Source organism: Pleurodeles waltl, chromosome 4_1 (genome assembly GCF_031143425.1).
Source record: "Pleurodeles waltl isolate 20211129_DDA chromosome 4_1, aPleWal1.hap1.20221129, whole genome shotgun sequence".
Classification (NCBI taxonomy): domain Eukaryota; kingdom Metazoa; phylum Chordata; class Amphibia; order Caudata; family Salamandridae; genus Pleurodeles; species Pleurodeles waltl.
The window spans coordinates 785545762-786699194 of NC_090442.1; the positions used below are offsets into that span (position 1 = coordinate 785545762).

At 46.1% G+C, this 1153433-nt stretch overlaps 2 protein-coding genes across 3 annotated transcripts; one reads left to right on the forward strand and one right to left on the reverse strand.

The window, feature by feature from the left end:
• Positions 1-46998: 46998 nt before the first annotated feature.
• Positions 46999-68477, reverse strand: LOC138288175 (myb-related transcription factor, partner of profilin-like). The gene is made up of 3 exons (XM_069229498.1): positions 67944-68477; positions 55436-55555; positions 46999-52575 (listed from the first exon to the last, which is right to left on the reverse strand). The coding sequence occupies exons 1-3, from the start codon at positions 68356-68358 to the stop codon at positions 51776-51778; spliced, it is 1335 nt and encodes a 444-aa protein (XP_069085599.1). The 5' UTR covers positions 68359-68477; the 3' UTR covers positions 46999-51775.
• Positions 68478-69821: 1344 nt separating this feature from the next.
• On the forward strand, positions 69822-759575 carry LOC138288176 (zinc finger protein 546-like). 2 transcript variants are annotated; one of them, XM_069229499.1, is made up of 26 exons: positions 69822-70096; positions 138246-138338; positions 145943-146035; positions 147219-147296; positions 156779-156868; positions 173920-174012; positions 202400-202489; positions 203981-204064; positions 204247-204339; positions 226787-226867; positions 227198-227284; positions 253343-253474; positions 268505-268594; positions 294042-294125; positions 380542-380634; positions 405014-405106; positions 445829-445906; positions 468352-468435; positions 512681-512773; positions 512877-512960; positions 547336-547428; positions 547565-547648; positions 618107-618199; positions 682592-682706; positions 710982-712070; positions 757458-759575. In XM_069229499.1, the coding sequence occupies exons 1-26, from the start codon at positions 70073-70075 to the stop codon at positions 758462-758464; spliced, it is 4218 nt and encodes a 1405-aa protein (XP_069085600.1). In that variant the 5' UTR covers positions 69822-70072; the 3' UTR covers positions 758465-759575. The 2 variants fall into 2 exon arrangements, with proteins under 2 accessions (XP_069085600.1, XP_069085601.1); XM_069229500.1 differs by lacking the exon at positions 710982-712070.
• Positions 759576-1153433: the final 393858 nt, after the last annotated feature.

Here is a 1153433-nt window from a genome sequence, read left to right on the forward strand (position 1 = left end):
TCCGGTGACCTGACGTGTGCCTAGTGACCCAGATTTTCTCCCTGGGCACCCCATGACAGACTATCTTATTGTGTAGGCTTCGAACGGTAGAGTGAAACATAACTTGTTTCTAACTGCTTCTTGGAGCAGATATCCAAGAGGATTGGGGCTTTTGGCAAGAGCATGTTTTCTTCCCACAGCCTAGCATAGTGATGCATAAATGCTGATTGTTTGCTGGGTTGTTACACACCTGCCCTGTGCGACATGGCAAGCAAGATCTTGCTGGCAGTCTTGGAAGACCTGAGGGCTTCTTTTGCCCAGATGATTCATGATGGACAGGACACAACCAAATATGTTATCTGTGCAAATCTAGAAATTACAGATGGCCTAGATAGGGCAGTTGGTACTAGTGTTGTACTTCAACATGCATGGATGTGTACCACAGGATTCTCCTGGAGTGTAGGTACCTCCTTCATGGATACACCCTTTGATGGGTCCAAAGGCTAAGCAACAGTAGGGAATGCGTTGGACTTCGAAGGGGTTACATTTACTATTCCCACTCCAGTCTAAGCAATAGTTAAGAAAGTGTTGGGTTTCAAAGGGATTACACGTACTATTCTCAGTCCGCTCTAAGCAACAGTAGGGAAAGTATTGGTCTTGGAGGGATTAGATTTACTATTCCCCCTCTAGTCCAAGCAACAGTATGGAATGTGTTTGACTTCAAAAGTATTACATATATGAATACAAGTCTTGATATAGTACATTATTAAACTACAATATATAGAAATATATTTATCAATTAATAGATTACATATATCACTTTATATTTACAAAAATAAATGTTATGTTCTCAACGTACTCACTTAAATGTAACAGCATTAAATATAAATGTGTAATAAACATAAAAAACAAAAATACATATTAAAAAAACTGTACAATTACACAATTATTAAATTACGTAATTTACACAATTAATAATAAAATGTTATTTAACGAAAAAGTAACATTAAATTGAAATTCATTTAATTTTATTTAACTTCCCTCCCTTATAAACACAACAACCCACAATGAAAATATAACTTAAATTAATCATTAATAAACTACGTACCCAAGTAACAATCAGTTTAATTAACAAAACCTAATTACAATCCTAACAACCTGCCACTAAAACTTAGTTTTAGAAGTAAAGTAAAATAAAAGTAACATTTCAATTTTAAATTCAATTTAGCACTTAAACAAGGTACATATTTACTAATCAATTTAAAAGTTCATCAATAAAAAACATATTAACATTAAATTAAAAATACTTCTAATTTAAATAACATCTCATACTATTTCCCTACAAGCCCAATCCGCTATGACCCTATAAATTGCTAATAATATTTTATATCAAAATATTCAATCTCTTAAAATTACAAGATGGATTTTTTTTAAATTAATCATTATACAAATAATAATATCAGCACCTAAAGTTAATATATGAAATAAAACACTTTAAATAATTAACAATATTTTTACTGAAAACAATATCAAAAACAATATTTTTGAAAACTATATTATTTACCAGGAATATGTGACGATATTCTATACCATGATATTTGTTAAAAACAATATCCTTCTCTGATATTTGTTCACTGATATTTTTAACTAGATATTTCGTCCTAACACCCACATTCTCTTGCTCATTTTTCCTCTATCACATTGCTAAGTGCTGCAACTCAAAATACAATATGAGCACCATTATGATTGCTCATGCACAACACCAATATGCTTCCCACATAAGCACACAGCAAGCAAAACGTTCTTCAACTGAGCACTTCCCCACAGGGTAGCATATTACTTATCTGATAATATTCTTTGGCACAAACTAGTGGGGTTAGTAGCACTATATAAATGCAATTACTGCTACTAGTACATTCGGATATGGCATTACCATGGCATGCATAGCGGTCTGCCACTCATGTGTTTTGAAAATGACTGAAAATAAGAAATTGAACCTGGCAGAAAATTAAAAGCACCCACTTCTTGAAGTTGCGGAAAACAGAAACAAAGTGGGCAACAGAATTAGGGCCTGTTAATGAGGCTGGCGAACTTGAGACCGCCAGCCTTGCAGTGAAGGTCAGGACCACCACTGCTGTGGTGGTCTGACTGCCACATTACGACCCTAGTGGTCAGACTGCCAGGATACAGCTGTCTTCGCCAGGATCGGTGATCCCGACAGGGTGACAGTGGTGGAGATCAGAATCAGCCAGGTCGGTGCTGCATGCAGCGCCACCTTGCTGATTACGACCTCGTTCTTAGTCAGCCTTTTCATGGCGGTATCACTGCCGTGAAAAGGCTGGCAGAGAACAGGTGCAGGGGATCACAGGGGGCCTTTGCACTGCCCATGCTATGCTCTGCAGACAGTGAGCACTGCGAGGGTGCAGGAACACCCTGCAGCGGCTCCACTGCCGCTGGCTCGATTATGAGCCGGCGACAATGCTGCAGCCACTTTTCCGCTGGGCTGACGGGCAGAAACCTTGGTTTCCGCCAGTCAGCCCAGTGGGAAAGTCGTAGTGGGCCCGGCTGGGAGGTAGCCTCAGCTTTTATGAAAGAAAAATATTTAGCTAAATCTTCCTCACACTGTCAACCCAGGGAATATGTTAATGCGGTGGAGAGCCCTTGGAATGTGTGTTGGAAAGATTGTGGCCCAAATGGCTGCTACAGTACAAAACGTAAGGTAAGTCAATAATAAAACTGTTACTAAAACATATATTTCCTGAAAGTGGAAATGTAGTAAGATATGTTTTGTTTGCATGCAAACAATAAATGTAGGATAATGCAAAACATTCATCACGCTTTAGTTATTATAAACATTTCACATGTTTAATCATTTTCCCCAGCAAACACTGACATTTAATAAGTCTCACATTTACTTAATATTTAATAAAATGCAAATTGGTGTACGATGTGTACACCTCCTTTAAATATTTTAAAGGCTCACCAAACAAACATTCATATAAAGTAGCCTACTGTTTTAAAATATTAGGCAAGATGGAAAATGTACAGATTTCAAATTATCTAATATTAACCACCAAGAGTTTGTCTTCTTTTTCTCAATATTACACATGAATTTTTCTTTTCATGTTTATATGTTTGATATGCACGGATAATACACTTCTATTACCGCAATTAATCACAATACTAATTTTCAGTTCAGGAAATTACAATGGTTAAAACTGTCATTTTATGTACCTTACAAATAAAATATATAACAAAGTATATTACTCTATAATTTCCAAAATAACGAAACACAGGTATATTCATTCAGCATTATAACAAGTGCTATGGTGTTATTGTACTTGTAGTGTGGAATATATGAAATCCAAATGCTGGTGACAAAGTATCCTGTCTGTCAAACATTAAAGAAATACTAATATCACTTATGTATTTTTTGTCCGGTGCTTAATGCTCTATGATAGGACCAGTGGTCCTAGTAGAAACATGTCCAAATAATTAAAGTCTGTTCCTGCATAATGGATGTCTCATTGCTGTTGATGACGGCGCACCCAGGATATATCCTTTTGTCAAAGTTATGGTTTTAGGTATTCAGCTTATTTATCGTAGGCTATATTTGTAATTGTTTCACAACTGCTAGTAAACAATTTTCGAAGTGTCTAAAAAATAAACAAGTGAATAAGGATAAATATAACTATGTATGTTTATTGGTAAAATATGTATTTATCTCCAAGTTGCATGCGGACTGCATTAGAAACAAGCTTTCAACACTATCTATCGATGGTGTTTAAATCATATTTCCAAGTTAGAAGGAACCTCATTTGTTATAACTGCTACAACTAAACCTAGCTAAAAGTAGTTTACATGCCTGCTTGATTTTCAATGAATGTCATACTATTTACATTTTTATTAGTTTAATTGTTAAAATAATTATTTTGTTTAAAGGGTGGAAAACCAAATTTAAATATATTGTTTTGGAAATAACTTTTTGTCAAATATACTTTGGAAACATTTGCTCAAGTACCATGAACTTTCTTTAATCTTTATATGCATATGAAGTGGAAAAATGTGAATTTTTAATTTTGCCGTGTTTGATACACACTCCTTTGCCAGGCCTGCAGCTGCTCCACTATGTCAAGGTAGGCTCCCTCAAATATGCGGCTCAATGTGGGACCACTGTGTGCCACATCTTCTGCTGGGCTGACCTTCTCAGCTGCTGCAATACAGTCAGTCTGCTCCACCAGATGTTCAATGAGTGCACCATTTTCTGCTGTACTCATAGAACCCCTGGATGGGCTCACTTTTTTAAATGGCCTGTGAGAATTTCTTGGCATGGCCACTGACCTAAATCATGGAAATCAAAACAAAACATGAAAATGTAAATAAATATCCAAATAAAAAAAAAAGATCAATACTTTTAAATATGTATGGGGGTGATATTTACAGTTTGATGGGCTGGGTAATTCTTCACAAACATAGCAAGTACCCTGTTAACCAGACTGATGGTCTGTCAGTTCTATTAGGATTGTGATGTTTCCACCAGTAAGAGTTCCTGCTAGCACCACTGGTGGAACATTTACAACAATCCCAGTGATACCAGGCAGTCAATATAAGTACTTCAAACTGCATGAACTGCTTAGCGTGCAAGTTCTGATTTGTTTTTTTTTTTTGTTTTTTTTAACTTCAATTGGGTGCCACTAGGAAAAGCCTGCCAGTCCAAAACATAAACATTAAAATGCCAAACACACCCAGGGTGTTAATATTAATATTTTGAGGATTTTTTCTTAAACCAAACTCCATCTCTGGGAGTATATTTTGGATAAATGTTAAGGTTTGATTATGGAAGCTGCTCAGCAAACGTATGTCTTCAATGTAGCCACCATGCCAGTGCCTCTTCTGAAGGCATAGAGATATCTACCAGGCAGGTGTTGAGCTCTAAACTGTGGCTAACATTAGCCTGCAATGGCAGTGGAGTGCCACTGCACTTGCAGAATGAAGTACAGCCTTCCAAACACTTGTTGACCCAATGAGTGTCTTATTAATAGTTTGGCAGATGTGTATGTTTGGTTTGTCATTTTACAAAAGCATTATAGCCTTTGGTACTTGTTATATGGTGGACTGGATATGCACAGGTGTTATCCTGTCCTTCAAAGTTTGCATAAGATTCTAAATGTATAAAATATTGTAAATTAAAATGTAAATATAACAGATTTCCCTAATTCATTTTCTAATATATATTTGTTTGAAAGTTTAATGGGTGGGCCACAATCCCACTTGGTTGGTATATGCTTTATCTTATGTCATTTTGACAGTGTATAACATTCTGATGTGTAATATCTCTGCCTGCCTAGAGGATATTTCTATGCTTTAAGAGTGTGTGTGTACATGGATCCTTTGAAGGCATAGACATCTGTGCTAGGCAGACAGACACAAGCAGGGCTAAAAAATAAATAAAAAAAAACACGCTTGTATTGGTGAGTCTTATTTGATCAGGTCGAGCTATTTTTAATACTTACTCATCCCTTCTTGCGAGTTGACACTGAACAGGTGTTCTCCTCAGTTGATAAGTGGAGGGGCAATAAAAGATGCCTTAAATCTTGTTCTTATGTCACATTTGCTCTGTGTTCACAGACAAAGGTCAAAAATCAGTTTTTCTTACAATTAATTTTCCTTCTGGCTGCAGAGCTCCAGGACTTTGTAAGGTGAACTGTGTGACCTGCTGCTTAAAATGTAAAATAAAAGGATATAAGGGGTCAGGTTTTTCCTAACACACAACATTTAAATGACTAAGTCAACTGTGCAAACATTTCAAAATATATTTCAGTAGTTGTGAAAGCCCTTTTTTATATTTCTGTGTGATGAAAAAATATTTTAATAGGATAACAACAAATCAGAATACCTTACATGTCGGTGTGCAAAGGATATGTTTTCTGAAACCCAATTTTCACAGATTGTTAATATACTATATAGTTTTATCAGTAACGCTGCAAGTTAGTGGAGAGGTTTTTGGACATGTCTTGGAAAGTTACTGTGTGTAGATGACAATGTGTTACCACATCGTGGGTTAGTGATATTTTTATTACAATTGAGTGTTTAAACAAACTGAGAAACACTCCTGCCCTGATGGTAATGTTGTTAGGAAACTAAAAGAAGTCCTAGGTTATGTGGGCTAGACCTCATGGGTATGAGGGCTAGATTATTGTGATGCATGCAGCAAACCTTAGTCTACTTAATCAAACAAAAGAGGGTTTTTTGTACTGCTCAAATGCTGAGTTCACATATTTGAAGGTGCAGTCATATGTGAGAATTAAGAAAAAGGGGACTCTGCAAACTATTTGCCTAGGATCACACAATTTGAGACCAGTTTACGGGTCAAGTACATTACACTTAGGTCGAATGGATTATTAAAGTTACTTAACCTGCAGGTCTAGTAACATTTTTATGATTTTTTGAGCCCTGATAAGTAAATGAGGCAGTCATTAATCTGCAAGGATGCCAGAGGTAAACAGCTGTGAGAATGGTGCAGTCACATGGTACAACATACCTTTAAGCCAAGAACACTTTGTAAAGCTTTGTAAAAATAGTGCAACGTTATTATTTAACTGAACTATGTTGGTATGCTAGTATTCACTATAATCTATTAATGTATTTAAAATTATATATAGAATGTAAGGTTAAACAAAATCACCTAAAGTACTTACTATATTCAAGTCTACACAACAATTATTTAAATAAATACAGATTTTATACCCTAAATGATTACAAATGTTAACATTTTCAAATTAGATTTATTTTAATCCTAATACGACCAATATGTTAGTCCTAATTTACATTTGAATTTGGATTTCCAGAGACCTATTTTCTGGGTCATACAACTGAGGATACTTGGATGTGGAACCCTTTGCCAGAATTTCTAGATTTTCTGGTGTGTAGCTAGATGTCCTGTCACTGGATCCTTCAGACATGTTTTTATCCCCATAGATCTGTCTGTCAGCAATGCATAGTCAGTGGTGGGAAGGCAAAGAATTTTTGAAGAAGGATGGTCGATGTGATGGATTTCTACTGTTAGATGAACCATGGCGTACTTCCAGCAATCTAAAAGTAAGGCCACCAATGACAATGCTTCCCCACCAGATGAGGATTGCACTTCATAGACTAAGGGCCTCATTAAGAGTTTGGCGGTTGGACGAACAAACTGCCAAACTTGCGGGAAGAATGCCACCCTCATACTGGTGGCGCCCACCCAAGCATTTTACAATGTTCCCGCCAGGCTGACCCGTGGGAACATTGTATTACACGTATCTGCCAGGCTGACTGGCAGGAACAGTCCTACAATATTGGCCTCTGCTCCTTTAAGGGAGCCGAGGCCAATACCGTAGCACACCAGCACCATCAGAATGCGCACTGTCTACAAAGCAGACTGCGCATTCTGATGGTGCTGGGCAGGGGGGGGGCTGCACTACCCATGCAGTGCACAGTGCAGGGGCACCCTGTGGCCACCTACCCTGGCTTTCTGCCAGCCTTTCCATAGCAGGCTCCCCATTATGGAAAGCTGTGTTGTAATCAGCCTGGTGTCCCTGCCAGGAACACAGTTCCTTACGGGCTGACGGCAGTCCCCTGGCGGCTCCACCCACCAGGGTTGTAATGAGGCAGTCGGACTGCCAGGAGTGCAGCGTTCCGATCTTCACAGCAAGTGTGGCACTCCTTGTAATGAGGCCCTAAGACTGCCTGCATCCATGGAGGACAGGTAGCTCAACAACCATGATGCCTCTGCTCTGTAATTCATGTATTGTCAAAAAGATTAATTCTGCATTGTGTCCATCATGTTTGACAGTCATGTTCACCATGTTGCCCTTCATATACATTGTTGATAGTAATCATAATAAGCAACAGACCTACCATAGAGGATAGGAGTCAACCAAATCAAAGACTGTCAAACAAGAATCTTTATGTTGTCTTTTGTTGATGTGTCCATCATCTGTGAGCGCCTAACTTACATTGTCTGCAGCGGTGTCTCTATCAGAAAACAGTGGACAGAAAAAGGAAAAAAAAAGTAACAAAATGACCCATCCAATGTAATTTTTTTAAATACTAAAAATACTGCTATTAAAAAAATCTAATATTGAAATCATATTGCAGAATTCCTCTACCTGGTGCCCGCTAATAGCTGTATATTAACAATCTATGTTTGATGATGTCTCCAACATGATAGGCCAGACTATCTGACCCTTGAACAAATTAGTGATGCCCAGATATGTATTGGTACCCAGGAAGAAGTTAGAAAATAAACATCGCTTTCCTTCAAGCAAAAAAAAAACAGGTTGCTATGCACTGGGGACACGGTCCAGGCAGATTGAGATATATGGTCCATTATAATGAGCAATTGGAAACTTAGTAATCAATGCTCCTGTATGCATCCAACTGAAAGACATTTGGGAGCTTCTCAGATCATTCCTGAGGCAATCCAGCGATCACCTGACTCCACTCCCTTCAAGGTGACTTGGGCATGGCAGAACTGCAAGCAACAACTTCTCCAAAAGCTTGTGATAAGTGTACCACTTCACGTGGGATGTGGCAGGTGATTTTGCAAATTGTATATTGAACTGGACCAGGCTGCACACTGGGATCCTCGTTGTGCCTATGGTTCATATCTCTATCTACACTGATGCATTATCATGTGGCACGGTTATATCTGTTGAATATGATAAGATGTGTGAGGTCTTGACTGTATATGAACTGCCCTTTCTGTTCTGTCCTTCACACTGATAAATACATTAAAAAATAAAACATTGATTAAAAGAAAATGTTTGTAATATTGCACACTGCATAATTAAATCTCATTACTATTATCATTTATTTTTAAATTGTTAAAATGGCATTTTATAAATAACATCTTGCCCATGTTTTTATTTTTGCTAAATATCGTACTTTAAAAACAATCTCCATTTAATTACAGCTGATATACACAGCATCTTCCTAACCAATGGAGAAGGATAGTAATTAGGATACATCAAGGCCCTGCATACAGGCCACATCCATATCTCCATAACACCTGAGGAAGGCAAATGATGCAGAATAATGCCTTTGGAAAATGTATTGACACTAGAGCTGAATTCAGACATTAATATTGTAACTACAATCCAACCACTTGCTAAGATCAGGGCAGTCTTACATTTATGTGCACATGGTTCATTTCAAGATAGTGTTGCTGAACCTAATGGAATGTCTCTGCTAATATTTTCTACTGTCCTCACACAGCTTTTAAAAGTGATGCTTCTGCACTTGGAAGAACTAGTCTACTGCCCTAATAATCCTACAATCATTAAGGCAGAATTGTCTGCTTTAGGAAAGGTTTCACACAGGTTTGGAGCCAATGGATGTACACATGTAGGCATTATTCCACCTCAAGGACAGAGGCAGGTTTAGCATACAGAACTCACTCATTTGATGTGCAGATAGTCTACTTAGGAGACCTATTCATTGCCAGTTTGTGTGCAAGGTTTCCTGGAGCAACCCAAGACTGGATGATACTTTGCAACAGCAGGATACTACAACAGATGCCAGCCCTGGCTCCAAGGAGAACCTTGATTGTTGGTAAGCGAATGCATGTTGTTTTGAAAGATAAAACATTTATAAATATATATGTTCTCTTTTGTACTAATGCAGTGATCTACAATTATTTTCTTTAGGTTGTTCAGCCTATCCACCATAACACTATAGCTCTATTGAGGGACCCAACACTACCAGAGGAGGCGTGGTATAATGAAGCTCTTAAGAAGGGCCCAAAAATGTATTTCCGGTCTCCTAAAAGCCTACTTCAGATGTCTAGATGTGACAGCTTTATTGTACTGTTCTGGAAAGGACTGTAAACGTGTGGTGCTTAGCAGTATGATACACTGTGCCCTAAGGAGAAGCATAGCAGTCATCTCTGATGATCATTACAAGCCACTGCCCTAAAGTGATATTTTTTGATAGTAGCATGATGACAAAGATTGCATTTGTGTTTTGGTACAACTTATTTTTGACTAATAATAAATCCATCCATTTATTTATTCAATGTATACATTTGTTTTAAATGAAACAATCAATGTTTAAAAATTGTGTTTCATACTAGACATTAGTCACATCATGGTCAAAAGTACGTAAATGTCCTTTTAAAAATGCATTTATTCTACATCCTTAATTTTTTCATTAACGTGTGCTGTAATGCTCAAGAAAATATATTTTTTTTAAGTGTATTCATGTATATTTAAAAAGTATTAAATTGTATATTTAAAAAAAAATACTGTTTTTTCATACGCCATTTTTTTTTGTAATTTGCTAAAAGATTGAGTCATGCATGGATCCACTAAATCTTTAACATTCATGAAATGAAGATATATCAAGGTTTAAGTGATTGCACGTTAACTGACTAAAATTGCTTTTGGGGGCAATAATCATAAACTTGGTCATGCTGTGATGTCTACTGAACATGTTAAAGAATTGACATGCAGTCCTTCTGTAAACTTAGAAATTGTGATAATCCAACTCTATTACATTAGAAAGCAATCTTGTAAATGCATGTGTATTGACCCAACTTTTAAGAATTATGCGGGCATTATGATTTCGGAAAAGGCCGCCTGCCAAACTCCCACGGTCAGGTTACCGCATGTGCAGTCCCTTTCCCCCAGACCCTATTAAGAGTTTCCTGCTCGGTCAGGGGGCTTAAACAGAGTTCCGCCCGCCGGCCCAGTGGGAAATGGCCTACAACATTGATGTTGGTTCATAATAGAGCCAGCAGCAATGCTGTAGTAAGTAGGGTGCACCAAGCATGTCACGATTTTCATACTTTGCAAAGTAGACAGTGAAAATCGCAGCTGGGCTTGCCAAAGGCATGGGCAGTACAGGGCCCCCCCGGGGCACCCTGCACCCCATCTCCACCAACCTTTACATGGCGGGGCTAATGCCGTGTAATTTCTGGTGAGAGGGGACTCTTAATCCACAGGGCAGTCTTGCTGGAAGCGCTGTACTGGCAGTCCAACTGTGGCGCAACCGCCACAGTCGTAATGAGGCTGTTGCCCATTGGTTGCAGTCCGACTGCCACCGCGGTCCTGTAATGAGGCCCTAAGTGAGGACATCAGCTAATGTTATTTTGGAGAAAAAAATGACAAAAACATATTCAAACTAATTAGTTGCTTAGAATTGCAACAAATTAGTTAACATTTGTTGCGAAATATAATTTCTTAACATTTTTCTTTATGTGTCATTATTATATCACTTTAGTGTTGTACAATTTGTACTTCTAGAACAATGTATCATTTCTGTATGAGTTAAACATTTGCTGGCCTATACTAGTCACAGCAATCAAAAAAATAAACACATTGCTGATAAGGATGAAGGTTTATATATTTATTTATAGTTATAAACATATGTAGATCAATCAAAAATGTTATTTTTCCTAAATTAAACAGTGCATGCCTTTAAATGTATTTGTTGCACCTAACGATATTCGGTTTATTTTTATTTGCGTTTATAAAATATTTTGATTTTTAAAAGTTACAAATATTTTGAGTATGTTAGGTCTACATGAACAACAAACCTTTTTAAGGTAATAAGTTGAAAAATATATTAACCGCGCAAACTTCCATTTTTATTTTTTCTTTGCTTTATCAGTCTTATCATATTAGATGTTTCTTAAATAATTTCCAATATATATTTCTATTTTGTATGCGTTTGTTAGAAAATGCATCTGTGCATGATTAAGGTTGTGTAATTCGATAAAATATCTACTTGTCCATGGGACAGGTTGCTTCATAAATCTACTTGTCATGTAAAAAAATCTACTTGTCCGTTTGGTGCTATGTAGTGTGTCGACACATTATGGCAGCATTCTCATAATAGAGCTCTGCTAATAGCCTCTCTGATTATGCGACAGCTTTTAATATAGTAGAGCTTGAATATTACCAATTTTTTTTTTTTTTGCCACCTTTCCACAGTTTTACATAATGGGGGGGAGGTAGCGGTAAGCAGTTGTTTCAAGGTTGAGATGCCTTTTTTACTCTGTGCAAATCTATTAACTTGTATGTTTTAAGAGTTTTCACTCGCTCTTCTCTAATCATTTGCCCTACTGAGGAAGGTTGGAAATTTACTCCTGACAAGGGTCAGAACTAAAACCTCTCCCACGGTTGGGGAAAAAGTGATTAAAAGGAAAGTTAACTTGTAAAAGTTCAACAGATATTCACATGAGAGCAAATCTACACCTGCATATTTGCTTGTGCTAATATACAGTTTTACAAATATTTTCTAGGACTACAATTTCCTGGTCTACTTCTGTAAATTCTTGTGAATTAATGAAATCCGCAAATCCGCACTAATGCAAAGACATACAATGGGTGCTCTTCTTTGACATTCTTTAAGAACTGGGCCCCTAACTAGGTCTGGTATTAACCAAGAACTTTTGTTTTATTAAAAATATATCTCTGTCCATCTATCGGCTGGCCACACTGTGACTGATCCTACTTGCAGAACCTGCTCCTACTCATTGCCTGGATACACTCACATGTGACAAGTTCCATGGTCTACAAATTCATGTTACATTACAATAAATTAATCATAATCTGCTCTTTCACATGGAGCATACCGGCACACAAAGTAGTTTTGTTCAGTGCCAAGAACTACTGTGGCAATGTGTGCTTATTGAGACTCGAAAATATTTTTACTTTTTGCTAATATTTGTTACAATGGTGGGGGCCCAGCAGCTCCCACAACAATAAAGTTTTGCAAAAGCCATGTCAAAGCTGACACTTTGACAAAACCAAAAGACCGACCACCAATGTTGGACCTATTTGGCTTTGCCAATACTTGTTTTTATTCATGTTCCCATAATCTTGTTGAAACTGGTTACACAGACTTTCCATTATGAATATTTTTTGCATGCATAAACCCATTTTAGTAATGATGCTTCAAAGAAATGGTACCCACGTTTCACTGTAGCTTAGCAAAATGCTTTTTTCCTAGCTGCATTCTTTGTGAACCTTTTATTTTGAAAGCAAAAAATTATCAATCTTGCTTTCAAGCTGCTGCACAAATATTCATTTACTCAGAGAGCATTCTGTGAGCATTATACGTAGCCTATTTTAATCTTTGCAAATGTGTGTATTTTTTTTTTTTTTAAACTAGAACCACTGTCGGTAGTGCAGTCCTAGCTTACCACATTTATTTAGAAAGCTCACCCGGATTATTAAGGCTCTGTATTAATGAACCTTAAATACTATTTCGAACAGCATTAACAAATGGACACATATTATCTCAACTGCAGACAATTCTTTTATCTGCTCTTTAATGTGGTACTGTAAACTGGCAGTCAAAGGCTTTGTGCTGCAGGGGGTTAGGCCTACTTGTCCCAAGGACAAAATAAACTAGAAAGCTTGTTGTCTTTGACCCTAAAAAAAATATGTCCATGGCGTCGGACTATCGGAATTCAACACCCCTGTGCATGTTATAAAGGATATTGTTTTTTTTTATTTTTTTTTATTAGATTTTAAAAGGTTGAAAACCTATTTACAAATAAATATTTATTATAATATATATTACGTTTTACTCATAACATGAAATTCATTGAAGATCTGTTAAGGTTCTTAAAGAAATGGTAAAATAACATATTCAGATGCATGTTATGTAAGACAAGTTTATCTGTTTATTTTTGATTTATAATCCTCAAAAACATTTCTATTCGTATGATTAAAAAAAAAATCTTCACATTATTTTGAGGAGTTACCTGAAAAGGTTAAGACATTAGAATTAAATCAATGTTTTGTTAGCAGAATTAGATTCATGTATTAAATCTTTCTTTAGAAGTGCTGTTAATGAGTATGTTGCATAATCGTTTTGCTATCTTTCTGAAATATTGCCATTGTCTATATGAATAAGCAGAAAGCATATCAGTGGAAGCATGCACGCTGTCAAGTACAAGGTATTAAACACAGGCTTCAGCAAAACACTTGTTGCACCAGTTCTCTGTGTTTTATTTCTCCTTGGGATCACTGTTTGAGATGTAACTTCCGTTTTTAAGTTCCATGCTGATTGTCATCATTCAGCACAATTCATCAGCAGAAGGAGCTTTTGGCCGAGAACAAGAGGTTACCCATACAAATGCCAACTGACACTACTCCGACAAGTGGTTTTAAGTAACTTTAAGCCTCATTACTCTCACTCACGATTAAGACAAAATTAGCAAATAGCACCCCTACCTCAATTACTTCTCCATGTACACTTAGAGATTCACATGTTGTGAATAGATCACCAACATATTCATGCTGCATAAGTAAAACAAGTTATCCAATTTTTAATCAAAGTTTTGCAGCTTGATATGTAACAGATGTAATGTTAACTCATATAACCTTTTGAAAAGGGAAGGGGTTAGAAAGTAACACCACTCATAGCTATAAACAATAAACCCAATCCAACAATGGGCGCTGAGGCATAGTGCATTGTGGGGATTCCAGGGGACATCCTTATAAGGGGTCGGTGACAAGGGGAACTACCCAGAGGTGGATTGCAAAAGAAAGTGACAGCTAGAGAACATTTATCTTCTTGGATACAGAATACTTGCCTGCTAACCCCCAAGACTGGGAGTGACATCACCCAATTAGCTGGTATGGTCTGCAAAGATGGAGAACCCTTTATGACATGACTGCAAAAGATAAGAGAACAGAGTGTGCTTGTGGTTGAAGAAGGAGTAGAGAAACTACTCTGAGGACTAGACAAAGATGAGTAGAGAGTATAGAGGGAAGGTTAAGAGGCTGAAAAGCAGACAAGGCATGTAAGTGGAGAGAGCAGTTGCAGAATGGAAACATATTGAAGCAGAGCGACCTAACTGATACAGGCGTCACTTGGAGAGGGGTGCAGAGTGCCTGTCAAACACGGTTCTGATGGTTATCAAGAAGTGACTGACACATAATGAAGCAATCAAGAGATTGGAACCTTTCACCCACCCACCTTAATGTTGGCATTGAGCTCATTCTGCCCCAAACGCTCATCCTATCTGCTAATGCACCAAATTATAAAAGCAGCATTTTACAAGGAGGGCAGGTGTCCTCCCTTTGTCTCCAATTGCCTAATTGCTAAGGCTTTCTGGCAGCAAGACATTGGGGATCTGGGGGCATGTCAAAGCAACAATGAAGTGAGGAGTGGCGATTCAGGGCTCCCACTGACATCCTGGTGTAAGTGAAGGGCCTGAGGGGTTGCTAAAGGTAGCTTGTGGAACCCTGTTTACCTCTCTACCAACAGCGCCTGTATCAGGGGGTGGGGACCCCTCCCCTGCTACATATGGACCATTTACATGAGGCTCTCAGCGCTGGATGCAACTGATAAAGTGGCCCACTGGTGCATGAGTAGAGGCCCCGTGGGCTGAAGACAGCATGCAAAGGACAATGTGTGCCTGTTGTAAACTGGGCTGCACTATTGAGTGGACACAGCAATGACATACTGGGCAAGGATTCCACAGATGCGCAGGAGCTGGCGCGCCAGCCTATGGTGATCATGCATATGCTGTTGCCATAGCCTGAGGAGTTTGCACTGGTGATGTGGAAATAACAGTTCATTTTCCCCAGGGTTAAGTAAGCTTGGTGACTGGCATAGTATTTAATCAGCTTGAAGTGGGCATTTCGCAATACCCTGGGTACCCTCTCAAAAATGTTGGCCCAGTCTTAATCAGGTATGGGACTCCCTCGGTCAGCCTCCCACTTAGTTTGGAGACCATACAAAGGCCCGTCTACCCTCCCCAATCAATCTATACAAACAAGTGGAGGATGTAAAAATATATTGACAAGTCTTATGATGTGGAGGCTCCACTAGTCCCGTTCCCCAGTGCTTCCCTAATGCAGCCGTCACTGCTCCGTATAATAAAAACTGGCCTCCAGGTAGGCCATAGTCAGTCCTGGATTCTTCAAATGGGAGGAGAGCTTCCTCTCTAACCAGGCCCCCAATAGTTGACATCCCCACCTTTTCCCAAGTCTCTTTTTGCCTTCTGGTTCCCTCTATGAGGTAGCACGTTCAGGTGTCTCAATGGTATGGCTGGTGAGTACAGTATCTTCATACAGGTCTTCAGCAGCACCCTTTTCCAACAACAGTGCAGTACCCAAAACTCCTTTGTGTCCCTCCCACTGAGGCGCCGGATCCTTAGTATTGTGCAAAGCAGTGTGCGAGTATCCAGTGCCCTAGGGAATAATACGCGTCCGTGTGTCAGTCAGCTCACCCCCCTTTGTAGCTGAGCCGACAGATAGTAATTTTCAAAGTCTGACACAGCTAAAACACCGGCAGCGCTTGCTAGTTTTAAAGTGTTCAGTGCTACTCTCCTTCAGCCCGATCCCCACAGAAAGGCCACCACAAGGGAATCCAGCTCTTTAAATATGGTCCCGGGATCCACTCCGGCAGAACTCCAAAATAATAAAGTAAGTGTAACAAAGCCACCATTTTTAGCAATGCCACTCTACCCACTACTGATAGGGGGAGTGTGCCCCTGAACTCCACAGACCTCTTTAGGTTCCTAGTCACTTTCCATATGTTCACTTCCAGCAAGTCAACAGAATCATGATAGATTTGAAGGACCAGGTACCAGAAGCTATTTGGTTCCCATTGATCCCCTTCTAAAGTGGGCAGTAGGAGACCGTTTGCCTGTGTGGGGAACAATTGGAATTTTTGCCAGTTGACTCATAGGCCAGAGTAGCGCCCGAATCATTCCAGCAGTGCCCCAGCATTTGCCAGCTCCATTGAGGCGTCATTAAGGAAAATCAGAAGATCATCAACGTATATCGCTGTGTGGTGGGTGCGCCCCTCGCTCAGGATTCTCTGGTAAATAGTCAAGGTCCTAGCATATATGGCTAGAGGTTCTATTGCCAGGACGAGTTATAACCGTGAGAAAGGACAACCCTGTATGGTACCCCTTTCCACCCAATAGCAGTCTGATACAAGGCCCCCGGTGCGCACTCTGGCTGTAGGAGCTGTACAAAGGAATCTAGTCTGTGTAAGATAAATCCACTCAAGGCTATCTCAATATCTACAGTAAACACCGCCACCTTTACACAGTCAGAAGTATTGGACTCCAATGTGGCCAGCAGCTTTTAAATGTTATTAGCTGTGTTATGACCGGGGATGAAACCAACTTGATCCGGGTGCACTAGGGCGGACATATCGGAGAGAAGTCTTCGTACTGAGAATCCTGCTAAGTATCTTGTAATCAGTGTTCAGCAACAATAAAGGGTGATATGCTCTTTTATTGTGTGCTGGTTTCCCAGGCTTTAACAGGGGAACCACCAATGCCTTCCTGGTGGTCTCTGGGAGATTTCCTGTGTGTATAGAGGTTGTAAAGGTCAGCTAGCTTAGGGACCAGGGTCTCACTGTAAATAGCATAGAACTCAGCAGGAGTCCGTCAGTGCCTGGCGCTTTACCCCTTGCCAATCTCTAATTGCTGCTTGGACCTCTAGCAGCGCTATGTCTCCGCCCAGGCTTTCTGCAGCTCCAGGTGCTAAGGTCGGGAGAACTATGGGCCCTAAAAACTCTACTAAGTCCACGGCAGAGTCACAGAGCAAGCTAGTGTATTATGTAGATTAGGAATCCCGAAATCCCCTATTAATGTTCATTTGGCAGAACAATCTGCCTGTTTCAGCCTTGACTTCCAAAATCACCAAACCCCATTTAGCTAGGTTCACCCGCCACGCCAGCAGCGGTCCAGCGCTGTCTCGCTCTGCATGGGCCTTAATCATGTAAGTCCTATAGTCAAAGCTCCGAAGGCATTCTACTTGCTCTCCTACTCTTCCTTTTGTTTCTAGCAACTCAGTCTGTGTCTCTGGGTGATCCGGCCGCTGTAACTCAACGTTTCCATGGATGTTGTAACTTCCGCCAATATAACACGTCGCACCCCCAGCGCTTCCGAGTTACACCTACCACTGATGACAACTTTGAGGGCGTCCCATTCAATTTGGGGAGAAGAAGCAGTTTCCTCATTGTCAGAGATATATTGACGAATGCCTTCTCCCACTGTCTGACGAAATAAAGAGTCCTCCAAGGACTCCGGTTTCAGTTTTCAGTTCGGTAGTTGCGGCCTCCCCTTCTCCCACGCCAAGGTCATTAGTAGTGGATTATGGTCTGAGTGCGTGATAAGTATTCCATTGACCAGATATCACTATGCAGTGTTGTTGTGCATAAGAAGGTATATAGCCCCACATGGAGGTTGTGTAATGCTAAAAAGTAGGAGTAATCTGCAGGTGTAATCTCCTCCTATAGAGTCAACTAGGGTCCATTCTGTTTGCCAATTTGCAAACATGTGGGCCACTCTGACTGAGAGGGAATCATCAAATTGGGGATGAGGACTATCTAGTTCAGGGTCTGATACACAATTAAAATCCCCCTTATCAGCACCATGCCTACGAGGTAGTTGGCTAGCACTCAGGAAATTGTAGCAAAGAACGCCCTTTTGATCCATGTTTGGCATGTATACATTAACCAGCGTTATATCTCTACCATTCAGCGGGCCCGTAATCCCTGTGTACCTCCCCTCCGGATGAAGGACACCCCTAATGTGTTCAAAGGGAATACCTGGCCTAATCCAGGCAAAGGCCAAGTACGTAGTGCAATACACCTGTCCCCTTCACCTTTGTTAGAGGCTGCTCCCTTTTTTAGATGTCAAGTGCATATCTTTATGAAATGCTATGTGGACTCCCCTCCTCTGCAAATATGAGAAAAGCTTGTATCTCTTAGACTTACTGTGCACATTTCTTATGTTCCAAGTCATTGTGTGCTGTCATCAGTACCATAACCTCACCCAGTTCTCCTCATTTCGAACTCGACACAGCTTCACTCCAACAATCACTAGAGGTTGTTTCAGGACAAGAGGCACTAGTGGTTCCCCCCAGCCAAGATCAATTACAATTATTGAACAATTAACACCCCAATTCCCCCTCCCCAGGATAAGCAGACATTGTCCCCCCTCCAAACAGCCTAACCAATGTGGCACGCACACCTGTGCAAACAAACAATAAACAGTTGAGGGTGTGGCTTGCAATGTCTCCTCTACTAACCACCCTGATTCTACAAATATTTCTCCAACTGATAGCCTGCAGAGCCCCTGAACAGTAACCTCCCCACAAACGAAAATCGTGTATACGTCACCACAGCTATCTCAGATCAGTTAGTCAGCTGTGCCAGGCATCACCGTGGGCATTGGAGGTTCAGTTTCTGTAAGTGCCTCACACCCACTCCTTGAGTCCGACTGATTGTCTAGTGTAAAGAAATGGCTCCCTGTTGCAGTTACCCCCCACTTTTTGCCTGATACTGATGCTGACTTGACTGAGAAGTGTGCTGGGACCCTGCTAACCAGGCCCCAGCACCAGGGTTCTTTCACCTAAAATGTACCATTGTTTCCACAATTGGCACAACCCTGGCACCTAGGTAAGTCCCTTGTAACTGGTACCCCTGGTACCAAGGGCCCTGATGCCAGGGAAGGTCTCTAAGGGCTGCAGCATGTCTTATGCCACCCTAGGGACCCCTCCCTCAGCACAGACTCACTGCTTGCCAGCTTGTGTGTGCTGATGGGGAGAAAATGACTAAGTCGACATGGCACTCCCCTCAGGGTGCCATGCCAACCTCCCACTGCCTGTGGCATAGGTAAGTCACCCCTCTAGTAGGCCTTACAGCCCTAAGGCAGGGTGCACTATACCACAGGTGAGGGCATATGTGCATGAGCACTATGCCCCTACAGTGTCTAAGCAAAACCTTAGACATTGTAAGTGCAGGGTAGCCATACGAGTATATGGCCTGGGAGTCTGTCAAAAACGAACTCCACAGCTCCATAATGGCTACACTGAATACTGGGAAGTTTAGTATCAAACTTCTCAGAATAATAAACCCACACTGATGCCAGTGTTGGATTTATTAAAAAATACACACAGAGGGCATCTTAGAGATACCCCCTGTATTTTACCCAATTGTTCAGTGCAGGACTGACTGGTCTGTGCCAGCCTGCTGCTGAGAGACGAGTGTCTGACCTCATGCGGTGAGAGCCTTTGTGCTCTCTGAGGACAGAAACAAAGCCTGCTCTGGGTGGAGGTGCTTCACACCTCCCCCCTGCAGGAACTGTAACACCTAGCAGTGAGCTTCAAAGGCTCAAGCTTCGTGTTACAATGCCCCAGGGCACTCCAGCTAGTGGAGATGCCCGCCTCCTGGACCCAGCCCCCACTTTTGGCGGCAAGTCCAGGAGAGATAATGAGAAAAACAAGGAGGAGTCACTGGCCAGTCAGGACAGCCCCTAAGGTGTCCTGAGCTGAGGTGACTCTGACTTTTAGAAATCCTCCATCTTGTAGAAGGAGGATTCCCCCAATAGGGATAGGAATGTGACCCCCTCCCCTTGGGAGGAGGCACAAAGAGGGTGTACCCACCCTCAGGGCTAGTAGCCATTGGCTACTAACCCCCCAGACCTAAACACGCCCTTAATTTAGTATTTAAGGGCTCCCCTGAACCTAAGAATTTAGATTCCTGCAACAACAAGAAGAAAGACTGCCTAGCTGAAAACCCCTGCAGAGGAAGACCAGAAGACAACAACTGCCTTGGCTCCAGAAACTCACCGGCCTGTCTCCTGCCTTCCAAAGAACTCTGCTCCAGCGACGCCTTCCAAAGGGACCAGCGACCTCTGAATCCTCTGAGGACTGCCCTGCTTCGACGACGACAAGAAACTCCCGAGGACAGCGGACCTGCTCCAAAAAGACTGCAACTTTATCCAAAGGAGCAGCTTTAAAGAACCCTGCAATCTCCCCGCAAGAAGCGTGAGACTTGCAACACTGCACCCGGCGACCCCGACTCGGCTGGTGGAGAACCAACACCTCAGGGAGGACCCCCGGACTACTCTACGATTGTGAGTACCAAAACCTGTCCCCCCTGAGCCCCCACCGCGCCGCCTGCAGAGGGAATCCCGAGGCTTCCCCTGACCGCGACTCTCTGAAAACCTAAGTCCCGACGCCCGGAAAGGACCCTGCACCCGCAGCCCCCAGGACCTGAAGGACCGGACTTTCACTGCAGAAGTGACCCCCAGGAGTCCCTCTCCCTTGCCCAAGTGGAAGTTTCCCCGAGGAAGCCCCCCCTTGCCTGCCTGCAGCGCGGAAGAGATCCCTTGATCTCTCATTGACTTCCATTGCGAACCCGACGCTTGTTCTAACACTGCACCCGGCCGCCCCCGCGCCGCTGAGGGTGAAATTTCTGTGTGGGCTTGTGTCCCCCCCGGTGCCCTACAAAACCCCCCTGGTCTGCCCTCCGAGGACGCGGGTACTTACCTGCTGGCAGACTGGAACCGGGGCACCCCCTTCTCTCCATTGAAGCCTATGCGTTTTGGGCACCACTTTGAACTCTGCACCTGACCGGCCCTGAGCAGCTGGTGTAGTAACTTTGGGGTTGCTCTGAACCCCCAACGGTGGGCTACCTTGGACCAAGAACTGAACCCTGTAAGTGTCGTACTTACCTGGTAAAACTAACAAAAACTTACCTCCCCCAGGAACTGTGAAAATTGCACTGTGTCCACTTTTAAAATAGCTATTTGTGAATAACTTGAAAAGTATACATGCAATTGACATGATTCAAAGTTCCTAATGTACTTACCTGCAATACCTTTCAAACAAGATATTACATGTTAAATTTGAACCTGTGGTTCTTAAAATAAACTAAGAAAAGATATTTTTCTATACAAAACCTATTGGCTGGATTTGTCTCGGAGTGTGTGTACCTCATTTATTGTCTATGTGTATGTACAACAAATGCTTAACACTACTCCTTGGATAAGCCTACTGCTCGACCACACTACCACAAAATAGAGCATTAGTATTATCTATTTTTACCACTATTTTACCTCGAAGGGGAACCCTTGGACTCTGTGCATGCTATTCCTTACTTTGAAATAGCACATACAGAGCCAACTTCCTACATTGGTGGATCAGCGGTGGGGTACAAGACTTTGCATTTGCTGGACTACTCAGCCAATACCTGATCACACGACAAATTCCAAAATTGTCATTAGAAATTGATTTTTGCAATTTGAAAAGTTTTCTAAATTCTTTAAAGTCCTGCTAGGGCCTTGTGTTAGTCCCTGTTAGCATTTCTTTTAGAGTTTAAAAGTTTGTAAAAGTTTGAATTAGATTCTAGAACTAGTTTTAGATTCTTAAAAGCATTCCAACTTTTAGAAGAATAATGTCTAGTACAGAGATGAATGTGGTGGAACTCGACACCACACCTTACCTCCATCTCCAGATGAAAGAGCTAAGGTCACTCTGTAACATAAGAAAAATAACAATGGGCTCCAGACCTACCAAAGTACAGCTCCAGGAGCTGTTGGCAGAGTATGATAGAGCCAACCCCTCTGTGGATAACACAGAGGAGGATGATAGTGAACTGGAGGAAGAATCCCCTCCACCAGTCCTATCTAGGGAGAACAGGGCTTCTCAAGCCCTGACTCCAAAAATAATAGTCAGAGATGCTGGCTCCCTCACAGGAGGGTCCAGCCTCTCTGAAATCACTGAGGATAACCCCAGTGAAGAGGACATCCAGTTAGCCAGGATGGCCAAAAGATTGGCTTTGGAAAAACAGATCCTAGCCATAGAAAGGGAAAGACAAGAGATGGGCCTAGGACCCATCAATGGTGGCAGCAACATAACTAGGGTCAGAGATTCTCCTGACATGTTGAAAATCCCCAAAGGGATTGTAACTAAATATGAAGATGGTGATGACATCACCAAGTGGTTCACAGCTTTTGAGAGGGCTTGTGAAACCAGAAAAGTGAACAAATCTCACTGGGGTGCTCTCCTTTGGTAAATGTTCACAGGAAAGTGTAGGGATAGACTCCTCACACTCTCTAAAAAAAGATGCAGAATCTTATGACCTCATGAAGGGTACCCTGATTGAGGGCTTTGGATTCTCCACTGAGGAGTATAGGATTAGATTCAGGGGGGCTCAAAAATCCTCGAGCCAGACCTGGGTTGATTTTGTAGACTACTCAGTGAAAACACTGGATGGTTGGGTAGCTGGAAATGAAGTGCATGACTATGTTGGGCTTTATAATTTGTTTATGAAAGAACACATTTTAAGTAACTGCTTCAATGAAAAGTTGCATCAGTATCTGGTAGACCTAGGTCCAATTTCTCCCCAAGAATTGGGAAAGAAGGCAGACCACTGGGTCAAGACTAGGGTAACCAAAACTTCCACTGGGGGTGACCAAAAGAAAGGAGTTACAAAACCTCCTCAGGAGAAAGTGGGTGACACTAGAAATAAAGAAAAAGAGTCCTCTGTAGGCCCCCAAAAACCAGACCAGGTGGGTGGGCCGCGAGACACAACCCAAAACAAAGGTGGGTACCAGGGTAAGAACTGGGATGCCACTAAGGCATGGTGCCATAACTGTAAACAGACAGGGCACCACACCAAGGACACTTCTTGTCCCAAAAACAACCCCCCTAGCAAAATCCCAGGGGTGACCAGTGTAGCCATTGGGGATGACTCCTCAGATGAGGAGGTCTTCATAGCCTTCAACTGGAAAAAGGGCCCAACAGGTGAGTTGGAGATTCCAGAGGGAAGTAGACACTTCCACCACCTACTGGTGAATGGAATCCCAGCCACTGCCCTGAGAGACACTTGTGCCAGTCACACTATTGTGCATGACAGGCTGGTGTTCTCAAACCAGTACATCCCAGGTGAGATGGTCAGAGTAAGAGTTAGCCCAGACAGGGTCACTGATAGGCCTGTGGCTTTTGTGCCCATAGAAGTGGGTGGGACTTTTAGCTGGAGAAGGGTGGTAGTCAGTACAGACCTCCCCCTTGATTGTCTCCTTGGAAATGACTACCCAGAGGTTAGTCAGAGCACAAGAGAGGAACTGGTCCAGGGCCAGTCCTCTCCCAAGGACTCTGGAGGTGCTACCCCTTCAGTAACTGCAAGTAGGCCCCAGAAGAAAAAAAAAGGAAAACAGAGTAGGAAAGGTGGACAACCTTTAGCCAAGGTTCCAGCAAGCCAGGGAGATTCTGCTCCAGTAGGGGAGAACTCCAAAAATGGCACTGTTAAAGTCCAACCTGACCCACAAGAAGTCCTGGCTAGTCAGGCAACTGTTAAGCCTGAGTGGGTGGCTCCTCAGCTAACAGAAGAAAGAGTGGAAGAAGGGTGTTTACTACAAGATGTGGTAACCCCCACTCTAATACAGCAGACAGGCACCCTGAACCCAAAGAAGCCTGCAACTTAGCCCCCTCCCTTGTAGGTGAAGAGCTAAAGGTGTGGTTCTGGGCACTGACAGCTGTCAGTGGCCTCTGCTGGGTGTTAGCCTTTATGGCTGCACTATCCTTGGCATGGTGGTCTGACCCCATGCCAAATAGCAAGTTAGGCCCCCTGACCCTGTTGGTCATGGTGGGGTTACTCCAGCTCTGGGTAACCTCTTTGGGTAAGCTAGGGGTGACCCTGGCTAAAATAAGATTAGCAGAGGTGGATACCTCTAACCCCAAAATAGAGAGAATGGGTGAAGACATAAAAAGCCCAGACAAGAGGCAGTTCAGACTAGGTCCTATCACTGTGGAAGTGGGTCAGTTCCCCAGAGGGAATGACCTGAACAGGAGGATGTAAGGCAGAGTAGGCCCTGCAACAAACCAGCCTATTTCCTCTACTCTTCCTCGCCTGACAGACTAGGAAGACTCTCCCAGCTTTGGCTGAGTCTCCTGGCCTGTGGGCTGGGGGGGGCTTGTGTAAAGAAATGGCTCCCTGTTGCAGTTACCCCCCCACTTTTTGCCTGATACTGATGCTGACTTGACTGAGAAGTGTGCTGGGACCCTGCTAACCAGGCCCCAGCACCAGTGTTCTTTCACCTAAAATGTACCATTGTTTCCACAATTGGCACAACCCTGGCACCTAGGTAAGTCCCTTGTAACTGGTACCCCTGGTACCAAGGGCCCTGATGCCAGGGAAGGTCTCTAAGGGCTGCAGCATGTCTTATGCCACCCTAGGGACCCCTCACTCAGCACAGACTCACTGCTTGCCAGTTTGTGTGTGCTGATGGGGAGAAAATGACTAAGTCGACATGGCACTCCCCTCAGGGTGCCATGCCAACCTCCCACTGCCTGTGGCATAGGTAAGTCACCCCTCTAGTAGGCCTTACAGCCCTAAGGCAGGGTGCACTATACCACAGGTGAGGGCATATGTGCATGAGCACTATGCCCCTACAGTGTCTAAGCAAAACCTTAGACATTGTAAGTGCAGGGTAGCCATACGAGTATATGGCCTGGGAGTCTGTCAAAAACGAACTCCACAGCTCCATAATGGCTACACTGAATACTGGGAAGTTTAGTATCAAACTTCTCAGAATAATAAACCCACACTGATGCCAGTGTTGGATTTATTAAAAAATACACACAGAGGGCATCTTAGAGATAACCCCTGTATTTTACCCAATTGTTCAGTGCAGGACTGACTGGTCTGTGCCAGCCTGCTGCTGAGAGACGAGTGTCTGACCTCATGCGGTGAGAGCCTTTGTGCTCTCTGAGGACAGAAACAAAGCCTGCTCTGGGTGGAGGTGCTTCACACCTCCCCCTGCAGGAACTGTAACACCTAGCAGTGAGCTTCAAAGGCCCAAGCTTCGTGTTACAATGCCCCAGGGCACTCCAGCTAGTGGAGATGCCCGCCTCCTGGACCCAGCCCCCACTTTTGGCGGCAAGTCCAGGAGAGATAATGAGAAAAACAAGGAGGAGTCACTGGCCAGTCAGGACAGCCCCTAAGGTGTCCTGAGCTGAGGTGACTCTGACTTTTAGAAATCCTCCATCTTGTAGAAGGAGGATTCCCCCAATAGGGATAGGAATGTGACCCCCTCCCCTTGGGAGGAGGCACAAAGAGGGTGTACCCACCCTCAGGGCTAGTAGCCATTGGCTACTAACCCCCCAGACCTAAACACGCCCTTAAATTTAGTATTTAAGGGCTCCCCTGAACCTAAGAATTTAGATTCCTGCAACAACAAGAAGAAAGACTGCCTAGCTGAAAACCCCTGCAGAGGAAGACCAGAAGACAACAACTGCCTTGGCTCCAGAAACTCACCGGCCTGTCTCCTGCCTTCCAAAGAACTCTGCTCCAGCGACGCCTTCCAAAGGGACCAGCGACCTCTGAATCCTCTGAGGACTGCCCTGCTTCGACGACGACAAGAAACTCCCGAGGACAGCGGACCTGCTCCAAAAAGACTGCAACTTTATCCAAAGGAGCAGCTTTAAAGAACCCTGCAATCTCCCCGCAAGAAGCGTGAGACTTGCAACACTGCACCCGGCGACCCCGACTCGGCTGGTGGAGAACCAACACCTCAGGGAGGACCCCCGGACTACTCTACGATTGTGAGTACCAAAACCTGTCCCCCCCTGAGGCCCCACCGCGCCGCCTGCAGAGGGAATCCCGAGGCTTCCCCTGACAGCGACTCTCTGAAAACCTAAGTCCCGACGCCCGGAAAGGACCCTGCACCCGCAGCCCCCAGGACCTGAAGGACCGGACTTTCACTGCAGAAGTGACCCCCAGGAGTCCCTCTCCCTTGCCCAAGTGGAGGTTTCCCCGAGGAAGCCCCCCCTTGCCTGCCTGCAGCGCGGAAGAGATCCCTTGATCTCTCATTGACTTCCATTGCGAACCCGACGCTTGTTCTAACACTGCACCCGGCCGCCCCCGCGCCGCTGAGGGTGAAATTTCTGTGTGGGCTTGTGTCCCCCCCGGTGCCCTACAAAACCCCCTGGTCTGCCCTCCGAAGACGCGGGTACTTACCTGCTGGCAGACTGGAACCGGGGCACCCCCTTCTCTCCATTGAAGCCTATGCGTTTTGGGCACCACTTTGAACTCTGCACCTGACCGGCCCTGAGCTGCTGGTGTGGTAACTTTGGGGTTGCTCTGAACCCCCAACGGTGGGCTACCTTGGACCAAGAACTGAACCCTGTAAGTGTCGTACTTACCTGGTAAAACTAACAAAAACTTACCTCCCCCAGGAACTGTGAAAATTGCACTGTGTCCACTTTTAAAATAGCTATTTGTGAATAACTTGAAAAGTATACATGCAATTGACATGATTCAAAGTTCCTAATGTACTTACCTGCAATACCTTTCAAACAAGATATTACATGTTAAATTTGAACCTGTGGTTCTTAAAATAAACTAAGAAAATATATTTTTCTATACAAAACCTATTGGCTGGATTTGTCTCGGAGTGTGTGTACCTCATTTATTGTCTATGTGTATGTACAACAAATGCTTAACACTACTCCTTGGATAAGCCTACTACTCAACCACACTACCACAAAATAGAGCATTAGTATTATCTATTTTTACCACTATTTTACCTCTAAGGGGAACCCTTGGACTCTGTGCATGCTATTCCTTACTTTGAAATAGCACATACAGAGCCAACTTCCTACATCTAGTTTGTCCCTATCTGCAGAAGCCGAAACTCTATCCCCTGCTGATCCAAGCCACCACCGCTATTATCACCTTCTGATGGTGTCTGCATTTGACAGGATTCTGCCGCAGGTGCTACGATGCCCGACACGTTTATTCAATCTGGTTTGATCATGCTAGTGCATGCTCCGGCTGGGACCCAACTGCGGCTGCTGGTTGATCCAGTCCCATACTGCTTGTGGCATTCCAAAGAACTGCACTTCGAAGTCAGACAGGGATCAACATGGCGTAGGGGATGTCCATCTGCCTGAGGAACTTCTTGGCCCCTAAGAATATTGCTCGCTGTTTTTGGACATCTCTCATGAAATCTGAAAAAATCATTATTTTACTGTTTTCCACAGTAAATTTCCCTTCTTCCTGGCTTGTGCTAGTATATGATCCCTGCCCCAAAAGTGTAGGAGTTTACAGATTATTGGTCGCTGTGCTGCTCCAGGTGCTGGGTCCCTGTGGGTTCGTGCCAGGGTGTAGAATTGGGAAAGGCCATTTGCTGCCACCTCCTCCCTTAGCCACTTCTCCAGGTATGTCAGCATGTCCGTTCCTTCAGTCCTCTCCGGCATACCCAGGATGCAAATATTATTTCTCCCAAGCCTGTTTTCTGCATCTTCTGCTCTTAACTCGAGTGTGTGGACCTTTCCTCTAATTGTAGTGAGGTGCTCAATAAGGGTCAACATGTCAGTAGGAAACCCCATGATTGTTCTTTCAGACACTGTAACCCTTTCTGCTAGACGCTGGTGAACATCCTTGAGGAGGCTCATTTCCATACCGAGGGGGTTGATTTTGGCTTCTAGGACCTCTCGGGAGGTTGTGATCGACTTGAGTATGTCCTGCAAGGTGGGTCCTTCCATGGATCCACCACTGTGTGAGGGTAGATCATCACTTCTATTTGGCATCTGTATGCCTTGGCATGATATGCTAGAGGTATCAGGGTCATTCCGTTTGGCAGTTTTCCCCATGTTTCCTGTGGATGATAAATGAATTGGTTTTGTTAGGGTCGGCTTTAGGATTATCCCTCTAGAGGCCTGCATAGTTCCTCCTAAGTTAACAATGGCAACATTGCAGTAGCAGTGAGTGCACGTCGCCCAGCCAGCACCCCAGGTGCAGCCCGCCGTCTGTCTACTTATTTACCTCTCCTGCTCAGGGTTCAGTCCCAGGCACCTCTTTCCGGGGTCCCAATGGGCAAGCAGTGCAACCCCCCCCGCACTGGCTGTTGTTCACTCACTGTATCTCACCAGGACAAACACAAGTCACCCAAGTGATTCCAGCTGTCTCATGTGTACCTGGTGCCGCGAGGCAGGGGCTCAGAGAGGCCGCTAGTTTCAGCTGGGGGGCAGTCCCAAGTTCATCTGAAATTCGCTCAGCTCCTGCTGTCCTGCTCTTGAGCATGAGTGTTTCTGCTGCAGTTCACCACCTCCACGTGTCCCCTAGGTGGACAACTTCGACTGTGTTCCTTTCTAGTCACTCAGGGCAAAGACTAACCCAGTCCAGTTTTCGGTATAGTCCCCCACTCGGGGCACAACTGCAGGTTAAGGCTTCTGATTAGCTCTTCAAGCTATGCCAAAACATATGCGTGATTACCGTAGGCTGATATGCCAGCCTCTGCACATCTGTGGAATCCTTGCCTAGTATGTCATTGCTATGTCCACTCTAGATTTGCAGCCTATATATATATATATATATATATATATATATATATATATATATATACACACACACACACACACACACACACACACACACACACACACAATGGAACGCAGCCTGTTTTTCTTACTTGAAAACCAGATGCAGACCATCATGATATATATATGGGCTGGTGGGAGGAGCAGGTGCTCATGGTTGAATATGAGCGCAAGACTGCAGCCAACACTGCCTTATGGAAGCGCTTCATTGATGATGTTTTTGTCATTTGGAAGGGGTCCGTGCAGTCAGCCCATGAAATTGCGGAGCAAATTAATCAGAATAATTTGAACTTACATTTTCCCGCACATGTGCCCCAACACACTGTATGCTTTTTAGACCTCACGATCTTTGTCAAGCATGGGAGGTTGCATACCAAAACCTATTGTAAAGTAACAGCAGGGAATACCATTCTACTTGCTAGCAGTTCACACCCAAATAAATTAAAGTACAGTATTCCGTACACTGAAAATGTACACATGCATAGGAACTGCAGTGATGAGGAGCAACTCCAGACTGCCCAGGATGAGTTGGCCTGTAGATTTACTGAGAGGCTACAAAGACACAGTGCAGCAACAAAATTGAAAGTGAATCAAAAATTGAGGGACGAGTTCCTGTTCAGTAGGAGACAAAGATGAGATAGTAACCAACCAGTATGGATGATTACAGGGTACAGCGTACTCTATAACTAAGTAGGATCCATTCTCAATCGTAATTGGTATTTGATTAAAAATGATCCAGTAATAGTAGAAGTGATATCTGAAAAACCCTTGGTTATATTTTGTAAAGCCAAGTCCATGAGACCGGACATAGTAGTAAGTAGCCCTGAACATTTTAGAGAGGATACATGGCTTGCATCTAGTCCCAGGTTTAGGAAATACCATAAATGTAAAGCATGTGAATTTTATGTTGATACAATGTCTGTGTTCTCGTCAATTTTCAACCTCCCTATTCAGATCAACAAGAATTTGTATTACAAAACTAAATTTGCCATCTATGTTCTTAGATGCCCTTGTCCCAAGCTCTACGTAGGGTGTACGGTGGTAAAAGTTCCTCTATGTATCCTCCAGCACATTAAAGCAATTAGGAATAGGGATCCTAGCTATCCTGTAGCATGAAATTTCTATAAGCCCACACTGTGCTTGAAAATGAACTAAGGTATTTTGTACTTGACTCTGTCCCCAAGAGAAGGCGAGGGGGTAATAGACAACAACAACTGAAAAGGTTGGAGTCTTGGTATATTATTATGCTGGATACCAAAGCCCCGAGGGGACTTAATATAGATGAAGATTTGCATATCCATCTGTAACATAGATTTGAATATGTATTTTCCTTATACATTGCTAGATGTATTTAAGAAGTAGTTTTTTAGGCATTGCTGTGTCACAGTATGATGCTGAGAGTATAAAGCCTCTTCCAGTTACAGTAATTTCTCATTTGGGTATGACTCAAAGTTTTTTAAATTAAATTAATTTATTTTATTATTTGCGATGTGAGATGTTGTCCACCAGTGCATTGATTTTTAGTTATAGGGTTTGTCAGGTGCTAGGTATTGATGAATTGTATAGGATATACAGAGCTTTTCATATCAATATTTGCTTATATAATGCAGTACCCCAGGTAATTAATTTAGTGCACAACATCCAGTGGGTTGTTGAAAGATGATTGTTTTTGTGATACCATTGCTGAAAATGTGATTTGTTTTGGATCTTTGAAATTGGGATGTTTATTCTTATTTAATTTTGTTATATTTAAAATGATAGTTTAGGGTGTGCTACACATCATTTATGATAATTAACGTGTTTAATGCTGCTGTATGAAATTCACAGTAGTTGGGACTACGTGGCTCTATTTGTGTATACAGAGTCGACAATGTTGTTTATTTCTGTTAGTCAGGTGGAAGTCAGGCAATGTGTCATCAGCAAGGGACATGGTTGCTGTATAAAAGAATTTTAGTAAGTATTGCAGTGTTTTTGAAAAAGGCTGCTTTACCAGCTGAAACACGTTAAAACTGTTACAAGTTTATTTTGCGTGAATGGATTGGAATACAGGCCCACCTTGATTGACCCCGAGCATGCCAGTGCTCATTTTTCGATTTTGACGAACGTAATATGTGTGGGTGGGTGTGTGTGTATATATATATATATATATTTTTTTTTTTTAACGCAGCCTGTTTTTCTTAAAGGAAAACTGGATGTGTTAAAATAAGATAATAATATTACACAAATATTTGTTTACCTGACAGTAGTCTCATAAACCACTGCCTGCACATAAAAAAAAAAAAAAACATTTTTGTAAACATTCACAAGGGGAAGGGTTCCCATAGAGGCCCCTTCCTATTTGCGAGAGATTACCACCTGGGAGGAGGTGGTAAAATAATAATGTATTGCAATCAGATTTCAGCCGGAAAACATTAATACATGCCTTAAAGATTGGGTATCTGGAAGTGAGGCCCTTTGCACTCCACTTCCAAATACTGAATTGTTATTTATTCCCAAAGCCAATTAGTGATTCAGTAACATCTTACAGAATCACCATTTGGCTTTGGTGAATTTAAAAATGACATTTTGTGGTTGGAAAGGCTCCGATTTTTCAAATCGGAGCCTTACTGACGTTAATTGGCATAATACATGAGGGCCTTTGTTTGCTGGGTCACTTAGGCAAAAAACACCTATGTTTGCATGTCAAGCGCAGATCCCATCATTCTTCTTTCTTAGGGATGTTGGCTATCTTTGGTCTCACCCTGGCACTTACTGTTTTTCATAACAGCAATTAGGCAGAGGGGCTTGCTACAGAGATATCCAGCCACCTACACTTAAGAACACTCTTGACCAACTGATGCACTTGGAAGGCTGTTATAAACTATTTTGGGGTTTTTAATACTAATGGATTATCTGAAAATTCCACATGTGAACAGTGAGCTTAATCAGTGTTTTCACACAATAAGGGGGAAGTCTGTGTCTGTTACTCTACTTAACAGTATCTTTTCTGTAGCTGCTTCGAGTTTAAACATGTAACAGCCTTTCAGTTTCAAGCAATCCTATCCATAGATCCTATATACAGGTACTGAAGAGTGGTGGTTCATCCATTATGAGACTCATTTCAGCTTTATCTTTTGTTACTACTTGTGAAAATCTAATAATTATGTTTGGATCTTTCTTAATGGTATGAGAAATGTAACATAGGTCCAGATGATTCAGTTGTTAGTGTTTTCTTTTAATAATAAATCAAATAAAAGAGAATGTTTTCATTTTTGCCTACCTCCTCCAGCTTTCTGATCTGCTAACTAGTGCTAAAGTGCATGTGCTCTCTGCCTAAAACATGGTAACATTGGCTCATACTCAATTGGCACATCAAATTTACTTACAAATCCCTAGTACAGTGCACTACATTTGCCCAGGGACTGTAAATTAAATGCTACTAGTGGACCTTCAGCACTGGTTGTGCCACCCACTACGAGGCTAGGTGGATCTAAGGAGAAGGTGACCATAGGCACACCCATTTAGCTGGACAGTGTCTGTTCTGGTTCAGGCCCCTTAAAAAACCAGGCATTGAATTTACTAATGGTTACTGCAATATATTAATTGCGTCTTGTTATATTTTCAAGTTGATGGATGTTTACAAACATTTTTTATACTATATTATTTATGGTGCACATAATTTGCATGAACTCCAATACTTTTATAGTATTTAATATGGTGTAGTGGGTATATAAAAATATGCTCTTATTTGTCACACTGTGCTTCCTTTTTTATTGTGAGAAGTATCTTTAAATAAAACTCTTTCAACAGGTTTACACCCACAAATTCCACTCTTAAAATTCTCAACCTGTTGTAACCCTTAAACTCCTGCATGAAAAACTGACCATCCAATCACCTATGTTTTTTCAAATCAACCTCTGCTTCTTTCTCCCTTCTGTCTCCCTCATTTGTGTACAAGTTACTCTAAAAATCTCATAACTATCTGCCTTGAAGCTCTTTTGAAACCATAACAATATTAATTCCAGCTGGTAATTGTGCCTCATGTAGCCCCTCTAATGATCACAACAAATGAAGCAAGCCCCCAAACAGAATGCAAAATAATCCCAATAACCAATTGAATGACAACTATATAGGCTCTGAGTAGCCTGCTACTCATCTTAAAGCGCATCAATGCCTCATTGGGGGTAGTAAGTGCTATACAAATACAGTATATAACAATATTTATATATAAGAAGCCCCTTAACAATATCTCAGGCCTGCCATTGCACAGCCTGTGTGTGCAGTTTACACTGCCATTTCGACCTGGCAAGGTAAACCTCTTGCAAAGCCTAAATCTTCCATTTTTATACATATAAGACACCCCTTAAGGTAGGCCCTGCACAACCCAGAGGACAGTGTGCAACGTACATAAAAGATAGGACATGTACTTTTAAGCTTAACATGTTTTGGTAGTGAAAACCTCTCCAATTTGTTTTTCACTACTGCAATGCCTATCTCTCCCATAGGTTAGCATTGGGATAATCTTACATAACCTCATTACATTTTAGAAGTGTAATTTCCAGTTACGATAAGATATGTCAAGTTTAGTGTTCCTAGACTCACAAGGTAAATCCACAACTTATGGTGAAGTTGGATTTTAAGTTGCAAGTCTAAAAATGCTACTTTTAGAAAGTGGGCATTTTCCTTACCTAAACTATTCTGTGCCTTCTGCCGGTCTCCAATACACATAATTAATCTAAAGGGCCCTGTCTTTACATATCAATATGAATCATCCTCCTTTGATTAATTATGTTACACTTTAGGAAGCTGAGTGAACACTCTCTAGGCTTCTACCTACCCGTTTGTTTTTTAATGTCTCCAATACATGTCTGGGGGTGAGTGACAGCTTGGCTTTTTGTATTGCCTCCAGACAGCCAGCAACACACAAAGGGAGCTTAGGTGTGCCTAATGGGCCATTCACTTCCCGATGTCCCAACACCAGGGTGATGGGTCTTCCTGGGTGGATGGGAGGGACACATGCACCTGGAAAGGCTGGGCCTGTCCCCACACAAAATCTGCGTACCCCATGTATTGAGTTTGGAGCCAGGTCAGGAAAAACGGGGACCTTGTGCATATCAAAGCTTTTCCTTGAGATCGTCCTCACTTCAAAGACACAACTGGGTAGGAGTACTGGACCCCTGACACCACCAACTCAGTACACTTCTGGACCTGCGAGTACTCCAGGAAGAAGAACTGCTGTGCTGAAAGTACTGCTACTCTGCTGGACTACTGCTTTGCTGAATTCTGCCTTACTGTGCCCCTGCCCTGCCTGGGTGAGAAGGAATGGACCTGCATCACTTGACCTCAGTGTCTCAAATGACTTGCTGGATTGCCTCCTATTGCCTAAGTCTTGAGGACAAAAAAAAGACTTAGAACCCTCCTGTTCCAACCATTGGGCTCATCTGCTTGGGAGTCCTGCCTGCCAACTAGTGCCACCCCAGTCCTAGACCCCCTGGAAGTGGGCCTTGGGGTTTGCTCCAGTGGAACCTACGCAATCTCTGCGGCAAGAGCAGAATTAACACATCGCCGCTGTTGCGGGAACCGGATCACCGCATTATACTCAATCACTAGATTGCACTCTGAACCATCACTCCAGAACCAGTTCTGTGGTAAGGAACTTGCTTGTGTTACCCCTGAACCTCCAAGCATATGTCTTATAAAATAACACCTTGTTATAGACCTGTACCACTGACAATATATTCCTACCACTTCTGCTTAATGCATCTTTTAGTTTACATCTTTTGTGTCAGATTGTCTAGAATTAGGTTAATGTATCTATTCTTATAAGATTTGTACTACAGTTATTTTTGATTCATCTTTGATCGCGTTCTCTCTCTCCTTACCACTTTCTATGAGATATGTGGCCTCCAGAAACTGAAATTTTTTGGTGAGGCTTCACAAATGGTACCACCGGTGTTGCATGCCGTTTCACAATGCCTTATTGAATTATTTGGAAAAAAGTACAAAAAAGTGGTTTAATAACCCCAACATCCTTCTTCAGTGGGATTTTCTCCAACTAGCTGTGCGTATTCAACATGCCCAAGGGGTTTGCATTTTAAATGCAGACATTTTAAAAGTAGCTAGGCACCCATGTATTGTGGGCAGGCTTACAGCACAAGATGCACAACGTGGAGCTGAGCAAGGTGATAAATATAGGGGATGCGAACAGACTATATGCAAAGTAAATGGATGATAATTTATAAATGGAGAACTGGATTTGAATATGGTCACCGACAGAAAATAGGAGTTCACAACTCCAATGGGTCATGGTCAAGGGGTTTAGATGTCTACTTAGGGCCGGAAGATCTAACTTCTAATGTCATCTTGTCCACATTACCACAGTTGTGTTACCCTGGATAAATTACCTCATCTCTAAGTGTCTTTATGTGACTAGCTGTCACAATTGCAAAAAGGGATACATGTTCTCTTTGGAAAACATAATTCACAAACTGAAAAAGACAGGCCACCAGCGGAAAGTGAAAGTTTAAAATACATAAACACTGACGTGATCCAGCTTTCAATAAACAAAACAGATGGAGCCACAATCCAATAAGGCAGCAAGAAACTTGTTTTAATCACTATTAGTCACAATTATTTTTACATTGTGAACACTTAAAGGTGGCACTAATGACTTCAGTGAATGTTTATAAAAACTGAACTCGTAGAGATCAGTGAGTGTCTGCTCTTACTGCGATAGGAAACAGTGTTTGCCTGCATTTGTAACTGGTCTGAACAAAGTTCTGATCAGTCCATTTCATCTTAAGAATTATTAGGATACAATTGTACAGATGTATTAATCAGATAAGACTGCGTACTAGCCACCCCGTTTGCTGGAAAATAGCTTCTGGCCAGGGTCGGAACTTGATTTAAAACTACGTAGTGAGCTGTAGACCTTAAGAGACAGATTTTTGTGGCCAAACTATGCTAGACAAGTGTGGTTTCTCACACTGCTGTCAGCTGAATGTTCTTTTATATAGTGACAAATGTATCTATAAAGAAGGTCAACTTATCCTGTGAAGGCCTCATCTTGACGTTACGTAACGTCAAACCACAAGCTGAAAATGTCTTCCATTAGATTCAGATAATTACCTATCGGTGAAAAAGCAGAACCCCAAAGGCCTTCACTGCGGACAAAGATCATGATCTCTGTATTGCTCGAGTTTGGCTTGAGCCACTAGTACTGCAGCAGTTCCAGATGTACCTTTGCCAGCTAATGGCCTTTGATAGTTTTTTAATCATTTATTGTAATAGTAAATATTACCTCTGATAGCGTAATAGTAACACTTCTTATTTACACCGCTGCAAAAAAGTAAATCTGTTGTGGCAAATACTATATAAAAGGCGAGCTATCATCTTAATGTCCCCACTAGTTCTTGTATGACTGAAACAAATAGCAAAATTTAATTTGTTTCAGTACTTTGTACCTCCAAACCATTAAAGGATGCATCTTGTAAGTCAAGCACAGCTGTCAAATCCCTTTCGTGCAGCAGGACATGTCTGCCTCACACAGAGCAAGAGTGACATAGCTACTATGGAGTGTGCGTCACACTGCCTTCAGGCAACATAAATGTGTTCCTGCAAACAGAGACTATGGATACGACATGGCACATTCAGACCTTGGTTCCTGTAATTTGTTAAAAGTTGCCACTTGGCTGAAGTAAAGAATTCGGAACTGTAAACAGAAATACTAACAAGCACTGGCAAAGCCATTAGGTCACGCTTTTGAGAGAGTTAGAGCTAATGGCATTGTAAATGGCAATGTCTTTTACCCATATATGGAGTGTAATGGAATTATGTGGGTTTAATTGGAATTGTTAGTTGTGGAATTGCATTGTGTGGAGTGGAGTTGTGAAGTTATGTTGTAGTAATCATTGGTATTGACTGTACTGGAATTATGTGGAGTGGGATTGTGTGTCATGGAGTGTAATTATGTTAAGTGGTATTTTGGGTTGTGGAGTGATATGTAGTGGAGTTTAATTATGTGGTGTGCTGTTGAATTTTGTGGCATGATGTGGAATTCTGTGGTGTGGATTGGATGTATGTGGTTTATTGTTGAATGTGTGAGTTGAGCTGTGTGGCGTGGAACTGTGTGGCATTGAGTGAAATGATGCTGATTGGAATTATGAGGCATGGTGTAGAGTGTGTTTATGTGGATTGTTGCTATCTGGCAGTCTTTTTTTGTATGGTATATTTATGTGGTATTGAGTAGAGTGCAATTATGTGGAGTTGAATAATGTTGAATTGTGTGGTATTATGTGGATTGTAATTATGATGGGTGGTGCGGAGTTGTGTGGCAGTGAAATTTGTGGTGTGTAGAAATAGGTTTCAATTTCCAGATTTCTCAACTCCCTGAGTTTGCTGCTAAATAAAGGAGTATCATTAGGAGTAAAAAAAAAAAAGAAGAAGCAGCACATGGAAACAAAATCCATGTTATGTCTGCAATTAAGAACATACACTTTAACACTGACTGCCTCTGCAGCAATGCTTCAGTGATCATCTCTCCTATACCTCCCCCTGCCCATCAAAGGATAAAGAAAAGATACATTCCAAAATTACTCACTGATGTATGACAGAGTACACATTGGCAGCCAATAATAAAGCTAATAATGCAAAACCATTGCAAAATGGCTGATGTATTCCCTAATGTGCCATTGTCATGAAGAGGATGCAATTTTTGGCATATTGTTTGTAAATTGTATTTGCATTTCAAAAATGGCTGACTGGTATTTGAGAATGATAAATTAAAAAAGTTTGCACAGTACCGCATAAAGACTGGCCTGGTAGTAATGCTGGGTCCTCACTGAAATAAAGAAAATGGGGAGGGGAGAAGAGGACAGGGAGTAATGACAAGTGGGGAAGTGAGCAGTCCAGTAGCAGTGTGAAGCTGCTGGGCTATCACATATGTATTTAATATAATAAAAAATATATATATATTTTTTTTAAAACAAAACACAAAAGAGGAGGAGGAAGAGGGAGCAAAGGATAAGCGGCACGGGTTGGATAATTTGACCACTTTATGCTTAAATACACGGACAGTTCCTTGTTATTACAGTGCTTGGAGCTCACCAAGGCAGCTAAGGCAGCATTGGCGCTTCAAAGTGAGAAACACTATGGTGAAGAACGCTCACCCGAGGAGAGGTCACTGATCAAGACTTGTGGGAACGGACTCAGAGTTTAGAGATGAATAAACAGAAAGAAGACATGTTCACCCCAAGTATTAAACAACCAATGGAAATGTGCTTAAAAAGGCAAAACAAAATTGTATAACATTTCCTATTCACTTTTTTACTTTCTGTTATCGAACTAATAAAGAAGAACGCCTGTATGCTGCATTGAATCTAAGCAACTATTGCCCCTCTGTTGTTTAGGAAGAGAGAGGTGTTTGTGTAAGAAGCCTCAAAAAAGCTTGCCAGCTAGAGCAGAGTACATAGCAGAACGATCTGCAGCTGTAAAAACGCCCATAAAGCATGTGCTAGCATTTCATAGGTCTCGCACAGCAAACTAAAAAGTAATACAACTTTGAACTTACCACAGAGGATTCCAGAGCTAAGACACAAGCCGTGGCAAGCTGGCAAAAATGAATGAAGGGGAAGGAATGCTCTCAGCTCTTCCTACTTGCAAGGCAATTAGTTGGTGCAGCTCAAGCTGCTGGGAGAGGAAATGTGGGATGGGAGGATATATAGTGAAGAAATACATATGGAATGACAAAGGAAATTATTTGGGTTGAAATAAAAAGGAAAAGAGTCCGAGCCCTTTTTCCAGACTTGATATGCCTTTAAAATCTTGCCATTTCTGTCAGAAGTTAGTTGATGAAAATATTGTAATGATCTATGAAATAAACCCCTCGTCCTCCACAATCCTCTAATGAAATCAGGTAAGCTTGTCCTTTGGTTGAAGTGCCTTCAATTGCTGATCACAGCACTTCAGCATCTGCCCCATGCTATGTGAATGAGGCGAGGAAAGGCAGCACAGCAGGGAATGCCTTAAAACAATGTCCTGTCCATGGTGTGCTTTATGTTTTGGGAGGGAAATGTGAGCATGCACAATATTTTAACCGATGTGTCTTTTCATTGAAAGTGCTAGTGTGCCTGGATGGAACTGAAAAGCAGTAAGTGTCTGGGACATTTGGTCACTCTAGTGCAGGCTAATGCATGAGCCGCTTCTCCCACGCCCCAAGTGCCTCTAGCTCTTACCATGCAGTTGAAGTAAGCTGCCATCTCGTCGCCAGGGGTCTTGTACAGCATGCCGCTAACTGGGGTCTGCTCTCGCTGGTGGCAGAAGCCACAGTCATCCTTTACTTTTTGCGTTTGTGGCCATGGTTCTAGCTCAGGAGCACGACAGAGGCAGGTCTGCAGCCAGGTACTGAAAACAAATGTGAGGGAGCTGATACCTCAATGAACAGCCACCTGCGCTCTAAGTATTTGTTACGCTATTTCTGTTAAAAACTCTTAAGTGTTTAGCTGCAGGCATAGTTTTGTTTGGAAGAGTGAGTTGAAAACAGCTGAGCAGGGAATGCCTAGCCCAGTCCGTGAATTTTAGGTTTGGAGCAGACGGGATGAAGGCACTGCATATTTGTGTCTGGCCAACAAAGAGGTCTGTGTGCCCTTCAGTGAGTCATTATGGCACTCAAAATCTGAGTAGGCTTATGGACGTAACTTTACTTGTTGGTTTTTATTTAGATGTTGCTTTAAATTTGAACATTCGCTCTGTGCCCCTGCTTCTCATATCAGTTAAATTGGGGCCATTCATTCCATTAAAAAGTAACTCTGCAATGATACACACAATATAGCTACCAAGTAACTCACAGAGTCTGTCTATCCTAGCATACCACGCATATCACATATCAACATCGTCATTTAATATGTGTAGGTCAATTTTGTCTAGTTCCCCTTTTTTTTCTTCACTTTACGCAGCACAGGTTGATGATTAGTTTTTGTCGAACTACTAAAAGAGTTTGTGAATGATACTTGTGACTTTAAATAAATGCTATGATAAACCAGCAGAAGCAACAGAAGTCGGCCTGAACCCTGCGCATACAAGGGGCAGTCAGCAGCAGCACAGGGTGGGGAATAGCAGTTCTCCGGTGCAACAGGAGAGAGGGTCGGGCCACAGGAGGTGACGCGTATGTGATGCAAGCGCAGGCTGGGTGACTCTCGGCAGTGGAAGGTGTTCACAAAACAGTATGGTCAGAGCTAAAAAAAAAAATATATAACCGGGAAACAGCTTTAGCCGTTAAAAGCCTCAAATAAAAACAAAAGAGGAGGTGGAGTGGAGAGCAGAAAACCAGAGAGCCCAAGTTCCACCAGATTTAAAGCCCTGTTTACAGAAACTGCAGTCAGAGCTCGGAGCAACTGAAAACATTGAGCGCTAATGCAGAGAGCTCTTTACACAAACAGAAAAGTTGTCCCTTTTCCATTTGCTAATATGGGACAGGTGGAAGGGTAAAGGTAATGTGGTGCTGCTCGGTGGAAGTAAATAACCCATAAAAAGTTGGGACAAATAGGAACATTTAACCACTTGGAAACAAGGATTTTTAAAGGACATAAACAAATGAAAAGTAATAGGTGGGCTTGAAGCCCATAAAGTATATACAACATGTCTCAAAGGAACTAAAAAAAAATAAAAAAAAATTGTGAAGTTCTAGTTGTCTGTCATATTGCACTTTGTTGCGGAGCGAGTATAGGTATTTAAAGAAATAGCAGGTGTGTCATTTAGTGGCAGCAATTGATTTCTCCAAGCTGCTATGTGCACACAGTCAACAGACCTGCAACTTTTTATCTAAGCTGTCAACTCAATAAATATGTCTTCTGCCTTTGTGACCTGTAACAACTGCTTGTTTTTAAAATCACTGTTTAACAGTGAACAGCTCTTTCAGAGTACTTAAAAATGTTACTGTTAAAAAAAGCTAAAGTAAAATGGGCCGTGATCAGGGTCAGAGGGAGTGGAATGCCACTGGAGCAAGTGTATGTGATTTAACTTCCACTTTCCTGTTCATTTTCATAAAATAAGGCTGCAGAGGGGCGTGGCTAAGGGCGCCAAGATGGCGGTCGCACTCTGAGTGCTCCGGACCTCTCCGTCATCCGCCCTGCTAGGCCCAGCTGCCCCGAGACGTTCCTGGGTCCCTGCCGGCTCCCTGTGAGTCGGGGGAGCGGCGGGGGCGATCTGCTGGCCGGGGCCTGTGTGGGAGGTCCGGGAGTGTGTCCGGCCCCCGCAGCCTGGAACCAGCACTCGGAGCCTGCGGGCCGCTACGTTCCCGCCCGGGGGGCTGCTGCCTCCCGGGCAGCGCAGAAGCTTTCTGGATCGGCACCCCGTGTCTGAGGGGTGCCATGAGAAGGAGCTGAGACCGGGTGGTGAATTGTCGCCTCCCCCGACCCTCCCGAAGCAGCGCGGAGCCGCTTGAGCCGCGGCCGGGAGGCGTAGGTCCCAACGGCGGAGGGTCGGAGGCATGTGCCACGTGTGCGGTTGGGCCTCTAAGCGCGTCTCACCGGACCTGATCGCCGCGCCCGGTAAGTCGAGTCGGCGGCCCCCTGGGAGTGGGGGACTCTTTAAGCCTACCGGCCCGGGGGAGGGGGGGGGAGTGGTGGTCCGTGCCCGCCTCCGGGTGTCCTTTTGTCCCCTCGGGAGCCGGGGTTGAGGACCACAGATGAACTGGTGAGCGGTCTGGCCCTTGCCGTTTGGAGGGCCCCACCAGAGCACCGGTGGAGGGCTGGTGGAGTGTGGAGCTGTTGACCACTGGTCTGGGCCAGGATCGGGGGTTCTTGGGCCCACCACCGAGAGGCAAGAACGGTGCTGTGGTGGCGCACTCGGGCAGCGGTTCGGTTGCAGCGCCTTGAAGAAGTAGGAGTGTACTGAGGCACAGGACTGTGCGGGGCGGCTGGTGCCGTAAGAGGAGTGTCGTGGCTGTCGGCCAGGACCCACGCAGGGACCTCCGCCAGTTGGCTTGCTACAAGTGAGGGGAGGAGCGGCCCGAGAGATCTGCGGCCGCTTGGACCAATCCGGAGTGGTCCCCTGGCCCCCCCAGAGGGGGGCCGCCCTCAGCCCTGGTGGGCATCTTCCGTGGACCTTGGTGAGCCGGGCGGGGCTCGGTGGTGACCCCCTGGGGCTCTGACCCAGGGCCTGGGAGGAGAACGGTGCGTGTCCCAGTTACTGGTCCAGAGACAGCGATGGGGAAGGACAAGGCAAGCAAGCAACCTCCGGCGTCCCAGCAGCGCATTGACTAATTCGCCAAGCAGGTGCCCGCGTGGGAGGTGGGCGCCGCGACCCCTAAGGCGACGTCGGCTGATGGGGTCCACACCATTCTACAAGCCATTCAATCCTCGCAGTTGGCTGTCGAGAACAAAGTCGGGGAGGTGCATGAGGATGTGGGCCTTCTGTGGCAGGACCTGCGGTCCGCGGTGGGTCGTATCAAGGAGGTGGAGGACTGCGTTTCCCAGGCCAAAGATGAGATTGCTGATCTTAAGGTCAAGGTGGCGCAGTTACAGACGCGTACTGGTGAGCTACATCACAGAGCGGAGGACGCAGAAAACTGCGCCAGACGAAATAACTTGCACTTTGTGGGGTTCCCCAAATACGCAGAGGGCGGACGTGCAACTCTCGCGGGCTGGTCGGGGGAGGCGGGCGCCTGCCCCCGGCAGCTCCCCTGGGGCCCGGGGGAGGCGCGGGTGGACCCAGTCCCCCAGGAGGAGGCGGAGCGGCCGGCGTGATGGCTCTACCGGACGGGGCCGAGCTAGCCCGTGAACGGGGTGATGTCGGGGGGCACTGGCAGTGAGAGTCCGGAGATGGCGGGGGAGAGGGGGGGGGGGGGGGGAACGCCTCAGCCACTCCCCTCAGATCTCTTGTGGCTGATCCCTCGGGAGCTCTGCGCAGCAGGAGAAAGGGGCAGCGTTGATGTCTGCGAGTCTTTGAACATGGGGCGGCCGAGGGCCAGACTGCAATTCTCCGACATACAGGAGAGGTCCACCACTCCACACTTAATGTTGTTGACACACTGTATTCACAGTTTTGGGCGACAGATGCTTCGAGGTTGGAAGTATGGTGAGGGGGGGCAGTTGGGGGGTTAGGTGGGAATGTTTAAACATTGTTGCCCATGGTTGGGCGTGTTCTCTGTTTTTCTATGTTTGGTCCACTGGTCACAAAGGGAGGCTAAAGTAGGGGCACTACACGGGATGTTATCACACAAGTACCTATGCTGGAGCAACCTCAACGGGTCCTTCTTGTGGAATGTAAATGGGCTCCTAGGTAAAATTAAACGGTCTGCGGTCTTCTCTTCTATCCGTAGGTCTACCCTGTCCGTGGTTCTGCTCCAGGAAACCCATCTGTTGGGCACCAGATGCCCGGTGCTTATGAGGGGGTGGTACAGCAGAATCTATCACGCTGGGTTCTAAAGGGGCTCGAGAGGAGTGGTGATTTTGCTGCACCATTCCTTGCCACTGGTGGTAGCAGATTCCCAGTCTGACCCGCAGGGGCGTTACGTGGTGGTGTTCGGCTCACTGGGAGGGCGCCAGATTAATCTCCTGAATGTTTACGCCCCTCCGGGGGCGCGCAAGCAGCTCTTGGCGTCCCTGGGGGCGGTAGTAGCTGGTCTTCCCCCGGGGCTGACGGTGCTAGGTGGAGACTTTAACGCGGTTGTGGACCCTGAGGATGACGTCGCTGGGCCCCTGTCCTAGAGTAGTAGGGTGGGGGCATCCGGTTTGCGAAGATGGATGTACGGTCTGGGTCTTTGTGACGTGTTTGGCACCCCCGCTTGCGGCAATACACCCACACGTCAGCGGCGCACCACACACACACACACGCGCAAATTGATTTCTTTCTTGCACCTGCCGTCAACGTACCCCGTTTCACGGGTGCAGAGATCCTCCCTCATGGGGTATCGGATCACGCTCCACTTCTCCTTGGTTTGGACGGAGAGAGCCCCAGCTGACGACCGGTGTGGTGGCTCAACGTCTGGTGTCTGCAGGACGGCAAGTACGCCCAGGAACTGGGCGATCAGGTCTATGAGGTTTTTTTAAGCTTAACGTGGGATCCGTGGCATCGCCAGGCATCCTTTGGGGGCCTGTAAGGCCACAGTCAGGGGGCACAACCGACTGCTGCCTATTACCGGAGATTCTACGAGGAACGGCCCAGGCCCCTTGCTGAGCTTGAGGCCCTGTTGCTGATGGAAGTGACCCTCCCTACTGTTACCAAGGTGGAGAGGTGTGAGCTTGACGAGCCGCTCAGTTTAGAGGATGTTGAGGCAGCAATGGCGGAGTTGGCGGCGGGGAAGACGCTCGGCCCGGACGGGTTTCCCGCTGAGTTCTATACGAAGTTCCGAGATATGTTGGCCCCTCACCTTCTGGCAATGTATGAGAAAGCCGAAAGTATCGGGGCCTTCCCTTCCAATTTGGATCAGGCCACTATTGTGGTGATCCCAAAGACGGAGCCCCCCTCGAGGGACCTCTCCGCTTATCGCCCCATATCGCTCCTTAATATGGAGCTAAAAAATTTCGCCACGGTATTGGCCTGGAGACTGAAGAGGGTGCTGTCCACTTTGGTTTATCAGGACCAGTGCGGTTTCATGCCCGTCAGAAGTACCCAACACTGTATTAGGCGCCTGCATGTGGCTCTGGCCCACAGGGTCCTGCTTGCCCCTCCATTGGCACTTCTGTTGGTGGATTTTGAAAAAGCATTCAACACAGTGGATTGGTCGTACCTATGCCGTGTCCTTGAGAGGATGGGGCTCGGGCCGCGGTTCCGTGGTTTAGTGGGCATCCTTTATTCTACTCCGTCGACCCGGGTGCAGGTCAACGGGGCGGTCTCTGATCTGTTCCCCATTCGCAGGGGTACCCACCAGGGTTGTCCCCTCTCCCCGCTCCTATTCGGTCTGGTGATGGAGCTGCTGGCGAAACTAATTCGGGAGGACCCTCTGGTTGAGTGATGGTCGTGGCCCACCGGAAGGGAGGACTGTATAGCGTTGTATGACGACGATGTCCTTCTGTACCTGGCTAAACCGGCCAGCAGTAGTCCCAGGGTGCTTCAGCTTTTGGGACTGTTCGCTGAAGCGTCAGGCCTGGTGGTTAATCCTAGTAAATCTTTACTGGTCCCGCTCAATCACTCCAGGGACAGTTACGACTGGCAGCACAACATTCCCATAAAATGAAACAGCTTCCGATACCTGGGGATCCACATAGCTTTGTTGCCGGAGCTGGCATGGGCCTTAAATGTCAAGCCTCTAACTAGGCAGGTCAAGGATGACCTCCAAAGATGGAGATCCCTTCCATTGAATATCCTCGGACGGATTGCTCTATGTAAGATGATGGTTCTCCCCCGGTTCATCTACTTACTTCAAAACTTCCCCTGTCATGTTCTCACATGGTGGTTCGCCGATATGGAGGCAGCAGGGCGACAGTTTCTGTGGCATGGATCCCGCCCACGCCTAGCGCTTCGGGTCTGTCAGCGGGATGTTTACGAGGGTGGGCTGGGGATGTCGAATCTGCGCCTTTATCACCTGGCAATGCACCTGTTGGTAATTAACGACTGGTTGGGGGGTGGTTGGTCGGACCCTGCCTAGCAGCTGGAGCTCTGGACTATTGGTTTCTCTGGCTTGTCCGGGATGCTCTACGGTGACCCTGTACCACGTGGGATTCCTGAAGTGACATGGGTGGTGTTTACAGAATGGCACAGCAATCGTCGGGTGGTGGCGTCGGCTTACCCAACAAACCCCACTGTGGCAGGGTACTTGGCTGAAGGTCTCGACGCTCCGGGGTTCCATAGGTGGGATCTCATTGGGATATTGTCACTCTGAGACGTCTGGGTGGGCATACACATGCGGTCCTTTCAGGAACTTCAATAGCAGTTATCGCTCAGCCAGACCCAGTTCCACAAGTACTTACAGCTCCGTCATGCCCTTCAGGTGCACCTCCGGGTGGGGTCAGTGCTCCAAGAATTGAGCCCCGTGGAAACCAAGACAATTATGGGTCACCTAGGCAAGGGGGGGGGGGGGGGGGGTTCGCGCATATACCACATGTTGATCGCCAATACATTGCAGCCACTTGACAAGCTTCGAGCAAGATTGGAGCACTGGGTGGGTCCGATGATGGAGGCGGACTGGAGGGACGCCCTTATGGCCCCACGAATGTTGTCTATGGCTTTGTGACTGGGACTGGTGCAGACCTACTTTCTTCATGCAGCGTATCTCTTCCCCCAGAAGGATGCACACAGCCGGCATAAGGCGGCAAGTGGAGTGCCCACAGTGTGCGTGTCCGTCTGCAGACTTTTTCCATACGGTATGGACATGGCCTGATATCACTGCTTACTGGCATGCGGTGCTAGCGGAGGTGTCCGGGGTTCTGCGAGGGAGGACTGAGCCCGCCCCCCTGCCTGTCCTGTTGGGAGTTCTCGAGGGAGTGGGCTCCAGCAGGGCCGAACGCACCTTTGTTGGAAAGGCTTGTTTGGTGGCAAAGAGGGACATTGCCTCAGGCTGGAGAGCGGAGTCGGCCCCTGCGCTGGCGTCACGGAATGGACTGGTGTGCCTCCCAAGAGAAACTGGTTTATGAAGCGTGGGGTTTTCCGGCTAAATACAAGCGGGTGTGGTGGGAGATGGACGGGATCCTGGGGGAAGGGCACGGGATGTGATCCCTTGGTGTGAGCAGGGATGTGCACCAAAGATCTTACGGAGACTATATGGGGATCAGCAGTCCAGTGAACTTGATTCAATTGTGTAGTGTTCAGTCAAAGGAAGTAATTTGTGACCAGTGGTGTTATGCAATACCGTGTTGTTTTTCTTGTTCTGCAATAAAAATCAATAAAGCTGTTTTATAAAAAAAATATACATAAGGCTGCAGAGGAACTAATTAGTTTTACACAGCATTGGTTATTTCCAAAGAAAAATGGATTCCAGGGAAAAGTTTTATTACCCGCAACTTCTAGTTTGCCTGGGACGTACAATAAAATGGAGTGGATCGTCCTATTTAGGCGAGTGTAGGGCCAGCAGCAGCATGATGAAATTGCCCACTTCCTGTCATCCGAGACACTGGTCCATGCTAGCTCTATTCACGTCTCAAAGGTTCCAAGTATTTAAGGTCCTCATTCCGAGCAGCATAGAGTAGTATTCCCTCAAAGCCATTCCAGGCCTGGCACCTCTGGGTCTTAAAACACTGGTCACTGTAATCCCAGGCCCAGAAAAGTGAACCCGACCCTCTGCGCAGTGCTGCTTCTGCAACCAATACCCATCCTACCTCCTCTTGCACAATAGGGAAAGCAACAAATGCTGATCACCTCCAGTTCTTCCCTCACTATAAGATTTGCACACCCAAGTGTCCCCATACTTAAATCCAGGGAACTCGTAAAGTAAGCCTAAGTAGTACTACAGTTGCAACATTAGCATTTTTCTTGTGTTTTTTGTCCACAGTTGATTTCTGGATAGCTATCTGATACAGTCTGCTGTATACTGGAACCAAGGCATGCCTTTTGACACCACACTTATGTTTTTAAGGAATCTGCTGCTATTCGTTGTCTCACATGGGTACTGAAAAAGAGGTTATGTAGGTGGTGATGGGGGGGAAAAGGGGTCACGTTCCCTAGAGATCTCCAAGGGAGATGATACAGCAGGAAATGTTTTAGGTTTAGTGTCTGGGAATGGGCATAACCACAATAGTTTTATTTGGGTGGTCTCAGTAGCTGCTGTTTTAGTCAGATTTCTGCAATAATTTGTTGTTAACCCTGAAGAGGTTGCATGCCAGTTGTTTTATTGGTGCAAAACTCATTAAGTTAAGGAGAAGAACAATTATTTATGATTAGGCAAGGCATTTGAAATGAGAGGGTATAATGGTTAACCTTTAGTTTAATGCAAAAAGACATATGACATTACATGGCCTTACATACGATTGAAAGGCCCATCAAGGGCACTTTATTTATGAATGTTTTTGCATGTTAACATTCTGTAGGTTGGCCATCAGGTCGAAGTCTACCATAAAAATTAGCGTCTCAGATAAAAGTCCTCAGCCCACTGTTCAACTATCCTATCCCATCGTTTTTAGGTCTGGGCTTTTGATTTCTCTATACAATTATTAATTACAATTATTGAGATATATTTATATACGGGACAGCACACTTCAGCCAATGGTTAACTTAACTGTGAGTGATGTCATTTTTCTGTTTTACAAAGAGCACACACACAAAGTACTGCCAGGGACTACTAGCTAGCCCAAAACATATTTGCTTTCAGCCAACATATTTTGTTATATTGTTGAGCGCCTGGCAAATCCACAAAAAAAATGTTTTACAACACACAATGAAAGAAGTATTGTCAACACCAGGCCTATTGGCTTTGCCAATGCTTGTTTGTTTGTTTTATCCCTTAGAGTTCACTGCAATGTTCTTTTTTGGTGAGCCACAAAATCCTATGGAATCCCACTGACTGCAACTGCAGCTTAGGAAAATCCTTGGTGTACCCAGGACACGGGAGACCACGTATCGTTCTCTCCATTTGTCAGTCTTTAATCCTTACCACGGTCCAGGCTGAAGGCATATTTTTTGCAGTTTTGAGGCGACATAGCCGCACTCACTGGATATGCCTGGATAAGTCCAGAGCCATCTTTTAAACATGGCTCCTTCGTAACTGTTATTTTATTAACCATGAATTAGTTTGCAATGGCAATAGCAAAACTAATAACAAGTATTTGCAATGCAATAAGTCTCACATTTGTGAGTGTTAGAGCCATTTGTGTTGTAAATGACAATGTCTTTTACTTATGTGTTTTGGTTTGGATTATAGTGGATGTATGTTAGGTGCCACAGCAATCCTCCCAGGCCTGTAGCTGCAGGAGAGAGGACACAACAAGGCCACCATCTTGGGAGTGTTTTGCCTTAGTCCTACAGACTGGCTGTGATACCCTACAGATGCAACCCTTTCTAATGCGTCTATCTAAACTTTTATAGCACCAAACAAGCCACAATCAGGCACCTTTGTGACATTTAACCCAGAGAATTAGGGGGTCAAAAAAGTTAGGCGCCAAGGAAAGGGAACAGCCATATATTTCTGTGTTAAACTTTTAAAGTAATTATTCCTCTACATTGTATACAGTCAAGGTTTTTAAAAGCTAGTCTGGTATTGCCAAAGAGAACAACAGAAGAGGCAGCTTAACTGCAAATGAATTATAGTGCTTTTGTTAAGAATGGCACCTGCTTTGCAGCGCTATGAAATAGCAGAACCTGAATTACCAAGCACTATATTTATAAAAAAAACAAAAAAACTTTATTCCCAGACCGCTCCAACACACGCCAGACAAAGAACCCTAGGGGAGAGGATGTGGCATAATGGCCAGAGCTGCCAACTTTGGAGCTGGGGAACAACAGCTCAACATCATGTGATTCTGGGCAAATCACTTAATCTCCCATTGCTACCACAAATGAATGTGTTCTTGTGTAATGTAACCGGTGCTCATGTAAAGTGCTGGAATAGCTTTGTATCAGGTTTCTGCTACATAAAACTGAAAAAAATAAAAAAATAAAAAGCCCCCGCAGACATCGGAAAGAAAACAGCAAGGTACCCGAAACCAAGGAAGATGAAGAAACAACATACCACCATGAGCAAGGCAAAAGAAAAAAAAATAGCGTGCCACTTTCAGGTACCTACCCAATAGTACAACAGGGTCAGTCTCCAAGGCGGCATCAAAACAGCCTCAAGGTGGGACAAACGTAAAGCATTTACTAATGACATCAAGGGATTTTTGAAAGGCAGGCCCAATATCTTAGAAATGGGTGTCCATGGAAGGCTAGTATCACCTTCACAGGTATTTTTAGATCACAGTCTAGGTTCCGGCCTAAGTAAAAGGACTGAGAATATAAGCTAGAGACCTGCTCCAACATCAAGAGGTCTCCTTAGAAACACAGACCTGTGCAGACATGGCTGTGATGTGTTCTAAGCGTGCATACCTATGTTTGCCATTTTCACAACGCTAAACTAAGCCTGACCCCGGCTGAAGCTGTGCTAGCTGTCCTGCTTCTTACCTGCCTTCGTATATGCCTCCAACCAGCCCAAGGACTTGAGAGACATGGACACAATGTGCCAAGAATTCATCTTCCTACCTCATCAGAGGCCAAAAGACTCTGCCCAAGAACAATCTACTTAAAAGTGCTAGTGAACGGAGCAGTGACTGACTGGTGAGGACACTCCTTCCTTTTGCCAGTGTTTTGTTTTCTTATTCAACACTGTGGGGTTTTACTTCCCTAGCCCCTCATTTGCCTTTTGCCAGTACCTGCTATGCTCAATATTTCATCTCCTGTGTAGTCTGGGGGCCAGAAGATGAGCTTCCTGATCAGGCCGTGCTCCACAGTGTTCTAGCTCTCCCCTCCCCCACGACTAGTCTGAGCACTGGCCCAATTCAAAAGCTGAAAATAAGTTCCAAGTGGTCCGTGTGTTTGCTCTTTGTCTGCAGTTGGGCCACGCTGCGATATTCTCTGGGAATCAGACACCCTCATACCTCCCATGTCATTCCTTACCTCGCCTACTTCAATTCCAATATCTGTCCTTCCTGGGTGCAGAGCTGCTGATACAGTTTCATAGCCTCTTGGTATAGTAAAATATCCAAGTTTTATGGTACTGCCAATCCTAAACTGGGAGATAAACTACGGTTTCTGGGTCACTATAACTGTTTACCATACATACTAAAACACTACATGTTTTCTTCCCCATGGTTTGCATACCATTGTTGCTTGTAAATCTCCTCGTGCTCCCTGACATTTAAGAAGTTACAGTTTCAGTGGGAGGATCATAATCATTCTTATTCTAAGTTATTTATTCTCAGCTAGTGATTGGGAATTATAAGTACTTAGTGTAAAAAGGATGTGCAGTGTTGTAACTATTGCTTGTATGTTAATTTGTAGTTTTATGATTTGTATGATTAATATTGTTGGGCTTCTTGTAGAAATAAATTCTGTCTGGACATTCTACCTTTATTCCAAAATGTGATAACTGGATCTTATAACAAACTTCACTTTCCCTTCTTTGAGTTAAACCTTACTGCTTGACTAAGGTACCCTGAAGAACCTGACAGGGTTGGGAGATCAAATGTTCCTTTACATACCAAGTACCAATATTTTATTTACTAGGAAGCACGTGCCACCTCAGATTTGATAGTGCTACTTTGTATCTGTATCTGCAAGGATCGTACGAAAAAAGCATAACCTTTAAGGTCTGAATGTTATCTTGATGGCACTTAATGTCCCCTTTGGTCTGTTTTCTCAGAAGACAGAATAAGTTTTTGGAACCAAGTCTGATAGAATAGGATAAGGAGTCTTATACAAGCTATGTCTCATTCAGGAAAAAATAGGTTAAAGCTGTGCTCTTAATAAGTTTTGTGGCTGTCATAGCAGTGTTTCGCTGCATCCATGAGTGTGCAAAATATTGTAGTTAGGGACACTAGATTTGAGGCAAACAGGTGAAATGGCCTGTAGAAAACAGACTATTGAAGTAAGTTAAAGTCTGCTTGAGGCAAACTACTTTATGCGGAACATCTGAAAAGTGCCTAATGTTGGGATCATTTTTGTGATTACTTTGTCTAGCCTCTAAAACACCCCTGCCTAACATTGACACCAGAGTGTCAAAGTAGCGTTTTCGGCAACTGCCGACCGATGACAATAAGTTGTGCATAGAACATACACCAGTCAGATCATGACTTCTTGCTCTTTGCCCCTCTTGGACGCCCTCTACCTCTCCGGCCTCGTCCTCGTCTTGCAGCACTAACTTTTTGTGCAGTCTCTAAAGTCTCCTGTGGGAAAACATGAGTAGCCACATTTGGTGTTTCTTTTTCTAATGAAGCTGTGCTCAGCTGTCCCTTATGTGCACCTTGGTGAGGGGGACTGGATACTATGGTAATCTTGGATGAGGTACCAGGAGTCCGAGGCCCAGGCAGCTTGGCACACCCTGAAGGGCTGGCAACACCTGTGGTGGTGTGCTGACTCCGTAGGATGCTCAGTAAGTCCTGGTGGTGTCTCTCTTGCTGCTCAACCTGCAGCTGCATACAGCTTTGAATAGTCTGCAAGATTGCCTTCTGCTGCTCGAGAATATCTTGTTGCAGTTGCACATGCTGCTTTTGCATCTGCATTTGCTGTTGGTGCCGGAGCTCTCGCCGCTCCTCCAGTTCGTACAGTCGCCGCAGGGTCAGCCGCCAGGATGCATGTTCTGTGGGCTGTGACTGGCTCCAACCACGGCTAACGTCTGCATCAGAAACAGTGCTAGTGGAAGCAGGAGTGGTTGGAGCTGCTCTGGCAGCATCCTCAGGGTCTCTAGAGACACAATCTATGCCTGAATCTACAGGTTTTCCATCGGGCTGAGTTCTCTTCTTATCAAGCATCGAGTCTGACAAGTCAACGGATGTGTCCTGTGCATCTTGCCCCATTGTTGGGACTCTTTCGTAATCCAGGAACCATGATGGTGGTGCAAGCAGTCTTGATTCCTCATCTTGCACATCTGCGAATATAATAAAACACAGCAAGTTTATGTATGGTTATTTGTTAATATTGTATGCGTTTGTTGTGCCATATTTTTGTGTTTATAAAATATAACTAGACAACCACATTCCTGATCATAAAGATGCATATGCTTTAAGTACTCTGTCCTCTGCTAGTCTTGCTCGAGATGCTTTGTGCCACACTTGTTGCTGGTTTGATTTTAACAAGGAAGGGGGTATATTGCAGCCTATTTACAGTTAATGCTTTCTTTTTCCTCGTCATTCCACGGCCAAGCTAAAATTACAGGTTTCCATCCAGGTATTTCTTAATGTATGGCCATGTGCTCCTGCATGATGCCACAAAACTCTTTTCATCGCCTTCCCTACCCCATCATCTCTGCTACATCTGAGCCTCCATCTAACAGGCCGGGAACTTTAATTCTGCAGCAGCTTGAGATAATCATCCACAAAATAATAAATCAGTAAATCTTTACTGCAGGCCAAACAAAAATTAATAATATTAATCATATAATGAACGGACAGTGTACTATGTGATTTTACCCTTGCGCCACAACAGAAGCTAACATCGATTTAATCACAAGGAGAGCATATGAGAAGCATTACAAGTTCAAGATGCATAATATGTCCTTATTACTGGTATGCTAAACCAACCCTGGAATAAATTTAAAAATAGTAATAAAGTAAATTTTACTTATCACCTAAAATAAGGTGTTCAAAACAATGACTAAGTAAAAATATTAAATACCAGCCAGCTTTACAGAATTACTTTACACATCAGTTGGCTACTACATGGGAAAATTTAACGTGAGCCAACTGGCCTCATATTTTTGCAACCATAACATTATAGAACAGCCTTGTATGAGTGAATCCCAGTCCCGGATATTCAAAGTTAAATCCATTTCTTATTTGGATCGATAAAATGAAGACAAACAACTAATGTGTTGAACGCCGACAGCCACCAGCTTCCACCTCTTCTACATCCACAGGGTCCAATCACACCTCTCCTTTATTCAACTAAAGCCTCTCCAGTTTGGTCTTGAAAAAATCTACTATTATAAATTTCCTTGCTGGCCGGACATTGTTCTCCATTACCACCCTGAAAAAAGTCAGAGACTTCATCACATGCACCCTATTTAACCGATAAACTTCTGTTGTGCCAAACATGCAGGCTTTCTCTCGCAACAAGGCAGAGTCATTTTTAAATTACCCACTGTGGTATCCAAAGCAGTGCATTACTTATTATCTCTCTACCTTGCCAGTGAAATATGCACTCTCCATTGGTCACCTATGTGCTTGATCCATATAATCTACCTATATGTTCTTGTGTCCCCTGCACTGACTGTACTACTAATGACAATAGCTCACTGACCATTCTCTATCAAACAAGGCCTTGGAAGTCCAGCTCATCCTACAAGAAGACCCTCGACAAAGACCTGGGGCCTTATTACATATAGTGCCCCAGGGCACAACAGGCGTGTGTGCCCCGGGCACTATGATATTACAGAAGGGGCTTCAGATGCTTATGCAGCCCTTTCTGTGATACTTATAGCGGTACTGCACATATAGCCCTGGTGCTCTCTTTAAAAAGTGTGCAGTCAGTTGCATGCGCCGTGACCCCATGCAAATAAAATAATCACTTTTCCTGCGCCGCATTATCTATGCAGGGAGTGTGCCACCTTAGGCCAGCCCTCTGGAAAGGTGGTCCCAATGGACACCCTCCAGATATTCACCTGCACACAGGAGCAGTCACTAACTGCACCTGCTTTTAAGTGGGATCTCTCGCTCCTGTTTAAAGTGTAGATGGCATACCATTTCCACTGTGAAACAGCTGCTACATATTTCACTGAATGCCTAACCAACTATTTACTCTCCAGTTCCTATGTACTTGACTTGTTATTTCATGCACGCAGATATAGATCTTTACCTTGCAATCCATTACCGAGAAGTAACACCCGTTCAACACTTTTACCTCAACATACTAATACATCAATATTTCTACAAACCCAAAACTAATATGAAAAAGTCTGATGACATTCCTTTGAAAGAGCACCACATCCCTCAATAACACTAATCCTCACCCATAGTTAGATGAAAAATATTTTACAGTAACACTAATGCTAAACCAAACTCCACCAAAATTTATGTTGAGTTCAATATGAAAAAACGAAGTAACTTCACTCTAATCCTAACCCTAGACCTTACATTTAAGAGCAAATCATAATAATTAAATGTCAAATGTTACCTTATCCTAGCCCGAATTCTTAAATATATTGAATATATTGCCTTGTTTAAAATAATATTAAAAATATTAGTAACATTTCATTGATCCCAATGCTAATCCTAGTTCTATCCCTAATTTAAGTGTAATTAAATAATTTCATGAAGTAATATTACCCTAATCCCAATTTAAATTAAATAAAATTAAGTAAAAAATATTAATAGCATTGAAGTGGCAGTTTGTGATGCTAAGTTTGTTGAAGTAGTAATATGCCACAGAAATGTTGAAGTAAAAATGGTGCTCCCCCATGCAGTTGTTTACTTTTGTTATGCACTTTTAAAAAAATAGAACTTCCATAAAACTGGGCAAACCACTTTCAGTAAATTGCCAATGCTTAAGACCAGTCTTGAATAGCGGGCCTAACTGTTATATTTACATAAACCCTAGATGGTACAAAACTGGAAGATGCTCTGAAGCAACCAGCATAATGTATGAAATGCAGTAAATAAATTAAGGCGCTCTCAGGTCAACTTGCGATATACACGGATGAAGGAGTAGTAATTTGATTACAGGGCAAATAGTAACTCAAACATGCTCTCCATTCTAGAATACACATAATGCAGGGCACAGTGGTAGCATACCTTGAGAAGTATTTTCCTCAAACTCCTCCTCTTTGACGATTCCTCCTTCGATCTCAAGCCCAGGTGTGCTGGCTGACCCCTCCACCCTGTCTGCTTGTTCAGACTGTGGTTTGTGCTCTCCTGTATGGGTGAGAAGTGACAGTAGGACACAAGGGATACGGATGCTCCTCATGGATTAAGGTTTTCGGTGTAGTTAACCTACATCAGAGAACCTTAGAATAATTCTTTGACATGTGAACCACCAAATATTTTTTTATTTATAGTTTTTGAGTAGTAACATACACATCAAAACAGAAGGAGTACAATCAACAAAATAATAAAAAAATTGACGTCTTCTGATGGCAAATTTAGGTGGTTGCATCTTAGGGTACAATATATTATGCACAATACAAAACTAAGGCCAGCGCATTAAATAAGACAACAATAAGTTTGCGAGTGTCCCTTGGATCTCACTGTCAGAGATGATAATGAACAGAAGGGGGATGTAAGGAAGGAACTGCCCTAGTTGAAGAGCTGAGTATGGCCCCATCCGGAGCTGTTACATGAATGCCTAAGGGATAATCTGGGCCTACCAGGCCTCCCCCCCAGGGGTCAAATGTCTATCATCGGTCATGTTGTTAGTGAGTGGCGAGGCCAGAGTTCCAATGCTGGGGTAGGATAGGAGGGGTTCCCATAAATCTCTGGGTCGGAAGTGTGGTGGCATTACTTTCCAGAATGCAGACAGTTGTTTCTGGCAGTATACCGCGTCGCATCTTCAGGCTCTAACAGCAGGGACAGGCCTCTTGCCCCATTGTATGGCCACTCTTCATTTGGCTAGCAGAAGTGACAGGGCAGTGAGGCGCCAGCTGTCACTGGGCACCTCTTTGACGTAGCCTAATAGAGCCACCAGCGGAGTCGGGGTGGGCGTGGCAAGTATTCTGTGATAGCATGTAAGGTCTGGAAGACTTCCTCCTAAAAGGACATTATCCACAGACACTGCCACACCAAATGAATGAAGGAGGCCTATGTATAGTGGCATCTGATGCAGTGTGCATCGGGGGCCAGACCCATTTTAAGTAATTGTAGGGGGTGGCGGTAGAGGCGGTGGAGGAATTTAAAATGAATGAGGCTAAGTCTGTAGCTGGGAGAAAAGCATCACAGTTGTCTGCAACAGTAGAGCTGTTGAGTATCAGTGAGGGCAGGGGATAGGTCCTTATCCCATTGCGTACGTGCCCTGGGTGTGAAGATTGGAGCGGATGCTTGTTTGGAGGAGTAGGGCTATGTTATTAAGCATCAAGGAGATGTGGCTGTAAGTTGTGCTCAAGGGGCAGAAGAAGTGTTGGTGTGGATGGGAAGGTGGGGTGGAGGGTGCAGCAAATGCTTCACAGTGGAGAATACAAAAATGTATCCTGACATCTCATCTGGCAGTGCAGGGAGAAAATGGTCATCAGGGTACAGGTCCAAAAAGAGGGAGAGGCTGTATTTATCTGCCTTTGTTCTAGTGCCCGGTTCTTAAGGGGGGGTGGGGGAGCAGGGGAGGAGGGGGAAGAATCATTGGGTTATTAGCCATGGGGATGGATGGAGCATACAGTATAGGCAGTCCTGCTCTCCTCCTTAAGCCTTCCCATGCCCAGCGCACACACTCGACTTTATTAATGTCTGTCCGAGTCTTTGACAAGTGGCATGGCGCAGCTCAGTCCACCTCGATGGTCGTGTGTGGTTGAAACAGGACAGAATACAACCAGAAATGTAGATATTGGACTTGGGCACACAAGGCACATGTGGGCATGTCCAGTGCTTCCAGTCCTCCTTGAGTGAGCGGCAAGGTGAAGAGTTCCCAAAACATTTGCGGTTGCCTGCAAGCCCATAAGAGGGTGATCAAGTTAGATTTCAGACGTTCAAAGAAAAAGGCAGTCAGGGGTAGGGAAAAAGTTAAGAAAAAAAACGTAAAGGAATTCAGGGAGGACCACCATCTTCGCAATTGCAATGCGGTTGGTGTGGGAAAGGGGTAGTCGAGTCCACAGCAGTATCCTATCTTCTAGCCAGGGCATAGCTCTGTCATAATTCCCTTGCCAAAGTTCGGTGTTATCATGGCTTACCCGGATGCCGAGGTAATGTACTGGCTCCTTGGCCCATTGAAGAGGGAATTCTGAAGGGAACGGCTGGGTACTGTTGGTGAGGGGGCATAAAATGGATTTGGCCCAATTCACCTGAATTCTGGAGTGGCCTCCGAACCATATCACTTCTCGTATCAGTAGGGGTAAGTTCACGTGTTGATTACAAGCATATAGGGCTATGTCGTCCACATACATCGAGACTACCAAGGGTCTAGAGGTAAGGCACATGCCCCTGTGCGCATGATGCTGCCAAAGGGGTGCTGCCAAGGGTTCCATCGCGATGGCAAATAATATAGGTGACAGTGGGCATCACTGCCTTTTGCCATAGTAGATCGGAAAGGGATCAAAAATGAGCCCATTAGTCCATACTCTGGTTGAGGGGCGAGTGTATAGGAGTCGAATTTGGTTTATACATTTTTAGCTGAGGTCTATGCAGGCTAAAAGGGGGAAAAAGTCTGACCACTCCAGTGTGTCAATACTTTTTTGCGTCCAGTAGGGCTGCAGTAGCTGAGACCTGGTGATCAAGATGGTGCATGATTGTGAAAATGGTACGGAGATTTTATGAGGTGGAACATCTAGGTATGAAACCTGCTTGGTCAGGGCGTATTATCCTTGGGAGAAGTGGTAATAGACGATTGGCCAGCACCTTTGTGTAAATTTTATTGTCTACGTTAATGAGAGAGAGAGAGGGGGGTCTGTAGGAGTCGCATTGATTCGCTGGTTTACCCAGTTTTAGTAGAGTCCCTATAATGGCTTCCCATAGGGAAGCGGGTAGATGGCTCATGTTGAGGGAGTGCAGATACATTGCCAGGAGTTGTGCGGCTAGGAGGGACACGTATTCCTTGTAAAAGGCGGTTGGGAGGCCGTCGTCACCAGGTGTCTTATCGCCGGGGAGGCTTGCATTGACCTGTATGATCTCCTCGGTTGTGATGGGAGTGTTGATGCAAGCACGATGAGCACGATCGAGCCACACCAGCTGTGTTGTCTTGAGCTATTCAGAGAGTTCATGACCTGCGAGTGTCCCCATAAACCTGTTTCCTCTCCAACCTACCTTGGCCCATTGAGTGAGACTGATCATGTCATTGGCTGACATTAACAACGATGCCTTTGGTGCCCATTCAGCCAGAGGGTCTACATATATGTAGCCCTTTCTGTGCAGGGCCAGGTTTACACAATATTCTCAGATCTGCAGATTGGTCAAATGTCAACACTTTTAGAACCTTTTATTGTAAGCCAATTGCACACCCATCTAATTTTGTTATATCGCTGCCTTAAACAAACATAATGAGCCTCCGGTCATGTGATAAAATTGAGATTTTCCTAGCCTTGGAGTTAGAAAAGCTAGATTTTATTAAAGACACGGAGGTGAGTAATATCCCACTGCTACTGTATTAACCCTCCCTGACTTTATTTTCCTACATTTCCATTGTCTTCAACCAGAACTGCTGCCTCAAGCTAGCTCATCCAGTGCTTCTTCTATTATGGATTACTCCTTATGGTTTTCTTCCTACACAACAGCATTTCGGAACTGGTTTCCCCTGTTCCTCCTAGATATTGTCAAAGATTTGGTGACCGTGGTTCTAAATTTGGTTTCCGATTTGTTTTTTTTTACTCTGGACCTCATCTTGATTAACTCTCACAAGAGAGTTTGTTGCTCTCAGTTGTTGTGATGGAACTCGTGAGGTGCGTGTATAGCCATCCTGCTGCACGAGCAAGATACCACACGAAAGGAATGTTGGTAGAGTTGGAATGTTGCGGGTTGGTGGTCGGTTGGGAGGAGCGACGATACAGACGAGGAGGCGTATGTCTTCCCTGCATGGTGTGTCGTTTGTACATGTAATGTTTACTAAAAAATAAACCTAGAAGATTCCAACTTTGGATGAAAAGTCTTCATTACAAATTGGCGACGAGTTGAGCGACACACTTTGAGAACCACATGCACAGCAAGGGAAGTGGACGCTCATTGTGAAATGACGGGTATATACGTGGGACTCGCGTGTGGAGACCAGTGAGAACAAATGCCGCAAGTATACATAAATATATTTGGGATGGTCAGTTTTGCACATTGCATTTAATAACCACGTCGTTCAGCGGCTGCCGTATCTCCTAGCAATCGTTTTGCTTCTCCGGCTGCGCAAGTCTTTCAGGTGTAAGGTCGCCTAGCAATCGGTCTGCTTCAGGATTGGTTGTATTGCTGGGTGGGAGCACGATGTCTCGGAACAGCTGACGGGTGCCGAAATATCCTGGAAGAGAAATTGCTCCTCTTCTTAACTATAGCAACAGCACTTATGATTGTATTTACTTAGGATCTAATGACAGTGAGCAAAAAAACACAGAAGAAAGCATGCTGAAAATATTAGCAGTTTGCTAATGTGTTTATATCTGATTTAGTTTTATGGGCAAAGTTGTCTGGCTCTAAGAACTTTAGGCTTACAAAACATTAAGCAAATATTTGTACAGGAACTAGAATATTTGCGGTAAACCACAGTACCAACCAGATTTCAAAATAAAAGGAGAAAATGGCTTCTGGGAATATATATAATTTGTCACCTCCACCAGCGTTCATTCCAGGTTCTGGAGAACCTACGTTAAAATGGGAAAAATGGTGAGAGTATTTTATTAATTATATTTCCACATTGGATGATGAAGAGGAGTTATCGCCAGAAAAGAAAAAGGAAATTCTACTGCATTGTCTGGGTGCAGGTGGCTTAAAGGTGTACAATGGCATAAATAAAATGTTGAGACTTGAAGAGGATGGAGATGTCTACAGGAATGCATTGGATGATTTGGATAATTATTATAAACCGACTGTATGTGTTGCAGTAGACAGTTTTTTTTTTTTTTATAGGAAACAGGCTAAGGATGAACCTATTGAAGACTACGTCTCGTCACTGAAGAAGTTAGATGTCACATGTCATTTAGAATGTTACAGGATGAACTGATGAGAGATCAAATTGTGATGAGGGCGTCTAATGAACACATTTAGGAACAGTTATGGGCGAAAGGGGAAAAACCTGTCCAGGAGGTAATTGATATTGTGAAAAGAGCTGAATTGACAGGAAGGTGTGCAAAGGCTGTTTTGAAGGATGGAAACAATAGAGTTACAGAACAGATAGCAAAAGTGAGTGTTAATAAGCAGCCAACTCATATTCAAAACAAGAAACAATACAGAGATCAATCTGCATTTGAAAGGGGAAGTAAACAATTCAATCCTAACAGAAAGAAATGCTATAGCTGTGGTAGTGCAAATCATTTGGCGGATGATAAAAGATGCCCAGAAAGGAACTTGAAGTGTATAAAAAGTGGTGTGATGGGACACTTTCAAAAAGTTTGCCAGAAAAAAAAAAAAAAAAACACTTGTAAACCAAGAAGAAGATTATCACACTAGCTCCTCAGATGACACAGATCTGAATGTGTCTGTTTTAGGTATAAATGATGAATGCTTATTAAACGTTGATGCTAGTATTAATAAGGGAAAAAAGAAACCAACATGTAATGTGAGTATAGGTGGTATTGATATCTCGTTTATGGCACATTTGGGATCACCTTATACCATCAGTAACAAAAGAGTATGGGAGAAAAAATTGGAACTTAGTGTGAAGGGAAATTTGGAGCAGCCAGATGTATCCCTCAGAACATTTACAGGTGAACCGATTGAAATGATAGGTTACAAAATACTCTATTTTTAATTTAAAGATAGGATGAACCAAGGAAAATTATATGTTTCAGCAACTGGACTAACAGTGTTGGGGTAGATTGATCAGGGCAAACTGGGTATAACTTTGAACCCTAATAGTTCAGAGACAGTTATAGCAATACATTGCGAGGAATGATGGGAAGAACGTGTTCAAAAAGGAATTTCCCACAATTTTTACATGTGGTATAGGAAAACTAAAAGGTTTTTGTCATAAGATACAGCTGAAAAAGGATGCCACACCACGTGTGCACAAAGTAAGGAATATACCTTTTGCACTAAAAGAAGATTTCAGAAAACAGAAGAGTTATTAAGGGATGACATCATTGAGAGGGTGGAGTCATCAGAGTGGGTATCACCTTTGGTCTTGGTGAGGAAACCAAAGGGGATACTGAGATTGTGTGTTAATTTGCGTGAGCTTAATAACAATATACTAATTGACCAGTTTCCGTTACCTAGAATAAAAGAAATGCTGGCACTCACAAAAGGTGTAAAGTGGTTTTTTAACTATTGACCTTACAGCCGCCTACTATTACGTTTGTTTACACCCTGATAGCAGGAAGTATACTACATTCATTACACCTTTTGGGTGCTATAGATACAAAAGAGTACCTTTTGTTTTGGCATCGGCAGCAGCGATGTTTCAAAGACTATTGTATGAATTGTTTAAAGGTATAGATAATTTGTTGATATTTCAAGATGACATATTAGTGATGGGAAAAATGGAGTTGAGCATGAAAGAAAATGTTACAGGTGATGTGTACTTTAAAAGAGAAGGGTTCAACAGCAGAGTTGAGCAAGTGTAAATTTGCACAGGAGCAAGTAACCTACTTAGGGCATGTTATTACCAGAGAAGGGATTAAACCGAAAAGAGAATTATTAAAAGCAATCAAGGATGCACCTACTCTGAAAAACAAGGATGAAGTGAGGGCCTTTTTAGGTTTGGTGGTGAAGGTTACCCCAAGTCTTTGAAAGATTTTTAATCTCAAACTTATGAACTGAGACAGCTACTTAAAACACAAAACAAGTTTGAACGGTCTACACGTCATTACAAGAGTTCAGAATTTCTCAAAAATAAAGTCTGTGATGCTCCTCCCTTACAGAGTTTTGATCCAAACTTAATGAGCATAGTCACTACGGACGCCGGTTGTAGAGGTTTGGGTGCAGTACTTACACATAGTGAGGAGTGTAGCAAGGAAGTGACCATTGCTTTTGCTTCTCGTTCCTTAACAGCTGCAGAAAAAAGTATTCGGTCATAGAACGAGAAACATTACCATATATATGGTGTCTAGAACATTTTAGCCATTACGTGTGGGGGGAAAAAAGTGATTTTGTGTAGTGACCACAAACCGTTAACAAAGGTTTTATCTACTAAGGGTCTATATAATGCCTCACCAAGATTAGCTTGTATGTCAGTAAGGTTGTTTGATTTTAATTACCAAGTACAGTACGTTCCTGGGGTGAAAAATGTGGTTCCAGATATTTTAAGTAGGTTACCTTTGTCATCTAATGTATCAGGAGAGGACACGTGTGATGAGTTTTGTGTGGCAAACGTGATGGAAGAATTTCCAAGCATAACAAAGGAAGAGTGGGATGTTTCCCAAAGAAATGATGAGTTGCAGAGTAAACTTGGTAAATTGGTGTTGGATGGTTAGCCTCCCAAGAAGAATATTGGGGTAGATATATTGCCTTATTGGGAGATGAGGAATTAATTATCGATAGAAGATGTGTCAATTCTAAGGAATGGCAGAATGATTCCACCTGAGACTTTGCGAGAAGAACTCCTAGATGTGTGTCACGAAGGGCATTTAAGCATATGTAAGACTAAACGGAGAGTCAACAACTGGTATTGGTGGCCAAGGTGTGACTTGGAGACAGAGTAAATTCAGGAATTGTATGGAATGTGAAAATTCTGACAAAACGCAAATCACCCTTAGATCCGTCCCCCCCCACCCCACTTCATCCATTGAAATGCCCGGGGATGCCATGGGAAAGACTATGTGTAGATATTGTGGGGCCCATTCAGGAACATGAGGAACCAGTGTATGCTATTGTACTGATGGATCATTTCACTAAATGGCCAGAATGGGAGATTATACAGAATGCCAACACTAACAGTATTATAAAGTTCTTGGATAGAATTTTCATTAGATAGGGTTTACCTAAATGTATTGTAAGCGACAATGGACCACAATTTACAGCTGATAAATGTAAAGACTATTTAAGAAGAAATGGTATCACACATAAGACCACATCAGTATACCATCCAGCAGGGAATGGTGCGGTTGAGCGTTTTAATCGGGTTGTCAAAGGCATTATTCAATTGGCGAATAATAACAATCCAGCGTGGGAAAAGGATTTGTATAAGATGATATGGGCGTACAGAATTACATCTCTAGAGAGTACAGGGTAAAGTCAGTTTGAACCTTTGAGGGGTAGAACAGCTATGTCCGAAGATAATATTGGGTGGATGAGAACACAGGGGAGAATTGATTGGTCACCTGATACAGTTAAAGAAAAATTAATTAAGTCACAGACTGTATATAAGAAATATCATGGTGTAAAACATAATTGTAAACCATTGCATCTAGAAAATGGTGAATTGGTGAAGGTAAAGAAAAACAGGTTATTAGGTAAAGAACAGAGTTGTTTTTCTCAACCCATGACTGTACAGAAAATATTTTGTAACTCTGTAATGTTGAGTGTAGGAAGTTGGCTCTGTATGTGCTATTTCAAAGTAAGGAATAGCATGCACAGAGTCCAAGGGTTCCCCTTAGAGGTAAAATAGTGGTAAAAATAGATAATACTAATGCTCTATTTTGTGGTAGTGTGGTCGAGCAGTAGGCTTATCCAAGGAGTAGTGTTAAGCATTTGTTGTACATACACCTAGACAATAAATGAGGTACACACACTCAGAGACAAATCCAGCCAATAGGTTTTTGTATAGAAAAATATCTTTTCTTAGTTTATTTTAAGAACCACAGGTTCAAATTCTACATGTAATATCTCATTCGAAAGGTATTGCAGGTAAGTACTTTAGGAACTTTAAAGCATAAAAATTGCATGTATACTTTACAAGTTATTGACAAATAGCTGTTTTAAAAGTGGACACTTAGTGCAATTTTTCACAGTTCCTAGGGGAGGTAAGTATTTGTTAGTTTTACCAGGTAAGTAAGACACTTACAGGGTTCAGTTCTTGGTCCAAGGTAGCCCACCGTTGGGGGTTCAGAGCAACCCCAAAGTCACCACACCAGCAGCTCAGGGCCGGTCAGGTGCAGAGTTCCAAGTGGGGCCCAAAACACATAGGCTAGAATGGAGAGAAGGGGGTGCCCCGGTTCCGGTCTGCTTGCAGGTAAGTACCCGCGTCTTCGGAGGGCAGACCAGGGGGGTTTTGTAGGGCACCGGGGGGGACACAAGTCCACACAGAAATTTCACCCTCAGCAGCGCGGGGGCGGCCGGGTGCAGTGTAGAAACAAGCGTCGGGTTTTCAATGTTAGTCTAGGAGAGATCTCGGGATCTCTTCAGCGCTGCAGGCAGGCAAGGGGGGGATTCCTCGGGGAAACCTCCACTTGGGCAAGGGAGAGGGACTCCTGGGGGTCACTTCTCCAGTGAAAGTCCGGTCCTTCAGGTCCTGGGGGCTGCGGGTGCAGGGTCTCTCCCAGGCGTCGGGACTTTAGGTTCAAAGAGTCGCGGTCAGGGGAAGCCTCGGGATTCCCTCTGCAGGCGGCGCTGTGGGGGCTCAGGGGGGACAGGTTTTGGTACTCACAGTATCAGAGTAGTCCTGGGGTCCCTCCTGAGGTGTTGGATCGCCACCAGCCGAGTCGGGGTCGCCGGGTGCAGTGTTGCAAGTCTCACGCTTCTTGCGGGGAGCTTGCAGGGTTCTTTAAAGCTGCTGGAAACAAAGTTGCAGCTTTTCTTGGAGCAGGTCCGCTGTCCTCGGGAGTTTCTTGTCTTTTCGAAGCAGGGGCAGTCCTCAGAGGATGTCGAGGTCGCTGGTCCCTTTGGAAGGCGTCGCTGGAGCAGGATCTTTGGAAGGCAGGAGACAGGCCGGTGAGTTTCTGGAGCCAAGGCAGTTGTCGTCTTCTGGTCTTCCGCTGCAGGGGTTTTCAGCTAGGCAGTCCTTCTTCTTGTAGTTGCAGGAATCTAATTTTCTAGGGTTCAGGGTAGCCCTTAAATACTAAATTTAAGGGCGTGTTTAGGTCTGGGGGGTTAGTAGCCAATGGCTACTAGCCCTGAGGGTGGGTACACCCTCTTTGTGCCTCCTCCCAAGGGGAGGGGGTCACAATCCTAACCCTATTGGGGGAATCCTCCATCTGCAAGATGGAGGATTTCTAAAAGTTAGAGTCACCTCAGCTCAGGACACCTTAGGGGCTGTCCTGACTGGCCAGTGACTCCTCCTTGTTTTTCTCATTATTTTCTCCGGCCTTGCCGCCAAAAGTGGGGCCTGGCCGGAGGGGGCGGGCAACTCCACTAGCTGGAGTGTCCTGCTGGGTTGGCACAAAGGAGGTGAGCCTTTGAGGCTCACCGCCAGGTGTGACAATTCCTGCCTGGGGGAGGTGTGAGCATCTCCACCCAGTGCAGGCTTTGTTACTGGCCTCAGAGTGACAAAGGCACTCTCCCCATGGGGCCAGCAACATGTCTCGGTTTGTGGCAGGCTGCTAAAACTAGTCAGCCTACACAGATAGTCGGTTAAGTTTCAGGGGGCACCTCTAAGGTGCCCTCTGTGGTGTATTTTACAATAAAATGTACACTGGCATCAGTGTGCATTTATTGTGCTGAGAAGTTTGATACCAAACTTCCCAGTTTTCAGTGTAGCCATTATGGTGCTGTGGAGTTCGTGTAAAACAGACTCCCAGACCATACACTCTTATGGCTACCCTGCACTTACAATGTCTAAGGTTTTGCTTAGACACTGTAGGGGCACAGTGCTCATGCACTGGTACCCTCACCTATGGTATAGTGCACCCTGCCTTAGGGCTGTAAGGCCTGCTAGAGGGGTGTCTTACCTATACTGCATAGGCAGTGAGAGGCTGGCATGGCACCCTGAGGGGAGTGCCATGTCGACTTACTCATTTTGTTCTCACCAGCACACACAGGCTTGTAAGCAGTGTGTCTGTGCTGAGTGAGGGGTCTCTAGGGTGGCATAATACATGCTACAGCCCTTAGAGACCTTCCCTGGCATCAGGGCCCTTGGTACCAGAGGTACCAGTTACAAGGGACTTATCTGAATGCCAGGGTGTGCCAATTGTGGAAACAATGGTACATTTTAGGTGAAAGAACACTGGTGCTGGGGCCTGGTTAGCAGGGTCCTAGCACACTTCTCAGTCAAGTCAGCATCAGTATCAGGCAAAAAGTGGGGGGTAACTGCAACAGGGAGCCATTTCTTTACATTGAGTGATGGGAAGGTTTGGCATTTATCGTCTTTATTGTTGTGTAAAAAAAAAAAATAGGGTGTGAACGGCAACAAACGAGAGAATGTTGAACTGGAAAAAAATATTGGGAGACGGGAGTATGAATGGTTGGATGAGGAGAACAAGTCACAAGAGAAGCTGTCTGATAGTTCCATCAGAAACCCTAGAATTGGAACATCAGGAGGTGGAAGTGAGGATGTTGTTTGTGGAGAAAACCATGTGGTTCGCGAAATCTTCACGGTAGGAGAGGGCCAGGAGGGGAAGATGTTGGAAATGGTCCACTAATAAACAAAACAAGTAGAGTGGGACGGTTTGTGAAAAGACCCAAGAAAGGTAATGATTACATTTGTGAATGATGATATTGGGAGTATAAAACTTTTGTTTTCCACTAAAAAGTTGTATAATAATAGATGATTTAAATGTTCTAGCTAAAACTGTGTAATGTACATTTTAGTCTTTTAGCAGGATAGGAAATGTTGTGTATTAGATTAATAAATATTATGGTTATTGTTTATTATGTTATAGGAAGGGGGGGCAGTGATGTAACTCGTGAGGTGCGTATGTAGCCATTCCGCTGCACGAGCAAGATACCTCACAAAAGGAATGTAGGTGGGGATGGAATGTTGCGGTTGGTGGTCGGTTGGGAGGAGCGACGATACAGACGAGAAGGCGTATGTCTTTCATGCATGGTGTGTCGTTTGTACATGTAATGTTTACTAAAAAGTACACCTAGAAGAATACAACTTCACATCAGTCAAGACAATTATGTGGGTGTTACACTTTCTATTGGTTGTTCTACTGTGATGTAAGTTACTATTTTTTTCCTCAGAGATTCTGGGTAATAACATTTTCATTTATTGCCTGCAATTAAATCATTGCAACAAAAGTTTAGGCATAATACTCGCCTCCGTGTATTTAATAAAACCTGGCCTTTCATACACCAAGGTTAGGAAAATCTCAGTTAGCTATCTAAATAGCATGTTCAATAGTGTTGTGTGTTCATGCGGATTTATTTGTGCACGCTTGCCAGAAAGTTGGGGGGTGTACATTGGCCATTTTCGTAAAAGCCAGCAAAAACCCTAGGCCCGCCGCTCCGCTAGGGGAAATGCGTAACGCCTGATCCTATGCAGTGCGCTTACTTTACCTAAAGTTAGTGCCTTGAAACCGATAGATGGTGTTGTATTTATACGCGCCTTTAGACAGCGTTAACTCTCTTCAACCTCGATGAGGAGAAGAAAATGTGAAATATCTAACTCAAAGTTTACTTTCAGCAGAGGCACGTCAACCCATCCGCTCACTACGCTTACCGGGAAGGGAGCAGTGCAGCTGCTGGAAGCCACGGTTGATGTTGGCAGCAATGAGCTTCTCCAGCAAGGTCAGGGACACTGAGATTGGCATTCCATCGCCACCCCCTTGCGACTGTCGCTGAATCTCGTGCAACTTCTTCTTCACCTCGGCCCGCAAGTCACGGTACTTGTGCTGCAGTTCGTCCTTGGTGCGCACCACCACGCCCTGGCCATTGATGGACTCCACCAGGCGGTGCCAGACCTCCTTGCGCCGCTGGTCGTTCTTCCTCTGACCCTCCCCGTACAACAGGTCGTAGTTGTGGTGCACCGTGTGGATCAGCAGCTGCAGCTCCTCGTACGTGTAGTTCGGCTTCCTTGGCCTCTTTCCCGTCTTCCTGTTACCTACAGAATCCCCTAGCTCTTGTGAAGAGGACATAGTCAGCGCCCCCTTTTTTCACACAAGTCCCGGAAGAGCACGTGCTGTTCTGCAGTAGGGGGCACGACTGAAATGGAAAGAAACCTACTTTCGGTTACCGAGATAAGCCCACATAATAGGAAAGTCACTATCCCTTCCCTTAACCAATCAGGGTGCTGGGAAAGGCCATAGCAACCAACCGCAGGAGAGAACAATTGCATAGCAACCAGTAACATAGCCAAAATAGCCTCAAATCCAATCAAACGAGAAACAAAAAGTATCTGTTGAAACTTGGCTTCCAATCACGAGCTAGGCATAACACTCATGACCTTCCGAAACCCCAAAAAACTTGCTACATGTTACCGATCTGAATCGTTAAGAAACAGTACTCAGCTGTCAATGGTGGCTCCCCCCCCCCACTCTCGAGCCATTTGGATAACGTGGCGGGTCTTAACCATTTAAAGTAAGTGCCATTTGGTTAGCTCTCTGGCAATAACCAAGCACCTGTACGAAGGACTGACAAGTGCCCATCCTCTCTGCGGGAACTATGTAATGTCAATTTTAATACTACTGTTATTCGAAAAGATGGCCCATAAAAAAAGAGAAACGCCAGTAATTGCCCAAAAAGTTCCAGTAAAGCATTTGGCAAACAAAGCAACGTGTACAGTTAATCGAATTACATATTTGCCGGGCTTTGCATGAATAGTTGGCACAAATAATGTACTGCTTCTGTGAACTTTGCACACCCAAGCATTATTGCTTTTTGGTTCGATTCTCCAACGAAAACATCACCATAAGCCTATAGGCTGTCTTGAAGCATCATGGGAATGCTTACCTTCTGATTTTCAACTTTATTTCACCCTCCCTAAAGTGACAGCTGCAATTCGCGTTCATGGCCCGGACACCTTTGCTTTATTATATGTCAGCTTTATAAGGGTAGTAGCGTTTATCTCTACTTGGCTTCTACAGATAGTGTTACTCACAAAAACACGTTTTCACCTCGGATTTCCTAATTTAAAACTCCAGTTATCTGCACGTTCTCCTCACTGAGACGACTGCTGCGCGCTCTCGTCTTTGTCGCCTTAGATAACTGCTGGGCTGAAATTAACCCTTCGCCTCCTACTTTACTAACATAATTTTAAATCTTGTCGACTGTGTATGAGCCCTGGCCATATTACAATAACGGATGCTAATTTATAACGAATAGGAAATAGTATACTTTATTCTCAGTATTCTTGGGGGGAAACTGTAAATTAACTTCTCTCCTCGTCAGACCGGGGCACTCAATTAGAGTAAAATACGTTCCTGTACAACAGGAAGCGTGGCAACTTCATCGGTGCAGGTTATGGTGGTGAAAATAGAATCAAGCCGCCATATTTGTAGGGGGAGCGAGAGGTTCGTCGACCCCAGAGTACTCCTGGAACTCTGTCAGTAAGAGAAAGGAGTCGCTTCCGAGTAACCCGGAAGTAGAATTGTCAGTGCGGGCCATAATGCAGCCGGCCCCTTGGTAGATAGAATACGGAGGCCATGTCATTGAGTGGCATTGGTCGGATTACCATTTCAGGGAAAGTTAGGGGCCATTTTGTGAGAGTTGCATGAGGCCGTAGTGCCTTGATCTACAACCTGTGAGTTCAGTGAAAAGAGAAGAGCTGTGCTCAGGGTGCGCGCTCCTCCGTCCCTCAGTACACAGCTCCGACAGTTCCACCACTACCGCTTGGGGAGATACCTACAGGACATGTCTGCGCCGCATCCTGTTCCGGTAAGAATCAATAGTGTCGTACAGTGGCTAATGCCCAGTATATAGTGCTGACCTCTGACACTGCTCAGGTGGTTGACCTTTGCTACCTTTCCTGGACCAGGGTCTCTCCCGCTGCGTAGAGGGACGTGGTCTGTCAACGTGCATGCGTGAACGTGCTCAGGGCTGACTTTTCCTCCCTCGCAGTGGAGCGGTCCATGGGAGAATAAGTAGTTACATCTACACATGGGATATATTTTTTTCCAAATTTGAAGCTGACTTTACGGTGCCATGGGCAGACTTTCTGGGGGTTCCGCTTTGATCGGGAAGTTTACTTGGGGATAGAGTTGACAGGTAGGCACCTGTCATTCATTATTTCCTTTTGACATCTAGGGACTACTTCTAGCTTGTTCTTGCAGTTTTGTCATACTTCTTCTCAGTACAGGTTAACAAAACTTTAGGTTTTCTACTTTAAACATTGTATTTTACTCCAGACCAAGTGCTTGCATACTTTAAATTCCGTATATATGATGCAAAACAGCAGCTACAAAACCCTGATTAAATTGCTTGTCTTTTCATCTACATCACCACAAACATGCTATATCTGAACACCTCTAAGGTTTGTTTTTCTAGGAGAATTTACCCCCCAAGGTTGCAACTTTAGGAGCAAGCTGATGGGTTGTAGGAGATTTGATAATCTGTGACCGTAGATCTTTCCAGGGAGATTGACTTGATATATGTCTCTTGATGTACCCCCTTGTGGGACATAAGCTAATATCTGACCTTAGAGATAATGCCTCTCGTGTGGCAAGGCGTGTGCTTTGATCTTGGCCATGGCGCAGCAGTTGGAAGAAGGTGTTTAACATGTTACCCTGGAGCAGTGTACATGGTTGGGGCGATGGGAGGTTTGAGTTCTCACCCTGCTTTTGACATAATACAGCTAAGATATGATTCTGGAGCTGCTCATGATGGTTGTCCGTCTTGTCATTCAGTCTTCCAATTTTGATGTGTTGAACCCTTTATATTAGACTGATAAAGGTGGATATTGTTAAGAATACTCTGAAGTCATACTTCTTCAAGTATGAGCTTTATTGTAGAATTAAACCCTGACACGGCAAACGGGCACTGCTAAACCAATCCGTCCAGCAATCCTCCTTTAACTGCCATCTCATCTTCAACCACCCTCCAAGATTCTTAAAAATAATTTTCTGACCTTATAATGCACCCACAAATATACAGCGTATGTGAATGTTATGTATGCTATGTACATTCCTAACTCATCCCCTTGCTTTCAATCATCTACACCTTTAACTTGCGTTGTATTTGATGTACCTCATACATGACGAATGGAAGTACACCCACTAATAGAATTACATACACTAATGATATACTTTAAATAAACAATACAAAACAACATTTCTATTGCATAACGTAATCTAAGTGTTAGGCAAGAAACAAAACAATGTGTATAGCAGGATCTTAATTACATATGTAATTGCTCAGTTTGATAGGTTTTCTTATAAAACATCCGTATTTACTCACTTTATTCTCAACTTGCGGGCATGTGTTTCTAACTATGCTTTCACCGATTTAACTTTTGTGTATAGCAGGATCTTAATTACATATCTAGCCTCTTAATTTGATAGGTTTCCTTACAGCACGCCCATGTTTACTCACTTTCTTCTCAACTTGTGGACATGTGTTTCTAACCATACTTTCACCGGTGTTAACATTTTGTGACAAGGATCGCTCTTCAACTTCCATACCATAGTCAGAAGTATGACCACTTCTACCCACATCTAATATCTAATTTGAATTGTCTCTTTCCTGCCTAGTAAGAGTTTGTTCTCTTCATTCCCCAACTCCTTTATCTTGTGATTCTTTCACATTCTTCCAGCCAGTCAATTGTTTTCCTGTCCTGTGTTAGATGAGAAGGTGTGAATTCTTGTTTACCTTGTTCTTGCATTGGTTGTTTAGATAAAGTTGCCACACTTTCCCATCTTGTAACCAAACTGAATTACAGTATATTTTTTCTGCTGTTAAGAGTTCTGAGAAGTGGCTTTGACCCTTCTTTAGGAAGCCAGTTCTTGGTATTCTTACTTTGTCTCCTATTTGATATGTACATATTTGCTTCTGTGTTTAGCATCAAAATATTTCTTGCCTACATCTTGGGCCATTCCAGATTCTATTTGACCTCAGCTGGTGACTGATTAGCTGTGATCATCCACCCAACACTATCTTTAGGGATAGGAGTTCTTCCTCTCATTAACACGAATGGGGAAAGTCCAGTGTACTCACAAGGAGTCGTTCTATAAACCCATATATGTTTTGTACTAAATCTTTCATCCATTCTAGTTTATTGTTGTTAGCTTGTTATTATAATATATTGTTAATTACACAATTAAATCTTTCTGCTGCACAATTACCAGCTGGATGGTACAATGAAGTGGTTTTGCGTAAAATACCATTTGGTTTTGTGTTAAATAACATTTCTTACTAGTAACTTCCTGAAGCGGGGAAAGAATTAGAGAAATTACTAAATGCAGGTATTTTTGAACCTATTAAATCAACAGAATGAGTCGCATTCTTAGTAGTTGCTAAAAAAGCCTGTGGAACAATCAGATTATGTGTAGACCTCCATGATCTCAACATCTTAATTGATCAGTTCCCACTACCTAAAATCAGTGAGATGCTTTCACTTATCAGATGTATCAAATGGTTTTCCACTATAGAACTCACTGCAGCATACCATCAACCACCATTGCAACCAAAGAGAAAAAGTCTCACTACTTTTGTTACACCCTTCAGATGCTTTAGATTCAAAAGGGTACCCTTTGAATTGGTCTCTGCAGCAGCTATGTTCCAAAGGTTAATGCACAACATTTTCAAAGACATGCAAGATTTTTTAATATTCCAAGATGATATTCTGGTGATGGTAAAATAGACAAGAACATGACCTAAAGCTCACAAAAGTATTGAAGATACTAGATGAAAAGGGCCTAACAGCAGAGTTAAGTAAGTGGAAAAAATGGTTATTTAAGTCATGAAATCTCAGGAGAAGGAATAAAACAGAATAAAGAGTTTTTAGAAGCCACTAAGTATGCCCATGCACCAAAAACAGAGACAGCATACAGGCATTTCTAGGCTTAACAGAATTCTATGCCAAATTTGTGTAGATTTTTTTTTTAAAAACAAAAACATATAGTTTACTTAAATCGAACAATACCTTCAATTGGTCTGAGCAATGTGAAAATGCATTTGTGGATATTAAAAGAGAAATTTCTGAAGCTCCACCACTGCATGGTTTTGAACCTACATGGCATAGCATAATAACTGTAGATGCCAGTGGTAAAGGTATTGGTGCAGTGTTGACACAGATAGATGTCAATGGTACAGAAAGAACAATTGTTCTTGCTTCTCCTTCAATTACCCCAACTGAAGAAAGGTATTCAGTATTTGAACGAGAAGCATTAGCTTGCGTTTGGGATCGGGAACATTTCAGCCTATACATTTGGGGGTACAAAATTAGATTGAGAAGTGATCATAAACAGCTCACTAAAATTTTAACCACTAAGGAGCTACAGTCTGCTTCACCCTACCTAGCACATATGTCTGTACGATTAATGGGCTACAGCTATGATGTACAATATGTACCTGGGTTGTCAAATGTAGTAGCAGATTTTTTAAGTAGGATGCCGTTACCTTTAAAAAAGGAGATGAGACTGATCTAGAAACATCTTGTGTAGCTAACGTTCTTCAAGAACACCTGGCATTTCTAAAAAAGAATGGGAACAGGCTCAGCACTCAGATGAAACTTTAAGTGCATTAAGTAAAAAGATCAAGGAGGGTCGGTCTGAAAAAAGATTTGTAGAAAACAGACTTTGTGCATATCAGGAGTAAATGAGAAATGGCTGACAGCTAATGTCCTGCAAAAATCGCTTCCCAAGCGTTTAGGCATATGAAACTGGTGCCCATGTATGTCTGATGTATACTCTATAATGCATTTCAATGACGCCACATTCCAATGATGTAGGGAAAGACAACGCTGTACCACATGGCCAATAATCCAGACGGTAAATAATGACATTTTTTTTTAACTTACCAGTGTTTTTCAGGTTGCGCTTAAACATCACTTGCGCTGTCTGTTCGAGACGTGTTCTATTTAGAATATGGGTTTTAAGTTCCACTCATCTTTGTTTTTGGGTCTGTTGATTGTCTTTCCTAAATGTTTGCTTTTGAGTGGTGCAAATGCTTGTTACTCCCTCCTTGTGCAATTTTGTAACTTCCTGTGAGGACTGCCCGTGTTACATGTGGGCTAACTCTTTTTTTAATGTAGGTTCCTTTGTGTGTACTATTTTTTTTTAGTTTGCCTCTGCTCGTGTGTCAGAATGGCAGCCACTTCACGCATGCCATGCTTAATGTTGAACGCTTTTGTTTGTTCACGCTCATGGCAGTATTTTATTTTTTGGCACTTTTACAGAACGCCAACTTGACACAAAGATATTACAGCTCTTTATATGATTACCAGTTACATACACAAGGACAATTTTATTTTTGGTAGCAAGGGGAGATTAAGTAATTTGCCCAGAATCATAGGATGTTGAGCTGGCACCAAGATTCGAACCGTGTTCCCCAGCTCCAAAGTCAGAAGCTGGCCATTAGGTCACATCCTCTCCCTTTATGGTTCTTTTTCTGGTTCATACTTTATTTAAATGTAGCAATATTTTAGGATAATGTTACTCTGGTTTACTAATAACCTAGTTGTACTGTCCTAGTTGTACATACTTCTTTTATGAGCACGGTGCCCTCTTCATGGACGTCGTGCTTCATGTTTTCATTTTTTTTGCTGCCAGTAGCTCATGTGAAGTTTGCTGTCATTAAAGGAGCACAGCTGTGCTGGTGTCGGAGGCCTGGGCCTGGCACAAGGAGCCGATGGAGCATCAAAACAGCATGTGAGACCCTCCCCGCCCTTCTGCCTCCGCCACCTGCGATGACCCTGCAACCAACATGTGCTGCTTTTCATCCCCAGGATCCACACTGTCAATGCCCAGGCCGCACCCCGGCCCTTCCTGCACCCCCTCCCTTCAGAGGCTTCATAGAAAGCTCTGTGAGCAGGAAGGGGGCAGGTCACGCCGCTCCTGCAGTAGAATGATAGCTCTCTGTCTCTTCTCATGCTTTCCAGTACTGACTCACCATCCCCATTCCCCCCTTTCCCTTCAGCCACAGGCAACTCAGTGTCGGTATTAAGCGTGACATAAAGGCACATTTCAGACATGCAAATATAACAACATCAGATTTAACTTGAGGCACCCTTTTGCTAGAATCCAAGATATGGAAAAGGCAGTCGCATCAAAAAGTGTCTACCTTCATGTTTCCCTCTGTGGGTTTGGGTGCAATGGGTCTTATGCCTCTTAGGTAACCCAGGTTAATAGCGCCATCTTTTACTTACTGGGCTAATAAATAGCATACGTACATTCTGAAATGATATGAAAAAAACAAGTTATCATTATTATTTGTAAAACAAGCCCCCCCTTTTTTTAAGATTGGATCCTGCTCTTTGAAAGACACTTAGCAATCCCATGCCTATTCAGCCCCTTTGTTGTATTTTTAATATTGCTGTTTTAGCTGTCTGCTGTTGAAGATCTATTGTCTACATTGCAATACATTGTGGGATATTTCTCAGCTGTTTGCTCATAACTGACTACTGTTCATGTCTATTTCAGTTCAGTGGGATTAAATTGATGATCTTCCTCCTTTTTCTTGATTTTAACCCATTCCTGGAGCATAGCTTTTTGACCATTATTTCAACTGGATGCAGACCTGGCAACTTTTTAAAAGATGCCACTGTGTGAGAGTGGGTGAGCTGCCAAGCAGGCCCTAGTGAAAAGCTGCAGCCATTCACTGCCTAGCAGCTTTATACAGGTGGGGGCAGAGAAAGGGAGGTGTTTTTTTTTCTTCTTTCAGGCACTGTCTCAACACCTATTCCTGCTCACTCTCCTAAAACACAAACAAACGTCTCCGAGGCAGCCTTGCATACCCCAGGCACATGGGTGGCTGCATCAGAAGCCTTAATGGATTGTGTCTGTGCAGCACCTTCACAAAGGAGCTGGAGAACCCCCACCCTTTAGAATGGTTTCCACATAGGCCTTTGTTCACTCTATATCATCAGCTCTTTGTCTGTATGAAGAGCTCAGAAACCGTGTGGAAGAAAAGTGTAAGTTGGCAAATCTGTGAATGACCTATATCCTTCTAACAGACATCAGTGCAACTTTCTTTTTCACTGCTGCTGCCTGTGCAGTATCTGTTGTGTGTGAGGGAAGCTTGCAAAGCTGATGTGCTGTATCTGCCCTGTGTGTGAGGGTAGCTTGCAAAGCTGATGTGCTGTATCTGCCCTGTCTGTGAAGGTAGCTTGCAAAGCTGATGTGCTGTATCTGCCCTGTGTGTGAGGGTAGCTTGCACTGCTGCTGTGCTGTATCTGTTGTGTATGAGGGAAGCTTGCAGTGCTGCTGCCAGCACAGTATCTGCTCTGTGTGAAGGGAGCTTGCACAGCTGCCTGTGCTGTATCTGCTGTGTGTGAGGGGAAACTTGCACTGCTGCTATGCTATATTTGATGTGTGTGAGGGGAACTTGCACTGCTGCTATGCTGTATCTGCTGTGTGTGAGGGAAGCTTACACTGCTGCTGCCTGTGCTGCATCTGCTTGCTCTGTGTCTGAGGGAAGCTTGCACTGCTGGTTTGCTGTATCTGTTGTGTGTGAGGGAAGCTTGCATTGTACCTTCCCTGTTATGGAAGCTTGCATTGTACCTTCCATGTGAGGGAAGCTTGCACCAGTTCCTAAATAAATGATCTGTCCCTCTCTATCTTTCTATCTATTCTATGCAGCTCCCTCACTCACTCTCTCTCACACACACACACATTCACCATACCACATAATTTCACGACATAAATAAATTCACTCCGTACCACACAATTCCACACTGCACAATTCCACATGTAACAATTAAAATACAAGCCACACATTTCCACTCCACTCCACATACATCACCTACACTCCAAACCAAAATACATAAATAAGACATTGTCATTTACAATGCCAATAGCTATAACTCTTGCAAATTGCATTGCAAATGCTTGTTTCTATTGTAGAAGTGCATGAGCATTATTATAATATCAGTGTGGCACAAGAGTCTGTGATACCGCTAAGTAAACAGTTCTGGAAATAGCTTGCAGCGATGCCTAGTAGGTTGCGTGGTTTCTTGAGTGTCAGGGTTGCTGAAGCTCGTCATCAACTTTCAGAATACTCCGTCGTACTTCAAGTATGAGTTTTATTGTAGAATTAAAACCCTGATATGCAAATGAGCACTGCTAAACCGATCCATCCAGCAATCCGCCCTTCAACCACCCTCCAAGATTCTAAACAGAATTCTATGACCTCATAATACAACCACACGAATATACAGCATCCGTGAAAGCTATATATGCTATGTACATTCCTAACTGATATTTCATGCAGTTCTTGTTGTGTATCACAGTGGGTCCCCAAGGATAAATGCTTCACTTCCACTGTGCTTATCTGCAAATGGAATGTAATATTCTGTCATCTTGCTGTGTGGTTTCTCTGACACAGTGATTGTAAACATGGTGATTTCAGCCTATTACACTGTAAGATACAAAAAACACGATTCATTGAATATTGAAAATTACTGGGAACCATTCAGGGTATTTATTATATCTCTGGCTGACTTTTCAGGGGGAGGCATAAGAAGGTTGTATTGGTTTGCCCATATGACCATATGTAGTGTTAAGGTTTCGTTTGATAATTAAGGTATATAAACATTTAGTTGTGATTCATGGCCTGTATGATGAAATAGATCAGGTGCCTCATCAGAAGCCAATTTTCTTGAACACTCCTGGAGGGCTAATTTTTGATCAATAGTTAGTGTTATTTATCTATTGAGAACGGTGCAGAATACCTGAGTTTTTGTTCTGTGTGACCAAGGGCAACATTTAAACATCTGACTAATTTACAAAGAGTAAAATAGTAGAAATGAAAGTCCAGGGATGTTATATCCTGGTGTGCTTTATTGATATGTTTGTGTGTGTAAAAATATGTATATACGTAGTATACGTTGGCAGTTGCTCCTGTGTAGTTACAGTGAGAACCTGGTTTGAATAGGAAAAGGATTATTTGGTTTGGTTTGGTAACTTTGGTGCAGTTTGACAAATCTTCATGAATGTTTCCACAAAAGAGGTTTAAGCCAACTCCGCTACTTACTGCAGAGTTCCAAGGGTGATCTGTGAAGCGGGGACAGAGGTAAAAAGGGAGAGGCAAAGCATTTTCTCCATTCAATTTTCCTATTGAAAATTGAAGAGCGATATAGGACAAATTGCTCAATGTAAACACATCTAGGTTTCTAACAAATTTGATCTTTCCCCAGAAATCTTGTGTAGGAAAGTGTCTTTTGGCATGGTTACCCCACCTCCCCCCCCCCACACACACACACATTTTGCCTGATATTGATTGTGACTTGACTAAGAGTTTGCTAGGATTCTGCTAACCAGGCTCCAGCACCAGTGTTCTTTCCCTAAAAATGTACCATTGCTTCTACAATTGGCACACCGCTGGCGCACACTTATGTCCCTTATAAAAGGTGCCCATGGTACCAAGGGCCTGTGGCCAGGGAAGGTCCTCAAGGGCTGCAGCATGTATTATGCCACCCTGGGGGACCCCCACCAAGCACATGCACACTGCCATTGCAGCTTTTGTGTGCTGGTGGGGAGAAAAAGACAAAGTCAACATGAAACCCCTCTCAGTGTGCCATGCCCACATACCACTGTCTGTGGCATTGGTAAGCCACCCCTCTAGAAGGCCTTAAAGCCCTAAGGCAGAATGCACTATACCACAGGTGAGGGCATAGTTGCATGAGCACTGTGCCCCTACAGTGTCTAAGTCCATTCTTAACAAAGAACAAGGAGGAGGGACCGGGAGATTAATGGTCCAGTGTACGGTCTTCCATACCAATGATGTACACCTGTTGTATTTGTATAAGTCCATTCTTAGACATTGTAAGTGCAGTGTGGCCATACTGAGTATATGGGCTGGAAGCTGGTCATTACGAACTCCACAGCTCCATAATGGCTTCACTGAATACTGGGAAGTTTGGTATCAAACTTCTCAGCACAATAAACTCACACTGATGCCAGTGTGGGATTGATTGGAAAATGCACACAGAGGGCATCTTGAAGATGCCCCCTGTATGTTAGCCCAACTGCTAGTGTAGGACCGACCAGTCTGTGCAAGCCTGCCACTTTCAGACAAGTTTCTAACTACATGGAGTGAGGGCCTTTGTGCAGTCTCCGGTCAGAAACAAAGCCTGTCCTGGGTGGGGGTGCTTCAAACCTCCCCCTGCAGGAACGGTATGTAACACCTGGTGGTGAGCCTCAAAGCCTCAAGCCTCGGGTTACAGTGCCCCCCCCCCCACCATTCATCCCCCCCGGACATAGCTCCTCTTTTGGTGGCAAGTCCAGTGGAAACATTAAGGAAAGCAGGGAGGTGTGACCACCACAGCCAGGATCACCCCTAAGGTGTTCAGAGCTGAGGTGACCCCCTCCCTGCAGAATCCTCCAGACAGAACACTGCAGCACCTGATCTCCTGTTATCCTCTCATAGAGTACCAACTTGACTTCTTCCAGTGAATGCTGATGGTTGTCCAACTGTTTAGCTTGGGACTGAGTGGTTGTGCTAGGGGCTGGCTGGTAATCCATGCCCCAGATTGCCTTTTCTTTAATTGTTGTTTTAGTTTTTGTGGGTTGGGGGCAGTTAGGGGGGTAGAGCTGTGACTCGTTGGGTACTGTCCCTGATTGCAACACAACAGGTGCTTCTTGTTGGCTAAGTATAGTGATGGGTGTTCGGTTGAGGTATGGTAGGGTTCTTTCCTTTTCCCTTTCATGTTCATGCTTAGTTCTGACACACTCATCCAGGTTTAGTACGTTGTTGCACGATACAAGCACACTTGAATCTAGGGCATTGCCAAAGATACGACCACCCCCCAGGCCTGGTGACTGACTAAGCATGGAGGCTCGTTGGTCTATCATGGGACATCAGTGGTCTCCTGGACAAGATAAAGAGGGAGGCAGTTAAGATGGCGGCATATAACCCAAACATACTGCTCTTGAAGGGGACACATCTAATGGATAATGATGTTCCCTTTCTGGAGGTCAAAGGGTGTTTTGCGCAGGGTTTCATTGCGGCTTGAGAGGAGTTGCCATACTGCTGCGGAGGCACGTCGTGGCATCAAGGGAATGGAATGATGGGCTGGCATGCTGTGGTGGTGGTATCTGGGACACTGCATGTGTGCCCGCTGTACCTGGTTTGTGTTTATGCCCCTCCACCATTGACGTTGAAGTACATTGTCACACTCAACTGGCTGCTGGTGGAGCTTCTGGCAACCCTAGAGGTCTTGGGTGGAGTCCTCAACGGGGTTGATGACCCTGGACTAGAGCGTTCTTCGGAGGTCACCATAGTGGTTACACTACAACCACCCTAGTCACGTTTCTGAGCAGTATGTCTCTTCTGGAGGTGTGGTGGGTGCACCATGCAGCGGAGTGGCGCAATGCATTCTTTACTAATGCACATAAAACTTTCTTTTGCGTTGATTATATCTTACTCCCTAAAACTGAGAGCCACAGGGTTCTCAATGCACGAATCCTAGCATGAGGCCTATCTTATCACTCACCTATATAGGGAGGGGCCTCTGTGTCAATGAAGGATGAAGTTACACCAGAGGAGTTAGGGAGGCCCTGGCACGTCTTCAACCGGGTAAGGCACTGGGCCCAAACGGGTACCCAGCAGAGTTCTGGAAGCTCCTGTGGCCTCAGGTGGGCACATTTGTGATGCAAATATTCCAGGAGGCTCTGAAGAGGGGCCACCTACATCGAGACCTCTGGACAGCTGACATAGCGGTGATCCCAAAGTCAGGGCACATAGGCACACACTGTACGGAATATTGCCTGATCTCACTATTGAACATAGATATTAAGATCTCAGCTAAGGTGTTGGCCAATAGCCTGTTGGGGGTTATGGGGAAAACGTGTCCATCCAGAAACTGTCGGGATTTATGTCCTAGAGGGCTACTAGGCATAACCTTAGAAGAGTCACCAATGCTATTGAGTTGAGTGCTGGCCTAGTGGACTATCGGGCTTTACTCATGGTTGACTTTCAGAAAGCGTTTGACTCCGTGGACTGGGGACTACCTCTTCACACTGTTAGCACACATACGGTTTGGGCCCAAATTAATTGAATCCATTAGGCTGCTTTACACCCACGTCAAGGCCAGAGTGCGGATTGGCCACGTCATCTGGCCCTGGTTCCCTATAAGGAGGGGTACTCGGGAGGGATCCCTGTCCTCTACCCGGCTCTTCACCTTGGCGATAGAGCCCCTGGCAGCATGGGCATGGGTGGATACTCCGCGGCTTCTAATGGTCTTTTACGGTGTGTGACACAATCTCTTTATACTCAGACTTTGTCCTACTCTTCCAGGACGATCTTTCCAGCTCAGAACCGCAGGTCTTGCAAATCCTATCCATATTTGGGGTTTACTTGGCCCTGCGGATTAATAAAGTGAAATTGTCAATCTATCACTCAGCTTGTTGCCCGAAGGCCATGACCTGGGCGTCAAAATTGAGAGTACTATCACAGACGTTCAAATTACATTGGAGTATGTATCCATGCAGATAAACTTCTGTTCTGTTCTCAGCTAGAGAGACTGGCTGGAGACATTACATTCTGGAACTCCCTCCTGCTATCTGCTTGGGCATTAGGCCATCTTCAAGATGGTCTTACTGCAGAGACTATTGTATCAACTCCAGAACTTCCCCTTCCCGGTGAAACAAATCTTCTTTGCTCGGGTCAGTGTTCTTATTACGTGAGCACTTGTGGAATGGAGGGTTGCCCCACATTGCCCTAGCAAAATGCTGTAGGCCCACCTTTGAGGGGGATATTGCCACCCCGGACCTGCTGCAATACTACAGAGCAGGATATTTCCTGGAACTTAATGAATGGTGGTTCGAGGATTTTGAGGAACCAGCGTACGCAGCGGAGGGTTGGATCTTGTGTCACAACAGCTATGCTCCTCTCCACGCGGGTAGTACTGACTGGATGGAAAGAGGCTTTGAAGGCAGCGGGGTGGGCTAACTGACTGTCATCGGAGACCCTGTTGTGGAGGGGACCAGATTACCCCAGATATAGGCACTACATGGTTTTGCCATGTGGGATGCCATTGGCATCACAACACTTGGAGACAATCTCCCAAATGGATCCCTTAAGGCTTTCTCAGAGCTAAAGGTGGAATACCAAATGCACTAATCCCAGTTTTTTATTGTTTCCAGCTGCGGCATGCTCTAACCCCCTATTTGCCCATAGACAACCAAATTCCACCTTATTCACCCCTGAGGTTAGAATGTTAATCACATTAAAACATACACGCTGTTGATGTTATATCAAGCACTGTTATGCCAGAAACCACATCCTGTTCCGATGGTGGGGGAAGGCATGGACACGGGATCTGGTCCAACTTGAGGACGAGGTCTGGAGGGAGGCAGTACCAGCCCCAAGGGAGGCAGTGATGGCTGCCCACTTCCCTCTTAACTAACTCATAATACTGCACTGCATGTACCTCATGAGGGAGCAGCCATTCAAAATGGGGCTGGTGGGCTCACGGAGTTACCTGCGCTGCATTGCTACTAATGGAGACTTAACACACTTTCTGGAGCTATAACTTTTCTGACATCCCTTCTTGAGCGTCATGCCCACAAACCACTGCCGGTGGCATAGGTAAGTCACCCCTCTAACAGGCCATACAGCCCTGAGGCAGGGTGCACTATACCACAGGTTAGGGCATAGCTGCATGAGCAATATTCCCCTACAGTGTCTAAGTCCATTCTTAGACACTGTAAGTGCAGTGTGGCCATATTAAGTACAAGGTCTGGGAGTTAGTCATTACAAACTCCACAGCCCCACAATGGCTTCACTTGAGGCTCAGAAGTTTTGTATCAAACTTCTCAGCACAGTAAACCCACACTGATGCCAGTGTTGGATTTATTGTAAAATGCACACAGAGGTCATCTTAGAGATGCCCCCTGTACCCTAACCAACCCTTTAGTGTTAGGCTGACCAGTCTGTGCCAGCCTGCCTCTAACAGACAAGTTTCTGATCCCATGGGGTGAGGGCCTTTTGTGCTCTCTGGGGTCAGAAACAAAACCTGCTCAGGGTGGAGGTGGTTCACACCTCCTCCTGCAGGAACTGTAACACTTGGCAGTGAGCCTCAAAGACTCTGACCTCCTGTTACAGTGCCCCAGGGCACTCCAGATAGTTGATATGCTCGTTCCCCGGACGAAGCCCCACTTTTGGCAGCAAGTCCAGTGGGAAAATGAGGTAAAACAGTGAGGAGTGACCACCCCTGCTAGGACCACCCTCAGGGTGTCAAGAGCTGAAGTGTCCCCCCCCCCCGCAGAATCCTCCATCTTAGTTTGGAGGACATGGACTAATAGAATTAGGAATGTGCCCCCCCCTCCCCAAAGGGAGTGGGCACAGGAAGGGTGTAGCCACCTCGGTAACGCCCCTAAATCTAGGATTTAAGGGCAACCCTGAACCCAGCTCAGAAATAGGCTCAGCACCCATTAATGGTGGCAGCAATACAACAGCTAGGAACAGAGAGCACTCTGATGCCCGTAAAATCCCCAAAGGGATTGTCTCCAAGTATGAGGAAGGTGATGACCTCATCAAGTGGTTCACAGCCTTTGAGAGGGCTTGTGGAACCAGAAAATTGAAAAAGTCTCATAAGGGAGCTCTGGTTTGGGAACTGTTCACTGGTCAGTGTAAGAATCGGCTCCTCACACTCACTGGTGCAGATGCTGAATCTTATGACCACATGAAGGCTACCACATTGAGAGCTCTGGATTCACCACTGAGGACTATAGAATTAGGTTCGGGTGGGGGGGGCGCTCACAAATCCTTGAGCAAGTCCTGTATTTAATTTATAGGCTACTCAGTGAAAACACTAGATGGTTGGATAACTGGCAGTGGAGTGCATGACAATGATGGGCTTTATAATGTATTTGTGAAAGAATATCTTTTAAGTAACTGTTTCAGTGACAAGTTGCATCGGTATCTGGGAATATTGGGAAAGAAGGCAGACCATTTGGCCAGGCTAGGGTGACCAAAAGAAAGGAGTTACAAAGCCTCCCTCAGGTAAGGGTGGTAAGATACTTAAAGATAAAAGTAAAGAGTCTTCTTAAGGGCCCCAAAAACCTGCACAGGTGAGTGACCTGAGCCTCTTCACAATCTTCACATGGGTACAAGGGTAAAAACTTTGATTCTAAAAAGGCCTGGTCAGCTGTAAACAGCTTGGACACCAAAGTGGAGACTTGGCTTGTCCCAAAACGAATCTACCTAGCACTGTACCACTTAGCACTGGTATAACCAGTCTCCAGGTGGGGTCAGCAGTGTACCAACAGCAAATCAGGGTTCACACTGAAGCTACTTTAGTTTCTGAGGGTGGGGTAGGTGTTGCCACTTTTGCTGTCTGCCTCACTAATATTAACAAATACAGGCAGCATCCCTTGATTGATGGGACTATGGTAGAAGCCCTGAGGGATACATGTGCTAGTGTAACCATGATGACAGAAAAACTGGGTTCCCCTATGACAGTACTTGGCTGAACAATCCTATCCAGTTACTAAGGCTGACAATGTGACTAAGGTCCATCCCATGGCTATAATGACCTTAGAATGGGGAGGAGTTACTGGCCTGAAACAGATAGTGGTATCTTCTGCAATCCCAGTGGAGAGTCTGCTAGGGAATGATCTGGAGTCCTCCGCTTGGGCTGAGGTAGAACTCAAAACCCATGCAGCCATGCTGGGAATCCCTGAGATGGTGTGTGTGAAACACTAGAGCATAATGCGAATCCCTGGGTGAGCAAGAAGTGTTGGAGCCTGGAATAATTGCCCAGCCTTCCAAGAGAAAAGGCAGAACGACTGGGGGAACCAGCTTCTGAACAGCAAAATCGGATCGACATCCTCTGAGGGAGCTGAACCCATGGAGCTTGATCCTTATCAGGTACAGCTCTTGGGCCCAGGGGGACCCTATAGGGACCTGTTGTGCCAGGGACAGAGGACCTGTCCCACTCTCGAAGGCCTGTGGCAGCAAGCAGCTACACAGGAAAAGGGTGATGTCAGATTCTATTGCGAGGGAGGGGTCCTTTACACTGAAGCCAGAGACCCCAAACCTGGTGCAACCATTAGACTAGTGCCTCAGCAGGTTAGGGAATTCATCCTCACTTTAGCACATGACATGCCCCTAGCTGGGCATCGGGGCCAAATTAAAACGTTGAACAGGCTTGTCAGCCATTTCTACTGGCCCAATATGTCCCAAAAGATGAAGGAGTTTTGCAGCTCCTGTGTCACCTGCCAAGCCAGTGGTAAGGCAGGTGGACCCCCAAAGGCCCCGCTAATTCTATTACCAGTAGTTGGGGATCCCTTTGAAAGGGTTGGTGTGGACATAGTTGGTCCACTTGAACCGCCCACAGCCTCAGAAAACCAATGTATGCTGGTAGTAGTGGGTCATGCTACCACCTATCCTGAAACATTTCCTCTTAGGTCTGCTACAGCTCCTTCAGTAGCCAAAGCCCTTATTGATATCTTTACCAGGGTAGGGTTTCCTAAGGAGGTGGTTTCTGTCATAGGTGTCAACTTCATGTCAGCTTACCTAAAACACATTGTAACGCTATCTGTTTTTAACCACTTGGCCACTAACTCCATTATATGCTTAGGTTAGCTTCAAATGCATTGGTGACACAGGTATTTATCCGCGCACACCTGGTTAACGTGTTTTTGCTTTTTCTCACGAGCGAAGGGAACAGAACATGGGGGAGGAATACAGATGATGTACCAGGCTTAGAATGTTTATGATAGAGCAGGGTACAGCTCGGTCTTGGAAATACACTGTGAGATCTGGCCAGTCTCTTGTGTTTTTTTTCAGCACTGACCTGGTACGGTCAGCACTTGAATTTCACAACTTACTCAAAGGGAGGGTGGTTTCTAGAACCTTCCTCTTAAGTTTGTTTAAAGTATATAAGGTGGGGAAGCTTGACAACTGGGAGAAGAAGGAACTCATCTTTGGGAATTGGCTCATTGCCCAGAGAGTAATCCCATCAGGATTGTTCTCTTTGTCTCAGTTGTCCAGGGTTCCACAACCTGAACAGGCAAGGGATGATGTCGGAGTCAAGCCCTATGGTGATGCATTTTTATTTCTTAATTTCTAGCTTTGCGGTGTGCATGCATGAATAGTCACTATATTATTATTATTATATATATATATATATATATATATATATATATATATATATATATACTGGAAGATGCAGGACCACAAGAAAACAACAGCCAGCCAGGGCAAAAATCTGGATTCCAAAGGATACAAAGAGCCACAAGAAAATGTAATATCCAAGAAAGAAGTGACTCAAACAGATGATCTCACTAAAGAACAAAAATATATTTCTACTACAACGTTTCAGCTTCCGCCTTCCTCAGGTAGTACAAGATGGTTTGTTCAGTGGCTGCACAGCTGATAATATATATATTATCTTCATTGTTGATGCATTTCTTTGATCATTGTTATTCTACGACTGTGATTATATTAAGAGTTGTGTTTCCCACGTTATCTTCTTGTAACTTGGGAAATACCTTAATAAATTTATTAATCAGACTAAGAGTGGTGCATTCTTTGCATTTTTTTAACTTCGTTCCCTCTCGATGTTTAGCAAGAAGTCAAAAGCAGCTTCACAGGTTTCACCTGAGATTCCCGGGTGGAAGAAAGAACTTTATAATGTTCTTGCGAACAAATGGTCTTCTGGTGCTGGTTTATGCGAGAGCTGGGTCGGATGTCTTAGCAATGCTGACCTAAAAATGTTTTACTATGTTTACAGAAAGTACCTCTTAAACAGGGTTGTGATCTATCTATTTTAGGCAGAAGAGGCTGGATCCTGTTATCTGCTTATAGAAAAATGCAAGGAAAATGTAGGCAGCTGGAACATAAAACAGCAATTAGAGATGCAACTAGTTGAAGTTAAAACGAATGTAACAATGCTGTCTTGTCAGAATAAGTTATTGCAAGATGAGGCCAGTATCAGTCTATTGGCGAAAAATCAGCTGTCAAAGTCGCTCAACACAGTATCGGAAGCTAAGGGGTAAAATCAATCAAAATAAAGTTAATTTAGCTATGGCTAAAGCAGAGTTAGACTTAATATTTGGTAATCTACTGATTTTTCAAATTCCAGTGATGAAGAAATTAAAAAAGGTGGGGGCCAGTTTGAGCCAGATGAGCCGAAAGTGGTTCGTGCACAGCCAATATTTAGACAAAAAATACAGGGCACTCCACACAATCTTGCAGGAATCGAGATGCATTCCCTAGAAGATTACACCCAGCAAGAAGTTAATGATATTATAGACAGTTTCAAGCAGAGAACCGAGGAAACATTACTCACATGGATGGTGCGATAATTTGATACAGGATCCTCTGGAGTAATGTTAGCTATAGGAGACGCTCCTTGTACTCTTAGCACTGACCCTATAATACAGGAGCAGTTCAGGGGTTATCCGGGTAACCAACAGATAACTCTACTGCAACTAGCAGTCGTGGGATGCAACCATAAGTATCCTAGAGAATCTGATTGGCCACAAAATGACAAGCCCTGGTACAACTTGGGAGATGCAATGCAGAAAATTAAGCATTAGGGAATGAACTGCTTTTTTTCTTGGGTGATGCTCACCATCTGTTAGGCAGACTGCTCTCTGTATCAGTGTGAAATAAAATGATTTGCCTTGCTCCTCCAGCTAACTGTTTTGCCTGCTTCAGACAGAGAGAAGACAAAATGAAAGAAATGCCAAGAATTCAGCATACTTAGTCTGAGTAATAGATTTATTGAGGCACTTCCCAAAAGGTTTGTACAGGGAAAGAATAAAGGGAACGTTTATGTTGAATGCAGCAACACAAGTGCACTTCTGAAAAAAATCACATCAGTAGAATAATAATGGTCATAGAAACAAAGACGATTTGCCACTTCAACCATGGATAATATATCTATATATAGTGATTATTTATTCATGCACAACACAAAAATAAGAATTAAAAATGCATCACCTTGGGACGAGACATAGACATCCTCTCTTTGCCAGTTTCAAGCCGTGAACCCAAACGACCGTGAAAAGAGAGAACTACCTGCAATGGGATCCGAGCAAGGCGTCCCCTCCCGGAAATGAGTTCTGTCTAACCCTGGTCATCAGACTTCCCTCTTATATACTTTAAACAAGCTGGAGAGGAAAATTCTAGAAATTCCCCCTCCCATTCAGTAAGTTGTTCAAATTCTGGCTGTACCAGGTCAGTGTTGAAAGAGCACATTTAGAGATGGGCCACATCCCAAGGTGCGCTGTCAAGACTGAACTGTTCCCTGCTGTACCATAGATATTCTCTGGTACATCCTTATCTCTCCCTCACTCCTCCATGTTATGTCCCTGTCTTGGTGAGAAAGAGCGAGAGAAGGGAAAAACATGTTGCACAAGTTGTGCGCTGAAAAATACCTGCACCACCAATATGACAGTGTTTGAAGCTAAGCTAAGCACAACATGGAGTCAGTGGTCAAGATGGAGCCTGGAGTAAAATACAGATAGCATTACATGCCACCCTTTGACCAGTGACTCATAATATACTCTGTAAAATTAACTCTTTGGTTTAAACATTGTAAGCAAATTAGGTATGCATTGTATACAGCAACATATCAGAATTGGTGCACAAATCGCCTTAAGCATCCTTCCTAAAACTTGGCGTAATTGATCAAAATCGGGCAATCACTGAAAAAACCAATCCCACCACCCTTTATCCACATCTTGTTTTACTCCTTTCACCAATTCATGTAAAGTGTTTATATGGGATTGAATAGATTTAGAATGATTTAACAAATTAAAACTGCACATGCCCTCAAATTCAGAGCAACCAGGATCATGCTTTAGCAATAGTCAATAGCGGCTCTGTTTTACAATACAGATTATATGAGTACTACTTGTATCTAGTAAAAATTCAGATAAAACAATAGAAGTATGATTAATATTTGTAACTATTAAACATGCTAGCTTATTGATCATTTGAGTATTATAAACAGATAGTCCGGGCATGCCTACAATAAAAAGACTCGAGCGTATAGATTCTGATTGGGATAATAATTGAATTTCAGAGTCACAGTCCTTACTTAATTGAACCGCTTCCCCGAGATAGCGAGTATGTACAGAATGAAATGGAAACATCATGAGTCCTAATCGTGTAAAGGTACATGGTCCACCGGTTATATTGGCAGGAATGTATGTAAATGTGACATTTCCACAGGAAAACAACCATTCCACTGGTAGTTTGACATGCTTGATGTGAGTGGCAATCGTCACCATGTGAAGACAAGACATTGAATTATCCATACTTTTGCAATGTTTATCTGGTCGGAAATGGCACAGTATTTGTTGTTCGCACTGTATCTCTTGAGGAGATCCCCTTGTCAAAAAGCACAGTTGAGCTCATTTTCCAATTTGATGTGATTTGCAGGTGAAATTAAAACACACATCACCGGGGGTGATGTTGTAGGTAATTATTTGTGTAAGTTTATCCCACTTTTCATCCATTGTTTCTTGGCACAACCTACAATATTCATAGGGGGTGAACTGGGATAACACGTCACTCTGTTGCACATTTCTATCTTTGTTGATGACATTAAAAATAGTTAGTACAACTGTTGCAGGCATGGGGCTAGCCACCAGACAGGTGGATATAAAGACCACCGTACTTTGCATGGCTCCCATGCAAATGTCTGACCTGTTGAGCACGACTCGTGCCAGGTGGGTCCAAACATTTTCAGTCAAGAGAAGTAAAGGTGTTGCTCGATGTGGTCGATCAATTAGTTCAGAGCTGGGGCTTTTTGGTCTCTCCTGTCCCCACATGCACACACCTGAAAGAAGACCACACAGCACAGTCAATGCATAGACACCTCGTAGTATGACCTGTAAAAGATACAAGTATGATCATTCTTGCAAATAACATTTGTCAGCTGGTATGTATTCCCACCTCTCTCTACTGGGCTTCATAAACATAAGGATATTGACCTTACCTTTGGCAATGATTTCTTATGCTTCAGAAGGAAGATTTGGGGACTCTACCCATACCTGAGCACCAGGGTTTTTGTCAGTGGAACCAAAACCTCCCTCCCTATGCAGGGGTGTGGAATTTATTAAAATATCTACTTGTCCAGGGGACAGGTTGATTCTCAAATCTGCTTGTCCTGTAAAAAGATCTACTTGTCCCTTTGGTGCCATGTAGTGTGGCGACAAATTATGGCAGCAATTAATAGCCTCTCTGATTATGCCAGGGCTACTACCATAGTAGGGCTTGAATACTTGGAGTTTCAATCCCTACTGTAGCAATTTCCTTATTTTGCCACCTTTCTGCAGATCTGCATACTGGGGCTGGAGGAAGCAGTAAGCAATAGTTCCAGGGCTGGAATGCCTTTGAGTCTGCAAACCTACTAACCTGCATGTTTTAAAGATTTTTACCAGCTTCTCTCTAATATTTTCCCATAATAAGAAAGGTTGGACATTTACTCCTGACAATGGCAGAATTATAACTTCTTCCAGGGTTGGGAAGAAAGTGGCTGGAGGGAAAATGAACTTGCAAATGCTCAATAGATTTTCACATGAGCAAATCTACACATCGTATTTACCCATGCTAAAATACAGTTCACAAATATTTTATAGGGGTACGACATATACCATGGGTGCACTTTTGTGACTTTCTTTAAGAATTTGGGGCCACATGAAGGTAGGTTCAGATTTGTGACCTGCAAATTGCGAGTCGCAAATCGGAATGTAGGATGGTGTCCTTGACACTATCTGTGATTCACAAGGGCTTCGCAAATGCCCACCTCATGAATAATCATGAGGTGGGTCGCAATTTGCGATCCCCTCGTGTATGGTGGCCTGCTGGAGACAGCAGACCACCATGTCTGTGACTGCTTTTCAATAAAGCAGTTTTTTTTTGTTTTTTTTTGTAATGCAGCCCGTTTTCCTTAAAGGAAAACGAGATGCATAACAAAAACAAAAAATGAAACATTTTCGTTTCATTTTTTCAGAGCAGGCAGTGGTCCGCAGGACCACTGCCTGCTCTGAAAAAATGTTTACAGTGACATTCACAATGGGGAAGGGGTCCCATGGGGATCCCTTCCCTTTTGCGAAAGTGTTAGCACCCATTTGAAATGGGTGCAAACTGCGATTGGTTTGCGCCCGCGTTCGCGGTCACAAAACAATCCTACATTGCACTGCGAGTTGCAATTAGGAAGGGAACACCCCTTACTAATTGCGAGTCTCAAACCCGTTTTGTGATTCGGTAACCAGGTTACTGAATCGCAAAACTGGGTTTGTGCATTGCAATGTGCTTTTTGCACGTAGCAAAGAGCGAAAGTCGCTGTTTGCGACATGCAAAAAGCTACCTACATGTGGGTCTTGGTCCCTAATTAGGTCTGGTGTTAACAAAGACATTTTGTTTTTATTAAACTTCTATTTCTCTCTCTTTCGGCTGGCTTTACTGTGAGTGATCGCATTCTCCGCTTCCACAAGGAGCATATTGCCACACAAAGTAGTTTTGTTCAGTGTCAGGAACTACAGTGGCAATCAGTGACGTAACGAAATTGGAGGGTGCCCCTTTGGAAAGAACATGGAGGAGCCCCCTCTCCAGACTCACTCAGGGCAGGTGCTGTGCTGAAGGGGCCCTCTGGAGGGCGGCTGCGGGGCCTTTGTTATGCCGCTGGTGGCAACGTGTGCTTTAAGAGTTCAAAAACTTTTTTGGGGGGGGTTTGCCAATGTTTGTTACAATGTTGAGGGCCTGGTAGCTCCCACAACAATAAAGTGTTATAAAAGCCATGTCAAAACAAGACACGCATTGATGAAACTAAAAGACTTATAAAAATATGTCAGATCAGTTGGCTTTGTCAGTGTTTGTTTATTTTCATGCTTCCCATAATCGTGTTGAAAATGGTTACACTGATTTTCCATTAGAAATATTTTTGGGAAATACTAGCATGCATCAACACATTTTACTAAATGACACTTCATTTGCATATAATCAGAGAGCATTCTGGGAGCATTATACTTAGCCTCTTAGCCTAAACTTTTCAAACATGTGTGTACACGTTTTTTTTTTTTTGTACTGGAACCAACGTCAGTAGTGAAGTGTGACTTTAAAACATTTATTTACAGCACTCACCCTAATAATGAAGGCTTTCAAATAATGAACCATAAATACAAGTTCGGACAGCATTATCTTTTGGAAACACATTACCTCAACTGCAGAGAATTCCACTCTCTGTAAACAGGCAGCCAAAGGGTTTGTGCTGCAAGGGGGTTGGGCCCACTTGTCCCAAGGACAAAGTAAACATAAAAACTTGTTGCCCTTGACCCCAAACAAGATGTCCCAGGCGTCGGGCGATAGGAATTCCACATCCCTGCTATGTACTGTAAGAAGGGCTGGGGCAGTCCCCTTTCTCACTATTCCTCCATACAATGGGATGATTAACATTTGAGCAATTCTATATCCTGCTTGTATCATCAAATCAGTGTGTCCACTATTCAAGAGGATAATCTTAATTTCTTCCTGGCAATCTGCATATGTCACACCCCCCAAAGACCTGATTACCTTTGCGTGCCAACCCAGATCTGGGAGCAGTCAATCCGAAATGCTCCGGGGGAATCTGTATTCCAACACCTGTTTCACAGAGTGCCAAGTCTCTCAGTTTCAATCAAGACCTTTAGATTCTGGTGTGGCTCTGTAAGGAGCTAGGGCTCCTTGTTTTATTTCCCAATACATGATGTTGTTGGTTGCCACGTGAGGTTGTATCTGTAATGTGGGGGTTAACAACCTCATCAGGGGAGTCGCATCATTTGTTAGTAGTCTGTTATTCAAAATTTGGAGGACTTAATTTAAATACTCTCTCCAGTCTTTCAAAGTTCCATCTGACAATTTTCGTAATTGGGCTTTCAACAAGCCATTCATTCCCAGTCAGTCCTGAGGCTTGTGGATAATATGGAAAGTATTAAATTAATTGAATGTTGTGTTGTACACCGTAATCTTGTACCAATTTTCCTTTGAAGTGTGACCCATTATCTCTCTCATTAGTACTCCATATATAAAATTAACAGGTCCAGAGTTTTGAAACTATTGTACAGAGTGGCACGTTTACAGGGGACAACAATCAGGTAACCAGAATCGGTGTCAACTACTGTGCAAACGTATTGACACCCGCAACTAATCAGTAATGGCCCAATGTAATCAATTTGCCATATCTGTCCTGTTAACTTCCCTCTTACCAACTGACCTTTGACAGTTTGCGAGACCGATCTCTGTTGTATCTGTTGACAAATAGGACATTGCAAGATCGCAGTTTTTATCAAATCTAGGGGAATGTGCATTCCTCTAATCTCTGACCACCTGTAAGTGGCCTTTTTGCCAGGTGTCCATATTTTTGGTGCATCCAACTAGCCATCCCCACCAATTCAGAATCCTGTGTTGCCACTTCTACCTCTGAGATTTTAGCTTTGTCATCTGCAAGGGAATTGAACCAGAATAATGGACCGAGAACAGGGATTATCTACTAAGGTATTTAAAAAAAATGGTTTAAAACAAGGTTGCATACTGGCCCCATTACTTTTCTCACTCTATATCCATGATCTACCTCTAAGTCTCAAGAACTCCTCTGGTGATGCCCCTGTGGTGGGGGGCAGGCCGATTGTGTGTCTGATGTATGCCAATGACATAGTAGTGTATGACCTTACCCCAAAAGGCCTAAACCATCGTATGGTGGCTTTGAAAAGTTACTCGGAGATGCACTACCTGAAAATTAATACAGCTAAGTCACAGGTGGTTTGCTTCTCCTAGAAGATTCGTAAAAGAAAAATCTAGTTTCCCAGGGTAATAGGTCAACATAAACTGGAACAGCAAACAGCATACCAGTTTTTAGGCAAGATCTTTTCGGCTTCTATAAAAGACGCTGATCACATACGTCAGAATACAAATAAGGCATTGTCATTAGCCCAAGGCCTCGCAGCCTTTTATAAAGCAAATGGTAAGCGCCATTTTGCCCATTTACTATCAGCCTACCAGGTAAAGATCCCAGCGACTCTATTATATGCGATAGAGTGTAGTGATTCAACTAAATGGGATTTGTTTGGATAAGACGGAAGGCTGTATTCTGAAACGCATGGTCTGTTGTAATCATGCAGTCTCAGAGGCTGCATTATGCCTTGAATTTGGCGTTAGGAATATCTCTGTGCAAGGCCTTATGGCAGTAATAAGAAGGGCGCACAACTTTATGCACAGTGAAGATTGTACATTGAGAAAATTGGCATGTAGTGAGATTTTTAGCAGTCTGAGGGAAAAATCTCTTTTTTTTTTTTTTAGAAATTACATCAAAGCTACTCAATTCCTAGAGTTAGACCTGGAGCTCTGTCCTTCAATTCCCTATGTATAATTAAAAAAAATTCTGAAGGAAGCGTCATGGTCTAAAGGCTTTCTGATGGACACTGAGGCGTGTCGCAAAAGAAGAGGTTTAGACAAATTAATTTCCTATGTAACTATGAAAATTATGCAACCCTACTTGACTTGGAATTTAAACCATGGGGTGAGGCAATTGTGTATGTTGCCTAGACTAAATAGTTTGCCATTGAAAGATCTCACCTCACGGTGGGATGGTTCTAGTAGCAATTGTGATCTATGTGAAGGAGGGGTACAGTCTCTTACACATGTCTTATTTGTTTGCCCGGCTCTCGCTATTCCAAGGAAATTTTGGTTGAAACCCCTTTTCTTGCAGCTTAAGATTAGATCTCATAGAGAGGCATTGGATTTATGTTACTCCCCCCACAATGAAAGATTTTGTTATAAGATTTATAAATTCTTTCAATCATTCTTGCAGGTATTCTGAATTTGGTGTTTTTTATTAATGAACTATTGTATTATGTATTTATCTATTTTTTTATATTGCTCCTTATTTAAATATGTATTTTAATATGGGGAATTTTTAGGGTTTTGCAGTTGTATTCATGTGGATCTCTTAGGAGTTCCATAACATGATAATAAAAAATAAAAAAAAAATTGAAATAAATTTGGGAATTGAACCAGTCTTCTAGTGAATCAATGCGATGGTGAGCATCTACATGATACACAGTAACAGTACTTTGCTGTAGCATTTCCCAACTTTCCTGACACAATTCTTTGCCCCACACCTCCTTGAAATTAATTTGCAAGTTATGTGCATGCCAAGTCGGAAGCCAGGTGGCTAACCTATTGGCAGTGGACCAAGAATCAGTGTAAATATGACAAGTTCCAGGTAATTCCTGTTTCAGTGCTTGATACACAGCGTACAATTCTGCATATTGACTACTCTTCCCTTCTCCCGTAGTAGTTAACAACGTTTTGGTGATTAGGTTATATGAAACTGCTTTCCAATGTCTTTTGGCCCCCACATATTTGGCTGAACAATCGGTAAACCAAACCTGCTGCCTGTCCTCAGGGGACAAGGTTTCAAATGACTCACCCCATCTCACTGGTGACTCTTTTGTTTGCGGTACTTCCTGCACCCTCTTCTCATCCTGCACAGGGGCTAGTGACACCTTCTCATGTAGAGCTGCTGTGCCTGCTGATCCCACTCGGGCCCTGTCCTGTATGTACCATTTCCAACATATGATACTAGCTTCTTGTGTATGTCCTATTTGGTGAGTTTTAGGTGAACTCATCACCCACTGCATTATTGAAATCTCAGGTCTCAAAATCACATTATGACCAAGGGTCATTTGCTCAGTATGCATTAGAGCCCAGTAGCATGCAAGTAACTGTTTCTCAAAGGGGTTATAGTGTTCCCTAGCATCAGGTGATATTTTAGTCCAAAAACCCGGGGGCACCCTCGCTCTTCCCTGTTTTTGCCACATGCTCCAATTTGCATTTTGCCCCTGAACAGTTACATGCAACTCCGTGTCTCCTTCCTGTGCTGGCCACAAGTCTAATGCCTGTTGAATCTCCTCCTTTGCCAAATCAAACCCTGACTGTTGCTGTTCACCCCATTCAAACACATGCCTCTTTCTTGTTACCATGTACAAAGATGCCAGAATTAGACTCAAATGAGGAACATGCTGTGTCTCCTGCTTAGTGCGAGGAGTGGTAAACGCTAAAATCTTTTGTTTTGCCTGCGGCAACACCTCTCTATGTCCCTGATTCCACTGAATTCCCAGAACCTTTACGTTTCGGGTTTTCCCTGTGTCTTATCTGGATTAATCATCCATCCACTCTTTACTCTGCATGAGTTCCACAAGTCGCTCGAAACTGAGTCTGAACCTGTTCTTGTGACTCTCTCAGAATCATCACATCATCAGTGTAATGGGTCAGTTGCACTACTGGAATAACCGATACTTCATCCAGGTGCTCCGCCACCAGCCGGTGACAGATGGTGGGACTATATATATACCCCATAGGCAAGGATAACTTTCGGAATTGTCTGCCGGAATGTGAAAAAACTAATTGTGCTTGACATTGACGGGCCAATGGTATGGAAAAGAAAGCATTAGCAGTATCAATGGTAGCAAACCAGATCCCTTTATGTTTCTGTATTCTTTCAATCAAAGTGATGGTGTCGGGGACCGCAGCTGTCAATCGGGGAGTGTTTAGTCAGTTAGCAGTAATCAGTGGTCATTCTATAGCGCCCATAAGGTCGGCGCACGGGCCACCAAGGATTGTTCCATTCAGTGGTGGTTGGAGCTATTGTACCAGTGCCCTCCAGGAATGCGATACTGCTTCAGGCAATTTACCTTGGTTCCGTGGGCACTTTTACTGGTGGTATCTTTAGGTGGCCCACTCTCATGGCTGCCACTGAAATTTATCTCTTTGAGCTAACCTGATAACAACCATATTCCAAATACAAAGTCATGCCCTTTCAAATGTCAATTCCCAGTATATATTCCGGAAGGGGCACAATCAAAACAGGGGTTTGTTTTCCACCCAACCCTGTGATGGTGTATTGCTGAGCAGTGAACTTTTGGGGATTTCCATAAATTAAAGAGGCCTCCGCTCCGGGGTCCTCTAATGCTCTGACTCTTTGCACATTTGTTTTTGTTTCCAGTGTATTTCTAAATCAACATGGGGTCGTTATCTTTACAAGCCCATCCCTGTACCAGAGCTTGGCCAGTTTCCTAGTCTGATTTAAACCTGTCAACTTTTGCCCAAGTCAGGTCTGGATATATGCTTTCATATCTGCGAGCAGGCTTTCCTCCTTCCCTGCTTTCAATATTTAACTACTCACTGTCCAAATCTTCCTCCTCTTTCCCTCGTGAAGATTTTTTTTTCTTCTTTTCCTTTCTATCCTCCTGCAGCTGTGGCTGACTCTGAGATGCATGTTTATTATCTTGCTTGTTAACTTGCCTGCAACCTTCTTTCTGGTCTAGGCCTCTTTTACAGTACATCTCCCACTGGTTTTTGGCATCTATTCCCTCAATCTGCTCCATACTGGCACCATCCTTCAGTAATGCCATGAATATATCTCTGCTAGATACTCGGTTGTTATCTGTGCGACCCTCAGACCTCGAAGCTCACTCTGGTTTACTCCATTCTCCTAAGTCGCAAACTGCATCCAGCACCTCATTTATTCTCTGCCCTGTCTGATTAATTAGGAGAATCATTATTACTTGCTTGTAAGCTGGAGGAGCAAGACAAATGACAGGGGTGTAGAATTTATTAAAATATCTACTTGTCCATGGGGCAGGTTGCTTCTTAAATCTACCTATCCTGAAAAAAAATCTACTTGTCCCTTTGGTGCCTTGTAGTGTTGCGACAAATTATGGCAGCAATCTCATTATGTAAGAGCTCTGATAATAGCTTCTCTGATTATGACAGAGCTAAAACTATAGTAGGACTTGAATACTTGGCAATTTCAATCCCTATTATAGCAATTTCCTTATTTTGCCACCTTACCGTAGATCTACATACTAGGCCTTGAGGAAGCAGTAAGCAATAGTTCCAGGGCCGGAATGCCTTTGAGTCAACCTACTAACTTGCATGTTTTAAGGAATTTGGGAAAGGGCACTTGTAAGCGCTCAATAGATTATATTGCATGAGTAAATCTACACATCAATATTTGCTCATGCTAAAATACAATTCACAAATATTTTCTAGGAGTAAGATTTCATAGTCTACTTCTGTATGTTATTGTGAATTCATGAAAGCCACTACTTCAATTACATATACCATAGGTGCACTTTTGTGACTTTCTTTAAGAATTGTTTCCCTAATTAGGTCCAGCATTAACAAAGCCATTTTGGGGGTCATTCTGACCCCGGCCGGCGGCGGATGCCGCCGGCCTGGCTGGGACCGCCAGAATACCGCTGCGCGGTCAAAAGACCGCCGCGGTTATTCTGGGTTTCCCGCTGGGCTGGCGGGCGACCGCCAAAAGGCCACCTGCCAGCCCAGCGGGAAACACCCTTCCACGAGGAAGCCGGCTCCGAATGGAGCCGGCGGAGTGGAAGGGGTGCGACGGGTGCAGTAGCACCCGTTGCGAATTTCAGTGTCTGCTAAGCAGACACTGAAATTCAAAGTGGGGCTCTCTTACGGGGGCCCCACGACACCCCATACCGCCATCCTGTTCCTGGCGGCCGAAACCGCCAGGAACAGAATGGCGGTCAGAATCCCCATGGCGGCGCAGCAAGCTGCGCCGCCATGGAGGATTCCCCTGGGCAGCGGAAAGTCGGCGGTACACCGCCGACTTTCCGTTTCTGGCCGCGGCTGTACCGCCGCGGTCAGAATGCCCAAAGGAGCACCGCCAGCCTGTTGGCGGTGCTCCCGCGGACCACGGCCCTGGCGGTTTTTACCGCCAGGGTCGGAATCAGGCCCTTTGTTTTTATTAAACTTATATTTCTCTTCCTATCTATTGTCTGGCTTCACTGTGAGTGATCCCATTCTGCTCTTCCGCAAGGAGCATATTGGCACATAAAGTAGTTTTGTTCAGTTCTATGAACTACTGTGGCAATCAGTGGCGTAACAAAACTGGAGGGGGCCCCCCTGCAAAGAACATGGAGGCTTCCCTGCTTCCAGACTCACTCAGGGCAGGTGCTCTGCTGACAGGGCCACTTGGAGAGTCCCCCTGCACCGCAGGGGCTGCAGTTACGCCACTGGTGGCAGGGTCTGCTTTTTGAGACCAAAAACTTTTTTTTTTTTTTTTTAATTGTTGCCAGTGTTCGTTACAATGGTGAGGGCCTGGCAGCTCCCACAACAATAAAGTGTTAAAAAAGCCATGTCAAAATGAGACACGCATTGACGAATCCAAAAGACTCACAACAAATGTTGGATTGGTTGCCTTTGCTAGTGCTTGTTGATTTTCATCCTTCCCATAATATTGTTGAAAATGGTTACACTGATTTTCCATTAGGAATATTTTTTGGATATACAAGCATGCGTTAACACATTTTACTAAAATGATGCTTTAAAGAAATAGCACCAAAAATTTTATAGTAGCGAAAATTTATTTTTTCCCACTTGCTTTCTTTTTCTGAACTTTTTATTTTGAAAGCAAAGAATCATCACTTTTGCTCACAAGCTCCTGCAAACATTTGCATCTAATCGGAGAGCATTCTGGGCGCATTTTACTTAGCCTCATATTGTTAAACTTTTCAAACCTTTCTTTTTTTTTTTTTTTATTTATTTTTTTTAGTTTTTTTTTTTTTACTGGAACTGATGTTAATTTACAGCACTCACTTTAATAATGAAAGCTTTTCATTAATGAACCATAACTACAAGTTCAAACAGCATTAATGTATGTACACACATATTACCTCAACCAAAGACAGTTCCCCTCTCTGTAAACTGGCAGCCAAAGGGTTTGTGCTGCAGAGGGTTGGGCCGGCTTGTCCCAAGGACAAAATAAACATGAAAACGTGTTGCCCTTGACCCCAAACAGTATGTCCTGGACATTGGTCTATAGGAATTCCACATCCATGGAATGATTTTATTTCGTACTGAAATGGTCAGTGGAGCCTCTAACAAATTGTGAGCTTCATCTGATAGAACAGCAGCTTTAATACTTTCTTCCTTAATTCTTTGCATCACATCTCTGTGTGTACCAAGGCTTATCATTTGGTGGCCAATCTGATTCACTATGGTATTTTTGATTACATCCCATGACTGCCAATTCTAATACATTGGTCGCTCCTTGTAGGAAGTTGGCTCTGTATGCACTATTTCAAAGTAAGGAATAGTATGCACAGAGTCCAAGGGTTCCCCTTAGAGGTAAGATAGTGGCAAAAAGAGATAGTACTAATGCTCTATTTTGTGGTAGTGTGGTCGAGCAGTAGGCTTATCAAAGGAGTAGTGTTAAACATTTGTTGTACATACACAAGCAATAAATGAGGAACACACACTCAAAGACAATTCCAGGCCAATAGGTTTTTGTAAAGAAAAATATATTTTCTTAGTTTATTTTAAGAACCACGGGTTCAAATTTTACATGTAATACTTCAAATGAAAGGTATTACAGGTGGGTACTTTAGGAACTTTGAATAATCAAAATAGCATACACAGTTTTCAAATAAATCACATATAGCTATTTTAAAACTAGACACTGCAATTTTCAACAGTTCCTGGGGGGAGTAAGAGTTAGTTAGTTTTTGCAGGTAAGTAAACCACCTACGGGGTTCAAGTTTGGGTCCAAGGTAGCCCACCGTTGGGGGTTCAGAGCAACCCCAAAGTTACCACACCAGCAGCTCAGGGCCGGTCAGGTGCAGAGGTCAAAGTGGTGCCCAAAACGCATAGGCTTCAATGGAGAAGGGGGTGCCCCGGTTCCCGTCTGCCAGCAGGTAAGTACCCGCGTCTTCGGAGGGCAGACCAAGGGGGTTTTGTAGGGCACCGGGGGGGGACACAAGTCAGCACAGAAAGTACACCCTCAGCAGCATGGGGGCGGCCGGGTGCAGTGTACAAACACGCGTCGGGTTTCCAATAGGAATCAATGGGAGACCAAGGGGTCTCTTCAGCGATGCAGGCAGGCAAGGGGGGGGGGCTCCTCGGTGTAGCCCCACCTGGGCAAGGGAGAGGGCCTCCTGGGGGTCACTCCTGCACTGGAGTTCCGATCTTTCAGGTCCTGGGGGCTGCGGGTGCAGAGTCTTTACCAGGCGTCGGGAACTGGGAAGCAGGCAGTCGCGGTCAGGGGGAGCCTCGGGATTCCCTCTGCAGGCGTCGCTGTGAGGGATCGGGGGGGGCACCTCTGGCTACTCGCCGGGGAGTCCTCCCTGAAGTGTTGTTTCTCCACAAGTCGAGCCGGGGGCGTCGGGTGCAGAGTAGCAAGTAACACGCTTCCGGCGGGAAACGCAAGTTGGTATCTCCGTCTTCTCTGCAGGGTTTTTCAGCTTAGCAGTCCTCTTCTTCTTAGGTTGCAGGAATCTGAGTTCCTAGGTTCTGGGGAGCCCTTAATTAAAGAATTTAGGGGTGTGTTTAGGTCTGGGAGGGCAGTAGCCAATGGCTACTAGCCCTGAGGGTGGCTACACCCTCTTTGTGCCTCCTCCCAAGGGAAGGGGGTCACATTCCTATCCCTATTGGGGGAATCCTCCATCTGCAAGATGGAGGATTTCTAAAAGTCAGTCACCTCAGCTCAGGTTGCCTTAGGGACTGTCCTGACTGGCCCGTGACTCCTCCTTGTTTTTCTCATTATCTCCTCCGGCCTTGCCACCAAAAGTGGGGCCGTGGCCGGAGGGGGCGGGCAACTCCACTAGCTGGAATGCCCTGGGGTGCTGTAACAAAGGGGGTGAGCCTTTGAGGCTCACCGCCAGGTGTTACAGTTCCTGCAAGGGGGAGGTGATAAGCATCTCCACCCAGTACAGGCTTTGTTACTAGCCACAGAGTGACAAAGGCACTCTCCCCATGTGGCCAGCAACATGTCTCGAGTGTGGCAGGCTGCTAAAACCAGTCAGCCTACACGGGTAGTTGGTTAAAGTTTCAGGGGGCACCTCTAAGGTGCCCTCTGGGGTGTATGTTACAATAAAATGTACACTGGCATCAGTGTGCATTTATTGTGCTGAGAAGTTTGATACCAAACTTCCCAGTTTTCAGTGTAGCCATTATGGTGCTGTGGAGTTTGGGCATGACAGACTCCCAGACCATATACTCTTATGGCTACCCTGCACTTACAATGTCTAAGGTTTTGCTTAGACACTGTAGGGGCACAGTGCTCATGCACTGGTGCCCTCACCTATGGTATAGTGCACCCTGCCTTAGGGCTGTAAGGCCTGCTAGAGGGGTGACTTATCTATACTGCATAGGCAGTGTGAGGTTGGCATGGCACCCTGAGGGGAGTGCCATGTCGACTTACTCGTTTTGTCCTCACCAGCACACACAAGCTGGCAAGCAGTGTGTCTGTGCTGAGTGAGGGGTCCCCAGGGTGGCATAAGACATGCTGCATCCCTTAGAGACCTTCCCTGGCATCAGGGCCCTTGGTACCAGGGGTACCAGTTACAAGGGACTTACCTGGATGCCAGGGTGTGCCAATTGTGGGAACAAAAGTACAGGTTAGGGAAAGAACACTGGTGCTGGGGCCTGGTTATCAGGCCTCAGCACACTTTCAAATCAAAACTTAGCATCAGCAAAGGCAAAAAGTTAGGGGGTAACCATGCCAAGGAGGCATTTCCTTACACTCCTTCATTCCCATAACTCCTGGATTGCTCTTGTAGTAGGGGATCAGTGCTAAGAGTACAAAACTTCCTTTAATCTCCCAAACCTAATGTCACCCCTGAAGCACCTGTGTCAAATAACCTCACCATCCACCTAAGTAGTGCTTCCACACTTTTCTGTTTAAATCTGCCCATAATAGCATTAACTCCTTGCTGAGTGTAATCTTCTAAAGAATGCACTTCAATTCCACCCGGGTTCTGTGGCGTGCCCTCTATTTTTCGTCTAAGTATTTGTTGGGTGCGAACCACTCTTGGCTCATCTAGTTCACACTGACCCCAACTTTTTAACCTCTTCATCAATGGATTTGAAAAATCAGTAATTTCCCATATGTTTGTGTCCTATAAATCCAGGCTTCCACTGTAATCCTGCTTTGGCAATTGCTAAATGAACTTTCTTTTGATTTGTTTTACCTCTGCGTTTTCTAAATTTTTTGTGCGCAACTTTGACAGTGGCTTTCTCTGCCACAGACTGATAGGTGTCAGCCTTATTTTGCAATAGTTTATTCTGACAAGAAAGCATAGTTAGAGTATTTGCAATTGTCATAAGTGCACTTGTGTTGCTGTATTTGACATAAACGTTCAGTTTATTCTTTCCCTGCACAACCTTTTGGGAAGTGCCTTAATAAATCTATTACTCAGGCTAAGAGTGCTGAATTCTTGGCATTACTTTCATTTTGTCTTCTCTTAGTATGAGGCAGTTAAAACACTTACAAGCATGTAATAATGACTCTCTTAATTAATCAGACCGGGCAGGCAATGAAAGATGTGTTGGAGGCAGTGTGCGAGTTTGGAGACTGGAATAAACCAGAGAGAGCCTAGAGACCGGAGGGTCACACAGATAATAACAGATTATCTGAAGAGACATGTTTATGACATTACTGAAGGATGGTGTCAACAAGGACCAGATTGATGGGATAGATACTAAAAGCTTGTGGTAGATGTACCACTCTAGAGAAGGCTGGACAGAAAGGAAGATAGCAGGAAAGTTAACAAGCAAGATAATAAACAAGTGAATCAGGGCCAGCCACTGATGCAGGAGGACGGGAAAGAAAGCTTTCTTCATGAGGGAAAGAGGAGGACAATTTGGGCAGCGAGTGGTTAACTACTGAGAGCAGGGAAAGAGAGAAATCTATTTGCAGATATGAAAACGTATATACCAGACCTTACTTGGACAAAAGTTAACAAGTGTATATCAGATTAGGAAACATGCCAAGCTCCGGTACAGAGATGGAAGCGTAAAGATAACAGACCCCATGTTGATTTAGAAATACTTTGGAAGCACAAAAATGTTCAAACAGTCGGTGATGGTTATCAGTTTGGATCAAAGAGATGCATTTCAGTGCCAGCAATGAGGATGGGTCATCTGAAGATATACCCCCTGTAAGGAAATGCGTCCTTGGCATGGTTACCCCCTGACTTTTTGCCCTTGCTGATGCTATGTTTTGAATTGAAAGTGTGCTGAGGCCTGCTAACCAGGCCCCAGCACCAGTGTTCTTTCCCTAACCTGTACTTTTGTATCCACAATTGGCACACCCTGGCATCCAGGTAAGTCCCTTGTAACTGGTACCTCTGGTACCAAGGGCCCTGATGCCAGGGAAGGTCTCTAAGGGCTGCAGCATGTCTTATGCCACCCTGGAGACCCCTCACTCAGCACAGACACACTGCTTGCCAGCTTGTGTGTGCTGGTGAGAACAAAATGAGTAAGTCGACATGGCACTCCCCTCAGGGTGCCATGCCAGCCTCTCACTGCCTATGCAAGTATAGATAAGTCACCCCTCTAGCAGGCCTTACAGCCCTAAGGCAGGGTGCACTATACCATAGGTGAGGGCACCAGTGCATGAGCACTGTGCCCCTACAGTGTCTAAGCCAAACCTTAGTCATTGTAAGTGCAGGGTAGCCATAAGAGTATATGGTCTGGGAGTTTGTCAAACACGAACTCCACAGCACCATAATGGCTACACTGAAAACTGGGAAGTTTGGTATCAAACTTCTCAGCACAATAAATGCACACTGATGCCAGTGCACATTTGATTGTGAAATACACCCCAGAGGGCACCTTAGAGGTGCCCCCTGAAACCTAAACCGACTATCTGTGTAGGTTGACTGGTTCCAGCAGCCTGCCACACTAGAGACATGTTGCTGGCCCCACGGGGAGAGTGCCTTTGTCACTCTGAGGCCAGTAACAAAGCCTGCACTGGGTGGAGATGCTAACCCCTCCCCCAGGCAGGAGCTGTAACACCTGGCGGTGAGCCTCAAAGGCTCACCCCTTTGTTCCAGCACCGCAGGACACTCCAGCTAGTGGAGTTGCCCGCCCCCTCCGGCCACGGCCCCCACTTTTGGCGGCAAGGCCGGAGAAAAGAATTAGAAAAACAAGGAGGAGTCACTGGCCAGTCAAGACAGCCCCTAAGGTGTCCTGAGCTGAAGTGACTCTAACTTTTAGAAATCCTCCATCTTGCAGATGGAGGATTCCCCCAATAGGATTAGGGATGTGACCCCCTCACCTTGGGAGGAGGCACAAAGAGGGTGTACTCACCCTCAGGGCTAGTAGCCATTGGCTACTAACCCCCCAGACCTAAACACGCCCTTAAATTTAGTATTTAAGGGCTTCCCTGAACCTAAAACTTTAGATTCCTGAAACTACAAGAAGAAGAGGACTGCTGAGCTGAAAAACCCCTGCAGAGGAAGAACAGAAGACACCAACTGCTTTGGCCCCAGACTTACCGGCCTGTCTCCTGCCTTCCAAAGAAACCTGCTCCAGCGACGCTTTCCAAGGGACCAGCGACCTCTGAATCCTCTGAGGACTGCCCTGCTTCACGAAAAGACAAGAAACTCCCGAGGACAGCGGCACTGCTCCAAAAGAACTGCAACTTTGTTACAGAGGAGCAGATTTAAAGACCCCTGCAAATCCCCGCAAGAAGCGTGAGACTTGCAACACTGCACCCAGCGATCCCGACTCAACTGGTGGAGAACCAACACCTCAGGGAGGACCCTCCGGCAACTCCGAGACCGTGAGTAACCAAAGTTGTCCCCCCTGAGCCCCCACAGCGACGCCTGCAGAGGGAATCCCGAGGCCCCCCCTGACCGCGACTGCCTGAACCTAAAGTCCCGACGGCTGGAAAAGACCCTGCACCCGCAGCCCCCAGCACCTGAAGGAATTGAACTTCTGTGCAGGAGTGACCCCCAGGAGGCCCTCTCCCTTGCCCAGGTGGTGGCTACCCCGAGGAGCCCCCCCCTTGCCTGCCTGCACCGCTGAAGAGACCCCTTGGTCTCCCATTGAAATCAACAGAGAACCCGACGCTTGTTTGCACACTGCACCCGGCCGCCCCCTCGCTGCTGAGGGTGTACTTTCTGTGTGGACTTGTGTCCCCCCCCCCCCCGGTGCCCTACAAAACCCCCCTGGTCTGCCCTCCGAAGACGCGGGTACTTACCTGCTGGCAGACTGGAACCGGGGCACCCCCTTCTCTCCATTGAAGCCTATGTGTTTTGGGCACCTCTTTGACCTCTGCACCTGACCGGCTCCGAGCTGCTGGTGTGATGACTTTGGGGTTGCTCTGAACCCCCAACGGTGGGCTACCTTGGACCCAAAACTGAAACCTGTAAGTGACTTACTTACCTGTTAAAACTAACAATACTTTACCTCCCCCAGGAACTGTGAAAATTGCCACTTTTAAAACAGCTATTTGTGTTTTATGCAAAAAGTATATATGCTACTGTAATTGTTCAAAGTTCCTAAAGTACTTACCTGCAATACCTTTCAAATGAGATATTACATGTAGAATTTGAACCTGTGGTTCTTAAAATAAACTAAGAAAATATATTTTTCTATAACAAAACCTATTGGCTGGATTTGTCTCCGAGTGTGTGTTCCTCATTTATTGCCTGTGTGTATGTACAACAAATGCTTAACACTACTCCTTTGATAAGCCTACTGCTCGACCACACTACCACAAAATAGAGCATTAGTATTATCTCTTTTTGCCACTATCTTACCTCTAAGGGGAACCCTTGGACTCTGTGCATGCTATTCCTTACTTTGAAATACCACATACAGAGCCAACTACCTACACCCCCAGTGAAGGTCCCCCCAGCAACCAAGGTAATACATTTGAAACAGTACCTTATTCCAGGAGGGCAGCAAATAAGTAAGACTATTCAGCAGGTGATTGAGGCTGGTGTGATAGCTCCAGTCACCAATGAATGGAATAATCCTCTCTGGCACGTGCGCAAACCAGACAGGCGCTATAGGATGATAGTTGATTACCGCGAGTTGAATAAATATACACCCGTTTAACTGCTGCAGTCCCCAGCACCATCACTTTGATTGAAAGAACACAAAAACATAAAGGAACCTGTTATGCAACCATTGATATTGGCAGTGCTATCTTTTCTAGAACATTGGCCTCTGGGAATCCGGAGCAATTTTCTTTCTCCCATTGTGCAGGCAATTCCGCATGCTATGACTCCCTCAAGGTTATGCACATAACCCTACTATCTCTCACCAGCTAGTGGTGGACCACCTGGATGAAGTATCTGTCATTCCAGGGGTGTAAGTAACCCATTACATTTGTGATGTAATGATTGAGGGATAGATACAAGAACAGGTGCAGACTCAGTTGGATTGGGTTGTGGAACTCTTGCAGAGCAAAGGGTGGATGATTAATCCAGATAGTACAGAGGGACCCTCTCAAAATATGAAGTTCCTAGGAATTCAGGGGTATCGGTCATAGAGAGGTGTTGCCGCAGGCAAAGCAAAAGATCTTAGAATTTGCCACTCCCGCACTAAGCAGGAGACACAGCGATTCATTCGATTGTTTGGTTTTTGGAGGCCGCATATCCCTCACTTCAGTCAGATTTTGGTCCCTTAGTACAAAGTGACAAAAAAGAAACATACTTTGAATGGGGTGAACAGCAGCAGTGTGCGTTTGACTTAGCAAAGGAGGCGATTCAACAGGCTTTAGATTCCTGGCCAGTATACAAAGGAGACATTGAGTTGCATGTGTTCAGGGGCAATATGCAAATTGAAGCATGTGGCAAAAGCAGGGAAGAATGAAGACCAAAAGTCTATTTAATGCTGGAGAGCGATATACTCTCTTTGAGAAACAGTTACTTGCTTGTTACTGGGCACTAGCGGATACTGAGCAAATGACTCTAGGTCATAATGTGATTCTGAGACCTGAGATTCCAATAATGCAGTGGGTGCTGAGTTCACCTAAAATGCCGCATAGGACATGCACAAGAAGTTAGTATCGTGCATTGGAAATGGTACATATAGGACAGGGCCTGAGTGGAACCAGCAGGGACAGCAGCTCTACATGAACAGGTGTCACAAGTCCCTTTGCAGGATGATGAGAGGGTGTAGGAGGTGCCACGGCTAAGAGTCATCAGTGAGATGGGATGAGCCATTTGAATCCTTGTCCCCTGATGATAGAACTTGTATGGTTTACTGCTGGTTCAGCCAAGTATGTGGGGGTGAAAAGACCTTGGAAAGCAGTGTCATATAACCAAGTCACAGGAGAAGGGAAGAGTAGTCAATATGCAGAATTGTATGCTGTGTATCATGCACTGAAACAAGAATTACCTGGGACTTGTCATACTTATACTGATTCTTGGTCTCTTGCCGATGGGTTAGCCACCTGGCTTTCCACATGGCATGCACATAACTGGAAAATACACTCAATGGAGGTGTGGGGCAAAGAGTTGTGGCACAAAATGTCAGAAATGCTAGAGCAAAGTACCATTACTGTGTATCATGTAGATGCCCACTGTCCCGCCGATTCACTAGAACGATGGTTCAGTTCCCTTGCAGATGACAAAGCCAAAACCTCAAAGGCAGAAGTGTTGACACAAGATTCTGACTTGGTGGGGATGGCTAAGTGGGCACACCAGGACATCTCAGAGAGAAAGCTATTTGGAGGTGGGCAGAGATTAGAGCAATGTACATTCCCAAAACTTGATAAAAACCGTGATCATGCAATATCCTATTTGTTAACGCACACAACAGAGATCTGCCCCGCGAATAGTCAAAGGTCAGTTGGGGAGAAGAAAATTGCCGGGGAAGATATGGCAAATTGATCACATTGGGCCACTTCCCATTAGTTGTGGGTATCAATACGCTTTTACAGTAGTGGACGCGTATTCTCATTACCTGATTGCCGTCCCTTGCAAACGTGCCACCCAGTACAACACTATCAAGACTCTGGACTTGTTAATGTTATATTACAGAGTCCCACTCCAAGTCCAGAGTGACAACGGATCACATTTGAAAGGAAAATCGATACAAGACTATTGTTTACAAATCAATATTGAGTGGATTTATCACATTCTATACAATCCACAAGCTGCAGGACTGATTGAGAGAATGAACGGCTTGCTGAAAGCCCAATTACGAAAACTATCAGATGGAACTTTGGACAAACTGGAGAGAGCATTTAAATGAAGCCCTCCAAATTTTGAATAACAGAGCACTGACAAATGCAGAGACTCCGCTAATGAGAATGTTCACCCCAGCATTACAGATGCAACCCATGTAGCGACCATCGCTATCATGTACTGGGAAATAAAACTTACTGAGCCACACCAGAATCTGAAGGTCTTGATCCACATGCCTTAAAATCTTACACATTGAAACCAATTGACAATGCACTCTCTGAAACAAGTGTTGGAATACAGACCCCCCGGAGCATTTCAGATTTATAGCTTCCAGATCTGGGTTAGCACTCAAAGGTCTTCAGATCTTGGGGGGAGTAATTGATGCAGACTACCAAGGAGAATCAAAACTACTCTCCTGCATACTGGAGACACTGACTTGATAATACAATCTGGAGACAGAATTACACAGATTGTGATTATCCCAGTGTATGGAGAAATAGTGACAAAGGGGGAATGCCCCAGCCCTTCTTACAGTGCGTGCAAAGGGAGGTTTTGCCTCAACTGACAAAAACCCTGGTGCTAAGGTGTGGGTAGAATCCCCAAATCATCCTCCAGAACCACCAGAAATCGTAGTTAAAGACAATGATAATGTGCTATTGGTCATGCAACCCGGGAAGGAGAGTTGGGAGCATATATCAGCTGACTAATGTTATTTGCAAGAATGATCATACTTGTCTCTTTTACAGATCATACTATGAGGTTTCTGTGTGCTAGCTGTGCTACGTGGTCTCCCTTCGGGTTGTGTGTGTGTTGGGTCGGGAGGGACCGAAAGCCTCCAGCTCTGAAATGATTGATTGACCACGCCAAATGACACCTTTACTGCAATTGACCAAAAATGTCTGAACACATTTGGCACGAGTCGTACTGAACAGGTCGGATTTCTTTATGGCCGCCATGCAAAGTACAGTGGATGTTATATCCACCTGTCAGGTGGCCATTCCTACTCCTGCAAAAGCTTTACTACACATTTTTAATGCCACTAACAAAGATGGAGACTTTAAAGAAAGCGATGTGTTATCCCATTTGAGTCCTTACGAGTACTGTAGATCTTGCCAAGAAGTAATGGATGAAAAGTGGGACAACTTTACCCAAGTGATTACTTAAAATATTACCACGGGTGGTGTATGTTACGACATGACCTGTGATTCTCACAAAATTGGAAAATGTGCTCAACCTCGCCTACAGACAACAACAGCGTCTCCTTGAGATTCCATGGGAACAACTAACTCTATTAAACTACTGAACCGATAGATGTTGCAAACGTATGAATAATGACATGTCTTATCTTCACATTGTGACTGCTACTAGTCACATTAAGCAGGGATGTGAAATTCCTATCGTCCGACGCCCGGGACATATTGTTTGGGGTCCAGGACAACAAGTTTTCTTATTTATTTTGTCCTTGGGAATAGTAGGCCCAAACCCCTGCAGCACAAACCCTTTGGCTGCCAGTTTACAAAGAAGGGAACTGTCTGCAGTGTAGTTAATATTTGTCTCCATATGTTAATTCTGTTCACACTTGTATTTATGGTTCATTAATGAAAAGCTTTCATTATTAGGGTGAGTGCTGTAAATAAACGTTATAAGTTCACGCTGCACTAATGACAGTGGTTCCAGTAACAAAATGTGTGCACACATGTTTGAAAAGTTTAATAATATGAGGCTAAGTATAAATCTCCCAGAATGCTCTCTGATTATATGCAAAATGTTGGCAGAAGCTTGTAAGCAAGAGTGAAGATTCTTTGCTTTCAAAATAAAATGTTTGGAAAAAATGCAAGTAGGGAAAAAAACGCTTCTCTACAATGAAACTTCAGGTGTTATTTCTTTGAAGCGCCGTTTAGTAAAATGTGTTGATGACGCTAGTATTTCAAAAAAACATTCCTAATAGAAAATCAGTGTAACAATTTTCAACTAAATTTTGGGAAGCATGAAAATAAACAAGCACTGGCAAAGTCAACCGATCTGACACTTTTTGTGAGTCTTTTGGTTTCGTCAATGCGTGGCTTTTTTTACATGCCTTTTGTAACACTTTATTGTTGTGGGAGCTGCCGGGCCCTCACCATTGTAAAAACAGTGGCAAACAGGAAGAAAAAGGTTTTTGGTCTCAAAAAGCACACATTGAACCAGTGGTGTAACAAAGGCCCTGCAGCCCCACTCCAGGGGACCCCCTCAGCACAGCGCCTGCCCTGAGTGAGTCTGGAAGGTGGGGGGCCCTCCATGTTCTTTGCAGCAGAGCCCCTTCCAGTTTTGTTACCCCACTGATTACCACAGTAGTTTCTGGCACTGAATAAAACTACTTTGTGTGCCAATATGCTTTTTTGGAAGAGCAGAATTTGATCACTCACAGTAAAGCCGTCTGAAAGAGAGAGAAATTGAATTTTAATTAAAACAAAATGTCTTTGTTAACGCCAGACCTAATTAGGGACCCAATTATTAATTGAAGTCACAAAAGTGCACCCATGGTATACGTCTTTGAATTTGTGGCTTTCATGAATTCACAAGAGCTGACCGAAGTAGACAAGGAAATCATACTCCTAGAAAATATTTGTGAACTGTATTTCAGCATGATCAAATATACATGTGTAGATTTGCTCATGTGAAAATCTATTGAGCGTTTACGAGTTCACTTTCCCTCCATCTATTTTTTTCCCAAACCTCGAAGAACTTCTACTTTTGCCATTGTCAGGAGTAAATGTCCAACCTTTCTCATTATGGGAAAAGATTAGTGAAGAGCTGGTGAAAATACTTAAAAACATGCAAGTTAGTAGGTTTGCAGACTCAAAGGCATTCCAGCCCTGGAACTATTGCTTACTGCTTCCTCCAGCTCCAGTATGTAGATCTGTTGAGAGGTGGCAAAATAAGGAAATTGCTATAGTAGGGATCGAAGTTGCAAGTATTGATGCCCTACTATAGAAGTAGCCCTAGCATAATTATCAGAGCTCTTACATAATGAGATTGCTGCCATAATTTTTCGCCGCACTACATGGCACCAAAGGGACAAGTAGATGTTTTTATAGGGTAAGTAGATTTAAGAAGCAACCTGCCCCATGGACAAGTAGATATTTTATTAAATTCCACTGATTAAGGTTGTCAAACTACCTGTGGGATGGTTATTCTCTTGTGGAAATACCACCTTAACATACATTCCTGCTAATATAACTGGAGGACCTTGTACCTTTACACGATTAAGACTCATGATGTTTCCATTTCGTTCTGTACATACTCACTAGCCAAAGGAAATAGTTCACTTAAGCAAGGATTGTGATTCTGAAATTCAGTTATTATCTTAATTAGAATATATGAGTTTATCTTTCTATTGTAGGAGTTCCAGGATTAACTGTTTATAATACTCGTTGTATTAACAAGTTAGCATGTTTAATGGTTAAGAACATCAACCATGCTTCCATTGCTTTAGCTGAATTATTGCTAGATACATGTGGTACTAGAAAAGCTGCATTGCAGCACAGGGCCACTATTGATTATTGTTAAAACACGATCAAGGTTGCTCAGAATCTGAAGGCCTCTGCTGTTTTAAGCTATCAGACCACTATAAATCCATTCAGTCCCCATATTGACACTTTACATGAATTGGTGAAAGGAGTAAAACATGATGTGGACAATGGGTGGCGGGACTGGTTATTTAATTGGTTGCCTGATTTTGGACAATAACGCAATATTCTAGACAGGATACTTCAGTGATTTGTATTATACTAATGCTATGTTGCTGTGTTTAATGCATACCTAATCTACTTACAATGATTAAACCAAAAAGGGTTCATTTTAGACCAGTATGTTATGAAAGTCACTGGTCAAAAGGTGGAGTGTAATGCTATCTCTATTTAACAACCGGCTCCATCTTGATTGTTTCAATTTTGTGCTTAGCTTAGCTTCTAACACCGTCACATTGGTGGCGCACGTATTTTTCCACGCACAGCTTGTTAATGTGTTTTTGCTTTTCCTTACTAGGGAAGGGAACATAATATGAGGTAGGGTAAGAAAAGGATGTACCAGGCTGAGAATGTTTATGGTAGAGCAGGGTACAGCTCGGTCTTGGAAATACACTGTTGGATCTGGCCAGTCTCTGTTGTGTGTTTTTCAACACTGACCTGGTACGGTCAGCACTTGACTTTCACAACTTACTCGAAGGGAGGGTGGTTTCTAGATCCTTCCTCTTAAGTTTGTTTAAAGTATATAAGGTGGGGAAGCTTGACATCTGGGAGAAGAAGGAACTTATCTCTGGGAATGGGTGCATTACCCAGCGAGTAATCCCATCAGGGTTGTTATCTTTTGTCTCGGTTGTCCAGGATTCCACAACCTGAAGTTGGCACACAAGGGATGATGTTGGAGTCAAGCCCCATGGTGATCCATTTTTAATTCTTATTTCTAGCTTTGCTGTGTGCATGCATGAATACTTAGACTATATATATATAAGCAGAACACATGTGGAATGAGTGTGAGGTGACATACAAGTTCACCACACTATACAATCCACACACCAATGGACTTGTTGAAAGGTTCAACAAGACATTGAAGGGCATGATCATGGAGCTCCCTGAAAAACTCAAACTGAGATGGAATGTCCTCCTGCCATGCTTGCTTTTTGCCTACAGGTATGTGCCTCAGAAGGGAGTAGGGTTTTCCACCTTTGAACATCTGTTTGGCCACCCTCTTGGGGGACCACTTGCCCTTGTGAAGGAAGGTTGGGAGAGACCTCTCCTTGAGCCTAAGCAAGATGTGGCTGAGTACATGGAAAATGCGTCCAAAAACCTTGAGACCAGCCAACTGCTCCAGAAGAAGTGGTATGACAAAAAGGCTGCAATGGTGGAGTTCCAACCAGGGCAGAAAGTATGGGTTCTGGAGCCTCTGGCTCCCAGGGCACTCCTGGACAAATGGACTTGGCCTTACCCAATCCTAGAGATAAAGAGTGAGGCCACGTGTTTTGTAGATCTGGGTACTAGCAGGACACCCAAAAGAGTGATCCATGTGAACCGCCTCAAACTCTACTGTGGCTGATGTAACCATGCTGATGATTATTGATGAGGATCAAGAAGTGGAGAATGAACCTTCTCCTGACCTCCTCTCACACAACCTGTCTACTCAGACACTCTCTCTGCCCAACAACAGGCTGACTGCATGCAAGTCCTGCAGCACTATGCTAAGCTCCTCTCCTTAACCCCTGGACAGAGACACCTATGTACCCATGATGTTGGCACAGGAGACAGCTTGCCTGTCAAACATAAAACCTATAGACAGTCTGACCAAGTTAAGAAGAACATCAAAGTTGAAGTCAACAGGAAGGTGGAGTTAGGGGATATTGAATCCTCTGACAGTCCCTGGGCTAGCCCAGTGGTCTTGGTACCCAAACCTCATTCCAAGGATGGAAAGAAAGAGATGAGATTCTGTGTGGCCTAAAGAGATCCCCGCTCTGAAACCAAAACAGATGCTCATCTTATTCCAAGGGCAGATGAGCTGATAGATAAATGAGGTGCAGCCAGATCCCTCAGTCCCTTTGACTTAACTGCAGGGTACTGGCAAATTCGCATGGCACCACAAGCAAAAGGAAATACTACATTCTCCACACCTGATGGGCATTATCAGTTCACTGTTATGCCCTTTTGTTTAAAGAATACCCCTGCCACCTTCCAAAGGTTGGTGAATCATGTCCTTGCTGGCTTGGAGTCCTTAAGTGCAGCATACCTAGGTGCTATTGCGGTCTTTTGCTCCTCCTGGCAGGATCACCTGATCCACCTGCGGAAGGTTTTGCAGACTCTGCAATCAGCAGGACTCACTATCAAGGCATCAAAATGCCAAAGAGGACCGGGCACTGTTTTATACTTGGGCCACTGTGTAGGTGGAGGACAAGTGCAACTTTTACAGCCCAAGATCCAGACAAGTAGAAAGTGTTCTTCCACTGAAAAGACCTGTGATCTATGCAAAAATGCATTAGTTCCAGAATACAAAATCTTCTTAGTTGGTAAATCTTCTTGGTCTAATAAAGACCGCTCCACCGCTTCAATACCCTCATTGTGTGGGATGGAGGTATACCATAATGTCACATCAATGGAACACAACCAACACGTATCAGGATCATAAGATTGGTTGGTGGATAATAGTTTAAAACATTTGGTGGTGTATTGAATGTACGAGTACCAATTCTGAACTATAGGATGAAGAAAAGAGTCTTAGTAATTGCCCAGTGGTTCATGTAAAGACCCACAGCCAGACACAATTGGTCTAAAAGGAGGACCAACAGGATGTTTATGCATTTTAGGTAGCTTATGTAAGCGAGAATGGTGAGGATGTTCTGTCCACAGAAAACGCTTAGTGTTCTTTGAGATCAGCCATGTTCCAATGCTTTGTTGAGTATCTCACTCAGAGTTGCGTCGAACTGCAATGTTTGATCCCCATCTAATGGAATATAAGTGTTATCATCCTCCACGTGTGCCAGAAATACTCCAACTTTTTTCGTCATCATCTGCACAGTTTTTTGTTCAGGAGCACCAGTGGTAGCAGTGTGGGGTGCCGAAGATTGTGGGTCTGCTGTTCTGACTCTGATTACGGCACTGTATTTCTCACTATCGTAATTTTGTATTTTTGGTGTTTATATACTCGTATTCAACTCACGGCGTGTCTCTACGGGAGTCATTCATTCTGTTGGAGCGGCGCACGTACGTGTTGTTGTTGGTCTGTTTGTCTCTGCAGTAAATATGTTGACATTGTTCGCAGGTTATGCAAACTTTGGTTTCTCTTTCTAGGTCACTTCTGTTTTCTTTATTCTTGTTGTCGGCACATCGGTTGCTGTTGCAGTATTGCGTGGCATCCATCCACAGTATTGAATTCTTGTGAGTGTTTTCTGGAGTTAGGTTTTCTGTTGGGTGTACTCCGTGCACAGAGTTTTTACCAAACATTGTTTGGGTTTACTTTCTGATGTAGTGGGCCGTACATTTTGTTTCCTGAGAGAGGGATTAACCTGCATGTTACTCATAGCACCTTTGTTTGGTGTATCCCACATTGTATGTTGGCAATTCAGCTGTTGCATCATTAATATTCACAGCATGTAACACTGTGGTTAGCACTATAATGTGGAATTGAGAACAATTGTTTATAGTGAATTGATGACAGTCCTTGTCTGATTTATTTTTATGATATATTTTTTACAGTCCCCGATGAAGGGTTAACACCCAAAATGCATTGGGATTTAACATCAGTGTTTTCAAGATATCATGGTTTATTTCACAATGTGAAGAACATTTGATGAATGAACTGCATATTCAGTGAAGCATAATAACTGAATAATTTCAGACTTTTTCATTGGAGAGACTGTTGAATCCGTAAATTGTCTTTAAACAAGTTTGATCGGTTTGAGCCTTTGGGCCTCATTGTGTGCGTGCTTGGGCTAGCACACATTGATTGCCTCTAGCTGATTTTCACAATACTAGTGGGATCAGGGTAGGATTCCATCCAGCAGAGCACCTTTAACATTCATAAGTACTGTTCAAACAAGAGGAAGTGTGTTGAAAAATTAATTATGTGCAATTTCAATCCCTCTCAGGGTGCTATGCCCACCAACCATGCCTGTGGCATAGGTAAGTCACCTGTCTAGCAGGCTTTAAAGCCCTAAGACAGGATGCACTATACCAAAGGTGAGGGCATAGCTGCATGAAATGTAATCCCCTACAGTGTTTAAGTCTATTCTTAAGATACTGTAAGTGCAGTGTGGCCATTTAAGTACATGGGCTGGGAGTTTGTCGTTACGAACTCCACAGCTCCATGATGGCTTTGCTGAAGGCTGAGAAGGTTGGTATCAAACTTCTCAGCACAATAAACCCACACTGTTGCTAGTGTTGGATTTATTGTAAATTGAAGACAGAGGGCATCTTAGGGATGGCCCCTGTATCCTAACCAACCCTTTAGTATTAAGCTGACCAGTGTGTGCCAGCCTGCCACAAACAGACGAGTTTCTGACCCCATGTGTTGAGGGTTTTTGTGCTCTTTGGGGTCAGAAACGAAGCCTGCTCTGGGTGAAGGTGCTTCACACCTCCCCCCTGCAGGAACTGTAACACTTGGCAATGAGCCTCAAAGGCTCAGGCCTCCTGTTACAGTGCCTGAGGGCACTCCAGCTAGTGGAGATGCCCGTATGTGACCCCACTTTTGGCGACAAGTCTGGTGGGAAAATGAGGTAAAACAGAGAGATGTGACCACCTCCAAATAGGACCACCCCTAAGGTGTCCAGAGCAGAAGTGACTCCCTCCCTGCAGAATTCTCCATCTTAGTTTGGTGGACATGGACCAGAAGGGTTAGGAATGTGCCCACTCCAAAGGGAGTGGGCACAGGAAGGGTGTAGCCACCCTCAGGGACAGTAACCATTGGCTACTGCCCTCTGACCCCTGTTGTGCCCCTAAATCTAGGATTTAAGGCCACCCCTGAACCTAGCTCACCAGATTCCTGGCGACCTCAGCAAGAAGAAGGAAGTAGAACTGCTAAGCAGACCCCCAGTAGAGAAGATTCCAGACATCAACAGACTTGGCCCCAGCCCTACTGGCCTGTCTGCAGCTTTGGAAGAACTGCTACAACAAGGTGACACATCCTCCAGGATAGGGACCTCTACAAACCCCCGAGTACTGCCTGCGTACCAGAGGGCCAAGAACTCCAGAGGACAGCAGCCCTGTCCAAAAGAAACTCCCAAGAAGGACTCCAGAACTGCCCTGGATCCGCGAGTCCTGCCCACTGTGCACCCTACTCCCACGGCCCGTGTTCAGGTGGCCCACTGGTCACCCAGGCGATTCCGATACTTGACACCTCTTGTCCAAGATGATGACACCTGCAGCCTAAATTTAGAGAACCCCCCTGACTGTAAGAGAACCAGAGGAAGATACCCGATGCCCAAAGGTACCCCTGAACCTGCAGCCCCCTGGCCTTGGGTAATCCCACAGACAGTCCAGCAACGTTCAGCAGGCAGCCCTTCTCCTTGTCCAGCCTGTAGTTTTCCAGAACGGACCTCCTAGACCCAGCCTGCAGCATCTTTGTGAACCCTGGGATCCCCCTATTGAAAAGCATTGGGAGCCCGACGCTGTGTTTGCACCCTACACCTGGCTGTGGCGCTGAGGGTGTGTGTTTGGTGCTAAACTGTGGTTCCCCTCGGTGCTCACCTAAACCCCTGAAGGTCTGCCCTCCAAATTAGTGGGTACTTACCTGTCAGCAGATCTGTTTGAGTGCACTCATTCTAAATCCAGCACCAAAATCCTAACCCCTGGAGACTGGAACTGTACGTTGAGTACTTACCTCAAAACAGCACGAACACTCCTCCGTACAACCCCCATCCCCCCAGACAGTTCTTATGATTTCACTGTCAACGTTTGAAAGTGAAAAGTGTTACTTGTCTGTAAACTGTTTTATTTGCCAAACTTAAAGTACATTTGATGCATATGCTTGATACATACTTACAACTGTGCTTACATGTAAGAGAATATTTTGATTCTAGAAATAAAGTAATAAAAATGTTTGTCCCATCTAAATACGTTGGCCTGCAGTTAGTCATTGAGTGTGTGCCTCATTTCTTGACTGTATGTGTACAACATATGGTTTGCAATACCCTCTGATAAGGCTAACTGCTCAACCACACTACCACAAAGGAAAGCATTAGTATTATCTACTTACCCTCTGTTTAGTATCTTGGGAACCCCTGGACTCTATGTACACTATATCTCATTTTGTTATAATATATACAGAGCCAGCTTCCTACATGGGTGCCCCCGTAAATATCTCAGAAACCCTGAGTGATTTATATTGAACCTTACCCACCCAGGCCTTGGACCAGGGCTCTCCTTTGAGGCCACACCACATTGAGACCTGGAGGGGGGATATTCTTTGCCCCATGGCCCACTGGCTTTTACTGTAGTATGGTAAATGGGGTCATGGCTATCTGTATTTTGGAGGTATAGGCACAGTGCTTAGAGTGGAATCGTGTGGGGATCACAACTGGTTTGTTTATTTTGTATGTCATGTGCCAGATCTGGCTTTTGTTTTGGCTAAAACTGTACAAAAAAAGTGGGATATGAAAGGGATGTCTTGCGGGACACTGCATGTAAGGCAGATCACGTTAGAAAAGACATGTTCATAACAGGTAGACAGATGTTTCAATGAGATGTAGTTGTTGTTGGAGCCTTTATTGTCAGGGATTGAAAAGTATAGTGTGACCTTGTTAAATACTATAAGAGAAAGTATTTTGTGTGATGGGACTTTGTTGGATGTAGAAGACGGATTATCCATTTTTTCTTGAGCAGTGATATTTAAATCGTTCTAAACTCTGCAGAGGAGAGGGTGAATGAAAAGTACAAATTCATTGAAATATCCTGACTGATATGTGGGATATCCTCTTGTCTTCCCTGTCACCCCAAGATCAAACCTACAAATCACATTCCCCAAGAGGCGAAAACCACCCTCTCCTGATATTGCCTCTCTCAATTTCAGTAATCATGCAGTCACACTCACATGGCACTCACTTCCGCAGTCTCATGCCCACACTCCTGTGCACCCCAAGTCACCGACATCCACTGTAATCTCAGCACCTTTTCACAGACAATTATATTTCCCTCCAAATATTGCCCCCGCTTCTCCCCCTTACACATAGAGACTGGTATTCTGCTATGACCCTGCCCCTGCAGTCTATATTCCATTCTTACTGGACATTACCCCTGTCCCCCACTGTCTCTCTCCACACCCTGTCACTTCCTGCCCACACCACCTATCCACAGTTTGACCACTAAATACCTCCTCACTTCCTCATCTTGATCCAACACTACTCTTTCAGTCTCTTACTCCTCCCATCCCTCTGTACCACTCAATGCCTTTCATACATCACAACCCTATCTACATCCTTATAGCCTCACTTTTCTTACAATCCTATCTCATACCTCGCCCTTTTCATGACCTTACTTCCTGTCATAGCAGTACCTCCTGCCATCTATTCCTGCTGGGATCATCACCTATAGCACTGATGAACCCTACCACTTCACTTCTCAAACTCCCACACTCCTTTCCATCACCAATCTCAAGCTATAAAATCAATGTCAACATCAGAAAGAACACCCAACCCACAACAGCTTTCGCATTTTCTGAAACAGTCGATACCTATGACACACAATGTGCAATACCAGAGTATCTTGTCTGACACAGCAACACCTTGCAAGATCCAAACTTCTGCCTGCAATCTTACTAAACAGTACTCCTGCGTGCCCTTTCATCCCGACCTACACCCTCCACACACCTCTCATCCTTCACACTTTCACTCTACACCACACCCCAACCATATGGTGCTCTACTACATAGTTTACTTTGCAGAAATGAAGCAAGCATACTGATTAAGACATACAGTGGATAATCTTAGAACAAATGCAATTTAGCACTACAAATATTCCTAAAGGATTTTCAGTTAAAGAACAATATTTGGTATAATGATTTCACACCCATAAGAACTATCTTAATGGTCATATTTCCTGGACCTCAATTTGTATGTGAGATAGTTTCCCTCTGTATAGTTGTTTGTCCCAATTTCTTATGCTTTTGCAGTACACAGAAAAGTAATACATGCTTTTTTTCCTCTAGCAAAACTAAGCCAACATCTAGGGTTTTCCTGATAAAAATCATTAGTTTGCCAATTACAAATTTATTTTGGCAATTGTGATAAATATTGCAAATGTCTATAGAGAAGTGCCCTTTTCACTGTGGTCACCCCCACTTTTTCCCCACTGAGGTTTTTCAACTGAAGGTGCACTGGGTTCCTGCTAACCAGGTCCCAAGTCCCTGTGCTCTTTCCCTAAATCAAGGAAAACGTCTAATTGTGTACAGTTGGCACACACTTTAGCACCCTGTAAATCCCTATTATGTGGTACACTTGGTACCTAGGGCATGGGTACTAAAGAGAGTCCCTAAGGGCTGAAACCTGCATTATGCCACCCTACGGGACCCACCCTCCCCCTTTTCAAATTACATGCAGACTGCGTGCCATGGTGCACGTAATGAGTAAAAACATGACATGGCACACTCATTGTGTCACTACATTTAATATATGCAAGTCACCCCTATAAGCAGGCCTTACAGCCTTAAGGCAGGGTGCATTGTATTTTATGTAAGGACAAATCTGCATGAGTGGGTATGCCCTGTGATGTCTAGTTCAATTACTAGATATTACAAGTGAACAGGGAAGTCATCTTGAGGTATGTACTGGCCAATGGTCAATAAGAGTTCCCCAGCTACTTAATGGCTTCACTGAAACCTATGATGTTTGGTATCAGACACCTCATCTTAATAAATCCATATTAATGCCAGTATTGGATTTATTATCACTTGAAAACCTACTAGTCCTCTAGTGTGCTGGCTGACTAATATCAACCAGTGTGCCACCACAGATGAGTTTCTGACCCCCTGGAGGAGAGAGCCTGCACTCTTAGATGCCAGCAACAATGCCTGCTCCGGAGGAAGGTGTTATCTCCTCCAGCAGGATGGCTAGTGAATCTGCATGCCAAGGCCAGGGACTTGAAAGACCCTGCCGCCTTTGATATGCAACCCCAGCTTTCCCTTATCTGTGAGATGCCACCCCCTGCCCTGAGGCTAATTTAGCACCAGGACAGGCGGGAAAGTAGTTATACAGTAGGCATGTTGCACTGTAAGGCTAGACACACCCCTAAGGTGGACTACCTGATGTGCTCCATGAAGAAAGGGTTCCACTATTATTTTTGGTGGTATTAGGAATTCTGGGACATGTTCATATAGGAGGGTATAGTCACCCCAGGGGTAAGTAGCCCATTGGCTACTGCCCTCCACTCCCCTAAAACCCCCTAAGTTGAGCATTTAGGTGGCCCCCTGACACCAAGAACTTAGACAGAAGAAAAAGGAGAACAAAGAGCCTACCAACGTGAGAACTGGATCTTTGGCTCCAAAACATGCTTACCTGCTGCTGCCAGTCAGATTTTATCAGGTCAAGTTATTTTTAGCACCTTCTGGTCGAAACTGGCAAGTAAACTTAAACTGGAAGGAACATGTGTCCTGTTCAGTTAGAAAGTGAATGGACAATAAAGACCCTTTTAAATCTTGTAATTCTTGATACATTGGCTGTCTGTTCAGGGACAGAGGTCAAATGACAGTTTTCCTTTTTGCTAATTGTTTCTTATCTTACCCTGGAAAATGGTGTTTACACTTATTTCTCTTATTGCAGTCAGCATACGGGTATTTAATTAGTGATGTGCAAATTAAAAAATATTTGCAGAAACACACTGTATAGTTTTATCAGTAAAACTACGTCAGTGGAAAATGTTGTGGCCATTTCAATGGAAAATCTGCTGACTGTAAATAAGTGTGCTACCACTTCATGCTTCAGGTGTTTATTAAAAGTGATAGATTTTAAACAGGATTTGAGAAACATTCTTGCCCCTGCCCTGATGACAATGTGGTTAATAAACTAAGAGGCAAGTCAGCTTTCATGCATGTCCTATATGTGGCTAGATTTGTATTGTATATTAAGCAAACATTTAGTTTATGAAATCAAACAAAAGTATTTTTTATACAGCAGGCATGCTGTAGTTGCATATTTGGAGGTGCTCTCCTATGTGATAAATAAGAAAATGGCAGATCATTGAACTAAAACATTTGCCAAAGATCGCATAATTTGAAACCAGTTTAAGGATCAAGAGCATTATAATTAGGGTGAGCAGAATATTTAAGTCACTAGACCTGCAGGTGTAGTAACGGTTCAATGATTTTTCGAGACCAGGTGTGTGCTTGTTGAGCGTTACATTACCAAGGAGTTTGGGTACAGTGTTAGATAGGATACAATTCTGATGTAGATCTGAGTCTTGTGGAAAGACAGCCATTTTGGGGGCCTTGAAAGATGGCTGAAACATGAAAACGTACCTGATGCTGGAATAATTAACATTCCTGGGCATCAACTATTACATTTAAATCTTATCATAGATGTTCCTAATTAATTTTTGAATCTTCTACTAGATCATTTTATTCTTTTACTGTTTCGGTCCTGTCCCATCTATGATTTCATATTAAAGAGCTCCCAAAAATAGTTGTGCCCACAAGAATCTTTTCATTGTCTGAGTGGGACCACAACCCAGTCATGAAGCATTGCACACTCAATGGTTAATTTGAGCTGGTGGTTGTTGGTGGGACCCAACAGAACTCCTTTTTGGGACCAGCATTTATTTTGCTACATTAGACTTTGACCTCTAAGGAGGGAGAGAAAAACGAAGGAAGAGAAAAACAGTCACAAAGGAAGAAAGGGAAGAAACCAGAACATGCATGAGTGAAGTAAAAGTTCAGGGAGTGTTTGGTTGAGGCATTCTATGGAATCAAGACTACACAGCCTTGGTAGTCAACTACCTTGATATTTTGTCGCCCTGGCCGTAGGTTTTTGGGAAAACTTTGGGCACCAGCACTTTATTATTTTACAAATGAAGCCTTCGCCACGCATTGTAGGTAAGAGTTCCTTTTATAAGACGTCGATTGTTTTCCACAATAATGTTGTCTCATTTACGATGGTGGAATTTTCATTCCGTCTGTGTCCTTCAGTGTGCTGTATTTTGTTTGTTTCAAATGTATTCTCTGCTACATAGCACAACAACATGCATGATTGCAGACCATCAAATGATGAATGAAGAGCTTCTCCTCCTCTTACATACAACATGCACATCTAACAAATGCAAAACAATCACAAATACTGTCACATCCTCTGACTGTGCATCCTTTCAGTTACAAAAGACACAACTGGGAGTACGGGGTTCTGGTAACGGGGGCGGATTAATAGTGTATCAATTAGAACACTAAGCCCTTCGTGATCCTCAGCTAGAGGCGAGACGTGTGGACTGCGGTACATGGTGTAGGAGGGGAACATTTCCTTACTGTACTAGGTGGTCTCACGCACTCAATGGTGTCATGCTTCATCATATGACCACCTAGCCCGACCCACGTAGGACAATGCCACCTGGGCGGACTCAACCTCACTGTTAGAAGAACAGGAGGGAGTGCGTAAATCAATTCTGGTTCTGGAAAAGGGATCCAGCTAGACTAAGAAATAAAAACACCTAAACAGATACCCACGAAAGTATTTAATAGAGGTTCTGTTTGATGTGATTAAAAAGAGGACTGGGACACCAATGTGAGAACAATGACTCACTGGGTCTCCTATCTAAGAAGAAGAAGCCAACATGTTTCTGCCCTCAAAAATGAGCTCTGGAAGGTCTCGGGGCATTCATCAGGGCGAAGGATCCCTGCTATTCATGCTCAGTGAGCGTTGAATCAAATAACAACCATACAGTGGGAATAATAAATGAGTGATGCCCGGGTGGGCGATGGGGCCTACCTTGCCAGGGAACTACCTGGGGAGGACCTAAAGGAAATAAAACCGATCAGACCGATGCTAAGGGTGACACGGTGACACAGCAATCCACAACACACGTGAAAGAGTTCATGCAAGACACAGCTATACTGGGTGCATAAGGCATAAATCACGTAAGTAATGATATGGCACGTCCTTGCGTGAAGGACAAAAAGAAGGGGGAGAATTTCTTACCCTATCACAAGAGGCTACTAGCCTCGGTTGTCCAGGAGAGGGAGCGTCCCCTTATAGTCAGACTCTAAGGTTCAGTGAAAAGAAGACAAGGAAAGAAGCCAGATGAGAGGGCAAGGGGGTAAGCGAGGAAGAGGGCCCCTAGGGATACGGGAGCCAAGCTCAGAAAAGTTTAGACAGGACAGGAAGAAAAGGAAGAATTAATAAAGAGAAGGGATATTGGGGGGGGGGGACTTAAAGGAAAAGGAGGGGGAAGAGAAAGAGACCAAAGGAAAGGGTGAGGGAACCATTAAGATTCATGAAAAATAAAACAATTACAAAACACAATACCACAAAGGGCGAAGGTAAGAGAAAGATAGAGTGGGGACAAATTCATTAAGGCAGCCTAAGGAGGGGAAAAAAAGCAGGTGAGGTAAAAGAGGGAGAGAAGAAAGTTCTTATATGTGCGTCCAATGGTGGTCAGCTCACTCACTGCATCAAAGGCGGGCGCTCTCCTATGCGCCTAAACCGACCTCTCTTGGGACCGCTTGGATAAAGTGGCCCGAGAGAGACAGGTTGATATAGTGTCATCCGGGCTGTGGTTGGCTGCGGCGCAAGGAGGTGTATCTGGTTGGCCCACGGCCAAACATGGTGAGGACAGGTGCCCGGAAAGGGAGAGGCCTGCCCCGGTGGAGCTTACACACGGGGCGGCCGAACAGCTAGAGGAGACGCCCTCGCGTGGGATCGCGTTGCGAGTGACTTGGTCGCCGCGGGGGCAGCCGGGAATTGTAGTTCCTGGCGTAGGATGTGCGGGGACTGTCCCCGAAAGCCTCTCGCCTGAAGGCCAGGCGGAGGCCAGAACAAGGAGGAGATGGGAAGAGAAGAAAGGAAGAGGGGAGGGGGAAAGGGGGGTGTGTGGCAGGGGAGGTAAGAGGAGGTGACGGGGGAGAGGAGGAGAAGCAAACAAGGGTAAGGTGGGGAATCTGAGGGTAAAAGGAAAAAGCGTAGTCTGTTTTATACGGAGCTTATCTTTAGGTCTTGTATGGACCACAATGTCGCGTATATTGGTTGCTCTTTTATACGCATGTAGTGGCAGTTCAAAGGGTAGGCCACCAGATGTAAGAATCTTCCAGTTGTCTTTTATGATCTTCTGAATTGTGTTGGATAGAGGGTTGAACGTGGTGACGCACACAATCTTCCCAAGATCTGGTTTTGGTGCTCGGGGTTGCAATAACTGGTCCCTGTTATTGTTGCGTGCTCTTTTTCGAGCTCTACTGACCAAGTGTGGGGGGTAATCCTTTGTGTGTAACTTGGAGGATAATTTATCAGCGTGTTTTCGGTAATCAGCTACGGATGTGCAGTACCGTCTTAGGCGTAGAAACTGGCCAACTGGGAGGTTATCTCTTAGGGCTCGTAGATGGAAGCTCTGGTATTGTAGCAAATTGTTACAGTCAGTCGGTTTATAGTACACTTCAGTGGACAACCCACCCTCGTGCTCATATATGAGTAGGTCAAGGAACGGGAGTTTTTTATCACCTATGTTCATGGTGAAGGTGAGGAAGGGATTAGCGCAGTTGAGCCAAATGGCGAACGCGAGGGCCTCCTCCTTACTGCCAGTCCATATCAGCAGTACGTCATCAATGTATCGCTTCCAGAGTTTTATCTGGTCTTGGTAGGGATTATCATCGTTGAGGACCACAGGTTTCTCAAAATTGTCGACGTACAAGCAAGCCAAACTAGGGGCAAAAGTGCTGCCCATAGATGTCCCTTGTGTCTGTAGGAAGAAGCTCTCTTCAAATTTGAAGTAGTTTCTTGTTAGCGCAAGGTGCGCCAGATCCAGTATAAAATCCGGGGGGGTTTTGGATTCATCCAAATTTGCTTCTAGAAGGTTGCTTATTACTTCCAGGGTGGCCTCTTGGGGAATGTTTGTATATAGTGATTCCACGTCAAGGGTGATCAGGAGTTCCTTTGTCTTGTCAAAGGATAAGGATTCTAGTAGCAGTAGGACCTGGGCGGTGTCCTTGAGGTAGGTCGGGATTCTTTTGACCAACGGTTGCAGGAAGAAATCCACAAACTTAGACAGGGGCTCCAACACTGAGCCTATCCCAGATGCTATAGGTCTACCGGGGGGTGGAATCTTTTCTTTATGCACTTTTGGCAAGATATAGAAGTACAGGATTTTCGGATTAGTTTGTATTAGGAAGGCTGCCTCATGTTCTGTGAGCCAGTTATTCTCCGTCCCTTTGGTCACTAGGAAGGCAATTTCTTCTTGGATGTCTGGTGTAGGGTCACGGGTCAAGCGTTTGTAGTGTTTGGTATTGCCCAAAAGTCGCTCACATTCATCTTTGTACATTTTTTGTGGGAGAATCATCGTGGCCCCACCCTTATCCGCTGGTTTGATAATAATACTAGGGTCGGCTGTCAAGCTCTTGAGTGCCTCTTGCTCCACCTTACTCATGTTATGAAATACTTTGTTAGATGTCTCAGTGAGCCCGTTGATCTTAAGGGACACTGACTTCTCGAATGCCAGTACCTCAGAGGGCATTTGCCCTGCTGTGGGACAGAAGGTTGACTTAGGCCGTAGTCCTGTATTTTGTTCAGGAGTCTCATATTCCTTACCAAGGAAAAAGGTTTTTAGGCGAATCTTGCGGAACAAGCCCGCTAATTCTGTTCTGGTTTTAAACAGATCGATTTGCGGGGTAGGCACAAAGTTCAGACCTTTACTTAAAGCTCGAGTCTCGGCTTTGCTTAGTGACCGGTTGCTTAGATTAATGATGTTGATTGTTTTGTTTGCATCTAATTTGTCTGTGTCTTGCTAGTCCCTGGAGTGGCTTCCCTGTGTGTTATGTTTTCCATGGCATCCTCTTTTTGGGCGCCACTGCACTTCTTTTTTCCTCCCTTTGCCCCTCCTGTGACCTCTGTCTAAAAAAGGAGGCAAGGGGTCAGAGTAGGACCATTGGGTAGGGTGCTGCAGGAAGGGTGCTTGGTATTGTGAGGGGGGACCATACTGGTTAGGCCAGCCCCATTGTTGGTTGAAATATGGGGGGCAAGGGGGTGGCATGGATGGATAAGTCCCTCTGCCGCGGCGTTGCCGCGTGATCCCTGAGGAGTTGCTATCACTATCTGAGCTCATATTACTGCCTGAGGAAGTCTAGGACGTATTGTTGGCAATTTTGGCTACATAATCCGATTTGGTGTAGGGGTATACCCTTTCTAAGGAAAACCGGTTTAGATCTTTTTGAAATTTTGCTATTTTCTGCTGGGTCAGGTACTCTTTATATTTATTCATATTCCTGTTCACCTCCTCCAGTTTCTTTTTGAAGGAGAGGATACTCACACCTGATTTAAGATTATTTTTGCTAGATTTTATCTGGACTAGTAGGGTTTCAGATAATCTGGTGGTGGTTTTTATAATTAGTATCAGCCAGTCACGTGTCATTTCCACGCTATGAGGGCCCAGTCCTTACAAAACTCGAGATCGTCTAAGAATATACGTGGTTCATTAGTGACAAGCAGCCCATTGGGTGCCGAGTTGCTACGGAGGTATTCCGTAAGGACAGCTCCATGTAGGATGGTCTTGATCTGGGAACGTTTCAACTCTACTAGAGTATCCCAGTCTCCAAGTTGAGATAAACTCTTAGATAGAGCTGTGTCCCCAAGGAGGGATGGGGCTGCGAGGATAGCTGATACTTCCTCGTCGCTAAAAGACAGGCCTTCTGCCATGGTGAGAGAGGGGGTAGTACGGGGAGGGAGAGAACCTTAGAACTGGAGGGGACGGAGCAAGCCCGATGCGCATGCTAGGGAAAGGAGGGAAAGGGGGCGGGGGACTCTCGCAGCCAGGAGGCTGATCTACTATCAGAACACACAGAGAGAGAAGAGGTGGGAGTAGGGGGGTTAAGCGAAGAACGCAGCCGTACTCTGCTCCCAACGACCAATACAAAAGACACAACTGGGAGTACGGGGTTCTGGTAAGGGGGGCAGATTAATAGTGTATCAATTAGAACACTAAGCCCTTCATGATCCTCAGCTAGAGGTGAGACATGTGTGGACTGCGGTACATGGTGTAGGAGGGGAACATTTCCTTTACGGACTAAGTGGTCTCACACACTCAATGGTGTCATGCTTCATCATATGACCACCTAGCCCCACCCAGGTAGGACAATGCCACCTGGGCGGACTCAACCTCACTGTTAGAATAACAGGAGGGAGTGCGTAAATCAATTCTGGTTCTGGAAAAGGAATCCAGCTAGACTAAGAAAGAAAAACACCTAAACAGATACCCACGAAAGTATTTAATAGAGGTTCTGTTTGATGTGATTAAAAAGAGGACTGGGACACCAATGTGAGAACAATGACTCACTGGGTCTCCTATCTAAGAAGAAGAAGCCAACATGTTTCTGCCCTCAAAAATGAGCTCTGGAAGGTCTCGGGGCATTCATCAGGGCGAAGGATCCCTGCTATTCATGCTCAGTGAGCGTTGAATCAAATAACAACCATACAGTGGGAATAATAAATGAGTGATGCCCGGGTGGGTGATGGGGCCTACCTTGCCAGGGAACTACCTGGGGAGGACCTAAAGGAAATAAAACAGATCAGACCGATGCTAAGGGTGACACAGCAATACACAGCAATCCACAACACACGTGAAAGAGTTCATGCAAGACACAGCTATACTGGGTGCATAAGGCATAAATCACGTAAGTAATGATATGGCACGTCTTTGCGTGAAGGACAAACACAACCGAACTAAGAATCAACACATCACCAAAATACAATCACTCACCCACCCTAGGATTATATAGACAAACTGTGCCTCTCTCACCATCCCACTGAAGCCTCACAAAACGTTTCAGAGTTTGTTCAAACAGGACCATACTTGTAAGAAAAACTAGGATGTCAAAACCTCTACATCTTCCATGTACCCCACAGCACCACAGGGTAAAAAACACAAGAAAAAAGACTGGGTCAACAACTGTGACATACAGACAAAGAAACCAACAGAAGAGACCAGACATTTTTTTAATGAATTAGCCTTGCTGAATATATATGACGTGATATTGAGTTGCAGCCACCTCTCTACATATTTCATGGATCATTTAATTTTATTATCACTTCACCTTGGGCACTGCATCATTGTCACTCTTATAATTGTAGGTACCTGTTGTGGAGAATATAATTTGGGTTTTTGCATTGAGAAGCCTTAGCTAATTATGGTTATTATAAAACAAGGATGGATTTATTGTTAAACAGGTTTGATACATGTGGCACTTACCTGCTAAGTGAATGAAACCACTGTGTTTGTGTTGTTACATTCACTTAAGTATGTCCTTGAGTACAGGCCCACTGAGTTTAAATTTATTGCTGAACCTCCTAGTCCCACATTTACTATAGTTGAGTGACTGTAGGTAGCTGGGTTCTGGTTGCAGTACCCCCTCCCCATACACCTTTTGCCTCGGTTTTAGGTGCAATTTTGACTGAAGTGCACTGAGTTCCTGCTAACCAGGTACCCAGTGCCGGTGTTCCTTCCCTAAAACAAGACACCTGATCACTTGATCACCAAGTGACCAGGCCCTTCAGCACCTCTGTAAGTCCCTAGAAATTGGTATGCCTTGTATGTAGGACATGAGTACTGAAGAGGGCCCCTCCGAGCTGCAGCACAACTTGTGCCACTCTGAAGGACCCAACACTAACCTTATGCAGACTCCCATTGCAGGCTGCGTGACGAGGTCCTCGCAAAATTGAAAACAAGACATGGCATACACTTGTGTGCCATGTCTCCTAAAACACAGATTACAATATCTGTAGTTGTCCCTAGAGCAGGCCTTCAGCCCTAAGGCAAGGTACATTATATTACAAGGGAGGGCATATAAGCATGAGCAAATATATCCCTACTATTGTTTTGTCGATTCTCAGACATAGTAAGTGAACAGAGAAGCCATTTTAAAACTCATGTGCTCAACACTGGTCACTACGTGTTCCCCAGCTACGTGATGGCTTCTCTGAAACTCTGCATGTTTGGTATCAAACATCTCATATTAATAAACCCTCACTGATTCCAGTGATGGATCTATTAATACATTCACCCAGAGGTGCCATATGAAGAGCCTACCAGCTGCTGGTGAGCTCACTGATCGGTTCTGGCCAGCCTGCCACCAGCAGACGAGAATCTGACCTCCCAGGGGGAGAGCCTGCACTCTAGAGAGCTCAGAAACAAAAGCCCGCCCAGGCTAGGTTGTCACTCACCCCTTCCTGCAGGATGACCTGCATTCAAGGCAGGTGCTTCAAGAAGATCACCACCCATGGTATGCAGATCTGGCCTTCCTCAGAGGAAGTTGTCAAACCCCCTGCCCAGGGCTCATCTGACACCTGGACCAGTGGGAAAATTAGCTATGCAAGAGTTTTGTCACCCTTCCAGACTGGAAACACCCTTAGGGTGACCATCCTGAAGTGAACACAACTTAGGAAATTCCACCATCTTGCATTTGGTGGAATTTAGGGACTCTGGACAGGGTGATGCCCACTCCCCACCAGAAGTGATTGTCTAAGGGGTGTACTGACCCTGAGGGTAAGTAGCCCATTGGCTACTATCCTTCACTCATCTGAACGCCCACTAAATTGAGTATTTAGGGGACCCCCTGATATTACATCTTCAGATCTTTGCAGTACACAAAAGGAGAAGAGGACAAGAAGGCTGCTGAACCCGAGAACCGAGGAGCACGACTGACTTGGCACCAACCCTGCAGGCCTGCCTACTGCACCCGATCCTTGAGGAGCAACTGACCTGCCCTGGTGCTGCAGCCTTCAAGTAACCGGTAGAGCTGCCAGTACTCCACAAATTGCCAAGAAGAACGCTCTTGGACTGGAGGAGCTGCTCCCCTGTATCTGCAGGCCCCCAAGAAAGAACTGAGGGAATTGGGAGTGCCGAAAACCCAAAGCCGGACCTTACCACTGCACCTGAGCCACCCAGCCCGTATTGAAGTGAGCCAACGGTGTCAGCAATGTCCCCAGGCCCTTCAGAAGAGAAGCCCACCCTGTGAAAAGCCACTGTGGACTTCACAACGGCGTCGGCAGACTGTTTCTGCAGAACCCCCCCAGCAACTGCGAGTGACCAGGAAGCAAAGACCTAACGCCCTAGGCCAACTCTACCCCCGTCCACCCCAGACCCAGGAGAAGAGAATGAAGTGTGTTCCCACGTCTCTCCACCTCGTGAGCCGGCTTGTTGGCTTGGTCGGACTGTACCCCCAGTCCACACTTGCACAGTGTTTCTGTGGGCCCCCCCGCAACCACGAGAAACTCCAGTGCTGGACCTGACAGCAGAAGATACCCATGCACTCGCAACCTACAGCCTGAGGAGGAGTCAGTTGACTTACAGTATCCCTGTTAGACTTGGCATCATTGGCATGGTCTCCCCTAACTTTTTTCCTCTACTTCCCAAGTTGCTTCTGTGTGCTGAACTCCCTAGTAAAGTGCACTAGAAGTGCCCAGGGCCTGTAAATCAAATGCTATTAGTGGGCCTGCAGCACTGGTTGTGCCACTCACTTTAGTAACCCTGTAAACATGGCTCAGACCTGCCACTGCAGTGTCTGTGTGTGCAGTTTTAAACTGCCAATTCGACTTGCCAAGTTTACCCACTTGCCAGGCCTAAACCGTCCCTTTTTATACATGTGAAACACCCCTAAGGTAGACCCTAGGTAGCTCCATGGGCAGGGTGCAGAGTATGTTAAAGGTGGGACATGTACTTATGTGTTTTACATGTCCTGACAGTGAAATACTGCCAAATTTGTTTTTTACTGTTGCAAGGCCTATCTCTCTCATAGGTTAACATGGGGGCTGACTTTAGATATCATTAAAGTGCAGGCTCCCTTTGGGAGCAGATAGAAATTTGGAGTTTAGGGTCTCTTAACTCACAATTTATAAATACATGTTTTAGGGAAGTTGGTTTTTAGATTGTGTGTTTGAAAATGGCACTTTTAGAAAGTAGGCATTTTCTTGCCTAAACCATTCTTTGACTCTGCTGGTTTCTGGATTCCCTGCCTGGGTCAGTTTGACAGGTGGGCAGTTTGCACCTCTCCTTTAGACAGTGACAGAAAGGGAGCTGGGGTTTAGCCTGCATATCCTTATGGGCCATCTGGGTGGGGGAAGGGGAGGAGTGGTCACTTACACCTGAAAAGCCTGTGCCTGCCATCACACAATGCAGTCTCCAACCCCTTGGTGTGTGTCTGGGGCCTGGCCTGGGAAAGGCAGTATCTTGAAAACAACAGAGACTTCTCTTTGAAGTAGGCCTACTTCAAAGGCAGAAAGGGGTATAAAAAGAGCACCCAAAACCCCTGAAAATCAGATTACTTCTGTAACCAAGGAACCTCTACCCAGGAGAAAAACTTGAGGAGGAGTACTGCCCCTTTGACTGTGACTGTGCTTTGCTGGGTTGGCCTGCAGTAGCTGCTTCTACCTGAGAGGGGACCAAGACCACAGGACTGGCCCAACGGCTTGAACTGTGCTTGCCTCTTGTTGAGGTGCCAGGGACAACAAAGACCAGCACCTGGCCTCTCTGCTGAGAGTCCTGCCAGCCAGGTGGCGCCCTAACCTTGTTTATACATTCTTTATTTGGCTTAAAACCGTAAAAGTGTAAGACACATTAAAGAGTACAATAATTAAATAAAATGATCTATTACATAATGCATTTCCATACAATATTCTTGGTTCATTACAGTTCACATTTACCATACCCTCCTTACATAGTACAATTCATTATTCTAACCTCAAATACAAGTTTCATTTTCCTACTAATTTTACAAAGTGCATTGTGCAAACTCAGTTTCCCACTTATAATTCTGCTAAGCCTTTACTTCTCATAATTTCCATGAGGGCAAATTCTAAATAAAGTGACACCGCGTTTTGAACCTCATTATAACAAAACAAATGTCCTATATTACGATCAATCCATATAATTTTTAAAACAATCAATTTATAGACTCTTTGTTCATCTAAAAAATGCCCCCTCTTGTTCCACTTCACTTCTTCCATTTTACAGGACCCTAGAAGACCACTTAAAACCTCTCATAATCCAATTAAAAATGGGCCTAGCGCACACGTTACATCAAAAATCTCATGTCTACTTGTAACTTAAGCGCTTGATCCCGATTTATAATATTATATTCCTTACAAATTGGTTTTTAAAACTTCTTACGCACTTCTAAAAATCACTGGCAATCCAAAAGTATATGTTGAGTGCTGCATTTCTGTAGTAAGCCACATGTGCAGAGGCCCTGTACATCCTTAAGAATAGTTTTTGCTTTACTGTCCCTATACCCTGGGTTTAACCCGATTCTAAATCGTAGCACTGCATCCCTTAATCTTGGGTTGGGTAGAGCCTCTATAGAAGGGAAACTATTTGGATGCCTCCGTCCACCTACCATAAACTGGGTGGAGATTTTACATTCCAAGTACTTCAGATCTGCTTCTCTTGCCCTCTCCTTTACCATTATACGTAAAGTTTGCTTCGGAATTTGATCTCCACACCACTGGTTACCAGATAAACCTAAGAGGAGGCAACTCTTTTCTAATCGTCCTCTCACTTGTAATGCCCAGTGTAATTCATTTGTTATTATTTCTTTTTTACACATTCATGTGATTCTCTCATCTCTTATGCTTAACCAAAATTTCAACCAGACTTGCAGTCCCTGGTAGGTCCATGCCGTCATTTGACATTCTGCTGTTATAGCTTGTATCATGCTTGAAGGAGGTAATGATAGCATACGCTTTACACATGTGCTTTCTTCTGTCTCAGAATTTAATATCCGATAGAATGGTAAAACTTCAACCCCATATTGAAATTGAGGACGTACCATAGCGTAGGCAGAGACAACTGGCTGAAGGGAAGGTACCCCATATTTACAGCTAAACTCTTTCAATCCCCAGACCGATGTTAGAGCTCTATTTTTTAGAACTTCAATATGATCTTGCCATCTCAGTTCCGAATCAGACCACATGCCTAAATATTTATATTTTTTTACCTTCTCTACTTTTTCTCCTCCAAAATAGTAGGAAAATACTCTTATTTTTCCCTATTTACATTATTTTTGTTTTATCCATATTTACTACCATTTTTTGTCTTTGGCAATAAGAATTAAACACATCAAATTTTCTTTGTAGCCCTAGCTCCGTCATATACATTATCACTAGATTGTGCGCATATAATAAGCAGGAAATATGTGCTCTCAACAGCCCTGGTAAGTCTGACAAAAATATAGTAAATAATAATGGAGCCAGAACCACACCCTTGGCGTAAGCCATTCCTTATGGGGATCTTCTTTGAAAGTGAAACCCTCTTGTCTAAAATTACATAGGCCCAGTTTTGTTAGTGCAAACCCTGAAGGAGAAATAATAAATCCGAATCATTCCCTAACTGTTTTAGCATGTCGCATAGTAATTTTCTATCTACCAAATTAAATGCAGCGTGAAAGTCAGCAAAACAGACTTCCTCGCATTTCAGTAGATTTTTTTTGCTAAAGAACACAGTCTGAAACAGTGGTTGATTGTCGAGCGGCCTTCTTTGAAACCACCTTGCTCTATTGGTATCAAATCCTTTTCCTCTGCCCATATTTAAATTAACCCCAGTAATAACTTTGTAAATACTTTTTCGCCTACGTCCAATAAACTTATTAGGCGATAGTTTTTTGCAGTGCTTGAAATGGAAAAATTAAAGTGCAGATACTCTGTGCCAGAGTACCTGCTTGTTTCTGAGAAGTGCCGGTTCTCTCCAATTCAAAGTATTATGTTTTTCTTGAGATGTGCCGGTACTCTCCCGCTCAAAATAAAAAAAGTGCCGGTACTCAGTACCAGAGAGTACCGGCCCATTTAAAGCACTGTTTTTTTGGTTGTGTAGGGTCATCCTTTTTATGAATTGGTCTTATAATGGCACCCTTCCAGTTCTTATTGAAATGGCCATAATCAAGGATTTTATGAAATGTAGCGTTAAAGTATTTAGTCCACCAATCAGTATTATTTTTTATTATTATTGCTGGAAGATTATCTAGGCCCACAGCTTTGGTTAATTTAAGTGCTACAATAGTTTATTCGATCTTTTGTAGGGCAAAAGCTGATCTCACATCACTACCTAGCTTCTTAGTAACTCCGTATTCTTCCTCTGCCTCTCCAAGGGCTTGATCTGAGCTTGCCTCCTGTTGTTGAAGTCTCAGGGACAACATAGACTTCTCCCTGCCAGCACTTAGGCTTTCTGCTGACAGTCCTGCCTGCAAAGTGGTGCCCTATGCTGTATCTGGGCCCTTGAAAGGTGCAGCTGGTGGAAAAGGGCAGAAATCCATGCAAAGACCGCTGTGTGGGGAAACTTTTGACATCCTGCCGGCCTCGTGGCTAAAATCGAAGCTCCACCTGCATCGCAGCTTGGAGAGCGACGCAACGCAGCTGGAGAAACGACGCACAACACCCGCAGCGGCTGCTGTTAACGACGCAAGCCCCCCCGGCAGCGCAGTTTCTTGACACCACATGACTGGATTTCAACGCAACATTGCGGGGTGTGGAAAATCAACGCAAAGCCTGCCCGAACCCGAGGTGCCCATCCAGGATCTATGCATTACTCTCTTGTGGAAGAAATGAAACGACGCACGCCGACCTGACCAGAGGAATGACGTAAGGTCTCTCCTGTGAGTGAGAAATTGACGCATCACTGGCCTTTTCCAACACACTCGCCCGTGCGGCTTTTTTTTTTACGCTACCCATATACTTTTGTACAATGACAGCGTTCTCAGAGCCTTCTAAGGATTAAGACTTATTCTTTTTCAAATTCATAACTTGACTTATGAATGTCAGATTTGTGTCCTTTTGGTCTTGTCTTGTTTAGAAAATATTACCTATTTTTCTAAACCTGTGTTATCATTTGATAGTGTTTTCACTGGGTTACTTTGTGTGTTGGTTCAAATACTTTACACATTGCTTCTGAAGTTAAACCTGCCTGCTCGTGTCAAGCTACGAAGGGGGTGAACGTGGGTTAACTGAGGGTGATTCTCCTTTACCCTGACTAGAGTGAGGGTCCTTGCTTGGACACAGGGGTAACCTGACTGCCAACCAAAGACCCCTTTTCTAACAGTCCCACATGCCCGTAAGACCTCAAGGGTCAAGCCCACTGTATGTGTTTTGATAAATTGGTTCTGATATCTTTGAGTGTGTGTCTCACTTACTATATAAGTGTGTGCCTTACATGCTTAGAACTACCTTCTGATATGCATAACAGCTCGACCGCACTACTCAAAAAGATAGCATTTGGGACGTCATTTGTGCCTGTGTGAGACCTCTAGGAAATGTTTGTACTCTTTGCACAGTGTCTTTGCTCGTTTTGGTCCACTGTATAAAGAGCCAGCTTCCTTCAGTAACATTGTCAAATGTGAAGACCAGTGGACTTTTGTCAAACATGATGCTATCTGTATCTTTATCTGTGATAAACATAACATTGTTCTAATGAATGTACTAAAAGTATGTGGTTGGGAAACATCAGAGGTCCTTTGAAATAAGCGTTTATCTTGGAGTGGTCTTGGGACCTGCTAGTCAAAAAAAAAGAGTCCAGATGGAAGAATGAGCATCACTATCATTTTGCATCATTGCTGGTTGTGCGAGAAGTAACTGTCCCAAAATGCTCTGGAACTGTTGGTCCAGCAAATTAGTAGACAACACAGCCTCTAACGTTCTTTATACAAGAACTGCCATTGCTGCAGGTTATCACTCATCAAACCGTAGTCATATGTGTTGTAGCACAACTTGTGATCCCGTATCTGTTATGTGTCCTGGCCAAACGTTTTCATACTTCGCTTGCCAATAATGTTTCCGAATCTGGTGCCAACATCATTAGGGAAAATTCCACTTGGGCCCTTGTGCATGCAGTTCTTATCCATACTTTCCTCTTATTATGCCGGTGTCGCAGAAGGGACGCTTGGCCACGAAACACAGACTTATCACCCCAGTAAGTGGGACAGCTGTCTTTGAGAGCAGTGAACAACGCCTGCAGTCTTTACTCCCATGTCAGTAAGGGACAATGGGTTTCTGCTCTTTCGCCTCATTTACACTTTGTCCCTCAGCCCCCTGTATCTCTTCCGTTTTGTACTTCATTTACACAAAAATGAATTGCCTTAACTAAGCCGTCATGGTGGAGGACTGGCATAAAACTGACACCTGTGCCAAGTCTCCAGAGGTACTTGTTTGTCCTGGACATATACAAGCTTCATCACTCCAGATGGTCCCATTTTTTTGTGTTTTCTTCTTCACTTTGGCCACGTCTTGGCTGTGGCGCCAACATATTAATTGTTAACTTATAAATAAGTACAATGCTATTAACAGAGCATATTCTTTGTTTCAGGAGCATATTAAACTGGATGATCCTCTGACCCATGACTCTGAAGAAGGTACACAGTATTTAGAAGAACATCAGGAAATGATAGGTGAGAAAACGGTGAGTAAATAATGTAATGAATTGAAATTGTTTAAATTGTAAATGTCAATAGTCTATATGCAATTGAGAGTAATATCATTACCCTCATATCAGCGCTCAGAACCTATAAAATTGATGCATTTGAACCCACTGCCAATGTTTAGTTTAGATACTGAAAGCCTATAGAGAGAGCCTAATGATTGGTGTGGTTTATAATTAAATGTGCTTCTTTGTCCGTTGTGGGAAGTAAGAGGCTTATTCCTATCTTCATGATTTGAAAATGCTCACTCTTGGTCATTGTATAAAAGCAGTGCAGGAACATTTTCTTCTTAGTTGCGTTAGAAGGGAGCCTGTTATCCAAGAGATGTAGATCATGGTAATAACAATTAACCAAATGTTAACCTACCTCCTTCCTTCAGTAGAATTGTAATTAATGTAATTCAGAATAAACCTGTTAGGAGCACAGAAAAGTTGTGGAACAAACTAGTCAGAATCTATTTGGAAACCCAATCTAGTTTGCAAACTAATCTTAAATTTCAGATTTGAATGACCTTAATGGGTTCTTGCCCTGAAGGAACAGATGATGAGATGTAGATAATGGTTAAAAGGGATTTTGCAACCATCCAAGCATAGGTAACCAATCTCGGTTGTTTATTTGCTCAGTTTACTAAGCAAAGTGTTTCATGCAGCGAGGTGGATCCTAGTGTGGTGGTTAGCGTCATTTGGACTCTCAGGTTATCAAAAGTTGTATTGGCAAATGGATGCACGCATTCACTGTTCCTACACTTATCAAAAACTCCAGCTTAAATAATTTGCAAAGAATATATCATTGTGCCCCACAAGGCTAAATAACATCTTCCCAAAACATTAAACTTCTGGCTACTAAGCCTACTAAGAATGTTTGGCTGTGGCACAGCCTTCTAACCACTGCAAGAGTAAATACCATGCAGGCTTGTAGTTGGGCCACTGTAGTGCAGGTTTGTTCAAGGTTTTCTGTAATGAAACGTTCTTATGCTAAATGAAAATCATCCTGAGCTACTAGTATTATTAGTGTTATAATAGTCACCATGCCAGTCAAAATCACGAGTACCCACCCCGTATAAGACTGTCAGCAGAGATAAATTGAGTGCATCAGGCAGGAATGCCTGCAGTAATGTAAATGGCTTTATCAGTTTGGAATGAATTTGCGTGAGTCATAGATAACAATCATAGCAGCAAAGCCCATGGCACCCAACAATGCATAATTTATCACTCAAATATATTTTATAAATTCAACAATTTTTCTCTAAACTTAACCTTGTGACTTAAGAACAACAAATATTTTCATCTCAAATTCACATATTTCAATTTTTGTTTACATATGTTCATTCAACCAAGAAAAAGCTCATAATTTAAAAGGCTGGTCTCCACAGAGGAGAGATACTTTCTGGCAGCTGAAGAGCTACCAGTAGTTCATGATTTACTCGTTGGAGATACCTGTGGAGTGTGTCATTGAAATGTAGACATAGATGAAAACTTCCCAACTATATAATCTCCTAAATTAGTCAGTGACAATTAACAAGGTAGCAGAAGATTACTTTTAAGCACAATATGCACGATCACCAGAGACTCCTACTCATTCATGATGAAGTGTTAAAATATTTGTGCAGAAAGCTAACTGGAAGCCTTATCATGAGTTGTTTCAATATACTGTGTTACAACATACAAGAGCAGCCCATATACCAGTGGAAACCTGGTTGTACACTTATATATAGGAACAGTGGTTCACCTGGACCCAATTTTATATTATATTATTTGACGGTGAAATTGCTGCACACAGTCAACCATGTGTTAATAAAATGTTGTCTAACCGTCATCACTCTGAGAAATAAAAAGGGCTTTAGTGCATATGAGCAAAAGAGAAAATATTTTTTACATATAATTATCAACATCTTAGGTGCAGATATAGACAAGGATAAGTGAAGAGTGTATTGTGTCCCTAGAGATAACACACAAACAAGAGAGCATGTAGTAGATTATTATTGTGTGTTTATTCAGAGCACAGAACTTTAGTATCATTCATTGATTAGGGCTTATAAATGCCAAATACTTAGTTAAATGCAGCCAGTCATAAACTTTGTGTGCAGCAATTTGCCGATATGTAAACCTCCTTTGCAGTATTTTCACCTGGACAGGCAAATGGTGGGACACCTTAAGATGTTAGAGCACCCACACACTCAATACAGAGGTCTCAGACAGGCTGAATATGTAGTCTTGTGAAACCATTGTGGAACCATGGGTGAGAGGCATAAGGATATTACTTATTCATTGGTTTAGTTACTGAATTACCCATAGAGTACATATGTCACACAAGGCAAAGTGGAAGACTTGTTATGGGCAGTATGTTGGTATTGGTACTGTTTGTTGGCCTTTTGTAGATAGTGCACCTGACACAGTCTCTGAGGCTGAATCCTGTGCACGTTGGTCGGGTTGTGATGGCTGCTGCACAAGGACCCAGTCGCTTTAAGGGGAATTTTGTCTGTTTGTCTGTCCGCAGAAACACACTTCTTGAGCCAGTGGGGCAGTTACAGGAAGAGCCCTTTTGTAGCTTGTGTCACCCTGTAACTTCAATAGGAGGTCCTCCTTATGACCCTTGGAGATCACTTCTTTGTCCTGGATTCGGTGGGTAGCAGGTCCAGTCCTTTAGGACTCCTCTTGTGTCACAGACAGCAGGTTCAGTCCTCTTCTGATCTTACGCAGTTCCAGAAGCATTGTGAAGTGGGTGTATTGAGGTGCCACGGTTATGCCTGGGAAAAGCTAGTAGGCGGAATGACTGTTGGGCATGCCCTAACCAATGATATAACGTTCCCGTGGCCTATCCCACCCTCTTTGTGCTTTTTTTAAATGGTAAAAGCCTTTGCTAAACTTAGGCTCTGAGGGTTGGGGGTAAGTGTGGGGAGTTTTCTATGATAATCCTAGTGTCCTCCCACATTTAACTTAAAATCCTATTGAGATAGGCACTGTACCCACAATAAACCCAGAGACAAGTCTAGTAGGACAAAAGTGGAGTCCTTCCACAGCCTGTTAGTAGATTCACAAGTATGTTTTTAGCATCCTGGTGTTACCCCTTAAAAGCATATCCAAATTGTTTTATGTGACTCCAGAAGACCAGCCAATCGGGATTTGTCACTCAAACTGAAGTTGACTTGGTAATGTCAAAAAGAATGCCCACACCCCCTACCATGCGTGTTCTGTGAGGTTCAGAGCAGTCCTCTCTGCCCATTAGGTGAGGCTATTGTATGCTTCTGGGAGGCATTTGACACTTCTTCAAGGCTGATTACTGCCTGGGAGCTGGCAGAAGCTTATGTAGAGTGGCCTTCTGACAGGAAAAGGGCAACTTTCTAAAAGTTAATTTCCTTTAATAGTTATTAAAGTCCAACTTCATTATTGAATTGGACTTTCAAAAACTATTAAAAAATAGTTGTTATATTGTTTTTCTAGTGGGTCCCATTTGTGAGATACAGTTTTAGAATTTTAATGTATGCTGTTGTTTTCTACATAGAATAGCTCAGCCTGCCACAGTAAAATATATTTTTGGTACTAATCACTATAAGGACTTGTTAACATTAAGGGCCCAATTTATTCTTTGGTGGATGGCCTATTTTCCACAAGGGCAATGGAGTAAATTACCCTGTCGCCCTGACAGACCTACCTCCTGCCAAAGTTTGATATGTCTGCTGATCCAGGAGACATTCCAGCATTGACAGGAACCACCGACAAGGTGGTTCCCGCCAATGCATTTTAACTTGGTGGATGACTCTGTCAAACATGATGGAGCCATACACCAAAGATACAAATAATTGTATTTTCAAAAAGAAAATCCCAAAATAGAATTTTCTTTAAAAAAAAAAAATAAGTGCCTCTGTCACCATGGGAGGGTCCTCCTTTGGTGGGGGTGGTATTGAGCACTGTTCAGTGCTGCTTACCGTCAGGTTTTTCCTGGCTGTGATAAGGATTGAAAAACAGGCATATGTTTGCCCATCTAAATTGGTCCTTACTCCGTAAAACCGTCGGAGAAGTTTGACCACGGTGGAAATGGAGTAGCCGCCGCCAACGTCAGACTATGGTCTGCCTGTGTTTAAATTGAATGGACGGATCATAGGCTTGGCGGAGAGTGAACTCCGTTGCCAGGGCCAATATATGAATCCGGCCCTAAATGTCCAATTTTAAAATACCATGCCTCCTGCCTCGTGAGCTATAAGGCTTATGTAGGGATGACTTGTTACTATTTGAAAGGGAGCTTTTGACCTGTCAAAATGATTTATTTTGATAGGTCGAATTGTAGTTTTTCCACTGTTACAATGGAAGGCCTGAAGACGTGTGTGCATTTTCATTCTAGTGGATGGCACAGTAAATGCTCAGTGATATTTAATTACCAAGCCCTGGGTACACTTTGTACCATGTACTAGAGACTTTCAGGCAAATTTCATATGCCAGTTAAGAATTTGCCAATGTACCATGTTTAAATGGGGGAGAACAGGCAATTTACTCCTGATTAGCCATCAAAATATTTTGGCCAATGAAAGGTGAAAACTCTGTGGTGTCCACTTGAAAATTCTGATTTCCTCAAACTAAGTAAAGGAGAAACTTGCAACCAGATTGTTAGTCCATGCACAGCATAAATTCAGTGCAGTCTCTGAAGGAGGGGTCAGGGAACCAGCAGGAAGAGGGCTGTGCAGCATTGGAATTGTATAAGTAACTTTGTTTACGACAGGTGGGAGCTGGTGTTTTAACACAAGGAATGCCTCTCTCATAGTTGTGAATCTATTCCTTCTCATTGTTGTGTATCGAGTTTTGTAAGAGAAAGAATAAAAGAAACAGTAATCTTTGAAACTATTCTAATTAAACCGCTTGCCATTGTAATAGTCCATTCCACGAGTATCATCCGAGATGGTTGTTTGAGGTTGATTGGTTGTGAGTGCTGTGTTCATTTGTTTCCTGTAGGGTATAGCTGGGAGTCTGTAATAGGTGATCATTGGAGGAATGAGAAGCAGGCTGCTTTCGCTCGTTGCTGCTCCTTTTGAAATGAAGAGATGAAATGTCTTATATGTACCAGTTTCATTCTTTGCTTATCATCTACTGTCTCAGTTTTAACTAGACAGAGCCTGCTGGTTCATAATATTGTGTGTGGCCTTTTTCAACCCATCTGAGGTGTTTAAATCTTTGTATGAAACTAGTTGGTGAATTTAGTGTTTAGCATAAGTTGTCTGTTATCAGTCTGTGAATGACAGAGATATATCTTGGGATTAATCTGGCAGGTGTCTTCAGTTGCTCATCTTGTGCATTAGTGATATTGAGGGTTGGGAAAGTTAGTATTTTCTGCATCCTAATCCAGTTGAGGTGCAAAACCTTTATTGGTAATGCATTTGGGGTGGTTGGGACGTGTTAAAAACCAGGGGGCACTTGGGCTCTAGGTAGCTCACTTTTTCTGATGAGGGAGCCCAATCCTTGTGGGCCGACACTTGCCGTCTCTTCCTTGCAGATCGCCTAACAATATGTTGTTTGCATGTATTTAGGGCCAACCACAATAATTATGGCAGCATACCATATTCTTTATCCAAGAATACTTTTGTGCAGATCTGGGAAGGCCATCGATCAGACTGGAGGAACTTTGTGTGTTAGTAACTTGATTGTGCAGTTTTTAGGTTCCTGTTAATTTGTGTCGATCTAGGAAGAACTTTGTGGTGTTTTATATGTATTAGTGGGTTTGTTGAAGGACTTTCCATTTTTCTCTCCATTGGGGGATGATCATTAATCTTTGGGTGATCAAACTATAGTGCTTTTTATGCATACTGATTTGATACTGATTTTGTTGATTTGGCCAACCTTTGCCCACTGTGTTGCTTTGGTGCCCTGTTATGTGTGTGTGTGTGTGTGTTGAACTGTTCTGTATAGTATGTGCTGTTTGAGTATGGCTATTTGTAGATAAGATTGGAAAAATGGTCTGTGGTGTTTTTGTTGCCAAATGAGTGCTTTCGGATGTCTAATGAAAACAAAAACCCAAACATGGGCTATCTATAATATATTGAATGTAGTTGTATGTTACCTTTCGATTTGGTGTGTGACCGTTTTTAGGTGAAAAGTAGCTATTGTGCAAAACCTGCATCAGTTTTACGCATTTTGGTGTTTTGGGGAGTGCTTTTTATTTCTGTTGTTAGCCAAGATCGTTTGATTTTATGAACTTTATTTATGTATAATATACTTATAGGGGTTTTGAGCCAGTCCTCTTCGTCCATTGATGTGTTGTTGTTGTTCACATTTTCCTTCTGCCCCCTACAGCAAACAGCAATGGTCCATTCCATTTATGTTGATGGCGAACTTCACTGATGAGTGAAAACATTTTTCTCTTTCACCAGGAACGCTTCCACACAAAATGTAGTTCCCTTCAGTGCCAGGGACTACTAAGACAACATGCATATTGGTGGACCCCCAACAGCTCCCTCAATAATAAAATGATATAAAAACCACACAAAAAAACTCATCTACAAGCCCAGACCAATTGGCTTTGCCACTGTTTATTGATTGTAACTAGTCAGCCTTGGTTATACATTTATATAGCATCCTCAGCCTCTAGTATATAACTTAAGAACTTTCACAACCTGGGTGACTTTTATAGAATTGGTATCTCGATGTTTGTAAAGAGGACATATGGAGAAAGAGAGAGAGGCTGTGTTGGAGCCACAGGGGATATTTGTTTCTGCCTGTCTAATTGCCAAATTTGGCCCTGTCAGAGGATAACAATAAAAGCAGTCTATTTGAGGCATCTTAGCCTGGAAGAGGCTGAGAAAAGCAGGTGACCATACTTCCTACCCATCTGACAGCAACTCCACTCAGACCACATGCTCCCACATCTCTCTGATTCATACATTTACTTGTAGTGCCCACAAGCTGAATAACGAGACGGTGGGTGTTGGAAATGAAGTTAATTGTACTCTCCTCATCATTTCTCTAAGTGCTGCGACTTCTGGGAGATTGCTAAAGGACCTTAATTAACACTTACCAAGTTTAAGATAGGGACAGGTAGGCTACAAGAATGTAGAGCCTCAGCCTGAGTTACCTAGGTCTCTGTAGTAGTGGAGCCCCAGTGTTCCTGGCCTGAGTAGGTCTTAGCTTGATTTTGGGAGTTATCAGGATATGTGATGGAACTACGTTCTCCATTCCTGTGCGATAGTGCTCGTTATACTCTCTTCATGCAGTATTAGTATACTTTGAAAAGCTAATTCTAGATTGATGTGGTACAATTCTAGATACTTTCTTTTTCTCCAGATATAAAATGGAAGCAAAAAAATAACTTCATAGAGCTTCCCTCCTAGGGAGCAAGAGAGTGGAATAACTCACCTTGCGTCTCATGGATAGGATCTGATTTTATTATTGCTTAGTAAGTATTGTGAATCATTATTGTTAACAAATGTCTCCACAATAATGTTAGTGACCTTTCTATGTACTTGCTTGTCTATGATAATCAGGAGTTTAATTCGGTGTGTGTTTATTTGTGCAACCCAAGTCTTGGGTCTTGTTGGCAGTCAATAAAACACACTTTGTAAACAAGCAGCAAAATAGTAAACATACTGTGTTCTTATATTCAGGAACATATTACACTGCACTATCCATCATTCCATGACTATACTGAACACCGGCAATATTTACAAGAACATCATGAAGTGCTGATCGAGGAAACGGTGAGTGCAATACTGATAAGGTTAGTTCACATTAATTTCTAGAATCATCCCGTTCTATTGAAATGCTTAATCTCAGTTATGGAACCATTGCCTCAGATGAAGGTCCTTTCCATTAATGCTTGAATATAAGCCGAATGACAGGATGTTTGCTTGGCCATGGTGGTGTCTAGATTGTTCCTCTATAGTAAGGTGGATCTGAGTAACTGCATACTTTTGCAAATTTTACATCGTAAGGAGTAATTATGTGTGCAGGTAGACACACACAGAACATTGCTTTCTCCTGTAACAAAAAGTGGAGAAAAAAACATATTTTGCCTCTGCTACAGAAACATTTGCTGGACCCCACCAGACTCAGAAACTATAGTCTATGTAGTAGTATTTCCTATGGAAAAGTGGTGTATCCAAACATAGCCCTCAATCACTGAGGCAGCAAACGTCCCTGAAGCAGTGGGGTTGATGTTATAGCAAGTGCAAGTGAACAGTCCCTAACATACTCATTATTTACTACTGTCAGTCTTTTGACACAGTCCTGTAGAGTGTGCTCTGAGAGAAAGACAAGACAATGCTATGGGCTACTTCAGTCCACCTACATTAATTTTATGTCCCCATTTAAGCAGTGAAGTTTGGAGCCTTCATTCTCAGAGCCAGCTGTGAACACTTCCCTCATCCCCACAATCGCCCTTTTCGTCACCACCACTCTTAACCATTCACATGTTAACCACTATCCTCACTACTCGAGTGTCACAAACATTCCTTCCAGTTCTATGCCGACAGATGGGGACAAAAGAGGAGAGAGTACTCTTACGAAGGGACACGACTTTTGTGAAGGCGCAAGACTCTTGGGGAAGCAAAAGAGCATTGGTCTCTGGTGGAGCAGAGATCATTGAACCCCGAGAAACAGAGTTACTATTCAAAAGTACTGCTTGAACCAAGAAAGGAAGTGAAATAATCCACTTCCTAACAAACTGTATTCTTGTTTAGAAAGTAACCTTAGCCAGGTCTATCCACAATAAATAACTAAATAAAATAAAGCTGTTTACCACCAATCTCTTTAGTTTTTTTCTTTTCGTAATATCAGTATATTCACAGTGTTAATGGACCAACTCATGTTGCTGTATCCAGACAAGTGGTAGCTCACTTAGAATGTATGTTTATAGCACTTAATTTATTTACTATCTTTTAGGGTGATCGTAGATGCCAAGACTCTGAAGACCATATGGCGTGTTTAGAAGAAGATCAGGAAATGTTGATTGAGGAAACAGTGAGTGCTTCAATGGCATACTTATCAGTTTTATTTACTTAAGATTTATTTTATTTTTTTAAACAATTTTTTTTATTTTTTTACTTTGTGATGCTGTATGAGGACTGGATCTTCTGGCATGGGTCAAGCGTACAATTTAATCAGACAAGAGCAGCACAGTTCTCTTTGTATCCATCCACTAAGAGCTGAGAAGAGTTGTTGGTGTAGGCAACCTTTGGCAGAGGCTGCCAGGAGACATTTTGGAAAAGGCTGAAATATTCTGAGAGGTTTAAGTGGACATTGACTGTATCAGTGCAATTAACTAGCTGAGGCTTGAAACTGCCCCTCAGCTAGTCTTTTCAATCCCTTATTTGGTTTTGTAGATGTATTTTTATGTGGTTTGTGTGGAATTATTGGCTGGAGCATATTCTGTTAACGTTTCAGTAATTTCAGTTGTGGAGGATATTCTGCGCCACTTGTAAGTGAGCTAGTGATGGAAAAGTAGTAATATAGATGTTTCTGTAAATCTGTAATGTAAGGTATTTTATACCAGAAGCTGCCCAGGAAATTTTCCATCTTGGTGTCCTTGTTTGAGGGAGCTTGAAACTGATAATCCTAGAGATGGAAATCATGGTAATGACTATTCTTCCAAATTTCACACTAGTACCATCCTTAACAGCCTATTCATAATTTAGTTGTGACTGGAAAATTGAAATGACTAAAACTTCAATAACACATACTTCAGTCGGGAATTCTGCTTCCCCCATTGATTTAGTTAAAAAAAGACAGGATCTGCAGCAAAGGTGGATTGAATCACCTTCATCCATTCTAACATACATGTTGAAATTGTCTGTTTTTGAAATTATACATTTCTTTATTCTGGAGCATTGCAGTTCTTCAGACAATAGACAGAAGCACTGTAATGTTAACATCAGTGGTTCACTTGGAGCCTGAATATGCCAATTGTTGTCCCAGATACAACAATGATGGTGGGTTGCAGTCATCGTCTGAATTTGTTTCTCTGATTTTGAACTTTGTAGGGAAGAGAGAAAGTGACCCTGTTTGAAACTTATAGTGTTGTGGAGCCCTAGACTCCTTGGCTTCTGATTAATGAATTGATAGACCCACTGAAGGCCGAATCATGTATTAGAGATGATACTTCACGTCAATGTACAGTTGTGAACTTCTGAACTACTTAAGTTCTAAGGTATTGCACAAGTAAAAAATCTAATCAACCACGGATCACATGGGCACAGAAAATTATTTTTATCAGAAGACCTTTTTAAACCAATGGTGCTATCCCTCCTTAACTACACTTAATCAGGAAAGATCCTCAGCCAATATTATATGTTATTAATGATATGTTGAAAAATGTGTTAAATATAATATCCTCCCTTAAATTCTCATACAGAATTCATGCATTCTGCTACAAATTGATCTTATTAAAAACTTTGAACATGTTGTAAATTATTAGATTAACAATTTTTAAAGAGCGGATTCTCATTTTATATCCTCAAATTTTTTTTTTTTTTACTCCATACTTTGTGTAGACGGAAAAAGGGAGCTTGATTTAACTGCTCCTTGCAGACACTGCTTTAATTGGGCAGCAGTCCCTCATGGATAATCTCTTGTGAAACCCTGTTACCACTTTGTGCATATGGACTACTGTGTTTATTCTGTCCAGTGGCCTGGAATTATAATATATATTTGCATATGTCTATCAGAGTGATAGATAGGCTCTTTTAGAACTGTGATACACCTAAAGTCTCTCACCAGCAGGAAAGCAGTAGGTAGGCATACTTTGTTAGCAGCTGCCTGTTTTGCCTTGACTAGGTCCTTTTACCTGTAACTTAAGCAGGGGTGTATGACCATCTTAGTCAAACCATTGTCTTACCCCTATAACTGTCATCCTAAACAAATCCTACAAGATGATTCTTCCCTGGATTAAAATTGAAGGCATTCTAGCTCACTTTCCTTGGAACAACCTGGAAGTCCTGAGGCCTGAATCTAGGAGGCCCTGTAATGTAATGACCCATTGTCCACTTTGAGCCATGACAGAGTACATTGGTCAGAATTTGTTTTGCTGCTAGAGCAGCACCCATATCAAATCTTCACAGAAGCCTTACCAGATAACTGATCCTACATCAGAATAGTGTTAAGGGATTATCAGAGACACATACGGACTGCTTCTGCAGGCTGACCAACCCTCCGATGTCGACCAGCCAACTGTTAAAATACTCACTGTCTATTGTGATAGCCCAATAGCAAAAAAATCCAAGCTCAGTGGTGGACAGAAACTTTACATGGAGCATCTTGTGCAAGTTTGTGGGAGCCTGTAATCACCCTTCACTGATCACCCCTTTCATTTTAAACCCCAAGGTCATGGTTTAGTGTGTTTCACTGATCTCAGAGTTCTTGTTGTTCCAAGGGTATCCTGTTGCGACAGCCTAGTTGCACTTTAACCATGAACCCAGGTTCCTATAGTCTCAAATGCGTGCCAAACAATCCCATGTGCGCCCCTACAGTTAAAATATCTTAATTATGAGCCACAAGTACTTATGTTTTGAGAATCCCATTTGCTACCAGGCACAAGGTACTGCTCCATCACCAGTTCTACTTTGCCTCATGAACACTGATTCAGTTAAATGCAAGCCCTTATTTAGCCATCTAAACTGTCTGTTAATCCCCTTTACCACCACGGACGATAGAGCTCTTCTACACTAGGCTTCATTGAACTCACCACCTTTACATTTCTCTTTTTGTCAACCAGCAGAACCACCTTTCGAAATCATTGGGACTGAGTTCCTCTGTTGGTTGGTCAGCTATTGATATTTTGACACAATCCCCGCAATACTGCGTAGAGACTACTGAGCTTTTTCTCTTAGGACCTTGTCTGCAGGGAAACTATAACAAAAGGCATACAGGTATCACTTTAGTTACTGTCCACTGACTGAGCCACCAGTTGCAATCAGTGTAAAACATATCACTTGGGATGCTATTTCAGGTTGTTAGAACTTCTAGCTTTTTAGAGTGGTGTTTGAAGTTGTATACTAGCCCCAGGATGTATTAGCACTTTCTGGGCACAATTTTTCTTCGACTGTCCTACTATTTGGGGTTATAAATAAAAATGATCGTTTTTAAAAGAGATCAACTCTAACTGGATATTGACTTTTATTTAGTGTTATTACATTATGCCACACTTTGCTCGAGTACCAAACATTTGTTACCTTCTACCTATACCCACAGCTGCTTGTCTCCTTGGCACTTTAAAGACACAAGACCCTTATAGAAATATTTAACATCCATTGAACAGCACAGTAGTGCTGAGAGCATGAGGCAAACGTGATAAACAATAATCACTCACAAGGACAAGCATTGGTAAGGCTAATAGGTCTCTTGGCTCTTTCAGTGTGTTTTTGCTACGCTGTACAGTATAACTAAAGAAAAAGGTGGTGCCGCTGTGTTATTTTGTAGATGTCTATTGTTTTACTTTTTAAATTACTGAACCAAGAGGGATCTGTAAATTAACAAAATATAGTGCTAAAGCACCTTTAAAAAATAATAATAATAATTGTCTAAACGGAGAGCAGGTTGGGGGAGTGGATGGGTGAGTGCCATGGTGGAAGTTGCAGTAAGATGGAACAGGTGAAAGCTGCAACATGGTAGTACCTTGGGGATAGGGAGAAAGGCATGCAAGCCAGCACATAAGGCACATGGACAAGACAGAGTAGCGTGAGTGGGGGAGAGGAGCACATGGAACGAAAGAAGAACACAATAGCGCAGGGTGGGAACAGAAGCATACAGGCAAGAGAGGGCAATCAACGGCATGGGGTAAGAGAAGCACATGGGCAAGAAAGATCAACATGGACAGGAGTTGTGAAACATGAATGAAAGGGAGGAACATGAGGGACTAGCATAAGGGAGTGAGAGAGCATCGCAGGACGTGGTGGGCAAGAGAGTAATAATGAGCGCTGCAGGAGGGGAAGCACAAGAATGAGACGGCTAGAAAATACATGCACATTGCACTAAGAGAAAAAGTAGTTCATTAAAGGTGACAGTAGAAGGTATAAATGCCAGCTACTGAGAGAGCTGATAGTCTGTGCTCCAGGGACAACCACAAGATTGAGAAGCTGTAAAACAAAGCCACCGAATAAGCAAGCAAATGAGAGTGACCGTAAAGCCACTCAATGGTATGCAATAGGTAGGCTGTAAGCCCAGGTAAGGTTTATGTAAACAATAGGTCCTTTGCTGCAATGTCTAGTAGGCTGAACCTAAAAAGACCCAGGGTGTGGAATGGAAGGCTTCACACCCAGCAACACGTAACATAGCACTTTTTTCTTTCTCGTGAGAGATGGACTTAATTACAATGGTGAGAAAGATTTTTTTCTTTCTATTGCTAGCCCAATTCAGGCCATATATATAAAAACAAAGTACGGCCCTTCTCATCATCACATGTGGCCCCCTGCTGAATAATAGCACACTGGGCTGCAGTTTACTTGAGAGAGCACTAACATGAAGACAGATATTAAATAAAGGGCAGGTATTTATTTACATAAGAAATTAAGCAAAAGAAAATAGCCAAATAAGGTGTCTTGCACCACTTAAATTTAGGCACACATTAATTTATAAGACATTTCGCAACAAACGTATACAAATATAATAAAGTCTCATCACATGTGTTTAGGGGGCGTTAAGGGGAGTGAATGGTAGTAGCCAATGGGCTGCCTACCCTCTGGGTCACTACACCCCAAAGATGACCGCCTCCTTTGTGGATTGGGCATCACCCTGTCCCAGAATTCCTAATTCCCCCACACACAAGATGGCAAATTCCAAAGGCTGTGTTCGTTTCAGGCTGGTAACCATAGGGATGTGTCCATCCTGGAAATGCAACACACCTCCTGCATAGCTAAATTCTGTCCCGTGCCAGATGGGCTCTGGGGTGGGGGGGTCGACATCTTCCTCTGCGGAAGGTCAGATTTGTTTACCAAAGGCAGTGCACTTCTTTGAAGCCTTCTGCCTTGAAATGCAGATTTGCAGGCCATCCTCTTGGGAAGGGTGTGTAACACTACTGTGAGAGCAGACGTTGTTTCTGACCTCCAGAGAGCAAAGGCTCTCACCCTTGGGGGTCAGAACCTCATCTTTCAACAAAGACATAGCAGAGGTATTTCTGCTGTTGCAGATGTATGCCCAGAGATGTAATATAATGCACCCTGCTTTAGGGCTGTAAGGCCTAAGGCCTCCTGTAGGGGTCACTTACAAACATTACATGCAGTGTTTTAGGGGAAATGGCATACAGGCTGTGTGCCATGTTGTGTTTCACTTTTGGGAGAACCTTGTCACGCAGCCTACTATGACACTCTTCATGTGGTTGGTCCCGTAGAGCAGTGAATCCCAACCTTTTTATCGCCGCGGACCGGTAAATGTTTGATAATTTTTCCGTGGCCCGCTTGTTTTGATTTAATAATTTAAATTTAATTGTATTTAAACATGCCTTCAATATTTGAAGACCTCGGGCGGCCCGGTGCCGATTGATCCGTGGACCGGCACCGGTCCGCGGCCTGGGGTTTGGGGAACACTGCCGTAGAGTGCCACAAGTTATGCTACAGCTCCTAGGGACCCTCTTGAGTACCTAAGCCCTAGGTACTCAAGGCACCATTTACTAGGGACTTACAGAGGTGCTAAAGGGCAAGGCCACTTGGGGATCAAGTGACCAGGTGTCTTTTTTTTGGGGAAGGAACACTGGCACTGGGGACCTGTTTAGCAGGAATATTTGGTGTAATGTTATATAATTGTAATATTTGGTGTAATGCTTTATAATTCTCCGCAACAGACCGAGTAACCTGCTGATTTATCTTGGTCACAGATTTTTCAGTCTGTGATATACTGCCCCAACCTTCTTCTCACATACTGTACTATAAAACAGTATACACAGCCATTCTTGGTGCACAACCTTTCACAATAACTAGAGTGGATTTATTGCTTTTGTCAATGCTCTTTTATAAGGTTAGTGTCCGTCATCTCATTTTTAACAAATTTCTGTAATGTTTCCTGACATGTTTCTAAGGTGAAATAAGATTACATTGTTTATATATCTTCAGTATATCACCCTTGCTAATTTACTGCGTTGTGTGCAGTTCACCTGCTACAAGAATTTCTCACCTGGAGACCATTAAGTGGACAATCAGTTAACATGTGCAGCTGTGGTTACAATTTTTACTTTTAGTTTTAAATTGTCCTTTTCATAAACATTTATAAATTGAATTCCTGACCAGTTTGACGTTTCTGTAGTACTTTATTTGATTTTACCATTGTTGTGGTTTGGATGCATCATTTTGCCTTTTCTTTTGGTTCAGTTTCCAAAATATTTTTGTGCTTTTGTTAACTTTTCCTTATGGGATATTGCTAGACATCCATTTGACCGTGCAAAAGAATTTTCAATATTTGGCTTTGTGATCCTCATAATGGGGGTACGACTGTGCCTTTTAATATTTTGAAGTTTCTGGAGTCTGGTTTTGAGGTTGCTATGGGAGGCATTGTAGGTGGCTGCCCGAGAGGTCGAGCAGGATGAGAGCAGCTGTTTCCCCACTGTCCATGATGGACTGGATGTCTTCTGTTGCTGCCACAAGGGCGGTTTCCATACTGTGGTTGCTGCAGAACCCAGACTGGGTGTATTTCAGGAGGTGGTGCTATTCAGAGTGGGCAAAGAGCTGTTCTTCCTCAAGGACTTTGGGCGGGAAAGGAAGGAGATAGATTGGTCTGTAGTTTCTGAGATCTTTAGGGTTAGTCGAGGGGATAGCGAGGGTAACTTCTGCAGGTTTCCAGCTATCCAGGAAGTTTCAGCTGAAGATGAAGTTGACGATGGTGGTGAGCATGGTGCTGATCAGTGTGCTTCCCAGGTTGTATGCATGGTGAGGGCAGAGGTCTGTGGGAGCCCCGCAGTGGACAGTCTGCATAATTCTGGCAAAGCCTTTTGTGGTGAGAGGGCTCCAGTTCATTAGAAGGTGGGTGCTCCTGGTGGTGGTATGGGGTTGCTTGATAATGTCTTCTCCAGTGGGTTGGAGTGCAAAGTTGGTGTATATCTTGAGTATTTTGTTGTGGAAAAATCAGAAAGGGCATCAAAGAGGACCTTTGAGAGGGTGATGGTGTTGGTGGCTGCTGTTGGATTAGTGAGTTATTTAACGATGTTGAAGAGTTCTTTGCTGGGGTTGAAGCAGAATTCTAGTCTGAGCATGAGGGCAGCTTTCCTGGCTTTTTTGATCTGGGTGTGGTCCTTCTAAATGCAGATTTGTAGGTGTCTCTAGATTTTGTCTCTGCTGGTTCTCCGTCTTCTCTCTTGTTGTTTGCAATAGCTTTGGAGTCTCTTAGACCTTCCGTGTACCATCGTGCTTGAGTGTGAGTTTATGTCTGCCTGATCTTCTTCATGGGAGCCAAGGTGTTGGTGTAGTCTGAGATCCAGTTGTTGAAGGTGGGTAGGTCGTTCTGTAGGTTGCTTTTAAGGATTGGCTTGTTGGATCCGAGGGTGTGAGTCCAGTCTGCTTCTGTTATGGTGTTCCAGTTGTGGCTGAAGTTGATAGCTGGCTTTAGTTTGCTGTTGTGGGGTGTATGATGGGGTTGTCCGTCCATGTGAGTGTGGTGAAGTGACGGAAGTTAATCTTGTTGCTGGCTGTGAAGACTTGGTACTGTGTGTGTCCGGCGACGATTCTGGCCTTGTACAAGCTGTATAAGTCCCATGTTGTCGAGGCTCCCTAGGATGGCTGTGGCGTTACAGATGGCCTCTGCGATGGCAGGCTGAACCAGGTTTCAGTGAGAAAGAGAATGTGTAGATGAGATCCCAGACCTCGGTGGCGTGTTTGCAGAGAGATCTAGTGTTGAGAAGTGTTCGCGTAGCGTGGCATAGGGGTGATGCTTCAAGAGAAGTAACAGTGAGACTGGTCAAAAGTGCCCGAGACAGAATGGCAGCACCAGTCTAAGTTAAGTGGGAGCTGGAACCTACTGATGCATCATTTAGCGTGAAGTGAAAATGAAACCCTACCCCCTCCTTTCACTTCAGTTCATTTGTGTGCTTTACGAAAGGATTTTAGAACTATGTATTATTTATAGCACAACTCCCTTTGGATCAGTACACCTCCTTATTGTATTTAAAATATTTTTTACACACATGGGGAGACTGGAATAAGAATACTTCTTCATTCTGAGTATGGGAAGGTAATGTTTATCACTGTGGTTGTTTTGTCCAGTAGACATCTCACAGTCTTTGTTGTCTCAAAGATAGGTGTGCTTTTTGCATGGATGCTAAGTTGCTGTCCTATTCTTTCAGAAGATTGAACTAGTTTGCTTCATACATGGATAGCCTGTTTTTTTAGGAGTAGCTCTGCCTCCTGTTGGTTTCTTTTGTTAATACTGTAGACTGTTTATTCTTAACCATCTTGATTGTGTCTGAAACACTTTCACAGTTCCAGTAAATTCATCACAATTTGTTCCTCTGTGTACATTTAAAGGTTTACTATCTTAATCTAGTAACCTAAGTATTGTTGTCTTCTATCCTTTAGCCCTTCTAGAAAAGGAAATACAAAGTCATCTATTTCACGGCATCATTGAGCATAAGTGTGTTCACACATGAATCAGGGCAGATTAGGAGTGGTGGAGGCTTGAGAAAATAAATACGACATGCGAAGGTGGAAAGACCCAATCTCTTATCTGTGCAACTGGCTGGCTATAGCCATTGTTCAAACCCTTTTCTTCAGAGTCTAACAAAACCTGGTCTTTGGAAAATGTATCTTTAGCAGTTTGGTAGACCAATTGACTTCAAAAGATGATGTCCACCTGGTCCACTGATAACTGTGGATTTTGCAAGATGATGATTTCTGCTCTTTTCAGAAAGCAGCCTGCTGTGCTGTTTTGTTCACAGTATTGGGTACCTGGTATGCTAGGTGGTAGGTATTTCCTAGCATTCTCTGTGTTGCACTTTCGGTCTTTTTTGCACAGCATCATCAAGAATCTGTAGAGAGCATAAAACTCCTGCAGTCACTGCTCTGGGGTCATCTTGGTGATTCCACCTTCCCAGTTAGGGAAGAAGGGTAGGTTGGATTCTGAGAACTCTCAGGCAGGCGCACACGAAGCAGCATATTCTCAAAACATTGTGGGTCCTCTGAAATACCTTTTATTTCTTTACACATGTGTTTTCATTTATTCTCTGTGACCAGAAACATTTTTGTAGCTTCTTCTGCTGCATTTTATGTTTAGAAGTTTGACTTTCGAAAATGTCAATACACACTGCTATCTACTCATCACCTAGCGGTTACTCTGTTGAAATGTATTTAAACTAGTTTATGCCACAATATAAAGAGCCTAAATGGCTGAAGTGCAAACCAAATTAACATTGAAACAGATACACAACAATATTTTCACTATATATTGCTTTTAATGCAGCTAATATGTAGAAGTTACTTTGTTTTAGTGGATTCTTCACAATAGGCACTCTGATTGCATTCTCTGTTTTTCAGGTTCCACTTACATTGAATGATGGTGCGGTCTGCAGTTCTGAGGAGCAGATGGAATGTTTAGACCATCAAGAGGAATTTGTGGAAGAAACAGTGAGTTGAAATTCTAAAAGTGAATGCATGGAAACAATTAATGTTGGCTTTATATGTTGGAAACGGTGTACCAGTAATTCAGAGGGACCCAGTTTCATGTTTGGCCTCTCACAGAAGCTTTAGGCTACGCCACAGAGCATTTCCTTCCTATAGACCACTGACTCCCAAATTTGAAACAAAATCGGTTATATACCAAAACTAAAGGTCACTTTAAGAAGAGATTGATAGAGCCACAAGTTAGAAAGTTCTGAACGTTATCTAAAGCTGGTTATACTTTAATTACTGGTTTTAAAAAACAGTCCAGTCATTCTCCTATATTTTATACTCCTACTTTAGAGACTTAAGTTCAGGTCTATAGTAAAGAAAATTTTATGTGTATTTGTATAGCTCACAACTTACCCAGAAGGCCAGATCGGGCTCTGTGTATTCAGGGAGTGTGTGCTAGTAGTAGTAAGGTTGAGCGGAAGTGTCTGATAAGTTTGTGGAAATGTATGTGGTTGTTGAGGTAAATGGGACCAATGTTGTGTAAGACTTTGTGTGTGCACGCGTAAGGAGTTTAAAGAGAACTAGTTTGAGGATTGGGAACTAATGGAGCTTTTTGAGATCCAGGGTGATGTCAGTGTGAGGTGGGAGGTTGAGAGTGAACCCTTCGGCTGAGTTTTGTATGATCGTGCATCTTTTGGTTAGTTAAGTGTTGATTCCAGCATAGGGCGTGTTTGTTTCAGTTGTCCAGCTTGCTGGTGATGAGGGTTTTGGTGACTGTTCTGCAGGTGTTAGTGAGCAGCCGTTTCAAATTATTCTTGAGCATCTTGTGGAAGCAGGAGATGGAGAGACTGTTCACTATGCTGTTCATGGTGAGTTTGCTGTTGATTACTATTCTGAGATTTTTTGCATTGATTGGGTGGGTCCAAGTTTGGCAGACAACCAGGTGGAGTCTCATATCAAGGACTCTTTGCCAATGATTACTAATTTTGCCTTGTCTGGTTCCAGCTTAAGGCAGTTCTTTTTCATCCATCTGGTGACTTTGGTCATGCAGGTGGAGAAATTGGTTCTGGTGTTTGGTGTCTTGTCTGAAAGAAAAGTGTATAAGCTAGATGTCATCAGTGTAGGCTATGATGTTGATTCAGTGGGCTCAGATATTGCTGGCAAATTAGGTCATGTAGGTGCTGAACATGGAGATCTTGAGTGAGGATAGTTGTGGAACTACACAGATGAGGTTGATGGTGCCTGGGATGATAAGGGTCAGGCTGACTGACTGGGTTTTGGCCTGTAAGAGAGGAGAAATTCCAGCAATGTAGACAGATGGTGTGGGTTTCTGTGTTGAAGCCTGGTGAAAGGTCCAGTTAGTTGAGGGCCACAGTGTCACCTCTTTTCATGATCATCCAGATGTTTTCTGTGGCTGCAATGAGTGGGTCTCTGTACTGTAGTTTGGCCTGAATCCGAATCAAGTGGTATTGAGGAGGGGTTGTTGTTGAGGTTGGTGGCTAAGCGTTTGTTTATCATCTTTTCCTCTACTTATGCTAGGTAGCTTAACAGGGAGGTAGACTGGTGGGTGGCATCTTTGTGTCTGCTGAAGGTTTGTTGAAGAGTGGGAGTACTGTCGCATGTTTCCAAGCATCTAGGGAGGTGGTTGTGATGATTAAGTCATTTAGGATCAGGACGAAGATTGTGCTTAAATGAAGATGTGGTGAGGACAGGGGTCCGGGGGTACTCTGGAGTGTATGAACTGCACGGTCAATGTAGTTTTTAAAGTGGTAATGGTGAGACAGATGGACAGAGTGGTTCTCTATGTGTTGGTTGAGATGGACAAGAGGGCTGCGAGGGTTGAACAGTCCGGTTGGGGTTAAAAGTTGTCATAGATGCTGGTGATCTTGTCACTGCAGAATAGGGACAGCTGGATACAGACGTCCTGAGAGGTGGAGCGTGCTACTGGAGAGGTTAAGTCCTTCACTATGGCAAAGATTTCCTTGGACCTGTTTGTGCTGCTTTTGATGCGCTCAGAGACGGTGGAGCATTTGGTAGCTCTCATTTGCTGATGGTAAGGTCTGAGGTGGGTTTGTAGGTGCTCTTGTCTGTGTCGTCCTGACTTTTTCTCCATCTGCGTTCAAGTTGCTTTCCGTGGCATTTAGTGAGCATGAGCTCTTCCGTGTACCAGCTTGCTTGCAGCCTAGTTACCCTGGCTTTGAGAGTTGCCAGGGTGTAATGATCCAGGCGTTGAAGTTGGAGGTGGATTCAGGGAGGTTGGTGTGTGTTGAGGCTGATGGTTTAGGCATTTGGAAGACCAGGATGCTTCTGAGATCTCATTCCAGTCCCATTGTGAACATTTGGTGATTTGATGGTGTTTGTGCACTGGTGTGGGGATGAGTAGGGTGATGTTGATGTGAGTGTGGTTGGACCAATTCACCCTGGAGCTGGTGGGGCACAGACAGGCACAGAATGTCTTGCTATGTTTGCAGATTTGCCTTTTGTTAAGTGATGACTGTTTTGGCTGGAAATCAGATGGGTGATGGGAAAATATTTAGGACCTTGAATTAGATCCCTATATCCAATGAGGCTGCTCCAAACTTTGTGCAATTTAGAAAACATTCAAATGTACACCTCTTTAAAGAATATTACATTGTGAGAAAGAGTCCAACTCCTCTCAGAACCTAGCACCCCCTTCTCAAATCAGTCTTCATATTTTTCTGTCTTCGACCCTCTACAATGCATCCACTGCCTTTCAGATATGTTCATACTATATAAATATCACATACATACATACACCTTGACAGGACATGCACATGTTCTAATGTGTATGTGAAAACACTGATAACACTGACCTCCAACTGGCAAAATTTATGCCATCCCATTTGTATCCACCTAAACAGACATAACCATGTTTCTCAGTCCAGTTGAAAGTGTGTTGGCCTACATCAGGTATGCTTGCTTTTGAGGAAACTATGCTCTGTGCAAGACATGCTCTCACGAAGGAGAAGTTTTGAAGACAGTTGTTTGGTGATGCCTCTCACATCAGCTGCATGAATATCTGCACTGAACAATACTGGAAACCTTTTAAGAAAAGTGGGAGTAAGTTGTGTAATGCTGATGCAGATTCAGCTGTGCTTCTAAACACGAGTACCAAGGATCTGAACAAAATATTTTATTTAAATAGACACAAATAGCTTTTATAACAGTGGAGGTTTGCATAGCTCATACTTGAAAGTTGATCGCACATTCTGACATACATTTAAGAGACCTTTCTGGCAAATTCCTGTTCATATTTGTTTGTTGTTTTTTTTAGATATGCAGGGATCATATAGAGTCCATATTAGGGAACAGAAGTAAGAGCACTCTGTTATATAACAATCTATATATGTACTACCCAATTGTGATATGTTGGCAATTGAAATCATGACTTAATTGAAATTGTGTTCTGTGCTCTTGAATTCGGTAAGGATTACATTTCGTGGCCTAATATAGATCTCTTGCGACTTCTGCAAGCTATTGAAACTGTTGTAGAGGTGTGATTTTCTTTTGATGTTGCTGAGCTTGGAAAGGTTAATGTAAGGAAATGCCTCCTTGGTACCCCCCTAACTGTTTGCCTTTGCTGATGCTAAGTTACGATTTGAAAGTGTGCTGGGACCCTGCTAACCAGGCCCCAGCACCAGTGTTCTTTCCCTAAACTGTACCTTTGTCTCCACAATTGGCACACCCTGGCACTCAGGTAAGTCCCTTGTAACTGGTACCCCTGGTACCAAGGGCCCTGATGCCAGGGAAGGTCTCTAAGGGCTGCAGCATGTCTTAAGCCACCCTGGGGAATTTCACACAGCACATGCACACTGCCTCACAGCTTGTGTGTGCTGGTGGGGAGAAAATGACTAAGTCGACATGGCACTCCCCTCAGAGTGCCATGCCAACCTCACACTGCCTGTGGCATAGGTAAGTCACCCCTCTAGCAGGCCTTACAGCCCTAAGGCAGGGTGCACTATACCACAGGGGAGGGCATATGTGCATGAGCACTATGCCCCTACAGTGTCTAAGCAAAACCTTAGACATTGTAAGTGCAGGGTAGCCATAAGAGTATACGGTCTGGGAGTTTGTCAAACACGAACTCCACAGTTCCATAATGGCTACACTGAAATCTGGGAAGTTTGGTATCAAACCTCTCAGCACAGTAAATGCACACTGATGCCAGTGTGCAATTTATTGTAACGTGCACCCAGAGGGCATTTTAGAGGTGCCCCCTGAATACCAATCTGACTTATAGTGTGAACTGTTTAGTTTTTGCCAGCCTGCCACACACAAGACATGTTGCTGGCCACATGGGGAGAGTGCCTTTGTCACTGTGTGGCCAGGAACAAAGCCTGTACTGGGTGGAGGTGCTTCTCACCTCCCCCTGCAGGAACTGTATCACCTTGCGGTGAACCTCAAAGGCTCACCCCCTTTGTTACAGCGCCCCAGGGCATCCCAGCTAGTGGAGATGCCCGCCCCTCCGGCCACTGCCCCCACTTTTGGCGGCAAGGCTGGAGGAAATAATGAGAAAAACAAGGAGGAGTCACCCACCAGTCAGGACAGCCCCTAAGGTGTCCTGAGCTGAGGTGACCCCTACCTTTAGAAATCCTCCTTCTTGAGTTTGGAGGATTCCCCCAATAGATTAGGGATGTGCCCCCTCCCCAGAGGGAGGAGGCACCAAGAGGGTGTAGCCACCCTCAAGGACAGTAGCCATTGGCTACTGCCCTCCCAGACCTAAACACACCCCTAAATTCAGTATTTAGGGGCTCCTCAGATCCCAGAAAATCAGATTCCTGCAACCTGAAGAAACCAGAAGGACTGCTGACCTACAAGCCTGAAGAGAAGGAGGAAGAGGACAACTGCTTTGGCCCCAGCCCTACCGGCCTGTCTCCAACTTCGAAAACCAGCTCCAGTGACGCATCCGACCGGGACCAGCGACCTCTGAAGCCTCAGAGGACTGCCCTGGACTAAAGGACCAAGAAACTCCTGTGAACAGCGGCCCTGTTCAAAACCAGCTACTTCTTTGCAACAAATAAGTAACTTTCAAAGACTGCACGTTTCCCGCCGGAAGCGTGAGACTTCACACTCTGCACCCGCCCCCCCACCCCCCGGCTCGAGATCCAGAGAACAAACACCTCAGGGAGGACTCCCCGGCGACTGCGAGCCCGTGAGTAGCCAGAGACGACCCCTCTGAGCCCCGACAGCGACGCCTGCAGAGAGAATCCAGAGGCTCCCCCTGACCGGGACTGCCTGTAACAAGGGACCCGACGCCTGGAACCAACACTGCACTCGCAGCCTCCAGGACCTGAAGGAACCGAACCTCAGCGCAGGAGTGACCCCCAGGCAACCCTCTGCCTTGCCCAGGTGGTGGCTGTCCTGAGAAGCCCCCACTGTGCCTGCCTGCACCGCTAGAGTGACCCCCGGGTCCCTCCATTGTTTTCTACCTGAAACCCGACGCCTGCTTTGCACACTGTACCTGGCCACCCCTGTGCCGCTGAGGGTGTATTTTGTGTGCCTACTTGTGTCCCTCCCCCAGTGCTCTACAAAACCCCCCTGGTCTGCCCCCTGAGGACGCAGGTACTTACCTGCTGGCAGACTGGAACCAGAGCACCCCTGTTCTTCACAGGCGCCTATGTGTTTTGGGCACCTCTTTGACCACTGCACCTGACCGGCCCTGAGCTGCTGGTGTGGTAACTTTGGGGTTGCCTTGAACCCCCAACGGTGGGCTGCCAATGCCCCAGAACTGAGACTTGTAAGTGTTTTACTTACCTCCTAATCTAACCTTTACTTACCTCCCCCAGGAACTGTTGATTTTTGCACTGTGTCCATTTTGAAAATAGCTTATTGCCATTTTTACAAAAGCTGTATATGATATTGCTTTTTTTCAAAGTTCCTAAAGTATCTAAGTGAAGTACCTTGCATTTAAAGTTTTTAATGTAAATCTTGAATCTGTGATTCTTAAAATAAACTAAGAAAATATATTTTTCAATATAAAAACCTATAGGCCTGGAGTAAGTCTTTGAGTGTGTGTTCCTCATTTATTGCCTGTGTGTGTACAACAAATGCTTAACACTACCCTCTGATAAGCCTACTGCTCGACCACACTACCACAAAATAGAGCATTAGAATTATCTACTTTTGCCACTATCTTACCTCTAAGGGGAACCCTTGCATTCTGTGCACACTATTTCTTACTTTGAAATAGTATACACAGAGACAACATCCCACAGTTAACTGTTCTCATTTTAATATTGAGACATCAGAACTGGTCTTGCTCTCGAGAGGGCACCAAAAGTGCACCACTTTTCTGGTGTGACTATTGTCCCCGCTACTCATTCTGTGTGGGGACTCACATGCATGATTATTCTAGGGTATAACGTCTTTATACATGTTCCCCTATTAAGGAATTACCTTCTGGCTTGCTCAGGATAAAGCCTCTACTTCCTTTGTATTTTAAGGGCAGTGATTTTCATGAGGTCTAGAAAATGCATGGTCACCTTTGTGTGAGTACATTTTAACTTGTGTGTCTGATGAGTGTGAGGGACAGCAAGGCTACATGATCTGGAAATGAAATGATCGTGCCTGGACCAGCCTCTTTAGGATTAAATGTATCCATCTGTATCCAAAAGGTGTAGGCCACATAATGAGCCAAGCCTTACCACGGGGTACAACAGCTACTCCTCATTTGACCATTATATTAACTGTATGATTCAGCTGAATGCATGTGCATTATTGCAGGAGTGAGAAAAGTAAAAGTGGGACTGCTTTGCCATTCTTCTTTTCTGAAAATACCTAAGTCTGGAAAAGTCTGAGATTTAAGCTGTTATCAGAGAAAAAGCCTTACCTACCAGCACAAATGCTTTAAGTACCTTACCAGGATGATGTGGTTTGCCCTGCAGACAGCTGTCAAAGAGTGTCTTTATATAGCCTCTGTAGAATATCACAAAGTTACCTCATCCAGTTGCTCAGGAACAGAATACAACAATATTTTGGTATGGGGAGTTTCTGGGCAAGATGGCCGCTTAGACAAGTCTCCCCGGGAGCTCCTGCTGTCACACTAGAAATCTGCCTTAATCCAGGGGGGTTCAGTAAGGCGCTGCTGCCCCAGTCCTAATCAACCCTGAGTACGGGGGGTGAGGCCCTGAATGCAGATGGCAGGCACGGCTGCTGGGCCAGGTGCCCGAGGGGGCTGATAAGATTGTAGCCAGTGGTCCTGCCCCGAAGAGCGGGATGCGCACATGGGGCTAGTTCAATGGTTGAAACCTAGAAGATCCTGCACAGTTCCCTGTAGGCCTACGTACATCGGGGCGAGTGGCTGAGGGTCCTGAAATAGAGGGTGAGGGTGTGTGTGTGTGTGTGTGTGTGTGTGTGTGTGTGTGTGTGTGTGTGGGGGCGGGGGGGGGGTGCCCCTCCACTACCTGATGGCACTGCAGGGAAACATACAGCTGGATGTGGGTCCCCCTAGACCCACACCATTTGAGAGCAGCCACAAGAGACTCCTGGCTCTAGACTTGTTTGTTATCTGAGCTGTAGCAGAGGGGGAGAGCTTGAATTTTCGCTGGTGTTAGAGGGGAGAGTGTCCCCTGAGGGTGCCAGTGGAGTACCTATTAAGCAGGTTGGACGTAGTGGTGGTGGACCGGCCATCTAAGTGTCACCCATACTCTATGCTGGGCAGAGACTGTTGGTCTTGTACTTTTACATACTAGATGAGGGAGCTACTCCTGCCTTTAGGGGTCTAAGGTGAGCCGTTGGAGGCAGAGCGACTGGCCCAGGGCAGATTGTACCAGAACGTTGTCAGGCTTTGAGGGACACAATGGTGAAGGATAAGCCAGAAAGTCCGTTCAGGCCAACAAAATTGATAGTTATGCCCACCGCTAACCCTGAAGGGCACTGTGGAGAAGCAGTTGAAACCAGCTCCTCAGGTGGAACTAAGGGCCCATACGATAGCAGACATCATAGCGGAAATTAAAGGCTCCTGTGAGGCCATGTTGGTGAAAATAGACACAGTGGCCCTTGAGGTGGGTTTGCTCTGCGCAGACTTCCTTAAAATTTCGGAAAGGGCCTCCGAAGCTGAGCACAGTGTCACGGTGCTTCAAGAGGAAGTGGCGGCCCTAAAAAAGACAGTGTCTGCGCATCAAACAATCTTGACGTGTGGAAGACAGAATTGAAGAGAGGGAAGAGTGCTCCAGAAGAAACAACCTCCGATTTGTAGGCTTCCCCGAGTGGGCAGAAGGACAATCTGTAGAGTTGCTTCTAGAAGAATGCATCACAACGACCCTTAAACCAAGACGTCTCTCCAAATTTTTCACTATAGGATGGTCTCATCGTGCGTTGGTGCTGATGCATCATCCAGCGGCACCGCCACGTGCCATTATCGCCAGGCTGTTTAACTTTATGGATAGAGACGGGATCCTGCAACATATCAGGGTCCATGAAGCACCTCAGTTCGAAGGTAGGAACATCATGCTTTTTCCAGACTACACTTGAAATGTGCAGTCCCTCCTTAGGGTCTTTTATACCTACCAAGAAACTTCTGAAGAAGAGGGACCTTTGCTGCAGCCTCATGTTTCCTGCGAAACTCAGGGTGCAATACGAGGGGAAGGTGTATTTCTTTGTCATTCCAGAGGAAGCAAATGACTGGCTGGATGCCACGATCTGGTGTCTTCCAAACTGGGAAAATCCTTGTATGCCCTGATGGAACTTTGAAGGATTCTAACTGCATGCCTGATACTTGTGAGTCATTCCAGACACACGGGGGAGGTTGAGCCAGAGACCTCTGGAATGACTGCACGTATCAGGGACTAGAGTGGCCTTGAGAGAGTTGTGGGTCCGCAGTTCCTGCCTATGTTGGTTGTTCATGTACAATAACGTTTACTGTACTTTGCAGCTCTGCTCCCGAGAGTTTTACTCTGAACTCTACGTAAAAGTGTGCTATTGTCGGGGTAATGACTGATGTTATTAGTTTTATTATTGTGTTCTTTGATAATAACTGGTGGGCAGCAAAATGATTGCTGGCAGGAGGCCCTAGCGGGCCACAGTCCTGTTAGGGTGGTTTGAGCGCCTTTGGCCTTCGCACCCTGATGGCTTACTAGGCTCTCAGCTCAATGCATCTAGCAGAGTTGAAGCTGTTGTCTTGGGGGAGGGGGATTCAGTGTTGGCCTCGCTGTTTAGGGCCGTTGTTGTTTGGACTCCCTGCCTGTGAGTGGGGGGGAGTTACAAGTCGTCTTTTTTTTTTTAGAGAGGTTGTATTGGTAGTTGAGGGGACCTCGCTTTACAATACTAGATCCACATATGTGGGGCGCTGTATGTCTGAGGAGAGAGCAGAGTGTGTGTGGAGCACAGTGGGACGGGGGTGTTTTCGAAGGGCTATGTCTACTGCTTCGAAGTTTTCAGCATGTAATTTTCAGGATCTGGGTCATCCCAGTAAAAGACAGTTTACTGCTACCTCAAGCGCTATGGTGTCTTTGTGGCATTTTTGCTGGAGACTCAAACTTGGGCGGCATGCATTAAACAACTTCGACATAGGTGGCGGGGTCAAATTTTGCAACCTCCTACTCCAGATATGCCAGAGGGGCCCTAATCTCGGTTGCACCTGGGGTTCCCTTTGTAGTTAGAGTAGTGAAACTTGACCCTGAGGGACGCTATGTGATTGTCTCATGAGCGTTAGATGCTAGAGATCTATGCTTGGTGAGTGTGTATTCTCCTAACGTCGATGCTGCTGAATTCTTTGGGTCGGTTTTGAGTGCAGCCGCAGAACGTGTTTACCTTGAGGTACTGATGGCTGGAGATCTGAATTATGTGCTTAGATGGTGGTGTGGACCGATTCCCCCAAGGCTAGATACCAAGCCTGCAATGATGAGAGCTCTCAGGGAGATTATGGTGAGTTTGGGATTGCAAAATATATGGAGGGGAGGGTATGTTTCAGGCATGGCAGAGTATATTCTTGCTTTGTGTCTGCTACGGAGACTCATAGTATCCTAGATATTGTTAAGTGTCAGGTGCTGTGATTCAGTTTGTGGAGGATGCATCCTATCTGGTGAATTACCTACCCAGGCCTTGAAAAATCATAAAAATATTACTAGTCCTGCAGGTTGATTAACTTGAATAATCTACTCGACCTAACTGTAATGTACTTGACCTGGAAACAGGTCTCAAATTGTGTGATCCTAGCCAAATATTTTATTTTACAATCTCCTTTTTCTTCATTCTCTCATATGAGTGCACCTTTAAACATGTGAGTTCAGCATTTCTGCTGTAAAGACCCTCTTCTGTTTGATTAAATAAACTAAACCTTTGCTCCATGTATAATAAATCTAGCCCACATATAGGGTATCCATGAACCATGACTTGCCTCCTAGTTTACTAATAGCTTTGCCATCAGGACAGGAGTGTTTTTCTGTTTGTTTAAACAGTCACTTTTATTAAATATATTACTAAAGCATGATGTGGTAGTGCACTGTCGTTTATAGACAGTAAAGTTCCAAGAAATGTCCAAAAATCTTCCCATGAACTCGCAGCTTCACTGATAAAACTATATAGTTTATTAACAATAATCTGTGAAAATTGGGTTTCAGAAAACATATTTATCATTTGCACATTACCAAGTAAAGTGTTCTGATTTGTTTTCATCCTATTGAAATATTTATTTCATCACACAGAAGTAAAACAAATAGTCTATCTCGACTACTCAAATATATTTTGAAATGTTTGTACAGTTGACTTTGTTATTTAAATATTGTGTGTTAGTAAAAACCTGATACCCTACAGCCTTTTATTTCACACTTTGTACAGCAGGTCAGACAGTTCACTAACAAAATCCTGGAACTCAGCGGTCAGAAGGAAAAGTAATTGCAAGAAGACAAACTTACTTTTGACCTATGTCTGTGAACACAAATGTGACAAGAACAAGATTTAAAAACGTCTTTATTGCTCCTTTATTTTCTGACTGAACAGAAAACATGTTCTTTGTCAACTTGCCAGAAGGGGTGAGTAGGTTCTAAAAAAAAAACAGCTCAACCTGATAAAATATGACTCACCATAGTGAATGGGCAAGTAGATTTTTTTAGGCCTGCCTACCAGACCATCCACCTCTCCTGGTCTCTTTCTGAGTGAGTAGGGAGGCCTTAGGGTGCCTTTGTGGAGGGTGTGAGTTGAGACATTATTGGACCCAGTGTTTGCAAATGCAGTGACTGAGGTACTTGATCACTGTTTAATGAGAATTGGGGCAGTGGGACGGTAAGAGCCGTGGAATGGGGTGCTGTACAGGTAGTGCTGCGTAGAGAGTGCTTAAAACTATTATATTGTGTGAAGCAACAACTAACCAGGTCCTTGCACGTACTGGAAAAGCAACTTAGCATCCTGGAGAATAGCGTAGTTGAGCAATCACTGCGATTACCTGAATGGAAGGAGTGTAAGCGTGAGTTGCTAGACACGTGGGAATGATTAGATAAGTTTACCCGCTTCAGTTATGGACAGCGACTCTTCATGGAAGGTGACAAGGCTAGTAGAGTGCTTGCCATGCTCTTCCGTAGTGAAACACAATGCTTTCCCATGGTAGGGATACGTCACGTCCGGGGTGGATCATAAATACGCAACAGGGCATAAAGGCGGCCGTTGCACTGCACCTGCAAAAGGTTTATGCAGCACCGCCTGACTCCGCACCGCTGGCAGGTGATAACTGCCTGGCTGCTTTGCAGATGGCCTCCTTGTCTAATGAGGAGAGTGAGAGCTTGGATGCTGCCATAAATAGGGAAATAGTAATGGTAGCAATACAGACATTGAAGACTGCTAAAGCCAGGGAGGGAACTGCCTGCCAGACCAATTTTACCAACGTATGGCAGGGAGGATGGGAACCTCTTGCTGGAGGTTTATAATGAAGCATACGGGACGGTATTGCTTCCATCCTCTATGAGGGAGGCGCTTATTTTTTTAATGCTACTTAAACCTGATAAAGATGTTATGGATGTGGCATCCTGCTGCCCCCTGCCAATGCTCAATGTCGATGTGAAATTCCACAGTAAGGTATTGTCATCTTGACTGCTGGAGCACTTCCCACAGTTGGTACACGTAGACTAAAGTGGATTTATACAGTGTAGAAATTCTGTTTGAAATTTATGGAGGTTGTCCTGGGTCATGCACTCAACCGTTTTGGAGGAGAACTAGTATATGCTAGCGTTCGATTAATTGTTGTGGGAATTCTTCTGGAGGGACCTGCGGAAAGTAGGCATAGGTGAGAAATACATGGGTGCAGCTGTTATATAGTTCCCCCTTGGTAAGAGTGAGGGTGGAAGGAACAGTGTCTCGGTGGTTTTCGCTACACCGAAGGACCAGGCAGGCCTTCCTATTGTCGCCCTTGTCTCGCACTGGTAATGGAGCTTCTGGCTTGCTGCCGTCAAAATGTGTTAGTGTTGGGGGATATAGAGAAGGGAGAATACCAACGTGGTTTCCCTGTATGTGGGTGATGCTTTACTCTATCTGCGCCAGCTGACATACTCCGTCCCCATTATGCTTGCAGTCCTCCCTGAGTTTGGTTGAGTGTCTGGGTTACACGTTATCCAAATTCTAACTGTTCCCAATGGAAGAGTTAGCTGGTAAACAATTGCAGGGCCTACCGTGGTTGAATTTTCCCTGGGAAACAAAGGGAGTCTGATATCTTGGGATAAGACTTACTCACGGAGCAGCAGAGTTTGAGGCTGCAAATATAGGTAGGGTACTAGAAGGGTTAAAACCAATGGTGAAATTCTGCAACATCTTCCACTTCCCTTTGATGGGGGAAGCTGGTGTTGGTGAAAATGATAATACTGCCAGAAGCCTATATGTTTTTCAAGGGACCCTGTTTGAGATCCAAAGGAAATACTTTGGGGAATTAGATAAGCTGATAGTTGAATGTTTCTAGGCCTGTGGGAGAAAAAGGGTTGGCCTGGCCACTCTAAGTGCCACGGGCGGTAGGAAGGTCTAGAATTACCATGCCTAGAGCTTTACCCTCTGGCAAATAAGCTGCAACACAGTGTGTTGTATGGACAACATCGAGAACTGGGAGCATAGACCGCTGAGAGGCACTTGCCGCAGTGTTCTATTGTCTGAGCTATTAATGATGGGGGCAAGGGTTCCGGCTTCCATGCTATATGTGGCCAGACTGGTTTGCGGGGCCTGGGAAACGGAGGTCAGGCTTGTATTGCGAAGGGGCCCTTATGCACACAATGAACACTTGGGCATTGCGCCCTTTTAAACTGTTGTGCGGACAGTATCATTAGATAGATGACATTCTGGTGTATGCAAGACATTGCAGGACTTGTACCAAAATGACCGGTTTGTTACGATTGCTGATGCCATAGAAACATTTCATTTGGGGATGAGCCAGTTCCTACAGTTGACGAAAATTGCGGCAACGGCCCGGGTGATATGGCCGTAATTCAATGAAATCTCCAGGTCATCCCACACATTGGGAACACTGTTGAACATGACTGGTGCCTGGAGACTGATCTCGCACATATATAGGGCACTTATGGAGGATATGCCGCTGGAAGATTTACCGGTGCACACCAGGTGGCATAAGGTATTGGAAGTGCAACTCTCGGCTAAAGACTGGGAAGGTATTCATGAGAAGCTGAAGGCTACTTCTACGAATGCAAGGTTTAAGTTACTCCAGTATAATGTGGTGCATGAGGTTTATCTCACCCCAGGTACACTACATGCAATATACCCAGTGCTGCCCACATCGTGCTCCCTTTGCGCAGGGAGCAGATTTCCTTCACATGTTTTGGGAGTGTCCTAAGTTAGATGATTATTGGGAGGCGATTTTAAAAACCCTGAAGTGGCCACAGGGTGGTCTATGCCCAGGGAAATAGGGCAGTGTCTGTTAGGATGGATCCCAGCAAAACAAAGGAAGAAACTGATTAGGAGGTTCCTTCTTCTGGGCCTTGTACTAGCCAAGCATAGGATAGCTACTCAATGGTTGTCCCCACTTGCACCGAGGACAGAGGATTGGCTGAGGGATATGGATGAATGGGCGAATGCAGAGGAGAACCGTATGCATAAAACTGGTAGGGATAATAAACTCACAGATGACTTGCAGGCCTGGGTGACAATGCTTACTAAGCTTTTAGTTCACTTGGATAAAGTGCCCCCTTGAGGATGAATGATAAAGGTTGGAGCGATTGTGTTGCCTAAATGGATAATACTATAGTGCACCCCACTGATTATTCCTCGGAATTATATAAAATTGTCACCGACAAGTTTCTCACGATGTGCCAGGTTCATTATACAGTGCTTATTAAGGAAATTAGATTATATTATAGCCTAAAGGGGAGTGCGGGAGGGCTTTCAGTAGGAACCCATCATTGAACCGCATTATGTTATCTCATTTGTAAACGTTGATATATTGATTATGAAAATGGCACTAAATATGTATACATAGAAACAACATTTTGTGATGTCAGGCCGTGAAAAATTATAAAAATTTTACCAGATCTGCAGTTCTAGTGACTTGAATAATCTACGTGACCTAAATGTATTTGACCTGGAAACTGGTCTCGAATTGTATGACTCCAGACTATTTTTTTTTATTTAAAAAAGAAGGCCATCTTTTTCTTCTTTATCACATGAGACCACCTTCAAGTATGCAAGTTTGACATTTTTGTCGTGTTTAATTTAATAGGTTCAACTTTTGCTCCATGTATTATAATAGGTTCAACTTTTGCTCCATGTATTATAAGACTTTAGTTCACATACAGGGTACATATGAACCCTGGCTTGCCTCTTAGGTCACTAGTAGCATTGTCATCATGGTGGGGGAAAGAATGTTTCTTAGTTCATGTCTGAAAACGTATTATATTAAAAAAAATATTATTAAAGCTTGATGTGATAGTGCTCTGTCATTTGCAAACAGCACATTATACACTGAAATGGCCACAAAGTTTCCCACTAACATTTCAGTTTTACTGATCAAACTATATAGCGTATAGGTAGTAAACTATGGCATTTGGGTTACAGCAAAAATATCTCATTTGGACATCACCAAGTAAATTGTTCTGATTTGTTTTCATCCTATTAAAATCTTTACTTCCATTACACAGAATATTAAAAACGTGCTTTCATAACTACTGACATGTATTTTGAAATGTTTTACAGTTCATTTAAAAGCTATTTAAATGTTGTGTTAGAAAAAAACTGGCATTGTACAGCCTTTGATTTCACACTCTTTATACAGCACATTTGTAAGACAGTTCACTTTACAAAATCCTCTAACTTTGCAGCTAGAGAAATACAAGTAAACACCAACCTCCAGGATAAAATAAGCAGCAAATATTAATAAGACACAAGCTGACATTTGACCCATGTCTCTGAATGTAGTCAAATATGAGGAGATGAAAATAAGATTTAAAGGCATCTTTATTGCTCATATACTGCTCTTTGGACAGAACACGGGTTCTTTGTCGGCTTGCCAGAATCGGCCAGTAGGCCCTATAAGTAGTTCGCCCTGAAAAAAATCTAGCTTTCCATAGCGAGTGGGCGAGTAGATTTCTTGAGGCGTGAGTGTTAGTTCTCTGGCCCAGAAGGTGCTAGGCACTTTAGGTTTTCCCCGTATAATTTTGTATAGTGTGTAGAATCTTTAACTCACCTGTAACAAAGCTCCATTCATTTTGAAAATAAGAAGCTGCCTCGGCATTCAAGTTAAGTGGTTTTACAGGTTTTTCACGGTTTCAACGTTTTTCACCACACCATCTATTTGAGTCGGTGTGACAGCTTGACCCTGCTTTCCTGAGAAGTGCTAAAATGGGACACCTGCCCTTTTGCTTTGAGTGTAACAGTATTGTGGCCGGTAGACTCCTGTGAAAAACATCAATACTTTTTACAGTCTGTGCCCAGTAACCTGTAGCTGTCTTAAGGCCCTAAAAAAAGGCCTCACAGCCTACATCACGCTAAAACGCCATATCATTGATCCTGTTTCAGAAACGCCATGCCTGCTGCTTGCCAAAGATTACATTATTACATCATTGCATCTCTTAGGTGATTAAAATGTGATTGTCACTTTCTTCAGGACATCCCCCTATTTAAATTCTCTATGGTCATCAGTCAGAACACTTGCTGAGAGTTACTCAGAAATATCACATCTATTGTGTAATTATATTTGTATGTGAAAAGTACTGGTGAGTCGCCATAACAAAACATGTGCGAGCGGAAAGCTTTTTTGTAATGGGTGGAGAGGATGCTGCAGGAGCTAAACAGCATAGACTTCACATTTGTATTGTATCTTCACTAATTTATAGTTAAAGTGTTTAAGTATAAAATGAGGAAATATGGCATATGCTGTATTTATCATTCTTACTGGACCAATCACTCTCTTAAAACGTATCTTTTGTTAACATAATCAAGAAAGGGATGACAGGCTACTTTGTTCATTAGTGGTATATGGAGATATATATATCACAGCCCTTCCGCATGGACATAGCCAGGGCAGATTTATAAAGAAGAAATTGACTATCATTTGTGAGGCTGGTGGTAGCATCAGCTGTTCCAATGCCTACATGTAAAGGCTGTTAGTTATAAGTGAATGCAATGAAACAAGTTATCTTAGTCATCTTGGAATGATAACCTAAACATGTTACTTCCTCAACCCTTTCTTCTGATTTAGCAGCCATCAAGCATTAATCATTATTTCCCCTCGCTTATCCAGTGAGGGTGATACTGGAGCCCAATTTCCTGTGTTCAAGTCTTTGTTCACACTTGTTTACTAATTTCCACTGTAAGTTGAGTAGTTTAGAAGATTTTAATTCCGGGTCCACCTAGGAACCAGACGGGGAAACACTTGGGGAACAGTTCTTCATTCTCTTTTAGGCAAGAACAATAAGAGGAACAAATGGAGAACGAGGAAGGAAATCTTTTGGAAAGATTGTGAGTCTAGAAAGCTCTAGTTTATAACTGTTATTTACCTGCCACCTGTCATTGAACATTCTAAGCTGTTGTTCTTGTACATTGATAGACCATTTTGTAATATCTTGTTACCAGTTGTTTCTTGTGTAATAGATAACCAAAGTTAAGAATTCTTCTTGTCATTTAAGGTATCGTTTACATCGACTGTTACAACAGTAGTTCATGTATCTGAAGAACAGATGGCTTATTTAGAAAAACATCAAGAGGAGTTTGAGGAAGCGGTGAGTGAACTGATACACTTTCACAGATGAGGAGTGAAGAACAGAAGTGACTGAGTGCTCAAACCTAAGGTTCAGGATTTTCTTTTTCTGATGCAATATACATACGTCTGTTATACTTTTTTATGTACTCGTTCAGACTATAAACATCCTAGAACGCTGAAGTATGAAAAGGTCACAGCAGGCAGTAAGGCGAAAAGACTAATAGCTCCAATCTTCTTGATATCAGTTGCCACTGAACTGATCAGAAGGAGGCCAGTGTGCAGTGAAGCTGAATAATTGCGCCCTTTCCCTTGTGAAACCTGCCCCCGCATCCACGCCTCCAAAAAAGAATTGCAAAAGTTAAAACTGGGGCTATGGTATAGAATACAGCCCTTTTTCCCTATTTCTGCTTAACCCACTCAAAGCAACCCCTCCCACTCTCCCTTGGAAAACCAACTGTGAAGAAAACATTTTTCAGTAGGGTTCAGTAGAAAAAAATCATACGCCAGTTCTTGCCATCCCAATCTGAATTGTTCTTCCCAAAAGGTGAAAAAGGAAGTTTGATGTCTAATGTAAATCCAGACTGCCCAGGGTGACCTTTTTATTGGTGTCACTCAAAATGTGGCAGATTCTTCCGTGCAAAAGCAGGTAATGGAGTGTATTATAAAAAGAGTTCTAGCTGAGAAATCGTATGTAGTTATATCAGTATTATTGAGTATTAGGGGTAACATTAGCAGAAGAGTGGTAAATAACTAGACAGTGTCCTTTGATCTCTGAGACAATTGCATCAGCTTTCTTGCTGCTTGACAATTGAGGTTAAGGTTCACTAATCATTGCTGAATAAAATAATCATGAAATCGAATTGTGTTTATTTTATTGATTATTGCTACCATTAGGCTTGTAAGCCATATTACAAAAAAAATCACTGTGAAGCAAATGCAATCAGGCTTGGGTAGTGATTTATATTTAGATACACTGCTGGGTTCTATTTATTAACACCTATTGCAGTAGTAGAAAATTCAGTTTTGAAACCATTACATTTCCAGTATTCTTAGCCTGGCAGGGTTTATTTTCTTGCAGATCCTGGCCTGCAGTCACAGGGCTCTTACGGGTGCTACTCACATCAGGAAACACTGTACAGGCATTGTTTTTTTCTCTAGTTTGCACACATGGAACTTCCAGATCATTATTATGAAGCTATGCGCATAAATAACACCGTGGGATGGCTTGTAGACCTGAAGGTAAATGCCAACCGTTCGACCCCATTGGGTCTCCTGCTCGTGAAGGGTTCTTGAAGAAGCAATCTGCTCAGATTTTGGAGTCCTTTATCACCCATAGTCTGACACTTTTTAAAGAGGCTATTGCTTAGCCAGTGTCAGTTTTGATCGTATTCAGGACACGCCCCAGTGTTGCTTAGGTGGATCTTTGGCTTAGCCATTCAGGCTTCATAAGGTGCAATTTAGCATAGCCATTTTTCGTTAGCCTTCTTCACTGATGTGTTTTTGAGGATGATGTTCACTGTGAGCCTTGTTCAGGCTTGCCCCAGTATCCTTAGCTTTGTCTGTGTTCCATTGTTTCGTAAAAGCTGCGTTAAGGGCCTTATTATGACCTTGACTGAGGGGTTTCCTCCATCACAAATGTGGCAGATATCCCTTCCGTCTTATTATGATCCCATTATATTCAATGAAGATCGTAATAAGATGGACAGGATATACGTCACATTTGTGATGGAGGAAGCTCCTCCGTTAAGGTCGTAATAAGGCCCTAAATGTTCTGAGCTCCATAAAAAACACATTTTCCTTTAGCTTTGGCTTCTTTTGCTGTCCTAACTTTCCGATCTCTGTGTGTTGTTCTTGTTACTCTTGTTCCTTAGCGGACTTCTTTAGGTACGTCTGTGACAATGATCCGATTTCTGACATGGATGAGCCACTTGGTGTCATTTGTAGTTCCTCTTTTGGTGCCATGGTTTTAAGGGACCTTTTCAGCTGAGATGCTCATTCGGGTTTTCTCAAGCATCACCCCTTGAGCCTCTTTGGTAGGGCTTTCATTTTCTGGATTTACATGTTTCTTCTCCCATTCAGGCCTTGTTCCTTACTTCAAAGAGAAGAGAGACCCATTGAATAATGTGCTAAAACCAGCCACACTGTTAAAAGCTTTCTAGGTTGCTTGGGATAAGGAACTCTTCCCAGGGTCTCCTGTCAGACCTTGCTTTCTAAATAAAAGCAGAACTGTCTCAGTAATGTCTCCTGAAGTTACATTAAAAAAGAAATAAACTTTCTAACTAAAGGGCAATTCATAAAAGACAAAGCAACACACCAGAGAACTGTTTGGCAACCCGGAGGCTGCAAGGGCTACTTGTGCCAAACTGCCCTACTTTAAGGATGAGGCAGGGCATTGTAACTGTGTGCTACATATCGCATCCCATTATTTCTTGCTTTGTAGCACACAGGAGGTTTGTTTAGGTGTCAGGGAACTGCAAGGACTATTGTGCCCAGATTGCCCTACTGTAGGGAGTAGGCGGGGCATTGTAACTGTGCCACATTGTGCACTCCTTTTTCCTGCACCACAAGATGAACCTCAGGACTGTTTGGGTGCCAGGGGCTAAAAGGACTACTGTGCCAGACTGCCAAGGTGTAAGGAGGCATTGTAACTGCGCTACATAGTGTGCATCCTTCTCCTGCACCAGAGGGCTGTTTGGGCGTTAGGGTATTGCATGGACAACCGTGCCCAGACTGCTGTGCTCTAAGGAGAAGGTGGGGCATTGTAACTGTGCACTACATAGAATGAACCCTTCTCCTGCACCCAGGACGCACCAGAGGACAGTTGGGGCACCAAGTACTTCAAGGATTACTGTGCCCAGACTTCCCTGTTGTGAAGAGGAGGTGGGACATTGTAACTCTGCACTAGAACGCACTCTCCAATTTCCTGCCTTGTGGAATGCGCCATAGGACTGTTTTTGCACCAGGGGGCAACAGGGACATCTGTGCCTAGACTGCCCTAGTATAAAGAGAAGGCAGGGCACTGTAACTCCGCTGCATACCACGCGCCCCTTGCTGCACTGCGGTACACAGCATATAACTGTTTGGGTGCCAAGGGACTGCAAGGACAACCATGTCCAGAGAGCCTTTACTGTGAGGAGGGAGCAGGGAGTTGTAACTGGACTTAAAAGGGTGCGCCCTTCCCCTTTACCTTAGGATGCTAAAGAGGACTGTTTGATCTCCGTCTTTAGGCAGAAATAACAATTATACTACAAACCAAGTGATACAACTAGTTCCTATATTAAAATTAGGTATGTATGTATTTAAGATTTTTTTTGGTTCCAGAGAAAGGCCCCGCGCATGTAAGAATTCAGACCGATTCTAGACCTGAGGCAAACCAGCAAATTCACAAAAAAGGATACATTCTGAACACTAGCACTACATCAGATCTATCCACAACTCAAGGAGGGAGATGGATGTGCTCTGTGGATCTTTGGGATGCATATTTTCACATTTCAATAGAGAAAAAGCGCAGAAAATGTCTCCACTTTGCTTGCAAATCTCACTACAAAGCCAAGGTGCTATGATTCTGCCTCAAGTCAGCACCAAGAAGATTCTCCAAATGTACAGCGATAGTTGCAGTATAACTTCACAAAAACAAACATTTTGCCTACCCATATTTACACGACTGTGAGTTGATAAAAGCTCAGACTGCTTGTCAAATACAGTAGGATTTCGACTTCACTGTCACATTATTAGACAACTAAGTCTTTGTGTGAATTTCAAAAAAATTGACCACGTTTCCAATTCAGCTTCTGAATTGCCTAGGAGCATCTCTGAACACCATCATAGGAGAAATCTATCCCTCAAGACAAATTATGTACCAATTACAAAACGCCACAAAGCCATCAATGGGACAAGCTTCCCCTCTCCTAGAATCCATTGCCTCTTGCATTTTTGTAGTTCCTAATGCTCACCTCTTCATAGCCCATTACAGCATTGCTTGGAAGACCAGTGGTCACAACATAACAGTGATTGTGATGACAGAATACCCTTGAGTGAACAAGCTTAACAGTCCTTTCACTGGTGGCTCAACAAGCAGAATCTACTCAAAGGAGTCCTTTCACCAAAATCTCCTTACCTAGACCACTGTGACCCACACTTCCCTCACCTTATATGAGCACAACGCTGCAGTTTTAGAATTTAGGGTTCGTGTTCTCCCAAACAACAACTATATCAACCTTCTCCAGCTCAAACCATTCCCCTTAGATATTGGTGTCTTTCTTTCAGCTCTATCCACAAATTGAGTTCTAGTGCAAACTGACAAAACCACCACCACCATGTACTCTTTAAACAAATACGGAAGAACAAGATAGAAAATAACTCAAGATCGACAATGACTCTCAATAGAAGCCCGAGCGATCTGGCAGTTACTAGCAAAACATTTATCGCTTCAGGCACCTACCAGGTCTACAAAGCCAGCAGGAGGATCTACTCAGCATATACTTGTATAAAACTTACGAGTGGGAGCTCGACAACAACGTCTTAGATTCCATCTTTCTAGAATGCGGTTATACAGAAATAAACTTATTTACCACTGAACAAAACTCGAAACACCCAAATTACGGATCCTGACTGTGCAACCCTTAGTCGATGAGTGACTCTCTTTCGATGACTTAGCACCCGCTACAGGCTATACTATTCTGGTGCTACCTGCACCCTGCAATCCCAGTATGGCACCCAAAACAGGCGATCCTACAGGTTGTGGCATTCTGCAGTACCCTGCGGGGCATGATATTTGAATACATTGCACTCAATAAGGGAACTGCCTCCACCGCACTTATAGAATGGGAGATATTTAAGGTGTCAGTATGTGGTCACTGCATTGGCAAGACAGTGGGTGCAAGGTGCATTATACAGGTGCTACTTATGGAAGTTGACATCACATTCCTCCAATAGGAACATAAACAGGCGTCCTGCAGCTCTTTAAACTGTCCCCTGGCAGAGGCTTGCACCTCGGCCCGCGGTACTTCTCGAGCGTTTGCATGCCTTAACTTAGTAACACACAGGGTGCATACACACACTGAGACAGGCAAACCAGGGGACCTCCTAGCATGGATAGTGTGACAGGATCACACCTAACAACCATCACTTCCATAAAGGCCAGTCCAGACACCTTACTCCACAAACAACATGAAATACATGAAGCCATTATACAGTTATCAAACACTTTATGACTCAGTCATATACTTAAATAATGTTATCTCTGCACCCAGATGATCTGCTCCTGTACATTCGGGATGTATTAGATGGTTGCCAAAATGTTCTGGATGTCCTTGGAGAGTGGTATGCTGCATCTTGTTTGGGGGTGAATTGGCTGAAGTGTTGTGTGTTTCTTCTCAAACACGCACTTGAGCTTTTCCTAACAATCGAGGAGACCACCCTCTGCTTGCAGCACCACACATTTAAATACTTAGGAATTCTTAAATACCATTCCAACAGTGAACTACTTGACTTGAGTTTAACGAGGAGTGTTGCGAAACTTTGAAGGCAAGTAGCATTCTGGCATAGTCTACCACTCTCAGTGATGGGCAGGATAGCTTTCTTGAAAATGATTATGGTACCACGCCTGCTCTACTATGTTGCCAACCTGCCAGCTGCATTCTATTAAGCTATGGAGTAAAAGCAGACACAGAGTGAAACTGCAAAGTTCCGTTGCCTACCCGAAGGTGGTGGCCTGGGAGTGTCTAATTTTAAGCACTACTATCTTGGCTCCCAGCTCCAGTGGCTGTGTCTATGGTTTGCGGGTATTGATCTACATCAGTGGTTCCCGACCTTTTGACTTCTGTGAACCTCCACGTTATCAGTACTGGAACCCGTGGACCCCCACTGAATCATTATTGGAATCTGGGGACTCCCCAGTGAGTCATTACTGAAAGCTGGGTACCTAATCTGTTAATAATATTACATTTTCTAAGGAGCCGGTGATCTCCTGGGGAGGCTTCACGGACTCCCAGGGGTCCCCAGACCACAGGTTGGGAACCACTGATTTAGGGGACACTGCGACAATACTCCCAACCTCCACATTACCCGAAGTGCTCCAGCAGTTTTTCCTGATTTTGTTTGAATCTTTTTATTAGTGTTTCACATGCGTAATCGTATTATACATTACAGTTATGCTGCTGTCTGACTAGGCATTTAGTAACCGACAATACATAGCAGCGCAATTGACTTACTCTCAATATGCAGGTTTATATATTCATGTAACTAACAAGTGTGTCATGATTAAGAGCAACACAAAAACAGTCAACTTTAGAGACCATAAAGCTCAATTAGCTGCACTCTCTTTTCTCAAGTGAGCTCCCAAAAATTGTAATGTAATACCCAATTCAGAATGAAGAGACTAAAATCGACACACATGGTTGGAGTGCAATATCAGTTGTTGCCTATATTGCTTGGCTAGCATCCCGCATTAGATGCGTGGCGTGGAGGCCCTTGATCTCTCATGCTCCTCCGGAACATGTGTGGGGTAGTTTTGCAATTACATAAGTATGTTGTCCCGGTATGTGGCTATGGGGTATTAATGAAGTGCCAAAGTGTCCTCTCTATGCAACGCTACACCCTCTGCCAGTGACCTGTAAAGCATTGAGCATTTCCAAGCTGTAACGCTCAGAGGGTTAGTCAGTTTCCACCTACCCATGATGAGCCATTTGGCCACAATAAACCCTAAGTCAATAAAGCGGGAAGTCGCTCTTTGTGTTTTTTTTTCTACTGTGTAGCCCAAGTAAGCATGCATTTCAATTATGGAGATTTCTGTGTCCTGTACACGCTGACAAGGTGGACACTATAGTAAGCCAATAGTCATAAAGATTGGGACAGGCCCATAATGTATGTAACAGGTCAGCGTCCACCCTTTTGCATTGTGGACAAGCAGCGTCGGTTTTATGATAGAACCGGTTTATATTAGCAGGAGTGAGGAATGCCCTATTGTTGGAAATGGGGTCTCTAGTTGGCAGTCGGTTTGCACCCTGTCCAAGTAGGGACCCTTATTGTAGTCAGGATAAGGGAGATAACCGCTCAGATAACCCCTGCTCACCTCCTTGGTAGCTTGGCACAAGCAATCAGGCTTATCTCAGTAGCAGTCTGTAAAGCATTTGCACATAAAACACAGTAACACAGTGAAAACACGACAAAAGGACACCACAACAGTTTTAGAAAAATAGGCAATATTTATCTATATAAAACAAGACCAGAACGAGAAAAATCCAACATACAGTAATAAAGATATGAATTTTGCAAGAATTACTTAAAAATACAGTTCCTTGAAGTCAATAGCTCGACCTGGGGCTATCATGGCGTCGTGATCAACAAAACCAACTGTTTAGACCGGCTGCGGCGTCTCGGGCCAGCAACGGTGTCTGGAAGGCCAGCAAACAGCACCTTGGAAATGAAGGGCGTCGTGATCCTTGTGATGAGATCTGGAGAGCGGCATTGCAGGCATCGGTTCTGAAGGTCGGTACGAGGGTCATCAGGCCCTTGAAGTCAAACGCGTTGCGGATCGAACTCCAGGTTGATGAAGTCAGGAGCGCTGGCGTGGATGGCGTCAGGGCTTCGGTGCGAGGCGATGCGATTTGCGGTGCCCACACAGGTCACGGTGCAGGCAGCAGCTCTGTGACTGAGTCCAGCGGCTTCAATGAGACCAGAGCTGCGGTGTGAAGCGGGGCGATGTGTGGTGTCTCCAGGTCGTGTGCAGGCAGCGGTGTCGTCGTTGCTGAAGTGCTGTTGTCGAAAGGCCCAAGTCGGTGGTGGGGGCGACACAGGACGGGCTCTATTCGGCGTCCATGGGCCGTGGTGCAGACAGGGATGCCTGGTGACGACACTGGAGTCGATGGTGCTGTCATCGGTGGACCGGGGCTGTGGTGCGGGATGGGACGGTGCTTCGTGTACTTCACAAGCGGTGTCAACAGGCCATTGTGCAGGTAGCGGTGCCTGTGTCAGCAGGAGCATCGTCGTCGGGGATGCCCAGGCTGCGATGTGAACAAGTCGATGCTGAAGTGCCACGCCCACAGGTCACGGTGCAAGCAGTGGCTCGTTGGTGCGAAGCGGGGATGTGTGGCTCCGTGCGGAATCAGCAGGTCGCGTTGCAGGCCAGCGGCGTTGTTAGCGGCATCATGGTGATTTTTCTTCTTGAACAGCACAAAACACATAGGCTCTCATTAGGACCTTGGCTGTAAAAAACGCCTACCGCCTTAGCGACGGACGGCAAAAGACCATTGCTGTGGCTACCAGCCATCCGCCGTATTATGACCACAGCCAGATTTCCGACAGAAGGATGGCGGAAATCCAGCTGTGGTCATGCCGGCGGATGGCGGTAAGCATGCCAGCAGCAGCACCACACCAGCAGACCACCGCCGGCTGTATTATGACAATAATACGGCCTGGCAGTGTTCTGCTGGAGGATGCTGCTGCTAGCAGCAGTGCCCAGTCCTGTCTCCTGCGGGAGGACCCCCTGCACACAGGTAAGTTGGGTGCTCCGACAGGGGTTGGGGATGTGGGGTGTTGTGTATGTGGGTGTGTTGGTGTGTGTCTGTGCGTGCATGTATGCAGGTGTGTGGTGTGTGTTGTGTGCGGATGTATGGATGTGTGAGTGCGTGTATGTTGAGTTGGGTGAATGCGTGTATATATGTAAGTGTGTGCAGGTGTGTGTGTGTGTGAATGGATGCATGCATGCATGGATGAATGTTGGAATGGGTGTGTGTATGCGTGTGTGAAGGGAGGGGCATTTGTGGGGGGAAACCTGGGGAGTGGGGGTGGTGAAGACCCCTATCAGTGACAGGGAAGGTATTCCCTGTCACTGATGGTGCCTACAGCCATGGTTTTTGTGGCAGTAAGGAAGCCACGAAAACCATGGCGGTAGGCGGGGTCATAATCCCACAGGCGGGCAAGTGACGGCCACCGTGCTGAAGAGTGAAGTCTCCACCCAGCGGTTGTTACCACCTTGGGGTCGGAGTGGTACATTGTGGGGAAAAGTACTGCCAGCCTGTTGTCAGTACCATCCTCCATATTAACGCCGACCCCCGGGGTCATAATGACCCATAGTTCCCAGTGCTGTTGGCAGATGAAACTGAAGTCTTTGGTGTCCCTGAGTCTTCTAACAGGAGGCCAGCTCTACTCCAAGCCCTTGGAGAACTCTCTCAAGCAGGATTGTCCTGGTATTGTTGGTAGGCACCCAGGATCTTGGTGAGTGCCTCCTGGAGAGTGTTCCCTGGGCCTGTCCGTCCCCTGGCGCACAGCGGTCATCCCAGTGTCCCTGTTGCCCTGTGCCCCTGTCCCCTGAACGATGTGCCCACTGCCCCTGACCCCAGGTCCCTGATTGTCTTGGGTGTGAGGTGTGACCTGGGGTTCCTCTACCAGTGCGCACACTTCTCATTGACGTGTCCTGGGGATGGAGGTGGGTGCTGTGGTGTTGGAATCTGATAGAAGTTATGGGACATTTTAACAAGAATGAGGGTCGAACCAACAATAGTCCATTTTATAAGGGATTTGTATACTGGGTGCAGACCAAGAGTAAGGTATGGGATGAGAGGGGAATGTACTAGGCCCTTTGGAATATACAGAGGGGTGCGTCAAGGCTGCGTTCTTGCCCCACTTCTATTTTCATTATACATAAATAACTTAGAAAGTGAACTGATAAGCAAATGTAAAGACCTTCCACAAATAGGCAATCGCCCCGTCCCTGCACTCCTTTACGCAGATGATGCAGTACTCATGGCCAGGACACCGCTAGCCCTCCAGAAACTCCTAACCACTTGTATAAACTATATGACAGACTTGGGCCTCACAGTCAACCGTTCGAAAACTTTCATAATGAACTGTGGCAGGAAATTGAGCAAGTCCTATAATATCACGAGGATAAGGTGAAGATAGCTCCCACCTTCTCATATCTGGGCATAATGTTTGACAAACAGGCCACTTGGGCACATTGCGAAAAAAAAAAAAAATCAGATTATTAAAACAACGGCGGCTTTGAAGATCTTTTCCAAAAAGATAGGGGGGATTTCCCTGTTAAACATGGTAAAGTTCTACAAAGCCAAATGTATCCCGGCGGCCACTTATGGAGCATGTATTTGGGGGTATACCAACATGTGATTCAGTCAGCGGAAACTGACTTCCTTAGACATCTGCTAATGGCACCAAACAGCACACCATCATATATTAGCCACGCGGAACTAGGGGTCCACTTTGTAATTGATCTGATTAAGATACAGCCTCTATTATTATGGCACAAAGTGTGGACCTCTGAGTACACCGGACTAAACAAGGCCATTCTATCCGACTGCATAAGGCTAACACACTCGCTTAGAGTTCCCTGGCTGAGATACATCATGACCTTTTTCAAAAATATGGTTTGCAAAGACTATTACCAAAACCCACAATCACTGGAAAAAATAACCAGGAGAGAATTGAGGGCTCTGGCACTGAAGCACTTGGAAGAACAGAGATGGGAAGCGGAATAAAAAAAAAACACAGTAATGTCTAACCAACTAATTCTGTCTACGGATGCCGTCCAGCCTTACCTAGTAAGCGTGGTAAATCCTCAACATTGATTTGTTCTCACAAGATTCCGCTTAAATATCTTCCATCGGCTAGTAACTTTTCCGACCATGAATGACTGGAGTACAATTTTAAGAGCATGTCCTTGTGATGCGAAAGCTCCCCAATCCACAATGCATGCGGTCCTCTTTTGTAAATTTTATGATATACCTAGAAAACGTCTCTTATTGCCTTTTTTAAGATCTATTAATTTGCGTCAGTGCCGTGACGCGTATTTTAGCTTACAGATTTTATCTTCTATTGAAATGTGTGGAATTTTAGCAAACTTTTTATGTACGGTACTCTCTGTAAGGAAGTCTATGGGTGTACTGGATTAATTTTATTTGAACATTTGGAATCTCCGGCAAACTCCTTACTTTTTGGAAAATACTGTAAGGAAATTCGATTTTGCACCGATGTAAATTCACTAAGTTTTATATATCTGTTCTTGAACGAATTAAGGATGTGCTCTATTCTCTTCCTTATTTATTATTTATTATTTTACTTATACTTATTTATTACTAAATATGTTACTATTTGATACTTTTATGGCTTGTTGAAAGTCGAATAAAGTTTGTTTGATGATGATGATGATGATGATGATGGAATCTGAAAGAGGAGGTTCAATGATGGTCACCCCAGCCCATTCACAGTCCGACTGTCCAGTGGTCCCTGATGGGCCAGGTTGTTGATCCAGATCCTGAAGTCCAGAGTTATTGTCATCACTGGGGGCATCTTCCGTTGGGGGACTGGTTTGTCGTGGCACCTCCTCTCAACTGACATTGGCTGGAGCACCTGCAGGGATGTAAGTGATGTATTATGATTCATGCCTGTGACATATTGTACATCCCTAGGTTCCCCTCTATCGTTGCTGTTTCCCTGCCACCTTTGTTTGTGTATGGTGATGTATTGTGGGATTGTAGGTTCCCTGTGCTGTGCATGCTTTTGTGATGGGTGTCCATGCAGGGCTGGGAGGGCTGTACATGCATTGGTATTGCATGCAGGGCTGGGCATTGTGGTTAGTCATATGTGTAGGTGCAGTGTATGGGATGTAGTGGAGTGATGGGAGTGAGGGTGATGGGAAGTGATGGCATTCAGGTATGGGGTTGATAAGTAGTAAATGTTGACTCACCAGTGTCCAGTCCTCCGACAACTCCAGTTAGTCCCTCAGGATGCAGGATTGGCAAGACTTACTCCTCCCAGGCTGTGAGCTATGGGCGTCCACCTCCAATCCTCTGTATGGCGAACAGGTGCCTTGCTTGCATGGAACGTACCTTCCCCCGTAGGTCGTTCCACCTCTTCCTGATGCCGTCCCTTGTTCTTGGATGCTGTCCCACCACGTTCACTCTGTCTACGATCCTCCGACATAGCTCCATCTTCCTGGCAATGGAAATCTGCTGTACCTGTGCTCCAAACAGCTGTGGCTCTACCCTGACTATTTCCTTCACCATGACCCTCAACTCCTCATCATCTGTGAAACAGGGGTGCCTTTGTGGGGTACATAGGTGTTGTGTGATGTGTGTGGGTATTGGGTAGTGTGGTTGGGTGTGCGTAGTGGTGTGCGTGAGGGATGTATTGGTGTATATGTTGTATGTGTCTAGTTGTGTCAGTGGTCTTGGTGACAGTCTGGTGGCAATGATTTGTATTCGTAAAGGGTTGTGGGTAGTGTGGGTGTGTGTTTTATAGTGCTGTTGGGTATGTGTGGTGTGTGTATGAGTGCCAGGTGTGTTTTTTTGGTATTGGCCAATGTTGTGCAGTTTAGTATTTGTGTGTCCATTCTAAGCGCGCTGGTGTGTACCACCAATGGTTTACCGCCATTGAATGTCTGCCGTGGTGATTTGTGGGTCATGATATATAGGGCGTTGTTTTGTTGGCGTAACTGCGCTATGGATGTTGGTACCGCCACTTTAGCACTGACCTTTGGACTGGCGGATTTGTGTATGTGGCAGTATTCTGTCGGATTGGTGTGTGTATGTCATAATTTGGAGAACGGATATTCGCCACTGTGGTGGTATGTTGGCAGCCGTCACCGTGGCGGTAAGCGGGATTTACCACCAATGTTATAATGAGGGCCATAGTGTCCATAGGAGGAACAGGGGAAAACCAGGTCCTGTGTTGGAACATTTCAACATGATATACATTCTCTATGGTAGAGTTTCATACAGCAGTGATCCTATATCGTAATGCCCTGTAAAAAAAACTCTCTCTAGTGACAGCTCAACAGAGAGCTAATGCTTTGCGTAGAAGATCTTGGCATATTAATAACTCCTGTGGCATATAGCTTTGTAAACAGCAAGCTCTATACTGATGTTTCTAAACATAGTAAAAGGTGTGTGTAAAAAGCCTCGGTCTAACACTAGCCCTTGTTCTACTAAACTTTATCAGAGGAAAAATGAGGAATAGTAAAGTTGTATGTAAAATAAGAGGTTTGTAATACAGTTCTTTATAGATTAAATGGCTCACTTCTATCAGAACATACTAATAGGTCTATACAGGTTAAAGTTTGGGTGTAAAAGGCTTTAATGAGTAATTTACCCTGTACCAAGGTATCTCCTCTGAGAGATCATGCTGTAAAAAGTAGTTCACAGATAGCTGTCTTCTATTATCTCTGAACAGAGTAAAGCGTTAGTGTACACGTTTGTAGACAAAAACTAGGCCCCCTTCTATCAGATTTAAACAAGGTACAGTTTGACCGGGTCGTGTTTAAAGAAAGAGTTACTGCTTGTTATACAAGTCTATACAGAGTGCTGGCTCAAGCTTATAACTGCACACCATCTCTCCTGATACTTCTCTACAGGTCAAACGGTGGATGTGAAAGGTTTTAGTAATGAAGCTATCTGTGTCAACAGACCTTTTCGCAGAGAGAAAAGGGTGTTTGATTCAGGTCACAAAGAACTGTCTGTATACTGACTCTTCTGAAGAGGATAAATGATCTATTTTAAAGTATCCCTGCAAATACTAGGCCTCCTATAATCACAGTTTAACAGGCCATAGATTCTGTATGGTTCAGTTTCGGGGGAGAGGGGCTCCTTTTCTTTTAAGTGTATACAGCTAAATGTTTCTTTTTTAGACTCACTGTTGAGACATCTCTTCACAGTGAGAGCTGGGTGTGAAAGGCTTTACTCAGAAAGTCATCCTTCTGTAAAGATGTTTGATGGCATGTGTGGCTGTAGATACACATGCTCTCCATACTCGTGCCATCTAGTGTTGGATCTGGACATCTGCAAGTTGTTTTTCTTCAAAGAAGCTTCTTGAATCAAGTGGTAAAGTGACTACTTCTCTTGGTGATATCATCAACTCTATTTTTAGATTGTTTTCTTTCCACCATCAGGTTCGGACGTGTTCTTCGGTGCTCCAGTTCAAGACCGTTTTCGGGCTCCCTTCAATCCATTGTCAACCTCTATACCCATCAGTATTGTTTTGTTTGCCCTTCAGAAATGGAAAAAAATCGCCACCTGTCGATTCAGCGTCCTCCCCTCGCACCCTTCGGACCGCGCCCATTTGGTCCTTTTTTTTTCCTCATCTTGTTGGGTACGAGCAACAATGCGCTGCTTATGGAACAGACTCTATCTTGGTTCTGTTCTCACACACCTACCTCCATCAGGTTTACAACATGTGTCCATCTCCGAACCGCAACAAGGAAAACTGAGGCCTGTCGAACTTTTCGGTCGAAGAAAACCTTGCAGGATTGTAGGGCGCATTAGAAAGAAATGCAGCTCAAACACCTGGAGGAGACACACGTCATCTTCGGTAATCACCGTGTCGAACAAGAGGGAAGAACTGCACAAGGCCTCGGCAGCAGAGGAAGAGGCCTTTTTCATACTGAAATCCGACTCTGACTTAGATGTAGATCTAGGCATGCAAATACAAGATCTTCCTTCAGGACAGCATGCAGTGAGTACCCATGTCCATCCCACCAAGAGACACTCGGTTCTGACTGAAATTATGGCTCCTGGGCCACCACTTCCAACAGGCCATGATAGACACTGGCCATTAGCTACGGATGCCACGCCCTCGGGCCCTGCACCAAAAGCCATGCTGAATCCTCTTGCTACAGTACCGAGTCGATCTGACTCTGCTCTGAGCACCCTGGCTTCCACCACTTCAGCTTCGACCACTTTGGCACCGAAACACAGACCTAGTTCGGCACCACCAAGACCTTCCACGTTGTCACAGGAACGGTTCCTAGAGACTATGAGGAAGAGGTTTGATCCAAAGCAAAAGAAAATTCACATTCAGCCTTCTGCCGGTCGAATTTTGGCAAAGACAGCGAAGTTGACGCCTACTCCATCGAAGCGCCAGCTTTCATTGGATGAAGCCATTGATCTACCTGCACCTCCTAAAAGGAAGAAAGACATTGCCACTAGTCCTCTTCAGCCACCTTTTTATGCTTTTCCTCCCCCTCTACCACCTCCTCTACCTCCCTCACCACCACCACCTCCTTAACCACAACAATCATTTAGTGATATAGGTGATGTTACTCCGCACGGCTCCCCGCAATCTTACACAGGGAATCAGAGAGGGGAAATGACATAGATCAGCCCCCCACAGATCCATGGGATGCATATGGGATGCATATGACCTTGATGCCCCCTCTTACTCCTCACCCCGCCGGAGATACCGATCCAGACCTCTACCCAGCTGAGCCATCACCCACAGATGATGCAACATCATTTCAGGAACTATTAGCTAGGGCTGCTGCATACCACCAGGCTCCTTAAACAAAGACCCAATAGAGGATGATTTTCTCTTCGAGACGCTTTCTTCCAATACTAGGGCATGCCAGTATCTGCCCATGATGAGATCTTTAGAGACCCAGTAAGCACTGTATTATTACACCAAGGATGGATATAAAATATAAAATACAAAGCTGCGCCCTCAGACCCTCCTCACAGCAAGGGCCAACCTTCTCCAGACTCCCTTGTAGTATCTAATGCCCAAAGGATGGCTAATTCTCAAACAACAGCAGATGTCCCTCCAGCTGATAAGGAGCCTAAACTCATTGATACATCAGGTAAAAAGGTGGCAGTACAGGCAGCCAACTATTAGTGAATTGCCAACACTCAAGGACTGCTGGCAAGATACGACAGAGCACACTGGGATGAAATGAAGGAACTCCTTCAACAGCTCCCTGAGCAGTACAGGAAAAAGGCCACCAAATTGTTCAAGAGGGTAAACTGATCTCAATCAGCTCAATCAGATGTCCTCTTAATGCAGCAGACATAGCTGCCAGGGGTATAAATACAAGCATACTATTGAGAAGGCACATCTGGCTAGGCATATCTGGCTTTACGCCAGAAGTACTGCAAAGACTTTTGAAAACCCCTTTTGACCAGTAACATCTTTTGGTCCCGAGGTAGATGAAACTTTAGAAAAAATGAAGAAAGATAGAAAAGTTGGCAAATCCATGGGGTCACTTCAAACTCCCAATCCTTGTGGCTCTTTTTGGTGTCCAACATATAAACATGGCACCAAAACAGCATCATCAGATGCCTCTTTCTACTCTTATAGGTAACAGCATCAAACTTCCCCTTCAAGGGGATATTACAGAGGCTCATATAGGAGAAACAACTCAAAAGGTCGTTGGAGGACGTCCACTACATTTCTTCCCCACTTGGAAAGCCATAACAGAACAGTGGGTGTTGGACATTATGCAGCATGGTTATCATCTGGAGCTCATCAAAATACCTGCAAACATCCCACCTTCTAAACACAAATCTCTTTAGAACATTTAAATTTGGCAAAACAGGAGATATAGGATCTCCTTCACAAAGGGGTCATTGAGCCAGTCCCCCTTGATCAGCAAGACACAGGAGTATACTCCCTATACTTTCTCATTCCCATAAAAGACGGATCACTTCGGCCTATTTTAGATCTCAGGACACTAAATTATTACACCCTATCAGAACACTTAAATATGGTAACTCTCCAGGATGTGAGTCTTCTGTTACAACAAAAAAGAAGTGTCTGGCGGTAGTCGAAGCCCATCTGCGCTGACAGAGCATTCATGTCTTTTCATATCTTGATGACTGGCTCATCAAAGCCAGAGTGCTTCCATTGTGCCTGCAAGACACTAAGACCACTCTACATCTTCATCAACTTGGGGTTACCATCAACATACAGAAATTGCACAGTCAACTTTCAGATTCAGCCGTATCTAAGGGCTATCCTCAACACACAGCTAGGATTAGCCTACTGAATGCAGTCAGGATTCAAAACATCAAAGTTCTGCTGAAACGGGTTCACCCCAATCTGCGCATAACAGTCAGAACAGTTAAGCGTCTTTTGATCATGTTGACGACTTGCATTGCAATAGTGCCACATGCAAGACTACACATGCTCCTGGTGCAGGAATGTCTGGCGAGTCAATGGTCTCAGCCACAGGGTCAAATACAAGATCTAGTGTTAATAGACAGCCACACTTATCATTCTCCGCAATGGTGGAACACACAAAACTTATCAAAAGAGTGGCTGTTCCTTGACCCTGTTCCCCAGATCATTCTTACAGCAGACATGTCCTTTATAAGATGGGGTGATCATCTACAGAACCTCACAATACAGTGGCTCTGGGACTCCAAACACTGAGGCCTGCACATCAACTACCTAGAGCTTCCTTCAAGCCATTCCTCTGGTGCTGAAAGCCTTTCTAGTTCACCCAACAGGTAAAGTTGTCCTGGCCCAAACGGACAGCACAACAGCTATGTTTTCTCTACAGCAACAGGGGGGGGAACCACACGCTACAGTTATCATGCCTATCTGAGACCATTTGGCGTTGGGCAGTGGCTCACCACACTCACCCGTTTGTGGAACACCTCCTAGGGAATGACCGCAACTTTGCTGACCTTCTCAGCAGGATGTGGCAACAAGTCCACGAATGAGAACTCCACCCTGAGTCCTCCTCCCATACTTCCAAAGATGGGGATTTCCCCAAATAAATCTGTTCGCAACTGAAAGCAAACGCAAAATGCTAAAACTTCGTCTCCATGCTCCCCTATCCAAAGGCAATGCTTAATGGATGAAGTGCTCAGGGATATTTGCCTACGGTTTTCCACCTCTCCCTCTTCTTTCATTTGTGATTCGGAAGCTCAGCCAGACGTCTCTCACCCTCATTCTAGTAGCTCCCACTTGGGCACTACAGCCATGGTTCACCACACTGAAGTCATAGAATTTGCATACTTGAATCTCCCCCCCTCCAGAATGCATGACCATTCTCAAGGAGGCACATAAGCCCACAACCAGAAGTGTGTGTTATGCTGTTAAGTGGAAAAGATTTGCTTTCTACTGCTGTGACGAACACATTGATCCCTTCAATGCAACTGTTCAAAATATTGTCTGCTATTTACTTAATTTGCAGACCTGTGGCCTACTGTGCACATCAATATGTCTGCATCTATCCGCAGTTGCTGCCTACCTGCAAAACAGACAACATGAGGGTTTCGGCTTTAAGGTTCGCGGACAGCATTCTACTTCCATCTAAATCGCCCATGGGCATACAGAAAATCCTGGATGTTTTCAGTAGTTTCTGTTTGCAGAGGGTTGGAAATAAATGTTTATAAAACGAAGTTCATGGTTTTTAAGTTGTCGTACAACACATGCGAAGCCCACCTTAAATGGGTCCCCACTAGAGCAGGTCCATCTGTTTTTGTATCTGGGAATCACTCTTAATGAGAAGTTATATCTTGAAGCGAAGGCTTAAACTGGTGCAACACATTGGTAGGTTGCTGAAGGTTCTCTGCAGTGGTGCAGATTTACACTTATCAAGCACTGGGCGCGGCTCTTTATATTGCCACGCTCTGGGGATGCAAGGCCACTAACCCCCTATAATTAGTTAAGAATTGGTCCCTGAGGCAAGTGCTGAGCCTTCCGGTTAGCACTTCCCTTGTCCCATTAAGGTTAGGCTTAGGGCTTAGGCCAATCTCGGAAAGAATGACAGACCACTAATGTACTGGAGAAAACTCTGGGCTACTCTTGAACTGCTTCACTACCGCAGCAATACTTTGTTTCCCAGGGGCTGGCAATCTTTCCTGGATTAAGGATGTTAGAGACACACTGTTAAACATGGGGTTAGTTAAACTCTGGGAAGATACAGTAATGCTACGATTTCATTTCTAAAACTCCAACAACCAGCCAGTCGCTCTGTTGCTCCTGCTAGAGCATGAAGACTCGCAGGAAAAACTGCTAAGCACAGGGCTCCATTATTGAATTTGGACTCTTGTTAACAGTCCAGATTTCTATATTTTTTTAAGCCTTAATATCTCAAAAACTACTGAACGGACTTACACCAAATCACTAAAAGCACAATCTGCAGACCAAAGTCTAGCTTTCTACCGAATCAGATGAAATTCCGTTCAGCAGCTTTTGCTGTAGCCCGTCTTAAGTCTTTGGAAAATGCATGAGTATTTTAAGTTTTGGGACCCCCTGTTTTCTCAGCCCCCACTTGACAGATTAGCCTACAACGTGCAGTGCACAAATTAGTCAAACAGTAGCACCTTTTTGAACATTTTCACAGCAATTCGTTAAACGGTGCCAAAGTCACTAGCAACACAAAATACTCTTTTCCTATGGAATAGCTGAATCAACTATATTGTGTGTGTCAGCCCGCCCCCCTCTGTGTCCAAAGCAAAACAGTCTAAAAAGCAACGTGCACTTACTGCAGGTGCTCACGTGAGGTTGAGGCCACAACCTTTTAAATTATATTCAACTAAAAATACTGCACTCCCGGAGGGTTCACTTTGCAGATTCCATTTATTGAACAAACATCATTTCCTCAGACACCATGATTCTTTTCAGATCTACTTCTTTATGAAGAGGTTTCAGTCTGTGAATACTCAGCACAGTTCCTGCTTGTCTTGCTCTCATTCAAACTTTTATGGGTGACTGTAATTCTGGTTTTGTTACTTTGCTGCGTGCAAGAGAACCTGAGGTGCTTCTCAAATAATTTGCCACCACTCTCATAAAGTTATTAGTCAGCAGGCCGTGCATTTCTGATTTTCAGTCGTCAGTCCCTTTTCAGCAATAAGATGGTTAAAATGTCATGTTCACAAATCCTCATACGCTTTATAGTTTGACAATGGGCTACTGCTGCTTGCTTCCAGTCCCTTTCCCCAAATAATTATTCAGTTCAGGGCTGCATCGGTATCATGCAAGATGCTGTTGGAGTTATCCATCTGTGTAGTACACACTCAGGAAATTAGTATCTCCTCACTAAACCTATGTACAATCATGATGTCTCCACTCAGTCCACAAATACCGGGTGCTACCGCTTATATTAAATCTATGTATGTATGTATGTATGTATGTATGTATGTATGTATGTATGTATGTATACACACACACTAAAACAACAAAGGTTACAGGGACGTATTCATCTGTTCATATTATTTAATTTTCTAAGCAGTCGCGTACCCCCTGAAGAGGCGTTGCGGACCCCCAGGGTCCCCCGACCCCTCGTTGGGAACCACTGCCTTAAGGCAACTATAACTCACGCCCTCGCTGTGCAAAGTTTTCTCATGAATTATTTTACTGTAGATGTTACAGTGATATTATCAAGGATGTCATAGAAGATGTCATGAGTGACTGCATGGCGAGGGCTCAGATTTTAGTTACCTTAGGACACGAGTTAGAGTTACTTGAAATAAGTCTATTACAGCTGGATTTCTATGGTTTTGTGCATGCAAAACCTGAACCTAATTATAATGTCCCTGTAACCTTTTTCCATTGAATTTCTAGGTATTTTTAAAAAATGTTAATTAAGATGCCCATTGCAATGCATGATGGGGAAGGTGGTGTGGACGCAGAGCTTGGCCTGGCATTGTGCTGCCCCCATCCATGTTTGCTCTTCCTTGCCATCCGTTGTCCAAGTCCACGCCCCTGCTCCCTCATTACAGCCCTGTGTGGCTGTGGTTCTGCCACTGCCCTTCCCACCTACCCTGAACGGTTAGCTTGCTCCCCCACCCACCTCCTCCCTAACCTCTGTTGTCCGAGTCCATGCACCAGCCCCCCTCCTTCTTGCATGGTCCGAAATGCTGCCACTGCCCGCCATTTAGCTTGATGTCCCTGCCCCCTCCTTCTGCCCTCCGTTACCTGTTTCTATGTCCCATCATTGCCCTCCTGCTTAGCCTCTGTGCTTAGCTTGCTGCCCTTCCCCCTCCTTCCCCTTGTTCTCCGATGTCTGTGTGCATGCCCCTGCTCCCTTCCTTTTAGCCATCATGTTTCATAGACTTTCTGCTGCCCCTCCTGTCTACTCTGGGTGTTCTGTTGAGATGCCAGTGCCCCTCCCACCTGTCCAGCATGGTCAGATGGCTGGAGCCTGTCCCTGCCACCTCTGCCCTGCTTGTCTGAGATCCATGCCACTACCCCCACCCTCTTGGACCCCTATTGTCCAATTTTCTGCCACTCCCTTCTACCCTCCGTGCTCTTTTGTGCTGCTACTACTGCCTGCCCTGCATGGTATGTTGTGAAACACCTTCCCCTGCGCTCTCTTGTCTTTGTCCAGCCCCTACCCCTCCCTTTAGTCCTCCATGGTCCTTTGTGCATGGCTCTGCCCCCTCCCTCTTGCGGACCATGGCTGTTATGCTGCCACTAACCCTCCCGCTTGCAATGCATGGTCTTTTGTACAGCCATCCTACCTGCCCTGTGTGGTCAGTTTGCTGCCCCTGACCCCCTCCCGACTTCGCTCCATTGTCGGTGTATATGCCATCATAATGTCACAGTTGCCCTCTGTGGTGTGTTGTGCTTCCAGTGCCTATCCTGCCTTTCATACATGGTCAGCTTGCTGCTTCTGCCCTGCCCACTTGCCCTCTGCCCTCCGTTTTCCATATGCAGGTCCCTGTCCCCACTCTCCTGCCTTGTCTGGTCCGTTGTCGTGTCCCTGCCCCCTCCCATCTGCCCTTCATGGCCCGTTATGCTGCAACTGTCCCTTCTGTCTGACCTGTATGGTCAGCTTGCTGCCCTTGCCTCACCATGATATTTGTGCTTAGGCTGTTCCCAGATATCTATATTTCTTTTTTGTTTAATATTTCAAAAACTACTGAACGCATTTACACCAAATGACAAAAAAGGTGCTTTCTGAATGTAAAGCTACCTTTCTGTCACATTTGGTGTAATTCTATCCAGTGGTTCAGGCTGTAGTCGTGTCTAAAAATCCTTATGGAAATCGACTCCCTGAAACTTTTAACACAGCAGCTGATCTGGCTGTCATCCTAGTTTTGAAGATTTTGTGAAGATTCGTCAAACGGCACCAAAGTTATTGCTAAAACAAACTATGGAAGCTAGATCCTAGCTATACAGGGAGTGCAGAATTATTAGGCAAGTTGTATTTTTGAGGATTAATTTTATTATTGAACAACAACCATGTTCTCAATGAACCCAAAAAACTCATTAATATCAAAGCTGAATATTTTTGGAAGTAGTTTTTAGTTTGTTTTTAGTTTTAGCTATGTTAGGGGGATATCTGTGTGTGCAGGTGACTATTACTGTGCATAATTATTAGGCAACTTAACAAAAAAAAATATATACCCATTTCAATTATTTATTATTACCAGTGAAACCAATATAACATCTCAACATTCACAAATATACATTTCTGACATTCAAAAACAAAACAAAAACAAATCAGTGACCAATATAGCCACCTTTCTTTGCAAGGACACTCAAAAGCCTGCCATCCATGGATTCTGTCAGTGTTTTGATCTGTTCACCATCAACATTGCGTGCAGCAGCAACCACAGCCTCCCAGACACTGTTCAGAGAGGTGTACTGTTTTCCCTCCTTGTAAATCTCACATTTGATGATGGACCACAGGTTCTCAATGGGGTTCAGATCAGGTGAACAAGGAGGCCATGTCATTAGATTTCCTTCTTTTATACCCTTTCTTGCCAGCCACGCTGTGGAGTACTTGGACGCGTGTGATGGAGCATTGTCCTGCATGAAAATCATGTTTTTCTTGAAGGATGCAGACTTCTTCCTGTACCACTGCTTGAAGAAGGTGTCTTCCAGGAACTGGCAGTAGGACTGGGAGTTGAGCTTGACTCCATCCTCAACCCGAAAAGGCCCCACAAGCTCATCTTTGATGATACCAGCCCAAACCAGTACTCCACCTCCACCTTGCTGGCGTCTGAGTCGGACTGGAGCTCTCTGCCCTTTACCAATCCAGCCACGGGCCCATCCATCTGGCCCATCAAGACTCACTCTCATTTCATCAGTCCATAAAACCTTAGAAAAATTAGTCTTCAGATATTTCTTGGCCCAGTCTTGACGTTTCAGCTTGTGTGTCTTGTTCAGTGGTGGTCGTCTTTCAGACTTTCTTACCTTGGCCATGTCTCTGAGTATTGCACACCTTGTGCTTTTGGGCACTCCAGTGATGTTGCAGCTCTGAAATATGGCCAAACTGGTGGCAAGTGGCATCGTGGCAGCTGCACGCTTGACTTTTCTCAGTTCATGGGCAGTTATTTTGCGCCTTGGTTTTTCCACACGCTTCTTGCGACCCTGTTGACTATTTTGAATGAAACGCTTGATTGTTCGATGATCACGCTTCAGAAGCTTTGCAATTTTAAGAGTGCTGCATCCCTCTGCAAGATATCTCACTATTTTTGACTTTTCTGAGCCTGTCAAGTCCTTCTTTTGACCCATTTTGCCAAAGGAAAGGAAGTTGCCTAATAATTATGCACACCTGATATAGGGTGTTGATGTCATTAGACCACACCCCTTCTCATTACAGAGATGCACATCACCTAATATGCTTAATTGGTAGTAGGCTTTCGAGCCTATACAGCTTGGAGTAAGACAACATGCATAAAGAGGATGATGTGGTCAAAATACTCATTTGCCTAATAATTCTGCACTCCCTGTATATATGGTGGAGACGACATATCCATATATAGGTAGTTATAGCTAGGACCTAGTTACCATAGGAAGAGCGTTTTTTGTTTTGCCAATAACTTTTGTGCTGCATGACGAATCTTCATGAAATTATTAAAACGTATTCCTCAGGTGCTTCAGCTGCTGTCTTGAAAGTTTTGGTGGGATCCATCAAGCAGAGGTTGAGTAAAAGAAAGTGTCTCAAAACATGTTTTCCCCATTCATTTTCTCATACGGATTTTGAACACGTCTACAGCCCGAACCGCTGGACGGAATTACACCAAACTTGGTAGAAAGCCTTGGTCCAAAAAGCGTACTTTTGAGATTTGGCGTAAATCTTTTCAGTAGTTTCTGAGATATTCGAGTTTACAAAATATAGATATCTAGAGATGCAGATCCTCCATGGATCCAACTGTCCCTCGGATGATATCTGATTGGATGCAAACACTTCAACAAGGAAGTGTTGGAAGTCATCTTGGGACTCAACTTTAGCTGAGTCCCACAAAAAAAGATTTAAAAAAAGGGGCCAGAGTAGGGTCAACCTGAGCCTTGATCTGGGGGTCCCCCAGGAACCCGGCCAGGTCTAAAAAAGCATGTTTTTAAATCTCTGAAAAATCTGTGGATAGTCTGCGGATAGATACACAGATTTTTCAGAGATTTAAAAAATAAAAAACAAAAGAAAGGTCTACTGCGCTTTGCTTTTTTTATTTTTTTTTGCATCCGAGTGGGCCCGTTCACAGGGGCATTGGGGGCTTAAAAAACGAGGGGGGCCCATGAGGCCTTCCTCCTAGGGTTTATAATAACCCTGGCGACCACCACCTCCCCAGAGTAAATTGCTTTTGAAATAGTAGGGATGTCCTGTGCCCCTGGCCCTGGGAACTGCCCCTCCCTGGGGGTAAGTTCCTATGATACGTTGGGGGGGGGGGGGGGGGGGGATTGCACATCCGCCTGCGACCACCACCTTCCTGGGGCAAAATGCTTTTAAAATAGTAGAGGGCGTCCTGTGGACCCCCAGTCTCTGGGGACTGTCACCTCCCCAGGGCTACTTTATGTTTATGACTTCATTGCGAATACCTATGATGCAGTTCCAGGATTACAAGTAAAATAACATTTTCTTTTTGTGGTTTTCAGAAGCAAGCTCTCGCTTTGGGACTTTGTTTCTGAAGAACAAAAAATTGAAAAGGTTGTGTGGACAGCCACAAATTGTTTTTGTACAATGAAAGGTTCCACTAAGACAGCAGTTCCTTTGAGTGCACAGGGAAGTCCACTGGACTGGTGGTCATCTCTAAATTTGGTGAAAGATAGTCCATAAGGGAGTTGGAGGTAATGTCCTAATGGACTCCACTCCTTCTGTCACACCATAAATGAAACCTTTAGTTCCTTTCTTCTATTAGTTGGTAGAAGATTTCCTTCTCAAAGAATCCTCAACAAATTTGTAGCAGGCTACAAGACCAGATTCCTTTGACATCCTTTGATATTTTCCCTCGTTTTGAATGTGACTCGTAAGGTTTTGAGACTTTGGTGATGGGAAACATCCTGTATCAGCTTCACACCATATACAAGCCCAGTCAAGATATAAATTTGTTCCCCTGCTCTCCTCTCCAGTGCTCTGTAGGCTAGACTGTTTGTATGCTAGTGAGCTCATTTTCTAGTAGTACAACCCTATGTCTTTCTCACTTCTCAATTATGTTCCATATTTAACAGGCATAGAAGAAATTGACATTGTTAAACATGGTTGAAGTTTAAGTCTCTCATGAAAGAAACCAGCTGAATCTTGTCTGCCAGCATCACCTTACATTCACTGGGTTGGGCACCTTAAGCACAACTCGGTTCCTAGTCACAAAGACATACCTATCTATTTGTTATTAGGCCTTTAGCTTGGTTGTTTATTATTCAGGAGGGACCAATAGAAAACTGCTTCACAAATGCACATAGAGGGTTGACCACAGGGCTTGGAGACCAATCCCTGCTGTGTAAAGCCTTTGACTGTGTGCAACAGGGTTCGGCTCCAGGGCCTGGCCTATGGCAACCCAAGCAGATTTGTAAGCCCTTGTTGGCTCTACCTTTGGGTCTTTTGACCCAGTATTGATCTCAACATGGGTTAAGGAGCCCTTACTGGTGTTTGAATACCCCGAGGCAGGATTTCCAGACCTTGGACCTGAGAACCCTGCTTTGGAGTCTGTGAATTCTGCTGCAAATTTTACTTTTTTTTACTTTAAGGGAGGATCTACTTAGGGAACCATCCCCTCAACTACAGCCAGTGTGCCGGTGATGCTACCCTTGCCCCAGTGACTCCTTTCCTTTTTCAGGACCCGGGACTGAACCCTGTGTACTGTAGTGATTGCAAATGATTTTCCTTTTGCTGCAGCCAGCTAATCAGAATCTTTGAGACTGTTGACCCTGCTTGGTTGGACCTGAAGTGGAGGATTAGGAACAAAAGTTCCGTCATCCATTGAGAATTGTTTATTAATTCAAATTTAGACCACAGAGAAAAGTCCAGTTCCTCGCTAAACCTTTTACCTTTTGAAGCCCACCTCAAAGTATTCTGAAGGATATATAGTAGTTTTAATTTTTCCAGATGAAATTTACAGCATTCCATTAAAAATGAGCTGACCTATGGCTAGCCTGGATATTATATACAGTTCTGTCAATGTATATAAAACCCTTCTCACCCACACTATTACAACACGTAGCAGCCAATTGTAGCTCATACAGGCTCTATGATAACTCTCATATACTGCTTACTGTTTTTGCACTCGCATAGGAAAGATCTTGCCTATCACTAAGTACTGTACCAGCACATACTGAGGTGATGTGGCAGGCAAAATAACGATGGATTAAACCCAGATCTGTGACTGGGGGTGAGTTTTTGAAAAGTTTCAGTACTCTGTCCATCATTTTATTTTGTGATGTTGCACAGCACATAAACCGCCCATCACCAACTAAACAGGCATGGAATAACTAACAGGATCTGCCATGTGCTGCTGGCCAATCCTGGTAGACTCTATTTTAGTCTGTCACTGCAGGTCCTAATTAGCTGCATACAATGACTACTTGTTTAGATCTTTAAATTTCGGAATCACTTCTCCAGCCAGGCCCACACACGACCATAAACTTTAAACAGAATATCAAGTTGAAGAATCCTGTGCAGGAGACAGCTAAGTAGATTTTCATCATAAAAAATAACTTAAAGGGACTATCAGAGCTACTCTAACTTACTGGAGTACTGAAAACCATAAGCTGCATGTCTCTTTTCGTACACCTCTTCATCAGCTACATTGCTAAGCACTGCGTCATGTAACTTGATAAACATACCTTGCTGGTCTTCATGCATGACATAGAAACACTTTCCACATAGGATCAAAAACAAAGACAGCAACTGCACACCGTGCTCTGAATGTAGGCAAGCATTTTTAGGGACCCACATAGGGATATGATACAATAAAATACAATGTCATCACCGAGGGGCTGGAGGATGGGTGGAATGCTGCTGGCATATGGGCATATGCTCCCTGTTGCATTGTGGTGTTTGCAGTACATCGTATCTTAAGTATTTCAAAATGAAAGTATTCACTAGCAGTTGGTACACCCAGTGCTTGATCTCCTATTCATGCCTGGACTCATTTTTCCGGCTGATTGCCTGTCTTCAAAAATATGTAGCATTTCAAACCGAGGTGCTTGCAGTGCTGCAGGTAGCACTCCATAGCACGCAGTTGCATACTAAGGCTTGTCAGCCTAATCACTTTTGGAGAAATATATGGTAAAGAATGTACAGTAATACGAGCATTGGCTGAACCTATTGATGGTCAAAACTTCTTTACCGCAGTTGCCTCAGTATAATGGGGGAACAAGCGCTGCTATCCCACCAGTGTTCTAGTGTTCTTCCTTTTGGCCTCCAATAATGTAAAATCACAACCCTAGTTGTTTTATTAAATACTAATTGATATTTTGTATCTACATCGAGGCCCCACATTCATCCCTGTAGTAGACCACGTCCCAAATTCGTATGCGCTTACATTTGTACCCCTCATTATTGCTACTTACTTGTGTTCTGATGTCTTAAACAGTATTGCACCAATATCAGATAACTGTGATCAACATTAAAACTGATTTAGTTTTTACTCTCTTACAGTCCATGATTATTCATTCACGTATCACTCCAAACCTGTGAAAAAACAACTGATACATTTAACCATTGCTGGCACTGCCCAACTACATAAAAAAAAAGTGAACATCTTATTCTTCACCCCTAGATCAATTACCTGTCACACGTAAAGTGTAGTGTATGATATCATAAAAAATAGGCTTGCATACCCCTTCCGGAGTGGACAAAAAAAAGAGTTTCTACTCCCTTACTCTTTAAATTGGAGAGTCACGTTCCTTAGGCACCATACTCCAGATTATTGTTAACATGAATTCCTCTTGGTCTCAAAAGTTGTATGGTTCCTGCTGGTTAGAACCCTTTTGTGTATAGAGGTACAGCAATCCCATCCTTGCAATACTCAGTCCATTCATACACATATTATAAACTCATATTTCGTGCAATACTTCTCCCTTTTTTAGGCTTCTCTCATACATTGCATGGTCTGTATTTCTGTTCATTGAGTTTGCTTCTATGACGCTTAGTTGATTCACGCTGGGTAGATTTCCTATCCTTTTACCACCATTTGGAAAGAAAACCCTCCTAAATAGCCACAACACATACTTCAGAGTCCGCACATTTCTCTTGCCTCAGCTCCGGCACAGTTGCTTCCTGAAAATGTGGTCATTTTATGTTTGTGCGATACACCATCAATATTATTGTTGTGAATATTTGCATCCCTGACGATCAGTGAATTATCTAGCACTAAGTAGTTAGTTGGGTCGGCAAAGAAACCTAGCCTAGCACTCAGACCATAAAGGTCAAATTGACATTGATATTTCAACTAATAACTTACTGTCTATCCTTAAGACTAAATGTGCAATTGTTTTTGCTGTAGGTGGCGGTTGCATTGGATCATCCAACAGTTCATCCCTTTGAACATGAAGGATGCTTGGAAGAACATGAGACTGTACTTATAGAGGAAACAGTGAGTTTATATACAGCTTGACCAAAAAGTAAAGATCCTGTACTGGTGGAAAGGGAGTATGATGTATATGTGATGATCATCAAATGCATTACATAGGGACAGAGTGTGCTGTACTAGGAATGAGGCATGTTGTTAACTGAATTGATAGAGGAAAAACTACTGTGGCATCCATTAACAGAGGGGGTTGAAAGCAGTGGGACTACTAAGTAGTGCTGAAAATCAAGGCTGCAGTTACTAGATGTGATTGAAGGCTAGGACATTGACTGTGAAGTGCTGAGGAGCACAGCTCTGTTACCAATTGGTATGAATTGCAGTTGTTCTGACTGTGCAGTGTTCATGATCATGGCTCCCTTAATGGTTGGGATTGAGGGCAAAGAGGGCAAGAACTAGGGATCCTGTTTCCGAGTGATTTATAATGAGTCACACCAGTTCTAGTGTAACTAGTCCCACATGATTGAAGGGTCACAGTATAATAGATGTATTGATATGCCAGTAAGCTACACACGTTTTATATAACAAAATATTATCCACAGTCAGGAAGGGGCTTTCTCCCAGTCATATCCCTGTGGGAGTTTCGCACCCAGGGATGTTGGTGTTTGTCCTGCTAGGGTTGATTTTGAAGCAGTTGTTCACTGGTTTTAGTCCCTCCAATGAGTTTGGTCTATAGCCCCTGAAACAGAATACCACATGCCATGGGCTAGAGCTAGTACCTGCATGCATTATTAGTAGTGAAACCATAGTATTGACAAGGGGGCCATCTGTAGGACAATGTATTTTAGAAAGACTGGTTCAATTTCAAATATACTGTGCTTTTATGTGTAACATGCATCCGCTGCCCTACTCTGCTTTGCATAACTAATGCAGTGTTGCACTGTGCAGCATAGTGTAGTGTGGCACTGAACATCACATTGTATGTGCTGCACTGAAATATCTATTATGGGCTGCCCCGCTGCATACATATTACACTGCTCTGTAGAGCACCCTGTATACCTTTTTTGTTCAATTAAGTAGGGTCATGTGGTCAAGCAACTTAGACCAGGAAAATTAATGTAAGAATTTTTACTTGGCATTGGGAGTGCAGGTCACCTTATACTCTCGGTTAAATCAGTGAAATATCAGTTTTTGCAAGCACAATGAAAATAAATGCCTGAGGCTATAAGTAAACAGAAAACATATTTACAAGTAACATAAAGTTTACACGAGTACCTGCTTGGCAAGAGCCAGGATGAACCTTACCTGGCACTTTGATTTGGACTGTAGATACCTCATGGTATTTTTGGAGGAGAAGGGACAAAGTTTGCACTTATGAGAAACTGGCCTGTTACCTAATGGAATTGAATGAAAGGAGGTTAGAAGGTCAGTGCAGTGAAACAGTATTGTAGTTGTCTGATGGGATTAAGGAAAGGAAGCTTGGCACACAATGCTAGTGAACTGGTGCAAACCTGACTGCATTTGTGAAAAGTATTGAATGCACAGTTTTTGTTGTCCCAGGTGCCTCTCACGTGGACAGTTCATATTCCTGAAGGTCATAGCAAACACTTGGAAGAACATCAAAATATGCTTAAAGAAGAAACGGTGAGTGAAGATGGGTAAGCTTAGCACAAAGGAGTGTTTTTTAAGTGTGCGAGTGGGTTGGGTGTGTTTGAGATTCATGGCCTCTACTACTTTGATGGCAAGCGACTAAATGAGCAGGTGTACAAAGCTAAGAAGTCACTGTGAAATATGTGAGTATTAAAAAACGTGTGTTGTCATTTTAGGATTCTGTTGCATTGGATAGTGCTACAGTCCATGTGTCTCCGGAAGAGAAGGAGTGTTTTGTAGAACATCAAAAGAAAATCATTGAAGAAGTGGTAAGTAGTAAGAATGGTTAAAATCTAAATGTTTTGTAGCAGAACAGTAAGCTATCCTTTATCACTAAGGCTGTTAGTGTTGTAAATACTTTTTAACCCTTTGGTTGCTCTGTTTAAACATGTGCGTCATAAGTGGGTGTTTCCAGAAGAGTCACCCTTATGGCATATATATATATGCCATTAATGTCCCCCAACAGCGCATGGCAGTTTATATATGTATTTATTTTGTTCTCCAGCATTGAATCTTTATTATATTTACATGCTTCGGTCCTTCCCTGTCTCCAGACAGGGCATCCCCATTAACTTTAACAGTAAACAGTGTTAAAATGACATATGCCTCAAAAACATTATTTGCTTAGTAGCATATTGACTTAATTTAAAATACCCTGAACGTCGGCCAATGAGGTGGAGGTTGTAAGCTCTCCTACAACCTCCCAGAGGCTCCACATACTTCAGATTTCTACTGTACTGCAATGTGACGGAGTTCTTGAGAAGCTTTTTTCTGACCTTTCACTGGCCTCAACTTGCTACTTCCTGGTTTACCCTGGAGCTTAGCCAGCCCCATCTTCAGCTTTGTGTACTGCAAGTTGTTTTGGGGATAAGGTTCTGCTAATTCTCTCTTTTTTTTTAATGAATGATGGAGAGTTTCTGGATGAGAGAGACTTTCACTCTATCACCAACTATCATCACGACTGACAGAAACAAATCTCTTCTCAGATCCTTTCTCTTTCTGTTGTCAGAAGATGATCTACAATAATGACCCATATGTGCATATGTATTTACTGTCTTTATCCAGCGCACAAGGCCTCACGCTCTGACATGTGTAGAACATTTCCTTCAAACACTCTTAACGATAAAGAGAGAGGATGTTGGCCTTTTGTGTATTTGAAAGTAAAAACTACCATTGTAATGGAGAGGTTTCCTTATCCGGGTATGATTCTACAAAGTCAGTGCAAAACCTGTATTATGGATTTTCTGGAGTTGGCCTTGAATCTAAAACGCCATCCTCTGGAAAAATCAGCTTGGAAATCCAGCTTCCTGGATGTCCTGACTGTACTCCAGGCCTCACCAGGGACTTTATTTTAACCATCATCGACCAAGTGACGGCAAGCCTTCCCAACTAAGTTTTGGATTCTGAGCTGGAACAGGATCTCAGCGACTAGGACATCTCTGAGACTGCTTATAGTCCTAGGCAGTTGGAAGTTCCTTACATTTCAATGTTTGAGGAGGACACCTTGGACAATGCGTATGCTTACGAGGAGTAGGACTACCAGCCATAGACATTTGCAGCTGATCACACTCCTCAAACCTATGTACCTTCTTTTAGTTATACAGGCTACAGGGTTTTGCAGGTGCCTGTGTTATTTTTGTCAACCTTGCAACAGATGATGGGCAGATTGTAAAGATTGCTCCCGTCAAGCTGTGTCCACCCTGTCTCCATCTCTGCCACCACAGCCACCTCAACTTCCAGCTGCTCCTATGCCTCCTTCACCTCTTGCAGACCAGCCTCAGTTGACAGTCACCAGTACTGGTCCTGCCGTCTCCTAAGGATATGGGCGATGTGGATTCTTGAGATTCTGTGTATTTTGATTCAGAGGATGAGGGCGTACTATACCAGCCTTGGGTAATTTGCCTGGCAAATTGTTCAAGCATTCAATTCTGGACAACATAGCCCATTTCTATGTACACATGGAGAGAGTAACTGACTTTAGGGAGCAGCCTCGTGAAGCTACTTATAATGGATTTTGTCTGGTCATAAGGCCTAACGTTGATGAAAATGACAGCCACTGTATCAGCAGTGGTCCATCTTTTAGAGAAAATGTTTAGGGCCCCAGTCACATCCCCAGCCTGCTTACAGCCCATCCCACACAAGATTTTATCATGTCTGCAGCCCAGGCTGGAATCAGATAAGCTTTTCATGCCTTTGTCTGCACACCCCATTGGAATGGCAGATGCATAGATAATTTGGTCCATAGGGTTGGTTCCTTGGCGTCTGCATCAGTCAATAAGTCAATCCTGCAAACTCTTTGGCAATTTTATGCCATTACTATCGCCAGATGTGGCTTGACATTTCACCAGTAATTGGCCTCATATTGGGGAATAAGAGATCAATTGCTAAAGCAATCGTCAAAGATGATAATTTCGGTGGCCATCATTGATATCACAGTGGATGTTTCAGACACAGGCTTTCCCTTCTCCTTCTTTTGCAGGTCCTATTCCGTCAGGATCCACCTTTGGTATTTTCCAGTCTTGTCAGGGTCTTGCACAGTACTTTTCTAAAGTTCTCCTGTGGGTTTGGGGAAAAAACAGGTACTAACCTTTTCTCTCCTGGTCTCTGGGGGCACCCTGGTACTTACCTTCTGGGGTTCCTAGTTCCTCCAGCTCCCCTCTACAGATTCCACTTCCTTGGGTGGGGGACTGCCTTTCACATTCCACTTATATAGTATATGGTTTTGTCTCTCCCTAGAACCTTTATTATTTACTATTTTTGTTAACTATTTGCTATTGCTTTCTATGCTAATCACTGACTTCTGATGTGCTCCTAATAGTTTGTTTACTTACCTCCTAGTGGAGTATTGCCTATACATTATTTTAGTATTTGTGTTACAATAATAAAGTACCTTTACTTTTGCAACACTGTGTGGTCCTTTCATGTGTGTAAGTGCTGTGTGACTGTAGTGGTATTGTATTAGCTTTGCATGCCTCCTAGATAAGTCTTGGCTGCTCATCCTCAGCTACCTCTAGAGAGCCCTGGCTTCCTAGACACTGTCTACACTTCACTAATAGGGGATACCTGGACCTGGTATAAGGTGGTAACACCATAGGTGTTCACCACATACCAGGCCAGCTTCCTACACCAAACATCCCTATCTTCAGTGATGCCATGATGTAGCTGGGAACTCGTATAGACCAGTGTCCAGCACATGCATTTAAAATGGCTTCCCTGCCCACTTACCTTGTCTGGGAATTGCCAAAAACATTGCAGGGGCATATCTTCTCTTGCAAATATGCCCTCACATGTAATATAACGCACCCTGCCTTAGGGCTGTAAGGCTTGCTGGAGGGGTGACTTACATATATTGCATGCAGTGTTAGGGGACATGGCACACGCGCTGTGTGCCATGTCATGTTTTCACTTTTGTCTGCACCAAGACACGCTTCCTACAATGGCAGCCTGTCATATGGTTGGTGAGGGGGTCCCTTAAGGTGGCACAATCCATGCTGCAGCTCTTAGGGACCCTCTTTAGCACCTCAGGCCCTAGGTACCAGGGGCACTATTTACTGGGGACTTCGAGATGGTTCTAAAGGATTTGCTAATTGGGGAAGCAATTGTATAGTTTAGGTAATGAGATCTGGCACTGGGGAACTGGTTAGCAGAAACCCATTGCACTTTCAGTTGAAATCATATCAGATACTAGGCAAAACGTGAGGGATAGCTATGTGTGAAGAATTCCCATATCCCCCTTCTCTGTACCTGATGTGACCTCCGATCCTGCCTCAGAAATCCTATCCAAGTTACACTGAAAACCTGGAAAAGAAAGCACCATTCACATAAGCAACAAAATAAAAGTCAACAAGATTTCTTCTTTAATAATTTTGAAAGAATGGCACAGACTGCTGCCTAGCCTGTTGACAAGTGGGGTCCATGTTTGGGGCCACTTCTCACAGGAGACCTAGGAACAGCATATCAGGCAGCCAACCCCTGTGGAACTACACCCTATGCAGAGATAAAAAAAAATATCCTGGAGCGGCTTGGAGTTTAATGAAACCTATAGGGTATGATTGCAACAAATTAAAGAGGGCCCTCAGGAAACTCCTAGGGCTGTATATTATTGCATCAAGGATATGGGCGACTGGTGGCTGAACCCAGAGTGTAGGAAGTTGGCTCTGTATGTGCTATTTCAAAGTAAGGAATAGCATGCACAGAGTCCAAGGGTTCCCCTTAGAGGTAAAATAGTGGTAAAAATAGATAATACTAATGCTCTATTTTGTGGTAGTGTGGTTGAGCAGTAGGCTTATCCAAGGAGTAGTGTTAAGCATTTGTTGTACATACACATAGACAATAAATGAGATACACACACTCAGAGACAAATCCAGCCAATAGGTTTTTATATAGAAAAATATCTTTTCTTAGTTTATTTTAAGAACCACAGGTTCAAATTCTACATGTAATATCTCATTCGAAAGGTATTGCAGGTAAGTACTTTAGGAACTTCAAATCATCAAAATTGCATGTATACTTTTCAAGTTATTCACAAATAGCTGTTTTAAAAGTGGACACTTAGTGCAATTCTCACAGTTCCTAGGGGAGGTAAGTATTTGTTAGGTTAACCAGGTAAGTAAGACACTTACAGGGCTTAGTTCTTGGTCCAAGGTAGCCCACCGTTGGGGGTTCAGAGCAACCCCAAAGTCACCACACCAGCAGCTCAGGGCCGGTCAGGTGCAGAGTTCAAAGTGGTGCCCAAAACACATAGGCTAGAATGGAGAGAAGGGGGTGCCCCGGTTCCGGTCTGTTTGCAGGTAAGTACCCGCGTCTTCGGAGGGCAGACCAGGGGGGTTTTGTAGGGCACCGGGGGGGACACAAGTCCACACAGAAATTTCACCCTCAGCAGCGCGGGGGCGGCCGGGTGCAGTGTAGGAACAGGCGTCGGGTTCGCAATGTTAGTCTATGAGAGATCTCGGGATCTCTTCAGCGCTGCAGGCAGGCAAGGGGGGGATTCCTCGGGGAAACCTCCACTTGGGCAAGGGAGAGGGACTCCTGGGGGTCACTTCTCCAGTGAAAGTCCGGTCCTTCAGGTCCTGGGGGCTGCGGGTGCAGGGTCTCTCCCAGGCGTCGGGACTTTAGGTTCAAAGAGTCGCGGTCAGGGGAAGCCTCGGGATTCCCTCTGCAGGCGGCGCTGTGGGGGTTCAGGGGGGACAGGTTTTTGTACTCACAGTCTTAGAGTAGTCCTGGGGTCCCTCCTGAGGTGTTGGATCGCCACCAGCCGAGTCGGGGTCGCCGGGTGCAGTGTCGCAAGTCTCACGCTTCTTGCGGGGAGCTGGCAGGGTTCTTTAAAGCTGCTGGAAACAAAGTTGCAGCTTTTCTTGGAGCAGGTCCGCTGTCCTCGGGAGTTTCTTGTCTTTTCGAAGCAGGGGCAGTCCTCAGAGGATGTCGAGGTCGCTGGTCCCTTTGGAAGGCGTCGCTGGAGCAGGATCTTTGGAAGGCAGGAGACAGGCCGGTGAGTTTCTGGAGCCAAGGCAGTTGTCGTCTTCTGGTCTTCCTCTGCAGGGGTTTTTCAGCTAGGCAGTCCTTCTTCTTGTAGTTGCAGGAATCTAATTTTCTAGGGTTCAGGGTAGCCCTTAAATACTAAATTTAAGGGCGTGTTTAGGTCTGGGGGGTTAGTAGCCAATGGCTACTAGCCCTGAGGGTGGGTACACCCTCTTTGTGCCTCCTCCCAAGGGGAGGGGGTCACAATCCTAACCCTATTGGGGGAATCCTCCATCTGCAAGATGGAGGATTTCTAAAAGTTAGAGTCACTTCAGCTCAGGACACCTTAGGGGCTGTCCTGACTGGCCAGTGACTCCTCCTTGTTGCTTTCTTTGTTCCCTCCAGCCTTGCCGCCAAAAGTGGGGGCCGTGGCCGGAGGGGGCGGGCAACTCCACTAAGCTGGAGTGCCCTGCTGGGCTGTGACAAAGGGGGGGAGCCTTTGAGGCTCACCGCCAGGTGTCACAGTTCCTGCCTGGGGGAGGTGTTAGCATCTCCACCCAGTGCAGGCTTTGTTACTGGCCTCAGAGTGACAAAGGCACTCTCCCCATGGGGCCAGCAACATGTCTCTAGTGTGGCAGGCTGCTGGAACCAGTCAGCCTACACAGATAGTTGGTTAAGTTTCAGGGGGCACCTCTAAGGTGCCCTCTGTGGTGTATTTTACAATAAAATGTACACTGGCATCAGTGTGCATTTATTGTGCTGAGAAGTTTGATACCAAACTTCCCAGTTTTCAGTGTAGCCATTATGGTGCTGTGGAGTTCGTGTTTGACAGACTCCCAGACCATATACTCTTATGGCTACCCTGCACTTACAATGTCTAAGGTTTTGTTTAGACACTGTAGGGGTACCATGCTCATGCACTGGTACCCTCACCTATGGTATAGTGCACCCTGCCTTAGGGCTGTAAGGCCTGCTAGAGGGGTGTCTTACCTATACTGCATAGGCAGTGAGAGGCTGGCATGGCACCCTGAGGGGAGTGCCATGTCGACTTACTCGTTTTGTCCTCACTAGCACACACAAGCTGGCAAGCAGTGTGTCTGTGCTGAGTGAGAGGTCTCCAGGGTGGCATAAGACATGCTGCAGCCCTTAGAGACCTTCCTTGGCATCAGGGCCCTTGGTACTAGAAGTACCAGTTACAAGGGACTTATCTGAATGCCAGGGTGTGCCAATTGTGGATACAATGGTACATTTTAGGTGAAGGAACACTGGTGCTGGGGCCTGGTTAGCAGGGTCCCAGCACACTTCTCAGTCAAGTCAGCATCAGTATCAGGCAAAAAGTGGGGGGTAACTGCAACAGGGAGCCATTTCTTTACACAAGCCCCCCCCAGCCCACAGGCCAGGAGACTCAGCCCAAGCTGGGAGAGTCTTCCTAGTCTGTCAGGCGAGGAAGAGTAGGAGAAATAGGCTGGTTAGTTGCAGGGCCTACTCTGCCTTACATCCTTCTGTTCAGGTCATCCCCTTTGGGGAACTGACCCACTTCCACAGTGATAGGACCTAGTCTGAATTGCCTCTTGTCTGCCTCTTCAATGTCTCCACCCATTCTTTCTATTTTGGTCTTAGAGGTATCCACCTCTGCTAACCTTATCTTGGCCAGGGTTACCCCTAGCTTACCCAGAGAGGTTACCCAGAGCTGGAGTAACCCCACCATGACCAATAGGGTCAGGGGGCCTAACTTGCTATTTGGCATGGGGTCAGACCACCATGCTAAGGATAGTGCAGCCATAAAGGCTAACACCCAGCAGAGGCCACTGACAGCTGTCAGTGCCCAGAACCACACCTTTAGCTCTTCACCTAAAAGGGAAGGGGCTAAGTTACAGGCCTCTTTGGGTTCAGGTTGCCTGTCTGCTGTATTAGAGTGGGGGGTTACCACATCTTGTAGTAAACACCCTTCTTCCACTCTTTCTTCTGTTAGCTGAGGAGCCACCCACTCAGGTTTAACAGTTGCCTGACTAGCCAGGACTTCTTGTGGGTCAGGTTGGACTTTATCAGGGCCATTTTTGGAGTTCTCCCCTACTGGAGCAGAATCTCCTTGGCTTGCTGTAACCTTGGCTAAAGGTTGTCCACCCTTCCTACTCTGTTTTCTTTTCTTCTTCTTCTGGGGCCTGCTTGCATTTACTGCAGAGGCAGGACTTCCAGAATCCTTGGGAGAGGACTGGCACTGGACCAGTTCCTCTCTTGGGCTCTGACTAACCTCTGGGTAGTCATTTCCAAGGAGACAATCAAGGGGGAGGTCTGTACTGACTACTACCCTTCTCCAGCTAAGAGTGCCACCCACTTCTATGGGCACTAAAGCCACAGGCCTCTTAGTGACCCTGTCTAGGCTAACTCTTACCCTGGCAGTCTCACCTGGGATGTACTGGTTTGAGAGCACCAGCCTGTCATGCACAATAGTGTGACTGGCACAAGTGTCTCTCAGGGCAGTGGTTGGGATTCCATTCACCAGTAGGTGGTGGAAGTGTCTACTTCCCTCTGGAATCTCCAACTCACCTGTTGGGCCCTGTTTCCAGTTGAAGGCTAGGAAGACCTCCTCATCTGAGGAGTCATCTCCCATGGCTACACTGGTTACCCCTGGAATTTTGTTCTGGGGTTTGTTTTTGGGACAAGAAGTGTCCTTGGTGTGGTGCCCAGACTGTTTACAGTTGTGGCACCATGCCTTAGTGGCATCCCAGTTCTTACCCTGGTACCCACCTTTGTTTTGGGTTGTGTCTTGGGGCCCACCCACCTGTTCTGGTTTTTGGGGGCCTACAGAGGACTCTTTTTCTTTGTTTCTAGTGTCACCCACTTTCTCCTGGGGAGTTTTTGTAACCCCTTTCTTTTGGTCACCCCCAGTGGAAGTTTTGGTTACCCTAGTCTTGACCCAGTGGTCTGCCTTCTTTCCCAATTCTTGGGGAGAAATTGGACCTAGGTCTACCAGATACTGATGCAACTTTTCATTGAAGCAGTTACTTAAAATGTGTTCTTTCATAAACAAATTATAAAGCCCAACATAGTCACACACTTCATTTCCAGTTAACCAACCATCTAGTGTTTTTACTGAGTAGTCTACAAAATCAACCCAGGTCTGGCTCGAGGATTTTTGAGCCCCCCTGAATCTAATTCTATACTCCTCAGTGGGGAATCCAAAGCCCTCAATCAGGGTACCCTTCATGAGGTCATAAGATTCTGCATCTTTTCCAGAGAGTGTGAGGAGTCTATCCCTACACTTTCCAGTGAACATTTCCCAAAGGAGAGCACCCCAGTGAGATCTGTTTACTTTTCTGGTTACACAAGCCCTCTCAAAAGCTGTGAACCATTTGGTGATGTCATCACCATCTTCATATTTTGTTACAATCCCTTTGGGGATTTTTAGGATGTCAGGAGAATCTCTGACCCTATTTAAGTTGCTGCCACCATCGATGGGACCTAGGCCCATCTCTTTTCTTTCCCTTTCTATGGCTAGGAGCTGCTTTTCCAAAGCCAATCTTTTGACCATCCTGGCTAACAGGGGGTCATCTTCACTGGAGTTATCCTCAGTGATTTCAGAGGTGTTGGTCTCTCCTGTGAGGGAACCAGCACCTCTGACTATTATTTTTGGAGTCAGGGTTTGAGGGACCCTGTTCTCCCTAGATAGGACTGGTAGGGGGGAATTTTCCTCCAAGTCACTATCCTCTTCCTCTGAGTTGCCACCCTCAGAGGGGTTGGCCTTTTCAAACTCTGCCAAAAGCTCCTGGAGCTGTATTTTGGTAGGTTTGGGGCCCATTGTTATTTTCTTTATTTTACAGAGTGACCTTAGCTCCCTCATCTTAAGATGGAGGTAAGGTGTGGTGTCGAGTTCCACCACAGTCACATCTGTGCTAGACATTTTGCTTCTAAAAGTTGGAATACTTTTTAAGAATCTACAACTAGTTCTAGGTTCTAATTCAAACTTTTACAAACTTTTAAACTCTAAAAGAAATGCTAAACAGGATCTAACACAAGGCCCTAGCAGGACTTTTAAGAATTTAGAAAACTTTTCAAATTGCAAAAATCAATTTCTAATGACAATTTTGGAATTTGTCGTGTGATCAGGTATTGGCTGAGTAGTCCAGCAAATGCAAAGTCTTGTACCCCACCGCTGATCCACCAATGTAGGAAGTTGGCTCTGTATGTGCTATTTCAAAGTAAGGAATAGCATGCACAGAGTCCAAGGGTTCCCCTTAGAGGTAAAATAGTGGTAAAAATAGATAATACTAATGCTCTATTTTGTGGTAGTGTGGTCGAGCAGTAGGCTTATCCAAGGAGTAGTGTTAAGCATTTGTTGTACATACACATAGACAATAAATGAGATACACACACTCGGAGACAAATCCAGCCAATAGGTTTTTATATAGAAAAATATCTTTTCTTAGTTTATTTTAAGAACCACAGGTTCAAATTCTACATGTAATATCTCATTCGAAAGGTATTGCGGGTAAGTACTTTAGGAACTTCAAATCATCAAAATTGCATGTATACTTTTCAAGTTATTCACAAATAGCTGTTTTAAAAGTGGACACTTAGTGCAATTCTCACAGTTCCTAGGGGAGGTAAGTATTTGTTAGGTTAACCAGGTAAGTAAGACACTTACAGGGCTTAGTTCTTGGTCCAAGGTAGCCCACCGTTGGGGGTTCAGAGCAACCCCAAAGTCACCACACCAGCAGCTCAGGGCCGGTCAGGTGCAGAGTTCAAAGTGGTGCCCAAAACACATAGGCTAGAATGGAGAGAAGGGGGTGCCCCGGTTCCGGTCTGTTTGCAGGTAAGTACCCGCGTCTTCGGAGGGCAGACCAGGGGGGTTTTGTAGGGCACCGGGGGGGACACAAGTCCACACAGAAATTTCACCCTCAGCAGCGCGGGGGCGGCCGGGTGCAGTGTAGGAACAGGCGTCGGGTTAGCAATGTTAGTCTATGAGAGATCTCGGGATCTCTTCAGCGCTGCAGGCAGGCAAGGGGGGGATTCCTCGGGGAAACCTCCACTTGGGCAAGGGAGAGGGACTCCTGGGGGTCACTTCTCCAGTGAAAGTCCGGTCCTTCAGGTCCTGGGGGCTGCGGGTGCAGGGTCTCTCCCAGGCGTCGGGACTTTAGGTTCAAAGAGTCGCGGTCAGGGGAAGCCTCGGGATTCCCTCTGCAGGCGGCGCTGTGGGGGTTCAGGGGGGACAGGTTTTTGTACTCACAGTCTTAGAGTAGTCCTGGGGTCCCTCCTGAGGTGTTGGATCGCCACCAGCCGAGTCGGGGTCGCCGGGTGCAGTGTCGCAAGTCTCACGCTTCTTGCGGGGAGCTGGCAGGGTTCTTTAAAGCTGCTGGAAACAAAGTTGCAGCTTTTCTTGGAGCAGGTCCGCTGTCCTCGGGAGTTTCTTGTCTTTTCGAAGCAGGGGCAGTCCTCAGAGGATGTCGAGGTCGCTGGTCCCTTTGGAAGGCGTCGCTGGAGCAGGATCTTTGGAAGGCAGGAGACAGGCCGGTGAGTTTCTGGAGCCAAGGCAGTTGTCGTCTTCTGGTCTTCCTCTGCAGGGGTTTTTCAGCTAGGCAGTCCTTCTTCTTGTAGTTGCAGGAATCTAATTTTCTAGGGTTCAGGGTAGCCCTTAAATACTAAATTTAAGGGCGTGTTTAGGTCTGGGGGGTTAGTAGCCAATGGCTACTAGCCCTGAGGGTGGGTACACCCTCTTTGTGCCTCCTCCCAAGGGGAGGGGGTCACAATCCTAACCCTATTGGGGGAATCCTCCATCTGCAAGATGGAGGATTTCTAAAAGTTAGAGTCACTTCAGCTCAGGACACCTTAGGGGCTGTCCTGACTGGCCAGTGACTCCTCCTTGTTGCTTTCTTTGTTCCCTCCAGCCTTGCCGCCAAAAGTGGGGGCCGTGGCCGGAGGGGGCGGGCAACTCCACTAAGCTGGAGTGCCCTGCTGGGCTGTGACAAAGGGGGGGAGCCTTTGAGGCTCACCGCCAGGTGTCACAGTTCCTGCCTGGCGGAGGTGTTAGCATCTCCACCCAGTGCAGGCTTTGTTACTGGCCTCAGAGTGACAAAGGCACTCTCCCCATGGGGCCAGCAACATGTCTCTAGTGTGGCAGGCTGCTGGAACCAGTCAGCCTACACAGATAGTTGGTTAAGTTTCAGGGGGCACCTCTAAGGTGCCCTCTGTGGTGTATTTTACAATAAAATGTACACTGGCATCAGTGTGCATTTATTGTGCTGAGAAGTTTGATACCAAACTTCCCAGTTTTCAGTGTAGCCATTATGGTGCTGTGGAGTTCGTGTTTGACAGACTCCCAGACCATATACTCTTATGGCTACCCTGCACTTACAATGTCTAAGGTTTTGTTTAGACACTGTAGGGGTACCATGCTCATGCACTGGTACCCTCACCTATGGTATAGTGCACCCTGCCTTAGGGCTGTAAGGCCTGCTAGAGGGGTGTCTTACCTATACTGCATAGGCAGTGAGAGGCTGGCATGGCACCCTGAGGGGAGTGCCATGTCGACTTACTCGTTTTGTCCTCACTAGCACACACAAGCTGGCAAGCAGTGTGTCTGTGCTGAGTGAGAGGTCTCCAGGGTGGCATAAGACATGCTGCAGCCCTTAGAGACCTTCCTTGGCATCAGGGCCCTTGGTACTAGAAGTACCAGTTACAAGGGACTTATCTGAATGCCAGGGTGTGCCAATTGTGGATACAATGGTACATTTTAGGTGAAGGAACACTGGTGCTGGGGCCTGGTTAGCAGGGTCCCAGCACACTTCTCAGTCAAGTCAGCATCAGTATCAGGCAAAAAGTGGGGGGTAACTGCAACAGGGAGCCATTTCTTTACACAGAGGTTTATCACTAAAGAAGAAATCATGGAAAAGATACATTTGGAACAATATCTGAATTCACTACACTTACCATTCAACATTGGGTTTGCCCACAAAGCCAACTGCTCTAGAGACGGTTGTGATAATAGCTACTGCCTTCCCCAGGGCCCAAGAGTCCTACAAAGTAATAGAGGATGGGGAATGGAGAGGAAGGAATACCCATCCACAGAAAAGCAGGAAACTCCGATTTCTAAGAAAACTGAAACAGAGTCTGTGCCCCCTTGGCCAAGGCCCCAAGAGCCCACCACAAAACCCCATATGTTTCCACTGTGGGAAAGCAAAGCAGGACATATTGCACAACAGTGTCGGCAGAAAGAGGAGCCCATGGACATAGTGGTGATTAAGTCATTGTTTTATGCCCCAACTAAAAGCAAGCCTCCTTACCACTGTCATATGAAAGTCAAGGGGAACAATGTCCTGGCCCTTCTTTATGTGGGGTGGCACTAAAGTGTTTTAATACCCCAAGACATTCCTTGTGGGGTCTCTCCAACAGCAGGATGAGTAACTATACAGTGTTTTCATTGAGATAAGAAAACCTACCCCCTCGCCAAGGTCAACCTACAGAAAGGAAATGGACCCGTGGTACCCATCTGTGTGCAAATCATACCTCAACTTCCGGAATCCCTGATGGTGGGGACGGACCACCTAGACTTAGAGAAGGTGGTGCAAGATTCATGGAAGGATAACAAGACCTAGCTGGAAACTGCCCCTTTTCTCAAGTAGAGGAAGAGTGATCCCTTCTGAAAGTCAGCAGAAGCCTGCAGAGAAAAGGGAAACAGGCAGTATCAAAAACCCTACCTGTCCAAAAAGAGGAATATGTATGGGAGGCAGGTTAAAGCTTCTGGGCCTCTCAGAGGGAAAAACACCAATTCCAGGAGCCTTGGAAGGGGCCTAGAGATAAAAAAGACTCCCTAGTGGTAGGCCCCTCCTTTCTTTGTCAGCAGGGTTTATTGTATAGAAAGAATGATAAAGAGGGAACAAAGCAGTTTCTTTCAGAGAAAAAGTACTCTATCTAGCGCACAGCCACCTTTTAGGAGGTCACTTTGGCCCAGAAACAAAAAGGAGAAGGCTATATTAGAACAATTCTATTGGCCAGGAGTATACAGTCAGGACAGGAAGTACTTTAGGGAATGTCCAATATGTCAGAAAGATAGTTTGAGGTTACCATAGAAAGCTCCTCTAAGACACCTATTATAGAAGTACCCTTTTTGAGAATAGGCATGGGTATAATAGGCCCTTTGCTTCCTACTAAAAATGGTAATTGGTATGTTTTAGTGGTTGTTGACTATGCAACCCGATATCCGGAAGTCGTACCTTTGTGTTGACCCACCACTACCCTTATAGCCAAGGCTAAGATACACATCTTCCCAAGGGTGGCTTCCACAGGAAATATTAACAGGCCAAGGTACTCTTTTTACTTTTAAGCTCATGAAACAAATTTACGAATAACTTGGTATTAAACAAATACGTACTGACGCCTGTCACCCTCAAACAGATGGCTCTGTAGAGCGGTCTAATGCTACCATAAAGACTACTTTAAAAAAAGTTTGATTTAGAAAATGGGACCAAATGTTACTGAACTGGATTGCAGTTGGATGCTTGGATTAAAGTAATACTAGATATTCTCCCTTTGAATTGTTTTTTGGCCATAAGCCACATACTCTATTGGACATGGCAAGAGTAATATGGGAAGAAGAGAAAGACCGCTCTACGCCATTGCTAGAATATGTGGCCCGGTTTAAGAACGCGCCAAAGTCAAAGGCGAGAGATCGCTTGTCAAAACCTAGAGGAATCCCAACAAGTACAAAAGACCCAGTATGACAAGCACACCTTCAGGAGACAGTTTGATATGGGTGATTTAGTTTTGCTAATGATGCCCTCTTCTGCTAATAAACTGTTGTCATGGCAGTGACCCTATAAGATATTAGAGAAAGTAACTCCTGTGACCTACAAAGTGAAGTTAAATAGGGAAAAGAAAAAAAGTCAAATCTTTCGGGTCAGTCCATTAAAAAAATGGAAGGGTCTTGCCTCTTTCCTTATGTAATGTAAAAAAAAAAATGTAATGTAAATTTGTACTTGTAAAGCGCACTCCGACCCTAAGGTATCGAGGTGCTGAACGCATACCGCTGTGGAACCCCTCCTGGCTTTTCCCTGTGAGGTGCTTACTCCTGGGCAACCCCCAAGGGGAAGCCAGGCATCCCAGCGCTCTTGGGGCCATTGTGGAGATTAAGCAAGCTATTGCCCAGAGTTGCAGAGTGAGACCCATGAATTAGATTAGGCACCGAGGCGAGAAATATCCTGTCCAGGGAAATTGAGCTCAAGAACCGCCGAGGCGGGAACTGAACCCTGGTCCCGGGCTAGATCTCTGCATCAAGGTCTGCCTCTGAAGGCATGTAGTCTCTGAAGGCAAACCCTGCCTGTAGGAAGTTGGCTCTGTATGTGCTATTTCAAAGTAAGGAATAGCATGCACAGAGTCCAAGGGTTCCCCTTAGAGGTAAAATAGTGGTAAAAAGAGATAATACTAATGCTCTTTTTTGTGGTAGTGTGGTCGAGCAGTAGGCTTATCCAAGGAGTAGTGTTAAGCATTTGTTGTACATACACATAGACAATAAATGAGGTACACACACTCAGAGACAAATCCAGCCAATAGGTTTTGTTATAGAAAAATATCTTTTCTTAGTTTATTTTAAGAACCACGGGTTCAAATTTAACATGTAATATCTTGTTTGAAAGGTATTGCAGGTAAGTACATTAGGAACTTTGAATCATTTCAATTGCATGTATACTTTTCAAGTTATTCACAAATAGCTACTTTAAAAGTGGACACTTAGTGCAATTTTCACAGTTCCTGGGGGAGGTAAGTTTTTGTTAGTTTTACCAGGTAAGTAAGACACTTACAGGGTTCAGTTCTTGGTCCAAGGTAGCCCACCGTTGGGGGTTCAGAGCAACCCCAAAGTTACCACACCAGCAGCTCAGGGCCGGTCAGATGCAGAGTTCAAAGCGGTGCCCAAAACGCATAGGCTTCAATGGAGAGAAGGGGGTGCCCCGGTTCCGGTCTGCTTGCAGGTAAGTACCCGCGTCTTCGGAGGGCAGACCAGGGGGGTTTTGTAGGGCACCGGGGGGGACACAAGCCCACACAGAAAGTTCACCCTCAGCAGCACGGGGGCGGCCGGGTGCAGTGTGCTAACACGCGTCAGGTTTGTAATAGGAATCAATGGGAGACCAAGGGATCTCTTCAGCGATGCAGGCAGGCAAGGGGGGGGGCTCCTCGGGGTAGCCACCACCTGGGCAAGGGAGAGGGCCTCCTGGGGGGTCACCCCTGCACTGGAGTTCGGATCCTTCAGGTCCTGGGGGCTGCGGGTGCAGAGTCTTTACCAGGCGTCGGGATCTGAGGAGCAGGCAGTCGCGGTCAGGGGGAGCCTCGGGATTCCCTCTGCAGGCGTCGCTGTGGGGGCTCGGGGGGGGGCAACTCTGGCTACTCACGGTCTCGCAGTTGCCGGGGAGTCCTCCCTGAAGTGATTGTTCTCCACAAGTCGAGCCGGGGGCGTCGGGTGCAGAGTAGCAAGTCTCACGCTTCCGGCGGGAAACGCAAGTTGTTTTAAAGTACTGCTTTGTTTCAAAGTTGCAGTCTTTGGTGAACAGGGTCTCTGTCCTCTGGAGTTCTTGGTCCTTCTAGAGCAGGGCAGTCCTCTGAGGATTCAGAGGTCGCTGGTCCCTGGGGAAAGCGTTGCTGGAGCAGTGTCTTTAGAAGGGGGAGACAGACCGGTAGAGCTGGGGCCAAAGCAGTTGGTGTCTCCGTCTTCTCTGCAGGGTTTTTCAGCTTAGCAGTCCTCTTCTTCTTAGGTTGCAGGAATCTGAGTTCCTAGGTTCTGGGGAGCCCTTAAATACTAAATTTAAGGGCGTGTTTAGGTCCCGGGGGTTAGTAGCCAATGGCTACTAGCCCTGAGGGTGGGTACACCCTCTTTGTGCCTCCTCCCAAGGGGAGGGGGGCACTTTCCTATCCCTATTGGGGGAATCCTCCATCTGCAAGACGGAGGATTTCTAAAAGTCAGTCACCTCAGCTCAGGACACCTTAGGGGCTGTCCTGACTGGCCAGTGACTCCTCCTTGGTTTTCTCATTATCTCCTCCGGCCTTGCCGCCAAAAGTGGGGCTGTGGCCGGAGGGGGCGGGCAACTCCACTAGCTGGAGTTCCCTGTGGTGCTGTAACCAAGGGGGTGAGCCTTTGAGGCTCACCCCCAGGTGTTACAGTTCCTGCAGGGGGAGGTGTGAAGCACCTCCACCCAGTACAGGCTTTGTTACTAGCCACAGAGTGACAAAGGCACTCTCCCCATGTGGCCAGCAACATGTCTGCTGTGTGGCAGGCTGCTAGAACTAGTCAGCCTACACGGATAGTCGGTTAAGGTTTCAGGGGGCACCTCTAAGGTGCCCTCTGGGGTGTATTTTACAATAAAATGTACACTGGCATCAGTGTGCATTTATTGTGCTGAGAAGTTTGATACCAAACTTCCCAGTTTTCAGTGTAGCCATTATGGTGCTGTGGAGTTCGTGTAAAACAGGCTCCCAGACCATATACTCTTATGGCTACCCTGCACTTACAATGTCTAAGGTTTTGCTTAGACACTGTAGGGGCACAGTGCTCATGCACTTGTGCCCTCACCTATGGTATAGTGCACCCTGCCTTAGGGCTGTAAGGCCTGCTGGGGGTGACTTATCTAAACTGCATAGGCAGTGTGAGGTTGGCATGGCACCCTGAGGGGAGTGCCATGTCTACTTACTCATTTTGTCCTCACTAGCACACACAAGCTGGCAAGCAGTGTTTCTGTGCTGAGTGAGGGGTCCCCAGGGTGGCATAAGATATGCTGCAGCCCTTAGAGACCTTCCCTGGCATCAGGGCCCTTGGTACCAGGGGTACCAGTTACAAGGGACTTACCTGGATGCCAGGGTGTGCCAATTGTGGAAACAAAAGTACAGGTTAGGGAAAGAACACTGGTGCTGGGGCCTGGTTAGCAGGCCTCAGCACACTTTCAAATCAAAACTTAGCATCAGCAAAGGCAAAATGTCAGGGGGTAACCATGCCAAGGAGGCATTTCCTTACACAAGGCAACAGTCTATCAGAAAATAAGTCTAAACAGAGCTGGAGATGGGAGTCATAGAGCCCTCCGTAAGTGAGTGGAACTCGTCCATTGTGTTAATACCCAAATCGGATGGGTCTATATGATTTTGTATTGATTTCCAGGAAGTAAATTACATTTCTCAGCTGATCCCTATCCCTTGCCCAGAGTGGATGTGATGATTGAGAACTTGTGGGATTGCTGTTACATTAGTATGTTAGATCTCTGTAAGGATTACTGGCAGGTCCCACCTTCGCCTGCTGATAAAGAGAAAAACACCTTTTCTACACCTGAGGGTCTTTTCCGGTTTACTGTCCTGCCTTTTGGTATCCATGGGGCGCCGGCTACGTTTCTACAAATGATGAATACCATATTCGCACGTCATAAGGCATATGCAGCCACTTATTCCGATGACACTATTATTTACAGCTCCCTGTTGGGTAGACCATTTACAACATTTAGGAAAGGTATTGCAGATATCTGATAGAGACTTCTAGTTGCAGATTTCTTACCTTCGAATTTTCACCCTGGCGTCAGACTGGATCTGTAGATTTTGTCTTCTAGCAATACCCTTGCACGTCATTAGATGGCGTCGGTTGACTCCACCGGGGGTCATTGGTGTCATAGTCGAGGGATAATTGAACCCATCCATGCTAAGCCCACATCAAAAGTTACATTTCCTTAGAACCACTGCAGGTGCTGTTAAATTTCATATGTATTTCTTTGGATACATAAGGAACATATGTGGCAGAAGCTGCTGCTTGTTTGTGTTCCTTGAATTCGCCTTGTACATTAACTGCAAGAACATTAATGAGTGAAATATTTCTGTTGGATTGACTGGATTAATTTTTGGTCTGTACTTATCCAATATTAAACGGTATTTCCTTTTCTTAGCTAAACTTGAATTAGCCTATCTGTAGGAGGCAAAGAACATGTGATGTTTGACCGAAGTGGGGTATTTTCAAGCACACTAGTTGGATTTCCCCACCTCTGGGTTAGTTCTGTCTATCTTTTCTATTGCTGCTCTTGGGAGCCTGTTTTGTAGTGGTCAAAGGTCTGTCACTACTAAAGTCTAATGTTACCTTCAATCAACTACATAACCTCTGACCACTAAGCATACACAACCCTCAGATGATTGAGCAAATAGCATAACTTCCTCAGTGTGTTGGGCCTAGAGACTAAATATCCTCCGTATACGGAGCATGTAAGCAACTATCATGAAGGTGCCTAAGCATTTCACAAAAGGCCGAGGCAAAGGGGTTAACTTAAAGAATTTATGTATCTGTGAAGTAGTAATCCTGTAGTACTCCTGCATGTACTTATAAATGCCTTTGTGAATTGAAATCAATGCAAAAACGGTTAGAGGGTTAATGGCAGAAAAGAACAGGGACTTGGGGTCACCAAATACAGGTCTCTTCATGGTGCTAAAAGAACGTGTTGCATAGTAATTGTTGAGTACGCAAGTCTGTAATTGTATGTGATTGAGACCTCAGTGTGGCATTTGCATGCTTCCATCGACCAGGAAAAGGGATCGGTCACGGAGCAATCATAAATGAGCCACAACTGAAAGCAGTTCACCTAGTGATTTAATTTGCTTTATCCTCCATGTTATCAGACTATTGTCTTGCAGCAGCCAGACAGTGCTCACATGAGATCTGAATATTCTGGGAGGGAATAAATCAAGGGTTGGCTTGAGGGATGCTCACCCCCCTCACCAATCCCCCTCTGGGTACTATGGGGTGGATACCGGGGTAACAATGGCAAAGGTAGAGGTACGGGTGCATCCACAAAGGGAGCCACCCCCTCAAAGCAGTTACACCCTTCAGCTTCCCCCCCAGTCACAAAACACCTGTTGAGGAAAGATTGCATGTGTTTCTGCTCTGCTGGTCAGAAATCATCTTAGAACGTTGGGTTCTAGATATCATACAAGAGGGATATTGTCTAGAACTCACACAAACACCACCAAACATTCCCCTTCGCTAACACACATTGTCTATAAAACATCTCCACCTCCTTCACAAGGAGATACAGGCCCTCCTGGACGAAGGGGCCGTAGAGCCCATTTCATCTCAATACCCCGGAAAGCGTGTATACTCGCTCTTTTTTCGTATTCTAAACAAAGACAGCTCCTTCAGGAACATCCTCAATCTCGAGCCTCTAAACAAATATATTCTGTCGAAGCACTTCCACATAGTGACTCTACAGGACGTCATACCACTCTTGCAGAAAGGAAGCATCATTATTGCTGTGGATCTATAGGATGCCTACTTACACATACAGATCCTCCCAGCACATTACAGATATCTGAGGTTTATGGTAAGTGGACACCATTATCCATTCATTGTGCTCCCCTTTGGGGTTACCACTGCGCCAATAGTCTTCACCAAATGTCTGAGCACGGTGGCCACTCATCCCAGGAGGAGCATCTTCCATGTGTTTCCTTACCTATACGACTGGCTGATCAAGAGTGCCAGGCAACAACTCTGTTTAGCGCATTTCCAGACCACAATTCAATCCCTGCACACTCTGGGTTTCACTGTCAATCACACAATTTCCACCTTCAAATACAGTCCTTTCTTGGGGCTGTCCTAGATGCGGCGTGGGAAAAGCTCATCCCAGCCCATCCAGAGGCTTCCAAAACATGCTGCCTGTTTTTCAACCAGATTGGCAGGTAACAGTCCAAACTGTGATGCACCTATTAGGCATAATGAAGTTTTGTATCGCTATAGTCCTCATGCCAAGCAAGGAGATCTAGTTTTGGTTAGGAGCCTTACACTTTGCTCTCCACAGTGTTGGAATACAAACAACCTGTTTCAGGGGCGGCCCTTCCTGGACCCAGTTCTGCAAGAGACCATCACTAGGGACACCTCGAATACAGGTTGGGGAGTGCCTCTCAGTCATCTCACTGTTCACGGTAAGTCGACCCTTGACCTGCAAATTCTTTGCATCAGTCTCATGGAGCTGCGAGCCATCCAGCTTGCTCTCCGAGCTTTCTACTCTCTCATTCAAAACAAGGGAGTCCTGATATGGACAGATAACATGACTGTCAAGTTTCACTTACAAAAATAAGGTGGTACACATTTAACGCAGTTGTCCAGTGTAGCCCAAAGCCTCTGGCAGTGGGCAATCCATCAGAAGTCTATCTACTCATTCAGCACATTCCCGGGGTGGACAAGGATCTAGTGGGCTTCCTTCACAGGATGCATCAAGTCCACGAACTGGAACTTCACCCCCTACACATATACTTTTACCATTGGGGTTCTTACAGATAGAACTGTTTGCCATTACTGAAAATGCAAAATGCCCAAAACTCACAGCCAAACCACCACACCCACAGTCCCTGGGCAATATTGTATGGATGGGATTGTCTAGAATAGTTGCTTATGCTTTTCTGCCTCTCCCACTCCTACTGTTTGTGGTCAGGACGCTGAGGCAGACATCCCTAACACTCATCCTATAGCACCAACCTGAGCACACCAGCCTGAGCACACCAACCATGGCACTCCATACTACTTGAACTCTCTCTAATGCCACACAAGAACTCCCAATCAGGCCAGATCTTGTCACACAAAACCACAGCACTATCAGACACCCCAACCTTGAGGCACGGAATCTTGCGATCTGATTTCTGAGGTCTTGATATTTGGTTATCTTAATCTACCTGAAAGAGTGTGTGTCTAATCTTGAAGAGGCACTGCAGCCTACTATCAGGGCCTGAAAGGCAGCCGAATTGAAATGCTTTGTGCACTATGGTCATGCCAAACACATCAATCCGCTCACCGTCTCTGCAAAATATCATATGCTACCTGCTTCACCTGCAGAAGTCAGGACTTCCCTATTCATCAATTTGTTTACATCTGGCTGCTATAGCTGCCTATTTGCAGAACAGGCAACATATTTCACTATTTGGAATTCCTGTCATGAAGGCATTCAAGGAAGGCCTCAAAAAGATTATTCCTCCATGGACGCTCCCTGCTCCTATTTGGAACCTTAACAATGTCCTCACAAGACTAATGGGCCTCCCTTTTGAACCACTTAACTCTTGTCCACTTCAGTTCTTGTCCTGGAAAGTGGCCTTCCATATAGCCATCACTTCAGTCAGAAGAGTCAGTGAAACACATGCTCTTACCTTAGAAGATCTGTTTGCCAAGTACATCAAGATAGTGTGGTTCTCAGAACCAATCTAAAATTCCTGCCTAAGGAGGTTTCCAGTTTCCACCTTGAATCAGACAGTTGAGCTGCCCATCTTTTTTCCACACTCAGAGACTGTAGTAGAATGATCTCTGCACACTCTTGATGTCAATAGAGCACTAATGTACTATATTGACAGGACAAAGCCCTTCCGGAAGACACAACAGAAATGTGTTTCTTGATGCAAGCCCTACAAAGGACATGCTCTTTCTAAGGCAGGAGTTGCATGATGGTTGGTCAAGTGTATACAGACTTGTTATGCCAAAGCTAAAGTAACTGCCTGTCCCTCCCAGACCCCGTTCCACTCGTAAGAAAGGGGCTTCTGTGGCTTTCTTAGCTAATATACTGTTAGCTGACATCTGTAAAGCAGCTACCTGTCTACCCCCCCATACCTTTACCATGCACTCTTGCATGGATGTCCTGGCCAGACAACAAGCTAGAGTAGACCAGGCTGTCTTAAACACACTTTTTCAGTCCACTACAACATCTATAGGCTAAGGCACTGTTATTGGGAGGATTGTTTTACAGCCTTTACACAGCAGGTGTATTTACAGATATACATGCCACAAACGCAAAATGGTACTTACCATATAAGCATCTGTTCGTGGTGTAATGTGCTGTAAATTCACATGCACCCTCCCTCCACCCTGGTCACCTAAGGTTGTTGCAGGTATTTCCTGTTTTTCATTACCTTTTATTTCTCTGCTTTGCAAGGTCATATTTTTCCTATTTTCACTGTGCTCTTCAAATGACCCCTGGATATTTTTAAGTTGAATCTACTACTTGTCAATGGATGTGCATTTTAATCCCCTCATGAAAACAGGTAATGGCCTTTGGGCCTCCATATATTGGGCAGACACAGTAGTTACATACATAGTGCATTTGCCCAATGTGTGGTAGAAGATAGAAGCAGGCCTGGGGCTTTGAAAGTGTACTGTGTTCATTTATATATAAATGTCCTGCCTCTTGTTTTCCTTTTAACATTTTTTCTTACTTGGGGCCACAAACCCCTTAATCAAATGCAGAAACATACCTAGTTATGCACATATTCTTGTTACAGGTGCCTCGTCCCTGGGCAGTTCACATCCCTGTTGAACAGAATGAATGTTTGGGCCAACAAATTGTGCTTCAAGAGGACACGGTGAGTGACCATGAAGTTGACCTTCAAGAAGTTAGTTATGTGTGACTGAAAATGAAACACTCGGAGCCAGGGCTCCTGCCTGTCTCGTGTGCAGTGCTGATCGATAGGGGATAGTCTGACATAGCCTGATCAAATGTTAGATTTTTCCACTTCTATACAGTTACTTGTTAACTCTGGTGGTGGGATCCCAGGCAGCTTGTCATAGAATAAGCCCTGAACATTCATTTTATTGAGCTGAAGGGATAGAAATGCGAGATGATTACTGCTGAAACTGCAGCTTTTTTTTGTCACTGAGGTACTGAGATGTAGTGTGCAACTGTGATTTTTCAGGAGCCACTGGAGGATCCTGCAGTTCATACATCTGAAGAACAGCGGCAATGCTTAGAAGAAGATCATGCAGCACTTATTGGGGAAACCGTGAGTGAACATAATAAAAGAGTGCATATTGTAAATGTTTGCAGTTCATCATAAAGGAATCAGTAGCCAAAGGTAACTGAGAGGCAGGTTTGCAGTATATGTGTCAGTGCTGTGAATATTGACTCCAGTGAGACCGGTGAGTTTCTGATGTGATTAAAAATGGACTGTTTGTGCCCTCCTTGCTGTTTTAGCAACTGCTTGCATTGGCTGAGCATGCATTCCTTGTGCTTGAAGAACAGAATCAGAGTTTAGAAGATCTGGAAGAGTTTAAGGAAACTGTGAGTGAACATAATGAAGCAAGCACAGTATGAAGGATTTGAGGCTAGTTGCACGTACTGCATGAACAGGGCTGATCTGAAAGCAGATTCATGTGGAACAGGACAGTGGGTACCTAATGGAATTGAGGAGAAAGGGAAACATTTTCACTGCTGGCAGTCTTGCCTGCTGGAGCCTGTTGCAATTGAAGTGGCAGAGCAGACAGTGCATTTCTGTGAAACAAGACTGCAGTTGCTGATCTGTTTAAAGAGAAGGTATAGAACATCCAGTGCTGAAAATAATAGTTGTAGTTAACTATTGTGATTAAGACTGCACTCTGAGTACAATTGTGTTACACACACCTTCCACATAAACAATTCATTATTACAATGAACAGGGAGAATATTAAAAGCAAACATATAAATAAATGTGATTAAAAAGAAATGAGTGAATTATAGGCTTTTTAATTATATACATTTATTGCAAACATATGAATTAAAGGAGGGAACCCGCTGTAGGATCCTGGCCTGGTGTGTGGTGAACACATATGGTGTTATCACCTTATACCAGGTCCAGGTATCCCCTATTAGTGAAGTGTAGACAGTGTCTAGGACGCCAGGGCTTTCTAGAGTTAGCTGTGGATGAGCAGCCAAGACTTATCTAAGAGACATGCAAAGCTTATGCAATACCACTACAGTCTCACAGCACTTACACACATGAAAGAACCACACAGTGTTGCAAAAGTAAAGGTACTTTATTATGGTAACACAAATACTAAAATACTATGTATGCAATACCCAAACTGGAGGTAAGTAAACACACTATTATATACACAACAGCAATCAGTAAATAGCATAGAGAGCAATAGGCATTGGTAAAAGCAATAGCACACAGTGAGCGCCCTAGGGGAGGGCCAAACTATATACTAGAAAAGTTGAATGTGAAAAGCAGTCTTCCGTCCAAGGAAGTAGAGCGGAGCTGGAGGAACTAGGAAACCCAAGTACCAGGGTGACCCCCAGCGACAAGGAGATAAGAGTTAAGTACCTGGTTTGCCCCAAAACCAACAGGAGGACTTTGGAAAAGGACTGTGCAAGACCCAGACAAGACTGGAAGAAACCAACAATGTCTCCTGACAGAAGAGGACCTGCAAAGGCAAGGGACCAAGTCCAATTTGTGATGGAGTGTCTGGTTGTGGCAGGAGCCACTGCCTACCTTTCTGTGGATGCAGGACCAGGTCGATGGTGGATGAAGAAAGTCAGCAGTGCAGCACAGGAGCAGAAGAGGAGTTCTAGAAGTGATACAAGTGATGTCGGCTGTCGTGATGCAGTCGATCAGAGGTGCTTGAAAACCACCAACAAGCCTTGGCAAATGCAAGAGTCGTAGAAGAAGGTTTTGCAAGGCTGAAAAGGGCCAGCAAGGTCCAGGGGACTCTACCCAAGGAGGGGAGTCCGAGGTGACCCTCAGCAGGTGGGAGAGTCACAAGAAGAGGAGGCAATCCCCACAGGAGACCCATGGGCAGCAGGCACAGGAGTCTCAGTGATGCCCACTCATCTCACCTGAAGAGGAGTCCCAGGTCGCTGGAGCAGCAGACAGGAGACTGCTTTGCGGGAAGGAGTGCTGGGGGTCGGGCTATACGGAGCCTGGAGATCCCTTGAAGGAGGAACAAGCAAGCCTTTATAGCTGGCCACTGAGATGCTTCCAGGGGCCTCTGCCCACTTGGATTCCAGATGGAAGAATCAAGTGGCCAACTAGAGGAGCTCTGGGCACCACCACAGGGGAGTGGTCACTCCTATTTCTATGGTCCAGTTTCGCACTAGAGCAGGGACTGGGAGTCCATAGAATGGTGTGGACTGGTTTATGTTAGGAGGGCACCAAATGTGCCCTTCAAAGCATACCAGTGGCTTGGGTAGGCTACCCCTCCCACAACATGTAACGCCTATTTCCAAGGGAGAAGGTGTTTCCTCCATCTCCCACAAGAAATCCTTTGTTCTGCCTGCTCTGGTCAAGCAGCAGGAGGGCAGATACCTGTCTGAGGGGTGGCAGCAGTGCAGGCTGCCCCGAAAACCCCAGAAGACTGGTAGGAGCAATGATGGTGAGCCTCCTAGGAGCCCCCTGAGTGCATGGAATCATACAAACAACACTGGCAACAGTATTGGGGTATGATTCCGACATGTTTGATACCATACATGCCCAGGATTGGAGTTACCATTATGTAGCTGGACATAGGTAGTGACCCGTTGTAGGAAGTTGGCTCTGTATGTGCTATTTCAAAGTAAGGAATAGCATGCACAGAGTCCAAGGGTTCCCCTTAGAGGTAAGATAGTGGCAAAAAGAGATAATACTAATGCTCTATTTTGTGGTAGTGTGGTCGAGCAGTAGGCTTATCCAAGGAGTAGTGTTAAGCATTTGTTGTACATACACATAGACAATAAATGAGGTACACACACTCAGAGACAAATCCAGCCAATAGGTTTTTATATAGAAAAATATCTTTTCTTAGTTTATTTTAAGAACCACAGGTTCAAATTCTACATGTAATATCTCATTCGAAAGGTATTGCAGGTAAGTACTTTAGGAACTTCAAATCATCAAAATTGCATGTATACTTTTCAAGTTATTCACAAATAGCTGTTTTAAAAGTGGACACTTAGTGCAATTTTCACAGTTCCTAGGGGAGGTAAGTATTTGTTAGGTTAACCAGGTAAGTAAGACACTTACAGGGCTCAGTTCTTGGTCCAAGGTAGCCCACCGTTGGGGGTTCCGAGCAACCCCAAAGTCACCACACCAGCAGCTCAGGGCCGGTCAGGTGCAGAGTTCAAAGTGGTGCCCAAAACACATAGGCTAGAATGGAGAGAAGGGGGTGCCCCGGTTCCGGTCTGCTTGCAGGTAAGTACCCGCGTCTTCGGAGGGCAGACCAGGGGGGTTTTGTAGGGCACCGGGGGGGACACAAGCCCACACAGAAATTTCACCCTCAGCAGCGTGGGGGCGGCCGGGTGCAGTGTAGAAACAAGCGTCGGGTTTGTATTGGAAGTCAATGGGAGATCTCGGGATCTCTTCAGCGCTGCAGGCAGGCAAGGGGGGGGTTCCTCGGGGAAACCTCCACTTGGGCAAGGGAGAGGGACTCCTGGGGGTCACTCCTCCAGTGAAAGTCCGGTCCTTCAGGTCCTGGGGGCTGCGGGTGCAGGGTCTCTCCCAGGTGTCGGGACTTTGGATTCAAAGGGTCGCGGTCAGGGGAAGCCTCGGGATTCCCTCTGCAGGCGGCGCTGTGGGGGCTCAGGGGGGACAGGTTTTTGTACTCACAGTCTCAGAGTAGTCCTGGGGTCCCTCCTGAGGTGTTGGATCGCCACCAGCCGAGTCGGGGTCGCCGGGTGCAGTGTTGCAAGTCTCACGCTTCTTGCGGGGAGCTTGCAGGGTTCTTTAAAGCTGCTGGAAACAAAGTTGCAGCTTTTCTTGGAGCAGGTCCGCTGTCCTCGGGAGTTTCTTGTCTTTTCGAAGCAGGGGCAGTCCTCAGAGGATGTCGAGGTCGCTGGTCCCTTTGGAAGGCGTCGCTGGAGCAGGATCTTTGGAAGGCAGGAGACAGGCCGGTGAGTTTCTGGAGCCAAGGCAGTTGTCGTCTTCTGGTCTTCCTCTGCAGGGGTTTCAGCTAGGCAGTCCTTCTTCTTGTAGTTGCAGGAATCTAATTTTTTTAGGGTTCAGGGTAGCCCTTAAATACTAAATTTAAGGGCGTGTTTAGGTCTGGGGGGTTAGTAGCCAATGGCTACTAGCCCTGAGGGTGGGTACACCCTCTTTGTGCCTCCTCCCAAGGGGAGGGGGTCACAATCCTAACCCTATTGGGGGAATCCTCCATCTGCAAGATGGAGGATTTCTAAAAGTTAGAGTCACTTCAGCTCAGGACACCTTAGGGGCTGTCCTGACTGGCCAGTGACTCCTCCTTGTTGCTTTCTTTGTTCCCTCCAGCCTTGCCGCCAAAAGTGGGGGCCGTGGCCGGAGGGGGCGGGCAACTCCACTAAGCTGGAGTGCCCTGCTGGGCTGTGACAAAGGGGTGAGCCTTTGAGGCTCACCGCCAGGTGTCACAGCTCCTGCCTGGGGGAGGTGTTAGCATCTCCACCCAGTGCAGGCTTTGTTACTGGCCTCAGAGTGACAAAGGCACTCTCCCCATGGGGCCAGCAACATGTCTCTAGTGTGGCAGGCTGCTGGAACCAGTCAGCCTACACAGATAGTTGGTTAAGTTTCAGGGGGCACCTCTAAGGTGCCCTCTGTGGTGTATTTTACAATAAAATGTACACTGGCATCAGTGTGCATTTATTGTGCTGAGAAGTTTGATACCAAACTTCCCAGTTTTCAGTGTAGCCATTATGGTGCTGTGGAGTTCGTGTAAAACAGACTCCCAGACCATATACTCTTATGGCTACCCTGCACTTACAATGTCTAAGGTTTTGCTTAGACACTGTAGGGGCACAGTGCTCATGCACTGGTACCCTCTCCTATGGTATAGTGCACCCTGCCTTAGGGCTGTAAGGCCTGCTAGAGGGGTGTCTTACCTATACTGCATAGGCAGTGAGAGGCTGGCATGGCACCCTGAGGGGAGTGCCATGTCGACTTACTCATTTTGTTCTCACTAGCACACACAGGCTTGTAAGCAGTGTGTCTGTGCTGAGTGAGGGGTCTCTAGGGTGGCATAAGACATGCTGCAGCCCTTAGAGACCTTCCTTGGCATCAGGGCCCTTGGTACTAGAAGTACCAGTTACAAGGGACTTATCTGAATGCCAGGGTGTGCCAATTGTGGATACAATGGTACATTTTAGGTGAAGGAACACTGGTGCTGGGGCCTGGTTAGCAGGGTCCCAGCACACTTCTCAGTCAAGTCAGCATCAGTATCAGGCAAAAAGTGGGGGGTAACTGCAACAGGGAGCCATTTCTTTACACAAGCCCCCCCCAGCCCACAGGCCAGAAGACTCAGCCCAAGCTGGGAGAGTCTTCCTAGTCTGTCAGGCGAGGAAGAGTAGGAGAAATAGGCTGGTTAGTTGCAGGGCCTACTCTGCCTTACATCCTTCTGTTCAGGTCATTCCCTTTGGGGAACTGACCCACTTCCACAGTGATAGGACCTAGTCTGAATTGCCTCTTGTCTGCCTCTTCAATGTCTCCACCCATCCTTTCTATTTTGGTCTTAGAGGTATCCACCTCTGCTAATCTTATCTTGGCCAGGGTTACCCCTAGCTTACCCAGAGAGGTTACCCAGAGCTGGAGTAACCCCACCATGACCAATAGGGTCAGGGGGCCTAACTTGCTATTTGGCATGGGGTCAGACCACCATGCTAAGGATAGTGCAGCCATAAAGGCTAACACCCAGCAGAGGCCACTGACAGCTGTCAGTGCCCAGAACCACACCTTTAGCTCTTCACCTAAAAGGGAAGGGGCTAAGTTACAGGCTTCTTTGGGTTCAGGTTGCCTGTCTGCTGTATTAGAGTGGGGGGTTACCACATCTTGTAGTAAACACCCTTCTTCCACTCTTTCTTCTGTTAGCTGAGGAGCCATCCACTCAGGTTTAACAGTTGCCTGACTAGCCAGGACTTCTTGTGGGTCAGGTTGGACTTTATCAGGGCCATTTCTGGAGTTCTCCCCTACTGGAGCAGAATCTCCTTGGCTTGCTGTAACCTTGGCTAGAGGTTGTCCACCCTTCCTACTCTGTTTTCTTTTCTTCTTCTTCTGGGGCCTGCTTGCATTTACTGCAGAGGCAGGACTTCCAGAATCCTTGGGAGAGGACTGGCACTGGACCAGTTCCTCTCTTGGGCTCTGACTAACCTCTGGGTAGTCATTTCCAAGGAGACAATCAAGGGGGAGGTCTGTACTGACTACTACCCTTCTCCAGCTAAGAGTGCCACCCACTTCTATGGGCACTAAAGCCACAGGCCTCTTAGTGACCCTGTCTAGGCTAACTCTTACCCTGGCAGTCTCACCTGGGATGTACTGGTTTGAGAGCACCAGCCTGTCATGCACAATAGTGTGACTGGCACAAGTGTCTCTCAGGGCAGTGGTTGGGATTCCATTCACCAGTAGGTGGTGGAAGTGTCTACTTCCCTCTGGAATCTCCAACTCACCTGTTGGGCCCTGTTTCCAGTTGAAGGCTAGGAAGACCTCCTCATCTGAGGAGTCATCTCCCATGGCTACACTGGTTACCCCAGGAATTTTGTTCTGGGGTTTGTTTTTGGGACAAGAAGTGTCCTTGGTGTGGTGCCCAGACTGTTTACAGTTGTGGCACCAGGCCTTAGTGGCATCCCAGTTCTTACCCTGGTACCCACCTTTGTTTTGGGTTGTGTCTTGGGGCCCACCCACCTGTTCTGGTTTTTGGGGGCCTACAGAGGACTCTTTTTCTTTGTTTCTAGTGTCACCCACTTTCTCCTGGGGAGTTTTTGTAACCCCTTTCTTCTGGTCACCCCCAGTGGAAGTTTTGGTTACCCTAGTCTTGACCCAGTGGTCTGCCTTCTTTCCCAATTCTTGGGGAGAAATTGGACCTAGGTCTACCAGATACTGATGCAACTTTTCATTGAAGCAGTTACTTAAAATGTGTTCTTTCATAAACAAATTATAAAGCCCAACATAGTCACACACTTCATTTCCAGTTAACCAACCATCTAGTGTTTTTACTGAGTAGTCTACAAAATCAACCCAGGTCTGGCTCGAGGATTTTTGAGCCCCCCTGAATCTAATTCTATACTCCTCAGTGGAGAATCCAAAGCCCTCAATCAGGGTACCCTTCATGAGGTCATAAGATTCTGCATCTTTTCCAGAGAGTGTGAGGAGTCTATCCCTACACTTTCCAGTGAACATTTCCCAAAGGAGAGCACCCCAGTGAGATCTGTTCACTTTTCTGGTTACACAAGCCCTCTCAAAAGCTGTGAACCATTTGGCGATGTCATCACCATTTTCATATTTTGTTACAATCCCTTTGGGGATTTTTAGGATGTCAGGAGAATCTCTGACCCTATTTAAGTTGCTGCCACCATTGATGGGACCTAGGCCCATCTCTTTTCTTTCCCTTTCTATGGCTAGGAGCTGCTTTTCCAAAGCCAATCTTTTGACCATCCTGGCTAACAGGGGGTCATCTTCACTGAGAGCATCCTCAGTGATTTCAGAAATGCTGGACCCTCCTGTGAGGGAAGCAACATTTCTGACTATCATTTTTGGAGACAGGGCTTGAGAGGCCCTGGTCTCCCTATTTAGGACTGGAAGGGGGGAATTGCCCTCCAAGTCACTAATTTCTTCCTCTGTGAAGTCATCCTCAGAGGGGTTGGCTTTTTCAAACTCTGCCAACAGCTCCTGGAGCTGAATTTTGGTAGGTCTGGAGCCAATGGTTATTTTCTTTATATTACAGAGAGACCTTAGCTCCCTCATCTTAAGATGGAGGTAAGGTGTGGTGTCGAGTTCCACCACATTCATCTCTGTATCAGACATTATTTTGCTAAAAGTTGGAAGACTTTTTAAAGAATCTAAAACTGTTTCTAGAATCTAATTTCAAACCTTTAACAAACTTTTAAACTCTAAAAGACAATGCTAAACAGGGACTTAACACACAAGTCCCTAGCAGGACTTTTAAGAATTTAGAAAAATTTCAAATTGCAAAAATCAATTTCTAATGACAATTTTGGAATTTGTCGTGTGATCAGGTATTGGCTGAGTAGTCCAGCAAATGCAAAGTCTTGTACCCCACCGCTGATCCACCAATGTAGGACGTTGGCTCTGTATGTGCTATTTCAAAGTAAGGAATAGCATGCACAGAGTCCAAGGGTTCCCCTTAGAGGTAAGATAGTGGCAAAAAGAGATAATACTAATGCTCTATTTTGTGGTAGTGTGGTCGAGCAGTAGGCTTATCCAAGGAGTAGTGTTAAGCATTTGTTGTACATACACATAGACAATAAATGAGGTACACACACTCAGAGACAAATCCAGCCAATAGGTTTTTATATAGAAAAATATCTTTTCTTAGTTTATTTTAAGAACCACAGGTTCAAATTCTACATGTAATATCTCATTCGAAAGGTATTGCAGGTAAGTACTTTAGGAACTTCAAATCATCAAAATTGCATGTATACTTTTCAAGTTATTCACAAATAGCTGTTTTAAAAGTGGACACTTAGTGCAATTTTCACAGTTCCTAGGGGAGGTAAGTATTTGTTAGGTTAACCAGGTAAGTAAGACACTTACAGGGCTCAGTTCTTGGTCCAAGGTAGCCCACCGTTGGGGGTTCCGAGCAACCCCAAAGTCACCACACCAGCAGCTCAGGGCCGGTCAGGTGCAGAGTTCAAAGTGGTGCCCAAAACACATAGGCTAGAATGGAGAGAAGGGGGTGCCCCGGTTCCGGTCTGCTTGCAGGTAAGTACCCGCGTCTTCGGAGGGCAGACCAGGGGGGTTTTGTAGGGCACCGGGGGGGACACAAGCCCACACAGAAATTTCACCCTCAGCAGCGTGGGGGCGGCCGGGTGCAGTGTAGAAACAAGCGTCGGGTTTGTATTGGAAGTCAATGGGAGATCTCGGGATCTCTTCAGCGCTGCAGGCAGGCAAGGGGGGGGTTCCTCGGGGAAACCTCCACTTGGGCAAGGGAGAGGGACTCCTGGGGGTCACTCCTCCAGTGAAAGTCCGGTCCTTCAGGTCCTGGGGGCTGCGGGTGCAGGGTCTCTCCCAGGTGTCGGGACTTTGGATTCAAAGGGTCGCGGTCAGGGGAAGCCTCGGGATTCCCTCTGCAGGCGGCGCTGTGGGGGCTCAGGGGGGACAGGTTTTTGTACTCACAGTCTCAGAGTAGTCCTGGGGTCCCTCCTGAGGTGTTGGATCGCCACCAGCCGAGTCGGGGTCGCCGGGTGCAGTGTTGCAAGTCTCACGCTTCTTGCGGGGAGCTTGCAGGGTTCTTTAAAGCTGCTGGAAACAAAGTTGCAGCTTTTCTTGGAGCAGGTCCGCTGTCCTCGGGAGTTTCTTGTCTTTTCGAAGCAGGGGCAGTCCTCAGAGGATGTCGAGGTCGCTGGTCCCTTTGGAAGGCGTCGCTGGAGCAGGATCTTTGGAAGGCAGGAGACAGGCCGGTGAGTTTCTGGAGCCAAGGCAGTTGTCGTCTTCTGGTCTTCCTCTGCAGGGGTTTCAGCTAGGCAGTCCTTCTTCTTGTAGTTGCAGGAATCTAATTTTTTTAGGGTTCAGGGTAGCCCTTAAATACTAAATTTAAGGGCGTGTTTAGGTCTGGGGGGTTAGTAGCCAATGGCTACTAGCCCTGAGGGTGGGTACACCCTCTTTGTGCCTCCTCCCAAGGGGAGGGGGTCACAATCCTAACCCTATTGGGGGAATCCTCCATCTGCAAGATGGAGGATTTCTAAAAGTTAGAGTCACTTCAGCTCAGGACACCTTAGGGGCTGTCCTGACTGGCCAGTGACTCCTCCTTGTTGCTTTCTTTGTTCCCTCCAGCCTTGCCGCCAAAAGTGGGGGCCGTGGCCGGAGGGGGCGGGCAACTCCACTAAGCTGGAGTGCCCTGCTGGGCTGTGACAAAGGGGTGAGCCTTTGAGGCTCACCGCCAGGTGTCACAGCTCCTGCCTGGGGGAGGTGTTAGCATCTCCACCCAGTGCAGGCTTTGTTACTGGCCTCAGAGTGACAAAGGCACTCTCCCCATGGGGCCAGCAACATGTCTCTAGTGTGGCAGGCTGCTGGAACCAGTCAGCCTACACAGATAGTTGGTTAAGTTTCAGGGGGCACCTCTAAGGTGCCCTCTGTGGTGTATTTTACAATAAAATGTACACTGGCATCAGTGTGCATTTATTGTGCTGAGAAGTTTGATACCAAACTTCCCAGTTTTCAGTGTAGCCATTATGGTGCTGTGGAGTTCGTGTAAAACAGACTCCCAGACCATATACTCTTATGGCTACCCTGCACTTACAATGTCTAAGGTTTTGCTTAGACACTGTAGGGGCACAGTGCTCATGCACTGGTACCCTCTCCTATGGTATAGTGCACCCTGCCTTAGGGCTGTAAGGCCTGCTAGAGGGGTGTCTTACCTATACTGCATAGGCAGTGAGAGGCTGGCATGGCACCCTGAGGGGAGTGCCATGTCGACTTACTCATTTTGTTCTCACTAGCACACACAGGCTTGTAAGCAGTGTGTCTGTGCTGAGTGAGGGGTCTCTAGGGTGGCATAAGACATGCTGCAGCCCTTAGAGACCTTCCTTGGCATCAGGGCCCTTGGTACTAGAAGTACCAGTTACAAGGGACTTATCTGAATGCCAGGGTGTGCCAATTGTGGATACAATGGTACATTTTAGGTGAAGGAACACTGGTGCTGGGGCCTGGTTAGCAGGGTCCCAGCACACTTCTCAGTCAAGTCAGCATCAGTATCAGGCAAAAAGTGGGGGGTAACTGCAACAGGGAGCCATTTCTTTACACCCGTGTCCAGTATATGGGTAAAATGGCTCCCACACTTACGAAGTCCATTGCAATGGAGCTGGAGTTTGTAGGGGCACCTCTGCTGATGCAGGGGTGCCCTCACACACAGGTACCTGCACCCTGCCATCTGGGCTATGAAGGGCCTACCACAGGGGGAACTTACAGTGACCTGGTACTGTGACCTGTAGTGAAAGGGTGCATACACCTTTTCAGGCAGGCTGCAATGGCAGTCCTGTAGACACATTTTGCATGGGCTTCCATAGGTGGCACATTTCCTGGGTACCTAAGTACCATATACTAGGGATTAGCCTGCCTGATGGGGGTGATACCCCGAAACCGGTCCCAGGATGCTTGTTTCCAGTCCAGGGATGATTTGGCTTGGCAGTTCAGGCTGGACTGTTTCTAAGGGGAGCAGGGTCAAGGCTGATTTGCATATGGCTGGGGCCACACTAGGGTGACGTGGGAAGCGAAATAACAATGGATTAAACTCAAATTTGTGACTGGGGATGAGTGTTTGAAATGTTTCAACACTCTGTACACCGTTTTATTTTGGTTTTGCTGTAAGTTAGTAATAGCCTATGTGTGTAGTTGTTCTTTTGCTTTGCGTAGGGCTAGCTTATTAGCACAGTGGTGCAATATTTTCTTAAGGTAAGGGAGTAGGCGTGCTGGGTAGCTTGGTTAGTGTACTCAAATCCTTCCTCTTTACTGAAAAGTAGAATGCCTGTACCTGTGTTCCCTTTTTGACTCCCGGGTTCTACAGTATTTTCTCATATCCTGTTGCATTGTGTTTGCAATGGGAGAGAGACAAGATAAGCATGACAGACAAACAAGGTACAGCATTGGAGTTCTACAAAAAAATATGTGCAGCGTGTTTAGAAGACTAAAGCAAAAAGAACAAATGATGGAGGGAATGCTGAACAAGGTCAAACATTCACCCCTAGTCACAGATCTGGGCCTAACTCCATTGTGTTTTTTTGTTCGCCGCGCCATTCCAGTTTGGAAACAGCGGTATGTAAATCTGTCTTGACTCTGCTCCCCGTTGGAACTTCACAGCCTGAATTAACACCAGCTTAAGATGTCCCTTTTGGACCATAATATTGTACATTTAGGTATTAAAAGAAAACAAACTCTAAACTGTTCATGGAGCTCCAGTCCAAAATGTTTACCTAACTCTACCTTAACAAATGTGACGTCAATCAGTTTGCAGAGTATAGACAACCTCTGCTGAAAATAAAAGGTGGGGGAAGTCAACAGGCTCATTTAACACATGTTTATAGCAGTTTTGAATTATGAAATATTGTTTGACTAAACTCCTCCACAGTATATTCATAAGACTTACACATTTCTGCTGTGGAGCTGGTTCTTGATACTTGCTGTTCAATTTTAAGTATTTGTTTCCCCTACAGTTTTACTAATTTTCTTCTCAATACATCTCAACAATAAACGTTGAATATCACATTTGTAATTAGGTTGTTTATGTTCAGATCTTTAGTCATAAATTCAGAACTGTGTTCCAATGCCGGTCCCCCTTCTGATGATCTCTGGTCTTGGGGGGTGGGGTGGCGGGTTAAACTCATTATAAGCCACCTCCTACTCGTAGTGACCTCAACATTTAAGGGTAGTTCAACATGTCTTGAGGTATTCTGTCTCATGTGTTGCCTGAGTCCTTCCAAGGTCCAATAATATTGTCAAATTGCTTGGTGCAGCTGCAGACAGCATACACCACTCATTGCACAGGAGTCTAAGCTCCAACGTGGTGCATTTCTAGTAAGCCATGTGCATCCTCCCAGAGTGCCACAATAGCCCTACTTCATGGCCATATCACACAACAACTTGCACTAGATTAAGTATAATGATGTGCATCCAGATGCCACCCATTAACTTCACTACCTTGAAAGGCAGTCTCTTATTCGATTTCAAATGAGATGGATGTGTGGGTAGTCTCATAGAGTGTGTGTATAAACATCCAATCTGAGTCGCATTCCTCTGGACAGTTTGCATCAGTGTCAAATCTAGCCAGTTGGGTTTATGTGTAGTAAACTCAGTGTAAGATTTTCAACTTAACCAGTCAGAAGCCAAGTCTTACTGCCACTTTCTGCTGATACTTACAAGCTTCTTCCCAGTCACTATTATCTTACTTCTGTCTAACCTACTGACTTGGATCTGGAGTTGTGCTCACAATTTCTTTGGTATTTCGACGACCCCTAAAACTTCAGTGTCCCAGGGTACAATTTGCAATTCAAAGAGTATCGGTTTCAAACCACAACTGTAGAAAACAGATGTCCGTAACAAATTCACAAGAGGGTTGTGTCTGGTGCTTGGGACACAACTTGAAGCGGTGCAACAAGTGTGCCCCTATGCAACCGAAGGCGACCCACAGCTGCGAGCTGAAGCTATATGTTGCCAGTTACGAGACTTTGTTGTGGGCCTCTTGTAAGACCCACTCCAAATCAAGAAAACGGACTCTGGCACTCTTTAAGGCCTGTCCCATGAGAAGTCCTCCAGTAAATCAAAATTGAAATCCAAACGCAAGCACAAGAAATCGTAGCAGGACTCAACCACATCCTACCACTCTCTAACCAAAGAAAAGATGCCAGGACATCACTGTTAGTGGACCTCCCTTCAGTCCTCCAGTTGCATAGTTGTTTCCACAGTTGATCCCAGGGTGCCCCGAATGTTCTGGGCAATCAGTGATGCTGTGGTAAATTGACACCTTTAATGTGGCTATGCTGCACATATTTGGTAATCTTCCAGCTCTCTTTGGGCCCCAAAGACCCCCCCATTGACCATTTATGGGGCTCTTACATACTCTAGTACACACTTCCACCCCGGGATCACGACTGACCCTGTTCCTATCGTTGTCAATGCTGGTATCGGTGTCAGCAGTGCTGGAAAAGGCTCTGGTGCCGATTTTCAATGTCTGATCCGGAACTGACTTCAGCCTGATATCAACAGGTGTTGCACTACTAAATCACTAATGAACAACTGTAGGAAGTTGGCTCTGTATGCACTATTTCAAAGTAAGGAATAGTATGCACAGAGTCCAAGGGTTCCCCTTAGAGGTAAGATAGTGGCAAAAAGAGGTAATACTAATGCTCTATTTTTGGTAGTGTGGTCGAGCAGTAGGCTTATCAAAGGAGTAGTGTTAAGCATTTGTTGTACATACACACAGGCAATAAATGAGGAACACACACTCAGAGACAAATCCAGCCAATAGGTTTTGTTATAGAAAAATATATTTTCTTAGTTTATTTTAAGAACCACAGGTTCATATTCTACATGTAATATCTCATTTGAAAGGTATTGCAGGTAAGTACTTTAGGAACTTTAAACAATTACACTAGCATTTATACTTTTTACATAAAACCCAATAAGCTGTTTTAAAAGTGGACACAGTGCAATTTTCACAGTTCCTGGGGGAGGTAAAGTAATGTTAGTTTTAACAGGTAAGTAAGTCACTTACAGGTTTCAGTTTTGGGTCCAAGGTAGCCCACCGTTGGGGGTTCAGAGCAACCCCAAAGTTATCACACCAGCAGCTCAGGGCCGGTCAGGTGCAAAGGTCAAAGAGGTGCCCAAAACACATAGGCTTCAATGGAGAGAAGGGGGTGCCCCGGTTCCAGTCTGCCAGCAGGTAAGTACCCGCGTCTTCGGAGGGCAGACCAGGGGGGTTTTGTAGGGCACCGGCTGGGACACAAGTCAGCACAAAAAGTACACCCTCAGCAGCGCGGGGGCGGCCGGGTGCAGTGTGCAAACACGCGTCGGGTTTTCAATGGTTTTCAATGAGAGATCAAGGGATCTCTTCAGCGTTGCAGGCAGGCAAGGGGGGGGGGCTCCTCGGGGTAGCCACCACCTGGGCAAGGGAGAGGGCCTCCTGGGGGTCACTCCTGCACAGGAGTTCCGTTCCTTTAGGTGCTGGGGGCTGCGGGTGCAGGGTCTTTTCCAGCCGTCGGGAAATGGAGTTCAGGCAGTCGCGGTCAGGGGGAGCCTCGGGATTCCCTCTGCAGGCGTCGCTGTGGGGGCTCAGGGGGGACAACTTTGGTTACTCACAGTCTTGGAGTCGCCGGAGGGTCCTCCCTGAGGTGTTGGTTCTCCACCAGTCGAGTCGGGGTCGCCGGGTGCAGTGTTGCAAGTCTCACACTTCTTGCGGGGAGTTGCAGGGGTCTTTAAATCTGCTACTTGAAACAAAGTTGCAGTTCTTTTGGAGCAGGGCCGCTGTCCTCGGGAGTTTCTTGTCTTTCTCGAAGTCGGGCAGTCCTCAGAGGATTCAGAGGTCGCTGGTCCCTTGGAAAGCGTCGCTGGAGCAGGTTTCTTTTGGCAGGCAGGAGACAGGCCGGTAAGTCTGGGGCCAAAGCAGTTGGTGTCTTCTGTTCTTCCTCTGCAGGGGTTTTTCAGCTCAGCAGTCTTCTTCTTGTAGTTTCAGGAATCTAAATTCTTAGGTTCAGGGGAGCCCTTAAATACTAAATTTAAGGGCGTGTTTAGGTCTGGGGGGTTAGTAGCCAATGGCTACTAGCCCTGAGGGTGAGTACACCCTCTTTGTGACTCCTCCCAAGGGGAGGGGGTCACATCCCTAATCCTATTGGGGGAATCCTCCATCTGCAAGATGGAGGATTTCTAAAAGTTAGAGTTACTTCAGCTCAGGACACCTTAGGGGCTGTCCTGACTGGCCAGTGACTCCTCCTTGTTGTTCTCATTATTTTCTCCGGCCTTGCCGCCAAAAGTGGGGGCCGTGGCCGGAGGGGGCGGGCAACTCCACTAGCTGGAGTGTCCTGCGGTGCTGGCACAAAGGGGTGAGCCTTTGAGGCTCACCGCCAGGTGTGACAGCTTCTGCCTGGGGGAGGTGTTAGCATCTCCACCCAGTGCAGGCTTTGTTACTGGCCTCAGAGTGACAAAGGCACTCTCCCCATGGGGCCAGCAACATGTCTCTAGCGTGGCAGGCTGCTGGAACCAGTCAGCCTACACAGATAGTTGGTTAAGGTTTCAGGGGGCACCTCTAAGGTGCCCTCTGGGGTGTATTTTACAATAAAATGTACACTGGCATCAGTGTGCATTTATTGTGCTGAGAAGTTTGATACCAAACTTCCCAGTTTTCAGTGTAGCCATTATGGTGCTGTGGAGTTCGTGTAAAACAGGCTCCCAGACCATATACTCTTATGGCTACCCTGCACTTACAATGTCTAAAGTATTGCTTAGACACTGTAGGGGCACAGTGCTCATGCACTGGTGCCCTCACCTATGGTATAGTGCACCCTGCCTTAGGGCTGTAAGGCCTACTAGAGGGCTGACTTATCTATACCTGCATAGGCAGTGAGAGGCTGGCATGGCACCCTGAGGGGAGTGCCATGTCGACTTACTCGTTTTGTTCTCACCAGCACACACAAGCTGGCAAGCAGTGTGTCTGTGCTGAGTGAGGGGTCTCCAGGGTGGCATAAGACATGCTGCAGCCCTTAGAGACCTTCCTTGGCATCAGGGCCCTTGGTACCAGGGGTACCACTTACAAGGGACTTATCTGGATGCCAGGGTGTGCCAATTGTGGATACAAAAGTACAGGTTAGGGAAAGAACACTGGTGCTGGGGCCTCGTTAGCAGGCCTCAGCACACTTTCAATTCAAAACATAGCATCAGCAAAGGCAAAAAGTCAGGGGGTAACCATGCCAAGGAGGCATTTCCTTACAACAACCATTCGCGGTACAGCCTGACTGAACAATGTCTTTGTGAGGGCAAACGCTCCATCAGAGTTTCCACTATCTTTTTCGCTGTGGTTCTGACCAAGGCTTACCACAGCTGAAAGCTAATAATGGTGTGGAGGAGGTTAATCTACCCCCTCATTGTGATAATCAACATTCTTACACAACGCCATTGGGCTTGATACTTCCTATGATACAGGGGTAAATTTGTCACTTGCGCCACCAATGGAGTGCATCATTTGCACCAGTAGTCCAACGACTAGCTGAGATTTTAGACATATAGCTTGCCTCTATTGAGATTAAGAGATCCTTACTGATACCTTAATGGGCACATTATCAAAGCCCTATTGTTGCCGCCAGTGAGAAGACAATTGGTCAGATGTCAGACCGGAGTCTGTTGACCTTGATTTTGTCACTAAGCATCCTATTCCTGAAAGTCAGGTGGTTCAGGCTTCAACTACCAACCAAGGAGCAAGGTGCAGGTCCCTGTGTGTGTGGGCACCCTCACATGAGCAGAGGTGCCCCTGTGAAATCCAGTTCCAATCCCCTGGACTTCGTAAGTGCAGGGAATACATTTTAGCTATGTACTGGCCACATAATGGTAACTTCGAACCTAGGCATGTTTGGTATCAAACATGTCGGAATCCTACCCCAACAATGATGTCAGTATTGGTGGCATGATTCCATTCACTCTGGGGGCCCCTTAGAAGTCTCCCTAGTACTGCTTCAATTAGTCTTTCAGGGTCTGCGAACAGCCCATGCTGCTGAAGCCTCTCAGACAGGATTCTGCCTTTCTGCTGCTTGACCAGCTCAAGCAGGAAAAGGCAGAACAAAGGATTTCCTGTGGAAGAGGGGTGCAACCTCCTCTCCTTTTGGAAATAGGTGTCACAAGACCTGGGGAGGGGTAGCCTCCCAATGCCACTTGTTTGCTTTGAAGGGCACATTTGGTCCCCTCTTTGCAAAATCCAGTTTGGACCAGTCTGGCCCCCCCGGTCCCTGCTCTGGCACTAACCTGCACAATGGAAAGGGGAGTGACCACTCCCCTGTCCATCACCACCCCAGGGGTGCTGCCCAGAGCTTCTCCAGGAGGCCACTTGATTCTGCCATCTTACAAACAAGATGTGCAGATGCCCCTGGGAGCATCTGATTGGTCAGGGTAGGTAGCTGACGTCAGTGACCCCCCATCTCATAGATGGTTGCCTCAGACGGTGACTAGGCCCCCTTTAGGGCTATTTAGGGACTGCCTCACCAGTGGGTCCCCAGATTTGTCGTGCAAGATTCCATCAGGGCTCCTCTGCAAAGACCTCTTCTGCTCCTGGCCATCCAAATAAGACTGCAACCCAGAGACAACCTCTCCTTGTAACATTGTTTCACACTGCTCCTAGATACGTCTTGGCTGCTCACCACAGCTGCCACTAGAGCTTTGGCTGTATGGACACTATAACACTATCTAATAAGGGTTGCCTGGACCCCGTATAAGATGTAGCACCACAGGTGTTCACCACACACTGGGTCAGCCTCCTACATTGGTGGTGCAGCGGTGGGATAAGACACTTGCAATTGGTTTACTACTCTGTCACCAGTGACTTTCCACAGGAAAGGCCACTACTAGGCTTTAGGACACACTACACTTGGTAGTAGGGATTTCTCGACTTTCATTTTATGTAAGTTGGGGGCCTAGCATTGCCCTTTATTTAAACATTTAGAAAATCTAGACCCTTAGAGGAGGTAGGTGTACCAACACTACTGTAGGTAATATGTCTTCAGCAGAAGACACAGCTCAGGCCCAAGACTCTCAGTATGAGGGCCTCACTTCCAGGAACTGAGGAAGTTATGGGCCTCTAGAAAGCTGAAGACAGGGAGAAATCCCAACAAAACTATAATCCAGGGATTGCTCCTCCAGTCTGATGTCTAGTACTCAGAGAGCCAGGAAGGGCAGGAAATAGAGACGGACCCTCCGGTGTTAGCTAGGATAGACTTCAATCCTACTGGGGAGGGTCAGGAAGAATTGGGAGGACTCATGTTAGTGAAAAAGGGAGACACACAAGTAGGATTTGTTTTTTCTCATAGGGTGTTGAGGCAAAGGGTCCCCAGGAGGAGGGATAGATCCTCCACATCAGTCCACACCCATGTCTCAGCAGTGTCTGATGAGACAAACCACTCTAGCTCAGGGGGTGGGATCCCTAGAAAGGAAATTCAGTCAGCTGAGACTAGAGAAGGCCAGACTGAGGCGACAGCAAGTTAGCCCTAGGTCGGGAGGCCTTGGCAGTGGAGAAGAAAGACAGAATTTGGGGATGACACCGCATGGTGGAAGCAGCAGGTAATGAGAGGCCACGGTCAGGGAGGACTCCTATGATTCCAGGAATCTCAGCATAGTAGTCACACCTTACAAGGCTGGGGACGACATCCACATGTGGATCACTGCCTTAGAGAGGGACTGTAGAGTACAGAAGGTCCCTCAGAGACAGTGGGCAGTCATCTTGCGGCTTTCTTTACTGACAAAGGGTAACAATAGGCTGATCTGCCCCCGGGGGCAGAAATGGCCTAAGGGGTCGCTCCCCTTGCATGACATTGGCACAAAAAAAAGATCCCCGGTGCCTAGTGGTTTCTGCCCCCCACCAAGGGGGGTCGAAATGGTCTAAATACAATTTGCCCCCCAGGGGAGTGACCCTTGCCTAAGGGGTCGCTCCCCATTCCTAAAAAAAAAAAAAAACACACAAATAAAATAGCCTTTGCGTCTAGAGGTTTCTGCGCCCTCCCCCCCCCGGGGGCAGATCGGCCTAATAACAAATAGGCCGATTTTCCCCCTGTTATGGGGGGGGGCAGAAATGGCCTAAAATACCCCCCCCCAAACAGGGAACGACCCTTGCCTAAGGGGTCGCTCCCCTTCCGTAAATTTGGCGTAAAAAAAACCACCCTGGTGTCTAGTTGTTTCTGCCCCCCCTTGGGTGCAGACTGGTCTCATAAAAATAGGCCAATCTGCCCCTGGGGGGTGGGGGGGGGGGGCAGAAATGGCTTAAATAAAATTTGCCTCCTAGGGAGCGACCCTTGCCTAAGGGGTCACTCCACTTATGCCAATTTCAAATAATAAATAAAAAAAGATCCCTGGTGCCTACTGGATTCGGCCTAACAATAGGCCGATCTGCCCCCGGGGGGGCAGAAAGGGCCTTGAAAAATATTACATCCCCTGGGGAGCGACCCTTGCCCAAAGGGTCGCTCCCCTTATGCCAATTTCAAATAATAAATAAATCTCTGGTGTCTAGTGGGCATTTCAAAAGCCGGATTGCTTTACCATCCGGCTTTGGAAATTCTCTGAGAGATTTCAAAGGGAAGGAAATTCCTTTCCTTCCCTTTGAAGCCTCTCAGGCCCCCATCACATGATCGGAAGAGAAATGCTTTGCATTTCTCTTCCGATCGCGCTGGAAGGATGGGGAAGTGGCCTTTGACGAGGTCAGCGCGCATTTGCGCACTTACGTCATCAGACGTCACTGGGGGGTTCAGGGGTGCCTTGTCTGCCTTGAGGGGGTGGGAGGGAAGCCCACCGAGGGAGCTCTAGCGCTCCCTCTGAGTTCAGTGCCCAGGACGTAATGGTTACGTCCTCGGCACATGAGCACTGTGCCGCAGGACGTAACAATTACGTCCGCGGCACAGAAGGGGTTAAGGGGTAATTTCTTTCCTTTCCTGTTCTGGACCACTTTGTTTTCCTTGGTGGTCCAGACCAGGAGGAAAGTAGTTTAGAATGCCAGCCCTAAATGAGGGGGCAATCTAAGGTAGTTTGACATGCCCCTATAAAGATTTCCACCAGCATAGTTTCTACTGTCTCAAACATGACTGTTTCTCCGACTCCCAAGTAGTGGAGAGGCAGTGCAGTTTTGGCAGACTAGATATCCACCACATTTTTTTAGTATCCCATTTGCCAATCTCTCAATAAAGGGCTTAGTTTTGGTTTGCTTCTTTTGTATTTATTTTACATTTAGGTCTGTGTTCTCTTGTTTGATCTTATGCAAGTTCTTCAGGGACAGTCACAATCCCATTATGTAAAGGAAAGGCGATTATTTAATATTAATATCTTCATTGTACAATGTGAAATCCTTGTGTGTCACTGCTTTACCTTGTTGTGCTGATCAGCAGTGTTTCAAGAGCCACAACTGGCCAGGCACAGGAATCTCACTGAGCCATGTCAGCCATACGTCTTTTGGGGTGCACATCCTCCTCTTCCACATCACCAAGATTTTTCTGAGCTTATGCCTCTCTTTTCAGAAAGATGGCCAGATCCTTAGAGGTTTTGTCTGCTTTCCTTGCTTTATTTATTGGCTCTTAGTTAGCAATGCAGTTACTTTGGTGGCAATCTTTGGGGCCTTCTCCCATAAAGGTTTGATGCAGTCATTTTGAGTCAAGGTTGTTATCTTCCCAGTCTGATGTGTGTGTCATTTACAATCTTCTAATGGGGTTTAGGAAAGTTTACTTTTACAAACTATTAAGTACAAGTTACCCCCATAAAGATTATGAAACTGCAAGACCTTCAAACCCATTGCTCCAAATGACACACCAGCATTGCATGCACTATGTTCACTTTGTTTTGTTTCCTGTTTAATAGCGAATGAGAGAAGGCCTTTGTAATTCTGGCAGGCAGGTCTTTGCATAGCAAAGCTGAAGCTCCTTTTCAGCTTAATTGTTTCTGGGATAATACACAAAAGATTTTTAACTGTTGTGGTTTGTCAGCCACACCAGCATCATCAAGAAGGGGTACTATGGACTTCTGTTAAAAGAGCATATTTAGTGATTTAAATTATGTTGCGTTTATTGCAGTGTAGTCTTGATTTGGCAGCATTTGTTTCCTAAGTAGTAGTCAGTGGAGGAGCAGTTATCAGAGATTCCCTATGTGTGGTAAGGGAGTTGAAGAAGTGTCCAAGTCCACACAGGTGATGATTATAGAACCATTTATTCCAGGAAAGTTCACAGGTAAAATAACAGGAACTCCAGCCTACAGTAAAACCTCCAGCTCCATCAACTGTCCAGCACGGAATGCTGTCAGCTGCGGGAGAAACTAAATGCTGAAGGAGGGACCAGAAGATACCAAATGAAAACTACACAAAACAAATAACCTTAAAACATAACATATAAACATACCCTTATATACTATAAAAACATTACCTACAATGTTGATACAGATATCAATACAATACCACACTATGCAAAATTGCTATTCTGTAATTGTCCCTAAAGTTAAAGTGTAAGCATACGAATTAAAAGTTAGTAGGCAACTGATTGTGGTGTACAGTGTGAATAATAAAGTCGCCTTATCTCAGCTATCAGTTTCCTTAAAACAAGTATTTTTTCAGAACACTTTCTTCTTTCTGCATAAATTTGTGGCATTGCTTTAAATTGTATTCATGGTGTAGGTGATATGGCAAAGATCCAAATACTCAGGGAATTTACTTTTATGTGATGATAGATTTCAGTATTGTTTATTCTCATCACTAACCATACATGACTCCTTGTTACATGGGAATTGTGTGTGTGTGTGATTTTTTGCTCAAAGCTTTGAACTTAAGTAGTACCCTAAAAAAGTGCACAACCTTTTTGAGGGTCTTTCGCTGTGAATTGCACTGCATGTAGGGGCTGTTCAGCTCCAGAGTCTTGCAGTGTATGGGGAAAGCGAGGTGGATGGGGTGTTGGATCTCTTTCTATTTCTAAAAGGGTTTTTATTTATTAGGAGTTTTGCATTTCTTCTAGCTTGTGTTGTGTAACTTGAGACTCTGGCCCAGGTCTCCAAGATTTGGCACTCCCACCAATGGGTGCCTTGACTGAGTTCAGTGCACCATTGCTTGACCCAGGACGTCCACAACCCCTACTGATCATTCCTGCTGATGTGGTATCCATGATTTCTGGATTACTAACAGTCCCTTTAAGGGGTCAGGGATGCAGTGGTAGTTCAAGCCCTATTTGTTTTTTTAGAATAGCAAACTCAAGCACTGCGCTATATATGTTTAAAATTGTTTATTTGAACAGTCTCATCCTGTTGTTTAGTACATAAGTAATAACCACAAAATATATAATTGAAACATCACCTAGGCATGTTATGGATAGAATACACACTGCTAACATAATTTGATTGTTCCTAGCAGCCTAGCTCATTAGAGGCTACTTCTGTATGCTACACTATGAGAGCATGTAGTAGCTAACTTGCCTCTAGAGTTTCTTGGGTCTCAGCATGCTGCATACCTTTTCACAGTGGATCAGCTTTTGTCATCAAATTTCAGCCAGGGTAGTGTGCGCGCCCTGAAGGATAACCCACATCAGCTAGGCTAGTTTCCTCTCCTCTCTTTGACTCTCAGCATGAAAGTGGATGCTGCAGCAGTCTGCCTGGACCTTTCATGATAACCTGGTGCAAAGGCTTCACTGCCTTGGTGGCCACTTCATGGGGTTTTTATAGGGTTGACCACTGTCATTTACCTTACATTGGGGGACTTTCTGCTAATCCATGCTGTTATGAACCAGCATGATGAAAATATGTCAACTCGGGCCACATGTTTACGCATCCACTGTCAGATCGTGAACTGTAGTTGTCATGTAGCTTTTAGCTGACTTATGTCACCTTATGCATTAGCAAAGGCATTGTTGAGATGAATTGATAGTTTCACAAGGTCTGCAAAAGATACTGACTTGCTGTAAGGAAATGCCTCCTTGGCATGGTTGCCCCCTGACTTTTTGCCTTTGCTGATGCTATGTTTACAATTGAAAGTGTGCTGAGGCCTGCTAACCAGGCCCCAGCACCAGTGTTCTTTCCCTAACCTGTACTTTTGTATCCACAATTGGCAGACCCTGGCACCCAGATAAGTCCCTTGTAACTGGTACTTCTAGTACCAAGGGCCCTGATGCCAAGGAAGGTCTCTAAGGGCTGCAGCATGTCTTATGCCACCCTGGAGACCTCTCACTCAGCACAGACACACTGCTTGCCAGCTTGTGTGTGCTAGTGAGGACAAAACGAGTAAGTCGACATGACACTCCCCTCAGGGTGCCATGCCAGCCTCTCACTGCCTATGCAGTATAGGTAAGACACCCCTCTAGCAGGCCTTACAGCCCTAAGGCAGGGTGCACTATACCATAGGTGAGGGTACCAGTGCATGAGCATGGTACCCCTACAGTGTCTAAACAAAACCTTAGACATTGTAAGTGCAGGGTAGCCATAAGAGTATATGGTCTGGGAGTTTGTCAAACACGAACTCCACAGCACCATAAGGGCTACACTGAAAACTGGGAAGTTTGGTATCAAACTTCTCAGCACAATAAATGCACACTGATGCCAGTGTACATTTTATTGTAAAATACACCCCAGAGGGCACCTTAGAGGTGCCCCCTGAAACTTAACCGACTATCTGTGTAGGCTGACTAGTTTTAGCAGCCTGCCACAAACCGAGACATGTTGCTGGCCCCATGGGGAGAGTGCCTTTGTCACTCTGAGGCCAGTAACAAAGCCTGCACTGGGTGGAGATGCTAACACCTCCCCCAGGCAGGAATTGTCACACCTGGCGGTGAGCCTCAAAGGCTCACCTCCTTTGTGCCAACCCAGCAGGACACTCCAGCTAGTGGAGTTGCCCGCCCCCTCCGGCCAGGCCCCACTTTTTGGCGGCAAGGCCGGAGAAAATAATGAGAAAAACAAGGAGGAGTCACTGGCCAGTCAGGACAGCCCCTAAGGTGTCCTGAGCTGAAGTGACTCTAACTTTTAGAAATCCTCCATCTTGCAGATGGGGGATTCCCCCAATAGGGTTAGGATTGTGACCCCCTCCCCTTGGGAGGAGGCACAAAGAGGGTGTACCCACCCTCAGGGCTAGTAGCCATTGGCTACTAACCCCCCAGACCTAAACACGCCCTTAAATTTAGTATTTAAGGGCTACCCTGAACCCTAGAAAATTAGATTCCTGCAACTACAAGAAGAAGGACTGCCCAGCTGAAAACCCCTGCAGTGGAAGACCAGAAGACGACAACTGCCTTGGCTCCAGAAACTCACCGGCCTGTCTCCTGCCTTCCAAAGATCCTGCTCCAGCGACGCCTTCCAAAGGGACCAGCGACCTCGACATCCTCTGAGGACTGCCCCTGCTTCGAAAAGACAAGAAACTCCCGAGGACAGCGGACCTGCTCCAAGAAAAGCTGCAACTTTGTTTCCAGCCGCTTTAAAGAACCCTGCAAGCTCCCCGCAAGAAGCGTGAGACTTGCAACACTGCACCCGGCGACCCCGACTCGGCTGGTGGAGATCCGACACCTCAGGCGGGACCCCAGGACTACTCTGATACTGTGAGTACCAAAACCTGTCCCCCCTGAGCCCCCACAGCGCCGCCTGCAGAGGGAATCCCGAGGCTTCCCCTGACCGCGACTCTTTGAACCTAAAGTCCCGACGCCTGGGAGAGACCCTGCACCCGCAGCCCCCAGGACCTAAAGGACCGGACTTTCACTGGAGAAGTGACCCCCAGGAGTCCCTCTCCCTTGTCCAAGTGGAGGTTTCCCCGAGGAATCCCCCCCTTGCCTGCCTGCAGCGCTGAAGAGATCCCGAGATCTCCCATAGACTAACACTACAAACCCGACGCTTGTTTCTACACTGCACCCGGCCGCCCCCGCGCTGCTGAGGGTGAAATTTCTGTGTGGGCTTGTGTCCCCCCCGGTGCCCTACAAAACCCCCCTGGTCTGCCCTCCGAAGACGCGGGTACTTACCTGCAAGCAGACCGGAACCGGGGCACCCCCTTCTCTCCATTCTAGCCTATGCGTTTTGGGCACCACTTTGAACTCTGCACCTGACCGGCCCTGAGCTGCTGGTGTGGTGACTTTGGGGTTGCTCTGAACCCCCAACGGTGGGCTACCTTGGACCAAGAACTAAGCCCTGTAAGTGTCTTACTTACCTGGTTAACCTAACAAATACTTACCTCCCCTAGGAACTGTGAAAATTGCACTGTGTCCACTTTTAAAACAGCTATTTGTGAATAACTTGAAAAGTATACATGCAATTTTGATGATTTGAAGTTCCTAAAGTACTTACCTGCAATACCTTTCGAATGAGATATTACATGTAGAATTTGAACCTGTGGTTCTTAAAATAAACTAAGAAAATATATTTTTCTATACAAAGACCTATTGGCTGGATTTGTCTCTGAGTGTGTGTACCTCATTTATTGTCTATGTGTATGTACAACAAATGCTTAACACTACTCCTTGGATAAGCCTACTGCTCGACCACACTACCACAAAATAGAGCATTAGTATTATCTCTTTTTGCCACTATCTTACCTCTAAGGGGAACCCTTGGACTCTGTGCATGCTATTCCTTACTTTGAAATAGCACATACAGAGCCAACTTCCTACACTTGCTGAATGTGGACCAAAGGCAGATGGGCTAATTTAACATGCTCAAAATGGCTTTGGGAGTTTCTATCACTTGTAGGAGAAGTTAGGTTATGAATATGAGAAACTTATCTGTGATTGGAAAGAAAAGTAGTGGAATGTTCTTTTCCATTTCTACTGCTCATTCCTTATTAAAATTTAGCGATTTTATGAAAGGTCTCAGTTTTACCGCTGAATCTAAACTACGTTTTCTGAAGACATTTGGCATGCACAACTGAGAATCAGCACTTCGATTAAACTGGTGGGTTTTCTGAAAAAAAGGAAGTAAAACAGATGGGATAGTGAATGAACTGAGTTAGTTTTTTTCTTTTTGCAGGAGCATGTTCAGTTTGATGATCCTGCCCTCCGTGTCATTGATGAGCAGATGCAGTGCATACAAGAACAGATGAAGTGCTTACAAAAACAGATGGATTCCTTACATGAACGTCAAAAGCAATTTGAGAAAAGGGTGAGTGACATGAAAATGATCCCAAATTACTTTGGGAATGTGGTGGATATCAACCAACCAGAAAGTTGTATATAGTGGACTGAAAGGAATGATAAGGGATTGACTGGATTGTACTGAAACCCAGGTAAAATATAAAGCACAATATGTCCTTTGTTTACCTATTGATAATGACATGTTCCCTCTCGCACCGGTAGATTCTGGTTCGGTACTATCTGAATTTCTCTATCTTTTTCTACAATGTCGGTATCATTTTCGAACGCGTTTCTGACTACACTTGATCCGATTGTAGTGTTGGGAATGATTAAACGCCCTTTTGGGCGCCCACGTCCTTCTTGAGCCTTCTCGGGCCTACTGCGTCACAGGCTCATGGATCGGACTCCATTTTGATTCTGTCCTCCGTGCCACGCCAAGTTCCCCTACACCAACCAGAATTCAGTGTGTGACCTCTGCCTCTCTCTGGACCACAAAGAAGAGACTTGCGAGGCGTGTCAATCCTTCAGATCCAAGAAAACCTTACGGGATCGAAGAGCAAGACAGGCACAGCCTGCAATCCTCATCCGAGACTCTGATTCAGACCGTGATTCAGATGAGGACTGCCATAGATTTCCTGCGGCGCAGTACGTGAGTACACCAGTCTCTTCCCATCAAAAACAAATTAAAAAATAAAGAAAGGCCTTGGTTCAATCACTCTCCTATAACAAAGAGGAAATTAGCATTCCAACAAGACTGGGAAACTGGCCCTTCACCAGTGAAGATTTTTAAACACAAGCAGAAGCCAAAGACTGTACAACAGCCTTCTCCACCACATTCGCCTTCTCCACCATCACCACCATCTTCACCGACACAATTTACCACACATTCCCCATTTTCTTCACACGGGGATTATATGAGTGACAATATTTACAACATGGATGCATGGATATATATGATTCTGACCCAATTCCATCCAACAACCCTGATTTGTATCCCCCAAGGCCGTCTCCACTTGAGGATACAACAGCCTATAAGCAGGTCTTTCCAGAGCAGCCCCTTATCATAACGTACAAATGCACTCTGAGCCTATAGAAGACGATTTCCTATTTAACACTCTTTCCTCAACTCACAAACAATATCAATGTTTGCCAATGTCACCAGGTATGTTAAAACATGCAGATTACATTTTTAAAGAACCGGTAAAGGCTAGGGTATTAACACCTAGAGTAGATAAAAATGTTAAAGCTGCACCATCTGATCCAGTCCTTATCACAGCAATTGCCACTCGATTCCATTGTGGTCAGTGCTGCCAGGAAAAGGGCAAATAGCTAGTCCACAGAGGATGCTCCTCCCCTGATAGAGAGCCGCAAATTCGATGCAGCAGGGAAAAGAGTGGCAACTCAAGCTGCAAATCAGTGGAGAATTGCCAACTCCCAAGCTTGTTTAGCCAGGTATGATAGGGCACATTGGGATGAGATGCAGGAGTTCCTTCGGTACCTTCCAAAGGAACACCAAAAAAGAGCACAGTAAGTAGTGGCAGAAGGACAGGCCATTGCCAATAATCAAACTAGATCAGCACTAGATGCCGTTGACACAGCAGCTAGGGGAATTAACACTAGCATTATGATTAAAAGGCATGCTTGGTTGAGATCCTCAGGATTTAAACCAGAAATACAACAAGCGGTCCTTAATATGCCTTTTAATAAACAGCAACTTGTTGGACCCGAGGTGGATACAACTATTGACAAATTAAAAAAGGACTCTGAAACAGCAAAAGACATAGGAGCCCTTTACCCAACACCTTTTTGGGGCTCATTTGGTAAACCTCAATTTAAAGGAGGGTTTAAGCCACAAACGTCAGAGGCCTCTACGCCCCAACAAAAACAGGCACAACAATATTATCCCAGGGGAACTTTCAGGGGCACTTATAGAGGACACACTTTCAGATCTAGAGGCAAATCTGCTGCCGCAAGAGGTGCCTCCACCTCATCAAAGCAGTGACTTTCCCTGCATCCCCACACAGCATACATCTCCTGTGGGAGGAAGGCTGCAATATTTCCATCTTCACTGGCAACAAATTACAACAGATCACTGGGTTCTGTCAATTATCTGCAATGGTTATTGCTTAGAACTTATCTCCACTCCACCAAACATAACTCACCGTTCACACAGACTTACTCTCGAACACATTGGTCTGTTAAAACAAGAAGTAGAATCTTTTCTACTCAAAGGTGCAATAGAGATGGTTCCCATCAACAAGGGACCAAGGTATATTCTCTATACTTCATCATACCAAAAAAAGATGGCACTCTTAGACCAATTCTCGATCTCAAACCTCTAAATCCTGTCTGAGCATTTCCAAATGGAATATATACAGGATGTAATTCCCTTGTTACAAAAACAAGACTACATGACAGCATTAGATTTCTAAGATGCTAACTTCCACATTCCCATACAGCGGGCAAGCACTATCAATTCAAAGTAGTACCCTTTTGGGGTAACAACAGCACAAACGGTATTCACAAAATGCCGATCAGTAGTTGCGGCATAACTCAGAAGACAGTACATACATGTCTTCCCATATCTAGACGACTCGCTAATAAAAGCCAGTACCATTCAAAACACACATGCAATACACAATAGACACCCTACACAGGCTAGGGTTCACAATCAATTACCAGAAATCTCACCTTCAGCCATCACATATTCAACTATATCTAGGAGCAATTTTGAACACTCAGTCAGCATTAGCCTACCTAAATTCACAACGAATTCAAGCGTTTCTCACTCTCATATCCCAATTACAAGTCATTCAAACCTACACAGTAAGGTTTGTCATGAGGCTATTGGGAATGATGGCATCTTGCATAGCAATAGTGCCCAATGCACGTCTAAACATGAGACCACAGCAACAGTGTCACTCGCAACAATAGTCTCAGGCACAGGGTCAACTACAAGATCTAGTGTTGTTGGACCGCCAAAACTTACATAATCACAACAGATGCATCAATGACAGGTTGGGAAGCCCATCTCAACAGTCTTACTATACAGGGAGAATGGGACTCAATACAAAAAAACTTACCACATAAACCACTTAGAATTGCTAGCAGTGTTTTTAGCACTCCAAGCATTCCAGACACAGATCACTCACAAAACAGTGCTAATGAGAACAGACAACATGACAACAATGTATTATCCGCAAAAACAGGGAGACACATTAATCTCAATTGTCCCTTCTAACGCAGAAAATTTGGAAATGGGCAATTCACAATCAAGTTCAATTAGTGGCAGAGTATATCCCAGGGATACACAATCAACTAGGGGACCTCTTAAGCAGGATCCAGCAACACGCACACGAATTGGAGATTCACCCAAGGGTGATTCAAAAATACTTCCAAATGTGGGGAACTCCAAACATAGACCTTTTCGTCACAAGAGAAAACGCAAAATGCCAAAACCTTACATCCAGGTACCCACACCCTCAATCCAATGGCAATGCTCTATGGATCAACTGGTCAGGGATATTGGCTTACGCTTTTCCATCTCTCCCCAAAAAAATAAAACAAACTTTGCTCACCATGATACTCACAGCTCCTACCTGGGCACGTCAACATTGGTACACAACACTGGTGGATCTGTCTGTAGTACCACATTAAAAACTACCAAACAGACCAGATCTGTTGACTCAAAGAAAAGGGCAAATCAGACATCCAAATCTCAGCCTGGTGATTTGGCTCCTGAGGTCATAGAATTTGGCTACTTAAAACTTCCATCTTAATATATGGATATTCTAAAAGAAGCACGCAAACCCACAACTAGACAGTGTTATGCAGCTAAATGGAAGCATTTTGTCTACTATTATCAACCTAAGAACATTGACCCACTTAAAGCTTCAGTTCAGGATACTGTTTGCTATTTGCTACATTTACAAAAAGCAAACCTTTCATACACCTCTATTAGGATACATTTAACAGCGATAGCTGCTTACCTCCAAAACAGACAGCATACTTCCCTATTTAGGATTCCTGTTATAAAAGCCTTTATGGAAGGTCTTAAGAGTTATTCTACCTAGAGCACCACCAGTCCCTGTATGGAATCTTAACATAGTACTCACGAGCCTTATGTGACCACCATTTGAACCCACGCATTCTTGCCCTCTTTAGTTTTTATCATGGAAGGTTGCCTTCTTAGTAGCAATTGCTTCTTTAAGAAGGGTTAGTGAAATCCAAGCATTCACTTTAGAAGAACCTTTCTTTGAAATTCACAAAAACAAAATAGTTCTTGGGATAAATCCAAAATTTCTACCAAAGGTGGTTTCACATCAGTCAGTCAGTGGAATTATCAGTCTTCTTTCCAAAGTCCTATTCAGTTGCTGAAAGAGCTTTTCACACCCTTGATGTTAGAAGAGCTCTCATGTATTATATAGACAGAACAAAAGACTTCAGAAAACCCAAACTTTCAACAGCCTTAAAAAGGTAATCCTATTCCAAAAACTGGAATAGCACGATGGATAGTCAAATGTATACAAACAGGCTATCTTAAAGCCAAAAGACAGCTACCAGTAACTCCAAAAGCTCATTCCACTAGGAAAAAAGGGGCTTCAATGGCATTCTTAAGCAATATATCAATGGCAGACATATGTAAAGCAACCACATGGCCTACACCACACACATTTACTAATCACTACTGTGTGGATGTATTATCTCGGCAACAAGCAAATGTTGGACAGGCAGTGCTTAAAACACTATTTCAAACTACTACAACTCCTACAGGTAGCCACCGCGTATTTCTTAGGAGGGAATGCTTTTCAGTCTATGGACAGCATGTGTATCTACAGCTACACATGCCATCGAACAGAAAATGTTACTTACCCAATAGACATCTGTTCGTGGCATGTAGTGCTGTAGATTCACATGTGCACTCCCTCCTCCCCAGAAGCCTGTGGCCGTTGTAGTAATATTATATTGTAAATATGTATATACATTGCATGGACATTTCATTTCTTTATTATATATGTACATATACACTTGTACACTCTTTACTTCACTCTCCTGCGGGAAAACAATCTAACAAAGGACTCGATGCCCATGTGCATTATCACAGAGAGAAGGAGTCATACGATCTTGTGACTCAAAAACTTTCTTAAAAAAAAAAAAAAACTCTTGTAACTCTCCGAGCCCAACACTAGATGGCGGACTTATGCTCAGCATGTAAATCTACAGCACCACATGCCACGGACAGATGTCTAATGGTTAAGTAACATTTTCCATATATATTACTTGGTGGCGGTCGGCACTAGGTAGTTATAGTTAGAGCCATGTTTCCATAGGAAAAGCGTTTTTTGACTTGTTGGGTGATAAGGGCTTGGCTGCAAGGCCTGGCCTTGCGACCAAACTCCGCAACACAGGGCTAAAAGCTGTGCGTGGAGGGGGTTAGAATAACAAATAGTAATTAAAAGTTCGATGGCATGTGTAGCTGCAGATACACATGCTGTGCACATCCCGCCATCTGGTGTTGGGCTCGGAGTGTTACATGTTGTTTTTCTTCGAAGAAGTCTTTTCGAGTCACGAGACCGAGGGACTCCTCCCATTTCGACTCAATTGCGCATGGGCGTCGACTCCATCTTAGATTGTTTTTTTTCCGCCATCGGGTTCGGACGTGTTCCTTTTCGCTCCGTGTTTCGGGTCGGAAAGTTAGTTAGAATCTCGGAAAAATCGTCGGTATTGTTTGCGTTCGGTATCGGGTTAGTTACAACAGATCGACACTGAATTGAGAAGAGCTCCGGTGGCCCGTCGGGGTTTTTCGATTCCCGTCGGGGCCTGGTCGGCCCGGCCACGTGTCTCTTTAAGGCTGATGGAACGGACCCCATTCCGCTTCTGTCCAAAATGCCATAACAAGTATCCATATACAGATCAACACCTGGTCTGTAACTTGTGTTTGTCACCAGAACACAAGGAGGATACTTGTGAGGCCTGTCAAGCGTTTCGGTCGAGGAAGACACTCGGGGACCGAAGAGCAAGAAGACTGCAAATGGCGTCGGCGCCGACAGGACAAGGGTGTTTCGAGGAGGAGGAAGAAACATTCTCCATCCAGGATTCGGACTCGGAGGAGGTCGATCCCGAAGAAACGCCGAAAACCGTGAGTAAGACGTTGAAACAAAAAACTCACAAAAAGACTGCCAAAGCCCAGGGGACGCCACCGCCAACAGGCCATGGCTTAACCCGAAAAGTAGGTGACCGTCCATCGGCACCGAAAAAGGGCGAGCTGGTGCCGAAGTCATCCGACTCCGGTCGAGATACAGGCATGCAGCAATCTCGGGCCCGAGAGAGTGGCTCCGAAAAGATTCGGCACCGAGACAGCGGCCCCGAAATTGGTCGGCACCGAGAGGGCACTATGCCGAAAAGCAAAAAGATTTTGTCAGAGCCGAAAAAAGCAGCAGAAAAGTTTTCGGTGCCGAAACATCCGGCCTACGAACTGAAAATTAGTTCCTATTCGGAGGAACAAGGACTGTCCTCTCAAATGAAGACACACAGATTTGAAGAAGAATTACAGACAATAGAGCCAGATCACACGCAAAGGCGGCTCTTTATTCAGAAAGATACAGGGAAGATCAGCACTCTTCCCCCAATCAGAATGAAACGAAAACTTGCCTTCCAAGACAAGGACAAGGACAAACAGCCACAAGCAAAAGTGGCTAAACAAATAACACCACCACCATCCCCACATCACTCTCCGCAACTATCACCGGTAGCCACTCCACCGGTAGCCACTCCACCAATGATGCAATCCCCAACACATACGGGGATGAGTCAAGATGACCCTGACGCATGGGACCTTTACGACGCACCAGTGTCAGACAATAGTCCTCAATGCTATCCAGCAAGACCCTCGCCACCTGAGGATAGTACAGGCTACATTCAAGTGGTATCAAGGGCAGCAGTATTTCACAATGTCAGCCTTCACTCAGAACCCATTGAAGATGACTTCCTTTTTAATACACTGTTGTCTACGCACAGTCAATATCAAAGTCTGCCAATGTTGCCCGGAATGCTAAAACACTCCAAACAAGTGTTTGAAGAGCCTGTCGAAGGGAGAGCCATTACTCCAAGAGTAGATAAAAAATATAAACCGCCACCAACAGACCCAGTGTACATCACACAACAGCTATCACCAGACTCTGTTGTAGTTGGAGCAGCGCGCAAAAGAGCCAACTCTCATACTTCAGGAGACGCGCCACCTCCAGATAAAGAGAGTAGAAAATTCGACGCGGCAAGCAAAAGGGTGGCGGCACAGGCAGCAAACCAGTGGCGTATTGCAAATTCGCAAGCTTTGCTAGCCAGATATGATAGGGCCCATTGGGACGAGATACAACACCTTTTTGAACACTTGCCAAAGGAGTTTAAAAAAGAGCGCAGCAAGTGGTCGAAGAGGGACAAAATATCTCCAATAATCAAATTCGATCAGCAATGGATTCTGCAGACACAGCTGCTAGAACTGTCAACACAGCAGTAACGATAAGGAGGCATGCATGGCTGCGTACATCAGGATTTAAACCAGAGATACAGCAAGCTGTGCTGAATATGCCATTCAACGGACAGCAGTTGTTTGGGCCGGAGGTGGACACTGCAATTGAAAAACTTAAAAAAGACACTGACACGGCCAAAGCCATGGGCGCGCTCTACTCCCCGCAGAGCAGAGGCACATTTCGAAAAACACAATTTCGAGGGGGGTTTCGAGGGCAAACCACAGAAGCCACAACCTCACAAACAAAGCCCACTTACCAGAGCTAGTATCAGCGGGGAGGTTTTCGGGGACAATATAGAGGAGGACAGTTTCAAAGAAACAGAGGAAAGTTCCAAAGTCCCAAAACTCCTCAAAACAAACAGTGACTTCAAGGTCACAAATCCCCAACACATAACACCTGTGGGGGGGAGACTAACCAAGTTTTACACACATTGGGAGGAAATAACAACAGACACTTGGGTCTTAGCAATTATCCAGCATGGTTATTGCATAGAATTTCTCAAATTCCCTCCAAACGTCCCACCGAAAACACACAATATGTCAAAACAACATATAGATCTTCTAGGACTAGAAGTTCAGGCATTGCTACAGAAAGAAGCAATAGAATTAGTACCAAAAGATCAATTAAACACAGGAGTTTACTCGCTGTACTTCCTGATACCCAAAAAGGACAAGAGCCTGAGACCGATACTAGATCTCAGAACATTAAATACCTACATCAAATCAGACCATTTTCACATGGTTACTCTACAAGACGTAATCCCACTGCTCAAACAACAAGACTACATGACAACACTAGACCTAAAGGATGCATATTTCCATGTACCAATACATCCTTCACACAGACAGTACCTAAGGTTTGTATTCCAAGGGATACATTACCAATTCAAAGTGTTGCCATTCGGAATAACAACTGCGCCAAGAGTTTTTACAAAATGCCTGGCAGTAGTAGCTGCACATATCAGAAGGCAGCAAATACATGTGTTCCCATACCTAGACGATTGGTTAATCAAAACCAATACGCTAAAACGGTGTTCACAACACACAAAATATGTCATAGAAACCCTACACAAACTAGGTTTCTCAATCAACTACGCAAAGTCACACCTGCAGCAGTGCCAAACACAGCAATACTTAGGAGCAACAATCAACACAGCAAAAGGGATTGCTACTCCAAGTCCACAAAGAGTACAAACATTTCACAATGTAATACAAACCTTGTATCCAAAACAAAAAGTACAAGTCAAAATAATACTGAAACTACTAGGCATGATGTCCTCATGCATAGCCATTGTCCCAAATGCAAGGTTACACATGCAGCCCTTACAACAGTGCCTAGCATCACAATGGTCACAAGCACAGGGTCAGCTTCTAGATCTGGTGTTGATAGACCGCCAAACATACATCTCGCTTCAATGGAGGAACAGTATAAATTTAAACCAAGGGCGGCCTTTCCAAGACCCAGTGCCACAATACGTGATAACAACAGATGCTTCCATGACAGGGTGGGGAGCACACCTCAATCAACACAGCATCCAAGGACAATGGAACATACAGCAAAAACAGTTACACATAAATCACCTAGAACTGTTAGCGGTATTTCTAGCGCTGAAAGCATTTCAACCCATGATAACCCACAAATACATTCTTGTCAAAACAGACAACATGACAACAATGTACTACCTAAACAAACAAGGAGGGACACACTCAACACAGTTGTGTCTCCTAACACAGAAAATATGGCATTGGGCGATTCACAACCACATTCGCCTAATAGCACAATTTATTCCAGGAATTCAAAATCAGTTAGCAGACAATCTCTCAAGGGATCACCAACAGATCCACGAATAGGAGATTCACCCACAAATACTGAACACTTACTTCCAAATTTGGGGAACACCACAAATAGATCTATTTGCAACGAAGGAAAACTCAAAATGCCAAAACTTTGCATCCAGGTACCCACAACATCAGTCTCAGGGCAATGCGCTATGGATGAACTGGTCAGGGATATTTGCTTACGCTTTTCCCCCTCTCCCACTCCTTCCATATCTAGTAAACAAGTTGAGTCAAAACAAACTCAAACTAATAGCACCAACATGGGCAAGGCAACCTTGGTACACAACACTACTAGACCTGTCAGTAGTACCTCATGTCAAACTACCAAACAGACCAGATCTGTTAACACAACACAAACAACAGATCAGGCATCCAAATCCAGCATCGCTGAATCTAGCAATTTGGCTCCTGAAATCCTAGAATTCGGACACTTAGACCTCACACAAGAATGTATGGAGGTCCTAAAACAGGCTAGAAAGCCTACCACTAGACACTGCTATGCAAATAAATGGAAAATATTTGTCTATTACTGCCATAATAATCAAATTCAACCCTTACACGCATCTACAAAAGATATAGTAGGATACTTACTACATTTGCAAAAAGCAAAACTAGCTTTCTCTTCCATAAAAATACATCTTGCTGCAATTTCAGCTTACCTGCAAATTACGCACTCAACTTCATTATTTAGGATACCAGTCATAAAAGCGTTTATGGAAGGCCTAAAGAGAATTATACCACCAAGAACGCCACCAGTTCCTTCATGGAACCTCAACATTGTCTTAACACGACTCATGGGCCCATCTTTTGAGCCCATGCACTCTTGTGAAATGCAATACTTAACGTGAAAAGTTGCATTTTTAATTGCCATCACATCTCTAAGAAGAGTGAGTGAAATTCAAGCGTTTACCATTCAAGAACCATTTATTCAAATACACAAAAATAAAGTTGTTCTACGAACAAATCCCAAATTTTTACCAAAAGTAATCTCACCGTTCCACTTGAATCAAACGGTAGAATTACCAGTGTTCTTCCCACAGCCAGATTCTGTAGCTGAAAGAGCACTACATACATTAGACATCAAAAGAGCACTAATTTACTACATTGACAGAACAAAACTAATTCGAAAGACAAAACAACTATTTATCGCCTTTCAAAAACCTCATACAGGAAATCCAATTTCAAAACAAGGCATTGCTAGATGGATAGTTAGGTGCATTCAAACCTGCTATCTTAAAGCTAAAAGAGAACTGCCGATTACACCAAAGGCACACTCAACCAGAAAGAAAGGTGCTACCATGGCCTTTCTAGGAAATATTCCAATGAACGAAATATGTAAGGCAGCAACATGGTCTACGCCTCATACATTTACCAAGCACTACTGTGTAGATGTGCTAATTGCACAACAAGCAACAGTAGGTCAAGCTGTACTAAGAACATTATTCCAAACTACTTCAACTCCTACAGGCTGAACCACCGCTTTTGGGGAGATAACTGCTTACTAATCTATGCACAGCATGTGTATCTGCAGCTACACATGCCATCGAACGGAAAATGTCACTTACCCAGTGTACATCTGTTCGTGGCATTAGGCGCTGCATATTCACATGCGCCCACCCGCCTCCCCGGGAGCCTGTAGCCTTTTAGAAGTAGATCTTAAACATTTGTACATTTGTAAATAGATTACTTGAAACTTTATTATGTACATACGCATTCACTCCATTGCATGGGCACTATTACTAGCATACACAACTCCTACCTCACCCTCTGCGGGGAAAACAATCTAAGATGGAGTCGACGCCCATGCGCAATGGAGTCGAAATGGGAGGAGTCCCTCGGTCTCGTGACTCGAAAAGACTTCTTCGAAGAAAAACAACTTGTAACACTCCGAGCCCAACACCAGATGGCGGGATGTGCACAGCATGTGAATCTGCAGCGACTAATGCCACGAACAGATGTACACTGGGTAAGTGACATTTTCCTTACTTTACGTTAAAAAACCATAGAAATTCACTGAAAAAACACAGGTTACAGGGACGTTATAGTTAGTTTCTGAAGTTACTCATACAAAACCATAGAAATTCAGCAGTTATAATTAGAGTTCTTTCAAGTAACCATAACTCGCGCCCTAGGGTAACTATAACTCGCGCCTTCGCCATTCACAGCTAATTACTTCTCATATATTGTCATTGATGAGATCTTGTATGGCATCTTTGATATTACTGCAACATTTGCAATAACATAATTGATTAGAAAACTGTGCAGTGCATGGGTGCAAGTTTTAGTTGAAATAATTTTATATATATATATAGAAAACAATTGAACGAGATCAGATATGCTTATGCAAGGTGCTTAGTATTTATTGCTATTCCTGAGTTTTGAGAGCAGCCATGGCTGCCTGAAGGAGAACCTTGAGAGAATATGCAGCCCATGCTCTCCCTTATCGCAATTATACAATGCTGCTATGCTGAAAAGTAAAAAGTCCACACAGTCTTTAGATCTTGTTTTTGAGTGGATGTAAGAGCCAAAACAAATAGGGGAAATTGTGCAATTTGAGTGCATCATATACTGTTTGAGGACTGACACTGCTCCTTTAAAGAAACTGAAAATGGCTAGTTGTGCTATGGTAAGAATTGGGTCTGATTCATAAGTTACCACACTATATACTTGAGCCATGCACTATCAAGTTATATGTTAGAGCCACAATTATAAAAAGGGATGCATTTTTTTTGCATTCTTCTTTGAAAAAGTGTGACTGGTTGAGCTGTACAGTTTCTCTTTGTAATATCACTCTTGCTTGTGTCAAGATCACTGGTATTGATTTATAACCAAGAGCACAGTTTTGCCTTCACGAGAGGCAGCTATTAATACATCCCTGGTGTTTTGTTTTGTTTACTAATCCTTTATTAAATAAGTTAGCATACGTTAGTACAATAGGAATTATATAGAATTGAATTACATACTTAAAAAAAAAAAAAAAAAAAGTGCATTGAACTAGAGAAATATAAAGATAATCGTACCTACTAAAACACTTTATGTACACAACAGGAATATAATATTGTACTGTAAAAAATACTTCCGGAATACCATATATGCAGAGGTTATTCCACCTATTGCAGTTTCCTAAATCTTCTGTCTGTTTTTTAAGCAGTATAATTTTTTTAGTCAAATTGTCGACTTTGACAGTAGTATCTTGTACATCACTAATCCTCTGTTCCACCTCAGTAAGTCTAGAGTCCAGAAGTGACCTCTTCTCTTCAATTCGTTGTAATGCTAAATTCATCTCCATAACAAAATACTTCATTAACTTTAGTTCATCCATAATATCTTCCAATGTAAGGGGTAATTCAGACTTAGTAGGGGAGGATGGGTCTTTTTTAACTCTTTAATTGCCCCTGGAGTCCTTACGACCATAAGTATTGGAAACAGAGGGTATAGAGACTTTTGAAGTATGTTGAACTTGCATTTTGACAATACTCTGAATATTTAATACAGTAGTACAGTTAATGCTCCTGTTCTCCAGAACAAAAAAAGATGAATATATGCCTATCCATGCAGCCGATTGAGGTCACCTCAAGGGACAAGTACTCCAAATTAGATCAGAATGCTCAGAATAAATTGTTTAAAATAACATCAGACGCAACAGAGAATGTCAGATAATTATAGGATTCCCCATTTGGTTAGGATACTAGTATTTAAAGTGTAGAGAAAAACAAAGTAAGTAAGGAGAAAAATGCTCAAAGTGGCATCCATAATACTGTGAGAGTGGGAGCAGCAGGTAGAAAGAGTTAAACTCTGTGAAATACCAGGGTTAAAAATATATTTTTTTTAAATCACCATCCTGCTCCCTACTAGCTCACACACCATTTCCAGGCAAGTAGAAATAGCCAGCTGTCAAAAATCTGCTCCTCCGGGGAAAGGTCTCCTCAGCGGCTTGGGAGCGACGGTATGGAGCGGCCATCTTGTTTGTTCCTGCACATTATCCCCCCCCCCCCCCCTCCCCTACCCCCCCTTTCCTTGGTCTTTTTAAGTGCCAGAAGTTTGGAGGAATAGACTACCATTTTGTTTTAGTCTTGTGGAATGAACACTGAAAACATGTACTCTAAGCTGCTTAATTCTTCTACAGTATAGCTGCTTAAGCTCATAATGCTTAAAAACTGGATTGTTTTCTTCACATTGAAGAGTGGATTATATGAAAGCTAAAAGCTCTGCATATTTACTCCTGAATATCGAGCCCTGTAAACCGTCCCTATCATCTTTGTTTTTCCTAGAATTAAAGCTTTTCATGCGCCCTTTATGGTTCACTTGATCCTAAGCAGTCATGTCTCCCTTGTGTTGCTTGGCATTTAGCTCTACTTCTAAAAAATCAATGCATACTGCCCTATATGGGTGTCCAATTTAAAGGTTGTTGCAAGGGGCATTTTGTTTTCTGCATCTTGTGGTCTTTATTATCATAGAAGAAACATTTTTGTTCTGACATTTCATTACTTGGAAGCATCTTTTCTCCTCTTAAATCAACTTGTATAATGATTATCACATTCACTTTTCAATGCAAGTGTATTTTTAGACTCAAATCTTTTTGCTCACCTGCCTTGCTCCAGTGGTCTGTACCATGGCCCGCTTCTTTCTGATTGTAGCACAAATTGATTTTTCAGTACAAAATTAGCTTTACATTGGAGGAGGGTTATCTTACCTACATTCCCATCACTCAAATGGTACAGAGTCTATATTTGTTTAGGTAAGCAACTTAAATCTTCAAGATTTTGAAGATATTGCTCTATAGGTTTCTTTATCCTGCACCCATGGCCACTTTCTTAGGAGCATCCCCCACAGGACCTGTTAGATCGTCAGTTTTTACAAATACATTTTTCCCCAATCAATAGCTGACCTACGTTGTGGGTCGGACACACTATTACCTTTCATTAACGTACAACTTCTGTTCATAGTTTCATCCCATAGAGACAGTTTCCTTTTAACAAACACTTTATGCATATAATGTTCCCAGTAATGCCACTGTTGTTGAACCTGAAATCCTGTCAAACCTGTAACAGAACAAACATTATTACCACTTAGGTATTGCAACTGCTGTAATAAATGCTTACAAAATGAATCATCTATCCCCACAATCATATCTCTACTCCTTTGTGTAAATTTAATAACCTGCAGTGGGGTAACAGTGAAATATGTTGATCCATTCTGGAGTTATGAGTGAAAAACTCTATTACAAGTGCTATTTTCCAGTATCGTGGCTTGTGGCATTTGATGCTAGTGGCAACAATGCCTAATTTTACAATCTGGGTATAAAAACAAAGTCTGCAAGTTTCATGCTTTTAGATAAAAACTTCACATTTTTAGACACATTATTTGGACTATATAGACAGGCTGCAAGTAGTTGTTCTTTAAACGTTTTCCTGCCTTCCCATTAGTAACATGGGTATTGCATGACACTAGAAAGCATATGTATTTTTAAAGTAGACAAAACTGTGGTAGAGGGGCTGGCTGATCTTATCACTCATTATATTATGTCTCTGTTCAGTTGTCCATTAACATGCTAAGCTGAGAAAAAGCATGATCAAAAAATGCTGGCTATAAAAGCGTTGGATGTGGCTAGGAACTCCTAAACAAGATGAGTCACTTCAGAAGAAGTGCTTAAAAGTATTATGGCACTGATTTTGTAGTTTTTTTGTATTCCAGCGGTCTGCCGCTTCTGATGACTCAGCTGCCCATGTTTCTGAAGGACATATGGAGTGCATAGAAGAACCACAGAATGTGTTTCAGGAAACGGTGAGTGATCAGTAGTTAATTATAGAGCAAGTGTTAGCACTTCAGTGTTTGGTCAGGAGATCATTGAGGATAAGCACCCAACAGTGACTTACTGCGTATCTACGCACTTGGATATCTTGGTCTCCCATAACATATAGGTTTTGGAAAAGGAAAGCACTAGTGCCTCTAGGGTAGAGAATATGGACCGATTTATGAGGTAACCTGAGCATCTGTGAAGAACGAGGGAGTTGTGTTTTGCAGCCAGCAGAAGAAATAGCTAAGTGATCAGACATATTTCAAGAAAGCATTTAGTTTAGCTGCCAATGAAGGTGGTGATACTTGTGAGGAGGACTGAGCATAGACTAGAAATGAAGAGCATCCTGAAATGACCAGATACATTTTTCAAAGTGATGTGACACTGCTGGTAAGATGGGCAAACATGGGATTTGTATCACAATAAACTGAAGCCTAAAAAACGAAAGTTTAAAATAATTGACTGCATTTTTTTTAAAGCTTTGAGTTTTTGTATAGCAATCAAAATACAAATACAGTTATAATGTAGGACTGCTGCTAAGTAGAGTGCAACATGAAGTAAGTTTCAGTTTTTACGTATGTGGGTTGGTAATGTAGCATGTAACAAGTATGGCTGTTAGAGACAGGAGCATGTGTATTGGGGGGAGAAATGAGTGGGGAATCTGGGTGGGCCTTAAGGAGTAGGTAATTAGGAAGCAGATGCCAAATGTTTTTGGGATGGGAAGCAGGGGGTTGAAGCGTGGCATATAATTCTCTTGTGGTGTCACAACAGGCCAAGTTTTCAGGTCATGCTTTGGCAGTCAGGGGATGTTGAGAGGTCCAATGAAGGACAACTTCCTGCTTTGCCAACAAGAAGGCAGTAGCAGTGAACCAGAGTACTAGTTTGGGAATATCCTGCACATAGCCAAGTAGTGCTTTGAGGGGGTTGGGAGTGATAGGTATCTCTATCATTTGGGGCAGTAGATCATAAATGGATTGCCAATAAGCTGCAATCGACAGACCTGTCCAGGATAGATGGGCAAAGTAGGCAATGGGAGTGGAACGACGAGGGCAAGTAGGGGATCTGGATGGATCTAGGCATGAGAGGAAGCTAGACATGACATACATCCTGCAAAGGAATTAAAGTGCAAAGGTTTGTGGCTGTAGTTAAGAGACATAAGACTTGCCTGTGTACAGTAGGCTGCCCACACTTTATCACTGAGTGTATGGCCCAAGTCCAGTTCCTAAGCCTGTCGAAGTTTAACGTTACAGGGGGGGCAATGCACATATGGTAAAGCTTGGATGCTAGTCTGCGCCCGTTCTCATCAGTGATGAGTAAAGTCAGTAGGAGGAACTCAAGTAGTGCTAATGGGTAAGCTGGTAAAGTAGCACGAGTTGCACTTAGGATACGTGCATTATGAAGCAATCCATCTGGGTGATTGCGGGAAAACAGGTCTTATCCCTTATGTCCACTATATGACCTTAAGGGACTATATTTTTCAAGGTGTGGAAAGAGTGTTTTTGAAGGGTACGATGAACTATCAGTTTGTTAGTTATGGGCAGCTAAGGGCTGGGAGAGAGTGGCAACTTTCGTGAATACAAAAAGGGACTCCCCAGCAGTCGGAGTAGTTTTTTCCAGGCCTGGCTAAAGGATCTAGGGATGTCCAGTAGGAAAGATAGATGCAAGTGGGGTGGGGAATGCTGGATCAATTTCAGGTTTCATGTGAGGCATCCGGATGGAACCAGTGATTGGCGTACTGGCATTGGGCTACCAGATAGTAGAGTTGCATGTGAGGCACCCCGAACGCCCCACGTTCGTGAGGTTGCATCAGTGCATCCCAGCCCTCCCCGTGACGTCCACCTGCCCAGAATAGTTTTAGGAGAAGGCCATGTAGCATGGCAGAGAATGTGTTGGTGAGTAGAATGGGGATATTAAGAAACCGTCTAAAGCCAGGGGTCTTGGAGTCATCCAGTGAGTCAATGGACTGGGTGATTTAATTGTAGTAGATGGGTTCTGCCAGGAATTGCTGATGGGTCCTAGTGTTCCATCCCATGGCTACTTACTCAAGATAAGAGGACAGTGAAGCAGTGTTACTCGAGAACCTGATGGTGTATAAATTTGAGTGGCATTTTAAAAGAGGGGCCATTATGTTCTCGCTATCTGTGACATGTGCGACATCTGGTGCTAGATGCTCGGGAATATGTGAGGAGCCTCGGGGGGGGGGGTGTTCAGCAGGGTGTGTATATATATGTGTGTGTGTGTGTGTGTGTGTGTGTGTGTAAGCAGGGGTACTGGAATAAAATGGACTTCATGGGTCTTGAAGCGAAAAGATTTGCAGATTTTGTGGGCTATTTGCACCGATTTGGGTTTGTTTGCCGGAGCGGTGGAATTGGAATCCAAATGGAGGTCTAGAAGAAGGTTAAAGTCCCCCCAAAGTATGATGTGGTCACTGTCCATGCTGCCAAAGTGGGCCACGAGAGTACAAAATAAAATCATGGCTGTCAACATTGGGAGCGTATATACTGGACAAGAGGGCCCAGTGGCCTGCCAAGATCCCTGTTATCAGAACATATTTGCCGTCGTCTGTGAGAGTCAACAATAAGTGAAAGGGAAGGCTCTTGTGTATAAGGATGCTGACCCCTCGAGAATAAGCAGTGTAACAGGAGAAGTAGTAGTGGGGTCCCCACATGGATGTAAAGAAGTGGGATTTACCCCGGGAAAGGTGGGTCTCTTGTAGAAATGCTACCTTGACTTTGTCTGGTGAAAAAGTTGAGTACTTGCTTACTCTTGCCACGATAATTGAGATGTGCATATTCCAAGAAAGGAGTGTGACGTCTATGAACAGGATGCTATGGTCATGTTGCGTGGACATATGCAGGTTGGTACAGAGCATAAGGCGTACACCATGAGGAGTAATGTATGCAACAGCAGATAAACAGTAACTAGAAGTACGGATTGGCCACACACCTCATAATTACTACACTTAATAAGTAAACAAGTAAAAAAAAAATTTAAAAAAATGTTCGACCTCTATAGCTATTTTCAAAGCGAACTCAGTGCAAGAATCAACAGTTCCTGGGGGAGGTAAGTATTGGTTAGATTATGAGGTAAGTAAAACACTTACAAGTCTCAGTTCCTGGGCATAAGCAGCCCACCGTTGGGGGTTCAAGGCAACCCCAAAATTACCACACCAGCAGCTCAGGGCCGGTTAGGTGCAGAAGTCAAAGAGGTGCCTAAAACACATAGGCACCTATGGAAAACAGGGGTGCTCCGGTTCCAGTCTGCCAGCAGGTAAGTACCCTCATAATTACTACACTTAATAAGTAAACAAGTGAAAAAAAAAAAAAACTGTTCGACCTCTAGACCTGCGATTGAGAGGTGCGGTTACCTGCACTTTATTTTTTTTTTTTTATTTTTTTTTTCAGTTTGAACAGACGGAGGAAACATGGACTAACTGTAAGGAAATGCCTCCTTGGCATGGTTACCCCCTGATTTTTTGCCTTTGCTGATGCTAAGTTTTGATTTGAAAGTGTGCTGAGGCCTGCTAACCAGGCCCCAGCACCAGTGTTCTTTCGCTAACCTGTACTTTTGTTTACACAATTGGCACACCCTGGCATCCAGGTAAGTCCCTTGTAACGGGTACCCCTGGTACCAAGGGCCCTGATGCCAGGGAAGGTCTCTAAGGGCTGCAGCATATCTTATGCCACCCTGGGGAACCCTCACACAGCACAGACACACTGCTTGCCAGCTTGTGTGTGCTGGTGAGGACAAAACGAGTAAGTCGACATGGCACTCCCCTCAGGGTGCCATGCCAACCTCACACTGCCTATGCAGTATAGATAAGTCACCCCTCTAGCAGGCCTTACAGGCCTAAGGCAGGGTGCACTATACCATAGGTGAGGGCACCAGTGCATGAGCACTGTGCCCCTACAGTGTCTAAGCAAAACCTTAGACATTGTAAGTGCAGGGTAGCCATAAGAGTATATGGTCTGGGAGTCTGTCAAACACGAACTCCACAGCACCATAATGGCTACACTGAAAACTGGGAAGTTTGGTATCAAACTTCTCAGCACAATAAATGCACACTGATGCCAGTGTACATTTTATGGTAACATACACCCCAGAGGGCACCTTAGAGGTGCCCCCTGAAACCTAAACCGACTATCTGTGTAGGCTGACTAGTTCAAGCAGCCTGCCACACCAGACATGTTGCTGGCCACATGTGGAGAGTGCCTTTGTGTAAAGAAATGGCTCCCTGTTGCAGTTACCCCCCACTTTTTGCCTGATACTGATGCTGACTTGACTGAGAAGTGTGCTGGGACCCTGCTAACCAGGCCCCAGCACCAGTGTTCTTTCACCTAAAATGTACCATTGTTTCCACAATTGGCACACCCTGGCATCCAGATAAGTCCCTTGTAACTGGTACCTCTGGTACCAAGGGCCCTGATGCCAGGGAAGGTCTCTAAGGGCTGTAGCATGTATTATGCCACCCTAGAGACCCCTCACTCAGCACAGACACACTGCTTACAAGCCTGTGTGTGCTGGTGAGAACAAAATGAGTAAGTCGACATGGCACTCCCCTCAGGGTGCCATGCCAGCCTCTCACTGCCTATGCAGTATAGGTAAGACACCCCTCTAGCAGGCCTTACAGCCCTAAGGCAGGGTGCACTATACCATAGGTGTGGGTACCAGTGCATGAGCATGGTACCCCTACAGTGTCTAAACAAAACCTTAGACATTGTAAGTGCAGGGTAGCCATAAGAGTATATGGTCTGGGAGTCTGTCAAACACGAACTCCACAGCACCATAATGGCTACACTGAAAACTGGGAAGTTTGGTATCAAACTTCTCAGCACAATAAATGCACACTGATGCCAGTGTACATTTTATTGTAAAATACACCACAGAGGGCACCTTAGAGGTGCCCCCTGAAACTTAACCGACTATCTGTGTAGGCTGACTAGTTTTAGCAGCCTGCCACAAACCGAGACATGTTGCTGGCCCCATGGGGAGAGTGCCTTTGTCACTCTGAGGCCAGTAACAAAGCCTGCACTGGGTGGAGATGCTAACACCTCCCCCAGGCAGGAATTGTCACACCTGGCGGTGAGCCTCAAAGGCTCACCTCCTTTGTGCCAACCCAGCAGGACACTCCAGCTAGTGGAGTTGCCCGCCCCCTCCGGCCAGGCCCCACTTTTGGCGGCAAGGCCGGAGAAAATAATGAGAAAAACAAGGAGGAGTCACTGGCCAATCAGGACAGCCCCTAAGGTGTCCTGAGCTGAAGTGACTCTAACTTTTAGAAATCCTCCATCTTGCAGATGGAGGATTCCCCCAATAGGGTTAGGATTGTGACCCCCTCCCCTTGGGAGGAGGCACAAAGAGGGTCTACCCACCCTCAGGGCTAGTAGCCATTGGCTACTAACCCCCCAGACCTAAACACGCCCTTAAATTTAGTATTTAAGGGCTACCCTGAACCCTAGAAAATCAGATTCCTGCAACTACAAGAAGAAGGACTGCCCAGCTGAAAACCCCTGCAGCGGAAGACCAGAAGACGACAACTGCCTTGGCTCCAGAAACTCACCGGCCTGTCTCCTGCCTTCCAAAGATCCTGCTCCAGCGACGCCTTCCAAAGGGACCAGCGACCTCGACATCCTCTGAGGACTGCCCCTGCTTCGAAAAGACAAGAAACTCCCGAGGACAGCGGACCTGCTCCAAGAAAAGCTGCAACTTTGTTTCCAGCAGCTTTAAAGATCCCTGCAAGCTCCCCGCAAGAAGCGTGAGACTTGCAACACTGCACCCGGCGACCCCGACTCGGCTGGTGGCGATCCAACACCTCAGGAGGGACCCCAGGACTACTCTGATACTGTGAGTACCAAAACCTGTCCCCCCTGAGCCCCCACAGCGCCGCCTGCAGAGGGAATCCCGAGGCTTCCCCTGACCGCGACTCTTTGAACCTAAAGTCCCGACGCCTGGGAGAGACCCTGCACCCGCAGCCCCCAGGACCTGAAGGACCGGACTTTCACTGGAGAAGTGACCCCCAGGAGTCCCTCTCCCTTGCCCAAGTGGAGGTTTCCCCGAGGAATCCCCCCCTTGCCTGCCTGCAGCGCTGAAGAGATCCCGAGATCTCTCATAGACTAACATTGCGAACCCGACGCTTGTTTCTACACTGCACCCGGCCGCCCCCGCGCCGCTGAGGGTGAAATTTCTGTGTGGACCTGTGTCCCCCCCGGTGCCCTACAAAACCCCCCTGGTCTGCCCTCCGAAGACGCGGGTACTTACCTGCAAGCAGACCGGAACCGGGGCACCCCCTTCTCTCCATTCTAGCCTATGTGTTTTGGGCACCACTTTGGACTCTGCACCTGACCGGCCCTGAGCTGCTGGTGTGGTGACTTTGGGGTTGCTCTGAACCCCCAACGGTGGGCTACCTTGGACCAAGAACTACGCCCTGTAAGTGTCTTGCTTACCTGGTTAACCTAACAAATACTTACCTCCCCTAGGAACTGTGAAAATTGCACTAAGTGTCCACTTTTAAAACAGCTATTTGTGAATAACTTGAAAAGTATACATGCAATTTTGATGATTTGAAGTTCCTAAAGTACTTACCTGCAATACCTTTCGAATGAGATATTACATGTAGAATTTGAACCTGTGGTTCTTAAAATAAACTAAGAAAAGATATTTTTCTATACAAAAACCTATTGGCTGGATTTGTCTCTGAGTGTGTGTACCTCATTTATTGTATTGTCTATGTGTATGTACAACAAATGCTTAACACTACTCCTTGGATAAGCCTACTGCTCGACCACACTACCACAAAATAGAGCATTAGTATTATCTATTTTTACCACTATTTTACCTCTAAGGGGAACCCTTGGACTCTGTGCATGCTATTCCTTACTTTGAAATAGCACATACAGAGCCAACTTCCTACACTTTGTCACTCTGTGGCTAGTAACAAAGCCTGTACTGGGTGGAGGTGCTTCACACCTCCCCCTGCAGGAACTGTAACACCAGGCGGTGAGCCTCAAAGGCTCACCCCCTTTGTTACAGCACCACAGGGCACTCCAGCTAGTGGAGTTGCCTGCCCCCTCCGGCCACGGCCCCACTTTTGGCGGCAAGGCCGGAGGAGATAATGAGAATAACAAGGAGGAGCCACTGGCCAGTCAGGACAGCCCCTAAGGTGTCCTGAGCTGAGGTGACTCTGACTTTTAGAAATCCTCCATCTTGCAGATGGAGGATTCCCCCAATAGGGATAGGAATTTGACCCCCTCCCCTTGGGAGGAGGCACAAAGAGGGTGTATCCACCCTCAGGGCTAGTAGCCATTGGCTACTAACCCCCCAGACCTAAACACTCCCTTAAATTTAGTATTTAAGGGCTCCCCTGAACCTAGGAACTCCGATTCCTGCAACCTAAGAAGAAGAGGACTGCTAAGCTGAAAAACCCTGCAGAAAAGACGGAGACACCAACTGCTTTGGCCCCAGCTCTACCGGCCTGTCTCCCCACTTCGAAAAGACACTGCTCCAGCGATGCTTTCCCCAGGACCAGCGACCTCTGAATCCTCAGAGGACTGCCCTGCTCTAGAAGGACCAAGAAACTCCCGAGGACAGCGGCTCTGTTCACCCAAGACTGCAACTTTGATTCCAAAGAAGCAACTTCAAGACAACTGCGTTCCCCGCCGGAAGCGTGAGACTTGCTACTCTGCACCCGACGCCCCCGGCTCGACTTGTGGAGAAACAACACTTCAGGGAGGACTCCCCGGCGACTATGAGACCGTGAGTAGCCAGAGTTGCCCCCCCTGACCCCCCACAGCGACGCCTGCAGAGGGAATCCCGAGGCTCCCCCTGACCGTGACTGCCTGACTCCCAGATCCCGACGCCTGGAAAAGACTCTGCACCCGCAGCCCCCAGGACCTGAAAGATCGGAACTCCAGTGCAGGAGTGACCCCCAGGAGGCCCTCTCCCTTGCCTAGGTGGTGGCTACCCCGAAGAGCCCCCCCCCCCCCCTTGCCTGCCTGCATCGCTGAAGAGACCCCTTGGTCTCCCATTGATTTACATTGGAAACCCGACGTGTGTTTGCACATTGCACCCGGCCGCCCCTGTGCTGCTGAGGGTGTACTTCCTGTGCTAACTTGTGTCCCCCCCGGTGCCCTACAAAACCCCCCTGGTCTGCCCTCCGAAGACGCGGGTACTTACCTGCTGGCAGACTGGAACCGGGGCACCCCTTCTCCATTGAAGCCTATGCGTTTTGGGCACCACTTTGAACTCTGCACCTGACCGGCCCTGAGCTGCTGGTGTGGTAACTTTGGGGTTGCTCTGAACCCCCAACGGTGGGCTACCTTGGACCCAAACTTGAACCCCGTAGGTGGTTTACTTACCTGCAAAAACTAACCAACTCTTACTCCCCCCAGGAACTGTTGAAAATTGCACTGTCTACTTTTAAAATAGCTATATGTGATTTATGTGAAGACTGTATATGCTATTTTGATTATTCAAAGTTCCTAAAGTACCTACCTGCAATACCTTTCATTTAAAGTATTACATGTAAAATTTGAACCTGTGGTTCTTAAAATAAACTAAGAAAATATATTTTTCTATACAAAAACCTATTGGCCTGGAATTGTCTTTGAGTGTGTGTTCCTCATTTATTGCCTGTGTATGTACAACAAATGCTTAACACTACTCCTTTGATAAGCCTGCTGCTCGACCACACTACCACAAAATAGCGCATTAGTATTATCTCTTTTTACCACTATCTTACCTCTAAGGGGAACCCTTGGACTCTGTGCATACTATTCCTTACTTTGAAATAGTGCATACAGAGCCAACTTGCTACACTAACCTTGGTTGATTTGTGTCTGTGTACTGCTGTTGTTCACCTTTCTAGGTTCAACGAAGAAAGCAGTTGACCTCCATGTTTTAGACTGACTACACTGGCTCATTAAGCACCACCATTATTTATCTACAGTTCTCTCTTTCCATCAGCAGTTTTAGAATCAATCACACCAATTCTGCAAATGGTCGTTGGAAAGGAGGCCTCTCATAGAAGATTCCAGATATACATTTTAAAATTAGGGCAAGTGACGGAGTGTTACTGTAGGAAGTTGTCTCTGTATATACTATCACAAAGTAAGAGATAGTGTGCTCAGTCTAAGGGTTCCCCTTAGAGGTAAGATAGTGGCAAAATTCGATAATTCTAATACTCTATTTTGTGGTAGTGTGGTCAAGCAGCAGGCTTATCAGAGGGTAGTGTTAAGCATGTGTTGTACACACACACAGGCAATAAATGAGGAACACACACTCAAAGACTTACTCCAGGCCAATAGGTTTTTATATAGAAAAATATATTTTCTTAGTTTATTTCAAGAACCACAGGTTCAAGATTTGAAATAAACACATAAAATGCAAGGTGCTTCAGACAGGTAACTTAGGAACTTTGAATAAAAGCAATATCATATACAGTCTTTGTTAAAATGGCAATAAACTATTTTCAAAGCGAACACAGTGCAAGAATCAACAGTTCCTGGGGGAGGTAAATATTGGTTAGATTGTGAGGTAAGTAAAACAGTTACAAGTCTCAGTTTCTGGGCATAGGCAGTCCACCGATGGGGGTTCAAGGCAACCCCAAAATTACCACACCAGCAGCTCAGGGCCGTTCAGGTGCAGAAGTCAAAGAGGTGCTCAAAACACATCGGCACCTATGGAGAACAGGGGTGCTCCGGTTCCAGTCTGCCAGCAGGTAAGTACCTGCGTCCTCGGGGGAAGACCAGGGGGGGGTTTGTAGAGCACTGGGGGGGGGGGCACAAGTAGGCACACAAAACACACCCTCAGCTGCACAGGGCCGGCCGGGTGCAGTGTGCAGAATGGAGGGACCCGGGGGTCATTCTAGCAGTGCAGGCAGGCACAGGGGGGGGCTTCTCGGGACAGCCACCACCTGGGCTAGGCAGAGGGTAGCCTGGGGGTCACTCCTGCGCTGAGGTTTGGTTCCTTCAGCTCCTGGGGGCTGCGGGTGCAGTGCTGGTTCCAGGCATCGGGTCCCTTGTTAAAGGCTCTCGCGGTCAGGGGGAGCCTCTGGATTCTCTCTGCAGGCGTCGCTGTGGGGGCTCCGGATGGTCGTCTCTGGCTACTCACGGGCTCGCAGTCGCCGGGGAGTCTTCCCTGTGGTGTTTGTTTTCTGGATCTCGAGCCGGGGGCATCGGGTGCAGAGTGTGAAGTTTCACGCTTCCGGCAGGAATCGTGAAGTCTTTGGAAGTTGCTTCTTTGTTGCAAAGAAGTTGCTGTTTTTGAGCAGAGCCGCTGCTCACTGGAGTTTGTTGGTCCTTTAGTCCAGGGCAGTCCTCTGAGGCTTCAGAGGTCGCTGGTCCCTCTCGGATGCGTCGCTGGTTGCAGGTTTTTGAAGTTGGAGACAGGCCGGTAGGGCTGGGGCCAAAGCAGTCGTCGTCGTCCGTCTTCTCTGCAGGCTTGTAGGTCAGCAGTCCTTCTTGTTTCTTCAGGTTGCAGGAATCTAGTTTCCTAGGTTCTGGGGTGCCACTAAATACTGAATTTAGGGGTGTGTTTAGGTCTGGGAGGGCAGGAGCCAATGGCTACTGTCCTTGAGGGTGGCTACACCCTCTTTGTACCTCCTCCCGGTGGGGAGGGGGGGCACAATCCCTAATCCTATTGGGGGAATCCTCCAAAACTAAGATGGAGGATGTCTAAAGGCAGGGGACCACCTCAGCTCAGGACACCTTGGGGGCTGTCCTGACTGGGGGGTGACTCCTCCTTGTTTTTCTCATTATCTCCTCCAGCCTTGCCGCTAAAAGTGAGGGCAGTGGTCGGAGGAGCGGGCACCTCCACCAGCTGGGATGCCCCGGGGCGCTGTAACAAAAGGGGGGAGCCTTTGAGGCTCACCGCCAGGTGTTACAGTTCCTGCGGGGGGAGGTAAGAAGCACCTCCACCCAGTACAGGCTTTGTTCCTGGCCACAGAGTGACAAAGGCACTTTCCCCATGTTACCAGCAAAATGTCTGGTGTGTGGCAGGCTGGCAGAAACTGGTCAGCCTACACAAGAAGTCTGATAGGTATTCAGGGGCATCTCTAAGATGCCCTCTGGGTGTATGTTACAATAAATTGCACACTGGCATCAGTGTGCATTTATTGTGCTGAGAAGTTTGATACTAAACTTCCCAGATTTCAGTGTAGTCATTATGAAACTGTGGAGTTCGTGTTTTACAAACTCCGAGACCATATACTCTTATGGCTACCCTACACTTACAATGTCTAAGGTTTTGCTTAGACACTGTAGGGGCATAGTGCTCATGCACATATGCCCTCACCTGTGGTATAGTGCACCCTGCCTTACGGCTGTAAGGCCTGCTAGAGGGGGGACGTACCTATGCCACAGGCAGTGTGAGTTTGGCATGGCACTCTGTGGGAAGTGCCATGTCTACTTAGTCTTTTTCTCCCCACCTGCACACACAAGCTGTGAGGCAGTGTGCATGTGCTGAGCGATGGGGCGCCCAGGGTGGCATAAGAAATGCTGCAGCCCTTAGAGACCTTCCCTGTCATCAGGGCCCTTGGTACTAGGGGTACCACTTACAAGGGACTTATCTGAGTGCAAGGGCTGTGCCAATTGTGGAAGCAAAGGTACAGTTTAGGGGAAGAACACTGGTCCTGGGGCCTGGTTAGCAGGGTCCCAGCACACTTTCAATCAAAACCTAGCATCAACAAAGGCAAAAGGTTAGGGGGTAACCATGCCAAGGAGGCATTTCCTTACAGTTACATTCTAGGTAAGCTAGTCAAGTCTTCATTGTGGAAAACCAAGGTATTGTGAGGTAAAATAACAATTCACATCATGAACAGCTTTAGTCTCAAATATGGGGTTTGCTCAACTTAGCATTGGTTAGAAAATAGAATGCTATAATCATTAGCGAACTGATATATGTTGCACCCGGTTGGTGATCACAGAAGGATTAATAATTCACCACCGCCAAAGAAATGTTCCTCAGGAGCACAATTCCAATGTAATACATCAGATTGGAAATGGGATTCAATCCTTTTAGCAGATGGATCCGTCAGGCTGGTATACTAGACCGCGATATATTTAATGCTGATAAGGACAGCCTTTTGGTTGTAGTCCAGAAGAACTAGAATTTTGGCTAAATAGTTGACAGAGATAAAAATGTTTTGAATTAATGGCTCTAGTCAAGTAATACATTGTGCTGGGGTAATAAATACAATACGACCTGGGAGAATCCAGCAGTGTTGTGGATTATGATTATTTGGGGAACTAGGAACCTTATGCTTTTTTCATATTGGTATTCTGAAACTTCGTCTAGGCCAGTTCCTTGGATAGTTACCCTTGGCGCTAACAGGAGACTGACAGATTCTCCACGAGTGAGCCAGGCTTTGCAACTTCTGACATGTTTAATTTTAATCTTTAAAAGCTGCTTCTACCTGCTGAATCCTTACTATTTGAGCTGGAGATTTTTTGACACAGCTTTCCTTTGCTGGTCGGTGATGCTGGCTCCCAGTAGGTGATAGAAGCAGGTGTGATATGACGGAAGCTATATAACTCCACCACCTCGTACCGACATGAGTTACCCCTTTCTGCACCTGTCAACACAGATCCAGTGGTGCTATTCGTGATTTCTTTATGTCTCTGAGTATTTTCATACAACATTTCAACATGTTTCTCCCCAAGAAGGGCTCAGGCCTTGCTGCTCCTTGCTAGGACATATGTTTGTTTCCAACTCCACATCCGACCCCACCCTCCTCCCCCAACTAAACACCCCTCGTGAAGTTTGCCTCTCGTGCCTGGCCCAGAGCACAACTCAAGATTGTGACATGTGCCACCTTATGAACGCTAAGGCCATTAGGGAAAGTGAGGCAAAACTCTTTAAAGCTCACAAGCGCATGACAAGTGTCGGCTTAATTCTGGTTGGGGTCAAACTCAGCCTCGCCATCTTGTTCCTCTCCATTCTCCTTGTCCTCAAGAAAAAGTTGAGGAAATACAAGAAGAGAAGGAAAAGGGATGACAACTGTCCTCAAATCCAGTCAGTTTCCCGCGGTAGATCAACTAGTTCCCCTCCTCCGCCACCCCCTACCATCCTGTTGACTCTTCTTCGGATAACTGAAATAAGATGCACTGTTTACATTTATTTGTTGGTAGGGAACCAGATCATTGTTTTCTGTACTTTCCTCTTTTTTGTTTTTAACTTTGGAAGGAGTGCTAGGTTGTATTAAAGATAGTTTTCTTGGGCACCTTTAGCCAATTTTAGCAGTTTTCCCAGCCCCTATCACATCCACTCACTACCGGCATTTTTTCTTAAAAAGAGCTCTGTCAAAGAGTCCTCTAGTAGAGCCCGTCAGGCAGTTCACTCTAGAGCACCTCTGCACTCCATGGAACCATTTGGACTCTAGCTGGAGTACCGCCAGCTTCTTCATCCTCTACACCATTCAGTCCCAAAGGACTACCTTATGGGGATTTTTCTAGGGCTAGCTGGTACAACTCTGGCACCAAGCTCCGTACCTGTTGCCCCCCTAACTCTGGTGGACCAGCAATGCCAGTTCCACCACAGGAACAGTTGTCAAAGGCAGAGAGCATCTCAATGCGCTTTAGAAGGAAGGCCCACAAGTTAGCTGAGAAAGCCAGTTAAAGGGAAGACTCCCACCCAGGACCCCAAGCAGTGACATAAGTATTGGCAAACTATACAGAATCTCTTTTGGTCTGGTTCAAATCCCATCCAAATGATGGAGATAGTTCCTCATGACGATGACAACAGCTGCCTCCCAACACTGCTGACTAACTTAAAAAAAAGGTGAATGAGTTAGATATATCTGTAGTAACAGAGATGGAGTGCACTGCATAGCTGGCTCCTCAACACGTTACCTCATTTGATGTTATAATCTGGATCTGGAAAGCAGCATATGTGTTTGAACCGCCCAACCAACAGTCTAAATCAGGCCTAGATCGGGTCCATAATCCTCATGTTTGTATGCCCGCGACGAAAGGACCCAGTCTTCCATTTAATGAGGCTCTGCTGGGCTCTCTTTAATGCAGTTCGGGACAAACAAACTTCCACCCCGGCTGTGAACTGGTTGATTTCAGTGCAATATATGCCAGTCCCTGGGAATCTCACCTTGTCTATGCTCATGCCTTTGAATCATGACACCACATTTCACTGCATTCCTTACAATGCCACCCTACAATAACAAACAGAAATAAATCATCTTTCCCAATCAGCAACCATAGCGCTTGTATGGCCAAACATTGTTGCTGAAGCACCCTGGCCCCCGACCCCTCCTTTCATCTTCGTGCCTCCCCTCATTCCTCATCGTCCAAACCCAGGTCCGGTACCCACCTCTCTCACAACCCCGTCAAGCGGTCCGGTGAGTTATTGACCAATTTCTTATAGATAACCGAAACCCCTTTTTCAAGTATGGGCTCTGTTAACACCCGGTCCTCCAGGGGGAAGGATCAGGCAGGAGGTCTCCTTTCATGATGTGTCTCCTAAGTGCATGGCTCAGCTGGAGGTACTGAAATCGCTCGGTCTCCCATATATCTAAGTCCCTATGGAGCTCTTCGAAACTAACAAATACCAGCCCCCTCCATACATACCCCAGGTGGTTAATACCTATGAATTCCCACTTTTTGAACCCCTGTAAAGCCCTTTCTTCAGGCAACATATCCTTATACCAAAGTGGGGTATGTTCAGTTAATCTCCCCCTCCACCCGAGAAACGCATTTGGCTCCTTCCATGCCCTTATTACTGATCGGGTGTCATGTGGAAGTGATCCCTTCCATTGTGCATTGCCCAAAAATGCCTCAGGGCCACCCATACCCATCATGTCCCTATCCAGCCTGTGAGCCGAGTCCTTTTGATCTACATTAATCCATTCATTAATTATCAGTAGGTGTGCCAGTAGTATTTTCTGACATTGGGAATCGCCAAACTCCCACTGTTCCGTAGCCTGGCCAGTAAAATCCTAGGTGCCCCCTCCAGCCCTCCAACTCCAAAGCAAGCCTCAAACCTCTCTCTCAGTCCTCTGAAAGAGCTCTCGACAGACCCTATATGGCGTGTTCTGCAGTATATACAGAAATCGGGGCAGGCTAATCATTTTATACAAAGCTGCTCACCCTATTAAGGTCAAAGGGAGCCCCTGCTAATGGGCTACATCTCCCTGGAATCTCTCCACCTGGGGATCTATGTTTCTATGCTGAAACTCCCTAGGGTCCCACGTGATGTATATGCCCAAATATTTTTAAGCCCTCGGTGGCAACCAGCGCAGTGCAATCTCGTAACAGTCTGGACCTTTCGCCCAAAAGAGGATATACAATTGACTTGGACCAGTTAATGGTATATCCCGAGTGGTCTCTGAAAATTCCCAAGATCTGCATTAGCCTGTCAATTGTGCGACACATAGAGCAGAATGTCATCTGCATAAAAGGATTTGTGCATCTCCCACCCCCCTTTGCCGGAATTCGTCTCATTAGTGGGTCACAGTGGACCCATGTAGCGAGCAGCTTTAATGCCAGGGTGAAAAGCATGGTAGACAAAGGGCAGCCCTGTCTGGTACACCTATGCAACCCAGATCTCCTAGATACCATTCTGTTCAACCGCACCCTGGCCCTGGGCGCGTTGACAGGAGCCCCACCCAGGTACGGAAACAGGGCCCAAGCCCAGTCTCTCTAGGGTGGCAAACAAGTGATTCCACTCCAGGGAGTCAAAAGCCATCCTTGCATCTAGTGCCATTACTACCTCCTGTCTGGTACACCTATGCAACCCAGATCTCCTAGATACCATTCTGTTCAACCGCACCCTGGCCCTGGGCGCGTTGACAGGAGCCCCACCCAGGTACGGAAACAGGGCCCAAGCCCAGTCTCTCTAGGGTGGCAAACAAGTGATTCCACTCCAGGGAGTCAAAAGCCATCCTTGCATCTAGTGCCATTACTACCTCCGGCTCTGTTGTTGCCTCCCCTGTATGGAGCACACCGTGTAAATGGCGCAGGTTAAGCCTTGTGTTCCGATTTGGCATGAAGCCTGACTGGTCTGGATGAATAAATGAAGTAACCACCCTGAAATCTGAACGCCAGAGCTTTGGCAAACACTTTGACCTCCACATTTAGTAACTAGATCGGTCGATAGGAGCTACACTGCAGCCATAGCTTGCCCTCCTTGTGGAGAATCGCTTTTGTTGCGGTCCTCAGATCTTCTGACAGGCATCCTTTGTCATAGGATTTCTACAACCTGGCCACCATTGATTTTACTATTGCACTGGCCAATCCCTTATGCATTTCTATTGGGAGACCATTGGGGCTGTGCCTTCCCCGACTGCACTCCCCGTAGGGCCGCAACCAGTTCCTTCTCAGTTCTGCCTCAAGGAACTCCCTCTCTTCACCCAAGAGCTGTTACAAGGGAGCATCCTTTAGAAAATCGGCACAATCCTCCAACATCATCTTCGTTTTGGAGGCATGTAGGCCCTCATAGTATATTGCAAACGTGTCGGCAATGCCCGCTCGAAGTCTGCAACACTCCCTCCCCAGAGGTAATCCTGAGTACCCCTGAGCCCTCCCTATCCCTATGCTCCAGCCAGGCCAATAATCTACTAGCCTTCCCCCCAACATTTCTCTTGGAACTCCCTGTCTCACAAGTTCCATGCATCTAACCGAGGCAGGAGCTTGAAGTCTTGGGAGGGGGCGCTCAGCAGGAGCTCAACTGGGGAGTGGTCGGAGATGCCTCTGGCATGGTGGAACGCAGGTCCAAACAGTGAGGTCTATGCACACAGTGTGAATATATATAATCTATACAAGAGAAACTCCCATGAGCTGCTGAGTAGTACGTATAGTGGCGCTTTAAAGGATTGCCTTCTCGCCACAGGTCCACCAGACCGAAGGCTCTTGCAAATTGAGGCAGCGGGCTCTCCCCTTTCTAGTGCTCCTGCTCTATCCAGTGTTTCGTCCATATGTGAATTCATGTCTCCTCCCATTAAAAGAGTGTAGGGAGAGACCCACCGGCCACTCCCCACCTCAGTGAAATTTATCACCCTGGAGTCTCTGTGGGACATAAAGGAAGCAAAGGTTCAGGTCTATGCCCTCCCAAGTGCCTGACAATGCCACAAAGCACCCCACCACATCCTGCCACACCCAATGTGGGGTAAAAGCTACAGTTTTTTAAATCAGAATTCCCACACCCCTTGAGTCTGTAGTATAACCAGCATGTGCCCTCAATATGTAGCCAAACCTATCCAGAGCCTTATAATAGTTCCCTTTTAGATGAGTTTCCTCATCAGGTATTTGTTCCCTTTGCCCGACATGGATACTGGCCTAAGCTTAGAATTGGATATCTCAATCACCTACTATTTCCCGAACTTCCGCCATGTAACTGTCTGTGCAGTGTCTCAGTACTACAAAAGTCCCCCCCGATTCAAACATGAACTAGCATATAACAGAATATCAAAATACACAACCCAAAAAAAGCCCCTCAAGCTCCCCCCTCCCTGCTACGTAAATTTCATCCTTCCCACCTCTCCAACTTTCAGAGTGCCTGTTACCCCAAACCAACCATTTTGCAATGAGGGTGAGCCTTCACCTGCTCAATATGGCCAGGATCTTGTTACCTATATTAGTCAATTCAGCCCCCTTACCTGCAGCGAACCACAGAGCCTACTGTCCATTTCAAAGCCCTATGTACCCAGCATAACTGCCCCCCTCTGTGTCTACCTCTGAGATCAGCTCCCCAGAGTGAGCAGTCCTTGTTTTGTTTGCTGCTGAGTTCCACTGCCCCCCAGTGATCCGACTCACTGACCCAGCGGAAAGTGGTTCATCTAGTGCTTTCCTTTCAGATTCATAGGTCCCCTTTCGTCCTTGTCAGCAGGTTGGGCCGTTGCCTTTCCTCCAGGATGTTTCTTGCCCACGGCCTACCATCCCTCAAGCCATTCCCATGCCTCCTCCGGAGACACAAAATAACACAACATCCCATCCGCCACCACGCACAACTTAGCCAGAAATAGCTTCATATACTTCACCTCTTTATCCCACAGTGCTTTTTTAACATCGTCAAACTCTTCCTTTGACGCTGCACCGGAAGGGTGAAATCGGGAAAGAAGTGGATCACCGCATTGTCCATTAACAAGTCCCCATGGGATCTGGCAGGCTGTAGTATTGCGTCCCTATCTCTGTAATTCAGGATTCTGGCAATAATCGTGTGGGGCAGAGCCCCCGGCTTGGGAGGACTGCCAGGCATCCTATGTGCGCGCTCAACCGTGAAGTAGTTTGACAGCCTCCTTAGTTTTAGTTTATTGAGGACCAAATCCTCAATGAAGAGGTCCACACTCTCTCCTTCCATGCCCTCCGGCACCCCCACTATTCTGATGTTGTTCAGTCTGGCCCTTCCTTCCTGGTCCTCAAGTCTGGCCGCTGTTGCCATACTTTGTTTGGTGGGAGACCAAACCTGTTCCTCCAGCTTCTTGGTGACTGACAATAGTCCCTCAATGTCGGTCTCCTTCACCTTCTCAAAGATTTTCTCATAGTCGGCCCGCAGCAGATCTAGTTTTGGTTCGATCAGTGATATCGATCCACGAAGGTCCCGAATGGCTGCCATGATAGATCCCATAGACAGTTCACGCTCTTGTGCCACTTTTTCTTCTGTGGCCCGCTGCCTCCCGGGTGCAGCCATCCTTACTGTGCATCTGTCCAAGCTGTTGACCTGTGCTGGCTTTGGTTTCCTGCCTTTGACCATGGCCCTGCACCACACTTACTGCCTTCTTCTGTCACAAGGCCTCCTGGACCGGGATTCTCCATCTCCTTAACCCCAGTCCTGGCACCTCTCTCCTCAGCGTCCCATGGATACCGATCCCCGCTCCTCAAAGGATACTGTTCGACTGGCCGGGGGGAGGGGGAACCTCTCTTCCCTACCGCCCCCCCCCCCCCCCCAGGCCTCCGGATGCAGGTCCTTGGCCCCCCAGCACCACCAGACAACAATCTGCCCCTGTCAATCCACCACTGTTGGAGGAGGACTTCTGGGGTCCTTTGCCACTGGAAAAGGACTTTGGGGGCCTCAGGACAGATGCACCTTTCCTCCGAACCCTACTGCTCCAAGGGGGCCCTCGCTTCACGGCCCACGCAAGACAGCTCTCCTCCCCCGGCCAAGGTCCCCAAGACGCCCGGCCGACACCAGCACACCCCAGTCCCCACTAGGATCTCGGGTCAGACCGGAACCCAATCTCAGGAGAGTGGGCGGTGAAGACCGCTTCTCCACTCACCTCACTCCCCCTCCGACAGTCAGACCACAGGTCCTCTGCCCGGGCTCGACCTCCCTGTACCGAATCACCTCTTTCTCTGGGTCTCCTCAGCTGCCACCAGTCCAGACCCTACTCCGCGCCGTCCACTCTTCTTGGATCTGCTTTGGGCGCGGGCAAACCTTGTTCCTGCTGCTATTTCTCTCTGCCTTACGCTGCTCTCCAGCTGCCTCACCTCGCTCCGGTCGCCATCTTGTCTGTGGCCCGCAAGAGGGCCGGCTCACCTCTCTCCCGGATTTGCATGTCCCCCGTCTCCACAACCAGTGCTGTAAACATGCCAGGCCGGCCTGGCCCATCTGTGGTTCCTCTGCACGCTATTATTTCAGGATAATTGCGGGATCTAGGGGGATGAGAGCAAGCTGGAATGAAGCTCTCTTAGCCTGCAGGTATCTTCGCAGGCGGCTGACCAAATCTGAAAAATGTGAGCATTGGGAAGGGTGGTGTTCTTGACAGGAATTTTGGTCCTGAGGCCTATGAAAGCCACATGACTGCATGCCAGGTATACCCATTCCTAGTGGGATATAGCAAGGTTGGTGGACCTAAGCTATTAGTCCATTTGAAGGACAACTTTGCTGTGATGGTGAGGGATGATTAAGACGCCTCCAGGCAAATCATCTTGGCAGGCTAGATACTGGGACTCTGTGGCTGTGGCCAAGGGTTCTTCCGTGGTCCTGAGAAGGCACGCATGACTGAGATGTACTGGTTTTACTATAATGTGCAGTCACTGCTCATGGATCGGGCACACCTGTTCTCAGATAAAGCCAAAACAATTGTGAGTTTATGGTAGGGGGAGCTAGCACCCGATCTTTAGAACTAGAGTACCCAGCAAGTGATTACAGATCGTTTCATAGGTTTTAGGAGCTTCTGCAAGTGATTTACTTTGACTGTGCCGGCCCTCATTGACCACCCAGCAGCGAAACCAACTTATGAAGCAGAGGTAAAGGCAGACAGGCCCAGCAGCCTTCCTTCTCCTCCGTGTCCTCCACGTACTACCTGGAAAGCTGCTTTAGCTTCCCTTAAGGCAGCATGTATGGACAGTTGAAGGTAAGGTGTCATCCTTTCTAAAGACCATAACGTCAAACCACTGAGTCCTAAAGGTCATAAAAAGGGGATAGGCCCTTCCCTTCTAACGAGCACTTTCGCAGATTCCTCCCCTTCAGTCCGGGGTCACCTTCGGATCTTGTAGCGGGATGCAGTGGCCCTTTGGCAGAAAAAGCAGTGTGGAGTTTGTCCCCTAGCAGGAAATTGGGCAGGGGTTATTACTCACAATCCCTATTAGAACTGGAACTCAAGCAAGACAGCAATCTTCAACCATTTTTAAACTTCAGGTTCCTAAACGTTTCTTTGCAAAGAAAAGTTCATAATGCTGACCCTGGCTCTGGTTCTTTTGGCACTAGAAGGTGTACCTTGGGTGTTTCCAGTTACCAATACTGCAGTCACACAGAAAGTACCTGTGATTCGTGGTAGGTTTTACCCACTACCATCAGTGATCCTTTCTTTTGGGTTGACATTAGTACCCTGAGTTTTAATGAAGGTGATGTTAGTGGTTGCAGCACTTCTGTGCTTCTTAATTGGTTACAATACACAACACCTCAATGGTCAGCTACTGAAGGCAAACTCGCAGCAGCTGGAGTCTGAACACTTATGGACAATTGCAAGCATCCCTTTTTATTTGACCCAACTTGGTCTTTTGAGTCAACTTGCCCAAGTCGCACATAGAGCCCTCTTGGCACACCCTATTCCAAGGGGCAGAACTGGATACAACATCTTTGAGAGCTTTCTCTCCTCTGCAGAGGATCCGGAACATTTGTGATATGAATTTGATGTTTCAAGGGGGAGCGCTAGTTCTAGTCCTGATGGTTCTTTTCCTGCTAGGTCAGTTGGCTTCCTGTATTCTGCTGGTTACACATGCACAGTGGCATATGAGGGCTCTCCTGTGGTGCCTTTGTCAGCAGTGATTCCAGCATGAGGGAATCTGTCAACCCCATTGAATGTCCCCTGAACACTGCAACAGACTACTAGTGATTGGCATAGGAGAACCTTACAGAAGGGGTAGATATATTTCTGGGTACCTAATTCCCTCCAGCAGCGGACACAGTAGTAACAGACACATCCCCCTTGAAGTGGAAGCCACATGTGGAGATCAGTGGCCTTTGGCCTCCAAAACAACAGATCCTGCATATCAGCCTGCTCGAATTGTGGCCAAAATGCCTGGCCCTGAAGACCTTCCTGCCCAAACTTTGTGGCTGATCTTCCAGATCTTGACTGACAATATGACTGCAAAATGGTTTATCCACTAGCAGGGATAAGTGGCGTCTCACCTTCTTTTCTGGAAAGCTCTGAGACTTTCGGCGTGGGTGCACATGCATGGGATCTGACAGGTTGCCAAGAACCTTGCAAGCCCTGCGAACACCAGAGCCCGAAAGTTTAAGCCGGCATCTTCTAGCAGCCCATGATAGACGCCTTCGCCTGCAGGTGGTCCAAAACTTCTTTGCCCTATAGGGCTTCATCAGATGGACTTCTTTGTCACTTGAGAGAATGCACACTGCTCACAGCTCTATGCCCTCCAGAATCTGTTGCAGCGAGTCTAAAGGGGGGCTTGGGGTAGGACACGTTTTGCTTGAGATGGAGTTTTCCACTTCACTACGTGTTTCCTCACATACCCTTAAATTATCAGCTCTTAAGGGAGCTGTGCTGGGACGTGGTCCCAAGCCATTTTGATTGCTTTGGCCTGCCAAGGAGTGTGTGGTATATACAGACCTCCTGAGGCTCTCCTTGAGTTGGTCGATTCATCTGCCTCTCAAAGTGGACTTCTCTGAGTCGAAGGATGATGTTCTGCACCACAACATCCGGAGTTTTAACCTTAATGCCTCGAGATTGATGAGGGACATTTGAGCTTCTTCCACTTCTGCTGGAGGTGGTTAATGTTATATTGTGAGGTTGTCACCCACTCCACAAAATCTGTCTATTCAGAAAGGTATAATCTCTTTGTAACATGGTATGTGGAGCGACACGAGAACACACTGGGGTGCATCTATCTGATGTTCTGCATGTCGCCCTTTCACTAGCCCAGAAAGGTTGTGCAGTGGGAACTGTTGTTGCTGCCCTTTTGACATTTGTCATGCCGACTAGACTTCCTTTTTCGAGTACCCCATTATTCTCATATTTTTGAAGGGGCTCACATGTATGTTCTCCCTTAAACCTTTTTGTTATACCCCAGTGGGATTTGATTGTTTTCTTGACTTTTCTATGGGGCTCTGTTTGCATCCCTTTATAGTTGTCAGCTATGTTTGTTGACCTTAAAAACTGTTTTTCTTGTGGCCACAACTTTGGTGCAGCGCATCAGCAAGCTGCAAGTGTTGTGTGGATTTGCATCTTTCAGATATTTTTATCAAGACATACTGGTCTGAAGAACTAAAGCAGCTTTTCTTCCTCCAGAGTTTGAGCCTCTTCTATTCTGGACAATCTATTACTCTTTCCAGCTTCTTTCTTCTACTCTCTTCCACCAGAGTGAAAGTTATACATCCGTTACAGTTGTTAGGGTAAGCATGAGAACCAGCTCTTTCGCTATATGGCTGTAGTGACATCATAACTGTGCCACTTTCAGCGCTGAGACTGAGCCATCACCACCTACCAGAAAAGGCGAGCTATGTCAAAAGTATGTGGATCCAGATGGTTGGGAAGGATCTGCAAGTAGAATATCCACCAGGAAGATTATTACAGAAATTAAGTAACTTTTTCAGTGTGAATGTTTCCTGGATCCACATGCTGTGCATTAGTCCATCATCTAGTGGTTGAGTCCAGAATACTTAACTCACTCTGTGATTTCAGACATGCACCCTGGACGGTCGCCATTTTTAGATTCTTTTTTCCATTGGGTCTAGTAACCAAATGACAGTTTGTACTAATGCAAAACCAATTACTGCAGTGTCAAGAACATTCTTAGCTTTTGTTGCAATTCATTAAACTGTTGATTGATTGTTTTAATGCCATTTTGAGAGCCAGTCTGCCAAGCATTCTAGAAAGACTGCTTCACGGGGGTGGATCGAGGTTTTGGGGGACAATGGGAGGCTAGTGAGTATTTTTTCTATGGTGAGACCACAGAGGTCATGTGGAATGATTTCAAGAGAGTACTGGTTTTTGTATTGTTTGTGTAACAAGAGAGATCCAAGTCATTGTTCATTTCCGTTTAGTGTAAATGAGTCATGATGTGGTGTGTTTATATTACATGTACTCTGTTGGTTGCTCTAACAGAAAGAAAATGGAAGCCAGCACATGGTGATGTGAGAATATTAACCACCTTATTGTTTCCTAAAGTCTGAAATTGAAGAATAAAAAGCTTCTGCATACTGGAGCCTTTTTGTTAAAATCCATTGCTGGATTGGGGATAATCTTGGAGTTTTGAGGGTCAGTTTGGTACTTAGTTACAGGTAGTAGAGATAGGTGTAGTCTAGGTTCTGAGGGACTCAGTCAGTTTGTTGAGTGGTTGAGGAATATCTATACTGGTCTGCAGAATAAGTAAAAATATTGTTCCGTTAATTTTGACACTTAAAGAATTTTTCTCTGGGTCACTTTCACAGTGTAGTTTATTAAACAGTACACTCTCTTAAGTTATACTCTCCTTCAGCCAACATTTCTTTCCATCATTCTATTCAGTATATTTTTTACAGTAAACCAAGGTAAAGATACATCTCCCAGTGGTATGTCATCTTTCTTTCTGATATTTCTCTGAATCCCACAACCATACTCTGCATCTTTTCTTGTATGTTGAAAGGCACAGGCCTTTTCATCTGTCACATTAGTCAATATTCTACTTGTATTCGGTCTGTAACAAGTATATAATATACATTGTAACTCTCTTCTGTAATATAGTTTGAACCTTCATAAATTACTTTTCTGCTTAGATTTCTACAGTGCCATCTTCTACACCGTAACACCACCACCCACCCAAACATGTGCCTTCCTCTACACACTTTTCTTTGGATTAAGATTCAGAGTAAAACATAAATGTATGGAAATGAGCTGTAAACCCCCTTGCCTCAACCACCGTATTTCCGGCTGAGGCTTGCCTCACATCGGAAAAATGAGCAGCATTGACAGAGGTGTGCTGCTCTGATGCCTTCACAGCCATTGAAGGGAAGGGTGCATGCAGTAAGTTATTGGGCATTTACATTATTCTTTCCTCCCCAGCCTTTCCCGCTCTCTGCAAACGCCTCTCTCTCCTCTCAGGTGTCAATACCAACCAAAGCCAACAATATGACAGATGACCTTTAAAGACACTGTAGTTCGTCATTATGTATGCAGCAGGCGGGCACATAGTATTTCCGATATAGTCCTAGTTGTACCTCTGGTGGATGAAAACAAAAACTTTGAAAAACATTACAGCATCAGTAGATTGTAATTCAGTCCAAAGAGGGTTTAATTTATGCAATTTTATATGTTCAGCAACAGGATGGATATCTGTTAAGGAACAAGGTAACATACATTTCTTAGGCATTTGTGATATGGTGTGAGTGCCTGGATATGGAGGAGAAAGTAATTGATTGAAGTTTCTGATGACCACTGGATTTAGAGAGTGGTTAACAAGAAGTATAGTATGAAAAAGAATGTTTTAAAATGTTTTCTGAGGTATTGAAAAAAAGATAAAAGGAGTGATGGTAGGGCTTTCCAGATGAAGATGTGTCACTTTTCAATTGTGGGACCTTCTCTTTGACAACTCCATGACCTTATGGTGCTGGTTCACTCTAAACCTTTTCACATTGTGACTGCTGTTGATCTGGTTGGGTGCAGTAGCCGCATCTGTAAGTGTGCGACAGTGGCATGGTGTGTTTGCAAACTTTGTTATGTAATGCTTTGATATTTTTTTTTTAATTCTCCATACTGAGTAAGGGTAAAAAAAGGCAACTTGCAATTTGCAATCACTGTATTCTGACAGTGTGAGAAAATTGGTTTAACATTTCATCATTTTAATTGTTTACTGTACCAATATGGTGTCCTACAACAACATTATTGAAAAGGAGAATGGAAGATAGAAATCTTTCATGAGCTTGCTAATATTATGCTTTTTGTAATTGGACATTAAGCATAGCGCTAGCTTCAGAGTCAGTGTGCAACAGTATGTGTTCATAATATGCAGTGTCATTAAGAGTTTTTAAAAGCACAGAGTTATTGTTGTTTTGTTCCAGGAGCCAGTTGGACTTGATGAACCATCAGTCTGTCCTCCTGAAGCACAGATGGAATATCTAGAAGAATCGCACAAGGACCTTGAGGTGAGTGAAAGAACATTCCACACACAATATGGGCCTCTTATCAGTACGAGACAACTGAGCGTAAAGGTTGCCAAACGTGCGAGAGACTAGGTTCATCATTGTTTAGTGGCCAATTACTCGCATGGTGTATTTCAGACTTTTTTTTCAGTTTAAATATAGCGCAAACCGACCAAAAGTATTGGAGCACCAATTATATTGCACAAAGTCACATTATTTTTTTCTTTTTTGGGGGGACCCGGGTAGATTCAGTGATTTGCTCAGAATTACAGAATGTTGAGCCTATGCTGAGACTCAAACCTGGTTCCTCAATTCCAAAGTCGGCAGATCTGGTCGTAACACCGCATCCTCTCCCCAAAACATTGTACAGGAGTATCTGAGGAAGGAAAAAAATGTTGATCACCTAAGCAAAAAGGTGTTACTGGCTGGCTGGACAAGGGGATGTGGGCAGGCTTGTTGGACAATGGGGCTGCCAGCGGGCTGGTTGGGCAGATGAGCTGCCAGCAGACCTTTTGGGCAGTGGGGTTGACGGAAGGCTGGTTAGGCAATAGGGCCGCTGGCTGGTTGGTAAGGGAGTTGCTGAACTGGCTGGTTGAACAGTGGCTATGCTTACCATTTTGGACAGGAAATAGGTTGCTGAATGGTCAGAGGGTGTTTGCTTACAAAGTGGCACTGGCTGTCTAGCCATCCAGCTGTGCAGACTACAGTTCTGATTGAGCTAAGTGCATTTTCTGGCTGGTCAGAGGCTGGAGGGTTGAGGCATGGTGGGTGATGGCTGGTCTGTAGGTACATTTTGATCAGTAGGCAGGCCAGCAAACCAAGATACTTGGTTGACTGGCCTAGGGCAGCTGGCTTTCTGAATTTTCCAGCACTGGATCTTTTCATATATGCACATGCTTGAATCATTCACGGTAGTCAGGCTGGGAATCCCTGGTAATCTTAAATAGCAGTAAACAGTGTTAAAATGGCCACATATTTCAACAACAGTGTTTGTTCAGCACCAAATTCACTTCAGTTGAAGCAACCTAAACTTCAGCCAATGAGAAATCAAGAGTTCTAGTCCCCCTAGACCCCATAGAGACTACCAAAGTTCAGATTTCTACCACACGTAGTGTGTGAGATAGTCCCAAAGGGGATCTCTGGTCTCTCTGACCTCTTAGTAAATTTATCCTGATTCTTTTCCGGTCTGTCTTGGGACTGAACCAGCCCACCTATCAGCTTTCAGACTACTGTAGGTTGTTTGTATGGAAAATATCTCTTTCTGGGCTAAGGAGCCCTTTCATCTATTACCAACTTTCACCATAGCTGGCAGAGAAAAAACAAACTATTTTCAAATCCTGTTCTACCTGTGGATAAAAAACAATTGATACTCATTGTAGGAAAGCGTATTATTATGTGGTGTGGTTGTGAGACATCAGCATGGTATAATGTCACAATCTCTATCAGGTCCAGCTGGTTTTTAAACAAAACCCTTAGCTCACTGCTGGGTAACTGTGGCACATCGCGGTCAGGCTTAGCCAAAGGAACACGTGTAAAGCATTTAAAAGTACCAAAACAGTTAATAGGTAAGAGGCACTACACAATAAAAATCTGACACCATTTTATAAACATAGTATATTTTTATCTTAAATTAGGCACCAAAAACAACAACAAATTGAGGGGAACCACAGATATGAGTGTTTTAAAAGTAATTAAAATACTTTAACTGTAACCTTTTGGGTGTAATAAATTGTTGTAAGCGGTTTGTAGCCAGAAGGTTAAAATGCCAGTTAGTGTCTTCTTGGACTAGCCACAGCAGGCTAGGGTCAGCTGTTGGGACCAGTCAGATCCAGGTCCAGTTTACCTGTCGTAGTCGGCAGTCTCTGTGTTTTGTTTCCCCTCCTTAAAGCAGTCCAGTCCGAAGTGGTCCTAATGCTGTGATGGATACTGAAGATAGTATGAGGATGCTGATAAGATGTGGTGTATTTTCCTGGGGCCACCCCGGGGTACATGAACTTCAGGGGTCATCTCCAACCACAGGACTTGATGCCCTTGTTGCAGCAGGGGAGTCCAGTGTGGGTCCAGTTGCCACTGCTCTCCTGTTTACAATAGGATCAGCAGTTTCTTAATGCTAAGCAGTTCCTTTTTTGGGGGGGACCCGAGTCCACTTCACCCTCTGCTATTGGTCCCGCAGGCTTGGGGACACCATGAGAAGGTCTGGACTCACCCAGCAGGCACATCGTAGTCCAGGGGCAGGTAAGTGTTCCCGGTATCTGGGCTTCCTACGGGTGCGTATTCCTTTAACTTTTGATGGCCATGAAGCTGAACAGCAAGCTAGCCACGTTATCCCTTCGTCACTTCTTCTGTCCTGGCAATAGTGGAGCTTGCTTCCACTAGTGGGCTAAACGGTCACAGTCATAGATCAGCACCAAACACACACCCTCAGCGGCCAGGTGCAGGGTGCAAACACAGTGTCGAGCTCCCAATGCTTTTCAATAGTGGGACCCTGGGAGTCGCAAAGATGCTGGAGGCTAGGTCCAGGAGGTCGGCTCCAGTAAACCACAGGCAGGACAAGGAGGAGGGCCATCTGCTGAACGTTGCTGGACCCGTGGTTGGATTCCCCAAGGCCAGGGGGCTGCGGGTGCAGGGGTACCTTTATGTGTCAGGAAACTTTGTCCAGTTCTCTTGCGGTCAGGGGCATCCTCCGGATTTAGGCTGCTGGTGGCATTGTGTTGGCCAGGAGGGGTCAACCTACAGTGGACACTAGGTCGGAATCACCTGAGGAGCTGCTCTGGACTGGTGGGCCAACTGGACACGGGCCTTGGGTGTCAGGTGCAGAGTGGGCAGGACTCACAGATCTGGGGCAGTTCTGGAGTCCTTTGCTGGAGTTTCTTTCTGGACAGGGCCACTGTCCATAGTAGATCATGGTCCTCTGGTGTACAGACAGACCTCTAGGGGCTTTTAAGAGGTTGCTGGTCCTGCAGGATGCGTCGCCTTCTTGTAGCAGGGGCTTCAGAAGCTAGAGACAGGCCGGTAGGGCTGGGGCCAAATGAGTTGGTGTCTTCAGTCTTCTCTGCTGTGGGTCAGCTTAGCAGACCTTATTTCTGCTTGTCGTCTTCTTGAGGTCACCAGGAATCTGACTAGCTAGGTTTAGGGGAGCCCTTAAATGCTAGATTTAGGGGTGTTACAGGAGTCAGAGGGCAGTAGCCAATGGCTACTGCGTCTTAGGGTGGCTACACCCTTCCAGTGTCCACTCCCTTTGGGGAGGGGGACACAAACCTAACTCTTTTGGTCCCTGTCCTCCAAACCAAGATGGAGGATTCTGCAAGGAGGGGGGTCACTTCAGCTCTGGACACCTTAAGGGTGGTCCCAGCTGAAGTGGCAACTCCTCCTTTTTTCCCCCCCCTGATTTTCCCACTGGACTGGCCACCATAAGTGGGGCTTTATCTGGGGTGCGGGCATCTCTGCTAGCTGGAGTGCCCTGGGGCACTGAAACAAGAGGCCAGAGCCTCTGAGGCTCACTGCCAGGTGTTTCAGTTCCTGCAGTGGAGAGGTAGGAAGCACCTCCACCCAGTGCAGGCTTTGTTTCTGGCCACAGAGAGCACAAAGGCTCTCCCCCCATGTGGCCAGAAACGTGTCTGGAAGTGGCAGGCAGGCACAGACTGGTCAGTCCTGCACTAGAAGTTTGGCTAAATTAAAGGGACCATCTCTAAGATGCCCTCTGGGTGCATTACTCAAAAGAATCCAACACTGACATCAGTGTGGGCTTACTGTGCTGAGAAGTTTGATATAAAACTTCTCAGACTTCAGTGAGGCCATCCTGGAGCTGTGGAGTTTGTAATGACAGACTCCCAGCCCATGTACTCAGTACGGCTACACATGTCTAAGAATAGACTTAGATACTGTAGGAGCATATTGCTCATGCTGCTATGCCCTCACCAGTGGTATAGTGCATCCTGTCATTGGGGCTGTAAGGCCTGCTAGAGGGGTGACTTATCTATGCCATAGACAGTGGTTGGTGGACATGGCATCCTGAGAGGAGTGCTATCTCGACTTGGTCTTTTTCTCCCCACCAACACACACAAACTGCAATGGCAGTGTGCATGAGCTTGGTGAGGGGTCCTCCAGGGTGGCATAATACATGCTGCAGCCCTTGAGGACTTTCCCAGGCCACAGGGCCCTTGGTACCATGGGTACCTCTTACAAGAGACTTAACTGCGTGCCAGGGGTGTGCTAATTGTGGGGACAATGGTACAGTTTTTGTGAAAGAGCACTGTTGCTGGGGCCTAGTTAACAGGATCCCAGCACACTCCGTCATGTCAGCATCAATATCAGGCAAAACATTGGGGGTAATCATACCAAAAAGGGGCAATTTGCTACACGTCCCCCTCCCAAATGAAAGAGGATGAGACTTACCTTTCCCATAAGAGTCTTCATTGTCTAAGTAGAAGAACCTCGAAAGGCTATTTGCATTGGCATGGGCATTCCCAGGTCTGTGCTCCACTGAAAAGTCAATTTTCGGTAAGGACCTCCTCAAAGGTTTAGGGTTCTCACCTTTCATTTGCACCAGCCATCTGAGAGGTCTGTGGTCAGCTTGAACAATAAAGTGAGTACCAAACAAGTATGGTCTAAGCTTTTTCAGTGACCAAACCACAGCAAAGGCCTCCCTCTCAATGGCACTCCAATGCTGATCCTTGGGGAGTGGCCTCTTGCTAATGAAAGTTACGGGCTGGTCCTGACCATCATCATTGGTTTGGGATGGAACTACTCCTATCCCATGTACAGAAGGCATCTGTCTGCACAATAAACTGCTTACAGTAATCTGGAGCTTTGAGAACTGGTGCTGAGCACATTGCCTCCTTCATGGTGTCAAAGGCCTTTTGACAGTCAGGAGTCCAGTTTACCTTTTTAGTCATTTTCTTTGAGGTCAGTTCTGTGAGGGGGGTCACAATGGATCCATACCCCTTCAGAAACCTCGTATAGTAACCATTCAAGCCAAGGAGTGCCCTGATTTGAGTCTGGGTATTTGAAGCTTCCCAGTCCAGAATGGTCTGGATCATGGGCTGTAAAGGTTGCACTTGGCCTCCACCTACACAATGGCCCAAGTATACAACAGTGCCCTGCCCTATCTGGCAATTTAATGCCCTAATAGTGAGGCCAGCTGATTGCAGGGCCTGCAAAACCTTCCCCAGGTAGATCAGGTATTCCTGCTAGGAGGAGCTGAAGACAGCAATATCATCTAGATATGCTGCACTAAGGGACTCCTAGCCAGCAACTGATTCACCCACCTTTGGAAGGTGGCAAAAACATTCTTTAAACCAAAGGACATAACAGTAAACTGATAGTGTCCATCAGGTGTAGAGAATGCTGTCTTTTCGTTTTCTTCTGGTGCCATCCTAATTCGCCAGTACCCTGCAATCTGATAGAGAATTTAGGTTGCAGATTCCTTACCGTAGAATTTTCCCCCAGGTGTCAGACTGGATCTATAGATTTTTTCTTTGAGCAATACCTTTGCGCGTCTTTCGACTTTGCGGGCATCATTGGCATCGTGGTCGCTGTGATGACGTCGGGAGTAGTATATAGATGCTGCCTATGCACAGTGACGTCAGTTCTTTTCATTCCGCGATACGTGCTGATCCAGAGAGAGCTAGCCTAGGTCAATTTTTGACCGACTTGGACTCTTTTGTTGAATTTATGTGAGGTTTTTGGTTTGTTGAGGGATGTCCCCTATTCATCCCAGGTTGGATTCTGACCCTTATTCTTGTGGGTTTTAATTCGGGGAATGATTGAAGGGGTCCCTGGACCCTTATGGATACTGGGATGACCCTAAGTTGGACTGGCCACAGGAGCTGGGCGAGGCCAGTGGTCTGGATACCTCTCCAGACGCTAGCATGCTGTCTCCTCCTACCATGGCTACGGCGGAGGGAGCAACTTATTCCATGGTGGTCAGTAGGGTGGCTGAGGTCTTCAGCCTTGAGCTGCCTACTGTTCAGGTCACGTCTAATCTCCTGATAGAGGTGCTTCAACCAGGGGCTTCCACATCTGAGCCTCTTCATCCATTCAGTGAAGCTCTCACCGATGTCCTTTTGGGTACTCAGTCCAGACCCAACACAGGGGCTCCTGTGAACAGGACAATTGCACGCCGCCATCGGCCCGCCCAAAATGACCCTAAATTCCTGTCCCAACACCCTACTCCTGAGAGCCTTGTCATCCAGGCATCCTCACTTCCGGGTGCATTCCCTTTCCCACCTCCGGAATCAAAAAAGCTGGAACAATCTGGGAATAAGATGTTTTCATCCTCCAGTCTTGCGCAGCGGTCAGTGAACACTGCATGCCTTTTGGGCCGTTATACTCATTCTCTGTGGCATACGGTCGCTCAAGTTCTGCCGCAGATACCAGAAGAGGCCTGTGCTATCGTCTCCCAAGCTGTCACTGATGGGAGAGACGCAGCAAAGTTCACTATCTGATGTGGGCTGGACACGACCGTCTCTCTGGGCAGATCGGTTGGGACAACGGCACCTGGTTACGTACATCTGGTTTCTCAGGGAATGTCCAACAGACTCTTGTCGACATGCTCTTTGATGGCTCCTGTCTCTTTGGAGACAAGGCGGACTCGCCGCTGGAGAGGTTCAAGGACTCCCGGGCTACCCCACTGTCCCTCGGCTTTTCCATTGCCCCTTGTCCCCAACAGTCCACCTTTCGCTCCTTTTGGGCTCCCTGTTGTGTCTCTTTCCCAGCCACCATGCCACCAATGCTGTTCAGCCGCTGCCTGGCTGGGGATGCGGAATCCCACATGGTCCTGGGACAGGGAACCAGAGGTCTGCCCAGTCCACCCCTACCCCTGCTGCAGCCTCCAAACCCTCCTAGTCCGTCCCCTCACTCTGGTCCAGTTGGCGGCAGGATTTGCCATCACCTGCCCCACTGGGAACCCATCACTACAGACAGGTGGGTTTTGCAGATCGTTCGAAGGGGCTACTCCCTCCCCTTCCAATCTGCCCCACCAGCCAAGCCTCCATCATTCAGCCATATACCGGAGGATCATTTGGCACTTCTCCGCCAGGAAGTCGTGGCTCTCTTGGCCAAGGGAGCCATAGAGAGGATTCCTGTGCCAGAAGTTGGTTGTGGTTGTTATTCACGCTACTTTCTTGTGCCCAAAAAAGCCAAGGGCTTACGTCCTATCCTAGACCTTCGGGTCCTCAGTCAATTCCTCAAAAAGAAGAAATTCATAATAAGAAGACTGGATGGTAGCGTTGGACTTGCTTGACGCCTAGTCCCATATTCCAATCCTGCCTGCCCACAGACGTTACCTGCGATTCGTGGTAGGTCACTATGCTCCCCATCGGCCTTACCAGTGCCCCTCGGGTGTTCACAAAAGATGGCGGTGGTTGCAACTCATCTGCGCAGGTTGGGGGTTTCAGTCTTCCCCCTACCTCGACGACTGGCTGTTGAAGGTGGACTCGCCCCAGAAAGATGTCTCCCACCTTCAGACTACAGCGAACCTCCTGCACATGCTGGGGTTCACTATAAACATGCCAAAGTCCCACCTGACTCCCTCTTAGACGCTCCCTTTCATCAAAGCTGTTCTGGACCCAGTGCATTTTCGGGCATATCCTCCCGAAAAGTGATTTCAGGATATTCAGGCTATGAATCCGATCTTTCACCCTCTATCCTGGGTTTCGGTGAGACCGACTCTGAGGCTGCTGGTCCTCATGGCCTGCATCCTGCTAGTGACACATGCCAGACGGCATATGCGGGCTCTGCAGTGAGACTTGAAGTTCCAGTGGGCGCAGCATCAGGGCAATCTCTCCGACATGGTTCATATCTCTGAAGGGACTGTGAAAGACCTGCAGTGGTGGCTTTCGAATCGATGATGAGTCAACAGCAGATCCCTTCCCCAATCAGATCTATCCAAAATGACGGACGTGTCACTTTTGGGATGGGGTGGCCACATGAGAGTGGCAGAGATCAGAGGTCTCTGGTCTCTGGTGAGTCTGTGCTCCTCATCAGTCTTCTGGAGCTCTGGGTGATCAGGCTTGCTTTGAAAGCATTTTTTCCCTCTGTCAAAAGGAAAGTAGTGCAAGTGTTCACGGACAACAGTACTGCCATGTGGTTCTGCAACAAATAGGGCGGAGTAGAGTCCTGGGCCCTTTATCAGGAGGTGCTATGCCTCTGGACAAGGTTGGAACATCAGGACATTACGTTGGTGGTTCAACATCTGGCGAGCTCTTTAAACGCCAGAGCAGACAAACTCAGCCATTGATGCATAGCCTATCACAAATGCCGTCTCCATCAGGAGGTGGCACAAGGTCTCTTTCAGCAGTGTGGCGAGCCTTGGTTAGATCTGTTTGCCTCCGCAGAATGTACAATGTCAGCTGTTTTGCACGTTGGAATTTCCAAAGCGGCACTCGCTCTGAGACTCTTTTCGTCTCAAGTGCAACTCCGGCCTCCTTTCCGCCTATACCACTTCTGTCCAGAGTTCACAAGAAGATCAAGAACTGGGCCCAAGTAATCTTGGTGGCTCCGGACTGGGCATGGAGAGTATGATACCCAGAGCTGTTGAGCATGGCCACCGATCCTCCACTCAGAATGCCCCTTCGGAAGGATCTTCTGTTGCAGCAGCAGGGGACGGTTCTCCACCCGAACCTGTCCAATCTCTGCCTTCATGCATGGAGATTGAGCGGCAGCAGTTTACGGCTTTTGACCTTTCACCTGAAGTCTGTGATGTAATCTTGGCAGCCAGACGTCCCTCGACCAAAACAATATATGCCTGTCATTGGCATACATTTGTGGCATGGTGTACAGACAAATCTGTTGATCCCCTCTCTGCACCTCTTTCTGAGGTTCTTTTGTTCATTCTTTCTATGGCCCAGCAGGGGATATATATTGGCTATATCAGCCTTTCTTAGGTTGCCTGATCAGCTTTCACTCTTTAAGTCTCCTATTGTTAGTAGATTTCTTAAGGGCCTCACCCATTTGTTTCCTCCCACTCCGTTTGTCATGCTCCAGTGGGACCTCAATCTTGTCCTTACTTTCTTAATGTGTACTCCCTTTGAGGTGATGCACAATTGTCCCTTACAGCTCCTTAATTTCAAAACTGATTTTCTTGTTGTCACCACTTCTGCTCGCAGAGTGAGTGAGCTTCAGGCTGTATCTTCTAAGCCCCCATTTTTGTCTCTCTGACAAAGTGGTGTTACGCACCAAGGCTTCCTTCCTTCCAAAAGTTGTTACACCTTTTCATGTAGGCAAGTCCATCACTTTGCCTACTTCTTATGCACCTCCACATCCTTCTCATGAGGAGGAGACTCCACTGCTGGATCCAAAAAGAGCATTGCTGTTCTATCTCAATCGTACTAAAGATTTCCGGGTGGACGATCAACTCTTTGGATATGTAGGTGTGAAGAAAGGGAAGGTGGTGCAGAAACGTACCATCTCATGATTGGTACTTCTTTGCATCAAGATGTCCTACACTTCTGCAAAAAAGCAACCCCCTGAAGGATTGCGCTCAGGTTCAACTAGAGCAACTGCTGCTTCCACAGCCTTAGCACATGGAGTTCCTGTCCTGGATGTCTCCCAGGCAGCCACGTGGGCATCCCTGCAGACGTTTACGAACATTACTGCCTGGACCGCCAGGCACGTTCTGGACGGACGGCTACTTTGGTCGGTCGGTCCTGCAGGACTTTCTAGTATGATCTTGGTTTACAGCCCACCTCCGAGGATGTCATTGCTTGGGTATATATTCTAAGGTAAGGAATGTGCAACTAGAAGTCTCTATCAGATGTACAAGTTACTTACCTTCGCTAACGATGTATCTGGTAGAGACATCTTCTAGTTGCAGATTCCTTAACGACCCACCCATCCTCCCCACTTGTGAACTGATTTCTAGGGACAGTGCTTCCCCATTCAGAGCCTTAGCTCTGGCGCATCAGTTTCAGTGTTCTTCGTGGCTCTGTGCTTTGGCGTGAAAAGAAACTGGCGTCACTGTGCAGAGGTGGCGTCTATGTACTACTCCTGACGTCATCACGGCGACCATGATGCCAACGATGCCCGCGCAGTCGACCGACGTGCAAAGGTATTGCTCGAAGAAAAAAATCTCTAGATCCAGTCTGACGCCTGGGGAAAATTCTAAGGTAAGGAATCTGCAACTAGAATATGTGTAGCAAGTTAGCTCTGTATATACTATCTCAAAGTAAGAGATAGTGTGCACAGAGTCCAAGGGTTCCCCTTAGAGGTAAGATAGTGGCAAAATTAGATTATTCCAATGCTCTATTTTGTGGTAGTGTGGTCGAGCAGTAGGCTTATCAGACGGTGGTGTTAAGCATTTGTTGTACACACACACAGGCAATAAATGAGGAACACACACTCAAAGACTTAACTCCAGGCCAATATTTTTTATATAGAAAAACATATGTTCTTAATTTATTTTTAGAACCACGAGTTCAAGATTTGAAGTAAATACATAAGATGTATGGTACTCCACATAGGTAAGTTAAGAACTTTGAATTAGAGCAATAACATACAGTTTTTGGTAAAATGGCAATAAGCTATTTTAAAAGTGGAGGTAAGTAATGGTTAGTTTGTCAGGTAAGTAAAGCACTTACAAGTCTCATTTCCTGGGCATGGGCAGCCCACTGTTGGGGGTTCAAGACAACACCAAAGTTACCACACCAGCTGCTCAGGGCCGGTCCAATGCAGAGGTCAAAGAGGTGCACAAAACACATAGGCACCTATGGAGAACAGGGGTGCTCCTGTTCCAGTCTGCCAGCAGGTAAGTACCTGCGTCCTCGGAGGGCCGACCAGGGGGGTTTTGTAGAGCACTGGGGGGGGTGACACAAGCCACAAGTAGTTACACAAAACATACCCTCAGCGGCACAGGGGCGGCCGAGTGCAGTGTGCAAAGCAGGCTTCTGGTTTTGTATTGGATTCAATGGAGGGACCCGGTTGTCACTCTAACGGTGCTGGCAGGGCATGGGGGGGGCTTCTCGGGCCAGCCACCGACTGGGTTAGGCAGAGGGTCACCTGGGGGTCACTCCTGCACTGAGGTTCCGTTCCTTCTGGTCCTGGGGGCTGCGGGTGCAGTGCTTGGTCTAGGCGTCGGGTCTCTTGTTACAGGCAGTTGCGGTCAGGGGGAGCCTCTGGATTCTCTCTGCATGCGTCACTGTGGGGGCTCAGTGGGGATGTCTCGGGCTACTCACAAGGTCGCAGTCGCCTGGGAGTCCTCCCTGTGGTGTTGGTTCTCTGGAGCTCGAGCCGGGGGCATCTGGTGCAGAGGGTGAAGTCTCACGCTTCCAGCAGGAAGAGTGAAGTCCTTTAAAAGTCGCAAGAAAGTTGCAAAGTTGTTGCTGGTGTTGAGCAGAGCCACTGCTCACGGAAGTTTCTTGGTCCTTTGGTTCAGGGCAGTCCTCTGAAGCTTCAGAGGTCGCTGGTCCCTGTTGGATGCGACGCTGTTGCAGGTTTTCGAGTCAGGAGACAGGCCAGTAGGGCTGGGGCCAAAGCAGTTGTCTTCTCCGTCGTCTCTGCAGGGCTTTGAGGTCAGCAGTTCTTCTTCTTGGTTTAGGTTGCAGGAATCTGGTTTCCTGGGTTCTGGGGTGCTCCTAATTACTACATTTAGGGGTGTTTTTAGGTCTGGGGGTCAGTAGCCAATGGCTACTGTCCTGGAGGGTGGCTACACCATCTTTGTGCCTCCTCCCTGAGGGGAGGGGGGCACAGCCCTAATCCTGTTGGGGGAATCCTCTAAAACTAAGATGGAGGATTTCTAAAGGCAGGGGTCACCTCAGCTCAGGGCACCTTAGTGGCTGTCCTGACTGGTGGGTGACTCCTCCTTGTTTTTCTCATTATCTCCTCCAGCCTTGCTGCCAAAAGTGGGGGCAGTGGCCGGAGGGGCGGGCATCTCCACTAGCTGGGATGCCCTGTGGCACTGTAACAAAAGGGGTGAGCCTTTGAGGCTCACCACCAGGTGTTACAGTTCCTGCAGGGGTAAGTGAGAAGCACCTCCACCAGTCCAGGCTTTGTTCCTGGCCACAGAGTGACAAAGGCAGGATCCCCATGTGGCCAGCAACTCGTCTGGTTGTGGCAGGCTGGCAGAAACTGGTAAACCCCACACTAGAAGTCGGATTGGTATTCAGGGGGCATCTCTAAGATGCCCTCTGGGTGCATTTTACAATAAATTCCACACTGGCATCAGTGTGCATTTATTGTGCTGAGAAGTTTGATACCAAACTTCCCAGTTTTCAGTGTAGACATTATGGAACTGTGGAGTTCGTGTTTGACAAACTCCCAGACCATATACTCTTATGGCTACCCTGCACTTACAATGTCTAAGGTTTTGCTTAGACACTGTAGGGGCATAGTGCTCATGCACATATGCCCTCACCTGTGGTTTAGTGCACCCTGCCTTAGGGCTGTGAGGCCTGCTGGAGGGGTGACTTAACTATGCCACAGGCAGTGCGAGGTTGGCATGGCACTCTGAGGGGAGTGCCATGTCGACTTAGTCTTTTTCTCCCCACCAGCACACAGAAGCTGTGAGGCAGTGTGCATGTGCTGAGTGAGGGATCCCCAGGGTGGCATAAGACATGCTGCAGCCCTTAGAGACCTTCCCTGGCATCAGGGCCTTGGTACCAGGGGTACCATTTACAAGGGACTTATCTGAGTACCAGGGCTGTGCCAATTGTGGAAGCAAAGGTACAGTTTAGGGAAAGAACACTGGTGCTGGGGCCTGATTAGCAGGGTCCCAGCACACTTTCAATCATAACTTGGCATCAGCAGGCAAAACGTCAGGGGGTAACCATGCCAAGGAGGCTTTTACTTACAATATTTCTCTGCAAGATATATCGTTACCAAAGGTAAGTAACTTGTACGTTAAGTCAAAGGTAATAAGGAATTTGGCTGCACCTTATCTGTATCAGTTCATCTGCTCTTGGTATAGGGTGAGTGTAAAGAAATGGCTCCCTGTTGCAGTTACCCCCCACTTTTTGCCTGATACTGATGCTGACTTGACTGAGAAGTGTGCTGGGACCCTGCTAACCAGGCCCCGGCACCAGTGTTCTTTCACCTAAAATGTACCATTGTCTCCACAATTGGCACAACCCTGGCACCCAGGTAAGTCCCTTGTAACTGGTACCCCTGGTACCAAGGGCCCTGATGCCAGGGAAGGTCTCTAAGGGCTGCAGCATGTCTTATGCCACCCTAGGGACCCCTCACTCAGCACAGACACACTGCTTGCCAGCTGGTGTGTGCTGGTGGGGAGAAAATGACTAAGTCGACATGGCACTCCCCTCAGGGTGCCATGCCAACCTCACACTGCCTGTGGCATAGGTAAGTCACCCCTCTAGCAGGCCTTACAGCCCTAAGGCAGGGTGCACTATACCACAGGTGAGGGCATATGTGCATGAGCACTATGCCCCTACAGTGTCTAAGCAAAACCTTAGACATTGTAAGTGCAGGGTAGCCATAAGAGTATATGGGCTGGGAGTCTGTCAAAAACGAACTCCACAGCTCCATAATGGCTACACTGAATACTGGGAAGTTTAGTATCAAACTTCTCAGAATAATAAACCCACACTGATGCCAGTGTTGGATTTATTAAAAAATGCACACAGAGGGCATCTTAGAGATACCCCCTGTATTTTACCCAATTGTTCAGTGCAGGACTGACTGGTCTGTGCCAGCCTGCTGCTGAGAGACGAGTTTCTGACCTCATGCGGTGAGAGCCTTTGTGCTCTCTGAGGACAGAAACAAAGCCTGCTCTGGGTGGAGGTGCTTCACACCTCCCCCCTGCAGGAACTGTAACACCTAGCAGTGAGCTTCAAAGGCTCAAGCTTCGTGTTACAATGCCCCAGGGCACTCCAGCTAGTGGAGATGCCCGCCCCCTGGACACAAGTCCAGGAGAAATAATGAGAAAAACAAGGAGGAGTCACTGGCCAGTCAGGACAGCCCCTAAGGTGTCCTGAGCTGAGGTGACTCTGACTTTTAGAAATCCTCCATCTTGCAGATGGAGGATTCCCCCAATAGGATTAGGGATGTGCCCCCCTCCCCTTGGGAGGAGGCACAAAGAGGGTGTACCCACCCTCAGGGCTAGTAGCCATTGGCTACTAACCCCCCAGACCTAAACACGCCCTTAAATTTAGTAGTTAAGGGCTTCCCTGAACCTAAGAATTTAGATTCCTGCAACTTACAAGAAGAAGAGGACTGCTGAGCTGAAAGACCCCTGCAGAGGAAGAAAAGAAGACACCAACTGCTTTGGCCCCAGACCTACCGGCCTGTCTCCTGCCTTCCAAAGAAACCTGCTCCAGCGACGCTTTCCCAAGGATCAGCGACCTCTGAATCCTCAGAGGACTGCCCTGCTTCAAGAAAGACAAGAAACTCCTGAGGACAGCGGCACTGCTCCAAAAGGAACTGCAACTTTGTTACAGAGGAGCAGATTTAAAGACCCCTGCAAATCCCCGCAAGAAGCGTGAGACTTGCAACACTGCACCCGGCGACCCCGACTCGACTGGTGGAGAACCAACACCTCAGGGAGGACCCTCCGGCGACTCCGAGACCGTGAGTAACCAAAGTTGTCCCCCCTGAGCCCCCACAGCGACGCCTGCAGAGGGAATCCCGAGGCTCTCCCTGACCGCGACTGCCCGAACCTAAAGTCCCGACGGCTGGAAAAGACCCTGCACCCGCAGCCCCCAGAACCTGAAGGAACGGAACTTCTGTGCAGGAGTGACCCCCAGGAGACCCTCTTCCTTGCCCAGGTGGTGGCTACCCCGAGGAGCCCCCCCCTTGCCTGCCTGCACCGCTGAAGAGACCCCTTGGTCTCCCATTGAAACCTACAGAGAACCCCACGCTTGTTTACACACTGCACCCGGCCGCCCCCGCGCTGCTGAGGGTGTACTTTTTGTGCAGACTTGTGTCCCCCCCGGTGCCCTACAAAACCCCCCTGGTCTGCCCTCCGAAGACGCGGGTACTTACCTGCTGGCAGACCGGAACCGGGGCACCCCCTTCTCTCCATTGAAGCCTATGTGTTTTGGGCACCTCTTTGACCTCTGCACCTGACCGACCCTGAGCTGCTGGTGTGGTAACTTTGGGGTTGCTCTGAACCCCCAACGGTGGGCTACCTTGGACCCAAAACTGTGACCTGTAAGTGATTTACTTACCTGCTAAAAATAACAATACTTTACCTCCCCCAGGAACTGTGAAAATTGCACTGTGTCCACTTTTAAAACAGCTATTTGTGTTTTATGTGAAAAGTATATATGCTTCTGTAATTATTCAAAGTTCCTAAAGTACTTACCTGCAATACCTTTCCAATGAGATATTACATGTAGAATTTGAACCTGTGGTTCTTAAAATAAACTAAGAAAATATATTTTTCTATACAAAAACCTACTGGCCTGGAATTGTCTCTGAGTGTGTGTTCCTCATTTATTGCCTATGTGTATGTACAACAAATGCTTAACTCTACTCCTTTGATAAGCCTACTGCTCGACCACACTACCACAAAATAGAGCATTAGTATTATCTCTTTTTGCCACTATCTTACCTCTAAGGGGAACCCTTGGACTCTGTGCATACTATTCCTTACTTTGAAATAGTGCATACAGAGCCAACTTCCTACAGTGAGCATCTGTCTTGGTGACAGAGTTAAGACCTTTGTAATCCACACAAAGCATCATCTATCTCTTCCCATTGTTGGAATGAGCTTTGGGGACCAAGACCCTTAGACTAACCCAGGGACTGTCAAGAAGGTTAATCCCTTGATCCAGCATCTTGTGGACTTCCACATTGATGCTCTCTTTGACTTGGTCAGACTGTCTATAGATTTTTGTTTTGACAACTGTCTCTTGTGTCCACATCATGGGTACATAGGTGGGTCTGTTTAGAAGTCAAAGAGAAGAGCCCAGCAAACTGCTGTAGGACTTGCCTGGTGTCCGCTTGCTGTTGGGCAGTGAGGGTGTCTGAGTAAACAACTCCATCAACTGACCCATCTTTAAGTTTATGAGAGAGGAGGTCAGGGAGAGGTTCAATCTCTGCTTCTTGCTCCTCATCAGTAACCATCAGCATGGTTACATCTGCCCTGTCACAGGCGGTTTACATGGATCACCCTCTTGGGTGTCTTGCTGGTGTTCTGGTCTACCAAGTAGGTGACCTCACTCTTCTTTTCTAGTATAGGGTAAGGGTCACTCCATATGTCCTGAAGTGCCCTGTGAGCCACAGGCCCCAGAGCTCATACCTTCTGCCCTGGTTTGAATTCTACCTGTGCAGCCTTTTGGTCAGACCACTGCTTCTGGAGCTGTTAAATGGCCTCAAGGTTTTTGGATGCCTTTTCCATGTACTCAGCCATCCTTGAGCGAAGGCCAAGCACATAGTCCACCACATCTTGTTTAGGCTCATGGAGAGGTCTTTCCCAACCGTCTTTTACAAGTGCTAGTGGCTCCCTAACAGTGTGGCCAAACAGAAGTTCAAAGGGGGAAAGTCCTACTCCCTTCTGCGGCACCTCTCTGTAGGTGAAAAGTAAGCGTGACAGGAAGACATCCCATCTGAGCTTTTCAGGGGCCCCATGTTCTTGCCCTTTGATGTCTTGTTGAATCTCGCACCATGTCCATTGGTTTGTGTATGGTGTGGTGTGGTGAACCCCACTCCCATTCCAGATGTGTTTTAGGTAAGCTGACAGGAAGTTTGTACCTCCGTCAACAACTCCCTCCTTTGGAAACCATACCATAGTAAAAATAACAGTCAGGGCTCTGCCTACTGCAGGAGCTTCAGGATATCTGTTAGCAGGATCCACTACTACCAGTATCTGTTAATTTCCTGAGGCTTTAAGTGCCTCAGGTGGACCCACAATGTCCACACCAAACCTTTCAAAGGGAACCTGTAGGAAAGTACCCTCTTTCTTGGCTTGGTTACCCCCATTTTCTGTCAGTATGTTTGACTGTATATACTGGGTTCCTGCTAACTAGGATCCCAGTAGTTTTGTTCTCTCCTCTAAATTGTACCTTTTTCTTCCCACAATTGGTATACTGCCCCCCCCCCCCCATGTAAGTCCCTAGTATATGGTACCTAGGGCATTAGAGCTCCAGGGGATCCATATGGGCTGCAGCAGGTATTCTGCCACCCATACGGAGCCCATGCAAAGGGTTCTACAGGCCTTCCTCTGCAGCCTGTGTGAAACGGGTGCATGCACCTGTTTTCATTAAAGGTCACTACACCAGGTCACTGTAAGTCACCCCTGTGGTAGGCCCTCTCAGCCAGAGGGCAGGGTGCAGGTACCCATGTGTGAGGGCACCACTGCACTAGCAGAGGTGCCCCCACAAACTCCAGATCCATTTTCCTGGACTTTGTGAGTGCAGGGATGCCATTTTACGTGTGTACTGGACATAGGTCACTACCTATGTCCAGCTACATAATAGTAACTCAGAACCTAGGCATGTTTGGTATCAAACATGTCCGAATCATACCCCAACACTGTTGCAAGTATTGGAAGTATGATTCCATGCACTCTGGGGGCTCCTTAGAGTACCCCCAGCATTGCTACCATTAGTCTTACAGGGTTTTCTGGGCAGCCCAGCTGCTGCCACCCCACAGACAGGTTTCTGCCCTCCTGCTGCTTGATCTGATCAAGCCCAGGAAGGCAGAACAAAGGATTTCCTTTGGGCAAGGGAGGTAACACCTTCTCCCTTTGGAAATAGGTGTGACTGGGTTGGGAGGGGTAGCCTCTCCAAGCCACTGATTTGCTTTGAAGGGCATATTTGGTGCCCTCCATGCTCAAACTAGTCCACAATGGGTCATGGACCCCTAGTCGCTGTCCTGGCGCGAAACTGGACAATGGAAAGGGGAGTGACTCCAAGGGTGGTGCCCAGAGCTCCTCCAGAGGGTCCCTGGGTTCTGCCATCTTGTTTCCAAGGTTGGCAGGGACCTCTGGGAGCATCTGAGTGGCCAGGCCAGGCAGGTGACGTTAGAGCCCCCTCCTGATAGTTGTTTACCTGGTTAGGCGACCAATCCCCCGTTCAGGAATATTTAGGGTCTCTCTCTCTCTCTGGGTGGGTCCTCAGATTCGGCTTGCAAGATTCCAGCAGGAGTCCTCTGCAACCCCTACTTAGACTTCTGGCACCCGGAACTGCAACTGGAACCTCCAGGACCCGACAAGCTGCTTCCAACAAGAAAGGACTTTTCGGCAACATTGTATCCAGGGCCCCTGCCAGCTTTGCAACATGTCCCTCACCGTGCATCCTCAGAAGACTGCAACTCTTCAGCCTGCACAAGAAGAAGAAGGAATCTCCCTTGGAGTGAAGGAGTCACACCCCTGTAACCGCAGACACCTACAACAAGCAATGACCGGCTGCGTGGATCCCCTCTCCTGCTGAGCTGCGTGGATCCTGCATCGCTGGTGGTGGTCCGGAGTAGTCCTCTTGGTCCTCTGTGCCAGCTGTCCAACTTTGGTGGAGGTAGGCCTTTGCCTTCCCATGCAGGACAGTATCACCGTGCACCGCGTCTCTTGCAGCTGCCAAGGCTTGTTTGCATCTTCTCCAAGGGATCTTCAGGCAATGTGTAGCTCCAGCCCCGGCACTCCATCCTGCAAAGCACAGCCTCCTGCATGGTTCTCCGTCAGCGTGGGATCCTCTTTTGTAGTGCTCCGTGGGCTTCTTCTATGACTCCTGTGTCCCCATCCTGTGGGACCTCTGTGGGCGCTGCCTCTGCTCCTGTGGACTCTCTGCAACGCTGAGGGTCCGCCTGGGCCTTGCTGGTCCCCGGCAGCACCCCTTTTCCACTAACCACGAGTTTGCCTTTGCCAAGACTTGTTGGTGGAAATCCTGCCCTGACACCTGTCTACAATCTTGCTTCCGGCGTGGGACATCTTCTGCATCCACCAGGAACTCTTCTCCGGCTCCAGGGCTGCAGGACTGACCTTTTCTTCATTACCGTCGACCAACTCCTGCATCCACAGCTGGGAGGACAGTACCTTCTACTCCTCCTGGACTCCACTGCGACTCTTGGATTTGGTCACCTCTCTGCACTGGTGTGCTTTCTTCAGGAATCCACCGCTGGTTTTCTTCAGTCCTCTCTGGGTGTCTTCTTTCTCTTCTTTTCCTCCTTTTGGGTGGTATGGGTAGAATCCAGTGTTTTACTCCTGCATTCCTGGTCACTGAGGCGTACTGTGTTACTTACCTTTGTAGTTTTCTGATACCCCAAGCTCCCTTCTACACATTTTACTTACCTATGTGGGGGTACCTTGCTCGCATTCCCTTTTTTAGTATATGGTTCGTGCTTCCCTAGGGTCACTATTGGTTATTGCTATGTGCACTGTTTGCTAACCTGTTGCATGCGTATCGCTTGCGAGACGCTGTAGTAGTTACAAAAGGGCTCTGAGCCCCACCCATGTCACAACAGTGTCTTTCATTGGCTCGTGGGCTTGCCTTTTAAAATCTGCTTGCTTTCATTAGTGGAAGGCATGCATACGTCATGCCTTTTCCAGTGGTTAGCCGTCCTCGAGCGCAGCTACCAAGTACTGAAAACATACGAAGCTCGCTATTTTCCGTCCTGTTTTTGGACTGCTTTTTCTCTTTTTTCGCAGCGCGATCTCACTTGTTTAGCAGCGCAATCGTTTTTTTTATCCATTTAATGAGGCAACAAAAGTCCGGTTGAAAGTTTACAGTTGCTAATAGCTCTAACTTTGAGAAATGCGAGACCCCTTGCATTGAAATGCTTGTTTATGCCTGTTTCTGATTACTAGTGTATACATTTAGTTTATTACTTACCTCCTAAGGGTGGGTTACCTGTCTGGTATTTTATGGTTATTTGTTCTGAAAATAAAGTACCTTTATTTTTGTACAACTGAGTGTTTTCTTTCATGTGTATAGGTGTTGTGTGACTACAGTGGTAGTTCATGAGCTTTGCATGTCTTCTAGATAAGCCTTGACTGCTTATCTACAGCTACCTCTAGAGAGGCTGACTTCTAGGCACTGCCTACACTTCACTAAGAGCGGATACCTGGACCTGGTATAAGTACCACAGAAAGTGGAATGGGGAGCTATTTGGGTGGCCACCTGCCTTATCTATGGCTTGGCAGGTGAGACAGGAATTACAAAACTCCTTCATCTCCTTAGACATGTTGGGCCAGTAGAAATGTCTGACAAGCCTATTTCATGTTTTTGTGTGTCCCAGATGCCCAGCATGAGGATGTCATAGGCTAAAGTTAGGATAAACTCCCTAAACTGCTGAGGCACTACCACTCTCCTGGTTGCACCAGGTTTGGGATCTCTGGCCTCCGTGTATAGGAGCCCATCTTCCCAATAGACCCTGTGGGAGCCACTGACATCTCCCTGTTACTGTGCAGCTGCTTGCTGACTCAGTCCTTCAAGAGTGGGACAGCCTTTCTGTCACTGGCACAGCTGTTCCCTGGAGGGTCTCCCTGGGCCCAAGAGTGCTACCTGATAAGGAGCCAGCTCCTGGACTCAGTTCCCTAAAAGGATAAGACTTCTTCCTGAGGAGAGAGATCTTGTTTATTTTGCTGCTCAGAAGACGGTCCCCCAGTCTTCTTGCCCTTTCTCTTGGAAGGTTGGGCCTTATTCCAGGCTCCAACACTTTTTTCACCCTGAGCTCTGCTTTGTGCTCTTGTTTTTACACATGCCAGTTCAGGGATTCCCAGCATGGTTGCCTTGGTTTTGTGTTCTGCCTCAGCCCAAGCGGAGGACTCCAGATCATTCCTTAGCAAACATTCCACTGGGATTGCAGAAGAGACCACTACCTGTTTTAGGCCAGTAACCCCTCCCCCATTCTAAGGTCACCATAGCCAGGGGATGGACCTTAAACACATTGTCAGCATTGATAACTGGATAAGTTTGTTCAGCCAAATAATTTTCTGGGAAAACCGGTTTTGTCTGTCGCAATGGTGACACTGGCACCTGTATCCCTCAGGGCTTCTACTTTTGTCTCATTAAGTAATGGATGCTGTCTGTATTTCTGCATATTGAGGGCCAGACAGCAAGAGTGTCAACATCTACCACACCCTCAGAGACTAAAGTAGTTTCACTGTGAACCCTGATTTGCTCTGGGCAGACTGTTGATCCCACCTAGAGACTGGCTATACCAGTACTAACTGAAGCAGTGATAGGGAGATTCAGTTAGGCTTATCAGAGTGTGGTTGAGCAGTTAGGCTTATCAGAGGGTAGTGCAAAGCATTTATTGTACACACACAGGCAATAAAGGAAGGACACGCTGAATGAACTCCAGGCCAATGGTTTTTATATAACAAAAATATATTTTGTCACTTTATTTCTAGAACCACTAAATTCGGTTTGCAGGTAAGTAGTTTTTCAAGTAAGTAGCTAGTATATGTATCAACATCACTTTGTTTCAATTTGGCAATTTAAACGGTTTTCCAGAAAATAGCAATACTCTGTTTTAAAAGTTGACAGTGCACTTTTCAAACACTGTTCTAGGGAGTTGAAGAAAAGTTAGTACAGTTTTGAGGTACGTACAAGACTTACAGTTCTGGTCTCTGTGGGGTTAGGATGTCCATAGGTTGGGGTTCGAGTTAACCACAAGCACCCACCACCAGCAACACGGGCCTGGCTGGGTGCAGAGGTCAAAGTTGTTGCAAGATTTAAGATGGGCTGCTAAGGAGACTGGGGTCACAAAGATGCTGCAGGCTAGGTCCAGGGGGTCGGTTCTGGGAAACCATAGGCTGGAAAAGGAGGGCGGCGCCTACTGAACATTGCTGGACGAGTGTTCGGATTCCCCAACTTCAGGGGGCTACAAGTGAATGGGCATCTTTAGTCATTGGGAATCTTTGTCTAGTTCCATCGCTGTCAGGGTGGGTCCTTTGGATTTAGGCTGCAGGCATCTTCGTGTTGGCAAGGAGGGGTCAACACAGAGTCGACACGAGGTCGGAATCACCTGAGAACCTGCTCTGGATCTGTGGGCCCACCTGGACACAGGCCGTAGGCGTCTGGTGCAGAGTGAGCAGGTCCGGATCCTGGACAGTTCTGGAGTCCTTTGCTGGAGCTTCTTTCTGGACAGGGCCGCTGCCCACAGTAGATCTTGGTTCTCTGGTGTGCAGGCAGACCTCTTTGGGCTTTTAAGATGTTGTTGGTCTCCAGGATGTCGCCTTTTTGTAGCAGGAGCTTCAGAAGATGAGGACAGACAGGTAGGGATGGGGCCAAATCCATTGGTGTCTGGAGTCTTCTCCGCTGTGGGTCTGCTTAGCGGTCCTTCTTTCTTCTTCTTGTCGTCTTGAGGTCACCAGGAATTTGTCGAGGTAGGTTTGTGGGAGCCCTTAAATCCTGGATTTAGGGGTGTTACAGGGGCCCTTCTGGTGTCCACTCCCTTTGGGGAGGGGGACACAAACCTAACCCTATTGGTCCCTGTCCTCCAAACCAAGATGGAGGACTCTGCAAGGAAGGGGGGGGGGGATCACTTCAGCTCTGGACACCTTAGGGGTGGTCCAGGCTTAAGTGGTCACTCCTCATTGTTTTTCCTAATTTCCCGCTGGACTTGGCACCAAACGTGGGGCTTTGTCTGTGGGCAGGCATTCGCAGTAGCTGGAGTGCCCTGGGGCACTGTGACAAGAGGCCAGAGCCTTTGAGGCTCACCAGGTGTTACAGTTCCTGAAGGGAGTAGGTGTGAAGTACCTCCACCCAGTGCAGGCTTTGTTTCCGGCCACAGAGGAAATGTGGTAAGAAACTTGTCTGGAAGTGGCAGACTCGCACAGACCAGTCAGTCATGCACTAGAAGTTTGGCTAAATTACAGGGGGCATCTCTAAGATGCCCTCTGGGTGCATTCCTCAATTAATCCAACACTGGCATCAGTGTGGGTTTATTAAGCCATCATGGAGCTGTGGAGTTCGTCATGACAAACACTCAGCCCATGTACTCAGTAAGGCCACACTGCACTTACAATGTCTAAGAATAGACTTAGACACTGCAGGGGCACATTGGTCATGTAGTTATGCCCTCCCCTGTGGTATAGTGCACCCTGCCTTAGGGCTGTAAGGCCTGCTGCAGGGGTGACTTACCTATGCCATAAGCAGTGGTTGGGGGGCATGGCACACTGAGAGGGATGCCATGTTGATTTGGTCTTTTCCTCACTACCATCACACTCAAGCTGCAATGGCAGTGTGCATGTGCTTGGTGAGGGCCCCCCTAGGGTGGCATACTACATGCTGCAGCCCTTGGGGACCGTTACTGGCCACAGGGGCCTTGGTTCCATGGGTACCTCTTACAAGGGACTTAACTGTGTACCAGGGGTGTGGCAATTATGGGAACAGTGATAAAATGTTTGGGGAAAAAACACTGGTGCTGGGGCTGGTTAGCAGGATCCCAGCACACTCTCAGTGAAGTCAGCATTAATATCGGGCAAAAAGTGGGGGTAACTATGCCAAAGAGGGGCACTTTCCTACACTAGGTCATTGGCCTAGTATTCAGCCTGCTGGAGAAGAGCACACCTATCTTGGACAACAAAATATTTCTGGTTATTGGGAACGCTTAACACTTCCTAGCGGGGGGCAACTTGTTGTCTCAGGTGGCAACTGCTGCAGATATTCAGGAAAGGCTAACGGAGTTTGGGGCAACTAAGTAATGACACTCTGAAGTCATTGTTCTGTTATAATGTAACCTAAATCTGATCTCAGGCATGAGTCTGGTTTAATGTAATGATTAATTTGATACCTTGGAGTAATATCTTTGATGGTCCCAAATGGAAGTGATCACGGTAGCTAGTGAAACTTAATGTTAGCCATTGAGACCACCTGCCCTGCTACAGTGAAAATGGCAGTTTTGGGTTTTCACTGTTAAACACAAGTTACCATGCTGTTCTTTTTAATATAAAGCACCCTACCTGGTAGGCTACCAAAGCCTTGCTTCGGGATGGCTACTAATATTAAAAAGGAAGGATTTGACCTGGCAAAAGGGTTTATTTTTCCATGTCAGTTTGGCAGGATTAAGCTATCCGACAATGCTGCAGTAGCAGGCCTAGAGTCACTTTTTCACCTCTTGACAGCAGTGGTGGGACAATTAAGTGCTGCAATCCGCTTATAACATTTAACTTAATAGCCCTGGGTACCTCTTGTACCGTCTGATAGGGACTTACTTATAAGTTAAATGATCTAATCCGGTATTAGCCAATCAGGACACCTGCATTGGAGCCTGGCCAGCAGGAACCAGTGCATAAAGAGTTGAAAAATCTGCATCATCAGTCCAAAAACGTTTGGGGTTGGGAGGGGGATAATTGGGATTATAGAAAAAGAGATCCTTTCATACATGAAAAATCCTCAATAATAATGTTTTTATTGTCTTCATTATACTCACAAGGCTTGACATTGTGATACAAGACTTTTACTTCTACGACTCTGAAAAATACGTAAAGGACGTTGGCACTCTGTCTTGGAGAAGAAAACAAATGCCCTCCTTCTATGGGGGCACCTCTTCGTCTTGGGATGTCTGTGAAAAGGGCTCCACCAAGCACTTCCACGGAGGCAGCACAAAAGAGGAGACGTACAGTTTCCATAACTGAATTTATGGTTATGTACCTCTTTCCTGAACCTAAATCTAGATTGTGGTGTTACCCTTTGTGTAAATTCAGTTTCCAGAAATGGGCTTATAGTCCTAAGTGCCTGCGGGCACCTCCTCACAGAAAACATCTGGAGTTCTCTCAGGAAAACACTCCAGAAGGGAAGAACGCTTATTTGCGAATAAATTCATGGAAACGCAGATTTTTATGATGGATCATCATCTGTGTTCTAGAAATAAAACTTTCTTTATTGACAAAGACCTCATCTTTAACCATGAGAAGATCGTCATCATTGATGACACCATTGACAGCCACTCCAAGGATGTCTCACAATACCGCCTATAGGAAGCTGGCTCTTCATATATGGACCAAAACTAGGTACCCTGTGTAAAAAGACCAAGCAAGTTAGGCCTATCAGATAGTATTGCTAAGCATATATTGCACACACACAGGCAGCAAGTGAGACACACATTCAAAGAAATCCGACACCCATATATAAAATATAAGTGCATACTTTTATATGAATTTAGAGACCAAGATTATCGGAATCAGGTAAGTACTTTTCAAGTTTTGAATTTCTGCAGTTTTCAAAAGTTGACAGGTCAATTTTTGGAGCAGTAATGTTATCCTCTGAAGGAAAAACATATAATGCATGCAAGTACTTATCAGCAACTTAAATGACCAATCTTCTGGAGTCAAGGTAAGTATGAGGCAAGATCCAAGAGAAAACCAACAGGTCACTTCTGGAGACACTGGGACGTCCAGGTGCAGAGGTGCTTTTCTGCTTCGGATGCCCTAATGTTATCCTATGGGAAAGAAATAGGCACTGCATAAGGGTACTCAGCAACGACTTGCAGGACTGTTTTTCTGGACTTGAGGCGAGTATGGGGCAAGGTCCAAGGCCACAACAAAAGTTCACCTCAGGGGACTCTGGGATGTCTGGGTGCAGATGTGTGTTATACCGGTGTCCCTTTAACTTCAGTGGAGATCGGTCCAGTCAGAAAGAGGCTGTAAGCAGGGAGGTGTGTTATATTGGGTGTCCAATTCACTTCACTGTAAACTGGTCAAGTCAGAATGAGGCCGTAAGCAGGGCCAGTCCAGGGGAACCCAAAGAGGGGCTCTACCCTTGAGATCATCGTGCACTTAGGGACACCATTTACCCACTTCTTCTCAGGCTGTGGGGGCTCAGGTGCATTGGTGTCTTTTGCATCGGGTTCTGGTGCAGGGGATGCTCATGGTTAGAGGGGTCCTGCAGAATGAGTCTGCAGTTGACGTTGGAAAGTTCACTTTTGGCAAATCCAAGGTAAGCTTTGGCTCTGGTGGGCCTGGGGACCACACTAGCATAGTTGACCCACTTCATCCCGGGTTAGGAGGCATGAATGCAGTGATGCTGTCAGGTGTTGGGTTTTAGCGGTCCAGAGTCCCTTTGAGTCTTCTTTTGTGCCTACAGGATGCAGGAAAGCAACTCAGCTACTCCACAGGAGATCCTGGTTACTTCTCGAAGTTTGGGCAGCCCACCCAGGCTTTTGGAGGCAGAACAGCAGCAGGACAAGTTGTCTTTAGTGGTGTTGTTGAGAACAGCAGGCCGGTGGGGTTGGGGCCAAGTCATTTGCTGCTCCTCAGTTCTTGCCTTTCGCAGCTGTACGGGTCCTTCTTCTGTAGTCCAGCAAACCGGAGGTCCTGGAATCAGGGGGTCCACTAAATACTCAGTTTAGGGGAGTTAAGGGGATTAAAGGATAGTAGGCAGTGTGCTACTTACCTCTGTGGTCACTAAGCCCCCTAGATGACCACTTCCTTGGGGAAGTGGACATCCCCCTGTCCCAGAATTCCTAATTCCACCACACCCAAGATGGTGGAATTCCTAAGGCTTTGTTAATTTCAGGCTGGTCACCCTAGTGGTGTGTCCAGCTTGTAAATGCATTCCGCCTCCTGCATAGCTATGTTTCCCACGTGTTCAGGTGCTAAATGGGCCCTCGGGCAGGGGGGTCGGCATCTCCTTTCTGGGGGAAGCCACATATGCTCACCAAGGGTGATGGGCTTCTTTGAAGTTCCCATGCCTTGGAATGCAGATTTGCAGATCATCTTGTGAGAGGGGTGTGTTAACACCCCTGCCAGCGCAGGCTTTGTTCCTGACCGCCCGAGAGCAAAGGCTTTCACCCTTGGTGGTGGAGGTGGTGTGGGGGGCGAATGGGATGGGGTATTGGGGTGGGGGGCAGAAACTTGTTGGTTGGTGGCAGACTGGTGGAAACTAGTCACTCAGCTCACTAGTAACTCAGGTTTTCTGGGGGGCACTTCTAAGGTGCCCTCTGGATGCATGTATTAATAAATACATCACTGCAATCAGTGTGGGTTTATTAATACGAGATGTTTGATACCAAACATCCCTATTTTCAGCTGAGGAACCCGTATTGACCAATATCCAGCACATGTATTTAAAATGGCTTCCCTGTTCCCTTACTATGTCTAAGAATCGACAAAGAAATAGTTGTGGCATATTTGCTCATGCAGATATGCCTTTACCCTTAATATAATACACCCTGCCTTAGGGCTACAAGGGAGAGCCTGGCATAGCAGTTCAGGCCGGGCTGTTCCCATTGGAGTAGGGTCAAGCGTGATTTACATGTGGCTGGGTCCAAACTGAGGTAGCATGGTGGGTGAAGAACAATGGACTGGGATGCACCCTGAGTGATCTTCATTGGCCTAGATTAACCCAAACATTCCATTCACAACTTTGTTTTTTGATGGCCCAAGGTGTCACAACAATCAGGATGATGCTCTAAACAACAACTGTCAGATGCCATGAGTGGGAACTCCAAAAGGAGCAAGTTTGTCTTCCAAAAGTGGGTCCAGCCCACACTGGATTTGTTCGCCACCAAGAACAATAGGAAATGCCAGTCTGTGTGTGCTGTCAGGATGACTTACTGCGTGGTTTATTTGTGAACTCTCTAGTTCCCGGACACAGTGGAAAGCTGACTTGTAAGCTAGGGTGCATGGGAGTTAATGCTCTTTGTTGCCTCGTTAAAAAGCAGGCAGCTGGTAGGATTGCCAGCCATAGAGCATGATAAAGGGGTGTGGTTCTATTTCATAGGCTGTGGAGGGGGCATAGAGTTAGTTGGGGCAGCTGACAAGTTGCCATTGGGGATGGTTTGGCTTGTTGGCCAAGGAAGTGCAAAAATGTTGATAGCATAGTAAGGGCTAGTGGAAGACAAGGTAGTATGGATCATAAGATGCAAAGTAATTTTCCAGTGAGGAAGAATTAGCTGGTTGGCCGGTACCTGGATGAATGTAAAGTGTGTTTGTTTGGGCGCCAGGCGGATGTACATAGTCAGGTTAGTTTCATTGGGAAAGCTAGCTGGTTTGCTAGGGCCGGCACATGCTGGCTTGCAGTTCACTGAGGGGATGCAGTGGACTGGCTAGCTGCTTGGTTTGGGGACAGATTTTATGTGAATGCTGGGGTAAAGGTTTGAAGGTTAGCTATTTGCTATAACTGGATACTCTTTGCCGGAGAGGGGTGTGTAAAAGGACAGTGGCCGGTCGACTGTTGGGGGTCTCACTTTGATGATGATCAGGGAGGCAATAAACTGAGGCTGTGCTGGTGCCTGAATGAGTGGAAATAGGGTCCTGGGGGAGCAAGTTCAGTCATATGAAGATTCAGGAAGTCTTCTAACCTCCTATTGAACTGATGATGACTTGTTTCACTGTGACATTCTTAGTACTCCACTCAAGTCTGCTGTCTATGTTCAGTTTGTTAGACCTTACATAACTCAAACATTCACTCAACTTACCTTAACAAGAATTAGCAACATCAGTTATGTTCAGGATATGCTTTAATGTATTCAGGATTGCAGCTAATCAAGATTGACCACTTCTAATCTTGTTCTTTCATATCAGCAAGTAAAACACCACTCTTTTCTTGGATCATTCAGTGTTTTCATTTGACTCGGTGTTTGACTTCCAAGTTGCTGTCGCTTAAAATGCAGGAATTTATAGGATTAAAAAAGATAGAATAAAAAGACAAATGTAACCCAGGGCAAATAAGGATGCGATCCTTACCTCAAATTGTTAACTAGAGGGTGATCATGCCTTCAAGACATTTGATCTACATTCAAAAGCAACCTTAAAAATATGTGCTATTAAAATGTCAGATTTCTTTCACATCTTTGCATCAGTGCTCTCACTTGGTGCTGTATGAGCCAAGAAAACGTGACTAGCACAATTCCATACGCAAATTAAAACTGAGAAATGCCCGTGTACAAATGAACCAACAAATAATTTAATGTTGTTAACCACATGTTTCCATCGCTTCTTTTTGGATAAGCAAAGGCATCTTCCCAGGACCCAGCATGAAAATTGTATTCTTAAGGGATTCTGCTCCAAAGCCGTGGAGTGCTTTGTGTGCTATACACAGTGCCTTAAATGCTGCTCTTTTTATTTTATATCTGGAGCCAGTGCAGCTCCTCCAGGGCCTTTGAGACTGGGTCATTTTTTAAAATGTTTTTAATCGGCCTAACAGCTGCGTTCTGAACTCTCAGCACTTTTTTTGAGAGAGCCCTGCTGTATGCCCAGATACAGGGCATTACAGTAGTCTAGTCTTTATAGGACCAAAGAAATGACCACAGTATTTTTTAAGTCTTTTGAAATAAAGGGCAGGATTTTCCTGAGGGTTAGATGTTAGATGTGAGGTTGTTTGTTCTGTAAACAAGGGTTTGAAATCCAAAATTATTTCAAGATTTCTCACTTTAGGAACTGGGGTTGGGAGAGGTCTCACCCCAGAAGGAGGTATCCCTCCCAAAGAGAAGTGCTTTGTGTTTTTTCCCAAAATCAGCTTAAGACAGTGGTTGCTTGTTAGAAATGGGGTCTCAAGTTGTCAGAGGTATACACCTTTGTCCAAGTAGGGCCCACAATCCTAGTCAGGGTAAGTCTCACACATTCCAAATTATCCTGTGCTCACCCTCTGGTAGCTTGACACTGAGCAGTCAGGCTTAACTAAGAAGGCAATGTGTAATGTATTTGTGCAATTAATCATGCAATAACACAGTGAAAACACCACAGACAAACACCACACAGGTTTAGAAAAATATAGATAAATTAAGGTCAAAACGAGCAAGATTTGATAATCTCTATTTGAAAATATCACGTTGATATCAATAAGAATAGTCTTAAGTTCTTAAAAGCAACAAATGTCTCTTGCAAGCACAAAGTACCTGGTTTGCGTCAAAATTGCACGCACGGAGACCGCAGAGGAGATGCGTGGAAAACGAAGGGTGTGCTTCGGATTTCCGGGTGCACACAGACAATGCGTCGATTCTTTTCCACAAGACAGACGCCTTATGTCGAATTCCGGCATGCAGGCTTGAATCCTCTTTGCAATACGTTGTCTTTTGATCCCCAGGGATGATGCAGAGAAATCCTAGGCGAGCAGGGCAAAGTCATAGGGGCTGCATCGAGCCGGTGGATGATGCTTTGATGTTTCTGTCGCACAGCAGGCGCTGCTTCGATTCCTCACGCAGAAAGTTCGGCTGCGTTGTTCTGGTTTGGCAGTGCGTCAATCTGGTGGGCTGTGCGTCGAAGTTCCAGTTGCAAGGCTGCCGCTTCGTCAATCTCCATTCGGGCAGCTGGGCTGCGTCGTCCTGGGTTGGCGATGCAGTGATTCTTTCACCGCGAGGCAGGTGTGCCTCGATTCCGGCAGTCTGTGCATCGATTTTCGTCGCACAAGGAGTTTCTTTGCAGAGAAAAAGTATTTTTGGCGCTGAGACTTTAGGAACAGGAGGCAAGCTTAATCCAAGCCGTTGGAGTGCACTTCTCAGCAGAGCCAGAGGGCAGCAAGGCAGCATGGCAACAGCAAGGCAGCAGTCCTTCTCAGAAAAGCAGTCCAGTTAAGTCATTTGAGCAGCAAGGCAGTTCCTCTTGGCAGGTTGCAGGTTCTGGGGCAGAGTGTCCATCCCAAGGAGTATCTTGAAGTGTCCAGAAGTGTCTAAATTGGTAAGGTCAGGGACACAGTTTATATAACCAGAAGTGCCTTTGAAGTGGGGGCGACTTAAGAGTGGTTTTGAAGTGCACAAGGTCACCTTTCAGTACAACCCTGTCTGTTAGGGTCCCCGTAGGGGGTTTGGCAGTCCATTGTGTGAGGGCAGGCCGCAGTCCTTTGAAATGTAAGTGTCTGGCCATCCATCCTCCCAGCCCAGGAAGACCCATTCAGTATGCAGATGTGTGAAGGTGTGACTGAGAATCCTGTATTTGTGGTTGTCTTGGTGAAATTCACAAGGGAGCTGCCAACTAGCCCAGCCCAGGTGTGGATTGTAAGGCACTTTCTAAAAGTGGCATTTCTAAAATAGTAATATAAAATATAAAATCCAACCTCACCAGTAAGCAGGATTTTGTATTACCATTCTGGCCATACTAAATAAGACCTGCCTACCCCTTTCTGATCAGAATTTACCACTCAAACAGCATATGAGGGTAGCCCTAATGTTAGCCTATGAACGGAGCAGGTCTCCCAGCAGTGGAAAACGAATTTAGGAGTTTTCCACTACCAGGACATATAAAACATACAGATATATGTCCTGCCTTTTACCTGCACAGCACCGTGCCCTCTGGGTTACTTAGGACCTACCTTAGGGGTGGTTTATACGTATAAAAAGGGGAGCTTGGTAAGTACTTTTAGATGCCAAGTCGAAGTGGCAGTGAAACGGCACACCCAGGCCATGCAATGGCAGGCCTGAGACATGGTTAAGGGGCTACTTATGTGGGTGGAACAATCAGTGCTGCGGGCCCACCATTAGTATTTAATTTACAGGCCCTGGGCACATGCAGTGCCCTTTACTAGGGACTTACAAGTAAATTAAATATGCCAATGGGGTATGAGCCAATGTTACCATGTTTTAAGGGAGAGAGCATATGCACTTTGACACTGGTTAGCAGTGCTAAAGTGTGCAGAGGCAAAAACAGTGTCAAAAAGTGGAGGCAGGCAAAAATAGTGGGGGTGACCACTCTAAGGCTGTCGGGTCTAATATTGCTCATCCAGCTGACCGCTGCTCGCATACAGTTGTTGAACCGTTGTGCCACCTCCTCAGTGTTGCTTGTGATGGGCACCACAGTTTGTGTCCCATCAGCGTAGGAGATGGTTGAAAAGTGGAAAGATCTAATGAGTTTGGCAAGTGGGAGTTCTCATAGATATTAAATATGGTGGGACTAAGCAGCGATCCTTGTAATATGCCACACAGCGAGGAGAAAGAATTGGGAGACAAAACATGACTGTTAACTTTCTATCCCAAAGGAAGGCGTGCAAGAGATCATGGGCTGGCCCGACAATTCCTATCTCTGTTATCCTTTGCAACAGGACCGAATGGCTCATAGTGTCAAAAGCTGTGAATATGTCCAATAGGACCACCTCAGCTCTGCCTCAATTATCCATTATGTCCCAATTTTTTTCTGTAGCCACTTCGACTGCCGATTCGGTACAGTGCGCCTTTATGAAGCTGGATTAGGCTCCTTCCAAAATCTTGTTTTGGTCGAGATATTCGGATATGGCGACATAGATGTGCATTTCTAAGATATTTGCGGGGAAGGAAAGCTGTGATATGGGGCGGTAGTTCTTTTCCTCTTGAGGATTCAGTGTTGGTTTTTTTAAGCAAAGGTAGGGTTTTTTCCACTCAGTTGTAAAGGAGCTTGTATAAATAATGTTGTTTAATAGTGCACTGAGATGGGGGACAAAGTGCTTGTCAATCTTATGGATTATTTTTGGGGTTCAGAGGTCAGATGAGGTACCTGATTTGGTTTGTTTGACCAGGTCCAGTACCCTCTCAGTAGAGAGAGAGGGAAAATTAGGGAGCTTAAGATGATTAATTTCCTTTGACTCATTAACATCACAGTGGGTGCTAATATTGTAGCAATGTTTAAGTCCCTATAGACGGTCTCGGCTTTGTTTTTAGGTTGAGCGTAAGCATTCAACCTTGCGTATACTTTAGTATACTTAAAGCTGTGGTTCCCAACCTTTTGACTTCTGTGACCCCTACTTTATCATCACTGGAAACCGGGGACCCCACTGAATCACTACTGGAATCTGGGGACCGCTCAATAAGTCATTATTGAAAGCTTGGGACCAAATCTGTTAATATTATTTACATTTCTAAGGAGTCGCAGACCCCCAGAGAAGGCTTCGCTGACCCCCAGAGGTCCCCGGACCACAGGTTGGGAACCACTGGCTTAAAGCGATTTCATTTGTTGTTTGCAGTGTCCTTTAAAAATTCTTGCTTGCTAGTGATCAGTTCTGCCTTTTTCTCCCTCCTCGTTCTGTTTCAGAGCAAATGATCAACTACAGTAGTATTCCACTTTGATTTCTTTATCTGTTGCTGTGATGGACTACTTTTGTAATTTCCTTGTTGCTCACTTTTCACTGTGGGTGTTTCAGTCTGGTATCTGCCTGCGTTTTATTGCAGCATTCCGTTCCTCCCACCTCCTCCCATGTCGCTGACATTTGTTTTGGCTTTATTCCAGTGCTGTCCTCGTTTACCTCTGGCTCTAAAATAAGCTTATTTTACAAAATAAACACCCATGGGTAACCTTCTCTCTCTCAGTCTTGGGCATTGGGATGTTATGGTGGGGCGGCTGAAGTCCTGCGGGCTGCCAGATGCAGGGATTTCCTAACCCCTCCCTCTCCTTTGTCTGGCTCTCTATCCTCAGGGGCAAAGGGGCGAGGATGCTGTGAATGGGCATGCCCAAGCAGTGACAGGCTGTCAGGGGGAGAGGCTCATATCTGTCCAAGGCAGCAGCAAACCGCCAGGGAACAGACCTGTCAAATGGGCAATCGTGGTTTTGTCTACATGGCTGCGTACCAACTTTCCTCTTCTGGCAACTCTCTGCTTCGACAGTGGCCTTTGACTGCACTCTTTCTGAATAACTTGATTCAAACTTACATCCGTGTTGCTCTGCTTGAGTGCACGGCAAAGATTGCATTGAGAAACCCCTATAGGAGGCATAGTAAGCGCTTCTGGCAATTGCTTCATGTTTAGGGGCCTTGACATAGTTTACCGGGATGTTAAAAACATAACTGAACCAACCCCTCATCTGCGGCCCTATCTACAGTGCCTAAATAATAAAGGCCTTTAACTGTATTTTTTCCCGATTGCATATTGTTTTAGTAAATCATGCAACAAGCCTGCTGTGTTGCACTGGAGAGGCAGTGAGCATCCCTTCTGAGGCATACTTCGTGATATCTACTAGCTCCTACGTGGTTTATGTGTTTTTATAGTATATCAAGTAATAGTGGTTTGAAATATTGTAAAGAAATGGCTCCCTGTTGCAGTTACCCCCCACTTTTTGCCTGATACTGATGCTGACTTGACTGAGAAGTGTGCTGGGACCCTGCTAACCAGGCCCCAGCACCAGTGTTCTTTCACCTAAAATGTACCATTGTTTCCACAATTGGCACAACCCTGGCACCTAGGTAAGTCCCTTGTAACTGGTACCCCTGGTACCAAGGGCCCTGATGCCAGGGAAGGTCTCTAAGGGCTGCAGCATGTCTTATGCCACCCTAGGGACCCCTCACTCAGCACATGCACACTGCCTCACAGCTTGTGTGTGCTGGTGGGGAGAAAATTACTAAGTCGACATGGCACTCCCCTCAGAGTGCCATGCCAACCTCACACTGCCTGTGGCATAGGTAAGTCACCCCTCTAGCAGGCCTTACAGCCCTAAGGCAGGGTGCACTAAACCACAGGTGAGGGCATATGTGCATGAGCACTATGCCCCTACAGTGTCAAAGCAAAACCTTAGACATTGTAAGTGCAGGGTAGCCATAAGAGTATATGGTCTGGGAGTTTGTCAAACACGAACTCCACAGTTCCATTATAGCTACACTGAAAACTGGGAATTTTGGTATCAAGCTTCTCAGCACAATAAATGCACACTGATGCCAGTGTGGAATTTATTGTAAAATGCACCAAGTGGGCATCTTAGAGATGCCCCCTGAATACCAATCCGACTTCTAGTGTTAGGCTGACCAGTTTCTGCCAGCCTGCCACAACCAGACGAGTTGCTGACCACATGGGGAGAGTGACTTTGTCACTCTGTGGCCAGGAACAAAGCCTGCACTGGGTGGAAGTACTTCTCACCTCCCCCTGCAGGGACTGTAACACCTGGTGGTGAGCCTCAAAGGCTCACCTCCTTTGTTACAGTGCCACAGGGCATCCCAGCTGCCTGCCTGCCCCTCCGGCCACTGCCCCCACTTCTGGCGGAAAGGCTGGAGGAGATAACTAGTAAAACAAGGGGGAGTCACCCACCAGTCAGGACAGCACCTAAGGTGCCCTGAGCTGAGGTGAACTCTGCCTTTAGAAATCCTCCATCTTAGTTTTGGAAGATTCCCCCAATATGATTAGGGATGGGCCCTCCTCCCCTCAGGGAGGAGGCACAAAGAGGGTGTAGCCACCCTCCAGGACAATAGCCATTGGCTACTGCCCTCCCAGACCTAAACACACCCCTAAATTTGGTATTTAGGGGCACCCTAGAATCCAGGAAATCAGATTCCTGCAACTTTAACAAAGAAGGACTGCTGACCTACAAGCCCTGCAGAGAAGACGATAACTGCTTTGGCCCCCGCCCTATCGGCCTGTCTCCTGACTCGGAAACCTGCAACCAGCAACGCATCCGACAGGGACCAACAACCTCTGAAGCCTCAGAGGACTGCCCTGAACCGAAGGACCACGAAACTCCCGTGAGCAGTGGCTCTGCTCAACTTCAACAAGAACTTTGCAACTTTCTTGCAACTTTAAAGGACTTCACTCTTCCCGCCGGAAGCGTCAGACTTCACCCTCTGCACCCGACGCCCGCGGCTCGAGATCCAGAGAACCAACACCACAGGGAGGACTACCCGGTGACTGCAACCCCGTGAGTAGCGCGAGACGATCCCCTTGGACCCCCACAGCGACGCCTGCAGAGAGAATCCAGAGGCTCCCCCTGACCGCAACTGCCTGTAACAAGGGACCCGATGCCTGGACCAAGCACTGCACCCGCAGCCCCCAGGGCCAGAAGGAACCGAACTTCAGTGCAGAGTGACCCCCAGGGACCCTCTGCCTAGTCCAGGTGGTGGCTGTCCCGAGAAGCCCCCCTGTTGTCCTGCCTGCACCGCTAAAGTGACCCCCGGGTCGCTCCATTGAAACCAATACAAAACCTAACGCCTGCTTTGCACACTGCACCCGGCCACCCCTGTGCCGCTGAGGGTGTGTTTTGTGTGCCTACTTGTGTCCCCCCCAGTGCTCTACAAAACCCCCCTAGTCTGCCCCCGAGGACGCGGGTACTTAGCTGCTGGCAGACTGGAACCGGAGCACCCCTGGTCTCCATAGGCACCTATGTGTTTTGGGCACCTCTTTGACCTCTGCACCTGACCGGCCCTGAGCTGCTGGTGTGGTAAATTTGGGGCTGCCTTTAACCCCCAACGGTGGGCTGCCTATCCCCAGGAACTGAGACTTGTAAGTGTCTTACTTACCTCACAATCTAACCAATACTTACCTCCCCCAGGAACTGTTGATTTTTGCAGTGTCCACTTTTAAAATAGCTTATTGCCATTTTAACAAAGACTATATATGTTATTGCTCTAATTCAAAGTTCCTAACTTACCTGTGTGAAGTACCTTGCATTTTATGTATTTACTTCAAATCTTGAACTGGTGGTTCTAAAAATAAATTAAGAACATTTATTTTTCTATATAACAACTATTGGCCTGGAGTTAAGTATTTGAGTGTGTGTTCCTCATTTATTGCCTGTGTGTGTACAACAAATGCTTAACACTACCCTCTGATAAGCCTACTGCTCGACCGCACTACCACAAAATAGAGCATTAGAACTATCTAATTTTGCCACTATCTTACCTCTAAGGGGAACCCTTGGACTCTGTGCACACTATCTCTTACTTTGAGACAGTATATACAGAGCCAACTTCCTACAATTAGGAGTATGAAAAAGCTGCTTGAATTCAAACCTTTCACCTGCTGCATACACAGATCAGCAGCAGACGCACTAACTCATTGAGATCTTTCGCTAACCTAGATGCAAACTATATTATTAACGTTTGACTTTTCTGGCAAGAGCTGTGCCCGACTGTCATTTGGTATACAATTGTTTTCTGGATTTACAGATGACAATTCATGGCTGCGCTGTGTGATGTAAAATACCCAGGGATATGTGTTCCTAATGAATTATTACTAAAAATAGGCAAGGCATCACTTGTTTGCCACAAATACACCGAAGGCCCTGGAGGTGCTAAATCTGGTGAGCGCTTCCTGTCTCGTCGTTTTCTCTGCCAACCACAGAGGAACAAGGCTGCCTCCAGCTTACTAGGAAACTATGTGCCTCCTGCAGAAGTGTTTGCTTTAAAACAATACATATTTGTAGGAAGTTGGCTCTGTATGTGCTATTTCAAAGTAAGGAATAGCATGCACAGAGTCCAAGGGTTCCCCTTAGAGGTAAAATAGTGGTAAAAATAGATAATACTAATGCTCTATTTTGTGGTAGTGTGGTCGAGCAGTAGGCTTATCCAAGGAGTAGTGTTAAGCATTTGTTGTACATACACATAGGCAATAAATGAGGTACCCACACTCAGAGACAAATCCAGCCAATAGGTTTTGTTATAGAAAAATATCTTTTCTTAGTTTATTTTAAGAACCACAGGTTCAAATTTAACATGTAATATCTTGTTTGAAAGGTATTGCAGGTAAGTACATTAGGAACTTTGAATCATTTCAATTGCATGTATACTTTTCAAGTTATTCACAAAAAGCTATTTTAAAAGTGGACACAGTGCAATTTTCACAGTTCCTGGGGGAGGTAAGTTTTTGTTAGTTTTACCAGGTAAGTAAGACACTTACAGGGTTCAGTTCTTGGTCCAAGGTAGCCCACCGTTGGGGGTTCAGAGCAACCCCAAAGTTACCACACCAGCAGCTCAGGGCCGGTCAGGTGCAGAGTTCAAAGTGGTGCCCAAAACGCATAGGCTTCAATGGAGAGAAGGGGGTGCCCCGGTTCCAGTCTGCCAGCAGGTAAGTACCCGCGTCTTCGGAGGGCAGACCAGGGGGGTTTTGTAGGGCACCGGGGGGGGGGACACAAGCCCACACAGAAATTTCACCCTCAGCGGCGCGGGGGCGGCCGGGTGCAGTGTTAGAACAAGCGTCGGGTTCGCAATGGAAGTCAATGAGAGATCAAGGGATCTCTTCAGCGCTGCAGGCAGGCAAGGGGGGGCTTCCTCGGGGAAACCTCCACTTGGACAAGGGAGAGGGACTCCTGGGGGTCACTTCTGCAGTGAAAGTCCGGTCCTTCAGGTCCTGGGGGCTGCGGGTGCAGGGTCTTTTCCAGGCGTCGGGACTTAGGTTTCAGAGAGTCGCGGTCAGGGGAAGCCTCGGGATTCCCTCTGCAGGCGGCGCTGTGGGGGCTCAGGGGGGACAGGTTTTGGTACTCAGAGTCGTAGAGTTTATTGAAATCAATAAACCGGTCCAGCAGCCCAGACACCTGGATTCAGGCTCCCCTGAACCAGGTGTCCTATGGTAACACAAAGGCAATCAAAATAAATGTGAGAAAATACAAGTCATAAATTAAAAAGAATCTGGTCTAGCCGGTTTCACACCGTTAAAATGACATGGAGCCAGGCATCTCCTGAAAATAAGACACTTAAGAGTCTTTACAAGGAAAGGAAAGTTTGGGCTGCAAACAGAATTCTTCAGTCGCAGATGCTGCGTAAATGTGCTCTGCTTCTGTGTTTAAAGGCTGGCATGGGAGTGTGGCCAGGGGTGTGGCCGAGCGCAAGTCAGGTCTCATGATTAAAAGCTGTAGGAAACAGGCACTTGTTGCAGTTACCCCACCCCCTCTTTTTGCCTGACATTGATGCTGACTTGACAGAGTGTGCTGGGATCCTGCTGACCAGGCCCCAGCACCGGTGTCTTTCCCTAAAAATGGACCATTGTTTCCACAATTGGCACATCTCTAGCGCACAGATAAGTCCCTTGTGAAAGGTACCCGTAGTACTAAGGGCCCTGTGACCAGGGAGGGTCCCTAAGGGCTGCAGTATGTGTTGTGTCACCCTAAGGGACCCCTCACCTAACACATGCACACTGCCATTGCAGATTGTGTGTGTTGGTGGAGGCAAAGTCGACATGGTATCCCCCTCAGGATGCTATGCCCACAGAACACTGCCTGTGGCATAGGTAAGTCACCCCTCTAGCATGCCTTACAGTCCTACAGCAGGGTGCACTATACCACAGGTGAGGGCATAGCTGCATGAGCAATATGCCACTGCAGTGTCTAAGTCCATTCTTCGACATTGTAAGTGCAGTGTGGCCATATTAAGTATTTGGTCTGGGAGTTTGTCATTACGAACTCCACAGTTCCATAATGGCTTCACTGAATGCTGGGAAGTTTGGTATCAAACGTCCCAGCACAATAAACCCCAACCTATGCCAGAGTGGGATTTATTTAAAAAAATGCACACAGAGTGCATCTTAGAGATGCCCCCTGTATTTTACCCAATCCCCTAGCGTAGGACTGACTGGTCTGTGCCAGCCTGCCACTAGCAGTCGAGTTTCTGACCTCATGGAGTGAGAGCCTTTGTGCTCTCTGAGGACAGAAACAAAGCCTGCTCTGGGTGGAAATGCTTCACACCTCCCCTCCTGCAGGAACTGTAACACCTGGTGGTGAGCCTCAAAGGCTCAGGCCTCGTGTTACAGTGCCCCAGGGCACTCCAGCTAGTGGAGGTGCCCGCCCCCCCGGGACAAAGCCCCCACTTTTGGCAACCAGTTCGGCTGGAAACTTAAGAAAAACAAGGAGGAGTGACCACTTCAACTGGGAACACCCCTAAGGTGTCCAGAGCTGAAGTGAACCCCCTCCCTGCAGAATCCTCCATCTTGGTTTGGAAGACAGGAACCAATAGGGATAAGAATGTGCCCCCATTCCCCAGAGGGAGTGACACAAGGAGGGTGTAACCACCCTCAGGGACAGTAGCCATTGACTACTGCCCTCTGACCCCTGTAATGCCCCTAAATCTTGTATTTAAGGGCTTCTCTGAACCCAGCTCACCAGATTCCTGGCGACCTACAAGAAGGACTGCTTAGCTGAAACCCCCAGCAGAAATGAAGGAAGATGAAAACTGCTTTGGCCCCAGCCCTACCTGCCTGTCTCCTGCTTCAAAGAACCTGCAAAAGAACAGTGACGCGTCCAGCGGGCCCAGTGACCTCTACTCAGCTCCAGAGGACTGCCTTACACCCAAAATGACCAAGAACTCCAGAGGACAGCGGCCCTGTCCAAGAAAAAAACCAACAACTAAGGACTCCCACTTCACTCCAGATGCGAGAGTCCTATCACTCTTCATCCGACACCCAGGTCCAGGTGGTCCACCCAGCTAGAGTGGGTCCCCAGACTATTGCGAGCAAGTGCCCTCTCTTGGTTGACCGCTCCACGACGACACCTGCAGAGGGAATCCCAAGGGCCCCCCTGACCGCGAATCTCTGGACTAAGATTTCAGACGCCCAAAGACACACTGCACCTGCAGCTCTCAGGCCTTGGAGAACCCAACCACTGGTGCAGCAATGTGCAGCAGGCGAACCTTCTCCCTGTCCACTTGGTGCTATGCTCAATACCCCTGAACCCCCCCCTCCCTGACCTCTCCAATACCTGGACCTCACCTGCAGCCTCTGAATGACCCCCGGGCCCCCTCATAGACCAGCATTAGAAGCCTGTGGTCGTGGTCCTGTTTGCACCCTGCACCCTGCACCCAGCCGCCTCTGTGCCACTGAGGGCGTGTTTTTGGTCCCTACTTGTGGCCCCTCCAGTGCTCCTTCAATCCCCCGGTCTGCTCTCAGAGTCACAGGTACTTACCTGCAGGTCGACCTAATTCCGAGTACCCCCTGTCTCCATAGGAGCCCACGTTAAAATTGCTCAACTTTGACCTCTGCACCCGGCCGACCCTGTGTTGCTGGTGGTGGATGTTTGGGGTTAGCTTGATCCCGGACCAGTGGACTTCCTATAACCCGGAGACTGAAACTGTAAGTGTTGTACTTACCTGCATATCGAATTAACATTTCTTCCCCCCAGGTACTGTTTCTAAATGTCCATTTTTAAAACAGATTATTGCCAATAATTCAAGAACTGAATAGCTTATCGATTTCAAAGAAAGTACTGTTGATGCACCTGTGAAATACGAATTTATTGAAGTACTTCCCTGCAACTTGAATCTTGTGGCTCTAAAAATAAATTAAGAAAATATATGTTCGATGGCATCTGTCGCTGTAGATACGCATGTTCTGCAATAGCTCGCCATCTGGTGTTGGGCCGGAGTGTTACAAGTTGTTTTTCTTCGAAGACGTCTTTCGAGTCACGGGACCGAGTGACTCCTCCTTTTGTCTCCATTGCGCATGGGCGTCGACTCCATCTTCGATTGTTTTTTTTCCGCCATCGGGTTCGGACGTGTTCCTGACGCTCCGAGTTTCGGAACGGAAGATTAGCTAATTTCGGAAGATTTTCGTCGGTATTGTTGCGTTCGGGATCGGCGTACTTAGATTCCACTCCGCATCGAAGATCGAAGAGCTCCGGTGCCCTTCGGGGTAGTTTTTCGATCCTCCGTCGGGGCCTGGTCGGCCCGACCGCGTGCTGAAGAACGCCGATGGAACGGACCCCGTTCCGTTTCTGCCCCAAATGCCACAATAAATACCCCTACACAGACCAACACTTGGTCTGCAACCTGTTCCTGTCACCTGAGCACAGCGAAGACACCTGCGAGGCCTGTCGTGCGTTCCGGTCCCGAAAAACACTCCGAGACCGTCGAGCCAGAAGACTGCAGATGGCGTCCGCACCGACAGCCCAACGGGAGTTCGAGGAACAGGAAGAGGAAGGTACCTTCTCGATCCAAGACTCAGACTCCGAAGGATTCGACGATACACAAACCGTGAGTAAGACGTCGAAATCCACTCAGAGGAACATTTACAAGGCCCAGGGGACGCCACTGCCACCAGGCCATGGCTCGACCCATAAATTCGGTGACCGACCGTCGGCACCGAAAAAGGCCCAAACAGTGCCGAGATCGTCCGACTCCGGTCGAGACACCGGCACGCAGCCTTCTCGGGACCGAGAAAGTGCTGGAGACAAGCCTCGACACCGAGATGCCGGTGTGGACACGGCTCGACGCCGAGACAGCGGCACCGAAACAGATCGACGCCGAGAGGTTTCGGCACCGAAAAAGAAAAAAGTCACCTCGGAGCCGAAAAAACACGCAGACAGGGTTTCGATGCCGAAACAAACTGCAAGCGACCCAGCTTCAGGCTTTTATACAGAAGAGCACTCGCTAACCTCCCAAATGCAAAAGCATAGGTTTGAGGAAGAGCTACAAGCAACTGATGTGGACCATACGCAAAAGCGTATATTCATACAGCAGGGGACAGGAAAAATAAGCACCCTTCCCCCCATTAGGAGAAAGAGAAGGTTGGAGTTCCAGACGGAACAGACACCACAACCAAAAGTGGTGAAAAGAGTTACCCCACCACCCTCTCCTCCGCCCGTGATTAACGTCTCACCAGCACAAACTCCATCACACTCCCCAGCTCACACCACCATGAGCCAGGGTGACCAAGATCAGGACGCATGGGACCTATACGACGCCCCAGTGTCAGATAACAGTCCGGAGGCATACCCTACAAAGCCATCTCCACCAGAAGACAGCACCGCGTATTCTCAAGTGGTTGCTAGAGCAGCACAATTTCACAACGTAAGCCTCCACTCAGAACAGGTCGAGGATGATTTCTTGTTCAACACACTCTCCTCCACCCACAGCTCATACCAAAGCCTGCCTATGCTCCCTGGTATGCTCCGGCACGCAAAAGACATCTTTAAGGAGCCGGTCAAAAGTAGGGCAATCACACCAAGGGTGGAAAAAAAGTATAAGGCGCCTCCTACAGACCCGGCTTTCATCACTACACAGCTGCCACCAGACTCTGTCGTTGTAGGAGCAGGTAGGAAAAGGGCCAACTCTCACACATCTGGAGATGCACCACCCCCAGATAAAGAAAGCCGCAAGTTCGATGCAGCTGGTAAAAGAGTCGCAGCACAAGCTGCAAACCAGTGGCGCATCGCGAACTCCCAGGCACTACTTGCGCGCTATGACAGAGCCCACTGGGACGAGATGCAACATCTCATTGAACATCTGCCCAAGGACTTACAAAATAGGGCAAAACAAGTGGTTGAGGAGGGACAGACCATCTCCAACAACCAGATACGCTCCTCCATGGACGCTGCAGATACAGCTGCACGGACAATTAATACATCTGTAACTATCAGAAGGCATGCATGGCTCCGAACGTCTGGATTTAAACCAGAGATTCAACAAGCAGTTCTCAATATGCCTTTTAATGAAAAAGAACTGTTCGGTCCAGAAGTGGACACAGCGATTGAGAAACTCAAAAAAGATACGGACACTGCCAAAGCCATGGGCGCACTCTACTCCCCGCAGAGCAGAGGGAATTACAGCACATTCCGTAAAACGCCCTTTCGAGGGGGGTTTCGGGGTCAAAGCACACAAGCCAGCACCTCACAAGCCACACCGTCCAGTTACCAGGGACAGTATAGAGGAGGTTTTCGGGGACAATATAGAGGAGGGCAATTCCCTAGAAATAGAGGAAGATTTCAAAGCCCCAAAACCACTACTACTAAACAGTGACTCACATGTCACTCACCCCCTCCACACAACACCAGTGGGGGGAAGAATAGGTCATTATTACAAAGCATGGGAGGAAATCACTACAGACACTTGGGTTCTAGCAATTATCCAACATGGTTATTGCATAGAATTTCTACAATTCCCTCCAAACATACCACCAAGAGCACAAAATTTAACAACACACCATTCCAATCTCCTGGAGATAGAAGTGCAGGCACTATTGCAAAAGAATGCAATCAAATTAGTGCCAAACACACAAATAAACACAGGAGTTTACTCACTGTACTTTCTGATACCAAAGAAGGACAAAACACTGAGACCAATCCTAGACCTCAGAGTAGTGAACACTTTCATCAAATCAGACCACTTCCACATGGTCACACTACAAGAAGTATTGCCATTGCTAAAACTACACGACTACATGGCAACTTTAGACCTCAAGGATGCTTATTTCCATATACCAATACACCCATCGCACAGGAAATACCTAAGGTTTGTATTCAAAGGAATACATTACCAATTCAAGGTACTGCCTTTCGGATTAACAACCGCACCAAGAGTCTTTACCAAATGTCTAGCGGTAGTCGCTGCACACATAAGAAGGCAGCAAATACATGTGTTCCCATATTTGGACGACTGGCTAATCAAGGCCCATTCGTTCATACAGTGCTCAAATCACACAAATCAGATCATACAAACCCTCTTCAAACTCGGGTTCACCGTCAACTTTACAAAATCCAACATTCTGCCGCGCAAGGTACAACAATACCTAGGAGCCATAATAGACACATCAAAAGGAGTGGCCACTCCAAGTCCACAAAGAATTCTAAATTTCAACACCATCATACAACGCATGTATCCAACACAAAAGATACAAGCAAAGATGGTATTACAACTCCTAGGCATGATGTCTTCATGCATAGCCATTGTCCCAAACGCAAGACTGCACATGAGGCCCTTACAACAATGCCTAGCATCACAGTGGTCTCAAGCACAGGGTCACCTTCTAGATCTGGTGTTAATAGACCGCCAAACTTACCTCTCGCTTCTGTGGTGGAACAACATAAATTTAAACAAGGGGCGGCCTTTCCAAGACCCAGTGCCACAATACGTAATAACAACAGATGCTTCCATGACAGGGTGGGGAGCACACCTCGATCAACACAGCATACAAGGACAATGGAACGTACATCAAACAAGACTGCATATCAATCACCTAGAACTTCTAGCAGTTTTTCAAGCACTAAAAGCTTTCCAACCAATAATAGTTCACAAATACATTCTCGTCAAAACAGACAACATGACAACAATGTATTATCTAAACAAGCAGGGGGGGACGCACTCCACGCAGTTAAGCCTGCTAGCACAAAAGATTTGGCATTGGGCAATTCACAACCAAATTCGCCTAATAGCACAGTTTATACCAGGGATCCAAAATCAACTCGCAGACAATCTCTCTCGAGATCACCAACAGGTCCACGAATGGGAAATTCACCCCCAAATTCTGAACACTTATTTCAAACTCTGGGGAACACCTCAGATAGACTTGTTTGCGACAAGGGAGAACGCAAAATGCCAAAACTTCGCATCCAGATACCCACACAAACAATCCCAAGGCAATGCCCTATGGATGAACTGGTCAGGGATATTTGCTTACGCTTTTCCTCCTCTCCCTCTCCTTCCTTACCTGGTAAACAAACTCAGTCAAAGCAAACTCAAACTCATATTAATAGCACCAACTTGGGCAAGGCAACCCTGGTACACAACGCTGCTAGACCTATCAGTGGTACCCTGCATCAAATTGCCCAACAGGCCAGATCTGTTGACACAGCACAACCAAAAGATCAGACACCCAGATCCAGCATCGCTGAATCTAGCAATCTGGCTCCTGAAATCCTAGAATTCGGGCACTTACAACTTACCCAAGAATGTATGGAAGTCATAAAACAAGCCAGAAGGCCATCCACCAGGCACTGCTATGCAAGTAAATGGAAGAGGTTTGTTTGCTACTGCCATATTAATCAAATACAACCATTACACACAACTCCAGAACATGTAGTGGGTTACTTACTTCACTTACAAAAATCTAACCTAGCTTTCTCTTCCATTAAAATACACCTTGCAGCAATATCTGCATACCTGCAGACTACCTATTCAACTTCCCTATATAAGATACCAGTCATTAAAGCATTCATGGAGGGCCTTAGGAGAATTATACCACCAAGAACACTACCTGTTCCTTCATGGAACCTAAATGTTGTCCTAACTAGACTTATGGGTCCACCTTTTGAACCCATGCACTCCTGCGACATACAGTTCCTAACCTGGAAGGTGGCATTTCTCATCGCCATTACTTCCCTAAGAAGAGTAAGCGAGATTCAGGCGTTTACAATACAGGAACCTTTTATACAACTACACAAAAATAAAGTCGTCCTACGGACCAATCCTAAATTTTTGCCAAAGGTTATTTCACCGTTCCATCTAAATCAAACAGTGGAACTTCCAGTGTTCTTTCCACAGCCAGATACCGTAGCTGAAAGGGCACTACATACATTAGATGTCAAAAGAGCATTGATGTATTACATTGACAGAACAAAAAACATCAGAAAGACTAAACAACTCTTTATTGCATTTCAAAAACCTCATGCAGGAAACCCAATTTCAAAACAAGGTATAGCCAGATGGATAGTTAAATGCATCCAAATCTGCTACCTTAAAGCTAAACGACAGCTGCCCATTACACCAAGGGCACACTCAACCAGAAAGAAAGGTGCTACCATGGCCTTTCTAGGAAACATCCCAATGCAAGAAATATGTAAGGCAGCCACATGGTCTACGCCTCACACATTCACCAAGCACTACTGTGTAGACGTGTTATCCGCACAACAAGCCACAGTAGGTCAAGCCGTATTAAGAACATTATTTCAGACTACTTCCACTCCTACAGGCTGATCCACCGCTTTTGGGGAAATAACTGCTTACTAGTCTATGCAGAACATGCGTATCTACAGCGACAGATGCCATCGAACTGAAAATGTCACTTACCCAGTGTACATCTGTTCGTGGCATCAGTCGCAGTAGATTCGCATGTGCCCACCCGCCTCCCCGGGAGCCTGTAGCAGCTTGGAAGTTACCTTCAATTATTTATATATGTATCATCTCAACCTTAAATAGGTGCATACTTAGTCACTCCATTGCATGGGCACTATTACTACAATTCAACTCCTACCTCACCCTCTGCGGGGAAAAACAATCGAAGATGGAGTCGACGCCCATGCGCAATGGAGACAAAAGGAGGAGTCACTCGGTCCCGTGACTCGAAAGACTTCTTCGAAGAAAAACAACTTGTAACACTCCGGCCCAACACCAGATGGCGAGCTATTGCAGAACATGCGAATCTACTGCGACTGATGCCACGAACAGATGTACACTGGGTAAGTGACATTTTCATTTTGCTATATAAAAAACATTGGTCTGGAGTTAAGTAATTGAGTGCGTGCTTCTTCTATTGTCTGTGTGTGTACAACAAATCCTTTTCACTAACCTCTGATAAGCTTAACAGCTCGACCACACTACCACAAAAGAGAGCAGTAGTATGATCTACTTTAGCCTCTGTTAAGCCTCTGGGGGACCCCTGGACTCTGTGTACACTATATCTCATTTTGATATAGTATATACAGAGCCAGCTTCCTACCAAAAACTATTGAGCAACTGAAATGATTAAACTGGGATCCAGCAACCCCTGACGCCTGGATTCAGGCTTCCCTGAAGCAGGTGTCTACTGTAACACAAAGGCAGTCAAAATAAATGTGAGAAAATACAAACCATACCCGTTTCACACCGTTAAAATGACATGGAGCCAGACAACTCCTGAAAAGACATTTAGGTGTCTTTACAAGGAAAGGAAAGTTTGGGCGACAAACAGAATTCCTCCTTCCTAAACACGGATTGTTTAATAATAAAAGAATTTAAAAGTTGTCCTTTTTTTCCTAAAGACCTCTAACCTGTCTTAAAAGAATAAGGGACTACTGAATATAGTATACATAGAATATGGAGTATGGAGCCACATTGTCATGAGTTTAAGAAAATAAATGATTGGCTCCTTAATGAAACTTGCTTAGTGTCTCACTTGGTGCATTGGTCACCAGAAAAATAGCAACATTTTGAAGGTTCTTTTGTTATACAATCAAATATTGTAGCGGTCCTGTTCAACATTTCACTCTTCTTTTCCACATAAATGAAAACACCCTTTAAAATGTGTTTTATCCCCAGGAGTAGCCTGGCAGATGCCCACTCGTTCTTGTGCTCTGCTTTATCTTTGTTGTGGTGTCTCCTTGTCTGCATTATTGCAAGGCTGTCTAAATAGGCCACCTAGTAATAACCATTCATGAACTTAATGGGTTCCAGAGTCATTCTGCAAGCCCCTAATTTGGCTTACTATGCAGGGACCGTAACAGTCCAGTTGTCAGTTGACATCTATGTATTAACCAAATCCACCAATGTGATATAACTCAAACCATCTGATTGAATGCTTCAGGGTGCCAACGTGCACCTCACTTCCAAGCCCTGTGTGGCAGCAGATATAACAGCATTTTACATATCCCTCAAATAGTAAATAAGTAACAACAAACTACTTCTATGGGTGTCTTGGACATGTTTGCAGGCAGTAACCTGCCACAAGCATCTTCTGCTCATTGTTTGAGTAACTTGGATAAAGCGAATGTGTATTGTGCTCATGGCACTGCAGTTAGTCTTGAGGGTGTGCTGTGGCCTTGCACAGCTGAAACTGTGACAATAAAATGATCCATTTACCTTTATTTTTGTTTCCTTGTTCTGTAGTTGCTTTTCTTCCTGTCTTCGCAAGATAATCCAGGATAAAGCTTTTTGCACACTCTCCCCGTAAATATGCTTTTTACAGTCTTTGGCCAATGTATTTCAAACTAACTTCCAGTAATGTTTAACACCATCCTTACACATATCAGGTCAGCACCCTGTTCCTGCCTACAAATTGCATAGAAGGAAAAAACACAATTCTTTAAAGGATATCTCATCTGTTACCAGTGGTGGCTCTCTGGCTGCCCCTCACCCAACTAATGGAAGTGACGAACAGAATTAATTGTTAAAATTTATACTCTGTATCTTCTAACTGTCATGGAACACCTGGAAAAGTCATTGCGTAGTCATATGATGTAGATTGCCACCCTAAAAACGTTGATCGCTGTACAAAGGTTAAGGTGGCAAGTGAGACATTACAACTATTACAAGAAATACATTAAAAAATTTAAATTACAGAATCTTAATGCTTTTGAGCATGTTATCTTGACTGAAGGAGTTGTGGCAATGGTAGGAATTTAAATTTAAACAAGGTTTCTTTTAAAGTTTAATTTGACCACACTCAAGATAATAGGTGTTCTTCTGTAGATGGAAATGACATTCCAATATAGTACCATGAGGAAAAAGGACCAGAATCTTGAAGTGCTGAGACTTGTAGGTTTGATGTGAAGATGTTGAGTTTGTTTGAGGACACAGCCAGGATTGTGATTGTAGGACTACGAAGTAATGTGAACACTGAATGCAGAATTTCCATAGGGATTTGTGATGCACATAGTCGGCCTGTGTGGTTTCTGTTGGTAGAAGTGGCGTGGCTATGTCAAACCTGCTTCATTTTTGTACATGGGCTAAAGAAGTAGTAGATGGGTCCTTGGTGGGTTCTGTTGGAGTGTTGTGCCTTGCTAGAGAGGGTATCCTCATCAATAATCAAAAGCATAGAATAGTCCCGCCCATTTACAGGTACCCTGGAGCACATATCAAATATAGTATATAAATATATATCTATATGTTCGATGGCATGTGTAGCTGCAGATACACATGCTGTGCACATCCCGCCATCTGGTGTTGGGCTCGGAGTGTTACAAGTTGTTTTTCTTCGAAGAAGTCTTTTCGAGTCACGAGACCGAGGGACTCCTCCCATTTCGACTCCATTGCGCATGGGCGTCGAGGCGGGCTATAATAAAACACTAAAAATGTCTAAATTAAATTTTTACTTTAGATCAATAGGTAGTCTGAGCTTATTTCTGTTTAAGGTGGAAAAAGAACAGAGACCTTTTTCATAACCTTTATTTAAAAAGAAAATGAAAGGAAATGTGAGACATTTTTAGCCAATAGGCTGGCACTTAAAACACAAGAGAGAAAAACTGGCACCATGCCTTTAAGACCTCCCAGTACCCCATGTATCCTATCATGCCTCACAGGTGACAGTTAGGTCAGTTAATTTTTTCCGGTTCCTACCGGAAGGATCCTTGAGTACTAAGCGCTCTCGTTTTTAAAATTTTTGTCAGAAAAACCTCTCTAAAACTAGTCAGCTCCCACCTGTTTTTGAAAGATTTCTGTACTTTATGTACACAACTATTTTCCTGACAGAAAATATATCTTTTTTCTGTCAGATATGCCTTTATTCTTTGTGAAGTGCCCCTCCTGTGGAAGGAAAAGGTGCACCCTGATCCACAGTCTGTCTGCATTGTGTGTTTTCCAGAATCTCATCAACCAGATTCCTGTCCTCACTGCCAGAAGCTGTCCATACCAACCCTGAAGGACATTAAAAAAAAAAGATTGCATGGACTTTATGAGAGAGGAACTGCAGGATCTTCAAGAGACCTTTGGGAGCATCATTCTGTCTCCAAAGAGCCCTCCTCTCATAAAAAGCCTTTACACAAAGGTAGATCCCATGGAAGAAACCAGAGGCGGCGTTCCCGGTCGGCGTCGAAAAGTGGGATGTTGAAAGAGGAGAAACCTGTGTATGCTCACCATCGGTTGTCAAAATCTGCATTGAGAACGATGTCACCACCTACATGCCACTTGACGTTGAGACAAACTTCACCCTCAGAATGACATCATCCATTGACGGGGAAAATAGCATCGCCATCGAGAGTGCCGCCAAGTAGAAAAAAGCATTTGTCGAAATTGAATCATGTATCACCGGCACGGGACACACAGATCCATCAAGAACACAAACATCAATGTCAAAACCCTTGGAAGATCCCCTGTCGATGTCCAAAAGATCTTAACAAACACTTTGAAAACCATTGACATCCAGAGACCTGTCGTCATCCTCAGAGGAACAGCCCTCCCACTGATCATTTCTCCATGTTGGCTAGAATCTCTGGAAAAGAAATATGTACCTCACTCTTCTGATACAGAATATTTGCTGACGTACTCCCCATCTAGGGTTACTCAGCGTCCACCATTGCCTAAAAGGACGCAGTATACACGATTTTCTCCATATACTCCAATGACTCTTCCGGAGAGACGTAATCCTGCGTCAAGGTCTCCACAAAGATCTGGAAGCCCCCTAACTCATAGATCTAGTTCAAAATCGGCAAGAACCAGATCTACGTCACAGTCTCGAAGATCTCGCCACTCTGGGTCAATGTTTAGGAGACTAAGATCACCACCTTAGTCCACCCCATCCAGCTCTTTAAGAGACTGCTTGCCTACTTTAACAGACACACCACCAGCAAGAGTGTCTCTTATCGATGACATTACTGCCTTCAATGAGGTCTTGACAAGCGGTGTGTCAAAAATGAATATTGACATTTCTACACCTACGACCTCCTCTTCAGTCATACTTTGAATCTCTCCATCACAGAACAGTGGCAAGGCTTCTATTACCTCTGGTTCCAGGGCTCTTGGAATCAGCAGTGCAGACTTTCTTGACTCCAGCATCTCTGAGAGCGGCTCTGTCACGTATTCTAAAAAAAGTACAAGGCTCCAGACCAAGACACTCTGTTCCTGAGGACTGACCCTCCACTGGATTCAGTAATAATAGCGGCTGCCCATAAGACGCACTCAGTAGCTGCTTCCTTGTCAGCTCCTCCAGATAAGGACAGCAAGCAGGTGGATTCCTTTGCCAAGAAAATGTGTGTGACATCCGCTTCGTCCATGAAAGTGACGAGTGCTTCTGCCTTGCTAGGGAGATACAATAGATCCTTGTGAGACACTCCCAACAGAGTTACAGAAAAACTGCCAAAAGAAGGTCAGCACTATTACCTAGAAGTCTTGAATGAAGGGGGATTGGTTTTTAACCAAATAATAAGGGATGCTGCATATTCTGCAGACCTCGTCGTATCTGGCTCCTCCCATGGTATTTGCGTCAAAAGAACTTTGTGGCTTCGCCTTACAGGCCTAAGACCAGAGGCCAATACAGGATCATGAATCTCCTCTCGCTCTTTAGAACTCATGCCAATGAGGAAATGTCCAAAATGAAATCTGAGTTGAATGCTCTCAAGGCTGTAGGTCTAGGGAAGAGAAAGGAATTGCGAGAGATATACTGGCCTTACAGCATTTTTATCAACAGAGGGTTCAAACCCCCTCACTGGACTCACTGCCATCAACAACAGGCACTGTCGCATTACCATCCGAGACAACCATCCAGAGGCAGAGGATCTTAACAGCGATCCTCATTCTCTAGCAAGCAACGACCAAAACAATGATTCACCACTTCCCCCCATCTCTGTTACCTTCTCTGGTGGGGGGAAAGTATTACAAAGTACCTGGGCAAGTGGCATTCGATTGCAAGAGACAAATGGGTCTTAAATATTACCCTTCAGCCTAAAGTCAGCTTCCTCAAACGTTTTAGAAATACATGGCCGTGGTTGCAGCGTCCTTAAGGAAAAAGAACATAATCGCCTACCCATGCTTAGACAATTGGCTCATAAAGAGTTCCTCCCAATCACAAACAAGAGAACATTTTTGAGTCTGCATTGAGATGCTGCAAAATTTAGGCCTCAGCATCAATTTCAAGAAGACCATCGAACATCCAAAACACCGTCTTCACTATCTGGGGGCTGTACTGGATACAGTAGCCACAAGAGTGTATCCTTCGGAAGGGAGGCTATCATCAATCAGTCTGAAGTGTCATAATCTCCTAAACACTCTACATCCATCTGCAAGACAGATTGCTTCGCTACTGGGCTCTATGGCCTCTTGCATTCTCATAGTCCCCCACGCAAGACTTCAAATGAGATCTCTACAACACTTTCTAGAGGATCAATGGAACCGGTTTCAGACCATTGGGAGGACAAGCTGCTCCTCTCGAAAGCGGCAATCCAGTCACACTCATGGTGGTCTCAACAACAGAACTTGCTGGTAGGAGTTCACTTTCACCAGGAACCTCCAACACAGACACTGATCACAGATGCCTCATTACAGGGAACGGGTGCTCACATGGGTTCACTTCAGATTCAGGGAGTGTGGTCACACAAGGAAAAGAACTGTCACATCAACATGCTAGAATTGAGAGCAGTTCATCTAGTTCTTAAGTCTTTTCTTCCATTGATAACTCTCTTTTTGTCCAAACCGACAACACAACCATCTTATACTCATGTGCTGTCTAAATGAACAAGGAGGAACCTTTTCTCACCCTCTGTCTCTGGAAGCTCAGGCCATTTGAATATGGCTGATAGCCATGAACTTAGCAATAATAGCCATTAACCTGCCAGGAGCCCAGAACACTCAAGTGGGCTCTTATCATTTGACATTTCTACGAAAATCATTGAGAATGGGGCCACCCACAAATAGACCTGTTCACAGATGCAAACTACAAAAAATATTGAACGACATGTCCAGATTCTACCTACCAGGATTTCGGGGGAACGCCCTTTTGATAAGTTGGTCAGGGAAATTTCTCTACACGTTTCCACCAACTCCACTGATGCCAACAGTGATCAAAAGATTGTACAAGTCCAAGACCAGAATGATCCTCATAGCACTAGAATGGCCTCACTAGTGGTGGTTCATGTACCTTCCACCTGTCGGAGAGGCCACACAAGAGGTTGCTGTGTAGACAGGATCTTCTGTACAAGTATGGAGGACAAATTTAACATCCCCACCTCTCATCCCTGAACTTGACAACATAACTCCTGAATTCCTCTAAAATGGAGGGCTGTCGGAGAAAATTAATGTGCATTCTAAAGGAGTCCAGAACGCTTCTACCAGAAAATTGCATGATTTTAAATGGAAAAGGTTCTATTTATGGTGTGTCCAGAACCGCTCCACCCTATTTAGGTCAAGAAAATTTAATTCTACCTTATCTCCTCCATTTAGCGAATTCTGGCCTCCAGTGCTCTTCCATTAAAGTACATCTTGCAGCTATTACAGCTTACAGGAATTCAGCCTCTCAGACCTCTTTCTTCAAAATGCCAGTGGCCAAGGATTTCTAAGAAGTGCTAAAAAAAGGTGTTTCCTACGGTTTGGTCTCCCTCTTCTTTGTGGTAATTTAACTGCTTCAGTGCGCTTCCTCCCTGGTGGTGGTCAGGACCTGTGGCCGACACCTGAGAGGGGGTTAATAAAAAATCCTCGGGTGTGTCGCACCCGAGCATTTTATTTAATTGAAAAAACCCAGTGAGACACAGAAAATCTTCTGTCTCCCCCTGTACCTCAACCTGCCCCAAGGCGTATTGACGTCACTCTCTGATTTCCCCACCGGAGCAGGGAGTGGCCTTGCGGCCGCTTCCTGCTCCAGTGGGGAAAACAGGCCACACCAGCAGCTCAGGGCCGGTCAGGTGCAGAGGTCAAAGAGGTGCCCAAAACGCATAGGCTTCAATGGAGAGAAGGGGGTGCCCCGGTTCCGGTCTACCAGCAGGTAAGTACCCGCGTCTTCGGAGGGCAGACCAGGGGGGTTTTGTAGGGCACCGGGTGGGACACGAGTTCACACAAAAAGTACACCCTCAGCGGCACTGGGGCGGCCGGGTGCAGTGTAGAAACAAGCGTCGGGTTTTCAATGTAAATCAATGAGAGATCAAGGGATCTCTTCAGCGTTGTAGGCAGGCAAGGGGGGGGCTCCTCGGGGTAGCCACCACCTGGACAAGGGAGAGGGCCTCCTGGGGGTCACTCCTGCACAGGAGTTCCGTTCCTTTCGGTGCTGGGGGCTGCGGGTGCAGAGTCTTTTCCAGCCGTCGGGAAATGGAGTTCAGGCAGTTGCGGTCAGGGGGAGCCTCGGGATTCCCTCTGCAGGCGTCGCTGTGGGGACTCAGGGGGGACAACTTTGGTTACTCACGGTCTCGGAGTCGCCGGAGGGTCCTCCCTGAGTTGTTGGTTCTCCACCAGTCGAGTCGGGGTCGCCGGGTGTAGTGTTGCAAGTCTCACGCTTCTTGCGGGGAGTTGCAGGGGTCTTTAAGTCTGCTCCTTGAAACAAAGTTGCAGTTCTTTTGGAGCAGGGCCGCTGTCCTCGGGAGTTCCTTGTTTTGCTTGAAGCAGGGCAGTCCTCTGAGGATTCAGAGGTCGCTGGTCCCTTGGAAAGCGTCGCTGGAGCAGGGTACTTTGGGAGGCAGAAGACAGGCCGGTAGGACTGGGGCCAAAGCAGTTGGTGTCTTCTGTTCTTCCTCTGCAGGGGTTTTTCAGCTCGGCAGTCTTCTTCTTCTTGTAGTTTCAGTAATCTAAATTCTTAGGTTCAGGGAAGCCCTTAAATACTAAATTTAAGGGCGTGTTTAGGTCTGGGGGGTTAGTAGCCAATGGCTACTAGCCCTGAGGGTGGGTACACCCTCTTTGTGCCTCCTCCCAAGGGGAGGGGGTCACATCCCTAATCCTATTGGGGAATCCTCCATCTGCAAGATGGAGGATTTCTAAAAGTTAGAGTCACTTCAGCTCAGGACACCTTAGGGGCTGTCCTGACTGGCCAGTGGTGACTCCTTGTTATTCTCATTATTTCTCCTGGACTTGCCGCCAAAAGTGGTGTGTCCAGGGGGCGGCAATCTCCACTAGCTGGAGTGCCCTGGGGCATTGTAACACGAAGCTTGAGCCTTTGAAGCTCACTGCTAGGTGTTACAGTTCCTGCAGGGGGGAGGTGTGAAGCACCTCCACCCAGAGCAAGCTTTGTTTCTGTCCTCAGAGAGCACAAAGGCTCTCACCGCATGAGGTCAGACACTCGTCTCTCAGCAGCAGGCTGGCACAGACCAGTCAGTCCTGCACTGAACAATTGGGTAAAATACAGGGGGTATCTCTAAGATGCCCTCTGTGTGCATTTTTTAATAAATCCAACACTGGCATCAGTGTGGGTTTATTATTCTGAGAAGTTTGATACCAAACTTCCCAGTATTCAGTGTAGCCATTATGGAGCTGTGGAGTTCGTTTTTGACAGACTCCCAGACCATATACTCTTATGGCTACCCTGCACTTACAATGTCTAAGGTTTTGCTTAGACACTGTAGGGGCATAGTGCCCATGCACTGGTGCCCTCACCTATGGTATAGTGCACCCTGCCTTAGGGCTGTAAGGCCTACTAGAGGGGTGACTTATCTATACTGCATAGGCAGTGTGAGGTTGGCATGGCACCCTGAGGGGAGTGCCATGTCGACTTACTCGTTTTGTTCTCATCAGCACACACAAGCTGGCAAGCAGTGTGTCTGTGCTGAGTGAGGGGTCCCCAGGGTGGCATAAGATATGCTGCAGCCCTTAGAGACCTTCCCTGGCATCAGGGCCCTTGGTACCAGGGGTACCAGTTACAAGGGACTTACCTGGATGCCAGGGTGTGCCAATTGTGGAATCAAAAGTGCATTTTAGGTGAAAGAACACTGGTGCTGGGGCCTGGTTAGCAGGGTCCCAGCACACTTCTCAGTCAAGTCAGCATCAGTATCAGGCAAAAAGTGGGGGGTAACTGCAACAGGGAGCCATTTCTTTACACAAGCCCCCCCCCCCAGCCCACAGGCCAGGAGACTCAGCCAAAGCTGGGAGAGTCTTCCTAGTCTGTCAGGCGAGGAAGAGTAGAGGAAATAGGCTGGTTTGTTGCAGGGCCTACTCTGCCTTACATCCTCCTGTCCAGGTCATTCCCTCTGGGGAACTGACCCACTTCCACAGTGATAGGACCTAATCTGAACTGCCTCTTGTCTGTGCTTTTAATGTCTCCACCCATTCTCTCTATTTTGGGGTTAGAGGTATCCACCTCTGCTAATCTTATCTTAGCCAGGGTCACCCCTAGCTTACCCAAAGAGGTTACCCAGAGCTGGAGTAACCCCACCATGACCAACAGGGTCAGGGGGCCTAACTTGCTATTTGGCATTGGGGTCAGACCACCATGCCAAGGATAGTGCAGCCATAAAGGCCAACACCCAGCAGAGGCCACTGACAGCTGTCAGTGCCCAGAACCACACCTTTAGCTCTTCACCTACAAGGGAAGGGGCTAAGTTACAGGCTTCTTTGGGTTCAGGGTGCCTGTCTGCTGTATTAAAGTGGGGGGTTACCACATCTTGTAGTAAACACCCTTCTTCCACTCTTTCTTCTGTTAGCTGAGGAGCCACCCACTCAGGCTTAACAGTTGCCTGACTAGCCAGGACTTCTTGTGGGTCAGGTTGGACTTTATCAGAGCCACTTTTGGAGTTCTCCCCTACTGGAGCAGAATCTCCTTGGCTTGCTGGAACCTTGGCTAAAGGTTGTCCACCCTTCCTACACTGTTTTCTTTTCTTTTTCGTCTGGGGCCTGCTTGCAGTTACTGCAGGGGCAGGACCTCCAGAATCCTTGGGAGAGGACTGGCACTGGACCAGTTCCTCTCTTGGGCTCTGACTAACCTCTGGGTAGTCATTTCCAAGGAGACAATCAAGGGGGAGGTCTGTACTGACTACCACCCTTCTCCAGCTAAAAGTCACACCCACTTCTATGGGCACAAAAGCCACAGGCCTATCAGTGACCCTGTCTGGGCTAACTCTTACTCTGGCCATCTCACCTGGGATGTACTGGTTTGAGAACACCAGCCTGTCATGCATAATAGTGTGACTGGCACAAGTGTCTCTCAGGGCAGTGGCTGGGATTCCATTCACCAGTAGGTGGTGGAAGTGTCTACTTCCCTCTGGAATCTCCAACTCATCTGTTGGGCCCTTTTTCCAGTTGAAGGCTATGAAGACCTCCTCATCTGAGGAGTCATCCCCAATGGCTACACTGGTTACCCCTGGGATTTTGCTAGGGGGTTTGTTTTTGGGACAAGAAGTGTCCTTGGTGTGGTGCCCTGTCTGTCTACAGTTTTGGCACCATGCCTTAGTGGCATCCCAGTTCTTACCCTGGTACCCACCTTTGTTTTGGGTTGTGTCTCGGGGCCCACCCACCTGGTCTGGTTTTTGGGGGCCTACAGAGGACTCTATTTCTTTGTTTCTAGTGTCACCCACTTTCTCCTGAGGAGGTTTTGTAACCCCTTTCTTTTGGTCACCCCCAGTGGAAGTTTTGGTTACCCTAGTCTTGACCCAGTGGTCTGCCTTCTTTCCCAATTCTTGGGGAGAAATTGGACCTAGGTCTACCAGATACTGATGCAACTTTTCATTGAAGCAGTTACTTAAAATGTGTTCTTTCATAAACAAATTATAAAGCCCAACATAGTCATGCACTTCATTTCCAGTTACCCAACCATCCAGTGTTTTCACTGAGTAGTCTACAAAATCAACCCAGGTCTGGCTCGAGGTTTTTTGAGCCCCCCTGAATCTAATTCTATACTCCTCAGTGGAGAATCCATAGCCCTCAATCAGGGTACCCTTCATGAGGTCATAAGATTCTGCAACTTTTCCAGAGAGTGTGAGGAGTCTATCCCTACACTTTCCTGTGAACATTTCCCAAAGGAGAGCACCCCAGTGAGATTTGTTCACTTTTCTGGTTACACAAGCCCTCTCAAAAGCTGTGAACCATTTGGTGATGTCATCACCATCTTCATATTTAGTTATAATCCCTTTAGGGATTTTCAACATGTCAGGAGAATCTCTGACCCTATTTATGTTGCTGCCACCATTGATGGGTCCTAGGCCCATCTCTTGTGTTTCCCTTTCTATGGCTAGGATCTGTCTTTCCAAAGCCAATCTTTTGGCCATCCTGGCTAACTGGATGTCCTCTTCACTGGAGTTATCCTCAGTGATTTCAGAGAGGTTGGTCCCTCCTGTGAGGGAACCAGCATCTCTGACTATGATTTGTGGAGTCAGGGCTTGAGAGGCCCTGTCCTCCCTAGATAGGACTGGTGGGGGGGAATCACCCACCAAGTCACTATACTCATCCTCTGTGTTGCCATCCTCAGAGGGGTTGGCTCTTTCAAACTCTGCCAACAGCTCCTGGAGCTGTAGTTTGGAAGGTCTGGAGCCCATTGCTATTTTCTTTAGTTTACAGAGTGACCTTAGCTCTCTCATCTGTAGATGGAGGTAAGGTGTGGTGTCGAGTTCCACCACATTCACATCTGTATTAGACATTATGCTTCTAAAAGTTGGAATACTTTTTAAGAAACTAAAACTAGTTCTAGGTTCTAATTCAAACTTTTACCAAACTTTTAAACTCTAAAAGGAAATGCTAACAGGGACTAACACAAGGCCCTAGCAGGACTTTTAAGAATGTAGAAAAATTTCTAATTGCAAAAAATCAATTTCTAATGACAATTTTTGGAATTTGTCGTGTGATCAGGTATTGGCTGAGTAGTCCAGCAAATGCAAAGTCTTGTACCCCACCGCTGATCCACCAATGTAGGAAGTTGGCTCTGTATGCACTATTTCAAAGTAAGGAATAGTATGCACAGAGTCCAAGGGTTCCCCTTAGAGGTAAGATAGTGGCAAAAAGAGATAATACTAATGCTCTATTTTGTGGTAGTGTGGTCGAGCAGTAGGCTTATCAAAGGAGTAGTGTTAAGCAGTTGTTGTACATACACACAGGCAATAAATGGGGAACACACACTCAGAGACAAATCCAGCCAATAGGTTTTGTTATAGAAAAATATTTTTTCTTAGTTTATTTTAAGAACCACAGGTTCAAATTCTACATGTAATATCTCATTTGAAAGGTATTGCAGGTAAGTACTTTAGGAACTTTGAATCATTACATTAGCATGTATACTTTTCACATAAAACACAATAAGCTGTTTTAAAAGTGGACACAGTGCAATTTTCACAGTTCCTGGGGGAGGTAAGTTTTTGTTAGTTTTGTCAGGTAAGTAAATCACTTACAAGTCTCGGGTTTGGGTCCAAGGTAGCCCACCGTTGGGGGTTCAGAGCAACCCCAAAGTTACCACACCAGCAGCTCAGGGCCGGTCAGGTGCAGAGGTCAAAGAGGTGCCCAAAACGCATAGGCTTCAATGGAGAGAAGGGGGTGCCCCGGTTCCGGTCTACCAGCAGGTAAGTACCCGCGTCTTCGGAGGGCAGACCAGGGGGGTTTTGTAGGGCACCGGGGGGGACACGAGTTCACACAAAAAGTACACCCTCAGCGGCACTGGGGCGGCCAGGTGCAGTGTAGAAACAAGCGTCGGGTTTTTAATGTAAATCAATGAGAGATCAAGGGATCTCTTCAGCGTTGCAGGCAGGCAAGGGGGGGGCTCCTCGGGGTAGCCACCACCTGGACAAGGGAGAGGGCCTCCTGGGGGTCACTCCTGCACAGGAGTTCCGTTCCTTTCGGTGCTGGGGGCTGCGGGTGCAGAGTCTTTTCCAGCCGTCGGGAAATGGAGTTCAGGCAGTCGCGGTCAGGGGGAGCCTCGGGATTCCCTCTGCAGGCGTCGCTGTGGGGACTCAGGGGGGACAACTTTGGTTACTCACGGTCTCGGAGTCGCCGGAGGGTCCTCCCTGAGTTGTTGGTTCTCCACCAGTCGAGTCGGGGTCGCCGGGGGTAGTGTTGCAAGTCTCACGCTTCTTGCGGGGAGTTGCAGGGGTCTTTAAGTCTGCTCCTTGAAACAAAGTTGCAGTTCTTTTGGAGCAGGGCCGCTGTCCTCGGGAGTTCCTTGTTTTGCTTGAAGCAGGGCAGTCCTCTGAGGATTCAGAGGTTGCTGGTCCCTTGGAAAGCGTAGCTGGAGCAGGGTTCTTTGGAAGGCAGGAGACAGGCCGGTAGGACTGGGGCCAAAGCAGTTGGTGTCTTCTGTTCTTCCTCTGCAGGGGTTTTTCAGCTCGGCAGTCTTCTTCTTCTTGTAGTTTCAGGAATCTAAATTCTTAGGTTCAGGGAAGCCCTTAAATACTAAATTTAAGGGCGTGTTTAGGTCTGGGGGGTTAGTAGCCAATGGCTACTAGCCCTGAGGGTGGGTACACCCTCTTTGTGCCTCCTCCCAAGGGGAGGGGGTCACATCCCTAATCCTATTGGGGAATCCTCCATCTGCAAGATGGAGGATTTCTAAAAGTTAGAGTCACTTCAGCTCAGGACACCTTAGGGGCTGTCCTGACTGGCCAGTGACTCCTCCTTGTTATTCTCATTATTTCTCCTGGACTTGCCGCCAAAAGTGGGGGCTGTGTCCAGGGGGCGGGCATCTCCACTAGCTGGAGTGCCCTGGGGCATTGTAACACGAAGCTTGAGCCTTTGAAGCTCACTGCTAGGTGTTACAGTTCCTGCAGGGGGGAGGTGTGAAGCACCTCCACCCAGAGCAGGCTTTGTTTCTGTCCTCAGAGAGCGCAAAGGCTCTCACCGCATGAGGTCAGACACTCGTCTCTCAGCAGCAGGCTGGCACAAACCAGTCAGTCCTGCACTGAACAATTGGGTAAAATACAGGGGGTATCTCTAAGATGCTCTCTGTGTGCATTTTTTTATAAATCCAACACTGGCATCAGTGTGGGTTTATTATTCTGAGAAGTTTGATACCAAACTTCCCAGTATTCAGTGTAGCCATTATGGAGCTCGTTTTTGACAGACTCCCAGACCATATACTCTTATGGCTACCCTGCACTTACAATGTCTAAGGTTTTGCTTAGACACTGTAGGGGCATAGTGCTCATGCACTGGTGCCCTCACCTATGGTATAGTGCACCCTGCCTTAGGGCTGTAAGGCCTACTAGAGGGGTGACTTATCTATACTGCATAGGCAGTGTGAGGTTGGCATGGCACCCTGAGGGGAGTGCCATGTCGACTTACTCGTTTTGTTCTCATCAGCACACACAAGCTGGCAAGCAGTGTGTCTGTGCTGAGTGAGGGGTCCCCAGGGTGGCATAAGATATGCTGCAGCCCTTAGAGACCTTCCCTGGCATCAGGGCCCTTGGTACCAGGGGTACCAGTTACAAGGGACTTACCTGGATGCCAGGGTGTGCCCATTGTGGAATCAAAAGTGCATTTTAGGTGAAAGAACACTGGTGCTGGGGCCTGGTTAGCAGGGTCCCAGCACACTTCTCAGTCAAGTCAGCATCAGTATCAGGCAAAAAGTGGGGGGTAACTGCAACAGGGAGCCATTTCTTTACAAGGCCTAAATAGGCCTTCCCAACATTCGGGAAGACCTCTTTTGAAAGGGGAGATTCTCGTCTTTAAAACAAGGCCTTCTTGAACTGGTTCATGGCCCTCGATTGCAGCACAGCCCCCTCGGAAAACGGGCCAACCACCACCACCACCACTCCCACCATGTGTGTGGGCTATGGAGAGATGAAGAACACTTTTGCTGGGTGGTAGTAAGGGAACCTAAGGAGGAGGTTATGGGAGTGGGAGCACCAATAATGATTGCTGGACTGGGCACTAGAGGTGCTAAAGACTGTGACAATTAGTATGGGACAAGGTGAAGTAATAGTGTGTCTTTTATTTTTTTTGTGTTTGGAAAGAACTTGCGGATTGAGGGAAGAAGCGAAGGTAAGGTGACCTCTACTGTGGTATGTATCACACACACATACCCACCAGCAATTTTATGACTGTCTACGTAGGCTAGTGTTTTAGAGCGCCAGTTTAGCCAGTAACAGAGATGGCATCTCGTTGAAGGACTGCTGCTCAAGCCCTCAGCTCTGACGTAGGATCAGAAACTGAGACAGCAGATAATGATAGAGCATCTGTCGGATAGGACAATGGCGGAGATTCTGGGGGTGATTTTTCAGTTGGAGGAGTCCCATTCCATAACTCCTCTTCCATTTATTATGAGGGAGGGTATGAGGACAGTCCTGCTGTCCCTTCTCAAGCATAGTCTGTGCAGCGGGACAATAGCAGGTTAGCCCAACCCGGAGAGCCGGTGCATTCGGCGGCAAGCACAGAGATGGTGCTCTCTTGGGAGCTCCCCAATTTGTTCAGCCCCAAATTCCACCACCCAAATCGAACTGTGGAGACATCCAAATTATCTATCACAAAACAACCTGTTTTTGTAAGGCAGGCACCTGCGTTTTTGATCCTGGGTTCGGCGGCCATTTAGGAAAACCTACCAAACCCAGACATTTCTGGAAACTAGACATCCGGGGAAGTCCACAGTGGTGTGAATGGTGTTGATTCCCCAGAGTTTTCTTACTCAGTATACCCTGCAAAGGTGAAATGTTGAATAAAAAAACATTTTTTCTTGAATTTCTGTCACACAAACTACAGGAATATGCTGGGATCCACAAAATTCCTACCACTTTGTTTCCCCACCTGTCCTGATACAAGTGCTACCCCACTTCAGTGTCTGTACCTAGTGCCTGCGTCAGGAATGGATCACTCCAGGGTCAACAGTTGCCCTCATGTAAGGACCAACATTTACCGTTGTGTGATCTATTCCTGTTGTGGGCACTAGGCCTACCCACACAAGTGAGGTACCATTTGATCGGGAGACTTGAGGGAATGCTGGGTGAAAGGAAATTAGTGTCTCGTCTCAGATTCCAGAACTTCCTCTCACCGAAATGTGAGGAAAAAGTTTTATTTTTTTTGTTTTGTTTTTTGCCAAATATTGAGGTTTGCAAAATATTCTGGGTAGCAGAACCTGGTGAGAGGCCCACAAGTCACCCCATCCTGAATTCCCCTAGGTGTCTAGTTTCCAAAAATATATAGATTTGCTAGGTTTCCCTAGGTGCCGGCTGAGCTAGAGGCCAAAGACCACAGCTAGACCCTTTGCAAAAAAACAGGATAGTTTTCTTTGGGAAAATGTGATGTTCATGTTGTGTTTTGGGGCATATCCTGTCGCGGGCACTTGGCCTACCCACACAAGTGAGGTACCATTTTTATTGAGAGACTTGGGGGAATGCTGGGTGGAAGGAAGTTTGTGGCTCCTCTCAGATTCCAGAACTTTGCAGCACCAAAATCTGAGGGATAAGTGTTTTTTATTTTTTGCCAAATGTAAGGTTTTCAAAGGATTCTGGGAAACAGAGCCTGGTGAGCGCCCCACAAGTCACCCCATCCTGGATTCCCCTAGGTGTCTAGTTTTCAGACATGCACAGGTTTGGTAGGTTTCCTTGGGTGCCGGCTGACCTTGAGGCAAAAGCCACAGCTAGGCACTTTCCAAAAAACACATCAGATTTCTATGTTAAAATGTGATCTCTCTATGTTGCGTTTCCTGTGGTGGATATTAGGCCTACCCACGCAAGTGAGGTACCATTTTTATCCTGATACTTGGGGGAACACAGAATAGCAGAACAAGTGTTATTACCCCTTGTCTTTCTCTACATTTTTTCCTTCCAAATGTAAGACTGTGTGTAAGAAAGACATCTATTTGAGAAATGCCCTGTAATTCACATGCTAAAATGGGCACCCCGGAATTCAGAGATGTGCGAATATCCACTGTTCCTCAACATCTTATCTTGTGCCCATTTTGGAAATACAAAGGTTTCCTTGATACCTATTTTTCACTCTTTTTATTTCACCAAATGAATTGCTGTACACCCGGTATACAATGAAAATTCATGGCAAAGTGCAGCTCCTTTATTGGCTCTGGATACCTAGGGTTCGTGATGAACCTACAATATCAATATATCCCAGCGACCAGAGGGGAGTCCAGCAGACGTAACAGTATATTACTTTTATAAATATGACATCGCAGGAAAAGGTTCTAGTAAAACGTGGAGAAAAAATGGCCGATTTTTTTTTTCACCTCAATTTCAATATTTATTTTATCTCAGCTGTTATTTTCTGTAGAAAAACCTTGTAGGATCTACACAAATGACCCCTTGCTGAATTCAGAATTTTGTCTACTTTTCAGAAATGTTTAGCTGTCTGGGATCCAGCATTGGTTTCACACCCGTTTCTGTCACTAACTGGAAGGAGGCTAAAAGCACAAAAAATAGTAAAAATGGGGTATGTCCCAGTAAAATGCCAAAATTGTGTTGAAAAATTTGGTTTTCTGATTCAAGTCTGCCTGTTCCTGAAAGCTGGAAAGATGGTTGTGTTAGCACAGCAAACCCTTGGTTGATGCCATTTTCAGGGGAAAAACACATGCTTTCTTCTGCAGCCCTTTTTCCAATTTTTCTGAATGAAATCAAAATTCTAGCTGTATTTTGGCTAATTTCTTGGTCCCCTCCAGGGGAACCGACAAACTCTGAATACGTTTAGAATCCCTAGGATGTTGGTAAAAAAGGACACAAATTTGACATGGATAGCTTATGTGGACAAAAAGTTATGAAAGCCTAAGCGTGAACTACCCCAAATAGCCAGAAAAGGGCTCAGCACCTTAGGGTGGGGGGAGGGATATGGGGAGCAGGAAGAGGGGGGGCCAGCTAAGGGGTTAACCTTGTCTTTTCAAAACTCATGGGTCCTCCTATGGAAACAATACACAGATCCTCTTTACATCATCTTACATAGAAAGTGGCTTTTCTATTCACCATTACTTCAGCTCGTAGAGACAGTTAAATTCAATCTTTGCGTTCATATGAACCCTATACAGTTTGGGCATGGGAACCCATCTTAGCTTTCTCCCAAAGGTGGTCTCTGATTTCCCCATTAACTAAACTATTTCACTACTAACGTTCTTTCCTAAGCCCTCTACTCCAGCGGAAAGAACCTTACATGCTTTAGATGTTAAACAGTATTTGAGTTTTATTTAGATAAAACAAAAGAGATCAGGAAGTCAAATCACCTTTCTGTCAACTATTGTCCAGTGAGAGCAGGCATGGTTTCCCCCAAACAAACCATTTCTATATGAATAGTTTCCTGGATATTAATCACTTAACTGCAAGACCTAAAGCCCATTCTGCCAGGGGTAAAGCAGCAGTAGCTGCCCCTTTAAGAAATATACCTTTTTCTGAGATATGTAAAGTTGCATCTTGATGATCTGTACATACTTTTACTAAGCATTGCTCTCAAGACTCAGACTCAAAAGCAGATATGAAAATAGGGCAGGCCTACTTGAAGAATATTTTTTGATAATTGCGACAGCTGCTATTGTTTGGTTCATCCGCAGGTTTGTTTGATGGGCTTGCTATTCTATTCAGTTCGTATAACTATTGATAAGGATTCCCTGGATGAGAAGGAAACGTTGCCTATCTGTAATCCTAGTTCTCTTCCATGGGAATCCTCATCAAAGTCATAAGCAACCATCCCACTTCCCGGTATGACTCTTTATTTCAGCTCTCACACTCTTTGTTGTATAGGACTCTGTCACCATAAAAATGAACTGCCCCAAGTGTCACCTGAGACATATTGGGATACATGGGGTTCTGAGAGGTCTTAAAGGCACAGTGCCATTTTGTCTCTCTTGTGTTTTAAGTGGCATCCTATTGGCTAAAAATAGTTCATCTTCCCTTTCATTTTCCTTTTACAAAAAGGATGTGAAACAGGTCTGTGCTCTTTTTTTCTGTGTTTAACAGAAATACGTTGCTGAGTAACTATTGATCTTAAATGAAAATTCAGTGTAATTTAGACATTTTTTAGTGTTTTATTATAGGATGCCTACATATCTATCTATCTCTCTCGGCTCCGAAAGTGTTTTTCCGATTTTCGACTCTGAAAAATAGTGTTTACTGGAGTTGGACACGGAGCTTTTTGTTGCCTCAGATGTTTTCAGTAGAGTGGCCTTTTTCGGTGCCCAACTGGTAAGTTGGTCACTGGTAGTCTTTTTTTCGAGCCGAGCCATGGCCTTCCGGCAGTGGCGTACCCAAGGCCTTGTGTTTTTGTTTTTGTGAGGGTACAGGGGCAGGCGTACTCACATGTTGTCCTGCTGTGACCGGTCCGTCTTCTTCTGATTCCTGATCGGATTCGGAATCTCGAACCAAGACCGCTGTTTGCATTAGATCTTCTTCCTCTACGTCGAGATGCTTCTCGACGCCATTTCGAGTCTTTGTGCCCTCCTGTCTCGAAGAGTCTTTTTGGATCGGAAGGATCGACAGGCCTCACAATTTTCTTCCCGATGATCTGGGGAAAGGCAAAGGTTGCAAACCAGATGCTGGTTTGTGTTCCCGTATTTTGCTTGGCACCAAGGACAGAATCGTAATGGAGTCCGATCCATGAGGCTTCCACGCAGTCGGCCCGAATAGGCCCGCGCTCCCCAAAGGGCAAACAAAGTTGTTTTCCCGACGGTACTACTGTGTCGATGGAAGATATAAACCTGATCGAGACAATACCGACAAAAAGAGAATTTTACAAATTTTTCCGAATCGAAATCTCGGAGTGAGAGGAAACACGTCCGAACCCGACGGCGGAAAGAAAACAATCTAACAATGGAGTCGATGCCCATGTGCAATGGAACCGAAGAGGAGGAGTCACTCGATCCTGTGACTCGAAAAGACTTCTTTGAAGAAAAACAATTTGTAACACTTCGAGCCGAACACTAGATGGCAGGATAATGCACAGCATGTGAATCTGCAGCGGAATATGCCACGAACAGATGTACACTGGGTAAGTGACATTTTCCATATATATGTCTCCACACACAAACACACATATATGCATGCATACATACATACATACACTATTTGATATGTGCTGCTTATTACTCTGATGAGGAATCCCCTGGAAGAGAACTAAGATTATAGGTAAGCAATTTTTCCTTACTCTTGATCTTAATCCACTAAAAGGCAAGTAGTTAGTGGAGGGTTTTGCAAATGTGTTGATGTCAGTTTCCTATAGCTGGTGAAATCAACTAAGATGAAATGTTTTAAGAAGGATCAGTAACGAGTATGTAATGTTGACTATTTTCAATAAAAAGGTTATACAAAAATTTAAGGAAAAGATAATACAAAAGGTATTAGTGTGTGTGTGTGTGTGTGTATGTATATATATATATATATATATATATATATATATGTGTGTATATATGTATATATATATATATTTATTACACACTTCTCTTCCGTGGATATAGGAAAAAGGCAGCACTCCACAGCCACAACGAATTCAATCATGTTTTTTCACCTACAGGGACGCGTTTCGGCGTTGCCGCCTTCATCGACCTGTGAGCCGCCATTTTAGCTCGGTTTTTATACTCCAATTACAATGAACTCAATTAACATATATCATGCGAAAAACTGTTTTAGTCACAAATTTTCACCATACATTTCAATTAAACAGCAATTAAATACAATTAGAAAATATACAATGTAAAAATGCATTAGCTTATCGAGTGTCAATTCTTCAGTGTTTATAAAATGTGTTAAACTAACCCTCGCCTATAATCCATGAATACAACTATCTCTATTCAGTCAATGATCCTTTTCAAATTCATTACCATTATGATTCAATAATAATATGCGTGCTGAATGATGATCTACATGAAATTCATTCCTTTATATACACTTATTTTCTTAGTGTATATATGTATACATATATAGTGACAAAATATTCTCATCAATCCTTGTGAGTATGGATCTCTCTAAAATTGCTTTATTAATATAAGTGAAAGTGCATCTCCTCACTACTATTCAATCCATTTGGCTCTTTAGTATCAAATGCCAATATGTATTTGGATTCTAATTTCCTTAAATGTTTTTCTCTGTCTCCTCCCCGAACATCTTTTTTCACTCCATCTATCACGCTATACATTATTTCCTCTACTTTACCTCTGTGTACTTCATGTATGTGTCTAGCTACCGGGTAAGTCTCATCTCGATTTGAAATTGCCCTCAAATGTTGCAAAATTCTTAGGTGTACCTGCAATTTTGTGCTGCCTACATACATTTTGGGACAGCTGCATTTTAGTATATACACCACATGGTCGCTTTTGCAATTGTATTTGCCTCTGATAGAGTGTATGATTTTACCTCCTACTTTAATAAAACTGATATTCTCTCCATTTTTGCAGGCGTTGCATTTAAAGCATTTATAGAAGCCATCTTGGGGTTTGAGCCAATTAGTATTAGACGTTACCTTTCTCACATCACTCTTGACTAAAATATCTTTCATGGATGTTCCTTTTCTGTATGTTATAACAGGTTTATTGCTTATTTGTTCCCCAATCACAGGATCACTCTTAAGCATGTGCCAATGCTTTTGTAGCAACTTTCTCATCTCCAAGTGCGCCATATTGAAAGTGGTTATAAACCTCGTTGTATTCTCTAACTTGTTCAATCTCTGTCCTGTTCTGTTACATGTCCTAGATACTCCTCCGTCTTGTCTAGAAAATAGAAGCAAATCCCTGGTACGTGATTTTACTTTTCTCACTGCCCTTTCTAATATGGGTTGAGAATATCCCCTATCATGTAATCTGTAAACCATTTCTCCTTGTACCTCTTTAAAATTTTGCTCTGTGCTGCAAATTCTTTTGGCCCTTAGCAACTCACCAAATGGGATATTATCAATCAATGATTGTGGATGATAACTAGTGGCATGCAGAATACTATTGCCGGCTGTTGGCTTTCTATATAATGTTGTTTCTATTTTGTTATTGACAATCATTATTTTCACATCTAAAAATTCAATCTCATAATTATGGACTTTCCCAGTGAATCTTAGATTGCAATCATTTATGTTGATCTCTTCCAAAAACTGTGTAGCAGTACTCATATCACCTTTCCAAATTATAAAAATATCGTCTATATACCTTAACCACAAAATTATGTTGTCATTCCATTTATCCATGGGGGAATTGTTAAGGACCAATTCTTCCCACCACCCCATGTAGAGGTTGGCGTAACTTGGGGCAAAACATGTGCCCATCGCGGTACCCCGTTGCTGTTCAAAAATCTCTTGATTGAAAAAAAACATATTGTGTTCAAGGCACCATTGTATCATTTCAATTAACATTTTACTATGCTGGTAAAAATGGATTGGTCTTGCACGTAAAAAGTGTTCAATAGCCTTTACCCCTAGATTATGTGGTATGCTTGTGTATAATGATACAACATCTAAACTTATCAGCAAAAATTCACTCTCCCATGTAATGTCGAAAATCCTCCTAAAAAAATCCGTACTGTCCTTCAAATATGAAGCTAAATTCATTACTAGAGGTTGTAGAAAGGAATCTATATATTGGGACACATACTCAAAAAGACTCCCTCTGATAGATACTATCGGTCTACCTGGCGGCTTTAAGGCATCCTTGTGGATTTTTGGTATCAGGTAGAATACCGGGAGTTTAGGAAAATCAACCTTCAAAAATCTGTGTTCATGATCATTAATAAACCCCTCTTTTCTCCATTGCTCCAGTTTATTGTCAAAATTGACCTTAACTTCATCAACATGTTTCATATCAATCCTTCTGTAACATATTGCATCATTTAATTGCTTGTATGCTTCTTCCATATAATCCTCTATAGACCATATCACAACATTCCCCCCTTTGTCAGAACTTCTAATTATGATCCGTGGATTATTTGATAACTTATTCAAGGTCTTATAGTAATTATTCTTGTTTCTACTGGTTTTGCTCATCATCTTCAACCTGAGAGCTTTCAGTTCTTTAGTTACAGTATCCGAAAATTGATCAATCATGTCTCCACTTGGGGCTGGAACAGTTCTAGATTTTGATTTAAAACCTGATGCACCTTCTTTGTCTAATCTTATTCCCTCAGATTCCAGTCTTGCAACTAGTTGTTCCTCACCAATCTCCTCAATTGAGTTATCTTCCAATGACCATAACTGTCTCATTAAGTGTATATCTTCAATTAGTAGGTTACCCTTCCATTTGTCAATTTCATCCTGTTCAAATTCTGGTCTCTCACTAGGTCTCTTTGTCTTTCTTTTACTGATAGCATGCATCTTTGATCATTTTAATTTACGTGTAAACAGAAACAAGTCAATACGGCTTTGCTCATAATTAAACCCATCTGGTTGGCAGAAAGAAAGACCTAAGGATAAGTTCTTAACATCTTCTTCTTCTAAGATAACATCTGTTAAATTAATTATTGTTTTATCATCGGTCAATACCGTCTGTTGCTGCGAGTCTTTTTCTCGCCCTCTTCAACATTTGTTTCTCTTCCCCCCTCGTCTTTTCTTCCTCTGCCTCTTCCTCTTGCTCTGTTTGATCCTCGCCATGGTCTGTGATTGGTCCTGCGATCTTTCCTTAAAAAATCAAATTTGTCCTGTAAAGAAGTATGAGTTTGGAGACGACCTGTATCTTCAAGATCAGTATCAGAACTTTCACTGATGTCTGTGGATTTCATACTTTCTATATCTAATCCTCTAGAGCTTTTTCCATTTCTTTTTAGTCTTCTCCAGTAATCAAATTTCTTTGCAAATGTGTAGATCTGCCCTGTTTGGTAATCAATCGTGTCTCTGTTGAATTTACGTGCTTTTTTCTGTATAATTTCTTCCTCAATTTTTGCCAATCTCTCTTCCATAGCTGTTTTTAATGAGTCTACTAATTTTTTGTCAGTGAATCCATCGATTGTCTTTTCTAAATTTTCAATTTTCTCAATTGCTTTGTCTCTTTCGATTTGGGCGTATTTAACTAATATTCTCATCATTCCTGCGGAGCTCAATGCATTATGGGCTGCCCATTCTTTTAACAAATCCGGATGCGGATCTTCATATGTGGGCATGATGAAAATGCGTAATCCTCTTGGAATAATCTCTGCTTCTAAATACCTGTTTAAGGATTCGCATTCCCACCATTTGTTTAACTCTTTTTTCTTGAATTTTTCTAACTCTTTGAAAGATCCATAAACATCGGCTCTTCCTTCCGTTTTGTCACCACTCAAAAGCGCTGTTTCACTCGCATTAGATTTAAGAAAAACTAATTCAGCTCTCGCTTTCCTGTTTTCATACAAATCTTGAATTTTAAGAGCCATTGTAATCCGTCTTCAGGCGTTTAACAATTGTGAATGTAAACACGATTATTTACTCGTTGTGTACGCGCGCCGGTGTCTCCAAATGTGAAAGAATTGTCACTACGGCGTTTGACTCCGCAAATGTTCTTCATAAACAAACAGCCGAGTATCCAGCGCTTACCGGTTCACGGCGCCCGTCACCTTCGGCGTCCTCCGACCCCTGTGTGACCTGGTTCCTGTTCACCGGCAACGCCGGCTCGGCTTGGTTTGTCTCTCCAGCGGGGGCGGAAAGGTAATTACATAAAACACTCCACTTGTGGCGTTCCCTTTCGGCACCTGAACGTCAACGGTGCTATTCCTCATACGCACGCCATCGCGTATTATATTACACACTTCTCTTCCGTGGATATAGGAAAAAGGCAGCACTCCACAGCCACAACGAATTCAATCATGTTTATTCACCTACAGGGACGCGTTTCGGCGTTGCCGCCTTCATCGACCTGTGAGCCGCCATTTTAGCTCGGTTTTTATACTCCAATTACAATGAACTCAATTAACATATATCATGCGAAAAACTGTTTTAGTCACAAATTTTCACCATACATTTCAATTAAACAGCAATTAAATACAATTAGAAAATATACAATGTAAAAATGCATTAGCTTATCGAGTGTCAATTCTTCAGTGTTTATAAAATGTGTTAAACTAACCCTCGCCTATAATCCATGAATACAACTATCTCTATTCAGTCAATGATCCTTTTCAAATTCATTACCATTATGATTCAATAATAATATGCGTGCTGAATGATGATCTACATGAAATTCATTCCTTTATATACACTTATTTTCTTAGTGTATATATGTATACATATATAGTGACAAAATATTCTCATCAATCCTTGTGAGTATGGATCTCTCTAAAATTGCTTTATTAATATAAGTGAAAGTGCATCTCCTCACTACTATTCAATCCATTTGGCTCTTTAGTAACAAATGCCAATATGTATTTGGATTCTAATTTCCTTAAGTGTTTTTCTCTGTCTCCTCCCCGAACATCTTTTTTCACTCCATCTATCACGCTATACATTATTTCCTCTACTTTACCTCAGTGTACTTCATGTATGTGTCTAGCTACCGGGTAAGTCTCATCTCGATCTAGAACTGTTCCAGCCCCAAGTGGAGACATGATTGATCAATTTTCGGATACTGTAACTAAAGAACTGAAAGCTCTCAGGTTGAAGATGATGAGCAAAACCAGTAGAAACAAGAATAATTACTATAAGACCTTGAATAAGTTATCAAATAATCCACGGATCATAATTAGAAGTTCTGACAAAGGGGGGAATGTTGTGATATGGTCTATAGAGGATTATATGGAAGAAGCATACAAGCAATTAAATGATGCAATATGTTACAGAAGGATTGATATGAAACATGTTGATGAAGTTAAGGTCAATTTTGACAATAAACTGGAGCAATGGAGAAAAGAGGGGTTTATTAATGATCATGAACACAGATTTTTGAAGGTTGATTTTCCTAAACTCCTGGTATTCTACCTGATACCAAAAATCCACAAGGATGCCTTAAAGCCGCCAGGTAGACCGATAGTATCTATCAGAGGGAGTCTTTTTGAGTATGTGTCCCAATATATAGATTCCTTTCTACAACCTCTAGTAATGAATTTAGCTTCATATTTGAAGGACAGTACGGATTTTTTGAGGAGGATTTTCGACATTACATGGGAGAGTGAATTTTTGCTGATAAGTTTAGATGTTGTATCATTATACACAAGCATACCACATAATCTAGGGGTAAAGGCTATTGAACACTTTTTACGTGCAAGACCAATCCATTTTTACCAGCATAGTAAAATGTTAATTGAAATGATACAATGGTGCCTTGAACACAATATGTTTTTTTTCAATCAAGAGATTTTTGAACAGCAACGGGGTACCGCGATGGGCACATGTTTTGCCCCAAGTTACGCCAACCTCTACATGGGGTGGTGGGAAGAATTGGTCCTTAACAATTCCCCCATGGATAAATGGAATGACAACATAATTTTGTGGTTAAGGTATATAGACGATATTTTTATAATTTGGAAAGGTGATATGAGTACTGCTACACAGTTTTTGGAAGAGATCAACATAAATGATTGCAATCTAAGATTCACTGGGAAAGTCCATAATTATGAGATTGAATTTTTAGATGTGAAAATAATGATTGTCAATAACAAAATAGAAACAACATTATATAGAAAGCCAACAGCCGGCAATAGTATTCTGCATGCCACTAGTTATCATCCACAATCATTGATTGATAATATCCCATTTGGTGAGTTGCTAAGGGCCAAAAGAATTTGCAGCACAGAGCAAAATTTTAAAGAGGTACAAGGAGAAATGGTTTACAGATTACATGATAGGGGATATTCTCAACCCATATTAGAAAGGGCAGTGAGAAAAGTAAAATCACGTACCAGGGATTTGCTTCTATTTTCTAGACAAGACGGAGGAGTATCTAGGACATGTAACAGAACAGGACAGAGATTGAACAAGTTAGAGAATACAACGAGGTTTATAACCACTTTCAATATGGCGCACTTGGAGATGAGAAAGTTGCTACAAAAGCATTGGCACATGCTTAAGAGTGATCCTGTGATTGGGGAACAAATAAGCAATAAACCTGTTATAACATACAGAAAAGGAACATCCATGAAAGATATTTTAGTCAAGAGTGATGTGAGAAAGGTAACGTCTAATACTAATTGGCTCAAACCCCAAGATGGCTTCTATAAATGCTTTAAATGCAAAGCCTGCAAAAATGGAGAGAATATCAGTTTTATTAAAGTAGGAGGTAAAATCATACACTCTATCAGAGGCAAATACAATTGCAAAAGCGACCATGTGGTGTATATACTAAAATGCAGCTGTCCCAAAATGTATGTAGGCAGCACAAAATTGCAGGTACACCTAAGAATTTTGCAACATTTGAGGGCAATTTCAAATCGAGATGAGACTTACCCGGTAGCTAGACACATACATGAAGTACACGGAGGTAAAGTAGAGGAAATAATGTATAGCGTGATAGATGGAGTGAAAAAAGATGTTCGGGGAGGAGACAGAGAAAAACATTTAAGGAAATTAGAATCCAAATACATATTGGCATTTGATACTAAAGAGCCAAATGGATTGAATAGTAGTGAGGAGATGCACTTTCACTTATATTAATAAAGCAATTTTAGAGAGATCCATACTCACAAGGATTGATGAGAATATTTTGTCACTATATATGTATACATATATACACTAAGAAAATAAGTGTATATAAAGGAATGAATTTCATGTAGATCATCATTCAGCACGCATATTATTATTGAATCATAATGGTAATGAATTTGAAAAGGATCATTGACTGAATAGAGATAGTTGTATTCATGGATTATAGGCGAGGGTTAGTTTAACACATTTTATAAACACTGAAGAATTGACACTCGATAAGCTAATGCATTTTTACATTGTATATTTTCTAATTGTATTTAATTGCTGTTTAATTGAAATGTATGGTGAAAATTTGTGACTAAAACAGTTTTTCGCATGATATATGTTAATTGAGTTCATTGTAATTGGAGTATAAAAACCGAGCTAAAATGGCGGCTCACAGGTCGATGAAGGCGGCAACGCCGAAACGCGTCCCTGTAGGTGAATAAACATGATTGAATTCGTTGTGGCTGTGGAGTGCTGCCTTTTTCCTATATCCACGGAAGAGAAGTGTGTAATATAATACGCGATGGCGTGCGTATGAGGAATAGCACCGTTGACGTTCAGGTGCCGAAAGGGAACGCCACAAGTGGAGTGTTTTATGTAATTACCTTTCTGCCCCCGCTGGAGAGACAAACCAAGCCGAGCCGGCGTTGCCGGTGAACAGGAACCAGGTCACACAGGGGTCGGAGGACGCCGAAGGTGACGGGCGCCGTGAACCGGTAAGCGCTGGATACTCGGCTGTTTGTTTATGAAGAACATTTGCGGAGTCAAACGTCGTAGTGACAATTCTTTCACATTTGGAGACACCGGCGCGCGTACACAACGAGTAAATAATCGTGTTTACATTCACAATTGTTAAACGCCTGAAGACGGATTACAATGGCTCTTAAAATTCAAGATTTGTATGAAAACAGGAAAGCGAGAGCTGAATTAGTTTTTCTTAAATCTAATGCGAGTGAAACAGCGCTTTTGAGTGGTGACAAAACGGAAGGAAGAGCCGATGTTTATGGATCTTTCAAAGAGTTAGAAAAATTCAAGAAAAAAGAGTTAAACAAATGGTGGGAATGCGAATCCTTAAACAGGTATTTAGAAGCAGAGATTATTCCAAGAGGATTACGCATTGTCATCATGCCCACATATGAAGATCCGCATCCGGATTTGTTAAAAGAATGGGCAGCCCATAATGCATTGAGCTCCGCAGGAATGATGAGAATATTAGTTAAATACGCCCAAATCGAAAGAGACAAAGCAATTGAGAAAATTGAAAATTTAGAAAAGACAATCGATGGATTCACTGACAAAAAATTAGTAGACTCATTAAAAACAGCTATGGAAGAGAGATTGGCAAAAATTGAGGAAGAAATTATACAGAAAAAAGCACGTAAATTCAACAGAGACACGATTGATTACCAAACAGGGCAGATCTACACATTTGCAAAGAAATTTGATTACTGGAGAAGACTAAAAAGAAATGGAAAAAGCTCTAGAGGATTAGATATAGAAAGTATGAAATCCACAGACATCAGTGAAAGTTCTGATACTGATCTTGAAGATACAGGTCGTCTCCAAACTCATACTTCTTTACAGGACAAATTTGATTTTTTAAGGAAAGATCGCAGGACCAATCACAGACCATGGCGAGGATCAAACAGAGCAAGAGGAAGAGGCAGAGGAAGAAAAGACGAGGGGGGAAGAGAAACAAATGTTGAAGAGGGCGAGAAAAAGACTCGCAGCAACAGACGGTATTGACCGATGATAAAACAATAATTAATTTAACAGATGTTATCTTAGAAGAAGAAGATGTTAAGAACTTATCCTTAGGTCTTTCTTTCTGCCAACCAGATGGGTTTAATTATGAGCAAAGCCGTATTGACTTGTTTCTGTTTACACGTAAATTAAAATGATCAAAGATGCATGCTATCAGTAAAAGAAAGACAAAGAGACCTAGTGAGAGACCAGAATTTGAACAGGATGAAATTGACAAATGGAAGGGTAACCTACTAATTGAAGATATACACTTAATGAGACAGTTATGGTCATTGGAAGATAACTCAATTGAGGAGATTGGTGAGGAACAACTAGTTGCAAGACTGGAATCTGAGGGAATAAGATTAGACAAAGAAGGTGCATCCGGTTTTAAATCAAAATCTAGAACTGTTCCAGCCCCAAGTGGAGACATGATTGATCAATTTTCGGATACTGTAACTAAAGAACTGAAAGCTCTCAGGTTGAAGATGATGAGCAAAACCAGTAGAAACAAGAATAATTACTATAAGACCTTGAATAAGTTATCAAATAATCCACGGATCATAATTAGAAGTTCTGACAAAGGGGGGAATGTTGTGATATGGTCTATAGAGGATTATATGGAAGAAGCATACAAGCAATTAAATGATGCAATATGTTACAGAAGGATTGATATGAAACATGTTGATGAAGTTAAGGTCAATTTTGACAATAAACTGGAGCAATGGAGAAAAGAGGGGTTTATTAATGATCATGAACACAGATTTTTGAAGGTTGATTTTCCTAAACTCCCGGTATTCTACCTGATACCAAAAATCCACAAGGATGCCTTAAAGCCGCCAGGTAGACCGATAGTATCTATCAGAGGGAGTCTTTTTGAGTATGTGTCCCAATATATAGATTCCTTTCTACAACCTCTAGTAATGAATTTAGCTTCATATTTGAAGGACAGTACGGATTTTTTGAGGAGGATTTTCGACATTACATGGGAGAGTGAATTTTTGCTGATAAGTTTAGATGTTGTATCATTATACACAAGCATACCACATAATCTAGGGGTAAAGGCTATTGAACACTTTTTACGTGCAAGACCAATCCATTTTTACCAGCATAGTAAAATGTTAATTGAAATGATACAATGGTGCCTTGAACACAATATGTTTTTTTTCAATCAAGAGATTTTTGAACAGCAACGGGGTACCGCGATGGGCACATGTTTTGCCCCAAGTTACGCCAACCTCTACATGGGGTGGTGGGAAGAATTGGTCCTTAACAATTCCCCCATGGATAAATGGAATGACAACATAATTTTGTGGTTAAGGTATATAGACGATATTTTTATAATTTGGAAAGGTGATATGAGTACTGCTACACAGTTTTTGGAAGAGATCAACATAAATGATTGCAATCTAAGATTCACTGGGAAAGTCCATAATTATGAGATTGAATTTTTAGATGTGAAAATAATGATTGTCAATAACAAAATAGAAACAACATTATATAGAAAGCCAACAGCCGGCAATAGTATTCTGCATGCCACTAGTTATCATCCACAATCATTGATTGATAATATCCCATTTGGTGAGTTGCTAAGGGCCAAAAGAATTTGCAGCACAGAGCAAAATTTTAAAGAGGTACAAGGAGAAATGGTTTACAGATTACATGATAGGGGATATTCTCAACCCATATTAGAAAGGGCAGTGAGAAAAGTAAAATCACGTACCAGGGATTTGCTTCTATTTTCTAGACAAGACGGAGGAGTATCTAGGACATGTAACAGAACAGGACAGAGATTGAACAAGTTAGAGAATACAACGAGGTTTATAACCACTTTCAATATGGCGCACTTGGAGATGAGAAAGTTGCTACAAAAGCATTGGCACATGCTTAAGAGTGATCCTGTGATTGGGGAACAAATAAGCAATAAACCTGTTATAACATACAGAAAAGGAACATCCATGAAAGATATTTTAGTCAAGAGTGATGTGAGAAAGGTAACGTCTAATACTAATTGGCTCAAACCCCAAGATGGCTTCTATAAATGCTTTAAATGCAAAGCCTGCAAAAATGGAGAGAATATCAGTTTTATTAAAGTAGGAGGTAAAATCATACACTCTATCAGAGGCAAATACAATTGCAAAAGCGACCATGTGGTGTATATACTAAAATGCAGCTGTCCCAAAATGTATGTAGGCAGCACAAAATTGCAGGTACACCTAAGAATTTTGCAACATTTGAGGGCAATTTCAAATCGAGATGAGACTTACCCGGTAGCTAGACACATACATGAAGTACACAGAGGTAAAGTAGAGGAAATAATGTATAGCGTGATAGATGGAGTGAAAAAAGATGTTCGGGGAGGAGACAGAGAAAAACATTTAAGGAAATTAGAATCCAAATACATATTGGCATTTGATACTAAAGAGCCAAATGGATTGAATAGTAGTGAGGAGATGCACTTTCACTTATATTAATAAAGCAATTTTAGAGAGATCCATACTCACAAGGATTGATGAGAATATTTTGTCACTATATATGTATACATATATACACTAAGAAAATAAGTGTATATAAAGGAATGAATTTCATGTAGATCATCATTCAGCACGCATATTATTATTGAATCATAATGGTAATGAATTTGAAAAGGATCATTGACTGAATAGAGATAGTTGTATTCATGGATTATAGGCGAGGGTTAGTTTAACACATTTTATAAACACTGAAGAATTGACACTCGATAAGCTAATGCATTTTTACATTGTATATTTTCTAATTGTATTTAATTGCTGTTTAATTGAAATGTATGGTGAAAATTTGTGACTAAAACAGTTTTTCGCATGATATATGTTAATTGAGTTCATTGTAATTGGAGTATAAAAACCGAGCTAAAATGGCGGCTCACAGGTCGATGAAGGCGGCAACGCCGAAACGCGTCCCTGTAGGTGAATAAACATGATTGAATTCGTTGTGGCTGTGGAGTGCTGCCTTTTTCCTATATCCACGGAAGAGAAGTGTGTAATATAATACGCGATGGCGTGCGTATGAGGAATAGCACCGTTGACGTTCAGGTGCCGAAAGGGAACGCCACAAGTGGAGTGTTTTATGTAATTACCTTTCCGCCCCCGCTGGAGAGACAAACCAAGCCGAGCCGGCGTTGCCGGTGAACAGGAACCAGGTCACACAGGGGTCGGAGGACGCCGAAGGTGACGGGCGCCGTGAACCGGTAAGCGCTGGATACTTGGCTGTTTGTTTATGAAGAACATTTGCGGAGTCAAACGCCGTAGTGACAATTCTTTCACATTTGGAGACACCGGCGCGCGTACACAACGAGTAAATAATCGTGTTTACATTCACAATTGTTAAACGCCTGAAGACGGATTACAATGGCTCTTAAAATTCAAGATTTGTATGAAAACAGGAAAGCGAGAGCTGAATTAGTTTTTCTTAAATCTAATGCGAGTGAAACAGCGCTTTTGAGTGGTGACAAAACGGAAGGAAGAGCCGATGTTTATGGATCTTTCAAAGAGTTAGAAAAATTCAAGAAAAAAGAGTTAAACAAATGGTGGGAATGCGAATCCTTAAACAGGTATTTAGAAGCAGAGATTATTCCAAGAGGATTACGCATTGTCATCATGCCCACATATGAAGATCCGCATCCGGATTTGTTAAAAGAATGGGCAGCCCATAATGCATTGAGCTCCGCAGGAATGATGAGAATATTAGTTAAATACGCCCAAATCGAAAGAGACAAAGCAATTGAGAAAATTGAAAATTTAGAAAAGACAATCGATGGATTCACTGACAAAAAATTAGTAGACTCATTAAAAACAGCTATGGAAGAGAGATTGGCAAAAATTGAGGAAGAAATTATACAGAAAAAAGCACGTAAATTCAACAGAGACACGATTGATTACCAAACAGGGCAGATCTACACATTTGCAAAGAAATTTGATTACTGGAGAAGACTAAAAAGAAATGGAAAAAGCTCTAGAGGATTAGATATAGAAAGTATGAAATCCACAGACATCAGTGAAAGTTCTGATACTGATCTTGAAGATACAGGTCGTCTCCAAACTCATACTTCTTTACAGGACAAATTTGATTTTTTAAGGAAAGATCGCAGGACCAATCACAGACCATGGCGAGGATCAAACAGAGCAAGAGGAAGAGGCAGAGGAAGAAAAGACGAGGGGGGAAGAGAAACAAATGTTGAAGAGGGCGAGAAAAAGACTCGCAGCAACAGACGGTATTGACCGATGATAAAACAATAATTAATTTAACAGATGTTATCTTAGAAGAAGAAGATGTTAAGAACTTATCCTTAGGTCTTTCTTTCTGCCAACCAGATGGGTTTAATTATGAGCAAAGCCGTATTGACTTGTTTCTGTTTACACGTAAATTAAAATGATCAAAGATGCATGCTATCAGTAAAAGAAAGACAAAGAGACCTAGTGAGAGACCAGAATTTGAACAGGATGAAATTGACAAATGGAAGGGTAACCTACTAATTGAAGATATACACTTAATGAGACAGTTATGGTCATTGGAAGATAACTCAATTGAGGAGATTGGTGAGGAACAACTAGTTGCAAGACTGGAATCTGAGGGAATAAGATTAGACAAAGAAGGTGCATCCGGTTTTAAATCAAAATCTAGAACTGTTCCAGCCCCAAGTGGAGACATGATTGATCAATTTTCGGATACTGTAACTAAAGAACTGAAAGCTCTCAGGTTGAAGATGATGAGCAAAACCAGTAGAAACAAGAATAATTACTATAAGACCTTGAATAAGTTATCAAATAATCCACGGATCATAATTAGAAGTTCTGACAAAGGGGGGAATGTTGTGATATGGTCTATAGAGGATTATATGGAAGAAGCATACAAGCAATTAAATGATGCAATATGTTACAGAAGGATTGATATGAAACATGTTGATGAAGTTAAGGTCAATTTTGACAATAAACTGGAGCAATGGAGAAAAGAGGGGTTTATTAATGATCATGAACACAGATTTTTGAAGGTTGATTTTCCTAAACTCCCGGTATTCTACCTGATACCAAAAATCCACAAGGATGCCTTAAAGCCGCCAGGTAGACCGATAGTATCTATCAGAGGGAGTCTTTTTGAGTATGTGTCCCAATATATAGATTCCTTTCTACAACCTCTAGTAATGAATTTAGCTTCATATTTGAAGGACAGTACGGATTTTTTGAGGAGGATTTTCGACATTACATGGGAGAGTGAATTTTTGCTGATAAGTTTAGATGTTGTATCATTATACACAAGCATACCACATAATCTAGGGGTAAAGGCTATTGAACACTTTTTACGTGCAAGACCAATCCATTTTTACCAGCATAGTAAAATGTTAATTGAAATGATACAATGGTGCCTTGAACACAATATGTTTTTTTTCAATCAAGAGATTTTTGAACAGCAACGGGGTACCGCGATGGGCACATGTTTTGCCCCAAGTTACGCCAACCTCTACATGGGGTGGTGGGAAGAATTGGTCCTTAACAATTCCCCCATGGATAAATGGAATGACAACATAATTTTGTGGTTAAGGTATATAGACGATATTTTTATAATTTGGAAAGGTGATATGAGTACTGCTACACAGTTTTTGGAAGAGATCAACATAAATGATTGCAATCTAAGATTCACTGGGAAAGTCCATAATTATGAGATTGAATTTTTAGATGTGAAAATAATGATTGTCAATAACAAAATAGAAACAACATTATATAGAAAGCCAACAGCCGGCAATAGTATTCTGCATGCCACTAGTTATCATCCACAATCATTGATTGATAATATCCCATTTGGTGAGTTGCTAAGGGCCAAAAGAATTTGCAGCACAGAGCAAAATTTTAAAGAGGTACAAGGAGAAATGGTTTACAGATTACATGATAGGGGATATTCTCAACCCATATTAGAAAGGGCAGTGAGAAAAGTAAAATCACGTACCAGGGATTTGCTTCTATTTTCTAGACAAGACGGAGGAGTATCTAGGACATGTAACAGAACAGGACAGAGATTGAACAAGTTAGAGAATACAACGAGGTTTATAACCACTTTCAATATGGCGCACTTGGAGATGAGAAAGTTGCTACAAAAGCATTGGCACATGCTTAAGAGTGATCCTGTGATTGGGGAACAAATAAGCAATAAACCTGTTATAACATACAGAAAAGGAACATCCATGAAAGATATTTTAGTCAAGAGTGATGTGAGAAAGGTAACGTCTAATACTAATTGGCTCAAACCCCAAGATGGCTTCTATAAATGCTTTAAATGCAAAGCCTGCAAAAATGGAGAGAATATCAGTTTTATTAAAGTAGGAGGTAAAATCATACACTCTATCAGAGGCAAATACAATTGCAAAAGCGACCATGTGGTGTATATACTAAAATGCAGCTGTCCCAAAATGTATGTAGGCAGCACAAAATTGCAGGTACACCTAAGAATTTTGCAACATTTGAGGGCAATTTCAAATCGAGATGAGACTTACCCGGTAGCTAGACACATACATGAAGTACACAGAGGTAAAGTAGAGGAAATAATGTATAGCGTGATAGATGGAGTGAAAAAAGATGTTCGGGGAGGAGACAGAGAAAAACATTTAAGGAAATTAGAATCCAAATACATATTGGCATTTGATACTAAAGAGCCAAATGGATTGAATAGTAGTGAGGAGATGCACTTTCACTTATATTAATAAAGCAATTTTAGAGAGATCCATACTCACAAGGATTGATGAGAATATTTTGTCACTATATATGTATACATATATACACTAAGAAAATAAGTGTATATAAAGGAATGAATTTCATGTAGATCATCATTCAGCACGCATATTATTATTGAATCATAATGGTAATGAATTTGAAAAGGATCATTGACTGAATAGAGATAGTTGTATTCATGGATTATAGGCGAGGGTTAGTTTAACACATTTTATAAACACTGAAGAATTGACACTCGATAAGCTAATGCATTTTTACATTGTATATTTTCTAATTGTATTTAATTGCTGTTTAATTGAAATGTATGGTGAAAATTTGTGACTAAAACAGTTTTTCGCATGATATATGTTAATTGAGTTCATTGTAATTGGAGTATAAAAACCGAGCTAAAATGGCGGCTCACAGGTCGATGAAGGCGGCAACGCCGAAACGCGTCCCTGTAGGTGAATAAACATGATTGAATTCGTTGTGGCTGTGGAGTGCTGCCTTTTTCCTATATCCACGGAAGAGAAGTGTGTAATATAATACGCGATGGCGTGCGTATGAGGAATAGCACCGTTGACGTTCAGGTGCCGAAAGGGAACGCCACAAGTGGAGTGTTTTATATATATATTTATATATATATATATATATATATATATATATATATATATATATATATATATATATATATATAGTGATACAATGGAGGATAACAAGGACATGACTTTATGGACATCAGCTGTTAGAGTACTGGTTACAGAACCGCAGAGGCATCACATGTGGTCAAAGAACAGTGAAAAGGTAATTTTGTTGTCGCTGTAGGAAAGTTGATTAATATGTTGTGTTGTTGTGAGACCTCAACATGTAATAATGTTACAATCTCCATCAGGTTCAGTTTGGTTTCTTTAGCAAATCCCTTAGCTCATTCCCAGGTAGCTTTGACACAGAGCAGTCTGGCTTAGTTTAAGGAACAAATATAAAGCGTTTAGAAATACCAAAAGAACAGGTAGGTAAGAAACAAAACAAAATACAAATCCAGCACCAGCTTGTAAAAAGAGAGTGCATTCTGATCTTAATCTAGAAACCAGAACTGCAAAAATATATTGAAGGGAACTGGATGTAGGTTAAAAAGAATTTACTTTCCTTTTAAAGTTCCAATAATTCATCTCAGTTGCTGACCACAATGGATTCGGAGCCAGTTACATGTACCACTTTGGTCCAGGGAGACAATATCCTGGTGGGTCCAGCAGTCTGAGTCCTTAAGCAGATTTCACCGGGATCGTGGTTCCAGCCAAGAAGTAGTCCTGATGGTGGGGATGCTGAAAAGATGCTGAAGATGCTTAAGCTGTGGAGAGATACACGAGTATTCCTGGGGCCGCTCTGTGAGCCACAAACTTCAGAGGTGGTCTCTGACCTTAGGACTCTATCTCCCACCATGCACCAATGCAGGTACCAGGTGCCACTGATCGACTGGTCGCTGGTTACAGCAATAGTCAGTAGTCATCCACATGCAAGTGCCTCTTTGTTACTGGAGGACTATAGTCCAGTTTGACGATGGCCACAGGTCACACAGATTAAGACTGTCTCCCAGCAGGGCTTATGGCGTCCAGGGGCAGGCAGGTGATGCTGGGCTTTCACAAGTGCAGGCTTCCTCCAGCGTTTGTGTCCTTGGTGCTGAACAGGGGGCTGGCCACCTAACCCTTTGAGCTACTTTTGCCCTGTGCAAATGGGTCCTTTTTTCACAAATGGTCACTGCAGGATCAGACCTTGTGGCGAGTCCCTCAGGTTCATCAGGAGCAGCCTTGTGTTTGGTGCAGTCTCTTTGCTGGGCCCAGGAAGCCACAGGGCATTCCTCCTTCTGTTTTCTTACCAGTCTGCAAGGGATCTTAGGATTGTGGGTCAGAATTGCCACTTTTATGCCATCTTCTTGTGTGTGAAGGGGAAGATTGCCTAGGCAATGAAGCAATAGTTCCCACAAGTCTACTTTTTACACTTTGCGGTATTTCCTAGTGTACTGGCCCTCATACAATCCCAGGATTCACCTCTCTACCCTAAACCAACATGGCCCAAGCCTGCTGTGAGTAGCCCGGGACACACCATATGGGTGTACCCAGCATAATGAGTTACTCCACCTTAAAACGGATTCTGCAATTGGTGTTCCCCTTCTGAAGGAGATGCCTGCCTGTCTACTTAAACAAAGGAGCGGGCAGGCAAAGGTGTGATTGCCATTTGCTTTAATGAGGCAGTATCCTCTTTGAAGCTGGGCCGTCTGTGGCCACCGCCCAGTAGTAGTCTTGCTGGAGGAGGTCACACCTCCTCCCTTCATACTTCCTAGCAGAGGGGCAGCATATTATCTCTGGTGACAAGCAGACAGGGAAGTCTACAGTAAGTTTCTAAAGTCACTTTTCTATTAAAAGTTACCTTAAATCTGATTTCAACCATGAGCCAGGTTTAATGTAATGATTAATTTTATACCTTGAGGTAATATTGTTGGTCTTGAAAGGAAGATAGCTTTTAGATAGCTTTTAGCACAGTGGCTAGTGAAACTCCTTGTTTGCCAATGGGACCACTCGACTTGCTGCAGTAAAACTGGAAATTACATGTTTTCACTGTCAGGGCATGTTAAGCACGGCAGGAACCTACCCTTCTTTTTAGTATTACGCACCCTGCTTTGTGAAATACCAAGGCCTTCCCTTGGGGTGCATTACTGATAATAAAAAGGAAGGATTTGACTTAGCAAAAGGGTTTATTCTGCCGAGTCAAATTGGCAGATTTAAAGCTGCCTGAATAGGCTGCAGTGAGAGGCCTACAATCATGATTTTACTTTATTAAAGTAGAGGTGGCAAAATTAAGAGCTGCTGCCTACTAGTGACATTTAATTTACTAGACCTGGATATAGCTTGTACCATATACTAGGGACATGCCCTGGGTCCTGGACAGCAGGCCCCAGTGCACTACAGAGTTGGAAAACTAGCATGCAATACAGAGTTGAAAATCTAGCAGCGTCGGTCCCAAAACCCTGGGTGGTGGGGTAGGGGCTATACTGTTTTGGTGAATAAAGTCATCAGAACCCTGATTTCAACAGATACCTATTATTTGTAGTGAGGCAGTGGTTAAGTTAGCTAGAAGCTAGAGAAAAAACCTGGTAGAGTAGCCAAGGTAGTTATATAGTATGGGAGAATGAATAAATAACTGGCAAGGATTTTGAATAGGGCACACAAAGCATTGGCCTATGTCCTGATGTGGAGGTAGAGACAGGAATGACTGAAGGTTTTTCGGAGAGTCAATGGGTGCTTGAGGAGGCAGGTGTTGAATGTTAGAGGATCAGTGAAGTTTTACCAGTGGGAGGAGTCTATATATGCCACATAGTTCAAGGCACCTTGTTTCATGTGAACTTCTGCGGGAGGAACCTCTCAAACACTGATTTGCAGTTGTGACTTGTGGGTTGATATTCTTCATAGAGGGTATTTTGTAAAGCTGGAGACAACCTAGAATTGGTCACTTCAAGTAGCAAAGTGACGAAGAACAGATTTGGCTGGCAAGCCTTACCTTCTTGTCCATTGTGTTTCTGTATTTGTATTTTTAAAAAAAAGTGGAGCTAAGGACTTGAATGCTAGGGTGAATTCTCACACATACTCGCTACAAGACTTGCATTGTATCAGGGTGTGAAGCATAATTTTTATATCGAATAGTAAGCATCACAATTATACCTCAAGTAATTTATGTTCACGGCATTGCATTTGTTGTGTTTTCTATTATAAGGAGTTTGTTGCTTTGGATAATCCTGCAGTCGATGACTCCAGAGAGCAAATGGAATTTTTAGAAAAACCTCAGAAGGAGTTCACTGAGAAAATGGTGAGTGATAGCAGTGGGGAGATGTGAGAATTCAATACAATAGATATGTAATTGCAGATATGACAGAGTGACTTGTCTATTGTCTATTTTGTATTTAATGAAGGCAATATTTTTTTTAACAACTGACAGTACCATTAGCTGAAAAGTTAAATGTAAGATTACAGAATTTACAAGCATGTGTAGCAGTTTAGCTGCACTGTAAGTGTTGGTACTTCAGTTGAGGATTAAGTACAGTGAAGAAATGTGAAGTCTCTGGGCCACCTATCAAAACGTAAGGGGTCAACAGGCAGACACACTTGTAAGAATCTATGCTATCAGGGCAGAGGTAAAGCAGGTTGGACTAAGGGTCTCTGCTAGTGTTTAAGCACGTCTATTCAGAAGCTTATGGCGTAAAGGTAAGGTTGAATATGTGTATGTGCTCATCACCTGACCTTATGTATAGTTGAATGTTTTTTTTAACTTGTTTATTTATGCATAAGATAAACACATACAGTTCTGTACTACATTATTACATAGTGCTTTCAGGGGGGGAAATATCAGACCAATTGCATCTTTTATGTCATAAACATTTTGAAGAGTCCAGATCCAGGTCCACTTAACTGCTCCGACTGAGCTCGCATAGGGAGATCAGGCAGTACACTATAACACATTAACCAACAACAGTACACTGTAAGTATAGTAATCATCAACAGACTAGCGGATATCGATACAAATGATCGTCATTCATCTGGTGCAACAGGCATGTATGTCCGGGGGGGTGGGGGGGAAGGCAGCAGTAAGGGAACACAACCACATCCCAGAGTGACACAGTAGCCAGGTCGGGGGAGTGAGTGTAGCCACCCACGGCAACCCCCCCTCGCGTAGCAAGACCGGAAGCATGCCCTCCTAGGAACACCAAGACACACATCCATGCCGCAGGAACCCCCGTGTCCAGCACTCCAAGGCTCGGCCAGGGCTCAATGAGCATACGCATCAGTCAAAGGACTCTCTCCCTCACTCTCCTGCACACCAGTTAGCTCATTAATCATGGCACGCCAGGGTTCCAAATCTCGGACAGCATACTCATCTGATCGAAGCATCCGCAAACGGCATTCTTCTGCAGTAGCCCATTCAACTAAATCACTTAACCAAGTAACATGTAGCGGGAAGTCCGGGCTGGCCCAACGAATCACAATGCGTCTTTTCGCCAATAAAAGCCCCAGCTGTGCAAATCTATATGCCATTTTCTGACCCTTTTTGGGGACCGAGATCAGGCCCAGCAGGCAGTGCTTCATCGTCACCTGCACTCTCACAGCCGTAACCTCCCTTATCGTCTTCACCACTTGATGCCAGTGAGGTTGGACAGAGCCACAGACCCATGCCAGGTGATCAAATGAAGCCGACTGCTCTCCACAACGGTTACAACTGTCAGGCCTTGAAGGAAATATCCTATTTAACAGTTGAGGTGTCAGGTATGCTCTATGTAAGTAATAAAAGTGCTTCAACTTAAACCTAGCATTGCTAGTCGCATCCCGCACCAAAGAACGGGTCCTATTCCATTCCCCATCTGTGAACGCCGTTCCGAGACTAGTGTCCCATTGGCCCCTAATCCCCTGAAGGCCAGTCATTCACACTTGAGAGGTTTGTAAGTTCGGGATAGCAGACCCTGATCACCTCCAGGATCAAGCAATGATGCCAGGAGGCGAGATTCAGCAGGCTCCTCCAGAAAGGACGTCCAGATGTCTCTGATCGTCTGCGAGATGTTCTTGAACTGTCTTGGACCTATTCCAAACAAGGAGTCTGCCTCATCCCTCGTAATGAACGTGCCATTATGAAATAAGTCACCAGCATTATTACAACCCCCTGCACGCCACTGTGCAAAATCCATTACCTCAGCAGCTTTAGTAAAAGGCCGGATCCACCACAAGAGTAGCAGGCGAGCATATGGGGCCTTATGTAGGACCCGCACCACCGCACTCTCCCAAGCCCTCGACACCTGCTCCACCAGGTAGGGGGTGCCCGGCGGAACCCTAGAGCCACCCAATAGTATATGCAGGAGGCAGGCCACACAGACCAAACCAGCTAACAAATCCTTTTCCCAATTGGGCGCATCCTCACACCATCGGACTGCATATTGTAGCAACCCGGCCAAGTAATATAAATATAAGTCTGGCAGTCCCAAGCCGCCGCCAGCCAGGTCCAATTTCAAGATTCCCATGCGAACTCGGCTTCTTCTGCCTGCCCAGACTAAGGATAAGAGCAGTTTATCGAGCTGTCAGAATATCGAAAGAGGGAGCTCACAGAGGGAAAACTGCATAACATATAGGCAGCGAGGCAGCAAGATCATTTTACTGAGCATGATTCAACCCCTATCTGATAGTGGGAGAGAGGTCCAAAACTGAACAGATGCACAGAGGGCTCCAGTACTCTTCCCAGGTTTAAATTGAATTGCAATTGCAGCGAATGCGCAACACGGATGCCTAAATATGAAAAGGTCTCCAAGGTTAAGCCAATTGGGGCAACTCCAGAGCCCCTATCACAGACAGACCTGCCATCGGGAACAACACCATCTTGTGCCTGTTAACACATAGACCCGACACCCGCCCAAAATCATCCATCATTCCCAACAAGAGGGGGACTGCCTGTTCAGGTTGTGAGACGTACACTAGAGCATCATCAGCATACAATAAAATGATGTGCGTTCTCGCCCCCACCTGGATACCCCAACCATCCAAGCCAGCCTGTAGTTGAGTAGCTAGTGGCTCCATGGCCAACACGAACAGCAGCGGCGACAGGGGGCAACCCTGCCGTGTGCTGCGTTAGATCATAAAGGAGTCTGACACAATCGCCCCTGTACGCACTCTCGCCCGGGGCGCTGAGTACAAAAGACGCACCCAGGATAAGAAGACAGGACCAATACCCATCCTGCGCAACACCTCCCATAGGTAGTCCCAGGACAGGGTTTTGAACACTTTTTCCATATCTAGTGCCACTAGTGCTGCAGGAAACGCAGAGCCTCGAGTCTCGTGAAGTATATGCGATAAGTGCCGTATGTTCATATGAGTTCCCCTCCCCAGCACAAAACCACATTGACCCCCCTGCACTAAATGCATCACCACTCTACTCAACCGAGAGGCCAATACTTTAGCGAGTAATTTAACATCAACATTCAGCATGGATAATGGCCTGTATGAGCTTGGGCCGTCAACCTCCTTTCCTGGCTTTGGTAGCATAACTATCAGAGCTTCTCGCATATGCACCGGAAGCAGACCCTCCCCTCGCGCCTCATGGAACATTTCCAACAATCGAGGAAGAAGCACAGCAGCTGTGTAGTTGAAAGTTAAGGATTCTCTCATGTCAGGGTGAGCAGGTTAGTAGGGAGGAACCACGATTGTGATTAGTATCAGGGAAGTAATACTAGCTTTTTTCTTATTTTGTGATATGTACCAGAGTAGCCTAGATATAAAGATTACATTTTTCTTATTTTCCAGTGAACTTAAGAACTTGAATGAGTGACTCTTTTAATAAATTCTTTAATAGTAGTACATTGCCGTTTTAGAAACTTATTACATTATTGGGCACTTTTTGAGTACAATAAGAATGGTATAATTAGGTTAATATCAAGATAGCGATTTGCATTGCCTTAGTCAGTTAACTGTTATATTTCTAATCATGACAGTTTAGACAGTAAATTGGTTTACATTTAGCAATCAGCGTGTTGTATCTGGTATGATTCAATACAGAGAGCAGTGCATATTGGTGTAGGAGGCTGGCTTAGTCCATAGTGTACATTCCACTCTGCACTGAGTCCAGGGAACCTTTAGTGATAGTGTAAGTGGTTCCTAATAACCAAAGTTCTCAAATGGTAGCTGTGGAGAGCATCTAAGGCTCATCAGGAGGGTGTAAGCAGTTGAAATACCACAAAGTCAGTCAGTGATTTACACACAAGAACCACATCAGTGTTAGAAAAATAATGTATTTATTTATTAAAACACAGGCACTAAACTAACCTCGGTATATCTCCTAACCGGATATGTGAACACACAAAAATATTCTTCAAAACAGGTAGATAAAAACATAAAATAACATGGGTCGAATTTCGGACGAGGAGGACCTGTGGAAAGAGGGGACAGAGTCCAGATCACCTGGAGATGCCCAGGGGGTGCAGGAGGGCAATACCCACCCTTCTTGTATATGCTTTCCTGTTGGACGGTTGTCATGGAGAGGCCGCTGCGGCATCTAGGTAATGCAGAAGTATTGTCGGTTGTTGAATTGCAGAGTGGTCAGCGGCCAGCAGGACCACCAACAAGCCTTGGCAAATGCAGAAATAGAGATGCAAGCAGAGTTGCAAAGGGGGGATGTAAGGAAATGCCTCCTTGGCATGGTTGCCCCCTGACTTTTTGCCTTTGCTGATGCTATGTTTACAATTGAAAGTGTGCTGAGGCCTGCTAACCAGGCCCCAGCACCAGTGTTCTTTCCCTAACCTGTACTTTTGTATCCACAATTGGCAGACCCTGGCATCCAGATAAGTCCCTTGTAACTGGTACTTCTAGTACCAAGGGCCCTGATGCCAAGGAAGGTCTCTAAGGGCGGCAGCATGTCTTATGCCACCCTGGAGACCTCTCACTCAGCACAGACACCCTGCTTGCCAGCTTGTGTGTGCTAGTGAGGACAAAACGAGTAAGTCGACATGGCACTCCCCTCAGGGTGCCATGCCAGCCTCTCACTGCCTATGCAGTATAGGTAAGACACCCCTCTAGCAGGCCTTACAGCCCTAAGGCAGGGTGCACTATACCATAGGTGAGGGTACCAGTGCATGAGCATGGTACCCCTACAGTGTCTAAACAAAACCTTAGACATTGTAAGTGCAGGGTAGCCATAAGAGTATATGGTCTGGGAGTTTGTCAAACACGAACTCCACAGCACCATAATGGCTACACTGAAAACTGGGAAGTTTGGTATCAAACTTCTCAGCACAATAAATGCACACTGATGCCAGTGTACATTTTATTGTAAAATACACCCCAGAGGGCACCTTAGAGGTGCCCCCTGAAACTTAACCGACTATCTGTGTAGGCTGACTAGTTTTAGCAGCCTGCCACAAACCGAGACATGTTGCTGGCCCCATGGGGAGAGTGCCTTTGTCACTCTGAGGCCAGTAACAAAGCCTGCACTGGGTGGAGATGCTAACACCTCCCCCAGGCAGGAATTGTCACACCTGGCGGTGAGCCTCAAAGGCTCACCTCCTTTGTGCCAACCCAGCAGGACACTCCAGCTAGTGGAGTTGCCCGCCCCCTCCGGCCAGGCCCCACTTTTGGCGGCAAGGCCGGAGAAAATAATGAGAAAAACAAGGAGGAGTCACTGGCCAGTCAGGACAGCCCCTAAGGTGTCCTGAGCTGAGGTGACTCTGACTTTTAGAAATCCTCCATCTTGCAGATGGAGGATTCCCCCAATAGGGTTAGGATTGTGACCCCCTCCCCTTGGGAGGAGGCACAAAGAGGGTGTACCCACCCTCAGGGCTAGTAGCCATTGGCTACTAACCCCCCAGACCTAAACACGCCCTTAAATTTAGTATTTAAGGGCTACCCTGAACCCTAGAAAATTAGATTCCTGCAACTACAAGAAGAAGGACTGCCCAGCTGAAAACCCCTGCAGCGGAAGACCAGAAGACGACAACTGCCTTGGCTCCAGAAACTCACCGGCCTGTCTCCTGCCTTCCAAAGATCCTGCTCCAGCGACGCCTTCCAAAGGGACCAGCGACCTCGACATCCTCTGAGGACTGCCCCTGCTTCGAAAAGACAAGAAACTCCCGAGGACAGCGGACCTGCTCCAAGAAAAGCTGCAACTTTGTTTCCAGCAGCTTTAAAGAACCCTGCAAGCTCCCCGCAAGAAGCGTGAGACTTGCAACACTGCACCCGGCGACCCCGACTCGGCTGGTGGAGATCCGACACCTCAGGAGGGACCCCAGGACTACTCTGATACTGTGAGTACCAAAACCTGTCCCCCCTGAGCCCCCACAGCGCCGCCTGCAGAGGGAATCCGGAGGCTTCCCCTGACCGCGACTCTTTGAATCCAAAATCCCGACACCTGGGAGAGACCCTGCACCCGCAGCCCCCAGGACCTGAAGGACCGGACTTTCACTGGAGAAGTGACCCCCAGGAGTCCCTCTCCCTTGCCCAAGTGGAGGTTTCCCCGAGGAACCCCCCCCTTGCCTGCCTGCAGCGCTGAAGAGATCCCGAGATCTCTCATAGACTAACATTGCGAACCCGACGCTTGTTTCTACACTGCACCCGGCCGCCCCCGCGCCGCTGAGGGTGAACTTTCTGTGTGGGCTTGTGTCCCCCCCGGTGCCCTACAAAACCCCCCTGGTCTGCCCTCCGAAGACGCGGGTACTTACCTGCAAGCAGACCGGAACCGGGGCACCCCCTTCTCTCCATTCTAGCCTATGTGTTTTGGGCACCACTTTGAACTCTGCACCTGACCGGCCCTGAGCTGCTGGTGTGGTGACTTTGGGGTTGCTCTGAACCCCCAACGGTGGGCTACCTTGGACCAAGAACTAAGCCCTGTAAGTGTCTTACTTACCTGGTTAACCTAACAAATACTTACCTCCCCTAGGAACTGTGAAAATTGCACTAAGTGTCCACTTTTAAAACGGCTATTTGTGAATAAATTGAAAAGTATACATGCAATTTTGATGATTTGAAGTTCCTAAAGTACTTACCTGCAATACCTTTCGAATGAGATATTACATGTAGAATTTGAACCTGTGGTTCTTAAAATAAACTAAGAAAAGATATTTTTCTATACAAAAACCTATTGGCTGGATTTGTCTCTGAGTGTGTGTAACTCATTTATTGTCTATGTGTATGTACAACAAATGCTTAACACTACTCCTTGGATAAGCCTACTGCTCGACCACACTACCACAAAATAGAGCATTGGTATTATCTCTTTTTGCCACTATCTTACCTCTAAGGGGAACCCTTGGACTCTGTGCATGCTATTCCTTACTTTGAAATAGCGCATACAGAGCCAACTTCCTACATTGGTGGATCAGCGGTGGGGTACAAGACTTTGCATTTGCTGGACTACTCAGCCAATACCTGATCACACGACAAATTCCAAAATTGTCATTAGAAATTCATTTTTGCAATTTGAAAGTTTTCTAAATTCTTAAAAGTCCTGCTAGGGCCTTGTGTGTTAAGTCCCTGTTTAGCATTGTCTTTTTAGAGTTTAAAAGTTTGTTAAAAGTTTGAATTAGATTCTAGAAACAGTTTTAGATTCTTAAAAAAGTATTCCAACTCTTAGCAGAATAATGTCTGATACAGAGATGCAGGTGGTGGAACTCGACACCACACCTTACCTCCATCTTAAGATGAGGGAGCTAAGGTCTCTCTGTAATATCAAAAAAATAACCATTGGCTCCAGACCTACCAAAATTCAGCTCCAGGAGCTGTTGGCAGAGTTTGAAAAAGCCAACCCCTCTGATGATGACATCACAGAGGAAGAAATTAGTGACTTGGAGGCCAATGTCCCTCCTCCAGTCCTAAATAGGGAGAACAGGACCCCTCAAGTCCTGTCTCCAACTGTGTTAGTCAGAAATAGTGAGTCCCTCACAGGAGGGTCCCACATTTCTGAAATCACTGAGGATGCTCTCAGTGAAGATGACCTCCTGTTAGCCAGGATGGCCAAAAGATTGGCTTTAGAGAGACAGCTCCTAGCCATAGAAAGGGAAAGACAAGAGATGGGCCTAGGACCCATCAATGGTGGCAGCAACATAAATAGGGTCAGAGATTCTCCTGACATGTTGAAAATCCCCAAAGGGATTGTGACAAAATTTGAAGATGGTGATGACATCACCAAGTGGTTCACAGCTTTTGAGAGGGCTTGTGTAACCAGAAAAGTGAACAGATCTCACTGGGGTGCTCTCCTTTGGGAAATGTTCACTGGAAAGTGTAGGGATAGACTCCTCACACTCTCTGGAAAAGATGCAGAATCTTATGACCTCATGAAGGGTACCCTGATTGAGGGCTTTGGATTCTCCACTGAGGAGTACAGGATTAGGTTCAGGGGGGCTCAAAAATCCTCGAGCCAGACCTGGGTTGACTTTGTTGACTACTCAGTGAAAACACTGGATGGTTGGATTCAAGGCAGTGGTGTAAGTAATTATGATGGGCTGTACAATTTATTTGTGAAAGAACACCTGTTAAGTAATTGTTTCAATGATAAACTGCATCAGCATCTGGTAGACCTAGGACCAATTTCTCCCCAAGAATTGGGAAAGAAGGCGGACCATTGGGTCAAGACAAGGGTGTCCAAGACTTCAACAGGGGGTGACCAAAAGAAAGGGGTCACAAAGACTCCCCAGGGGAAGGGTGATGAGACAACCAAAACTAAAAATAGTAAAGAGTCTTCTACAGGCCCCCAAAAACCTGCACAGGAGGGTGGGCCCAGAGCCTCTTCACAAAACAATGGGTACAAGGGTAAAAACTTTGATCCCAAAAAGGCCTGGTGTCATAGCTGTAAACAGCATGGACACCAAACTGGAGACAAGGCCTGTCCCAAGAAAGGTTCCACTCCAAACTCCCATCCAGGTAACACTGGTATGGCTAGTCTCCAAGTGGGATCAACAGTGTGCCCAGAGCAAATCAGGGTCCACACTGAAGCTATTCTAGTTTCTGAGGGTGGGGTGGATTTAGCCACACTAGCTGTCTGGCCGCCTAACATGCAAAAATACAGACAGCAACTCTTAATTAATGGGACTAGAATAGAGGGCCTGAGGGATACAGGTGCCAGTGTCACCATGGTGACAGAGAAACTGGTTTCCCCTGGCCAATACCTGACTGGAAAAACTTACACAGTCACCAACGCTGACAATCAGAGAAAAGTACATCCCATGGCAATGGTTACTTTAGAATGGGGAGGGGTCAATGGCCTGAAACAGGTGGTGGTCTCCTCAAATATCCCAGTGGACTGTCTGCTTGGAAATGACCTGGAGTCCTCAGCATGGGCTGAGGTAGAACTAAAAACCCATGCAGCAATGCTGGGTATCCCTGAACTGGTGTGTGTGAAAACAAGAGCACAGTGCAAGGCACAGGGTGAACAAGTAGAACTGGAGTCTGGAAGAATGGCCCAGCCTACCAAGAGAACAGGAAAGTCAGTTGGGAAACCAACTACAACACAGCAAAAGAAAGGGAACCTCTCTTCTCAGGAAGAAGTTCTGCCCTCTGAGGGAACTGAGCCTTTGGAGCTTGAACCTTATCAGGTTGAGCTCTTAGGCCCAGGGGGACCCTCAAGGGAGGAGCTGTGTAAGGGACAAGAAACCTGTCCCTCTCTTGAAGGCCTTAGGCAGCAAGCTGCTGAAGAGTCCAAAGGCAAGAAAAATGGAACGCATAGGGTCTATTGGGAAGATGGACTCCTGTACACTGAGGCCAGAGACCCCAAACCTGGTGCCACTAGGAGAGTGGTAGTGCCTCAGCTGTTCAGGAAGTTCATCCTAACATTGGCCCATGACATTCCCCTTGCTGGACATTTGGGACAAACCAAGACGTGGGAGAGGTTAGTCAACCACTTCTACTGGCCCAATATGTCCAACATGGTTAAGGAGTTTTGCCTCTCCTGCCCCACCTGTCAAGCCAGTGGTAAGACAGGTGGACATCCAAAGGCCCCCCTCATTCCACTTCCAGTGGTGGGGGTCCCCTTTGAAAGAGTGGGTGTGGACATAGTTGGTCCACTGGAACCTCCCACAGCCTCAGGAAATATGTATATCCTGGTAGTAGTGGATCATGCTACCAGGTATCCTGAAGCTATTCCCCTTAGGTCGACTACTGCCCCTGCAGTAGCCAAGGCCCTCATTGGTATCTTTACCAGAGTGGGTTTCCCTAAGGAGGTGGTGTCTGACAGAGGTACCAACTTCATGTCAGCATACCTAAAGCACATGTGGAATGAGTGTGGAGTGACTTATAAATTCACTACACCATACCATCCACAAACTAATGGCTTGGTTGAGAGATTCAACAAGACATTAAAAGGCATGATCATGGGGCTCCCAGAAAAACTCAAAAGGAGATGGGATGTCCTCTTGCCATGTCTGCTTTTCGCTTACAGAGAGGTGCCACAGAAGGGAGTAGGATTCTCACCCTTTGAACTTCTGTTTGGTCATCCTGTAAGGGGACCACTTGCCCTTGTTAAAGAAGGCTGGGAGAGACCTCTCCATGAGCCTAAACAGGACATAGTGGACTATGTACTTGGCCTTCGCTCTAGAATGGCAGAGTACATGGAAAAGGCAACCAAAAACCTTGAGGCCAGCCAACAGCTCCAGAAGTTTTGGTATGACCAAAAGGCTGCACTGGTTGAGTTCCAACCAGGGCAGAAAGTCTGGGTTCTGGAGCCTGTGGCTCCCAGGGCACTCCAGGACAAATGGAGTGGCCCTTACCCAGTGCTAGAAAGGAAGAGTCAGGTCACCTACCTGGTGGACCTGGGCACAAGCAGGAGCCCCAAGAGGGTGATCCATGTGAACCGCCTTAAGCTCTTCCATGACAGGGCTGATGTGAATCTGTTGATGGTAACAGATGAGGATCAGGAGGCAGAGAGTGAACCTCTCCCTGATCTTCTGTCATCAGACCCAAAAGATGGCACAGTAGATGGAGTGATCTATTCAGACACCCTCTCTGGCCAACAGCAAGCTGATTGTAGGAGAGTCCTACAACAGTTTCCTGAACTCTTCTCCTTAACCCCGGTCAGACACACCTGTGTACCCATGATGTGGACACAGGAGACAGCATGCCTGTCAAGAACAAAATCTTTAGACAATCTGACCATGTTAAGGAAAGCATCAAGGTGGAAGTCCACAAGATGCTGGAATTGGGAGTAATTGAGCGCTCTGACAGCCCCTGGGCTAGCCCAGTGGTCTTAGTCCCCAAACCTCACACCAAAGATGGAAAGAAAGAGATGAGGTTTTGTGTGGACTACAGAGGGCTCAATTCTGTCACCAAGACAGATGCTCATCCAATTCCAAGAGCTGATGAGCTCATAGACAAATTAGGTGCTGCCAAATTCTTAAGTACCTTTGACTTGACAGCAGGGTACTGGCAAATAAAAATGGCACCTGGAGCAAAAGAGAAAACAGCATTCTCCACACCTGATGGGCATTATCAGTTTACTGTTATGCCCTTTGGTTTAAAGAATGCCCCTGCCACCTTCCAAAGGTTGGTGAATCAAGTCCTTGCTGGCTTGGAGTCCTTTAGCACAGCTTATCTTGATGATATTGCTGTCTTTAGCTCCACCTGGCAGGATCACCTGGTCCACCTGAAGAAGGTTTTGAAGGCTCTGCAATCTGCAGGCCTCTCTATCAAGGCATCCAAATGCCAGATAGGGCAGGGAACTGTGGTTTACTTGGGACACCTTGTAGGTGGAGGCCAAGTTCAGCCACTCCAACCCAAGATCCAGACTATTCTGGACTGGGTAGCTCCAAAAACCCAGACTCAAGTCAGGGCATTCCTTGGCTTGACTGGGTATTACAGGAGGTTTGTGAAGGGATATGGATCCATTGTGACAGCCCTCACTGAACTCACCTCCAAGAAAATGCCCAAGAAAGTGAACTGGACTGTGGAATGCCAACAGGCCTTTGACACCCTGAAACAAGCAATGTGCTCAGCCCCAGTTCTAAAAGCTCCAGATTATTCTAAGCAGTTCATTGTGCAGACTGATGCCTCTGAACATGGGATAGGGGCAGTTTTGTCCCAAACAAATAATGATGGCCTTGACCAGCCTGTTGCTTTCATTAGCAGGAGGTTACTCCCCAGGGAGCAGCGTTGGAGTGCCATTGAGAGGGAGGCCTTTGCTGTGGTTTGGTCCCTGAAGAAGCTGAGACCATACCTCTTTGGGACTCACTTCCTAGTTCAAACTGACCACAGACCTCTCAAATGGCTGATGCAAATGAAAGGTGAAAATCCTAAACTGTTGAGGTGGTCCATCTCCCTACAGGGAATGGACTTTATAGTGGAACACAGACCTGGGACTGCCCATGCCAATGCAGATGGCCTTTCCAGGTTCTTCCACTTAGAAAATGAAGACTCTCTTGGGAAAGGTTAGTCTCATCCTCTTTCGTTTGGGGGGGGGGTTGTGTAAGGAAATGCCTCCTTGGCATGGTTGCCCCCTGACTTTTTGCCTTTGCTGATGCTATGTTTACAATTGAAAGTGTGCTGAGGCCTGCTAACCAGGCCCCAGCACCAGTGTTCTTTCCCTAACCTGTACTTTTGTATCCACAATTGGCAGACCCTGGCATCCAGATAAGTCCCTTGTAACTGGTACTTCTAGTACCAAGGGCCCTGATGCCAAGGAAGGTCTCTAAGGGCTGCAGCATGTCTTATGCCACCCTGGAGACCTCTCACTCAGCACAGACACCCTGCTTGCCAGCTTGTGTGTGCTAGTGAGGACAAAACAAGTAAGTCGACATGGCACTCCCCTCAGGGTGCCATGCCAGCCTCTCACTGCCTATGCAGTATAGGTAAGACACCCCTCTAGCAGGCCTTACAGCCCTAAGGCAGGGTGCACTATACCATAGGTGAGGGTACCAGTGCATGAGCATGGTACCCCTACAGTGTCTAAACAAAACCTTAGACATTGTAAGTGCAGGGTAGCCATAAGAGTATATGGTCTGGGAGTTTGTCAAACACGAACTCCACAGCACCATAGTGGCTACACTGAAAACTGGGAAGTTTGGTATCAAACTTCTCAGCACAATAAATGCACACTGATGCCAGTGTACATTTTATTGTAAAATACACCCCAGAGGGCACCTTAGAGGTGCCCCCTGAAACTTAACCGACTATCTGTGTAGGCTGACTAGTTTTAGCAGCCTGCCACAAACCGAGACATGTTGCTGGCCCCATGGGGAGAGTGCCTTTGTCACTCTGAGGCCAGTAACAAAGCCTGCACTGGGTGGAGATGCTAACACCTCCCCCAGGCAGGAATTGTCACACCTGGCGGTGAGCCTCAAAGGCTCACCTCCTTTGTGCCAACCCAGCAGGACACTCCAGCTAGTGGAGTTGCCCGCCCCCTCCGGCCAGGCCCCACTTTTGGCGGCAAGGCCGGAGAAAATAATGAGAAAAACAAGGAGGAGTCACTGGCCAGTCAGGACAGCCCCTAAGGTGTCCTGAGCTGAGGTGACTCTGACTTTTAGAAATCCTCCATCTTGCAGATGGAGGATTCCCCCAATAGGGTTAGGATTGTGACCCCCTCCCCTTGGGAGGAGGCACAAAGAGGGTGTACCCACCCTCAGGGCTAGTAGCCATTGGCTACTAACCCCCCAGACCTAAACACGCCCTTAAATTTAGTATTTAAGGGCTACCCTGAACCCTAGAAAATTAGATTCCTGCAACTACAAGAAGAAGGACTGCCCAGCTGAAAACCCCTGCAGCGGAAGACCAGAAGACGACAACTGCCTTGGCTCCAGAAACTCACCGGCCTGTCTCCTGCCTTCCAAAGATCCTGCTCCAGCGACGCCTTCCAAAGGGACCAGCGACCTCGACATCCTCTGAGGACTGCCCCTGCTTCGAAAAGACAAGAAACTCCCGAGGACAGCGGACCTGCTCCAAGAAAAGCTGCAACTTTGTTTCCAGCAGCTTTAAAGAACCCTGCAAGCTCCCCGCAAGAAGCGTGAGACTTGCAACACTGCACCCGGCGACCCCGACTCGGCTGGTGGAGATCCGACACCTCAGGAGGGACCCCAGGACTACTCTGATACTGTGAGTACCAAAACCTGTCCCCCCTGAGCCCCCACAGCGCCGCCTGCAGAGGGAATCCCGAGGCTTCCCCTGACCGCGACTCTTTGAATCCAAAATCCCGACACCTGGGAGAGACCCTGCACCCGCAGCCCCCAGGACCTGAAGGACCGGACTTTCACTGGAGAAGTGACCCCCAGGAGTCCCTCTCCCTTGCCCAAGTGGAGGTTTCCCCGAGGAACCCCGCCCTTGCCTGCCTGCATCGCTGAAGAGATCCCGAGATCTCTCATAGACTAACATTGCGAACCCGACGCTTGTTTCTACACTGCACCCGGCCGCCCCCGCGCCGCTGAGGGTGAAATTTCTGTGTGGGCTTGTGTCCCCCCCGGTGCCCTACAAAACCCCCCTGGTCTGCCCTCCGAAGACGCGGGTACTTACCTGCAAGCAGACCGGAACCGGGGCACCCCCTTCTCTCCATTCTAGCCTATGTGTTTTGGGCACCACTTTGAACTCTGCACCTGACCGGCCCTGAGCTGCTGGTGTGGTGACTTTGGGGTTGCTCTGAACCCCCAACGGTGGGCTACCTTGGACCAAGAACTAAGCCCTGTAAGTGTCTTACTTACCTGGTTAACCTAACAAATACTTACCTCCCCTAGGAACTGTGAAAATTGCACTAAGTGTCCACTTTTAAAACAGCTATTTGTGAATAACTTGAAAAGTATACATGCAATTTTGATGATTTGAAGTTCCTAAAGTACTTACCTGCAATACCTTTCGAATGAGATATTACATGTAGAATTTGAACCTGTGGTTCTTAAAATAAACTAAGAAAAGATATTTTTCTATACAAAAACCTATTGGCTGGATTTGTCTCTGAGTGTGTGTACCTCATTTATTGTCTATGTGTATGTACAACAAATGCTTAACACTACTCCTTGGATAAGCCTACTGCTCGACCACACTACCACAAAATAGAGCATTGGTATTATCTCTTTTTGCCACTATCTTACCTCTAAGGGGAACCCTTGGACTCTGTGCATGCTATTCCTTACTTTGAAATAGCGCATACAGAGCCAACTTCCTACAGGGGACCAGCAAGGTCTAAGGGACTCAACCTTTACAGGTAAGTCAAGGCCAGCCCTCAGCGAGAAGGAGAGCCAGGATGAATCGATGGAGACCCCAGGAGGACCCATTGGCAGCAGGCACAGCTAGTTGCAATGAGGCTTCAGCAGCACAAAGAAGATGGAAATCCACTTTGCAGGAGTTTCAGGGAGGGCGTTGAACTTGGAGCTGTATGATGCTTGAGTCTGGGACTTCTTGGAGCTAGGAGGTCTTCGGACTGAAGAGCCAACAAGCCTTGGCAATGACAAACATGCTGTGCACAGGGGTTCCGTTCCAGCAGCTCCAACAAGGGACCACCAACTCCCAAGTTTCAAAGAAGATGGGTCAGACCTCTGGAGAGCCACAGAACCACCACCTGTGTTGCAGAGCCTGGAAGAGTCCGTGGGACAGCAGGATCCACAAAACGGTTGTGGACGTTGAGGTGCCTGCAGTTGCAGGGGAGTGACTCCACTCCAGTGGAGATTCCTTATGGTTGTCCTTAGTGCAGGCAGAGTCCTTGTGACTCTGGAGGATGCACGGCCACGGAAGTTGCAGAGTCCCTGCAATACTCAGGGACAAAGTTGCAGTAGGAGCCCTCCTGCCAGTTGCAGTGTTGTCTCGATTCCCGGTTAAGTCCAGCAGCTGAACCTGGTGTCTAGGTCGCAGAAGCAGTCTCGAAGATGAATCTTGTAGATCAATCTATTCAATATATCTTGCAGACAAATCTATATCCCAACTTCAGGTAAGGAACCCAGGAAGGGGGGTTGGACGACTTCTGCAGTGACGCTACTCTCCTTGAATGACCAGTCAGATGCTCCCAGGGGCTTCTGCTCTTCTTATTTCCAAGATGGCAAAATCAAGTAGCCACCTCGCAGACTTTTTGACACCTCCTAGTAGTGGAGCTGGACAGGGGGGTGGTCACTCTCCTGTCCTTTGTGTGTTTTCACTCCCGAGCGAGAGCCGGGGGCTTCTGCACTGGAGAAAAACGGTTTTGCAAGGAGGACACCAAATGTGCCTTTCAAAGCAGTCTAGTGGCACTTAGGAGCACCCCCACTTTAGCCCCATCCTAGCCCAGAGACACCTATTTCTAAAAGAGAGGTGGTAACACCTCTCCTCTATAGGAAATTCGTTGTCCTGCCTTCCCCTGCCTGAGTTTGGCTCAGCAGCAGGAGGACTGGGGTCGGCGGCAGCACTGGCTTGCACGCAGACCCTGCAAGGCTCCAGAGGGAGACATGGGAGCTCCTCTAAGGAACCCCCAAAGTACATGGTATCATTCATCCAACAATGGAATTGGTGTAGTTGCATGATTCCAACATATTTGATAGCAAATATGACCAGGTTTGGTGAAGTCATTATGTAGTTGAGCATCTCGTGTTGACCTATGCCCAGAAAAAGTAATCTGGGATTTGTTTGGGTACTTCTAATCATGCAGGGGTACCCTCACACTTATAACCATGCCCTTGTGCTGAAGGGCCTACCTTAGGGGTGACTTATAGGGTCTGAGTGCAGTGACCAGGATATAAGGTAAAACGTGTATCTTGGGTGAAAGGTGCATGCATCATTTTACAGAGGCTGCAGTGGCAGGCCTGTAGTCACAGTTTGCATGGGCTCCCATGGGTGGCACATGCTGCGGCCCATAGGGGTCCCCTGGTGTACCAGTGCCCTAAGTACCACATACTTGAGACTTACAGGGATACACCAGTATGCCAATTGTGTGGTGTGTGATTTACTTACCAACCAAATTTATGGGAGAGAACTCTGACACTGGGGTCCTGGTTAGCAGGATCCCAGTGTACTACATTCAAAACACACTGACACCAGCATTACAACCTTTTATCAATTGTGCACCCTCACACCTTGTAGGCTCCAGGCACCACGTGTTGACTTAGCTATTGTAAAAAAGATAGGCTTCTTAACATGCCAAAAGCTGATTACTTTTATGTGTACACAAAAAAAGGGAGCACACTGCCTCACACTCCAGCATAAAATAGCCCCTATGCATCATGGTAAATGCAGTCATTTGATTTAAAGATAGAGAATTTTTTCAAAAAGTCTTTCACCTTAAGTAGGTGCAGCAAGTGCCGTATCTCTGGACACGTGTTTCTGGCTTTCGGCCGTCATCAGCAGAGAGAAAATATATCTGAAGGGGTTGCTTGAAGTGCCGCCGAACGTCTTCACAGGTTTTTGTACCACTCAGTAGGCGAACAGGTGCATCACCAGAGCTCGTCAGCTCGTAGGCTCACGGGAGCCGTCAATTAGACACACAAAAAAAGGGAGCACACTGCCTCACACTCCAGCATAAAATAGCCCCTATGCATCATGGTAAATGCAGTAATTTGATTTAAAGATAGAGAAATGTTTCAAAAAGTCTTTCACCTTAAGTAGGTGCAGCAAGTGCCGTATCTCCGGACACGTGTTTCTGGCTTTCGGCCGTCATCAGCAGGGAGAAAATATATCTGAAGGGGTTGCTTGAAGTGCCGCCGAACGTCTTCACAGGTTTTTGTACCACTCAGTAGGCGAACAGGTGCATCACCAGAGCTCGTCAGCTCGTAGGCTCACGGGAGCCGTCAATTAGACACACAAAAAAAGGGAGCACACTGCCTCACACTCCAGCATAAAATAGCCCCTATGCATCATGGTAAATGCAGTCATTTGATTTAAAGATAGAGACATTTTTCAAAAAGTCTTTCACCTTAAGTAGGTGCAGCAAGTGCCGTATCTCTGGACACGTGTTTCTGGCTTTCGGCCGTCATCAGCAGAGAGAAAATATATCTGAAGGGGTTGCTTGAAGTGCCGCCGAACGTCTTCACAGGTTTTTGTACCACTCAGTAGGCGAACAGGTGCATCACCAGAGCTCGTCAGCTCGTAGGCTCACGGGAGCCGTCAATTAGACACACAAAAAAAGGGAGCACATTGCCTCACACTCCAGCATAAAATAGCCCCTATGCATCATGGTAAATGCAGTCATTTGATTTAAAGATAGAGAAATTTTTCAAAAAGTCTTTCACCTTAAGTAGGTGCAGCAAGTGCCGTATCTCTGGACACGTGTTTCTGGCTTTCGGCCGTCATCAGCAGAGAGAAAATATATTTGAAGGGGTTGCTTGAAGTGCCGCCGAACGTCTTCACAGGTTTTTGTACCACTCAGTAGGCGAACAGGTGCATCACCAGAGCTCGTCAGCTCGTAGGCTCACGGGAGCCGTCAATTAGACAGACAAAAAAAGGAGCACACTGCCTCACACTCCAGCATAAAATAGCCCCTATGCATCATGGTAAATGCAGTCATTTGATTTAAAGATAGAGACATTTTTCAAAAAGTCTTTCACCTTAAGTAGGTGCAGCAAGTGCCTTATCTCTGGACACGTGTTTCTGGCTTTCGGCCGTCATCAGCATAGAGAAAATATATCTGAAGGGGTTGCTTGAAGTGCAGCCGAACGTCTTCACAGGTTTTTGTACCACTCAGTAGGCGAACAGGTGCATCACCAGAGCTCGTCAGCTCGTAGGCTCACGGGAGCCGTCAATTAGACACACAAAAAAGGGAGCACACTGCCTCACACTCCAGCATAAAATAGCCCCTATGCATCATGGTAAATGCAGTCATTTGATTTAAAGATAGAGACATTTTTCAAAAAGTCTTTCACCTTAAGTAGGTGCAGCAAGTGCTGTATCTCTGGACACGTGTTTCTGGCTTTCGGCCGTCATCAGCAGAGAGAAAATATATCTGAAGGGGTTGCTTGAAGTGCCGCCGAACGTCTTCACAGGTTTTTGTACCACTCAGTAGGCGAACAGGTGCATCACCAGAGCTCGTCAGCTCGTAGGCTCACGGGAGCCGTCAATTAGACACACAAAAAAAGGGAGCACACTGCCTCACACTCCAGCATAAAATAGCCCCTATGCATCATGGTAAATGCAGTCATTTGATTTAAAGATAGAGAAATTTTTCAAAAAGTCTTTCACCTTAAGTAGGTGCAGCAAGTGCCGTATCTCTGGACACGTGTCCATTTACCATGATGCCTTGGGGCTATTTTCCGCTTGAATGCAAGGCAGTGTGCTCCCTTTTTCTTTTTGGATTACTTTTATGTGTGTTGGCTACAGCAGTTCGGACTTTCAATGGCAGTCCTGTAACCATGGTAATAAAGTCACACATGTGAGTGGTATGGAATCCATATGTAACATCTGATCTGTTGCCAGTAGTGGCTTTTGTATCATATTTACATGGTTTTAATAAAGAGACTGCGGCAATTAAAATGAAACACTTTTTGCCATTTGTGGGGTCAGACCACATGCAGTGTGAGTTAGTGCCCAGAATTAAATACGCAAGCAAAATCCAGTCAAAGCAGTGAGGGAAATGTGGAAAAAAATCAAGTTTTTCTGAAAATGTTCATTAATCTCATACGCAAATCTGTTGCTGCCTATGTAAAAAGCTCTGTTATGTTTTTACTCTTGTTGCAGAGTGGATATTTACGGATCAACAGAGTATGTAAGTTGTATTTGCCATGAAAATATGAGGAGACCAGGTGCTCCGCTCTTGGAAAAATCCCATACTGCTCACTTACATTGATCAAAATGTAAAGTTCTCTGTTCCCTGCCCTCCGAGAGGAAGGCAAGGTAAGGGACTGGTAAAAAAATATCCATTACAGAAAACGATACCATTAATAATGAGAGGGTTCAATCTATGAAGCTCCCATAGAATACGAGTATCCCAAGAAGCTTAATACTATTAACATGTAACATGAAAAAGTAAAAGCTGTGCCCCTTTCCATCCTAACAATCATGTAACTATGTAGCTTATTGTGGCCTTCAATTTCTAAAAGAATTAGCCCTGAGACTCTAGTATGGAAAAGTGTCTTAACATCAAAAGGCTTGAGATACTGCTCTGAGAAGTAGATGCCAGAAAGTCCATAAGAATACTCGGTATTATAGTGGCATTGGCACTGAGCATACCTGATTCTGATCATTTTCAAGGACAGAAAATATAGAGGAAGGTGCTGAAGGTATACATTACACAGAAACAATCATTCAGCAGAAGGATTCTCTTTTTGTGTTAAAACCTTGGCATCAATTATCCAGAAAAAGATGAGACTCAATAGTATGGAGGAAAATTCTAAAATTTTAGAGCTTTATTTTGCTGGTGTTCTGGCTGAAAAATTAAAAGCCCTCTGTTGGCCCTGCTTTGGATCTGGTTTGTTTTGGACTTAAAATCTAATCTTTTTGCTGTTTAGCAAGGCAAAGACAGAAGAACCCCCACCAACTCCTTGCCACTCTCTGCAGCCTGTGCCCCATAAGCAGGGCCTATAACCATGTGAGCGCCCCTCTTTCTTGAATATTCTCCCTCTGTTACAGCGCCCCAATTTTTTATCCTCGCCCTCCTGTATCCTGCCTCCTTTCATCCATTCTTTGCTTCTCCTCCTGCCTAAGCTGGCTTTACTATATGACTGTATTGCTTCCACTTGTTTGTCACTTGTTGCCTTTGTCCCGCTCAATATCAGTCTCTGCTTACCTCTTTCTCCATTTGCCCTTCATTTCTTTACTCCATCCATGTCCCAGCTTACTGCCCTTTTACTCCCACCATCCAGTGGTCATAACTGTTTCTCTCTGCTCATTACCATACTTCTTCTCCAGGTGTTCCATTATGCCCGCTCCTTCCACTAACCTCATCTCACTGTTTCCCTTCTCCTACCTTCCTGTTAGATCTCTGGCTGTCTGCCTTGCTGCTGTTGTGCCTGTTAACTCTTGCTTGCCGAATAAGGAATCTTTTAAAAGTAGGGGGTAATTTTCAGCTCTGATTACAGTTTAAGTTCAATAGTACTATATCGGTCAATAGACCTTTGAAAACAATCTGCTACAGAAGAGAAAGTAATGCCAAGGTTTACAGAGACAGTTTACCTCCAAATCTGCTAAAGATAGAGATGTGTGAAGGAGAGTTTTACAACACAGAATGGTTGAGAATAATACTGGTATGAATGAATCTCTGAGGGGGACCAGTCCCTTGCGTTGTCTTGCCTATCAAACTACCAGATCATGCATAGTGTTTCAATACAAAGAGTGACTAAATTATTCCACATGCAATAGAAGAGAAAATTGATTCTCTTTTTAAAGTGCCAGGAGTATGTGCACACTCTGCTGGGGCATTTGTGTTTTTTACATGCCCTAAAGGTCCCCATAACTTGTCCCACTTAGGTCACCCCCTGTGCTTGAAGTTTTTTACAGACAGATTAATGTCTGTAAAATTGGAAGTGTCTCTATATGTGGAAATGGCTAAGTACATATGTGCAAAGGGCTCTGTAGGGATTCCATGAGCCAGTCTCTTTAGAATTTTTTTTTACTGGAAACAAGGAAATTCACCTAGTAACATTTCATGAGAAGTACAAACCTGCACCCGAGGCATACTGCTTGTCAGAGACAGAATATTTAATTGTTAATACTGTAAGAAAATTATTGTTTGTCCCACAAGCTTATTGCAGTAGCGCCACTGGAAATAACTGTCTTCCAGTATCACATGATGTGTACCATTTCCTTTACCAATGCTATGAAACACTGCAGTTTGAAATGGTGGCACGTTTAGCACATTTTCTAGAAGAGCATTGTAAAGGGGCAGAGAGGCCACTGTAAGAGTGTCAGACAATCGAATATACTACACTTAAGTGAAGAGGTGAATCTGGAAATCGATAGGAATCCACACCTTGAAAATAAAGACTCAGTCACAAGTTCTGCACCAAAGTGTGGAACAACTGAGGTACTCCGAGGCAAATGGGTACTAGTTGGATTAGATAATTGTGTGCTGGAAACAGTAATTTTGATTTATGCAATCAATCCAACACAAATGTTGCTGCTAAAATGAAAAAACAATATAACATGAATGTGTGTCATTAATACTAGGGGGGATTCAGACACTTGCATAATGGAGCTATTCAGAAGGTATCACTGTCAGAGGTAGACTAGTGACCCACACACTTTGATAGGCTATAGGATGATGGCACTTATATCTACAACCCCTCAATGGATGGATTTGAACTCAGAGGTTTACAATGTTTGTTTTTAAAAAGATCATCCTCTGATGCAGATAATTTAATGACTACCATTCACTTCACATTGGAATTCTTGTGGACATATATAACATCTCTGTTTCACAATAGGTGCAAAACGTTATCAATAGTTTTTTTGCCTTTGGATGTTAAACTGCAAAAAGAACAGATGTGGATGGAATGCTGAACAAATCATACATTCACCCTAGTCACAGATCTGGGTTAAATCCATTGTTTTATGGCCCGCCATACCATTCCCGTGTGGACCCAGCCATATACAAATCAGTCTTGACTCTGATCCCCTTGGGAACAATCTAGCCCAAAGTGCCAGGCCAGGTCCTCCCTGTACTGGAAATAAGCATTCTGGGATAGGTTTCGGGGTATTGCCACTCCAGCTTGAATCGGGTAGCATAGCAAGCACGGGACCCACCCCTGGGCATACCCTTTCAATTTAAGATAACAGATGCAAAAAAAACAGATGCTGGATGGAATACTGAACAAATCAAGCATCCACCCCCAGTCACAGATCTGGGTTAACACCATTGTTTTTTGCCCGCCACGCCATTCCAGTTTGGACCCAGCCACATGCAAATCAGTCTTGACACTGCTCTCCCTGGGAACAGACCAGCTCGAACAGCTTTAATGATGGATTGGGATGTGGCCCGGGTGATTGCCAGTGGCTGAGATTAATTCAAGCATTCCATCCATCACTGTCTTGTTTTTGTTTTTGCCGCTGGGTATGCCCAGGCGTGGGTCCTGGGCTCAGTGTTCTACTGGATTCGAGCTAGCCTGGCTGATGAGAGGTGATACCCCGAAACGGGTCCCAGGATGCTTGTTCTCTGCCCAGGGAGTAGCTGGCCTAGCAGTTCGGGCTGGACTATTTCCATGGGGAGCAGGGTCAAGACTAATTTGCACATCGCTGGGTCCATACTGGGATGGCATAAATAAACAATGTATTGGGGTGCAGCAGCGAGCGATTGCCGGTGGCTGATATCAGATCAAGCATTCCATCCATCACCTTCTTGTTTTTGTATTTGGATGTTAAACTAGCACCAACAGTAGTCACAAAATGTTGGACACAATCACATCAGTACAACTTTTACATTGTTCGGATGTCGAAATCACTAAGAAGAAAATAAAGTAACTGATTCGGAGCCAGGAGAAGACTTTTTCTGACACCATCAATGGCGCATAATCCACAATCCCTTGTACTCCAGGAAAGAAAATAAAGCCCTTTCTGAAGAAAATTGCCCTTTATCAGACATCATTGCCTCTAAAAGTGCAGGAAGTAATATCTGTCTTGGGAATTATGGCATTCCATAATCTTTTTTTTTGCAATTCTTTTTATTGCATATAAACAACCACCAAAACCATTGCAGCAGCAATTTAGACAGTATTAGGATAAGATTTAGTCACACCACTTCCCTCAGAGGGCTACCCAAGGCCCATTTACTGCCCCCTCCCCCTGGCATGCATTAATCTTGTACCAAACAGAATGTAGCTACATGTGTAATAGTTATAGAAGCAAGAGGATTGTGACAATCTAAAGTGGTAGGAGCAATGCAGGCAATGTAGTCCTTGCACTGTATGTGTGATTGCTATTTGTTGAGTGCAAACCTAGCTGGAGAGCAGCAGAGTGTTGAATAGTAAGTATGACCCCCGGGAAGAGACAGACGTTGGTGGGAGGTCCAGGGTAGACTGTTGGGTCAAGGGTAGTGCTCTTAGAAAATGGTGACCTTCGCTATTTTCTGAATTATAGTAGTGGTATGTCATCAGCTCATAACTCAAAATACCCACAGTGACCTCAAGGAGTTGATTGTCCAGTTCAATAATTACTTTGCGTTATGAAGCACTGTTTATTACTAATGCATACACAACACACCAAATAAGCCACACAGTCATCTCTTAAGGCTAGTGCCATAACATGAAACGGGGCTGTGCCCACCCCTCCTACAGGAGCCATGCTCCCCTGCACATTTTATTTCTGTGCTAAGCACTGCATCTCTGGTGGATTTCAGAAGGTGATCCCAGATACAGCCTGCACTAACAGTGCCCATTAGAGTCTGGCTTTGGCCTTGAAAGTTCAGCTTCCTGGGCGATAAACTGTTGACCTCATACAAGTATCAAAAGGGCCTGCAGTCATGCTTCTGTCTTAACCAGCCGTGGCTTCCATAAGTGTCGAGGTGCCAGGGCCATCTCCCTGTGCACTTCATCAATGAGCAGCTTGCACTGCGTCCTTCTGGGATTGGTGCACAAAGTAGGGTGTTTGTGCCCATTGACTCAAAAGTCACTTAGAGCCTGTGTAGATGGCTTCTGGTAGCATCAGCAGAAACGCGGTTTGCACATATACTACCACTTTCTCTCCTTTAAATTAAACATGCCAAATGCAATAAAATTGATTCACGTCATGTTACAAATTCTTTGTGGCAATCTTTTGTAAAAATAATGTAACATAGAATCATGTTCAAATGACTGCATTTTCTTGAATGAAAACTAACTTTCCTAATAGCAAAATCTGGATCATGATTCATTTTGCAAGCTTTACTATTTTAGGAACCTGATGCTTTGGATGCCACAGCAGTCCATGTCTCAGAGGAACAGATGGTGTGTTTAGAACAACAGAAGAAGACATTCATTGAACAAGCTGTGAGTGGAAAGTAGTTGATTATAGGGCTGTGGTTTATTGATGGAGGAACAAACAACAAAAGCTGATGAGTTGAGTGAGCAGAACATTCCAGATGCATTGTTAGCAGGGGCTTGTGGAGGGGGTAGGGAGTTTATCTTTTTTACTTTGATTGCACTGATGTAAAGAGAAAGTAATACCTCTAGCCACAAGCAGGATAAATGGTCAGAGCAGCTAAGGAGCTTTTGGAATATCTTTCACCTCAGAAGGAGGTTTACATAGTGGATTATAGAGATTCCAAGAAAAGTGGCCGTTAATCCCATACAATGATGTGCGTCTAAGTTGTTTGCCCCCGACGTAACTTGCCATTGTCCCAGTTATTACTGCACTACTGAAACCTGTAGTATGCTGATATTACAGGTACCCAGTTAACCATTCAGATTTGCTTGGCAGGTGAAAACCCATCGTAAGCTTAAATATTATAATCATGTCTTATGTAACAAAGCAATTCCAGGCAAATGTGCAAAATCAAAACCTAGCCCTTCACCAGAAGCGGTGCATCAGAATTGACTACTGATGTGACACTTGCGGACATTACAGAGGACCTCCTCCACACCTTAGCCTTTTGTGCCGCCTTGGTACTAGTCTGCTTGTATTCATCCCACCATTATTGTAAAAAGTGCTATTATTTTGAAATCTCAGCATGTCAGAATGGATGCTGTCCATAATTATCTTGCAACAAATTAAGTTGTTTCACCTCAAACACATTCATCTAATATTTGTAAATGCCTTTCTAAATGTTGAGGGTGACCTGTTGAGCTCTACCTATCAGTATTACTGCTACTCTTTCCAAACTTCAGCCTTGTGATTCAGCAGCACTACTCTAGTTACACCCTAATCCCAGTATCTCCTGCTTCCCCCATGCTAATACATGGGGGCAATTTGCATTGCCTGAATAGATTCCATATTTGCTACACAACACAAAATGGGTCTGACCAGATCATTAGTAATTATGTGACTTCACTAACTACAAAATGTAATAAAAGTGCTACAACTGTGACAAGAAGCATCAAACTCGCCTTAATACCATGTAGAAAACATGATCAGGGTCTTCTGGGGCAAGGGCCTGGGATATCTAGAGAAGGTGGTTGAACTCCTTACACCCTTTCTCTGCAACTCTGTTCAAGCCATACTTTGAGTCTGCTACACTTATTTAAATGTAATAAACATGGAGGCATGCCCTTCAGGTTGTAGAACCTTACCTCTGCATTTAGGTGACAACATTAATCACCCAACCCGCTTTTTAGGGGCGAGCACAAAGCTGTCTGTCCCCCTAATGTAATCTCTCTTTGGGCTTCTAACCACGCCCATGTCACCTCAGTCTCTTACATTGGTTCGTGGGCTTGCCTTTTAAAATCCACTTGCTTTCAAAAGTGTAAGGCATGCATACGTCATGCCTGTTCCGGTGTTCAGCCCTCCTTGAGCGCACCCACCAACTACTGGAAACTTATTTCTCTGTATGGTTTCTGGACTACTTTTTCTCTTTATTTCGCAGCGCGATCGCACGTGCTTTTTTTTTCTTCCTTTTAATGTGGCAAGAAAAGTCTGGCTAGGAGTTTACAACGCTAATAGCTCTAACTCGACGAAATGCGAGACCCCTAGCATTGCAAATACTTGTTGTTTTTTGCTCACATAACAATAGGCTAATGCTATTAAGAGCACTTACCATACACATATTGCTATATTATGAGAATTTAAAATATTCATATTTGGGTATACAGATATCAATGAAAAATCGCCTCATATTTAAATAAATGATGTCTCATTTTCATTCAGTGTGAAATTTACTTTTTCTGTTACTGATGGTATCAGCTTTACCATAATTCTTTCTTCAGTATATAACCTGAACCGAATATCCATTTTCTCAGTTTTAGAAGTTGTCATAACCGTGTTGTTGAAAGAATATTAATTTTATCACGCTGCATTTTTGTTAAAAGTAATAACTATTAGTAAAAGTTGAATGTCCAGCCCTAAGACAATATGTATTATTTACACCAGTTAGGCATTCACAGCACATTCTACAGCACAATCACTTCTTCTTCATGAATTAAACCTATGCTTGCACAAGCATGCAGTTATTGTTTAGCCAAATGTACTGGAACTCTTACTGACTACTCATACCTCTCCACTTGTCTCTACTTCCCTGGGCCTCTGGATCCATTCATCTTAGCTGCTGGGCTGCAACTGTTTTCTCACTGGTTGTGGGCCACAGTGCTTCGCTGTGGCTGTAAGTTGACATAGTTGAAGCTATACATGATAAACACAATTAAATAAATGTGTCCTCTACTGAATACATGAATGAAACTGAACATGTTTGTATTACTACCATATTGGTTCTGATAGTTGTATAATTCTTAATAGTCCTATCTTGTCTCTCTTTCTCACTCTATCGGCTTCTGGTGGTTTGTAGGAACTGGTGAGGCTCAGTTTTTTGGATTTTTCTTTCACATTTGTTTGCAAAGTCTGCATCATGTCACCATAAAAAGATGGCACAAAGTTGTGATGGGGAACTTGAAATATTTTGAAATATGCAATGCATTTGATCCCTTCTGATGCAGCTACATTTATAGCTAATATTTAGTGTGTTGCAACTCTGAGAAGAGGATGAGGGCTACAGCACATTGACATGGTTTATTATTACGTCCATTGCCAATGTCAGACTTGGATGATTGATGAGAAGTGTCTAAGTCTGCAGGATGGATGGTTCCAGGTGCTTCTAACACGGGTAATCCCCCTTCCAGAGAAAGAGAGAGGCTGTTTGGTGGGCCCCAAATTGTGTTAAAATAGGAACTGCTGTGCAAGCATATGAAGACAGCCTCTATTAATGTCTTGGGAATGTTTGAATTCACTTAAATTAGCAATGCAGTTGCCCTCACTAATATAAAGTCTGACCTACTGCAAAATCTTTATTTCAGGGTCTGTTAGTTTGTATGGTCATACAGTTAATGTGCCTCAAGAATAGACAGGATGTTCAGATGTATAGCAGAAAGAATTTATAGAGGAAACAATATGTGAGATAAAGGCGATAGGAGGAAGTGGAACGTTAGGGACACAAAAGCTGGAGCATGCATGCTCCATTGGCTCTTCATGGGTAACACATTAGATTCAGACATGTGCTGAGTAGTTGCACTATTTTTGTTCTGCTTAAAACTAGGCAAAGTGGAATTCGGTATCCTTAGGAGTACTCTGTTGCATGGTTTATGTGTTGGACTTTTAACCCCCAAATTTACTGCTTTTAGAGTGTGGGTGTGTGACCTCCTAAATTAGGCATAGGTGACGCGTAATAGAGCAGTTCCATCTACTTGAATCTTTTAACTCAGATAGGAGTAATAAGATAATTAAATCAAACAATAAGAACCAATAGCAATAAACAACAACATTATGAAATTAGGAGTCAGTAATTTACACACACTATGACCTATGTGGCCATGAATAAGTACACCAGTTTATTGAAGCTTAAACATTTATTGCCCTTATATTAACAGTGCTAAAGTCACGTGAATAATAAGCAAAACCAGCAATACAGAAACAACAAAAGCTGTCCAAAATGTCTAATGAATCTTAGCCTGACAAGAGCAATCACCATTAAACACTCCAGAAGAATTATACAGAATAACAACAGAATTATTTGGGAAATAGCAACAGATTTCTTTAATTGTGTAGTTGAATCAGTCATGATCAATTAATAAACATTCAATTCAATTTTTGTGTCGGGCATCCTGACTTCTACTGCTAATTCGAAAAACGTGTGTGGCTGGTCTTTGTCACATGCAAAAATTAAAAATAAGCCAAAAATTAATTTGAAAAACATCTGAACTATGGCTCTAGCAAAAATGGAATTAGATATTTAAGGAAAACCTGCAAAGAAAACAAATTCACATTGGTTATTATGCGCCTAAAAGAGACAGCAGTTAGTAGAGTCTTCATCAGCAGAGCACAGGAACAGCAGGTCTTCAGCGATTCGGCATCAGGAACATGAAAAAGGCATCAGTGCTGTAGAGTTGGGCCTAAGGTTTCTGAACTGTTAGAATCATAAACATGTAAGTCATCTGTAGAACTGAACAAAACTGAACTACATCATCTGGAACTTTGCTTAATTAAAGTCCCCAAAATTACTGGTTAGACTCTTATTAGACAAAACTATGAGGTGTGACAGTGGGCAACCAATTGAATTACATTCTTTCTCCAATTTTCAACTTTTTTCAGATTTCCTCAAGATAGGCCCATGATTATGCTCTTCTCCTTACGGCGGTTTCCGCAGAATATCAACATCAGCACAGAACATGACATTTTAATTTAATTCCAGAAACTAAGACCCATTGTTACAACTTTCAACAGTTATCACAAGGAAGTACAGAATGAACAGAGTGAAAACAAGCAGTAGGTTTCCACTGTGAGCTTTCATTGGGTTGTCTAATAAAAAAAAGTTTGCAAATGAATTTCAAAGAAGTCAGCTCAGGACTGTACTGTGGAAAAATACTAAAGCTTAGGCCTTTTTGACTAATGCTAATAAATGAAGAATAACATCAATTTTAATATTCAAACCATATAAGTCTTATAGTTAGTATTTCATGACTTAATTATTATCATGTATTTCAGATCATATTTATTACATTAATCAGTCAATAATAATTTCAAATCATTAGTTTTATTTATCAATATTATCTTTTGTCAGTATAAATGGTTATGATTCATCAAAATATGTTTTCAAAGTTATTTATTTCTTTACATAGAACTCGAGGTGGTGGACACCACCATGTCAGTCACATTTCAAACATGCATCCACGTTTTACATTTATAGCACACTTTTGTCTAATTAGGCCCTTTAATACACGTCATTTATACAATTTGTTTACTCATATTTTATTAATAATGCTTGCTCTTTAACAAGAGTGACACCTTTTTATTTTATTATATTTTTGATTTGTGAACAAAACACGGCAGCATTATGTGTACAATATTAGCAATACAGTACAATTTTACTTTTGCTGGTGTTAACTGTCGTACACTATAACACACACTACAACAAGAGAAAAAGTAGGATAAAAAGCAAAAGAACTATATTGGAGACTCATAATGTGTGCCGGTCCAATGCAATGATTTAATTGGATATCTGTCAGCACTTTCATATCATATTCTGACACCGAATATGAAGCTCTAGGTGGCACAGTGTCAGTTTAGGCAAGTTGACTGTTGTAGGTTGTAGGAAGCTGGCTATCTATGCTGTGTACCAAATGTAGGGGTGCACTATGCAGTCAGTACAGGAAACCCTTATTGGTTTACAGTGGTAAAAGTAATAATAATCCCAAAAGCTCTTTTTTGTGGTGGTGTGGGCGAGAGGTTAGGCTTATCAGAGGGTAGTTGTAAAGAAATGGCTCCCTGTTGCAGTTACCCCCCCACTTTTTGCCTGATACTGATGCTGACTTGACCGAGAAGTGTGCTGGGACTCTGCTAACCAGGCCCCAGCACCAGTGTTCTTTCACCTAAAATGTACCATTGTCTCCACAATTGGCACAACCCTGGCACCCAGGTAAGTCCCTTGTAACTGGTACCCCTGGTACCAAGGGCCCTGATGCCAGGGAAGGTCTCTAAGGGCTGCAGCATGTCTTATGCCACCCTAGGGGACCCCTCACTCAGCAGAGACACACTGCTTGCCAGCTTGTGTGTGCTGGTGGGGAGAAAATGACTAAGTCGACATGGCACTCCCCTCAGGGTGCCATGCCAACCTCACACTGCCTGTGGCATAGGTAAGTCACCCCTCTAGCAGGCCTTACAGCCCTAAGGCAGGGTGCACTATACCACAGGTGAGGGCATAGGTGCATGAGCACTATGCCCCTACAGTGTCTAAGCAAAACCTTAGACATTGTAAGTGCAGGGTAGCCATAAGAGTATATGGTCTGGGAGTCTGTCATACACAAACTCCACAGCACCATAATGGCTACACTGAAAACTGGGAAGTTTGGTACCAAACTTCTCAGATTAATAAACCCACACTGATGCCAGTGTTGGATTTATTAAAACATGCACACAGAGGGCATCTTAGAGATACCCCCTGTATTTTACCCAATTGTTCAGTGCAGGACTGACTGGTCTGTGCCAGCCTGCTGCTGAGAGACGAGTTTCTGACCCCATGTGGTGAGGGCCTTTGTGCTCTCTTGAGGACAGAAACAAAAGCCTGCTCTGGGTGGAGGTGCTTCACACCTCCCCCTTGCAGGAACTGTAACACCTAGCAGTGAGCCTCAAAGGCTCAGGCTTCGTGTTACAATGCCCCAGGGCACTCCAGCTAGTGGAGATGCCCGCCCCCTGGACACAGCCCCCACTTTTGGCAGCAAGTCCAGGAGAGATAATGAGAAAAACAAGGAGGAGTCACTGGCCAGTCAGGACAGCCCCTAAGGTGTCCTGAGCTGAGGTGACTCTGACTTTTAGAAATCCTCCATTTTGCAGATGGAGGATTTCCCCAATAGGGATAGGGATGTGCCCCCCTCCCCTCAGGGAGGAGGCACAAAGAGGGTGTAGCCACCCTCAGGGTTAGTAGCCATCGGCTACTAACCCTCCAGACCTAAACACACCCCTAAATCGAGTATTTAGGGTCTTCCAGAACCCAGCAAGATAGTTTCCTGCAACCTAAGAAGAAGAGGACTGCTAAGCTGAAAAACCCTGCAGAGAAGACGGAGACACCAACTGCTTTGCCCCCAGCTTTACCGGCCTGTCTCCCACTTCTAAAGACACTGCTCCAGCGACGTTCTCCCCAGGGACCTGCGACCTCTGAAGCCTCAGAGGACTGCCCTGCATCTAGAAGGACCAAGAACTCCAGAGGACAGCGGCTCTGTTCACCCAAGACTGCGACTTTGCTACAAAGAAGCAACTTTGAAACAACTTGCGTTTCCCGCCGGAAGCGTGAGACTTGACACTCTGCACCCGACGCCCCCGGCTCGACTTGTGGAGAGCAATCACTTCAGAGAGGACTCCCCGGCGACTGCGAGACCGTGAATAGCCAGAGTTGCCCCCCCTGAGCCCCCACAGCGAAGCCTGCAGAGGGAATCCCGAGGCTCCCCCTGACCGCGACTGCTTGCTTCTAAGATCCGACGCCTGGTAAAGACTCTGCACCCGCAGCCCCCAGGGCCTGAAGGATCTGACCTCCAGTGCAGGAGCGACCCCCAGGTGGCCCTCTCCCTTGCCCAGGTGGTTGCTACCCCGAGGAGCCCCCCCCTTGCCTGCCTGCATCGCTGAAGACACCCCTTGGTCTCCCATTGAAACCTATTGAAAACCCGACGCGTGTTTGCACACTGCACCCAGCCGCCCCCGTGCTGCTGAGGGTGTACTTTCTGTGTGGACTTGTGTTCCCCCCCCCGCCCCCCCCGCCCGGTGTCCTACAAAACCCCCCCTTGTCTGCCCTCTGAAGACGCGGGTACTTATCTGCTGGCAGACTGGAACCGGGGCACCCCCTTCTCCATTGAAGCCTATGCGTTTTGGGCACCACTTTGACCTCTGCACCTTACCGGCCCTGATCTGCTGGTGTGGTAACTTTGGGGTTGCACTGAACCCCCAACGGTGGGCTACCTTGGACCCAAACTTGAACTCCGTAGGTGGTTTACTTACCTGCAAAAACTAACAAACTCTTACTCCTCCCAGGGACTGTTGAAAATTGCACTGTCTAGTTTTAAAATAGCTATATGTGATTTATGTGAAAACTGTGTATGCTATTTTGCTAATTCACAGTTCCTAAAGTACCTACCTGCAATACCTTTCATTTGAAGTATTACATGTAAATCTTGAACCTGTGGTTCTTAAAATAAACTAAGAAAATATATTTTTCTATACAAAAACCTATTGGCCTGGAATTGTCTCTGAGTGTGTGTTCCTCATTTATTGCTTGTGTGTGTACAACAAATGCTTAACACTACTCCTTTGATAAGCCTACTGCTCGACCACACTACCACAAAATAGAGCATTAGTATTATCTCTTTTTGCCACTATCTTACCTCTAAGGGGAACCCTTGGACTCTGCATACTATTCCTTACTTTGAAATAGTGCATACAGAGCCAACTTCCTACAGTAGTACTAAGCATTTGTTGAACACACAATAAATGAAACATACTTAAGGAGCTTGAGAATAATGTTTAGAAAAATAGTTACTTTGTTCATGTTTCAACACCAGAATACTTTCAAGAAGATAAATATTGTTGCAGTTTTTTTGGTTTAGCAAGTAAGAAAGACTTTTACTCAATTGCACTTTTTACGTGGTAGAGGTTCCAAAGTACTTTTGCTGCAAAGGAGTCCTTGCAAACAGTTCTCGGGAGTCGCCGGAAGATTGTAGCGTGCTAAGGGTTACAAGCAAGACCAGCAATACAGTTTTACCTGTCCTGTGTTGTCTGGGTGCCTTGGTGCTAGTTGGCTGTCTTGCGCACCGCACAGTTGGTGACTAGGGGAGCCACCTAAAAAGAGAGTGCAAGGGGAGACTTGAGGGCAAGTCCAGGAGCTCCCAATGAGGGGCTCAGTTGGTGAGGGTCGTGGTAGCATGAGGACATCATTGGATGTTGTGGACCTAGGCGAGGGAGCTCGGGTGCAGCAGGTCTTTGTCATCGGTGTTTCCGCTTCAAGGCGGCCACTGTTCTTTGGGGGACCTCCAAGAAGAGGAACAAAACAGTGCAGCTGGACGACTCTGGAAGATGTCCTCTACGATGCTGACATCCATCGACAGCTGGCCTTCAGATGCGATGTTGGAATCCGGATTGGACTTCAACATTCCTTGGTAGATGCTAGGGGTTCGGTACCCCAAGTAATGGTGGGGCTCGGCTCCTGTTGATCCAGATGTCTTCTCTTGGAGGGGAGACAGGCCTGACCTATTGCAACACAGTGACTGCCTCCTGGGCGGCTGCTGCAACAGTGGAACGGTGGCTAGCAGAATGGTGAACCGGACGTTGCACTTTGTGCCTGCAGGAAGCAGGGAAGTGGCTCCCCCACTCCAAGATTTTTCTTGAGCAGTATCCCTTCGCGCCATTGGTGGCTTCAGTCAGCTCCATGTCCATCGTTGGTGTCCTCTGCACCGTATATAACGTCTCCAATCTATTTAGGTGCCACCCCTGCGCGCTGTCAGCCCTTTTCTTTCCACGCCGGCAAGTGCTGATCAGAAGAGAGTTAGCCCTCAGTCAGATTTTGACTGGCTTTTTTTTCTCACTTTTTGTTTTTTTGAATTTCTAGTCCTGGTGCATCAGGGATGCCCACCAGGAGGAACCGGCTTCAAGCCCTGTAGATCTTATCATTGGGCGATGACTGTGATAGATCTGCACCCATTGTGTCTTTGGTGCCTGGAGCCTGACCACGACCGCAAGGTTATGCTCCAAATGTTGGGCCATGCATCAGAAGGCTTTGAGGTAGCAATTCCTGAAGCTGATGACGGCCCGACCCTTGACTCCGCACAAGTCAAGATCTCGGTTGAGAGGAAGGTCCCAGGAGCAGTCGCAGAGTTCCCCATCATTGTCGTCCCACTCCAAGTCCTCGGGTCGATTGGGTAAATTGCGGCACAAGGAAGAATCCAAGAAGTCAAAGCTTTCTATGACCTCTTTGTCTGTCGACCAACGAGATGAGGAGGTGTGGACACTGTAGGCCACGTTCTGCGGAACCTATACCTGGGCTGACTCCATGCCTCCCTGAGTTTCTGGGAGTTGGAGCAACCCATGCCAAAGTCTGTGAGTTTTATGAGGCCACGCACCTCATTTTTGGACAGCCTGACACCGCTGGATTGCCTTCGGGTCCAGTGAAGTCAGTGGCTTTGGTCGTACCACCCGACCTTTCGCAACACCAGTGCCGACACTCCTGGTATCATCCTTGTCCACAGGTGGTGCCATCCCCATTGTAATCCTCGACTCCGACACAGAGCCGGATGGACGTCATACAATGCTGACACCAACACCGGCTGGAGTCTTGCCTCCTAGATCGGATCCTGAGCTCTTTTACTATGGGTTAGGCTTTGGGGATGAATACGGGCATACTTTCTCCCCCTCCCTTGGCTACAGAGGAGGGAGCATCTTGTGGTGTTGTGGTGAGAAGGCGGCTTAAATCCTGGAACTTCAGTTGCCATTGGTGGCTGTCAAAACTAATCTCTTGTCTCTTGGTGGTGGTGCAACTGGGATCTTCCACCTCAGAACCCCTGCTCCGATTCAATGAAGCCCTCACTGACGTCCTACTGGGTACCTGGTCCAAACTCTGTACAGGACCTCCTGTGAACAGGACCATTGCCCTCTCACATCTCCACGCACCTGGGGACCAAAGATTCTTGACACAACACCCCACCCCTGAGAGCTTGGTGGTCCAAGCCTCTACCTCCCAAGGCGTGTTCCCTTCCACTCCCCCAATAGGAAATCCAAGAAGTAGGACTACCTTGGCATTGCGGTTCGTGAACAGCACTTACGTTTTGGGCCGTTATTCTCACACACTGGGGTACGGTTGTGCAAGTGCTGTCACAGGCCCGAACTATACTCTCTCAGGTTGTTTCCAATGGGAGAGTCACAGGGAAGTTCACAATCTGTCACGGACTGGACACAAACAATTTGCTAGGCAGAGCAGTTTCAACAACAGTGGCCCTGAGGCACCACGCTTGGCTGAGGATGTCTGGCTTTTCAGACGCGATGTCCAAGCTTCCTTATTGGACACGTCCTTTGATAGCACCTGTCTCTTTGGAGACAAGGCAGACTTGGTGCTCGAGCGCTTCAAGGATTCCTGGGCTACGGCTAGGTCATTGGGCCTCGCGGCAGCCTCATGCTCCCCAGTCTGCCTTTCGCCCCTTTCATGGCTACAGAAGGCACACCTTCAACCTCGTCCATTCCCAGCCAGCCTCTGCGTGGCCAAGGGTGTGGATCCACCGGCCTCGTGGATCAGGTGGCCAATGGTTTGGACAGTTTCCCCCCTCCCCCTCGTGTTTCACTCCCAGCAGTCTTTAAACCTTCCTAGTCTGACTCTCCCCCAACATGGGCCAGTTGGCGGCAGGATTCGCCGTCACCTGCTCTGCTAGCAATCCATCACGTCAGACAGGTGGGTTTGAAAGGGCTATTCCCTCCCCTTCAAGACTACCCCTCCATCCATGCCACCATCTTACGATTAGATGACAGAGGATCATTTGTCATTTCGCCATGAGGAAGTTACGGCTTTCTTGGCCAAGGGAGCCATAGAGAGGGTTTCCATGCCAGAAGTAGTCTTTTCCATGCCAGAAGTAGGCTGTGGTTGCTATTCCAGCTACTTTCTGGTCCCAAAAAAGGACAAGGGTCTTTCGCCTATCCTAGACCATGGATCCCTTAATCTGCTACTCAAGAAGGAGAATTTCAGGAAGCTCACAGTGGCTCAGAGTCTATCTGCCATGGACCCAAGAGACTGGATGGTAGCGTTGGACTAGCAGGATTCTTATTTTCATATCCCTGTCCTGCCTGCCACAGACATTACTTGCGGTTCATAGTAGGCCACAAGCACTTTCAGTTCACAGTGCTCCCCTTTGGCCTTACCAGTGCCTCGAGTGTTCACCAAGGTGATGGTGGTGGTTGCAGCTCATCTGCAGAGATCAGGGATTTCAGGCTTTCCCTATCTTGATGACTGACTTTTGAAGGTGGGCTTACCCAAGCTGTTTTCTCCCACCTCCAGACTACAGCGGAGCTCCTGCATTAACTGGGGTTCACTATAAAAGGGCTGAAGGCACACATGATTCCGGCTGGGCCTCATGGTCTAACGCTTCCTGCAGGTGACACATGCACAATGTCATGTGCAAGCTCTGCAGTGGGACCTGAAGTTCCATTGGTTGCAACCTGAAGGGAATCTCTCCGACAAGGTCCAGATCTCAGAGGGAACTGTGAAAGTTCTTAAGTTGTGGTTAACAAACTGCAGTTAGATCAGAGGCTGATCCCTCGCCCTTCCCCAACCAGATCTGACAGTAGTGACAGATTTGTCACCCCTGGGATGGGGTGGCAATCAGAGGCTTCTGGTCTCCGGCAGAGTCCAGACTCCACATCAACCTGCTGGAGCTCCGTGTGAGCGGTTGGCATTGAAAGCCTTTCTTCTCTCTATCAAAGGAAATATGGTGCAGGTGTTCATGGACAACACCATCGCCTTGTGGTGCTGCAAGAAGCATGTTGGGGTGTGGTTGTGGACCCTTTAAGAGGCTCTGCGCCTCTGGCCGTGGCTTGAACAGCAGGGCATATCCCAGGTGGATCAACAATAGACAGGCTTTCTGAATGCCAGAGCAGACAAAATGAGTGGAAAATGCCTAGTGGATCACAAATGGCCTCTCCATCTGGAGGTGGGGCAAGCAGGAACAGACACTACTTTTTCAAAAGACCTAAACGTCAGAGATTGACAGGAGCCTGAAGATATCCACGTTGGCGGCATGGTAAGCCACCCACAAATCTGTTGTTGAAGGCCATCCTCCGCATGTTTGCAACACGCTCCGACTTCGAAATCTCCAAAATGGCTGATGTTCCTGGAAGGTTAGCAGTCAAGTCTTCACGTGCAAGCTGAAATCTCTGCTTGACATGCAAGCGCTCATCAAGGAAGGCAGCGCACTCAAACTGGACTCCTGGGGGGCTGGTAGCATCTCTTCAGAGTGCATATGTACCTCACAGAAGATTCCTCGTTAGAAAGGACACTACTCTGCCTCGTCATGGAAAGCAGCTCACGCATATTGGAGTTATGCCTCTTCTTCATCGTACAGCAAGTATTTCAGTTCTCTGCAGCACTCGTAGTTCATAGGGTGTTCGAGTTCTAGCTCCGCATTTAACTTCTTTACAAAGGTCAGATAAGAGATACCTTTTCAAGTGGCATAACATTTTAGGAAAATTCAAGACTTTCTACATTACGAGAAACTTTTCTCAGAGAATACTCACGACTCAATAATTTGTGGATAATCGAAAATACATGAACTTTGCTCATTCTCCAATGCAAACTTCTATTCACATGTCATTTGAAGCACAACTACAAAAAACAATTGATTTCTTCACTATCAAACTACTCACTCAATCAAATACTAAAACCGCTATATTAGCATACTGTTGCAGTGTTAAAATCATATACTAATTTAGGAAAATGAAAAATCTTATTCTAATTACAACAGAGTTTGTTTAAGAGAGGCGCACAAGTCTTGCTCTACAGGGGTATTGTAAGGAAATGCCTCCTTGGCATGGTTACCCCCTGACTTTTTGCCTTTGCTGATGCTATGTTTTGAATTGAAAGTGTGCTGAGGCCTGCTAACCAGGCCCCAGCACCAGTGTTCTTTCCCTAACCTGTACTTTTGATTCCACAATTGGCACACCCTGGCATCCAGGTAAGTACCTTGTAACTGGTACCCCTGGTACCAAGGGCCCTGGTGCCAGGGAAGGTCCCTAAGGGCTGCAGCATATCTTATGCCACCCTGGGGACCCCTCACTCAGCACAGACACACTGCTTACCAGCTTGTGTGTGCTGGTGAGAACAAAACGAGTAAGTCGACATGGCACTCCCCTCAGGGTGCCATGCCAACCTCACACTGCCTATGCAGTATAGATAAGTCACCACTCTAGTAGGCCTTACAGCCCTAAGGCAGGGTGCACTATACCATAGATGAGGGCACCAGTACATGAGTACTGTGCCCCTACAGTGTCTAAGCCAAACCTTAGACATTGTAAGTGCAGGGTAGCCATAAGAGTATATGGTCTGGGAGTCTGTCAAACACGGACTCCACAGCACCATAATGGCTACACTGAAAACTGGGAAGTTTGGTATCAAACTTCTCAGCACAATAAATGCACACTGATGCCAGTGTACATTTTATTGTAAAATACACCCCAGAGGGCACCTTAGAGGTGTCCCCTGAAACCTTAACCGACTATCTGTGTAGGCTGACTAGTTCCAGCAGCCTGCCACAACCGAGACATGTTGCTGGCCCCATGGGGAGAGTGCCTTTGTCACTCTGAGGCCAGTAACAAAGCCTGCACTGGGTGGAGATGCTAACACCTCCCCCAGGCAGGAGCTGTCACACCTGGCGGCGAGCCTCAAAGGGCTCACCCCTTTGTGCCAGCACCCCAGGACACTCCAGCTAGTGGAGTTGCCCGCCCCCTCCGGCCACGGCCCCCACTTTTGGCGGCAAGGCCGGAGGAAATAATGAGAATAACAAGGAGGAGTCACTGGCCAGTCAGGACAGCCCCTAAGGTGTCCTGAGCTGAAGTGACTCTAACTTTTAGAAATCCTCCATCTTGCAGATGGAGGATTCCCCAATAGGATTAGGGATGTGACCCCCTCCCCTTGGGAGGAGGCACAAAGAGGGTGTACCCACCCTCAGGGCTAGTAGCCATTGGCTACTAACCCCCCAGACCTAAACACGCCCTTAAATTTAGTATTTAAGGGCTTCCCTGAACCTAAGAATTTAGATTCCTGAACTACAAGAAGAAGACGACTGCCGAGCTGAAAAACCCCTGCAGAGGAAGACCAGAAGACACCAACTGCTTTGGCCCCAGTCCTACCGGTCTGTCTCCTGCCTTCCAAAGAACCCTGCTCCAGCGACGCTTTCCAAGGGACCAGCGACCTCTGAATCCTCTGAGGACTGCCCTGCTTCAAGAAAGACAAGAAACTCCAGAGGACAGCGGCACTGCTCCAAAAGAACTGCAACTTTGTTTCAAGGAGCAGACTTAAAGACCCCTGCAACTCCCCGCAAGAAGCGTGAGACTTGCAACACTGCACCCGGCGACCCCGACTCGACTGGTGGAGAACCAACACCTCAGGGAGGACCCTCCGGCGACTCCGAGACCGTGAGTAACCAAAGTTGTCTCCCCTGAGCCCCCACAGCGACGCCTGCAGAGGGAATCCCGAGGCTCCCCCTGACCGCGACTGCCTGAACTCCATTTCCCGACGGCTGGAAAAGACTCTGCACCCGCAGCCCCCAGCACCGAAAGGAACGGAACTCCTGTGCAGGAGTGACCCCCAGGAGGCCCTCTCCCTTGCCCAGGTGGTGGCTACCCCGAGGAGCCCCCCCCTTGCCTGCCTGCAACGCTGAAGAGATCCCTTGATCTCTCATTGATTTACATTGAAAACCCGACGCTTGTTTCTACACTGCACCCGGCCGCCCCAGTGCCGCTGAGGGTGTACTTTTTGTGTGAACTCATGTCCCCCCCGGTGCCCTACAAAACCCCCCTGGTCTGCCCTCCGAAGACGCGGGTACTTACCTGCTGGTAGACCGGAACCGGGGCACCCCCTTCTCTCCATTGAAGCCTATGCGTTTTGGGCACCTCTTTGACCTCTGCACCTGACCGGCCCTGAGCTGCTGGTGTGGTAACTTTGGGGTTGCTCTAAACCCCCAACGGTGGGCTACCTTGGACCCAAACCTGAGACTTGTAAGTGATTTACTTACCTGACAAAACTAACAAAAACTTACCTCCCCCAGGAACTGTGAAAATTGCACTGTGTCCACTTTTAAAACAGCTTATTGTGTTTTATGCAAAAAGTATACATGCTAATGTAATGATTTAAAGTTCCTGAAGTACTTACCTGCAATACCTTTCAAATGAGATATTACATGTAGAATTTGAACCTGTGGTTCTTAAAATAAACTAAGAAAAGATATTTTTCTATAACAAAACCTATTGCCTGGAATTGTCTCTGAGTGTGTGTTCCTCATTTATTGCCTGTGTGTATGTACAACAAATGCTTAACACTACTCCTTTGATAAGCCTACTGCTCGACCACACTACCACAAAATAGAGCATTAGTATTATCTCTTTTTGTCACTATCTTACCTCTAAGGGGAACCCTTGGACTCTGTGCATACTATTCCTTACTTTGAAATAGTGCATACAGAGCCAACTTCCTACATTGGTGGATCAGCGGTGGGGTACAAGACTTTGCATTTGCTGGACTACTCAGCCAGTACCTGATCACACGACAAATTCCAAAAATTGTCATTAGAAATTGTTTTTTTTGCAATTTGAAATTTTTCTACATTCTTAAAAGTCCTGCTAGGGCCTTGTGTTAGTCCCTGTTAGCATTTCCTTTTAGAGTTTAAAAGTTTGGTAAAAGTTTGAATTAGAACCTAGAACTAGTTTTAGATTCTTAAAAAGTATTCCAACTTTTAGAAGCATAATGTCTAGTGCAGAGATGAATGTGGTGGAACTCGACACCACACCTTACCTCCATCTTAAGATGAGGGAGCTAAGGTCACTCTGTAAAATAAAGAAAATAGTAATGGGCCCCAGACCTTCCAAACTACAGCTCCAGGAGCTGTTGGCAGAGTTTGAAAAGGCCAACCCCTCTGAGGATGGCAACTCAGAGGATGATGATAGTGACTTGGAGGGTGATTCCCCCCTACCAGTCCTATCTAGGGAAGACAGGGCCTCTCAAGCCCTGACTCCACAAATCATAGTCAGAGATGCTGGTTCCCTCACAGGAGGGACCAACCTCTCTGAAATCACTGAGGATAACTCCAGTGAAGAGGACATCCAGTTAGCCAGGATGGCCAAAAGATTGGCTTTGGAAAGACAGATCCTAGCCATAGAAAGGGAAAGACAAGAGATGGGCCTAGGACCCATCAATGGTGGCAGCAACATAAATAGGGTCAGAGATTCTCCTGACATGTTGAAAATCCCTAAAGGGATTGTAACTAAATATGAAGATGGTGATGACATCACCAAATGGTTCACAGCTTTTGAGAGGGCTTGTGTAACCAGAAAAGTGAACAAATCTCACTGGGGTGCTCTCCTTTGGGAAATGTTCACAGGAAAGTGTAGGGATAGACTCCTCACACTCTCTGGAAAAGATGCAGAATCTTATGACCTCATGAAGGGTACCCTGATTGAGGGCTTTGGATTCTCCACTGAGGAGTATAGGATTAGATTCAGGGGGGCTCAAAAATCCTCGAGCCAGACCTGGGTTGACTTTGTAGACTACTCAGTAAAAACACTAGATGGTTGGATTCAAGGCAGTGGTGTGAGTAATTATGATGGGCTGTACAATTTATTTGTGAAAGAACACCTATTAAGTAATTGTTTCAATGATAAACTGCATCAGCATCTGGTAGACCTAGGACCAATTTCTCCCCAAGAATTGGGAAAGAAGGCGGACCATTGGGTCAAGACTAGGGTGTCCAAAACTTCCACAGGGGGTGACCAAAAGAAAGGGGTCACAAAACCTCCCCAGGGGAAAGGTGGTGAGACAGCCAAAAACAAAAATAGTAAAGAGTCTTCTACAGGCCCCCAAAAACCTGCACAGGAGGGTGGGCCCAGAGCCTCTTCACAAAACAATTCTGGGTACAAGGGTAAAAACTTTGATCCCAAAAAGGCCTGGTGTCGTAGCTGTAGTCAGTCTGGACACCAAACTGGAGACAAGGCCTGTCCCAAGAAAGATACCACTTCTAACTCCACTCCAGCTAAAACTGGAATGGCCAGTCTCCAAGTGGGATCAACAGTGTGCCCAGAGCAAATCAGGTGTCACACTGAAGCTACATTAGTCTCTGAGGGTGGGGTGGATTTAGCCACACTGGCTGCCTGGCCCCCTAACATGCAAAAATATAGGCAGCAGCTCTTAATTAATGGGACAAGTGTAGAGGGCCCGAGGGATACAGGTGCCAGTGTGTAAAGAAATGGCTCCCTGTTGCAGTTACCCCCCCACTTTTTGCCTGATACTGATGCTGACTTGACTGAGAAGTGTGCTGGGACCCTGCTAACCAGGCCCCAGCACCAGTGTTCTTTCATCTAAAATGTACCATTGTTTCCACAATTGGCACAACCCTGGCACCTAGGTAAGTCCCTTGTAACTGGTACCCCTAGTACCAAGGGCCCTGATGCCAGGGAAGGTCTCTAAGGGCTGCAGCATGTCTTATGCCACCCTAGGGACCCCTCACTCAGCACAGACACACTGCTTGCCAGCTTGTGTGTGCTGGTGGGGAGAAAATGACTAAGTCGACATGGCACTCCCCTCAGGGTGCCATGCCAACCTCCCACTGCCTGTGGCATAGGTAAGTCACCCCTCTAGTAGGCCTTACAGCCCTAAGGCAGGGTGCACTATACCACAGGTGAGGGCATATGTCCATGAGCACTATGCCCCTACATTGTCTAAACAAAACCTTAGACATTGTAAGTGCAGGGTAGCCATAAGAATATATGGGCTGGGAGTCTGTCAAAAACGAACTCCACAGCTCCATAATGGCTGCACTGAATACTGGGAAGTTTAGTATCAAACTTCTCAGAATAATAAACCCACACTGATGCCAGTGTTGGATTTATTAAAAAATGCACACAGAGAGCATCTTAGAGATGCCCCCTGTATTTTACCCAATTGTTCAGTGTAGGCTGACTGGTTCCAGCAGCCTGCCACAACCGAGACATGTTGCTGGCCCCATGGGGAGAGTGCCTTTGTCACTCTGAGGCCAGTAACAAAGCCTGCACTGGGTGGAGATGCTAACACCTCCCCCAGGCAGGAGCTGTAACACCTGGCGGTGAGCCTCGAAGGCTCACCCCTTTGTTCCAGCACCCCAGGACACTCCAGCTAGTGGAGTTGCCCGCCCCCTCCGGCCACGGCCCCCACTTTTGGCGGCAAGGCCGGAGGAAATAATGAGAATAACAAGGAGGAGTCACTGGCCAGTCAGGACAGCCCCTAAGGTGTCCTGAGCTGAGGTGACTCTAACTTTTAGAAATCCTCCATCTTGCAGATGGAGGATTCCCCAATAGGATTAGGGATGTGACCCCCTCCCCTTGGGAGGAGGCACAAAGAGGGTGTACCCACCCTCAGGGCTAGTAGCCATTGGCTACTAACCCCCCAGACCTAAACACGCTCTTAAATTTAGTATTTAAGGGCTCCCCTGAACCTAAGAATCTAGATTCCTGCAACTTACCGAAGAAGAAGACTGCTGAGCTGAAAACCCCTGCAGAAGAAGAAAGAAGACACCAACTGCTTTGGCCCCAGTCCTACCGGCCCGTCTCCTGCCTTCTAAAGAACCCTGCTCCAGTGACGCTTTCTCCAGGACCAGCGACCTCTGAATCCTCTGAGGACTGCCCTGCTTCGAAAAAGACAAGAAACTCCCGAGGACAGCGGCACTGCTCCAAAAGAACTGCAACTTTGTTTCAAGTAGCAGATTTAAAGACCCCTGCAACTCCCCGCAAGAAGCGTGAGACTTGCAACACTGCACCCGGCGACCCCGACTCGACTGGTGGAGAACAACCAACTCAGGGAGGACCCTCCTGCGACTCTACGACTGTGAGTAACCAAAGTTGTCCCCCCTGAGCCCCCACAGCGACGCCTGCAGAGGGAATCCCCAGGCTCCCCCTGACCGCGACTGTCTGAACTCCATTTCCCGACGGCTGGAAAAGACCCTGCACCCGCAGCCCCCAGCCCCTAAAGAAACGGAACTTCTGTGCAGGAGTGACCCCCAGGAGGCCCTCTCCCTTGCCCAGGTGGTGGCTACCCCGAGGAGCCCCCCCCTTGCCTGCCTGCGACGCTGAAGAGATCCCTTGATCTCTCATTGACTTCCATTGAAAACCCGACACGTGTTTGCACACTGCACCCGGCCGCCCCCGCGCTGCTGAGGGTGTACTTTCTGTGCTGACTTGTGTCCCCCCCGGTGCCCTACAAAACCCCCCTGGTCTGCCCTCCGAAGACGCGGGTACTTACCTGCTGGCAGACTGGAACTGGGGCACCCCCTTCTCTCCATTATAGCCTATGTGTTTTGGGCACCTCTTTGACCTTTGCACCTGACCGGCCCTGAGCTGCTGGTGTGATAACTTTGGGGTTGCTCTGAACCCCCAACGGTGGGCTACCTTGGACCAAAAACTGAAACCTGGAAGTGACTTACTTACCTGTTAAAACTAACAATAACTTACCTCCCCCAGTAACTGTGAAAATTGCACTGTGTCCACTTTTAAAACAGCTTATTGTGTTTTATGTAAAAAGTATACATGCTAAAGTAATGATTCAAAGTTCCTAGAGTACTTACCTGAAATACCTTTCAAATGAGATATTACATGTAAAATTTGAACCTGTGGTTCTTAAAATAAACTAAGAAAAGATATTTTTCTATAACAAAACCTATTGGCTGGATTTGTCTCCGAGTGTGTGTACCTCATTTATTGTCTATGTGTATGTACAGCAAATGCTTAACACTACTCCTTTGATAAGCCTACTGCTCGACCACACTACCACAAAATAGAGCATTAGTATTATCTCTTTTTGCCACTATCTTACCTCTAAGGGGAACCCTTGGACTCTGTGCATACTATTCCTTACTTTGAAATAGTGCATACAGAGCCAACTTCCTACACAGTGTCACTATGGTGACAGAGAAACTGGTTTCCCCTGGCCAATACCTGGCTGGACAAACTTATCCAGTCACCAACGCTGACAATCAGACTAAAGTACATCCCATGGCTATGGTAACTTTAGAGTGGGGAGGGGTCAATGGCCTGAAACAGGTGGTGGTCTCCTCAAATATCCCAGTAGACTGTTTGCTTGGAAATGACCTGGAGTCCTCAGCATGGGCTGAGGTAGACTGAAAACCCATGCAGCCATGCTGGGTATCCCTGAACTGGTGTGTGTCAAAACAAGGGCACAGTACAAGGCACAGGGTGAAAAAGTAGAGCTGGAGTCTGGAAGAAAGGCCCAGCCTACCAAGAGAAAAGGAATGTCAGCTGGGAAACCAGCTGCAACACAACAAGAAAAAGAGAGCCTCTCTTCTCAGGAAGAAGTTCTGCCCTCTGAGGGAACTGAGCCTATGGAGCTGGAACCTTATCAGGTTGAGCTCTTGGGCCCAGGGGGACCCTCAAGGGAAGAGTTGTGTAAGGGACAAGAAACCTGTCCCTCTCTTGAAGGCCTTAGGCAGCAAGCTGCTGAAGAGTCCAAAGGCAAGAAAAATGGAACACATAGGGTCTATTGGGAAGATGGACTCCTGTACACTGAGGCAAGAGATCCCAAACCTGGTGCCACTAGGAGAGTGGTAGTGCCTCAGGGGTTCAGAGAGTTTATCCTGACCTTAGCCCATGATATTCCCCTTGCTGGGCATTTGGGACAAACCAAGACGTGGGAGAGGTTAGTCAACCACTTCTACTGGCCCAACATGTCCCAGAAGGTTAAGGAGTTTTGCACCTCCTGTCCCACCTGTCAAGCCAGTGGTAAGACAGGTGGACATCCAAAGGCCCCCCTCATTCCACTTCCAGTGGTGGGGGTCCCCTTTGAAAGAGTGGGTGTGGACATAGTGGGTCCACTGGAACCCCCCACAGCCTCAGGAAATATGTACATCCTAGTAGTAGTGGATCATGCTACTAGGTATCCTGAAGCTATTCCCCTTAGGTCGACTACTGCCCCTGCAGTAGCCAAGGCCCTCATTGGTATCTTTACCAGAGTGGGCTTCCCTAAGGAGGTGGTGTCTGACAGAGGTACCAACTTCATGTCAGCATACCTAAAACACATGTGGAATGAATGTGGAGTGACTTATAAATTCACTACACCATATCATCCACAAACTAATGGCCTTGTTGAGAGATTCAACAAGACATTAAAGGGCATGATCATGGGGCTCCCAGAAAAACTCAAAAGGAGATGGGATGTCCTCTTGCCATGTCTGCTTTTCGCTTACAGAGAGGTGCCTCAGAAGGGAGTAGGGTTCTCACCCTTTGAACTTCTGTTTGGCCACCCTGTAAGGGGACCACTAGCTCTTGTGAAAGAAGGCTGGGAGAGACCTCTTCATGAGCCTAAAAAAGACATAGTGGACTATGTACTTGGCCTTCGCTCAAGGATGGCAGAGTACATGGAAAAGGCAAGCAAAAACCTTGAGGCCAGCCAACAGCTCCAGAAGTGTTGGTATGACCAAAAGGCTGCACTGGTTGAATTTCAACCAGGGCAGAAAGTATAGGTTTTGGAGCCTGTGGCTCCCAGGGCACTTCAGGACAAATGGAGTGTCCCTTACCCAATCCTGGAAAAGAAGAGTCAGGTCACCTACCTGGTGGACCTAGTCACAAGCAGGAGCCCCAAGAGGGTGATCCATGTAAACCGCCTAAAACTCTTCCATGACAGGGCTGATGTGAATCTGTTGATGGTAACAGATGAGGACCAGGAAGCTGAGAGTGAGCCTCTCCCTGATCTCCTCTCATCAGACCCTAAAGATGGCTCAGTGGATGGAGTGATCTATTCAGACACCCTCTCTGGCCAACAGCAAGCTGACTGTAGGAAGGTCCTACAACAGTTTGCTGAGCTCTTTTCCCTAACCCCTGGTCAGACACACTTGTGTACCCATGATGTGGTCACAGGAGACAGCATGCCTGTCAAAAACAAAATCTTCAGACAGTCTGATCAAGTTAAGGAAAGCATCAAGGTGGAAGTCCACAAGATGCTGGAGTTGGGAGTAATTGAGTACTCTGACAGCCCCTGGGCTAGCCCAGTGGTCTTAGTCCCCAAACCTCACACCAACGAAGGAAAGAGAGAGATGAGGTTTTGTGTGGACTACAGAGGCCTTAATTCTGTCACCAAGACAGATGCCCATCCCATTCCTAGAGCTGATTGACAAATTAGGTGCTGCCAAATTCTTAAGTACCTTTGACTTAACAGCAGGGTACTGGCAAATCAAAATGGCACCTGGAGCAAAAGAGAAAACAGCATTTTCCACACCTGATGGGCATTATCAGTTTACTGTTATGCCCTTTGGTTTAAAGAATGCCCCTGCCACCTTCCAAAGGTTGGTGAATCAAGTCCTTGCTGGGTTGGAGTCCTTTTGTGCAGCTTATCTTGATGATATTGCTGTCTTTAGCTCCAACTGGCAGGATCACCTGGTCCACCTGAAGAAGGTTTTGAAGGCCCTGCAATCTGCAGGCCTCTCTATCAAGGCATCCAAATGCCAGATAGGGCAGGGAACTGTGGTTTACTTGGGACACCTTGTAGGTGGAGGCCAAGTTCAGCCACTCCAGCCTAAGATCCAGACTATTCTGGACTGGGCAGCTCCAAAAACCCAGACCCAAGTCAGGGCATTCCTTGGCTTGACTGGGTACTATAGGAGGTTTGTGAAGGGATATGGATCCATTGTGACAGCCCTCACAGAACTCACCTCCAAGAAAATGCCCAAGAAAGTAAACTGGACTGTAGAATGCCAACAGGCCTTTGACACCCTGAAACAAGCTATGTGCACAGCACCAGTTCTAAAAGCTCCAGATTACTCCAAGCAGTTCATTGTGCAAACAGATGCCTCTGAACATGGGATAGGGGCAGTTTTGTCCCAAACAAATGATGATGGCCTTGACCAGCCTGTTGCTTTCATTAGCAGGAGGTTACTCCCCAGGGAGCAGCGTTGGAGTGCCATTGAGAGGGAGGCCTTTGCTGTGGTTTGGTCCCTGAAGAAGCTGAGACCATACCTCTTTGGTACTCACTTGCTAGTTCAGACTGACCACAGACCTCTCAGATGGCTGATGCAAATGAAAGGTGAAAATCCAAAACTGTTGAGGTGGTCCATCTCCCTACAGGGAATGGACTTTATAGTGGAACACAGACCTGGGACTGCCCATGCCAATGCAGATGGCCTTTCCAGGTTCTTCCACTTAGAAAATGAAGACTCTCTTGGGAAAGGTTAGTCTCATCCTCTTTTGTTTGGGGGGGGGTTGTGTAAGGAAATGCCTCCTTGGCATGGTTACCCCCTGACTTTTTGCCTTTGCTGATGCTATGTTTTGAATTGAAAGTGTGCTGAGGCCTGCTAACCAGGCCCCAGCACCAGTGTTCTTTCCCTAACCTGTACTTTTGATTCCACAATTGGCACACCCTGGCATCCAGGTAAGTCCCTTGTAACTGGTACCAAGGGCCCTGATGCCAGGGAAGGTCCCTAAGGGCTGCAGCATATCTTATGCCACCCTGGGGACCCCTCACTCAGCACAGACACACTGCTTGCCAGCTTGTGTGTGCTGGTAAGAACAAAACGAGTAAGTCGACATGGCACTCCCCTCAGGGTGCCATGCCAACCTCACACTGCCTATGCAGTATAGATAAGTCACCCCTCTAGTAGGCCTTACAGCCCTAAGGCAGGGTGCACTATACCATAGGTGAGGGCACCAGTACATGAGTACTGTGCCCCTACAGTGTCTAAGCCAAACCTTAGACATTGTAAGTGCAGGGTAGCCATAAGAGTATATGGTCTGGGAGTCTGTCAAACACGGACTCCACAGCACCATAATGGCTACACTGAAAACTGGGAAGTTTGGTATCAAACTTCTCAGTACAATAAATGCACACTGATGCCAGTGTACATTTTATTGTAAAATACACCCCAGAGGGCACCTTAGAGGTGTCCCCTGAAACCTTAACCGACTATCTGTGTAGGCTGACTAGTTCCAGCAGCCTGCCACAACCGAGACATGTTGCTGGCCCCATGGGGAGAGTGCCTTTGTCACTCTGAGGCCAGTAACAAAGCCTGCACTGGGTGGAGATGCTAACACCTCCCCCAGGCAGGAGCTGTCACAGCTGGCGGTGAGCCTCAAAGGCTCACCCCTTTGTGCCAGCACCGCAGGACACTCCAGCTAGTGGAGTTGCCCGCCCCCTCCGGCCACGGCCCCCACTTTTGGCAGCAAGGCCGGAGGAAATAATGAGAATAACAAGGAGGAGTCACTGGCCAGTCAGGACAGCCCCTAAGGTGTCCTGAGCTGAAGTGACTCTAACTTTTAGAAATCCTCCATCTTGCAGATGGAGGATTCCCCAATAGGATTAGGGATGTGACCCCCTCCCCTTGGGAGGAGGCACAAAGAGGGTGTACCCACCCTCAGGGCTAGTAGCCATTGGCTACTAACCCCCCAGACCTAAACACGCCCTTAAATTTAGTATTTAAGGGCTTCCCTGAACCTAAGAATTTAGATTCCTGAACTACAAGAAGAAGACGACTGCCGAGCTGAAAAACCCCTGCAGAGGAAGACCAGAAGACACCAACTGCTTTGGCCCCAGTCCTACCGGCCTGTCTCCTGCCTTCCAAAGAACCCTGCTCCAGCGACGCTTTCTCCAGGACCAGCGACCTCTGAATCCTCTGAGGACTGCCCTGCTTCAAGAAAGACAAGAAACTCCCGAGGACAGCGGCACTGCTCCAAAAGAACTGCAACTTTGTTTCAAGGAGCAGACTTAAAGACCCCTGCAACTCCCCGCAAGAAGCGTGAGACTTGCAACACTGCACCCGGCGACCCCGACTCGACTGATGGAGAACCAACACCTCAGGGAGGACCCTCCGGCGACTCCGAGACCGTGAGTAACCAAAGTTGTCCCCCCTGAGCCCCCACAGCGACGCCTGCAGAGGGAATCCCGAGGCTCCCCCTGACCGCGACTGCCTGAACTCCATTTCCCGACGGCTGGAAAAGACTCTGCACCCGCAGCCCCCAGCACCGAAAGGAACGGAACTCCTGTGCAGGAGTGACCCCCAGGAGGCCCTCTCCCTTGCCCAGGTGGTGGCTACCCCGAGGAGCCCCCCCCCTTGCCTGCCTGCAACGCTGAAGAGATCCTTTGATCTCTCATTGATTTACATTGAAAACCCGACGCTTGTTTCTACACTGCACCCGGCCGCCCCAGTGCCGCTGAGGGTGTACTTTTTGTGTGAACTCGTGTCCGCCCCGGTGCCCTACAAAACCCCCCTGGTCTGCCCTCCGAAGACGCGGGTACTTACCTGCTGGTAGACCGGAACCGGGGCACCCCCTTCTCTCCATTGAAGCCTATGCGTTTTGGGCACCTCTTCGACCTCTGCAACTGACCGGCCCTGAGCTGCTGGTGTGGTAACTTTGGGGTTGCTCTGAACCCCCAACGGTGGGCTACCTTGGACCCAAACCTGAGACTTGTAAGTGATTTACTTACCTGACAAAACTAACAAAAACTTACCTCCCCCAGGAACTGTGAAAATTGCAGTGTCCACTTTTAAAACAGCTTATTGTGTTTTATGCAAACAGTATACATGCTAATGTAATGATTTAAAGTTCCTGAAGTACTTACCTGCAATACCTTTCAAATGAGATATTACATGTAGAATTTGAACCTGTGGTTCTTAAAATAAACTAAGAAAATATATTTTTCTATAACAAAACCTATTGGCTGGAATTGTCTCTGAGTGTGTGTTCCTCATTTATTGCCTGTGTGTATGTACAACAAATGCTTAACACTACTCCTTTGATAAGCCTACTGCTCGACCACACTACCACAAAATAGAGCATTAGTATTATCTCTTTTTGCCACTATCTTACCTCTAAGGGGAACCCTTGGACTCTGTGCATACTATTCCTTACTTTGAAATAGTGCATACAGAGCCAACTTCCTACAGGTATGGAACATTGATGTACATGTAATAGAAATAGAGTTTAGTAACATTAGAATATGAATTGAAATACGAATTGAATGTCTGTGTTTGTCTTCCCTTACAGGTAGCTATCATTTATAACATCAATCAAATAATTTGTTAAGTGCACTACTCACCCGTGAGGGTCTCAAGGGGCTGATGGGGAGGGAGTGGGGGCGGGGCTGCTACTGGTCAAACAGCCAGGTCTTGAGCTGTCTCCTGAAGGTAAGTAGGTCCTGTGTCTGACGTAGGTGGGTAGGAAGAGTGTTCCACATCTTGGCGGTGAGGTGGAAGAGAGATCTGCCGCGGACGGTGAGGGCAAGATGGCGAGGGCGAGGGCAAGGTCAGCGGAGTGAAGCTGTCGGGTCAAGGTGTAGAAAGGAGAGCCGTCTGTTGAGGTATTCTAGTCCGGTGTTGTGTAGTGCCTTCTGTAACATCAGGCAAAAGCGAAGTATAGCAGCGAAGACTCCCCTGCAAGGCATTCTTTCTTATTTCTCTATCCACTTCCCCCTTCCCCGTTCATATTTCACACTGATAGTAGTCAGAAGGTCAGTGTGGATATTAGTGGAGGAGCGTTGGGACTAGCTTCTGCTCCTGAGGAATCCAGCTGTCCAGTACTTGACAGTCCTGACAGATTGAAGTGCCAGTTCAGCTGATTCCACCCAAGCAGAAGATGGCAGAGGGTTTAGATTTAAAAGCCTTAGTAGGAGCTTTAGATAATATGCAGAAACAACTAAATACTATGGAAAAGAACAAGAGTTTAAAAGAAGATGTAAAAAGATCCCATTAGAAACTCATCTTTTACAAAAGATGGATGAATTAATGGCTAAATCCCCATCTTTCTTGAAAGATATTGACAATTTGCCCAAGATTTCATCCACACAAGCTGCTGAGATCACTGAGGTGGTTAATTCCTTTTCCCCAATAATTTCTTTTGCCCATCCAGAACATTTTAGTGGGGATCCACAGAAGGCACAGATATTTTTAACTCAGTGTTCACTACAATTCTTATGCAGACCGGTAGAGTTTTTGGAGGATCAATCAAAAGTTGGATTTATACTGCCTTATTTGAGTAGAGATGCCACCATTCTATATGATTTTGACAGGTTCAATTTAGAATTCCTCCAGGTTTTTGATAGACATTCAGCCAACCAAGTGACCCGCAATGAGCTCTTAGAACTAAGACAAGGAAACAGAGATTTAATTTCATATTTGGCACAATTTAATAAATTAATCGTAGAAACAGAATGGCCTGAGAGGAAGCGTGCTGCAATTTTTTGTCTCGGACTTGAGGATGAACTCAGACGCCTTAGCTCAAAGGAAGAGCAAGAAAGGAGGCCCGGTGCGAAAAGATACAGAATCAACTCCAGGTAGTCCTTTGAATTCTAAAACTCAACAGGTAGCCAATACCTTGCAGTCTAAAGCCCTGTCCCCACGGCGAAGTTTGGGAATCAAGAAATAAAAAATGTTCTGGTAATGATTGACTCTGGGCCACTGGGAATTTTTGTGATCAAGTATGCCAAGAAGATGGGAATGCGTTTTGTTAAAAAAAAAAAAAATCAGTTTGAGCCGTAGATTAGACTAATTTAACTTCTGGACCAATAACTGAAGAAACTGAAAATATAGAATTATTGTGTACTAGTGGACATAGAGAATTTGTGAGATTCAAGTTAATTGACGCACCTCAGGCCACAGTGAAGTCCTGCACAATTTGTGTCACGGATGTGAAAGAGATACATGTAGAGTATTAGGATTTGGCAAGTGTTTTTGATAAAAAAAAAAAAAAAAAAAAAAAAAGAATGCAGAAAGGTTGCCCCTTCACCGAGACTATGATTGCAAGATAGAATTGGAACCAGGAGCAATCTTACCTTGTAGTTGCATCTACGCTCTGACTGAAGCGGAAAATCAATATCTCAAGAAGTATATAGAAGAATATTTGGAGAATGGGTTCATTCGTCCTTCCCAATCCCCGGTCTTTTCTCCTTTATTCTTCATTCCTCAGAAGGATGGAAATCGCTGCACCTGCATAGATTAAAGATCATTGAACCAAGTAATTGTTGAGAATAGATATCCTCTGCCACTGATCTTAGACTTATTAGATCAAGTTAAAGGTGCAAAAATATTCACTAACCTAGATTTGAGAGGAGCTTACCATTTGGTAAGTGTAGCCGAAGGTGACAAATGGAAAATTGATTTTAGGACTAAATATGGCCTCCACGAATACCAGGTGATGCCCTACAGATTGTGCAATGCTCCAGCAGCCTTCCAGCATTTGACGAATGATGTTTTAAGGGAGTACTTGGATCGAGTAGCAGTGCTTTACCCCGACGACATTTTGATCTTTTGTGAAAGCAAAGAAGAACATATGAAGCATACAAGAAGCATTCCACAGAAACTACAAGAAAATCATCTTTAGTTGAAATTGAAACCATTTTTTTTTCATGTCGAACAAGTATAGTTTTTAGGTTTTGTGATATACTCTAAAACAGTGAAGCCATTTTCCTCTAAGGTATCTGCCATCAGAGACTGGCCCACTCCGTGAAATGTGATAGAGATTCAAAGCTTTATTGGTTTTTCTAACTTTTATCAATGATTCATCCATAATTTCGCTGCCATAATAAGGCCCATCACTCGATTGTTGAAGAAAGGAGTACAATTTCAGTGGACTGAAGAAACAGATAAGGCTTTGCAGTTTCTCAAAGAAAAGTTCACAACAGCTTCCATTTTGATGCATCCAAATCCGTAAAAGGCTTTTTTTTGTAGCAACAGATGCATCAGATAATGTTACTGGAGGAGTGCTTTTTCAGAGAAATAAACAAACTGGACACTTACATCCAGTAGCTTAACGATATGGAAAGTTAACGGATGCAGAAAATAATTATTCAATTGCAGACAAGGAATTGTTGGCAGTTAAGGATGCTTTTAGAGATTGGAGACATTATTTACTGGGAGCCAAACATGTTGTAACAGTTTTTACTGACCATCACAATCTTCAGTTTTTTAAATCTGCAAAGACTCTTAAACCCCGTCAATTAAGATGGTCTCTGTATTTCTCAGGTTTCAATTTTGTGATCACTTATAAGCCTGGTGCCATTAATGGTAAGGTCGATGCCTTATCTCGATTAAATGTGGGAGAAGAAGTGACGGTTCAAAAATCAGAACCCATTATTCCATCTACCAAGTTTGTGTGTGGCACTCAATTTGTGAAATTTACCCAAGAGATGCAAGAAGAACTACCAGAAAAAGAAATGATCGAAAGAAATGGGTGAAGGCAGATCCAGCAAGAAAGATTAAAGATGGCCTCCCATTCAATGGACATGCTCTATATTTGCCCACTACAAAACGACAGGAACTAGCGTTGAAGACCTATCATGATTACCCTATGGCTGGGAACAAGGGTATAAAAAATAATACAGATTTAATTAGAAGATAGTTTGGTGGCCTAGCATGGATTCTCAAATCAGACAGTATGTGTCAACTTGTGATAATGAATGAAAGGGACAAGTCCCGCAAGGATTGTTACAAACTCTGCTAATAGCACCTCACCCTTAGCACACAGTATCTATTGATCTAATTGTACATCTTCCTTCCAGTCAAGGGTTTAACACTATTTTGTTTTTTGTTGATTTCTTTACCAAAATGAGTAATTTCATTCCACTAAAGTCCATCCCCATAGCCCCATTGTTAGCACAATTGTTCACACAACACATAGTCATGGTTTATTTCATTCTGAAGGTAGTGGTTTCTGATCGGGGGTCGCAGTTTGTGTCCAGGTTTTGGAAATCCTTTGCATACAGGTTGGGAATGGACACTCAGTTCTCCACCACTTACCATCCAGAAACTGATGGACAAACTGAACATATCAACCAGTAGTTGGAGCAATATTTGCACCTCCATCTTCTGGATCAGGTGGGCGATTGGCTTGATTTGATTTGGTCTGCAAAACGAGAGGAGGGGTCCCCTGTTCTGGCTATGAGGGTCCCTAGAGGGTCACCTCCCCACTCACCCCCAGGGGATTGTGGATGCCTTTGCAGATTACTATAGCCGCCTCTACACATCGGAGACTGTGACGGACGTGTCACGAATCCATCGCTTCCTGGACACGGTCACTCTCCCTCAGCTGAACAAGGACAGCAGGTGTAGGAAGCTGGTTCTCTATATGGTGTACTAAAATGAAGTACTCTGTGCAAGAGAGTCCAGTGGATCCCCAATGGCTTGCAGAGGCAGAAATAGGTATATGTAGTGCTCTATTTGTGGTAGTGTGGGCGAGCAGTTAGACTTATCAAGGAGTCGTGTTAAGCATTTATTGTACTCAGAGGCAATAAATGAGACACACACTCAAATAATAAATCCGAGACCAATTTAGAAAAATATCATTTGCTTTTATATATGCTTTCAACCAAAGAACTTTGTTACAAGGTAAGCAGTTTTTAAATTAAAAATACTTTAAAGTTTAAAAAATCAATATTAACCTATTGGAGGAGAACAAGAATGCAGTTTTGCAGGTAAGTATACAATTTACAAATCCAGTCTTTGGGTTTTTAGGTCAACACCGGGCAAGGCTCAAATCGGTACCAAGAGTGCACCCACAGTGGCACAGGGGTGGCAGGGTGCAGAGGTCAAATTCAGAGTCAGGTGCCCAATGTTAACCAATGGAGACTGGGAGTGAATGAAGATGCATGCTCACGGGCAAGTAAAAGCAGTGTCAGGGGCTGGCCTCGTGGGGTTGAGGTAAACACCAGGAGGGCCACAAGGCAGCACCAAACTTACACCCTCAGCGACACAGGGGCAGCCAAGTGCAGAGTGCCAACACAGTGTCGGGCGCCCAATGTTAACTAATGGAGACGGGGGTAACCGATAAATGGCTGCACACAGCTGAGTAAAGCAGGCCCGGGTTAATCTCCTGGGGTTGAGGTACGTGCAAGGGGGGCCACAAGGCAGCACCAAACTTATGCCCTCAGTGGAACAGGGGCAACTGGGTGCAGACTGCCAACACAGAGTTGGCCACCCAATGTTATTCAATGGAGGAGATCAGTTTCAGAAACAGGCTGCTGGCTCTGGCCAGGAGGCTGGGTGAGGACAACCTACTGCTCCCCAGGTAAGTAGAGATGCCAGGGGTGGTATGGACACTGGCGGTCTACCTCCCCCAGACCCAGGGGCTCCAGGTGCAGTGGTGTCTTTTGGCGTTGTAAACAGCTTACTGGGCAGGTTGCAGTCAGGGGAGTTTTTCGGATTGAGGCTGCAGGCGTTGCTGTGGATTCCCCTCAGGGTCAGCCCAAAATAGACTGTTGCTCAGAAACTCTGGGAGACCTTCACAGGACTGGTGAGCCACTTGGACTTGGGCTGTGTGTGTCGGTGCAGAGATGCTTCTTCTTCTTAGGGGTTGGTTTCTTTTAGATAGGTCCGCTGTCCACAGGAGTTCTTGGTCTTTATCAAAGGAAGGCAGTCCTCCCAAGGCTTTGGAGGTCGCTGGGCTGCACGACAAGTCGTCTTTTGTGTGCGGATTCTCAGATTGCTGCAGACAGGCCGGTAGGGCTGTGTCCAAGTCAGTTGATGTCTTCATTCTTCTCTGTTGGTGCAGCTTCTTTGGTGTTCAGTTTGTCTTAGGTCATCAGGAATCTGAATTTAGGGGTGTTACAAGGTGTGCTAGGTGGTAGCCAAGGGGCTACTCACCTTTAGGGTGACTACACCCTTCTTATGACCACTTCCTTTGGAAGTGGGCATAGCTCTAACCCTACTGGCCTAATACCTTCCACACAAGTTAGAGGAATTTAAAAAGTAGTGTCCACTTCAGCTTGTCCACCTTACAGGTGGGACTGGCATGAAGTGGGCACTCCTTCTAATTTAACTAATTTTACCGCCAATTCTGCTGCTAAAACGTGGAGTCAGGAACTGTGGGGCCATTTGGTGAGGCCTGGGTTGTATTTTTTAGGCAGCAAGGCCTTTGAAGCTCCCTGCCCTGGAACGTCCATCCTGCCTGGCTGGAGGTCACACCTCTGCCCTGGCCTTTGCCCTCAAGAGCATTGGCTTTCTTCTCAGGGGGGCAGAACTCTGCCTGAGGTGGCTGCACTGGTTTTGGCCAGTCAGTGCCGACGCTAGGAGTTGGTAGGTTTTCAGGGGGCACATCTAAGGTGCCCTCTGAGTGATGGTATTATTAAATCCATCACTGGATTCATTGAGGGTTTATTAATACAAGAATTTTGATACCAGTCCCTGTCTTCAGTGAAGCCATCATGTATCTGGGGAACTCACAATGACCAGTATCCAGCACATGTACTTGAAATGGCTTCACTGTTCACTTACTAGGTCTGAGAATCGACGGAGATATAGCAGGGGTATATCTGCTTTTGAAGGTATGCCCTCACATGTCATTTAATGCACCCTGCCTTTAGAGCCGGAAGGCCTGCTATAGGGGTAACTTGCATATATTGCATGCAGTGTAAAGGGGACATGGCACAGAATCTGTGTGCCATTTTGAATGTTCATTTTAGTTCTGCACCTAAACACGCATCCTGCGAAAGCTGCACTATGTGCACTTAGTTAGAGGGTCCCTGAGGGTGGCAGAGTTCGTGCTGCAACCCTCAGGGCCCTCCCTTCAGTACCCCATGCCCTAGGTAACAGGGGGTACCATTTACTAGGGACTTACAGTGGTAGCTAGAGGTTTGCCAATTGGGAAAAACTACAGTCCCGTTATGGAGAAAGAGATCTGGCACTGCGGACCTGTTTATCAGGGACCCAGTACACTTTCAGTCAAAATTGTACCAGAAACCAGGCAAAAAAGTGGGGAGTGACCATGTCCAAAGAGGCATTTTTCTACATGACCCCTTCCCAAATGAAAGAGGATGAAACTAACCCTTCCCAGGAGAGTCTTCATCTTCTAAGTGGAAGAACCTGGAAAGGCCATTTGTATTGGCAAGGTCAGCCCCAGGTCTGTGTTCCACTGTAAAGTCCATTCCATGTAGGGAGATGGACCACTTAACAGTTTTAGGTTTTCAGCTTTCGTTTACATTAGCTATCTAAGAGGGCTGTGGTCAGTCTGAACTAGGAAGTGAGTGCCAAACAAGTATGGTCTTGACATCTTCAGGGACAAAACCACATCAAAGGCTTCCCTCTCAATGGCACTCCAACGCTGCTGTCTGGAGAGTAATCTGCTGGTAATGAAAGCAACAGATTGGTCATAGCCATCATCAGTGATTTGGGACACGACGGCTCCTATCCTATGTTTCGAGGCATCTGTCTGCACAATGAACTACTTCGAGTAATCTGGAGCTTTTAGAGCAGGTGCTGAGCACATTGCTGCCTTCAGGGCGTCAAAGGCCTTTTGACAGCTGACTGTCAAGTTTACCTTTTTGGGCATCTTTTTGGATGTGAGCTCTGTGAGGGGTGCCACAGTGGTGCCATAACCCTTTATAAATCTTCTGTAATACCCAGTCAAGCCAAGGAATGCCCTGACTTGGGTCTTAGTTGTTGGAGCTTCCCAGTCTAGAATTGTCTGGATCTTTGGTTTGAGTGGTTGAACTTGGCCCCCACCTACTAAGTGTCCCAAGTATACCACCTTGCCCTGCCCTTTCTGGCACTTATTTGCCTTGATAGTGAGGCCTGCAATTTTCAGAGCCTCAAGTATCTTTCTGGGGTCGATCAGGTGATCCTGCCAGGTAGAGCTGAAGACAGCAATATCATCTAGATATGCTGCACTAAAGTCTTCTAACCCAGCAAGGACTTTATTCACCAAAATCTGGAAGGTGGAGTGGGCATTCTTCAGACCAGAAAGGCATAAAGTGAGCAGATAATGCCCATCAGGAGTGGAGAATGCAGATCTTTCTTTTGCCTCTGGAGTTAGGCCTGTCTGCTAGTACCATGCTATAAGATCAAAAGTAATCAGATATGTGGTTGCTCCCAATCTGTCAGTGAATTAATCTGCTTTTGGAATTGGGCGGGCATCTGTCTTGGTCACTGCGTTGAAACCCCTATAGTCCACATCGAACCTCATCTCTTTAAGGGTTTGGGGACTAGCACAACTGGGATGGCCCAGGGACTCTGAGTGCTCGATGACTCCCAGTTCCAGCATCTTGCTGACATCCGAGTTGATGCTCTCCTTGACATGGTCAGAATACTTGTGTATTTTGTTTTTGACAGGTAAACTGTCTCCAGTGTCCACATCAGGTAGTTCTGCCAGGGGTCAAGAAGATGAGTTCAGCAAACTGGTGCAAGACTCGCATATATTCGTTCTGCTTCTGGTCAGAGAGAGTGTCTGAAAACACTGCTGCCTCAACTGAGCCATCTTTGGGATTGCTGGTGAGGAGATCAGGGAGAAGCTCACTCTAATTTCCTTTCCCTCATCTGTGACCATGAGCATGGTCAGCTCAGCTCGGTCATTGTAGGGTTTCAGGTGGTTTACATGGATTATCCTCTTGGGATTCCTGCAACTGCCAAAGTCCACCAGATAAGTGACTTCCCCTTTTGTTTCTTGGATGGGGTAGGGTCCACTCCACTTATCTTGGAGGGCCCTAAGGGCCACAGGCTCCAACACCCATACCTTCTGCCCAGGTTGGTGTACAACCAGTGAGCGTTTTGGTCAAACTAGAGCATCTGGAGCTTTTTTTTTTTTTTTTTATGTACTCAGCCATCTTAAATCTTTCAACAAGACAGTTGCACTGGAGATGATATGGGGTGGTTAACATATAAGGTCAGACCAAATTCAACCCACTTGTGCTTTGAGTAGCCAGACATAAAGTTGGTACCTCTGTCTGACACCACCTCCTTAGGAAAGCCCACTCTTGTAAATACACCAATGAGGGCCCTAGCTATGGCAGTGGTAGTAGTAGCCCTTAGGAGGATTGCCTCAGGGTACCTGTTGGCATGATCCAGTACCACCAGTATAAATATTTTCCCTGTTTCTGTTGCAGGGTCAAGGGGACCAGCAGTGTCAATCCCAACCATTTCAAAGGGAATCCCAACCACTGGAAGTGGAATTAAGGGGACCTTTGGTTGTCCACCTGTCTTGCCACTGGCCTGACAGGTCGCACAGGAGTTGAAAAACTCTTTTAGTTTCTGGGACATGCCTGGCCAGTAGAAGTGGTTGAACAACGACTCCATGTTTTTGTCTGGCCAAGATGCCTAGCTAAGGGGGCTGTCATGGGCCAATGTTAGGAGAAACTCTCTGCATTGTTGGGGCATTACCAGTCTCCTTGTGGCAGCAGTTTAAGGTCTCACAAGCAGTTAGGCTTATCTGGTAGAGACACTATCTAGTTGCAACTTCCTGACTGACCCACCAATCCTCCCCGCTCTGCAAACTGATTTCTAAGGACAGGGCCTCCTTTTTAGGGCCCTAGTTTTGATGCTCCGGTGGTCAATGCTTTTTATGACTCAGCGCTTCTGATGTGTAAAGTTGTGAAAAGAAAATGACTTCAGCCTGCCAGAGTGGGCTTTAGAGAAATCTCTGGATCTAGACTGACCCCTGGGGGGAACTTTTAAAGTAAGGAATCTGCAGCTAGATATTGTGTGTACAAGATAAGGCATTACCAGTAACTTGACCTTTATTGATGGTAGATGCAGAGTCATATTCCCATCTCAGTGGTAACTGAGGCGGCTGCTCAGTTTCCAGTTGACCCAACAATTTCAGTTGGAATAATCAGAATGTTGTGTTTTCTCATGTATAACCCTGGAGCCAAATAACTTACAATCAATGATTAGTACAGAAAAAGAGCAGATTGACTTCAACGCTGTTGGATTTAGCGTCTGTTTATATAGTGGAACTAGAAGTGCCTCACTACTTGGAAATTGCACTCCTGCCCCTTTGTTCTTGGTTTTCTGATACATACTCAAGAGTTTGGGGGCTAATCCATGGGAGACCCATCAGTTTCAGGGTTAAAAAAAAATCTGATGTCAGTTCCTTGATAGCTATTTTTATTTCCCTCTATTCGAAGGGTTCATCAAGTGTAGCGGTTTGTGCTAAAATAAATTTTCTGAGAAGTATGTGTTCTACATATTCAACTGTTTCCTGTGGTGAGGAGAGGTGATGTGCTGTATATATAGAGATCTGCATAATGTGTGCATTACATCATTTAGCAATTAATTGTTCTGAGCTTCTAATGCCATGAATCATCGATGTGGATTGCATTTTTGAGTAGCCAGCTTCACTGTGTTGACCTGTTATGGATTCTTTGTAGTTAGTAGACTGTTAATGCTTATCTGTGTTATTATAGGGCTTCTTAATGCAGATCAGATGTGTTCACATCAGCTGCTCTTTACTTTCTTCTATTTCCACATGCCTTACCTCTTCCTATATCCTCAGCGTAGGACGCTGGCTCTGTATATACTATACAAAATGAGGTATAGTGTGTCCAGGGGTTCCCCAGAGGCTTACAGTAGATAATACTAATGCTCTCTTTTGTGGTAGTGTGGTGGAGCAGTTAGGCTTATCAGAGGGTAGTGGTTGTACACACACAGTCAAGAAATGAGGCACACACTCAATGACTAACTCCAGGCCAGTTTTCTTTTATAGGAAACATATATTTTTTACTTTATTTCTAGAACCAGAAGGTATTTGTTGCAGGCAAGTACAGTTGTCAATAGGTATCAAGCATATGTATCAAAAGTACTTTGTTTGGATTTTGCAGACAAAGCAGTTTACAAGTAAGTAACACTTTTCTATTTCAAAAGTTGGCAGTGCAATGTATAATAGGAGTCAATAGAGTCCTGGGGGGGAAAGTGTTAGCATGGTTAACAGGCAAGTACACAAAGTACAATTCCAGCCTTCGGGTTAGGATGTCCAGAGGTCAAAGTTTAGACTGAACCCAAGAGTGAACCCCCAGCAACAAGGGGCCTGCTGGGTGCAGAGGTCAAGGTTGACATTGGGTTTACAATGGAATCCTTTGAGGACTGGGGGTGCTTGGTAGAAAGCAGATTGCAGGTAAGTACCCACACTTCCAGGTCACAGGCCTGGGGGGTTTAGGTCAGCACCGGGAGGACCACAGGTTTACACCAAACACACCCCCTCTGGCTCGTGGGCAGTCGTGTGCATGGTGCAACACTTAGCTGGGCGCCCAATGCTTTTCAATAGGGGGACTTCGGGGGTTACAAAAGATGCTGCAGGCTGGCTCCAGGGGGTAGGTTCTGGGAAACCAAAGGCTGGCCAAGTAGGGTAGATGCCTGCTGGACTTTGCTCAGATTCCCCAAGACCAGAGTGCTGCGGGTGCAGGAGTCTCCTTGGGCGTCGGGTATCTTTGTTGGATTCGGTCACAATGAGGGGGGTCCTCTAGATTCAGGCTGCAGGTGTCATGCTGGCCAGGAGGTGTCATCGCAGGGTGGACTCGAGGTCTGAATTGCCTGGAGACCTTCTCTGGACCGGTGGGACACCGGGACTGGGGCAGTGGGTGTCGGGTGCAGAGTTGGCAGGGCTCGCAGATCTGGGGCGGCCTGTAGTCCTTTTTCGAGGTTTCTTCTGGACAGGGCTGCCGTCCTTGTGAGTTCTTGGTCCTCTGCGGGGCAGGCAGTCCTCTTGGGGTCTATAGAGGTCGCTGGTCCTGCAAGATGCGCTGCCTTCTTGGAGTAGGAGTCCTTGAAGTTGCAGACAGGCTGGTAGGGCTGGGGCCAAGTCACTGCGTGGGTCAGCTTGGCAGTCCTTTCTTCTTGAGGTCACCAGGAATCTGGTAGGTAAGGTTCGGGGTGCCACTAAATACTAGATTTAGGGGTGTTACAAGGGTCAGAGGGCAGTAGCCTATTTCTGAGCTGGGTTCAGGGTTGCCCTTAAATCCTAGATTTAGGGGCGTTACCGGGGTGGCTACACCCTTCCTGTGCCTACTCCCTTTGGGGAAGGGGGCACATTCATATCCCTATTGGTCCCTGTCTTCCAAACTAAGATGAAGGATTTTGCAAGGAGGGGGTCACTTGAGCTCTGGACACCTTAGGGGTTGATCCAAGCTGAAGTGGTCTCTCTTCCTTGTTTTTCCTAATTTTCCCACTGGACCTGCTGCCAAAAGTGGGGCAGGCATCTCCACTCAGTGGGGTGCCTTGGGGCCCTGTAACAGGAGGCCTGAGCCTTTGAGGCTCACCGTCAAGTTTTGCAGTTCCTGTTGGGGGCGTGGGGGGTGTTGAAGCACCTCCACCCAGAGCAGGCTTTGTTACTGACCCCAGAGAGCACAAAAGCTCTAACCCTATGGGGTCAGAAACGTGTCCGTTAGTGGCAGGCTGGCACAGACTGGCCAACCTTATACTAAAGGTTAGGGTAAAATACAGAGGAGGCACCTCTAGGATGCCCTCTGGGTGCATTTTGCAATAAATCCAACACTGGCATCAGTGTGGGTTTATTGTGCTAAGAAGTTTGATACCAAACTTCCCAGACTTCATTGAATCCATCATGGAGCTGTGGAGTTCGTAATGACAAACTCCCAGCCCATGTAGTTAGTATGGCCACACTGCACTTACAATGTCTAAGAATGGACTTAGACGCTGTAGGGACATATTGCTCAAGCAGCTATGTCCTCAACTGTGGTATCTGCCTTAAGGCTGTTAGGCCTGCTAGAGGGGTGACTTACCTATGCCACAGGCAGTGGTTTGTGGGCATTGTACCATAAGAAGTGGTACCATGTCGACTTTGCCCTTTTCTCCCCTCCAGCATGTGTTTGGTGAGGGGTCCCTTAAGGTGGCACAACTCATGCTGCAGCACTTAGGGACGCTCCCTGGTCACAGAGCCCTTGGTACCACTGGTAACTTTTACAAGGTACTTAGCTGTGTGTCAGGGGTGTGCCAATTGTGGAAACAATGGTACAGTCTAGGGAAAGAACACTGGTGCTGGGGTCTGCGTAGCAAGATCCCAGCACGCACTCAGTCAAGTTACCATCAATACCAGACAAAAAGTGGGGGTAGCCATACCAGAAGGGGCACTTTCCTACACTTAGTGCATCTACCTTACATAGTCTTCACGCTGTGGATGTTTGCATTCCATGCCCCTCATGTAGGCATTGAACCATGTTATCCATTAGTCCGGCCATTGTTATCTTTAAAGTACTGTTCTGTACACATTCTAATGGTTTTACAAAATGATGTACCTAGCTGGGATATGGGTTGTAATCTTCAGTGCGAATGTATGTGACATGTCCACCTCATTGTAAGTGTACTAGCACTGGGTTATTATCTAATGTCATCTGGCTTAGTTGTTCATTGTACTATAATGCCCCTTGTCCTACTCTTGAGGACTCCGCGGGTCTTCAGTGTTGGTGACGATGACATCTAATTTGCCATATTATTGCTCTCCTGCGGGGCTGTCGTCTTTTTCTGCATCTGGGATCTTGTCTGCTAAGTCACTGTCTCCCTGGACTTTTGTTGCATGGTAATGCTTGATCACATTTTTCTGAGTCTGTGAAGGATGTCAGTTCCAGCCTCTAAGATGTTCTTTGCATGGTGGTTTCTAGAAGGATTCTTCCAGGCAGTGAAGGAGCTCTTAGGTTTCACTGCCAAGCCTCACCCTCTTTTACAGCGATGCCCACTCGTAGCCATTAGTTTAATTATTAGGTCCATCTTTTATTTTGTTTGAACATCATAAGGCCATATGTTCTTATGTGTGTTCCGTTCTGTTACAGGTAAGCCTATCTTTTATTGTATTTTTTGTTAGAAAACGTAGTGCTGGTATTGACGCCAGGTTAAACCTTATCATGTATTGCTTTAAAAAAAAGAAAGGTTGAGTGTCCGTTTTGTAAAATGAGAAAAAGAATAAAGGAGTTGGGGAAAAATGAAGGTGCATGCTTTACAGACAAGACCCGTTTTACAGCATATCATAAAACAGCAAAATGTGAAAAAAAAGAATAGAAATGACCTGGATACTCAAGGAGCCTTCTGCGCAGAGCTTGCTTCAGGAAAGTAGGCAAAAGGAAGTTTGCGTGTGCAGGTCAAGTAATCATGTCTTCACAGCATCAGGAAGAAGATTAAATTATTGTGTTAAAGTTAAAGGGCAACACTGTCTTTCCAGACGTGACTCCATCACTGTGACAAGCAAGAGTGATGAAATATGATTAAAGGTAGTAAATGAGTACAGAAGCACCTGGAATTGCCTAAAACATTTTGAAGGCGTACTACGTTTAACCTGGTGAAAACAAATGCTTAGCCCCAACTGTCAGTACTTTATTTGGTAGAAGGCTTGAACAGAAGCTTCCAAGGGTTCAGTGATTGGGTGGGAATTGATAGTTTGGGGTTCCTGATATGATAGAGGAGAGCACCATGCTGAGAATCGGTACTGGGAGAATATTATTGAATTGTGGACAACGGGTGAATGGTTTAATGTTGAGTGTTTGGAACCTATGGCTGAAGAAACTCAAGATCAAGTAGAAGGGGTTGACTGTGCATTGCTATGAATCACAACTGTGTATTGAGTGATGTGAATACTAGCATGGTCCTAGTGTGCAATCTTTGTTCTTCCAGATGCCTCTTACGTGGATGGTTCATCTTCCTAAAGAACAGCAGGAAAGTATAGAAGGACATCAGGAATTTCAGGAAACGGTACGTGGAATGAATTGAAGGTCATTCTAAAAATTTGTGTTTTTAAGAAGTTATAAGCAAGCTAGCACTTTGACAGATGTGTGTGTAATTCAGTCATCAGAGGTCTTGCCGTAAAAATTTGCTGCTTCTAGATAGACACCAGTGCTGTAGAACATGTATTTTAAGTTACATGAAGGCCCATTGCCCGTCCCTCACAAATTAAAACAGTCTTGAGCCATGGCTCAATAAATAACTATGTATCTCGCCATGCCAGTGACTCTACTGTCCTTCAGAGCTGTCACCTGCCATATAAAATGGCAGTTGCTCTTGGGGTGGAGGACATCTCACTATTTGGAAGCAGTAGTGCTGGACGCCTAAATTGAATGGCAGAGATCAACTAAAATCTTGATGAAAGGAACCCAACTTTAAGAATTTTGTTAGTGATGTAATGGGATCCAGCAGATAGAAACATACAGTTTTCATTTACTGAGTAAATTGGGACTGCATCCAAGATTTGCAGGTTCCAAAGTTAGTGATTTAGACACTAAGTTGTATGTTGTCTCTTTGAACCTTGTGCTTATTATCTGCTCCTACCTGCCTTTTGACTGGATTATCACAGTTAGGGATTGTAAAATAGTTGCTGTAAGGAAATGCCTCCTTGGCATGGTTACCCCCTGACTTTTTGCCTTTGCTGATGCTAAGTTTTGATTTGAAAGTGTGCTGAGGCCTGCTAACCAGGCCCCAGCACCAGTGTTCTTTCCCTAAACCTGTACTTTTGTTTTCACAATTGGCACACCCTGGCATCCAGGTAAGTCCCTTGTAACTGGTACCCCTGGTACTAAGGGCCCTGATGCCAGGGAGGTCTCTAAGGGCTGCAGCATATCTTATGCCACCCTGGGGACCCCTCACTCAGCACAGACATACTGCTTGCCAGCTTGTGTGTGCTGGTGAGGACAAAACGAGTAAGTCGACATGGCACTCCCCTCAGGGTGCCATGCCAACCTCAGACTGCCTATGCAGTATAGATAAGTCACCCCTCTAGCAGGCCTTACAGCCCTAAGGCAGGGTGCACTATACCATAGGTGAGGGCACAAGTGCATGAACACTGTGCCCCTACAGTGTCTAAGCAAAACCTTAGACATTGTAAGTGCAGGGTAGCCATAAGAGTATATGGTCTTGGAGTCTGTCATACATGAACTCCACAGCACCATAATGGCTACACTGAAAACTGTGAAGTTTGGTATCAAACTTCTCAGCACAATAAATGCACACTGATGCCAGTGTACATTTTATTGTAACATACACCCCAGAGGGCACCTTAGAGGTGCCCCCTGAAACCTAAACCGACTATCTGTGTAGGCTGACTAGTTCAAGCAGCCTGCCACACACCAGACATGTTGCTTGCCACATGGGGAGAGTGCTTTTGTCACTCTGTGGCTAGTAACAAAGCCTGTACTGGGCCGAGGTGCTTCACACCTCCCCATGCAGGAACTCTAACACCTGGCGGTGAGCCTCAAAGGCTCACCCCCTTTGTTACAGCACCACAGGGCACTCCAGCTAGTGGAGTTGCCTGCCCCCTCCGGCCACGGCCCCACTTTTGGCGGCAAGGCCGGAGAAGATAATGAGAAAAACAAGAAGGAGTCACTGGCCAGTCAGGACAGCCCCTAAGGTGTCCTGAGCTGAGGTGACTCTGACTTTTAGAAATCCTCCATTTTGCAGATGGAGGATTCCCCCAATAGGGATAGGAATGTGACCCCCTCCCCTTGGGAGGAGGCACAAAGAGGGTGTAGCCACCCTCAGGGCTAGTAGCCATTGGCTACTAACCCCCCCCCAGACCTAAACACGCCCTTAAATTTAGTATTTAAGGGCTCCCCAGAACCTAGGAACTCAGATTCCTGCAACCTAAGAAGAAGAGGACTGCTAAGCTGAAAAACCCTGCAGAGAAGACGGAGACACCAACTGCTTTGGCCCCAGCTGTACCGGCCTGTCTCCCCTCTTCTAAAGACACTGCTCCAGCGACGCTTTCCCCAGGGACCAGCGACCACTGAATCCTCAGAGGACTGCCCTGCTTTAGAAGGACCAAGAAACTCCAGAGGACAGCGGCCCTGTTCACCCAAGACTGCAACTTTGTTTCAAAGGAGCAACTTTGAAACAACTGCGTTTCCCGCCGGAAGCGTGAGACTTGCTACTCTGCACCTGACGCCCCCGGCTCGACTTGTGGAGAAACAACACTTCAGGGAGGACTCCCCGGCGACTACGAGACTGTGAGTAGCCAGAGTTGCCCCCCCTGAGCCCCTACAGCAACGCCTGCAGAGGGAATCCCGAGGCTCCCCCTGACCGCGACTGCCTGACTCCCAATTCCAGACGCCTGGAAAAGACTCCGCACCCGCAGCTCCCAGGACCTGAAAGATCGGAACTCCAGTGCAGGAGTGACCCCCAGGAGGCCCTCTCCCTTGCCCAGGTGGTGGCTACCCAGAGGAGCACCCCCCTTGCCTGCCTGCATCGCTGAAGAGACCCCTTGGTCTCCCATTGGAAATCAGACGTGTGTTTGCACACTGCACCCGGCCGCCCCCGTGCTGCTGAGGGTGTACTTTCTGTGCTAACTTGTGTCCCCCCCGGTGCCCTACAAACCCCCCTGGTCTGCCCTCTGAAGACGCGGGTACTTACCTGCTGGCAGACTGGAACCGGGGCACCCCCTTCTCCATTGAAGCCTATGCGTTCTGGGCACCACTTTGAAGTCTGCACCTGACCGGCCTGAGCTGCTGGTGTGGTAACTTTGGGGTTGCTCTGAACCCCCAACGGTGGGCTACCTTGGACCCAAACTTGAACCCCGTAGGTGGTTTACTTACCTACAAGAACTAACAAACTCTTACTCCCCCTAGGAACTGTGAAAATTGCACTGTCTAGTTTTAAAATATCTATATGTGATTTACTTGAGAACTGTGCATGCTATTTTGATTATTCAAAGTTCCTAAAGTACCTACCTGCAATTCCTTTCATTTAAAGTATTACATGTAAAATTTGAACCTGTCGTTCTTAAAATAAACTAAGAAAATATATTTTTCTATACAAAAACCTATTGGCCTGGAATTGTCTCTGAGTGTGTGTTCCTCATTTATTACCTGTGTGTGTACAACAAATGCTTAACACTACTCCTTTGATAAGCCTACTGCTCGACCACACTACCACAAAATAGAGCATTAGTATTATCTCTTTTTACCACTATCTTACCTCTAAGGGGAACCCTTGGACTCTGTGCATACTATTCCTTACTTTGAAATAGTGCATACAGAGCCAACTTCCTACATTGGTGGATCAGCGGTGGGGTACAAGACTTTGCATTTGCTGGACTACTCAGCCAATACCTGATCACACGACAAATTCCAAAAATTGTTATTAGAAATTGATTTTTGCAATTTGAGCTATTTTTCTAAATTTTTAAAAGTCCTGCTAGGGCCTTGTGTTAGTCCCTGTTAGCATTTCTTTTAGAGTTTAAACGTTTTGTGAAAGTTTTAATTAAGTTCTAGAGATAGTTTTTAGATTCTTAAAAAGTATTCCAACTTTTAGAAACATAATGCCTGGTGCAGATGAGAATGTGGTGGAACTCGACCTCACACCTTACCTCCATCTTAAGATGAGGGAGCTAAGGTCTCTCTGCAAAATAAAGAAAATCCCAATTGGCTTAAGACCCTCCAAACAACAGCTCCAGGAGCTTTTGGCAGAGTTTGAAAAAGCCAACCCCTCTGAGGATAACAACCTAGAGGATGATGATAGTGACTTGGAGGAGAATTCCCGCCTCCCAGTCCTAATTAGGGAGATCAGGGACCCTCAATCCCTGATTCCAACTGGGATGTTCAGAGATGCTGCTTCCCTCACAGGAGGGGCCAGCACCTCTGAAGTCACTGAGGATAGACTCAGTGAAGATGACCTCCTGTTAGCCAGGATGGCCAAAAGATTGGCTTTGAAGAGACAGCTCCTAGCCATAGAAAGGGAAAGACAAGAGATGGGTTTTGGTCCCATCCATGGTGGCAGCAACATAAATAGGGTCAGAGATTCTCCTGACATGTTGAAAATCACTAAAGGGATTGTAACAAAATATGAAGATGGTGATGACATCACCAAATGGTTCACAGCTTTTGAGAGGGCTTGTGCAACCAGAAAAGTAAACAGATCTCACTGGGGTGCTCTCCTTTGGGAAATGTTCACTGGAAAGTGTAGGGATAGACTCCTCACACTCTCTGGAAAAGATGCAGAATCTTATGACCTCAAGAAGGGTACCCTGATTGAGGGCTTTGGATTCTCCACTGAGGAGTATAGAATTAGATTCAGGGGGGCTCAAAAAACCTCGAGCCAGACCTGGGTTGATTTTGTGGACTACTCAGTAAAAACACTAGATGGTTGGATTCAAGGCAGTGGTGTAAATGATTATGATGGGCTGTACAATTTATTTGTGAAAGAACACCTATTAAGTAATTGTTCAAATGATAAACTGCATCAGCATCTGGTAGACCTAGGCCCAATTTCTCCCCAAGAATTGGGAAAGAAGGCGGACCATTGGGTCAAGACTAAGGTGACCAAGACTTCCACAGGGGGTGACCAAAAGAAAGGGGTCACAAAGCCTCCCCAGGGGAAGAGTGTTGAGACATCCAAAAACAAAAATAGTAAAGAGTCTTCTACAGGCCCCCAAAAACCTGCACAGGAGGGTGGGCCCAGAGCCTCTTCACAATCCTATTTTGGGTACAAGGGTAAAAACTTTGATCCCAAAAAGGCCTGGTGTCGTAGCTGTAATCAGCCTGGACACCAAACTGGAGACAAGGCCTGTCCCAAGAAAAGTACCACTTCTAACTCCACTCCAGCTAACACTGGAATGGCTAGTCTCCAAGTGGGATCAACAGTGTGCCCAGAGCAAATCAGGTGTCACACTGAAGCTACATTAGTCTCTGAGGGTGGGGTGGATTTAGCCACACTGGCTGCCTGGCCTCCTAACATGCAAAAATACAGGCAGCAGCTCTTAATTAATGGGACAAGTGTAGAAGGTCTGAGGGATACAGGTGCCAGTGTCACCATGGTGACGGAGAAACTGGTTTCCCCTGGTCAATACCTGGCTGGACAAACTTATCCAGTCACCAACGCTGACAATCAGACTAAAGTACATCCCATGGCTATGGTAACTTTAGAGTGGGGAGGGGTCAATGGCCTGAAACAGGTGGTGGTCTCCTCAAATATCCCAGTAGACTGTTTGCTTGGAAATGACCTGGAGTCCTCAGCATGGGCTGAGGTAGAATTGAAAACCCATGCAGCCATGCTGGGTATCCCTGAACTGGTGTGTGTCAAGACAAGGGCACAGTGCAAGGCTCAGGGTGAAAAAGTAGAGCTGGAGTCTGGAAAAAGGGCCCAGCCTACCAAGAGAAAAGGAAAGACAACTGGGAAACCAGCTGCAACACAACAACAAAAAGAGAACCTCTTCTCAGGAAGAAGTTCTGCCCTCTGAGGGAACTAAGCCTATGGAGTTAGAACCTTATCAGGTTGAGCTCTTAGGCCCAGGGGGACCCTCAAGGGAGTAGTTGTGTAAGGGGCAAGAAACCTGTCCCTCTCTTGAAGGCCTTAGGCAGCAAGCTGCTGAAGAGTCCAATGGCAAGAAAACTGGAACACATAGGGTCTATTGGGAAGATGGACTCCTTTACACTGAGGCAAGAGATCCCAAACCTGGTGCCATTAGGAGACTGGTAGTGCCTCAGGAGTTTAGAGAGTTCATACTGACCTTAGCCCATGATATTCCTCTTGCTGGGCATTTGGGACAAACCAAGACGTGGGAGTGACGAGTCAGCCACTTCTATTGGCCCAACATGTCCCAAAAAGTTAAGGAGTTTTGTGTCTCCTGTACCACCTGTCAAGCCAGTGGTAAGACAGGTGGACACCCAAAGGCCCCCCTCATTCCACTTCCAGTGGTGGGGGTCCCCTTTGAAAGAGTGGGTGTGGACATAGTGGGTCCACTTGAACCTCCCACAGCCTCAGGGAAAATGTACATACTAGTAGTAGTGGATCATGCTACTAGATACCCTGAAGCTATTCCCCTTAGGTCGACTACTGCCCCTGCAGTAGCCAAGGCCCTCATTGGTATTTTTACCAGAGTGGGTTTTCCTAAGGAGGTGGTGTCTGACAGAGGTACTAACTTCATGTCAGCTTACCAGAAACACATGTGGAATGAGTGTGGAGTGACTTATAAATTCACTGCACCTTACCATCCACAAACGAATGGCCTTGTTGAGAGATTCAACAAGACATTAAAAGGCATGATCATGGGACTCCCTGAAAAACTCAAAAGGAGATGGGATGTCCTCTTGCCATGTCTGCTTTTCGCTTACAGAGAGGTGCCTCAGAAGGGAGTAGGGTTCTCACCCTTTGAACTTCTGTTTGGCCACCCTGTAAGGGGACCACTAGCTCTTGTGAAAGAAGGCTGGGAGAGACGTCTTCATGAGCCTAAACAAGACATAGTGGACTATGTACTTGGCCTACGTTCAAGGATGGCAGAGTACATGGAAAAGGCAAGTAAAAACCTTGAGGCCAGCCAACAGCTCCAGAAGTTTTGGTATGACCAAAAGGCTGCAATGGTTGAATTTCAACCAGGGCATAAAGTCTGGGTTCTGGAGCCTGTGGCTCCCAGGGCACTTCAGGACAAATGGAGTGGCCCTTACCCAGTGCTAGAAAAGAAGAGTCAGGTCACCTACCTGGTGGACCTAGGCACTAGCAGGAGCCCCAAGAGGGTGATCCATGTGAACCGCCTTAAGCTCTTCCATGATAAGGCTGATGTGAATGTGTTGATGGTAACAGATGAGGACCAGGAAGCTGAGAGTGAACCGCTCCCTCATCTCCTCTCATGAAACCCTAAAGATGGTTCAGTAGATGGAGTGATCTATTCAGACACCTTCTCTGGCCAATAGCAATCTGACTGCTGGAAGGTCCTGCAACAGTTTGCTGAGCTCTTTTCCCTAACCCCTGGTCAGACACACCTGTGTACCCATGATGTGGACACAGGAGACAGCATGCCTGTCAAAAAGAAAATATTCAGACAGTCTGACCAAGTTAAGGAAAGCATCAAGGTGGAAGTCCACAAGATGCTGGAATTGGGAGTAATTGAGCACTCGGACAGCCCCTGGGCTAGCCCAGTGGTCTTAGTCCCCAAACCTCACACCAAAGATGGAAAGAGAGAGATGAGGTTTTGTGTGGACTACAGAGGACTTAATTCTGTCACCAAGACAGATGCCCATCCCATTCAAAGGGCTGATGAACTGATTGATAAAGTAGGTGCTGCCAAATTCTTAAGTACCTTTGACTTAACAGCAGGGTACTGGCAAATCAAAATGGCACCAGGAGCAAAAGAAAAGACAGCATTCTCCACACCTGATGGGCATTATCAGTTTACTGTTATGCCCTTTGGTTTAAAGAATGCCCCTGCCACCTTCCAAAGGTTGGTGAATCAAGTCCTTGCTGGCTTGGAGTCCTTTAGTGCAGCTTATCTTGACGATATTGCTGTCTTTAACTCCAGCTGGCAGGATCACCTGGTCCACCTGAAGAAGGTTTTGAAGGCTCTGCAATCAGCAGGCCTCTCTATCAAGGCATCCAAATGCCAGAAAGGGCAGGGAACTGTGGTTTACTTGGGACACCTTGTAGGTGGAGGCCAAGTTCAGCCACTCCAGCCTTCCAGCCTAAGATCCAGACTATTCTGGACTGGGCAGATCCAAAAACCCAGACTCAAGTCAGGGCATTCCTTGGCCTGACTGGGTATTACAGGAGGTTTGTGAAGGGATATAGATCCATCGTGACAGCCCTCACAGAACTTACCTCCAAGAAAATGCCCAAGAAGGTAAACTGGACTGTAGAATGCCAACAGGCCTTTGACACCCTGAAACAAGCAATGTGCACAGCACCAGTTCTAAAAGTTCCAGATTACTCCAAGCAGTTCATTGTGCAGACAGATGCCTCTGAACATGGGATAGGGGCAGTTTTGTCCCAAACAAATGATGATGGCCTTGACCAGCCTGTTGCTTTCATTAGCAGGAGGTTACTCCCCAGGGAGCAGCGTTGGAGTGCCATTGAGAGGGAGGCCTTTGCTGTGATTTGGTCCCTGAAGAAGCTGAGACCATACCTCTTTGGTACTCACTTTGTAGTTCAAACTGACCACAGACCTCTCAGATGGCTGATGCAAATGAAAGGTGAAAATCCAAAACTGTTGACGTGGTCCATCTCCCTACAGGGAATGGACTTTATAGTGGAACACCAACCTGGGACTGCCCATGCCAATGCAGATGGCCTTTCCAGGTTCTTCCACTTAGAAAATGAAGACTCTCTTGGGAAAGGTTAGTCTCATCCTCTTTCATTTGGGGGGGGGGGGGTTGTGTAAGGAAATGCCACCCTGGCATGGTTACCCCCTGACTTTTTGCCTTTGCTGATGCTAAGTTTTGATTTGAAAGTGTGCTGAGGCCTGCTAACCAGGCCCCAGCACCAGTGTTCTTTCCCTAAACCTGTACTTTTGTTTTCACAATTGGCACATCCTGGCATCCAGGTAAGTCCCTTGTAACTGGTACCCCTGGTACCAAGGGCCCTGATGCCAGGGAAGGTCTCTAAGGAATGCAGCATGTCTTATGCCACCCTGGGGACCCCTCACTCAGCACAGACACACTGCTTGCCAGCTTGTGTGTGCTGGTGAGGACAAAACGAGTAAGTCGAAATGGCACTCTCCTCAGGGTGCCATGCCAACCTCACACTGCCTATGCAGTATAGATAAGTCACCCCTCTAGCAGGCCTTACAGCCCTAAGGCAGGGTGCACTATACCATAGATGAGGGCACAAGTGCATGAGCACTGTGCCCCTACAGTGTCTAAGCAAAACCTTAGACATTGTAAGTGCAGGGTAGCCATAAGAGTATATGGTCTGGGAGTCTGTCATACATGAACTCCACAGCACCATAATGGCTACACTGAAAACTGTGAAGTTTGGTATCAAACTTCTCAGCACAATAAATGCACACTGATGCCAGTGTACATTTTATTGTAACATACACCCCAGAGGGCACCTTAGAGGTGCCTCCTGAAGCCTAAACCGACTATCTGTGTAGGCTGACTAGTTCAAGCAGCCTGCCACACACCAGACATGTTGCTGGCCACATGGGGAGAGTGCCTATGTCACTCTGTGGCTAGTAACAAAGCTTGTACTGGGTGGAGGTGCTTCACACCTCCCCCTGCAGGAACTGTAACACCTGGCGGTTACAGCACCACAGGGCACTCCAGCTAGTGGAGTTGCCCACCCCCTCCGGCCACGGCCCCACTTTTGGCGGCACGGCGGGAGGAGATAGTGAGAAAAACAAGGAGGAGTCACTGGCCAGTCAGGACAGCCCCTAAGGTGTCCTGAGCTGAGGTGACTCTGACTTTTAGAAATCCTCCATCTTGCAGATGGAGGATTCCCCCAATAGGGATAGGAATGTGACCCCCTCCCCTTGGGAGGAGGCACAAAGAGGGTGTAGCCACCCTCAGGGCTAGTAGCCATTGGCTACTAACCCCCCCCAGACCTAAACACGCCCTTAAATTTAGTATTTAAGGGCTCCCCAGAACCTAGGAACTCAGATTCCTGCAACCTAAGAAGAAGAGGACTGCTAAGCTGAAAAACCCTGCAGAGAAGACTGAGACACCAACTGCTTTGGCCCCAGCTCTACCGGCCTGTCTCCCCCCTTCTAAAGACACTGCTCCAGCGACGCTTTCCCCAGGGACCAGCGACCTCTGAATCCTCAGAGGACTGCCCTGCTCTAGAAGGACCAAGAAACTCCTGAGGACAGCGGCCCTGTTCACCCAAGACTGCAACTTTGTTTCAAAGGAGCAACTTTAAAACAACTGCGTTTCCCGCCGGAAGCGTGAGACATGCTACTCTGCACCCGATGCCCCCGGCTCGACTTGTGGAGAAACAACACTTCAGGGAGGACTCCCACGGCGACTACGAGACCTTGAGTAGCCAGAGTTGCCCCCCCTGAGCCCCCACAGCGACGCCTGCAGAGGGAATCCCGAGGCTCCCCCTGACCGCGACTGCCTGACTCCCAGATCCCGACGCCTGGAAAAGACTCCCGCTGCCCCCAGGACCTGAAAGATCGGAACTCCAGTGCAGGAGTGACCCCCAGGAGGCCCTCTCCCTTGCCCAGGTGGTGGCTACCCCGAGGAGCCCCCCCCCCTTGCCTGCCTGCATCGCTGAAGAGACCCCTTGGTCTCCCATTAATTTCCATTGGAAACCCGACGTGTGTTTGCACACTGCACCCGGCCGCCCCCGTGCTGCTGATTTTGTACTTTCTGTGCTAACTTGTGTCCCCCCCCGGTGCCCTACAAACCCCCCTGCTCTGCCCTCCGAAGACGCGGGTACTCACCTGCTGGCAGAGTGGAACCGGGGCACCCCCTTCTCCATTGAAGCCTATGCGTTTTGGGCACCACTTTGAAGTCTGCACCTGACCGGCCCTGAGCTGCTGGTGTGGTAACTTTGGGGTTGCTCTGAACCCCCAACGGTGGGCTACCTTGGACCCAAACTTGAACCCCGTAGGTGGTTTACTTACCTACAAGAACTAACAAACTCTTACTCCCCCTAGGAACTGTGAAAATTGCACTGTCTAGTTTTAAAATAGCTATATGTGATTTAATTGAAAACTGTGTATGCTATTTTGATTATTCAAAGTTCCTAAAGTACCTACCTGCAATACCTTTCATTTAAAGTATTACATGTAAAATTTGAACCTGTGGTTCTTAAAATAAACTAAGAAAATATATTTTTCTATACAAAAACCTATTGGCCTGGAATTGTCTCTGAGTGTGTGTTCCTCATTTATTCCCTGTGTGTGTACAACAAATGCTTAACACTACTCCTTTGATAAGCCTACTGCTCGACCACACTACCACAAAATAGAGCATTAGTATTATCTCTTTTTGCCACTATCTTACCTCTAAGGGGAACCCTTGGACTCTGTGCATACTATTCCTTACTTTGAAATAGTGCATACAGAGCCAACTTCCTACAGTTACCTAGCCACAAAGTACAGCTAAGTGCTGAACCTATATACACACAGTATATTGAATGCATGTGGGGCTGCAGAGGCATGCAGTTATGTTTATAATATGAACTGAGGACAATAAAACTGCACAAATGCAGGGGTAAGAAGCAGCTTCTCATTAGGGTAAGATAGAAAGTTAAGTTATATAGCTTATCATGGTAGGAAAATTGTCATAGGCTTTAGGATATTTTCTGAACTGCACCATTGAAGGTTCAAATGGAGGTCAGAAGGAGAGATTGTTAAAAGAGGTAGTTTTAGTTGTTGTCCATATGCAAGGAAACCATGTGATTCTTGCCAGAAAGGGAATTCATGTGTTACTGGACCCAGTGAGTTTTTAAAACACGGTAAGCAGGATTACTCAAGCAGTGCATGCAGGAGGCTGTCTCCGTATATAGTGGACCAAAATGAGGTACACTGTGCAAAGAGTCCAAGCAGTCCCCAGAGGCACAAGTGACATCCCAAATGCTCTCTTTTTAGGTAGTGTGGTCGAGCAGTTAGGCATATCAAATGGTAGTGCTAAGCATGTAAGGAACACACTCATACAGTAAGTGAAACACACACTCAATATAGAAATCTGACACCAATTTATAAAAATAACACATCCATTTGTTTAAACTTTGATACCAAGATCACCAGAATCAGGTGAGTACTTTTCAAGAGATAGAGTTTTAGAATTTTTAAAAGTCGACAGTGCAGTTTTCTGATGCCTTAATGCTATCCTATGGAGGAAGTGCAAGCATTGCATACAGGTAGAGTGCAGCAACTTATGGGGCCAATCTCCTGGACTTAATGTGAGTATGGGGCAAGGCACAAGGCCACACTAACGGGTCACATCGGAAGGCTCTTGTGCGTCCAGGTGCAGAGGTGTGTTAGGGCGTTGATTGTCCCATTCAGGTCTATGGGAATTGGTCTGGTTACAGAGTTGCTGCAGGGATGGACTGAAAGATCAGTCCTGGGGAAACTACAGGGTGGCTCGACCCTTGAGGTCCTTGGGCACGTGGGTATGCCTTTGGCCCACTCCTCCTCGGGCTATAGGGTGTGGGTGCAATGGTGTCTTCTGGGGGCCCAGTACGACCAAGCCAACAAGTGAGCTCAGGTCTCATGAGGCTGGCAGACATGGGAACACCCTTGGTTCTCTTCTCCTCGGTCCAGGGTGGATGGGTGCAGAGGTGTCCTGAGGTTCTGGGTTTCTGTCTCTTGGTCACTAGCGGTTGCAGGGGGATCTGCAGAAATAGACCGCAGACGCCATCTCGAATTCCACAGTGGGCGAACTCAGGGTGGACTTTGTCTCCAGAGGGCCTAGGGACCATGCTGACAATGCTGGCCCACTTAAACATGAGCTAGGTGGCTCTGGTGCCGTGGTGATGTCCGGCGTCTGGTTTCTGGCAGTCCCGGTCCTCTCATTTGTTTCTTGGATGCTTGCGGATTGTGGGAGCAGCACCTCTACAAGGGAGTTCTTGGCGATTTGCAAAGCACTGGCAGCTCTCCCAGTTTCTCGGAGGCTGCAGTGGCAGGACAGGTCAGTTGGTCCTCGAAGGTGGGGTTCAGCAGGCAGGCCCGCAGGGTTGGTGCCAAGTCAGTTGTGCTTCTCGGCTCTCGGGTTCAGTAGGCTTCTTGTCCACTCCTTCTTTTGTGTCCAGCAAAGAGCTGAAGTCTTGGTAGCAGAGGTCCCCTAAATACTCAATTTAGGGGGTGTTAAGGGGACTGGAGGGTAGTAGCCAATGAGCTACTTACCCTTTGGGCCACTACACCCCCTAGGTGACCACTTCCTGTAAGTGGTGGGCATCACCCTGTCTAGAGTTCCTAAATGCCACCAGACACAAGACGGCGGAATTTCCTAAGTCATGTTCACTTCAGGCGGTCACCCTAGGGGGTGTTCCCTGTCTGGAAATGTTACATACCTCCTGCATAGCTAATTTTCCTGCCTCTCCAGGTGCTAGATGGGCCCTGGGGCAGGGGGGTTGTCATCTTCCTCTGAGAAAGGCCAGATCTGCATACCAAAGGCGGTGGGCTTCCTTGATAATTACTGCCTTCGAATGCAGGCCATCCTGTGGGGAGGGGTGTTCCACACCCCAGCCTGAACAGGCTTTTGTTTTTGACCTTCAGAGGGCAGAGGCTTTCACCCTGGGAGGTCAGATTCTCATTTGTTTGGCGGCAGACTGGCCAGAACCGGTCAGTGAGCTCACCAGTAGTTGGTAGGTTTTTCAGGGGGCACCTCTAAGGTGCTCCCTGGGTGCTTGTATTAATAAATCCATGAGTGAAATCGCTGAGTGGTTACTAATACGAGATGTTTGATACCAAAAATCCATAGGTTCAGAGAAGCCATCATGTAGCTGGGGAACTCATTTTCACCAGTGTCCAGCACATGTATTTGAAATGTCTTCCCTGCACACTTACTATGCCTGAGAATCAGCAGACACAGTAGGAGCATATTTGTTCATGCATATATGCCCTCAGTTGTAATATAATGCACCCTGCCTTAGGGCTGAAAGGCCTGCTGTAGGGGTGACTTAAAGATATTACAAGCTGTGTTTTAGGGGACATGGCGCACAAGTATGTGCCATGTTGTGTTTTCATTTTTGGGAGCACCTTGTCCAGCAGCCTGCAATGGCAGTCTGCCTACATTTGGTGCTGGGCACCTTAGAGTGGCAAAAGTTGTGCTTCAGCTTTTAGGTCTCATCTTCAGTACAAATGTCCCAGGTACCATTTACTAGGGACTTACAGAGGTGCTAAAGGGCCTGGTCACTTGGGGATCAAGTGACCAGGTGTCTTTTTTTGGGGAAGAAACACTGGCACTGGGGACTGGGTTAACAGGAACCCAGTGCACTTCAAAATTGCATCAGTAACCCATGCAAAAAGTGTGTATATGGGGGTGGGAGGTGTACTGCAGCAGACTTTGTAGTGACATTTGGCTTGCATGGTCTGTGAAGATCCATGGAGTGTGGATTCTATCTTTTATTGGGAAAAATGAGTAAGATTCTTCAGTTGGTTTTACTTGCAATTAGAAGCAATCAGATTTGCAAACCATTAGTTGTGTATTCATAAGATGTTTTCTCTGCGGCAGAGCTGCATCAAGAGGCTTAAATGTGCTTTAAAATGTACAAGTAGCTAATACAGTGAAAATATGAAGTACTTGTAGAAGGCTTGCTTAGTTTATGGTGTACCCCTATGGTGTGGCACCCTATACTGAGTCCAGGCAATCCTTAGTGATAGTGTTTAGGTCCAGATAGCAAAACCTCTCTAGAGGTAGCTGTGATGAGCAGCTAAACCTTATCTAGGCGGAGTGTAAAGCACTTGCAATACCACAACAGTCAGTCAGTAACCAATCACTAGAAAGAGCCACACTAGCTGTTGCAAAAATAAAAGTTTCTTTATCACAACACTAAAGTTACACTAACATTGGTATATCTTCATCTGGAGATATTAGCACACAAAAATATACAATAATCAGAAACAACATAGAAATGGGGCCTTACGGGCGGACCAAACCATATACTAAGAAAGTGGTAAAGAATGGAGGTGCCCGTCCGAGTTAAGTGTGTTGATCCCAGGGGCAGGATGAGTAGGAAATTACCAGCGGTAAGTACTAGAGATCCCACAGGCCCCGGGTGACGAGTTATCAAGCAGGGTTTCCCGTAGGCTAACACAGGACTGCCGCAGTTGGATTTTTATGGATTCAGGACCTTTCCCAGTGGACGACGAGGAAACCAATTTGGCACAAAGACAGTTGGAGAGTGCCTCCACCGTGGATACCCAGAAGACTGGAGTACCTACTCCAGGGAGCCCAGGTGCAGAGGGGTGAAGTGACGTTGGAAACCTTTGTTGTAGTCCACAGAAGCCTCAGTTGTTCAGCTGATGTTGCGACCTGTGAACCAGGCCGGTGGAACACAAAAGTGGATTCAGGCTGAGAGCAGCCTGATATAGAAAAAGTGGACAGTTCCAGACCACTAGGAGATGTCCAGGCAGTGCAGATAGGCAATGCCCACCCTCTTGGAGGTGAAGTTTCTGCAGGATGGTGAAAGAAGAAGTCCAGCTGCGGAGTCTAGTAGGATGCAGGAGATCCTTGGAGTCACCCACGAGCTGTTCTACGTCGGTTGCCAGAGGGTCGGTGGCCTGTAGGCCTTATCATATGCAAAACGTTGTTGCAAAGAAGTTTGCAGATTTGGGAGGACCAGCAGGTCCTTGTGACTCAGCACTTGGTGAGGAGTCAAGGCAGGCCTTTAGCAGGAAGGAAAGCCAGACGGAATTGGACAAGCCCCACTAGTGACCCACTGGCAGCAGGCATAGGGAATTGCATGGAAGCCTCAGCAGCACAACAAACAGGAGTCCCACATCACAAAAGCTGCAGAGTAGGAGCTGAATCTGGAGTTGCTGGGGCTTCTTGGAGCTCGAAGATATTCTTGGAGGAAAACCCAATATGCCTTTGGCAAGAGCAGCAGCCGTGGTGCACAGGGGGGTTCCATTCTAGTGGCTGCACCAAGGGTCCACTGTCTTCCAAGTTTGCCAGAAGGCAAGTTGGATCCGGAGAGGACCACAGACCCACCACTTGTGAGCAGAGCCTTTACGTTGTCCATGGGACAGCAGGATCCACCAGCCAGTTGTTGTCTTGAGGTGCCTGCATATGCAGGGGAGTGATTGACTGCTTCACTCCAAGGGGGAATGCTTCTTGCTTCTTGGATGCAGGAAGAGGTCTTGTGACCCTGGAGGATGCACAGCCACGGATGTTGCATAAATCTTGCAAGAGCTGGTGAAACAATGTTGCAGTGGGAGCTCTCCAACTGAATACAACCTTGTTTCAGTTCCAAAAGCAGACCAGCAGCGGTTACGGAGGCCAGGAGCAGATGACTTGCAGAGAATTCCTTGAAAAGCCTTGCTCGACGAATCTGAGCACCCACCATCGGGGGAGTCCTTAAGTAACCCATGAAGGAGGTTGGTCACTCTCTGCAGTGCCTCCTCTGTCAGCGGGGGTCCTGGACATCCTCTACCTGGCCTGTAAGCTGGGTTGTGGTTGTAGTACACCCCACATGTTTGCCTTGTGTCAGTGTGTTTAGACTGTAGTATACTGAGTCCTGCTAATCAGGACCATTGTGGCTGTGCTCTCTCCTCAAAATGTGGTTGCTGGTAAACTTTTTACACCCCACATCTGGCATACTGATGCACCCATGTAGATCTCTAGAGTATGGTACTTAGGTACCCAAGGCATTGGTACACCAGAGGTCTTCTATGGACTGCAGCATTTTACTGTGCCACTCCTGGGAGACCATGCAACCTGTGTATGCAAGCCTGCCATTTCAGCCTGCGTTAAAGGCTGCCTGCACCATTTCACTGCCCATATATAGTTTACCTTATATCGCAGTCACTGCACTTAAGCACTGTAAGTCACCCCTCTGGTAGGGCCTTCAGCTCAAGGGCAGGGTGCGTGTCCCTAGGTGTGAGGGTACTCCTGCATGAGCAGGGTACCCCTGCAAACCCCAGTCTCCATTTTCTGGGCTTTATAGGTGTGGGGAAGCCAATTTAAGTGTTAAGTTATGTAGTGGACACTCGTCAACATGACATGTCCAACTGCATAATGACTTCACTGAACCTGGTCATGTTTGGTATCAAACATGTTGGAATCATGCAACTACACTGATTCCAGTGTTAGTTGCATGAGACCATGTACTTTAGGGGTTACTTATGAGGATCCCCGATGTCTGCCTGTGCACCCTTCCAGGGTCTGTGTGTAAGCCATTGCTGCCACCGACCCCAGACACTGTTCTGCCCCCCTGCTGCTGGGCTTAACCTGTGCAGGGGAAGGCTGGACAAAGGATTTCCTGTAGAGGAGAGGTTTTACCACCTCTCCTTTAGAAATAAGTGTCTCTGGGCTAGGGTGGGGGTGCTCCTGAGCGCTACCAGACTGCTTTGAAGGGCACATTTTGTGCCCTCACTGCAAAACTGATTTCCACCAGTACAGGAGCCCCCTGCTCCCTCTCTGACGTGAAAACACACAAAGTAGATGGGAGCGACACCCCGTGCCCCCCCATCCCTCCAACCCCACCACACCCAACCCTCTTGTCCAGGTCCTCCCCTAAGGAGGTGCCCAGAGCTCTGCCAGGTGTCCACTTGATTCTGTCATCTTAGAAATTAGATGAGCAGAGGCGCCGGGAAGCATCTGACTGGCCAGTCCAGCAGAGTAGTGACCCCCGATAGGTGGGTCACTGCAGAGGATCTCCAACCACCTTCCTTGTTTGATCCCCTGAGAGTGGGACCCTAGATTTGTCTGCAAGATTGTTCTTCAAGACACTTCTGCAACCTGGACACCAAATTCTGCAGCTGGACTTCAACGGCACCCAAGATAATACTGCAACTTCTAGGAGGGCTCCTACTGCAAATTTGTCCCTGGATATTGCAAGGAATCTGCAACTTCCATGGTCGTGCATCCTCCAGAGTCACAAGGACTCAGCCTGCACTAAGGACAACAAGAAGGAATCTTCCTTGGAGTGAAGGACTCACTGCCCTGCAGCCACAGGCCCCTCGACGTTGAGTACTGGTTTGTGGATCCTGCTGTCCCACTGACTCTTCAAGGCTCTTCAACACATGTTGTGGTTCTGTGGCTTTCCAGAGGTCTGTCCTGTCTTCCTTGCAATTGGGAAGTCGGTGGTCTCTCATTGGAGCTGCTGGAATGAAGCCCCTGTCACCACATCTGTCATTGCCAAGGCTTGTTGGCTCTTCCATTTGAAGACTTCATAGCTCCAAGAAGCTCCAGCCTCAAGAATCACACAACTCAAAGACCTATGTCCTCCCTTCAACTCCTGCAGCGTGGATATCATCTTTTTTTTGCTGCTGAGGTCTCCCTGCGACTCCCTGTGCCTACTGCCAGTGGGTCCTCCTGGGATCTCCATTGATTACTCCTGGCTCTCCTCCTTACTGAGGTCTGGCCCTGAATGACCTGCAAAAGGTTGAGCCCCTTGAACTTTGCTGGTCCCCACTTCTGCAACTGTACATGCAATGCTTCTCTTGCATTTGAAAAGGCTTGTTGCTAATTCTGCTGACCACTAACACTTTTGCAATTCAACGACCTGCGTGGGAAAGCTCGTGGACGACTCCTGGAATCCTTCGGCATCGCCTGGATGTCGCAGCTGCATCTCCATGACAACCGTCCAGAAGGAAAACATCCACAAAAAGGGTGGGCATTGCCCTCCTGAACCGCCGGACAACTCTCGGTGATTTGGACTCTGTCCCTTCTTTTCACAGGTGCTCCCTCTCTGAAATTTACACCTGGGTTCCACCGACCTGGTCCATGGGTCACAACATCAGCTGGACAGCCAAGGTCCCAATTGACTCCAACTGGAGGTTCTGACACAACTTCACCCCTATGCAACTGGGCTCCCTGGTGTAGGTACTCAACTTCTCTGGGTATCCACAGGTGGGGGCACTCTTGAACCTTCCTTGACCCAACAGATTTCCTTGGGGTCCTCTGTGAAGGGTCCTGAAACACAAAAACTTCATCTGCGACTGTCCCATGTTATCCTATGGACACCTGACCCGGGGTAATATATCTTCGCATGAGCGCGTGGGGAATCCTCGCTACTTACCTCTTGTGTTTTAGTACTTCCCCAGTCCCTAAGATCCTTGGGTCCCAGTCTTAGTTAGTTGTACCTTTCTCATCCCATTTTCTTAATATATGATTTGGCCTCCCCCAGGGGCCCATGCTATTTTATGCTTTTACTTACCTGTTTCTAAGTATGTTTTATGTATGTATATCTCCTGTTAGGAGACATACCAAAGTTAGTTTATTACCTGTGTTTTAATAAATAATACGTTATTTTTCTAACACTGGTGTGGTTCCTTCTTGTGTGACCATTACTGATTCACTTTTGTGGTATTTGCAATTTCTTTACACCCTCTCCGCTCAGCCTTAGCTTCTCTAAACACCTACCCTATGAGAGCTTTGATTATTTAGAACCACTAATACTATCAGTAAGAATTGCCTGAACTCGGTGACAGGTGCCTCACCTACAGGTGTACACTATATACTGAGCCAACCTCCTACAAGTGAACCTTTAGAAATACTGTACTTCATTTGTGAACTCTTTGAGATATGTCTTCCGGTCTTGACCAACTGATTGCCATGCAAGAGCAAAGTGGAGAACCATTTTAGTACTTGATTGTGAACATCCTCAAAGGAGCAGACAGTCACCAGCAGTGTTCCACATGGCCAAGAGGTCAATAAGTACCAGGAATTCTAGATTGCCCTCGTCCAGTACGTAGTGAATGTATTTTAGGCTATGAGGGTAGTAGCCTTTGTCCTGATGCAGATTGAAAACGTGATTGATAGAAAGTTAGTAGAGGAATTTCGTTAATATATGTTTTTTGGAGACACAGTATTCAGTGGCTTTTCATAACAAGAGTAAGTTGGAGACAGGTATGAGTTTATCTACGATGTTAGGCACCAGGTTTATTTGTTGGAGGTTTTTAATTGCTAATTCACAATTGGTTTGGATTTGGATTTAGACCAAATTAAGTTGAAGTAGCCATTTTTTGCAGAAGTTTATTTTCCTTTGTGTGATATATTCAGCAAGCTGTGGCATAGAAATAAATAATCACAGCAAATGATCACACATCAAGTAAATACAACTATCTTGGTGCTTGGCTGTCGGATTCTATCAAACCCCTTTTTACGGGCAATGACCATTGAGGAAAAGGCAGCTAAAACATCATTCGCCTTAGCCAAACTTTGCCACAAAGTATTGTCCCAACTGCTGATGCATTCCGAAAAGTAGCTCATCCCAAACTGCTGCATACCATAAGTTGATGAGCATCTTGCCATTTCTGGAATGCTCACATTCCAGGAATGTGAGTCCCGTCACATTGCAGCCTATAGGAAAATATTCAAGCTCCTCAAATCAACAAGACAAACATTGATACGACTGCAGTTTGAGTTGGTGAACATGGACGTGAAAGGTCAAATGGACTTAATCAAATATCACTACAAAGTGATTATAGCACAAGATGACACCTTGCAAGGCGCCTTGCGGTTGTTGTTTTTTTTAATGCAAAGAGGACATAGGCAAGCTATCTTATAAGGTCCTCCATAACATTAAACTTGGTAGCAGAAAACCTCTACAATCCTGTTGTGACGTTACTACACCTGAAGTGCACTAAAGAAAGGAAAAGCACCTGTCAAAGAAACATAATCTGAATGAAATTAGTGACACTCCGGGTGTCATGGTGCTCCACAAATCATACGAGGTCTTGGCTTGCCAGCCATACTTGAGAGCGGCCATTGGGAGACAAGCCTTTTGGAACATACTATTGACCAGACTTCTGATGCTGCCTGAATGGGAATATCAGAACACACTGGAAAACAAAAACTCTAGGGCAAAGGCAGTGCAGGTTGTGCTCATACTCCCAGGAATCCGCGGAACATATAGTATGCTGCTGCCCAGCATTGCTCATGCAAAGGCAAACCCTTTGAAGACCAATTTTTCTGTATCTTGACATAAGAACATGTAAAGAAGCACTGTTTTATGTCTACTCGTCAGATGTACCTATGGAGCTAGCATGAATTGCCAAGTTCTTTGAAACAGCAAGATTTTACTGAGGGTCCGTACTTCTCGTATGCCTACAGTACAACATGCTGCATTAACTGCAAATTTCCACCAATCTTAAATCAGGAGAAGGCGGACTGTGGGACTAGCATGTTTGTTCCATCCTTTGCTGATCTCTAAAGGTTTCTAGCCGCCATTCTAACATCATTCCATCCTCACATACAACTACAGATTACTTAGCAAGTTTGTCCATTTAGCTGACTCGTGCTCTTGTTGCTCTCATGGACATGCTGCAATAAGGAACGACTGACTACACAATAGTACGGCGCTAGACAGTTGCTGCCCTTGTTATGAGGGAACAGTGGAATACCAACATGACCTGTCTCGAGGCACTAACCATAGGTCTAGTTGCACAGCATGACTCCAATGACTCAGCCATTTACAGAGCACGTCTCACCACTTTTAAGGTTTTTACACTTGCCGCATCGGGTGCTCCCACTTGCTTTGAAAAGATTATATTGTGTAGACATTATTTTGTTGATTTTTATAGAATATTTTCTGGAAAGCAGTGTTTGGCTTGGTGCATGTACCAAGTTGCATGCTATAAAGGTCACTTCAGCCTACCCTGAGAGTCACTTAAAGATTTTGTGGGGTAACAGGACATAAAGTTGTAGACCCAAGACTGTCAATTGCATATTATGTTGCTCATCAAACAGGCTGACTGTGTGGAACTAATTTTCTAATCTGCTTCTAAAGCCAGTGCTAATGTTAAGGCAGACTTAAGGGTGATGATATCCAGTCTGCTAAAGAAATAGTGTGGCAGTAAAGATCAAGATCTTGTAGCACTTTGATTGTGCACATAGCCTAATACCCTTGTGCTGGGCGCTGCAGAGCACAATCATACTTTTTTGTTTGCACGGATAAATCAGAAGTAGGTGAACCCCAGCAGTTAAACGATTGCCAGGCTTTACCAGCAGTCACCTCTTGTTCTAAATAATCTCCCTCTTGTGCCTAGACTTGTTTCAGGTACATTGATGATGTATGGGTAACATTATGATTGAACCCATGACCTTTTTAGCTCGCCAAAGTGTTGTTTCTCCTGTGCTATGAAAGAGGACGCCTTTGGTTAAACAGTAATCTGCATATGCCTGTTTTAGCATCCTCCTATTTTGTAATGACACTTTTTAAAATTATTTTACCAAACTTAATAGCCATCTGCATCGTGTCAATCACTCAGTCCAACAATCTTCAGGTGCAACCTCTGCCTGTTAATTATACCTTAAGGGCATATTAATGATGTTCAGAGATTCTCCTCCCTTCCTGAAATTTGGTTCAAGCCTTTTACTTGCAGAAGGGACCGTAAACACAGAGCTCAACATCTTTCCTTAACGTTATCAAAACCCGCGTAAGTGTAGCAAGATCCCCATACATAATCTGAGGCTTGCGAAAAGGCAGCCATTTTCATTCTAGTAGGATTCAGATGCAATAAAGTGAGAGGTGTACTGCAAGTGATTAGTTTGCTGCGTCCAACCGATTCTGTCAGATACCGTGATTTGAAAAATTGCTTGATCCAACATTCTGTTTGTGATTTTTTTTTTTTTAAAGCTGAGCAGATTACTAGTTACTCATGGCTTTTGGTACCAAGCTTGGTGGTGGTAGTTTTATTTCTCTTTTTTATGTTTTGTTTTAAAAATTCCAAATAAATCTAGCAGTAACCCCTAACATAGGAAAACATAGGTTTCCCACAGGCAACACCCAGCGGTTTAGGAATAACTGTGGCATCTAGCTGAGAAGAATATTTGTTCAGATAACCTGACTGGTGGAATAGCAAAGACTAAAGGTGAAATCTCTTTTAGGTGCCTCTTGCCTGGACAGTCCATGTCTCTGAAGAACAGAATGAATATCTACACGAACATCAGAATGAGTTTATTGAGGAAACAGTAAGTGCAAAATGATCTGATTTCTCAGAGGAAGCAGAGATGAGATGCTGTAGAATTGCTGTATGCAAGAGAAGGGTGCATACTTTAATGAAGTGCCTACTATGGTAACCAGGACTTAATAAAAGGTGATCACATTAATGCATGGTTTAGTGGTTGTGAGTTAGAAACGTAGATGATAGTAATTTGAAGGAAGAGGATAGGAGAGTAGCATTCCAAGATGACAGTGCAGCAAGAATGTAGTTCTCCAGCATTGGATCTTTCATAGATTCACATGCTTGAAATATTACCCATTGCTAGACTAGGAACCCTCAGTGACAATGTTAGTACAGCAGTGTAAGCATTACACTCAGTAACGTTGAAATTTCACCGATCATTTGCATCCTATCCACATTATTATAAATGATTCAAAATACTGTCAATATAGCACCCTTGCTTGTTCCCTTGTCCGAAGTTTAACAGTCAGATTGTCAGCCACATATAACAGTGAGGAACCTTTTGGAGAAGGTCTGCCCAAAAGAAGTGTCAATTTTTCATACAAAGATTAACATACAAAATGTCTGAGCTGGATCAGAGGAAATCTCTATTCCAGGCATGTGGAAAAGAATCTACATGGATGATCCACATTCAAAATACCTGTGCTGCCTTCATCCCAGTCACAACCTGAAAAAGTGTGGCAATTGTTAGATTTCTCAGCAAAGAATTTAGACCGAGAAAGAAGGTTAACTTTAGCCATTTTCAAGGAGAAAGTCGACGTTCCAACCAACACACACACACACACACACACACACTCTCTCTCTCTCACTCTTTTCCTCTCACTCTATATAAAGATAAGACTGTTTTGGCTCATTCTGAGAAGTCTGTGAGAAAGACTTCAGGGCTGGCATTTAGAACCTGTGACCCTGCTGCTAAGGGTCAGACATCAAGCCAGCTACTTGGAAGTGAGATTGCTAGAAAACATTCTGATAAAACTAAAAGAAGGACGGAATCCACTGAGGAACAGATGGTTAAAAAGCCTATGGTGACAGAAGAAATACCATTTCTGATAGTGACTTCTTGCAGATTCTTCACATTTTAAATATTTTTTAAGTGTCAGACTGGATCTGGAAACTTTTCAGTAGCGCCAGTAACAGGCACCTTACAGCTCTGTATTATTGCCATTCTGCTGTGAAAATGGCATGCGGAGCCTATAAAGGTGCCATACTTGTATACTTATGTCAGATCGTTTCTTCCAAGCCACCAGTTGCGGATCCGGAGCTCTCTTGACTATTGGTGTGAAAATCACCATGACACAGCAGAATACCCTTCTGATACATAACACCAATAAAAAACATACAGACCAACGACTTACTTTTATCACACAGTACAGCACAGTGCGCTTTAATTTATACAAAATGCTTAACAGACACTGGCATCTGTTAAAACTGGACTCCACTTTAGCTAAATATGTATCCTCTAAACCCAAGATCACCCAGTGGGCGTTATTTGAGGAATATGTTATGTCGCAGTTACATCCAGCCTAATCCCCAAGGAACATTGAGTTCCTGGATACCCGAAAAACCTAAAGGTTTTTTTAAGTGCACACAATGCAATTTATGCCAATTCGCGGCAGATAAGCTAACATGTTTCCAATAAAATACCAAGAGGAAGTATTTTATTCAACAGTTCATCAGTTGCAATACAAGGTCAGTGGTCTACTTTGTCGTCTGCCAATGTCAACTCATCTACATTGGCAGTACTTTAAGACCATTAAAAGGTCATATACAGGAATGTATCAGTGCTATAAGGAACAATAACCCAAACTACCTTCTGGCAACACATTTCAATATGGTACACCCAAACTCTTAGATGATTAAGATCAAGTTCCAGGGCTTTGCACATATAGATTGTAACCAGAGAGGTGGAGACAAAACAATGAATCTGAGGAGGATGGAAAGTAAATGGATAATTAGGCTGCACGCTGTACATCTGCCCCGTAATACAGACCGAGAACTTCATGTGTTTTTAACAGGTTAACATCTTGTGCAACTGTGTTATGTATGTCCTCATTATTGCTGTACTTTTACTATAGCTTGTTTTCATTGATACATTGGGCTCCGCGGTGTTGAAAAGGACCCCAACACAGACAGAGAACTCCATATGCCTCTAGACCCCTTAGGTGCCAGGCCTTTTCCCCCTTAGGTGGCAGGCCTTTTTTTGGCTATTTGGGGCGACTCGCGCTTAGGCCCTCATAACGTTTTGTCCACATAAGCTACCCATGCCAAATTTGCGTCCTTTTTTTCCCCAACATCCTAGGGATTCTATAGGTACCCAGAGTTTGTTGGTTCCCCTGAAGAAGACTAAGAAATTAGCAAAAATATGGCGAAAATTTCGTTTTAAAAAAAAATAAATGGGAAAAAGGGCTGCAGAAGAAGGCCTGTGTTTTTTTCCCTGAAAATGGCTTCAACAAAGGGTTTGCAGTGCTAAAATCCCCATCTTCCCAGCTTTCAGGAACAGGCAGACTTGAATCAGAAAACCCAATTTTCCAGCACATTTTTGGCATTTTACTGGGACATACCCCATTTTTACTATTTTTTTGTGCTTTCTGCCTCCTTCCACTTAGTGACAGAAATGGATGTGAAACCAATGCTGGATCCCAGACAGCTAAACATTTCTGAAAAGTAGACAAAATTCTGAATTCAGCAAGGGGTAATTTGTGTAGCTCCTACAAGGTCTTCCTACAGACAATAACAGCTGAAATAAAAAAATATTGAAATTGAGGTGAAAAAAATGAAATCTTTCTCCACGTTTTATGCTGTAACTTTTTCCTACTTTCTCAGATTTTTGAAAGCAATATACTGTTACGTCTGCTGGACTCTTCTGCTTGCGGGGATATATAGGGCTTGTAGGTTCATCAAGTACCCTAGGTACCTAGAGGCAAAAAATTAGCTGCACCTTGCAATGGGTTTTCATTCTATACCGGGTTTACAGCATTTCATTTGCTGAAATATAAGAAATGAAAAATAGGTATCAAGAAAACCTTTGTATTTCCAAAATGGGCACAAGATAAGGTGTTGAGAAGTAGCGGTTATTTGCACATCTCTGAATTCCGGGGTGCCCATACTACTATGTAGATTACAGGGCATTTCTCAAATAGACGTCTTTTTTACACACTGTTTTACATTTGGATGGATAAAATGTTGAGAAAGTCAAGGGGCAATAACACTCGTTTTGCTATTCTGTGCCCCCCCCCCAAGCCTCCCGATTAAAAATGGTACCTAACTTGCGTGGGTAGGCCTAATGTTCGCAACAGGAAACACAACATGGACACATCACATTTTTACATTGAAATCTGACGTGATTTTTGCAAAGTCCCTAGCTGTAAATTTTGGCCTCTAGCTCAGCTGACACCTGGGGAAACCTACCAAACCTGTGCAGTTTGGAAACTAGACATCTAGGGGAATTCAGGATGGGGAGACTTGTTTGGCTCTCACCAGGTTCTGTTACCCAGAATCCTTTGCAATCCTCAAAATGTGGCAAAAAAACACTTTTTTTCTCCCGTTTTGGTGACAGAAAGTTCTGGAATCTGAGAGGAGCCAGAAATTTCCTTCCACCCAGCATTCCCCCAAGTCTCCTGATAAAAAGGGTACCCCACTTGTGTGGGTAGGCCTAGTGACAGGAAATGCCCCAAAACACAATGTAGACACATCACATTTTCCCAAAGAAAACTGAACTGTTTTTTCCAAAGTGCCTAGCTGTGGATTTTGGCCTCTAGCTCAGCTGGCACCTAAGGAAACCTACCAAACCTGTGCATTTTGGAAAACTAGACACCTAGGGGAATCCAAGATGGGGTGACTTGTGGGGCTCTCACCAGGTTCTGTTACCCAGAATCCTTTGCAAACCTCAAAATTTGGCAAAAAAAAACACTTTTTCCTCTCATTTCGGTGACAGAAAGTTCTGCAATGTGAGAGGAGCCCCAAATGTCCTCCCACCCAGCGTTCCCCTCAGTTTCCTGGTAAAAATGATACCTCACTTGTGTAGGTGGGCCAAGTGCCTGTGAGAGGGAAGAGCCAAAAACATGTCGAAATTGAGGGGGAACCAAAGCGGGTCCAAAAGGGCAGTTTAAAAAAGAAAAAAGAAAAAACATTTTTAGGCAGACAAGTGTGGCAGAATTTTTATCAGTATAGATTAGACAAGGCTGGGTGGTAGGAATTTTGTGGATTCTTGCAGATTCCGGAAGGTTCCTCACAAAAATGTGTGATTTCTAGCAAAGTTGGAGGTTTGCAGGGCATTGTGGGTAAGAAAATGGTGCGGGGTGAATGTGGAGCACACCACCCTGGACTCACCCAGATGTTTAGTTTTCAGACGTGTCTAGGTCTTGTGGATTTTTCTACATGGCAACGTCCAAAAGTCCAAAAAGTGCAGCCCTCACCATTCCATTCCAAGTGGGACGATTTTGAGAGTTAGCCAAGCTCTCATGGCTCAAATGTAAAACCAAAACACAAAATAATAAAATGTCCTCTTGCTTGCTGTGGGATAAGATGTTTTAGTGTGTGGGGGGAGAGCTGAAAGACTGTTATCCCCTTCAGTTGTGGTGGGGGCATAACAATGCCCATACTGGTTGGTAGCCACCACCATACTATGTTTTTGTTTTTAATTCCCTGGCATCTAGTAGACTTTCTGCACCCCCCCCCTCCCCCAAAAAACACACACACACCCTCCTGCCCCCCAGGTATGGATCAGGGATAATTGCCTCATACTGGTGGGCAGAACAGTTTTGGCCCCATTTATTTGGGGGTGGGGTTATGGCCATACCCCCACCCTCTTACTTTGGGGAAAAAAAATGTCCCTAGTCTCTGGTGGGCTTTCTGCCTCCCTTGGGGGCAGATGGGCCTTCAAAGCGGTTCCCCTTCCATCCCTGCCCAGGGGAGGGGGGTGCGAGGCCCCTGGGGGGAGAGCCGGCGCTTCCCCCGAGGGCTCCTACTTGGATGTAACGGTTACGACCTCTTATGTCCAGTGCACCCAACGGGTTAAAGAAATAAGGTCATGTGCAGGTATGTTATACATAAATATCCATTATACCACTGTCAAGAATACTTAGCTGTTGAGTTCTTTGGAATGCACGAAGAACAATAGAGTTAATTTTTTTTTGTAATACCAAGCTTGGTATATTACCATATTTACCTTTTTGGCATATTTGTCCACTTTAACATTCTTACAGCATTCTTGCAGTCACTTTGCTAGATAGCCGAAACACTTAGTCTTTTGACACTGTAGTTCTTCTTTACTTTTCGAGGATGCACTATTTAAAAGGCCGACTGCATACAGCACTGGTCTCTTACTTCCGGGACGCCGTCAAGCACACTGAGAAAGACCATGGGACAGGTACGGTCACTCTGTATTTTTTCTATACTGACTAGTTCAGTTTTCATCTTACAGCTTGCACGCACTTTTGATATGTTTTTGATGTGGGTAATTTGCTGCGGCAAGACTGCATACATCCAATACATTTTTGTTCCCCAACGCTGTCTACAGATTTGTTCACTGCTCTTCTTGTGCAGTCTGGGCTCATTATAGTAGTGGGCCTGACGCACACTATGCTGCTTCATGTATCATATATTTTAGTCACATGTCGATAAATACTCTTGGATTAGGAGTAACAACACTTACACTTGTTTGTGCAGTCCTGCCTCACTATTGTTGTGGGGTGGACGCATGCTATGCGGCTTCATATATCAATTGGCGATAATTACTCTTAGAATTGGAGCAACAGCACTTATTTGGTCCTTTCCTTTACTTTCTAAATCACAGATGGGTTACTTTATTATTATAAGCTACTTTGTAGACTGAGAACTGTTTTCCACTCTAATTATCTATTTTTCTTTTAAATATATGGTTCCCCCCTGTTCTGCTTTGCTTCACACTAAGAGGAAACTGATGCCAAGGAATGCAGCACTCCTAGTTTGAGTAATGAATTTAGTAAGGCACTTCCCAGATATCAAATAAAAGCACAAGAAAATATAAGGATGAGCATTTAACCTGAATGCATTCGAACACGTGTAAATGCGAAATTACTCACAGCAGATAAACAGGCAATATATGTGCGCAGCCAAACTAGATAATTAAGAATAAAAATGCATCACCATGGGGATCGAACTCTTCATCCTTGCCGGCATCATCAAGCCAAGGATCCCTGGATGGCTGAGGCAGGAGGTTTTCCCATCTTGGGGTCTTTCCTAAACCGTGCATCCACGTTCAGGCGAGCTCCTTCTACCTCAGTGCCAAGTTTCCCCACCTTATATACCTAAAACAAACCCAAAAGGAAGATTCCGACAACCTCCCTTCGAGTAATTTATGAAATTCAAGTGCTGGCTGTACTCGGGCTGCGTCGAAAAACCCGCAAAGAAACAGGCCCTGCCCCCGATGCGCATTCCTAAGACAGAGCTGTACCTTTCTCTGCTGAAAACATTCTCATCCTGGTACACTCTTATCACCTCCGCATCCCCCAAAATATGTTTCCTGCTCTGGTGAGAAGAGCGAAAACATGTTCAGTGTAGAAAACGAGCTTTGTGGAAAAATACCTGCGCCACCGATGTGACGTCATCTGAAGCCAAGTACAAAATGAAGCCAGTGGTTAAGATGGAGTCGGTGGTCAAACACAAATAGTATTACACTCCACCCTTTTACCAGTGACTGTCATATCAAACTGATCTAAAAGTACACCTTTTTGGTCTAAACATTGCAATTAAGTTTGGTATGCATTGTGCATAGCAACATCACATTATTGTAATACATATCACTATGAGCATTCCACCTCAGATAGTGCGTAATTGGCCAAAATCAGGCAAACAGCTAAATAACCAGCCCCACCACCCTTTATCTACATCTTGTTTTACTCCCTTCACTAATTCATGCAAAGCTTTAATATGGGACTGGATGGAGGTGGAATGGTCTGACAAAAGTTAAAACAGAACATATCCTCAAATTCTGAGCAGCCATGATCGACCTTTAGGAGCAAGTAGTCAATGACTGCCCTGTTTTGCAATGCAGCTTGTCCAGTGCCTCATATATCTAGTAATAACACAGCCAAAGCAATGGAGGTCTGATTAATGTTCTCAACTATTAAACATGCTAATTTGTTAATAACCCGAGCATTATAAGCAGCGAATCCTCGCAGTCCTATAGAAATACATAAGCTCATAACCTCTGATCTAGATAATAACTGAATTTCAGTCAGTCTTCACTTAGTTGACAGCCACTCCACTCGAAACTTGGAGGGTGGCACCCCACCTGGACCCACCAACCAAATCATCCGGCCGTGCAGCGATATCGGTGTCCCCCGGAACACTCTTGGTGTTAAAAGCTCTATTATAATTCTGCTATACCCTTACAGGTTCCATCTGATTGCCCTCTGCACAAAAAGTAGGTTGATTATCTAAATGGGGGTTCATGACTGTCTCTGAGGGAGAGGTATCTGCTTTTAGTCCTAACTTGGGCACAAACATGCTCCTACCACCTCTTACCTCCCCCTTAGGCGACTGACATCTACAGCCACAATTCTGCCTCAGTTTCTCCTTCATTATCCAGTTAATAATAAGACCAAAGACCTAACTTCGTCCACCTTCTAAAGGACAAGGGCCAAATTAACATCCTTGTCAAGCGTTTGCAAACCATCTGAAGTAGGAGGAATATCAGTCGGGGTGTTCATCATTAATAACAACTCTAGGCACAATCTATGTTGTACAACCGGGCGGATCTCCTTCCTCCGCCAATAACCCAAACCGGTTAGTACACAGAATGTTGTGAACCACCCTAACCACTGGGCTTAACAGAGGGGGGAAGGCCACAATGCCTGTGGAAGAGACATCCCTCTGACCTAACGAAGCACACAAAACACTACAAGATATTGCTGGTGATGGATACAGGGGTTTTTCCCTGGAAACAAGACAATCTGCACTTGTAGTGGTCTCCACAGGGGGGTACATTGATTGTGTCCTCTTCCTCTTTGTGAATATTTCTGGGATTTTCCCCTCCCTGGAAGTTCCACTCTTCAATGGTGATACATAAGAGTTCCTTTTTAAAATTCCATCAACCTCTTCAAATAGCAAATCAATTTCATCCAAGGAGTTAATTCCTTGTTGGTTGCAGAGCTCACTTGAATACTAGAGCGTTTTTTGGATTTTTTTAATACCACTCAGTAAAGCTGGGGCATCTAAAGCTTTACGTTTCCCCATCATTAAATGGTAACTGTCGGGGAGTGAAATAACCCTGTAGCTCCAAGATTAGAGTTCCCCAATACTCTTACTTCTTGCAGGCAAAATTAAATAAAATGTGCCCTGCCCGGCCTCTATTGGGGGATGACGGTCTTCGCCCGGGCGCGTCCCGCACAACGGGAGGAACGCATTGTTATGAAGCCCCAAGGGAAAATGAAGGAGTCTGGGGGATGAAGTCCCACCCCGGGCTAACTTCAAGCAGCAAGTTTCTGACACGTCCTGTGTGGGAGGAGGAACGCGTTGTTCTGAAGCCCCAGGCAAAAATTGAGGAGTCTGGGGATGAAGTTCCACCCTGGACTAACTTCAAGCAGCAAGTCTCTGACGCGCCCCGCGCGGCGGGAGGAACGCGTTGTTATGAAGTCCCAGGGAAAATGGAGGAGCCTGGGGGATGAAGTCCCACCCCGGGCTAAGTTCAACCAGCAAGTTTTTGACGCGTCCCGCGTGGGAGGAGGAATGCGTTGTTCTGAAGCCCCAGGGGAAAATTGAGGAGTCTTGGGATGAAGTTCCACCCCGGACTAACTTCAAGCAGCAAGTCTCTGACGTGTCCTGCGCGGCGGGAGGAACGCGTTGTTATGAAGTCCCAGGGAAAATGGAGGAGCCTAGGGGAGGAAGTCCCACCCCAGGCTAACTTCAAGCAGCAAGAATCTGACGCGACCCATGCGGCCGGAGGAACACATTGTTATGAAGCCCCAAGGGAAAATGGAGGAGCCTGGGGGATGTAGTCCCACCCCGGGCTAACTTAAAGCAGCAAGTCTCTGACGCGTCCCCAACAGTACTTTTCATATTCGTCATGCAGAAATCTGATCTGTTGAGCACGATATGCACCAAGTGGGTCTAAACGTTCTCATTCTTGTGCAGTAAAGGTGTTGATTGGCGGTGTTGATCACTCACTTCAGAGCTGGGGGCTTTCGGTCCCCCTCCTACCCCACACGGACACTCCAGAAACTCCGACCGGGTAGCGCAGTCAGCACACCTTGCAGTATGATCTGTAAAAGAGACAAGTATGATCATTCTTGCAAATAACATTTATCAGCTAGTACATGCTCCTGTTTTTCCAGACCTGGTTTCATGACTAATAACACAGTTGTCCCTGCCCTTTGCTATCCTTTCTCCTGGAGCACTATTTGGGGATTCTACTCACACCTAAGCACCAAGATTTTTGTCAGTTGAGCCAAAACCTCCCTCCCCACGTACTGTAAGAAGGGCTGGGGCAGTCCCCTTTTTAACTATTCTCACTTTACAATGTAGTAATGATAATCTTAGCAATTCTGTCTCCAGGTTGTATTATCAAATCAGCATCTCCACTGTTCAATAGGATAACCTTGAGTTCGCCTTGGCAGTCTGCATCGATCACTCCCCCCAAGACCTGAATACCTTTGCGTGCCAACCCAGATCGAGGTGCAATCAATCCAAAAATGCTCCGGGGGAGGCTGTTTTCCTTCACCTATTTCAAGAAGCGTTAAGTCTTGTGGTTTCAATCTGTACTTTTTCAAAGCATGCAAATCAAGACTAGATAATTCTGGTGTTGCTCGGTATGGAGCTAAAGCTCCTGGTTTTATTTCACAAGACATGATGGTGTTTGTTGCTACATGGGGTTGCATCTGTAACGCTGGGGTCAGCATTCACATTAAAGGGGTCTCTGCATTTGTCAAAGATCTATTATTCAAAATTTGGAGGGCCTCTTTTAAATGCTCTCTCCAGTTTCTCAAAGTTCCATCAGATAATTTTCGTAATTTGGCTTTTAATAAGCCATTCATTCTCTCAGTCAATCATGCAGCTTTTGGGTAATATGAAATACAGCAAATCCACTCAATATTGTGTTGTGAACAATAATCTTGTTCCCATTTTTGTTTAAAATGTGACCCGTGGGCACCCTGGATTTGGAGTGTGACTCCATAATATAACATTAACAAGTCCAGAGTTTTGATAGTGTTGAACTGAGTAGCACATTTGCAAGGGACTGCAATCAAATGGCCAGAATCAGTGTCCACCACTGTGCAGGTGTATTGACACCCACGACTATTCTGAGGTGGCCCAATGTAATCAATCTGCCATAGCTTCCCCGAAAACTTCCCTCTTCCCAACTGACCTCTGGCAGTTTGAGGGACAGATATCTGTTGTGTGTGTTGACAAATAGGGCATTGAAGAATGACTGTTTTGATCAAATCTAGGAGAATGTGCATCTCTCTAATCTCTGCCCACCAGTTAGGTACCTTCTCTCCAAGATGTCCATATTTTTGGTGCGCCCACTTAGCTATCCCGCCAAGTCAGAATCCTGTGCTGCCAATTCTGCCTCTAACATTTTGGCTTTCTCGTCTGCAAGGGATTTAAACCTTTGTTTTAGTGAGTCGGTGGGACAGTGAGCATCTACATGATATAGAATAACAGCAATCTGTATTATTTGTATTAACATTTTGCAAATTTCTTGCCACAATTCTTTGCCCCACACCTCCTTGGATTTGCCAGTTATGTGCATCCCATGTGGGAAGCTAGGTGGCTAACGCATTGGTGGTGAACCAGGAACCAGTATAAATGTGACATGTCCCAGGAAGTTACTGTTTTAACACTTGACATACAGCTTACAATTCTGCATATTGATTAATCTTCCCTTCTCCTGTATTAGAAAACAACTTCTTGGTGACTGGGTTATATGACACTGCCTTCCAATGTCTTTTGGCCCCTACATACTTGGCTGAACCACCGGTGAACCATACTTGCTTCCTATCCTCAGGACAAGGATTCAAATAGCTAACCCCACCTAACAGGTGATTTTTTTTATCTCTGGTACCTCCTGCACGGGGGCCTGTACCACCGGTTCATGTAGGGCTGCTGTCCCTGGTGGTCCCACTCGGGCCCTGTCGTGAATGTACCACTTCCACCTAATCATGCTGGCTTCTTGTGCATGTCCTATCCGGTGAGTTTTAGGTGAACTCATCACCCACTGCATGTTTAGAATCTCAGAATTACATTATAGCCTAGGGTCATTTGCTCTGTATCCACTAGAGCCCAGTAACACGCTAGTAACTGTTTCTCAGAAGGAGTATATCCCTATCCAGAATCTGGTAGCTTTTTGGTCCAGAAACCCAGGGGCACCCTCTTTCTTCCCTGTTTTTGCCACATGCTCCAATTTGCATCTTGTCCCTGAACGGTTACATGTAACTCAATGTCTCCTTCTGTTACTGGCCATAAGTCTAAAGCCTGTTGAATCGCTTCCTTTGCCAATTCAAACGCACACTGCTGCTGCTCTTCCCATTCAAACTCATGATTCTTTCTTGTCACTTTGTACAAAGGGGCCAAAATCTGATTCAAGTGAGGGATATGCTGTCTTCAAAATCCAAACAATCAAATTAATCACTGAGTCTCCTGCTTATTACTGTGTAGGAAAATGGCTCCTTGTTGCAGTTCGCCCTCCTCCTTTTTGCCCGATATTGATGCTGACTTGACTGAGAGTGTGCTGGGACCCTGCTAACCAGGCACCAGTTTTCTTTCACTAAAAATGTACCATTGTTTCCACAATTGGCACACCCCTGTCACACAGATAAGTCCCTTGTACAACAAGGTGCCAGTGGTACCAAGGGCCCTGGGACCCCAGTGAAGGTCACTAAGGGCTGCAGCATGTGTTGTGCCACCCTAAGGAACCCCTCACCTAACACATGCACACTGCCATGGCAGATTATGTCTGTTGGTGGGGAGAAAAAGGCAAAGTCGACATGGCATCCCCCTCAGGGTGACATGCACACAAAACACTGCCTCTGGCATAGGTAAGTCACCCCTCTAGCAGACCTTAAAGCCTTAAGGCAGGGTACACTATACCACAGGTGAGGGCATAGCTGCATGAGCAATATGCCCCTACAGTCCATCCTTAGACACTGCGAGTGCAGTGTGGCCACATTAAGTATACGGTCTGGGAGTTTGTCAAAACAAACTCCACAGTTCCATAATGGCTACACTGAATACTGGGAAGTTTGGTATCAAACTTCTCAGAACAATAAACCCACTCTGATGCCAGTGTGGGATTTATAAAAGCATGCACACATCTTAGAGATGCCCACTGTATTTTACCCAACCCTTCTGTGGAGGTCTGACTGGTCTGTGCCAGCCTGCCACTGAGAGACTGGTTTCTGACCCCCTGGGGTGAGAGCCTTTGTGCTCTCTGGGGACAGAAACAAAGCCTGCACTGGGTGGAGGTGCTTCACACCTCTCCCCTGCAGGAACTGTAACGCCTGGTGTTACAATGCCTCCAGGGCACTCCAGCTAGTGGAGATGTCCACCCCCTGGGCGAGCCCCCACTTTTGGCAGCAAGTCCAGAGGGATGATGAGAAAATCAAGGAGGAGTTACCCCCTCAGCCAGGACCACCTCCAAGGTGTCCAGAGCTGAAGTGACCCCCTCCTTGAGAAATCCTCCATCTTGGTTTGGAGGATTAGGACCATTAGGGATAAGGATGTGCCACTCTGAGGGAGTGGGCACATGGAGGGTATAGACACCCTCAGGGACGGTAGCCATTGGCTACTGCTCCCGGACCCTAACACCCCCCTAAATTTAGTATTTAGGGGTGACCCTGAACCCAGATCATCAGATTCCTGATGACCTCGAGAAAGAAGGACTGCTGAGCTGAAAACCCCACAGAGAAGAGAAGGAGGTAACAAATGACTCGGCCCCAGCCCTACCGGCCAGTCTCCTGCTTCGAAAAGTTGCAAGAAAAGAAGCAACGTGTACTGTAGGAGCAGCGACCCCTGAAAAGCCTCCAGGGGACTGCCTGCATCACCGAGGACCAAGAAACTCCCATTGACAGCAGACCTGTCCAAAAAGAAGACCAAGAAACCAACTTTAAAGGGACTCTCACCTCACTCCAGAAGCGTGAGTCAAACAACTCTTCACCCTACACCCCCAGCCTGTGTATAGAGAAACCACCTATCCAGAGAAGACCCCCAGATGACTCCGACGACGTGTCCACCCTGGGCTGACTTCTGTGTACCCCCAAGACAACGCCTGCAGAGGGAATCTCGGGGACCCCCAACTGCCACTGCCCGGGCAAAGATATCTGACACCTGGAGAAGCAGTGCACCCTCAGCCCCCAGGCCCGTGAGAAACCGACAACCGATGAAGCAACAACCAGCAGCCAGCCCTCACCCTTGCCTGGTCGGTGGCTTGGCCGAGAGGCCCCCCTGTGCCCTGCCTGCAGTGCCTAAGTGACCCCTGGGTCCCTCCATAGAGTTCTATTGAGAATCCGATGCCCTGTTTGCTCACTGCACCCGGCCGCCCCGTGCTGCTGAAGGTGTGGTTTTTGTGTCTACTTGGGGCCCCCTCAGTACTCTTCCAAACCCCCCAGTCTGCCCTCCGACATCGCGGGTACTTACCTGCAAGCAGACTGGAACCGGAGTACCCCCTGTCTCCATAGGGACCCACGTTATTTTTGCTCCTGTTTGACCCCTGCACCTGACTGGCCCTGTGTTGCTGGTGATGGGTGGTTGGGGTCACCTTGAACCCCCAACGGTGGGCTACCTATACTCCAGAGACTGAACCCGTAAGTGTGGTACTTACATCAGAAACTGTACTTTAATTACCTCCCCCAGGAACTGTTGAAAATTGCATTGTGTCTACTTTAAAATAGCTTTTTGCCATTTTAAGTGTGTACAATATTGATTCTATTTAAAGTCCCAAGTATTACTATGCAAAGTACCTTTCATGTAATGTATTTACCTGCTAAATGAATCTTGTGGTTCTAGAAATAAATTAACAAAAGAATATTTTTCTATATAAAAACCTATTGGCCTGGAGTTACGTCATTGAGTGTGTGTTTTCACTTATTGCTTGTGTGGGTACAAAAAGCGCTTAACACTACCCTCTGATAAGCCTAACTGCTCGACCACATTACCACAAATAGAGCATTAGTATTATCAATTATTGTCTCCGTCAAACCTCTTGGGGAACCCCTGGACTCTGCACACTATGGCCCTCATTATGACATTGGTGATAAGTACCGCTTACTGCCATGCTGACTGCCGCCAACATACCGCCGCCACCCATATAATGATCCACACATAGCAATCCGTCACTATACAGCCACACACACAGGTCCGCCAGCCCAAAGGTCAGTGATAAACTGGTGGTAGCAATACCCACACCGTTACGCCAATAGAACTACGGCCACAGCATTTTGACCCACGAATCACTGCAGCTGACATTCAGTGGCGCTAAACCATTGGCGGTACATACCGCAGCACTCAAAATACACACACACATACAAAACACTACTACATTGGACAGTTTGAAAAACACACACCTGACACCCATACACACACACCACACCCAACCACTATAAAACACACACCCACATTACCCACAAGCCTTTACGACTAAAAACATTTGACACAAGGGAGATAGCAAGACCACAGACAAGACCACAGCCACACACCACCATCACCTATATATAATCCACACACCTTACATCACACACCCCTAACACATCACCCCACACCACTCACACTACACCCATGGCACCACAACGACACCCCAAGTTCTCAGAGGAGGGGCTAAGGGTCCTTGTGGAGGTGCAGCAGACATCCATTGCAAGGAAGATGGAGCTATGGCGGAGAATCGTGGACAGGGTCAACGTCGTGGGACAACACCGCAGAACAAGGGATGACATCAGGACGAGGTGGAACGACCTACGGGGGAAGGTGCATTCCACAGCAGCAAGACACCATACTAGCTGTACAGAGGACTGGCGGTCCTCCCCCCACAACTTACAACACGGGAGGAGCAAGTCTTGGCAATCATGCATCCTGAGGGCCTGGCAGGAGTAGGAGGAGGACTGGACTCTGGTAACTCAACTCTCTATTACTATCACCCCCCTTCTTGCCTGCCATCACATACCCCCACCCTTGCCCTCACTCCCATCACTCCACCACCTCACACACCCCACCATCACAACCCACCCCTCCCAATACCAAGCCCTGCATGTAACACCAATGCACGGACCCTCATCACAGACCTGCATGGGCACCCATCACTAAAGCATGCACACTAGAGAGAATCACCTAGCCCACAAAATAACTACTCACACAAGGCAAAGCTGACAGCACAATAACAACCATAGAGGGCAACATGCCCATGCACAAGATGACACACAATGAAACAATAACACTGCATTTACATCCCCACAGGTCGCCCACCCAATGTCACCAGAGAGGAGGTGCCAGCAACATCCAGTCTCTTCCCCCCCCCCCCCCAGAAGAGGCCCACAGTGATGACAGCAGCTCTGGGCGCCTGGATCTGGATGACCAACCTGGCCCATCAGGAATCTCCGGACAGTCGGTAACCCAGGCACAGTCCATACCACCATAGAGCATCCCCGTTCAGGAAACACCACCGCAGCACCTACCCAGCAGGCCCATACCTGTGTCCACCGGACACATCAGTCAGCAGTGTGTCCACCACTACAGGGACCCTAGGCAACCCCACAAACTCAGGACGGTCAGGGACCTGGGGTCAGTGGCAGTGGGCACACGGTTCAGGGGACAGAGGCACAGGACAACAGGGAACCTGGGAGGACTGCTGTGCGACAGGGGGAGGACTGGCCCAGGGAACCGACTCTCCAGGAGGCTGTCACCAACATCCTGGGAGCATACCACCATTCACAGGAGACGATGAGCCAGATACTGGACAAGTTGCAGGAGACCCAGCGGCTGCAAAATGGACAGTACCTGGGGATCAGGCAGGACTTGAAGGACATCAACACTGGTCACCATTGCAGGGGTGCTGGCAGACATGGCCTACAGGATGAGGGAGGCAGTGGCACACCACTGGGCCCCTGACACTAGCCAAACTGATGAACAGCCTTCCACCTCAGCTCCCGCTAGTGGACAGGAGGCCCCGCCACAGGAACAACAGGCCACCAGCACCCCACCCCCTGCAAAAGGATAACTATCCCGCAAACGGTCCCTGCGATCCAGGCAGAAGCCAGAGACTATTGCCAAGACCCCCACCAGGAAATAAGACTCTCCTGATTGTCACCCTTGTGTCCCATCCTGTCCACCTTGAACTGCCATTGCTCCACTTTCTATGCCCCCTTGGACAAAGCACCTGTGATACAAATAGACTGGTCTCAATCCTAGACATTCCTCCACCATCACCCCTGCCCATTGCACACCCCCCTCTACTTATTAGCACTTAAATAAACACCATTTGAATAAATACAAGTATGGAGTCTGTCAAATGATTGAAATATGTATTTGTTTAACAAGCTTTAAACACTACAATACATCTGTACAGTAATGTATACCTAGGAATGACCTGTAGTTGGCTGCAGTCAACACACCAGGAGCTATAGTGGGGCACACATGTCTGCAAATAGAGATACCAAAGGGTACAGTAAGTGGCCATAGAAGTGGGAAAATCAGCCTGCCAGTGACAATGTCAAACACAAAACTGTCAATGTAAAGTGAAATTACAGTGTCTTACCTGTGTATCATTGGAAGTATTGTCGTATTATAGCACTTCTGTTGTCCTCATCCTCTTCCTCCTCATCTTCACTGTCCACAGGGTCCACTGCTGCCACACACCTATCTCCAGCCTCATCCTCCTGCAGAAAAGACACCTGGCGACGTAAGGCAAGGTTGTGCAACATACAGCATGCCACGATGATCTGGCAGACTTTCTTTGGTGAGTAGCACAGGGATCCACCTGTTAGATGGAGGCAACGAAACCTGGCCTTCAGGAGGCCAAAGGTCCTCTCTATAATTCTTCTTGTTCGCCCATGTGTCTCATTATAACGTTCCTCTGCCCTTGTCCTGGGATTCCTCACAGGGGTCAGTAGCCATGAGAGGGTGGGGTAACCAGAGTCACCTGCAAATATCGAGGGACAACTGTTAGACACACTAACCCTTAGGCCCCACACCATACCCATACACCAATACCTACTGGGTGGGAACCAGGGCTCACCTATTAGCCACACCCGGTGCCTCTGGAGTTGAGCCATCACATATGGGATGCTGCTATTCCTCAGGATAAAGGCATCATGCATAGACCCAGGATACTTTACATTGACATGGGAGATGTACTGGTCCACCAGGCACACTATCTGCACATTCAGAGAGTGAAAGCTCTTTCGATTTCTGAACACCTGTTCATTTCTCTGAGGGGGGAGGGGGGGGGGAACACAAATGCTATATGTGTATCTTCTATTGCCCCAATTATGTTCGGGATATGTACCATTGCATAGAAGTCAGCTTTCACTGTGACCAAATCCTCCACCTGGGGGAAAAAGATGTGGATGCGCATGTGTTTAATCAGGGCAGACAACACTCTGGTCAGCACTACCAAGAACATTGGCTGAGACATTCCTGCTGCCAAGCCCACTGTCACTTGGAAGGAGCCAGTCGCTAGGAAATGGAGCACTGATAGCACTTGCACAAGAGGGGGGATCCCGGTGGAATGAGAGATAGCAGATATCAGGTCAGCCTCCAATTGGGCACACAGCTCTGTGATTGTGGCCCTGTCAAGTCTATAGGTGAGGATAATGTGCCAGTCCTCCATTATTGCCAAGTCCACCAGGGGCCTGTACATGGGGGATGCCTCCTTCTCTTATTCATCTGTAGTGGTTGCAATCTAGGGGGCAAACGGAGAGCAGCTGGTCAGTATTCCGTTTCCATAGACTACACTGCATTGCATGTTGTGACTGTAACTGTATATTGTTGGTTAGGCACAAATGGTGCCTGTGTGTACTGTGACGCAGTTAGGTGCCATGGCCTGCCGTCGACCGCCCCCCCCCCACTGAAATGGCATCTGCATGTCCTGTATGGAGGGACATGTGGAAATGAGGTAATTCCGCTGACATTGTGTGCCGTTGCAGGAGGCGGTCGAGAACCGCCTTGCAACTCCTCATTGGATACCATTAGACCCTATGGGTTACAGTGGCCTATGGTGATGTACGCCGGCGGTGACGCTACGCACCGCCCCGGACGTGACCACCATTTTCTATCTGTTCACTCACTTGCTACCTGACCTTCAACAGGAGAGGACCTATGCTGCAAGTGCTGCTGTGACCTGTGTCTGGAACTGACCATGGCACGTGTCACTGGGGAAAGGGCCCCCTGCCTTCACCGCTGCGGAGTTGGAGAGACTGATGGATGGGTTCCTACCCCAGTAAAGAATGCTGTATGGGCCTCCAGACCAACAGGTGAGTACACTGAGAGCACGATGCATGGGGCATGAATGCGTGGAGTGCTGTGTGTGAGGGCCTCGTGTAGGGGGTGGTTGGTGGAAGGTCCCTGGGCAGCTTGGTGCATGCATGGTGGGCAATGTCTGTGCGTAAGGGGATGTGAGGGCTATGGTGGGCCATGAGTGTAACAGGCAGGATGGTCTGTCTGATTTATTTTCCTATGTGTATTTCTCTGCAGGTCAGCACCCATCAAAATGGTATATGGCGTGCCATCGCCAAGGACATGCGGACCCTGGGGGTCTACGGCAGGCGGAGCACCCACTGTCGCAAACGGTGGGAGGACCTGAGACACTGGGTACGGAAGACGGTGGACGCCCAGCTGGGGATGGCCTCCCAACGAGGAAGGGGTGCCTGTCGAACCCTGACCCCCCTGATGGCCCGCATACTGGCAGTGGCCTATCCCGAGCAGGATGGGCACTTGGGGGCATCACAGCAGCCACAAGGGGGTGTATACTACTTGCGCATGGTGGGGTGGCATCCAGATGGGGATGTGGGCCTGTGGGTGCCCCTAGGCCAGGCCAGACATTGTAGGGTAGGGCCCATGTTGGGCAGGGTCTGATGTACACCTCCTCCAACCAAGCTAGTAGGCATCCACTACTGGGCAGGTGTCTATGGGTCTCAGGTATGCAGCAATTAGCGTTACGTATCCCTGTCCATGGGCTGGTGACTAGCATTGTGACTGTTAGTGCTTTGCATAGTGCGTAGGGCTGTTCCCCGTGTGTGTGTTGTGGACTCCAACGGTGGTGGTGTTGCCACCATTGACTAAGGGTATCCTTTGTCTCCCCCCACCTTTTTGTTTTGTCACCCTGTCCTTATGTGCATTAGCATCATGTGGTGGAGGAGCAGAGGCACCGGCATCCCATAGGGCCCAGAAGGCCGAATCCACCAACTGTGAGGGCACCAGTGGGATGGAGGGTGAGGGGAGCACCACGGCGGAGACAGGAGGGGGACAGTTCTGACAGTGTATCTCCTTTGATGGAAGCTCCCTGGTGGTGGCAGACACCTCTGTGCCCACCCCAACTACAGGTACAGCCGCCACACCCTGTACCAGCACCGCCCTCCCAGCAGCCCCTCAGTGTGTTTCCCATGCCCCTTCACCAAGGAGGGTGGGCATCTCCTTTGCCCTAGGCACCTCAGGCCCTGCCCCAGTTAGCCCTGCTGCCCTGAGTAAGAAGGCTATTGACCTCCTGCGATCCATCTCTGTTGGGCAGTCAACCATTGTGAATGCCATCCAGGGGTTGGCAGCCCATTTGCAACAAGCAAATGCATTCCTGGAGGGCATTCACTCTGGCATGGCGGCCCAACAGAGATCAATCCAGGCTCTGGCTTCCTCCCTGATGGCAGCCATTGTTCCTGTTTCTAGCCTCCCCCCTCCAGCTTCCTCTGCCCAATCCCATTCCTCTCACCCCAACCTATCCCAAGCACACAGGCAGACCAGCATGCACCCAGGACAGCACACAAGCTGCCCAAGAGAGGCACATGCAAACACAAGCACCACACATCATCCCACAGGCACTCACACAAATACCATCCAGATGCAGACATACCAACATCCACTGCCTCCACTGTGTCCCCCTCCTCCTCGTCCACCGCCCTCCCAGTATTGTCTACACTCACACCTGCATGCACTACATCCTCATCCACTACCACCATCACGCCTATCACTACATGCCCCTAACTAGCAGTCACCACCCCCACATACATGCACACGTCCCCTGTGTCCTCTCCTACTATGTCTGCCCCCGCTCCTCCCAAAGTACACAAACGCAAGCACTCAAACAGCCATCCACCTCACAGCAGCATCCTGCCCATGCACCTGCACCCAAACACAGCAGACACTTCTACAACCACATCCTCTTCCTCCACTCCCAAACCTTCACCCTCTTCCTGCCACAATGTCCCTAAGAAGCTTTTCCTCGCCACCACTGACCTCTTCCCTACCCCTCACCCCCCCCTTTCCTTCATGTCGGGCCAGGGTGGCCAGTACCCAGGCGAGCACCTCAGCCACCCAGTCCACGGCCTCAGTAGTGTCAACAGCCACTGCAGGTGGGAGAGGATCCCAGGCACCAGGCAGCAACACTGACAGGGTGCCTGCACCAGGTGCATCAAGGAAGGGCAAGGAGGCACCACCACCAGCGACAGGGAAGAGCAAGGAGGCACCACCAGCGGCGTCTAGGAAGGGCAAGGATGCACCACAAGCAGCGTCTAGGAAGGGCAAGGAGGCCCCACCAGCTGCAGGAGGGAAGGGCAAGGGGCAATCCCCGGCTGCTGACAGGAAGGGCAAGGGGCCTGCACCAGCAGGTAGGAAGGACAGGAGGCCTAGTGCTGGGACTCATTCGGAGCCCCCACCACCAACCATGGTGTTTCAGCCATCCGAGGCTGCAGGGGAAGGTCTGGAGTCTTCCACCACCACTACCAGCCCCAACACCAGCACCACTGCCAGCAGCCCCCGCGGGCAGCCGTCCGAGGTTGCAGGAAAAGGGCTGGAGCCTCCCCCCACCATTGCCAGCACCGTCACCAGCATCACTGCCATCACCGCCACCAGCACTGAAACTGCCACTGCTGAGCAGCCGTCAACGTCGGCGGACAGTGTGTAGTCCTGTGTCCATGGGCTGTTGTGCGTCCTGCCCCTATAAATCCTGTGGGTCTGACACCCAGATGAGAGTCTGTGACCTTGAACTCCCCAAGATCTGCATCACAGAGCACAATGCCCCCTCCAGAAGCAGTGGAGAAGCCGTCCACTCACCCCATCCTTCCCAGGATGAAGCACACTGGGCACAATGCCCCGCCAGAACCAGTGGAAAAAGCCATCCACTCACCCCATTCCTTCCCAGGATGTAGCTTACTGGGCACAATGCCCCCTCCAGAACCAGTGGAGAAGCCATCCACTCACCCCATCCTTCCCAGGATGAAGCACAATGGGCACAATGCCCCCACCAGAACCAGTGGTGAAGCCATCCACTAGAGAGACTGTGGCCTTGCACCCCCCATGACCAAGCAGTGGGCACGTAGCCCCATCCATGACCAGTGGCGTACCATCTTTTGGCTGAGGTGCCCCCCCATTCCGCGTCCCCCTGAGGTGCCTGTGTAGTTTCGACCTGATGCCCCTGCAGTGTTCTCTCCATGTTGTAGGAGTGAGGTGGGGCCTTGGCCTATGTGATGTGGCCCTGTGGCCCACGGACATTGAGGACTGGGCAGTGTCCCTCCATTTGTAAATATGTACATACGTTTGTATTTTGATGCACTTATTCATGTTATTTTATCGTATTACACTCACTTTCTTCCAATCATTTTGTCCTTGCATTATTCCTGAGGGCTACGGGGTGGATATGTAATGTTTGTGCATCTGCTTGTGTGTATGGTGTTGGGGGTGGGGGTGTTGTGTGTGTGTGTCACTCTCTTTCTCCTCCCCCTTCCTTTGCGTGCTAGGTGGCAGTACTCATCGTGGTTGTCTTCACTGGCGTTGCTGCTCATAATGCAGGAAAAGGTAGACGAGCATCGGAAATATGTGCAACTCTGGCTCCATGGCGTCTTGGTTGTTCCTTGAGTCTCCAGAGGTGAGTCCTTTGACTTTTGTGTTTTGTTTCCGCTGTGCTTTTGATGTCGTTGGTGCCGCCCTGGAAAAGGTGTCAGATAGGCCTGCCGTAATACAGTGGGCGGTACATTGTCTTCCGCCTGGCTGTTGGCGGTTACCGCTGTGGTGCTTGTTGACACTGCCATGGCGGTCGGTGTGTTAAAGTGTCTGTCTGTCTGAGTGGTTTCCGCTGTGGTCATAATTCCATTTTTGTTACCGCCGGCCTGTTGGCGGTATTACCGCCGCTTTATCACCGACCACCAGGGTTGTAATGAGGGCCTATATCTCTTTTTGATATAGCATATACAGAGCCAGCTTCCTACATAGTGGGTGTGGCAAATTCTAGTATCTTTTGCTTTACCTGTGGCCACACCTCCCTTTCTCCCTGATTCCACTGAATTCCTAGAAACTTCACATTTTGAGATGGTCCGTGCGTCTTATCTGGATTGATTATCCACCCTTTGCTCTGCAAAAGTTCCACAACCCTGCCCAACTGAGTCTGCACCTTGTGTCTCTCCCTGAATCATCACATCATCGATATAATGAAACAACTGCACCCCTGGAATAACAGATACTTCATCTAGATGTTCTGCCACCAGCAGGTGACTGATGGTGGGGCTGTGTACATACCCCATAGGGAGCCTTAAAATCTTGAATTGTCTTGAATTGTCTATAGCTGTGGAAGAAGATAAATTGCTCCTGACTCTCAGGGGCCAGTGGTATGAAAAAGAAAGCGTTAGCAATATTAATAGTTGCATATCAGGTCCCTTTATGTTTTTGTATCCTCTCAATCCAAGTGATGGTGTAGGGGACGGCAGCCGTTAACAGGGGTGTATATTTCTTGAATTAGTGATAAACGATATTCTATAGCTCCCATCTGATTTGGCGTCCGGCTCCAAAGGATTGTTCCACTCAGTGGTGACGGAGGCCTCCACACCTGCCTCCATCAAATCCTGTATAGTCTTACTTATCTTCTCATGCCCTCCCGGAATTTGGTATTGTTTCAAATGAACCACATTGGTTGCTGGGGGCACTTTCACTGAGGGTATCTTCAGATGACCTACCCTTACGGCTGCCACTGAAGTGTATCACTTTGATCCAAATTGATACTGATCATCCAAGCATAAAGTCATCTCCTTCAGAATGTCAATTCCCAGTATATACTCTAGGAGGGGCACAATCAAAACAGTGTATTCTATTTTTCACACTCTCACTATTTTCATTTGAACATTAGTCTGCACTATGGGGGTTTGCCTTCCACCCAACCCTGTGATGGTATAGTGCTGACCTGTAAACGTTTTTGAATTCCCATATATTGAAGAGGCCTTTGCTCCGGTGTCCACCACGGGTAAACCTTTTGAACATTTCTAGGTTTCCAATGAATTTCTCTATCAACTTGGGGTCTGTTTTCTTTACAAGCCCATCCCTGTACTGGAGGTTGGCCTGTTTCCTCAGCTGATTTAAACCTATCTAATTTTTTTCGAGTCAGGTCTTGATATATACTCTCATATCTGCGAGGAGATTTCTCTCCTTCCCTGTTTTCAGCAGTTAACCAATTGGTGTCCAAATCTTCCTTCTCCCTCCCAATGGAGGAAAAAAAAATCTCCCTCTCTTTTCCTTCCTCCTTCATCTGTGACTTGCCCTGATTCACTAGTTTGTTATCCTGCTTATTCCCTTTTCTGCTGCCCTCTTTTCTGTCCAGTCCTCACTTAGGGTACATCTCCCACAGACTCTTAGTATCTATCTGCCCTTTTTTGACACCATCCTTTAGTAATGCCAAAAACGTATCTCTCCTAGATACTCTGTTATTGTCTGTGCGACCCTCATACTTTGAGGCTCTCTCAGGTTTCGTCCAGTCTCCAAGCTCTCCTAATTCACAAGTTGCCTCCAGTACATCTTTTAATGCCTGCTTTGTCTGATTAATTAGGAGAGTCATCACTTGCTTGTAAGCTGGGGGAGCTAACCAAATTATGTTGTTTCCTACTGGAACTTTCAATGGAGCATCTAACAAATTTTGAGCCTCATCCAAGAGAATAGCAGTTTTCATACTTTCTTATTTAATTTTTGCAGAGCATCTCTCAACATGTACTAGGGCCTATCATTTGGCGGCCATTCTGACTCGATATTTCTGACTACACCCCCACAACTTCCAATTGCAACAAGTTAGTCGCGCATTCATTCTCTTAACCGCTAAACTGCCCTTGTATTATGGAGTCAGTGCTAAGAGTACAAAACTTCCCTGCATCTCCCACATCCTGTGTCCCCTCAGAAGATCCTGTGTCAAACAACCGCACCATCCATGTAAACAATGCTTCCCCAGGTTTTTGGCGAAATCTATCCATGATGTTGTTTGTCTCCTGTTGAGAATAATCTTCCAAGAAGTGCATCTCAACTCTCTCCTGGATTTTGTGGGGTGCCCTGTATTTTCCGTCTAAATATAGGCTGTGCACAAACCACTTTCTGTTCGTCTCTCTCAAACTGGCCCCTACCTTTTTGAACAGACTCTTCACTGGAATCAGCAAAATTGGTGGCATCCCAATTATTGGCATCCCAAACATCAGGATTCCAATCTAGCACTGCCTTAGAAATGGCTAAATGAATTTTATGTTGATTGACTCTCCCCCTGCGTTTCCGGTACCTATATTGTGCAATGCGGACTGCTTCTTTCTCTGCGACAGACTGATAAGTATCAACTTTATTCTGCAGTAACTTATTCTGACAGGACAGCATGGTGGCATTTTTTTGGCTTCAACTAACTGCCTCTCCAATTGCTGATTTTCTTGTTCTAACTAAGCATATTACTCATGCATTTTTCTATAAGCAGATCACAGGATCCAGCCCCTTCTGCCTAAAATAGATAATTCACGTCCCCGCTCTCCTGGCACGTTTTTCAAGCACATAAATACTTTTTTGGGTCATCATCAACAAGACATTCACTCCAATTCTCACATATGCCTGCTCCACAAGCCCATTCATTCGCAAGAACATCATAGGGTGCTTTTTCCCACCCTTGTATGTCATTTGGCACCTGAGAAATTCCCTTCGACTTTTTGCCAAACATTTTCACTTTTAAATCTTTTACTTTGTATCCTGCAAAGGACTACACCAAATTGTTCTGCTTTGCTTCAAACTAAGAGGAAACTGATGCCAAGGAATGCAGCACTTCTAGTTTAAGTAATTAATTTATTGAGGCATTTCCCAGATATCAAATAAAAGCACATGAAATGTAAGCATGAGCATTTAACTTGAATGCAGTACAACACATGTAAATGCTAAAATACTAACAGCAGTTAAACAGGCATAAAAAGTGTAATACATCAACAATTAATATGTACAGTGTGTTTGCACATACATACATACATACATACACAGCCAAGCTAGATAATTAAGAATAACAGTGCATCACCATGGGTATCGAACTCTTCATCCCTGCCAGCAACATCAAGCTGAGGAACCCCGGACAGCTGAAGCAGGAGGTTTTCCCAACATGGGGTGTTTCTTGAACCGTGCATCCACGTTCAGGCCACCTCCTTCCACCTCAGTGCCAAGCTTCCCCATCTTATATACCTTAAACAAACCCAAGAAGATAATTCTGGCAACCTCCCTTCGAGTAATTCATGAAATTCAAGCGCTGGCTGTACCTTGGCTGTGTCTGAAAAAGCATGCAAAGGAACGGGCCCTGCCCTGATGCGCATTCCTGAGACAAACCTGTACCTTTCTCTGCTAAAAACATTCTCACCCTGGTACACTCTTATCACCTCTGCATCCCCCACAATATGTTCCCTGCTCTGGTGAGAAGAGCGAAAACATGTTCAGTGTAGAAAACAAGCTTTATGGAAAAATACATGCGCCATCGATGTGACAGCATCTGAAGCTAAGCACAAAATGGAGTCAGTGGTCAAATACAAATAGCGTTACACCCACTAATGAAAGATTCATATAATTTCTGTGGCTTACCCACTCTTGAAAGATTTCTATAATTTCTACACCAGAGTGGGTTAACATACGCCTTCCTTTTAATGAGTACATTTCTCTCTCCCGCCATACTTTTTTTTTTTTCTTTATTGTTAGGAGAAAATGTATTCTTTCTAAACAAACAAAGCTTAAATTACACCGATATTGAAAATTCTAAACTTAGTTATACGTTAAATTTATCATTTATGCACACCCTTTAAATTACTTTAAATTTATTTACTCTTTTTTTTTATTTTTATTTTTTTACTTTATTTATGTTTTAACCAAGAACATACAGCTGCGTTATGTGATGGCACTTAGAGTACCATTGTACAATAGAAAACAACATCATAACAGTTTCATGTCCGTTTCCACCCCCCACGAGACCTTCCTGTGTCGTTAGGATGTGCATCAATATACCCTCCCCCTCCCCAACTTATTAGTAGGATGTCTCCTTGTCCCCACATTATTATATATATATATATATATACCCACATTTTCCCCCGCACATACCCCCGGATCTTCTTCACTATCTGAGGAGGTTAGGGTCGAGTCTGGATCCGTGTTCTTCCTCCATACTTAAGACCTCATATATCCTTAGCAGCAGAACCTCATATAGGAAGGGCCTACAGGTTTTAGGAATACATGTAAGTCCCTTCACTTATATGAGGCAGTACTTATCGACTATGGACTGTGGAACAGATACCTTTGACATACTGCTACATTTGGATTACTTTTTCCGATATTATTTCGCAGTACTGTATATCTGATGGACATCATGACCCAGGTGTCCTTAGACTTGGCTCATCTTGAATACATCATCACATTACAGGATTTTTAGAGCTTAAGTATTGAGAACTCCATTCTACTTTATTTACTTCATTTTTGATTTCTGTCTCATCATTTGCATGGTATTTTTTCTAAATAGGTGGTATGTCTCACGTCATGGACAGAGAAGGTGGTGGGATACATTTTTCTCTTAACGAGTCTTTCCTCTTCTTTTCATAGATGTAGTCTCTTTTGTTTTATTTTACTCACCATTTTCACGTTAGAGATTTGTGTGGTTTATTTGTTCTATATCTTTCATCACTCATAGGCATCCTTTAGTTCAGGTACAGTCACGGTTGCTTCTTCATTTTTTATCTTTCGTCACCACAATTGCTTTTTTCCAACATGGAGCTTTAGAATTTCTTTTTACATTTTTGTATCTTGTATCACTTGTACATGAATTCATACAGTTTGTCTCTGTATTTTCATATATTGTGACATGTATTCTGACTGTTATGCTTTTACACACGACTTTACAGCCTAGAAAAAGTGATTGTCTGACCCAACACATGTCTGCTGTTGTCCAGTTTTGAATGTATTGAAGACTACAAAACTCTACACTGCTGAATAAACCGTATAATCTTATCAGATAAAACAAGCCTTACTGTATGGCCATTTAGTTTCTTATCGACTTTGAACTGAGTGCTTTGGTATCTTTTGTTTTGATCACCTAAGTGTGAATCTTCTCCTATAAGTTTGCCTAGTGACACAGATGAGAATGTATCAATTTCAGATTTTGAGCATCACAAAGCTGCAGTCCCTTTAGATGATGCAGAGTGTTCTGATGGTTGTAAATCACCACCTTTTGATGATAACGATGATGATGCAAATGCATCTCCACAGAACAATCCAGATTGGAATGATTTTGTAGTTCCTGAAGATTCATGCACTGAACTAAAATAAAGGCACTCTACACTAGACGATAGATGAATGTTTCACACCCTGGTTGAGAAGGCTTTCATTGTTTTAGTCTCCCGACTACTGTGGGAAAGAAATGCCTTTTGATTTTAAGGAGAATCTCAAATAAGTGGTACATTTACTACTTTTTTTTTAATAACATCTCTGGGAGGGAAAGTATGCACACATTGCAGAATCCAGCGTCCGCAACCCTAAATCTGGCTACGATAGACAAAAGGTATAAGGCCACAAGTTTAAAGTCAGCTTGTATTTTGAAACAGGTCTAGACTTATTTGATGGTGTCCACTGCTGTGCAATGGAGGTGTAGAAACAATTCAACTAATTGTACTGCACCCACAAATAAAGATGAGCGTAAATGGGAATCCATGGGGAAAAGGCTAAATGTTTTGGCTGTATGTGCAGTAAAAATCACTTCTGCATCATCCATAGTGGCAAGTTTCTTCAGACAATAATGGAGTGACATAGGGCAGATATTTGGAATATTGTCAGGGGAGGATTAAACCAAAGCAAAGACAATTAAAAAGGATGGAGACTAGGCATCTGCTTCCCTAACTGGTGCGGCAGTGGATGCATTGTGTGCCTTAAGGCAGATGGGAAATGCTACTGTAATGAGTAAATATGGGTGGTTAAAGAGTAGATTGATCATTCAGGCCAGAGGTCCAGTCAAGAGTCATTGACATGCCCTTTTAGGGGGCTAACATCTCTGGGGAAAAAAGGTTGACAATATGATGCAGGTGATAAAAACTAACACAAAGAAAGCCATATACCTAGGGACTACAAAATAAGCATCATTATAAAGGCTGCAGACACCAAGGACGCAAATCCTATAGACAAGGTTGTTTTTTTTCCCCAAACAATTTGGATCAGTGTGGAGAAGTTTGCAATTCAAGTGGCCTTGTCCAGGTTCAAAGAGGAAAGCATTTGTTCTCAACTGAACCAGAAAGTTGATTTATGACTACCCTGCAACACCTCTAATTGGTGGAGAAATTGTAAAATAAAAAGAGAGAATTTCACAATGATTCTGATAGCCCCAACATAAGAACCTCAGCACTGATATAGGGAATTATGGACCATGTTGGTACAGAAACCGATTCAGTTAAATTCAGATCCTTGTCTGCTTTCTAGAAGTGGAGGACAGATTGTATCACAATCCTCAATCCTTAAGATTGACAGCATGACTTATCAGGATATAGAATTTGGGCATTTACCAATCCCGGAAGTTGCAAACAGGTATTAAATGCAGTAGGAAGTACTTCAACAATTAGAGCTTGCAATTTAAAGTGGAAAAACATCCTGCAGTGGGCTAAAAAAGCAAAAACTAAACCCAATAGAGATTTGTATCCTTTCTATCTAATAGAGACATCTAGTCGCAGATTCCTTACTTTACAATCTTCCCCAGTTGCAAGCCTGGATCTGGGAACTTTCCTCCCATAATACGTCTGCACACCAGTAGAGGGTGTTGCGGAGCTCCGTATCGATGTCATCCACTGGATGTGACATCAGTGAAATCCATATTCCCCCCCTCACCGACTCAGTTCCTTCTTTTCCACGATTGCAACATGGATCGGGTAATAGACGTTTTAGTTGACAGAACAGCGTACTTTTACTGTCCATGTCTTCAGGCTTTAAGCCCTGTGGGACCTCTGGATGTCCAATGTGGCTACAGACTCTCACTCTGTTTGTATGTAGTGCCTGGGAGAGCAGCAGGACATTGAAAAGTGTGACTCCTGACGTCTTCTCGATCCCAAGGCATAGCAGGAGAGCCATATGAAGCTTCTAGTGGCATGCATGTTAGAACCATCTTAGTCTTCACGTCTGTCACAGTCTCCTTCTCGTATGAAGTCTGGTTGTGGGCCCGTTCAAGGAGTTGTTCTCGTCATCAACCTTCTCCATCGACATCACAAGTTAAGTCCCAACATAAGGGTGGGACAAGAAGGCCACAGCACACAGAATGTAATGTCCAACAGTAAAGCAAGAATAGATAATCCTGATGTCGTTCTGTAGGTTGGAAGAAGTATGAAGTCGAAACGAGTCACGGATCCTGTTAGCAGATAGTATCTTTATTTACAGTTGCTAGAAGCCATTGAGTCATCATGGAGATACAGCCTTTTTTTTTTTTTTAACACGTGTTTCGTCACACAGGTGACTTCATCAAGGCTGTAATACAGTAATGAGAGCAAACATTGGATATATGTGTGTGTTTATTTTAAAATTTGGTGTGGAACCCAGAATCTGGCAACCAGTGGTGCGAGCTTGAGTAAGTGAGTAAATAGTGAACATGGCTAAAAAGGTAAACAGTAGTTGGGACCCAAATTGTGAAGCATGAAGATACAGAGTAGAGCACCGTGATCAAGTACATAGTGTTGAGAATAAAAGTGTTGGAAAGCTTAAACCTTAAGTACTACGTCAGTAGAAACAGTGTTATCTAGCTATAAGTATGCAGGTAGGTGACTCATGTAGGACTAAGACAAACCAGGAAGGTGAGTATAGGCTTCAAAGAAAGGGGAGATACGGTTATGCACATGTTGGGAAAGCAGAGTGGTAACAGGGGCGGGGGGCCCCGGAGAGCACACAAAAGTAACTCATACCTGTGGTAGCTAGCCGATGTGGGTAAGTGGTGATGCTAAGTAGCAAAAAAGCTCAGTGATCAGTTGAGTGGGCTGAAAGGAAAGTAAGGGGTCGACAAAGTGAAAGTTGCCGACTTCCTCACATTTGGCCTCTCACCATTCCTTGTCTGAGAAGTCGAGGACTTCAGTTGACGAAGCCATTATACACCTGCGCACAGCCCTTTGGGGTTCATACCTTAAGTGCCGGTATCCGATCACCTGACTCCCAACGACTGCTGGAGGCGCCGATAGACCTTGTATCCCTTTCCCCGACTGAAGTCGACATCGACAGCAAGGATTTGCCTTCTCTGCACCGCTTGACATCAGGTACGGCCAGGTACAGCCAGTCATGTCAGTTATCCCAGTTATCCCTGACAGCCCTCAACGTTCTGGGGAATTCCCTCATGTTTGTAGTTCTGAGGGACATGCTGAAGAGGCTATGGATATACCACACATTTTACAGGCGGAGCAACCTCTTATAGAGGACAGCTGGATAGCTGACATAGCTACGGCTAGTGGTTTGGATTCTTCCCCAGCCTCAGGCCTACATACACCTACTGGCTGTGCTACAGAGGCAAGTTCCTCTCTAGCTGACATGCTGAGAAGGGTTGCTGTGATTTTGGATTTGACACTTCCTTCCGTGTAATTCACCTCGGATCCTCTCATTGATGTCCTCCAACAAGGAACCCATACTTCCTTACAGTGAAGCCCTACATGATGTTTTGTTGTGGGCTTGGGCTCATCCTGATAAAGGGGCCCCTGTTGATCGGGCTATATCTCATAGACACCGACCTGCCCCAGGTGATCGGGGTTGTTTCTTTAGACATCCTACTCACTGTAGTTTGGTGGAACTGGCTGCTTTAGCCTCTCTTGATATTGAGGCTCTACCACATGTCCCATCTGATAGAGATTCCAGGAGTCTGGATGTTTGTGGAAGATAATGCGTTACCGAAGGTAAGTAACTTGTTCATTAAGTTTAGCAAAATCCGGACTTTGAATTGTGTCTCTTAAGGTCCATCTGTCTGCAATATCACTTTTTTTAGGGACACACAAAAATTATCTTTATTCTCTCAAAGGAAAAAAATGAATTTATGAAGGCACTTGTGAGGAAACAGGTTTGTTACTGGTTTCACCCTTCACTTGTTTGCCTACTAGGTACTGGTGTAATGACTCTGAAATGCCTTGAGCCCTGATAATCAGGACTCCTTGCTTGGGCTTTCACCTTTAAAATGATGCATGGTAGGTTGGCTTATACCAGTTTGGGATAGGCTAACTTGTAAGTCTCTTGTATATGGTACAGGTGTACCAAGGGCTTATAAATTATTGTGTCCCCTCAGGGACTGCAGCACTTGTTGTGCCTCTCTGAGTGAGAAAAGATAGCCAAAAGATGATCTTCAAAGGAGAAGTTGTCTTTGATTAATTGTGAGTATGCATAGGAGGGACTACTCTGTTGTCCATATAGACAGGCTGGCAGCAAGGACAGAGAGGGGAAGCCTGTTACCAAATCATTTTTCCATGGACGTGTAGCCCACAGGTAGTCACACCCCAGGGGTGGGCTACTGAGATCTTGAGACCGAAAGCAGTGTTCTGTCATCTTGAGAGTGGGAAGATTAGTCAATTCTGGGATAGCCAGATGCCACACTTTGCAGCCAGTGGTCCAGTGTCCTGCTTGTGGGGAAGTCGACTCCTGAGCCCAGCCGAAGCAAGAGACTTCAAGGGTCAGTTGGCTGAACTCCTGTTCATAACAGAACAACATCTGAAGGAACCTGCTTGGATTGGTTTGTAGCCCAGATCTTTGAATCAAAGCTCCTCGCCTCCGTGCAGCATTAGGGACCAGGACCTAATTAAAGGCTGCTGGACCCAGGAGAGTCATTAGATTGCAGCTTGGTCATCCAGAAGGCAGGTTATCACCCAAGAAGGGATTTCACTGTGACCGGGTTAACAGGTGACTGGTAGCCCAGAGGTTATTGGACTTCTGCCAGGCTTAGAAGGACTTTAAGGGACATCTACCCCTGAGGTCAGGACCACCTCACCAAGCCCATGGACTAAAGGAGTAGCCTCTGGAAAAGCCCTGTCGACTGCATCGCATCCACAGCATCTACCGCATCCTGTATCCCTTGTGTCAGGGTCACTTACAGAGGAGTCTATGACAAGGGGATACAACGAGTGGAACTGACTGAAGATTGCTTCTTTTCTGAAGGTAACTGTTTCTGAGGGCCTGGCTGGTGCTCCTCTGCCTGAGTTAGTAACTTAAAGGAACTCAGAGTAACTGCACTGATACTTATCTAAGCTTTTCTTGAAACAGTTTCTTAGTGTCAAATTTGTTGAATTTGCTAGTGTTTGTTTGTGGTTAACCCCTTCGCTGCCAGGCCTTTTCCCCCTCCTGTGCCAGGCCTTTTTTTGGCTATTTGGGGCAGTTCGCGCTTAGGCCCTCATAACGTTTTGTCCACTTAAGCTAGCCAAGCCAAATTTGCGTCCTTTTTTTTCCAACATCCTAGGGATTCTAGAGGTACCCAGACTTTGTGGGTTCCCCTGAAGGAGGCCAAGAAATTAGGCAAAATACAGTGAAACCTTTTTTTTTTTTTTAAATGGGAAAAAGTGGCTGCAGAAGAAGGCTTATGTTTTTTTTTTTCCCTGAAAATGGCATCAACAAAGGGTTTTCGGTGCCAAAATCACCAGCTTTCAGGAACAGGCAGACTTGAATCAGAAAACCCAATTTTTCAACACAAATTTGGCATTTTACTGGGGCATACCCCATTTTTACAAATTTTTGTGCTTTCAGCCTCCTTCCAGTCAGTGACAGAAATGGGCGTGAAACCAATGCTGGATCCCAGAAACCTAAACATTTCTGAAACGTAGACAAAATTCTGAATTCAGCAAGGGGTCATTTGTGTAGATCCTATAAGGGTTTCCTACAGAAAATAACAACTGAAAAAGGAAAATATTGAAATTGAAGTGAAAAAAACATCAAATTTTCTCTACGTTTTACTCTGTAAGTTTTTCCTGCAATGTCAGATTTTCGAAAGCAATATACCGTTACGTCTGCTGGATTCCTCTGGTTGCGGGGATATATAGGGCTTGTAGGTTCTTCAAGAACCCGAGGTACCCAGAGCCAATAAATTAGCTGCACCCTGCAGTGCATTTTCATTCTATAATGGGTATACAACAATTTATTTGCTGAAATATAAAGAGTGAAAAGTAGCTATCAAGAAAACCTTTGTGTTTCCAAAATGGGCACAAGATAAGGTGTTGAGGAGCAGTGGTTATTTGCACATCTCTGAATTCCGGGGTGACCATACTAGCATGTGAATTACAGGGCATTTCTCAAATAGATGTCTTTTTTTACACACTCTCTTATATTTGGAAGGAAAAAATGTAGAGAAAGACAAGGGGCAATAACACTTGTTTTGCTATTCTATGTTCCCCCAAGTCTCCCGATAAAAATGATGCCTCACTTGTGTGGGTAGGCCTAGCGCCCGCGACAGGAAACGCAACGTGGACACATCACATTTTTTTAAAAGAAAACAGAGGTGTTTTTTGCAAAGTGCCTACCTGTAGATTTTGGCCTCTAGCTCAGCCGGCACCTAGGGAAACCTACCAAACCTGTGCGTTTTTTAAAACTAGAGACCTAGGGGAATCCAAGATGGGGTGACTTGTGGGACTCTGACCAGGTTCTGTTAACCAGATTCCTTTGCAAACCTCAAAATTTGGCTAAAAAAAACACATTTTCCTCACATTTTGGTGACGGAAAGTTCTGGAATCAGAGAGGAGCCACAAATTTCCTTCCACCCAGCGTTCCCCCAAGTCTCCCGATAAAAATGATACCTCACTTGTGTAGGTAGGCCTAGCGCCCGCAACAGGAAATGCCCCAAAACGCAACGTGGACACCTCACATTTTTTGAAAGAAAACAAAGGTGTTTTTTGCAAAGTGCCTAGATTTTGGCCTCTAGCTCAGCCGGCACCTAGGTAAACCTACCAAACCTGTGCATTTTTTAAAACTAGAGACCTAGGGGAATCCAAGATGGGGTGACTTGTGGGGCTCTGACCAGGTTCTGTTACCCAGAATCCTTTGCAAACCTAAACATTTGGCTAAAAAAACACATTTTCCTCACATTTTGTTGACAGAAAGTTCTGGAATCAGAGAGCAGCCACAAATTTCCTTCCACCCAGCGTTCCCCCAAGTCTCCCGATATAAATCATACCTCACTTGTTTGGCTAGGCCTAGTGCCCGCGACAGGAAATGCCCCAAAACGCAACGTGGACACATCACATTTTTTGAAAGAAAACAGAGGTGTTTTTTGCAAAGTGCCTAGATTTTGGCCTCTAGCTCAGCCGGCACCTAGGTAAACCTACCAAACCTGTGCATTTTTTAAAACTAGAGACCTAGGGGAATCCAAGATGGGGTGACTTGTGGGGCTCTGACCAGGTTCTGTTACCCAGAATCCTTTGCAAACCTAAACATTTGGCTAAAAAAACACATTTTCCTCACATTTTGTTGACAGAAAGTTCTGGAATCAGAGAGCAGCCACAAATTTCCTTCCACCCAGCGTTCCCCCAAGTCTCCCGATATAAATCATACCTCACTTGTTTGGCTAGGCCTAGTGCCCGCGACAGGAAACGCCCCAAAACGCAACGTGGACACATCACATTTTTTTTTAAAGAAAACAGAGGTGTTTTTTGCAAATTGCCTACCTGTAGATTTTGGCCTCTAGCTCAGCCGGCACCTAGGGAAACCTACCAAACCTGTGCATTTTTTAAAACTAGAGACCTAGGGGAATCCAAGATGGGGTGACTTGTGGGGCTCTCACCAGGTTCTGTTACCCAGAATCCTTTGCAAACCTCAAAATGTGGCTAAAAAAACACATTTTCCTCTTATTTCGGTGACAGAAAGTTCTGGAATCTGAGAGGAGCCACAAATTTCCTTCCACCCAGCGTTCCCCCAAGTCTCTCGATAAAAATGGTACCTCACTTGTGTGGGTAGGCCTAGCGCCCACGAAAGGAAATGCCCCAGAACACAACATGGACACATCACATTTTTTCACAGAAAACAGAGGTGTTTTTTGCAAAGTGCCTACCTGTGGATTTTGGCCTTTAGCTCAGCCGGCCCCAGGGGGGGGGCAGAAATGGCCTAAAATAAATTTAAGGGGTTGGGAAGTGTATTACATGGTGAGGTCCAACAGGCCCATACCATATAATACACCCTATTTCCTCACAGTACTTTTCAGGCTGTTTCCTCCAGCTCTATAGCTCCAAAGCTAAGTCCATAAGTACAATTAAATACAGTATTAGCTGCCTTCATGGGTTCACGTTTTGAGCCTATTCACAAGGCTACAATCCAGCATATCTCTTGGAAAATGGCTTTCCTACTGGTCATACTTAATCTAGGAGAGGAAGCAAATACTAAGCATCAATTTTATGTTTTTTCTGAAGGATAATATTAGTCACAACCAATACAGAGTTTATCTTTAAAGTTTCACCTTTGTTTCATATGAATCAAAAAATTGTTTTACCAACATTTTATCCTGATCCTAAACAGCAGCTGAGAGATCATTGTGTTAGTTGAATGTAGTTAGAATTCTTACATTTATTTTATTAGGGTAACACAAAAGGCTTCTAAAACACATCATTTATTTGTTGCCTTTGGTTCAGTTACTAAGAGCAATCCAGCCTAACAGGATGGATTAAATCCTGTATTATAAAGTCTCATGATCTGATGAGCAGACCTTTAAAGAGTTAAAGCACATTCCACAAGGGTGATGGTAGGCAAAACAGCTCTTTTTGCTGGCTTTCATATGTAAAGTGGCAACATGGGAGACATGCTTTTTCAAAGAATTACTGCATTGATGTGGATAATTACTAGATAGCAACTTTAGGAAGGACAGTACGCAGAAGCCTATTTAAATAGGTACTCCTCATGCCCACCAACTACTTTGTTGGATACTGCTGTGATAATCTTACTTCAAGAGAGAAAAAAGTTTTTTACTTGTAACTGGCTCTCCAGCATTGGCATGTTTCAAAGATTCACATACAACCCTCCCTCCTCCCTTTGTCATCAGACTTCCAGAAATTATTATACAGCATGTCACAAGCCAGACAATCTGACAGTTGGAAGCTTCTGGCAAGGGAACAGTTGGGGGTGCTGGTCCATGATTGACTGTAATTTGGATAAGTTATAATGATGTGGACGGTTTGCAAATGATCAATGAAATTTCAATTTTACACTGCTGTAGTAACACTGTTACCAGGGGTTCCCAGTCTTGTGGCAGAAAACCATTTAAGCATGTGAATCTATGAAAAATGCCAGTGCTGGAGAACTTGAGTTAAAGGTAAGTAACTTTTTCCGTCTGGGAGTTCATGACATAATTGACAATAATGCCCCTTCCTTATAGCACTTTGTTGATATTACATTTTTACTGCTGATCCCTACACTTCAGCATCTTCATTAATACTCTTCTTTTTCGGGTCATGAAACAAAGAAATTCAGATTTGATATTGCAAACAATTAGTGGGGGACATCTTTGTCGGCAGATCCTGGGAACGTTCTGTGTGTTCTACAGGGAGTGCAGAATTATTAGGCAAGTTGTATTTTTGAGGATTAATTTTATTATTGAACAACAACCATGTTCTCAATGAACCCAAAAAACTCATAAATATCAAAGCTGAATATTTTTGGAAGTAGTTTTTAGTTTGTTTTTAGTTTTAGCTATGTTAGGGGGATATCTGTGTGTGCAGGTGACTACTACTGTGCATAATTATTAGGCAACTTAACAAAAAACAAATATATACCCATTTCAATTATTTATTATTACCAGTGAAACCAATATAACATCTCAACATTCACAAATATACATTTCTGACACTCAAAAACAAAACAAAAACAAATCAGCGACCAATATAGCCACCTTTCTTTACAAGGACACTCAAAAGCCTGCCATCCATGGATTCTGTCAGTGTTTTGATCTGTTCACCATCAACATTGCGTGCAGCAGCAACCACAGCCTCCCAGACACTGTTCAGAGAGGTGTACTGTTTTCCCTCCTTGTAAATCTCACATTTGATGATGGACCACAGGTTCTCAATGGGGTTCAGATCAGGTGAACAAGGAGGCCATGTCATTAGATTTCCTTCTTTTATACCCTTTCTTGCCAGCCACGCTGTGGAGTACTTGGACGCGTGTGATGGAGCATTGTCCTGCATGAAAATCATGTTTTTCTTGAAGGATGCAGACTTCTTCCTGTACCACTGCTTGAAGAAGGTGTCTTCCAGGAACTGGCAGTAGGACTGGGAGTTGAGCTTGACTCCATCCTCAACCCGAAAAGGCCCCACAAGCTCATCTTTGATGATACCAGCCCAAACCAGTACTCCACCTCCACCTTGCTGGCGTCTGAGTCGGACTGGAGCTCTCTGCCCTTTACCAATCCAGCCACGGGCCCATCCATCTGGCCCATCAAGACTCACTCTCATTTCATCAGTCCATAAAACCTTTGAAAAATCAGTCTTGAGATATTTCTTGGCCCAGTCTTGACGTTTCAGCTTGTGTGTCTTGTTCAGTGGTGGTCGTCTTTCAGCCTTTCTTACCTTGGCCATGTCTCTGAGTATTGCACACCTTGTGCTTTTGGGCACTCCAGTGATGTTGCAGCTCTGAAATATGGCCAAACTGGTGGCAAGTGGCATCGTGGCAGCTGCACGCTTGACTTTTCTCAGTTCATGGGCAGTTATTTTGCGCCTTGGTTTTTCCACACGCTTCTTGCGACCCTGTTGACTATTTTGAATGAAACGCTTGATTGCTCGATGATCACGCTTCAGAAGCTTTGCAATTTTAAGAGTGCTGCATCCCTCTGCAAGATATCTCTCTATTTTTTACTTTTCTGAGCCTGTCAAGTCCTTCTTTTGACCCATTTTGCCAAAGGAAAGGAAGTTGCCTAATAATTATGCACACCTGATATAGGGTGTTGATGTCATTAGACCACACCCCTTCTCATTACAGAGATGCACATCACCTAATATGCTTAATTGGTAGTAGGCTTTCGAGCCTATACAGCTTGGAGTAAGACAACATGCATGAAGAGGATGATGTGGTCAAAATACTCATTTGCCTAATAATTCTGCACTCCCTGTATGGTTGGAAATGTTTACAGTATAACCGGGTCCTGATCCGCCATTCACCACATAGAAGTCATCACTTGCTAGTTATCACTGGAACTCTGCATCAGGGTTCCAAATTATTGAATGCAAACGCGTATTTGCCGTCAAGAAGTGACCTGGTTTCCCTCTTAAGTTGTAGGGAAGGTGAATAGGTGAGTCCACCCAAAGTTAAACGTTGAGATCTAAACGTAACAGTTCTTGAATAGTGGTTAAATTCAAAGCAACTTCTTCAATTTGTTGTTCAATAAGAAAGGTCAATGCGCAATGCGCTGATGATCCAGAAATTCTTTATTACAAGGGTTTGAAAAAGCAGCCGCAAGTGTTTCACCCCTTTCAAGGCTGAGGGCTTAGAGTTTTCTCAAGGCTGCAAAAACAAGTGGCATAGTTCCTAGTTAATCCTTAGACCCTAAGGAGAAGTGTAACCATCACCCTGGTGTAACAGATTCTATTCAAAGAAAAAAGGATGAATAGCTGAGCACCCAGTGATCCAGAAGTAGCGAGAGGGATAGTCTTCGGCTTTATCCAGCAACAACTATAAATACCAGGAAATTACATCCCCAAAGTATGCATTCCCTACTAGTTGGTGAATGCTCACAGCAGGGAGTACAGACCGAACGAAAGGAAAGAAAAATTAAATATTCGAGATTCGCTCTTGCTGACATGGTATCTTAATATGCCAAAAGTAAATAAGACAATCTAAACATTTGTGCCATAATACAGAGCATAGAGAGAAAGGTGACCTAGCCAGAGAGAGCAAGAAATATAGGCCCTCATCCTCATGCACAGCACCAGAGGCTGGTTGGTATCCAACTAAATATCGGCTATATGATACCTCTGAATACGATAAGCATTATTGACTCGCATACATTATCCATAGGATTTTCAAACAGTATTAGAATGTGAGTACATCTGGATGTGAAAATATGTTCACTAAGTCCAACGTATATCGATAATGCATTTTCATTTATATCAGGCAATATTCTGTTTGCAAAGTTACATACAGTACCATGATGCATAAGTGAATTGAGACTAACCCTTCCCAAACATGCCATAATATTTAATTTCTGAAGTATTGGTGGGCATCTGGGCAAAACCAGGATATCTGGTAGAGACTTCTAGTTGCAGATTCCTTACCTTTGAATTTCCCCAGGCGTCAGACTGGATCTGGAAAAATTTTCTTCGAGCAGTAACTCTGCGTGCTGTCAGGTGGCGTCGGTCAACTCCGCGGGCGTTGTTTGCTTCTTGCTCGCCGTGGTGACGCAGTCGTATATAGGCACCACCCAGCCTACGCGCAGATCCGGAGAAGAGCTACCTCAGTCATTTTTTGACTATGTCGACATTTTTGTCGTATTATTGATGAGTTCGTACCCTTCGGTTTCAATGCCATCGGCTTCGGCCTCAGCTCCGGAGAGCCCCTCCGGATCCACTTGCAGATCCTTCCAGATGCTGGTCATGCCACAGCGTCCTTTCCCGGCGTCGTGTCAGACGTCAGTGCTCCCGACATTGGTTGGGCCCACAATCTATGTCAATCCCAGACAACCCGATCGACGCCGATTCCGTTCTCTATGGGCTCTCCTGAGCCCAGGGTTGATCCAGACCCTTATTCTTGTGGGTATGGATACGGGGAGAGTATGGAGGGGTTACTGGACCCTTTAGTATACAGCTTGACCCACAAATGGACTGGTTTCAGGATTTGAGTGATGCCAGTGGACTAGACACCTCCCCTGACACTGGTATGCTCTCTCCTCCTAGCGTGGCTATGGAGGAGGGTGCTTCTTACTCTGGTGGTGAGAAGGGCGGCTGAGGTCTTGGACCTCGAGCTTCCTTCTGTGGAGGTTAGGCCTAACATCCTAACCGACGTGCTTCATCCGGGGTCTTCCTCTTCCTGAGCCCCCTTTACCCTTCAATGAAGCACTGACAGAAGTCCTTTTGGGTTCATGGTCCAGACCCAGCACAGGGGCTTCTGTGAATAAGACGATTGCCCGCTGCCATCGGCCTGCGCCATCAGACCCAAAATTCCTGACCCAACACCCCACGCCTGAGAAGCTTGGCAACCAGGCCTCTTCTTCATCTGGCGCATTCCCTGCCGCACCCCCCGATAGGGAATCAAAAAGGCTGGATAATTTGGGCACACGTCTCTTCAGAGACAAGGCGGACTCGGCGCTCGAGTGCTTTAAGGATTCTTGAGCCATGGCCCGGTCCCTTGGCCTCGCGCCCACACCTAGACCCCAGCAGTCCGCCTTTTGCTCCTTTCATGGCTACCCGAACCCAACCGCGTCCTTTTCCACCTGGCCACAGATCCGTGCACGCTGTACAGTCCCAGCGCAGCCGCGCACCAAAAAGCCTTGCAGGACCGAACGGCCAAAGTAGCCATCCCTTCGGACCTGATTGTCCGGGCAGTAGGGCTTGGTAAGAGTGTGCAGAGATGCCCACGTTGCTACCTAACAGATACCCAGGACAGGAACGCCCGTGCTAGCGCTGTGGTAGCAGCAGTAGCTCTGGTGGAGTGAGCTCGTAAACCTTCAGGGGGTTTCTTTTTAGCTAGTGTGTAGCACATTTTGATGCATAAGTGTACCTATCTTGAAATGGTCCTCTTCTGCACCGCCTTCCTCTTCTTTGTACCCACATATCCCACAAAGAGTTGATCGTCCACCCGGAAGTCTTTGGTACAATTAAGATAGAACACTAACACTCTTTTTGGGTCCAGACGGTGGAGTCTCTCCTCTTCATAAGAGGGATGCGGGGGTGCATAAAAGGTAGGCAACATGATGGACTGTGCGACATGGAATGGTGTCACTACCTTGGGTAGAAAGGAGGCCCAGCACCGGGGATGGTATTGCTCAGGCATCTATTCAAAGGTAAGGAATCTGCAACTAGAAGTCTCTATCAGATGTACAAGTTACTTACCTTCGGTAACGAAATATCTGGTAGAGACATATTCTAGTTGCACATTCCTTACCGACCCACCCATCCTCCCCACACTGTGAACTGATTTCTAGGGACAGGAACTTTCCCTTAAGGACCCTAGTTTTGGCACACCACTTTGTGTTCTTCATGGCTCCGTGCTACTGGCGTGGAAAGTTGTGAAAAGAAACTGACGTCAGCACACCGGGGTGGTGCCTATATATGACTGCAAAGTAATCACGACGCCAACGACACCCACAGAGTCGACTGATGCCACTTGACGGCATGCAGAGGTACTGCTCAAAGAAAAATTCTCCGGATACAGTCGGACAGCTGGGGAAACTCAAAGGTAAGGATTCTGCAACTAGAATATGTCTCTACCAGATATTTTGTTATCGAAGGTAAGTAACTTGTACTTTAAACCCTCCCCGTTAACAGGCAGTTGGCACAATGGCATAGACCTGCTCCCAGAGATCTGAATTTTCTAGTACAGCACCCCATTCCAGCTTGGTAGTACAGGCATCCACAAGGTGCCTCAACCCTAATGCCTTTTCTGTGACCCCTCCTGATAGGGAGTCAAAACAAATTAAGACATTTGCTGAGCCCTAAGATCTGCTCACACATGTTGCCTCCTGGGCGGGTGGTACTCACGTGTTGTGGACAGGGTGGCGGATATCTTACAGGCTGTCCCTGATGATTTCCAACCAACCCTAGAGCGCCTTATCATGGATGGTCAAGATGCAGCAAAGTACTCAATTTGCTCAGGCTTTGACACAAACTGTCTGGGTAGAGCAGTCATGACATGCGTAGTACACCACCCATTTATTTGCACCACAGGCTTCTGTTTGGACATTCTACAATCCTTGATGGATATGCCTTTTGATGGCTCTAGGCTAGCAAAGGCAGACTCAACAAGGTGGTTCCAAATATTACCACCTCTCAGCACATTTTATTATGGATTGAAATCTGCTACTGGCCGGCTAAGAAACAGCCCCCAGAAGGTTTATGCCCTCACTGCACCAGAGCACAAGCTGCCACCACTGCTCTGACACGTGGTGTGCTGGTTCTGGGCATCTGCCGGGCTTCCATGTGGGCGTCCCTCCATATTTTCACAAAGCACTACTAATTGGACAGCCAAGTCTGGCACGACGGGCACTTCGCCATTCTGTCCTGCAGTAGTTTCTGGTCTGAGCCATTCCATAGACTCACCACTTGGGGAGGTACTGCTTTGGTGTCTATTAACTAGAGGCCTGATTCACAAAGGGTTTTCTTACACATGGCGGAGACATGCAGTCTTGACGCGGGCCACACACGTGGTGGAACATCTGCAATGAGAAACTGCAGTGCGGAGGTCCTGCCCCAAGTGTGGGCTCACCAGCACAACTGTGTTGCCTCTGCCTTTGTGAATCAAGGCCCTAGATGAAGAATCTACAGTTAGAAATCTCTAGCAGAAGGACAAGTTTACTGACCTTCAGTAACACTTTTTCTGGAAGAGACTCTAACCGCAGATTCCTCACCGATCTCCCATCCTCCCTGTTCTGTGGAATGGACTCATACATTAATAAGAACCCAATTGAGAGATCTGCACTCTGACATAATTCTGATTTCAGTGGGCTCTGCGTGTGACAATGTGGACAGAGATCAGAAGGAAACAGATTTATGCACTAGGGTGGCTAATGTATAGGGGCCTGACATCACAAATAGAGTGGGACAGATCCAGTGCAGAGCTCCATGACACCGCCCGTTGACGTGCAGCGGAATTGCTTTGGAAGTTTCTGGATCCAGTCTGGCACCTGGGGAAATTCACAAAGTGAGGAATCTTTTTGTTGATAGCCTCTATTGGAAAAGGGATTACTGAGGTGTGAGTAACTTGTTCTTTAAAGTGCTTCTTAGAGAGACACAAAAGATTGACATCTTCTCATGTGCTAAAAAAATTAATTTGTCAAAAATGGCCAGATTACACATTACTTAGATTTGTTAGTGTTGGGAAGCAGTTTGGTTATTCTCTCATCTTTGAATAGTCAAACCATTACAGATCTGAGGAGCAAATCTAATATTCTTCTCTTATCTCTATGTTTCAGAATGTGTTCAGCAGGCCATTTGCTTCCTCTGGTTTAAAGTCTGGTTAGACACCAAACAAACTTTCATAAAAATGGTTTCCAATCAAGTCCATATTCGCATTGTTGAACATGCATTTGTAATTATATTTATATACCGCTTCCTACCCCTGACAAGACGTGGTAGTGCTTTTCTTCTAATCACTTTTCAGAGAGTAGCATGCTACTCCAGAACACAATGTGTACAATTTCCATGTATAGCTTGGTTAAAGTTGCATTTTCAAGTACAAATAGACAATTTTATGTTCATTGTTACACTGTACTCACTATCCCTAACTTATTGGGCATTCCTACACAAATCTCTCTTTTACTGTTAAGTTAGATTCAGTTATATGACATGTAGAGGGTGACCAATATTCTCCATGCACTGATTCTGTTTAAGAATGGGTTAAAAAGACTGAAGACAGTGTGGTAACATATGCTTTCATATTTCCAGGTGCTCTTTTGTAATGTGAGACTCAATCAGTGTATGACCGCAAAAGAATAATAATTTACGCTAGCCTTTATGTGGAATGAATGTGTAATGGTGCATTACGGGTATTTGGTTAGTGATTGCGAGAAGGGACCAAGTGTGCTTTGCTGAGTGTCAGGTCTTGTCGTACAAGACTGAATGTTTTATACAAATAATCTGACATGTAAGCTTATAATGTGACTTGGAAGAGTGGTCTGCACATTAGCTGCTCTGATACAAATGGATACAAAGTACTAAGCATTCTTTTTGCTTTAGGCACCTTCATCCCTGGATGATTCCATAGTCCATGTTTCAGAAGAACAAAGTACTACATTAGGAGAGCATCAGAAGGAAGCTATTGACAAAACAGTGAGTGAAATCGACATTGTCTTTTGCATGAAAAGTGTGGAATACTTATACTCAGGAGTACATGAGTTTCATGTGAATGGTACTAAGTATGTCTTGTTCTCAGGTCCCTCTTACATGGACAGTTCATGTTTCTGAAGAGCAGAAGGAATGTTTAGAAGATCATCATAAGGAGTTCAGTGAAGAAGTGGTAAGTGAGATTAAACCTGTTTTAGAGATCATGATAGTCACTTGCATTTACCGGTCACACAGTGCAGCATCCTAGCTTTTGGAATTGCCTAGTATCCCATCTGTAGTCCTGATCACAGTGATTTGTCTATATACACTGGTTTTTAATTGGTAGCTCAGAAGTGAATTTGTTTATTTGCAAACGATTGGGATTACTTTATTTGGTAGTATAAAAAGCTGAGGTATTATTCTCAGCTGTTGTATAGAGCGGATCAGCCCAAGCTGCTGTTACAAGACCAATAAGTTATGTTAGGCAATCATCTATGTTCAGTTAAGTTACAGAGCAGTGTATGTTTTAGTTGTGGACTACAATTTTATTGTAATAAAACACATACAGTAACATGTATAAAAGTGAGAGCTAGGTTAAATAAAAAAGATTGCAGTTTCCAAGTTGTGGTATGTCTGGTTTATTTTAAGTATTTTTCTACATTAATGAAATGTCAGCTGCTTCAGGTAGAAAACAACGGACAAAGACATGGCAGCTAACAAACCTGCTGCTGGAAGAGTATTTATTTTCCACCTGAGCTTAGCCTGTAAACATGTGTTCGATGGCATCTGTCGCTGTAGATACGCATGTTCTGCAATAGCTCGCCATCTGGTGTTGGGCCGGAGTGTTACAAGTTGTTTTTCTTCGAAGAAGTCTTTCGAGTCACGGGACCGAGTGACTCCTCCTTTTGTCTCCATTGCGCATGGGCGTCGACTCCATCCTCGATTGTTTTTTTTCCGCCATCGGGTTCGGACGTGTTCCTGTCGCTCCGAGTTTCGGAACAGAAAAAATAGTTAATTTCGGAAGATTTTCGTCGGTATTGTTGCGTTCGGGATCGGCATACTTACATTCAACACCGCATCGAAGATCGAAGAGCTCCGGTGCCCTTCGGGGTAATTTTTCGATCCTCCGTCGGGGCCTGGTCGGCCCGACCGCGTGCTGAAGAACGCCGATGGAACGGACCCCGTTCCGTTTCTGCCCCAAATGCCACAATAAATACCCCTACACAGACCAACACTTGGTCTGCAACCTGTGCCTGTCACCTGAGCACAGCGAAGACACCTGCGAGGCCGGTCGTGCGTTCCGGTCCCGAAAAACACTCCGAGACCGTCGAGCCAGAAGACTTCAAATGGCGTCCGCACCGACAGCCCGACGGGAGTTCGAGCAACAGGAAGAGGAAGGTACCTTCTCGATCCAAGACTCAGACTCCGAAGGATTCGACGATACACAAACCGTGAGTAAGACGTCGAAAACCACACAAAGAAACATTTACAAGGCCCAGGGGACGCCACTGCCACCAGGCCATGGCTCAACCCATAAAATCGGTGACCGACCGTCGGCACCGAAAAAGGCCCAAACAGTGCCGAGATCGTCCGACTCCGGTCGAGACACCGGCACGCAGCCTTCTCGGGACCGAGAAAGTGCTGGAGACAAGCCTCGACACCGAGATGCCGGTGTGGACACGGCTCGACGCCGAGACAGCGGCACCGAAACAGATCGACGCCGAGAGGTTTCGGCCCCGAAAAGGAAAAAAGTCACCTCGGAGCCGAAAAAACACGCAGACAAAGTTTCGACGCCGAAACAAACTGCAAGCGACCCAGCTTCAGGCTCTTATACAGAAGAGCACTCGCTAACCTCCCAAATGCAGAAGCATAGGTTTGAGGAAGAGCTACAAGCAACTGATGCGGACCATACGCAAAAGCGTATCTTCATTCAGCAGGGGACAGGAAAAATAAGCACCCTTCCCCCCATTAGGAGAAAGAGAAGGTTGGAGTTCCAGACGGAACAAGCACCACAACCAAAAGTGGTGAAAAGAGTTACACCACCACCCTCTCCTCCGCACGTGATTAACGTTTCACCAGCACAAACGCCATCACACTCCCCAGCTCACACCACCATGAGCCAGGGTGACCAAGACCAGGACGCATGGGACCTATACGACGCCCCAGTGTCATATAACAGCCCAGAGGCATACCCTACAAAACCATCTCCACCAGAAGACAGCACCGCGTACTCTCAGGTGGTGGCTAGAGCAGCACAATTTCACAACGTAAGCCTCCACTCAGAACAGGTCGAGGATGATTTCTTGTTCAACACACTCTCCTCCACCCACAGCTCCTACCAAAGCCTGCCTATGCTCCCTGGTATGCTCCGGCACGCAAAAGACATATTTAAGGACCCGGTCAAAAGTAGGGCAATCACACCAAGGGTGGAAAAAAAGTATAAGCCGCCTCCTACAGACCCGGCTTTCATCACAACACAGCTGCCACCAGACTCTGTTGTTGTAGGAGCAGCTAGGAAAAGGGCCAACTCTCACACATCTGGAGATGCACCACCCCCAGATAAAGAAAGCCGCAAGTTTGATGCAGCTGGTAAAAGAGTCGCAGCACAAGCTGCAAACCAGTGGCGCATCGCGAACTCCCAGGCACTACTTGCGCGCTATGACAGAGCCCACTGGGACGAGATGCAACATCTCATTGAACATCTGCCCAAAGACTTCCAAAATAGGGCAAAACAAGTGGTTGAGGAGGGACAGGCCATCTCCAACAACCAGATCCGCTCCTCCATGGACGCTGCAGATACAGCTGCACGGACAATTAATACATCTGTAACTATCAGAAGGCATGCATAGCTCCGAACGTCTGGATTTAAACCAGAGATTCAACAAGCAGTTCTCAATATGCCTTTTAATGAAAAAGAACTGTTCGGTCCAGAAGTGGACACAGCGATTGAGAAACTCAAAAAAGATACGGACACTGCTAAAGCCATGGGCGCACTCTACTCCCCGCAGAGCAGAGGGAATTACAGCTCATTCCGTAAAACGCCCTTTCGAGGGGGGTTTCGGGGTCAAAGCACACAAGCCAGCACCTCACAAGCCACACCGTCCAGTTACCAAGGACAGTATAGAGGAGGTTTTCGGGGACAATATAGAGGAGGGCAATTCCCTAGAAATAGAGGAAGATTCCAAAGCCCCAAAACCCCTACTACTAAACAGTGACTCACATGTCACTCACCCCCTCCACACAACACCAGTGGGGGGACGAATAGGTCATTATTACAGAGCATGGGAGAAAATCACTACAGACACTTGGGTTCTAGCAATTATCCAACATGGTTACTGCATAGAATTTCTACAGTTCCCTCCAAACATACCACCAAAAGCACAAAATTTAACAACACACCATTCCAATCTCCTAGAGATAGAAGTGCAGGCACTATTGCAAAAGAATGCAATCGAATTAGTGCCAAACACACAAATAAACACAGGAGTTTACTCACTGTACTTTCTGATACCAAAGAAGGACAAAACACTGAGACCAATCCTAGACCTCAGAGTAGTCAACACTTTCATCAAATCAGACCACTTCCACATGGTCACACTACAAGAAGTATTGCCATTGCTAAAGCTGCACGACTACATGGCAACTTTAGACCTCAAGGATGCTTATTTCCATATACCAATTCACCCATCGCACAGGAAATACCTAAGGTTTGTATTCAAAGGAATACATTACCAATTCAAGGTACTGCCTTTCGGATTAACAACCGCACCAAGAGTCTTTACCAAATGTCTAGCGGTAGTCGCTGCACACATCAGAAGGCAGCAAATACATGTGTTCCCATATCTAGACGACTGGCTAATCAAGGCCCATTCGTTAATAGAGTGCTCAAATCACACAAATCATATCATACAAACCCTCTTCAAACTAGGGTTCACCGTCAATTTCACAAAATCCAAAATTCGGCCACGCAAGGTACAACAATACCTGGGAGCCATAATAGACACATCAAAAGGAGTAGCCACTCCAAGTCCACAAAGAATTCAAAATTTCAACACCATCATACAACGCATGTATCCAACACAAAACATACAAGCAAAGATGGTATTACAACTCCTAGGCATGATGTCATCATGCATAGCCATTGTCCCAAACGCAAGACTGCACATGAGGCCCTTACAACAATGCCTAGCATCACAGTGGTCTCAAGCACAGGGTCACCTTCTAGATCTGGTGTTAATAGACCGCCAAACTTACCTCTCGCTTCTGTGGTGGAACAACATAAATTTAAACAAGGGGCGGCCTTTCCAAGACCCAGTGCCACAATACGTAATAACAACAGATGCTTCCATGACAGGGTGGGGAGCACACCTCGATCAACACAGCATACAAGGACAATGGAACGTACATCAAACAAAACTGCATATCAATCACCTAGAACTTCTTGCAGTTTTTCAAGCACTAAAAGCTTTCCAACCAATAATAGTTCACAAATACATTCTCGTCAAAACAGACAACATGACAACAATGTATTATCTAAACAAGCAGGGAGGGACGCACTCCACGCAGTTAAGCATGTTAGCACAAAAAATTTGGCATTGGGCAATTCACAACCAAATTCGCCTAATTGCACAGTTTATACCAGGGATACAAAATCAACTCGCAGACAATCTCTCTCGAGATCACCAACAGGTCCACGAATGGGAAATTCACCCCCAAATACTGAACACTTATTTCAAACTCTGGGGAACACCTCAGATAGACTTGTTTGCGACAAGGGAGAACGCAAAATGCCAAAACTTCGCATCCAGATACCCACACAAACAATCCCAAGGCAATGCCCTATGGATGAACTGGTCAGGGATATTTGCTTACGCTTTTCCTCCTCTCCCTCTCCTTCCTTACCTGGTAAACAAACTCAGTCAAAGCAAACTCAAACTCATATTGATAGCACCAACTTGGGCAAGGCAACCCTGGTACACAACGCTGCTAGACCTATCAGTGGTACCCTGCATCAAATTGCCCAACAGGCCAGATCTGTTGACACAGCACAACCAAAAGATCAGACACCCAGATCCAGCATCGCTGAATCTAGCAATCTGGCTCCTGAAATCCTAGAATTCGGGCACTTACAACTTACCCAAGAATGTATGGAAGTCATAAAACAAGCAAGAAGGCCATCCACCAGGCACTGCTATGCAAGTAAATAGAAGAGATTTGTTTGCTACTGCCATATTAATCAAATACAACCATTACACACAACTCCAGAACATGTAGTGGGTTACTTGCTTCACTTACAAAAATCTAACCTAGCTTTCTCTTCCATTAAGATTCACCTTGCAGCAATATCTGCATACCTGCAGACTACCTATTCAACTTCCCTATATAAAATACCAGTCATTAAAGCATTCATGGAGGGCCTTAGGAGAATTATACCACCAAGAACACTACCTGTTCCTTCATGGAACCTAAATGTTGTCCTAACTAGACTTATGGGTCCACCTTTTGAACCCATGCACTCCTGCGACATACAGTTCCTAACCTGGAAGGTGGCATTTCTCATCGCCATTACTTCCCTGAGAAGAGTAAGCGAAATTCAGGCGTTTACTATACAGGAACCTTTTATACAACTACACAAAAATAAAGTCGTCCTAAGGACCAATCCTAAATTTTTGCCAAAGGTTATTTCACCGTTCCATCTAAATCAAACAGTGGAACTTCCGGTGTTCTTTCCACAGCCAGATACCGTAGCTGAAAGGGCACTACATACATTAGATGTCAAAAGAGCATTAATGTATTACATTGACAGAACAAAGAACATCAGAAAGACTAAACAACTCTTTATTGCATTTCAAAAACCTCATGCAGGAAACCCAATTTCAAAACAAGGTATAGCCAGATGGATAGTTAAATGCATCCAAATCTGCTACCTTAAAGCTAAACGACAGCTGCCCATTACACCAAGGGCACACTCAACCAGAAAGAAAGGTGCTACCATGGCCTTTCTAGGAAACATCCCAATGCAAGAAATATGTAAGGCAGCCACATGGTCTACGCCTCACACATTCACCAAGCACTACTGTGTAGACGTGCTATCCGCACAACAAGCCACAGTAGGTCAAGCTGTATTAAGGACATTATTTCAGACTACTTCCACTCCTACAGGCTGATCCACCGCTTTTGGGGAAATAACTGCTTACTAGTCTATTGCAGAACATGCGTATCTACAGCGACAGATGCCATCGAACTGAAAATGTCACTTACCCAGTGTACATCTGTTCGTGGCATCAGTCGCAGTAGATTCGCATGTGCCCACCCGCCTCCCCGGGAGCCTGTAGCAGTTTGGAAGTTACCTTCAATTATTTATATATGTATCATCTCAACCTTAAATAAGTGCATACTTAGTCACTCCATTGCATGGGCACTATTACTACAATTCAACTCCTACCTCACCCTCTGCGGGGAAAAACAATCGAGGATGGAGTCGACGCCCATGCGCAATGGAGACAAAAGGAGGAGTCACTCGGTCCCGTGACTCGAAAGACTTCTTCGAAGAAAAACAACTTGTAACACTCCGGCCCAACACCAGATGGCGAGCTATTGCAGAACATGCGAATCTACTGCGACTGATGCCACGAACAGATGTACACTGGGTAAGTGACATTTTCATTATTGTTCTTCTGCTGTGTCCAAGTTCAGTTTGATCTCTGGTTTGATTGCATTTCCTAACCGTTAGCTCTGACCCTTCCTACGTAAGCTCTTTTCTCTGCTTTGGACTTCACTGTTGAATTTTAAAGTTGAAATGTTCCTACCTATGCCAAAGGGGGCCTTTCTCCGAGTGTCCAGTGTCCTCTGACTGCTGATGGCTCCTTGTGGTGAGATCTGTATTGCTCCCAAACAGTGGATAAAGGTCTTGGGTATGAAGAAGTGTTTTTCTTCCTTGAGCATAGTTACCTGGGGGGCTGTGTCCAGACCCTTTCTGAGCATCAAAGGATGGACTCCCTGTCACCTACAGATGTACCTCACACCTAGGCCTACCTCCCTTTTGTCTTGCTAATCATCGTGGCTCCATTCACAGTGGAAGAGGTGAGCTGCTTCAGAACTAGTTTGGAGTTTCCACATGGGAGGCTTTTCCCATACCTCTGGGTGGGTACCAGGAGCTCTGAACAGGGGAAGAAAGGTTCTGCCATGTTGAATTTAGGTAGAAAGGGGCACTGGTAGATGGGTTACAGTAAAACACACAGGAGGTGCTGCATAACTGGGTAGGACTTCACCTAGGAACTTACACCCAGTTGGTTAGGGGGTGACCAGGACGTCTTCCCAGCTGAAGGAGGTCTGGCTTCCAGAAAAGATTCTAAGTCTGAACGTAGTGGACTTCATCTAGACCGACTTCAAGCCTTCTGTTTTTACAAATTGGTTTGAGATTTTTCGGTTGTTGTGTTTTCAGTTTATTACGTTTTGAGTGCTGCATAAGTACTTTACACATTGCCTCTGTGTTCATCTTGACTGCTTTTCAGCCATGCTACCAGAAGGGTAAACAGAAGGGTAGTGACTTTTGTGGTTCACCCTGACAAGGATTGTCTTTATTATGTGAGGTGGGTTCTAACACCCTTTAACTAATACTCTAAGTTTTTACCGCTATACACTAAATCCAGAATCTTGATGAGAGGCTTTGGCCCACTAACCTCACATGGAACAAGCAGCACCTAAAGACCAAAACTGCACTGTGTTACCTGTAGAGTGCTACTTTTTTTGGGGCTATCACTCACATGAGAGAGAAGCTTTAAAAGAAAAATGTTAGTTCAGCTACTCTTTCTGATAGGAATCATATTGCATATTTTTTTTTAAAACGTATTTCTCATGGATACTCCAGAGCACCACACCTGTTTTCTTCACTTGTGAAGAGCTGTTTTTCTCGACTTCATTTTGTGGATGTCATAACTGAATACAATAGAGTTTTAGCCCTGAAGGGACTGTCACAGATTAACATTTCTGATAGATCCCCATGAAGTGTGACTCAGGTGCTTGGGTTTATCACACGATTCTAAAGCCTGCAACGACTCCATCCTTATCACCCCAAAAAGCATCCTTTAATCGATAGGTGAAGATCTGTGTGTAAGAGCTCCAAGAAGGCTGCACGGAGGTCCCTCTCCACGTCAAAGTCTAGAGCACGGACCCATTCATGAAGCCATTACAGAGATTGAAATCTTCTGGTATGTGCAAGAAAAAACATAAGAAGTCCAAGTGGGACTTGGTCCATTCCTGTTACTCTCTGAAGAAGGGGCAAAGGCATCACTGTGCCTCACAGTCTCAATCCAAATCAGAGGAGCTACCTCCATTTCTGCTCCTGATGCACCCTGAGTATCCAGCTCTGTCTGCAGCCGTGCAGCAAGTCAAAGCTTTGTATATTTGCCATTCTTCCGGATCCCTCGGGTGTGCCTATGGGGCTGTAAGGAAACACCTCTTTTTGTGTGGTCACCCCAAGGTTTATTGATTGCCGCTGCTTGTTTTTTGATTTGAGAGTGCACTGAGGCCTGCTAACCAGACCTCAGTGCCAGTGCCCTGATGGTAAAACGTGTTTGGCACATTGACTATACTCAATTGGCATGGCTAACTTACCTGTAAGTCCCTAATATGAGGTACCCAGAGGCCTTGAATTTAGGGGCTCACCCCAGTTATTGCAGCACTGGTTGTGCCAACCTAGGTGTGACAAAGGGTAAACAAGCCTCCTAGTCTGAATTGCAGACTTGATGAGTTATTTCGAACTGCTAGCCCGAACTGGCCATTTAAAGCCATGGCAAAGTCAAATCTTTCCCTGAAACATGTGTGTCACCCCTGTAGCAGCCTCTTGAGCCCTAAGACAGGGTGCAACATATTCTCTGGGCAGAGTATGTATTCTGCGTGTTCTGGCAGTAAAAACGCAAAATTGACATTGTTACTGTGAAATGACTTGGTCGCCTCATTGGCGAGTGCAGGGTTACACGTTGACCTCTCAGATGTGCTAACTCCTGAACGGTGTGACCAGAATTGATACCCCAAGGTATCAAACAACTTGTTACAATATGCCTGACTTAATTCTCCAGTTGAAATTAATGTAACCAGTTACAGTGTGCAACTTTTACAAAGTTCCCACTTTGTTGCCTTCAAACTCATGTGCTCTTAACGGTTACACAAAGAACTTGAACCTGAGACAGCTTTCTTCCGTCATAGGGAGACTTGCTAATGACTCACAGAAAGGAGACAATATGGGCCAGCACCAGAGAGAGGTGTTGCCTCCCTCTTCCAGGAAGCCACACAGGTGTTGGCCCAAAAGGTGTTCTTCAAAGCTGAACCACCTTTGAAGAGCAAATGTCGAACTATTTGGAGAGGGGCAGTTCCATTGTTTAGGTAGAATGAGATGGAGATCATGCTGTCAAACTGTTTTTGTTCAAGGACGAGTAGTCCCCTTAGTAGCCGTACCTCTGGGGGCTAGGGAGCTCTGAACACTGAGAGAGGGGTTCTTCCTGGTTAGGAGAAGGTATAATGGTGCCCATTGGGATGGCCAGATGCCTCACTTCCCAGTACCCAGTAGTCCCTTTGCAACTGATCTGAGAGCACTTTATGAACGTAAATAGGGCAGCCAAGGCACCCCAGAACTCAGATTTCATCTGGGCTGGCAGAAGGACTGGAGGACTTCCCTGCTGCACTGTGGAACCCGCAAAGTGAGGGTGCTTGGGAGTGGTCTACACCTGCTGAACCTGGTGGCTAGCAGGGGAAAGGGACTGTTACTGCTGTGTACTGCTCTTGGAGAAGCCATCTCCAGAGCCCAGCCAAAGCAAAGAAACCCCAAGTGTCAGTTGTCAGACCTCCTGTTAAAAGCAAAGGGCCCCAACTGCTGCGAAGCCTGCCTCGGCAAGTTGGTAGCCCAGAATCTTCCGACCGTTGCCAACTGCCACTGGATCACAGAGACCAAGACCCAATGCTCAAAGTTGCATCTGAGTCCTCTGAGCCCCGGGGAGACGTTGAAGTGCAGCTTGGTCACCCAGAAGTCGGGTTATAGTCCAGGATGGATTTGTCAGTAATCGCAACACCTGGCACAGTAGCCCAGTGGGGACTGGCTTTCTGCCAGCACCGAGAGGACGTCGACCATGTGATCAGAACGGCTTTACCCCTTTCATAGACCAAGGAAAAGTCTCAAGAAGACCCCATTCGACTACATCTCATATACTACATCCCATACATCAGGACCACTTCCATAAGAATCAATTGCAAGGGGGATAAAGTGCCTGGCACTGCTTGGAGCCGGTTTCACCTTGAAAGTACCAGATTCTAAGGACCTCACTGGTCCCCCTGACTGGCTCCTTACTGGAGTTGGTCTAAAGTGACTCTAAGTGACCGGGAAAAACTAGCCCAACTTTTTGGTAAAAAAGTTTCTCTGTGCTAAATTTGTTGAATTTGTCAATTCTTGTTCACAGTTTAGTGAAATGCTTTGATTTCCTATACCTTGTAAATTCTATATCTCCAGAACCATCTAGTGGATCTTTTTAGTTGTTGTGTCTAAAAATACATAAAAATAGTCTATTTTTATAAACTGATGTTGAATTTCTTTAGTGTCTTGTTAAGTTCCTCAGTGATTTTGATGCGGTTAAAATGCTTTACACTTGTTCCTTTATGTAAGCCTTGCTGCTCAGAGCTATCCAGGGTTGAGCTGAAGGTTTGACAAATGAAAACTACTTGTCCTCGAGGGGTTGGTAAGTGTATTACACAGTCACACAACCACACTATATAATACATCCTCTTTCCTCACTGGGGTCCAAGAATCCTTGGGTCTTCTAGTCAGGTTACTGCTGGCAGGTTTGCCCTTGGCGCCCAATCATCTGTCCCACAGCAACTGGCTCGAAACCTCTTTTGAGATCTCTTGGTGGAACACAGACAGCCATCCCGGAGCTGGATCAGCTACTTTCCGCAGGAGTGGCAAAATATTGCATCTGTCAAATGGGCCCTGCAGATTGTCCTAAGGGGCTACACTCCACCATTAATTTCCACTCCACTGCTCCTATCACCTTCAGTGGAAAACCTACCGGAGGACCATCTGTCTATCACACTCTAAAAAGGGAGGCCGTTTTGTTCAAATGAGCAATAGAAAGTGTACAGCATCTTAAGTGCGGACTGATTGTTATTCCCTTTACTTTCTTACGTCCAAGAAGCACAGGACGGAAGTCTCCATCTTATTCTTGATCTTCAACCCCTTGTGCCTTCTTGCGCAAATTCCAAATGCTTACTTTGCCCAGGTTCTTCTGCCCTGGAGACTAAGGCGGTCATTCTGACCTTGGCGGACGGTGGAGGCCGTCCGCCAAGGTAGCGCCGTCAGAACACCGCACCGCGGTCGAATGACCGCGGCGGTGATTCTGACATTTGCCCTGGGCTGGCGGGCGGCCGCCAAAAGACCGCCCGCCAGCCCAGGGCAAATCAACCTTCCCACTAGGATGCCGGCTCAGAATTGAGCCGGCGGAGTGGGAAGGTGCGACGGGTGCAGTTGCACCCGTCGCGTATTTCAGTGTCTGCTGGGCAGACACTGAAATACTTTTTGGGGCCCTCTTACGGGGGCCCCTGCCGTGCCCATGCCATTGGCATGGGCACGGCAGGGGCCCCAAGGGGCCCCGCGGCACCCCCTACCGCCATCCTGTTCATGGCGGGAGAGCCGCCATGAACAGGATGGCGGTAGGGGGTGTCTGAATCCCCATGGCGGCGGAGCGTGCTCCGCCGCCATGGAGGATTCAGACGGGCAGCGGAAAGTCGGCGGTAGCCCGCCGGCTTTCCGCTTCTGGCCGCGGCTGAACCGCCGCAGTCAGAATGCCCAGCGGTGCACCGCCAGCCTGTTGGCGGTGCTACCGCCGACCTCCGCCATGGCGGTAATTACCGCCAGGGTCAGAATGACCCCCTAAATGTTACTGTTGAACCTAAATGATGCTTATTTCTTCATCCTCGTCCTGCATGCTCAGACATTACCTGCAGTTTGCAGTGTGTGTTAAACACTTTTAGTTTGCTGTGCTTCTTTTTGGCCTCAGCAGTTCCCCTCTGGTCTTTACAACAGTGATTGCATGGTCGCTACTGCCTGCCTGAGAAAATCAGGGGTACTAGTCTTTTCTTACCTTGATGACTGACTGCTGACGATGGGCTTGTCACAATCAGTCTCCGACCTCCTCCAAATGACATTGAACCTGCTGACAACTCTGAGGTTCTCAGTCAATTTGCCAAAGTCACACCTGACTCCTTCGCAGGGGCTCTGCTTTATGGGTGCCATCCTGTATATGTTGCTGTTTTATACCTTTCCTGCAGATGAACAAGCAGTTATCCCAGTGTTTCAGCCTCTGTCTTGGGTCTCAGAAAGAATGGCTTAGAGGCTTCTTTGCCTGTTGTCTCCCGCACTCCAGCATTCTGCTTGCCGATTATGCTAAATGGCATATTCAAGCTTTGCACTGGAACCTAATGTCTCAATGGGCCCAGCACCAGGGGAATCTGTCGGACTCCATCCAGGTGTTGGAGGAAAGTCCAAAGGAATAGTGGTGTTGGCTGCTCATCTGATGTTTGACAGTGGCAATCTCCTCTTCCTGAGCCATCCAGAGTTGACTGTGATGACAGGTGTAATTCATGTCTACGTTTAGTGTATATTTACTTAAAATTATTACATAATATACCAAAAATGTGTTTAGAATAAAAGAAATAACATCAAAATATTTAAAAGAGCACAAGTAATAATATATAACATTGTTCATTGTTGCATAAAGATGACGAAAATTCAGATCGTAAAGATTGCAAGACTGTCAACTAAAACCCCAGGGAAAAAATTACTTTGTGTGATGGTAGCAGCAAGCATTAAGGAACCGCAAAGATTAAAACCTTCTGATCAGCGTCTATTCGCCATCCTCTGTGCAGCTCGACCTGTTTGCTGCTGCCCCTGTTTTGAGCGAACTTTGAGTCTGCCTGACTCTGTTCGAGGCCCATTCCTGGTGGCCTAACGGCCATCTGCATGTAAGTATCTTGTTGTCTCTCTTTACTCCTGCTTTTTACTTCTGCTTATTTTTCTGTCATTTTTATTTCATTTGGTTTTCTTTCTTGTCTCTTTCTCTCTCCTTTCACTCTCCCAGAGTTTTCCTGTGCCGCTGCTGCCCCTGCAAAGCGCTTTCCCACCCTCCCAGCTGACTGGACCCCCCCCACCTCCATTCCCTTCTTCATTGTGGCCGCTGTGTGGCTGCGCGCAGCGGGCATGGCGCTGGTGTGCCAAAGGCAAGCCAATCTGCACCCATCTGCGCCCGTCCGAGCCTGGACCCCGTGCAGCGACACGACCCCTGGCCCTCCAAACTTCCAACACGAAGACCCTCCATGCGCTGAACACAGGATGATCTGCCGCCTTCCGTCTCGCATCACCCAGAAATAGCCACCACATCCTCACCCTCCACCAAACACCGGACCCTCTCCTCATGGAACCATCGAACACCAACCCAGAGCGTCTCAGCTGCATCCTCCTCAGCATTCGCTCCCTCCACAAACACACTGTAGAACTCTTGGACCTACTTGACTCCACCTGCCTAGACATCACCTTCTTCACTGACACTTGGGCAAACCCAGCATCTGCACCGGACATCAGCAGCGACTACAAACTGCTCTGCAAAGACCAGCCTTCTTGCCCAGCCATTGTACACAGATCCTCCCTCCGCATGACAATCAACGTAGAAGACAACACGCCCCTCATGTAGCACCTCCACTTCCAGATACAAGCCACACCCAATTCAACCTTCCACAGCACCCTCATCTACAGGCCACCCGGCCCGTCCAGCCTTCAGTGACTCCCTCGTCGACATCATTTCTCCTAATGTTCCAGCCTCTTTGACCTACTTCCTCCTTGGCGACCTCAACTAACACATTGACTGCAGTGATGACGCCAACACCGCTTCCCTGCTCGACAACTTCACCACAATAGGACTTAAGCTACTGGTCACCTCGCCCACACACATTGCAGGACACATGCTTGACATCATCTTTTCCACCATCAACAACATCACCGTAGACAACACCTCCACACTTCACTGGAGCAACCCCATTGTATCCATTTCACCATCACCTCACCGACCATCCACATCCACACACTCTGAGCCCCAAGCAGAAAATGGAACCGGCTCATTGAGAAACAGCTTTCCAACACCCTCAGCGATTCTCCCCCACCCCTCACCACAGACATTAACACCTTGGCACGGAACTTCAACCGATAGATCTCCGAATGTGCCAACACCCTAGCACCTCTCCGTAAGACCTCAGCCAAACACCACCGCAAGAAGGCCAGCTGGTTCTCCCCTGCACTCCAGGACTCCAGACAGCTAGAGAAAATATGGAGGGAACAGCAAGTCCCCGAAGATTTCGAGGCTTTCAAAGCAGCCACCAAATCCCACCATCACCTCATCAGAGTCAACAGGAAAGCTGACTTGCAGGACCCCATCAACACCATCACTCAACATCAAAGAACTGTTCGCTGTGGTTAAAGAGTTTGTCAACCCCCAATCAGAAACAGTAAGCATCCCTCCATCTGAAGACCTCTGCGACAGGCTAGCCAACTTCTTCCTCTTGAAAATCAAAAACATATATGACAGCTTTGGATCCCAATACCCTCCGAGCCCTCCAACAACTCCCCCAGATCCATCCCATCAAACCACCACGGACTATACCGCTGGACCACCTTCATCACAGACAAGACCTGCACTATCATGAGCAGCATCTACTCCGGAGCCCCTATGGACCCCTGTCCTTAACACATTTTCAACAAGGCCAACACATCCATCGCTCCTGAGCTCCCTGACACCCTCAACTGTTCCATAGAGACAGCCACTTTCCCAGAGGACTGGAAGCACAATGAGATTGGCTCGCTGTTGAAGAAACCCATGGCTGACCCCCTGGACCTCAAGAATTACCGCCCCTTCTCTCTACTGCCTTGCCCAGCTAAGGTCATTCGAAAAGGCCATCAACGCTCAGATCCGTAAGAACATTGTGGACAACAACATCCTGGACACCTCTCAATCAGGCTTCAGGAGCAATCACAGCATGGAGACCGCGCTCCTTGCCGCCACAGATGACATCCACTCGCTCCTTGACCTCGGCCCCTCCAGGCGTTGTTGTGGAGGGGTGGAGAGGTCAGCCCAGGGTGGGCACTTGCTCAGAACCACCTGGGGATCCTCTCTAGCTGGTTGGGCCACCTGTACACGAGTTGTGAGTGTCTGGTGCAGAGTGGTCAGGACTCACGCATTCGGGGTGAGGCTGGAGTCCTTGGCTGTTGGTTTTTCTTGGACAGGGCAGCTCTCCTCTGGAGTTCTTTGTCCTTTTGGGTGCAGGGCAGTCTGCTGGAGCTTGGCAGGGGTCTCTGGCCCTGCTGGACACGTTGCTGTTCTTTTGCAGGTTCTTTGAAGCAGAAGACAGGCTGGTAGGCCTGGGGCCAATACAGTTGTCGTCCCACTTCTTCTCCGCCGGGTGTTTCAGCTAAGCAGGCCTTTTTCTTCTTGTCTGGTCCCCAGGAATCTGGTGATCTGGGTTCAGGGAAGCCCTTAAATACAATATTTAGGGGTGTTACAGGGGCCAGAGGGCAGTAGCCAATAGCCACTGTCCCTGTGGGTGGCTACACCCTTCTTATGTCCACTTCCTTTGGGGAAGGGGACACAGACCTAACCCTGTTGGTGCCTGTCCTCCAAACCAAGATGGATGATTCTGCAGGGAGGAGGTCACTTCAGCTTTGGACATCTTAGGGGTGGTCCCAGCTGAAGTGGTCACTCCTCCTTGTTTTCCTTAAGACAAACTCCCAGTCCATATACTTAATATGGTCACACTGCTCTTATAATGTATAAGTATGGACTTAGACACTGAAGGGGCATATTGCTCAGGCAGCTATGCCTTCACCCGTGGTATAGTGCACCCTGCCTTAGGGCTGTAAGGCTTGCTACAGGGGTGACTTACCTATGCCAAAGGCAGTGTTTTTTGGTTATGGCACCCTGAGAGGGATGCCATGTCGACTTTGCCTTTTTCTCCCCACCTTCACACACAATCTGCAATGGCAGTGTGCATGTGTTTGGTGAGGGGTCTCTTAGGTTGGCACAGCACATGCTGCAGTCCTTAGGGACCCTTCCTGGTCACAGGGCCCTCGGTACCACTGGCACTTTTACAAGGGACTTATCTGTGTGCCAGAGGTGTGCCAGTTGTGGAAACAATGGTACATTTTTAGGGAAAGAACACTGGTGCAGGGGCTTGGTTAGCAGGATCACAGCACACCTCTCAGTCAAGTCATCATCAATATCAGGCAAAAAGTGTGGGGGGAGGAGTAACTGCAAGAAGTGCCAGTTACCTACACTCGCCATCAAAACAGACACAGATATGACAAGGTCGCTGGGCACATTGCTGTACCAAAATGTCCCCTTTCGAGGAGCTTGGTGAAGGGATTTCTCTCCTATAGAGGAATGTACAAGTGTTATCATCAATACTAACTCTACCAGTCGCGGTTTAGACCTCCCTATCGGCAACAGCAGTACCGTCCTCCACCCGAGACCACCTACACAAGGCAGACACCTATGCGAAAGCAACCCACCCAGTCCAGATAGGGTGTTCGCAAACAGTGATTTCAACCAGGTGATAGTTATCCCACCCTTATCTCACCTCATGGGTGCGAGCATTTCAAGCCATTTTCATCAATGGAGGAAAATTACATCAGACAAGTGGGTATTGGTCATACCCTCAGGTTTGTTCAAAAACCTGAACAAACCTCAAAAGGGTTTGCATCCCTTCCTTCTTCACTTATTATGGAAATAAACCCTCATCATGCTTACCAAGGGAACAATCGAGAGAGTACTGTAGGGAAGTACACCCTTTTTGGCATGGTTACCCCCACTTTTTGCCTGCTGCCAGTGTGTTTTGATTGTGTTCACTGGGATCCTGCTAACCAGGACCCCATGACTGTACAAATGCTCCTTAGATGACCCCCTAGAGTGCGAGTGTAGGAAGTTGGCTCTGTATGCACTATTTCAAAGTAAGGAATAGTATGCACAGAGTACAAGGGTTCCCCTTAGAGGTAAGATAGTGGCAAAAAGAGATAATACTAATGCTCTATTTTGTGGTAGTGTGGTCGAGCAGTAGGCTTATCAAAGGAGTAGTGTTAAGCATTTGTTGTACATACACACAGGCAATAAATGAGGAACATACACTCAGAGACAATTCCAGGCCAATAGGTTTTTGTATAGAAAAATATATTTTCTTAGTTTATTTTAAGAACCACAGGTTCAAATTCTACATGTAATATCTCATTTGAAAGGTATTGCAGGTAAGTACTTTAGGAACTTTGAATAATCACAATAGCATATATACTTTTTACATAAAACACATATAGCTATTTTAAAAGTGGACACAGTGCAATTTTCATAGTTCCTGGGGGAGGTAAGTTATGGTTAGTTCTTGCAGGTAAGTAAACCACCTACGGGGTTCAAATTGGGGTCCAAGGTAGCCCACCGTTGGGGGTTCAGAGCAACCCCAAAGTTACCACACCAGCAGCTCAGGGCCGGTCAGGTGCAGAGTTCATAGTGGTGCCCAAAACACATAGGCTTCAATGGAGAAGGGGGTGCCCCGGTTCCAGTCTGCCAGCAGGTAAGTACCCGCGTCTTCGGAGGGCAGACCAGGGGGGTTTTGTAGAGCACCGGGGGGGGACACAAGTCCACACAGAAAGTACACCCTCAGCAGCGCGGGGCGGCCGGGTGCAGTGTGCAAACAAGCGTCGGGTTTGTAATAGGAATCAATGGGAGACCAAGGGGTCTCTTCAGCGGTGCAGGCAGGCAAGGGGGGGGCTCCTCTGGGTAGCCACCACCTGGGCAAGGGAGAGGGCCTCCTCGGGGTCACTCCTGCACTGGAGTTCCGATCCTTCAGGTCCTGGGGGCTGCGGGTGCAGGGTCTTTTCCAGGCGTCGGGATCTTAGAGTCAGGCAGTCGTGGTCAGGGGGAGCCTCGGGATTCCCTCTGCAGGCGTCGCTGTGGGGGCTCAGGGGGGACAACTTTGGTTACTCACAGTCTTGGAGTCGCCTGGGGGTCCTCCCTGTAGCGTTGTTTCTTCACCAGTCGAGTCGGGGTCGCCGGGTGCAGTGTTGCAAGTCTCACGCTTCTGGCGGGGATTTGCAGGGGTCTTTAAAGCTGCTCCTCTGGAAACAAAGTTGCAGTCTTTGTTGAACAGGGCCGCTGTTCTCTGGAGTTTCTTGGTCCTTTTAGAGCAGGGCAGTCCTCTGAGGATTCAGAGGTCGCTGGTCCTGGGGAAAGCGTCGCTGGAGCAGTTTTCTTCCGAAGGAGGGAGACAGGCCGGTAGAGCTGGGGCCAAGGCAGTTGGTGTCTCCGTCTTCTCTGCAGGGTTTTTCAGCTCAGCAGTCCTCTTCTACTTTAGGTTGCAGGAATCTGAGTTTCTAGGTTCTGGGGAGCCCCTAAATACTGAATTTAGGGGTGTGTTTAGGTCTGGGAGGGCAGTAGCCAATGGCTACTGTCCTAGAGGGTGGCTACACCCTCCTTGTGCCTCCTCCCTGAGGGGAGGGGGGCACATCCCTATTCCTATTGGGGGAATCCTCTTTCTACAAGATGGAGGATTTCTAAAAGTCAGAGTCACCTCAGCTCAGGACACCTTAGGGGCTGTCCTGACTGGCCAGTGACTCCTCCTTGTTTTTCTCATTATCTCTCCTGGATTTGCCGCCAAAAGTGGGGGCTGTGTACAGGGGGCGGGCATCTCCACTAGCTTGAGTGCCCTGGGGCATTGTAACACGAAGCTTGAGCCTTTGAAGCTCACTGCTAGGTGTTACAGTTCCTGCAGGGGGAGGTGTGAAGCACCTCCACCCAGAGCAGGCTTTGTTTCTGTCCTCAGAGAGCACAAAGGCTCACACCGTATGGGGTCAGAAACTCGTCTCTCAGCAGCATGCTGGCACAGACCAGTCAGTCCTGCACTGAACAATTGGGTAAAATATAGGGGGCTCTCTAAGATGCCCTCTGTGTGCATTTTTTTTATAAATCCAACACTGGCATCAGTGCGGGTTTATTATTCTGAGAAGTATGATACTAAACTTCCCAGTATTCAGTGTAGCCATTATGGAGCTGTGGAGTTCGTTTTTGACAGACTCCCAGACCATATACTCTTATGGCTACCCTGCACTTACAATGTCTAAGGTTTTGCTTAGACACTGTAGGGGCATAGTGCTCATGCACCTATGCCCTCACCTGTGGTATAGTGCACCCTGCCTTAGGGCTGTAAGGCCTGTTAGAGGGGTGACTTATCTATGCCATAGGCAGTGTGAGGTTGGCATGGCACCCTGAGGGGAGTGCCATGTCGACTTAGTCATTTTCTCCCCACCAGCACACACAAGCTGGTACGCAGTGTGTCTGTGCTGAGTGAGGGGTCCCTAGGGTGGCATAAGACATGCTGCAGCCCTTAGAGACCTTCCCTGGCATCAGGGCCCTTGGTACCAGGGGTACCAGTTACAAGGGACTTACCTGGGTGCCAGGGTTGTGCCAATTGTGGAGACAATGGTACATTTTAGGTGAAAGAACACTGGTGCTGGGGCCCGGTTAGCAGGGTCCCAGCACACTTCTCAGTCAAGTCACCATCAGTATCAGGCAAAAAGTGGGGGGTAACTGCAACAGGGAGCCATTTCTTTACCGCGAGGAATCATACAACCAATACTGCTAACAGTATCGGGGTATGATTCAGACATGCTTGATACTAAATATGTCCAGGTTCGGAGTTACCATTATGTAGCTGGACACAGGTAGCAGGTTGCTTCCCTGCACTTACAAAGTCCAGTGTGATTGAGCTGGAGTTCACAGGGGCACCTCTGCTCATGCAGGGGTGCCCTCACACACAGGTACCTGCCCTCTGGCCTAGGAGGACACCCCTGCATGAGCAGAGGTGCCCCTGTGAACTCCAGCTCCATCACACTGGACTTCGTAAGTCCTTAGATGATGCCCAGCAGTGCTCCTAGTAGTCTTCTGGGGGTGTTCTGGCAGCCCACGCTGTTTCCATTTCCCAGACAGGTTTCTGCCCTCCTGCTGCTTGACCAGATCAGGCAGAGGAAGGCAGAACAATGGATTTACTGTGTGAGAGGGAGTTAATCCCCTCTCCCCTGGAAATAGATGTTACATGGCTGGGGGGGGATGGGGGGGTGATAGCCTCCCCAAACCACTGGTATGCTCAGAAGGCCACGTTTGGTACCCTCCTTGCATAAACCAGTTTGCACCAGTCCAGGGATCCCTGGTCCCTGCTCTGGTGTGAAACTGGACAATGGAAAGGGGAGTGACCACTCCCCTGTCCATCACCGCCCCCCAGGGGTGGTGCCCAGAGCTCCTCCTGGTGGCCACTTGATTCTACCATCTTAAATCCAAGATGGGCAGAGACCCCTGGGAACATCTGAGTGGCCAGGTCAGGCAGGTGATGTCACAGCCCCCTACTGATAGGTGGTCACCCTGCTAGGTGACCAATTTCCCCATCCTGGGCTATTTAGGGTCTCCCTCTTGGTTGGGTCCTCAGATTCGAAGTGCAATATCCTATCAGGACTCCTGTGCATCGTTTACTTCATCTTTTGGCCACTTGGACTGCAACTGGACCCTCCAGGAATCGACAGTCTGCGGCTACAGCGTCGACTCCGCTCCGCGGCGTTGTTTCTCCTGCTCCTCCCAGCAAGTACAACATTTCCCCGGCTGTGCATCCTCTGAGGGTGACGAGTCTTCACCCTGCACAAGAAGTAAGAAGGAAACTCCCTTTGAGTGAAGGAATCAATCCCCTGCATCCGCAGGCACCAACTGCAGTGACAACCGGCACTGTGTGGATCCTCTCTCTTCCGGAACCGTGTGGAACCTGCATCGCAGGTGGTCTGGAGAGGTCCCCTTGGTCCTCTCAACCAGCTGTCCAACTTGGGAGACGGTAAGCCCTTGCCTGTCCTTGCAGGACAGTACCCCTGTGCACTGCAACTCTTGCAGCTACCAAGGCTTGTTTGTTCCTCCTCCAAGGGATCTTCTAGCTCCATTTAGCCTCGCCCCCCACAGCACTCCTTCCCACAAAGTACAGATCCCTGCCTGCTGCTCCAGCGACGTGGGACTCCTCTTCAGGGGTGCTGAGTGGGCTTCAATGCAACTCCTGTGCCTGCTGCCAACGGGTTGCCTATGGGGGCTGCCTCCTCTTCTTGTGACTCTCCCAGCTGCAGAGGGTTACCCCGGACTCCCCTCCTTGGGTCGAGACCCATGGACCTTGCTGGTCCTCTTGATCCTTGCAAACCTTTGTCTCCCTCTCTTGCATTTGCCAAGGCTTGTTGATGGTTTTCCAGCACAATAACCGACTGCATCTTGACTGCCAATGTAGGACACCACTTGCATCACTCCTGGAACTCCTCTTCTGCTCCTGAGCTGCACTGCTGACCTTCTTCGTCCACTGTCGACCTTGTCCTGCATCCACAAAAGGGTGGGTTGTGGCTCCTGCCACAACCGAACACTCCTCTTCTAACTGGACTTGGTCCCCTTTCTTTGCAGGTCCTTTTCTGTCAGCATCCACCTTTAGGTTCTTGTAGTCTTGTCTGGGTCTTGCACAATCCTTTTTCCAAAGCCCTCTTGTTGGTTTTGGGGAAATCCAGGTATTTACCTCTGCTCTACTGGGTGCTGGGGGTCATTCTGGTACTCGCCTCTTGGGGTTCCTGGTTCCTCTAGCTCCTGATTCTACTGATTCCACTTCCTTGAGTGGTGGACTGCTTTTCACATTCCACTTTTTTAGTATATGGTTTGACGCTCCCCTAGGGCCCACACTGTTTGCTATTGCTTTTACCAATGCCTATTGCTTTCTATGCTAATTACTGATTGCTAATGTGTGTCCAATAGTGTGTTTACTAACTTTCAGTTGGGGTATGGCCTATACAGTATTTTAGTATTTGTGTTACTATAATAAAGTACCTTTATATTTGTAACACTGTGTGGTTCATTCGTGTGTGAAGTGCTGTGTGACTATAGTGGTATTGCATATGCTTTGCATGTCTCCTAGATAACTCTTGGCTGCTCATCCACAGGTACCCCGGGGGAGCCCTGGCTTCCTAGTCACTGTGTACGCTTCACTAATAGGGGATACCTGGACCTGGTATAAGGTGATAACATCATAGGTGCTCACCACAAACCAGGCCAGCTTCCTACAAACACCCTTCAACCAGAGGAAAACGGGTTTCTGTTGTCGTTTTTGTCTTATCAAGAATAAAACAGGAGAATGGAGACCCATTCTGGATCTCAGACAGCTCAACAAGTTCCTAAGGAAACAATTGTTCTGTATAGTCACTCTGTCAGATATCCTGCATCCCTTAAACCATGGGGACTTCATGACCACTCTTGATTCGTAGGATGCATATTTCCACATTCTTATTCACCCCAAACATCGCAAGTACCTTCACTTCACAGTGGCTGGCACTTATTACCAGTTTAAAGTCCTACCATTCGGCCTCAAATCCGCCACACAAATTTCCACCAACTGCCTGTCACAAGTAGCAGCCGTCCTCAGACAACAAGGTCACCAGGTATTCCCCTACTTGGATGACTGGCTGTTAAGAGTACAAACACATATGCAAGCTTCCAAAGCCACTCAAGATTGCATTACATTATTTCACAAGTTGGGACTAACGCTGAACCTTCAGAAATCATCTCCTCTCCAACATCAAAGAATAACATTTCTCAAATCGGTCCTCGATTCAAGGCAAGACAAAGACTTTCTTTCCTTAGAGAGGCAACAAAAACTAGTACAGTTGGCCCTAACAATTTCAAAAAATTAAAAGAAAAAAGTCTACTTCAGTGCATCTGTCCAAATCATTGTAGGAAAGTCACTCTTTTAGGCATGGTTACTCCCACTTTTTGCCTTTTATCAGTGTGTTTACTGTTTTCACTGGGATCCTGCTAACCAGTACCCCAGTGATTGTGCTCTCTCCTCTAAATGTGGTTGCTTTGGTACCCTTTACACCACAATTGGCATACTGGTGTACCCCTGTGAGTCCCTGTTAAATGGTACTAAGGTACCCCGGGCATTGGTACACCAGGGGTCCCTCATGGGCTATATACAGCATGCATTATGCCACCCATGGGAGCCCATGCAAATTGTGTCTGCAGGCCTGCCATTGCAGCCTGCGTGAAAAGGTACATGCACTCTTTCACTGCTGGACACTGCACCAGGTCACTGTAAGTTACCCATATGGTAGGCCCTCCTAACCCAGAGGGAAGAGTGCAGGTCCCTGTGTGTGTGGGCACCCCTGCATGAGCAGAGGTGCCCTTACAAACTCCAGTTCCTATGCACTGTACTTTGTAAGTGCGGGGGGAAGCCATTTTACCTATGTACTGGACACTGTGGTCCAGCTACATAATGGTAACTCCGAACCTAGGCATGTTTGGTATCAAACATATCAAAATCAAAACCGAATATTAATGCCATTATTGGTGGCATGATTCCATTCACTCTGGGGACTACTTAGAGGACCCCCCAGTATTGCTCCTACCAAGGTTGCGGGCAGCCCACACTGCTGCAGCCCCGCTCAAGCAGGGGAAGGCAGAATAAAGGATTTCCTGTGGGAGAGGGGATGCAGCACACCCTCGCTTGGAAATATGTCTGGGGATGGGTTGCCTCCCCACGCCACCATCTTGCTATGAAGGGCACATTTGGTGGCCTCCTTGCATAACCCGGCTTGCACCAGTCGAGGGACCCGTGGTCCCTGCTCTGATGCAACACTACACAAAAGAAGTGACCACTCCCCTGTCCAATACCACCCCGTGGTGGTGCCCAGAGCTCCTCCAGGTGGCCACTTGATTCTGCCATCTTGGAAATAAGATGTGCAGAGGCCCCTGGGAGCATCTGGCTGGTCAGTACAGGTGACTGACATTAGTAACCCCCTCTGATAGGTGGTCACCCTACAGAGTGATCAGGCTCCCTGTGAGCGGTATTTAGGGACTCCTTTATGGGTGGGTCCCCAGATTCGGTGTGCCAGACTCCAGAACCGCTGCTGGACTTCACAGGAACCAGCAATTGCAACATTTCCATGGCTGTCTATCCTCCTGGGTCTACGAGACTTCAGCTGCACCAGAGAAGCAAGAAGGAATTTCCCTTGGTGTGAAGGAGTCACTCCGCTGCATCCGCAGGCACCTAAGTCAACAATGTCCGGCTGCTGGGATCTGCTCTCCACAGGAACTGCGTGGATCCTGCAACACAGTTGGTGGTCCTGAGTGGTCCTCTCTGCCGTCTGTCCAACTTGGGAGACAGTGAGCCCTTGCCTCTCCTCGCAGGACAGTACCCCTGTGCACTGCGACTGTGCAACAACCAAGGCTTGTTGACTCATGATCGTAGGGATCTTCAGGCTCCAGCACTTCATCCTTGCAAAGACAATCTCCCCTCCTGCTGCTCCAGCGACGTAGGACCCCTCTCCTGGTCTGCGCAGCCATAGTCAAATGAGTCATGACCCTGCTCCCCATGGGAACAGTCCAGTTCGAGCAGTGGATGGGCCGCTGCTGGTTTCAATATCCCCAAAGCATTATTTGCAACAAGTAACAGTGCACACTTTCAAACAGACTACAAAGTGCTTTCAGTGTGAAGGACCACCTATTGCAAAGGCCTTGTATTGTGCATGACCACATTCAAGTTGTGGGGTAATACATAATAAATCCAATTGGCAAGTGAGGGTGCACACTGTTCTGTATTGTACAGGATACTGAGGAGATACATGTACATGTATGTGTAACTGTGTAAAGTCATTCCCACAGGCCTAAAGATAGATTAGGGAGAGTTTATACATCTCCTACTAAAGTGAATCATAACTTAAATCCAAAACAGAACTATGCAAAATTAATGAACTGCACTTAGGGCCAGATGTAGGAAAGGGTTTTTCCCATTCTGTGTCAATGGGAAAATGTGTTTGTACATATGGCCCTTAGTGATTAAAAAATGCTGCTAACAACTCAATATTGTGCCGTAAACTTTACATATTGTGCAGCAATATCCTGGAGGGTCTGTCTGAATTTATTGGCACTTGAATTGGCTGGCAAGGCTTTCCTCTGCCATGTACATCACAAAACGATCCTGGTCAACACAGACATGACTGTTGTGTTCTACCTGCAAAAACTGGTGTGCCCGCATTCTCCCCAGCTCTCAGCATTAGCGACAAGCGTTGGGCGATCCACCAGAGAGTATATCTGCCACCTGAATACCTTCTGGGAGTGGACGATGACTTAACAGATCTGCTCAGCAGGCTGCTGCAGCAAGTCTGTGATTGGAAACTTCACCCCCAAGTTTTACTTATGTACTTTCAGTGTTGGGAGTTTCTCAACATAGATGTGTTTGCAACTGTTGCTCAAATGTAAATTTACCTTGAAAAAACAAAAAACAAGAGGTATTTGGCAAAACAGGAACAGTTGGTTTAATTAAACACTACAGCCAGGAGAGCAGTTACAAAAACAGAGTCTGAGGACGGTCTCAAAGTACAATCGATCTGAGCTGTGTTTTATACATTTATCTGAGCACCATAAAACAATATCAGTGTTCCTTTTTCGGTAAGGAATGTGGGTCGTTGTCTTGGAAAAATTAATATGGTCCTGATAAAAAATGCAGGTGTGCTGCGACCTTTCGTGGACGTAATGTGGGCCAGTGAGTAACGTGTCCACATGTCAAGCCTGAGTGACACATGATCGCTCTGTGTTGCTGTATTCTGATTGGCTGAGTGTTTCTAACCTTGTGTGGCATCTGACCCCAATGGTGTTTTTGGAATGTGCGTGCCCCTCAGGCTATGTGTGTTTTAATGGGATCAATTTCCTTGGACCATTGTGTTGTCGCTGCATCTACCTGTGGGTGGCATTGATCTGAGATTCCAGTGCGTGCGTTTGTCTGCCTGCTACGTGCTGCCTTACCTGTTAAATGGGACCTGTCAGTCAGTAACCTCAGTCCTAGGTCTCAGGACCTGCCTGACCACGTATTTCTGAGGCAGGGTTGATGGATAGTCCATGAGGGGTGAATTTGATAATAGTGCATCAAAATTGACTTTTTCAATATTAATACAACCACGGAAAAAGCCAAATGCCAAAGCTTCGCCTTCAGGGTTCCATAGAACTGTTCATGTACAATGTACTACGGATGAATTGGTCAGGAATATTTGACTATGCTTTTCCACCCCTCCCACTCCTTCCATATGTGATTCGGAAGCCCCTGCAGACTTACTTCACTCTCGTCCTAGTGGCTCCCACATGGACCAGGCAGCCCTGGTTCACAACCCTCCTTGAGTTGTCTGAAGTCCCTCACGAGAAACTCCCCAACAGCCCTCACCTTCTCTCTCAACACCAGGGCACAGTCAGGCTTCCGAAGTAGCTCAACCTCGTGATTTGGATCCCGAGGTCCTAGAGTTTGGTTACTTCAGTTTGCCTTCCAAATGTATGTCTATCCATCAGGAGGCTTTCTTTCCCACTACCCGAGCCTGCAATGCGTCAGAGTGAAAAGGTTTGTCCACCACTGTATACCCAAACACATTGGTACTCTAAAGCCAATAGTGCAAGACGTTGTCTATTTCCTGTTTCCCTCGCAGCTCTTAGGCCTTTTGTTTACATTTGGCTGCAGTGGCGGAACTGAGAACACTCTTTACTATTCACAGTCCCTGTTATTAAGGCCTTTATGGAAGGACCTAAGAGGGTTATCCTTCCCAGGTTAACCTCATTCTCATCATGAAATCTCAATGTAGTCCTCACTAGGCTCATGGGAGCCCCCTATGAGTCCCTTCATTCTTGCCTATTCCAATTTTTGTCTTGGAAAGTAGCATTTCTAGCCACAATTACCTCCCTCAGATGTGTGAGCGAGATCCAGCCTCTCATGCTGTAAGTTCCCTTTTTCTAGGTTCAAGCTGACAGGGTAGTCCTTAGAACTAATCCAAAGCTTCTAATCAAGTTGATCTCTCCTTTGCACCTCAACGAGGCATTTGAACTCTCAGTGGTTTTTCTTCACCCAGTCTCAGTAGCAGACAGAGCCCTTCACTCCGTAGATGTGAAGAGGGCCCTCATGTACTACAGCTAGTCAAGTGCATTCAGTCCTGCTACACCAAGGTCAAAAGGCAACTCCCTGCTCCTCCATGGCCACGTTCTTCCTGTAGAAAAGCAGCCTCCAGGCCACACGTTCACCAGACACTACTGTGTGGATGTCCTAGCACAACAACAAGCTTGAGTGGGTCATGCTGTACTACGTTCATTTTTTCAATCTTCTCCAACATACTCTGGCTAGCCCCACTTTAGCAATAGCATCTGCATGCCGGATAAGAGAACATCAAGGTCTCTCAGTCCAGCCTACTTGGATAACCTTTTTCTTGACAAGCTTGGTGCTTAGGACCTAGTACCTGAGCAACATTACTGCCGAAGCAAGTGACGCCCTTTCACCTTGGTCAAACTATTACGCTTCTGGTATTCATTGCTGCACCTCATCCCTTGAAAGAGGAAGTGTGTCTCCATTGGTTGGATCTCAAGAGAGCGCCTAATGTTTCCATTGATCAGACTAAGGATTGAATGGATGATAAGCGCTTTGTGGGGTTCTCTGGGTCGAAGAAGTGTGGAAACGGACCATTTCTCGATGAGTGGTCCACTGCATTATGATCTGCTATGTATTGGCTAGGAAGCAGGCACCAGAAGGCATAAGGGCTCACTCCACTAGAGCCAAGGCTAGTACCTTTGCAGTAGCACAGCCAGCTACTTTGACATCATTGCACACGTTCATGAAGCTCTATTGCCTCCTCAGTCAGGTCCGTCAAGATGGGTATTTTACCTGCTAGGTCCTACAGAACTTTTTAGTTTAGGCCATTCTGTGTGCATCATCTCAGGAGTAACAGCTTTGGTATCAAAAGGAGTCTGCAGTTCGAAGTAAACACCAGAATAACAAGTTACTTACCTTCAGCAATGCTCTCTCTGGTAGATATTCTATCCATCCCCAGATTCCTCAATGCCTTCCCTCCCTGCCATTCTGTGGCATGGACTCTTTTATCTAAAAGGTCCCAGTCTAGGAAACTGCACTGATTCTGTCAGTTTGCTCATACACACTACTTATGAGGGTGTACGTGTTCCTCTAAAAAAATGTACTTCTGATGGATACAACTACCTGTGGATTCCTGACCTAATGAATACTCCCATTGTGCCAGCATTCGACGGAAATCTTCTTCCTAGCTTCTGCACGTCGACGAGGACGTCACAATTGCCCACGCGACGCCATCTGACGTCATACAGGCAATAAGAGGTCCTCGCCGACGTCAGTTCCCTTTTTTCCGTGCCATTCGAAACGGTTATCTTCGAGGGAGCTACTGTTGCTGTATCGACAGTTACAGTGTGTTTTTTGGCTATTTTTACTTTGGGACATTACAATGTCGCAAAGAAAGTCAGGATTCAAGCCCTGCCGTGAGTGTGGGGGCAAAATGTCGGTAACGGACCCACATTCTGACTGCTTGTGGTGTCTTAGTTCCGACCATGATGTTGATAAGTGCGATTCTTGCCAACATATGAATCCTAAGGCCCTGAAAGAGCGTGAGGCCAAGCTTTTTCTTGCGAAATCGAAAAAGGAGAAGAGACATCACCGAAAGTCGTCGTCACCGAAGTCTCATCGGCGTCATTGGGACTCCTGGCGTCATCGAGAATCACGGCGCTGGTCGAGTAGGGAGAGGTCTCGATCGAGGTCTCCATCAACTCGACGTCGGAAGACTTGGGAAGTCAGTCCCACTGTCACTCCCAAGCCGACGACGCTGTTGCCATCTCCGGCTTCACCGACTTCGCCCATTTCATCGGGCCATCCTCCTTCAGTGTTCGAGGTTCCACAGCCTCAGATGTTTTCTCCGTCTTCGCAGACGTCGAGACCGGCGACGGTGTCGCCTTCGAACCAGGCACCCCAGTACCCGGCTTTCCCGGCCCCTGGAGCTGATAGTACTGCATTCCTGAATGCAATGTTTTCCATCTTCCAACAGATGGCTCCAGGTGGTGGACCGGCTGGTCCTTCGGGCCCTTTGGCCTTCAACATGGGTGCTCCGGCTCCACTTCGACCGGCACCCTTTATGCCCTTTCTCCCTTTGGGGAACGTGGGCTCGGCGCCGGTATCGGTTCCGGTGGCTTCGGCTCCTGCGGCTTCGATGTCTCAGCCAGTGACGCCGTCTAGACCTCCTTCGACTCCTAGGCAGTATTCACACCGTCCGGCTCCTCGTTCAGCGCCGAAGAGACCTATGGTGCCTGTAGACCCGGCGTCTGACGGATCCGAGGATCGGCGTCATTCTTCGATGTCCGCTGACGCCATGTCGACGCCGAGGATAGAGGAGAGGCTGCACTCGAGGAGGCTTGCTCTCCGCCTCCTTGAAGAGCAGGAATACCAGAGACAAGCCTTGGAGGAAGGGGAGATCGAGGACTCTCGTGAGGGTCTCCTTGGACTTGACACTGCTAGTGGTCTAGATACCTCCACTGAATGGGACTTGTCATCACCTGGGGAGTACACAGAGGAGGCGGCCACTTTTCATTCTGTCATCAGAAAGGCAGCTGACTTTCTGGACCTCCCTTTGCCAGTGACTGAGGCCAAGCAGAATATCTTGACGGAAGTGTTGCACCCTGCCTCTACATCTGCAGAGGCACTTTTGCCTTTCAATGAAGCGCTGCTGGACCCCATTATGGAGGTCTGGAAGAAGCCAGTGTCTTCTTCAGCCGTCAATAGATCTGTGGCTCAGAGGTATCGGGTTGCACCGGCTGACCCAGGTTTTCTTTCCAGGCATCCAACACCTGAAAGCCTGGTGGTCCAGGCTTCGTGCTCAGCAAGATCTGCTCCTGGGTCCTGTCCGGCTGTACCCTCGGATAGAGACTCCAAGAAGATGGACATGTCATCCAAAACGGCTTTCTCGTCATGTAGCATGGCGTTGAAGTCCACCAATGCCACATGCATTTTAGGAAGATTCATTTATGCCCTGATGGACGAGATTAAATCAACGCACACGGAGGTTCCTCAGGAATTATTGAGCCTGGTCTCTGACGCTCAGGCAGCTGCAACCCAGGTTATTCAATCTGGGTTGGATACATCTGACTCGGTTGCTAGAGCAATGGGCACTGCTGTAGTTACGAGGAGGCAGGCCTGGCTTCGTAACTCCGGATTTTCCTCTGATGTGCAGTCGACCCTATTGGACCTTCCTTTTGATGGTGACAAGCTGTTTGGTGCCAAGGCGGATTCAGCCTTAGAAAGGTTCAAAGAGAGTAGGGCCACGGCCAAGTCGCTGGGCTTGCAAGCTACTTCTTCTACTTCCTCCAGATTTTTTAGGAGGTTTCGAGGATTTGGTCGTGGTTCCTCCTCCTCCTCCTTTCGAGGGAAATTCCAGCAGCCCACCTCTGCTCTCTCCTATAGATCTTTCAGAGGGAGGGGTAGGGTCCGTACCAGGGGAGCCACTCAGCAGCACTCTGCCTCTGCCTCTTCCTCGGGAGGGGTGCAGCAGGGGAAGCAGCCTTAGGCTTCCACCAATTCCCACTCACTCCACTCCTGTAAGGGGGAGGTTACTGAATTTTCTCCACAAGTGGGAGGTCATAACATCAGACTCCTGGATTACCAGCATTGTGAGAAAAGGCTATACCCTACCTTTTCGGGAGTTTCCGCCCCCCCATCCCGCCCGCCCATCTTATTGTTCAAAAGAACACCTCCTGTTGTTAGAACAGGAGTTTCAAATCCTCCTTTCAAAGGGCGCGGTGGAGTTGGTCCCAGAGCAGGAAAGGGGTCAAGGTTGTTACTCAAGGTACTTCCTGATTCCCAAGAAGGATGGTCGGTTGAGACCAATCCTGGACCTGAGGATCTTGAATTGGTTCCTCAAACAGGAAAAGTTCAAGATGCTGACCCTAGCTCAGGTGCTTTTGGCGCTGAACAATGGAGATTGGATGGTGTCTGTCGACTTGCAGGATGCTTACTTTCATATCCCGATACTCAAGTCGCAAAGGAAGTATCTCCGGTTTGTGGTGGGGTCGCAGCACTATCAGTTTGCGGTCCTCCCGTTTGGTCTTACTTCAGCATCTCAAGTCTTCACGAAGGTGATGTCAGTGGTTGCAGCGGAGCTCAGAAGGAAGGGGATAGCAGTGTTTCCTTATCTGGACGACTGGTTGATCAAAGCCAAGTCTCCGGAGCTCGTGTTGCATCACCTGCAGTCGACGACCCAGTTGTTGTTCGACCTGGGTTTTTCGGTGAACGTGCCCAAATCTCACCTAGAGCCCTCTCAGCGCCTCCTGTTCATAGGGGCAGTACTGGATACAACATTGAATCAAGCCTTTCCTCCGGCTCAGCGGATTCTGGACATTCAGGTGTTGGTTCCAATGTTTCAAAGTGGAGCGGTCATTCCAGTCCTTAAGGTCCTACGTCTGCTCGGTCTGTTTGCTTCCTGCATACTGTTGGTCACGCATGCTCGCTGGCACATGAGGGCTCTTCAGTGGTGTTTCCGAAGGCAGTGGTCTCAACACAAAGGAGATCTCGAAGGCTTGGTGAGGATCTCCAGAGATGCTGCCACGGATTTGAAGTGGTGGATTGCGAACGGCAATCTTTCCCGAGGAAGGCCGTTCTCGCAAGCTGCACCAGTGGCCACAGTAATAACGGATGCTTCCACTCTAGGGTGGGGAGCTCATCTGGGGGACCTGGAAATCAAAGGTCTTTGGTCTCCAGTAGAACAGATGTTTCATATCAATCTGTTGGAGTTACGGGCTGTACATCTGGCTCTCAAGGCCTTCCTCCCATCCCTTTGCGGTCAGTCGGTTCAGGTCCTGATGGACAATACTACCGCGATGTGGTTTATAAACAAACAGGGAGGAGTAGGGTCGTACCTTCTCTGCAGAGAAGCTCTTCGGCTATGGTCCTGGGCAAAGGACCATCAGATTTGCTTGGTAGCAAATCATCTGGCCGGATTCTTGAACGTTCGTGCAGACAGTCTCAGTCGCCATTTCTCGGCCGATCACGAGTGGCGTCTCCATCCAGATCAAGTCCGGCTAATCTTCCAGATGTGGGGGTTTCCTCGGATAGATCTGTTTGCCACCCGGGAGAACTCGCATTGCCCGTTATTCTGCAGCCTCCAGTATCCGGTACAAGGAGCATTGGGGGATGCGTTTCAGAGGACCTGGTGCGACCAGTTGCTTTATGCGTTTCCCCCCATACCCTTGATTCCTCGAGTATTGAGGAAAATACGCCAAGACCGGGCCCAAGTCATCTTAATAGCTCCGGATTGGCCAAGGAGGGTATGGTACACGGACCTTCTCCAACTCTCACTGTGCCCTCTGCTCCGTCTCCTTCTCAGGGCAGACCTCCTCTCGCAGTCGTGGGGGCAGGTTTTACACCCCCACCTCCAGAGCCTGCACCTTCATGCCTGGAGATTGAACGGGGCAACCTGAGTTCTTTCTCTCTCCCGCCTGATGTAGTGGATGTTATCTTAGCGGCTAGGCGACACTCCACTGAATCTGTCTACGCTAATAGGTGGTCTAAATTTGTGGTTTGGTGTGGAGAGAGGCAGATTGATCCCTTATGTGCTCACTTGTCGGATGTTTTATCTTTTGCATTGTCTCTAGCACAGAGGGGTTGTGCAGTGGCTACGGTTAAGGGATACTTGTCTGCTCTTTCAGCCTTTATTTGTCTTCCAGACCAGCCTTCTTTGTTTAAATCCTCTATTGTACTTAGGTTCTTGAAGGGTCTTATGAATAAATTCCCTCCCACTCCTTTCGTTATGCCTCAGTGGGATTTGAACTTGGTTCTAACTTTCCTTATGGGGTCCCCTTTTGAGCCTATGCACTCCTGCCCCATGAAATTATTGGTCCTAAAGACGGTCTTTCTGGTTGCAATTACTTCTGCAAGGAGAGTGAGTGAGTTGCAAGCTCTATCTGTAAAACCCCCTTATACATCTTTTTATGGGGATAAGGTGGTGTTGAGGACCAAGGCTGCTTTCCTTCCGAAGGTTGTTTCACCCTTTCATATGTCCCAGACGATTACTCTTTCCACGTTTTATCCTCCGCCTCATCCTTCAAAGGAAGAAGAGAGACTTCATCGCTTAGATCCAAGGAGAGCGCTAAGCTTTTATATAGACAGAACGAAGGATTTCAGGCTGGAGGATCGGCTCTTCATCGTGTACGTGGGACTGAGGAGAGGAAAGGCAGTCCACAAGAGAACACTCTCCAGGTGGGTTGTTCTTTGCATCAAAATGTGTTATTCTTTAGCAAAGAAATAACCCCCTGATGGCATAAGAGCTCATTCCACCAGAGCTAAATCGGCCTCTTCGGCCTTGGCTAGGGGTGTTCCTGTGGTTGACATCTGCAAGGCCGCAACTTGGTCGTCCCTTCACACTTTTGCGAAGCATTACTGTTGGGACTCTGAGGTCAGAAGGGACGGCCATTTTGCACGGTCGGTGCTGCAGGATTTCTTCGTTTGACCATTCAGGCACCCTCCACCGAGTGCGGTACTGCTTTGGGACTCTATTCATTAGGTGAGGAATCCACAGGTAGTTGTATCCATCAGAAGAACGAGTTACTTACTTTCGGTAACGACTTTTCTGGTGGATACATTAGCTACCTGTGGATTCCTCACGGTCCCACCCGCCTCCCCGTTGCCTGTCTGGTCTAGCCAAGTAATTCTTGAGTGTGCTCCTCTTGGTTTTGATGACTTGTATATATTCTGTATATATATATATATATTCATATTGATATATATTGTTCATATACTTGTTTATTTGTTTAAAAAAAAAGAAAAAGGATTGAGTTATTGGAATGATGTAATTATTTGGAATATCATAAAATTTTGCAATTTGTTCTTTCATCTCAATGGCCTATTATTCTCAGGCACGTAAAAAATGTTGGTACTGACGTCGGCACGTCGGCGAGTACCTCTTATTGCCTGTATGGCGTGAGACGGTGTCGCGTGGGCAATTGTGTCGTCCTCATCAACGTGCATAAGCTAGGAAGAAGATTTCTGTCGAATGCTGGCGCAATGGGAGTATTCATTAGGTGAGGAATCCACAGGTAGCTAATGTATCCACCAGAAAAGTTGTTACTGAAGGTAAGTAACTCGTTCATCAGCAGCATGGGTGGCACAAATATATATATGGATCCGCTTGTCACGTCCTGAGTGGAAAGCCAGTGATGCAGTCACACAGCACCAACTACTGGCACAAAGGAACACTGTTTTAAAAATTTCTGTGTCCAGTCTGGCGCATTTGAAGATTCTGAAGGTGTGGAATCTGCAGTAAGATAGAGTATCCAGCAGAAAGAGCATGTCTAAAGGTAAATAACTTGTTTTTTGAGCATACAAGGGGCTGTGTAAAGACTGAACTTGCAAGGTGAGAACTTATGGTGGGGCAATGTGTTTGCCAGCTTTAAAACATTGAAGATTAAAAAGAATGGATGCTTCTTCACAGAGGGATTGAGTATTCAGTTTATGTCAGGGTTGCAAGTTACATAAAGGGAGTGAAAAGGCTTGACTGGCTAAGAAATGCTTGAAATCAATTTACTTTTAATTGAAATCAGTAGAGAGGACCAACTCTTTCTCACTTACAGGTCCCTTCTTCATTGGTGGGATCCACAGAACAGGTCTCTGAAGAACAGAGAAGATTGGCAGAAGAACACCAGATGGCAATTATCAAGAAAACAGTAAGTGTAAACAATACTTCACATCAGTTAGTAGTAGTGGTTTGTGGTTAGTCATGGGTGGCAGAGTGCAGCTCTTATTGGCATGACTGCAATTAGCTTTTGAAGGTGTATAGAAAATGAAAATGCTGTGTTTCAGGTCGCTCTTACATGGGAAGTCCACACTACAGAAGAACAGGTTGAATGCTTAGAAGGCCTTGAGAAGATGGTTGTTAACAAAATGGTAAGTGCCATTCAGTTGATATTTCCTTGTTTTTAGTGTAACAGTCAATGAGGAAAGACTAATTCATTCATACTATTATATAATTCTTCAGCATTGCATCGTACATATATTCACCTTCTTGAATCATTCCTCCCCTTCAGGTGGGAGTCTCATGAAAAATGTCTTTAAGCCTTTCCACGTGATCTGTGAGAGAATCTTCTCACACTACTCCTTGATTTAATGAACAAATAAAATTTGCTATCCTGCAATCTCCAAAAAGAAGCATCTTTAAAGTCTGTAGCCAAAAACAATTAAAACCAATGATCTTCCAGGGATGTGGAATTCCTATTGCATGATGCCCGGGACATCTTGTTTGGGGTCAAGGGCAACAAGTTTTTATGTTTACTTTGTCCTTGGGACAAGTAGGCCCAACCCTCTGCAGCACAAACCCTTTGGCTGCCTGTTTACAGAGAGTGGAACTCTCTGCAGTGGAGGTAATGTGTTTCCAAAAGATAATGCTGTTCGAACTTGTATTTATGGTTCATTATTTGAAATCCTTCATTATTAGGGTGAGTGCTGTAAATAAATGTTTTAAGGTCACACTTCACTACTGACGTTGGTTCCAGTACAAAAAAAAAAAAACGTGTATACACATGTTTGAAAAGTTTAGGCTATGAGGCTAAGTATAATGCTCCCAGAATGCTCTCTGATTAGATGCAAATGAAGTGTCATTTAGTAAAATGTGTTGGTGCATGCTAGTATTTCCCAAAAATATTTCTAATGGAAAATCAGTGTAACCATTTTCAACACGATTATGGGAAGCATGAAAATAAACAAACACTGACAAAGCCAACTGATCTGACATATTTTTATAAGTCTTTTAGTTTCATCAATGCATGTCTTGTTTTGACATGGCTTTTGTAACACTTTATTGTTGTGGGAGCTATCAGGCCCTCAACACTGTAACAAACACTGGCAAAAAAAAAAAAAAACATTTTTGAACTCTAAAAGCACACGTTGCCACCAGTGGCATAACAAAGGCCCCGCAGCTGCCCTCCTGGGGGCCCCTTCAGCACAGCACCTGGCCTGAGTGAGTCTGGAGAGGGGGCTCCTCCATGTTCTTTGCAAAGGGGCACCATCCAGTTTCGTTACGTCACTGATTGCCACTGTAGTTCCTGACACTGAACAAAACTACTTTGTGTGCCAATATGCTCCTTGTGGAAGAGCAGAATGCGATCGCTCACAGTAAAGCCAGCCGAAAGAGCGAGAAATAGAAGTTTAATAAAAACAAAATGTTTTGTTAACACCAGACCTAATTAGGGACCAAGACTCACATGTAGGTAGCTTTTTGCATGTCGCAAACAGCGACTTTCGCTGTTTGCGGCGTGCAAAAAGCACATTGCGATGCACAAACCCAGTTTTGCGATTCGGTAACCTGGTTACCGAATCGCAAAACAGGTTTGCCACTCGCAATTAGGAAGGGGTGTCCCTTCCTAATTGCGACTCGCATTGCAATGTAGGATTGTTTTGTGACCGCAGGCGCAAACCAATCGCAGTTTGCACCCATTTCAAATGGGTGCTAACACTTTCGCTAAAGGGAAGGGGTCCCCATGGGACCCCTTCCCCATTGTGAATGTCACTGTAAACATTTTTTCAGAGCAGGCAGGCAGGCATTTTTCGTTTTGGTAATGCATCTCGTTTTCCTTTAAAAAAACTGCTTTATTAAAAAGCAGTCACAGACATGGTGGTCTGCTGTCTCCAGCAGGCCACCATCCCTGTGAGGTCCGCCATTCGCAAGGGGGTCGCAAATTGCGACCCACCTCATGATTATTCATGAGGTGGGCATTTGCGAAGCCCTTGCGAATCACAGATGGTGTCAGGGAAACCTTCCTACATTCGGATTTGCGACTCGCAAATTGCGAGTCTCTCTGACTCGCAATTTGCGGGTCGCAAATCTGAACCTACTGACATGTGGCCCCAAATTCTTAAAGAAAGTCACAAAAGTGCACCCATGGTATATGTCGTACCCCTATAAAATATTTGTGAACTGTATTTTAGCATGGGTAAATACGATGTGTAGATTTGCTCATGTGAAAATCTATTGAGCATTTGCAAGTTCATTTTCCCTCCAGCCACTTTCTTCCCAACCCTGGAAGAAGTTCTAATTCTGCCATTGTCAGGAGTAAATGTCCAACCTTTCTTATTATGGGAAAATATTAGAGAGAAGCTGGTGAAAATCTTTAAAACATGCAGGTTAGTAGGTTTGCAGACTCAAAGGCATTCCAGCCCTGGAACTATTGCTTACTGCTTCCTCCAGCCCCAGTATGCAGATCTGAAGAAAGGTGGAAAAATAAGGAAACTGCTACAGTAGGGATTGAAACTGCAAGTATTCAAGCCCTACTAAGGTAGTAGCCCTGGCATAATCAGAGACGCTATTATCAGAGCTCTTACATAATGAGATTGCTGCCATAATTTGTCGCCACACTACATGGCACCAAAGGGACAAGTAGATCTTTTTACAGGACAAGTAGATTTGAGAAGCAACCAGTCCCCTGGACAAGTAGATATTTTAATAAATTCCACACCCCTGTCTTCACAGAATGTGCATTTATTGCTGACATCCGGTTCATAAAGCAAGGGACTGCAAAATATGTAGGAGATTTTGCTAACAATCTCATTGTCTGTGATGAAAAGTTATTGAGGTGGCTTCCAAAAGCTAAGGCTGTGTCACACCTTGTATTCCATGGATGAGTCTGTCCAAAGCACTTTTACCGCACAAGAAAAGAAAGCACACATAGAGCACTGGAGTTCTTTAAAGCTCCAAGAAAGACTTCCTCAGTGAATGCCTTCGCCTCCAGGTCCCTATAATCACACAGCTTTCCTTCAACTGAGGGTTAATCAAGGCTTTTTCTTTACTTCACAATCCCACTATTGCCTTCTCAGGCAAAATTACTGTATACTTAATTCTCGCCAACAAAGAAACTTAAGACTTCTACGTTGATGTCTGCTCCCCGACGGTGACCCATCATCAATGAAAAATTGATGAAGAGCCCTTAACCATCTAGGTATGTCCCATTAGCAATGACCTCACCAGCGACCCCAACAAGAACGGCCCTGTTGATAATTGTTCTGTCAACAACAATCCTGTTGATGACCATCAGACCTTATACCAGGGAAAGGGGTCCCATTAATATTTCGGAGCACTCCTCCCAAACAAAATACCAGCCCATCCCCACTGCCAAGCTGCAAGAGAGGGAAATCTAAATGATCCTTCTACTGCAGCAGGAGAATGAAATCTAAATGAGTCCAGGCCAATTTGCAGTAAAATGCAAGACAGGGAAGAAGAAAAGCGTTCTTCACAACAGTATTATCAGGGACGCCACCATATTATCATTCAACTATCTAAGAATCCAGGGAGCAGGATGACTAGAAGAAAAGGTGTATTATCAATGGCGCTTTGACCACTATGAGGGAGACCATGACAGTTATTATGATCCTTCAGTGATGCAGGTGTAGGTAAATCTACTCAATAATCTCCCAACACCTTTGTAATTGTTTCAGAAAGTAACCATCTTTCTAACCTGCAAACCAGCCAGCATGGAAACGTCAGAAAATGACGAAGACTCATTTGCAAATAGCACAACCACTAGCTGAGACACAGCAGGGGAAATGCCATCAGAACCAAGAATTCCTAGGGCCGCAGCAAACCATTATGCCATTGAAGCCACTACCAAAAGTAATGCAAGTGAAGACTCCATACGAAGATGAGAATACAGATGAATGCAAAGCAGGTTGACTCGGAGTCCTCCGACCAAGAGAAAGTGATTGGGATGATCACACCTCCACCGATTGACTCAATACCAGACAATATTGGGAGATGTTAAGTTCTAATTTAGAGCAAAAGATTCAAACTGCCTGTAGTAACTGATTAATTTTTATATGATTTTAGAGAGCTGACACGAACGTCTGTTAAAGCTAACATTAATGCACAGACTAGCAGCAATAGCTGCAGTCATTCCCTGACTGGTTTAAAAATTATGTAATGCCAAACAACACCCCAGCATGCTTCTTTGACCATTCCAATCCAGACTCTGTGCTTATGGAAGCAGCCTAGAGAAGGTCAGGAAACCCAAGTGTGACATTTACGGCTTTACCAGCCAGTGAAGAAAGGATGGCAAATGGATGACTTTGAAAAGATGGTTTCTTAAATGGCAGCTTCATCATTAAGGGCAGCTAATGCAAAGGTGTATGCAATCCCCAGATGGGGCCTGACGTAGTGCTGTATATCAAACTCCTAACAGAAAACAAAGTGGGAAGCTCAAGCGATTGTTCATGAAGGGGAGAAAAGTTCCACATCATCATCTCTGCAATGAGTATGGCAGATCTTTGATTCCGTCACCTTGCAGAAGTTCCACTTTTCTGTAGACAAGGCTGTCTCAGCAACATCAATTCATCCAGAGGTGCAGAGTCACTTGTTAAATAGGCTATTTGATGGAGAAAGCATAAACATTATGCCCTCCAATATATAAAAACGCACCTGGGTAAATCCCAAGATACTTTACAACAATAATGATCCCACCATTTTCATAAAGAGGAAGAAGCCAACTGCATCAGGGAGGATTACAAGATTACTGGTATCAGCTATACCAGTCTCTCTATACACCTAATATTACTGTGGAAAGCAACATTTTTACCAAATCACTAGCAACATCCTTCTTCTGATAACGACTTCTAGCCACAGATTGTTCACCTTTGTAACATTCCGTGGGCATCCCGGATCTGAAAACTTTTCAGCAGTACAGCTGTGCACCGTAGTTGATGCTGTGTGCTCCGCACTGACACCATTCTGCTCTGGAAATAACATGCACAGCCTATAGATGCTTTGTAGGAAGCTGTCTCTGTATACACTATATAAAAACTAGATATAGTGTGCACAGTGTCCAGGGGTTCCCCAGAGGTTCAACAGAGGCTAAAGTAGATAATTCTAATGCTCTCTTTTGTGGTAGTGTGGACAAGCAGTTAGGCTTATCAGAGGGTAGTAAAAAGCATTTGTTGTACAAGCTCACAGTCTATAAATGAGACACACACTATGACTAACTCCAAGCCAATATATTTCTATTGGAAAAATATGTTTTGTTACTTTGTTTGATGGCATGTGTAGCTGTAGAAACACATGCTTTGCATAAGTCTGCCATCTAGTTTTGGGCTCAGAGTGTTACAAGTTGTTTTTCTTCAAGTAATCTTTTCGAGTCACGAGTTTGAGTGTCTCCTCCTCTGGGTGATAGTGCGCATGGGCATCAAGTCCTTTGTTAGATTGTTTTCTCTCCGCCGTCAGGTTCAGATGTATTTCCCCTCCCTCTGGTGCGGATGTGCTTCCCCTCCCTCTGGTACATCTCAATTTGGTATCTTTCAAACTTTAAATGCCATCAATGTCGGTATAGTTTTTGATCGCGTATTCCATACTTTTACTAGTCGATCCGATTTTTACCATTGGGGTCGATTTAACACACTTAAGGGTGTCCACGCCCTTCTTGGGCCTACTTGCACAACTGTAGTTGGAGAATGATAGGCTAATGGAAAGTATTCCATTTCGCTTCTGCCCTCGGTGTCAATCCAAGTTTCCATACACGGATCAACACTTGGTGTGTAATTTGTGTCTGTCCCTGGAAAACTAAAGAGGCCTGTGACACCTAGATCTTTTCGATCCAAGAAAACCGGTGCTGAAATCAACAGATGACACACCCGGCATCTTCAGAGAAGAGCACGCACAAGAAGAAGTTGGACACCAGGCTATGCTTTTGATTCCAGACTCTGAGTTGGACCAAGATTCGGAGATCGAAAGTCAATTCATCCCAGTGGCACAGTACGTGTGTACACCAGCAACATTGCAACAAGTAAAGACTTTTAAAAAGACTTCTAAATTGGTTGTCGGTCCTCCACTGCCCTCTGGCTATGGTAGGATCCGAAAAATACATTTGGATGCCCCACCCTCTGGTTCAGCACCGAAATGAACAAAGACCAATAGGCCATCAGCACCAACCAAACAGGCATCCGCATCCCAATCTGTTTCAGGATCGAGTCGAAAATTGGAAACAACCTTTTCGGAGCCGAAGAAACTATTGCCATCTACTTCGGAGCTGACGTTTCGTCCCGAAAAATGCATTCGGTCTTGAAGAATTGGGAGTCAAAAACTATAGTAGGCAAAGATTTTACATTTTCCTCTGAGGAGACATCTTCTGTAGAGCCTATCCTCGAAGTGATGGACCCTAGACAGCGTAAAATTCACATACAAAAAGGAACATGAAAAATCATGGCTCCTCCTCCTATTCGATTCAAAAGGAGACTTACAATCCAAGAAACATTGGACACCGTGCCTCCCCCTCAAAAAGTCTCCAAAGAAAGACAAGGCTCCAGAACAACCTCTGCCTTAATCACTTAATTCTCCTGAATTTCTCTCTACTCCACCACCACAATCACCTATATTCATTATTCACCCACAATTTTCTCCACAAGCATCATCATCATCACCTCATAGAGATGATGTAAGTGATATTCCACAAGATATGGATCCATAGGCTCTATATGATCCAGATCCCATTCTACCTAATGACCCTGACCTTTATATCCAGCAAGGCCTTCTTCTTCTGAGGATACGACTGTATATAACCAAGTAATTGCAAGAGCAGCAGCGTATCATAATGTGCAAATGACTACAGATCCAATTGAAGAGGATTTTCTCTTCTGCACACTATCCAACACACACACACACACAGTCTCAATTTCTACCCATGCTACCAGGCATTCTCAGACATGCTAATGACTTATTTAAAGAACATGTTAGGGCAATAATCATCACACCAAGGGTAAACAAGAAATATAAAGCTGCACCCTCAGATCCAACTTTCATAAAAACTACCACCAGACTCTATAGTGGTAAGTGCAGCCTGAAAAAGGGCAAACAGTCAGTCCACAGGGGAGGCTCCTCCAGATAAGGAGAGGGAAAAACTGGATGCAGCAGGCAAAAGAGAGCTGCTCAAGCTGCAAATCATTGGAGAATTGCAAATTCTCAAGCACTCCTGGTGAGGTATGACAGGGCCCACTGGGATGAGATGAAGGAGTTATTGCAACATCTTCCACTGGAGTATCAAAAAAGAAAGAGGACAATAGATAGTTACAGAAGGACAAGCCATCTCCAATAATTCCATCAGATGTGCCATTGATGCTGCTGACACAGCAGCATGTGATGTGAACACTAGCGTTCTTATAAGAAGACATGCATGGTTGAGGTGTTAAGGATTTAAACCAGAGATGCAGCAAGCAGTCTTGAACATGGCTTTTAACTAGGAGCATTTATTTGGCCCAGAGGGAGATACAACTATAGAAATATTTAAAAAGGACTCTGAAACAGCTAAAGCTATGGGCGCCTTTTTAACTACACCCACAAAAAGAACAGATGATGGATGGGATGCAGAGAAAATCAAATATTCACCCCAAGTCAGAGATTTGGGTTTAGTCCATCAGTTTTGTTTTGCTGGCCATGCCATTCCAGTTTGGTCCCAGCCATATGCAAATCAGTCTTTACCCTGTTCCTCATGGGAAAACAAGCATCCTGGGACCGGTTTCAGGGTATCACCCTTCATAAGCCAGGCTACCTTGAAGCCCGTGACATAGCAAGCACAGGACCCACGTCTGGACAGACCCTTCCCACTTAGGGCGACAAATGCAAAAACAACAGATGATGGACAGAATGAAGAGTAAATCAAACATTCACCACCAGTCACAGATCTGGGTTCAATCCATCAGTTTTTTTGCTTGCCATGCCATTCCAGTTTGTTAACTACACCCAGCAGGGGGTAATATCCGTAGGCCACAATTTAGGGGTGCTTTTAAAACATCAACCACCGAACCTTCTACCTCACAACAAAAGTAAGGAACACATTTCTACAGCAGAGCTTCCTTTAGAGAATCTTATAGAGGCACAAACAATAGAGGAGGAGGCATAGCATCTGCCTCTAGAGGATCTTCCTCTAATAGAAAACAGTGACTTTCTACAAATTCCCACAGCACATGCATCTCCTGTGGGAGGAAGACTGGCAAATTTGTATCCACAATGGTACATTATCACCAAAGACTAGTGGGTTCTATCAGTTATTCAACATGGTTACTGTCTAGAACTCATCTCCGCTCCACCAAATATAACTCCTCAATTTCACAAACTCTCACACGACCATCTTGTTCTCTTAAAACAAGAGGTACAGTCCCTTCTCAAAGGAGCTATAGAACCAGTTCCCCTATTACAACAAGGGGTAGGAGTATATTCACTATATTTCCTCATGCCAAAGAAAGATGGGTCTTTAAGACCAATTCTTAGTACTCTCAACCTATACATACTTTCAGAACATTTCCATATGATCACTCTGCAAGATGTTCTTCCTCTATTACAACAAGGAGATTACATGACAGCATTAGATCTCAAAGATGCCTATTTTCACATTACCATAATTCCGGCACATTGCAAATACCTAAAATTTGTCATTGCAGAAAAACATTATCAATTTAAAGTACTACCATTCTGGATAACAGCCCCAAGTGTATTCACAAAATGCTAAGCTGTAGTACCTGTAATTCTCAGAAGGCAACACATTTACGTCTTCCCATACTTGGACGATTGGCTCATAAAAGCCAATACCATCCAAAAAGGCCAGCAGCATACTCAAGGCACAGTAAATATCCCACACAACATGGGATTAACAATAAACTCAAAATAATCTCAAATCTCCCACCTTCACAAATACAGCTCATGTGCACTGTCACACAGAGGAGAGGTCACTCGATCTCATGTCTCGAAAAGATTCTTTGACTAAAAACAACTTTTAACATTCCCAGCCCAACCCTAGATCGCTGACTTATGTAAAGCATGTGAATCTACAGCACAACATGCCACAAACAGATGTCTGCTGGGTAAGTAACATTTTCCTCCTAGAATCAAAACTCTCTTGTTGCAGGTAAGTACATTTGCATGTAAGTATCGAGCATATGTATCACTAGCACTTTGTTGAGATTTGGCAAGGAAAACAGTTTACAGGCAAGTAACACTTTTCACTTTTAAAAGTTGACAGTGCAATTTTCAGAACAGTCCTGGGGAGGGGGGGTTGGAAGTTTTAGTGCTGTTTTGAGATAAGTACTTGACTTACAGTTCCAGTCTCCAGGGGTTAGGATTTCCACTGGTTGCGGTTCAGGATGACCCCAAACTTATACCACCAGCAACACAGCGTCAGCCGGATGCAGAGGTCAAAGTTGAAGTTAGATTTAGAATGGGATCCTATGGAGACTAGGAGCACTCTGAATCAGCTCTGCTAGCAGGTAAGTACCCGTGACTTCCGAGGGCAGACCTGGGGGTTTAGGTGAGCACTGGGGGGGAGCCACAGGCCAGCACCAAACACACACTCTCAGCAGCATAGGGGTGGCAGGGTGCAAACAGTGCGTCTGGCTCCTTATGCTTTCTAATAGGGAGACCCCGGGGGTCACAAAGATGCTGCAGGCTGGGTCCAGAGGGTCATTTTCGGGAAACCACAGGCTGGACAAGGAGGAGGGCCACCTGCTGAATGTTGCTGGGTCGGTGGTCGGATTCCCCAAGGCCAGGGGGCTGTGGGTGCAGGGGTACCCGTAGGTGTCGGGAATCTTCGTCTGGTTCTCTCGCAGTCAGGAGGGGTCCTCTGTATTTAGCTTGCAGGCTTCGTCGTGTTGGCCAGGAGGGATCAACCCAGGGTACGCACAAGGTTACAATCTGCTGGGGACCTGCTCTGGACCTGTGGGCTACCTGGACATGGGCCGTGGGTGTTGGGTGCAGCAGGCCTTGCGGACCTGAGGCAGTTCTGGAGTCTTTTGGAGGGTGTCTTCTGGACAGGGCTGCTGTCCTCTGAAGTTTTTGGTCCTCTGATGGGCAGGCAGTCCTCTGGGGGTTTAGAGATGTTGCTGGTCCTGCAGGATGTCACCTTTTGATTAGCAGAAACCTTGAAGCTGTAGACAGGCTGGTAGGGCTGGGCCAAGTCAGTTGTCGTCTAGAGTCTTCACTGCTGAGGGTTCAGCTTAGCAGGTCTTCTTTTTTCTTCCTTTTTTTCTTGATGTGGTCGACTAGAATCTAGCTTCAGGGACCCCTTAAATCCTAGATTTAAGGGTGTTACAGGGGTCAGAGGGCAGTAGCCAATGGCTACTGTCCCTGAGTGTGGCTACACCCTTCTTGTGCCTACTCGCTTTGGGGACGGGGCACACTCCTAACCCTTTGGTCCCTGTCCTCCAAACCAAGATGGAGGATTCTGCAGGCAGCGGGTCACTTCAGCTCTGGACACCTTAGGTGTGGTCCTAGCTGGAGGGGTCACTCCCCACTGTTACCTAATTTATTAAGTGGGGGTCTCGACTAGCTGGAGTGCCCTAGGGCACTGTAACAGGAGGCCTGAGCCTTTGAGGCTCACCACCAAGTGTTAAAGTTCTTGCACAGAGGAATGTGTGAAGCGCCTCCACCCAGAGCAGGCTTTGTTTCTGGCCTCAGAGAGCACAAGGGCTCGTACCCCATGAGGTTAGAAACCTGTCTTTTAGTGGCAGGCTGGCACAGACTGATAAGCCTTACACTAAAGGGTTGGTTAAAATACAGGGGGCATCTCTAAGATGCCCTCTGGGTGCATTGTACAATAAATCCAGCACTGGCATCAGTGTAAGTTTATTGTGCTGAGACCTTTGATACCAAACTTCCCAGTCTCCAGTGAAGCCATCATGGAGCAGCGGAGTACGTAATGACAAACTCGAAGCCCATGTACCTAATATGGCCACACTGCACTTACAATGTCTAAGAATGGACTTAGGCACTGTAGGGGCATATTGCACATGCAGCTATGTCCTCACCTATGGTATAGTTCAACCTGCCTTAGGACTGTAAGGCTTGCTTGAGGTGTGTAGGAAGTTGGCTCTGTATGCACTATTTCAAAGTAAGGAATAGTATGCACAGAGTCCAAGGGTTCCCCTTAGAGGTAAGATAGTGGCAAAAAGAGATAATACTAATGCTCTATTTTGTGGTAGTGTGGTCGAGCAGTAGGCTTATCAAAGGAGTAGTGTTAAGCATTTGTTGTACATACACACAGGCAATAAATGAGGAACACACACTCAGGGACAAATCCAGGCCAATAGGTTTTGTTATAGAAAAATATATTTTCTTAGTTTATTTTAAGAACCACAGGTTCAAATTCTACATGTAATATCTAATTTGAAAGGTACTGCAGGTAAGTACTTTAGGAACTTTGAATAATTTTCACATAAAACACAAATAGCTGTTTTAAAAGTGGACACAGTGCAATTTTCACAGTTCCTGGGGGAGGTAAGTTATTGTTAGTTTTAGCAGGTAAGTAAATCACTTACAAGTCTCAGGTTTGGGTCCAAGGTAGCCCACCGTTGGGGGTTCAGAGCAACCCCAAAGTTGCCACACCAGCAGCTCAGGGCCGGTCAGGTGCAGAGGTCAAAGAGGTGCCCAAAACACATAGGCTTCAATGGAGAGAAGGGGGTGCCCCGGTTCCGGTCTGCCAGCAGGTAAGTACCCGCGTCTTCGGAGGGCATACCAGGGGGGTTTTGTAGGGCACCGGGGGGGACACAAGTCTGCACAAAAAGTACACCCTCAGCAGCGCGGGGCGGCCGGGTGCAGTGTGTAAACAAGCGTGGGGTTCTCTGTAGGTTTCAATGGGAGACCAAGGGGTCTCTTCAGCGGTGCAGGCAGGCAAGGGGGGGCTCCTCGGGGTAGCCACCACCTGGGCAAGGGAGAGGGTCTCCTGGGGGTCACTCCTGCACAGAAGTTCCGTTCCTTCAGGTGCTGGGGGCTGCGGGTGCAGGGTCTTTTCCAGCCGTCGGGACTTTAGGTTCAGGCAGTCGCGGTCAGGGAGAGCCTCGGGATTCCCTCTGCAGGTGTCGCTGTGGGGGCTCAGGGGGGACAACTTTGGTTACTCACGGTCTGGGAGTCGCCGGAGGGTCCTCCCTGAGGTGTTGGGTCTCCACCAGTCGAGTCGGGGTCGCCGGGTGCAGTGTTGCAAGTCTCACGCTTCTTGCGGGGAGTTGCAGGGGTCTTTAAATCTGCTCCTTTGAAACAAAGTTGCAGTCTTTTGGAGCAGGGCCGCTGTCCTCAGGAGTTCCTTGTCTTTCTTGAAGCAGGGCAGTCCTGTGAGGATTCAGAGGTCGCTGGTCCTTTGGAAAGCGTCGCTGGAGCAGGTTTCTTTGGAATGCAGGAGACAGGCCGGTAGGACTGGGGCCAAAGCAGTTGGTGTCTTCTGTTCTTCCTCTGCAGGGGTTTTTCAGCTCAGCAGTCTTCTTCTTCTTGTAGTTTCAGGAATCTAAATTCTTAGGTTCAGGGGAGCCCTTAAATACTAAATTTAAGGGCGTGTTTAGGTCTGGGGGGTTAGTAGCCAATGGCTACTAGCCCTGAGGGTGGGTACACCCTCTTTGTGCCTCCTCCCAAGGGGAGGGGGTCACATCCCTAATCCTATTGGGGAATCCTCCATCTGCAAGATGGAGGATTTCTAAAAGTTAGAGTCACTTCAGCTCAGGACACCTTAGGGGCTGTCCTGACTGGCCAGTGACTCCTCCTTGTTATTCTCATTATTTCCTCCGGCCTTGCCGCCAAAAGTGGGGGCCGTGGCCGGAGGGGGCGGGCAACTCCACTAGCTGGAGTGTCCTGCGGTGCTGGAACAAAGGGGTGAGCCTTTGAGGCTCACCGCCAGGTGTTACAGTTCCTGCCTGGGGGAGGTGTTAGCATCTCCACCCAGTGCAGGCTTTGTTACTGGCCTCAGAGTGACAAAGGCACTCTCCCCATGGGGCCAGCAACATGTCTCGGTTGTGGCAGGCTGCTGGAACCAGTCAGCCTACACAGATAGTCGGTTAAGGTTTCAGGGGGCACCTCTAAGGTGCCCTCTGGGGTGTATTTTACAATAAAATGTACACTGGCATCAGTGTGCATTTATTGTGCTGAGAAGTTTGATACCAAACTTCCCAGTTTTCAGTGTAGCCATTATGGTGCTGTGGAGTCCGTGTTTGACAGACTCCCAGACCATATACTCTTATGGCTACCCTGCACTTACAATGTCTAAGGTTTGGCTTAGACACTGTAGGGGCACAGTGCTCATGCACTGGTGCCCTCACCTATGGTATAGTGCACCCTGCCTTAGGGCTGTAAGGCCTACTAGAGGGGTGACTTATCTATACTGCATAGGCAGTGTGAGATTGGCATGGCACCCTGAGGGGAGTGCCATGTCGACTTACTCGTTTTGTTCTCACCAGCACACACAAGCTGGTAAGCAGTGTGTCTGTGCTGAGTGAGGGGTCCCTAGGGTGGCATAAGATATGCTGCAGCCATTAGAGACCTTCCCTGGCATCAGGGCCCTTGGTACCAGGGGTACCGGTTACAAGGGACTTACCTGGATGCCAGGGTGTGCCAATTGTGGAATCAAAAGTACAGGTTAGGGAAAGAACACTGGTGCTGGGGCCTGGTTAGCAGGCCTCAGCACACTTTCAATTCAAAACATAGCATCAACAAAGGCAAAAAGTCAGGGGGTAACCATGCCAAGGAGGCATTTCCTTACACAACCCCCCCCCCCAACCCCCGCCCAAACGAAAGAGGATGAGACTAACCTTTCCCAAGAGAGTCTTCATTTTCTAAGTGGAAGAACCTGGAAAGGCCATCTGCATTGGCATGGGCAGTCCCAGGTCTGTGTTCCACTATAAAGTCCATTCCCTGTAGGGAGATGGACCACCTCAACAGTTTTGGATTTTCACCTTTCATTGCATCAGCCATCTGAGAGGTCTGTGGTCAGTCTAAACTAGGAAGTGAGTACCAAAGAGGTATGGTCTCAGCTTCTTCAGGGACCAAACCACAGCAAAGGCCTCCCTCTCAATGGCACTCCAACGCTGCTCCCTGGGGAGTAACCTCCTGCTAATGAAAGCAACAGGCTGGTCAAGGCCATCATCATTTGTTTGGGACAAAACTGCCCCTATCCCATGTTCAGAGGCATCTGTCTGCACAATGAACTGCTTCGAGTAATCTGGAGCTTTTAGAACTGGTGCTGTGCACATAGCTTGTTTCAGGGTGTCAAAGGCCTGTTGGCATTCTACAGTCCAGTTTACTTTCTTGGGCATTTTCTTGGAGGTGAGTTCTGTGAGGGCTGTCACAATGGATCCATATCCCTTCACAAACCTCCTATAGTACCCAGTCAAGCCAAGGAATGCCCTGACTTGAGTCTGGGTTTTTGGAGCTGCCCAGTCCAGAATAGTCTGGATCTTAGGCTGGAGTGGCTGAACTTGGCCTCCACCTACATGGTGTCCCAAGTAAACCACAGTTCCCTGCCCTATCTGGCATTTGGATGCCTTGATAGAGAGGCCTGCAGATTGCAGAGCCTTCAAAACCTTCTTCAGGTGGACCAGGTGATCCTGCCAGTTGGAGCTAAAGACAGCAATATCGTCAAGATAAGCTGCACTGAAGGACTCCAAGCCAGCAAGGACTTGATTCACCAACCTTTGGAAGGTGGCAGGGGCATTCTTTAAACCAAAGGGCATAACAGTGAACTGATAATGCCCATCAGGTGTGGAGAATGCTGTCTTTTCTTTTGCTCCAGGGGCCATTTTGATTTGCCAGTACCCTGCTGTTAAGTCAAAGGTACTTAAGAATTTGGCAGCCCCTAATTTATCAATCAGCTCATCAGCTCTAGGAATGGGATGGGCATCTGTCTTGGTGACAGAGTTAAGTCCTCTGTAGTCCACACAAAACCTCATCTCTCTCTTTCCATCTTTGGTGTGAGGTTTGGGGGCTAAGACCACTGGGCTAGCCCAGGGGCTGTCAGAGTACTCAATTACTCCCAATTCCAGCATCTTGTGGACTTCCACCTTGATGCTTTCCTTAACTTGATCAGACTGTCTGAATATTTTGTTTTTGACAGGCATGCTGTCTCCTGTGTCCACATCATGGGTACACAGGTGTGTCTGACCAGGGGTTAGGGAAAAGAGCCCAGCAAACTGTTGTAGGACCTTCCTACAGTCAGCTTGCTGTTGGCCAGAGAGGGTGTCTGAATAGATCACTCCATCTACTGAGCCATCTTTAGGGTCTGATGACAGAAGATCAGGGAGAGGCTCACTCTCAGCTTCCTGATCCTCATCCGTTACCATTAACAGATTTACATCAGCCCTGTCATGGAAGAGCTTAAGGCGGTTCACATGGATCACCCTCTTGGGGCTCCTGCTTGTGCCCAGGTCTACCAGATAGGTGACCTGACTCTTCCTCTCTAGCACTGGGTAAGGGCCATTCCATTTGTCCTGAAGTGCCCTGGGAGCCACAGGCTCCAAAACCCAGACTTTCTGCCCTGGTTGAAATTCAACCAGTGCAGCCTTTTGGTCATACCAACACTTCTGGAGCTGTTGGCTGGCCTCAAGGTTTTTGCTTGCCTTTTCCATGTACTCTGCCATCCTTGAGCGAAGGCCAAGTACATAGTCCACTATGTCTTGTTTAGGCTCATGAAGAGGTCTCTCCCAGCCTTCTTTCACAAGAGCTAGTGGTCCCCTTACAGGGTGGCCAAACAGAAGTTCAAAGGGTGAGAACCCTACTCCCTTCTGAGACACCTCCCTGTAAGCGAAAAGCAGACATGGCAAGAGGACATCCCATCTCCTTTTGAGTTTTTCTGGGAGCCCCATGATCATGCCCTTTAATGTCTTGTTGAATCTCTCAACAAGGCCATTAGTTTGTGGATGATAGGGTGTAGTGAATTTATAAGTCACTCCACACTCATTCCACATGTGTTTCAGGTATCCTGACATGAAGTTGGTACCTCTGTCAGACACCACCTCCTTAGGGAAGCCCACTCTGGTAAAGATACCAATGAGGGCCTTGGCTACTGCAGGGGCAGTAGTCGACCTAAGGGGAATAGCTTCAGGATACCTAGTAGCATGATCCACTACTACTAGGATGTACATATTTCCTGAGGCTGTGGGAGGTTCCAGTGGACCCACTATGTCCACACCCACTCTTTCAAAGGGGACCCCCACCACTGGAAGTGGAATGAGGGGGGCCTTTGGATGTCCACCTGTCTTACCACTGGCTTGACAGGTGGTACAGGAGGTGCAAAACTCCTTAACCTTCTGGGACATGTTGGGCCAGTAGAAGTGGTTGACTAACCTCTCCCACGTCTTGGTTTGTCCCAAATGCCCAGCAAGGGGAATATCATGGGCTAAGGTCAGAATAAACTCTCTGAACCCCTGAGGCACTACCACTCTCCTAGTGGCACCAGGTTTGGGATCTCTTGCCTCAGTGTACAGGAGTCCATCTTCCCAATAGACCCTATGTGTTCCATTTTTCTTGCCTTTGGACTCTTCAGCAGCTTGCTGCCTAAGGCCTTCAAGAGAGGGACAGGTTTCTTGTCCCTTACACAACTCTTCCCTTGAGGGTCCCCCTGGACCCAAGAGCTCAACCTGATAAGGTTCCAGCTCCATAGGCTCAGTTCCATCAGAGGGCAGAACTTCTTCCTGAGAAGAGAGGCTCTCTTTTTCTTGTTGTGTTGCAGCTGGTTTCCCAGCTGACTTTCCTTTTCTCTTGGTAGGCTGGGCCTTTCTTCCAGACTCCAGCTCTACTTTTTCACCCTGTGCCTTGCACTGTGCCCTTGTCTTGACACACACCAGTTCAGGGATACCCAGCATGGCTGCATGGGTTTTCAGTTCTACCTCAGCCCATGCTGAGGACTCCAGGTCATTTCCAAGCAAACAGTCTACTGGGATATTTGAGGAGACCACCACCTGTTTCAGGCCATTGACCCCTCCCCACTCTAAAGTTACCATTGCCATGGGATGTACTTTAGTTTGATTGTCAGCATTGGTGACTGGATAGGTTTGTCCAGTCAGGTATTGGCCAGGGGAATCCAGTTTCTCTGTCACCATAGTGACACTGGCACCTGTATCCCTCAGGCCCTCTACACTTGTCCCATTAATTAAGAGCTGCTGCCTGTATTTTTGCATGTTAGGGGGCCAGGCAGCCAGTGTGGCTAAATCCACCCCACCCTCAGAGACTAATGTAGCTTCAGTGTGACACCTGATTTGCTCTGGGCACACTGTTGATCCCACTTGGAGACTGGCCATTCCAGTTTTAGCTGGAGTGGAGTTAGAAGTGGTATCTTTCTTGGGACAGGCCTTGTCTCCAGTTTGGTGTCCAGACTGACTACAGCTACGACACCAGGCCTTTTTGGGATCTAAGTTTTTACCCTTGTACCCAGGATTGTTTTGTGAAGAGGCTCTGGGCCCACCCTCCTGTGCAGGTTTTTGGGGGCCTGTAGAAGACTCTTTACTATTTTGGTTTTTGGCTGTCTCACCACCTTTCCCCTGGGGAGGTTTTGTGACCCCTTTCTTTTGGTCACCCCCTGTGGAAGTTTTGGACACCCTAGTCTTGACCCAATGGTCCGCCTTCTTTCCCAATTCTTGGGGAGAAATTGGTCCTAGGTCTACCAGATGATGATGCAGTTTATCATTGAAACAATTACTTAATAGGTGTTCTTTCACAAATAAATTGTACAGCCCATCATAATTACTTACACCACTGCCTTGAATCCAACCATCTAGTGTTTTTACTGAGCAGTCTACAAAGTCAACCCAGGTCTGGCTCGAGGATTTTTGAGCACCCCTGAATCTAATCCTATACTCCTCAGTGGAGAATCCAAAGCCCTCAATCAGGGTACCCTTCATGAGGTCATAAGATTCTGCATCTTTTCCAGAGAGTGTGAGGAGTCTATCCCTACACTTTCCTGTGAACATTTCCCAAAGGAGAGCACCCCAGTGAGATTTGTTCACTTTTCTGGTTACACAAGCCCTCTCAAAAGCTGTGAACCATTTGGTGATGTCATCACCATCTTCATATTTAGTTACAATCCCTTTAGGGATTTTCAACATGTCAGGAGAATCTCTGACCCTATTTATGTTGCTGCCACCATTGATGGGTCCTAGGCCCATCTCTTGTCTTTCCGTTTCTATGGCTAGGATCTGTCTTTCCAAAGCCAATCTTTTGGCCATCCTGGCTAACTGGATGTCCTCTTCACTGGAGTTATCCTCAGTGATTTCAGAGAGGTTGGTCCCTCCTGTGAGGGAGCCAGCATCTCTGACTATTATGCTTGGAGTCAGGGCTTGAGAGGCCCTGTCTTCCCTAGATAGGACTGGTAGGGGGGAATCACCCTCCAAGTCACTATCATCATCCTCTGAGTTGCCATCCTCAGAGGGGTTGGCCTTTTCAAACTCTGCCAACAGCTCCTGGAGCTGTAGTTTGGAAGGTCTGGGGCCCATTACTATTTTCTTTAGTTTACAGAGTGACCTTAGCTCCCTCATCTTAAGATGGAGGTAAGGTGTGGTGTCGAGTTCCACCACATTCATCTCTGTACTAGACATTATGCTTCTAAAAGTTGGAATACTTTTTAAGAATCTAAAACTAGTTCTAGGTTCTAATTCAAACTTTTACAAAACTTTTAAACTCTAAAAGAAATGCTAAACAGGATCTAACACAAGGCCCTAGCAGGTCTTTTAAGAATTTAGAAAAAATTCAAATTGCAAAAAATCTATTTCTAATGACAATTTTTGGAATTTGTCGTGTGATCAGGTATTGGCTGAGTAGTCCAGCAAATGCAAAGTCTTGTACCCCACCGCTGATCCACCAATGTAGGAAGTTGGCTCTGTATGCACTATTTCAAAGTAAGGAATAGTATGCACAGAGTCCAAGGGTTCCCCTTAGAGGTAAGATAGTGGCAAAAAGAGATAATACTAATGCTCTATTTTGTGGTAGTGTGGTCGAGCAGTAGGCTTATCAAAGGAGTAGTGTTAAGCATTTGTTGTACATACACACAGGCAATAAATGAGGAACACACACTCAGGGACAAATCCAGGCCAATAGGTTTTGTTATAGAAAAATATATTTTCTTAGTTTATTTTAAGAACCACAGGTTCAAATTCTACATGTAATATCTCATTTGAAAGGTATTGCAGGGAAGTACTTTAGGAACTTTGAATAATTACAGTAGCATATATACTTTTCACATAAAACACAAATAGCTGTTTTAAAAGTGGACACAGTGCAATTTTCACAGTTCCTGGGGGAGGTAAGTTATTGTTCGTTTTAGCAGGTAAGTAAATCACTTACAAGTCTCAGGTTTGGGTCCAAGGTAGCCCACCGTTGGGGGTTCAGAGCAACCCCAAAGTTGCCACACCAGCAGCTCTGGGCCGGTCAGGTGCAGAGGTCAAAGAGGTGCCCAAAACACATAGGCTTCAATGGAGAGAAGGGGGTGCCCCGGTTCCGGTCTGCCAGCAGGTAAGTACCCGCGTCTTCGGAGGGCAGACCAGGGGGGTTTTGTAGGGCACCGGGGGGGGACACAAGTCCGCACAAAAAGTACACCCTCAGCAGCGCGGGGGCGGCCGGGTGCAGTGTGTAAACAAGCGTCGGGTTCTCTGTAGGTTTCAATGGGAGACCAAGGGGTCTCTTCAGCGGTGCAGGCAGGCAAGTGGGGGGCTCCTCGGGGTAGCCACCACCTGGGAAGGGAGAGGGTCTCCTGGGGGTCACTCCTGCACAGAAGTTCCGTTCCTTCAGGTGCTGGGAGCTGCGGTGCAGGGTCTTTTCCAGCCGTCGGGACTTTAGGTTCAGGCAGTCGCGGTCAGGGGGAGCCTCGGGATTCCCTCTGCAGGCGTCGCTGTGGGGGCTCAGGGGGAACAACTTTGGTTACTCACGGTCTCGGAGTCGCCGGAGGGTCATCCCTGCGGTGTTGGGTCTCCACCAGTCGAGTCGGGGTCGCCGGGTGCAGTGTTGCAAGTCTCACGCTTCTTGCAGGGAGTTGCAGGGGTCTTTAAATCTGCTCCTTTGAAACAAAGTTGCAGTCTTTTGGAGCAGGGCCGCTGTCCTCGGGAGTTCCTTGTCTTTCTTGAAGAAGGGCAGTCCTCTGAGGATTCAGAGGTCACTGGTCCTTTGGAAAGCGTCGCTGGAGCAGGTTTCTTTGGAAGGCAGGAGACAGGCCGGTAGGACTGGGGCCAAAGCAGTTGGTGTCTTCTGTTCTTCCTCTGCAGGGGTTTTTCAGCTCAGCAGTCTTCTTCTTCTTGTAGTTTCAGGAATCTAAATTCTTAGGTTCAGGGGAGCCCTTAAATACTAAATTTAAGGGCGTGTTTAGATCTAGGGGGTTAGTAGCCAATGGCTACTAGCCCTGAGGGTGGGTAACACCCTCTTTGTGCCTCCTCCCAAGGGGAGGGGGTCACATCCCTAATCCTATTGGGGAATCCTTAGGGGCTGTCCTGACTGGCCAGTGACTCCTCCTTGTTATTCTCATTATTTCCTCCGGCCTTGCCGACAAAAGCGGGGGCCGTGGCCGGAGGGGGCGGGCAACTCCACTAGCTGGAGTGTACTGCGGTGCTGGAACAAAGGGGTGAGCCTTTGAGGCTCACCGCCAGGTGTTACAGCTCCTGCCTGGGGGAGGTGTTAGCATCTCCACCCAGTGCAGGCTTTGTTACTGGCCTCAGAGTGACAAAGGCACTCTCCCCGTGGGGCAGCAACATGTCTCGGTTGTGGCAGGCTGCTGGAACCAGTCAGCCTACACAGATAGTCGGTTAAGGTTTCAGGGGGCACCTCTAAGGTGCCCTCTGGGGTGTATTTTACAATAAAATGTACACTGGCATCAGTGTGCATTTATTGTGCTGAGAAGTTTGATACCAAACTTCCCAGTTTTCAGTGTAGCCATTATGGTGCTGTGGAGTCCTTGTTTGACAGACTCCCAGACCATATAATCTTATGGCTACCCTGCACTTACAATGTCTAAGGTTTGGCTTAGACACTGTAGGGGCACATTGCTCATGCACTGGTGCCCTCACCTATGGTATAGTGCACCCTGCCTTAGGGCTGTAAGGCCTACTAGAGGGGTGACTTATCTATACTGCATAGGCAGTGTGAGGTTGGCATGGCACCCTGAGGGGAGTGCCATGTCGACTTACTCGTTTTGTTCTCACCAGCACACACAAGCTGGTAAGCAGTGTGTCTGTGCTGAGTGAGGGGTCCCTAGGGTGGCATAAGATATGCTGCAGCCCTTAGAGACCTTCCCTGGCATCAGGGCCCTTGGTACCAGGGGTACCGGTTACAAGGGACTTACCTGGATGCCAGGGTGTGCCAATTGTGGAATCAAAAGTACAGGTTAGGGAAAGAACACTGGTGCTGGGGCCTGGTTAGCAGGCCTCAGCACACTTTCAATTCAAAACATAGCATCAGCAAAGGCAAAAAGTCAGGGGGTAACCATGCCAAGGAGGCATTTCCTTTCAAGGTGTGACTTAACTATGCCACATACTACCTTCATACAGTATCAAGACGGAAGACAGCCTGGGCCACTCTCCTGGACAGAGTGGATTTCTTAGTTATGGCTCCAGTTTCAGCACTTCTCCACCAGGACAGGCCCCATACTCCTATCCAATGCATGGTTCGTATCCCATGTTTTGCGTCTCCCATGTTTTTTCTGTTACAAAAGCAATGTCAGACACACAGGTGTGCATTTAGTAAATATGTATATATGTGAAGAGCTCGACGTGAGCCTTTATTCACCAAAATACCGGGGACAGTGGAAATGATGTCATGCACCATTTGACACCCCCAAAACATCCAGCGTTGTCATTTTGTCCCACTCTGAATCTGTCAGCATTCTCCATCTTGCTGCTGATGGTCTAGGGGGAGGTCTGGGGTGGAAATTACAGAAAAAATAGCTTTTATATCCCAGTTTCTTTTCTGTGCTTGCAAACTCCTTTAGACCCTCCTAAAACGTGGACAGCTCACATAGTTCCAGGGGTGTCATTCCAAAGAGCAAGCCAGAGGTAACATCCGCTACACTGGAACCTCCTTGGTGGTGTTTGCAGAAGTCGGGTACAGAAGGGAGGGTGGGGTGACAGAAGAAAGACGACAGGGTCAAAGATGCCCAAACTCGGGATACACAGCTATACAGAAGGGTTCATAGGAAATGCATGATCCAAGAAAGGGCCTTCAAAGGCAATGCTCGCCTATTGCAAAACTTAAAAACCCTCAGATTTGCACATCTTCATAATAAATGCAACCATCCAGGTTTGTGAGGAAGAGGCACACACTCCCATTACTTTTATTCAAACCACTGCAAGTAAATATTGTGTATAAATGCAGCTCTTAGGTACGTACAATCCTCGCCCAGCCTTACACTTGCTGAAGAACGTGCTCTTGAACCGACCAGAATGAAAACACGTGGAATTAAATGCCTGGTAAAGGTATTTTCCCACAAGAGCCATAATAGACGTAGCAGCTGACAGCCCGCAGCTGGGGGGTTTTAAGCCTCTAACATGCCATAGATGGATCAATGTGCATTAAAGCCTGAGCAGTTTCACTGGGTCATATACCAACCTTCTGGGGTCAACATTCCAATCCATTAGTTTACAAGACTTAAATCATAATATGCAGCCTGTTTAATAGAAATTATGCTGGACAGGTTTTATGGAATATACTTTGAGACCCTATATTGACTAATGAGTTATTGCCTTTACGACAACCCCTAAAGGATTGTATTCGAAGTTTCACCATTTTGTTGCCTCCATCATTGGTAAATTTAAAATAATGTTTTAAATGAGGTGAATAGGGGTTTTGCCCCTTTAGTCACTTAACGTGGGAAAGCTCCCTGTGATGAGAACACGCAAGTACAGATAGTTCAGAATCTTTGCCTATATTTTCTAATACAATTTTGTAACGCTGTTACATTTCCTGTGTCCTCTGTTAGCTATCTGATAAAGAACTCTGCCCCTGCGAATGTATTTTCAACCTCCTGGGGTTGTCTCGAATGAAAGATCCCTCAAAGCAGAATGGTGCCTTCAGTGCATGTAATTGCACATGTGTTTTTGGTCAGGGGTCACTCATTCACATGGAAGTACGACCCATTGTATGTAAAGGTACTCCAAAGTGCTCTCCATGAGGGGGTAGTGCGGTATTCAGTAATAACAAAATGGAGACACACAAAGCCCAATTCCAGTTGACTAGAGCACTTTATGTGGCATGGTCCTTGTCTTCACACTGATACCATCACCCTGACCACTGATACCATCACCTTGACCTCAGGAGAGGCAATCATAGACTGCTCCACCGATAGTTACCTAGTTGCGATTTTTAGGCAGGTGCCTTCGACAAGGAATTAGTAGGGTTTAACTAACTCCGGATGCCCCTCTCGTGGTGGGTGAAAATATGTATGTTTGCATGGTATGTATGCATGACTACCCATGTGTATGTGTACACACACACATGCACACAGGGGCAGACATATAGCACTTGCTACAATTTCATGTGCAAACAATGAAATTATCACACAGTATTAAAAGGATGAAGGAACTCCCCCAATCCTCTAGTGGAGCATTTGGACAGACAAACACTGGCACTCAAATTTGAATCTAGTTATTCTGGTGGTTGAGGTTTTACATATATGGATTCACATAGATGGACAAACAAGGGCTGAACACACCCTGGCTGGATTTATAGTGCTGCAGTGGAACTCTCCTGAAGTTTGCAGATGAGACTACAACTTTGAAAGTGTGCAGCTCGCACAGCAGAGGCCCAACAGGTACAAACACAGTGTATGCGAGGTCTCTTGCATGGGTGTGCATTATGTAACAGGATGCCCGTCCATCCTTGTGCCGGACACAGGCTATTTACCTTGCACCCTGCAAAATAGAGTACCTCAGCTTCTTAATATTCTGTGGTACAAGATCATCAATTTTCATACTTGTTAGGATCTCAGATTGTATCTCTCGCCAACTTATGAGAAAACATGTTTTCTTTCCGGTGGTATGGGCAGGCACGGCTCCACCGTATGAGCGGAGGAGCGGCCCCCTCTCCCCCACCCCCCAGCCAGCAGCAACCACTGCAAATCCTTTTAGATGGAAAGGATAATAAACTCTGTTTATTATCCTTTCCATGGAAAAGGGGCGGAGCATTGGGGGTGGCGAGCTGAGGGGAGTGTACTGTGCTCAGAGCGCATGTCTCGGGCCGGCCAAACACACATGCGCACACGGCTTTCTCCAGCCCAGCAACAAGATTACTGGCCTGAAAAGAGCCTGCACAGGCTCTCAGTGTGCCTGGGAGCACCCTGGCTGGGCCCTCCCAGCCAATCCTGACGTTGCTCTGAGCAGCGTCAGGATTGGCGCAGGGCGGGCTGGGAGCCTTTGCCTGCAGCAGCGACGGGATAGGAGCGTGGCACAGGAGCAAAGCAGGTACTTTTTTTGTATTATTATTTTTGGATTATTTTTTTCCTGCGCCCTCCGCACCCTCCAAATCCCCCCACCCACAAACCCACCCCGCCCATCCCCAGCCACGCGAGCCACTCCAGGGTATGGGATTAGGATTCCGTTTTGTTTTTTTTACCTGTCATACATGGCAGATTTAGACCCTAATTTATGTATTTTTTCCAAAACAATTTACTATTGCGATCCCTTTGTTACTGACATCTTGCAAAATTAATTTGTAGTTCATTGCGTTTTTTTAAATGAAAACTGCTAAAGTGCACGTCAGTAGTAAAATTGAAGTTTTGAGCATCTCTGGATTGTTATTCATATACCTGTAGGTGCATAGAAAATTCAGAGGAAAAAATATATTATATTGCATTAAGACAGAAGAGTATGTACAGTGCATCGGTTCACCCAGAGTGTGTCTGTGGTGTACAAAGCACCAGAGAACAGTGCATAAATTGTACTCTAATTGCCCTGTTTCATGCTTGTGACTGGCCCACCTCCAAAATGGGCAGCTGGGCTGCAAGTAACAACCCTTTGAGTGTCCGGCGGTCTGTACAAAAGGTTTTAAAGATGCTGCACCATTGAACATACACAGTGTGCTCAGGATCGGACTGGCCTGGAGGGCAACCTGGCAGTGCCAGAAGGTCTGGTGTGACAGGTCAGAGTGTGGGCTGATTTTGTGGCTGTTTGTGCGCCTGTTTACAGCCTTGTGGGCCGGTTATTACTGTTGATTTGTCTGAAATTAACACAAGCATTGCCTGCAGCAAGCACAGAGGCATGCAATACCCCATACCTTTGCTAAACACATTCTAACTTTTCTCTTTACATTTTCAGTTCCTGCCCAGATTTGCAAATGTGGACCACTTTTATGACTATGTGTGGAATACAACATTCACTGTCATTAAGGCCCATATTTATACTTTTTGACGCAAACCAGCGCTAGCGCTGGTTTGCGGCAAAACTTTTACTGCCGGCTAACGCCATTCCTACGCGCCATGTGGGCGCCTTATTTAAGGAATGACGTTGGCCGGCGCTGCGGACTAGTCAGAGTTAAAAGAAATGACTCAAACCAGCAGCGCCGGCGTAGGGGAAAATGGGGGTTGTGCGTCAGGAGGTGGTGCAGGTCAGGTTTGAGGCAAAAATCATGCCTCGGACCGGACTTGCGCCGTGTTTTGACGCACAACCCCCATTGAAATGACTCCTGTCTTAGAAGAGACAGGAGTCATGCCCCCTTGCCCAGTGGCCATGCCCAGGGGACTTCTGTCCCCTGGGCATGGCCATTGGGCACAGAGGCATGTAGGGAGGCCCAAATTAGCCCCCCCATGCCACTTTAAAATTTTTTAAAAAAATACTTACCTCAACTTACCTGGGATGGGTCCCCCCCATCCATGGGTGTCATCCATGGGTGGGCGAGTTTGGCAGGGGATGTCCCTTGGGGCAGGGAAGGGCCCCTCTGGACCCCTTCCATGGTCAGAGACCATGGAAGTGAGCCCACAGGTCCCTTAACGCCTGCCCTCACCCTGGCATTAAAAAAAGGCAACCATCAAACTGTGCGCCGTTCTTTAAGGCCCGCCCCTCCTGTGCGTCAAAATGATGCAGGAGTATAAATAAGGCGCACAAGCCTTAAAGTCATTTTTTGGGCGGGAACGCCTACCTTGCATGTCATTAACGCAAGGCAGTTTCCCGCATCCAAAAAATGACGCACACGGAGGAATTTTGATATCCGCGGGCTCGATCATCAAAGTTTAAATATGGTGCACGGTTTGCGCCGAATGTGCGTCAACATTTTTGACGAACATTCGGCGCAAACAAAGTATAAATATGTCCCCTAAGTGTTTGTAGTCTGTACCAAGATTAAACAACATAATCTGTGTTTCAATGATTTTCATGAAGGTTGGTGTTTGAATGTGGTGTTACTAAAGACTGAATATGGAATATTCAGCCAGGCAATCGATTCTACTGCTTTATAATCGCAGGTTATATACACTTGGGGAAAGCCAAACATATGTCTATAAAATGGAATATTTAACCAAAATGTAACAAATATGAAAATGATGAGTGCTAATACACTGGAGTCCTATTCAAGGTACAAATTGCACCTAATTTACAAGAAGAATGTGTATTCTGTCCAAGGAAAATTTCCTCTTGGTATTGAATGAAAATGCATTGGGCCTTTTTAAATTGATTGCAGGAAGTAGAGAAATGATGGCTGCCAGCGGGTGGAGGTGCTAGTTAAAAGTGAATGGATATTTGGCTAGAAAGGAATATCTAGAGCAACATAAAGGAAATCACTTCCATACAGGAATCACTTGTTGAGTAAAATAGAATGCTTTGTGCAGTCTCAGTACCACAAAAACCATTCTAATGTATGCAACGAAAGACGAAAAGATCAAATACAACATTGTTGGTCCATTTCCTGTGCTTGGTGATCTCTTCAAGAAAAAAAGAAATACTGCAATATAAATCTGTGGGAGGGATTTGACGGCTCTGTGAAGTGGTTCATGGAGAGGATGTGTTTTGGAAATAAGAAGCACTTTTCATCAAACCAACACTTAATGGACTGTGTGAAATAATTTACTGGTCTCTAAAAACAATTCCCGGTTGGCTGATGTCCACACATTATAAAAAACAGCCCTAGCACTAAAATATTGTTTCCTTCTGCACCCTGGACTAGTTTGCGCTCTTGGCAGTGTTAGTAAAGTTAAGAATCTGACTGGAACTTGAACTGTTTTCCAAATATAAATCAGCTCTACCAAACTAAGCGGTACAGTGAAATGGAGTAGTTACCCTGAAAAAATGTAGGCATTAATTTTAATGAATGTAGGGAGTTGCTAATTGCAGATATGTTGAAATCTATTTAGACACTGGCCCTACTGAAAGAAAAAAATGTACCATTTGTAATAATTGCAACCATTTTCCGCTACAGCCCCTGTAGACTGTTTTGCAGTACTGGGATCTTTAAAAAGATTGGCACTGTTAGTGCTTGTTTTTGTTTTTTTTGCAAATCCTCATTGTTGGAGAACCTGCTTAGCCCACATCGATCTTAAAAAAAAGCGTTAGCTAAAAGGAAAAATATTTTTTGTTCTCAAAGGGTCAGATGTATCATCAAACCATTTTGCGATTCTCTAATAGCGATTTTTAAGAAATCGCTATTTCAGAAATGCAAAATGGTATCTATCATTTTTGCGATTCGGTAATAGCGATTTCTTACAAATCGCAAATGCTATTACCGAATCTCAAATTGCGATTCCAACCCCATTCGCACCTATGGGCCTGTAGGCCCATATTTGTGAATTTTTTGCATTTCCCAAATTGCGAATTCTTAACTGGAATTCGCAATGTGGAAAATGCAAGCCCCAGGGTGCTGGGGGGCCTAAGGCCCCCTCTGCTGCACCCCTAAAAATTATTTTAGGACATGTAAGGCGCACACATTCCAAAGGGGCATGTGTGCGTTGTTACATGTCCATTTTAAAAATGCATTTTTAATGCATTTTTACAATTTTCACATGTTTACGACCAAATTGAATTTGGTGGTAATAGTGATTCCTTAATGCCAAATTTGTATTAAGGAAAAGCTTGTTACATGTGCCTAAGAAATCGCAAATAAGGAGTTCTTATTTGCGATTTCTTATTTAGAGAATCGTTATTCGCGATTCTCTAAACGGGGTTGCAATTTTAAGGAATCGCTATTTTTGCGATTCCTTAAAATTGCATAGCTAATGCCTTTCATACATACTGAAAGGCATTTTTGCATTCGCAAACTGCTGTTCACACCGTTTGCGAATGCAAAAAGCTTTGGTACATCTGGCCCAAAAAGTGTACATTACCATATTAGTACAGCATCCATTTGAGGACATCCTCACTCCGCATCCCTACTTCTCATCCATCATCCCTACTTCTCATCCATCATCCCTACTTCTCATCCATCATCCCTACTTCTCTTCCATCATCCCTACTTCTCATCCATCATATATTATCCATACTTCTCATCCATCATCCCTACTTCTCTTCCATCATCCCTACTTCTCTTCCATCATCCCTACTTCTCTTCCATCATCCCTACTTCTCATCCCTGCTTCTTACCCATCATCCCTACTTCTCATCCATCATCCCTGCTTCTCTTCCATCATCCCTATTTCTCTTCCATCATCCCTACTTCTCATCCATCATATATTATCCATACTTCTCATCCATCATCCCTGCTTCTCTTCCATCATCCCTATTTCTCTTCCATCATCCCTACTTCTCATCCATCATATATCACCCCTGCTTCTCATCCATCTTCCCTGCTTCTCATCCATCATCCCTACTTCTCATCCATCATCCCTGCTTCTCATCCATCATCCCTTCTCCTCATCCCTCATCCCTGCTTCTCATCCATCATACATCATCCCTACTTCTCATCCATCATACCTACTTCTCATCCATCATACATCATCCCTACTTCTCATCCATCATCCCTGCTTCTCATCCATCATCCCTACTCCTCATCCCTGCTTCTCATCCCTACTTCTCTTCCATCATCCCTACTTCTCATCCTTCATCCCTGCTTCTCATCCCTGCTTCTCATCCATCATCCCTACTCTTCATCCCTGCTTCTCATCCATCATCCCTACTTCTCACTTCTCATACATCATCCCTACTTCTCATCCATCATACCTACTTCTCATCCATCATCCCTACTTCTCATCAATCATCCCTGTTTATCATCCATCATCCCTACTTCTCATCCATCATCCCTACTTCTCTTCCATCATCCCTACTTCTCATCCATCATATATTATCCATACTTCTCTTCCATCATCCCTACTTCTCTTCCATCATCCCTACTTCTCTTCCATCATCCCTACTTCTCTTCCATCATCCCTACTTCTCATCCCTGCTTCTTACACCTCATCCCTACTTCTCATCCATCATCCCTGCTTCTCTTCCATCATCCCTATTTCTCTTCCATCATCCCTACTTCTCATCCATCATATATCATCCCTACTTCTCATCCATCATCCCTACTTCTCACCCATCTTCCCTACTTCTCACCCATCTTCCCTGCTTCTCTTCCATCAGCCCTGCTTCTCTTCCATCATCCCTGCTTCTCATCCATCATTCCTGCTCCTCATCCATCATCCCTACTTCTCATCCCTGCTTCTTACACCTCATCCCTACTTCTCATCCATCATCCCTGCTTCTCTTCCATCATCCCTATTTCTCTTCCATCATCCCTACTTCTCATCCATCATATATCATCCCTACTTCTCATCCATCATCCCTACTTCTCATCCATCTTCCCTGCTTTTCATCCATCATCCCTACTTCTCATCCATCATCCCTGCTTCTCATCCATCATCCCTTCTCCTCATCCCTCATCCCTGCTTCTCATCCATCATACATCATCCCTACTTCTCATCCATCATACCTACTTCTCATCCATCATACATCATCCCTACTTCTCATCCATCATCCCTGCTTCTCATCCATCATCCCTACTCCTCATCCCTGCTTCTCATCCCTATTTCTCTTCCATCATCCCTACTTCTCATCCCTGCTTCTCATCCATCATCCCTACTTCTCATCCATCATCCCTGTTTATCATCCATCATCCCTACTTCTCATCCATCATCCCTACTTCTCATCCATCATCCCTACTTCTCTTCCATCATCCCTACTTCTCATCCATCATATATTATCCATACTTCTCATCCATCATCCCTACTTCTCTTCCATCATCCCTACTTCTCTTCCATCATCCCTACTTCTCTTCCATCATCCCTACTTCTCATCCCTGCTTCTTACCCCTCATCCCTACTTCTCATCCATCATCCCTGCTTCTCTTCCATCATCCCTATTTCTCTTCCATCATCCCTACTTCTCATCCATCATATATCATCCCTACTTCTCATCCATCATCCCTACTTCTCACCCATCTTCCCTACTTCTCACCCATCTTCTCTGCTTCTCTTCCATCATCCCTGCTTCTCTTCCATCATCCCTGCTTCTCATCCATCATTCCTGCTTCTCATCCATCATCCCTACTCCTCATCCCTGCTTCTCATCCCTCATCCCTGCTTATCATCCATCATCCCTACTTCTCATCCATCATCCCTACTTCTCATCCATCATCCCTACTTCTCATCCATCATCCATACTTCTCATCCATCATCCATACTCCTCATCCATCATACCTACTCCTCATCCATCATCCCTACTTCTCAACCATCATCCCTGCTTCTCATCCATCATCCCTGCTTCTCATCCATCATCCCTGCTTCTCTTCCATCATCCCTACTTCTCATCCCTACTACTCATCCATCATCCCTACTTCTCTTCCATCATCCCTGCTTCTCATCCATCATATATTATCCATACTTCTCATCCATCATCCCTACTTCTCTTCCATCATCCCTACTTCTCATCCCTGCGTCTCATCCCTGCTTCTTACCCATCATCCCTACTTCTCATCCATCATCCCTGCTTCTCTTCCATCATCCCTACTTCTCATCCATCATATATCATCCCTACTTCTCATCCATCACCCCTTCTTCTCATCCATCTTCCCTGCTTCTCATCCATCATCCCTACTTCTCATCCATCATCCCTGCTTCTCATCCATCATCCCTTCTCCTCATCCCTCATCCCTGCTTCTCATCCATCATACATCATCCCTACTTCTCATCCATCATACCTACTTCTCATCCATCATCCATCATCCCTACTTCTCATCCATCATCCCTGCTTCTCATCCATCATCCCTACTCCTCATCCCTGCTTCTCATCCCTACTTCTCTTCCATCATCCCTACTTCTCATCCCTACTTCTCTTCCATCATCCCTACTTCTCATCCCTCATCCCTGCTTCTCATCCCTGCTTCTCATCCATCATCCCTACTCTTCATCCCTGCTTCTCATCCATCATCCCTACTTCTCACTTCTCATACATCATCCCTACTTCTCATCCATCATCCCTACTTCTCATCCATCATCCCTACTTCTCATCCATCATCCCTACTTCTCATCAATCATCCCTGCTTCTCATCCATCATCCCTGCTTCTCTTCCATCATCCCTACTCCTCATCCCTGCTTCTCTTCCATCATCCCTAATTCTCATCCCTGCTTCTCATCCCTGCTCCTTACCCATCATCCCTACTCCTCATTCCTCATCCCTCAGTCATACCAACACATTTTCAGTTTTGTGAAACACACCTTCACACTGATTGGTTAGGAACAGCCAATCAGAGTTATGATAGAGAGCTGCATTCTTACAGCTCTGCTGGTTTGGGAAATACAAAGCAGAAAACAATCTAGAATCCTTCCTGGAGGTGAACTGATGTATTGGAGTGTAATCTGTATCTGACTGTGACGCGCGGTTTCTATCTTCCTCTCCTGGAGACACAGAGTTGAAGGTTCTCCCTTTATAAAGCACCTGTAAGCTCCGCCCGCTGAGCCACGCCCCGTCTACACTCGTAGTAGGTAAAAGAATTCCCGCCTTTTACCAGGAAGATGGACAGCTTTCCTAAACGACCCCACTGCGTTTACCGACGATTCCGGTGGTGCGTTGTTGATGCGCAGGAGCACATATCCACAAAGACGCACTAGTAACAATCACATTGCCAAAGGCACACACGGTTGCTGGAGACGTTTCTCCCTTGGTCCATCACGTAGCCTCAATGTACAATATAAACAGGGCATATAAAACATGCTCGGTAACGCTTACTGACTTACTCGTAGAAAATACTCCGGTTGGGTAGGCCACGATGCTCATTTTCCAGACACTAAACCTCAACAGGAAGCACTTACAAATATAAACGTAGCAGGTGCCCCAGTTGAAGCTCAGCTGCTGGAAAGGACAAGCCACCCTAATTCTTGGGCTTGGCAAAGATAAAGCAAGGCTGTGCGCTCAGAGATTCCAAAGCAGAAAACAATCTAGAATCCTTCCTGGAGGTGAATTGATGATGTACTGGAGCGTAATCTGTATCTGACTGTGACGCGCGGTTTCTATCCTCCTCTCCTGGAGAAACAGAGTTGAAGGTTTCTCCCTTTATAAAACACCTGTAAGCTCCGCCCGCTGAGCCACGCCCCGTCTACACTCGTAGTAGGTAAAAGAATTCCCGCCTTTTACCAGGATGATGGACAACTTTCCAAAACGACCCCACTGCGTTTTTCCGCCGTTTCAGGTGGTGCGTTGTTGATGCGCAGGAGCACATATCCACAAAGACGCACTAGTAACAATCACATTGCCAAAGGCACACAAGGTTGCTAGAGACGTTTCTCCCTTGGTCCATCACGTAGCCTCAGTGTACAATATAAACGGGGCATATAAAACATGCTAGGTAACGCTTACTGAATTACTCGTAGAAAATACTCCGGTTGGGTAGGCCACGATGCTCATTTTACAGACACTAAACCTTAAAGGAAGCACTTACAAATATAAACGTAGCAGGTGCCCCAGTTGAAGCTCAGCTTCTGGAAAGGACAAGCCACCCTAACTCTTGGGCTTGGCAAAGATAAAGCAAGGCTGTGCGCTCAGAGATTCCAAAGCAGAAACAATCTAGAATCCTACCTGGAGGTGAATTGATGATGTACTGGAGCGTAATCTGTATCTGACTGTGACGCGCGGTTTCTATCTTCCTCTCCTGAAGACACAGAGTTGAAGGTTCTCCCTTTATAAAGCACCTGTAAGCTCCGCCCGCTGAACCACGCCCCCGTCTACACTCGTAGTAGGTATTGGAATTCCCGCCTCTTACCAGGATGATGGACAGCTTTCCAAAACGACCCCACTGCGTTTACCGACGATTCCGGTGGTGCGTTGTTGATGCGCAGGAGCACATATCCACAAAGACGCACTAGTAACAATCACATTGCCGAAGGCACACAAGGTTGCTGGAAACGTTTCTCCCTTGGTCCATCACGTAGCCTCAGTGTACAACATAAACGGGGCATATAAAACATGCTAGGTAACGCTTACTGAATTACTCGTAGAAAATTATCCGGTTGGGTAGGCCACGATGCTCATTTTACAGACACTAAACCTCAAAGGAAGCACTTACAAATATAAACGTAGCAGGTGCCCCAGTTGAAGCTCAGCTTCTGGAAAGGACATGCAAACCTAAGTCTTGGGCTTGGCAAAGATAAAGCAAGGCTGTACGCTCAGAGATTCCAAAGCAGAAAACAATCTAGAATCCTTCCTGGAGGTGAACTAATGATGTACTGGAGCGTAATCTGTATCTGACTGTGACGCGCGGGTCCTATCTTCCTCTCCTGGAGACACAGAGTTGAAGGTTCTCCCTTTATAAAGCACCTGTAAGCTCCGCCCGCTGAGCCACGCCCCGTCTACACTCGTAGTAGGTAAAAGAATTCCCGCCTTTTACCAGGATGATGGACAGCTTTCCAAAACGACCCCATTGCGTTTTACCGACGATTCCGGTGGTGCGTTGTTGATGCGCAGGAGCACGAGGACATATCCACAAAGACGCACTAGTAACAATCACATTGCCAAAGGCACACAAGGTTGCTAGAGACTTTCTCCCTTGGTCCATCATGTAGCCTCAGTGTACAACATAAACGGGGCATATAAAACATGCTAGGTAACGCTTACTGAATTACTCGTAGAAAATAATCCGGTTGGGTAGGCCACGATGCTCATTTTACAGACACTAAACCTCAACAGGAAGCACTTACAAATATAAACGTAGCAGGTGCCCCAGTTGAAGCTCAGCTTCTGGAAAGGACAAGCCACCCTAACTCCTGGGCTTGGCAAAGATAAAGCAAGGCTGTGCGCTCAGAGATTCCAAAGCAGAAAACAATCTAGAATCCTCCTTCCTGGAGGTGAACTGATGATGTACTGGAGCGTAATCTGTATCTGACTGTGACGCGCGGTTTCTATCTTCCTCTCCTGGAGAAACAGAGTTGAAGGTTCTCCCTTTATAAAGCACCTGTAAGCTCCGCCCGCTGAGCCACGCCCCGTCCACCCTCGAAGTAGGTAAAGGAATTCCCGCCTTTTACCTTTTTACCAGGATGATGGACAGCTTTCCAAAATGACCCCACTGCGTTTTACCGCCGATTCAAGTGGTGCGTTGTTGATGCGCAGAAGCACGAGGACATCTCCACAAAGACGCACTAGTAACAATAACATTCCCAAAGGCACACAAGGTTGCTGGAGACGTTTACCCCGTGGCCCATCACGTACCCCTAGTGTACAATATAAACACAAAATCGTTTTTGTAGTAGGTTCTCCCTTTATAAAGCACCTGTAAGCTCCGCCCGCTGAGCCACGCCCCGTCCACCCTCGAAGTAGGTAAAGGAACTCCTGCCTTTTTACCAGGATGATGGACAGCTTTCCAAAACGACCCCAATGCGTTTACCGCCGATTCCGGTGGTGCGTTGTTGATGCTCAGAAGCACGAGGACATCTCCACAAAGACGCACTAGTAACAATCATATTGCCAAAGGAACACAAGGTTGCTGGAGACGTTTTACCCCGTGGCCCATCACGTACCCTTAGTGTACAATATAAACGGGGCGCATAAAACATGCTAGGTTACGCTTACTGACATACTCGTAGAAAATACTCCGGTTGGGTAGGCCACGATGCTCAATTTTACAGAAACTAAACCTCAAAAGAAGCACTTACAAATATAATCGTAGCAGGTGCCGCAGTTGAAGCTCAGCTTCTGGAAAGGACAAGCCACCCTAACTCTTGGGCTTGGCAAAGATAAAGCAAGGCTGTGCGCTCAGAGATCCCATAGCAGAAAAAGATTTAGAATCCATCCTGGAGGTGAACTGATGATGTACTAGAGCGTAATCTGTATCTGACTGTGACGCGCAGGTTCTATCTTCTTCTGCTGGAGACACAGAGTAGAAGGTTTCTCCCTTTATAAAGCACCTGTAAGCTCCGCCCGCTGAGCCACGCCCTCGAAGTAGGTAAAGGAATTCCCCGCCTTTTACCACGATGATGGACAGCTTTCCAAACGACCCCACCGCGTTTACCGCCGATTCCGGTGGTGCGTTGTTGATGCTCAGAAGCACGAGGACATATCCACAAAGACGCACTAGTAACAATCACATTGCCAATGGCACACAAGGTTTGCTGGAGACGTTTTTTACCCCGTGGCCCATCACGTACTCTTACTGTACAATATAAACGGGGCGTATAAAACATGCTAGGTAACGCTTACTGACATACTCGTAGAAAATACTCCGGTTGGGTAGGCCACGATGCTCATTTTACAGAAACTAAACCAATAACAATAAAATACACACACACTCTTTTAAACCTGTCTGACTAAGTATTTTTTACCCATGATTCTAATTATGTATTGTATGTGCATATGTGTGTTTTATTCATGTGTGTGTGTGTATAAATATATATATATATGTGTATGCATGTGTATATGTTGTTTCTGTGCCTGGCATGTTTGTGGATCATTGCATGGCTCCTGATATCTATGAATTTCTGCTCTCTTTTTATCACACTTATCTACCCATCACTCTTATGTCATGTCTCTATCAAACTATCCTCCATTCTCACTCGGACTCATCCCAAATCCCTTCGACCACTTTCATCTCCTAAATATCTCTGCCTAAGCTCTTCCCCTCCACCTCCACATCTAACTCACCAAACCTCACTCTACCTCTGTGACCTCCCACACAACCCTACTAAATTCTCCTGCATTCGTCTCACCCTACTTCTATGCTCTCCCTAACCCATCCACATCCTCTTTCCCCTCCGCTCCCCTATTATTCATCTCAAGCCTTTGGATTGAGTAAATGAAGGATAAACTCCCAATTAACACTTCTGGATTTCTTTCCTCCTCCACCCCTCCATTACTCCAGTCAATCTAACTAACAAACTCTCATATCTGCAACTCAAATTAACTCATAATAATACTAAAACTGTACTCCTTATTAAATTATACTAATCCATCACTAATTCTTGTTGGGTACCGGAGTAGCGTGCTACTCATCGAAAAGCGCTTCGACGCCTCGTCAGGGGTAGTAAGCGCTATATAAATACGATTACAATTACAATTACAATTACATGCCTTACAGAGTGCCATACCTACCTTTTTCTCCCCAACAGCACATTCAAGCTGCAGTGTGCATGTGTTTGGTGAGGGGTCCCTTAGGGTGTCGCAGCACATGCTGCAGCCCTTAGGGACCCTCCCTGGTTTTACAAGGGACTTGTCTGTGTGCCAAAGGTGTGCCTACTGTGGAAACAAAGGTACAGTTTTAAGGAAAGAACACAGCTGCTGGAGCCTGGTTAGCAGGATCCCAGCACACACTCAGCCAAGTCAGCATTATTATCAGGCAAAAAGTGTGTGGGTGTAAAACATGCCAAAAGGGCCACTTTCCTACAGTGCTCCTCTCCTGTGTCTGTTCTTTTATTTGAGCGCCATCAGCTGCAGATCTGGAGCTAAATCTCACCTCTTTGAGACCCTTACCTCAATCAAAAAACTGATAAGTGTGCAAGTGACATGTCACCTCCCACAACAACAAGTTTTAAGTTCTGTAAGGACTGTCACAAATAAATGTCCGACAGATCCTTACTAAATGTGCCTATGGTCCTTGGGGGTCAAATCATGACTCTAAGGCTGACAGTGACTGCACATCCATGAACCTGCATGTCATGGGGCAGAACCGTACATAAGCAAGCACTGTAAGGCAACTCAACAAGACCAGTCCAAGTCAAACATTTGTCTCCCAGTCAGTTTGAATTTCTGAATTTTCTGGAGTCCTTCCAGTGGTCAGTGTTTGTCTCAATCCAGATCTTTTGGTATGAAGAAGTAAAAAAAGATGACAAATCTAGGTGGGATTCAGCCCCTTCCTGTCAGTCACACACTCCCGAAAAGGTGTGGAGGTGGCACCCAACATCTGAATCCCTCTCCCGAATACGATTGACTAAGGTGCCCATCCCTCAACTTATTCTGGCACAGCCGGAGTTTCTGGGGCCATCCACCACTCCTAAACAGATTGAAAATTCAGTGTGGCCATACTGCGGCTCTTTGAATCCTTGCCAATTCCCTTTGGGAAGCCTGCAGACCACATGGAGCTGAGTGGTTCTCCACCCGGAATTATTGCTGGCAGGTTAACCCTCTTCATCAGCTGGATCCTCTGAGCCCATAACAGGGCCATCTCAGGAGCCACTCTTGACTTCACCTCCGGCGCCACTGTCTCCTTCGATTCCTGCTGCATCTACACCAATGCCAACCCAGGAAGACAAGGCCTCACTCGGCCTTGACCAAAGCTGCACCTGTCTGCTGTTGAGGCTCCATTTCCTCTGCTTAATCTTCCCTTACCGTTACCTTGTTAGAGGCATGGACTAAACCTTGCTCTAGCCCTCTGGTTAACTGCCAAATTGTTCAGCGCCACCACTGAGCCCTGTGCAACCCTTCATTTTTATCTCCACACCCCTCAGCTGAAAGCTTGGTCATGCAGACTTCTGCAAGCAGAACCAATCCCAATGTCTTACCGACTACTCCTCTCAATAGGGAGTTAAAATGGGTGGAGTCATTCAGAACGAGAGTCTTTTCATCCAACATCTTGGCGGTCAGGTTGGTGAATGGTAGCTGCCTGTTAGGGTAGTGTTGGAAAATGGCCCTCTCTGAAGGGTAACCCCAAACTTTTAGTGTTTTTTCCCTCCTCTTTTTGCTACATCATTTTGTTGGCCTTAGGACTCTGACCACTTTACCACTACAAACCAGTGCTAAAGTACGTATACTTCACTCCTAAACATGATGACATTAGTACATACCTGAGTGGCATATTTGATATACTCAGAAGTTCCATGTAAAGAGGTATACCATATACCCAGGGCCTGTACTTTAGTGCTACTACTGGTCCTGCAGCACTGGTTGTGCCACCCACATAAGTAGCCTTTCAAACCTGTCTTAGGTATGCCATTGCAGGGCCTGTGTGTAGTTCATTGCCACTTCGACTTGGCATTTAAAACTACATGCCAAGCCTTAAACTCCCCTTTTATTACATATAATTTTAAGGACAGGATGCTATATAGGTAAAAGGTAGGACATGCACTCTTGTTGTTTACGTGTTCTGGTAGTGACAAACAGCCTATTTTGTTTTTCACTATTGTGAGTTCTGCTCCTCTCATAGACTAGCATTGGGAATTCCTTAATACACTTTTTTGCTGTAATTCTTGATCGGAGAGGAGTAGCTTCTTCATGTTTTATATATTTGGAATGGTAATGATAAATCCTCTAAACTGGTGAAGTTGGATTAAGGTTACTGTTTTAGAAATACCACTTTTAGAAAGTAGACATTTCTCTGCACTTACTGCTCTTTGTGCCTGACGGCTGTCTCCAGTGCACATTTGGGATGGGTGACATCTACACTGGAAGAATGGGTGTTTCTTAGTACCCATCTACGTACATCTGCATTCTGATGGCCTTGCCTGGGCAGGGTGGAAGGGAGGTGCTAATTCTTCTCTTATTAGGCAGTGCCCTGTACACACACAGGACTGATTTAACCCCTTCCCTCCACCCCCTTCTCCCCCACATATAGCCTGGCAGACAAGACTGGGTTGAAAGGGATACGTGTGCACTTCAAAAAGCTGCGTTGAAGTCACCCACACATCAAAGGCATTTTTGTGTATACGTACCGGGTCTCTGACCCCCTGAAATTAGACACTTCTGGATCTTGAACTGAACCTCTGTCAGAAGAACTGCTATGCTGCCTAAAGGACTCAACTGTTTTGCTTTTCTTAAAGGACTGCTTTTCTGCTTGTTGCCCTACTTCTGGCTGCTCTCTCACCCTGTTGAAAGGATAGCTGGACTCTGTTGTTTGCTCCAAATGGATCTCCAAGGGCTTGTTGGCTTGCCTCCTGTTGCTCCTCCTGTTGCTTGAGACTCCGGAACATCAAAGCCTCTACCTCTGCTTCTGCTCCTGGATCACTGGACATGACTTAGTTACTTGCAACAGTGATTTTGACGCATTTCCTGCCAGTGTGTAATAGAACCATCGATCGGCCCGGTTGTGGGAGTAAAATCTGGGCATCACATTGGAACCAGCACTTTTCCCCCTGAGATCGGCACATCGGACAGCATATTACTGTGGATGGTGAGATCAACGCATCCGCTCAACTGTGTGGCAGAATCCGGCGCATCGCTCGTCCCTTCCTGACTCTAGCACCAGTTTTTGGAACTGATGCATCGCCTTCACTGCGTGGAGAAGATTGACGACTCCTGCACTTGCCGGAATTGACATCAACACATCTCGTTGTTTGCGACCAGTACTTTGTTCAATGGGGCCTGTGTGGGCACTTATTCCTTTAAAATTCAATATCGCAAATTCTATAGATTGGATTTTTGTTGTTTTGGTCTTGTTTTTGTTTAATCTACAATAATCTGTTTTTATACAGTTCTGTGGAGTCTTTTTTTGGTGTATTCATTGTGTTACTGTGCGTGTGTGTTGCACAATACTTTATACATTGCCTCTTTAGTAAGCCTGACTGCTCTGTGCCACGCTACCACAGCACAGATTATCTTTTAGTGTCTACTTAACTTACCCTGACTAGAGTGGTGGTTCATTAGCCTGGATGCATACCCTAGCCAACCAGAAATCCCATTTTTAACAGATACTATTCTCATGCCTTTTGGGACACCCGTGGATCAAGTTCTCCCATGTGAACATGTGATGATTTCCAACAGGTCTTTGCCTGGGCCATACAGAAATGTTGTGATGTGGCCAAGTTCACAATTTGTTTTGGCTTGGACAATACAGATTCCATTCTGCAAACCATTGGCGCCCGTGTTGCCATTCGCTGCCACGCTTGGCTGCAGTCCGCTGTTTTTTTGGCATTCTTCAGTCGTCCCTCGAGGACATGCTGTCTGAAGGAACTCACCTGTTATAGGCTCCGTTCTTAAGCCGTTCAAGGAGAGCAGAGCCACTACGCACACCTTTGGTCTCACAAGTGCGCGCCGCAGGTGTTCAAGAAAGTGATGGCAGAGGTGTTAGCACATCTTTGGAAGTCAGGGGGTGCCAGTCTTCCTCTTCCTCTACCTCTCTGTCTGGCAAAAGCAGACTTGCCCCAGGGGGCTGTCAACCGTCTCCAGACTTTGGTGGATCCCCTCATCTTTGGGGTTCACTATCAACATGCCAAAGACACACTTCACTCCTCTTCAGACTCTCTCCTTCATTTGAGCCATTCTAGACACAGTTTAGTGCCTTTCCCTGGGAAAGAAAGTCCAGGATATTCAGGCTATGATCCTGATTGTAGGAAAGTGCCACTATTGGCATGGTTAGCCTCCCCCCAACACGTTTTGCCTAGTGTTGATGCCACCTTTGATTGAAAGTGTGCTGGGATCCTGCTTACCAGGCCCCAGCACCAGTGTCCTTTCCCAAATTCTGTACCATTGTTTCCACAGTTGGCAGAACCCTGGCATACAGCTAAGTCCCTTGTAAAAGATACCCATGGTACCAAGGGCCCTGTGACCAGGGAAGGTCCCCAAAGGCTGCAGCATGTATTATGCAACCCTCGGGGACCCCTCACCCAGCACATATACACTTCCTTTGGAGCTTGTGTGTGCTGGTGGGGAGAAAAAAAGCACCCTGCCGTGCCATGCCCACAAACCACTATCTGTTGCATATGTAAAACACCCCTCTAGCAGGCCTTACAGCCCTAAGGCAGGGTGCACTATACCATAGGTGAGGGCACAAGTGCATGAGCACTGTGCCCCTACAGTGTCTAAGCAAAACCTTAGACATTGTAAGTGCAGTGTAGCCATGTTGAGTATATGGGCTGGGAGTTTGTCATTACGAACTCCACAGCTCCATAATCGCTTCACTGAATACTAGGAAGCTTTGTATCAAACTGATACCAGTGTGGGATTTATAAAATAAAATGCACCCAGAGGTGTACTCTGGGGTCAGAAACAAAGCCTGTCCTGGGTGGAGGTGCTTCACACTCCCCCACCCCCCTACAAGAACTATAACACCTGGCAGTGAGCCTCCAAGGCTCAAGCCTCTGATTACAGTGCCCCAGGGCACTCCAGCTAGTGGAGTTGCCCGCCCCACCTTTGGTGGCAAGTCCGGCAGAAAAAGTAGGGAAAACAGGGAGTAGTGACCACCCCAGCCAGGACCATCCATTAGGTGTCCATGGCTGAGGTGACCCCCCTCCCTGCAGAATCCTCCATCTTGGTTTGGAGGACAGGAACCAATAGGATTAGGTTTGTGCTCCTCTCTCCAAAGGGAGTGGGTACAAGGAGGGTGTAGCCACCTTCAGGGACATTAGCCATTGGCTGCTGCCCTCTGACCCCTAAAACGCCCCTAAATCTAGGATTTAAGGCCCTCCTTGAACCCAGCTCACCAGATTCCTGGCGACCTAACCAGAAGAAGGAGTTGAAACCCCAGCAAAGAAGAAGGAGGACGACAACTGCTTTGGCCCCAGCTCTGCCAGCCTGACTCCTGCTTCAAAGAACAGCAACACATCCTCGGTGACCAGTGACCTTTACCAAGCTCCAGATGACTGCCCTGCACCCAAAAGGACCAATAACTCTTGTGGACAGTGGCCCTGTCGAAGAAGAAACAACAACTAAGGACAACTAAGGACTCTAACCGCACTCTGCCCACCCTGGGTTACCTTTCCGCCTCTCCACGACGAAACCTGCAGAGGGAATCTCGAGGACCTCCCCCCCGCCCCCCCCATGAAAGCTCCGGATGAAGATATCGAACACCTAAAGACACAGTGCACCTGCAGCCCCCAGGCCTAGGAGACGCCGACCTCCAGTGCAGCTATGTTCAGCAGGCGGCCCTCCTCCCTGTCCAGCCTGTGGTTTGCCCGAGGTTACCCCCTGGACCTTGCCTGTAGCCTCTAAGTGACTCCTGGGGTCCCCTCATAAAGAATCATTGGAGACCCGACATCTTGTTTGCACCCTGCACCCAGCCGCCCCAGTGCCGCTGAGTGTGTATGCTTGGTGCCTACTTGTGGCCCCCTCAGTGCTCCTCTAAATTCCCCAGGTCTGCCCTCCAAAGACGCGGGTACTTACCTGCCTGCAGATCTAAAACCAAGTCCCCCCCAGTCTCCTTAGGAGCCCATGTTAATTTTGCTCACACTTTGACCTCTGCACCAGGCCGGCCCCTTGTTGCTGGTTGTGGGTGTTTAGGGTTAAGTTCAACCCCAGCCTATGGACTTCCTAACCCCCGGAGACTGGAACTGTAAGTGTTGTACTTACCTGTACAATGATCTAACTTTTCTTTCCCCAGAAACTGTTTCTGAAAATTGCAGTATGTCAAGTTTTAAAACAGATTATTGTTAATATTTAAAAAACTGTACAACTTATCGATTTCAAACAAAGTACTGTGATAAATTTGTGAAGTACGAATCTATTGAAGTACTTACCCGCAATTTGAATCTTTTGGTTCTAAAAATAAATTAAGAAAATATATGTTCGGTGGCATGTGTAGCTGCAGATACACATGCTGTGCATAGTCCGCCGTCTGGTGTTGGGTCGGAGTGTTACAAGTTGTTTTTCTTCGAAGAAGTCTTTTCGAGTTACGAGACCGAGGGACTCCTCCTCCTTTGTTTCCATTGCGCATGGGCGTCGACTCCATCTTCGATTGTTTTTTTTCCGCCATCGGGTTCGGATGTGTTCCTTTTCGCTCCGGGTTTCGGGACGGAAAGATAGTCAAAACTTCGGAAAACTACGTCGGTATTGTTTCGTTCGGTATCGGGTTAGATAGAATCGACACCGAATCGTGAAGAGCTCCGGTAGCCCTTTGGGTTAACTTCGACCCCCCGTCGGGGCCTGGTCGGCCCGACCGCGTGTAACATCGACACCGATGGAACGGACCCCGTTCCGATTCTGTCCTAAATGCCACAGCAAATATCCATATACAGACCAACATTTGGTCTGTAACTTGTGCCTGTCGCCCGAGCACAAGGAAGAAACGTGTGAGGCCTGTCGTGCGTTTCGGTCCCGAAAGACGCTCCGTGACCGAAGAGCCAGAAGATTGCAAGTGGTGTCCACGCTGACAGGACAACGAGAGTTCGAGGAACAAGGAGAAGAAGAGGAAGCCTTCTCCATCCATGAATCGGACTCGGAGGAGTTCGACGTCGACGAAACCGTGAGTAAGACGTCGAAACAAACACCACACGGGAAAACAGACAAGGCGCAGGGGACGCCACTGCCAACAGGCCATGGCTCAACCCATAAAATAGGTGACCGTCCATCGGCACCGAAAAAGGGAGAACTGGTGCCGAGATCGTCCGACTCGGGTCGAGACACAGGCACGCAGCAATCTCGGGACCGAGAAAGTGCTGCCGAAAAGGGTTGACTCCGAGACAGCGGAACCGAAGCTGCTCGATGCAGAGACAGCGGCACCGAGGATGATCGACGCCGAGAAAGCTCGACTACAAAAAAGAGAAAATTCTTCTCGGAGCCGAAAGCAAGCAAAGACACAGTTTCGGTGCCAAAACGCCCTGCAACCGAACCGACTGCCAGCTCGTATTCAGAGGAACAATCACTGTCCTCTCAAATGCGCAAACACAGATTTGAAGAAGAGTTACAAACCACTGACGTAGACCACACCCAAAAGCGGATCTTCATACAGAGTGGGACAGGGAAGATCAGCACTCTTCCCCCAATCAGGAGGAAAAGGAGACTCGAGTTCCAAACTCAAGAACAAACACCACCAGCAAAAGTGGTGAAGAAAGTAACTCCACCACCCTCTCCTCCACCTGTAACTCATACATCTCTGGCACAAACTCCGTCACATTCACCAGCTCATACCACCATGAGCCAAGATGACCAGGACGCTTGGGACCTATATGACGCCCCAGTATCAGACAATAGTCCTGAGTCGTACCCTACCAAGCCCTCACCACCTGAGGACAGCACAGCGTATGCACAGGTGGTAGCTAGGGCAGCAGAGTTCCATAACGTGTCGTTACACTCAGAACCTGTCGAGTATGACTTCCTTTTCAACACCCTCTCCTCCACCCATAGCACCTATCAATGCCTGCCTATGCTCCCGGGAATGCTAAGGCACGCAAAACAGATCTTTAAAGATCCTGTCAAAAGCAGAGCGATAACTCCATGGGTGGAGAAAAAATATAAAGCACCGCCCACAGACCCTGCTTTTATCACATCACAACTGCCACCAGATTCAGTTGTAGTAGGGGCAGCTCGCAAGAGAGCCAACTCGCACACATCAGGCGACGCCCCACCTCCGGACAAAGAGAGCCGCAAGTTCGACGCAGCTGGAAAAGGGGTTGCTGTACAAGCTGCAAACCAGTGGCGCATCGCGAACTCTCAGGCGCTCCTAGCGCGATATGACAGAGCCCATTGGGATGAGATGCAGCATCTCATCGAGCATCTACCCAAAGAATTACAGAAACGGGCAAAACAAGTAATCGAGGAGGGACAAAATATCTTGAATAACCAAATACGCTCCTCTATGGATGCAGCGGATACAGCTGCAAGAACAATAAATACCGCGGTAACCATAAGAAGGCACGCATGGTTGCGCACATCCAGGTTTAAACCCGAGATACAACAGGCAGTGCTCAATATGCCGTTCACCGAATAACAATTGTTTGGACCTGATGTGGACACGGCAATTGAGAAATTGAAAAAGGACACTGACACAGCCAAGGCCATGGGCGCACTCTATTCCCCGCAGGGCAGAGGCACTTTTGGCACATTTCGCAGAACACCCTTCAGAGGGGGGTTTCGGGGTCAAGCCACACAAGCCAGCACCTCACAATCAACACCGTCTACCTACCAGGTACAGTACCAAAGGGGAGGCTTTCGGTGCCAGTACAGAGGGGGACAATTCCCTAGAAACCGGGGAAAATTTCAAGGTCCCAAAACCCCTACAATCAAACAGTGACTCACAAGTCACTCAACCCCTTCACACAACACCAGTGGGGGGAAGACTAAGCCAATTTTACAAAACTTGGGAGGAGATAACAACAGACACTTGGGTCTTAGCAATTATCCAACATGGTTATTGCATAGAATTTCTCCAAATCCCTCCAAATGTCCCACCAAAAACACAAAACATGTCAAAACAGCATTTAAATCAAATCAAATCAAATCAAATCATTAGCATTTATAAAGCGCGCTACTCACCCGTGCGGGTCTCAAGGCGCTAGGGACAAAGGGGGTGGTTATCGCTGCTCGAACAGCCAGGTCTTTAGGAGTCTCCAGAAAGCGGAGTGGTCCTGGGTGGTCCTGAGGCTGGTGGGGAGGGAGTTCCAGGTCTTTAGACCTTCTGGAATTAGAAGTTCAGGCATTATTGCAAAAGGACGCAATAGAACTTGTACCACGTACACAAAGGAACACAGGAGTTTACTCACTGTACTTTCTAATTCCAAAAAAAGACAAAACACTAAGACCAATCTTAGATCTCAGAACACTAAACATCTACATCAAATCGGAACACTTTCACATGGTCACGCTACAAGACGTATTACCACTGCTAAAACAACAAGACTATATGACAACCTTAGATCTAAAGGACGCGTATTTCCACATACCGATACATCCCTCGCACAGGAAATACCTAAGGTTCGTATTCAAGGGAATACATTACCAATTCAAAGTGTTGCCGTTCGGTATAACAACCGCACCAAGAGTATTTACGAAATGCCTAGCAGTAGTAGCTGCACATATCAGAAGGCAGCAAATACACGTGTTCCCCTACCTAGACGATTGGCTAATCAAAACCAACTCCCTAACAAAGTGTTCACACCACACAGAGTATGTCATACAAACCCTCTACAAACTCGGTTTCTCCATCAACTATGCAAAATCACACATTCTGCCGTGCAAAACACAGCAATACTTAGGAGCGACAATCGACACAACAACTGGGATAGCCACTCCAAGTCCACAAAGGGTTCAACATTTTTACAAGGTTATACAAGCCATGTATCCGACACAAAAAATACATGCAAAGATGGTATTAAAACTCCTAGGCATGATGTCTTCATGCATAGCCATTGTCCCAAACGCAAGACTGCACATGAGGCCCTTACAACAGTGCCTAGCATCGCAATGGTCACAGGCACAGGGTCACCTTCTAGATCTGGTGTTGATAGACCGCCAAACATACATCTCGCTTCTATGGTGGAACAGTATAAATTTAAACAAACGGCGGCCTTTCCAAGACCCAGTGCCACAATACGTGATAACAACAGATGCTTCCATGACAGGGTGGGGAGCACACCTCAATCAACACAGCATCCAAGGACAATGGGACGTACATCAAACGAAGTTGCATATAAATCACCTCGAATTGTTAGCAGTGTTCCTAGCGTTGAAAGCATTTCAACCCATCATAACCCACAAATACGTTCTTGTCAAAACAGACAACATGACAACAATGTATTATCTAAACAAACAGGGGGGAACACACTCGACACAGCTGTGCCTCCTGGCACAAAAGATATGGCCACATTCGCCTAATAGCACAGTTTATTCCAGGGATCCAGAATCAACTAGCAGACAACCTCTCTCGAGATCACCAACAAGTCCACGAATGGGAGATTCACCCCCAAATTCTAAACACTTACTTCCACCTTTGGGGAACACCTCAAATAGACCTATTTGCAACAAAGGAGAACGCAAAATGCCAAAACTTCGCATCCAGGTACCCACACAGGCAGTCTCAAGGCAATGCTCTATGGATGAATTGGTCAGGGATATTTGCATACGCTTTTCCCCCTCTCCCTCTCCTTCCATATCTAGTAAGCAAATTGAGTCAAAACAAACTCATACTAATAGCACCAACATGGGCAAGACAACCCTGGTACACAACACTACTAGACCTGTCAGTAGTACCCCATGTCAAGCTACCCAACAGGCCAGATCTGCTAACACAACACAAACAACAGATCAGGCATCCAAACCCAGCATCGCTGAATCTAGCAATCTGGCTCCTGAAATCCTAGAATTCGGACATTTAAACCTCACCCAAGAATGTATGGAGGTCATAAAACAGGCTAGAAGGCCATCCACTAGACACTGCTATGCAAGTAAATGGAAAAGATTTGTTTGCTACTGCCATAGTAATCAAGTTCAACCATTACATGCATCTCCAAAGGATGTAGTAGGATACTTACTACAGTTGCAGAAATCAAATCTGGCCTTCTCTTCCATAAAGATACACCACGCAGCAATTTCTGCATACCTGCAGATCACCCATTCAACTTCACTATTTAGGATACCTGTCATTTAAGCGTTTATGGAAGGCCTCAAAAGAATTATACCACCAAGAACACCACCTGTTCCTTCATGGAACCTCAACATCGTCTTAACAAGACTCATGGGTCCACCTTTCGAACCCATGCATTCTTGCGAAATGCAATTCTTAACGTGGAAGGTTGCATTTCTCATTGCCATTACATCTCTAAGAAGAGTAAGCGAAATTCAAGCGTTTACTATACAGGAACCTTTTATTCAAATACACAAAAATAAGGTAGTTCTAAGAACCAATCCTAAATTTTTACCAAAAGTTATTTCACCGTTCCACTTAAATCAAACAGTAGAACTACCAGTGTTCTTTCCACAGCCAGACTCAGTAGCTGAAAGGGCACTACATACATTAGACATCAGAAAAGCACTAATGTACTACATTGACAGAACAAAACTAATTAGGAAAACAAAACAACTGTTTATTGCATTTCAAAAACCTCATACAGGAAACCCAATATCAAAACAGGGTATAGCCAGATGGATAGTTAAGTGTATCCAAACCTGCTACCTTAAAGCAAAGAGAGAGCTGCCCATTACACCAAAGGCACACTCAACCATAAAGAAAGGCGCTACCATGGCCTTCCTAGGAAATATTCCAATGAACAAAATATGTAAGGCGGCCACATGGTCTACGCCTCACACATTTACTAAGCACTACTGTGTAGACGTGCTATCCGCACAACAAGCCACAGTAGGTCAAGCCGTACTAAGAACTTTATTTCAAACTACTTCCACTCCTACAGGCTGAGCCACCGCTTTTGGGGAGATAACTGCTTACTAGTCTATGCACAGCATGTGTATCTGCAGCTACACATGCCACCGAACTGAAAATGTCACTTACCCAGTGTACATCTGTTCGTGGCATTAGTCGCTGCAGATTCACATGCGCCCACCCGCCTTCCCGGGAGCCTGTAGCCGTATGGAAGTAATCTTCAACATTTGTACATTTGTAAATATATTACTTAAACTTTATTTTGTACATACTTATTCATTCCATTGCATGGGCACTATTACTAACATACACAACTCCTACCTCACCCTCTGCGGGGAAAACAATAGAAGATGGAGTCGACGCCCATGCGCAATGGAAACAAAGGAGGAGGAGTCCCTCGGTCTCGTAACTCGAAAAGACTTCTTCGAAGAAAAACAACTTGTAACACTCCGACCCAACACCAGACGGCGGACTATGCACAGCATGTGAATCTGCAGCTACTAATGCCACGAACAGATGTACACTGGGTAAGTGACATTTTCATTTTGCTATATAAAAACCATTGGTCTGGAGGTCAGTCATTGAGTGTGTGCTACTTCTATTGTTTGTGTGTACAACAAATGCTTTGCACTACCCTCTGACAAGCCTAGCTGCTCAGCCACACTACCACAAAAGAGAGCATTATTATTGTCTACTTTAGCCTCTGTTAAGCCTCTGGGGAACCCCTGGACTCTGTGCACACTATGGGCCAGATGTACCAAGAAGGCCTTTTGCGAGTCGGAAATAGCGATTTTTAAGAAATCGCTATTTCTGATTCGCAAAATGCGATGTATCACAATTGGGATTCGGTAATAGCGATTTCTTAAAAATTGCAAATGCAATTACCGAATCGCAAATTGCGATACTGGCCCCATTCGCACCTATGGGCCTGTAGGCCCATATTTGCGAATTTTTTGCATTTCCAAAATTGCAATTTCTTAACTGGAAATCGCAATTTTGGAAATGCAAAACCCCAGGGTGCTGGGGGCCTAAGGCCCCCTCTGCTGCACCCCAAAATGTTTTTTAGGACATGTAAGGTGCACACATGCCAAAAGGGCATGTGTGCTTTACATGTACATTTTAAAAATGCATTTTAAATGCATCTTTAAAATTTGCACATGGTTACCACCAAGTTCAACTTGGTGGTAAATAGCGATTCCTTAATGTCCAATTCGCATTAAGGAATTGCTTCTTACATGTGCTTAGAAATCGCAAATAAGGAATCCTTATTTGCGATTTCTTATTTAGAGAGTCGCAATTTGCGACTCTCTAAACAGGGTCGCAATTTTAAGGAATCGCTATTTTAGCGATTCCTTAAAATTGCTTTCAGAATGCCTTTAATACATTCTGAAATGGCTTTTTGCATTCGCAAACGGGGATTCACACCGTTTGCGAACGCAAAAAGCTTTCATACATCTGGCGCCTTATCTCATTTTTATATAGTATATACAGAGCCAGCTTCCTATACTGATCTTTCATCCTTAGTCCTGAATTTCATTGAGGTAGTTCTGTGGCTGCTGGGACTGATGGTCTCCTGCATCCTGGTGGGCTCTGCATTAGGATCTGAAGTATGAGTGAGCCCAGCATCAAGGGGACCACTCAGACCACGTTCGGATTTCAGAGTAGGCTGCAAAAGAACTGCAGTGGTGGTTACTGGACTGTGATTGGGTCAGCAGCAGACTCCACTCCCTTCCCCATTCAGAGCTCAAAGTGGTGTTAAATGAAACAGGCCTTTGTTGAGGTGGTCATCTGAGAGAAGTGGAAATAAGAGGCCTCTGGTCTCGGATTCCTTCAAGGCTCCAAGTCAAACTTCTGGCAATTAGGGTATCTGCTTTATGTTTAAAGTCTTCCTTCCTTCCATCAAAGGGAGGCTGGTACATGTATGTGGTATTGTAACAAACAGGGCTGGGTGGGCTCCCGGACCCTGGCGAGGAGGCCTTTTGTCTCTGGAAGTAGCAGGACCACCAAAAGATCTTCTTGGTGGTGAACCACTTGGCAGGATCATTGAATGATGGGATGGGCAAGCTCAGCCATCCGCACTTAGCGGATCACGGGTTCCAATTCCACATGGAGATGTTGCAGGGTGTTGTCTGAGAATAGGGAAAACCTTGGCTCAATCTATTAGCCACCACAGAGGATGCACAATGTCGGCGCAGCTGCATGTTGGAGTTTCCAAGGCATCTCTCGCTTGAAGACATGTTCAGCTGCAAATGGATTTCGAACACTCATGTATGCCTTCCCGCCTATACCAGTCCTGTTCTGAATTATTAAGAAGATCAGGACCGACTGTACCCAAACCATCCTAGTGGCCCCAGACTGGACAAGAGTATGGTGTCCAGAACTCCTGAGCTTGAGTGTCTGTCCTCCTGTCACAGCAACAGAGAAGGTTTCTGTATCTGGGCTTTCACAGTTTCCATCTTCATACTTGGAGATTGAGCAGCATCAGCGGATCGTCTCTAGAGGTGGTTGACGTAATGTTTGCGGCCAGACATACCTCAACAAAAACTGTATACCCTGGTCTTTGGGACAAATTTATTTCTCAATCTGGTGCGCTGCAGATAGACCCACTCCAGATAAATGCATCTGATGTTTTGTTGTTTGTTTTGTCCTTAGTCAGTTAAGGCCTAACTGTGGGCACAGTTAAAGGGTACTTTTCTGCTCTTTTGGCCTTTTTGCTGTTGCCGAATCAGCCCTTTTTTATCCCTCCCCCCTCACTTTGTCATATCATAGTGGGACCTTAACTTAGTCCTCTGATATGCACTCCATTTGAACCACTTCATTTCATGTGAGTCAGTGCATCACGGTGGTGACGTTCTGTGCTCCGCCTCATTCCTCTAAGGAGGAGGAGAGACTCCATCACTTGGACCCAAAAAGAGCACTGAACTTCTACATAGATCATACCAAAGAACACCAGGTGGACAGTCAGTTCTTTCTTGATTTCTGTGAGGCGAAGAAAAGAAAGGTTGTGCAAAAGAGAACCATCCCCTGTTGGAAGGTGTTCTGCATTAGGATCTGCTATTCATTGGCTAAAAAGCAACCTTCTGAATTTCTGCATGCTCATTCTAAAAAGGCCAAAGCTGCTACCATTGCGTTAGAATGTGGTGTCCCTGTCCTAGACATTTGCCAGTCGGCTACGTAGGCCTTCCTTAATACTTTTGCAAAGTACTATTGTCTGTATAGACAGGTTCGCTGAGAGGGGCATTTTGCCTGCTCGGTCCTGCAGGACTTTCAGGTTTGAGTCAGTCCACAGACCCACATCCATATAGATACTGCTTTGGTATGGATTCCAAAGGTGAGCAATCTGCAATAGAAATATCTAGAAGATGAACCAGCTACTTACGTTCGGTAATGCCCTTCCTAGAAGAGACTCTTTCTAGCAGTAAATTCCTCACTGATTATCCCTGTTCTGTGATTGGCATCTATCCATTAATAACATCCCAACTCTAGGAATCTGCATGCTGGTCCCACCAGTGTTTAGATCTCTGCTCTAGATGGCGCATGCACTGTCTTGACGAGACGTGTTTTATATACTTTGTGGGCTTCAGCTTGTCCATAAGCTTTCCATTCACTGGCTCCATAGTCATTTTCCTATTTTATCCCCATTTGTTCACTGCATGCATTCGTCATGCCTCTTCTTCTGTTTATGCATCCCGACAGCAGGGTCCAAGTGCTAGTATCCATCCCGAACTGGCATTTTAGGACGTGTTTTGGGAAGTACGTTTCTTTTGTTTCTTCTGAGCACCAAACATTAGTGATGTGTGTTTTCAGTTTCTCCCAGCTCCGACAGCCCTGTAAATGTTGTTCTTATCTCATCACATTTGCTGAGCATTCTAAGACCGAGAGCAAAGGTGAGATGCCCTTGCTGCTTGACCCTAACCCTCCCCACCCCCCTTATCACCTTTTGCCCCTCTGTCGGTCATTACAAAAGACTTTGTAGGCACACTGCATTTGAGACACACATTTACTTTCCAACGTGACCGGGAGAGTCAACACACATTAGTTAAGACAGCTATGCACTTACCAGGGTATATCTTGCAAAGATTATACAGCCGCCTTGTATGGAGTCATGCGGTGTAGGAAAGTACCCTCTTTCTTGGCATGGTTACTTCCATTTTCTGCCTGTTGTCAGTGTGTTTGACAGTGTTCACTGGGATCCTGCTAACCCAGACCTCATTGATTATGCTCTCTCTCTTCAAACTTGGTAACTTGGTTACTTACACCCCACATTTAGCTTACTGGTACCCCATGTAAGTCCCTAGTATATGATACCCAGGTACCAACGGCATTGGTGTACCAGGTGATCCCCCATGGGCTTCAGCATGTATTATGCCATTCATGGGGAGCCCATGCAAAGTCTATCTGCAGGCCTGCCATTGCAGCCTGCGTGAAAGGGTGAATGCACCCTTTTCACTACAGGTCACTGCACCAGGTCACTGTAAGTCACCCATATGGTAGGCCCTCCTAGCCCAGTGGGCAGGGTACAAGTACCTGTGTGTGAGGGCACCCCTGCACTAGCAGTGGTCCCCCCCCCAAACTCTTGTTCCATTTTCCTGGACTTTTTGAGTGCGGGAACACCGTTTTATGCGTGTTGTTCAGCTACATTTACAGTAGCTGAGACACCATCATCAGTGTGGTTAATACGTGGAGTGATATCCCTACCAAAATCAACATTCCAATTCACCTTGTGTTTGAAATATTTTCCAGTTGGCAAGTTTGAACAGTTAGGAGATAGTTATATCCGTGAGGTGTGGGTGCTGCCCTTTGATTTCAATTGCGTGAGTGGTGAAAGGGAAGTTTTTCCTGGCGGAAGCAGATGTGACACTTCTGTATGACATTCAGTGATTTGCAAAAAGGTGGTGTTGCACAGAGCTTGCATGCATCAGTAGTTAACTTTGTTTGCTACTTGAAGGGTATTCCCGTCTCTGTGATCCACCAGGTATTTCAGTTACTCTTGAATGGGAGTTACTTGATGATGAGTGATCAAGGCTGTTGGGGGATGACAGCAAGTATTGCATGTGTGATTTCTGTTTCTCAAATTGTGACTTCTTGTGGAAACGTACTTTTCCCTCCCACGCAAGGGACAAAAGCTGAGCAGACTAAAATACTTCTGTTTAAAAATCATTTGGCGCTCACATCTGCCTGTGAGATGTATGGCCTCCAAGTAGCATGGTCGTCTGCTCAGATACAGTGTCTTTTAAATACAAACTTTCCAAGAAACTTTGGTGTCTCTCATTTTTAATGCATCCAGCACCACAGGGATCATACACGTTCTTGAGGCTTGAGGATCTGGATTAGTAAATACATTCTAGACTGTTTTTGGAGTAATACCATCAGCCATTCACTCCCTTTTTTCAACTGTTTTTTAAAGTTTCCCTATTATCTTGGCATTCATTGGCGGTATCCTGCTGTTGCTAATTTTCTTTTGCAATGACTGCCCAATCTCCTCCAAGAGGAGTGATGGACCTCCCACCAGCCAACTGTGTTGTGAACATATGATGAATTACTTTAGGAAGCTGGCTATCTATGTAGTGTACCAATGTAAGGGTACTCTATGCAGATAGTCCAGGGCAATCCTTAATGGCTGACAGGGGTTAAAATAATAACCCTAAGAGCTCTCTTTTGTGGTAGTGTGGGCAAGCAGTTAGGCTTATTAGAGGACACAGAACCCCAGTAGGCCGGACACACTCAGTAATTAAAAATGCGACACTAATTTATAAAAAGAACACTCTTTTCATATGAATCTAGATGCCAAGATCATCAGCTTCAGGTAAGTACTTTCCGAGATATGAATTTTTATACATTTCAAAAGTTGACAGTGCAGTTTCTGGAGCGGTAATGTTATCCTATGGGGAAAAACATGTATTGCATTCGGCCACTTGTCAGTGACTTACAGGACTGTTCTTAAGGACTTACGGTGAATATGAGGCAAGGTCCAAGGCCACACCAACAGGTCACCTTGGGGGGTCTCTGAGGCGTCTATTATGGCATGGGGTGTCCCATTCATTTCAATGGAAATTGTTCTAATTGGAAAGAGGCTGCAAGCAAGGACTGGGGGGGGGTCAGTTGTGGAGAACCCACAGGGGGCTCAACCCTTGAGATCTTCGGGCACATAGGACACTGTTGGTCCACTTCTCCTCAGGCTGGGGGGCTTGGGTTCAATGGTGTATGTTGGCGTCAGGTTTGTGTGCTGGAGTCGCTTGCGGTTGGAAGCAGGCTTGCAAAATGAGGCGTCAGGCTGCGACTGGAAGTCCAGTCTGGTCAGACCCAGGATGGGCTCAGCTCTTGTGGGTCTCAGGACCCTGTGGACACTGTCACTTCCCTCCTTCTCGAGCTGTGGGGCGCAGGTGCAGAGACATTTTGAAGTCTTGGGTGGCGGCGGCCAGGGACTCACTCTTTGTCTTGTTTTCTGCAGAAGGGCAACAAGCAGGTCAGATGGGCCACTCTTGATGAGGGTCTCACTTCCCCTGAAGTCCCTCGATGTGCAGGTTGGTTGTCCTCCGTGTTGGTGTTCGGACTGGTCACAGCAAGCTTTGGCTGCTGCAAGGGGTCTGGGACCCTGGGTGTTGGTGCTGTGCAGCTCTGGTCGGTCCTGACATCCCCACATTTGGAGGGAGGACTGATCTGACATGTATGTGCACAATGACGTCTTCCTGGGCAGCCGCCGCATTAGTAGTCTCTGTAAGCGTCAGGATGATGAACCAGACTGTGTTTCTTTAGTGCCTGTGGCTGCAGGTGAGTAGCTCCTCTACTGCAAGGGAGATTCCCTGGGGATTGGCAAAGCACTGGCAGTACTCTGGGTTTCTTGGAGTCTGCACAGAGGAAGGCAGATCTGTTTCTTCCATGATTGTCAGGGGCAGCAGGCTGGCTTGGTTGGTGCCAAATCAGTCCCTGCTCCTCTGTTCTCGGGTCAGGACGCATTGTCCACTCCTTCTCTTTGTCTGTCGAAATCTGAAGTCCAAGTATCGGGGGTCCCTTAAATCTCAATAGAGGGGAGTTAAGGGGAGTGAAGGATAGTAGCCAATTGGCTACTTACCCCTGGTTTAACTAAACCCTCTAGATGACTACTTCCCTTGGGGAGTGGGCATCACCTTGTTCTAGAATTCCTAATTCTACCACACACAAGATAGTGGAATTCCTAACTTTGTTTTCAGTTCAAACTGGTCACCCTAGAGGTGTGTCCAGCCTGACAGTGGAATACGACTCCAGCAAAGCTAATTTTCCCACCTGTCCTGGGGCCAGGTGGGCCTCAGTGCAGGAGGTTGCCTCTCCCAGGTCTGGAGGAAGCTTGGGGTTGCATACCAAAGGCGGCAGGGACTTTGAAGTCCCTCGCCTTGGTATGCAGATTTATTAGCCATCCTGGTTACGGAGGTGATAACACCTCTACTAGAGCAGGCATTGTTTCTAACCTCGGAAAGCAGAGGCTGTCACTCATCTGTGGTGGCAGGCTGGTGGATAGCAGTCAGCCAGCACACCAGAGGGACTAGTAGGTTTTGGCGAAGGGGCACCTCTACGGTGCATGTGGTAATAAATCCGATGCTGACATCAGTATGGATTAATTAAGACGAGGTGTTTAAAACCAAACACCACTATTTCTTTGCAACCATCATGTAGCTGGGTCACTCGTTCTGACCAGTGTCCAATACATGCTTTAAGATGACTGCCCGGTCACTTGCAATGCCTGGGAATAGAACTAGACATCACAGGGGTATATCTACTCATGCAGATATGTCCTCACATATATTATAATGCACCCTGACTTAGGGCTCTTGAGTCCTGCTGTAGAGGTGACTTACATATAATGCATGCAGTAACTTTGGCATGGCACACAAGTGTGCCATGTCTTGTTTTCACTCAGGATTTGCCCCCTGACATGTATTCTGCAATGGCAGGCTGTGTGCAGTTTATGTGTAGGTCCCTAAAGGTGACATAAGATATGCAGCTGCCTTTTGTTCCCATGCCCTAGGTACCAGGGGTACCATTTAACTAGGGACTTACAGTAGTACTAAAGACCTGTGCAGATTGTAAACAATTAGACATACCTTGCTTTTAAGGAAAGAACTCTGCCACTGAGGTCTGTTTAACAGGCCCCAGTGCCCTGTCAGAGTTGAAAACCAGCATCTAGTAGATCTAAAAGAGGACCAAAGGTTTGGGGGAGGGGAGCATCTACAAAGGAGCCCAGTTTCCTACAAGTACTTTGTAGCATCACTGTTGGAAGGAATCAATAAGGACTGGCCATTGTCATTTCAACCAGTATTCTGCTGTGTACAGCCTGTTTTCCACTGCTTATGGCGCTCTTTCGAACATGCACTTGATGTGTGTCTTGCTTTGCAACAAGTACTTTCAGTGGACATAAATTTGATGATGTTCTCAATGAAGTTTAATTGCCGGAGTTGTCCCTTGAGATTGCGGTTGCTGTGCGACACATTCTATGAACCAGCCTCCATGAATCAAGTCGCTTTGGCTCCTGGTGCCCCGACATCTGGCACAGCACAAAACTCTGCCTTCTTGCCTATTGTTATCGCTGAGACTACGGATCATGGTGTGCTCCTTTTAAAATGGGCTCTGGTGTTTTTATCGTCAGCCGAATTGCAGTCTATCCTGAACCATCTGTACTACTGTGTTTGATAACCTCATGCAGACTTCACATAACTTTTAATTGGCACTTTTTTCTCCAAACAATGAGCTAATTCAATTCAGCCTTATGCTTTGGCTGGTTCTGCTTGTCAATATGGACATCTTTTTATATTTCAGATATATATATATAGTTTTAGATTTATAGTTTAGTGTTAATACTAGTTTTTAAGTACTAGACTTTGCACTTCTGTTTCAGCAAGGGGAGGGTGTTGTAGGTCTCTTTAGCTCCTAGGTTGTGCACCCTTAATTTAGCATTAGAATCGTAGCCTGTGTCTGTTACATTCATATGCATTTCATATTTTCTGCACAGCCAGCTTTTACCTCATTGTTTTTATATTTTAATCAGCTGCTTGTTTCCAAGAAGACAGAGCTGTTCATGCTGTACATTTCATCGGCCATTTGTACAATGTACATTCTGTGCCCTGGTCAAGGCTGTCATGTACTGTATATGATATACTAGCTAGTATTGCCACTCCAGGAGCTCAAGAGTCAGTCCCAATTTTCTAGGCACATCAGTACGTCAGGTTGTTCCTTAGAGCCTGTATGGGTTATTATATAAATAACACAAAAAGGCCTAAGGGTCGAAGAGGGCATTCCAGTCATGGCCATCTTAGAATGCACATCATTCCACTGACAGCTTTGTTGAACCTGACGCTGACTCTTCAGCTTTCCGAGAACATTTCCATCCAGTCAGCAGACAGACCCTTGCTATCACATTCAGATATGGGATCGGGATTACTTCCTTAGATTGGTACAGGCAGAAGGGTTACCCTAGACATAGGGTGTAGGAAATCTTCTCTGGCCTCTCTAGAATCGTACAAATGGTTGGGTTGTTTATGTTCGTTGGCATGTGTAGCTGCAGATACACATGCTGTGCACATCCCGCCATCTGGTGTTGGGCTCGGAGTGTTACAAGTTGTTTTTCTTCTAAGAAGTCTTTTCGAGTCACGAGACCGAGTGACTCCTCCCACTTCGACTCCATTGCGCATGGGCGTCGACTCCATCTTAGATTGTTTTTTTTCTGCCATCGGGTTCGGACGTGTTCCTTTTCGCTCCGTGTTTCGGGTCGGAAAGTTAGTTAGAATCTCGGAAAAATCGTCGGTATTGTTTGCGTTCGGTATCGGGTTAGTTACAGCAGATCGACACCGAATTAAGAAGAGCTCCGGTGGCCCTTCGGGGTTTTCTTCCATACCCGTCGGGGCCTGGTCGGCCCGGCCACGTGTCTCTTCAAGGCTGATGGAACAGACCCCATTCCGCTTCTGTCCAGAATGCCATAACAAGTATCCATATACAGATCAACATCTGGTCTGTAACTTGTGTTTGTCATTCGGTCCAGGAAGACACTCAGGGACCGAAGAGCAAGAAGACTGCAAATGGCGTCGGCGCCGACAGGACAAGAGCGTTTCGAGGAGGAGGAAGAAACATTCTCCACCCAGGAGTCGGACTCTGAGGAGATCGATCCCGAGGAAACGCCGAAAACCGTGAGTAAGACGTCGAAAACAAAAACTCACGATAAAAGCGCTAAAGCCCAGGGGACGCCACCGCCAACAGGCCATGGCTTAACCCAAAAAAGCGGTGACCGAGCCAAGGCACCGAAAAAGGGCACGCTGGTGTCGAAGTCATCCGACTCCGGTCGAGATACCGCCACACAGCAATCTCGGACCCGAGACATCGGCTCTGAGAAATCTCGGCACCGTGACAGCGGCACCGAACAAATTCGGCACCGAGACACCACCACGCCGAAAATTACAAAGGTTTCTTCGGAGCCTAAAAAGACCTCCGAAAAAGTTTCGGTATCGAAACATCCAGCCTCGGAGCCCAGAACAGGTTCCTATACAGAGGAACAAGGATTAGCCTCACAAAGGAAAAAACATAGATTTGTAGAGGAACTTCAAGCTGTAGAGCCAGACTATACTCAAAGAAGGCTCCACATTCATCAAGACACAGGGAAGATAACCACTCTTCCTCCAATTAAAAACAAAAAAGAAAACTTGCCTTTCAAGAAAAGGACAAGGAGCCACAGGCAAAGGTGGCAAAGAAAACAACTCCACCACCTTCTCCACCACCATCAGTGCACACATCACCAGTAGCAACTCCACTGATGCACTCACCGACTCATACTGCCATGAGTCAAGATGATCCTGATGCATGGGACCTTTACGATGCTCCAGTATCGGACAACAGCCCAGACTCGTACCCTACCAGGCCGTCCCCTCCTGAGGACAGTACATCTTACACACAGGTGATTGCAAGGGCAGCTGCTTTCCATAACGTCACCTTGCATTCAGAACCAATTGAGGATGACTTCTTGTTTAACACGATAACCTCCACTCATAGCCAGTACCAAAGACTACCTATGCTCCCAGGAATGCTAAAACATTCAAAACAAATCTTTCAGGATCCTGTTAAAGGCCGAGCCATAACTCCAAGGGTGGAGAAAAAGTACAAGCCACCGCCAACAGATCCTGTTTATATTACAACGCAGTTAACTCCAGACTCAGTAGTTGTCGGGGCAGCTCGTAAGAGAGCAAACTCTCATACCTCGGGAGACGCACCACCTCCAGACAAAGAGAGTCACAAATTTGATGCTGCGGGCAAAAGGGTTGAAGCACAAGCAACAAACCAATGGCGCATTGCCAATTCACAAGCGCTTTTGGCAAGATATGACAGAGCTCACTGGGATGAGATGCAACATTTGATAGAACACTTACCCAAGGAGTTCCAAAAAAGAGCACAACAAGTGGTGGAAGAAGGACAAAGTATCTCTAATAATCAGATACGGTCTTCAATGGATGCAGCAGATACGGCTGCAAGGACAGTAAATACTGCAATAACAATAAGAAGGCACGCATGGCTCCGCACGTCAGGTTCAACAAGCCGTGCTAAATATGCCATTTAATGAACAGCAGTTGTTTGGGCCGGAAGTCGACACTGCTATTGAGAAACTCAAAAAAGACACTGATACGGCAAAAGCCATGGGCGCACTCTACTCCCTGCAGAGCAGAGGCACCTTTCGCAAAACACCTTTTAGGGGAGGGTTTCGAGGACAACCTACAGAAACCACAACATCACAAACCAGGCCCACTTACCAAAGCCAATATCAGCGGGGAAGTTTTCGGGGGCAATATAGAGGGGGACAATTCCAAAGAAGTAGAGGAAAATTCCAAAGCCCCAAAAGTCCTCAAAATAAGCAGTGACTCACAAGTCACACATCCCCATCACATAACACCTGTGGGGGGAAGATTAAGCCAATTTTACAAACATTGGGAGGAGATAACAACAGATACTTGGGTACTAGCAATTATCCAGCATGGTTATTGCATAGAATTTCGCGAATTCCCTCCAACAGTCCCACCGAAAACACACAGTATGTCGAAACAACATATAAATCTTCTAGGATTAGAAGTTCAAGCATTGCTCCAAAAAGAAGCAATAGAATTAGTACCAAAACAAGAACTAAACACAGGAGTTTACTCACTGTACTTTCTGATACCCAAAAAAGACAAAACACTAAGACCTATACTAGATCTCAGAATATTAAATACATACATCAAATCAGACCATTTTCACATGGTTACATTACAAGAAGTAATCCCATTGCTCAAACAACAAGACTACATGACAACACTGGATCTAAAGGATGCATATTTCCATATACCAATACATCCTTCACACAGGAAGTAACTAAGGTTTGTATTCCAAGGGATACATTACCAATTCAAAGTGTTGCCATTCGGAATAACAACTGCGCCAAGAGTTTTTACAAAATGTCTAGCAGTAGTAGCTGCACATATCAGAAGGCAGCAAATACATGTGTTCCCGTACCTAGACGATTGGTTAATCAAAACCAACACGCAAAAACAGTGTTCACAACACACAAATTACGTCATAGAAACCCTACACAAACTAGGTTTCTCAATCAATTACTCAAAGTCACACCTTCTGCCGTGTCAAACACAGCTATACCTAGGAGCAACAATCAACACAGTAAAAGGAATTGCCACTCCAAGTCCACAAAGAGTCCAAACATTCCAAAATGTCATACAAGCCATGTATCCAAACCAAAAGATACAGGTCAAATTAGTAATAAAACTCCTAGGCATGATGTCCTCATGCATAGCCATTGTCCCAAACGCAAGGTTGCACATGCGGCCCTTACAACAGTGCCTAGCATCACAGTGGTCACAGGCACAGGGTCAACTTCTAGATCTGGTGTTGATAGACCGCCAAACATACATCTCGCTTCAATGGTGGAACAGTATAAATTTAAACCAAGGGCGGCCTTTTCAAGACCCAGTGCCACAATACGTAATAACGACAGATGCATCCATGACAGGGTGGGGAGCACACCTCAATCAGCACAGCATCCAAGGACAATGGGACATTCAGCAAAAACAGTTTCTTATAAACCACTTAGAACTGTTAGCGGTATTTCTAGCTCTGAAAGCATTTCAACCCATAATAACCCACAAATACACTCTCGTCAAAACAGACAACATGACAACAATGTATTACCTAAACAAACAGGGAGGAACACACTCGACACAGTTGTGTCTCCTAACACAAAAAATATGGCATTGGGCGATTCACAACCACATTCGCCTAATAGCACAATTTATTCCAGGGATTCAGAATCAGTTAGCAGACAATCTCTCTCAGGATCACCAACAGATCCACGAATGGGAAATTCACCCCCAAATACTGAACACTTACTTCAGAATGTGGGGAACGCCACAAATAGATCTATTTGCAACAAAAGAAAACTCAAAATGCCAAAACTTCGCATCCAGGTACCCACAACATCAGTCTCAGGGCAATGCACTATGGATGAACTGGTCAGGGATATTTGCGTACACTTTTCCCCCTCTCCCACTTCTTCCATATCTAGTAAACAAGTTGAGTCAAAACAAACTCAAACTCATACTAATAGCACCAACATGGGCAAGGCAACCTTGGTACACAACACTACTAGACCTTTCAGTAGTACTTCATATCAAACTGCTAAACAGACCAGATCTGTTAACACAACACAAACAACAGATCAGACATCCAAATCCAACATCGCTGAATCTAGAAATTTGGCTCCTGAAATCCTAGAATTCGGGCACTTAGACCTCACACAGGAATGTATGGAGGTCATAAAACAGGCTAGAAAACCTACCACTAGACACTGTTATGCAAATAAGTGGAAAAGATTTGTTTATTACTGCCATAATAATCAAATTCAACCTTTACACGCATCTGCAAAAGAGATAGTAGGATACTTACTACATTTGCAGAAATCTAAACTAGCTTTCTCTTCCATTAAAATACATCTTACGGCAATTTCAGCTTACCTGCAAATTACGCACTCAACTTCATTATTTAGGATACCAGTCATAAAAGCGTTTATGGAAGGCCTAAAGAGAATTATACCACCAAGAACACCACCGGTTCCTTCATGGAACCTCAACATTGTCTTAACACGACTCATGGGTCCACCTTTTGAGCCCATGCACTCTTGTGAAATGCAATACTTAACGTGGAAAGTTGCATTTTTTATTGCCATCACATCTCTAAGAAGAGTGAGTGAAATTCAAGCATTTACCATTCAAGAACCATTTATTCAAATACACAAAAATAAAGTTGTTCTACGGACCAATCCTACATTTTTACCAAAAGTAATCTCACCGTTCCACTTGAATCAAACGGTAGAATTGCCAGTGTTCTTCCCACAGCCAGATTCTGTAGCTGAAAGAACACTACATACATTAGACATCAAAAGAGCACTAATGTGCTACATTGACAGAACAAAACTAATTCGAAAGACAAAACAACTATTTATCGCCTTTCAAAAACCTCATACAGGAAATCCAATTTCAAAACAAGGCATTGCTAGATGGATAGTTAAGTGCATTCAAACATGCTATCTTAAAGCTAAAAGAGAACTGCCTATTACACCAAAGGCACACTCAACCAGAAAGAAAGGTGCTACCATGGCCTTTCTAGGAAATATTCCAATGAACAAAATATGTAAGGCAGCAACATGGTCTACGCCTCATACATTTGCCAAGCACTACTGTGTAGATGTGTTAACTACACATCAAGCAACAGTAGGTCAAGCTGTACTAAGAACATTATTTCAAACTACTTCAACTCCTACAGGCTGAACCACCGCTTTTGGGGAGATAACTGCTTATTAGTCTATGCACAGCATGTGTATCTGCAGCTACACATGCTATCGAACGGAAAATGTCACTTACCCAGTGTACATCTGTTCGTGGCATTAGTCGCTGCAGATTCACATGCGCCCACCCGCCTCCCCGGGAGCCTGTAGCTGTTCAGAAGTAGATCTTAAACATTTGTACATTTGTAAATATATTACTTTAAACTTCATTATGTACATACGCATTCACTCCATTGCATGGGCACTATTACTAGCATACACAACTCCTACCTCACCCTCTGTGGGGAAAACAATCTAAGATGGAGTCGACGCCCATGCGCAATGGAGTCGAAATGGGAGGAGTCCCTCGGTCTCGTGACTCGAAAAGACTTCTTCGAAGAAAAACAACTTGTAACACTCCGAGCCCAACACCAGATGGCGGGATGTGCACAGCATGTGAATATGCAGCGACTAATGCCACGAACAGATGTACACTGGGTAAGTGACATTTTCCATTCTTTATACTGGCTGTAACGATGATTACCTTACTATGTTTCATCTTTCTTATTATCGCTGCTTATGCTTTTTATACTAGGATGCTGTTGCTTTAATAAATGCATTGAAATCCAGTTTGCATCTCTTGTCCTGCCTGAGTGAAGAGTATGATCTGCTTCCAAGACTTCGCTGAGGAGTCAGAGTGTCAGGTTTTGGTTGCCACAAATCACCTTTTCCTCTCTAGGGTTGGGTGAGGCACGGCACGCTAACCAGGAGTTAGGCCGACAGCTTCCAAACTGTGTGGAGTTCACTCAGTCTCCCACGCTTGGTGGTAGACACCAAGTATGGTGCTCTAAACTCGCAGTCTTATTACCATAGTAGGAACCGCACAACACCCCCTTCTTGTGAACCTCAGCAGCAGATGTCGCCATCACTTAGTACTTAGGGCTAGCATAGTACTTACTATATAAGTAATACATATGTTAGATGGCATGTGTAGCTGCAGATACACATGCTTTGCACATCCCGCCATCTAGTGTTGGGCTCGGAGTGTTACAAGTTGTTTTTCTTCGAAGAAGTCTTTTCGAGTCACGAGATCGAGGGACTCCTCCCCTTTCGGCTCCATTGCGCATGGGTGTCGACTTTTTTTCCGCCATCGGGTTCGGACGTGTTCCTTTTCGCTCCGCGTTTCGGTTCGGAAAGATAGTTAGAATCTCGGAAAATTTTACGGTATTGTTTGCGTTTGGTATCGGGTTAGTTACTACTGATCGACACCGACTTTTGAAGAGCTCCGGTGGCCCTTCGGGGTTTTTTCGATTTCCCCCGTCGGGGCCTGGTCGGCCCGACCACGTGTCTCTTCAAGGCTGATGGAACGGACCCCATTCCGCTTCTGCCCCAAATGTCACAACAAGTATCCTTATACAGATCAGCACCTGGTCTGTAACTTGTGTTTATCTCCAGAACACAGAGAAGATACTTGTGAAGCCTGTCGAGCTTTTCGGTCGAGGAAGACATTAAGAGACCGAAGAGCAAGAAGACTGCAAATGGCGTCGGCGCCGACAGGACAAAGACACTTGGAGGAGGAAGAAGAAACTTTCTCCATCCAGGAGTCGGACTCGGAAGAGCTCGATCCCAAAGAGATGCCTAAAACCGTGAGTAAGACGTTGACACACAAAACTCACGAGAAGACCGCAAAAGCCCAGGGTATGCCACCGCCAGCAGGCCATGGCTTAACCCGAAAAATAGGTGACCGACCATCGGCACCGAAAAAGGGCACGCATGTGTCGAAGTCATCCGACTCCGGTCGAGATACCGGCACACAGCAAACTCGAGCCCGAGACAGCGGGTCCGAGCAAGTTCGACACCGAGAGACCGGGACGCCGAAAATAAAGAAAGTGTAGTCGGAGCCGAAAAAGGCTACCGAAAAGGTTGCCATTCCGAAACATCCAACCTCGGAACCAAAATCAGGTTCCTACACAGAGGAACAGGGACTGTCCTCCCAAATGCAAGGACATAAGTTCGGACAAGAACTACAGTCAATGGAGCCAGACTACACTCAGAGAAGGCTCCACATCCAAAAGGACAAAGGGAAGATAAGTACTCTTCCCCCAATTAGGATGAAAAGAAGACTTGCCTTTCAAGAAAAGGACAAGCAGCCACAGGCAAAGGTGGCAAGACAAACAACACCGCCACCATCTCCACCACCATCAACGCACACATCACCGGTAGCCACTCCACCACTGATGCACTCCCCAACTCATACTGGAATGAGTCAGGATGATCCCGACGCATGGGATCTTTATGATGTGCCGGTGTCAGATAACAGCCCAGACTGTTACCCAGCGAGGCCGTCGCCACCTGAGGACAGTACAGCCTATACACAGGTGGTGTCAAGAGCAGCTGCATTTCATAATGTCACCTTGCATGCAGAACCTATTAAGGATGACTTTTTGTTTAACACACTATCCTCCACTCATAGCCAATACCAAAGCTTACCTATGCTACCCGGAATGCTAAAACACTCCAAACAGGTGTTTCAGGAACCTGTGAAGGGCAGGGCCATAACTCCAAGAGTGGAAAAAAAGTACAAGCCTCCGCCAACAGACCCTGTATATATCACGCAGCAATTAACACCAGACTCTGTGGTAGTAGGGGCAGCTCGCAAGAGAGCAAACTCTCACACCTCGGGAGACGCACCACTTCCAGACAAGGAAAGTCGCAAGTTCGACGCTGCGGGGAAAAGGGTTGCAGCACAAGCTGCCTACCAATGGCGTATTGCCAACTCACAGGCACTGCTGGCAAGATATGATAGGGCTCATTGGGACGAAATGCAACATTTCATTGAACACTTACCCAAGGAGTTCCAGAACAGGGCACAACAAGTGGTGGAGGAAGGACAAAGTATCCCAAATAATCAGATACAGTCAGCAATGGATGCAGCAGATACAGCTGCTAGGACAGTAAATACAGCAGTAGCCATAAGGAGACACGCATGGTTGCGTACGTCAGGATTCAAGCCGGAAATACAACAAGCCGTGCTGAATATGCCTTTTAACGGACAGCAGTTGTTTGGGCCGGAGGTGGACACTGCTATCGAAAAGCTTAAAAAAGACACTGATACGGCCAAAGCCATGGGCGCACTCTACTCCCCACAGAGTAGAGGCACATTTCGCAAAACGCAGTTTAGAGGGGGGTTTCGAGGACAAACTACAGAACCCACAACCTCACAAACAAGGCCAACTTATCAGAGCCAATATCAGCGGGGAAGTTTTCGGGGACAATATAGAGGGGGACAATTCCAAAAGAATAGAGGGAAGTTCCAAAGTCCCAAAACTCCTCAAAACAAGCAGTGACTTCCATGTCACAAATCCCCAACACATAACACCTGTGGGGGGGAGACTAACCAAGTTTTACAAACATTGGGAGGAAATAACAACAGACACTTGGGTCCTAGCAATTATCCAGCTTGGTTATGGCCTAGAATTTCTCAAATTCCCTCCAAACGTCCCACCGAAAACACACAATATGTCAAAACAACACATGGCTCTTCGAGGACTAGAGGTCCAAGCGTTGCTACAAAAAGGAGCAATAGAATTAGTACCAATTCAACAGAAAGGAACAGGAGTTTACTCTCTGTACTTTCTCATACCCAAAAAGGACAAGACTCTAAGACCTATATTAGATCTCAGAACATTAAATACCTACATCAAATCAGATCACTTTCACATGGTGACATTACAGGACGTAATCCCACTGCTCAAACAACAAGACTACATGACAACACTAGACCTAAAGGATGCATATTTCCATATACCAATACATCCTTCACACAGAAAGTATTTAAGGTTTGTATTCCAAGGGGTACATTACCAATTCAAGGTGTTGCCATTCGGAATAACAACTGCGCCAAGAGTATTTACAAAATGCCTGGCAGTGGTAGCTGCACATATCAGAAGACAGCAAATACATGTGTTCCCGTACCTAGACGATTGGTTAATCAAAACCAACACGCTACAACGGTGTTCACAACACACAAAGTACGTCATAGAAACCCTCCACAAACTAGGGTTCTCAATCAACTACACAAAGTCACACCTTCAGCCGTGTCAGACACAGCAATAGTTAGGGGCGACAATCAACACAGCAAAAGGGATTGCCACTCCAAGTCCACAAAGGGTACAGGCATTTCACAATGTAATACAGGCCATGTATCCAGCACAACAAATACAAGTCAAAATGGTGATGAAACTCCTAGGCATGTTGTCCTCCTGCATAGCCATTGTCACAAACGCAAGGTTGCACATGCGGCCCTTACAACAGTGCCTAGCATCACAATGGTCACAGGCACATGGTCAACTTCTAGATCTAGTGTTGATATACCGCCAAACATACACCTCGCTTCAATGGTGGAACAATATAAATTTAAACCAAGGGCGGCCTTTCCAAGACCCAGTGCCTCAATACGTAATAACAACAGATGCCTCCATGATAGGGTGGGGAGCACACCTCAATCAACACAGCATCCAGGGACAATGGGATACTCAGCAAAGACAGTTTCACATAAATCACTTAGAACTACTGGCAGTATTTCCAGCGTTAAAAGCATTTCAACCCATAATAAGCCACAAACACATTCTTGTCAAGACAGACAACTTGACAACGATGTATTACCTAAACAAACAGTGAGGGACACACTCATAACCCACAAATACACTCTTGTCAAAACAGACAACATGACAACAATGTATTACCTAAACAAACAGGGAGGAACACACTCGACACAGTTGTGTCTCCTAACACAAAAAATATGGCATTGGGCGATACACAACCACATTCGCCTAGTAGCACAGTTTATTCCAGGGATTCAGAATCAGTTAGCAGACAATCTCTCTCGGGATCACCAACAGATCCACGAATGGGAGATTCACCCCCAAGTACTAAACACTTACTTCCAAAGTTGGGGAATGCCACAAATAGACCTATTTGCAACAAAAAAAAACGCAAAATGCCAAAACTTCGCATCCAGGTACCCACAAGATCAGTCTCAGGGCAATGCGTTATGGATGAGTTGGTCAGGGATATTTGCATACGCTTTTCCCCCTCTCCCACTCCTTCCATATCTGGTAAACAAGTTCAGTCAAAACAAACTCAAACTCATACTAATAGCACCAACATGGGCAAGACAACCTTGGTACACAACACTACTAGACCTCTCAGTAGTGCCTCATGTCAAACTACCAACCAGACCAGATCTGTTAACTCAACACAAACAACAGATCAGACACCCAAATCCAGCATCGCTGAATCTAGCAATTTGGCTCCTGAAGTCTTAGAGTTCGGACACTTAGACCTTACACAGGAATGTATGGAAGTCATAAAACAAGCTAGGAAACCAACCACTAGACATTGCTATGCAAATAAGTAGAAAAGATTTGTTTATTATTGCCATAATAATCAAATTCAACCCTTACACGCATCTGCCAAAGACATGGTAAGCTACTTACTACATTTGCAAAAATCAAAGCTAGCTTTTTCATCCATTAAAATACATCTTACCGCAATTTCAGCTTACCTGCAAATTACGCACTCAACTTCACTATTTAGGATACCAGTCATAAAAGCGTTTATGGAAGGCCTAAAGAGAATTATACCACCAAGAACACCACCAGTTCCTTCATGGAACCTCAACATTGTCTTAACACGACTCATGGGTCCACCTTTTGAGCCCATGCACTCATGTGAAATGCAATATTTAACATGGAAAGTTGCATTTCTAATTGCCATCACATCTCTAAGAAGAGTAAGTGAGATTCAAGCATTTACCATACAAGAACCATTTATTCAAATACACAAGCATAAAGTAGTTCTAAGAACAAATCCTAAATTTTTACCGAAAGTCATATCACGTTCCACTTGAATCAAACAGTAGAATTACCAGTGTTCTTCCCACAGCCAGATTCTGTAGCCGAGAGAGCGCTACATACATTAAACATCAAAAGAGCGTTAATGTACTATATTGACAGAACAAAGCAAATTCGGAAAACTAAACAATTATTTGTTGCTTTCCAAAAACGTCATGCTGGATATCCAATTTCCAAACAAGGCATTGCTAGATGGATAGTTAAATGCATTCAAACCTATTATCTCAAAGCAAAAAGGCAACTGCCTTTTACACCAAAGGCACACTCAACTAGAAAGAAAGGTGCTACTATGGCCTTTCTAGGAAACATTCCAATGACTGAAATATGTAAGGCAGCCACATGGTCTACGCCTCATACGTTTACCAAGCACTATTGCGTGGATGTTTTAACAGCACAACAAGCCACAGTAGGCCAAGCAGTACTACGAACTTTGTTTCAGACAACTTCAACTCCTACAGGCTGAACCACCGCTTTTGGGAGGATAACTGCTTACTAGTCTATGCAAAGCATGTGTATCTGCAGCTACACATGCCATCGAACTGAAAATGTCACTTACCCAGTGTACATCTGTTCGTGGCATGAGACGCTGCAGATTCACATGCACCCACCCGCCTCCCCGGGAGCCTGTAGCCGTTTCGAAGTTGATCTTGAACATTTGTAAATTTGTAAATATATCACCTTAAACTACATTATGTACATACATATTTACTCCATTGCGTGGGCACTATTACTGTAATACACAACTCCTACCTCACCCTCTGCGGGGAAAACAATCTAAGATGGAGTCAACGCCCATGCGCAATGGAGCCGAAAGGGGAGGAGTCCCTCGATCTCGTGACTCGAAAAGACTTCTTTGAAGAAAAACAACTTGTAACACTCCGAGCCCAACACTAGGTGACGGGATGTGCAAAGCATGTGAATCTGCAGCGTCTCATGCCACGAACAAATGTACACTGGGTAAGTGACATTTTCCTTACCGTGCACAGCAATTTTTACCGGACTGGTGGGTCTTTTACATTTTTTGATCTTTTACTTTTTTTCCCCCCACCTAATTTTTTTAAAACCTCTTCTACATTCTGCCTTCATTACTAATCTCTTTTTTTGTGCTAGTCTTTTGCCTTGAACTGTGCATGGCCCGACACCACATCACCAATATTTTATTAACAAAGCATTATGCACAAGGTGTAACAGCAGGGATCGCTGATGACAGACTACTGTTGTAGTTGACCTACTCATTTATCTCGTTTTTCACACACTGAGTAACTGTGTAATACCAGTACTTCTATCATTCAGCTGCATGATGTGCGTTAAAAACACTTTTGATTGAATTCTGGTGCATCAGAGCAGAGAACAATACTGACATTCATCAGCAGGCAGAAGAATGATAGCTCAAAATCAAAATATAAAATAAAAATAATTGCTTTTCATGCTTGACAATGCATGGCTCATGATAATGATTAATTTCCTTATGGTGCCAGAAGTTCTTTGAGGAGCATCATGCTGAATTGTGGCTTTTGCTTTTTCATTTCAGGCATCTCCTCCCTTGGCAAATAATGTGTTCCATGACTTTGAAAAGCAAAGAAGAGATGTGGAAGAACGCCAGAAAGAAATAATTGAGAAAACGGTGAGCAGCAGTAATTCTGTTATGAGGGTGCCAATCAGTCGAAGAGCTAGGTCTTAAGGTCCTTCTTGAACTGATTCAGTGAGGGGGGTCTGCCTGAGGTGGATTGGTAGCGTGTTCCAGGTCTACACTGCGAGGTAGGAGAAGGATCTGCCTCCCACTGTGCTCTTCCTGATTCTAGGGGTGGTGGTGGCGGCGGCGGCGAGGGCAAGATGAGAAGATCAGCGTTGTCTGGAAGGGGTGTAGAAAGATAGGCTGTGGTTGAGGTAGGCCGGTTCGATATTGTGGAGGGCCTTGTAGGTGTCTGTCAGGACCTTGAAGGTGATGCATTTGTTGATGGGGAGCCAGTGCAGGTCTCTAAGGTGGGCAGAGATGTGGCCACGGCAGGGGATGTCTAGGATGAGTCTGGCTCTTGCATTCTGAATAAGCTGGAGTCTTGCTTGGAGCTTCTTTGTGATGCTGACATAGAGAGCGTTGCTTTAGTCGAGTTTGCCGCGGACAATTGCGTGGGTGACCATCCTTCTTGCCTCTGTGGGATCCACTTGAAGATCTTCCGGAGGAGGCGGAGTGTGTGGAAGCATGACGAGCAGACGGCATTGACTTGGCGGGTCATCGACAGTGTGGAGTCTAGGATGATGCCCAAGTTACGTGCGTGGTCAGTGGGTAGGAGGCGCTGCCAAGGGCAACTGGTCACCAGGCGTCGTCCCAGGTGGAGGGGGTGGGGCCCAGGATGAGGATCTCTGTCTTGACCGTGTTGAGCTTAAGGCAGCTGTTATTCATCCCGTTAGTGACTTCTCTTATTCCGTTGTGGATATTGCTCTTGGCTGTTGATAATTCGTTGGTGAGGGAGAGCATTAGCTGCGTGTTGTCGGCATAGGAGACTATGTTAAGGCTAAGCTGTCTGACGCTTTTTGAGAGCAGAGCCATGCAGATATTGAAGATGGTTGGGCTCAGGGAGGAGCCCTGGGGTACTGCACAGCAGGTTTCTGTTGGTTCCGAGAAGAACGTCCGGATTCTGACTCTCTGGCTTCTTGTGGAGAGGAATGAGCGGATCCACCCCAGGGCCTTGCGGTGGTCGAAAGCAGCAGAGAGGTTGAGGAGGATGAGGGCAGCCATGTGTCCATGGTCCAGTATAGTGTGGATATCATCTGTGGCTGCAAGGAGGGCAGTTTTGGTGTTGTGGTTGCTCCTGAAACCGGATTGGGAGGGGTCATGGATGTGGTTTGAATCTAAGAATTCCGTGAGCTGAGTGTTGATGGCCTTTTCAGTTACCTTGGCTGGTAAGGGGAGAAGAGAGTTGGGTCTTTCGTTTTTCATATTTCTGGGATCCGCAGAGGGTTTCTTTAGTAGCGGGTTGATCTTTACGTGGTTCCAGTCATTCGGGAAGGTGGCAGTTTCAATGGAGTGGTTGATTGTTCAGCACAGCTCGGGGGCAATGGTGGCGCTGGCTCAGTTGAACATGTGGTGTGGTCACTGGTCCGAGGGTGCCCTTGAGTGGATAGAGTTCATGAGCTTTCAGGTGTCTTCTGTGGATATGAGGGTCCATTGGCTGAGAGTCGGCTGGGGTCCGTGGTGGTGCTGGTGAGCGGTGGACGTGGGATTTGGCTCTCGAACCCTTTGTCTGTATCCTGGATTTTCCAGTTGAAAAAGTGGCGAGGTTGTCACACAGGTCTTGAGAGGGGGATGTTTGTGGTATCCCTGCTGAGGTTTGTGAATTCCTTGACTATGTTAAAAAGCTCTTTGCTGTTGTGCTCATTGGCGCTGATGGGTTCCTGGATAGCAGTCTTTCTGGAGGCTCTGATGCATTGGTTGTGCACGGTGACTGTGTCTTTGTATGCTGTACGGTCTGCCATGTTTTTGCTGTTCCTCCATTTTCATTTGAGTCATCTGCAGATGTGTTTAGAATCTTGGAGATCGGTTGTTAACCAACTGGGTTTCTTACGGTGCTGGTTTCCTGTGCGTTTTCTCAGGGAGGCTACGGTGTTAAGGCATTTGACGATCTAGTGCTTGAGATTGCGAGCTGAGTTGTTTGCTTCGCTTTTGTGGTCTCTGGTGGAATGGAGTGGCTGAGTGCGACCTTGCTCTAGTTTCTGCATGGGGGGCGTGGTGGTGTATGTTGGTCTTGGTGAATGTGAAGTAGACGCAGTGGTGGTCTGTCCAGAGGTGTTCAGACGGGGTCAAAGGTGTGTCCTGCTGAGTTAGTGGGGAGGTTGACCAGTTGCTTGAGTCAGAGGGTGACGAGGTGTCCAGGAAGGATATTGTGTCTGGGTTTTTGAGGTGAAAGTTGAGGTTGCCGAGGAGGATGTAGTCGATAGAGGCAAGGGTGTGGGGAGCGATGATATTGGCAATGGCTTTGCTGAACTGGGGGCAGGGTCCAGAAGGTCTGTAGACAAGGGTGCTGTGGAGAGAGGTCTTTGGGTCGGTCTGGATTTGGAAGTGTAGGTGTTTTTGCGGCGGTTGTCTGGGCTTGGGCCTCAGTGATGGTTGTAAGGCAGAATATGTTCCTGTAAATGATGGCGATGCCTCCTCCTGGTTGGTTCATATGGTCTTTGTGGACAATTTTGTAGTAGTCTGGGATGGCGGTGGCGATGTCCGGTGCTGAGGTGGAGGTTATCCAGGTCTTCGTGAGGAAGGCGACATCAGGGGTGATTGATCCAAGGAGTTCTCATATCTCTACTGCATGTTTGACGAGGGAGCGGGTGTTGAGAAGTATGCATTTGAGGTGTCCAGCTAGGCTCGGGCTTTGTGGCATGTGAATGCAGTTGAAAACACAGTTGCGGCAGGAGAAGGGCCATCCATGTCCTTCGGATAGGCGTGGTGGCATGCAGCGGAGCCTCCAGTGTTGAGGATGTGCAAGGTGCTGGCCTCGTACCGATGGATGGTACGCTGATGCTGGGCCCAATCCAGGTGCGGACAGGCACAGACGGGCTTGCCTTTAGTATGCTCTCAACACACCAGTGGCGAGGGGGGTGGGAAGGGTCGGTCAGCTGGGCAGCGAGAGCCCAGAAAAGCTTGTTGCAAGGAGGGGGTGGGGCAGCTGCAGCAAGAAACAGGCGCAGGATGCTGCAAAATTAACAAACAAGAAGGGAAAAAGAGAGGAAGAAAGAAGAGTAAAATAAAAATAACAGAAAAAAGCAGAGGGGCAGAATGGCAGCACAGACAGACCGAAGGCCACCACTAGGCCACCAGGGATGAGGCGCAGGCGGGTGCATTCGGCTGGAAGAGGGCCTAGAACAAGAAGCCAGGCAGGCACACACTCGCAGGGCACCAGCAGTAACAGGTGGTGCTGCACGAGGGGGGAAACACAAACGCTGACCAAAGGTCAGTGTAAGTTACCACTTTCACCACGCTGCGGCCGCCATTAAGAAGGGGAGGAAGGTGGGAGGTGTCGGTCAGCTGGGAAGCGAGAGGGCTGAAAAGCGCATCGCAAGGAGGGGGAGAGGCAGCAGCTGCAGGTAACAGGCACTGTAAGCGGCAAAATGAACAAAAAAAAAGGGAAAAAGAGACAAAAAGGATGATGTAGGAAAGTATCCTCTTTCTTGGCATGATTACCCCCATTTTCTGCCAGTGTGTTTGACTGTATTCACTGGGATCCTGCTAAACAGAACCCCAGTGATTATGCTCTGTCCCTTTAAATATGGTTACTTAAATCACAAACACCTCACATTTGGCATACTGGTGCCCCCATGTAAGTCCCTAATATATGGTACCATGGTACCCAAGGCATTGGGGGTACCATGGGATAACCATGGGCTGCAGCATGTATTATGCCACCCATAGGGCGTCCATGTAAAATGTGTCTGCATGCCTGCCATTGCAGCCTGCTTTAAAAGGTGCATGCACCTTTTCACCACAGTTCACTGCACCAGGTCACTGTAAGCCATCCCTATGGTAGGCCCTCCTAGCCCAGGGGGCAAGGTGCAAGTACCTGTGTGTGAGAGCACCCCTGCACTAGCAAAGGTGCCCCCACAAACTCCAGTTCTATTTTCCTAGTCTTCGTGAGTGCGGGGACGCCATTTTATGTGTTTACTGGACATCGGTCACTACCTATGTCCAGCTACATAATGGTAACTCTGAACCTAGGCATGTTTGGTATCAAACATGTTGGAATCAGGCCTCTCAAAGCATCTGAGTGGCCAGGTCAGGCAGGTGACATCAGAGCCCCCTCCTGATAGGTGGTTACCTGGCTAGGTGATCAACCCCGTGGATTGAGTCCTCCTGGACCTTGCTGGTCCCTGGCAGCTCCACTTTTGCTCCACTGCGACTTCTGCCTTTGCCAAGCCTTGTTGGTGGCTTTTCTTCATCACTGACTGACTGCAATCATCCATCTGGCGTGGGATGCAGACTGCATCCTCCAGGAACTCTTCTCCAGCTCCAGGGCTGCATTGCTGACTGTCTTCATCCTACCGTTGACCAACTCCTGCAACCACAGACTGGTGGGTAGTGGCTCCTGCCCCCACCAGACACTTCTGTGACTTCTGGGCTTGGTCCCCTTCTTATACAGGTCTTCCTCTTCAGGAATCCACCGCTAGTTTCTTACAGTCTTGCTTGGGTGTAACATTATCTTCTTTTTCGTCCTTTTGGGTGGTTTGGGGAAAATCCAGTAACTTACTTCTTTCTTCCTGGTCGCTGAGGGGCACTGTGGTACTTAACTTTGGGGTTTCCTAGTTCCTCCAGCTCCCCTCTACACGTTCCACTTACCTAGGTTGGAGTCCTGTATTGGCATTCCATTGTAATAGTATATGGTTTGGGCTCCCCTTAGAATCACTATTGCCTATTGCTATTGCACTGTTTTCTCTAACTTTTTATGAATATTTCTGATTACTAGTGACAAAACTGATGTGTTACTTCCTTCCTATCAGAGGGTTGCCTCTCTAGTACATTTTGGTAATTGTGCCACTAAAATAAAGTACCTTTGTTTTTGTAACACTGAGTGTTTTCTTTCATGTGTGTAAGTGCTGTGTTACTACAGTGGTATTGCATGAGCTTTGCATGTCTCCTAAATAAGCCTTGGCCGCTCATCCACAGCTACCTCTAAAGAGCCTGGCTTCTAGACACTGCCTACATTTCACTGATAGGGGAACCCTGTACCTGGTTTAAGGTGTAAGTTCCAGAGGTAACCACCACACACCAGGCCAGCTTCCTACAGAAGAGTAAAAAATTGGAGAAAAACGCAGAGAGCGGCAGAAAGACAGCAGAGACAGACTGAAGGACACCAGGGATGAGGCGCGGACTAATTCCTGTGGGTGGAGGAGGGCCTCGAACAAGGAGCCATGCAGGCTGTCACCTGCAGGGCAGCAACAGGTAGTGCTGAGCGAGCGACAGAAATGCTGATTAAATATGGAGACATTCCTACCTCAAATGTCTGTGACAGATCCTCACCAGATTTGCTTGTGGTGCCTGGGGTCGGGCACGACTCAAAGGGATGCAGTGACTGTGTGTAAATGATTTAAAGACCATATAGGACTGTGAGACGAAATGTTACATTGCTAATTACCCAAAGCCTCCATATTGTGACCAATCTGAGACCAGGGTCAGTCTCAGTTGTGTTCTGGTCCAGGTGTTGCAAATGTTGATCCAGAGGGCCATCATTTTTGCGCTCCAAATCTTTGGGTAAGTCGAAGAATACACATAGCCAGTCTAAGTGGGAATTGGCCCTGTGCCGCCACTCTGTTCTCCTGAGAAGTTGGTGTAAGGGCGTTGCTATGCCTCTCGCTCCTAAAGACTGTTGATGTCAGAGCCCATCCTGCAACTTGTCCATACACAATCCGGGCTTCCGGGGCAGTCTGCATCACTGAGACAGACTGAAGAGTTTCAGTGATACCATGCTCCTATTCTTTGAATCACCTACGACTATCTCTGGTGCGTCTGCAGTCCCCACAGTGCTGCAAGGCCCTCCACCTGGGATACTGCTGGTGGGTTTGCACTTAGTGCTAGTTAGACCATTCTAATCAATAACTGGTCCTTCTCCAGCACCTTTACTAGTTCCACCTATAGGTCCACGATCCACGCTGGTTCCTAAAATGTGGATGCTGGAGGATTGGCCAGTTATCGTGGTCTCCGACTCCAAGTCTGCTCTGCTGCAAACTTGGCTGAGGCCGGACTCTGGCTTCATCTCACCTCCGGGCACCGCCACTACTATTGAGTTAAAATCTAATGTTTTGACAGAAGACTTCCAGCCAATACATACCAGTATAGAACCACTGCTAAAATTCAATGAGGCATTTACCAGCACCCTCTTGGAAGTCCATTCCAAACCATGTCCTGACCTACTGTAAATCGCCAAACTGTGAGAGCCACCACTCTCCCCTGTGTGCCCTGGCATTTCTATCTCAACACCCCTTTCCTGAAAGTTTAGAGGTGCAAGCTTCCACTAGTCAGATGAACCAGATTACTTTTCCAGCTGCTCCCCTGCATATGGAATCCAAGAGAGTAGAAACCTTTGGGAAGAGAGCATTTATCTTTGCAAGTCTGGCATTCTGGTCTGATAATGCCAGCTACGTGATGGGCTGATACTCATGTCCCCTCTGAAATTCGAATGCTCAGATTCTCCCGGGTTTACCAGAAGACCTTCGCACCATCCTTACTCAGACCATTCAGGATAGCCGTGATGCTGCCAAATATATGATTTGTTGCAGCCTGGACACCACAGATTCCATTGAGCGAGAAGTTGACAGTTGTGTCTCCACCATCCTCTGCACAACTGATGGAGGGACAGCTGTCCATCTTACTGCAGGAAGTGCAAGGCTTGTTGCCTAAAGGGGTTATTGAGAGGGTGCCTGCACTAGAAATGGGTAGTGGTTGTTATTCACGCTACTGTCTGGTACCAAAGAAGGATAGAGGTCTGTGTCCTATTTTAGAACTGCACCTTCTTCACTCCCTTTTCATGCTGCTTCAAGATGCTTACTTTTGCCCAGCCTGGAGACTGGATAGTGGTGTTTTGCCGGACACCTATTTCCATGTACACGTCAATGCTACGCGGTTCATGGTGTGACCGGAGCCATTTCTGGGCTTACCTTTAATCTCACTTTTTGCCTCTTGGGTGTTCACAAAAGTGATGGCAGTGGTAGCAGCACACCTTCAGAGGTCTACCCCTCCCTCGATAACTGGCTGATTTGGGGTGGGAGGGGGAGGGAGGTTGGCGCTTGCTCAAGGCATTCTTGATCCACCTCCAGAGTATGGCAAACCTCATGTCTTCTTTTGGGTTCACTGTCAATGTGCCAGAGTGATACCTGACTCCTCCTTGGACACTTCCCTTCATAGGAGCCATTCTGCACATGGTTCCGTTTAGTGCCTTTCCCCCAGAAAGGAGAGACCATATAGTCAGGCTATGATCCCGATCTTTTAGCCTCTGCCCTGGGTTTCAGTGAGGTCGACTCTGAGGCTGCTGGGACTAATGGCCTCCTGCATCCTGCTGGTCAATCACGCCAGGTGGCATTTGCAGGCTCTGCAGTGAGATCTGAAGTCTCAGTTAGCCCATCATCAATGGGACCTCTCGGACCATTTCCTGGTTTCATAGAAGACTGCAAAAGATCTACAGTGGTGGTTGCTGGACTGTTATTGGGTCAGCTGCAGACCCCTCTCCGTAGCTCACACAGAGTTGACCAATATCCTGAATGTGACGGTAGTGGACCCGTTTGCCAGCCCCCAGATGCACTTCCCTGTAACCTAAAGGTTCATCTATAATGTTATCAAACACCTCATTTTAATAAAGATGTGATCTTTATTGGATTTATTATGACATGCACCCAGTGGGCAAGGTGCCCCCTGAAACCTTCTAGTTTTCTAGTGTGCCGGCTGATTGGTATCGGCCACCCTGCCACCAGAGAAAAGGTTCTGACCCCCTGGAGGTGAAAGCCTGCGCTCTCAGAAGCCAGACATAATGCCTGCTCCTGTGGAAGGTGTTATCACCTGCTCCAGCAGGGGGGCTAGTAAATCAGCATATCTGGGCTGGAAGCTTCAAAGCCTCCACCGTCCTTTGATATGCGATGCTGGCTTCCCCAGATCTGGGGCCCAGGTGGCACCAGGACAGGCAGGAAATTAGCTATGTAGTAGGCATGTTGCACCTCCAGGCTAGTCACACCCGTAAGGTGGGCTGCTAGATGTGCTGCACGAAGAAGGGGTTCCAACATCTTGTTTTCGTAGAATCAAGAACTCTGGGACAGGGTTATACCCATTCCCCACAGGAAGGGTGCGTAGGATCCCAGGGGTAGTTCACCCATTTGGTACTACCCTTCACTCCCCTTAATAACCCTAAATTTAGTATTTAGGTTGCCCCCTCACACCAGGAACTCAGATTTGCATGACTACAAGACGAAAAGGAGGACAAAGAAGAGCTGAAGATGCAGAACTGCGGGACTAGCTGTGGACTTGGCTCAAAACCCTGCCTGTCTGCTTTTGTCCTGACAGTTGAAAAGACCCGACTCATCCTGCAGCTGTGCATCTACCCAGAGCCTTGGAGGACTGCCAGCACTTTGCCAACCCGCCAGCACTTTGCCAACCTGCCAGCATCTCTCCTGGAGTGGAGAAGCCACTTCCCTGCACCAGCAGGTCTCACGTTCAGCTGTGTGGTCCCCTGTTTTCATGACCATCAAGGCCACCAAGTGAGCATCTCGCCAAGAAGTGGATATTGAGTGACCAGGAGGTCAGCCCTGTTGACCCATGCAGTCATTGAGCCTCCCTGCACAAATACCCGGGATAATCCAGCCAGTTGCACGTCCCAAGGATTGTTTGTGTTAAGCTGGAACACCACCACTGCCAAAACTTACCTGCACATCAAGGGACTTCAAGAGAGGCCAGCTCCATGCCAGCAGTTATGTTATATTTAATTTGTATAGCGCATGGCTGCACTAAGGCTTCCTAGCGCTCTTGATAGTGGTCTCTGTAAGTTAGGTATGGAGGGCATCAATACACAGGAGTAAAAACAACCAGGTCTTTAGGAGACGACGACAATATAATTCATCTTTGGTCTGCCGAAGAGAAATGGGCAATGAGTTCCAAGGTTTGGCACACAGGAAAGCCATAGATCTTCTGCCCCATTTGGTTTTCTTTATAGGGGGAATGACTGCTAGGGCTGCCGAAGACGATCTGAGATGTCTGCTTGGCTCATAGAACCTGGCTAGATGGTATAAGAGATTAGGGCCCTTCGCATGAAGGGTTCGGTGAAAGTGACAGAGCGTCTTGAACTTTATTCGTTGCTCTCTGGACAACCAATGGAGGGCCGTAAGGGTCGATTTGGCTGAATGGTGTTTGGGAGGTTGAAAAGGAGACGAGCTGCCGTGTTTTGCAGCACCTGTAGTTTTTATTGTAACATATTTTGGGGAGCCCAAAAATAGGGCATTACCATAGTCTATACAGGAACTGATGAGCCTTTTTGCAATGAAAGGGAGAATTTTAAAGACCTTCCTAAGAAGTCTGAATATTCCGACACATGTGGACGATAATTCCTTTGCCTGCACATCCATTGAGAGCCAGGGATCTAACCATACCCCTAGACTCTTAATCTGATTCTTTGGGGCTGGGAGATCTCCTAACAGTTCAAGTATCGGGGTAACTTGAGGAGGGAGAGAGTGATGTCCCATGATCATAACCTCGGTTTTATCCCCATTGAGCTTGAGTTTGCATGTCTCCATCCAGTTGGAAACTGCCCGTAGGCAGGGACCAAGCTGAGCTGTGAGGGATTCGTGGGTGGGGGAAAAGGATACCACAAGCTGCGTGTCTTCAGCATATGACACTAATGAGAGTCCAAAAAACTCCACTCTTCTGGCCAGTGGAATCATGTAAACATTAAAAAGTGTAGGGCTCAAAGAGGAGCCCTGCGGAACTCCCCAAGGGCTTTTGAAATTATATGAAAGGAAGGAATGATCAAGGACTTGAAATGTTCTCACCTCAAAAAATGTGAAAACCATTTAAGGACATTATCAGAGATCCCATTTTACCTTAATCTGTGTAGTAGAATATCATGATCGACAGTATCGAAAGCCGCGCTAAGGTCCAGCAGGACGATAGCGGACGGCAAACCTAGGTCCGTACGTTTTCTGACTTCCTCGTTCATTCCAATCAGGGCAGATTCCGTTCTGTGGGCTGGCCTAAAGGCCATCTGGGAAGAATGAAGAATGCGATTTTCCTCGAGAAACTTAGAGAGATGGACGTTTACGTGTTTCTCAAGGATCTTTGCCACGGTAGGTAACATAGAAATAGGTCTATAATTATTCAGAACCAGAGGGTCGAGAGTAGGTTTTTTGATCAAAGGTTTTACTATTGCGTGCTTCCACTGAGAAGTTAGCACATTCTCTGTCAGAGATAAATTCAATAGATCTGTCAGAATGGGTGCTATCGTAGATCCCTTGCAATAGAATGGTTGGAGGAGCTGGATCAAGCGGAGAGACAGATTTAAGGGTCCTAAGAATATTAAGCGTAGTACCTTTAGAAAGAGCAGGGAACATAGTTAGGTTAGCTGTGTGCAAGGCATTGAAACTACAGCTTTCCTGGAAGTTGTAAGATTGATTAGGGAAAACTGAGTAAATGTCTGCAATTTTCCTTTGAAAGAACGAAGCGAGCTAATTTCTGTGTTCTACCGACGCCTCGGTGTCTTCTGAGGGAGCGTGAGGGCACACTATTTCATTAAGAATGCAAAATATTTCTCTAGGGGAGTTTGCTGTGTTTCTTTCCCCTCTTCTGTAGGTGCACCAAGAACTGAAAGAGCCTCAAACTTGCTGACTCGCTGGACAAAACACCTATGCACCTGAGTCCCCCAGATCGAGTCCATTGAGACCAATGGTGTCTCTGTGGTCCCAAGACCCTCAAGAGCTGAGCTCCCCTTTGGATTCTTCTGGAGTGATTCCCCAGTCCCCCCTTGCAGCCTTTTTCCCCATGTCCCCATTACCTTCAGCGTGTAGCATCCGAGGCTACATCCGCTGGAAGTGCCTCTCCACCAGGACAAACCAGGGTAGATAAACCCGAACTGCTTTCTAGGACCTTGGTCCCTACATACTTTAAGTCCAGAAGAACAGTCTTTTAAGTCGTTTGCAAGTGTACTATGCAGTGTAGGTTTCTGTCATAGGACAACAAAACCACGTTTGAGGCTCATGCCCCCAATCTGACTGGTGTATTTTCTGTTTTTCAAAAATTCACTAACTTATAAAGTAACTACTTAAATCTGAAGATTTTTGTGGCTAACTTAATATAAAAATAGGTGTTATTTTTCTATGTTGGTGTCGGACTTCCTTATTGAGTGTGTGTCTCATTTGTTGACTCTGTGTGCAACAAATGCCCAACTCTCCCCTTTGATTAGCCTAAGACTGCTCGACCACACTACCACAAATAGAGCACCTTGAGATTGTTAAAGGAAGCCCTTTACAGTAATCGGGGACACCTAGACTGTCTGCACAGTGCACCTCATATTGGTACAGTTTATAGAGAGCTTGCTTCCTGCATATGTGTGCTGAGCATTAACTCTTTCAGTGTCAAGGAGCACAAATAACCATCTAACGCAATAGGTGAATGCTTTATTTAATCCTCCTCCTCCTCCTTGGAGCAATCGTTAAATAAACATGTGCCCACGAGGAAAGGCAACAGATTGCAGAAACTGTAAATAAGTGGGAAGCGGGAAATGTACTGATAAAAATCCTCCAAAAATCCTCCACAGTGTCCCTGCAAAATGACTGTTTTTTTAACAATAACTTTACTATAGTTCTCACAACGGTGCAGAGCAGGTAAAAATAGGAGTGAAAAGTGTGGCACGCAACTACACTTCTCTGTCTTATTTTCCTCTACAAATCCACATTTTCCTGGGCATAAATCAGGCTGCCGGTGGATGTTCAGCTCTTTCTTGAGTTCAGACAAAGACTATCTCCTGTTGGATCATGCTCGGTATTCAGATCTGCTAGCACTGGCAAAAACCAGCCACCGTAAGGAGTGCAAGTTTGTTCCACCGGGGCAAAGCTGGCACCAGTGTGTGAGCACAAAGTTCTTGTCTTGGACATCTGCCATGCAGCTATTTGTGGACATCACTTTATACGTTCACGAAGCACTACTAGCACACACGAAGCACTACTTCTGGATAGCCAGGTTCGCCAACAGTGGCATTTCACCTGCTCGGTCCTTTTAAATTTTTTGGTTTGAATCTATTCACAGGCCTACTTCCAGTTGGTTACTGCTTTGGTATCGATGCAAAAGATGAGGAATCTGCAGTAGAAGTCTCTCTCATATTAACAAGTTACTTACCTTTGTTAATGCTCTTTCTGGTAGAGACTTTATACGAACGCAGATTCCTCATCAACTCTCCTAACCTCCCAGTTCTGTGAATTGGACTCTATCCAATAATAAGATCTCAAGTTTAGGATTCTGCAAACTGGTCAAGATCAATTTGCTGCTGGGATTCTGCGTCTGGGGGCCTTAACAGCCTCAAAAGTAGCTAACATCAGCGCCCATGGTTAGCGCCTTTATGGGTCCCGCAAGTCATTTCAGGAGTGAAACGACGTCAGTGCGGAGCGGCTCTGCACCACTTACTGGAGCGCAAGGGGTGCTGCTGAAAACTTTTCTGGATCTATTCTGATGCCTGGGAAAGATGTACAGGATGAGGCATCTGCTAATGCTCTTTCTTGTAGAGATTATCTAAAACTAAATAACTTTTTCCTTGGTAACATTAAGAATTAAGAAGGAAGAGGTAGACTATCAACAGGGAGTAAGAAAGTATCTCAAGGACCAAGATAGAATTTCACAGAATATGGGCAAATGTTCCATTCACATTCATTCAAAGCAGAAACAAGGCTCATGCTTAAATAGATTGGCATTCCAGCTAGGGATCTTAAATGCTCATGGTCCCAGCATAACATATATTCCCTTGTTTTTGGAATTCAAATGATGCAAAGTTCAAATCCTGTGCTGTCTAAGCATCCTGCGCTGTCTAGGCATCCTGCGAGATTTTTCCATTTGTCATTTTTTTCCCCTGTGTAAAAAGTCTTTTCAAAAGATGCTTGTCTTGCCTCGTGAAGCTGAAAGAACAGGTTGCCTCAATGAGTATACCATGTTTTTAGCATTTGATCACATGGTTAAACAGAATACCCACCGATAAGCATATACTTGTCAAACAAGGAAACACTTACCACCTTCACGAATAAACATTGGCAATAAGTCTTGTCTTAAAAATGGTAGTGCTTAGCTATTGGCCTTGCCAATGCTTATTTCCTTTAGCTTTGATTAAAAAAGGGAAAAATATCAAAATGCCTGCTTGTGCATAACAACGCATGCACACATGGGCAGCTGTCCTGGAATTATTTTACATTGAGAATACCTATTTCAAGATTGCTGTTGGTGCATAACCACTAATTGGGGATTTTATTATTTTTTTTATAAAAAAAGCCAGTGAAGTGGTGGAGCAATGGCTAGGAGACGGGAGCTTATGAAGGGAAAGAGAGAGCTAAACGACATATGAAAACATAGTTCCTTAATGTCAGAAGTGGAAGGACACAGCTATTCCAGTCAAAATAAATGTAACAACTCTATGCTCCATGCACAAGACAAAAGAAAGAATAGGGAGAACTTGACATAGACGTTATTGCCTAAATAAGGAGCCGACCCAAAACTAATTATAAGTATTGCATTGTAGATGATGTGTGAAAGCTTTCAATAGACAAGATCAAAAAACGGAAGGAAACTCATTGCATGTTATTTCAACACCCTCCTTCCATCAGCCAAGGAGATAATAATGCCTCCTAGCAAGTGGTACATGACACATCTTAGTTGTCTTTTTCCTAGAATTGTGAATCTGTGCACATTACGTTGAAAGATCTCTTACTGCCACATCCTTGAAACCTCAAAGCCCTATTACTATCACCCCACTGGCACATTTGTTAATGATCAGCAACGAATAACACACAATCTTTTCCTAGCATCTCATAAACTGATCTGTAAAACTGTTGCCCATCTGACTCAACCGCCTTACTTGGCTCTCCAGCATCCAGGTGCACTACATGGAGCCAGTCTAAATCAATTCCCATGTTTAATATTGTCCAGCTCTTACTTTTATTCCAGTTGCCTTAGTTCCTTAAGCACAGACTCTGAAGAACCTCATGAATTAGTGAGAGTCACAGCTTGATATAGACTGGTACATTTTATGGAATCATAAACCAGGTTGTAAATTGGAGGAATTCGGAGATTAAAACTGAATGCCCAACTGAGATCTTTCAAGAACGTGGACAAAGCTGAAGCTTACCTCTCTCGTCCCCCTCCGCCTCACTGTATTTCTATAGCATTTTATTAATCTACAAGGCAATGCAATGTAATTTCATTGATTCTTTGAGGAAAGTATCCATTTTATCTACCCAAAAGTAATTCTACTGTGTGTTGTAGTTCTTAGGACCGATCTTATTTTGGAGAGGGACTTTCGAGGACTTTTTAGGTGTACCGTAGGGATAAACTGGGCCACCTCTATGTGATTCACAGACCCTTATGGCTGCTTCTTCAGATGCTTCGCTGATTGCTATCAATAGTGTTGGGCTTATTCATCCTCTGTCCCTTTCAGAACAGCAAACATGCTGATATTCAAAACCCTCTCTGAAGCCGGAGAGCAGCCATTCCTCAAGGCATTTGAACTGAACATTAACTAGCTGTAAGGAAATGCCTCCTTGGCATGGTTACCCCCTGACTTTTTGCCTTTGCTGATGCTATGTTTTGAATTGAAAGTGTGCTGAGGCCTGCTAACCAGGCCCCAGCACCAGTGTTCTTTCCCTAACCTGTACTTTTGATTCCACAATTGGCACACCCTGGCATCCAGGTAAGTCCCTTGTAACTGGTACCCCTGGTACCAAGGGCCCTGATGCCAGGGAAGGTCTCTAAGGGCTGCAGCATATCTTATGCCACCCTAGGGACCCCTCACTCAGCACAGACACACTGCTTTACCAGCTTGTGTGTGCTGGTGAGAACAAAACGAGTAAGTCGACATGGCACTCCCCTCAGGGTGCCATGCCAACCTCACACTGCCTATGCAGTATAGATAAGTCACCCCTCTAGTAGGCCTTACAGCCCTAAGGCAGGGTGCACTATACCATAGGTGAGGGCACCAGTGCATGAGCACTGTGCCCCTACAGTGTCTAAGCCAAACCTTAGACATTGTAAGTGCAGGGTAGCCATAAGAGTATATGGTCTGGGAGTCTGTCAAACACGGACTCCACAGCACCATAATGGCTACACTGAAAACTGGGAAGTTTGGTATCAAACTTCTCAGCACAATAAATGCACACTGATGCCAGTGTACATTTTATTGTAAAATACACCCCAGAGGGCACCTTAGAGGTGCCCCCTGAAACCTTAACCGACTATCTGTGTAGGCTGACTGGTTCCAGCAGCATGCCACAACCGAGACATGTTGCTGGCCCCATGGGGAGAGTGCCTTTGTCACTCTGAGGCCAGTAACAAAGCCTGCACTGGGTGGAGATGCTAACACCTCCCCCAGGCAGGAGCTGTAACACCTGGCGGTGAGCTTCAAAGGCTCACCCCTTTGTTCCAGCACCGCAGGACACTCCAGCTAGTGGAGTTGCCCGCCCCCTCCGGCCACGGCCCCCACTTTTGGCGGCAAGGCCGGAGAAAATAATGAGAACAACAAGGAGGAGTCACTGGCCAGTCAGGACAGCCCCTAAGGTGTCCTGAGCTGAAGTGACTCTAACTTTTAGAAATCCTCCATCTTGCAGATGGAGGATTCCCCAATAGGATTAGGGATGTGACCCCCTCCCCTTGGGAGGAGGCACAAAGAGGGTGTACCCACCCTCAGGGCTAGTAGCCATTAGCTACTAACCCCCCAGACCTAAACACGCCCTTAAATTTAGTATTTAAGGGCTTCCCTGAACCTAAGAATTTAGATTCCTGAAACCTACAAGAAGAAGAAGACTGCTGAGCTGAAAAACCCCTGCAGAGGAAGAACAGAAGACACCAACTGCTTTGGCCCCAGTCCTACCGGCCTGTCTCCTGCCTTCCAAAGAAACCTGCTCCAGCGACGCTTTCCAAAGGACCAGCGACCTTTGAATCCTCAGAGGACAGCCCTGCTTCAAGAAAAAAAAGGAACTCCCGAGGACAGCGGCCCTGCTCCAAAAGACTGCAACTTTGTTTCAAAGGAGCAGATTTAAAGACCCCTGCAACTCCCCGCAAGAAGTGTGAGACTTGCAACACTGCACCCGGCGACCCCGACTCGACTGGTGGAGAACCAACACCTCAGGGAGGACCCTCCGGCGACTCCGGGACCGTGAGTAACCAAAGTTGGCCCCCCTGAGCCCCCACAGCGACGCCTGCAGAGGGAATCCCGAGGCTCCCCCTGACCGCGACTGCCTGAACTCCATTTCCCGACGGCTGGAAAAGACCCTGCACCCGCAGCCCCCAGCACCTAAAGGAACGGAACTCTTGTGCAGGAGTGACCCCCAGGAGGCCCTCTCCCTTGCCCAGGTGGTGGCTACCCCGAGGAGCCCCCCCCTTGCCTGCCTGCAACGCTGAAGAGATCCCTTGGTCTCTCATTGAAAACCATTGTAAACCCGACGCGTGTTTGCACACTGCACCCGGCCGCCCCCGCGCTGCTGAGGGTGTACTTTTTGTGCTGACTTGTGTCCCCCCCGGTGCCCTACAAAACCCCCCTGGTCTGCCCTCCGAAGACGCGGGTACTTACCTGCTGGCAGACTGGAACCGAGGCACCCCCTTCTCTCCATTGAAGCCTATGTGTTTTGGGCACCTCTTTGACCTCTGCACCTGACCGGCCCTGAGCTGCTGGTGTGGTGACTTTGGGGTTGCTCTGAACCCCCAACGGTGGGCTACCTTGGACCAAAAACTGAAACCTGTAAGTGACTTACTTACCTGTGAAACCTAACAAAACTTTACCTCCCCCAGGAACTGTGAAAATTGCACTGTGTCCACTTTTAAAACAGCTTATTGTGTTTTATGTAAAAAGTATACATGCTAATGTAATGATTCAAAGTTCCTAAAGTACTTACCTGCAATACCTTTCAAATGAGATATTACATGTAGAATTTGAACCTGTGGTTCTTAAAATAAATTAAGAAAAGATATTTTTCTATAACAAAACCTATTGGCCTGGATTTGTCTCTGAGTGTGTGTTCCTCATTTATTGCCTGTGTGTATGTACAACAAATGCTTAACACTACTCCTTTGATAAGCCTACTGCTCGACCACACTACCACAAAATAGAGCATTAGTATTATCTATTTTTGCCACTATCTTACCTCTAAGGGGAACCCTTGGACTCTGTGCATACTATTCCTCACTTCGAAATAGTGCATACAGAGCCAACTTCGTACACTAGCTTACCAATACATTATAAATGCAATTATCCCTTATTTGTGGAGATGGGAAAGAAGGTGGATTTCACCCAGAAAAGTAGCTGTTTAGAGAAAGAAGTTGTATGTGTCAGCAATCCTTTGAGCTTCAGGAATCCACTGAGCTTCTGATCATTGTGGTTAAAACATGCTAAAAGCAATGGACAGGAACTATTTGTTGGCTCTTGTGGTGGAGCTACACAAGCCCTAGGATCAAGAGTAGCCTTGAGGCCCGATGTGAACAAAATGGAAAGTGGCTGGGCTGTGATGCCCACAACCTGAGGAGGTTGAACGAGATGGAAGCTTTCAGCTGCCTGACACTTTCAGAAGCTGCCTGTTTCTTCTATGACACCTCCAGCTTAGCAAGATGTTAAGGAAGTATCTGTGCTATGAAACTTTGGCTAGGACAGGGTCTGCAACCTAGACTACCTTTTGAGCCCAGTGGCAGAACTTGTGGTGGAGCTGCTCCTGGAACCCCCATCTGATGACTGCAGAAGAATTATGCCTCTCATGTTGCTCTCAAGGGCTGCATTTCTCCATACTCATTGATGCTAGCATGGGTTTACATTCAAGGACTTCAGCACCAAAATCCTCACCATCTGCAGCAAATCTCATCCTTTGACCTCTTTCTGATTCCTTTGATGGTTGCCTGTAGGTCTTTGTATGATGAAGTTAAAGAAGTAGACATGTTCAATAATGAGTGGAGAGCAGCTGGCAAAGTGAACGTGTCAAATCTTCTAGAGTTTAACTTATTCCACACAATTGGCTGGAGCTATTTATAGATCTCAAATAGTACTTCTAACTTCTCAGAACTAGAGGGCCAGGTAGCACAGAAGGAGAGCAGGATATGTGGTCGGTTCACTTACGCAGATTTGTGTTTGGTTCTTGAGCTGTGTTTGTGGCAGCAGCCCTTAGCCCTTGCTATCATCATAGTTCCAAGTTGGGATACATTTTGCAATTTGTATTTCTGACCGACGTTGCCACACTCTTTACATTTGTTGCTTTGGTGCACCAAGTGGCTCATGTAAAAAATTTCACCATAGCCATGTTTCCATGTGAAAGCTGAGCCTCCGGGCTCTGCTGCATACCCTGAGTCCCAAGGCAAGTCTTTGGCCAATGAGCCAATAGAAACTTCTTCAGGCTTTCCAAACTCCATCCTCAACCAGCCCACCAGACACCACACTGTCCTTCAACCACAATACTGAATCTTATGTTTTGTTGCTCGCTCAGCGAGTAAAAACTGATGATAGGTGCACTGTTCTCTAAATATCTAAGAAGTCAGCAAAGGTCTCCTTTTTCAGGAGACCACCTTATCTTCAACAATTAAGATCACTTCCTCTGTGTTTTATGCATTTCCCCAAGACTGCCAGTGCAAAGATTTCTCTTTCACTAGCAGAGTGTTGCCCCAGACAGCTTTGAGACATCAGCGGACTTCATGAGTTCCTTGACACTGAATCAGTGCTCCTTGAAGGCGGAAACTGAATACAATCAATTGAATACCTTCATTGTTGCTGGCTAAGAACAGCGCATGTGACCAACTTGGGACACTCTGTGCCCACCTATCAGTGATGCGCAATGTCTACTGCTATAAAGGGTTTGGTAAACTCAGAAAGATTCATAGCAGATCTTGCTCTGAAGTCGGGCAGTACATGTACATTTGTTGCATCTCCATACTTGGTGTGCATTTCTCTGTTAATGCTGAATTACTTACTAGTATTCTTGATTACTCGGAATACCCTAATTTGGTAAAGGCCTCTAGCCGCAGATACCTTACCTTTGAATATCCTCAGGCATCAGACTCGATCCAAAAACATTTCTCGAGCAGTACCCCTGCGTGCTGGTAGGTGGCATCAGTCAGATCCGCGTATCGTCTTACGTGCTGGAAGTGATGTCCGCTTCACCTATATGGGCACCAACTTGGCTCGCTGCCATCAGTTCTTTTCTTTCCACGCCAGTCAGTGAAGATCTGGAGGAAACTACCCTCTGTCATTTTTTGACAGGCTTTTTTCGACTTTTGGCGACCGTGGCGCTGACAGGATCCATGTGTCCTAGGTTGGTGTCAACCCTATTCTGAAGGGAGCCTAGGCCTTGGAGAAGAATGAGAGGGGTCACTAGACTCCTTAGAATACCAGTCTGAAGTTCAGAACATGGACTGGGTTGAGGAACTGGGGGATGCTGGGTCTGGACACGTCTCCAGATAATGCAATGCTTCCTCTCCCTACTGTGGCTACAGAGGAGGAAGCAAGATATGCTATGGTGGTATATAGGGCAGCTGAGATCCCTGGGCCTCTAGTTGCCCTCAGTGGCAGTCAAGACTAACATCTTGACGGAAGCTCTACAGCCGGGAGCTTAATTTTGCAACACCTCCGGCTCCCTTTCAATAAGCACTAACTGATGTCCTACGTAAACCCTGGTCCAAACCCAGCACAGGGGCTCTTGTGAACAGAACAATTGCCAGGGGACCCACCTTTTCTCACTCAACATGCCACCTAGCAAAGCTTGGTGGTCCAGGCCTCCACTTCCCATGGCGCACCCCTGGACAGGGAATCCAAGAGGCTGGATAGCTTTGGAAAGAAAATGTTTTCTTCCACCAATCTTGCATTGCGGTCGGTGAACACCGCATGCTTATTAGGCTGCTATTCCCACACCCTTTGGGGATATGGTTGCGCAGGTTCTGCCACAGGTCCCGGAGGAGACCCAGGCCAATCTCTTCCAAGTGGTCAAGGATGGGAGGGACGCAGCCAAGATTACTATTCGCTGTGGTTTAGACATGAGCGATTCACTGGGCAGAGTTTTTTCCACAACGGTGGAGCTCTGATGCCATGTCTGCCTGAGAACATCTGGCTTTTTGGTGGATGTCCAGGCTACCCTCATGGATATGCCCTTTGATGGCAGCCATCTCTTTGGAGACTGGGCAGAGACTGCGTTGGAGCGCTATAAGTACTCAGGCCTCTCAGCTGCTCTGCATCAACTACAGTCTGACTTTCACCCGACTCATGACTATAGAAGGGGCTTTCAACCTCACCAGCCCTACTCCAGCCTATCCCCGCCTAGTGAGAGAGTGGTTATTCCCGACCCTATGGATCGGGTAGCCGGGGGTCTGCTACAGTATTCACCCCCAGCAGCTGCAGCCCCTAAGCCCTCCTAATCATGCCCTTCAAGATCATTGTCTCCCAGTCGATGGCAGACTCCACCATCATCTCCACCACTGGCAGGCCATTACATTGGACAGGTGGGTCTTACAAAGCATTCGAGAGGGCTAACCTCTCCCCTTCCAAGCTACACCTCCCTTGATACCTCCATCATATTACTGACTGATAGAGGATCATCTGTCCTTGCTCTGCGACAAAGGCAAGGCTGACTTGGCCAAAGTAGCCATAGGGAGGGTTCCAGCATCAGAAGTATGCTGTGGTTGCTACTCCCACTACTTTCTGGTCCCCAAAAGGACAAGGGACTTGGTCCTATCCTAGACCTCTGAACCCTCAGCTTCTTCCTCAGAAAGGAGTAATTCAAGATGCTCACTTTGGCTCAAGTTTTGTCTGCCCTGTATCCTGAAGACTGGATGGTAGTGTTGGGCTTGAAAGATGCCTATTTTCCCATCACCGTCCTGTGCTATATGCGATTTACAGTAGGCCCCGAGCACAATCAGTGCACTGTGCTCTCCTTCGGCCTTACCAGCACCCCTCTGGTGTTCACGAATGTGATGGTGGTGGTCGCTGCTCATCTGTGCAGGTCAGGGTTGTCAGCCTTCCTCTATTTCACCAACTGGCAGCTGAAGGCGGGCTCACTCCAGACTGTCAATTCCCACCTCCAGACTACTGGGGTTCTCTGTAAATGTCCCGAAGTCACACCAGACTCTCTCTCAGATGCTCCTTTTCATCAGAGCTGTTCTGGACACAGTGCAGTTTCGGCCTTATCCTCCCAAACAGCCAGTGTGGGATATTGTGGGTATGATACTGAGGTTTTCAGCCTGTATCCTGGGTTTCTGTGAGACTAATTCTAAGGCTGCAGGACCCCATGCCCTTTGCATCCTGCTAGTTACACATGCCAGATGGCATATGCTGGCTCTGCAATGGGACCTGAAGCACCGGTGGATGCCGCATCAAGGGAATCTCTCTGACATGGTCCGCGATTTGTGTGAGAGACAGACCCCTCTCCTGTCTCCAACCAGATCAGACAGTATTGACAGATGCGTCACTCCTGGGATGGAGCAGCCACTTGGGAGGGATGGAGATCCGAGGACTCTGGTTCCCAGCAGAATCTGGACTCCACATCAGTTCGCTGGCACTCCGTGTAATCTGGCTGGCATTGAAAGCCTTTCTACCCTTCATCAAGGGAAGGCTAGTGCAGGTGTTCACGGACAACACCACCACCATGTGATACTGCAACAAACAGGGCAGGGGGGATAGTGGACCCTCTGTCAAGAGGCTCTGCGCCTCTGGACATGTCTGGGCCTATCTCTGCTGATTCAACATCTGCCTGGTTCCCGAACGCCAGAGCGGACAAACCGTGCTGTTGATGTCTAGCAGATCACAAATGGCGCCTCTACCCGAAAGTGGCACAAGGTCTCTTTCAGCAATAGGTAGAGCCTTGGTTACATCTGTTCACCTCTGCAGAGAACACGCAGTGCCAGCAGTTTTGCTCGCTAGAGACTCCAAGGCGACTCTCCCTTGGAGACACATTTCATCTCTCTTGGAGCTCAGGCCTTCTATATGCCTTTCCTCCCATTCCACTCCTGCCCAGAGTTCTCAAGAAGATCAGGAACAACTGGGCCCAAATCGTTCTTGTGACTCAGGACTGTGCATGGAGAATTTGGTATCCAGAGCTTCTCTTCATGAGCATCGATCCTTTGATCATGCTGTGCCCCTTCAGGAGGATATTCAGTAGCAGCAGAGAGACCTGCACCCAAACTTGTCAACTCTACTCCTTCTTGCGTTGAGATTGAGTGGCGACAGTTAACAGCTTATCTTGGCAACCGGGCGTGCCCTCTACCAAAACATTATACGTCTGCCAGTGGAAGAAATATGTAATATACTGTAAAAAAAAAAAAATAACGTCAATCGACCCGCTCTCTGTTTCCCTTTCTGATCTTCTTTTTATTCTTACCTTCGCTTAGCAGAACTCTGGTTTGGGCACTCTGAAAGGTTACCTTTATGCGTGTGCTCTCTCTGTCTTCTTGCAGCTGCCTGACTAACCCTCCTTATTTTAGTCCCTTATTGTAAACAGATTTCTAAAGGGTCTTGTACATATGTTTCCCCCTTCTCCTTTTATTATGCCTCAGTGGGACCTTAACTTGGTCCTCACATTCACTGATGTGTGCTCCTTTCAAGCCGCTTCATAATTGTTCCCCCATGGCTGCTCACAATCAAAATAGCATTTCTTGTGGCAATAACATCTGCACAGAGGGTCGTGAGCTGCAGTCTTTATCATCCAAGCCTCCCTACTTGTCTGTTTTTTCCAAACAATCTGGTGCTTTGCACTAGGGCCCCTTTCCTCCCGAAAGTGGTGACACCATTTAATGGGGGACAATCTGCTACTTTGATCACCTTTTACGCACCGGCACATCCCTCTAAGGAAGAAGACCGACCCCACCGTCTGCACCCAAAAGGAACATTGTCATTCTATTCTGATTGCACAAGAGAGTTCCATGTGGTCGACCAGCTCTTCGTAGGGTATGATGGTGCCAAGGAAGATCGGGAGGTGCAGAAACAGACCATGTCCCGATGGGTAGTTCTTTGCATCAAAATTGGCTACACATTGGCCAAGCAGCAACCCCTGGAGGGCTTGCGGGCTCATTCTACCAGAGCCAAAGCTGCGACCACAGCGTTAGCATGTGGAGTCCCAGTCCTGGACATTTGCCAGGCCACAACGTGGGCTTCCTTGCACACTTCTAGCAACTACTACTGCCTGGATAGTAAGGTCCGCAGGGGTAGGCATTTTGCCTGTTCTTTCCTACAAGACGTCCTAGTTGAAATTTGTCTGCAGTCCCACCCCCGGTGGTGGTATTGCTTGTGTATCTATTCTAAGGTCGGGAATCTGTAGCTAGAATTCTCTTTCAGATGAACCAAGTTACTTACCTTCAGTAACACATTATCTGTTAGAGACAATATCTAGCTGCAGATTCCTTTTCGACCCAACCATCCGCCCATCTTTGTGGACAGATTCCCTGGGTTAGCGATGATCCCTTTCACAGCCCTAGTTTGGACACACCGATGTCAGTACACTTCATTGCTCACCTCTCCTGGCGTAGAAAGATGTGAAAAGTAACTTTCATTAGTGCGCTGAGGTCGTGCCTATACAGGTGACACGTATGTCACTTCCAGCAGGGACAATGCGCAAAGTCGATCAACGCCACTTACCTGCATTACTGCTCAAGAAAAATCTTCCGGATCCAGTCTGACGCTTAGGGAGATTCAAAGGTAAGGAATCTGAGGCTAGATGTTGTATCTACCAGATAAGGCATTAACAAAAGGTAAGTAATTCGTTCTTCTGGTACTGGTATTCCTAACTTCTTTCCAGGCACCATGTAACGCTGCAGAACAAACAAAAAACTATCCTTTGCCTTCCCCCATGTAGTCTGTCCTCATTTACCTGAGCAATAAAGAAGTGGAGGGCCCACCTCACTTCCTGTCATTCCAAAGCTTAAAGAAATTAATGTTGCGGCTGGGAGAGGAGAGAAGAAGAAACGAGAAAAAGCTATTCAGCGTAATGAAGACTAATTGAGAATATACCAAAGTTGTAATAGCAACTGCATTCCAAGAAAAGAGGCAGCTCCTAGATGCTGCAAAGAATCAAATGCATATATTAAACATTTGCAACGTTTAGAACAATATGCACCTCTAGGAAATAGTAGCTTCTATGGTTGCCCTACCTATATCCTTTATTATAGAGGCACACATGCTTGAGTCCTAGATGCAGCTGTCTCAAGTGGACCTACGCTGTACCACCCCTGACAGAGTATCATTTTGAGAAGCATAAGCTTTGCAAATCAAAACATAACACAATTGCTGAAAGTTCAAGCAAAAGCACCAAAATAAACAAAAGGACTCTGACATTGTCTGAAATCCTGAGTTCTCACTAGGTACATTTTAACTGCTCTCACCACATCCATTGTGTGTGAGGATTCCTCCTCCATAGGAGAAGGAACAGAGGGGTTACTTTCTGTTCCCCATGAAAAGCAGACCTTATCTTAGGACGACAAACCTCATATACAGAGGCCTACTAGATAAATAACCCTGTTCTCCTAATCTGTATGCCACTAAAAAGAATACTGCACTGTTTAATATCCATATCAGATTATGGATCGAAAGGAGGTAATTGTAGTGCCCTAAAAACCTGTGGAAGGTACCCTGAATGAAACCATTTATTTGGCAGAAGACCTAGGCAAAGACGAACCTTTTAACAGTCTTCTACCCAGGGGTTTCCATTTCATGCACACCCTCACCTCTGCCAAGATCTGCAGTTGCTTGTATTGCTGCCAGTTGTACTCACCAAGCAGTGAGTGCAGATCCTTTAACAGTTCTACCCTAGTTGAATTGTAATATCCACCTAGATTCACAATTGGATGGTTTCACTTATTTCTCGCAACAGGGAGCAGATGATAATTCCCAGTGACAATTGTAAGAGTGTATACAGAGTAGATAGATACCAAGACTCTAGAACTGACAGTGCTACTGGAGAAGAAAGTCCTAATCATTTGAAACCCCTCCTTGCAATAGCCATGTCGTCAGACACATCCTCTGATCGATCACTGGAGAAAAGAATAGGCTGCTGCATGGTACACAGATCTACTGGAAACACCAATTATGGATATCGTTCTGAGTAATGAGAACCAATTTATTCTCAGTCGAAGACAAGATAAATCCTCTCTTTCCAAAGGCGAGCTAGAAGCTTGCCTATTAATGGTGGGTGAGAGAGTGCATATAGGAGGAGAAGAGACCATAGGAATGTTAGTGCATCTATTCCCCAACACCCTTCCTCTGAAAGACTGGGCAGGAACTTTGGCAGAAGTGTACTTTTTTAACTTACGAAAAGATCTGAAGGGCATCAGATCTTTCACATATTCTGTTGAATGTATGAAAAGCCAGACAAAAGTTGTGTGAAGAAGAGGATACTCTTTTGAATCAGGCTATTATTATATTCTCTTCCCCTAAATGTAAGCTGCTGAGAGAGATCGCATGATTCTCAGCCCAGCTGATTATCCGGAATGCCAAGGCCTCTTGGGAAAAATAACCTGTCCTTAACTGCTTAATGAGGTGAGGTAAGACTTGGTGACCATGTTGTCTGGATTTGCTAGAACTACCCGATTCTTGAGCAGGTGAGAGAAGTATTGAAGATGTCAGTACTCTGACTTCATTTCTTTCCAGTTCGATGAGTGGCACATTTTCTCTGGAAGACATTTTCCCAAAATTTTCTGAGTCACATTTCCCTTCAAACCAGTCTTATTCCCTTTCACAGTAAGAATTAGTGGAGGGGGCACATTGATACCCCCCCACTACCTTTTCGGAGACCAAACTTGACTTGCCACAAGGGCCACCAACAGAAGAGAGTGCCTTATTTGCAGTGGTGGTTTGGAAGGTAGCCAACGTACTAGAATTACAGCTGCCTTTTATTGAGACTGAAGCTAATGTTTTGAAAGAAATTCATCAGCCTGGGCCAGCAGCATCGCTGCCCTTACTCCCTTTCAATGATACCCTCACAGATATATTGATGGCTACCTAATCAAAACCTGTTCTTACCCGCCTGTGGTCAAGCTTGTGGACAGATGTCATAAACCAGGGCTGGTGACGTGGATTCTATTACCAACAACACCCCCCTGTGCCCATCCCCACACCCACCACACACACACTTTCACACATACACTCCAAACAGTCTTATTGTACTGTCCTTAAAGTCAGGGGAATCCTGACTCATTTCCAACCACTCCTCCAGCTGCAGAATCTCAAAGGACCGATGTATTTGGCACACATGTTTTCTTCTGCCTGTTTGACATTGCGGTCTGTGAACTCAGCCTGTCTGTTGAGCTGATACACCCCAGCCCTTTGGGCCATGACCAGTGAGTTCTTGCTGGCAGTTCCAGAAGATCTTAGGGTCTCTTTGTCACCAGTGACAGAATGTGACCAAGTTTACTATCCAAGCAGGTTTGGATACCACGGGATTGCCTTGGCTGGGCGGTTAGCACCAGAGTTATCCTTTGTGGACATGTCTAGATGAGGTTCACTGGGTTCTCCTTCAATGTGCAGACTTCTCTGATACGCATGCCCTTTGATGGGTCCCGCCTTTTCTGCGAGAAGGTGAACTCCTCTTTAGAATGCTTCAAAGGTTAGGGCTAGTGCGTTCTTTGTTGCAGCTGCCCACCAAAAACTCTTTTTTGCACCAGTTTCAGAAATTTAGCATCCGCTCCAGGGTGCTGGTTTATAGGCCCAAACCACCTTTTCCACCAGTGATGCACAGGCAGCCAGTCTTTTTTGGAAGCCACAGACATAGATCCAGCAGGCAAGGTGCAGGCCATCTGGGCCATTAATCCTCCATCTTATGTTTGCTAACTGCCTCATGGGGCAGAGCTGATGAACTGAGCAGGAGTCACCAGAGCTGATGAACTAGGCAGGAGTCACCTGGAAGATCATTAGTGGAGTTTACATCCTGAGGTGGACCAGCTCATCTTCCACCAGTGGGAAGAATGCTGACTAGATCTTTTTACCTTCGTTGAGAACATGCAGTGTCAGCAATTTTGCATGTTGAATTTTCTGCAAGAAAACTCGTTGAGACTCACTGAAGCTGGATTGTGACAAGGGGCTCCTGTGTGCCTTGCCGCCACATCCTTTCCTTCTTTTTTTTCTGAAGACCAAGAACAATTACTCTCACGTCATCCTGGTTACTCAGGATTCAGCCAAGAAAGTATGGTACGCAAAACTCCTGAGCATGAGCATTTGACCTTCAATCAGGCTACCACTTCTAGAGGACCTCCTTTCTCAGCAACAGGGATGAGTCCTGCTCCCCACTCTATGCAGTTTACACCTCTGTGTATAGAGATTAAGCAATAGGAATGGACTGCACTCGATTTGCCACCTGAAAAGGTGAATGTCATCCTTGCCACTAAGTACTTAGGCACTCCTTATTGAAATCCATTTAGGATAGACTCTGGGACGAATTTGAAACCTCATGGCCAGGACACAGAGCCCTTACAGGCAAAGCTGTCGGACGCGCTTTTATTTGTTTTGACTGTAGCCCAAGATAGCCTTGCAATAGGACCTTTAAAAGGTATTTTTGATGGTTAATTCTAAAGGAAGCTTCCTCACCTTGTGAATATCCCCATGCACCAGACTGGATCCATAAGACTCAAAAGCAATGTTCCTGCATGCTGGTGGATGGTGCCATGTGACTCCACGTTGATGCTGTTCCACTCCAAGAGTGGCAAACTGAGCATCATTTAAACACCACCCATTCATGCTGAATCAGTTAATTTCTTTACATGCCTTTAAAGGTGGCTCCAGAGCTCCGCTTTTTCTTTCTTTACTCACTAAAGAGATTTTCTGTGAAAGGCTCACATGAAGTGTTCCTGTGGTACTTGGTTTCGACATATGACTCCAAGACCTGTGATGCCTGTCCCCCGATGTATCCAAAAACCTTTTGAGGATGCACAGCTTTTTATGGAAAAGCACCAGAAGTATCCAAGTTGGCCCTTCTGTATGTTGAAGCTAAATTCATAGTCTCACTCCCGCTCCTGTAGTCATCGGCAGAGTTTCTTCATGGTCAAAATCATCAGGTAAGTCAGAAAAAAAGCATAAGAGGTCCAAGCAGGACTCTGCCCCTTCACACCAATCACAGTCTCTATAAAGTGTGTAATTTAATCATTGTGCCTCCAGAATTCGCTCCTGTTCTACAAAGCAGCCTGTTCCATCTGTGGTTCCAATGCACTCTTGTATCCCAGGTCCATCGAAAAGGTTACAGCAAGTTGAAGCCTTTCAGGAGGCCATGATGCATATATTTGGCATGCTTCCAGGCTCCCTCTTGCGCCCCTGCAGGCCTCATGGATCCTCAGGAATCTCCAGCCGGGCTATCTCTGCTGGGTCCACCTTTGGTACCATCTGTGATGTGCTCTTGAACCAGCTTCCGGGTCTCTACTGGTTTTGGGCCCCACAGCTGCCCTTGAATGTCAGTGCTGGCCCTGGTGCCACCAGCACTGGAGGAGAAACCACTACCCAGCCTGGTATCAGGCTCCACACTAGCTCTTCCTCAAGCAAGTCCACGTCTAGATCTTGATGTGCTGCAGCCAGTAATGAATCTGTAAGACTCATACATGATTCAGCTACTGCGCAGTTGTGCACAAATACTACACCAGCTTTTTGGCCCAGACTTAGAGCAGAGCTGTCACATGGAGATAAGGAAGAGTGTGCCTCATCCTGTGATGATGACCATTGCTACATGGACCTCCAGGATGCCGGTGGGATGGTCACCTCACTCGATATTGGGTTGATTTTCCCACTTGACACCAATGTTTGTCTGGGACAGCTACTGGAACTAGCATGGTGCTCCAACACCACACATAAATGAGGTCAGCTTCTACAGGGACATCCAGGTATCCTTAATGGACATGCCTTTCAACAACTCCTGCCTGTTTGGTGAAAGGATGGACTCAGCCCCAGAGTGTTTTAAGGAGAGCCGAGCCATGGCACACTCTTTGGACATTTCCGTTCCAGTCCAGCAATCCTCCCAGCAATTTTGCCCTGTCGGTGATATGCCAGGAGCTTGGTGTATCCACATTGTCAGTCTCAGCTGCATGCACAACAGATCTTTCAGTTCTTTTGAGGTCGGACTAAGGGCCCAATAGACAACAACCTGGCCATGTGGGACAGTGCACAACCCAGTACTCCACCCATGTAGGAGCTACCTCAAAACCCCTTAGCATCTGGAAGGAGGCAGGCTAAGACACTTCCTGCACAGGTGCAACATTACATGGGACAAATGGGTCCTGCAGAGTGTCAAAAAGGGATACGCTCTGGCATTCCTTTTTGACCCACTGCACCTGCCACCTACATCAGACCAATTCTCAGAGGATCGTCTGTCTGTTTTATGCCAGATAGTGCAGGCTCTTTTGACTCTGTGTGGCTCAGAAAGGGCAACGGCCTCGGAGGTTGGAACTTTGTGCTTTTCAATTCACACTATTTTCTTGTGCTGACAAAAGACGAGGCCTCTGCCCTATCCTCAGTCTTTGCACTATCAAAGGATTTCTGCGCAATGACAAATTAAAAAAGCTCACTGTGGCCCAGGGTCCATCTGCCCTGGATTCTAGTGATGGCATGGAGGCACTGTGCGTGCAGGGTGCTTATTTTCACATCCACGCCTTGCAGGTCCAAATGTGCTTCGTGCGGCTCAAAATGGGACACGAGGGGGAGCCAGAGAGCCCAACGCAAGATGGCCGCAGTGTAGTGCTACTCCGCTTGTCTGGAACAGTTATCCGTTAAATATCCTGCTACCCCACTATCATTTTTATACATAAACACAGCAGCGACATTGGGATGACTAAGCAAGCTGCAGATCTGCAGAGAAAGATTTTCATTCGAACCCCGGACATGAAACGAGACCGTGCAGACTGGGCCTGTGAGCTTGGGGCGGATGCGAGATGCACTAAGCCACGTTGCATGATAGTGCTGGGCGCTGTGACAATGAACACAACTGCAGTCCGGACGCTGCTGTGCCTACCGACTCCCACAAGACAGTGAATAATTGCTACCTGGCGAGATCGCTGGACAGTGTTGCCAGATTGGGCGGTTTCCCGCACAAATGGGCGATATTTTTCCCATTTGTGCGGGAAAAAAAACCAATTGCGGGGACCCGATTGTTGGGCTATTTTTAGCCCTTTGTGCCTTAAAATCACGGCGGGGCGGCGCCGCCGGAGATACTGGTGCCCCGGCCAGGCCCCGCCCTTGAGATAGCGAGTTTGGGACTCATGGGCGGCGCACACAGCAGCAGGAAGCAGCGCGTGCGCCACGCAGTGTCACTGGGGGCTGTCAATTGGTAGCGCTTTCGCGCGCTACTAAATTGACGGCCTTCTGCCCCACTGAGAGCTCGATGGAGCTCTCAGTGGGGCAGAGGGCCGTCAATCTAGTAGCGTGCGAAAGCGCTACCAATTGACAGCCCCCTGTGACACTGCGCGGCGCACACGCCGCCCGGCACTCCACACAGCAGCTGGCAGCAGGGCGCAGCGCGCCCCACATTAGCTGATGATGGGGGCAGAGGGCCATCAATCTAGTAGCGCGTGAAAGCGCTACCAATTGATGGCCCTGAGAAGAAGTATTGGCCTGCCCCCGCGGCATTATTTACAATGCCTGCGTTAGTGGGCGCCAACAGTGGTGAGCCAGGAGAGAGCCAGTGTGTGGCACACTGTTGACTCACTGGCTGCGCTGAGCAGGTGGTGGTGTACTATGATGTGTGGCTCTTTTCTGTTTCAGCCCTGCTGTGAGCCTCAGCCCTCAGCATGCACAGGTGTGGTGCCCCCCACGCCCCTTGGAAAAGTCTCTTTTGTTGTGCGCTTCAGTCTTGGACCCCAAATTAAAGCCAGCGCCCAGCCCCAAAGTGCGTGATTGGGGCCCGGTAGAGGGGAGACACCCCCCCTGGCCCCTTCCTGTTGTGTAGATGCTACCTACGTCCCCTACCTACACTGACGTGCGGCCGGTTGGTGCGCAGCTGCGTAAGACAAGGTAAGTGTCCTTCAATTTGTACCTTTGTGACTTGTTGTGAGTAGATGTGTTTCTTATTTTTAATATTCAGGGACTAATTGTGGATTGACAGTGCATAGGATCTAAAGCATGGCAGGATTGAATAAGAATGAGTGGCACAGCCAGTGCTTAATTTGCAAATAAAAACGTGCCGGTGTCCACAGCTCTCCTCTTAAACACGCAGCTGCTGCAATTAAATTTGCAAACACGGAATACTAGGGCAGCGTAATCCTAAAGCCATGTTGGGCCTCTTTAGTCCATTTTAAGCCATTTCACCTCACTCCTGCAGCTTTCTGCTCTCTCCCATTCTGGCACTCTTTTTCATTTTTGCATTCCTCCGTCTTTCCCATATGTGTCTTTTGCTTGCAGTAAATGCTTGAGGCAGGAAAAAAGAGTGCTGTACCTCAAAAATAAGTGCCAGTACTCTGCACCGGAAACAACCAGCACAAATTAAGCACTGGGTGGAATCACATGAAGGTTGGTGATGACAAAGAGTTATTGTGTTCGTCTGGTAATGCAAAGGGGTTACCAGCTGAGTTGTGCAGTGTGTGCTTGACAGGCCATTTAAATAAAAATAAATCATTCAGTTTGGGTATTACTTAAACCATTTTATCTGAAACTTTTTTGCACGTTTGGTAGCAGTCTGTCTTATACTGCCAGTAATGCAAGTTTAACCTAATGACTTACATTTGCAAAATACACAACTCTCCATTGCAGCAGTGAAGATTTAATTCTGAGGCTTTTTGGTTACACGCAGACCTTTCAGTGCATTAACTAATAAAGGTTTCATAATATACAGTGATTAACTTAACTTTTTTTATTTTAAGGCATGAGTTATGTATGTGGCTGCCTAAAACAGAATATATATATATTTGTTTTTAGCCACACGTTTAACCCTGCCCCATTGCATGCAGCATCACTGTTCCCATACTTTTTTTAATGCACTTTGAGCTGTGTGCTCAGCTGATTTATCCATTTATTTCCCTCCAGTTGCAGGCAGTGCAAGCACAAATGTGGTCTCATTGGCTGAGCTAAGCGAAATGAGGGTACATGGTCAGTGCACAGCCTCACTGCATGGTTCTGTTTGTGATCTTAGTGCCTAAATTATTGACATCACTTGTAGTCATGCTCTGCTCAGCGTAGCCATTGCTTGCATTTGACACAAAACACTAGCCTTTACCAATAATTTAAGTTCAAGTTCACAGAGTTTGGGTCACTGTGTTCTGGCCTCTGGTAGCAATTTGCAAAAGGGTGTTTATCGCCTCACACAAACAGCCTTTTTCACCTCACACAAGGATGTATGTTTCTGCAGGGCCCTGTTGACCTCCACTGTCCAGGGTAGAGGTAGCCCGCTAAAACAAGTGTAGGGGTAGTGCCTGAGTACGTCCGAAGGAGGCAGGAAATGAGTGAAATGTTGGTCTGCTGCCCATTTAATGAAAAGTCCAGAAAGTAGAACAGTAGTAGAGCAGACTGCAGATACACACTGTGAATGCTAGATGGCTATTTGCATTTCACCTTTATCTACCGTGTGCATCTGAAAGGCAGTGAAAAGAACAAAGGTTGTGCTTTGAATCCATTTGGGGGGTGTTGATTATCATAGGTTAATGACTGAGCTAATGTAGCAAATGTTATCTTTGCATGTTGGGGCTGACATATTGGGATTAACAGGACTTGAACTGTAAAATGCAAAGGGAAAACAGCATTGAGTCTGCTTTCCACAAACTTGAGTTCGGCATGAAAAGTTGAGTAAGTATGAGGGGTAGTCCATTAAGATGTATAACTTTTTGCTGTTATCGGTGAATTGTTGCTTTATTGTAAAACCAGTTTGAAAGCTAGAGCATACCTCTTACTTAACCTTGAATACGAGGGAGTTGCCATCCTTTGGCTCATTCCCCATTTCAAAACATGACCAATCCAAAGAGTCAATTGTCTGCCTGAAACATATTCACATATTTGCTTACAATAGAAATTAGATTTATGCTTTAAAATGTTTGCTTCTGCCTACGATTGCATTAGTTCAGTGTTAAAAGTTTGGGCTACTTTTTGGGCTGGGACCGGTTCATTTGGGCTTACTTTGGGCTGGTATTTCAACAGCTTTGGGCTATAGAAGGCTTGTAAAATCTGGCAACACTGTCGCTGGACAGTATTTGATATGAAGAGGGGAGTGCGTCTGGGCGCTGAAGAGGCCAGTGACGCCGAGTGACTGAAGGCAGCATCTGTAGGCGGGATACATAGCCAACAAGGAAATGACTGGGAGACCGGGCGATCCTGAACTTGCAGACTCCCCCAAAACTAAGAGTCATTCCTACCGGGCGCGACAACTGGACAGAATTAGACGGGAGAAGGGGGTGCACCTGGCTGATGAAGAGGCCTGCGAGGTGAAGCAATTGAAGGCGGCGTCTGCGGGCCGCAGGCGCTGCGCAGCATACAAAGACGTGGCCGCGACCGGGTGGCCTGCAACGCGACTGCCACAGTTGGAGAAGGTGCAGCTCGGATCGACTGACAGACACTGGAGGCAGTAACCATATGGCTTATGCATTAACCACCGCACTGTACCCTTGAAGGCCAAACACAGGAGAGGGAGCCCAGTGAGACACTGCTGCAAATGAGAAACACTTTGGTGATCTAGAAAATGGCTGGCAGCGTTATAATACCTCTGATGGTGTAGTCATTCTGAATACAGAACTTTGCTGAGGAGCAGTAGCCCTGATCATATACTGTGAGGGACATTGCTGATTATACATAAGCCCCCCGTATGGTGGAGTTTGGTAGACCGAGGTGAATCAGGCACTGAGAGACACCCTGAGTTAATACCCACATGGTTGGGGGGCCGCTGTGCTGCCAGAGGCTCACTCCTGTGTGTTAAGCAAAGATCTGCACGTATTGATCATGCTGAAATTATAGAGCCGAACCACATGGATTACTGGGTCCCATACTTGATTCAACTACTGTAGGTCATAGTCCGATTAGGTGATACCCTGCAGCTTCAAGCCCTTGATAGCCCCTAAGTGATGTGTAGTGCCTTTACCATAATTGATATGGGGAAAGTTGACAAGACTCAATCACGCCTCAGTTGTGAAGCTAGTCACATGGCTAGAGCGATCCATGGATTTTAGCCAGTCCCAGAACAAGATAAAGACGGCAAACCCTCTGGAAACTACTTTGTTGACCATGCATCGAAGTCTCCAGTCAATCGATGTGAAAATAGACTCCTTGAACATATGCACTGACCACATGGCAGCAAAAGTGGACAAACGGGCATCATGTATCACAGTGAGCAACAGAGAATATCTACCACTGAAGCTGAACTGCAATCCGTGAGAACAAACTGTCTCAACATGGAGAAAGTCCTAGAGGTGATCCAAGCAAAGAATGAAGATCTTTAAGCCCAGTCGCGCCACAATAATCTGCTCATCATCGGGGTCCCGGAGTAGACCAACACAGGGAAAATGGAGGAGTCTGTAGAGCAGATGATCACTCCGCTATTTGGCTCCAACACTTTGTAATCTGTGTTGGTGATCAAGAAGGCGCACAGATCCCTAGTGCCTCATCCGCCACTTGGGGCCCCACTGGGTCCCATCATAGCGAAACTGCTCAACTACAGGTACTGTGACACAATGCTTTGGCTTGCACAAGAAATGAAAGATTTAAACTACAAGGGGAACTCGATCTATTTCTACCCAGATTTCACAGTAACTGTACAAGCAGCACGTAAAGAATATGTACTGATTAAAAATCAACTACAGAAAGCAGACATCCAGTATGCAATGTTGTATCCCACGTTCCTTCGGGTGAGCACAGAGGAAAACTAAAAGTCTTCACAACTCTCAAGGCAACAAAAGAATGTTTGAAATCTCTCACAGCGTGGAAAAGAAATGAACACATGAGAGAAAGCAGCGCGGAAGAACTTCGGTGCAGCACAAGTCCACAGCGGCACCAGGACAAGTATGAACACTGAGCTAACGCCTAACTTCTAGACAAAATGGTTGGCTTCCACCCTATATAGCTGGCCTGACTCTCAGTATGACCCCCGAGGACTGTTATAATAATGGACATCCCAGCCACCTCTGCTTTACAGAAAGAGGACAGGGAACACCCCAATGCATTTGCTAAGGATATTGTTATTGTTTGTGTCGTATTTTAAGGATGAAGAGCGCAGTTTGATGTTCTTTGATAAAGGGACTGGCTTTAGCAAGTTGGGACTGCTGAAGTGGGTTGGGGGTCGGTTTTGTGTTACTTGTTGAAGTCACCCCGTCATATAGGCTACTTACACGACTGATGCTGTAGTATACCCATTATCTATACAGACACACAGAAGGACACACTTGTTACTGTTGGTTAAATGTCTAAGCACAAGGGGCAAGTAACATCGTTAACATGGAACATGATAGGGCTCAACAACCTACGAAAACCCGAATGGTCCTCTCATACCTGGAAAGACATAGGGTGCAAATTGCCTTTTTACAAGATACCCATATGACACATATAGCACTGAACAGGCCGTTGGAAACAGATGGGTGATCTGATATCATCATATTCATCGAATTCCAGGGGTCTAAATATACTGGTGAAACGGGGATTGCAATTTACATTGATCCGTACTGTGGTAGATGAGCAAGGATGATTAGCCATTGCACAGGGGTGTCTATGGGTTCACGCCAGTCTCATTGATAACTACGTATGACCCTCAGTGTTGATGATCCCGGAATTTATGTGGCCTTCTGGTGGCATGTCCACCCTCTGATACCACAGAATATAATATGGGGTGCAGACCTCAAAACATATTTAGACACTACATTAGATTGATCAGCTACAAGCGACTGGCATGGAAAACATGCTGCAGTGGTCATAAGGGTGGGGCTGGAGGAATATGGCCTAATAGATATTTAGAGGCTACACAACCGTGAGGGCGCCTTCACCTCAACAGTGCACGAATCATGGTCCAGTGTAGGAACCCTTTATGTGGTATGTCAGTACCGTGTAAAGGGCCCAGAGATTCCCCAGTGAGTAGACAGGGCTTGCTTTGCAAACCCAAAGTGCTCTATTTAGAGGTAGTGTGGTTGAGCAGCCTTAGGCTTAACACAGAGGAGTGCAAGACATCTACAAATACACACAATAGTCCAGCAAACAAGACACACGATTCAAAAAGGAGATCCACACTAATTTATAAAAGTAGCAAGTATCTTTATATATGTTTAGGCATCAGAGAAAAATCATTCAGGTAAGTACGTTTTTAAATAGGAATTATTTTCACTTCAAAAAGTGGACATTGCAATTTCTGAGTTCTGCATTGCTATCCTATGGGAGCGAAAACAAGTTCTGTAAACAGGTAGGGTACAGTGACTTGCAAGACCAATCTCCAGGAGTTAAGGTGAGTAGGGGGCAAGGTCCAAGGCCGCACCAGAAGTATACCACCAGCGGCACAGGGAGACCGGTGCAGAATGCAAAACAGTATTAGGTGCCCAATGCGTTTCAATGGAGATCGATCAATGGGAGAAGAGGCTGCAAGCTCTGGCGAGGAGGCCAGTTTGGCTAAATCAACAGCAGAGCTCAGGCCTCACGATGCAAATAGGCACCTTTGGTCCTCTTCTTCACGGCTCAAGGGCGACGGGTGCAGAGGTGTCTTTAGTTGTTGGGTTTTCCTTACCAGAGTGGTCGTGGTAGAGTGGGACTATGTGCAGTGGCTGAAAGCATCGTCAGGATTCCTGGAGGGTTGAGACCACAATGGACTTGGACTCTGGAGGGCTGGGGAACCTATTTGGCATCCGTGGTCCACTTCAACTTGGGTCAGAGACAGCGGGTGCAGTGGCTGGGTTTTGGCGGTTCAAGGGGCTTCAGAGCCCCTTCTTTTAAAGTTTGCTGGAGAACAGGTCTGCTGTTCACGGGAGGTCTTGTGTCTTTATTGGAGGCAGGCAGTCCTCCTGGGTTTCTGGAGTCACAGCTGCAGGATGTGTCGACTTTGGTGCAGATTTCGACAAAGGATGCAGACAAACCAGCGGGGTTGATAACAGGTCAGCTGCTTCTTTTCTCCTCTTCTACTTTCTATGGCTCGATGTTTGAGGGTCTGATCTGGCTGTTAGTGAAGATGGCGCTAAAGCATTTGACCTACTGGCCTCCTGCATTCTGCTCACCGACCATGTCAGATGGCACATGCAAGCTTTGTAGTGGAACCTGAAGTCTGAAATCTCAGGGAGCCCAGCACCGAGGTAACCTGTCAGATTCAGACCAGGTGTTGGAGAAGACTGCAAAAGTCCTGCAGTGGTTGCTGCTTCACCACAGTTGGACCAGTGACAGACTCTTCTCCCATTCTTACCCAGAGGTGACAGTGGTGACATTGCATCATTACTGGTTTGGGGAGGTGATCTGGGAGAGTTGGAAATTATCGAACTCTGGTCCGAGACCCAACTCCACATTAATTTGCTGGAGTTATGGGCGATTCACTTGGTGTTAAAATCCTTCCTGCCCTTCATCAAGGGACAACTGCTGCAGGTTCTCACTGACAACTCACATTGCCTTCTGGTACCCATACAACCAGGGTGTGAAAGTGATTGTTACACCACCTGGAGAGATCTTTGAATGCCAGGGCGGATAAACTAATCCTGCAGTGCCTATCAGATTATAAATGGCATTTGCACCCAAAGGTGGAACAAAGCATTTTCCAACAACAGATAGAATCCTGCCTTGATCTCTTTGCCACAGCTGAGAACATGCAGTGTCTGCACTTTTGCATACTGGATTTTCCAAGAAGGCTGTCTCTCTTCCCCACCACTACCTCTTCTGCCTTAGTTCTGAAGAAGATCAGGAACAACCGGTCCCATGTCATCCTAATGGCTACCAATTGGGCCATGGTAATGTCATACCTAGAACCTCTGGGTTTGAGCATCTGCCATACCGGGAGGACATATCCAATAGTGGAGATTGAGCAGCAACAGTTGGTCTCCTTTGATCTTACTCTTTGAGTTGTTAATGTCATTTTAGAAGCTAGGCGCCCTTCCAGAAACTCTTTGTCTGCAGGAAACTGGGAAAAGTTAAGGCTGTCTTTGGTACCTGCCAGTTTGACCCATTGTAGGCAACACTGTTGGATATGTTATTGTTCCCTTTCCTTTGGGCCCAACAAGGTCTGGTTCTTGACACAGGTAAGGGTTACCTCTCAACCTTTTTACATTTGCCGGGCCAACCATGCGTGTTCAAATCACCGGTTGTGGTGCGTTTCATCAAAGGTTTACAACATATGCCTCTGCCACAGCCCTTTGTGATACCACAGTGAGACTTGAATGTGTTTTCCACTTTTCTGATGAGTACTGCGTTAGAATCAATGTGCAGTTGTCCATTACACCTGCTCACTTTAAAAATGCTCTGTCTGGGTGCAATAACATCCACACGCCGGGTGATTGACCTTCAGGCCTTTTCGTTCCAGCCTCACTAAACCAACCTTTTTCTAGACAAACTAATATTAAGGTCTCAAGCTGCATTCCTCCCAAGATGGTTACACCTTTTCATGTTGGACAAGCCATCACTCTCAGCCTTCTTTGCTCTGCCTCATCCCTCAAAAGAGGAAGGGAGACTGCATCATTTCGACCTCAAGGGCACTTAGCTTTAACATTAATCTCACACCAAGGATCATCAAGTGAATGATCAGATTTTTGTGAGATTCTCTGGGGTGAAAAGGGGCGAGGCAGTCTTAAAATCTGCTACACATTTGCTAAGAAGCATCCTCCAGAATGTCTAAGGGCTCACTCCACCAGGGCCAAGACTGTTACTACTGAGTTGGCATTCAAAATGCCTTTACTGGATCTCTTGTCGGGCAGCTATGTGGGCATCAATGTACATGTTCACAAAACACTACTGCCTTGACAGCTAGGTTCATCAAAGTGGGTGTTTTGCCCACTCAGTGCTGCAGAACTTTTTAGTCTGAGCAATTCCACAGACTAATCACCTTGGAAGGACTGCTGTGGTATCTATTCACAAGGTAAGGAATCTGTGGTTGGAAGTGTCCATCAGAAGAACAAGTCACCTTTGGCAACAATTGTTTTGGTGGATACTTAAAAATAAGTAAAAATGACAATTTATTATTTATTGAAGAACAGTAACAAACAATGAACTCACCTATGCAGTGGACAGATAGCAAGTAACAGTTATTAATCTGCCAGTAGTCTGATAGTGTGTTCTGAATAAGCACACACAGATTCGCTGATCAATTGTCAAAAGGGGTTAGGGTGGCAGCAAAGACAGATTTGAGTGCAGGTTCGGGTCTTTTACAATTCAGCATGCTCTACATAGTGGGCCAATGCCTAATCTGAAAGTCACAGGAAAGCATAGGGGAGAGAAAAAAAAACAGGTCAGCATGGCTAAAGAGTGAGCAACAATATGACATAACAGTTTTGCTCATCAGCATCCAATAACAAAATATAGGCTCTGAGCGCCTGCTAAATGTCTTTGGCTCTGGCAGGGATGACTGTAACATAGCATACACTTCACTTGTTGTATCACAGTAGATCACGCATTTCAACCATGTGGCATTGGTGGGGTAAGTCTTTCTGCCCCTGTGTAGTGCCAGCTCATGTTTCACAGGTAGAAATGCGATTGCAGTAAACCCACACACCCCTTTCAGAATGCATTCAACATAGCCCAAAAGTGTTAGAAGAGGATCAGGTGAAAGCGCATGTCCTGTTATCGATCATGGATACCAAAGAGAAGTTCTTTGTGGATACTCTATTTAAGCACAGATTCTTCACTACCCTCCCAACTCGCTGTTCTCTGGTATGGTTTCTTCTATCTAAAAAGATCCCAACTTATGAATCTGCACACTGGTTCTCATAGTTCGCCGATGGGCTCCGCATCTGACGTTGCGGATGTGTTCATGATAGAAAATGACATTGGCATGCATTGGTGGAACTTATATGTAACTCAGTTTTCTTCCCTTCCGGAGCAAAACGGTGTTGAGGCGAAGTCGCATAGCACCTCTTACTGGCATACAGAAGCACTTCTTTTGAGTTTACAGTATCCAGTCTGGCACCTGGGGATAGTCACAAGGTTGAGTAATCTGCTGTTAGAGTATCCTCTTGAACAAGCGTTACCAACGTTTAGTAACTTGTTCTTTTCGGCCTTTGTACATTTTCCCAACCATCCTTTCTTGTTCAAATCATCTGTTGTGATGAGATTTATGAAAGGTTAGACACATGTTTTCTCCCAAACTGTTTGTGATGCCACAATGGGAACCTAACTTGGTCTTAACACTCCTCATGTATACGACCTTTGAGCCAATGAAAAGCTGTTCACTGCTTCTCTTAACACTGAAGATTGTCTTTCTCATTGTGTTTACGTCAGCTCGTCGCATGAGTGAACTGCAGTGCAACTGCACATGTACCACGCTTATCCTGACAGATAAGTTCTGTGGACCCAGACACTCCTCATATCAAACGTTGTGACTCCTTTCCTCTTTGGAAAATCCATCATTTTTCCAGCGTTTTTGCTACCCCTTGCCCATGTAAAGAAGAGGACAGGCTCCATCAGTTCAATCCCAGAAGACTTCAAGTTTTTACGTTGATCGTACCAAGGACCATCGAGTGGGCCAGCAACTTCTTGTGTCTTTTTTCAATAGAAAAGAAAAGTAAGGTTATGCAGAAGAGGACCTGTCAAAGTGGATGTTTCTCTGCATTAAGGTGTGCTATGCACTTGCGAAGAAGCAGCACACAGAAAGCCAGGGAATCCCATTCCACCAGAGCTGAAGTGGCTGTCACTGTATATGTGCAAGGAGTACTTGTCCTTGGTATGTGGCAGGCTATGATGTGGGCTTTGGTGCATTTGTTTTCAAAGTACTACTTCCTTAACAGCCAAATCTGGCTTGACTTATGCTTTTCCCACTCAGTTCTGCAAGACTTCTTCGTCCAAGTCCACTCCACAGACCTTACATCTTGCTTTGGTGTCTATTCTAAGGTGAGGAGTCTGCAGTTAGAATTATCTATCAGAACAACATGTTGCACACCCTCAGTTACACTTTTTCTAGTGAATAGTCTACCTTACCCAAGATTTCTCATTGTCGTCCCATCTCCCTTCTCTGTGGAGTGGCTTTTTTAACATTGAAAAAGGTCCTAAGTTAGTTCTCAGCACACTGTACCAACAATTGTCCATTCTCGTTGCCTGAAGTAGTGGGCAAAGTAAGACAAGAAACTGACATAAGCATTCAGGAGTGGCACTTGTATGCAGCTTCGCTCTGTCACTTTCAGGGTGGTATGGAGCCAAGTTGGAACTGCGCAATGCCCCCTAGTGGTGCACAGGAGTAAATCTCCAAAAATCACCAGGTCATTGTGGCTTCTGGGGAATATGCTAAATGTGCGGTTAGTGTATCCACCTGAAAAAGCATTACCAAAGTTAAGCAACTTGGTCGTTTGTAAGAATATTTTTTATTTGTTAGAGAACCCATCTTTTGGCTTCTTAACAATGTCTGGAATTTCGATATTTTCTTTTTTTACCTGGCATGTCGTGGGGCACAAGGATTGTATATATGCAGAGGAAATCCTAAGGCTGACAAAAACGTATTATTCATTTAGGCCCTGTTAGAGTTTGACATCATATTGGGAAATCGGGTGCAGTTCGTACTAAGAAAGGAAATAATTGTGTGCACCTGTGAGCATTTTGGTGTTTTGCGATACCCAAACTGGGGGGCATTGTAAACTCACTTCTTGAGAGCACTGTGTGACATTGCTTGCTTAATCTTATACCTAGACCCTATGAAGATCAAATAGAAACTGTTTTACTAGGATTAGTACTGGCAAAGCATGTAGTTGCTATTCAATGGGTGAGGCCACAAGGACTGGCCCTGGTGTTCTGAGAGTGGGACATGCAGGAGTGGGCTACAACAGACGAAGTAAGGATGGAAATGGTTAGAATGGATGATATGTTTGTGGATGATTTAAAAGCATGGTCTGTAATGCTTGACACATTGATACTTGAAGATGGAGAGGTAGTCAGCTGGATAATGAGATAGTGATTGAATAATTTGCTTGATGCACTGCTGCTGGCATTTGTAATTTTTCCTATGGTCCTATTGTTTATCAATATGCTGCATGTCTTATGGTTTTTCTGCATAAAGTTTAAAGAAAAGACATGAAAATATAAACAAGAAGAAAAAAATAAAAGGGGTATATATTTACATCTACAGATGTTTTTAATTTCTCGTAAGGCATCTTCACAAATAATGTAATTTGTTTGTTACTTGAAGTCTTCAATTACTAACTTAACTTACTTGAGGGTGTTTGTTTAGAGATTCATTCAAACCTCACATGAAAAGGAATTATGCTATAAATGAAGTACACTTTCGTTGGCAATCATTCTGCCCTAAAGCCTGGTCAAGGGCAGCTATCTACATTGCATCAAAACAAAATAGATCAACAAAATGGATCAATGTCTTGAGGCAGAGAAAAATGGAAAGGAAAGCAGTATTTTAGTTCACTACAATCCACATGGGTATTCTCCTGCTGCATACAGGTTTAGGGCCAAATTTCTATATAGACCTCTGTCATTACATATGTTACAATTAAGCAGACATATTCTGTGATCTTTTCCCTGCCTGAATGCAGTCTATTTTTAGGTTGCAGCCCATGCTTAGACATCTTGGGGACATTCAGAAAGTTGGCTTTGGAATGCATTCTACCTGTTGCCTTCCTTTGGCTTTGTTGTTTGTAACTCATATTTTCTTGCTTTCCTTTTGCTGGCTTAATTTATTTTAGGCTGAGCAACAGTTTGAGTTTGGTCCATCCCTTGCCAAAACCATATTTATAGCATCCTTCTGCGTTCTCCCTTTCTGTAAACAGGCCTGTAAATCTTGTTCTTATGTCATCTTACTTGCTGTACATTCAAATGTCAGGGGCTGTCTTCTGAGGGTGCTTGTTTACTTTTCGGTCTCTGCCTTTGAAGTGAGAGGATTAATGTGACAATCTTGCTGGATACTCGGCAAAGGAAAGTGTTTTTTTCTAGCATACAACAACATTTAATTAAACTGTTTTAAGTATTTCAGAATATATCAGAATTAGGAGCACTAATGAAGCACAGTGTTCTTATTTCCGAAGTGTGTTGTAAAGAAATACTTTAGTATGATCAAAACTAATCATTACCCCATGTGTTGCAATTACCTAACACTTCCGTTTGTGCACTGTATAGATTTTTTAGTAAAACATTGTCTTTGCAAATGTAATGGCCATTTCAATTGAAATGTGTTAATACTTCACTCTGCTCCACTCCACTCTACTCTTCATTACTCAACACCACTGCACTCTACTTCGCACCACTCCACTTTTCACAGCTTCACTACACCACTCCACTCTACGCCACTTCATGCTGCACCTCTCTACGGTACCCGGTACCACTCTACTCTGTGCCAATGTACTCTTCACCACTCTACTCTACACCATTGCACTTTTCACCCCTGAACTCTACACCACTCCTGTCTAGGCAGCAGGAATCTATTTTGCACTCAATGCCAATACACTTTACCATGTAACACTTAACTCTATGCCCCTGCACTTTACACCAATCCACAGTGCGCCACTCTAATCTACTCTGCATCACTGCACTCTGTCACTGCCCTCTACATCACTTTACTCTATGCCTTTACACTCTATGCCACTCTGTGCAACTGCACTCTATCCTGCACCACTTCACTCTACTCTGAAACAATCTACTGTACGTCACTGCACTCTACGCCACTCCACGTCACTCCATTGAATGCCACTGCACTCTACGCAGCTCTGATTTTAATCACTGCACTCTACGTCAATACACTCTACACAACTACACTGTCACTGCACTCTACGCCACTGTGCATCACTGTACTCTACATCACTGCTCTCTACACCACACTACTCCACTCTTCTCCACTGCACTCTAATACTACTCTTCAACACTGCACTCTCCCCCACTGAACTCTATGCCTCGCTGCTCTGCACTACTCACTCTGCTACTCCACTGTACAAAACTACACTCGATGCCTAAGCACTGTAAGGCACTATACTCTACATCACTTTATCCTTCTCTATGTTGCACCATTCTATGCCACTGCACTCTATGCTTCTTGACTCTACTCTGCACTTTGCGCCACTGCACTGTATGCCACTCGACTCTAAACCACTGTTCACTACATTACTCTACTCAGCCACTCTGCACCACTCTACTCTGTACCACAAACTCTACGCCACTGTACTCTACTCTGCGCCACTCTATGCCACACTATTCTGTGCCACTCCACTTGTACCACTGCACTCTACCGTGCATCACTCTAATCTACGCCACTGCATTCCACAGCACTGCCTTGTATGCAGCTGAATTCGGTGTCACTGTACTCTACTCCTCTATACTCTGCAACACCCTACGCAAATGCACTCTACACCAGTCCAGGCTACTCTGTCCCTCCAGTGTATGCCACTCTACGCGACTCCACAGTATGCCACTCCAGTACATAACACTCTCTGCCACTCCATGCTACAACACCCTACTCAATTCTTTGCCAATTCCACTCAACAAAATACCACTCTCCTCTACCCCAATAACCTTTAGGCATTCTGAACAGGTGGTGTACAACATGGTTAAAACACAATGGCAAAACCAATAGCTCTTGTATAGGCGAGACCTATGGGCTTTGCCAATGCATGTTTCTTTCCAATGGAAATAATACATTTTATATAGCCAGTTTGTTGAAGTTGGTATTCCACTATAGCAATATAATCTGTGCTTTCTGTTTAAAATGCTGACTTAAGCCGATTTTGTGTTTATCTTCCAGTCAGAACTGGAAACAGGCAGGGGTTCATTGCATCTGGAGTACTGTCCATCGCTGGTTCCTGCAGCAGCCTGTTGTCAAGCATTCGAAGTACGACCCAGTGTGTGATTGATCAACACTGTAGGAATTCGGATTGCAGGTTGAGGGGTTGAAAGCTTACTAAAGCAGCAACCACAATTGTTGTCAGTGTAAAACACAAGCAAAACCCCAAATGAACCTGCCATTACCCCTTTGGTAGCTTGGCACAAATCTTAGATGCAATGTGCAAATTTTTTCTGTATTGCTTCAAACAGTAATAATGTGAAAACACTACACAAGAAAAATCGCACACAAGTTTAGAAACAGAGTAAATTTTTATAAATTATTTGACTCATAAATGACAAAAATCCAATTAGTAGAACCAGAGATACGCATTTTAAAGAGTTACGTAAAAATAGTGCTTTAAAACCACAAAGCTTCAACTGTGGTTATCTAGTCGTGCCAGACTGGGGAAAAAGTCACTAGTTCAGGCCCACCGCGATGGAGTTCAAGCTCTTTCAGGGACCAACATAGGTCCACCTCACAAAGTACCTTAAATCCTGTTTGGAAAGCATTGAAAGGTCCTGCATTGAGGATGTGTCCACAGCAGCAGTTCCGAGGGGCTGCAGTGCAAGGTCCTAGTTCCTGCATCAAGAATTCGTTGTGAAGCTGCGATTCCCTGGAGCTGTAGGGCTGTGTTGTGAGGTCCTGCATCAAGGATGTGTGTCACAGCAGCAGCCCTGCAGTCCTGCATCAGGGTTGCATCCACAGCGGCGGTTCTAATTCGAAACTCAGCGGCGATATGTTGCACTGCATCGGTTATGCTAATACCACAGCTGAGCTGGCAGGGCACCTTCAGGCCCAAGGGTCCAGGACCAGGGTGGCACCACTTCAGGGGGCCGGTCCCACAGCAGGCAGTCCAAGTGCAGGTTTCAAGGTGGCTAGAGCCTCTTCTGTCACTGAAGTTCCGAACAGGAGACTGCCAACTAGCCCTTGGAGTCATTCTGCTGATCCTTTATTCAAGATGCAGGTCCAGTCCTCACTCAGGCAGCAGAGTAGCAGTCCTCATTGCAGCAGGGCAGCACCATAGTCCTCCTTCTGAGTCTTTCACAGGTCCAGATGTGTTCTCTAGAGTTGGGTCTGATGGTCCACTATTTATACCTAATGCTCACTTTGTGTCATGAAGTCCTCACCCAGCAAAGGTGTCTGGAATTTCCTGCCTCACTGTCATTGCCCCAGCTTGTCCGGGAGCACAAAACACTAGCGTGAAATCCTTTGTGAGCCTTCTGAGGCAGAGTCTTTGTGATGTGTAAGTGTGATAGGTGACCCCCTTCCCCCCCCCACCCCCCCCCCCCAATCAAGTCAGAGATGACCTATCCTGCCAACATCTGTCCCCCTTTGTCTCACTGTCTGGGAGCAATACTGAAAGACCAACTGCCAGCCACACCTAGCCATGTGCCCCATGATACAGTCTTCAGGTCCCAAATGGTTTTGACAAAACAATGGCAACTTTCTAAAAGTGGCATTTTCAGAATTGTGTCTTAAAATCCTACCTTTCTATTAAAGATGACTTTCCTACCTGCTACCAATTGAAAGTTATCACTTATTAAATTTAATAAGGTAACCTAATATTATCCTATGGGAGAGGCAGGCCTTGCAGTAGTGGAAAAAAACAACTGTAATAGTTTTCAACTACCAGGGCATGTCGCTGTCAAAAGTGCACATCCAAATTTTAAATACAGTACACCCTGCCCCATGGGCTGTTTAGAGCCTATCTTATGGGTGGCTTACATGCATTAAAAGGGAAGGATTAGGTCTGGTAAAAGGTGTATTTTTCCAGGCTGAAATGGCAGTTCAAACTGCACAAACAGGCTGCAATATGTGTATTAACAAGCACGTTTTAGACCTGGCAAAAGGGTGATTTTGCCAGGCCGAAATGGCAGTTTAAACTGCACACACAGACTGCCATGGCAAGCCTGGGACATGTTTAAAGGACTACTTACGTGGATGGCACAATATGTACTGCAGGCCCACTAGTATAACTTAAATTACAGGCCCTGGGAACGTGGCACCACTTTACTAGGGACTTACTAGTAAATTAAAGGTGCCAATTGGATGGAAGCCAATGTTGCCATGTTTTAGGGGGAGATCACAAACATATCTGATAGAGACTTCTAGCTGCTGATTCTTGACCTTTCAATTTTCCCAGGTGTCAGATTGGATCTGGAAAGTTTTGCTCGAGCAGTACCCCTGCACGCACTGTCGGGTGGCTCCGTTCAGCTCCGCGTGGCATTGTTGGCTTTGGAAGTGACGTCGCAGTCACCTATATAGGTGCCACCCAGGCGTCAGTTGTTTTCTTTCCACACCAGTTAGCGCAGATCCAGAGAGAGCTACCCTTTTGTCGCTTTTTGACAAGCCTTTTTTCAATGTTTTGTCGAAGTTTTTTTCTTGTTCATGTGTCGAAGATGCCATCTAAGAAGGCAGGGTATAAAGCGTGTAGCGCCTGTCACCGCGCCATGTCCATTATGGACCCTCATCTTGTCTGCCTTTATTGCCTTCAGTGATACCACAACTCCAAGTTGTGCTTGGACTGGTGGACTGTGGTGCCGAAGGCTTTGAGTGAGCAGTCCCTAAAGCTGCTTGTGTCCTAGCAGTGAATGACACCACCACGCACGGCTCCTTGGGTGTCTCAGTCCTGGTTGAGAAGGAGGCCGTGGGACCCCTCCAGGAGCCTCAAGTCCTCTTTGTCACAGTTGAGGACCTTGGGATACTCTGGGAAGAGCTACAAAAAGAAGATGGCCAAGAGGACTTCGACTTCACCTCGTTCCTTGGCTGACAAGACAGCGGGGAACATTGGCGTTCCTGGCACGCTTCTGCAGCATCTTTGCCCAGTTCGACTCTGTGCCTCCCCTGTTTTTGAGAGCCGGATCGCTACCCGCTCAAATAAAATAATTTTAGGTGGCTATGCACTGCCTCTTCGACCGGGCCGAACCCTCTGGCAGGCTTCAGGACCCGCTGGGTCAGTGAGACCCCCATCAGGTCCAGTGCCAAAGGTTGCGGCCATGGCTCCGAAGGGGTGTCATTGTTTTGACTCCGTACCAGCACCGGTCTGCAACCTTCTCCAGCACCGGTCCAATGCCGATGCTCCTGGTGCCACCTGACCCATTCTGATTCTGGACGATCCCTACCTTGAACTGTATTGCACGATGCTGATGGCTCCCACAGGTGCCAGATCATTGCCTGAGCCTTATTTTTCTCAGCCAAAAATGGGAGAAGAATTGGAGGGGTCACTGGACCCTTTAGAACACCAGTCAGAGAGGTATATGGACTGGTATGAGGAACTAGGCGAGGCCAGTGGACTGGACATTTTTACAGATATTGACTTGCTCTCTGCACCCACTGTGGCTATGGAGGAAGGAACTTCATATGCAATGATGGTGCATAGGCTTGCGGCGGTCCTCAACCTCCATCTGCCCTCAGTGGCTGCCAAGACGAAAATCTTGACTGAAGTTCTTCAACCTGGGGTTTCCACTACTGAACCCCTTCTGCCCTTTAATGAAGCACTTAGACGTCCGGCTGAGAACTTTGTCCAAGCCCAGCAACAGGGGCTCTTGTAGATAGGACGATTGCCTGCCGCCATCACCCTGTAGTGGGGGACCCTAGTTTCCTCAGCCAACTCCCCACCCCTGAGAGTTGGTAGTACAAGCTTCAACTTCCCATGGCACTTTGCCTTCTGTTCCCCTGGACAAGGGAATCCAAGAGGCTGGACCATAATGGGAAGATGATGTTTTCTTCCACCAGCCTGGCATTGAGGCCGGTGAACACCTCATGCATATTGACCCATTTCACACACACCATTTGGGATTTGGTTGCTCAAGTGCTGCCTCAGGTCCGGAGGCCCGGGCCATACTCTCCCAAGCAGTAAAAGACGGAACAGACGCAGCAAAGTTCATCATTTGATGTGGCTTGTATACTTGTTGGTGGGTTTCCCGTACCACTGACTGACTGCATCCCGACCGCCGATGTGGGCATCATTTGCATCACTCCCAGAACTCCTCTTCTGCTCCTGTGCTGCACTGCTGACTTTCTTCATCCACAGTTGACCTAGTCTTGCATCCACAGAAGGGTGGGTAGTGGCTCCTGCCACAGCTGGACACTCCAACTCGAACTGGACTTTGTCCCCTTCTTTTGCAGGTCCTCTTCTGTCAGGATCCACCGTTGGTTTCTTCCAGTCTTGTCTGGGGCTTGCACAGTCCTTTTCCAAAGTTCTCCTGTGTGTTTGGGGTAATCCAGGTACTTGCCTCCTCTCTCCTGGTCGCTGGGGGGCACCCTGGTACTTACCTTTTAGGGTTCCTAGTTCCTCCAGCTCCGCTCTACAGAGTTCACTTCCTTGGGTGGGGGACTGCCTTTCACATTCCACCTACTTAGTATATGGTTGGTGTCCCCCTAGGGCCTTCACTACTTTCTGTTGTTTTACTGTTTGCTGTTGCTTTCTGTGCTAATCACTGACTTCTAATATGTATATATTAGTGTGTTTACTCCCCCGTAGTGGAGTATTGCCTATGCAGTATTTTAGTATTTGTGTTACCATAATAAAGTACCTTTATTTTTGTAACACTGTGTGGTTCTTTCATGTGTGTAAGTGCTGTGTGACTGTAGTGGCATTACATAAGCTTTGAATGTATCCTAAATAAGTCTTGGCTGCTCATTCACAGCTCCTGGATGCATCTACAGAACCCTGGCATCCTAGACACTGCCTACACCTCACTAATAGGGGATACCTGAACAAGGAATAAGGTGATAACACCATGAGTGCTCACCACACACCAGGCCAGCTTCATACAGCAAGCTCAATTCATACACTACAAAGTTCAGTCTTTGTCCTCTTTCAGGCAGAAGCACCAACTGCAGGCCAACCCAGTAAAGCACAGTCACAGGCAAAGGAGCAGTACTCCTCCTCTAGCTCTTCTCCTTGGCAGAGGTTCCTCTTAAATCAAGAAGTAATCTAAAAATCGAGTTTTGGGTCCACTACTTATACCCCTTTCTGCCTTTGAAGTTTTGAAACTGCAAAAGAAAGTCTCTGTGGTTTACAAGATCCTGCTTTGCCCAGGCCTGGCTCCAGACTCACACCAGCAGGTTGGAGACTGCATTGTGTGAGGGCAGGCACAGCCCTTTCAGGTATGTCAGCTCCTCTCTCCTCTCTAGCCCCAATGGCTCATCAGGATATGCAGGCTACACCCCAGCTCCCTTTGTATCAGTGTCTAGTGGAGATTCAAAAACAGCCCAACTGTCAATCTGACCCAGACAGGCAATACACAAGCAAGCAGAGTCACAGAATGGTTTAAGCAAGAAAATGTCTACTTTCTAAAAATTGCATTTTCAAACTGACAATTCAAAAAACAACTTTACCAAAAGATGTATTTTTAAATTGTGAGTTCAGAGACCATAAACTCCAAATCTCTATCTGCTCCCAAGGAGAAACCGCACTTAAAAGGTATTTAAAGGCAGCACCCATGTTAACCAATGAGAGGGATAGGCCTTGCAAGAGAGGCCGTGCAACAGTGAAAAACGAATTTGGCACTATTTCACTGTCAGGACATGTAAAAAACACAACAGTACATGTCTTACCTTTAACATAAACTGCACTCTGCCCATGGGGCTACCTAGGGCCTACCGTAGGGATGCCTTACATGTATAAAAAGGGGAGGTTTGGGCCTGGCAAGTGGGTACACTTGCCAGGTCGTATTGGCAGTTTAAAATTGCACACGCAGACACTGCAGTGGCAGGTCTGAGCCATGTTTACAGGACTACTCAGGTTAGTGGCACAATCAGTGCTGCAGTCCACTAGTAACATTTGATTTACAGGCCCTGGGTACCTCTAGTTCACTTTACTAGGGACTTACTAGTAAATTAAATATGCCAGTCATGGAAAAGCCAATTACACATACAATTTACACAGGGAGCACTTGCACTTTAGCACTGGTCAGCAGCGGTAAAGTTCCCAGAGTACCAAAACCAGCAAAAACAAAGTCCAGCACACAGTCAAAACATAGGAAACAGAGGCAATAAATACAGGGGAGACCACGCCAAGGATACCAGGTCTAACAGCATATTCTATTTTTAAATATATATATAAGTGTGGCTGTAGATGCACATGCTTTGCATAAGTCCACCATCATTTTTTGGGCTCGGAATGTTGCAAGTTGTTTTTGTTCGAAGAATCTTTTTGAGTCACGAGATCTAGTGACTCCTCTTCGCGGTTGTGCTGCGCATGGGTATTGAGTCCTTTGTTAGATTGTATTCTCTCCATCTTCTGGTTCGGACGTGCTTCCTCTCGCTTCGGTATTCCTCGGTTCGGTCTATCCCAAACTCTTCCAGCTGTCTTTCTTTCAGCGACCTTATAGTATTTGGATCGCACTTTCCAAAATTAAAGTATTCAAATTGAATTCCTGCATCGGGAGTCAGTTCACTGCCCTTCGGGCATCAGCGCCATTCTTGATCCTACTCCTTCACCTGCTGTCGGAATATGCAGGGCTTATGGAACTGACTGCATTTAGATTTTGTCCTCGATGCCATTCCAGATTTCCACACAGCAATCAACACCTGGTGTGTAACTTGTGCTTGTCCCCGGAACATAAAGAAAAGAACTGTGACGCCTATAGTTTTTCGATTTAAGAAGACTCTCCGGGACTGAAGAGCACGTCAGTTGGAGATGACGTTTAAGGCACCGGACGACACTCCCAACAGTTTTGGAGATTAGCACGCACAGGAGGAAATAGGACATTAGCATGCACAGGAGGAAATAGGACATCAGGCAGCCCTTTCTATTCTAGGTTCCGAGTCGGACGTCTAATCTGACATGAAGAGTCAGCCACTCACCAGAGCACAACATGTGAGTACACCAGCTCCAGCTTCCCATCTCAAGACTTTCCAAAAAAACCATCTAAACTGGTCATCGGTCCACCACTGCCTTCGGGCCATGGTCGGATTCAAAAGTTAAATTTGGATGCTCCGCCCTCCAGCTCGGCACCGAAAATGGACAAGATATCTTTGGCATGGACCACAGTCTCAACAGCATCCCACACAGTCTTTGGATCCAGTAAAATTTTCGATCTGAGCATTTTGTCTCCAAGAAAGAAACCTGCGACATCAGCTTCGAAGCGACACCTTCCATTTTACAAAAGGCTTCCATTCCAAAAACTTCAGAACCAAGGATGATAGCTTCAAAAGGCTCCACTCTTTCATCTGGAGCAGCTTCACCAGTAGAACCAATTCTGGAAGTAATGGATGCTCATCAGCGCCACTTCAACATACAAAAGGGAACAGGGAAAATATTTGCTTCTCCCCTTGTTCCAATTAAACGGAGACTTACTTTCCAAGAAATATTGGACACTAACGTCTAACTCCTCCACCACCATGACAATCTCTTACATCTTTCATATAGCCACAGTTTTCTCCTGAAGGGTCACCACCACTTCATGGAGATGACTTAGATGACATTCCACAGAATGTAGATCCCTGGGATTTATATTATCCAGATCTGATACTCCCTAATGACCCTGATTTGTACCCAGCACAGCCTTCACCTCCTGAAGATATAACAACATAAATCAGGATATAACATGGGCAGCTGCATACCATAATGTACACATGCACACTGACCCAGTTGAAGAGGATTTACTCTTTGATACATTAACCAACACTCAAAAAGAGTCATTTCCTGCCCATGTTGTCCGGTATGCTTAGACATGCCACAGGCATCTTTAAAGAACCTATTAGGGCAAGGGCTATTACCCCAAGGGTCGACAAAAAGTACAAGGCAGCACCGTTGGAACCTGTATTTATCAAATCACAAGTACCTCCTCACGCTATAGTTGTAAGCACAGCATGCAAACGTGCTAATAGTCAATCCAGAGGTGATGCTCCTCCTCCTGATAAGGAGAGCAAGAAACTTTATGCAGCAGGGAAAAGGGTAGCTGCACAAGCTGCTAATTATTGTCAAATTGCTCATTTGCAGGCACTTCTGGCAAGATATGATAGGGCCCACTGGGACGTGATGGAGGAGCTGCTTAAGTATCTACCAGAGGAACATCAAAAAAGGGGACAGGAGATAGTCTCCCAAGGGCAGATCATCTCAAACAACTCCATTAGATGTGCCTTTGATGCAGTAGATACCGTGGCACGTGATGTAAACATCAGTGTTATTATAAGAAGGCATGCTTGCCTGAGATGCTCAGGCATCAAGCCAGAAATACAACAGGTAGTTCTCAACATGCCTTTCGATAGGGAACACTTGTTTGGTCCAGAAGTTGACACCACAATAGACAAACTGAAAAAAGATTCTGAGACAGCTAAAGCTATAGGAGCCCTACTAAATACACCAGGTAGGGGTAATTTTCCTAGGCCACAATTTAGGGGAGGTTTCAAAACATCATCCACCGAGCCTTCTACCTCCCAAACCAAACGGGACACATTTTTACAACAGAGGTTCCTTTAGACGCTCTTACAGGGACGCAAATAGTAATGGTATCAACATATCAATCAGTTCTATCAATGATTCAACATGGTTACTGTCTGGAACTCATCTCCACTCCATCAAATATTCCCCCTTGTGCTAAAAAAACTTTCACATGACCATCTCATTCTTTTAAAATAAGAGGTGCAATCCCTTCCTCTCAAAGGGGCTATAGAACCAGTTCCCCTGTCTCAAAAAGGGTGAGGAGTATATTCCCCATACTTCCTTATACCAAGGAAAGATGGGTCACTAAGACCAATCCTGGATGTCAGACCTCTCAACTTATACATCCTCTCAGAGCACTTCCATATGGTCACTCTGCAAGATGTTATTCCCCTGTTAAAGAAAGGCAATTTCATGACAGCCTTAAATCTCAAAGATGCTTATTTTCACATTCCCATACATCCAGCACATCACAAATACCTCAGATTTGTCATTGCGGGAAAACACTGTCAATTCAAGGTCTTACCATTCGGGGTAACGGCTGCTCCCAAGGTATTACCAAAATGTCTAGCAGTAGGTGCCGCATTCCTCAGAAGACAACATATTCATGTCTTCCTATACTTGGATGACTGGCTTATCAAAGCCAATACCATCCAACAATGTCAGAATCATACTCGGTACACAGTAGACCTTCTACACACACTCAGATTTACAATCTTCTTTCTGAAAACCCATCTCCAACCCTCAAAGATACAGCCTAATCTGGTAGCAATTCTCAATACTCACTCAGGGTTGACATATCCAAACCCAGTCTGGATTGTAGCTTTCCAAACTCGTCTGTCTCAATTTCAGGAAAACGACATTTACACAGTGAGACTAGTGATGCAGTTATTAGGGATGATGGCTTCCTGCACTGCCATTGTTACTCATACCAGACTACACACGCGTCCATTACAACAGTGTCTGTCTCGTCAGTGGTCTCCGTCACAAGGTCATCTCCAGGATCTAGTATTGTTGGACCGCCAGACACACCGCTCTCTGCAATGGTGGAATTCCACCAACCTTTCCAAGGGGCAGCCCTTTCAATACCCTGTGCCTCAAAACACTCACACTAAAGATGCATCACAGATAGGTTGGGTAGCTCACCTCAGCAAACTTATGTTACAAGGCAGATGGGATACCGAATTCAACAAACTTATCACATCAACTACTTGGAGTTACTAGCAGTCTTTTTAGCGCTCAAGGCATTTCTGATACAACTCTCACAAGGTGGTTGTAGACAACATGACAACCATGTACAGACAACATGACAACCATGTATTATGTGCAAAAAAAAGGGGGGGCACACTTTTCTTAATTGTCCCTTCTTGTTTAGACAATTTGAAAATGGGTAATTCACCATCGCATTCACTTACTGGCAAAATATCTCCCAGCAATGGACAACCAGTTTGCAGACCTCCTAAGCAGGATGCAGCGACAAGTCAGTGAATGGGAACTTCACCCACAAGTACTTCACCAATACTTTCACCTGTGGGGAACACCAGAAATAGAACTCTTCACCACTGCAGAAAATTCAAAATGCCAAAACTACGCGTAAAGATACCCACACCCTCAGTCCAAGGACAATGATCTGTGGATGAATTGGTCAGGGATATTTGCTCACAGTTTTCCGCCTCTCCCACTCATTCCATTCCTGGTTCACAAACTGAAACAAACATCACTCACCATGATCCTTGTAGCTCCCATGTGGGCACGCCAGCCTTAATACACAACACTGTTGGATCTGTCTGTGGTTCCCCACCAGACACTCCCCAACAGACCAGATCTTCTGACTCAAAAACAAGGTCATATCAGACCCCAAAACACCCAATCTTGCGATATGGCTCCTGAATTCATAGAGTTTAGTTATTTACAACTCCCCTCTGAATGTATAGATATTCTTAGAGAAGCACGTAAACTTACAACTAGACAGTGTTAAGCTGCAAAATGGAAGCGTTTTGTTTGCTACTGGCAATGTAAGCACATTGATCCGTTCAAAGCATCAGTACAAGACATTGGGCCATATGTATGAAATTATTTTGCACTCGCAAACGGTAAAATCAGCCGTTTGCGAGTGCAAAACCGTGGTATGCAGTGCATGAAATGCATTCGCAGACCACAACTAAGAAATCGCTAAAATAGCGATTTCTTGCGTTGCGACCTGGAAATTGTGAGTCGCAATTAGCGATTCGCAATTTCCAGGACGCAAGGCTATTCTGGAAAAAATCGCAAATTGCGATTTTTCCAAAAATGGCATTTTGCACTTGCAAAATCCCATGCTTTGCAACCAGGTGGTAACCTGGTGCAAACGTAAAAAATGCAGTTAAACTGCATTTTTAACTTCAACGTGTAAAGCACACATGCCCTTTTGGCATGTGTGTACCTTACATGTTGAAAAATACATTTTTGGGGTGCAGGCGAGGGTGCCTTAGGCCCCCAGCACCCTGGCCTTTTGCATTTACAAAATTGCGATTTCTGGTTCAGAAATCGCAATTTTGGAATGCAAAATATTCGCAGCTATGGGCCATCAGGCATTCCAAAATTGCTGCGAATGGGGCCGGTATCGCAATTTGCGATTCGGTAATAGCATTTGCGATTTTTAAGAAATCGCTATTACCGATTCGCAAATGTGATACATGGCCCTTTGCGAGTCTGTAATAGCGATTTCTTAAAAATCGCTATTACCGAATCGCAATGGGCCGTGATGGTACATCTGGCCCTCTGTTACCTGCTACATTTACAAAATGCAGATTTGGCATACTCCTCTATTAGACTTTTTTTTACTTACCTCTTGTATTTTCTTACTCCCCCAGCCCCTCGGATCCTAACACACTTACCTTGGTTGGGCACCTCCATTCTTATACCACTTATTTGGTATATGCTTTGGTCCCCCCATAGTGCCCCATGTAGTCCTATGCTATTTCTGAGTGTTTCTAGCTGTATATTTTCTGTGTATATTTCTCCAAGTGTAGATATACCAATGTTAGTTTAGCCTATAGTGTTATGATAAAGTAATCTTTATTTTTGCAACATCTGGTGTGGTACTTTTTTGTGGTTGGGTTCTGACTGACTATCGTGGTATTGCAAGTGCTTTACGCTCCTCCTAGATAATCTTTAGCTGCTCACCTTAGCTACCCCTGGAGACCTCTTGCTATCTGGACACCTAAACACTATCACTAAGGGTTGCCTTGTCTCAATATAGGGTGCCACACCATAGGTGTACACCATAAACTAAGCCAGCCTCTTACAAGTAGTGCTAAGTACGTAAGGCACATACTCATCCAGTAAGTGAGACACACACACTCAATACAGAAATCTGACATCAATTTATAAAAATAACATGCACTTTTATGTAAACTTTGATACCAAGATCATTGGAATCAGGTGAATACTTTTTTTAATAGTTTTCAAAAGTTGCCAGTGCAATTTTTGGAGCAGTAATGTTTTCCTGTGGGAGAAAAACATTCTGGTTCTGGTACTTTGCAATGACTTACAGGACCAATCTTCTGAGTTTAAGGCAAATCCAGGGCAAGTTACAGAGCAGCACCAACAGGTCACTTTGGGAGGCACTGGGCATTGGGGTGCAGAGGTGCTTTTCAGCTTCGGGTGCCCAATGTTATCCTATGTTGGAAAAACATGTACTGCATGCGGGCACTTAGCGATGACCTACAGGACTGTTCTTCTGGTGTTAAGATCAGTATGGGGCAAGGTCCAAAGCAGCACCAACAGTTCACTTTGGAAGGCACTGAGGCGTCCGGCTGCAGAGGTGCTTTTCAGCCTCTTGTGCCCAATTTTATCATTTGGGGGAAAAACAGGCACTGCATACCGGCACTCACCTACAGGACAGTTCTTCTGGACTTAAGGTGAATACAGGGCAAGGTCCTAGGCCACACCAACAGGTCACCTGAGGCGCTGTGGTGTGTCTGGGAGCAGAGGTGTGTTACGGTGTCGGGTGTTCCATTCTAGTCAATAGAGATCAGTCTGGTTAAGAAGTCGCTGCAGGGATGGACTGGAAGGGCAGTCCAGGGGAACCCACAGGGGGACTCGACCCTTGTGGTCCTCTGGCTTGTGGGGACACTGTTGCTGTAGGGCATGGGTGCAGGGGTGTCTTCTGGCGTTGGGTCCAGCACTGGAGTTCCTTGCAGTTATAGGAGTGCCTGCAGAAACACTCTGCAGGCATGGACTAGGGGTCAAGTCTGTCCAAGCCAAAAAGTGGGCTTAGGTCTCAAGAGGTGTTTAGGTGTGGGGACACCCTTGGTTCTCCTCTTCTGGGACTGGGGCGGACAGGTGCAGAGGTATCCTATGGCATCTGGTTTTGCCTCCTGGTCACTTGCGGTTGCTGGGGTGGGTCTGCAGAAACACGCTGCAGATGCCGTGGTGAAGTTCACAGTGGGTGAGCACAGTGTCGGCTTCTCTTCTGGAGGGCCTGAGGACCACGCTGACATTGTTGGCCCACTTCAACACTGGCTAGGCGGCTCGGGTGCAGTGGTGATGTCCTTCATCTGCACAAGTCTTGTTCCTCTCAACTTTTTCTTCGGTGCCTGGGGATGTAAGGGAGCAGCTCACATATAAGACCTGGTCCCGCTTAAAGTTGAGAACGCAGACGCATTCTTGTTCCCAAGACCAATCCCACAAGCACTCTTCTTCCTGGTTGAAGTCATCAGTTAAGTCTAAGACGACGAATGTAAGAAATCGAAGCATGGCTCCACTCGCATCCAGCCACCCCCATCATAAGGAGTCGTGCGGTGCCCAGGTTATCTCAAAGTTGCAATCTTGGTCTGTGAACCAATCCCGGCCTTGGTTCCGATTTTACTGGAGTTCCCAGGTCCATCAGTCACTTTGCTACAGATTCAGGCATTCAAAAATGCATGCTGCAGATTTTTAGTACCCTTCAGGATTCCTCTGAAGCACCTTTGACCCTAAATATCGGATGGGGCCTCCAGTCAGTCTACTAGGTGGACTCAGCCTTGGAGCGCTTCAAAAACAGCAAGGCAACAGCATGCTCCAGCATGCTCCCTTGAACTGACACCATCTACGTAGCAGTTTTCCCCCCAACAGTATCGCCTCTTTCAAGGTTTCAGAAGGGTGTGTCAGTAGAGGCCATGCCAAACCTTCCCTCATCAACAGCAGACCTCCCACACCTTTAAATACAGAGGTCTAGGATCCGACTGCCAGTTTCCAATCCTCCAGAGGCAATAAACTACTCAGTTCTTACCCTCTCCCTCAGCAGCTGCCAGAAAACCAATTTAATTTGATCTTGGTGGCTCACGGTCACCCAGTAAGGCATCAAATCACCTCAATTACCTGCACAGGTGCCAAAGCATAACATCAGACCAATGGTTATTCGACATCGTCCAAAATGGATACACCCTCCCCTTCCTCTGGACCCCTCTGAAAATGCCTCCTGCACTACAACATCTCCCTGAGGACCACTTGTCCATTCTGTGAAGGTAGGTTTAGGTTGCCTTGGAAAAGGGAGCTATAGAATGTGCTGGCATCAGAGGATTGGACTGGTTGTTTGTTATTCCTGTTATTTCTTGATACTGAAAAAGGACATAGGCCTCCTCCCTTTCCTCAGTCTTTGCCCTCTGAGCTTCTTCCTCAAATTCAAAATGCTCGCCCTGACCCATGTTCTGTCTGCCTTGGATCCAGGAATCTGGATGGTGGTGTTGGATCTGCAGGATACTTATTTCCACATTCCTCTCTTGCAGTCCCACAGATGTTACTTGTGGTTTCAGGTAGGCCACAAGCACTCTCAGTGATCCCTTTTGGTCTTATCAGCGCGCCTCGAGTGTTCACAAAGGTGATGGTGGTGGTCACTGCCCACTTTTTTCCATACCTCGACTTCTGACTGCTGAAGGCAGGCTTGCCTCAGACAGTCATGAGCCGCCCACAAATTGCTGCTAGCCTATTGACTTCACTAAGGTTTTCCATTGACGTACAGAAGGCACACCTGACTCCTTCACAGAGGCTCTCCTTCATTAGAACTGTTCTGGACATTACGCTTTTCAGAGTCTCTCCTCCACCTCAAGGAGTCCAAGACATCTGGGCTACGAACTCAGTGTTGTAGCACTTGCCCTGGGTCTCAGTGTCAGCAGCGCTGAGGCTTCTTGGCCCCCTTCATCTTTCCTGTGGACCACACCAGGTAACACATGCGGGCTAGGTAAAGGGATCTTAACTCTCAGTAGGCTCAGCACCAGCAAACTTTTATGGATTCTATCTAGGTAGCAGAGACTGCAAATGATCGGCAGTGGTAGCTGCTGAACTGCAGTTGGACTGTTGGCAGAACCCACCCAAAGCTAACGGTAGAGACAGATGCATAGTTGCTTTTTTGGGGAGATCATCTGGGAGAGATGGAGATCGGGAGACTCTGGTCTCTGGCAGAAACCCACCTCCACATCAACTTGTTGGAGCTGTAGGCAAATTTGCTTTGCATTGAAAGCCTTGCCCCCAACCATCAGGGGGAACAGGTGCAGGTTCTCACGGGCAAAGCATTCACCATTTGGTACTGCAGCAAATCGGGTGGAGTGGGGCCTGGTGCCAGGAGGCTTTGTATCTCTGAAACTGGCTAAATCGACTCGGTCTTTCAGCCCTTGGCAGGATCTTTAAATGCCAGAGTAGACAACCTCGGCCGTCGTTACGTGGTGGATCACGAAAGGTGGTTCAAGGTGTCTTCCAATAATGAGGGGACCCCTGGCTTGACCGTTGTCACTGCAGAGAACATGCATTGTCCAGGCTTTTGCACCTTGGAGTTACAAAGGAAGTGCTCACTCGAAGATGCCTTCTGCCTGGACTGGAACTCAAAACTTCTTTATGCCTTCCTGACTCTGCCTCTACTGCCTAAAGTTCTGGAAAAGATCAGGAATGCCCAGGCACAAGTCATCCTAGTAGCTCTTGACTGGGCGAGGAGAGTGTGGTAGGCAAAATATTTGGCCCTGAGCATCTGCGTTCTTGTTCAGTAGCCTCTTAGGGAGGACATCCTGTCGCAGGAAGGGTCCTGCACCACACCTGTGAAACTTAAACCTGCATGCTTGGAGTTCGAGCGGGGACAGTTGATGGCTTTTCATTTACCTTCAGAGAAGTGAGTGACATATTGGCAGCTATGCGTCCCTCGACTGAAACAATCTAAGACACTGGAAGAAGTTTGTTGTCTGGTGTTTTTCCTGAAAATATTCAAGCTTTAGGGGCACAATTGTCTGACATTTTACTCTTTTATTTATCCTTAGCTGAGCAAGGCCTTACTGAGATGAAAGTTAAAGGTTATTTATCAGCTATTTCAGCTTGTTACATTTACGTACTCACCCATCTTTATTGAAATCCCCTGTTCTGATGTACTTTCGAAAAGGTGGTTTCCCATATATTTCCACCAACAATTATTGTGATGCCTCAGCAGGACCTCAGTCCGGTTCTCACTTTTCACAAGTGCACTCCATTTGAGCCAATGTTAAGCTGTACTTTGTTATTACCCCGCCCCTTAAAGACAGCATTCTTCATCTTAATAGCGTCAGTTTGTTGCATAAGTGAAATACAAGCACTGTCTGACCTTCAACGACATACCACCTTCTTCCTGAACAAGCTAGTGCTCAGGACTATAGCAGCATTCCTCCTGAAGTTGTCACATCTTTCCACATTGGAGAGCCCATTACCCTGGCAGCTTTCTAAGCCCCACCTGATCCATGTAAAGAGGAAGAGAGACTTTATTGCCAAAACTCAGAACGATCTGAGTTTTTATACCGATTAAACCAATAACCAATGGACTATCAGCTCTTTGTGGGGTTATCCGGGCAGAAGAAAGAAAAAGCTGTGCAAAAGAGAGCCATCTCGAGATGGATTGTCCTGTGCATTAAAATAGTCTGTGGATTGGCCAGAAAAGAGCCCCCGGAAAGGCAATGTGTTCATTCTATCAGAGCAAAGGCACCTACCACTGCGCTGGTGCACGGTATGCCAGTCTTTGACATCTGCTAGACTGCTACATGGGTAACAGTTCACACTTTCACAAAGCTCTCCAGCCTGGATAGGCCCGTCTGGCGGGAGGGACACTTTACCTGATCTGTCCTAGAAGATTTCCAGGTCTGAGCCATTCCACAGACCCACCATCTGGGGAGGAACAGCTCAGATATCTATTCACAAGGTGCGTACTCAGCAGTTTGAAGTATCCGTCTGAAGAAAACGTTATTAGCTTTGGTAACGCTCTTTCTGGTGACTGTCTGTTAGCATAGTCCTCATCGATCCTCCGTCCTTACCATTCTGTGCAATGGACACTCCTAGTCCATGTTAATAAGATTGCATCTTAGAAATCTGCACACTGGTGCAGTCTGATAACTAAGGGGGTCATTATGATTTTGACGGGATGCCCTGCCGCCAACCGTACTGGCGGTCAATGAAAGACCTCCAGTGTTGGCGGCCGGCATCCCGCTAAATAATGACGCATGGTGCCTCACCGCCGTTGATGGCGGTGAGGGCCGCCATGCTGGCTGTCTGTGGCGGGGTGGATGCTGCTTCACCCTCACTGCCATGTCACTCCATACAACGTCACGCCTATAATGAAGCAGTTATAGGTGTGGCGGTGTATGGAGAAGCGGTGATGGCGGCGGAGCAGCATCCAGGGAGCCCATTCCCTCCCAGAGCAGCGCGATGGAAGAGGTAAGTGCTGTCTGAGAGGGGAGGGGAGTGTGTGTGTGTGAGTGCATGGGGGTGTGCATGAGTGTATGTAGGGGGGATGTGTGTCTTAGTGCATGTATGCGTGTGTGCATGTACGTGAATGGGTGTATGTGGATGTGAGGGGTTGGGGTTTGGGGGGACCTGTATGTGGGGTGTGGGGGATGCTGAGGGTCGGGGAGGGGGGACCTACATGGGGTTTTGGGGGTGGATGGTTGGGAGGGGTCGGTTTTCATGGTTCGGGGGTGGTGGCTGTTCTAGGGGTTTGGGGGGTGGGTAGAGATATTAGAAAGGGGAGGGAGGGGCCTGGCGTGTCACATACAGGTGACAAGAATGATTATTCCTGTCACCCGTATGCTTTCCGCCAGGGATTATCTTGGGGGGGGGGTAATTCGCCAGGGAATCCCTGGTGGAAATGGGATCATAATCCTACTGTCTGTCCGGCCTCCACCGCCGGGTTGAATGTGCTCACAGTCGGCCAGGCGGTCGAATCTGGCCTGGCAGTGAATGGTAGTGAACTGGCTGCTTTGAAGCCACTTCACTACTGTGTGCAGAATATGACGGCCTGGACCGCCATGCCGTTGGCGGTAATGACCACCACCCCCGGCGTGTTCATAATGACCACCTAAGTCTCTGCGTCTGACGATGCAGATAGATTTCAGAAAGAAACTGTTTTCACTGCGCAAAGCTGGTGATTATCTAGGCGTTCTAAGCCACATCCAGGGCGGGATGGATCAGACACGGAGCGATGCGCAAGGGAATTGCCAAAGAACATTCTTCAAATCCAGAGTAGTGTCTGGGGATATTGACAAGGTGACAAATCTGCTGTTTACAGATGGTACATAACATTTTCTTCTGAGCATTTCCTTATCTGTACACTCTGATACAGATTAGGTGTACTGATCAGCTAATTCCTGATCATTACCACTCTGGTGGAGGGGGTATAAGAGTGTTGAACTTTGTAGATCAAATGCGTAAATAGAGCATGGCCACACAAACTGATTTATGTTACTTTTTCATCCTGGAATGATAGCGAAATTCTACTTTCTAGTATAAGCAAGCATTGCAAAACAAATATGACCTGCCAATTAGAATGCAAGTGTTGGGCGGTTGCCTGTGTCCTGTAAATTATTGTTTAATAAAACTAAAAGAAAAGAAATATTTCAAAATATTGAGGGGGCACTCAAGCACATAGCTTATAGTATCTCAAAACGCTACATAAAATTGAATATTTTTATTCTTTATAAATGGCTTATGTTTCAAACCCTTTTCACTCAAGAAACTCTAAACAAAATGTAAAAAGAATAAGGAAGTGTCAACATGTACGCTTGACAAGACGTAATTTACTACACAGGATTCAGACACTGGCTCCCCTGCAATAACGCAGGGAGCATATTTATTGGCCTCCAGGAGAAGCTCAGTGCTAATTATACCGTCTGCCTCAGATTTCCTGCAGAGCAAGTGCAGCAGAAGACCTCTTCCAGCAGCGCCATAACAAGCCTTTGTATGCCAAAACATGTACTTTCATGAAATATGCTGAATGGAGGAGCTGACACAAAAACAACCCTTAAAGTCTGCTCGCCAGCCATACCCAGGCATGAATATTGCTGTTGCTGTGCTTTTACAAACAAGCTGGTGGGAAGCAGCACATCTCAGGGAGTGTTGGTATTTGAGGTTTGAAGCAGCACACGAGGGAGAGCGCTGGAAAACGTACATTCTAATGGGGTGCTGAATGAAAAATAGTTGTTTTCTAAATGTGAGTAGTAGAAGAATACAAGTCAGCCAGAGGGAGGCAATGTTCTAAGGGAGCCACAAACACAAGAAGAGGATGGCAAGCCATTGATTAAGAAGCAAGCAAAAATACATATTTCAGAACCACCAGACAGTTTGGGCTTAAAAATGTAATTAAAAAGAGGCAAAATGTATTAAGCAGACAATTAAGACTGCTGTTAACTAATGGAATGCAGGGGAAAGCACTGAGTATGTTACTGTTCAGGTGTCTCCTTCGTTGGAACATTCCCATGTCCAAATCTCTGAGGAGATTTACAGAAGAACACCCAAAGCACCTTATTGAAAGAACTGTGAGAACATGATGCTGTCACAGGTCTGAAACTTGCTGTTTGTCTGATGTTAAAGAGTTCTTCCATTGTTCTGATGAGACTGAGAAGCAACAAGTTATATAAACCCTAGATTCTGGTTTACTATGACCCCGAGGGTGTCCGGACAGCGGACTGCTGTGACTTAGTAGGTTTATGAAGAGGTAAATGTAATATAATCCATGGCACAATCTGATGCGATTAAGAAACTAGGGAGTATCCAGTTGTAGTTTCTCTGCTCCCACTGTGTGCTGGAATTGAAAACGAACTTGGTTTGCAACACTCTGAACTGAGTGCAGTGTCTTGTTTTGTTTTTATTTAGGTGCCTCATACGATCATCCATTTTTCTGAGGAAGCAAAGGAATGTTTAGAGGAAAACATGAACGCCCATAAACAAGAAACATTGCCTGAAAATGGTGACATGGTGATGCTACATGGTAACATGCATTTTCTTTGCTTTATACTATACTTCCGATTGAGCTCTTGAAGAATAGGCAATCTTTATATTTTTAATACTAGATCCATATTCTTTAATTCGCAACAAGTTATATTGCAGCACAGTCAGGATGGTATGTACTAATAATGAGGTAAATGTAACAAGACAAAAGGTGTGTCCCTGCCATGGGAGAAGGCCTTCTTTCCAAGTGCAGTGCCTTCATGTTTCAGGTTCATTCAGGTTGGTTTGATTTTCTTGCTGTACTGATGTGCGGTGGTTTCATTGTTTGACAAATTGCATTTTCCTAAGTATTTTCTTTCAGTGCTCAATTACGTAATGATTTTTAGAATCCTATTGTCTTGCACTCTTCCTCACTTCTGCAGTGCATGCCTTTGTCTGGCGTTATTGGTTATTGTGCTATTGCATGTCTCTATATGCCTCACTACTCCAGTGGATTCATTCTATTGAGACAATGTCAACGTTTATTATTGATTATGCAAATAGATTATTAAGAAAAAGTGCATATAACCATAATAATGAATAAGTTATATGTCAACTAAAATTAGTGTCTTAGTTACTTGCTACATACTACCATGACGTGCAGTAGAACCATGCTAGTTATGGAGTGTGCCCTGGGGGGGCACTCCCCAACTCTTCACTCCTCAGTGCCCACTGTACAAGGATAAGCTTTTCTAAGTCCATGTCAATCTATTTGAGTGCAGGCGGATATCAATTGGTGATGTGTGTTATGATCAATTAATTCTAATAGTTCTAACATAATGTATTGCCCACTACATAATTATATAAAAATGGATCCAAAATCGCTTAGCCTTCTGCAGTGCCCTGTTGTAAGCACTAACTTCGTAAATGACCATTATTTTCCTTTCAGTGTTAGCCGACAGAAAAAATATGTTGAGAGAAGGTAAGACGTCCTTTAAAACTTCTGTTTTCCTGTCTCTAATTTCCAGTGCCTAGTTAATTACTTAGAGAAGTAATTACCTAGGCAAGTGAATAACTAGAGCCCTTAACTTGACATTAGCCTTAAAAATATATTATTAGTAACAGATTTTATATAGCGCAGCAGCTACCCACACAGAGTTTCCTGGCACTGCATGAAAGAGGTAGGGCCCGCTGGATCATACTGGCTCAGAACAACCAGATCTTTGGTTGTTTGCAGAAGATGGTCAGCGACCTGCAGCTTCTCAGATGGTCCGGTAGTGTGTTCCAGAGCTTGTGGCTAAGGTATGCGTAGGAATGTCCTCCCATATGTGTCTGTCTAACCCTGGGGACAGTGCACAAGTAAAGATTGCTGGAGCGTAAAGAGTGAGAGGGCTGATGTGATTTAATCAATCCAAGAAAATGGTGGGGTCCAGCCCCTTGCACTTGCTTTGTGAACGTAGCACAGGGCTTTAAATTGGATTTGTTTCTCCACTGTGAGCCAGTGAAGCTCGCGAAGGAGGAATGATGCCAGTGTATGTTTCAGGAGTTTGTCAGCCTGCCAGCATAGTTCTGAACCACTTGCAAACATCTCATGGTGGCTTTATCAACACCCAAGTAAAGTACTTTGCCGTAGTCAAGTCTAGACAATAAGTGCCTGGATGACTGTTCTTTGTGCTGAAGGTGGAAGTATCCAGGTGATTTTTCTTAGCAATTTCAGATCAGCAAAACAGGTCGCAGAAACCTTTCCTACCTGAGGCTACTAGAGTCCAGTAAAAAGCCTAGGTTTTTGACCTTGTGAGCCGGAACGGGATGTTGCCCAGAGTGTCTGGCCAGTGCTTTGAGGCTGGTTCTTTCCTGTCACCAGTACCAGTCTTCTCTCCATTAAGTTTGAGCAGGTTGTGGTTTATTCACAAGGTTATTCGACCCAAACAGAGGTTGAAGGATTCAGAGTTTTGGTCCTGGGCAGATGCAAAAGTAAAGATGATCTGTGTATAATCCACATAATAGAATAAAGTAAGGCTGCATTGTTCGACCTGGAAATTGGTGGAGAAAGAAAATGTACTGCTGATTTCCTCCCTTGATGAGTTCCTGCCAAAGGAACTTAAAAGGCTCTAAAAAATTAAAAAATTGAGACATTATAAAGCCCTACCTGACAGAAGAGACTAAAATAAAGGTAGAGATAAATAATGCCAAGCTGACCCAAGCACTTAAGAAAAATCATTGCTTCACTGTCTCAGTGGAGCTCATTTGGTGCCTTGAAACAGTGCACATTTTTCCACTCTTTGATGCTGTAGATAGTATGATGCAAAAAGGTCCATAAATCTGGCCAAAAAAAACCACCACCACCAAAAGAGAGATATGCTCATACTTTTCTTTGGCAAACAAAATGTATTTCTTTGGTTGCCCTTCTGATGTGTGGTGAGGTTATGTTTCCCTTTTCCAGTCATCATCGATTCATACTTGTGCTCAGTCTCTTTAGTCCATGTGTCAAGGAGCCAGTGGACTCGATATTTGGGGAAAGTAACTGGTGAGGGTACTAGCTCACCCTTGGCGTTCCTTAGGAAGTTGTGAGGTGTCAGCATCTTGAAACCCTCTGGAGGACTCTGTCATGGCTTTCCAGTGCCAGGGTCTTCACAGAACGTGGGACACCCAACGGAGTTAACTAGAGAGTGCTCTGGCCTTGATGTTCCTGAATCAGAATAATTACTTCTAGCTACTCCATTCGGTCCCCAAACCAGTCAGCAGAGCTAAGATTTCTTCAAGCACCTAAGGCAACTCTCTGTATGGAGATGCAGGTCCCCCTAGGCCAGAGGAAGGTTATGGACAAAGTGGGCTAATCTTTGATAGCGGTTGAAGGCAGACTTACCTTCCCTGGACCAGGATGTCATCGCACTGTAGGTCTCACTTGAGAGGATCTTGTAGGCAGCCCTTCCGGGTTCAGGAAAAGGTTATGTGACAGTAGGTTACGCTACTATGACTGTCTTGTAGTTTGCGTTGAGAGAATGGTAGTTACCTACACAAAGAAGAGAGGTGCTCTGAGTGCCCTCGCAATATTCGTGCTTCATTCTGATGCCTCTCAATTGTGAAATAAGAGTCTCTTCTGTGGGCATGTAGGATGTTGAAGTCACTGATAAAAAAAATTATTGCAGAGGATTTCCAAGAAATGAGTAAGGACAGGGCGGCATGACGTCTCATAGTTATGCAGAGTGCTTTAGTCTCAATGCCGCCAGTCATCACAATTTTGGAGCTGTTTGGGACGGTCCATCAAGTGGGCCAAAATCTACGGGGGAGGGTACCAAGAAGTGAATTTCCCATTTTAATTTCTGCCATGTGATATATCATTTGAGACGTCTTCAGTAATGTTATGTGAGGCTCGGACTGTGTAAGAGTGATAGCTTGTGCAGTTCAGGCTATCTGGATAATTTCAATGGTTTATAGTTTTTGCATTGTAACTATGTCAGTTTACCTGTATGTTTAAGGAATTTCTGATGTTTATGGAAATAAACATTAATCTGAGCATAGGTAGGTACATTTAATTTTAAGAGAACATATGTCAATGAAACATGCATTATTAAAATATAGTATATATAAAATATAAATAGTTAAAATCATTGTCATATAATACAACAAAATTTAAAAACTACAAATTCACCCTAAATAGAACCTCTGTATTTGATTGAGTTTAGAAATTGTGCAACTACTACTACAACATTAAAAAAGTGCATGTTAGCGAAAAGCGCAACTGCCTCTTGTCTTGACCATATATGATAATTTTAAAAGCTGTTTTCAAAAACTTTCGACTAGCAGTTATGTAAAACAGGCAATACCTGCACGACATATAGAGCATTTAGTGTATAGGAAACATAAACACGCCATTTTTTCCTGCATACTCCTATACAATGCAACCATGCCGTATTTCGGGTATTTCTGTGTACCAACTTGAGATTTGAGATATATTTGGTATGCAAAGTAGTCATGACCCAGTGTATTGAATGTAAACGTGATTGAAGATTTGTATACTAAAAACAATTCCCATCCAGACTTTGTGACATTTGAAGGTGGAATTTCTAAAATTGTATTTATTTGGAAACAAAACCCACTTTTCTACTCTCCCAAAGTGGCTGAGCATGTTTTTAATTACATTAGTTCTTTTGACCATAATTGTGGTCCATTTACTGTCACTAGAGAGGATTTCCCCCTAACATAATTTGGATATTTTTGTAAAAGGTTTACATATGGATAATTTATTTTAACATTTTAAAAGACGAGGCCTTCATTGACGTAACAAGGCATAACATTTAGATCTGATAGACTTTTAGCTGCAGATTCCTTACCTTTGAATTTCCCTGGCGTCAGGCTGGATCTGGAAACTTTTGCTTGAGCTTTACCTGTCGGGTGGCTCTGTTCTGTTCTGCATGGCATGTTTGGCGCCGGACGTCACATCGCGGACACCTATATAGGCACCACCCAGACGCGTGGGCATCAGTTAATTTCTTTCCTTGGCAGTGAGCGCAGATCCAAAGAAATCTACCCCTTTGTCGCTTTTTGACAAGCCTTTTTTTCAACGTTTTGTCGAGCATTTTTGTAAAGCGTGTTGAGATGACATCTAGAAAGGTAGGATTCAAGCCATATGGTGCCTGTCACCACACCATGTCTGTAATGGACCCTCACCTTGTCTACCTATGGTGTCTCAAGCGCAACCACAACTTGACGTTGCGCTCAGACTGCCGGACCCTGGCAGCGAAGGGAGCGGTCCCTGAAGTTGCTTCTGGCCCTGCAGTCGACATCATCTGGCGCAGCTCCTAGGAGGTCATGGTCCTGATCGAGGAGAAGGGTGCGGGACCGCTCCAGGAACCCCAAATCCTCTTCTTCCCACTCGAGGTCTTCAGGCACTCAGGAGAAGAGGCACAAAAAGAAAAAGAAGTCTAAACGGACTTCGACTTGTCCGTCGGCTGACTCGGTGAGTTTGGAACATCGGCGTTCCAGGCAGGTTTCACTGAATCTATGCCAGGTCTGACTCCGCGCCTCTTTCCATTTCCAGGAGCCAAAGCGACCCCTACACAGGTAAAGGGCTTTTTTTGAGGCCATGTGCCGCATATTCGGGTGGATGACCTGTCTGGAGTGCCTTCGGGGCCCCCCCGGGTCAAAGGAGGCCACATCTGGTTCTGCGCCGACGGCTTCGGCCCCAGCTCTGATGGGGTCTCATAGATATGGATACGGAGCCAGTCGTACCCACGTGACCTTCTCTGGTGTCCGTCACAACGCCGATGCTCCCAGTGCCAGCCCCATTCTGATTCCAGACTATCCGGAGCAGAAACGGCATTGCACAACACCGATTACAGCACCCACAGGTGCCAGATCGTTGCTTGAGCATTATTTTCAGCAGCCCGGCATGGAAGAAGATTGGCAGGGGTCACTGAACCTTTTAGAACACCAGTTACAGAGATCTTTGATCTGGCATGAGGAACTAGGAGACACCAGTGGACTGGACACCTCTCCAGAAACTGGCTGTCTCTCTCCCCCCTACTGTGGCTATGGAGGAAGGAGCATCTTATGCAATGGCGGTGCATAGGGCAGCAGATTCCTTGACCTTGAACTGCCCTCATGGTTGTCAAGACAAACCTCTTGACTGAAGTGCTTCAGCTTGAGGCTTCCACTTCCAAACCCCTCCTGCACTTCAATGAGGCACTTACTGATGTCCTGCTGGGAACTCGGTCCTAGCCAGGCACAGGGGCTCCCGTAAGTAGAATGATTGCCTGCCACCATCGCCCTGCACGGGGCGACCCTAGTTTCCTCAGCCAACACCCCACACCCTGGGTCCTTGGTCGTCCAAGCCTCCACTTCCCATGGTACATTCCCTTTTTCTCCCTTGTACAGGGATCCAAGATGCTGGACCAGCTTGGAAAGAAGATGTTTTCTTCCACCAGCCTGGCATTGAGATCAATGAACACCTCATGCTTATTGGGCTGTTTCTCGCACACCTTATGGTATATGGTTGGGAAAATGTTGCCACAGGTTCCGGAGGAGGCCCGGGCCATTCTCTCCCAGGCATTGAAAGACAGGAGAGGTGTAGCAAAGTTCACCATTAGATGTGGCCTGGGTACGACTGACTAGCTGGGCAGAGTGTTTTCTTCACCGGTGGCCTAACGCACCACACCTAGCTGGGAACATCTGGCTTTTCGGGGCATGTCCTGATGTACCTTATGGACATGCCTTTAGACGAGACTCGCTTGTTTGGTGAGAAGGCAGACTCTTTAAGGACTCTGGGTATACGTCTAAGTCCTGGGGCCTCTCAGTGACCCCTTGTCCACCATCAGCCTATCACCCCCTTCATGGCCACAGAAGGGGCGTACCACCACGCAAACCCTATGGAAGCCACCATCTGGTGCAACTTCCCAAGCTTAAATGATGACATGGGTGCACTGTCTTTAGACCTCGAGGGTCTGGAAGCCAGAAGTCTTCCACCAGACCCCAAGAGCTGCAGCCTCCAAGCCTTCCTAGTTTGGTAATGCAGGACCATGAGCGAACAGTTGGAGGGAGAATTCAACTTCAACTCTTCCACTTGCACTGTCCATTATTTCGGACTCTTGGGTTCTGCAGATAATTCGGAAATGCTATGCTCTGCATTTCCAATCCTTTCCTCCCCACTACCACTAACATTCGAATGGTCCGTGAGGAATTTATGGCTCTCTTGGCCAAGGGAGCCATAGAAAGGCTTATGATATCAGAAGTAGGCCGTGGTTGTTATTCCTTCTACTTTCTGAAACACAAAAAGAACAAAGGTCTTCATCCTATTCTAGAGCTACGGACCGTCAATCTCTTCCTCAAGAAGAAGTTCAAGATGCTCATGTTAGCTCGGGTCCTGTGTGTCCTAGACCAAGAAGATTGGTTGGTAGCGCTGGACGTCCAGGACGTGTATTTTCACACTGCAATCCTGCCTGCCCACAGGCGTTAACTGCAGTTCAAGGTAGGTCCCAAGCACTTTCAGTTCACCATGCTCCCATTTACCTTACCAGCGCCCCTCAGGTGTTCCCCAAGGTGATGGCGATGGGTGCAGCTCATCTGCGGAGGTTAGGGGTTCCAGTCTTTCCCTACCAGGAGCGACTGGCTGTTGGAGTCGGGCTCGCCCTAGGCTGTCAATGTCCTACCTGCATTATACGGTGAACCTCCTGCATTTGCTAAGGTTCGCTATAAACGTGCCAAAGTCACACCCGACTCCCTCTCTGATACTCTCTTTCATAGGAGCTGATCTGGACGCAGTGTAGTTTCAGGCTTATCCTCCCGAGCAGCGAGTCCAGGATATTCAGGTTAGGACATAACCCTGGTGGTTCAACACCCGGCAGGCTATCTGAATCCCATTGCGGACAAACTCAGCTGGCGATGCCTAGCAGATCACAAGTGGTGTCTCCATTCAGAAATAGTGATAGGTCTCTTTCAGCCGTGAGGAGAGCATTGGTTATATCTATTCGCTTCCAAAGAGGGCGTGCAATGCCAGCAGTATAGCGTGTTGGGGTTTCCAAGGCAGCAATTCCTCCGCAACGATTTTCATCGCAAGTGGAGCACAGGTCTCCTGTATGCCTTTCTGCCCATTCCACTCCTGCCAAGAGTTCTCAAGAAGAACAAGAACTACCAGGCCGAAGTAATCCTTGTGGCTCTGAACCTGGGTACAGTGAGTCTAGTATCCCGTGTAGGAAGCTAGCTCTGTATATACTATACCAAAGTAAGGTATAATGTGCACAGAGTCCAGTGGATCCCCAGAGGCTAAAGTATTTAATACTAATGCTCTTCTGTGGCAGTGTGGTCAAGCAGTTAGGCTTATCAGAGGGCAATGCTAAGCATTTGGTGTACACAGTCAAGAAATGAGGCACACATTCAATGACTAACTCCAGGCCAATGTTTTATGTATCAAAAAATATACTTTGTTACTTTATTTCTGGAAACAAAAGGATCTTTATTGCAGGTAAGCATAGTTTCAAGAATGTATCTCTTTAAGTATCAAATGCACTTGGTTTAGAATTCACGGGTAAAACAGTTTACAGGTAAGTAATACTTTTCACCTTCAAAAGTAGCAATCCTAGTGGAGGAAAAGTAACAACAGAATTTGCAGGTAAGTATGTGACTTACCATCCCAGTCTTCATGGGTTAAGGTGTCCACAGGACAAAGTTTAGTTTAAGAAGATACCAATGGTGCACCATCAGCAACAGGGGCCAGCCCAAGTGCAGAGGTCAAAGTTGGTTTCGGGCGTCCAGTGGAATCCTATGGAGACAGGGGGCACTTATAAAGAAACAGCTTGCAGGTCAGGGCACAGACCAGGGGGGGTTTAGAACAGCACTGGTGAGGGGGTCGGGTAGCACATGTCCGCACCAAACACACACAGCTGGGTGCAGAGTGCAAACACAGTGTCGGGCTCCCAGTGCTTTTCAATGGGGGAGCCCCGGGTGTCACAAAGATGCTGCAGGCTTGGTCCAGGGAGTCGACGGTAGAAAACCAACTTATGTACAGGTAAGTAGAGACCCCACTGAACGTTGTTGGACTGTTGGTTGAGCTCCTCAAGGCCAGGGGGCTTCGGGTGCAGGGGTACCTTTAGGTGTCGGGAAATCTTCGCCAGATCTGGTCACGGTCGGGGGGTCCCCCGGAGTTCGGCTGCATGCCTCGTCATGTTGGCTAGGAGGGGTAAACCCGGGGTGGACTTGCGGTCAAAATCTCCTGAGGACCTTCTCCGGACCAGTGGGCCCTCCTGGACACACGGACCATGGGTGTCTGGTGCAGAGTGGGCAGGGTTTGCGAATCTGGAGCGGTTCTGGAGTTCTTCTTGGAGTTTTCTGTTTGGATAGGGTTGCTGTCTTCGGGAGATCTTGATCCTTGGGTAGGCAGGCAGTCCTCTGGTAGTTTGTAGAGGTCACTGGTCCTGCAGGACGAGTAGTCTTCTTGTTGTAGAAGGAGTCTTGAAGCCGCAGACAGACCGGTAGGGCTGAGGACTAGTCAGTTGTCATGTGGAGTCTTCACTGCTAGTGCAACTCTTTAGTCTTTCTTCTTTAGGTTACCAGGAATCTGAAGAGCAAGGTTCAGGGGTGTCCCTAAATAGTAGATGTAGGGGCGTAACAGGGGTCAGAGGGCAGTAGCCAATGGCTAATGTCCCTAAGGGTGGCTACACCCTTTCTGTGCCCACTCCCTTTGGGGAGGGGGGCACATTCCTAACCCTGTTGGCTAACACCCTCGAAAGCAAGATGGAGGATTCTGCCAGGAGGGTTTCACCTCAGCTCTGGGCACCCTAGGGGTGGTCCCAGCTGGGGTGGACACTCCTTGTATTTGCTAATTTTCCCGCCAGACCTGCCGCCATAAGTGAAGCCTGGTCCGGGGGGTGGTCATCTTCAACTAGCTGGAGTGCCCTGGGGCAGTGCAACACAAGACAGGAGCCTGTGAGGCTCACCCCCTAGTGTTGCAGTTCCTGCAGGGGGGAGGTGTGAAGCACCTACACCCAGAGCAGGCTTTGTTCCTGACCCCAGAGAGCACAAAGGCTCTCACCCCGTGGGGTCAGAAACTTGTCAGTTAGTAGCAGGGCGGCGCAGGCCAGTCAGCCCTACACTAGCAGATTGGGTGAAATACAGGGGGCATCTCCAAGATGCCCTCTGTGTGCATTTTTCAATAAATCCAACACTGGCAGCAGTGTGGGTTTTTTGAGCTGAGACATTTGATACCAAACTTCCCATTCTTCAGTGAAGCCATCATGGAGCTGTGGAGTTAGTAATAACAAGTTTCCAGCCCATGTACTCAGTATGGCCACGCTGCACTTACAATGTCTAAGAGTGGACTTAGACACTGTAGGCGTATACTGCTCATGCAGCTATGCCCTCACCAGTGGTATATTGCACCCTGCCTTGGGGCTGTAAGGCCTGCTAGAGGGGTGACTTACCTATGCCACAGGCAGTGGTTTGTGGGCATTGTACCAATAGAGGGATGCCATATCGATTTTACCTTTTTCTCCCCACCAACACACACAAGCTGCAATGGCAGTGTGCATGTGTTTGGTGAGGGGTCACTTAGGGTGGCATAATACATGCTGCAGCCCTTAGGGGGCCCTCCCTGGCCACAGAGCCCTTGGTAGCAGTGGTACCTTTTACAAGGGACTTAGCTGTGTTACAGGGTGTGCCAGTTGTGGAAGCAATGGTATAGGTTAGGGAAAAACACAGGTGCTGGAGCCTGGTTAGCAGGATCCCAGCACACACTCAGTCAAGTTAGCATCGGATATCAGGCAAAAAAGTTTGTGGGGGGTAAACATGCCAAAACAGGCTCTTTCCTATATTCTGAGCTTCTGAAAATAAGCATGAATTCTCTGATCAGGCTGCCCTTTTGTGAGGATGTTATGTCACAGCAGCAGGTGATGGTTCTCCACCCAAACCGGTCAACTCTGCGACTCTAGGCATGGAGCTAGAGCAGCGACAGTTGACAACCTTCAACCTGTCTTCCTAAGTCTGTAATGTTATTTTAGCAGCCAGATGTTCCTCCACAAAAACAAAATACACCTGCTGTTGGCAAAGATTTGTAAAATATTGTACTGAGAAGTCTTTAGATCCTTTTCTGCCTCTCTCTACAAAGTTCTTCTTTTCATTATGTCCCTTGCCAAGCAGGGCTCTGCTCTGGGCACTCTTAAGGGATATCTGTCTGCTTTATCTGTGGCTGCCTGACCAACCCTCTTTGTTAAGTCCCCTATAGTAAATAGATTTCTGAAAGGGCTTGTATAAAAATATATATATATATATATATATATATTTCCTGCTTCGCCCTTCATTATGCTTAAATGGGACCTGAGGTTCGTTCTTATATTTCTGATGTACACTCCGTTTGAGCCACTTAATTACTGTCCCCTCAGGCTGTTCACCATCAAAACAGCCATTGTTATGGCCATAATATCTGCCCAGAGGGTGAGTGAGTCCAGGCCTTGTCATCCAAGCCTCCATAGCTGAGTGTTTCCTGATAAAGTGGTGCTTCACACCCGTGGCTCTTTTCTCCCAAAGGTGGTGACCCCAGATCATTTGGGACAGACTGTCACCCTGTCCACCTTGTTAACTGCCCCGTATCCCTCTAAGGAAGAGGAGCGACTCCATAACTGGACCCAAAAAGGGCATTGTCATACTACCTTGACCACACAAAAGAGTTCTGGGAGGACGACCAACCCTTTGTAGGATATGTGGGAACAAGAAAAGGTCAGGCAGTACAGAAGCAAATCATTTGGCACTTGGTCGTTGTAGGAAGTTGGCTCTGTATATACTATCTTAAAGTGAGAGATAGTGTGCACAGAGTCCAAGGGTTCCCATTAGAGGCTGATAGTGGCAAAATTTGATAATACTAATGCTCTATTTTGTGGTAGTGTGGTCGAGCACTAGGCTTATCAGAGGGTAGTATTAAGCATTTGTTGTACACACACAGGCAATAAATGAGAACACACACTCAAAGACTTAACTCCAGGCCAATAGTTTTTTCATATAGAAAAATATTATTTTCTTAATTTATTTTAGAACCACAAGATTCAGAATTTAGGTAAGGTCATAAATTGTAAGGTACTTCACACAGGTAAGTATGGAACTTTGAATTAAAACAGTAATGTACACGGTCTTGGCAAAAATAGCAAATAGCTAATTTAAAAGTGGACACAGTGCAAAAATCAACAGTTCCTGGGGGAGGTAAGTAATAGTTACTCTGGTAAGTAAAGCATTACAATTTCAGTCTCCTGGACATAGGCAGCCCACTGTTGGGGGTTCAAGGCAACCCCAAACACCCAGCACCAGCAACACAGGGCCGGTCAGGTGCAGAGGTCAAAGTAGGGCCCAAATAGCATAGGTGCCTATGGAGAACAGGGGTCCTCCGGTTCCAATCTGCAAGCAGGTAAGTACCTGCGTCCTCGGGGAGCAGACCAGGGGGGTTTTGTAGAGCACTGGGTGGGGGTGTCACAAACAGGCACACAAAATACACCCTCAGCGGCACAGGGGTGGCCGGGTGCAGTGTGTGAAGTAGGTGTTGGGATTCAAATAGGAATCAATGGAGTGACCTGGGGTCACTCTGACGATGCAGGCAGGGCACAGGGGGGCTTCTCTGGCCAGCCGCTATCTGGGCAAGGAGGGGGACCGCCTGCTGGTCACTCCTGCACCGGTAGTTTGTTCCTCTTGGACCTGGTGGCTGCAGGTGCAGTGCTTCTTCCAGGCTTCGGGTTCCTTTGTTACCAGGCAGTCACGGTCAGGAGGATCCTCTGGATCCTCTCTGCAGGCGTCGCTGTGGGGGTGCAGGGAGGTCGTCTCAGGGTGCCACGTCGTGGGGGTCACCTGTAGTCCTCTCTGCGGTGTTAGTTCTTCTGGACACAAGCCAGGGGCGTCTGGTGCAGAGTGTGGAGACTCACGCTTCCAGAGTGAGGCTGGAGTCTCTTTAAAGATGGTTTCTTTGTTGCAGGTTTGGACAGAGCTGCTGTCCACATGAGTTTCTTGGTCCTTTGGGTGCAGGTCAGTCCTCTGAGTCCTCAGAGGACGCTGGTCTCGCTGGATCCGTTGCTGTGCAGATTCTTTGAGTCTGGAGACAGGCCGGTAGGGCTGAGGCCAAGTCAGTTGTCGTCTCTGCAGGGCTTTCAGGTCAGCAGTCCTTCTTGTTTGAGGTTGCAGGAATTTGATTTCCTGATTCAGGGTTGCCCCTAAATACTAAATTTAGGGGTGTGTTTAGGTCTGGGGGGCAGTAGCCAATGGCTACTATCCTTGAGGGTGGGTACACCCTCTTTGTGCCCCCTCCATGTGGGGAGTGGGGGGCACATCCCTAATCCTATTGGGGGGAATCCTCCAAAACAAGATGGAGGATTTCCTAAGGCAGGGGTCAGCTCAGCTCAGGACACCTTAGGGGCTGTCCTGACTGGTGGGTGACTCCTCCTTGTTTTTGTCATTATCTTGCCGCCAAAAGTGGGGGCTGTGTCCAGAGGGGTGGGAATCTCCGCTAGCTGGAGTGCCCCGGGGTGCTGTTACAGTTCCTGCAGGGTGAGGTGTGAAGCACCTCCACCCAGGACAGGCTTTGTTCCTGGTCACAGAGTGCACAAAGGCACTCACCCCATGTGGCCAGAAACCTGTCTGGATGTGGCAGGCTGGCAGAAACTGGTCAGCCTAACACTATTAGTTGGACTGGTATACAGAGGGCATCTCTAAGATGCCCTTTGTGTGCATTTTTCATTAAATCCCACACTGGCATCAGTGTGCATTTATTGTGCTGAGAAGTTTGATACCAAACTTCCCAGTATTCAGTGTAGCCATTATGGAACTGTGGAGTTTGTGTTTGACAAACTCCCAGACCATATACTCTTTATGGCTACCCAGCACTAAAATGTTTAAGAATTGGCTTAGACACTGTAGGGACATGGTGCTCCTGCAACTATGCCCTCACCTGTGGTATAGTGCACCCTACCTTAGGGCTGTAAGGCCTGCTAGAGGGGTGACTTACCTATGCTACAGGCAGTGGGTTGTGGGCATGGCACTCTGAGGGGAGTGCCATGTCGACTTAGTCATTTTCTCCCTACCAGCACACATAAGCTGTGAGGCAGTGTGCATGTGCTGAGTGAGGGGTACCCAGGGTGGCATAATACATGCTGCAGCCCTTAGAGAACTTCCCTGGTCACAGGGCCCTTGGTACCAGGGGTACCATTTACAAGGGACTTATCTGTGTGTCAGGGCTTTGCCAATTGTGGAGACAAAGGTACAGTTTAGGGAAAGAACACTGGTGCTGGGGCCTGGTTAGCAGGGTCCTAGCACACTTTCAGTCATAACTAGCATCAACAAAAGGCAAAAAGTTAGGGGGTAACCGTGCCATGAGAGGCATTTTCCTACAGTTCTCTGTATAAAAATCTGCTATGCTGTTGCTAAAAAGCAGCCTCCTGATGGCTTACAAGCCCATTCCACCATAGGAATAGCTGCAACCACATTGTTAACTTGTGGAGTCTCAGTCCTGAACATCTGTCAGGCAGCTACGTGTGCGTCCCTGCACACGTTTGTCATGCACTACTGCCTGGACAGTCAGGTCCGCTTTGACGGGCATTTCACCTGTTTGGTCGTGCAGGACTTTCTAGTTTAGAAAATTTGTCTGCAGCCCACCACCAGGAGGATATGGCTTGGGTATCTATTTAAAGCTAAGGAATCTGCAGCTAGAAGGCTCTATCAGATGAACAAGTTACTTACCTTCGGTAATGCATTGTCTGGTAGAGACTATGGGGGTCATTCTGACCCCGGCCGCCGGCGGGAGCCGCCGGCCTGGCTGGAACCGCCAGAATACCGCTGCGCGGTCAAAAGACCGCCGCGGGTATTCTGGGTGTCCCGCTGGGCTGGCGGGCGACCGCCAGAAGGCCGCCCGCCAGCCCAGCGGGAAACACCCTTCCATGAGGATGCCGGCTCCGAATGGAGCCGGCGGAGTGGAAGGGGTGCGACGGGTGCAGTTGCACCCGTCGCGATTTTCAGTGTCTGCATGGCAGACACTGAAAATCTTTGTGGGTCCCTGTTACGGGGGCCCCTGCAGTGCCCATGCCATTGGCATGGGCACTGCAGGGGCCCCACGACACCCCATACCGCCATCCTGTTCCTGGCGGCCAAAACCGCCAGGAACAGGATGGCGGTATGGGGGTCGGAATTCCCATGGCGGCGCAGAGGATTCCCCCGGGCAGCGGGAAACCGGCGGTACACCGCCGGTTTTCCGTTTCTGACCGCAGCTGTACCACCGTGGTCAGAATGCCCATGGGAGCACCGCCAGCCTGTTGGCGGTGCTCCCGCGGTCGTTGGCCCTGGCGGATTTTTCCGCCAGGGTCAGAATGACCCCCTATATCTGGCTGCAGATTCCTTACACCCACCATTGCCTCCCCGCTTTGCGGCCTCCGTTGCTAGGATCAGGGTGATCCTTTTCAAGGACCTAGATAGGACACACAATCATCAGTTCATTTCATGGCTCTGCACTCCTGGTCTGGAAGGTCATGAAAAATGTAACTGATGTCTCTGCATTTCGGCAGTGCCTATATAGGTGACCGCAACAGCACATCCAGCACCAGAGACGCAGACGACTCCATGCGGAACCGAACGGAACCACCCAATGGCACAAGCAGGGGTATTGCTCAAGTGAAAATTTCTGGATCCAGCCTATTGCCTGCGAAATACAAAGGTAAGAAATCTGCAGCTAGATATAGTCTCTACTAGATAATTTGTTACCAAGATAATCCTTTGACTCCATGCAAGGCCACTGGTGATTTTACTCATGTAAGCTTTCAAGAGAGGAGCCTGAGAACATCACCCCTATAAACATGGTTAAATTTCACAAGAGGACCTGTTTGCATTAAAACTCTTGTCTTTACTATCTACATATGTTCATCATATTTCAAATTATAAGTGAATTGCAGCTCAGGATATTTATAGTTATCAATCGGGTTGACAACAAGTGACTGTTTAAAACGTGTTACTTTTTTACCAAAGATGCTAATTTATGGTTTTTCTAGACTTATTTTCAGAAAGTTTTCCTTACAATATCTTGATAAAGCACATAGCTTCTGCTGAATCTGAGTGACAAACGCTTAGTTACTTTTAAGGTGTTGGCCAAATCTGCACATGTAAACTAAAAAGGGATGGCACCAGGAGAGAGTCTTGACTCAGGCTATATGATATTTTGATTTTCCTTTGGAGACGTCCCGAATGATTGTACCCAGTTGGACGTGTGCAATGCCTGTATAACAATAGAAGGCCATGTTTTCTCCCAAAGCTGCCCTCTTTCAACAGTATTGAAGGCTTTGGGAAAGTCAATAAAACAGTACAGCCTCTGATTAAGTTCCAGATACTTCTTATCAATTGTCCACAAAGCAAAACAGTGGTCAGTGGGGAGAAGACTGCTGTTCCAAACCCATTCTTCTGAGTGGTTCAATTGAATTATTGAGAAGGTTTTCTGAAAACCACCCATTAAATCTATTAATCTATAATATGTTGAGAGGCTTCCATCAATTTTTTTCAGAATCAGTTTTACCACAGAACCTTTCTACTGGTTTTGGCTATCCGTTGAAACAGATCCCTAAATAATCTTGCTCGCCAGTCTCTATTAATACCTAATTTCAGAGCTTCAGTTATAGTTTGAATTCCTTCCAGTGAACTCCAGTTAATTTGAGCATCATCATAGGAATAAGGTGGAGTAATGAAATGCATGGCAGGTTGACTGTACAGAATACCAAAATAATTTGTCCAGGTATCTTTCGCACTTGTACACGGAAATGCCCTTGGATAACAATGGGTGACATTATTTACTAATTTTCAGAATTCCTTTTGGTTGCCTTGACTATATTACCTCTATCATTTTTCTTCTCTCGGAGACCCCTTCTGCCTGCAATGGGGTTTAGGACTCCTGCATGTCTTTTTGCCCCGGAGTAGAGATCAAGAGAGTCCGGACCCAAGTCATCCTAGTGGTTCTGGACTGGGTGAGAACAGTGTGGTACCCGAAATTTCTGGCTATGAATATTTGTCCTGTGATCTGACTGCCCCTTTTGGAGAACCGCTTGTTGTAGCACCAGGGCTGGGTCCTGCACCTGATCCATCACAATCCACAACACCATACAAGGAGATTGAGCAGCAACAGGCATCCCATCAATCAAATCGATTTATGCAGGATGCTGGGAGAAGTTATTGTCTGATGTTTTTCCAAAGACATGCAACCCCCTGAAATCACAGTTACCAAGTGTTTCCTATTCTGTTTGTCATTGGCCCAGCAAGGGCTTGCTTTGGCAACACTTAAATGTTACCTGTCTAACCCTTTCGGCTTATGATGTTTACCTCACCAGCCACCCCTCTTCAAGTCATAAATTGTGATGTAATTTTTTATGTTGTTGGTGCCTATGTGCCTGCTAAGTCTGTTTGTCATGCAACAATGGCACCTTCATTTGGTACTCACTTACTTGATGTGCACTCTCTTTGAACCCTAGCACAGGATCACACTTTGTATTTTTACCATCTAGATATCATTCCTAACACTGTTCCACATAGGACAACATGTCACTTTGCCGGCTTTCTATGCGTTCTCACCCCTCAAAGGGGGAAGAATGGTGTTGTCTCCTGGAGCCAAGAAAGGGAAACCAGTGTAAAAGAAGAAAATGGATTGTACTATGCATCAAGACCTTCTATGGGCTATACCATAGAAGGCTTCTTGCGTGCTCATTCCACCAAATTGAAGGCTGCTACTGCTTCTCTGGCGCACGGTGTGTCAGTCATTGACATTGGCAGAGCAGCTATTTGGGCATCCCTCCACATGTTCATAAAGCATTACTGCTTTGGTAGCCAGGTCCATCGGGAAAGGCACTTCGCCCCATCTGTCCTGCAGGATTTCCTGTTTTGAGCCATTTCACAGACCCACCACCTGGAGAGGAATTCCTCAGGTATCTAGTTACAAGGTGAGGATTCTGCAGTTAGTTTTTTATCAGTATCAGAAAAACAAGTTACTGGCTTTTGGTATTTCCTGTTCTGTTAGAGACTCTAACTACATATTCCTCACCACCCACCATCCTCCCCTTTCAGTGGAATAGACTTGAGTGCCTTTGGGCCTTGCAGGGTCAGACGGGGGCCTCTTTGGGTTCTGCAGGGTCAGAAGGTGCCTCTTCTGGTTCTACGTCGCGGGCTCCTGCCCGGAAGTCAAGGAGATCCAGTCCTGGATCCAGACAGGCGCCGGTCGTACCACCTCAACTTTCCCCGACACCGGTGGAGACGACAACGCTCCTGGTGCCGCCTGCACTCACAAGGGTAGTGCCATCCCCATTGTACTTCCCAAATCTGACATGGAGCTGGATGGGTGTTGTACGACTCCTGCGCTGCCTCCTCATTCAGATGCTGAGCCCTATTTGTATGAGCTAAGCTTCGGGATGAATGAGAGAGGTCTCTGGACCCTTTGGAATACCTGGTTCAAACCCAGCACAGCGGCTCCTGTAAACAGGACGACTGCCCACCACCATCGCCCTGCACCTGGGATCCCAAATTTCTTGGTTCAACACCCCACTGCCAAGAGCCCCCAAGAGCTTGGTGGTTCAAACCTCTACCTTACTTGGCGTGCTCCCTTTCGCTCCCCAGGATAGGGAATCTAAAAGGTTGAACTCACTTGGGAAGATGTTTTTTTCCACCAGCCTTGCATTGCGGTCCGTGAATACAACCAGCCTTTTGGGCTGTTATTCCCACACTCTGTGGGATACGGTTGCGCAAGTGTTGCCACAGATCCCAGAGGAGGTCTGAGCTGTACTCTCTCAAGCTGTTGCCAATTAGGGGGCACGTGACAACATTCATAATTCATTACGGACTTGACACGAGCGACTTGCTGTGTAGAGCAGTTTCTTCAACAGTGGCCTTGATGTGCCACGCCAGGCTGAGGCCATCTGGTTGTTTGGGGGATGTTCAGGCTTCTTTGATGGACATGCCCTTTTATGGCATTTGTCTCTTTGGATATGAGGCAGACTCAGCGCTCAAGCGCTTCAAGGATTCTTGGGCTAAGGCCAGGTCCTTGGGCTTTTTAACGGCCCCTTGCTTCCCTCAGTCTGCCTTTAGCCCATTTCATGGCTATGGGACGGGTCTCCATCATGGCCATTCCCGATCAGTCACTGTGCTGCGCATGCTGTCCAGCCTCTGCATGTCCGAGAGCATGGGACCCACCGACATCGTGGGTCAAGTGGCCAGCAGACTGGTCAGTCTGTCACTCTACTATTCTGCCTCCCCCACCCAGGACCAGTTGGTGTCAGGATTTGCCATCACCTGCCACACTGGCAATCTATTACTTCAGGCAGGTGGGTTTTGCAGTTAGTCCAAATAGGCTACTCCTCCCCATCAAGACTTTCCCTCCATCCATGGCACCGCCCTACGATCGGATGACGACGAATCATCTGTCCCTTCTCCACTATGAAATTACAGCTCTTTTGGCCAAGGGAGCATTAGAGAGTTTTCCAGGGCCAAAAGTAGGCTGTGGCTGCTATTCTGGCCACTTTCTGGTCCCCAGAAAGAACAAGGGCCTTCGCCCAATCATAGACCTTTGATCCCTCAATCGCTTCCTCAAGAAGGAGTTCAAGATGCTCATGTTGGCTCAGGCCTCGTCTGCCCTGGACCCTGGAGACTGGATGATACCATTGGAATTGCATGATGGCTATTTTCATATACCCGACATGCCTACCCGTGTGGCCTACTGTGCTGTTCACGGTAAGCCACAAGAAATTTCAGTTCACCCTGCTCCTCTTTGGCCTTACTAGTGCCCCTCGTGTGTTCCCCAAGGTGATGCTGGTGGTTGCTGCTCATCTGCAGAGATCGTGGGTTTCAGTCTTCCCCTAAATTGACAACTGACTTTTGAAGGCAAGTTCGCCCCAGGCTGTTGTGTCCAGACTATTGCGGACCTCCTGCATTCGCTTGGGTTCACTATAAACATGCTAAAGTCACTCTCGACTCCCTATCAGATGCTCCCTTTCATTGGAGCTGTTCTGGACACAGTGAAATTTTGGGACTATCCTCCCGAGCGGCGAGGCCAGGATATTCAGGCTATGATACCGATGTTTCAGCCTATGTCCTGGATTTCAGTGAGAATGACTGAGGCTGCTGGGCCTCATGGCCTCTTTCATCAAGCTGGTGACCAGTGCCAGATGGCAAATGAGGCCTCAGCAGTGGAACCTGAAGATCAAGTGGGTGCAGCTTCAAAGAAATCTCTCTAACAGGATACAGATCTCAGAGGGAAGTGCGAAAGATCTGCAGTGGTGGTAAAAAGACTGCGATTGGGTCAGAGGCAGATCCCTCTCCCTTTCCCAACAAGATCTGACAGTAGTGACAGATACGTCACTCCTGGGATGGGGCGGTGAAGATTAGAGGCATCTGGTCTGCTGTGGAAGCGGGACTCCACATCAACATACTGAAGCTCCTTGCCATCCGGCTGGCATTGAAAGCCTTTCTTCCCTCTATCAAGGGAAAGATGGTGCAGGTGTTCACAGATAACACCACCGCCATGTGGTACTACAACAAGCAGGGCGGGGTGGGATCCTGCACCCTTTGTCAAGAGGCTATGCACCTCTGGACGTGGCTGCAGCCACAGGGCATATCCCTGGTGGTTCAATATCTAGTGGGCTCTCTGAACTCCAGAGCTGACAAGCTCAGCCAAAAATACCTAATGGCATCTCCATCCGAAGGTGGCGCAAGGTCTCTGAGCAGTGGGGAGAGCCTTGGTTAGATCTGTTCACCTCCGCACAATGTCAGCAGTTTGGCGTGTTGAAGATTCCAAGGTGGCACTCACTCTGAGAGGCTTTTTTTCTCAGGTGGAGTTCAGGCTTCCTGTACACCTTTCCGCCAATACCACTCCTGCCCAGAGTTCTCAAGAAGATCGGGAACAGCCAAGCTCCCATCATTCTTGTAAATTAAAATTGGGCACAGAGAGTTTGGTATCCCAAGCTTCTGTGGATGAGCAATGGTTCTCCTATCAGATTGCCCTTTCACAGCACCACGAGGAGAAGGTTCTGCACTTGAACCTGTACACCCTCTGCCTTCATGTGTGGAGATTGACAGGTGGCAGTTGCAGATTTCAACCTTCCTCTCGAAGTCTGTGATATTAGTTTGGCAACCAGGCATCCCCCCACCAAGATGCCATATGCCTGCTCTTGGGATAAATTTGTGTGCATCCAAAAAGATTAGCTACTTTTCTGCACCTTTATATCAGGTTCTACTGTTTGTTCTTTCTTTGGTCCATTAAGGATCTGCTCTGGGCGCAGTTAAAGGTTACTTGTCTGCCATCTCAGTGTTTTTTGTGGTTGCCAGGTCAACCTTCTTCGTTCAACTCACCCATTGTATTTAGGTTCCTGAAAGGGTTACAATGTATATTTTTCCTGGGGCCATTCATTATGCACCAATGGGACCTTGACCTGGTCCTTACTTTCTTGATGTGTAATCCTTTCAGCTGTTACATAACTGCCCACTTCTCTTATTGACTCTAAAAAGTGCTTTTCCAGTGTGTAGGAAAGTGCCTCTTTTGACATGTTTACCCCCACGTTTTGCCTTGTTTCTGGTGCAATTTCCACTGAAAGTGCAATGGGTACCTGCTGAACAGGTTCCCAGTGCCAGATCTTTTTCTCCCAACCCTGCACAGTCTTTTTGCCAATTTTCACCTTTTAGTTGCCACTGTAAGTCCCTAGTAAATGGTACCTAGGGCACTAAAGAAGGCCGCTGAGAGCTGCGGCACACTGTGCCACCCTCAAGGACCCTCTCACCAGTGGCACACAGTGCTGCCATTGCAGACTGCGTGTCTTGATGCAGAGATAAAAATGAAAACATGACTTGGCCCACATCCTGTGTGCCATGTCCCCTAACACTGCACACAATATATGTAAGTCTCCCCTTTGGCAGGCCTTACAGCCCTAAGGCAGGGTGCATTATATTACATGTGTAGGCAGAGCTGCATGAGCAGCTATGCCCCTACTAGATCATTGTCGATTCTCAGACATAGCAAGTGACCAGTGAAGCCATTTTAAGTACATGTGCTGGACAATGGTCGTTATGAGTTCCCCGGCTACATGATGGCTTCACTGAAGATGGGTGTAGGAAAGTGCCACTGTTGGGACTGCAAAGGGAGTGGGCACAAAGAGGGTGTAGCCACCCTCAGGGACAGTAACCATTGGCTACTGCTTTCTGACTGCTAAAACGCCCCTAAATCTAGGATTTAAGAGCCTCCCTGAACCCAGCTCACCAGATTCCTGGCGACCTAACAAGAATAAGAAGGACTGCTTGGCTGAAACCCCCAGCAGAGAAGAAGACAACTGCTTTATTCCCAGCCCTACCGGCCTGTCTCCTGCTTTAGAGAACCTGAAAAAGGACAGCAACACATACAGCAAGACCAGCGACCTCTGCCAAGCTCCAGAGGACTGCCCTGCACCCAAAAGGACCAAGACCTCCTGTGGACAGTGGCCTTGTCGAAGAAACCAACGTCTAAGGACTCCAACCTCACTCCGAATGTGTGAGTCCTAACCACTCTGCACCTGACGCCCACGACTTGTATCCAGGTGGCCCAACCAGCTAGAGAGAATCCCCAGGTGGTTCTGATCAAGTGTCCATCCTGGGTTGACCTCTCCACGACGACGCCTGGAGAGGGAATACCGAGGATCCCCCTGACTGCTAAGCTCCGGACGAAGATATCCGACACATAAAGAGATACTGTACCCGCAGCCGCCAGGCTTTGGCGAACCCGACCTCCGGTGCAGCAATGTTCAGCAGGCAGCCCTCCTCCCTGTCCAACCTGTGGTTTTCCCGAAATGACCACCAGGACCTCACCTGCAGCCTCTGAGTGACCCCTGGGGTTCCCTCATAGACCAGCATTGGAAGCCCAACTTCCTGTTTGCACCCTAGGCGAGACATTGGCGAGGGCCTGGTTGGTGGAGCGGAGTTGTCTGGCGGTAGTGTAGAAGGAGAGTCTGTGGTTGAGGCAGTCTGGTCCGGCGTCATGAAGGGCCTTGTAGGCATGGGTCAGGAGCTTGAAGGTGATACTCTTGTTGATAGGCAGCCAGTGTAGGCGTCTCTGAAGGGCGGAGGTGTGGCTGTGTCGTGGGGCGTTCTTGATGAGTCGGGCTGAGGCGTTCTGGATGTGTTGTAGTACTTTCAGGGTCTTGGTGGTGGTCCCAGCGTAGAGTACATTGCCGTAGTCGAGGCGGCTGCTGACGAGGACCTATGTGACTGTCCTTCTGGCTTCGGTAGGGATCCACTTGTAGATTTTTCGAAGCATGCACTGGGTGTGGGAGCAGCCCGATGAGACAGACTCATCGCTCTCAATGGACCGACAGGTGAGCACCAAGATGACGCCAAGGTTGAGCGGTGGTCGGTGGGGCGTTTCGAGGGCAGTCGGCCACCAGGAATCATCCCAGGCGGAGGGTGTGGAGCTGAGGGTGAGGACTTCTGTTATTGTCCGAGTTCAGTTTGAGGCAACTGTCTTTCATCCAGGCGGCAACTGCTTTCATTCCTTTGTGGAAATTGTTCTTGTCGGTGGTCGGCTTGTTGGTGAGGGAGACTATCAGTTGGGTGTCATCGGCGTAGAAGTGGATGTTGAGTGGGTGGCTTCTGACGATGGCAGCCAGTGGGGTCATATAGAGGTTGAAGAGGGTGGGACTATGGAGGATCCTTGGGGGATGCTGCAGCTGATCTTGGTGGCTTCTGAGAGAAAGGAGGGGAGTCGGACCTTCCGTGTTCTGCCGATGAGGAACAAGGAGAGTCATTCCAGTGCGGAGTCTCGCATGCCAGGGTCGTGGAGATTGTGTCGAAGGTAGCAGAAAGGTCCAGGAGGATGAGGGCGACGGTCTCGCCTCGGTCAAGGAGGGTGTGGATGTCGTCTTTGGAAGCGAGAAGGGCGGTCTCGGTGCTATGGTGGCTTCTCAGTCTGACTAAGAGGGGTCCAGGATGTTGTTGGCTTCCAGGAAGGCGTGAGTTGTTTGTTGACTGCCTTCTCAATTACTTTGGCTGGAAAGGGGAGCAGGGAAATGGGCGGTAGTTCTTGAGGTCTGCCGGGTCGGTGGTGGGTTTCTTCAGTAGAGGGTTGATCTCAGCATGTTTCCAACTCTCTGGGAAGGTGGCAGTTTCGAAGGAGTGGTTGATGGTATGCCAGAGTTTGGGTGCGATGATGTCGCTGGCTGTGTTGAAGATGTGGTGAGGGCATTGGTCAGTTGGTGCTCCTTAGTGGATGGTTGCCATGATGTTGCGTGTCTCGTTGCCGGTGATGATGATCCAGCGGAAGAGGGTGGGGGGGCGTGGTGACGGTTCGGGCGACAGGCTGGTGGAGAGAGTAGTGGGGGGATGGGGGTCCCTGGGTGGTGAAGCTGTAGTAAATGTCTGCAATCTTGCAGTGGAAGTAGTTGGCAAGGTTTTTGCCTCGTTCTTGCGACGGGGGGATGTCGTTGGAGTTGGGGTTGGTGAACTCTTTCATGACGGTGAAAAGTTCCTTGCTGTTGTGGGCGTTTTTATTGATGCGTTGTTGCAGGGTGACTTTTTTGGTGGTCCTAATGAGCTGGTGGTAATGTTTGACAGCGTTTTTGAAGTTTTTGTGATTTGAGGGGGTCTGGTCAGTGTGCCATTTTCTCTAGACGTCTGCAGACCTGCTTCGATTCTTTGAGTGCGGTGGTGAACCACTTTGCTTTCTTGGCTGTGCCTCTGTAGTGGGGTGTCTTGAGGGGGGCGAGGGTGTTGGCCCAGTCGGTGATCCATTTGTGGAGGTTGTGTGCGGCAGTGTTGATGTCGTCGACAGCTTTAGGGGGGGTGTTGATTTAAGGCTGCCGGTGAGCTGGGCTTCCATGACCTTGCATGGTGGCAACCCATGGGTTTGTTGAAGGTGAAGTGAATACAGCGGTGGTCGGTCCATTGGAGTTCGGTGGTGTGGCTGACGGAGGCGTGGATGCTGGCGGAGAAGATGGGGCCCAGTGTGTAACTGGCCGAGTGAGTGGGTGTGGTGACGAGTTGCTTGATGAGTCCACGGTTGGTGAGGTTTTTGGTCAGGGTGGTGGAGTTGTTGTCATTTGGGTTTTCCAAGTTGAAGTTGAGGTCCCCCAGTAGGATGTAGTCCTTGGATGTGAGACTGTGGGTGGTGACTAGGTCAGCGATGGTGTCGCAGAATGGGGGTGCGGGGGCCCGGAGGCCCGTAAATGAGGGTACCCCACAGATTGCTGTTAGGGTTGGTTCCCATCTGGAAGTGGAGAAGATAAATGTTGGTTGTGGAGTCTTCAGTGCTGGTGGAGAGGCGTAGGGACTCTTTGTGGACGATGGCGATGCCTCCCTCAGGGCAGTCTGTGTGGTCTTTGTGGATGATCTTGTAGCCAACTGGGGTGGCAATTGTGATGTCTGGAGCCGAGGAGGTGTTAAGCCATTTTTCTGTGAAGAAGGTGACATTCCGGGGATGTGGTGTCGATGAGGTTCCAAAGTTCGATTGCATGTCTGTGGATGGAGCGAGTGTTGATCAGGACATCTGAGGCTGTGATCTGCTTTGCGGGTCCTTGGGGGTGGGCTTGAATGACAGAGGCTGGTGAATTTGCAGTAGCAACGCATGAAGTTGTTGTCGTGTCCTGGGTTGAGTGCGATGAGTGCTGCTGGCGTGTAGCGGTGGTGGACAAGAGGTCCAGGGGTCCTGGCGCTGGTCGCGGTCGGGACGCAAACGGGCGCAGACAGGCTTGCCTTAGGCACATGCTGCGCGGCCACATAGCGGCAGCCATTAAGTAGGGGTGGGGAGGAGAGTCCAGCTGGGATGCGGGAGTGGGAAACAGCACAAAAAAAGGGGGACGGGGCTGCGGGAAGAGTGAGAGAGAGGAGAGAGAGATGTGAGAATGAGAGGGGTGAGGGGGAAAGCACAGAAAGTGAAAGCCACAGAAACAGTACACTAAAAGGAAAAGGATGAGAAAAGGGAGAGAGGCAAAGAAAGAGGAAAGCGTAGAAAGCGAAAGGCACAAAACCAGCACACTGAGAGAAAAAGGAGCTCTCCCACTAAGCACCAGGGATGAGGCGCAGGCAGAAGCCTGCTGGTGGAGGAGGGCCTCGAACTTCTGACGGAGATCAGAGTTCAAGACAAGACTGGTTTCCACTTACTGGTGGAGCTATGCGGAGGTAGAGCAGTTCACTGAACAGGTCAGTGAGATTGCTCTTCCGGCCACCATTAAGTAAGGGAGGTGAGGAGGAGAGGACAGCTGGGAGGCGGGAGCGGGAAACGGCGTAAAAAAAGGTGGGTGGGGCCGCGGAGGCAACAGCGGTAGGCAGAGTGAGAGAGAGGAGAGAAAGATGTGAGAATGAGAGCAGTGAGGAGGAAGGCGCAGAAAGTGAAAGGCACAGAAACGGCGCACTAAAAGAAAAAGGAGGAGAAAAGAGAAAGGGGAAAGCGAAAGGCACAAACACAGCACACTAAGAGAAAAAGGAAGAGAAAAGAGGCAGAGGGTAGCCCAGCAGAAGAGCAGAGCTCTCCCACTAGGCACCAGTGATGAGGCGCAGACAGAAGCCTGCGGGTGGAGGAGGGCCTCAAACTTCTGACCGAGGACAGAGTTCAAGACAGGACGGTCTTCCACTTACTGGTGGAGCTATGCGGAGGCAGAGCAGTTCATTGACCAGCGTCGATTTTTGAAACTGAAAAGTATTTTTCATTTAAAAGCTGCATACCTTATAACGAAGTTCCTTGGTTCAAAGCATATATAAAAGCAAATTTTATTTTTCTGATTTGGTCTCGGATTTATCCTTTGAGTGTGTCTCTTCTTATTTCTCAGTGATTTTTGATAAGCCTAACTGCTCACCCACACTACCACAAATAGTGCATTAGACCTATCTATTTCTGACTCTGCAAACCTTTGGGGGTCCACTAGAGAGACTGCATGGTGTACTTCATTTTAGTGCACCATATAGAGAGCCAGCTTCCTACAAAGTGGCTATAATATTGGCCAGGAGGGTCATTGAGTCATTGAAATGCAGGACTTCTCTGTACGACCTCTTTGTACCACCTTTTTCCCCAGAGACGCTGATTCTTCAGACTCGTGCCTCTTTCCTGCCGAAGGTTGTCACACCCTTTCGATAGGCCAAAACATCATCTTGTCTACCTTCTTTGCTCCACCTCACCTGTCCAAAGAAGAGGAGAGACTCCATCATATTAACTAAAAACAGCGTTGTCGTTCTACATTGACCGCACGTAAGAGTTCTGGATGGATGATCAACTCCTTGTAGGATGCATGGGGGCTTAGAGAATGAAGGCAGTGCAGGAACGGACCATCACACAATGGCTAGTGCTCTGCATCAACGTCTGCTATGCACTGGCTAAGAAACTGCCGCCTGAGGGCTTGAGTGTCCATTCTACCAGAGCCAAGGCTGCGACCACTGCATTATCTCATGGGTTCCATGTCCTGGACACCTGCCAAGCAGCAGCATGGTCGTCCTTGCATATGTTCACGAGCACTATTGCCTGCATGGTAAGGTCCATCACAACTGGTATTTCGCCCATTAAGTCTTGCAGAACCTTTTGGTCTGAATCTGTTTGCAGACCCACCACTGAGGAAATATTGCTTGGGTATCTAATATAAGGTAAGGAATCTGCAACTAGTAGTTCCTATCAGATGGACAATTTACTTACCTTTGGTAATGCATTTTTCTGGTAGGGACTCTAACTGTAGATTTACCATCCCTCCCATCCTTAACGCTCTGCAAATTGATTACAGTACGAGCGTCACCCTTCTAAGGGCCTTAGAAATTCATACCAGTTGTCATTCTTCCTCATAGGTCGTATTTCTGGTGTAAAAAGTCACGAAAAGAAACTGACAGTGCACTGGTGTGCCGCCTTCATAGGCACCCCGCACGCCACTTCCAGCACAAATGTCCACACAAACCAAGTGCCGCCACCTTTCGGCGCACATGGGTACTGATTGAAACTTTCGTGATCAAGTCTCATGCCTGGGGATTATTCTAAGTTACAGAATCTGCTGCTAGATATTCTCTACCAGTTAAGCATTACCCAAGGTAAGTAACTTGTTTGTTACTGTGATTCGTTTACACTGCAAGGATTTAATCCATGTGCTCTGGTTAAGGTAAAATAGTTTTTTTTTTTTTTTTAGAACAACTACATTTCAAAACATAATTTAAAACATACTTGCAGATGTGCAGTTTGTAATATGCTACTTAGTACAATTGTTGAGCAACGGGAGGGGCCTTATGAATCACTCAAGGTTTCATCTCTTGTGAACCATAGTCCCTCCCCACATTCAACAGTGATAACAGAACATGCTACATTTATGTTTGTGTTTGTGTAGATGTGTGACAGCTCCTCACACTGCAGTTTTAAATATTGCATTGTCTTGTAAGCATTATTGTCTAATTGTAAATGTTTTTGGTTATACATTATTTGAAATCAGCGTTTTATACTCTTTATTTTATTCCCTTCCTTCACAAACTGCATAGTATTACCTGTAATTGCCCGTTTCAGTGTGTATTAAGTTGCCTGTTTTTACTCTAATTTCTGTCACCTAAACTCATTTCAATCCACTATCTCTGTGGTCCTTTTGTGTGAATTCCTATTTTATCATGCACAGGAAAGGAAATGAACAACTGCCTTTCACTCATAAGCTAGTATTTCTTGAGCTGCGAGCAGTCACAAAAGTCGAAAATATTGAAGTTGCTCATTGCATGTGATTTGCAGTCCTCAGCATTTTCAGAGGGCAGGTGACAATTCTGGGCTCCTTTTAACATCTTGTTCTGGTGTTCCAGAACCTCTCCCTTTACTGTAATTCACCAGTGATCATTCTCATAAGCAAATTAATCAATGTTTAAAAATGGTCCAGGTTATCTTTCTTTTTCAATCCAACAGACTCTGATGAATCCAGTAATAAATGTGTGAGGATTCAAGAGCAATGTATTCAGACAATGGTACCAACTGTGATGTTTTCAGGAGAATCCATAAATGAGTGTTCTCAGGGCTTTGAGCAGGACAGCCTCTGCAAAACTCAAGATTTCTTAGAGGGCAAGGAGGAAACTAATGTTGAAGGCAAAGATGGTGATTCTACTAATTGTGAAACAGGTATGAATGGGTCATCTGACTTCACTGAAAAACAGAGCACTATGAAAAATCGAGGTACTTTTGTATGTCCCGAATGTGGCAGAATCTTCAATCACCACTCAACCCTTGTTAACCATCAACGAACTCACACTGGAGAACGTCCATATACTTGTACTGAATGTGGGAAAAGCTTTATTAACAATACAAATCGTATAAACCATGAGAGAATCCACACAGGCGAAAAACCTTATTCATGTAGTCACTGTGAGAAAAGTTTCAGTCAGACCTCTCATCTAATTAACCATCAAAGAATTCACACAGGAGAGAGACCCTATGTATGCACTGTGTGTGGGAAATGTTTCAGTCAGAAAGTGCATCTTAACAACCACCTGAGGATCCACACTGGAGAGAACACAAAGGAGAAACCACATACATGCATTGAATGTGGAAAAGGTTTCAGTAACAGTGTGAATCTCACCAACCATCTAAAAACCCACTCTGCAGAAAGACCATTCACATGTCCTGAATGTTGGAAAACCTTCAGCCAGAGCAAATATCTTTTCAAGCATTTGAAGACACATGCTAACCATGTGAAATTGCAGACTGAGGAGAAGCTATTTGTATGTGCTGAATGTGGAAAATGCTTTGCACAAGCAGTGCAGCTTATTAATCATCAAAAAGTACACACTGGATTGAATGCCAAAAAGAAACCCAAATTAGAGACAATAGCTCAGAAGGAGAAATCATATATGTGTACTGCATGTGGCAAAAGCTTCACTCAAAACTCAAGCCTTGCTAACCACCTGAAAACGCATACCAAGGGTGTAAAAGAACCTGAGCTTGGAGACGTAAACCCAGGTGGGAATTGCCCGAGTGATAAAGACTCTGGACAGCATATCGGTAAGGCTGTGTTGTATCATTGTCCTTTCCTGTGTGATGTATGCCTTTCACACTACATAAATCCAATGCATGTTACCTCCTGCGACGTAGGATGCCTTCCACTCAGTAAAGGGTGCAAAGCTGTTTCGTTTATTTGTGTTTGTGATGGTGCATTGCTTTCATTGTAAATGGTACGCTACCATGTATGTCTGATCACTCTTGTGATGGATGGGTGCCTCCTATGATAGAGATAAAACTGTATACAGTAATTTCTCATTGTCTATAGGACTGCACACAGTTCATGTTGTGCTTTGTCTCATTCTTCACCTTGATGACGTATTCACTCAACATTGTATGAGGCTACTTCACATCTATGATCTCTCCAGGTATCAGAAGCCACTATAAATATGAGAGGATGTAAGTGTCCTAGATGCAAATATTAAATGATGCACTCCGCACAGCATTTTAGGTATGTTTCTGATTGAGACTTTTAACTGCAGATCAGATTCCTCTCCCTGTGAACCTCCCCAGGTGCCACACTGGATCTGGGAACTTCCTTCCTTCGCGTATCAGTAGGTGGCATTGTGGAGCTCCACATCAGCTCTGTTCCACCCCAGATGTGACATCAGGGCCCCTTTATTTGTGACACCTCCACAGGCTGGCATCAGTTCCTTTCTTTCCACACCTTCCGATATGTATCACGAGCCAGCACTGCTGTCTTTGACAGACCTATTCACTCAAGAAAAACTTATTACATTCTTCTCCAGTGTGCAGACAAGTGTTAAGCTGTGTCATGACTGTCAATGACAGATGTTGGTGACGGACACCCACAATGTCTGCCTCTGGTGCCTCAGTACATCACACAATATAAAGCTGTACTCTTGTTGCAGGAAAATGAACCTAGAGACAATTCAAGACTGTAAAGCCAAGATTTCCATCAACAAACTCCTGCAATTGCGATCTCAGTCAAGATCTAGAATGTGAATTCACTACCGTTCCATGGGGCAATCTCAGGACCATTCCACATCGAGATCCTGGAGATCAGGTAGTCATGTAAATTTCACAAGGATCAAGAGAAGTCCAAACACGGGTTGCCAACAACCAACCGTTGACACTTTTCAGATTTGCGCAATGCCCTGGGTACATCTCGCACACAGAGGCACTCTGTGGAGCAGGATCCCAAAGTGCTTCTGCTCGACCTGATGTCTCAGCAAGCAGTCATAGAAGATGAAATGCAACGTTTGAAGGAGGATTCAACATGGCAGCCTTTAGGATGCCCATTAACAGGCCCACCTCCCACCACACCACTTGACCTCCACCCAGGGACGACCCCAACAATGAGCCTGGTGCTGCCAGCTCCCACACCGGAGCTACAGTGCTGAGACCAGTGCCACAGGCACAAGCCTCAGTGCCGGCACCAACCCGGGATCCAATAGTTTGGTTGGATTCGCAAGCTCAGCAACACCCTGAGCAGCGTTGTTACAGTTTGCTAGACTCAGAACAGTGTGTTGATGGTAATGACGATGATGAAATTTATGAGAAACCTAACATTTTTGAAGACCTGGGTTGGACTCTTACTCTGATATTGTCCTGAATTCCCTGAACCATATGGACACTGAAGAATTTTGCCTCCTGTGTGACTAACATCAAGAAGGCAGCAGAAGTGCTTGATTTAACACTGCCCATGCAGCAAGGCAAATCCCACATATTGACAGGAGTCCTCAACCCTGCAGCTACCACCCAGGAACCTCTGCTCCCTTTTATTTGAGGCTCTCACCAATATACTGGTGGGCACCTGGCAAATCTAGGATCTTGCACCCCCAATAAATAGACAGGTGGCAAGGTGGCACAGGCCCACCCCCTCTGGGGAACCAGATTTCTTACTCCAGCACCCTACCCCGGAAAGTCTTGTAGTTAATGCATCATCTAGTCCCTTTAACCTGAACTCATCCCCTACCACTCTGTCTAACAAGGAATACAAAATGATGGAAAATTTCGCAAAACATGTATTTTCTAGTGCCAGCCTTGCGATCCATAAATACCTCCTACCTTCTGAGATGGTAATATGATATAGAGTTCTAGTTGCAGATTCCTTACCTTAGAATTTCCCCCAGACGTCAGACTGGATCCGGAGATTTTCCTTTTGTGTCGTCAGGTGGCGTTTGGCGACTCTGCAGGCGTTGACGTCGTGGTTGCCGTGATGACGTCAGGAGTCGTATATAGACACCACATCTGTGCAGTGACGTCAGTTCTTTTCTTTCCGCGCCGCTCGCTGATCTGGATAGAGCTATCCTGGTAATTTTGTTGACCAATTTCAACACTTTTATCAAGTTTTTTTTTTTTTTTTTTTTTTTTTTTTGGTGCATCGAGGATGTCCCCGAAGACCGGTTTCAAGTCTTGCGAGGCCAGTCACTGCATGAAGTTGGTGATGGATCCGCACTGGGTCTGTTTGTGGTGCCTGGAGCACGACCATGAAACAGAGTTGTGCTCCGAGTGCCAGGCCATGCACCCAAGGGCCTTGAGGGAGCATTCCCTCAAGCTTACGGCGAGCCGGCGCTTGACTCCTCATCGCTCCCGGTCTCGCTCGAGAGGAAGGTTTCTGGACCGCTTGCGGAGTTACCACCACTCGTCATCCTCCAAGCCTTCTGGGTGACAGAGTGGCTGACGTCTTGCCAGCTGTCCTAGAGGCAGTCTGAAAACACCCCTAATGTCTGATCTTCAGTGACCAAGATGCTGTGAAATACAGTACCCGTTCAGGCCTGAACATAATTAATTGCTTGTGTAGGGAAGTTAGAACCAGCATGGTGTTAAGGCACCACTCTTGAATTCGCTCTATATCCAGCAGTCTCTTATGGACATGTGGTCTGACTTGAAACTTTTCAGAGCGAAGGCTAACTCTGCCCTAGAGAAATTTAGAGCACAGTTACTGTTTGGTCTATGGGTTTAGATATGGATTCTCTGCATTTTCCCCAACAACAGTGCCCCTTTCAAAGCTTCAGTAGGGGATACCTGCAGCAGCAGTGTTAATATGCGCCTCAGCAGCAGCAGGTCTCCCAGTCCTTTTGAGGGCACGGGAGCTGCCCAGCTGTGCTACTAAAAGCGGACTCGTCCCAAAAAATTGTAAGCCACTTCTAGATGACGGCCAACCTGTTGGCATTGTTGGGTTTTTCCATCAACATGCTGAAGTCACACCTGACTCACTCACAACGGCTCCCCTTCATTGAAGCCATCCTGGATATGGTGCTTTTCCTAGCTTTTCCTAGCCATCCCTCCACCTCAACAAGTCCAGGACATTCAGGCTGTGATCCTGATGTTTCAGCCGTTGACCTGGGTCTCAGTGTGAACAGCTTTGAGACTTCTGGGCCTCTTTGCCCTATGCGTTCTGCTTGTGGACCATGCTAGGTGGCACAGGCAGGATCTGCAGTGGGATCTGAAGTCTCACTGGCCTCAGTGCCAAGGCAACCTCTCAGACTCTATCCAGGTGTTGACTGTGAAAGACCCCAGTTGTGGCTCCTCCACTGCAATTGAATCAGCTGCAGATTCCACTCCCTACCACTCCCAGTGCCAACAGTTGTGACTAATGCATCATTGCTGTGTTGAGGAGGTTATGTGGGAAAGGCAGGGATCAGAGGACTCTGGTCTGATGGAGGCTCGCCTCCACATCAACTTGCTAGAGTTGAGAGCAATTTGTTTGTCACTGAAAGCTTCCCTCCTGACCATCAGAGGGAAACAGGTACAAGTACACATGGCTAATATGACCACCATGTGGTATTGCAACAAGCAGGGGCAGCGTGGGATCATAGGTTGTGCCAGGAGGCTCTACACCTCTGGAAGTGGCTGGATGCTATGGGCATCTCCCGGATTTCCCAGCACCTAGCAGGATCTATAAAAACCAAGGTAGAGGAACTCATCTGAAGTTGCCTTGCAGGTTACGTGATAATTGTTTTAAAGTTTCCGGATCCAGTTTGGCAACTGGGTAAATTCACAAGTTGAAGAATCTGCGGTTAGAAGTATCTATAAGAAACACACTTATTTGATCATCGCCACACAGCATATTAATATTTGTATGTAAGACTGCATTTCCTACACTGTGGGTCAAGAGCAGATTTATGGTGGGTTGTGAAAGTCCAAGCACTAAATAAAGATGCCTTTAAAATTCTGTATTTATCTTATCACATTTGTTGCACTTCAAATGTCAGGTTATATCTTCTGTCAAATTGCTGCTTATGTTTTTTAACATGGGGATTGGTATGTACATACTCCTCTTACTTTGAAGTTAGAGATAGAAATGTAAAGGGAATTATGTTGCAATCTTTCTGGGGTACGGGGAGTGTGAAAAGAAAGATGTCTTTTTATTTTTTATTTTCATCACACACAAAAATTTAAACACCTCAAAATGAACTGCACACATTCAGCAGTTAGGAAATAAAAAATGAAGCACATTTTATTGTAATTCTGAAGTGTGATGGATTTTACTAGGGTCAAAATAAATCAAGACACTTTACTTGTTGATACTCAAATGAAAAATATTCACCGAAACCCTTTTAACACGCATTGTCATATGTGCAATATAGTTTCAGTAAAACAAATTTAGTGGCCATTTAAATGGAAAGTGTGCTGTCTGTAAATAGTGTGCTATCAGACACTGCTTTAGTACATTAAAAAATGTCCACCTCATGTTCATTAAATCTAGGGGGGGTCACAAAAGTTTGTCGTTCGAAATGTTGGTTTGTGATTCTAAAAAGTTTGGGGACACTGATCTAGGATACTTGCATCCTGTCATATTTGAAGTGTTTTCTTTGTGGAGAGGCCACAAATTAGAAGTGGCCTCATCCCTGAAACAGTGTGGAGTGAATACGTGATCAAGGCGAAAAATGAGAATAAAGCACAACACGAACGCTTTGTGGTTAGAGTCTCTACCAGTAAAGGTAAGTAACGTGGTCATCTGGTCTGTCATTGTCCTCCTGTGTTCAGCGTAAGTGCTTCCTCTACCATGTGTAATTATGTTTCATAAGTTTGTTTCTGTGCAGGATCAGTGGTATTGGCACTCCCCAGTCCTATGTGAATTGCATCAGTTTTTAATCATTTGCTATTTATTTTGTTTTCCTAGGGATAACAGTAAAAGACGAACCTAATTTCTCCAAAGGGCTGTTTGTTGCAACATGATACATAACACGCAAGAATACTGAGAGATGCATGTATGTTTACAGGGTGAATTGAGGGCAATAAGTGAGTAAAATTATACTCTGGATCGGAAAGATAGCATTACAACAGGGTGGAGGTCGATCAGGGGTACAGGTGAAATGTGGTCTTTAAGGTCTTACTTGGATAGCACAAAGGAGCAGCTCTCCAGTGCAAGGGATGTGTTAGCAGTCTCAATCCATATGCTGAGAAAGTCAATTGTTGAGTGCATTTTTTCCGAGTCTTTTTTGAGCCCGTTTTATGCTGTTGGTGCAATCTACATAGAACACATAGAGAAGGAGGTGGCACCAAATCTGCGATCTTTACAGTGTGATTTGAGCCAGTGGTTGCAGGCGGGCCCAGTGGCACTTATTTTTAGGGACTGACACTTATTTTTCCTCATGCTACTTTCACCCAGAGCAACAGAGATAAACGAAAAGAGAAAAGATGGAAAAACAGTAACAATGAGAGAAAGCAGGGATGCAAAAGAACCTGCAAGAGTGAGACAAAGGGGTAGGCAGCATTTAGGGAGGGAATAAAGAGTCATGGGGTGGAATCAAGCCTACACACCGTTGATATTCGGCATCCCAACCTTCAGTAGCGTCGGCTGTGAGCTTCTAAACAAAAGCATTGGGCACCAGCTCTTACTGTACTACAAATTAGGCAATAGATATGCCAACACCTTGTGTGACATCTAGGACCTTAGGATTTGGGGGCGTGCATGCTGGTGTTTTTTATTTGGTTTTCAAAAAATTTCCAAATGTCGAATTTGTCACATATCAGGCAAGTTCTTGCAACTGCTTTTTGAATGTTAAGTAGTGCTGAACGTAATAGTCCGTGGCAATGCATATTTGTTGTTCCCTCGACTATGACAATACATGTAGTGAGAGGAATTACAATAGGAGTTTCCTACCGTATGCCATACATTTTTGCTGATTTCACAGTGTAAACAAACTACTCTTTGTGGATGGCTCAATTGTTTTAATTTCCTATGGGTATAATGCTATAATCACCTAATGGGTTAAAATGCTATAGTGATTAATGGGTTCAGTCCACTGATACAGATGATATCAGAAAGTACACTTTAAATGTGGTGAATTTCTGCACTTTCTAAGTGCTTTAATGCAAAAAACGAAGGGCCTGATTTAGAGTTTGGCGGAGGCGGTTACTCCGTCACAAATGTGACGGATATCCTGTAGTGCAATCCTATAACAGCCTATGGAAATCGTAATACAGCAGATGGGATATCCATAATGTTTGTGACGTAGTACCCATCCGCCAAGCTCTAAATAAGGGCCAGAGTTTCGTACGTCTGTCCACTATAAAACCTTCTTCTCTTCTTTTATTTTTTATCAGAAAACAGCAAATTGTCTCATTTCATAGTTATTCAGTTATTTCTGCACTTCTAACTGCGTTTTATATAAAATGACTGACAGAAGACAGTCATAATTAACAGACATCTAATTCTGCAACATGGCTAGCTAAGCAGTTCTAAGCGCAGTATATATTTCTCTGCGACTTTGCCTTGTGTAGTGACAGTCTTTAAAGCCTCTTTCTCTACAGTCTTCTCACTTCAAGGAGCAACATCCCCAAGTGCCTTGAAAGTAAAAATGATCCTTAATGTTTTTCAGATAGGAGTCTACGGAATGACTTTATTCATTAGCAGTTATACTTAACCATATTATGAACTGGCAGGAGCCTCGTCTCCACACTCAATCAACTTGTGTCTCTGCTCCTTCTTTCTACCTGCTAGCAAACGTCCTTGTTTCCTGTTTTTTCGTTATTTTTTAACCTCTCACTGCTCCCTAATACTTTATTTAATTTCTCCCCAAATTAGTTAAGAAACTCTCCACCATCGATCTAGCTAAACTTGTTCTTTGACCACGACTCCATACCGTTGTCAGCCTCGTTTATTCATCTGCAAATTTTCTTAAAACTTTCTTCACGGTTTTCGCACACTTAGCCGATTTGTGTCCCAAGCAGTAGTACTTACACTGTTTAATGATTTTGATGATACACGTAGTTGCACCTTCTAACATATTCTCTACCTGAAGGACTGTTTAACACTTCAGTGTTCCCTTCTTCTGTAATCGAGCATTCCCCAAAATTAACATTGATCATATTGCATTTTTAGTGGAAAATGTGTTGTGTTTTCCTTCTTTATGCTGGTGTTTTTCAAAACTTTCACACATTATGCAATCAAACCTCCTTTCCAATTCACGCCACACCACTGAGGGGTTCAGCCTTCACTTCTAGATGAATGGAGTCATCAACACACAGAGTTTATATGTTCTTTAGAAACTGCTTACACATTGTTACTTTAATTTACAAGCAAGCTGGTGTTAATGTAATTTTACATGTTCAGTTACATCTGCATTCCCAATTCGTTAGACCTCTTTCAAGCCACAGGCCAAGTATACCTATACAGTGAGTGAATAGGTTTGGTTTGGGGTTTTGAATAAAATCATACCCCTCTAACATCAGAACTTAATCCTCTTGAGGCTGCCATACAGGTAAAGTGAAACCCTCATATTCTGTTTATACCTAATGCTGTTTGTTATGGTACTACGAAATAACAGGTCAAGTATGGTCCTACTCGGATAAAGACGATCCATTTGTTTAGAAAAAAACAGCCCCCACTTGTAGTTTGTGTCATGCTTTGTTGTACGGCTTTTCCCACAACTAAGACACGTTTCGGTGTTTGGATGTGCTCTTTTGGGACAGAAAAGTCCCCCGCATGGTAATAGACTTTGACTCCAGCCCTGAATGCCAAAGCTGCAGTGATAGTAAACCATGTCTGCCTCAAGGATAGTAGTCTTCCTAAAGACTGGGAGGGACACCCAACGCGCTACTGTCGGGTGATGGAAGGCTAAGTTAAGCAGCACAAGTGCATTAAGGGCAGCATACCCTTTTTTCAAGTAATAGTAATCAGTAAAGTCAACAGTCCCTTTTTCCTGTGCCTCTTTGCCCACTTGTGTAAAGATCTGCTGCTGTGTGCTTAACTCAGCAGTGATCTTCATTGAATTGTATGTAGTGCTGAGCAGCACGTCATTGTGTGTGTGTGTACTGGGATGTATGTGTGCCTGTGAAGTGGTGCAGTACATGAGTCAACATGTGTGCTTGTGTGTGCTCGCTAGGATGTATGTGTGCTTATAAAGTGGTGCAGTACATTGGTATTTGTGGGTATGGTTGCATGTGTGCGCTGAATTGTATGTGTGATTGTGAGGGGCACAATACCTGTAGGCCTCTTAGTTCCATCTTTAGAGACCCTGGGTTTGCTGGAGGGGCGGAGCATGTTGAGGTAGAGGAGCCCCCAGACAGATCTGTGGATAACTGCGTTCCTAGGAGCTGGGATGAACAAACACTGGGGGAAGGAAGAACCCCGCTCTTCAGTACTCTCCAAAACAGGCTCTTCAATTCTAAAGAGGTCACTGATCAAATGAGGCGGGCACAATACAGGAAGGAGATAGGGTGGATAAAGGAATCATAAAGAGTAGGATTGTGGCCTTTCGTACCCTTTGATACACATATCACTGAGGCTGGCTTCTGGGTCTGGCTTCTGGGTCTGATCCTTATCGCCTGAGTTTGGAGCTGTTAGAGTGGTAGACACTCCAGCAGTGATATGCTGTTCTCTGGAGAAAGACATGAGGAATGAGCACTTCAACGTCGGCAATCCCCAGAACACAGACTTCAAAAGCAGAGACTGTAAATCACATTTGTGATGATAAAAAGTGGGCTGGAGACTCCCAAATTGTCAAACTGAAGCCGTACATCAGCGTGGAGATAAACAGCACGAGTTCTGCCTGTTGTGACCAGGACTGGGGAATGAGGGTCTGCAAGTCTCCCATTCTGGATGAGGGGACATCAACTAGGAGAATCCAGAAAGCCCACCTGCAGAACAAGCTTCTGCCTCACCTGAGACAGAGGCCCCTTTGAGGAGAAGGAGATATCGGGTAGCACCACAGGTCAGCCCCAAGACACACAGTATTCACAGCAACAATGGAAGAGCACCGTGGAGGTCCAGACCCCGCACTGGGTGTGAAAAAACTTCAGCTCAATGTCTGCAGCAGTCGGAGACTGGCCTTCTATATAGTGTGCAAAGCTAGGCACACTATGCAAAGGGTCTAGGCAACCACGCTTTAGTTTGCAGGGGTTAAACGAGATCACCTAATGCTCTAATTTTGGAGGTAGCTTGGTTGAGCAGTTAGGCCATTCTTGGAGAAGTGCGTAGGCATTTGTTGTACTCACAGTATCAGTCTCGCAACTCACACACTCAAAGGAATAACTTTACACCAATTTATAAAAATACTTCAAATGTTTATATAATTTTTTAGACCAATATGATCAAAATTGGCTAAGTAGTTTTTGAGATATGAATTTTTCACCTTTAATGAAAATAGTCTTTTTGTGTGTAATTACGCACCATTGGAATCAATGGAGGATCAATTTTAAAAATACACATAAAATGGTATATTTGGTTTACCAAGTTCTTTTCGTGCAGGTTGGTTGAGGGCGTCGATGGGCACGCTGTGCTAGGTGGTCCAGTTCGGGCGACTCTCGGTTCTGGCGGGAGGAGGTCACTGAATCTGGAGCAAGGCCACTGCGGGGGACCACTTGGAAAAGCTCTGCACAGGTAAGTTTAAAGTTGGATCTTTGGGAACCCCTTGGAGTCTCAAGGTCGCAAAGTGTTGGGGACCCTTAGGCACAGCAGGTTCTTCGGTGCAGGGCACTGATCAGCCCAGTGACGGAGGAAATCGGTGAGCCAGGCGCTGTGCGCAAAGATGCATTCAGAAGCAGGAGGTAAGTTGATTCCAGGGACGGTTGCAGGACAACAGGGGCACTCTGGCAAGAGTTCCGGGGTGTTCCTGAAGTCTCTCGACTGGGGCTTACTCCTGGTCTGGGTGCAGCCTCGGGCGGGTTGTTTTGCTTGGTGTCCCACGTTAGCTGACCAATACCCAGGGTATTGGCACTATTTGTCCACTAGGGGTCGCAGCACGACCAAACTTGACACACTGCCAGGGTTTGTCCTCGCAGTCGTGGGTGTATGAGAGTAGCCTCTTTTTGGAATGGTTACCCCTACTTTTTGTCTGCTGTCAGTGTGTTTTGACTGTTCACTGGGATCCTGCTATCTAGGGTCCCAGTGACTGTGCTCTCTCCCCTAACTTTGAATTTTAGGACTTAGCACACCCCACAATTGGCATTGTGGTGCCCCCATGTAAGTCCCTAGTATATGGCACCTACGTACACAGGGCTTTGGGGCACCAGGGATGCAGCATATATTATGCCACCCATGGGAGCCCATGCAAAATGTGTCTGTTGGCCTGCCATTGCAGCCTGTGTGAAAAGGTGCACGCACCCTTTCACTACAGGTCACTGCAAGTCACCCCTATTACAGGACCTCCTAGACCAGAGGGCAGGGTGCAAGTACCTGTGTGTGAGGGCACCCTGCATGAGCAGAGGTGCCCCTACAAACTCCAGCTCTATATTCCTGGACTTCGTAAGTACGGGGAAGCCATTTTACCCATGCACTGGACACAGGTAACTCACTACCTATGTCCAGCTACATAATGGTAACTCCGAACCTGGGTATTTTTGGTATCACACATGTTGGAATAATACCCCAATACTGTTATCAGTATTGGTTGTAGGATTCCATGCTCTCTGGGGGGTTCCTTAGAGGACCCCAGTGTTGCTCCACCAATCTTCTAGGGTTTTTCAGGCTGCCCGGACTGCTGCCACCCCACAGACAAGTTTCTGCCCTGCTTCTGCCGAGCCTGCTCAAGCAGAGGAAGGCAGAACAAAGGATTTCATTTGGGAGAGGAACGCAACACCCTCTCCTTTTGGAAATAAGTGTTACATGGCTTGGGAGGAGTAGCCTTCCCAAGCCACCGGTATGCTTTGAAGGGCACATTTGGTGTCCTCCTTGCATAAACTGGTTTGCACTAGCCCAGGGAACCCCCATCCCTGCTCTGACACGAAACTGGACAATGGAAAGGGGAGTAACCACTCCTCTGTCCAACACCACCCCAGGGGTGGTGCCCAGAACTCCTGCAGGTGACAACTTAATTCTGCCATCTTGAATCCAAGGGGGACAGAGGCCCAAGAGAGCATCTGAGTGGCCAGGTCAGGCAGGTGACGTCACAGCCCCCCATCCCTGATAGGTGGTCACACTGCTAGGTGACCAATCCCTCTTCCTGGACTATTTAGGGTCTCCCTCCAGGGTGAGCCTTCAGATTAGATGTGGAAGATTCCAGCAGGACTCCTCATCATCGTTTACTTCATCTTCTGGCCACCAGGACTGCAACTGGACCCTCCAGGAACCGACAATCTGCAACTCCAGCAATGACTCCAATTTGCAACATTGTTTCTCAAACTCCTGCCAGCACTACAACATTTCCCTGGCTATGCATCCTCTGAGGGTGACGAGTCTTCAGCCTGCACAAGAAGCAAGAAGGAATCTCCCTTGGAGTAAAGGAGTCACCGCCTGCATCCTCAGGCACCAACTGCAACGGCATCCAGCTGCGTGGATCACCTCTCCTTTCAAAACTGCGTGGAACTGCATCACAGGTGGTGGTCTGGAGTGGTCCCCTCTACCAGGTGTCCAACTTGGGAGACAGTGAGCCCTTGCCTCCCCTTGCAGGACAGTCTCCCTGTGCACGGTGACCCTTGCAGCTTCCAAGGCTTGATTGTTCCTCCTCCAAGGGATCTTTAGACTCCATGTAGCTCCAGCCTCCAGCACTCTTCCCTGTAAAGCACAGTCTCCTGTCTGCTGCTCCAGCGACGTGCAACCCCTCTCCAGGTGTGCCTGGTAGACCTCACTGAGACTCAGGTGCCTGCTGCCTAAGCTTTGCCTGTGGGGGCTGTCTCCTCCCTGCTGAGGGTCACCTAGGTCTCCCATCCTTAGGTAGAGTCCCCCTGAACGTTGCTGGTCGCTGCAGCTCTGCAACTCTTCATCTGTGAGTTTTGCCTTTGCCAAGGCTTCTAACACCAATGACTGACTGCAGTTCTTCTTTCGTCATGGCACATAGTTTGCATCACTTCTGGAACTCTTCTCCTGCTCCAGTGCTGCTCAGCTAGCTCTGTCTTCACCGTTGACCTGGTCCTGCAACTCCAGAAAGATGTGTAGTGGCTCCTTCCCCAACCGAACATTCCAACTCAAACTGGACTTGGTCCCCTTCATTTGCAGGTCCTCATCTGTCTGGATCCACCTTTTGTTTCTTCCAGTCTTGCTTGGGTCTTGCACAGTCCTCTTGCAAAGTTTATCTGTGGGTTTGGGGGGAAACCAGTATAGGAAAATGCCACTGTTGGCATGGTCACCCCCCCACTTTTTGCCTAGTGTTGATGCCAGCTTTGATTGGAAGTGTGCTGGGACCCTGTAACCAGGCCCCAGCACCAGTGTTCTGTGTATCCCAGGTATTATGCCACCCTCAGGAACACCTCAATTAGTGCATGCACACTGCCTTGCAGCTTGTGTGTGCTAGTGGGGAGAAAAGACAAAGTCGACTTGGCACTCCCCTCAGGGTGCCATGTGCACAAACCATGCCTGTGGCATAGGTAAGTCACCCCTGTTGCAGGTCTTACAGCCCTAAGGCAAGGTGCACTTACCACAGGTGAGGGCATAGCTGCATGAGCACTATGCCCCTACAGTGTCTAAGTCAATTCCTTAGACATTGTAAGTGCAGGGTAGCCATACTGAGTATATGGTCTGGGAGTTTGTCATTACGAATTCCACAGTACTATAACGGCTACACTGAATACTGGGAAGTTTGGTATGATGCCAATGTGGGATTTATTGAAAAATGCACACTGAGGGCATCTTAAAGATGCCCCCTGTATGTTAGCCCAACTGCTAGAGTAAGGCTGACCGGTCTATGCCAGCCTGCCACTTCCAGATGAGTTTCTGACCACATGGGGTGAGTGCCTTTGTGCACTCTGTTGTCAGAAACAAAGCCTGTCCTGGGTGGAGGTGCTTCACACGTCCCCCTGCAGGAACTGTTAACACCTGGCGGTGAGCCTTAAAGGCTCAAGCCTGGTGTTACAGTGCCCCAGGGCACTCCAGCCAGCGGAGATGCGCGCCCTCCGGACGAGCCCCAACTTTTGGCGGCAAGTACAGATGGATAATGAGTAAAACAAGGAGTCACCCCCTCAGCCAGGACCACCCCTAAGGTGTCCAGAGCTGAAGTGACCCCCTCATTGATAAATCCTCCATCTTGCTTTGGAGGATTAGGACCAGCAGGGATAGGGTTGTGCCCCCCCTCCCCAGAGGGCACGAGGAGGGTGTAGCAACCCTCAGGGACAGTAGCCATTGGCTACTGCCCTCTGAACCTAACACAGCCCTAAATTTTGTATTTAGGGGCGACCCTGAACCCAGCTCTTCAGATTTCCTGACGACCTCAAGAAAGAAGGACTGCTGAGCTGAAAACCCCACAGAGAGGTCTTGGATCCTCTTCGGGTTGCTGGGTTTTCAGACGCCCCAGGGACGATGCGGTGAAATCCGGCGTTAACAGGACGAAGTCACAGGGGCTGTGTTGATTCGTGAGTGTAGCGTGGAAATTTCTTCCGCACCGCAGGCACTGAGTCAATTCCTCTCTGGAAGTCAGGCTGCGTTGTTCTGGCTCAGCTGTACGTCGATCCAGTGGGCCGTGCGTCTAATTTCCGGTCGCTACTATGGCACTGCGTCGATCTTCTCGTTGCTAAGTCGGGCTGGGTCGTTCCGGTTCGGTGTGCGGTAAATTGTTCACCGCAATGCAGGCTGTGCATCGTTTCTGGCAGGCTGTGCATAGATTTTTGCCGCACAAGGAGTTCTTCTTGCAAAGATGAAGTCTTTTTGGTCATGAGAGTGAGGCAAGCTCTATCCAAGCCCTTGGACACAGCCAGAGAGCAGCAAGGCAGCAGGGCAACAGCAAGGCAGCAGTCCTTCATAGAAAGCAGTCAGGTGAGTCCTTTGGGCAGCCAGGCAGTTCTTCTTGGCGGGTTGCAGGTTCTGGTTCAGGTTCTCTTCTCCAGGAAGCGTCTGAGTTGGTAGGGGCAGAGGCCCTGTTTAAATACCCAAATGTGCCTTTGAAGTTGGGGGGACTTCAAAGAGTGGTTTAGAAGTGCACAAGGTCCCCTTTCAGTTCAATCCTGTCTGCCAGGGTCCCAGTAGGGGGTGTAGCAGTCCTTTGTGTGAGGGCAGGCTACTGTCCTTTGACATGCAAGTGTCAGGCCCTCCGCCCTCCCAGCCCAGGAAGACCCATTCAAAATGCAGATGTACGCAAGTGAGGCATAGCATCCTGTGTTTGGGGTTTGTCTGAGTGAATGCACAAGGGGGCTGTCAACTGAACCTAGCCGGACGTGGATTGTAAGGCATAGAAGGATTTAAGTGCAGAGAATTGCTCACATTCTAAAATTGGCATTTCTAAAATAGTAATAATATTAAATCCAACTTCACCAGTCAGCAGGATTTTGTATTACCATTCTGGCCATACTAAATATGACCTTCCTACTCCTTTCAGATCTGCAGCTACCACTCAAGCAGCATATGAGGGTAACCCTAATGTTAGCCTATGAAATGAACAGGCCTCACAGCAGTGCAAAAACGAATTTAGGAGTTTTACACTACCAGGACATGTAAACTACACCGGTGCATGTCCTACCTTTTTTCTACACAGCACCGTGCCCTTGGGGTTACCTAGGGCCTACCTTAGGGGTGACTTGTGTGTAAAGAACAAACAAAAAGGGGCGTTTTAGACTTGGCAAATACTTTTAAATGCCAAGTCGAATTGGCAGTGAAACTGCACATACAGGCCTTACAATGACAGGCCTGAGACAAGGTTAAGGGGCTGCTTAAGGGGGTGGCACAATCAGTGCTGCAGGCCCACTAGTAGCATTTAATCTATAAGCCCTGGGCACTTATAGTGCACTTTGCTAGGGACTTATAAGTAAATTAAATAATCTAATTGGGTATGATCCAATGTCATCATGTTTAAAGGGAGAGAGCATATGCCTTTTAGCACTGGTTAGCAGTGGTAAAGTGCGCAGAGTCCTAAAACCAGCAAAAACAGTATCCTAAAAGTAGAGGGAGGCAGGCAAAAAGTTAGGGGTGACCACCTTAAGGCTGTCAGGTCTAACAGTCCAGCTGCGGCGTCCAGTTCAAGAGTTAGCAGCTGGTTAGTGAAGTGACCCTCACAGGCTTGCTGGTTTCTTTCAGTTGTAGAGTGGTACCTCCACTCTGAAGTGCGTTCTTGGGCAATTTGCGCAGCAGGGAGGTCCTCCGGGGTTCTTGTAGAGTTGTCCAGTTGTCCAACAGCTCCTTAGTGGTGATTGTCGGGTCCTGGGTGCAGCAGGCGGGGTTTTACGCCATCTTTTGAGTGCAGCAGGTCTACATTTCTCATGCTTCAGATCTTCATAGTGCTGGTCTTCTTTTGTCTGTTGAATCTGATCTCCTGGTCTCTGGATGCCCACTATATACTGTATTTAGTGTGCGTTTAAGGGGGGGACCTGGTAGTGACCAACAGGTCACCTACCTTTGAGTGGCTACATCCACTAAAGTGACCACTCCCTTTGGGAAGAGTCACTTCCCTATCCGCGATTGGCTATTTTCCTTCCATTCCAAGATGGAAGAAAATGAAATGGAGTGTCCACCTCGCAGGCAACACCTTAGGGGTGGTGCATGCCAGGTGAGCCACTCCTCCTACCCTGTGTTTGAGTTTCCCGCCGTTGCTCCCACCAAAAGTGGGGGTTTTCACGTGGGTTACAATCTGATGCTAGCAGCAGGCCTGAGGGTTGAGTTTCAAAGGGGTTAGCCCTTTAAAGCTCACCCCCAGGGCTTTGCACATTCCTGAAGGGGGGGGGGGTGTTGGCACCTCCACCCAGGAAGGGCTTTGTACTACAAACCAGAGAGATGGATCTTTCCCCTGAGGTTTGTAGACTAGGTGTCTGTAGGTGGCAGGAACCATTCAGCAACCATGCCAAGGTAGTTGGCTTTTGTGCAGGGCACCTCTATGGTGACCCCTGGGTACCCTTTATAACAAATCTAACACAGGCACCGGTGTGGATTTATCATTCTGAGTTGTTTGATACCAAACAACCCATAGTTCAGAGTGGTCATCATGTTGCTGTGAAACTTGTACTGACCAGTGTCCAGCACATGTATTTTAAAATGGCTGCTCTGTTCACTCACAATGTCCCAGGTTTGGCAAGGACACAGTAGGGGCATATTACTCATGCAGCTATGCCCTCACATAGTGCACCTTGCCTTAGGGCCGATAGCCTGCCAGAGGGGTGACCTACCGATGTGGTATGCAGTGTGGAGTGGACAGGGCACACATGTAGTGTGCCCTGTCAAATTTTTACTTTAGGTTTGCATCAGGGCACTCAGCTTGCAGTGGCAGTGCTGGGTGCACCTGGATGCAGGGCCCTGGAGGGTGGCGCAATCAGTGCTGCTGCCTCCGAGACCTACCATTTCTACCTCCTGCCCTGGGTACCCAAGTACCATTTACTGTGGGCTTATGGTGGCAGCCAATGCATCACAACAGTTTAGGGAAAGAACTCTGGCCCAGGGAATTTGGTTAGAAGGGGCCCTGGGCACTATCAATGTCTAGGCTACATCAGGCAAAAAGTGGGACGGCTAACCATGTCAAAAAGAGGCCCTTTCTCACACAAAGCCAGCTGTTACCCAGGGGCGCTGAACACTCCCAGGTCTTCTAACTCATCACAGGTAGGAGCGGGTAAGATTGCACTTCGAGAGCAGAGCCTTTCTGGGGCCGAGCTGCTCTGACTGAAGCGCAGAATTTACTGCGTCAATTTTGACTTTGAATAGTTATTGTGGAACTTCTAAGATGTTTATTCGGGCTTAACGAGGATGTAGGCTCAAGTAAATGTGGAATAACTCCAGTCCATAGTTAGAAGAGTAGGACACTGGTGCCCACTCACAGTGCTAGTATAGAGACCTTAGAAAGAGTGTGTTATTATTTAGTGTTTATTAAATTTCACTTTGTGTATACTACTTTTTATAAAAGCGGGTATTTTGCTGGACATACATTTATTGAGGTTACTGAACTTACATTGAGTTATGAGCCTGTGTTTGCCGTAAACCTGCCTCGTCACTAAGAAGCCTTGGAATGCTTGACTCGTGCTACCATTAAGAGGCAAACCTGCTCAGGGCTAAAGCCCAACCTCCATTTATTTGCTGCTACCCTGACAGGGTTAAAAGAGGAAGAAATGGTTGTGTAGGTAATTTGATAATATTGTTCTACCATCCTTAATGTTAACGTAGTGGACATTTAGCGCACTTATGGCCCAGCAGGGTTAGTGGCCTTCATCAGGATGTAAAGATCCCTATATATCTGCCATGACCCTATAGTCAGTCAGTCAGTCAGGTGTGTAGACAGACATAAAATGACACAAAGAAATATGTGATAGTTTGCCACAGGAATTTTCCTGCACAATAAGGTACTCTCCTAACCCAGGATTTAAGTGGGAGCGTCCTCCTGTAGTCACATATTCCTCAAGGGCTAAACAACACCAGCAATGCCCAGCAACCCCTACTCATTAACTTTACCAGTCCCGAAGTCTAATATTCTGTGCTCTCACTATATGATTGAGCCCATTCAAACACATAAATTTGTTTTAGTTGTGTGAAACACCCGTTGATGAAGCATGACACAAATTGTGGGTGAGAGCTCTTCTTTTTCCTAGGAGAGGGATCTCCTTCATCCAAGTAGGATCACACTTAACCTATTATTATCCTATTCTCGCTAATCCACTTATGTGATGTATATTGTGTTAGGGAGGACGGATCAGTGAGCTTTGTTAGCTCTCTCTCTCTCCTCTTTTGTGATGTGGATACTATGAAATAACACAATAAACACACTTTCATGAATCTAGAACAGGGGTCTCCAACATTTACTGTAGTGAGAGCTACTTCTGATCAGTGAAAATCATAGTGAGCTACAGAAGGCAGCCCCACAGCCAGCTTCATTGATTTTAAGCCTAATATCCATAGAGCCAGATACTTTGGTTTGAACAATATACCTAGGGACTCTATGACAGGGCTACCATGTGTGTCAGTGAGAGCTTGGTATTGGGGGAGGTATGAACATGTGTGCATATGAATGGAATATATTTATATGGATGACAGGAGAGCCTGTGTTGTATGTACTTATGACACAGGACATACCTTTCACCATATGCATCACTGTTACATGTATAACACAAACATATAACTATTTTTAAATGTAAAAACTAAACGTGCAGAAAAATGTTCCGCAAAAAAATTAAAAATATAGAACATTTTCCAGCACTTTAAATGTCTCCAATTTAAAAAAAAAGCATACTGTATTTTTCAGTTATATATATGGCAGTGTCTACTGGCCACTGGGAGCAAGAGGCCTGCTGTTTGTGAATGTGATAGTTTGAAATGGCAGAACATTAAAATGAAGAGTTAACTTAATCATTAAAGTAACTTTGCATTTTAATTTTCACCCATTTAACAGCATTCAGAAAGATCATTGTTTTCTCACCCTCCAATATGTAGTTGACAAGGTCTTTTATTTAAGAGTTAAATACCTCATAATTCACTGACTGAGCACTACTCATTATCGGGCCCTGCCCTCTGCAACCTGATGATATTGCAAAACAAATGCAACCTTCCCTTAACTTTAAAAGGAAAATGTGACCTTGTGCTTATTTAAAAATAAACTAAGGGACAAGCTATTCTGATGGTGTCTGGGAGCTATTGGTAGCTCATGATCGAGTAGTTGGAGACACCTGATCTAGATTATTCTTATAGGCTGAGGGACCTGAGTGCTCTTTGTTGAATAGCATTCTTTTAATCGGCTAAACTTGAAATGCATGCCAATGTTTTGCTTCAGGAATGTAGTGTAGCTTGTTCTTAAAAGAAATAAATCAATTATTCACAGAAACCGCATTTGTTGTGTATTATCACTGCACTTGATGCCTAACCCAAAGTTTCCCTCATGTTTCATTAGAAAGATTTATTTCCTAGGGTACATCTTCTCAAGGCACTTTAAACAGAAGCTCTTGGAAAACTATGGTAGCCTCGCAGAGTGAAAGAATTAATAGAGACTTATAGCTGCAAATTCTTTACCTTAGAATTTCCTGGCATCTGCTTGGAATCCATAACTTTTACTGAGCAATTCCCTTATGCATGTTGTTGGGTGGCGTCGTTTGGATCCGCGTGGCGTTATTGGAGCATTCCTTGATGTCACAGTCACCTATAAAGGCACAACCCATGTGCACGTACATCAGTTCTTTTCCTTCCGCGCTGGTTAAAGCCCAGACCTGGAACCGAGCTAACCTCTGTCTTTTTTGACAGGCCTTTTTCAGCCTTTTTGTCAAGATTTTTTTGTGTCTGTGCATGGATGACCTGGAAAAAGACTGGTTTCAAGCTGTGTGGCACCTGCCATTGCGACATGTCGGTGACAGATCTACACCAGGTATGCTTTTGGTGCTTAGATCGAGACCACTGTAGGAAGCTGGCCTTGTGTGTGGTGCGCACCTATGGTGTTATCACCCTATATCAGGTCTAGGTAACCCCTGTTAGTGAGGTGTAGTCAGTGTCTTGGAATCCAGGTTCTCTAGAGGTAGCTGTGGATGAGCAGCTAAGGCTTGCCTAGGAGACATGCAAAGCTTATGGAATACCACTTAAATTCACACAGCACTTACACAGATGAAAGACCACACATTGGTACAAAAATAAAGGTACTTTATTTTAGTGACAAAGATACTAAAATACTCATAGGTAATACTCCACTAGCAGATGAGTAAACACACTAGTATATAAACGTTAGCAATAAGGAATGGGCATAGAACGCAATAGAAAACACAGAAGTAAAAGTAAACAGTGGAGACCCTAGGAGGAGACCAAACCATATACTAAAAAAATGGAATGCAAAAGTCGGACCCCTTCCCAGGTAAGTAGAATCTGTAAAGGAACTAGGAACCCCAAAAGCTAAGTACCAGAGTGCTTCCTTCCCACCAGCGACCAGGAGAGAAGAGGTAAGTACCAGTTTTTTCCCAAACCCACAGAGAAACTTTGTAAAAGTACTGTGTAAGATCCTAGTAAGACAGAAGAAACAGAAGATGGATCCAGACAGAAGAGGACCTTCAAATGAAGGGGTCCAAGTCCAGTTCCAGTTGAAGTGTTTGGTTGGGGCAGGAGCCACTACCCACCCTTCTGGAGACGTGGGACAAGGTCAACAAGGGAGATCAGGAGTCAGCTATGCAGCTCAGGGGTAGAGGAAGAGTTCCAGGAGTGATGCAGTCGATGTCCCACGTCGGAAGAAGAGTTTCAGTCCATCAGTGGTGTGGAAAAACCACCAACAAGCCTTGGAAAATGCAAGACTTGCAGAAGAAGAGTTGCAGAGCTGCTGGGGACCAGGGAAGGTTGAGGGGACTCTCCCCAATGAGGGGAGTCGCAGGTGGCCCTTGGCAGTGAGGAGAGCCAGAAGTCAAGGATGCAGCACCCACAGGCAACTCACAGCCTATGAGTTGCAGTGAGACCCCACTCAGCATATCTGGAAAGGAATCCCATGTCGCTGGAGCAGCAGTCAGGAGACTACGTGTTGCAGAGAAGAGTGCTGGAGGCCGGGGCTACACGGAGCCTGAAGATCCCTTGTAAGAAGAGCTAACAAGCCTTGGTAGCTGCAAGTCGTGGTGCACAGGGGTACTGTCCTTCAAGTAGATGCAAAGAATCACCACCTCCAAAGTTGGGCAGCTGCTAGAAGGGACCAAGGGGACCACTCAAGACTACCACCCGTGTTTCAAGACCCACACAGAATTGCAGAAGAGAAGACCCACGCAGCCAGTCGTCATTACAGTTGGTGCTTGCGTATGCAGGGGAGTGACTCCTTCACTCCAAGGGAGATTCCTTCTTGCTTCTTGGTGCAGACTGAAGACTTGCCGCCCTCAGAGGATACACAGTTGGGGAAATGTTGCAGTTGCTGGAAGGAGCCGGAGAAACAATGTTGCAGAGTGAAGTCGTCACTGGAGCTGCAGATTGTAGGTTCCTGTGAAGTCCAGTTGCAGTTCCAGTGGCTGGAATTGGAAGTAAACATTACAGGGGAGTCCTGCAGGGATCTTGCAAGTCGAATCTAAGGACCCACCCAAGAGGGAGACCTATATAGCCCTAAAACGGGGGATTGGTCACCTAGCAGGGGGACCACCTATCAGGAGGGAGCTGTGATGTCATCTGCCAGACCTGGCCACTCAGATGCTCTGGGCACCGCCCCTTTGGTGGTGATGGACAAGGGAGTGGTAACTCCCCTTTCCGTTGTCCAGTTTCACGCCAGAGCAGGGACCAGGGCAAACCTGTTTATGCAAGGACGGCACCAAATGTGCCCTTCAAAGCATACTAGTGGTTTGGAAAGGCTACCTCTCCCAAGCCATATAACACCTATTTCCAAAGGGAGAGGGTGTTGCCTCCCTCTCCCAAAGGAAATCCTTTGTTCTGCCTTCCTGGGCTTAAGCTGTTCAAGCTACAGTGGGGCAGAAACCTGTCTGTAGGATGGCATCAGTGCGGGCTGCCCGGGAAATCCCTGCAGACTGGTAGGAACAAAGCTGGTGATCCTCTAAAGAGCCTCCAGAGTGCATGGAATCATACAACCAATACTGGCAACAGTATTGGGGTATGATTCCGACATGTTTGATACCAATCATGCCTGGGTCTGTAGTAACCTATGTAAAATACATGCCTAAAATGGCTTCCCTGCACTCACGAAGTCCAGGAAAATGGAGCTGGAGTTTGTGGGGGCACTTCTGCTCATGCAGGGGTGCCCTCACACACATGTACTTGCACCCTGCCCTGTGGGCTAGGAAGGCATACCATAAGAGTGACTTAAAGTGACCTGTAGTGCCTCTCACTAGAGTGCATGCACCTTTTCACGCAGGCTGCAATTCCAGGCCTGCAAACACATTTTGCATAGGTGCCCACGGGTGGCATAATACATGCTGAAGCCCATGAAGAACCCCTGGTGCCCCAATGCCCTGGATACCTCAGGACTTATATGGGGGCACCAGTATGCAAATTGTGGGGTGTACAAAGTAAGGGACAACCAAATTTAGTGGAGAGAGCACAGTCACTGGGGCCCTGGTTAGCAGGATCTCAGTGAACACAGTCAAAACACACTGACCGCAGGCAAAAAGTGGGGGTAACATGCCAAAAAGAGGGTATTTTCCTAAAACCATGACTGGAAATCGTGTTCCAACTACCAGGTCATGGCTCCAAAAGCTTTGAGGGAGTGGTCGATGAAGCTCATGGCGGCCTGACAGTCTACGTCAGTGAGTACGGCACCTCGGAGGTCCCGGTCGAGGAGGAGGTCGCAGGTCTGCTCCAGGAGCCTCAAGTCCTCTTTGTCCCACTCGAGATCCTCCGGGCCCTCAGGGAAGAGGCACAAGAAGAAGAAGTCCAAACGAAATTCAACTTCACTTTGCCAGTCAGCCGACGAGGTGAGTCAGGAATGTCGATATTCCAGGCAGGGTTCCACAGAACTATTGCCAGGGCCGATTCCGAGCCTCCCCACTCCCTTTCCGGGAGCCAGAGAGGCCCCTGCTCAGCTCAAAGAGTTTACGAAGCCATGCGTATTGTATTTGAGTGGTCTGGGGTGGTCTGGGTACCCCTTAGGGCCCCATGGGGTCACCAGGGGCCCCATCAGGTTCCACACCATCAGCTTCAGCGCCGATAGTTCTCTTGGATCCAATATTGGATCCAGAACAATAAAGAGTCCACACAGTCTGCCTCCTCCAGCGTCTCTCCCAGCGTCGACTCTCCCAGCGCCATTGGCGCCCACGAGTGGGACGAGCCCCATTCTAATAACCGATTATCCAGAGCCGGAATGGCTTTGCACGATTCAGAGGCTGACGGTGCCAGATCATTGCCTAAGACTTTCTATGATCAGCCAGGTACTGATGAGGTATGAGAAGGGTCTCAGGACCCTCTGGAGTCTCAATTGGAACAAATGGACTGGTATGAGGAGTTAGGAGAGGCCATTGGACTGGACACCTCTCCAGATACTGGCATACTCTCCCCTCCTACGATGGCTACGGAGGAGGGAGCATTATATGCTATGGTGGGTAGTAGGGCAGCTGAGGTCCTGGACGTAGCTCTGCCTACGGTGCCAGTCAGAACTCACCTCATTGGAAGGAGGATTCAATTTCATCTCACTCACTGGCAGACCATAACATAAGACAAATGGGTCTTGCAGATCATACAGAAGGGTTATTCCCTCCCCTTCCAGTCTTTCCCTCCCCAATTCTTCTGTCAAAAGTATGGCTGATGGAGGATCACTTAGTTTTATTCTGTGATGAAGTTACCGCTCTCTGGGCTAAGGGAGACATAGAAAGGGACCTGATATCAGAAGTAGGCAGTGATTGTTATTCCTGCTACTTTCTGATACCCCAAAAAAACAAGGGCCTTTGCCCTATTCTGGATTTGCGGTACTCTACCTCTTCCTCCAACAGGAGAAATTCAAAATACTCACTCTGGCTCAGGTCTTGTCTGCCCGAGACCAAGGAGACTGGATGTTGACGTTGGACTTCCAAGATGCGTATTTCCATAACCCCATCCTGTTACCTGCGTTCAAGATGGGCCAAGAGCACTTTCAGTCTATCATGCTCCCCTTCGGCCTTACCAGCACCCCTCAGGTGTTCACCAAAGGGAATGCAGTTGTCGCAACGCATCAGCGCAGGTTAGGGGTTTCAGTCTTCCTCTGCTTTGATGACTGGCTGTTGAAGGCTTCGTCACCCACCTTCAGACTACAAAGAACTCCTGCATTTACTAGGGTTCACCGTAAACATGCTGAAGTCACATCTGACTCCTTCTCAGATGCTCCCTTTCATCTGAGGCGTTCTGGACACGGTGCAGTTTCGGGCCTATCCTTCCGAGCACCAAGTCCAGGATATTCATGTTATGATACCAACATTTCGGCCTTTATCCTGGATTTCGGTGAGACAGACTCTGATGCTGCTGAGCCTCATGGCTTCTTGCATCCTGTTAGTAAAACATACTACATGGCATATGAGGGCTCTGCAATAAGACCTGAAGTTCCAATGGGCACAGCATCAGGGAAATATCCCCGACATGGTTCAGATCTCAGAGGGAACTGCAAAAGATCTGCAGTGGTGGTAAGTGAGCCACGATTGGGTCAGAAGCAGACTCTTCTCCCTTCCCCAACCGGAGTTTACAGTAGTGAGAGATGCGCCACTTCTGGTATGGGGCGGCCATCTGGGAGAGGTGGAGATCAGAGGCCTCTGGTCTCTGGCAGAATCCAGACTCCATATCAGTTTATTGGAGCTCTGGGTGATCCGACTAGCATTGAAGGCATCGTTTCCTATTGTCAACAGGAAGATAGTGCAGGTGTTCAAAGACATCACCACTGCAATGTGGTGCTGCAACAAGTAGGACTATGTGGAATCTTTGACTCTTTCTCAAGAGGCCCTGCGTCTTTGGACTTGGCTGGAACAGCAGGACATAACCCAGGTGGTTCAAAACCTGACAGGTTCTCTGAATGCCAGGGCAGACAAACTCAGCCGTCGATACCTAGCGGATCATGAGTGGTGTCTGCACTCGTAGGTGGCACAAGGACTCTTTCAGCAGTGGGGAGAGCCTTGGTTAGATCAAGGTGGCTCTTGCTCGGAGACGCTTTTTGTCTCAAGTTAAGCTCAGGCCTCCTGTGCGCCTTTCCTCCTATACCACTCCTGCCCAGAGTTCTCAAGAAGATCAGGAACTACCAGGCCAAAGTCATCCTTGTGGCTCCAGACTGGGCATGGAAAGTGTGGTATCCCAAGCTTTGTGCACATGGGCATCAGTCCTCAGATCAGGCTGCCTCTTCGGGAGGATCTTCTGTTTCAGCAGCAGGCAAGGGCCGTCCACCTTAACGTGTCAACTCTATGCCTTCTTGCGTGGAGATTGAGCAGTGACCGCTGACAGCTTTTGGCCTTCCTTTCCCAAGTTTGCAATGTTATTTTGGCTGTCAGGAGTCCTAACAAGACAGTATACACCTGCCTGTGGAAGAAATTTGTAATATGGTGTACAGAAAAGTCAATTGGTTCGCTCTCTGCTCCCCTTTCGAATGTTCTTTTTATTCTTATCCACGCTCAGCATGGCTCTACTTTCGACACTCTGAAGGGATACCTTTCTGCTCTGTCTGCCTTCTTGCAGCTGCCTGATCAACCCTCCTTATTTAAAGTCCCCTATTGTAAATAGATTTCTAAAGGGTCTTGTACATATGTTTCCCCCTTCTCCTTTTGTTATGCCTCATTGGGACCTTAACTTGGTCCTCACATTCCTGATCTGTGGTCCTTTCTATCCTCTTCATAATTGTCCCCTCCGGTTGCTCATGATCAAAACAGCATTTCTTGTGGCAGTAACATCTGCCCGAGGATGAGTGAGCCTTAGGCTTTATCATCCAGTCCTCCCTACTTGTCTGTTTTTCCAGACAAACTGGTGCTTCGAACTAGGTCCTCTTTCCTCCAGAAAGTGGTGACACCATTTCATGTGGGACAGTTTGTCACTTTTCCCACTTATTATGCACTGTTACATCCCTCTAAAGAGGAGGAGCTACTCCACTGCCTGGACCCAAAAAGGGCATTGTCATTCTATCTTGATTGCACATAAGAGTTCCAGGTGGGAAACCAACTCTTCGTAGGGTATGTTGGTGTGAAGAAAGGTTGGGCTGTGCAGAACCGGACCATCTCCCGATGGGTCATTCTTTGTATTAAAGTTTGCTACACGTGGCCAAAAAGCAATGCCCTGAGGGCTGCAGTATCATTCTACCAGAGCCAAAGCTGTGACCGCTGGGTTACCATGTTGTAGGAAAGTGCCACTGTTGGCATGGTTACCCCCCACTTTTTGCCTACAGTTGAAGCCAACTTTCATTGAAAGTGGGTTGGAACCCTGCTAACCAGGCCCCGCCCTAGTGTTCTTTCCTTAAAACTGTACCTTTGTTTCCAAAATTGGCACAACCCTGGCACACAGTTATGTCCCTTGTAAAAAGGTACCCATGGTACCAAGGGCCCTGTGGCCAGGGCAGGTCTCTAAGGGCTGTAGCATGCATTATGCCACCCTGTGTGTGCTGGTGGGGAGAAAAAGACAAAGTCAACATGGCACCCCTCTCAGAGTGCCATGCCCACAAACCACTGCCTGTGGCATGAGTAATTCACATCTCTAGCAGACCTTACAGCCCTAAGGCAGGGTGCACTATACCACAGGTGAGGGCATAGCTGCATGAGCAATATGCCCCTACAGTGCCTACGTCTATTCTTAGACATTGTAAGTGCAGTGTAGCCATATTGAGTATATGGTCTGTGAGTTTGTCATTACGAACTACACAGCACCATAATGGCTTCGCTGAATACTGGGAAGAGTGGTATCAAACTTCTCAGCACAATAAACCCACACTGATGCCAGTATAGGATTTATTGAAAAATGCAAAAAGAGGCTATCTTAGGGATACCCCCTGTATGTTCATACAGGGGGTATCCCTAAGACAAAGCCCTACTTTTGGCAGCAAGAACGGCGGGAAAAACAGGGAAAACAGGGAGGAGTGACCACCCCAACCAGGACCCACCCTCTCAGTGGTCCAGAGCTGAGGTGACCCCCTCCCTGCAGAATCCTCCATCTTTGTTTGGAGGACAGGGACCAATAGGGATAGGAATGCGCCCCCCTCCCCAGAGGCCCCTGACCCCTAACATGCCCCTAAATCTAGGATTTAAGGGCCTCCCTGAACCCAGCTCACCAGATTCCTGGAGACTTACAAGAAGAAGAAAGACTGCTAAGCTGAAACCCCAGCAGAGAAGAAGGAAGACAACTGCTTTGGCTCCAGCACCGGCCTGTTTCCTGCTTCAGAGAACCTGCAAAAAGACCAGTGACGCATCTAGCGGGCCCAGCGACCTCTGCCAACTCCAGAGGACTGCCCAGCACCCAGAAGGGCAAAGAACTCCAGAGGACAGTGGCTCTGTCTGAAGAAACCTACAACCAAGGACTCCCACTTCACCCCAGATGCGTCAGTCTTGACCCCTGTGCACCCGATGCCCACAGCCCGTGTCTAGGTGATTCACTGAGCAAGAGAGGGTCCCAAGGCGATAGCGAGCAAGTGCCCACCCTGGGTTGACCTCTCCACCCCTCCACGACGTTGCTTGCAGAGGGAATCCAGAGGACCCCCTGACCGCAAAGCTCCGGACGAAGATATCCAATGCCTAAGAACACACTGCACCTGCAGCCCCCAGGCCTTGGAGAAACCAACCCCGGTGCCTTTATCGTTCAGCAGGCGGCCTTCCTCCCTTTCCGTCCAGTGGTGTGCCCGAGACACCCCACCCCCCCAGACCTCACATGCAGCTTCTGAGTGACCTCCGGGGTCTCCTCATAGACCAGCATTGGAAACCCGACATCCTGTTGGCACCCCGCCCCTGTGCCGCTGAGGTGTGTATTTGGTACCTACTTGGGCCCCTCCAGTGCTTCCTCAAACCCCCCTGGTCTGCCCTCCGAGTCGCGGGTACCTACTTGCAGACAGGCCTGATTCCAAGTAACCCCTGTCTCCATAGGTGCCCACATTAAATGTACTCGACTCTGACCTCTGCACCCGGGCGGCCCTGTGTTGCTGGTGGTGGGTGTTTGTCATGGGATGTGCTTCTTCTATTTTCTGTGTGTGTACAACAAATGCTTTGCACTACCCTCTGATAAGCCTTATTGCTCAACCACACTACCCCAAAAGAGAGCATTAGTGTTATCTACTTTAGCCTCTATTAAGCCTCTGGGATACCCTGCACACTATATCTCATTTTGATATAGTATATACAGAGCCAGCTTACTACATACACCATGTGGCATATGCAGGCTGTGCAGTGGAGTGTGAAGTCCCAGTGGACCCAACATCAAGGCAACAAGTCAGATGCAATCCAGGTTTTGGAGACAACTGTATATGATCTGCAGTTGGACCAGCAGTAGACCTCTCTCCCTTCCTCACCCATAGCTGATTGTAGTGATGTGTGCTTCAGTGCTGAGTTTGGAGAGGTCATCTGGGGAGGTATATATCAGAGGACTCTAGTCTCCCACGGGAGACAGTGGAGCTGTAATCCATTCACTGGTGTCGGAGGCCTCCTGCTGTCCGCCAAGGGGAATCCTGGTAGAAGTCCTCAAGGTCAACACTACCACCATGATATACTACAATGAGCAGGGTGGAAAGGAGTCATAGGTTCTGTGCCAACAGGCCCAGCCCCACTGGAGTTGGTTGAAATGTGAGAGCATCTCCCTGATTGTGAACCAGCTGCAGGGATCCTTGATTGCTAGGGCGGACAGGCTCAGCCGGTAACTCTTGGTGGATTACAGTGGCATCTATATCCTGAGGTGGCACTGTGCATCTTCTGACTGAGGGGGTGAACCCTGGCTAGATATTTTTGTCACTGCCAAGAATGTGCAGTGTCAAAACATTTGTGCCTTGTAGCTCCCACAAAACTCTTGCTAAAGAGACATTTCCGGCTGCAGTGTAGAACAGGACTCTTGTACGCCTTCCTGCCTCAGCCTCTCTTGCCCTTAGTCTTGAAGAAGGTCAAGAACAACAGTCTAAAAGTCATCTTAGTGGCTCATTATTGGGCCATGAGAGTGTGGTATCCGAAGCTTCTGAGCAATGAATGTCTTTCTCCTTATCATGTTGCTGTTCAGGGATCATCCTGAACTTGTGCAGAATTCTGGGTGCAGAAATGGAGCAGCTACAGTTGACTGCATTCGATCTACCAGGTTGTATATGCCACCCTTGCTGTCAGGCGTCAGTTTAGGAATTCCATTTACGCCGGGCACTAAGACAGTTTTGATGCCTAGTGTGGACTCCACAAGAAAGACCCTTTACAACCCAAACTGATTAATGTTTTATTGTTCAATTTATCTGTGGCCAAATAGGACCTTGCAGTGGGCAGTATAAAAGGGTAATTGTCAGCTTTTTCAGCCTTTTGGTATTTACTGGACCTACTGTCCTTGTTTATATCACCTTTTGTGATGCAGTTTATTAAATTAAAGGTTTGACATACATTCCCTTGTCTTGGGCCCTTAACTTGACTTTGACATTTTTTCATGTGTAGTCCTTTTAAGCCAATGTGCAGTTGCTACTTGCATCTTGTGACTGTCGTTATCACACCAGCTCACCCTGTAAGAGAATTCCATGTCCTGTTGGTCCAACCATTCTACATCTTTTTTCCAGACTAGCTGCTGCTGAATAATTGGGCGGACTTCTTGCGAAAGTTATGGCTCCTTTCTAAGTTGGGCAGTCGATCACTCTCACAGTGTTCTTTGCCCCACCTCACCCCCTCAAAAGAGGAGGAGTGGCTCCATCAGTTAAACTCCAGAAGAATGTTAAGCTTCTATATCAATTGTACCAAGGACCATCAGGTAGACAGTGAACGTGTGGGGTTCTCCAGGGTGAAGAAAGGGAAGGCTGAGCAGAAGAGTACTCTGTTGAGGTGGATAGACTTCTGCATTAAACTCTGCTGCCCATTGCTCAAAAAGAAGCCACTGCAAGGTCTGAGAGCCCATTCCACCTGGGCAAATGTAGCTACCGCTGCATTGAAACAAATTTTTGACATCTGTCAGGCTGCAACACAGTTTTCGGTGCACAGGTTGTTGAGACACTATTGCCTTGCCAGCCAGATTCTAAAGGAAGCACATTTTGCTACCCCGGTCCTGCAGGACTTTTTGGTCTGAGCCCACTCCACAGACCCTCCACCTTTGGAAAACACTACTTTGGTATTAATTCTGAAAATGAGGGAACTCTGGCTAGATGTATCCATCAGAGGAACAAGTTACTTGCTTTCAGCAATGCTCTTTCTGGTGAATATTCTAACTGCACATTTCTCAAAGACCTTCCATCTCCTGTTCTGTGGAGTGTCCTAATTTTAACATCTAAATTGTCCCAAGTTAGAGGTCTGCACACCAGTACCGACAATTTGAAAATGTTCTGTGTCTGAGGGCGCAGAAAACATCAATCGAGAAACTGATGTCGGTGTACAGCGGTGTAGCTTATATACAGTTCTGCTTCATCATTTCTGGAGCAGAACACTTCTAGCGCAGAGCTGCATGTTACCACCAAGCATCACACAGGAGGATTTCTAAAACAACATGTCCAGTCTGATGCCTGTCAAATATTCTAAACATTAGGAATCTGTGGTTAGAATATCCCCAGAAAGAGGTTTACCAGAGTTATGTAACTTGTTCATCTGCTAAGTGCCTGCTACCTCCACCAGCAAACATGAGTTTTAGAAAGGGTAAATATAATCACATTATTTTGTAAGTAAAATGAGAAATACACAAGCTTTACATAATTAAAAACAGGTGTTGCACTGCGTTCTACACATTCTACTACCCTGCTATCTTTGGAAATTTGTACAAGTTGCTAAAACATAAACCTCAGATGAAGAAGCTCTAGTTGGTAGAAGGCAGGTAGAATTATGTCTCTCAACTAAAAATGTATTTCCCAATCTGAATCCATCAGACTTTCAAGCTTGTCTTCCATTTCCATTTATTGTCATGTTTGTGATAAGAGGTATGAGAGAACCATAAAGTTAATATTTGCATATAATGCTGACAGATTATTTTACTGCATTAGCTTGCTCTGTCTTATAGGTGTAAAACGTGACTGTGGTGCATATATACAGCCCTCCATGTAGTAACCTAGCCACTTGAGACATCTACAGTTAAATCTGCATTTTCACACCAAGGTAAACATTCACAATTCCATGAGCTCTACCCATGGAAATTAGAGATTATAAAAAGGTGATACTTGAAGGTAATCTTTGTATCTGACACCTAGCCGCAGATTTCATACTTAAGAATACTCCACCAGACGCGAGACTAGACCCGGAAACTTTTTCCCATAGTACATCTGTGCATCGGAAGAGGGTGTCTCGCAACACCATATCAATGTCATCCACTGGATGTGACATCAATGGAATCCATATAACTCCCTTGCTGATGTCACTTTCTTCTTTTCTGCGCTTACAACGCAGATCTGGAGTGGTAAGGGGGCTGTTTTTAGGCCATCTCGACAGTAATTTGGGGAAACAGTCTGCTTTTTACGATGTCTTCTGAGTTTAAGCCCTGTGGATCTTGTGGCAGACAAATGTCAGTCACAGATCCTCACGCCATTTGTATGTGGTGGCTTGGAGTGACTACACCATGACTACAAAGAGCGCGGTTCCTGTCATCGTCGGCTGAAGGCATTGCATGAAAATTCTGGCGGCACGATAATCAGAGACAAAGCATCGTCGACACACCTCGTCGGAGTCCAGAGACTAATCAAGGAGCCATTCATGTGAGCCCTCTCCGTCAACAGCAAAGGAGACTTTGAACAAGAGTTGTTAAAAACGTAAGATAGTTTCCAATGCCGCGGTAGGAAAGTAGGATCTGAAAGTAGGATCTTTATGACATGGTAACCCCCACTTCCTGCCTGATGTCAGTGTGTTTAGACTGTAGTGCACTGGGATCCTGCTAACCAGGACCCCAGTGTCGGTACTCTCTCCACTAAAATTTACTTGGTAAGTGATTCATTCTCCCACCAATGGCATACTAGAGAATCCCTGTACGTCTCTAGTAAATGGCACTTATCCACCCAGGGGCATTGTTACCCAAGGTCCTCCCATGGGCTGCTGCATGTATTATGCCACCCATGGGAGCCCATGAAAACTGTGTCTGCAGGCTTGCCATTGCAACCTGCGTGAATTGATGCATTCACATTTCATTTTAGGTATAAGGCTTGCCTTATATCGTGCCACTGCACTAAGACCCTGTAAATCACCCCTCTGGTAGGCCCTTCAGCCCAAGGCCATGGTGCATGGCCCTGAGTGTCAGGGTACCACTGCACAAGCAGTGGTACCCTTAAAACCCCCTCCCCCGACTCCATTCTCTGGGCTTTCTAAGTGCAGGGAAGCCATCCTAAGGTATGTAGTGGACACAAGTGGTCCAACTACATAATGGCTTCTCTGAACCTAGGCATGTTTGTTATCAAACATGTTGGAATCATGCAACTACACCGATTCCAGTGTTAGTTGCATGATACCATTTACTGTGGGGGTTCCTCACTGGATACCTCATATCTACCTATACAGCTTTGCATGGTCTGCATGCAAACCTGTGCTACTGTCACCGACCCTAGACACTGTTCTGCCCTCCTGCTGATGAACCTAACTTGAGTGGGAGAAGGCAGAACAAAGGATATCCTGTAATAGAGAGGTGTGACCACTTCTCTGAGCTGGGGTGGGGTTGCCTCTGAGCGCCACCAGACTGCCTTGAAGGGCACATTTGGTGCCCTCCTTACATAAGCCAGTTTGCTCCAGTACAGGAACCTTTGGTTCCTGCTCTGGTGCGAAACTACACAAAGGACAGGGGAGTGACCACTCCCCTGTCCACCTCGTTCCCTAGGGAGGTACACAGAGATCTGCCAGGTGACTGCTTGATTCTGCAATCTTGGAAACAAGATAGTCGAGGCCCCTGGGAACATCTGACTGGTTAAGCCAGCTTGATGACGTCCCTGTCACCTCTGATAGGTGGGTCACGGCAGATGGTGTCCAACCCACTTTTAGTGTTACTTAAGGGCTCCCCTGAGGGTGAGTCCCCAGATTCGTCGAGCAAGACTCTACAATTAACTCTCTGCAAGACACTTCTGCAACCTGGCCTCTGGAACTGCTGCTGGTCTGCCTTAGGAACCAAAACAAGACTTTTATCTAGTTTGGAGGGCTCCCACTACAACATTGTTTCTCTGGCTCCTACAAGAATTCTGCATCCTCCGTGGCTGTGCATCCTACAGGTACAAGGACTCTGGGCATCAGGAAGCAAGAAGGAGTCTCCCTTGGAGTGAAGGAGTCATTCCCCTGCACCTGTAGGCATCTTAACGACAATGACTGGCTGGTGGATCCTGCTGTCCCATGCACACCGCCAGGCTCTGCTACACAGGTGGTGGTTCGGTGGCCCTCTCCAGGTTCAACTTGTCTTCTTTCCAACTTGGGAGACGGTGGGTCCTTGCTGTAGCCACTGAGACGGAACCCCTGTGCACTGCGTCTGTTGCTTTTACCAAGGCTTGTTGACTCTTCCTTCAGAAGACCTTCGAGCTCCACTAAGGCCCGGCCTCCAGCACCTTGCAACTCCAAGAATGTCGACATCCCTGCAACTCCTGTGGCGTTGGACCCCTTCTTTGTTGTGCTGCTGAGGACTCCCTGTGCCTGCTGCCGGTGGGTCCTCGTGGTGGCGTCAACAATTCCTGCTGGCTCTGCTGCTTGCTGAGGGCCAGCCCTGACTCCTTTCCAAGGGTCAAGTCGCTGCTCCTCAAAATCCTGCAAATTTCCCTGCAGCTTCTTCTTGCTTTTGCCAATGCTTGTTGGTGGCTCTGCTGTTCACTGACCCCTTTGCAATCTGTGACTGACGTGGGACAGCTCGTGGGTCACTCCAAGGATCTTCCTGCATCACCTGGACTCCTCAGCTCGACTTCTTTCTTCACCAACCTGCAGGAACTTCTCTGTAAGAAGGATGGGCATTACCTACCTACACCTTCTGGACATCTCTGAGTGGTCTAGACCAGTGGTTCTCAACTTTTGACTTCTGTGGACCCCCACTTTATTATTATTGGGAACCCCCACTGAATCATAATTTGAATCCTGGGACCCCCGACTGAGTCATTATTTAAAGCTGGGGACCTAATATGTTAATATTATTTAATTTTCTAAGCAGTCGCTGACCCCCTGAAAAGGCTTTGCGGACCCCCAAGGGTCCCCGGACCACAAGTTGGGAGCCACTGGGCTAGAGACTGTCCACTTCTTTTTCAGGTTCTTCTTGTCAGGATTCTGACTTTGGTTCCATCGACCATGGTAACTTGTTGTGACAGCAGCTGAGCAAACGAGGCTCCCATTGACTCCAACAAGGGTTTCTGCCATCACTTCACCCCTATGCACCCGGGCCCCCTGGCATAGGTACCCCACTCTTCTGGGTATTCACGAGTGGGGGCACTATCGAACCTTCCTCAGGGAAGGGTCTTGGATCCTGAAAATGTGATCCTGATGATCCTGTATTAGCGTATGGGATGCCCGGTTAGATAACACCTCTGCACACAGGCGACTGGGGGATTTCTGTTACTTACCTTGGGTAATTTGGTACTTCCCCAGCCCCTGGGATCCTAACACACTTAACTTGGTTGTACACCTCCATTATTATACCACTTTCTTAGTGTATGGTTTACCTCCACCCCCATTTGATCCCATGTACTTTTATGCTTTTCCTATTTGTTTTAAAGTATAGTTTCTGTGTGTCCAAGTGGAGATATACCAATGTTACGATACTACCAGTGTTATGATAAAGAATAACATTTTATTTTTGCACCACTTGGTGTGGTTCTTTCTTGTGTGAACATCATTGACTGACTATTGTGGTATTGTAAGTGCTTTACACCCCTCCTTGATAAGCCTGAGCTGCTCACCTCAGCTACCTCTGGAGAGCTTTTGTTATCTGGGAAATAAATCACTATCACCAAGGGTTGCCTAGACTCAGTATAGGGTGCCACACCATAGGTGTACCCCATATACTGAGCCAGCCTCCTTCAGCTGCCTCCCCAACCTTAGGCTGAAGAGCACAAGTCCATCCAGCGCCTCTCCAAATTTCCTGGAACCAGGCGACTGCAGCCCAAATGCTGGAATATTATAATTCCCTGCATGGAATCTTTGGGCATCAGCATCCCTCTTGGGTGCTTTCTAGCCCCAAGGAGGTGAGAGGTGCTGTGATTGTTTACTCACTAGTTTGTTCGCCTTCTGTGACGTTTGGGCCCTCTGAATCCGTTATTGGATTCAAACCAGTGTCGGTGCACAGCACCTTGGGGTTACCAGATTTTGCACCAGGTCAGCCAATGATGTTGGTGGTGCTGAGCCCATTACCCTTTCCGACATTGATACGACGACGGACAGCATCGGATGCGGCACCAATAGAACAGTCCACTTTAGACAATTCTCCATCTATCCCTATACAACCCATTACTGTTTTCCCATGGAAACATAGTTTTGAGAGCGAAGGGGAGAATTTGGGGCAAAACCCTTTGTACAGTGCTGTCCTGCCTCCTTTGGAGGAAAATTGGCTGACTGAACTGGGTTTAGGCTAGCAGACTTGAGTCCTCTCCAGTTTCTGATCTACTTTCTCCCCCTGGTATTGCAACAGAGGTGAATTCCTCTCATGCTGAGGTATTAAAGAAAGCAGCGGTAGTATAGATTGGCAGCTTCCTTCTGTGGAATTATCCACAGACTCTTTAGTGGATATTCTTCACCAGGGTGAGATGGGAGTGGAACTTTTACTTCCTTATTACGAGTCTCTATATAACCTTTTGTTAGGAGCTTCGGCAAAAACCAGTAACGGGAGCTCCAGTTGACCGGACTATAGCCCATATGCATCGAACCACCCCTGGAGACCCATTTGTCTTTTGGGACATCCCACCACAAAGGGACTGGTGGTCTAGGCTACTTTGGTTCGCTGGACCCTAGTGTCCTTCCCTTGGTTCCACCAAATAAAAAGTCCTGATGGCTATAAAACTGGAGAAATCTACAGGGAGTGCAGAATTATTAGGCAAATGAGTATTTTGACCACATCATCCTCTTTATGCATGTTGTCTTACTCCAAGCTGTATAGGCTCGAAAGCCTACTACCAATTAAGCATATTAGGTGATGTGCATCTCTGTAATGAGAAGGGGTGTGGTCTAATGACATCAACACCCTATATCAGGTGTGCATAATTATTAGGCAACTTCCTTTCCTTTGGCAAAATGGGTCAAAAGAAGGACTTGACAGGCTCAGAAAAGTCAAAAATAGTGAGATATCTTGCAGAGGGATGCAGCACTCTTAAAATTGCAAAGCTTCTGAAGCGTGATCATCGAACAATCAAGCGTTTCATTCAAAATAGTCAACAGGGTCGCAAGAAGCGTGTGGAAAAACCAAGGCGCAAAATAACTGCCCATGAACTGAGAAAAGTCAAGCGTGCAGCTGCCACGATGCCACTTGCCACCAGTTTGGCCATATTTCAGAGCTGCAACATCACTGGAGTGCCCAAAAGCACAAGGTGTGCAATACTCAGAGACATGGCCAAGGTAAGAAAGGCTGAAAGACGACCACCACTGAACAAGACACACAAGCTGAAACGTCAAGACTGGGCCAAGAAATATCTCAAGACTGATTTTTCTAAGGTTTTATGGACTGATGAAATGAGAGTGAGTCTTGATGGGCCAGATGGATGGGCCCGTGGCTGGATTGGTAAAGGGCAGAGAGCTCCAGTCCGACTCAGATGCCAGCAAGGTGGAGGTGGAGTACTGGTTTGGGCTGGTATCATCAAAGATGAGCTTGTGGGGCCTTTTCGGGTTGAGGATGGAGTCAAGCTCAACTCCCAGTCCTGCTGCCAGTTCCTGGAAGACACCTTCTTCAAGCAGTGGTACAGGAAGAAGTCTGCATCCTTCAAGAAAAACATGATTTTCATGCAGGACAATGCTCCATCACACGCGTCCAAGTACTCCACAGCGTGGCTGGCAAGAAAGGGTATAAAAGAAGGAAATCTAATGACATGGCCTCCTTGTTCACCTGATCTGAACCCCATTGAGAACCTGTGGTCCATCATCAAAAGTGAGATTTACAAGGAGGGAAAACAGTACACCTCTCTGAACAGTGTCTGGGAGGCTGTGGTTGCTGCTGCACGCAATGTTGATGGTGAACAGATCAAAACACTGACAGAATCCATGGATGGCAGGCTTTTGAGTGTCCTTGCAAAGAAAGGTGGCTATATTGGTCACTGATTTGTTTTTGTTTTGTTTTTGAATGTCAGAAATGTATATTTGTGAATGTTGAGATGTTATATTGGTTTCACTGGTAATAATAAATAATTGAAATGGGTATATATTTTTTTTTGTTAAGTTGCCTAATAATTATGCACAGTAATAGTCACCTGCACACACAGATATCCCCCTAACATAGCTAAAACTAAAAACAAACTACAAACTACTTCCAAAAATATTCAGCTTTGATATTAATGAGTTTTTGGGGTTCATTGAGAACATGGCTGTTGTTCAATAATAAAATTAATCCTCAAAAATACAACTTGCCTAATAATTCTGCACTCCCTGTATTCTCTTCCGTAAGTTCTGCATTGAGGTTGTTAAAAATGGCATGTGTTCTGTACAGATTTTCTCATGCTTTATGGGACTCAGTGGTGCATCTGCTGCCTTCTCTTCAAAAGGGAGCCAGGAGTGAACTCCTGCAGGTGGTAGAAGATGGCCAGGAAGCAGCTAAATTTACCACTAAATGTGGTATGGACACTACCAATTCCACGAGTAGAGCTATGGCTCAGTCATTTGCGCAGAGCAGACATACATGGCTGCATCAGTCTGGATTTTTAGAGACCGTACAGAATAGCATGCAAGATATGCCGTTTGATGGTGTACATTTATTTGGTGTACATGCTGATTCAGCTTTACAGCAATTTTGAGCTGGTCTGCGTGACAAAGCCACCTATATATATCTTTGAATGTTCTGGTTGGATTCTTTCTTTCCAACTTGTGAGGAAATAACTATTTATTTATACATAATTTAGTTGGAATATGTATTTCATCTTGTGACACCCAGTTTAGTATTTCTGCTTGATGCAGGTGTTTTATGGTTATTTAGCTAACCTTGTGCTTCTTTACATGTTTTGTCATGATCCTTAGCTCCAGTCTGTTAGGATAGTAAGGAAATTATAGGTACATCTATTGCGAAGGACTTTTATTAAGTGGAGTTATACTCTTTAAATTATATCCCACGATAAGTGGCCTTCATTATTATTATTTACAGCTTGGTGCAGAAGTGGGTACTATCTACTTCAGGTCCGTCGATGACAGCTGTTTATTTCTGTTTGGTTCTTCATTGATACCTGAGTTTTCTTTACTCTGAAGAAGAGCTTAAGAGTTGATACCTTTATGGTATCTACCTTACTCTAGGTGGAGTATCTTTGGTATGTGATGGTGAGCATTTATAAATACATATATGCTGAGCTGAGATTACTCAGCTTGTGCTCTATTTAACCCTCATTGGTGGCTACAGAGTTACACTCTTGTGTAGTTTTATTTCACTGATTTACTATATCAATTATTCATAAGGTTTAGTATTCCTTATATGATACTTTTGATATTTGTAACTCCATGGGAGCCTCAGTGTATATATGATTTACCTTTTGATAAGAGTGTTTATGTATTGTATTTGTGTGACCTTATGCTTCATTTATGGTGTTCATCAATAGAATGATGTCCCATTGATGGGATAGGACAGTCCTGAGGGTGTCTGTTCCAAAAGTCTTTCTTGTATTTTCAAAGAAGGTAGCTTGTAGGCAGCATCATTAGTTTGTGTGGGTTCTGCTTTTACCCCTGGTACTTGCTTTACATTTCAGTGATAGATGAGATTACTTAGGATTTGTAGTAAAAGTTTTCTACTTCTGTTAGATTTAGTGCTTTGTAAACCAGAAGGTTTTCATCTTATGAGCCTTAAGACACTGTGGGGGTCATTACGACCCTGGCGGACGGCGGTAATTTGGGGAAAGGTACTGCCAACAGGCTGGTGGTACCTTTTCCCAAATTATGACATTGGCGGTTTGGCTCAAGCCAAACCACCAATGTACCACTCCGTCCGCCAGGGTGGTAACAGCTGCCGGGCTGCATTATGACCCCGCCTACCGCCATGGCTTTCGCGGCAATCTGACTGCAGCGAAAAATATGGTGGTAGGCAATATCAGTGCCAGAAAATTCCTTCTCTGACACTGATAGGGGTCTCCCCCACCCACCTCCTCAGAATCTTCCCCCTCCCAACCCCCCCAACATCCACACGTGCACACATACACACACACACACATGCACACATACATACCCACACAACCCAACACACACTAACATACATTGTCGCACACACGCATTCAGAACACACAACAGACACGTACACTCACATTCAGTCATTCACACACACATTCCATGCGATTCACACCCGCATGCATGCATACAAAAACAGACACACACACACACACAACACCCCCCCTCCTGTTGGAAAACCCGACTTACCTGCTTGCAGGGGGTCCTCCGGTAGGAGACGGGATGCGGCGCTGCTGCCAGCAGCAGCGTAGCGCCATCCTCCAGCAAAACACCACCAGGCCGTATCATGGAACATGATACAGTAGGTGGTGTTTTGCTGGCGTGGCGCTGCTGCTGGCAGCAGCGCCACCTTACTGCTGTCCGCCGCCATGACCGTAGACGGAATTCCACCAGCCTTCTGGCAGAGTTCTGCCGACGGTCATAATGCGGTTGGCAGCTGGTAGCCACGGCGACGGTATGCTTGGGGCTGTCGCCGTGGCGGTAGGCGGCATTTGCCGCCAATGTCATAATGAGAGCGTATATATTTTTGCTCTTAAGGTCCTACCTTACAGCCATTAGTGTTTGGTGGTTATTGTACACCTTTGTCTAGACAACTGTTGGTTTATATATGCCCTTTGAACATTATTCTTTCATTTTCCTAACATTATGTTGTGCTCTCATAAGTCTCTATTGAGACGTAGTCTCTCCATAGATTCTCTTCAATCTGTTGTACAGAGTACTTAATATTCTTGACTGTTTAGGGATTGTTTTGACACTTTTGCATTATTATTTAAGATTTCCTTATTTTCTGAAGGAAATTTCCCTCTATGGAGTACTTATTCTTCTCTGTGAAGATGTTCATATACGTTTGCACATGAGGGGAATATGTGTTTGCTTCAGAACATTCTACTTTCTGTATAAGACTTTTATTTCTATATTAATGGATTGGTGCTCTACGTGACAACTATATTCTACTATATTCTTCATTCATCTGACTCTAGTTGTTGATGATTTGGGTTCACACTTTGCAGAGTGTTGTCCCTAGACGGATTATACAAAATCAGTTGGATTCTTTTTATCATAGAATCCTTTGCATTTTCCAGTTTACGTATGTGAAACCTTTTCTGTAGATGGGTCTCTAGTCATACATTAAGGTCATGTAATAACCTTGGTTTTTGCTAGGCTATCAGGGTTTCCTTTTCATACTTAATATAGTATTTAACTTTATACTATTATTGCTTAATAGTGGTGCCTCAGGCAGCTTGCATTACTCTGGCTGTTGCTTTCCTAAGTGGTATGATGCCCACTACAGTTTCCATACTGTTATGTCAGTATTTTCTGACTGATTACTTGGATTCATTTTTTTATCCATATATATATACACATTTTCTTTAGTTCGTACATAGGCTTTTATTTATTTTACCCTATGTCAGGATATATATTAGGGATATCCTAGAGGTATTTTTAGCATCTCTAGGTAATTTTCCTAGGGAAAGGACTGCTTCTATGCCTGTAGTTACGATTGTTGTCTTTGACTTCTTTTTGATAGAACGTTCTTTATGCTTTCTCCACAGGAGATAGACCTTTCTCTGTGTTGTTACAGGGCAGTTCTGGCTAGGACAGGTCTTGATATGGCATTGAGGTATTGGTCAGTGGCATTACCTGCTGCTCTGTGTTTCACAGGTATCGAACATGCAGTTTGGGTCTGGTTATAAAAGTAAATACATTTACATTCATATGGTCATTTGGCAAAATTAGCCTGCTGTCATGGGTAACGTTATCCCCACGCTTTCAATGTCTTTATGTATTTTATTCCTGTGGTCCTTTGCTTACTTCTAATGGGGTTGAGCATGCATAGGTTCGAATCCCATTAACCCCTTCACCGCCAGGCCTTTTCCCCCCTCAGGTGCAAGGCCTTTTTTTGGCTATTTGGGGCAGTTCGCTCTTAGGCCCTCATAACGTTTTGTCCACACAAGCTACCCATGCCAAATTTGCAGCCTTTTTTTCCAACATCCTAGGGATTCTAGTGGTACCCAGAGTTTGTGGATTCCCCTGGAGGAGTCCAAGAAATCAGCCAAAATACAGCACACATTTTGTTTTTAAAAACAATTTTTTTTTAAAAAAAAGGGCTACAGAAGAAAGCGTGTGGTGTTTTCCCTGAAAATGGCATCAACAAAGGGTTTGCAGTGCTAAAATCACCATCTTCCCAGCTTTTAGGAACAGGCAGACTTGAATCAGGAAACCACATTTTTCAACACAATTGTGGCCTTTTACTGGGACATACCCCATTTTAACTATTTCTTGTGCTTTCAGCCACTTTCCAGTTAGTGCCAGAAATGGGTGTGAAACAAATGCTGGATCCCGGACAGCTAAACATTTCTGAAACGTAGACAATATTCTGAATTCAGCAAGGGGTCATTTGTGTAGATACTTCAAGGTTTTCCTACAGAAAGTAACAGCTAAAATAAAAAAAATATTGAAATTGAGGTAAAAAAAAGAGCCATATCTGTCCACGTTTTCTTCTATAACTTTTTCCACCTGTGGTAGAGTTTTTAAAGCAATATATTGTTACGTCTGCTGGACTCCTCTGGTTGCGGTGATGTATATAAGACTTGTAGGTTCATCAAGAACCCTAGGTACCCAGAGTATAAATGAGCTGCACCTTGCAATGGGTTTTCATTGTATACCGGGTATAAAGTAATTCATTTGGTGAAATATAAAGAGTGAAAAATAGGTATCAAGGAAATGTTTGTATTTTCAAAATGGGCACAAGATAAGGTGTTGAGATGCAGTGGTTATTTGCACATCTCTGAATTCTGGGGTCCCACACTAGCATGTGAATTACAGGGCATTTCTCAAATAGACATCTTTTTTACACACCGTCTTACATTTGGAAGGACAAAATGTAGAGAAAGACGAAGGGTAATAACACTTGTTCTGTGTTCCCCCAAGTCTCCAGATAAAAATGGTACCTTACTTGTGTGGGTAGGCCCAAGTGCCCGCATCAGGATACGTAATATGGACAAATCACATTTATACAATAAAATTCAACGTGTTTTTTGGAAAGTGCCTAGCTGTGGATTTTGGCCTTTAGCTCAGTCGGCACCTAGGGAAACCTATCAAACCTGAGCATTTGTTTAAACTAGACATCGAGGGGAATCCAGGATGGGGTGACTTGTGGGGCTCTCACCAGGTTCTGTTACCCAAAATCCTTTGCCAACCTCAAAATTTGGCACAAAAAAGCACTTTCCTCACATTTCGGTGATAGAAAGTTCTGGAATCTGCGATGAGCTACAAATTTCCTTCCACCCAGCATTCCCAAAAGTCTCCTAATAAAAATGGTACCTCACTTGTGTGGGTCGGCCTAGTTCCAGCGACAGGAAATGCCCCCAAAACACCACGTGGACACATCAAAATTATCAAATATAAAACTCCCTGTTTTTTTTTTTGGGGGGGGATGCGTTTTTGGTCCTGGGCTCAGCAGCCATCTTGGGAAACCTCCAAAACCCAGTCATTTCTGAAAACTAGGCACCCGAGGGAGTCCAGGGAGGTGCGACTTGCGTGGATCCCTCAGTGTTTTCTTACCCAGAATCCTCAGCAAACCTCAGATTTTGCTAAAACATCACATTTGTCCCACATTTCTATGTGGGATCACGGCACCAGGACAAACTTCCTACCACCCATTGTTCCCCTCAGTCTCCTGATAAAAATTATACCTCACTTGTGTAGGTGGGCCAAGTGCCTGTGCCAGGGAAGAACCAAAAATATGTCGAAATTGAGGGGGAACTAAAGCAGGTCCAAAAGGGCAGTTTGAAAAAAAACATTTTTAGGCTGACAAGTAGGGCAGAATTTTTATTGGTATACATGCGACAATGCTGGGAGGTAGGAGTTTTGTGGGTTACGGAAGGTTCCATCACAAAAATGAGGGGAAAAATGTGTGATTTTAAGCAAAGTTGGAGGTTTGCAGGGCATTTTGGGTAAGAAAATGGTGCAGGTTGCATGTAAAGCACAGCACCCTGGATCACCCAGATGTTTAGTTTTCAGATGTGTCGAGGTCTCGTAGATTTTTCTAGATGGCAGCGTCCCAAAGTCCAAAAAGTGCAGCCCTCACTATTCCAATGGGACAATTTTGAGAGTTAGACAAGCTCTCATGGCCCAAATGTAAAACCAAAACCCCAAATAATCAAATGTCCTCTTGCTTGCTGTTGGGATAAGATTTTTTAGTGTGCGGGGTAGAGCTGAAAGACTGTTACCCACTTCAGTTGAGGTGGGGGCATAACCACGCCCATACTGGTTGGTAGCCACCACCCCACTATTTTTTTTTTTTTTTTTTTTTATTCCCTGGGAAGTGGATCGGGGTAAGTGCCCCACCTTCCCACCGGTGGGCAGAACAACTTTGTCCCCATTTATTTGAGGTGGGGTATGGCTATACCCCCACCTCCTCCTTTTGAAAAAACATTCTTCCCTAGTCTCTGTTGGGCTTTCTGACGCCTTGGGGGCAGATGGGCCTTCCGAAAATAGGCCTATCTACTCTCAAGGGGTGCAGAAATGGCCAACAGTAATTTGTCCCCATGGGGAGCGATCCTTGCCCAAGTGGCTGCCCCCCCCCAAACAAAATACACACACACACACACACACACAATCCCTGGTGCCTAAGTGGCTTCTGCCCTCGGCCTAATAGAAATAGGCTGCCCCCAGAGGGCTGAGAAAAGGCCTTTTAAAAAATGCCCCCCACACCCTCCACCTGGGGAGCAACCCTTGCTCAAGGGGTCACTCCCTTCATGCCAATTACACTCACCATTAAACTAAACACAAAATCCCTCGTGTCTAGTGGGCATTTCTGCTGCCCGATCGCGAAAAGCTCAAAGAGACATCAAAGGAAAGGTTTTTCCTTTCCTTTGATGCCTCTGCTGCCCCCAGCCCCTGATCAGAAGAGAAATGCAAAGCATTTCTATTCCAGTCCACGCTGGAAGCAGCCTCTGGGGTGTGGGGGGGGTCGGGTGGAAGGGGAAGTGATTCCCCTTCCATCCCTGCCTTGGGGGGATGCCCTTGGGGGGAGTGCTAGCCTTTCCCCTGAAGGCTGGTCCCAGGACGTAATGGTTACGTCACCAGATGTAAACATTGTGTCCTTGGCGTCCATGTGGTTAAGGGTGCGGATATTTGTATATTCATATCATTGGTTGGCTTCTGGCACAGATTTGTCTCCTAATAGGGATAATTTTATTCCCATGCTTTTTTAATGTCTGATGATGTTCCTGAACTGTGGTTACTTCCACAGGTTTTTATGTTGTAGAGTATGTTATTGCTCACCTAAATTATTATGAATGTCCAGTCTTTTCCTTTTGTTCTAGACCGGTTTTGTTCTAGTTTGAGAATTTTAATGGTCTCAGTTCACACTCCCTCTTCAGAGGGGTGGTATCTGATTCTTAAGTGAGGAATCTGTGGCTAAATGTCTCTATCAGATGAATAAATTACTTAATTTTGGGAACACATTATCTGATAGAGACAGGATCTAGCCGCAGATTCCTTGATGACCCTCACATCCTCCCTGCTCTGCAAACTGAGTCCTCTTTTGTCTCAAAGATTTCGTTATGGAAATTCACATCCTGAATTGACACAAGGGCATCTTAATTTAGCACAGTGTTCCAGTAGCCAGTTTCTATATGTGGCTCCACGTTTTGGGAGCGGAAAATAGTCATGGAAGAAACTGATGTCCACATGGGGGTTATGTGGACTCCGTCAACGTCACATCCAGTGGATGACGTTGAGACCGAGTGCAGGACACTCTCTTCTGATGCCCAGACGTGCTATAGGAAAACATTTCTGGATCCGGTCTCTCGTCTGGGGGAGGATTCTAAAGTATGGAATCTGCAGCTAGCTCAAGTATCTTCCAGATAAAGCGTTACTGAAGGTAAGTAACTTGTTTGTTGTTGAGTGAAGTCTACCACTGACACTTTTGTTTATTACTAATGATTGCAAAATCATAACATTGTCTTACTTAGTGACAGAGGTTACCTTTAACAATACTCGGTATAGACTAAAATTCAGTGCCTGGTTACAACAAGAAGGGGCAGAGAGTATCCTACTCAAGGAAGAAAACATGCTACTGAGCTTCAGGTAGATCATGTTCCCCAATATAAGCCTGAAAATGGGTAATTTCAGAAATGTACCCAACAAAGTACACTTAGGGTCAGCCTGGTCTTGTAGATAGGTGTAACTGTTGAATGTTCTGAGTACCTTCAGTCTTATCCTTGCACATACTTCTTCAAACTGAATGTCTTCTTGTAGAGATTTCCAGTCATTTATTTTTGCATGTTATTGTCTTGAAAATAACTATCTACATGCTCTCTTTAAATCCAACAGAAGTTGAACCTTTGAGTATATGTGAGGTGAACCATGAGCAATGCATTGAAGACCTGGGCAAGCAGGAAATGATAGAGAGTACCATGGAGGAGATTGAAATTGAGTGTTCCGAGCATACTGAAATTTGCAAAAAAACAATTAAGACTCGAACAAAGCGGAAACGGTCTGCAGGAAATGGCCTTGATCCCTCTGCAGCAGGTGAGGGTGTAAGCAAAGTGCCTGCCCCTGTCAAGCGTCAAAAGACACATACTGGAGAGAGAACGTTCACATGTACTGAATGTGGAAAAAGCTTTAGTCACAACTCCACTCTGAACAATCATCAGCGGACCCACACAGGACTGAGGCCTTATGCTTGTACAAAATGTACTAAAACTTTCATCAACAACACAAATCTCATTAACCATCAGAGGACCCACACTGGTGAGCGGCCGTATATTTGTACTGAATGTGGACGAAGCTTTAGTCAGACCTCACATCTCATTAACCATCAAAGAACCCATACAGGGGAGCGGCCTTATGCATGTAGTGAATGTGGGCGATGCTTCAGCCAAAATGCACATCTTATTAACCATCGCAGAATACACACAGGAGAGAGACCATATGTATGTGCAGACTGTGGCAAAAGATTCAGTAATAACACCAATTTTATTAATCATCAAAGAATCCACACAGGTGAAAAACCCTATACATGTCGTGATTGTGGAAAGTGTTTCATTCAAAATTCCCATCTCATCAATCACCAGAGAACTCACACTGGGGAGAAACCGTACGTATGTGGTGACTGTGGGAAAAGTTTCAGCTGGTCAGCAAACTTGAACACACACCAGCGGATCCACAGAAGAGAGAAACACCCAGAACCAGCACCTGAATGTGTGAAGACCTTCATGGAGCCTGCAATTATAATTATACATCATGAGGTGTATGCAGAAGAGTTTGTAGAAGCAGAAGACTGTCAAATAGCAGCAGTTGTAATTGGTGAAGAGCAAAGTATGGAACAAAGGCAGTGATGAACTAGCGAATATCTAGGGCAGTAAAGCAAGCCAGAGGGAAAGATCAGCTCTGTAGAGTAGTGGTGCCACCACCCATGGCCTTGTTCAGGCTTCAGGCAGAAGTGGTGATTGGGCACAATGAAAGTACTGTAAAGAGTGTTGGCAAGAAATGTCAGAGGTGAATGTAAAACATTTTTCACAACCTGTTGATTCCAGAGTGGGGTTCATTCATACCACAGCTTGAATGAGATCAAAGCCCATTTTGTAGGTGGTAACTGATGACAATTATGAGCATTGATTTGATGTGGGAGGATTTATGATTTACCAGCCCTCATCAATCACATAAAATAGTACACAAAAAATCTTCCTTTGTATTCAGTGGATGTGGCACTGGTTTCAAGCAGTTCTCAGCTGTGATCACTCTAAAGCTTTTTCCAGGCTTTCTACCAGAGATATGCCATGTGGCAGTCATTTCATCTGCTCTGAATGTTGCCAATCTGAGCATGGCAGATGTGATTCTGTGTGTACAGTAGAGATAATCAGACTGTGGCATAGTGCAAACAACCTGCTGTTCACTTGAAAGATTAATGCAGCACAACCATTATTCTAGTGCCCTGAACGAAGGGTAGAAGAGAATAGGCATATGACAGATCTAATGTGGGGAAACGATAGCTATTTCTGTATGGTTACAAAAACTCCTTATAACACCAGTGCACATAAAAAGGAACAAAATGTTGACAGTCTTCATTGTATTGGGGGCAATAGCACCTACAGAATGAACCCTCAATCTTTGCCATAAATGCTGCATACACGCATATGCACTCTGAATTTGTTCTATGAAGAAGTACAGAAGATAATTTTCTTTAATAAGTGCTGACTGTTGAGCCCCACCTTAGCACTTCTTGTTTGAAGAATCTATTTTATCTTTTCTAGATGTGTTTAATAGGAGAAACCCAGCTTGATAAATTATATATCCAGAAGAGTCACTGCAGAAATACAGTGATGCAAGATGCCGCCCAGTTGCAATAAAACATGAGAAAATACATGGACAAATGCAGATTTTGTAATGTCAAAGTAACTTAATGAAATTATTGAGCTCCATTTAAATAAAAAAAATGATTAAAATGCTGATAGATTTAAGCCTATGTTAAGACCATCAAAACAGCACAATCGTGTTCCCTCTAGGGTTTCATGTTCTGGAGTCTTTGTATGGTATGGTAGGGTAATATACAGTGTATCTGTTTTTTCCACGCATCTGTCTGTATTTGGTTCACAAGGTCCACTTTATTTCCGTTGTTTTCTGCCTGTACAAATAATTATTGAAAGCTGTTTGAGTATTGCTAAGTAGGACATCTTGCTCTGTCATTTCTAGAAAAGTGTAAACATATTCTGCTGGTGTAGTTCTTTTAAGCCCAGAAAACTTATGCCAGGACCCCTGATACTGGGCAGTGGAGTCTTCTCCTGCTGTAGGTCTTCAGGCCTCCTTAATAATAGGCTCTTGGTGGATCCGTCAAAATTTGGTTGAGTTTAGACAAACAAGTTTCTAACCCACCAAGAATATGTTAAAAGATTTAGATGTAATAATGCCAGCTTTTTGCCTTCCTGTAGACTGGTGGTTGGTGCACACACAAGTCCCCCAAAGTGCACATGGTGAATGCAGCTATCTGATAGAGACTTCTAGATGCGGATTCCTTACCTTTGATTTTCCCAGGCGTCCGGCTGGATCCAGAAACTTTTGCTGAGAAATGCCCCTTTTGTTTGCCATCAGGTGGCTCCATTCAGCTCTGCCTGGTGTCATTGGCTCAGGAAGTGATGTTGAGGTCACCTATTTAGGCACCACCCACGCTCACGGGCCTCCGTCCTGTCACCTTACCATGTTGGTTGCAGACCTCCATCTCGTTTGCGTTTGGTGTCTCGAGCACAACCACGACTCCAAGTCATGCTCTGACTGCTGGGCCATGGCGCCGAAAAGGCTTTGAGCCAGCGGTCCCTAAAGCTGCTTATGGCCCGCAGTCTGACTCGAAGGAGGTCTCCGTCCTGGCCAAAAAGGAGGGCGCAGGACTGTTCCCGGAGCCCCAAGTCCTCTTCTTCCCATTCAAGGTCTTCCGGACACTCAGGAAAGGGCAATAAGAAGAAGAAGTCTAACGATTAAACTTCAACTCCTGAGTCGGCCAACAAGACAAGTGCAGAACATCAGCGTTCTCGTCACAGTTCTGCAGAGTCATTGCCCAGTTCAACTGCGCGCCTCCCTCAGTTTCCGTGAGCCTGATTGACACCCATTCAGATCAAGGAGTTTTACAAAGCCATGCGCCAAGTATTCGAGCAGGGCGACCCTTCTGGCATATCTTCAGGGCCTACGGGTTTGGAGGAGGCCTCAACCAGTTCCACTCCAGCAGCTTCGGCCTCAGCTCCAGGGAACTCTCATGGATCTGATTCTGGATCCAGACTGGACTGGTCGTACCCAAGCAACCTTCTCCAACACTGATCATGACACGTGTCACTCCTGGGGTGGGGTTGCCATCTGGAACAGGTGGGGATGAGAGGACTCTGTTCTCCGGCAAATCCAGACTCCACATAAACATGTTGGAGTTCAGGGCGATCCGACTAGCTTTGAAGGCATTTCTTCCCTCTGTCAAGGGGAAGTTAGTGCAGGTGTTCACAGATAACACTACTGCCATGTGGTACTGCAACAAAAAGGGCGGATTTGGGTTGTGGACCTTTTTGTGAAGAGGTCCTGTGTCTCTGGACATAGCTGAAACAGCAGGGCATAACCCTGGTGGTTCAACACCTGACAGGTTCCCCGAAAACTAGGCAGACAAACTCAGCCAGTGATGCCTAGCGGATCACGAGTAGCATCCCATTCGGAGGTTGTGCAAGATCTCTCTCAACAGTGGGGAGAGCCTTGGCTAGATCTATTTGCCTCCAAAGAGAACACGCAATGTCAGCAGTATTGCATGTTGGAGTTTCCAAGGCGGAAATTGCTTGGCGACGCTTTCCATCACAAGTGGAGTTCAGGCCTACTGTACGCCTTTCTGCCCATACCACTCCTGCCAAGAGTTCTCAAGAAGAACAAGAACGACCGGACTTAAGTAAGCCTTGTGGCTCTGGATTGGCTCCAGGGAGTCTGGTATCCCAAGCTTCTGAAAGTGAGCATCGATCCTCCAAACAGGCTGCCCCTTCTGGAGGATCTTCTGTCACAGCAGCAAGGGAGGATTCTCCACCCGAACCTGTCAACTTTACGCCTTCATGCATGGAGATTGAATGGCAACACTTAACAACTTTCAACCTTCTTCCTGAAGTCTGTAACGTTTTCTTGGCAGCCAGGCGTTGCTTTACAAAAACGGTTTACGCATGCTGTTAGTAAAGATTTGCAAGATATTGTACAGAGAAGTCTATAGGTCCTCCCTCTGCTTCTCTATCTGATTCTTATTTTCCTTCTTCCTCTTACCCAATAGTCAATATACACACAGAATAACCACCAGAAATAGAGTACAAATACACCTGGTCCTATGGGAGGGCCAAACCATATGCTCAAAAAATGCAATGTGAAATAGTGAACCCAGCCCTAAGGTAAGTGTGGTAGTTAGCTGAGGGTAGATAAAAACACCAGAGTTAAGTACTGTAAGTGTTCCAAGCGACCAGGTATGAGGTAGTTACCCACCCAGTCATCCCATAGGCTAATACAGAGAGCTGTGGTTGGTATTCATGGAATTCAGGACCCTTCCCAGTAGACTCTGAGGAAACAAACAGACACGAGAAAGGTTGAAGAGTGCCCCCAACCCAGCATGTCCACAGTGAGGGACTCTCTCCTAGCTCTATCCACCTTTCGGTGGCTGCCCGACCAACTTTCTACATTCAAGTCCCCTATTGTAAATAGTTTTCCTGAAGGGCTTGAACATATGCTTCCCCCTAAGCCCTTTATCATGCCTCAGTGGGATCTTAACCTAGTTCTCTCTTTCTTTGTGTGTGCTTCATTTGAGCCACTACACAAGTGTCCTCTCCGGCCGCTTACCATCAAGACAGCAATAACATCTGCCCAGAGGGTGAGTTAGATACAGCCCTGATCATCCAAGCAGTCATATCTCACGATATTTCCAGACAATGTAGTGCTATGCACCCATGCCTCTTTCCTTTCTAAGGTAGTGACCCCATTCCATCTGGGTCAACTATCACCGTGCCCACCTTCTTTGTTCCCCCACATCTATCTAAGGAAGAGGAGTGACTCCACTAGCTGGACCCAAAAAGAGTGTTGTCATTCTACCTTGACTGCACAACTCTTTGTGGGGTATGTGGGAGCAAAGAAGGGTTGGGCAGTACATGAGTGAACCATTTTGCGCTGTGTCATTCTCTGTATTAAGATCTTCTACGCCCTGGCTAAGAAGCAGCTTCCCGATGGCTTGTGGGCCCATTCCACAAGAGGAAACGCTCCGACCACGGCATTGGCATGTGGAGTCCCAGTCCTGCACTTCTGCCAGACAGCAACATGGGCGTCCCTGCACACATTCTCCAAACACTAATGCCTGGATATTCAGGTCTGCAGGGACTGGCATTTTACCCGTTCGGTCCTTCAGGACTTTTTAGTGTAAAAATATTGTCTGCAGCCCACTGCCAGGAGGATATGGCTTGGGTATCTAATCAAAGGTAAGGATTCTGCAGATGGAAGTCTCTATCAGATGAACCAATTACTTACCTTTGGTAACGCATTATCAGATAGAAACTCTATCTAGCTGCAGATTCCCACCCACCCATGCCTCCCCACTCTGCGTTTACTGGGGTTAGGGTGAACCCTTTTTCAGGGCCTTATTTTAGACACACATATGCCCCAATTCCTATCATGACTGTGTGCTTCTGGTGTGGAAAGTTGTGATTAAACTAACTAACGCCTGCGCACCTGGGTGGCTTGCGACGTCACTTCCGACACCAACTATGCCACACAGAGCCGAATGGAGCCACCTGACGGCATGCACGAAGGGTATTGCTCAGCAAATCCAGCCTGATGCCTGGGAAAATCAAAGGTCAGAAATCTGCAGCTAGATAGTCTCTACCAGATATTAAACTACCAAAGGTAAGTAACTTGTTCATCAGTGCCCCACTTGAAGAGGTAAATGTTTTATTGTTATCTACAAGCAACTGAGAGTCAGTAATTGATAGGTAATATCCCAACCTGGACATATATGGTATATATTACCCTGTGCCTTATATTATAAGGCTATTTGTAATCACTGATGATTTTGTGACCAAAGAGAGGAGTAAGGGTGAAGAGTTCCTTTTGATTTATGACCATATGGCAGAGTTTCTTTATAAGGTAATTGAACTCCAAAGTGACTTGCAATTTCCTTGTACTGTATGAAAGGAAGTGCTCTAGTCCTTATAAAACATGGACGCACTATTGCCCTTCCTGCAGAACATAAGAGTTAGGATGTTTGCAAACATGAGCAATAAAATTAGAATCTTTAGTGCAAAATTGAACACACCAAAAAGAAATTAGATGTTTAAAAATATTTTTGCAAAACATTGTAGCTCAGAATATGTATAAACCTGCAGAGACTCCCTTTTTTCCCTGTAATTCCTGAAAGTGTGGAAAAAACATGTCATAAATTTCACCCTTCTGCTTATAATAGTTCATCTAGAAAAACGGAGCAGAAGAGGGAAAAATCCATGTTTTGTTTTTGTTTTTTAAAGTGCAACCGTTATTATGCTTCTTGATCTGCCTTTCGCCTCTTCTGCTAGCTCTGGCAGCATGTATTGACACGTTAGAGTTCAACTATAATAAGTTGCTACAGTTGAACAGCTATGTCATTTTTTTTATTTTTTATTAAAGTCGCTTATAATAAGTGAATTATAGATGGACTTTGCTACAGAGATAGCAGGGCTCCTGGGATTTATAGAGAGGATACTGACCTGCCACCCTTCAACACCCCTCCCATTTTAACCCTCAGAGTGAGACAAATCAGGCAGGCACACTCCTGTATTGATATGTGGTAGAAATGGGGTCGCTAGCTGACAAAAGTATACCTTCCCCCTTGTCCAAGTAGGGACCACAATCCTAGTCTGGGTAAGTCACAACACAATCCAAATTATCCTGTGCCCACCCTCCAGTACCTTGGCACTGAGCAGTCGGGCTTAATTTAGAAGGCAATGTGTAAAGTATTTGTGCAGAAGGTATACAATAACACAGTGAAAACAACAAAAGGCTTATAGGAATTGAGAATATTTATCTGAATAAAATGCTGTTGCAATTATGAAAATCTAATGTACACAAGCCAAGTTATGAATTTTTAAAGATTAAATCCAACTAAAGCACCTAGAAAACACAATCGCTCCAACTGGGGCTATCACAGTGTCATTTACGGAGTAGTTCCCAACAATCTGACACCACTGGTGTTGGTCACGGAGTTACACGGACGCCCAAGTACAGTACCTTTTGAAAACAAAAAACAAGGACGTTGCACAGAGTTGAAAAGAGGCGGCGCTCGAGTCGGTACGGAGTCAGTCCCTTATGGCTTCCGAGTAAAGAGGCGTTGGTTCCGTGCTGCGAAGCAGATGGAGGTGAGACGTCTGTTCTGGCTGGATGCAAGGCAAGATGATGCGGCGTCCGTAATACATCGATTCCTTGTGACCTGGCGGGCTCACTGAAGATGTCGACTTCCCAGTGTCGTAGTGATCCTGAGTGACGTCAGTGGAGTTGCGTCAGTGTCGGACATGCATTGCAGGCTGCAGTCGTTGCGTGCAGCGAGTTCCACAGAGCGGGAGCAGGCTGCAGCATCGCTGATGTTGTTCCGGAGTCAGAAACTAGCAAAAAGCTAGTAGTTGAAGTCTTTGCTGTCCCTGAAACTTCAGAACAGGAGGTAAGCTCAATCCAAGCCCTTGAAAAGCACTTTTGGGGGAAGGCAGAGTCCTTTCAGCGCAGTCAGAGGCCAGCAGGGCAACAACAGGGCAGCAGTCCTTCTCAGCAAACCAGTCTAGAGAGTCTTTTGGGCAACCAGGCAGGTCTTCTGACAAAGTTCAGCCGCAGGTCCAGATGTGTCTGAGTTGGTTATGTTATGTTATGTGTGATTTATATAGCGCATAGTTGCCTTCAGGCTTCCCTGCGCATTGTGGCGAAAAACTCCTTCAGATAGGCAAAAAGTGTAAGTGTTAAAACAACCAGGTTTTTAAGAGACGACGGAATGATAATTCATGACTCGTCTGCCAAAGAGGAAGAGAGTTCCCAAGCTTAGCACCAAGAAAAGACATGGATCTTCCGCCCCATCTATCTTTCTTTATCAGCGGTATCACTGCTAATGCTGCTGAGGAAGACCTCAGGCATCTAGTGGGCTCATAAAAAGTGGCTAAGGAGTGTAATAGTGGGGGACCCCTAGCATACAGAGCTCTGTGGAAATAACACAGAGTCTTGAATTTTAGTCCTTGCTCCATGGGAAGCCAGTGAAGAGCTGTGAGGGCTGGTTTAGCCGACTGATGTCTAGGCAAATTAAAGAGGAGGCGCGCTGCCGTGTTCTGAATCACCTGCAACTCCTTCTTAGTATAGACTGGTGAGCCCAGGAACAGGGCATTACCATAGTCCAGCCATGAGGTAATTAATGCTTGTACAATAATCCTCTTAGCAATAAATGGGAGGACTTTAAAGTTTTTTCTAAGAAGTCTGAGAATCCTGACACAAATGGAAGCTATTTTCTTAGCCTGATAGTCCATTGTGAGCCAAGGGTCTAACCATACACCAAGGCTCTTAACCTGATCCTTAGGGGGTGGAAGGTCACCTAGTGAGTCCAGGATAGGTGTTACTTGAGACGGTAGTGAATGATGTCCCACGATCAGAACCTCTGTTTTATCTCCATTAAGTGTGAGCTTGCACTCCGCCATCCAGTTTGAGACCGCTCGTAGGCATGGGGCAAGCTGCGATTTAAAAGAATCATGAAAGGACGAAAAGGAGACTACGAGCTGGGTATCGTCAGCATAAGACACCAACGAGAGACCAAAGGGTTCCACTATTCTTGTCAGTGGACTCATATAGACATTGAAAAGCGTGGGGCTCAATGATGAGCCCTGTGGGAGTCCCCAAAGGCTCTTAAAGCTGTCTGAGAGAAAAGAACGATTGAGAACCTGAAAGGTTCTTCCATCCAAAAAATCTGTTAACCCTTTCAGGGCATTTCCGGTGATTCCAATTTCCTTAAATCTGTGAAGTAAAATAACGTGGTCAACGGTATCAAAGGCAGCGCTCAAATGAAGCAGCACCACCGCGGAGGCCTTACCCTGATCCATTTGTTTCCTGACTTCTTCTGTCATGCCCAACTGAGCTGACTCAGTACTTTGGGAGGGCCTAAAGCCCATCTGAGAGGGGTGAAGAATCTGGTTATCTTCCAGGAACTTAGAAAGATGGGTATTCACATGCTTTTCCAGAATTTTTGCGATAGTATGTAGCATGGAAATCATCCTATAGTTGGTCAGTACCACTGAGTCCAGATTGGGCTTTTTGAGCAGCGGCTTTACAATTGCATGCTTCCACTGAGGTGGCAGGGAGCTACAAGTCAATGATAGATTTAATCAATCTGTCTGGATGGGAACAAAGGTAGATGCTCTCTGGACTAAGATAGGAGGAGCAGGGTCTAGAGGGGATCCAGATTTGAGAGTTTTTAACAGAGTCAACGTTGTTTCTGTGGACAGAGCCGGAATCCCCGCTAGGCTGACTGTGTCTCCTGGTCCGCTCCCCTCCTGGGGGCCATAGGACTGTTTAGAGAAGGTTGAATATATGTCAGCAATCTCTTTTTTTTTTTTTTAAAGAGCCAAGCTCATTTCTATGTTCAGCAGAGGCTTCTATATCTTCCGTTTGAGCCTTTGGATATACTATTTCTTTAAGAATGCTGAAGATTTCTTCAGGAGAGGTGGCTGTATGTTCTATCTTCATTGCATAGTAACTGCTCTGCGCAGCTTTGATTTCCACGTGAAATTGTCTGATAGCATCCCTGTATTCCTTTTTAATAGAATTATCATATGATTTCCTCCACTTTCTTTCAAGACGTCTGCAGTCTCTTTTTCAAGCTTGAAGCTGGGGGAGAACCAGGGGTGGCATTTTTTGCGATTGCCAACTGTGCTAATAGTTAACGGAAGCGTAGCATCCAAGCTATTGGTTAATCCACCTGTTGAAGGCTACTGAGGAGTCGGCTATATTTCCCGTTAAAAGTTGGTATGGTCAGAGACCAGTTTATATACCCAAAAATGCCTTTGACGTGGGGGAGACTTCAGAGAGTGGTTTTGAATGGCACAAGTTCCCCTTTCAGGCCAGTTTGATTTGCCAGGGTCCATGTGGTGGATTATCAGTCCTTTGTGTGAGGTCAGGCCACTGGCCTTTGAAATGTCAGGCCCTCCACCCTTCCAACCCAAGAAGACCCATTCAGTATGCAGATGTGACTCGGTGTCCTGTGTTTGTGGTTTTCTGGGTGAAATGCACAAGGGACGTGTCAACCAGCATAGACCAGATGTTGATTGGAGACAGGCTGTAAATCACAGATGGTTTCAAGTGCAGAGAAATGCCCACATTCTAGAAGTGGCACTTCCAAAATGGTAATATAAAATCCAACCTCACCAAAGGGTTGGATTTTCTGTCAGCATTCTGGACATACTAAATATGACCTGGTTACCCCTTTCAGATCGGAATCTACCATTCACAAAGTATATGAGGGCAGTCCTAGTGCAAATCTATGAAAGGAGCAGGCCTCACATTAGTGGAAAACTAATGTAGGAGTGTTTTCACTACCAGGACATATAAAACGCGTATGTACATGTCCTGCTTTTAACATAGCATCCTGCCCTATGCTTTACCTCGGGCCTACCTTAGGGGTGACTTATATGTAGAAAAGGGGGAGTTTAAGGCTTGGCAAGTTATCTTAAATGCCTAGTCGAAGTGGCAGTGAAACTGCACACACAGGCCTTGCAATGGCAGTCCTGTGACAAGGTTAAGGGGCTACTTATGTGCGTGGCACAATCAGTGCTGCAGGCCCACTAGTAGCATTTAATTTACAGACCCTGGGCACATCTAGTGCACTTTACTAGGGGCCTATAAGTAAATAAAATATAAAAATTGCGAATGAGCCAATGTTTGCATGTTTAAGGGAGAGCGCATATGCACTTTAGCACTGGTTAGCAGTGGTAAAGTGCGCAGAGTCGTGAAAACAGTGTTAGAAAAGTGGAGGTAGGCAGGCAAAAAGTTGGGGGATGGCCACCCTAAGGCTGGCAGGTCTAACAGTATATCAGTACAGGTTCCAATAATTGCACTGTAAAAGCATTATGAGAGCCCATATTTCACCAGGTGTACTGCATTGGATTTTTCCAGCTGTAAGCAAAATACCACAGATCAGTAAGGAAAGGGTCCTAGATGTGTAAGGCTTCAGCCAGTTATTTGGTTGGATGGAATCTACATGAATGTCCCAAATTGCCCTAACTCAGAGACCTGACCAGTGTGTCTCACAAGGAAAGAGACAAAATTCAGTTAACATTTCTTCTGCTTTCACTTGTACTAGCAAACACAATGTAGGAGGCTGGCTGTCTATATTGTGCACTAAAATGAAGTACACTGTGCAGAGAGTCCAGTGGATCCCCAGTTGGTATTGCAGAGGCAACAGTAGTCAGGACTATTGCTCTATTTTTGATAGTGTGTGCAGGAGGCTGGCTCAGTTCTTGGTGTACACCTATGGAGAGACACCTTTGGTGTGGCACCCTATACTAGCTCCAGGCTACCCTTAGTGATGGTGAATGGGTGTCCAGATAGCAAAAGCTCTTTAGGGGCAGCTGAAGCTTATCCGGGAGGAATGTAAAGCACTTGCAATACCACAGTAGTCAGTCCGTAACCCACTCACAAGAAAGAACCGCACAAGTGTACAACAATAAAGGATACTTCATTACAGCACTACTACTAGACTGGCATTGGTATATCTCCCTTTGGTGATATCTACACACAGTATATACACAAAATAACCACCAGAAATAGCATGCAAATACACATGGCCCTATGGGAGGGCCAAACCATATACTAAAAAATGGAATGTGAAATAGTGAACCCAACCCCAAGGTAAGTGTGGTAGTTAGCTGGGGTTAGATGAAACCACTAGAGTGAAGTACATAAGTGTTCCCAGCGACCAGGTGCAAGGTAGTTACCCACCCGTTCATCCCATAGGCTAACACAGAGAGTTGTGGTTGGATTTCATAGGATTCAGGACTCTTCCCAGTGGACCCCGAGGAAACAGACAAGAGGAGGGTTGGAGAGTGCCCCCAACCCAGGATACCCAGAAGACTGAGTACCTATGCCGAGGGACCCAGATGCAGAGGGGAGAAGGGATTCTTGAAGTCAGTGGATGCCTCAGATTGTCCAGTTCCTGTCACAACCCGTGGACCAGGCAGGTGGAACACAGGGACAGGGATTCCGGACACGGAGGACAGGCAAAGGAGGGGACAGAGTCCAACACCCTTGGAGATGCCCAGGTGGTGCAGGTGGCAATGCCCACCCTCTTAGGGGTGATGTTACTGCAAGTCAGTGGAAGAAGTCCAGCTATGTAGTCCAGGAGCTGAAGAAGGTTCCAGGAGTTGCCTACGAGCTGTCCCTCGACGATTACCAGATTGCAGGAGGGTCAGTAACCAACAAACACTGGCAAATGCAAACAGGAGCTGAAGAAGTATTTGCAAAGCTTTGTGAACCAACAAGGTCCATGAGACTCTACCCAGGAGGGGGAGCCAGGGGTGGCCCTCAGCATGCAGGAAGGCCAGCAGAAGTTGATGGAGCCCCCACAAGTGACCCACAGGCGATAGACACAGGGAGTCACATGGAGGCCGGACAGCATAACAAGACAGAAGTCCCACGTCGCCGGAGGTGCAGGACAGGGGCTGATCTTCAGGTTGCAGAATGCTGGAGGCCAGGCTTCTTTACACCTGAAATCTCCTGGAGGAAGAGGCATCGAGCCTTGGCAAGTGTAGTAGTCTCAGTGCAGTACAGTCTCCCAAGTTGGTCAGACGACAAGCAGGACCCAGAGGAAGCCACAGACTCACCACCTGTGAAGCAGAGTCTTCATATGTCTGTGGGACAGAAGACCACACCAGTCGGTCGATGTTGTCTTGAAGTGCCTCGAGGTGCAGGGGAGTGACTCCTTCATTCCAAGGGAGATTCCTTTGTTAATTCCAGGTGCAGAGAGAGTCCTTGTGGTCCTGGGTGATGCACAGCTTCGGATGTTGCAGAATTCTTCAGGGATTTGGAAAAACAATGTGCAATGGGAGCCTTCCCACCAGAAGCAGATGTGTTTTGGTTACAAAACAGACCAGAAGCGGTTCCAGAGGCCAGGAGCAGAACATGCCTTGCAGAGAGTTCCTTGGAGAGTCTTGCTCAATGAATCTTAGGGCCCACCCACGTGGAAGCCCTTAAGTAACCCTAAAAGGGTGTTGGTCACTCTCTGAAGTGGCCCAGCTATCAGAGGGAGTCCGGGTCGTCACCTCCCTGGCCTTATCAGTGAGATGCTCCCAGGGGCCTCTGCCCATCTTGTTTTCAAGATGGCAGAATCAAGTGGCCACCTGGCAGAGCTCTGTGCACCTCCCTGGGTAAGAGCTGGACAGAGGGGTGGTCGTTCCCCTTTTGTGGGAAGTTGGCTCTGTATATACGATCTCAAAGTGAGAGATACTGTGCACAGAGTCCAAGTGTTCACCTTAGAGGTTGATAGTGGCAATAATAGAAAATACTAATGCTCTATTTGAGGTAGTGTGGTTGAGCAGTAGGCTTATCATAGGGTAGTATTAAGCATTTGTTGTACACACACAGGCAATAAATGAGAACACACTCAACTCCAGGCCTATAGCTTTTTATATAGAAAAATATTCTTTTCTTAATGTATTTTAGAACCACAAGATTCAGACGTCAAGTAAGTACATAAATTGTAGGGTACTTGGCATAGGTAAATATGGAACTTTGAATTAAAACAGTAATGTACACAGTTTTGTCAAAAATGGCAAGCTGTTTTAAAAAGTGCAAAAATCAACAGTTCCTGGCGGAGGTAAGTACAAGTTAGTTTATCAGGGAAGTAAAGCACTTACAAGTTCAGTCTCTGGGGCATAGGCTGCCCACGGTTTGGGTTTTAAGTCCACCCCAAACACCCAGCACCAGCAACACATGGCCGGTCAGGTGCAGAGATCAAAGTAGGGCCTACATTTTATAGGTGCCTATGGAGACTAGGGGTGCTCCGGTTCCAGTCTCTGGATTCTCTCTGCAGGCGTCGCTGTGGGGGTGCAGGGAGATCGTCTCAGGGTGTCCACGTCGTGGGAGTCGCCTGGGGTCCTCGTGCAGTGTTGGTTTATCTGGACACGAGCCGGGGACGTCAGGTGCAGAGTGTTGGGGGCTCATGCTTCTGGAGTGAGGCTGGAGTCCCTTTAAAGATGGTTTCTTCTTGGATGTTCAGACAGAGCCGCTGTCTTTGAGAGTTTCTTGGTCCTTTGGGTTGCAGGGCAGTCCTCTAAGTCAGTAGAGGTCGCTGGTCCCGCTGGATGCGTCGCTGTTGCAGGTTCTTTGAGTCTGGAGACAGGCTGGTAGGGCTGGGGCCAAGCAAGTTGTTGGCTCTGTCGTCTCTGCGGGGCTTTCAGGTCAGCAGTCCTTGTTTCAGGTTGTCAGGAATCTGTTTTCCTGGGTTCAGGGTCGCCCCTAAATACTCATTTTTGGGTGTGTGTTTAGGGCTGGAGGGCAGTAGCCAATGGCTGCTATCCCTGAGGGTGGCTACACCCTTCTTGTGCCTCCTCCCTGTGGGGAGGGGGCACATCCCTAATCCTATTGGGGGAAATCCCCCAAAGCAAGATTGAGGATTTTCTAAGGCAGGGGTCACCTCAGCTCAGGACACCTTAGGGGGTGTCCTGGCTGGAGGGTGACTCCTCCTTGTTTTTCTCATTGTCTCCTCCAGGAGCTGTAACACCAGGCTGGAGCCTTTGAGGCTCACTGCCAGGTGTTAGAGTTCCTGCAGGGGGAGGTGTGAAGCACCTCCACCCAGTACAGGCTTTGTTCCTGGTCACAGAGTGCACAAAGACACTCACCCCATGTGGCCAGAAACCCGTCTGGATGTGATAGGCTGGCAGAAACTGATCAGCCTAGCACTAGTAGTTGGGCTGTTTTACAGGGGGCATCTCTAAGATGCCCTCTGTGTGCATTTCTCAATACATCCCACAATGGCATCAGTGTGGATTTATTGTGCTGAGAAGTTTGATACCAAACTTCCCAGTATTCTGTGTAGCCATTATGGAACTGTGGAGTTTGTGTTTGACAAACTCCCAGACCATATACTCTTTAAGGCTACCCTGCACTTGGAATGTCTAGGAATTGGCTTAGACACTGTAGGGGCATAGTGCTCATGCAGCTGTGCCCTCACCTGTGGCATAGTGCACCCTGCCTTAGGGCTGTGAGGCCTGCTAGAGGGGTGACTTACCTTTGCTACAGGCAGTGGGTTGTGGGCATGGCATCCTGAGGAGAGTGCCATGTCGACTTAGTCTTTTTCTCCCCACCAGCATACACAAGCTGTGAGGCAGTGTGCATGTGCTGAGGGAGGGGTTCCCAGGGTGGCATAAATACATGCTGCAGCCCTTAGAGACCTTCCCTGGTCACAGGGCTTTTGGTACCAGGGGTACCATTTACAAGGGACTTATCTGTGTGCCAGGGCTGTGCCAATTGTGGAGACAAAGGTACAGTTTTAGAGAAAGAATACTGGTGCTGGGGCCTGGTTAGCAAGGTCCCAGCACACTTTCAGTCATAACTAGCATCAACAAAAAGTTAGGGGGTAACCATGCCAAGAGTGGCATTTTTCTACACCTGTCCTTTGTGTAGTTTCGTGCCGGAGCGGGACCTGGGGGTTTCTGAACTGGTGCGGACCAGATTTTGCAAGGCGGGCACCATTTGTGCCCTTCAAAGCAGTTGGGTGGTGCTCAGAGGCCACCCCACCCCAGTCCTAATACACAGGGCGAGGTGGTCACGCCTCTTCCTTGCAGGAAATCCTTTGTTCTACTTCTCCAGCCTGAGCCTGGATCACCAGCAGGATGGCAGGACAGTGTCTGGTGTCGGCAGCAGTGTGGGCTGGTAGCTAGACCATGTAAGGCTGCACAGGCAGAACTTGGGAAATCCTCTAAAGAACCCCCAGAGTACATGGTATGATGCACTGGAATCAGTGTAGCTGAATGAATCCAACATGTTTGATACCTATGCCTAGGTTTGGAGAAACCATTGTGTTGGCCAGTGTCCACTACTCACCTTAAGATGGTTTCCCCGCACTTAGAGTCAAGGAATTAGCCTGGGGTCTGTAGGGGCTCCCTGCTCATGCAGGGATACCATCACAGTTAGGGACATGAACCCTGCCCTTGGGCTGAAGGGCCTACCAGAGAGGTGATGTATAATGTCTAAGTGCAGTGACCAGTTTCGGTGGTGAAAGGGTGCATGCACCATTTCATGCAGGCTGCAATGGCAAGCCTGCAGACAGTTTGCATGGGCTCCCATGGGCGGCACAATACATGCTCCAGCCCAGGGGAGAGCCCTGGTGTACCAATGCCCTGGGTCCCCAAGTAGCATATACTAGGCACTTATATGGGTGCACCAGTGTGCCAATTGTGGGTGTAAAAGGTTTACCAGCAACCACATTTAGAGGAGAGAGCACAGACACTGGGGTCCTGGTTACGAGGATCCCAGTGAAGTACAGTCTAAACACACTGACATCAAGCAAAAAGTGGGGATAACTTTTCTAGAAAGATGGCACTTTCCTACAGTGTGGGTAAGGCGTTAAGCTTATCAGAGGGTAGTGCTAAGCATTTTATCTACCCACAGAGGCAATAAATGAGACACACACTCAAAGAATATATGCGAGACCAATTTAGAAAAATAAAATTTATTTTTATAAATGTTTCAAACTCAAGAACTTTGTAATCAGGTAAGTAGACTTTTAAGCATAAAGACTTTGCAGTTTCAGAAATACAGTGTGATTTTAAGAGTTCTCTCAATGTTATCCTATGGGGGAAAACAATGTTCAGCAAGCACTGGGTTAACAGCAGCTTACAAAGCCAATCTCAGGGAGTTGTGATAAGTACTGGGCACTGATTAGAACCACACCAATAGATCACATTGGGTGGCACTGGGGTGGCTGGCTGCAGAGGTGCAGTATGGTGTCGGGTGCCCAATAGTTTCCTATGGTAGTTTGGTCCTCATGAAGACAGGCTGCAGGCTCTGGCTTGGAATCCAGTGAGGGACAGCAAGCAGGTAGGTAGTAGACTTGGGGTGCTTGGTGACGTAGGTGCACCTTAAGTCCTCTTCTCCTGTGCCCAGCGGCGACGTGTGCAGGGGTGTCCATAAGTGTTGGGTTTCCACGTCCGAGAGCACTCGCAGTCAGGGAGTCCTGTATGTTGAGGCTGCAGGCATCGTGTGGGAATCTGACAGGAGTCGACCCAGGGTGGACTCGAGCTCCTAGGCACTGGGGGACGTTGTTGGCACCAATGACTCACCTCAGCTGGGGTCATGGGAGCAGTGGTTTCTGTAGATGTCTGATTTCCCTGCTCCACAAGACTGTGTGGGAGGGGGCCTGCGTGCAAAGGCTGCAGGAGTCTCGGGAAAGTCCAAGATGGGTGATACCACAATGGACTCTGTCTCTGTGCAGCTGGGGACCCGCATTGGTACTGTTGGTTGGCTTCATCTCAGGTCGTGGACATCGGGTGCAGTGGACAATTCTAGTGTTGGGTTTCCGGTGTCCAGCAGCTACAGAGTCTTTTCTTTGGAGTGTAGGAGGGTGGCCCTCCATCTAGTGTGCAAAGCCAGGCACACTATGCAGGGGGTCCAGGCAACCACACATTGGTTAACAGAGGTAAAAACTAGATCCCTTAAGGTTCCAGTTTTTAAAGTAGATTGGTCAAGCAGCTAAGCCAGTCTTGGAGAAGGGCAAAGTATTTGTTGTACTCACAGCATCAATCTTGCAACTCACACCTTCAAAGTAATAACTCAAGACCAATTTATAAAAATACTTCAGATTATTATTTAATTTTTAAGACCAAGATTATCAAAATTGGTTAAGTACTTTTTGAGATAGGAATTTTTGAACTTTGATGAAAATAATCTTTTTGTGCATAATTATGCACCATAGGAATCCATGGTGGATCAATACATATACATATAAAATCGTACAGTTGATTTACCAAGTTCTTCTTTTTCAAGTTGATTAAGGTCATCGATGGGCACCCTCTGCCAGCTGGAAAAGTTGTGGTGGCTCCCGGTTCTAGTAGGAACAGTGGGAGAAGGTCTCTGGAGCTGGTGCAGGACCACTGCTGGGACCACTTAGAAAAGCATTACACTGGTAAGTTTAAAGTTGAATCTCTGGGGTCCCCTTGGAGTCTCCAGGTCACAAGGGGTGGGTGACCCTTAGCAGGTTCTTCAGTGCAGGGCACAGGGTGACCGGGTGTAGAGTGAATCTGAGCCAGGAGCTGTGCGCAAGGAGGCCCTCTAGAGCAAGAGGTAATTTGATTCAAGGGTCGTTTGCAGGACAACGGGTGCACTCTGTTGGGAGGTCCATGGTGTTCTGAAGTCCCTTGACTGGGGCTTCCTCCTAGTCCGGTTGCAGCCATGGGAGGGCTGTTTTGCTCTGTGTCTGACATTAGCTGACCAGTACCGTGGGTATTGACTAGGTTTGGCGTCTAGGGGTCGCAGTGCCACCAAACTTTGCACACTGACAGGGTTTGTCCTCGCGGTTGTCAAAAAAAGTTTGGTCCACCTGTGGCGTCCGGTTCGGGAGTTAGCAGCTGGTCAGTGAAGTGACCCTCACTGGTTTGCTTGTTTATTTAAGTTGTAGAGTGGTACCTCCACTCTGAAGGGAGTTCTTGGGCAATTGACAAAGCCTAGAGGTCCTCTTGGATTTTTGTAGTTATTCAGTTTTCCAGCAGCTCCTCTGCGGCGACAGTCAGATCTTGGGTGCAGCAGGCAGGGTTTGGTGCCTTTTCTTGAGTGCAGGAGATCCACAGTTCTCGTGCTTCAGATCTTCTTGGTGCTGGTCTTCTTTTGTTCGTCAAAACTTTTTCTGATAGAGGGATGCCATATTTGGTGAGTGTTTTAGGGGACCCCTGGTAGTGACCAGTGGGTCACCTACCTTTGGGTGGCTGCATCCACTATAGTGACCACTTCCTGCGGAAAGGGTCACTTCCCGATCCCTGATTGGGTATTTTCCTTCCATCCAAGATGGAGGATAATAAAATGGAGTGCCCACCTCGCAGGCAACCCCCTAGGAGTGGTACATGCCAGGTGGGGCCACTACACCTACACTTTGTTTGAGTTTCCTGCTGTTGCTTCCACCAAGAGTGGGGGTTTGCATGGGGGTTACTATCTGCTGCTAGCAGCAGGCCTGGGGGTCGAGTTTCAAAGGCGGTTAGCCCTTTGAAGCTCTCCTCCACGGCAGTGCACATTCCTGAGGGAGGGTGTGTTAGCATCTCCACCCAGAAAGGGCTATGTTCTAAAAAACGGAGTGACGGATCTGTCCCCCAAGGTTTGCAGATTGGCTGTCTGGAGGTGTGAGGCTGGATAGAACAAGTCAGCAACCATGCCTGGGTAGTTGGCTTTTGCAGGGGCAGCTCCAAGGTGACCCCTGGGTACCTTTTATAATAAATCCAACACATTTATTATTCTGAGTTGTTTGAAACCACACAACCCAGGGTTCAGAGTGGCCATCATGTTGCCATGAAACTCGTACTGACCAGTGTTCAGCACATGTATTTTAAAATGGCTGCTCTGTTCACTCGCTATGCCCCAGGTTTGGCAAGGACATATTGCTCATGCAGCTGTGCCCTCACATACAATATGGTGCACCCTGCCAGAGAGGTGACTTACCTATATCGTATGCAGTGTGGAGTGGACAGGGCACACCTGTAGTGCGCCATGTCGTGTTCTCACTTTAGATTTGCAGCAGGCATTCAGCCTCAATGGCTTACCCTTAGTACCGCCTGCCCTGGGCACCTATGTACCATCTACTAGGGGCTTATGATGACAGCCAAGCATGTATCTAATTGTGCCAATGCATCACAACAGTGTAGGGAAAGAGCTCTGGCCAGGAATCTTGTTTAGCAGGGGCGATGGGCACTGTCAACTTCTAGGCTACATCATACCCCATGCAAAAATTGGGGGGTAACCATGTCAAAAAGAGGCCTTTTCTCACATGGAGTTTTCTTCTTGTAGGGCAAGTCCGCTGCCCATGGGAGACTTGAGTCTTTATTGAAGGCTAGATGAGTTGGCTTTTTGCGCATGATTAGAAATGCCACCTAAATACTCAATTTAGGGGCGTTACAGGGAGTGCCAGGCAGTAGCCAATGGGCTGCCCACCTTTAGGTTGACTACACCCTTCTTGTGACCACTTCCACTGGGAGGTGAGCATATTGCTAGTGGCTTAATTCCTTGCAATAAGACGGAGGAATTTGAAAAGTAGTGTCCACTTCAGCTCGTCCACCCTAGGGGTGGGACTTTCATGAAATGGACACTCTTCCTAATTTCCGCTGCCAAAAGTGGGGTTAGGACAGGGGTGGGGGTTGGTCATCTCCACCATCTGGAGATACCTGGGTCGCATTTATAAAGGCGGCAGGGCCTTTAAAGTGCCCTACCCTGGATTGTCCATCATGCTTGAGAGGAGGTCACCACACCTCTGCATGCTTTTGTGTCAGGCCCTCAAGACCTCTGGCTTTCACTTGTTCAGGACTAGTCAGTTAGCCCACTAGTAGTTGGTAGGTTTTCAGGGGGCACCTCAAAGGTGCCCTCTGTGTGCATACGTTATTAAATCCATCAGTGGGGTCTGTGAGGGTTTATTATTCTGAGATATTTGATACCAACTATCCCAGGGTTCAGAGAAGCCATTGTGTAGCTGGGGAACTCGTAGTGACCAGTGTCCAGCACATGCATTTAAAATAGCTTCCCTGTACATACACTGTGTCTAGGAATTGACAGATATAGTTGGGGCATATGTGCTCATGCATATATGCCCTCACATGTAATATAATGCACCATGCATTAGGGCTGTTAGGCCTGCTAGAGGGGTGACTTAAATATATGGCATGCAGTGTTAGGGGACATGGCAGTGGCAGTCTGTATGAGGTTGGTGCTGGTCCCTCAGAGTGGCACAAGTTGTGCTGCAGCTCTGAGGGGCACTCTTAAGTGTCCATGCCCTAGATACCAGGGGTTCCATTTACTAGGGACTTATAGGGGGCTGAAGGGCCTAGTCACTTGGTGATCAAGTGACCAGGTGTCTTGTTTTAGGAAAGGAACACTGACATAGGGGATCTGGCTAGCAGGAACCTAGTACATTGCATCTAAAAAACAGGCAAAACGTGGAGGGGGGGATACTTCAACCACAAGAATAGCAACGACATGGAAGGGTTTACTTTACCTATTAGATGTTACATATTTCTAAAATATCTACTGGAAAAATAGACTGGAAAAGATATGATCCTTCTGAACGGCCTTGGCAACCTGCATCTTTTGTTCATGCCCCACGTTTGGTGCGACAATTTAATCTGTTAAGTCCTATGAAATCACGCACTGCGTGTCGGCCTTTGGGGGGGAAAACTGTTGTGGGTACACTAGCACATCCAAGAGCTCGATTACAGTAAGATGTTGTTGCTTACAACAATCTGATAGAGACTTCTAGCTTCAGCTTCCTTACCTTAGAATTCCCTGGCGTCAGCTTCGAATCCGGAGTTTTTTCTGAGCAGTACCCTGTGCGCGCCTTCGGACGGCGTCGTTCGGATCCGCGTGCGTCGTCAGCGTCGTTGGAGTTGTCTATGACGTCACGGTTGTCTATATAGACGCCGTCTCGGCGCGCATACGTCAGTTCTTTTCCTTCCGCGCCGGTTAAGCGCAGTTTTGGAAAGAGCTACCCTGCTTCGACGGTTTGTCTACGCTTTTTTGACTGTTTGGAGTCATGTCTTCGAGAAAGACAGGATTCAAGCCGTGTGGTGCATGTCATCGCCCCATGTCGGTGATGGATCCGCACCAAGTTTGTCTTTGGTGCCTGGACAAGGACCACAATTCCACCTCGTGCTCCGATTGTCGGGCCATGGGGCCGAAGGCCTTGAGGGAGAGATCCCTTAAGCTTCTTGCGGCCCGACATTCGTCTTCGGTCGGCGCGACTCCGCAGAGGTCACGGTCTCGCAGTAGGAGGAGGTCGCGGCACCGCTCCCGGAGCCCCAAGTCCTCTTCCTCGCATTCGAGGTCATCGGAAGGTAAGAGGCACAAAAAGAAGAAGAAGTCCAAGCGGACTTCGTCTTCGCCACGCCCGTCGACCGACGAGGGGTCTAGGGAACGTCGACGTTCCGAGCGCAGCGCTGCGGAGCCGTCGCCGGAGTCGACTCCGCGTCTTCCCCCCTTTCCGGGGACCGGATCGACCCCTGCTCAAATTAAAGAATTCTACGAGGCCATGCGTCTCGTCTTTGAGCGGGCTGTACCCTTGGGTGGGTCTTTGGGCCCCTTCGAATTCGACGCCGGCGGCTTCGGCCTCGGCGCCGTTGGGGACCTCAGGATCCGATAACGGATCTGGACCGGCGCCAGTCTCTCACAGTCGACCTCCTTCGGCGCCGGGTCCGACGTCGACGATTCCGCCACCGGTGGCAGCCCCATCCTTATTCCGGATGAGCCGGAGCGACGTCGTACGACGTCGACTCTGACTTCGACGGAGCCGATTCGGCCCAGATCATTGTCTGAGCATTATTTGGAACAGCCAGACGTAGGAGAGGAATGGGAGGGGTCTGAGGACCCTTTAGAATCAGGATTGCAGCAGGACTGGTATGTGGATCTAGGGGAGGCCAGTGGACTGGGCACATCTCCAGATACTGGTATGCTCTCTCCTCCTAATGTGGCTACGGAGGAGGGGGCTTCTTTCGCTATGGTGGTGCGTAGGGCTGCTGAGGTCTTGGACCTAGATTTGCCTACGGTGCCAGTCAGGACAAATATTCTGCCAGAAGTGCTTCAGCCAGGGGTGTCAACATCGGAACCATTGTTGCCCTTCAATGAGGCTCTTACAGGCGTCCTACTCAGTACGTGGTCCAAACCCAGCACAGGGGCTCCTGTGAATAGGACGGTCGGCCGCCGCCATAGACCCGCTCCCAGCGACCCTAGTTTCCTGACACAACACCCCACTCCTGAGAGATTGGTTGTCCAAGCCTCTACTTCACGTGGTGCCTTCCCTTCCGCTCCCCCGGATAGGGAATCCAAGAGGCTGGATCAGCTTGGGAAGAAGATGTTTTCTTCCTCCAGCCTGGCATTGAGGTCTGTAAACACCTCTTGCCTATTGGGCCGTTATTCCCATACTTTATGGGATACGGTGGCGCAAGTGCTGCCCCAGGTCCTGGAGGGCGTACGGGAAACTCTCACCCAGGCTGTTAAGGATGGGAGAGATGCAGCCAAGTTTACAATCCGGTGTGGCTTGGACACGACCAACTCGCTGGGCAGAGCGATTTTATCATCAGTGGCCCTTCGTCGCCACCCCTGGCTACATTCTACTGGTTTTTCAGGGGATGTCCAGTCCAGCTTGATGGACATGCGCTTTGATGGCTCTCGCCTTTTTGGCGAAAGGCAGACTCTGCGCGGGGTTCAAGGATTCTCGAGCCACGGCCAGATCCTTGGGCCTTTCAACACCGGCACGGCAGCAGTCTGTCTTTCGACCCTTCCGAGGCTTCGGTAGGGGTGTGGTACCATGCCAGCCACAGTTTAGCCACCGTCCTCAGGCTTCACAGCATCCCGGAAGAGGACGTGGTCGTGGTACTATCAGACCCAGAGGGTCTGGCCAGAGGTCGGCCGCCACACAGCACCCCTCCACTGTGACCAAGCCCTCCTAGTGTGGTTCTGCGGGATCAAGTCCGTCCAGTTGGAGGGAGGATTCGTTTTCATCTCCCTCACTGGCTTTCCATCACCACGGACAAGTGGGTCCTGCAGATCATACGGAAGGGCTACTCCCTTCCCTTCCAGTCTTTTCCTCTTCTGTCCCTCCAACAAACGAATGGCTGATGGAAGACCATTTAGCTTTGCTCCGCGAGGAAGATACGGCTCTTTTGGCCCAGGGAGCCATAGAAAGAGTCCCGATATCAGAAGTAGACAGTGGTTGTTATTCCCACTACTTTCTGATTCACAAAAAGAAATTTTGGATTTAAGGGACGTCAATCTCTTCCTCAAGAAGGAGAAATTCAAGATGCTCACTCTTGCTCAGGTTTTGTCTGCCCTAGACCAAGGAGACTGGATGGTAACGTTGGATTTGCAGGATGCGTATTTCCATATTCCTATCCTGCCAAGCCACAGGCGTTACCTGCGGTTCAAGGTGGGCCACAAGCACTTTCAGTTTACCGTGCTTCCTTTCGGTCTCACCAGTGCCCCTCGGGTGTTCACAAAGGTGATGGCGGTGGTGGCAGCTCATTTGCACAGGTCGGGGATTTCAGGCTTCCCCTACCTGGACGATTGGCTGTTGAAGGCTCCTACGCCCCAGGCTCTCGTCACCCACCTCCAGACGACGGCGGACCTCTTGCATTCGCTGGGGTTCACTATAAATGTGCCGAAGTCAGCCCTGACTCCCTCTCAGAAGCTCTCTTTCATCAGAGCTGTTCTGGACACAGTGCAGTATCGGGCTTATCCTCCCGATCAGCGGGTTCAGGATATTCAGGTTATGATTCCGATGTTTCGGCCTCTATCCTGGATCTCGGCGAGACAGACTCTGAGGCTGCTGGGACTCATGGCTTCCTGCATCCTGTTGGTCAAGCATGCCAGATGGCGCATGAGGGCTCTGCAGTGGGACCTGAAGTTCCAATGGGCACAGCATCAGGGAAATCTTACCGACGTGGTTCAGATCTCGGAGAGGACTGCGGAAGATCTGGCGTGGTGGTTAGTGAACTGCAAGTGGGTCAAGGGCCGACCCCTCTCCCTTCCCCAACCAAATCTAACGGTAGTGACAGATGCGTCACTTCTGGGATGGGGTGGCCATCTGGGGGAGGTGGAGATCAGAGGTCACATCAATTTGTTGGAGCTTCGGGCGATCCGACTACCATTAAAAGCATTTCTTCCTGTTGTGAAAGGGAAGGTGGTGCAGGTGTTCACGGACAACACTACCGCAATGTGGTACTGCAACAAGCAGGGCGGTGTGGGGTCGTGGACCCTTTGTCAAGAGGCTTTACGCCTCTGGACATGGCTGGAACAGCAGGGCATGACCCTGGTGGTTCAACACCTGGCAGGTTCTCTGAACGCCAGAGCAGACGAACTCAGCCGAAAATGCTTAGAGGATCACGAATGGTGTCTCCATCCGGAGGTGGCGCAAGGACTCTTTCAGCAGTGGGGAGAGCCTTGGTTAGATCTGTTCGCCTCCGCAGAGAACGTGCAATGTCAGCAGTTTTGCGCGTTGGAGTTTCCAAGGGGGCTATCGCTAGGCGACGAGTTCAGGCCTCTTGTACGCTTTTCTGCCTATACCACTTCTGCCCAGAGTTCTCAAGAAAATCAAGAATGACCGGGCCCAAGTAATCCTTGTGGCTCCGGATTGGGCACGGAGAGTTTGGTATCCAGAGCTTCTTAAAATGAGCATCGGTCCTCCAATCAGGCTGCCTCTTCGGAGGATCTTCTGTCGCAGCAGCAGGGGAAGGTTCTCCACCCTAACCTGTCAACTTTGCGCCTTCATGCGTGGAGATTGAGCGGCGACAGTTGATGATTTATGACCTCCCTCCAGAGGTTTGTGATGTCATTCTGGCAGCCAGGCGTCCCTCAACTAAGTCGATCTACGCCTGCCGTTGGAAACGTTTTGTTTATTATTGTTCAGAGAGGTCTATTGATCCTCTTTCTTCTTCTTTATCTAACATCCTTTTGTTTATTTTTTCTCTCACCCAGCAGGGTTCCTCCTTGGGGACTCTCAAGGGCTATCTTGCAGCCTTATCGGCTTTTCTTCAGTTGCCTGATCAACCATCTCTGTTTAAATCACCTATAGTACAGAGGTTTTTGAAAGGGCTTGTACATCTGTTCCCGCCTGTGCCTTTCGTTATACCCCAGTGGGATCTTAATCTGGTTCTTACCTTCCTTATGTGTGCTCCTTTCGAGCCCTTGCATAATTGTCCTCTCCGGCTGCTCACTATTAAGACAGCCTTTTTGGTGGCAATTACATCTGCCAGGAGAGTGAGTGAGCTGCAGGCTTTATCTTCTACACCTCCTTATCTAATGATATATCCTGATAAGGTGGTGTTAAGAACTCATGCCTCTTTTCTCCCCAAGGTGGTGACCTCTTTCCATCTGGGTCAAAATATCACCCTGCCCACCTTCTTTGCACCACTGCATCCCTCTAAGGAAGAGGAGCGTCTCCATCAACTGGACCCAAAAAGAGCGTTATCGTTCTACCTTGACCGCACTAAAGAGTTCCGGGTGGACAACCAACTCTTTGTGGGGTACGTTGGTGCAAAGAAGGAACGGGCAGTACAGAAACGATCCATTTCGCGCTGGGTCATTCTCTGTATAAAAATATGCTACGCTTTGGCGAAGAAGCAGCCTCCCGAGGGCTTGAGAGCTCATTCCACTAGGGGGAAAGCTGCTACCACTGCATTAGCACGTGGCGTACCGGTGGTGGACATATGTCAGGCCGCAACGTGGGCTTCTTTACACACGTTTGCGAAGCACTACTGCCTGGATAGCCAGGTGAGAAGTGAGGGGCATTTTGCCCGTTCTGTCTTGCAGGACTTCCTTATATAAAAAAAATATATATATATCCTTCAGACCCACCACCATGGGTTATAGCTTGGGTATCTATTCTAAGGTAAGGAAGCTGCAGCTAGAAGTCTCTATCAGAAGAACAAGTTACTTACCTTAGGTAACAAGGTATCTGGTAGAGACTCTATCTAGCTGCAGATTCCTTACACCCACCCAAGCCTCACCACTCTGGGGAAATTTTTTCTCATGTGCATATGTGTACAGGGAGTGCAGAATTATTAGGCAAGTTGTATTTTTGAGGATTAATTTTATTATTGAACAACAACCATGTTCTCAATGAACCCAAAAAACTCATTAATATCAAAGCTGAATATTTTTGGAAGTAGTTTTTAGTTTGTTTTTAGTTTTAGCTATGTTAGGGGGATATCTGTGTGTGCAGGTGACTATTACTGTGCATAATTATTAGGCAACTTAACAAAAAAAAATATATACCCATTTCAATTATTTATTATTACCAGTGAAACCAATATAACATCTCAACATTCACAAATATACATTTCTGACATTCAAAAACAAAACAAAAACAAATCAGTGACCAATATAGCCACCTTTCTTTGCAAGGACACTCAAAAGCCTGCCATCCATGGATTCTGTCAGTGTTTTGATCTGTTCACCATCAACATTGCGTGCAGCAGCAACCACAGCCTCCCAGACACTGTTCAGAGAGGTGTACTGTTTTCCCTCCTTGTAAATCTCACATTTGATGATGGACCACAGGTTCTCAATGGGGTTCAGATCAGGTGAACAAGGAGGCCATGTCATTAGATTTCCTTCTTTTATACCCTTTCTTGCCAGCCACGCTGTGGAGTACTTGGACGCGTGTGATGGAGCATTGTCCTGCATGAGAATCATGTTTTTCTTGAAGGATGCAGACTTCTTCCTGTACCACTGCTTGAAGAAGGTGTCTTCCAGGAACTGGCAGTAGGACTGGGAGTTGAGCTTGACTCCATCCTCAACCCGAAAAGGCCCCACAAGCTCATCTTTGATGATACCAGCCCAAACCAGTACTCCACCTCCACCTTGCTGGCGTCTGAGTCGGACTGGAGCTCTCTGCCCTTTACCAATCCAGCCACGGGCCCATCCATCTGGCCCATCAAGACTCACTCTCATTTCATCAGTCCATAAAACCTTAGAAAAATCAGTCTTGAGATATTTCTTGGCCCAGTCTTGACGTTTCAGCTTGTGTGTCTTGTTCAGTGGTGGTCGTCTTTCAGCCTTTCTTACCTTGGCCATGTCTCTGAGTATTGCACACCTTGTGCTTTTGGGCACTGCAGTGATGTTGCAGCTCTGAAATATGGCCAAACTGGTGGCAAGTGGCATCGTGGCAGCTGCACGCTTGATGGGCAGTTATTTTGCGCCTTGGTTTTTCCACACGCTTCTTGCGACCCTGTTGACTATTTTGAATGAAACGCTTGATTGTTCGATGATCACGCTTCAGAAGCTTTGCAATTTTAAGAGTGCTGCATCCCTCTGCAAGATATCTCACTATTTTTGACTTTTCTGAGCCTGTCAAGTCCTTCTTTTGACCCATTTTGCCAAAGGAAAGGAAGTTGCCTAATAATTATGCACACCTGATATAGGGTGTTGATGTCATTAGACCACACCCCTTCTCATTACAGAGATGCACATCACCTAATATGCTTAATTGGTAGTAGGCTTTCGAGCCTATACAGCTTGGAGTAAGACAACATGCATAAAGAGGATGATGTGGTCAAAATACTCATTTGCCTAATAATTCTGCACTCCCTGTATATATATATGTATATATGTTTCTATGTGAACATATGTATATGTTTCATTTTGGCAACTTTTGCCTTTCTTACAGTGTTTTTCTCCAAAAGTCAAAGAGGTTAAAAGTGTATTGGTTGGTTCTTCCATGACTCTGTGCTTCTGGCGCGGGAAGTTGTGCAAAAGAACTGACGTACGCGCGCCAAGACGGCGTCTATATAGACAACCGTGACGTCATAGACGACTCCAACGACGCTGATGACGCACGCGGAGCTGGTCAACGCACACGGATCCGAACGACGCCGTCCGAAGGCGCGCGTGCAGGGTACTGCTCAGAAAAAACTCCGGATTCGAAGCTGATGCCAGGAAATTCTAAGGTAAGGTATCTGCAGCTAGATAGAGTCTCTACCAGATACCTTGTTACCGAAGGTAAGTAACTTGTTCTTCAGGCCTATTTGGGCGTATATTACATACTTGAATATCAATTTTGCAATAACCAATGCTTGTTAAATGTCTCATTTATTATAACCAATGCTTGTTGATTATGCACATTGTATTCCACCTGCTCCAATTGCAACTGCCAAAACGTGCATTTCACAATGTGATTTGCATCGGACATGTGCCACAATCAGGAGGATAATTGCTCATTTGCTTAACAAGCAACCAACTGCCTTTCCACCTGTTCCAACTGTAACTGCCAAACATGTGCTCTTCACAATGTGATCTGTATTGATCATGTGCCAACATTAGGAGTATAATTGCTCATTTCCTCAACAAGCAATCAACTGCTAAAAGGCACATGTGCACATTTTATTATTTAAGGATGCTTGTCAGTCTGAGGCCTGGCTTGGCATGGTACCTATTGCTCTGCTCACCTGTTTCCAGTCAAATCACGTTCCTTGTCCTCTTGCCTACCTCCAGACGAGTTCCAGTGCAAGTCAAGTTTCACTGCCTTCAGTTGAGTTTCAGTATTCCTCGTCCTCAGGACAGCCTCCAGTCGAGTACCGGCGATCCTCGCCCTCCGGTCAGCTTCCTGCAGAGTCCCCGCTCTCCTCTTCCATCTTCTGCTGACGATCCTGTATTTCCTGTAAAAGAGAGAAAATAAGAAAGGTGAAAAAACATAGGGCCAGATGTAGCAAACTTTTGCCAGTCGCAAATGGCCAGAATCGCAATTTGCGACACCGCAAAATCGGAAATGGAATGCAAAAATCCCATTTCCGAATAGCAAAATGCGACGCGAGCCATTACCGACTCGCAAAAATAGCGACCCCATTTTGCGACCCGCAAATAGGAAGTCGCTATTTGCGAGTCGCAAACCATATGCAATAGTCACTCGCAAATTGCGACTAGTCGCAAAAACCCCATTTTGCACTTCCAATTTACCACTAACTCAGAGCAGGTGGTAACCATAACCAAAGTATAAAAGGGGACCCAGAAGGCACCTGGGTTACTCAAGATGGCGGAGATATATGTGATAGCAAGGAGGAGGAGAGCCCAAGCCGCACAGCAGATGAGGAGGAGGAGCCAGAGACAGGAGAAGATATACAGAACCAGACAGACACTTTTCCAACAAACTGAGGAGGAGATATATGATAAATACAGACTTAGCAGTGCAGCAATACTAGATTTAATAGATCTACTCAATCCGCAGCTTCAACGCCAGACTGTGCGCGGCAGCGCCATCCCCACACATGTGCAAGTGCTATGCTCACTGCACCTCTTGGCCTCGGGTAGCTCTCAGGGGGTCATTGCCGTGGCAGGTGGGGTATCCCAAAGTGCACTCTCACGGTTCTTCAGAGCATTCCTAGATGCCATACTCACACACATGTCCAGATACATATACCTACCCAGGAATGAGGCAGAAATCAACAGCACCAAGTTGGAATTGTACAGGATTGCCAACTTCCCCCATGTAATAGGGTGTGTCGACGGGACACATATACAAATATGCCCTCCTGCAAATCTGGAATATCTGTTACGCAACCGGAAGTGTACCCACTCACTGAACGTCCAGGTGGTATGTGACGCCCATTATGTTATCACTGACATGGTTGCCAAATTACCAGGGAGTACACATGACTCCTACATTTTCAGGCACAGTGGGATACACCAACGCCTAGAACGTGGGGAGTTTGGAGACGGATACCTCCTAGGTATAGCTGAATACACCTTGCAGACATGCACACAGGTCAATGTGGAACCCATCTATGCCCAGCTAACATTGTACATTTTGTGCCAAACAGGTGACCGTGCATATGCACTACGACCATGGATACCCCGTACTTAACACCCAGCAATGAGACAGAGAGGCGATACAACAGTGCACATAGGAGGACCCGAAATATTATAGAGAGGACCTTTGGACTGTTGAAGGCAAGATTCTGATGCCTCCACAGAAGTGTAGGTGCCCTCCAGTATGCCCCAATAACAGCATTCAAGATCGTTGGTGCATGCGCTATACTGCACAACATTGCCACCAGACATGGGCTACCTCTCACCCCAGAAGACCCAGATTCGGAGGATGACGAGCAAGAGCTACCACATCGCCATCATGGGGATAGAAGCATTGCAAATCAAGGCAGACAGAGAAGGGACCACATTGCAAACCAATACTTTGGAAGGTACGTGCTAACTGTCACCACACACACGAATGTCACACACAAAGAGTCCAGGTGTGAAGTGGAACAAACAAGAACTTTAATGATGTGCACCAATAAACTATTTACACAAACTACAGATCAGGGGCTGTAAAAGTCCACCTGCTATGAGGACACATTAACCTCATGTGCCTCCAGTCTATGACAGTGCGTAACTCACACCCTACGCCGTGCTCGCCCAGCATGGCTGGTTCCTGGTGCGTCTGCAGTGCCCTGCCATGCGCTACCACTGCGCAACACCCTGGTGTCTGTGGCTGAGACACTGTTAATGGTAGAGCCCTCCTCACTGTCCTACGGGATGTCTGCCGCGCCCCTAGCCACCTGTCGTGCCTCCATCAGATCGACTGCGTGGCTTATACGTCCCAGCCCACGTGCCACATCGCTGGCAAAGTGGCCCATGTCCACCTGGAGGCTAACTGTGCGCCGTGACAGCCCAGTGGTGTTAACAGCCAGCCGGACGATGGAGGCAGCCATGCGGTCCAGGCGGTGGATGAGCTGCCGGTCACGGCGCATTGCACCCTCTCTCTCGGTGACAAGTTCTGACACCAGTTGTCTTATTGAGAGCGCAAGGTCACCAACAGTGCTGTTGAGATGTTGCAGCTCAGTGTGGACCTGTTGCAGCTCTGTGGTCTGGTTGCGTTCCATGCGCCGCATGGCCCCTGAAATAATTCTTATCTCCCTTGTCTGCAGGCGCTGACCATGTAGGAGTGCAGCCTCGGCGGCGGACATGGAGGCGTCCCCTACTTCACCCTGTGGCACTGGAGGGACATTGAGACGCCGCCTGCGACGCAGTGGAGGTTCCGGGTGCTGGCTCACTCTCCAGTATGGCCACTGGTGCATCAGGAGGGGACTGTGGTTGGGTGGTGCAGGTCCCTGTGGTCCCTGTGGTGGCTGGTCCTGGGTCATGTGCTGGCTGGTGGCTGACCTGTGGCCCCTGGACGCTGTGGCTGGAGGTGGTGTCGTGTGGGAGACCTGTGGGACATAGGGAACACACTGTCAGTATCTACCATCTGTTATCTGCTTCCTAATAAACTGTTGCCTATCGACTGCCTACTTGACTACATTGCCCATAATGCACCATGCAGGTGGCTGCTACTCTGAAATGGAGCTATTCTGGTTGTGCATGCTGCTGTGTACTAGGTGGGTGGGGGTATGGCAGATATGGGTGTACATGCATGTCTCATGGTACTCACTGGTAGATGGTCCTGGCGCTGACGTGTCCAGCTCTCCTATCCCGGACACTGCCTCTGGCTCCAGGGTCTCCTCCACTCTTTCCTCCAAGGGTGTGGGTGGTGGTATGGTTGATGGTCCCCCTCCACTGCCCCCCATCTCCCGGAGCCGCTCTGCCACCCTCTCCTTGGTCCAGGAGCGCAGGTCATACCACCTTTTCTTTAGTTCCTCTATACTTCTGTGGCTCACACCCATTGAGTTGACTTTGTCCTGGATTTCACTCCAAATCCGCCTTTTTTCCTGCTCTGGCACACTGAGGGCTGCTCTCCCAAATAGTTGTTCGTGGTGCTGGCAGCATTCCTCTGTCAGCACCTCCAGTTCTTTCTCTGCAAATTTCAGATTTATCTTCCTGGGTGTTTCTGCCATTGTAGCTGCTGTTCTTCCTGTTGGCTGTTCAGCTGTTTAAAATGGGTGTGGTCCTCCCTCCTCCCAGGTGTATTAGTAAACTTCCTGGCTGTGATGTCATCATCAAGAGCCAGGAAGTGTTTTCCAGAGTGTTCTTCTGCACCTGCATTCAATTTGCGTCACAGTCGCAATTTGCGACACCCACTCGCAATTTGCGTGTTCGTTTTTAGCGCGGTCACAAAAAGCGACCTCGCTAACAGCGAACTCACAATCTGCGGTGCAACTTCATTTGCGAGTCGCAAAATGAAGTCGCTTTTTCTTCTTGGATACCATTTTGCAAGTCAGAAATTGCGAGTCGCAACGACTCGGAATTTCCGACTCGCAAATTTTTTGCTACCTACATCTGGCCCATAGTTTGGGTTGTTCTGAAATTTTCAAGCAAGTAACTTAATTTCAAGGTAATGAACGATTAATTGCTTATATGAACCAAAACAGAGCTCTCTGTCTTATAAATAATTGATGACAATAAAAACTAGCACGATTTATCGTTTGGGTGGGAATCCAAGATACCACTAAACAGACATTAGGGAAAGGTGTATTTCGTGTAACAAGCGCTCCCCTGAGAATTAGGAGATTGGAAATAGAGCAAGTTTATCAGAACTATTATTGGCAAGAGATTATGCCGGAACACAAAGAGGCCCTTTAGTCAAGTTGATTGTTTTTGAGTTTGGACATTGCTTCTCAAACTCTGAAATTATTGTAAAAAGAGGAAGCGACTTGTTCTGCCTTATAGAAATGTATGAATGTGTCAACAATAACTGACATTATGCAGTGTGCAATAGTTTATGCAAGTATTTAACTAGGAAATGTTGATCTGACAAATAGATAAAATCCGGAAAGACTGATCAAGAACCTTTAACTGTGGCAACAGTGCAACCCTGCCCAGCTAAAGAGAGGACAAAACACACAATATCAGGCAAGTTAGCTTTTCAAGGATCTAATGAATTATCATCATGCCAATTCACAAACTTAGCCCATCTACTAGCATAAACAGATTTTGGTGGAGTGTCTTCTTGCTGATAAAATAACATCCACACTTGAGGGGGAAATGAAAAGGAACCCAGGTGCTCTGTTCAATCTCCAGGCATGCAGGTGTGAGCTCTGGAGGTGGGGGTGTAGAACTTGCCCCTTCAATTGCAAGAGGATCTCTGTCATGTGAGGGAGAAGGAGCAGAGGGTACAGGGAGAGATGAATAAAGTCTACATACCACACCCTTTGTGGCTAGTCTGAGGAAGTTAAGATTACTTGGGCCTGGTTAAGGCAAATATTCCACAGCACCAAAGGAATCAAGGGATTAAGGGGAAACAAAGCAGCTGGGAGCTCCAGCGCTATCAAAACGCATTTCCCCCAATGCTTCTTGCATTGGATACTGGAGGATGGAGAAAGATAAGCAATCCACATTCTCTAGAGTGGTAAAGGGGCCTGAGAAGTCCCCCGTAGATGGAAGATGTATGATGCCACCTCCGGATGGAGAAGCCACTTGTGATCGGCTAAATGACACTGACTGAGACTATCTGCATGTACACTGAGTACTACGGTTCGGTGATTTGCTACCACACAAATCTGATGGTCCAGTGCCCAAGACCAGGTTCATAGAGCTTCTCTACAGGGGAGAGACAACTGTCAAGAACTGGACTGACTGACCGCAAATTGAAGGGAGGAAGTTGTTTTGGCTGCATTTCTAACAAACTGATATGAAACAACTGTTCTTCTGGGGACCAGAGGCCTTTAATCTCCAGTTCCTTTTGATGAGCTAGGGTGAAAGTAACTATTATTATTGTGGTCACCGGAGAGGGATGGTGAAATAGTTTCCCTTGGGAAAGATTGTTAGTCACATTCCACCATTGTAGATCCGCTGCAGTGTCTCTGGAGATTTTGAAATAAGCTTGAAGATTTACAATGTGTTGAAACCACTGCCTGCGAAGTCACCACTGAATATCCCTCATGTGCCAGTCTACATGACTGATCAGTAAAATGCAAAAAGATAGCAGACTGAGTAGGCATAGGACCTTCAGGACCAGAACTTTTGCTCCATCTTAAAACATCAGAATCATGTTGTGAATTGTGCAAATCCTTTGCGGAGGAAGGAAGGCTCAATTCACAATTTTGTCCAGTAGTTCCCGTATAGACAAGATATACTGAGAGGGCACCAGGTGAGATTTGGGCTAGTTGATTGAAAAGACCAGGTCAGCAGCTGAATTGTCATGTGCAAGTGATGCAACACCAACTCGGGAGACCTGGCTTTGATAAGCTTATCCTCCAGGTAAAGAAATACTGGTATTCCCGACCTCCTGAATTTGGCCATGATAACTCCCATCACTTTCATGAAGACTCGAGGAGCGGGAGTGTACCTAAACAGGAGGACCAAAAATTGCAAGTTTTGGGATCTGACCATGAAGCGAAGGTACTTCCTCTAAGACTGACGAATAGGGATGTGGAAGTAGACATCCTGCAAGTCAATTGAGACAACCTAGTCTTCCATCTTCAGTGCAAGAAGCACCTGAGCTAGGGTCGGCATCTTGAACTTTTCCTCTTTGCGGAACCAGTTCAAAATCCAGAGGTCCAGGATCGGATGTAAATGACTGTCCTTCTTGGAAATCTGGAAATCGCTGCTGGTGTCCACAAAATGAAAAGCCTCTGGAGAAGCCGCAAAATCCCTTAAACTGTCTATAATCCCTTATCTGAGATTGAAGTCCCAAGGAACGAGCTGTAGCTTGTCTTTTTTTTTTAAACGTTCCAAGGAAGGAATCGCTTTCGGTCTGAATAAGCGTGAACCATCAAAAGGTAAATTCATCAGAATGCCCTGTACATCCTGTGAAAATCCACGACCCCTGAACTATGTATGTCTTCGAACAGAAAACAGTGCCAATTGCCCTTGCCACAGAATCAACCATATCCAATCCCGAATGTATAACGTGGTGCGCTGCAGCCTGTCCATCATTGAGTAACTTTCTCAGGAAATTTAGGAATAAGTGCCTGCGCTGAATCCAGAAGGTCATGAATGTACCTACCTAGTAAGCAGGTAGCATTGTTAGGCTTACGAGCTGTGCTTCCTGAAGAGAAAATCTTCACAGAGAACGGCTCCATTTTCAAAGACTCTATTTGCAGGTGAGGTGGGGAATTAACCTAGGATCAGCTTCAAAGAGCACATAGCTTGGGCAACCAGACTCTCTGGTGTAGGATAAGATGTAACTTCTCGGTTTTGACCTTGAACAGCTGTGGCTGTTGTAGGTTTTTGCTAAATATCCAAAATAGGCTCTGTCAAAACCTCATGGAAAGGTAGTAAAGGTTTAAAAAACATTGAAGAAGAGTAGAGCCCCTCAAAAAGTGTAATAAAATTTAACTCCGTAGTAGGGAGTGGAAGATCCAACATATCCGCAGCTTTTTGGAAGACCAAATTAGATGATGCAACTCCTGGAGATGGAATACTCTTTGGAGAAATTACTTTCCACTCTGGAGACCTATCCAAACCACTAGCATCTTTTAACACATCAAACTCTGGGTCTGTTGTAGGTAGGTCAGCAGCATCTCCGCCTTCTTGGGAATCTTCATTCCCCAAATAAATACTGTTCTTTCTCAACCAGTCTTTGAGCTTCTCTCCTGGCCCTGTTTATATCTAATAAAGAGAAAGGATCTGAAGGGAGATGACCTTGAGAAGGTTGAGGTGCCAGTGTAGTCTGTAGCAGCATCAGGGTTGTTAATAACGGCACTGAGGTCAAAGCATGAGACAGTGGTGCAGAGGTTGTATGACTGCAACATTATTTATGGTGTCAGTAAGACCCTGAGGTAGTCTTTTTGTCACATTTGCACAGTTACATGAACACAGGTCATCTGAAGGGTTACATGATACTGAATTGTCGTACAACGTACTGCAGGTCATTGTGTGTATAAGACCATTATATATATATATATATATATATATATATATATATATATATATATATATATATATATATATATATATGTACATATATATATACACATATATATATAGATATATAGTGTCCCAATCTGCATGCTCCACAGAGAACAATCCTAGCCAATCCAGGTTGTATAATACCACTCATCCACCACAGCACTATGTCTCTCTATCGAGTGGGGACCCAGCTAGAGCAGTATCTTGTTGTAGTATATTTGACCTTGTTTCCCCTGTATACAACAGGTTATATGCAATGCAAGTTATTATGCAGTCAAACATTTAATTAACAATTTAACAACACGAACCATGGCTAAAACCAGTTACTGTCTGTAAGGAAATGCCTCCTTGGCATGGTTGCCCCCTGACTTTTTGCCTTTGCTGATGCTATGTTCACAATTGAAAGTGTGCTGAGGCCTGCTAACCAGGCCCCAGCACCAGTGTTCTTTCCCTAACCTGTACTTTTGTATCCACAATTGGCAGACCCTGGCATCCAGATAAGTCCCTTGTAACTGGTACTTCTAGTACCAAGGGCCCTGATGCCAAGGAAGGTCTCTAAGGGCTGCAGCATGTCTTATGCCACCCTGGAGACCCCTCACTCAGCACAGACACACTGCTTGCCAGCTTGTGTGTGCTAGTGAGGACAAAACGAGTAAGTCGACATGGCACCCCCCTCAGGGTGCCATACCAGCCTCTCACTGCCTATGCAGTATAGGTAAGACACCCCTCTAGCAGGCCTTACAGCCCTAAGGCCGGGTGCACTATACCATAGGTGAGGGTACCAGTGCATGAGCATGGTACCCCTACAGTGTCTAAACAAAACCTTAGACATTGTAAGTGCAGGGTAGCCATAAGAGTATATGGTCTGGGAGTCTGTCAAACACGAACTCCACAGCACCATAATGGCTACACTGAAAACTGGGAAGTTTGGTATCAAACTTCTCAGCACAATAAATGCACACTGATGCCAGTGTACATTTTATTGCAAAATACACCCCAGAGGGCACCTTAGAGGTGCCCCCTGAAACTTAACCGACTGTCTGTGTAGGCTGACTAGTTCCAGCAGCCTGCCACACTAGAGACATGTTGCTGGCCCCATGGGGAGAGTGCCTTTGTCACTCTGAGGCCAGTAACAAAGCCTGCACTGGGTGGAGATGCTAACACCTCCCCCAGGCAGGAGCTGTAACACCTGGCGGTGAGCCTCAAAGGCTCACCCCTTTGTCACAGCCCAGCAGGGCACTCCAGCTTAGTGGAGTTGCCCGCCCCCTCCAGCCACGGCCCCCACTTTTGGCGGCAAGGCTGGAGGGAACAAAGAAAGCAACAAGGAGGAGTCACTGGCCAGTCAGGACAGCCCCTAAGGTGTCCTGAGCTGAAGTGACTCTAACTTTTAGAAATCCTCCATCTTGCAGATGGAGGATTCCCCCAATAGGGTTAGGATTGTGACCCCCTCCCCTTGGGAGGAGGCACAAAGAGGGTGTACCCACCCTCAGGGCTAGTAGCCATTGGCTACTAACCCCCCAGACCTAAACACGCCCTTAAATTTAGTATTTAAGGGCTACCCTGAACCCTAGAAAATTAGATTCCTGCAAACTACAAGAAGAAGGACTGCCTAGCTGAAAACCCCTGCAGAGGAAGACCAGAAGACGACAACTGCCTTGGCTCCAGAAACTCACCGGCCTGTCTCCTGCCTTCCGAAGAACTCTGCTCCAGCGACGCCTTCCAAGGGACCAGCGACCTCTGAATCCTCTGAGGACTGTCCTGCTTCGAAAAAGACAAGAAACTCCCGAGGACAGCGGACCTGCTCCAAAAAGACTGCAACTTTGTTTCAAGGAGCAGCTTTAAAGACCCTGCAATCTCCCCGCAAGAAGCGTGAGACTTGCAACACTGCACCCGGCGACCCCGACTCGGCTGGTGGAGAACCGACACCTCAGGGAGGACCCCCGGACTACTCTACGACTGTGAGTACCAAAACCTGTCCCCCCTGAGCCCCCACAGCGCCGCCTGCAGAGGGAATCCCGAGGCTTCCCCTGACCGCGACTCTCTGAAACCTAAGTCCCGACGCCTGGAAAAGACCCTGCACCCGCAGCCCCCAGGACCTGAAGGACCGGACTTTCACTGGAGAAGTGACCCCCAGGAGTCCCTCTCCCTTGCCCAAGTGGAGGTTTCCCCGAGGAAGCCCCCCCTTGCCTGCCTGCAGCGCTGAAGAGATCCGTTGATCTCTCATAGACTAACATTGCAAACCCGACGCTTGTTTCTACACTGCACCCGGCCGCCCCCGAGCTGCTGAGGGTGAAATTTCTGTGTGGGCTGGTGTCCCCCCCGGTGCCCTACAAAACCCCCCTGGTCTGCCCTCCGAAGACGCGGGTACTTACCTGCAAGCAGACCGGAACCGGGGCACCCCCTTCTCTCCATTCTAGCCTATGCGTTTTGGGCACCACTTTGAACTCTGCACCTGACCGGCCCTGAGCTGCTGGTGTGGTGACTTTGGGGTTGCTCTGAACCCCCAACGGTGGGCTACCTTGGACCAAGAACTGAACCCTGTAAGTGTCTTACTTACCTGGTAAAACTAACAAAAACTTACCTCCCCCAGGAACTGTGAAAATTGCACTGTGTCCACTTTTAAAGTAGCTATTGTGAATAACTTGAAAAGTATACATGCAATTGAAATGATTCAAAGTTCCTAATGTACTTACCTGCAATACCTTTCAAACAAGATATTACATGTTAAATTTGAACCTGTGGTTCTTAAAATAAACTAAGAAAAGATATTTTTCTATAACAAAACCTATTGGCTGGAGTTGTCTCTGAGTGTGTGTACCTCATTTATTGTCTATGTGTATGTACAACAAATGCTTAACACTACTCCTTGGATAAGCCTACTGCTCGACCACACTACCACAAAATAGAGCATTAGTATTATCTCTTTTTACCACTATTTTACCTCTAAGGGGAACCCTTGGACTCTGTGCATGCTATTCCTTACTTTGAAATAGCACATACAGAGCCAACTTCCTACACTGTCTATTCACGGTGTGGGTCAATCAGTGACAGCATAGCTTATCGAAAAAATACTATGTGCTGTATTGCGACACCAGGTAAGTGGGGGGTGCATGTTGGTGCGGTGGGCACCCATCTGCGCCCATGTGTACCATTCCCCTGCAGGTAAAAACACAGGGGGAGTACTCTAGCTATTATCTATTCTCTTCCCTAACTATCTGATTCTGTAAATTCATCCTGAGTTTCCTCTCTGTCAAATTCCAGTCTTTGTGATTCCTGTGTGGACTGCGGGGGTTCCTGGAGGTGATGGTCTTCTAATATGTTACCCCACAATTCTAAGTCTTGTTCAGCGTTTTCATCGGGTGCAAGCCAGTTTAAGTCTCCTCTCTTCAGCACAACCCCATTCTCGGAGGTCAGCCCTCCATTGTCCCAGCCTTGGGGGCCTCGCCTCTGTCCAGTGAATTGTGACACAGCGTTTAGCCAATACCAACCTCAGCAGTGCAAACCGGTAATGTTTTTTTTTTACCCTTTTTCAGGAGGTGGCGTGTGCCTAATAGGCAATGCTTGGGCAAAGGTTCAACCTGTATTGTGGTGATTTCTCTCAAATCATCACTGACAATTGCCCAAAACAGTTGTAGTCGGGGCATTCCAATGTTATATGTATGAAGGAGGCTGGTGGGAGCCCACATCGTGGAGTCTTTGACGGGTGAGGTATGTATGATGTAAATAGTGGAATCGCCACCTCGTGGACCTGCGCGAACTCCCGCTTCCAGTCCGAGTCGACAAGAGGGGTCTCCAGATCTGGAGTCCATCTGTTCTGTGTCATCGCCTCTTCCACTGTACAATCTCCTTTTAGTGCTTTATATATTCTCAATGTCAGAGCTCTAGTTACTCTTGGTTTCAGAAGTATCCCTAGTATGTGAGACTCCTCTGGCTCCTCAGGAAAGCGCTCTAATTATCTCAGAAATATTAGCATATTGCAGATGCTGGCCTGGGAGTAGCCGATACCTGTCCAGAGCCTCATTGGTTGTGAGGAATGTCACATGTTGATATAAGTCCTCTACGGCTGTATAGCTGCCATCGTACCATTTCGTAGGTCCATTACCATCTGGGTCTGCCAGAAGCTTGGCAGCCCTTGTAGTGGCAATAATTTTGCATATAGGGCACGCTTGAGCACAAGTGAACCCACCTGCTCCCAGACCTCTGCTACTTGACGAACTAGAAATGGTGTGCTATCAGGCACTCTCTGAACCCTCAACAGGTACCCAGGGAGATCTGCCCAATCTCCCAGCAGTCATTTCATCTGTGCACCACTGTATGGCGTACTGCAGAACCACTGCACAGTAGTATAACTGCAGATCCGGGACCCTCAGCTCAGGGTCAAGTTTTTTCACATCCAATTTAACTCTACTCTTTTTACCTCCCAATATGAGGTAGACCAGGAGTTTGTTGAGTTTTGTAGTATATAGAGGCAGTGGGGGAGCAGGACCATTCTACCATAATGGAGACCGGAAGCTTATTCCAAAAACCGATGGAGTCCTCTACATGCCTCACATCCGCACCCATGTTTAGTTTCTTATTGGTGGCCTCTGAGTGTGCTATTTGCATCCCCAGGTAGCGGAAGTGATCATACTCCCAGGTAAGCGGTATCTAAGGAAGGTCTGTGATGTCTGCTCCACAGGACTGGCCATTGGGAATAGGAGTGATTTGTGCCTGTTGACTTTCAAGCCTGACATGGTGCCAAATGCTGTCAAGATGTCCAGGAGCGTAGGTATAGAGCATTCTAGGCATGTCGGGTATATCAGAGCATCGTCTGCACAGAGGGAGACTACATCTGTATGGCCTCCCCATTCCACCATCTCCCTGTGCAGTTTCTGTGCCATTGGCTCTAAAGCCAATGCAAAGAGGAGTGGCAGACATCCCTGCCTGGTGCCCCTTGCTATAGGTATTTTTCAGAGACCACCATACCTGTGCACACTCGTACCACCGAGCAGGATATAGTGGAGATGGACCCACGCAAGGAAGTTATTCCCCAGACCCATCCTCTCCAGGATAGTCCACATGTACTCCCACTATCCAGCACTTTTTCAATATCAAGCATGGCCATAGCTGCCAGTATTTCAGTGCCTTCTGGCATGCTATGTACCTGACCTCCTCTTTGAGTTCCTCCACTTTAATGTCCTCATCTAGTTCTTTACTTTACGTCACTGTGAGGCGTGGGAGATCTAAGTCTGTTAGATAGTCTCATATCTCCGATAGTAATGATCCCAGTCCCCCGCCCATCAGATGGTCTCTCAGTAGTCTGTTTATACTGTCTTGTGTCGTCACTAATTCCATCCGTGAATTTCAAAGATAATGAGTGGGTGTGGTCTCTCTCGTCAAAACAACCAGGCCAGCAATCTGCCCAACTTGTCACCTTCCCTGTGTAACAGTTGGCAATAATCATGTCTGGTCCGTTTGTCGAGTCAGTCCCATATTTCAGTAATGTGACAGCTCACCTGCAACTCAGTCTCCTGGTTGCCTATGCGATCCGAGTTTATCTGCTATAGGTCGACCAGGGAGTCCTCCACCTTCCTGAGGTCTAGTTCCAACCATCGGCATGTACTACAGAATTTTGACTTACATTACTCTTGTGCGACTACCTTTAATGTGTCCCACTCCAGGGCCCTGGTTGCAGTGGACTCGCAAGTTAGTATCAAAGAATACTCCCATAATTTCTCTGTGCCCCCCTCGGAAAATGGGGTCTTTTAAGGACTTCAGCCGTAACCTCCATAAGGGGACTCGGCTTACCTCCCACTCCAGTAGTACTGGGGCTCGATCAGAGAGGAATTTACCCATAATATGGACCCCGTTAATTGCTGTTGCAATGCCGTTTGTTATGAGGAATCTGTCAAGGCGACTGTACAACTAGATGGATTGCAGTGTAGCATGTATTTTCCTGTGTTTATGGGTGTGTGGCTTGCCATATGTCAGTGCAGTGCAGTCTGTCCATTGCTCCTCGAAGTGCAGTGGTCATCCGCGGTTTAGTATAAGGTCGTGGGGGGTGTCTGTCCAGCTCTTCAGCAAGGACACAGTTAAAGTCCCCCGCCCATTCCAGGGGTATCTCAATAAGGTGTGAGCTCATTCTCAAGCGCAGGGAAGAAGGCATCATCATCAGTGTTTTGGACATGAATATTTAATATGCATATTTCTAGGCCATTCAGGAGCCCATTCGCCAATATGACCCTGCCATTTGCATCAGGTTTGTATACCTGCAGCAGGAAAGGAACCTATGGGGCAACCCATGTGAATATCCGCAAGTGTAATTTGAATATGTGGAGGAATAGACAGGTCCCCTCCATTTCCTGTGTAGTTTGTGCACCTCAGCGTCCATCAAATGTGTCTCCTGTAACAATGCTTCTTGAACTCTGTGTCGACGTAGATATGTTAGCACCCTGTGTCTTTTAATATAGGAATTTAGCCCCCGGACATTCTACATCAAGAGTCTATGCAATCTCATAGTAGCCCCCCAACCACCATTTGATTATTGTGACCAGCCCTCCCTCCCTCCACAATAGGTTGATCCAACTTCCGTGTCCACAGTTCCAGGAGTGGGCTGCCCATTCAATCACAGCCCGCCCCGGCCGAGTCAAAGATGACGTATTGTATGTCAATGCAAACCTCGCTCAGGCACGCAGACCACTAGTCAGTGGCTGGTTCAGTCTAGTGGAGTCTACGGGACCTCTAGGTTATCCACAGTATCTGCGGGCACACTGCTACCATCGTATGATCCTGAGGAAGTCGCCTCCTCCACCAGTGTCTTTCTTTCCAGTCTGCTGTTCAGGATCCAGGCCATGTCTCCTAGGTTCTCCCTGTTCAGTGCTGGGATCTTCCAGGGCAAGAGTTCAGTCCCGTTGAACCATCACTCCTAGGGAGGGTTGGGCGTTCTAGTTCCTTTTTGCTTTTTTATCCGCAGACCTCAGGAGGGGCCAGTGTCACCACCAGTGTGAGCCACCGAGCGCTGGGCAGGAACATGGCTGTCACTTTGTACTCGTGTAATACAACTGGCTCTGTATATACTACATCAAAGTAAGGTATAATGTGCACAGAGTCCAGTGGATCCCTGGAGACTTACATAGGCTAAAGTAGATAACATTAAAGCTCTTTTGTGGTAGTGTGGTAGAGCAATTAGGCTTATCACAGGGTAGTGCTAAGCATTTGTTGTACACATAGTCAGGAAAAGAGGCACACACTCAATGACTAACTCCAGACCTGTGTTTTATGTATCAAAAATATACTTTTACTTTATATCTGATATACTTCTAGTTACAGATTCCTTACTTTAAAATTCCCTCCAGGCGTCAGTCTGGATCTAGAGATTTTTGTTCAAGCAATACCCTTGCGCGTCGGTACGTGGCTTTGGTCGACTCCACAGGCGTCATTGGCGTCATAGTCGCTGTGATGACGTTGGGAGTAGTATTTAGACGCTGCCTAAGCACAATGACGCCAGTTCTTTTCTTTCCACGCCACATACTGATCTGGAGAAGAGCTACCCTGGTCTGTTTGTAATTGACTTCGACCGCTTTGTCGAGTTTTTGTGAGACTTTTTGGTGCGTCGAGGATGTCCCCTAAGACTGGTTTCAAGCTGGGCGAGGACTGTCATCGCACAATGTCGGTGATGGAGCCTCATCGGGTTTGTCTGCGGTGTCTCGGGCGTGACCACGACCAGAAGTCGTGCTCAGAGTGCCGGGCCATGCACCTGAAGGCTTTGAGGGAGCGGTCCCTAAAGCTAATGGCGGCCCTGCACTCAACTCCGTGTAAGTCACGGTCGCGATCGAGAGGAAGGTCTTGAGACCGTTCGCAGAGCCATCATCACTCGTCTTCTTCTAAATCTTCGGGCGCAGGTAAGAAGAAGAAGTCGAAGAGATCCCATCGCTCTCTGACTTCACCCCTTCGCTCGGCTGAGGCAACACGGGAAGAGCGTCAATGCTCAAGGCCTCCGTCCTCAGAGCCTGCATCTGGGTCAGCTCCACGTTTCCCAGAGTTTCCCGGAGCGACCCCCGCCCAGCTTAAAGAGTTCTGTGAGGCCATGCGCCTCATCTTTGGGCGGACCGACCCCAGTACGGTGCCTGTGGGCCCAAGTGGTTCGGTTGAGGGGCCTCTGGGTTCCGCAACATCGGCTCCGGCCACTGAGGTCCCCTTCGGATCCACTCACGGGTCCGCACCGGTGCCGATCACACCCTTGAGACCTTCCCCAGCGCCAGGTCAATTGTCGACGCTCCTGACGTCGGTAGTGCCCACTATCGAGATTAACCCGATCCTTATCCCGGACGACTCAGAGTCGGAGCGACATCAGCCGCCTTTGTCTTCGATGAGGCCTATTCACCCCTGGTCGGATTCAGACCCTTTTTCCTATGAGTGCGAATTCAGGGAGGGATTGGAGGGGTCCCTCGACCCTTATGAATGCCAGGATGACCCATCTTTGGACTGGGCTCAGGAATTGGGCGACGCCAGTGGTCTGTATACTTCTCCTGATGCTAGCATGCTGTCACCTCCTACTGTGGCTACGGCAGAGGGCGCAAATTATGGTATTGTGGTCAGTAGGGCAGCTGAGGTCCTTGGCCTTGAGCTTCCTACTGTAGACGTCAGGTCTAATCTCCTGACAGAGGTGCTTCAGCCTTGGGCTTCCACTTCAGAACCCCTTTTGCCATTAATTAACTCCCTCACTGATGTCCTTTTGGGTACTTGGTCCAGATCGGTTGCCACGACGGTGGCCTTGAGACGACACACCTGGTTGTGTACTTCTGGTTCAGTCACTGATGGCTCCCGTCTCTTTAGAGACAAAGCGGCCTCAGCCTCGAAGAGATTCAAGGATTCCCAGGCTACGACTCGATCCCTCCTTCTTTCCTCTGCCCCTCACCCCTGCAGTCCACTTTTTGCCCCTTTTGTGGCCATGGAAGGGGCTCCCTGTTGCGTCCTTCACCCAGCCATCGTGCCATCCATGCTGTCCAGCCTCAGCGTGGCCAGGGACGCGGAATCTCACGTGGGCGTGGGACAGGGAACCCAAGTCTACCCAGTCCACCTCTGACCCCGCTGCAGCCTCCAAACCCTTCGTCTGTCCCCTCACTCCCATCCAGTTGGTGGCAGGATTCACCAACACCTGCCCCACTGGGAATCCATCACTACGGACAGGTGGGTTTTGCAGATCGTTCGAAAGGACTACTCCCTCCCTTTCAAATCTGCTCCACCGGCCATGCCTCAATCCTTCAGTCTCCTTCCAGAGGATCATTTGGCACTTCACCAGGAAGTCATTTCTCTCTTGGCCAAGGGAGCTATAGAAAAGGTCCTTGTGCCCGAAGTAGGTCGTGGTTGTTATTCCAGCTACTTTCTGGTGCAGAAAAAGGACAAGGGCTTACGTCCTATCCTAGACCTTCGGGACCTGAACTACTTCCTCAAGAAGGAGAAATTCAAAATGCTCACCCTGGCTCCGGTTCTGTCTGCCTTGGACCCAGGAGACTGGATGGTAGCGTTGGACTTGTAAGACGATTATTTCCACATTCCCTATCCTGCGTGCCCACAGACGTTACTTATGATTCGTGGTAGGTCAAAAGCACTTTTAGTTTACCGTGCCCCCCCTTCGGCCTTACCAGCACCCCTGGGGTGTTCACAAAAGTAATGGCGGTGGTTGCAGCTCATCTGCGTTGGTTAGGGGTGTCAGTCTTCCCCTACCTCTACGACTGGCTGTTGAAGTCATCTCCCACCTCCAGACTACGGCAAACCTCTTGCACACGCTGGGGTTCACTTTAAATGTGCTAAAGTCACACCTGACTCCCTCTCAGACGCTCCCTTTCATCTGAGCTGTTCTGGACACAGTGCAGTTTCAGGCTTATTTTCCTGAAAAGCGAGTCAAAGACATTCAGGCTATGATTCTGATCTTTCAGCCTCGGTCTTGGGTTTCGGTGAGACTGACTCTGAGGCTGCTGGGCCTCATGGCCTCCTGCATCCTACTAGTAACACATGCCAGATGGCATATGCGGGCTCTGCAGTGGGACCTGAAGTTCCAGTGGGCGCAGCATCAGGGGAATCTCTCCAACATGGTCCAGATCTCGGAGTGGACTGCAAAAGACCTGCAGTGGTTGCTTTCGAATCCACATTGGGTCCACGGCAGATCCCTCTCCCTTCCCCAACCAGATCTCTCTATAGTGACAGATGTGTCACTTCTGGGTTGGGGCAGCCACATGGGAGAGGCGGAGATCAGAGGCCTCTGGTCTCCGTCGGAGTCTGGGCTCCACATCAATCTTCTGGAGCTCCGGGCGATCAGGCTTGCATTGAAAGCATTTCTTCCCTTTCTCAAAGGGAAAGTAGTGAAGGTGTTCAGGGACAATACTACAGCCATGTGTACTGCAACAAACAAGGCGGAGTAGGGTCCTGGCCCCTTTGTCAGGAGGTACTACGCCTCTGGACATGGCTGGAACATCAGGGCATTACCCTGATGGTTCCACATCTGGCGGGTTCCCTCAACGCCAGAGCAGACAAACTCAGGCGTCGATGCACAGCCATCCACGAATGGCATCTCCATCCGGAGGTGGCGCAAGGTCTCTTTCAGCAGTGGGGAGAGCCTTTGTTAGATCTGTTCGCCTCCGCAGAGAATGCGCAATGTCAGCTGTTTACTCGTTGGAGTTTCCAAGGCAGCACTCGCTCGGAGACGCTTTTCATCTCGAGTGGAACTCCGGCTGCCTTTATGCCTTTTCGCCTATTCCACTTCTGTCCAGAGTTCTCAAGAAGACCACGAACGACCGGGCCCAAGTCATTTTGGTGGCTCTAGACTGGGCATGGAGAGTCTGGTATCCAGAGCTATTGAGCATGCCCATTGATCCTCCACTCAGACTGCCTCCTCTGGCGGATCTTCTGTCGCAGCAACAAGGGACAGTTCGTCACCCGAACCTGTGCAACCTCCGCCTTCATGCGTGGAGATTGAGAAGCAAGAGTTGACAACTTATGATCTTCCACCCGAAGTCTGCGATGTTATCTCGGCAGCCAGGCGTCCCTCAACCAAAACTGTATACTCCTATTGTTGTTATAGTAAATTTGTGGCATGGTGCACCAATAAATCTGTTGATCCCCCTCTCTACCCCTCTATCCAAGGTTCTTCTGTTCATTCTTTCTTTGGCCCAGAAGGGCCCTGCTTTGGGCACCCTTAAAGGGTATTTATCTGTCATTTCGGCCTTCCTTAGGTTACCTAATCAGCCCTCACTTTTTAAATCTCCTATTGTCAGTAGATTCCTAAAAGGCCTTACCAATTTATTTCCTTCCACTTCATTTATCACGCCTTAGTGGTACCTCAATCTTGTCCTTACTTTTTTAATGTTTACTCCCTTTGAGCCGATGCACAATTGTCCCTTGCGGCTCCTCACTTTCAAAACTGTCTTTCTTGTTACCATCACCTCTGCCTCCAGAGTAAGTGAGCTTGAAGCCCTTTCATCTAAACCTCCATACTTGTCTGTGCACCCCGACAAAGTGGTGTCGCGCACTAAGGCTTCCTTCCTTCCTTGCTTCCAAAGGTGGTTGCACCTTTTCATGTAGGCCAGTCCATCACCCTTACTACTTTCTACGAACCCCCACATCCACCTCATGAGGAGGAGAGACTCCACTGTCTGGACCCAAAAAGAGCATTGGCGTCCTATCTTAATCGTACTAAAGATTTCCGGGTGGACGATCAATTCTTTGTTGTGTATGTGTGTGCGAAAAAAGGGAAGGCGGTGCAAAAGTGTACCATCTCTCGATGGGTGCTTCTTTGCATCAAGATGTGCTACACTTTGGCCAAGAAGCAACCCCCTGAGGGCTTGTGTGCTCATTTCACCAGAGCAACTACTGCTTTCACTGCGTTAGCACGTGGAGTTCCTGTCCTGGATATCTGCCAGGCAGTACGTGGGCATCCCTGCACACGTTTGCTAAACACTACTGCCTGGACAGTCCGGTCCATTGGGATGGCTACTTTGGTCATTCAGTCCTACAGGACTTCCTAGTATGATCTTGGTTCACAGCCCACCTCTGAGGATGGCATTGCTTGGGTATCTATTCTAAGGCAGGGAATCTGCAACTAGAAGTCTCTATCAGATGTACAAGTTACTTACCCTTGGTAATGAAATATCTGGTAAAGACATATTCTAGTTGCAGATTCCTTACCGCCCACCTATCCTTCCCGCTTGCGAACTGATTTCTAGGGACAGGGATTCCCGGTTCAGGACCTTAGCTCTGGTGCACCAATCTTAGTGTTCTTAGCGGCTCTGCGCTTTGGCGTGGAAAGTCGTTAAAAGAAACTGATGTCACTGCACAAAGGCAGCGTTTATATACTACTCCCGACATTATCACGGGGACCACGACACCAACGAATCCCGTGGATTCGACTGACGCCACCTACCGATGCACAAGGAAGAAGAAAAATCTCTGGATCCAGTCTGATGCCTGGGGGAAATTCTAAGGTAAGGAATCTGCAACTTGAATATGTCTCTACCAGATATTTTGTTACCGAAGGTAAGTAACTTGTACTTCTAGAACCAAAATAATCTTATTTGCAGGTAAGTACAGTTTCAAGAATGTATCACTTTTAGGTATCAAATGCACTTTGTTTAGAATTCACAGATAAAACAGTTTACAGTTAAGTAATACTTTTCAATTTCAAAAGTGTACACTTAGTGCAATTTCTCATGGAAAGCAATGCAGTCCTAGGGAGGAACTGTAACAACACAATTTGCAGGTAAGTCCTCAACTTACAATCCTAGTCTTCGAGGGTTAGGGTGTCCACAGGGCTAGGTTTAGGAAGACACAAACGGTGCACCACCAGCAACACTGGGCCAGCCGGGTGCAGAGGTCAAAGTTGGTGTTGGGTGCCCAGTGGAATCCTATGGAGACTGGGGGCACTTAGAAAGAAACAGCTGGCAGGTAAGTACCTGCAACTTCAGGGCACAGACCTGGGAGGTTTAGATCAGCTCCAGGGTGCCACAGGTCAGTACCAAACACCCACCCTCAGCGGCACAGGAGCGGCTGGGTGCAGGGTGCAAACACAGCGACGGGCACCCAGTGCTTTTCAATGAGGAAACCCTGAGGGTCACAAAGATGCTACAGGCTTGGTCCAGGGAGTTGACTGAAGAGTCCATTGGATGCTGCTGGACTGTCGGTTGGGTTCTCCAAGGCCAGGGGGCTGCAGGTGCAGGGGTACCTTTAGGCATCGGGAAATCTCAACTGAATCTGGTTGCGGTCAGGGGAGTGTTCTGGATTTAGGCGGCAGGGGGTCATTGTGTTGGTCAGGAGGGGTCAACCTAAGTTGGAGTCCAGGTTGGAATCGCCTGGGGACCTTCTCTGGACAGGTGGGCCACCAGGACCAGTGGATCCGGGGTGGTTCTGGAGTCCTTCTTGGAAGTTTGTGGACAGGGCCGCTGCCCTCGGGACATCATGGTCTTTGGGTAGGTAGGCAGTCCTCTGGGGGTTTGTAGAGGTCCCTGGTCCTGCAGGACGAGTCGTCATCTTGTAGCAGGAGTCTTGAAGCTGCAGACAGGCTGGTAGGGCTGGGGTAAGTCAGTTGTCATCGGGATTCTTCTCTCCTGGTGCAGTTCTTCAGTCCTTCTTTTCAGGTCATCAGGGATCTGAAGAGCAAGATTCAGGGGTATCCCTAGATGCTAGATTTAGGTTTGAAACAAGAGTCAGAAGGCAGTAGGCAATGGCTACTGTCCCCGAGGGTGGCTACTTCCTTCCTATGCCCACTCCCTTCAGTAAGGGGGGGCACATTCCCAAACCCATTGGCTATCTTTCTCAAAACAAGGTGGAGGATTCTGCAAGGAGGGAGTCACCTCAGCTCTGGACACCCTAGGGCAGTCCCAGCTGAGGTGGTCACTCCTACTTGTGTTTACTAATTTTCCCACCAGGCCTGCTGCCAAAAGTGGTGCATGGTACAGGGAGGAGGCACCTCCACTAGCTGGAGTGCCCAGGGCAGTGTAACAAAAGACAGGAGCCTTTGAGGCTCACTGCCAAGTGTTGCAGCTCCTGCAGGGGGGGGTGTGAAGCACCACCACCCAGAGCAGACTTTGTCCCTGACCCCAGAAAACACACAGGCTCTCACCCCATGGGGTCAGAAACATGTCTCTTAGTGGCAGGCTGGCACAGACCGGTCAGCCTCGCACTAGAGAGCTGGGTGAAATACAAGGGGCAACTCTTGTATTCAAATGCAGGATGACTTTTTGCACCCACAGAAAATATTCTGACTGCTGTACAGATGGCTGTCATTGAAGAGAAGGCACCTGCCCAAGGGAAATGCGTTATTGTCATTACCCTGGTGCCAGCTTCATATGCTGTCACCAAAGCAGGCGTTCCTAACATTTAAGCATTACAGACATGTTGGATTCAATGGGCAACCTCCCTGTCTGCCAATGATGTTGACTACATCTTTAAACCAAAACTTCAAACACAAGAATTTCTCCAGGATGAAGAGGAGTACCCCTCACCTACTAATATCTTGCCACTTGACAGACATCAAACTGTCATTTACACTGAGGGTTCAGCACAACCAGCTGTCGGTACAAAACATCAATACTCAGCTGCTTGCACAGCTGTGAGCGGAGTGATGAAGGATGGTGTATTCCACCCTCAAGGATAAGCTACCAGATACTCATGTAGTACATGCACTGTCCCATCAGCATGTAGGAATACACATTGTAAGAAACACTTTGGCTGATGACGCTGCCAAATCTGCAGTAGTTACGACTTCTGGTGCTGCAGTGACTCATTCTCACACGTGATTGAATAATGAAATTCTGGCTGCCGTGAAAGCTTCGGCTGGAAGGCAAGCCTTTTCCAACAGCATATCCCACAAAATATTCCTACCATATCAGTGCACAGAATGTTGCCTTTGCAACAATTCCTGGGGTGGCAGACTGAGTGATCCCCAACCAAGACCAGAGATTAGATCTCAACAAAGCATTGCATGAGGGGTTCGCAGGAGCTCATGCTGGTGTAGCGGCCACAAAATCTCTCTTACAGAAACGTTTCTGGTGGCCAGATCTATACAAACAGACCAAGCAATATGTCCTTTGCTGTGACATTTGCCAGCAAACAAAGGGCTCCAACATCAAACGTCCACCACAGACATCCCTCTTAGTGTCCAGTAGGCCACTACAATGTGTGGACCTGGACCATTGTGGTCCCTTACAACCTAATGGTGCATACAAATACATCTTTATTGCTGTTGAGTCTTGTTCTAGATTCCTGTGGATATGGTCACAGCGGTCGACTGGCGCTCGAACTGTTATAAGACTTGCTGGTCTTTATCGATACATGTGCGGTGCAGCATTCCACTCGGATCAGGGCCCTGTTTTTGCCTCTAGGGCATTCAGGAACACCATGAGAATGATGGATGTTGAACTCCCTTACTCATCCCCATATCATCCCGAGGGTAATAGTGTTGTGGAGAAGAGGAATCATGAGCTAAAGCAGTCCTTAACAGCAAGAGTATTAGGTTGAGGCCACAGCTGGCTTCATCACATATGTGGGTCCAGAGAGCACTGAATAATCTGCCAAGATGGTCGTTGGGGAGTCACACTCCTTATGAGGTCCTATTTGGGATACTTATGTATGTCCCAAATCTAGACGGCCCTTGTATGGTGGCAGCAGACACACATTTTGAAATAAATGAACGTCTCACTGTCTTACAGGTGCTTCAAAAATTTTGTGATAATTCACCCACCAGTGCTGCCACTTTAGGAATAAGGGATTTGGCAACAACATCTTCAGTCTGGATTCCTAAAGGTGGGGATCTGGTTCGTAAGAAGATTGCTGTGAAGAAGGAATTCGACCGATTCTACAGAGCACCAGTTCCATTCCTGGGAATACAAGGCATTAGAACTGTCATTCTACCACTGCTGCCAGGTTCCAAAGGGAGCACATTTGTCTCCATTGGCAACATCGGATTACACCATGTGGCCGATCCTACACAGTAGACCCCGAGGTCCCTTGGGTAGTTCCCAGTCCCCTCTCACTACCCAACAGGACATACCTCTTCAAAGAATAAATAACACTTCGGAATATACCAGCATGTACAGCAATGCTACAAATGCCTCCATGAGCATGGGCAGGATACAGAATGAGCTTCTGCTACTTCTTGTTACCACTTCACCGACAAGAACTGTCCAGGATGTGGCTGTTTTTTACTCCAATGCAACACAAACTGACAACATCATCTACTATGAACCTCCACACGAAGTGGATCCATACACCAACTCAGTAGCGGCTCCTGTTTGCACAGACTGCTCCTGGTTACTTCATCGACCAAGATGACTTTTCTACAACTTCATCTCCATCTGCAACCAAAACTATTTCAAGACACGTAAGCTGTACATATGACTTAGAAATAAAGATTTGGTTTATCCATGCCATTATCTGTGGATAATAGTGACATTGCTTGCCTTTATGCGATGGATTGGTTTTGTGACTGTTTTCTTTCTCTTGATAAATGGTCACTATCTTCCTGAACACTCTTCTGTTGAGCCAGTGGATTAAGTTCTAACTCCATATTTTTAACCATATAGATATTTTCCCTTGTGAATATTTCAGCGGTATCAATTCCTGATGGGATTGTTTGGGGTAAAGTACAATTCGATATATAGGGGCCTACTGAGGTTATCCAAATTTCTTAGGTGTTCAAAATTTCAATGACTGAAGTAATTACATCTGCTGTTGTTTCTGATGACTGGGATGTTATAACAGTTGATTCCATGCTATCTGAACTGTAGGATTACACTGTATTTAAAAGTCAAGTTGTGTGTATGAACATTGCGAATTATGGGAAAATTTTATGTTATCATTGGGGACATTACTTTCTCCACCAAGCAAATAGAGCAGTATTTAACTATACGCAATGGGAACCTTGTTCAACTCCACCTGTAGGGAGCCCTAAAACATATGGAGACAAGTTCACATTTTTCTCTGGGCATCACCTCACAAATACAGGATCATATTATTTCAAATGTCCACCTTCTAAGATGAAAATTTTGCTGACCAACACCAAATTAATTTACTCAGATTCCTTTGTTTCCCGGGTTGCTGTTGAAGGTTATGAAAACTGGAAGAGCATTATAGATGTGAAAAGTGAATGGGGAACACAAGATTGGCAAATTTAGGGTGTGGAAGCTTTGTTTAGAGCATGTCTTATTCCTGTCCAAATTCTATTTTTTAAATGAGACAGTTCAACAAACATCCTGCTTAGAGTTAGCAAAAATAAAAGAATTGAATGCACCCAGTACCTCCACACCAGCCAAATGTATCAATTGGCCAACATTCCTAAATGTCACGGAGGAAGAACTAAATTCTATGGGTTCAGAATGGTACCTTTAATTTCACACTTTAAAGTCCTGGTGGGTGGTTATTGTGGCCTTTGGACACAAATGGGTGTCAGGCATGTTTAGTTAATTGCTCAAGGGGTTTCAAGATTAGGCGGACAGACCCTTGCGATGTCTCCGGTCAACACTCTGGTATAGTCACTATATACAGTGTGGGTAAACTGTACCAACAATGGTTACGCACTAACACCTTAGCAGCAGTTAAAGAACATCTTAGTCTCCTATCAGAGGAAGTAGATTTGCAGGATTTCTTGCTAGGTTCAAGAAAACCTCACTCTAAATGATTCCTGTATGCCATATACAATGAGATCTAGAAGCTTTCTCAAATGCAAGTGGCTGCACGTTTAAGGCAGATAGAGAAATAAAATATGGAAAAGGCTTTATCTGTTGTCAATAATGGCATGCATACTCTGTCCAACAGAATATACACACTTAACATTGTGGGGGTCATTCTGACCCTGGCGGTAAAATCCAATGGCATGGGCACTGCAGGGGCCCCCGTAACAGGGCCCCACAAAGATTTTCAGTGTCTACCATGCAGACACTGAAAATCGCGACGGGTGGAACTGCACCCGTCGCACCCCTTCCACTCCGCCGGCTCCATTCGGAGCCGGCATCCTCATGGAAGGGTGTTTCCCGCTGGGCTGGCGGGCGGCCTTCTGGCGGTCGCCCGCCAGCCCAGCGGGAAACTCAGAATTACTGCGGCGGTCTTTTGACCGCGCAGCGGTATTCTGACGGCGGTACTTTGGCGGGCGGCCTCCGCCGCCCGCCAAAGTCAGAATGAGGCCCTGTGGCTTCTGCAATTGATATCATTCAGAATGACATGTCCTTTTAACAACATGGGCAAAGACAGTTTTATCATGCACTTAGGTTGACTGTTGCAGATTCTGGAAAATGGCCGCGTCCCTTGGGAATATATAAACAGTAGTGAATTGTTTGCTGCCTTTAACTTGTCCAGGGAGCAGCAGAAAATGTCTGAAAAGGAAGCAAGTTCAACCATGCTTAACATTAAAAAGTTAGAAAAGCTGCTTTTCACCTTAGCAGAGACACCATCAACAGCATGGTTAGTACTTAGGGCTATAAATCAGCTGATTTCCACCTTTCGTTTCACAAAATGCTTGAAACATTTTGCTGTGGGCAGATAAGAGCGGCTAGGAGATAGCTATATCAAGCAAGAGTGAAAGTTGCCTTTTGAGTTCAAATGTATGAATGGCAAAACAGGTCTTCTAAGCAGAAGCGAATGTGAGACTACTGATAGTCATTCAATAATTTATAAGCAGGTGTCCCTTCACAGCTTCGGCAATGCGGAGGTCTCAAACTTGGCATGATTTCTGAAGGGTACTCCCGTCCCTCTGATTCGGCCAGCATTTCATATACTTTTGAATGGAAGTTATGTAGTTCTGAAAGATTAGAGTTGCTGTGGAATGAGACCAGGAATTGCCCATGCAATTTTACTTTCTCAAATTGTAACTTGTTTTGGATATGTTTTATTCCTCCCTCCACCCCCCACACACAAGATGAGAGTAGCAGGAAGGTGGCCTCACATTGATACTACTAATGTAACTTTTGACAAGCTGAGCAGACTAAAGGCGCTACTGTTCCAAAAACAAGTGGCATTTACATCTGCCAATGAGACATACCCTTTACAGATAGCGAGATCATCAGCCGATATACAATCCTTATTAAAAACCAACTTCCCTAAGCACTTGGGAGAGCTGGTCTGCAGAATTGTCAACACCTTGAGCACTGCACTGATTGTACACTTCTTTAAGGCTGTTTGGTCTGGATTTGTTTCAACCTTCCACACTGTCTTTGGAGTCAATCCTTAATCTATCCATTCACTCTTTTCAAGTGTGTTTGGCAGATTTCCTATAACATTCGCACTGAATACTGCTACTGCTATTCCTGTTATGCAGTGGTGGTTCTTTCTCAGCTAAGCGGATTGATGGCGCTACCACCAGCAAAGATGTGTCTTGATCGCATGAGCAGATCTGTGGTGCTCCATTATTGGAAGAATTGGAGCATGACTGTTCATTGTCATTCCAACCAGTCCTGAGGTGCATGCAACCAGTCTTTCATTGCACCTGATGCCTCTTTGAGTGTCTACCATAGGTGTGTTTTGCTATACAGCCAGTGCCTCCAGTGGACAAGAAACTATTAATGTTCCTGATGAGGGTTCATTCACAGTCATGTCCCATTAGACTGAGATTGATTCACAAGGCTACCTATGAGCCACTGCTCGGGAACTACTTGGCTCCAATGACATCTAGCACTATGGATTTTGCTGCCTATGCTGCCTCCGTCTGAGGCATCTGTACACTCTGTTCCATGGATCCTTCTGCCAATCCTGTGATTGATCTGACATCTGCCTATGTGGAGTCCTTCCTGGACGCCCTCCCCTTTGATCACTTCAGGGACCTGCGACATGATCATACATATTGTTGATTTAATTCGATCAATGTTTTTTTTCTTCAAAAAGTATAAAAGTGAAACCAAATTGCCTTATTAAGTCAATTCGCATTTGGACTGCCTTGTTTGTCATGAGTGACATTATATCGCTTTGTATGTTTTTAGCTTAGTTTTCATTTTGATTTTAGCTTTCAGCTCAGAGCATTTTAGTTTTGGAATCATGCACGCTCACTAGTGAGTTAGCTTTTTTGTTTCAACAATGGGAGGGTGTGGTGAATCCATTTTTGTTTCTCTTTGGGACACAGGAGTCAGCTTAGCCTTTGGCTTGTAGGTCTTTGCCCCGTCACCTAATGACCTGTTACCTACTTAGCATGCTGTGTTTTATTTCATTTATTTTATTTCTTTTAGCCTTCGCCACATGCTTACATTTTATAAGAAATGTTTTGATTTTCAATATCAGTGCCATTCCGAGAACGTGTCATTATTGGCGTCACTATCTATGATAAACATAGCTATTGTCATCATCTCCCTTTCCCACTTACATGTGACAGGAACATCATAAGCACTTGTTAGGTATTATTTATGCAATTGAGGACAACAAGTCTGCCATGTTATCAGTTGTTTAGGAACATACCTGCATCAGGGATCCTACATGATCTGTATGAATACACCTCAGAAGGACAAGGTCATTAGAGGGGTTCCTTCCAGATGCCTTCTATTCGGCATTTCACCTTGCTGCAGAACACAGCCTTATTGTTACAACTGAGTCTGACCTAGAGACCCTCATTCCAAGGTAACAAGAGCTGGGGGGGGGTGCTTCTTCTTGACATGGTACTGGCAGATTAGGTTTATCATACCTAGCTTGCTTTAGGGTAGAGACTAGTTATTTTTTAATTAGGAATTGTATATCTCATGTTTATTGTAAGATGGTGGAGGTTTTCATATTCACAACTCGCATTTTCTTAATTCTGCTTTTATTACTGTTCATTATCCTAATCATTGCAACATATGCATTTTATCGTAGATTTCAGTCTTTTTAATAAATATATTGAAAACTATTCTGCATCTCCTTCTTTGCCTATGTGTGTATGAGACTTATTGCTAATGAGAGAAAAGGTTAACTTCTGGCCCACTACAACTTCCCTGAGAGGTCTTATCTAGAGTGTAGGAAGATGGTCTGGTGTGTGGTGAGCGCCTATGGTGGTATCACCTTGTACCATGTCCAGGTATCCCCTATTAGTGAAGTGTAGGCAGTGTCTGTGAAGCCAGAGCTCTCTGAAGGTAGCTGTGGATGAGCAGCCAAGACTTATCTAGGAGACATACAAAGCTTATGCAATACCACTATATTCACACAACACTATCACACATGAAAGAACCACACAGTGTTATAATAATAAAGGTACTTTGTTAAGGTAACACAAATACTAGAATACAAATAGGCAGTCCCCCAACTGGAGGTAAGTAAACACACTATTATATACATGTAAGCAATCAGTACAGAGCATAGAAAGCAATAAGTGTTGGCAAAAGTAAAAGAAAATAGTGGGGCCCCTAGAGGAGGGCCAAACCATATACTAAGAAAGTGGAATGTGAGATACAGCCCCCCCACCCAAGGATGTGGAATTGTTAGAGGGGAGCTGGAGGAACTAGGAACCCCAAGAGGTGAGTACCAGAGTCACTCCCAGCTACCAGGAGAGCAGAGGTAAGTACCTGGTTTTCCACAAACCCAACAGGAGGACTTTGGAAAAGGACTGTGCAAGACCCAAACAAGATTGGAAGGACACAAAGGTGGATTCCTGCAAAGGAAGGGGACCAAGTCCAGGGCAGGAGCCTCTATTCTCTCTTCTGTGGATGCAGTACCAGGTTGACAGGAGATGAAGAAGACCAGCTGTGCAGCACAGGAGATGAAGAGGTGTTCCTGAAGTGTTGCAGATGGTGTCCCACGTCGGCTGTTGGGTTGCAGTTGGTCAGTGGAGCAGGAAGACCACTAACAAGCTTTGGCAAATGCAGGAGATGGAAAAGAAGTGTTGCAAGGCTGGAGAGGACCAGCAAGGCACACGGGTCCCAAGGAGGGGAGTCTGCATTGACCCTCAGCAGCTGAGAGAGTCACAAGAAGAGGAGGCAGCTCCCACAGGCAATCCACTGGCAGCAGGCACAGCAGTCGCAGTGAGGCCAACTCAGCACACCAGAAGAGTTCCACGTCGCTAGAGCAGCAGAGAGGAGACTGTGCTTGGCAGGAAGAAGTGCTGGGGTCCGGGCCTACATAAAGCCTGAAGCTCCCTTGGGGGAGAAGCAAACAAGCCATGGTAGCTGCAAAAGTCGTGGTGCACAGGGATACTGTTCTTCAAGGTGAGGCAAGGGCTCACTGTCTCCCTAGTTAGATAGCTGGCAGAGAGAATCAAGGGGACAACTCCAGACCACAACCTATGATGCAGAATCCAACAGTATCGGAGGAGAGAAGATCCACTTAGCTGGTCGTCGTTGCAGTTGGTGCCTGCAGATGCAGGGAAGTGACTCCTTCACTCCAAGGGAGATTCCTTCTTACTTCATGGTGCAGACTAGCGTCTCATTGACCTCAGAGGATGCACAGCTGGGGAAATGTTGCAGTTGCTAGAGGGAGTCAGAGAAACAATGTTGCACAGCAGGGTTGTCGCTTGAGTTGCAGATTGTTGGTTCCTGAAGAGCCCAGTTGCTGTTCTATTGGCCAGAAGATTAACTAGATATTGCAGAGGAGTCCTGCTGGAATTTTGCACATCGAATCTGAAGACCCACCCAAAAGGGAGACCCCAAATAGCCCAGGAAGGAGGATTGGTCACCTAAGAGGTTGACCATCTATCAGGAGGGGGCTGTGACATCACCTGTCTGACCTGGCCACTCAGATGCTCCCAGGGGCCTCTGTACATCTTGGTTTCAGGATGGTAGGATCCAATGGTCACCTGGAGGCACCCATAGGGTGGTGATGGACAGGGGAGTGGTCACTCCCCTTTCCTTTGTCCAGTTTCATGCCAGGGCAGGGGCCGGGGAGTCCCTGGACTGGGGCAAACCGTTTTATGCAAGGAGGGCACCAAATGTGCCCTTCAATGCATACCGGTGGCTTGGAGAGACTACCCTTCCCAAGCCACGTAACGCCTATATCCAAGAGGAGAGGGTTGTACCTCCCTCTCCCACAGGAAATCCTTTGTTCTGCCTTCACGTGCTTGAGCTGCAAGCAGAAGGAGGGCAGAATCCCATCTGGAGGGTAGCAGCAGTGTGGGCTGCTTGCAAAACCCTGGAAGACTGGTAGGAGCAATGCTGGGGGGGTCCTCTAAGGAGCCCTCAGAGTTCATGGAATCATACAACTAATACTGGCAACAATATTGGGTATAATTCCAACATGTTTGATACCAAACACACCCAGGTTCAAAGTTACCATTATGTAGCTGGACACCTGTGTCCAGTACCCGGGTAAAATGACTTCCCCACACTTACAAAGTCCAGGGTAATGGAATTGGAGTTTGTAGGGGCACTTCTGCTCATGCATGGGTGCCCTTACACACAGGTACCTGCGCCCTGCCCTCTTTGCTAGGAGGGCCTACATTAGGGGTGACTTACAGTGAGCTGGTGCAGTGACCTGTAGTGAAAGAGTGCATGCACCTTTTCACGCAGGCTGCAATGGCAGGCCTGCAGACACATCTTGCAAGGGCTCTCATGGGTGGGACAATGCATGCTGCAGCCCATGGGAAACCAGTATGCCAATTGTGGGGTGTGCAAAGTCCTAGACAACCAAATTTAGAGGAAGACAAGCACAATCTCTAGGGTCCTGGTTAGCAGGATTCCAGTGAAAAAGGTCAAAGCATACTGTCTGCAAGCAAAAAGTGGGGGAAACTATGTTATAAAGAGTGGCTTTCCTACATAGAGGCCATGCGTAAGGCTGCCAGAAAATCACCTTTGCTTTCTGAGTTTTGGTGAGGTACTGCTTGTGAGACGGGAGCGTTGGGCTGACAGGTGCGACTTGTTGTAGGAGTGAATCAATCGCCTACGAACAAAAGTGCTGTCTCCACTAAACCAGCAGTCTCACTAGGGAGCGAGAGTCCAACTACGATACCTGGACCCAGCCTGAAGCATCTTTGTGACCCCCAGGGTTCTGCTATTGAAAAGCATTGAGCGCCCGACTGTGTGTTTGCACCCTGCACCAGGCCACACGTGTGCCGCTGAGAGTGTGTTTTTGGGGCTGACCTGTGCCCTCTGCCACTCATCTAAATCCCCCAGGTTTGTGCCCTGAAGCTGGGATCATAAGTCGAGTACTTACCTGTAAACTGTAATAACATGTGTCCGCCCCAAGGACGGAATTGCTTCCTATGAGAAATTGCACTGTCTACTTTTGAAATTGGAAAGTGTTACTTACTTGTAAAGTGTTTGAGCTGCGAAACCTAAACAAAGTACATTTGATATAACAGATTGATACAAACTTACAGCTGAAATTATCTGCAGCAAAGATCCTTTTGGTTCTAAAAATAAAGTAACTAAATATATTTTTGCTATATAAAAGCATTGGCCTGGAGTTAGTCATTGAGTGGGTGCCTCATTTCTTGACTGTGTGTGTACAACAAATGCTTTGCACTACCCTCTGATAAGCCCAACTGCTCGACAACACTACCACAAAAGAGAGCATTAGTGTTCTCTACTTTAGCCTCTGTTAAGCCTCTGCAGATCCACTGGACTCTGAGCACACTATACCTCATTTTGGTATAGTATATACAGAGCCAGCTCCCTACAGTGGTCTCTTCCAGGCTCCCCCTCTTAGTGTTTATGACCCCAGGGCGGGGCCTAGGGAGCAATGCTCCTGTTTGGGTGTAGCCCGGCAGCTCTCAGTGCCTATCCACCTTTGGGTTTTTATCCCCTCTCTGGCACAAGAAGCGAGGCCAGGCCAGGCCCCACTTCCTCAGGTGCAGGGCCGACGCCACGCACTTCGGTTTGGGTCTGCAAGGATTTCTCTTGTGCTGCGTCAGGGTCCCGCTCCTCTGCAGCTCAGGTGGAGTCACCTCGCCTCCCAAAGCTATTCTTCTCCAGGCAGGCCTGTGCACTCCCACGACTAGGGCAGCTGCTGTTGGGTTTTGCGCTGCACTCCACATCCTCCCCAGGGCTGGCTGAGCAGGCAGGCCCTGTCTGCTCAGCAAGGCCTCTAGGCCCAGATTCGGAGCGAACATGTTTCTGCCCTTTTTGCCAACAATGCGCTGCTATCAGTGCTTGCACCAGCACTGCAGGACATCAGGGACCGGCACTAGCAGGGCAGATGAAGCGTGGAATGCAGGTTACCATAGGGTCATTTGGGGGGGCGCAGCAGAACCTACAGATATATGGTCTGCATAGTCGCCATCTTGGCCATGTCCTGAGGTAGGAATTACTAATCAAAATCTTGCCATTTTCTGGGGAATCTGCATCAGCAGCAGAGTTGGCCAGGGTATCTGGGCCATCAGCATGAATGGTGTAAAGGGCACTTGTTGGTAAGGCATCAATAAGCTTCCCATGAGGTAAGCTAAGAGACCCACAGACGCACCAGTTGGGACCATGGCCCTATTGTTTACTGAACATAGCATTCCGAAAAGGACTGAGATATGTACCTCGAGTTGGAAAAGCTGGGTACACTTGATCCTTTTGGGGCTGAGGAACTGGTTCTGAAGTTGACATTGCGTCTGGCAGCACAGGTATCTGAGTCAGAAGAAGAGTGCTAATGTTGAAGGCGACCATGGTCGTGACAGCGAAGATGGAGTCAGTGTGACTTCTTGTCGATCTTTGTCCAAGTTTAGTTGCGGACACACTGAGCTCAGTGACTTATCCTTTGATGACCAATGTCAAGGCTCATGATGTTGATTCTTTTTATGCTTTCTTTTTGCTGACATAGAAGAAAAAGGTGCCAACGGTAGCAAAGTAGTATCTTTCTGTCATAGATACCACGCCTTTTTGCCTGGTGGCAGTGTGTTTAGACTGCAGTATACTGGGATCCTGCTAACCAGGACCCCAGTGCCAGTGCTCTCCTCTAAATGTAGTTATTAGCTTTTATACCCCACAATTGATATACCGGTGCACCCATGTAAGTCCCTAGTACATGGTACTCCACTATCCAGGGCATTGTTGCACCAGGGGTCTCCCATGGGCTGCAGTACGTACTGTACGACCGATGGAAGCCCATGCAAACTGTCTGCAGTCCTGTCATTTCAGCCTGCATGAAATGGTGCATGCACCTTTCACTCCAGACATAAGGCTTGCCTTATATTGTGGTCCCTACGCTTGAATACTATAAATCACCCCTATAGTAGGCCCTTGAGCCCAAGGGCAGGGTGCATTGTCCTGAGTGTGGGGGCATCCCTGCATGAGCAGAGGTGCCCCTACATACCCCAGACTACATTCCCTAGGCTTTGTAAGTACAGGGAAGCCATTTTAAGGTATGTAGTGGGCACTGGTCAGTCCAAGTAGTCCAACTATATAATGGCTTTTCCAAACCTAGGCATGTTTAGTATCAAACTTGTTAGAATCATACAACTACACCAATTCCAGTGTTATTTGCATGATACCATGTACTCTGGGGGTTCCTTAGAGGATCCCCCAGATCTGCCTGTACATCCTTGCAGGGTCTGCTGCAGACCCCCAACACTGTTCTGCCTTCCTGCTGCTGGGCCTAACTTGATCAAGGGAAAGCAGAACAAAGGGTTTTCTGTAGGAAGGAGGTGTGACCTCCTCTCCTTTAGAACTAGGTGTCTCTAGGCTGGGGTGAGGTGGCCTCACAGCACCTCCAAACTGCTTTGAAAGGCACATTTGGTGCTCTCCTTGCATAAACCATTTTGCTCCAGTCCAAGGAACCCCGGTTCCCACACAAAGGACAGGGAAGTTACCACATCCCTGGTTAGCTCCTCCCCTAGGGAGGTGCACAGATCTCTCCAGGTGGCCGGTTGATTCTGTCATCTTAGAAACAAGATGGGCAGAGGCCCCTGGAACCATCTGACTGATTAGGCCAGGTAGGTGACGTCCCTGACCCCTTCTGATAGGTGAGTCACTGCAGATATTGACAAACCACCTGAGAGTGGATCCTCAGATTTGTCAAGCAAGACTTTACAGGAATTCTCTGCAAGACATCTTCTGCTCCTGTGCTCCTGAACCGCTGCTAGTCTGCTTTAGGTACTCAAACAAGACTTTTGTTTGGAAGGCTCCCACTGCAACATTGTTTCTCCAGCTCCTGTAAGATTTCTGCTACATTCATGGCTGTGCATCCTCCAAAGTCACAAGGACTCTGTTTGCATTCAAGAAGCAAGAAGGAATCTCCCTTGGAGTGACGGAGTCACTCCCCTGCATCGGCAGGCACCTTAGGATGACAATGACTGGCTGTTGGATCCTGCTCTCACCCGGACAGCGAAATGCTCTGCTACACAGGTGGTGGTTCTGTGGTGCTCTCCGGGTCCAACCTGTCTTCTGACCAACTTGGGAGACAGTGAGCCCTTGCAGCAACTGGAATGGAACCCCTGTGCACCGTTACTGTTACTCTTAGCAAGGCTTGTTGACTCTCTCTCCCAAAGAACTTCGAGCTCCAAGAAGCCCCATCCTCTGGCACTCTGTAACTCCAAGTTCGACTTCCACTCTGCAGCTGCTGCGACGTGGGACTCCTGTTTTGCTGTGCTGCTGAGGCCTCCCTGCGACTCCGTGTACCTGCTACCAGTGGGTCACTTGTGGGTGGGGCTCCAGTGATTTCCTCTGGCTCTCCTGCGTGCTGGGGTTCAGTTCTGACTCCCCTGCAAGGGTCGAGTCTTCTGGACCTTGCTGGTCCCCAGAATCCTGCTAATTTCCTGCATTTGCCAGAGCTTGTTGGTGGTCCTGCTGACCACTGACCCACCTGCAATCTGACGACCGATGTGGGACAGCCTGTGGGGGATCTTCCTGTATCCCCTGGACTCTGCAGCTGGACTTCTTCCTTCACCGACCTGCAGGAACTTCACCTCTAGGAGTATGAGCATTGCCTACTTGCACCGTTTGGACATCTTCAAGTGGTCTGGACACTGTCCCCTCCTTTTTAAGGTTCTTGACGTCCAGAATCCACCTTTGGATTCCACTGCCCTGGCCAACCAGTCACGACAGCAGCTGGACAACCGAGGCTCCAGTTGACTCCAACAAGGGTTTCTGACATCAAATCACCCCTATGCACCTGGGATCTCTGGTTTAGGTACTCCAATCTTCTGGCTATCCATGGGTGGGGTACTATCCAACTTTCTTTGTGCCAACTGGTCTCCTCGGGGTCCTCTGGGAAGGGTCCTGAATCCTGTAAATTCCAACCGCAACAGTACTGTGTTAGTGTACGGGACATCCAGGTTGATAACTACATCTGTGGAATTTCAGATACTTATCTCTGGTAATTCCTTACTCCCCCAGCCCTTGGGATTCTTACCTTCGTTGGGCACCTCCATTCTTCTACCACTTTCTTAGTATATGATGTGCCCATCCCCAGTAGGGTCCCATGTATTTCTATGCTTTTCCTGCTTGTTTTATATATATTTGTATATTTGGTGTGTAGATATCTCCAGGTTGGAGATATACCAATCTTACTATAGTATTATTTCTGGAAAACCTGGTGTGGTTCTTTCTTGTGTGACCATCACTGACTGACTATTGTGGTATTGCAAGTTCTTTACACTCCTTCTAGATAAGCTTTAGCTGCTTACCACAGCTACCCCTAGAGAGCTTTTGCTATCTGGCCCCTAAACACTATCAGAAAGGGTTGCCTGGACTTAGTATAGGGTACCACACCACAGGTGTACACCATAAACTGAGCCGGCCTCCTACACCAGCCATCGTGATCTCAACCAAGATTTATGATAACGTCTCTTCTCATTGCAGGCCATGAACAGTTTTAATTCTGTCTCCTTCAGGGCCTTTGGATTCATCGTTTGACAGCTGGAACAGGTGTCAACTTCATGGTGTGATCCTAAGTGCCAAAGACAGATGTTATGTTGGTGAGTAATAGACATCTCACTGTCATAGTCTTTGCAAGGCTTATAATCAGACTATCTTGGTGTTGAAATTTGTTCGACAGTTGCACTGTAAACAAAGAAAACTTTGGAAAATAACAATTTCCTATGGAGAGTTGAAAAACTGGTATGCGTCAAAGGTGTGGAAAAAAGGGAACTGACATCTGTATGCCTGCGGGGTCACATTATGGCATCAGTGGCATCTCGTGGGGCCAAGTGCAGAGTCGTGCAGGTGCTGGTGCCCCCTTTTGGCATGGAGGAGCTATCGAAAAGTTGCAGATCCTGGCTGGTGCAAGGGATATTCAAAGATGGGGAATCCACGAGTAGATGTATCCACCAGAACAAGTGTTGCCAAAGGAAAATAATTTGCGCTTTGAGCCCATCAAGTGCGTCTCTTGAAACAGTAGAACAACTGGTTGATAACACTTTCAGCTTTCCACACTGCCCTTTATTTACTTTTATTGGACTTATTTTTCTCAGACCTACAATATAAGAACTTTCAGCCATGACCAGGTATTGCTTTAGTAACAGTGCTACCTCAAGATGGCTATTGTGGAATATAAAGCAAAACTATAAAACTGAAATATGCAACAATCAGAACAGAACTTTCTTCCTCCCACCCAAACTTTTCTAATGGAAGCATCTAGTATTGGATTTGTATTGTATGAAAATGTTTCTTATTTTAAAGTAATTTTATTGTGTAATTGTTAAAGATTGGGATCTAGAAATCCTGTACTTCCAGAGTTCCTTCATATCACTGCATGTGTCTGTGCTATTGTATTTTTCGATGCTGTAGGAAAACGTTTCCTATTTCTGCTGAACCTGATCTGTTTTATAGTTGTTTTGGATTTTTAGAACATTTCTTTTCACTTTACATTCATTATCTGATGGAGGCTTCTGGTTGCAGATTCGAGAAATTTCTCAGCAGTACCCCTGCGCACCATTAGGTGGGGTAGATTGGCTCCTCGTCCATTGCCTACATCGTCCAAGCCGAATAAGACGTTGCGATTCCTTTATAGTTGCCACCCCACCAGGTTGATGTCAGCTGATCTGAAGAGAGCTACCTCTGTCATTTTTTGACTGGCTTCTTTTTTATGAAGATTTCTGTTGAGTTTTCAACTCCTGGTGTGTCGTGAATGTCATCGAGGAAGACCAGGGGTCAAGCCTTGCTGTTCCTGTCATTGGTGGTTATGCATGACAGATCCGCACCTCATATCTCATTAGTGCCTGGAGCGCAATTACAACCTGAAGTCGTGCTCTGAGTGTCGGGCCATGCATCCAAACACTTAAGGGAGTGTCCCTGAAGCTTATGGCGGCCCCATGCTCGACACTGTGCAAGTCAAGATCTCTGTTGAGAAGAAGATCCCGGGATCATTTGCGGAGTCCTCTATAATTGTCATCCCACTCCAAGTACTCAGGCGAATGGATAAGTCGAGCCACAAGAAAAAGTTTAAGAAGTCAAAGCATTCTTCGACTTCTCCTCGTCTGTCGGCCGAGGAGATGAGGCAGCATCAACTTTGTAGGTCTCACTCTGCAAAGCCTATGCTTGGGCCGACTCAGTGCCTCCCTGAATTTCCAGAAGCCAGAGTGATCTCTGCCTAATTAGGAGTTTTATGGGGCCATGCGTCTCATTTTTAGGCAGTCCTATACTGCTGGAGTGCCTTCTGGCCCTGCAGAGTCAGATGGGGCCCCTTTGGGTTCTGCAGCGGTGACTTTGGCGACGAGTGGCACCCTTGGATCCAGTCCTGGATCCGGACAGACATTGGTTGTATCACTCCGACCTTCTCCAATGCCAGTCCTGACATCAATACTCCCAGCACCAATTTAAAACTGAGCTGGATGTGCATTGTACCACGCCAACTCCAATCCCGCAGGAGCCTTGCCTCCTATGGTGGATCCTGAGCCCAATTCTTATAGGTTAGGTTATAGTGAAAAATGGGTGGGGTTGCTGGACCCTTTAGAATACCAGCTACAAGTCCCTATGGACTGGCGTACAGATCTGGGTGGTCCGCAGACTAGATGCTTCTCCAGATAATGGCATGCTTTCTCTCCCTATTGTTGCTAGAGAGGAGAGAGCTTCCGGTTCTATGGTTGAGAAGAGCAGCTGAGGTCCTGGATCTTAAGTTGCCTTCATTGGCAGTCAGGACTAATCTCCTGACACAGGAGCTTCAAGCAGAAGCTTCCTCCTCAGAACCCATGCTCCAGTTTAAAGAGGCCCTCACGGATGTCCTACTGGGTACCTGGTCCAAATTCAGCACAGGAGCTCCTGTGATCAGGAGAATTGCCCGCCACCATCACCCCTCTCCAGGGGGCCCAAGCTTTCTGATGCAACATCCCACCCTTGAGAGCTTGCTTATCCAAGCCTCCACTTCCCAGGGGGCGTTCTCTTCCGCACCCCTGGATAGGGAATCCAAAAGTCTGGATGCAATTGGGAAGAAGATTTTTTTTCTTCCACCTGCCTAGCATTGCAGTCCGTAAACACCACATGCCTTTTGGGCCCTTACTCCCACACGGTGTGGGATACTGTTGAACAAGTGCTGCCATAGGTCTCAAAGGAGGCCGGGCTTTACTCTCAGGCAGTTGCTAATTGGAGAGACACAACAAAGTTCACCACCCGTTGCTGACTGGACACGACTGACTCACTAGGCAGAGCAGTTTCATCCACAGTGGCCCTGAGGTGCTACGCCTGGCTGAGGATGTCTGGCTTTTCAGGGGATGTCCAAGCTACTTTGATGGACAGGCCTTTTGATAGCAATCATCTCTTTGGAGACAAGGCAGACTCGGCACTTGAGCCCTTCAGGTATTATCAAGCTATGGCCAGGTCCTTGGGCCTTGCCGCAACCCTCGTCCCCAACAGTCTGCCTGCCACCCCTTTCCTGTCTACGGAAGGGGCCTCCAACCGCATCCATTCCAAGCCAGCCACCGTATTGCGTATACTGCCCAGCCTCTGTGTGGCCGAATGCATGAGTTTCACAGATATCATGGATCAGGGAACCCCCGCTGCAGCAGCCTCTAAGCCTTCCTAATCTGACTCCCCAACAAAGGCCAGTCAGAGGCAGGACCCATCATCACCTGCTTTGCTGGCAATCCTGCATGTCAGACAGGTGGGTTTTGCAGATAGTCCGAAGGGGCTACCCCCGCCTGCCCCTCAAGACTACCTCTCCCTCCATGCCACCATCCTATGATCGGATGACGGAGGATCACTTATCCCTTCTCCGTGAGGAAGTTATGGCTCTCTTGGCCAAGGGACCAATAGAAAGGGTTCCTGAGCCAGGAGTAGGTTATGGTTGCTATTCCTGATACTTTCTGGTACCCAAAAAGGACAAAGGTCTCCACCCTATCCCAGACCTTTGGTACCTCAATCTCTTCCTGGACCCATGATACTGGATGGTAGCATTGGACTCGCAGGATGCTTTTTTCCATATTCCTATCCTGCCTCTCCACAGACGTTAATTGCAGTTCATGGTGGGCCATGAGTACTATCAGTTCACCGTGCTCCCCTCCGACCTTACCAGTGCCCCTGTCACCAAGGTGATGGTGGTGGTTGCAGCTTATCTGCACAGATCAAGAGTTTCAGTCTTCCCCTATCTCGACGACTGATTGTTCAAGGCGAGCTCACCTCAGGCTGTCCTCTCCCACTTTCAGACTATGGTGGACCTCCTGCATTCTCTGGGTTTCACTGTGAACGAGCCGAAGTCACACCTGACTTCCTCTCAGATGCTCCCTTTCATCTGAGCTGTTCTGAACACAGTGCAGTTTCGGGTTTATCCTCCAGAGCGATATTCAGGCTATGATAGCGATGTTTCAGCCTCTATCCTGGATTTTAGTGAGACTGACTCTGAGGCTGTTGGGCCTCATGGCCTCCTGCATCCTGCTGGTGACAAATGCCAGATGGTGTATGTGGGTTCTGCAGTGGGACCTGAAGTTCCAGTGGGCGCAGCATCAGGTGAATCTCTTCGACAAGATCCAGATCTCGGAGGGAAGAGCACAAGATCTGCAATGGTGGTTAATGAACCACATTTGGGTCAGAGGCAAATCCTTCTCCTTTTCCCAACCAGATCTGACAGTAGTGACAGATGCGTCACTCCTGGGATGGAGCGGCCATCTGGGAGAGGTGGAGATCAGAGGCACCTAATCACCTTTGGAAGATGGACTCCACATCAACCTGTTGGAGCTCTGCGCCATCCGACTAGCATTGAATTCCTTTTTTTTTCCTCTATCCAGGGGAAGATTGTGCAGGTGTTCACAGACAAAACCCACCACCATGTGGTACTGCAACAAGTAGGGCAGGGTGGGGTCGTGGAGACTTTGTCAAGAGGCTATGTGCCTCTGGACGTGGATGGGAACAGCAGGGCAGATCCCGGGTGGTTCAACATCTGGCAGGTTCTCTGAATGCCAGAACAGACAAACTGAGGTCCTATTGTTTATCCTTCGCTTGGCCCAACAGGGCTGTGCCATAGGCAGACTTAAAGGTTATCTGTCTATTTCTGATTTTTTTAGGTTGCCTGATCAACCTTCTTTGTAGATTCCTCAAAGGTCTTGCGCACCTTTTTCCTCTATCCCCATTTATTTTGCCCCATGGGATCTGAAATTGGTTTTGACATTTCTGATGTGCCCTCCTTTTGAGATTCTCCACAATTGTCCTCTCAGGCTTCTCACTTTGAAAACGGCCTTACATGTGGCCATTACATATGCCCACAGGGTGAGTGAGCTTCAGGCATTGTGATCCATGCCACCCTAACTTTCCCTCTATCCTGACAAAGTGGTGCTTCGCGGTAGGGTTTCTTTTCTGCCAAAAGTGGTTACACCCTTTCATGTTGGCCAATCCAACACCCTGTCTACTTTTTATGCACCCCACATCCTTCTGAGGAAAAGCTCCACCCTCTGGACTCAAAAAGAGCGTTGGTTTTTTACCTTGATTGTACAAAAGAGTTCCATGTGGATGATCAGCTCCTTGACAGTTATATAGGTGCCAGGAAAGGTTGGACAGTGCAGAAGTGGACCATCTCCAGATTTTTTTATACTCTGCATTAAGATCTGCTACACACTTGCCAAAAGCAACAACCTGAAGGTTTGCATGCTTATACTACCTGAGCTACATCCACGACCACTGTTAGCACATGGAGTTCCAGCCCTTGATATCTGTCAGGAAGCAACGTGGACCTCTCTGCACGTTTACCAAACACTACTGCCTGGACAGTCAGGTCCATAGGGATGGGTACTTTGCCCATTCGGTCCTGCAGGACTTTCTAGAATGATATTGGTTCACCTTTGAGGATGGTATTACTTCGGTATCTATTCAAAAGTAAGGAATCTGCGACTAGACATCTTTATCAGATGAACAAGTTACTTATCTTCGGTAACGCCTGGTGGAGACAAAAAATAGTTGCAGATTCCTTACCGACCCTCCCGTCCTCCCTGCTCTGCGAACTGTTTTCTAGGGGCAGAGACAGGGCCTTAGTTTTGACGCACCAGTAGTCAGTGTTATTCATGACTGTGCACTTCTGGTGTGGAAATTTGTGAAAAGAAACTGACGTCAGCCAGTCTGGGTGACACCTATATTGGAACCACAATCATATTGGGGATTGACGATGGGTGCGGAGCCGATCAACGCCACCTAACTTCTCACAGAGGTACTGCTTAGAAAATTCTCTGAATCCAGTCTGATGCCAGGGGAAAATCAAAGATGAGGAATCTGCAATTAGATATTGTCTCTACCAGGCGTTCCCAAAGGTAAGTAACTTGTTCTTCTTGTGTAAATATTAAAAAGTGTGCTTCTTAAATGTTATATTTCTACTGCTACAACATGTGCTTGTATGAGGTAGGACTATAATTTATTACACAAAGATGGCCAATGTTTGGTTGAAGGAATTTATAATGGACTTTTTCTGGGCTAAGTGTTACAGTGTTCCAAGATATTAACTCCTTCCTGTGATTGGTTTGGTTAGCCTTCGGCCTCTGAAAACATTGTGATAAGGTTCCAGGCATTTTCATCACATTCCTCAGGGTGTCCCACTGTCTGAGCATCCTTTGGGAAAGGTGTCTAAGCTAAAAGGATATTCCCATTGGCAAATCCCTTGTTTGGCTGTGTTAGGGCCTGACAGAGCTCTAAGGCAGACCTCCTGCTCTTCAAATGACAAGGTACACTACTTCCTCAAAGAAGCGTTAGATGTAATCCATATCTTCCTGAAAAGGTGTTGGATTCATACCTTTGATAAGATTTTTGTATTTGCTTTCTTTTTTCATTCTTCCTTTAGCTTTCCCTCTCATTTGCTCTTTTCGTCTCAGTTTCCCTCCTTCCCTCTCCCTTTCCTTTCCTCTCTCTGCACTTGTTCTGTGCCCAAACTGCAGAGTCCCTTCTCTAATTTAGTTCAGGACACCATCGCTGCCTTCTGGCCTCCTTATCCCTTCCGCACCTTATGATCCCTTCCACATGTCCTTATCCCTTCTACTCCTCCTTACCACTTCCACTCCTTCTCTTCCTATGCATATTTAATCTTTTCTAATGATTGTCTGGCCATAATGACCCGTTGAGGGGGTGTCTCTCTGTGGTATTTCCATGATTTGGGCCTGATTGTTCTTGGACCATATCCTTAGTCTCTTTCTCTCTCCTTTCTCTCAATGAACCCCTTACTAGGCAGTTGTGGGTGAATACTACATAACTCCTTTCTTATTTTAACAGTGGCTCCAATATGTTAACCTTTTAGTCTAACCTGGGCAGAAGCCATATAATAGTCCTCCGTTGTTTAACAGCACCTCCAACAAAGTGTTCCTCTTTCTGATGGATACTTTTAACCAAAGATTCCTATGATAGTCCTCTTTTATATAGCAACACCTTCAATGGGTTGATCCTTTTTCTAATGGATACTTTTTACCTCAGATTCCCCAACTTAGCTGTGCTCCTGCGCACCCATAAGTGGCTTTCATACTGTAGTGGTAGTGAATGGTCAGAGCCGCATCTAGGTGCCACCCCGCCAGTTGAGGTCACTTCCTATCTTCTTGTGCGTTCTGATGCAGATCCAGAGTTCCTTTCATATGCATTCCCCTTCCCGCCACATCCTGCAAAGAACTCATTGACAGTACGCTGGGAAACCATATCCACACCAAAAATTACAAGACACAGGAAGCAGATGTCAATCATGGGCTCACTAGAGGTGTGCCTTTGGTGCTGGGGCTCCAGCCAATTCAAAGTTGTGTGGCAAGTGCACCCTAATGCATGTAAGATGATTTATGACAGAGAGGGGTGAGCTCTACATCGCCGAACCTAAGAAGTAGTTCTGGTCCTGACAAAGGTACTCTTCCCACTCCAAGTCACAGGCCCACTCCTGGTCACAGGGTCATACCTGTGCCTGCTCCAACTCCCAGTTAAAATTTTTAGGTATCTCAAAGTACATGCAGAAGAAAGTGAAGCAGGACTTGTCCCAATCCTGCACTCTGACACCAAAGAGAAGGTGTAATGATGTCAAGATTTGACTCTCAATCCTTCGATGTAACTGGCAACAGAACCAGTGCTGCAGTTGATCCCGATGCACCTCAAGTCCATGGACCATCATTGAACCATACCAAATTAAGGCCTTTTAGGAGGCTATATTACATATTTTTGGCACTTCAACCTCTCCCTCTGGTGCGCCTTTGGGCCGCAAGGATTTGCAGTAGATCCAGTCAGATTGCAACAGGCAGATCTCTCCTCTGAGCTGCCTGTACCCCTTGAATCCACCTTGGATTCTGCACTGAATCTGGCATAGCCTCCCATTCCAGGTCCAAGATCTGAGCTCGTCCTTTCTCCACCGACACCTGCTCCGACATTGCTGGATTCAGAAATCGACCTCCTCCCTACGCCAGTGCCAACCTGGAGCCAAATCTGCTTCAGCCCAGAGGCAAGTTATGTCTTGATTCCACTCCAATGCACCCTGTCCCAGTACACTCAGACTCTAACAAAACACTTCCTTTCCTATGAGGCCTTTCTCAGAGTCTTTATCACTTTTCTTATTTGAACTCTGAACAACCTGATGGTGGCAATGTGGATGATGGGGATGGCTACCCTCACACTATAATGATATCTACATGGAGTTACAAGAGAATATCTCTCCTGATACAAAGTTGATGCCACCCACTGGACCCATTACAGAAGAGATAGCATTCTTTGCTGTGGTGGCAGGCATGTCAGGTCCTGGACATACAACTATTTTCACTGGAAGTGAAGACAAACGTCCTTACTGAGGTGTTGCACCCCACGCTAGTTCATCTGAGCCCTTAATTCCATTTAATGAAGCCCTGACTGACACCCTTATGGGTTCTTGGAAGAAGCCCCCTCTTGCACCGTAATAAACTGGCAGGTGGCCGAGTGTCCTAGACCGGCTCCAAACAACCGGACTTTCTTATAAAGGACACGACTCCTGAAAGTTTGGTGATCTAAGCATCCACTAGCAAAGATAACCCTAATGCGTTCCTTACAGTCCCTACAGAAAAGAAGACAAAAAGAATTGAGCATTCAGAAAGCCAATGTTTTTCTCCTCCAACCTGATGTTGGGATCTGTCAATTCAGCATGACTTTTAGGTCGCTATAAACTTGCTCTGTGGCCATGGTTAGTGAGATCTTGCTAGCAGTTTCAGAGGAGTTTTGGGCTCAAACCATTCAGGATGCACCCAAGTACGTCATTAGGGCTGGCCTGGTTATGATTGACTAGTAGGGGCATGCAGTGTGCGATACACTGGCTTTTCTGGGGATGTTCAGGCATCTCTAATGGTTACAGATTTGGTGGGTACCACAGCTTTGGTGAAAAGGCTGATCCTGCCATTGAGCATTTTAAAGAAAGCAGAGATACAGCACATTCCTTGGGCCTTTCAATAAAATAATGTTTAGTTTTGAAAGGCTCACAGCTACCTCTGGTAGTGTCCCAGTGAGTAGATCAAATCTGCTACACGCTGTGAGGAATCAAATTACAGCCTAAAGAGCTGGGTCTTTATTGTTTGTCGGTAAGCCAATTCAACTTCTAAGCATCGCATCATGACCGTGGGGCGATTTCAGGCCTGCACCGCCAAAAAGGAAAAGGTCGCGCCCCCTTTCCTGCCCTTTTAATCTTAGGGATCACAAGTAAATTGTGCGAGGAATTTAAAGCCCTCGAAGGAAGATAGTGAATAAATATCTCTCTGAGCTACTCCGCCCCGGAGCCATAAAAGGCCCGGTGTGCAAATACCAACGGCCTAAATAAAATCCTTTTGTTAATGGTCCTCCAGTGTTGCTGATAAATATGATCTCTAGAGCAAATGCGCTGCTGCATTTTGTACCGTCTGCAGCCAGTTAATAAGTGATGCAGGAAGGCCTATGTAGAGCATTTTTGTGTAATCCCAATCTTGACGTAATCAGGGCAAGGAACACTGTTTTCCTGGAATGCATCAATAGGAGAAACAGGAATTTCTTTAAGGACCTGAGTTTAGCAAAACATGGTCCCATCACAGCAGTGACCTGAGGTCTAAATAAGGTCTAGTTTAAATCCCAGATGTAAAGCTACAGTGGCGGTGGTGAAGGAGGGAGCAGTAAACTCGCCAACAATTTTCCCACCTCAAAGACAAACAGCAGAATCTCGGTCTTATCAGAGTTACATTGCAGATTGCTGTCCTGCATACAGTTCAACACCTACCTCTAACAGCATTTGGAAGAATCTAAGGCATCCGGGGATTCATTTTCAAATGAAGGAGCAGCTTCATATCACCTTTGCCCCAAATGTCTCCTCCAGTGGTGCCAAAGGGATTATATAGGTGTTGAACAGAGCAGGGCTCAAAGAAGAGCCTAGTGGCCCCTCAAGGTTAAGGGACTTGGTGACAGAGGAAAATGGGAAATAAGGACATCCACGCAGCCTACCTCTGTTTTCCAAAAAGGTCTTTCTCAAAGGGGCCACCTTCTCCAACCGCACCAAAATACAAGTATTTACTTTCTGTACATTTCTCTCCATGTCATCACTGAGTTCAGGCAAGGAGTGAGGCTTAATTTGACTCCTTTGTCGTTGCTCATACAATGGAAATTGACCATCCATGTTAGAGCCTCAGTTGCCTTTTCACATGTTTTGTAATATTGGTTAAACTGTACGAATACATTGGCTAACATATGGATATTGTATTACAATATGAACATTAATAGAGACTTCCTGTTGCAGATTTCTTACCTTAGAATTTCCCCCAGGCATCAAACTGGATCCAGAGAATTTTCTTTGAGCAGTATTCTTGCATGCCTTCAGGTGGTGTCGGTCGACTGTGCATACGTCGTTGGCATTGTGGTTGCAATCGTATCTAGGTGTCACCCTGGCGCATTGATGTGACTTCTTTTCTTTCTGTGCCACAAGCATATCTGGAGAAGAGCTACCCTTAGTTATTTTTTGGCTAGCTTTGACCTTTTTGTAGTTATTTTTTACTTTTTGGTGCATTAAGGGATGTCACAGAAGACCGGGTTCAAAACCGTGCGACTCCTGTCACCGAACGATGTCAGTGATGGATCCCCACTTCGTGTGTTTGTAGTGTCTGGAGCGCGACAATGACCCTAAGTCGTGCTCCAAGTGCCGGGCCATGAACTCAAAGTCTTTGAGAGAGCGGTCCCTGAAACTCATGGCAGCCTGGCGCTCAACCCCGCATCGCTCCCGGTCTTGTTCGAAAGTAAGGTCACGAGACCGCTCACTGAGTCATCACCACTCCTCATCGTTCCATTCTAAATTTTCGGAACACTCGGGTCATAAGAGGAAGAAGTCAAAGAAGTCTGAAAATTCTTCGACTTTGCCCCGTCACTCAGCCGATGCAACGTGGGAAGAGCGTCAATGCTCTAGGCCTCTGTCCACAGAGCCTACTTCTGGGTCCTATCTGTGCCTCTCTGACTTCCCGGGAGCCAGGAGCCACCCCTGCCCAGCTGAAGGAGTTTTGCAAGGCCATGCGCTTCATCTTTGGGAAGACCGAGCCACCTGCAGTGCCTTTAGGGGCCAGGGGATCAGATAGGGGCCCCTCTGGTTCTTTGCCAGCAGCTTCAGCTCTGGCCACTGAGGGCCCCTCCAGATCCATTATCGGATCTGTGCTGATGCCGGTCGTGCCAACGCAACCTTCCCCGGTGCCAGCAAAGACGTCAACACTCATGAGGCCGGTTTAGCCCACAATTGACATCGACCCAATCCTCATTCCTGACGATCCAGAAAGGCGCCTCTAGATGACGGATCCGACTTTGATGAGGTCTTCTCACCCCAGTTTGGATTCTGACCCATTTTTATTGTGAGTACGAATATGGGGAAGGATTGGAGGGGATGCTGGACCCTATGGAATACCAGCTAGACGACCCTGACTTGGACTGAGCACAGGAATTGGGAAAGGCTAGTGGTTTGGATACTTCTCCAGATGTAGGCATGCTTTTTCCTCCTACTGTGCTTACAGCGGAGGGAGCGTCTTACTCCATGGTGGTCAGTAGGGCGGCTGAGGTCCTTGGCCTTGAGCTTCCTTCTGTTGCAGTCAGGACTAACCTCCTGCTAGAGGTGCTTCAGCCTGGGGCTTCCCCTTCAGAGCCCCTCCTTCCGTTTAATGAAGCCCACACTTATGTCCTTCTGGGTACTTGGTCCAGATCCAGCACAGGGGCTCCTATGAACAGAACAATTGCCTGCTGCCATCGGCCTGTCCCGAATGACCCTAAATTCCTGTCGCAGCACCCCACGCCTGAGAGCGTTTTCATCCACGCTTCTTCCTCTGGCACATCCCTTTCGCTCCCCTGGATAAGGAATCAAAAAGATTGGATCAACTTGTGTAGGAAGCTGGCACTGTATCAAAATGAGAAATAGTGTGCAGAGTCCAGGGGCTAAAGTAAATAATACTTATGCTCTCTTTTGTGGTAGTGTGGTCAATTAGTTAGGCTTATCAGAGGGTTGTGCAAAGCATTTGTTGTACACACACAGACAATAGAAGAAGAACACACTCAATGACTTAACTCCAGACCAATGGTTTTTATATAGCAAAAATATATTTTCTTCATTTATTTTTAGAACCACAAGATTCAAGTTGCAGGGAAGTACATCAATAGAGTCATATTTCACACATGTATCAACAGTACTTTGTTTGAAATCGATAAGGTATACAGTTTTTGAATTATTGGCAATAATCTGTTTTAAAACATTGACAGTGCAATTTTCAGAAACAGTTTCTGGGGGGAGAAAAATTAGTTTGATTTGCAGGGAAGTACAACACTTAGAGTTCCAGTCTCCGGGGTTAGGAAGTCCACAGGTTAGGGTTCAAGTTAACCCCAAACACCCACCACTGGCAACACTGGGCCAGCCGAGTGCACAGGTTAAAGTATGGGTAAAATTAACATGGCCTCATATGAAGATTGGGGGCACTCGGTGTCATATCTGCAGGCAGATAAGTACACGCATCCTCGGAGGGCAGATCTGGGGGCTCTAGAGTAGCACTGAGGGGGCCACAAGTAGGCACCGAAAATACACCCTCAGCGGCGCTAAGGCGGCTGGGTGCAGGTTGCAAACAAGGTTTTGGGTCTCCAAAGATTCTCTATAAGGGGACCCCGGGGTCACTCAGAGGCTGCAGGTGAGGTCCAGGAGGTCTTCTCGGGCCAACTGTAGGTTGGACAGGGAGAAGGGCAGACTGCTGAATGTTGTTGCACCAGAGGTCGGGTTCTCCAAGGCCTTGAGGTTGCGAGTGCAGTGTGTCTTTAGGGGTCGCATATCTTCGTTCAGAGCTTTTGTGGTCAGGGGAGGTCCTCGGGATTTCCTCTGCAGGCATCGTCATGGAGAGGTCTTCCCAGGGTGGGCACTTGATTGGAATCACCTGTTGATCCCCTCTAGCTGGTTAGGATACCTGGACACGGGCCGTAGGCGTTGAGTGCAGAGTGGTTAGGACTCACACATTCGGAGTGAGGTTGGAGTCCTTAGTTGTTGTTTCTTCTAGGGCAGGGCCTCTGTCCACGGGAGTTCTTGGTCCTTTCAAGTACAGGGCAATCCTCTGGAGCTTGGCAGGGTTTGCTGGTCCTGCTAGATGCGTCGCTGTTCTTTTGCAGGTTCTTTGAAGCAGGAGACAGGCAGGTAGGGCTGGGGCCAAATCAGTTGTCGTCTTCCTTCTTCTCTGCTGAGGGTTTCAGCTATGCAGTCCTTCTTCTTCTTGTCAGGTTGCCAGGAATCTGGTGAGCTGGGTTCAGGGAAGCCCTTAAATACAAGATTTAGGGGTGTTTCAGGGGTCAGAGGGCAGTAACCAATGGCTACTGTTCCTGAGGGTGGCTACACCCTTCCTGTGCCCACTCCCTTTGGGGAGGAAGGCACAAACCTAACCCTATTGGTCCCTGTCCTCCAAATCAAGATGGAGGATTCTGCAGGGAGGGGAGTCACCTCAGCTCTGGACAGCTTAGGCGTGGTCCTAGCTGGGGGATCACTCCTCCCTGTTTTCCCTAATTGTCCCACTGGACTTGCTGCCAAAAGTAGAGCTTTGTCCGGGGGGCGGGCAACTCCACTAGTTGAAGTGTCCTGGGGCACTGTAACCTGAGGACTGAGCCTATGAGACTCACCACCAGGTGTTACAGTTCCTGCAGGGGGAGATGGGAAGCACCTCCACCCTGGACTGGCTTTGTTTCTGACCACTAACAGCACACAGGCTCTCACCCCATGTGGTCAGAAACTTGTCTGAAAGAGGCAGGCTGGCACAGACTGGTCAGTCCTACATTAGCAATTTGGCTAATATAAAGGGGGCATCTCTAAGATGCTCTCTTTGTGTATTTTCAACAAATCCCACATTGGCAGCAGTGGGGATTTATTGTGCTGAGAATTTTGATATCAAACTTCCCAGTATTCAGAGACGCCATTATGAAGCTGTGGAGTTCATAATGACAGACTCGCAGACCATATACTCAATATGGCTACACTGCACTTAAAATGTCTTAGAATGGGCTTAGACACTGTAGGGGCATATTCCTCATGCAGCTATGCCCCCCTGTGGTGAAGTGCACCCTGCCTTAGGGCTGTAAGGCCTGCTAGAGGGGTGGCTCACCTATGCCACAAGCAGTGGTTTGTGGGCATGGCACCCTGAGAGGGGTGCCATGTCGACTTTTCATTTTTCTCCCCACCAACACACATAAGTTGCAAAGACAGTGTGCATGTGCTTGGTGAGGGGACTCCTAGGGTGGCGCAATACATGCTACATCCCTTGGGTTGCTTACCTGGCCACAGGGCCCTTGTTACCATTGGTACCTTTTACAAGGGACTTTTGTGAAAACAAAGGTACAGATTTTGGGAAAGAACATTGGTGCAGGGGCCTGGTAAGCAGGATCCCAGCATATTTTCAATCAAGTTGGCATCCAGACTAGGCAAAAAGTAGGGGGGTAACCATGCTAACAATGGCACTTTCCTACAACTTAGGAAGAAAATGTTTTCTTCCTCCTGTCTGGTAGTGCAGCCTGTGAACACCAAATGCCTTTTAGGCCGCTACACCCATTCATTATGGGATACAGTCGCGCAAGTATTACCTCAGGTCCCAGAAGAGGCCTGGGCCATTGATGATGGGAGGGATGCAGCTAAGTTCTCGATTCGTTGTGAACTGGAGACGACCGAATCACTGGGCAGAACTGTTGGGTCAAAGGTGGCCTTGAGGCACCACGCCTGACTGAGGACATCTCTTTTTCGGGGAATGTTCAACAGTCTCTTATGAACTTGCCCTTCGATGGCACCCGTCTCTTTGGAGACAAAGCAGACTTAATACTTAAGAGGTTCAAGGAGTACTGGGCTATATCTTGGTCCCTTGGCCCCGCAGCTGCCCCACGCCCAACAAAGGGTGCTTTTCACCCCTTTCATGGTCACGGAAGGGGCTCCCTGTCACTTCCTTCCCTGTCAGCCACCGAGCTGCTCATGCTACTCAGCCACTGCGCGGCCAGGGTTGCAGAATCCAATGGGCTCGTGGGACAGGGAACCAGGGGTCTGCCTAGTCCACCCCTACCCCTGCCACATCCTCCAAACCCTCCTAGTCCATTCCACCATCTCAGACCAGTTGGGGGCAGGATCTGCTATCACCTGCCCCACTAGGAATCCATCACGACAGACAGGTGGGGTTTACAAATAGTCCAAAAGGGCTACTCCCTCCCCTTGAAGACTGCCCCACCGGCCATGCCTCCATCTTTCGGCCGCTTACCAGAGGATCATCTGGTACTTCTCTGTGAGGAAGTCACAGTTCTCTTGGCCAAGGGAGCCATAGAGAGGATCCCTGCGCCAGGAGTAGGTTGTGATTGTTATTACCACTACTTTCTGGTGCCCAAAAAGGGCAAGGGCCTACATCCTATCCCAGACCTCGGGACCTCACTCTTCCTTAAGAAGGAGAAGTTCAAAATGATCACTCTGGCTCAGGTCCTGTGTGCCTTGGATCCAGGAGACTGGATGGTATCGGTGGACTTGCAGGCCTCTTACTTCTATGTACCCGTCTTGCCTGCCCACAGATGGTGCTTGCGATTTGTGGTAGGTCACGAGCACTTTCAATTTACTGTGCTCCCTTTCAGCCTTGCCAGCGCCCCTCGAGTGTTTATGAAAGTGATGGCGATGGTTGCAGCTCATCTGCGCAGGTTAGGGGTTTCAGTCTTCGCCTACCTCGATAACTGGCTGTTGAAGGTGAACATGTCCCACAAAGTTGTCTCCCAACTTTAGACTACAGCAAACCTTCTGCACTATCTAGGGTTCACTATAAACATGTTGAATCACATGTGACTCCTTCTCAGATGCTACCCTTTTAATTGGAGCTGTTCTGGACAAAGTGCAGTTTCAGACTTATCCTCCCGAAAAGCAAGTCCAGGATATTCAGGCTATGATTCAGACGTTTCAGCCTCTATCCTCGATTTTGGTGAGAATGACTCTGAGGCTGCTGAGCCTCATGGCCTCCTGCATCCTGCTGGTGACACATGCCATATGGCATATGCAGGCTTTGAGTGGGACCTAAAGTTCCAGTGGTTGCAACATTAGGGGAATCTCTCTGACATAGTTCAGATCTCAGAGGAAACTGCGAAAGACTTGCAGTGGAAAGTTTTCGAATTGTGATTGGGTCAACAGCAGATCCCTTCCCCCCCATCCCCCCAACTAGATCTTACAGTAGTGACAGATGGGGATGGGGCAGCCACATGGGAGAGGCGGACATCAGAGGTCTCCACATCAATTTTATGGAGCTCCGAGCAATCAGGCTTGCATTGAAAGCATTCCTTTCCTCTCTAAAAGGGAAAGTGGTGCAAGTGTTCAGGGACAATACTATCACCATGCAGTACTGCAGCAAGCAGGGCAGAGTGGGGTTGTGGTCTCAGAACGGCAGAGGAGATGAACTCAGCCGTCGATGCATAGTCGATCACAAATGGTGTCTCCATCCAGAGGTGGCGCAAGGCCTCTTTCAGCAATGGGGAGAGCCTTTTTTTAGATCTGTTTGCCTCTGCAGAGAATGCACAATGTCAATTGTTTTTCGCGTTGGAGTTTTCAAGGTGGCACTTGCCTGGCGACGCTTTTCATCTCGAATTGAACACAGGCCTCCTTATGCCTTCCCGCCTATAGCACTTCTGTCCAGAGTTCTGAAGAAGATGAAGAGTGACCGGGTCCAAGTAATCCTTGTGGCTCCGGACTGGGCACCAAGAGTATGGTATCCAGAGCTATTGTTCATGGCTACAGATCCTCCCATCAGACTGTCTCTTCAAGAGGATCTTCTGTCGCAGCAGCAGGGGATGGTTCTCCACCCTAACCTGTTGAGTCTTCACCTTCTTCCATGGCGTTTGAGCAGCGGCAGTTGACAGCTTTCGACCTTCCACCCGTAGTCTGTGATGGTATTCTGGCAGCCTGGCATCCCTCCACCAAAACGGTTATACGCCTGTTGGCATAAATTTGTGGCATGGTGTATCAACAAGTCTGTTGATCCTCTTTCTGCACCTCTCTCCGAGGTTCTCTTGTTGTTCTTTCTTTGGCCCAGCAGTGCTCTGCTTTGGTTACCTTTATAGGTTACTTATCACCCATTTCAGCCTTAGATTGCCAGACCAACCTTCTTTATTCAAGCCTCCCATTGCTGGAGGGTTCCTTAAGGGACTCACCCATTTGTTTCCTCTGACCCCGTTCATTATGCCCCAGTGGGACTTGAACCTGCTCCTAACTTACCAGATGCTCCTTACCTGGTGCTGCTTTTGAGCCACTGCACAATTGTCCCCTGGGGCTCCTAACAATCAAGACTACTTTTCTTATTGCCTTCACCTCTGCTCACAGAGTAAGTAAGCTTCAAGCTCTTTCTTCCAAGCCACCATTTTTGTTTGTTCACCCTGACAAAGTGGTGCTCTGTAAAAGGGCCTCGTTCCTTCCTAAGGTTGTTAAGCCTTTTCATGGAGGCCTATCCATAACTTTGCCTACTTTTTATGCACCCCCATGCCTTTCTTTTGAAGAGGAGAGACTACTGTCTGGACGGTCAACTCTTTGTTGGGTATGTGGGTGCAAAGAAAGGGAAGGTGATGCAGAGGTGTATTATCTCGTGATGGGTACTGCTCTGCATCAAAATGTGTTACGCTTTGGCAAAAAAGCAACCCCCTGAGGGCTTGCGTGCTCGCTCCACCAGAGCAACTTCTGCCACCAGAGCATTAACTTATGGAGTTCCTGTCCTAGATATCTGTCAGGCAGAAACCTGGGCATCCCTGCACACGCTCACTCAACATGACTGCCTGGAAAGTCAGGTCTGCAGAGACTGCTACTTTGGCCTTTCGGTCCTGCAGGACTTTCTAGTATGATATTGGTTCGCAGCCCACCACACAGGGTGGTATTGCTTGGGTATCTATTCTAAGGTAAGGAATCTGCAACTAGAAGTGTCTATCAGATTAACAAGTTACTTACCTTTGGTAATGATTTATCTGGTAGAGACATATTCTAGCTGCAGATTACTTACGGACCCAACCATCCTCCCCTCACCACAAACTGATTTCTAGGGACAGGAATTCCCATTTCAGGGTCTTTGCTCTGGCGCACCATTTCAGTGTTCTTCATGGCTCCACTCTACTGGAGTGGCAAGTCGTGAAAAGAAAGTTATGTCAGCATGCCAGGGTGCCGTCTTTATATGACTGCAATGCCATCACGGGTACCACAAAGTTAATGACGCACGTGGATAAGATAATATAGATAAGATACTTTATGTGCATAGTTACCTAAAACCATTGCATTAAAACCATAGTCCTGTTTATACACATTTCTAAAAAGAGTTTCTTCAGATTCTGAACTATCATAAAATACATTATCTTTTTATGCTTGGTTAGTCTAGAAACATTCGATTAAGTTCAACATAATGGCGAGCAACTTGTGACATAAAAAACCTTGTGGGGGTGGTATAAAGAGGTACGTTAAGCAGATTACCTCACGGAGTTGTCATGATGGCCCCAACTGCTTTTTTGTTACCAGGTTTAAGAATTTAACCAAACAACAGTTCAACTGTAGGCCCCATGGAGAAAAACATGCCAGCACAGCTAGCCTCCTTTTCCTAGGCCTCCTTCATTGAATACGTTTTTTTTAATAGAGCTTTCCTTTTAAGTAAAACATTTTTGCAGGTGCAAAGCAGATGTTGAAGACCTTCTATGCTAGTACCGCACAAACGACAGGTAGAGTTTGCCAAGTCTCTCAGCTAGGGGGCTGCATTTAGTGCTCATGGTGGAAGCCCCAGTCGATACCTTAGAAACTGCTTTTTGAGGTGCCTTTAAAAGCAGAGGCAGAGGTATGCTTGTGGGTCCAGAGTCGTCTAGGTGTTCAGTGTCATTCAGGCGTTCTAGAGAAGGCAGCTTTATCCTCCATCGAGGATTGGAGCCTAATTGACCTCCAGACTAAGTAGACCGATGCCACCTGACGACACGCAAGGGAACTGCTCAAAGAAAAATCTTCAGATCCAGTCGGACATCTGGGGGAAATTCTAAAGTAAGGAATCTGCAACTGGAATATGTCTCTACTAGATAAATCGTCACCAAAGGTAAGTAACTTGTTCTTCAAGTTGTATTCTAGGAAACTGCCTCTTTTGACATGCCCCCTACACTTTTTGCCTGGATCTGTTATAATTTCGACTGAAATTGTACTGTGTTCCTGCTAGCCAGGATCCCAGTGCCAGATCTCTTTTCCCCAAAACTGCACAGTTGTTTTCCTAATTGGCAAAACCTTTAGCACCCACTGTACGTCCCTAGTAAATGGTACCTCTGGTACCTAGGGCCTGGTGTACTAAGGAAGGTCCCTAATGGCTGCAGTATGAATTGTGCCACCCTAAAGGACCCCTTATCAAGCATATACATAACAGGCTGCGTGTCTTGGTGCAGACAAAACTGAAAACACAACATGGCACAGAGCATTGTGCCATGTCCCCTAAACACTGCATGTAATATATGTAAGTCAACCCTCTAGCAGGCTTTACAGCCCTAAGGCAGGGTGCATTATATTACATGTGACAGCATATCAGCAAAAGCAGATATGCCCCTGCTCAGATTTGTCGATTCTCAGACAGTCAGTGATCAGGAAAGCCATTTAAGTGAATGTTTTGGACACTGGCCGCTACGAGTTTCCCAGGTACATGTTAGCTTCTTTGAACATAGGAATGTTTGGTACCGAACATCTCAGATTAATAAACCCTCACTGATGCCAGTGAGGGATTAATTAATAACTGCACCCAGAGGGCATCTTAGAGGTGCCCCCTGAAAACGTATCTGTTACTAGTGTATTGACTGACTGGTCCTGACCAGATGAGCCACCTTAGACACGCTTCTTGCCCCCCAAGGTGAAAGCCTGTGCTCTCGAGGGCCAGAGACAAAACTCTACACTAGGCGGGGTGTTAGCACCTCACCCAAGCATGATGACCTTCCAGGGAGGGGAGGTTCAAAGGCCTAACCACCTTTGTAATGTGACCCAGGTCTCTCCAGATGGCAGAGGTGACTGACCCCCTTGTCCTGACCCCACTTTTGGCGGCAGCACAGGCAGGAAATTAGGAGATTAGAAGTTGTGCCCATTTCATGCCAGTCCCACCCCTAAGGTGAATGAGCTGAAGTGGACACCACTTTTCAAATTCCTCCATATTGTTTGGAAATAATAAGGCCACTAGGGTTAGGGTTATGCCCTCTTCCCAGCAGAAGTGGTCATAGAAAAGGTGTAGTCACCCTAAAGGTGGGCAGCCCATTGGCTATCACCTGGCACTTTCTGTAACGCCCATAAATTGCGTATTTATGTGGCACCCCTGAACCCTAGAATGGGGAGCCTGATGACCTAAGAAGAAAAGGACAAGGAGGAGTTGCACCTGAGGAAGAGGAAAATAATAAGCAGCTGACTTGGTAACAGCCCCACTGGCCTGCCTATTGACCTCAATGGAATCTGCTCAAAAAGACCTGCAGCTGAGCCTCCAAGAAACCAGGAGGACTGCCTTCCTTCCATAAAGACTCCGACTCCTGTGAGCAGTGGATCTGCTGTGCACCAAAGTCTCAAGAAAGAACTCTGCAGCCTCTGGAACAACAAAGACCCAACACCCAATGTCCACGACCCAAGGAGAAGCCAACCAACAGTGCCAGAAGGTTCCCTAACTGTCCAGATTCCGAGTCCACCCAGGGTTCACCCCTCTTGAGCTCCCCCAAGTTGCCTGCAGCCTCTGCACACAGGCCTCATCTCCCATGGCCTTGTGGTGAGAGAAAAGCCAACACTTCCAGCAACCACTGCAGCTGTCGAACCTGACCCAATCTGAGGAGGGTCACTGGTGCCAATGACATCCTAGCTCCCCTGAGCTCGTGTCCACACTGGGTCCACTCCTGCTGGACTCCCAGATGACGCCGGTAGTCTCAACACACAAGACACCCCTGACTGCAAGTGCTCCTGGACGGACAGACCCGACACCTAAGGACACCCCTGCATCTGTTGCCACTGGGCCGGGCAGGAAAAGGACCAAAGGTGCACCTACATCCCGAGCACCCCATGTCTACAGCCTACCTGTTTATTGCCCCTGACTGTTTCCTAGCCAGAGCCTGCAGCCTGTCTTCATGAGGACCAATTCCAATTGAAAACTGTTCAGCACATGATGCCTTGCTGCACCCCTGCACCCGCCCGCCCCAGTGCTGCTTGGTGTGACTTGCTGCTGTGGTTCTGATGAGTGCCCAGTACTTACCTTAACTCTCTGAGATTGGCCTCATAAGTCGTTGTTAACCGTGTGTTTGTTGGACATTGTTTTCCTCCACAGGTTAACATTGAATAACCTGAAATTGCACTGTTGATTTCTGAAACTAAAAAGTATTTTTGCTTGAAAACGTACTTACCTTGTAATTAAGTTTTTGGGTATATCTAAACAAAAGTATTATTTTTTTTAATTAGTTTCAGATTTATTCTTTGAGTGTGTGTTTCTTTTATTGCCTCTGTGAGTACAACAAATGCTTAGCACTACCCTCTGATAAGCCTAACTGCTCCTACAAATTCGAGCATTAGTTCTATCTACTTTTGCCTCTGCAAACCAATCGAGGGGATCCACTGGACTCTCTGTACAGTGTACTTCTTTTTAGTGCACCATATAGAGAGCCAGCTTCCTATATTGGTGGAAAAGTGGTGGGGTCTGGGACTTTTCTTTTGCTGATACCACTTGGTCAATAAGTAACTACACAAGTAAATCCAAAAATTGCCTTTAGTTAAATGACATTTTTGAATTGGGTAGTTTTTTTTCAAAATTCTTAAAAGTAACTGCTTGGTCCATGTAGCTTAACAGTTTAAAAATCTTACTAACTTACTTTAGCTAGGACTGCAAAAACTGTTAGGATTTTCTCTAGCGCAAAAAGGTCCCAAATTTAGAACAAAAATGAGTATCACAGAAGGTGTGAATAAGGAGCTTGACCTTACCCCTTACCTCCAGCTTTCTCATAAGCAGTTAAAAACCCTCTGTAAAGGGTACACAATTAAGAGTCTCAAACCCTACCTCTGTAGAGCTCCAGGAGCTGCTGGCAGAGTATGACCAGTCCCATCCTACTGTTTGAGCCATTGACCCTGTAAAACAGGGCAGCTCAAATGAAGAGGAGGATCTGGATCCTCCGTCACTTGAGAGAGTGGAACCTGCACCCCACAAAAAAACTTAGGTGCCTAGAACACCCCCCTCTAGGGAGGAGGGCTCAGGTTCCTCCAGGTCCAGTGAAGAACTGTCTGAGGAAGATATTCTTTTAGAAAGTTTGGCTCGAAGAATTGCCCTAGAGGACAGGATATTGGCCATTGAAAGAGAAAGAGCAGAAATGGGTTTAGCACACATGAATGGTGGCAGCAGTGTAATATCAAGGGACAGAGTAGGGCACTCTGACTTTAAAATCCCCAAATGGATTGTCCCCCAATATGTGGATGGTGATGAAATAACCAAGTGGTTCACAGTCTTTGAGAGGGCATGTCTTTCCAGAAGACTTTCCAAACAGCACTGGGGAACTTTCCTTTGGCAACTGTTCTCAGGAAAGTGTAGGAATAGACTGCTCATACTGGATGAGGCAGATGCCAACATCCTATGATCTCATGAAGGCCACCTTGATTGAGGGAATTGGATTGACCACTGAAGAATATAGAATTGGGTTCAGGGAGACTCACAAATCCCTGAGTGAGTTGTGGATTGATTTTGTGGACTTTTCAGTGAAAACAGTAGGTGGTTGGTTAAAGCGAAATCAGGAACAAGATTATGATGGGCTTTATAATTTGATTATGAAGTAACACCTATTAAGTAACTGTACTTCTGAGAAGCTACATCAATACCTAGTGGACCTGGGGGCCGGTCTCTCCCCAAGAGCTGGGAAGGAAAGCTGATCATTAGGGTGTCCAAGCCAAGATATGGAGGGGGTGACAACTAGAAAGAGTCAGGGAAGCCCCCTCCCCTCAAGAGAAAAAAGGTAGACAATCCTAAATAAAAGAAAAGGAGTCCTCACTAGGCCCCCAAAAATCTGTTCTGGAGGGTGGGCCTCTAGGCACCTCACAAAACAAAAGTGGGTACTAGGGTAAAAACTGGGGTGCCATTAAGGCATGGTGCTCTGACTGTAAGCAAACAGGCCACTGAACAAAGAACACTGCTTGCCCTAAAACTAAACCCACTAGTAAACCCCCAGGGGTTGCCAGTATAGCTATAAGGGATGATTATTCAGATGAAGGAGGTCCTCAGCCTCTAACTTGAAGGTGGGGCCAACAGGTGAGTTGGAGATCCCAGAGGGGAGTAAACACTTCCACCACCTACTGGTGAATGGAATCCCAGCCACTGCCCCGAGAGATACCTGTGCCAGTCACACTGTTGTGCATGACAGGGTGGTACTCTCAAACCAGTATATCCTGGGTAAGAAAGCCACGATAAGGGTTATCCCATGGGAGGTCACTGTTAGGCCTGTGGCTTTAGTGCCACTAGACATAGCTGGGACCCTTAGTTGGAGAAAGGTGGTAGTCAGTACAGACCTCCCCCTTGATTGTCTCCTTGGCAATGATGTCCCAGAGGTTGGTCAGAGTCCAAAAGAGGAGTGACCCAGTGCCAGCCCTTTTCCAATGATTCTAGAGGTGCCGCCCCTGAAGTGAGTGCAAGAAGGCCCCAGAAGAAAAAGAAAGGAAAGTGTAGGAAGGGTGGGCAACTTTTGCCCAAAGTTCTAGTAAGCCAAGGAGATTCCACTCCAGTGAGGAAAAACGCCAAAGTTGGTACTGATGGAGCCCAGCCTGACCCACCAGAGGTCCTGTCTAGTCAGGCAACTGTTAAGCTTGGGTTGGTGGCTCCTCAGCTAACATTAAAGATAGTGTAAGATAGGTGTTTGCTACAGGATGTAGCAACCTCCAACTCTAAAACAGCAGACAGGCTCCCTGAACCCAAAGAAGCCTGTAACTTAGCCCCTTCAACTGTCAGTGAAGAGCTAAAGTTGTGGTTCTGGGCACTGACAGCTGTCAAGTGGCTTCTCCTGGGTGTTAGCCTTTATTGCTGCACTATCCTTGGCATGGTGGTCCAACCCCATGTCAATTAGCAAGCTAGGCCCCATGACCCTGTTGGTCATAGAGGGGGTTACTCCATTTATGGGTAGCCTCTTTAGTTAAGTTGGGGGTTGCCCAGGCTAAAAAGGGGTTAGCAGAGGTGAACACCTCTCATCCGAAGGAAAAAGCAAACAAAGAGCATTCTAACTGGGGTCCTAACACTGTTGAGGTTGGTCAGCTTCCCAAAGGCAATGACCTGGACAGTAGGATGTGAGGCAGAGTAGGCCTGCCCCCTTACTCTTCCTCACCTGACAGACAATTTCTGGTTGCGGTACCCCCCCCCTTGTTGTGTAGCCATTTTAGCTATAGCTCTGTGCACGTTATTTTAAAACACTAGACCAAGCCGCTGTGTACTATAACCTAGATATATTTTATTCAGCTTAATTTTATTATTGTTACAATACCCACTTTTACGGTCTTGTTTTATTTTCTGTTTATCTAACTGTTTTTGCCTAGGCCAGCACTCTGCTCTCAAACAAGACATTCTTGATCACTCTGTGCTTCTTCCAATGCTACAGCATGGTACATTGCCGGTGAACGTGGTAGTCTCCAACATTCGTAGAAAACACACATCCTTACGTTGGGACATTTTCCCAGAACATCAGCTGTGTTGTTATAAAAACACTTCCTTGTCCCTTACACGTTAGAGGGCGTTTCCAGCCAGAGAACCACAACTGTATGCTGATTTCCGAATGCTTCGCTACAGATGCTTACGCAGACCGCAGGTCTTTGCTTAGGTATGGGGGATGATGTCTTCGTAGGGGAACCTGGAGGGCAGAATTAGAGCTTAACATGCTGTGCTCTATCATAGCCTAGGTAGGAGTTAGTCTATTAACAACAGTGACAATATGATAGCATTATTTCTATGCTTCACTCTTCTCGTCACGATTTTAATACTGTCATGTTGTGTCGTCCTGGTTATTACAGCTCACGCTTTGCTATCTAAGATGCAGTCGTTTTATTGAACTCATTATTGAAACATATACTGCCTCTGTCATTTATAAATGAGACTAAATGTAACTGAGAGAAACAGATGAGACCTGTGACACCACGGCTTCCCTAAGAAACCAAGTATGTCATGTGCTCGGCTGCCCAGTCCTCCCTATCCTTGGGTAGGGATGAGGCACTGCTAGTTAGCCGGAGCAAAACCCGGATTGGAGCGACAGAGGCCACCTGCAGTGGGTTAGACTTAGGCCCTCATTCCAACCCTGGCGGTCTCTGACCGCCAGGGCGGAGGGCAGCGGAAGCACCGCCAACAGGCTGGCGGTGCTTCCAGGGCCGCCGCGGTCAGAAAAGGGGAACCAGCGGTTTCCCGCCGGTTTTCCCCTGGCCCAGGGAATCCTCCATGGCGGCTGCTGCTTGCAGCGCCGCCATGGGGATTCCGACCCCCTTCCCGCCAGCCTGTTTCTGGCGGTTTTCACCGCCAGAACCAGGATGCCGGGAACGGGTGTCGTGGGGCCCCTGGGGGCCCTTCACTGCCCATGCCACTGGCATGGGCAGTCAGGGGCCCCCTGAAGATTTTCACTGTCTGCTTTGCAGACAGTGAAAATCGCGACGGGTGCCAGTGCACCCGTCGCACCCCTGCAACTCCGCCGGCTCCATTCGGAGCCGGCTTCCTTGTTTCAGGGTCTTTCCCGCTGGGCCAGCGGGTGTCCTTTTGGCGGTCGCCCGCCGGCCCAGCGGGAAAGCCAGAATGGCATCCGCGGTCTCCTGACCGCGGAGCGGCCATTTGGCGTTGACCGCATGGCGGGCGGGACCGCCGCCCGCCGCGGTCAGAATGACCGCCTTAGTCTCCCACACCGCGGGTGATTCTGCTGCTCAAAATCCAGTAGTCTCATTTGAAGAATGAGCCTACAAGACATGGCGCCGCCAACGTTTGGCCAGGCTCTAATTTCCGGGTCTTCCGGAGTATCTCTGTGTCATTATACATAATGATCCCTCAATACTGTATAAGGAGACATCCGTAGTACTGAGGTTTTCCACTCCAGCTACGTAGGTTATCCTATTTGAGGCTGGAGGTTGTTCAAGCTTGAACTTTAAAAGGAAAACCCTATTTGGTGTGCCTTCTCTGAACATTTCTTCGATCTAGTATGGTGAATCCATAGCAGATAGCAATAGCAGTTAATATGAGACAACCTCTGACTGCACACTTACTAGCAAATGGCCTAACGGCCCAGGGGGGTCCAGTCACATTTGTGATGGACTCCCATCCAGCTTATAGAACAGAACTCTTCTATTATTGGGTCACATTTCCAGCAGTTGATGGGAACACAAATATATTTGATCACTATACACGTGCAAACGCACCTGGACAATACAGGGCATATGCATATTTAGAAATACCATTATCTTATCAAAAACATAATAATTGGCTTGATGGCGCCCTACCCCATACAATATTATAAGTAAGGTTAGATCCTCTAAGTAATGATGGTCCTACCTGGCCTTCATTGGCCACATATACCCCACATTCTGCAGTAGCCGAGGTTCATCGCTTATATACTGAATTAACAGCGACATATAGACGATTAGTACAGTTTGTGATGCAAACATTAAATACAAACCCAGCACATGCTGCTCCAGCACAACCATATGCAGTCACGCCAGGTATAAACCCTGAAACTGTACATTCAATTATGGGTAAAGTACCTGCAAAATGAGAGGAAACTCCGTTTTGGTTAGCACAAAAAATAAATGCGCTGGAAGCAGTATTTCCCCATACGGGACCTCAGGGCAAACATAGAATTCTAACAATGTGCTTGCCATTTAGGATGGTCCCTACAGTAGGTAACTGTAATACTTGGGGCACGGTATTTGCCCCGCTCTATACAACTGCACACAGTACACCAACACTTGCCAATTTGCCGGAAGTGTTGAAACAAATTCAAGATGAATACGGGGCTGCCCCGGTGCTGGACTTGGGGATGCAACTAATGGGCAATTTTGCCACAATATCCTCAATTATTTTAAGTAATCTTAAAGGGGAAGAGGTCGCACTAGCAGTGCGTATGCAGCTCCGTGATGTTCCTCAACAGGATCAGGAATGCGAGCTGCCTAAGATTATTGCAGAGACCTATCCTAGCATTGGTCGAGATAGTTTAGGGGCCAGACCAACTAAACCACAATTTCAGGGTAAATCAAATAAAGATTTTTCCAAGAAAGCTCCTGAGGGTTATAAGATACGCTGGGATAAAAAAAAAACTGCTAAAAAAGAGAGGGGAGAATCTCAACCTCTGGAGACCCCACAGAATAGATATAATCTCAGAAATAGAGATAATATAAAAATGCCTGATAGATATCAATATACTGATATACGCCAATCTCGTTCCTTTCAGGACTCCTCTGAAAAACGAAATGAGAGAGGTGGGCGATCAGAGTGAAGATCAGAGTACATGAAACCGAGACAGGAATCACAATGCTCATCGGAGGTTTCTGTTAAAAAGGAATAGAAACCTGTCCAACAAAAACCCCAATTCAAAAAGAAAAAAGTGGCAGCAGTCGCAGTCCGACATGCCACTCAGGAAGAGGGTCCTCTTGAAGAACAGGAAGTGGGCACTAGCACTGCTGGACAGTGCGGCAGAGGTCACAATAGTTCGCCTGAGTCTTCTAGAGCATCTGGAGGTGAAAGCAACTGATGACTTTCTACAAGTAGAAACTGCGGACATGCGTGTCTCCACGCCTGAGAGGGTGTATAAGGTAATGCTACAGTTAGAAGGAGGCATTGAGCGCATAATAGATGCAATATTTTGGGATCGTGTAGCAAACATATATGATGTTTTGTTGGCCGAACAAGATTGGCCACCTAAATTTGTCCGTACCTGCCCATATGGAGAAGACGTTATTAAACCTTCCTTCTCACCCCTTGTTCCAGAGGAACTCGCTGAATCCTATGCCATTGATTGGGCTTTGGCACAGGCACCTGCGTTATATCGCAATCACAAAGGATGTGATAAAGAATCCATCTACCATGTAATTCCTATTAAAAATCAACCACAACCTCAGTATCCAATAAAACATGATGCTAAAGCACCTGGGAGGGAAATACTCACACAACTAGAGTACCAGGGCGTAATTGAACCCTGTGTCTCCCCAATGAATAATCTGTTATTCCCAGTAGCTAAACCAGACCATTCATACAGAATAGTCTTAGACTACAGACACTTAAACAGTCAAACACGCACATATGCTATACAGAACTCACATAGCACAGCACTAATGAACAATTGAGAGCGTAAAAAATACAAAACAACACTGGGCATTTCCAATGGTTTCTTCCCTCCAGAATATAGCACCTGAGAGTAGAAACTTAACACGTTTCAGTGCACTAGGCTCCCAGAAAAAATTCTGTCATTTACCTCAGGGGTATAAGAACAGCCCAGGACTGTTCACAGCTCGTGTCACTGCAATTTTGCATGAGATTGACCCTGAAGCATTGTCCTATGTAGATTATATTTATTTTACGGATGATGAAGTGCTACAACATTTAAGATGGGTAGCCCGCATTGTTGTTGGATTTGCTGAATTTGGCTACAAATTCAACTTTAAAAAAACAAAAATTGCCTTCCTCAGTGTCCTTTTCCTGGGATATGAGCTATCAAGTGAAGGAAAGAGCCTAGCGCCACAATTCTTAGAAAAATGCGCACAACTACAACCTCCAAATACGATCAAAAAGCTCCAATCTCTATTGGGTTTTCTAAATTTTGGCAGAATCTACATTTCAGATTATGCATCCCGCATAAAACCTTTATATGATTTGATACGTCCTGATTTTTCAAGTCAATTTTAGAGAATTGAGCATACACACATTTTCAGAGAACTGCAGACGGACATGCTTGCAGCACAACATTTACACACAGGGCACAACAAAACACATTTGGTCATCAGAGTAATTGCTGGTGCCATCGGCTCCACCTATGTGACATTTCATGAAGGTGAGACAGTCCTGATTGCATACAAATCACACTTGTACTCAGCAGCAAAACAATGCTTTGCTCCCACTGAGAAAATACTCACTGCTTTACAGATTGCGGTCATTAAAGAAAGACCTCTAGCCCAGGGTAAACGCATAATTGTTGTTTCCCCAATCCCAGCCCTAGAGGCTGTTACAAAAGCCAGCATTCCAAACGCAAAAGCATTACATCCACACTGGATACAATGGATCACGTCTTTGACAGCCACTGATGTAGACTACATTTTTGACCCAAAATTACAAATCCAAGAATTTTTGCAGTATGAACTAGAATACCCAGTTCCAGCAAACACACTACCTATCGAACAATATCATAGAGTCATGTATACCGATGGCTCTGCGCAGCCTGCAATTGGCACAAAGCACCAATATTCTGCTGCTTGTGCTGTCGTAAGCGGCTATATGGAGGACAATAAATTCTGTCCCCTACATACATTTACACAAACCGTAGGGGATTGCACAGCACAATTGGCAGAGCTAAAAGCTCTGTTGATGGCACTGGAACATACGGATCCCGCACAGCCAACGCTGATTGTTTGTGATTCGTACTATTGTGTCCAGTCCTTCAATGAATACCTGCATTACTGGCGCCAGAATGTGTCAGAGATTCTAAAGGCAACACCATTAAACACATAGTTCTGTGGGGGAAAGTAGAAGATCTGAAAGAAACGCTACCAAATGTCCATGTTGTACAGACACTTGGACACCAGCGTGTTGGAATACACGTTGCTGGGAATACATTGGCTGATGAAGCCGCAAAGTCAGCAGTGGCTGTCACTGCTGTTGCTGCAGTAACTCGCTTGAGTTCAAAACCGGACGCAGACATATGGGCTGCCGTGACAGATGGTACACCCTTACCAAAAGGATTTCCTGACAAATATTCCTACCGAATGGGAGGTATGCTGAATGCTGAGGTTAAGATACCAGGCGTAGGGGTACAAGATATTCCCAACAGAGATATAAGATCACAATTAATTAAAGCAGCGCATGAAGGGGTGGCATCTGCCCATGCTGGTGTGGCGGCTACAATTTCAGTCTTACAAGCCGGCTATTGGTGGCCAGGCCTCCACAAAGAAACCAAGCAGTATGTCCTTTGCTGTGACATCTGCCAACAAATCAAAGTTTCCACTGCCAAACGCCTGCCGCAGACACCCCTCTTGATTTCAAATACACCATTACAATGTATGTACTTGGACCATTGTGGTCCCCTAACACCGGATAGTGCATACAAGTATGTATTAGTCGCTGTTGATTCCTGTTCCAGATTTTTCTGGCAGTGGCCACAACGCTCGGCTGACGCTCGGACTGTTAATAAAGATTTGCGGGTCTTTATCGGTACATATGCAGTTGCGGCTTTCCACTCGGACCAGGGCCCTGCTTTCGCCTGAAGGGCATTCAGGGACTCCATGGCTTTGTTGGGGGGCCAACTCCAGTACACGTCTCCATTTCATCCCCAGGGAAATAGTTGGGGAGCGATTAAACCGTGATTTAAAGCAATCCTTAACGGCTAGAATCTTTGGTACTGGTCGTAGTTGGCTTAATCACCTCTATGGAGTTCAGAGAGCACTTAACAATATGCCTAGAAGGTCCCTGGGGGGTCGTACTTCATATGAGTGACTGTTCGGAACTCAGATGTATGTTACTGATCTTGACGGTCTGGCGTGGAGGCGGCAGAAACACCTTTTGACATAAATTAGCGTGTCACTGTCTTACAGTAATTGCAACAGTTCCGTGATAACAATTCTTCTATTGGTGCTACCTCCACAGGAATCAAGGATGTACCTGTAATGCCTACCAGCTGAATTCCTAGAATCGGGGATTTAGTATGTGAAAAGGTTGCTGTGAAAAAAGAATTTGGTCCTTCCTATCGAGCACTAGTCCCAGTCTTGGGAATACACGGTACCAGAACTGTAATTCTACTGCCGTTGGCAGGTGCCAAAGAAAATCGTTTTGTCTCCATCGACAATGTCAAACTACACCATGTGGCTGATCCTGCACAGCAGACCAAGAGGAACACCCGGTAGTTCCTGAATCCCTCTCACTACTGGTCAAGAAGTTCTTCTACAAGTTGTAAGCACCAAAACCGAAACCTCTTCGAGCATGGGGAGGGTGGAAAATGATCTTGCATTGGTTCCACTGTCATCAAATAATACAGAAATAGTTGATCGCTTTGATACAGCTTCAACACAAACGAATGGTGCCATTTATTCTGTGCCACCGCGAGAAACACCAACTCCACCAATGAACACAACTCCAGCTTTTGCACGAACTGCTTCTGGATATTTTGCTGACATCAATGATGACATCTCAGACTCATTCGCCTCTTCGACACCTTAACTGTCAAACACACGTAAGCTAACGAACTGGCTTAGAACAACATATTTTATTTTTCCATGGAGCCATTGGCTTTGCTTCACTTTTCTAGCTTTCCTACTTTGGATTGGTTTTGTTATCACTTTCTTTTTATTAATACATGGTCATTTTCTTCCTGAAAAATCAACAGTTGAACTGGTGGATGAGGTCTTAAAACCACATTTTTCATCACATAAGGTCCAAAGAGACTTATCTTTTGTGAACATTTCTACAATACCAATTCCTGATGGGATTGTTTGGGATAAAGTAATATTTGATATATATAGTCCCACGGAAGTTATTCAAATTCCATATGTGTTCAAACTATCAATGAATGATGTTATTATACCAGGCATTGCTTCTGATGATTGAGATGTGAAAACAGTTGATTCTATGTTGACTGAATTGCAGTATTATACTGTATTTGAAAACGAAGATGTTTATCAATCTAAAGAAAGTTATGGTGATATGTTTTGCTATAAATATTATGGGCACCATTTCATTCATAGAGCAAGCAGCCCAAAAACTGTTTTTAATCATACACAATGGGAACATTTTGTGACTCCAACACAAGGGAGTTCCAAAACATATTCTGAAAAATGTACATATTTTTCTGGGCACAATGCAAAAAAAAACACTGGTAGTCTTCCGCACGGCGGTCCCTCAGCGGTCTTCTAAAAAGACTGCAGAGGTTGTAATGACCACCATAGTCTCTTTTGCTATAGACATCAAACAAACAGATATGTCTTCTTTACACCATGGACAGAGTCAGCTAAGGTCCATTATGCAGTTGGGTTGGACACTTCAAATATTGAAGGCGGGCCGCGTCCCCTGGCAGCATGTCACCGCAAGGGAAATATTTTCTTCCTTTAAGTTAACGTGCCAACAACAACTAATGGCTAAGAAGGAAGCGACTTATGTCATGCTAAACATCGAGAAATTAGAAAAGTTGCCTTTTACTGTGGCTGAAATACCATCTGCTGAGTGGCTTATACACGGGGTCATCAATCTGCATAGTTCTACACTTCAATTTACCTCCTGTTTAAAACACATTCCGGTAGGCAGATATGAAAGGCTGGGAGATAGTTACATCCATGAGGTGTGGGAGCTTCCCTTCTCATATAAATGTCTCAGTGGCATGAAAGAAGTCTTTCTTAGTGGTAGTAAATGTGAGACTTCAATCAGACATTCAATGGTTTATAAACAGCTGTCCTTGCATGGAGCGTGTAAGGTGTCTGCAGCGAACTTAGCTTGTTATCTGAAGGGAGTTCCAGTCCGCTTGATTAGACCTACGTTCCAGGTGCTTTCAAACGGCAGCTATGTCCTCCTCAACGGTGAAGACTGTTGTGGGATGCGAGCCGGAATAGTTTGTCGTTTCGGTCTCTAAGGTTGTTACATGCTGCAGGAACGTACCCCCCCCCCCCACTAAGATGAAAGAGGTAGCTGACATTTGGCCTCACGTTGCTACTTCAAATGTGAATTTTGACAAGTCGAGCAGACTCAAGGCTTTATTGTTTCAAAAGCATGTGACCCTTACATCTGCACACGAGACCTACACACTTCAGGTGGCAAGGTCGTCAGCAGAAATACAGTCCCTTTTAAGTACAAACTTTCCGAGACACTTTGGTGAACTCGTGGGATGGATATTTAATGCATCCAGTACAACTGGAATCGCACTTTTCTTTAAAGCTGTTGGTTCTGGTTTCATTCACACCTTCTCCTCCATATTCGGTTTAAAAACACCAGCCATCCACTCAATATTTTCTAGTATTTCCGGGGGATTTCCAATAACTTTGGCTTTATTAGCTGGCATTCTGCTGTTGCTATTTTTTATGCACAATGGCTGTCCCGCCGCAACAAGGAGCAATGAAAGCACTCCCATCAGCGCAGCTGTCTCATGAACGCATGATGCAGTATTTTGGAGCAACACTCCTGGAGCAATTGTAGTGTGGCTGGTCTCTGTCATTCAGACCAGTTTTACATTGTGTACAGCCCGTGTTTCGGTGCCTCTGGTGCTCTTTTGAACACGCACTTGAAGTCTGTCTTTCTATGCAGCGCTCGCTTTCATTGGGCGCTGATTTGTTGATGTTCTCGCTGAGGGTTCATTACCAGACATGCATGTTGAGGCTGCATTTGCTACGGGAAGCTACTTATGAGTTGCCCTTCCTGGAGGATGTGGCTCATCATTGGGCACACCACGGAATGCCGCCTTGGCTGAGGCTGAGGCCATGGAACACAACTGCTCCTTGATCCTTCTTGGCGATGGCCTTCCAACTTTATCATCGGCCGAAGTGGAAGATTTCCTGTCCTCTATGTCCTCCCGGAATTGATTGGAACTTTTCAAAAATAACTTTCCCTTTTGAAATTCGGTATTATGCCACATGTTCATGTTTTAAATTGTCCTTCTACATGCTCACGTGTCCCTTCGACTTGTCATAATTGACATTGCTTTTACATATATATCTTAGGTTGAGCTTTTAGTAGCAATTTTATATGTCCTTAGACTTTGAACCACCTTCAACTGACAAGGGGAGGGTGTTGTGTAGCCTTTTTAGCTCTAGCTCTGTGCACGTTATTTTAACACACTAGGCCAAGCCGCTGTGTACTTTAACCTAGATATATTTTATTCGGCTTCATTTTATGATTGTTACCAAAGCCACTTTTACGGTCTTGTTTTATTTTCTGTTTATCTAACTGTTTTTGCGTAGGCCAGCACTCTGTTCTCAAACAAGACATTCTTGATCACTCTGTGCTTCTTCCAAGGCTACAGCACGGTACATTGCCGGTGAACGTGGTAGAAGTTTAGTCTCCAACATTCGTAGAAAACACACATCCTTACGTGGGGACATTTTCCCAGAACATCAGCTGTGTTGTTACAAAAACACTTCCTTGTCCCTTACACGTTAGAGGGAGATTCCAGCCAGAGAACCATGACTGTATGCTGATTGCCGAATGCTTCTCTACAGATGCTAACGCAGACCGCAGGCCTTTGCTCAGGTATGGGAGATGATGTCTTCCCAAGGGACCCTGAAGGGCAGAATTAGCGCTTAACATGCTGTGCTCTATCATAGTCTAGGTATGAGTTAGTCTATTAACAAAAGTGACTATTTTTCAGCATTTTTCTATGCTTCACTCTTCTCGTCACAATTTCAATACTGTCATGTTGTGTCATCCTGGTTATTGCACCTCACGCTTTTCTATCTAAGATGCAGTTGTTTTATTAAACTCATTATTGAAACATATACTGCCTCTGTTTGTCATTTATACATGAGAGTGAATGTAACTAAGAGAAACGGATGAGACCTGAGTGACCACAGCTTCCCTGAGAAACCAAGTATGTCATGCGCTCAGCTGCCCAGCCATTCCTATCCTTGGGTAGGGATGAGGCACTGCTAGTTAGCCGGAGAAAAACCCGGATTGGAGCGACAGGTGTCACCCGCAGTGGGTTAGACTTAGTCTCCCACACCACGGGCGATTCTGCCGCTCAAAATCCAGTAGTCTCATTAGAATAATGAGAGCAACATTTTTTGCCCAGTTTTTAGGTGCAATTTCAACTAAAGTGCACTGTGATCCTGCTAACCGGGTCCCCAGTGCCAGGGTTCATTCCTTAAAAGAAGACACCTGGTCACTTGATCCCCAAGTGACCAGGCCCTTCAGCTCCTTATAAGCTCCTAGTAAATGGTACACCTTGTACCAAGGGCATGGGTACTGACGAGGGCCCCTCAGAGCTGTAGCACAACTTGTGCCACTCTGAGGGAACCAGCACCAGTCTTATGCAGACTTCCAATTGCAGGCTGCTTGACAAGGTACTTCCAAAATTGAAAACACGGCATGGCACACAGCCTGTGAGCATACCCCTTAAACACTTTATGCAATATATGTAAGTCATCCTGCTAGTAGGCCTTACAGCCCTAAGGTAGGGTGCATTATATTACATGCAAGGGCATTTCTGCATGAGCAGATATGCCCCTGCTATGTCTTTGTCGATTCCCAGACATAATAATGGTACAGAGAAGCCACTTTAAATGCATGTGCTGGACACTGGTCACTACGAGTTCCCCAGCTACATGATGGCTTCTCTGAATCCTGAAATGTTTGGTGTCAAACATCTCAGAATAATAAACCCTCACTGACCCCAATTATGGATTTAGTAAAAATAAATGCACACAGAGGGCACCTTAGATGTGCCCCCTGAAAACCTACCAAATACTAGTGTGCTGACTGACTGGTCCTGACCAGTTCAGCCACCACAGACACATTTCTGGCCCCCCACCGTAAGAGCCAGTGCTCTCAAGGGCCTGAGACAAAAGCCTGCACTCAGGATAGATTGGACCTCCTCTCCCAGGCAGGATGGACATTTCAGGGCGGGGAGCTTCAAAGGCCTTGCTGCCTTTGTAATGCGACCCAGGTCTCTCCAGATGGTGGAGGTAACCAACCTCCTGTCCTGACCCTAAGGTGGATGGGCTGAAGTGAACACTACTTTTTTAAATTCCTCCATCTTGTTAGGAAGGAATTAGGCCCCTAGGGTTAGGGTTATGCACACTTCCCAGTGGAAGTAGTCATAAAAAGTGTGTAGTCATCCTAAAGGTGAGTAGCCCATTGGCTATCGCCTGGCACCCCCTGTAACGCCCCTTAATTCAGTATTTAGGTGGCACCTCTGAGCCCTAGAACTCGGATTCCTGATGACCTAAGAAGAGCCAGACACTACAGCATCACACCAGCAGAGACGTCTGCAAACACTAACTGGCTTGGCCCCAGCCCTACCAGCCTGTCTGCAGCCCTCAACGATTCTGCATCAGAAGACGATCCATCCTGCAGATCAGCAACCTCCAAAGCCCCAGAGGACTGACTGCCTTCGACAAAGATCAAGAACTTCCATGGACAGTGGACCTGTCCAGAAGAAACCAACTTTAAAGAAAAATAACTCTGCCCTGAGGAACCGTGAAACCGAACTCGGACCCACCTCTGCACCAGACGATCACGGCCCGAATCCAAGTGACGCACCAGTCCTGTGAAGGTTCCCCAGTGATGCTGAGCCTGAGTCCACCATGGATTGACTCCTGCCGGACTCTGCCTCGAAGCCTGCAGCCTCAATCCAAAGACGCCCCTGACCGCCCAGTAAGCTGTGTTCCGACATGAAATAGACAACCCCTACATACGGAGCACCTGGACCTTGGGAACTGGGCCGTAAGTGTCCCCAAGTCCTTCAACATCCAGACTTACCTGGGCACCTGTGGACTTTCTTCATTCAGCCTCCTGGCCCGAGCCTGCAGCCTTTTTCCAAAACCGACCTCCTCTATTGACTTGCATTGGGCGTCCAAAGCTGGGTTGGCACTCTGCATCTGGCTGGCCCTATGTCGGTGAGTGTGTAAGGTGGTGATGCCTTGTGGCCTCCCCGCACTTACCTCAACCCCAGGAGATCGACCCCAGACACCTCTTTACTCACCTGTGAGCAGAGCATCTTTGTTCAGCCCAGTCTCCAATGGTTAACTTTGGGCTCCTGATACCGAATTTGACCTCTGCACCCTGCTGTAGGTGCACTCATAGTTCTGATTTGAACCTTGATTACTTACCTGCATAACTGCTTTCTTGTTTTCCTCCCATAGGTTAACATTGAAGACTCTGAAAATTGCAGTGTTGAGTTTTGAAACTGAAAAGTATTTTTAATTTTAAAGCTGCTTACCTTATAACAAAGCTCTTTGATTCAAAGCATATATGAAAGCAAATGGTTTTTTTCTAATTTGGTCTCGGATTTATTATTTGAGTGGGGGTCTCATTTATTGTAACTGTGAGTACAACAAGTGCTTAACACGACTCCTTGATAAGCCGAACTGCTCGCCCACACTACTACAAATAGAACATTAGACCTATCTGTTTCTGTTTTTGCAAACCTTTGGGAATCTGCTAGACTCTCTGCACTGTGTACTTCTTTTTAGTGCACCATATAGAGAGCTAGCGACCTACATATTTCAACTCAAGAATGTGGGAAAGTACCATCTTGCCTGGCATGTTACCCCCATTTTTACACGTATGTAAGTTTGTTTTTGCCTGTCTCACTGGGATCCTGCTAGCCAGGACCCCAGGGCTCATAGTTTGTGGCCTGAATGTGTGTATCTGTGTAGTGACTAACTGTGTCACTGAGACTCTGCTAACCAGAACCTCAGTGCCTATGCTCTCTCTGCCTTTAAAATTGTCACTATAGGCTAGTGACCATTTTCACCAATTCTAATTGGCTCACTGGAACACCCTTATAATTCCCTAGTATATGATACCTAGGTACCCAGGGTATTGGGGTTCCAGGAGATCCCTATGGGCTGCAGCATTTCTTTTGCCACCCATAGGGAGCTCAGACAAATCTTACACGACTGCCATTGCAGCCTGAGTGAAATAACACACACGTTATTTCACAGCCATTTTACACTGCACTTAAGTAACTTATAAGTCACCTAGTGAAGGTTAGGTGCAAAGTTACTAAGTGTGAGGGCACCCTGGCACTAGCCAAGGTGCCCCACATAGTTCAGGGCAATTTCCCCCGTAGTGCACGCGTGCAATGGGGACACCATTGCACGCGTGCACTACAAATAGGTCAGTACCTATATGTAACTTCACAATGGTAACTCCGGATATGGCCATGTAACATGTCTAAGATCATGGAATTGTCCCCTCATGCCAAATCTGGTATTGGGTGCCAATCCCATGCATCCCCGGGGCTCCACTATGGACCCCGGGTACTGCCAAACCAGCTCTCTGGGGTTTTCTCTGCAGCTGCTGCCACCCCACAGACAGGGTTCTGCCCTCCTGGTGTCTGTGCAGCCCAGTCCCAGGAAGGCAGAAAAAAGAATTTCCTCTCCCTTTGGAAATAGGTGTTAAGGGCTGGGGAGGAGTAGCCTCCCCCAGCCTCTGGAAATGCTTTGAAGGGCACAGATGGTGCCCTCCTTGCATAAACCAGTCTACACCGGTTCAGGGAGCCCCAGCCCCTGCTCTTGCACGAAACTGGACAAAGGAAAGGGGAGTGACCACTCCCCTGTCCATCACCACCCCAGGGGTGGTGCCCAGAGCTCCTCCAGTGTGTCCCGGACATCTGCCATTTTGAACCCAGAGGTGTGAGGACACAATGGAGGCCTCTGAGTGGCCAGTGCCAGCAGGTGACATCAGAGACCCCTCCTGATAGGTGCTTACCTCACTAGGTGGCCAACCCTCCTCTGAGGGCTATTTAGGGTCTCTCCTGTGGGCTTTTCCTCAGATAACGACTTGCAAGAATTCACCAGAGTTCCTCTGTGCCTCTCTCTTCTACTTCTGCCAAGGATCGACCGCTGACTGCTGCAGGACGCCTGCAAAACTGCAACAAAGTAGCAAGAAGACTACCAGCGATATTGTAGCGCGTAATCCTGCCGGCGTTCTTAACTGTTTCCTGGTGGTGCATGCTCTGAGGGCTGTCTGCCTTCAACCTGCACTGGAAGCCACAAAGAAATCTCCTGTGGGTTGACGGAATTTTCCCCCTGCTCCAGCAGGCACCAAACTTCAGCGTCACTGGTACTCTGGGACCCCTCTCATCCTGAAAAGCGTGGCCCCTGGAACACAGGTGGTGGACCCAAGTGACCTAGACTGTCCGGTGGTCTAACTGTCCAAATTTGGAGGAGGTAAGTCCTTGCCTCCTCTCTCCAGACAGTAATCCTGTGCACCACGTGAACTGCAGCTGCTAGGGCTCCTGTGCACTTTTGCACTTCTGCATTGCTCAACTCGCTGAGTTGACCACCAACTTTGTGGGACCATCTTTTGTAGTGTTGAGACGACCGCTGTGCTCAGTTTTCTTGAACCCTTGTTCAAGTACTTCTGCGGGTGCTTCTTTCTTGTGCATGGGCTCTCTGTATTGCTGAGGACCCCCTCTGTCTCCTCTCCCAAGTGGTGACATCCTGGTCCTTTCCTGAGCCCGGGCAGCACCCTTTTTCTTCAACCACAACCTTTGCAGCTAGCAAGCCTTGTTTGTGGTCTTTCTCTAGGGAAACAATGATGCATCCTCCAGCACTCCGTGGGACATCTTCTGCACAAAGGAGAAGTTCCTAGCACCTTTCGTTGTTGCAGAATCTTCAGCTTCTATCCGGAGGCAGACTTTTTTCGCCTTCATCCGGGGTTTAGTGGGCTCCTACCCCCCCTGGATACTTTCGTGACTCTTGGACTTGGTCCCCTTCCTTTGCAAGTCCTCAGGTCCAGGAATCCGTCTTCAGTGCTTTGTAGCCTGTTATGGTCTTTGCAGAATCCTCTATCACGAGTTTAGTGTGTTTCTGGAGAAGTAATATCACTTTACTCCTACTTTTCGGGGTCTTGAGGTGGGGTATCTTGGACACCCTTAGTCTTTTCTTAAACTCCCAGCGACCCCCTACACACTACACTAGCCTAGGAGTCCATTCCTGGTTCGCTTTCCACTTTCAGAGTATATGGTTTGTGTTGCCCCTAGGCCTATTGCATCCTATTATATTCTACAGTGTTTGCACTATTTTTCTAACTTACCTGATTATGGCTTGTGTGTATATTTTGTGTATTTTACTTACCTCCTAAGGAAGTATATCCTGTGAGATATGTTTGGCACATTGTCACTAAAATAAAGTACCGTTATTTTTAGTAACTCTGAATATTGTTATTCTTATGATATAGTGCCTATAGGATATAAGTGGTGTAGTAGGAGCTTTGCATGTCTCCTAGTTCAGCCTAAGATGCTCTGCTATAGCTACCTCTATCAGCCTAAGCTGCTAGAACACTACTAATCTACTAATAAGGGATATCTGGACCTGGCACAAGGTGTAAGTACCATCAGGTACCCACGAGAAGCCAGGCCAGCCTCCTACAAAGAACTTCGTCATAAGCTAAGTATGTTTTCAAGCATAAATACTTTTTAGTTGCAAACATTGACACAGAGTAGTTTCAGAGTTCTTCATTGTTAACCTGTGGAAGGAAAACACATTCATCAAACAAGCACCTGTTGATGACTCACTGGACCAATCTTGTAGACTTAAGGTAAGTACTGGTCAAGGGTCAGGACCACACCAACAGGTCACTCCAGGCAACACTGGTGCGGCCGGGTGCAGTACGCGTAGTGTGCCTATGTATTTCATGTGGATTTAGGATTAGGCTAGGACTGGGTGTCCTAGTTTGGTGAACCACCGAGTGGGCTCAGGTCTTGTGATGCTTGGGACGTAAGGACACTGGTTGCCCTCCTGTCTTTGATCCAGGGCATCTGGGCAAAGAGGGTTCTTGGACCGTCAAGTGTCTGTCACCGGTGGCTGTCACGGTGGAGGGGAGCCCACATAACAGACTGCATGTGTGGACTTGGGGACCATTAGCAACACAAAAGGATGATGGACGGAGTGCTGACAATGCAAACACTCTCCCCCAGTAGATCTGGGTTTAATCCATCGTTCTTTTGCTTACCATGCCAGCCCATTTTGGACCCAGCCATATGCAAATCAGTCTTGACCCTGTTCCCCATGGGAACAGTCCAGCCCGAACTGCCAGGCCAGGTCCTCCCTGGACCGGAAACAAGCATCCTGGGACCGTTTTCAGGGTATCATCCTTCTTCAGCCAGGCTAGCTTGATTCCAGTGGCACAGTGAGCAAAGGACCCACGTCTGGGCATACCCTTCCCACTTAGGGCAACTTTAGCAACACAAAAGGATGATGGACGGAGTGCTGACAATGCAAACACTCTCCCCCAGTCACAGATCTGGGTTTAATCCATAGTTTTTTTGCTCACCATGCCACCCCAGTTTGGACCCAGCCATATGCAAATCAGTCTTGACCCTGTTCCCCATGGGAACAGTCCAGCCCGAACTGCCAGGCCAGGTCCTCCCTGGATCAGAAACAATCATCCTGGGACCGGTTTCAGGGTATCACTCTTCTTCAGCCAGGCTAGCTTGATTCCAGTGGCACAGTGAGCAAGGGACCCACGTCTGGGCATACCCTTCACACTTAGGGCAACTTTAGCAACACAAAAGGATGATGGACTGACTGCTGACAATGCAAACACTCTCCCCCAATCACAGATCTGGGTTTAATCCATCATTCTTTTGCTCACCATGCCACCCCAGTTTGGACCCAGCTATATGCAAATCAGTCTTGACCCTGTTCCCCATGGGAACAGTCCAGCCCGAACTGCCATGCCAGGTCCTCCCTGGACCCGAAACAAGCATCCTGGGACCGGTTTCAGGGTATCACCCTTCTTCAGCCAGGCTAGCTTGATTCCAGTGGCACAGTGAGCAAGGGACTCACGTCTGGGCATACCCTTCCCACTTAGGGCAACTTTAGCAACACAAAAGGATGATGGACGGAGTGCTGACAATGCAAACACTCTCCCCCAGTCACAGATCTGGGTTTAATCCATCGTTCTTTTGGTCACCATGCCACCCCAGTTTGGACCCAGCCATATGCAAATCAGTCTTGACCCAAAAGAACGATGGATTAAACCCAGATCTGTGACTGGGCGTGAGTGGTTGAAAAGTTTCAACACTCCGCCCATCATCCTTTAGCTAGCCTGGCTGATGAAGGGTGATACCCTGAAACCTGTCCCAGGATGCTTGTTTGCGGTCCAGGGAGGACCTGGCTTGGCAGTTTGGGCTGGACTGTTCCCTAGTGGAACAGGGTCAAGACTGATTTGCATATGGCTGGGTCCAACCTGGGGTGGCATGGTGAGCAAAAGAACGATGGATTAAACCCAGATCTGTGACTGGGCGTGAGTGGTTGAAAAGTTTCAACACTCCGTCCATCATCCTTTTGTGTTGCTAAAGTTGCCCTAAGTGGGAAGGGTATGCCCTGACGTGGGTCCCTTGCTCACTGTGCCACTGGATTCAAGCTAGCCTGGCTGATGAAGGGTGATACTCTGAAACCGGTTCCTGGATGCTTGTTTCCGGTCCAGGGAGGACCTGGCTTGGCAGTTCGGGCTGGACTATTCCCTAGTGGAACAGGGTCAAGACTGATTTGCATATGGCTGTGTCCAACCTGGGGTGGCATGGTGAGCAAAAGAACGATGGATTAAACCCAGATCTGTGACTGGGCGTGAGTGGTTGAAAAGTTTCAACACTCCGTCCATCATCCTTTTGTGTTGCTAAAGTTGCCCTAAGTGGGAAGAGTATGCCCAGATGTGGGTCCATTGCTCACTGTGCCACTGGATTCGAGCTAGCCTGGCTGATGAAGGGTGATACCCTGAAACCGGTCCGAGGATGCTTGTTTCCGGTCCACGGAGGACCTGGATTGGCAGTTCGGGCTGGACTGTTCCCTAGTTGAACCGGGTCAAGACTGATTTGCATATGGCTGAGTCCAACATGGGGTGGCATGGTGAGCAAAAGAACGATGGATTAAACCCAGATCTGTGACTGGGTGTGAGTGGTTGAAAAGTTTCAACACTCCGTCCATCATCCTTTTGTGTTGCTAAAGTTGCCCTAAGTGGGAAGGGTATGCCCAGACGTGGGTCCATTGCTCACTGAGCCACTGGATTCAAGCTAGCCTGGCTGATGAAGGGTGATACCCTGAAACCGGTCCGAGGATGCTTGTTTCCAGTCCAGGGAGGACCTGGCTTGGCAGTTCGGGCTGGACTGTTCCCTAGTGGAACAGGGTCAGGACTGATTTGCATATGGCTGGGTCCAACATGGGGTGGCATGGTGAGCAAAAGAATGATGGATTAAACCGAGATCTGTGACTGGGCGTGAGTGGTTGAAAAGTTTCAACACTCAATCCATCATCCTTTTGTGTTGCTAAAGTTGCCCTAAGTGGGAAGGGTATGCCCAGAAGTGGGTCCCTTGCTCACTGTGCCACTGGATTCAAGCTAGCCTGGCTGATGAAGGGTGATACCCTGAAACCGGTCCCAGGATGCTTGTTTCCGGTCAAGGGAGTACCTGGCTTGGCAGTTCGGGCTGGACTGTTCCCTAGTGGAACAGGGTCAAGACTGATTTGCATATGGCTGGGTCCAACATGGGGTGGCATGGTGAACAAAAGAACGATGGATTAAACCCAGATCTGTGACTGGGCGTGAGTGGTTGAAAAGTTTCAACAGTCCGTCCATCATCCTTTTGTGTTGCTGGACTTGGGGACCAGCCTGGGTGAACCAACAAGTGGGCTCAAGTCTCATAAGCCAGGATGATGCAGTAACACCAGTGTTCCTCTTCTTCTCAGTCTGGGTGCAGAGGTACAGTGGACCGCCAGGATTACAATCACCAGTGGTGGTCACGGTTGAGGGGGTGTGCACAAAGTGGCTGCAGGCATCGGTGTGGAGGTTGTAGTAGGGATAGCCATGATGGACGTGGCTTCTGGAGAGGCTGGGGACAAGGTTGGCAACATTGGCACACTTCGACATAGCCTGGGAGTCTGGGGTGTAGTGATGCTGTTCGGAAAAGATTTTAGCAGTTGAGAGTTCTCTTCAGCGGTTCTTTGGTGCCTGCAAGGATGCAGGGGAACCATCTCCGCTACTCCACAGGAGTTCCTAGTGTTGGGATGAAGCGTGGCAGTCTTCCCAGACTCTTTAAAGTTTCACAGCTGGAGGATGAGGCATCTTTTTTCGCAATTGTTGAAGTCCATAGGCAGGCTGCTGGGTTGGCGTAGAGTCAGTCATGGGTCTTCTGTTCTTGCTTTCTGCATCTCTGGAGTGTCCTCCTTCAGGTCAGCAGGGATCTGAGTTCTAGAGTTTGGGGTGCCACCTAAATACTAAATTTAGGGCCATTACAGGGAGTGCCAGGTGGTAGCCATTGGCTTGAGAACCTTTAGGGTGACTACACCCTTTCTATGACCACTTCCACTCGATAACCCTAACCCTGGTGGCCTAATTCCTTCCAAAGAAAGATGTAGGAAATTAAAAAGTGGTGCCCACTTCAGCTCATCCACTTTAGGTGTGGGACTGGCATGAATTGGGCACACTTCCTAATCTGCCCAATTTTCCTGCCTGTTCTGCTGCCAAAAGTGAGGTCAGGACAGATGGGGGGAGGGGGAGTCATCTCCACCATCTGGAGAGACCTGGATCCCATTACAAAGGCGGTTAGGCCTTTTAAGCTTCTCACCCTGGAATGTCCATCTTGCCTGGGTGAGGTGCTAACACCCCTGCCCAGTGCAGGCTTTTGTCTCTGGCTCTCACCTGGGGGGAGAGGGGGGGCAGAAACGTGCCTAAGGAGGCTCAGGTCAGGACAAGTCAGTCAACACACTTGTAGCTGGTAGGTTTTCAGGGAGCACCTATAATGTGCCCTCTGGGTGCATTTATTAATAAATCACTCATTGGAATGAGGGAGGGTTTATTAATCTGTTATGTTTGATACAAAACATCCCTGGGTTCAGAGAAGCCATCATGTAGGTGGGAAACTCGTAGTGACCATTGTCTAGCACATGCATTTAAAATGGTTTCCCTGTTCAGCTCGTGTACATATGCCCTCACATGTGTCCTGATGCACCCTGCCTCAGGTGTGACTGACACCCAGCACTTGCAGTGGTAGGGGACCTGACACACAGGGGTGTGTGACAGGTCGTGTTTTCAATTCAACCTGCACCAACACACGCAGTCTGCAATGGTAGCAATGTGTGGGTTTGGTGAGGGTCCCTGGGGGTGGCACAACTGGTGCTGAAGTCCTCAGGGACCTTCTTTAGTGCCAGGGTTACCATTTAGTCAGGACTTACAGATGGTGCTATAGAGAGTGCCAATTGCGGAGAACAACTGTGCAGTTTTGGGAAAGAGCTCTGGCACTGGGGACCTGGTTAGCAGGGACCCAGTGCACTTTCAGTCCAAATCACAACAGATTTCAGTCAAAAAGTGGGGGCTAACCATGTAAAAAAAGGTGCTTTCTTACAGAGCACCTGCCCTAATTAGAGTCTAACTGTAAGTTTTCTGTAAACATGTTGGCTCTGTGAAAGGAATACTTACTCAGATGGCTTGATGGAATTGTGGCTCTTAGAGGAAGAATTTTAGACCTTTTGCCCTATGGGCGGATAGTGTAAAGATTTATTTTTCTCTGTCCATCACAGCTAGGAAAAACCCAGTGACAAAGGACATGAAAGAAACAATAATTCCCCCCAACAGCCTGGGATAAAACTCATGGGGTATGAGACCTCTTTTTTCTTTTGCTTTTCAAAACCAAACTCCCACTTTGGGAGACATTCTTTTTACACAGCACACATTTTAAAAGTTTGGCAACCAGCCGTCATGGCTGATAGTTGCTTCCATAAAACTTTTCATACATTGCAGGAACTGCTGTGACAGTAGTGCCTGTCAATGTACATAGTTGGTCGCAGGTAATTGTAATTATAATAGTATTTATATTGCGCTTACTACCCCTGACGAGGCGTCGAAGCTCTTTTCGGCGAGTAGCACGCTACTCCGGAACCCAAAAGGAATTAGTGGTCGATTAGTATAGGGAAATATGAGTACAGTTTTAGTATTATTTTGAGTTAATTTGAGCCGTGGATATGTGAGTTTGTTAGTTGGATTGACTGGAGAGGTGGGGGAGGGAAGAATCCAGAAGTGTTAATTGGGAGTTTCTAGTAATAGGATTTAGGTTTGGGATGAGTAAAGGGGGCATGGAGGAGGGACATGTCTGTGGAAAGGGTTGGGGAGATCATAGCAGCAAGAGGTGTTTTGGATGAGTTAAAGCTGAGGTAAATGAGGGAGAATTTAGTAGGGTTGTTTGGGAGATCATGGTAGTAAACTGAAGTTGAGGTGAGTTAGATGTGGAAGAGGAGGGAAGAGCTTAGGCAGGGTTATTTAGGAGATGAAAGTAGTAGAATGGATTTGGGATGAGTCAGATTGGGAATGGAGAATAGATTAATAGAGACATGACATATGGCGATGGGTAGACAAAGTAAAGCTTACAAGAGAGTAGACAGAGATAATTTGGGATGGTGAACGTGATATCCACATCATGCCAACAGACAACCCTCCATCCACAAAACTCTAAATCAGATCATTAAAATCAGAGAAACAGTCCTGTAATAGAATCTTCTGTATTTACAGGTGGTATGGAGAAGCCCCAGCCTGGACCTCCAAATACAGTGCACACAACAAACATTGGTATGCTATAATCATTTAGAATGTATTACAAGCTATTCCTCTATAAATCATGTAAGAATTAAAATTATGAATACCTTAAAATATTGAATACCTTAGTGATAAATAACTGAAATGGGTGAAAGCCAACTACACCCCAAACATTGTTCATCACATGTCATTAACCTAATATTCTGATGAGTACTTTCAACCACAGCTTCCTCAATTTTAGAAGGTTATTTAAGGGCCAGCCTGGATCCAGAAGCTTTTTGAGTAATACTCTTGTGCATCACCAATTGGTGAGAATGCTTCTTCGGAGCACTGCTCTCAATTTCATCAGCCAACTCCTTATAACAAAAAATGTAATGTGCTAGGGAATGATGTACCTTCTAAGAAGACAGGTTTAAAACCATGGTGCGACTGTAGAAAACAGATGTTGGTCATGGACCAGCACAAGGAGTGTCTTTGGTGTTGAGGCTTATGGAATGACTTGAAGTTGTGTGACATGTGCCCTCATGCACTTGAAGGCAATCCAGACATGAAAAAGGAAGCTGTACATCTCGAAACACAAGAAGACAAAGAAATCAAGGGCATGGACTTGCTTCCACTCTTAAGGTCATTCCATCAGTGTTCAGGTTTGCAGTTAGAGTTGTCCAGTAAGCCAAGATTGAAGTCCTCCAATAAGTCAATGCCAGAGCCTTACTGTGAGCATAAGAAATCAATGCGGGTCTTGGTTCCATCTCATGACTCTATATAAAGAGAAAGTGCATGGGTGTCACTGTGTCAGTTGGTATCCCTCTGGCTCTTAAGTTGCGTAGCAGATCCCTCAGTTGGTTCGGTGCACCCCAATTTTCCTGGACCATTGCCAGTGCCACAGCAGAATGAAGCCTTGTTGCAGATATTTATCAATCTGCTGGCTTTTACTGGTGAGCCTTCGAGTCACAAGGATTCGCATGGGCCCCTCAGTCGGGATCCAACTGGCAGATCCATTCTAGGCACTGTCTGGCCCCCTTGGACCTATCACAAGTGCCGTACCAGCTCTGCCACCAAATTCCACCCCATGTGTACGATCTGTGTCAGTCCCTCCCTTATCGATGTTGGTAACTAAGCCTCAGGTGCCTGAATAGGATCCAGTGCTGGTTCCAGTTTTTGACCCCACAACAACATCAGCACAATTGTGACTGATCAGACTACAAAATTACTAAGGGGCTAACCAGTTATCATAGCTCCTGATTCTAATCCTGTGCTCCAAGTAAAGGAGATGCATCCTCGGAAGCTCCATTATCTTTTTGGCTACTGTTCTGACCAAAGCTTCCTACCACCCAGATATAATGATCGTGGGGATGGTAGTAATTTACCCCCTCATTATGATGATCACAATTTTTACATGGACTTACAAGAGGCCAGATGGCTTGATAGCTCACCTAATGTAGCATTGAATTCATTATTTGGACTCCAGCAGAAGAGAGGCTTCATTTGCAGTATTCATTCGATGAGCCGTTGAGGTCTTAGAGCTACAACTATTCTCTGTTGAAGTTAAGATAAATGTCCTTCCGGAAAAACTTACACCATAGGCCAGCCACATCTGAGCCCTTGCTCCCATTCAGTGAAGCTCTCACTGACAACTTAATGGACACCTGGAGAAGGCCCTGTTCCTGTCCACCATAGAAGAGGCAGGTGGCCAGCTGTCACAAATCATAAGGTTAATAGGAGAAGCCCAGATAACCCTTTGCAAATCAGGCTTGTATATCTCAGACAGTAAGGGATTTTCCATAGGGATGGATTTTCTGGGTACAACATTAATGGTGTAGTTCACTAATAGTTAAATGTATTCTTTGTAAACAAACTCAGTCTGATTGATTTATCATGCCACTATCACTGCATATAACTCAGCAGTTTTCAGTCTGTGCACCATGGCACCCCTGTGCACCATCAAAACTAGCCAGGGGTGCCTCAAGCAGATGCACATCTTGAATTATATATATATATAATCTGCTAGAGACTACTAGCTACAGATGCCTTACCTTTGAATTTCCCCAGGTATCGGACTGGTTATGTAAGCTTTTGCTCAAGCAATACCCCTGCGCTCGGGGTGTCAAGGATTTCACCCAGGAAGGCAGGGTTCAAACCGTGGCACCTGTCACCACGCCATGTTGGTTACCGATCATCACATCTTCTGCCTCGGGTATCTCGAGCATGACCACAATTCGTAGTCATGCTCAGACTGCTGGACCATGGTGCAGAAAGCTTTGAGGGAATGGTTCCTAAAGCTGCTTGCAGCCTGGCAGTTGATGACACTGGCACACTTGAGTTCTAGGAGGTCTCGGTTCTGGTCAAGAAAGAGGTCGTAGGACCGCTCCTGGAGCGAGCGCAAAGTCCTCTTCATCACACTCGAGGTCCTCTGGACACAAAAGAAGAAGTCCCAATGGACTTCAACTTCACCTCGTCCATCAGCTGACGAGCAAGAAACATCTATGTTCCAGGTACGGTTCTGAGGAGCCACTGCCAAGTCTGACTCTGCACGTCCCCTCTCCAGATTCTGGCTTACGCTCTCTCCCTACAGTGACTACGGAGAAGGGAGCATCCTATGCAGTGGTGGTGCATAGTGCAGCGGAGGTCCGCAACCTCGAACAGCCCTCAGTGGCTGTCAAGACAAACATCTTGACTGAAGTGGTTCATCCTTGGGGCTTCTGCTTCCAAACCCCTTCTTCCCTTTAATGAGAGAATACTGACGTTCTGCTGGGAACTTGGGCAAAGCCCAGCCTAGGGGTTCCTGTAAATAGGATAACTGCCTGCCGCCATAGCCCTGCACCGGACGATCTTAGTTTCCTGAAACAACACCCTACTCCTGAGAGTTTGGTAGTAGAGGCCTCAACTTCCCATGGCGCTTTCTCTTCCGCTCCCCCAGACATGGAATCCAAGAGGCTGGACCATTTTGGGAAGAAGATATTTTCTTCCACCAGCCTGGCACTGAGGTCGGTAAACACCTCCTGCTTATTGAGCCATTTCTCACACACCATTTGGGATACCATAGCGCCTCAGGTCCCGCTGGAGGTCTGGGCCAAACTCACCCAAGCAATAAAAGACAGGACGGACGCAGCGAAGTTCACCATTCGGTGTGGCCTGGATATGACTGACTTGCTGGGCAGAGCGTTTGCGTCGACAGTGACAACACTCATGGCTGAGAACATCCGGCATTTCCTGGTATGTCCAGGCAAACCTTACGAACATGCCCTTTGATGGGGCTCACTTGTTTGGCAACAAGGCAGACTCAGCACTGGAGCGCTTTAAGGACTCTTGGGCTATGGCCAAGTCCATTGGCCTCTCGGCAACCACCCATTCACTATCTACCTTTTGCCCCTTTCTTGGATATGGAAGGGGCGTGGCACCACACCAGCTCTATGCCAGCCACCATCCTATGAGACCACCCCAACCTATGTAGGGATGTGGGTGAGGTGCCTTCAGACCTAGACTGTCTGAAAGCCAGAAGTCGTCCGCCACTCAACACCTGGCAGATGCAGCCTCAAAGCCCTCCTTGTTTGGTTCTGCAAGACCATGCTTGCCCAATTGGAGGGAGAATTCAACATTATCTCCTTCACTGACAGTCCATTACATCGTACGCGTGGGTACTGCAGATCATTTGGAAGGGCTATGCCCTGCCTTTTCAATCCTTTCCTCCCCCAATGCTGCCAACATTAGAACAGCTGGGAGAGGATCATTTGTCTCTGCTCCGAGGGGAAGGTATGGCTTTCTTGGCCAAGGGAGCCACAGAATGGGTCCCTATATCAGAAGGTTGGAGTGGTTGTTATTCCCTCTAATTTCTGATGCCCAAAAAGAACAAAGATCTTTGACCTATTCTAGACCTACAGACCGTCAATCTCTTCCTCAAGAAGGAAACGTTCAAGGTGCTCACGTTGGCTCAGGTCTTGTCTGCCCTAGACCTAGAAGACTGGTTGCTAGCACTGGACTTACAGGATGCATATTTTCATATTCCCATCCTGCCTGCCCACAGGTGTTAACTGCAGCTTAAAGAAGGCCACAAGCACTTTCAGTTCAATGTGCTCCCATTTGGCCTAACCAGCGCCCCTCGGGTGTTCACCAAGGTGATGGCAGAGGTCACAGTTCATCTGCACTGTCATCTCCCACCTCCAGACAATGGTGAACCTTCTGCATTTGCTGGGGATCACTGTAAATTTGCTGAAGTCACACCTGACTCCCTCTCAGATGCTCTCTTTCATAGGAGCTGTTCTGAACACAGTGCAGTTTCGGATTTATCCTGCCGAGCAAGGATATTCAGGTTATGATACCGATGTTTTGGCCTCTGTCCTAGGTTTCAGTGAGATTGACTGTGAGGCTGCTGGGCCTTATTGCCTTCTGCATCATACTGGTAAATTATGCCAGATGTCATATGAGGGCTCTGCAGTGGCACAGCATCAGGGCAATCTCTCTGACATGGTCCATATCTCGGAGGGAACTGCAAAAGACCTGAAGTGGTGGATTATGAACCGCAATTTGGTCAAAGACAGACCTACCCCACCCTGTCCTTTCCCCAACCAGACTTCACAGTAGTGACAGATGTGTCATTTCTAGGATGGGGTGGCCTTCTAGGAGAGGTGGAGGTCAGAGGACTCTGGTCTTCGGCAGAATCTGGACTCCACATCAATCTGCTAGAACTCCGGTTGATCTGGCTAACATTGAAAGTATTTCTTTCCTCTGTCAAAGGAAAGTTAGTGCAGGTGTTCACGGACAACAGCACCGCCATATGGTACTGCAACAAGCAGGGACCCTTTGTAAAGAGGCCCTGTGTCTCTGGACATGGCTGGAACAGCAGGGCAATAACGCTGGTGGTTCACCACCTGGCAGGTTCTCTAAATGCCAGGGCGTACAAACTCAGCTGGTTATGCCTAGCAGATTACGAGTGGTGTCTCCATTCTGAGGTGGTGGAAGGACTCTTTCAGCAGTGGGACGAGACTTGGTTAGATCTGTTCACCTCCCAAAGAGAGCGCGCAATGTCAGCTGTATTGCGCATGAGTTTCCAAGGTGGCAATCGCTGAGTGACGCTTTTTGTCGCGAGTAGAGCTCAGGCCTGCTGTATTCCTTTCCTACCCATACCACTCCGCCCAGAGTTCTCAATAAGTTCAAGAACGACTGGGCATGTATATGTGGACCCCTTCGCTCCTGCCCTAAACCCTAAAATATACCCTTTCCTAAAAACTACCCCATTGTGTCCTAAAAACTACCCCGACCCCCCACCTTAAAACCTACCCTGCCCTGTCCTAAAAACTACCCTGACTCCCCGCCCTAGACCCTAAAAGCTACCCTGGTCTGTCCTAAAAACTACCCGACCACTAAGCCCTAAAACTATCCCACTCTGTCCTAAACACTACCCCAACCCCCAATCAACCGTCCCACCCCGCCCTAAAACCTACCCTGTCCTAAAAACTACCCCACCCTGTCCTAAAAACTACCCTGAACCACCAGCCCTGACCCTACCCTAAACCCTAAAAGCTACCCTGCGCTGTCCCAAAAACTAACCCAACCCCCCAATCTCCCAATCCCTAAAACAAACTACCCTGTCCTAACAAATACCCCAACCTCACCTAAAAAGTACCCCACACTAAACACTACCCCACGCTGTGTAAAAACTACCCCGGACCCCTCTCATAACCCTTAAACTTACCCTGTCCTAAAAAGGATCTCACCCGGTCCTCAAAACTACCCGACCCCCCCCCCCAGTGCCCTAAACCCTTAAACTTACCCTGCCCTGTCCTAAAAACTACCCTGAACCCCCACCAAAAACCTACCCCACCTTGTCCTAAAAACTACCTGACTCCCTGCTGTGAACCCTAAAACCTACCCCGTCCTGTCCTAAAAACTACCCAACCCCCCAACCCCACCCTAAACCCTTAAACCTACCCAGCCCTGTCCTAAAAACTACCCTGACTCCCATCATAAACCCAAAAACCTACCCCACCATGTCCTAAAACCTATCCCGACCCCCCCACCCTGAATTCTAAAACCTACCCATCCTGTCCTAAAAGCTACCATGACCACCGCCTCTGAACCCTAAAACCTTCCCCACCCTGTCCTTAAAAATCGCCCCACCCACCCCAGCCCCACTTATTCGGCTACGGTGTTCTCTCCCGGCTGTTCCTACTGTGTGCCTGAACCACACATATGCATGGTGCCTTACCCACGCATTTGCGTGGTTCAGGCACATGCATGGTTCAGGCAAGCGTGGTAATGCTAGCCTGGCTACGGCAGTGTACAAAAGTCCGTTTCTGAAGACAACTCACTCAATTGGATCTCCTTCTTCCTCTCCGGCCGTACACAGAGGATCCACCTACCACCCTTCATCTCCCCATGCGAAGACATCATCTATGGCATTCCCCAGGGCTCCTCCCTCATCCCCACCATCTTCAACACCTACATGACACCACTGGCAGACATCACTCATACCCACAGACTCAACTTTGTCCCCTATGCTGATGACACCCAGCTCGTCCTATCCCTCACAGACGACACTGCCGCCACAAGCACCAACTTTCAAAACATCATGAACAACATCGCCACCTGGATGAACACCAAATGCCTCAAACTCAATTCAGACAAAACAGAGATCCTCATCTTTGAGAACAAGCCCTTTGCCTGGGATGAACGTGATAGCCCGATGCTCTTGGCCCCCCACATAGCTCCACAAGCCATGCATGCAACCTCAGAATCAACCTGGACATCCAACTGACCATGAAGCAAGAGATCAATGCTGTCTCCTTTGCCTGCTTTCATATCCCCTGCATGCTCTGCAAGATCTTCTGATGAATCCCCATCTCAACCAGGAAGACAGACACCCAGGCCCTCATCTCCAACCGACTCGACTAGGGCAATGTGCTCTACACCAGAACCACAAAACAGCTCCTGAACTGCCTCCAGACCATCCAGAACGCAGCAGCAAGACTCATCCTTTACCTCCACAGAAGAACCAGCATCACTCCTCACCTCAGGGTTCTCCACTGGCACCCTGTCCAGCAAAGGTACTTCTTCAAGCTCCTCACACATGCCCACAAAGCCCTCCACAATTCCGGACCTGCCTACATCAACATCTGCCTTACATGCCACAGACCGACCAGAGAACTCTGCTCAGCCACCCTCACCCTGGCCCCACGTCCCTCGCATCCCCTGCTACCGCTTTGGAGGTTGCTCCTTCTCCCACCTCGTTGCCAAGTCCTGGAATGACCTCCCCCTTCACCTGCACACCTCACCATCTCTGAAGGACTTCAGAAAGCAGCTCAAGACTTGGCTCTTCGACCGCCATATTCATCTGGCCGAGGCCCGCAGAAACCCACCAGCGCCGGGAGACCCCCCCCGGGGTGGCAGGTCACCCTCTACCAGACCCCCTGATTGATTTATTGATTGATTGACTGATTGATTTAGAGACAATTCCCAATGATTAAACTAAAAATTGATTTAAAAACATTCACCAGATTGTGGCCTGGTTTGATAATCTCTGAAGAATTGAAGTTGCTTTATTGACAGCCAAGAAATAGTTTTGCTTATATTTTGTTTGTGTTTTGTTTATATCTATCCTTCAAAGCACCCGCCTCTTTATTCTTGCAGTCATGTCCCACAGATTAGAAATACACCAGACTGTACACGAAACATGTTTCTCTAGGTTTTTTTTTTTAGGTCGAGCATTGCAGCGTGCAAGTGCTATTTTTCTGACGTGTTGGTACGTTTCTGGGCTTTTAACAACGCCCACCTCACGCCCATCGCTACCACTCGTTCGTGGGCTTGCCCTTCAAAAAATCCCTTGATGACTTTGGTAAATGGTTTACCTTTGTCCGTCCTTGGGGAGGTTTTGTGACCGCCTTGGCCATCGCCCCTGTTACATCGCTAATTGCACTTTGGCCGATTAGTTTAACTGCGAGCTAACTTTTTTTCCCCTTTTGTGTGTCTCCTCACGCTGATGCTCCTGCTGTTGTGGCGCTGTGAATCGGCTCCCTTATGTGAAACTGTTTAACTTTCAATTTTCAATTTGTGTGCCAAGAAAAGTCCAGTTAGGAATTTACAACACTAATAGCTCTAACTCGAGCAGATGCGAAACCCGTTGCTTTGCAAATGCTTGTTATATTCTGTTACAGGTAATCTTAAGGCAAAACATTGCACCCCGAAAATAAATAATGTGTGCCTCGAATAGGAAGTTTCATTTTGTTTAGAGTGCATGTGTAATGAGTAAAGCTCTTTTGACCTCTGACGCAAAGCTTCGCCCATTACTGATGTACATACACATGGGAGCTGCCTGAAAACAACAGGTTCGGTTTTAAAAGCTTTCTTTTGTATCTCTAACAGTACCCACGCTGTTTATTTGTGTAACTTGACATTACTAACTAATTTAAGTAAACGTTTACAGTTCATACAAAACATAATGCGTGTTTTTGCATGCTCTGCAGTATCCACACCTCTGAGTCAGGGCAGAGTGAACCAGCTGGGAGGAGTATTCATCAGTGGCCAGCCGCTACCCAACCATTTGAGGGACATGATTGTGGAGATGGCCCACCACAGCATATGTTTATGTGTCATCTTCTGCCAGCTGCTGGTCTCTCACGGATGCGTGTCAATACCAGGAGACTGACTCTATCCGGTCTGGAGCCATCGGTGGCAGCAAGCCCAATATGGACGCCTCCACTCTGGGATGGATACACTGAGGGGTGAGTGGAGAGAAGGGCAGCAGGTGCAGGATGCACACCTCCACCTTGAGGCACACAGCTGGCACATTGCAGGGGTGGAGGGACAGAGGCCCTACGTGACTTCCACTGCAAATTGGCACACTGAGGGGACAGGAGATCCTAAAAGGGAACTTCCACGGCTCTGGCACACTGAGGGGGCTAGGGGAGAGGGACAGAGGACACCAGTTGTGCACTTCCATCCTGTGCACAATACTGGAACACTAAGAGGGCTGATGGAGACAGCGGTAGGGGGTCCAAACTGTACACCTTCACTCCGGGTCACGGTCCTGGCAAAGAGACGCAGGAGGAAAGAGGTGCGCACCTTCACCTCCAGGACAGAACTGGCAGACACAGGAAGCAGGAGAAGAGAGGGACAGCAGTCCCAAGGTAAGCCCCCTCTTGCTGTGTCATTGAGTGAGTACTACCTCCACTGTGAGAGAGATTGAGTGTACACGGGACGGCAATTCCTTCCCTGAACAAACTAATGGTGTTTGGGGGGAGACGGGGCAGCAGGCAGAAGGTCAATCTCTCCATACCGGAATGTAGAAGGAGGGCTGCTGGCATACTGAGTGAGCTTTAGTGGAGAAGTAAGAACAAACCCAGGGTGACCACTGCTCCGCATGCGCACAGTGTGTACCCTGCGGACATACCGAGAGGAGGCCAAAGGGAAATACCTCTTCTCTGAGACACTGTAGGAGCACCACTGACAAACCGTGTCCAACAAAGGAGGGAGGGAAGGGCGTAGCACCTGCATCGATGAATGCGCACACTGCTGGCACTGTGGGGGCTGCAGGGAGAGGGGAGGCCGTATGATTATAATACCTTTGTCGGCTTCATCCCAATTTTTTTTAGGGAGAAAAATGTAAGCACTCCCAAGGCCGGGCTTACATCCTTCCACCCACCCAAAAAAAGTAACATAATGGGGAGTCATGGCCAAATAGGTCAAATAAGCCGCAGGTCAAAACAATTTGGGAACCACTGGCATAACAAATATTAAATGTAATGAGGATGAAGTCATTGCCTTCAATAAATACACACTAAGGACAATTAAGTCATCGCACAATATTTCTTATATCACATCCTCCGTCACATAAGGCTAAACTGAATACATAGTGTCCGAGCAGGTGTGGAAACAAAATTATCCCAAACAGCAATTACTGAAGAAGGGAGAGAAAAACCCTCCTGTCAGGTTAATTCACTAGATAGCTAAATCTGTGATTAATTTCTATGGTGCATAAGTATATTGCAACACAACCATGTGTTCATCATGTACATCAAAGCAGAAAATTATTTTCATGCATTGCATGATGGATGTTGGATCGGGCTGCAAAATAAAGTTTGAGTTCAATGTGATTTCCTGCTATTACCATAAAGGAATTGTAGAATTGGAATCAACCTAACTGGTGCATATTGGTTATTTAAGAGATATGTTGACCATAAGACGAGCATGCAAAAGCTGACTTACCAATCAGAAATAGAATGATTTTCTTCTTTGGCTATTTCACCGGGATGGTACAGTCTGTTAGGACAAGCACTCAGACTGCAGACGATAAAAAAACATTATTTTTCACTAATAGTGAACAAGGCCGTTATTGTTGTAACCAGAAAGGGCTTTACATATCTGTCCTGTAATACCTGACATTCTTGGCATCGTATTCCCCTAAATTTCTTCTCTTGGCTACTCCTGTTTTTCTCTGAGCTTGTTTTTGTTGGCTTCCTTCAACAAATCTCTCCTTCAAACACGGTGAAATTGTCCTATAACTAAATGACCCATTTTATTTTTTTGTAGGTTCCTAGTATATGGTACAGCATGTAGCAATGGCCTGTAAATTAAAGGCTACTAGTGGAGCCGCAGCACTGACTGTCCCACTCACTAAAGTAGCACTTTAACATGTCTCAGGCCTGCCATTGCAGTCTGTAGTGCAGTTTTAAACTGCCATTTCAACCTCGCAAAGTAAGCATTTTTGCATGCCTAAACCTTCCCTTTTAATACAAATAAGTCACCCTTAAGGTATGCCCTACACAGCCCATAGGACAGGGTGCACAGTATTAAAAAAGTAGGACATGTGGGTTTAACCTTAACATGTCCTGTTAGTGAAAAACTCCTAAAGTTGTTTTTCACTACGGTGAGGCCTATCTCTCCCATTGATTAACACTGGGTTACTTTAGTAAGTGATAGCTTTAGATAAGGTGAAGATAGAGACATGCTGTTTAGACTCCAAGGAATTGTACTTTTAAATCCTCGTAAATGGTAAAGTTGGATTTTAAATCCCTGTTCTGAAAATGACACTTTTAGAAAGTTGCCATTTTCTTGTTCTATTTATTTGTGCCTTCTGCCACTACCCTGGGCCATATGAATGTGAATGGCTCTGCTGTTGTGGTTTGTGCATTCCTGCCAAATAGTGACACAAAGGGGACTTATCTATGGGCAGGATGGCTGGAGGTGGAGCTGTGCCTTGCCACACTTACACTTCAAAGGGCTTGCCTCCCACACACATAAAGGAACCTGACCCCAGTTTTTTGTCATCCCAGACTTCTAGTCAGGGGAAGGGAATAGCTTTCCAGAGTCAGCTGTAGGGGCTGGACAAACCCCTCCTCCCCCACACAAACAATTCATGGCACCAGTTATAAATATTGGGTCTCCTGAGCCACTCTTCAATACACACCTGTCCTGGACCTGTGGAATTAAAGAAAAAGGACTACCCAGCCTGCCAGAGGACTGCTCTGCTCATTTAGGACTGCCCTGCTCTCCAAGATGAATGACTGGACCTGCTCTCTTCATCCCAGAGTGACTCCATGGGTCAGTTGACTTTCCTCCTGTGTGACAAGAAAGAAAGCTAACAATGGAGCTCTAAATGAGGCGTCTGTAGCAGACGCTTAATTAATTTTTGAGCTGGCAGCCGTTTGAGCAACTATAATTTGGAAGAGATAACTTTACTCTATGGGTTTGAAGCTGATCCGGATGAAAGATTTAACCTGAGCAATAGCTTTTGCCATAATGCCATTGTGATGTTAAGACACAGTTTTTGATGTCCTGAGGAGGCCAGAAGTAGAAAATGCCGAAACGGGTCGACTACAATGTTTGGAGGAATGTTTGTTGGAATTTTGGAATAAATGGGATTATGAAAACAGGAATGTATTGCAGGTAAACACCAGCAAGAAAGGACTTCTTGATGGACGATACAAAAAACTACATGACCTCATATTACAAGACTGTTTGCCATATAATGGCTTAGCAGCTTATATATTGAATGATTTCAGTGCAGAAAATAATTTCCAAATATTATTTTTTACATTTCACGTTTGATGTCTTTTGTTTGTAAAGAGTAATTGTCTTTCGTTGTTGTACATAATACACATACATTGTGGTTTTGTTATATGTTAAGTGTTGTATATATCTCATGAGAGCGAGACAAGCAGACACAAAAATGAATAAAGAGATAGGATTTGCTAAGAAAGAAATAATTTTCAGTGACTAATTAATTTTTTCACTTAAGAGAGTTTTTCCTTCATATTTATCCCCCCTGTATATCTTCTTGTTAGTTGCATTGTTGGCCCTGATACAGTGGGGTTAAGGGCTTCCCCTACAGGTTAGAGGTTTGTGTTTTATCCAGGGTACACATGCCCAGGGAGTTCAGAATACCCATGCGTGTTCACACTGCCCATGAGAGCTGCTCTGCCCATAATGTAACATGGGAGAAAGAGACTTATTAGGTCTGGCTTCAATAGTGGATTGCAGGGGGACAGCCTCATGCTATTTAGTAGCATTGGCTGCTGCTGTGTAGTAACCTGAAGTGTGCTCTCCGAGGGCAAGTTGGCCTGCCCCTCTTCTCTGCGATGGTCTCAGGGACACCCTGCAAGGGACTTACATTGTCTGCTGGTATAATATGGAGAGTGGTACCCTCTCCTGCACCTACATCGTATGCTGTACTCCACCTGGCGGCTGCAGTGTGAGCGTGGACTAAGTATTGTTCCTGAAGACCGGAATTGCCTGGTGCAGAGCTTGCTAAGTATTGGCGCACTTTAGGTGAGTGGCCCTTCATCATGGGGACTACTGCAGTCCAAAACATCTTGTGGTGTGAATGGAATCACCTGATGCGGGACCCTTTGTGGTCAACGGTTGTCGAGTACATCGTATTTCTCTTGTGTGACCCTCGGCCGCACGCCCATTACATGCTGTGCCTCATTCATAGGTGGTGACTCTGAGGTGGGAGTGCCACCGGACTTGTGCTATACTCTGCCTAGCATGGCATGGCTGAACTTGCGTTGAAGTGTGTGACCGTGGAGTCTAATGTGACTAAAGTCATTGCATACGAGACGTTGTGCCTCATTCCAGGGAGTTACGGAAATTAAGTTTCTTGTGTGACCGGATTGTCTATACCAACTCATTGAGTGCTGGATAGTGCGCCTCATTCAAGTGGGGTACAGGATTTACGTTTTCCATTGCAGCATCCAGGATTGTCTGGTGCGGTTCAAGTCATCACGCCTGTAGGAGCCTGGCCTGGTTTGTAGTTGGCACCTAAGGTACTTACACCTTATACGAGGTCCAGTTATCCCTTATTAGTGAAGGATAGTGTCTAGAAGCCAGGCTTTCTAGGGGTAGTGTGGATGAGCAGCCAAGGCCTAACTATGAGACATGCAAAGGTGATGCAGTACCACTGTAGTCACACAGTACTCACAGATATGAAAGAAAATACTCAGTGTTACAAAAATAAAGGTACTTTGTTTTGGTGACACAAATGCCAAAAATACCATAGAGACTATACTCCCTTAGGAGGTAAGTAATACACACATTATATACACTAGTATGCAGAAATAGCTGTAAAACAGTTAGAAAACAGTGCAAATAGTGAAAATCACAATAGTTAGAAATGGGCTTGGGAAACACAAACCATATACTAAGAAAGTGGAATGCGAAAGTTGGCTTCCCACCTAGGCAAGTGTAGTGTGTAGAGGGGTGCTGGGAGTATTAGAAAACACCAAAGGTAAGTAATAGAACCCACCCCAGAGCCCAGAAAAGTAGGAGTAAACCGCAGTAACTTTCCTAGAACACACAAGAAAGGAGATTTTGCAAGAACCAGAAGAGACTGCAAGACACCAACAATGGATTCCTGGACCTGAAGACCTGTGGAAGAAGGGGTCCAAGTCCAAGAAACACTGAAGAGTCCAGGGAGAAAAGGAGCCCCTGCTAACCCGGATGAAGGTGCAAAAGAGGAACCACCGGTGAGGAATAACAGGTCAGTATTGCACCCCAGAAGACAGATGCTGGCTCCTAGTTGGTGCAGAAGATGTTCCACGCCGGATGGTTTGTGACGCTAGATTCTGCCAACAAGCCTTGGCACACGCAAAGCACAGGGTTAGTGGAAAATGGTGCTGCACAGGACCAGGTGGGACCTGGTGGACTGTACACAGGAGGGTGAGTAAAAGGGGGCTCTCAGCAACTCAGGGAGCCCCCAGAAGACCAGCAGTGCACACAGGAGTCCCACAGCATGGGGACAAAGAAGGTGCAAAAAGACACAAAGGGGTCCCACACCGCCGGAGAACCACTCAGGAAGCTGTGCGTTGCAGGATAGAGTGCTGGGGGCTGGAGCTGCATGGTGCATGAAGAACTTCATTAAAGGATGCCAACAAGCCTTGGCAACTGCAAAACATGCAGTGCATGGGGGTACTGTATTGCGTGGGAAGGCAAGCTCTTACCTCCACCAAAGTTGGACAGTTGGACGTCAGGATCACTTCAGTCCATCACCTGTGTTGCTGGATCCACGCACTTCTTCAGGAGAGAGGACCCTAGCCACCAGTCGTCGCTGCAGAGGGGTGACTGCTGAAGCAGGGAAGTGACTCCTTCACTTCAAGGGAGATTCCTTCCTTCTTCTGGTGCAGGCTGAAGACAGGCCGTCCTCGGAGGATGCACGACCTGGAAGCAGTTGCAGTTGCTGGCAGGAGCTGAAGATACAATGTTGCAGAAGTCACCTTTGCTTCTTTGTTGCAGTTTGTAGAGTTCCTGGAGGGTCCAGATGCAGTTTCTTCAGTAAGAAGAAGAAGTAAAGGATGTAGAGGATTCCTGCTGGAGTCGTTCAATCCGAATCTGAATAACCAACCAAGAGAGACACCCTAAATAGCCCTGGAAGGGGGGATTGGTCACCCTATCAGGGAAAGGCTCTGATGTCACCTGTTGGCACTGGCCACTCAGATGTTCCCAGAGTGCCCTGCCAACTTGGAATCCAAGATGGCAAAACCCCGGGACCCTCTGGAGGAGCTCTGAGCACCACTCCTGGGGTGGTGATGGACAGAGGAGTGGTCACTCCCCTTTCCTTTGTCCAGTTTAGTGCCCGAGCAGGGAGGGTACCCCTCCATAGGTCTCCAACACCGATTTCCAAAGGGGGAGGGTGTAACACTCCTCTCACAAAGGAAATCTTTTGTTCTGCCTTCTTGGGCTTGAGCTGCTCAAGCAACAAGAGGGCAGAATCCTCTCTGAGAGGTGGCAGCAGCTAGGGCTGCCTGAAAAAACCTCAGAAGGCATGAATGGCAAACCTGGTGGTCCTTTAAGGAGCCCCAGAGTGCATGGAATCATACAACCAATGCTTGCAAAAACCTTGGGCTATGATTCCAAAATGTTTGACACCAAACATGCCTTTGTTCGTAGTTACCATTATGTAGCTGCACATAGGTAGTGACCTATGCCCAGCACACGTGTAAAATGGCATCAGCGCACTCACGAAGTCCGGGACAATTGTCCTGGAGGTCGTGGGGGCACCTCTGCTAGTGCAGGGGTGCCCTCAGACACAGGTACTCTACACCCTGCCCTCAGGGCTGGAGGGCCTGCTATAGGGGTGACTTATAAGTGACCTGAGGCCACATGTAGGTAGCTTTTTGCACGTTGCAAACAGCGAATTTCACTGTTTGTGACATGCAAAAAGCACTTTATGATGCACAAACCCAGTCTTGTGATTCGGTAACCTGGTTACTGAATCGCAAAACGGGTTTGCGACTCGCAATTAGGAAGGGGTGTTACCTTCCTACTTGCAACTCGCAGTGCAATGTAGGATTGTTTTGTGACCTCGAACGCGGTCGCAAACCAATCGCAGTTTGCACCCATTTCAAATGGGTGCTCCTTCCCCGTTGTGAATGTCTCTGTAAACATTTTTTCAGAGCAGGCAGTGGTCCTACGGAGAGCTGCCTGCTCTGGAAAAATTAAACGAAAACGTTTCATTTTTTGTTTTTGTAATGCATCTCGTTTTCCTTTAAGGAAAACGGGCTGCATTACAAAAAAAAAAACTGCTTTATTGAAAAGCAGCCACAGACATGGTGGTCTGCTGTCCGCAGCAGGCCACCATCCCTGTGAGGGCCACCATTCGCACGGGGGTCGCAAATTGCGACCCACCTCATGATTATTGATGAGGTGGGCATTTGCGACCCCCTTGCAAATTGCAGATGGTGTCAGGGACACCATCCTACATTCGGATTTGTGACTTGCAATTTGCGAGTCGCTCTGACTCGCAATTTGCGGGTCACAAATCCGAAATTTTGTACTTGTGGCCCCTGGTGCAGTGTAAATGGCAGTGAAAGGATGCATGCACCTTTTCACACAGGCTGCAATGGCATTCATGTAGAAGTCTTTGCATGGGCTCCCTATGGGTGGCAAAAGAAATGTTGCATCCCACAGGGATTCCCTGGAACCCCAATGCCCTGGGTACCTAAGTACATTATACTAGGGACTTATAAGGGGGGACCAGTATGCCAATTTGGGGTGAAATACTGGGTTACCAGTATGCACTGACAATTTAGAGGAGAGATAGCATAGTCACTGGGATCCTGGTTCGCAGGATCCCAGGGGACACGGTTAAACACACTGACTTCAGGCAGAAATTGGGGTTAACATGCCAAAAAGAGGGTACTTTCCTACAACGCCCCAAACTCATGCCTCTTTCTTAGGAGGTACCACATTGAGAATTGTTTCGGAGTGATCGTATGGTCTGGGCTGACCCAGGCCATCGGGCCCCTGACGTTGGGCCTCATTTCTGTGGAGGTACTGCTCGGAGGACTTTTCACGTTGGATCGTAACTGTCTAGTGTAACACAAGTCTTCGTGCACCAGATGCGGCACCTCCTTGCACACGTTATGCGGACCTAGTAATTCATTGTGTCCAACTGGAAACATCAAGGTGACTCAAGTCAACATGCCCCCACGACGGAGCACCGCCGTCCCGGAGGTGCTGAAATTGGTAACTATTTGGTAACATTGGATTGTCTGGCTGGGAGCCGTGGTGGCTAGCGAGCGGCCCCAGTGACACGCCTACTGTCTATTGCAGACCTCGAGTAAGCCTCTTAATGGGAGCCCAAACATCCTTGTTAATTGTTGCCGGATCGGCTGTTGTCTTGCCTTCCCCCTCCCATCTTGCCTAGTATCCTGGGAAAGGTTGACTCGATCTTTGGTTTATGGTGGGACCGGATAGCTGAAGCTGGTTGGTAGGTGAGGGTGGTTTGGAACCCAGGGTGCCTGCAGACATAGTGGCATCCACTAGTCAGATATAAGGGTACCACAATAGGGTGCCTGGAGCGATTGTGTGTGTGTTTGTGTGTGTATGCATGAGCCAACTGATACCCGTGGCACTGCACAGCACTGCAGAGTTGATGTGCAGAAGTGAGTGCAGGTAAATACGAAGACAGCACTGTGGTGTTGCTGGTCATGTTCTTCTTCCAGTGAATTACTGAGCCTGGCATTTACTAGTGCATCCTAGGCTGCAGTGCTATGTGAAAGTGCTCCAAACCTGGTATGTACTTATTGGTGCTAACGCTGGGAACAAGGGTGCACTCTGAATTTCTGTGTTAAATTGAAGTTGGGAAACTTCAAGTTGGGTCTTGTGCTCACAATGTTTGGCACTGCATGAGAGTGCTGGGGGGGGGAAGGATTGTTTTCTCCCTTGTACATACTGTTGTTGGTGTTACACACAGTTAGACCTAATATTGTGAATCCTTTTGCTAAAAGTGATTTATGCCCAGGTTTACATGATACTCATGCTGTGCTGACAATTTATGTGTTGAATAAAATTTTTATATGCCTACTAGGTGTGTGAAGTCTCATTTGTGCCACTCAGTGTGGTTGTGGTAGTGAAGTGCTGTGCCATTGCTTTACACATTGCCTTTGTGATAAGCCTGACTGCTCTTTCCTAAGCTACCCAAGGGTGAATGTAATCACCCACCCCTGACGGAGTGGCAGGCTGTATCTGGCTAGGGCCTTGCCTCAGCCAACCACAATGTGCCGCCTCCAACAGATGGGCTAAGGTATGCAGTTGTAAGGGTTTTTAGGGTTCAGGGATGGGGAGAATGGCTAAGGGTAAATGATAAGAAAGGGTTAAAAGTGCTCAGGGATGGGTAAAGGGTTATAAAGGGTTTTATGGTTCAATGAAGGGTAAGTGTAGAGGATAGTAAAGGGTAATAAGGAGTGGTTAGTTGTCAGGGATGGATAAGTGTACAGGGTAGTAAATGGGTTTCTGATGGATAGTTCTTACTGCAAATTCTTTACCTTGTGAATATTCCCCAGGAGTCAGGCTAGATTCAGAAACTTCAAAGCACTGCTATTGCCTGTGAGTAGGTGGCATTGTTTGGTTCCGCAAAATCATTCCTCTCCAGAAGTGAGGACCAGAGACACATATAAGCACCACCCATGTGCACCGATGTCACTTCCTGTTTTTACTTGTCTTCAGGTGTGGATCTGGAATCTACTGCTTTGTTATTTGAATTTTTTTCTAAAATGTCCACAGTGTGCATGGGATATCACCTCCTAAAACAACATGGTTTAAGCTTAAGCCTTGTAGGGACTGTGGCTAACAGAAAAGGTATGCCTGTGGTACTTCAGATTGGAACACAACTCCAGGACCTGTAACAACTACTCCCAAAGAAACCTGAAGGGCATACAAGTCCACAATGTGAAACATTGTTGTCAAACAATGAAGGACTCCACTATGTAACTAGTCAAAGTCGGAAGGAAGGTTCCGTTTCTGTGGCCAAAGTCATCGGTTACGTCTAAGAGCTAACATAAGAATTCGAAGCAGGACTCAGCCCCTTCCCTCCACTCTCAAACTTCAGAGAAGGACTGAGGGTGTCAAAATGCCTAAAGGTCTGGTTCCGAATCCCCATTGGAGGTGATTCCAAACTTGGTCATTATGCAGCCTGAAATTCTTAGGTCCGTTGGCAACGTTGCAGCAGGATGAGGCCATGCTGTAGGTTTTTGGTATTTTACCAGTTCCCTCTGGTGCACTTTCGATCCCCAAGGATCCACAAGGGCCTCCAGTCACACATCTGCCAGTTGGGTTGCTCTTGGCAAAGTCTGTGCTCTCTGAACCCACTTTGGGTTCTGTCCTGTCCCAGGTGCAGAAGTTAGTCCTGGCTCCATCCCCCGCAGTGGTTCCTTTCACATTGACATCAGTGCTGATGCTACCAGTGCCAAAAGAGCAAGCAAAATGCATACAGGGAGTGCAGAATTATTAGGCAAATGAGTATTTTGACCACATCATCCTCTTTATGCATGTTGTCTTACTCCAAGCTGTATAGGCTCGAAAGCCTACTACCAATTAAGCATATTAGGTGATGTGCATCTCTGTAATGAGAAGGGGTGTGGTCTAATGACATCAACACCCTATATCAGGTGTGCATAATTATTAGGCAACTTCCTTTCCTTTGGCAAAATGGGTCAAAAGAAGGACTTGACAGGCTCAGAAAAGTAAAAAATAGTGAGATATCTTGCAGAGGGATGCAGCACTCTTAAAATTGCAAAGCTTCTGAAGCGTGATCATCGAACAATCAAGCGTTTCATTCAAAATAGTCAACAGGGTCGCAAGAAGCATGTGGAAAAACCAAGGCGCAAAATAACTGCCCATGAACTGAGAAAAGTCAAGCGTGCAGCTGCCACGATGCCACTTGCCACCAGTTTGGCCATATTTCAGAGCTGCAACATCACTGGAGTGCCCAAAAGCACAAGGTGTGCAATACTCAGAGACATGGCCAAGGTAAGAAAGGCTGAAAGACGACCACCACTGAACAAGACACACAAGCTGAAACGTCAAGACTGGGCCAAGAAATATCTCAAGACTGATTTTTATAAGGTTTTATGGACTGATGAAATGAGAGTGAGTCTTGATGGGCCAGATGGATGGGCCCGTGGCTGGATTGGTAAAGGGCAGAGAGCTCCAGTCCAACTCAGACGCCAGCAAGGTGGAGGTGGAGTACTGGTTTGGGCTGGTATCATCAAAGATGAGCTTGTGGGGCCTTTTCGGGTTGAGGATGGAGTCAAGCTCAACTCCCAGTCCTACTGCCAGTTCCTGGAAGACACCTTCTTCAAGCAGTGGTACAGGAAGAAGTCTGCATCCTTCAAGAAAAACATGATTTTCATGCAGGACAATGCTCCATCACACGCGTCCAAGTACTCCACAGCGTGGCTGGCAAGAAAGGGTATAAAAGAAGGAAATCTAATGACATGGCCTCCTTGTTCACCTGATCTGAACCCCATTGAGAACCTGTGGTCCATCATCAAATGTGAGATTTACAAGGAGGGAAAACAGTACACCTCTCTGAACAGTGTCTGGGAGGCTGTGGTTGCTGCTGCACGCAATGTTGATGGTGGACAGATCAAAACACTGACAGAATCCATGGATGGCAGGCTTTTGAGTGTCCTTGCAAAGAAAGGTGGCTATATTGGTCACTGATTTGTTTTTGTTTTGTTTTTGAATGTCAGAAATGTATATTTGTGAATGTTGAGATGTTATATTGGTTTCACTGGTAATAATAAATAATTGAAATGGGTATATATTTTTTTTTGTTGAGTTGCCTAATAATTATGCACAGTAATAGTCACCTGCACACACAGATATCCCCCTAACATAGCTAAAACTAAAAACAAACTAAAAACTACTTCCAAAAATATTCAGCTTTGATATTAATGAGTTTTTTGGGTTCATTGAGAACATGGTTGTTGTTCAATAATAAAATTAATCCTCAAAAATACAACTTGCCTAATAATTCTGCACTCCTTGCCTAATAATTCTGCACTCCCTGTATTGCTGTCTGACTCTGAGCCAAATTGATCCTGACCTCGTCTCAATCCTTCTGGGGCGCAGCCATCCGGTAACCCATTTGATTCAGATACCTTGCCTTTACCTTGGTATAGCACATTATCTTTGGTGTGGACTCAGAGAATGACAATTTTAATGATGGGATGCTTTTGTCCTGCAATATACCTCCGCAGACACTAGACTGGTTGCCCACCTGGCCCTGCCACATAGAAAAGGGCCTTCTTCTCAGTGGTGATGCAGAGGGCAGCAGAAGTACTTGATTGACAAGTACCCATTATGGAGATAAAGACTAATGTGTTCACAGAGTTTCTCCAGCTGGACCAGGCACCTTCAGAACCTCTCTCATCCTTCAACAAGCCCCTCATGGATACTCTTTTGGGTGCTTGAGCAAAGCAGTCCTTCGGACCTCCAGTGAACAGACAAATCACTTGTTTCCATAGATCAGCACCAAGTAACCCTGACTATCTTTCACAGCACCCTGCACTGGAGAATCCACAGGCTTCTCAGTGAATGTCCTGGCATCTTTAATAGATATTCCATTCTATGTTCTCAGCTTTGAGGCGAGAAAGCCACTTCATCCCTGCAATGGTTTAAGGAAAGCAGGACTAGAGCACATTCCATGGGTCTGTCTCCCCCACCATGCAATTCCACCAGCAAGTTTGCTCCCTCCATGACTCTACCAGAGGTTATCAGTTTCATCAACGCCAAACCCCTCCAGCCTTTTCATAGCTAAGGTCACAGCTCACAAACAAACACTGGGCATTGATGACAAAGTGCAGCTCAGTCCCCTGCAGCAACCATAGCTGCAAAAATGCTTTAGTGTATCCTTTCCAGCACACACCAACCCTGTCAGAGGCAGGATCTAATGTTTTTTTCAGGGGTGACGAGCCATTTTCTCAGACAAGTAGATCCTCCAAATTGTCCATCAGGATTACGCCTACTCATTTATTTCTGCCCGGCCGCATCTACTACAACTATCATTTTAGTGTTAATGGAGAACCACATGTCCATCTTTCATAATGTAGTACAGGCCCTTCTGGCCAAAGGGGTCATAGAGAGGATTCAGGCATCAGAAGTAAGAGCTGGGTGTTACTCTCACTACTTGCTGTTGCCGAAGATCAAAAGAGGCCATCATCCTATTTTAGATCTCTGCCCGTCCAACACTTTCTTGCAAAAGGACAACTTTGAGATGCTCACAGTATCCGAGGTCCTGTCTGCCCTAAACCCCAGAGAATGGATGGTGGTATTGGAACTGCAGGACACTTATATCCATATTCCTGTTCTGTAGGTCCACAGGCGCTACCTGCGGTTCACAGTGGGCCTGGAGCATGTAGAGTTCACAGTGCTGTCTTTTGGCATCATCAGTGCTCCTTGGGTGTTCACAAAAGTGATGGTGATTGGTGGCAGCTTACCTTCTGAGCATGGGAGCATCAGTCTTCCACTACCTTCACAACAGACTTTTAAAAGGAGGCTCTCCCCATTCAGTCGGTAACCACAAATGATGGTGAACCCCCTACTATTGTTAGGGTTCACTACCAACATGCCAAAGTCACATGTAACTCCTTTGCAGACATTCTGGCCCTCATTATGACATTGGCGGTAAATCCCACTTTCCTCCACGCTGACTGCTGCCAACATACCGCAGCGGCAGCAGATATCCGTTCACCATATTATGACACACACACCAATCCGTCACTATTCAGCCACACACACAAATCTGCCGGTCCAAAGGTCAGTGATAAACTGGCGGTATCAAAACCCACACTGTTACACCAACAGAGCAACGCCTACCACATTATGACCCACGAATCACCACAGTGGATTGTCAATGGCGGTAAACCATTGGCGGTACACACCGCTGCGCTCAAAATACACACACTCAAACAAAACTAAACCACATTGGACAATTCAAACAACATACACTTGACACCCATATACACACCACACCCACACACCTACACCACTATAAAACACACACCCCATTACCCACAACCCTTTACAACTACAAACCATTGGCACGAGACAGACACTACGACCACAGACAAAACCAGAGCCATACACTACCTACACCTACACATCACCCCACACCCCATCACATCACCTTACACATCCTCACCTACACAACTCACACAACACCCATGGAACCACATAGACACCCCAGATTCTCAGAGGAGGAGCTAAGGGTCATGGTGGAGGAAATCATCAGGGTAGAGCCACAGCTATTTGGAGCACAGGTGCAGCAGATATCAATAGCTAGGAAGATGGAGCTATGGCGGAGAATCGTCAACAGGGTCAATGCTGTGGGACCGCACCCAAGAACCAGGGATGACATCAGGAAGAGGTCGAACGACCTACGGGGGAGGGTACATTCCATTGCAGCAAGACACCAACTCACTGTACAGAGGACTGGCGGTGGACCCCTACCTCCTCCCCACTACAACTAACAACATAAGAGGAGCAAGTCTTGGCAATCATGCATCCTGAGGGCCTGGCCGGAGTAGGAGGAGGACTGGACTCTGGTAAGTCAACTCTATATTACTACTACCCCCTACCTGCATCCCATCACATACCCCCACCCTGACCCTAACTCCCATCACTCCACCACCTCCCACACACCCCCCCATCAAATCTCACCCATCCCAATGCCAAGCCCTGCATGCCCTACCAATGCATGGACACCACTTACAGACCTGCATGGACACCTATCACTAAACAATGCACACTAGAGAGAATCAGCTAGCCCACCACATACCAACTTACACAAGTGAAAGCTGCCAGGGCAAATACAACAAAGAGGGCAACCCACCAATGCACAATATATCACACACAGAAACAATAACACAGCATTTACATCCCCACATGTATCTCAGCCAATGTCAGTAGAGAGGAGGTGCCAGCAACATCCAGTCCCCCCACAGAAGAGGCCCACAGTGATGACAGCAACTCTGGTGGCCTGGGTCTGGATGACCAACCTGGCCCATCAGGGACCTCTGGACAGTCAGGTACCCAAGCCCAGTCACAGACAACCACATCTGGAAACACCACCACAGCACCCACCCAGCGTACCCACGCCCAGGGAACCAACTCTCCAGGAGACACTTCCAGAGATCCTGGGAGCATACCAACATTCCCAGGACACGATGGGCCAGATCCTGGACAATGTGCAGGAGAACAGCCAGCTTTAAGAGGGACAGTACCAGAGGATCAGGTAGGACTTGCAGGCCATCAACACCACCCTGGTCTCCATAGCAGGGGTGCTGGCAGACATGGACAATATTATGAGGGAGGCAGTCTCACAACAGCGGGCCCCTACCACTAACAAGACATCTGAACTGCCTTCCACCTCCACTGCCGTTAGTGGACAGGTAGCCCCGCCACATGACCAACAGGCCACCAGCACCCCTCCCCCTGTAGAACCACCTCACAAACGTTCCCTGCAATCCAGGTAGAAGCCAGAGACTATTGCCAAGACCCCCACCAGGAAATGAGATGTCCTGATTTTCACCCTTGTGTCCCACTCTGTCACCCTGTCCACATTGAACTGCCATTGCTCCTCTTCCTATGTCCCCCTGGACAATGCACCTGTGCTACAGACTGGAACTTTACCCTGGAATTTCCTCCATCATCACCCCATCCCATTGCACTTGCCCCTCAATATCTTAGCACTTAAATAAACACCCTTGAAACAAATAGAAGTATGGAGTATGTCACATTATTTAAGTATGTATACGTTGAACCATGTACAAACATTCAAACAAATCAAATGTACAGTTAATGAGCACATATGAAAGACCTGTAGTTGGCTGCAGTGATCACACCAGGAGCTACTGTGAGGCACCAACATCTGTAAAATGAATTGCCAAAGGGTACAGTAAGTGGGAAATAACAGCATGACAGTGCCAAACAGTTTTACAATAATGACAATGTAATGTAAATTTACACTCTCTTACCCGTGTGTCATTGGAAGTACTGTCTGATCACTGCTTTTCTGTTGTCCTCATCCTCATCCTCGTCCTCTGCCTCCTCATCCTCACTGTCCACAGGGTCTACTGCTGCCACACCGGCATCTCCAGCTTCCTCCTCCTGCAGAAAAGGTACATGGCATCTCAACGCAAGGTTGTGCAACATGCAGCATGCCACTAATATCTGGCAGACCTTCTTGGGTGAATAGCACAGGGATCCACCTGTCAGATGGAGGCACCGAAACCTGGCCTTAAGGAGGCCAAAAGTTCTTTCTATGATCCTTCTGGTTTGCCTTTTTGGCTCATTATAACATTCTTCTGCCCTTGTCCTGGCATTGCTCACAGGTGTCAGTAGCCATGATAGGTTGGGGTAACCAGAGTCACCTGCAAATATTGAGGGACAACATTTAGCCACACACTATTCCATATGGCCCACACCATACCCATACCCCAACATCTACTGGGTGGGAACCAGGGCTCACCTATTAGCCACACCCTGTGCCTCTGTAGTTGGGCCATCACATTTGGGATCCTGCTATTCCTCAGGACAAAGGCATCATGTACCAACCCAGGATACTTAGCATTGACATGGGAGATGTACTGGTCCGCCAAGCACACCATCTGTACATTCATTGAGTGAGAACTCTTGCGATTGCTGTACACTTGTTCATTTTGACGGGGGGACAAATGCAATATGTGTTTCATCAATCACACGCATGTTTGAGATATGTCCCATTGCATAGAAGTCAGCCTTCACTGTGGCCAAATCTTCCACCTGGGGAAATACAATGCAGCTGCACATGTGTTTAATCAGGGCAGACATCACTCTGGTCAGCACTATTGAGAACATTGGCTGTAAGATTCCTGCTGCCAAACCCACTGTCACTTGGAAAGAACCAGTTGCCAGGAAATGGAGACCTGATAAAACTTGCACAAGAGGGGGAATCCCAGTGGGGTGACGGATAGCAGATATCAGGTCAGGCTCCAATTAGGCACACAGCTCTGTGATTGTGACCCTGTAAAGTCTACAGGTGAGGATGATGTGCCTGTCCTCCATTGTAGCCAATTCCACCAGGGGTCTGTAGACGGGGGTAGCAATCTAAGGGGCAAAAGAGTGAGGAGCCGGTCAGAAACTGAACAATGGAGCTACAGCAGTACGATGCATGTTGTCAAATTGTAATGGGTCAGTGAGCATTGTCCTGTAAGTCCAAAATTAAAAAGTGACACAGTAATTATCCAGGGCTTGCCTCCCACCCCTGAAATGGTGTCCGCCTGTCTTGTGTGGAGGGACAGGTGGAAGTGAGGTAATTCCGCTGACGTGCGCCGTTGCATGAGGCGGTCGGGAACCGCCGTGCAGCACCTCATTGGTTATAATGGAGCCCTATCGGGTACAGTGGCCAATGGTGATGTATGCCGGCGGTGACTGTATTCACCGCCGTGGACGTGAGTGCCATTTTCTGTCTGATTCCTCACTTGCTACTTGACCTTCAACAGGAGAGGATCTACACTGCATGTGCTGCTGTGACCTGTGTCTGGAACCTACCATGGCTTGTGTGACTGGGGAAAGGGCCCCTGCCGTCAATTCGGCACAGCTGGTGAGACTGGTGGATGGGGTCCTACCCCAGTACAGACTGCTGTATGGGCCTCCAGACCAACAGGTGAGTACACTGTGGGCACGAGCATGTGGCATGAATGCATGGAGTGGGGTGTGAAGACATTGTGTAAGGGGGGTGGGTGGCTGTCCCCTGGGCAGAGTACAGGTTGTGTGCTGGGCCATGTGGGTGTAAATGGTGATGTTAAGGGGCATGGTGGGCCATAAGTGTAACAGGCAAGACTGTCTGACTATTACTATTTTCCTGTGTGTATTCCCTCTGCAGGCCAGTGCCCATCAAAAGAAGGGTACATGGCTTGCCATCGCCAAGAAAGTGCACATCCTAGGGATCTATGGCAGGCGGAGCACCCACTGTCGGAAACAGTGGGAGGACCTCAGACCCTGGGCACAGAAGACGGCGGAGGATCAGCTGGGGATGGTCTCCCAATGAGGAAGGGGTGCCTGTCGAACTCTGACCCCCCTTATGGCCCGCATACTGGTGGTGGCCTATACAGAGCTGGATGGGCGCTTGAGGGCATCACAGCAGCCACATGGGGGTGAGTACAGTGCCCATCATTATAACTTATGTATGGTAGGGTGGTATCCGGGTGGGGGATGTGTGTCAGTGGGTGCCCCTAGGCCATGCCTGATATTGCAGCATAGGTCTTCTACCTATGTCGTAGGCATTCACTACTGGTTAAGGCTGCATGGTTCCAGGTGTGCTGGATTTGGCGGTGTGTGCCCCTCCCCATGCCTTGTTGGCTAGCAATATCACTGGTAGTGCAATGCAAAGTTTGTAGGCCTGTACCCTGTGTGTGAGTGTGCTGTGGAGTTGGCGCAGCCATTGACCCAGTCCATCCTTTGTCTCTTCCTCCCCCACTTTTTGTTTTGTCACCCTGTCCTCATGTGCATTAGCATCATCTGGCAGAGGAGCAGAGGCACTGGTGACGGAGGGAGCTGCATCCCACAGGACCCAGTAGGCAGAGTCCACCGATGGTGAGGGTACCAGTGGTACAGAGGGCAAGGGGAACACCACGGTGGAGACTTGAGGGGACAGTTCTGACACAGATACCTCCTCCGATGAAAGCTCCTTGGTGGTGGTGGACACCTCTGTGACCACCCCAGCTACAGGTACAGCCACCACCCCGTACCAGCACCGCCCTCCCAGCAGCCCCTCAGTGAGTTGCCCGTGCTCACTCACCCAGGAGGGTGGGCATCTTCTTCGCCCCAGGCACCTCAATCCCTGCCCCAGTCATCCCTGCTGCCCTGAGTGAGGCTGCTATTGACCTCCTGAGATCCATCTCTGTAGGGCAGTCAACCATTGTAAATGCCATCCATGGGCTGGTAGCCCAGATGCAGCAGACTAATGCAATCCTGGTGGGCATTCACACTGGCTTGGTGGCCCAACAGAGATCCATCCAGGCTGTGGCCTCCTCTCTGATGGCAGCTGTTGTCCCTGTTTCAACCCTACCCCCTCCAACTTCCTCTTCCCAATCCCATTCCCCTCAACCCCATCCTATCCCAAGTACACAGGCAGAAGACCATGCACACAAGACAACACACAAGAGTGGTAAGGCAAACACAAGCACCACTCATCATCCCACAGGCACTCACAAACACCATCCAGATGCAGACATACTTAACATCCACACTTTACACTGTCTCCCCCTCCTCCTCCACCTCCCTCCCAGTTCCATCTACACTCACACCTGCATGTACTACATCCTCATCCACTACCAGCATCACCACCACACCTAGCAGAACACACACCTCACTGGCAGACACCTCCACAACAGCCATGCACACGTCCCCCGTGTCCTCTCCCACTGTGTCTGTCCCCCCTCCTAAAGTACACAAACCCAAGCACTCAGACACCCAACAGCCATCCACCTTACAACACCATCCAGCCCATGCACTGAAAATCAGCAGACAGAAACCTCCTACAACCACTCCCTCTTTCTCCACTCCCAAACCTTCTCCCTCTTCCCGCCCAATGTCCCTAAAAAGCTTTTCCTATCCACCATTGACCTCTTCCCAACCCATTACCCCCGTCCTGCACATCTGGCCAGGGTGGCAAAAACCCAGCCAAGCACCTCAGACACCCAGTCCACGGGCACAGCAGTCACCACACCCACTTGTGGTGGGAAAGGATCCAGGGCACATGTCCTGAGGGTGAAGGAGCCTGCACCAGGCAGACTCGAGGGTAAGGAGTGAGCCACAGCTACTGCCAGGAAGAGCAAGGAGCCTGCCCAGCTGCTGCCAGGAAGAGCAAGAGCCTGCCCAGCTGCTGCCAAGAAGAGCAAGGAGCCTGCCCCAGCTGCTGCCAGGAAGAGCAAGGAGCCTGCCCCAGTTGCTGCACCAGGTGGCGGGAAGGGAAAGGGTCCTAGGGTAGGAACTCTGACAGAGCCCCCACCACCGACCATGGTTGTGCAGCTATCCGAAGCTGCAGGTGATGGGCTGGAGCTTCCCCCCCACCAGCAGCAGCACCACCACCAGTGGGCAGCCATCCGAGGTTTCAGGGGACGGGCTGGAGCTTCCACCCACCAGCTGCAGCAGCAGCAGCACCACCACCAGTGGGCAGTCATCCAAGGCTGCAGGGGATGGGCTGGAGCTTCCCCCCACCAGCGGCTGCAGCAGCACCACTTCCACCACTGAGCAGCCATCACCGATGGCAGACGGTATGTAGTCCTGCCTCCATGGGCTGCTGTGTGGCCTGCCCCCTGCAAATCCTGTGGGTATGACACCCATCCTGAGAGACTGTGACCTTGCACTCCCCAGGATCAAAAGCACAGGGAATGATGCCCCCTCCAGAGCCAGTGAGTTAGACACCCACCAACCCCAGCCTCCCCAGGAGCAAGAGCACAGGGCACAATGCCCCCTCCAGAACCAGTGGGTTAGACACCCACCAACCCCAGCCTCCCCAGGACCAAGAGCATAGGGCACGATGCCCCCTCCAGAACCAGTGAGTTAGACACCTACCAACCCCAGCCTCCCCAGGACCAAGAGCACAGGGCGCAATGCCCCCTCCAGAACCAGTGGGTAAGACACCCACCAACCCCAGCCTCCCCAGGATCAAGAGCACATGCCCTCTCCAGAGCATGTATTTGACTATGGTGACAGATGCATCACCTGTGGGGGGGGACATGGGGGAGGTGGAGATCAGAGGTCTCTGATGGAAAATTGACTCCACACCAGTTTATTGGATTAGGTTGATTAGCTTAGCAATGAACGGCTTCCTACCCACCATCAGAGAAAAGCTGGTGCTGGTGGTCATGTGGTCACATACAACATGACCTCCATGTGGTTCTGCAACAAGCAGGCTGATGTGGAGCTCTTCACCTCTGGGAGTGGCTGGATCTCCATAGAATTTTGAAGGTTGTGAACCACCTATCGGGATCTCTAAACACCAGAATGGACAAAGATAGCTGGCGATGCAGAGTGGACCACGTATTGCAGTTACAACCAAGGTGGTTCAGAGCATCCTCCAGCAGTGGGAAGAACCCTTGCTAGATACTTTTGCCATAATCATCGAGAATGCACAACGCCAAAATGTTGGTGCACTGGAGTTCCCAAGAACTCGCTGTCAGTGACTTTACTGGATGGTGTGGAGCACAAGACTCCTGCACACCTTTCCACTGCTGCCTCTCTTGCCCTAAGTTCTGAAGAATATCACGAATGACCAGGCACAAGGCATCCTAGTTGCTTCAGATTGGGTAAGGAGAGTGTGGTATCCAGAACTCCTGGGCACGTGCATCTGTTCTCCAATCGGGCTACTGCTTCAGGAGGCTGTCCGGTCGCAGCAACAGTGCAGTGTCCTTCACACAAACCTGCACAGTCTGATAGGGACTTCTAGCCACAGACTCCTTATCTTTGCCTATCCCCAGGTGTCAGGTTGGATCCGGAAGATTGTGTAGGTGGTGTTGTTAATCTCTGTGTCTGTGTTGTTCACGCTGGCTGTGACGTGTGCGATACCTATGTATGAGCCACATCTGACTGCTGATTTTGGTTTGCTAGCTGCTTGGACTGCTGGACGAGAGACCAATGGTACGCATTATGCTCTGGGTGTGACATAGGGCCAGCTCTCTGTTTTAAGAGGTGCCTTCCCTTGGACCACTGTGCATGATGCAGTTGGTATGCATAGGCTCTAGGTGTGATCTAGGGCCAACATCTCAATCTTATTACACTATCATGGTTTTCTGATTGCCACCAGTTTCTTAACACTAGTGGGATTTAAAAGATGCGAGAGGTGTCCTTTGCTCGGACCACTGGGTGTGACACAGATGGTATGCAGGACCCCTGGGTGTGAAATAAGGGGAATTCGGACGTTAGGGTATTAGAACAATTGGGATCCAGGAGTTTAGGCATAGCTTGTGTTTTTGCCAAGAAAGGTCTAAGGTCATTGAAGTAAGTCTTTTCTTTCTTCACATAAATTGTTGCAATTTTTTCCCCAAGCTAGTATCAACAAGATTATCAGGCTCCCCTAGAACTGTGCAGAGTAGATCTTCCCTTGGTAACAAAATAATGTGCACTAGGAGTGGTCATGGCTCAAGCTATTGGGGCGGGCCTTCCCCTTATTTTTTGGGCCTAGTTAGCATTTTCCTTGCCAGTTGAAATGGTGTTGTTTGATATTATGATGCTGGTAGACCAATGTGACTGTGTCTTAAATGTTGATTGTCGTGTTGTGCTACTGTTTTAATGAAGATATTGCTAATTCGCAGAAGTTGTTGTTTGATGCCAAAGTAAGGCTTCCTATTTTGTTGGCAAATGTTGAACTGCAGTAAATTAACAATTGCACCTTTTCCTAGGATTGTGATTTTTTATGTAATTGTTTGTTAAATGTTTATTTTGATGCATCTGTGAATAATGTTAAGCTCATTATATCTAGGAATCCCTGTGTGTATATCCCACCCCACCAGATTAGATTCGGTAAACCCCTTGTGTATATATTTCCCGCTACCGGAGTGATCCAGTAATACCCTTGTAAGTATTTTCCCATCACCGAAGTAAAATTTAGAAATCTATAAAAACAGAACAGTTAGCAATGTAGAAACGAAAACATGTAAAATAAAAAGTTAGAACGCATGTACCTGAAAAATCCCCTAAAAAAGTAATACTAAAAGAGGAACTGTCCCCTAAAGACTAGGCAGATTCCACCATGAACTCCTCATTAGAGCATATGCAGAGTAAGTTCCCTACTCCGAATAAAAAGCTTGGCAAGCTTTGCTATGAGTTACACACTCACAGAAAAAGGCACATGTTCCCCTGGTCGAAAGAGGAAACCTTCAACACTTATATCATAGAACATACAAGAACAAAAGTACAAACAAAATACACAGGGCAAAAGAAGTACAATGGGAAAGTGTTACTAGAACTATGGGCCATCTTTGAGGAAGTACAGGCCAATGGCATTGACCGACTATCAGGAAGCAAGGTGTCTGCACCTCCACTGCCATATGTGGGTATGGAGGTGCTCTCTGTTGGAAAGTGCCATCTTTCTAGCATAGTTACACCCACATTTTGCCTGATATCAGTGTGTTTAGACTGTGGTTCACTGGGGTCCTGCTAACCAAGACCCCAGTGGCTGTGCCCTCTCTGCAAAATGTGGTTGCTGGTAAACGTTTTACACCCACAATTGGCATGCTAGTCCACCCATGTAAGCCCCTAGTGTATGGTACCTAGGTTTCCAGGGCATTGGTACACCAGGGGTCACCCATAGGCTGCAGCATGTATTATGCCACCCATTGAGCCCACGCAAACTGTGTCTGCAGGCCTTCCATTACAGCCTGTGTCAAACGGCGCATGCACCTTTTCACCACTGAACCTAGCAACTGTACATAGACACTGTAAGTCACCCCTCTGGTAGGCCCTTCTGCCAAGGGCAGGGTGAATGTCCTTAAGTGTGAGGGTACCCCACCATGAGCAGGGTGCCCCTACAGACCCCAGGCCAATTCCTGGACTTTGCAAGTACGTGAAGCCATCTTACGGTGTGTAGTGGACACTGGTCAACACAAGTGGTCCAACTACATAATGGTGTCTCCAAACCTAGGCAGGTTTGATACCAAACATGTTGGAATCATGCAACTACACCAGTTCCAGTATTAGTTGCATGATACCATGTACTCTGGGAGTTCCTTAGAGGATCCCCCAGTTCTGCCTATGCACCCTTATGGGGTCTAGCTGCCAACCCACGCTGCTGCTGACCCCAGACACTGTTCTGCCCTCCTGCTAGTGAGCAAGGCTCAGGCCGGAGAAGCAGAACAAAAGATTTCCTGCAAGGGAGAGGTGTGACCTGTGTATTATGTGTCTAAGGGCTGTGCTGGGGTGGGGTGGCTTCATGTGAGGATCAATACCCTCAGGGGGATGACCTTACTCCTTTTGTGAAACCTGCATCAGAGGAGCTGAATGCTGACACAGCAGAGCTCTTGGGTGCAGGGGCACCCTCCAGGGATTAGCTGAGTTTGGAGCAGGAGTCCTGCCCCTCTCCTGAAGGCCTCAGGCAGCAAGCTGCTGCACAGGAGGCCTAGAATGTCACTGGACCCCATAGGGCCTATTGGGAAAATGGGATTCCATACTCTGTGGCTAGGGACCCCAAGCATGGTGCCACCAGGGGATTGGTCATACCTCAGTAGTTTAGGGGCTTCCTATTGACCTTAGCCCATGACATTCTCCTTGCATTCTCCTTGCATGACATCTTGGGCAAAGCAAGACTTGGGACAGGCTTGTCCCACACTTTCACTCGCCCCATTAGAGCAGTAACATACACAGTTTTAGTTAAAATGGCAATAAGCTATTTTAAAAGTGGACACTGCAAAAATCAACAGTTCCTGGGGGAGGTAAGTAATGGTTAGTTTTTCAGGTAAGTAAGGCACTTACAAGTTCAAGTTCCTTGGCATAGGCAGCCCACCGTTGGGGGTTCAAGGCAACCCCTAAGTCACCACACCAGCAACACAGGGCTGGTCAGGTGCAGAGGTCAAAGGAGGGCCCAAAACACATAGGCGCCTATGGAGAACAGGGGTGCTCCGGTTCTGGTCTGCCATCAGGTAAGTACCTGCGTCTTCAGAGGGCAGACCAGGGTTTTTTTTGTAGAGCACAGGGGGGACACAAGTAAGCATACAAAACACACCCTTAGCGGCACAGGGGCGGCCAGGTGCAGTGTGCAAAGCAGGCGTCAGGTTCGTAATAGAAATCAATGGAGGGACCTGGGGGTCACTCTTAATGGTGCAGGCAGTGCACAGGGGGGCTTCTCGGGCCAGCCACCGACTGGGCTAGGCAAAGGGTCATCTGAGGGTCACTCCTGCACTGGAGTTCAGTTCCTTCTGGTCCTGGGGGCTGCGGGTGCAGTGCTTGGTCCAGGCGTCGGGTTCCTTGTTGCAGGCAGTTGCGGTCAGGGGGAGCCTCTGGATTCTCTTTGCCTGTGTCGCTGTGGGGCTCCAGGAGGGTCGTCTCGGGTTACTCATGAGGTCGCAGTCGCCTGGGAGTCCTCCCTGTAGCGTTGGTTCTCTGGAGCTTGAGCCGGGGGCATCGGGAGCAGAGTGTGAAGTCTCACGCTTCCGGCGGGAAGAGTGAGTTCTTTGAAAGTTGTAAAAATGTTGCTGTAGGTGAACGCTGTTCTCAGGAGTTTCTTGGCCCTTCGTATTTCAGGGCAGTCCTCTGAGGCTTCAGAGGTCGCTGGTCCCTGTCAGATGCGTCACTGTGCAGTTTTCTTTGAGCCTGGAGACAGGCCGGTAGGGTTGTGGCCAAAGCAGTTGTCTCCGTCGTCCTTGCAGGGCTTTCAGGTCAGCAGTCCTTCTTCTTGTTTCAGGTTGCAGGAATCTTATTTCGTGGGTTCTGGGGTACCCCTAAATACTAGATTTAGGGTGGGTTTAGGTCAGGAGGGCAGTAGCCATGGCTACTGTGCTGGAGGGTGGCTACACCCTCTTTGTGCCTCCTCCCTGAGGGGAGGGGGGCACATCCCTAATATTATTAGGGGAATCCTCCAAACTCAAGATCAAGGTGTCGAAGTAAGCCTCAGCAAGGCCTGCTAGTACAAGGGGTTCGCCCTTCTCTGCACAAAGTCCTCAGACCATATAGGAAGAAGTTGACACAGAAACTGAAATAAAAGACAACGTTTATTAAACCTCATGAGGTGGTACTACAGTTCAAACAGCACCCTTCGGTAATGTTTGAAGTAGCACACTGAACTAAGAGAGCATGGTCCTTTTATACCCATGCAAGGGCTAAAAGAAGGTGGTACAATTATAGAAGCAAGACTTATATACATATAAGGTCATATGGAAATGCACAATCAACAGGTAGGAGGGGCTAACAGTTTTCAAGGACTAGTAGACACATTACTGTCGGTTACTAATTACTAACAGCTGCAGACCTTACTGGGCATGTGCAAAGTGGGAGATGCTAAATATAACTTGTCACTAGACAGATTTTCAAGAGTAGTTAACAGGAAAGTAGGACAGAGCACATGGCGAGCACATGGCAGCATGTGGCAGAGAAAATGGCTGCCATGAATACAAATGGATTCCCCAAAATGTTCCCAATAGTTGCTAAATACAAGATGTCTTCTGCTAATGCTTAATCTAATCGCTACTAAATTACAACAAAGGCAGGGGTCACCTCAGCTCAGGACACCTTAGGGGTTGTCCTGACTGGTGGGTGAATCCTTCTTGTTTTTCTCATTATCTCCTCCAGTCTTGCCGCCAAAAATGGGGGCAGTGGCCGGAGGGACGGGCATCTCCACTAGCTGGAATGCACTGGGGCGCTGTAACAAAAGGCATGAGCCTTTGAGGCTCACCGCCAGGTGTTACAGTTCCTGCAGGGGGAGGTGAGAAGCACCTCCACCAAGTACAGGCTTTGTTCCTGGCCACAGAGTGACAAAGGCACTCTCCCCATGTGGCCAGCAACACGTCTGGTTGTGGCAGGCTGGCAGAAACTGGTCAGCCTAGCACTAGGAGTCAGACTGGTATTCAGGGGGCATCTCTAAGATGCCCTCTGGGTGCATTTTACAATAAATTCCACACTGGCATCAGTGTGCATTTATTGTGCTGAGAAGTTTGATACCAAACTTCCAAGATTTCAGTGCAGCCATTATGGAACTGTGGAGTTTGTGTTTGACAAACTCCCAGACCATATACTCTTTATGGCTGCCCTGCACTTACAATGTCTAAGGTTTTGCTTAGACACTGTAGGGGCATAGTGCTGTTGCACATATGCCCTCACCTGTGGTATAGTGCACCCTGCCTTAGGGCTGTAAGGCCTGCTAGAGGGGTGACTTACCTATGCCATAGGCAGTGTGAGGTTGGCATGGCACTCTGAGGTGAGTGCCATGTCGACTGAGTCATTTTCTCCCCACCACCACACACAAGCTGTGTGGCAGTGTGCATGTGCTGAGTGAGGGGTCCTCAGGGTGGCATAAGACCTGCTGCAGCCCTTAGAGACTTTCCCTGGCATCAGGGCCCTTGGTACCAGGGGTACCATTTACAAGGGACTTTTCTGAGTGCCAGGGCTGTGCCAATTGTGGAAACAAAGGTACTGTTTAGGGAAAGAACACTGGTCCTGGGGCCTGGTTAGCAGGGTCCCAGCACACGTTCAATCATAACTGGCATCAACAAAAGGCAAAAGGTCAGGGGGTAACCATGCCAAGGAGGCATTTCCTTACAATACCTCAAAGCAATGTTGAAGGAATGTGGTGTAACCTATAAATTCACCACTCATTATCATACATAGGGAAATGTGGTAGTTGAGAGAATCAACAAACCCTAAAAGGTATGATTCTGGGATTCTCAGAAAAACTTAGGAGAAGATGTGATGTCCTTTTATCTTGCCTTCTATTTGCCTATAGAGAGGTTCCACAGAAGGGAGTGGGTTACAGTCCATTTGAACGTCTGTTTGAACATCCAGTTAGGGGGTTCTCTTGTGAAGTAGGGTTGGGAGCAACCTCTCAAGCCCCCTGACCGAGACATAGTTGACCATGTACTAGGCCTACGCTCTTGCATGACAGAGTACATGAAGAAGGCTTCCAAAAACCTTGAGGCCAGCCAAGAGCTTCAAAGGCAGTGGCATGACCAGAAAGCTGTACTGATTATCAGTCAGCAGAGAAAGTATGGGTCTTACAGCCTGTGAACTCAAGATCACTCCAAGACAGGTGGAGTGCCCCCCACACAACTATAGAGCAGAAAGGTGAGGTCACCTCTTGGGTTGACCTAGGCATTCCAAGAAGCCCCCACGGGGTGCTTCATGTGACCCGCCTCAAGCCTTACTATGACAGGGTTGACATGAGCTTACTCATGGCCATTGAAGAAGGGAAGGAACCAGAGAATGAGTGTCTCTCTGACCTTCTCTCCCACAACCCTATTGATGGTTCAGTGGATGGGGTAATCTTTGCAGCATGCCTTTCTGAACAACAACAAGCTGACTGCAGACATGTTTTTAGTCAGTTTTCTGAACTCTTTTTACCTGACCCTTAGTCAGGCTACCTGGTGTGCCCATGATGTGGACACTGGTGATAGTCTGCCTTTCAAGATTAAAATATACAGGCATCCTGACCATGTCAGAGATTGCATAAGGGCAGAAGTCCAAAAGATGCTGGATTTGGGCGTTATTGAGCCTTCAGATAGCCCTTGAGCTAGCCAAGTGGTTCTTGTGCCAAAACCTCACTCACAGGGTGGAAAGAGAAAAATTAGGTTTTGTGTAGACAACAGAGGCCTCAATGCAGTCACTAAGACTGATGTCCATCCAATCCCTGGGGCAGATGAGCTGAACAACACTTTGGCTTTAGCCAGGTACCTCAGCACATTTGACCTGACAGCAGGCAACTGGCAGATTAAATTAACTGATGCTGCCATGCCTAAAACAGCATGCTTCACTCCTGGTGGGCATTATCACTACACAGTGATGCCCTTTGGTTTGACAAATGCACCTTTCACATTCCATATGTTGGTGAATCAAGTTCAGGCAGGCTTGTAAGACTTTAGTGCAGCATATCTAGACTATATTGCTGTCTTTAACTCCACCTGGCAGGATCACCTGGTCCACTTCAGGAGTGCGCTTGAAGCCTTGAGAAAGGTGGGTCTCACTATCAAGGCTACAAAAATACCTGACAGTACAGAGTAAAGTGATTTACATGGGCCAACTGGTAAGTCAAGCCTCTTCAGAGCAAAATCCAAATCACCATGGATTGGGTTGCCCCAACTTACCATACCCAGGTCAGAGCTTTTCTGGGCCTGCCTGGCTACTACAGAAGATTTGTAAAAGGATATGGCTCCATTGTAGCTCCTCTTGAATGAAAAAGATGTCTAAAAAGGTACAGTGGACAGTTAACTGTCAAGAAGCATTTGATTCCCTGAAAAAGGCCATGTGCTCAACTCCATCTCTCAAAAGCCCAGACTATTCCACACAATTCATTGTCCAGACTGATGCTTCTGAAGTAGGAATAGCAGCAGTGCTATCACAACTAAATGAGGAGGGTAAGGATCAGCCTATGGCTTTTATCAGTAGAAGGTTGACCGTCAGAGAAAAGTGTTGGTCAGCATTTGAGAGGGAGTCCTTTGCTGTGTTCTGGACCTTGAAGAAGATGAGGCCATACTTGTTTGTCACTCACTTCACTGTTCTGACGGACCACAAGTCCCTCCTCTGGCTTAAACAGATGAAAGGTGAAAATCCCAAACTTTTGAGGTGGTCCATTTCCCTACAGGGGATGTACTTTTCATTGAAACATAGTCTTGGGAGTAACCATGCCAATACAGTACAGATGGACTCTCCAGATAATTCCACTTAGATAATGAAGACTCAACTGGGCAAGGTTAGTCTCCTTAGGTTTCATTTGGGAAGGGGTTATGTAGGAAAGTGCCGTCTTTCTAGCATAGTTACCCCCACTCATTGCCTGATGTCAATGTACTTAGACTGTACTTCACTATGATCGTGCTAACCAGGACCCAAGTGACAGTGCACTCTCCTCTAAATGTGGTTGCTGGTAAATGTTTTACACTCACAATTGGCATACTGGTGTAACTCCCTAGTATATGGTACCTAGGTAGCTAGGTCATTGGTACACCAAGGATCCCCCATGGGCTGCAGCATATATTATGCTACCCATGGGAGCCCATGCAAACTGTCTCTGCAGGCCTGCCATTGCAGCCTGTGTGAAATGGTGCATGTACCCTTTCACCACCCAACACTGCACGTAGACACTGTAAGTTACCCCTCTAGTAGGCCCTTCAGCCCAAGGGCAGGGCCCATGTCCCTAGGTGTGAAGGTACCACTGCATGGGCATGGTGCTCCTACAGACCCCAGGTCAATTCCTAGACTCTCTAAGTACAGGGAAGGCATCTTAAGGTCTGTAGTGGACACTAGTCAACATGAGCGGTCGAACTACATAATGTCTTCTCCGAACCTTGGAACATTTGGTATCAAATATGTTGGAATCATGCAACTATACCGCTTCCAGTGTTATTTGGATGATACAATGTACACTGTGGGTCCCTTAGAGGATCCCCCAGTTCTGCTTATGCAGCCTTACAGGGTCTAGCTGCCAGCCCACGCTGCTGCTGACCCCAGACACTGTTCTGCCTTCCTGGGGGTGAGACAGGCTCTGGCTGGAGAAGCAGAACAAAGGATTTCCTGCAAGGGAAATATGTGTCCACCTCTCCCTCTGTGTTAGGTGTCTAAGGTCTGGGGTAGGGTGGCCTCTGAGTGCCACCAGACTGCTTTGAAGGGCACATTTGGTGTTCTACTTGCATAATCTGGTTTGCACCAGTTCAGGAACCCCAGTTCCCGATCAGATGCAAAACTACACAAAGGACAGAGGAGTGACCACCCCCTGTCCAGCTCCTCCCCTAGGGAGGTGCACAGAGCTCTGTCAGGTGGCCACTTGATTCTGCCATCTTGGAAATAAGATGGGCAGAGGCCCCTGGAAGCATCTCACTGGTTAAGCTATGTAGATTACGTTCTTGGGCCCCTTGGATAGGTGGGTCACTTCAAAAAGTGACCAGTCCCCTTTTAGGATTACTTAAGGGCTCCCTCGTGGGTGGGTCCTCAGATTCATCAAACAGGACTCTTCAAGGAACTCTCTGCAAGACATCTTCTGCTCCTGGCCTCTGCAACTGCTGCTGGTCTGCTTTGGAATGGGAACATGTCTGCTTCTGGTGGGAAGGCTTCCAGTGCAACATTGTTTCTCCGGATCCTGCAAGAATTCTGCAACATCCAAGGTGGTAGGTACATCCTCCAGGGTCACAAGGACTCTGTTTGCACCTGAAATCAGAAAGCAATCTCCCTTGGAGTGAAGGAGTCACTGCCCTGCATTTGCAGGCACCTCAAGACAGCTTTGGTCGGCTGGTGGGGTCTGCTGTCCCATGGACATCTGAAGACTCTGCTTCACAGGTGGTGAGTCTGTGGCTTCCTCTGGGTCCTGCTTGTCGTCTAAACAACTTGGGAGACTGCGGACCCCTGCCACTGGACTTGAATCCCTGTGCACTGTGACTGTTGCATTTGTCAAGGTTTGTTGACAGTTCCTTCAGTAGATCTTCAGGTGGCAAGAAGGCCTGGCCTCCAGCACTCTGCAACTTCAAGATCAGCCCCTATCCTTCAACTCGTGGGACATGGGACTTCTGTTTTGTTGTGCTGGTAAGTCCTCCTCGTGACTCCCTGTCTCCCTCACCTGTGGGTCACTTGTGGGGGCTCCATCAACTTCTGCTGGTCTTCCTGATTGCTGAGAGCCAGCCCTGACTCCCCCTTGTGGGTAGAGTCTCCTGGACCTTGCCAGTCCCCAAAATTTGCAAATACTTCTTCTACTCCTGCGTGCATTTGCCAGTGGTGTTTGGTGACCTGGCTGGTCACTGACCCCTCTGCGATCCGGTGACCATCGAGTGACAGATTGTAGGTGAGTCCTGGGATCATCTACAGCTCATGGATCCTGCAGCTGGACTTTTTCCACCGACTTGCAGGAACTTCACTTTCAGGAGGGTTGGCATTGCCAACTGCCCCACCTGGAGACCTCCAAGGCTACTGTACTCTGTCCCCTTCCTTTACTTGTCCTACACATCCAGAATCTGTCCCTGGGTTTCACAGATCTGGCCACGGAGCATGGCAGCTGCTGAACAATAGGAGGCTTCCACTGACTTCAGAGAGAGTCCCTTCTCCCCTCTGCATTCGGGTCTCTGGTATAGGTACTCCTGTATTCTGGGTATCCTGGGGGTAGGGGCACTCTCCATCCCTCCTCATCCGCTGGTTTCCTCAGGGTCCACTAGGAAGAGTCCTGAATTCAATGGACTCCAACCACTACTCTCTGTGTTAGCCTATGGGATAACTAGGTAGGTAACTACCGGGCATTTGGTTGCTGAGGACACATACTGTACTTACCTCTGGTGTTTCTATCTGCCCCTAGCTAACTACCACACTTACATTGGTTGGGTTCCCTATTTCACATTCCACTTATTTGGTATATGGTTTGGCCCTCCCATACAGTTCTGTGTATTTTTATGCTATTTGTGATGGTTATTTTGTGTATATATTTTGTGTATATATCTCCAAAGGGAGATATACCAATGTTAGTCTAGTAATAGTGCTGTAATAAGTATCCTTTATTTTTGCAACACTTGTGTGGTCCTTTTTTTGTGAGTGAGTTACTGTCTGACTACTGTGGTGTTGCAAGTGCTTTACATTCCTCCTGGAAAAGATTCAGCTCCTCGCCTCCGCCACCCCTATAGAGCTTTTGCTATCTGGACACCTATTCACTATCACTAAGGGTTGCCTGGACTCAGTATAGGGTGCCACACCATCGGTGTACACCATAAACTGAGCCAGCCTTCTACAGGGATGATAATATTGCCCATACCCTCCTTGAATACTACCATACATTATACACCCCAAGAGATACAGACCATGCTGGGGAGATCCCGTCTTATCTATCTGAGGTCACCATGGTCTGGCTTACAGCTGGTGAACAGCAATTCCTCACAACCCCTATCAGATGAGAAGAAATTTCTCAAGTCATTGATGCCTTAGGTGGCTCCAAGGCCACTGGACTTGATGGCTTTACAGGCCACTTCTACAAGACCTTCAAAATAGCCCTAGTCCCCCACCTCTCTGAGGTGGATGCTGAGGCCTTCAAGGATGGTACCCTTTCCCCATCCATGCGGGAGGCTGTGGTGACCCTCCTTCTCAAACCTGGCAAACCCCCACACATCTGCACCTCAGAGGTCTTTATCACTTCTCAACGATGACTAAAATTTTGGTGAAAGTCATTGCAAAATGCTTGGCTCTCCTGATGAAGTAGATAATCTCCCCCTTCAGGCTAGATTTGTGCAGCATCACTCCACCACCATAAATTTGTGCACAATTTTTACAATAATGAGCCAATTCAACCATACCCTTCAGGCAGCTGTTGCCCTCCTGGACAATGAGAAGTTATTTGATTCGCTTGAATGGCTGTTCTTGAAGGTGACGCTTGATAAGCTTGGCCTCCGTCGGGGCTTTCACAACCTGACACTTCTATTTTATGGTAATCCTGTCTCCCACTTGCAGGTCAATGACCATCTCAGGGACACGTTTGTCATGTCACGAGGCACTAGACATCGATGCCCTCTCTCTCCCCCCTTTTTTTATTATTGCTCTGGACCTCTTAATCCGGCACTTTCAGGAACTCTATCCACACAGGGAACTTCACTTTCAAAAGGGCTCCATTTTGATTACTATCTATGCAGATAATATATTGCTTTTTGTGGAGGACCCCGCCCTGCATCTCACCCCGCTTATTCAGGAGATTATCTGGTACAGCACCTTATCCAGCTTTTTGATTAATTGGCATAAGTCTGAACTCTCCCCACTTACTGATGCTACTGTCCCCTGTCCCCTTGAGTACCCCCTTATGTGGTGTGTTGATTCTCCTAAATATTTTGGCATGTTACTTCATTGAGAAAAAGATGAGATAACACACCGTAATTATGGCCCAGCCATCAACACCCTCTCCAGTCAAATCGATAGACGGTCCACCTCCATTATCTATAGCGGGGCGTGTTGCAATTATATAAATGGTTGTACACCCCCGCTTTCTTTATTTTTTCCTCAATATTCCAATGCCACTGAATGTCTCTTTTTTGCAATACGTATCCTGTTAACATTTCTAATGTGACTAGCAGCCCTTCCAGAATCAAATTGGAGATGCTCACTCTCCCCTATTCCAATGCTAGGTTTGATGTACCAGATATATACCTTTATTATTTGATGGCTCAATGCCACTTTTCATATTACTGGTATCTTCCCAATGCTAGACTTCCCTACCTAAAGCCTGAGTGGTATCAGCTGGATCTGCTTCTGTTCTCCTGTATACTCCTGAAGGGTATATCTTGAGGACCTCGGGATATCCATACCCTTTCCATGACTTGCTGGGCATGGTATCGGCTCACGGAGATACCTAGGATATGAAGTTCTTTACTCACCGGATATTCCCCTCAAAGATAACCCATGGGTACCAATAACGCAAGAAACGTTGGCACAATGTCTACTGCAGATCAAATTAGCACTTTAGGTGATCTCTTTACAAATAGTCAACTAGACCTACACTCCATCTTTGGGACTGAGGGAAAGACCCTCTGATGGATTACTTAGCATGCCTCTCTTTACATAGCATATAGAGGCAAAAATCGCTCACCTTTCCTGAGGAGCCACCCACCGTCTCCCCTCTCGCCAAGGTAATATCGGCAGACAGCAGTATGCATTGCTCCCGCCAATACCGCATTAGTCTTGAGTTGCACCCCATAAGGCAAATCGGGGCTCAGGCGTCTTGGGAGGAGGACCCGAACTCCTCGATTTCTGATAAGATGTGGCAGTTTTATTGCCTACAAATTAAATTGGTGTTCAACAGTCAACATAAACTCCTACATTACAGGTTCTTGCACCGCCCGTATACCATCCCCAGTCCCTTGCTACAACTGACCCATACCACTCTCATAAGTGCCCTACTTGCACAGCTGATCATGCTGATTTCTCACACCTCACATGGAATTGCACTATTATACAGGAGTATTGTGGGGATATCTTCACACACATATCTGATATGCTAGACCATGTTGTGAATCCCGTCCCAGTCATGGCATTCCAAGGATATGTCAAGCCTCTCACCCCCACCTCACAGATTCGCGGCTATGCGCTTTTGATTGCTAACCAGAGCATTGCAGTACTGTGGGGCAGCAGCAGAAAACCAACCATTGATGACTGGTTAAGTGACCTTATATCATCTAATACCGCAAGTGAACTGTGCGCCTCATTGCTACCTCCTACGTCCTGGCCATGAGATATTTCGGCCCCTCTTCTGTCCTGTTGACTGATTCGTGCTGAAGCTGATTCGATTGATAATGTGCTTGATACCTGATCTTGGCCTTTTTCTTGACTCTGGCTTGGTATTTGGGGCGGTTGAGAGTGCTGCGCGTATGTGCTGTAATTCCTTATGCCACTACTGTATTGAGTATTGTAGATTGCGGCAATGGTGTTTTGTATTTGTAAAAACCTAAAAACATTTTTAAAGGGAGTCCAACTGCATGACCCACAAGGGTAGCAAAATGGCTACAGTGATGGAAACCAGGGTGGTTGGTGTAGGAAAGTACCCTCTTTTTAGCATGGTTACCCCCACTTTTTGCATGCTGCCATTGTGTTTTTGACTATGTTCACTGGGATCCTGCTAACCAGGACCCCAGTGACCGTGCTCTCTACCTCTAAATTTGATTGCTCAGGACTTAGCACACCCCGCAATTGGCATACTGGTGCCTCCCATGTAAGTCCCTAGTATATGGTACTTAGGTACCCAGGAAATTGGGGCACCAGGGGTTCCCCATGAGCTGCAGCAGGTATTGTGCCACCCATGCAAAATGTGTCTGCAGGCCTGCCATTGCAGCCTGCGTGAAAAGGTGCATGCACCTTTGAACCAGGTCACTGCAAGTCACCCTGTGGCAGGCCCTCCTAGCCCAGAGGGCTGGGTGCAGATACCTGTGTGTGAGGGCACACCTGCATGAGTACGAACTGCAGTTCCATTTCCCTGGACTTCATAAGTGCGCGGAAGCCATTTTACCCGTGTACTGGACAATACCTGTGTCCAGCTACATAATGGTAATGCCGAACCTGGGCATGTTATATATCAAACATGTTGGAGTCATACCCCAATACTGTTGACAGTATTGGTTGTACGATTCCATGCACTCTGGGGGCTCCTTAGAGGATCCCCAGTATTGCTCCAACCAGTCTTCTGGGGGTTTCCGGGTAGCCTGCGCTGCTGCCACCTGTCAGACAGGTTTCTGCCTCCCTGCTTCTTGACCAGCTCAAGCAGGGGAAGGCAGAACAAAGGATTCCCTTTGGGAGAGGGAGGCAACATCCTTTCCCTTTGAAAATAGGTATTACGTGGCTTGGGAGGGGTAGCCATGCCAAGCCACGGGTATGCTTTGAAGGGCACTTTTTGTGCCCTCCTTGAATAAACCAGTTTGCACCGGTACAGGGACCCCTGGTCCCTGCTCTGGCACGAAACTGGACAATGGAAAGAGGAGTAACCACTCCTCTGTCCATCACTATTACTTTCCCAACATTATTTGCTCTGCCTCGCTTCTCAAAAGAAGAGACTCCATAGGTTAGACCCCAAGAAGGCATTGAACGTTTACATTGATATGGCCAAAGATCATCAGGTAGATGATGAGCTTTTGGAATGTTTACCAGGCCAAAGAAAGCCAAGGAAGTCCTATGTTTTAAGATCTTCTATGTATTGACCAAAAAATAGTCAGTGGCCCCATTTCACCATGCCGATGGCTGCTCTGTTTTGGCATGCGGTGAGCCTGTCCTGGACATTTATCAGGCCGTATCATTGGGATCAGATCATATGGTCACTGTTAAATCTGGCATTCTTAGGGTGGTCTTACTGCAGACTTTTTGCCTTTAGTTCCTGTGTTGTTTCTGTAACTTTTTGTTGACCTTAGAACTCTGAGCACTTTCCACTGCTAATCCGTGTTAAAGTGCACGTGCTTCTCCCCTAAAACATGGTAACATTAGTGTATCCACAATTGGCATTTTTAATTTACATATAAGTTCCTTGTAAAGTGGTATCCTATATACCCAGAGCATATGAGTTAAATGCTGCTAGTGGGCCTGTACCACAGAATATGTGGAGGTTGGTGCAGGTGCTCATGAAAAGCACCACTGCCATGTGGTACTGTTAAAAACAGGGTGGTGTCAGGAGGCACTAGGTCTCTGGAAGTGGCTGGATGAGCATGGGATTTTCCTGCTAGGATGGACAAACTCAGCCTCTTATGCCTAGCAGATCATGACAGCTAGGAGGGCTTCCTTCAGTTGATGCCTTGATCTTTTTGCCACCACAGAGAATGCAAAATGTCAGTATCTTAGTATGCTGGAGCTCTCAAAATGTCTCTCTTTCTCTGAGACGTAATCCACCTAAAGTGGCGCTTGAAACTCCTGTACACCTTCCCCCTGCTTCCTCTTCTGCACTGAGTTCTGAAAGAGATCAGAAACGACTGGACCGATGTCATCCTAGCAGTGCCATATTGGGCAAGGAGGGTATAGTGCCCGTAACTCTTGGGATTGAGCACCTGTTGTCTGATCAGGCTACAGCTTCTGAAGGATTCCTGTACCCAGGCCTGCGCAATCTTCTGTTGACTGCATTAAAACTTCCTCCCACAGTCATTGAGGTGATTCTGGTAGACAGGCATCCCTCTGTGAAATCAGCATACTCCTGCCGCAGTTTTTGTTCTGGTGCAATACGTGACAGATCGACCACTTCAAGCCAAACTAACTGTTACTTTTTGTGTTGTCCCTAGCTCAGTAAGGACTTGCATTGAACAAAGTTAAAGGTTATTTGTCTGCTCATTCGTCTTTTTTCAGGCTGCAGACCAGCCTTTTTTATTCAAATCACCTGTTGTGATGCATTTTTTGAAAAATGTGTAGTATCTGTTTCCACCCACACCTTTCATCATGGCTAGTGGGACCTGAAATAAGTCCTCAGATTTCTAATGTGTACTCCCTTTGAGCGTGAACACCTGCCCAGCTGCCCTTTGTGACTCCTCACTTTAAGGCACTTTTTCTCCTTGCATAGCATTTGCTCGGTGGTTGAGTTAGCTACAAGCCCTCTCTGTCAACCATGTCAACAACATTCCTTCCAGACACAATAGTGTTGAGGACTTGAGCCTCATTTCTCGCAAAAGTTGTAACTTATTTTCAAAATGTCACTCTGCTGGCATTCTTATTTCCACCCCACTCCTCTAAGGAGAAGGGGTGACTCCATAGCCGGATCCCAAAAGAGCTCTCAGCTTTTGTACTGACAGTAATAGGGAATGTTGTGTGGACGATCAGCTCTTTGTTGGATTCACTGGAGCAAGGAAGGGCAGAGCTGTGCAGGAAAGGACCATTTCTTACTGGATCATTCTCTGTTTCATAATCTGCTGTGGTTTGGCCAAGAAGCAGCCGTCTGAAGGCTTGTAGGCCCATTCCACCAGAGCCAAGATTGCTACCACTTCATTGGTATGCAGGCTGCCTGTTGTGGACATTTGCCAGGCTACTATGTGGGTGTCCCTGAATATGTTAAGAAAGCATTACTGTTTGGACAGCCAAATCCAACGAGAGGTAGTTTGCTCGCTCTGTCTTGCAGGACATTTTTTGTCTGAGCCAGTTCACAGACCCACCACCTGTGAGGTACTGCTTTGGTACCTATTCAAAAGGTAAGAAATCAGTGGTTAGAAGTATCCATCAGAAGAAAAAGTAATTTAATTCTGGTTGAGCTCTTTTTGGTGAATACTCCCACCTCCTTGTTCTATGAACTGGACACTTTTTTATTTTTATTTAAAAAGGTCCTTACTCTATAGATCTGCACATTGGTCATGCCAAAATGCCGATCTGCTCTGTGGCTGAATGTGTGGATAGTCTAAAAAGTAATCAGCATGCATAGGCTTCACTTATGTACGGCTCCGTAGTACAAAGAGCCTCACAATACCATCTACTGATGCACAGAGGTACTGCCGAAATGTGTAGAGATCCAGTCTGACGCCTGGGGAAAAATTCAAAAGTTGAGGAATGTGCTATAAGAATATTCACCAGAAAGATTGTTATTTAAAGTAACTAACTTATACAGTTCCATTCACGAGGGCCAACGGTGCTACAAGAGTGTTGGCTAGAGAGGTACCTGTTTTAGACATCTGCCAGGCTCTAACATGGCATTGGTAGATATGTTTCTGTCATACTACTGCCATGACAGTCAGGTCTGGAGGGAAGTTTTCTATGCCTGCTTGCTTCTGCAGTATGTTTTTGAAGTTTTTGTCTGTGCTATTTACTAGTCCCCTTGCTCCGCCCACTATCCCCCACCCCCCCTCGCCCTTTAGGAGTGAACTGCTATGGGATCCATTCTAGATGGTGGATATTTTAACCTCAGTTTCTTCTAAACGCTCCCACTTTTACTGTCATGGAGAGTGACTTCTTTTACATCTGAAAAGGTTCGAAATTAAAAATTCAGCACACTGTCTCACACATTTGTTCTACGCTCCACGGTTTAGGTTGCAGAAGAGAAAGATATAAGAAACCAATGTCAGCATGCAGAGGAGTAGCTTATATGTGTCTCTTTTCAGTCTCACATAGGGAGGCAAAGAATCACTGCGGTACCACATGACACCCCCTACCGGTACGCAGGAGCATTGCTGAAGAATTCTCTGGATCCAGTCTAGCGTCTTGGTATATTCAAAAGGTGAATATATAGCATCCACCAAAAAGAGCATTACCAAAAGTAAATAACTTGTTCAATAGTCTTCCAATTTTGGCTTAGAGGTAATCATAGGAATTTTACAATTCTGAAAAAATGTCTTTCTTTTGAAAAAAGTATATCTGATTTACCTGGGATTTCTAGACATATTAAGTACACTAGGAATTGAATTGATTGAACTGAATGAATCCCCTTGCATATTTTGCATTAGAGCATAGCAGTGGAGATTATTAGCTAATGTAAAGCTGGCCCATTGCAATGCATTCCGCAGCTAGGTGATACAAGCTCATATTTGGTACTGTTAGGCCATCATTCTTTGGCTATAGAGAGTTTCTGCAGTGTGAGCCTTTGTTGCTGATTCCGCCAAATAAAGTTTCAAAAGAAACCCTAATTTTGTTGGAAAAAATTGGGTATGGACCACTTAGTATACTGTAAAATAGAAAAAAACACAAAAGCTATTTTTGAAATGTTCAGCGGAGCAATGCTACTCATTGTGGGGGAAAGAGGCTTGCATCTGACTTTGGTTGTTGACGGGATGTAGTGCAGTTGGTATAAATCTTAGTAATTTTCTGATACATAGATCCCTTAGTATCTTTTGGATTTTTGAAATACAGAGTACGCATAATCTTCGGAAAAACCTGTGATGTAGAATTAAATAACAAAGTGTTCGGTCTTTTTGTAATTAATTTTGCATATTCCTATTATTGAGGACCATCATGCAGTCTTCTGAATATTTCCAATGTCAGTTTTTAGAAAAACAAAATAGCATCAGTATAGAGCTTGAGGTTAGCTAAAATATTCAAAGGCAAAACAATCAAGTTATCTTTTCAGATTGCAATCGATAGAGGTTCCATGAAGAATGTTAAATTCTGCGGCAGTGGACGGCCCTGCCACCTTCCCCTTGTTGCTTTACCTGTTCCTGCCTTGACATAATTACAGCCTGTGTTGGAGCGTACAATTGATCGTGAGGGTAACAATGTATCTCTAAAACAGGAGGTCTTAACTATTAGAATTCATTGGACTCCCCCCACTGAATCACTACTTTAGGATGGGATGCCTGAAGCTCTGATTGAACCTCAAAACAAGACAGAAAAGTCACAAACATGTATACAACAAACAAACTCACAAGCTAATAAATATTTTATTTAATTCACTATCAAAAAGTACACAAAACTCGAAGATTTAATGGGAAAGTTGGAGTTTTTTAAAATGTGACTTTGGCCCTCATTCTGACCTTGGCGGTCGGCGGAGAGGCGGCGGTCGGACCGCGAACAGACCGGCGGTATAAAAAATGGCATTCTGACCGCGGCGGTCACCGCCGCGACCGACCGCCACTTCCCCACTCCGACAGCCACGGCGGTCATGACCGACGGGCTGGAGTCTGCGCACTCCGGTCCGGCGGTCGACCCAAGACCGCCAACGGTATCATGACCCTGCTTACCGCCGCGGTTTCTGGCGTTCGGGAACCGCCATGCGAACCATGGTGGTAGGCACTATCGGGGCCAGGGAATTCCTTCCCTGGCACTGATAGGGGTCTCCCCCACCCCCCACTGCCCCCCCGAGTCCTCCCCCCACACCCTCCACCCCCCTGCCACCCCTCAGAGGTGGTACGAACCCCCTCCCCACCCCCACCCCGACATGCACATACACGCACCCCGACTTGCACACACCCCCAACATGCACATATACACACCCCCTACACACACACATACACAACGGGGACACATACCCGCACACATACATGCCGACATGCGCACCCGCCGAACTACACACATCGCCCATAGGCACAGCAGCACTCCCCGCCCGCATGCACGCACTCACACACCCCCTCTACACACTCACACGCACACCCCCATGCACGCACACATCACACAACACCCCCCCACCCCCTCCCCTCACGGACGATCAACTTACCTTGTGCGTTGGTCCTCCGGGAGGCGACGGGAGCCATAGGGACGTGACCGCCAACAGAAGACCGCCAACAGAAGACCGCCACACAGAAATGTGGGTCGTAATTCTGGGGGCGGTGTTCTGCTGGCGTGGCGGTGGAGGTTGACCAGTCTCCACTTTCCCGCCGACCGCCAGTGTGGCTGCTGGCGGTATTCCGGCGGAACGCTCCCAGCGGTCGGAATACGCGCAGCGGCATACCGCCGCGGTCGGCGGTCTTTACCGCGGCGGTAACTCGGCGGTCTTGCGAAAAGACCGCCAAGGTCAGAATGAGGGCCTTTATGTCTAAAGGTGAAGCGATATGCTAAGCTCTAACATATTACTTTGTCTTATTTGCTCCTTATGAATGCTCCCTTTTTAGGTTGAGCGTAGCAGCGCGCAAGCGCTGCTTTTCCGATGGGATGGTATGTAGGCTTTTCACCACACCCCCCGCACGTCCATCACTATCACTCCTTCTTGGAGTTGTCTTTCAAAAATCCTTTGTTTTCGTTGGTAACTGATCTATGTTTGTCCCTCTTTAGGGCGGTTTTGTTCCCACCTTGGCCATCGACCCTTGGCTAATTGCACTTTTGCTGATAACTTTGACTGCGAGAGACCTTCTTTTTTTAATCTCTCTTCGCACTCACAGGGGCACTTTGAAGAAGTCAACTGTTTTACTTTTTGTTTTCAGTTTTTGCGGCAAGAAAAGTCCAGTTAGGAATTTACAACGCTAATAGCTCTACCTCGAGCAAACACGAGACCCATTGCATTGCAAATGCTTGTTTGTTCATGCTTCAGTTGAGGTGAGTCGTCCATACTAGTTGTAGGGGGCTGGCTTGATTTGTAGTGGGTACCTAAGGTTCTTACACCCTATACCAGGTCCAGTTATCCCTCATTTGTGAAATGTGGTCAGTGTCTAGAAGCCAGGCTCTCTAGCGGTAGCTGTAGCTGAGCAGCCAAGGCTTATCTAGGAGACATGCAAAGCTCATGCAATACCACTGTAGTCACACAGTACTCATACACATGAAAGAAAAAACTCAGTGTTACAAAAATAAAGGTACTTTATTTTGGTGACACAAATGCCAAAAATACCATAGAGACTATGCTCTCTTAGGAGGTAATACACAAAATATATACACTAGTATGCCGAAATGTGCATAAAAAAGTTCAAAAACAGTGCAAATAGTGATAATCACAATAGTTAGAAATGGGCCTTGGGGGAACACAGCACACAAACCATATACTAAGAAAGTGGAATGCGAATGTCGGTTTCTTACCTAGGCAAGTCCATCAACAAGCCTTGGCACAAGAAAAGCTTGCGGCTAGCAGAAAATGGCGCTGCCCGGGGCCAGGAAGGACTAGGTGGACTCTACCCAGGAGAAGGAGTCAGAGGGGGCTCTCAGCAACTTAGAGAGCCCACAGGAGACCAGGCAGAGCACACAAGAGTCCCACAGCACGGGGACAAAGGAGGTGCAAAAGGAGGCCCATGCCGCACTACATCAAAGGCTCCCGTGCCGCCGGAGAACCAATCAGGAAGCTGTGCATCACAGGATAGAGTGCTGGGAGCTGGAGCTGCACTGTGCACAAAGAACTTTGTGGAAGGATGCCAACAAGCCTTGGCAACTGCAAAACATGTGGTGCATGGGTGTACTGTCTTGCGTGGGGAGGCAAGCTCTTACCTCCACCAAAGTTGGACAGTAGGATGTCAGGATCACTTCAGTCCACCACCTGTGATGCTGGATCCATGCAGCTCATCAGGGGAGGGAATCCACGCAGGTCGTCAATGCAGTGAGGTGCCTGCTGAAGCAGGGGGGTGACTCCTTCACTCCACGGGAGATTCTATGTCAGGACCGGAGGCTTTGGATTATGCTATATCTTTCTTTACTGTCAACACACAGCAGCCAATAAAAAAACAACACTACATTTCCCAACAGCCTTACAGCCTCGATATGCCCCCCCAATCAGGGCCCACCATCCAGTATACAGAACATAATCATCAAAGTCCGTTCTCTTTCTTTGGTGCCGCAACGCAGTGCTAAGTACTTTCACATTTCTCCTACGCTATTGTGCTTTATCAATACTTGTTTGCGTGTTCGGCACGGCCTTGTGCCTTCAGACGCCTTAGTTTTGTTGTTGTGTCTCACGCGCTTGTAGCGCAGATAGGCCTTTTTATAGGTTTGATTTCGGGCCGATTTTTCCTTACTGCCATATCGTTGTTCCGCGCAACTGTTGCATGCTCTCGTTAATACTACCTGTGTATTACACGCTCGTAGTGCAAATGCCCCTTTCATCGGCGTGAGTTGCTGCTGATTTCATTTCCACTGGTGAGGAGTGACAGGGAGGCCGCGTGAAGTGTTCAGAGCAGTCCCTTTTCTCTCGTTGTCTTCGTGCATGCACACAGACCCGCTTTTGGGATCTGTGCGAGCGCGCTTCATCGAGAGAAAGCGGCTACCTTTTCTGTTCCATGCACTCCCCGTCCTAAGCCCGGAGGGGCTGCAAAAATACGTTAGAGCTTGGCTCTAAGGAATTCTGATGTTCCTCCTCTTCTAAAACATCCGATTACACCGGCAGGGATGTCTTAACTCCCTTGTTGCATCTGGGTGTTCTCCCCCTTATTGATAAATACTTGTCCACATATTTTGGGACCTCTGCTAATTGTATTACCTTGTGCACAGAATATCATGGCCCAACAATACCCAGATGATGATCAGTATGGGGAATATGATGCTGGGCATTATGACCAGCACATGGAACAGCGCCTTGTGGAGGCATTAGACTTCCACGTTCAGGACTCAGTTAATAGAGCTTTAGTGAAAGCTCTGCGCCCCTTTGCACAACCTATTTTCAACTTTGGAGTTAGGCGCTTTGGTGCAGGCTTGGGGAACCTCACCCCTGTAGAGGTCAATATAAATGAGCCTGGCCAGTCATCTTATGACCCTTTGGATCAGACCTTTAATACGGTCCTGAGTGATCACGAATATGGGGCTTTCAGGAGTCATAAAACTTCCTCCGTTCAAACTACTCAGAATGCAATGGATGAGTCCAGTTCTACTGATTTGGATGTTACCCCTACTCATGACAAACTCCAGGGCAAGCATAAGCGTGAAGATGATCATGCTGAGGAATCTTCGATTCCACCACCTAGTAAGAATTTACAATTTGATCCAGATGCTATAGTACACCCTAGGTCCATGGAATGGACTCCATGTCAAGAAGTGGCAGGGTACATTCAGTCAAGACTCCGAAAAAGTTTTGAGAAAGATGTTCGCAACACACTGCGGTCTGAGTGCCCTCGCCCTGCTCTCTCTGGCAAAGTTGTGGAGACTCCAGAACTCCATCCACACATGGTAACCTTTCTGAAGAAGTATGCTAAGGACCAGAACATTTCTGGGCCCCTCAAAAAAAATTCAGACTTGGCTGTACTAGCCATGGAGACCTAGGAAGTAATAGATCCTGACGTTCTGTTAGAATGGGCCCAAAGAGCCATCTGTTTATTGGGGAATGCTAATTGTTCAATTTCCACGAAACGTAGGAAATCCGTTCTGCTATGCATAGACCCAAAATTGGCAGAGTTAGCACTATCGGTTGCAGGTTTGGCAGCTAACTGGCTATTGTTTGGCGACAGGTTCGTCAAAGACCTGGCCAAATATGTGGCTACCTTCTCCATGTGGAAACTCAACTGCTTTCCTGATTGGCTATAAATAGCAGAATGAAGCATGCCTCCCTGCTTGGCTTTGTTTTGCTTCCTGATCTCAGCATCTGATTTGGCAGTCCAGCCCCTGCTGTCATCCTCGCATTCAGGACGTCCTGTACCAGCTGACCCCAGGCATTCCTCCAGCACTCCGGAAAAGACTGCAGCTAAGTGACTAGTATTCTCCAGGGAGTTTGTTCTTTAAGCGCCACGCTATCCTAGAACAGCTGATGTATTTCAGACCTCGTATTTTGGCAGAGTGCTTATCTCGAAGAGACAAATGCAGTTCTGAACATTCTACATTATTATTGTAGTTACTTGCCTAAATGTGCTTCAGGAAATCTGCTTGAGCTCAAGTATTACAAAAAGTGATTGTGCAATTTTAAAAGAGCATTTATGTGACTTTTCTTTCTCTAATAGCATAACTATTGGATTTAAATTGTGTCATTCATGCCTGTGTTTCAGTTTTGAGTAATTTGCTTTTGAAGGGTTTTTCACACACACAGTGAAACCAAACCAAACTGTGCCACCCTAACTGTTTAAACCCAGAGTGGGCATTTGTATTTCTTGGATTGTTTTTGTTCCTTTTAGTTTAACCCTATGCATGCAGGAAAGTTATATGTGATATAATTAATGCCCTTGTTTGCTTTCTTGTGCATGATAAGTGCAACCACAGTTCTAATTATAGTGTGCAACGGTGAATCTCTGTGAAGCCAGCCCTATTGTCGCAGTACTTATTGTTATGGTACTCAGTTTGGGTTTTTGGTAATGCAGTGTTAGTAATTGTACCAACAGTTATTATTATCAAAGAAAAGTGCTGGAGCATCCCGGTGTTCTTCTACCGCTCCCGTGCCCATATCAGAAAGAGAGATTCAGTTGAGTGCACTAACTTTACTATAACTCTGTCAATAACAACCTGCCCCCCCCCCCAAAGGTTCAGGGTGCCTGGCTGGACCGGCAAGACGTGGCAGTGTTTTGTCTCTTTCTCTTCCACCCCTTTTGGAACACCTGCCGGGGTTTCTGTGACCATCAGGAAGTGCCGAGAGGTGTTCTAGGAGGTCGGGCATACCATCGTCCCTGCAGACATCCTGCTTTTCAGGTGAGTGGCCCCGTCTCGACAGGCAGAGTGAGTATGTTTGTACACAACTGGTCTTTGATCACACAAGATGTATGGGTACTAGAGATGGTAACAGGATACCATCTAGAATTTTATTCAACTCCTGAGCAAACGTTTATTCCGCCTCCTCTCAGTTTTTCCCATCAAGAGAGTGCTTTTATAGATCAAGAAGTAGAAGCTCTTCTTCATAAAGGGGCCGTTGTTCCTTCTCATCCTCATCCCAGAGGTTTTATCAGTATGATCTTCCTGGTCCAAAAGAAGGGAGAGGGTTCTTGTCTGGTGCTCAATCTTCCCCACTTCAACGTAGGATTGTGTACCGCATTTCAAAATAGAGGGCATTAATCTCCTCTGGGATCTATTGTTAGAAGGAGACTGAATGGTCCAATTGGACCTCAAGGATGCCTATCTGACCATTCCTATTTTCTCCCTTCATCGCTGTTTCCTTCAGTTCTTTTGGGGGAGGAGGTGTTACGAGTTCTCAGCTCTTCCCTTCGGACTGTCTTCTGCCCCATGGTGTTTCACCAAGATCATGTGTCCAGTTATGCAGTGGCTCAGAGAAAAAAGTGTGCATCTCATGGTTTATCTCGACGACATTCTTATCAGGGCGCGAGAAAAGCCCCTGGTTCTTCTGCACCTTTCCTAGCCGATTCAGCTTCTTCAGGATTTGGGTTTCATTATAAATGCAGAGAAATCCCAGTTAGATCCCTCCCAACAGATAGATCTTTTGGGGTTCAGAATAGATTCCATTTCGACCCAATTGAAACTTTCCTTGACCAAGAGACTAGCTATCAAGAAGGAGTTGAGGAAAGCATTGTCTATTCCTTTGATTTCCTTAGGGGTACTTGCCCGCTTGGTAGGCCTCCTGGCTTCATCTATTTAAGCCATCTTTCCGGGGCCTCTACATTATCGGGCTTTTCAGAGATTGAAGATTATGCATCTTCGCAAGGTCCTATCCTATTTGGAACTGGTAGTTTTGTCACAGGAATCCCAAACAGAACTTCAATGGTGGTTGACTCATATGGAGGCATGGAACAGCAAGGCAATCTTTGCCTCGGTTCTGGAGATTTTCATAGAGTCAAACGCCAGCAGATGGGGCTGGGGAGCAAGATGGGGACAGATGGAGACAGGGGGTTGGTGGTCCCCGGAGGAACTTCAGCTGCACATAAATTGTCTGATACGTCTAGCAGGCTTGTTTGCGGTGAAGACACTGTCCCCAGTCAAGATAAAATGTTGTATCCTCTTGAAAATGGACAATATGTCAGCTGTGAGGTACATCAACAAACTTGGGGGAACGCGGTCCAGAATGCTAACGGAAATTGCAAAGGACTTTTGGCATTACTGTCTAGCTCATCAATTTTCGATCACAGCGGAGTACATCCTGGGTAAAGTGAATGTGGTGGCAGATTGGAATTCTTGACATCTCTGAGATGTCAGCAATTGGAAATTAAACCCCAGAGTCTTTTATTTTCTCAATCTTCTTTGGGATCCTTTCTCGATAGATCTGCTTGCGTCCGGTCTGAATGCTCAGCTCCATGCTTTTACAGCTGGAGACCGGATCTGTTGGCTTTCAGCTTGAACACCTTCCTTCATTCCTGGACGGGGGAATTGAACTACACGTTTCCCCCTTTCTCCATGATTCACCAAATTCTTTCCTAGGTCCTTCGTCAGAAGGTGGAGATGATCTTGGTGACCCCATGCTGGAAAGCTCAGTCGTGGCTTTCAGCGGCATTGTCCCTTTGTTGTGCAGCCCCAGTGAGAATTCAGAGATCAGAGAAGCTCTTATTGAACCCAATGGGTCGTCCACATCCTCTCCTTTTGTAAGAGCAGTTGTCGCTCATGGCACGGAGGATTTCGGGAGATCAGAACAAATCTCTGAGGTACCGGAAGACACTAGATTCTTCCTCTCTCAATCCTTGGCCCCTAATACACATAAAAGGTATGCCTCTCCCTGGAAGCGATGGCTGGATTGGTGCAGTCAGAGGAGTGTGGATCCCTTTGGGGACTCAGTGCAGATGATTGCTGATTTTTTGTCCCATTTAGCTACTCAAGGTTTAGCTTACAGGATGTTTAACAATTTTAGGTTTGCTATTTTGGCTAAACACCCATGAGTTGATGGTAAACCTGTTGGAGAGCACCCTTTAATATGTAAACTCCTGCATGGTATACGCTTGGTGCGTCCCCCTCAACAAAAATATTCAGTCTTGTGGGATGTTAATGGCCAGCCAGCGAGGGGTCATCACGAAAGCAATTATTGGCAAAAGTGACTATTGTTTGATTCCATGTCGGAGAATGTCGGACGTTAAAGCACTGGACATTGCAGGTAGAGTTTTTACCCCTACAGGAGTTTCTTTTTGGATTTCTAAACACACAAAATCTAATCCTACATTCATTTCCTATCCAAGTTTTAAAGACAACACTAAATTATGTGTGGTGAATTGTTTAAAAGTGTAAGAGGATGTCACTCGTGAATTTCGTAGAGATCATTCTGGAATCTTCAGCGACTTAGGCTACATGGGTACGGTGGTTATTGCAAGAAGCAGGAATAGATGCTTCCATTTTTGTGGCGCATCTGTTAAAGGTGCTATGGCCTCAAAAGCCTTTAATTCAGGGTCCAGATTAGAAGATGTTATGATGACGGCAGATTGGTCTTCCGACTCTACTTTTAAGTAGTTTTATCATAAACCAATTGTGGATGTGGCTTCTGGGGTTGTTGCTCAGCTTTAAACTAGCATAATCCAAGGCCTCCGGTCCTGACACTGAATCAGAATCTTTTTAGCTTGTGCGACAAGAATTTTCAATTCTAGTAAGGACACAAAGGCGAGGATTATCCCACCCGTAATATGGGTACCATTGGGAGTTAATGTCTATGGCATATTGTGTTATCAAATAAATTGTGCCACCTGATGTATTATGATGCATTTTCGCAGTTTGGAGATATTACGTCATTATTTTCTTTTACAGATGAGAAAACTACTTGAACGATTTCCGGGGAGTTCTTCCTGAATGTCTACATGGCCCTATGTTTGCACCGGTTGTGCTGTTTCAATTCCTTCGCCAAGAAGAAACCATTGGTTGGCGTTTCGACTTCGTTGGTCGGTGATGGTTTGTGTATTTGATTTTGGACTAGATAAGCAAGGAAAGAGGGCGGAGTTTGATGATTATGCTCTATATACTGGACGGTGGGCTCTTATTGGGGGTCGTATCGAGGCTATAAGGCTGTTGGGAAATATAGTGTTGTTTTTTTATTGGCTGCTTTGTGTTGACAGTAAAGAAAGAGATGGCATAATCCTTGCCGCCATGTCCTTAAAATAATTGTAAATTCTTGTTGCGCAAGCTAGAACATTTTTGATTTCTTCGCTCTTCTGGTACAGGCTGAAGACAGGCTGTCCTCTGAGGATGCACGACTGGGAAACAGTTGCAGTTGCTGGCAGGAGCTGAAGATACAATGTTGCAGAAGTCGTCTTTGCTTCTTTGTTGCAGATTGTAGAGTTCCTGAAGGGTCCAGATGCAGTTTCTTCGGTGAGAAGGTGAAGTAGAGGATGCAGAGGATTCCTGCTGGAGTCTTGAAAACCGAATCTGAAGAACCACCCAAAAGAGAGACTCTAAATAGCCCTGAAAGAGGGATTGGTCACCTAACCAGGCAAGCACTTATCAGGGGAGGGCTCTGATGTCACCTGCTGGCACTATGCCCCCAGAGTTCTCTGACAACCTTGAATCCAAGGTGGCAAAACTCAGGGGGTAGCTTTGAGCACCACCCCTGGGGTGGTTATGGACAGGGCAGTGTCACTCCCCTCTCCTTAGTCCAGTTTTGTGTCAGAGCAGGAGCTGGGGGTCCCAGAACCGTTGTGGACTGGGTTATGCAAGGAGAGTGCCAAATGTGCACTTCAAAGCATTTCCAGTGGCTTGGGGAAGCTACCCCTCCCAAGCCTGTAACACCTATTTCCAAAGAGAGAGGGTGTAACACCCCTCTCCCAAAGGAAATACTTTGTTCTGCCTTTCTGGGCTTGAGCTTCTCAAGCAACAGGAAGGCAGAAACCTGTCTGAGAGGTGGCAGCATCTAAGGCTGCCTGGAAAACCTCAGAAGGCTGGAATGGCAATACTGGGGGTCCTCTAAGGAGCCCCCAGAGTGCATGGAATCAAACAACCATTACTTGCAAAAGCCTTGGGGTATGAATCCAACATGTTTGATACCATACATGTCTGTGTTTGGAGTTACCATTATGTAGCTGGACATAGTGGCGTATGTCCAGTACACGTGTAAAATGGCATCCCCGCACTCAACCAGTTTGGGAAAAAGGTCCTGGAGGTCGTGGGAGCACCTCTGCAAGTGCGGGGGTGCCCTCACACACAGGTATTCTGCACCCTGCTCTCAGGGCTGGAGGGCCTGCTATAGGGGTGACTTATAAGTGACCTGGGGCAGTGTGAGTGGCAGTGAAAGGGTGCATGCACCTTTTCAAGCAGGCTGCAATGGCAGTCCTGCAGAAGCCTTTGCATGGGCTACCTATGGGTAGAAAAAGATATGCTGCAGCTCAGAGGGATGCCCTGGAACCCCAATGCCCTGGGTACCTAAGTACCATATACTAGGGACTTATAAAGTATGCCAACAGTGGGTGAAATACTGGGTTTACCAGTATGCAACAACCAAAATTTAAGGGAGCGAGCATTACTACTGGGGTCCTGATTAGCAGGATCCCAGTAAACACAGTCAAACACACTGACAAATAGGCCAAAAGTGGGGGTAACAAAGCTAGAAAGAGGCTACTTTCCTACACTAGTGGTACATTTGTTTTCCTGCTCCCACAAGTCAAACTAACAATAACAACTTAGGGCCTGATATGGTCTGTGGTGGGTGGTCGGCCGGCTGGCTATTCCTCAGGGTGGTGGAGGTCATCTTCGCCACTCGAACCAGACTGCCTCTGGCCAAATTATGAGATCACCACTGGCCCTGCATTGATCTCTGCCTTTACAGAAGCTGCTGCCATGGCATCTGCTTTGAAGACACGAAGGCCCATATTTATACTTTTTGATGCAAAACTGCGCAAACAAAATTTTGCGCCAAAAAGCTTAGCGCTGGCTAGCACCATTTTTTAGCTCCGGCTGGGTGTCAAGTTTATGCGATGCCGCACGACGGTGCTATAAATAGGTTCGAGTAAAAAATGACATTAACCTTTGTGCCTTGTCGTAAGGCAAAATGATATTAACGCTTCTAAAATGACTCCAATCTGTTTTACGGCACGCGAATATGTCGCAAAACGGATATGCACCGTTTTAAACCACATTAGCGCCAACTTCAGATGCTAATGGAGAAAACATTGCAAAGGAGAGGCAAAATGGACTGAGCAAGCCAGGAGAGACCCCAGGGTGACCCCATTCAACCAGGAACCAGCCAGGAGGACATGCACAAGTCCCAGGGGAGGGAGCAGAACAAGCGCAAATGTGTTGTTTTAGTGCAGAGGAGCATGAAATCCTTGTGAGAGAGGTGACAGAGCACCAGCAACAACTAATCGTCACCTCCAAATTGCCAGTTGGCAGGAGAGAGGCAATATGGCAGCAGATAGTTGAAAAGATGAACAGTGTGGCAGAGGTGAGGAGAACCATAACTGAGTGCATGAAACGCTGGCATGATGGTAAGCGAAAGACAAAGGAGAAAATGGCAAGGAACAGGAAGGCAGCACTGCAAACTGGAGGTGAAAGTCCAGCACCACAATAGGACCTGGACGAGATGGAGGAGATGGTTGCAGCAGTCATACCGGAGGAACTGGTCACTGGAATCGTAGGACAGGACAGCCTACCAGGAACCACCACAAATGCAGGGTAATTTCCATGGGGGAATTTAATCCAAAATAATCAAGTGCAAGAAAGGGGAGGCACATAGGACACACTCAATGCATGTCAAAGAAGCAAAGAAGGACACATTGCATATGAATCAAGTTGCACTATTCAAACGTAAGCAACACATGTACATACGCCTTGAATGTGCCATGCACCACAACACATACACAACATGGACATATGTTAATCACCAGGGCTACATTCCTACCTGTACAAATGCAGAACATAGGATGGAAGGCATGTCTAATTACTGTGCCTCTGGTTGTGTAATCACAACATCCCTTGCATATAGTCAAACAAACCCTACCAACACAACCAAGACATCAGAGACTAGGAAGTCAGTCATTACCATTCCTGGGGTTACCTCATGGTGGTGTCCCTTGCAGAACCTCCTTGAAACTGCCTTGCCCCATTGCCAAAACACATGTGTGCTACGTCTTACAGCACACAATTAAATGCAACCTTTCCCAACATTACCCAGACATGTGCCAGAAGCACCACCACCCTGCACATAAACAGCACATCCTCATAAGGCAGCCACTACTTCATCATGCAGTAAGGATGCCTCTCTGGGTGCAGGGAGAAGTAATCTGGGCAGCCGCTGGGGAAAATGCAGGCTGGTCCTGCATCAATGGAAACATGCCACTACCCAGTGTAACTAAACTGGTGCTGTGTGGAGCCACACATTTAGAAGCTGATGAGAACTGTGCCACTAGAGAAAATATGTACTACAGATTGCAATCTGTAGGTCACAACACATACAGGCTGAGCACGCAACTACTCTGACACAACCATGTGAGACACATAGGAATGGGGAAATAACCACACAAACACAACACATGGTGTATGTCTGTGAACATAATGGTGTACAATTTCACATTAACGAATGGGGAATGGTGCATGGGCAAGCCTGGTGTTGGTAAGACTACTAGTGCTGTCTACCCTTTGCAGTTGGCAGTATGAATTACACGCTGGGATGGCGGGTGGAAATCTTTCCGCTCACGGCAGCTCTGTGGGGCCGTTACTACTACATTGGAGTCAGCGCCAGTCTTGGGGTGCATTGGGTGTGACAGGACACGCTTCTCTTAGCCCTGTAAATCAGGCAGTGGAAAGCGCAAAGGGCCTTGGCATGGGGCTCCCTGCCCTGCAATGTGCATGGACTGTACAGGGGCACACCACATCACCACCAACCTTTGTATTGGGGTTTCACCACCATGTAAAGGCTGGTGGAAAAGCGGGAACATACCTGGAGGGTCGCACTGATCGTAATACTGGTCTAGTGTCACAAGACACGTGGCATTGCCAGTCTGTAAGCTCCCGGCAACCTGGCAATGCCAGGCCATTGGTCCTTCGGGCATTCCCCATGGACAACATGTGCAAGTACCACCTGCACTGTTGGGGGTGGTCATATTGACAATGGCAGTGAAGTGGTCATAGGACTGCCGGACTTGTAATGAGGATCCCTTATGCACCAGCATAGTTTCTTTTTTTTTAATATTTTTTTATTCACTGCTTTACATTATGCAAATCCGTTGGTGGTAACATCTTGTTCTTATCATACACATCATTTAAAAGATACATATATACACTAATCTTTACATATGTTTTGTATCTCTGCTTATTATTCATTTTGACCTTCTCTAGGTCTCCATTTCTCCTTAGATCTAATCTTTGGCGTTCCTGTTTCAGTGGGTCTTATGCCCAATGATTCTGTGTTACACTTTTATTGTAAATGTCCACATAGCAGCTCACCTCAATATTAAACTGTGTATAAACATGGTAGCTTCTTGTGGATGGCTCCTATGTTAACTGGGGAAAGTCTTCTACAGGGGGTTGTATTATATGGGGGGGACTGGACTATCTTCTTTCATTCTCCCGTTACATTGTTGTATCAGTGCGTGGCCATCCCTGCCCTGTCGCTCGTGTCCTAGTGTGGTTTGCTAGTGCAATCGTCAGCCTGGGTTTCTGGTGTTGGGAGTCCTCCCCAAGGGGCAACTCTATTGGGTGCATCCGCTATCTCAACCTTATACCCTTTCATGGTCCTATTTCTACTGGTGCCGCATTGGGTGCTGTTGGTCCCTTCACTAGGTCGTTCCAGCTCATCACTAAGTCCTCCCAGTCTGGGGCGATGGGGGTCTGTCGGATGCCTTTGGCCTCCTCGGCTTTCAGGACCTGTAACTCAGCCCTAGTCCATTTCGCTACATCGCTTTTCCATTCAGTAAGCGAGGGGTGGCTAGGGGCTTTCCAACCCCTCGTGATCAGCCTTTTATACAGGGCCAGGGCGAGATCCAAAAAGCGACTCTTGACTTTCCCCCGAGGGGTACCGTTCTTGAGGCCCAGTAGGTATATATCGGGGGTTAACGGCAGTTCCGTGCTAAATAGTCTTGATACGAACGCTGTCACCGCACCCCAGCCAACCTGTAACACTGAGCATTTCCAAATCATGTGGTCGAAGTCAGCCTCCCCATCGCTACATCTGGGGCATGTCCTAGGTGTCTCCCCGTATATGCGGAACAGGAGATGAGGGGTAAGGTACGTCCTATGTAGGTAGTTATATTGGATGTATCGTAAACTGGTGTTACGTGAGATCACCCGGGGATAAGCCAGAGCCCTACTCCACTCCGTCTCGGACAGATCGCGCCCTACCGTTTTCTCCCATCTCGCCCTCAGGGAGTGCAGGGGATCTAGTGCATCTTCAATCTGGGCTCGATATATTTTAGCAATCAAATGGGGTTCTCCGCCTGACGTCAACAGGAGGTGTAACACTTTGTGGGCAGTGGGCTCTGCGTTGATTGTATCCCAGTGGTCTTTCAGAGTGTGCACCAACTTCCTAAAGAGCAAGAATTGACCCTGGGGCACCCCCCCCCTCTCACTAGGTCGGCAAAACTCCTCATCGCCCCTTCCCTGAAAAGCTCTCCCACCGTCCCTATTCCTGCTCCCGTCCATGGTCCCAGACCCAGGCCCCCTGGTCGCATCTCCTTCGGGTCCACGACTAGGACCGACAATGGCAGCGCCGGAGAATAAGGCGGGCCCACTCCGACTCTTCTCATGCATCTCTTCCAGCACGCCATCGCAACATTAGTCATTAGGCTGTCTCCGAGAGGGGCGATCTTCCTCTCTGTCATTCGTGCTACTATTCGGGCTGTGTCCAACATACCGTGGGAAGTGAACAAGTCTAGCTGTCTCACGCCCATCATCCAGCCGGACACCCATTGTAACTGGGACGCCAGGTAATATGCCTCTAAGTCAGGGGCCCCTAGTCCACCTGCCCTCTCCGGCCTGCAAATGGTCGTCAGTGCCGTGCGTCTGCGACCATCGTCCCATACTAGCTCCCGAAGCAATGTGTTCAATTTGCGGAACCACGCCGCCGGAGGGATCCATAACGGTAGATTCGCGAAATAATAGAGGAGGTGGGGAAACATAATCATTTTTGACAGCGCTATTCTGGCCATTATTGTTAGCTTCAGCGATCGCCAGAACCCCACCGAGGACCGTAAGGAGCGGAGAATCCCACGTAGGTTGCCTTCCCAGAGGTCACCCAGTTCATGGTATATTTGAATGCCCAGATATTTAAAGGTCCGTGGGGCCCAATTCACGTCTCTCGGGCATGTTTCAGGGCGTGTACAGTTCGGCAGCATAGGAAACACAAACGTTTTGCCTCGGTTAAGGCGAAGGCCCGACAGTCCCCCGAAAACCTCCAGGATCCTCAGAGCCCACGGGAGACCACTGATTCCATCTCTCAGATAAACAAGTATATCATCAGCATATAAGGAGATAATATGTTCAGTTGGTCCCCATTTAATTCCTTTACCCACTCCCTCCTGTCGCAGCTGGGCCGCCAGAGTTTCAATTGCCAAGGCAAATAGCAATGGGGACAAGGGGCACCCCTGTCTAGTCCCCCGATATACCGGATATGTACTGGATATCGTTCTGCCCGTCTTCACCCTTGCCAATGGGGATGAGTACAATAGGTCAACCCATTTCACCCAGTCCTCCCCCAGTCCCATTTTTAACATCACAGCCCTGAGGTAGTCCCACCTAACCGAGTCAAAGGCCTTCTCGAAATCCACCACGAGCAAAACCCCAGTAGTAGGCTTCTCCTCTCCTGGCATATGTAAGACAGTGAAAAGTCGTCTTAAGTTCAACGACGTACTGCGACCAGGGACAAAACCATTCTGGTCCGCGTGCACGAGTGTAGTCATGAGGGGGAGCAATCTGCCGGCCGTGACCTTACTAAGGATCTTAAAGTCGCTGTTCAGCATTGATAAGGGACAGAAGTCAGTCACTGGTGCTTCCCTGTTTTTTGTCTTGGGGAGCGGCACCACCAAGGCCTCACGAAGCGTGCACGGCAGCTCCCCCCGTTGGAGAGCCTCCGTGTACATCTCCGCTAGTTGAGGAACCAATAGTGTCTTATATTTTTTATAAAAGTCTATTGGCAGGCTGTCTGTGCCAGGTGTCTTCCCGGGAGCCAATTGCGATATGGCCTCGTTTATCTCTTCCATTGTCACCGGTCCCCCCAGGCTATCCCGCTCTTCTGGGTTCAAACTTGGGAGTGGGACTTGCTGCAGGAGATCCTCAAAGGCCTCCGCCCCCAGGTCATTAGGTTTCCTATACAGGTGCATATAGTATTCCTTAAATGCGTTGTTAATTGGGCCTGGGCTATGTCTACGAAGTCCCTCTTTATCTTGTACACTCGCAATGGGCTCTCCGCCCCCGTTTGGGCGCACCAGCCACGCTAGCAGCTTCCCTGATCTGCCTTCCTCTGATTGTAGTGATGCCAGATATTTTTGCATGGTATGACACCTAAGCTGCTCCTCAATGCGGGCTCGGTTATATTCTTCGTTCCCCTGGGCTTCAGGGCCCTGTCTCAGCTCCCCTATATGCATTTCCTTCTCTAAAGCAGACAGTTCCCTTTCAAGTGTGCACTTCACACCCACCGACTGTCCCAGGCAGAAGCCCCTCGTCACCACCTTTAGTGTCTCCCATTCTGTAGCCCTGGATGGGGTAGATCCACCATTGATCTCAATATATTCTGCCAGGTGGGAACGCAGGGCATCTCTATACGCCTGGTCTTCCAGCGCCGCGGGGTACAGTCTCCATGCTCGTATGGGGGGTCTATTCTCCGAAACTCTTAGCGTCAGCAGCAAAGGATTATGATCCGACAGTGTGTGGCCAAGATACTCAGAGTGGGTCATGTTGCGCGCAAGGCCCGCCGTGCATGTCACCCTATCGATTCTAGTGTGCACAGGAGGAACAAGAGGTTCTGGAAGCCATTCTTCTATTAACTCTTCTTTTTCCTAGACAGTAGGAAGTAAGATACAGGTGGAGGCCCGAATAATACGAGTAGTCTCTGCCTGTTGGGTGCTGCTCCCGCCAGATGTCCACCAGCCCCCATGTGCCCATCCACTCACTTAGCTTTTTGGCTATTCTAATTGACACTGCCCCTTGCAGCGGCGGGGTTGACCTGTCCATGTTTGTGTCTAGTATTGCATTGAAGTCCCCCCCTATTAATAGTTCTCCTGTGCATTGGCGGGTAAGGTGGCTCGATAATCTAGTCAGAAAGGGGATCTGGTCTTGATTGGGGGCATAAATGCAACTTATAACAATCGGGGTACCATGTAGCCTCCCTTCCAATATCACAAATCTGCCTTCCCGGTCTATGCTGGAAGATTCTATCACCAGAGGGACCCCAGCCCTGACCCATATCATTACGCCTCTTGCATATGCTGAGTACTCCGTGGCAAACACTTGTCCCCTCCACCTGCGTCTCAGTTTCTCCACCTCCCCAGCCATCAAATGTGTCTCCTGTAGCATTGCCACCTGCACCCCTCTTCTCTTTAAGTAGGAGAGAATTCTATGTAGTTTAGCCGGTGTGCCCATCCCCCTAACATTCCATGTTAAGAGATTGTAGTCTGCCATTTTAGTATAATAGGCTGATGACAGTGCCCCTGGTTCCCACAGACCCCCGACTTACCCCTTCCCAAGTTCGGACCCACGTTGTAGCCAGGTATCGCCATCCATTTTGCCAATTTAACTTGTAACTGTAAATGTAAACCCAAACTCCCCCTCCCCAGGGTGCCTACCAAACTGTAGGTAGCCCAGAAAACTATGCAACAGTGCAACTTGTTCGAACATATAACTGCAGTTCTCGCCAGCCTGGATGGACAGGCGAGGTTCTGTACTAGGGGGTGGCCAAGTCCGGAGGGCCTCTCGTTCACCCGTTGCGCCGTGTCTCCGGGCCCTCATGTGTTAGGATTATCCGAGTTTGTCAGCAGTCTGCGGTATCACCTTGGGAGCACGTGCGAGCCGCCCGATTCTCCAGCCGAGGACACCATTGTGTCATCCGACTCCTCTCCTGAGCCCTCCGAGGGGGTCGCACCTCCACTCACTCGGGCTGCCGCTTCCAGGGCCGCCCTTTTGCCTTTTTCTTTTTGTGCTTGCGTTGGCACCAGCCACAGGCGATTCCCGGGCCTCCACGCCCTCCGGGCCCGGCAAATTCGACTCCCAGCCGCACCCTCTTTCGCAGGCCACCCCATCTGGAATCCATTTTTCTCAAGCCATTCCCATGCTTCCTCCGGGGACTGTAGGAAGGTGGTCTTCCCCTCCAGTATCACTCTCAGTCTGGCTGGGTACAACAACGAATATTGAATCCCTTCTTCCTTTAGGGCCCGCTTGACTGCTAGAAATGAGGTTTGTTTGTTCTGGACTTCCAATGTATAGTCCAGAAATAGTGTCACCTCTCCGTTTGCTACTTTAAACGGGCCCATCTCTCCAGCCTTCTGTATAAGAGTGTCTCTGTCTCTGTAGTGTAGTAACTTGGCAATCACTACACGAGGAGGTCTGCCTGGGGCAAGGGGCCTCGACGGCATCCGGTGCGCACGTTCCAGCGTGTAGAAGGGGGACAGGCCTCCAGGTGCCACCGTTGTGCTTAACCATTTCTCCAGGAACTCCACCATGTTGGCTCCTTCGGCCCCCTTTGGGGAGGACCACCACGCGCACATTGTTCCTCCTGTTTCTCCCCTCCGCGTCTTTGGCTCTTTGTTCAAGCCGTGCCATTCTGGTAGCAAGGGAGGTGACCTCGGCCGCTAGATCTTTCTGTTTCGGCCCAATATCTGCCAATGTGGTTTCTGTTTCTTTAACTCTGTCCACCAGTTTGTGGTGGTCTGCCCTCAGTAAGCCTACCTCAACCGCTACTTGGTTGATGTCGCGTTGTAGAGTTGTTTTTGTGTCCTCTATCGCCCCTAATATTTTGTCCAGGGATTCCTGTACGTTGAACTGAGATTGGCCCTGTGCTTCCATTTCTTTATGCTCCGTTGGTGTCGTAGTATCCATAATTTTGCGCTTATGTCGGGCCTTGGGGGGCATCGATTGGGTAGGGCAGGGGGGTTCACACCCCAGGGGCGCAAGCCCGGGCCACGTCGCAAGCTCTCACCTTTTATAGTTCTGCACCACAGGTCAGGCCACAACCCCAGTCAGGCGCGAGGCAGGCCCACCAAGGGCGCGCCAGCTATCCACGGTTTGCCGCTACTGAGTCAGAGGGTTCCGTGCCGGCAGCCCGCGGGCAACCGCTATTCTCTACTGTCCTGACCTTTTCAATCATACGTTTGCACCCGATGACACGGCTCAACTAGTTCCTTCGCAGCGTCTCAGGGCCGCAATCCCATCGGCCCAGGGGGCCCCCCGGAGATCCACTCCAGTCCGGTAATTCGCTGCAGGCCCCAGGTCGGCCACACACTCTCGCGGGGTCACACTCTCCTTCTCAGAGTACTCACTGCGGTGTTAGTAGCCAATCTAGGCGCACTCCAGGTCACCCAGGTTTCAGTCCCGTCTGGTGTACCATTTGCTGTGTCACTCACTTCAGGAGCCACCAGCTCATGGGGCGACCGGTGGGCCGCCCGCGACAGGCACCCTGCCAATAGTGCTCTCCGTCGGTTGCCTTGCCTGGGTCGTCCAGTTGCCCGATTCCAACTTGGTGCAGAATTCAACTGCACAGGTCAGGCTCCGTCTTCTCCAGTTCAATGCGGGGGCAAGCTTGTCCTTTTATTGCAGCTTCCTCCAGTGTGTCAGCGCGTTGAATTACTCCAACGGTGCCCCGACCGGGCCCCCGCCCATCGGCTCGAGCGCCATCCATGACCACGGCCTACTCCAGGGGCGGCGGCTCGCCTGCTTCCCCGGAGCACTGCCCCTCCAGGGGTCCTCCGGTCCTCCCCGGGTCCCCTCGCTTCCACAGGGCCCGGGAGCGGGCCCGCACCACTCTCCGCACCTCACGGGATCCAATCCCGACCGCAACTGCAGTCACCGCTGAGTTCCTCCGCCCCTCGGGGGACTGGGCGCGGCCCAGCACCTTTCTTTTCTTCACCCGGTAGCAACCCCCGGGTTCCGGCGTCACTTCCTCAGTGAGAGCCTCTCTGGGTCTCTCTATAGTTTTTAGCCGCCTTCCCACGCTCGGGGCCGGCCCACCGCCTCACGCGAGGCCCCGGCTCCAAGCACGGGGCGGGCTGCAGGTCTCTCCCGCGGCCGACAGCCGGGTCCGGGCACTTCGCGACCACAGCGGGGGCCCGGCCACTTCCAGGACCGGCCCCAATCCCCCACTCTCACCCAGGCACCAGATTGCCCGGAGATGGCACGCCTTCGCTTCGGATTTGTGTCGGCCCCTCCGGAGCGAGGGGATTAAGCGTGTGCCATCTCCGGATCATTGGCCACGCCCCCCTATGCACCAGTATAGTTAACTGCAAAATCACCATCAAACGTGCTTGAGGCCCTGACCCAAGTTCAACTTTAGTCAACTGGCTATGTCCATTATTTTTTTCTATCAGACACTGTCATGTAGAAAATCATGTACCCATCAACAAATGATACCGATGATGGCTATCCCTGGGTCCACCCCTGTGCCTGTGCCAAATTAGCTGCACTGCCACAATGCTGCATCTCTTGCACCATAGTTGGGGGAGATCATAGTTGTGTAGGAAGGAGCATCTTCCTGCAGAGACAGAAACTGGAATGGAAATCTGCTAGGTCCATGTGTGCTGTGCAATGTAACACACATACATCAACATGAGGAGCAATCAAAGGAAACAACAACATAGTGCCTTGGTAATGCCATCCCGGTGTGGTGTAAGGTTTCGGTTCCACCCTGGTATATGTGAAACATGTAAAACCTAGCCAGGGGCATATTGCAATGTGTGTTGTTGTGGCTTGACCACTGCAACACCCATTGCAAGGCTCTACCATGCAAATGGATTCATAGGAAGGGTTCACAATAACAAGATGGTGTCAAGCCACCAAAAGGATATACATCACACCTTGTAAATATGACGCAGCCAATTGCATCACCTGGGCTTCCCCTCATGTGACACTCAGGTGGGGCAAAGGGCTGATAGACTGTAACCATGATGTACAGGACCAATGTTTGGGAAGTAAGTTAACAATGAGCCTCCAATAGCAAGTCAGTGAGTGACATGTCAACTGCCACAACATCGAAAGATTGATTTTACACCATCTCATTGCAGAGGATGATGGCTCTCCTGCTGATCTGCCTGTCCTGGAGTTCCCCGATGACCAGCTGACAAACATCAGCCAAGAGACCCTCCTATCAGTCCTGGTATCTCTCCAGACACCACCTTGAGTTGCAAGGAGGACAAACAATGTAGCAGCCATCCTAGATTCCCCGCCGAACACCCCAGTAGTACAACCTGCCCGCACCGACACAGCAAAGGACTCCGAGGACCCAGGGACAAGCTTTGAGAGGACAGTGGTAATAGTCCAACTGCAGCTGACCAAGCAGTTGCGGGTGGGGATGGAGACTGTGGCAGCCAGCCTAGAAGAAATGCGCATGTGCCTTGTGATGGCCATTGAACATACAGCGGCCAATCGAGTCACACACTCCCCACTGCATGGAGTCCAGCAGTGTCTGAGGGACATAGTTGCTGCCATGAGGGAGAGGCCACAACAACTGCCCTCCCAAACTAGGAGAAGCATGATTGAGAACAAGCTCCACTCCTTGCAGCGGGAAGTGGGCTCCCTCAGGGCAGATATAGCTGCCTACCACTGGGATGTTGCTGCTATCCTGAAAAATCAGCAGCTCCTCCCTGCTGCAGTAATGCCATACGTAGTTCAACAAATGGCAGCTGCTGGGAATTTGGATTCCACATCTTCAACCACTGAAGTGTGTGTGGTGCCCTCTACCTCCCCACCACTAACATCAAGGGCAGAGGAGACACCACACACATTGGAGGATGAAGATGTGGAACAGATCAGCTTCACTCGTAAGAGTCCGGGTAGCACCAGCCCATGCCACATGGGCAGTGTTCACCTTTGTTCTGTGCTTGAGATCATGCCAGTATTAACACAGCTGGATATGTGCACTCTTCACCCACACACTGTTGACCTGTCTGCTATGGACTGTCATTGTCTCTCATTTACCAACTGGCAATTATTATTCCTCCACACTTAATGACACTTCCCAAGCATGTCCTGTGGAATGTCCCTAAACCCTGGACTAGTGTTGTGTCACAAAGGTATGGATTTCACAAATGGGGTCACTGACATGGAAATTGTAAATATCTCACTACAACACTTCCACTTGTAAATAAACTTCTACACAATAAGTGTGTCTACGTGTATTGTGATCCATCGACTATTCTAAATAATTGTGATGTGTGTATCCATGTCATTGGTCACAGAATATCAGTACAAGAGTGCAGGACTGTGGGGGCACAAAGCTACACACAAGGTCCCTAACATGAAAAATGTGTATGCTGGTCTCATCACCTACAAGCAATTCACGGAGTATGTCACAAATGAAGAACACTTGTATGATTCCCTCACCAAATATAACAGGAATGGCTTTAAAGCAAGTCTAGGGCAATATTGTCAGCTGGAAGTACCAGTAGAACACATTGGTGTGATTAAGAGGTACCTAACCACATTAGTAATTGCCACCTGTCAGTTTTGCAGGATAGAGTTCCAATTAAGCTGTTGTCAGATGTGCCATTTTAATTTAAAAGCAGCCAGCAAGGCAGGCCTGCCTTTAAAATGACACTGATGGGTGCACTACCTATGCTGGGGTCCCTAAACCCACATGCCCTACCATATACTTGGGACTTATAGGTAGGTTGACTTAGCCAATTATAATTAGCCTAATTTACCTGTGGCAGACACCCTCCTTCCACTCTCCCTTCTGTCAGTGTAGGGGCAACACCCTGCATCTGGACAGCTGCCTGACTACTCAGGACTTCCTTGGGGTCAGGTGAAGCCTCACCAGTGCCAACTCTGGGCTCCCCCCCCCTACTGGAGCAGAAGGCCTTTTGCTCCCTACAACTCTCTCTAAGAGTGGCCCACCCTTCCTTTTCTTCTTTCCTTTTCTTAGAGACCCCTGTCTCCTAACTGTAGGGACTGACTCCCCAGGACTTTGGGTTGGGGGGTGCCCTGGGCGACCGCCCCATCTGGGTCCAGACTTACCTATGGGAGGTCATTGCCCAGGATACAATCTAGGGGGAGGGCAGCACTGACTACCAACCTAAACGAGTCAAGGATATCCTCCCTCTCTAGGGGCACTATGGCTACAGGTTTGGAGGTGACCTCCCCTGTGGCTATCCTGACTTTCCTGGTCTCCCCTGGGACATGTCTGGGGTCACCAACTGGTCACTCACTACGGTGAGACTGGCACAGGTGTCTCTCAGGCCAGTGGTAGGGATCCCATTCACCTGAATGGGGTAAAAGTGCCTACTCCCACCCTCAGGGATCACCAGCTTACCATCTGGTCCTGTCTCCCAGCCCAATGCTTTGAGGACTTCATCATCTGAGGAGTCCTCCTCCATGGCTACACTGTACAGCCCAGTGCTAACCACCTTCTTTGGACAGGCTGCATCTCCTTTGAAGTGACCTGTCTGCTGATAGTCAAAGCAAGCCTTAATGCCCAAGAGTTTTCCTAACCCTGGGTCTTCCTGTCTTTGCTTGTCAGAGTGGGAGTAGGATTGACTCCCCTCCTTCTTAGGGTTCTGGGGTACAGAGGGAGTTTCGGTGGTGAGCTTACCACCTCCCTCCTTAGGTTTTTGGGGACCTGACCCCCCCCCCCCCCACCCTCTTCTTGGAGTCTCCCCCCTGGGACTTGACAACCACCCTGGTTCTCAACCACTCATCAGCTGTCTCCCCCAGCTCTCTAGGGTTGGTCAGCTTAGAGTCCACTAGATGCTGGCGTAACCTTACTTGGATACAATTGGTCAAGATGTGCTCTCTCATGATCAGATTGTATAACCCCTCATAAGTATTTACTTTGTTAAAATGAATCCAGCCCTCTAGTGCCTTAAGTGAGGTGTCTACAAAGTCAACCCAAGACTGGGTAGTGACCTTCTGGGTGTCCCTGAACTTCATCCTACACTGCTCTGGGGTCAGACCAAACGTTTTAGTTAAGCATCTCTTCATACTGGGGTATGATTCTGCCTCCTCCCCCCTCAAGGTTAGGAGGCTATCCCTCCCAGAGTTGGGGACCAACTCCCATAGAAGTGAACCCCAGTACTGAGGCTTAACTCTCCCCTTCTGGAAGGTACTCTCAAAGGCCCCCAGCCCCTTACCTATGCCATCCCCCTCCACATGGGCAGGACCCTCCCCCTTGGGTAATCTGGGGCAAAAAAAAACACCCATGGACACCTCAGCTTCTCGGTCACTGCCACCATCTCTTTTCTCTTCCCTTGCCCACTTTTTCTCTTCTAGGGCCAGCTTCAGTGCCTTCAAAGCTATAAATGCTAGCTAGCCTCCAGATCTCTTTCCCTGAGGGACAGGTTCTCTCCTCCTGAAGGGACCCCCTTCCCCCAACTAGCTTTGGGTATGCCCCTAGTGACTGTGTGCAGTGAGGACCGGTCTACTTCCTCCTCACTTAGGCTCAGATGCCCTCCCTCCCCTGAGTGGTTGGAGCTAGATCCTCCCCTGATTCTTCCTCCTCTAGAGCGTCCTCTGGGCCTACTTCTTGGGCCTCAGCCCATGCTGTCAGGGATTTAATCAGGACATGCTTCTTGAGGTCAGTGGTTGCAGGCAACCCCCTTGCAGTACACAACCCCCTAAGCTGTCAGTGTGGGTAGGCTAGCCAGATCAAGCTCCATGGGTCCCTGGTTTTGTGTCAACAATAACTTTTTGCAAAAATTGGAAGCAAGAATTTAGAAAAATCACAAAAATTCAATAATTGAAATTAATAAAAATTAAAAATGTAAAACAATTTTTGCATTAGGACAATTTAAAGGATTTTAAATTTGTTTTACTTAAAACTGTAACGTGATACAGAACACAAGTACAGGATACCACCACTGCGCACCAAAAATGTTGGAAAATGGGTTATTGGTAAGGGCAGATAAGTACCTACACTTAGCAATAGGCCACTAACCTCCACTTAGGTCCAGTTAGGTCTCAGTAAATTCAACCTAGCTCAATCCTTGGTAGCTTGGCAACAAGCGACAAGGCTTAACTTAGGAGACAAAGCGTAAGGCATTCAAATATCACAAAACAGTAATTAAATAATACACAGGAAACTGTTTAAAAATCCAAAATCAATTTATAAGAATAGGAAATATTTTTAGCTTTATTATGACACCAAAACTAATAAAATCAGATAAGGGGAACCGAAGATATGAATTTTTAAATAACTCATGCTTTCTAGCGCATAGAAACAAAAAGCGCCAATCTGGTCGCACCTCAACCGAGGCAAAGTCATGGTTTAAGGCCGACCGCGATGGAGCCCGGCTCAGCAACGGCCCGCGGGATGCCTCGGTCAAAAGTTTACCTTAGGAAATTTTCTTCAGCGGGACGAACCTTCCAGTCCAATCATACCTCCGGGAACTCTTCCTCGGATACTTGTCGCGGGAGCCCTCGTGGAGATTTTTCCCTTTGGACTTAGTCGTTTTTTCCGAGGTGAAAATCCTTCGACCGGGGCAAACCTGAATCTTGATCCAACGTCCCTGGAGCCCTCTTCGGAAACACTTCCTGGGAGATCTCGGTCAACTTCTTACGTTCGGACGTAGTCACTTTTTTGGAGATTTTCTTTACCGGGACGAACCTGCAAGTCAGGCTGGGTCGCGGCTGAGGCAAGCCGACTAGAGTTGCCGCGGTGGGTCTGTCCCTCCATGGAGCTTTTTTCCAAAAGTTCTCCAAACTTCTCCAAACTTCTGGATCTTCTTCCAGATGTTCTTTTAAGGTTCTTTTCAGGTCCACAGTCCACCCCAAGGTTCCAGAAGCTCTGAGATGCTCCTTGAGGGTGCAGACTGTAACTCCCAGAATGCACCTGGCGCAAACTCCTTTTTGGCCACTGGACAGTGGTCAGCTGGTTGTTTCTTCAGGAGTTGGTGCAGAGGACTCTGGTTAGCAATTTTTCACCTGTAGCAAACAGGAAGTCCCTCCTTGAACCAGTTGAAGTCAGGCAAAGTCCTTCTTGTGGTGAAGCCCAAGTGTGCAGCTGGTGCAGTCCTCCAGAGTGCAGTTCCAGGTGCAGGTCAGGGGTCCAGCAGGGCAGTCCTTCTTCTTCTGTAGTTCTCCCTGGTAGAGATCTGGTAGGGAACAGGTGTGGGTGCAGGCCTGCCAGTTTTATCCTTGCTCCTGGGTGAAAAACAAGGGGGTCCTGGTTCCCCAATCAGGGGCAGGGTCCTTCCCCCTGTGATGAGCACTTCCTGGGAAGTGTGGCAAAAATCAATCCCAGGGAGCAACATTCCTCAAAAATCCATCATAGCTGAAAGTGATTTTTGGAGGTTACATCTTGCTGAGCCCACCCACTGGTGTGGCTAAAAATCCTAAACACACCCCTCTCCTGCCCTCTCCTAATCTAATCAAGGGGGCATCTAATTGTCTGGGTTTGCAGGATGTGAGGGTGTTACTGGGTGCTCCAAATGTCCTTTCCTGCCTTTGAAGACCAGTTCGGCAGCCCTCCCCCCTTCCTACTTCCCCATCTGCTGAGGGAAGATCTCCCCCCAGGCAAATCTCTTTGTGTTGAGCCAGGCCACTTCACACCTCATCAAGGCAGCCTGGCCAGGCTGCCAGAGGCTGGCCAATCAGAGCAAAGCAGCAAAAACACTGCAGGGCTGAAGTTGGCAACTTTTCAGGTAAAGTTTAAAACTCCTTACCTGAACAAGTTATATCAAATCCCACAACTGGAAGTTGTGGGATTTATTATAACAATTAATATGATACCAAACTTGTGGTATCTGTTACTTAGGGGGACTTTTAAAATTAAAATAACGTCTCCCCATTCAAGCCTATGGAGGCCATTCACTACAATGAGGGAAAAACGAATTTGGCTGTTTTACCTCACCAGGGCTTATAAAACTATTTTTATAAGGTCCCTGCTTATAGTTACATGGCACCCAGCCCTAAGGGCACATAAGGCACTCCTTAGGAGTGTCTTATATGTACAAATAAGGTAGTTTAAGACTTTGGAACTACTTTTAATTCCAAAGTCACAGGCAGTTTGCATGTAACTTTTATTTAAAAGCAGCCAGCAAGGCAGGCCTGCCTTTAAAATGACACTGGACACCTCAGCAGCACAGCTATGGGTGCACTACCTATGCTGGGGTCCCTAAACCTGCATGCCCTACCATATACTAGGGACTTATAGGTATGTTGACTTAGCCAATTATAATTAGCCTAATGTGCATACTGATTTTACACAGAGCACAGGCCCTGAGACTGGTTAGCAGTACCCAGGGCACCATCAGAGTCAGGAAAACACCAGCAAAAAGTGAAAAATAGGGCCAAAAGTTAGGGGGCCTCTGCAATCAGCCCTGTTCTCTCACATTCATTATATGTGGTAGCTAGGTAAGATTTAGCAGGTTACATTTGGTTTCAATTATTGGCCAAAGCCATTAGGTCTGGGATTGGCCACCAGCCTGTGGGCAATTCTTGTTTTGTTATGGTGCTTTGGAAACTTCATTGTTCAGGAAGCTGCCAACCCCTTATCAATAAACAAAAGGCTAAAGGCAAAAATCACACATTCCCATAGTACTCTTGGACATTGACGGAAACTACTTTGTGTGTGGATGTGATCCTTGTGAAAGGGTAGCATGCCCTAACTCACAGTGAAGTCAGACAATTGCTGCATTGGGCTGATTCACTGTCCCTTGAAGCATGATAGAGTGACTGAAAGGAAAAAAATAATAATGACACAACCACAGACAGACGAATGAAGTCTGGCTGAAAGCCCCTATAAGTAACTATGTTATACATATAATTTTGTTAATTTCAAAAGGTTGTGGCTAACCCAGACTTAAAAAAGCCAATTGGTCTGGCATTGGCTGCCATCCTCATACCGTTGAGAAAAAAGGCAAGAAAGAAGGCAAGAAGGAATCAGCAAAAGATAAAAGAAAGAGGAAGGCAGGAAAGAAAGAAAAAAGAAAGGCAAGAAAGAATGAGGAAGCAAAGTTTTGCAGCAGGGGATGTGATTTGTACCGTGCAGATTATTATTGCTCTCAAGTACAAGCTGTATTTGAACGGATGGCCCTTTAGTCTTGGGCTGAAGGTTAGCATCAACAAACAGTTAATTTGCAAACCATGAAGGTTTATTAACAGATGAGCAAGCTTAAAAACTGAAATCATTAAAGTTAGTCATAAATCATCAGGTAAATGTGGATGGTCAGTATAATTCTGAGCTATTCAAATATAGCAAATACAAAGATAGACTGTTTAAACTTGTCATAAGCAAATCAGGTGATTTTCAGTTCTTCTGAAAATCCCTCACTTACTAGCCTAAGAGGCTGAAAGAATGAGGGGAAGGTGAGCACAATGTGTCATAAGTTAAAGCCTCTAAAAGGCAGAATAAAATGAGAAAGGATTTTCTCAGGAGTCTTATTCTTTGAGCATGAGCAATGGCAGTTAAAACGTCTCAAGAGCATGGAAATGGGCATCTGCTATCAAGCAAGTGAGAAAACATTTCTGAATCTAACTAGCTAAACCGTGTACAATTAAACATACAATTCTCAATAGTATGAAACGATCCCCAGAGCTCCCAGTAAGATGTAACCAATCAAAAATATACATTGGTGATACAGCATTCACAGTCTTTTTCCCAGGCATTGCACAGTAGAGGATTCTTAGCTGCATGGCCTTCAAGAGATATCTTGTTCAGGATAATACATCACAGTCAGTTTGTCTCAGTCACAGGTACGGAAAATCACTATTAAGTCTCTATGAAACACATACTGATAATCAATTCTCACAGAAAATAAACATTGACGCAATTATTTGTAATTCAAACTACTGCAGCTTGGCTCCTAAAATGAGAGAAAAGGGAGACAGAACCATACTAGCCAAATAACTTTTCATTGTTAGCATGAGTGGTTAAACTGAGGCCAACATTAACTATGGCTAAGTTAACTTCAACACAGTCTAACTGAACATCATGGCTGCAGGAGCTCCCGCTACGCTCTGCGGCTGAGCCACAGATGTAGAGAGAGCGCGCTAGAGTCAGACGTGCTGTGAGGCTCCGAGCGGCTTCCAAGACGGAATGCGGAAGCAAAGCTGTCTCTAGGGCTCCGAAGCTGAAGCCGAAGCGGTTTCCAGGCGGTTACTAGGACACTGAGTCAGACGCACTGTGGGCGGCTTCCAAAACGCGTAATGCGGAAGCATAGCTGTCTCTAGGACACCGAGGATGCGGAAGCTAAAGCCTAGGCGGTTTCCAGGCGGTATCTAGGACGCCGAGTCAAGGTATCTCCAGGACGCCGAGGAGGTGTGAAACAAGTAGTCTCCAGGGACGCGAAGCCGGGCAAGGCTGAGTATTTGTCAGATTGAATGTGGGGCAGCATAACGGCGAGCGGTACACCAAGATTTACACATCCCAGTGAAGGGGGGGTGGCTGCAAGCATTCTATTGTTTGATTTTGATTTCTGCTGATCACGAAGCCTTTGGCCTTGCCTAGCCCAGTACACAGAGGTAGGGGCCTTCAGGAACAGTCTAAGGAGAGAGAATAGGGGAAAGATTGAACTGAAAAAGACTGCTATACATTTTGTATTTACACTTTTTTTTTGGGGGGTGGAGTCTGACTGTCACCGCCTCAGTCTGCTGGGGGGGGTTTATTTGAAGAGTTAATTATTATTATTTTTTTTTTGGGGAGGAGTCTGACTGTCACCGCCCAGTCTGCTCGGGGGGGGGAGGGATTTGATTTGAAGAGTTACATTTTATTTAATTTATTTATTTTTTGTGGTTATTTTGCCCCTGTGAATCCTGTGAGCTCAGCCATATCCGGATGCTGTCATTTTGAAGGAACTGTTAGAGTGGAGAAGTATCCATTTAAGGCACGGATTTTGAGGTTGACCCCTGGTACGACTTGCTGGACCCCCCTTGGTGCTTCACTAATAACTCAATTTAATCACACCTGAGGGGGGCAGGACAGGAGTCCCTTTTTTTTTTTTCTCTCATCTTCTTTTGCCGGGACACGGCTACTTGGGAGGATGCGACGTTCTCCACATTATGCATTGGGCACAGATCGCTCTGCCGCCAGGGTTCCTAGAGCAACACGCACTGCCAAACAAAAACGCCCTGCACCTTCAGATAATCATTTGCACAAGGCTCCAGCTTCCGTACCTCTCCTACCTTCCGCTATAGATTCAGCCTCTAACCCTACTTCGCCCCTACCTCTTAATCTACCACCCTCCGGGACTAACTTGTCAAGCTCTCCCCTCAGCTCGGACTGCCCATCTGATGAATCAAGGGCTCTGCAAGCCGATTCGGATTCTAGCCCGGGGTCATTTGAAGGCTCTCCACTGCTCACTCAGTCGACCCTCGGCTGGAGCTCTGAGACCTCTTGCGATCAGGCGACGAACATGGACTCTGCTTCCAGACCCCTCAATCCCTTGTTTGGGGGAGGGAAAAGCCATAAGAAGGGTACCCCTGCACCAATTAGTAGCCGCACTCCTGCCCCTCAGGTAGACAGCTCTGCCTCTCTACCAGTGCATGAGTTAATCAGCAGGGGTGGGACAGACACAGCAGCTGGATCCTCTCCCCATGTTGCTATTCCTGCTGTGCCTACCGGATTTAATGGCCAAAATGGGGCTCCTTCTCAGGAGCCAAACAATACGGCAAGCACTAACGCTCACAGAAAACTTACTTCTGCAGATATTAAGCGAGTTAAAAACGCTGAATGTTTCCCAAGACAATGCAAATCAGAGTCACAATTGAACTTGATCTGTAGTAATATCCAGCAACTTAAATCATGAATTACGGATATCGAGCAACGAGTTTCCGACCTTGAGGACATCCGTGTGACTGTAGAACCATCTCTGGCAAAATGTCAAGCTGATCTGTTAGATCTACAGATTTGACTTGACGCAGCCGAAAATCGATCGTGTAGATCTAATCTGCGAATCACGGGAGTCCCTGAAGGATGTGAAAATGGCCAGACAGTCGTAGATTTGGTAACTGATCTTATTAAAAGTCATGTTCTAGTAGGACTAATGGACAAGTGTTAGAAATTGAGTTTTTGGTTGGCAGTCAGTTTACCCTCTGTCCAAGCAAGAACCCTCACTCTAGTCAGGGTAAGTCACACACAATCCAAAATCAGTCTGTGCCCACCCTCTGATAGCTTGGCATGAGCAGTCAGGCTTAACTTAGAAGGCAATGTGTAAAGCATTTGTGCAATAAATCATACAGTACCATAATATAGCATCACAAACATACACCACCCAGTGTTTAGAAAAATATATAATATTTATCTGGGTATTTGCAGGTCAAAATGATCAAAGATGCAATATGAATTTGTAAAGATATCACTGAAAAGTGATATAAAGTGTCTTAAGTCTTTAAAAAGCAAACAAAGTCTCTTTCAAGCACAAAGTACCTGGTTTGGAGTGAAAAATCTCTGCAAAGGGCCGCAGAAGAAGAGATACGTGGAAAAATGGTGTGTGCGTCGATTTCTCCCCAGCACACATGGACTTGCGTCGTTATTTTTCACGCGGGGAAGTCGTGCGTTGTTTTCCGGCGCGCGGACAGTCTCTTTCTGTGGGTCGCGGGATTACCAGATGTCCCGGGGTCTGTGCGTTGATTCGCTCTCATGGCAGGCGTCGCGTCGATTTCCCTTCTGGAAGTCGGGCGGCGTTGTCCTTGCGAGGCTGTGCGTCGAAGTTCTGGTCTCCCCAAAGGCGTCGCGTCGGTCAGCGTCGGTGTGCAGCGTTTTTCTCGCTGCGGAGCAAGCTGTGTGTCGAAATTTTCGGCGCACGAAGATTCCAAATGAAAAAGATAAGTCTTTTTGGTCCTGAGACTTCAGGGAACAGGAGGCAAGCTCTATCCAAGCCCATGGAGAGCACTTTTACAGCCAGACAAGAGTTCAGCAAGGCAGCAGGCCAACAGCAAGGCAACAGTCCTTTGTGGAAAGCAGACAGGTGAGTCCTTTGAGCAGCCAGGCAGTTCTTCTTGGCAGGATGTAGTTTCTGGTTCAGGTTTCTTCTCCAGCAAGTGTCTGATGAGGAAGGGCAGAGGCCCTGTTTTATACCCAAATGTGCCTCTGAAGTGGGGGAGACTTCAAAGAGTGGCTAAGAAGTGCACCAGGTCCCCTTTCCGTTCAATCCTGTCTGCCAGGGTCCCAGTAGGGGATGTGGCAGTCGTTTGTGTGAGAGCAGGCCCCCCACCCTCCCAGCCCAGGAAGACCCATTCAAAATGCAGAGGTATGCAAGTGAGGCTGAGTACCCTGTGTGTGGGGTGTGTCTGAGTGAATGCACAAGGAGCTGTCAGCCAAGCCCAGCCAGACGTGGATTGTGAGGCACAGAAAGATTTAAGTGCAAAGAAATGCTTACTTTCTAAAAGTGGCATTTCTAGAATAGTAATATTAAATCCAACTCCACCAGTCAGCAGGATTTGGTATTACCATTCTGGCCATACTAAATATGACCTTCCTACTCCCTTCAGATCAGCAGCTACCACTTCAGTACTGTATGAGGGCAGCCCCAATGTTAGCCTATGAAGGGAGAAGGCCTCACAGTAGTGTAAAAACTAATTTAGGAGTTTTACACTACCAGGACATGTAAACTACACAGGTACACGTCTTGCCTTTCACCCACACAGTACCCTGCTCTAGGGGTTACCTATGGCACACATTAGAGGTGACTTATATGTGGAGAAAGGGGAGGTTTAGGCTTGGCAAGTACTTTTAAATGCCAAGTCGAGGTGACAGTGAAACTGCACACACAGGCCTTGCAATGGCAGGCCTGAGACAAGGTAAAGGGGCTACTTAAGTGGGTGGCACAACCAGTGCTGCAGGCCCACTAGTAGCATTTAATCTACAGGCCCTAGGCACCTATAGTGCACATTACTAAGGACTTATAGGTAAATTAAATAGTCCAATCAGGTATGATCCAAGGTTACCATGTTTAAAGGGAGAAAGCATATGCACTTTAGCACTGGTTAGCAGTGATAAAGTGCGCAAAATATAAAAGCCAGCAAAAATGAGGTCAGAAAAAGAGAAGGAGGAAGGCAAAATGTCTGGGGATAACCCTGCAGAAGGGCCATTTCCAACAACAAGCATCCGGATCTCACCATTATGTGGGCCCATCGGGTCCCTGCAGTCCAGGCACCAAATATCCTCGCACTATTCTAGTGAACTTTGATGACTTTCGTATCAAGGAACAGATTTTCCAGAAAGCAATTAAGACTAAAATCTTCCAGATTCCCGGCGACTATGCGTTCAAGTTTTTCTCAGACATGTCGGTGGTGGCTGCGCATCGGAGAAGAGAATTGAAAGGGATGATTCTGGCATTTCAAAAAGCAGGGGCTCAGGCTGGACTTGTGCAACAATCCAAACTTAAAGTATTTTTTCAGGGTCGCTCGAATTTTATTCACACAGTCGATGCTGCTAAGTCCTTGCTACATGTAATTCAGAACTCTGAGCAGCTAGGATGAGTAAGGGGTGGTGGGACAGGGGCGTAAAAAACTTAATAAGAGACCGCCAGGGTGACATATTGGACTAGGAGGATAATGAGGATAATGATACTGTAAGAAAATACAGGCTTTTTTTTTTTTGTGCCCACAGCGCTTGTTCAGCCTATTCTATTTTTGCCTCTCTAGTCTATGGCTTAGGGTGCTGTGACAAGGCACCACGCTAGGGAAGGATGGGGGCAGGGGTTGTTAGAGGGATGTGGCCTCGGGTTGTCCGGGCGGGAGGGCTAGAGGTGTGGGATGGGGGGTAAGGATGGGGGCGTTGGGGGGAGAGGTAGGGACACCAGGATCCGTCTTGGTCACTTTAGAGGATTGTTATGTGTTGGATAGTGTATTTTACTCCAGATTAGGGGAGACCATATGCAGACTAAGCCGAGGTATAAATCAATGATAAAATCTTTTCTTCCATTAAGAATACTTTCCTGGAATGTTAATGGATTAAATAACCGTAGGAAAAGGTCTGTTATCGAGGAAAGGGTATCTGCTTTCAGTCCCTCAGTGATACTTCTTCAGGAGACTCATATTCCGGTTAATAAAGTCCCGGATTTTCACTTGTTTAAAAAAATGGCTGATTTTAAAGTAGTCGCTGTGGCTTCAGCGGCTCATAGAGGTGTGGCAGTCTTTTTAGCCAGAGCTCTCAATGAACAACTATCGGCTTTTCTTTCTGACCATGATGGGCGTTGGTGTTGGGTTCAGTGTTTAATCGCCAAGGAGAGATTAATTTTTGTTAGTTTTTATGCTCCTCTGATAGACGACCCAGCCCCTTATATAGGCCTGTTTCACTCCCTCTTGCAATTGACAGGCAAAATTATTATTGGAGGGGATTTCAATTTCCTTCAGGATCCAGTTTTAGATACTACGGTAAGAGGTAAGAGACAGCACAAACCTAAAGTCACTAAAATCTTCAGAGATTATGTTAAGGTTTTGACGCTGTGCGATCCTTGGAGAACGAACACTCCCGATGCGAGGGAATATACTTGTATTTCCACTCGGTTTAAAAGCTCCTCACGCATAGATTTTTTCTGATATCAGAAACATTGTGCTATAGATCTCAGTCGGTCCAGCACTCTGGTCTTTCAGACCATGTCTCTCTGCTGCTGGAAGTGTCTCTCTATTCCATAGCTTATACAGCCCAGACCAAAAGGTGGATTTTTAATCTCCGGCTCCTTTTAGATGAGGGGTGGATACTGACTTCACAGGCCGAAATAAGGGATTTTTTCAAATGCAATCAGGGATCCTCAACTCCAGCGATAGTCTGAGATTCATTTAAGGCCTTTTTTAGGGGCTTGGTAATTGCCAAAGAGGCAGCTGATAAACGGATCCTGAGACAACAAATTGCTGTATTGGAAGATGTAGTTCAAAAGTGTTTAACTGCCTATTTATATGCCCCCTCGGACACTAATAGGCAGGCTTTTGGAACTGCCAAGAAGGCGTTGGCGGATTATTTTTTTAAGAAGGTGGATATAGAATATCGGACCTATAAACAAAAGGTCTACGAAGAGAGTGACTTTACAGGAAATTTTTTGGCATGGCAAACTCAAGATCGTATTGCTGGTAATGTCATACATGCTCTAAGATGCCCGGTCACCAGGGCTAGACGCATTGACCCCGGAGACCTCGATAAAATTATGCTGGAACATTATAGACACATCTATAGTTATGCCCCAGTTATAGATCCCAGGACTATTGAGAAGTTCCTGAGGGACCTGGATATTCCTTGCCTCTCAGAGGAACACTTCTAGATGTTGTTAAGAACCTTCCCACGGGGAAAGCCTGTGGACCGGATGGCTTCCCAGCTGAGTTCTATAAGACTTTCATAAATGCATTCGCCGAGGATTTTTTGGCCTTAATTAATGGCCTGCTGCGGGGCGGACAGATTCCTAAGACCTGGTATTCAGGTTTTACTAAGAAAAACAAGGACAGGGAGGATCCAAATGCATATCGTCCAATTTCGCTGTTAAACTCAGATTATAAAATAATCACAAAACTATTGGTCAATAGGCTTAATGAGGTAGTGAATAAACTGGTACATCCCAATCAAAATGGGTTTATAGCTGGCCGACAACTGGCTACAAACACACATTATTTAGCTGAGGCTCTTGATTATTTTGCTACTAATGAAGTCCCTGCCATTATTATTTTGCTGGATGCTGAAAAAGCATTTGATTTGGTTGTTTGGGACATGCTTTTTTCATTCTTGTCTAGCTACAAGGTACCTTCTCAGGTCACCGCACTAATTCAAAGGTTGTACTCAAACTCAGAGGCCAATATCATTATAAACTCGAAGTGTGTCGGCCAACTTCAAATACAACGATTGACCAGGCAGGGATGTCCTTTATCCCCCATTTTATTTGCCCTTTTTATTGAGCCTCTCGCTATTAAAATTAGACAACATATTCAGATCCAACCTCCATTAAAGTCAATGGGAAACATTAAACTTTACGCAGACGATATCATTTTGTTTTTAGATACAGAACGTTCTTCTCAGGAAGCGGTCTTTAATCTATTTAATGAATTTGAGCAAATTGGTGGCTATAAGATTAACATGAGTAAGACTGATATTATTCTTTGTGGCACTTCTCCTATCTATCTCCTTCCTGAATTAAGAGGCTGTGTAAATGCCAATGCAAAGAGTTATTTAGGGATTTATTTCTCGGCCAATATAGGAGATCTCTACGATTTAAATTTTGCTCCTTTTCTTCAGAAAACTCAGGCTCTGCTGGCTCGTTGGGGCTCTCTCTCCCTCTCTATATTAGGCTGAATTGCGTTAATTAAAATGTCAATTTTACCACTTTAAAATTTCTTGTTTGCGGCTATTCCGTGTGTTCTAACGCAATGTTTTTTAGAAAACTGGAATCCCTATTTCGCCCATTTATTTGGCAAAACCGAAAGGCCTGAGCCGCTTTAAGTATACTGTATGCCGATAAAGAAAAGGGGGGACTGGCCTTGCCAAATTTCAAAGATTATTATTATGCATTTTTTGTACATCATTATGCCAGCTTTAATATGGATCATTCGGCGGGCTCCAGTTTTTTTTATTCATTTTCGGGTATTAATATGTAGGGAGCATAATATTCGGAACCCAGCACTCTTGGCAAAATCACCTAAAAAAGTTTGTTATAAGATTTTTAAATGTTTTTATAAGAGAAGATCAGACTTATTTAGAAAATATTCAATCCCTTTTTTACATTTTGACACTCCACTTGCACAGATTTTTCTGCACTCTGGTGCTCAGCTTAATGAAGACTTAGTAAAGAGGTGGGAGCTCGTTGGATTCAGTAAGATTGGAGATTTTCGTGCTAAGGATAACTGGGAAACTCCATTAAATATTCTGATTACTATTAAAAATGATTTCTTTTTGGTCGGATCTCATAACATTTTGTTACATATTTTTAGGGATTTAGATGTCAATTCTATCGTCAACGTCCAGTCATTGGTAACAGAATTGGTTGACCCTCCTGGGATAAGGAAAGCAGGGTCGTGGAGAAGGCTTCTGGCAGAAAGGGTTAAAGTAGATCTTGGGACAAAAGCTCAGACGAAATAGGATCGTCAGGAGGGCCTAGAGGTTTCAAGTGATTACTGGGAGACCATTAATCGTCTGAATTTCTCCATGCTTCGAGGGGCTAACTGGCAACGAATGATATTCTTCAGTAAATGGTTATTGTATCAAACCCCGCAGGCCCTATCTCGTATGGGGACTGGCTATCCTGATATGTGTTTTCGTTGCAAGGAAGTAGGAGTGGCAGGTTGGATCCATATGATTGCGACATGCCGATGTATACAGGGATATTGGAAGGGAGTTTTTGTGATTTTAACAACTATGGCGTCGGAATCCATATCTCCCAGCATTCGGTTAATGAGCTTGGGCTAAGACCCCGAGGCAAGGCTCTCTTCTGGATGGGAGAAGCTCGTATTTATAGCCACTGCAGTTGCTAGGTCGCTTCTGTTGAGAAATTGGCGTTCTGAGCTGTCTCCTACTAGTCAAGAATGGCATTGTGAGATGGCGCAAGTCAGACTTCAGGAGATGAGATATGCTAGCAGAGTAGGTAGTGCTAAAAAGTTCTCTCTGATCTGGGCGGATTATTTCTTAGATAAATCTGGCTGATTTTGTTTGGTTTCGTTTTCTGAAAGTGACAATGTATCTTGTTTTGTTTTGGTGTTTCTAAAAAAAGAAGAAAAAAACACACTCTAACTATAGAAATCACACTATGAATATGCATAGATAATATGCAGATTAGTATATTTGAAGCAACCCAGAAAATGTAGACAGAGCATCACCACAAGAAAGAAAGATGTTGGCAAGAAAGAAAGAGTAAGGACAATAAAGAAGATAAAGACAAGAAAAAAAGAAAGTGGAAGGAAAGAAAGAGGAAGGCAAAGAAAGAAAAACAGAAAAGGGAAAGAAAGAAAGAAAGGAAGAGAGGATAGAAAAGAAGGGAAAAGGAAAGAGAGAAGAAGAAAGAAAGAAGGAATGTAAGACACACAGGATTGGAAAGATAGGACACGCTCATGAGTGTATGTTCACAGTTAATGTGAGCTGTTGGTATGGTGTGAAATAGCAGCAGCCCGATAAACACTTCAAAAGGAATTTACAACAGTGTTGACAGGAGACAAGAACTGACAAAGCTGGAATGAGCTCTGTGCTCACATCTGGTTCAAACTGTATTGGCATCACATCAGGCTATCCCAACAAAGGCAACACTACATTAATAATCAAGATAAAAACAAAAACATGTCACTGAAAGGAACTACCACGTGTGTGGATATGCCTTGTGTGAAACGGCTAAATGCAGTCACTTAAAGTAGAGATAGCCCGTGGCTGAATTAGGCTGATTTATTGCCCCACGCTGTTTGCTGTAGTGGATAGAAGCAAAATGTGAATGATTCAACAGACCAATGGATATAGACAGGTGGATGAAATCCCCTTTAGGTAAGTAAATTATAAATAAAGTTTTAGTGAAATCAAAAGATCTTAGCTAATGCCAGACCTGAAAAAGTAAAAACAAGTACTTTGTAATTGTATAATCGGCAAATACCTTGCTCTTAATAGTGTTTCCAAATGAGGCAAAAATAAGTTAAAGAGGAGTCACAAATGCTCATACAAATGGGCACAGGTTTCCATACTAAGACATTTGTGTATCGATCTGTCTGAATTGATGCTGCGTTTGCAAAGCTTCAGCTAATTACCCAGGTCATGAACAATTAACCATTTTCAGTCTGCTTAACTGTGAAAAGAAAAGAACCAAAACGCACCATGCAGCACTTCAAATATTTTTTAGTATTTTTTGACAGAGGTTATAGCCGTAGAAATGCAACATAAAAGCTGCTGTGAATACCAGCTTCCTCACGCTTACAAAGCTGGCTTACGTATATGGTGCCCAGGTTCTACCGATAAGGCCAAGGGAGTAGCTAGAACATTAAAATACCCCGCCCCTTTGAATCAAAGTTCTGATGGCACTGATCAAGTACAGCTATTGACTCCATCACTCCCTAGAAGAGCTCCATTTTCCCTTCCATCCATGCATTTATCGATTCAACCGTTAATCCTTCCACTTACTGATATCCATCATTTCACTCTGCCACCCATACTTTATTGTTCACCATTCTATTCATTGGATATTCCACGCATTCCCACATCCCTTATCTATGTGTCCATCCGTCCCCTCATACATCAATGCAGCATACAGTTTTATTTAACTAACCATACATCAAAAAAGCTTTTTATCATCAATTGATCTATTTTCGCATTCATGCACTCATATTTCCATTTACTCAGATTTTCATTTACTCTGCCATGCATCCTCTCATATTTCCATTTACTCAGTTATCCTTTCATCCACCTATTCATCCACTAAAATGTCCATTTTATTCTGCCATCTTTTCAGCCAACTATCCATCTTCTCAGATTTCCGCTTACTGTGCCATCCTTTTACCCACCATCCATCCTCTCACATTTCCATTTACTTTGCTATCCTTCCTCCCATCCATCCACTCATCCTTTCATCCACTCATCCATCTATCCTTTCACCCACCCACCAATCCATCCTTTCACTAACACATCCTGTCACCGACACATTCAAGCACTCATCCGTCCTTCTTTCCCTATCAACCCATCTTTCTGAGGGCCAGATGTAGCAAAATTTTGTGAGTCGCAAATGGCCCGAATCGCTATTTGCGACCCCGCAAAATCGGAAATGGGATACAAAAACCCCATTTCCGAATCGCAAATAGCGACGCAAGCCATTACCGACTCGCAAAAGTTGCGACCCCATAGTACGACCTGCAAATAGGAAGTCGCAATTTGCAAGTCGCAAACCATATGAAAAAGCAACTCGCAAATTGCGGCTAGTCGCAAAAAGCCCATTTTGCACACCCAATTTACCACGAACTCAGAGCAGGTGGTAACCAGAACCAAAGTATAAAAGGAAACCCAGAAGGCACCTGGGTTACTCAAGATGGTGGAGATATATGTGATAGCAAGGAGGAGGAGAGTCCACGCCGCACAGCAGAGGAGGAGGAGGAGCCAGAGACAGGAGAGGATATACAGAACCAGGCAGACACTTTTCCAACAAACAGAGGAGGAGATATATGATAAATACAGACTCAGCAGTGCAGCAATATTAGAATTAATAGATCTACTCAATCCGCAGCTTCAACGCCAGACTGTGTGTGGCAGCACCATCCCCACACATGTGCAAGTGCTATGCTCACTGCACCTCTTGGCCTTGGGTAGCTATCAGGGGGTCATTGCTGTGGCAGGTGGGGTATCCCAAAGTGCACTCTCACGGTTTTTCAGATGTTTCTTAGATGCCATACTCACACACATGTCTAGATACATATACCTATCCAGGAATGAGGCAGAAATCAACAGCACCAAGTTGGAATTCTACAGGATTGCCAACTTCCCTCATGTAATAGGGTGTGTAGACGGGACACATATACAAATCTGCCCTCCTGCAAATCTGGAATATCTGTTCCGCAGCCGTAAGTGTACCCACTCACTGAACATCCAGTTGGTATGTGACGCCCATTATGTCATCACTGACATGGTAGCCAAATTTCCTGGGAGTACACATGACTCCTACATTTTCAGGCACAGTGGGATACACCAACGCCTAGAACGTGGGGAGTTTGGAGATGGATATCTCTTAGGTATTGCTGAATACACCCTGAAGACATACACACAGGTCACTGTGGAAACCATCAATGCCCTGCTAACATTGTCCATTTTTGCCAAACAGGTGACAGTGCATATGCGCTATGACCATGGATACTTACCCCGTACTTAACACCCAGCAATGAGACTGAGAGGCGATACAACAGTGCACATAGGAGAACCCAAAATGTTATAGAGAGGACCTTTGGACTGTTGAAGGCAAGATTCCGATGCCTTCACAGAAGTGGAGGTGCGCTCCAGTATGCCCCAATAACAGCATTCAAGATCATTGGCGCATGCGCTATACTGCACAACATTGCCACCAGACGTGGGCTACATCTCACCCCAGAAGACCCAGATTCGGAGGATGACAAGCAAGAGCTGCCACATCGCCATCATGGGGATAGAAGCATTGCAAATCAAAGCAGACAGAGACGGGACCACATTGCAAACCAATACTTTGGAAGGTATGTGCTACCTGTCACCACACACACTAATGTCACACACAAAGAGCCCAGTTGTGAAGTGGAACAAACAAGAACTTTTATTAAGTGAACCTAAATAATTATGAACTGAACTTTTGGGAAGGGGCTGTAAATGTCCACCTGCAATGAGGACACATTCACCTCATATGCCTCAATTGTCAGCAAGTGCATAGCTCAACTCCTCCGCCTGGGACGCCCAGCATGGCTAGTGCTTGGAGTGTCAGCAGATCCCTGACGTGCACTGCCACTCCTCAATACCCTTGTGTCCGTGGCAGATGCACTACTGACAGTGGAGCCCTCCTCACTATCTTGAGGTGTGTCTGCCGTGCCCCTAGCCACCTGTCTTGCCTCCATCATGTCCACAGCATCGCTAATCGGACCCAGTCCTCGAGCCACATCCCCTGCAAAGTGGCCCAAGTCTACCTGCAAACTGACTGTATGGCGTGACAGCCCTGTTGTATTGACTGCCAGGCGGACCATTGAGGCAGCCATGTGGTCCAAACAGTGTATGAGTTGCCACTCACGGCGCCTTGCACTCTCTCTCTCTGACACAAGTTCAGTTACTAGTTGACAGATGGAGAGTGCAAGGTCACCGACATGATTGTTCAGGCTTTGGAAGTCTGCGTGCACCTGTGCCAGCCCTGTGGTGAAATTCCGCTCCATACGCTGCATGGCCCCTGATATAACTCTCATCTGCCTTGTTTGCAGGCGCTGACCACGGATGAGAGCTGCCTCGGTGGCAGACATGGAAGAGTCCCCTACATCCTCCTGGGACACTGCAGGGACATGGACTCGGCGTCTGCGACGCGGTGGCGCATCAGGGTCCTGTTGTATGGCACTGTGGCTGGGACCGGGTGCTGGGTCGATCTCCCCAATGTCCATTGGTGCAGCTGGAGGGGACTGTGGTTGGGTGGTGCAGGGCCCTGTAGTGGCTGCTCCTGACTCCTGTGCTGCCTGTTGGCTGCCCTCTGCACCCTGGACGGACTGGCTGGTGGGGATGTCTTGTGGGAGACCTGTGGGACGTAGGGAACACAATGTCAGTATCTAACATCTGTTGTAGGGCTTCCTAATAAACTGTTGCCTATCAGCTGACTACAGAACTACATTGCCCATAATGCACCATTCTGGTGGTTGCTAGTCTGGAATGGAGCTAATTTGGTTGTGCATGCTGCTGTGTACTGGGTGGGTGGGGGTATGGCAGATATGGGTGTACATGCATGTTTCATGGTACTCACTTGTTGATGTTCCTGGCGCTGACGTGTCCAGCTCTCCCATTCCAGCCACTGCCTCTGGCTCAAGGGTCTGTTCCACACGTTCCTCCATGGGTGTGGGTGGTGGGACGGTGGATGGGCCTCCTCCTGTGCCCCTCATCTCCCGGAGGCGCTCTGCCACCCTCTCCTTGGTCCTGGAGCGCAGGTCGTACCATCTCTTTTTGAGCTCTTCAATGCTCCTGTGGCTCACCCCTATGGTGTTGACCTTCTCCTGGATGTCATTCTAAATCCTCCTTTTGTCAGTCTCTGGCACACTTAGGGCAGCCCTTCCAAATAGCTGGTCATGGTGCTGGCAGCATTCACCTGTCAACACCTCCAGTTCCTTCTCTGAAAACTTACGTTTTCTCTTCCTGCCAGAGTCCTCCATTCTTGCTGCTGTTCCTCCTGTTGGTTGCTCAGCAGTTGGAAAAGGGTGTGGTCCTCCCTCCTCGCAATTTGCGTGTTCGTTTTTAGCGAGGTCGCAAAAAGCGACTTCGCAAACAGTGGACTCGCAATCTGCGGTGCAACTTCATTTGCGAGTCGCAAAATGAAGTTGCTTTTTCTTGTTGGATACCTGTTTGCGAGTCGGAAATTGCGAGACGCAACGACTCGCAATTTCCGATTCGCAATTTTTTAGCTACCTACATCTGGCCCTACGTTCCTTCCTGATAGCATCAATTATAAGCTTTTCTCTGCCGGGATGCAGACAGAACAGGCCCATAAAAAACTCAACCCCGCTGCAGCTGTCAGAGGGGTGTGTGTGTGTGTGTGTGTGTGTGTGTGTGGGAGGGAGGAGGTTAGGGATGCCTCTGCAATTAGGGATTGCAATTAAAACATATAAACATTTCTGCTATGCAGTGGATTAGTCCCAAAACCTGGTGGACAGCCTAATGCCTCAAGGAGGCTCATCCAAACAAGCCACTAACTAAAACAATAATTTACAATGCAATTGGCCTCCTATTTGCCTGAGTTAGAGCTATTGCCATTGTAAATACATAACTGGACTTTTCTTGCCACATAATTCCAGTGGTCTTGCAACGGAGGACCAAATTATACAATAGGACTGACTAAATTATGCAGCAAGGTGGGCTTTCTTTGCACAGCAATACATGTTGCAGCGTTTTTAATAAGTTTTCTCCGTGGGAGCTAGAAAGAATTTGTTAAAATCTGCAGATTATGCAGCAAATGAGTGATAAAGTGGCAAATCCATATTTGTGCAGAAAGCCCCATGGCCGCTGAATCGATAATTTCTATTGCCCTACACATGAGCCATGCTGTCCATATAGTGCTGTAACACATAGATCTTGGCTATGGCTGACATAGTTACAATGAGGCATCACAGCCAGCACTTAACTCCTATGATGCCCCAGGTTGGTTCAGAATGAAATCCCATGGGTCATCCTTTTCGTGAATGAAGACGGACCTTGGGTGAGTTGGTAAGAAGTGGTAGATGCAGAACTAATTAATGGCTTCTGACTGCTCTCATTAAGAAGATGTGTGCTTTGTGCAAGACCGAGACCTCAAAACCCTTACGAATAGCAAATATTTTCTGCTACTCTACTCTGCTTGGAGGTTAAAAAAAACAGGCTTCCAAACAGAGAGGAAAAAATAGTCCCGGGGGAAGTAGTCAAACAAGCAGGCAAACTTGGCATTGAAAACTTCTGTGAAACAACCCCTAGAGCATCCAGGATTAGAGGAAAGGAGGCCGCGCAAAATGAGATGTTTGTCATGTTCGCGGCCTCAGGAGTTGGTTTGTATTCCGTGCACAGCGGCTCGTAGAAGGTTCGAAAACTAATGGTAAAAAAACAGTGGCGGGCATTAACCAGCCTTGAAAAGAAGTTGCCCACAGGTTAAACCATATTTATCTGTTTAATATTTGGTATCCCCTGCTCTTCGGCAGACTTTGGAGGCCTTGCCTATTGGACAACTCTAATGAGCCCACAGCAGTCCCATAGAACTCAGCAGAGGTGAGTCTTGGCTTTACCAGGCAGAAGCAGCAGTGCTCTGAGCAGAGCCGCTGATAGAAATTCACCAATCGCTCTGCTGATGGGGACAGACTGCAAGGGTCTCAATAAAGTGCTTAACTGTTCCATTTGTTTATCCTGCCATGACCTTTGACTATTTGCACTGACATCCTCAAAATATAAAAACAAATCTGTAAACAAATGTAAAACAAAGGAGAAAATAAACGGAGATCAGGAATGCTAAAAAAAAGGATTTGTTTAAGGAAACGTAACAAAATTAACATGAGGAAAAGAGATAAAAAAATGGAAGAGCCTTCATAGTAATAAAGAAGTAAACAAAAATTTCATTTTCATTGCCAAGAGCTCTCAGGGAGAAGGTGTGGCACAAGGACTAGAGTTGCCAACTTTGGAATCGAGGACCCGGTTTGAGTCACAGCATCGGCTCAACATCACTTAATCTCCCTGTGCCTACAAAAAAATACTATGTCCTTGTGTAATATAGCTGGCACTCATGTAAAGCCTCAGTAAAGCCTCCAAAGTTAAAATAAAACAAGTAATTAAATAAAAAACAGGCCTCTTCCCTCCTACCACTGAGGACTGCATGCAGGCACACTCGGCACAGACAGCCAACAAAGAGTAAATGTAACCAAGATAACATCCTGATTTACAGCCTTACTTACAGCAAAGCTAAGCTGAGAGCCAAAATGCTTTGCAAATGAAAACTGAAGCTTCTCTGAACACGAGCATGAAACAAAGAAAAAAAATGTCCCTTGAAGAAGAGATAAACAGGACAAAGCACAATTATACATTAGTTGGTCTCTGCTCCCAAAGAGAAAAAGGAGGGACAAAGAGGCATGACTGACCACTAGCAAAGAAGGATTTTTAAATTACACTAAAACGAGCAAATGAAATGGATTTAAGCCCACAGTACGTATACTAAGAGTATACAAGAGGCCGTACGCTTACGCTTGACCTTAATGTCTGATCCTGAGCCTCTTTTTATATGTATAACTGTAGTTGTGTGTTGTATAATGTCCATAGTGGTGACAATTGGTTTTGCCAGACAGCTAAAGCTTCCCCTAGCGAGGCCTAACAAGTCTCAGCTCCTATCCACAATTAGCTGAAAAAGATCACGTTTTCAGTGCTGCCCATCACACTACATTTGCCACAATACATTTGATGCCAAAATTTTAACTCTTAGGACCTAGAACCGTTTACTATTCCTCAACTTTGTTTTCTGCTCAACTGAAACATGAACAAACAATTCAATTGAAGATGTGTTGTCTGTAATGGCAGTATGCTACCACACCATGCATACTTCACTTTTTCCCACTCCACTCTACTCTTCACCACTCCACTCTACGCAACTCACAATGCATACTCTGCACTACTTCTCTCTACGCCTCATCACTCTATGCCTCTCTAATCTATGCCACTCTACTCTATGCCATTGCATTTTACCCCACACTACAGTACTATGCACCACTGCACTCTACACCACACTACTCTGTTCCACTCCACTCTATGCCACTCTACTCTGCAACACCGCCACTACACTCTATGTCAGTGCACTCTACTATGCACCATTCCCCTCTATGCCTGTGCCACACCACTCTAATCTACTCTGTACTCTATGCCACTCTACTCTACAATAATTTACTCTACAGTGCATCACTCCGCTCTACTCTGAAACAATCTACCCTATGCCACTGCACTCAATGCAAATCTACTCTTTACTGCACCACCGCACTCTACTCTGCAAAACAGAACTTTATTCTGCATCACTGTACTCTGCACCACTGCACACTACCCCACCATACCCTACTCTGCAACACATTACACCACTGCACTATTTGCCACTACACTCTTTTCCATTAGATTCTACATCACTGCATTCTATGCTTCTCTATTCTACTCTGCACCACTGTAATCTATGCCACCACTCTCTGTGCCTCTGTAATTTACCCTCACTACACCACTACACTCCAGACCTCTCTACTATACACCATTGTGTACTCTTCCACACTGTTCTCTCTGCCACTGCATTCTACTTCATGCCACTCTATTCTATGCCACTGCACTCTGCACCTCTACAATCTAGTCTATGCCACTCTACTTTATACTACTCTATGCCAAGGCACTCTATGCCACTACACTCTACCCCACTACACTACATTACTCTGCTCTATGCCACTGCACACTACCCTGCACTACTCCACGCTACACTACTTCACTCTGCCACTTCACTCTATGCCACTCTACTCTGCAACACTGCACTCTCCACCACTGAACTCTCCACCACTCTTCTCTGCACCACCACAAGGCCACTGCCACTGCATTTTACACCACTGCACTCTACACCACTGCATTCAATGCCATTGCACTCTATGCTACTTTACTTAAAACCAATACACTCTATGCCACAGTAGTTTATGCCAATCTATTCTACACCACTGCACTGTAAGCCACTATGCTCTGCTCTGAAATACTCTATTGTACCCCATTGCACCCTATGTCACTTTACACTGCACCACTCTACACCAATGCATTCTACACCACCAATACTGCACTGTGGTGCACTCTCTGCCACTGAACCATCTGCCACTTTACTCTGCACCACTCTTTTCTACTCCACTCTACTGCACTCAACGCCAGTGCACTCTATGCCACTACACTCTACATCTCGAATCTACTGTGCACCTCTGCACTCTGACACTGTATTCTACACCACTTCGCTCTCTGCCTCTTTACTCTACTTGGCACCACTCTACTCTATGCCAGTGTACTCTAACCCACTCTACTGTGCACCACTGCACTCTACACCACTCCAGTCTAGGCCACTTAACTCTACTCGGCATCACTCCTCTCTATGCCAGTCCACTCTATGCCACTCTACTCTACATTACTGCACTCTATGCCACAGTACTCTATGCCACTACACCCTACCCTGCACCACCCCATTCTATGCTGCACCACTCCACTCTACGCTACTTCGCTCTACTCTGCAACAATCTATTCCATGCCACTGAACACTATGCCACTGCACTCTATGCCATTGTACTCCACTCTGCACCACCCTGCTTCACTCCACTCTGTGCCACTGCACTCTTTGCTGCACCATTCTATGCCTCTCTACCCTACATGACTCTACTCCACTGTGATCTACTCCACTCTATTCTAAATCAATGCACTCTATGCAAGTACACTCAACACCACTTTACTCAAAATCAATACACTCTAAGCCACTGCACTCCATGCCAACTACGTTGCACCATTGCACTCTACCCCACTATACTCTACAACACTCTATGCCACTGCATGCTACGCCACTGCATGCTACACCACTGCATGCTATGCCACTCTATTCTACTCTTTTGCACTCTAAGTCACTGCACTCTACACCACTCTGTTCTACTCTGCACCATTGTACTCTAAGCCACTGCTCTCCTCACCCCTCTAATCTGCACCACTCTATTCTGTGCCACTGCACTTTGACACTCTACTCTGCAAGACTGCACTCTTTGCCACTGAACTCAACACCACTCTACTCTGCTTCACTGCACGCTACACCACTCTACACCATTGCATCCTGTGTCACTGTACTCTACGACACACTATTCTAGTCTGCAACACAGTACTCTATGCCACTGCTCTCTGCACCACTCTAGTCTGCACCACTCTACTCTATGCCATTGCACTTTGTGCCACTGTACTCTATGACACTGCACTCTATGTCAATACACTCTACACCACTTTACTCAAATGCACTCTACACCACTGCACCCTGTGCCAGTCTACTCTGCACCACTGTACTTTCTACCCCCTCACTCTCGGTCACTCTATTTTACTACACTCCACTCCACAATAATCCATTCTCTGATTGTAGGAGGCTGGACTGGCTTGTAGTGAGTACCAAGGGGTACTTGCACCTTGCACCAGGCCCAGTTATCCCTTATTAGTGTATAGGGTGTCTAGCAGCTTAGGCTGATAGATAATGGTAGCTTAGCAGAGCAGCTTAGGCTGAACTAGGAGACGTGTGAAGCTACTACAGTACCACTTAGTGTCATATGCACAATATCATAAGAAAACACAATACACAGTTATACTAAAAATAAAGGTACTTTATTTTTATGACAATACGCCAAAGTATCTTAGAGTGTACCCTCAGTGAGAGGATAGGAAATATACACAAGATATATATACACAATAGCAGAAATATGCAGTATAGTCTTAGAAAACAGTGCAAACAATGTATAGTTACAATAGGATGCAATGGAGAAACATAGGGATAGGGGCAACACAAACCATACACTCCAAAAGTGGAATGCGAACCACGAATGGACCCCAAACCTATGTGACCTTGTAGAGGGTCGCTGGGACTATTAGAAAATAGTGAGAGTTAGAAAAATAACCCTCCCCAAGACCCTGAAAAGTGAGTGCAAAGTGCACTAAAGTTCCCCTAAGGACAAAGCAGTCGTGTTAGAGGAATAATGCAGGAAAGACACAAACCAGCAATGCAACAACTGTGGATTTCCAATCTAGGGTACCTGTGGAACAAGGGGACCAAGTCCAAAAGTCACAAGCAAGTCGGAGATGGGCAGATGCCCAGGAAATGCCAGCTGCGGGTGCAAAGAAGCTTCTACTGGACAGAAGAAGCTGAGGTTTCTGCAGGAACGAAAAGGGCTAGAGACTTCCCCTTTGGTGGACGGATCCCTCTCGCCTTGGAGAGTCGTGCAGAAGTGTTTTCCCGCCGAAAAAACGCAAACAAGCCTTGCTAGTTGCAAATCGTGCGTTTGGCGTATTTGGACGCTGCTGGGGCCCAGGAGGGACCAGGAGGTCGCAAATTGGACCTGAAGAGAGAGGGGACGTCGAGCAAGACAAAGAGCCCTCACTGAAGCAGGTAGCACCCAGAGAAGTGCCAGAAACAGGCACTACAAGGATGCGTGAAACGGTGCTCGCCGAAGTTGCACAAAGGAGTCCCACGTCGCCGGAGACCAACTTAGAAAGTCGTGCAATGCAGGTTAGAGTGCCGTGGACCCAGGCTTGGCTGTGCACAAAGGATTTCCGCCGGAAGTGCACAGGGGCCGGAGTAGCTGCAAAAGTCGCGGTTCCCAGCAATGCAGCCCAGCGAGGTGAGGCAAGGACTTACCTCCACCAAACTTGGACTGAAGAGTCACTGGACTGTGGGGGTCACTTGGACAGAGTCGCTGGATTCGAGGGACCTCGCTCATCGTGCTGAGAGGAGACCCAAGGGACCGGTAATGCAGCTTTTTGGTGCCTGCGGTTGCAGGGGGAAGATTCCGTCGACCCACAGGAGATTTCTTCGGAGCTTCTGGTGCAGAGAGGAGGCAGACTACCCCCACAGCATGCACAAGCAGGAAAACAGTCGAGAAGGCGGCAGGATCAGCGTTACAGAGTTGCAGTAGTCGTCTTTGCTACTATGTTGCACGTTTGCAGGCTTCCAGCACGGTCAGCAGTCGATTCCTTATCAGAATGTGAAGAGAGAGATGCAGAGGAACTCGACTGAGCTCATGCATTCGTTATCTAAAGTTTCCCCAGAGACAGAGACCCTAAATAGCCAGAAAAGAGGGTTTGGCTACCTAGGAGAGAGGATAGGCTAGCAACACCTGAAGGAGCCTATCACAAGGAGTCTCTGACATCACCTGGTGGCACTGGCCACTCAGAGCAGTCCAGTGTGCCAGCAGCACCTCTGTTTCCAAGATGGCAGAGGTCTGGAGCACACTGGAGGAGCTCTGGACACCTCCCAGGGGAGGTGCAGGTCAGGGGAGTGGTCACTCCCCTTTCCTTTGTCCAGTTTCGCGCCAGAGCAGGGCTAAGGGGTCCCCTGAACCGGTGTAGACTGGCTTATGCAGAATTGGGCACATCTGTGCCCAACAAAGCATTTCCAGAGGCTGGGGGAGGCTACTCCTTCCCTGCCTTCACACAATTTTCCAAAGGGAGAGGGTGTCACACCCTCTCTCAGAGGAAGTTCTTTGTTCTGCCATCCTGGGCCAGGCCTGGCTGGACCCCAGGAGGGCAGATGCCTGTCTGAGGGGTTGGCAGCAGCAGCAGCTGCAGTGAAACCCCAGGAAGGGCAGTTTGGCAGTACCAGGGTCTGTGCTACAGACCACTGGGATCATGGAATTGTACCAACAATGCCAGGATGGCATAGAGGGGGCAATTCCATGATCTTAGACATGTTACATGGCCATATTCGGAGTTACCATTGTGAAGCTACATATAGGTAGTGACTTATATGTAGTGCACGCGTGTAATGGTGTCCCCGCACTCACAAAGTTCAGGGAATTGGCTCTGAACAATGTGGGGGCACCTTGGCTAGTGCCAGGGTGCCCTCACACTAAGTAACTTTGCACCTAACCTTTACCAGGTAAAGGTTAGACATATAGGTGACTTATAAGTTACTTAAGTGCAGTGTAAAATGGCTGTGAAATAACGTGGACGTTATTTCACTCAGGCTGCAGTGGCAGGCCTGTGTAAGAATTGTCAGAGCTCCCTATGGGTGGCAAAAGAAATGCTGCAGCCCATAGGGATCTCCTGGAACCCCAATACCCTGGGTACCTCAGTACCATATACTAGGGAATTATAAGGGTGTTCCAGTAAGCCAATGTAAATTGGTAAAAATGGTCACTAGCCTGTCAGTGACAATTTGGAAAGAAATGAGAGAGCATAACCACTGAGGTTCTGATTAGCAGAGCCTCAGTGAGACAGTTAGTCACTACACAGGTAACACATTCAGGCACACTTATGAGCACTGGGGCCCTGGGTTACCAGGGTCCCAGTGACACATACAACCAAAACAACATATATACAGTGAAAAATGGGGGTAACATGCCAGGCAAGATGGTACTTTCCTACACAACCCCCCCTCCCCAAACGAAGGACAATAAGACTAGCCATGACCTGATGAGTCTTCATTGTCTAAGTGGAAATATCTGGAGAGTCCATCTGCATTGGAGTGGCTACTCCCAGGTCTATGTTCCACTGTATAGTCCATTCCCTGTAGGGATATGGACCACCTCAACAATTTAGGATTTTTACCTTTCATTTGTTTTAGCCAAAGTAGAGGTTTGTGGTCTGTCTGAACAATGAAGTGAGTGCCAAACAGGTATGGCCTCAACTTCTTCAGTGCCCAGACCACAGCAAAGGCCTCCCTCTCAATGGCAGACCAACGCTTTTCTCTAGGGGTCAACCTCCTACTAATAAAAGCAACAGGTTGATCCTGGCCCTCAGAATTAAGTTGTGATAGGACTGCCCCTACTCCTAATTCAGATGCATCAGTTTGGACATAGAAATGTTTAGAGTAACAAGGGCTTTTCAGGACAGGTGCAGAGCACATGGCCTGCTTCAGCTCCTCAAAAGCTTTCTGACAGTTTGCTGTCCATAATACCTTTTTAGGCATTTTCTTGGATGTGAGGTCATTAAGAGGGGCTGCAATGGAGCCATAGTTCTTAATGAACCTCCTGTAATACCCAGTGAGGCCTAGGAAGGCTCTCACCTGAGTCTTAGTGGTAGGGGGAACCCAATCAATAATTGTTTGGATTTTCCCCTGAAGTGGTGCAATCTGTTCCCCACCAACAAGGTGTCCCAGATAAACCACCTTACCCTGCCCTATCTGGCACTTTGAAGCCTTGATAGTGATGCCTGCCTTTTGCAGGGCCTCCAAAACTTTCCATAGGTGGACCAGGTGATCATCCCAGCTGGAGCTAAAGACAGCTATATCGTCCAGATATGCTGCACTGAAAGCTTCCAGCCCTTGCAGGACTGTGTTCACCAACCTCTGAAAAGTGGCAGGTGCATTTTTCAACCCAAAAGGCATTACAGTAAACTGGTAATGTCCTCCAATGGTAGAAAATGCAGTCTTAGGTTTAGCATCTTCTGACAATTTGATCTGCCAATACCCTGCAGTCAAATCAAAAGTGCTTAGATACTTGGCAGATGCCAGTGTATCTATGAGCTCATCTGCCCTGGGTATAGGGTGAGCATCAGTTTTGGTTACCAAGTTGAGACCTCTATAGTCTACACAAAACCGCATTTCCTTCTTTCCATCTTTGGAATGGGGTTTTGGTACCAGTACCACAGGAGAAGCCCATGGACTGTCAGAGTGCTCAACCACTCCTAGTTCTAACATTTTCTGGACCTCTTGCTTTATGCAGTCCCTGACATGGTCAGGCTGCCTATAGATCTTACTTTTGACAGGTAAACTGTCTCCAGTATCAATAGTGTGCTCACACCAAGAAGTGGTACCTGGCACAGTAGAGAAGAGTTCAGAGAATTGATCTAGGAGATTTATGCAATTGTCTTTCTGCTCAGCAGTAAGACAATCAGCCAAAACTACACCTTCCACAAGAGCATCTTGATCTGTGGAAGAGAAGAGATCAGGTAGAGGATCACTGTCTTCTTCCTGTCCCTCATCAGTTGCCATGAGCAGGGTGAGATCAGCCCTGTCATAGTAGGGTTTCAGGCGGTTGACATGGAGCACCCTAAGGGGACTCCTGGCAGTGCCTAAGTCAACTAAATAGGTGACTTCTCCCTTCTTTTCAACAATTGTGTGGGGACCACTCCATTTATCTTGGAGTGCTCTTGGGGCCACAGGCTCCAAGACCCACACTTTCTGCCCTGGTTGGTACTGAACCAAAACAGCCTTCTGATCATGCCATTGCTTCTGGAGCTCTTGGCTGGCCTGAAGGTTTTTACTGGCCTTTTTCATGTACTCAGCCATCCTTGATCTGAGGCCAAGTACATAATCCACAATATCCTGCTTAGGAGCTTTTAAAGGTTGTTCCCAACCCTCCTTTACAAGTGTGAGTGGACCCCTAACAGGGTGTCCAAAAAGAAGTTCAAAGGGGCTGAAGCCCACTCCTTTCTGGGGTACCTCCCTGTAGGCAAAAAGGAGGTATGGTAGAAGGATATCCCATCTCCTGCGGAGTTTTTCAGGGAGACCCATAATCATGCCTTTGAGAGTTTTATTAAATCTCTCCACCAGTCCATTTGTTTGTGGATGATAGGGTGTTGTGAACTTGTACGTTACACCACACTCCTTCCACATGGCCTTTAAGTATGCAGACATGAAATTGCTTCCCCTGTCTGATACCACTTCCTTTGGGAAGCCCACCCTGGAAAATATTCCCAGGAGGGCCTTTGCCACTGCAGGTGCTGTAGTGGTCCTTAAAGGAATAGCTTCAGGATATCTTGTGGCATGGTCCACTACCACCAAGATAAATCTATTGCCTGAAGCAGTAGGAGGGTCAAGGGGGCCAACTATGTCAACCCCTACCCTTTCAAAGGGAACCCCAACCACAGGCAGTGGGATAAGGGGTGCCTTTGGGGTGCCACCTGTCTTGCCACTGGCTTGACAGGTTTCACAGGACTTACAAAATTCCTTTGTGTCCTCAGACATCCTAGGCCAATGAAACAGGGGAACAAGCCTGTCCCAAGTTTTCATTTGTCATAGATGCCCAGCTAAGGGAATGTCATGTGCCAGTGTTAGGAGGAACTTTCTGTACTCCTGAGGAATCACTAATCTCCTGGCAGCTCCAGGTTTAGGATCCCTATGCTCAGTGTACAAGAGGTTGTCCTCCCAGTAAACTCTGTGAGAGTCACTGACATCCCCATTAGCCTGTTTGACAGCTTGCTGTCTGAGACCCTCTAATGTGGGACAGGTTTGCTGTGCCACACTCAGCTCCTCTCTGGCAGGCCCCCCTTCACCCAAAAGCTCAGCAGTGTCTGCTTCCAGCTCCTCTGGTGTAGGTTCTGCACAGGGAGGGAATTCTTCTTCCTCAGAAGTATAATCCACTGTAGAGGGAGGGATAGTAGGAAGTGGTTTGCTTCTACTAGCCCTAGCTTTAGGGAGCACTTGGTCCATTGTTCCAGGATCCAAGCTTCCCTGTCCTTTTTGCTTTTTGGCCTGAGCCCTTGTCAAAGCAAAAATATGCCCTGGGATGCCCAGCATTGCTGCATGGGCCTCCAACTCCACATCTGACCAAGCTGATGTCTCCAAATCATTCCCTAATAGACAGTCTACAGGTAAATCTGAAGCTACCACAACTTTCTTTGGACCAGTAACCCCCCCCCCCAGTTGAGATTTACAACAGCCATGGGGTGGCTAAGTGTGTTGTTGTGAACATCGGTTACTTGGTACTGGTGACCAAGTAGGTGTTGTTCAGGGTGGACCAGTTTCTCTATGACCATAGTCACACTGGCACCAGTGTCCCTGTAGGCCTGAACCTCAACACCATTTATTAGGGGTAGCTGCTTGTACTTATCCATATTAAGGGGACAAGCAACTAAGGTGGCTAAATCAATAGCCCCCTCAGAGACTAACACAGCCTCTGTGGCCTCCCTAACAAGGCCAACCCCAACTAAATTACCAAAAGTGAGCCCAGCTACTCCCTTGGATTGGCTATTAGTAGGTTTGCTCCCACCACCACTGCTATTAGTAGGGACACTAGGGGTAGCAGTAGGGGTTGTAGTGGTAGGAGCATTGGTGCCTTTCTTTGGACAACTGGGATCTGTTGTCCAATGGCCTTTTATTTTACATAAATAGCACCATGGTTTATTTTCCTTGTTCTGATTAAAAGAGGATTTGGACCCACCACCCCCACCAGAGTGTTTTTGTGGGCCTGATGAAGACTCATTTTTAGATTTGTCCCCACCCTTGTATGAAGACTTACCATCCTTCTTTTTGTTGCCATCTTTGTCACCCCCTGTATGAACTTTTCTGTTCACTCTTGTTCTGACCCATTTGTCTGCCTTCTTTCCCAATTCTTGGGGAGAGGTCAGATCAGAGTCCACCAAGTACTGGTGCAACAAATCAGACACACAATTATTAAGAATATGCTCTCTCAGGATTAAGTTATACAGGCTGTCATAATCAGTAACTTTACTGCCATGTAACCACCCCTCCAAGGCCTTCACTGAATGGTCAATGAAATCAACCCAGTCTAGTGAAGACTCCTTTTTGGTCTCTCTGAACTTTATCCTGTATTGTTCAGTGGTTAAGCCATAACCATCCAGGAGTGCATTCTTAAGAACTTGGAAATTATTAGCATCATTTTCTTTCACAGTAAGGAGCCTATCCCTATCTTTTCCACTAAATGATAGCCATAGGATAGCAGCCCACTGCCTTTGAGGGACCTCCTGTACAACACAGGCCCTCTCAAGTGCAGCAAACCACTTGTTAATGTCATCCCCCTCCTTATAAGGGGGAACTATCTTGTGCAGATTCCTGGAATCATGCTCTTTTGCAGGATGACTATGGGGAATACTGCTGCTGCCACCATGGGTTTCTAAACCCAACTTCTGTCTTTCCTTCTCTAGTTCAAAAGACTGTCTATCCAAATCCAGCTGTTGCTTTTTAAGCTTCAGTCTGGTTTGTTCCACCCTCAACTTATTGAGTTCCCTCTCTAACATTCTGTCATCAGGGTTGGTGGGAGGGACATTCCTAGATACAGAGGTATGATGGGAATGAACAGAAGGAGACCTGTCCCTTACAGAAGCCACCCTAACAGCTTGGCTAACTGAAACATTACTACCAGTATGGTGAGAATAAATGCTTTTGTTATGATGTGAGACAACACTATTTGTATGGTGTGGCTCATCACCATTACCAACTATGCTAGACTGTCTAGTAATGGGCAGGCTAGGAAGTTTCTTTCCTGAATCTTTTCCTGGGGGAGTCCCTGAATCAGATTGGGAACTATTAGGTACTTTTTCAACAGATGAGGCACCTATGGCCTTATCCTGTTCTCTAAGCATGTTAAGTAACAGTTCCAAGGAAGGATTCTTCCCTACACTCAAACCTCTCTCTATACAGAGACTCCTTGCTCTTTTCCAGCTAAGGTTGTCATATGCAAGTTTGGACAGATCAACATTTTGGCCTGTGCCAGACATTTTTAGAGAGAGTTAAAGTGATAGTAAAAGATAAAAAGTTTGTCAGAGCTTTTAGAAAGACAGAGAAAAAAACTTTTAAAACTTTTTAGAACTTTTTAGAAAGTTAGAAGTACTTTTCAGCACTTAGAAAAGAGTGAAAAGAGGAAATGCAAAACTTTTTGGCTATGTGTATATACACTGACCTTGTTTTGTATATTTTTCTCTTATGAAAAGTACAATGACAAGAGTGGTAAGTAGTCTCAAAGCACTTATCCCACCGCTGCCACCAATGTAGGAGGCTGGACTGGCTTGTAGTGAGTACCAAGGGGTACTTGCACCTTGCACCAGGCCCAGTTATCCCTTATTAGTGTATAGGGTGTCTAGCAGCTGAGGCTGATAGATAATGGTAGCTTAGCAGAGCAGCTTAGGCTGAACTAGGAGACGTGTGAAGCTACTACAGTACCACTTAGTGTCATATGCACAATATCATAAGAAAACACAATACACAGTTATACTAAAAATAAAGGTACTTTATTTTTATGACAATATGCCAAAGTATCTTAGAGTGTACCCTCAGTGAGAGGATAGGAAATATACACAAGATATATATACACAATAGCAAAAATATGCAGTATAGTCTTAGAAAACAGTGCAAACAATGTATAGTTACAATAGGATGCAATGGGGAAACATAGGGATAGGGGCAACACAAACCATATACTCCAAAAGTGGAATGCGAACCACGAATGGACCCCAAACCTATGTGACCTTGTAGAGGGTCGCTGGGACTATTAGAAAATAGTGAGAGTTAGAAAAATAACCCTCCCCAAGACCCTGAAAAGTGAGTGCAAAGTGCACTAAAGTTCCCCTAAGGACAAAGCAGTCGTGTTAGAGGAATAATGCAGGAAAGACACAAACCAGCAATGCAACAACTGTGGATTTCCAATCTAGGGTACCAAAAGTCACAAGCAAGTCGGAGATGGGCAGATGCCCAGGAAATGCCAGCTGCGGGTGCAAAGAAGCTTCTACTGGACAGAAGAAGCTGAGGTTTCTGCAGGAACGAAAAGGGCTAGAGACTTCCCCTTTAGTGGACGGATCCCTCTCGCCTTGGAGAGTCGTGCAGAAGTGTTTTCCTGCCGAAAGGATGCCAACAAGCCTTGCTAGTTGCAAATCGTGCGTTTAGCGTTTTTGGACGCTGCTGGGGCCCAGGAGGGACCAGGAGGTCGCAAATTGGACCTGAAGAGAGAAGGGACGTCGAGCAAGACAAAGAGCCCTCACTGAAGCAGGTAGCACCCGGAGAAGTGCCAGAAACAGGCACTACAAGGATGCGTGAAACAGTGCTTGCTGAAGTTGCACAAAGGAGTCCCACGTCGCCGGAGACCAACTTAGAAAGTCGTGCAATGCAGGTTAGAGTGCCGTGGACCCAGGCTTGGCTGTGCACAAAGGATTTCTGCCGGAAGTACACAGGGGCCGGAGTAGCTGCAAAAGTTGCGGTTCCCAGCAATGCAGCCCAGCGAGGTGAGGCAAGGACTTACCTCCACCAAACTTGGACTGAAGAGTCACTGGACTGTGGGGGTCACTTGGACAGAGTCGCTGGATTCGAGGGACCTCGCTCGTCGTGCTGAGAGGACACCCAAGGGACCGGTAATGCAGCTTTTTGGTGCCTGCGGTTGCAGGGGGAAGATTCCGTCGACCCACGGGAGATTTCTTCGGAGCTTCTGGTGCAGAGAGGAGGCAGACTACTCCCACAGCATGCACAAGCAGGAAAACAGTCGAGAAGGCGGCAGGATCAGCGTTACAGAGTTGCAGTAGTCGTCTTTGCTACTATGTTGCAGGTTTGCAGGCTTCCAGCACGGTCAGCAGTCGATTCTTTATCAGAAGGTGAAGAGAGAGATGCAGAGGAACTCGGCTGAGCTCATGCATTCGTTATCTAAAGTTTCCCCAGAGACAGAGACCCTAAATAGCCAGAAAAGAGGGTTTGGCTACCTAGGAGAGAGGATAGGCTAGCAACACCTGAAGGAGCCTATCACAAGGAGTCTCTGACATCACCTGGTGGCACTGGCCACTCAGAGCAGTCCAGTGTGCCAGCAGCACCTCTGTTTCCAAGATGGCAGAGGTCTGGAGCACACTGGAGGAGCTCTGGACACCTCCCAGGGGAGGTGCAGGTCAGGGGAGTGGTCACTCCCCTTTCCTTTGTCCAGTTTCGCGCCAGAGCAGGGCTAAGGGGTCCCCTGAACCGGTGTAGACTGGCTTATGCAGAATTGGGCACATCTGTGCCCAACAAAGCATTTCCAGAGGCTGGGGGAGGCTACTCCTCCCCTGCCTTCACACCATTTTCCAAAGGGAGAGGGTGTCACACCCTCTCTCAGAGGAAGTTCTTTGTTCTGCCATCCTGGGCCAGGCCTGGCTGGACCCCAGGAGGGCAGATGCCTGTCTGAGGGGTTGGCAGCAGCAGCAGCTGCAGTGAAACCCCAGGAAGGGCAGTTTGGCAGTACCAGGGTCTGTGCTACAGACCACTGGGATCATGGAATTGTACCAACAATGCCAGGATGGCATAGAGGGGGCAATTCCATGATCTTAGACATGTTACATGGCCATATTCGGAGTTACCATTGTGAAGCTACATATAGGTAGTGACTTATATGTAGTGCACGCGTGTAATGGTGTCCCCGCACTCACAAAGTTCAGGGAATTGGCTCTGAACAATGTGGGGGCACCTTGGCTAGTGCCAGGGTGCCCTCACACTAAGTAACTTTGCACCTAACCTTTACCAGGTAAAGGTTAGACATATAGGTGACTTATAAGTTACTTAAGTGCAGTGTAAAATGGCTGTGAAATAACGTGGACGTTATTTCACTCAGGCTGCAGTGGCAGGCCTGTGTAAGAATTGTCAGAGCTCCCTATGGGTGGCAAAAGAAATGCTGCAGCCCATAGGGATCTCCTGGAACCCCAATACCCTGGGTACCTCAGTACCATATACTAGGGAATTATAAGGGTGTTCCAGTAAGCCAATGTAAATTGGTAAAAATGGTCACTAGCCTGTCAGTGACAATTTGGAAAGAAATGAGAGAGCATAACCACTGAGGTTCTGATTAGCAGAGCCTCAGTGAGACAGTTAGTCACTACACAGGTAACACATTCAGGCACACTTATGAGCACTGGGGCCCTGGGTTACCAGGGTCCCAGTGACACATACAACCAAAACAACATATATACAGTGAAAAATGGGGGTAACATGCCAGGCAAGATGGTACTTTCCTACACAACCCCCCCTCCCCAAACGAAGGACAATAAGACTAGCCATGACCTGATGAGTCTTCATTGTCTAAGTGGAAATATCTGGAGAGTCCATCTGCATTGGAGTGGCTACTCCCAGGTCTATGTTCCACTGTATAGTCCATTCCCTGTAGGGATATGGACCACCTCAACAATTTAGGATTTTCACCTTTCATTTGTTTTAGCCAAAGTAGAGGTTTGTGGTCTGTCTGAACAATGAAGTGAGTGCCAAACAGGTATGGCCTCAACTTCTTCAGTGCCCAGACCACAGCAAAGGCCTCCCTCTCAATGGCAGACCAACGCTTTTCTCTAGGGGTCAACCTCCTACTAATAAAAGCAACAGGTTGATCCTGGCCCTCAGAATTAAGTTGTGATAGGACTGCCCCTACTCCTAATTCAGATGCATCAGTTTGGACATAGAAATGTTTAGAGTAACAAGGGCTTTTCAGGACAGGTGCAGAGCACATGGCCTGCTTCAGCTCCTCAAAAGCTTTCTGACAGTTTGCTGTCCATAATACCTTTTTAGGCATTTTCTTGGATGTGAGGTCATTAAGAGGGGCTGCAATGGAGCCATAGTTCTTAATGAACCTCCTGTAATACCCAGTGAGGCCTAGGAAGGCTCTCACCTGAGTCTTAGTGGTAGGGGGAACCCAATCAATAATTGTTTGGATTTTCCCCTGAAGTGGTGCAATCTGTTCCCCACCAACAAGGTGTCCCAGATAAACCACCTTACCCTGCCCTATCTGGCACTTTGAAGCCTTGATAGTGATGCCTGCCTTTTGCAGGGCCTCCAAAACTTTCCATAGGTGGACCAGGTGATCATCCCAGCTGGAGCTAAAGACAGCTATATCGTCCAGATATGCTGCACTGAAAGCTTCCAGCCCTTGCAGGACTGTGTTCACCAACCTCTGAAAAGTGGCAGGTGCATTTTTCAACCCAAAAGGCATTACAGTAAACTGGTAATGTCCTCCAATGGTAGAAAATGCAGTCTTAGGTTTAGCATCTTCTGACAATTTGATCTGCCAATACCCTGCAGTCAAATCAAAAGTGCTTAGATACTTGGCAGATGCCAGTGTATCTATGAGCTCATCTGCCCTGGGTATAGGGTGAGCATCAGTTTTGGTTACCAAGTTGAGACCTCTATAGTCTACACAAAACCGCATTTCCTTCTTTCCATCTTTGGAATGGGGTTTTGGTACCAGTACCACAGGAGAAGCCCATGGACTGTCAGAGTGCTCAACCACTCCTAGTTCTAACATTTTCTGGACCTCTTGCTTTATGCAGTCCCTGACATGGTCAGGCTGCCTATAGATCTTACTTTTGACAGGTAAACTGTCTCCAGTATCAATAGTGTGCTCACACCAAGAAGTGGTACCTGGCACAGTAGAGAAGAGTTCAGAGAATTGATCTAGGAGATTTATGCAATTGTCTTTCTGCTCAGCAGTAAGACAATCAGCCAAAACTACACCTTCCACAAGAGCATCTTGATCTGTGGAAGAGAAGAGATCAGGTAGAGGATCACTGTCTTCTTCCTGTCCCTCATCAGTTGCCATGAGCAGGGTGAGATCAGCCCTGTCATAGTAGGGTTTCAGGCGGTTGACATGGAGCACCCTAAGGGGACTCCTGGCAGTGCCTAAGTCAACTAAATAGGTGACTTCTCCCTTCTTTTCAACAATTGTGTGGGGACCACTCCATTTATCTTGGAGTGCTCTTGGGGCCACAGGCTCCAAGACCCACACTTTCTGCCCTGGTTGGTACTGAACCAAAACAGCCTTCTGATCATGCCATTGCTTCTGGAGCTCTTGGCTGGCCTGAAGGTTTTTACTGGCCTTTTTCATGTACTCAGCCATCCTTGATCTGAGGCCAAGTACATAATCCACAATATCCTGCTTAGGAGCTTTTAAAGGTTGTTCCCAACCCTCCTTTACAAGTGTGAGTGGACCCCTAACAGGGTGTCCAAAAAGAAGTTCAAAGGGGCTGAAGCCCACTCCTTTCTGGGGTACCTCCCTGTAGGCAAAAAGGAGGCATGGTAGAAGGATATCCCATCTCCTGCGGAGTTTTTCAGGGAGACCCATAATCATGCCTTTGAGAGTTTTATTAAATCTCTCCACCAGTCCATTTGTTTGTGGATGATAGGGTGTTGTGAACTTGTACGTTACACCACACTCCTTCCACATGGCCTTTAAGTATGCAGACATGAAATTGCTTCCCCTGTCTGATACCACTTCCTTTGGGAAGCCCACCCTGGAAAATATTCCCAGGAGGGCCTTTGCCACTGCAGGTGCTGTAGTGGTCCTTAAAGGAATAGCTTCAGGATATCTTGTGGCATGGTCCACTACCACCAAGATAAATCTATTGCCTGAAGCAGTAGGAGGGTCAAGGGGGCCAACTATGTCAACCCCTACCCTTTCAAAGGGAACCCCAACCACAGGCAGTGGGATAAGGGGTGCCTTTGGGGTGCCACCTGTCTTGCCACTGGCTTGACAGGTTTCACAGGACTTACAAAATTCCTTTGTGTCCTCAGACATCCTAGGCCAATGAAACAGGGGAACAAGCCTGTCCCAAGTTTTCATTTGTCCTAGATGCCCAGCTAAGGGAATGTCATGTGCCAGTGTTAGGAGGAACTTTCTGTACTCCTGAGGAATCACTAATCTCCTGGCAGCTCCAGGTTTAGGATCCCTATGCTCAGTGTACAAGAGGTTGTCCTCCCAGTAAACTCTGTGAGAGTCACTGACATCCCCATTAGCCTGTTTGACAGCTTGCTGTCTGAGACCCTCTAATGTGGGACAGGTTTGCTGTGCCACACTCAGCTCCTCTCTGGCAGGCCCCCCTTCACCCAAAAGCTCAGCAGTGTCTGCTTCCAGCTCCTCTGGTGTAGGTTCTGCACAGGGAGGGAATTCTTCTTCCTCAGAAGTATAATCCACTGTAGAGGGAGGGATAGTAGGAAGTGGTTTGCTTCTACTAGCCCTAGCTTTAGGGAGCACTTGGTCCATTGTTCCAGGATCCAAGCTTCCCTGTCCTTTTTGCTTTTTGGCCTGAGCCCTTGTCAAAGCAAAAATATGCCCTGGGATGCCCAGCATTGCTGCATGGGCCTCCAACTCCACATCTGACCAAGCTGATGTCTCCAAATCATTCCCTAATAGACAGTCTACAGGTAAATCTGAAGCTACCACAACTTTCTTTGGACCAGTAACCCCCCCCCCCAGTTGAGATTTACAACAGCCATGGGGTGGCTAAGTGTGTTGTTGTGAACATCGGTTACTTGGTACTGGTGACCAAGTAGGTGTTGTTCAGGGTGGACCAGTTTCTCTATGACCATAGTCACACTGGCACCAGTGTCCCTGTAGGCCTGAACCTCAACACCATTTATTAGGGGTAGCTGCTTGTACTTATCCATATTAAGGGGACAAGCAACTAAGGTGGCTAAATCAATAGCCCCCTCAGAGACTAACACAGCCTCTGTGGCCTCCCTAACAAGGCCAACCCCAACTAAATTACCAAAAGTGAGCCCAGCTACTCCCTTGGATTGGCTATTAGTAGGTTTGCTCCCACCACCACTGCTATTAGTAGGGACACTAGGGGTAGCAGTAGGGGTTGTAGTGGTAGGAGCATTGGTGCCTTTCTTTGGACAACTGGGATCTGTTGTCCAATGGCCTTTTATTTTACATAAATAGCACCATGGTTTATTTTCCTTGTTCTGATTAAAAGAGGATTTGGACCCACCACCCCCACCAGAGTGTTTTTGTGGGCCTGATGAAGACTCATTTTTAGATTTGTCCCCACCCTTGTATGAAGACTTACCATCCTTCTTTTTGTTGCCATCTTTGTCACCCCCTGTATGAACTTTTCTGTTCACTCTTGTTCTGACCCATTTGTCTGCCTTCTTTCCCAATTCTTGGGGAGAGGTCAGATCAGAGTCCACCAAGTACTGGTGCAACAAATCAGACACACAATTATTAAGAATATGCTCTCTCAGGATTAAGTTATACAGGCTGTCATAATCAGTAACTTTACTGCCATGTAACCACCCCTCCAAGGCCTTCACTGAATGGTCAATGAAATCAACCCAGTCTAGTGAAGACTCCTTTTTGGTCTCTCTGAACTTTATCCTGTATTGTTCAGTGGTTAAGCCATAACCATCCAGGAGTGCATTCTTAAGAACTTGGAAATTATTAGCATCATTTTCTTTCACAGTAAGGAGCCTATCCCTATCTTTTCCACTAAATGATAGCCATAGGATAGCAGCCCACTGCCTTTGAGGGACCTCCTGTACAACACAGGCCCTCTCAAGTGCAGCAAACCACTTGTTAATGTCATCCCCCTCCTTATAAGGGGGAACTATCTTGTGCAGATTCCTGGAATCATGCTCTTTTGCAGGATGACTATGGGGAATACTGCTGCTGCCACCATGGGTTTCTAAACCCAACTTCTGTCTTTCCTTCTCTAGTTCAAAAGACTGTCTATCCAAATCCAGCTGTTGCTTTTTAAGCTTCAGTCTGGTTTGTTCCACCCTCAACTTATTGAGTTCCCTCTCTAACATTCTGTCATCAGGGTTGGTGGGAGGGACATTCCTAGATACAGAGGTATGATGGGAATGAACAGAAGGAGACCTGTCCCTTACAGAAGCCACCCTAACAGCTTGGCTAACTGAAACATTACTACCAGTATGGTGAGAATAAATGCTTTTGTTATGATGTGAGACAACACTATTTGTATGGTGTGGCTCATCACCATTACCAACTATGCTAGACTGTCTAGTAATGGGCAGGCTAGGAAGTTTCTTTCCTGAATCTTTTCCTGGGGGAGTCCCTGAATCAGATTGGGAACTATTAGGTACTTTTTCAACAGATGAGGCACCTATGGCCTTATCCTGTTCTCTAAGCATGTTAAGTAACAGTTCCAAGGAAGGATTCTTCCCTACACTCAAACCTCTCTCTATACAGAGACTCCTTGCTCTTTTCCAGCTAAGGTTGTCATATGCAAGTTTGGACAGATCAACATTTTGGCCTGTGCCAGACATTTTTAGAGAGAGTTAAAGTGATAGTAAAAGATAAAAAGTTTGTCAGAGCTTTTAGAAAGACAGAGAAAAAAACTTTTAAAACTTTTTAGAACTTTTTAGAAAGTTAGAAGTACTTTTCAGCACTTAGAAAAGAGTGAAAAGAGGAAATGCAAAACTTTTTGGCTATGTGTATATACACTGACCTTGTTTTGTATATTTTTCTCTTATGAAAAGTACAATGACAAGAGTGGTAAGTAGTCTCAAAGCACTTATCCCACCGCTGCCACCAATGTAGGAGGCTGGACTGGCTTGTAGTGAGTACCAAGGGGTACTTGCACCTTGCACCAGGCCCAGTTATCCCTTATTAGTGTATAGGGTGTCTAGCAGCTGAGGCTGATAGATAATGGTAGCTTAGCAGAGCAGCTTAGGCTGAACTAGGAGACGTGTGAAGCTACTACAGTACCACTTAGTGTCATATGCACAATATCATAACAAAACACAATACACAGTTATACTAAAAATAAAGGTACTTTATTTTTATGACAATATGCCAAAGTATCTTAGAGTGTACCCTCAGTGAGAGGATAGGAAATATACACAAGATATATATACACAATAGCAAAAATATGCAGTATAGTCTTAGAAAACAGTGCAAACAATGTATAGTTACAATAGGATGCAATGGGGAAACATAGGGATAGGGGCAACACAAACCATATACTCCAAAAGTGGAATGCGAACCACGAATGGACCCCAAACCTATGTGACCTTGTAGAGGGTCGCTGGGACTATTAGAAAATAGTGAGAGTTAGAAAAATAACCCTCCCCAAGACCCTGAAAAGTGAGTGCAAAGTGCACTAAAGTTCCCCTAAGGACAAAGCAGTCGTGTTAGAGGAATAATGCAGGAAAGACACAAACCAGCAATGCAACAACTGTGGATTTCCAATCTAGGGTACCAAAAGTCACAAGCAAGTCGGAGATGGGCAGATGCCCAGGAAATGCCAGCTGCGGGTGCAAAGAAGCTTCTACTGGACAGAAGAAGCTGAGGTTTCTGCAGGAACGAAAAGGGCTAGAGACTTCCCCTTTAGTGGACGGATCCCTCTCGCCTTGGAGAGTCGTGCAGAAGTGTTTTCCTGCCGAAAGGATGCCAACAAGCCTTGCTAGTTGCAAATCGTGCGTTTAGCGTTTTTGGACGCTGCTGGGGCCCAGGAGGGACCAGGAGGTCGCAAATTGGACCTGAAGAGAGAAGGGACGTCGAGCAAGACAAAGAGCCCTCACTGAAGCAGGTAGCACCCGGAGAAGTGCCAGAAACAGGCACTACAAGGATGCGTGAAACAGTGCTTGCTGAAGTTGCACAAAGGAGTCCCACGTCGCCGGAGACCAACTTAGAAAGTCGTGCAATGCAGGTTAGAGTGCCGTGGACCCAGGCTTGGCTGTGCACAAAGGATTTCTGCCGGAAGTACACAGGGGCCGGAGTAGCTGCAAAAGTTGCGGTTCCCAGCAATGCAGCCCAGCGAGGTGAGGCAAGGACTTACCTCCACCAAACTTGGACTGAAGAGTCACTGGACTGTGGGGGTCACTTGGACAGAGTCGCTGGATTCGAGGGACCTCGCTCGTCGTGCTGAGAGGACACCCAAGGGACCGGTAATGCAGCTTTTTGGTGCCTGCGGTTGCAGGGGGAAGATTCCGTCGACCCACGGGAGATTTCTTCGGAGCTTCTGGTGCAGAGAGGAGGCAGACTACTCCCACAGCATGCACAAGCAGGAAAACAGTCGAGAAGGCGGCAGGATCAGCGTTACAGAGTTGCAGTAGTCGTCTTTGCTACTATGTTGCAGGTTTGCAGGCTTCCAGCACGGTCAGCAGTCGATTCTTTATCAGAAGGTGAAGAGAGAGATGCAGAGGAACTCGGCTGAGCTCATGCATTCGTTATCTAAAGTTTCCCCAGAGACAGAGACCCTAAATAGCCAGAAAAGAGGGTTTGGCTACCTAGGAGAGAGGATAGGCTAGCAACACCTGAAGGAGCCTATCACAAGGAGTCTCTGACATCACCTGGTGGCACTGGCCACTCAGAGCAGTCCAGTGTGCCAGCAGCACCTCTGTTTCCAAGATGGCAGAGGTCTGGAGCACACTGGAGGAGCTCTGGACACCTCCCAGGGGAGGTGCAGGTCAGGGGAGTGGTCACTCCCCTTTCCTTTGTCCAGTTTCGCGCCAGAGCAGGGCTAAGGGGTCCCCTGAACCGGTGTAGACTGGCTTATGCAGAATTGGGCACATCTGTGCCCAACAAAGCATTTCCAGAGGCTGGGGGAGGCTACTCCTCCCCTGCCTTCACACCATTTTCCAAAGGGAGAGGGTGTCACACCCTCTCTCAGAGGAAGTTCTTTGTTCTGCCATCCTGGGCCAGGCCTGGCTGGACCCCAGGAGGGCAGATGCCTGTCTGAGGGGTTGGCAGCAGCAGCAGCTGCAGTGAAACCCCAGGAAGGGCAGTTTGGCAGTACCAGGGTCTGTGCTACAGACCACTGGGATCATGGAATTGTACCAACAATGCCAGGATGGCATAGAGGGGGCAATTCCATGATCTTAGACATGTTACATGGCCATATTCGGAGTTACCATTGTGAAGCTACATATAGGTAGTGACTTATATGTAGTGCACGCGTGTAATGGTGTCCCCGCACTCACAAAGTTCAGGGAATTGGCTCTGAACAATGTGGGGGCACCTTGGCTAGTGCCAGGGTGCCCTCACACTAAGTAACTTTGCACCTAACCTTTACCAGGTAAAGGTTAGACATATAGGTGACTTATAAGTTACTTAAGTGCAGTGTAAAATGGCTGTGAAATAACGTGGACGTTATTTCACTCAGGCTGCAGTGGCAGGCCTGTGTAAGAATTGTCAGAGCTCCCTATGGGTGGCAAAAGAAATGCTGCAGCCCATAGGGATCTCCTGGAACCCCAATACCCTGGGTACCTCAGTACCATATACTAGGGAATTATAAGGGTGTTCCAGTAAGCCAATGTAAATTGGTAAAAATGGTCACTAGCCTGTCAGTGACAATTTGGAAAGAAATGAGAGAGCATAACCACTGAGGTTCTGATTAGCAGAGCCTCAGTGAGACAGTTAGTCACTACACAGGTAACACATTCAGGCACACTTATGAGCACTGGGGCCCTGGGTTACCAGGGTCCCAGTGACACATACAACCAAAACAACATATATACAGTGAAAAATGGGGGTAACATGCCAGGCAAGATGGTACTTTCCTACACTGATTCTCTACTCAATTAAACTCTACTCCACTCCACTCCATGCCACTTCACTCTACAACACTCTACTCCACGCTATGCCACTCCACAACAATACTCCACGACCCTCTACAAAATTCCCTCTATGCCACTCCATGCCATTGTACTCCCCACTATTCTGTGACGATTATATGACGGAACACCGAATTAAAAACAACTACTAACCTTAACAACGAGGTCGGAACACCGACCTCGTCCTTACTACTAATGATTTTACCACGAATGCCTTAACAACGATATTTCGTTGTAAAGGCATTCCCGATAAAATCATTAGCAATAGGCACCATTCACCCTACATCCCTCACCCCACCCCCCCAACCCCACCCCAAAACCTAAAACCCCCTGACCCCCCACCCACTCCCCAAAACCAAAAACGCCCCACCCCCCAACCCCACCCTAAAACCTAAAACCCCCTGACCCCCACCCACTCCCCAAAACCAAAAATGCCCCACCCCTGACCCCCCACCCACTCCCCAAAACCAAAAACGCCCCACCCCCCAAACCCACCCTAAAACCTAAAACCCCCTGACCCCCCACCCACTCCCCAAAACCAAAAACGCCCCACCCTAAAACCTAAAACCCGCTGACCCCCCCACCCACTCCCCAAAACCAAAAACGCCCCACCCCCCCAACCCCACCCCAAAACCTAAACCCACCACTTACCTTCACCAACTCCCTTCTTTGTACCTTAACCACGCATGTTCGTTGTTCAGAACATACGTAGTTAAGGCACAAAAATACGAAGTTGTGGTTAAAAAAAGCGTTGTTACGCTTTCGTTAACCACGACTTTCGTAATAAAAAAGTCGTAAAAAAGGATGTTTCCCTTCTGTGACACACTACTCCACTCTACTCCACCACTCTACACCATTCCACTCCATGACACTCTATGCCACTCCACTCTATCCCACTGGCCTCTGCAACACTCCACACTTCTCTGTGCCATTTCAATCTCCTACACTACTCCACCCTATGTCACTCCATGACAATCTACTCTGCTGTACACAACTCTACAACACTGTACTCCACTCTACGCCTCAATGCCACTCCACTTTGCTTTACACCACTCCATCACACTGTATGCCACTCCACTGTGACACTCTACTGAACTCTTCTTTATTTTATGCCCTTCCACTCTAAAACACTGCTCACTCTATGTCACTCCTCAACACTGTACACCATGCCACACCACTCCATGCCAGCACTCTTACGGCACTCTACTCCACACCACTCTTCTTTACTCTACTAGCTTTTAGCCATGATGAACAACACGATAAAGACAATAGCTCTTGCACAGGTGATACCTCCAGGCTTTGCCAATGCTTGTTAGTTTAGTCCTGTAGCCCGATTGCAAGTGTAGTGTCTCTCCTGTGGAAGGCACTGTGTTTAGGAGTTGTAGCCCTGGCCTAATGAAATGTTGCCTCATTGCAGGCTTGATAATAAAAGTACAAGCTCACAGAAGTTGTAAAACTTAGCATCTCAGTCATGAAGCTTCTGACTACTTACAAGGGGGATGTTTGGACGAAAGTTGATCCCAGTACTCTAATACGATTTTTATGATGTCAGCTGTGGGATGGCCTAGAATACGTTTTCAGGCATTTTATTCAATCCAGCATTGACAGTGCCGATCGCCTCTTTTTGAAACAATAGGCCTTCAATGTCACCTCCACAGCTGCTACTTTTCACCACCTCTCAGTCTATTTCAATTCATTCTCTTCATGTGAGTATTTAATAAAGTGTTTCAAGAATTGTGCATATTAAAACTTACGTCTTATTCTTGATTAATGCCGGCACATACTTTTCTGTGCCTCCTACTGGTCCCCCCACTATAGAGTTTTTGACAGAGGAAGATGATCCCATGTGTTACATTACTTGTCTTATAATTTGAAAAGGAATTGTATTCAATTTTTTTGTCCGTAAAATAAAACACAGACCCTTCTGAGGTTCTCTGTAAGCTCGACATGGGATCCCTCAATTTTGTTTTTGTTTCTTCAGGGCAAGTAGTTGTCAGGATATAGGGTATTGTAAACTTGAAAGGACGTGCCAATTATGATCGATAAGTGTTTTGCCTTCATTCTTGCTTCTTTTTTGTTATTTTCTCAAATAGTATTTCCATTGGTGTTAAATATTCTGTTTTTTTTAAGCAACTGGCCATACTGGAGGTTATCTCTTAAGTTTCGTGGGTGGACATTCTTGCCCGTGGGTTTGTTATATAGAGTCGTTATTAAGGATGCCTTTTCAGACCGCTACATTGACATTTAAAAAAAGGATTTTTAAATCACAGATCGTGTTGAACTTAATGTGTGGAGATCTATCGATTCGCCAGAAGTTAAACTCTTTTGGATCATTAGCCCTGCCGGTCCAAACGCTGAATACATCATCGATGCGGTACCATCTCATAATGTTGTTCACATATATGGGTTATTATAAAATATGAATCTTTCTTCATGAGGCCAATTTTAATGGCAAAATATATGCGGCATGTACTTAATGCGATCTCTCCATCCAGACAGAGTTCGATCCCTGGTAAGCATTATCTTGGGTTTTGTTCCTATATACTGAAATTACATCATATGTCACCAGGAGTTGGCTTTGGCTGTTAAATAGAGTGACGTCAATTTTCATAATGAAGTCTACTGTGCCTTAAATGAAGGATAGAGTCATTTTTTAGAATGATTTAAAAAAGAAGTCAACATATTTAGAAAGGGATTATTGATTTGAACCCAGATACTATTGATATGCCTGGTGGTTTGGAAGAATCCATGTGTATTTTGGGGTAGAAGCATTATATTGGGTTCCACTCCATCATATTAGACATATTTAATTTTTCATATTCCTTCTCGATGATCCATGTTTCATGTTACCCATACTGAAGTTGTGTTTTTTTTTCCCGCACATTATTTGGTTCAGACTGTTCAGTTTTGAGTAATACTGTTCATCATGGACTTGGCGCAGACCTTCCTTAATATATTCCTTTTTATCAAGTACTTCAACTGCTTCACCTTCGTAGGCTGGCTTGATTACAATGTCTTTTTTTCAGGTCACATGGTGCAGATATGATTTTTTCTGTTTCTCCATTTTGTCAATTCTAGACAACACTTTTTCAAACGCAATGACATCCTCTGGTATTTGAGGATTAGGGGGAATGAAGCAGGCTTTTTGTCGGCAGGGCAGTGGTTTCTGTTTGTGCCATGCTTTTGTGTTTGTGGTCTTGAAAGTAGAACTGTAGTCTAATTTTGCTGAAGAAATCCATTGTTTCTAGTTTGAGGGTTACAAAATTCATAGGACTGGGCGGTTCAAGGAAAGCCCTTTAGATAGGAGTGCTATCTGGTAAACTGTAAGAACTGGATCAGGGGTGTTGTGAATGGGTTTAGATGTTCCATAATAGGTATAGCATATTTAAATTAATTTCACACACTGCTATATTTGCTTCTGCTTTGGAATACATTTGTAACTAGATATGAAAACTAGTTTTAGACATAAGTTACTTCTGCAGCTTCATGCTGATTTTGTATTGTCTCATAAGACTACATGAGACTGAATATGGTTTCTCTCATCGCCTACATTCTGTGAGGAAAGTCACTACATTATTTAGTCACCCGCACATTAAATAATGTTTTCCATACCCTAAGCAACTCCATCTCATGAGCTCATAACGACTACGAGGACAAAGGGTCAGTCATATTAACATGACGAAAGTTTATTGCAACAGAGCAAATGCGGACAGTTCGGTGATGTTTGATTTTTCTGGATCTGCTAGACTAATGTACCAAAAACTCTAGAGTGTGAAAGATAAAACTCTCGCCAGAGATTGCAGGTCTACGTGAGAGAAATTAAGTTGTAGAATAAAGTGTTCACCCAAATCTTGCCTAGTCATGTTGCCACCACCACAGTATTGAACAATGCTGTAGGTAATATGGACTTTTAAAAAAATCAGTTTTTATTATTTTGCATTAACATGCAACAACTGCAAAACCATGGGGGGAGGAGGAACGTGAGAGAGAGAACCTCCCATTTCCGAAGGTATGACAGTCACATTACAGAACTCAATATGGTCAGTGAGTGCCTCACATAGGAACACACAGGATCAATATATAATAGCATATATTTACGACAAGTGTCATTTTGGTTCATAAGGAGCAAGCCAGGGTACGATTCTACAGCCATTTGTGGGTGGAGAGGGTTGTGTGTACAAGTGATTGGAGGAGGGTGTGGACACTACGGGGAGGGTGGGAGGTCAGAGCGTGAATTGGTGTTCCTGTGCCAAAGGCACGCCTTAATAGTGTTTAGAGTACTCCTGTTATTGTGGGTGTATGGGCTCAATCAGTTGTAAGGCAGCACATGTGCCATGGAATGTAGTCCCTTCAGGGAGGATCGGTATAATTCTTGACCTCAATGTTTACCACAAACAAGTCCCAACTCCCACCACCCGCACAGACCAATCCTTTGTCTTACAAGGAGCACAGTACCCTAGCCTCTGCCCCAGCCCATTGCAGTAATGTCTAGAGCAATTTGGTAGCATCAGGTGCTGAGGGCGCCTTCCACTCCGTCACTATTTGTCTTTTGAACAAGACAAACGCCAAGTCAATGAACCTGTGTACCTGCATGTCCCCCTTGGTTTTAGGACGAATTCCAAGGAGGCAGAATTCAGAGGTGATTGTTAACTGGTGATTTGGCAATTTAGCTGTGGTGAGAGTGATGCCTGTCCAGGTTCGCTGCAGAAGGGGGCATCCCACACCATATGGTAAAAGCCCACCTCAGCTAGCCCGCACCATGTGCATACTGGCGCAGCTGTGGGAAACATGCGATTATGCGTCGGGGATAAGTATGTTTGGTGCAGGTAGGTGAATTAGGTCAAAATGGAATCTAGGGTTAAGCAAGATCCCTTTCACTTGTTTAAGGGCACACGTCCATGCTTTTGGTGTCAACTGTTGTTGACGGACTGTGTTCCAGCATTTGAGTGCATTCTCCACGTTGGCTAGGGAGCATGAGGCCAAGGTTTTATAAAGCAGTGAGAAAGCACGCTTCTGAACCACTTCAAGGGCAATATGTGTAAGATGGATGATTACGGTGGTTCCACTTCAGCCTTGCCCCAGGAGTGCCACACTATTTGACGAACAGCATGGCATGTAAGAAAGTGCCCTTGTCCCATGGGGAATGTGTCCATAATGTCTGCAGACAAACTGAGTAAACCTTCATTAAAGAAGGCTCCAATGGTTACCAATTGCGCTGCAGTCCAGGGAGATTGGTCGTGATGCACAATCAAAGTGTTATTGCCCGGTACCTGGGTGATGGGAATCAGGGGAGAGTAAGGCAGGATGGAGGATTTGCCATGTACGAACTAGCACCAGCATATTCTGGCAGTTGTCAGCAAGTTGGATCCCTTTAGCAGGTGACTTGTGCGGTCTGACAGCCAAGCATATACACCAGTTGGTTTTGCACTGGGGGACACATCTAGCCAGTGCAGGGGCCACTGCAGTTGTGCCGCAGCATAGTACAGCTCAAAAATAGGCATACCTAGACCTCCCTCTGTGAGTGGGTACTGTGTTATGGCCAGAGTCATACGGTATCGATCTTTACCCTACAGCAATTCCAGCATCATGCCATTCAAGTCACAGAAAAAGGATTTTGGTACTACTATCAGCAGTGTAGCACGAAAAATACAGCAGTCTGGGGAGAACCAGCATTTTAGCTATGGCCACATGTCCCAGTGGGGAAAGTGTCAGGGAGCACCAAAGAGGGAGTGATCCGTGGAGGGCGCAGCCTAGTTTGCCATCCTGTAAGGCACCATCTTAGTGATATATTGGTATCCCCAGGTATTTGAAGGATTTATGGCACCATTGTTATCGATGGGTCGCAGTGATCACCTACAATGGAGGGTGAGTCTGCACTCGGGGGACCAGGCAGGATTTCCACCATTTTACCCAGAGCCCAGCTATATCGCCAAAGGTGCCTAGGAGAATAATAAAAGTCAGGTAGTGAGGCCTCGTGGTCACGTAGAAATATCAGTGCATCATCAGGGTAGAATGATACAATGTGATATGTATCTAATTTCTGAATCCCCCATTGCCGTACATGAAGGCACAGATGGCAGGCAAGTGACTCCATTGCTATCGCGTAAAGTAATGCAGAGAATGGGCACCCCTGTCTTTTGCCTCTGCATATTGGGAAACTGTCAGATATAAGGCAACCAGTTTTTATTTTGGTTAGGGGGTTGATGTACAGAATGCTGACCCATTTCACAAATCCCTGGCCGAAGCCCATGCCTCGTAAGGTTGCTAAGTGGAGGTCCCACCCAATGGTTTTGAAGTCCTTTTTGATGACCAGAGATACTGCCACCCAACCGTATGCGGTCTGTGGAGTGCCGTGAATAACCCTCAAAAGGAGTCTGATGTTAAGGAAAGTGCTACATCCTAGGATGGATCCTGATTAGTCATCGTGTATTAGTCTTCCAATCAGCGGGAGCAGCGTCTTCGGTAGGACCCTACCCAGTACCTTATAGTCAAGGTTAAGGAGGGATAATGGCCTCTAGGACAGCATGTCAAGTGGGTTGCAAACAGGATTGAGGAGAACCACTATTAGTGATTTCTGTTAAGTGTCCGGCAGTCGACCCCAGTCAGAGCTTCGTTGTACACTTGCAGCAGAGGCTGGCAGAGGAGCATAGAGTATGTGGAATAATGTTCCACTGGTAGGCCATTTGTGTCCGGTGTTTTGGTCCTGGCTGTCTGAGCTATGGCAGCCCTAATCTCTTCAAGTTGAAGGGGTCCGTCGAGTTTGGTCACTTGTAATGGAGAAATCCAAGTCACAGGAAGAGTACCCAAAAAGGCCACTAGTTGTGTAAGGGCAGGGGTGGAGCTGCAGTGTATAGCATGCGGTAATAGTCGCTGAGTGATGGCCATTGAACCATCTCCATGCCTAATGGCCCCAATCGGGTTCCGGTGATTGTCATTACAAGTGAGCCACGCTAGCAACCGTCCTGAGCGGTCACCCTCAGCATGTACCCTGGTCAGGTGGTGTTTGTAGTTGCGTCTACTTAGTTGAGTCTCCACATGTTTGTGTTTTCAACGGAGGGTCCCGTAGGTGATCTGGTTTGGTCCGCTAATTTGCAAACTCACATAACAGGGGACAAAGGTCCCTTATAGGGACAGTAGTTCATCTTGCGGTACACCCCTCAGTTCCTAGGTAGCTGATAAACAATGGCCCCTCACCACCACCTTCTGGGCATTCCATTTCTGAATGTACAATGCACTTAAATCCCCAGCTTACCTTCCTTTCCAAGTCTGTGAAACAATGTCAGCAGACATTTAGCATTGAATGAAGGTGATGTTTGCACTAAAATGAATGTGCAGCTATCCAGTCCCTCTTTCAGTGCAACCATGTTTAATTCTGAAACCTAATATATCCATCCGGTGTACTAGTTGTTGCTGGTTAATATACTATTCTTATCCCTACCTGATAAAAATAAAGGAGCTACTCAACAAGTTCAGACGATTTGACAGAATGTAACATTTGACCTTAAAGAGGGTTTTTTGAAAATTAAATTTACAGACTAGATACAGTTTTAGAACTATTTCAGAAGCTTAGCTGGATCATCTGAATACACCATGCCTTTTTGTATGAGATTTAGAAGACCATGATGAATACAACGCTGATCGTGCTGGAACATTTCGAACGTTTGTATCTTGATGATGCATGAGTGAAGAGACCTTAATTAAGCATAGGACCTCATTGTGATGTTGATGAGTTGCATAAAAACCGTTTAGGTTCTCAAAAAATGTTCTGAAGTAGATGAACTGCCTTCCATTTTAAGTGTAAGCAAACAGCAGAAGTCTTTGAAATTACTGAAATCAAAGGGCGTATATGAAAACAAGATGTTTCTTTAGGTAGTGTTTTTAAAGGACACTGTATTTGTCCCACAGCTTTCATAAGGTTTATTTATTTCGGGAAAATTGTTGCATAGAAAGTTTTTGCATTTTGCCAGAGTATACACTAATAATTTTCTTCTGGCCCACATCTCTAGGAAAAACCATTTTGGAAAAAGATTTAACTTTTCAAACAATGGTTATAAAAACAATCCTTATCAAGTTACTAGTCACTTCTTTAACAGAGTCATTAGCTTTTCCTTTGTAGTTAAAGCGCACAGTGCCCTGAGAAAATAAAAATCAATCTGCTTAATTTTGCTGTATGTCAATTTCTATATTTGAACTTGCTGTAGAACATTTGTCCATTCAATCTTGGGAACTGTAAGACTTTTGCTTCTCTTCATAGAGCTACCAAATAAAAAGCCTGCACTTCTGAAAAACACACGACAGACCTATTGTGACCTCGGTTATAAGTTTTTTTTGAGAAGACAGACTCCCTTAAGGGGTGTGTTAGACAGTTATGTTACATCACAAGTTTCCACATTATGTTCACAGATTTCTCAGTCAATACAACTGGAGAAGAAAATTGTGATGAAAATATTAATTTTATACCAGTCACTTCAAAGTAATTATTTAATTTTTTGCTTGAATGTTTGATTTGTTCCAGCCAAATATTTTCCTATACTTATTTCAGAGTTCGAAAGTACAATATAACACTTAGGAAAAAATATACAGACAAGCACTCCAGCACTAGAAGAAAGAATAGCAAAGATCTCCACTGCCACCATGAACTTCCCCTTTGTGCTGAGATATGCTGGGAGGAAGGATGCCCAGACACTAAGGAAAATCATCATGCTGAACGTGATCCATTTGGTCTCATTAAAGCGATCTGGTAGATTTCTTGCTTTAAAAGCCACAACAAAACTTAGACATGCCAGGAGACTCAGGAACCCCAACATGGAATAAAATGCAGCTTCTGAATTCTCGTTACATTCCAAGAAGATTTTTTCCACAGCATCCTTTATATTGAATTCCAGGAACGGAGGTGACAGCAGCAACCATGTTATGCAGAGGAGCAACTGAGTTACTAAGCATATAAGGATGATGAAGGAAGGAATCTTCACTGCCAGCCACCCCCTGTACCGACAGTTTGGCTCCCTGGCTTTGAAAGCAAGAACAACAATCGTTGTTTTGGCAAGAATACAAGATACACAAAGGGAAAACACAACACCAAAAACCATCTGGTGGAGAATGCAGTTTGTTTTCTCTGGAGTCCCAATAAATAGCAATGGACAGAGGAAGCACAGGATGAGGGAGAGAAGAATGAGATAGCTGAGGGTTCGGTTATTGGCTCGGACTATTGGGGTATCTCTGTGCTTGAGAAATATAATGAGAACTGAGGCCGTGACCAGTGCCAAGACAACAGAGATGATAGCTAACACCATACCCAGCGTCTCCTCAAACCTGAGAAACTCTATATACTTTTTGATGCATTTGTCTCGTTGAGGATTCGACCAATGATCTTCTTGGCACCTCAAGCAGTTCCTCATTCCTGACAAAGAAATTGCAAAAAGAAAAATCACATTTAATACACCAAAACAAGTGCCACCACATTATGCAAATTCATCTATCAAGAAAATCTCCTAACCTTTGTTGGGTCAGGCAACTAGGCTTTTTTGGGGGCTCTTTAAAAAGCTACTTTTTCTGAAAGACATTTCATCCTTCGGTGAACAACAGACTATGGATAATTGAACTGTAATGAGCTGCATTAGATGTATTACCCACTGTGCATATATGGTCTATCTAGTAAAGAAAGGAATTCCATGTTCCAATTTCTTTGCATACACCGTATACAATCAAGATCATTTAGGCCTCTGTAAGCTTTACTTGTGATGGCTCCATGAGTATAAATCTCACACTGGTGGTCGAGCAGTCCTCTTCTTTGCTTCATGACTGAGGCATACTCTCCCCACCTCTTTGAATTACCCATTAATCCCTGATCTTCTGAGCTCCTCTCAGGACCTAGGTCTTCTCAACCTAAGACTACACACTCGGCTACCAATCCTCACAAGGCTAGAGTGCGATGTGGATTTAAGGATTAAGATACATTAATAGTCTCATTACCATTAGAACTTTTTTCAGGCTGCTTTTTGAAGCTTCAGTTTAAAGTGTTTTCAACCATATTTTTAATCAAAGCTAACATCTCATTTCACACGGCAACCTAAATGGATGATATTGTAACAATGTAAGTAATGACATTCTTTGTGGCTAGCCTTTTTGTAACATAGAACACCCTTTGTCGAAAAATATGTACTGGGGAGGGTAGCGCTATACACAAATTATAATGTTTTTACAATTAACTTTATATAAGTCACAACGTTTTCTTTTTCAAAATATGGTGTGCGACAGCATGGTAGCGGGATTTGTACAATGCGGCGACACTCTAGGAGCTCCTTCTGCCTCTTTGCCCTTTAAGCAGGAACCACCGCTGCTTTGTAGCATATTCATCTCGAAATTCGGCGTGGGAAAGAGGAAAAGAATCCACTGTGTACATTGTTGTCGTTCATTTTTATCATTCACCGCAGAAATAACCCTATAAGATAGACCTATCGTCTTTTGTTTTATAATGTGGAAACAATCAGAGTACATTCATACGAACGACGCAGCATCCGCTAAGTTGCTGATACCTGAATGGAACATTATTCACTTTCTTGGCCCAAAATGATTGATAGACGATTCCGTTTATAAAGGGGCTCATCATTATAAACTATGTAGTGTTTGCATCTACACATTGTTGGGAGTGATACATCTCGTAACCCACAGTTTTCTACAGGTACATTTCTGCAAGTAAAACCTGCTGAAATATTCCAAGTTGAAGATGCCTTGGAAGTACCAGAAGGTGCCCACTGTGGGTCAAAATTCACCCCTTGCATTCCTTTCTCAGTGTAAAACGTATAGTAGGTGCTATTTACTGCACCAGTACATTGCAGACTTGGAGTATTGAGTTTCACTGAGTGTCATAAATATCGCAAACCCCTGCAGGGCGCTTGTAATCAGAGCCTTAGAGTAATTAGGCTGAATTTTCAAAACAGCATAGATCATTGGTTGCGTTATCAAATGCCCTCAAAAACAAATAAGGAGCTTTCAATTTACTCCTATCGCCAGACACATAATTATTATATAGTTGCAGAGGTTCTCTAATTAATTCCCAAAGCATCGACGAGGGCCATTCTGCAAATGATGAATGCAATAGCATATTAAATGTAAATCATCACTCAAGTCCCCGGTCAATCATCAACCAAGAAAACTCAGCATTCGTTTGTCAAAAGAGCATAGTTGATGTACATGTGCAGTCGCTTTATGAATGAAGATGAAATATTTCAGTCAGGTCTCAGTCATTCAAAAATCCAACGAATATTCGAGCAGAACCACGATGTAATTGGACTCTCCATCTTTTGCAAGGGGACTTGAACACTGCCTTGATTGGTATTATAAGGGGTGCTGATGCATCAAATAAATCATGTGGGAGAATCATGTGGGAGAGTACGGCTCTCAAAAGCGAGAGACGCTTTAAACCCCTGCTTCAATAAAATAAATACAAATTAATTGCATTTAAGTGAGACAATCTCCATGAAGCAGCCAAGGACAAGAACTCTAGCGAGTTCTCGGTCTCGGAGACTTAAGTTTCCCTTAAGGATCTATTTTTTTCAATTCATTTTTAATGACAGGAAATATCACAATCCTAATTTAATTAAGTTAACAATTTTGCATTAAACATCACAATCATAGTTCACTTATTTGAACAATCAGAAAAGTAAAAGGGAATGCGTACATTCATTTTGTAAATATTGCTATAATTATTACAGGAACATATTACACAGCAGGATAGATTTGTTTGTTGACCCAACTCGAGCTCCAAATATACTTTTGCGTAGCTTAACTCTGTATATTTTGTCCTAGCAACTCTCCAAACATGGAGATTTATCATGATTTCTACAGGGACGGCTCCTCCGCTGTGGCGGAGGAGCTTCGCCCACCTTCCCCCCACCATCAGCAGAAGCTTGAAACCTTTAAAAATAAAACAATAATAAATGATTTTACTTATTGTTTTATTTTCAAAGGGGCAGGGCCGTGGGGGTGACGAGCAGTCAGGGGCGTGCACAGAGCACTCCCTTCAGTATGCATGTGTGTTTAGCTGGCCATCTCGGGCTGGCTAAACACACGTGGGTACAAGGGCTCTCTCCATCCCGACACAGGTTTGACATAGCAAGTACATGCTCCCAGTCTCCATTGGAGCGCCCAGCCAGGGCCTCTAGCCAATCATAATGCTGCCCTGAGCTGCGTCATGATTGGTTGCAGGGTAGGCTGGGAGCCTGTGCCTTCAGCGCAGCAGAGAGCAGAGGTAGGGCTGTAGGGAAAAGGTATGTTTTTAAAAACGTTTTTTTAGTATATATATATATATATATATATATATATATATATATATATATATTATTTTTGTTCCCCCTGCCCACCACTTTTCCCAGTCGCCAGCTGCGACTAGATTTCTATTTTTGTAAATTGAAAGATCTAGCTTTTAGCATTGAAATATACATTTGTTTACTCTCCCTATGTCTGCAAAACATTATCGAATATGGCTACCTGGGGGTGCCTGGGAATTAATACATTTAATGTATTCTCACAAAACGCAAACATCTCTTCCCTGAGCTGAGTTAGACTGGGGCACGACCAAGCTATATGTAACCAATCTCCGATTTCTCCACTGCAGTACCTAAAGTACTCCGGATTAACAGCTTGATGGTGCCTATGTAAAAAAAAGCTGGAGTTCGATAACTCACCCATTTGGCATACAGTTGTGGAAAATGCAGGCTTATTCTTTTCTTTCACATATCCATTGATAATTTAATGGATGCTTCTCTTACCAATTTCTTTGCAATTGTAGAAAAAGATATTGGGCCAGATGTATCATCACGGCCCTTTGCGATTCGGTAATAGTGATTTTTAAGAAATCGCTATTACCGACTCGCAAAGTGCCATGTATCACATTTGCAATTTGGTAATTATTAAGGATTTCTTAAAAATCGCAAATGCTATTACCGAATCGCAAATTGCGATACCGGCCCCATTCGCAGCTATGGGCCTGCTGGCCCATACCTGCAAATTTTTTGCATTTCCAAAATTGCGATTTCTGAACCAGAAATCGCAATTTTGGAAATGCAAAAGGCCAGGGTGCTGGGGGCCTAAGGCCCCCTCTGCTGCACCCCAAAATCATTTTTTGCAACATGTAAGGTACACACATGCCAAAAGGGCATGTGTGCTTTACATGTTCAATTTAAAAATGCAGTTTAACTGCATTTTTAAATTTTGCACCAGGTTACCACCTGGTTGCATATCATGGTATTTTGCATGTGCAAAATGCCATTTTTGGAAAAATCGCAATTTGTGATTTTTTCCAGCATAGCCTTGCGACCTGGAATTTGCGAATCGCAAATTGCGACTCGCAATTTCCAGGTCGCAACGCAAGAAATCGCAATTTTAGCGATTTCTTATTTGTGGTCTGCGAATGCCTTTCATGCATCACAGACCACTGTTTTGCACTTGCAAACGGCCAAATTTACCGTTTCGCACCGTTTGTGAGTGCAAAACTTTTTCATACATCTGGCCCATTGTTTTGAAATGTTTGCAAGAGGACATTGCCATGAACAACTGACCCTATGTTAGTATTTTCTATTATATCAAAAATAAACCCAGTGTCTCAATTATGTTTATTGGATCAAAAAAGAGTGATAAAATATAGGTAGAATTGAAAGACTAGAAAAACCACATCATGCGTTCTCCTATATGAGGTCCAACATGCAACCAATTTTTTTCACTCATCGTTCATATTAAAAGCAGATAATTTAGAAAAACAGCAGTCGTGCCAATAGCTGCCTCTGCCCTAAGAAAATTAATTTTGTTATTCCATAGATCTGCCATCTCCACAGCGGAATTCATTAGAGATAAAAGATGGTTATAAAATGTTCTTCTCTTTTAAAAGCATTGCAAAAGATTATAGCAAACGTTTTTAGGAGACTTAGATTGTATTAGGACATTTCTAGAACCACGGTGTTATAAATAAACCATTATCGATGTTTTGGCATTCTTCAGTGCAGCCTGTAATCCGCAGTTTGCAAAAATCACAAATACATTCCCAAATTAGCCAATGCAAGACCACCCTCCAAATGGACGTATATATTGTGCTAAGTGACTTATTTCTCCCAAATAAAAAAGTACAAAAAGACGTTCAATATACTTCCAAAATGATCATATAAAACACAGGGAATGGCAGCAGATACAAAATTAAATAATGGAAAAACTGACTACAGTAAAAGTGCTTGGCTGTAATAAAAATGCTCAAAGGCACAGAAAGACGACACTTTGTTGTAGTTTATTCTTTGAGACAACACCTTATCCACAATACATATCTTTCTCTTTTCTCCTTCCAGTCTATCTCCACTAACAACCTTGTATCATCTCAAGCTCCTCAGTGTTCCAACATTCCATATTACATCACAACGATTGGGAGACTACTGACACAATGGGAGATACATGAAATACGCAAAAGTTGATGGGGAGAATGTTTGAAATTTGTCTAATCACAAGCAATCGCTTGGAGTACTATCCCAACCCATTGTTCGTTTGCTCACCATGCCACCTCAGTTTGGACCTAGCCATATGCAAATAATCCTTGACCCTGGCCCTCATGGGAACAGGTCAAACCTGAACTACCAGGCCAGGTCCTCCCTGACCCGGAACACAAGCACCCAGGGATAGTTTTTCCCTAGGTATTGGCTCATCAGCTGGTTCCAGCTCGGTTCCAGTGACACAGTGAACCTGGGACCTGTGGGCGTGTGACCTTATATTATTTTGGAATATTATGATATAGTGACACGTAAAAGTGCAGTGACATCTACCACCCTCAGAGGTCGACTCAAATCTTTTGACTCAGAAAGGAGTAAGAAATCATCAAATGAAACAATGGGAACCAATAGACATCAAATAATAACAAAATATGCAATGAGTCAGTAACTTAAACACACCATGACCTAAGTGGTCATGAATCACCACACCATATTAGTAAAGTTTAAACAATTATTACCCTCAAATTAACAATGCTAAAGTCAAGTAGATCATGTGCAAGACCAAATGAAAAAAGTACAGAAACAACACAGGTTGTCCAAAGCCTCTAAAGAATCTCAGTCTTCTTAAAGCATTTAACATTATACACTCCAAAAGAACAACACAGAATAGCAACAGAATTAAAAGAAAAACAGACACAACATGCATTTAGTTTGTGTAGTTGAATTAATCACAGTCAATTAGTAAATGAGGTCAGGCATCCCTTGCTATTACTCTAATTTGAAAGGCATGCGTGGGCTTCATGCAAAAATAAAACAAGACAAAAATTAATTTGGAAAACATCTAACTATGGCGCTAACCAAAAACATGTGGTTTGATTTTCTAAAGGAAAAACGAGCAACTGAAAAATAAATGCACATTGATTATACCTCTCCTAAATGAAACAGCGACTAGCAGATTATTCTTCAGCAGAGTGAAGGAACTGCAGGTCTTCAGAGAGCAGCATCAGGAAATAGTAACATGAATTGGGCAACAGTTCAGTTGGGGTCTAATGTATCTAAACTGTTAGACAAGAGCAAAAGCTGAAATAACAGAAACATATCTACCTCAGCACAGAGCTAGAACAGGAACTGACTTCAAATTGAACTAAAATGAATCTGCCTCCATCACCTAAAGCTTTGCTAAATTAAAGTCCAAGAACGTTACTAGCTTAGCTTCTATTGGACAAGACTATGAGATGGTTTAGTGCACAGCCAATAAACTTTCATCTGTGCTTCAGATGTATCTCCTTTCATTCTTCTTACTCTCCTTTATGGTTGACAGCTTCCGTAAAATATTACAAAATAAAAAGCAACATGGAACATAACATTTACAATTTGTCTAACCACTGGCAATCGCTTGAGTAGCATCTCAACCCGTTGTTCTTTTACTCACCATGCCACCTCAGTTTGAATTTAGCCATGTGGAAATCAGCCTTGACCCTCCTCCTCATGGGAACAGTCTAACCCAAACTGCTTGGCCAGGTCCTCCTTGAACCAGAACACAAGCAATCCAGGACCAGTTTTGCCCTATTTATGAGACTTTTCATTAGGATTTTGAAAATGCCACTTTTAAAGATGTTGGCTTTTTCCTGCCATTAGCCCTTTGTGCCTGCAACCTGTCTTGGGTCACATGCCTGGGTGTAGCTGAAACTTAAACCTTGTAAATTCCTCCATACAATCACACAATAGATGGATTAGGTGTGCCTCAAGGGGCCATCAACTGGCAGGATGGGGGCGCGGAGCTGGGCACAGCCCCAGTTGCACCTGAGTAGTCTGTCTTCTGTCTCCACAGAACAGGCCTATCAACCTTGCATTGTCACTGCAGCGAGCTTGGATCAAGGGCAGAGGAGTCAGACAATGCCATGCACATCAAAGAACCTTTCCAGAAGCTTCTCCCAGCTTTCAGGAGAAGGGCACCAGGGTATAAAATAGGACTTTCAGACCCACTTTTCAGCTCACTCTTGAACCTGCGGAAGGACTGCTGTTGTGACCAGGTGTGAAAGGACTGTCCTGCTGCCTGGAGCCTGCCTTTAGCCCTCAGACCCTCAGAGGCCAGCCCTGTAGTTGAGCCCTGCATCTACACCTGCACCCAGGACTAACAGAAGTGATTCCAAGGACGAGTTGTGTGGCCTCCTTTTCAGAGCCACAGGAAAATAACAGGTCCCCACAATATTGAACCCATACCTGAACCCAGCCTGAGTGATTCCTGAACTCCCAAGAGGTTTCCATCCACTCCTGGTCACTTGGATGTGGTACTAAAGGAGCCCATATTGGCATTTTCCAAAACTGAGGACTTTGGAGACTGTGGCTGCTCGCCCGAGGTGTATTGCCGGTCGTATTGACTTAACAGCCTGTGCTATGTTCTTCTCCGCAGCAGCAAATCTGTTTCAGCAGTCCTTTGCCAAAGGGTATCTGAACTTGTGGAACTGTCTTCAGTTACAGCTCTCTGTTTCTTCCCACTGGAGGTTTTAGACTTCCATTTCAGCGACAAAGTCTGAAGGTAAAAATCTTTGCTGTAGCTTCACTCCACACCCACAGCCATCCAATGATGATGCTCCATCCTTGGCCAGTCCTGCAGCCTTGTCCTGCTGATGCTCTACCTTGTCAGACATTTTTCTTCAGAAACTTGTCCGAAGTTAAGTGCTGACCAGGCCCAGTCCACTTCTTGTACCTGGAACGCACTCTATTTCGGCAGGCCTTACCTTTTGATTTTGACTCGGTCCTGTGCAATTTGATGTCTGCAGTTGACTCTTTGATCTTTTAGGTGCTAGATTTCACTAAAAACTTTAAAAATTCATAACACCCGTTCTACAGTTTTTTTATTTTGGTGTCAAATGATTTATTAGATCTCACTCAGCATTTCTAAATTGGTTTGGGATTTTTCTTGTGTTGTGTTTTCACTTTATTACTTTTTGTGTGCTGCATAAATACTTTACACATTGCCTCTGAGTTAGGCCTGACTTATTTTTGTGCCAAACTATCTAGGATTAAGAACAGAATAAATTAGGGACTTTTGGACCTGGCCCTTTCTGCAGGGTCATCGCCAAATGTTTTGCCTTCATTCGCCTATTTTTTCTGTCTTTATTTTTGTTGACCTTGGAACTCTATGCACTTTACCACTGCTATCAAGTGCTAAAGTGCTTGTGCTCTGTCCTTAAAACATGGTAACAATGGCTCATCCCCAAGCAGCATATTTAATTTACTTATAAGTCCCTAGTAAAGTGCCCTACATCTGTCCAGAGCCAGTAAATTAAATGCTACTTGTGGGCCTGCAGCAGTGATTGTGCCCTCTAACCATGCCTCAGGCATTGCTTTGCCATTGCAGAGCCTGAGTGTTCAGCTTTACACTGCCATGTCGACCTGGAAGAGTAACCCTTTCGTCGGGCCCCAAGCTTCCCCTTTTCATAATGTAAGTCACCCCTAGGGTAGGCCCTGGACAGCCCAGAGGGCAGGATGCAATAAATGGAAAAGGTGGAACATGTACAAGTTTTGCATGACCTTTTAGCGAATAACACCCAAAGTTGTTTTTCACTACTTCAAGGCCTATCGCGCCCATAGGATAACATTAGGATTACTTCTAGACTGAACAGCCTTAGGGTGGACTTCCCCCAAACGTTTTGCCTGCTCTGCCTCACCTTTGCTGTTCTGTTTTTGTTGGCCTTAGGACTCTGGGCACTTTACCACTGCTAACCGGTGCTAAAGTGCATGTGCTCACACCCCTAAAACACGGTGACATTGGTGTATCCACAATTGGCATACTTAGTTTACTTGTAAGTCCCTAGTAAAGGCCACTATATGTGACCAGGGCCTGTAACTAAATGAGTCTAGCGGGCTTGGAGCACTGGTTGTGCCACCCACTGAAGTAGCCCTTTAAAACATGTCTCAGGCCTGCCACTGCAAAGCCTGTATGTGCAGTTTCACTGGCATGTTGACTTGGCATGTAAAACCCCTTGCCCAGCCTTAAACTCCCGTTTATTACACATAGGACACTAGGCCCTAAGTAGCCCACAGGGCAGGGTGCAGTGTAAGTAAAAGGCAGGGCATATACTTTTTAGTTTCACATATCCTAGTAGTGAAAAACTCCCAAATTCATTTTTCACTACTATGGCCCCTAGCCCTCTCAAAGGATAACATTGGGGATTCCTTAATACCTTTATTAAGTATAATTCCTGATTGAGAATGTGTAGGGCTATCATGGTTGGTACCTATGGACTTGTAATAATGAATTCTCTTTACTGGTAAAGTTGGAATTATGGTTACAACTTAAAAAATGCCACTTTTCGAAAATTGGAATTTGTCTGCTCTTATAGACGTGTGGGCAGGGGGACCACTGGTCTTTGTGCATTCCCTCTAGACAGTCACACACAAAGGGAGCTGAGGTATGCCACTTGCATCCTGGTGGCCCATCACCAGGCAGTTGGTTCTTCCTGAGCTAGATGGGCCTAACAGGGCTGTGCCTGTCCCCGCACAAAGAACTGCATAACCCCCTGTAGTATGTCTGGACAGGAAAGGGAATACATGTGTGCACTTCAAAGCCCCTCTCTGAAGTCACCTCTACTTCAAAAGTACCACTGGGTGTAAGAACTGGACTTCTGACTTTACCAAATCAGTACTCTTCGGTACCTGAGGATACTCTGCCAAGAAGAAGGACTGCTGTGCTGCTGAAAGGACTGCCACTCTGCTACAACTCTGCTGGACTTTACCAGACTCCGGCTTTGCTGTGCTTGCCCTGCTTCCTACTACCCTCCTTTCCTGGGAGTGAGAAGGACTGGACCTGCATCTCTTCATCTCCAGAACCAAGTGACTCCAAGAGCTTGCTGACTTGCCTCCTCTTCTGAAGTCTTAGGGCCATCAAATACTTCAATCCACTCTGCTTCAGCTACTGGATTCTTTCATCTCTGAGTCCTGTCCTGCTAAGAGGTGCAAACCCAGTCCTGGGCCTTAAAAGGGAACTTTGCTGATTTTTCAATGCAAAAAATGATGCATTGACACTGTTGCAGTGATTGGAACCGCTGCATCCTCCCTCGACACCAACACATCACCGCTGGGATTAAGGATTTCACCGTGCGGCTTGATGTGACCCATCAATTTCGGCAAGGAGGACTAGATTCTGCACTTTGAGGCTCCTGCTTCATCGACTGCACATCTGAATGACAGAGCATATGACAGACTACGCATATCAGATCCAACAGATCGCCTCTTCGACTTTGACGCAGCCCTCCATCCAAGGTACTTTTCAGCGGGCTCTGTGTGAGTCCTGTAGCCAGCCTGCCCTCCATCGAGGTCAGCCTGAAGTTTGCATTTACCTCGATCTAGTGCAGCCTCAAGTAATCCTTTTAGCACTATTGACTTCTATGAACTATATTGCATTTTCTTCTTTAAAAATTAATTTCTTGAGGTCTGTATATTGGATTTTTATTGTTTTGGACTTCTTTTACTCAGATAAACATTCTTTATTTTTCTAAACTGAAGTGGAGTATTTTTGTGGTGCTTTCACTGTGTTGCTGTAATGTAAGTATTGCACAAATACTTTACACATTTCCCCTTATGTCAGGCCTGCCTGTTTTGTGCCAAGCTACCAGTGGGTGAGCACAGGTTAATCTACGGTGTGTGTCTGACTTACCCTGGCTAGGATTGGTGTCCTACTTGGACAGGGTGCATACTTTCACCAACTAGAGACCCACTTTCTAACAACTTCCTTATTACATCTTTTAGGTGTATTCCACAACCTGAAGGAGTTAAACTTTTCCAATTTGGTGTCTCTGGAATCACAATTTAAAATTGCAACATAAGATGAAGTCAAATTTTAAAATGCCACTTTTAGAAAGTTAGCATTTTCTTTCTTTAGCCAATTGGTGCCTGCTGCCTATCTCTGAACACTTCGTGGGATGGGTGAGAGCTCAACTTTGTGTTTTCCATTTAGACATCCACAAACAATGGGAGCTTGACCTGATGGGCCATCCAGGGAGGATGGGAGAAAGGAGCTGGACCCAGCCACACTTACACCTAAATAGACTGTGTCCTGACCTCACACAAATGGATGCGTAACCCCACATCATGAATCTGGAGCCAAGACAGGAAGGGCAGGGACTCTGTGCACTTCAAAGACATCTTTTTGAATTCTTCCTCACATCAAAGGCACAACTGGGCATTAGCATTGGACCCCTGGCACCACAACGACAGTACAATTCTGGACCTGTGGACCTGTGGATACTCTGCCAGGAAGAAGGACTGCTGTGCTGCTACAAGGACTACGACTCTAGTGGACTGTTCCTCTGCTGGACTCCTTCTTTACTGCGCTGACCTGCTGCTTACTGCCCTTTTGCCTGGGAGTGAGAAGGACTGGACCTGCATCTCTCCAAACCAGAACCCAGAGTGACTCCCAGGACTAGCTGGCTGGCCTCCTGATCTGAAGTCTCAAAGACTTCCAACCAACCTACTTCTGCACCTGGAATCTGTGATCTGTCAGTATACCCTGCCAAGTGGTGCCACCTGAGTCCTGGACCCCCTGGAAGTGGGCCTAAGGTTCTTGATTCAGCAAAACTGATGCATCCCCTTTCAACCTGACACATCGCTGTTGCATCATGGATTGGAACTGGCGTATCACTTCGGTAGTGTGGATTGGAACCAGCACATCACCTCTATTATGTGGATCTACTCCAACGCATTGATGCTGTTGCAGGAACACATCTCCTTCAGACCCGCCTCATCTCAGAACTGACGCATTGCTGCTGTTGCATAGAGAAAATTGATGCATCCCCTTTAATGCATGGGGAAAATCGATGTATCACCTCTGCTGTGGGGATTGACACCGGCGCATCACTTCAGCTGCTCACCGCAACTTTGTTGTCGACGCAACCTGGATTAAGATACTTTTGTTCAGCGGTCTCACTGGGTCCCTGTATCCAGCATGCGCTCCATTGGGATCAGCCTGAACTTTTGGCTTTGTCCTAGTCCAGCGTGACCAGATGTCCCTGGTTGGCGCTTCTTGCATCTAAGCACTATTTTACAGTTTATTCTTTAACATTTCATAACTCAAGTTCTACTTATTGAATTTTTGTCACTTTAGTCATTTTATTTATTAAATCAAGTTCTATTTGTCTGAGCAGGCGTGGGATGTTTTTGTGTGGTATCTTCACTGTTTTTTTTGATGAAGTGTTGCACAAATACTTTACACATTGCCTCTAAAATAAGCCTGACTGCGGTGTGCAAAGCTACCAGAGGGTGAGCACAGGTTAATTTAGGGATTGCCTGACACTCTGACTAGGATTGTGGTTCCTGCTTGATCAGGGTGCATACATCTACCAACCAGAAACTCAATTTCTAAAGGGACTTTTTGTGGTTCACAATTCAAGTGAGTGTGGCTGTTGTTCAACCAGTGCTTATACCCCATTAAACCAACAACCCAATTTCTCAGTGTTCAATTACGAGTGTGGTACAGAACACAAGTTGAGTGCTTGCAAAACAAATCAATGCACTTTCAAACTGACTAGTGGTAGAGATTGTGCTCAACTTTCATAAAATGCTCATAAGCATTTTAAGCTCTGCTAAAGCTGTGGACTGTGTTCTTAGTGCACATGGGTTCCACTTTCAGAATGTGCTTGTAGAGTGAGTGATGTTGGTATGCTACAAAATACTCCTAAAAATCAACAAAGTCAATCCAAGGGCAAACCCAGTGGTTCCCAAACTGTGCACCGCGGCACCCCGGTGCGCCGTTAGAAGTTGCCAGGGGCACCACGTGCATTTTGGAAACATGCTGCATCTAGGCAGTGTTTACAGAGCCTTATAAACAAAAGCATTATTCACAATGATCTCGTTTCTATCTGCTCCCTCGCGCACGGCCTTTCCTGCTTCACAAAATCATTCCCCTGGAAGCCCCCGTCTGAAACACAGGAAAATATTTGGAAAGAACCGAGTTGATTTGTATTTGGAAAGAACCGAGTTAATTTGCTAGAAGTCAGGGTCAAGTTGCGTGCACTCCACGGCCTTGCAGGGGAGATTTATGATGCGCCATTGATGTTAAAGAAAATTCGTAATTTTTGGAGCATACCGCTAAATACAATCACATTTACATATTTAAATTTTTATTACTGAATGGTTTACGCCTAGAAAAGAGGCAGTAGTATGAAATTGTATGTAATGGGGCTATTTTTACTGATTTTAAGTATAACTACTGGAGCACATGATCTGTTTCCATGACTTTGTATTTATTTTGTTGAACTACAAAAAACAAAAATGAGTTATTTCAGTGTTTTGGTTGGTCATGAGGCCCTTTTCTCATTATAAAGCACACCTTTCCTTTTTTCCCCATTTGTGTTTAAAAAATGCTATTTAAATTGTCCAAAATAAATTATAGGCCGACAGTCCTCCCTCACTTGCATGCCCAAATCAGATTACTTACTGAGTCTTACTGCCAAGGAAAGGCAATTTTCGTCGGGAGGCCAGAAAAACGGCTATGGGAGGTACAGACCGAGTGGAACTTGGAAAGCACAGTTATCAAAAGCTGAAGGCTTTGAAATAATTTAGAAACTGCAGAGTGGGAGTGTGAACAACAGTGCTTAATTTGTAAATAAAAATGTGCTGGTGCCCAAAGCCCTCCTCTTAAACATGTGGCTGCTGCAATTAAATGTGGGAAAACGGAATACTGAGGCAGTGTAATCCTGAAGCCATCTCAAGCCTCTTCAATGATTTTAAAGCCACTCCCTGCCCCTTCAGCTCACTCTTGGAGCTTTCTGTTTTTTCCCATTGTGACACTACTTTGTTTTTTCTCTTCTTCAGTCTTTCCCATACGTGTCTTTTGCTCGCAGTAAATGCTTGAGGCAGAAAAATAAGTGCTGCTCCTCAAAAATAAGTGCTGGTGCTGTGCACCGGAAACAAGCACAAAATAAGCACTGATGAATGAACAAGTACTGTTAAGTAGTGTTAGAGGAGAAAGTGTCCAGATTGAAGGCAGAATGTGTGCTCCAAAGGTGAAGTGTGAGGTGTGTGTGGTCAAGGCAAAGTAATGACGTCGTAAACAGAGAAGAAAATATGTGCATGGAGGACAGCAAGTGTGACACAGAGGGAAGATGTGGCTACATTTTTTGGACGTTCAAAAAAGGTTGCTAATTCATGGAAACATTTTGGCCCTTAATATTGTATTATTTCTTACTTAACTGATTAAAAAAATTCTTAAAGTAAACAACTTATATTTTTATTTTGTTACCAATATGATAATACCTTCATCGCCTTCATCCTAATTATTTGTAGGGAGAAAAATTAAAGTACTCCTGAGGCTGGGCTTACATCGCCTACCTGAAAAAAAGTGACATAATGGGGAGCCGCGGGCAATGGCCAATATAGGTGAAGGGAGCCGCGGGTCGAAAAAGTTTGGGAACCACTGGGCAAACCAATGAGTTCACAACACGGGTTGGGGTCCAGTTATAGAGTCATGAAGTAGAGAGACAGTTTACAGTCTGTTCATAACCAAAAACTAAACAATTCAGAATCATTCCACAAGTCTCTCTAAGGAAATGAGAATGTGGTAAATTGATGGCCCATGCAATTTAGCCTCTAGGGAGCAAAACACATTTCGAGTAGCATAGAGTTATATATGAAAAAAAACAGTTTATTGACAGTATCTTATGAAAAGTTGAGTTGAAATGTTTCCAGCTTATCCCGATTTTTAGCTCATCGCAAATATAACAAAGCTTCATGCAGTCAGAGGAGGATGAAACTTAGTTGTAGTTAATTTTCTGTGAAAAAGCTCCATCCCCAATAAATGTTTCCATCCTGCCTATCTACACCAATGGCTTTGTATCATCTCATACTTCTGAGTATTCCAGCATTCCAAACTACATTGCAGCCATTGCAATTCTACTGACACAATGTGAGATACCACTCCAAGATTTTTATTTAATGCCACACACACTAGTATTGTGAGAAAGCAGGGCTGATTGCAGAGGCCCCCTGACTTTTTGCCCCCATTTTCTGGACTCTGATGGTGCCCTGGGTACTGCTAACCAGTTCCAGGACCTGTGCTCTGTATAAAATGAATATGCAAATTAGTCTAATTATAATTGGCTATGTCAACCTACCTATAACTCCCTAGTATATGGTAGGACACGTAGGTTTGGGGACCCCAGCATAGGTAGTGCATCCATAGGTACACTGCTGAGGTGCCCAGTGTCATTTTAAAGGGAGCCCTCCCTTGCTGACTGCTTTTAAATTAAAGTTACATGCAAATTGGACTTTGGAATTAAAAGTAGTTCCAAAATCTTAAACTACCTTATTTTTACTATCTCACCCCTAAGGTGTGCCCTATGTGCCCCTAGGGCTGGGTGCCAAGTAATTATAAGCAGGGACCTTTTTATAAAAGTAGTCTTATAAGCCCTGGTGAAGTAAGACAATCAAATTTGTTTCCCTGATTGTATTGAATGCCTCCATAGGCTAGAATGGGAGGACTTTATTTTAATTTATATTTATAAAGTCCCCTTAAGTGTCAGATAACTTAAGTTTGGTATCAAATTCATTGTTATAATAAATCCCACAATTTACAATTGTGGGATTTAATATAACTTGTTCAGGTAAATAGTTGTAAGCTTCAGCTGAAAAGTTGCCAACTTCAGCCCTGCAGTGTTTTGCTGCTTGGCTCTGATTGGCCAGCCTCCAGCAGCCTGGCCAGGCTGCCTTAAAGAGGTATGAAGTGGCCTGGCTCAACACAAAGAGATGTGCTAGGGAGAGGAGATCTTCCCTCAGCAGATGGGGAAACAGGAGGGGGGGCTGCCAATTTGGTGTCATCCAGCAAACCCAGACAATTAGGTGCACCCCTGATTAGATTAGGAGAGGGCAGGAGAAGGGCATATTTAGGATTTTTAGCCACACTAGTGCGTGGACTCAGCAAGATGTTATCTTCAAAAATCACTTTCATTCATGATGGATTTTTGAGGAATGTTGCTCCTTGGGATTGATTTTTGCTACACTTCCCAGGAAGTAGTCATCACAGGGGGAAGGAAACTGCACCCAATTGGAGAACCAGGACCCCCCTGTGGAGCAAGGATAAAACTGGCAGACCCGCACCCACACCTCAGATCCCTACCAGATTCCAACAAGGAAGAACTACAGAAGAAGAAGGACTGCCCCGCTGGACCCCTGACCTGCACCTGGACACTGCACTCTGGAGGACTGCACCAGCTACACACTTAGATTTCACCACAAGAAGGACTTTGCCTGGCTTCAACTGGTTCAAGTAGGGACTCCCTATTTGCTACAGGTGAAAACTTGCTAACCAGAGTCCCCTACACCAACTCCTGAAGAAACTGACCAGCTGACCACTGTCCAGTGGCCAAATCGGAGTTTGTGCCATGTGCATTCTGGGAGTTGTAGTCCGCACCCTCAAGGAGCATCTCAGAGCTTTTGGAACCTTGGGGTGAGCTGTGGACCTCAAAAGACCCTTAAAGGAACATCTGGATTTGGCTTGCCTCAACCGTGGCCCGGCCTGACTTGCAAGGTCACCCCAGTGAAGAAACTCTGAAAAAGTGACTAAGTCCGAACGTAGGAAGTTGACCGGGACCTCCCAGGCAGTGTATCCGAAGAGGGCTCCAGGGAAGTCCGATCAAGATTCAGGTTTGCCCCAGTTGAAGGATTTTCACCTCGAAAAAATGACTAAGTCCAAAAGTTAAAATCTCAACCGAGGGCTCCTGATTTGTGTATCTGAGGAAGAGTTCCAGGAGGTCGGGTTGGACTGGCTGCTTGGTCCCGCAGAAGAAAATCTTTAGGAAAACAACTAGGTAAACTTTTGACTGAGACCTCCGTAAGCTGTAGCTGAGCAGGGCTCCATCGTGGTCGGCCTCAAACTTTTACTTTGCCCCAGTCGAGGTGCCACCAGATGACCAGATTGGCGCTATTCATTTCTAAGTGCTAAAAACATAAATTCTTTAAAAAATCATATCTCTGGTTCCCCTTATCCGATTTCAATCGTTTTGGTGTCAATTTAAAGCTAACAATATAATACATTGTTATGAATTGATGTTTGATTTTTATTGTGTTTTGTGATTTTTAAATGCTTTACACATTTGTCTCCTAAATTAAGCCTTGTCGCTCGTTGCCAAGCTACCAAGGGTTGAGCTGGGTTTAATTTACTGAGAACTAACTGAACCTAAGGGGGAGGTTAGTGGCCTATTGCTAAGTGTAGGCACTTACCTGCCCTTTCCAATAACCCATATTCCAACAAGTATTGTTAATGGGACAGATTGCCACTCCCAAAATTTTTTTGTTTGGATTAATAGTATGAACTTTCTGAATTTCCTGTGGGGGTTCATATAAAGTGCAATTATATTAAAAGTGTTCCAGTTTTATGCTGATCAGTTTTATATGCCTCCATATTTTCAAATTTGTAAAACAATTCAAACATATTAAAATTCATCTTATCCGATTTAAAAAATATCACACCTTCTGCATACAGTTTCATCCTAGCCATATCCTCAAGAACAGAGTTCATAGAAATGTCCTTACCTTAACGAATGGCTACAGCTGTGGTTCAAATGGCAAGTAAAATAGGCGATGGAGGACAACCCTGTCAAGTTCTTCGATTTACCTTAAAGAAGCTGACCTCTGCAACATTAAGAATTACCTTAGCTTGCAATCCCTGAAATAAAGTCCTAATTGACATTGAGAGTTAGGAATGAAACCCAAATCTCTGAAAATTCTAGTTTTTCCCAGCTCACAATGTCAAAAGCCTCTGCAGCTTTGAGGAACACTATAGCTGAAGGTGTTTTCTTATTTGAAAATGTATGGGGTGCCTCTATGAAATAATTGGTGTTAGAATATAACCAATGCCCTGTTATAGCACCTTTCTGATGTTAGTGAATTAATTGGTCTGCTACTTCATTTCATTTGGTAAAGGTTTCACAATAATTGAATAATTTACATTCAATAGATTCATCGGACAACATTGGTTTAGGGTCTTTGGGATTCTTCTCCTGCTTTAAAAAAAACTGATGATAGCACACACATGGAAAGAGTCTGTGATTTTATCATTTCTTAAGATGAGACGTGCTAACTTAATCTAATATTTGCTCCAAATTTCCTTGGATTAATACAATTTAATAGAATGAACACCCGTTCCACATGTCTTACCATTAAGAATAGCCTTCGATTGCCTCTAGAATTTCCACCAGTCCAATGGGGCATATCAGTTGGTCTGATTTTTTTGTAGGCAGGACTGGGATAGCTAAAGCAGCTACAAATGCATCCAAATAATTCAGATCTTTATACTGATAGGTATTTTTGTGATTTTTGTGCGCTTCTTATGATGCTCTAGAAACACCTAATTTTGTATTTGCTATCATTTGTTCTAACCTGCATCTGTGAGCATCTCAAACTTTTAATACCTCTCTGCCTGGACTTCTCATTGGAGTGCCACTTTCCTCATATGACTGCTGAAAATAGGTGTTATTATTGAGACATGCTTCTTTTCTTCTATTATGTTGTGACTGGTGAAATTGTGCTCCCTAGATGAGATGAAACACTGTAATATTCTCTTTGCACTTGCAACCATTCTTCCTTAATTATTATTTTTGCTGACTCACTTTATGAAAAAAGACTGAGTTCATTTTAAAAACCTGCAATTTACCCTCATGAATCACTTTGAATCTAGATGGCTGAAAAAAGCTTGCTGTGATACTCAGCTCTTGAAATTGGGGGTTGAGCAGTCTGTGCCCCTTGAACCTCTGAGCAGCATCATAGGTCACATCAGAAAATATCTTAAAATTAAATGCCTCTTTACTCTTAAAGTTTCTGTTGGATTTGGCTGTAGTCAGAATTACCTCCTTTATTCTGTAGTCAGCAACATTAACAATGATGGAGTGAGGGAATCTGAGAGTTCTGACGTGGGGATTTGATGTGCCCTTATTGTTAGATTGCTTTCAAAATTAGTCAAAATATAGTCTAAATCATTCTGATCAGTCTGTCAATGACTGTTCACAATAGAATCATTTTCTCTATGCTCTAGGACTCTAATAAAGCAAAGGTTTGAATTCCTACATAGTTTCTACAAATCCTCCTTTTTAGATCTCAAAACCTCAATCTACGTTTCACATTGCTTAATAGAGGTATGTCACAGTTTTTGCATGTACTCATGATCAGACAGCTGGTGCTCTGTTGGACAAATATCTTGTTGTGTAGACATTTTAGCTATGATTTGATACATGTTATTTTCGAATACTAGGCCTGTCGCTGTGCGCTTTTTACCTAGATATATTTTATTCGGCTTCGTTTTATTATTTTAACATTAGCCACATTTGCGTTTTTGTTTTATTTTTTCTGCCTAGCTCTTCTTCGCCTAGGTCAGTACTGCGTTCTTAAATAAGACATTTCTTTCACTCTGTGCTTTTCTCAAGACTGCAATAAGATAGGTTGCCGGCAAAATTGGTACGCTTTGTCTCCAATGTTCACAGAAACATACACACTCTTACTTGGGGATCCTTTCTTGGAACATCAGCTGTTTTATTATAAAAACACTACTTTGACCCATGTACGTTAGAGAGAGATTCCAGCCAGATGACCACGGCGTATGCTGATTGCTTTGCTGCAGCTGTTTATGTAGACTACAGGTCTCTTGCTCAGGTATGAGGAATGATGTCTTCCCAGGGGGAACCTAAAGGGCAGAATTAGAGCTTAACATGCTGTGCTCTAACACAGCTTAGGTAGGAACTATCTCTACAAACCTTAGTGACAATATGGTAGCGTTATTCTTGTGTTTTATTCTCATTGTCACATTTTTAATCTTATGGTCCTTCATTGTCCTAGTTATGGCAATACATTCTTTATTATTTAAGATGCAGTTACTTCAATAAAACCTTATTGAACTTTACTCTGTCTCTGATTGTCCTTGCATATCTAAGACTAATGTAACTGAGAGAAACAGATGAGATCTGAGTGACCACAATTCCCCATAGGAGTCATTTATGTCATGCGCTTGGTTGCCCCAGTCATCCCTGCTCTTGGGTGGAGATGAGACACTGCTAGTTAGCCGGAACCGACCCGGATTAGGCCATTAGGTGTCACATGGTGCGGGATCAGACCCAGTCCCCCACAGGTCTGCCGCCCAAATCCAGTAGTCTCATTAGGATAATGAGAACCTACGTGACATGGCACCGCCAATGTTTGGTCAGGCACTCATTTTTGGGTCCTCCTGAGTATCTGTCTCACTACATGCAAAGACGCCTCAGTACTATTTACGGAGATGTCCGTGGTATTGAGGATTTTTCCTCCTCAGCTAAGTAATGAGTACCTAACTAATGCTGCAGGTTGTTCAAACTTGAATCCTAAAAGGATAATCCCATTTGGAATGTTTATCTCTGAACAAAATTTACCATTCACCATGGCAAACCCGCAACAGGTAGCCATTGCAGTCAATATGCAACCACCCCTTACTGCACATTTATTGGCACATGGCCTCACACCCCAGGTGGGGTCCACTTACATGTGTTGTTGAAGCTCATGCAACATACAGAACAGAAATGTTCTATTCTTGGGTCACATTTCCAGCAGCCGAATGGGAACACAAATACATTTCACCACTAGACACCTGCAAACATACCTGCACAATGTAGAGTATATGTATATTTAGAAATACCTCTATCTTATCAACACCATAATAATTGGCTTGATGGCACCCTACCACATACAGTCCCACAAAGAAAATTCTCACTGCTGTTTCAGGTGGCTATCAGTAAAGAAAGACCACAAACGCATTATTGTCATAACTCTAAAGCATTACATACACGTTGGATCCAATGGGCAATGTCTCTGACAGCCACTGATGTTGACTACGTTTTTGACCCAAAGTTACAAACTCAAGAATTTTTGCAATATGAACTAGAATACCCTGTTCTGGCAAATACATTGCCTATTGATCAATATCAAAGAGTTATGTACACCCATGGCTCAGCACAACCTGCTATAGGCACAAAGCATCAATACTCCGCTGCTTGCGCAGTCATAAGTGGATATATGGAGGGTAGTAAATTCTATCCACAACAAACCTTTACCCAAACCCTAGAGGATTGCACTGCACAACTAGCTGAGCTAAAGGCTCTGGTGATGGCACTGGAACATGAGGATCCTGACCAGCTAACACTTATTGTCTGTGATTCGTATTACTGTGTCCAGTCCTTCAATGAATATCTGCATTACTAGCACCAGAATGGGTTCAGAGATTCCAAAGGTAACACCATCAAACACAGACTGCTGTGGGGAAAAGAAGTGGATCTGAAGGAAACATTACCAAATGTCCATGTTGTACATACACTTGGACACCAGCACGTTGGAATACATGTTGCTGGAAATACATTGGCTGATAAAGCAGCCAAATCAGCAGTAGCTACGGCTTCTGTTGCTGCAGTAACTTGTTCTAGAATGAAACCAGACAATCAAATATAGGCTGCTGTTAAAGCCACGGCTGAAGGCACACCTTTGCCAAAAGCATTTCCTGCTATATATTCCTATCAGATGGCAGACTTGTTTTCCACCGTAGCTATAATACCAGGCGTGGGTAATCGTGAGATTCCCAACAAAGATCGAAGACCAGAGTTGATCAAAGCAGCGTATGAGGGAGTTGCTTCTGCCCATGCAAGTGTGGTGGCTACAATATCATTATTACATGCTCGTTATTGGTGGCTAGGTCTATACAAACAGACCAAGCAGTATGTCCTTTGTTGTGATATCTGCCTATAAATTAAGGGGTCCACCGTCAAACACCAACCGCAGACACCCTTCCTAATTTTTAACAAACCATTACAATGTGTGTACTTGGACCATTGCAGTCCCCTGACACCTGACAGTGCATATAAATACATCTTAGTCGCTGTTGACTCCAGATTTCTATGGGTGTGGCCACAATGCTTGGCTGATGCCCAGACTGTTATTAAAGATTTGCAAGTCTTTCTCTGCACATATTCAGTTACGACTTTCCACTCGGACCAGGGCCCTACTTTCGCCTCAAGGGCATTCAAGGATGCCATAGCTTTGTTAGGGGTCCAACTCCATTACTCGTCTCCATTTCATCCCGAGGGAAATAGTGTAGTGGAATGAAAAAAACAAGATTTAAAGCCAGAGTGCTAGGTAAGGGTCGTATTTGGCTTAACCACCTGTATGGAGTCCAGGGAGCACTTAATAATCTACCTAGAAGTTCCCTGGGGGTCGTACTTCATATGAGTGCCTGTTTGGAACTCAAATGTATGTTCCAGATCGTGATGGTCCTGGCATGGAGGCAGCAGAAACACATTTTGACATAAATTAACGTGCCACTGTTTGCAGGAACAGTTCTGTAATGACAATGTTTCTGCCAGTGCTGCCTACTTAGGAATTAAGTATGTAGCAATAACATCTACCGGCTGGATTCCAAAGGTTGGGGATTTAGTATGTGAAAAGGTTCTTGTGAAAAAGGAGTTCTGTCCTTCCTATTGTGCACCGGTTTCAGTCCTGGGAATACACAGTACCAGAACTGTTATTTTACCATGCTGCCTGGTTCTAAAGGAAAGCGCTTTGTCTCCATCGACAATGTCAAGTTACACCATGTGGCCGATCCTACACAGCAGACCAAGAGGAACAACCAGTAGTACCCAAATCCCTCTCGCTACTGGTCCAGATGTCCCTCTACGAGTTGTGAGTAGCAATGCTGACACCTCTCTGAGCTTGGGGAGGGTGGAAAATGATCTTTCATTAGTTCCACTAGCATCTTTTACAACAAGCAACACAGAGAATGTTGACCGATCACTCTCAAATTCTACACAGAGGGATGACATTGTCTACTATGAACCACCACGGGAGACCACTGATGGTTCTCCTCTTGAAAATATGGCTCCAGTTTCTGCACAAACTGCTTCTGGATACTTTGCCGACATCAATGACACTTTCTTGGACTCATCTGCCTCTTCCGCATCTGAACTGTCAAGAACATGTAAGCTGATAATTTGGCTCAAAACAAATTACCTTGTGCTCCCAAAGAACTATCTGTGGCTTTTGTTGACTATATTAGCTTTCCTCCTTTGGACTGGCTTTGATATTACTTTCTTTCTACTAATGCATGGTCATTACCTTCCTGAACGATCAACAGTTGAACTGGTGGATGGGGTCCTAAAACCCAATTTTTCTTCTCACAAAGTCCACAGAGACTTGTCTTATGTGAACATTTCCACTATACCAATTCCTGATGGGATTGTTTGGAATAAAGTCACATTTGATATCTACGGCCCGATTGAGGTCATTAAAATACCATATGTGTTTAAACTTTCTATGACTGATCTAATAATACCCAGAATTGTTTCTGATAACTGGGATGTAAAAACAGTTGATTCTATGATGACTGAGTTGCAGTATTTTACTGTATTTGAAAATTATGGAGATATGTTCTGCTATAATTATTATGGAGACCATTTAATTCACAGAGCAAAAAGCCCCAAAGACTCTTTTAATTACACACAATGGGAACATTGTCCAACTCCACCACAAGGGAGTTCTAAAATATACTCTGGAAAATGTACATATGTTTCTGGGCACAGTGTTAAAAGTGCTGAGTCATATTATTTTAAATTGCCATTTATGGAAAATGTACATATATTATTGACAGCTACAAAATTCATTTACTCAGATTCCTTTGTTTCCCTGTTGGCTATAGAAGGCTATGAATATTGGTTGAAGTCGATTGACTTAAAAGGTGTGTGGGGAACAACAAATTGGCAAATAAGGGGAAGCTTTGTCTAGAGCATGCCTGATACCTGTTCAAATGATATTTTTAAATGAAACTGTACAACAGACAAGCTGTTCAGGCTTAGCAACAATTAAGGATTCGAATGTGCCCAGTATTCCTGCCCCTGCAAAATGTTACAAATGGAAAAAGTATACAAATACAACGGACCATCAGCTCAATGAATGGGCCCAAAATGGCCTGTTTAATGCTTCATTTTCACGTCCTGGTGGGTGGTTATTGTGGCCAATACATACCAATGGGTGTCATAAACATTTTGTAAAACCTCCACAGCCTGACCCTCGCTATATGTCATTTGAACACGCGGGTATAGTGATGACATACAGTGTAGGGAAACTATGCCAGCAATGGTTGAAGAGTTCCTCACTAGATGCTGTTAAAGAACACCTCAGTCTTGTGTCTAATAATATTGACTTAAACGATTTTTTGTTAGGCCCCCAGAAAACAATGCAGAAAGCGCTTCTTATATGCAGTCTATAATGAAATTTGGAAGCTTTCTCAACAAGAAGCTGCTGCCCGGTTAAGGCAAATAGGGCAGGAAAATTTACAGAAAGCATTAGCTGTTCTGGGTAGTGGGATTAATACCCGTTACGACCGGATATAAATCTACCATATTGTTTCCTCTGCAATAGACTTAGTACAGAGCGATATGTCCTCTTCACACCATGGACAGAGTCAACTAAGATCGATTATGCAGTTAGGTTCGACACTAAAAACACTGAAGCAGGTCGCTTTCCCTGGCAACACGTTAGTGCGGGGGACATATTTTCTACGTTTAATTTAACACAATGACAACAACAACTAATGGCTAAGAAGGAAGCAACTTATTTCATGTTAAATATTGAGAAATTGGAAAAGGTGCCCTTCACTGTGGCTGAAATGCAATCTGCTGAGTGGTTAATACACAGGGTCACCAATCTGCCTATTTCAACACTTGCGTTCACATCCTGCTTAAAACACATTCCAGTGGGCAGATGTGAAAGGCTGGGAGATAGTTACATACACGAGGTGTGGGAGGTACCCTTCTCGTACAAATGTCTCAGTGTCATGAAAAAGGTCTTTCTTAGTGGTAGTGAATGCGAAACGTTTGTCAGCCATTCAATGGTTTGTAAACAGCTGTCCTTGCACGGGGTGTGCAACGGTTCAGCAGCGAACTTGGCTTGTTATCTGAAGGGAGTCCCAGTCCCCTTGATTAGACCTACGTTCCAGATGCTCTCGAATGGCAGCTATGTGCTCCTTAATAGTGAGACCTGTTGCTGAATGCAAGCCGGAATAGTTAATGTCGTTTTGGTCTCCAAAATTGTAACATGCAGTAGGACTTGACTTTTTCATCCTACACGGCAGAGGGAAGTAGCTGAGATTTGACTCCATATCGATACTTCAAATGTGAATTTTGACAAGTTGAGGAGACTCAAGGTTTTATTATTTCAAAAACATGTGGAGCTTACATCTGCACGCAAGACCTATGCGCTTCAGGTTGCGAGGTCATCCGCAGAGATACAGTCCTTTTTAAGTACTAACTTTCCGAGACACTTTGGTGAACATGTGGGTCGGATATTTAACAGGTTCAGTACTACTGGAATCACATATTTCTTTAAGGCTGTTGGTTCTGGTTTCATTCACACCTTCTCCTCTATATTTGGCTTAATACCTTCAGCCACTCACACAATATTTTCCAGTATTTTTGGGGGATTTCTGATAACTTTGGCTATAATAGATGGCATCTTGCTAATGCTACTTTTTATGTGCAATTGCTGTCCCGTTACAACAAAGAGGACTGAAAGGCTCTTCCACCAGCGCAGCTGTGTCATGAACGCATGATGCAGTACTTTGGAGTACCACTCCTGGAGCAATTGGAGTGTGACTAGTCTCTGTAATTCAGACCGGTTTTGCATTGTGTGCAGCCCGTGTTTCGGTGCCTCTGGTGCCCTTTTGAATGTGCACTGAAAGTTTGTCTTTCTACGCAGCGCTTGCTTTCATTGGACGCTGATCTGTTGATGTTCTTGCTGAGGGCTCATTACCAGACATGCACATGAGGGTGCGTTTGTTACGGGAAGCTGTCTATGAGTTGCCCTTTGTGGATCATGCAGCTCTAAACTCACTGTTGGGCACACCACGGAATGCTGCTGCCTCGGCTGGAGCTCAGGCTTTGGAATGTGAATGCTCCTTGGTTTTCCTTGCCGATGAACTTTCTACTTTACCACCTGCTGAAGTGGGAGATTTCCTATCTTCAATACTCCTGGATTCGATTGGCGATTTTAAAAATGACTCTGACTTTTGAAATTCGGTCTTTTAGATGCCAATTTTAAAATTTTAAATTGTCCTTTTAGTACCTGCTCAAGTGTCTTTTGACTTGTCATCATTGACATACCTGTATATATGCTTTAAGATCCATTTTAGTGGCTTTTATATATTAGGTTAGACTTTGAACCGCCTTTGAACCGGCAAGGGGAGGGTGTTGTGTAGCTATTTTAGCTATGATCTATACACATTATTTTAGCATAGTAGGCCCGTCACTGTGCACTTTCAACCTAGATATATTTTATTCTGCTTTGTTTTGTTATTTTAACATTAGCCACATTTGCAGTCTTGTTTTTATTTTTTCTATTTCGCTGTTCTTTGCCTAGGTCAGTACTGCGTTCTTAAACAAGACATTTCTTTCACTCTGTGCTTTTCTCAAGGCTTCAGTAAGATAGGTTGCCGGCAAAAGTGGTACGCTTTGTCTCCAATGTTTACAGAAACATACACACTCTTACGTGGTGATCCTTTCTTGGAACATCAGATGTTTTATTATCAAACCACTACTTTGACCCATGTGCGTTAGAGGGAGATTCCAGCCAGATGACCACGACCGTATGCTGATTGCTTCGCTACAGCTGCTTATGTAGACTAGAGGCCTCTTGCTCAGGTATGAGGGATGATGTCTTCCCGGGGGGACCGGAAGGGCAGAATTAGAGCTTTATATGCTGTGCTCTAACATAGCTTATGTAGGAACTATCAATACAAACCTTAGTGACAATATGGTAGTGTGATTCTTGTGTTTTACTCTCCTTGTCACATTTTTAATCTTATTGTGCTTCATCGTCCTAGTTATTGCAATACATGCTTTATTATCTAAGATGCAGTTACTCCAATAAAACCTTATTGAACTTTACTTTGCCTCTGATTGTCCTTGCACGTGTGAGACTAATGTAAGTGAGAGAAATGGATGAGATATGAGTGACCACGATTCCTCTAAGGAGTCATTTATGTCATGCGTCCGGTTGCCCCCGTCATCCCTGCACTTGGGTGGAGATGAGGCACTGCTAGTTAGCTGGAACAAACCCGGATTAGGCCGACAGGTGTCACATGGTGCAGGATCAGACCCAGTCCCCCGCAGTACAGGTGATTCTGCCACCCAAATCCAGTAGTTTGATTAGGTTAATGAGAACCTATGCGACAATCTCAATATTCTGCTTACGTTTTTTCAGTTTAATGCTAAGAGCTGACTGTATATGCTTAATTTACAGAAGTTGTTGTAGAATAGTATTTAGGATCTGACAAATCTGAGACTCTTGATTAGGTTGCGTATAATTTACACTTACACCAGTACCCTTCTCACCTGGCACCAAAGAGTGCACAGTTTCTTGCCCCTCTGAATTATGACTTTCCTCTGGAGACACTGCCCTCTTAGATTATCCCACATGCTCCCTTATTGAAGTTCGGCTCAAACCTAAACAAATAGGACCGATAATTGAAACATTTTCAAAGGAATACTGCATGAATTTTAGGGTTTAAAATAGAGGATAATCAGGAAACAGTTTTGGGGCACTAGCATTTTCTCTTCAAGTGTCATCTTTAAATCGGACAAATAACTCCAAAGACTCAATGGAATGCTCAGCAGTTTCGTCTGTCTCAGAAGAGTTATCCAAATTAAACATCATTGCCTAAGGAGGAGCTTTCACTTGCATTTTACTTTTGTTCAGTGAGCAGGAAAATGTGCTGTGGAGGTGGAGAAGAAGAGAGATTCATCTCAGTCAGGGGCTCTAAGGAAGCTCTCAGTCATAGACCTGTGTTTTTTACCTCCCCAGCTTGCAATTTAGGAAATGTCACTAATCTATTGCCATCCAGATAATTTTTCTGGTCTCATTCCAACAGAACCTTTTTCATCTTTTGGGACGACATTCTGGATCGTACTGGCTTCATGGGCTAACAAGGAGCAATTTGCAATTCTAACTCCAAGCATTAACTCAATTTGAACTGAGTCTTTTGATTTTGAGGTTTTAAAGCACATGTACCTCCCGACCCAACTCCCTGACTAGGAAGAACTCACTGAACACAGACACAACCTTCAGCCCCAACCTCGCGGCATGCACAACAGCTTCGATCCCTCCGATTTCTTTCATTGAGTGTTGCCAGCTATTTGCATTCTGAAGATTGCAGCTTCTTTTGTCATCCTCAATGAAATCATGAGTGTGTCCACTTTGCTTTCCCTTTGGCATCGTTACCTTTAAGGATCTGCAAGGTGATCAATGAGAGGGATGCTGAGAAAAATAGCTTTCTTTGCATTCCCCAGTCTTAATGGTTTGAGGTGAATGCTACAGGCCTTTTGCATGTTTTTGTGCAAACTGTTATGAAAACAGAGAAGATATTTATGGAAAGGAAAATATATCACCACAGGGGCACACAATGAGTGCACTATTGCCCAAATGGAGAAAACATCTGCAATTCTTCTACAAGATCATATGAAAGGCCACCATCCCAAGAAATTGGGATTTCATCCCACAGAGTAACTGAAATGGCACAGAGGACCTGAATATAATTGATATCAAAACTTTCCTTTTGGATATCGTACATAATGGTGACCTGGTTCTGTATAGGCTTCTGAATCTATCAGTGGCATTCAACAAGCTCGACCACCCAACCCATCCAAACAGGTTTGCTGGGATGTTGGACAATGCTCTTAAGTGGCTTGACTCTTACCTCTCCTTGTGCATTTCAAGGGTGGTCATCGAACAGAATGTGCTGAATTCTGAACGTCAAGTGCACAGTTAATCTGGAGTCCTGCTTCTCGCCACTCCTTCTTAGGTTAATTTGCTTCATCAATTGCTCGATGAAATAGGGCTGCCATTTCAAAAGCATCCTAACAACACCAAGTTAGTGTTTTGTTTGAGAAATAATCCATAATTTGACAACAAAAGTGAAAGATTTTGTGAAATTCCAAAACTGGATGAATGACAACACATTGAGCCAGAATGACAATGAAACAGAGTTTTTGCTCAGAGGGACAGAGGATTGGGTAAATACACATGGCCACAGGAATTGCTCATTCCAATTTGGTGTTGCAGAGATTCAGAAGATGGAAAAGGATAAGATGGTAGGAGGAATTCTGGCTGCCATTTTATTCACTAATACGCAAATAAACATAGTGACTTCTGCCACCCCAGAGTTCTCAGTAAAAACAACTGTTCTGTGAAGATGATAGGTACACAATTGCTGGAGCCTTGATTGTCAATAACATTGATTATGGCAATGCTCTAATGGCAGCTACATACAAATCTAGCACTGAGATGCTGATAACCCTGAAACTGTCTGAGGCTGCATTGTTTTGAATCTTCCGAAGTCGGCCCAGTTTCAGCCACCTTAAGGAAACTCCACTTGTTCCTGATGGCAGCTCGGATTGCATATAAAAAAAACTAATGATCACACATAAATCATTTTACATCCATCCCTAGTTACTTGAAGGAAAGATTCAAGTTATGCAGTCTTACAAATGCTTGTTGGTCTTCTATCAAGAAAGTGCTAGTATTAATAATAATACTATTAGTAGTATTTTTTTTAATTTTCGGGAGTGTTGGGTTTTTGGGGTAGTAGAGTAGGAAGTGGAGTGAAAAAAAGCTGCCGGTAAAACATTTCCTAGTGCTGCTTTTTCCTTAAAGAATTCTATTTCTTATAGTTTCAGGCATATTGAGATACTTTACTCATTCTGTAAGCTTCTGGAAACTTACCTGTTTCAATGATGTGTCCACTGCATTGTGGTAGCGTTTAGTCACTAGTGGGCATTTGAAGCCGCACAAATGTATGATTGATTGATTGATTGCAGACTATTTAATCACAATTGCAAGTTTAACATGAATTTGTGAAGAATGGAAATTTACACTGCCTCTCCCCTAGTGGCTGGCTGTTTGGTGAAGTGCTGTAAGCTCTCCTTTGCAGGATCGATGCAGAAACAGTTCCATGGGTTTGGCACACTTCATTGGTTTAGCCTGTTTGTGGACTGACCCAGTGTCTCCAAAACAAGTGTTAAATCATTTTCATGGAACTGAATTGAGGAGATAAATATTCATAATTTGGGTTACAGTTTCATGTCATGTACGTGCCTAGAAACTAAGCTACTGAATAGTAAGGCAACATATGTTGAAATAATGTACCCTCTTAAGATGTACTCGCTGTAGGAATTGTTTTTCTGAGGGATACTACCACAGTGACCGGCATGCAGGAGCACTGCTACAAAAATCTCCATATCCAGTCTTGTGCCTGAGGATATACTAGAGGTGATGAACCTGGAGTAAGATGGAGAATCTACCATGAACTACATTACCGAAGGTAAGAACTTGTCTATTTTGAATATACTGCTTCTGAGTGTTCAGAAAAGGGATTGGTATTCTAGCCTTCAGTACCTGGGGCTGTATTACCAATATGGCACATATTCCTTATTTGGAGAGTGTGCCATATTAGAATAAATGCACTGCCCCCAGTGTAGCTGCAAACTTACCCTGCCCTGGGGGCAACACATTCAAGTAAAATACCTGAGAAGCAGCCGCTCCGTGGTTCACTGTGCAGGCGACAACCCACCTGCACCTTTAAGCGGGGCGAGTGATCCCCTGTAGGTGGGTACAGTGAGTGATTGCACCTGACTGCAAGGCGACATCTGGGGGTCCAGCGGACCCCCTTTACTCCCTCCAGAGGGTTGTTGTCAGGGGGTGCACTGTCAGTGTGCTTACTGCGAGCTTCCTTGCTCTTGCACCCGCATCTATAATACGGGTAAGGCACAGAGGCAAAGAGGTTCCCTCATTTACATGGGTCATGCACCCATGCAAATGAGGGAGCGCCCTCTGATGATAGCGCTAATGCTATATTTATGCCAACAAAATCTGTATTACAGAAGGGGCCGCAAAATTACCTGCGGCCTCTTCTGTAATACCAAAGTGCCCAGGGGTACAAAGGGGGTGCAAACATTTGTTGCGCACCCCAGGCACTTTGAGCAATGCAACCCCTAGTCTCTGTCTACGATAATTTCATTGTCGAAACTATGATGTCATCAATTTTGTATGACCTCTTTAGTCTTTAACATGGAGAGCATGGCTTCTTCCACTTCTAAAAGTGAGCAAAGTGAGTTGCATAAAATATCCACTACAATTTGCAAATTGCTTGGAAATACTTTGTTTTTTCTAAGATTTTATAGAACCCTTGAAAAGGTTAAAAACGTCACAAGTTCAGTTTGCCACCTTTGGATACTTTTTTCCTGCAGATGAAATTTCCCACTAAAACAAGCTTTTGCACAAGTCTTTTCTGTAGAGGTTTTTTGCAATAATTATCCCAAAAATGAACATCCAATTAGAGCATATTTTTCAATATTTTTCACTTGGTTTGTTTGATTTAGTTTAGCAACTTAAATTTGAAGAAGTCTAAAAAACCTTGTAAATTTCAATTTTACAACTTCACAGAACCCTATTGGTGGCTCGGATGGGACTTGAAAAAGAATATTAAATGCATAATGACTGTACGTTCCCATGTATCTACACAAGATTAGGACCATGTACAATGATGAACTGGTCTTAGTATCCCTCCATATCAATTATGTCTGAATTGACACAGTAGAATTCTCAAAGACATGCTGGGGAGCGTCATATTTTTTGTGTCCAAGCACAACATAGTGCCTATGTCGGAAGTATATAAAATACACTTCCAAGATGGCTATCATGTTGCATCACACACACTGTGGAGCTCTTCCTGGAAGGATAAAAAATATTCTTCCAAGGTGGCTGCCGTTTTGCATTACGCTATTTTCCATGACTTAATAAGTCAGCCATTTTGGAAGCACACAAATACACTTTTCAGATAGCCAACAACCAATATTGCCTTTGACAATGATAGTGCAATTTTACAAGCATCCAGCAATGGCAAAACCAAGAGCAATGAGTCTTCGGATGTGCAGTGAATAGATGGAGAAGGGTGGTGGGGGGGGCAAGACAAATGTTGGCAGAAGGGAGAAAGAGCATGACACTGAACCGCAACACTGCTCAATGCCAAAGTGTGCTAAAAAATAAGGCTGGATGTGTGAAAAGAGAAAGATGGGGGTGAGGTGTAAGGGAAAGAATGCATGCTCAATCACGGAGCTTTGCGAGAGACAGAGAATGGGAGAAAGGAGCCGGACATGCACTCCTATATGTCACAAATGGCAACAAGAAATGAAATGCTAGTTACCTCCTGTCAGCAATGAAATTATACACTCAACCAATCAAAAAACAAGAGTGAAACATACATTTTCTATAGACAGGAGGAACACAAAAATGAGGTCAAAGCCATCAAATCAGAAACAGCAAAGTTAAATAGACAAAGAATTCATTATTGATAAATCATGAAGCCCGCTATAAGCACAGAAGTATTGATTCTAATTTTGTCTGTTACAGTTTAGGCTATCTATAGCAAGACCACAAAAATCATTCTTCGAACTAGAACTCTGGACCTGATTTAGATCTCGGTGGAGGGGAATACTCCATCACAAACGTGAGGAATATCCTGGCTACCGTACTATGATTTCATTACATTATTTGGAGATCGTAATATGGCGGACGGGATATCCGTCATGTTTGTGATGGAGTAACCCCTCGACCAAGATCTAAATCAGGCGCTCTGTCTTTTTAGAAAACTGATGACATTGCTCTTTTTATCCAGGCACCAACCACTTTTCTCTTGCACTTCTTACCAGTTCTGTTTGAAATTTGTCCTTCAGGACACAAGGTACAATCAAAACAGCAGACTGGCTTTCGCTCTTGTGCAGCTTCTCTGTATCCCAGAGGGCAATTTTTGCTGCACACCGATTGAGGCACCTGCAGGTTGAAGCCAAAAGAAATGTGTATATTTTGCATTCTGTATTCCGCAAGTATTCAAAACCACACAGAAGACCTAGAAGGATACAACCCATCCCACTGAACTTAATAAGGTTCGTGGATAGCCACCACAGTGCCTGAAACGTAATGTCTTTATTTATAATGATTGTTATTGTTCTTGAGATATTTTTTCGGAGTGGCTCTGTTTAAGATCCACAAGAGGGAGGCATCTATTGCCTGTGGTGGTTAGGTTTGAGGTAGGATAGCATTCTCTTTTGCTGAATACAAAATGAGGCTTTAGTCAGCTCAACTAGCCTCGGTCATAATATTATGGAAAAACTATTGCAATACTAAACATTGCCAAAAAGATATTGAGGGCACAACCTTGACTATTCATACTTTCTATGTAAGTGCAAAAATATTGACTACAAAAATATAGTGAACCAAAATGTAATAATTAAATATGTATGTGTATCTACTTTAACTTCAAAAACTATATTAACTTTAAAAATATTACATTATCTCTCTCTCTCTCTATATATATATATATAACATAACATATATATAAAAAAACTTTTTATAACTTAAACACATTAAAATATATACTTAAAGTAATGTACAAATTAATAATATAGAATAAATAAAAATATTATATACACATGAATAATAGAAAATAATAATTGAAACAGTAAATAGTACAATTATAAAAAACATATATAATGCAATTATAAATAATGTAATAAAATGATATTACTCAAAAAATGTATACAACACAAAATACACTTAGAACTAAAATAACTCACAAAAATATATATTAATAATTTTAAAAATGAAAAAAACTGAAAATAATTACAGTGGTAGGGGTCAAATATACTATTTCTATTTCAACATAAGCAACTGTTGGTAAAGTACTGGACTTTGGAGGGGCCTGGTTAACTGTTCCAACTCCAACCTGAACAACGGTTGGGAAAGTGTTGCCCTTTTGGGGGGGTCACATTTACCATTCCCACTACAACCTGAACTACAGTAGAGAAAGTGTTGGACGTTGAAGGGATCAGATTTACTATTCTCACTCCAACATGACCGTCAGTAGGGAAAGTGTTGGGCACTGGATAGGTGAGATTTACTATTCCTAGTGCAGCATAAGCCACAATAGAGAAAGTGCCAGTCTTCGAAGGGGTAATAGTTAAAAAACACACAATATTACACTGTAATAAATGATACCCTTGCCTGCAATATTCTTTCCCTATTTTTGATATCACAATATTTTTGACCAATGGTATATTTGTAAGGATCTTAGTATCGTTCACCCTGATCTAAGAATTGCAACATTCTCTTTCAACCTTTAGCTCTGTTTACGAGTTGGACTGGGGGAGTGGTAATATTGCATGTGTGTTTACCATTACCGGGTGGTAAATCAAAAATTTATCATCAGGGAGAATTGTATGCCTCCCCCTCCCATGGCTGGAAAAAATGGGGAATGAAACTTGCCTGCCATTCTAGCCATTACCTAATGCGATTTTGCCAACTGGAATTACCAGCCAGAAAAAGGTGGTCTGGTTCTCTCACACCTGAAAAACCCGGGTGTGTGAAAACCTCCCAACTCAGAATCAGGTGCAGTGAAATACCATGCTAAAATTTCCTTCTGCCAGTCTCGTAATCGAGGCTTTTGTCTTGTTGTAATTGTTGATGTTATCTTGGACATCTATTTTTTTAAACAAACCTTTTTATCTAACAGGAGTGAGGTTGTCAAACTGTTGCCATGTCTCTGTTGAATGTTACATTAGCTTTTGCTGCAGGCATTAGGTACTGTTGGGACACTGCTTGCCATTTCTCTAAACAAGTCTGACTTTATTCTGGAATAAGACTTGACTAATGTAGACAGCTCATCAATTGTAATGTCTGGTTAATTATAAAACACGTTTTTAGTTATACTCCTCTAGATATTGCATAAGACTCTGACTATATCCAAGCATCTTATGTCTGGCTGTCTAGAGTGATGATGGACTCAAGGACATTTTCTCATTTCACTCTTTCTTAGTGTGATCCCAATGGTGAGGGTTAAAAATATACTTGAAAAAAAATAATTTCTTTGTTGATTTTTCATTCAAATATACTACTTTGTATCCTGAACTATTAGATACCAACACTTGAAATTGGGAGATCACTGCCGTACATAAATGTACAAAAGAATCTTCGTTTACTGGTCATTGTTGTTTCTGAATAGAAGCATAACATTTCAAAGGTGCAATCAACAGACACCTGTACCCTCCACAATGCCTCCCCCATCCATGAGTGTCTCAGGGGCTGCTTGCCCTTATAGCCCTGATCACCCCTCCTTGTTTGATGATTCCCCCGTGGACTGGGTGTCCCCCACCTTCAAATCTAGACAGTAATGTTCCCCAAGCATGAAAGCTGTCCTCTAATTTGTTATCTGTCCGTGTAGTTTTTAGACAAACCGCTTCCATCACCTCCGGTTCCTTTACAGCATTTTTCCATCACGCTACATCAGGCCCCTCCTGTCTCATCCATGTGATGGCGACACTGCGTTTTGCCAGAAGTAGTATTAATTGCGAGAACTTATACTCCACCTTTTTCCCCTTGTGTGAATGCACATCCCCCAGCATCCCCACCACCGGGCACTGCTCCAGCTGGATCCCACACATGGCCTCCATATGTTGGAAAACCTCTTCCCAGAATGCCCTCACTGTTGGGCAATTTCAAGAAAGGTGTATGAAAGCGGCATTATTTTCATGGCACCGGGAACACCACGTTGTCTTGGTGTGGTCCATCCTATTAAGTACTACTGTTGTGGGGTGGTTGCTATGCTCATTCCCAAATATCTGAACTTTTCGTCTCCCATCTTAGTGGGAGCTTTGGTAGTATACTAGGGACCACTTTAGCTAGCTGTCCCAAGGGGAAAATCAGAGCTTTAGCCCGATTAATTTGCAGGCCCATTAGTTCTCCAAAACTGTTCAGGAATTGGAGTAGAATAGGTAACAATTCCCTGGGCGATCTCAAATAAAAGAGAGTATCATCTGCATGTAAGGACACCAGGTGAGTGGTTTCTCCCACCACAATCCCCGACCTCTCCACCCTCTCTTGAAGTTGTATCGCCAGAGGCTCCATTGCTAACGCAAAGAGAAGTGGGGACAAACAACACCCCTGTCACGTCCCCCTGCCAACCAGAATCGGTTCAGAGGACAGCTGTCCCAGTTTGACTTTGATCATTGGTTCTGTATAGAGGAGTCGGACCCAGGCTTGAAAGTGAGGACCAAGTCCCATTGCTTTCAATACACTGAAGACAGTGCCAGTCAACTGTATTGAAAGCTTTGGCTGTATCAACAGACACCACCACCCTGTCATCTCTTGCCATCTCTGTCTCATGCAGTACATGCATGAGGCATCTCAGGTTCATTGTGGTATTCCTTCCCAGTATGAACCCATGTTGGTCGACATGTACCAACTTAGTCATTACAGGGTGAAAACGGAGTGTCAACGGCTTACATAGGATCTTAACATCTGTATTAATCATTTTAAGTGGCCTGTATAAGGAGGGATCTGAGGTGTCTCCGCCTGGTTTGGGGACCATCACTATGCATCCCTCCCTCATGTATAGGGGCAAGACTTCACATTCCTGGGCTTTAAGAGAAACCTCTAGTAGTCGCTGATAAATATCTACTGTATATGTACGATAAAATTCTGTTGGAAAGCCATCGCTACCAGGTGAGTTCCCCACCGGGAGGCTATTTAGTGCTAATCTAATCTCTTCTAGCATGATATCTGCATCTAGGTCTCTCATTAGCCCTTCCTCTTGTTGTGGAAGGTCTAGTGTTGCAAGGAATTTTGTCACGCTGGCTGTATGCTATGTAAGGGGACTCTTGTAGGCCTGCTGTAGGTGGTATCTTAGTACTGTCAGAAGGTCTGCCTGTGTGCATTCATCTTCCCCTTGTTGGGTTCTAAAGTGAATAATGGTGTAACGCGGCAATTCTCCATGCAGGATCCAAGCGAGGAGGCGCCACGGGCGGTCCCCCTCCCAACGCAACAGCTGTCAATATGATTTCGATGTGTAACATTCAAGCCTATCTCTAGTCTCCATTACTTGCCTCTGTATGTTGGTCTCTTCATCCCTCCCCAGTATCTCATCAGGGGGAATTGCTGTAAGGCCGCCAGCTCCTCCTTTTTTTTGGGAAAGTTCTATTTGGAGTGTCTTATGTACACCATAAGTAAGTCCTATGCACTGCCCTCTTATTACTGTAATCATGGATTCACACTCCATTGCCCGGCTGCATGTGCCCTGCCATTTCTCGGTAAAGTAGTTTTGTAAAGCCTCTGCCAGTGTTTCCCATCTATAGGGGTCACATCCAGGAATTTAGAGCCCTCATCCCCAACCACCATTCTATTGAAATGATCACACGAGCGTGGTCCGATAAATAGCGAGAGAGGTGCTCTGCTTCAGTCACCCCTGATGTCAACTCACCTGATACCAATATTCCATGCAGTCGACTAAATATGCTGTGCGTTGGTGAGTGACAAGTGTATTACTGTTGCCCTGGGTGTATTTTTCTCCATATGTCACAAAGCACCAAATGTGTTATGACCTCAGATAATTGCGTCACTCTATAGGGTTTCGTGTTATGTTTAGGTGGATGTCTATCTAAGTCTCCATCCAGGATACAATTTAAATCCCCAGCCCAGATCAGCTTTGTATCCACCACAGGGGCAACCATGTCTAGTAATGTACTATAAAATTGGCTATCATCAATGTTTGGCACACAGTAGTTCAAAAAGACCATGTCCATCCTCTCCAGTCTGCCTTGCAGGAACAAGTGTCTACCTTGCATATCTGCCTCCATGTATGTTAAAGCAAACGGTGTGCCCGGGGCAAACCATATTGCCAACCCCAAGATTAAAAGGAGTGGTCAGCATAATACACCTGTCCCCTCCATTTCTTAGTCAACTTGATAGCTTCCTGATCCGTGAGGTGAGTCTCTTGTAGGCAGGCTAAATCCACCCCTCACCTTTTCGGCAGGCTAAACACTCTATTACATTTTAGATAGGACCCAATCCCTCGAACATTCCAGGTAAGTAGCTTGTATTTACGCATAGTTAGCACCTTTTAATGATTGCAGTGGGTACACATCATGTGAATAACAAAACCTTGCAAAACTAAACCGCCTCAACCCACCCTGGACAGCGAATAATTAAACAACAACACTTTCTTGCCGATGATTTTAGATGTGTCAAGACGTGCATCATCCTCCCCCCAACCTGAGTATGTAGGTATAACAGCCTTCCCAACCTACTGTATGAACAATCCCTCCCCTCCGTCCCTCCCGTGTCTGTCACAGCAGTCAAGTATTAGAAAAAGCAACATGGACAGCAGTCTGTACTCTGTATTGGGAAAGTAAGCTGAGTCAGGAGGCCTATCCCTCCAGCCCAATCGTAGGGTTATCCCCTAACATTAAGGAAGCAGAAATTATAGTATTGGTGCCCACCCGGCACTCGTGGGAACCTCTGTACTAGCTCCCTCAATGTCCCTGGGGATGTGGCTATTGAATATGAGCAGCTAGAAAGTCTTGTCATGTTTAGCCCTACCACCTCCCATGACCAGGTATAGACCTACACTTTTAGACTCATAATACATATTACATCACATTGTCTCTATTGAGACTCTGTACACAATGGGCCTCATCCTCAGGCACCTAACTTCTGTTAGAGATATGTATTCTGCACATCAGACATTTTGCCCCTCAACATCAAACCTTCCCAATATTGGGTCAGTTGACCCTGAGATGTTTCAGATCCTCTCATGTGTCCAGGCTCGAGGCTCTACGTTTGCTCTCAGGCCAGGGCATCGGAAGCTCCCATTTGTCCAGTCTCATGGTCTGAGCACGGGCCTCCCTGATCTGAGGGAGGAGTTACAGATCCAGTCTCCTCCATCAAGGATTGGTCATGTTTATCATCTGGTTTATGTATATTGTCTTCCTCGATCACCATTCGTCCGGGACCCTCCTCCTCTGGCGAGGACTGCTGAGTAGAAAAACCTCACGGGGAGCCTTTTTGATATCCATACTTTCTCTGCATCTTTCTTTGTTCACCTGGTTGCCCTCTTGGGACTTCTGCCATATCTAACCATGACCATGCCACCTCTGGCTGCTCAAACAATTGTGACTTTCCATCCTGGATGACCTTCAGTTTAGCTGGATAGAAGAGCATGTACCTGATGTGCATGTCTCTGAGGTGTGGGGTTGTGTATTGCGTTATAGTATTTCCGTTTACTTGATGCTGGCCTTGGTCTTTTCCCATGTTGTAGGCCCTGTGTTCACTGACAGTGAAATAGTTCAGTGTCCTCGAAACAAAGGCTCTCTACTATATATATCCCCAAGTGTCCGTGGTAGAGCTCCGATGTTTGATCATTCCTGTACCCCACAGTGCTGGATCCCAGGGGTTTCTGCCCTAGCACTATTTCCGAGCTTCCACTGGCTATCCAGAGATTAGAGTGGCTGTAGTGGATATGTTGTAGGTGGCTCCGGTCTCCCCCTTCATCCGTCAATAGTTGTCTATCGCCCCTCTTCACGCTCCAATCTCCTATATCTATTTTATGTTTGAGCATATGGTGCCAGTGGCTTGCATAATGTCTCAATAGTCTATAGTGCTGTACCGGTTACAAGCCTCCCAGGCAAAAGACCCCTCCATTATCGCTATAGGGAATTTGCCCCCATACTCACAGAATGCTTGGGCCAGGAGCTGGAGTCCTCTGATGGTTACATAAAACTGCTTCTGTGGTGATTAGTAATCAATTTATACACAGTTTTGTTACAAACCGTGGGATTCTCACCGTAGACTTCCTTTTAGTTTGACTTCACCAGTGCCACCATCACTTGGATTGTTTTTGAGCCACTTTTTACTTCACTGCGATCCTTGCATTGAGGTCATTTGCATGGCACCTCACTTGTGCAGACGATATATTTCTTTCAACTTTTCCTTTGTCCTTTCTCTTTCCCTTTTACAGGTCACTTGTGTAACTAATTCTTTTTGGTCTAGTTATGCGGCGCCAGGCATATATTGTGCCATCCTGATAATGATACCTTCATCTATATGGATCAAAACGTCATTGACTAAAGCACTCTGACCCTAATGTGTATAAAGAAAATTGGATATTGGTTAAGTAGTGTTCTTAAGGAAATTGTGACTATATATTTTTTTGACGGTCTTGTCACTCTTTGTTTTCCTGAATATGTTCTGTACCTGTATATATGCACCCTTGTAAGGGTATTTATTACCTTTATGGTGAACATTTATGTACTAATAAAATGAAAACATTTTTCTTGAGGATATTAGTCTAACGCTTTCTAGACTATATTTATATTCCCGGTGTATTGGATTTTACTACTTTGTTGCTTAGGGACACTTGTTCCTTATAGTATATTATTACCCTTGGTCCCTAATCACCCTCGAGTTTCCCTTGTCATTTAGAGCAGCCCATGGAGTACAGCATAATATCAGATATTAAAACAGTACACCATTCAGAGAAACATCACAAGAGGCTGCTCCTGTAGGTGCGGAGGATGTGAGGAAACATCGTGAAGGACTAATGTGAGCTGAAGTTTTGAATGAATTTAGAATTCATTACACTTCTTTAATTGTCATTTCCAGGAAGAAGAACAATGATTTGAGAGTTGTGTAAACTAGCGCAAGGTGAACTGCAGAATGATACCTGATCTTACAACTTGATAATGTGTATAATTGTTTAACATGAAGTGAATGGTTTATTGTTTTAGACCTCAGATGTGGCTATTATCAAATACCTATGATCCCAGAAGAAAAGACTGCATTCATTTGTCTAACTGGTGTTTACAAATCCAGTGATATGCCTCAAGCATTTTAAGAACTCTAGCTACATTTCAAAGCTTAATGGAAAAGCTTATCAGGTAAGTGAATCTTATGGAAGTGCATAATTGTATTCTGCATGACCATGGAGCAACACAAATATTACTGAAACTGTTAGGGAGACTATATTACAAATTTTAAGACTAGCTACAATAAAGAAAGTAAAAGGTTTCCTAGGATTTTTATGAGTGCTATCCATGACTTTCACCACCATTCACAAAGATTTGCAGGCCATTGACAGAATTATCAAAAGAATGTCCATCTACCAGGAATGTGAAATATGAGAAGAAACCTGAAACATGTTTTTACAAAATGTGTGAACATTTTGGTTTAGGAAGGACTGTATGATAGCAACAAGCGTTCCAATCAGTTAATTATGACAGCCTCAGTGCTGGGCATAGGTAGCACACTTGTTCGCAGTTTAGTTTTATCCTTGTGAGCAGGGTTTATGTTGACTTACTGGCAGATCAGCTGTTGATTAGCTTTTACAATTAATATGCATACTCACAGAGACCTTACTAGATACCCAGACCCATACATGCAATAGTTCGAACTGCCGCTATAGTTACATGATAAAGCAAATACTGAGATATGCTGGCATGAAATATGCATGTGAAATTTCCCATTCTCTTAAAGCAAGCCATGGTTTTGCAATATATTTCTCTGGACCTTAACCAGCTTTAAATAGATAATGTTGTAAGTATGTTGTCAATTTAAATTTGATATTCTATCTGATGTCAAAGACATTGTATGCAAAGATGTTGCATGACAACACTTGAGGAGATGAAGAGGGCCTGGGAGACAGTTACGTTAGAGATGGAGGAAAACTGGTCAGCTGCCATTCAGAACTCAAATAAGTATATCTCAAAGCAGCCATAGTAGAGAAGATAACTCTGCCTGTGTGTCATTGACAAGCTCAAAATACCTTGACTGAAGGGTTTTATTAGTGCAGTAAGTCTGATGGTGTAATGATGGTCAAGTTCACAGAATCCTGCGAAAGCAGTTGCCAGGTGGCATTAAGTGCAGTTTGGATAGCTCAGGTAAGCAACTTCTGGTTAGATGAAGATAACTGAAATGGTATGTTCTAAATCTTTGAATCTGCTGATGTGTGTATTTGCCACTTAGGAGGCTTGAATGTAAAATCATTTAGAGTGGGTGCTGAAATGGATCAGCAAGTTTATTCTAGTTTAAGGAACGAAAATCAAGCCATTTGATAAACTGCATTGAGTGTGTGAGACATTTTATTTTCAAAAAGGAACTTATAGTTTGTTTACGTACAAGGATTATTACTTTAAAATCATAGAGAGCAACCACTTTGCACTCATTTACATGCTTTTTTTCTACTGAGGCACAATACTTGATTTCAAGTGCATTTTATATGTAAACTGAATTAGAGCTGTTTAAGTGAGAGGAACTGTGAGAAAGTGTTTTCTGTGCATATTCAGTTTTGTAAGTTCGGAAGTAACTGCTTTCCATTTATAGGTTTTATTTTATAAAGAAGCACAAAATATGTTGTTTAGATGTTGACAGGTGGCCCACCAGAATGCCAGTTCAGTAGTGGACCTGTCCTGTGTTCCCTTGGCATAGGGCCACCTACTTTATTGAGAGACCACTGTCTGCCTGGCAAGAATCTCTATACCTTAAGTGTATCTATCAGCACATGCATTTAAGATAGAGCTTGTTGCAGAATGGGTGAGATGTATTTTTTGCCTGCTCTGCATTTTGTTTTTGAATTTCACAAACATACAATCTGAAGCTGGAGCATGTTTGTGAAATTCAAATGATCAATAGCTATGACATACAGGAAGCTTTCTCCCTGTGCTTCAGAGCCATTGATTGTTTCCTACCTAGGATCACCATGCTCACCACGGCAGGGAAATTCAGCGCTGGTTGCCAGCCCTAAATAGGATGAGGCTACTACTGCTGTGCCACAATGATCCTGTGATGAATGAACCACTGTATCAAAGGTTTCCTCTAATGGAGACCGCTGAGGCTAATGTGATTTACCCACCTCCAAGTGAGGCTCAGTAACTGCAAGGCTGGTGAACTGGGCGTCCATATAAGAAGACATTTTAATGTGGTGTTGTTTTAGTACTGTGAGAAAACTGGGCTTTTTGCAGAGGCCCCCTAACATTTTGCCCTCAATTTTCACTTTTTGCTGGTGTTTTCCTGACTCCGATGGTGCCCTGGGTCCTGCTAACCAGTACCAAGGCCTGTGCTCTGTGTGAAATGAGTATGCAAATTAGGCTAATTATAATTGGCTATGTCAACCTACCTATAAGTCCCTAGTAGATGGTAGGGCATGTAGGTTTAGGAACCTCAGCACAGGTATTGCCTCCTAGGTGCACTGCTGAGGTGCCCAGGGTCATTTTGAAAGGCAGGCCTGCCTTTCTGGCTGCTTTTAAATTAAAGTTACATGCAAATTCGAGTTTGGACTTAAAAGTACTTCCAAAGTCTTAAACTACCTTTTGTTTACATATAAATCACCTCTAAGGTGTGCCCTAATTGCTCCCAGGGATGGGTGTAGTGTACCTATAAGCAAGGGCCTCATAAAATATGTTCTATAAGAACTTGTGAGGAAAAATAGCCAAATTAGTTTTTCCCTCATTGTAGTGAATAGGCTCTATAGGGTAAAATGGGGAGACTTTATTTCAATTAATAAAGTATCCAAAGGAGCTAGATATGGCAAGTTTGGTCTCAAACTGATTGTTATAATAAATGCAACAACTTGCCATTGCTGGGTTTAATATAACTAGTGCATGGAAAGAGTTTTAGATCTCTACCTAAGAGTTACCAGTTTCAGCTCTGTATTGCCCTTCTCTGATTGGCCAGCCTTTGGCAGCCTAGCCAGGCTGCCTTGATGATTTGTGAAGTGGCCTGGGCTGAACACAAAGGAAGTGCCTGGGGGGAGGAGATCTGCCTCAACAGAAACAGGATGGGGGAGAGCAGCCAAACTGGTCTTCAAAGGAGGGAAGGACATTTGGAGCAGCTCAGGGCCTTCCCCATTTCCTGCAAACCCAGACAACCAGGTACCCTCTTGATTAGATTATGAGAGGGCAGGAAAGGGGTGTGTTAAGGGTATTAGCCACACCAGTGGGAGGGCTCAGCCAGACCTAACCTCCAAAATTCAGTTTCTGCCATTTTGGATTTTTAAGGAATGTTGCTCCCTGGGATTGATGTTTTCACACTTCCCGGGAAGTGATCATCCAGCAGGGTAGTGGGGCTGCCTGTGATTGGACAGTTGCCCCCCCCCCATCCCTGCTTTTCACCCCAAGAGCAACAATAAATATGGCAGAGCTGTACCCACACCTCAGATCCCTACAAGGAACAACATCAGAAGAAGAAGGACTGCCTTGCTGGACCCCTGACCTGCACCTGGACACTGCACTCTGAAGGACTGCACCAGCTGCAGATTTGCGCTTCACTACTTAAAGGACTTTGCCTGTCTTCAACTGGTTCCAGAAGGGACTCCCTGCTTGCTACAGGTTAATAATAGCTAACCAGAGTACCCTGCATCAAAACATGAAGGAACTGACCAGCTGACCAGTGGCTAGTAGTCATTTTTGGATTTGAACCATATGCATTCTGGGAGTTAGAGTCCTAACCCTCAAGGGGCAATTCAGAGTTTCTGGAACCTTGGGGTGAGCTGTGGACTTCTAAAGGACATTGAAAGACCTTCTGGAAGAATATCCAGAAGTTTGGAGAACTTTTGGAAAAAAAAAAAGTTTCATAAAGGGATGGACCCGCCCAGGTGAGTCAAGCCAGCTTACCTCAACCACAACCCGGCCTGACTTGCAGGTTCATCCTGCTGAAAAGCTCCAGAGCCCCAGACTTGCAGGATTTCACCAGGGGCTCCTGGATAGGTGATCCGATGACTTCACATGAAAATCAGCTTTATGTTGAGGGTATACCCTTTTGGAAGAAAAAAGCTCAAAAAAGGTGACAAAGTCCGAATGTAAAAAGTTGACCAGGACTTCCCGTATATCGTATCCGAGGAGGGTTCCAGGGATGTCGGCTCAAGATTCAGCTTTGGCCTGGATGACGATTTCCGTCCTGAAAAATTGTCTAAGTTGGAAGGTAGAGTTCTTCACTGAAGTCTCCCGTTACGCGTATCTGCGGAGGGCTCCAGTGAGGTCGGATTGGATTGGTGACTTCGTCCTGCTGAAGAAAATCTTTAAGAAAAAGTCTAAGGCTGTCATTACAGTGTTGGCGGTCAGTGGACCGCCACGGTGGAGGTGGTGGTTGCATCGCTGTAGGCCCGGCGGCGAAGACTGCCATATTATGAGTACTGGGAAGGCACCTGCAAAACACAGGCAAGTTTCTGTTCGGACCGCCACAGTGAACGGACCGCTACAGCCTGTGGAAAGCATCTCTAGGCCGGCGGCCAGGCTATTCCCTACAACTGTATTATGAGGTTGCACACCGCCAGGATTTCCGGGGCGGTCTCACTGCCACGAAAAGGCTGGCGGAAACGAACAACATAAAAGGGAACACTCACCTTCAGGAACACAGGCCCATCGATAGGCGCCATGGCATGCAAATTGCAAGTCTTCCCAATGCTCCTGCTGGCCATTGACCTGCAGGACCAGCGACGCTGACCAAGACACCAACCGTAAGTACACCAGCCTAGTACACACTGGAGGGAAAGACATTAGTGCACACAGAACACACAAACAAAATCACACATCCACCACACATACATGTAGAAGGAAAGCCAGGAGACGGTTGTCACCATTGCCACCAATGTTGCCGAGGTGCAGACGTAATAGCGGAACAAGTATTAAAAACAAAACTATGTACAGGGGGCCTAAAGGCCAGTCCAAATGTCCCACAGTGCCCCCGGAACACTGGGCACAGAATGATGCCCCAACTTGACTCCTGACTGCCATGTGTTGACCTCCACAGGGCCAGGCATCAATGGGGCATCAGTGCAGGCACCTCAGGGATGAGGGGGAATGGGAGGATTGGGCTTGGAGGGGGGGATCATTCGTCCTCGACTTGGATAGGGGGTCCTTGGTGGTGGATTTGGAGGAGCACTCCTTTGACTTGCCTTTGGAAGGCGCTGGTTTAGCCGGGAGGGAGGTGGTCCTTTGCATAGGCTTCGAGGTGGAGGGAGTGTGTTTTGGCTTCGGTTTCGGAGGGCCAACTGCTGACTTTGTGGGGTGGAGGTCTCAGTTGGGGGAGGGGCCTTGCAAGAACCATAGGAGGACTGTGAGGTGGAAAGCAGGGGTCTTGGAAGGATAGTATGGCACTTGGGTGGAACAGGGACTGAGCCAGTGGGTGGGAACAGGGAAAACTCTTGAAGGAAACATTTCTTAGGGGCAGATGGTAGGTCATGGGAAAGGCGTTTGGGAGTGGAGGCAGAGGGAATGGTTGAGAGGTGTGAACATGGAGGGGCCTTGGATGGAGGTGCCTGGGTAGATGACTTGTGTGTGCTGGGTGACTGTTGGGTTGGTGAGTGTGGGCGTTTAGGTGTACTAGGAGGAGGGGGGAGGAGACACAAGGAGATGGCAGAGGGGATGTGTGAGTGAATATTGCAATGGTATCTGCAGGTAGGGTGGATGTGCTGCATGTGGCTGTGTTGACAGTTATGTTGCGTGTGCATGTAGTATATGGGGTGCATGTGGGGGTGCGTGTTATTGTGGTGATGGTGGCAGTGAGAGCACATGTGGCAGGATCTGGGACTGATGAGGTGGTGACTGCAGGTGTGAGTGGTGATGTGACGATGAGGGGGAGAGGGTGGGGGAGTCTGTGTAGGGAGTGGATGTTGTTATGTCTGCTTGTGTCTGTTGTGTTTCGTGCATGGCAGTGGTATCTCCTGTGGTACTTGTGTTTGTCCTTGCGATCTGGTTCTATTGATGTGGATTCCTGGTGGAATGAAGGTGTGCTTTGGATGGGTGATGGGAGAGGGATGTGGGAGTGGGAACATGTAGTTGGAGCGGGAACGGAAGGAGTAGGAACACTGGCTGCCATCAACGAGGAGGCCAGAGCCTGAAACGATCTCTGCAGGGCAGAAAGGGCAATGTGAATTCCCTCCAGGAAGGCATTTGACTGCTGCATCTGGGGTGCCAGTTCCTAGATGGTATTCACAATGGTTATCTGCCCCATAGAGATGGACCTCAGGAGGTCAATATCCTCCTCATTGAGGTCAGCTGGGATGACTGGGGCAGGGGCAGAGGTGCCAGTGGTGAAGGAGATGCCCACCCTCCTGGGTGAGCTGGCATGGGCAACTGGGTGGGGAGATACAGGAAGTGCAGTGCTGGTAAGGGGGTGGTGGACAAGGATGATGCACGCATGGGCCCAGATCGGTCCGCCACTGCCAGGGAGCCACCATCAGAGGAGGAATCCGAAGATGTTGTGTTTGATCCCGTCTCCCATGTGGCACTCCCCTCGCCCTCCGTCCCACTGGTCCTCTCAGCTCCACTGGACTCAGCCTCCTGGGTCCCCACTCACCAGTGCCCTTCTCCTTCTTCTTCGCCAGATGATGCTGATGCACACGAAGACAAAGAAGGAGAGGGAGGGAGGGTGAAAGACATAGAAAGACAGGGTGCAATCGGTCAATGCCAGCACAACAGTCACAAACTGTAACTACAACATTCTCAAATGCCATGCCATGACACGCCATGCCCTCACTTACACATGCTACAACAATGGAACACCATGGGCCCAAGTACAGTAATACACATGTGTTTCGCTGATGGTGACACAGATGCAATCGTGTACACGATGGGAGGCATACCTGCCACAGCTGCACAGTACCTGGCCAATTCCCATACCCTCTGATACACAGAATTCCTGTACTACCGAACCAACTGAATTCTGCATGGGTAGTTGGCTTTCCAACTACGACATACACAAATTGCACTGTGACATCTTGGACAACCTTACCTCACTACACAAACACAACCTGCCTGCACATTGAGGACTCTGCATTCACCCCTGGCACAGAGGTTTGCCGAGAACATATCACAATGGCCTGACATCCCATAAGTAATGACCCTGTTGCTATGAGCTGCCAAGCTCCTCTTGGCAGTGGGTGACAACACAGAATCCACATTGGGAATAAGTGACCCTGAACTCACTGACTGCATGGCATTGCCACACATCTATGATAAATAGCATTCCCAGCTGTCTACTACCCATAGTGGACATGTATCTACCTAGCTCCCACACTACAGCCTTCCAGTAGTGCACATCCTGAGCCACTAAGGGTACACATAATGCAAGTGAGAGTGTGTATTCACCCCCTTGTGGCTGCTGTGCTGCTCTTAAGTGCCCTTCCACCTCAGGGTCTGCCACCGTGAAAATGCAAGACATAAGGGGGGGTCAGGGTCCAACGGGCAATCCTCCCTTGTTGGGAGGACGTCCCCAGCTGGGCCACCACGGTCTTCCTGCCCAGCATCTCAGTTCCTCCCACCGCTTTCTGCAGTGGGTGCTCCACCGAGCATGGACACCCAGGGTCTGCACTTGCTTGGCGATGGCACGCCATATCCCCTTCTTCTGATGGGTGCTGACCTGCATGGGTGACACAGACAGAAGGACAAAATCAGGTAGCGTTGCAACGCAGGGACAGCAGTGGACAGCACACATCTCACTACCTACACTCAAGTTTCATCAGTCCACGTATCCTCTGACTCCTCACCTATGTTCATGCTCCAGTCACACTGCCTCGTGCCAAAGCCCCCATCCTCATACACACCACTTAGAGACAGGACAGTGACATTGCACTCACCTGCTGTTCTTGTGCCCAATACTACTGTCCATACAGGGGTAGGACCCTGCTCACAAGCTTTTCCAATTCCTCCTGGGTGAAGGCTGGGGCCCTATCTCCTGCAGAACGTGACATCTTGGCAACCAGAGTCAGAACACAGCAGCACACACAGTGGAAGTCTTCTGTGCATGAATGTCAGGAGTCAAGTGAGCCTGAGCACATGAAATGGCGGGCAGGTCTGCAGCAGATATCACCGTCACTGCCAGCAGTGATCAGCATTGGCTTCTGTCTCCCATAGACAACACTGATAACCAATGAGGAGTTGCACAGCGCTAGCTACCGCCTACCGTCATGATGTGTTATGCTGTCAGGATGGACTAAATTCCATCTGTCCTGTGGGTGCAGGACAGGTGGCTGCCATTTTACATGTGCAATGTGCATTGACAGTGCATTCTAGGTGTGTTATTGGTTTAATATTTTGAGCTGTGCACAGCACAGCTACGTCCACACAGTCAATGGAGCACATCATGATTTCTACTCCCTCCTATTCCCAGGTACGGTGGAAGGGTGAGGATTAGGGATGCTCCAGTGTACAGGCCCCTTGTCGACCTTGCCACCCTGGAGGAGAGACACATCATTCAGTCATATCGTCTCAATCGTCAGACCATCAATGAGCTGGTGAGCCAGTTGGAGCCGGATCTGTTGGCTGCCCATCATCATCCCAATGCCATCCCTCCCACAGTACAGGTGTTGTCAGTCCTCCACTTCCTTGCCTCAAGGTCATTCAAGATTACAGTGGCCGTGGCAGTGGGGATGTCACAGCCCATGTCAGCAACGCCCTGAGGGATGTACTATGTGCCCTGCTAAAACATCTGCCCTGCTACATCAGGTTCCCCTAAAGTGCTGAACTGGCCATCGTCAAAGCTGCATTTTATGAATTGGCACATGTACCTCATGTAATAGGGGCCATTTATGGCACCCACATTGCACTGGTGCCACCCAGGAGGAGTGATCAAGTGTAGAGAAACCGTAAAAACTTCCATTCCACCAATGTACAGGTGGTGTGTCTCGCTGACCAATACATCACACAAGTGACTGCAAAGTTCCTTAGTTCTGTCCATGACTCATTGTACATTTTGGGGAACAGCACCATCCCACACATGATGGCACCATATCAGAGGGAGCGAGCCCACCTCATCTGTATGTATCCCTTCAGATGTGTGCCCCTTTGCTCTCATCACCCTTCACGACCTGCCCTATCACACTGCCGGAATTGGTATGACTCATGCATTTGCACACAGGTGACTCTGGTTATCTGACGCATCCGACTACAGCTGCTGAAAACAGTTTCAATGAGGCCCACGGTAGGGCAAGCAGGTCATTGAGAGGACCTTTGGCCTCCTGAAGGCCAGATTTTGGTACCTCTACATCTCTGGAGGTGCCCTACTCTACAGATCACAGAAGGTGTGCCATATCATTGTTGCCTGATGCATGCTACACAATCTGGCCCTCAGATGTCACATCACATTGCTGGATGCAGAGGATGTGGCACCTGTACCAGTGGCTGATGAAGGGGACATTGGGAGTGGTGAGGATGATGATGATGAAGATGCAGCAGATGCCAGAGCAGAGCTGATACAATACTTCCACTGAGATACAGATATTTGTCAATTGTCTTGGATGTGACCTGTGCAACTGTCTGCCTTGTGCCATGCTGCCACCTGGTGTCTGTAATCTCTGTATGGATTGGGTACAACTCTGACTCCGGGTGGCTTGGGGGGTGGGTTACATGTGCCCATGAGCTGGTACCTTACTTTGCACCGGTCAGTGCTATTTTGTACATGCTGTTGTGTTGTTGCACCAGTGACTTCTATGTGCATGACCATTGTTGCCTGGACTTGCAGATCCAGTGCACCACATTTACTGCCTGGTGGATTCCGCTGTATGACATCCTCTCCCGGGGTTCGACATTGGGGGGCTGTGGAACATCACTGTGCGGGCCAGTGGGAACAGCCTCACGTCTGGATCTGTTTGGTGTGGAGGAGGGACCATTGGGGAGGTCTGGTTTAGGTATGTGGATTTGTGATGAGCATATGTTTGGGGACTTGTGTTGCCATCTCAGCCTTGGCTTCCTATACGTACATTGCATGTGTGCTGACTAGGCTGACTCCTTAAGTGATTGGTGTCCCTATCTTCAATTTACAGGGCATTGTTGTGAGGCACTCTGTTCCCTGCCTCACCTGTTGCCTCCCTTGACATATGACTCCAGCCACTAGCTGCTCCCGTGTATTCGTTGCTGCATGTTGTTCCCCCTTCTGTCACTCTCACATATGTTGGCATCACAATGTTTTGCCTGCTGCACATGTGATGGCTGTATATTTCATATTCATGACAAATACAGACATAGACAGTAACTGTGCTCAATGGTGTTTATTTGGGAGGTACTAGTGCAAGGGGTGAAGAGTGGGATCATGGCGGGTGGGGTCATCAGAGGACATAGGCCAGCAGTGGGTAGTTGCAGTCCAGTATGGTGGCCTTAGGAGAACAGAGTTATGACAGTGGACAGTCAACTGGGTGTCTCAGTGACACAGAGGGGAGAATGTTCAGGAGAGGGTCACTACCTGGTGGTGGTCTTGGCATCAGTTCCGGCTGGATGTTTGGTTGGACGTCCTCGCTTGCGTAAGGGCTCCTCAATTACAGGTGGAGGGGTGCTGGTGTCCTGCGGGTCCTGGGACAGGGCCTCCATGCCACAATCTCCCACTGACGTGGAAAGCTCAGATGGGTTGTAGCTATTGGAAGGGGCCTGCTGGTGGGAGGTGGACTGAAGCTGGATGGTTGTGAGTTCCTTCAGCACCCCTGCTATGGCTGCATTGTGGGTCTGCCACTGCTGCATGGCCTCCTTCTGGTGTGCAGTCTGCAGCCACTGTGTCTCCTGCACAGTGGCGATGATCTGGGTCATGGTGTCCTGGGTTTGGTGGTATGCACCCAGGACTTGGGTGAGGGCGTCCTGGACAGTCTGTTGTTGTGACTGGCCCGTGCCTTGGCCCACTGTACCTGTCCCACTTCTCTTAGCCCCCTGTGCCCCTGGCACAGTATGCCCACTACTAGTGGCCCCAGGCCCTTCATTGTCTGGGGGGTGTGTCATAGACACTGGCCCCCTACTGTGGTGCACACTTCTGATTGAGAGGTCCCTGGGGAACAGGTTTGTGGATGAAGTTGATAACTGAGGTCTTCTAGGCACATAGGAGGCGCTGTCCGGTACGTCCATGGTTGGGCTGCTGGGAGTGGATTGACCAGTCCCCCCAGATGACCCAGGCAAGTTGACCCCATCCAGACATCCGTTTGCGCCTTCATCCTGGTGAAGGCTGTCTGACCCTGTTCTCCTCTGCAGGGTGGCAGGGTCACCTGTGGATGGAAAGGTGGAGGGTTTGTATGTGGATGTGTAGTAGTCATTTCCATGGTGTGGCACATGCAGTGGCCCGACTTGCTTCCCAGTGATGGCCTTGACAGCAGCAGCACTGCAGATTTTGATTTGGATAAGGGGATTGTGCCATGGTTACCTGTGCCATGGTGGGTTGTAGATGGTGGTTGGCACTGCTGTCATTGCCATGTGTTGGGAGGCTGTTGTGGCAACCAGTAGAAGTGGGCTGTGGTATGGTTGCCCATGCAGCGATGCCACTTTGATGAAGGATTGTGATTTTGTTTTGCTGTGTGAGGATTGATGCATTGTGGGAGTTGTGGTTCAATAGTTTGTGATTGTCATCCGTGCATGGCAGGGTAGTGTGTGGGGATGGTGGGACATGGGTGGTTTGGCATGCATGTGATAGATGTGGGGTGATTGTGAGAGGTGCAGTGATGTGTGATGGGGTGGATTGGGGGAGTTGTGGTGAGGCATACTGGATAGGATTGTTCGGGGCCTTGGGAGTGAATTAAGGGCCAGATGTAGAAAGCTTTTTGCACGTCGCAAACAGCAATGCACAAACCTTGTTTTGAGATTCGGTAACCTGGTCACCGAATCGCAAACTGGGTTTGCGAGTCGCAATTAGGAAGGGGTGTTCCCTTCCTAATTGTGAGTTGCAGTGCAATGCAGGATTGGTTTGTGACCGCGAACGCGGTCGCAAACCAATCGCATTTAGCACCCATGCCAAATGGGTGGTAACCCATTCGCAAAATGGAAGGGGTCCCCATGGGACCCCTTCCCTGTTGTGAATGGCACTGCAAAAAAAAAATCCTAGCAGGCAGTGGTCCTATTGCCTGCTTTGAGAAAATGAAACGAAAACGTTTAATTTTTCAGTTTTGTAATGCATCTCGTTTTCCTTTAAGGAAAACGGCTGCATTACAAAAAAACTAAAAAAAACTGCTTTATTAAAAAGCTGTCACAGACATGGTGGTCTACTGTCCGCAGCAGGCCACCATCCCTCTGAGGTCCGCCATTCGCAAGGGGGTGGCAAATTGTGACCCACCTCATGATTATTCATGAGGTGGTCTTTTGCAACCCCCTTGCGAATCGCATATGGTGTCAGGGACACCATCCAACATTCAGAATTGCTATTCGCAAATTGCGAGTCGCTCTGACTCGCAATTTGCAGGTCGCAATTTTAAATGTTGCTACATCTGGCCCTAAATGACTTACCAGAGTCGAGACCTCTGATGATACTAGTCCGGCCCTCCGGATGCATGATGTCCAGGACCTTCTCCTGCCAAGATGTCAAGTCAAGGGATGAGGTGGGGGTCTTCCGCCCGTCTTGCTCAGGAACGGACCTTCCACCTGAGGTCTTTCAACCTCTTCCTGATATCCTCCCTTGTGTGTAGATAGGTGCCGACTGAGTTGACCCTGTTGACAATCCTCTGCTATAACTCCGTTTTCCTGGCCAAGGATGTTTGCTGGACTTGAGCTCCCATCAGTTGTGGCTCTACTCTGACGATCTCATCCTCCATGACCCACAGCTCGTGGTCAGTGTACTGCAGGCACTTCTGGCGTGATGTTGTTGTGGGGGGTTCTGTGCTGGTAGGTAAGTGGGTGCAGGTGGGTGGTGGTGTGTACTAAGGGTGCAATGTGAAGGTGTTCGTAGTGTATGGGTTCTGCTTTGTGGCTTGTGTCTCAGTGGCTGGTCATGGGAGTCGCAAGGGATTGTGGGGGTGGGTTTGGGGGTTGTTTTATAGTTCCATGATCAGGTGTGTGTGTGGTGTGTGGATGTCTTTCAGGTGTGGTGGATTTGAACTGTCCAATGTGGTGTGGGCTACTATTGGCGGTGCCTTATTGTACCCTGGCAGTGCTCACCGCCAATGGTTTACTGCTGTGAAAGTGCCGCTGTGATGAGAACTGTCTCTTAATGGGGCGGTCGAAATGATGTTGGCGCGGCGGGACAGTGGTTGGTCAGTCACTCTTTCACAGTAGGTCGGCTTGGCAGTGTTGCTTTTGTGGCTAATATGGCAGACGCTGCACCGCCATCACTGGTGGTATGGTGGCTCCATTTCGCAAGGCGGTCTTGCCCCAAAACCGCCTAAACCATAATGAGGCCCTAAGTCCGAAGGTAAACTTTTGACCGAGGCCGCACGCTTGCTGTAGCCAAGCAGGGCTCCATCGCGGTCGGCCTAAAAATTGTCTTTGCCCCGGTCTACTGCGACCAGATGACCAGATTGGCGCTTTTAGGTTCTATGCGCTAGAAAACATTAATTTTTAAAAATTCATATCTCAGGTTCCCCTTAACTGATTTTATTCATTTTGGTGTAATTTTAAAGATAAAAATGTAATCTATTTTTATAAATTGGTGTTGTATTTTTATTGTGTTTTACTTATTTTCTGTTTTGTGATTTTTAAATGCTTTAAACACTTATCTCCTAAGTTAAGCCTTGTCGCACGTTGCCAAGCTACCAAGGATTGAACTGGGTTTAATTTATTGAGACCTAACTGGACCTAGTGGGGGCTAGTGGCCTATTGCTAAGTGTAGGTACTTACCTGCTCTTACCAATAATCCACTTTACAACAAGTACACTCTAGTTTATGTCTGCATTTTTTTATCATTGAATATTAATAAACTTTTTAGGCCCTCAGGACATCAGGGGAAGGTACTTAGAAACTCTACATGTGTCAGACAGATGCCACCAGCAAAGTCCAGTTGCCACTGGTCAGGTGGCCACTTCAGGAAAAAGGCTTCTGTCACCTTGTTGTGTTCATTTAGCCACACAGTTCAGACAAGTGACTCTTGGAGTTCACCCCTTTGTTTTGTGTACAAGAGGGAACAGGTCCAGTACTTCAGGGCTCCTCACGTCACAGACAGCAAGTCCAGTCCTATGCTGATCATCCAGAGGTCCAGAAGGTGTTCTGAGGGGGGTGCCTAGGGGTGCCACATTTATCGTTAGCAAGAGCTTGTGGGTGGAGGTGACACCAGGGCACTCTGTAACCAAGGAGGTAAAATTCCCAGGGCCTGCCTATCAACTGTTTCACTAGTTCATGTTTGCCTTACTTGAAACAGATCCAAAATCTATGACAAAATCCAGTTTAAAGCAGGCACTGGAGCCACAACAAAAAATTAGATAGACGTCTGGTGAAACAAAACAGAGTGTCTTGGCAAATAGACAAGGGATATACAAGAATTGGGTTCTAGCCTTGTTTGATCCCACTTAAGGGTGCAGACTTTTACATATGCCTCAAACAGTTCTTTCTAGCAGGCTTTGAAACTGTTGTGTTTACAGGAGGGGGAACAGCCCCTACCCTGTATGTCCAGCTGACCTCAGAGGAGTTATCGTGCCCATTCAAGTTGAGTTGTCAGTCAAAATGGTCTATTGTGTCACTCCTGGCAGGAATTTCACACTCATTAAGAGATATGTACAGGATGTAAATTAACCTCCAGGGACAAAGACAACATTCTAAATATCACTTTTCCTCACTACTTATTAAAAATCCAACTTCACCATTGAGTTTGATTTTTAATATCTATTAAAATAGTGGTTTAATAATTTTTTGTGCTTGTCCCATCCCTGATATAGCTGTATTATAATTTTAACCTCTACTCCAATGTTCTGTATTGGACAGCAAAGCCTGTCACAGTGAAAATAGCTTTTGGGCCTTTGTCACTTAGGGGACATGGTGACATTAATTTTCTACATGTCTCACTTTTAAATACAATGAATGGCAGAACAGGTGCTGCAGTCCACAGGGAGCATTTAACTTCCAGGGCCTGGGTGCATTTTGCACACCATATACTAGGGACTTACAGACAAGATAAATGTATCAATTAGGAATAGGCCAATTTAATCATGTTTAAACGGGGCACAGGCGCTTTACTCCTGATTGACAGGGCTAAAGTGCACAGAGTTCTAAAGCCAGCGAAAATAGGGCCCAGAAAAACCCGAAATGACCATGCATAAAAGGTGCATGTCCTACAACCAGATTCTAGCATGTTACAACATTTTCTGTCAAAGAGATCATGCACAATTTGTTGCTTTGTGCCTTGTTACGTGGTTTCCCATGTGACTACAGATTTAATATCTGCATGTGAAACCACAACCTGTGTCCACCTATAAAAGGCAAGAACAGGTGAAAATGCAAGTTGACTATTAGAGGAGTATTGTGGCAGCCTGTGCCCCACTTCCATTATACTCATGGTTCTCCAATGTACATACAATGGGGTATAGGGGAAATAGGAATTTTATAATTCACAATGTTGGCTAAGATTGTATTGTGAAATGATATTATTCATCCCAAATCTGTTTCCTGTGACTTCTCAACATATTGGCCCTCATTACAACCATGGCAGTCGGTGTTAAAGCGGCAGTAATACTGCCAACAGGCCGGGGGTAAAACAAATGGGATCATGACCACGGCAGAAACCGCCAACACAGATAGTCACTTTAACACTCTGACCGCCACGGCGATAGCAACGAACACCGCGGCGGTCAGCGCCAACAGACAGGCAGAAGTCAATGTACCGCCCACCCCATCACAACCCGCCAATCCGCCAGCTTTTCAGGGGCGGTACCAATGCCATCAAAAGCACGGCGGAAACAGAACACAGAAGGGAAATTACTCACCTCTCGACACTCAACGAAGAACCAGGATGCCATGGAGCCCGAGATACAGGTCCTGCCCATGATGGTCTACCTCCTCATACACGAGGAATATCAAAGGCGGCAGCGACGACCATTGTGAGTACTGTACCTAGTACACAGGGGAGGGGGAAGGAAAAAGAAATTGACACATACATGCAACACACAACACCCTCACCCACAACACCACACACACAAACACATGCAGCAACATTACATTTACACCCCGTAACCCCCTGGAAGAACACAACGACAAAAGGAATTGAGTAAAATCAGTGATATATTAGAAATAGACAGATATACGTAACGAATACAAAAACAGTAAATACAAATATTTACAGTATGTACAGAAGGCCGTACATTGTCCTTTGCAAATGTCTGTGGCCCACTATGCCAAAAATCATGGGCCGAGCCCACACTTGACTCCTGCCTCAATAAGGAGAGAACACTGCAGGGGCATCAGGTCGAAAACACACAGGCACCTTAGGGGGATGGGGAAAGGGGTGGGCACCTCAGCCAGAAGATGGAATAACGCCATTGCTCCTCGAGGGGGCTCCATGCCCACTGCTAGGTCCTGGGAAGTGCAAAGCTACAGTCTTTCAAGTCTCTCAAGTGGGTGGGTTGCCCACTGCTTGGTCCTGGGGAGTGCAAAGCCACAGTCTCTCAATTCTCTCAAATGGGTGGGTTGCCCACTGCTTGGTCCTGGGGAGTGCCAGGCCACAGTCTCTCAAGTGGATGGCTTCGCCACTGGTTCTGGAGGGGGCTTTGTGCCCATTGTGCTTCATCCTGCCAAGGAGAGGGTGAATAGATGCATATCTCCACTGGTTCTGGAGGAGGCTTTGTGCTCAGTGTGCTTCATCCTGCCAAGGAGGGGTTGAGCGGATGCATATCTCCACTGGTTCTGGAGGGGGCTTTGTGCCCAGTGTGCTTCATCCTGCCAAGGATAGGGTGAGTTGATGCATATCTCCACTGGTTCTGGAGGGGCCTTTGTGCCCAGTGTGCTTTATCCTGCCAAGGAGGGGATGAGTGGATGCATATCTCCACTGGTTCTGGAGGGGGCTTTGTGCCTAGTGTGCTTCATCCTGCCAAGGTTAGGGTGAGTGGATGCATATCTCCACTGGTTTTGGAGGGGGCTTTGTGCCCAGTGTGCTTCATCCTGCCGAGAAGGGTGTGAGTGGATGCATATCTCCACTGGTTCTGGAGGGGGCTTTGTGCCCTGTGTGCTTCATCCTCCCAAGGATAGGGTGAGTGGATGCATATCTCCACTGGTTCTGGACGGGGCTTTGTGCCCAGTGATGCAGCACTTGGGCTGTGGCAGTTCACATTCCATGGAGGCAGGGCCAGACTACATCCTGTGGCGACTAAGGCTGCAAAGTGGTGGTATTGCCGGTGCTTGTGGGGGTGCTTTCAGTGGTGGTGGGAGGATCAAGGCCGTCTCCTGCAGCCTCAGATGGACGCACACTGGGGCTGCTCCTGCTGGTAGTGGTCCTACTGTCAGCGGTACAGGTGGCGGTGCTTGCGGCAGGGATGCTGGCAGTGCTGCCTGTGGTGCAGGTGCCTGTGCTGCCAGTGGTGGAGGGAGGCATCAGCCCGTCTCCTGCAGCCTCGGACAGCTGCCCACTGGGAATGCTGCTGCTGACAGTAGTGGTGGCAGCGGTGGAGCAGGTGGCGGTGCAGGTGGCAGTGCTTGCGACGGGGATGCTGGCGATGCTGGCTGGGGTACAGGTGGCAGGGCTGTCTGTTCTGATGGTGGCCACCAGGCCCTCACCTGGAGCCTCTGAGGCCTGAAGTACCTTGGCTCGGCTTTTCTGCCCCTTCCTCACTTTGGCAGATGCTACTGGGACCTTGGCTCTGGCAGCTGGAGTTTTGGAGGAGGCCTTGCTGGGTGGGTCATGCTCCTTGCCCTTGCTGCATGCTGTCCCCTTCTTCACCTTGGCAGGTGGCAGAATGGTTTGGTCCTTTGCAGGGGTCGGTGGCAAACTGCCTGGCCTGACGGGTGCCCCCTTTGATCCTCTGGAAGTTGCAGGTACCACAGCGGACGCCGACTTGGTGGCTGAGGTGCTGGCCTTGGATCTGGATACCCTGGCCCGAGGGGAAAGATGGGGGTATAGGGAGGGGTAGGGAACAGGTCAGTGTTTGCCAGGAAAAGTGTTTTTAGACACACTGGGACGGGAAGATGGAGAGGGTTTGGGAGTGGAGGAAGAAGGAGTGGTTGTAGGTGGTGTCTGTCTGCTGACTTTGGGTGAAGGTGCATGGGCTGGATGCTGTTGTGAGGTGGATGGCTGTTGAGTGGATGGGTGCTTGCGTTTGTGTACTTTGGGAGGAGGGGTCACAGACACACTGGGTGAGGACACAGGGGACGTGTGCATGGTTGTGGGGGTGGTGACTGCTCGTGAGGGGCGTGTTGTGATGGGCGTGCTGGTGTTGGATGTAGTGGATGAAGATGTAGTACATGCAGGTGTTAGTGTAGATGCTACTGGGAGGGAGGGGGACGAAGAGGAGGAGGAGGACACAGTGGAGGCAGTGGATGTTGGTGTGTTTGCATGGGTATGATGCTTGTGTGAGTGCCTGTGAGATGAAGTGTGGTGCTTATGTTTGCCTGAGCCACTTTTGTGTGGTGATTTGGGTAAATGCTGGTCTGAAGGTGTGCTTTGGATAGGCTGGGGTTGAGGGGATTGGGTCTGGGAAGAGGAAGTTGGAAGGGGGACGCTAGACACAGGGACAAGGGCTGCCATCAGTGCTGAGGCCAGAGCCTGAAATGCTCTCTGTTGGGCCAGCACGCCAGAGTGAATGCCCTCCAGGCATGCATTTGTTTGCTGCAAATGCCTCTTGACACCCTGGATGGCATTCAGTATGGTTGACTGCCCAACAGTGAGGGATCTCAGGAGGTCAAAAGCCTCCTCACTTTGGGCAGCAGGGCTGACTAGGGCAGGGCCTAAGGTGCCTGGGGCGAAGGAGATGCCCACCCTCCTGGGTGAGCGGGCATGGGAAACACGCTGAGGGGCTGCTGGGAGGGCGGTGCTGGTAGGGGGGATGGCGGCTTTACCTGTTGTTGGGGTGGGCACAGAGGTGTCTGCCACTGCCAGGGAGCTTCCATCGGAGGAGGAGTCACTGTCTGTGGTCTCTCCTCCTGTCCACGTCGTGGTGCTCCCCTTGCCCTCCGTCCCACTGGTGCCTTCACCCTCGGTGGATTCGGGCTCAAGGCCCATGTGGGATGCAGCTTCCTCCGTCGCCGGTGACTCTACTCCTCCGCCAGATGATGCTAATGCACATAAGGACAAGGTGACAAAACAAAAAGGGGAGGGAAGAGACAGGGAAACACTTGGTCAATGCCAGAAACACCACTACCATTGGCGGACACAACACACAGGGAGCAGCCCTATTCACTAGGCCATGCCCAACCATTTACTAAGACAGTCACCAGTCCATGGGGTCCACTGCCTAATGCCAGCATCTGCACACCAGAAACCCACAGGACCCTGCCCATGCATCTATATGCCCACTTACATTATTGGGGTTGGATTGCTCCAGATCCTGCCCAACAAGGGACCTACACTGCTGTGTTCCCCTTGGCCTAGGGCCACCTACAGCCCACATCCCCCACCCAGGCGCAAAGTCACCTTTCAGAATCTGTACTCACCCCCTCGTGGCTTCTGTGATGCCTTTAAGTGCCCATTTTACTCCGGATGGACCACCCCCAGGATGCAGAACATCAGGGGGTCATGGTGCGATGGGCAACCCTTCCTCGTAGGGAGGCCAGCCCCAGCTGGGCCTCTGCCGTCGTCTTAGTCCAGCGGCGCAAGTCCTCACATCTCTTGAGGCAGTAGGTGCTCCACCTGTCAAAGACCCCCAGGGTCCGCACCTGCATGGCGATGGCACGCCAAATACCCTTTTTCTGGTGGGCGCTGACCTGGAGGGAAAAGACAGCAGAAAAGGGAATTATTTACCAGTCCGGACCGTCAGACTCATTGCCCACCAGTCCCCACACATCCCCTGACACACATACATTGATCACCTTACATGCTGCACTTTGGCCAGGATGCCTCAGCACCCCCAACATGTGGCTTACATACACAGCACTCCATACATTCATGGCAAACGCATCATGCTCACAGTGTACTCACCTGTTTGTCTGGAGGACCGTAGAGTAACGTGTACTGGGGTAGGACCCCATCCACCAGTTTCTCCAAATCCTCTGCAGTGAAGGCAGGGGCCCTTTCCTCAGACACATGAGCCATGGTCGGTTCCAGACACAGGTCACAGCAGCACTTGCAGTGTAGGTCCTCTCTTGTTGAAGGTCAGGTACCAAGTGAGTGAACAGATAGAAAATGGCGGTCACGTCCGCAGTGGTGCGTACCATTACCGCTGGCATACATCGCCATTGGCTCCTGAAACCCATAGGGCCCAATGATAACCAATGCAAAGTTGCACTGCGGTCATCGACCGTCTACCTCAACGGCGCACAGCGCCAGCACAATTACCTAATTTCCACTTGTCCCTCCTCACAGGTCAGGCAGCCACCATTTCAGGGGGGCACAGGGCATGGCACCTAACTGTGTCACAGCAGACATTGGCACATCAACTGACTCAAAGTTCACATACTGTTTCTCTAAAGTAAAAAAATCCACATTAGTGCAATAGATGTGGGAATATGAGTCTCTGCTCACCGTTCTCTTTCATAGGCTTCAACCGCTGAGGCAGAATATGAGATGGCGGCATCCTCCGGTGTAGAGACCCCTGGTGGACCTTGCGACTATAGAGGACAGACACATTATCATTACCTACAGACTTGATCGTGCCACAATCCAAGAATTGTGTGCCCAATTGGAGCCAGATCTGATGTCAGCAATCCGCCAGCCCACAGGAATCCCCCCTCTAGTGCAGGTCCTGTCAGTGCTCCATTTCCTGGCAAGTGGTTCCTTCCAAACAGCAGTGCCATGGCATCAGGGATGTCTCAGCCAATGTTCTCTAGTGTGTTGACCAGAGTGTTGTCTGCCCTGCTGAAACACACGTGCAGCTACATCGTGTTCCCCCAGGTGGAGGATTTGGCCACAGTGAAGGCAGACTTTTATGCCCTGGGACATATCCCCAACATCATTGGTGCCATTGATGGTACAAATGTGGCATTTGTCACCCCCCCCCGGAGAAATGAACAGGTTTACAGTAATATAAAAAGCTATCACTCGATGAATGTGCAGATGGTGTGTTTGGCGGACCAGTACATCTCCCATGTGAATGCCAAATATCCTGGCTCAGTGCATGATGCCTTTATCTTGAGGAATAGCAGCATTCCATATGTGATGGGGCAACTCCAGAGGCACAGGGTGTGGCTAATAGGTGAGCCAAAGGTTCCCACCCAGTATGAATTGGGTATGGGGTTGTCCCTAAGGGTGAGTGTGTGGTTAACAGGTATCCCTCGATATTTGGAGGTGACTCTGGTTACCCCAACCTCTCATGGGTACTGACCCCAGTGAGGAATGCCAGGACAAGGGCAGAGGAACATTACAATGAGGCACATGGGTGTACAAGGAGGATCATTGAAAGGACCTTCGGCCTTCTGAAGGCCTGGTTCCGGTGCCTCCATCTGACCGGTGGATCCCTGTACTACTCACCCAAGAAGGTGTGCCAGATCATCATTGCATGTTGCATGTTGCACAACCTGGCCTTGAGACGCCAGGTGCCTTTTCTGCAGGAGGATGAGCCTGGAGATGGTCTTGTGGCAGCGGTGGAGCCTGTGGACAGTGAGGAAGAGGAGGCAGAGGAAGAAGATGTGGACAACAGAACAAATATCATACAGCAGTACTTCCAGTGACACACAGGTAAGGCACTGTAACTCCACTGTACATTTCAGTTATCTGTTGGACATTGTACAAGGTAGCCTCTTTCCCTATGTCTATGGCCACTGGCTGTTCTCTTTGGAATCTCTAGTTTCAGATTTCTGTGCCCCAATCTGGCTCCTGCTATGTGTACTGCTGCCCACCAAAGGTCATCCTAAAGTATATTTCACTGTACATTTGAGTTGCAATGCTTTGATAATGTTGTACTAATACGTTTGTGAATCATTAGACACACTCCAGATTGGTATTTGTTCCAAGGGTGTTTATTTAAGTGCTCATAAGTATAGGGACATGTGCAAGGGGCTGGAGTGAGGGTGGAGGAAAGTACAGGGTAGAGTCCAGTCTCTTGGTATCACAGGTGCATTGTCCAATGGGTGCATAGGAAGGGGAGCAATGGCAGTTCAAGGTGAACAGGGTAACAGAGTGGGACACAAGGGTGACAATCAGGAAAGTCTTATTTCCTGGCGGGGGTCCTGGCAATATTCTCTGGCTTTGGCCTGGATCGCAGGGACCGTTTGCCGGGTGATTCTCCTTCTGCAGGGGGTGGGGTGCTGGTGGCCTGTTGTTCCAGTGGCAGGTCCTCCTGTCCACTAGCGCCGGCAGAGGTGGAAGGCTGTTCCTCGGTTTGGCTACTGTCAGGCGCCCGTTGTTGTGCCACTGCCTCCCTCATGGTCTTGCCCATGTCAGCCAGCACCCCTGCAATGGTGACCAGGATGGTGTATATTTTTGTTAGGTCATCCCTGATCCCCAGGCACTGTCCCTCCTGCAGCCGCTGGGTCTCCTGAAACTTGGCGAGTATCTGGCCCATAGTCTCCTGGGAATGGTGGTATTCTCCCAGGATGTTGGAGAGTGCCTCGTGAAGGGTGGGTTCCCTGGGCCTGTCCTCCCCCTGTGGCACAGCAGTCCTCCCAGCTTCCCTGTTGTCCTGTGCCTCTGTCCCATGAACCGTGTGCTCACTGACCCCAGGTCCCTGATTGTCTTGGGTTTGTGGGTTTGCCTGGGGTCCCTGTAGTGGTGGACATACTGCTGATTGACGTGTCCTGGGGACAGTGGCATGGGCCCGCTGGGTGGATGCTGTGCTGGTGTTTCCTGAGGGGGGAGGCTCTGTGGTGGGTTGGGACTGTAGCAGGGGAACTGACTGTCCGGGGGTTCCGGATGGGCCAAGATGGTCATCCTGATCCAGGTGTGCAGAGCTGCTGTCATCACTGTGGGCCTCTTCAGGTGGGGGACTGGATGTGGCTTGCACCTCCTCTCCAGTGACGTGAAGTATGGGGCCTGCGGAAATGCAAATGCATTGTTAATGTGTCTGCGTGTGCCATCTTGTGCATGGGTGTGTTTCCCTGTATGATTGTGACTTCCCTGTCAGCGTGGCTTTGTGCGAGTGGTGATTTTGTGGGCTGGGTGTGTCTCTCTACTGGGTATGCTGGGGTGATGGGTGTCCATGCAGGTCTGTGATGGGTGTCCATGCATTGTTGTTGGATGCAGGGCTTGGTATTGGGATGGGAGGGTTGTGTTAGTGGGGTATATGTGAGGTGGTGGAGTGATGGGGGCGAGGGTAGGGGTAGGAGTTTATGATGGCATACTGGTAGGGTGGGGGGATAAAGTGGTTAAGATTTGACTTACCAGAATCCAGTCCTCCTGCTACTCCTGCCAGGCCCTCATGATGCATGATCGCCAAGAATGCTCCTCCCATGTTGTTAGTTGTGGGGGAGGGGGTCCACCGCCAGTCCTCTGTACTGCAATCACGGAACGCACCTTCCCCTATAGGTCATTCCACCTCTTCCTGATGTCATCCTTGGTTCTGGGGTACTGTCCCACGACGTTGACCCTGTCCACGATTCTCCGCCATAGCTCCATCTTCCTTGCAATGGACGTCTGCCGCACCCGTGATCCGAATAGCTGTGGCTCTACTCGGATGATTTCCTCCACCATGACCCTTAGCTCCTCCTCAGAAAACCTTGGGTGTCTTTGGGGTGCGTGTGTGTGAGATGGTGTGTGTGAGATGTGTGAGGATTTGTGGGGTGATGTGTTGGGGTGTATGCTGTGATGTGCGTGAATGGTGTATGGGTGATGATGTTCTGTGGCTTTGATTGAGTGGGTGCTCCTGGCTTGTCTCTCTCTGCCTGATGTCTATTTTTTCGCTGTAAGGGGTTGTGGGTAATTTTGGTTGTGTGTTTTATAGTGGTGTGAGTGTATGGGTGTGGAGTGTGTAGTCAGGTGTGTGTAGTTTGAATTGTCCAATGTGGTGTGGTTTTATAAGTGTATGTGTAGATTGAGCGTGGCGGTGTGTACCACCAATGGTTTACCGCGATTGAAAGACCGCCGCGTGGATTCGTGGACCGTGATACAGTGGGCGTATTCCTGTTGGCGTAATGGTGTGGGTTTTGCTTTCGCCAGTTTATCACTGACCTTTGGTGTGGTGGACTGGTGTGGGTGTCTGTATTGTGGCAGAATTCTCACGGTAGGTCATAATACCTGTGGCGGAATACCACCGCGGTCACGGTATGCTGGCGGCTCTCAGCACAGCGGTAGGTGGCATTTACCGCCAGGGTTGCAATGAGGGCCTTTGTGTCCTCCCAATGCATTTATTATAATATGTTTGATTTTCAAAAGGGTGAATATGGCACTGCTTCCCTGGCGCACCATACATTCACTGTTGGTGATTATCTGTGTATATAACCAGTACTTTCAGTGCAGTTCACAAGCCTGTAATGGTTAAGCCTTCCTTTTGTCTGACTCCTACCTCCTCTCCTCCACACTCTAGTTCTCTGCATGTTATATTTATCAACCTGCTTCAGTTTTGATATCTTTTTTTCTATAGCCCTCTTCATGATTTCCCCATCCGCAGTCATTGTTGCACTCTTACAATGATCCCAAGATGACACATTGCTAAGCCTCCTAACCTCAAGGACATAAGCTCTTCACTGTGCTGACTTCTGTACAGTGTAGGTGCATTACATGGAGTTAAAGTCAAATACGCAGGAGCTGCTGCAGTGACGGTAAGGAGGAGCTTGATGATGGGTGTTGGACTTTCTTCTGAGTGACCAACCAGCTAGCTTGGTCTCCTGTTTTTGGGTAAAGATTTTTCATAAATGTATAAACAGTGCTTTCTCTGGATAATGGGTGAGTGAGTGGGCCTACTTGCATTACAGATGGATGCTATATGGCCTTACCAACATGGTCTTTACCATGCACTGTCTTTACCATGCAGCCTTTTCCACACCGGTAAGTACCACAGAGGTAAATATTTGTACCTTTACTATGCATGCCTTCACAACACAGGTGTTTTTTTAAAATAACATGATTATAACATTATGTAATTATGATATCATTTCAAAAAAGGGTGTTGGTATCAGGTAGTGGTAAAGGGAGATTAGGGATATGTAGTTGTAAATGGATGTAAGGGTAATTTTTGGGTTTAGGGGTTGGTAGTAGTAAAGGGAAGTGGGGGCTTTGTCACTTTTTAGCGTGGCATGGATGGCACTGTGCTAATCTATGCTTAAAATCTTTGCTAGAAAAACAGACATTTGAGGTGAGCAGATTCAGAGTGCCAGTGATGTTGTCGGGTGCTCCATATAAAGGAGCCGCTCTGAACCTAAACTTGGGAACAACCCAGAGCATCTTCCTTTCTTTTTTGCATAATTTATGCTGCAGAACTGTAAGGGTATGATTGAGATACATATATATATAATAATATATATATATATTCCAAAACGAGGCCACTAAAACCAAACCTCTTCCACAGAGTGGAGTGGCATTCCCCATGAACAATATTATAAATCCAAAAGAGGAGAACATGCTCTCTCAGAATATTGAAGTGTTTATTTAAACATACAAAAACGTCCAGCCCCAGCAACGGATTTCAACATAACTGCCTTGTTCATGCACAGGGTGACAGTGCTCCACATCCAACCAAATAACAATTGTGAACAATCAAAAGAGAGAAAGGACTGATACATATTGACATTATTTCTGTCTCATGGGACCCGCCATTTTAGAGTGTTCAATTAGTTAATAAAACAATAACTTTAACAAATATTTCAGCAATATAAATATCCTTGATAGTTGATAACATCTCCTGATCTTAAATTATTTTCACACAACAGTAATAAATGATCTGATAACTTAAGCACTTACTGTCCAAATATTTTTTTTAACTTATTGCTTAAATATTACAAGGTTCTTATTTTTACTTTTTAAAGTCCTGGCATCCTACTCATATAAAACATAGTCTATTGCTATTCACAGACTTAAGTGTCCTTCAATATTGGGTAGACCACTGTGTGTTTTTTTTTTTATATGTGGTAAATGCAAGGCAAGAGAACACCCGTAAGCAGTAAAGATATAAGAGCTCCCAGTAACGAACTGAAATTCATCATTAAGTTTATTACTTGTAGTACTGTGTTTGTGGTATATATTCTGGAGTGCTCGTGCGGCCTAAGATATGTGGGCAGCACAGTACATCCAGTATGTAAAAGAATACTTTTATGTACTAGATGTTTTTTGTATGTTTAAATAAACTATTCAGTATACTGAGAGTGCGTGTTCTCCTCTTTTAGATTTGTAATATATGTATGTATTCTATCTTGGTGTGCTGTACTTTATTTGCCCTGGATTGTGATGACAACAGTGGCACATGTCTATTGGATGGCAGCTGGCGACGGGCGCGTGAACCAGCAATGCCAGGCCACTGGTCAGGGCAACCTGGCATCTTTTCTGAGTACACACACATGTGCACACACACAGAAACACACAAATAATACATATATATATATATATATATATATATATATATATATATATATATATATATATTTGTGTATATATATATATATACATATATATTTGTGTATATATATATATATACATATACATATATATACATATATATATATATATATGTATATATATATATCAGAATGATGGTAGCCACCCTGTAGTTATAGTTAGAATTTTGACAGATAGCAGTTCCTCAGATTTATGCTTGCTAATATCTTTGTCACCATTTGATGAATCTCCAGGAAACTTTGAAGTGCTATACCTTTTTCTACATTGGCTGATGATACAAAGTTTTGAGGTGATTATTTGATGAGGTGCAAAGAAAACAAGCATTTGCAATGCAATGGGTCTCGCATTTGCTCGAGTTAGAGCTATTAGCGTTGTAAACTCCAAACCGGACTTTTTTTGTCACATAAACTGAAAATGGGAAGTAATACAATTTCACATAACGGAGCGAAATGAAAGCGCCACGCCATGAGCATGAAGGAAACTAATCAGAACAAAAAGACTGGTCCTGTTTCGCCATTGCTGGCTCGATTACTGCCCAGTGAGATCGCGCTGCCTACAAAATAAAAATAAAAAGTAGTCCAGAAACCATACGGAAAACATGGAACCTCGTATGTTTTCAGTAGTTGGCCGGTGCACTTGAGGAGGGCTAAACACCGGAAAAGGCATGACGTATGCATGCCTTTCACTAATGAGCTCAAGCAAGTTTTAAAAGGCAAGCCCACGAACCACCTGAAGTGATGGGTGTCAATATCAGGGCAGTGCACGCTCTACGGGTGACTAGAATGCAAAAACCCAGCACTCTCAAGATAACGTAATTCATGCATTGTGCTGATATGCTGTTGTTTAACCTTTTGCATTGCAGAGTTTAATCCTGAAGACTTATGTTCAAGGTGCATATAAATACTGTTCATTTGCAATGTACTGCTGCAGGCTTTCAGAGTGTGTCAGGGTGTGGTCCCTTTCCAGGGCCTTCTAGAAGCTTTCCCTGCAGCATGCCTGGGTGTGGTTTGTGGGCTGGGCCAAGACTCTATATAAGGGAGCCAGCCCAGCTCCACGTGCTCACTATTCAGAGGTCCCGGTGCAGAGCAGCAGCAATTTCCTGAGCTCCTGTTCCGGAGGCCTACTTTGATCTTCCTGGCCTCGCCCTTTCACTTTGCTCGGGGATTCTTGATCAGGGCGGTAAGACGGAGGTCGGGCTGGGCCCCCAATTCCGTTCTCAAAGGATTTCAAGTTCTTGGGCCTAATTAGCATGATAAAACTATTTTGCTCTTGTGCGTGTGAATGTGCGCTTGATGTTAAATGGTATTTTACATGCTGGCATTCGAATCGGCAAGACGCGCAATTCTTTCCTCGAGTACAAATCTTGATATTCATTGTGCGCTACCATTTTATGGCATTTACAAGGTAGCATTAGAATCGGCAAGACACGCAATTCATTTCTCGTGCTTAATTCATGTTATTCATTATACGCTACAATTTTTTGGCATTCATATGGTGGTATTCGAATCGGCAAGATGCGCGATTCATTTCTTGTGCTTAATTCATGATATTCAGTGTGCGCTACCATTTCTTGGCATTCACATGGTGGCCTTCGAATCGGCAAGACGCCCGATTCATTTCTTGTACTAAATTCATGATATTCAGTGTACTCTACCATTTCTTGGCATTCACATAGCGGCCTTCGAATCGGCAAGACGCGCAATTCATTTCTTGTGCTTAGTTCATGATATTCAGTGTGCACTACCATTTCTTGGCATTCACATGGTGGCCTTCGAATTGGCAAGACGCACAATTAATTTCTTGTGCTTAGTTCATGATATTCAGTGAGCTCTACCATTTCTTGGCATTCACATGGTGGCCTTCGAATCGGCAAGACGTGCAATTCCTTTCCTGTGCTTAGTTCAGGATATTCGGTGTGCGCTACCATTTCTTGGCATTTACATGGTGGCCTTCGAATCGGCAAGACGCGCAATTCATTTCATGTGTTTAATTCATGATATTCATTGTGTGTTACCATTTCATTGCATTTCCGTGGTGACATTCGAATCGGCAGAACGCGCGATTCATTTCTTGTGTTAAAATCACGAAGTTCATTGTGCGCTACCTCTTCATGGCATTTACTTGGTGGTCTTTGAATGTGCAAGACGTGCGATTCATTTCTCGTGTCTAATTCATGTTACTCCTTGCGCACAATCATTTCATGACAGTTACAAACCTTTGTGGAAATCTGTAATGTGCGCAATTCATGTTCCTGCATTTCAAGAAAACAAAAGTGTTTCAAAATTCTAGATGTTATATTGTATGTGCATAACAAGTCTCTCACGTATTTTTCATATGGTGTTATAAGCAATCATTCAGATTATTTCCTTGTCCTCATGCCAAAGTCTATGCTTGAATTTGAAAGCGTAATTCTAGAAAAGGCTGATGTTTCTAATTCATGTGGAACATGTCATTGAGTGGTTCATTAGAATGTTGTATTAATCTTTCTTGATTCCCTCACAGGTATTCAAAACATTTTTGAAGCCTTGTTATTTAAGTTCATGCTTAAGTTATTCATGTTTCTAGTATGACAATGCTTAGAGTCATAGCCTAGTAATGATTGGTATGATATCATCTTGATATTGTGTGTTCTAACCTTTTTGCTTCCTACAGGTCTCCTTCCCAGCTGTTCCCGACCTAATCCCCTTTTCCCCACTTGGACTCTCTTATACTCTGTGACATTCTAATCAGAGTATTGGAGCTTTCTTGTGGTGGACGTGTTGGGAACGTGCACAGACCCCGAGGATCTGATGACTCTGACAATGGGTGTGACATGGGCGTGGTTAAAAGCCCACAGAGAGATTACAACAGGGGGGAGAGCGCTTGCGCACTCGACCCTAAAAGGACTTGTGAACATGCTCCCGTCAAAGTGGTTCAGTCGCGCCTACTGATTGCATCCCCGGCTCAGAAAGTACTGGGTTGAATGCGTGTACTAGTAAGTAAGTAGAAAGTGAAGAAGGCGATAGCTGGCCCACTCCAATTTCTCAACATCCAGGAGTTCAGGTGAGTCCCCAGTAATGATAGCCTCTCATAATTTAGCTTCTGTGGCCATGGGATAGTCTCCAGGGGCCCATATATGACCCCCTTTCCCAATTTATTTTAGGTGAGGAAACAGATTTTTAGTGTAATCCAGTGGCATAACTAAGGCCCGAGCAGCCTATTTGGTGCCGGAAGGGGGTAGGGTGTGGGGGAGGGGGGCTGCTGAGCTCCAGGGGGCCCCCTCAGCACACTACATTGTGCACAGGCAGCAGGCCCCTGACTGGGTCCAAGGGGGAGAGTCCCCCCTTACAGGTTCTTTGCGGGGGGGGCTTTAAGTTCCATTACGCCACTGGTGTAATCGATTAAATTATTGAGTCCAACACACTTTAATAAAAGAAATCCTGTTGTACTAGCATGTTTATGATGCACAGCCCTAAATAACACGTTATACACTTGGTGCTAATTGATTTTATACACTGAGACCCGGTGTTGTTCACTGAGAAGCAACCTGCAACATGGAAGTCAGCGCATCTTTCTCGCACAGTCATAGGAATGTATACAACGATCTCGGACCTATCAGATAATCATATGATCTTTCTCATGTTCCTCTGGGCTCTGACAGGGAGCAGGCTCTGGCTGTATCCTGCCCTCCAGCTGGCTCATCTTTCTTTCCCCCATGCACGAAGGTTCAAGAGTGAACAGCAGCTGAGAGTAAATAAGTGGGGTTGAGGGGAGGTAACAATGAACTCTTGAACAGCACTCAGATATTTACTGGGCCCTTGTATTTTTCAGCCCTGTTTCTGTGACAAAAAGAGAGTGCCCTTTGACCTGGGACAGTGAAGTATGCTGTTTGACCTGCATTGTACTGTAACTGGCAGTTTACCTTACTGTGGGAACCAAATAAATCAGAAGTCCATGATGAGGTATGGCTGGCGGATCTCGCAGAGTGTTTTGTGCCACATTAAAGTTATCAGAAAAGCGATATGACACAGCCAGTGCTGGTGCCGCGTCATAGTGCTTTTTATTTTCGGGTGAAAGAGCAGGACGGGCAAGCATGGATGGACTGGGGAGGGGGCTGGTATAAGTAAGCAAGAACTGAAGGGTGGGGGCGAATGGGACAGCTACATGGGGAAGTGGTGGAAGGGGAAAGCAGCAAAATGGGTAACCAAAATAGCACTTCAATCAAGGCACGATCAGCGAACGGACACCAATTAAATGTGCTCAATCTGTGCTTGGTCTCTGCGCCAGAGAAAGGAACGGAAGTGACGCATGGCCTTTGCTGGCCATTCAGGATGCAGCAAAGCAGAGTGACATAGACTCTTAACAAATGATAAGCAGCGGGCAGATTACAAGCCCTATATTGTATACAATAGAGTCTCGCTAGCGAGAGAGCATATTCATGCGCTGTCACAGGCTCGACCCTAAAAAGTGGTCCCAAAACACATTTTTCCACAAATGCATTTTTCATAGACTTCTTAAGCAGATTTAGTGACAAAATGGCTGAACAGATTGACATGAAATTTGGCAGAAATATATAATATGGTGTGGAAAGGGTCCTTTTTGGCTATTAGATCTGAATTTGTTCAGTTGCTTTTATGGAATAACAGACAAAAGCTTAGTGATATTTTGAGCCGCTCTGTAACATACCATGGCAATAGCGATGACAAGACACAATAGCACTCATTACAACCCTGGCGGTCGGTGTTAAAACGGCAGTAATACCGCAAACAGTCCGTCTGAGAAAGAAATGGGATTACGACGGTGGCGGAAACCGCCAACATAGCCAGCCACTTTAACACTCCGACCGCCACGGCGGTACAAACAAACAGCGCAGCGGACACCGCTAACAGACAGGCGGAAGACGATGTACCACCCACCTTATCACAACAGGCCTACCCGCCACCTTTTCCGGGCGGAACCAACGCGAACAAAAACACGGCGGGAATAGTACACAGAAGGGAAAACACTCACCTCTCCACATCCCACGAGGAACCAGGACGCCATGGAGCCCGAATTGCAGATACTGCCGGTGATGGTCTTCCTGCTCCTCTATCAGGAGCTCCAACGACGGTGGCGATGACCACGGTGAGTACTGCACCTACAACACAGGGGAGGGGGGAGGGAAAAGAGAGTGACACACACACGCAACATGCAACACCCCCACCCACAACACCATACACACAAATATATGCTGCAACATTACATACACAACCCCCCACCCCCTGGAAGAACGCAAGGACAAAAGGAAATGATTTGAACGAATGTAATTATGTGAAATATCATTATCAAGATTTAAAATCCAGTATATACAATTATGTACACCAAATACACAAGTCCGGATAGTGCACCAATCATTGTCCGTGGACCACTGGGCCCAAAATGCATGGGCGAGGCCCACACATGATACCTGACTCCAAACGGAGAGAACACTGGAGGGGCATCAGATAGAAAATATACAGGCACCTCAGGGGAGGGTGAGGGGGACACACCTCAGCCTGATGAACGCACAACGTCACTGCTCCACGAGGGGGCTCCATGCCCACAGTTTGGTCCTGGGGAGTGCAAAGCAACAGTTTCTCAAGTCTTTCCAGTGGGTGGTTTGCCCACTGCTTTATCCTGGGGAGTGCCAAGCCACAGTCTCTCAAGTCTTTCCAGTGGGTGGTTTACCCACTGCTTTATCCTGGGGAGTGCAAAGCCACAGTCTCTCAAGTCTTTCCCGTGGGTGGTTTGCCCACTGCTTTATCCTGGGAAGTGCAAAGCCACAGTCTCTCAAGTGGATAACAGTCTCCACTGGTTCTGGGAGGGGCTTTGTGCCCAGAGGGCTTCATCCTTCCAAGGACTGAGGTAGTGAATGTCATTCTCCACTGGTTCTGGAGGGGGCTTGGTGCCCAGAGGGCTTCATCCTGCCAAAGACTGAGGTAGTGGATATCATTCTCCACTGGTTCTGGAGGGGGCATGGTGCCCAGAGAGCTCCACGTGCAGTGTGGCCGGAACAATACACTCTCCTGGGTGTGTGTGCCATGGGATTGCCGAGGTACAGGTAGCATGATACGCAATGGAGGCAGAGCCAACACTACACTGCTGCGGCTTCGCATTCCATATGCAGGTGACAACTGTGATGACAGTGATGCTTCATGGAAGCTGCCCAGGGTCCTTGAACTCACCACCAGCCTCGGACGACTGACCACTGGGGGTGGTAGCCATGTCTGCTGTGGTGCTACTGTCTGAGGATGTCACGGGCCGCTGGTGGTGCTTGTGGCGGTGTCAGTCATGGCGGTGGTTGCGGCGGTGTCAAGCGTGGCGGTGCTTGCGGCAGGGTCTGTGGCGGTGGTGTTGGCTGCGGGGTCTGTGGCGGCGCTGCTGGCTGCGGGGTCTGTGGCAGCGGTGCTGGTGGCGGTGTTCTCCACCGTACAGGTTGGCTTGGATGTGGACAGAAGGTGTGACACTGGCCCCTCAGTCGGTGCTACCATGCCCTCTCCTGACCTGCCCTTCAGTTTTTGTCCCTTCCCCACCTTTGATGGTGGTGCAGTTGCCTTGTCACTATCCCCTTTCGTTTTCGCTGACCCCTTGGTGGCAGGTGTTTTCGGATTCTCCCTCCGGGATGTGGGTACCTTTTTAACCTTGGCAGGTGGCGGAATGTCCTTGCCCTCACTCCGTGGCACACTGGCAGCCCTGATGGTTGGCGCACTCCATGACCCCGCAGTTGCTGGCACCACTGTGCCTGGGGATGTGGTGGCTGAGGTGCTGGGCTGGGACCTGGAAAGCCTGGCCCTAGGGGAAGGACGGGGGGAGGTGTAGGGAAGAGGTCAATGTTAGCCAGGAAATGTTTTTTAGACACACTGGGACGGGTAGATGGAGGGGGTTTGGGAGTGGAGGAAGAGGTAGTGGTTGTAGGAGGTGTACGTCTGCTGAATTTGGGTGAAGGTGCATGGGCTGGAGGCTGTTGTGAGGTGGATGGCTGTTGGGTGGGTGTGTGCCTGCATCTGTGTACTTTGGGAGGAGGGTTCACTGACACACCAGGAGAGGACACTGGGGATGTGTGAATGGTAGTGGGGGTGGTTAGTGCACGTGAGTGGTGTGTGGTGATTGGCGTGCTGGTGATGGAGGTAGTGGCTGAGGATGTAGTGCATGCAGGTGTGAGTAGAGACGAGACTGGGAGGGAGGAGGGAGACGTGGAGGAGGGGACACAGTGGGGAAAGTGGATGTTGGTATGTGTGCATGGGTATGATGCTTGTGTGAGTGCCTGTGGGATGTGTGGTGCTTATGTTTGCCTGAGCCACTCTTGTGTGTTGATGTGTGTGCATGCTGGTCTGATGGTGTGCTTGGGATAGGCTGAGGTACTGGGGATTGGGTCTGGGTGGAGGAGGTTGGAGGGGGGAGGCTGGACACAGGGACAATGGCTGCCATCAGTGCTGAGGCCAGAGCCTGAAATGCTCTCTGTTGGGCTGCCTGGCCATAATGAATGTATGCATGTGTTTGTTGCAAATGCCTCTCAACACCCTGGATGGCATTCTGAATGGTAGACTGCCCAACAGTGAGGGATCTCAGGAGGTCACCAGCCTCCTCACTGAGGGCAGAAGGGCTGACTGGGGCAGGGCCTGAGGAGCCTGGGGCGAAGGAGATGCCCACCCTCCTGCGTGAGCGAGCACAGGACACACGCTGAGGGGCTGCTGGGAGGGCGGTGCTGGTGGGGGGGGGGTTGCGGCTGTACCTGTTGATGCAGTGGGCACAGAGGGGAAACATCCTTTATGCCGACTTTTTTATAACGAAGTCCTGGTTAACGAAAGCGGAACAACGCTTTCTTTAACCACGACTTCGTTATTTTGTGCCTTAACCACGCATGTCCTGAACAACGAACATGCATGGTTAAGGTACAAACAAGGGAGTCGGCTGAGGAGGACGACGCAGATGACGAGGCGACGACTCAGGTAAGTGGGGTTTTTAGGTTTTGGGGAGGGGGTGGGGGGTCGGGGGTCGGGGGTTTTAGGTTTTGGGGTGGGGTTGGGGCGTTTTTGGTTTTGGGGAGGGGGTGGGGGGTCGGGGGTTTTAGGTTTTGGGGTGGGGTTGGGGGTGTGGGGCGTTTTTGGTTTTGAGGAGGGTGTGGGGGGTCGGGGTTTTAGGTTTTGGGGTGGGGTTGGGGGGTGGGGCGTTTTTGGTTTTGGGGAGGGGGTGGGGGGTCGGGGGTTTTAGGTTTTGGGGTGGGGTTGGGGGGGTGGGGCGTTTTTGGTTTTGGGGAGGGGGTGGGGGGTCGGGGTTTTAGGTTTTGGGGTGGGGTTGGGGGGTGGGGCGTTTTTGGTTTTGGGGAGGGGGTGGGGGGTCGGGGTTTTAGGTTTTGGGGCGGGGTTGGGGGGGTGGGGCGTTTTTGGTTTTGGGGAGGGGGTGGGGGGTCGGGGGTTTTAGGTTTTGGGGTGGGGTTGGGGGGGTGGGGTGAGGCATGCAGGATCAATGGGTGCCTGTTACTAATGACTTTACCAGGAATGCCTTTACAATGAAATATCGTTGTTAAGGCATTCGTGGTAAAGGCATTAGTAGTAACAACGAGGTCGGTGTTCCGACCTCGTTGTTTAGGCACCCGTTGTTTTGTCAGTCGGCATTCCATCGTACAACCGGCACAGAGGGGCCCGCCACCTCAAGGGAGCTCCCATCAGAGGAGGAGTCGCTAGTCTTTGCTCCTGTCTCTGCCTTGGAGCTCCCCTCGCCCTCCGTCCCACCGGTGGCTTCAGACTCTGGTGTTTCGCCCTCCAGGGCCAAGTGGGATGCAGCTCCCTCCTGCTCCGGTGCCATTGCTCCTCTGCCTGATGATACTATTGCACACAAGAACAGGGAGACCACAAAATGGTGGGGGGGAAGACAGGAGAAAGACATGTTCAGTGCATGCAACATGACTACCGTTGGTGGACACAACAGACAGTGAGCAGCCCTCTGCACTACACCATGCACTTACAGTTCCTAGATTAATCACATGCCCATGGGGTACAAGGCCTAAGCCTGATTGCTGCACACCTGGAAGTCACAGGAGGCTGACTAGGTGTAGATGGCACTAACCACTAGTGGGGTTGGGGTGCCACATAGCCTGCCTCACAAGGGACCTTGCCTACCAAGCTTGCCCTGGCCTAGGGGAACCCACTGCCCACTTCTCCCAAACCATACACCTCGTAATACACGCAGAGTCAGCTGAATGAGAGTGTGCTCACCCCCTTGTGGCTGCTGTGATGCCCTCAAGTGCCCATCCAACTCCGGATATGCCACCGCCAGGATCCGGAACATCAGGGAGGTCATGGTGCGACGGGCACCCCTCCCACGTTGGGAGGCTATCCCCAGCTGAGCCTCCACAGTCTTCTTGCCCCAGCGGCGCAGGTCCGCCCATCTTTTACGGCAGTGGGTGCTCCGTCTGTGGTGGACCGCAGGGTCCGAACGTCCTTGGTGATGGCACGCCAAATAGCCTTCTTCTGGTGGGCGCTGACCTAGAGGAATAGTACAGGGGGAAAGGAAATTCTTTACCTGTCCGGACCGTCATACTCATTGGCCCCCGTTCCCACCCTTGCCCTGACGCACATGCACTCTCCGTCCGCACATGCAGGCCTCAGCCCCGCCATGTATCTTCCATCCACACCACTCCAAACAGGCATTGCCCATGCAGCATGCTCACAGTGCACTCACCTGTTTGTCTGGAGGACCGTACAGTTGTTTGTACTGGGGGAGGACCCCATCCACTAGTTTCTCCAACTCCTCTGAAGTGAAGGCAGGGGCCCTTTCCCCAGACACATGAGCCATTGTCGCTTCCAGACACAGGTCACAGCAGCACTTGCAGTGTAGGTCCTCTCCTGTTGAAGGTCAGGTATCAAGTGAGTGAACAGACAGAAGATGGTGGTCACGTCAGCGGCGGTGCTTACCGTCACCGCCGGCGTACATCGTCATTGGCTTCTCTGACCCATAGGGTCCAATGTTAACCAATGCAGAATTGCGCGGCGGTCTTTGACCGCCCACCGCAACGGTGTAGAACGCCAGCGCAGTTACCTCATATCCCCTTGTCCCACCTTACAGGCCAGGCAGCCGCCATTTCAGGGGGCCATATGGCATTAATAATAACTGCGTCACACCAATGTAGGCCTTGAATGCACACAGTTACAGGCACATTGAGAATTAATAAATGTGTGCAATTTACATTTTGTGATTCCTCAGTGTTGGCTGACTCCCTGCTCGCTGTTCTCCTCCAAATGGCACCTCTGCTGGGGCAGGTGATGAGATGCCGGCATCCTCCGGTGTACAGACCGCTGGTAGACCTGTCGACAATGGAAGAGAGACACATCATAGTCACCTACATACTTGATCGTGCAACAATCCAGGAACTGTGTGCCCAGTTGGAGCCAGACCTGATGTCAGATATCCGCCATCCCACAGGGATACCCCCTCTAGTGCAGGTCCTGTCAGTACTCATTGCCTGGCAAGTGGTTCCTTTCAAACAACAGTGGCCATTGCATCAGGGATGTCCCAGCCAATGTTCTCTAACATGTTGTCCAGAGTGTTGTCTGCCCTGCTGAAACACATGCGCAGCTACATCGTGTTCCCTCAGGTGGAGGATTTGCCCACAGTGAAAGGTGACTTCTATGCCCTGGGACATATCCCCAACATCATTGGTGCCATTGATGGCACACATGTGGCATTGGTACCCCCAAGCAGGAGTGAACAGGTGTACAGACACGGAAGAGCTACCATTCTATGAATGTGCAGATGGTGTGTTTGGCAGACCAGTACATCTCCGACGTGAATGCCAAGTTTCCTGGCTCAGTGCATGGCGCTTATATTTTGAGAAATAGCAGCATCCCTTATGTGATGGGGCAACTCCAGAGGCACCGTGTGTGGCTTATAGGTGAGGACAAGGACCCTATACAGTGTGAATAGGTGTATGGGTATGGGGCTGTCCCTAAGGGTTAGTGTGGGTCTAACAGTTGTCCCTCGATATTTGCAGGTGAATCTGGTTACCCCAACCTGTCATGGCTACTGACCCCAGTGAGGAATCCCAGGACAAGGGCAGAGGAACGCTACAATGAGGCACATGGGTGAACTAGGAGGGTTATTGAACGCACCTTCGGCCTCCCGAAGGCCAGATTCCAGTGCCTCCATATGACAGGTGGTTCTCTCTACTACTCACCAAAGAAGGTGTGCCAGATCATTGTGGTCTCCTGTATGCTGCACAACCTGGCTTTGCGATGCCAGGTGCCTTTTCTGCAGGAGGATGGGCCAGATTGTGGTCTTGTGGCAGCTGTGGAGCCTGTGGACAGTGAAGAAGAGGAGGCAGAAGAAGAGGATATCGACAACAGAAACAACATAATCATGCAATACTTCCAGTGAGACACAGGTAAGAAGATGTCACTGCCTCCCATATCTCATACTATTATTGGAGCTAGCATAAGTCTGTCTTTTACACTCAGTCTATGGACCCGACTTGTCATTCTGGCTTTCATTTTCACAGATGTGGGTCCCACTTTGTGCCCTCTGCTATATTTCCTCCAGGCCTACAACTGTGTTACATCGGTATGTGCACAAGTAAATTGTCATTGCTATATTCCATGGTTATTGCAATTACACGTTTGTGAAAGCACAGACTGACTCCAGATTGTTTTGTGATTGAAGTGTGTTTATTTCTGTGCAAATAAGTGGAGGGGGTTGTAAAATGGGCAGGGGGGATGGTGGAGGAATGTCCATGGCAGAGTCCAGTCTATTTGTTTCACAGGTGCATTGTCCAAAGGGGCATAGGAAGTGGAGCAATGACAGTTGAAGGATGGACAGGGTGACAAAGTGGGACAGAAGGGTGACATTCAGGGGGGGCTCATTTCCTGGCAGGGGTCTTGGCAATGTTCTCTGTCTTGTTCCTGGATCTCAGGGACAATTTGTGGGGTGGTCCTCCAGCTGCAGGGGGTGGGGTGCTGGTGTCGTGTTCCTGTGGCGGTGCCTCCTGTCCTCTAGCGCCGGCAGAGGTGGAGGGCTGTTCATCATCCAGGCTAGTGTCAGGGGCCCCTTGTTGTGCCACAGTGTCCCCCCTAGTGTTGACAAGGTCTTGCAGCACCCCTGCAATGGTGACCATGGTGTTGTTAATGCACTTCAGGTCCTCCCTGATCCCCAGATAGTGTTCCTCCTTCAGCCGCTGGGTCTCCTGAAACTTGGCCAGTACCGTTGCCATCGTCTCCTGGGAATGATGGTAAGAACCCATGATGTTGGAGAGGGCCTCGTGGAGAGTGGGTTCCCTGGGCCTGTCCTCCCCCTGTCGCACAGCAGTCCTCCCAGCTTCCCTGTTTTCCTGAGCCTCTGTCCCCTGAACCGTGTGCCCACTGCCACTGCTCCCAGGTCCCTGATTTTCTTGGGTTGGTGGGTTTGCCAGGGTTCCCTGTAGTGGTGGACACACTGCTGATTGATGTGTCCTGGGGACAGAGGGATGGGCCCGCTGGGTGGGTGCTGTGGTGGTGTTTCCTGAGGGGGGAGGCTCTGTGGTGGCTTGTGCCAGTGTCAGGGGAACTGACTGTCCCGAGGTCCCTGATGGGCCGGGCTGGTCATCTTGATCCAGTTGTGCAGAACTGCTGTCATCACTGTGGGTCTCTTCTGTGGGGGACTGGATATGTCTGGTACCTCCTGTTCGGTGACGTTGGGTAGGGGTCCTGCATGGGTGTAAAGGCATGATTATTGCATCTGTGTGTGCCATTGTGTGCAATGGGGGAGTGACCCTGTACTCCAGTGCTAGCATTCTTGGCTTCGTCCTTGTGTGAGATTTGGTTTTACGGTCTGTATGGGTATCTGTAGTGGACATGCTTTGGTGATGGGTGTCCATGCTTTGGTGTTGCATGCAGGGCTTGGTATTGGGATGGGTGGGTTGTGATAGTGGGGCTTATGTGAGGTGTTGGAGTGATGGGGGTGAGGGTGGGAGTATGTGATGGCATGCAGGTAAGGCTAAGGTAGTAAAGAGTTGGCTTACCAGAGTCCAGTCCTCCTGCTACTCCTGTAAGGCCCTCAGGATGCAGTATTGCCAAGACCTGCTCCTCCCATGTTGTTAGTTGTGGGGGAGGAGGTGGGGGTCCACCGCCAGTCTGCTGTACAGCAATCTGGTGTCTGGAGACCACGGAACGCACCTTCCCCCGTAGGTCGTTCCACCTCTTCCTGATGTCATCCTGTGTTCTTGGATGCTGTCCCACTGCGTTGACCCTGTCGACAATTTTGCGCCATAGCTCCATCTTCCTTGCAATGGAGGTGTGCTGCACCTGTGATCTAAATAGCTGTGGCTCTACCCGGACGATTTCCTCCACCATGACCCTGAGCTCCTCCTCCTCAGAGAACCTGGGTTGTCTTTGAGGTGCCATGATTTGGTGTGGGTGATGTGTAAGGTGATGTGTGTTGTGATGTGTGAGGGGATGTGTTGGTGTGTGTTGTTTGAGGTGCGTGGATGTTGTGTAAGTGATGGTGTTGTGTGTCTGTGGATGCTGGTGTTGTTTATGGTGGTGTCTTTCTCTGGCGTGGTTTCAGAATTCTGGTAGTAAGGGTTTGTGGCTGATGTGGGTGTGTTTTTTATATTGGATTGGGTGTGTGGGTGTGGTGTGTGTATGTGTGTCAGGTGTGTGTATTTTGATTTGTCCAATGTGGTTGTGTTTTGTAAATGTGTGTGTATTCTGAGCGTGGCGGTGTGTACCGCCAATGGAATACCGCGGTTGAAAGACCGCAGCGTTGATTCGTGGGTCATGATACTGTGGGCGTATTCCTGTTGGCGTGACGGTGGAGGTTTTGTTATCGCCAGTTTATCTCTGACCTTTGGTGTGGCGGACTGGTGTGGGTGTCTGTATTATGGCAGATTCCGAGCTGTGGGTAGTAATACCTGTAGCGGAATTCCGCGGCCGCAGCGGTATGTTGGCGGTCTTCTGCACGGCTGTAAGTGGGATTTACCGCCAGGGTTGTAATAAGGGCCAATATTATTGGTTAATAAAAGTCCTTCAAATAAAAGACAGCCATATTGTTTAGATCACACTTTGTCTTTGTTCTGTGTTTTTAAAAGTAATATAGTTTATTTCTCTTTTTGTAATGTATAGGAAGTATTGAGGCAGGTTAGCAAAGTCTGTCGAGTTATTTTGATTGATGTATATATATTTTTTAACTTTTACGGTGTACTGTGGTACTGTCTCTAAATTATCTAGAAAGCACTGTGCTACTTATTGAAATCAAAATACATTTATACACAACAAACTAAATTTAGACATGATATAGGGTGGCTCATAAAAGAGGCTTTGTTTTTTTGAATGAACATATTTATATGTTTGACAAACCAAGTTTTTAGGTTTGAAACGAAAACATAGTTTTGATAGTTGAAAAATGTACACCATCAGGATGATACAGTGCTGCACTGTGTATGTTATATGTATATATTTTGAAATCTTTATTTACATTTTTAACACAGTCAACAGTACAGCAATGGAGGGTTTTATATTTTAGTTTACTATGACAGATCAATGCAAATTTTCAAGAATTCTCTTGGGTCCTGTATTTTTTTACTCCTCGCCCTCTCCGTGATTCTCTTTGTAATTTACTTTGGCTCCTAAGATGGACCCCAGTCCCACCGGCTGCTGTTCACACACTCTCTGATCCATTCGAACTGTCATTGTATGCTGCGTCAGGAACAACATCTGGACCTGCAAACACGGAGCAAAGGACCCTCCACAAAGCAATTTCCTCATCAGCTTTACCTTCCTGTCTGTTAAGTCTCATGTGGGATTCTTCAGCTACTGCCCATTCCATAACGTCCCTGCACCAGAGGCCAAAGTCAGACGATCTCTGTCCCATCCAAGTGATGGTTACTGTACGTCTAGCCAAAACTAGTGGCAGTTGTATGAATTTATAGGACATCTTCTTACCTTTGTGCCTTGGATTATTGCCCAGTAGATATCAGGAAGGAGTAAAAGTGCACCGTACTGTGGACCTCCAGCACCACCCGAGCCTAGTATCTTTGAACTTCCCTATGCTGCCAAGCTAGGTGTAAAAAATCTGCCCCATCTATGCCACACCGAGGGCACACAACTGGACAAATAGGATTTAAATGAGCCCTCTGGGAGTGAGGTAAGTCCTGTGTAAGAAATTGTAGTGTGTTAATTTAAAACATGCGTTACAGGATACTGTGTGTGTGAGGTGATTTCCATGTGTCCAATCCCTGTCAGAGAAAGGTATATCCAAGTCAATGTCCTAGGCAAGGTGCGATGTTGGAGTAGGCCCCACTGCATCCATATGCATAGCTTTATATTGGAGTGTGAAGAGTGACATCCTGCACCGCAAGTAAAAAGGACACCAAGAGTGTGTGTAGGTGTAGGGGCAGCAGGATAAGAGGGCCATGTTGCTTTAGCAATATCCAGAAGTCTAGCGTGTTGCAAAAAAATGGCCAGGGCTGAGCGTGAAGCTATTTCAAGCCTTGTCAAAGGAAATGAAGTGCTCATCTTGGTACAAGTCCTCAACTAGTTCACAGCCACCTTCTTGCCATGCCTGAAAGCATATATGGTCCATTATTTGCCAGACGGGCTTCAAAATCCGAATTGGAAGTTCTCGGTGGAACGAGGCCCACTTCAATACTGTCTGTACGAACCGATGCCATAGTATGGCCTTTACCGAACCATTTGGGTGATGTCCAGGAGGATATCTGCACCCTCTATCAGGAGTTCAGACAGGCATCCCACCACCACGCTGTGGGCCAACAACCATTTTTCATGGTTGTCTGAGGGCTGCATGTTACAATTGTGCAGCAAAGTAGCATAGATCAAGACACAGTACCTCAAGGCCTCCATCTATATACTGTCTTGTCAGAATTGGTAACTACTGCACTTACCCACCCACAGAAGGGAGATTAGGATGGTGTCCTACTGCCTAATTATACATGCTGGGAGCAGGCGTTGTGAATTGTGCAGTATGTATAAGCATCTAGGAAGGACAACCATCTTAGCAAGGCCATTCTGCTCATCAGCGAAAAGGGCAATGTGTTCCAAAAACACACTGAGGACTTCAGTCCCTGCACAACCCTATCTATACTGAGATGGAGCTGAAGCTTCTGAGTGTACGCAACTTTAATCCCCAAATATTGAAAGTGGGATGTCTCCCAACAGAGGCTTAGGTTAGGTAGTTGTTCTGCCGGGCTCATGACTAGAGAGGCAAGCAGGAACAGTTACGATTGGGCACGGTTGAGCTGAAGCCCACAATATGTCCCAAATTCCTCCAACAATCCCAGCAACACTGGAACTGCTGTTCAGGGGGAAGTCAGGTAGAACAACGGGTCATCGGCACAAAGTGAAATGACATTCTGCACATTATCAGCCTAAATACCCCACTCCTGCATTACCCAACGCACCCAGATAGCCAACGTCTCCATCACAAGTGCAAATAGGAGTGGTGGCTATATTTTATATTGAAATGAAAAATGGAAAGCCATTTATGATCACAAAGGTATGCTGGTACTGCCTTGTTCACATCTTTGAGTCTTTTAAAAATTACCAGCATTTACAATAGATTACTTCCACTTTTGTCTCTGACAACTATTTGACAAGACAAAATGTGTGTTTGGAAACGTAGACGTTAGGATGGAAAATGTCTCCTTCATCTCAATTCCCAATCTAACTTAAATTAAATGTCCTTTATCATTGCAGCCACAGATGATAGCATCAAAGTGGGGATGGTCTAATTTACTAACAGTGGAAAGTAGAGGGAGTAACTGATTAAATTTCAAACTTACTTCATCAATCCATGTTAGTTCTACTCCTTTCAAACCTAAGTCATTTTTATCTTCTACTTCTCAGCATGCTGTTTGGCCTAAACAAAGAAAGTGTGTCAAGCAAACCAAACCTTAAACATCTTGCACATAAACTGACATAGAAGAATAAGGACCATAGAGGCAGACAAACAAACATATAAAGAGTTAGATGACTGTCCATTAGGAAACTATATCATACCAACGACTTAATTTTGAAAGGAGGATAATTATTTGCCTAAATACAATTTATGCTACTAATTTGGCACAATATTACCAAGAACCAAAATGGGGGAAGAAAATAAACAAGTCCCCAACAATGACATTTAATAAGTATTAGTAAGGCATTTGGCACATGTTTGTGATCACATGACAATGAACCAAATATAAAACTAGATAAGAATAAAATTAGGAAGTATTGTCATCATCATGTCAAAGTACTCTGAAATGCCTACCCAAAATGGAATACCTTGCACCTTTTGATCCCACAAACGAAGACATTTTGAAAACAAATATGTTGGACAAGTACTAACCAAAGAGACGTTCATTGCTAGAAAAACTATCCCTCTATGAAGCTGCCCAGTTTTACACATATAGAAACAATTTGACAGAAGATATCAACACTGGTAAATGTTGGTTAAAGGGTATCAATGGTTGCTTAATACATCATAGTAAACCAACTCTTACTCCGTAAACTAAGCTGTGACCCAGGAGAAAATAAATAATTTTATTTTTTAGCACTTCTTCAACTATTTAAACCATGGCACCAAGAAGGACTTATATGTTCTGTCCAATGATATAAAGATACATTAAATGTGTATAACAATGACATTGCATTGCTTGAATTTCAGACATACTTACAAATGCTCAATCTAGAAATAGACAAAGAAAACAAGATTAATTGAGAAATTCAATGCAACACTCCATCTACTAATACTGCTTCTACCTCGATGGCTGCTGACCCGCTTGGACAACAAATTATTGATACTGAAGCTGTGGTTGCCATGGATAGGTTCTAAATGCTATAGACCAAGTCAAAAAGGATGTACATCATTTAGATTACTTAGGCTCTTATTTATACTTTTTGGTGCAAAACTGCACTAAACCAGTTTTGCACCAAAAAGTTTAGCACCGGCTTGCTCCATTTCTGTGCACCAGCCGGGCACCACATTTATGTAATGGTGCAGGCCGGTGCAAAGGGTAGGCTAAAGTTAAAAAAAAAGGATTTTAGTCGGGTGGGGCTGGCGATATAGAAGAAGGGGGTTTAGCACCAAAAAATGACTTAGAGTAAAAGAAAAATGACACTAACCAGATTAGCATCATCTTATGCTGCTAAACCTACCATGCCACATGACTCCTCTCTAAGAAAAGGCAGGAGTCATGTCCACCACCCCAATGTACTAACAGGTATACCATTAAAAAACATAATCAGATATGAAACCCTGAATCCATATTTTAAATAAAAAATAATTCTTTGCTGTATCATTTTAAAACTGTAGTACTTTTGATGAAGTGCAAGTGAAAGCAAAACGATCAAGCAGACAATGTTTATGTTCAAAATGAACTTTGACTTATTGCGAACGTACGACAGTACCAACATTTTAAAAAAAATAAACAGTACCATAGTGAACAATATTATATAATTAGAAACATTTTAAAAAATGTATATGTTATAATTTATGCCCTGACTAAAATGTAATATAACTGATGCACCTCCCTACACAGTGTTGTTGTTTCAATTCAAAAACTTTATTCGGTACAAGCAATTGACCACAAAAGTTACAAGATTGAAAATTAGGTTAAAATAAGTTCAAAACAAAAAGTCATAAAATGGCATTCATCAACAATTGTAAACAAGAAGTACTAAGTATATTTTCAATAAAAAAGAAAATAAAGGGATTTAGTTGTATATATGAAAACAATACAATGAAATCCATATCGACCACGTAGAATCTTAGAGAATGCAATTTTCCTAGTACAGACACCCCATATAGATGAAACAGTACTACAACATAATGATAAGTTTGCCAACAAGCTTCAGAATCACTCGGTTTCTGAGGGGAACAAATCTAATTAGGAGAAGATATACATTCATATGCTTTTAAAATACACTGCAATAAAAACATAAAATACACATAACCATATAAAGACTTAGAGGATAATACTTTCTCCAATGTGAACTGTGCCCTATATAAAAGAGGCAATACTAAAGCATAACAATGGATCTGTCAGGGCACATACAAATATTAAAGGCAGCCTTATGATCTCTGACATAATTTGCAACAAACAGTGGTTTTAAGTAATATCTCTGCGGTATTAGAACCTGCAAAAAAGGAGAAAGTGCTTAGTGCTGTTTTTTGAAATGCCAACACATGGACATGAAATCCTATTGCTTGACCGCTGCTTCAGGACTCGAAAAGTGACTAAAAACTGTGATGTACCTAGTCACAGCCTGATCAGGACAAATCGGTGCTGGGGCATGAGACCACGGTCAAAAATGATTGAAGACCTTCCTCAGAAGCGTGTGACATTTATAGTACAACCATAGGTATCATATACTCACTAAGAATCTCCTTTTTCTGAATTTATACCTAAATACAGAGCATTTTTTTGCTTCTTATGCAAGGCCAGCACACTGTGTGGGGATGTGATCAAAGGAGGACAATGCAACATCATAAGAATACCATTAATATGGGCAAGCCAGGGAATATTAAGAACATGATCAAGGCTAAGCAGTCTGTAATGATAGATCTTGTAAAGGATGTTTCAGGTTTGGCCCAAATTGATCTAATCTCCAAAGCAGAATTGGTTTAAGTGTAAGTAAATCTTCCAGGTAGGTTAGTCTGACCTCCTTATGGATAATATATGTTGAGATAGAGGATACTTAGCAAAAATGTAATGCAAGCATTTTCTTCAACCTGTAAAGGGCCAACTGGCGCGTGGCCCCAGATGCCTCCTCCATGCATGGCAGCAGATAGTGCTTTGGCTTTATATGTGTTAATAATTTCTCTAATAGGGCGACTACAACCTTACTTGAGAATCTAAATATGCCTTCTCCAACCCTGTTCATTTTTAATCCATGTTTTGTACATGGTTTGCCCGTGAACCCTTACTGGTGATTAATATGCCCAGGAAATTAAATGTATTCACCCTCACAATCAGGGAGCCTTTGATAAGGTGGATTCAGCATTTTGTTTTTGTTTTCTCACAGATCATCCTAAATGTCTCAATGCTATTAATTTTTAATTTTCTCTCATCCATAAAATCAACAAAAGCCTCCATCAGCCTCCGCAAACCGACTGCAGTTCTTGACATCAGTACCACTTTGTCAGAGTAAAGTAACGCAAGAACCAAACGACTGGAACTCTAGGCGCATTGGCCTCTAGAGCCCTAATGGTGTCAGTAACCCCATTGATGCAGAGGGAGAATAAAAACTGGGCCAGGACATAGCCTTGTCTAATTCCTTTCTTGACTCTAAAGGATTGGAAGCATTCCCATTTTGGACCAAAGCCTAGGTTGGCAGACAAACTCATGTATAATTTGACAAGAAAACAAACAATATTTTCCGGTGCCCCCAATGAAAGCAAAGTACGCCATAGGGTCCTATGATTCATCAAGTCAAAAGCACTATTAAGGTCAGCAAAACACAAGTACAATGAGCCATGCTTAGCCTTTGTGTATTTCCCAATAATCAAGCAAATGTAAAAACACTGTTCTTCTGTCCTCAGTCCTTTTTTAAAACCATACTGTACATCTGTAAGGATGGAGGAATCAATAGCCCACTGCTCCAGTCTCCAGCAGTAGAAGCCTACCCCTCAATTTGGCAGAAGAGTCGAGAAGTGAATTTTTACGATAGCACTTGGGGTCAGATCTATCCCCTTTCTTGAAAATGGGGACTATGATGGAATCATCCCAACTACGGGGTATCATATATTCAGCGGCTGTGTTGAGCAAGTGGGTCACAATGGAGCCCAGAGCCTTGAAGTCATCGACCGGAACACCATCAGGTCTGGGGGCTTTACTGCCTGTGTTGTGATCTAAGGCAAGAAGTGCCTCCTACAAGGTCATTTCCAGGGGTCTGTTACAAATTGGGATACAAATCCTACCTGTATCACCCACCAATGTGCCAAATATGTCCAAATAATGTTCAACCCATACATGAGAAAGCATATGCGAGTTAATTTCAGGGACTGAATCATCTCTTAGAAAAGTGGCTTTAACATTCTTCCTAAACAATGTGGCATTGTTGGTCTCAGCTGCCTGGGCTAGACTAGACCAAGCCTATTCCCTAAGGGCCTTTTTCCTATTTGTAAGTGCCAAATTATAATACCTTCTAAATTGCTTTATAGCAGTGGGGTCCGTGGGTGAGCTAGGTAATGCAGTCTGCAATAATTTGGCAGCCTGAGAGTATGTATGATCAAACCAACCTTTTTTAAATGGGCAACTGAGTCTAGGTCTATGGGTCAATAGAGTGTTGATTGACACAGTGTTTGAAATTGGGCATGAGGTATGTACCCTGTCCAAGTAGGGACCACAATCCTACTCAGGGCATGTCAATGACATGACATAAATTAGCCTATGCTCATCCTCGGGTAGGTCGTGCAGAGGAGGCAGGCCCAACTTAGAAGGCAATGCGTAAAATAAGTGTGCCGCACACACACAATAATCACAGAAGGTACACCACAAAAAGACACTCCATATGGATGTAGAAAATTAAAGCACAAGTGCGCATTGATTGTACAGCCTACAGTAGTGCCCTGGCTGTGTTCTGCTGGGGAAGCAGGGGAGAGATTCCCTGGCAGGGTCACGAGGGAAGCAGGTGGGGACCATGGGGAACTAGTGTGGCAGCCGGGTTTAGCCAGGCTGCAGTAGGTGCAGGGATAGCGTGGGTGACGAAGGCTACCTGGGCCACTCCGGGTGATCAGAACTGCAAACTGCAAACTTTGGCAGAACCTCTCCAGATGACCAAAGATTCAAGCAGCAGAGTTTGGCAAAGCCGCTTGGGGTAACTGAAGTAGTAAGTGGCAAGGGTTCAAAAGGGGTGCTTTGGGTGATCAAAGTTGCATGTGGCAGAGTTTGGAAAAGCCACTCAGGTAACTGAAGTAGTGAGCGCAAACCTTCGACAGGGCCGCTCCGGGTAATCAAAGTAGAGAGCAGCAAAGGGAAGCAAAAGCCTCTCAGAGTCACTCTGGATTTGGTGAATGAGTGTGAGAAAACAGGGCTGATTGCAGAGGCCCCCTAACGTTTTGTCCCCTGTTTTTTTACTTTTTGCTGGTGTTTTCCAGACTCTGATGGTGCCCTGGGTACTGCTAACCAGTCCCAGGGCCTGTGCTCTGTCTAAAATGAGTATGCAATTTAGGCTAATTATAATTGACTATATCAATTCCCTATTATATGGTATGGCATGTAGACTTAGGGACCCCAGCATAGGTAGTGCATCTGCTGAGGAGCCCAGTGTCATTTTAAAGGCAGGCCTGCCTTGCTGGCTGCTTTTAATCTAAAGTTATATACAAAGTCGACTTTGGAATTAAAAGTACCTCTAAAGTCTTAAACTACCTTATTGTTGCATATAGGTCACCCCTAAGGTGTGCCCTATGTGCCCCTAAGGTTGGGCACCATGTAACTATAAGCAGGGACCTTATAAAAACTGTTTTATAAGCCTGGGTGAGGTAAAATAGCCAAATTCGTTTTTATCTTATGTAGTGAATGGCCTCCATAGACTAAAATGGGGAGACTTTCTTTTAATTAACAAAGTCCCCTTAAGTGACAGATACCTTGCATTTGGTATCAAAGTAATTGTCATAATAAATCCCACAACTTACTATTGTTGGGTTTAATATAACTAGTTCAGGTAAAGAATTTGAAAACTCTACCTAAAAGTAGCCAACTTCAGCTCTGTGGTGCCCTTCTCTGATTTACCAACCTCTGGGAGCCTGGGGTGAAGTGGCCTGGGCTGAACACAAAGTATGTGCCTGGGGTAAGAGATCTGCTGCAGCAGATGGTGAAGCAGGAAGGAGGGTGAGCGCCCACACTGATCTTCAAATGCAGGGAAGGACATTTGGAGCAGCTCAGCACCTCTCTCACATCCCGCAACCCCAGACAATTAGGTGCCCTCTTGATTAGATTAGGAGAGGGCAGGAGAGGAGTGTGTTTAAGCCAGATCTAACCTCCAAAAATCACTTTCAGCCATGTTGGATTTTTGAAGAATGTTGCTCCCTGGGATTAATTTTTGCCACACTTTCCAGGAAGTGGTCATAAAAGGGGAAAGGAGCCTGCCTGTGATTGGATACCCAGGACCCCCCTGCTTTCCACCCAAGATCAAGGATAAATATGGCAGAGCTGCACCCACACCTCAGATCCTTACAAGGTATAAGACAAAGAAGAAGGACTGTCCTGCTGGACCACTGAACTGCACCTGGACTTTGCACTCTGAAGAACTGCACCAGCTGCACACTTGGGCTTCACCACTAAAAGCACGTTGCCTGTCTTCTGCTGCTTCAAGAAGGGACTCCCTGTTTGCTACCGGTAAAAAGGAGCTGCCCAGAGTCCCCTGCATCAAGTCCTGCAAGCAGAGCCCAGCTGACCAGCGTCCAGTGCCCATTTAAGGATTCTGACCAGGTGCATTCTGGGAATTGTATTCCCAACTCCCAAGGAGCAACTCAGAGCTTCTGGAACCTTGGATCAAGTTGTGGACACTTCAAGGACCCAAAAAGGACCTCTGGAAGAAGATGTAGAAGTTTGGAGACGTTTGGAGCAACTCCATAAGTTGAAGAGGTGCATTGTGGGAGTTGTAGTCCCAGACCCCAATAGACAAACTGGAGCCTCTGAGCCCTTGGCTGGTGCTGTGGACCACTTTCCTGAACCAAGAAACACTTCTGAAAGTAAGTGTGACAGTGTTACCTTGTGGGTGACCTGAACTCTGGACTTTGTCCCTGTCAAGTGTGACCTTTTTTAATCATTTGAGTCCTATTTGCTTTTAGGTGCTAGAAAACAATAATTCTTTAAAAATTCATATCTCCGGTTCCCCTTATCTGATTTTATTCATTTTGGTGTCCTTTTAAAGATACAAATATAATGTATTCTTATAAATTGGTGCAGGATTGTTATTGTGTCTTGTGTTGTACTTATTTACTGTTTTGTTATTTTGAAATGCTTTACACACTTATCTCCTAAGTTAAGCCTTATCGCTCGTTGGTAAGCTACCAAGGGTTGAGCTGGGTTTAATTTATTTATTTAACTAAGTGGAGGTTAGTGGCCTGTTGCTAAGTGTAGGTACTTACCTGCCCTTACCAATAGTCCTCTTTCCAACAATAAGTCTTGAGCAACTGGACAGAGAACATCAGGCAGCAAGGTGGCACAAAAAGCAGGGCATCAGTTCCTGGGAGCAGTCAATTCTGGCAGAGTGTCAATCCTTACATTCAGCAGCCTTTACTCAATCACTGTATCTTTGAGTCCAGGAGGATACCTTTTTTAGTCAGTCATGGACCCAGTGCTTATACTATAAAGTGCCTTTGATGTAGGGGATAACTACAAAGAGTTCTTGTGAAATGCACAGGCTCCCCTTTCAGGTCAGCTTCGGCTCTAGATTAACAGTGGAAGGTAATCGGCCCCTTTGTGAGGGCTCTGGCCACTACTCTTTGAGATGTACGTGGAAGCCCTTCCCAACCTTTTCCCTAGGAAGACACAGATGTAGCTGACTATCCTCTTTTGTGTGTGTCAGAAGGGAATGCACAAGGGTAGCTGTCACCTAGTCCAAGCCAGATGTGTATTTGAGATAGGCTGTGGGTACACAGGGCAACGAGTGCAGAGAAATGCCTTCTTTCTAAAAGTGGCATTTCTAAAATAGTAATAATAAATCCAACGTTACCAGTAAAGAGGATTTAAAATTACCAATCATGTGGTACTAAACATGATGCAGCTACTCCACTCAGATCAAGGAATTCCCAGTGCTGGCCTATGAGAGGGGCAGGCCTCACAGTAATGAAAAACGACTTTGCCAGTTTTTCATTACAAAGACATGAAAACCTAAAAGTATATGTGCTGCCTTTTGCCTACATGGCACCCTCCCCAATGGGCTACCTAGGGCCTACTTTGGGGAGAATAAAATCTGACACATAATATGCTATGAAACCACAACAGATTATCAGGATGGAGATGATGTGAAGGGGCCAGAGCAGGGCCTGGATACCAGCCTTGGGGTGCAGCCCTCAAGGGAGGGAGATGAATTGTCTTCTGGGTTACAGCTTCCTATCAGAGCAGAGAACAAACAGTGTGTCAGTGTGGCCTGTTTCTATGGGACAGTAAGGCTGAAATGGAGTTTAGGCTGCAGATGGCCCAGTTAAAAATGGAGGAAAAGAAACTGATGATGGAGGCAGACCAAACAAAACTGGCCATGGAGGCAGGGCAAAAGAAACTGGCCTTGGAGGAAAAGTAATTTGGCCATGGAGGGGGTGGAGAGGAAAATGGCTCAGAAGAAGAGCCTCAGAGAGCTAGTGTTGGTGATGGCATACCTGCAGTGCCCTCTGGAGACAAGAGTGTCCACATTCCTAAATGTCTTGTGCTTGATTTTGTTGTGGGGGACAACATTGACAAGTGGTTTGAAGCTGTTGAGGTAACTTCACGGATGCAAAAGATCCCTGAGGACGATTGGGGCACTAGCCTCTGGAAGTATATCCATAGTGAGGGAAAGGATGCACTACTGGGCCTAGAGAATGGAGACAGGATGAGGTATCCCACCATGAAGGAAACCCTTGTGAGGAAATATGCCTCTGAATAGTACAGGCAGAAGTTTAGAGACAACCAGAACTAGGATGATCAGTCCTGGGTGGATTGTGTAGAATCCTTTTGCAAGGCACTGGATGGTTGAGAGAAGGGCACTGATGGGATAGATTCCCAAGGGCTATGTAACGTGATTACAAGAGAGCACATGTTCAGTCTTTGTTTTGCAGATCTGCATCAACACCTCATTGAGATCACTGACCCCAGGGAGCTTGTTAACAAGGAGGACCACTGGCTCAGCACCAGAGCCCACAAGAAAGTATCTAGAGGGGATCACCACAAGGGTGGGCAGGGCACCCACTAAAGGAAGGAGGGGGAGACAAACATAAAAATAAGGAGTTCTCTAAAGGTCAGCAAGCTAGTTTTAAATGTCAGGACTCACAATCCCTGCTTGAGCAGAAAAATAGATGGTTCCCTGATAATAAGGCCTCAGAGAAGGCACCCCTCAAGTGCTATTAGTGCCAACAGATTGGGCACTACAGAGGCGATGCCATTTCCTCAGCAGTCACAGCCCCCTATTGATTGGGAGACACCGGGGTTGACTAGTGTAGCTCTTGGGGAGGAGATTGTACAAGAAACTATGAGAGTAGTATAGAGGTTACCCTAGTGTCCCTGGGTGATGGAGAGATGGTGCCAAGGGCTAACATGCCTTGCAATACTAAGAAATACAGGCAGTGGGTCACCATCAATGGGCAGAAGGTAGAGACTCTGAGAGACACTGGAGCCAGCATCACAACTATCAGATGTCATCTGGTAACTTCAGAGCAAGTAGTCCCTCATACATTCCTCCAGGTTATTGTAGCTGGCTGGACACCCATGAGAGTCACTTTTCAGAGGCACTGGATCCCTTTGAGTTGGGGGGGTCTCAGGTTTCTTGAGGGTAGCTGTGGGTCTACCCATATCTGTGGATTGTCTGCTTGGCAATGACCTAGAACACACCATCTGGAAAGAGGTGGAGCTCAGGTCACACCTTGCCTGAGTGCGTATGCCTGACCACAATATCCATGGCCACCCGAGAGGGTAGTAAAGAGGACTTGGAGCCTGCAAAAATGGCCAAGGTGCCTACCAAAAAGAGGAAGGGCAAAGTGCCCGGGAAACAGGCTCATAAGAACTCCCATGGTATGGGAGGAGGCTGATCCTGAGGTCGACACCCTAGAACCTGCAGGGGAGGTCATTTCTGCCCTAGAGAGCCTACCTCACCTGACCAGATGGCAGAAGGCAGGGGGGCCCACGAGGGAGGAGTTCTGCAAGGCGCAGATGGAATGCCCTACTCTGGAGGACCTACCGTGGCAGCCTGAGGCCCAGGCAGCTGGTGACACATCTGGTCATCACCTGATCTTTTAGGAGAATTGTTTACTGTATAAAAAGCCTAAGGTTTCTTTGCTTGGACCAACCCATGTGTTGGTGGTCCCTCAGTGCTACACGACCTTCCTACTGGAGCTGGCTAATGATGTGCCCCTGCCAGGTCATCTTGGGCAGGACAAAACCTTTGAAAGGCTAATCACACACTTTCATTTGCCCTGGATAAGGATGGCTTCAGATAAGTTCTGCAGGTCATGCCCTACCTGCCAGGCCAGTGGCAAGTCAGGAAGGATCGTAGGCTCCCTTACACTATTCCCTGTCATTGTCCCCCACTTTGAGTGGGTGTCATTGACATTACATTATTGGGCCTCAGGTTCATCCTGGTCTTGGTGGACCATGGCACCTGGTACCTGGAGGCTATACACCTGAGAAGGGGTAGGGATATTTACCATTGTGTGGTCCTCCAAGGAGATAGTATCTGACTGTATTGCCAACTTCATGCCTGCATACATGAAGTCCATGTGGATGAAATGTGGGGTAACCTATAAGTCTCCTCACCCTACCATCCTCAAACTAATAGATTTGTTGAGCAGTTCAACAGGACCTTGAAGGGCCCTATCATGTGCATATCAGAGCCTTGAGGTGGAAGTGGGATGTCCGCTTGCCTTGCCTTTTGTTTGCATACAGGGAGGTACCACAGAAGGGGTTTAGATTCAGCCCTCTTGAGCTCTTGTATGAGCACCCTCTGCAGGGGGCTCTCAGTCTGGTGAACGATGGTTGGGAGCAAGGAAGCACCCCAGGAAGTGATCAGCTATATGCTGGCACACTGTACCCAGGTTAAGTGCTTCTGGAACACCAGAGAGAATCTTGAAGCCAACCAGGAGGTCATGAAACAGTGTTATGACCAGAAGGCTGCTTTGGTCGAGTTTCAGCCTGGCCAAAGAGTGCCGCTGGTCTGGGCCCTATGAGCTGAAGGAACACAAGAGTGAGATCATCTACCAGGAGCCCCATTATGCGTCTGGCGCACTTTCCCTGTTTGTGCTATGGTGTACCTTTCAAAAGGTGTACTGGGACAGTAACACCATATTTCAATGAATACACTGCCCCCGGCCAGCTGAAATGTGTGCTGCCCTTGTGGCAGTCCATTCAAGTGAGATGTGGAGCAGCTGTTTAAATACTGTCTACACAAGAAGAGAGATAGAGATCCTCTTGCAGGCAGGTGCAGTGAGTGACTGCTTCGGTCTGCAGGGAAGGCTGGGGGGGTCAATGGGACCCCCCTCAGGAGCTGCCTTTAGGCAGCACACTAAAAGTATACCACCTTCCGAAAGGCACGTTAGCCTCTGTGCCCGCGGATACAGAGGCAAAGTGATTCCCTCATTTTCATAAGGTTACACCCCCATGCAACTGTGGGAACACCATCTTATGATAGTGCTGGTGCGACACGTGCAAAAGCACAATCAGTATTACAGGAGCTGCACAAGCTTCTGTGGCCCACACTGTAATACCATTATGCCCCAGGGGCATACAAAGCTGAAGCACATGTCTGTGGACTTCAAGACTCCTAGGGACACTTTAGGGGTTTTGCATGCCAATCATCTCAAGCCCACTTTGAGAGGTCTGAGGCAGCCATGCACAGGATCAAGGATGATGGAGTAGAGGAGGAGAGTGAACCTCACCAACTTCCTGTCTTTCAAGGAGCAGAATGGGTCAGTAGAGGGTGTCAGCCTCTACCCTATCCTGACCCTAGAACAACAGAGGGACTGTGACCAGTTTCTGAGGCAGTTTGCTTCTCTTTCCTCTCGTACCCCAGGACTCGCTATATGGTGTACCCATGATATTTATACTGGGGACAGTATTCCTGTAAAGAGTGAGATATTAAGGCCATCTGATAAGGTGAGAGCTAGCGTATTGGAGGAAGTCTATAAAATACTAGGGCTATGGGTCATTGAGCCCTCACACAATCCTTGGTCCAGCACACTGGTGTTGGTCCCTGAGGCTGCTCCTCCATGCACCACCCCAAAACCTAGGTTCTGCATTAATTAAGGGGGCTCAATGCCATCACCAAAACTGACACATCCATTCCCCAAGATGAGCTCATAAATCAGCTGGGAGCTGCCTCGTTTCTCAGCACATTTGATTTGACATCTGGGTACTGGCAGATTGCCGTGACCGAGGGGCCAAATAGAGGTCTGTGCTCTCTTTCCCAGAAGGGCACTTTCAGTTATGGGTAATGCCCTTTGGGCTGAAGAACACCTCTGCACCTTCCAGAGGTTGGTCTTCCAGATCCTGGCTGGGTTGGAGAACTTCAGCACCACCTATCTAGACAACACTGCGCTCTTCAGCTCCAGCTGGGAGGACTATTGTAACAATCTCAGGGGACTGATTTAGGCTCTGCAGAAGGGAAGCCTGACTATCAATTCCAGTAAGTGCCAGAAAGGACAGGGTTCCGTGGTCTACTTGGGTCACAAACTGGAGGAGGTAAGGTGGACCCGCATTCAGAGTTTGGTACAGTGGGTGAACTACTATAATAAGCAAGTTCATCCTCTCTGCCAAGCTCATGGTTCTCACATCCCACTTAGAGGTAAGAGTACAACAGAGCTTTCACTGTTTGAAGCTTCAGCTAGCTCCACCACTTGAAACCCTTCACCTGGCTGCCCTACTGCCACTGTGCCCCGAGGTCATAATGGGGTTGCGCTGTCCTCTCACTTAAGGACATTGGTTATATGTTTTTCAACAACAAACTCCAGCTTTGGCAGTTTATTCTTAAAAAAACAAATACATTTGCAGAGAGGTCACAATGAACAATGATTATCACACTTTTGAGTCAAGCACACAGATATCTCTAAATCTGGCAGATGATCCTCCAGCAGGAGAGGTTTTTCTGACTTAACAGGCCTGCAGCCCACCCTGTGCTCTCTAATGAAGGAGCTTAGGAAGGGCATAATGCAGCCCCTTGGATTCCCTTGGGTGCTGGGGAACCCTTAGCCCTCCATGTGTTCCTCAGCCCTTGAGTTGGCCCCCATTTAGAGTAAGACAAATGAATATTTGTAAGAGCCTCAGTGGCCACTCAGTACCTTCTGTAGGGAGCCCTAGCATTTTTTAATACTCCTCTACACGTTAATAATGTACAGGTACGGAGATTATCTCTATAGTGATAATTGTTTGTGGTTTTACTGGCAAATGACAGGGTTGGTCCCTAACAAATACAGTTTTGACATCCCATTGACAACTAAATCTATATACCTATGTAAGTTGTATGTTCAAAGTTCTTACCTGTATATACTGTCCTCCCCATCTCACACGATCATCATGAATTGTAAGCCTTTGCTCTTCTGGTAATCGAGAGTCAAATATGCCAACATAGACATATCTGTTAGTACCATTTCCAAATAGCTGCCAGTTGAGGATAGATCCAACATGCGGGGGATCTCCATGTTCATCAAAGTAGACTTCATCACCTACTGGGATCTTGAAATGTATATTTTTCATAATATGCATTAGCTAAAAATAAGCAAAAATATATATTGTTAAATATACACAATATAGTGTAAACAAAACATAAGAATGTTGCACACAAAGTCCCAGTTGAACCAGCTTTGATTTATGTGTAACCCACAAAGAATATATCATTCATTGGTGTGGTCCTATGTGTAACCCACAAAGAATATATCATGCATTGGTGTGGTCTTACCTAGGTTTCTTTAGATCATGTTCATACCCTGCAGATCCTCATACCAGCTGCCTTTACAAATCAGTGACCAATTCTTTCACTGGAATGGGCGCATTGCCATTCAGTGAAAACTCATTATATGAGCTTGTGGTTGTACACAAGCAGTCAATTTTAAGATAGTGCAACCAGCAACGGAATGATGTCTACAAAGGCAGATATAAGAGAGACAACAAACATAAAATACCAGATAATTGTTCAGAATTATCTAGAGGATTTTATCAAAAGCGAAAATCATCTGAATGCTGAAAAAGATGTTTCCCTGCTCTGAAATATTTAAAGATAGAATGCAAACCTTTTTAGGTTTTAGCTACAAACAGCTTTATCTGCTTGTTGGACAGATCCAATATGCAAAGAGTGCACCTTCGGCCAGCCCCTTGCTGATGATTGCAAGGCTTTTTTTCATGACCCAGTAGCATATCAGTCTCACATTGTTCTAACTGGTTGACATATATCCTATAAATACTGACGCCTTCAGGGGACTACTTTTTTCTTTACTTCAACGACTTCGTGGGAGTGTGTGTTCCTTCTCACTCCCCCATGTGTGCTTTTCACTTCATATGTACATTCTCCCTCTTTATTTGCTTCCCACGCCCTTGCTCGAACATTGCTTCTTCCATGCTCCTTGTTTTTTGATTTGTATTATTTCCTCCTCACCTCCCCGCCACACGTTCCTCCATTGTCTTTAATGCACATGTACCCCCGCCTGCAGCGTGTCTTTTCCAATATATGCTTAATTAAGGGTATTAATATGGAGCCCGATAGCGACCCGTTTCAATTGATGTTTACAATTACTGCAAGGTCTGAGACCTGGAGGGACACATCCCACTTAAATCCTGGGATTACCCTTTTTCAGGCTATATTTCAGTCTATAGCTTTCATCTGACACTGAGCTAGACTGAGAAAGCACTTCTGTCTTTAAGCTTTCAGTGCAAGTGTGGTCATCTCAAGGGACTTTCATTGAATGCTATCTTACAGCTGGGCTGTTAGATGAGAATGCACAGGGCCATAATTAGCTAGGAAGCTTAGTTAGAATCGGTCCAAAGTTACCTACAGATTTTGGGGAAACTTTTTACAACTCTGAAGGCAATTTTTAACCAAGGAATGTTTCCGACCAGCAGATGGAGGAAAGTGACATTGTGATAAAGCCGTTTCTGCTGGCCAGAAACTCTTGTTCAAGACATCTCTCAGACACTCAGAAAACTGGGGACCCCCTATGTGTCTCACAGAATAAAGGGTTTGGGAATAGACTTTCTGAGCAAAAAATGCTAGCTTCCTAACTTTTGAGATGAAATAAGGAACGGACTTCAGATCCCACCACCCCATTACTTGGATGAAGACAACATCAATATACAACAGCAGAGTCATTGCTGCTCTGACTCCTTTTTAGGGTCAAGCCTGGCAGTGGATGCGCTAGCGCATGTATCTTGCTTAAGAGACACTAATGTGTATAGAAAAGGGCTTGGAGCCCGCCCATTGCTTACTATTTGTTGTCTTCATGTCACTCTTCTTTACTGGCCTCATATTTGGCCAGTGCAGCTGAAACGTCAATTCCGAAGCTTGCTGCGGAGCATGGACCAAGCACAGATTAATTTCAAGTTAATCCGTGCCCGTCTACTCCTCCTGATGTGATTGAGGTACTAATTCATGCCTCCTCCCACTCTTGCTCTTTCCTGCTGCGTCCATAGTGCTTGAATGCATTTCAAATCGCTCTCCCCTATTCCACATTCTTGATTTATTTTAATGGGCAAAGGCATCGCTAGCACCTGTGAACCTGCTAATTGTGTCCCATTGGAAGTGAGTCCGCCGTGTCCTTTGTGCACTGTCATATTCAGCATTTCATGCCACGCACCGTGCGCACCACAGCGCTTACCTGATTTTGTTTCTAATAAAAAAAATCTTTTAGCAACAAGCCCTGCTATCCTTTTTTGTGGTTTTACTTTAAAAAAAATAGTAATTTCATCTATTTCATAGGGGTTTCACTGACACTGTTTGCTCCCTATTTCTGCTGGAGTGCACCACTATGCCTATTTCCTGTGTGAAAGCCAGTCTGGTCTTTATCTCCAGCAGCACTTAGAATGCAGGGGTTTTTGAGCCTACACTTATGGGAAACTACGAACTCCAGAATGCAATTGCTTCTGTCTGCCAGGTGGGTAAGCAGTCATTTGACCTGATCCAAATGATGAACTCTACCAATAGCAAAGTGCATAGCTCATCCAGTCCGGCTTATTTCTTTGATTTCATGTGTATACTTTTACAAATTCGACACTACAAGAGCCAGAATTCTCAGAATAATCCTGGCCTGGGCGTGCCACAGTGGGGCCTCTTGATGTTTTATGACAGCAGAAAAGGGACCACAGCACAGATTAAACTGGTGGTGCTGCCTGTGACTACAAAATATGGTATGAGTATGCATTTAGAACCTACAGCTGCTTGAGGCTGAGGAATGCAGTATGCTTGACTCTTTTATGACCTCGTCTGGAGTCGTCAGACACAGCGAGAAAGAAATCTGCATTCAGAGCCATCATAAACAGCTGGCATTGACATCACAGGCTCTGGTGAGCTTCATCCACTCTGGGCTATTTTTTTAAAGAGTTTGGTCATGGAGTCACCCTTTCCCAGCGAGGAATCTTAGTTCGAGTCCAGATGCAGGTGCAAAGGCTGACAGATTTTACCGTAGGCCTGTTGGGCAGCAAGAGATCAAAGGCTGCTTTTGGGAAAAAATACCTTTATGTCTATCTGGTTTATAGCCAGCAAACCAAAGCGTGAATGATCTTCATCTTGACTGCTCTCATATGTATGTCTATATATGGTGCATGTATATACTGCAAACTTAGCATAAAGGCTGCAGAGCGTTGCACAGGGTCAGAGGCAAGAAGACAGTCAAACGTTTGATTGGTGGGGCATCTAGTTTCTAAGAGTTTCAGGATTGTAACTGTATTGTGATGTAGTCTAAGTGTATAACAGGGTTGACTCAGTCCTCCTGGATACGGGGCTGTCATTCAAGACCCTGGGAACATAGATGGAGACTCTTGTTACCTTGTTTTTAGGTCGAAGTCTAACAAACAGCGCACCTGTTTGGTTTGCAATCAAAATCTTTAAGACATTCGCACAGATTCCCTGGGAATGCATTCAGCCTATTGCTTACCATTGGGTTTGTGGCTTGTCACTTACTTTTGCTTGCTTTCCATTTGCTGGCTCTATTTGGTTTAGATTGTCCATCAAAGTTCATTCCTTCAGTTGCCCACACCATATTTACTGTGTTCTTCCACTCGTGCTCAATTTCTGTAAAAAGGCCTTTAAATCTTGTTCTTATCTTCTCACATTTGCCGTGCATTCAAAGACAGAGGTCAAATGTCAGGCTCTGTCTTCCATGGATTATGGTGGTTTCTTTTTTTATTCTGACTTCAAAGTGAGAGGATTTATGTAACAATCATGCAGTCTATTGGGGCTGTGCTTAAAGAAGGCTGTGCGATGTTATTTGTTTTCTAGCACACAGCAAAATTTAAATGACTGTAAATGAACTGTGCCGATATTTCACAATATATCAGAGTTAGAAAAGCACAAATGAATCACATTTTTTGGTAATTCTGTGTGGAGGAAACAAATATTTTAATATGATCAAAAACAAATCAGTACATTAGGTGATGACATTTCCACACCTTATTGTTTGTGAGCTGTATACGTTGATCAGTAAACGTGTATGTGTGTGGAAATGTAATGGTCATTTGAATTGAAGATGTGTTGTTTTAGTGATGGTACACTACTACACCATGCATACTTCACTTTAGCCCACTAAACCCTACTCTGCACACTCCACACCACTACAGTCTACTCTGCACCACTACACACTACGTCACTCCACACTGCATCACTGCACTCTACTTTGCACCACTCCACTATACGCCACTTCACTCTATACCTGCCTACTCTGTCAATGCACTCTACTCCACACTATTTTACTATGCATCACTGCAATCTTTGCCATTGCACCCTGCACCACTCCCTTCTGCTCCAATCCACTCTATTGCACTCTACTCTGCAACACTGCACTCTGTGCTACTGCACTCTCCGCCAATGCATTTTACTCTGTATCACTCCACTCTATTCCAGTTCACTTGTGACAATCCACTCTAATCTACACTACACTCTATGCCACTGCACCACTCCACTTTGCATCACTGCACTCTCCGACACTCTACTCTGCAAGACTGCACTCTCTGCCACTGAACTCAACACCATATACCAATGAGCTCTACACCACTGTATGCTACATCATTCTACACCATTGCTCTCTACATCACTCTAATCTACTAAGCACTACTATACCCTATGCCACTGCTGTCTCTGTACCAATATACTCTGCACTACTCTACTAAATGCCACTGCACTCTGCATCACTGCAGTCTACTCGGCACCACTCAACTGTACTGCACTCTATGCCACTACGCACTGCATCACACGCCACTTTAATCTATTCTTCACCACTGCACATAACACCACGCTATTCTACACCACTGCACTCTACACAACTCTATTCTATACCTCTGCACTGCACCCTGCACCACTCCACTCTTCATCACTGAACTTTATTCTGAAACAATCTACTCTATGCCACTGCACTCTTCTCTGCACCACTCTACACCACTGCACTCTATGCCACTCTACGTCACTGCACTCTACATCAATGCACTGTACACTTTACTCAAAACCAAAGCACTTTTTGCCATTGGTCTCTCCTCTGCATCACTGTACTTCACTCCACTTCACTCTAGACCACTCTACTGCACTTTGCGATGTTCTAATCCACTTTATGCCACTCTACAGCACTACTCCACTCTATGATGCTCTATGTAACTCCCTCTATGCCACTCAATGCCACTTTACACCCACTCTTTTCAATGACACGCCACTCCACTCTGCGTCACTCCCCTCTATGCCATTCCACTCTCTTGCACTACTCCACTCTATGCCACTCTACCCTACAACACTTTACTCCACTCTACGAGACACCCTCTACACCACAGCATTCTTCACCACTCCATGACACTCTACTCTACACCCCTCAATTCTACCCCACTCTATGACATTTTACTCGGCAACACTCTACTACCTCCATGCCACTCCATGCCACTCCACTTCACTCCACTCCACTCCATGTCACTCCACACCGCTCCACTTTATGACACTCCACTCTATGACACTCTCATTCAAGCCACTAACATTTAGTCATCTTAAACAGCAGTAACACTGGTGTGTAACATGGCTAAAACATATTGCCAAAGCCAATAGTTCTATCACTGGGTGCAGCGCCACTTTTCTTAAATCTGCCCCTTAGTATCTTCAGAGAGTGATATGGCTGGGCACACACAAGAGAGGAGTAGCTCTCATCAATCTTGCCTCAAAGTTGCCTATCAATATCGTGTGGATTGCGTAGATTGTGTGGCATCGGCTCGTGCACGTCTGCTTCGAAGCAAAGGCATTTTTCTATGCAAATTTTAAAAATCCTTTATTCGCACCCTTGAAAGTGTAGTTTGCCAAACCAAGTGTTACTGGTTATCACTCCATTTGTTATGGGAGACATCTACATTCCAAATTCATATTTGAAACTATGTTGAAGCCTGACATACAGAGTTGGCAAAGCAATTGGATTTTACCTTTGAAATGTTACATTGGGCATATACAATTCTCTTGGCAAACCAAGGAACACAGTTGGCAATTACCATGCAGTCTTTTGAGATTTTTGCTAATGTGAATTGCTTTTGCATCTGAAAGAAATATCCATTGTTTTAATTTATAATTAGTTTGTTACGAAAATCACACCTTCTTTTTTAAATTATAAGGTGTGTTTTCTTTTCTGAAATGATCATGGAAATGGTAAGACCTTATGGTCCCAATAAGCAGTATTTTAAAAGAAACTGCAGTTCCTTCTGTTATTGGCTGACCGAGCCCTTGCAACAGGAATCTTTGATAAATAGCTGATATACCTCCCCAAATACTGATTTCTGACTCACTGTCTCACTTCACAGGATTTGTCTAACTGAGTTGTTCATCCAACATACTCACTAGGGCGTAAAGTTTGTGTGCCCATGGTCATCAATTGAGTGGTAAAGAAGAGCCCTTTACCAGGTGACGTACAACAAGCCAGTATTGTCTTTTTTTACTGGGTAAAAGTGAATTTTAGAAAGAGCTAAATATTTTTATTTGAGTCTGTGAGGAGGTTTTATACCTTCTCTGTCCTTTTTAGACATGACTCTGGCACATACTGGTGGCCACCCTAGAATAGTTTTGGAGAAATATAGAAAACAATTTGAACAAAGTTACTTATGCTTCCACATGCATACATCTGTAAGGGTGAACATCTTAGAATGGTTTGTAGCATACATTATCATAGCTAATGATGCCCAGCAGGTTGCCTTCTTTGAATACTGTAACAAAGAAAACAATGGCAAAACAAATTTTCCTGGAAGCCAATGGTAGACCTACTGGCTTTGCCAGTGCTTGTTTAATATAGATCACAGACTTCTCTCAGCATCTTGCCCCACCTCCTAGTCCAGTGCTTGTTGAATAGGGTACACCAAAGTCGGGGGGAGCTGTACAGTACATCTGTTAACAGTTCTTTTGTTGCTTGTATGCAGTATGTCAATTTTTAGGGTTGAGCCTGCGAGTGCATGCGCTTGCTTGTTCAGTAAAGGGTTTAGAGTTCGTCTGTTGCTCACCATTTGTTGGTTTGCGTGGCAGTCTTCTTTACAGCCTCATAATTCGTCAAGGCATGCCTGGCATCTTTTCTGTTCCTCTGTGTGGAGCAGGGATCAAACACTAATTGTTTCAACTTAAATAGTGCCCGTTCGCTGCTCCCTACTGATTGAGGTACTATTTGTTCTTTTTAACTTTTAGTGGCCCGTAAACAGAAGCCTTGTGACTGGCAAAAACGTGCCCAGCAGGACAAACAAAAGTGCAAAGTTTTACTTTTTAAAGCTAACTTTTTTAGTCGTTCATGTTTTCTTTTGTTTTTGCTTGTGGGTGCTGTCATCAAAAGATGGCAATTAACTTGTTCTAAATATGCGAGACCTATTGCATTGCAAATGGTTGTTTCAGTTCCGTTTACAGTAAATGAGGGCACTCAGATAACGTATTTGTTTATTTTTTTGCAATCACGTAGACGCTTATTCAGATTAAAGGAAGCAAGCGAAAACATGGAATAACCTAATGCATAAGGGCGCAGATGTTTTTTTAATCATAGTTTTATTGAGTTAAAAAGGGACTGTAAGTGGAAGAAACATGGAGAATTGTTCACATGAAACCTATTTGCAATAAGATCATTGCACTGTGGAGTTTCCCTCGGTGTTACTACTGTAGAGTGGGGTACTGTGAGGAGGTACTAGCCTATTTCATAAATAACCCCTCAAACCAGAGTGCAGTCCGGGCAGCAGCTTCTCATCTTCAAGTCATAGTGCATGAATTGTGAACTCACGAGTCCTCATAGAACAAAAGCTGAAATAATGTTTTCCCAAATGTGGGCCTCGAACCGAAGTCCAGTTTTAGCTTTTCTTTACATTAAACACTTGTTTCAGAATATAAATGTAATGTATATTCTTTTTTTTTAGCTGGGCAGTAGATCATTTTCCCACCCTTTTCAGGTGTTTGTTGTTTTAGTACCTGAAACAAAGCTGGCCACCTTGAAAATAAATTACTGACGTTCTTCCAGGCCCTTGGGAGTTGGCTCAAGAAATATGAAAAGTGGAGCGTTACAAATCTACTTAGTACTTCAAAAGATTTCTCTAGTTTATGGAGTTTCTTGGCCTTTCTTGAATATTTGTTCCAACATCCCTAGTTTTTCAGTGTCTCAGCTCACAAAACAAAGGGGCATATTTATACTCCGTTTGCGCCGGATTTGCATCGTTTTTTTTTACGCAAATTCGACGCAAAACTAACTCCATATTTATACTCTGGCGTTAGACGCGTCTAGCGCCAAAGTCCATGGAGTTTGCGTCACTTTTTAGCGTGGACACCTACTTTGCGTTAATGATATGCAAGGTAGGCGTTCCCGTCTAAAAAACTGACTCCGAGGCATGTGCGCCGTATTTACACTCCCGGGCAAAAATCACGCCCAGGAGTGGGCGGGTCAAAAAAAATGACATCCAGCCGCTTTTGCATCGTTTTTTAGCGCCTGGTCAGGGCAGGCATTAAGGGACCTGTGGGCTCGGAAGGAGCCCAGAGGTGCCCTCCCATGCCCCCAGGGACCCCCCCTGTCACCCTTGCCCAACCCAGGAGGACGCCTAAGGATGGAGGGACCCATCCCAGGGAACATAAGGTAAGTTCAGGTAAGTATTTTTTATTTATTTTTTGTGGCATAGGGGGGCCTGATTTGTGCCCCCCTACATGCCACTATGCCCAATGACCATGCCCAGGGGACAGAAGTCCCCTGGGCATGGCCATTGGGCAAGGGGGCATGACTCCTGTCTTTGCTAAGACAGGAGTCATTTCAATCGGGGTTGGGAGTTTAAAAAAATGGCGCAAATCGGGTTGAGGCGAAAATTTTGCCTCAGCCTGACTTGCCCTATTTTTTGGCGCCCAAGCTCCATATTCCCCTACGCCGGCGCTGCCTGGTGTACGTCATTTTGTTTTCACGCACACCAGGCAGCTCCGCCGGCTAACGTCATTGAATAAATACGGCGCCCGCATGGCGCTTCAGAATGGCGTTAGCCGGCGTTAGATTTTTTGACGCACAACTGCGTTGGCGCAGTTGTGCGTCGAAAAGTATAAATATGGCCCAAAGAGTTTACTGACCCATCGTTAAATTCAAGAAATCTTTAAGCCTCACTAGAGGGTTACCTTTGCTTTTGTATTCCTTAGTTTTTTTGCTTTGAGCTAATCAGCCTGTCACAAATAAAATATACATAATGAAAATGTTCAAGAAAAGGAACATAGGGCCATATGTACAAACGCTTTTTCCCATAGACACAGAATGGGTAAAAACCTTTGCTACATCTGGCCCATAATACAGAACGTGCGTGGAAAATGAATTGCACAGTACGATATAAATAAATGTGAAAAATAAACAATGTTAGGGTTCTTCAGATCAGATCACGCTTCAGTTGGGGGGAGTCTTCAAAGATCACGCTTCAGTTGGGGGGAGTCTTCAAAGATCATGCTTCAGGTGGGTGTATCCTTTCACGGAAAGGGCCTGGGCCACACAACTATATTCATTGTGGAGATAGCGGATTCGGAGGACGTCTGGAACGTTTCCATTCCCACATCCTCACACAATCCATTCAGTGATCTTCTCTCCATCAGGGGTGTTGATGATAAGAACATTTCTGCAGTTGTTCACCAGTGACCAGGGAGCGAAGGCAGGACAGAGTGATTCCAGGGTGACACTTAGCAGGGAGACATGGTAAAGTAATACCAGGCTACTCGAGGTATAAATGAGGCCACTAAACAATACAGGGCAGGAGACAAACAAGAACAATGTATGATCAAAGTAAAAGGTTTATGTAGTGTTCTCTTGCAGCAGTGATTTCCACACAAGATAGCGCTTGTGAATAATTCCATTAATTTAAGACACCTTAATACCGGTGATGTTCAGCCAGAAAAAAATGCCAGCAACATTCTCAACTGCTATATTTACACATAGAATATAGAACATAGGCCCAGATTTAAGAAGCTTTAGTGCTATATTAGCATCATTTTTTTGATGCTAGTGTGGCGTTAGGCTTCAGAAATCACCATGCCAGATTTAAAAAGTGGGGCAATGCATGCATTGCGATACTTTGTAACCTCTTGCGTCACATTATACCTGCACAAGGCATAATGTATGCAAGGGGGTTGTTCGCCTGTTATGGGGGGGCGAAAAAATGGAGCAATAAAATCTAAAAGATTTCTTTGCACCATTTTTAGCAGCATTTTTTAACGCCTGCTCTGAGCAGGCGTTAAAAGGAGGCACGCCATTTATTAAAACGGGCCTCTATGTACTTCTCAGGACTAGCATCAATTTTTTTTATGCTAACCCTGCAAAGCACCAAACTAGCATAAAAAATGTTGACTCTAGTTCCCTAACTACCACCATGGTGTTCTGTATCTTAAACATGGTGCACACATGGTGGCTTTAGGGGGGCGCTAAGGGACTCAAGAAAAGTGGTGCTATATTGGATGCAGTGCGATTTTTCTTAAATCTGTCCCATAGAATATGGAATGAGAAAGAACATTCTACAACCCAACACACCTTGTAATACAATACTACACATTTTTCCCCTTTTAAAAAAAAATGAGGTTACCACAGGATTAAATATACAATAAACAAATTAAAATGTAAACTTTCAGTCACAAATAAACATTTCAAATCTTTTGGTTTCTTGCAATTCTTCCTATTGAAGGTTTAACCACCATTGTCTTTTTGACTAAGACTATCACAATTTGTGTCAATTTCTATAACATCAGGAGAGGTTTGTTCACTCCCATGACTCAAATTTGAACTTGAATTCACACAAGCATTAACATTCTCATCTGAGCAATTTCTTGATATAATGCCACTCTGATCCAAACACCAATAAGTTCTAACTATATTCTGTTCACATTCACCTTCACACATACTTTCTCTAGCCAATGCAAGGCAGCCTTAATGACATACCTCACCATTGTCTAACATAGCCGTATTATTCATCATTTTCACAACTTTTTTAGGTTTACTAAATTTACTTTCTCCCCTTAACAATTTGACTTGCACTTTTTACTTCGATGCACTGACCAGCTATTAACTTTACTTGCCTTACCTCATGTTTACAATTATAATACAGTTTATTTTTTCTTGTGAATCCATGATGCACTTTCTAACTTGCTGAATATCACAATTTGCCATTTCACCTTTCTTCATCCACCCTCGAACAATTTTGGAGTACAGTAGTCTACTCTCCATCACTGAAAAAGGGCTCTTACCAACAGAACCATTACATGTTGTTCTGTATGCCCACACCATTTTCTTTTTTTCACTTTCCCACAAGACACTACTTTTATTAAAAAGTTGTAAGATGCCTTTGATGCTTCTGTTCACCCTTTCCACAACACAATTTCCACTAGGATGACAGCAACAGTAAATGTTTGCTCAATGGTAGAAGCTTTTACGTACTCTTTAATTTTTGCGAATTTGTACTCCGTTATGAAAAAGTATAACTGCAGGAAAACTTTCCACAAAATTATTTCATCCAAGAATTTTATCACAGTCCTGGTGTCATCTTTGTCTACAATCCCCACCTCCAACCAATGTGAGCCTAATGCTGGATTAAAAGTTTTCTGAGTTTTATCTGACATTTCACAGCTTGCAAAAGATCTGACAAACCTTTCAACCTCAATATCCACCTTAGGTCACCAGTATAAATCATTCAATCTTCTTTTAGTATGTGTGCTACCAGAATGACTTTCATGACTCAATTTGATTATTTTTTCAAGTAAACCTTTAGGTGGTATTACTCGTTCCTCACTTAATACTAAATCATCATTCACACTTAACTCATTTCTCACTTCCCAACATCCTCTGTGTTAATATTTTAGACCTATCTTTTCCACTTCATCCCTTCCATTAACAATTTTCTCTCTGATATCTTTCAAAACTGCATCCTTACTTGTAGCTTCTAACCACTAATTTCTGTTAAAAGAGTAGGGGCGGCTCCTCCACAAGAGTGGAGGAGTGTTACCCCACTAAAAAAATGCCCCAGAACAAACAAATTAAATGGCAATAAAGTTTATTTAATACCATTTTATTTTTCAGCACCCAATTATGAACAGAGTGTCAGGATGGGGCAATTGTTGCTGAGTGGGTGCATGGAGTTCTTCACTTGAGTTCAAAGTGTGCATGTCCCTTTGTCCTGCCGTCTTTCAACAGCCAACCTGACTTGCGCTCCTTAAACTTCTCTAACCCCACTGTCCTAAGCTAAGACAGCGGGGTTAGAGAAAGCCCAGGCCTCCAGCGCTTTTCAAGAGCACTGAAAAAGGCCCTTTCCTCCAATCCTGATGCTTCTCTCATGCTGCTTAACAGCATGAGAGCAGCATCAGGATCGGTTAGTGCACTTTTCTGGGTTCTGCATTGGAGCTTCCAGGAGAGAAGACGAGAGGAGAGGAGGACGGCATGAGGTAAGTGCCATTTTTAGGTCTAGCGCGCAAGTGCTTTGACCTGTTGTAAGCATTGTGGACTTTTAACCACACCCACCGCATGGCCATCACTTTCACTTATTCGTGGGCTTGCTTTTCAAAAATCCTTTGTTATCATTGGTAAATGCTTTACGTTTGTCCCTCCTTCAGAGTTTTTGCATGGATAATTGCACAATTGCCGATACGTTTGACTGTGAGCAAACTTCTTTTTCCTATTGTGTCTCTCCTTCGCGCTCATGGCGCTTTGAAATGGCTCGCTTCTTTCAACTGTTTTACTTTTCATTTCAATTTATGTGGCAAGAAAAGTCCTGTTAGGAATTTACATCATTAATAGCGCTAACTCGAGCAAATGCGAGACCCATTGCGTTGCAAATGCTTGTTTGACTTATCACATATATTGCAGTGTAAATAATACTATGTGTAATGAATTATGTGCTTTTATGGTAATTTGCTGAATAAAGAATTTTGACTGACTGACTGGCTTATCATACTGGTCTAAAGAGGTTTTTTCTTTAGCAATTCACAGATGGAAAAAAAAAATATTTTCATTTGTGCATAGTTCTATAACTGTGATTATAGCCTGTCAAACCTGAAATATTATGGGAATTCCTTCTTTCTTGGGTCCTGTTTGTGTGTGCATAATTCGAGTAGCTCTCCCCATCCTAAAGAAACAAGCCCTCTGAATTCTAGATCGAGGGGGACCTTTGTTATATAAAACAATGCTTCTTCCTTCAGGATCTAAGCTAAAGATTAGCTGTATCTCCACTAAATATATTTAGTCCACCAAGAGAATTGTACTACTTTACTTAGACTCATAAAACAGCTGATGTAATTTCAAGTGCCACACAAAATTGTAAGAACTGCAGCATGACATAACTGAGCAATGATACATAGAATATCTCCGCAAATAGCAGAACAGCGAAAAAATGAAGACATCTCACATTTTCTCCTTAGCTTACTCACTGTACATGAGCTGAAAAGGTCAGGGACCAGTTGATATACATTCTACATCAATGAAATAACTATGCACGGTGCACAACTTGTGGCACAAAAATATAGCACGGTTTTCCAATCAGGACAATAACACTCCTCTTTGTCTCTCTCTCTGTCTCTCGCTCACTCTCTGTCACAAAAAAAATCACTACATCATCTCGGGCAAACTGGGCTTCTCACAACAATAGTCCCTCTTACATTGAATCTCATGCGCACAAAAATGGTCAATCTACACTCATCCGTCTCTTAGGAGGACGTTGCATGCACATAGAAATATATTTCTCACAAGACCCACTCAAACTTCTTTTAAGGTTTGTAATGCTTGCAGAATGGTATGATTATTTATCAGTAATCTTTACTCTGATTCTTAATCACCCATCCAAGTACTTAATTCATTGAGTTATTGGTAGTAGTACAGCTACCTACTTCCTTTCCCTAAATTTGTTCCCTTTCTGTAAATCCAAAATGGAATTACTCATGGGATCTTTCTACACCCTACCTATTTCATGCAATGTTCTAAGTGCCTAAAAAATTACGGCTGATGAGGAAGTAGGGAGGGAGGGTGGGCGGGTCATACGTACTGAGATGAGTACGAATTGGAGTAATGAAGATTACTGGTAAATAATCTGATTAGTACCTCCTCCTCAAATCACTCGTCCCACTCTTCATTGAGGTCAGCTCAAGATAATACAACTCATCACCCCAAAAGTAATAAAATAGGGTTGATCATGGAGAGGAAAAAAGAAAAACATGTATTTATGAAGCTGCTCATTCATTTGACAAACAAGAAAAGAAACATAGGTGCTCTGTTAACCCTTTAACAGCTCAGCCTTGCCCCTCCAATGCTTAGCCTTTTTTTGGCTATTTCAAAAGGTTTTTGCTTAGGGCTCCATAACTTTTTTTCCAAATAAGGTAGCCACATCAAATGTGGGTCCTTTTTTTCCAACATCTAGTGGATTCTAAAGGTAGCCAGGGCTTTTGGATTCCCCTGGAGGGGACAGAGAAAATAGGCAAAATGTAGCTACATTTTGAGTTTTTGGGGGAAAATAGGAAAAAAGTGCTCTGGTAAAAGGGTTTGTTTTTTCCATAAAATTGGCATCAACAAACAGTTTGCTGTGCTAACGTCACCAGTTAAAGAGGTAGCCAATTTTTCTCATTTTTGTGCTCTTAACCTACATGTAATTTGTGGTGGAAACCAGTGTGAAATCCATGGGTGATCCTTAAAGCTATAGATTTCTTGAAACTACAGAATTCCAAATTCAGCATGGGGTAATAGATGTACATCCCTCAAGGTTTTCCCAAAGAAACTAACTGCTGAAATAAAGAAATATTGAAAATGAGTAGGAAAATGGATGAATCCACATTTGTGACAGTGTTTCATCTGTAACTTTCAGTCACAATGACTGATTTTCAGAAGCAATATACCATTACATCTGCTATACTCTTCTGGCGGGGATATATGTGGTTTGTAGGTTCTCCAAGAACCCAAAGTACCCAGAGCCTACAAATGAGCTGCACCATACAAGGTTTTTTTTTATTGTGTATTGAGTATAGACCAAATCATATAGAGGAAAATGTAGAGTGAAACATTGGTATCAAGGGAACCTATGTATTTCTTAAATGGGCAGGAGATATGGAGTTTAGGAGCAGTGGTTATTTGTACATCTCTGAATGTGTGGCTGCCGTACTAGCATACGATTTAGAGGGTATTTTTCAAAATGTCTTCTCTCTTACACACTGGCTTACATTTGTAAGTCACAGATGCAGTGAAATCCAATAGATAATAACAAATATTCTACTATTCTATGCTCCCACGTCTTCCAATAAAAATGTTATTTCATTTATGTGGGTAGGCCTAGTGTCCACAACAAGAAACGGGCCAAACCACAACATGGATACATCACATTTTTCCATTGAAAACAAACTCTTTTTTTGCAAGGTGGTAGCTGTTGATTTTGGGCCCTAGCACAGCTGTCACATACAGAAATCTAGCAAACCTGTTCATTTTTTAAAACTAGACACCTGGGGGAATCCAGAGCGGGGTGACTTGCATGGCTCACACTGGAATTTTGTACCCAGAATCCCTTGCAAACCTCAAACTTTGACAAAAAAACACATTGTCCTCATACCTCTGAGATAGAAAGTTCTGGAATCTTCAGGGGTCTAAAAACTCATTTCACCTACCATTACCCCAAATCCATTGGTGCCCACTTGTCAACAAGGGTGTATTAAATTAAAAAAACAATAATAATAAATAAAAAAACTTACCTCTAAGTTGGGAGAGACGGTTCCGTCTCTCCCTCCCACTTCCTCTGACTCCTGGAAGCACAAGGCTTCAAGACCTCCCTCCAATAACAACGCTGCTGTCAGCAGCATGACAACAGCATTGTGGTTGGTCTGAGTGCCCTGCTTTGGCGCAAAGACAGGGAGTAGGATCCTGTGGGCTTTCTACTCCTGGCTGTTCAATACAACCAGGTGGAAAAATGCAAAGTGCGCACTTATGTGCACTCACCACTCTGCTTCCAGCCCTCCACCTCCTCCTCCTACAGCCTCGCCCTAACCTGGCTCCCCAAGGAAAAATGAAATGATAATAACGTTGCGTTATTATCATTTTATTTTTTCCTTTCATCCACTGCATAAAGCAGTGAGGCGACCTTCCTCTGCCTTCGCGGAGGTGCTGCCGCTGCCCAAATCTCGCGATAAAAATGGTACCTCACTTCTGTGGGTACACCTAGTGCCCGCGGGAAGAAAGGGCCCAAAACGCTACATGGACACATCACTTTTTTCCACAGAAAACTGACCCTTTTTTATTTTTTTTAAGTGAGTAGCTGTGGATTTTGGGCCCTAACTCCGCCCGCGCCTGGAGAACCCTCGCAAACTTGCACATTATTGAAAACTAGACACCTGGGAGAATACAGGGTGGGGTGACGTGTGACTCTCAATGTTTTTTCTTTTTTACTCCAAATCAGTTGCAAACTTCAAACTTTGACTAAAAACACATTTCCCTTATATTTCTGTGTGGGAAAGCTCTGGAATGTGCAGGGAGCCATAAACTTCCTCCCACCTAGCATTCCCCATAAAAATGGTACCTCCCTTGTGTGGGTATCCCTAGGGTCTGTGACAGATAGTGGCCCAAAATACAACATGAATACATCAAATGTGGATTTTGGGCCCTAACTTAGCAAGCACTTAGGGAAACCTAGCAATCTTGCACATTTTTTGATACTAAGCACCTGGAGGAATCTAGGGTGAAGTGACTTGCATGACTCTCACCAGGTCTTTTTTACCCCCAAATTGCTTGCAAACCTCAAAGTTTAACTAAAAACAAAAAACACTTTTTCCTCATATTTATGTGATGAAATGTTGTGAAATCTGTGTGGAGCCACAAACGTCCTTCTACCCAGTATTCCCCCAAGTGCCCTGATAAAAATGGTATCTCTATTTTGTGCTTAGGCTTACTGCCCATGAGAGGAAATGCCACAAAATGCAACTTGGATACATACAACATTTTTTCTCTAGCTACCTAGCTCAGCCGACACCTTTGGAAACTTAGCAAACTTGCACATTTTTTGAACACTTGGCACCTGGTCAATCCAGGGTGGGGTCACTATGAACCACAAACATTTTTTAAAACTAGAAAACCAGGGGATTCCAGGGTGGTGTACCTTGCATGGATCACATGAGGTTTTCTAATCCACAATGCCCTGCAAACCACAAATTACGCATGTAATCAAACATTTTCTTTACATTTCTATGATGGAACCTTCTGGAATCTACAGGCGGAGCATTTTTACTGGCACAAGTGAGGTATCGCTGGGTGATAGGATTTTTGTGGATTCCTGCAAATCAGTTTCTGTCATAGAAATGTAAGCCAAATGTCTGATTTCAGGCATAGTTTGAGGTTTGCTGGGCATTGTGGTTAAGAAAACCTCATGGGACAAAATGCATGGCACACCACCTTGGAATGCCTGGTTGTTTAGTTTTCAAAAATATATGTGGTTCTTCGTAGGTTTCCATGGTTGGCGGCCATTTCATGCCCTAAATCCTGCAGCTACCTCTATCGCTGATATCTGCACATGATGCTTTGGGGCCTTTTGTGTCAAGGGCTCTTGGCCCACCCACATGAGTGGGCTACCATCATTATCTTGAGACTTTGGTGGAATGCTAGGTGGTAAGAAATGTGTGGCTCCCTGCAGATTCCAGAAGTTTTCCTCACAGGCATATGAGAGTGTCTAGTTTGACTGTCTGGTAGATTTTCCCAGGTGGCAGCCTACCCGAGCCATTCACCATTGCAAGTTGGATGATTTTGAATGCCACACTCTCCTGACCCAAATATAAAAACAACATTAAAAGGAATCAAATGTCCTCTTGTTTGCCAGTGGGATGGGATTGTTTAGTCTGCAGGGAAACAGGAAGACTGTTGAGCCTTTAGGGGTGCGGTGGGGCGGATGTCAGGATGGTCCAGACCCACCCCATTATTTAATAAAAAATATATTCCTGCCATTCAGTGGGCTTTCTGGCCCCCAGGAGCAAATTGGGGCAAACCTCCTGTCTGCCTCGTGGGGGCAAAAAGACTGGGTTATTTCTTTTTTGGGGGTGGGCTGTGGCCCACAGAGGGTCAGAAAGACACACTTGCCCCGTCTTGGGAGGAGGTATGGTTCTATGTCAGGGTAGGCTGTACCCTCATTTTGTGCCCTTTTGCTCCATTTTAAAATGACTGTTGTTTATTGAGGGTTCTCACCCTAGGGGGTATATTAGGGGTGAATACCCCTATATACCCCTGGTGGGTGGGGGGGAGAAAGTCTATTAGGCCAGAGGTTGGGGGAAAGAATGGACCTATGCCCAGGAAGGCCTCTCCCCCCATACAAATACTGCATAAAAATGTATTCTCTGGTGTCTAGTGGGCTTTCTGCTCCCCGGAGAGGAGCAAATTTGGGTAATTGCCCCAGTCCATCCACAAGTAGGCCCAAAAGATTGTCTGTGCCCTTTTGGGCTAAGGGGCATGGCGGACAGCCCTCGCCCCTAGTGGACTTTCTGCCCTCCTAGGAGGTTGATTGGGGATAATCACCCCATCTGCCCTCTAAGGGGAGGCAAAAAGACTGTGCCCAGTGGGCTTTCTGCCCCCCTAGGAGGTTGATTGGGGGTAATCACCCCATCTGCCCTCTAAGGGGAGGCAAAGTGACTGTCACCAGGTTTTTTGGGGCAAGGAGGGGCATGAACATGCCCATAGTTGGCAGTCACTAGCCTTATATTTATTTTTATACTAGACCCTGGTACCTAGTGGACGTTCTGCCCTCTAGTGGGGCGGATCAGGTGTAATTACCCTCATCCACTCCCCAGCGGAGCCAGAAGGACTGTCTTGCTTCATGTTGGGGTGGGAGAATGGCTATGCCCAGGCTGGGCAGCCCCACCCCTATATTTTTTAAAGAAACATTCCCTGGTGTTCATGGGCCTGTGTGCCCCTTTGGGGGCACGCACCACCTGCCCTCCAGGGGGTCATAAAGGCTGCCATCATATTTTTTTGGGGGGTGAGGGGCTTGGCCATGGCCATAGTGGCTGATCCACATCCCTATATTTATTTCTATATTAGACCCTGGTGTCTAGTGGGCTTTCTGCTCCCTGGGGGAGGCAGATAAGGGACAATTACCCCAATAAAAACCCCAGGGGGCAAAAAAGACTGTCTAACTTTTTGTCGGGGTAAGGCATGGCCATACCTATAGTGGGCAGACCCCACCCCATGTTTATTTTGTTTTTGGACCCTGATTTCTATTGGGCTTTCTGCCACCCCCTGGGGTGCGGATCGGTGGTAACCACTCACATCTGCTCCCCCCTTCAAGGGGGGGGCAGGAAGACTGACATTTTTAAGTAAATACAAAAATGACTCAGCCTGCTTGAGATAAAATGAAGGAATCCGTCTTGTGCAGAGCACCAGAAGGGGCCTTTATATACCTCCCCAGTGTTAGCCAATGACCAACAGACGCACTGGTGAGGAAGTGCGAGAGTCGGCCATTGGCTAGCACCTGCACTTAAGAGGTTAATCCATAGACATTACGCCTTTAAGCAAAGAAGTATACAATCTAACTTTAGAGTTTTGAGCAACATCAAGGCTGTAATCTAAAATTAAAATAGATGGGGAAGCCCAGGCTGCGGCTTTACATATGTCTGCTACACAAATCCTAGTCCACTCAGCTCACAAGAAGGCAAATCCTCAGGTAGAATGTGCACGAATGGGAAGTGGAATGTACTTAAGATTACTCTCATAGACAACTGAGGTAACTGATTTGGCCCATCTAGATAAAGTAGAGAAAGAAGGTTTTTGTTGCATCCTTACTGGTCCAAAATTTACAAAAAGACTGTTTGATTTTCTATAATCGGTAGACCTCTTGAGGTATAAAGTCACTGCCTGACCAACATCCAAGGGATGAGCCAAATCAGATGTAGGGAGTACATTGGATTGTAGTGTTGGCAAAACGACTTTCTGTTCCCTGTGAAATCTAGAATTGATTATAGACAAGAATCTAAGGTGAAGAGAGAAAACTATTCTGTCACTAAACACTCTCAAATATGGATGCAGACAGACCAAAGCTCCAATATCTCTAAAAAGGCTAGCTGTCATAATTGCAATAAGGAAGAGTACCTTTAAAGTCAACTTCTCCAAAATGGACTCCAAAGGTTCAAATGGAGAGGACTGACGATATGAGGGAATCAAGGGGAGGTCTCAGGAGGCAAAAGGATTTCTGACCTACAGGCATAAAAAAGAAAACCCTCTAAAAAGTTTCAAAACCAGAGGATCCATGGTGGACAGGTCTCCCCAAAATTCCCAAAATGATTTTATGTCCTCCCACTGGAACTTCAGTGTAGCAGGTGAAAACTCTTTTTCAAAACCATCCTTGAGAAACTGGACAATCTCAGTAGATGAAGTTGTAGTTGGGGAGATTGATCTTACAGAACACCAAGCAAAAAAAGATGTCCAGTGATTTTTATGACCTCTAGTAGTCGAAGGTCTCCTAGATGCCTATCAAGACTGAGCTACTGAAAGAGAAAAACCTCTTTTAATGAAACGTTCCCTCTCAACCACCAAACCTTTAGCCGTAGGTGTAAGAGGGGTTCTGCAGACAGAGAAGGGTGGGTCAGAGGAGGAGATGAGTCGGGAGAACCCAGGGCTGATCCAATGCTAGCTGTTGGAGCAAAGGAAACCACTGTCTTCTTGACCAGAATGCCACCACCAATGCCATTTCATCTGACTCCCTCTGCAACCTCGCAAGCATCCTTCTGAATTAATATAATCAATGGAAAGGCATAAGGGATCCCACCTGGCCATGGACCAGATAGAATATCTTCCTCCTTGAATGGGGTTCTCTGAACCTGAAGAGAAACTCTGGGTCCAAGCATTGAGCTGACTTGTGAAAACATCTAACTGAGGAATATCTCACTTGCAGCATATCTCCTGATAAAACAACTGGCTCAACATAAATTATTGAGAGGGAGGAAAAAAACCTGCTCAAGCAATCCACCTGGCATTTTAAGCATGCACTCTCTCTCTGAATAGCTCGCAGGTGTCACAGGTTTGCCTCACCCCAAGAGCGAATCTGTCAGTTAGCTGCTTAAGAAAGCAAGAACCCATCCCAGTACAGGTATGACATGGCTACCCTGTGGTCTGTTCTGATAAATACTGTCTTTCCTGAGAGGAAGTGAAAGGAAGTCTGAAGCGCCTCAACCCATACGACTGGCATTGGTCATTACTATCACTGGGCTGGATTATGCAAACATGATTCCCTAACTCAAGTATGATGGAGTCATCCACCAGGACAGAAGATCTCGAATTCTATTGGTTACAGAAATCAATGGTTGTAACCATTGACCTGTGGAGCCAATGTTCCAGAAAATATTGAACCAAATCTCCTGGATGAAGAATGAAGACAAGACCATGGGATAATACTCACACTTGCTGCCATAGCTCCCTAAATTTGCAACTACTCTTGGTGGAGCCCCCTGCTTCTGAAGCAGGTGTTTCGGATGAGACAGAAGCTTCTCCTTCCTTTTGTCTAGTAAGAAGACATAGCCCTTTGAGGTGTTGAACATCGCACCTACAAAATCTAATCTTTGGCAAGGTGAGACTTGGTCCAGTTGATTAGAAACCCAAATTTCTGTAGGATCTCATTAGTTAAATATGTGTCCTTTTGAGCCTGTTCCAACATTGGGGATTGTATTAATAGATCATCCAGGCAAGGGTGAATCGTTACCCCCTGAGCATGCAAAAATCCCAGGCCTGGAGCCGACAATTTGGAAAACAATCTAGGGAAGGGTTTGGGATCAAATAGAAAGACTTGAAACTTCCAATGTTCACTGGTTGCCACAAATTGGAGAAACCTCTGGTGAGAAGGAGCAATCGGAATATGCAGATATGCATCTTTGAGAGACCTATCTTGGTTAGAAAATCTTCAGATTTGACCAACAAGATCACCATCTGCAAGGTATTCATTTTGAATCTCGCCTTGAAAATGAAAGAATTGAGAATTTGGAGCTCTTCAATCATTCAATAATTTTCTTATGGCTTTCTCACCAGGAATACACACAAATATCATCCCTTCCCCTGTTCCAGAAACTGGAATTATGGCTCTCTTCATCAATAAAGATGCAATGGTTTCCTGAAGAGAGTTCCCTGTCTTTGGATCCTACGCACATGGTGTATTCTCAAATGGGGATCTGGGAACAGAGATGACAATTCGATGTAGTATCCTTCTTAAACAATGCGAAGAACCAAGCTGTCTGATAGGCAATCATTCTAACTCTGTTGAAACAGCAAAAACCAACCACCCAACAGGAAACCTGATGTCCTGGACTAGTCAGGAACCCTGCTTCTGTCCTCCTGTTCTGCCCCTTGGTTGGAAGTGAGACCTCTGCTGATTAAAACTGGTTCTTCTCCTCTTCTAACGTCATATCTTTTTTCTTATCATCATAAGACGTTTGCTTTGAATGAAAAGGCCGAGGGTGCTTTTGAGATTTAATTGCTTTTCGAAGCACTTCTAACTATTCTCCAAAAGCATCTTGGATAAACGTTCCTTTTAAGCAGCGTCACCCTTCCACCTGTGAAACTTATAGATAAAGCCGCTGTACCTGAAGAAGCCATCGCTGAGGCTTTTAACTGATCAGATATCAGGTCAAATAAGTACTAATCCTGCATCTCCATTCTTCCTAAAAACTGGGTGAAATCCTGCTGAATGCTGGAGGAGGGGGCTTGAAAGTAATTTACCAGTGACTGAGCAGTGTAAACTGCATAAATCTCTGACCTTAGGGCCAGAATGAGACCGGCATGTGAATGATTAAATGCCCCTTCCACCTTTTTAGCAACAGGATCTGATAAGCAAACTTTCTCCAATGGCAGGGAGAGTTTGCCAGTAAGATGAGCAAGAAGAGAGTCAATGGTCAAGGGCTGTGGAAGCTCAGGGTCTCCTTTGACTAGAGGGTAGAACCTCCCAATAAATCGTGGTACTGACTCTCAGGATCTTTCCATCTTTTTTTAAGCAGATACATGACTGCAGGAATGATAAGGACCCTGGGCAGGAGAGGTCTGTGAAATTGTCTAAACCAGTCACTGCTAGTAGTAGATTAGAGGATAAATAAATAATAGTTGGTTTTACATCCTCCCTTTTAATATATTTTCCTCTTAGCGAAGGGAGTGTGGGTGCTGAAAATCCAGCTTTGTCTTCATCATTGTCTGGCGAAACCCAGGAAGACACAGAAGAAGAAAGTGAGGAGACCAAAAAGTTGGACTTCCCAGAAGAAGAGGAGGAACTAGAGATAGACGTGGTAGCCAACCTTTGGCGCTTATTTGTGTCAGACACGTATTTTACACTTCTCTGTAGTTTAAAATCTGAAAGTGCTGGAGACCCTGTTCTGCTCCTTCTAGGCGAGAACTTGTAGCTGTATTCTTTTGGTTTTAGTCTGGGATCTAACATGGACTCTATTAAAACATTTGGCTTCACTGAGGAAGATTTAGCCAAATTATTAGATCAACCGAGGTCAGGAGTAGGAACATCGATCTCTGTTAACCAGCCCAAAGAAGGTTGGTATAAATTACTGGAACTAAAGAAAAAAAACAAACGCACTGAGTTACACGCAGAATACATTTTAGAATATCTTAGAGCAGGAATTATACCCACAGGCCTAAGAGTGAGAAATGTTCCAGGCCTCTTCGTGGAGATTAGACAATTCCTAGAGAAATGGTCCCTTATCTCCAATCGGTGCTCTCGAGATTGGATGATCCTTATAGTTGAGACCGCGAGAGAACTCATGGAAGTTCTCATGAAGGAGATCCAGTCATTAGAAGATGAAATGAAAGTACAAGACTCCTACAGGAAGCAAAAAAACAGATAGAGGCCATAAACCAAGAACTTGAATCATTCAATCTATATTTAATCAAAAGGAAGACAGACAAGCTCAGGAAAGACATCAGATGGTTCACGACAGAGTGGGCATATCCGTATTTATCAGATAAATATTACACCAACCAACAACAGAATATGCCAGAACAAGATCGACAATTCTGGACACATAAAAAAATTGTCACCTTTTCTGATACCTCTGAATCAGAAGGAGAAGGAACCTCTGATCAGCTAGAACAATATAGTGGTAGGTTGGGCTCTAACGAAGGCCCCAACCGCTCTAGCCAGTGGTTCCCAATCTGTGCGCCGCGGCTCGCTGGTGCGCCATCAAAACTAGCCAGGGGCGCCGCACACAGTTTGGGAACCACTGAGCTATTTATAGCCCTTGGGCCAGTTCGTACAAAATAAAACTACTCAGTTGTAGCAGCTCTTTTTTAATTTTGTCCTTGAGCGCCCTCTGGTGGTTAAACACAACTAAAGGGATTCTACATTTCACAATATTTAAACAGTTATGTTATAACTACATAAAAATGAGACCTGCCCATTTTACTAGGGTTACCGTCAACCAATATTTTCCCCTTACTAAAAAACCCTATGCATGCTGTAATTAAACTACTGTTACATTTTTATTTTTTACAGTTATATATATAATTACAATACCTTCATTGGCATCATCCCAATTCTTTTCAGGGAGAAAAATGGATGTACTCCCTAGGCCAGGCTTACATCCCCCACCCGCCAACAAAAAGTAACATAATGGGGAGCCGCAGCCAGTGGCCAATAGATCAAGGGAGCCGTGGGTCGAAAATGTTTGGGAACCACTGGCTCTAGCCATCATTTTTTATCCAGGGGAGGAAGACCACGAACAAGATACAGGAATTTCCAGAGAAGCAAATACCAGAATGTGGACAATGGGCCACATACCCTACAAACCCGGCGACAACAATACGGGAGGGACTAAAGGTAGTACCGGTCTTTAATCTCAGAGCCACCCCTATGGATACAGATACTGAATCTTTGCTCAAGAAAGGGTTGTCCTTTATTCCCACCACTTCCATCAACAAATTTGTTCTTCTCTCTGACCTGCTTGCTTTCTTTAGAAGAATTAGACTTACCAGGTTCTTTGAAGATAAAGCAGACAATAGAGAGCTTAATCTATCAGGCCTTAAACCAGCTTCTACTTTTACACCTTATTTAGATACAGTAGGACCTGAAGTAAAAATCTTCGAAAATGTTGTGACAGAGAAGATTCAATCATTGTTGAAATTTGTTCCTAAACCTTATTTCAATTTAAATAAAGGAGAATATCAGGCTCTCCAAAACCTACAAAAAGATAAGACTACTACAGTCAAGCCATGTGATAAAGGAGGTGGTATAGTACTTATAGATACCGAAGCATATAAATATAAGATTGTGACTATGTTAAATGATCCTCAATACTATCAAAGAACAAGCAATAACTGGCAAGAACGGGTGAAAAGAGAAATTGCCCGAATCACCAATGAGGCATTCGATAGTGGACTTATCTGCCACCAAGAACTACAGTACTTGAACCCTGTGAAGACCAGGACTCCAGTATTCTATGGTGTTCCTAAAATTCACAAAAACGCAACAGACCCTCCCATGCGACCCATAGTCTCCACTGTAGGAGCCTTGACAGAACCCTTGTCCAAATATGTGGAGAACTTCTTGAACCCAAGGGTAGCCCTACTTCCAGCATACATTTGAGATACCAGCCATATCATCGCTAAACTAGAAGGACATTCCTTCAATCCGAACATTCAACTATTAGTTACAATAGATATCGAAGCACTATATACTAACATTCCCCAACAAGAGGCCTGGCAAGCAGTGGCTTGCCTGTTTGAAAAAGAAGGCATGACAGAACACTCTGCCTTCGTCTTGCAGTGCCTAGATATCGTACTACGGGAAAACTTCTTTGAATTTGACAGCCAGATCTTCCAACAAAAGAAAGGGGTAATTATGGGGGCCGCTTGTGCCCCGAGTGTTGAGAACATTTATGTGGGCGCCTTTGAAGATAAATATGTCTATAATGAGGTAGCACCGTTCTTTGAAAATATCCACTCTTGGTCTCGATTTATAGACGATATCTTCTTTGTCTGGACAGGTGAAGAGGAATCCCTATTGGAATTCAGTCAGTGGATCAACTTATGTGATCCCAATCTCAAGTTTACTTTCCATATTAGTAGAAGTAAAGTTGAATTTCTAGATCTCTGGATAGGTCATAACAACTCTCAACTTCAAATGTCACTATTTGTCAAACCTACAGCGAGAAACACAATCCTTCATTTTGACAGTTTCCACCCTACTAGTCAAAAACAAGGGATACCTTTCAGCCAATTTCTGCGGGTCCGTAGAAATTGTTCCAGCTTATCTGACTTCGAACATCATGCTCATATATTACAACAAAAATTCCTACTGAGAGGATACCCTAAGAAATTGATCAGAGACTCTTACAAAAGAGCCAAATATTATAATAGGACCAGTATGTTCGAGAAGCAAAGTAACAATAAAAAATCTATGTCCACACTGCTCTGTGTGATCCAACACTCTAATCTGAATGAAAAAATCAGAAATATAATCCTCTCCAATTGGAATATCCTTAATAGTAACCCTAATCAAGTTCCACTAGAACGTCCTCTCCTATCTTTTAGGAAGAACCAGAATATCTCCAATAAACTAGTGAGGGCATCTCTACCTAAAAATGAAAAAAATGTCTGCCAAAAATCTATATGCGGAGATCGACCGATCAACGGTAACCACAAATGTGGCAACTGCAAAGTTTGCCCTAGAGCAATTGTAGGCGAATCCTTTTCTTGGAAAGGTAACAACTACGCGCTTACAGATATGACAAACTGCAAAACTGCTAATTGCATTTATTTGATCAGGTGTCCATGCCCCTTACTTTATGTAGGCGAAACAGGGAGGGAAGTCAAAATAAGAATATTGGAACATATGTCGAACATCAGAAATGTTAAAGAAAGTGCCCCTCTAGTATCCCATTGGAAACAGTATGGACACCAAGTAGATGATCTCACCTGGAATGTCCTGGAAAAAATCAAGAAAGCTGGACAGATAGAGGATCATAAAATAAGGAAAAAACAAGAAGTTTTTTTGATATTTACCCTAGATAGTTGCACTAAAGGATTGAATGAACTTATCCCCTGGGAAAACGCAATTATGTGAATAACATACATCTTATCTGAATTATTGTCGGTTTTTCTGATGTTCCACCGAGGTGTGAGTGGTATCATCACACTTAGTAGTACATATACACTGGCAATTTTTGTGTATTTTTTATTCCTCTCTATTTCCTATTTTTCTTCCTAATCTTTTTCTTATTTTAATCTTTTTCTCATTCTATTCCATAACATGTTCCTTTCACTGTCTTCATGCTTTCTCCTTTTTTATCTCTTATTTCTATCTATTTTTAATTTTAATTCTATTCTAATTCTCAATCCTTAACCTTTATACACTATTCTATTAAATTCCTTTATATTTACATATCTCTCTTTCCCCTTCATCATTATTATCATCGTCTATCAGTACCCCATTGTTATATTAAAGAGAACTTGAGTGCTTTTTCTCATCTACTCGGCTGCTTCTATATGGCTGTTAAGCTAGCAATTAATGCTTTCTAGTAAAGTGTACTTGTTACTTTAATTATTTCCATCCTTACTAGATAACACTGCCAACAGTACATTTTTATAGCCAACTTAGCTCTCTTTTCTCCCTTAGCGTCTTGTATCGTCCAAGTCCTTGATAGGTATGCTTTGCGTCCCATTCGAGTTACAGCACGTCAGAATTCCAACATGGCGGCTCCAGGAGACCGCAACGGTGCATCGTGAGGCCGCGGTCTAGTTTAGCTCAGACACCAATTAGCTGCACTATTATAACCTCGTGGAGCCGCGGCCGCCGATGCTTATTGACCAGCGAGGAGGATACCAGCGTATCGGTGAGTCCTTTTCCCTTCGCTTTGTAACACGTCTTAGGTGACCCGAGCTCGGAGAAAGCCCTTCTGGACTTCTCCCTGTTACGGAAGATTTATATTCTACCAATGCAGTACTTTTTCAAAATCTTTAATAATTCTAGGCTAGCCTACCTACAACTATATTTATACGTCTAGGACTATCATCCAAAGCCTCACTAACTTGGAGACAGAGAAAAGATCATCGAATAAAAGCTATTAGCTCAATTTGTTTCAGGTACGGCAGGTAACCAGAAGCGCTTATATATTTTTGCTCTAAAGTCTTTATTTCATAATAGACTCTAGAGTTAACAATTAATATTGTTAAAATCTTATATATTTCGCCATTTATCCTCTCTCATTGGAATGTAAGCATATACCTTTGTACCCACATATATTTGTTCACTGTTTTTCATTGTAGCCAGATCATCTTCTCCTATTACACCAGATGGTTGCATGCCTCTACAAAAGATCAGAACGACTATATAGTAGTAGTACTGTCTGAACTTCCAGCCAAGATAATTCAAGTAAGTTAGCAAACATTTATCCCATGGAAGTAACCTCACAACACACTTGGGTGCATGTCTCCACAGCTATGAGATAAAAGATTTAAGCACCAGTGCACAGAGTACTATTCCACCATACTTTAACTATTTCACTAACTAACATAATTAATATAACTATCGCTAGCCATCTATCTTGATTTCTCTATCTACACTCTTTATCTGTCTTTTTGGTTTATTCTCATATATTAATATATACTTTTTCATCTAACTTTCTATCTCCTTATCATTTTCCTATTTTCTTCCCTTTAACTACCATTTTTATTGCTTTTTAGTCTCCACACTACCTATATGTACAAATATATATCCACATATATATATATATAAAAATCGAAAACGGTAACTACCAGGTTGCTAACAGCATCATTTGAGTACATAACCATATATTCCTTTTTTTATTAGATGACATGACTATCCGATCCATACGTACCAAGCGTTTAGTGTTCAATCAACCTTAAAATCTGGCTGCTAAAACTTGATCTTCATCGTACTATATTAATGGGAATGGCCCTGAAGAAGGTGACCTATAATCACTAGGAACACCGAAACGCGCGTAGGCCGTCAGTCCCTCAGCACATCCTTGCTGTAGTGTTGCCACTCCGACTCGTTCTCTTTTTCAAATATAGATTTAAATATAGTCTATTTTTGTATTAGACTATTACTTACATATATTTATCAGTTATCGAGCATTGTTTTTTCCTGTATGTATATATATTTTGTATTTTTTCATTAATTGTGTGGTATCTGTATTATGATCTCTTTTCATTGTATTATATTGTCTATTGTTGGGTAGTTTGAATGTGGCGTGCTTGAACTAGATTTTTTGTTCATATACTTATATATGTTTTATATTTCATGATCATTTGTTCATTTACATGATTTGATTAAAGGATTTCACTTTGTGACTTCGTTCCTTTTCCCTTGTGATTATTTGTCTTGGTTTAGCAGTCAGATATCATAATTTATTACTTATTGATCGACTTGAATTTATCATAATACATGAATCAGTCCCTATACGGATTTACTTCTGAAGTTTATTATATCTTCAGATACATTATTATTGTAGCTCATGCTGTAGTTTTTTCTCTCACTCATTTTTCCCTGATCGAGCTACTTGCATCTATCTAGTGAATCCCCTTATAGTTATTCTCTCACTGCTCCTGCTAGGCACCTGCTTGTGTCGGTATCTATCCCCAGGAGAGGAAGCACATGCTGAGCTTTGGCAAATGTTTGCCTGCCCATAGTTGTACTGAGTGACAAGCAACTAGCACAAGCTAGAACCCTCTAATCCCACCTTAAATACATGAGGGAACTTAACACGTGACTAAAGCAATGCCGGCCCACAAAAACACAGTAAGGAGACACACAATCAGTCAATACTACCTTATATATACTTTTCCTGCAAAGGTTTTGGATTTAATCAGACGAAAGCAATAAGCATTTGATATAATAAATGTTTGCCAGTCATTAATATTCACTTTACTCTCTTTTCTCAGGTAGCCTACCAGACTTTCCTACAAAACGGAAATAGATCAAGGTATCTGTAACTACAAGCAGCACGCCAGTCCAGAGAATGCAGAGCAGGTAGGAGAGAGCTAGGACACAAGATCCGAGCCGAGTGCTCCTGCAGTCCTTGGCAAAGGAAGGCCGGTACCTCAGCAGACGTCCAGATAGCCCCCATGGGAAGGACACAAAGGGAATAAATAGGAAGTGGGACGGTTGTAGAAAGGTCTTATGGGTATGTCCATTTTTGGAGCCGCAGAAAGCCTTGGAAAGGGCATGAGGTAACTGTAATGCTACTGATAACTCAATGAAGTACTGGGTCGAGTGATATGAAGAGGAGGTAATTTGGTTTTTGACAATTCACACTAATCCTTTTTGGGCTTCTCATGCACAATCTGCAAGTATTTTTTCGCGTAGGCTATTTTGCGAGCTTATTTGTTTTACAACACACACACATAAACAGACCTCTCCTAACGATACTGTCATCACATTTCAATCTTCCTCACTAAATTTTCATGACTCATGGAAATGCACACGTTGTCTAGCACAACAAAAGTAACAAACAATAAAGCATCAGTGGCAAATACTCGATCACTGCACGACTAATATTGTGCACGAACAAACATTTCCTTCCACAAGTATATCAACATAAATATAAAAGGAACGACAACATTGACAAATAAACTCACTAATCCTCGATGTTAAATCCTGCTCTGTTCAGACGTCGGCCTTGATCTCTGAAATATATTTAAACTCTCAAAGTGCATATATTGACCGGATATAAAACACACACTCCAGGAGAAAGGTATTTATCTGCTCATCCTCTTAGGCCATCTGGTGCAACTATGAGTGCCACACTACCAGTGACACACAAACACGCATTCTAAGAGCAGCATGATTACATGGCTAAACAGAGACAGCATTCAGCACCAGCACAAAAGAAAAGAAACCACATCACAGTTTGTCCTTTTCAAGGTTTTTAGGAAAACTCTATTTACTAACTTTACTGCCTCTGGCAATGTTCCTTGCTCATATATATTCTTACTAACATATTCCAGATCCATATAAGGGGGGCACAATTTTCGATACAATGACCTACATTTCCCTTCAGTATCCCAATGCTTTTAAGTGAAATCTTAAATGGCTTTGCCACATTATCTATTTGAAACCCTTTTTTATTTTCATCTGCTGTCTCAGTATAGATTTCACTACGTATCCCATTTTTCCTTAAATTAGTAGAAAGTCCACTAAAGTGAGAACGACTAAGTTCACTCACCTGCCAAGGTTGTAGATCCATGTCACTAGAACATTGTCTGTTTTTAGGGTCACAGGACAGCAGGTTATGAATTGAATGAGCAAATGCGTACACTGCCTTGTATGCAGTGTAGCTGTACCTTAGGTTACTTCCATCATACACTGAACTCTGCAGTGTCTCCAGATGCTCATGTCCAGTGCAGCGATCTGTTCCGCCAATAGTTCTTTCATAAGTTGCATTTACTTGAGTCAGAGCATCTGCCCACTTGCACCTGAAGACGTGCTCCCAAAAAGCCCTGATGAAGATGTCACCAGAAGATGCTGAAGGACGGATCCGATATTGGAATTCATTAAAGAGTGGCATATCTTTTGCATGGATTCCAAGTCCAATTGTTCCGTTTAATACGTTCCACAAATCTTGTCTGAAGAACAGAGGAGAACCAATCAGGCTTGGGCTGGCAATCCAGATCTTTCCTGCGATCTCCTGAGTGACCAGCTCCTCCATTATTGGGATGACCTCAGGGGCAAAGGCGTAGACAATGATAACTTTTGCTGTTGACTCCTTAATGGTTCGGGTGATACTCAGGACTCTGCTTCTGGTGATATCGGGTCTGAGAGTTTCTAGAAAAGCCACACAAACATTACTTCGGGAAAATTCTTTCTTCAGCTCTTGGATCCCATGCAGACCATAATCAGTATACGAGCCCAATATGCCTACCCATGTCCAACCGAAGTGAGTAATAAGTTGCGTGAGTATATAGGGCACTTGCTCAGTACTTGGATTGGTGCGGACAAATGAAGGAAACTGTATCTTATCACTCAGAAGAGGAACTCCAGCTCCATAGCCAATCTACAAGATTAAAGTGTTCTTTTACTAGAAAAAAATATAACTACAAGCAGTGCAAACATTGTGAACACCTTCCTCTAAATGACAAAAATACTGTGGCAGGTTTCCCATGGAGAAAACCCAGTGCTTGTTGTTTATAGATGAATGTTTAATGAAAGCAAGTGTGCCGTACAGTAAATAATATCCTAGGCAAAGAATGATTTTCTACTGAAACAAATACATGTTGCTTCCTTTGTGGCCATAGCTTTAATGTGATATATCTAGTTGTGCCTCGAAGGTCATGTTTGGCACTACTTGGAGCTATGGCTAGACCAAATTGGTTTCACACTGGGTTTTGGTGATCATTTAGCCTTTCCACGTGCAGCGACATGTCTGTCTTAGCAAATTAAGAACTTTTTCCACACATCACCCATAATGCATCACATTGCATGAATGGTATACTGTATGTGTTAAGCTCTTCATTCTAACAACATTGTCCACATCATAATGTTGGAATACACAAATATGTATTGCAAACCTCACAACTGGATTCCACAAGAAAAAGTAACCATTAGTGTCAATGTTGTTCTTCTATCCGAATAGAATCAGGAATAAAAATAGATAATGGTACTCACTGTAAATTGTCCGCATGTATGAGAATGGGCTAGAGACAGACACAGCTGTTTCCTTGGGAAAACCACCCATTTACATTTCCTAAGCATTACATTCACATTTTTTTTACTCCATCTCATTAACACAAATTCTGTGGTGAGAGAACAGAACTCAAATCAAACCCAAAAATCAAAGGTGTGAGACATTTGAGGTGCCGTGTAGAGTTTTGTAGCACAGGAGCAAATGCAAACCAGCATGGTTCCTGCCACGCCTAAGACATAGTTGCCCCACATTATTTAAAGTAAGGGGAAGCACTCATCAGCTGGCTTGGCCAATGTTAATCTTTGACCTAGTATCCTGTCTGCCACAGGATCACCAGGTCATAGTTCTAGTCTCTTACCTTATTTAGGGCAAGGAGACTATCACTTATTTTCCCTACCCAGTACTTCCATGCAAGGCATTCCAGTCCCCGGTAGGGAAAACACACAATGGCCTTCGTAATAGGGAGAATACTCCGTGGACGTCGGGACTATAGTTTGTTTTCTGAAAACTATTTTCAGCTTACTGAATGACCCATACCTTCAGCAGCACAGAGATTCCCACCTTCCTGGTGGAGATCTGTATATCTGGTGGGTGGTTCTCTGACAGGGGAGAGGAGGCCACCATCTCTGCTGACCTGGAATGCTTCCAGCCCCCTGTCAGGCTGTAAATGAGCCCTCCAGTACTTTACTTGGTGGAGAGGGGGAACACTTCTGTAAATGGACAGTGCTTCTGCCCCGCCAAACTCATTGCTCCTCTGTTCTATTTACAACCAGCGGAACCACTAATGCAGGCTTCTCTGATGTAACCCCATACTTTGGTGATGTCTCCTCCACCAAAGGACTGCATGTCACAGTTGTGGTTGTGTGGTTATATCGAGGGTAGAATGATCGTTATTCATTTTTCCTGCCTTTGTCCATCATGTGGTGCATGGTGGCGCAGGAGGATCAGTGGCTAACAAAGGCCCCTGCAGCTCCTGCTGTGCAGGGTGGCGAGCTCCATGGTGCCCCCTCAGCACAGTACTCTGATCTTGGAGCTCCGGCGTGAGTTCTGGAGGGTGGTGGGGTAGGGGGGCGCTTCATGTACTGTGCAGGAGGGCCCCCTCAAGTTTTATTATGCCACTGGGGAGGAACAGTGCTGAAAGGAGAAAACCTCCTGATTTCTTTAAACAAACAAGTTTGTCAATAGGGCACTTTTAACAGCACCATTTATGCAAACCTTCAGTACAGCACAAGGCTGACATGGTTCTCTAAATATGACAGCCTCGCAGACCATCAACTAGGGTTTAAATAACCCATTTAATTTCTCATTAAAACACTTTCCCTTTACAATAGGCAAATGATGTGAGCAAATCACTAAACAGTTCTAGCTCATTTCAAAAGGATGTATGCGTGACACACTTGCTAATATGTTTTGACTCTTGGGTGAGGATTAGATATGCTTTATCCCCACATCATTCAGGTTGTAGGTGTGAGACCTACTATAACTATAAACATCTCTCTAAGGCCCATATTTATACTTTTTTAACCCCGCATTTGCATCATTTTTTGACGCAAAAGCGGTGCAAACTTACCAAATATAACTGTATTTTGTAAGTTTGCACTGCTTTTGCGGCAGAAAGTGGCGCAAATGCGGCGCTAAAAAAGGATAAATCTGGCCCTAAGTCTCTTGGGGTTTTACTCACTAAATCTTAGCCCTGCCTAAGCAATTGATGGAACTGATTGAAGTGCCATGCCCGAGTGCACTGAAGATCCTTACAGGGAAACCCAACCTGATAAAAAGCCTTGTGCAGAGCCTTTGCTTTTCAGAAGGCATAGTCCTTTTAAGGAATTCACAGCATCCTCAGGAATTCCATCCTGATTCATCATGTAGGCACATACTCCTAAGGAACTGTAAATAGGTTGGCAATCCTCAATATTCTGGCAGATGTTCCCAAATGACTTAGACAATGTGCTCAATTCACTGTTTGAAATGTTCCTGGCAAGTCATGTTCCAAACTTAAAAGTCAGTGCATAATCAACAAATTATTATACAATAATTAAAATAATAAATACCCTAATATGCAAGCAGTATCAGAAAAAGTAAAAATGTATTAGCTAATTGCAACAAAAAGATCAAGAAAACGTGTTGAAAGAAACTAGATACATGGCAATTTGTCATGGCTTGACACAGGTGCTTTCCCCCAATCCTACCCCCCTCTGGTCCTGGGCATTGTTACCCTCCCCTTGAACCTCTTGCTCTGAGAATCGCCATGCACAAGGCCATTAGTGCTGATGTGACAGGAGTCATACTGCTCAGGATTGTGGCTACCTACCAGGTAGCAGCTTGTGGAAGGGACGGGCGGTGTGCAGGGGGAGGAGGGAAATAAACATTATTTAATTTTTTATTTTTAAACAAAAAAAACACACTTACCTTCACTCTCTGCTGCATCTCTCCTCTCCTCCGTCGCAGGCTGCAGGCACAGGCTTCCAGCATGCCCTGTGGCTAATCCTGACGCTGCTCATAGCAGCATTAGGACTGGCTTGGAGCGCCCACCCAGGGCACTTCCAGGCAGACTGGGAGCCTGTGCATGCTCTCTCCAGCCCAGCAACAGGGTTGCTGAGCTGGAGAGAGCCTACTGCGCACATGTGTTTGGACGGTGAGAGACGACGGGCAAACATACATGCGCAGTGAGGTGGAGTGCTGTGCACTCCCCCTCACTGCTTATCACCCCCGCTCCTTTTCCAGAAAACAATAATAAACTCCATTTATTATAGTTTTCTGGTAAAGGTTTTGCAGCTGCTGCTTCTGGCGTGGGAGCAACGCTCCTCTGCCCTTACGGAGGAGCCGCCCTTGTATCTACCCCAGTTGTGACAAAGTGGGGGGGCGTAACTCACATAATTTGCTGTAGCGTAATTACATGAAAATACAGCAAAATTACTCTGAATTATGCAATGAGCATAATTCTGCATTAAGCACTATTTATCACTGCCAAATGCACCCTCACATCCAAACCAGACCAGAGGATGCATTTTGCTCCATGAAAATAGCACTTAATGCAGCAGAACAGGAACAACTGCAGCCAGCAGCCTCTGCTTGTATGCCCTTCGGTAGGCATTTTGTGCCTAAAATTTTGCAAAGTTACACGAATTGGTGTAATTGTGTAATTTCTGGGCATTTTGTGTCACAATGACTCAGATTACTCTGTCGTAATTAAAATTACACCCAGACTTAGTTTTGACCCTCTCATCACCAGCATAGTCAACGCTGTCCCCATTAGGGCACCCCAAAAGTCATGAAAATGTTGACCATCTGAGTGGTAGACTATAAGGAGATTCACAATGTACTGCTGGATTTGAGGATCCCAGGGTGTGAGAATCTATTGCAGGATTTGAGGATATAGTACAGGATTGGATTTGAGGATCTTGGGATTCGAGGATCTGCTGCAGGATTCAAAGTTCCTGCATTGTATGAAAGCCACACTCAAGGGTGTGGTCAGGTGCTTAACTTTCATCCCTCCCAATGAAGGACACACCAGAACCTGTGAAAACATTATCCAATTGGTAGGATGTGATGGGAGTTGACAATGTACTGCAAGATTTGAGGATCTTAGGCTGTGAGAATCTACAGCAGCATTCAAGGATCTACTGCAAGATGGATCCAAAAAGCCTGGAATTTGAACATCTTCTGCAGGATTCAAGGCTCCTACAATGCATAAAAGCCACATCCTGAGCAGGGTCATTCACTTCGCTTTACACCGTGCTAATGGCAGAAAGCCTCTGCTTTGGCTCTGCTCTTCACCTGTTTTCCTAGCTGTCCAGCTGAGTCAATCCTCAAGCAGGACACCAAGTTGATATTTTCAGACGTTTTCTACTTGTGGATCATCCTGAAACTTATGCAGCACCTCTTCAAATCATTTTGTTGCATCTTTGGAACTCTTTAAATAATTCCTATGGATTTTTGGAGCTTGTCAACCTCTTCACACACTGGGCCTAATCTAGAACTTGGCGGATGGGTTTCTCCATCACAGCGGTGACAGATATACCATCCGCTGAAATCTAAATCCCATTCTATCCAACAGGATTTAGTTTTCAGCAGATGGGATATCCGTCACCGTTATGACAGAGTACCCTGTCCGCCGAGTTCTAAATCAGACCCACTGTCTTCAGAGGCCTCATGCTAGTGGCTAGCTAATGTGAACCTGTAGCAACGGCCATCCACGACCCCTGAACTTCATGTTACAATGACAACAGTCCTTGATGCCTGACCTGTTCCTTACACTACAGTGATGACCATCCACGACTCTCAGCCTCTTCCTTGTGGCCTCCTCAAGCACTTACAGAACTCTTTGCTCTAGACTTCAGAAGGTACCTTTTCAAATGGGTTAATCTAGTCCTGGTATCCGATCCATGCTCCATCATGGTCAGCCTAAACTTGTGCCTTTTCCCAGGTCTAGTCTGATCAGATAACCAAGAGTGGCACGTTGTGCTTTTAGGTACTTTTCCCATTTAAAACGTTTAAATTAAATATCTCCAGTTCTACTGATTAGATTTTTGTTCTTCTGATATTATTTCATATATTAAAACATATTCTGTTTTTCTAAATTTGTTTGTGTTGTTTTTGCTTTATTACTGTTTGTTTTCTGCATAAATACTTTACACATAGCCTCTAAGTTAAGCCTGACTGTATTGTGCCCAGCAACCAGAGTGTTAAGGACAGGTGAATTTAGTGACTTTTTGTGGTTCACCCTGACAAGGATTGTAGTTATTGCCTAACGTCCAAAGTGGAAGCTTTGTACAGGCTTGGTCATCTGCTGACAAAGGACAAAACAGCACTCCTTTGATGACTCTCCAGAAAGAAACCGCGATAGGTGCAATAGACTTTGATAAATTTCTTGATGATATCCACTCTGCTTCTGTTCATGTAGCTCTCCTTGAGCAATTGCAAGATTCAGAAAGCATGATTCGAGGTGGTCTGTACTTCAAAAAAGGGGCCTTATACATGCCTACCCCAGACGTGTGAAAGCAGGTACTTCATCCACTTAGAACCATCAAGAGACTCGCCCTGCAACAACGCATCAATAAAAATGCCCACAACAGCAAGGAAACTTTTTCAGTCATCAAAGAGTTCACCAACTACAACTCCACCAACACCCCATCGCAAGAACTCTGCGAAAACCTCACCAACTACTTCCATTGCAAGATTGCAGACATTCATGACAGCTTCACCAGCCAGCACCCCCTCCAACTCTCACCACCAGCCTGTCGACTGAAGCTTCACCACCCCCCCCACACCCTCCTCTGATGGAACATCATCATCGACACAGAGACCAGTGACATCATGGAAATCATCCACTCAGGAACTCCCACGACCCCTGCCCTCACCACATCTTCGAGAGAGCCAGCAACATCATCGAACCCAAACTCCGGCATACCATCAACCGTTTCTTCGAATCTGCCACCTTCCTAGAGAGTTGGAAACACGCCGATATCAAACCTCTTTTGAAGAAACCCACCGCCGACCCGACAGACCTAAAGAACAACCAGCCCATCTTCCTGCTCCCCTTTCTGGCCAAAGTCATTGAGAAGGCAGTCAACAAACAACTCACCACTTTCCTGGAAACCAGCAACATCCTGGACCCCTCTCTGTCAGGATTCAGCAGCCACCTTAGCACTGAGACTGCAGTCTTCGCATCCACAGATGATATCAGCACCCTCCTTGACCGAGGCGTAACGGTTACCCTCACCCTCCTGGATCTGTCTGTCACCTTCAACACAGTCTCTCATGACACACTACGCACCCGCCTCCACAACGCCGGCATCCGAGACTCAGCACTGCGATGGCTCTACTCGTTCCTCACCGGCAGAACACAGACAGTCCGACTTCCCCCTTTTTCTCTCGGAAGCCACCAATATCAACTGCCGCGTCCCCCAAGCATCCTCTCTAAGTCCCACCCTCTTCAACCTCAACATGACCCCACTAGCCGACATCGTCAGAAGCCACACACCCAACATCGTCTCCTATGCCGATGACACCCAAGTGATAGTCTCCCTCACCAACAACCTGATCACTGTCAAAAACAATTTCCACAAAGGAATGAAAGCAGTTGCCGCCTGGATGAAAGATAGTTGCTTCAAACTGAAATCGGACAAACAGAAGTCCTCATCCTCGGCTCCACATCCTCCACCTGGAACAACTCCTGGTGCCCCTCCGCACTCGGAAACGCCCCCACACCCACTGACCACACTTGCAACCTCAGCGCCATCTTAGACTCATCACTCTCAATGGACCGACAGGTGAGCGCTATCACATTGGGCTGCTTCCACACCCTGCGCATGCTCCGAAAGATCTAACAATGGATCCCCACCGAAACCAGAAGGACAGTCACCCAGGCCCTCGTCAGTAGCTGACTCGACTGAGGCAATTCTCTCTATGCCAGAACCACCGCCATGACCCAGAGAAAACTACAACGCATGCAAAATGCCTCGACCCGGATCATCAAGGACGCCCCACGACGCAGCCACACCTCCGCCTTCCTAAGGGACCTATACTGGTTGCCTATCGACAAGAGAATCACCGTTAAGCTCCTGACCCACACCTACAAGGCCCTACATGGTGTCGGACCATCCTACCTCAACCACAGACTCACCTTCTACACTCCCGCCAGACAACTCCGCTCTGCCCTCCTCGCCAAGGTCCCCCGCATCCGGAAAACCACAGCTGGAGGAAGATCCTTCTCCCACATCACCACCAAGACCTGGAACACCCTCCCCATCCACCTCAGGCAACCCCCCACCCTGTCTCAGTTCAGGAAAGAGCTCAAGACCTGGCTCTTCGACTGATCCTTCCTCCACCCCCCTTCCTTCCCCCGGCGCCTTGAGACCCTCAATCAATCAATCAATCAATCCCCTGATTGAGTGATTGATTGATTGGTGTACAGCTACATCCCAGGCAGGACATCCAGTCATCATTGGATTTGGTGGGAAACCCAGATTGAAGCTGCATGGGTGTTTGTTCAGAATTTTTGAAACAGTAGATCAATTAACCAAAATTTCATACCACTCTGTAAGATACCCATTGCCAATGAATTGGCTGATATTTTCAACCAACACATTGTATGACTACATGTGGTTCCTGCTGTCAATATCTATGACCATGGGCCTCAGTTTAAAGCAAAGTTCTGGACTGCATTATTTGTATCTTTAGACATCCATTTGTCCTTGCCGTTCCATCTGCACAGCAACGGACAAGCAAGTGATCAAACTGTTTCTATGATGCTATCTGACTACCCTTAATGCTGACTGGGAAGAAGCCCTTGGTATTGCTGAGAAGCTCTTTACCCTGCTGAGTGTGCTTACAATGTCTCAATGCATTCAGTTAAGGGGATTGCAACAAACTAGCGGCTTTAGTAGTAGCAAACTGCTTACTACCCAAGTACCATCTCTGTCCTCCCAGATCAATCTATTTACATTCCCAGACACACCACATAGTCCAATCATATGATTCTTAACATAATTATCTATCATGTCAGCATGGAGAAAGGCTTAGTGAGGCAGCCCCAGATGCACAAATGACATTTGATTTCATCAATTGGTCTTTTCTATACCGAGTACTACAATGGATCAGGGATGGTGACTTCTTTATGTGGCCCTGTTAGCTCACTGCAGAAAACAATGCTAAGATCAAGATGAATGAGCAGTCTTCACTCACTGCCAGCTTTACAGAGGCTCTTGGTGGCTCTGCTCACTTGTTCCTGTTTGCTCTGCTGTTAAACTCCTAGCTTGCAATATTCAGGAGCAGTATTTTTTTTTTATGAAATGCAGTTCTACTCCCACAGGTGTATTATATTAATGTTTACTTTCAACATTATTCTATCTGTCTAGGATCTGGAGGACAATATCGCTTAATTAGAGTTAAACAATTTATTCAACATATTTGAAGGCATTGCAATAATAATGCTGACTCTGAATCTTCCACTTTCATCATTCTGGCTACCTATGCCACCACCACAATACCATTTAGTCGGGCTACTAATACCATATTGGTATTGACACAGCCATGGATATTATTGTGTTTTGCCTGAAAATCTTTGGTAATAACTTGACAGCTTTGATCATAATATCAGCAGGGGGATTTCTGTCTCTCTCTAGTGGTGTCTTAGATTTATATAAACATCTTTGCAGCACTGAACTGAGAGCCCTTGGTATTTGTGGCTACAGGAGCATGCTTCTGGACACCTCTTCACCCTTGAACAGTATACTGATGCTGTAAGCGGTTGTCAGTTTAAGCCAACGCGTTGATAATAGGTAATTTAAACCCTCTGGTCTAGCAGGCTCTTTTATGAGACTTATTGATATTAAAATGTTTATCATCAAAGGTCACTATATAATGTTTTAAATATTGTGCTACATAGAAATAGTAGCCAGAATATTGTAAACCAAAAGATTGTGAAAGGAAGGATAAGGTAAGTGTACTTCTAACATACTTAATTCTACTTATCTGTACCTTGACTCTATCTATGTGCCCTTCCTTTCTTTTCTCTCTCTCATTCTCTCCTTATCTATATGGAGAGAGTGAGAGAGAGAAATGTGGCGTTAAGAATGGTAAATCTATCTTTAACTACAGCTATAAGAGATTGGAATATTAGCTGAGAGGGTTGAGAACCCACCTCAAGTAAAAACATTAAATAAACCTGTGCCTAACCCTCTGGTAGCTTGGCGCAAAGCAGTCAGGCTTAACGTAGAGGCAATGTGTAAAGTATTTATGCAGTATTCAAACAGTAATAAAAGGAAAGCACACAAGAAAAATCCCAAACCAAATTAGAACAATAGAAAACCAAATAAGGAGAAGCAGAGATATGAATTCTTAAAGTTTAAGGTTCAAAAGAGTGCTAAAAAAAGCGTTAAGCACCAACCATGGTCTTTGGGTTGTGCTTGACCAAAACAAGAGTATGGCTTAAGGCCGACTGTGATAGAGCGCAGGTTGGCTATAGGGACCAGGTTTGTCCTGGTGAAAAGTGTTACCTTCAGAATTCTCAGCGCGGTAAGGCAGCAGCCTCTGGCTGAAAAGAGCTCCACACTGTTGAATAACCGACGGAGGGGGTCTTGATAAGGCTGTTGACTTCTAACACATAAGCTTTGAGTAGGAGACATTTGAATTTCACATCTGGAGAAGGTCTCTTGCTGCTGGATACTTTATGTACTGTCACCTGGTGAAGATTTCTAACATCAGACTTGGTCACTTTTTTGGAGTTTAGATTCTTCCCAAGAGACGCGGCTGCAGGGCTCCACGAAGCTGGACATCTTCTCCGCCAGGTCCTGCTGAAGCAGATTTGGTTCTGCTGCGAATAACATAGCGGAAGCAACCTGAATCATAGGTCCACAGGCAATGCACCTTCTTCAGATTGGCTCAGTAGGTTGGTCTCAATCCCCCATCGGTTCTGAGGAAAACATTGGTAAAAGGTTTCTAAGTCCCAGTTTTCAGGAAACTTCAGGAGGGGTACACTTGACACTAGCCAAGTGTTCTGGACCTTGGAAACAGAAATTGGGGGTTAAGACTGACTCAAGCAGAGGCCAGCAGCAGGGTCCTGGGCATGTCTATTGAACCTGGTTAGCCAGTAATGCAAGAAAAGGCCTCTTGTATCTTGCTATGTTCTGGTAGCCTGAACAGGTCAGCCTTATGCCCCTTGGAGTCCACTTCTTTGTCCTGGGTACAACAGGGAGATCATTTCCAATATTCAAGGCTTTTCCCAGGTCACAGACAGCAGGTCCAGTTCTCATCTGTTCTTCCAGAGGTCCAGAAGTGATCTGATGACATGTCTGTGATGGTCCAGTTGTAGGCTCAACTTCTGGGTGCTGAGCAAGCCTTTGTCCACCCCCTATTCGAATTCTGGTCAGTTACTTTACGCCCACTTGGTTTGAGGCCAACCTGGCTAGAGAGACTAAAAGGAATCAGGCCTAGGTGTGAGCTTCATCTGCTAGTGAAAAGGTAGGCATCCTTTGAAGCTCCTAAAGGGACTGAGCACAGCCCCTAAGGCCTTCCTGTCAAGGGAGGAGTCCCCGCTCCCTACTTCCAGGGCCTTTCATCTACTGTCTGGGATCAATACATACCTCACCCCAGGGGAGCCATCGGGGGGTGGGTAGCATCTGGACACTGGAAGAAAAGCCTTTTGGTTTTAGGCAGGAAAATGACACATTTCTAGAGGTGTAATTTAAAAAAAAGTTATATAAAATCTAACTTGACCGTTACGTTGGATTTTAAATTAACATTACAATAAATCCAGGAACCATTTTTCCAGCTACTCTTAAGTTGAATTTAGGACTAGTGTACACCATTGTTAACCTATGGAAGATCCAACCTTGCCACAATGAAAAATTACTTTGTAGGTTTTTCACTGCCAGGGCATGTAAAACACAAATTATACATGTCCTACTTTTTAAATACCATGCACCCTGTCCTATTGGCATTTAGGGTCTATCTTAGGAGTGACTTATAAGTATTAAAAAAGGAAGGTTCAGGCTTTCCAGAAAGTTTATTTTGCCAGGTGAAATGGCAGTTTAAGACTGTCTGCCAAGGCTGCAGGGGCAGGCCTGGAGACATGTTTCATAATACAACTTTAGTGGTTGGCACAATGAATGCTGGAGTCCACTAGTAGCATTTAATTTCAGGCTCTGGGTACCTGTAGGGGAAACATCCTGAACAACTAGGTCTAAACCACTACATGCCTGAACCACTACTGCTAAACAACTAAACAGTCTCTCCAACTAAGTACTGAACAACTACTGTCTAAACAACAATTGTGCCTGAATAACAATTGCCTGAACAACTAATTTTAAGGTAAGGTTTTCCTTTTGGTTTTTATGGTTTATTAGTTGTTTAGAATATATATATATATTAGTTGTTCAGGCAATTGTTATTCAGGCACAATAGTTGTTTAGACAGTAGTTGTTCAGTACTTAGTTGTAGAGACTTTTTAGTTGTTTAGAAGTAGTGGGTTAGGCTATAGTTGTTTAGGACCTAGTTGTTCTGTCACATATTCAATTGTGTCCAACAAAATGGATTCAACAAAAGAAGCCAAACATCTGGGGTGACCCTGCTAGAAATACAGTCCAACAATGTATAATTACCTTCACAAACTTCTACCTGTTGGCATTATGGGCACAATGGTTTTGTGGAACAATATTTTTGTACTTGATATTCTGACATAAAATCAATCCTGCATCTAGGTGTATCATTACTACTAATCTGAGAGGTATCCTAAAATCATACGTCAGTATAAATAATCACTGGAAATAATAACACTACCCCTCAAACATTGGTGATAACTATTTCACATTTATTTTTCATCATTAAATAACAATACAACTACTCTCTATACTCAGAGTTTCAATGCATTTGATAGAGAGTAGAATTCATACCCATCTCATAGGTTCATGGTATTTATTGCCATCATTAATTTAGGTAAGCAGTATTACTGAACTTATCCTTTGTGTTGTGATGCAGCCTACAAGACAAGACCTTGCCTTTTGTCAAGGATTCTAAATGATACAAAAATAAATTCACGCTGACAGAAGAGCTGCTTTTGTAAGTGAATACCAGTGGATGTAATCAGTATACTTTGTGGAACTCCTAAAATACATTAATTCAAATGTAGCTAAATGTACTAGAAAAAACAATATAAATGACAATTCTCTGTCTTCAAATGACAGCCACCTTAACCTCTAGAGTGCATTGACACAGGAAGAATAAATCAACTAATGAAAAATTGGTATCCCTAATGGTTTGTTGTGTTACTACTGTATGGGTGTCTCACATTGACCATGTTTAAGAAAACATACTTGGTGTAATTATCCTTCACTTAACCTGAGTGAAGTGCTTAATTTGAGCCTGAGGTTGCAGGTGGGGCCCACTCACACACAGTTTTGGGGACCTGCATTTATTTTTCCCCAACAAAGGCAGAGCAAAAGAGAGAATAAAACACAAAAGGGGGGGAAAGGAAGACAAAGACAGAAAAACAGTGATAAAGGGAGAAAGTAGGAACACAAAAGAACCTACAAAAGTGAGCTAAAGGGCCAAGGAGTATCTGGGTATGGATTTGATAGGCATGAGGTGGCTACATGGACTCAGTTCTGACTTTAAATCCTGGTTGCTGATCATTGCTTGGATCCGAAATAAGGATGGGTCGCACAGCTGATGCAATGCGTTGTTTCCAAGATGCAGTGAGGCTGTGGTGCAAGGTCCTGTTAAGTCATCATCGAGGATTCCGTCGACGGGGCTTGTGATGCAAAGACAGGTGGTGGGAATGTATTGTGTAGTTGAGGTGATGCATCAGTTCCGATGAGTGATGAGGCTGCAATGGAAAGCTGTAGCATTGTCTTCGAGGCTGTGGTCAACAAGGGATGCATAGAGCTTGCGTCAGGGACAGCATCACGCAGTGGCAGTTCTGAAGGCAATGCATCAGTCCCAATACAAGCTGATGCAAGTCTGTTGTGTCAGTTCTACCCCAAAAAGTAGTGGCAATGGGTCTGCTCTGCTCCGTGCAGCAGTGGCAATGTGTCAGTTCTGCTCCCGCAGCAGGGAATGTGTAGGTTTTGCTGGAAAAAACACCTTAGGCCAACTTCAAATGGGGTGGCACCACTTGGCAGGGCAGATTCACAGATGGCAGAATCCAGGTCTAGGAGCAGTGTGGTTGGAAGTCTTTTAGGCCCCTGAGCCTTCATATCAGGAGGCCAGCGAGCTAGCCCTTGAAGTCACTGTGTTCTGGGTTGGAGAGATGCAAGTCCAGTCCTCACTCTCAGGCAAGAGGGCAGCAGGTCAGCACAGCAAAGCAGGAGTCTTCAAGGGCAGCAGTCCAGCAGCAGCTCAGTGGCAGAGTATCCACAGGTCTAGATGTGTACTGAAGTGATAATGTCAGAGGTCCAGTATATGTACCCTGTTGGTCCTTTGAAATGGGGGAGATTTAAAAAAGTGCACAGAGTCCCTGGCCCTCCTGCCTTGGCTCCAAACCCTCTACAGGGGGTAGTGCAGTCCTTTGTGTGTTGACAGGATACAACCTATTCAAGTGTAAGTGAGTCTGTGTCCAGCTCCTCCCTTCCAACCTGCCCAGAATGGCCCATTAAGGCCCATCAGGTACCCCACCCCAGACATGTGAGCAGAGACACACAGCAGGCAACAGATGGTTAAAGTAAGAAATTGCCAACTTTCTAAAAGTGGCATTTCCACAACTGCAATTTAAAATCTGACTTCACCATAAGTTCTGATTTTAAATTGTGATTCCAAAGACACCAAAGTTGGAAAATCTATTTCTTCTCAATTGGGAGCTATACTTATAAAAGGTTATAAAGCAACTACAATGTTATCCTATGGGAAAGATAGACACTGCAGTAGTGAAAAACAAATGTAAGAGTTTCTCACTGCCAGGATATGTAATACTTAAAATTACATGTCCAACTTTTTAAATACACTGCACCTGGCCCTTGGGACTGTCTAGGGCCTACCTTAGGGGTGACATATATGTATTAAGAAGGAAGGTGTGAGCTTGGCAAAACGTTTACTTGGACAGGTTGACATGGCAGTTTAAAACTGCACAAACAGGCTTTGCAATGGTAAACATGAGAAATGTTTAAAGGGCCACTTAAGTGGGTGGCACAATCAGTGCTGCAGGCCTACTAGTAGCATTTAATGTACAGGCCCCAGGCACATGAATGGTGCCACTTTATTGGGAACGTACAGGTAAATTAAATATGCCAATTGGGTATACTCCAATGTTACCATGTTTTGAGGAACGAATACAAGCACTTTAGCACTGTTTAGCAGTCGTAAGGTGCATAGAGTCCTAAGGCTAACAAAAATGAATTCACCAAAAAGTGGAGGGAAAAAAGCAAAACCTTTGGGCATGACCAGTCAACTAGGAGCCTTATTGTGAGCATTATTGAGCAGTATGATTAAGTTGTGTGGTAACCAGTTCTGCTTCTGAAGTAAGTTGTATAAAGAAGTTGTATGTACTGCATCTGAATGAGTGACGTTGGACAGAGGATAGAAGTTGTGTGAGGTTTTATTCAGAAACAATGAAGAGAGCTCGACAAAGTGCACCTCAAGACCAGGGTTTAAGAGGTGGATACAAGTGTGAATAGCATCGACTAATCACTCTCAAAACAGGCTTAGTGCCTGACTACAAGGCAGTCTGAGTGGTATCCTTGCTGCACCAGCTGACCATAACAATCAAATGCACTGGGTAAAATTCTAAGATGGTCTGGGCAGTTGCAGCTGGTAGGAATCACATCTCCTGACCCTCTCCTATATCGGGGGCATGAAACATTACCCCCAGCCTGCCTTCAGCCTCCCCTAGGTGCTGGATATCCTCCAAACCCCTGGCCCCCTGACTGGCAATGATCTCCCATCTTTCATTTACCACCTTCTCAAAGGTGGTGGTAAATGGAATGGAAATGGGGCTGCTTGTTGGCTTGGAGTAAGGAACTGCAACCATCTCTGTGCCAGTAAATCCAAATGGGCATGTTATTTCCCATCCTTGGCAGAATAATTCTTAACAGTAGGATGTGGATGTAGGTATATTGGTCAGCGATGTTCATTCTGGGCACCTGTTATCCAACCACCTAAGTCCAGCCAACTTTTTTTATTGACCCCCCAAATTCTTTCATCTGTGATAGAGTCAAGGGGCTAGTCAAAACAAAAGACACACTGCTGTATAAGAATTCTTCATTCAGCAGAATGGGGAGGAGTTGAGAGGGAGAAGCACTGTAGCTGATTATAAAATTAGTAAAAGCAAAGCATGACATAGTGGAAAAATGTGAGAATTCAAGTTCCTCCAAGCTACCAAGAGTAACGAATTGAACTATTGTACCGCCAGGAAGAACATTTGCCTCTTGGGTCTGGTAGCAGGGACTGACAAAAGCCAAATGAACAAGTTAGTAGACAAATTCCTCCCACAAACATTTGCAAACTTTGAGCCAGTATTGTGTGTAAGCACCATACATGGTCCTACCCCAGCAGTTGGTTGTAAGGTAAATGTCTGAGAAAATTACCATGTATTTCCAGAGGAATGAGAGAAAAGGCATGATTACACACTGAGCAAGTGAGCAGGGGCAGTTACACAGGCTCAAAATATACAATGACCCCATTTGTGTGCTCTTGGCTCCTCTTGTTCTAGTCTGTTTCCTATGTCTATATCACCACATTTAAATGGACATAGTAAATAGATTAGCACAACAGAGAGAAAGGGAGTGCTCACTGTGACTCACTACCAATCTGAGAGTATGTATATATGTATATTGTATTTCGATAGCGCACCATAGCTAAATGGCAGCATGGAGCTGTACATAGTCAAAGACAAGCATAAAATCAATGAGTTATAGGAGAGGAAGCTAGGTTGTGGAGAGATAATACATGGTGATGCTGGTTTTTTTAAAGAGGTAAGTCTTCAACTCTTTCCTAAATTAAAGCAGCACCAGGGTATTATATTTTTAGACTAATACATTGCTGGGTTAATGAGCTTAAGCATATTAGGAAGAAATAGTACATCAATCTTATTTGCTACTAGACAAAAGGTTTATAAACAACATGTGATATGTTTGCCTTAATTATTGTTTCACTAACGGTTTCTAGGTTTATTCCAAATTGCTTTAAAAAAGGTCAGTTCAGCTGAAATTGATGAAGAAAAAGGCAGAAAGCAAGTGTTTTGTGGTATCTTATAGACTGCTTCTTCAGAGCTGTTATTATGCATACATAACAGAAAAAATAAATAAATGAGAAGAACACACAGTGAGAATCTAAGATAGATTCAAAAAACATATTGTATATATCTAAACTAAGATATGTTGAATATTAAAAATACACTTAGCACATTAAAAATGATAGTTCAGGTGCAGAGCCTATTAAAAGAATAAAACACAACTATTATGCTGTAAGAACGTGGAGTATATATTTGGTGTGACTACCCACCTCAAGTAATAATCACAGTCATTTTTAGGGTGCTTCACTAAAGTCACTAAATTAACCTGAGCTCAGCCCCTTGGTAGCTATGGCTCAGAGCAGGTATGCTTAACTTAAAGTAAATGTGTAAAGTATTCATGCAAAACAGTAATTAAATCAGACCACCACACAAACAAAGTCCCAAATCACTTTAGAAAAATAAAGTACATTTGAAAAAATAAAATGACACCAAAATGAAAGAAGTCCAATAAGGACAAAGCTAAGAATTGTTAAAGTTTTATGTAAAATGAATGCCAAAAAGCATTAAGCACCATCCGCAGTCAACTGATCATGGTACACTAGGACCTGGGCACGATGTGAGGCTGACCATGAATGAGCGTGGGCCTGCTACAGGCACCAGGTCCGACCCAGGTAGAAGGTTTCCCTAGTCTTTGAAAAGGAAGTTCAAAATCATCAGTGGGGTAAGGCGGAAGGGATCCACAAGGCCGAAGGGATCCACAAGGCGGAATCAGCGTCTTCACTGGCTCCTTCACCATGTGATGATTTATACATTTGCACTTCATCACTTTTTTGGAGCTCAGATTCTTCCAGTGGGGCAAGGCTGTAGCCGTACAGGGCTTCAGAAGGCTGGATGCATTCCTACTGAATTTGATGTTCTGTGGAAAATCTCTGAGTGGGGGAAACCTGAATCTTCGGCCCAGCTGCAGTGCACTTTGGTCAAATCGGCTTGAGAGCTTTGTCCTAGTTCTATGGAGGTCTTTGGAATCAAAAGGTTTTTATGTCCCAGGTTTCTTAGGATGTTCGGAGAAATACACTTTTTTTTTTTTTTTTTAAACTTTTCTTTTATTGTTAATAACACAATATGATACAGAGTCAGTGGGATCAGGGTCCCGTCAATCGGGAGTAATTACACATCAGTGATATTAGGAAACCGAAGAAGAAGAAGAAAGAAAAAAAAACTCGTAAGGCACAAACAAGGTATCAGTCATAATATAAAAACTTGAGGTAGAGTTCACTTCCAACATATTTTAGGCTATGTGGGGGGGTTTAAAGAGGGTAAAGATATGAGGGTAAAGGGTAGGTTGTACCTGTTCAGACGAAAGGACCGGGGAGTGCCACCCTGGGAAGCGAGGGATGTTGCTGCACGGATAATGGGTGTTGCAGCTCATGTCAGCTCTGTGGTCAGTATCAGTTGGGACCAGGTGACTAGCTGACGACATGGGGAAAATAATCTACCATGGAGGTCTGTTTGGAGCGTTGCTGGAAGGCGACATTCGGACTCTAGTGGGTGTTTTAGAAAGGGACGTGGGGATAAGGGGCGAGAGGGAGAGAAAAAGAGAATGAGAGAGGATAGAGAGTAAGAAAGAGGAAAAAGGAGAAAAGAAGAAGAAACAGTAGGAAAAGGGAAAGGGAGAAGGGGAAGAAGAGGAAAGAAAAGAAAGAGTGGGAGAGGAGAAAAGAATAGAAAAGAGAGGAAGAGAAGGGGAGATAAGGAGGGGGAGAGGGGGGAAAATACAGAGGGAGGGGGAGGTACGGGAGCGAGAGGGAGAGTGGGGAAGAGACGGATGTGGGGGAGGGGAGGGAGAGGGAAGGGAGAAGGGAACAGTGGTGGTTCCGGGTAGGGCACTATTGCCCCCTTGTGAGAAAAGGAGCCCATACCTGTAGGAATAATTGAGCTTGGTCTTGTAAGTTATAGATGATCCGTTCATGCATAGCAGTGCGGATCATGGCTGTAATCCATACCTCCGGGCTTGCGGGGGTTTCTGACCGCCAGTGTCTGAGTATGCAAATTTTTGCAGTAGCTAACGCTGTGTGCAACAGTCGCTTGTGTGGTCTAGGGAGGTCTGGTAGGGAGGTTGTATCTTGCAGAAGTATAAGGGCAGGAGGAAGTGGTGACGGAAGTGACATTACTTCAGCCAGAGTGGAGCTCACAGCATCCCAGAGTGGTCTTACCGTTGTACAGTTTACTAAGATATGTATCAGGTCACAGGATGTTTCTGGACATCGCCAGCAGTTCGCATGCGGGAGGAGTCCGGTCCTATGCAGTTTCGCTGGGGACCAGTGCCATTCATGTAAGATTTTAAAGAGGCAGAATTTCAAGCGTGCTTCCCGGGTGCCTCTGTCTAGTGTCTCTAGGGTAGCTTCCCAATCATCTGGGTCTAGATCCTGCTGCAGCCTGGTTTGCCACCGTAGACGTAGTTTGTCCATTAGCGGTTGGGAGTAAAGCCGTCGAATAATTAGATCATATAGACCCGACATTACTCCCTTGCATTGTCCCCATTGCTGCAGGTAAGCCACTATCGGTGAGGGCAGGGATCCCCGCTGTGGAGGTGTATTCCCTTGGGAGAGACAATGCTTGAGTTGCATGTATCTCCATTCCTGGTTCGGGTGTAGGCCGAACTCCTCCCGTAGCTTGGGGAATGGTTTGAGCACATCGTTCTCCAGAACCTGTGAGAGGGTAAGGATGCCTGCCTGTTTCCATTGCGGCCAATGGAGTACCTCGCCACCTATGCGTAGGCCACTGTTGTGCCACAGGGGCGCTTGGGCATGTATAAGGGGGTGGACCCCAAACAGTCGGTGGGCCCTTTGCCAGGATGCCCTGGTCGCCGCCATAATAGGATTCACTGAGTTAGTGGCTGGGAGGTCTGCACGGTAGGGTCCACCGAGTCCTTCGTTCGCAGTCAGGAGTCGTCTTTCCACTGCTATCCACAAGGGGGGATCTGGTATATTCGACAGTGTATTGGATAACTGAGACATTTGGAGGGCTAAAGAGTAGTGTTCCACTGATGGGAGTCCCATTCCCCCGTTTATGCGGCGGGCCAAAAGCTTGGCTGGTGATAGCCGCGGTCGCATAGTGCCCCACACTAATGATCTAATTAGTGCATCAATGCCTCTTAGTGTGGAGAGGGGCACTTGTAAGGGCAGGAGACCTAGGATATAGGTGAAACGGGGGTACCGTCACCATTCTAACCGCTTGTACTCTGCCCCACATGGAAAGGCCTAACTGGGTCCATTTCGCAAAGTCCAGTTTCGTCCGCGTGATGAGAGGATCGATGTTGTCCGCAACCATGTGTGCCAGTCCAGGGTTAACGAGCACTCCTAGGTATTTAAGGCGTTTTGGCGTCCACCGGAATGGGTAGCCTAGGAGTGCCGCTTTTGTGGTTACTCGCGATAGCGGAAGTGCCTCACTTTTGTCCCAGTTAATACGGTATCCCGATAGGGCTGCAAAGTCCTCGATTACCTCTAATAGGGCCGGAATGGATCTTTCCATGTCCGTGAGTGTTAAGAGGATATCGTCAGCATAGAGGTATATCTTGGAGGTGCCTTCGGGTAGTGGTAGGCCGGTTATGGAGGGGGAGGACCGGATGGCTGCCGCCAAAGGCTCCATCGCCAAAAGGAACAGGAGAGGTGATAGGGGGCACCCCTGCCGTGTACCCCTTCGCATAGGGAAAGGGTCTGAGAGGAAGCCTCCGCAGTTGACTCTGGCCGCGGGTTGGTCATAGAGCAGTCGTACCATGGAGATACATTTCTTGCCTAGGCCAAATCTCTCTAAGGCTGCAAATAGGTAGGGCCATTCTATGCGGTCGAACGCTTTTTCGGCGTCTAAGGACAGGGCCAGCGCCGACTCCGGGGAGTCTCTGGCCACCTATAAGGTATGGCATAGGGTTCGTAGGTGGTTCCTAGACGTGCGGCCCGGTACAAACCCCACCTGTGTATAGTGTATTAAGGACGGGATTACTTTACGTAGTCTGTTTGCCAGGACGCTTGCTAGAATTTTGATGTCCCCGTTTAGTAGAGAGATGGGTCGGTAGCTGCCGCATAATAAAGGATCTCTCCCAGGCTTCGGTATGACAGCTATTGTGGCATTGTTGGATATGGCCCCTAATGTCTGTGTTTCGCAGGCTTCATTGAGGGCTTCGCATAGGATATCAATCGCCTCTGCCCCTACCCATTTGTAAAATTCTGCAGGGTATCCATCCTCTCCGGGTGATTTGTGGTACGGGAGGTCAGAGATGACTTTATCTATCTCCTGTCTGCTTATTTCCCCTTCTAATAGGCTACGGCCCTCGTTTGTTAAGGAGGGGAGGTCTAGCTTCTTTAAAAAGGTGGTAGCTTGTGCTAGGTTAGTCGGTTTTTCCGGCGTGTAAAGGTGTCTATAAAATTGGGCAAATTCGTTTGCAATGGCCTGCGGGTGGGTCAGTATGTCCCCGGAGGGAGAGCGAATGGCTGGGATGGCTAGGGCGGCAGCTCTTTGACGGAGTTGGGCTGCGAGCAGTCGTCCCGCCTTCTCACCCTGTTCATAGTGTCTCCCTTGGAGTCTCTGTAATGCGAATTCGGCCTGGGTGGTGTATAACTCATTAAGGGCCATTTGTGCTTGCTCTAAACTTCGGCGGCCTGGAAGGGAGGGGTGTGCCGTGTATTGTCTGGTTAGTCGGCGTATGTCGAGTTCCAGAGCCGCTTGTTGCTCTTTTCTGTCTTTGTTCGCTATCGCCGCATCCCGCATGAGCTGTCCCCGTATCGAGGCTTTGGCTGCAGCCCACATAGTTCGACTCAAATCAACCGTACCAAGGTTGTCTTGGGCGAAAGTGGTCGCATGGTCCTGTAGCTGCAACTTACCTTGGGGGGATCGATATCGATGGATCGCTAATCTCCAGGGTTTTCGGCCCGGGGATACCAGGCCTAAGCGGATGGCTATAAGGACTGGGGAGTGGTCTGATAGGCCTCTCTCCAGTATATCGTCCTCCACGGTGTGGGCCATAAGATTGTGGGATAGGAGAAAGTAATCGATCCGTGATTTGGTACCGTGCACCGGCGAGAGAAAGGTAAATTCTCTGTCCGTTGGGTGAGTCAGCCTCCAGTGGTCAACCAAACCGTTATCTGCGAGTATATCAGACTGGATGGCCCTGTCTGCGTTGTTACTCGTGTCTAGAGGCCCTGTCCTGTCCAATGCTGCGTCCCTTGCTAGGTTCCAGTCTCCTCCTATAACGTAGCGGGATGCCCCAATCTCGGTTAGAAGTCGATTGAGCTGGAGAAAGAAGAAGCGTTTGGGACCTGTTGGTGCATAAACTGATCCCACACACAATGTTGAGTCCCCTATTTTCAGTTTGGTAAATATGTATCGGCCCTCGGGGTCTGTCCACGATTTGACGACCGTGAAAGGGAGGGTTTTGCGTAAGAGGATCGCCACCCCGCTTTTTCTTGGGACATTCTCCGTATCGGGTGAGGGTGGAGTGCAACTAAACAAGACGGTTCCCACCCAGTCACGTCGTAATCTATCAGATTCAAGACTGTCTAGGTGTGTCTCTTGCAATAAGGCAATATCTGCCTGCTTAGAATTAAGGTAGGATAGGACTTTCTTCCGTTTGATAAAGTGGGTAAGGCCGTTTACGTTCCATGATATCACCCTGAGGGGAACCACTGGTGCTCCCATCTGGTTGGGTATCCTTGTTTCCTGTGTCCCCCCACCCGGGGGTATGAGCTCGGGGGAGTGGGGTGGACTCTGTGAACTGAAGAGGATGTCGGGGAGAGGGAAGGGGGGGGAATGGTAGGTGGCGGGCGCGTTGGATACGAAGAGGAGTTGAAAAGAGAATAAAGAGAAGACAGTGGGGGGGAGAAGAAATAAAAGAAAATTTAAAAAACAAGGTAAAGAGGGGGAGACCGGGATACAAATCCCGAAGTGCACGAACTTTGACCGGCGGGTCTAAAACCTAGGCCGAATGAGCTTCGACGCCCGGCCAGCGGGCCCCGCACCGGGGGGGGAAGAGGGGGGTGGCGCCCACGGGGCGCCCCAGACCTCCGCGTGGGTGCATCCAATCATGTTGGGGGGGGTGTGGAATGTGTTTGTGACCAGAGGATGGGGGGAGGAGGGGAGGGCGCATGTTGGCCGCGTCCCTTTGCGGGGGGGGATGGAGGAAGCGCGAGGAAAGGACAGGGGCAAGTATTGTTGTTACTAAGGTCGCTTCCCCTTGGTTATTCTGAGGGGTTGTGGCATGTATATGCTCTGGGACTTGGCATCTGTGGTCTGTTCTGCTTTGCACCAACGTCCATCATTATGTCACTATTGCGTTTGTTAGTAGATCGGGGTCTGGAGCTCAAAACCCAGTTCAGAATCGTTTTGCCCCAGCCCTGCCAGGGCAAGCCAGTAGTGTGCAAGGGTATTACGTCAGTTCCCATATTTTCCAGAGGACGTTATGGGTCCTGATTCTAGATGGGAGAAGTGATACGGGACATGGAAAGTGTTACCCGGCATGAAAGGGAGGGACGTTGAGAAACAAAAGTAAAGGTAATCGGGGGCCAACAAGAACTATCACACAATCCGAACAGTCTGAGCAGTCCGAGGCGGTTAAAGCCTTCTGGGGGGGGGGGGGGGCGGTTCTCCGTGGTTCCATGTTTGAGGAGTGTACATTAAAGTAGAGTACTCATCATGTCTCTATGTCTGGGCTTTTTCATCAAAGTTCCAATGTTTCCTGCAACGTTTCTATGGCAGTCTGTGGTTGTAGATATCGAGGGCTTGTAAGAAAACTGTGTCCATGTTGGTTTCAGGTAGTAGGCACCTAGGGTTACAAAGGGGATCGGGACTTGTCCCTGTCCGGCAGTTGTGTGTGCATCGCCACCGCCTGTAGGACTTGGCCCCTGTCATCAAAACTTTTTGTTAACCTCTCCAGGTCTCTGCCCCTGGTTTGGGGGTCTGTAGTAGGTCTTCCGTCGGTGTCCAGAGCAATTTCCGATTGGCCCAGTCCCCTGGTTTGGTTCTGTGTGTCTTGGGGGGGTTGGGTTGTTAATTCCATGGATTGTGTCGGATCATGCAGCCCCTCTAGGAATGACTGCAAATCCTTTGGGTCATAGAAGGTTTGTGACTCTCCGTTCTTAGTTATCCACATCCTGGCTGGCTCGAAGAGGCCGAATTTAACGTCCAGATGGCGAAGGCGAGGGCGGAAGGAGAGAAAGGCTCTTCTTCGATCTGCTGTTTCTTTGGAGAAGTCTGCTGAAAGGCGGATTTCGAGGGGACCGAGCCGGAGTGGGCCTTGCCTTCGGGACAGCTGTAGCAATTGGCGGACCTGCCCGTGCCGGAGGAAGCAGGCTATGATTGGACGAGGACGATCTTGTCCGTTTTGTCTCTTGAGACCAAGTCTATGCGCTCTTTGAAATTTCAGAGGGGGGTCAAATGTTACGTCGGCTAGTTTGGGAAGCGTGTCTCGCAGGTAAGAGAGGATATCTGTACCCTCAATGCCTTCCGGAAATCCGAGGAAGCGGATGTTGTTTCTGCGGCTTCGGTCCTCAAGGTCGGTTAACTTGCTGCGAAGGTACAAGAGTTCCTGATCTCTGTCAGTCTGTGAGACCACTTGACTTTCCACGGCCGCTACTCGATGGTCCAGTCCGGAGATTTGTGACTGGAAGCCCGCTATTTCCAAGCGCATGGATCTCGTTTCCGCTGTTAATGCTGACATGGCAGTGTCCATACCTTCCGGTCTGCGGCCTACTGCCGATATCTCCTGCAGTATACGATCCATTGATGCTCCTTGAGTATTGTCTGACATGATGTTGTGTGAGGGGGGCGGAGAGGCTGCGGGAGCAGGATATTTCTGTTGATGCAGGGCTTCAGAGAAGAGTAGTTGGCGAGCGGGTTTACACGGTGCTTTACCCGCCGTCTTGCCTCTGGGCATTGCGGGTTTCTCCCTGCAGGTGGGGATCCAAGGGGGTGCCTGTCCGTGTCTCAATGAGGGCGATCAGCGTGGGCGGAAGAGGAGAGAGGGTGGCAGGTGGGGTTCAGAGTTCAGGGGGGTACCTCTCTAAATGGCCTCCTGGGGGGCTGTCGTTGGTGTATATGTACGAGGGGAAGGATCACGGTGTTGGCTCTATAGCGTTCAGCGTCACGCAGGGCTGTTCCGTGGAGAGAGGGGTTGTTTTGGAGCCGAGCCGAGGTGCGATGTTACTCCTGGCCCTCTTTGCTCTTCATGCCTCGTCAGTTCCTGTTAGTGTGGTATTGCTTCTTTTGTTGTTATGTTTGTGTTGATCTTTTTCCTTTCTCTTTTTTCCTTTTCTCCTCTTTTTTTTTTGTTTTCTTACTCTTTGCCCCCTCTTGTGCTTGCCCCTCTGTTTATTAGGTAGTTTGCTCCTTTACTCTTTGCCTTCTCCTCTTCCTTTCGTCTTCCTCCTCTCTCCGCTCGTTGTTATATTCCTCTCTCTCTCTCCCCACTCCCGGCCCCTCTCACACTCATCCACCACCCTCCTCTCCGTACGTCTCTCATCCTCTCTGACTCACCAGCTCGGCTCTCACCTCTCCAACCTCTTCGTGGGCCTCTGTCATTTCTCAGGGGGTCTTCTCTGGAGCAGGTAAGGCTGGGAGGGTGGGGGTAGCCGTCCGTTGCGCTCCGCTGGTGGTGAGGCCTCTTGTCGCCGATCCCGTCACCCCCGGCAGAAAGGGGGAGGGTGGAGAGGCACTCGGAGACGCGTCGTTGTTGTTCCGGGCCCTGATGGTGGTTGGCTCCGTTCTCCCCCTTCGGCAGCTATCGATCAGGAGGGAGGGAGGGGTCAGGCGGCGTCCCGGCCTGTTGCCGGCTCCGGGAGCCGCAGTTGAGCCGCTGTCAAGGCGCGGGCAGGGACGAAGGACGCGCTCTCTCCCACTTCAGGCTTCAGCGAGGGACGCGTCTCTCCGTGTCGGGGTGATTCCACACTCGAGGCCACGGCTCAGGGGTCTGCTGTAGGCCTCAGGCCTCTTCCCCTCGCTCCGTTCGGCGCCTGCGGGGAGGGCGCTCCCCCCACGTCACGGACGTCGGTCGTTCACTGTCTCCAACCCCTACGTCGGCCCCCGCTGCGTTCGGGGGTCCCGTGGAGCGCCCCCAGCGCCGCCGCCGCCACCGCCGCGTGGCCCGCCGCTGTGCGGAGCTCGGCTCTCAGGCGGCCATCATGGATCGCGGCCAGACCACGCCCCCGGAGAAATACACTTTGACACATCCATGGTTCCAGGACATTAGGGATGGTGGATTTGGTCGAGACTCACTGCAGCTGAAAGCACCAGCATGGTTCACAGCAGGCCAAGGAACTGGTCAGCTTGGCAGTTTCATAAAAGATCTTGTAGCCTGTTGTACTGCAGGGGTCCACCTCTTTGTCCTGGGCACAAGTGGGAGAGCAGGTCTGGCCCTTCAAGGTTCTTCTCAGCTCTCAGACAGCAGGTTCAATCCTGCAGTTTTCTACAGGTCCAATAGTATTTTGAGGAAGATATTGATTAGTGATGCCACATTTATGCTTGACACCAGCCTGTGGGTGGGAGTGGCTCCTAGATCCTGGCTCCTACCTGAACAATGGGGTAAATGTTCACAGGGGTTGCCTAGCCCACGTTTGCAGCATTTCCTCTGTGCCCTACTGCAAATAATCCTACACTGCCCTCCTCTGCCTAAATCTAAGATGGTGAACCCCTTCTCCTGTTGTGCAGGGCCAGTGTGCCCACCCCATAGGTATGGACAGTGAAATGACCAACCCCACTCTGTGATTACTTCACAGTAGTTCTGGTGGCAGCTCCTTCCCTACTGTGATTGTAGCTTGGCTGGCTGGCGGAACAAAGAAGAGGCATGTGTAGGTTTCTTCTGACATCTGCCTGCAACAACAGGGGAGCCCCTTTGAGGCTAATTAAGTACCTGGGCACTGCTCAATTAGCAATCCTAGTAGAGAAATACCTTCCCACACCCAAGCCTTTGTCTCCTGCTCTGGAAGCAGTTTTCATACCTCATTCAGAGTTGAGCACTCAATAGGCTGTATCTGGAGCAAATGCAAATTAGCCTCCATTGACTTTAGGAATGGTAAAAGGTAACTTTCAAAGGGTAATTTTTCCCTTAATATTTATTAAAATCGACTTCACCAATGGCATTTAATAACTATTCCAAACCGTCCAAGAATGACCTTCTAGGTGTTTCCTATTTCATATTGCATTCCAGTGTTTTCCTATTAAACAGCCAGCCTGCTACATCTTTTTGTGCCTTTCCACTGCAATGACGTGTAACATTACATTTCAATATGTCCTAATTTAAAGACCATGTACCCTGCCTTATGGGCACTAAGACTTTCTTAAGGGCTAGTTATTAATATGTAAAAGGAAGGTTCATACATTCCAAGATAATAGGCCTGCACAGTTGCATCTTGCCACCCTTATGAATTGTAGGCAGGAAATACATTACAGGCATCATAGCTTATTTGACATCCAACTTCTTTAGTTCCTATGTATCCGACACATTTTTAGAAAACCATTTTGGAAATAAACAATGCAGTGCACATTGTGTAGTGTTTAACTTCTGCTTAGTGACTTTCTAATACTCCTAATACTCAGCTATTTTAATGCCTCAAGATTATAGTTTGGAAAGTCCATTACAACCAATTTTCTTCGTTTGTCTGCTTTCCTGATAATTGTTAATTGTTTTGTAGCAATTGTAATCCCAATTTTACTTTATTAGTGAGAATGTCATGTTTCGTCTTACATTTTCTAACATGTGCAAGCGTGTTTTAGGTGTTGGATGTCTGAAGCAAACAACACGTTCAGATAGAGCTGTTTATCATCAGCTTATTAGTGAATTTGTATGCTGTTGTCTCTCGAGGAGTGCACCAAGTTGCACCATATAGAGGCTGAAGATGACACAAAACTGTACGTACCCCTGAAGGACTCCACAGGTGATAGGGTTCTTTAGAGATCTGGATGTGCTCATGTGAACAAACTAATGTTGGTTGGAAAGGTAGGGGGAGAACCAGTGAAGGATACTGTCAGTGAATCCCATTCAACACTGGACACCCCAGTGTGTGTATAAGAGTGGGATGGTCAACTGTGCCAAAGGCATCAGAGAGGTTCATCAATATCAGGAAGCAGGAGTATTCTTCATCTGTGGTGAAGAGGATGTGACCTACAATGTGTACAGTAGTGGCTTCTGTGCTGCACTAAAGCAAGACTGGTAGTTCTGTAGGAGATAGCTAGCACTAATATAATCAAATATACAGTGCTTTTTCAATGATCTTGCCGACAAACAGTAGGTGAGTAATGGTCCTGTAGTTGACAAAATCATCAGGGTCTAGTGTAGGGTTTTTTAGATGTAAGAGGATGTGGCCTACCTTGTCAACTTCTGGGAAGATGCCTTAAATGAGACCGGCTTTAACAATGGTACGTAGCAGTAAGAGAGCATCCCCAGAGAGTGTTTTCACGAACGGACAATGACATCTTCATAAAATGTGGCTTTAAAAGAGCTGAGTATATTAGTGAGATATGTGTAAGATAGGGCTTTGAAGGCTGACTGTGGCAAGATTGTGTGGAAGGGTGTAGAGTAAGAGATGAAGAAGGTTTGGTGTTGCAGATGTGCTGTTGCATCTTTGTATTTGTTTTACTGATGAAGAAGTTGTTGACATTACACTTTTCTGTGGAGTGAGGGATAGGTATGTCCGGCAGAGATTTATCCACTGCTTGAGTCTCTTGAACAGCATTCTGCTTCTGTTGGTGGCCTAATCTATGGTGTTGTTATAGTATTTGGCTGATGTGATGAGCTGTCTGTGTATTGGGCGACTTCAGAATCCAAAAAGGCCTTGGGTTTTCTGTTTTTCTTCCCTGTCTGCTGATTGATTATTATTGTTATTGCTAACAAGGTCTTTAGAGTACGAGGGTGCTGAAGGCTTTGGCTTTCACTTGCATTAAGATATCTATAGATTGTTGAACTATCTGAAGGTCTGGTCTTCACTTTTTTGTTGACCTTGGTCTGTTGGTAGGACGCAGTGCAGGGAGATAGGGATTGCAAAGTGATTAGGTTGGGCCCAGGGGCACGGGTGGTTTGCATTTGGTTGTTGGTAATATTGAGAAGACAAAGTTGAAGATGTGGCCTTTAGAGTATGGTGGTGTGTGACATGCTGTACCACGCTGAGTATATCAATCAGGTCGAAGAGAGTGTTTCTTGATTTTTCAGAACAGGACTTTTGTAGGAGGTTGAAGT

Excerpts from the sequence above, each read along its gene's own strand:
- LOC138288176 (XM_069229499.1), top strand. The coding sequence starts at position 70,073 with ATGTCTGCGCCGCATCCTGTTCCG. Across the intron at positions 146,036-147,218 it reads AAGTGCTGATCGAGGAAACG|GGTGATCGTAGATGCCAAGA; the intron begins GTGAGTGCAATA and ends ACTATCTTTTAG. Across the intron at positions 227,285-253,342 it reads CAGCACTTATTGGGGAAACC|GAGCATGTTCAGTTTGATGA; the intron begins GTGAGTGAACAT and ends TTCTTTTTGCAG.
- LOC138288175 (XM_069229498.1), bottom strand. The coding sequence starts at position 68,358 with ATGTCCTCTTCACAAGAGCTAGGGGATTCTGTAGGTAACAGGAAGACG. Across the intron at positions 55,556-67,943 it reads GCTGCACTGCTCCCTTCCCG|GAGAGCACAAACCACAGTCT; the intron begins GTAAGCGTAGTG and ends TCACCCATACAG. Across the intron at positions 52,576-55,435 it reads TGAGGAAAATACTTCTCAAG|ATGTGCAAGATGAGGAATCA; the intron begins GTATGCTACCAC and ends TTATATTCGCAG.